The 1,153,433-nt window shown below is 39.9% G+C and overlaps 4 protein-coding genes, 1 long non-coding RNA gene and 1 pseudogene across 17 annotated transcripts; 2 read left to right on the top strand and 4 right to left on the bottom strand.

Moving 5' to 3' along the window:
- Positions 1-35,945: 35,945 nt before the first annotated feature.
- Positions 35,946-48,888, bottom strand: EFNB1 (ephrin B1). 2 transcript variants are annotated; one of them, XM_082376706.1, is made up of 5 exons: positions 47,958-48,886; positions 39,162-39,439; positions 38,307-38,399; positions 37,959-38,087; positions 35,946-37,796 (listed from the first exon to the last, which is right to left on the bottom strand). In XM_082376706.1, the coding sequence occupies exons 1-5, from the start codon at positions 48,083-48,085 to the stop codon at positions 37,384-37,386; spliced, it is 1,041 nt and encodes a 346-aa protein (XP_082232832.1). In that variant the 5' UTR covers positions 48,086-48,886; the 3' UTR covers positions 35,946-37,383. The 2 variants fall into 2 exon arrangements, with proteins under 2 accessions (XP_082232832.1, XP_082232833.1); XM_082376707.1 differs by lacking the exon at positions 38,307-38,399 and having other exon boundaries at positions 47,958-48,888.
- A 12,250-nt stretch (positions 48,889-61,138) lies between these two features.
- LOC309620882 (SAYSvFN domain-containing protein 1 pseudogene) lies at positions 61,139-68,711 on the bottom strand (annotated as a pseudogene). The gene has a single exon. The product of its transcript is annotated as an SAYSvFN domain-containing protein 1 pseudogene (transcript).
- Positions 68,712-136,594: 67,883 nt separating this feature from the next.
- STARD8 (StAR related lipid transfer domain containing 8) lies at positions 136,595-207,632 on the bottom strand. 5 transcript variants are annotated; one of them, XM_082376557.1, is made up of 15 exons: positions 207,381-207,632; positions 195,360-195,393; positions 149,974-150,045; positions 147,687-147,768; positions 146,654-146,717; positions 143,999-145,389; positions 143,130-143,303; positions 141,982-142,141; positions 141,305-141,503; positions 140,690-140,900; positions 140,308-140,422; positions 139,801-140,025; positions 138,577-138,794; positions 138,300-138,476; positions 136,595-138,156 (listed from the first exon to the last, which is right to left on the bottom strand). In XM_082376557.1, exons 1-15 carry the CDS (start codon positions 207,423-207,425, stop codon positions 138,039-138,041), a joined length of 3,285 nt encoding a protein of 1,094 aa, XP_082232683.1. In that variant the 5' UTR covers positions 207,426-207,632; the 3' UTR covers positions 136,595-138,038. The 5 variants fall into 5 exon arrangements, with proteins under 5 accessions (XP_082232683.1, XP_082232682.1, XP_082232685.1 ...); XM_082376556.1 differs by lacking the exons at positions 195,360-195,393; positions 207,381-207,632 and adding an exon at positions 175,778-175,884; XM_082376559.1 differs by lacking the exons at positions 195,360-195,393; positions 207,381-207,632 and adding an exon at positions 168,567-168,737.
- Positions 207,633-207,874: 242 nt separating this feature from the next.
- LOC309620425 lies at positions 207,875-337,094 on the top strand. The gene is made up of 3 exons (XR_014239541.1): positions 207,875-210,357; positions 304,629-304,753; positions 336,978-337,094. It is a non-coding gene; the product is annotated as an uncharacterized lncRNA (long non-coding RNA).
- Positions 332,747-359,097, bottom strand: YIPF6 (Yip1 domain family member 6). 3 transcript variants are annotated; one of them, XM_082376742.1, is made up of 7 exons: positions 358,738-359,097; positions 346,613-346,741; positions 345,485-345,563; positions 342,681-342,723; positions 340,345-340,470; positions 339,547-339,704; positions 332,747-337,789 (listed from the first exon to the last, which is right to left on the bottom strand). In XM_082376742.1, the coding sequence occupies exons 1-7, from the start codon at positions 358,792-358,794 to the stop codon at positions 337,671-337,673; spliced, it is 711 nt and encodes a 236-aa protein (XP_082232868.1). In that variant the 5' UTR covers positions 358,795-359,097; the 3' UTR covers positions 332,747-337,670. The 3 variants fall into 3 exon arrangements, with proteins under 3 accessions (XP_082232868.1, XP_082232870.1, XP_082232869.1); XM_082376744.1 differs by having other exon boundaries at positions 358,704-359,073; XM_082376743.1 differs by lacking the exon at positions 358,738-359,097 and adding an exon at positions 357,587-357,682.
- Positions 359,098-407,265: 48,168 nt separating this feature from the next.
- Positions 407,266-1,024,497, top strand: OPHN1 (oligophrenin 1). Of its 5 annotated transcripts, XM_082376595.1 has the most exons (26): positions 407,266-418,808; positions 419,075-419,285; positions 419,427-419,584; positions 601,789-601,884; positions 645,604-645,665; positions 660,289-660,360; positions 730,491-730,592; positions 754,724-754,834; positions 758,914-759,018; positions 760,626-760,755; positions 763,262-763,365; positions 772,704-772,795; positions 777,694-777,772; positions 780,168-780,201; positions 780,740-780,802; positions 782,200-782,274; positions 901,415-901,499; positions 906,332-906,390; positions 907,559-907,664; positions 924,587-924,746; positions 980,673-980,820; positions 989,670-989,993; positions 1,014,216-1,014,381; positions 1,015,505-1,015,555; positions 1,019,316-1,019,357; positions 1,020,566-1,024,497. In XM_082376595.1, the coding sequence occupies exons 3-25, from the start codon at positions 419,431-419,433 to the stop codon at positions 1,019,347-1,019,349; spliced, it is 2,412 nt and encodes an 803-aa protein (XP_082232721.1). In that variant the 5' UTR covers positions 407,266-418,808; positions 419,075-419,285; positions 419,427-419,430; the 3' UTR covers positions 1,019,350-1,019,357; positions 1,020,566-1,024,497. The 5 variants fall into 5 exon arrangements, with proteins under 5 accessions (XP_082232721.1, XP_082232722.1, XP_082232723.1 ...); XM_082376596.1 differs by lacking the exon at positions 419,075-419,285; XM_082376597.1 differs by lacking the exon at positions 419,075-419,285 and having other exon boundaries at positions 407,266-418,830.
- Positions 1,024,498-1,153,433: the final 128,936 nt, after the last annotated feature.

Below are 1,153,433 nucleotides of genomic sequence, written 5' to 3'. Positions count from 1 at the left end.
AATGGGGAAAGGGTGCAGGGGGAGTTAGAAGGTGTCTGGGGGTCACCAGGGGCAGGCAGCTGGGGAGGGGGCAAAGTGCAGAACACTGGGGCTCTGTGGGGACTTTGTTTGGGGCCCTGGGAGAAATGGAAGCTGGGATTGGCTTCAGGGGCCAAGAGCTGCTGGGAACTGGAAAGGGAACTCACTTTCTCACTTTGTGCCCTGAGCTAGCAGAGCCAGGCACTTGCCAGTTATGCCATTCAGTTTGTACAACTCCTGCGCAGCTCAGAGAGGTTAGGGAACCTGCTCAAGATGGAACAGCTATAAATGGCCAGAATAACACGGTATTGACCTGCCAAGGTCCATGGTAAATGTTCCCTAAGACCCCTGTAAAGCAGAGACAGTGGCCTAAGCATCCAGGAGCCCTAGCCACCTCCCTCCTCAACACCACCAACTGGACAGAGGGTCCTAATGGAGGGCAGTGCAGTCCAGGCTCCTAGACAGCAGGTTAGCCTGGGAGATGGTGAAAAATCGTTCAAGGCAGGGAGAAGGACGTCGGAAGGGGCACAGGAAACAGCGTCTCAGTGAAGGAATATCCTTGTGAAACTGGGGATGCCCACTGTTAGCCCTCCAAGGATGCAGCTGGCTGCAGATAGAAGAGACATTTCCAGACAGTCAGAGGTATCAAGAGGGTCTTGGCAGCTCTTCCCTTGGAAGGCCAATGCTTAGGAAAGTTGCCTTCTTGCTGGCTTGGGGGAAAATTCTGAGAGCTCCTGAAGGAGGGTCCAGGAAGAGCCTGGCAGTGGCTCAGGAGCAGGCCGGCAGAGGGCTTCAGGGCTGGGGGAAAAAGACCACTCAGGGGTCCCTGGGAGCGAGCAAGTCTCTTTGGGGCAGCCTCTGGCTCAGCATCAAGCACTTACCCTCAGGAGCAAGTCAGGCTTCCCCCAGGCCTCCCCCAGGGAGAAAGTGAATGAGTGAGACAGAGCTGAGTGCCGATCTTGGCTCCACCACTTGTGAGCTGAGTGACCTTAGGGGAGTCCTGGACCCTCTCTAAGCCTCAGTTGTCTCGTCTGTGAAATGGGGTTAAGCAGAATCCCTACTGCCAGGGCTGCAATGAGGCCTCCAGAGGAGATTGGATGGGAAAGGGTTTGTAATCTTTGACTGACTAGCTAGGTTGGAGGTGCTTCTGAGCAGGCAGTTGGGGTAGGGGCATGTGCCCAGGAGCCGGGCTGCACAGTGCCACCAGCTGCCCCTCTGCCCTGGGTGCGGGCAGAGGCACCATAATACGTGCATTGTCATGCAGATGATTTGCCGGGCTGCCCACCCCCAGTGGGCCTATAATGACCTTGAGAGCTGGTTGGAGGCTGGGGCAGGCTAATTACATGGCCCCAAGCCCGCCAAGACCCAATAATTACACATCAACTTGTACAGAGAGGGTGGCTAATTGTGTGACAAGCTGTGAGGGGAGGGCCAGGGTGCCCCCCGAGCTAATGAGCTTCCCCCAGAGTCCATGGAGCAGGGCCAGGGTGAGGGGATGTGGCATGCAGGCCCTTCCCATTCCCAGCCCCCCATGGTGCCCAGCTCCCTGGAGGGTGGCAGGGAGCGCAGGAGGGAGGCGAGCAGTGATTAAGAGCCAAAGCTCACCTTAGGCCTGTCTCCTCTTGCCAAATCTTGCTCAAAGACGCACCTGGTCGGGTGCTATGGGCCTGCTCTCTCAGGAGAAATGCCCCCCCCACGCCTCCCTCACCACAAGGTGGCTCAAGCTCTTCCAGGCTTGCCTTCCGCCCCTGGCCCCGACTGGCTGGCAGACTGGCCGTGGCAAGGAGTAAAAGACAGATCTGGGAAATCCTTGACCATCAGAGCTGGCAGGACCCACCAGGATCCCTCAGTCCAGCTCCTGCTTCTCACAGGGGTGGGAAACCAAAGCCCAGATCAGCCAGAGCCCTGGCGAGCTGGTGAGCTACTCTCAGGCCCACCCTACTGGGCTTCTTATTTCTTTTTTTCATTCAAGGTAGTCCTAGGTACTCTAAAGGCCGTGCAGTTGGCCAGTTCTATGTTCAATTTTCTTTTTTAATATTTATGTATTTGGCTGCACCGGGTCTTAGTCATGGCACATGGGATCTTCATTGCCGCATGCGGGATCTTCAGTTGCAGCATGCAGGATGTTTAGTTGCGGCATGCAGGATCTCTTTTTTTTTTTTTTTTTTTTTCAGTTGTGGCATGCAGGATCTAGCTCCCTGACCAGGGATCGAACCCGAGCCCCCTGCATTGGAAGTGCAGAGTCTTAACCACTGGACCACCAGGGAAGTCCCTCTATGTTCAAATTTAGCCCTTTCACTTTCGAGCTGTGTGACTTTGGGCAAGTCACTTTACCTCTCTGAGCCCCAGTTTCCCCACCTATAAAATGACAAGGTTACGAGGATAACATGAGTTAATTCCAGTGAGTGAAACCTAGAGCTCAGTGCCTGGCACCATGTGACCCTATCTAGTGTCCCCTTCATGCAGGTTCTTGACATCCCACCTGAGGCCGAGTGCCACAGAACAGCTGGGCCCCCCCTCAGCCACCTCCACCTCCTTTCCAGGCCCAGGCTCTACCCCTATCCACCAGAGGTCACCCTGACTGCCCAAGCCCACCCCAACCGCTAATTCCTCCCTGGATACCTCTCTCTTTTCCCTGAGACTGGAGCAAACTGGAAGGGGCAGGGGTGTGAGGGCAGGGGACGAATTAGGCCATCTCTCTTCCCTTCAGATGTGACACCCTATGGAGGTAAGGCTTCAAGGTGGAGAGAGGCCTGGGCACCCCCTGTTTCTCAGACGACCTCCACCTGTCTAGCTTGTCCCTCAACTCCTGACACTTTTGGACATCCCCCCCAGAAAAGCAAGCGGGAGGCAGAGGCATTGAAGTGGCTGCTGACAAGTTGGAACAGCTTAACAAATTACTCCTAATAAACTACTGGGGGAAAGAGGAGGGGAGGCCAGAAGCCAGCCTGCTCCCAAACAGCACCTCCATCTGTGCCCTAGTGGGCCTCGCGACTCCCAGGACAGCCAGAGGCTTTCTCGCGGAGAGGCCTATACGGGCAACCTCTCCAGCCACTCCCACCCTGACCAGCCCCAACCCTGGGATCTGAGGTTCCCCAGGCCTCAGAACCATGGGGCTCCCCCAAGTCAGAGGGGCTTCTCACCTTAACTGAAGCCCAGGGCCTCAGCCCCACTCTGCTGGGCACAGAAGGAGAGGTAGCAAGGCCAAGGGGTCCCACCCCAAAACTGTCGGGTCCAGGGCCTCAGGTTGGAGGCCCCCAGCTTATCGGTACCTGACCATTCTACCAGCATGTGTGTGGACAGGATTCCCTTTGTGGATCCAGCTCTGGCCACTGGCTGAGGCAAATCATCTCTTCTCTTGGACTTGCTTGCTTTCTTGTCTTTCACATGAAGGCTGTCAATCCCCCAAGGCCCCAGATAGCCCTCCGAGGGCTATCCTAGGCATTAAATAAGATCATGGACAAGAAAGCACTGCCTCGGTTTTAAAGTGCCACACACGGGTTGGTTGTTGGAATGGCTGCTGATTATGATTGTTATCAATTCTTGCCCCTTCTGTATTCTCCACTTCTGCCCTTAGTTGGACTGGACCACTGGGAGCAAAGGGATGATGGACCCTACCATCAATAAGGAACACTTGCAAAGCGCTTTCACTTACATTTTGTCTAATCCTCACGTCAGTGCCTCAAGGGAGGAGTTACTATCCCCTTTCACAAAACCATCAGGTGGGCAGTTGGCCTCTGACTAGTATTGGCTACTGCCCCAGACACTTTAGGTCCTCTCCCAGGATTCTTTTCAGCATCACGGCAATCCTTCTAAGCTCAATAGGCAGGCTGGGGAAGAGACTTGGGCTAGGATGGAGGGGAAAAGGGAGGCCACTGGGGCTTGTGGAGCTACATCAGGGGCACTAGACACCTCCCTCGGTTGCCAGCACTGCTGCCCCTCAGAGAAGGGGGCCCGAACTGCTCTGGCCACCTTACCTTTGGTCTGTCTTCCCCTGCAACCCACCTCAGACCCTCTACTCCTTAAAGTTCTGCATTCATTCAACAACTGGTTGAGCACTTAGTATGTGCTAGGCACTGATCTTGGGGTCTAGTGGTAAAGAAGACAGACAAAGCCCCAGGGGCCCCAGCGCAGGAGAGGAGAGAGAGAAATGCACGGGTGCTGACAGTCTCATGAGCTCCATGCTGCAGCAGGGGGCCCAGCAACTGTTGTTGAAGGAGGTCAGAGAAAAGAAGAGGGTCACTCTAGGCAGAGGAAATGTGTGCAAAAGCACAATGACTGGTGTGAAACACACAGCCTTTTTGAGGAAGGTGGCTCGGTTGGGATGGGGATGGAGAGGCAAAGGCTGGTGGAAGACGAGGCTGGGAGTGGGCTGTGGCCCATGGTGGAGGCTCTGCATGTGCAGGTATAAGATGGTGTGAGCCATGCATCAGTGTCCATGTGTGCACATTGCTGTAGGCGTGAGTGTGCATCTCAGCTTGTGTGCATGTACAATGATGGCCACTTTGGCGATGGACTGTCGTATCTGAATGTGTATCTGAAGGCTCTTCCTTCGCTGATGTGTGAGTGTGTGTGTTTGGTTTCCTCAACCACACTCCCAGCACCCCGGGGACAGGACTGGGGATGCCATTTCTCCTATAAATTACTTGCCCACCAAACGCCAAGGACTCGCAGCTTCCAACAGAGCATCCCTAGATCTAAATCTTCATCAAATATGCCAGATTCCTGATGGGCAGGAACTTCCAGACCTGGATTCATACTCCCTTCTTAGACAGGGCCCTTCACTCTGCCCTGACTAACCATAGCCGGGGCCAGGCAAGCCTGGGAGGCTGGCAGTGATGGGGCCTTAAACCCGCCTCTCCACTGCCACTCTGGCTAAGCTCCCTTCGTGTCTCACCAAGATTGCTAGAGTCTCCTCACTGCTCTCCAGCTTGACCCTGCCAAAGCCTAGTATCCATATACCAGTTTGGGGTGAGGGGAGGGTCCAATAAAACTAAGATCCTGTCATTCCTCTGTTGCAAGCCCTGCAGTGGCTCCCACCTCACACAGAGTAGAAGCCACCATTCTTTCCATGGCCCTTACCACGACACTACAAGACATGCCCTCCCCGCCCACCATCACTTCTCTGACCTCTTCTCCTAACCCTCTTGCTCACTGCCCTGCAACCACACAGGCCTCCCCGCTTGTCCTCCAGCAACCAGGCCTTCTCCTGCCTCAGGGCCTTTGCACCTGCTGCTCCTTCTGCCCGGAGGACTCTTCCCTCAGATATAAACAAGGCTCACTGCCTCTCCTTCGTTTTTTGCTCATATGCCTCCTGTCACCCTCTCAATGAGGCCCGCCAGGACCACTCTATCTAAAATCGCAGATCTCCGCCCACCCCATCCTGGCACTCCCTATTCTCTGTAATCTGGCCCTTTTCCTCTCCACAGCACTTATCACATTCGAACACACTGCATGATTTACTCATTTATTATGTTTAGTATTTGTCTGTCTCCCCTCACTAGAATGTAAGCTCCATGAGATCTTTGTCAGAGCTAATCACTGATGTCTCCCAGCTCCTAAAACATTTTCTGGCATCTAGTAAGCACACAATGAACATTTCTTGAAAGAATGCCTCCTGGGGGAGAAGCCCCAAGGATCAAGTTCTTCCCAAAGCTTGCTTTGAGCTCCAGGAGTTCCAGTCTTCATTCCCAATACTACCCAACCCCTTCTCCTCCCACCGAGATGCCATTAGATTTCTTGAAGCCCCAAATGGGATTAGAGTGACCATACACACAAATGCACATGTGTGTGGGAGCGAGCACACACACATTGCCCAGGTATGGGCACTGAAGTCAGGTTCTTTGCTTCCATTGCTGGCCGACAGAACTCCAGAGAGCCCCCAGGCCCTGCCCTTCCCCTCCCAAGTTTCTCTCAGCTGCTGCTCTTGTTTCCCCAATGACTGCCTTTTCCTCTCCAGGCCCCCTAGCTTCTGTCTTTCTGCCCTCTAGGTCTTCCTTGTTCCTCCTCTGACCCTCCCTCTGTGTCCCCAGGCCTTACCCCCTCCCCTTACTTGTCCCCATAGCCCCGGTGCCTCAACCCTTGGTGTGCCCAGATCTTGGTCCTTCCCCTCATCCCACACCCCCCAGCCTCTGTGCCTCTTCTCTCAGGGTCTCTCCTGCCCCTCTCCCTGTCCTTTCAGCGACCCCCATTATCCCTGCCCTTCTCTGCTTGGTGCCCCCAAATCCAGCCCTCTCCCTGCAATGCTCTCCCTCCCCGCTTGCTGGCGAACACCCAGGCTTTGGCTCTCATAGCCTCTATGTGTTTCTGCCTGGCCTTTGTGCCACCTGCAGGCCCAGCGTCCCCAAGGGCTCTCCACACAGCCACTCACTAATTAGGTCAATTATGAGGTCAATTATCTAATCCTCTCCAATCCAGCTCTGCATTGCTCCACACACTCGCATCCTCAGGCACTTTCAGAGGCCCCAGGCAGCAGATGCTCCAGCCCTTGCTACCTCTCATGTAGATGCCCCCCTCCTGGCCTCCTGGCTGGGCAGGTTCTGCTCATCACAGAAGATTTTGGAAGGGGCACTGAATGGTGGCTAGAAAGACAGTGATTCCCAAGACCAATGTGTAGGGAGCACCTCCCTAGGCAACACTGAGGTCACCATCCCAGGGATGTGACTTCACTGGAGTCAATCCACAGTGCCTGGACTTGTGTGTGTGTGTGTGTGGTTGGGGACTGGAGAATGGGTCCTGCCTGGAGACAAGGGGAGGGACAAAAAGACCTCTAGGACAAGGCTCCTTAATCTTTTCCTGAAGTCACGTGACTATTGAGCATCTTGATAGAAGAACTGGACTGTAGAAACACACATCCACACCCGTTTGCAATTCATTTCAAAGAATTGGTCCCCAGACCCCTGGAAACTGTCCAGAGATCCTGGCCATAAACTTGGATCCAGAAACTCTGATCCAATGGCTCTTCCCAGAATAGTGCCACTCTCTCTCAGGAAAGATCACCCCTTCAGGATGAGGTCAAGAAATCCTCAACCTTCCCTGCCTCTTCCCAGAGCCTCAGTTTTTACTTCAGGAGTGCCTTGCCTGCCCACCCAGTTACCTGACAGCCAGTGCCACGAAAGCCCAGTATCACTGTAGCCTCTGGGGCAGCAAGAACTGCCCCAAGGCCCTGATGTCCATGGCAGATCTCTGCTGGAGCGCTCCACCTTGCAGTCAAGGCCACAGCTCACTGGCAGTCTGACTGACCCAGTAAGAGAACCAAGGAGAAGCAGACCAGAGGAGGGGCAGGCAGAAGTGAGGAAATGAAAAAGGGAAATAGGGAGTCTAGGGAGGGAAGGAGATGGACGCCAGAGAAAGACACTAAAGAGAATGAAAGCAAAGCAAACACGCAGTGAGGACAGTGTTTACATTGCCAGGGAAAACCCAAGAACTTCACCAAGTCTGATTTCCTCCACTGTACAGATGGGTAGATTCAGGCCCCAGAGAGAGAAAGGGACTTGCCCAAGACCCCACAGCCTGTCCCTGGCAGGGTTCCAAACACCCAAGGGGTGGAGAGGCATAGGGCTGACAGCCTCCAAATCTCTGTCTCACTGGCCACAAAGATATTCATTACAACAATCAGTATAATAGGGATATTTTTTAAATAACTTGAATATCCAACAATAGGGGATTGAGTATACAATTTCTAGTTTACCTACAGTGTTGAATGCTTTGTAACAAAAAGCACTTATAGATTAAATTTAGTATCAGAAAATGTTTACAGTACACTTTAAAGACCAGTTTATAAAACCAAACCAGTAAATACATGTAGGGAAAAAAAAGGACCAGAAACAGGAAATACACCAAAATGTTAACACTTGTTATCTCTGACAAAGATATTGGAAATTATTGCTGTCTTCTTTTTGCTTGTCTACATTTGCCGTATTTTCTTTAATAAGCATGTATTACTTTTGCAATGAGAAAAAGCAGTAAAATGTTACATGTAAAGTACTTTTTAGAACCTTCACCTCCAGCTCAGACTTCTCTCCTGACCTCCAGGCTCCAAAACCCACTGTTGGTTGTCCCACCAGCTAGAGTCAGAACCTGGGGCCGCAGGCTCCTCCCCCTCCTCTGGCTTATCAACATTAGCTGTCTCTTTAGCTGTCCCCACCCTAAGCCCTTCCCAGCTTCCCCACAGCCACACCCAGGGGGGGCTACTGCAGCCTCTGGTCCGCTCCACCCCACCCTGCTCACACTGATAATCTGGGCAACTTTTGTGAGAAGGTTCATCCAATCACGTCTCTCCCACCTGCAAAGTGCCCATAGCAAAGGACCTATGGGCCTGCAGCACCTTTGCAAACCTCATTTCCAAGATTCCTGTCCCCCAAAGAGGAGGAACACACACACACACACACACACACACACACACACACACACACACACACATACACTTCCCACCTTTGCTCTTACTTGGCAAAAGCCCTACCAAGACTCTCCCCCTGCCACCCTCTCTACACACATGCCCTTTATTCAACTTCCAATCCATTTCTTCTGTCTGCCCTCATTTGGGCACTGGGTTCATCTTCCCTGGCCAGCCAGAGGCTGATTCTTGTGGTTCAGCAGTAGACTCTAGTAGAGCCCAGCCTCCTGATGGAGGCAATTCCAACGGGCAGCAAGGTGAGTCACAAAGTAGGGGCTGGGTGTGGGGCAAAGAGGACCGTGGGACTGTCTCATGGGACTGTTGAGCTCAGAGTACATACACGCACGCAGCCCTGCACAGTCTGCCCTCTCCCTCCTAGTAGCCGGCCCGTGCCTCGCCCAGTGCAGGGAGCCCTCATACTCGGCCGTAAGTGCACCAACATGCACTCCCAAAGCCTCTACCCACACGCACACCCTCAACACAGAATGTGCACATTTTCTCCATTCAAAGAATGGAATATTACTCAGCCATAAAAAGAAACGAAATGGAGTTATTTGTAGTGAGGTGGATGGAGTTAGAGTCTGTCATTCAGAGTGAAGTAAGTCAGAAAGAGAAAAACAAATACCGTATGCTAACACATATATATGGAATCTAAGGGGAAAAAAAAAAGGTCGTGAAGAACCTAGGGGCAAGACGGGAATAAAGATGCAGACCTACTAGAGAATGGACTTGAGGATACGGGGAAGGGGAAGGGTAAGCTGTGACGAAGTGAGAGAGTGGCATGGACATATATACACTACCAAACGTAAAATAGATAGCTAGTGGGAAGCAGCTGCATAGCACAGGGAGATCAGCTCTGTGCTTTGTGACCACCTAGAGGGGTGGGATAGGGAGGGTGGGAGGGAGGGAGATGCAAGAGGGAAGAGATATGGGAACATATGTATATGTATAACTGATTCACTTTGTTATAAAGCAGAAACTAACAAACACACCATTGTAAAGCAATTATACTCCAATCAAGATGTTTAAAAAAAAAAAAAAAAAAGAAGCCTCTCCCCAGCCCTATCTTTCAGGGGTTAAAGACTTGGGGTGCACACCTGTAAACAAGCACACAACCTCACACCCTAGGATCTGCCCACCCTACAGTGGATGGACCCCGCTGCATACCAGGTGAGAACCATTCAGTGTGGTAGTAAGAGCTGGGATGCAGAGCCACACCAGCTACCTACACTCATAACTAGTGTGTGGCCTGGCGGCAGGTTACATCACCTCTCTGAGCCTACTCAACTGTAGAATCGGAATAATAATAGTACCTACCTCAGAAAGCTGTTGTGCAGAGGAAATAAGTATGTATAAATACGTAGAGTGCTCAGAACAGTACCTGTTATGGAGTGTTATATAAGTGTTTCTTGTTATTATTATTACCTGTCCTAAAAATATAAACCTATATCCACACAATTCAGAACCTTTCTGTGAGAACGAGAGAGATGTGTGCATGTGTGTGTGTGTGTGTGTGTGTGTGTGTGTGCTCTCGCACATGTGCACATGTGACCTTATGAATAAGTGATTACCGAAGTGGTATGATTTAGAAGGGACTACCCACACCTCCACCCTTAATCAACACCATTGCCCGAAATTCCACCAATATAGCATATATCATCTGAGTCTTGAAGGCCAGTTCTTTTCAACAATCTCCTATTAAAATGCACATACCCCTTGGGGGGTGTTAAGCCTTATCAACTAACACCTTAGTTGTCATCTAACACCTTAGTTATCAGCTAACACCTTAGATATCAGTTAACACCTTAGTTGGCAGCTAACACCTTAGTTGACAGCTAACACCTTAGTTGACAGCCAGCTGAGAGCAAGACCCTGCAGGACTGGCTTTTGGAAGAAGGAGGACAGGGATAGTAGAAATAGAGGGGCTTGGATAGGGTGGAGAGGAGGGCACCAGGGCCAAACCCCACCAAACTACCAATCTTGTCCTGCCCTGCAGTGTATGGAAGGGATGGAGTCCTTCCTTCCAACCGATGTCACCAGGTGTGTGCGGGGGTGTGAGGCAGAAGGAAAAGGAGATCATATGCCAGACATTCCCCACAGCAGCTGGTGAGTGTTGGCACAGCCAGCCCGAGACTTCCTGGGAAGGTGGGTGGAGGTTGGGAGCTGGAAACTCTGCATCCTACTGCCTCTCCTGCAATTCCCGCCCCTTCTCTACACACCAATCTCCCTCCAGGGGCTAATTGAAGGGAGTTGAAAGGAGGCAATACAGGTAGATGGTCTCCGGTGACCTCCCCACCCCGAATTCCCACCACCCAGAACTGCCACTCTGGAAGCCTAGGGCTAGTCGCTGATTGGGCCCTAAGGGGCCGCTTCCCTCCCATTGACCTTAGAGGTCAGCACTGCCAGCTTCTGCTCGGAGCCTCTGGCATTTATCATTCCATCCAAAGCCATTCCTGTTTCCTGCCTGGACCACTCCCGTGTGTAATGAAAGCCATAAGCTCATTAAGTTGGGGTGAGGAAGGACTTCCTTTGATTTGTCCTCAATTTACCTCCCTCAAACTTCAAAGAGGCCTCCCACATGCACAGGGCTGAAGCTTCAATGGGCCGAGTAGAGGACTCTGTGTTCGCAATGCTCACAGTTGGAACGTTTAAACTCCATTCATTTCTACAAACTTTGGAGACCCAGGATTCTTGGAATGTCAGTGCTAGAAAGACGATCAGAGATCATCTAATCCCCTCTACACTCTCCCCAGCTCCCACCCATTATTCAGATAAGGAGACTGAAGCCCAAAGAGGTTATTAGTCCCTTATTTAGGTCCACACTGATAGGGTGGACAAAGCTCTTTCACGTGCATTCCCACATGGCATCCTCGGAACAATCCTGTAAGTAAGGGATGATTCACATGCCCAACTCAGAGAAGAGGAGACTGAGAGTCAGAACTGCTTAAGAACTTACCCAGGATCTCAGAGCAAAGATGTGGCAGAGGTGGCCTCCAACCCAAGCCTTGTCTCAAAGGCACTTTCTCACACAAGGGAGGGTTAACAGCATGGGCTTCGGAGCCATATAGATGTGGGATTGAGTTCCAGTTACACCACCTCCAAGGGTGTGGACTTGGACTTTCCCAAAGCCTCAGTTTCCTCCTCTGAAAACCGGGGGTTACAACTACCACTCTCATGGGGTTGTCGTCAGGATGAAGGGAGCTGATACATTGTAAAGTGCTGATTCACTCAGTCCACAAAGATTTAGTGAGCATCTACTATATGCCAGGCACTGCTCTAGGCCCCAGAGATATAGCAGTAAACAAAAAACAGACAAGCCCTGCTCTCATGGAACTTACTTACAGTCTCGCACAGTAGAGAAGCATGTGAAGAAGTAAGTGAACAAGATAACTTCTGGTAGTGATGAGTGTTGGAAAGGAAATAAAACAGGGCTATGGGATAGAGCACACCTGGAACGGAAGCAGGAGGTGACTTTCGACTGAGGCGATGTTTGAGCTGAATGAGGATGGAGTGTTGGGCAGTGTTGGAAGAGCAGGTTCAAAGGCCCGAGGTAAAACCTCAGATCTCCTCCACGTTTATACCTCGTGCCCTGACTGTTGTACTGAGCTCCAGACAAGTGCCTACTAGTCACCTCTGCTTAGATGTCTAATAGGATCTTAAAGGTGACATGGCCAAAACAGAGATCCTGAGTTCCCCCAAACCTTCCTTCCCACAGTGCACCCCAGCTCAGTAAATGGTATCACTATTTGTCCAGCTGCTTTAGCCCCAAACCTGGGAGTTACCCTTGAATCTTTTTTTCTCACCTCCTACATCCAATCCATCAGCAAGTCCAGCCACTCTACTCCTGAAATATATCCTAACCCATCCACTCCTCAGCACCTCCCCCTCCACCAACCCGTCTCAAACCACCATGCTCACTCACCCCAAGAGATCTCCCCTCACCCCCACAGTCTGTCCTCAACGCAGAGACCAGAGTGTCTTTTAAAAATGCAGATCAGATCAAGTTACTCTCTTGCTTACCACTGGCCTCTCAATCTGACTTAGAAGAAAACCCCAAGTCCCCCACCCCTAGCCTACAGGGCCCTGTCTGTTCTGGCCCTGCCTGTGTCTCCCACTCAACCCTTACTACTGCCTCCCTTGTCTGTTCACCTCCAACCCCACTGACCTCCTTCTTGCTGAGCCCTCCAACGTGACAAAGCTCTTAGAATAATCACTCAGAAGATGTGAGGTGGTGGGTAAAAAGAGGGAGAAGCCTGAGAAGGTCTAGCAGAGAGAAAGGAGGACACAGAGGGCAGTTCTGAAGAAGCCCAGTAAGGAGGGGCCAGACAACCGTGTCCAGACCAGCAAGGGGGTGCTGTCCAACCCCAAGCGGGGAGGAGATGACCTTTAGTCACCCAGACTTCCTCGGCTTTTGCAGTGAGAAGGGAATGTAAGGCAAGCCAGGCCAGAAGACAGTGAGCGTGGATGCTCAGTTGTGAAAGAGGAGGCAAGCGGGAGGGCGGGAGCTTGAGGAGCATGGAGGAGAGGATTTTTTCAGGGGAAAACTGGAACATATTTGCAGGCTGAGGGCAGGGAGCCAGCAACAGAGAGAAAATTACTGGAGTGTGGTCCCCTGGGGAATGGGCTGGTTAGAATCAGGAGGAGGAGGGGAAGAGGGCAGTTGGGAAGGGGGAAGTGGGGAAAGGGGGCTCAAGCTCGTGGCCAACAGCCTCCTGTGTATCCCTTCGTTTCCTTGTCCTGCCAGGCTTTAACCACCAAGGGCAATGCCAGCCAGCAGTTCTCCAGCTCTGGCATTTACATTTAAGGGATGACGGTTGGGGGCGGTGCTGGGCAATGAAGTGGGGTGCTAAAACCACCCCTTTGTTCTGCCCCGGGGCCCATGGGCAGAGTTGGCTCAGGTGACCAGGACAAGTGGAACGCATACGTGGTGTGGCCTTTCTCCCTGGCTCCCTTGTCAGATTTCCAAGTCCCAGACCAGTACCTTCACCAATCCCCATGCCTATCACCTTAACTCACACCCCTGCCCGAATGTGCAGGGGGAGCTAAGACTGGTCCTGAGACTAGGAACACTTTCGGGGATGCCACCACCAGCCCTAGCCCAATGGTCTCATGCTATTCTAGGCCCACAGGCTCTGTGCCAGGACTTTTGCATACATGAGCACCCACAGTTAATGCCCCCAAAGATCTTATGAGCAAGGTAGTTTTATTATGCTTGTTTCACAGTTGAGGGAACCGAGCTTAAAGAGATGCCATCAATTGCCTAAGGTTACCCACAGCCATTAACCAAGGGGAAAAGTCCCCAGGAATTGGGGACAACAGTCACTGAAGCAGGAAAGGCCCTCTGAGCTCATCTTAGGGCAGAAAGTCCCAGGACAAATGGGAAAACGGAGGACCTGGCAGGGAGAGCGATTGGCGAAGGTCACATGGTGAATGGACGTCAGGCTCTGTGCCTCCCAGCTACCTGGCCTGTTGAAGAACAGCCAAGAATGCACTCGGTTCGGTAGTCTTGGAGGCCAGGGACATATCTGCCTGTTCGGTGTCCTGATAAAATGCTTGGCGTGAGAGTCACGGCTTAGTGAATGTATGTGGGATAGATGGATGGAAGAACGGCTAGGTGGACACATGTCTGGAGCAAACCCAGAGGAAGGCCCAGCCAGGATACTCCACACTGGTCCTGAATCGTCTCCTGGAGCCAAGACCTCACTCCCCACTCCGCTATCTGCAGGCCGGAACCCAGGGATCCGACTCCTCCTGAGCTGGAGAGGCGTGGGGAGGAAGCTCTGCCAAAAACTGGCCTGGGCTTTTGATTGAAAAACCTGAAGAGTCACCATCAGTGCAACCCTCAGCCTCCTTTCCCACCGTCATTCAAGGAACTTCTTCTGAAGCCCTCCTTGATCCTGCTGATGAAGCAGAAGCCCTTGCCCCTATACAAACACACACACCCCACTGCCCTCCTGATTTGGGCGCTAATAAAACAACCCCCTTCTCAGTTCCCAGGGCACAGCTCTGTGGCTGGGGCTGGCACATCTGGTCTTCCTGTCGATCAGACCCCCAGGCCTGCTCAATTCTCTAGGGCCCACTCTCTTTTCCACTCTTCCCATCACCCTCTCACTCACCTTACCTGTCTCACCTGCCCTCCAGCATGTGCTCCAGGAGGGCACATTTCTGCTCAGAAGCAGAGAGCAGTAGGAACAAGTCCTCACACATGGGCACCAGCCCACATCCTTGCGCACACACACTCACAGGCACACACACTCCCCTGGTTATGCACACTCACGCCTATGTCACTATACACACATACTGGCATGTGTAGATAACCATGCACACACACAGGCTTGTACCAAAGATAGACATACATTCAAGTAGACCTAGGTATACACCTCTCCTGCCAGGGCCAGTCTGTGAAGTTTCTTTCCTGGGTGGACCCATCTTTGTTGAGGTGGAAGAGATAAGAAAACGTAGAGGCTGGGCAGGTATAATTGTGTATACCTGCGGGTATAAGTGTGTCTCTTGTGGTTGGAAAAGGTTCTAGGGTCCAAAGAAAATGAGCCAGTGTTTGGACCTAACTCCCCCGAGCCCCCCATACCCCAACCTCTGTGTTGGACTTATTCCCGAAACTCAGCTCCCTGCCCAGTGCCCAGCCTGGTGTTCTGGCCTGGCCCTGCCCCACCCGGTCCTCTGGGGTCCAAACATGTGGCCAGGGCTCAAGAGACCGGCCTCCTCGTGCCAAACCTGGGAGGCTGCTCAGTTGTGGAGGAAGACCCCTCCAGGCCAGAGGTCATCTTGCGCTCCCCTTCCTGAGAGAATGCAGCCCAGAGGCCTTCCCCAAAGAGAAGGCAGGAGGTTCCCTCAAGGAGGAAGCCATACTTCCCAGTATCAACAGGCCCAGCGTGGATCCCGCTAAGAGGAAGTGGAAAAGAGGCCATTGCGGCCAGCAGAGCTGCAGGTAAAGGGTAGGCTGCACTTCCTGGCCCCTGCTCTACTGAGCCCCAACCAGGGATTCCCTAAGCCCCTCACTGCCCTCCCTGCCCCCCACACCATGTCTCTCCCATCCTGACTCTCCTCTCTTCACCATCCTTCTCCTGATCTTCTCATGAAAAATGGATGGAGCTTTTATTAAACTGTTTTCTCTTCAAAGGAGCTTTCAATTTTTAATGCTTTGCTGGGGTCGGGGAGACAGACTGGCCCAGACAGACCATGCGGAGGGGGCAGAAGAGGTCTGCCCTGGAGTCGGGGTAGGAGGAGGGAGAAAGGGGGCTCTAGGCCTGCCTGAGGGTCAGGGAAGCAGGAAGCAGAAGAGATTAGTTTCTGGGGTGGGAATACTTTCCTGGGTGGGACACAACTCTGCCCTTTTCCCTCTCCTCCCCACCTTGGGCTGGGAGATCTTCAAGGGAAGTGGACCAGCTCATGTTGAACACCTACTGCATGCCAGGGCAATGAAGTGGGGTGCTATAACCACCCCTTTGTTCTGCCCTGGGGCCTATGGGCACATTTGATGTACAGATGCCCCATTGACTCATGACACCAGCTCAGTTATGGGAGACAGTAAAACAGAGTGATAAAGAGCAAAGACTCCAGAGTCAGCCTGCCTGGCTTCAAATGCTGACATTGTTTGCTTGCTGTGTGATGCTTGGCCAATCACTTAATCTCTCTGAGCCTCAGTTTCCCCACATGTCAAACGGGGGAAGGAGTACCTGCCTTGCAGGGTTGCTACGGAGATGCAATGAGATCACATGTCAAGTGCACATACATATCTAACACTCAGTAAGCCCTAGATACGTACTTATGGTAATGGTGTGATAATCAATGTCCACATCTCACAGATGATGAGGCTGAGTCTCTAGGAGCTTAAGGGTTGACATTCAAAGTTGCATGGCCACTAAACAGTTGAGCCACACATCATACTGCCTCTCAAAGGGTAGAATTCTGCCTTCTTGAGCACTCCCCACAGCTGGCACATAGTTGGCAGTCAGAAAACCTGTGCGGAATAATTACTCCCACCATCTTCGATTTTGCTGTCTTATCCCAACCTAGCCTCAATTTACTATGTGTCCCCTTAGACTAATCACTTTACTCTTCCGGTGATGGAGACCCAAGGCCCTTGGCTCTCTTGGCAGATATAGCCAGTGTGGAAAGGGGAGGGATGGGAGAAGCCCAGTTACTAGCTGGGAGAGTAAGCCCCGAGTAGGACCAGACAGCCCAGGACAGGGACCCACAATCCCAACCACAAAGTGCCTATCACAGTGTCAGGTATGTAAGTTTGGTTCTGCATTTAGAGTATGTACTTTCATACTTTTTATTGTGGGATTTCAAAAATAATGCATGGTCATTGTAGGAAATTTGGAAACTTTGGCAAACTTTGGCAAACCTCTGAAAGAAGAAGACATCTACTTTGAATCCATAACAGCTGTAGGGTTGATTTGACCTCAGTTGGTCCACACGCAACTGTGAGAATTCAGAATTCTCTGAATTCTGATTCAGTATGGATATTGTGGTGAATGTGTGTGGACAAAGGCGACATGAGGCCCAGCTGAATTCAATTCAACCATGGACCCAGCGGAGCTCTGGGCAACTCCAGGGAGAAGGAGATGAGGACCTTTTTTCCAACCCATCTGGTCTGGTTCCAAGTGAAATGAAAAAAAGGCTGGCTCTAAATGATAAACTAGACAAAAATTCATACTCCTAGTCACTGGTTTTCCACGTATTGCTCATTTTGACTTACTGGGAGATGTTTTAACAAATTTTTTGACAACGTTAAGCATTTTTAGTGTATTGTCCATGCTGAGGGGAGGAGTTTGGTTTTTATTCGTGGGGTGTTATCTCTGGCTCATTTAAACTCCTATTCTTCCTGGCCAGCTGCATTGGGGACGTTATCTCATTTTGTTGCAAGGATCAGTGTGTGCAGGGCCACTGGAGCAACTACTCTGAGCCTGGAATCTATACTGCTGCCACCCAGGAGAGGGGCCCAAACCAGTTTTTGAGGGAGAGCCCGTGTCGGAAGCACCAAGTGGCTCGGACAACATAGACCAACACTGAGGCTGCAGTATGTGGGCTGCAATGAACCATGTGCCCTGATTCCTTCCAAGGGCTTCAGATGCCTCCTTCACCTCACACCCCACCTGGTGTGCCATGTGTGTGGACATTAGGTCCACTGGAATTTTCCTTGCCAATACTTTCAAGCACCATTACACAAACAAGGCTCAGCCTAAGCCTGTCCCTGTCCCAGAAACCACATAGCACTTCAATTCTGACAGCGAGCAGCATTCCCAATGGGAGCAAATGATTACCACAGAACAGTCGAGAAGATAGTAAGCGAAAGCTGCTTACACTGAAAAGGGGTGGACATTGAAATTGGTGAGAATATGGGCTGCAGAGAAAGTTGGCATTACTGGCAAAAACACTTATTTGAAAAACTTAAAGGCAGATCACTTGAAAAGCAGATTATATTGCATTTAAAGGTTATATATTCATCCTCAGTTGCACAAACTTAGGGAAGCTGGAAGCAGCAGATGGAAACATTTCAGTTTCAACTTGTTTGCTTTTGGGGGCAATTTACTTAGAATCAGAAGTAAGATTTCAAAGTTCAGGGAAATACTTCTGAACAAACAGAGCAGGAAGAGGAGTTGAAAATGAATTCCCAAATTATTCTCCCCCAAGATAAAAGTGGGAAATTCCAGAAAACAGGCAAACATGCTCAAAGACTACAAAAAACTTCCCCATAGTGCCTGGAAATTACTATTACATGGAAAACCAGTGACTGGAAATATTTCTTTTCAACCAGTTTATAATTTCAACTAATTTGCTGTTGTCACCGCAAAGTTGTTTGACAAGTTTGTCTCTGACATGCTAGCAAATCCTCGAAGGTCTCCTGGTCTCAGGTCTGCAATGAGGAAGCAGACAGTACACTTTCGAGCTTCATACCCTGTGAGCCAACCACTCCCCCTCTCTGAGCCACAGCTTCCTTTTCTGTGAAATGGGGAGAAATGACCCATCCAGGCTCATTTCCAGGGCTATTACAAGGACCACACGAGACAGGGGAGTGTTAAGAAAGTGTGCTCAGGAATCAGTCTGCCTGGCTCTGCCACCTATAAGCAATTTACCTAAACTTCCTGGGCCTGATTTTCCCCATCTACAGAATGGGGCCACACCTTCCTCAATGACATCTTGACATCTTACATGTAAAGTGCCTGGCATATAGTAAATGTTCAATAAATGTTATCGCTGTGGATGGAAAAGTCTGCTTTGGAGACTTGCGAGGCACTGTCACTTTTATATCTGTCTCCCCACACAGTGCAGGAGTTGGGGGAAGGCAGGGACTTCTGCTGCTCCAGATCCACCTCTAGGTATCTCCTAGAAATCAGCCGTTGGGTCCCTGGAGCGTCTTCTCCTTCCGTGGACACCTCTCTCCTTCCTTGCCAGGTGAACTCACCTGGGGAAGAAGGAACTTGTTCTACAGGTGCTGCAGACTGGAGGGAGAGGGGGTGGGGCGAGATGGGCAGGAAGCCAAGAACGGCCATCTCTCTATTCCCTCTTTCCTCTGAGAGGCTGCTGTGGGCAGGGGGAGCCCTAGACCAACACAGGGGGGTAGGGGTGGGAGGATCTAAGGTAGGCATTGGGCATGCGGATAAGACCGCCAGGCTTGGCATCTGTCAGGGACTGGCTGCTGTATGAACTAACCTCCCTGGATGTCAGTTTACTCATCTGGGAGGTGGGCGGGAGCTCCATCGTTGAGAGGATCAGAGGAGGTTATGGGTGAGAAAGTCCTCTGCAGACTGTAAATTGCTGTGCCCTGAGCACATGCATACATGTACACGGAAACAGGCATCCCAGCATGCTTTGGGCCCCTCCCGTCTGTCCTAATGCTCACACTTGAATGTGCATCAGAATCACCTGGAGGGCTTGTTAAAACACAGATTGCTGGGCCCCACCCTGAGTGATTCAGTAGAACTGGGGTGGGGCCCAGGAATTTGCATTTCTGACGAGTTCCCAGGTGACGCTGAGGCTGCTGGTCCTGAGACCACAGTTGGAGATCCATGTGCAGAGGGTGTCACGTGCAAATGCTATCTGTGCACGTCCTCGCTGTGTGGGTTGCTCTAGGTCACAGTTCCTGTGAACCACAGGCACCCCCCTCCAGCTCCCACAGGGGCCGGCCAGGGAGAAATCACTTAGCTAGCTTGCCCTGTTCCCCAGGCAGCCCCTGTGCAGAGCGTGAATGAGCAATCAAGAGTTAGCCAGGAACCCCTCCCAACACACAGTCAAACCTATTCACACATACAACCACAATGTACACACACTCATCTCACACCCGTATAACCTAATGGCTAAATAACAAAGACTGAACAAACCTGCCAAAATCAGCCAGCTCCCCTGCTTCCTAAAGTGTGACCTTGGACAAATCATTTAACCTGGCTGTGCTTCAGTCTCATCAATAAAAAGAGGGGTAATAAGAATGCTTCATAGGGTTGTTGAGAGACTCAATGAGATAACAAATGGAAATCTCTTGGAAGAATGTTAAATGTTAGCTATTTTTAGCAGTGGGCTCCAAGCCCCCGAAGGAAGCCTCAGTAGCAAAACAAAAAATCCAGGGCAGTCCATAACCATGAACAAACTCACTCGGCTCAAAGCAGCCTCCTGGCTCCACCACAACCCACTTGGAAGCCAGGAGACCTAGACCCCAGGTGTTTCTAAGTCACTCCCTGTGTGCCCGTGAGTCAATCCCTTTGCCCTCTCTGGCCTCAGCATCCCCATCTGTACCATAGGGGCTAAGCTGGATCATTTGTCAGGGCTTTCTTCCAGCTCTGCCACATGGTGGGTTCATGCCCAGTGGTGCATGGCAGAGGCAACAGCCGCAATGCCACAGGCCCAGCCCATGGCCCAGTTTCAGCCTTTCTGGAGCTGAGAGAAGCTGCTCGCCCTCCCCGGAGCAGGAGACTGTCAGCAACTCTCCCACAGCCATCTCTTCCACTGGCTTCTCAGGCGCAAAGAGCCTTAGGGCTGCCAGAGGCCTGGGAAGGGATGCCAGAGAGAAGATTCGTGATAACCCCTTTAACTCTGGGCCCTGCCTGTCAGACTACAAACAACACTGTTGTGCCCGTCATCTCACCATGGCCGCAGGAGGCAAGGAGCACAGGAGAAAATGGAGGCTCCGAGAGGTGGTTTCCTGCCCAAGGTACCAGGATTTGAACCCAGGACTGCTAAAGCCCAAGTCCACTGGCCTGGGCTATGAAAGCCTGTGGGAATCAGACACGGGAAGAATCCCCATGTAACCTCTGCTTTCTGTCTTCACGTTTTTAGTGAAATGTCACATTCTCAGTGAGGTCTCAAGCCAGCCCCACCCTGACAATACTGACCCTCCTAATTGTGCTCTATTTTCTCTTCTTCTGTAGCTCAAATCACCTTCTAACATAATATATAAATTACTTATTTATTATGTCTAGTGTTTATTGTGTGTCTCCAAGGGCAGGGAGCTTTGTCTATGTTGTTTATTGAGATATCTCCAGGGCTTACAACAGTGCTCGGAACTTAATAGGTGCTCAATAAATATTGGCTGAGAGAGCAGCACATTCTGAGTAGTGGCTCAGAATGGAGCAGTGGAAACTGAGTCTTAGCTGGTCTCCTGGCCTTGGCCCCCCACACTGCTCTGAGGATGTGGATGACTTTCCAGAACACCAAGCTGATCAGGTCCCTCCCCTGCTTCCAACCTTTCCAGGACTCCTCATCAGTCCTGAGGTGAACTCCAAACACCTTGACCCTTCATGATTTGGCCTTCTGACCCCTCCAGCTTCATCTCTTAGGCCACCTGACATACCTCTGCCTTCCAACCAGAATAGATTATTTGCAGCTTCTCCAAAGTGCCCTGGTCTCACCAGCCTTTGTGCCTTTGCCCATGTGATTCTGTCTGCCCTCTGGCACCTCTACAGCCTAGCAAACTCTTAATCATCCTCTACCCCTAGCTCAACTCCTCATCTTGGAAGCATTTCTCAATGAGATGATGACTTAAATCATTTCCTGACTCTCACTGACCTCCTGCTTCCCACCCCTGGCTGCCTCTGTACTTCCCAAACACCCTGGAGAGACCTGGGCTCCAGGATCTGTACCCGTGATTTCTAGTCTTCATGTATGTCTCACTCAGTGAGTCAGGAGCCCCTTGAGGGTGGGGACCCATTGTGCCTTAGTTATCTCTGTGTCCCCAGTGCCCAGCCACAGAGTAGCTGCACGAAGGATGCACGCATGAATGAAGAGGGGTCTGCAAAGGCATTAATGAACAGCCATGAGTATCTCAACTTTCAAAAGCCCTAAGGGAAAATGAACATTTCCTTATGGTAGGATTGCTCAGGCTAAGACATCAAGTTCTTTTTGCCTTGGGCTAGAATTATATCACCTCCATGAGGCAACCCTGGTTATCTTATGGAAAAACCAATCATATCTTTCATCTCACTATCCGTTTGCCACCTATGCCTATCTTACCTGCCTATATCTATTTGTCTAATCTGTTATATATATATATATATATATATATATATATATATATATCCCCTAGATACCTGCCTATCTATCAGAGAGAGGCGCACAGTGGAGTGAAGGTATAGATCCGGACTCGGACGGTAGAGGTTCCTTCCCAGGTCTACGAAGCTGTATGACCTAGAGTGAGTAACGTAGCCCTTCTGAAACTCAGTTCTCTCATCTGTAAAAGAGAGATGATAATAATGGTCCCTTTCTTATAGGGTGATTGTGAGATCAAGTAAGCTAATTCTTGGTAAGCACTGGTAACAGAAAACATTCACTAAATGATGATGCCTCTTTCTTACAACAGTAATTTATATCACAAGTTATTCATCAAAGAATTTGGGACAGCTGAACAAATGCCATAAAACAGAAAATGATAAAATGTGTACTTGAGAGAAATCAAGATAAAGAAAAATGAGGCAGGAAAATAATAAAGCCAGAAGTAAGATTAACACACACACAAAATGCCTTCTCTAAAGTTCTATAGTTACTAGAGTCTGCATTTGGCTCTCAGCTCCCCTGGTAGCCACATAAAAGAGGGAAACATCATCAACTATAAGCTTCACAGCATCTGTAACATAAAAATGAACCAAGTGTTCCAGGGAAGAATGGCTTTTCCTGGTCAGAAAAGAAATCACATCCTTCCCTTGGCCCTTCACAAAGAGGACCCTGGGAGAAGCGACCACCCTGTGTCCTCAACAACATCCCCGAAGCCAACGAGGACCAGGCTGACTTTCTCACAATGCTCCCTCCAGCTACCTGTTATGAGGACCCGGGGCAATTCTCCAAGAATAAAAATAAACAATAATAGCCACGATTTACTCTGTGCCAGGCATAGAATCCCCCCCCCCCCAAATCAACTGAGGAGGTGAGCATTGTTATTATCCCCACTTTACAGATGAGGAAACTGAGCGTCAGGTGAAATCACTTGCCCGAGGACACACAGGCGGGAAGTGGTAGGGCTGGACGCAAACCCAGGTCTGTCCGTTACCAGAACCAAATTCATAATCACTATACTCTCCTCCCTCCGGAAAGACCACAGTGTTGCTCTCCCAATACCCAGCCCTCTGATGAGCTGCCTTAAGCTAAGGATAATAAAAGACTCCAGGAGATAGGTGGACAGTCTGCTCTGTAGACAGCCCACCATAAATATTAGTTCTCCGGAATGAGCTCTTGATAAGGCTGGGGCATCAGGGGCTTCAAGGCTGACTTATCTGGAGGGATCCCAGAGTGCCACAGTGGTGAGTCGCTGATGCTAGGCAGAGCACCATGCTTGTTCAGAGAGCCCGGCAGATGGGAGGGCTTAGATGGATCAAGAGGGCCTAAGAGCGATTCTCACAGAAAGGCCCAGAAGGTTCCTATGGTTGAGGGCAGCGTTCCCCTGAAAACAGTTCTGAATCCCCTCCAATGTGCAAAGTTCTCCGCCATTGGAGCCAGGCCTGCAGCCGTCTCTGTCTGGAACGTTTTCAAAGCAGGCGTTACCAACTGCCTCCGTGGCCATTTAAAAACTCTCAATAAACCACCCTGAGAACATCTGATTTAGGCAATATAGCTTCCTGGTGAACCCTCCAAGATGAATTAGTTGCAAATTGCACCCCCAGGTAACTGAATGATTTGACCTGTTGTATTAAATTGTTGGAGAGAAACCAATTGGATGCCAGGGGCTGTCTGCCAATGCTGATGATCTGGGTTTTCGGGTAGTTGATCTTTAGGCCTGCTTTCTGACAATAATTGGACAGTAGGATCAATTGTCTGTTGAAGTCAGTCCTAGGCCATGACAATAAAACCATACCAACAGCAGAGAGAAAAAGACTGATCTTTCTGTTCTCATTTGCAGGGTGCCGAGCCCCGGCATCTGGTTTGCCCAGAAGTCGCATCGAGTCATTCAAACTCAGGTTCAGAAAAAGCGGGGTCAGGAGAGAAGGTAAAATCCATACACCTCTCAAATGTGATATCTGATTTCGCAGGAGACCAGCCTTCCCTGCTGGTTCTGTTGTATATTTTTTAAATGCAGAGTGTTTGGTAGACAAGGTCTTTCAAAGCCTTCAGATTGGGCACAGGGGGAAGAGAGGAGTGGGGAGGAATAATTCAAAAGGACAGTCCTAGATGGTGAAATGGTTAAGGACCAGTGGCTCAGGGCACCTCTAAGGCCCCATTTAGCCTCATGAGGGTGGTCAGACCTGAAATGTCCCTCTAAACCTTCTCCCCTCCCACTCCACCCCGCACATACACACACAAACCCCACCCCTCCAGGTGCTTACTTTGAACCCATTGGCTTTGGAGATGAGTTAAACACCTGGAGAGGTGGGATTTGTGTGTATGGACATTCAGGGATTTTTTTGTTTTGTTTTGTTTTGTTTTGTTTTGGTTGTTGTGGGGAGAGGTCATTCCAAGTGGGGGAAACTGCCTAAGCCAGGGCTTGGAAGCAGGTGAGTACTCATGGTGTTCCATTCTCAAGGTGATTTGTAGTGTGAGGAGGAGGAGGGGTGGGAGAGCCTCGAGTGGCAGCTTAAGGAATTTAGACTTTATCCTGTAGGTACTGGGGAGTCACAGACTGTTTCTAGGGAGGCAAAATGGCCAAGTGGGTGAGGTCAAACTCTGGAGTCAGACTATATGGGTTCAAATGCTTGCTCAACAGGGTACTGGCAAATGTGAGCTTTGGCAAGTTGCATAACATCGGTGTGCCTCAGCACATCCATCTGTGAAATGGGAATGAAAGTAGCAATACTTACCGTGGAAAACTGCACTGGAGATTAAATAAACTCTCACACGTGAAATGCTTAGAACAGTGCCTGGCACACAGCAACCCCTCACTTGGTGTTAGCTTTTTTCATTATTGGCAGATTGGATGATGACAGAGGGCTTCCTCTGCTCCAGGCATGGTCCTATGTGCTTTATGTGCATGCTCTCAGCTCTTCCTCACAACCCCACGAGATAGGTCTGATTTTTATCCCCATCTTACAGAGGAGGAAGCTGAGGCATAGAGAAGCTCTGTAACTGGATCTGGAACTGAAGGTCAGGCTGGCTTCAGTGTAGAGGATGAAGGCAATGTGGGACTAGGGAGGAGGCAGAGGCAGGGGCCTGAGTGAGAGGCTGGGGGGCTAGGGCACTAAGAACAGCGACAGGGAGATAGCAGAGACGGAGGGATGACATGGGCCCCTGCTGTACAGGGAGGGCTCAAGATCTCACAAGTCCTGTCTAGGCGTCCATTAGTCTTGAGGTAGTTGTGTCCCAGAAGCCTCATGACTCCCTATAAAATACAGTGGGTCTCAGACCCCACCATGGGGCGGGATGCGAAGATGGAGCAGCCCCACATGTTAGCCCTCTGGCCAGTACTGTCCAGCCAGGAGATGGAGGGGATGGGAAGAGCTGTTGGAGCCAGAGGCCACTGACTGAATCAAAGCCTTAGTCTCCTTATCCAGGGCCCTCGGTTTACCCAGTGATGAATTGGAAAGTTGGCTCCAGGGTGTTTCTGAACAGCGTCGAGCGAAGGTGCATGCCAGAGGATCTAGGAGAGAGGGGAGAGGGGGAGGAAAGGGCCAGGTGGGAGAGCGAGGGGAGGGGGACACACTTCACCGGCCTGCCCCTCCTCAGCAAAGCCAAACTGCTGTCAGGCACTGATCAAGCCTGCATCCCGCCGCTGGGAGGAGGGACAGAGAACGGGGGAGGATTGTGTCCCTGACACCCAAGGGCCTGCCCCTCCTCCTGGCTACTGAGAATCACAGTGGCAAAGGAGGAAGCAGCTGCCAGAGGTCCACACACCTTTCCCTAGGGTAGGGCTGGCTGAAGGCAAATCCTTTCTGGCCCCCAGCATTGACCCCAACCCCTATCCCTGCCGTCCCCACCCCAGCTCCTGGCAGAGAGCTCTTTCTGCCCAGGCTCCCGGGTGAAGACTGAACAAACACAAGCAGCTGTGCCATGTGTGGGTGTCTGCGGGTCAGGTCAGAGGGGGGTGGCATCCAGCAGTCCCTTGCATGTAGCTGTGGTGGGAAACTGCTCTTACTCGGAGCCGTCCACAAGATGGCAAATGGAAGGGGTTTCCATCTGAGGGTTAGAAGACCTGCGGCCAAGTCCCATATTCACTGCCACTTTCCCATATGGATGTGGGCAAAAGCCTTTTCTCCTCTCTGGACTGTGAGATTCAACTAAAAGGTCTCAGCTCATTTCTGCCTAAAAGTCCATCACACTGTGCCCTATCAGTGGGTCACATCTCCGTCCAAGCATCCAGGGAGTGACACTGTCCTCGGCAGATCAAGGTGAGGGGTGGAGAGAAGAGGACCCTTGGAAGCAGAAAGCCGAGTTTGAAACCCCAGAGCTGTCACTTAAAGCCTGTGACGCTGGACAAGTCCTGTGGCTTCTCAGACATACCACGCCCATCAAAAAACAGGGATAATACCACCTCCTCATAGGATGATGGTAATGAGGATTTGATGAGGTGATACGTTCAGAGAACCCACAATGCCTCAGAAATCGCCCTCCCTGCTCAGCCTGCCGCATCTCAGCGTAAAATGTTCCTGGGCCAAAGAGCCAGCCTAGCAAAGCAGGGGCTGGTGATGGCCAGGAGGCTGACCAAGACTGGGGAGGTGGGCAGAGGGCAAAGCAGGGAGCTTGGATGGGGATGGAGAGGGGCAGACAGGGTCTGGGGAAGGGGAGATGGAAGAAAAGGGGAGCCTCTGAGTGGGAAGGAAGGGAAAGGGGGGCAGGAGAAAGGAAGTTTATTATTCTTCCTGCAGACCAATCATGGGGCTCCTGGAGTGTCGAATTCCAGCTCCTGCAGCCAGATGTGACCTGTTCCTGTTATCGTGGAATATTAATCAGAGGGGCCCTTGGGTAATTGGGGAGTTTTGATTAGAGAAATAGCCCTTACAATAATAAGCAGGCAGGAGCTTGGGGAAACCCACCCCCACTCCTGGTCGCCCACCTCTTAGGCTCCATACTTCTGAGGCTCAGGGACCCAGACTGAAGAGTTGGGGAGTGCAGGAAGGGGGATGGTACCAAAACTGGTTGTGGGGACCAGGATTGGACCTGGCGGGCGGGGAGAGGGGGGTGCAGGGATAGGTGGCTATGAAGGGCACTAGAGACTGAGGGATCTGGGGCCTGGCGCTGGCCTGGCTTCACTCACCTCCCCATCAATCATCACATTAGCTGTTCCTGGGGCTTCTCCCTCGCCAGGACCCCTCCCAGTCAGCCCGCAGCAGCCAGCACCGCTGCCTCAGCCTCTGGCCCTGCTGGGACCCCAGCTCTGTTGCAGGCTGCACATGGCCCCTGGGCTCTGTATATTTAGACGGTTAATGAATCTTCCTGTTTGGCTGGGCCAGGCTAGAGCTTGAGATGGAGGAAATGAGGGCAAGAATGGGGAGGAGGGGCAGCACAACTGCCCCAGCCCTGGAGATCCTCTGACCACAGGGACCCCAGACCCAAAGTACAGAAACAGCCCAAGCAGTTCAGCTCAAGGAATCCGGGTGGTTGCCCCGATCCTCAACTGTACCCCCAAGTCCCCAAGGGACCACAATTTGAAGACAGAAGACCTGAGTTCTAGGTCCAAATCTTGACTTGCCCTCTCCTGGGCCTCGGCTGCCTCTTCCCGATGTTGAGGACTTTGGACTAAATTTCTTTTCACCAAACTCACTCAGCACCTACTATGTGCCAAGCTCTGTACCGGGCCCTGGAGGTTCAGAAAGAAAAAAAAAAGAGAACATAGTCCTTACCCTTCAAGACATCATGGTAATGACAGAGGCAGTCATGTAACTATCGCACATGGAGATAGTAATTGTAATAATAGTGTTGACTGAGCGGTCATGACGTGCTGGGCCCTGTGCTAAGTGTTTCCATGTCTTATCTCACGGCATCTTCTCAATGACCCGACACCATTGGTAGTATCAGCAGCCCCATTTTACAGATGAGGAAACTGAGTTACTGAGAGGTGAAGAACCCAGTAAAAGGGTACCATTTTAGATTCTTGAGATATATATATATATACACACACATAAATATAATTTTATATATATGATATATATTGTATATTATATATAATAAATCATATATTATATATATATGATATATATTGTATATTATATATAATAAATCATATATTATATATATCATATATAATATATGTGATATATAGTTTATATATATACATATATATTGTTACCTAAGTGGCCTTCCAGAAAGGCTGTACCAGCTTAAACATCACCAGCCTAATGAGTGTAGAAAGAAGCCATTTAGTGTAGCATCTTTCTTTCCAACAGTACCTGGAAGCTCCAGTGTCTCTGCTTCGGATCTGGGCCTCTGGCTGCTGGAGCCTGGCTGGGGTTGAGCATGGATTCTGGGTGGGAGAGACACTCACTTATTCATGCGTTTATCAGCTCTTTACTGAGTGCCAGGTTCACTGCCCCAAAGGAACACACATTCTGATGGGAAGTGGTAGCTCTTTGCATCAGGGTATACTTGCTGCTTTTTACAAAGCAGTTTTGCTTACGTCATTCCATTCCCAATAAATGAAGAAGAAACCCAGGCCTCAAGAGAAGAGATGGCTTATTCAAGTATGAGTGGCAGAGTCAGGCCTCAAATGCAGGGCTTCCGACTCTGACTCTAAGCTCCTGTGGGGGGCACAGCAGACTGGGTGTTCCTCCCCTTGGCTTACAGGAGTCAAGGCCAGGCCAGCCAAGCCCTGGGGCCTTGAGCTTGAGATGCAGGGAATGAGGGAAAGAATGGAGAGGAGGGGCAGCACAACTGCCCTGGCTCTGAAGATCACCTGACCCCAGGGACCCCAGACAAAAAGCATGGAAAGAGCCCAGGCAGTTCAGCTCCAGGAATCAAGGAGGCTGCCCCCCACCACTGCTGGACTTTCACTGGGGCCATACCGACCCAGGCTGAGGCTGAGGCTGAGGCTGAGGCCAGAGAATCTCTGGTCACTGAGCCTCCGATTAAAGTGGCCACTCAGAGACCAGCCTGGAGTGGACTTGGCTGCCTATGGCTGGGTGACAGGAAGAAAGGCTGCCTCCGGACTCAGAAGCTAGCCAATGCCATGTACTGAGCAATCCCCAGGGCCCTGTTCTCAGGGCTTCCTGTGTGTGCATTCACTTCATTCTCACTGCAGTCTCATGAGATGGCTGCTACTCTCAGCCCCATCTTATGGAAGAAGAAACCAGGAGCACAGAGGGGTTTAAATGACTTGCTCAAGAATTCATAGCTAGAAAGTGGTAAAGCTGGGATGTAAACCCTGGCAGCCTGATCCCAGAGTCTGGGCTCTGAACTACCGTATTAGACAGCCCCTGAAGCCATGTGCCTGACATCAAGGGTGCAGGCCACAGGACCCCACCTCACTCTCTCCCCATGCTGGCACCACCACCTCACCCCCCTCAAGTGGCAAAGTACCTAAGCGTTTGGACTCTGGATTCAGGCTTCTGGATTTCAAATCCTTGCTCTACAACTTCCTAGCCGTGTGCCCATGGGCAAGGTACTTTCCCTCTCCGAGCCTCCATTTCCTCATCTGCAAAACAGGGCTAATAGTGGTTCTACCTCAGATAAGGACCTCCCTTATGAGGCTCATGAGACTTGCGGTGTCCATGGAACAATGTATGTGACTAAGTTTTGAGCACGGTGCCTGGCCCGTAGTAAGTACTCAATAAATGTTTGCTTTTATTGTAGGGTAATATAATAAGGCGTTGACTCTGCCGATTGGCTGGACAGTAATGTGAGCAGGTAGAGGGCAGAGACAGAGCCCTGGGATGATGTTCCAACCCAGCCAAGCCCATTCAAGTGGACAAATGTTTCAAAGTTTCATTGATATTGCTCTGTGCTCAGGTCTGTTCTGGGCCCCACTCTAGGTAAGACACAGAGGTGCATGAGGCACAGTTCCTGCTCTCCAGAAACTCCCAACCTATTGGGGGAAACAGACACAGGCACACAGTATAAGCAGAAGCACTGCGAGAGCTGAGAAGAGAGTACCAACTTTGCCTGGATTTGAGGGTCAGAAGTGTCCATGAAGGATGCATAGGAGTTTGCAGGCCAGGGGCCACGGGATGGGCATCTCTGGCCGATGGAAGTGCAAATCGAAAGACTCAGAGGCTTAAGGGTGCCTGTGCTGGTCAGGGACCCGTGAATAGGCTTGTGTGATTGGGGTGTAAGTTGAATGTGGTGTGGAGGGGTTGAGGTGAGAAACTTAAGAGGTGGGCAGGGGCCAGATCACCCAGGGCCCTGACTGCCATGATGAGGAGTTGAGGGATGATTGACAATGTGAAATGGAAACTGAGATGACAAGAGCAGGATGGAGTCTGGGAAAAATCACTTCAGCTGCTGTCTTGCAAGAGAGAGGGACAGATGGAGGCAGGGGGAGCAGTTGGGAGGCGATTGCCATAGTCCCGGCAGGAGAACCGGAGTGGTGGCATTGGGGGTGGTCAGAAGTGGGCAGAGTCAAGAGATGCTGCAGAGGCAGAACTGAAGGATAACCCAGAAGTTTCTAGCTCAGGCCCATCTGTGGCAAGACCTCAGCTGAGCTGGGAGCAGACACCTGTGCTCCGTAAACTGGTCTCTTTTCCCCCTTTGGTGTTTATTTTCATTTCCTTGTAAAGTTCAATTCAGAAAATTCCGATCTTGTTTCAGCTGAACTGAAGGGAGGGAAGGTTTTTCCATACCCCAGATGGGATCTGGGTTCCTGGGGCCTCCCAGGGCCTCCCAGGGCCCAGGCTTTGCTGGTGGCAACTCCAGCAGAGTGATGTTACACAAAGCTGGGAAGATCTGTGGGGCTAGAGCCCAGGAGAAGGCTTGGCATGGCTTGGCAGGACTGCTGTGGGGGATGAGAGCAGTTTGGCCAGGATCGGGAGACTGGAGGGGGCTGTGCACAGAGAGAGAAGCGAGCAAATCCTGCCTGTTGCCTCTTTGAAAGGAGAAAGGCTTCCTTCCCTGGGCAGTGCCCCTAAGTCATGGACACCTCTGGCCTTTTCTTTTCTGGATTCCACGCTCCCAGGCTCCACTGAGGGGTGTCTTGGATGAGTGTCTGTGCTAGAGGGAGGGGTCCCAGAGCTCACAATCAACAGCCCTGGATGGGTGTGGGGGTGGGGTGGGAGAAGGGGGATTGGGAGGCTGTGAGGTAATGTGAAGAGGCAATGGGCTGAAAGTCACAAGACCTGGGTGAGGGCCAGTCCCGGTAAACTCTCTGTGTGACTCTGGGCAGTTCCTTCTTCCCTTCTCTGGGCCTCAGTTTTCCCATCCATCCAACTAGGGGGCTGGACTAGAAGGTCTCTAAACGCCCTAACAGCTTGAAAGATTCCATTCTCTTCTCTGAATCTGCCCAGGGGGAGGCGTTGGGGGCTGGGGCACCGGCAGGGGCTGAGAATTCCATAGCAATTTGCATGTGAAAGCATGTTACTGCCATGGCTATTAGTGTGTGCAGGGGGGCTGAAGACAGGGCGAGGACAGCTAACTGTCAGGCTGTCCAGAAAGGCCCGCTGCCTGGGTGGGGGAGGGAGGGAGGCCCTGGAGGTGTGCAAGGCAGGCTGGACCACCACCTTGGGTTCCCAGGAAAGGGAGAATCCCGAGATCTTTAGGGACCCAAGCTCGAGATGCCCAATCCTGGGTCTGGCCCCTACAGAGACCTCCAAGCTGTCGTGTCGCGGAGTGACTTCAGAGCTGCGTGAGGTGCCACAGGAGAGGGGCCCCCAGGGAGGGGGACAAACTATTAGTGCATTTGCTTTTCCGGGTCTGCTCTTACCAGGCCTAAACCTCCCAGGACCATATTTTCCTCAGGTTTATAATGTGACCTTTTGGTAATTGCTTTGTATAAACTTACATAGTTTGTCAATATAAATACTGTGTGTATATATATATATGTTTGTTAGGTTCACTCACACAAACTCCTGGGGATTCTGGGAGAACAAAGCAGCTGTGTGCAAAAAGGGCTCACAGCTGTGGCCTGTGAGGAAAGAGAGGTGGCTCTGTCAGCACTCCCTGTGTGCCTTTACGTCCCTTCCGGTATCGGGGTCTCAGTTTCCCCATAAGGGGTTTGATCTGGAAAGGAGCTCTCAGGGAAGTCCTAGCTCTACCATTTCCTGGCCTCTGACCTCTCAGATTCTACTGAACAGGCATGAGGGCAGCAAGGGAGGCCACCAGCCAGTCCCCCTGAGAACAAGGGCTCTTCCCCGCAGAATCTAGCCAGTGGAAAGGCCCTGGTGCAGGGTGGCTTCCACGGTCTCCTTGGCTGCTCCTGGTACCCTGGAAGCAAAGGAGCCACCTGGAGCTCCTCCCTAGGGCCCTGGTCAGAAGCCAGGTCTTTACCCACTGCTCCTGCGGAGGCTGAGAGAGACCAGCCCATGGGGCCACAGGGGTAGATAAGGGCTGAGGACACACACCTCTTCTACTTTGGCTTTCGGAGGCGTTTATCATGGGTATATTTTGCCCAGCCCCCAGCCCAGGTGGGACTGGGGCTGGGGGAGGCAGACTGGGATTGAGGCCTCAAGATAACTTCTGATGAGGATGTTTAGGAACTCTGTAAAAGGCCAGCTTTGGTCAGTGATGATGGGAACAGCCAGGGCTTGGGGGCCACTCGCAAAGCAAGAAGGATCCCTGGGAAGCCCAGCCCCAGAGTCCAACTGCCCACTCCACACCTCGTGAGAGAAGCAACAGCTACCACTTATTGGTGCCAGGCATTCAACACTTGTTTAAAAAAGATGGATGAATGAACAAATGGAAGGCTAAGTTTAGTACCCAAGCTTTTAATCTGTGTATCCTCCATTCTGCCTCTCATATCACCACACAAGAACTTTAAGAACTAATCAGGCACTTAAAGGCCAGTCTAGAATGTGAGGTCCCTGGGAGCAGGGACCTTGACTATCCTGTTCATCACTGTACCCTAGTGCCCAGATTGCTGACTGGCATATAGTAGGTGCTCAGTAAATATTCTCTGAATAATTGAAGAAATCTAATCCCACTCCTCATTACCCAGACAGGGAAGTTGAGGCCCAAAGAGGTAGGGACCTGCTTGCACCTGGTCAAAAAGTCACGGTAGAGCTGGGACAGGCCCTGGGCTCCAGCCTCTCAGCACAGGGCTTTTTCCCCTGTATCAAAAGGCCCCCGTGGCAAACTCCTCCTGCCCTTCCCTATCCCTTCACGAATTCCTTATTCCCCCCACCCCCAGCTTTCCCTCTTTCCTTTCTCTTTGCCAGCTGGATAATTAACCACTGGAAACAAAACCTATAATTACTGTCCCCCCCATGCCCTTAAATTGCTTTCAGTTTGGGCTCCATGACCCCCGTCCTGGGTGGGGGTTGGTCTCCCCCTCAGCAGCCTCCCAAAGGGGGAGTCAACCTAACAAGCACCAGCTGAGGCCCCAGCCCCCCAGATCCAACGGCCAGCTGTACAGGAGGCCGGCAGCAGATGGGCGAGGAGGGTCCCCTGGCAGGCTGGGGCTGACTCAGCTGGGGTGTCAGTGGGACTGTGACGTGCCCGGGCAGGACAGGAGGCCAGGCAGGCGGGCCGGATTTCCGAGAGTGATTGATGCCAGGTGGCCAAAGGGCCGCTGGCTCAGCAGGGCCCAACTTAGGATGGTCCCAGTAGAGCCAAGTCTTTTCTTGGGTTCTTCAGCTCACCCTCATGCCCCTGCCTAGAGGGTGCCAGGCCATCCACATCCCTGGTGCCTCAGGGAGGACTCCTGGGAGCTTAAAATGGATCCGTGCAATAAGTCCCAAGAGCCCTGGCCTTCCAGCTCCACAAGGCCTGTCCCTTCAGGGAAACTGAGGCCTGGTTAGCACCTGCTCAACCTGGCTTCGTTGGTGATCTGGGCTCAGCCTGTGGAGGAAGCGAGGCAGCTCCACCCTCACCTGGGAAGCATCCTCTATCCCTGACTCACCAGGAGTTTGGGCTCAGCTGGGACAGGAAGGAGAGCTGAGGGTGGGGCCGGTCTGGGGCCCTACCACAGGAGGCTCACAACCCCTGCCTCCAGCTAGCTAAGCTTGGTCCGTTCCTGACCCACACAGAGGCTAAGGGAATGGGGGGGGGATGGCTCCCGTTCTTCAAAAGCCCCAAGGAAGCACGCTTGCTCAGTCTCCCCCAAGACGGGGCAAGGAGCAGGGGGGTGGGGCGGAGGAGAATCACCCCCTAGCAACTTCTGTTTGCTCATGGTATAGTAAAAAGACCTGGACTTAAAGCCTCGTGCTTGCGTTCACTTGGTGTGTGTTCTTGGGCAAGTCACTGCCCCTTGCAGTGGGTCTGTTTCCTCATCTCAAATGTGGGGCAAAGAATTCCCCACCGTCTACCCTCACAGGGAAGTTTATGAAAGTCAGTGAGATAGCATGTGTAAAAGTGTTTTTATTTTTAAGTGGCAGGCACTGGCCGGGTGAAGGACACTGCCACAAGGGGCTACTGAGCAGTGCTGTGTGGCCGGCACAGCAGACACGGAGCTCAGACCAGCAGCAGCCACGGTGCCCAGGCCAGGGCAAGTGACAACAGCAGTCACAAAGCTTCTGGGCGGTTGGAGAGGCTGCCCTATACTTTGCTTTGCCGTCTCCCAGAGATTTTACTTCACACTCCTCACAGCTACTCCCAAGGGGCCCCCAGAAACTCGATCCTCCACTGAGAGGGTGGGGGCAGCCGTGTCCTGGGCTGGGCGGGGGACCACCCAAGGACACTCATTGGTGATGTGTGGGAAGGGCTCTACCCAACCCAGATCAGGCTCCCCCTCAGTTAGAGACATCAATCTGGCCTGAACCAGCCCTGAGTAGAGACCCCTGGCCCAGGCAGGGGCCCCCGCTCTGGGCAGGCAGTCAAGCAGCAGAGGCCCCATCTGATCCAGGCACTTCCTTTGGTTAATGAGAAACCAAATAAACAGCCTCTGCCCCAGCTGGCTTCGGGAGCACCCCAGCCAGGCCCAGCCCTGCCTGCTCCAGCCAGCCTCCCTCCCTTTCACCCTGCAGGTCCCGTGACTTTCCTCCCTTGCCTCCTCCATGCGCTTCCCACTTCCCTCACAGCCCTGCCTGCTCCTTGGCTGGTGCGCTGGGGCTTCCTGCTCTGGATCGCTAACTAACCCTCCCCTTCCTTCCTCCTCCTCCTTTCCTCTAGTGCCTTCTTACCCATTTTTAGCTGCTGGGATCCCACTTGTCCTCCTCTCCTGACATCTGTCTCAGCCATCTCCATGAGGAGGGAGTCCGCCGCCCAGAAGACCTGCGGGCTGCTCCAGGCCTTGCCAGCCTGTGTCTCTGCTGTGGGAATGAGGCCAAACCCTCTTCAGGGCACTCACTCCACTCTCAGACCAGCAGCCTGCAGGAGGGAGACTGGGTGCTCAGGGCTGCTCTAGCTTGCGGGCTTTGTCAGCCAGAAGTCCCCGAGTGTGCCATGGTGAGAGCTCTGGTGTGCAGGAGAAGGAAGGCTCTTCTGGCTAAGGAGCGAACCGGACAGCCTGAAGCAGCCTCATTACCCAGCGGGCCACAGCTGAGGCCCAGCTCTTGGGAAGTTATTTCTAGCCACCTCCAGGTGTCTCGAGGCAGGGCAGGGCTGGGCCTGCCAGCAGGTCCCAGATCTAGCCCCAGCGAGGTGGTGGCAGTACTTGCCGACACACCCAGGTCCCCATGGGAACACCTCCTCCCCCATCTACTCTCTCTAGCTGAGCCTAGTGCCAGACGGGGCAGATGCCCGTGGCCTATGCCACAGCGGTGACAGGAGAGACAGGGGAGTATGGTCACAGGGTCCAGCAGAACAAGAGGGTAGAAGAACTTGTGGCGAAGAAGGGCACAGAGCTCTTGCAACATCTTGCTCCGCTAGGACAGCCATCATCCTCCCATACCAGCCCAGATCACCAGTGTTTTGGGCACATGAAAATCACACACACGTGCTCTCCCGCTCGCGCTCGCTCTCTCTCTCTCTCCCTCTCTCCCTCTCTCTCTCTCTCTCTCTCTCTCTCTCTCTCATATACTCGCTCATACACTCACACTTCATTCCCCAACATCACGACACCATTTTACACCCATTTCTCCATGTGGTTAATTTTTTTTTTTTTTAGTTCTCATTTTTTCTAAGAAAAAAGCAACAAGAAAATAATTCAGAGTTTATACAAAACATCTTTACATTATTTTTTTTCCAAAAAAGACTAGTATTTACACAAATGGCAACAGAAACAAAAACAAAAAAACCCTTTCGACTGCCACCTGGAAGGGGCTGGCTGTTCCGCTCCCTCTCCCACCTGGCAGTGGGCTGGGCAGCTGGCCAGGAGGCAGTGTGGAGGTGGATGGTGGGAGGCCCAGCTCCTTCCATGGCCACTCTGGGAGTGCCTGCAAGGCGCTTGCTAGTGGCAGTCTGTTAGCAGCCGTGCTGGCAAGGAGCCGGGGTCAAAGTGCACGGCGTGCTGGCCCAGCCCTAGGCAAGCCTCTTCCTCTTTCCAAGCCCCAGCCCAAGATTGGGGGGCTAGCGGGAGCTGGGTTAGGGGGGCACCCACCTGAGCTAGAGCCCAGAAAAGAAGCAGGCTACCTGGCCTTATACCCGCTTAGTTCTCCGCCCTGGGCCTCTGTTTCCCCACCAGGCCGAAGGATGCCAAAGGTGAGGGGAGAACAGGGCAGAGCGGAGAGGGGGGAACTCCCAGCTCTGCAGGGCAAATAGCCACCTGGGCACCTCACCTCCCTCCACCCCCCATGAGGTCATCTGCCTGCAGCAGCTCTCCTGTTCCCCAGGCAACAGCCAATTAAGACATTAATAACCGTGAGAGTGAGGGAGGCAGGATATGCCCAAGTAACCCACAGGAAGGTATTATTTTTTTTTGGTGGAAGGGTGGCAGCTACTACCCCATTGCCAAGATCAGCACTGTAGAAGGAGGGTCAGTGGGGGAGGGTGCGACACCTTGCCCAATGGCACTCTTGCCTTCCCTCGTGGTCAAGAACAGCCCTGGCCTGTCCCCTACCCCCAAAAAATATGCCAACGAGTTTATAAAAGAAATGCCATCCTATGCTTCCCGGCTGGCCACATCCTGCCCCAGGCCCCTGATACTGCGGAAGGCTGGGCTCAGAAAACCTGGGGAGGGGCTGCCTTTTCCATTTTTCCATTTTTCTTCAAAAAAAAAAAAAAGAAAACAGATGAAAATGAGTTGACAGCTAAAAAAATGAACACAAAAACATTAAAAACAGTGATGATAGCGGACAAGAAGTCCTGGGAAGGGAGAAAGGGGGCGAGGGGGCACAGGGCCAGGGGGGGCGTCTCCCTGCCTGCTGTCCATCAGCGTCCGACCCTGCCCTCCAAGAAGGGGTGCCCCCGCAGAGCCCAAAGGCCTGGCCAGAGGGGGAAGGCACAAGAGCATGGGGGCTGGGGGCACAAGCACCCCCCTCTGAAGCCCAGGGGGCGGGGCAAAAGGGGGATTATAAAAGCCAAGAAACTACAAAACTAAATACAAAGATGGGCACAGCTGGCAAGGGGAGGGACGTGGGTGAGGATGGAGAGGTGCAGTCCCGGCCGACTGTCCCTCGGGGCCGAGGCTGCCCGGGCCCTCAGACCTTGTAGTAGATGTTCGCGGGGCTCTGGGGCGGCATCTCCTGGACGATGTAGACGGGGTGCCCGTAGTCCCCACTCACCTTCTCATAGTGGGGGCAGTAGTTGTTCTCTGTAGTCCGTAAGGGGATGATGATGTCGCTGGGCTCGGTGCCCGCCGTGCCACTGCCCCCCTTAGGACTGGCCAGGGTGCTGAGCGAGAGGGCGGGCGCCCGCTGCTGCGTGTGCTTGCGGTGCCGCTTGCGCAGCTTCAGCAGCAGGACGGTCAGGAAGATGATGATGAGCAGGAAGATGACGCAGCCGGCGCCCACGGCCGCAAACAATGCCACCTTGGAGTTGAAGAAGCTGTCGGGGTCCCCGCTGCTGCCTCCACTCCCACCGGAGCCACTTTTCTCATTCTGGTTCACAGTCTCTGTGGATGGGGGAGGGAGGGAAGGGAGGGGAAGAAGGTCAGCCAGGGGTCCCAGGGACACATGGCAGATCTCGGGCCACGCCCTGCCTTCCTGCAGAGCTAGGGCCTGAAAGGGCAGCCGAGCAATGGCTTCTGCCCTCTGGGAGACTCCCATACACTCACCGTGCTTGCCGTCGGAGTCACCCAGGGAGCCCCGACCACCGGGGGCCTGTGTAGCCATCTTGATAGTGTTGTCTGCCTCCTTGCTGGGCCGACTGGTAGTCAGCTGCTCGGGCGTCACAGCATTGGGGTCTGGGGGTGGGGAGAGAACAAGTGAAGGGGGATCTCCGGCAGCATAGGTGCCTCAGTTACATAGCACCCACCGGCCAAGAATGGCCCGGATACTGGACCTCAGATCCCCTATCCCTACTGCCCCCTCTGCCACTACTCCCCATGCCCACCCCCCCCCCACCCAGTGAGGAGCATCTGTTGCAAAAGCCTAGCTGAGGAGCCCTCGGCCTGGGTGCTCACCTTGCCCAACCTTCATGACAATCTTCATGGTGCGTGTGCGGCACACACCTCCCTCCCGGTTCTCCAGTCCCTCCAGGCTCCCATTGGATGTAGCTGCAGCAAGAGGCCAGAGCAGTCAGGAGGAGGAAGGGGTCTGCCAGCATTACCCAGAAGCCCTAGTGATGTCTAAGCCCTTAAGAACAGAACTGGGAACCAGGGAGTTGCAAGCAGCTCCCACCCACCCATGAACCTTTCTACTTCTCTCCTCCCACTAGGAACAGAGTCCAGGAACTAGCCCCTCCCACAAGGATGCTGCTCCCCTATCATGACCAGGCCTTGGCCCTTCTTTCTCAGTGGAAGCTACATGTGTCTCCTCATTGGCTGATGTTGCTCAGAGGCCAGGCAATTAGAACTGGCATGGTGAGGAAGGCTTCTCCACAGACTAGAAGGAGTCCTAGATTCGGTGTCAGGAGAACTGGGTTGGCAACCCAATCCGCTCCCTAACTCTCTGTGTGATCTAGGGCAAGAAGCCCCTTCACCTCTTGGGGCCTCAGTTTCCCATGAAGAGAAAGGCTGAAGCTCTGCCAATTCTGCCATTCCCAAGATTAGATCTTAGGTGGGCAAAGAAAATAAGAGAGAGAGCACCACGAATCAGAGTCCTCTCCCACCCAACTCCTAGAGCCAGGGCGAGCTGGCAGCAGGCCCCTTGGTAAATGCTGGGGCCAGAATTCCAAGGCCAGGCCAGGAGGAGAGCACGCCAGTCTTCAAAGGGGACTGGATCAGGCTGGGCCTGAACTGTGTGCAGTCTCATTGCACTACTCAGAAGTTCCCAGTGTTACAGGACAGGAAAGAACCATGTGGTGGGCAGGGACTCACAGGTAATATAGTAATCGTGGTGCTTCTTGAACTCCAGGCCCATGTAGTTGGGGCTGAACTCCTGGAACTTGATGGTGAAACGGATTTCCTGCTCTGGCCTATTGCAGGTGACCAGCACGTTGGGGTCGAGCACGGTGCTGCAGGCAGCTGCCTGCTCAGGCCGCACCAGGTACAGCTTGTAGTATTCATAGGGCCGCCCAGCTTCTGCTCGGGGGCAGATGATGTCCAGCTTGTCTCCAATCTTTGGGTAGATCACCAGGCCCTTCCCACTCAGGAACCTGCCCAAGAGGGAAGAGATGGTTAGCCTCAGGGTTGGGGGTCTCAGGCCATCCCCAGAACCAGGGGAGCAGACAATGAGGGCCAGGCTGGGCACACTGGGTGGAGATGGCGAGGACAGGCATTCTGTCCTTTTTCCAGCCTTATGCTGGGGGTGGGGAAAGAGAACCATACTGCCAGCAGGGTGTGGAAGGGGTGGCCCATGGGCAAGGCTGCCAGGCTTTGACTGCTCGGCAGGGTGGGGCACTGCCTAGCTGGGGGAGCCCTTTGTCCTAATGTGGCATTTCCGCAGGGGGGCTGACGTGGCAGATGGGCTGGGCACCTAGATGTCAGGCTTGGGTTGCCTGGATGCGGCAGCCCTGTCCTCCTCGCACCCCCAACGTACTCACATTCCTTCACAGCCTCTGCTACCGGCCCCCCCAGCACACACGCGTGTATATGCGCTCATGCGCACAGACACACACACAGAAGCACACACACAACAAGCCCCAGAAACCACCCCCAAAGCTCCCAGCCAACGGCTGGGGGTGCACAACCTATCTTGGCCCCATGCCTTCTCCCCCATCCTTGCTAATCTTGGGCATGATGGGGAGATAGGAACAGGCCTTGCCTAGAGCCAAGGGATAATGGGCACAGTCTCCAGCCAGGTACAGCTCCACCCAGCTCTCTCCACTCCCCACTCCCACTGCCTGGCGTCCTACCAGGACTCATCCCACCCCCATAATGCAAGAGCCTGAATCCCCAAATCTGGCCAGTCTCACTGCAAAGGATAACAGAGAAAGGGGAGAAGAGGCCTAAGCAGGAACAACAGATCATATAAGACAGGGCCCCAGGAACCTCGCTCATCTGCCTTCTAATCCACTCCCACCACACACACACACACACACACACACACACACACACACACACACACACACACAGCCTCTGCTCCCGATCCTGAGAGGAGATGGACAAATGCCTCCAGTGCCAGGTTCGTCTTCTAATCCAGAAGGCCAGGCACTGGGAAATAGCAGGGGGAGGGCAGCTGCCTGGGGCCACCGATTCATATCATCCTGTCCTTGCCTAAGCACAGTAAGCGCTCTCGGCCATTTCTGAGCCTGGGAGCAAGTCAGTACAATGTAGGAGAAAGAAGACAGACTTTGGAATCAGATAGATGGTGGCCCTTACTAGCTCTGTGACCTTGGATGAGCTGCCTGATCTCCCTATCTTTCAGTGTCCTCACGTATAAACTGGGGGTAGGAAGAGCCCCTCCTCCAAGGATGGTGGAGGGGAGGCATGATGGCATGTATAGAGCACATAGTTGGCACTCAACCATGACTCCTGCTTAGAAATAGCGTGGTCTGCCAAGAGGCAGGAGGCCAGACACTAACACCAAGGACCTATGAGCCCAGTCTTGTTTCTTGGGTGGGAAAGAGGAAAAGATGATACAGCTCCATCCTCAAGGACTTTACCGTCTGGTGTGGTTCAGAAAAGTAAATGGCCCACGCTGCAGCAATGGATAGCACCAGGCTATCTGGAGGCTATGTGAGAGGATGGTGGCTCAAAAGGCAAGGGCTGGAGGCAGAGAGAGGAAGGAGACAGCTCATCTGACAGGACAGTCAGAAATGGTCCCACAGAAAGAGTGGGATGAAAGCGGGTCTTGGGGGAGGAATAAGAAGTTGACATCCAGCAAGAGCAGACAGCAGTGGTTGGGACACAAAACCCAGGCCAGTGACTGGCCCAGTGATGGGTAGAGAGGAGCAGAAGAAGAGGGGGTAAAGCTCAGCTGGGGCCAGACTGAAAGGCCAGGGTCACAACAAGCAGTGTGGGTTTCATCCAGTGGGGGACAGACTCTCTAGCAGAAAGGACAATGAAGGGCCGAAGGCAGTGCTTCAAGGCAATGAAGCTGACGGGGGAAGAACATGGTTCTACTCCCTGAGGGCCCATTCCACAGTGGGGGCTACAAGGCACAAGGGCCTCCTGGGAGCTCAGTATCCTCACCGGATGGAGGGAAATGATACCCAAGGAGGTGCCTAAGGGAACTAGACCAAGTAGATGAAGTGGATGAAGAACAGCAGCCCTCTCTCCATGTCCAGGGAAGCTCCACTAAGCTGGGACCTGCCATCCTTCTGTGCAGGAGGGTAAAAGCAACAACAAGAAGGTCTCACCCGCCTTACTACTTAGCTTTACCACACTCCAGAAGGCCAGAAAGGAAGTAGGCATGGGATGGAGGCCCACACAAACATTTGAGAGAAAACGCCCCCAACTCCATGCTCCACAAAAAGCCAAGAAGTTTCACCAAAGCCTCTATAATTCCTAAGGCATTTTTCACTTTCCAATCTTCATACCGGTTCCATCCAGGCAGTAGGATTAGACAACTTCTAACATCTTAGAGATAGAAGGAACCTTCGAGACCTACTGAGTCCAGGCTCCTCACGTGAGGGAATGAGTAACCAGATGAATGTTCCTGTTGAAGAGGGTGCTCAAAGCCAACCCGAGGAGCCTAAACTCACCCAGGATGTTAACTCCTAGGGGTCTAAGAGTACCTTAAACATTGGCTGAATCCTTATACAGCTGCGCACCTCCATAAGACCGTACCTGGAGATGACAGCAGGTAGAGGGCACACAAAGGGGTACGGGCCAGCTCACTTTTCTAACCACTTGGCCCGCCTTACTCACCAGGGAGTCTTGTCTACTCTGAGCAGTCTCCCATCACCATTCAGGTTCTGGAGCCCTGGAACCCAGAGACAACCGAGGAAACAGATGTCTACATAGTGGGTGGGGGATGGGGAGGAGAGAGGACTATTGCCCCCAACACCCCTCAGACTCTGTCAACCTCAGTGAACAGAATTCATAAATATTCATGAGTTCATTTGCATAGCAGCTGGCAGAGGGAAACTCACCTTCCCCTAAAGTGCAGAAGGGAGAGGAGCCTGATGAGACCCGCCTTCCCTGACCCTGGTCCCCCATGATGGTACCTTCTCAGCTTCTTCCCCACCACTAAGAAAAGTGCTTCTGGGCCTGTGAGAAGCCCCAGAAAGTGGTGAGGGGCCACGAGGTGTGGGTATGCAGCCCGTGAGAGTGAAGCCCAAGGTCAGGTACGACGCTAGTCATCCTGTACAGCGGGGACCCTGCAGGTCTCCCCTCGTACCCACCAGGTTAGAAGTAGGGGCCGAGAGGAGGAGGAAGAGAGTACCTAGTTAAACTCTTTATCCCCCAGTTTTCAAAAACTACTACTCCCCCCATTATCAAACCAAGCTTTCCTGCCTGGGGCCACCCCCAGACAAAGCCCTTTTCTGGAAAATAAGGGGATTGACATGGCCCAGCAGGAAGCCTGCAGCAGGTCGCCATGGTAACCCCTGAGGCCTTCCCTCCTTAGCCTCTGATAGCCCCCGGGACCCCAGGGAGCCACCCCAGGGAGTAAAAGGACTTAGGGGAGGCAGCCTGGGCGTTCAGTCTCCTGTCTGTGGCCTGCCTCTTCCCCTCTACCCTAGCCCAAGTCTCTCCCCCAGCCTGCCTACTGAGCTTAGAAGTATCACCATGACTGCTGAAAAGAATCCTGGGAGAGAAGAAGCCTGAGGGTCTGGGGTAGTGGCCAGTGCTGGTCAGAGGCCAACTGCCCCCCTGCTTCTTTGTCCAGCTAAGCCCCTATCCACCCATACACAGACAATCTACAGCAAAGAGAGTTTGGAGCTGTGGGGGTCATGCCTAGAAAGCTGCCCACGTTCCACCACACTTCCTTCCCTCTCATCCTTCCCTCAGGCCCTAGGGACTTGTGGTCAGAGAGTGGCCAAAGGGAGAGCCTGGTCCTAGGCCATGCCAGCCCAGGTTTGGTAGAAGACTCTAGCCACAGCTTTGATTCAGTGACTCCGGCACCACTGCGCCTGCACCCCAGGGTGGCAGGACCAGTGGAGGACAGACCCCAAGCTGGAGCTCAAGTGTGCTCTCATCCCAGCAAGGGTGGGGAGCCCCCAAATTAAAGGCTCCTCTTTCACTCCCCCAGCTCCACCCAGCCCCCGAGGCAGCAGGAGCAGGCCTGGCATGTCCCAGCAGTGCCCGCCCAGGCGTGGGTGGGCAGGAACAGCAGCTGGGTCCTGGCACACACACAGCACTGTCGGAGGCAGGGAAGCCAGGAGAGCCCCAGAGGAAGTCACCCCCCCCCCACCTACACTGAACTATGCCTCCCCTCTGCCCCACCTGGCCAATGCTAGGGCCCACTGAGGGCTTAACAGCCCCTTCCTTGTTGTCTGCTTTCTGTGGGGTCCCTGAGAGGCAGTGAGATTCCTGGCCCAGAGAGGAACCAAGGCTGCTATTCAGAGCCCGGGAGGGAGAGTGCCAGGCATCGAGCTGGCTGCCTCTAGATCAGGTCACCCCGAGCAAGCTGCCCTCAGAGGTAGGCCTAGCAAAATCAAACGAGGAAGCTGGAGCACTGCTCATCCCACGTGGGCAGGGCCTGAGTCACAAGGACAGATGCACACACACCTGTGAGGTGAGAGGGAAAGCCCGGGGCAAAAGCCAGCGCCTCCTCCGAAACCCAGTCTTTCCCAGATTCCAAGGCAGTGGGATGGTGTGGAAAGAATGGCACAAGGCACAGCTCTCCCCACTACGAGCTAACTGACTTTAAACGAGTCATTTTCCTTTTCTGGGCAAATGCCTCCTCATCTGGAAAATGGGCAATTCCAACTTCCCAGGGCTGTTGGGAACATCCAATGAGCTCATATCTGAGGATGCTTTGGAGGTAGCAAGGTACTGCCCAACTGTTAGTTAGCACATCAAACACAGTACCATTTAGAAGAAGCTGAACGAGCTTACTACACTCCTGGCTGCTAGCACCGCCACCCAAAACAACTACAATGAAAACCCACCCAGGAGGGGCTGCTACAGAGCCCAGGGCAAGGAACCCAGAATATGGCTGGTGAGCATCCCCTTACCTCAGCTCCCCTGATAATCACAGGGTGGACCCTCCCCCCAAACCTACTGTTCCCATGGCAACCAGTGGCCTCCTGGCTGGCCCACCCACTCCATACTCCCAACACCAGAAAACGGTGATGCACAGTAGTGTCCAGGGCCCACTCATCCCCATCCATCATAGTTGGTGAGGCAGTGGAGAGCCTGAAGGGAGAAAGGGAACCCTGGATTCAGCCTCCAGTCCAGCCTCACCAGGCCCTTCTTGCCCCAGGTCTGGCTGCCTGGGGTTGAGGGACGGAGGGAGGGGAACAGGGAACTTTAGAGGAGCTGCTGGCTTCCCATCACTTTCAGGCCCCCACCTGTGGCCAATCAGCCACAGAGTAGAAGAGGTCAGGTCCCTAGCCACCCCGGAAAGGGGCCCCCTGAGCTGGCCTCCCCAGGACTGTGAGCTGGAACAGCTGTGAGGGGGGCTGGGACCAACACTTTGGCTTGTAGCAGGCAAGCCTGGGTTGGGGTCTGCAGCTGCCCCCACCCATGCTGGATGGAGTCAAGGGTCCTGGATGCCAAGCTGAAGCCCCCACTCCCGCCCCTTGCAGGGAAGGTGTAATATGATCTCAGGCACATTCCCACTCTCTGGAGGTGGAGGAACCTGAGTGGGGGGCAGGAAGGGGTCAGAATGGGACTGAGAGACTGAACTGCAGCAGCTGGACTTGGCTGAGGACTCAAGTATGAGGCCTGCCGGCTGCCCCAAGTTCTCAGGGGAGGAGGCTGGAGGAGGGGGCTGCCCTGGGACCTTCCATCACAGCCCCCCCACCCCACACAAGCATGCACATGTACTCTGGTTCCTCCCAACCTCTAACGGGCCCAGACCCACCTTCCCACCCTACACTTATCGGGCAAATCTGACAAGGGGCCAAGCTCTTGCCACCCAGGGACTACCACCCTGGAAGGCCACAGCACCAATTTGGGAAAGAGGCTGGGAGTCTGGAGCCAGCCCTTCCGGCTCCCCTCTCCCGGTCAGGGCTGGGGCTGCCCGTACCCTGGAACCTGGAAACATACCCCCAGCCCCACCACTTCTTTATTTTGATTTTTCACCAAGGAGGAAGCAATTAAGCAGGGTTTATAGGCGCTGGGAGATTTTGGGGGGGGGGTGCCAGCTCCTGACAGGACTGAGGCGAGAGACCAAAAGCTGGGAGGAAGAGGGGAGGGAAGAGAGAAAATGAGCCTGTGAGGGAGAGCACGGGCATGTGCGAGAAACAAAAGGACTCGAGAAAAAGAGGCAGAGAGTGACTAAGAGTGAGAGGGAGTGTGAGAAAGAGGGAGAGCGGGCAAGCAGAGCTGGAGAGGGGAGGTGAACGCGGCTCACACAGGATGTGAGAGGGCGAACCGACAAGGGCCTGAGAGGGAGAAGTCGGGCAGGAGGCAAAGAGGGAGAGACGGACAGAAAGAGACCGAGACCGTTGATTTGAAAGGCTGTGGCAGTCCCAGGCTTGGGCGCGGTGGCAGAGACAGCCCCCCGAGCTCAGAGTGAAGCTGAGGGCAGTGCCTTCCTCCTGTCCTCCTGCCCCCCCCCCCAAACCCGTGCCAACACACACAGACAGGCTGCATTCCAGACCCCTGAGCATAGATGGAACTCTGGGGGGTGGTGCGCGCAGGGGCACCAGGATCAGTCCCCCACCATTCCCAGGATCTGCTCAATTACAGGATGGAATTCGTGCAAGTCCTATTGCGGCCTCAGCCACCACCCCCACCACCCCCAGGATGCCTGCCCTCAGCCTGAAGTGGATCGGGGAGTGGGGCAGATCTCAAAAACCTGCAAACCGTTCCAGAGCACTCAGGCCTCAAGACACAAAAAGGGTGAAGCTCAGGCAGATCTTGTTTCTCCCAGCCACCCCCCACCTCACTCTGCAGGAGGGCTCCTTTCCAGCTGTGGAGCTGCCTGCTATCTCTGGTTAGAGACCCGAGAGAGCAATTAGGTCACTCCCATGAGCCCTTATGATGGGCTACCCCAGGCGGATTTCAGCTCTCCTGGCTCAAGAGAGAGCATTTCCAGCCTCCACCTTTACAGAAGGGAACTGGGCACTTCACAGCCTTTCTCCTTGGTCTGAGCAGCCCCAGGGCCCCAGACCATTTTGAGTTCCTGCTGTTAGGAGAGCACTGGGCCCAGTTTGGCTTCTGGGTTAAGGAAAAATCCTTGTCAATCCCTTTCCTTGTACCCTGACCCTGGTTTAGACATCCCACTAACCAATAAATAGGACCCTACCTTAACCTAAGGAGAAGGAACTAAAGAAGCCGCCCTCTCCCACTCCAGGGCTGAGAGGTGCATGGCCCCTGGAACCTAAGAGGTCAAGACAGGCAGGAGCTCGGGAAGTTAGCGGGGAGCCCATAAGAGTGGACAGGAAGAGATTCCAGATACAGGAATCATAGAGCACAGAGGGCAGGCCAAGGGCCCCCAGTTTCCCACTAAGTGGGGTGTCCGCACACTGCTGGGACCTCCAGAAAACAGGAAGGAAGAGCAATTTTGACCCTGGGTTCCAACCTGAGTCCTGGATGCCAAAAGAGAAAAAGGTCCAGAGGTCACTACACAATCCAGCGACTCCCCACTAATAGCCCAGAAACCACTGAGCCACCGCCCTGAAAGGTGTGTGTGTTGTTGGGAGGTGGGGGAGGATTGTGAAGGGGAAGGAGGAGGGAGAAAAGAAAGGATCTCCTCTACATAGCTGCCTCCCCAACCCCTTTGGGAAAGCTAAGCACAACTCCCCAATCTGAGGACAGAGGGTGGGGGGGCCAGTGGGACCCGCCTGGGCAGGAATCCTTCGCTTGCCACCCGCTTCCCTCGCCAGCTCGGCCGCCACTCTCTACCCCGGCCAGCCCTGGAAGCTCTGCCGCCGGCTCCATTGGACCCCCGACGAGCGCTGGATCGACCCCCCCCCCCAACAAAACCTCTCTCCCACTCCGCCCCTCTCCACCCGCCGCCTTTGTGAGCCTGGGAGCGGCGCCCGCCCTTCCACGGACCCAGCAGGGAGAAAGTGGCGGGTGGGGGGGAGGCTAGAAGAGACGGCAAAGCGAAAAGCTAGGGAAGCAAACTGAGAAGAAAGAGAAATGAAAATGGGAGAAGCCCGAATGGAGATACAGGCACTGCCACCCGCCCCAAGCGCGAAGTCCCGCGCCACGGTCCCTTCACAGCTAAACAAACGGGGAACCTGTGTTCCGGCCTCTTCCCCCGCCCAGGTCAAGCTCGCCCACCCCCCCGCCCCCAGCGGCTCTTGGCGAAAACCGCCACGTTCCCAGGGGCCCCAGAGGGGGCTGCTTTCTCTCCCCGACCCAGCTCTCCAGTGCGCTCAAGGGCGCTCAGACTCCCAGCTCCGCCCGGCGCGACAATCTCGACTTGATCCGGGACGTGCGGAGGAGAGGGCCGGGAAGCTGAGGGGTCACAACCCAGCCAAGTGCCCCCACCCAACCCCACCGCACCCTTCCCCGCCCGCCCGCAGGGAAACACACTCAAAAAAGCCATAGACAAAATGGGGCGCCGCTCCTCCTCCGAACACCTTCCCACAGGCGCTCGGGGGCGCGCGGCCTCACCCCGAAGGAGTGCCTCCCACCCCCAGGGACCAGAGCAGATAAGTTACTCACTTGGGGTTGAGGGAGCTCCAGGACACGGGCTCTAGATTCTTGGCCAGCGGGGTGGCGAGCCGGCACAGCGCCAACACGACCATCGCCACAAGCCACTTGCCGAGCCAACGCTGGCCAGGCCGGGCCATCTTCCCTGGGGCAGGCTGCACTTCGGGATCCCCTGGCGCCTCCTCAGCAAAGCTGGCCTCGCCTTCCCGTGCCGCGCTGCGCTCCGAGACGCTCAGGCGCCCATCCTCCGCAGCCGCCGGCCTTGAAGTGCTCCCCTCCCGCCGGCTTCGGTGTCGCTCTTCTCCGCCCCGCCGGCCAGGAGGACTCACTGGGCAGCCGCCCCCAACCCGAGCATGAGCTGTGGCCTCCGAGGGCTCGCTCCACTGGCCTCTCCGCCGCACGAAGCACGACGGGGGCTCTGCGCCCCCGGGTGATCCCGTCCGATTCCGCTCGGCTCCCCGAGACTGTTTGGGACTGCGCGCCCTCTCCCCGACGGGGTCTCACCGCTGGGGACTCGGTGGCCGCCCGGACGCCTCGACCGTCCCGGGATCGGCACCCCTGGGAAGAAGCGGGAGTCTCCCCACCACACGAGCTCGGTCCGGGGGCTCCCGACCGGGCCGCCCTGGCACGGGCTCCGTTCCTCCAGGCCACACTGGGACTCCGGGCTGCGCGCCCCCCGACAGCTTCGACTTCAGCGCGGGGCCCGCTCAGTGTACTTAGAAGAGCGCGGAGACACTGCCGAGCGAGCTAGTCCCATCAGTTTGCGCCTCTGAAGCCTAGGCCGGGTGGCCCGGCAGCCCAGTCGCCGAGTCCTAGCTCCCCGGCGATTGCGCCCGAGGCTCTACGGTCAGTGCGAGGCTCACACACCTCCCACTGCTGACCAGCGCGCATAGGCTCCCTCCGCCGCCGCTGAGCTGTCTACTCCCCTGCTCAGGCGTACGCAAGGCCAACCCTACGCATCTTAGCCAATAGCAAGCGCCGTCACGGGGTCCTTGCCCTGCACCACGCCCCCAGAACAGGAAGGAGGCGGGGTTTTAGGGAGCTCTTAAGGACGCCGCGCTCTCCATGGCACCAATCTGAGTGTGCGGCTCCTGCGGTTAGGGCTGGGTCCTGCCTAGTCCTGTTCCCAGAGCGCTCAGCCCGTGGGAAGTTGGCGCTCCTCGAGAGCTGTCGGCCTGCTCTTCTCCCCGAGCGCCTGGTCGACACTCCGGCCCACTGACCTGGGCCGAACAGGCTCAGTACTTTTCCCGGGAAAGTACTACCATTCTTTTTGTTACACACGCGAGCCCTGAAGTCCTTGCTCCGTGCCCACCTCCGTGACAAGGATAGCTTGTTTACTCCTGGTCCCATCTCACGTAGGGCTCTGGTGGGCTTTGCTCCTTCCGCCCTCGCAGTGCAGTGTCTGCTTGCACATGGACCCGGACCCGGAGTCCTGAACAAACGGATAGCGGTGGGCAGTGGAGTCTCAGAGGGGTCAAGTACGGGAAAGTTGGGAAGATGAGTTCTTCGCCCCTGGGGACCAGGCCTTGGGAATCTCAGCTTTGGGGAAGAGACTTGTGGGACACCAGGGGCCCAGATTTCGAGTCTTGTCCTGTCTGAAGGCGCGGGCAAGGCCCTGGGATAGCAGTGGGGATGAGAGGGCACCTCGATAAAGAAAGACACCTCGAGGGCAAAGAGGAAAGGGCGTAGGGCAGAGACGCCTTTCGAAAAAGCAAAAGTTGGCGCCCTGGTCCCAAGACGCCGGACTCCAGCACCTCCCGGCCTCGCTATCTGGGTATTTGTCTCCCAGCCCCTTCTCCCCACCCCTCCTTGCTTCCTTGCTTATAACTTTGGCTCCATCCCATAGCTCAGACCCTCCCGGTCCGACCCGCTCTCCCCAGTTGGACCTCAACAGATGTACCCACGTGCTAATGTCTCCCCCTACTGGTCTTCTATAGCACTGCGGGTGCCTGGGACCGACTGAGAGCGCCCACTCCAATGGGAGCGTGGCACACACGAGCCTGGCACACGCGCTCGAGCACAAGACCCAGGACAGGGGTGGTGACCTTGGCTAGAACCGCGGCCCGGTATGGAGAGGAGGAGGGAGCACTAGGAGTAAGATCTGGGTTTGGGGTTGGCTCGGCGACTGCCGAGGACATAAAGTCTCCTTGCTGCTTCTTTATGGAGATAATTAGGTGAGCGACATTCCCAAAGTGCTCGCCATTTATGCAGTTTCCTGTCCTTCTCTCACTTAAGTAGGAGGCTGATCTACTGAGTTCCTCACTGGATCCTCTGATGATCTCTTTGGTTCATAGAGCGGACCTCTATTTGGGGGAAAATAAAGAGGGAGAAGTGTGTTCCTCCCACTTTCAGGGACAGGGCCTGGAGGATGAGAAGGATCTGTGTAGAAAGAGAAGAGGAGCTGTTTAGGGTCTCTCAGCTCCCAGCTGGACCCCTTATTGGGGTGTGAGCAAGGAGAGACAAGAACAAGGTGCAGGGACACACCACTAGTCCAGCTTGGAGACTAGGATTGCCCGAAGTGCATGGCAGGACAGCAAAACCTGAGGATGGAAAACAGCCTGCCACTTACTGAGTGCCTACTATGTGCCAGGAACCATGGTAGAGGCATTTCCCTTCACAATCCTTTGAGATGAGTTCCACAATCCCTATTTTATGTAAGAGGGAAAACTAAGGCTCAGGGGGAAGTGACTCATCTGAGGTCATGGAGCTGATCGGTGGTAGAAGCAGGATTTGGCCCCAGACTTCTCTGTCTCCTAAGCCTGTGGCCAGTTCCCTATACCATACTGACTCGCCACATTTCCAGCACCTTCTTGCGTACTTGCTTACTTAGTTCATTCCTGGTTAAAAGCTGGTTCATGCCTGGAAAGCAGCAACCTTCAGGACGGCCAGGACTCCACTCTTCACTCACAGTCCTCTGAGAGGTTTCTAGGCCCAGGAAAGTTCATCTGTGTCCCTGGCCATGCCCCCAAGTTCCCAGCTAGAGTCACCAGCACCAATCCCAGAATCAGCCTCAGATTCCACTGCCAACATGCCCAGGGCACCTCGGGAGGTGAGCCCAAGACCAGGTGGGAAATGGGGCAGATGAAGAGCTATGCTGCCAGACTTGGGGAGCCTGGGAAGACAGCAGCAGCTCCTGAGTGTGCCAACGCCTCATCCTGGGTGGGGAGGGCACAGAGGAAAGAAGAGAGGACTCTGTGTCTAGGCCTGCTCCATAAGCTGGTCACCCCTGGTCACGACATAGCCTTTCTGCCTCAACCTGCCTACCGGAGCCTCAGTAGCAGGGCTGGGCCTACTCCCTGCCGCAGCCAGGGCCAATGACTCCAGGCTCCCACCTCCTGCCCCACCCTACCAGGGCTTCTGATGTAGTGATTCATGCCCCTGAGGTAGGGAAAAATTACTCCTCAGGGAAGCCGGAGAGGAAGTCAGGATCTGTGGGGGATGTTGACCCTCTCTTATCCAAGCTCTCCCTATTCCAGTGGCAGTCACACCCCTCCCCAAGCCTCCCAGATCAGTGTCACCGAACACACACATCCCTCAGGGTTCAAGTCCACCAGTGTTTCCTGAGCACTGATCCTGTGCTTGCCTCTGAGCTGGGATCCAAAGAGGAACCCCACCAAGCCCTGCCTTCAAGGAGCTCCAAGCAGATGGAAATCGGTATGTGGGGGCCTCCTGGACCCAGGGATGCAGAATAACATCTAGCAGCTGCAGGAGGCCTCAGGTACCATAACAGCCCCCTGGAGAGCTCAGCTTCCCACACCCATGGGAGGCAGGGGGAGTATGAACTTCAGAGCCACAGAGTTCACTGCTTATCAGTTGTGTCTCTTTGGGCAAGTCGCTTCCCCTGTGTGCTTCAGTTAACTCTTCTGTAACCTGGAGATCATCTCTTCTTCACGGAGCTGTGCTGAGTGCGGAGTGAGATAATGCACAGAAAGGGCTTAGCTTCATGGCCGGCCCACCATGGTGCTTACTAAATGGAAACTATTATACGTCCGCAGAGCCTCCCACAGAGACCTCCTCATTCCCGGTCACACGTGTTCTCACCCGTTCACACATGCTTTGTGTGCCATGCACACATTTTTTAGCGCCTCTCGTTTTCTCACACATGTACATATTCATACATGAACTTGCCGTCTTCCTCCCCTATCGGTTCACGCAGCACCAGCTGACAGGCTTGGTTCCTGCCTTCACGGGACATGGAGCAGAGTCCCCACATTTCCTCATGTCGCTGTCCTGCTCACATGCATGAGCATTCACACCCCCTCTCTATTACTGTGGCCCTTGTCCTTGACCTCTCCTTGCCCGCCTTGTACTCTGAGATAAGAGAAGTGAACTCCCTCACCTAAGGCCACACAGCCAGGGAGCAGAAAAGTCAGGATTCAAACCTGGGCCATTGAGCTGCACAACTTGAGCTTCTACACATGACTCTACTCGGACACCCCAGGGCTCCGGAAAGGAATGTGTGCCAAAGGGTGGACCTTGCACACTGAGGGCAGGAAGCCTGCCCCAAGGCCCGGGGCGATGCAAGCCAGGACCACTCCGTGAGGCTAGCTGCCCTCTCTCCTACCTACAATCATCTCTGGCCTGTCCTAAGCCTCCTGTCTGTCCCCTCGAAGACCCACAACCTCTGCCTGCACCCTCCTCACAGATACACACAACCCCTCCCTACAGGGCGAGGGAGAGCCATGTTTCTTGAACAACTTCTGTATGCCAGGCACTGTAGCCAGGTACTCTCACCCTTGGTCCTATGCTATCTTTGTTTAATTCACATAACATCCCTGAGGTTGATATTGATAGGCCTATTTTACAGAAGAGGAAACTGAGGCTCCAGGCTTAATCTGCCTGCATCCCCTGCCCCCGCCAACCTCAGCCTGCAAAGCCCTCTCTTGCCCAGCCAGATTTGTCCCTCCACCCGCTTCTCTCCTTCTCTCCCTCTGCCTTCACCGCCCTCTAGCTGGGACCAGTTGGGGTCTGTGTTGAGCCCAGGCTGTCCTCCCTCCCCCACGAATACCTTGCTTTTCCCAAGTCACTCTATCTCTGGGTCAGGCTCAGGACAAGCCCAGGGTGGGACCTGAGCCCTCCTACTCTTCTTCCTCCTGCCTGCTGGCTGCACCACACTCCAGATCAAGCCCCAGGTGGGTACACCCTGCTAGTCTAATTTCACTTCAGCCATGGAGATTCTCAGTGGCTGGGGAAAGAGGGGCTGGTCCCAAAGGCCAAGGGTTCAACCAAACGTTCAACCCCCCACCCCTCCCTGGTCCTTGCCCCAGCTTCATGCCTGGTTTATGGGTGTTTGCACTGAGATCACCTTGATCTTCCAGGTGTCAGCCTGGCTCTGGGTCATGCTGTTGGCAGGATGACACCAGAGATAGGAGGAGCCCTTCTCTTCCTGAGATGGGCCTGCCCCCTCCCTCCCTCTCTCTTTATCCCCTCCTTATACCTTGTTACCCTTCCCTGGACTCCTAGAAATCTGTCCCAAGCCCTTGGGCCCCACATAGGCAAGTGGCCTGCCCCTGCTCCTCAAAAGAGCCTAGAACAGGGCATCTGAGGGCCAGCGCATGGCTCAGTGTGGCATAGCAGGTGGCACAGGCGCTGGACTGCAGCTGGGACCCTCGGCTCCTTAGAGACCTCATCTTTGGATATCCGTGCCCTCCTGTGTGTCACTGATCTGGGCTCAACTTCCTCTAGCAGTCCCTCCTGTCCTCACTCTCCAGCCCTGTGCAGGGCAGCTATGGGGGAAATCCTGCAGCACTCCAGCCCGGCCCACCTGTCACTCCCTCAACTCTGGTTACCTGGGGAATGTGCAAAGAGGGACTGGGCCATTCATCACTGTCAGGGGCTCAGGAATTCAGGGCTGGGGGGCAGCCGTTGTCACCACCTGTCACTGACCCCGGCCTAGCTCCCCATCTCAGAGAGCCAGTAAGCCCAGGGTGGGATGATGCTGGCTGCAGAAATGACATCTTTGCCCCGTTCTGCTCTTGGCTCCTTAGAGAACACACTGGACTTGTCAGGCCCCATAAACACAGGGAATAAAGTTCCCCTGGAGGAACACCCCAAGCAGAGCAAATATTTGAACAACCCGAGGAGCCGAGGGAAGGGGCAGTGCTTCTTCCTCTCTCCAGCCCTCCTAGCTCTGACCCCTCGCTAGCCTATGAGATAACTTCCTGCCTTCCAACCTACCATAAATGCTAAAGGGTCAGGTTCTGGGCTTTCTCGACTGATAAACCCAAGCCTACTGTTAGAAAGGTCATGAACCCCTGGGGGCATCCTGAGGATAGATAAGGGGCTGGACCCAGCTGGCCAGATAACCAATGGCAGATATATGGCACCCAGGCCCGCCACCCTCCAGCTGCCCCTGAGCCAACGGAGCCAGGATCTCTGACATTGAAACCTCCGCTCCCCACACTCACAACTTTGTCCAGCTTGGTTTAGAGACCTTCCTTCCCACCTTTTATCAGCAAGGCCCCAGTGCCTGGGCTCAATGTACCTCCCAGGGAAGGCCCAGTTTCTTTCTAAGCCTTTAGTCTCCCCACCAACCTCCCCCACCCCGCCCCTGCCATACCCCCGCCTCCCCAGCGCTGCCCAAGTTGGAACTGGGGTGAGACCTCAATTGACAAACCAGCCATCATCTTCCTCATGAGGAAGCCAACCCCCTCAGAAGAACATAAATTTCCCTGGCCTGGCTTGTTTTTCTTTCACAGCCTCTCTCCTGGACACAAACCAGAGACTATGGCAGCCTGGGGCTTTAGCCATGAGAGGTGGGGCTGGGGGTGGGGATGTGGAGAGGGAGGGAATTTTCCTCCTTAGATTGGTGTTCTGGGCAGGGGTGGGGAAGTCAGGAAGCTCTGGAGAGCTAAGAGTGTCTCGGGGGGATTAGGGCTCTACAGACCGGGGGGGGGGGGGGGGGGGGAGGAAGGAGGAGGGAATTTCAGAGGTAGGGAAATGAGACATTAGGCAGGTTGTTCAATCAAAGGGGTAGAGTCTCCAAGGAAATCTCACCCCAGTAGCCTCCATATTCCTCAATCTCTGTCGACCCCCAGTGGCCAGCCCAGTATTTGCATTCCAAAAGCTGACCCAGCGCTGATCCTGACCCCCAACAGCGCAAAGGGAGATGAGGGACACTCGCAGCTTCGGGTGCTGGCCTTGCTGGCCTGCGCTGAGCTAAGCCAGGAACACCCTTTATCCTCCTCCCCCTCCTCCTCCCAGTACTAGAAATTCAATCTATCCAGGCCTACCGTAGCACCCACCTCTTCTGGGCAACCTTCCTAGAAGGCCCTAGCCCACAGATCTGTTCCCTCCTTTGACCTCCATATCCTGACCGTATACCTCTGACTGGCACTTGGATTTTCAATATTTGTGTGTATCTGAGCTCTCCCACTACATACTAACCTGGAGCAGAAACCACTGACTGCTTCTCCTTTATCTTCTGCATCAAAGCCAGGCATCAGGATGGGCATACAAGAGGTGCGCAATAAATGCTAATGGTGTTGGAGTTGATGATGGTGGTGATGGTGGTGACAGGTACCATTTACTGAGCACCTACTACGTTCCATGTACTTTGTATCCATTCTCTCATTCAAAGTCATTTTATGCACAGATGAGAAAACTGGCATTCTCAGAAGTCAGGTGACCCAAATAACAACTCATGTCTAGTAAGTGGCAGACCGCAAAGTTTGATGCAGGTCTCTCTGGCTCCAAGCTACAGGTACCTCCATATCCTACGTGCTAGACACTGCCTTTACCCCTGGAAGGGACCCAGGGATGACAATGACACAGGTCCTGACAACATGGCACGGTGTGGGCCACAGCAAAGACCGTAGCTCCATGGAGCACAGAGGGACAAGCTTTGCATCCGTCCTCCTTGTCCTCTTTCTCATCTCAGGGTACTTCTTCTCTAGTTTGCTCATTTGGCAGAAGGACAGATAGCTCACCCCGGATAGGCAGTCTCTCAGGTCCTGTCACTTAAGGAGGCTGTGGCCAACTAGGAGACTCCTATAGACAATGGACACCTGAAAAAGTCAAGAATCCAGGACCACAGAAGGAGGGTCCATCAGAGGTTGCTACCCATGAAATACCCAGACCCTCCCAGGAACCAACATGGGTCAGTTCAGTTCACAAACACTGCTGGGCCTCCCCTGGGAGCCTGCCAGGTGCTGGAATCTGAGAGCAAACTGCCCCAGGTCAATACGCATCATTGAGTAGAGGGCCCATCGACCTGAGCCTTACTCTTGTCCGTGGCCTCCCTGAGTCATTTTGCCTTTCTCCGGCCTGGTGACCTTGGTGGAAATCGAGGCACTCTTTCCTCTCCCCTTCCCCAGGTAAGCCACTCACCTGAGACTCTCTTTCAGTCACTTGGTTCTTGGTGTGAAGAATATCTGCCCGGACTGAAAAGGAAAAGAACCTGTTGAGGGGATCTGAGGTAATTCAACCCACACTCCCTTACCTGCGCCCACCACTAGGGTTCTCACAAGGCCCTGGCTTGGAGTTGACAGCTCTGGAAAGCAGGCAGCCTATTCCATTTCCCAGGCACATTCTCCAAGGAGAAGAGCTTGCAGGTTTCAGGTTGGACTTTCCAGGGGCACTTAATGAAGGGATTTTATGGCTAAAGTGGATTGGTAACACCTGTTTTGAAAAAGGTCCAGAGTGAAATGACCGGAGCCAGGTAATAAGGCGCAGCCTTCTGTGACTCTGATTACCCATTTTTCCTCACGTTGGTGCAGAATAGAACTGCTTCCTGTGGGAAATCTCAGCCCTGCCAGAAGGGCCTCCCAGGGCCCACTCCTGGGCAGAAGCACAGTGGTCTTCCTCTAGAAGCAGACGTGCCCTAGCCAGGCAACCCACCTTTCATCAGTAGCTGACAACCTCCCTCCCAGGCTAGCTGATTGCTAAGGCTGATTGGTGTGCATGGACCCCACCATACAGAATATCTGTACTACAGGAGCTCACTAGGGAAGATGAGCTCACATGCTGCCACCTAGCACATAGCTGAACCATCATCACCATCACAAACATTTTTTGAGTGATTACCATATACCAAGCTCCATGCTAAGCCCTTTATGTATATTATCTCATTAAAGTGGCCCAACCCTCTGAGCTGTTACTGTTATTATCGCCATTTGCCAATAAGGAAGCTGTGGTACAGAGAAGTTAAGCAACTTGCCCACACTCACAGAACCAGGAAGCAGTGGTGCCTGCTTACTAGCTATATGACTTCAAATCCAGTATCCCTAACCACATCCAACAGCTTCTCCCTCAAACAGTCCCGGGGATTGGGATTCAAGGTGCTGCAGTGGTTTTAGAAGCATCCTGATGTGACCGTTCGGAGCCCAGGCTTTGAGATCAGATAGGCTTGGGTTTCAATTCTGTTTCTGACCCTTATTACTTTTGCAACCTCCCTGAGCTTCTGTTTGCCCTATGATGAATTGGGGAGAAACCATTCCTTCATTCATAAGTGCCTACCACGTGCCAAGAAAATAACACTTACTTATGGGGGTGCTGTGCAGCTTGAACTAGCTGATATATATAAATCCCCTAACCCATACTACATGCTTGCCAAATAGTGGCTATTATTATTGTTGTGTAGTTGCAGTTGTTAGAGAGAGAGAGAGACAAAGGGGGAAATGACCAGGAGGTGTTCCATTTGGAGTGAGACCAGATGGAGTCCCCAAGACCTAGGCTGATTCAAACGCAAGGGAGGCAATGGCACAGGCAGGTGGAGAAAGGCTAGGATCCTTGGCCAGGTCAGTAAAAGAAGGCTCTGCCAGCAGGGCCTTAGGCTGTAATCTCAGGCTGAATTTACACAAGGCGAACACACGAGGGCATGCGCCCCTCAAAATGGGCTGGTTCAGAGACTCCCAGAAGCCAGGGCTCCTGCTCCCTGTTTTCACCTCTAGGGCAGCTGGCCCTGGCCCTGACACTGAGAAGGAGGCTGAGGGAGGGAGGAGACATAGGAGATTAACAAGGTCCTCTCTGGGGCACGAAAAAGCAGATACAGGGTGTTGACCCCCTGAAGAGAATAAAAGGGGAAGTAAAACAGACTCAGCAGATTTGAAGGTTGAGGGGGGAAAGAAGTCACAATACAGGAGATCAGAATGACCTCAGCCTGGGGACCAGGCAAGTAAACAGCATCAGTCTGTTATTCTCTGTTACTCTCTCTTTCACACACACACACACATAAACACACACACACAGGTGTTATGAGGCAGTCCCAGATTTGGAGAAAGGAGCCTGAGTGAGGCATGAGATTGTCCAGCCAGGGGCATTTGGGGTCAGACACGATCTCAGTCTTCATGCAGTGATTATGAAAAATAAAGCCAGCAAAACTTCGTGTCTCTAAAGGGTCAGTTCGTGGAAAAGGTTAACTTGATATCTCTACTGAGAAAGGTCCAATGAAATCAAGCCAGTCCCAAGGTTAGGAATCTCAGAGAACTTCTAAAGCCTGAGCAGGATGGTTTAAACTTCAGAATGAAGGGAGAGCAAGGGATGGTAGCAAGATGCACCAGCCTTGGCGTCAGGCACATTCACTACACACTTCCTGGCAGTGTGGCCTTGGGCAAGTTACATAAACTCTCTGAGTTTGCTTCATCTTTCAAATAGGAATAATAATAATAGTACTACTAGGTAAGAGGTAAGTAAGATACTGGGTATGGAAGTGTCTGGCACACAGCTGGTGCCTAGAAAATGCTGGTTCTGCAGCTATCCATAAGGGAGTCTTGAGAACCAACTGAAGTGGGAAACTTTGGGGACCTTGAGGCAGGTTGTCCTACCTGGGGGCAGCAGCTTACTGTCAGGAGGTGAAACCTATGTAAGATTGGACCTGGACTAGATAACTTTTAGGAACATTCTACTCATGACACTCCATGGTCTGTCAGTCAGCAAATGCGATATGTAGGGCATTGTGGGAGATACAGAAAGATCCAGATTTGATCAGTCAGATCTCAGCTCAATTGCCACTTCCTCAGGGAAATTTCTCCAACCATCCAGATGAAATTAGTGCCGTTCCCCCAACCCTTGTCTTCATCTAGGCCGTTAATTTGTTTTATTTTCTTCATAAGTTATCAGTCTAAAATGACTATTTTTCTTATGTGTTGATTTTCTGGCGTGCACACACACACAAATAAGCTCAGTAAAATGTGTTGCTGTGATGTATAAGAAATGGACCCTAGCATCAAAGAGCTTATGAGACCGGTATGGGAGTAGTTGAGGGCTCATGTGTCAAGGACAGGGGCTCACTTCTAGCCAAGAGATATGAGTTCCAGGAGTTGCTGGGTCTTGAGCGAGGCTTTGAAGGATGAATAGCATTGGAAAAAGTGGAGATAAGTGAGGGGAGAGGAGTCAATGAATGACAACAGAAAACGCAATTCTCATTTTCCGAACACCACAAGTTACCAGACCTGGTTCCCAGTCCTGCAATAGAGCAGTGAACAAGCCAGAGGAGGCTCCGCTTCTGGAATGGTGCTCGCATCCCAGCAAGAGAAGATAGGACACGTTCAGATAGTAATCAATACTATGGAGAGGATAATGCAGGGTAATGGGATGGAAAGAGGTCGAGATAGAAGTGGCAGGGGTTCCTTCAGAAGTGGGTATCACATCATCACGGGGCCTTTGAAGTGGCCATGTCTGAGCTGAAATCAGAATGATTAAAAGGGTCAGGCATCCAGAATCCAATCCATCCTTTTACACACAGGACTAATTCCCCCCACATTCAGCCCCTGCTATGTCTTCTCTTTCTCTGCCCTCCTCTGATCTTTCCCCAGAGCTTTCTTTGCTTTCTCTGGTCACTCTCTACTCTTTTTACTGTAAATCAGTCCCGACTTTCAAGGCCTCTTTCAATTTTCCTTTAGTCATTACTACCAGTTCAACAAACCAAAAGACCCCAAATCAAGCCAGAAAACCCAAGAAGCTTTTTAGAAGGGGGAGGAGAATGGGGAAAGACAGTGAATCCTTAAGTCTCATTTTTTTCCCCTGTCACCCTGGTGAAATTGAAAAAAGGAATAGCAACCTGACAGGAATGCTGTGGGGATTACCCTACGAGTACATAGCATGTGCTCAGAATATGTTAATTCTCTCTCTCCTCTTTCTTGATATTTTAAAGCATGAAGTGTCTGATGTTAATTACATGTTCATCATAGAGTGTATGGAAAGCACTGTAAAGTAGAAGGAAAGAAAAATATTAACAATCTCCCTCACAAAACCCCACAACTCAAAGTTAACAACCACTTGTTAAATTTTTGGTGTGTTTCCTTCCAGGATTTTTTATACGTTTCTTTTTTTTAAAAACAACTCTATTGAGATATCATTCAAATCATAAAGTTCCCTCTTTTAAAGTGTACAATATAATGCATTTTAGCATATTCCCAAAGTTGTGTGACCGTCATCACTAACTAATTTTAGAACATTTAATCACCCCAAAAAGAAACTTTATACCCATTAGCAGTCACTCCCATTCACCTCCACCTCACCTCCAGCCCTAAGTAACCATTCACATACTTTCTGTCTCTATAGATTTGCCTATTCTGAGAATTTCATAAAAATGAAGTCATACAATATGTGGCGTTTTGTGTCTGGCTTCACTTAGCATGATTTCAATGTTCATCCAAGTTGTAGTATGTATCAGTACTTCATTCCTTTTTATGGCCAAATAATATTTCATTATATGGATATACCACATTTTTTATCCATTCTTCAGTTGATGGGCACTTAGGTTATTTTCATTTTTGGCTATTATGAATGATGCTGCTATGAACATTCATATACCATTTTTTTTTTAAGAAGATCTCTTATTTATTTATTTATTTATGGCTGTGTTGGGTCTTCGTTTCTGTGTGAGGGCTTTCTCCACTTGCGGCAAGCGGGGGCCTCTCTTCATCGCGGTGCGCGGGCCTCTCACCATCGCGGCCTCTCTTGTTGCGGAGCACAGGTTCCAGACGCGCAGGCTCAGTAGTTGTGGCTCACGGGCCCAGTTGCTCCGCGGCATGTGGGATCTTCCCAGACCAGGGCTCGAACCCATGTCCCCTGCATTGGCAGGCAGATTCTCAACCACTGCGCCACCAGGGAAGCCCCATATACCATTTTTTGTGTGGATATATATTTGGCTATATACCTAAGAGTGGATATATACCTAGGAGTGGGCATGCTGGGTCATATGGTAACTCTACGTTTAACATTTTGAGGAACTATCACACTATCAACATTTCTTTCTTCACAGTTATGGTGATGCTGTAATACAATCACCTCTACTAGCTTTCTGAGACTATTTGATTTTCCCTAGTTTCTTAGTGAAATATTTTTTCAAATGTCCTTTAAAAACACATTCAATTCAATAAGGCATGGGATAAGCCCTGGGAATATAAACATGAATAAATGCTGGTCACTGCCATCAAGCAGCCCACAATCCAGTGGGGGAAGCAGACTCATCAAGTTAAATCCCATGTGATCTGTGCTATAGTAGGGCAATGTACTAAATGCTGGGACAGCACAGGGGAAAGGGCAAAAATCTTCCTGTGGGGTAGTAGGGAAGGCCTCCTAGGGAAGGTGACATTTGCAGACTCTGGGAAGATGAGTGTGGGTTCATCAGGGAGATGAGGAGGAAGAAGAGGAGGAGGAGGAGAGGGGAAGGGAGAGGGGAAAGTCAAGCAGAGGCAACAAAACGTGCAAAAGCATGGAAGCATGAAAGAAAATGGTACCCAAGATGCTGCAAATAGATTGCTGTGACTAGCGTCCCAGGTACTTTAAGGAAAAGAGCAGTAATGATGCTGGTAATGTAGGTTGGGGCCAGATGTTGAAGGGCTTTGAGTGACATGTAAATAATTTATAATTTAACATGTATCATTTGTTGGGGGGGGAGCCTTAGAAGGATTTGAGGCCAGGAGTGGACAGGATTAGAATTACAGAGTTTAAAAAGTACTTTTGAAATCAAAATATTACACATGTATATGGTTAAAAATCAAAGAGCGGAAGTGTTCAATATAACAACCAACCATCCCTTGCCCCATCCTTTCCCATGCCAGACCTTCTCCTCTTTTAGTGGTTTCTCCTGGTAATTAGTTTCCTCATTTATTCCTAATTTATATACATAAGCTGCTATTTCTTTTTTTTTCTTCCAGTTTTATTGAGATATAACTGACATACAGCACTGTATAAGTTTAAGGTGTAGAGTATAATGATTTGACTTACATGCATCATGAAACGATTACCACAATAAGTTTAGTGAATACCCATCATTTAATACAGACACAGAATTAAAGAAATAGGAATGTTTTTTTCCTTGTGATGAGAACTTCTAGAATTTGCCCTCTTAACAAGTTTCATATATAACATACAGCAGTGTTAATTATATTAATCATGTCATACATTACATCCCTAGTACTTAATTTATCTTATAACTGGAAGTTTGTACCATTTGACCACTTTCATCCAATTCTCCCCCCGCCCCAACCTGCCCCATTAACCACCTCTGGTCACCACAAATATGATCTCTTTTTCTATGAGTTTGTTTGTGTTTGAAGTATAATTGACCTACAACACTATGTTAGCTCCTGGTGCATGATATAGTGATTCTATATTTCTATACATTTCAAAATGATCATCACGATAAGTCTGGTTACCATTGTCACCATACAAATATATTACATAATTATTGACTGTATTCCCTACACTGTACATTTCATACCCACGACTCATTTATTTTGTAACTGGAAGTTTGTACCTCTTAATCTCCCTCACCTATTTTTCATTCCCTAACCCCTTCCCTCTGGCAACTACTTGTTTGTTTTCTGTTTCTATGACTGTTTCTGTTTTGTTGTATTTGTTCATTTGTTTTGTTTTTTAGATTATACATATAAGTGAAATCGCAGAGTATTTGTCTTTCCCTGTCTGACTTATCATAAAACCCTCTAGGTCCATCCATTTTGTCATAAGTAGCAAGATTTCATTTTTTATGTCTGAGTAATGTTCCATTGTGTATGTACACCACATTTTCTTTATCCATTCATCTATCAATGTGCATTTAGTTTGCTTCCACATCTTGACTATTGTAAGTAATACTGCAATGAACATAGGGGTGCATATATCTTTTCAAATTAGTGATTCCGTTTTGTTTCGATAAATACCCAATAGTGGAATTGCTGGATCATATGGTAGTTCTATTTTTAGTTTTTTGAGGAACTGCTATACTGTTTTCCATACTGGTTGAACCCATTTACACTCTTACCAACAGTGCACAAGGGTTCTCTTTTCTCCACATCCTCTCCAACAATTTGTTATTTGTTGTCTTTTTGATGATAGCCATTCTGACAGGTGTAGGGAGATATCCCATCGTGGTTTTGATTTGCATTTCTCTGATGGTTAGTGATATTGAGCATCTCTTCATGTGTCAGTTGGTCACCTGTATGTCTTCTTTGTAAAAATGTCTATTCAGATCCTCTGTCCATTTTTTAATTGGGTTGTTTTTTTGTTTTTTTTTTAAATGAATTAATTTATTTTTGGCTGCACTGGGTCTTTGTTGCTGCGGGTTTTCTCTAGTTGAGGTGAGCGGGGGCTACTCTTCGTTGCTGTGCGCGGGCTTCTCATTGCGGTGGCTTCTCTCGTCACCAAGCACGGGCTCCAGTAGTTGTGGCTCGAGGGCTCTAGAGCACAGGCTCAGTAGTTGTGGTGCACAGGCTTGGTTGCTCCACGGCATGTGGGATCTTCCCAGACCAGGGATCGAACCCATGTCCCTTGCATTGGCAGGTGGATTCTTAACCACTGCACCACCAGGGAAGTCCCAGGGTTGTTTGTTTTTTGATACAAAGTTATATGAGTTCTTTGTGTATTTGGGATATTAACCCCTTGTTGGATATATCATTTGCAAATATTTTCTCCCATTCAGTAGGTGGCCTTCACAGTTTTTAGATAGTTTCCTTCATCATGCAAAAGCTTTTTAGTTTGATGTAGTCCCATTAGTTTATTTTTGCTTTCATTTTCCTTGCTTGGGAAAACATATCCAAAATATATTGCTAAGACCAATGTCACAAAGAGAATACTGCCGATGTTTTCTTCTAGGAATTTTATGGTTTCAGGTGTTACATTTATCCCTCAAATCCATTATGAGTTTAATTTTGTATATGGTGTGAAAAAGTAGTCCAGTTTGATTCCTTTGCATGTAGCTATCCAGTTTTCCCAACACCATTGATTGAAGAGACTGTCTTTCCCCCATTGTATATTCTTGCTTCCTTTGTCATAGATTAATTGACCATATAAAGGTGGGTTCATTTCTGGACTCTCTATTCTGTTCCATTGATCTATGTGACTATTTCTGTGCCAGTATCATACTGGTTTTGATTACTGTAGCTTTGTAGCATAGTCTGAAGTGAGGGTGCGTGATGTTTCCAGCTCCGTTCTTTTTTCTTAAGATTGTTTTGGCTATTCAAGGTCTTTTGTGTTTCCATACAAATTTTAGAATTATTTGTTCTAGTTCTGTGAAAAATGCCATTGGTATTTTGATAGGGATTGCACTGAATCTGTAGACTTCCTTGGGGAGTATGGTCATTTTATGAATATTAATTCTCCCAATCCATGAGCACAGTATATCTCTCCGTCTGTCTATGTTGTCTTCAATTTCTTTCATCAGTGTCTAATAAATATTTTTCCAAGTACAGTTCTTTCATCTCCTTAGTTAGATTTATTCTTTTGGATGTGATTGTAAATGGGATTGTTTTCTTAATTTCTATTTCTGATAATTCATTGTTAGTGTATAGAAACGCTACAGATTTCTGTATATTCGTTTTGTATTCTGCAGCTTTATGAATTCATTGATGAGCTCTAGTAGTTTTTTGGTGGCATCTTTAGGATTTTCTATGTAAAGTATCATGTCATCTGCAAATAGTGACTGTTTAACTTCTTCCTTTCCAATTTGGATCCCTTTTATTTCCTTTTCTTGGCTTAATGTTGTGGCTAGGACTTCTAATACTATGTTCAATAAAAGTGATGAGAGTGGAATTAAAATAATTTAAAAAAACAAAAAAGCAAACCAAAAAAAAGTTGGTGAGAGTGGGCATCCTTGTCTTGTTCCTGATCTTAGAGGAAATGCTTTGAGCTTTTCACCATTGAGTATGATGTTGCCTATAGGCTTGTCATAAATGGCCTTTATTATGTTGAGGTATGTTCCCTCTATACCCACCTTGAGAGATTTTATCATAAATGGATCTTGAGTTTTGTCAAATGCTTTTTCTGCATCTATTGAGATGATCATATGATTTTTTATTCTTCAGTTTTTTAATGTGATATATCATATTGATTGATTTGTGGATGTCAAACCTGGGATAAATACCACTTGATCATGGTGTGTGATCATTTTAATGTATTGTTGAATTTGGTTTGCAATATTTTGTTTAGGGTTTTTGCATCTATGTTCATCAGAGATATTGGTCTGTAATTTTCTTTTTTTGTGATATCTTCATCAGGTTTTGGTATCAGGGTGATGCTGGCCTCATAGTATGAGTTCAGAAGGGATCCTTCCTCTGCAATTTTTTGAAATAGTTTGAGAAGGACAGGTGTTGTTAACTCTTCTCTGAATGTCTGGTAGAATTCACCTGTGAAACCATCTGGTGATAGACTTTTTGTTTGTTGGTGATTTTTTTGTTTGTTTTGTTTGTTTTTAATGATTCAATTTCATTCCTGGTAATCAGTCTGTTCCTATTTTATATTTCTTCCTGGTTCAGCCGTGAGAGATTATATGTTTCTAGAAATTTGTCCATTTCTTCTAGGTTGTCCATTTTATTGGTGCATAATTGTTTATAGCCATATCTTATGATCTTTTGTATTTCTGTGGTGTCAGTTGTAACTTTTCCTTTTTCATTTCTGTTTTTATTTATTTGGATCCTCTCTTTTTTTTTTTCTTGATGTTTCTGGATAAAAGTTTATCAATTTTTAAAATCTTTTTAAAGAACTATTAGTTTAATTGACCTTTTATATTTTTTATTCTCTATTTTATTTACTTCTGCCCTGATCTTTTTTTTTTTTTTTTTTTTTGCCCTGATCTTTATTATTTCTTTCCTTCTACTAACTTTGGGTTTCGTTTGTTCTTTTTCTATTTTCTTTAGGTGTATGGTTAGGCTGTTGATTTGAGATTTCTCTTGTTTCCTGAGGTAGGCTTGTATCACTAAAAACTTTCCCCTTAGAACTGCTTTTGCTATGTCCCATAGATTTTTAATTGTTGTGTTTTTGTTTTCCTTTGTCTCCAGGTATTTTTCTTATTTCCTCTGATTTCTTCAGTGACCCATTAATTGTTTAGCAGCATATATTTTAACCTCCACGTTTCTATGTTTTATACAGTTCTTTTCTTGTAGTTGATCTCTAGTCTTATAGCCTTCTGGTAAGAATAGATGCTTAATATGATTTTAATCTTCTTAAATTTACTGAGACTTGTTTTATGGCTTAGCATGTGATTTAAAATCTTGGAGAATGTTCCATGTGAACTTGAAAAGATGTGTATTCTGCTGCTTTTGGATGGAATGTTCTATATATATATATATAATATATATATATATGATATGATATATATATTCCTAGTATGTATGTTAAGGTTTTTTTTATCATGAAAGGGTGCTGGATTTTGTCAAATTCTTTCTTAGCATCAATTGAGATGATCATGTGGATTTTTCCTTCATTCCATTAACATGGTGTATTACAATTTTTTTTGACATAGAAAACAAATTTATGGCTACCAAAGCGGAAAGGTGTGGGGGAGGGATAAACTAGGAACCTGGGATCAGCAGATACACACCACCATATATAAAACAAACAACAAGGACCTACTGTATAGCACAGGAACTACAAAATACTTAATATTTTGTAGTAACCTATATAAGAAAAGAATCTGAAAAAGAATATGTATATGTATAAATGAATCACTTTGTTGTACACCTGAAACCAACACAACATTGTAAATCAAATATATGTCAATTTAAAAAATTAATTAATTTAAAAAAAGACTTAAAGAGAATATTTACTTTTAACATATAGTCCTGATGTACCAAACCGTTACTTCAAACAGCTGGATATTTTAAACAGTTATCTCCCCAATGCCCTCCTACTGTTCTAAAAATCACCTCTCTTAAATAAAGAGACAAATAGGTCTCCTTTCTTGAGTGTGTAATTTTAATAAATTGCATCAGACCCACAGTGAGTGTCTTTCTGGGAGTTTCACCAAAACCAAAAAGAAGTTCTGATATAAAACTGCAGCAGGAAATCAGGGAAAGCGTGTGGAACTGCGGGGTCACAGAACTGACCTGCAAGCTATCCTTAGCCAAACCCACAAATCGGCACCCCAGGGGTGTGAGGGCCCTGGGGGCCAGTCAACGGCAGGGCTGGTCCTATCTCCCCTGCAGGGGTCTCAGGTGCAGCTCGCATTCCAGCTGCTGGGCAATCAGGGTGCCCTGGATGGCCTCACAGCCCGGGTTGAACACGGAGTACCCGCTCTTCCCCCCTCTGTCTTCTCCTCGGGGCCTCGTTTCCCCCACATGCCTACAGTAGAAGAGGGACAGGACAAAATAGGCCAGGCCAAATTCCAGTTCCACAAACAGTCCCAGCAGGACCAACCAGAGGAGCACCTTCAAGAAGGTGATGTCGGTCAGGGGAGACTGGCCTCCCTCGGGCGGGGGCGGCAGAGGTGGTGGCTTGGCTGGATTCTGCGATGGCTGTGACATGCAGTCCCCAGGCCAAGCTGCTCCCTGAGCAAGGCTGGGCTGGGCCTGGGTACTCAAGGGCCTCGGTTTCCACACCAGGAACAGTTTTAGCCAGCCTCGGGCTGCCTTTGGAGTTACAGCTGCTTCTGCCTTCTCTCCCGAGGTTTGTGCACGGTGGCTCTGAAGTGCTGGGTTCTGCCACCAACCTGGCTGGTTTCTGGGCCCTACCCCGAACTCAGCTAACCACTGCTCCATGGCAGATGCCCTGTTCTCTGTGCGCCCAGGAGTGCGTGTGCCCATGCTGGTGTATTATATTGATTGATTTTTAAATGTTGAAAGACCCTTGCATTCCTGGCATAAATCACTCTTGGTCCTGGTGTATAATACTTCTAATATACTGCTGAATTCAGTTTGCTGGTGCTCTGTTGAGAATTTTTAGATTTATATCCACAAGTGATATTGATCTGTGGCTTTCTTTTAATGTGATATATTTGTCTATCCTTAGTATCAGGGTAATGGTGGCCTCATAGAATGACTTAGGAAGTGTTCTCTCATCTTCTTTAGGAAGATTTTGAGAATTGGTGTTAACTTATTTTTAGATGTTTGGCAGAATTAACTAGTGGAGCCATTTGGTCCTGAGCTTTTCTTGCTTGGGAAGTTTTTAATTACTGATTCAATCTCTTTACTCGTTATTGCTCTAATCAGATTTTCAATAAGATATAACAATTATGAACATATATGCACCCAACAACAGATCCCCAAATATATGAAGCAAAAATTGACAGAATCGAAGGGAAGAATAAACAATTCTATAATAATAGTTGGAGATTTCAATACCCTGCTTTTTTTTAAATAAATTTATCTATTTATTTATTTATGGCTGCATTAGGTCTTTGTTGCTGTGCGCAGGCTTTCTTTAGTTGTGGCAAGTGGGGGTTACTCTTCGTTGCGGTGCACAGGTTTCTCATCGCAGTGGCTTCTCTTGTTGCAGATCATGGGCTCTAGGTGTGTGGGCTTCAGTAGTTGTGGCACACAGGCTCAGTAGTTGTGGCTCATGGGCTCTAGAGCACAGGCTCAGTAGTTGTGGCACATGGGCTCTGCGGCATGTGGGATCTTCCTGGACCAGGGATCAAATCTGTGTCCCCTGCATTGGCAGGCGGATTCTTAACCACTGTGCCACCAGGGAAGTCCCTCATTACCCTACTTTTCATAATGATAGAACAATCAGATAGAAGATCATTATGGAGATAGAGAATTTAAACAACACTATAAACCAACTAGATCTAACAGACATACACAAATCCTCCACCCAACAACAGCAGAATGCATATTTTTCTTCCAGTTGCAGACAGGACATTCTCCACAACAGAACATATGTTAGGCCACAAATCAAGTGTTAATAAATTCAGAAAGACTGAAACCATACAAAGGATATGCTCTGAACACAAAGAAATGAAACTAGAAATCAATAACATTAGGAGAACTGGAAAATTCCAGATATGTGGAAATAAAACCATACATTAAATAGCCAATGAATGAAAGAAAAAAAAATCAGAAGGGAAATCAGAAAATACTCTGATACAAGTTAAAATTAAAAACACAATATACCAAAACTTATAAGATGAAATGAAAGCCATGCTCAGACGGAATTTTATAGCTGTAAATGTCTACATTAAAAATGAAAAGAAATCTCAAATAAGCAACTTATCTTCATACCTTAAGGAAGTAAAAAAAAAAGAAGAGCAAATTAAACAAAAAATTATCAGAAAGAAAGAAATAATAAAGAATGGAGCTGAGAATAACAAAATAGAGAATAAAAAGATAATAGAGACAGTCAATGAAACTAAAAGCTGTTTTTTTAGAGATTATTAAAACTGACTAACATTTACCTATACTTACCAAAGAGAGAGAGGGAGAGACAAAGAAGAGAGAAAGAACTAAATTTCTAAAATCATAGGTGAAAGTGGGGACATTGCTACTATACCTTACAGAAAAAAAAAACTTATAGGAAAATACTATGAAAAATTGTTTGCCTACAAATTAGATAACTTAGATGAAACAGACAAATTTCTAGATACAGACAAACTACCAACACTGATTAAAGAATAAATAAACATCTTAAATTTGTACCAATTAGTTTGAAGTAGTACCAGCTTAGCTTCTTTAGTGTACAAAAATATTGCTCTTATGCAGTTCCATCCCATCTTCCTTATGTTGTTATTTTCACAAATCACATCTTTATACATTGTATACCTATTAACATAGATTTGTAATTATTGTTTTATGTGTTTACCTTTTAAATTGTATAGAAAAAAAGAGGATTTATGAAGTAGAAATCAATAATACTGGCTTTAATGTTTACCTACATAGCTACCTTTACCTTTGTTCTTTATTTCTTTATATGGCTTTGACTTACTCTCTAATGTTCTTTAATTTCAGCCTGAATTACTATCATTAGCATTTCTTGTAGTACAGGTCTACCAGTGACAAACTCCCTCAGTGTTTGTTTATCTGGGAATGTCTTGATTTCTCCTTCATTTTTGAAGGATATTTTTGTTGAGTATAGAAGTTTTGGGTGACAACTTTTTTTCTGTCAGTATTTTAAATATGTCATTCCACTGTTTACTAGCTTCCATGATTTTTGATAAGAATATACATTCTTCCCAAGTGCACCTGGAGCAATTTCCAGGATAGACTATTTAGTAGGCCATAAAAAAAAACCTCAATAAATTTAAAAGGATAGAAATCATAGAAATTATGTTCTCTGACCACAATGGATTGAATTTAGAAATCAAAAATAGAAAGATATTTCAGGAACTCGCAAATATGTGGAAACTAAACAACAAACTCCTAAATAACCACTTGGTCAAAGAAAAAACTCAAAAGAAAAATTAGAAAATACTTTGAGATCAATGAAAATGAAGATGAAACATTCCAAAAATTAAGATGTGGTTAAAGCAGTGTTTAGGGGGAAATTTATAGCTGTAAATACTTATGTTAAAAAAGAGGAAATATTTCAAATCGGTAATCTAATTTCCACCTTAAGACACTGGAAAAAAAGGAATAAACAAATGTAAAACAAGCAGAAGGAAAGAAATAATGAAGTGCAAATTAATGAAATAGAGAGTAGAAAATAGAGAAAATCAAAGAAACCAAAAGCTGGTTCTTTAAAATGATTAACAAACTTGACAAACTTATAGCTATATTCACAAAGAAAAAACCATAGATGACTCAAATTACTAAATCAGAAACTAAAGAGAAGACATTCCTACAGATATTACAGAAATACAAATGATTAAAAAGGAATACTCTGAACAATTGTGTGTCAATAAATAAGACAATTCAGATGAAATCGAAAAATTCCTAGAAAGACACAGACCACCAAAACTAATTAAACAAGAAATAGACAATAAGAATGGATCTATAACATGAGTTGAATTAGCAATTTTAAAAAACAGCTACAAAGAAAGTATTAGCACAGATGGATTCATTGGTGAATCGTACCAAACATTTAAAAAAGAACTAATACCAATTCTTCAGAAACTCTTCCAAAAAAATAGAAGAAGAAGCAATATTTCCCAATTTCCCAACTCATTCTTTGAAGCCAGTATTACCCTGATACCAAAACCAGACAAAGATATCACAGAAAAAGAAACCTAAAGACTAGCATCTCATAATAATAAAGATGCAAACATCCTCAACAAAACACTAGAAAAGAGACATCTATAGAACATTCCACCCAACAACAGAATATATATTCTTCCCAAGAACATATGGAACATTCTCCAGTATAAACCATATGCTAAGCCATAAAAGAAAACACTGACAAACCAAATTCAGCAACATAAATGATTTATACACCATGGCCAAGTGTGATTTATCACAGAAAAGCAAGGATGGTTTAATATCCGAAAAACAATTAATATACCATATCAATAGAATAGAAAATGAAAATCATAGTCATCTCAGTAGATACAGAAAAAAAGCATTCAACAAAATATAACACCCTTTTATGATAAAAACACTCAACAAACTAGGAATACAAAAGAACTTTATTAACTATATAGAAGACATGTAAGATATACCCACATCTAACATCCATAAGATCAGTTATGAGACAAAGATACCTGTTCTTACCACTTCTATTCAACATGGTACTAAAGGTTCTAGCCTGGGTACTTGGGCATAAAAAAGCAATAAAAGGCATCCAAAATGGAAAGAAGTAAACCCATCTTTATTCACAGATGACAGGATCTTATACATAGAACATCCTAAGGAATCCACTAAATACCTGTTAGAACTAATAAACAAATTCAGTAAGGTTGCAGGATACAAGATCCATATACAAAAATAAACGGTATTTCTTTACTTGTACTTTTTTTTAAAAAATTAATTAATTAATTTATTTTTGGCTGTGTTGGGTCTTCATTTCTGTGCGAGGGCTTTCTCTAGTTGTGGCAAGCGGGGGCCACTCTTCATCGCGGTGCGTGGGCCTCTCACTATCGCGGCCTCTCTTGTTGCGGAGCACAGGCTCCAGACACTCAGGCTCAGTAGTTGTGGCTCACGGGCCTAGTTGCTCTGCGGCATGTGGCATCTTCCCAGACCAGGGCTCGAACCCGTGTCCCCTGCATTAGCAGGCGGATTCTCAACCACCGCGCCACCAGGGAAGCCCAAACGGTATTTCTACATACTTGCAATGAACAACTTGTAAATGAAATTAAGAAAACAATTGCATTTACAATAGCATCAAAAAGACTAAAATATTTAAGAATAACTTTAATAAAAGGAGTGTAAAACTTATACATGCTCTAAAAACTACAAAATTTTGTTGGAAGAAATTAAAGATCTAAATACACATAAAAACATCCTGTGTTCGTGAATTAGGAGACTTAATATTTTTAAGATGGCAATACTCCCAAATTGATCTACAAATTCAATGCAACCCTTATCAAAATCCTCACTGCCTTATTTGCAGAAATTGGTAAGCTGATCCTAACATTCATATGGAAATGCAAGGGACCCAGAATAGTCAAAACATTCTTGAAAAAAGAACAAAGTTGGAGGTCTCACACTTTCTGATTTCAAAACTTACTACAAAGCTATAGTAATTAAGAACATGTGGTACTGGCATAAGGATGGACATATAGATCAATGGAATAGAATTAAGAGTCCAGATATGAACTTATGTGTCTATGGTTAACTGGTTTTCAACAAGGGTTCCAAGGTCATTCAATGGGAAAGAATAGTCTTTTCAACAAATGGTACCATGACAACTGGATAGACATATGCAAAAGAATGAGATTGAACACTTACCTCACACCATATACAAAAATTAGCTCAAATGTATCAAAGACCTAAATATAAGAGCTAAAATTATAAAACACTTAAAAGAAAACATGGAGGTAAATCTGCATGACCCTAGGTTTAGAAACAGAATCCCATATATGACACCAAAGCATAAGAAACACAATCAAAATGTATAAATTGAACTTCATCAAAATAAAAAACATCTATGCTTTAAAGGACACTATCAAGAAAGTGGAAAAACAATCCCCAGGATGGGAGAAATATTTTCAAAGTACAGGGAACTTGTATCTAGTATCCATAAGCGACTCTTAAAACTGATTAATAAAGAGACAACCCAATTTTTAAAATGGGCAAAGTATCTGAATAGACATTTCTCTAAAGAAGATATACAAATGACAGATAAGCACATGAAAATGTTCTCAGGGGAATGCATATCAAAACCACAATGCGATACCACTTCACTTCTACTGGGATTGCTATAATCAAAAAGCCAGATAATAACAAGTGCTGACAAGCACGTGGAGAAATCAGAACCCTCATACACTGCTGGGGGGAAAGTAAAATGGTGCAGCCACTTTGAAAACAGTTTGGCAGTTCCTTACATGGTTAAACATAGAGTTATCATATGACCCAGCAATTCCAATCCTAGGTATATACCCAAAAGAAATGAAAACATACATTCACACAAAAACTTGTTCATGAATGTTTACAGCAGCATTAATCAAAACAGCCAAAAGGTGAAAACAACCCAAGTATCTATCAACTGATGAATAGATAAATTAAATGTGCTATATCTGTACAGTGAAAATTTATTCCACAATAAAAAGAAATGAAGTACTAATACATGCTACAACATGGATGCACCTTGAAAACATCACATTAAGTGAAAGAAGCAGTCATACAAAGCCACTTATAGTATAATCCCAATTACATGAAATGTCCATTATAGGCAAATCCACAGACACAGAAAGTTGATTAGTGGTTTCCAGGAGTTGGAGACAGGGGGGAAGGGGAATGCCTGCTAACAGGTATAGGATATCTTTTTGAGGTGACAAAGTGTTCTAAAGTTGACTGTGGTAGTGGTTACACATATACTAAAAATGGTTGAATTGTATGCTTTAAATGGATGAATTGTATGGTATGTGAATTATATCTCAATAAAGCTGTTCTTTTTAAAGGAAGCTCCACTTAGAACATTAAAAAAAAGAAGCTGTGATCCACTCAGACCAACTCAATTAGTGAAAAATTGGGAAAGAAACATGGGACTTGAAGAGACAGAACCTTAGGATGATATGGCCTCATGGAGGTTGGAACTGAAGCCGAAGCTATTCTGGAGACCTCTGCAGCAGAACTTTATTCACTCTTAGCCTTTCTTTTCATTTTTTCAGATTCAACTCCCAGTGTCAGCTTCTTGATTTTCTCTAGTTCCCAGTTTCGAATCCTTTTTGCATAGAAGTTCCTGACAGACCACTTTCAAGGCACCACCAAGCAGACTGCCCTTTGGTCAGATGGACAACTTGATCCAACTAACCATGCTCACCCTTACCCCACCTCACTGGATTCAATTACTTCCTCTTCTCTCCCTTGCTCCCACAGCACTCTGAACCTCTGTCTATTATATACTTCAGCCTCTTGGATTCTGGCCAGTAACTATACATTTCTCTCCCAGAATCCTGGCCTAATTTTTCTCTACTTCCTGCAGGGCATCTGGTACAGCCAGGTACAATATAAGTACTAAGTAAAAAAGCATTCAAAAATAATGATAATAGCACTTATCAAGTGTTTACAATGTGACAGGCATTAAGCCCTTTTCATGAATTAACTCATTCAATCCTCACATCAGCCCTATATGGTAAATACTATTATTATCCCCACAATACTGATAAGGAAACTGTGGCTTTAGAGAAGTTAAGTAGTTTGCCCCAAATCACACAGCTAGTAAGTGGCAGACCATGGAATGAAGCACAAGCATCCTGGCTCTTGAGAATTTGCAAATTACGTAAAACCCAGAGGACTAGCAGATTCAGAGAGTTCTCTACAGGCTGAAATGATGAGTTGAAATGTTCTAGCACCAAATGCCCCAATCCAACTGCACAAGTCTAGGAAGAGGAAGATGGGGCTTAGCAGCAGCAAATTTGGAAGCCCCTTTGAACTTTCCCTTTTCCCCTCAACCATTTGCCAAGTGAGGTTGCGGTCACTTCCATGATATTTTTCCCACCTTTGCCCTACTCTCCATTCTCACTGACTCTGCCCTAGTCTAAGACACCACCATCCCTTCCCTAGACCACAGAAAAGTCTCCTAGGTGACATTGCCTCCAGCCACCCCTTTCTCCACACCTAGGCAGATTATAAAACCCTACTTGGCACACTTCCCCTTTAAGACTTCTATCTCTCCTTACCAAATTGTGAGTCCTTGAGGTAGAGACCAGACCTTGTTTATCTTTTTATTTCTCCCCACCACCACCAAAAAAAGAAACACACACACACAAACACAAACACACACATACAATGTGCTCAGTGCCGTGCCTGGTATGCTGAATGCTTCGTAAGTTTCCTGAGTCTACCTAAGAGGGCAGATTTCTATTTCCTCACTGAGGATGGTAGGGGAAAGGCCTGCCCCACCACCACCCTCATGTCCCTGTGTCCCCAACCTACCATGACCCTGAGCATTGTTACCAGCTGATGAGGAAGTATCCTTTACCTCCTTGTGTTGGGTCACCAGCAGCTCTGACAGATATAGACCCATCTTACCAACAATTAAGTGAAACCACTCAGAGTTTTATCCAAGGGCCAGACACACACAGATGGTAGTGGAGTTAAGTTGTTTCCACCTCTCAGGAAAGACTACACCAGGGTGGCATCCACCAAGGGCCTTGATACCCTGCTGTAAGTTTTCCACGTCATTTTTATCTTTAAGAATGGTGTAAGGGAGGTAGGGCAGGGGCTTCATATTTCAAATGGGGAAACTAAGGCTCAGAGAGTGAACTGCCCCAAGTCAGCGAGGCTGCCCATGCAATCCCAACTCCGACACACACACGCAGTGCTGGAGCACACTTGTGGATACATTAGCATCAGTTTCACTCACAAGCATTCCTGCCATCCTGATAAGTGCAGGGACCTGAAATAGCAGATACAATCTGCATTGGTTAATCAGACTTGTTGGTCACACCACTGGAGAGCACCAGTCTCAGCTGAAAGGAAGTAAGGTGAAGCATGACACATAAGCCACCAAGAAGTAGCTCTGGGACTGTGACGGTGGATGTGCCATTTCTATGTGTGTATGTGGTGAGGGCGGGGGCTGAGTGGGACATGGGAAGAGATGGGACTGCAGGTGCCATGCAATCCCAGGATCAGCCCAAACTCCAGGGTTGCCAGTTTGGTCGCTGGCTCCTCATTGTAGCCTCCCTCTACTTGGAGGCTGTTGGGGAGCTTGCTATTGCTCGCACCGCCAGTCCCCTCTACAATGTCCCCTCACCACAGGAAAGGCTTCTAACCTCCTGCAGGCCCATGACTCCCCTACTTGTAATTGAAACATACGCCCCTTCTAGCAACTTCTTAACTCCCTTCCCTCCTTAATTTTTCTCCGTATATATATAACCATCTAGCATTCTATAAATTTTATTTATTTTGCTTTTGGTCTGCCTCCCTTCACTAGAATGTGAGCTCCATGAAGGAAGGGATTTTTTTTTTTTAAATTGAAGTATAGTTGGTTTACAATGTTGAGTTAGATTCTGGTATATATATACTTTTTCAGATTCCCTTTCCATTATAGATTATTATAAGATATTGAATATAGTTCCCTGTGCTATACACTAAATTCTTGTTGTTTATTTTATGTACAGTAGTTTGTATCTGTTAACCCCAAGCTCCTAATTTATCCCTACCCTCCTCTTTCCCCTTTGTAACCATAAATTTGTTTTCTATGTCTGTGAGTCTGTTTCTGTTTCGTAAATATGTCCATTTGTATCAATTTTTAGATTCCACATATAAGTGATATCATATGATATTTGTCTTTCTCTGTCTCACTTACTTCACTTAGTATGATAATCTCTAGGTCTATCTATGTTGCTACAAATGGCATCATTTCATTCTTTTTAATGGCTGAGTAATATTCCATTTTATATATATATATATATATATATATATATATATATATATATATATATACACACAAACACACCACAACTTCTTTGTCCATTCATCTGTCTATGGACATTTTTGTTGCTTTCATGTCTTGGCTGTTGTAAATAGTGCTGCAATTAACATTGGGGTACATGTATCTTTTCCAGTTAGAGTTTTTGTCTTTTCTGGATATAAACCCAAGAGTGGGACTCCTGGATCATATGGTAACTTTATTTTTAGTTTTTTAAGAAACCTCCATATTGTTTTCTATAGTGGCTGCACCAGTTTACCCACCAACAGTGTAGGAGGGCTCATGAGGGAAGGGATTTTTGTATGTATTTGCCTCTTATATTCACTGCTGAGTTCCTCAGTGTATAGAATAGTGCCTGGCATAGCATAGGTGCTCAACTAATATTTATGCAATGAATGAGGTCTCACAAATCTCCCTCTGCCAGCCATCCAGGCTGCAAAACACCCCAGTGTGCAAAAGCACACAGCCAGCCCACAGAGTGGGGAATGAGCAGTGTGGTTACAGAGAACCATCTGGTTTGCTTGAAGAGCTAAATCTGGTGTCTTTCCTTCAGGTCTCCATGGCACAACACCCACCCACACCCGTGGCCTGGACCGGCTTCCCCTTCTCTCAACTCACGTAATCCTTCCTAGCAAGAACTTTGGCTTCCAGCCAAAACTCTGCTCCACTACCTCAAACTCTTTTTTCTAGTCCTATGCAGTTTCATTGACATCCCCATCTACTGCTTCTTTCCTGGATAGCAATTCAAGCCGATAAACATTGGCTTACTATGCACAAGGTACCAAGCCATTTCGACATTCATTTGACACACATTTATTAAGCACCCATATATAAGATGCCATACAATGACAAAAAGACATAATTCCTGTCCTCAAGGAGCTCCCAGTCTAGTGCGGGAGTCTGGAATGTAACCAGATAAATACTAGTCAGTGTGATCAGTTCAGTCACAAAGAGACGCCCAAGGGTTGTGGGAACCCAGAAGAGGAACCGCCAACCCAGGCTGGCTCCCAGAAGGAGAGGTTGTATGAGATGAGGCTCAAAGGATGAGAAGGAGTTTGCCAAGTGATGAAGTAGGAAGAAAGAAGATGTTTTAGGCAGAGGAGACAGCATGTGCCAAAGTCTGGAGATGGGCAAGAGTTGTTTTGTAAGATGGGAGTGTTGCCATCTACACGGGGAGTGGAAGAGATGAGGCTGCAGAGGAAGGCAAGCACCAGACCACACAGGGCCTTGGAGACCATGGAGAAGAGTTTGGATTTTAACTGGGGAGCACTGTTGAGCCACTGAAGGGTCTTTCAGGGGTGCGGAGTGTGGGTTGGAGAACTCAAGGGTGAACTCAGGGAAACAGGAGGCACTATGTTATTCCGGGTGAGGGGGCAGGGAGGGATAAATTAGGAGTTTGGGATTAACATATACACACTACTATATATAAAATAGATAAACAACAAGGTCCTACTGTATAATACAGGGAACTATACTCAGTATCTTGTAACAACCTATAATGGAAAAGAATCTGAAAAAGAATATATATATATATATATATATATATATATATATATGAATCACTTTGCTGTACACCTGAAACTAACACAACATTGTAAATTAACTATACCTCAATAAAAAGAATACGGACAGGTGAGTGCTGAAAGATGATGATGGCCTGGTAGTGGCAGTGTGGATATGGAGGTGGGGACAGACTCAAACGTGAATGGTAAGGAGGAGAGAAAAACCCCTGGACTTGGGGACTGGTTGACCAGAGGATCTGGCTCAAGAGGGAAGAGATGCTGAGTTGGGGTAGAACTATGGTGGCGTTGAGGTGCTGGTGGGACATCCAAGGGGAGATATCCAGCAGGCAGGGAGATTCATGAGTGCCAACATTTCCCTCCAGTGACTCTGTCCTGTGCATCTTTGGATTCTCCCTTCTCTCATTTTCACCCCTTCGCCCTGCCATTTCTACCAGATCTCTTTGTTCATACCTCTCTTCCCTCTTCTTTGTGAGGCCATCTACTAGTCTGCCCACCTCCTTCCTGTTACCTTATTCTCTGTTCCACCCCAACTAAATATCCCTAAGTATGTCTGGGTACAACTGCATATTTCTAATGAATACATTACTCTCTTTCCTGTCAGTCAATTTCTTCCCCATAGTGAATTTTTAACTGCAGATATGCACATTAACTCTTGACATAGCATCATCTGATCAGAGGCTTTTGAGCTGCTAAATAGAAAGGTCCTTGGAATGTGAAGCCCAGAGAGGGGAAGTGAATTGTCAAGGTCACACAGTGAGTTCATGGCAGAGACAGACTAGAACCTGGTACTTCTGTAGCCCAGGCTGGTCCTTGAGTGCATAGAGCAGATTCTTCCTAGCATAAAACGGGTTCTTGAGATACTGAGCAAACACAGAGGGCGTCCACTTGCCATGAAGACATAAAGAGGAGCTAGGAAATCTCTTCCAAATTCCTTCAACAGAGAGTCGCTCTTCAGTTGACTCTGGCTCTCCTGCTTCAAGGTAAGGGTTGTACTAGGCTAACCTCTGCCCACCATGTGTTCTCACTGGGGTAAATGTCACCTAGCAAGTATTAGGTAAGCTACTGGGACCAGCCCATTGGAGGAGAATGGAGACAGGCATCTTCTTCACCGACAGTATCTCATTCAAGTAGAGACATGGGTGCCTTATCGGCCAGTCCAGAGATCACCTGGGGATGACACCCTTGTTCAAACAGTGGCTGCTGAGAACCAGGAGCCCTGTGGAGAGCAATGAAGGTTAATTATCCACAAGGACAGGGTCCATCTCTTCCAGACCTTCCCTAGGGAGAGGGAAGGCATCACAATGGGAGTAGGGAACCCCTGGGGCCTCTAACCCACTTGGTGACCTCTCTGAGACCTGGAATCTGTTCCAGGATTCATCCAACTGACACAGAACTGCCCGTAATTATCACCCAGGGGCAGAAGACCTGGAGTCAAATTTCTTCTCCACGACTTAGTAGCTGAGTGATCTTGGGCAAGTTACCTAAACTCTCTGAACCCAATTTCCAACTCTGTAAAATAGAAGTAATTCGTGTCCACCTTACAGTGTTGTGGGATGCTTAAAGAAGAGTGTGAACATGAAAGAGCTCTATAAATTGTAAACCACTGCACAAATGAGAGGAAGTTTTATTGCCAGGAATTCTTCCTACTGTCTGACTAGCAACTCACCTCTATCATGGACGCCCCTTGTTGTAGTTTCAGCCCATACCCTCTTGCTAGTCCTTCTTCTTCAAAGTGGGATGAGGTGTCCTCCAAACGGTACAACTGCCTTCCTGAATCTTGTGAAGCCCCCATATTCCTTTTACTTAAAAGTCGAGACTCAAGAGGACATGGTCTCTGACTTTATATCTTGAAGGTGTTGTCACAAGCAGAGGCTGTAGATGGGATCTGGGTGGCCCCCAGGGTGGGAGAGGAAGGACCTATGCTCAAAATTTGCTTCTTCTCCCAGTTATCCTTTTCTGATAGCAGAAAACCAGTCCCACAAGACCACCTCAGGAATTTGCATTTTGAACATGCACCCCAGATGATTCCAATGAAGAGTACCTCAGAATGGGCTTTAAGGACAGCTGCCCACATTCCTCTACATGGCTGGAGCCAGTAATTGGCCCGCCTGTGTTCTTTGCAACTTAACACAAGGCAGTAATTTATCCCAAATGGTGGCAGTGAGACACTGTGAGTGACAGGTGGGAGTGACATTTGGAGTCCAGCCTCTCCACCTCTCTCAGGTGGTACCTCATGCATGTGACCACATGGGCCCATAGGTGCCTCTGCTACAGCTCAGCCTGAGGGAGCTGTGACCACCCTGGGAAGCACAGATCATGGGGAGGCAAAGAGTCAATTTTCACGAGCCTGGGAAGAATACACAGAGTGACTTGATGGAGGAAGACAGCAGGGAGCCCCTTTCAGAAAGGACAAAAGAGGAATAATGGAGATGGAGCAACTGAGAGAGATGGTCAGAGGGGCTCTGAGCCCAGGATGCATGTTCAGGGAGGTGTCTTTGAGGGGAGACCGATGGGAGCACAGGGCAGCGGACTGTGTGGGGGTGGGGCAAGATACGATTTGCAAGCTGCTTGAGGGGAATGTCGCCCAGTTCCTTCCCTCCATGACTATATCAGTGACAGCAGAAACTGGTGCCATGCATGGTAACAGTGTCATCAGATACACACCAGACAGAGAGGCAGGAATACCAGGTGTGAGTGGCGCCCCTACTATAGGTGCATTAGGGACAGGGAGAGGGAAGGTATCTATGAACAGGTTGCAGCTCTGCGTTTGCAGCCAGTGCAAGGACCTCCAGAAGAGCTGGATAGCACTTGTCAAGGGTGCTGCACAAAAGACCCCAATGCAAAATAAAGGTGGAATCAGAAAACTTTAAAGTTTTTCTCAACCTTCAGTGTCTATGTTTCTGTACCTCTATGCTTAAGCCAATCGAGTTGGAAGAGATTTTCCAGGTGGGAGATAATAGTAAAAATATAACATTCATTCAATATATTAATAGTATATGCCCCAAACTGTTCTAAGTCCCTTATGTATTGATCTATTTATTCCTTATATCCAGGAGGTTGAGACTTTTATGACCCCAATTTTACAGACAAGGAAACTGAGACACAGAAAGGTTAAGTAACTTGCCCATGATTTCTGTTTTAGGTAGCACAGGCTAGATTATGCTACAGTAATAAATATCACCCAAATCTCAGTGACTTCAAAAGAAAGTTTACTCTCACACATCTTATTTGTCTACCGTGGTCAGCAGGAGGGTTCTAAGACCCAGGCTGGGGGAACAGCCACCATCTTATGACACCACATCTCCATGTGGACTTTCCCCATCACCAAAACTGTGGAAGAGAAAGATGGAGAATTGAAGACCTACAATTAAATGCTTAGGTTCTGATGTGACCCCTGTCACTTCTGCCCTCATTTCTTTGGCCAGAACAAGTCACATGGCCACATCTAACTTCAAACAAGTGGGAACATATAATCCCTGTGTACCTGGAAGTACAGAGAACTTGACATTGGTGAACCCTTGATGATGCCCATCACAATCCCACAGCTGACAAAGATTCAACCCCAGGCTGCCCAGTTCCCAAACCTCCCTCTTTATCACTGCTCCACTGCTCTCCTCTGCACCCCCGGGAGGAATGGCCAATAACCCCTCCTGTGAGACAGCCAGCAATGGACATGGCTTGGGGAAAGTGGGAGGGGTGGGACATTAGGGCCTCTCCCTGACTGCTCAGTGTCTCTCCCATGACTCTTGCCACCTAATCCCTTATGGTCCCAGGGTGCTTTCTACCCCCACTCCTGGGAGAAGTCCCAGTCCAGTGTCCCCTTCTGTTCTCTGACCTTGGAGGGGTAGGAGTACATAAGCTTCCAGTAAACCACACCTCACCCCGCCCCTGCCACTAGCTCAGGTTCACAGAAATAATTTTCTGTTGTGTTCTGAGAGCTAAGCGATAGAGCAGTGCAGACAGAAAAGCCAGAGGGAACTGGAAAGTCTTTGTCCTGGTGAGCAGAGGACATTAGCCGAAGTTCAGCTTGAGGTCTGAAGCTCCTACCACATCCTACCAAGGTGATGTCAGGAAGCTGAGGCGGGGCTGGTGTAAAGGAGTCTAGGGTGACATCGTCCTGGACTGCAGCAGCAGAGAAGGTTAGATGATGAGGACTTCCTGCTGACAAAGGCAATTCTTTCTTTCTTTTTTTTTTTAAACATCTTTATTGAAGTATAATTGCTTTACAATGGTGTCTTAGTTTCTGCTTTATAACAAAGTGAATCAGTTATACATATACATATGTTCCCATATCTCTTCCCTCTTGCATCTCCCTCCCTCCCACCCTCCCCATCCCACCCTTCTAGGTGGTCACAAAGCACCGAGCTGATCTCCCTGTGCTATGCGGCTGCTTCCCACTAGCTATCTATTTTACATTTGGTAGTGTATATATGTCCATGACACTCTCTCACCCTGTCACATCTCACCCCTCCCCCTCCCCATATCCTCAAGTCCATTCTCTAGTAGGTCTGTGTCTTTATTCCCGTCTTGCCACTAGGTTCTATATGGTCTTTTTTTCCCCCCTTAGATTCCACATATATGTGTTAGCATACTGTATTTGTTTTTCTCTTTCTGACTTACTTCACTCTGCATGACAGACTCTAACTCCATCCACCTCATTACAAATACCTCCATTTCATTTCTTTTTATGGCTGAGTAAAATTCCATTGTATCTATGTGCCACATCTTCTTTATCCATTCATCCGATGATGGACACTTAGGTTGCTTCCATGTCCTGGCTATTGTAAATAGAGCTGCAATGAACATTTTGGTACATGACTCTTTTTGAATTATGGTTTTCTCAGGGTATATGCCCAGTACTGGGATTGCTGGGTCATATGGTAGTTCTATTTTTAGTTTTTTAAGGAACCTCCATACTGTTCTCCATAGTGGCTGTATCAGTTTACATTCCGACCAACAGTACAAGAGTGTTCCCTTTTCTCCACACCCTCTCCAGCATTTATTGTTTCTAGATTTTTTGATGATGGCCATTCTGAACGGTGTGAGATGATGCCTCATTGTAGTTTTGATTTGCATTTCTCTAATGATTAATGATGTTGAGCATGCTTTCATGTGTCTGTTGGCCATCTGTATATCTTCTTTGGAGAAATGTCTATTTAGGTCTTCTGCCCATTTTTGGATTGGGTTGTTTGTTTTTTTGTTATTGAGCTGCATGAGCTGCTTGTAAATCTTGGAGATTAATCCTTTGTCAGTTGCTTCATTTGCAAATATTTTCTCCCATTCTGAGGGTTGTCTTTTGGTCTTGTTTATGGTTTCCTTTGCTGTGCAAAAGCTTTTAAGTTTCATTAGGTCCCATTTGTTTATTTGTGTTTTTATTTCCATTTCTCTGGGAGGAGGGTCAAAAAGGATCTTGCTGTGATTTATGTCATAGAGTGTTCTGCCTAGGTTTTCCTCTAAGAGTTTGATAGTGTCTGGCCTTACACTTAGGTCTTTAATCCATTTTGAGTTTATTTTTGTGTATGGTGTCAGAGAGTGTTCTAATTTCATACTTTTACTTGTACCTGTCCAATTTTCCCAGCACCATTTATTGAAGAGGCTGTCTTTTCTCCACTGTATATGCTTGCCTCCTTTATCAAAGATAAGGTGACCATGTGTGCATGGGTTTATCTCTGGGCTTTCTATCCTGTTCCATTGATCTATGTTTCTGTTTTTGTGCCAATACCAAACTGTCTTGATTACTGTAGCTTTGTAATATAGTCTGAAGTCAGGGAGCCTGATTCCTCCAGCTCCATTTTTTGTTCTCAAGATTGCTTTGGCTATTCGGGGTCTTTTGTGTTTCCATACAAATTGTGAAATTTTTTGTTCTAGTTCTGTGAAAAATGCCAATGGTAGTTTGATAAAGATTGCATTGAATCTGTAGATTGCTTTGGGTAGTAGAGTCATTTTCACAATGTTGATTCTTCCAATCCAAGAACATGGTATATCTCTCCATCTATTTGTATCATCTTTAATTTCTTTCATCAGTGTCCTATAATTTTTTGCATACAGGTCTTTTGTCTCCTTAGGTAGGTTTATTCCTAGATATTTTATTCTTTTCGTTGCAATGGTAAACGGGAGTGTTTTCTTAATTTCACTTTCAGATTTTTCATCGTTAGTGTATAGGAATGCAAGAGATTTCTGTGCATTAATTTTGTATCCTGCTACTTTACCACATTCATTGATTAGCTCTAGTAGTTTTCTGGTAACATCTTTAGGACTCTCTATGTATAGAATCATGTCATCTGCAAACAGTGACAGCTTTACTTCTTCTTTTCCCATTTGGATTCCTTTTATTTCTTTTTCTTCTCTGATTGCTGTGGCTAACACTTCCAAAACTATGTTGAATAATAGTGGTGAGAGTGGGCAACCTTGTCTTGTTCCTGATCTTACTGGAAATGGTTTCAGTTTTTCACCATTGAGGACGATGTTGGCTGTGGATTTGTCATATATGGCCTTTATTATGTTGAGGAAAGTTCCCTCTATGCCTACTTTCTGCAGGGCTTTTATCATAAATGGGTGTTGAATTTTGTCGAAAGCTTTCTCTGCATCTATTGAGATGATCATATGGTTTTTCTCCTTCAATTTGTTAATATGATGTATCACGTTGATTGATTTGCGTATATTGAAGAATCCTTGCATTCCTGGAATAAACCCCACTTGATCATGGTGTATAATCCTTTTAATGTGCTGTTGGATTCTGTTTGCTAGTATTTTGTTGAGGATTTTTGCATCTATATTCAGCAGTGATATTGGCGTGTAGTTTTCTTTCTTTGTGACATCTTTGGTTTTGGTAGCAGGGTGATGGTGGCCTCATAGAATGAGTTTGGGAGTGATCCTCCCTCTGCAATATTTTGGAAGAGTTTGAGAAGGATAGGTGTTAGCTCTTCTCTAAATGTTTGATAGAATTCGCCTGTGAAGCCATCTGGTCCTGGGCTTTTGTTTGTTGGAAGATTTTTAATCACAGTTTCAATTTCAGTGCTTCTGATTGGTCTGTTCATATTTTCTATTTCTTCCTGGTTCAGTCTCGGCAGGTTGTGCATTTCTAAGAATCTGTCCATTTCTTCCAGGTTGTCCATTTTATTGGCATAGCGTTGCTTGTAGTAATCTCTCATGATCGTTTGTATTTCTGCAGTGTCAGTGGTTACTTCTGCTTCTTCATTTCTAATTCTATGGATTTGAGTCTTCTCCCTTTTTCTCTTGATGAGTCTGGCTAACGGTTTATCAATTTTGTTTATCTTCTCGAAGAACCAGCTTTTAGTTTCACTGATTTTTGCTATTGTTTCCTTCATTTCTTTTTCATTTATTTCTGATCTGATCTTTATGATTTCTTTCCTTCTGCTAGCTTTGGGGGTTTTTTGCTCTTCTTTCTCTAATTGCTTTAGGTGCAAGGTTAGGTTGTTTATTCGAGATGTTTCCTGTTTCTTGATGTAGGCTTGTATTGCTATAAACTTCCCTCTTAGCACTGCTTTTGCTGCGTCCCATAGGTTTTGGGTCGTCGTGTCTCCATTGTCATTTGTTTCTAGGTATTTTTTGATTTCCCCTTTGATTTCTTCAGTGATCACTTCGTTATTAAGTAGTGTATTGTGTAGCCTCCATGTGTTTGTATTTTTTTCAGATCTTTTCCTGTAATTGATATCTAGTCTCATAACGTTGTGGTCGGAAAAGATACTTGATACGATTTCAATTTTCTTAAGTTTACCAAGGCTTGATTTGTGACCCAAGATATGGTCTATCCTGGAGAATGTTCCATGAGCACTTGAGAAAAATGTGTATTCTGTTGTTTTTGGGTGGAATGTCCTATAAATATCAATTAAGTCCATCTTGTTTAGTGTATCATTTAAAGCTTGTGTTTCCTTATTTATTTTCATTTTGGATGATCTGTCCATTGGTGAAAGTGGGGTGTTAAAGTCCCCTACTATGATTGCGTTACTGTCGATTTCCCCTTTTATGGCTGTTAGCATTTGCCTTATGTATTGAGGTGCTCCTACGTTGGGTGCATAAATATTTACAACTGTTTTACCTTCTTCTTGGATCGATCCCTTGATCATTATATAGTGTCCTTCTTTGTCTCTTGTAATAGTCTTTATTTTAAAGTCTATTTTGTCTGATATGAGAATTGCTACTCCAGCTTTCTTTTGATTTCCATTTGCATGGAATATCTTTTTCCATCCCCTCACTTTCAGTCTGTATGTGTCTCTAGGTCTGAAGTGGGTCTCTTGTAGACAGCCTATATATGGGTCTTGTTTTTGTATCCATTCAGCCAGTCTGTGTCTTTTGGTGGGAGCATTTAATCCATTTACATTTAAGGTAATTATCGATATGTATGTTCCTATTCCCATTTTCTTAAATATTTTGGGTTTGTTATTGTAGGTGTTTTCCTTCTCTTGTGTTTCTTGCCTAGAGAAGTTCCTTTAGCATTTGTTGTAGAGCTGGTTTGGTGGTGCTGAACTCTCTCAGCTTTTGCTTGTCTGTAAAGGTCTTAATTTCTCCATCAAATCTGAATGAGATCCTTGCTGGGTAGAGTAACCTTGGTTGTAGGTTTTTCTCCTTCATCACTTTAAGTATATCCTGCCACTCCCTTCTGGCTTGCAGAGTTTCTGCTGAAAGATCAGCTGTTAACCTTATGGGGATTCCCTTGTGTGTTATTTGTTGTTTTTCCCTTGCTGCTTTTAATATGTTTTCTTTATATTTAATTTTTGATAGTTTGATTAATATGTGTCTTGGCGTGTTTCTCCTTGGATTTCTCCTGTATGGGACTCTCTGTGCTTCCAGGACTTGATTAACTATTTCCTTTCCCATATTAGGGAAGTTTTCAACTATAATCTCTTCAAATATTTTCTCAGTCCCTTTCTTTTTCTCTTCTTCTTCTGGGACCTCTATAATTCGAATGTTGGTGCATTTAATGTTGTCCCAGAGGTCTCTGAGACTGTCCTCAGTTCTTTTCATTCTTTTTTCTTTATTCTGCTCTGCAGTAGTTATTTCCACTATTTTATCTTCCAGGTCACTTCTCCATTCTTCTGCCTCAGTTATTCTGCTATTGATCCCGTCTAGAGTCTTTTTAATTTCATTTATTGTGTTTTTCATCGTTGCTTGGTTCCTCTTTAGTTCTTCTATGTCCTTGTTAAATGTTTCTTGCATTTTGTCTATTCTATTTCCAAGATTTTGGATCATCTTTACTATCATTATTCTGAATTCTTTTTCAGGTAGACTGCCTATTTCCTCTTCATTTGTTAGGTCTGGTGTGTTTTGACCCTGCTCCTTCACCTGCTGTGTGTGTTTTTGTCTTCTCATTTTGCTTATCTTACTGTGTTTGGGGTCTCCTTTTCACAGGCTGCAGGTTCGTAATTCCCGTTGTTTTTGGTATCTGTCCCCAGTGGCTAAGGTTGGTTCAGTGGATTGTGTAGGCTTTCTGGTGGAGGGGACTAGTGCCTGTGTTCTGGTGGATGAGGTTGGATCTTGTCTTTCTGGTGGGCACGTCCACGTCTGGTGGTGTGTTTTGGGGTGTCTGTGGCCTTATTATGATTTTAGGCAGCCTCGCTGCTAATGGATGGGGCTCTGTTCCTGTCTTGCTAGTTGTTTGGCATAGGGTGTCCAGCACTGTAGCTTGCTGGTCGTTGAGTGAAGCTGGGTCTTGATGTTGAGATGGAGATCTCTGAGAGATTTACGCCATTTGGTATTACGTGGAGCTGGGAGGTCTCTTGTGGACCAGTGTCCTGAAGTTGGCTCTCCCACCTCAGAGGCACAGCCCTGATGCCTGGCTGGAGCACCAAGAGCCTTTCATCCACACGGCTCAGAATAAAAGGGAGAAAAAATAGAAAGAAAGAAAGAAAGAAGATAAAATAAAATAAAATAAAGCTATTATAATAAAAATAAGAAAAAAATTATTAAGAATAAATTTATTAAGAAAATTTTTTTTAATTTTTAAAAATAAATTTACTAATTTTTTATAATAAAAAATAAGAAAGAATTATTAAGAAAAAAATATATTAGGAAAAAAATTTTTAATATTTTTAAAATAAAAAATATGAAAAAACTTATTAAAATTTTTTTTAATTTTTTAAAAATAGAAAATAAGGAAAAAATTATTAAGAATACATTTATTAGGAAAAAATTTTTTTTAAGTAAAAAAAAAAAACAAAAAACGGACGGACCTAACCCTGGGACTAATGGTGAAAGCAAAGCTATACAGACAAATTCTCACCCAGAAGCATACACATATACACTCACAAAAAAAAGGAAAAGGGGAAAAATTAATATATCCTGCTCCCAAAGTCCACCTCCTGAATTTGGGATGATTCATTGTCTATTCAGGTATTCAACAGATGCAGGCACATCAAGTTGTTTGTGGAGCTTTAATCCACTGCTTCTGAGGCTGCTGGGAGAGATTTCCCTTTCTCTTCTTTGTTCGTACAGCTCCCGGGGTTCAGCTTTGGATTTGGACCGGCCTCTGCATGTAGGTCGCCTGAGGGTGTCTGTTCCCCGCCCAGACAGAACCGGGTTAAGGGAGCAGCTGATTAGGGGGCTCTGGCTCACTCAGGCGGGGGGGAGGGAGGGGTACGGATGCAGGGCAAGCCTGCAGCAGCAGAGGCCAGCGTGATGTTGCAGCAGCCTGAGGCATGCCGTGTGTTCTCCCAGGGAAGTTGTCCCCGGGTCACGGGAGCCTGTCCATGGCGGGCTGCACTGGATCCCGGGAGGGGCAGTGTGGAGAGTGACCTGTGCTCGCACACAGGCTTCTTGGTGGCCGCAGCAGCAGCCTTAGCATCTCATGACCGTCTCTGGGGTCTGCGCTGATCGCCGCGGCTCGCGTCCGTCTCTGGAGTTCGTTTAGGCGGCGCTCTGAATCCCCTCTCCTCGCTCACCAGAAAACAAAGAGGCAAGAAAAAGTCTCTTGCCTCTTCGGCAGCTGCAGACTTTTTCCCGGGCTCCCTCCTGGCTAGCTGTGGTACGCCAACCCCTTCAGGCTGTGTTCACGCCGCCAACCCCAGTCCTCTCCCTGCGATCCGACCGAAGCCCGACCCTCAGCTCCCAGCCCCCGCCCACCCCGGCGGGTGAGCAGACAAGCCTCTCGGGCTGGTGAGCACTGCTCGGCGCAGAGCCTCTGTGTAGGAATCGCTCCGTTTTTCCCTCTGTGCCCCTGTTGCTGTGGGATCCGCGCTGATAGCCGCAGCTCACGGCCGTCTCTGGAGCTCGTTTAAGCGGCGCTCTGAATCCCCTCTCCTTGCGCACCGCGAAACAAAGAGGCAAGAAAAAGTCTCTTGCCTCTTCGGCAGCTGCAGACTTTTTCCCAGACTCCCTCCCGGCTAGCTGTGGTGTGCTAACCCAATTCTTTCTTTATGCCTGTCTCCTTACTCCTTGAAGAAGAAACCATCAAATTCATCTCTATATCCTCAGCATCCAGCAAAGACCTGGAGCAGAGCAGCTGCTCAGAAAATACCATGGGGAAGGGCCACACTAGAAGCAGATTTTTAAGAACAAGGTGGAGATAGCCAGGCGGACTCAGGCCCCTTCCAGGTTAAAGACTCTCCCACTAAGTGCTCGTATACCACGCTGGGTTGCTCGATGAAAGGCAGAGCTGGGCTTAGACCTGGGGAAGCTTGACAGGCTACTGTTGCTGCAGGAACTTAGTGGCTGGTTTCCTCCGCGGGGCTTCACTCTCCCCCCTTCAAATGGAGCCTGCAGTCCCCGACCCTTGGGTACCTGAAAGGGGATTAGGAAGAAACAAATCCTGCAGGGATCAATTTGCAGGATCAATCTCTTGCCCTAGTCATACCAGTCTCCTAATTCTTTAAGCATTCTAATCTCTTCCCCATCCTGAGGCCCTAGCTTGGTGTAGTTTCTCTTTCTGGAACATTCTTCCCTGCACTTTGATTTGGCTAACCCTTACGCATCCTTAAGTTCTTACTATGGGGTCTTTTCCTCATAGGGGATTTCCTTGACACTTCCCTCCCCACTCCCTGAATCTGAATTGGAGTCCCCTTGCTATACACTATCAAAGCCACTTTATTTTTTTTCAGAGCATTTATCACACTTTGTAATTCGAGATCAATTTGGGGAATAATTTGCTTTATGTCTGTCTTTCCCAGTAGACTGTAATTTCATGAGGTCAGAGATTGTGGTTTTTCACTCTGATAACCCCAGTACCTAGCCCAATGTCTGACACATAGTATGCTCAACAAATGTTTGTTAAATAAATGGATAAAATTATGAATAAATGAATGTCAAACTCTAAAGTCTTTGTTCTTTCCATCAACCCATGCTTCCTTTGGTGCTTACTATGGCACCTGGCACATAAGTGAAGTTCAATAAAAATGTCCTCCCTTCCTCCCTCCCTTCTTTTTTCCTTCCCTCACTGACCCATTCCCTGGGAAACTTCTGCTTAGATATGCATCTTCTCGTGCGAACTTCAGACACTAAGACTCCAGATGAGTCAGCGGGAGAAAAGAGCGTGGCTGGGCCACCCCAAGCTCAGAATAGGCCAAATTAGGAGGCAGACAACAGGTTACCTGATCCCCAGCATCTCCCACTTCCACCAGGCTCAACTGTAAGTGTGGGCAGATGCCAAACCACAATAGGTTTCAGTGTCCAAGGCTGAACCTTCACCTAGCAACCAAGGCTACACTGAGGGTAGGGACTCAGGTGTATGGGGCAGGTAGGGTGAATAACTGGAATATTAAAATGTCTCTCTGGACCACCCAGTAGCCCCAGGGGAAGCTTGTTGACCTGGCTGCGGAACTGCACTCCACTCTCCGTCTAGGGGGGAGCTCTGTGGGGTCGTCTCTGGAAAACAACTGGGCAGAATATCCATATCACAGCTCTCAAAGCAGAAAAGGACATGGGGATCCACCTAGTTCCACTCCATGTCCACTGTCACTGGTACCCGATGCCCCAAACTCCTCTACAGCTTCCCCAGCAAGTGTTCTCACAGTGTCTGCTTGCACATCCCCAGCCACAGGGCACTCACTACTCCTGAAGAGGGAAAAACCTGGACCCTCTGTTATTTCATCCAGGTATCTCTTTCCACTAGACCATGCAGTCAAAGCTCAGATCCCATCTTGGGGATGGCCTTGGTCCAGGGTACTGGTCTGTCCCTCAGTCAGGGGATATGGAGGTGTGGAGGGCTAGAATCTTTTGTCAGACCTCCAAAAGTTCGATGGACTTTGCTTAGGACCCTAGTATAGAGGTCCAGCCAGAGGCCAGGCAGAGCGGACTGTACAACCTGCCAACCTGATGGGCAAGGTGCTTATAGACGCAAGAGCTTTTTGAGGATGGGTTCAACATCTCTCTTGTTCACCATTCCTATCATGTGGCTGTTGCCCAGTAAAGGACAGGAGTCAAGCTGTATTCATCTTTGTGACCAGCACAGTGCCTGAGCTTGTCTGTCAAATGAATGGAGGGATGAGTTCTCCTCCTTGGGTAAGTTACTTCACTTCTCTGAGATTCATTTTCCTTATGCTTCAAATGAGCATCATAATCCTTGTCTCACCTAGCTCCTGAGGACAGTCATTGAGAGGGGGAATGCAAAGTCAGTTGGCATACTTTGGAAAGGATCTGAGAAATCATTGGTATTATCTTTCCTTTTATCCACCTTTTATTTCCTTCTATTTGCAGAGGAATGTCGACCTCTCCTAACTGGTCCTCCTGTCTCTGGCTCCACACCTCTCCTCAGCAGGACCTCCCTCCCCCAACGTTCCTCCACCTGAAGCTTACAGGGGTCCCCCAGCCATGAACAAAAGACTCCCGTCTCAAGGGCCCTCTTCCACCATTCTTGACCCCGTAGTCTGGCTTCAGCTGCCCTTGCCCCCCCTCATTTCTGGAAGGATCTGGTTTCCCACTGGGCCCTGGAAGGTATCCCTAAAGCTATTCTTGTGAGCCTCAACAAAGATCACTTCTTGGCAGCTACCACAGTAGTTGATAAGACAGGAATTGGGATTTGTCACCAAGAAGGCTAAAGCTATAAGCAGCCTGGAACTGGAAGGAAGAGTGTGTCAGCTCAGAGATCAGACAAAAATAATCCTAGCTATCGCTGAAATAAACTTCTCAAGGAGAACAAAAGCGACCCCCTTGGAGAGAGAATTTAGCACAAGATGAACTTTAAGAGTGCATCTCAACAGTCTCCCTGCCTCTGTGCTGGGCTACCTTGAAACCATCTCAGACTAAGGAGATTCTCTGCACTGTTTACAACTTGGCAGTTTAAAATAAATTGGAAACAACCTAAACAGCCAACAATAGGGGGTTGTTTAAATTAATACAGCTCACCCACAGGATGGAACACTGGACGTTATTTTTTTGGAAGCTCCTTAATGGCATAGTATATATAATATATAATATAACATCATAATATATGAAAGCCTGAAAAGAAATACACTAAAATGTGTACACTGATTTCCCAGGATGGTGGAGTTAAATATGATTTCTATTTTCTTCCCTGTACTGTCAGTACTTAACAAATTTTATCCATTAAATATACGTAATTTTGAAGTACGGATCCAGGCTACAACATGAATGTACCTTGAAAACAACATCTGGGGGAGTGGCTTCCCACAAACTACAAAGCAAATACTCAGCATATCTCTACTGGGTACCTAGGACCGAAGTAAATGATGAGTCCAGTGCCCCCGATGGATCTTGGGAGTGGAGGTGGAAAGCTTATTTGGTAGAGGAATGAGACTAGTCCCAGCTCTGCCTTGATCTCCCTGAGTTACCTCGGGGGCATAGTACTTGAAAACCCCAAATTCTCAGAACTGAAATGGGCTCTTAAATACCCTCTAGTCCAAAGAGCATGGATAAGTGCACATGGGCTATGCCTCCTCTCTCCCTCATCCATGGCAGATATCACTGGTCCAGTCATGGAACTCTTTCTCCCTTAGTACAGATGTCCTCAAAATCTGCCTCCAGACAGTGTTTCAGGTAGCCAGTGCCTATTGTGCAAATTTTTATCCCTAATCTATAAAGAAGATGTGATATATATACACAGTGGAATACTACTCAGCCATAAAAAAGAATGAAATCTTGCCATCTGCAACAACATGGATGGACTTGGAGGGTATTATGCTAAGTGAAATAAGTCAGACAGAGAAAGACAAATACTGTATGATATCACTTACATGTGGAATCTAAAAAATGCAACAAACTCTTGAATATAACAAAAATGAAGCAGGCTCACAGACATAAAGAACGAACTAGTGGTTACCAGTGGGTGGGGAGGGGCAATGTACGGGTAGGGGATTAAGAGGTACAAACTATTAGGTACAAAACAAGCTATAAGGATATATTGTACAACATGGGGAATATAGCCAATATTTTATAACTATAAAGGATATATTATTAATTATTAATATTAATTAATTATTCATATATTTTATAACTTTAAAACTGTGAATCACTACATTGTACACCTATAAATTATATAACATTGTACAGCAACTCTACTTCAATAAAAACCCTTTTATCTCCAGGACTTGCACCTGGGACCCCTGCATCCCTGGCCAATGTGTGTTCCACTTACTATCTCCCTCTCATAGTACTTCTCTATACAACTGGGGTTGGGAGGCAAATAAAATAATTTATCTGAAAGTACTTTCTAAACTGTTAAATGTAACAAATATATGTGGGAGAAGGATGACTGTTATTATAGAAATTTGGTGACTTATCAGTCCATATATATTTCAAGTGTCCAGGCTGTGTAAGGCTTTCTGGAGGATGAGAAATACACAGAAGAACACATGATTCTAGGAGAGAAGCTAGTGAGCAGAGGTGGCCAGTGAGAACAGATTCCAGACATGCAAATAAGCACCAGGCACAGGTCCAGTATCTGAAACAAATCAGGTGGTGCGTGAGGATTTGCTGTTTCTCTGCTTTGTTTCTTCTTTGCTTTCTGTCTCAGCTTTTCATGGTCATGACTGCCATAGGCTGGGGCCATTCTGGAGTTCTGGAAGTATCTGCTACAGGAAATATACACATAAATTATTACAATTTGAAAGTTGGAGTAATTTGTATATACTTGCAGAGAGATGAATACACAGCCACCAGACTTGTGGCTCCCACTCTGGGCCAGCCCCATTTCTTCTGGGCAGGATGCACCACTCCTTTATAAATTGTTTTGAAACATCTTTATGGTTTGTGAATATTTGTCTGCATAGGGAGCTTTGGTAATATTGTGGGTGGTGTCCTCTCAGAAGTGTTTGGTAAATGGCTGAATCCCAGGGTGTGCTTCGAAGGCACGTGCAGCCTTTAGGGCAAGGCTCACCAGACACAGCGGGTACCACCACCCATGGCGAGCAGAGGGTGTCTCTTCTAGACCAAGACTCTGAAAGGTGGGAGGGCCTGGGCCCTTCTGCGATAATAGAACAACATCTCCCACAGCGCACTGGGACCTGATCCCCAGCGTGGGAGCTTGAGCCTCAGGCTGTTTCCTGTTTTCTACCTTCCCTTCCTTTTCAAAGGCCTTGGCATTCTCATCTGCGACATGGTGATACTGACACTGCCCCACAGGGTAGCTGTCAAGGTCCAAAAGAGAAGGTATCTAGAACAGAGTACAGGGCTGCCTGTGGAGGGGCCGCAGTAATTGACCACTTCCTTTCTTTTCTCCAGGGACAGAGCCACTCAAAGGCCTTTGCTTCCCTAAACTGCAGCCTCACTCTCTGAGAGAGCCAGCCAATGGACGTGAGGAAACCAGCAAGTTACGGTCAGGTCTTAGTCAAGAGAACTTACTTCCACTGCCAGAGGCTTTTTTTTTTTTCTTCAGAGTTTTTATTAAGAATGAATGTTGAATTTTTTCAAAGGCTTTTTCAGAACTATTAATGTATTAATATAGTAGTTTATATTAATAGATTTTCTACTATTGAATCATCCTTGCATTTCTTCAGAAGCCCTCCTTGGTCATAATGTTTTCTTAATGTGCTGTTGAAGTCTGTTCACTTAAGTTTTATTTCAGATTTTTTTGCATCAATATTCATAAGTGATATTCATCTGAAATTTCCTCCTTTTAAAACTATCTTTATCATATTATAGTATATATCATATCATATTTAGATGTTAGTGTTACACTCACTTTGTAAAAAGAATGTGGAAGTTTTCCTTCATTTTCTCTGAAGCAATTTACGTAGCACTAAGGCTATCTGGTCTCTTTTGCAGGATTTCCCTATGATATCATCTGGTTCTACTGACTTTTGTGGGATCTAATAATTTCCTTTAATTCTGTTATAACTGCTCTGCTTATGCTTTCTATCAACACTTGGACCCATTTTGGTAAGTTGTATTTTCCTATGAAATGATGCATTTCATCTAGGTTTTCTAATTTATGTACATATAGTTATACAAAGTAGTCTTTTGTTACCTTTTAAAATTTGCTGTGTATTAATAGTTATTTCTTTCCTGTCATTTCATTTGTGCTTTTTCCCTTTTTAAAATTAAATTTGTTAATGGTTCATCTCTTTTGTTGATTTTTTTCAAAAAACAAAGATTTTGATTTATTTAATCTCCTGTTTTTCTATTTTCTGCAGAGGCTTTGTTTTTATCCACTGCCCCACTCAATCTCTCCAGCTGCCTTTGAGGCAGATGTTATCATTAGCTCCATATTAGGGATGAGGAAGCTGAGGTAGCTCAGCAAGGTGAAGTGACTTGCCCAAGGTCATAGCTTTCACAGACAGCTCTGTCTGTCTTGGAAGGCCAAGCTTGCTTGGCTCATGATGCCACATGAGAGTCACAAGAGAGTTCCTGCTCGCTGAACTACTATGTTCACAGTAGCATGAATGGGGGTGATCAGGAAAGCCTCCCAGTGAGGCCCTGGGTCCCATAGAATTCCCATGGAGATAAGTAAAACAAGGGAAAGGAAGCAAAAAGGCAGTCCAAATATACATGGCATGATGGGTTGAACACTGAGTAAAGCATCAGTCATGGACGGAGGCTACAACTTTTGTCCCTACAGCCGTGTAACCATAGGTGGTTTACCTTACTTCTCTTCGTCTCAGTTTCCTCATCTACTAAATGGGTCTGTTATAGGATCTTTGTATAGGGCTGTTATGAGAATTTGATGAGCTAATACATGTAGAGCTCTTAAAATAATATCCGGGTGATAGTAGACATCTCAATAAATAGCAATTAGCACTATTACTTAACAGAAGAGGGAAGATCAAGTGAGGGAGGTTATAGACTGGGGCCAGGTTATAGACCATCATGGATGCCCACTGTCTAAATTTGGACTTTCTCTTAGAAATAATGGGGAACGATTGATGGTTCTTGAGTCAAGGAGTGTCATGAACCAGAGCTGTGTTCTAGGATGACCAGAATAGCAGAGTCATTGTACAGACTCTCCTAGAGAGGACTGAAAATTATGACATTTTCCTGATGTCCAAAAGAGATGGGAGCAATTAGTACTTTGGGGATTTGGTGGGGAGGAAGCAGGAGTAGCCTGAGTACCTGAAACCTTTGCTCTGGGATTTGGTCTCATGGGAATGAGACAGCCTGTGAGTGGAGGCGTCTCTGCTCTCTGTGCCCTAACCCTACCACTCCCTCCCTGACTATCAGACACTCAGGGAGCCTCATCCCTAGGAGACTGGCTGTTGGAAATGTCATGATGTTTGGGTGCAGGGAGTTGCGAGCAAAGACTTAGTCCCCCTAGCTTAGGCCACCAGCATTCCTAACCTGGATAGTGATACCGGACTCTGTGTGTCTATCATTTGCCAGTTTACACTCAGATATTGCCTCTGCTCCTCCCCCCACTCTGTTCTGTGTTGGGTTTGGCCAATGGGAGGCACTGGTGGGAGACTAGAGGACAAGACTAATTAGGTCTTTCTCCGCCTCTGTTTCTGCCTGGGGTGGTGGCTCTGGCAGTAGCTGTGTCTCCTCTGTGCTCCATCTCTCACCAGACAACTCTCTGTGCTTCTAGCTTCCATTGGATTGGCCCAGCTTCCAGGTTCAAGTAACACCCCTTATCGCATTGTTCCCCCAGCCTAGGGGCGATAGCTGTCTCCTGCTGCTGCTAAACTGTGGGCTGCCTCACTCTCTCTTGTTTGGCTTCTCAGCTTTTCTGTCCTCTATGTAACCCAGTCCCCATGTTAAATTCCCTCTGTTTGGAAGACACAGAGTGGGTTCTGTTTTCTTAACTGGACTCTGCCCAATATACCTTCCCTATTGGTCTCTCTGAGTTGGCTCTTGCCTTCTTCCAAATCATCCTTTCCACAGAAGCGAGAATGATCTTTCTAAAATGCAAATCAAACCATGCACTCCCATGTACAGAACCTTCCGGTGGCTTCCTGTTGCCCTTAGATTCAAGTCCAGTCTCTGCCACGGCTTTCATGAGCTCTACTTGTCACATGTCCTCCACTAGCCGTCTATTCTGTTTTCACTATGCTCTAACCACATCGGGCTTCTAAAACACTCCAAATGTTTCCAGCCTCAGGACCTTTGCCCATGCTGTTTCCGCTGCCTGAAACAGTCTTCTCCTCCACACCCACCCACCCCACTTTTACCTAATTAATTCCTGTTCATTCTTCAGATCTCAGTTTGTAACTTTTTTCCGGTAAGCCTCCCTGGCCCTCCAAGATAGGTTTGTTCTCCCTATGCATGCTTTCATTATGCCCCATCATTTCCCATTATAGAGCGCACCACAAATAACTGTAATTAACCATTTGACAGATTTACAACCTGTCTCATCCTCTACTGTAAACTTCATAAGGGGGAGGGGCCACATTTCTTTTGTTCATCACTATATCCCCTGTGCCTAGCGTATAAGAGACACTCAAAAATATTTGTTTGGATGAAAAAAATGACCGTCCATCTCCGACTTTCCTAATGAGGTCAGGATGGCAGGGCCAGCTGGGTCTTTTTCAGCTTTTTGATTTTGCCCTGCCTGCTGAGGCCTGGGGCAGACAGGGTGGGTGCCTGGCACCTGACAGCAGGAAAGTCCTCTGATCCTTCTTTCTCCCTCTCAGCGGTAACTGTTTCCTGACTCTCTGGGAGAGAAAGAAGCTGGCAGGGTCCCGAGGCTCAGCTGACACTGTGGGACCCTAGACAGGCCTGGCTTCTTAAGTTCCTCTCCCAGTCTGGAGAGGCAGCTGGGAGCATCTGAGGGAGGACAAAGGAAGAAAGCTTTAAGAGCAATTCAGACAGGGCTTCTGAGTGTATGTGTGTGTGTGATTGTGAGCATGTGTGTATGAGCTCCTGTATGTCTCTTTGTGAGTCCTCGTGTCTCTGAGAAGGGTTGAGGTGTGTTGGCAGCTGCATGTGCAGGTCAGTGCATGGGGGGAGCAAGACCTCATGTGTATGTGTGTGTATGTGTGTGACAGTATGTGAGTGAGGGCATGTGTGACTGTGTGAGAGCAAGGAGGATGGGAGGGAGGGAGGCGGGAAGATGGGTGAGAGGCTGGCCTGTTTGCTGTCCCAGAGAGTTTGAATTATGGAAGGTTGGTCACCAACAAGAGGGGTGCTTCTGCCAGAAGAAGGTGCTGCTGCAGGGGGGAAGGAGAGGAGAAGAAATATGTTGACTTCTCTCTACTCCCCTTGTTGTGGCAAAAATAGAAATGAGACTTTTCTGATAAACAAGGAAAATAAGGAAACAATAAACAGGCTGGGGAAACAGCATAAACAGGCCTTAAAGAGTTAAGCAATCTTGGTGATTCTTTAGCTGTTACTACTAACAAACACTTGTAGCTAGACGTGTCCTTCACAAAGCTAATTACTCTCTGACTCCATATGAGGTACACTCTGCACCTGGCATTCTTCTCCCCCTACACTCCCTTGTAGCACTCTTCATTTCAGAAAGGTAACAGGCCAAAAACTTCAGGGACACCAGACCCGGGTGCTGAGCCACCTGACACCAGCTTTGGCCGTGAATTTACAGAAGAAAAGGAAAAAAATGCAAGACCTTCATTACTCTGAGCCTTATTACCTACCTCAGACCATGAGCCCTGGCTATAAAAAAACCTTTCCCTATTCCCCAGGGAAGGGGGGTGGGGCACAGTCCCTGCGGTGCTAGCCTCTTTGCCTGGCAAAGAATAAAACTACTCTCTCTTTCCTCCAAACTCTGTCTCTGTGCTTCTATTCGACATCAGTGCACAGAGAGCCAAGATTTTGGCATCACCTTCCCATCCCCTGCAGGTGCCTCCCATTGACTGAACCCAACAAGAGCCAGAGGGCCAGGCAGACAGGCGATGTAGTCCCTAAGGGTCAGCTGCCCCCTGCTTCCAGGGGGTAAATAGCAGGGGAAAGAATATAGCTGGGAGAGGGAGTGAGGAACCAAATGGAGTTAATCAAAAAAGGCTTGCTGGAAGAAGTGAATTTTGAAGGAGAGGACAGGGAGCCAGCCCCTGAGAGCCTAGCAGTTGAGTTCAGATTGAGTGGCATGAACAGGAAGTGTCAGGTTTGGGCCACTAGCCTAGGTCTGGGCAGGGTTGCGTAGAGGTCAGTAAATGACACCACGCAGTCATATATTTTGGGGGAAGTTCTGGTCACTGTGCAGAGTGGGAGATGTCAGGGAACGCAGGCAGAGCTGTGAAATGGGGTGGGGCAGCTCCCTCCAAGAGGGAGTCATCAGAGCAGGCCATCTGGGTGGGCACTGCTGGGCTGCACAGGGATTGCTCTCTCTCTGAATAAGAGCATCCTCCAGAGGTCTTAGAAAACCCTGGAATGCCAGCCAGAGAGAGCAGTACACGGTGGGAGATGTGGATGGAGCAAGTACATTCAGTTTCTCTTTGCTGCCCCGACACTGAAGTCACTTTAGGAATAAGACAGACTGGGACCTGGGACCCTTTACTGGAGTGCTTGCATCTGGGTAAACATCTCCTTGAGCAACAGAATATAAAGAAACTATAAGGGACTAAAGATAACTGCATGCAAGCACAGTTGGGGAAAATTATGAACAACAAGATACAAAAAGGCCAAAACCCAACTGCCACTTCTGAGGTGCTGGGAGCAAAAGCAGGGTACTGAGAATGATCCCTGCACAAAGCACCACCAAGGGGGTGGGCAGACCACCTAAGCCACCCCTCCACCCTGACCCACTGATTCGCCCCACCTTCACGTCATTTAAGTAACCAGCTCGCCCCGCGCCGCCCAGGGAGCAAGCAAAGGCACCTGTTACCTGTTCTTGCTCCTTCGTGCTGTAGCACAAGTCCCAGTAAAGCCTTGCCTGAATTTCTTGTCTGGCCTCTTATCAATTTCAAACACTGAAACAGTCACCCATGAGACGGTGTGGGAGCTTGTGCCTGGAGGAGATGGCCTGCTGCTAGTGAGTCCACGCAGAGCCGGGAGTCAGGGAGCCTGGCTTCTGGGACCGGTTTCGCCACCGACTCTGATCTTGAAAAAGTACGTTCTGGCCTTTGAACCTGAGTTTCTCCATTTATAACAGTGAAAGCTGTTCACTGTTATACCTTAACGGGTTTTATAAGGAGGAAAGGGTGAATGGATGAGGAAGGATTTTTAAAACAATGAATCACCAGGTCAACGGGAAGTATGGTGAGAAACAGTAATAATGCTGACAGGAGGCCCTGGGGTCTCTCTGAGCAGGGGAACATATTTGTTCACCGGATGAATGAATGCCTCTGTATAGACACACATTTCTGTGCGTACCGAAACCTGAAGTATTCATAAGCTTGAACGCTCTACAGGGGTGGGAACCTTTTGATCTGGAACGTATATACACTCTTGGGTGGGCATCTCTGTGAGAGCTGCAGTGTCTGCAGAGGGAGAAGCCTGGAGGAAAGAGACGCAGCCTGCTCAGAGCCAGCCCCGGATGCACACACTGTGTTCGGTCTTATTGAAAACCTCACTGGAAAAAGCCAAGTGGCAGGCAGGGTCCCACAGCCAATTCCATCCTGCCTTAGCCGCTCTTCTTCCAGTTTGCCTTTGAACTTCTCTGGGAAATAACATTGCCTTACTATGAGTTGAGGCCCTACCTGGGTTTGAGGAAGAGGGCTTAGATGTGAAAGTGAATGAGATATCATGTTATAATCAAAAGACCACTGGACCGGGAGGCAGAAATTCCTTTCCACTCCTGTTGTGCCATGTGACCTGGGCTAAGTTCCTTGCCCTACGTGGGCCCCTGTCTGAGAAGGTAGGAGAAGTTCGAAAGACCAAGTGAGCTGAGAGCAGCTGAGACTATCACACAGTGAGGCCAAAGAAACCAGAATGTCAGAGTTTGGAGCAGAGAAAGGTTTATTGCAGTGCCATGCAAGGAGATGGGTGGCCCATGCCCCAAAACCCCAAAACTCTCCAAAGGGTTTCAGCAAAGCATTTTTAAAGGCAAGGTGAGGGAGGGGTGTGGTTGGTTGTTGCAAACTTCTTGGTATAGGAGTCCTTTGTTTTTGCAGCTGTCCATGTAGGTTAGGTCAGGTCACGATGTTCCTGCAAACCTCCAACAAGACAAATGTTATTCTCCGCTCTGCAACTTTTAATCTCTATATGGATGGAAAAGTGTTATGCCCTTAAAGGCCAGAGCCTTGAGAATGGGCTATCCTGTACATTTCAGGCTATAGGAAACATTCATAACTGGAAGCAAAAGCAATAGAATACAAAGGTTAAAGTAAAAGAAACAGATCTAATATGGAGTCAGATTTATTCTTCCCTATTACAAGACCAGATGGGGAAGGGCCTGGAATTCCTGTCTGAGAAGTGAGGCAGGTGAAGGTGAAGGGGAGCCCTGGATGCATTTGTCGAGGCGGGGGGGTGGGTAGTACCTGCTGCACTTAGGAAGATGTGAGCCTCAGCATGGCCCCTACTTCTGCCTGAGTGCTTGTCTGCTGGAGATGTGGAAAGGGAGTTACTGTCAGACTGTGGGCTCTGTGAGAGGCTGAGAGCTCCGGGGGAAGGCATCCAGAGCAAAGCCCCATCAGACTCCCACACTAGCCTTTCATTCCCTTGGGGATGCCATCTGAGTCACTGACTGCTCCAGAAATTGGCCTTTCAAGCTGGATATTCAGACTATGCCTGTACACAGGCAGGCTTCCCTGCTGCCCTCCTCTTCCACCATCTAAGCAAGTAGCCAGAGATTCTTCAGTGCTCCCTCCACTTCAACACACTGCCTCCCCAGAGAGGCCTGCTCCTCTCGCCCCTCAGTGTCCTCTCCCCCTCCACTAGGGGCCTTATCAGCCACATGTGGTCTCTAGGCCATACAATTTGAGGCTGAAAAGGGGTTCACAGATCATCTAGGATAGTGGTCCTCAGTCTTGCTTGCACATTGGAATCATCTGCAAAACTTAAAAGGAATACTGATGCCTGGGTTCCACATCCAGAGGCTCTGATGTCATTGGTTTGGGATATGACCTGGGCATCCAGTGATTCTGATGTGTAGCCAGGGCTGAGAACCACTGATCCAGGGTTTCCTCAACATCCCTGATGATAAGAATCACCTGGGGTACTTGTTAAACATCCACATTTCTGGGCTCTACCTCAGAATCTAGATGGACCTCTTTCTGACTGGATGTAGGATTAGGGTTCACAGCATCCAGGTAACTCCCTCTTGCTCCTTCTCTTCTCCCCCACCCCCAGAGATGAGCCTCACGGAGAGCTCTGTGTGCAGGTTGTGGGTGAAGAGCTGGTGCGGGGGCATCTCACAGAGCCATTTGCCTTGGACTGTTTTATGGTAGAATGCTTACTGAGCAAGAAGCAGAGACTCAAAGCCTTAACAACCATTAAGTATAGATGAGGTCTCAGTCCTGGGGGATGCCCCCTTCCACTTTTTTAACAGCTGCAAATCCCAGGATGACCTGGGCAAAAAAATAGGAGAAAGGAGTTGGAATGGAGCTCCCAATAAATCTAGCTTTCCCCTCCTGCCTTGGAAGAGACAGTGCTGGGCAGATAAGCAGGAGATTGGGTGTAGGGGGAGAGAAGTTAGGAAGAGGGAGCGGGAAGAGGAGGGGTAGGTGCAAGGTGCAGGGTGGGCACTGGAGTGTGTCCCCATGGGGTAGGCATTGGAGACACAGAGCCAGAGGCACAAATGCCAGTGCCTGAACCTGTAACGTATCCCTTTAATATCCAATGCCACAGAGAAATGCAGAGTGGCAATTTTAGGGCTAGCCATAGTACATTCTCAAAAAATATTTGTTCAGTAAATGAATATGCCAAGCTTTAGGGTGCTGAGGACACATCTCAGGGGCAGCTGTTGAAAGGCAGGCTGGCTGAGCTGAGCAGACACTCCCCCTTCACCAGAGCCCATCTGCTTTGATTTGTTTCACTTTTTTTTTTCTGAGTTAGATTTCATTGAACCATAGGATTTTTTTTTTGAGTGTAGAAACCACAGATGTGTTCTGATGTTTTCATATTACAGATAAGAGGAAATTGAAACTTAGGAGAGAGAAGGGACTTGACTTGGTCACACACAGTCAGTGAGAGAACAGGTGCTGGGGCCATGGCTGTGTGAGGTCTAGATTTCAGGCTCCCTAAAGCTGTCTGAGGGTGATCTTCACCAGCCCAAGCCTCCCTCACCCAAACTTCTGTTCCTCCATCTTCAGTCTACTTAGATAACCTGGGGACTGGGAAGAAAACATAAGGGAAGGAAAGGAAGGAGGGATGGAGGAGGAAGAGAAGGAAGAAAGGAAGGGTTCCCTGCACTGTGTTTTCTGAAAGAAGGGGAATTTGGGAGCAGAGAGTATTAGAAAAGCAGGGTTGCCTTGAAGAACAGCATAGCTCTTGGAGGAACTTGCAGAGAAATGCTGTTCTTCAAGGCTGGACTAGAGAGTAAAACAAGGTGAGACTGAGAAAAAAAGAATCAAACTTAATCCTGAAGGGTCCCAGGCTGAACTCCATAATGGCTCAGGGCACTTAGCGGTGCCTCTGCTGTGGTGTGAGAGAGTCAGGAGCCTTGGGCATCTGTGGGCAAATAAGTCCATCTGTAGACAGATAAATTGGACTTCATCAAAATTAAACACCTCTGTGCATCAAAGAACATTAACAGGTAAATGAACAGATTCCTTATAGAGTGAGAGAAATAGTTGCAAATTATATATCTGATAAGGATTTAGTATTCAGAATAGAACACTTACAACTCAATGACAAAAAGTCAAATAACCCAATTCAAAAATGGGCAAAGGACGGGAACAGACAAATGGCAAATAAGCCCAGGAAAAGATATTCAACACCACTGATCACTAAGGAATGTAAATCAAAACCACAGTGAGATACAACTTCACACCCACTAGGATGGCTCTAATTTTCTTAAATAGGAAAACAACATGTGTTGACAAGCATGTGGAGAAATAGGAATCCTTGTACACCGTTGGTGGGAATGTAAAATGGTGCAGCCTCTATAGAAAACACTTTGTTGCTTCCTCAAAAAGTTAAACATAGCATTAACATATGACTCAACAATTCCACTCCTAGATATATACCCTGGAGAATTAAAACCGGTATTCAAATAAACACTTGTTCACAAATGTTCATGGAAGCACTATTCACAACAGTCAAAAGGTGGAAACAACCCAAATGTCTATTAACGAATAAAGGAATAAACAAACTGTGGTTTATCCATACAATGAATTACTATTCAGCCATAAAAAGGGAATGAAGTACTGAGCTATCTATCTATCTATCTATCTATCTATCTATCTATCTATCTATCTATCTAGGAAACTTGGATGAACCTTGAAAACATAAGCTGAGTGAAAGAAGCCAGACTAAAATTCACATAATTTATGATTCCTTTTATATGAAACATCCAGAATAGGCAAATCCATAGAGACAGAAAAGAGATTAGCAGTCACCAGGGGATGGAGGGAAGGGTGACTGAGTAGTGACTGTTTAATTGATATGGGATGCTCTTCTGGGGTCATAAAATTTTGAAATGCAAGAGAGGTAGTGGTTGCACAAAACTGTGAATGCACAAAATGGCAGAGTTGTACATTTCAAATCGTTAATTGTATATTATGTGAATTTCACCTCAATTAAAAAATCATGAGAGATCACAGCTGTCCTCTGTGAATAGGTGACATGCCATCTGAGCAGTCAATTCCTCAGATCTAGTATTGTGTGGCCTTCTGAAGTCCTGAGCAACACATTTTCTTTTTTTTTTTTTAATATCTTTATTGGAATATAATTGCTTTACAATAGTGTGTTAGTTTCTGCTTTATAACATAGTGGATCAGCTATACATTTACATATATCCCCATATCTCCTCCCTCTTGCATCTCCCTCCCACCCTCCCTATCCCACCCCTCTAGGTGATCACAAAGCACCCAGCTGAGTAATGACTTGAGGACACAGGGAGGGGGAAGGGTAATCTGGAAAGAAGTGAGAGAGTGGCATGGACTTATATATACTACCAAACGTAAAATAGATAGCTAGCGGAAGCAGCCGCATAGCACAGGGAGATCAGCTCGATACATTTAGCAACACATTTTCTACACACTCCAAGCTTAGCTTGATAAGCAATAGCAGCTATAAGAGGCAAATAGTGTTCCCTAGTTAACCAATCTGGTTATATCCAATTCAAAGTATGAAAACTAGGGCCACCCGTGCCTTTCTCTTTGTTGTTGGAACCCCAATTTTGTTCATGATATTCAACCTCCTCTGCATGGTCATGTGCTTCAAGAGACGGGTTCTGATTGGTCTAAACCTATCATAGAGGCTTCAACCCCTGGCCTATGATTGACTTAGCCATGGGCATGTGACACAGTTCAGACTAATGAGATACTTGGGGAAGCCTAGTGGGGGCCCTTCTGGGGTTTTCTTGCTTTATAACAGAGCTACATGGGAAGAGATGATCTCTGCTGTCTTCTGTGGGTTGCTATTCTACTGGAAAGGATATCCAGAGCAGTGGCAGCCATCTTGCAACAAGACTCAGGATGGAGCTACCACACGGATCAGAGAGGGGCCAAAGAGAACCACAGGGAGGTGAATCGTGAAATCATCTTGATACACACCCTCATCCTCTGTAGTAGACTGAATAATGGCCACCCACAGCTATCAAGTCCTAATCCCTAGACAAAGGATCTTTGCAGATGTCATTAAGTAAAGGATCTTGAGATGAGGAGATTACCCTGGATTATCCAGGTAGGCTCTAAATGCAATCATATGTATTCTCATAAGAGAAAGGCATAGGGAGTTTTGAGAGATACACAGAGGAGAAGGCAATGTGGAGACAGAGGCAGAGGTTGGACTGATGAGGCTATAGGCTAAGGAACGGCAACATTTGCCTGGAAGTCGCTAGAAGCTAGGAGAGAGGCATGGAACAATTCACCCCCGGAGCCTCAGGAGGGAATGTGGCACTGCCAACACTTTGATTCCAGACTTCTGTCTTCCAGAGAATAAATTTCTGTTGGTTTAAGCAACCCAGTTTGTGGTAATTTATTATGACAGCCCTAAGAAACTAACATCCACCCCCACCCACCCACCCCATACACTCTTTACTTCCCTTGGGCTGATTCTCTACTGACTCATCCCAGCCTGAGTAGAGGTGGCCTCCCCATCAGCCCTGTCCCCTGGGCCAATTTCCCTGTGATTGCCTCCCCCAGCTCCTGCACTTCATGGTAAGCTGGACTGTGCCAACGAGGACTGGTGCGGAGGATTGTGGTGAATCCTTCCTGCCCATTCCCCCACCCTTAGCCAACCCACCCAACCCAGGAGCCCCTGGTGGCTCCACCATTTTATGTATGTACACACACTTAAGCTCCTGGCATTCCATGGCCTCCCATTAGCTTCCTGGCACCTGACCCATGGACTATCTCCTTATTTGTTCCAAAAGTCCTGCTCCTCCATTTTCTCCCTCTCCCCACCTTTTGCCTCCCCAGAAACACACCTCACCAAATCCCAAGAACTGATCCTGTCCACCGATTAGAAAGGACTAGACACAAGAAGTGGGTTCTGGGGGTGGGTGGAGGGAATAGGAGTAGTCTGCCTTCACCAACCAAATCTACCACCTCCCTTCTCTGGATCCCTGGCTCTTCATCAGTCACATGACAACTTTGGAATCAGGCAGATGTGGGGTTTAAATTCCACTTCCCCCATTTAGCAGCTGTGTAATCTTAGGCCAGTTCCCTAATCCCTCAGTGCCTCAGTTTCTTCATCTAAAAATGCGGATAGCAATATTGTTAAAAGATCTTTTATCTGGAGTGGCTGATCCTTCCTTTGCTGCATTAACAATATTTCCAGAGTTGAGAATGTTTACTCCAGAACAGAACAATGTTTTTTTAAAGAGACAAGAAAAAATGTATTTATATATGCATAATTTTTGTTAACTGTGAAAACACATAAAGAACTTTTCACTGTCACCACTAAATATGCATTACCCATGAGACTGCCACTGTGGTATCACTGAGCTTGGGTGCCATCCACACTATTCTGTCTGCATTACATGAACTGGGCCACCGTGATTTTAACCAACATTACACACCATCATCGTGTAATGAATTACAGTGATCAATAAATCATCATTGGATTATTGTGATGGTGTTGTTTCTTAAGAAAAATCGCTATCCATTAAAAACATCCCCTTATAACAAGTCTTTTGCCGTTGGGTTTAGGTTCCAAATTGGTGACCTTCTACGGGGCTCCCTTCTTTCTAGGATGGTATCAAGGTAGAAGATTCAAGTTCCTGTCCATAAAGTCCCCAGTCAAGCACCAGGTCCACGGAGCCCCTTGGCACATGTGAACCCTTACACTGAGGAGGAAGGGAGGATCTGCCAGGGGCTGCCCATTCCCCTCACCCTCAGCGCTCCTCTTTCCTGTCTCCTCCCCAGTGAACAGCAGTGGCTGGTTCCGCCCTTCAGGCTTGATTCACAAAGTGAAGTAAGTATGAAAGTGGGTTATAGAGGACCAGCCATGCAATGAGTAACTCCCAACAGGAAGGGAGCCATAGACTCACCTTCACCCTTTCCCTGGATGTGATAGTTAATCTTATGTGTCAACTTGACTGGGCCACAGGGTGCCCAGATATTTGGTCAAACATTATTGTGGGTGTGTCTGTAAGGGGTCTTCGGACGAGATTAACTTTTGAATCTGTAGACTGAGTAAAGCAGATTGCCCTCCCTAATGTGGGTGGACCTCATCCAATCACTGGAAGGCCTGAATAGACCAAAAAGGTTGCCACACCCCCTCCCCTGCCCTGGGAGTAAAAGGGAACTCCTGCTCAAAAGCTTGAGCTGGGACATCAGTCTGTTTTGGCCTTCAGACTTGAACTGGAACATTGGCTCTTCTTGAGTCTCAAGCCTGCCAGCTTTCAGAGTGGCACTTTTATCATCAGCTCTCCTGGTTCTCAGGCCTTTGGACTCGGACTAGAACTACCCATTGGCTCTCCTGGGTCTCCATCTTGCTGATGGCAGATCTTGGGACTTCTCAGCCTTCGTAATTGTGTGAGCTAATTCTTTATGATAAATCTATCTACCTATCTATTTATCTACCTATCCTATTGGTTCTGTTTCTTCAGAGAACCCTTACTAATATACCAAGTCCCCCATTTCCTCTAAGACATAGACTCCCTTCCACCTTGGCAGCCCTAGGATTTAGGATCAGGAGATCTGGGTTCAGATTCTGACTGTACCACTATTCTGCTATGGTTACTGGGACAATTCATTTGCTGTCCATCGCTGGCCTCAGTAGATTAGTCTGTAAAAATGGGAATAATAATACCTGCCCTGCCACCTTGGTGGGCTATTGATGCAGCCAGGCATAAGACAATGGTGGATCCACAATAATTGGTCTCATGGAGCCATCTTCCAGGGACTTGGGCCCAGATCTTTCCAAGCTCCAGCTACTAGGACATGATTCTGCACTGAGTTTGCCTAGCAGGCAGCTCTGACCCTGTTCTCCAAATCAATTCATCATCTCTCTCTCTCTCCCTCCCTCCTTCCCTTCCCCCACCTCTTCAGAGATTTGCTCAGCCCTGTCACTCTGAGTGGGCCAGGTGGTCCAGCCTCTTGACTCACAAACCTGTGAATGAACAGTATTTCCAGGCAGCCTATTTGCATTAACCCTCTCAGTAAGATTGTTATTTGCTTCTAATTGCCAAGAATCCTTCCTGGCTGTTTCTTATTAAAGAGACATTATTTGTTTAACACCCAGAAGGATCTGGGTCCAGGGAGCCCTGGAGGTGTTTCTAACACTTTATTCTTCTCATCTTTCTCTCCATCTCTCTCCCCTTTTCTCCTTTTCCTGGGTCCTCCCTTCTGTTCCTTGTAAAAACCATCCTTGGCATCTGTAAAAAAAATGGCCCAGTGTTGGCAGTGGAGGGAGACTCGCCTCGGGGACCTCTCACTAATTACTGCTACCTCTACTCTCTCTGGACTCCTCACACACACTGGTGAGACCCAGTTAATGCTTTGGCCTGTAGGGGGACCTACAGGCCAAAGCATTAACTAGCATTTTTTTAAATTATTTATTTATTTATTTATGGCTGCATTGGGTCTTCGTTGCTGCGTGCATGCTTTCTCTAGTTATGGTCAGCGGGCTTCAGTAGTTGTGGCACACAGGCTTAGTTGCTCTGTGGCATGTGGGATCTTCCTGGACCAGGGATCAAACCTATGTCTCCTGCATTGGCAGGCAGATTCTTTTTTTTTTTTTTAATTTATTTAACTTATTTATTTTTGGCTGCGTTGGGTCTTCGTTGCTGTGCGTGGGCTTTCTCTAGTTGTGGCGAGCGGGGGCTACTCTTTGTTGTGGTGCGTGGACTTCCCATTGCCGTGGCTTCTCTTGTTGGGAGCATGGTCTCTAGGTGCATGGGCCTCAGTAGTTGTGGCTTGCAGGCTCAGTAGTTGTGGCACACGGGCTCTAGAGCACAGGCTCAGTAGTTGTGGTGCACGGGCTTAGTTGCTCCACGGCATGTGGGATCTTCCCGGACCAGGGCTCAAACCCGTGTCCCCTGCATTGGCAGGCGGATTCTTAACCACTGCGCCACCAGGGAAGCCCCTTTATTTCCCTTCATTCTCTGCCCTCAGTGTAGATAGAATGTATAGCTAAGGCTTTCCTACAGGTGCATGGATAATAGCAGAGAAATGACATAAAACTGCATTATCTAGCTTACAAAAGAAGCTATCCCTGAGGCCCATGCCAGTCCCATTTCAACTCCTGGCCTGCCTCCACAACATAGGTGCCGCCCAAATGCCCATAGAGCTGATAGAGCTAAAGAGGTTATGTCCTGCCAAAGGGCCATCTCTAGCAGTTTGGGTTTCTGTATCAGAATCTGCCACTTCCCCAGATCAATGACCACAGAAGTGTCTTCTTTCTAGGAGAGAACACACCCACATATGGAGTACCTGAATGCAACACAGTAACCCACGATTCATACATTTAGCACACATTTGGCAGACAGAGGAGCTGTCCTTACATTTCTCTCCTTTTTCTCTCTCCTTTATCCCTCTCCTCACTGCCACCTTTTTACCCGGTATTCACCTTGTTTCTCGCATCTCACCCACAAGAGCAAGTTCATTTCTGCTTCTGCCTTCTGATGGCCTTCCCAGTGCTGGGGTGGGAAAGCCTTCCCAAATGTCTTCTGCTGCCCTCAGTGGGTGGCCCAGTTCAGGTGGTTGGCTTGCACCCCTTTCTCCAGGGTCACAGATCTGCCCTGTTCAGCTGATATTCCCAGTCATTTGCTCAAAAGCATGTGCTGACCCCCCATCAGCCCAGGCCTATGCTAAGTGCTGGGGACTTGAGGAACTGAGTCCCAGTTCCTGCCTTTCAACAATCCATAGTTGAGAAGACAGGCACACAAACAGTCAATGAAAATGCAGTGTCGCCAGTGTCATGTGAAGGCAACACAGGGGCACCTACCCCAGAATGGGATTGGGAGGAAGACAAAAGAAGGCTTACAGGAGGAAATGAATTCTGACTTGAGATCTGAAGAAGGAATAAGAGTTAGCCAGGAAAAAAGGAAGAAGAAGGGCTTTCCAGGCAGAAGGATCTGCATATTCAGAGCCAAGGAAGAAAATGAAAGCACGACATATTACAGGAACTGCAAGAGGTCGAATGTGGCCGGAGCAAAGAACATAAAGGAGGGTAGTGATGGAGGAATAGGCACCTGTGCAGGGGCCAGTTCTGGTATGTCACATCAGAAATCTGAGATTTTATCCTGAAGGCTTGAGGGATCCACTGAAGGACCAACTTCATGGACCCTTGACTTTGGTCCCAAGGCAGAGAGGGTGAGTGACCCAACTGGCCCTGTGCCCTTGAGAGTTGCGCATCCAGCTGACATGGCAGAATGGCCTAGAGATGAAACACCAGGGCTCTGGAACCAGACTGCCTGGATTGGAAAACCTGCTCTGCCACTTAATACATAAGTGACTCTGGGAAATTTCTTAAATCTCTGTAGACCTCAGTTTCTTCATCTATAACATAGGGATAATTATAGTACCAACCTCAGAGGGCAGTTGTGAGGGTGAACTGAAATAATACATGTAAAGCGCCAGGCACCTATGAAGTACTTGATACATAGTAGCTATGATTTTTGATTTATTACACACATAAATATACTCTCACTATATGCCAGGCACTGTTTTAATTATTAACTAAATATTAACTCTGTTAACCCTCAAAACAACTCTATGATGGCTGGCTAAAATGAACTGCAAAAGCTTCTGGGAAAATAAGACTGACAAGGACAGCAGTTGGCCTGAAACTGAACAGAGTTCCCATAAGGATGGGAAGTCAGGAGCAGTGTGACAGTCCCCTGAGAACAGAAGGTTCTGGCTAGACTGGTGTGACACGTGTGTGTGTGTGTGTGTGTGTGTGTGTGTGTGTGTGTGTGTGTGTGTTGGGGGAATGGGGCTGTCGTGAGAGACAGTGCCCTGTACCAGGCCAATCCCCTTCAGCCCCAGAGCCAGCTTGGCCCGCAAGTAAGAGAACAGCTGTGGAGCTGTGGAAGGGTCTCATGTGAAGAGTTTTAAGCTCTGGAAAGAAGAGGTCCCTTCCCTATATAACCTGGCTGGGCCTGGCCCAAGTGATGGGTGAAAGCATACCCCTAGCCCTGTCCCCTGTCAAATGTGGTCTGTTTAGAAGGCCTAACCTGGGAGCTATCTGGACCAACACCTCATTTCATCCTGGAGAGCACTGCCCTCCTGTCTCCTTCTCCACAGCCCTCAGCTGGCCAGAGGCCCAGGCCCCCTCCCTTCCCTCTCACAAATAGGCTGCCTCCTTCCCTTACAAGGCAAGTGGCTGAAGACAAGGACGTTGCCAGGGCCCTGCAAGGGGCATGCAGAGCAGCATCCAACGTAAGCCCTGTCACCTCTGTTAGGGGAGCCGACCACATGTGTGATTTACCCCCGGGTTAGGGCTACAGGGTGGTCTGTGTCTGGACCCAGGTCTCCTGCCCTCCTTCAGCCCCACCAGCTCCCAGACAAGCGGTTCAGCCAGTACCCACGTTCTGAAGGGCTGTAAGTGCCTGCCTGCCTCTGCCCTTGCCCTGTGACTGGTGGACTGGTGGGCCCACCATACAATCTGATGCCAGCAGAGGCACAACAGGACACACCACAACCCAGAGTTGCATAACCCAGTAAATGAGGAAGGGAAAGGATGTATGTTAGAGACTCCTGTGTGTTTGTGCAGGGACATGTGTGTCTGAGTGTGTGCACCTGTGTATTTGTGTCTGGGGTTGTTCTTCTGAGCCACTGTGTGGACACATGCTTGTGTTGCCCTATGTTTCCATGCATAACCGTAATCAGCACATATTTTCTTCTTTTTTTTCTTAAGTATAGTTGAATCACAATGTTGTGCTAGTTTCAGTGTACAGCAAAGTGATTCATATATATATATGTATATATATATATATTCCTTTTCAGATTCTTTTCCATTATAGGTTATTACAAGATATTGAGTATAGTTCTCTGTGCTATACAGTAAGACCTTGTTGTTTATCTATTTTATATATAGTAGTGTGTACCTGTTAATTCCAAACTCCTAGTTTATCTCTCCCCCCCTTTCCCCTTTGGTAACCATAAGATTAATTTCTATGTGTGTGAGTCTGTTTCTGTACTGCAAATAAGTTCATTTGTATCATTTTTTAATTTTTATTTATTTATTTATTTTTACATCTTTATTGGAGTATAATTGCTTTACAATGGTGTGTTAGCTTCTGCTTTATAACAAAGTGAATCAGCTGTACATATACATATATCTCCATATCTCCTCCCTCTTGCGTCTCCCTCCCACCCTCCCTATCCCACCCCTCTAGGTGGTCACAAAGCACCGAGCTGATCTCCCTGTGCTATGCGGCTGCTTCCCACTAGCTATCTATTTTACATGTGGTAGCATACATAAGTCCATGCCACTCTCTCACTTTGTCCCAGCTTACACTTCCCCCTCCCCGTGTCCGCAAGTCCATTCTCTACATCTGTGTCTTTATTCTTGTCCTGCCCCTAGGTTCTTCATAACTATTTTTTTTTTTTTAGATTCCAAATATATGTGTTAACATACGGTATTTGTTTTTCTCTTTCTGACTTACTTCACTCTGTATGACAGACTCTAGGTCCATCACCTCACTACAAATAACTCAATTTCATTTCTTTTTATGGCTGAGTAATATCCCATTGTATATATGTGCCACATCTTCTTTATCCATTCATCTGTCGATGGACACTTAGGTTGCTTCCATGTCCTGACTATTGTAAATAGAGCTGCAATGAACATTGCGGTACATGACTTTTTTTTTAATTTTTGAATTTTATTTTATTTACTTTTTTATACAGCAGGTTCTTATTAGTCATCAATTTTATACACATCAGTGTATACATGTCAATCCCAATCGCCCAATTCATCACACCACCACCCCCAAACCCCGCAGCTTTCACCCTTCGGTGTCCATACATTTGTTCTCTACATCTGTGTCTCAACTTCTGCCCTGCAAACCAGTTCATCTGTACCAGTTGTCTAGGTTCCACATACATGCGTTAATATGCGATATTTGTTTCTCTCTTTCTGACTTAGTTCACTCTGTATGAGAGTCTCTAGATCCATCCACGTCTCAACAAATGACCCAATTTTGTTCCTTTTTATGGCTGAGAAATATTCCATTGTATATATGTACCACAACTTCTTTATCCATTCGTCTGTTGATGGGCATTTAGGTTGCTTCCATGACCCAGCTATTGTAAATACTGCTGCAATGAACATTGGGGTGCATGTGTCTTTTTGAATTATGGTTTTCTCTGAGTATATGCCCAGTAGTAGGATTGCTGGATCATATGGTAATTCTATTTTTGGTTTTTTAAGGAACCTCCATACTGTTCTCCATAGTGGCTGTATCAATTTACATTCCCACCAACAGTGCAAGAGGGTTCCCTTTTCCCCACACCCTCTCCAGCATTTGTTGTTCGTAGATTTTCTGATGATGCCCATTCTAACTGGTGTGAGGTGAAACCTCACTGTAGTTTTGATTTGCATTTCTCTAATAATTAGTGATGTCGAGCAGCTTTTCATGTGCTTCTTGGCCATCTGTATGTCTTCTTTGGAGAAATGTCTATTTAGGTCTTCTGCCCATGTTTTGATTGGGTTGTTTGTTTTTTAATATTGAGCCGCATGAGCTGTTTATATATTTTGGAGATTAATCCTTTGTCCACTGATTCATTTGCAAATATTTTCTCCCATTCTGAGGGTTGTCTTTTTGTCTTGTTTCCTTTGCTCTGCAAAAGCTTTTAAGTTTCATTAGGTCTCATGTGTTTATTTTTGTTTTTATTTCCATTACTCTAGGAGGTGGATCAAAAAAGATCCTGCTGTGATTTATGTCAAAGAGTGTTCTTCCTATGTTTTTCTCTAAGAGTTTTAGAGTGTCCAGTCTTACATTTAGGTCTCGAATCCATTTTGAGTTTATTTTTGTGTATGGTGTTAGGGAGTATTCTAATTTCATTCTTTTACATGTAGCTGTCCAGTTTTCCCAGCACCACTTATTGAGGAGACTGTCTTTTCTCCATTGTATATCCTTGCCTCATTTGTCATAGATTAGTTGACCATAGGTGCGTGGGTTTATCTCTGGGCTTTCTATCTTGTTCCATTGATCTATGTCTCTGTTTTTTGTGCCAGTACCGTATTGTCTTGATTACTGTAGCTTTGTAGTATACTCTGAAGGCAGGGAGTCTGATTACTCCAGCTCCGTTTTTTTCCCTCAAGATTGCTTTGGCTATTCGGGGTCTTCTGTGTCTCCATACAAATTTTAAGATTTTTTGTTCTAGTTACGTTAAAAATGCCATTGGTAATTTGATAGGGATTGCATTGAATCTGTAGATTGCTTTTGGTAGTATAGTCATTTTCACAATATTGATTCTTCCAATCCAAGAACATGGTATATCTCTCCATCTGGTAGTATCATCTTTAATTTCTTTCTTCACTGTCTTATACTCTTCTGCATACAGGTCTTTTGTCTCCCTAGGTAAGTTTATTCCTAGGTATTTTATTCTTTTTGTTGCAATGGTAAATGGGAGTGTTTCCTTAATTTCTCTTTCAGATTTTCATCATTAGTGTATAGGAATGCAAGAGATTTCTGTGCATTACTTTTGTATCCTGCTACTTTACCAAATTCATTGATTAGCTCTAGTAGTTTTCTGGTAGCACCTTTAGGATTCTCTATGTATAGTATCATGTCATCTGCAAACAGTGACAGTTTTACTTCTTCTTTTCCAATTTGTATTCCTTTTCTTTCTTTTTCTTCTCTGATTGCCATGGCTAGGACTTCCAAAACTATGTTGAATAATAGTGGTGAGAGTGGACATCCTTGTCTTGTTCCTGATCTTAGAGGAAATGCTTTCAGTTTTTCACCCTTGAGAATGATGTTTGCTGTGGGTTTGTCATATATGGCCTTTATTATGTCAAGGTAGGTTCCCTCTATGCCCACTTTCTGGAGAGTTTTTATCATAAATGGGTGTTGAATTTTGTCAAAAGCTTTTTCTGCATCTATTGAGATGCTCATATGTTTCTTCTTCTTCAATTTGTTAATATGGTGTATCACATTGGTTGATATGCATATATTGAAGGATCCTTGCATCCCTGGGATAAATCCCACTTGATCATGGTGTATGATACTTTTAATGTGTTGTTGGACTCTGTTTGCTAGTATTTTGTTGAGGATTTTTGCATCTATGTTCATCGGTGATATTGGCTTTTAGTTTTCTTTCTTTGTGACATCTTTGTCTGGTTTTGGTATCAGGGTGATGTTGGCCTCATAGAATAAGTTTGGGAGTGTTCCTTCCTCTGCAATTTTTTGGAAGAGTTTGTGAAGGATTTGTGTTAGTTCTTCTGTAAATGTTTTATAGAATTTGCCTGTGAAGCCATCTGGTCCTGGGTTTTTATTTGTCGGAAGATTTTTAGTCACAGTTTCAATTTCAGTGCTTGTGATTGGTCTGTTTGTATTTTCTATTCCTGGTTCAGTCTCGGAAGGTTGTGGTTTTCTAAGAATTTGTCCATTTCTTCCAGTTTGTCCATTTTTTTGGCAAAAAGTTGCTTGTAGTAATCTCTCATGATCCTTTTTATTTCTGCAGTGTCAGTTGTTACTTCTCCTTTTTCATTTCTAATTCTATTGATTTAAGTCTTCTCCCTTTTTTTCTTGATGAGTCTGGCTAATGGTTTATCAATTTTGTTTATCTTCTCAAAGGACCAGCTTTTAGTTTTATTGATCTTTGCTATTGTTTCCTTCATTTCTTTTTCATTTATTTCTGATCTGACCTTTATGATTTCTTTCCTTCAGCTAACTTTGGGGGTTTTTTGTTCTTCATTCTCTAATTGCTTTAGGTGTAATGTTAGGTTGTTTATTTGAGATGTTTCTTGTTTCTTGAGGTAGGATTGTATTGCAGTAAACTTCCCTCTTAAAGCTGCTGTTGCTGCATTCCATAGGTTTCGGGTTGTTTTGTTTTCATTGTCATTTCCTTCTAGGTATTTTTTAATTTCGTTTTTGATTTCTTCTGTGGTCTCTTGGTTATTAAGTAGTGTATTGTTTAGCCTCCATGTGTTTGTATTTTTTACAGTTTTTTTTTCCTGTAATTGATATGTAGTCTCATAGTATTGTATTCGGAAAAGATACTTGATATGATTTCAATTTTCTTAAATTTACCAAGGCTTGATTTGTGACCCAAGATACGATCTATACTGGAGAATGTTCCATGAGCGCTTGAGAAGAATGTGTATTCTGTTGTTTTTGGATGGAATTTCCTATAAATATCAATTAAGTCCATCTTCTTTAATGTATCATTTAAAGCTTGTGTTTCCTTATTTATTTTCATTTTGGATGATCTGTCCATTGGTGAAAGTGGGGTGTTAAAGTCCCCTACTATGATTGTGTTACTGTCGATTTCCCCTTTTATGGCAGTTATCATTTTCCTTATGTATTGAGGTGCTCCTATGTTGGGTGCATAAATATTTATAATTGTTATATCTTCTTCTTGGATTGATCCCTTGGTCATTATGTATTGTCCTTCTTTGTCTCTTATAATGGTCTTTATTTTAAAGTCTATTTTGTCTGATATGAGAATTGCTACTCCAGTTTTCTTTTGATTTTCATTTGCATGGAATATTTTTTTCCATTCCCTCACTTTCAGTCTGTATGTGTCCCTAGGTCTGAAGTGGGTCTCTTGTAGACAGCACATATACGGGTCTTGTTTTTGTATCCATTCAGCCAGTCTATGTCTTTTGGTGGGAGCACTTAATCCATTTACATTTAAGGTAATTATCGATATGTATGTTCCTATTACCATTTTCTCAATTGTTTTGGGTTTGTTATTGTAGGTCTTTTCCTCCTCTTATGTTTCCTACCTAGAGAAGTTCCTTTAGCATTTGATTCATTGTCTACTCAGGTATTCCAGAGATGCAGCATACATCAAGTTGATTGTGGAGGTTTAATCTGCTGCTCCTGAGGCTGCTGGGAGAGATTTCCCTTTTTCTTCTTTCTTCGCACAGCTCCTGGGGTTCAGCTTTGGATTTGGCCCTGCCTCTGCACATAGGCCGCCTGAGGGCGTCTGTTCTTCACTCAGACAGGACAGGGTTAAAGTAGCAGCTGATTAGGGGGCTCTGGCTCACTCAGGCCAGGCGAGGTGGTGGAGGGATGGGTATGGAATGCGGGTGAGCCTGCGGCAGCAGAGGCCGACATGACAGTGTGACGTTGCACCAGCCTGAGGCACATCGTGTGTTCTCCCGGGGAAGTTGTCCCTGGATCACGGGACCCTGGCAGTGGCGGGCTGCACAGGCTCCCAGGAGGGCAGGTGTGGATAGTGACGTGTGTTTGCACACAGGCTTCTTGGTGGCTGCAGCAGCAGCCTTAGCATTTCATGCCCGTCTCTCGTGTCTGCGCTGATAGCCGTGGCTTGCACCTGTCTCTGGAGCTAATTTAGGTGGTGCCCTGGATCCCCTCTCCTCATGCACCCCTAAACAATGGTCTCTTGCCTCTTAGGCAGGTCCAGACTCTTTCCTGGACTCCCTCCCGGCTAGCTGTGGCGCACTAGCCCCCTTCAGGCTGTGTTCATGCAGCCAACCCCAGTCCTCTCCCTGGGATCTGACCTCTGAAGCCCGAGCCACAGCTCCCAGCCCCCACCAGCCCCGGCAGGTGAGCAGACAAACCTCTCAGACTGGTGAGAGCTGGTCGGCACCAATCCTCTGTGTGGGAATCTCTCCACTTTGCCCTCTGCATCCCTGTTTCTGCGCTCTCCTCCATGGCTCCAAAGCTTCCCCCCAACCACTCCCCCCACCGTCTCCACCAGTGAAGGGGTTTCCTAGTGTGTGGAAACTTTTTCTCCTTCACAGCTCCCTCCCAGTGGTGCAGGTCCCATCCCTATTCTTTTGCCTCTGTTTGTTCCTTTTTCTTTTGCCCTACCCAGGTACATGAGGAGTTTCTTGCCTTTTGGGAAGTCTGAGGTCTTCTGCCAGCGTTCAATAGGCGTTCTGTAGGAGTTATTCCACATGTAGATGTATTTCTGATGTATTTGTGGGGAGGAAGGTGATCTCCACGTCTTACTCTTCCGCCATCTTGAAGCTCTCCCCCATATTGTGGTTTTAATTTGCATTTCCTTAATGACTAGTGATGTTGAGTATCCTTTCATGTACCTTTTGGCCTTTCATATATATACTTTGGAAACTGTCTATTCAGGTCCTTTGCACATTTTTAAATTGGATTGTTTGGTTTTTTGCTGTTGAGTTGTATGTGCTCTTTATATATTTTGAATATTTACCCCTTATCTGATATATGGTTTGCAAATATTTTTTCTCATTCTGTAGGTTGTCTTTTCACTTTGTTGATTGTTTCTTTTGATGTATAGAAGCTTTTTAGTTTAATGTAGTCAAAGTAAACAAGTCAAACTTGTTTATTTTTATTTTGTTGCTTGTGCATTAAGTGTCATATCCAAAAAATTGTTACCAAGACCAATGTCAGGATGATTTATTCCTATGTTTTCTTTTAGGAGTTTCACATTTTCAGGTATTACATTTAAGTCTTTAATCCATTTTGAGTTAATTTTTGTGAGTGGTGTAAGTTAGGGGTCCTGTTTCATTCTTTTACATGTGAATATCCAATTATCCTGGCACCATTTCCTGAAGAGACTATCTTTTCTCTATTGGGTATTCTTGACTCCCTTGTCATATATTAGTTTACCATATATGCTTGGGTTTATTTCTGGCATCTTGATTCTTTTCCCTTTTTTTGGTCTGTTTTTATACCAGTACCATACTGTTTTGATGATTATAGCTTTATAGTACAATTTGAAATTAGGAAGTGTGATGCCTCCAGCTCTGTTCTTCTCTCTCAGGATTTCTTTGGCTATTCAGGGTCTTTTGTGGTTCCATATAAATTTTAGGAGTGTTTTTTCTACTTCTGTAAACAGTGTTATTGGGATCCTGACAGGTATGCATTGAATCTATAGATGACTTTTGGTAGTATTGACATTTTAACAATATTAATTCTTCCAATCCATGAACTCAGGATACCTTCCCATTTATTTGTGTCTTCTTCAATTTCTTTCATTAATGTTTTATAGTTTTCAGAGTAGAGCTCTTTCACCTCCTTGGTTAAATTTATTCCTAAGTATTTTAATATTATTGATGTTATTGTAAATGGAGTCAATTTCTTTCGTTTTCAGAAAATATGTTGTTAGTGTATAGAAATGTTACTGATTTTTGTATGTTAATTTTGTATCCTGCCAAAATTATTGAATTCATTGATTAGGTCTAACAGTTTTCTGCATGAGTCTTTAGGATTTTCTATATATAAAATTATGTCATCTGCAAATAGAGGCAATTTTACTTCTTCCTTTCTAATTCTGATAACTTTTATTTCTTTTTTGCCTAATAACTCTAGCTAAGACTTCTCGTAGTATGTTGAATAGGAGTGGTGAGAGTGGACACACTTATCTTGTTCCTGATCTTAGAGGAAGAGCTTTCGACCTTTCACCATTGAGTAGAATGTTAGCTGTGGGCTTTTCATATATGGCCTTTATTATGCTGAGATATACCTCTTTTATGCCTAATTTGTTAAAGATTTTTTATCATGAATGGATATTTTATTTTGTCGAATGCTTTTTCTGCATCTATTGAGATGATCTTATGATTCTTTCATTCTATTAATGTGATATATCACATTGACTGATTTGTGTATGTTGAGCCATTCTTGCATCCCAGGGATAAATCCCATGTGATCATGATGCATGATCCTTTGATGTGTTGCTGAATTTGATTTGCTAGTATTTTATTTAGAATTTTTGTATCTATATTCATCAGGGATATTGGCCTATAGTTTTCTTTTCTAGCAGTGTCCTTTTCTGGTTTTGGTATCAGGATAATGTTGGCCTTGTAAAAGGAGTTTGGGAGTACTTCCTCCTTTTTGGTTTTTTGGAAGAATTTGAAAAAGATTGGTGTTAATTTTTCTTTAATTGTTTGGTAAAATTCACCAATGCAGACATTTGGTCCTGGGCTTTTCTTCATTGGGAGATTTTTGATTACTGATTCAATTGTCTTACTATTAATTAGTCTATTGAAATTTTCTATTTCTTCCTAATTCAATCTTGGTAAGTTGTATGTTTCTAAGTATTTTTCTATTTCTTTTAGGATGGCCAGTGTGTTGGCATATCATTGTTCATAGCAGCCTCCTATGATCCTTTGTATTTCTGTAGTATTAGTTGTAATGTGTCCTTTGTTATTCATAATTTTGTTGATTTGGGTCCTATCCCCTTTTTCCTTGGTTAGTTTAGCTAACAGCTTGTCAATTTTGTTTATCTTTTCAAAGAATCAACTGTTAGTTTGGTTGATCTGTTCTGTTGTTTTTCTGTTCTCTATTTTATTTATTTCTGCTCTCATATATATCAGTTCCTTTCCTCTGCTAACTTTGGGCTCAGTTTTTTTTTTCTTTTTCTAGTTCCTTAAGGTGTAGTGTTAGGTTGTTTATTTCGAATCTTTGTTGCTTCTTAATGTAGGTGTTTAATGCTATGAACTTCCCTCTTAGAATTGCTTTTGCTGTATCCAATAAATTGAGGTCTATTGTGTTACCATTTTCATTCATCTCAAGAAAGTTTTTCATTTCCCCTTTAATTTCTTCTTTCATCCCTTTTTTATTCAGCGGAGTGTTTAACTTCCATGTATTCATGAATTTTCCAGTTTTCCTCTTATTAACTTCTAGTTTCATGCTATTGTGGTCAGAGAAGATACTTGGTATGACTTCAATCTTCTTGAATTTGCTGAGTGGTTTTATGGACTAATATATGTTTTATCCTAGAAAACGTTCTATGTGCACTTGAGAAGAGTGTGTATTCTTATGTTGTTGGATAGAATGTTCTATATATGTATGTTAGATACATTTGGTCCATAGTGCTATTCAAATCTGCTGTTTCCTTATTGATTCCTTATCTGGATGATCTATCCATTGTTGAGAGTGGGGTGTTAAAGTCCCCAATTATTGTTGTATTGTTGTTTATTTCTCCTTTTAGCTCTGTTAGTTTTTGCTTTATATATTTAGGTGCTTTGATGTTGGGCACGTAAATATTTACAATTGTTACATCTTCTTGATGGATTTGACCCCTTTATCATTTTGTAATGACTTTGTCTCTTTTTACTATCTTTAAAGTCTATTTTGTCTGATATAATTAGAGCTACCCTGATTTTCTTTATCACCATTTTCTTGAAATGGCTTTTTCCATTCCTTCACTCTGTCTATTTGCATCTTTAAGGCTAAAGCAAGTCTCTTGTAGGCAGCATATCATTGGATCTTGTTTTTGTTTTTTTTTTAATCCATTCAGCCATTCTATGTCTTTTGATTGGAGAATTTAATCCATTTACATTTAAAGTAATTATTGATAGGTAAGGACTTACTGTTGTCATTTTGTTCATCGTTTTCTGGTTGTTTTCAAGATCTCTTGTCCTTTATTTCTTGTCCTGCTATCTTTTTTCCATGTTTTGATGTATTTTGGTATTAGTATGCTTTGATTTCTTTATCATGTTCTTTTGTGAAATGTTCTTTTTGTGTAAAAACCTGTAGAGGTTTTTCCCTTGTGGTTACCATGAGGCTTATATAAAACATCTTAAACTTGTAATACCCTATTTTAAGCTGATAATAACTCATGGATAACAACTAGCTATGGTTATACTTACTACATTCATTTTTTAACTTTTAAACTGGAGTTGGAAGAAAATTATGCACCACCATTACCAGTTACAGGATCTAACTTGGGATGTCCTATTCAAATAGAACTTGATAATAATACTCTTTTTTCAAGCTGAAAATGTAATGGTTTGATTTTAGACCTTATAAAAATATCTTTGTGTCAAATACACCCCATTAAAGCAGTCAGAACAAAATATTCCTGGTGTCCAAATGCATTCATCTAAGCAGCCAGGTCAAGATGTTATGTATGTGTGTGTGTGTGTGTGTGTGTGTGTGTGTGTGTGTGAGCCTCCGAGTGAGTCACTGGCTACATGCTCTCTTTTATGAACATTTGGGCCAGTCCAGGTACCTGTAGGCATGGGGGCCTTGCTCAGTGTACGCAGAGTGCGTCCATGTGGAGGAAGGTGCCCATTGCCATTGCCTACAGCAATAGCCTTGTCAGAGTGACTCCACACTTGACCAGGGTGTGGAAGTGAGGCTAATCCATGGGAAGAAGAGCTACTATTTGTACCTTCCTCCTCACTGTCCAGCTAGCCTTCCCAACAAAATCCCTCCAGTGGGAGGTCATAAAATGCTTCATAAAAGAGAAGGAAGCCTGGGGCCAGTTGTTCTCAGACTGCAATCCTATTAGGGAGAAATGGAATTGAGGACTGTGGGCCTTGTGGGACCCCAGTCTTCCAAGATTTTAAGACGGAGAGAAGCCAGGAACCCAACCTCCTCGAGTGTCAGCACTGGCATCCTGGGCAGTCTGGAGGAGCTGGGGCTGGGAAGGTAGAATAGGGCTGGTCAGGCAGAGTGCAGGCAGACCTAAGGTAGGACTGGGCTGACAATGAGGGCTCAGTCCTGGGCTGAGGGTTCATGGACTGGGCCAATTCAAAGATGAGACAGGCTCCAATGCCCTTCACCATCCCTGCTGTATCCTTGCTATGGGTGGGACCCTTAATTCTCCTGCCTAGATGATTGCAGTATCTCCCCTGATCTCCCTGCAGCTCTTCTTGCCCTCTCCAGTCCACAACCCACACAAGCATCCAGAGTGAGCCTTCCAAAACACAGGCCCAATCTTGTCACTCCCAGCCTGAAACCCTCTGCTGGTTCCCTTGAGTCTATGGCAGCAGTTCCCAAATTATGTGGCCTGGGATGATCATTGGGATCTGGTGACAAAAGGGGTTCCAAGGGCAAATAAATTAGGAGAATGCTTCCTTCAACAAAGTAAAACAGGTGTCTTTATTGTAGAGCAGATCAGCATCTGTACTATGCTAATGTGTATGTCATCTACCACATCTTTCTCATAGGACATAGTGTTCAGCAGAACGCAGTTTGAGAAACACTGGCTCTACATGCCATATACGACCTGGTGCTTGCATGTACCTCCAGCCCCCTTGTCTTCACTCATGCTGTCCCCTAAACTAGAATGCCTTCCTTGGCCCTCCCATTGCCTGCCTAATTCATACTCATCTTTGAAGACTTTTAGACTGTGCCTCCTCCAGGAAGCCTACCCTGGCTTTCCCCACCCACTCCGCATCCTCACTCTCCAGGCTGTGCTTATCTCTGGCTTGTGAATTACTACCATGTATTGAAACAATTTCCATATTTGCCTCCTTCATGGGATTTTGAGCTCCTTGTAGGCAGAGTCTGGGCTTTATTCAACTCTGGGCCCAGAGCTCAGCACAGGGCCTGCCAGTTCTCAGTGAACGCTGGATGGAGAGAAGGGACAGAAAGAGCAACAGAGAAAGAAGGAGAAAGAGAGCTTAAGAGGAGTAGAAAGAGGGAGTGAGAGAGCAAAAGCAAGTATATGAAAGCTTTTGTCAGGAAGCACTCAGAATGCCCCAGGTTCTGTGTGCCAAGCTAATGGACTTTAAACAGAAGAACAGTACATTATATAAGATGCTCTATGCAGCTTTGCTAGAAATGGCTGATTGCTCTTGGCTTATTGGCATCCAATGAGGCTGCAGCCCACACACAACCTTTCCACTCAAGCCAGCCCTCACGGGCCCTTCAGCACACCCACTGCCCAGGTAAGCCTCAAGCTCAGCCCTGCCCTTGTCCCTGAGTCTGCTCTGGCCTTTGGGGCCTCTTTGGCTCTCCCTCCCTGGTTCTTTCAGGACCTTTCCCTGGAGTGGCTGTGAGTGGTTTCTTTCCTTCTGGGTGCGGGAGCAAGATGGAGGGGAGATAAGAAAAGGCTCAGCGAGTGTTGGGAAAGGCAGTCTCCTGCAGCTGTCCACCTCCCACCCCCACTGGGCCTTGGACCTGGAATACTGTGCTGGGCTTACGGCCTTGTGAGGGGCTCTCTCTCTGTTCTGGGTTTGATGTAGATTCCTTTGTTCTGCTTAAGCTCCCACATCAGTGGTCCTCAGGCACGCCCCCAGCTTTCTGTATTTCAGACCCTGGAGAGGGAGAGGGGAAGGATGTTGTCCTTCTGCTACAGCACGAAGTGGGGCGCCTGTAGTCACATTGCATGAGTTGGTTGCAGAACAGAACTTCCGGCCCTGGGGGACCCACACTCTGCAAGTGCCTGGATCTTTGTGCAGTGTCTTTCTCCTCTGTTGCTGTAAGTAAAACCTGGTGTGCCTGTCCTCTGTTCTCAGCAATCTGGAATCATGCACTGGCCTCTTCCCCCAGTGGCACTTATTTGTCTTTTAACCTTGGCAGCTCAGCCTGAGCACCCTGCGAACAATGACACAGTGAGACCCCTTCACACATTAGTTGGTGGTTTTCGCCCTTTGTATGTGGACGAACCAGGACAATACAAGGCTGAAGGCCTGGGAAGCCCCCACTCAGAAGGAGATGTCACCTCAGATGTCCACAAAATTCTTGGCTACGTTGACAGGGCAAATCTGTGACACTTTCCTGTAGGCTGTCTAGGATGAGGGCTGCAGTCTGGGGAAAGGCTGGCAGGAGACCATGCCTCCGACTGCACCCCACCTGGGAGCTGGGTCTCCTGCCTGGGCAGCACCAGCCTGCTGCACCCCCTTGCTGAGGCTTACCTCCTCGCAGGAGGCTGGTTGGCAGTAAGCTCACGCAGCTGCTCCTGGACACCGTCTTGGGGCTGAGATCTTTGTACGTTCTGTAAGTTCTTGATCCTATCCACCCTTCTCCCCACAATTGCTCCAGCCAGGGAACAAAGAATCTGGTGTGTGTGTGTGTGTGTGTGTGTGTGTGTGTGTGTGTGTGTGTGTGTGTGTGTGTGTGACTTTGTGTGTGCCCACATGAGTATGTGTGTGCAACGCACATGTCCTTGGGCATGTGTGTGTATGCACAGGCCTACCTGCACCCAGGAGAGGGCCAGGGTCTTCTTCCCAGGGAACAGGAGACCAGAAGCCCCCAAGTCTACCCCCTGGGACTGGTGGAGGGCGTGGAACACGTACCCTGGTTCAGCTTCCTAGACCCTGTGGGCTTGGAGGAAGAGCCGGGTGTGGGGGTCTTGCTCAGGGTCATATAGTTCAGAGCAACAGAGCTAAGACCCCCCTACGGCTCCTGCTTCATGGAGCAGTGGTTTTTTCTACTACCCCAGAGCAGAGAGAAGCATCTTCATCCTGCCTATCCCTGGAGCACTGATGAAGCCCACAGGAGCCAGTGGACAGAGTGAGGCTTGGTTGGATGTAAAGGGCCATGTGGCTGTGAGAGGTGACTCTGAGGCACTGTGTCTCCCTGGGTGTCTGGCAGAGTGTTGAGCCCCAGGAGGGCACTCAGTCCTGTCTACTTGCTTGCCACCTTCTAGGCACCTGCTCGACAAGTCTCTCCCTACATACTGCCCCTTCTCTCTTCACCCAGCTGCCCAAGCTTCACTGTCTGGGAGGGCTGCTCCTTCAGAGCTCTGAGAGCAGGGCTGCAGGGTACAGTCGTTTCCCTACAGCCCTTCTTTTCTTCTCCCTTCACCTTCTCACTCTTGATCTCCTGGCTTTACAGACTTTGGTCACACTGGCCTTGGCCAGTTAACCCCAATCACGGCTGGAAGGCTTTGGGTTAGACCAGGGGTTTTCAACCCTGGCACCACTGATGTTTCAGGTGGGGAAATTCTTTGTTGTGGAGCCTGTCCCGTGTCCTAAGCAGCAGCATTCATGGCCTCTCTGTGCCATTCTGTGTGCCACTAGCACACGCCTCCCCTCTGCCCCCTGGTTGTGACAACCGAAAGCACTTCCAGATATTGTCAAATGTCCCCTGGGAGGCAAGATTGCCTTCCGTTGAGAAGCACTGGGTTAGAATGAAGGCAGCTACTGTGGTTCTGCCTCCCTTTCCTGGGGAGGCCGCCATGTGGGTGGTGAGCTAGTCCAGCTGCAAAGCTCCCAGTACCTCTCTGAGGCCCCTTCCCTGCCACGTTCCTTGCCTGGTTGGCACTAAATCCCGTAACTCCAGGGCCAACATTTGGTGGCTAGGCCTGGGCACTCCCATCCATACAAGTCCTGAGGACTCAGAGGTGGCCTGGGGTGAGAGCTGGTAGGGAGGGAAGGGGGCAGAGGCTGGCGGAGGACACTGGGACTCGCCAGTATAGCAGTAGCGAAATTGTATGTGTTTGTAATGCCAAGCCCTAGGCCAATGCACCACTTACTTTTTGTACCCCAGCGGGTGTTTTTAAGACTTTGCCTATCCTGCTAGGTGCTCACACCACGGCCGAGCCCGACAGCTCCTGGCTTTCTCCTCTCGAGGCTCTTTGCCATCACTGTGGGCAAGACCGGTGCCTCTGGGTGTGTCCCTGGGTTCCACCCTCCAACTCCTCTGCCATCGGGGACCTGGAATGTGACAACGTCAGTGGCCCAAGCAAGTCCATTAGCCTCCCTGCCCTTACTGCCCACCCTGCTTTACTACCCCTTGGGCACCTTCACCTTTCCAGTCCTGTGCTCGCGTGGCAGGAGTAGCCAAAGTTTTGAGTTTGTTTTTCCAGGGAGTCTTGGAGGGACCTTGGCAAGTCAGAGCTCTGGGATGTTCTGGCCGAAGGGCCCTTGGAGAACTGAAGCCCAAATCCCTTACTGTGCAGATCGAAACGCTGAGGCCGAGAGAAGGGGAGGGACAGAGACTCAGTGGTTGTGCTTTGTCGAGAACTGATGTCTCTTGGCTCCCTGGCCATGACTTTAACCTTCTCTTTCCAGGAGTCTTAGAAACAGCTTTCTCCTCGGGTTTTCTGCCTCCAGACCCTCCCCCTTCTCCCCTCCCCACCACCACGCTGCCAGGTTTATCTTCCTTAGGCACAGCTTTAGTCAGACTCCTCTCCTACTCAAAAACCTTCAGTGGCTCCTAGGGAGTTCAAAGCAAATCTCCCTCTGGGCATGTAGGGGCAAGTCTCTGCTCCAGACCCATCCCCTCCACTCTCCCTGCCCCCACTGTGTTCTCCTGCGAACCCAGTTCCTCAAGTTCCTCAGGTTCAACCCTGTTCCTCAAGTTCACCTCCCGTGCTTTCCTGACTCCAACCCTAGCTCACACTCTTCCCTCCTCCATGGTACCTCCTCCCATCCTCCTGGTATTGTCCCCACCTTTGCAGTTGTACCCACTCTTCCAGCCTCTTCCAAATGCTACCTTGAAATGAGGCCCCCTCTGCACTATCCCATTAGGATGAAACCTTGCCCTCCTCTAAACTCTGCCACTTGGCACGTCTCCTGTGTTTCCTTTCATGTTCTAGTCCTGTCTGAGTCTGTTTCCCTGGCCTGTATGATGGGTCTCTAAGCTCTCAGCACATGGGACTGCTGTGAGACTCAGACCAAAGCGGCCTGTGTAGCATGAAAGTGTTTGACCGTGGTCTCCATCATCCTTCCTCATCTCACAATCCCCAGCGGCCCAAGACCTCAGTGATCCTGCAGCTCTGTGCACTGTACCACCGCCCCCATCTCGTGGGGGGACAAGAGCATGCAAATATTTCCGAGGGGCTGGGCCTCTCAGACCTGGACAGAGTAGGATGTAAGTTTGCCATTCAGGTGTAAACAGTGAGATACACAGTTGGGGACAGACCTGGCCTGGGACGGGGAAGACGGTGAGAGGAATCTGGTGCTTGGGGCTCAGGCCCATTTCTTCTCCTTCCACCTGTAGCTGGGAGCTGGTCTCCGAAGGAGGAACTCAGCCCTGCTGTTTGAGACAATTTGAGTCCTTGCATGTCCTCCCCAAAGTCTGATTCAATCTCCAAGCCTCAGGGGAATCATTTTAGACAGCCCCTGCTTCCAGGCAAGATGCTGCCAGGTAAGCGGTGCTTTAGTGATCCACAGAATGAGGAAATGCTTCCCAACATCCAACCCCAATCTCTCCAGCCACTCCCTAGACCTACTTCCTCTCTTTCCTTCTGGACATGGAAACTTCTAACCACCCCTCTGGGTGAAGAACAGTCTCTGGCATTTGAGGTTCCTTCTGTGACTGGGCTCCGTCTTCAGCCCTCTCGCTCTGCCAAGTTTATTCCACTGCGTCAACGCCCACTGCCCTGCCCAACCCCAGTTCTTCTTTGGTCTTTAGAGTCTGACAAACCAAGGTTCAAATCCAGGGTCCCTCATTGGCTAGCTCTGTGACCTCAGGGAGGTCCCTTCACCTCTCTGGGTTTCAGTTGTCCTCATCTGTAAAATGGGGCTATTCATCACAGGAGTGTTGTGAAAAGTGAACGAGCAAATACACTTAAAGTACTCAACCCAGTGCCTGTCATAATCAAAGCACACTAAGCACTAGAGGAGGAGAGACATGTAAAGTATGTAAGCGGTGCTTGGCATATAGTAAACATCAGCTACTAGTGTGCTGATACCCACCCCAGAGTATTTTGGAAACAAATCAAGTGTACTTTATGGGAAACAGTGCAGATAAAAGGCTCTCCTGCCTCACTCACCCCCACCTCTCTGCCACCACCGAACTGACTGAGCTCTTCTCACCCACCCAACACTGAATCACACAGACCCAATTTGTTCAAATCTAAAACTCCACCACTAACAGAGAATCCCTAGTTGAGTATAATGTTGGGCAAGTGCCCTCCTTCACCTCTCTAAGCCTCAGTTTCTGCACCTCAAAAGTGGGGATAAAAGTGCACCTACCAAAAAAAAAAAAAAAAAAGAATTCGCCTGCCAATGCAGGGGACCCGGTTCGATCCCCGGCCCGGGAAGATCTCACGTGCCACGGAACAACTAAGCCAGTGGGCCACAACTACTGAGTCTGCACGCCACAACTACTGAAGCCGGTGTGTCTTGAGCCCGTACGCCATTTATTTTTTGGAGAATAAAACCACTTCTGAGTGATTAAAATTTAGGCCAGCTAGTCAAAATGCTTTATCACGTGTTCTTCTAAAACACTGATCAATGGAACAAGTTTTACTAGGGATAACAGTGTAATTGTATTCTGGAGTTCATATGGGCAATATGGTTTATGACCTTGATGCTGGATCACGACATTTCAATGGTATACCTGCTATTAATTGTCTGTTTGTTCAACGATTAAAGTCTCACGTGATCTGAGTTCAGTGAAAAAAAAAAAAAAAAAAAAAAGTGTACCTACCTTCAGGGTTTTGTGAACATGTAATGAGAAAACAGGTAGGCGAGCTGTGTCAACCACACTGAAGAGGGAGGGGTTGGGTTTCATTTCTGTAGTTCCCCCTCCTCGCCCTGGGCCCTGCCTCCCTTCTCAGCACCTTGCCCCCCCCCCACCCCCCATCTTTCTCTCCCCTCATCTCTGCTTCCCCTCCTCATAAAGCTGTCACAGGCCAAGGCATGGCCATTTCCTCTGCCTGCGTAAGCAGTGCTTGTTTATGCTGGTGTTTTTCTGTGACCTCTACAACATGTCCCACTCCAGGGACAAGCTGGAGCCACCGGTTCAGCTGACCCCCCGGGGGGCTGGTTGGAAGGAGGTCAGCCTCAGGTTGGGCCCAGCTCTTCCCCGGCCCCTCAGAGGAGAGGAAGCTGGGAACCAGGGGCTCTGCCTCCCAGTCAGGAGCCTGGGGCGATAAATCGCTCTCATTTGCCAGCAAGAAGTTGGTCCAAGGCCATAGGAGCCAGTTAGAGGCCCTGACAGGAACGTGCTTGCCTCTCTGGACTAGGAAGCATAGCTGGGGTGGAGCTGGGAAATGAGAAGGGGTGTCCACAGTCACTCATGTTCAATGCGCCCAAAGTGAAGTGTAGAGACGGCCACCCAGCTGCCCAGGCCTCAGGACCTCTCTCCCCCAGAGCAGAGATGTTTTTACTCATTTATAGCTTCTGCGCTGCCCTCTGCCAGGGCCAGCTTATTGTTAGTTGTGTAGGTCCAGCATCTAGGGCCCAAGAAAATGTTTTAATTTTAATTTATTTTAACATCGGAAGAAAAAAATGAATATAATAACAGTGAATATATAATGATTAGTTCAGCCCAGAGAATATTTGAGTTTATACCAATGTAGTTGTAAAATATATTTTAAAATATTGTTTAGGAAGGAAGGGCCCACGAAGGCAAAAGTAGGCAGGGCCATGAAAGCTCCTATGTGGCCCTGGTCTCTGCTCAATCACAGACCTGCCCCGTTGGCTTGAGACACCATCTGCCTGTCTAGAGGCTGTGGCAGCCCAAGGCCACCCTAGCGCCCTTCCCGGGCAGGGCAGGAATCCTAGGGACAGGGCAGACCAACCCCCAGCAGGCTGCGGGGGTGGCCTGGGGCAGAGGAAGGCAGCCCCCATGACCAGTGTGCAGCCCCGCAGCCCTGCCCTTCTGCCCTGCGTCCTGGGCTCAGCTTTCCTCAAATGCTTTTCCTCCCTTGTTCAACAGCTCTCACACCTTCCACTCCCGGTTCCCTCCCCACTGTTCTGGCAGACACACTGCCGCTACCAGCAAGAGGTGGGCGCACCCTCTCCCTTCACTCTGGAGGGCAGTGGGAAGAAGACAAGCTTGGGAGTCTGGGCGGAAGTTCCAGCTCAACTGCTTGCTTGCTGTGGACCCCAGGGCAAGTCTCCTTGCCTCTCAGACTCTCAGATCTCCATCCAGGGAAAGGGCATGCTAAACACCGCACAGGGGACTTTTGAGGTTAAAGGATATCCTGCGTGGGAAATACATGGCACAGGGCCTGGTATAGAGTCAGCGCTCAGTATCCACGTGCTCACTCCTGGGTGGCAGGAGTTTGATGCCATCCTCACTCACTCTTTCCCAGGTTCCTTTGAGTTCCAGGGCCCCTTCCCATCCTCACAGCCCCCATCTCATGTTCTCTCATGTCTCCCTGCTCCTACACACAAATATTTAACTGCATTCAGCACACCCTCCTTGAGCTCCCTGACACTGGCTCTTCTAGACCAGATCCGGTGCTGGTCACTGGGGCTACAGAGATACCTCTCACCTGGTCCCTGTCCTGGATGTCGCAACCTAGATGAGATGAGCTTGTACATTTGATGTTAGTTTTATGTGACAAAATTCCACTCAAAAAGTACTTCATGAGCTCAGGGGCAGGTTGGTTGGAAGAAGCTGGCTGAGCCTGGAAGGGGGCAAACCTAGTTGGTGGAGGGGCTTGTAGCGCAAGGGCTTGGAGTAAAGGAGGCTACACAATAAACAGTGATGACGTGCTCCCTTTCTGCCTAGGACTGTGCTGGGCACTGTGCTGGTTATGTGGGTTCCTCGCAACACCCTAGAGAGGTAGGCATTCCTGTACCCATTTTACAGATGAGAAAACTGAGGCTCAGAGAATCAAGTTCACACTGCCAAGAAGTGGCAGAACCAGGACTAGAACCCACTTCTGTGTCTCCAGATGCCTTCCCTGGGCCTCCCTGCCTCCTCGAGCTGGGCACTATGAAGGACTCAGTGATGAACCCCACCAGGATCCTGATCCCAGGTGCTCCCAAGCTACTGGGGATACTGGAAATGTGACTGGTGCCCAAAGAACCCGAAGAGGAGGCATCAGCAAGACGGAGGTGTTAGACGCAAAGGGCAATGACAACTCAGAGGAGGGATAGAACAAACCTTGCTGGAAGTTTTGGGAATGACTTCATGGTGGAGACATATTGGAATTGAGTATTATTGCCAGACTGGTGAGGTTGGACGGTGATAGCACTTTGCAATAATCAACCTACCTTGCTAAGTAATTCACACATCTCTCTGAACCTCATTTTAGTTATGTATGGGGAAACTGGGGCCCTGAAAGTTTAAATAACTTGCTCACAGCCCCACAGCTAACAACTGCCAGAGCTGAGACTTGAACCTGGGTCCTCTGAGTCCAAGACAGTCTTACTTTCACTCCTGGCAAAGGGAACTAAGGGAGCATGCCTGGAACACGGCTGGAGAACAGAGGGTAAGGGGTAAGAAACTTGGTGGACAGGTCAAGGCTGCATTGTGGGGGGAGGGGAAGTGGAGGCATTGACAGTTTTTGAGTCAGAAAGACAGGGTGACACTCGACTTTAGAAAGATTGACCTGGTACTGGGTATAGGTGGAAAAGGGTGGGAGAGGAGAGACAAGAGATGAGGGCCTCTCCCGAATATCCAGGTGGAAAGGCATGCAGTGTGAACTGGGCTCCTGCAGACACTGGGGCAGGGGCTGGAAGGGGGGACACCGTGCGAGGAGACTCAACAAGACGTGGCTACTTCCCCATTAGGCCCACGTGATCTGGCCCTACCTCTCTGACCCCATCTTCTCCCACTCTCCCCTGCTCCTTGCACCCCAGCCACTCTGACCTGGGAATGCCAACTTTGTCTCCACCTTAAGGTCATTGTACTTGCTCAGTATTTCTTCTGCCCAGAACTCTTTACCTTAGATCTTTGCAGAGCCCATTCATTTTCCCCGGGTCTTGGCTTCCATGTAACCTGCTTAGAAAAGCCGTCTGTGACCACCCTATTGGAGTAAGTGCTCAGTCACTACTACCTCAGCCTGCTTTATTGCTTTCATCACCCTCCCTCCACTCACCCATCTACTAGAATGTGCACTAAAGGCAGGTGAGAATCTTATCAGTCTTGTTCACTGATGTATTCTCTGTGCCTCAGCAGAGTCTGGCATAAAACAGACGTTCCACAACTACTTGTTGAATAGCAGAATGGGTGAGAATTGGAATGGATGGATGGATGGATGCATTGGTTGAGAAAGAAGGAGGGATCATGGCTGATTTGGGGATCTGAGCTGTGCAGGCCAGGAAGATAACATGTACCACGAATTGAGACAGAGCAGGCAGCAGGGAGAAGACTGTGTGTGGGAAGATGGTGAGTTTGGCTTGGGCCTGTTAAGTTTGATATGCAGGTGGGGCCTCCAGGTGGAAAGGTCCATTCATGCAGTGATAAATACTGGCCAGAGCCAAAGGAAGTGATGGAGATCTTGGTAGTGACGGGGCGGGGGACGGCATCTGCACGGAGGTGTAAACTGAAACAGTGGATGTCAGCGAGGCCCCAAATGAGCAAGGTGAGGCAGAGAGGACAGGATAAGGAAGGAAGGCTTCAAGACAATTCTCAAGAAGGGAGTAGAGTGAAAACCAATCAGTAGTTAGGATGTAAAGAGGTCAGTAGGATATTTAGAGCCTGGTGAAGAGGTAGGTGTGTCCAGAATGGTGAAAGCCGAGGTTGTGGTGGTCTGGGAGCCAAAAGGGGAAGTAGGGCCTTGGTGCAAATCAGGAAGTGATATGCATATGCACCCCACTCCTACCCACCCAAGCCCAAGCCTTCCACGGAGTCTGGCAGGGAGGCGGCAGGACAGGGGAGACTACCATTTATTCATGTCCGCCATGTCCTAGGCACTGTGTAGCCATATTCACAATCGCTTGCTCATTTAACCCTGATGACACGCTTGCAAGATACAAACAATCACTAGCCTTATCTTCTGTGAGGAAAACCAAATCAGAAATGTTACATGTGCCACTTAAGGTCACAGAGCCAGATGATGATATAGCTAGTTCTGAGCCTGGGTTTGTCTACCATCTACCCTCAGCCACTCTGGCAACAGGGCTCTGGAGACTAGAAAATAACAGATTGATGCTCGTGGACAGATCGTTCAGTTCCCATGTGGGATTCACCCACAACCTGGTTTCACTGGGTCAGGGGAAGCATAAGAGTAGAACGTACGGGCAATGGGGTTGGGAACTTGAGGGTGAGAATTCTCTGGCACCAGGGAAAGGCCAACTCAAGGTGGATCAAGGTACAAGACTGAGGGTTAGAAATGGCCATGGGTGGTGCCTGCCATGTGTGGGAGTGAGCGGCCTGGGCGGCCTCATGATACCCACTCCAATGTCTATAAGCCATGGCAATCCATTCACAGACTGCATGGTGGGCCAGGCAGAGATGCCAGGATGGAGGGATGGAAGCCTCTGCTTTATGCAGGGGGGTAACACTAAGGCCCAGAGAAGCTCCCCTGCTTGGTACTACCTCTCCTAAAATGCCAAACATAGAGGAGCCACACTGGGCAACTGGTCCAGGGCCTTAGAGTCCAGAGCTGAAACACGGGGAATTCTCTGGCCCTTCCAAGGACCTCCTCCATAACTCTTTTCTGTCTCCTGGCATTTTCATGCCACCCATGGACAGCATGCTCAACCGTATCCTCTGTACCGTCACCACGGCCTCCTTCCATGACCAGGTGGGGCAGTACCTGTGCCAGAAGTTCCCCTGGCTGCCTGCCTTGAAAAGTACTGGCTCGAGCTTCACGCCAGTGTCCCCTAACACCAGACCTGCTTGAGTGATCTCCCATCCTACATCACACACGGGGTGCCTTCGTTGTTTTCCCAAAGTCAAGGGGCTGACAGGTTCTCTGCTCCACCTCACTCCCTTCCAGGTTTAGCCAAGATCCCCAGGCAGCAGCAGTGAGGAAAGGCCAAAGGCATGTAGGTACAGCTGAACCCAGAAGAAGAGATTGGAAGAAGGTGACAGAGAAATGGGACTTGACAGACACCCTGTTCACACTTACTGAGCCAGACTCATGATGCGGTGATCACTGGACTGTTTGGCCCAAGAGGAAGCTGAGGTTCGGAGAAAGAGAGAGAACAGGACTTGTTTGCCCCAGGCTACTCAACAGCACTCAAAGGATGCAAACAGATTGACTGCAAAGCCTGTACTCTCTCTCTAGCTGCCCCTCAAAGCTTGGGGATTTTATGGCTACAGCAATGTGCCAAAGAAAGCAGGAAGTCTATATGAGGGGCCTCTCTTTGCCGGCCACTGGAGCCAGACCAGGGGCTGCCTTGAGGCACTGAGACCTGTATCAGGCTGGCTTATGGGTAGAACAGGGTCCCCAAGCCTCTTGAGGCTGGGTCTCCACTCTTCATCCTTCAGCTTGAGCCATGTGCAGCAGGGGAAGAAAGGACAGTATAGCGAAGGCATCCCTCCATAGGGCTATCGTCAGGATGCGTGAGGTCGTGTTGGGGGCTACTCAGATAGGGGACCTGGTCAGGTCAGGGAATAGGGTTTGCGGCTTCTGCCCAAGCCCTGGCTTCTCGGAATCATGCCTCTCCCAGCCCCAATCATCTCCTGAAGAGAAAGGCTGAGGCCCTTCCCCATTTCTCCTGCGGCCTCCCCCGAGTCCTACGTTGGTAACACTCACAACCTCTGACCCTAACACCGAAACTGCATTGTAATTTGCCCTCTGTCCCTGGCCCATCGTCTCAGCAAAGACAACCACACAGACAGAGTGCATCTGTAGGAATGCTTTATTGTTCCACTAGGGGGGGATCACATGGACCATGCTCTCCACCTCCCCTGTCTCATCTTAAGTGCCCTTCCCGCCGAGGCTTTCCAGACCCCTGCCCCCACCCAACAGATTATGGTACACTCATGATAGAATACGTGTGTGTGTGTGTGTGTGTGTGTGTGCGTGTGTGTATATATAGATGTGTGTGTGTGTGTATATATATGTATCTATATATACACAAATACATTTTTTATGTTCTGACTGTACAGTATTTACAGGTACAAATAAAATAGATAGGTTTAAACATTACAACTGACTGGCTGGAACCCATCCCACTCCAGTTTATTCAGCCAAAAATAATAATAAAGCACCAGCTGGCGTTTGGCATTTGACTTTGCACGTGAACCAAGATGGTTGGTGGGTGGGATAGGTCAGGTTTGGATCAAGCCCCAGCAGGCTGAGATGACATTATGCCCTTCCATCTGACTGGCTGGCTGCTTGAACCAGGGGCCAGGTCTCTGCTGGAGGAAGGGACTGTCATATCAGCCTGCTACCACAGGCAGGAAGAGCAGGAAAGGCGACGCGGACACAGATAGCGTCTCCTCACCACCATCTGCTTTTGCTCAGCCCGTGTGGTGGGAACGAGGCTGTTTACCCTCTAGACATGGCAGTGCGTGGCCCATGGCTACACAGGACCCCAGGGAGTGGCAGATAAAGTATGGGGCCCGAGTCAGGGGAGATTGGTTCATTGGTCTCTTGAGATCTGAGAAAGGAAGGTTCCCCCCACTCTCACAGCCCAAGCTATCCCAAATCGTCATGTCACCTACTGGGACCCATCAGTGCCCCCTCTTTAAATCAGCCTCATAAAAATCAGCATCATATTTACACAAATCAAACAGCTCATGGTGGCTGGGGCTGCCCTGTGCTCTGCCCCTGTGCCCATCCACTCCAGTCCAAATTCTCTGCAAAAACCAGTTTAGGACCAATGTTGGGCCCAAAGGCACTACCAGAACGTCCTGTCCACACTCAAAGGGACCCTAGCACTGAACAGGATGGCTTGGCCTCTCAGAATGGCAGAGAGCTAGGAGCACACACTACTCTCTGCCTCCTCACCCCGCAGGCGGAGGAGCTGGGAAGGCTTCAGACTGACTGGTGGCTCCTTGGACTTGAAGGGCAGTAGCCGTCTTCCTGCTCCAAAAATGACTCCTCTCTCTCGGGAGGGCAGAACACAGGTTTGCGGGTGGAGGTGGAGTGGAGACAGGACACTGAAATTCGCTTTTCCTTCCCTGTACATGTGGAGGAGCTTCAGGAAGTAAGGGCGACCGCGTGGCCTTGCCTCTACCCTTGGAAGCAGCGTCCATCCGGGGGCTGCTCTGCTCTCATTCCCCCTCACTGCGTTGGTGCCAGGGGGCCTGAGTGGTGCCACTCTGGGACCAGGCCAAGGCTCACAATTTTGTCTCAGGGCCAGCTGCCTGCAGGGTCGGGAAGGAGTCCCGGATCTTTGCCACCTCCATGGCACACAGGTGCCCGAAGACTTTGTTGTACCAGTCAGGAGAACGGCCCCTGGGGAAGTAGAAGCAGGAAGGCATGAGCCGTGGGCTCTTTCCTGGAGCCCTTGCCAGGGACAAGGAAGACAGGACTTGCTCCCCAGGATCAGGGGCACGGGGTGGAGGTTGGGGGGGTGCAGGGCGGAGGTGGCCTGGTACCTGAGGTCAGCGCGGCAGATGTGAGTGAGCCGGGAGCGGCCCAGGCCGCAAGGTTCCATGAGGTACTGGGAAGTGAGCATCAGGGCCCGCACCCCCGACTCCGGCACGGGTTGCTCAGGATCCAGGGACTGAGAGACGAGGAGGCAACCCCCACGGGGCAGGTCAGAGCGCCACATCCTGTGGGGAAGGGACACACACATTCAGCTTCCTGGCGCCGGTTCCCACCCCACCTCCCCAGTCCCCCGAGTACAGCAGGGTGACAGCTCAAGCGCCTCACCGGAGCACCACAAAGTCGCGGCAGGGATGGGGTGCCATGCTGTCGGTGACGTAGTGGTACAGCTCCACACCCGGCATCAGGGCTTCCAACACCTGGGCCCGCAGAAGGTCCTCATCCCAGAGGGCCCTCTCCCGCAGGACACGGTGTAGCACCACGGCCGGGGGGGCAGCCACTTCTGTGGATGCCTTCCACACACACAGCGGGTGCCCGTCTGGTGCCTGCGAGCCACAGGAGTGGGGATGGGGGAAGCTGTCAGGGCTGGAGAACCCCCAATCCACCCCTGGGCCCCGGCCTGCCCTCACTCCAGCCCCCAGCAAGGGAAGGCGGCAGGACTGCTCCGCTAACCCCAGCCAGAGCCAGACAGGCCAGCCCTGTGCTCCCTGTCCTCTTTCTCCTTTCCAGATTTCTCTCCTCCGCCTGCTCAAGAGCACAGAGAGATGACAGGACACACATTCTCTGAGGCCTACTAGGCTCTACCAAGCAATGGGCACAGTGCTTGGAATTTCCGGAACTGAATATGGTGGTCATCCTCAAGGAACTCCCCATCTAGTGTGGGAAGCGGAACACGTGCATGGCAACAAAAGCTGCCACTTCCTGAGCCTTTTGCATGTGCCAGGCCCTGTGCAAGCTTCTCACCCTGACCCTGTGAGGAAGCTTTTACTATGACCGGTTTATCCATGGCAAACCTTGGGCTTGCAGTCTTACTTATAATCAGAATCCGAGAAAGAACATGGCTAGTGCCAAGAGAAGGACAGAGAGAAGTCACCTCCAGCCTGGGGCACGACTGGAGGCTCTGAATGGAGGAGGGGCATATCAAGCTGGGGCTGAAAGTGGCTGGGGAAATATAATGCTTGGGGCAGGTCCTTCCAGGCAGGAGGACAGCAGGGGCAGAAGCACAAAGGTGGAAACGTGAGGAGCTCAGCGCAGTCACTGACTGCAGTCACAGTGCAGGTAGGGTTGGCAGGTGAGGTTCTAAAAGTAGTGACACGTCTGGAGTGGGCTTTTGGGAAGATAATTCCGGTAGGTGCTCCCTGAGAGACAGCCCTGGTCTCATTTGCTTCTCACTTCCTTAAGGTTCTTGCTCTGCTGGCTGACATTCTCCAAGTATCAGGCGGAGGCACAGCGAGACAGGCGGGGGCAGCTCCTTCCTTGAGGATCCCTGCACACAGCCTGCACTCTGCCCTCTCCCGGCCCCATGGCCACCCTGGGCAGTGTGGTCGTCACCTTCTTGCAAGCCAGCTCCGTGTGCTGGGGCCCTGGCACACTCATCCAGCCCTTGAAGCGCTCAGCGGCATCGCGCAGCAGCTCCTGGATGCTCTCTTCCATGTAGAGGCTCAGGCTCATGCCAGAAGCTCGGGCCTGCCGCAGCTCAGCCAGCGCTGGGCCCGGAGGGCTGAGCTCAGCTGCGCTGTAGGAGCCACACAGTTGTAGCACCATGTCCTGGGGCACCTGGGAGAGCACACACACACCAGGCTGGGGGCCATGGGAAGCAGCAGCGTCAGGGACCCCCAGTCCCAGAGCCCACGGGGTCTGCCAGGTTCATTTTAAGGGAGCGGAGAGACCTGGCTACTGCGGTGTGGTAGATGAAAAACTTTGTAGGGGAAGAGCTGAAAGTAGGAGATTGAAGCATATGTGTCAAGATGCGCCCTATCCCTGACTTAGAGCGCAAAGGTCAGGCATGTTGGTTCCGCCGGGTCTGGGAAGTAGGCACCACGGCCTAGAGTGACTCACCTGGAAAAGTTTCTTGCAGTCACTGATCATGTGTGACAGGCCCTGGGTGGCAGCCATGTTCTCACTCAAGTCCCTAGGGCCTGGCCGGCCAACCAGGCTGCGTTTGCTCTTGATCCTGGAGGGAAGGGCCAGGAAGAGAGGATGGCACGAGGGCACAAGACAAGCTCCCCAGAAGCCTGTTTGCCAGTCCTGAACACAAAACAACCTGCTGCCCTTTTGAAGACCCTGCTTCACAGCATCCAACCAGCCCAGGGCCCCTGAGGAGTCAGGCTGACCCCTTGTGGTGATGCCTGGGAACTGCAGTGCCAATCATCCAGGGCCAAAGAGCCAATGGGGCCCAAACCCTTCCTGCTTGGCCCTGCCATGCCTTGCCCTGTTTCACCTGGGGGAGGGGTTATCCTTCTTGGAGACGTTGAGGTGGAAGATGGAAGGTGCCAGGCACACAGCCAGGTTACCAGCTGTCATCTGGTTTTCCTCAGCAGAGGCAATGTCGCTTAGGAAATAGAGCAGGGTCTGTAGCACCTCTCGGTTCTCATCAGGGAGCAGCAAGGTGGCGGCTTGCGCGGCTGCCAACCATTGATCCTTGGGGAGGACTGTGAGGAAGGCAGACAGAAGGGCTTCCTTATTCCCCAAGAGCCTCTGGCAGCAAGCTTCCTGCTTCCAGGAATGCAGAGGGCACAGTGGTCCCAAGGGGAAGTTGGTGAGGGGGAAGGTGGACTCTGGGAGGTCTCTGGGTGCTAGATCAAGCCCGGCTGTAATGTGAAGCATGAGCTCGGGGAAGTCCCCGCCATTCCTCAGGGCCTCAGTCCATATAATGGGTTTGGGGAATAGAATGTGGTCTCTCTCTAAGGACCTTTCCAACTCGGCATAGTAAATCTTCCGCTGAGCTCATGGGCGCAGCTACACTTGCCTGCACAAGGTTTATCTTCCACAAGCCCTAGGATTCAGGGAGGCCGAGAACCTGGCAGGTTACTGAGGATAGGTGCAGGCGACTCACGCTGGTAGATCTGTAGGAAAGTGGGAGTGAGCTTGCTGGTGAAGATTGGCTCAGGCAGGTCCCGGAAATACTGCTTCAGCAGGTCAGCCACATCATAGGCAGACTGGCCCTCGTAGCAGACGTTGTCGGGGGAGGTCTCATTCATTTGACGCAGGTTCTGGATCCTGGACTTCACCCCGGACTTGCGGAAGATGCCCACCTGGCCCATGCAGGGGAGGGAGAGAGGGAGACATGCAGGGGTGGGAGGGAGACTGTGAGGCCAGCCCTAGACCGGGTGTTTTAGGAGTGTAGGCCACCCCAGAGACATCCAAGCCTGGCAAGCTTCCTGCTGGGCAGGGTAGGAGAGAAATGGCAAAACCAAAGAGAAGGGTTTTTATAGCCTTGGGACCAAGGAGAAAGATGGCTTTAGTGGAGATGAGTAGGAAAACGAGGACCTCGGTTAAGGCGGGCTCCTGGAAGGTGGGGGCTAATGCGCCTGGGCCAGAAAAAAGCTGGCACAGAGCCGGGCAGAAGGGAGCTTTGAGTCCATCCTTGTTGGGCCTTCCTGAGGATAGGAAAAGTCTCTGGTGGGCCAGCCCAACCCAGGGGGAAGGCCACAGCAGCTCCCCTCCCTAATCCCTCAGCCTTGGACTTCCTTCCCATCACCATCTCTCTTCGTGCTCCCCAGAAGGCCTCACCTGGTCCAGGCACTGGCTACGCAGGTAGCGCATGGCTTGCTGAATGCTCTGGGGTAGTGGCTGGCCTGTGCGCTGCACATGGATGAGGGGCGGCACCCCAAACACATGCTGACCCCGGTAGTCCGGTGTCTTGTTCCTCTTCATGAACTTGGGCACTGACCTGTTTGGGGGAGGGACAAAAGATCAGGAACAAGGATGGGGTAGGCCCAGACACAGCTTGGAGACTCTGTCTGCAGTCTTGGGGGACTCAGGTGTGGGTGAGCAGGGTAAGAAACATGCCATCTCCCCAGAGTCAACATTCATCGAGCACCTGCTCTGGGCCCAGTCCTAGGGAGTCCCAGAGGAACACAGGGAGCTCTCAGTCTGGTCAAGGAGATGACTGCATTGACAGGCAGTGACAATACATGTGGCCAGAAGTGGGCCAAGAACTTAGGGGAGGACCCACGAGGGAGGGGAATTGTATGTACCTAGCGGGTCAGGGAAGGCTTCAGAGAGAAGGTGGAAATTCAGCTGGCTCTTAAGGGATGGGTAGCCCTTGTCCCAGAGGATAAATGGGAAAAAGACATCCCAGGCAGAGAGAACAGCATGGGCAAAGGCAAAGAGGCAGGAACAAGAGCATGGCGCATTCAGAGAAGGGCGACTAGTCTGCTGGCCTGTATGGTGGTGTCGCTTGGGTATGGCGGACTACAGAGCCTGACAGATGAGGCAGGGTTGGAACGTGAAAGGATCATGATGGGAAGGAAACTGGACCGTATTCTTTGGCAATGGGGAGCCACAGGAGGGTATTTGTTAGGAGAGTGACCACCAAAGATGCGTATTAGGACAATCTCCCTGGTGGCAGCATGGAAATTGGGATGGAGGAGGTATAGCTGGGGGGCCTGGGGTCCCGACCCCCACCCCACCCCTCCTCATTCATGGCACACACTCATGTGAATCCTATGTGCATCCCTCACAGACATACATTTGCCACCCAGAGCCACGCTGACCTCTCCAGCCTCCTGGCACATCCCACCACTCCATTGGCCTAGGGGCTCCACCTGCCTGCACCCACCTTCTGAGGGTGACCCTCCCAGGGCCCTGGAGTGGGGGCAGAGAGGGATCCAGGACTTGGATGAGCAGCTGGGCGCCCACCATGGCCCAGGACTCACCAGACCCAGCCCTGTTTGTGGGGGACAGTGTACTTCTCCATGAAGGCGGTGAGCCGCAGCAGTGAGCCCTTGTGCAAGAGGTGGATCTGGCTGGCAAACTGCCGGTTGATCTCCAGCGACTCCGAATTGAGGCTGGGCCGGTGGGAGTTCTGGAAGCTGTGCCAACGGAGCTTCCTGGTGAGGGGTGAGGGGGTAGAGAAGGCCAGAGGAGCAGGTTTCAGTAAACCTTAGTAAAATTGTGTTCTTCTGGTCTTTTTATTTTTCCCCAAAAGAAAAAATATACAAGGAGAAGGGACCACTGTCAGCATTGATGCTGGGCCCCAGGGTGGAGAAAGCTTAGTGTTGGTTTCCAGGGCTGCACAGCGGCCAGATGCTGTCAGGAAGGGTGGCACAGAGCTCAGGCCCATCTAGTGCCAGCAAACAGTATCAGTCCCCCTTCCCTTCAAGACTGCAGTGGAGGGGCTGCTCTGAGAAACCCAGAATAGCGAAGCTGGGGATCAGAGACCATCTCCTGTGATGCCCTTGATTTACACATGGTGCTACTGAGACCCAAAAGGAGCCACAGTTTGCGCAAGGCCATAGCAGAGGCAGGTCCTGAACCTCACATCCCAGATTCCTGAGTCCCATTACTCTTTCTATTTCTCTTCTGGGACTGGCTGCCAGCTGGCAATCACTCAGCCCCTAAGAACTTGCCTCTGCGCCTTGTGATGAAGAAATTGGCTTTGGGGGGGTGGTGAGGAGGGAAAGAGGAAGGGAAGAGAGAAAGGGGGTAGGGGGAGAGATGAAGGGAGGGAGGGGACAGGGAGATGGGGGAAAGAGAGAGAGAGGGACAACAGAAGCCCTGCCCCACCCCTACCCTGAACTCCCACCTGCAGGGTCTGGTAAGTGAGGCCCCAACACCTGAATCTCGTCGTTCACGGGGTGCTGATGCCTGAAGTCCAGCCGGGGACCCTGTGGCCTCGGTCTCGTTTGTGGAGTTCCCGCTACTGTCCAGCTCACTGGAGGAGGCCACAGTGTCAGAAATGGAGTGTCCTTCTTCCACAGACAGACTGGAGGCAGAGGTGGGTTCCCCGCCTGAATTTGCTTCCTGCTCATGATCCTGGGCCAAGCCGGGAGCCCCGGCCTCTGCCAGTGCCAGGAGCTCAGCCTCAGCTGGGGCCTGAGCCTGAGCCGGGACTCCTGGCTGGACATCCGCCTGGCCCAGGGCTAAGGACTCCCTGAGGGCTGGAGCCTCTCCCTGGGCCCGAGTCTCATCGGTCTGGCCTTCCACTCCACTGGTGGCTATTTCTACCGATGAAGCGGCTTCCTCCTCTTCTTCCTCTTCCTTATCTCCAGGCCCCAGGTCTGGGTACATGGCCTGAGACCAGAGCTCCACCCGCTGCTGCAGCCCCCACACGTGCTGGAGGATGTCATCCAGGTGCGTGTAGCTGTCCCCACCCTCCTCCTCCTCTTCAGCCTCGGCACCAGCCAGGACAGGCTCAGCTGGGTACAGCTCAGGCATGTTGTCATAGGTGCTGGCGTGGCTGCCCGTGGAGCCACAGGAGCCCCGGCGCCCTTCATAGCCCCAGCAGCTACCCGGCTGCCGATCTGCCAGGTGGTGTCCATCCTCAGGGCACAGGCTCTCAATGGACAGGGAGCGAGGGAACGTGCCTGGTTTGTGGTCCCTGGGCACGTGCACCAGGCAGTCACCCCAGTGTGCCCGCCGAGGATGCTGGAATGTGGCCACAGGCCAGGCCTCCCAGGCCCTCTGAGTCTCAGTGCCACCGCCACTGGCTGAGGTGGCCGCCCGGTTCTTGGCCCTGTAGAGGAAGCCACGGCGACTTCGGAAAGAGGCGGCTTTGGTGGCCTTCTCCGAGGTGGCTGAGCTGCGCTCTGGCTCTGCTTGCCGGCTGCCACCCTTTTCCTTCCGCCTCAGAGACTCAAGGTGCTTGAGGAAGCTCCGGGAACGGTGCTTCTTGGCTTTGTCCTGTGGAGTCTCCTGGTTCTGAGTGGGGCTGAGGAAGGGCCGGCCACTCGGGCTGGGAGCACAGCCTAGCAAGGGCAGGTCCACTGGCCCGGGTGGTAGGCTCACAGTGATGGCTGGCAGGGAGATGGCACTAAGCTCAGTGAGGACGCTCTCACAGCTGGAGGTCACTGGTAGGCCAGGGCTCGGTGGGGCCAGCAGGTCAGAGGAGCCCACGTGAGACCAGCGCTTACTTTCTCGCTGGAAGGCCCAGTGGTTGCTGATGGTACAGTGCTCTTCCTCCTCTGAGTCTTCATTCTGGGAAGGGCGCCACAGGGTGGGGTCAGAGGTGTCCAGCCCACAAGCCCTTGCTTGGGCTCCACTCTCTGCCTCCAAACTCTTGGGGGACTTTGGGGCAAAGGGCCCTGCTCTCTGGCTGAGAACACGTCCTAGGAAGGGGAACTGGCTCTGGGATTGCCAGAAGAAGCTAGGAGTCATGGAGGAAGCCCAGATGTAGTGGGCTTCTGATCAATGGTAGTGTAGTGGTCATCTGATCAATCAAATTTCCTCCCCATGTTACAGATAGGGAAACCCAAACAAATAAGAAGCCACTTGCCCAAGGCCATACAATGTCTGCAGCAAGTCAGTGACAGAGCCAGAGCTAGAATCCAAGCATCTTGACCTCCTGTTCTCAGCAGCCTCCCAGTGAGTCTCTAGGCTATAGTCTTAGATTAGAATCCCAGAATGGCAGAGCTAGAAAGCATATTTTAGATTTTCTAGTTTTCTAATTTGCAAAGTGGGGAAACTGAGGACCAGAGAGGGGAAGAGGCTTGTCCAAGGTCACTGAAAAGTCAGTGCAAAGCTGGGACCAGCCGCCAGGTGTCTCCTGCTTCCCGGGCCAGTGCTCTGGCAACTTGGAGATGGCAGGACTCTGGTAGAAAAAGCTCCAGAGAAAAGCCACAAAGCCTGACCCCAGGGAAGGATGGGTTCATCCGGCCCACATTCCAGGGCTACATGCAGACCAAGAGCCCTCTCCGTTTCTACAATCCCAGATTGGCCGAGTCAGAAAGGCCTTTGGAGGCTATTAATGCCACCCCCAATTCACTGCAGAGATGGAGAAAATGAGGCTCAGTGGGGTAAGACCTTGTGGGGTGAGGTTAGGGAGCTTGACTTCTAAGACCATATAGGCCATGATTTTCCATCACATTATTCTGTCTTTGCTCCCTAGTCAAGGAATTTTTGCCATCACAGAGCAGGCAGTGTAGGCAGATGGATTTCCCTGAGGGACGGCCATCACTAGGTCAAGTTATTAGTAAATCCAGGAGGGAGGGGTGGGCTGAGGGGGGTGGGTAAGGCTGCGGGCCAGGGTACTTGTTCTCACACCCCAACTTTGAGACCAGGCTCACCAAAACCCAGCAGCCTCATACAGCCCCTTACACCCCACTCCCAGGCTGGAGCAAGGCACCGCTCCAGACAGCCCAGACTCACAGGACACTGGAGCTAGTTTCATAAGTGGTTTTTGTTTGACCTGGGTTCCCCATGGTACCACAAGACCACAGAGCCTACCCTTGTCCTAACTCACCTGCTTGCACTGAAAATGAACCTCCAGTTTCATCGAGGCACAACTGTTCAAGGTCATCAGCCTCCTGCAAGGAAACAAAGCAGGGTTCACTCAAGGGTCCCAAGCCCCAGAGCCTGCAGGGCATAGCCTGCCAAGACACTCCCAAGATGCCACCCACTGCTTTGCGTGCCCAAGACATCAAAACTTCTCCCAAGTCCCCGTGTTCATGAAGGTTTCAGTGCCAGACATGATGCTGTGGAGATTATGGGCTCTGCCCTCTGGGAACATATAGATGTGGAAAAACCCACTACAGAGATGGGACACGTTCAAAAACAGAGTAGGCAGAAGGCACAGCAGGTACACAGAGGGTGGGACAAGGAACTTCCATGAAGGCAGGGGAATGCAGTCAGGGAAGACTTGCAGGAGAACAGAAATAGGATTCAGAGGGACAGAGAAACAGGGACTCCTATACCAGGCTTCGATCAGAGCCTGTGACAATGTAGAGAGGGAAACAGTCAGTAAACAGACCAGTGTGTGTGTGAGGGGAGGACTGAGGCTGATAAGGTCAGTCAAAGCCAGGTTGCAAAAGGCCTCAGGTGTCATGCTATAAAAGCTTTGGACTTCTCCCTGCAGACAGCGAGACATTTGAAGCAGAGGAGCACCCACTGGGAAGCTGACTCTGGTGGCTATAGGGAGGCTGGATCAGAGCAAGGAGGGGAATGCAGAGCCGGAAGGCAGGAAGGCCAGTTAGGAGGATGAATCCAAGAAGTCGTGGTTTGGCCTCAAACAAGTAGAGAGGGGACAAATCAGAGGAATGTTTGGAGGCTCTAACTGAAGGGAAAAAAGAATCAAGGCTGGACCTTGGCTTTCTAGTGCCTGGGTGGGTGAGGATGTCACAGACACAGTAGACAGAGTGAACAGCGTGACTGCAGCAGATGAGCTTTGTTAATAGGCAGGCTCCTCCTCTGTCAGAGGGGACAAGGATTGCTTTTTCCCATGAGGAAGCCCCAAGCCAGGCCCTTGACCTCCCAGGTCTGGCCCTTAGCACCCCTACCTGCACAAGGCCCCCAAAGAGTCCTCGTCCAGAAAACCGTGGTCCTTCTTCACAGAGCCAATATCCACAGGAAACGAACCTTCTGTATGGCAGAGAAAAGCCAAGATGAGTCGAGGGTGGCAGGTTAGAAACTCAGTGCCAGCGACCCTTGAGCGAGAAGAAGGGGGCCCAGGAAGCGGGGAGGCAGGCAGGCGAGAGCTGAGCAGGAGAAAGGCTGCAGCGAAGGAGGGGCCCAGGGAGCTCATGGCTGGCCGTTGGGGGAAGGTCAAGGAAAGGATAGCAGAGTCAAGCTGGACAAAAGGACCCATCAGTCAGTTTTGGCAGGTCCATGGGCGACGGCAGGCTCGAGGCCCTGGGTGGCTGCCCAGAGCCCATCTGGGCTCCTCCGTCCCCTCTGCATCTTGGGCTGCTCAGACAGGGAACCTCTTCCCTGACCCAAGGTGAACCGGGGAGACCAGGGAGAGAGCAAGGACAGCGTGCAGCCAAACAACACCTCGCTTCCCCTACTGCTCAGAGCAAGGGCACCCACTCCCTGGGGTCTGGGAAGAGGATGGGAAAGAGGAAGGAGTCGGGGAAGAGGAAAGAGCATCCCCCAAATCCCACACCTCTCTCTGCCTTACTGGTAAAACAAGCCCATGGACGCATTTACTATTATTAGTTGAGCATCGACTTTGTGCCAGGCACTGGGGACACAACAGTGAATGAGACTAAAATGATCCAAGCCTACATGGAGTTTACATTGTCACAGGGGCAACAGACAGTGAACAATATGTGAGGGAAACAAACTATGCAGTTATAAATGCTAACAAAGACATGAGCCAGGGTGACGGGATAAAGAGAGGCCTTGCTAAGGTGGTGACTTCTGAGCTGAGCCCTGAAGAGCGAGAAGGGGCCAGCCGTGCAAAGAGCCTGGGAGAAAGTCCCAGGCAGGACCGAAACTAAGGCTCCAAGGAGGGCTAGAGCCTGGCGTGAGCAAGTGGTAGAAAGCAGCCCGGAGAGTAGTGAGCAAAGGAGAGAGAAGTATGTGGAAGCTGGGTGATGCAGTCTCGTTGGCGGGAACAAAGTGCTGACGCTCACTTCATTCTGGGTGTGCTATGAAGCCAGCGGAGGAGTAACACAGAGCAGAGTAACCGAGTAATGTAGGCAGGCCTGCACTCCCAGGGTCCCTCCAGCTGCTGTGCGTTCAGAGTAGAGGACGGAGCACAGAAAGGAGGCTGCAGCACTAGGCCAGGTGAGCGGGTCACACCGATGTGGCAGTGAAGGCGGTAGGAAGTGGATGGATTCAAGATATGTTCTGGAGGGAGAAGGGCCTTGCTGGAGGGTTAGATAGGTGGACAAAGGAAAAGAGGAACGGAGGATGATGCCTGGATGTGGGGCTTAAGTGGTGGTGGTGCCATCAGGCGGTGACATCTGAGACGTCTGTCAGACAGCTAAGCAGAGATACTGAATTCGGAGTCGAAGAGATGAATCTGGAGCTTGGGACTGAGGTCTGGACACAGAGGCATTGGGGAGTCATCAGAATATACATGGTACTTGGACAAGGATCTCCTGGGAGAGAAATGTCGAGCGAGAAGAGGGGCCAGGACGGAGCCCTGGGACACCCTAACAACTAGGAGCAGTTAGAGGAAGCCGAGTCAGCTAAGGAGACTGAGAGCGGCAGCCAGAGAGACAGCCGGGAGAAGAGGGCATTCTAGGAGCTGGAGTGGCCAACTGTGCTGAATGCTATTGAGAGACTAAGTCAGGACTGAGAAGCGACCGCTGAATTTGACCACATGGAGATCCCCGGTGAGCTTGACAAGGGCTGTTTTGTTGGCGAGGTAGGGATGAAGCCAGGGTACAGTGGGGGTGTGGGAAGAAGAGGGGAACTGGAAACAGCAAGTATGAACAACTCTAGAGAAAAACAGAAAAATGAAGGAAAGCAAAGAAATAAGGCCATGGGGAGGGAAGGTGAAAGCAGGGCTGCCAGGGTGCACCCTCCATGTTGCATCTATGTAAATAGCGTTCTCAGAAACAGTACAAAGCAGATGTGGTGGTACAAAGCAGCGGCCCGGCTTGAGACACGGTACTTTAACACATGGGTGACTGCAGAGCTTGTGAGAGCTGATAAGCATGCAGGAGAGAGGCCAGGATGGTGTAGGAGAGAGGTTGTAACTACGGGAGCAGGGCCAGGGTACGCAGCTTCTTGTGTGGTTGAAGAAAAGATCTGAGGGACCCCATTTTCCAGCTGAAAAATGGAGGGATAAGGCAAGTTTGGGGTGGGGGAGGGGGAGCCATTGAGTGGCCTTACCTTCAAAAAGCTGAGCATACTGAGGGAATCCTGTCGCTCGGAGCCACCTGCATGCTTTTTTGGCCTCAGCTTCTAAAACAGATGAGGGGGAGAGAGACAGAGAAAGGAGATTAGGGGGTGCTGGCGCCAAGCCACCCTGGTGTGCGCCCCTGCACCTCCAGTAGGGAGGTACCTATAGCTCTGGTGACCTAGCAATGACAACAAAAGTACAAAGGGGCTGGCACATTCACTCCATGTCACAGCTAGGATTTCCCCTCTGCTCCCCAAACCCTACTCCCGGGATGTGCTGGGACACCTCTCTTATGCTTCATTACCTGCCTGTCCCAATCCCCCTCCCACTCTCCCACCCCTGCCCAAGAACAGGACCACCAGCAGCAGCAACTCCCAGGAACATCTGGGGTCAAGGAATACTGCCAGGGGAAGGAACCATTGCTGTGTCTTCACCTCCCACCACCCCGGGGGAGCTACCCCCTTCCATGACCCAGGCAGACCATCCTAGTACAGCTAGGGATACACAACGTTCAACAGCTATTATTCTCTCCTATCATCATACCTAACATTCCCCAGCACTCTGGTAAGCCAATCTCATTTAACACACACCATAAGCTGTGCAGATTTTAATATGCCCATTTTACACATCTCCAAACAGGCTCAGAAAGGAAGGGCTCGTCTAAAAGTCTCGCACTTGACAAAGTACAGTGCAGGGGCCGGAGTCCAAGCTCAGTCTGACTCCTGCTCAGGGTTCCGACCTCTTCTAACATGGCAGCTTCACCAGTGCGCTCCCTCCCCAACCATTCACCAAGTCCCAGCCCTCCCTCCCCACAGGGCCTCCCAGGACTGTTCTGGCACTCTCCCGTGGCTTGGCCTCTTTGTGCCACAACTCAATGCTGCTTGCCAAGCTGACAGTGCTGGCCTATGGCAGTCTTGGAGGGCAATGGCTGGGTTAGCCTCCCACCTCTGCTCTGAGAGTGCCTGGCACAGGGTGGGGCACCCCTGCCAGCCTCAGTGGAGACTTGCAGCTGGACTGAAGCCACAAAGGAGGTCCTCCTGGCCATGGTAGGCTGAGTACCTGCAGCAGAGCCCTGGGACTGCCCAGTTCCCTACCCAGGTGGTACCAGGAAGCAGTGGGGCTGGGAACATGGGACCTGGCATTGTGGTTGGGGGCACAGAGAGGCTGCTGGCTCAGCAGAGCTTCTCGGCCCACGGAGTCCTGCCCCCAACATTTCTTCTACTTCCTTAGTGCCTGTGACCAGGAGACTCCAAGGAGACTGGTGGGATATCTCCAAGACAGGAAGAGCTCTCTCCCCAGTGCTCTCCCACAAGGAAATCCAAGATGAGATTCTGGCAGCCAGGAATCATAAGTGAAAGGACAAGAAGGCATTTCAGAGATGCTAGGTGGGTAGACAAGGGAGGGAACAGCGCGGGAAGGTGCAAGTCGGTCAGAAGAAACAACAGGCTCCTCAAGGGTCGCACACTAATGAGGATTCGATGGGGAGAAGAGAAGGCTCTGAAGCTTCTGGAACCCCTGAGGGCTTTGGGGGCAAACGGGTGGGGCGGGGATGAACACTTGTGCATTTCTGAAAGCATGTGCGTTGGTCGCTGCTGTCCCAGCATCTGTCTCTGCATGTAACTGTAGCCAAGTTTGCTCATGTCCACGATCCACATAGATCAGCATGGGACCATGAACCTGTGCACACTCCCCCACAGGCCTCTCGGTCTGTGCACGCACCTGCACCTGCATCTGTGTGCACATGCGTGTGTTTTATGTCACTACAACCTTCTAACCTACGATAGAAATCTAGGAATCACCAGGACCTCTGAGAGGTACTGGAAAGTGTTTGTTCCCACAGAGCCCAGCTAGCAATACCTCAGCCCCTCTGGCAGGGGGCAATGCAAGCCCAGGAAATGATCCAGGTCTCTAGGCCGGTGATGATCTCGGAATGTGGTAAAAGTAGCCCAAAGGGACTTCACACCATCCCAGGCAGCATTTGAGGGACATGGTTTTGCTGCTAGGACAGTTGAGCCGGCTGCCACAGCCACTTCCCTGTCTCCTGCTCCTACCATGCCCCCGGGAAAAGGCCCATCCCTGTCCTCAGAGCCCCTCCAGGCAACCAGCTCTCCTTTCCTGTCATTAGGACAAAGGGGAGGTGCCAAAGGAAGGACCAGGTCCGAGTTTCCAGAAAGGCAGACACAGAAGGAGACAGTGACCTCTAAAGGGCCACAGGTCTAGAATGGCCACCCAAGGCAGGGGAGCCAGTCCCCAGGAACAGGTCTGCATGTCAAGAACACACCCTTGAAGACCACTGCAGCCCTCGGTCACTCATGGCTAGAGGCAGAACAAGGAGGACGAGGGGGAGGAGAGAGGCATCTGACTGCCCTTCCTGAGCCTGGAGGTGGCGGAAGAGTGCAGTGATGAAGTCCTCATCTTACACATCTGTGCCTCCTGCCTGAGTCACAAGTCCCGTGGGAGAGGGGCAGGCTGTCCACTCCCCTAATGCTCGGCAGTGGCCCTGGCCAGGGTTGGTGGGAAGGGGACCAGCTCACTCAGGTGGGCGCCAAGTTTTTTCATTCCTATGTAGAGACCTCTAGCCCCTGCTATTCAAAGCGTGATCCCTGGACCACCAGCACGGGCATCACCTGGGAGCTTGTTAGAAAGGCAGAATCCCAGACCTACTGAATCAGAATCTACACTTAACTAGGTCCTCAGATGACCTGCATGCACATTAAAGTTTGAGAAGCGCTGGCATAAATCACCTAGCTCAGGGCTTTTCACCCTTGGATGCACGTTAGAGTCAGCTAGGAAGCTTTGTAAAAATACCAATCCCCTGGGGCCCCGTCCCCGGAGGCCCGTTTAATTGATCTGTGCTGAGACTCTCCAAATCAGTATTTTTTAAAAGCTACAGTATGGACTGGAAAGGGCCCAAGGGACTTTACCAAGTCACAGAGTTAAGTGTCACAACTGGGACTACGACCCTGATCTTTTCATTCCATGCCCAGCGTTCTTTCCACTGCATTATGGCACCTTCCTTCAGATGCCAGATAAACAAAGGGCTTAGACTCAAAGGAACCAACTCCAGGCCCCCAAACTTTTTTCTGCCCCTTCTGGTCTAGTGGAGTTACAAGTCTGAGTTCCAATCCTGGTTAGTCACTAGCTCTCTGACTAGCCAGTCACTAGCTCTCTGACTTTGGGCAAGTTGTTGAACCTCTCTATGACTCAGTATTCTCCTCTGTAAAATGAGAATAATAGAATCCACTTCTAATAGCTACTGAGAACATTAAATAAAATACCGGAGAGAAAAAGCACCTGGCACATTGTACCAAGCATTCAACAGAGAGTTCCTTCCCCACACTGACTGACGGGTCCCAAGGAAAAAGAGAAAATGGGAGAAAGAGACTCAGCTAGTGTTCTCTTCTGGGTCTGGAAAGTGGCTGCATCTATATCTCTGTCAGAATTGGAGCCAGATGGCTCAAGGAAGTGAGATTAAGAGGCAGAAGTTTCAAAGAGGCCACAATAGCTCCAAAAGACAAAGGAGCCAAGGAGTTAGAAGCAGGGCTCCGAATGAATCCCCAGCAGCCCTCCCTGGCAGGAATCTGGAGAATGTAATGGGTTATTACCCAACAGGATGTCAGGGACATTGGCTCCTGACAATACACCACCTCGTGGAAGGCTGAGAGGCCCTGAGGCTCCCTCCCAGATGGAGCAGTCAAGGACGTAGGTCTTGGTGATTAAGGGCTGAGCTAAGGTGCTTTGCTTTGTCCCTCCCGCCCATCCCAGCCTGCCCAGGCCGGGGCCAGGAGTGACCACCTACGGCCAGGAGAGTCAATCCACCTGGGGCTGGGGCCCAGGCAGCCCAGACTGAGGATTGCCTTATGTGCCTGGCGGGAAGAGTGACACTGGGCAGGCTGAGGCGAGTGATGGAGGAATGTCTGCGGCCCCTGGTCCTGCCTCTGTGTCCAGATGTGCAGATTCCAGCAGTTTCAACCACTATGTTCTGCAGGCCATGTGCTGGCCAAGGCTAGGGTGATATGCCAGGACAGGTCAGGGACAGCACTCAGCTGGCACAAGCTGCATTCCACTGAGATTTAACCCCAGACTCTCTCCCTGGGGAGGAGCCCAACTGATCCCCTTAAGGGTTGGAGGAGACAACATACTAGAAAGCTCCAGAGTCAAATCAGGCCTCAAGGGCCACACCCACAGGTCTCCCAGAGGGAGTGACAAAGAAGGAATAGCCGAGCAGCAGCGGATTGTCTCGGGGGTCAATGACAATATCTACACCTATACTTCCACAGGCCACGTCCAGGGATCCTCTTAGCATGGCACATTTTTCTATGCAAAGATGGACAGAATGAGGAGAAATGCAGGCCTTCTGTTTTTGAGAAATGCTACATGAATGAGGGAAGAGTTTATGCACCCAGGAAAAGGGCAGCAATGTTTTCCACTGAGGAAATACAGTAATGCTCAAAGATGATAACTGAGTTGGAGAAAAAGCTTTTTCCAATCACACTGACTCCCCCACTTGCTGCCTAAGTCATCTTAGGCAAGTTGCTTTACTCTCTAAGCTTTGGTTTCCAAATCTATAAAATGGGGACTAACAACTTTCCTGCCTACCTCTGAGGTTACTGTGTGCATCTGGTTGGCTTCTGTCTGGTTTTGAAAGCAGCTCTATGAAAGTTATCATCAGAGAGGGCTGTTTTGTTAAGACGACTTGAACTTTGTATTCACAGTCTTTAAAGTCCAGTTCAGATTGTGTCCTAGGTGTAAAGTGAGAAAGTAAGTGAGCTAGAAGGAGAATAAAAGGCAATGGGCAACAAAGCTGCCAGAGCTCAGGCCTCAGCCAGCCACTCTCTTCCCTCACCAATCCCCCCCCCCCACTTCTCTTCACACCACTATTGGGGAACTCAAGCCCTTTACACCTTTTGGTCACTCAGTGGGCTGTGAGACAGCTGCTGCCCAGGGCCCGGTTCAGCCTGCTCCCTCCCAACTCAAAGTCCAGCTCAGGCCTAGGGACCAGGCAAGATACAGGGCCCAGGACAAGCAATGGGCAGATGTCACAGAGGCCCAGATCAAAGTGTCCTTGTTACTGCTGGAGCAGTCACCTCTCGACTCAGGCTACACATTATAATCTGGGGAGCTTTAAAATGCCAGTGCCTGGGCTCCAATTAAATCATGACCCATTAAATTAGACTCTTTAGGGATAGAGTTAGTTTTTATGTTTTTGAGAGCTCTCCAGGTGATTCGAAAGCACAGCCAGGATCAAGAACTGCTGCCCTAAACAGACATGACCAGCTAAAAAGCCACAGCATAGGTCTTTAGGAAGATTCTAGCTGGAGGCTATACTCAGGCCCGTTCTCATCACTGGCCTGTGTTCTCTCTGGGCCCAATGAACAGTGATCTGAATGCATGTGGTAGGACAGGAGAGGGCACATCTGTGGGTGTTTGTGAAGGTAACTTATTCAAAGCTGACTTACTCCATGAGGCAGCTTTCAACAAACGTTGGTTTCCTTTCCCTTACTTAGTTGCCTATTTGGAAAGGTGTCTCCCCCGTGGCCCTCACCGCAGGATGGGTGTCTCCAGCGTGATCTCTCTCACCTTCAGTGAACCCAGAAGGTAGAGCCAGTGTTCAGAGGGGTAAAGAAAGACCTGGGAGGCAGCTGTCTATGTGACAACCCAAGTTCCGAAGGTGGGCTGTGTGAGGCCAAGCTGGTAGCCAAAGTAGGCAGAGGGGCCGCCTACCACTCCAGGTCCTGCTGCTGCACCTGGGAAATGCCAGGTTCTGGCAAACAGCTTCTCAGATCATTTCTCTTGGTTGATGCAAGTCTCAGTTCCTCTGCCCACCCCCACTCTTAGAGAGGGACCCCGCTTGAGGAGGAGATGTTGGCCTTCCAGCAGAGGGCTCATATCTCAGTTGGCCCCAAGTGCTCACGACCAGCTCCTTCCACCCTCCCATAAGGTTACACTAAGGGGCCTTGGCCACAAGAAGAGTGCCCACCCAGCCCCGAGGTGGTGCTTCATTTGAATTTGCACAAAGGGGTCCTCGAGTTTGGTAGTGACCCTGGCATAGGTGCTGCCACAGGTGACCACCTGGCTATGCCATCTCTCTCTCTGGGGGACTGAAGGAGAGGGGTCTTCACAAGGGCCGGTACTAAGAGCTGTCATGGATGCCACGACTGCCAAGCCTTCCCCTCCTGACCTTGAAGCGGACATTCAGGGGGGTCTACCATGCACTGTCCGCTGGGAGGTCAAGTGCACCCATCATCTCTCCTGCTCCTGCTGCTCTTAGCTGGAATCACAACTTTAACTAGATTGTTCCAGGGGAGGGAGGGAGAGGGAGGAAGGGAGACTGAGACCAAAATAGCTCTCATCCCACATTCCAACCCTCGCAGGAGGGGAGCCGCAGCAAGGGCTGCCGATGTCAAGCGGCCGAGCTAGGCAGTGCTGGACGCTGACCAGCCTCTGGCTTGTTAGGTCAGAACTCGGGGCCCCTGCTGCACCTGTTCGGATGCAATCCTTGGTCTCTCATCTGGAGCTACGGCGGGATGACAAGGCCCTGGGCCCATGTGAGCAGCACTTTTGGAGCCTCCCCATCACAAGTGGGGCACCACCGAGGCAAAGGGCCCAGGAGAATACAGTACCGTGGGACTGGGTGGCAACAAAATGAAGACATCGAATCTTCTTGCTCGCCAGTAGCAGGTTCACACATGCGGCCCTCCCTCCTTAACACTCCATATCCATGTCATGGCCACAGGGCCACAGGGATTCTCAACCAGAGACAATTTTACCCTCCCCCCGGCCCCAGGAGACCTTTGGCAATGTCAGGGGACATTTTTGGTCATCACAACTGGGGGAGGACGCTGCTAGCATCTGCCGAGTAGAAGCCAGGGATGCTGCTAAACATCCTACAGTGCAAAGGACACCTCCCACAATAAAAGAAAGGCTGACTCCAGACCTGAAGTGTGAGACCAGGAGGGGCAGTTCCCTTCCACCTTACCTGGGGGCCTCAGGTACCTCCAGGCATCCCCAGCCCACCTTGGGGATGTCCTGAGGAGTGAGGTGAAGAATGGATACAGTGTTCACTGGAGGTCCCTTGTCTTTGGACACCGTGGACCCCTTGCAGGGTCAGCCAAGGGGACGTGACAGTTCTCGTTTTTGGAGTTTTTATAAATATGGAAGTGACACAAGGAACCCTCCACTGTGTTCCCACACACACACACAAACTGTGGCCTGAGCTCTAGTATGCAGCTGTAAATGGAGGAGGGTCATGAGGGCCCTGTGGCTAACCCAGACCTCTGGCTTGCTGGGGCTGCTTGACAATTTGGGTCCAGGGTTGGCCCAGCCTGTGGTCTCCTAGGCAAGCACTTGATGTAGCAGAGCCAAAGCAGGCAGCTGACATTCCTGCTTGGCCCAGGGCTTCCTTGTGAAAGCGAAGGTCAAAGCTGTCACGTGCTCTGCTGCAGTGGCTCCATTAGCTTTCTTGCCCTCAGGGGATCCTGTCCCAGGTGCTCTGACAAGGTCATGGTGACAAGGAAAGACAGGTGTTTTAATAATCCACGTGCTACTCCATCACTTCCAGTCTGGAGCCTGGAGGCAAGAGATGCCAGCCTAACCGGTCTGGGGCAGATGGAACCGCTCTCCACTGTGGTATGGGTGGAAAGAATATTGGATTGAAGGTCAGGAGAACTACATTCTGGCCTTAGCTCCACTAGGAACTTGTCGGGTGACCTTGGGCAAGCCAGTACCTCTGTCTAAGTTGCAGTTTCCCCATCTTCTAATGGCCACTCACCAAAATCTAGACCCGGAACAGAAGTATGTGTAATTGGCAGTGGCTGGCTCGGTAGAGAGGGGAGCCTCTCCTGCACGTTCTCTTCTGGGAGACTCAAGAGAGGACCCTCTGTAGGGACCAAGAACAAACCCATCTTTCCCTCCTAATCCAGCTCTCCTGATTTCCTGCCTCCAAAGGCACCAAACATCGAGGCTTAAACCTCCAGTCAGCCTGGTCTGTCCTCTCTCCGCTCGTGTATTTAGCCACCAACTTCCATCAATTTTTCCATCCAGTGGTCACGGTTTCCCATGCCCAACCATGCCCTAGACTCTCATGCCTGGATTACTTCAGCCCTGTAAGTTCCCAGCCTCCAGGCTCTCCTTTCAACAGGTCGTCCTGCCAGCTTCTTCTCCCAAGAGCCCAGCTCTGACCTGGCCACTCTCCTACTCTGCAACCTAATGGGCTCCCCACTGCCCACTGCCCACTGCCCAGGGCAGATGTCAGACTGTTTTCCACCTCCACACTCTAGACCCAGCCTGGCTTGAAGCTGCAAATTCCTATTACTCATCAAGATGGAGGTCAAACACCACCTCCCATGAAGCCTTCGTTCCCTGACCTCTCACCAGCCCCCTACCACCCAATGGCTTAGTTAAATTAAGTGGCCCCCAGGGCATTTCCCGTACCTTCTTGGCAGCACATAACTCTGTCTCCCCCATTCAACTGGAGCTCCACCGCACTGGGGTCCTTTGGGTCTCAGTATCCCCACTGCTGTGTGGTATGGGCTACTGAATATTCTTGCAACACCTAGATAAGAAGTCCTGCTTCCCAACTCAACAGGGTGCAGACCTCCGACTGCACCCCCTCCTCTGGTATCCCCATAGTGAGGACACAGAACTGAGCACACACCTGCGATCCAGCAGACTGGCTGACTGGCAACCCACCTTGCCCCAGGGCAGAAACCACATAGCCAGGAACCAAGACCCAGAGATGTGAGAAGGGAAAATGAACTCTGCCTGAGGGTGGAGGCATTCTGGCCTCAAGGAGCACTTAGTTCTCCCATCCCAAGCTCCCGTGAGGGCATCCAAGCTCACTTGAGAGAAAGGCTATGTGCCATCTCCTGCTTCCCTTTCCTGGCCTGCAAAGTCTTGGCGCTCGCCCGTTTTGACCCTGGGCCACCACATCTACATCCCACCCCCACTTCCTAGTCCCACTTCCCTTTCCTTTTGCTGAGGCCAAATATAAACTCCCGTGCAGGAAATGCCTTGGAGGAGCCTGGCCCCACCCTGAGATCCAGAGAAAATTGTCTCTGACAGAAAGGAAATGGGCTTGAGAGAAGTAGCCTCCTCAGGTGGGGCCTGCTCTCCCTCTGGAAGCCAGCAGACACAAGCCCGCCCCGGAGCCCCGCAGCAGCCAAAGGGAGGGCCAGGACGAGGAGCACAAAGGAGAGGGTCGGGGCAGGGGTGATGACAGGCATGGTCAGGCCATGGTGGGGTGAAGGGAAGGAGAACCCAAAACAGTGGTCTAATGGCTGTGTTAAGACCTCGGAGCATAGAGGTTCTGGGGTACAGTGAGTGGGAAGAGTAACAGGCTAGTGATCTGAAGACTTGGCTTTTAGTCTTGGCTCTGCTACTTCTCAGCTGTGGCTGTGATCATTATTGATAACAGTATTTATGATACTAAATGTAATTATTAAGAATAATTCATAATAGACACTAATATTTACTGAGTACTTACTACGTGCCAGACCCTGGGCTAAGGACCTTACACCGATCGTACCGTGTAAGACTTAACTTCTCTATGTCTCAGTCTCCTCATCTGTCAAATAGCGTTACGATCATAGTACCGACAACATGAGGTATTTGCAAGTATAAAATGAGATAATGATAATAACAGCCAAAGAGTACAAGTCATCATTATGTCCGAGACATTACTTTAGGTACTTTTTAGATGATTTATGTTACTGAATCTTCACAACAGCCCTGTGAGGTAAATGCTCTGACAATATCTCTATTTGACCAATGAGAAAATTGAGGCCCACAGCTATCAGGTAATTTGCCCAAGATCAGCAGTGAAGAAGTGGTGGGCCAAGATGCACATCTAGGCAGTCTGGCTCCAGAGTCAGAGCCACTAAGTTAGAATCCTCCTCATTAAATAGGAGAAATCGCCTAGGCTATAGACACAAAAAACATATACCAGGGTTTTTGCAGTATGAACCCTTAACCTGAAGTAAGTTCAGAGTAGTGGAGAAAGCACCTAATCATCCCATATCTCTTTGGTCTCCACAACAGCCCTGTCCAAAGCAGGTCTGCCGCACAAATGGGAAAACTAAGGCTATGGAAAGGTCAAGTGGCTTCTACTGGACTACGGATGGAGCCAGGAGCCTGCCTAAATACCCACTGCCCTCCTGTTGATCTGTTCCCATGTCAGCCTCCCCAGGCTCTCCCCTCCAAATCCACTCCCCCTTGGTTGTGTACTTATTCAACCACTATTACCTGAGCACCTACTCCACACCAGGCCCTATGGTAGGCACCAAGGTCTGAAAAGTGAACAAATGTTGAACTCTCCTGGCGTACTTGGCCAGAGCTGCTACCACGCCCATCCTTCTCAGGGAGGCAGAGGCTAAGATGGAATGTCCTCTGAAGCACCCCCTGGAGCTTGTTTGGAGGCAAGTAACAGAGAATGAGCTCGAAAGCAATGGAGCTGGCAACTGGTACAGCCTGAGGGAAGGACGCCTGCAGCACCCAAGAGCCCTGAGGTGGGAACACTGTGGGGAGGACTAGAGTTTCCAGACAAAAGCCCACCACATACATACCCAATTTTAGCTCGGGCCACACCAGCTGGAGGGCTCACAAAAGTGAATCCAGACAGCCTCCCGCCTGCCCCTAACCTTCTAAATAATGCAACCTGGTTGTGGAGATAGCTCATTAAAATGTCTCTTCTCCCCCTGATGCCACCCAGCAGCCTGCTCTCCACCCTCAGTGCTGGAAAGTGCTAACCAGGCAGGCCTGCTGCTGACATCGGAACAACCCCCAAATCCCTCCTGCACACACTCCCCCACCCCAGCACAGCTCTGCTTTAGAGCATGGATACCCAGCCCTCAGTGTTTTCTCTCCTCTCCATCTGTCCACCTCGGGGGTCCGGGAGCAGGCAAGGACCTGGGGACTGTCTGCACAGCAGTGACTGATTGCTGGTGGGTGCGGGGAGCAGTCAGGGGTAGAAGGGAGACCCAAGCTTCGGGTCTTGCCTCCCAGCCAGGCACCTGGGAAAGGCAAGGGGGAAGCATGACACAGTCACTAAGGGTGTGGGTGGTGGACTCAGACTGCCTGTGTCCTGATCCCAGCTCCATCATTCCCGAGCCACTGGAGTGACCTCGAGGAAGTTCTTCTTTTAACCTCTCCTTGCCTCGGTTTCTTCATACATAAAATGGGGGTGACGACAGCAGTACCTACTTTGCTGAATTGTCATGGGAGCTAAGTAAATTCAAATGTGCCAAAAATTGAGAAGAGTTCACTATTATTCTTGGTGTTATCATCATTACTACAGCCTCTTGCAGTGTCATAAATGCCACTAAGGAGGCCAGAGGAAGGGAACCCTGTAGGCGGGCATGGCCAGGAAGAGCTTTTCGGGAGGAGGTGGAATCTGAAGTGACAGAAAAGTCCAGACCTACGCCCAGGACGTGGCAGGTTTGCGCACAGCATGTCCCCAGGTCAGTGAGAAACAGCAAAGTGACAAGGTGGCAGAAAGTACTACTAAACAACAATAACAGTGAGAGTACTGTTTATATTATTGGATTTAATATTCAGCAACCCATGAGGTAAGTACATATCTCCATTTTATAGCTGACAAAATGGAGGCTCACAGAGATTACGTAATTTGCCCAAAGTCACCCAGCACTGCATTATACCAGAGTCCCCACTCTTCACCATGACACTCTCCTGCCCCAGGCGCCGTGTGTACACTTTGGGGGCTGTTTTGCTTCGGCTCCACTCTGGCCACTTTCCCACATGCCCCTCTCTGTTGTTCCCATTTAGAAGGCCCTACTCAGGTGAGGGCGGCTCAGACCAGATGTTTGGGGCAAGGTGCTTCCCAAACTTGCTGCCCCTGTCCCTCCTGACTTGACTTCAGCCTGGAGCAGAAAAGGTGGCTGCAAGTGCCTATCTCACACCTCAGACAGGCCTGCCTTTGGCCAGCCCAGATAAAGGACAGGAAATCCTCAGGCACCTCCCCTGGAGGTCACTCCCTCTACCATGGGAACAGAGTTGCAGCTTGGGCAGAGGTTCCTCTGTGGTGCGGAAGCTGCCAAGTCAGCCCCAGCTGCCCTGGCTGCCGAGTGTGGTTTGGGGGAAACAGGGAGGGCTGAGCGTCAGAGACCTGGGTTCCAAATCCTCCCTCCCTGGAGACTGTGCCCTTCCTCTCTCTGGGCCTCAGGTGGGGATCAGCCAGGATCACACCGGGGGGCTCACACTGTCTATCTGACTGGGCTGCTCTGAGAACAGAATGGGATCGTGGAAGTGAAAGTGCCTTGGAAACTTTAAAGAAATGGGAGGACGTGTCAATGTCATCGTCATCAACTGCTAGAGGCGTGGCTGAGTTGGTGTTTCTCCCCGTCTGATTCACCCTTCTAGGCCCCACTGTGGGCATGGCTCGGACTCATTTCCAGTTTCGATGCTCCTTAAAATATCCCCTTCCTCCACCCCCCGACCAGCTCAAGAGGCAAAAGCAAGTCACAGGAAAGCGGGCTATACGGGCAGCCCCCACACAGTACCATGCAGTCGGCCCATCCCAGTGAGCACCTCCTCCCCTCAGGCTTGCCCTCTGCTGTGGGAGCACTGAGGAGAAGGCCCTACCCTCCCAGGGCACCACAGTCATGGGAGCTGGCTGGACCGGAATGACAAACAAATCAGAGAGAACCGTATGAGGTGTTTGCACCCACAGGACTCCTGGGGTTCAGAATCTACCTGAGGTTCTGGAGTCAACCAGGAAAAGGTAATGGAGAAGTCTTCTGGAAAAGTTCAGGCTACAGAAAAACAGACGAGAGTGAGGGACTTCCAGAGCCCCATTTCGTGCCCCAGAGGCACAAAGGGTAGCATGTGCAAAGGACAGTAATGAGGCTGGGAAGGGGACTGGTCCCAGGTCCCCTGAGGGGCACTTGGAGAAGCTGAGGCTGTTTGGCCTAGGGAAAACACAGGGGGACTTGGGCTCTGTCCTCAGACATCTACAGATCAGAGAGAACAGATAGGGTCTAAGTGGTCCCAGGGGGCAGAGCTGGGACTCAGGGGTAAAAGCCATAGGGAGACAGAGATCAGCTCAACATCAGAAAAAACTTTTGGAGATTACATGGATGTAAGCAACTGCCTTGAAACATTGCACTCCCAGTTATTGAAGATGGGTGACAGGAGCTGCACAAGTACTTGGAGGGGGAAGACCCGAGCTTCAGAAAGAGAGTCAGACCCACTGCCCTCTAAAGGTTCTTCTTCCCCAAGCTCTGCCTGCTTCCTACCTCTGGGGTACTGTGGGAGAAGCATAAAGGTGACTGGAGCTGGCTAGGCCCTCGGCTGATTCCCACAGAGACCTGGGATCTCAGGAGCACCTTGGGCTGCTACTACCCAGGGGGAGCAGGTCACTCATTAACTTGTGGCTGAATGGGTCAGAGGGTGGCCACCTGAGACAGATGGAAACATGAGGAGGGGCGAGAGAGCAAACTGTACAAAAGCCCATGCTCAAGGAAAACCCAAGCTCTGGCGGTTCAAGGCCCGGCCAGCCCTAACTGACCAGCCGGCTAAGAGTATTTAGTGATTGGCCCTGGCAGAATTTGAAGCCAGCTCACCTTTGCCTTGTGGATAAGAAAATGCTCTTGACTGGAAACGCATACTCTCATGGCTAAAAGGAAGCCTGGGAGACCACTGAGTCCATGCCATGGGCCCTGCATTTTAAAGATCTAGGCCCAGAGAAAGCAAATGTCTTCTCTGAAGTCACTCATGGAGAGGTAGCTATAGAGAGACACAACCAGAAGCCAGGTTTCCTGACCCTAACGTAGGCCCACAGGGTTCACTAAATGTTGGTTCCTTCTCGTCTCACTGAAACTGCAGAAAGCTTCTTGTGGTCTAGAGCTTTCTAAATTGGGCCTGGGTCCTAGCTTGACCCTTCCCAACTCCCACTGCTTGTCAAGATACAGGTTCTCTGAGGAAGGTCTCCTCCTCCACTATGGAGGTCTCAGGCCTCGTGTCCCAGCCTGGTGTGAAGGGACCTACAGCGGACTGAAAACAAAAACACACAGCTCCACCCCACCCCCAGTAATGGCAAACCCTTTGGGTGGGCATTTCTTGCTCTTTTAGACTTTCAGATTGAATCAGGGAGTCAGCTGCTCCTGGAAACACCCCAACCCCCTTTTGACTCTGATGCCTAAAAAAACCCAAAAAACTCCTACCCCACTGTCCATCTGAATCCCTATTAACTCAACTCCCTGCCCCTCTCTATAATACCACCCAAGTTGCATATGTGTCCTTCAAGCAATGTGAATGACTACTTCTGTTTGCCCAAGGGAAAACAGAGGAGCAGAAGTTTAATTGGCCCCAGAAGTTCCCATGACTGAATGTTCGTTAATGTCCCCTTGGGGGAAGGTAAGGGCTCAGCAATGGGGTCCCTTTAAGGCCTGGGGTGGACAAAGAGTTAGTTAATGGCCATCCCTAGAGGTGACTTTCCAAAGTGGTTATTATGTGGCTCAATCATTAACCAAGCAGTGGCAGGACCCCAGGCTTGTTGGAAAGGAGCCACTCCTTTCCCAAGGACAGCCCAAGAGCAGGAGGCTCTGGGGCAGCGAGGCCTGGATGAGGGAAGCTCTCTCTCGGCTCCACACAGGGGTGGAGGAGGGCTGGCCCGGATATGGAGGAAGTCAGCACACCCTTACTGGAGTGGGAGGGAAAAGCGAGACAGTGAGGGTTTTTATCATGAATGAGAGAGGAAGCTCCAAGCTGGGTCATGGTGATTAGATGACAAGCTGGGAAAGACGCTCATCCTGAATGCATCCTGTTTTGCTCTGAAATGGAACTGGCCTCAGGGGCCAGGGGCAGGGGAGGGGCCAGGAGGCAAGCAGCCTCCCAGGAATTCTCCCAGGCCTGCCGACCTCAAGATCCTGGGTGGCCCTGGAACTGGGGAGGCCAGCAAGAGAGTCAGAACTCTCATTTACCACTAGAGAACCAAGGCACGCATGTACTTTCCACAAGAAGCCTCCACAAGTCAGCCTTGGGAGCCCGAGCCCCAGAGCCAGAGCTTCAGAGATGGCAGCAGGCACTGTAAAACAAGGGGATAGGGCTCCATAATCCCTCCAGCTCAGACCTTTCCTGGGCCTCTCTTTCAAGGTTCAGCTCAAATGTCACTGCCTCTGTCAGTCACCTTCCCCTCAGTCAAAAGCCACTGCTCCCTGGTCAGGCCTCCCAGGGCAAAATATCCTCCTCAACAATTGGAAATATGAACACTGCTAGGATATTTGATGATATTAAGGGACTGTTTTAAAGTGTGATAGTGGTGCAGTGTCTATCATTTAAGTCCTTATCACTCATATATATATATATATATATATATATATATATATATATATATATGACTATTTAAAGATAAATCAAAAGGTGTCTGGGATTCATGTCAAAATAACAAGAAAGAGAACGAAGTAGATGGAGGCATATACAGGGAAGGATTGGCCATGGGCTAACGGCTGTTGAAGTTGGGTGACGAGCACATGGGACCTTATTACATTAATCATCTCTACTTTTATGTATGTTCGAAATTCTTCATAATAATTTTTTAAAGCCCTCACCGAGGTAAAGACTTAGTGTGTCATGTATCATTCATGCCACTCACCCCCATCTACTAGATGGTAGGTTCCGTGAAGGTGGAGGTTACACTTTGTGTCCTCCACAAGACCTAGTACCAAGAATTTAATGGCTAATAATTTATATAGCACTTGGTAGTTCACCAAGCACTTAGCCATGGATCCTCTTGTTTAATCCAGTAAAGTGGAAAAAGCGGGGAAAAACCAAGAGACTGAGAGATTGAGTGGTGCAGCAGAGCCTGGATTTAAACCTCCACGAGTCCTGCTCCCAGTCCCCAGTTCTTGGCCCCGCAACATGCTGGACTCCTGAGGAACTTAACCTCCAGTTCTGCAGTCCCTGAGAGGTCACGGGTAAATAGGGACAGCAACAGTGGGCACGCAAGTTCCCAAGGTGGAAGGCTGGGCAAGAGGAGACTCAACACACAAACACAGCACTTCAGACTGGTGACAAGGGCCCAGACTGGTGCCTCCTGTCCACTGATTCAAATTTACTAGGACCCGCTCCCCCTTAATATACACACATAAACCAAGGCCCCGGGTCACAGATGAATAAAGCCGTAATAAACACTTGACACCAACAACTGTGTTTCCAGCCCTGTGCTCAACTCCTCTGTTTAGGGTTGTAGGGTGGGGGAGTTCACACATCCCATCCTAGAGCCCTTGCATCTTTCAGATCCCCTATCTTTACTTTATCTGATAACAGCCTCCCAAAGGCCCAGGGCCATGACACTCAATCTTACCCAAACTGGGAGTCCAAGAAAAAAGTTCTCCTTATCCTATTCAAGCCAGAGGCAACTCCTTCTTCCAGTGAGAGACCCCATGCCCCACCTTCCCCAAGAAGGTGGAGGCACAGCCTGCCTTTGTTAAACCTGTCATCTGTTGAACCTGAACTTTCCAAGGCTGGAACAGGGAGCTCCAGGAGTCTCCGGGCAGAAAAGCACTGACCGCTGCCACAGCAGCCCCATTAGAGACTCGATCCTCTCCTCCCTTCGGGACTTTCTTGCTTTTGTGTTGCTGCTGTTATCCCTATACCCGGATCCAGGGGTCCTCTGCTCCCTCCTCTCCAATCTATAGCCCTAAGAATGGAATTTTTAAACCTCAAGAAGACAGAGAGTGTCAAAGTTTGGACTTCTCTGTGCCACTTCCTTCACTCCTCTGTTCAAACTCAGGAAGTGTTGTCTTCTGTCTTCCCCGCAAGACTCATGCCACCCGCCCCCCCGCCCAGGACTCACACAGGGTACACAGCCCTTTAGTGCAACTTCAGCCTCTCTTCTTGCCCTAAACACCTCCAGATATCATCTCCCTCTCCTCTCCAGATCAGGGAGAGGAGCTGCAGATGCACAGAGAGGTTTAGCATACTGCTCCAAGAATTGCTTACGGAGTGGAGAAAAGGCAAGCAAATAGGGGAAACCAGACTCTATCCATGTGGTGTTTTCTAACTACAGAGGTCCAGGGAGTAGAAATTCCAAATCCCAAATCCAGAAAATAGTTGGACAAAGGCCAAATCCTGGAAATGAGGACCAGCCCAGAATGTCCAGCGATATGGTAGCTGTAGCTTTAGGGTGAAAGAATCTTCCACCCCTAAAACCATCATTCCCATCACATTCTTTCCGTTCACTCCATCAACCACTCAGAAACCACCTGCAGTCACCACCTTCTCTACGCCCTTGGGCTGCCTGCCTTCTCATTCCCCCCACAAGAACTGTCTCTCTTCTATTCCAGGAGGACGAAAGTGAAGGGAAAATTCAGAGAGCAGTAAGACAGACGGTGGGTGGGGACATCAACCCCTAGAGTGGGGGCGGGAACAGGTCCACAGCAGGAGTCAGGGTTTGAAAATAGCCCTGGGTGTGATTCATCACCGTCTCCTTCGGGGTCGGCAGACGCGGGTGCTCTGAGTGAGATGGAGACAAGCCAGGGCCCTCCAGCGCAACCTCTGGGGCCCAGGGCTCTGCGTTGGCCCCACCACTCCCCACCAGTCTGGCTGCTGTCCTGCTTGCCCTCCCCACCACCACTAGTTTTCCAGCTGGCTTAGCTGCATAATCACCACAAGGCTCTCCATCTGCATAGCTCCTGTCGCCCCAAGCATCTCAGAAACAACCCTTTACCTGCCAGTTTAAGAGCCTGGACAAGTCACCAGATGTCAGGGTGGAAGAGACTGGCCCTTTAGATACCGAAATCCAGCCCACCACCCAAGGTGCAGCTGAAAACACTGTGGCCCACAGAAGTAGCATGACTCGCCTAAGGTCACATGAATTAGTGGCTAAGCCTTGGTTCCCCGAGTCGTAACTCAGTACTTTAAAGAGTTTGGGAGAAGAGAAATGGAGGAGAGAACCTCAGACTATCTAATTGGGAAATCCCAAAAACTTCCACTAAAAGGCCTTTGCTCAGAGGTTCTCTAATCTAAACCCATTTTGGACTTCATGGGGAAACTGAGCCCTGGAAGAAACGACTTATCCAAAGGTTTTCGCTTGATCCCCGCTGCCACCTCAATACCAGGAAAGTCCGGGCGTTTCTCAGAAGGAAGGCAGTGGCCGAGGGGAAAGCCCATGCTGCCCAACCAGGGGCTTCCTGGAAATGCGCTCAAAGCAGAGGAAGGAGGAGAGGAGAGGAAAAGCGGCGTGACCCGACCGCAAAGCCCAAGCCCCGCCACCCCGCCCAGTTCCAGCCCGTCTCCGAAGTCCCTGAGCTACAGCTCCGGGCTCCAGTCAGGCCCGGGGGTAATGGGCGGACAGCCGCCTTCCACCACCCCACTCCCGAGGCTTCCTAGGGAGAAGCGCGGCTGGCGGGCTCCGGGGGTCCCCCAATTTCGGCGACACCGGCCTCTAATCCTGGGGACGCAAATGGCTCGGCTCGCTCCCTCCGCGTCTCCCGTGGACGCCGCGCAGCCGAACCGCTAAGAGCGGGGGCCGGAGCGCGCCGGAGAGGCGAGGCGAGGAGAGGCGAGGCGAGGGAGCCCCGGCCCCCCGCCGGCCCCGACCTCCCCCGGCCGTCGCCCCAACTCCCACCTGGAGGCCGCGTCCGTCGCTTTGGGTTCGAGACCCCGACGCAGCTGCCAGCGGGCGGGAGGCACGCGCGGAGCCTGGGGTTGGGCGGGGGTAACGGTGCCAGCCAGAGGAGCAGCTGCCGCGGCTGCTTAGCTGTTGTCAACCCGCGGCCACTCTCTGCGCAGGTGGGGAGGGAGCAGCGGCGAGTCGGGTGGCGGGGACGCCCCGCCCACCTACAGGACCTTCGACCAATGAGGGCGCAGTCCGGCCCACCGAACTCCCCAGAAAGCGGCCCAAATTGTGGTGGGCGGGGCTTTGCCTTCGAGTTCTTCCAATCCCCGCGCTGCTGCCACTTCCTCCGGTCACACCAATGCGGGGGGGCTGGGACAAGGCACAAGCCCAGGGCCAGCAACTAAGGGTGAAGGAACGGGGTGACCGGGCACGCAGACTAATATCTATTGAGCTCTGTAAGTGACTGGCACCGTGGGCGGTGGGGGGGGGGGATTTAAATACTTACGCCATGTGCACGGGAAGGTTCAGTGGCTTGCTGAGGATAATTTACAGGGAGTTCAGAAGACACAACTTTGGTGAGATCTCCGATTAGTTGGGGCAACCAAGAGAACATTAGACATTTGAGAAGGAAGTTGCCATTCCCACCTTGTTCAGGCCTCAGCATTCTGCAACTCCCCCACTCTCTGCCCCGTGTCCAAACTCTACCTCTGCGGAGAAATGCACGGAAAACTTGGGGCATTTGCATTAATCATAGTAGTAGAGGGCTCCCAAGAGTTGTGACAGCAAGTACCACCAGAAAGCCTGTTTAAATTCAGTAAGAAACCGAGTGTTAAGATTTGATTTCTCTCTTGCCTTTCCTCACAAGGGTCCAACACAAGTTCACACTTTGATTTCATTGTTGACTTGGGGACTCCTATTAGCCAGGGATGGAAATATCCAAGACCCCATGCCACTCAATCACCATCCTCCACATTTACAAATGCAGAAACTAAGAAGAGATGACTCACTCAAGTTTTCCCAGCAAATCCATGGCAGTAACAATACCTGCACACCGGTTTTCTAATAGATGGGAGATTTCATACCTAACAGATGGGAGAAATGAAGCTGAGATTCCTAGAAAGCAGGGACTGCATCCAACTTGTTGCCTAGAGTACCCAACACTGAGGAGAGCAAAAATTAATGTTTCTTAGGACTGCAACTTTCTTAAGGTCGTCCGAGGCAATGGCAGAGCCAGACCTAGCCCCAGGTGACCCCTCTTGCCTGGCCTTCAGTACACTAGGCCAAATTGGAATTCTTCCACCTTCCTTCCCTGCCAGCCCTGATGAGAATCAGAGGAGAAATGGTGAAGCAAGGCTACCTCCAGTGTGTACTCCTCTTTTCCTCTCAATGGCATAACCGCACACAGCTGGCACTTTGCTCAAGATGAGCCATGTCCCCTTGGGTCTTGGATGTGGATGAGGCCTGTATGCCAGAACTCACTCCTGGAAACAAAATCCTACCCAGAGTCAGAAACCTTTATGATGGGTGGGAAGAAACCTTTATGATGGGTCACTCAAGATGACCTTCCTGAGACTGGGTAGCTATATTTGTAAGTATCCCTAAGGCTCTGAGTTGGAGCCAAACTTATCTTGCTTCTGGAAAAGGCTAGAAGAATATAAGAGTGTGGGTCCTGCAATGATCCTAGAGCTTCCCTAAGGGCAGGAAACCATGTCAGAGCGGATTCCATCCACGCATGACACCAAGCACAGTGCCTACAGTAGCTTCTCAATAATGTTTGCTAATGGGTGAATGAATGTTAAAAGATACTCAAGGGACAACCATGAATAAATAGGATCAAACAAATGATGAGCAAAAAACCCAATTTACCTTTTGGTATATACATTTAACTGAATCAGATATGATGGGTTCTGAGATACGCAATTCTTTAAAAAAAAAAAAAAAAAGGCAATCAAACCTGAAAACTGCAAAAGGGAAAACTACAGGAAGTACAAAAACTACAAAGAGTACAAAAACTACAAAAGGAGCAATTGCTATAAATAATGAGAACAAGAGCTTCACAGTGCCTGGCATAGACTAGGCACTCAATAAAAACATCTGGTAATGAGTGAACACAATAGTCAGCGAAAGCTACAATCCTAATATTTGCCATGCACATTGTGACATTCTGAAATGGCCCAAGCAATGTCTAGGCTATTTCTCTGGGTGTTTTTTGATCTTTCCCGTATCCCATGAGCTTCAGAAAAGCAAGGAGAGCTCAGCCTCATCAGAAAAACAAAGATAGTTCATCTCCTTCAACCACCAGCAGCCCTTGTTCCCCAAGCCCCCCACCCCCAACCTAAGCCAGAGTCTTGCATAGAACAGATATTCGGTAATGGTGCCTGGAAGATGAGAACATAGTACCTTTTCACAGGTTCCTTTCTGGGCTGCATCTTGAATGACTCTAGAGATAACTGGAGCCTCCAGGTCTTTGCCATCCCTTTTTCCATAAACCCCCCTATTTCCTGTGTGTCCTATAGTGCTGCTGCTGCCCTGGATGTCAGCTCAACCATCAGGCAGAGAAATGTAGAGTCTTCATGGGGGTAGGCTGAGGGCAGGTGAAAAAGCCTCAGGGTGAATGTGTGTGTTTCTATGCCTGAGGCACGGGGCTTCCCTCATTCTACCACTACCACAGCCCAACTGTGTCATACAAAAGGCAGTACAATGGATTCTGGAGCCAGACAACCTGGGTACAAAGTGCAACTCTGCTACTTACTAGCTGTGTGACCTTGGGCAAATTACTTTCCAACTTTCTGTGCCTCAGTCTCCTCATCTGTAAAGTATGGACGATAATCATAGTCCTGACCTTATTCTGCTGCTAAGCAGATCCACTGGACTAAGTGACACTTAGAACAGTGGCTGGCACCTAGACAGTGCTTCTAAGTGTTAGATATGGTGACAGAGGCACTGAGCAATGGTAGAGTGAGCCCTGGATCAGGAAGTAGGAGAGTTGGGTGCTAGTCCCAGTTCTACAGCTTTCTGGCTGTGTCACCCAGGGAAAGTCATTGTGCCACTCCAACCATCAGTTTCTTCATCTGTAAAATGAGGGGAGAGTACAATCCCTAGTGGGCAAAGTTGAGACAATGGATGTGAGGCTGTACTGTAAAGGGTGACAGGTGACAGGATGGCACTGAAGGTGTTGCAGAGCTAAGCTTTTTGCCAGGGCCAATCAGCTCTTTCCTTCTAGGCAGTGGCACAGAGAAACTCTGTATGCCCTTACCCTGAGCCTCACTCTGAGACACTTGCGTCCCAATAAGCACCCATCTGAGGACTTACAACAGTCCCTACACCCCTCCCTGCCCAGGATGGGGATTCCTCAGGCTGTTGCAGGTAGACCCATAGCCCCACTCCAGAATGGCCCAGGGTAACATCAGGTAGGAACCCAACAGACTCTTCCACTACTCTTTTCCACGCAGCTAAAGGAGCAGCAGCAAATAATTCCAGGGAACTCAGTTGGGAAGAAAAAAAGAGGAGTAGGAGCTGCGAGGGGAAAATCAATTACACTCAGACCAGCCCTGCCCAGCACAAAACCATGGGTGCCCTGACACACGCACTCACACTTGCACACATATTCCTGCAGGCCTCATGGAAAGCCCACCCATCAGGCCTGGGAGGGTAAAGGACCGCTCCCTGGTGGTTTAGGGCCCCCACCCAGCCTCATGAAAAGGGGCTATTGATCAGGCTGCCACAACGTGGGATTGTGACAGGTTGTAAAAAAAAATAAATTCCTGAGGAGCTGTGGCCACGTCAGGGGGGTGTGCACTAAGGGGGCAGCTGGAGTAGGGCCAGATGTGGGGAGGGGAAAATGTAGTGGTGGGAGGGGCTTGCAAAGGTGAGGGGCACACAGACACCTCACTGAGCACTGCCAAGTGGGGGGTGGGGGACAGAGAGCTATGCCCTGGGAGGAGCACAAAGACCCCCTGTCAGCTCACAACCCAGGGGACTGCCGTGGCTGTGCTCACCCCACACCCCAGAGCACTCTGCAGCGGGGAGCTCTGTGCTGGGCTGGGAGCCCTGGACTGGCTGTGAGGGGAACTGGAGCACTGGCCAAGCCAGGCACAGGCCAGGGGAGTTTCAAGGGTCACTTTTGCCCTTTCTGGGCTCTCCCTCCTTGAGCTAGGACACAGAGGCACTCATTCCCTCTCGCCTGCCTTCTGCAGCCATCAAGAGGAGAGTGTTGGGGCAGCTCATGACTGCCTCCAGACATTTGGACTAGGCAGCTGGAGGCAGAAAATCCAGGCCTACTCAGTCCCTGTCCCCGGCTCTTCCTCAGACATCCAAGAGCCTGTCTCCCTGTTCCTAACAAACACCAGATATAGTGTCAGCTTGATGGCATCCTGCAGCATCCACACAACAGACCCAGCGATGGGCCCCTTTCACACCCAGGATAGGACCCCTGCCTGGCTTTACTGGCCTATCTCAAAGGAGCTAGAGGTTTTCTGCTGCAAGCAGATGGTGCACCACCCCACAGCACTCTCCCCACCCCCCACCCCGTTCCCTGGGGGAAGTCGGCCTGCCTTGGGCCAAACGAAATAGGTGGGGTCACACTGGGCACGGACACCCGGAGCAGGATGTCCACCCCCAGCCCCCACACCCCACGCCATTCCTGTCCTTCAGAGGAAGGTCACAGTGTGCTGAAGGGAAATGAGCAAAGGCAAGCCCACTTCCAGCTCGAGCCCCTCACCTTGCCCCGCACCCTCCCCATGCACACATACAAGCAGCTGAGGTCAGAGGAAAGTCCCTCTAACCTCCCCAACAGCTCCCTCTGCCTGATCTAGTTTCAGCCCTCAACTTGCTCCTTCCTGTCTAGGCTCAGTTTCCTCATCTGGAAAAACAGGGCTGGGTCCTGGTTTCTATGGCCCCTTCTTTCCAGATTATTCTCTGCTCCTGTGAGCTTCTCTGTGTGTCCCCAAGGGGTGGGGCTCCCAGAAACCCTACATGCATGGGGCTTCTGCAAAGGAAGGGGTGGTGGGCTGTGAGGGTCCTCTGAGGATGGGGGTTAGCAGGCAGCCAGGTGAGAAAGAGCAGAAGAAAGTGCAATAAAGGAAGGGGTAGGGCTGAGGTGAAATGCAGAGAAAGCGAGGGGGCTGAGGCCAAGCTGGTCCAGATGGCTGGAGACCCGTCCTCTGCCTCCAGTTCTGTCCTCAGCTCACCCTGCAGCAGTAGACACCCAGAGCCCCTGAACAGAGCTCAGGATCCTGCCCCCTTGCCTGGGACCCTTCCACATGTCCCTCCCAGGAAGCAGCTCCCAAGACAAACTCTGGGAGGGTGAGGAGGAGATGAAGGAGGAGGAGAGAGGGGGCTCTTCCTTCCCACCCACAGGCTCCACCACCAGCCCACCACAGCCTGACCTCATGCTGCAGCCCGCAAAGTTGGAGGGCTGCTGGGGTGAGGGGGAGGATGGGGGCGGAGAGTAGCTTTTACAGGTCCTGCCCACAGCCTGGCCCAGACCAACCCTGTGATTGTGGGTCTCTGGGGCTTGGCAATCTCAATTCAGACAGACAGTGCCTGTCCCCTGGCCACCCAACCACCCTGCCTCCTTCCCCTGAAGGATAGCCCTTAGAGGCCCCAGGATGACATCAGAGAGGGCATGGGATGTGTGATGTGGCTCCAGGGCCACTCAGCAAAGGGTGTGGGTTCTCCTTGGCCTTGGAGTCCCTATCTCATCTCAGTGGGCCCTTCGGCAAGCACAGCTCTCCCCCTCCTCAATATCCCTACACACACACACACACACACACACACAAATAAAAGTTCTGATCTGACCCTGAGCCAGCACCAGGGCTCCCCTACGCATACACATCAACCTGTCAGTCAACATGGACATCCAGGCACTGACAGGGACTTGCGTGGGGAACAGGGTAGATAGGCCCAACAAGGGTCCCTACCTTCCTGGAACTCCCATGCCAGTGCGGGAGGCAATAGCAGCCCCAGATGGAGAATGCCCAACCTAGGCAGGTGGGCAGCCAGGTTAGGTCCCAGAGGACAAGGAGACAGGAGAGGACAGCAAGGCGCCCAGGTTGCATATCTGATGTCTCTGGATCAACTGATCCCCAAGAAACACCAGGAAAGCGGCTTCTGGGTCCCACTCTCACCAAGGCTCCTGGATCAGGGGCCAGGACACTGCAACTCTGGCTTCTACCCTGCTTCTACCACAGAGATGCTGTGTGACTGGACTGAGAGTCTTGCCCTCGCTGGGCTTCAGTGTCCACATATATACAATCAGAGGGTCTGATCTGAGGATCTCCATAGCCCCCATCCTTCAATGCATTCAAGTTCCATGACAAATCCAAACCTGGTTTGCTATTCCCTATATGCCTTTTGAGTGGGAGCAAGGGGGAAATTACCAGGGAAAAGGAACAGGCAGAGCCTGGAAGGTTTTTTTCCGCGCTCAAAGAAACATATATTTTTTCCATTTTAAAAAAGACGAAGTGCCAGGCACTCTTGGAGGCCTGTTGGAGTGTTAACAGGCCCTGGGACGGCGCTTTCAGGCTTTACCAGCTGACTAAAAATGTGCTGCCAGGGTGGCTGGGCTGGGTCGCGCAACTAGGGGACAAAGTGGGGCAGGAAGGGGCCCTTGGGGTGACGGGGAGTGTAGGGAGCTACCGGCTAGGTAGTAAGACATGGAGACAAAACGTGGGATAGAAGGATGGACAGATATTCGAACGAAGAGGTAAAAATACAGACCGAGGGTCAGACATATAGTGGAACAGGAAAACATAGAGGAGGGTGCAAGCGCCACACCAGAGGCAGCGACAAAGAAAGTGCTGGAGGAATAAGGGGCCAGGAACATACTGTTTATTAAAACTGCCTACTATGTGTTAATAACCATAGCAGCCTGTTTTTGTTCTTTCTGAGAGGAGGATGCCCACACAGGGAGAGAGGTGGGTAGGGACGAAGCCAGTCAGACCATAGGGATCAAAGGATGCTGCACCCAGGGACTGAGAGAGCTGGCTAAGAATTAGAAGCAAGCAGGCTGCGGGGGTGGAACGTCTGAAAAAGGGGGCTGCCAGCCAGGGGCGGGGTTTAGACAAACGGACAGATGAAATCCATGAAAACGGGACTGGAACAACAGACGAGGCGGCGAGGGGGCCGGGAGTGCGGAGCCGGCGGGTGGCAGCACGGGGACTCCGGGCTCAGTGCAGCCGAGTCCCGACCTCCCGCAGGGTCCGCCCGGCTCTGATCACCTGGTTTCCAGCTCGGCGGGTCCCAGCGGGTGTCCTTCACACCCCGCGGCGTCCACGTCCGGAGCTTCGGGAGCCGCAAGGCCTGTCCCCAGCCCTGCGCCTGGGCCATGAGTCCGCGGCGGCTCCGGCGCCTCGGGTGGAGGCCCCAGGACTGAGCCCGCGGCCGGGCAGCGCCGAGGAAGGGAGGGAGGGGCCGACCTAGCCCCGCCCCCCCAGGGGCGACTAGAAAGTTCCACGCCCCCACCTTGAGCAGAAACTCCCCCTTCTCTGTCCTACACCAGCCTCAAGTCATTTAGCTCCACTGCTCTGCCTCCCCATCGCCATCGGGCCTCCTCTCTGGGGTTGGAGTGCCCCTCCGGCCTTCTGCACCCGGGCCGCCTATCTGAGAGGTGTCTCACAAGCCACACCACTTCTCCCACCCCAGTTCGAGATAGCGAGGGTCTTTTTAGTCACCAGGTCAGCCCCTCCACCTCCTGTCTACTCGACATCTCACCAACCACGTGACATGACGGAAGACCTTGTGCAACATCCAGATGGAGAAGGAAACAATGGCTCCTGCCATCTTGGCCGACTGACTCACTCCTGGGCCTCCTCCACCCCCATAGTTCTCATTACCCCCCAACCCCGTTTTTTGTCTGTCTGACAAGAGCAACGGACCCTGGGTTCCAACAAGGACCCCTTGAAACCCTTCTAGTGCCAAGAATATCCTGGACCTTATGAGCAGAAGCATTCCTTAAAGACGTTCTTGTGTTACAAACCCAAAACTGAGGCCCAGGAATACAAATGACTTGGCCATCATCTAAGCAGGGGACAATTATCTCTCTGTCGCAGGACAGTTATGAGGATGTAAAGGGACTGATCATGGTACCTGGCACAGAGTACAGTCTCCATAAAGAAAGGTTTGCTTTTATTCTCAAAGAGATCAGCACTGGGCATCCACCACCAAAAAAAGCCTGGACCCAGGATCCTATATTGCATAACCCATTCCCTTACCCCTAACCTCCATCTATGCAAGCAAACTTACATTACCTAACTTGGGAATGGTGGGGAGTCCTATCCCGCTTTGCTGACAATGGAGGGAAGGCAGTAAGATGCCAGCTCTCAGACCTGGCCATTTCCATTCCACTTGTGGTGGTGGCTAGTAAGGGAGTGGAGAGTCTAACAGTGGCAGAATAACCTGGGCCATTTTCCTCTCTGAGCCTCAATTTCCTCATCTGCAACATGAAGATAATAATCCCATGACACATGAGAATAAGGATAAGGGGATACACAGGTGAAGTTCACAGCCCCTCCCTCTACTGTCTCCTTCCCTTGTGCCACAAGACAAGGGCTGAGCAAATCCATTTGTGAGGGACAGGCTGGGAAAAGGAAGAGAGGTTTGTGAATTGATTTGTGCTTATTTGTCTGAAATTTGCACCCATTTTTTACAGACTCAGTGGCAGAGCTGGAAGGGAATACGAGATTAACACGTTGATGATCTCCATGTCATTTGCCCTTTCCCAAGGCAGTGCTGGCACACAGTAGGTGTTTACAAAATATTTATTGAATGAATGTATTCTTCACATGGGGAAGAGAACTTGCCCAAGGTCCCACAGTGAATTCATTTCAGAATCGAGACAGATCTCCTGTCTACTCCTTCCACTAGGCCATTCTGCCTCATGGAGTTCTTTTTGTTTTTCTCTCATATGATCACAAATCAGTGGGGACCCCATTCCTCTCTCCTAGCACCCTCTGGCCTATCAGGAGTCCCCATTCTGGATTAGCTCAGCCAGGATAAACAGCCATCAGGAGGCCCCTCTCGGTGCCCAGCTTAGTGCTGCCAAGCCTTTGACTTTTGAGTTTCCAGCAGCCACTACACAGCGCCTGCCACAGGGGCAAGTTCCCTTCTGAGGAAACGGAGGCCCTGGTCGGCTCCTTCCAAGCACAGGAGTTTCCCTTTTGCTCTCTGGTGGGGCGGGAGTGCAGGATACAGCCCCTTGCAGCAGCAGCCTAGAAGGAAGGGTGGCAGCAGCCGTTTCCTACCCTGCTAAGGCATCTTCCTCCCTGGCCAGTCCCTCCCCTATTTCCTGAGTTCCGCTTCTTGGGCTCCAGCCAGAACAGTAATATGAAAAGGCTCCAAAGTTTAACTTGAATCATAGGACCTGGGAACTGGGAAGGACCCCAGAGGTCATTTATTCCCACCTCCTCCCCACTGCAGTAATGCCCTCTGTTAATAAAGAGGAGGGGGCATCTGACTTAACCTCTTACAGCTTCAACTTCACGCCTCATCACATGGACAGGATGACATCCACCTGACAATGTTGTTGTGGGAGGAAATGTGAGAATGGATTTAATAAAAGCTAATGTGTATTGAGCACTAACTATATGCCTGCCATTGTTCTAAGTGCTTTTTGCATACTAATCTATTTAATTCTTACCACAACCAGATAAAGCAGGTAATCATAATCATCATCATCACCCCCATTTTACAGATGAAGAAACTGAGGGACGACAAAGATAATGTAACTTGCTAAGTTCACACAGCTAATAAGTGGCGATGGTAGAATCTGAACCCTGAACCTCAGTTTTCACCCGTATGATGCAGTGATCATCCTTACCCCAGAGAATGATGCATCATAAAGGTCCCGTGAGCTCACATGTGTTTGTGTGGCTGGAACTTTTGTACCCAAGGACCCTTAAGGCTGAGGGGGAAGAATGTGTAGAAACCCCGGGGGCTGAAGATGTAACCTGAAGCTTTGTCTCCAAGCAGGGAATGTCTTTAAAATCCCTGCTCTTAAACATCTACTTGAATTTTCCAGTTAACTCCAGTGTACATCCATATTGTTTTCATATAAAAATGGGTGTTTTCCTCCTTTAAGCCTTTAAGGAAAGTTGACACTCCTGGGAGATGAGCTCCATTGGTCCTGTGCATCCATATGCCTCTAGGCCACCGCCTTTGACCCCAGGGGTGCCAGACACCTGACACATGGTAGGCCCTCAGTCACTGAGAATAGCTAACAACATTTATGAGGCACTTGTCATGTGAGTCAAAGTTCTAAGCACTTTCCACGTACGATTGTGCTTTAATCATCGTGACAACTCTGTGAGGAGGTCAAGTTATTATCGTTGCCCTCATTTTTGGCGGGAAAACTGCAGCACAGAGATATTAAGTAATTTGCCTGAGGCCGCACAGTTGGGAAGTGACCACTGGGCTTTAAATCCAGACAAGCCTGTCAGCTTTGGCTAGTAATCACTATACATACTGCCTCTCCAGCCACAACAGAGCTTCTCACCCACACATCTCTACAACTTCAAACCAGGAAAATTCAGTTGATTCTTAGCAGAAGCAGACCTTATTCCAATGAGATGAGCAGCTCCTTGAGGGCAAAGATGTAGGGTCTCTCCCCCCAACCCAGCCTTCCCTAGATCGATGCTAAGCCAGGAGCTGGGTTGTGCAAAGGGCTGGCTCTCCATTCATGTGTGGCAGCTGACTGCTTCTTGGCTGGTGGCAGTCTCTTGGACCCAGCACCTGTTGGGCTGGTGAAAGAGCACTAGCATTTCACACAGGAGTCCTCTGCCACCCTCCATAGCAAAGATCCAACTTCAGAAAGGGCTGCCCGTCATCTACAGGGACAAGTTCACACTTCTAAGGTTGACATTCATAGTTCCACACAAGCTCACGCAGCCAAAGCAGCTGGCCTTCCCAGAACACACTAAACGTCATTAACCCTCCCAATGTGTTACATGTGCTCTTCTCTCACACACACACACAAAATGCTTATCCTTATTTCCTTGACTCATTTCACAAACGCTTATGTGGTGCTTTCAATGTACCTGGCACTACTCTAAGCTCTTTGCACATTTTAACTCATGGACTCATCACAGAAACCATGTAAGTACTATTATTATCCCATTTTACAGATGAGGAAACTGAGGTACAAAGAGGTTAAGGTATTTGCCCTATCTCCTGCACCTGGCAAAGTCCCACAGATCCTTGTAGCCACTCCTATGAATAGCATAAGCCATTCCCTTTCCAATTGCTCCTTCAGCTCAGTTTCATCAGCAATAATTCTATATTGAGTTGAGTTATCTGTATGTCTTCCTGTCCAATAAGAGTTTGGATCCTCTGAGACCAGGGACTGTGTTTTATTATTTATGGCATATCCATTGATCAGGAAGGAGCTTGGCACCGAGTTGGCACTTAGGGAATATTTGTTCAAGGACTGAATGAATGACTCAGAAGTAGCCTTGCCCAAACTCAATGGTGGCAGAAAGATTTGGGGTCTCCTTGCCCAAACTCAATGGTGGCAGAAAGATTTGGGGTCTTCTTTCCCCAACATCACTGGGGTAGAGGAACGTCAAGATGGCTCGGTGACCAAGCATGAAATGCAACCACATTTGGTGAGAGGGGAAGAGAGAGAAGGCCCTTCCACCCTTTTGTGCCCTTTGTGTGGTTGACTCAAACCTGGCACCCTGACCACAAAGCCATTTGGGCTGATGGGGCATCTACATCTAGCAAGCCATGAAAGCTGGCAGCTCTGGGGTCTGCTCCAGAGAACTGACCTCACTGGCTTCTGTTTCCCTCCCAAGGGCCCCATGACTCTGTGCAATTCAGAGGTTCATATGGAAAAGAGCAAAGGGTTTAAATGTCACCCCAGGGAGTTGGGGTTTGCTGCTTTGGGTCTCCAACATTATGCTTCACCCAATTTGCTCTATCCTTCCCATGCTGGCCAAATGCACTCTGTGGACAACTAGAGGGCAGTTTGGGCACAACTCTGGCCTCAAGTCCTGGTTCCACCATTCAGTAGCTGTGTAACCTTTGGCAAGTTATTGAACCTCAGTTTCTTCACCTAGAAAATGGAAATATTTTTTTTTCTGCCCCACAAACCTCGAGATAATGGATCTGAGAGCACTTTTTAAGTGGAAAATGACCAGATGTAGAGAGAATACTTACTAGAAGACACATCATATCACTTTTCTGGGCCTCAGTTTCCTCACTATTAAAGGGAGACGGTAGCACCTACTTCCCGAAACTGTCATGTGACCCAAATGAGAAATCACTGATAAGATGCACTTGTCAGTGGCAAACTCACCCCTTAGCCTTTCGCCTGCCTGGCTATTTCCTTCCTGTCCTTGTGTCATGCAGGCTGCTCAATTTAATGTCTACTAATTCTTTTTGCCTTTATCTGGGAAGTAGTTACAGCACCCACCCACAGCTGCCCCTACTCCCACCCCTGGGCCTTAGCACACACCCCTCACCCTGATGGAACTTGCAGAAAGCCTTCCTCCTCTCCCCATCACCTGGCAAGGTGCAGCACCACCCAACAGGAACACGGACTCTGCAGCCTGGCTCAGGGATCCAGGGCTCGGTCCATTTGAGCAGCTGGCCTGGCCATGAACAAAAGCAGCTTTTGTGTCAGAGAAGGAGTTTGCAATTTGGCGGCGGTGGTGGGGTGGGTCAGTCATCTGCCTCCTGCATCATCACTCTTGTGTGACTTGCCACGAGGGCTGGCAAGCCATGGCAGTGAACAGGCTTTGTCTGCATCTGTCACTTGGTGTGTTCCTTTGGGATTCCAGGCCACTGTGTGACAGAGTGCCCAAGTGGCTGGGGCCTCCACAGAAGCCCAGCCTGGAGTTGATGGGCCCTCAGAGAGCATCTGCTCCACCCCCTCATTATACAGATGGAGATCCTGAGGCCTGTGCAGGGAGGGGCAAGCAACTCAGGGCCCTGCACCCAGGTTTTGCCCTTCAGTATTTGCCCCTGCCTTGCCCTGCCCTGCAGATTCAGTCATCTTCCAGAGGTCTTACGGGTCTGACTGGCTCAAACTATCAGGTCAGAAGGGACTCCAGAGAAGTCCCACAGTTCTCTAGGAGGAACATTTCTCCTCTGTGTGGTATCCTCAGGTAACCCATGCCAAAGTCTGAAAACAAAAGCTGGCCATGCGCAGGTTCTTAGATAAACAGTGGTGAGTCTTGAACAGAGGGGGGGGGGCGTCCACACACATAGCAGTGAAAGGGATGGTGAGCCGGGCTGTCCCTCTGTACTTCCCTGACAACAATGCGTTGGAAGCCAGCCTGCTGTCCTGGAACCCTGAAGGAGAAGGAGCCTTGTGAAAATGCTCTCGCCCGCCAAGAGTTCAATCAGAAGGCCTGAATGGCAGGATTTAGCCCCACGTCAGCTGCATCCCCCAGACTGGAGAGCTCAGGGGCAGGGACCACGTCCCTTGTCAAAACAGAACCCCAAACCCTGTGTAGTGAGAGGCTCCATGAGGACAGGGCCTTGTCTTGTTGTCTTTTTTTTTTTTTTAATTAATAGCTACTTTATTTATTTATTTATCTTTGGCTGCGTTGGGTCTTCGTTTCGTGCGAGGGTTTTCTCTAGTTGCGGCAAGCGGGGGCCACTCTTCATCGCGGTGCGGGGGCCACTCTTCATCGCCGTGAGCGGGCCTTTCACTATCGCGGCCCCTCCCGTTGCGGGGCACAGGCTCCAGACGCGCAGGCTCAGTAGTTGTGGCTCACGGACCCAGTTGCTCCGCGGCATGTGGGATCTTCCCAGACCAGGGCTCGAACCCGTGTCCCCTGCATTGGCTGGCAGATTCTCAACCACTGCGCCACCAGGGAAGCCCTGTCTTGTTGTCTTGAAGTCTGGGGTGGCCCCAGCCTGATAGGAGGGTCCAGAGGGGCTCTTCACACTCAGGGCCCAGGGGCAGGGCCTCTGGGTCAGGGTCCCCTCCCTTCCTGCTCACCCCTCCTTTCCTGGCTCTTCTCCGCCCAAGCCTGGATGTTCTATGTTCTAGTTTAACCAAGGAGGCTGTTCTCTTTGACCAAGTTATTGTCCTCCATGCCTGGTGGTGCCACCCATGCCCCCTTCTGCCTTTGACTTGCTGTATAACCTTTGGGCACGTTACTTGCCCTTTCAAGTCTAATGATATCTTCATCTGAGCCTAAAAAGTTAGATGGACTAGGTCAGCAGGCTTGCAAATTGTGCCTCCCAGTGGCTGGGGAGGAGCCTCAAGGCCTACCTTGGGGATGTTGGGGGAGGGAAGAACGAGGGAAGGCTGAGCCTGGAGGCTCAGGTTCCCATCCCTACCCCACCTTGCTTCAATCAGAGCCATGCTGCTTTTCATCTGTTTTATACATTGAGCTTCCACACAGGATTCGGTTTGGGGGAAAAAAAAGTCTGCGTCTAAGAAAAAGCAAATGGACTAGACATGTCCTTACACCTGGGCCTCAGTTCCCTTCTGAGTGATCATTACAGGCCATAATACAAGTCCAACCTTTAGAGCAGTGCCCAGCACGTAATGATGATGACAATAATAGCTACCATTTACTGAGCACTGTATGCTGGGCATCGCTTAAAGGCCGTACCAGGGTCAACTCATTTGTTCCTTCTAAATCTTCTCAAGAAGGCACAATTGATATCTTCATTTTACACATAGGACACTGAGGCACAGAGAAGTTAAGGAACTTGTCCAAGATCACACAGCTAATGGGGGGTACAACTGGGATTCGAATACAGGCATTTTGGCTCTAGTGCCCTCCTTCTTGATCGGTCCAACTATTGGTTCTCCATACATATTTAGTTATTTTTGTTATTCTTATGGTTATCTCCATTGGTATGTTCTCTTACCCTTCATCTGAAAGTTGCGCTGAGTTCACCTCTCAATGTGACTGTGCACCTAAAACCAGACCGTGGCTGTAGAGTGGGTGCATTCCTGTTCTGGCAGCCAGCCAGGCCAGGCTTCAGGGTGCCCTTGCCCCAGATCTGCAGAGATAAAGCCTATGGTCTGGGGCCACTTCCCCAAACAGTGGGCAGTGGGAAAAGACTGAGTTTGCGAAGAAAATAATGGACTTGAGGATATGGGGAGGGGGAAGGGTAAGCTGTGACAAAGTGAGAGAGTGGCATGGACATATATACACTACCAAACGTAAAATAGATAGCTAGTGGGAAGCAGCCGCATAGCACAGGGAGATCAGCTCGGTGCTTTGTGGCCACCTAGAGGGGTGGGATAAGGCGGGTGGGAGGGAGGGAGACGCAAGAGGGAAGAGATATGGGAACATATGTATATGTATAAGTGATTCACTTTGTTATAAAGCAGAAACTAACACACCATTGTAAAGCAATTATACTCCAATAAAGATGCTAAAAAAAAAAAAAAAAGAAAAGAAGAACTGGCTCGCATGCTCAGAGCCTAGAAGAAGCCAGGGAGCAGACCGGCGGGAACCTGTAAAGTGGCTGGATGTCCCACAGGTGACAAGGCTCTGCTGACTTGCTCAGTTCAGCCCTTACTGACCCATCACTCTAAGTGTCCTCCATTCGCCCAGGTCAGCCTTCCTTCTTATATTTCTTCTCCTTTTCTGGCCCCCCTCTGTTTTTCTCTTCCTCTCCCCTCCCTCTCCTTGCTCAGCAAGGCTCATAATAACTTGCTAAACCACAACCCTCATATTTCTTATATTTCCACTTCCCAGGGAAGTTTCTCAGCTGGTCCTGACTGATTCTCCTAATTGATCCTCCCACTCTGGCCACATTCATCTCTTCTCGGGCCCCACCCATCTTCCCCAGGCTGGATCCCCTAACTTGAACCCTTCGGCCCAAAGCCTTGCTCCTTCTCCCTACCTTTACTTGGCTGTCAGAGCCACTAACTCCCTGGGTGAGTCCCTTCCCTTTTCTGGGTCTCAGTTTGTCCATCTGTTAAAGGTTGAAGGGGAGGAGCGATTGGACTAAATGATATCCGAGGAGTTTTCTAGCTTTAATTTCCAACCCTTTTATATCTGGTCCATTTAGAAAATTGAACCTTCTTGGCCACTTTCCTCTCTCTCTCTCTCTCTCTCATTTATATCTATGTATCTGCACACACACACACGCAAATGTGTCTGTGTGTGTGTGTGTGTGTGTGTGTGTGTGTGTGTGTGTGTGTGTGCTGAGAACTCTGAAAACACTACTTAGGGTCAGAATCCGAGGAACTGGGAGCTGAGGGAGGTAGAGGGTGGGAACAGGAGTTGCTGAATTTTCAAAGTAGAGCAGCATTTTAAAAGCCAAGTGACTTTAGAAAAATGGTCCTCTCGGTTGAGGTTGAGTTTGGCTCCAGAGGAAGCTCAGGGAACTATGTGCCCAGAACCAGGGCAGGAGCAAAGCACTGACTCCGCTGGGTGTGGTGCACCCCCTGGGCTTGAGCTCCATGCCTGCCCCCCGCCCCACCTGACAGTCACCACTTGCCTGTTCCAGACAAATCATCAGAACTAGGGGCAATGGGGACCCAGTCCCAGATGGGCCAAGGTTTCTGTTCTCAAGGTGCTTACAGTCAAATTGCAAAGACAAGCATGGAGATAAATAGAGCATCCCTTAGAGTTTCCAAAATGCTTTCATTTCTTTTGTCTCATTTGGTCCTTACAACAACCCTGTGAGATAGCAGGAGAGGAACTGTTATCCCATTTTACAGAGCAGAGGACTGAGAGTCAAAGAGAAGACAGAATTCACCCTAGCTGATCTGACCGGCAAGTGGAGAGCTGAGACACAGACCCAGGTGTTTAATTTCCAGAGCCAGTGCTCCCTCCAAAGCATCATGCTCTCTCGCATTTTCAATAGCGTTGACAATAGAAGCTTTCTGGAAACTACCGGAAAAACTTCCTAACGGTGGCTAATTCTCAAAAGTGGGAGTGAGGAGTTATAGGACTTTGGCTCTCCATTTTATATCCAGATATTCAGGTTAAAGTTTTTCCTCAGAGAATGTAGTTTATTTCGAATCCTTATGAGAAGGAAATAGCTCCAACACAAGGCAGAACATGATCCATGCTCTAAGACAGACAAACAGTATGCAGAGGATTTGAAGGTGGTGGGGAGGGGACACTATTTGAACTGGCTGTCAAAGAATGGCAAAGGTCTGAACAGATTGAGATGGGGGTGAGGAGACTCAGAATCCCAGGGACCACAGCAGCTCTCCAGCCCAGCAGCTGTTGCTGACTTCTGCGACAGCAGCCCTGCCTAGAAGGAATTTTGCCTGAACAATTAGGTGCATAGAGTGGGCAGGATTTCCTGTTTTCTTTCCTTTCTTCATTTTATATTGTGAGGTACCTGGCCCTGAGTCCCAGCCTTGGGAAACACCTGCTTCACCCACCCGCCCCTCACCTGGAACGTGATCACAAATTGCCCTGGAGATGGGCCAGTCCAGCCAGACCCAGGCAGAAGGAGCCCTAGGGACCAGGAGGCTTACAAACAGAAGGGGGCCCAGGCAGGCCTCCCCACACTGCTTTTCACTAAGGTCCAGGATTCAGTATCAAACTCTCAGATGATCAGATTGATCACATTTTTGGAAAAACAAGGTCAAACAACTTTCCGATTAAGGGCCGTACAACCACAGTGTGTAGGAGATGGAAGGGCCTTAGAGGTCACTCTATCCAATCCCCTCATTTTAATGATGGGGAAGTTGGGGCCCAGAAAGAGAAGACACTTGCCCAGGGTCACAGAGCTGCTAGCCACCAAGCCATCGTGCCTGATTGTAACTTTAGCCCAGCTGACGTGTGACCCTTGCTGTGTGTGAGCCAGGCCTCCACAGGGCTCATCGGCAGATATGAGAAAGCAAGCACATCTGGTCTTTGGAGACTGGAGGTATACAGAGACACATCTGATACTTCCATCACTCTGCCCGAAGCTGCCTATACACACTGCCTCCCTGGAGTGGGGGTGGGACTCCGGAGCCATCCAACCTGGGCCCTCCCCATCAGAGAGGCCCAGGGGCTCATTCTTGAGGCCTCAGCTCCTGCCTTCTTAATCTCAAGTCAGACTTCTGGACTGGAGAAAACATCTCTCCCTTCCCCCACTCTCCTGCTTGGACTGGTCGTGATGGTCACTTTTATAATCATTTAATAACTATTATTTGTGTATTGCCTGGGAGCTTATAGAGCTGTCTCACTCCCACTATCACAGTTAGTTCCCACAACAACCCAGGAATTGGGTGTTTGGATCTTTATTTTCAAACTGAGAAAACTGAGGCTCAGAGAGGTGATCACACAGCTGATAGGTGACAGAGTCAGAATTCAGACCCAGAGCTGTCTGAGTTCTTCAGAAACTGAGCCCTTTTCATCAGCCTAAAGCCACCTTTTGCACTGGTTTCTTGGGAAGGATGGATGGGCTGATAGAAGGATGGAGCAAACAGTTCTTGAGCACTCTCTCTGTTGCTGGCTATGTATTAGGCGTGAGGATACAGAGAGGAATGAGACAAAGTTTCTGCCCTCAGGGAGCCTACCAGTTCAGTGAGTGCTTCTCAAACCTTTGCACCAGGGTACCCCCAAACGACTGAACAGAATGAACTCATTCCCCACACAGCCCCAAGGAGCCGGGGAGCCCATGTTGCCAGCCATAAGTGAGAAATTTCTTGGAAGTCTCCACTTTTATCTTACAAATTCATGTGAATTTTGCATGCTATTCCATTACATATATTTATGCTTGTTTTAATTCAAAAATGACGTTTTTCCCCCAGATCTTTTAGGGAGAATGAGCTATTCCATACAGATGCTCTTGGAAACATCTGGGAAGAGGTTCTGCTTACCTCTGACCCAAGGGGACACAGAGACCCCTTTGAGAAGCAAGAGAGAGTAGCACGTTTTTGTGTGGTGAAGGTTAAGATTTTGGTGAAGAGGCTATATGTGTGTGTGCATGCATTCACACATGTGACACGTATAGAAGCTCTGTAGAAGCTTCAGAGGTGGCCAGAACTGTTTCCTTTGCAGGACCATGTTTCTTTGGCACCGAGATGATCCACACTTCTACCCTGCCAACTAGCTGTGAACTAGCCATGTTCCTCAGCCCAGAAACCAGAACTGGAAAGGACACTAGGTGTTCTGGAAGGTTTTGTTTTTTTCCAAAAGACCTTTTGCTCTGGCCATTTTGGTAACTGTGGTTGGGAAACAAGATGGCACCACCTCCCAGCAACAGAGAGCTGAGAGGGGAGAAAGTCAGGCAAATTTACAGCAGCTCATGTGGGGCAATGAAGTAATTATCCTGTGAGAGATATTTAGGGACTGGCAAAGTGCTTCCCTGCTTTTGCTGGTTTTCTCAAGACAAGAAGCATGTACTTTGCAAAGTCTGAATGCTGTTCTGCAATTTGCATGTTCTGTTAATTAATTAATTATGAATTAATGAATTCATTATTCATTCTGGGTTTTTTTGCTTGGTTTTAAAGGAAGGTTCTAAGTGCCAGCCTACTTTGATGATCCTCAGGGAAACAAGAAAAGGTGCTTGGACCTTCTCTTGGGCCATAGGTTAAAGGGAACAGGGCATCTCTGGGGGCCAGATGTGCTGATAACAGCAGTGAGATCAAAGTATGATCAAAGCGCCAAGTGGTGGATGTGGGGGGCGGGGGGTGGTGGCCGGGAGCATTGGAGATTCTGAAACAACTGCCCCTCCCCTCCTTAAGGGTCTCCTTTGGCCGTTTTCTTTTTCCAAACGTTGAAGGGTTTTGTGTTTTGTTTTTAATAAGGAGACCATTCCCTTCCCCTGTGGAATGTATTCCCTGAAATATCCTGCTCCGGGGGCACATGGACACAGAGTTGGAAGCCTCTGTTCTCAGGAGCCCTACTGCCTATGTTTTCATTTTTCTTCTTGAAACGTAAACCAAATCAACTCTTCCTGTTTCTGGTTTGGGGATGTGGAGGGTCACACAGCAGGGACCCTCTAGCAAACAGGTCAGAAGGGGCCTCTGAAAGCTGCCCCTTGGCTGCCCTGCCATAGGAGAAGGGCTATAGGAATGGAATTTAGTCCCATGGAAAGAGGAGGAGAACAGCATCCAGGCTGTGATGAGGAAACAGCTCTGCTTCCGATGCCAGTTTGCTCTCCTTTGCCTTTGCCCTTAGCCCAGGCTGATGAAAGCCTGGACACCACGGAGCTTTCACCAGCTGAGCTGCTGATCTTCAGCACTTGGGTGCTGTCAATTGGGAGTAAGTTTAGGAAAGAGTCATCAGGACTGTGAGAAATTAGGAGTGGGAGCTGTTCATTCTGTGGAAAGACAGATTCTGGGAGGACATTATACATGAGTGGGGACTTGGGTTCTGGTCTCAGTTTTACTGCTAAGTGCTGTCTGCTGTTTTGCAGATCACCTACCTTCTCTGAGCTTCAGGTTCACCAACTGCAATGGGAGCATTGGACTGTATGAGCTACAAGGTTCCTTCCATCTCAGACTTTGGGAAATTCTAAATGCCATCAGATTGGCCATAGGGGAAGAAGGAATAGAACAACTTCCATGAGACTCCAAGGGGTGAAAACAAGACCACTGGGTGGAAGTTGTGAGGCAGATTCTGGCTCCATATAAAGAAGAACTTTCAACCGAGTACAGGATGAAAAGGGATGCTTGACGATACCTGGAGAGCTTGGTCTGAGCCTGACTGGGCACATAGCAGGAATGGTATAAAGGGTGAGCAAGTGTTAGCAGATGAGCACTGGACTAGAGCAGTGGTCTCCAATATCCACTTTTATGTGGCCAATTTCAGTCTCCAAATGAAACCTTTATGGAACTTCCAAGAGGTGAAATAGATTTGGTTGAGTGAAGCAACCCCCCCAAATCTGTCCTCTTCTCACATCTCCCAGTGAATCTCTGGGGACTCTAGAGTTCCTCGGGACTCAGTTTGTAAGCCACTGATTAATATGAATATGGTCCTTAAGTGCCCTTCTTGCCTTGAGGTGTAGGCAACCTCCAAGTTTCAAGGGTTTGGTGGAAACGTGTTTTACATGAATCTGTACCACTGGCTGCAACTGTTAAGCCCGTCAAAGCCCTGTCTCAAGACAATTTGTCATCTGGAGCCAGTGGGGGCTCTGTGTTCATCTGTAATAGCTAGTTCAGAGCTGAAGTGATAGGGAAGAAAGTCTGCTGAGAAAGAAGTCACTAGTCTAATTACCAGAAGTTCCTTTGCTATGCCATCAAAAATAAAAGACAGTCCTTGGCAGATTCGTTGTTTCTGTGAGGCCCTGTGCTTAGTTCTGGGAATACAGAGGTCAGTCAGATATAGTTATTGTACACGAAGAGCTCATGGTCCATGGGAGATACAGGAAAGAAAAGAAGCAAATGCAGAACTGCATGATGTGTTATAATAGAAATATGGACAAGATGGGCTTGTCCAGAGGACCAGAAGACGGCTTGACAAGCCAAGTAGGGGGACTGGCAAAGACACCCACAGTGGAGAGTCCAGTATGAGAGTTCATTGTATGCATAGGGAATTCTGAGTTGTCCCATGGGGCTCGGAAATGTGGGGATGTGGTGTGAGATGAAGTAAGAAAGACAGGTTATTAACTTGTGAAGAACCTTGATTGCCAACACAAAAAATCTGGACTTTGACCAAAGGCAGGGAACAATCAAAGGTTTTTTGAGCATGACCAAATTTTTCTTTTAAAGAGAGAACTCTGGCAGCAGTATGGGAGGTGGATTGGAAGGGAAAGCATGCTGGCAGGGAGACCAGTTAGGAACTGTAGCAACCATCCATGTCAGAGATGCTAAGGGCCGAGATGCAGGGCTACGGCAGCGTGGGTGGAAAAGAAGGGGCAGATTTGAGAAACACTACGGAGAAGTTTCATGGGCATGATTTGGTGACTGCATGGTAGCGAATGAGATAGGGAGGAGCCCAAGCGATTTCCATGATTCTTGCTTGAGTGACTGGGTGGATGATGGTACATTAACCAAGCAAGAGAATCCTAGAGAAGGAGAAGGTTTCCAGGAGAATGATGAAGAACTATGCTCTTTAGTGTTGAGTTTGAAGGATTCATGTGAGCTTCTGGTGGAAGCGTCCAATAACACTTTCCAGACCTGTCATTCCATCTGCAACTCCCATTCCCTCCCCAGCCCCTGGGTAGCTGTCCCATGCCACGCAGCCCTTGCTCTGATCTTCTGGTTTGGCCCAGGCTGTGAAAATGGCCAACTAAGCTGTGCCTCAGGACATTTGCTTGGCTCGTATCGGTAAGCCTGGGCTTGGCTTTCTGTTTTGTACTCCTGACAGCAAGCATCGGGGACCTGGACTTCCCAGCCCATTTTGACCCTAAAGGAAGCTGTTACTCTCCTCCGTGGGTCTGGAAATCCTTCCCCTATCCAAAAGAACATCTTGAAACTGCCCTTTTCACTGACCCTATCCCTGCCTCTCCCTCCTTTCAGCCTGACTCTGGCAGGGACAGGGGGTGGAGGACGACACAGAGTAGAGTGCAAAGGACCTTGGGACCTTCTAGTTCAACCTTCTCATTTTTCATACAAGGAAACTGAGGTCCAGGCAGGGGAGGCAACTAACTCAAGGTCACAGAAGGAGTTAATGTCAGACTTGGGATTAGATCTTAGAATTTTCAACTCACAGTCCAGTGTATTTTACCTTGGCTGAATTCACTGCAGACCATGGTTGAAAGATTTCCTGTCTCAAATGATAATCAATTCCAGATACCCCCTAAGTCGGTTTTTATACTATTCCAAGTTGCTGGGTAAAATATCTGTCAAATGCTAGATAAGCTATGCCCTGCAAACGTTCTTCATAAAATGGCAAATGTTAAATGGCCAGATCTGTCAAGAATTAGTTACTGTAATGATTTGGTCATTTTCAAAAGAGAGGAAGTTAATTGAATTATTATTATGATGATGATTTTCATAGACTCAGTGTTTTGGTCTACTGTCCTCTTGAGCCTTAGAAGTGACGTCTAATAGCAACTTAAATAAATGCATTTAAATAAATGTATTAGTTTCTATTTTTTCCCTTTTAAACTAGTCTCTCTGCCCTCTCAGAACTGGAGGGAGGGGTCTGGGCAGCTGATGGACAAAGTCCGGTGCTGAGTCCAAGCCTGCAGCCAGGCTGGAGCCAGTTGGGTTGGGGAGCCAGGGCTCTTGTTACAGGCCAACTATTACCCCACAGGTCGCCTCAGCCACTTCAACAAGAGAGCTTGAAGAGAAGCCCTGAATGGCTCCAGGCAACAAAAGGAGCCTTGTGCACTGGGAGCAAGGGGCCTCAGGGAGGATTTGGTGCAAGGGCAATGGGAGGGAAGGTCAGCTGCCTTCTCACCTCTGTGGACTGCTGGGAAGGGGAGCTAATGAGTTAAACAGAAGTGTAGGGTCTGCAAGTCAAGAAGTCGTTGAATTTCAGAGCAGCAAGATACCTTAGAGGTCATTTAGACCAAACTCTTCATATTATAGTTGGGAACACGAAGGCCCAGAGAGGGGAAGGGGCAGGCCCAAAGTCACACAGCTGGTCAGGGGCAGAGCCAAAACTGGAACCTAGAACTTCTGGTGCCCTAGTCAAGTGTTCTCTCTTCAGTACCTGTGAGGCAATTCAGAATTGTGGATTTTGTTTGGAGGGAAGGGGCTCCTTTTAGGTTCCAGAACCTATTTCCATCTCAGGAGCAATTCATCCCTAAGTAACACAACATAAGGAGTATGGAGTGACGCAGGGAGCCCGGGAGCACCGAGTGAGTCTTGGCGTGAGCTCCAACGGTCTGAAGGCCTTCTTGACCTGCCGGTTTGTGTTACCGCTACCTCTGTGGTTTCCAATGCTGGGTATATATGCATGGGATGGTTTGGAGTGATGATACACTGATGTTTTGAATTGTGATAGATATATGTTGAATTCAATATGCATTAGGAAAGCTGTAACTAGTACCTCAACCCCTCGCTTCATAGATATTTACGGCTTAAAGTGAGGTTATTGTTTAAAATCGGGTTGAGTTAAAGAAACATAATAAGTACATAATGGCACAGGATGAAATAATGGCAAAAATTGAGAAGTTGGTTCACCAATAAGTGAAATTTGGGAAACATTGTGCTAGTAGATTCTTGGGCCATGATAGCAGGACCACCAAAGTTTATTCAGGCTATCCTCCTGGGCCTGGGCAGCATTACATATGTTGAAGCCAGTTGGACGTTCCTAATGTTCTCCTGTGCAGACGGTGCCAAAGGTTTGCTCTGTCGGTGAAACCACTAGGACAAAAGCAGTAGCGTGGTGGCAGAGAACCCTTTGATTGACTAATCTTAATAGGAAGAAGATTACATATGAAAAGCATACTCAATTATCAGCTTTGAGTCAGCGTACTGGCTTCTCCTTCTCTAAAATGTCCCTGGGCCGTCCTCCCCTCCACCACTTCTGCTCTACTCTGGTGGAACTTGTAAGAATGGCATATGAGAACACAGCAGGCTCAATGTACAGATAGAACACTGAGAGTTAGAAAGGGGAAGGTTCTTAAGATCATTCAACCATGAGTCATACAGTCAAGACTGGATCCCAGGTCTCTTGATTCCCAAACAAATGCTTATTCCACCAGTGCTCCACATTTCCTGCCCCGCAATTCCTTCTCCATTGCCCTTTTTGCACACTCCCCTCAACCCTACTCCCAGCCCAAATCAGGCATCTACAGCCTCCACTGAAGTCTTGGCTAGTACAGCTCACTTCCTTTAGACCTTCAAAATTCATCAAGGGCCCAAGAAGCTGGTAACATTGGTCACATCCAAGAGGATTGCTGGGTGGTGGAGAGACAGAAGTGGGAAGATTTTTATTTTCATACCTCTTGAATTTTAAAACAGGTGAAGTCATTACCTAGTCCAAAAAAAATCAATAACTAAACAAACCAAGAGTTCTCTCCCTCCTTGAGCTATATCTCAAAAATAATCACATTTGCTCAGCACTTTGATGTTTTAACGCACTACCTCTTGCGATCCATGCAAGACCCCCATGCAATAAGCTCCATTTTACAGATGTGGACGTTGGTCCAGAGAGAGGAAGTTTCACGCCTGGGTCCACGCAGTGAATTGGTTATGAAATTTGGTATACAATCCAGGTCCTTTGATTTTCAGTGCCTCGCTGCTTCCACTGCCGTATCCACATAAACTCTTAATTTGTGCCAGATTGTCTTTGGATCAGCCTGAGACAATGTGTTCACACTTGCCCTTAAATAGACATTTTCAAACTTTAACCTAAAGAAGTAGCACAAAAATCAGTCCCAGCTCAGTTCTGCAGGTGGCAATCTCTTCTGCCTGACCCTGCCCTCTAAAAGACACTCCTCTTTCCTCTAGAAACCACAGGCCACTCAGCCACCTGGTGCCCACCCGCCCGGGATTCAGCACTGGCAACTCAGCCTGGCACAGACATTCTAATGAGGCAACTTGGCAGCCGCTGAGAGTGCTTTTGTCTGGTGGGGGGGGTCACTATTTCAGGGCCTGAGGGTTTCTTTTTAGCCTTTGCAGCTGGTGTCTCTGAAATGGAGAAGTTTGTCCTTCCCCCGGTATGGGCAGCCCATAGATCTTGTGCCCCCAGAAGTCTCTGTTGCAAAGCAGGAACTGTGCTCAGCAAGAAGCCCTGGAATGGTGATAGGGGAGGCTTGGGAGGGGGTGTGGCACAGAGAAACAGATGTGTGCTGTGTGCTGATCAAAGCAGTGTTCCTGCTCCAAAATAGGTCCCCTCTCATCTGCTGTCATGGCAATGTAAATAAACACCTCGCCCTGCTGGCTCTTCTTCTTTTTCAGCAGCCACCACCCAAGAACTCAGGGTCCTAGGTGGAGAAGTCCTTGAGAGGTAACCAGATCCCCTCTCTGCCTCCTGGTAAGACTGTGTCCAAACCAGCTCCAACAACTTGGGGAGGTGCTCAGGAGCGAGGGCTCGGGTTGTCTCTTCCAACATCTTCCCAAGATGCCTCGCGCAGGCGCTTAGTATGCCGCTTCTTAATTGGTGTCTTTCTGTTTCCGTGACCCCCCAGCCCTAATTGCTGTCTAGCAGCCATGCTCATTCAAGCCCTGAACTCATCCTGATGAAAACCTGAAGCCAGTGGGAATGGCTGAGATCGGGCTGGAGCCAGGAGGATGACCTAGATGACCTCAGCAGAGCCTGGTTGATGCCAGGAGTCCAGGCTCTGGCAGCAAATTCATTCCTGACCAATATCCTTCTTTCTCTTCCTCCCCAAAGAAGTCATCCCCCTCTAGACAACTGTGCCCTCTTCAATGGAAGGGAGTTGCTCCAGAATGCCACCCACTTGTCCACACCCAAGTAGGACACCAGAGGCAGAAGGCAGATAAGAAGCCAACCTCAAAGAAACTTGTTAGAGAGGAAAGGGAAAGATTTTTCTCCCTCAAGGCTATATATATATATATATATATATATATATATATATATATATATATATATATATATATCCCTTCAGCCCTAAGTAACCCTCTTGGTAGACTTCCACACAAGGTAAGCATTGGAAATATCACACACTGAACTCCAAATGCCAAGTCTCTTTCCTTCACCCTCATCTTACCTGTTCCCTTTCCCAACATATCTCCCACCCTAATATACTTCCCAGTAGAAAGAAGGCATCTGAGAACAAGGGAAGCGTATGGGTGGCTGCCACTTGCTGATAGCTCTGTAGGGAGATCCTCCCCTGGCTCCCTGACTGGAGAAAACCTGAGAAATACAGAAGTTCTGCACACCCACTCACTTCCAGAAGACCAGGCTGAGGAGCCCAGGAAATGCCCACTGGAGGGAGACAGAGAACATCTCCAGCTTCAGCATCTAGGACATCAGCTCCACGGTCCAGGGACCCGATCAGCTAGTCTGTGAGGACCACTGAGAAGCTCAGTGCCATTGCATGCCACTTCTGAGCCCTACCTCATGCACTTACCGGCATTCTTCCTCCCCTGCAGCAATGGGAAGCACTGTAAAGGAAACAGAGGAGAAATTAAGGCATTGCAGAGCCCCACACAATATCAAAACTGGAAGGAATCTTTGAAGTCAGCAAGTTCAATCTACCCATTTTACAGGAAGACACACGGAGGCCCACAGAAAAGGAAAATGAAGTACAAGTAGGGAGCAAAGTGGAGCTTAGAAGCCCAGACTCCTGACCGCCCACTCCATACTACTTTCTCCCACTCCACTGGCTGACTCCTCTGGTTCATGTCATTCTCATGGAATAAGAGCACCCCCAAGTCAGGAGATCAGAGGCAGTCTGTGCGGGTCACAGTACTGTTCCAATGCCTGACAATAAGAATTATCAAAGAATCAGTCAGCATTTGCTTGGAACATGCCATCCTTGGTATAGCATCAACCAGGTTAGAAGCAAGGTATGTTGGTGGGAAAAGCAGTATTTGGAACTGGAAAGCTGAAGTTCAGGGCCACCTTCCCCTATTTATTGGTTATATAACATTGGACATCACCCATAACCTCTTGAAACTCAGTTTCTGTATCCATAAGCCTAGGATAGTAATAATCCCAACGTCACAGATTTTGTGAGAAACTGATATACACAAAAGCATTTTTAAATGATAAAGAATATTATAAATTAATTCATTCAACAAAAATTTATAGAGCACCGATGCCCTACAAGGCACTATAATAGGATGCTAAGGATATAGCATAGATTCAGACAGATAAGGTCCCTGTCCTCATGGAGCAGGGACAAACAATAAATAGGTAAACAAATAAATCAATAAGGAAATCACAGACATCACTAAGAACCAAGAAGGAGAAACTTTAAAAAACATGATGAAGTAGAGAATGATAGGGTAGACAGAAGAGGCGGGGATTGCTTTAGAAAAGGTGACCAGAGAGCATCTCTCAGGGGAGCTGAACTTTGAGCAAGGCCTGGATGACAAGAAGGAGCCAGCGATGTGACAATCTGGGTGCAGAACATTCCAAACAGAGGTTAAGAGAGTCAAGGGCCAAATTATGCAGGATTTTGAAGGCCAGGGTGAGGATTTTGGCTTCGATTCAAACGATGGTAGGTAGCCATTGGAAGGCATAGAACAGGAGAATGGCAAGATCTGACTTCCATCGTAGAGAGATCACTCTGGCTGCTGTGTGGACAATGGATTTTGGAGCTACAGAGGAAGCAGGGAGGTCTCTTAGAAGGCTTTTGCAGTGGTGCAGGTAAGCAATGTTGGTGGCTTGGGCTAAAATGATAGTGGTATAGATGTGAATTCAATAGTTAAGGAAAGATGGGCTTCCCTGGTGGCGCAGTGGTTGGGAATCTGCCTGCCAATGCAGGGGACACGGGTTCGAGCCCTGGTCTGGGAAGATCCCACATGCCGCGGAGCAACTGGGCCCGTGAGCCACAACTACTGAGCCTGAGCGTCTGGAGCCTCTGCTCCGCAACAAGAGAGGCCGCGATAGTGAGAGGCCCGCGCACCGCGATGAAGAGTGGCCCCCACTCGCCGCAACTGGAGAAAGCCCTCACACAGAAACGAAGACCCAACACAGCCAAAAATAAACATAATAAATAAATAATAAATAAAAATTAAAAAAAAAAATAGTTAAGGAAAGAAAGAAGGGTTCCTCTTAGAGGTAGAAGGGTTGTCTTGCCTATTCTCCTGCCTTCATGCAGCTAGTCTCTAAGCCAACCAAAATATTATAAGGAAAGGGGTTGCCATAGTACTTTTTATCTGTCTTATCCCTGCACAATGATTGCCACACCAGGTGCAGACACTTGACTACAATGATTTCTAGTCCCGGGAGATTAATCTCAGCTCTAGATCACTCTGAAATGACCAAAAGTCAGATCCACCCTCGTAGACCACAAGACAAAATCTGGTGAATCTCCAACCCACAATTGGCCACAAGAGAGTGTAGGGGTAGGAGGTGTCCCCCCTGAGTGTTCATTGGAAAAGTCCTCAAGGGATGTTAGTGTGAGGGAGATGGACAGTTCTAGAACGAGATAGGTGTGAAGAGAGGGGAAAGACCAATCGAGAAAGAAAGATATGAAATTCTCCTACAAACTCCAAAGTGGACCCATGATTAAGCAACTCAATATAATTCTCAGTGGTGGACAAAAGGGGAGTTAAAAAAAAAAAGGCTGAGGGGGTGGGAGGGAAGGTGGAAGCAGGGCCTTGTGAGGTCCTAAATGTGACAGTTCTGGAAAATTAGGAGACGAACTGATGGGTAGGGCACACTGTTACTCTGCAATCCTGTTCTATTCTTATTAAATTCCCTCCTCTCCCACCCTACCCCCTAACGCACCATAGGTGTAAGAGAATTAAAGATCGTTCAGGAGCTAATTAAGCTTTAAATTTACACAGGGATTTACAGGTTACAAATAAGTAAACGTGTTTGACTATCACAGACATGGTAGGTTTTCTTATACTCATGTGACACATAAAGAACATGAGGCCCAGAGAAGAGAAATGACTTTCCCAAGGCCACACAGCTAGTACATGGCAGAACCAAGTTTACAGTTTAGGCTTATGGGGCTCCCAGTTTTATTGCATCCTATTCTTTTTTTCTCTGGGTCCAGGATAACCTGGCCTAGACCAGGACCATGAAACCCACTCAGCTTTGGGCCCTGATCCTGGTGCCATTTTGGTAGCTGAGAGGTTTACAGGGGAAACTGAGGTATGAACTTTTACATCTGAGAATTTTGCTACAGGGGGCGAAGGTTCTTTTTGTTTCTGGGTTGTAGAACATATTCCTGTCATGTGGAGATTCTGGACAGAGGAGCCAGGAGTCCAGCAGTTGCAGAAATAGGCACTCTGGAACAAGGCCTGGATTGGTGGTGACAGTCTTCCCATCTGGTGGGTCATTCATTCATTCATCCATTCATTTACTATGAGCCTCTAAGGGCCAGGCCCTTTGATAGGTACCCAGGGATTCAGATAAATTAAACATGTTCCCCACCCTTGAGGAATTCACAGCCAGGTGGGGGCAAGGGGGTAGGCCACAAGTACAAATCATCACAATTCCATGTAAGTACTGGAAAAGAGCATGGCTGGAAGAGCAGAGAAAAAGTCAAAGAGGTGTGGAAGCGTGAGGTTTAAGGAAATGTGTATAGTCTGGCTGGAGAGCAGAGTGCCAGACAGAGAGTAAGAACTATGTGTGGAGCAGCGGTCGGGGCCAGATCATGAAGAACCTCGTAGGTCAATGTGATAGAACTTGAACTTTATCCAGAGCCCAGTGGGGAGCTCTTGAAGGGGCCTAATCAGGGGAGTAACAGAGTCAGGTTTATGTTTCAGAATGTTACTCTATCTGTTGAGTGAGGAATTCATTGGGAATGGGGATGGGGAAGGTTAGGCAAAACTTGACACGGGAAGGCTGGAGCAGATAGGGTCAGTGGCCTTTGGGATGGAAAGGAGGGGACCAATATATGAACTGTCTATATAATGGAACCACAGTAAATGACAGGATGTGGGAGGTGAAGAGGGGAGTCAAGGATGAGTCCAAGCAAGGTTTCTGGCCTGGGCAACCAGGTGGATGGAGGTGTTATTAACTGAGGTCAGGAACAGAGGAAAAGGCCTGGTTGGGGGTAAGTGGGAGGGGAATCTTCCTTTTGTAATGAATCTCGCTCTGAATCTCTTGGATTTGAAGCCTGTGTGCAGCGTCTGCTCAGAACTATGCAGTAGGCCCTGTGGTGGACCTGCAGATACAAACTTGCACAGAAGCAGATATGGGCCTTACGCTTGGGGTGCTTGCCATCTAGTGGGAGACAGAGTGGCTAGACAGAAAGAGACAGATCCAGAGTTTTTGACAGAAAAAGGGAATCCTGTTGAAAGAGTGAAAAAGAGAGAGCCAGAGCCCAAAGGGGGATGGAAACAGGAAGCTGGTTGCTGGGTGAGAAGTTGCGGGATCTGAGAGGGGTGGTTGGAGTAGCAAAGGCTACTGACAGGCTTTGTCCAGACCTGAGGAGTCCTCAGCGTCATTGGCGGGTTTGGAGCTTGTTCTCCCAGCATCCTCTATGCCCAGCCCTTACCCTGCTATCTGAGCGCAGGCTGGTGGGGACTTTTCCTCCTTTCCTTGCCTGGCTTCCCTGCTCCCCCTCAACCCCTGGCCAGCCCTGTGCCACAGGCCCCAGCCTGGGGCTGGTCATGAGAGCACGTTCTTGACATTCCAGCCTCCCCCAGCCCTCTCAGCTGGGCCACACAGAGCCCTATTCACAGCCTGACCCCTCCCTCCCTCCTGAGTGGGCTCTCACTGCCCTCAGGCCCAGCCTGTGTGTTGCCAACACAGACTACGGCCACTGTGGGAGGCAGGCTCCCCTGATCCCTTGGTAGCTGATTCCTCTGTCTCTTGGGGTCTCTCCGTCGGGAGAAGGTGCAGTGGCTTTGGCTACTTGTATGTGCATGAGAGTACATGTATATTCTATGCACTCAGCCAACTTCCTCTAGGCTGGGCCTGAAATAGAGGCTGTGTCGGACTGGACACAGGGGTGGATAAGACACAGGTTGGGTCCTTAAAGGAGTTCATGGTCCAGCTTGTAGGTCGCTGGGTACGTGGACTGCAGTGTGCGTGCTGGGGCTGCATTGAGCCTCAGTTGGAGCATTAGTGTCATGGTGTCGCTTTTAAACCCCATTCCAGTGGCCTGGGAACATGTGCTCATGTTCAGGGTGTGATATCTGCTGCGAGTGAGGTGCTGCAGCCCTGAGGGATGCCAATCGCTCCCCTGGGAAGGACAGGGGAGACATGGTTTAAAGTGGGACTGAGTGACAGCAGGCATTCTGGGCCTGACCGCATGCCTTTGACGAGTTCTTTGCTGGACCTCAGACTTGTTGCCTATAATAAGTGGGTCCCTGACCATTCTTATCCTTTCATCACAAGGAAGAGGGTGAGGGACAATCCCAGCTGGGAAAAGACACTGGAAGAAATGACTTCAAGAAGGCCTTTGTAGAACTCAATCTGGGACAGCACTTTGAGGAATCCCCAGAGGGGATTTTTTTCCCTTCTCTGGGGGTGCGAGCTGTCCCAGACTAGCTTGGAATGTGTGAGCCTCTCAGAAGTCCTGACTCTCCTTTCCCACCCACCAGAACTACCATGGTCTAATACCCCACTCACCCACCCCCAAGAGGGGATCTGACCTGTAGCCTTAAGAATGCTGATCTGTATATCATTTTATAACTCACCCTGTGACAGATAGCCTGCTGCCTTGGGCTCGTTTTGCCTTGATTCCTTCCTGCCAGTCCTGGTGGGGTGTCCTTTACTCCTTCCCCACTCCCCACTCCTCACCTGGCCTGCAAGGCCACCCCAGGCCTGGCTCCTTGCCTTTGGGCCCCTTTCCCCCCAGCCTTCTCCAGCCTCGTGCCCTACTGCCCTCCCCTCCTCCACAGCAGGCGGAGAGCCCGGCCAGAGAGAGGAGAGAGAGTGCAGCTGCAACCCCCAGGGGTTCTCTGGATAATCTCAGGAATGTCACATCCCAAAGACTTAACTTTCCCACCAGCCAACAGGGACCCTCCTTCCTGCCCAGAGCTTGGGAGTCCTTCTAGGAGAGGGGCCTTAGATGGGGTGAGTGCAGGAAGGGACTGGAGAGAGGAGACGCAACGATTCCAGGGTGGAATGGGGCCTCTCTTCCAGACTCTGAACTAGTTTGGCCCAGGGTGGGAGTAGGGGTGGGGTAGGAGGAGTGAGGGGAATGGCTTAAACAACTCACTTTCAAAGCCTCAGGGTAGTAACATCAGTGTTTCCTACTGTCTTTATCTCCACAGGATGTCCCCAAATCTAGGCTCTCCTCAGGCAGGTAGAATTTCTCCCTATTCTATGGATGAGGAAACTGAGGGCCCAAGCTATGAGCCCAGGATCACCTAGAGCAACCTATAGACTATCTTCAAATTTAACTCAGATTTTCTGAGTACCTACTATGCAGCAGGCACTTTCACATATGTCACCCTTGCAATCAGTTTTGAAGTGGAGACTATTATCCCCATGTTGTAGATGAGGAAACTGAGTCTCAGAGAGGGAAAGAAGAGGCCGAAGCTGGGCTTGTGGGTCAGCATTCCATTTCCGGCAGCTACTACATTGTATCATTATACCGCATTCTTCTCTCAACTCTCAGGGGGACCCAAGCCAGAGTAGCTGGAAAGGCCAGGGAATGTCCTCAACCCATGCTCATTTCCAGGGCCTCAAGCCCTATTCCCCAAATGCAGAGCTTCCTTTGCTCTGTCCCTTGGCAGCTGCAGCCTTGGAGCTGCTGGTCTAGCTGGACTCCAAGGTCCCTAGCGGCAGCGGCAGCTCAGGGGTGGGCCAAAGGGACGCAGTCAAGGAGCTCCACTCCCCAACCCCACTGTGAAACCTCTGACCCCACATCCCAGCACAGGCTGCCTGAGCCGCTGCTCCCTGTTATTTTTACTAGTGATTTGGAAATGCAGGCCAGGCCTCCAGCTCTCCTCCAGCCCTAGGAGCTGCTGGGAGGACCAGCCTCCAGGGCAGGTTCATTTCTCTGAACCTGGGCTCAGCTCCACTCCCCAGGGACCTTGAGTAGAAATCACTGACATTTGGGAGCAGTTCTTTTTTTCACTTGGCTTAAAGGTTCAGAGAAGAAACGCACAACCTAAAAGGTGAGAATTACGCTTTATTTGGCAGTCTTTCTGAGGACTTCAAGCCTGGAAGACAGCCTGGAAGACAGTTCTGAAGGACTGTTCTGAAGAGGTAAGGGAGGACCCTGGATATATAGGGGTTTTGCCACAAAGACCAGGTAGTTGGAACATCAAAGGATTACCGTTAATTAAAGAAAACCAGACATCTCAAGTTAATGCATTTAGCACTTTTCTATGTATGGGAAGATGCAAGAGTCTTGCTTTTTTTTTCAGTCAACAATATTAAATATAATGAGAGTACCGGAGCTGGAAGGACTTTCAGAGATAAATCAACCTAACCCCCTCATTTTATAGGTGGAAAAAACTGAGGCAGAGATTACATAAACATAGTGGATAGAACATGGGTTGTGGACTTCGATTTCCTGCGTTTAAAATCCCAAGTTTATCACATAATAGCTGTGTGACCTTGGATAAGTTTCCTAAAAGTTCTGTGTTTCAGTAAAATGAGGATGATGAGAATAATAGCACTCACCCTGCAGAGTGACTGTGATGGTGAAATGAGTTAATATATGTCAAGGGCTTGGAACAGTGTCTACCACATACCATGTGCTCTATAAATGTAGCTAATATCAGTTCTAACTTTCTATAGGGCTTTGGGCAGGGAAAAAAACCCCTGGCACTGCCAATCTGCAGGCTTTTCCACTTCTTCTGCCTCCACCAGCCATATCATCAGGCCTGTCCTCTACCCCCGGCAGCCCCCACTCATACTCCTTTTGGTACCAAAGAAGCTGAAGGCAAAGTAAGAATTTGTGTCCAACACATGAGTCAGAGTCAAAGCCTTGCTTCCTACTCCCCATCTTACCTTGCCAGTGCCCATTGCCACCTCTCCCACTCCCCAGAACAAATATTGTCCAATCTCAGATGGCTCTTGAGCAAACCTCACCAATTGTGCTGAGATGAGGCAACTGGAGGAGAGGGGGCAAGGATTAGGAGTCAAGATCAGGCAAATTCTGGAGGTCCCCACCCCCATCCCCAGGCTGGGCCCACTTTCAAGATTGTTCCAGCTGTGCTGTTGCAGGAAGTACCCTGCTCTCCAGTTTAGCCATCCTTTTGCCTTGAGGACTAGGCGGTTTTGCGCACACAGGAGGGGGTGCTTGAGAGTGTGCCCTTGGGTGAACTCAGGAGAGCCCTTGTGCACATCTGCAGTCATATGCCTGGCTGTGTGAGCACATGACTGGGGAAAAGCATGGTGTCGCTTGTTGGACCATAACTGGGTGGCCAACCTTGACAAAGCTTCGTAGTTTACAAGGGAATTTTCTATCTGTGATTTGCTTTGTCTCCCATAGAAGCAGTTAGGTGAGACAGGGTTATTACCACATGCCTTTATGTGCATGTGTGTGGCATGTCCCGCTGGTGTTGCTGTTATATTCTACCAGAGACGAGCTGTGTTTGGATTTTGCCACAGAGCAGTAGGGAGACTACAGTCTACTACACAGACCATGTGTGGATCCAGCTATGTCCTGACACCGTGTGTGACCTTGGGCACATCTCTTCCCCTCTTTGAGCCTCAGTTTCCTCATCGGTAGTTTGGAGGGAGGAAAAGGGATGGAGGAACAGATGACCTCTATGGACCTTGCCATCTCTGATACTGTGTGACTACCTACCTCTGTTATAAGGGGAAAGAACTGAGGGCCAGCAGGGAGTATTGTCCCTCTCAAAGTCACCTAGAGGTCATGGCTGAGATGGAGCTCCAGCTGGATTCTCTACCTGTCAGGCCAGTACCCTCCAGGACTTGATATGCCCACCTGATACAAAGAGAGTAATATGAGAGAGTATCCATGCTCTAGGCACTCGTTATGTGCATCACACCATGCTAGTTGCTGGAATGGGGCAAAAGGACACATCAGAGAAATGGTCCCGTGCGTATGCGTGTGAGTGTGAGGCTGGGGGGACTCGCATGCATATATGGTGCTCTGCTGAGAAGTCATGGATACCTTCTCAACCCTCATTGGTGTCCAGGGAAGATACATCAGACACGTACGGCACTATTTACACTGGGTTCATCTCACATCCAAACGCCTTGCACCTTGGCTACCCCTAACCCCAGTGCAGCTCAAAGCAGTTCTGGGCCTTGGCCTGACCTCTTGCCACCTTCCCAGTATCACTGGGGTGTCACCCTTCAGCTCCCAAACAGGTTGTTTCTGGTCCTAGAGTCAGACAGGACCAGAGGAGAGGGCTGAAGGGGACTTGTGGCAAAGGAGCAGGCAAGAACTGAGACCTTAACCCTGGAGTTGCCAAACATGGAATAACCTTGTTCTTTGCTTTGATGCCCCCGGTGTACAGTTCTGAAATCTGTTTCCAACAAGTCATGTGTGTTGACCACCTATCCCACGCCAGGCACTTTAAAGACACAACCTCCCCGAATTCTCATAGCATCTCTGTGAGGCAGGCCCCGAATAGTGTCATTTTGCAGACAAGGAAGCTGAGGCTCAGAGAGGACTTGCTCAAAAGCACACAGCTAGTATGTGTGCTTGTGTGTATGGGGTGGGGGGCTGGGATTCTAAGTTTCTCTGCTTCCTCCCTCCTCAAACCTCCTCAGCTGATGGAGAGCTCCATGTGGTGCAGGATGCTGGGGGCTTGGTTTCCCTATTAGGACCACAAGAAGGTCGAATGAGACGTCTGAGATGGCCCTTTCAGCTATAGCAGGCTCGGCCACAGCCATGCCCCTCTCTGCAGGCAGCTCTTGCATTTGCCACAGCTCCCCTCCTGCACAGCCACGCAATTGCTCAGGAGGGGAGCCGGCTCAGAGAGGGAGGGTGGCTCAGAGCAGCCCATGCCCCTGAGGCCTCAAAGCAGCAGCGTTGGAAAAAGAGACACAAAACTCAAGGTGTGCGTTGGTCTGGCAGGCTGCCTCTTACCCCTGAGATCTAACCATGTGTTGATTCGCATCTGCCACAACACTGTGTGTGCACATGTGCCTTTCCACTGTGTGCATGCTTCTGTATGCCACCATAATTTTGTGTGTGCCTGCAAGCTCGTGCATGGGAGGGTATGTATTTGTGTGCATGCGTGCCTACCTCTGTATGTGCATGTGGGCACGTATGTGAGTCTACATGCTTGTGGATATGTAATATCTGTGTGTGCATATGTGATTGTGTGTGTGTTTGTCTCTACGTGCATATGTGTGTGTGCACACGCTTGAATGGCGTGTCTATGCATATGTGCGTGTAGCTGAGAGTGTGCAGAAACGCATGTGTAGGCTCCATCTTTGCGGACATGCACCTGGGTGAATGTGTGCATGTGCGCTAGTGTCTGGGACCTGGGATAGAGGGCCCTGACTTTCTCTTGGGGCTGTCCGACCCCAACAATTTCTAAGAGGCTGACATGGGTTGGGAGCATTTGCTGGGAGTCTGACAGATTGGAGTAATGAGCGCAAAGGGATTTAAATCCATGCCAAGCACCCAGAATGGTTCTCCAGAGAGTGGACAGTGGTACCAGTCTGGCATCCAACCTCACGGGTACTTTCACTTCCCGCTTGTCCTGTTCTTATCATTAGACCCATCTCTCATCATCCCCTCCCCACCCATCCCCCATCATCCCCTCCCCACCCATCCCCACTGCCATCGCAGCCACCTTCCTGGCCCTCGCATCACTACTTGGGCCCCTCCACACCATTTCCGTCCAAGGCTGCTGGAGTGCTTTTCTTAAAACTGTCCACTTAATTATATCCTTACTTTACTGAAATCCCCCCATCCCCTAAAACAGCAGTCCCCAGACTTTGGAATTTCATGAACGAGGAAGAGAATTTTTAAATAAATGAGGAGGGGAACAGTCAGAGTGTTGCAAACTTTTTTATTTTGCTGAGGACAGGTATTCTAAAAATCTCAACTCCTATTTCATAAAAGAAAGATCATTTGAACCCCATCCCTGTAAGAAGGTCATAATAATCTCTAAATAAAGAATAGTCCTTTGAGTTGAATTAATTTAGCTTTCTGAAAACTGCACGGCATCAGCCCCATTCTTCTCCCGTTTTACTGCAGATGAGTGAAAAGCTCATGTGGGACCCTCACTAGGTGAGGACCATGAACCCACAGGTCAATTCCAAACTCTATGGGAGGCAGCCCCTGGTCCCCTCTCTCTAGCTCCTCTCCTCTCGAACCCCGCACTTAAGGCACATGATGAAACCAGCCCCTCCCCCAACCCAGAACTTGACTGCCTCCAGACTCTTGCTTATGAAGTTCCCTCTGTCAGGCATGCCTGGAATGCCCTTCCCCCCTTTTTGGACTGACAGACTTTTCTCTTCCTTCAAGCTTCAAGCTCAGCCCAAATGTGACCTCCTGTGAAACCTTTCCAAGTCCCTCCAAGGATCCCAGCTTGACTTTCATCCTGTCTTCTATACAGTCAGGCTAGTTGTTTAAAAGTCTCCCTACTGAGTTCAGCTGTGGGAAGCCATATACTGTCAAGAAGAGTATGGACTTACTTAGGAGTTCAGATCCCAACTCTGCCAATCATATCTGAGTGACCTTGTAAATATTTCTTAATCATTCACAGTGTCCATTCCCCATCTATAAAAGCAGGAAAACAATGGCTTGTGGTGAAAATCACCACCACAGTTCACGAACTGAAAGTGCCTATGTCTGATACATACCAGATACTAAATAAATATCAGCTCTCTGGCTTTTTAGAGCAGAAATCATGCCCTCCACATCCTCATGGGTGCTGCTGTGCTCGTATATTCCCCGTGTCCAGGATATAGCAGGCACTCAACAAACATTTATTGGCCGACTAACTGTCTACCATAGTGTCTGGCATATGGTAGGTGCCTGATAAAGATTTGTCACTTTTCTTACCTCCTTTCTGAGGACAGAAGCCATGTCCCTTTTGTTTTTTTGTGTAAATCCTATGGTGCCTAGCACAGAGTAGGTACTTAATATATGTTGAAGGAAATTAGTAACAATAATCATAATAATAGTTACCATTACTCATATGGTATGGATGCCACATGCCGCGCATTACGCTAGGAGCTTTACACATATTGTCTCTTATATTTGAATACACTTAATATGTAAACAATAACACCAACCTCACCACCCTATATGGTTGGTGTCGCTATTGTCTTTATTTTAAAGCTGAGGAAACAGAGGCTCAGAGAGGTTAAGAATCTTGCCTTTGTGACAAGGCCAGGGAAGCAACAGAGGTAGGTTTTAGAAGAAGAGCCAGCTAGCCGACTTATTTTCGTAGGAAAGCAGCAGAAGATCACAGAGCTGGTGACAAAGGCAAGACTTGAACCCAAGCCTTTCTAGCTCCAAGGTAGTCTCAGAAGCCCATCTGCCTTCCAGCCAGCACACAGTGGTCCCCAGCTGCCTCCTTCAAACCAGAGCAGTGGGCTGGGCCGGGTCTGCGTAGCCTCTTACCTTCACTTTCCTGAAGCAAGCCCAAAACACGTCCAACAGAGGCATGGTGGGGTGAGGGGAGCTCTCCGGGCCCAGCAGAGCTCTGCTGGGCACAGGCCTCTCCCTCTCTGGGGACCAGGCTATCCGGGACCAGGGGCTCGGCAAGAGCCAGCCCTAGCCCTGCGCTCCATCAGCCAGCTCAGCTCGGAGAGGGAGGAGGCGGAGAGCAGCGGCCTGAGCTCAGCTCGCCTGCACTCCAGGCGCCTCCTGGAGGGCCCGAGGGAGGGAGGAAGAGAGGCTGAGGAGGAGGGACCAGGAGGCGGGTCACTGATTCAAACTCGGCACCGTTAACCAGTTGGCTGGGACTGGACAGCAACGCCAGTTGAAATTCCCCGAACATTACAGTTCCTAAGCTTGGAGCGTCCAGCCCACTGTGGCTCACCCGCCGGTCCCGCCACCTGCACGCTGCCTCCTGCGAATGACACAGCAGCCCTTCCTGGGGGCCTCTGGGTAGAACCCAGACTGCACAGGGGCATTGGAAAGGGTGCCAAGGAAAAGGACCCAGGGAGGAGAGCCCTCAACCTGGGCAGGACCCAGGCTGGTGTGGAGACAGTCATAGAAGTGGAAAGTCTGTGGCCTTAGGAAACCTTCTCTGACAGGAGGCTCTGGGCCCTGGATCCCAGGGTCATTCTCCCACCCTGCTCTAACGTCATGAATCATGAGTCACTCTGGCACTTTGGGGAGGCCCCTTCCTTTCTGGACCTCAGTTTTCCCAGCTGTACAATGAGAGGCAGGCTCACAGGTTGCTAAGTGTCAAGTTTGTTGTATGGCTCCTGTTTGGAGTTAGGTACAGGGCAGGTCTGGAAGAAAATCCCTTCTGGACAGTTACTGCTCCTCTCAGAACTACTGTGCTGACCCTGGGCATCCATAGGAAGTCAGGGAATGCCCCAAAGAGAATCCCAGCGCTCAAAGGTCATTTCCTCCATCTCCCTGCCTCAGGGCAACACAGCTCTCTCCCAGATCAGATAGCCTGGCTATATGTCCTTTTCTGAACATCTTCTAAGGCGATGATGTCTTCCCTTCTTTATCTACTCCCATGCTCAGAACTCTCCATATCCAGTTTAGCCTGGAATCTGATCTTAAACCCTCTGGATGCACTGAAGTCAGCTCTTTCAGTGGAAACAGAGTTAGCACCAGGCACTTCTAGAGGCTTTCTGGGCAGGAAGCCATTAAGAAGCAGTGATCCCCCCTGCCCCCAAGCCTCAGCAGGCAGGGTGCCATGGCTGGTGGCCAGAAGGCTCTCAGGGACCCCATGGCAAAGGGCCAGGCTTGGGTCTCTTGGGGCACATGTCATCACAAGTCCCAGAATAACTTACTCCCTCTGGCCTCGCTTCCCTTTCTAAGACTCTAGCTGGTCAGGCAAAGGGCCAAATCCTGGGGCCCTCAGAAGATCTTAAGCCTGCTTTGAGCTAAGTTCTGCCTATGTTTGAGGACTTTCCTCATCTGTGGTTTGGTCCAAAGGTTTGTCTTGAGGGTCTGTAAGGATCCCTCCACCTCTGCTTACAACTTACTCTGTGGCCCTGTTTCCTCATTTGTACCCTGGGGAGGTTGTGATAACGAATCTCTCACCTTCTCTCTAGCCTCTGGGCCGTCTCAGATGTTTGTTCTTTTGGGCCCTGTCAGAATGATAGTCAGTCAGAGGCAAGGCAAGTGGGTCCTTCCCACCTACCTCCAACTGCACACACGCTTATGAGGGGAAGCACCCTGCCTGGGGCAGGCGAGTAACACAAGGACCAAGAGTGGAGCAGTGTTCCCTCTTTGGAAGCGTATCTCCTCTTCCCACACAGCCAGATGTTTGAGGATGGAGAGCCATGGAGGCTGCATGGCAGGAGCCCAGGCCTCCTAGAATGACCCCCTTCTTTAGATTCAGGCCCCTGGGGGGAGGTGCACCAGCTGTGCCTTTGGACATTCATTCAGGAGGCAATAATGCACAGCATACTGACCTGAGAGACCAGGAGACTTCGGTTTCAGTTCTGGGCCTCTCACACCGGTTCAGCCTTGAGGATGTTAGCATGCAGTGGTTAAGCCCACGAACTGTGGGGGTGGACTGCCTGGATTCAAATCCAAGTTCTGTTACCTTCTAACTGGGTGACCTTGGGCTGCCTTAGTTTCCCCAACTGTAAAATGGGTAAAATAATAGTACCTACCTGGTTGGGAGGTTTAAATTAAATGAATTAGAGCATTTAGTATAGTGCCTGGCATACAGTAAGTTCTCAAGAAATGTTATTTGGTATTATTGAAGAAGCTGAGGCTTTGGAACCAGACAGACTTAGATTTGAATGCTGGTTCTGCTACCTTCTAGCAGTGTGCCCTCAGGAAAGCCACCTCATTTCTGTTTCCTCATCTGTAAACTGTGGGTCCCCCTTTTCCTCACCACAGAGGCCAGACACAAAAGACTGGGAATTCCCTATCCATTCCTCTCCCAGAGACAGAATACTGCCATTTTAAACGAGGAGTTCTGGCAGATGAAAGGCAGCTAATCATCTCTTTACTACAAAATGCTCCTTGCCTTGGCAGGAATTTCCTCCTGCCCAAGGGAGGGGCGCAGGGATGGTTGGGAAATGGGATGGACACTAGGGTTCTGTGTGTCACAGGAGCATTAAGGGAAGCAGCCAGAGACTGAGGCAGGCCTGAATATGATCTCCAGAAAAGACATTAGATGCCCCTTGGAGAAGTGAAATTCCTGCTGATATATATGGAATCTAAGGAGAAAAAAAAAAAAAAAAGGTCATGAAGAACCTAGTGGCAAGATGGGAATAAAGACACAGACCTACCAGAGAATGGACTTGAGGATATGGGGAGGGGGCGGGGTGAGATGTGACAGGGTAAGAGAGTGTCATGGACATATATACACTACCAAATGTAAAATAGATAGCTAGTGGGAAGCAGCCGCATAGCACAGGGAGATCAGCTCGGTGCTTTGTGACCACCTAGAGGGGTGGGATAGGGAGGGTGGGAGGGAGATGCAAGAGGGAAGAGATATGGGAACATATGTATATGTATAACTGATTCACTTTGTTATAAAGCAGAAGCTAACACACCATTGTAAAGCAATTATACTCCAATAAAGATGTTAAAAAAAAATTAAAAAGAAAGTCTGGTCTCCCAGTCACCAAGACCTCGGGTGGGAAATACAGACTTCCCAGCTCAGGAACGCAGTGTCCCTGCCCACTGCCACGGTGGCTCTGCCCATAAGTAGGTCAGCTCAGCACCTCCTAGCTCCTGTGGCCCCTACCCCAGCCAGCTTGATAGACTGAGAGTCAAAGGCAGGGCAGGGGACATGAGATTCCCCAAGGACCAAGCTCTGCTACATTTCCTAGCCAGGCCCAGCAGACCTCACCTTGGGCCAACCCACTCCACCTCTCTGGAGAGGCCTTGGGTTTCATTTCTAAGTGTGATGGCCGCTCAAGGCCACCACTGGCTTGGCAGGGCCTCACAGGAAGTAGTAGCAACCAAGGGTTGAATCCCATGAGCATCTGATTATCAGCAGGGTTGTTGGTCATTATCAGCCCAGCACATGAGCAATTTCCTACATGAAGTAGTGGCTCCAAATGCTCTGACAAAAGGGCTGCTGTCTTGGCCCTCACAGGTCAGAGAGAACCTGGCAGGGCTAAGCACGGGGTGGGAAAGTTGGCCAGCAAGGGAGGGGAGGGAAAGGGAGAAGGAGTCACAGATGGGAGTAAGGGGACTGAGAAACAGGGCAGGAGAAAGAAGAAAAGTGGCTTGGAACAAGTTGTGGGCCAATGACACAGCGGAGACCTCCTAGGGCTCCAGGATGGCCCATGGACATGACTCAGGGAGACCCTGTGTTAGTGGCAGTGAATGCTTTAGAACTTCTTTGCCAGGCTTGGTGGGTGAATGAAATTCTTTGTCATGGGATAATGGCTTCAGCAAACCTGGATGCCCTGAGAGATGGTAGGACCTAGGCAGGCACTACAGGGTAAGGCTTGCTACACTTGCAGGAAGGCAGGCAGAACGGGCTCTCTGGGGAGCTGAGGCGACAACCAGGAGTGGGGACTTTCAGGGGGGCAGTGGAGGTCTTCAGTCTCATACAGTGTCTTGGGGGAGAGCATGGCAACTGACAAGGAGTCCACGGGCAGGTAATGCGAAGTATTCTAGGGGGCGACTAAAGATGTGGCAGCTGGAGTGGGGGGTCTGTCTGCAGTGGCAGGATTCCAGCAGGGGAAAAAGGGTCAGACTCTAGTCCGTGAGGGGACCAGTAAAGGCAAAGCAGGGCTCAGCTCTCAGGTCACCAAGGATGGAACCAGGGATCAAAGTGGGGACTTTGTCACTGTTACTAGTCAGAGCCCTGTGACTTGGACCAGGATGCAGGGCCAGGGCCAGGCCACAGCAAGGCTCTGATGTTGACCCCAGCAGGTACGCCTGGGGCTGCCCAGTGCCTGGATGAATGCCAGAGATGGGGCTCGGCCTACAGATGGGATCAAAAGGTCTCAGCTATGCAGGAAGGAGATCAGTAGTGGCCGGGTCTTGGGCAACATTAGATAATAGACCCCACAGCACCAAGTCTAGCCCAGAAGTATCTGTCTCCTTGAGCTTGACATCACTCAGCTTGTGCAGCTTGACCCAGAGTCTGCCACAGTGGCCAAAAGGTCTCCCAAGAGTCCCAGGCTCAGGGAAAGCAAGCCTTGAGCTAAGAAGCTGTGGTCTTCTTGGTAATTTGGTGAACTCTGAGACCTTGGACAAGCCACTGCTGGGCTTCTGGGCCTTCATTTCCCCATCTACCATGCATCCTTAGGGCTGGAGGAAGAAAAATACATGGAAGGAGAAGAAACCAAAATAAGAGTAATAATAATGATGATGCGGATGATGAAATAAAATAAATAACAATAGAAAAATAAGAAGAAAGTATAATGACAAGTTCTAACAAAATAACCACAATCATAGCTAACAATGCATTAAGCACTTACTTTGTGCCAGACACCCCTCCAAATGCTTTTCATGGATTGCTTCATTAACCCTCACAGAACTCCTGAGTGGTAGGTAGAAATGAGGAAACAGAGGCAGTTCAGTGATGTTTGCCTGAGGCCATATAGTTGGCAAATCCTGGCAGGTTGGCACCTGAACCTGCATAAGTAACTCTTATGCTCAGCGGTCTCCCACAAGGAGGCTCATGGGGAGAAAAAAAAAAAAAAAAAACCCAGCTCCTCCCTCTAGCCCAGCAGCAGTTAGTAGGTGTGTCTCCACCAGTGGGCATGGCTTGGTTGTCTTCCATGTTTATTTGTCAACAATAAACAAGTAAACATGTAATAAAAATAAAATGCCAGGTAGTGCGAGGGGCTATAAAAATACAACAGGGGAAGAAGATGAAAAATGATAGGGCTGGGAGGGCGGAGAGGTGGTTGTTTTCACTAGGGCGGTCAGGAAAGCAGGGGGAGACGTGGGGATAATGGCCCCTTTAAGGGCTGTTGTTGAGGCTCAAAATATAAAGTGGTTAATGACTGTGGAAGCACTTTGGAAATTGTAAAACTGCCCAAAGGGGAGGAGTGGTTCCTACTTATCCTTAGTGCCAGGAGGGTCTGTTCTTTGCCTTTTACTTTTTGTCTTAACAGAGACGCCTTTCTTTCTCCCAGCTCCCGTCTCAGGAATGTTTCCCTTCCCCTTGCCAGTCCTGTGATGGTTCCTTCCCAGATGCCTCCGAAGGTCTCTTTTATAAGAAGGACGCTTCCCAAGGAAGGAGGCAGAGCAGATAGCAGGGACCTGGGGTGTGCCGCCCGTGCGCCGGGGAAGTGGTACTCCAGAGCTTCCATCTGGCAGGGTCAGAGAGTCAGGGTGGGAGCAGGGAGGACAGCGGGGGAAGGACCCTCCCTAGATAGCCAGCGTGACTCCCGGGAGTAGAGTAGAAGAGCTTGAAGGCCGGTATGCGGTGGGCTTGTCCTTCCCACGGGCAATGGGAGTCCCCTCGCTAGCCATTAGGAACAGAAGCTCAAGTTTGCCTGTCTTTCCCCTCCCTGCTCCCATCACCCTGGGCTCTGGGCTCATGAACAGTAGTACTGACCCCTGGTGGCAAGGCCAAGCAATGGGTAGAGAGACTAATTTTCTCCTAAGTTCCTGGAACTCACTAGCAGTGAGCTCCTCAGCTTACAGATGGGGGTGAATCTGTACCCCATGCAGAACGTCAGGCAGTCAGCAATTTTCTGAGCATCAGCCACCGTGGGTTTACCCAAGATGAATAAGACACAATCCTGCCCTCAAAGAGCTTGCAATCTAGTCTCAGGAACAGAACAGACATTTCTATTGGAAGGGAAGGAGCCCTAGGCTGAGAGGCGATACACGTACCTTGTAGTCCTAGCGCAGTCCCAAGAAGCTGAGTAATCTTGGGCAAACCTCTGCATCACTCCATGCCTTGGTTTCCACTTCTGAAAATCTGGATGACAATCTGTCTTGCTAGGATTATTTTTAAGATTAAATGATAGGATGGATGTCAAAGTACTGGGGATCTCTAAAGTGCCATGGAAATTGAAGGGGGTATTTATCTTGGTCTGAACAGCTAAGCTGGCTGTAGCTGAGGTTAACTGAGACAAGGAGAGTGTTGTGCTTTTCAACTCATTTACACTTTTTAAAAAAATTAAAATGGAATTCTTTATGAAAGCAGCTTGGCTTTCACAGCAACCTCTACTAAGTTAAACATTTAAATCAAATGCACAACTCACACATGGTTTTTAAATACACAAACAGATACAATTCTGTACTTTTCTCACTGGTCTTCAGCTGTTCTTAATCATGAGGATTAAAGTTAATGCATGTGAAATGTTCTTTGTAAATTGGAAAATGTGATGGAAATGTGCTATTACTATCAAGTGTAGGCTCTGTTACATCTCCTAGACTCCTCTAATTTGAAATTAGGCGTTCCAGTAGGGCTTAATTGTCTGGCAGCTCAGGTCATTTTGGCATCAAAGGTGAGCGCATCTTGTCATAGTGTCAGGATGGGATGGGTTCCTTGGACCCCAAGCTGCTACCAAGCTGCAGTTGATTGGGTCATAGTGGGGAGGGGGACTGACTGCTTCCCCACAGATAGAGAGGCCCTCAGGAGGAGAAGGATTTTGATCTGGTAGCATAAAGAATATAAGACCTTCAATTCCCTCCTTGGCATTTGGAGTATAAAGACCAAAGAGTACAGGACCATCAGGCTTTAGAGACAACACACAGCTTCCTGTGTCCATGTCTGTGCGCAGACTTGTCTCTGTTGGGAAAGGATTGGGGAGAAGTGGAAGGAGACAGGTGAAATCTCAGGAGCTCCAAGGCTTCAGGAACTCCTCACTAATCTCTCCTGCTCAATTGTTCTCTCTGCTTGCAACTTCCCCACTTCTTCTGAGAAATTCTTCACCCTCCATTTTTTTAATGAAATCTGCCTAGTTCCAAATTAGAGGATTCTAGAGGGAAATGTGACGGAGTCTACATTTGATAGTAATAACACATTTCTGTCATGTTTTCCAATTTACAAAGAACATTTCACACTCATTAACTTGTTTCGTCTTCATGATTAAGAATAGCTGAAGGCCAGTGAGAAAAGAATAGAATTGTATCTGTTCATTTACAAATTGTGTGTGAGTTTTGCGTTCTTAGACACCTAGTACTACCACTGCCTCTCAAAACATACTTTCTGACCATAGCTTATCAATCCAGAGATGGGTCTAGGGATGGTTAGCTGACCTAAGCCTGGACCATCTAATTCTACCCTTTAACTTTTCTAACTGGAGCTTGGGAAAGGGATTCAATCACTCTCAGGTTATGTGAGGCACAGAGGCCATGTTATCATGTGAAGAGGGCCAGTCTTGTCTTCTGCAGGAGAGACTGAAGATGGCATGCAGAGAGAAGCTGATAAGTGAGATACAGCTAGATTCAGGTCCTGGCAGTGTTCAGGGGCTCTGATCCAGTGGTTCCTGAGGCCCAGCTGTATCCCTGTCTCTCGAGTTTGGTTGTTCAACCCTACATTACACTTTTTTGGCCTAAAGTTACTTTGAATTGAATTGGTCAATTTCTAACAAAATTCTCTGTCCTTGGTTTTTCATCCTCAAATCTTTTATAGGCAGCACTGTCAAAGAGCCCTGAGAGAGAAACCAAGGCAACTCACTTTTTGGTCATTTTCTTATTTGACATGTTTGCTACATTTGACTATTGATTACTTCCTCTCTCTTGAAACACTTCTTATGTTGAAGACTCTTCATTTTCCTTAATCTCTTCTTCTGTCTCTGGTTCAGCCCTTCCCCATCTCCTTCAGGGAGACATCTTGCTCTGCCTATTCCACAACCACTGCTTTTCTCTAAAGTTCTATCCTAGGTTCACTCTACTCTCCCTAGATGACCTCACTCGTTTTCAAGACATCAACCACAATTTATGTGCTGATGACTCCCAACCTTTGTTTTCGGCCAGATCTCTCCCTCAGCTTCAGACCCATGTATACAGTTGTCTACTCAACACTTCTTCCTGAATGTGTCACAGGCACCTCAAATGCAACACATACAACATTGAACTCCTCATTTTGTACTTTCATTTATTCCTCACCTTAATGAATAGCACCCACGCACAAAAACCTGGGAATCCTCCAAGCTTCCTCTAATATCCAATCACCATGTTCCATGGTTCCATCAGTCCCACCTGCTCTCTCAGTTTTTCAGTTGTTTTCCTTTACTTAGTGTTAATGGTAAGGGAGTTATCTTTACCAAATTAGAATTAGAAATGGTCCCCAAAATGCCTCTTCTTACTGACAAAATTGTAACACTTTGTAATTAGCTATCTGAGTTATTATCATGATTGGTCTACCAAACATACTACACACAACTAATTCTAGAATCTTCTCAGCCTCTCAATCCCTACCATCCTTGGGCTGGATCAGGCCTCAGCCTCTACCCGGGGTGGGCAGAAGGGTTCAAAGTGCTCTGATATGGAAGCATATCAGGCCACCATGAGGGGGAGGGAAAGTGTCAGAAGATAGGGCTCTAGACCCCACTCCTGCATCAACAGTGCTGATCAATTAGTTGATTCCTTGATTTATATACTGGGATCCAGGAAAATTTCATGGAATAAAGGGTTCCTACTGCCCAAGAAAAGAGAGAGAGAGAAAGAAGAAAGGAAGGAAGGGAGGGAGAAGAAAGAAAAATGAAAACCATTGAACTAAATATTGTAACAACTTCCTAACTGGTCTCTCCACCTCCAGTCTCTACCTTTCCAATCTGCTTTCCAATGTTGCTTATAAATTTTTGTTTATGCAATAATGTTTTTAAACATGTTTAAAGGATAAATACTACAGAATATGGCTCAGCACCATTGACATTTTGGGCTGGATTCTTCTTTGCTGTGGAAGCTGTCCCATGCCTTGTAAGTTGTTTAGCAACATCTCTGCCTCTGTCTGTTAATTGCCAATAGCACTCTCCCAGCTGCAACAACTAAAAAAAAAAAAAAACATCTGGAGACATTGGCAAATATCCCCTGGGGTGCAAAATCTCCACCTGTTGAGGACCACTGCTAAAGAGTAAAAAGTGCATGTCCCCCTTCACCTCCTCCAATCTTACTCTCCTCCTCAGAGATGATTCTTAGTATCAGTTGATATCTGTCATTCCAGAACTTTTATATATGCAGTTGACCCTTGAACAACAGGGTTTGAACTGCACAAGTCCACTTATTCATAGATATTTTTCAATAGTAAATATTACAGTACTACATGATCCACAGTTGGTTGAATCATTGGAACAGCACATATGGAGGAACCGTGTATACTGAAGAATCACAAATGTGGAGGACCAACTATAAATTATACTCAGAGTTTCAACTGCATGAGGGTCGGTGCCCCTAACCCCAGCTCCCACGTTGTTCAAACTGTTACCGAACCAATCTTGGGTCTGCTCGCCTGCACCCAGTAAAGCCAATCTACTGATACCAGGTTGTGGTGAAGGAAAGTGCAGCATTTATTGCAGGGCACCAAGCAAGGAGTCCAGGCAGCTAGTGCTCAAAAGACCTGAACTCTCCGATGGCCTTCAGGGAAAGGTTTTTCAAGACAGGGTGAGAGAGGGAGATTGTGGGGTGCATGATCAGCTCATGGACCTTCTTCTGATTGGTTGGTGGTGAGGTAATTGGGAGTCAACATCATCAACCTTCTGGTTCCATTCGGTCTGGGGTCTACATGTTGGTGGGCAGCATGCAGTTAACTTCTTCTACTTGTTGGGGCTTTCAGTATCTACAAAATAGTTCATAGGATATGGCTAAGAATATTATCTATCGTCTTTGAGGAGTAACTAAAGGTCCTTGACTTTGTTTAATGGCTAAACTATTATTATTTTGTCTTGCTGGACTGTTTTCCTTTCTGCATTTTTTCACTTCTCTGATTAAATTTATTCTTTGAAACTTGGGGAAGGCCTAAGTGGCTAAAGTTTTTCTACAGACAAGAGGCAGGCAGAGGATATTTGGGGGGCGGTTATTGTCCTGGGAAGGCCCCATAAGGTCCTGCTCAGTTACAAAAGGTCAACTGTACTTGCATACATATATATAAACATAGCAATGTGATCGTTCAAAAATGCAGATTTGATTATATTAGTTCTCTGATCCAGTTTCTCCCAAATAGTTTGTAGAAGAAAATGTAAAATACTTAGCCAGACATATAAGACTTTCAGAACCTGGTTTCTTCAGGCTCTTTTCCTGTCACCTCTCCCTGTGGAAGAGCCTCCCACTATAAAGTCTGAAAACTCCATATACTCACCTTCCCTGCCTCCCTTGCATTTAGGGCATGGGCAGGGGACTGGAAGGGGTGTCTGATGGGTAGCTTCAGGGAAAAGTTTTCCTGCCTACTAAAAGGACACAAATGGAATGAAGTGGTCCTCCTGTTCTTCACTGGATGTAGCTATGCTTGCATGTGACAAAATAACCATCTTGCAATCCAGAAGAGAAATATTGTTGACAAAGCAAGGATGATAGAGAAGAAGGATAAGAAAGCCTCTGGGTCCTTGATGACAACATTGAACCACTGAACTTACCTGGGAACCACCTTTGGACATTTTGTCATGTGAGATAATAAACCAACCATTGTTCATGTGTTCACGATACTTTTAGTTGGATATTCACTTACAATGGAAAGCATCCTAACTAATACACACCATACTCAACAATTTATAGTTGCCAGGACACACTAGTACGTGCCTTTGCGCGTGCTGGTTCCTCTGCCTGGAGTGCTTTCTCCTGTATGTGCATAACAAATACTCACATACCAAATCCCATCTTAAGTGTCACCTTCTTCACTATGAAGCCTTTCTAACCAGCCACCTATACCCAGAAATGGTGAACATCCGTCCTTCATGAATCTACTTAACCTTGCTCATATTTTATTATAAAATGTATCACACTGAATTGCAATTTATTTATGTCTCTCTCCCATTAGACTGAGATCCTTGAGGGATGAGATTATATCTGATTCCTTTCTAAATAAATGTGCTCATCACAAGACTAGGCATAGAGCAAGGGACTTAGTAAATGTTTACTGAGTAGATACATGGTTAGATGAATTTGTGAATGAATGAAGAAACAAATGAACTAACCAGGGAGGGGGGAATGGGGGATGGTAAATAGTCCATTTCTCTGAATTCCTTGCTTCAGCCCATGCTGGTTGGGACCCTCAAAAATCAGGAGAGGGGAGGGGTCTATGGATAGGAGAGGTCCTTACAGGACCTCTGGCCGTTCATTCTGCAGCTCTGCCACCGCTTCCCTGACCAGAGTAGGTCCCTATCCCTTTTATTCTCACTACCAGGCTCTGACTTTGAATTGAAGTAGAGGGGCATAGCAGTCAGCCCCTTGTTCCAGAAGAAATAATCATTTCAAGGCACATGATTCCAACGAGGTCATCTAGCCACTTGTTCCTCAAAATGCCCAGGAGTGTGTTAGAAATGCAGAGTCTCAGTCTCCACCCTTGACATTTGAATCAGAATCTGCATTTTAACAGGGTCCCCAAGTGATTCTTATGCACACTTAAGTTTGAGGAACATGGCAGTCCATCTCTCCATGGAAGGAACATGGCATTTGCTCAAATGCAAGCAAGTAGGACTTCTCGTATTCACCAAGACCTCTGTGGAAAACCATTCCATAACTTGTCTTCATCACAATCTTAAGATGTCTTTTCAACTTCTCTGTTCAAGGTGTTCTTCATAGCCCATCTACCGCCATGGTTTGCCATGCTCCAACCTGGCACTGTTAGGAACTGCCTGATAATTGCAGAGCCCAAAGGAGCGCACATGCCCAGCAATCGCTCTTTACATGTATCTGAACAAGCTGCCCTGGAAAGGAGTGAGCAATGGCTGAGGCATGACTCTCCAGGTCCAGGGAAGGAGAGTCTTCTAGGCTTTTCTAAGAGGATTGGCCTTCTAGAAATCCTGGGTAATACTAATAATAACCACCAGATAGTGATACTCTAAATATTCCACAACTGCTGTGGCACAAGCTCTGACCAATCAGAATGGACCCCATACCAGTGTGAACCCACTGAATATCAGACTTGACCATGAGTGATATTTGTGGAGTAGTGAACACTGTTGTAACCCCTTTCACATATCTTCTGTTGCTTGATCTTTACAACATCCCACAAGGCAGAAGATATCCATGTTTTTCGACAAGTAAAATAAGGCTCAGAAAGGTTATGCGACTTATTTAAAATCACAATAGCTGAAAAATGGTGGAGCCAGAATTTGAATCCATCTGTCTGCCTCTCAATTCTTTCTTTCCCCCACCATGCCATAATTCTTCCTCCTTTCCTTGCCTGCACACATATACCTCATTCTTCTAAGGTACTTGCTCAGTTTCAAGGACAGGGCATTCACATGGTGCCTAATTGGGGGAGCTGGAGAAGGGGACAGGTGGGGCAGAAATGTCTCCTCATATCACATACCAAATGGAAGAATTGGAAGAGACCTCCTATTCTGTAACAAAGAGACTATACTCTTGAGAGGAAAGAGGCTGAGCATGGTCCATAGAACCAGAAAGGACTCAAACTGCTTTTAGTGAGTCTCACCAGTGGTTTTACATCTGCGGAGCATTGAAGACTGGGCTGACTTTTGAGAGAATTGAAATTGCTTTATTCTGTGATCCTAAATTTTATATTCACTGTATTCCCTAAAGTATACCTTAATAAATATTTTATGACCAGAAATTTTTTAAAAATCATTTAGTTTAACATCTTTTCCTGTCACTCCCATTTTATAAATAAGAAAACAGTGACCCAGAGAGAAATGACCTGGCTGACAGTTCAGGTTAATGACAGAGCTAGGGCTTAAATCCAGGTCTCCTTATGGATTCGAGTCACGGCTCGCCCTATAATTCCATTCTGATCTCCTAGACATTCATTTCGCATAACAAAACAGGAGACTCCATCTATGCCATAAGAAGTACTTTTAAAAGGAGTCTTGCTCATTGCTCAGCGTTAATTGGAAAGGAATATTGCTGAAAAGGTCCTGGTAGGAGAATAAAAAGAAAGAGAAACACACTTCACAAAGCCTTCCACTTTCTAACCTTTTGGAATTTTAAATCCATTTGAGCCTGCCTCATTTTTATTCCTCATCTGGAATTTTCAAAAGGGCATTTCACATTGCAGTCAATTATGTTACTTTTAATGCCACCTTGTATAACAATCAGACCATTCCATTTTCCTTACCCGTGGAGAAATGCTGACTTTTGGACAGTTTGCAGCTTTCTTCCTTGAATTGTTTTCCATTCCACCTTTTCTATCCTCCTTTCCTCCCCAGCATGTAAGAGCCAGACCCAGGGCTGATCAAGGGAAGAGAGAGGAAAGGAGGAGAGATACAGACCCACAGCTCCAGCCTGGAGCCTTCTCATAGACCCAAGCCCCCTATTCTATGCCATAGGATAAGAATTCTCATATGGAGAGAGCAGAAGGGGCTCACAGGCAGCTGCAGAAAACCGTGCAGTATCAATCTCCCTCTGGCTCTGGAGCCTGGAATCAGGTTCATATGGCCTTGGAAATAATATCTGAGCTCTGCCACTCACATTCACCTCTCTGAACTTCCATTTCATCATGTATAAAATAAGAGTAAAAATGTGCATGGGGTTGCCATGTTGAGACATGGCAATAGCACATGTGAAAAGTACGTGGTGAATAGTATAAAGGAGTCACACTTCTGTGAGATGTGTCACATCTCTTGGTGTATATGTGTGTCTGCTGGCAGGGAAGTGGGATGGAACTGGGTCAAGGTTAAGTGAATCTCTTAGTCCTGTTCCAGGCTGACATACAAAAGGAGCATTACCCTGAAACCTCACCGTACTGGGCTCGCTGCTGCCCCTAGGGGACCACTCCTAGTCCTCTGAACCAGCCCTCCTGGGGGGTACATTTATATTTGGAGGGATGGAGGAGGGAGGGAGAGTCTGGCTATGAATCCCAGGACCCATTCTGAAACAAACACATACTGGAAAAATGGAGAGAGGCTTTCCCTTGGCTAGGTTGAGGGCAAATGACTTGTGTGAACTTTTTTAGATCTCTCTGCAGGCTTCTTGTTCCAGGAATTCCCTACCACCATTCTCCTTTCCCCCAGTTAGGCAGGAAGGAAACAGCACAGCAGACAACTATATAGAACAGAGTAGAAATGATCTAAATATTATCAACATGTCCATGTAAAAGTTAAACTACAGATGGCAAAGTTGGGAAGAAATCCGAAGTAAAAGGTAAGGGAGGATCTTTTTTTTTTAACATCTTTATTGGAGTATAATTGCTTTACAATGGTGTGTTAGTTTCTGCTTTATAACAAAGTGAATCAGTTATACATATACGTATGTCCCCATATCTCTTCCCTCTTGCGTCTCCCTCCCTCCCACCCTCCCTATCCCACCCCTCTAGATGGTCACAAAGCACCGAGCTGATCTCCCTGTGCTATGCGGCTGCTTCCCACTAGCTATCTATTTTACGTTTGGTAGTGTATATATGTCTATGCCACTCTCTCACTTTGTCCCAGCTTACCCTTCCCCCTCCCCGTATCCTCAAGTCCATTCTCTAGTAGGTCTGCATCTTTATCCCCGTCTTGCCCCCAGGTTCTTCTGACCATTTTCTTTTTTTTTTTTTTTTTAGATTCCACATATATGTGATAGCATATGGCATTTGTTTTTCTCTTTCTGACTTACTTCACTCTGTATGACAGTCTCTAGGTCCATCCACCTCACTACAAATAACTCAGTTTCTTCCTTTTTATGGCTGAGTAATATTCCATTGTGTATATATGCCACATCTTCTTTATCCATTCATCTATTGATGGACACTTAGGTTGCTTCCATGTCCTGGCTATTGTAAATAGAGCTGCAATGAACATTTTGGTACATGACTCTTTTTGAATTATGGTTTTCTCAGGGTATATGCCCAGTACTGGGATTGCTGGGTCGTATGGTAGTGCTATTTTTAGTCTTTTAAGGAACCTCCATATTGTTCTCCATAGTGGCTGTATCAATTTACATTCCCACCAACAGTGCAAGAGGATTCCCTTTTCTCCACACGCTCTCCAGCATTTATTGTTTGTAGATTTTTTTTTTATTTTTACAAGAGATAAATAGACTGACACCAAGCATTGTACATGGATGACCACAACAAAAGCAACAATGATTGCAATTACCAAACATGAAACACACTCATACTATGTCATAATATTGACATTCAGTCCAGTAATCCTCCACTGTAACAGCTCCTTTACTTTGCAGTGAAAATTGGTTTGTATATTCTTTGCCTCTGAGTCCTTGTGGGATTTTTTTTTTAATTCAAACAGAAAGTCACAAAAATTATACTCATCCTCATCAGTTCACTCAGTCCCATGTAATTAATTTTTTTTTATCTTGATCTTTTGTTAGCACTTTTATGAGTTCATCAGTTTTTCATTAGAGTTCTGAAAATGCTTGTTCATTCAGTTCAGCAGTACAGTCAGTTACCAGAAACCTGTACTTGTCAGAGTCTTTTCCATGAATTTCTTGAAGATGAAACCCTTTTATAGGAACATATTTGCAAAAGCATCAGAGTACACCCAGAACTGTCTGTAAATGACAAAAGACTTAAAAATGACCACAGTTAAAGATTTGATGAAAGTTCATAACAATGCAGTTGACAAGGAAATTAGTTATTTCTGAGATATACATTTTAAAGTAATAACTAGGATTATGACTTATAACATTATACCAGAACATATAAGGTTTTTAGAAATTTCATGTAATGTCTGAAACATTTATATTAACATATTTCCATACAAATAACCCAATGAAAGTTTAGTATTAGTTGTTTTGTTTGTTTTTTTATACTGCAGGTTCTTATTAGTCATCAATTTCATACACATCAGTGTATACATGTCAATCCCAATCGCCCAATTCAGCGCACCACCATCCCCACCCCACCGCAGTTTTCCCCCCTTGGTGTCCATATGTCTGTTCTCTATATCTGTGTCTCAACTTCTGCCCTGCAAACCAGCTCATCTGTACCATTTTTCTAGGTTCCACATACATGCGTTAATATACGATATTTGTTTTTCTCTTTCTGACTTACTTCACTCTGTATGACAGTCTCTAGATCCATCCACGTCTCAACAAATGACTTAATTTCGTTCCTTTTTATGGCTGAGTAATATTCCATTGTACATATGTAGCACAACTTCCTTATCCATTCGTCTGTTGAAGGGCATTTAGGTTGCTTCCATGACCTGGCTATTGTAAATAGTGCTGCAATGAACATTCGGGTGCATGTGTCTTTTTGAATTACGGTTTTCTCTGGGTATACACCCAGTAGAGGGATTGGTGGGTCGTATGGTAGTTCTATTTTTAGTTTTTTAAGGAACCTCCATATTGTTCTCCATAGTGGCTGTATCAATTTACATTCCCACCAACAGTGCAAGAGGGTTCCCTTTTCTCCACACCCTCTCCAGCATTTGTTGTTTGTAGATTTTCTGATGATGCCCATTCTAACTGGTGTGAGGTGATACCTCCTTGTAGTTATGATTTGCATTTCTCTAATAATTAGTGATGTTGAGCATCTTTTCATGTGCTTCGTGGCTGTCTGTATGTCTTCTTTGGAGAAATGTCTATTTAGGTCTTCTGCCCATTTTTAGATTGGGGTGTTTGTTTCTTTAATATTGAGTTGAATGAGCTGTTTATATACTTTGGAGATTAATCCTTTGTCCGTTGATTCATTTGCAAATATTTTCTCCTATTCTGAGGGTTGTCTTTTCATCCTGTTTATGGTTTCCTTTGCTGTGCAAAAGCTTTGAAGTTTCATTAGGTCCCACTTTTTTATTTTTGTTTTTATTTCCATTACTCTAGGAGGTGGATCAAAAAAGATCTTGCTGTGATTTATGTCAAAGAGTGTTCTTCCTATGTTTTCCTCTAAGAGTTTTATAGTGTCCAGTCTTACATTTAGGTCTCTAATCCATTTTGAGTTTATTTTTGTGTATGGTGTTAGGGAGTATTCTAATTTCATTCTTTTCCATGTAGCTGTCCAGTTTTCCCAGCACCACTTATTGAAAAGACTGTCTTTTCTCCATTGTATATCTTTGCTTCTTTTGTCATAGATTAGTTGACCATAAGTGCGTGGGTTTATCTCTGGGCTTTCTATCTTGTTCCATTTATCTATGTTTCTGTTTTTGTGCCAGTACCATATTGTCTTGATTACTGTAGCTTTGTAGTATAGTCTGAAGTCAGGGAGTCTGAGTCCTCCAGCTCCGTTTTTTTCCCTCAAGACTGCTTTGGCTATTCGGGGTCTTTTGCGTCTCCATACAAATTTTAAGATGATTTGTTCTAGCTCCGTAAAAAATGCCATTGGTAATTTGATAGGGATTGCATTGAATCTGTAGATTGCTTTGGGTAGTATAGTCATTTTCACAATGTTGATTCTTCCAATCCAAGAACATGGTATATCTCTCCATCTGTTGGTATCATCTTTCATTTCTTTCATCAGTGTCTTATAGTTTTCTGCATCCAGGTCTTTTGTCTCCCTAGGTAGGTTTATTCCTAGGTATTTTATTCTTTCTGTTGCAATGGTAAATGGGAGTGTTTCCATAATTTCTCTTTCAGATTTTTCATCATTAGTGTATAGGAATGCAAGAGATTTCTGTGCATTAATTTTGTATCCTGCAACTTTACCATATTCTTTGATTAGCTCTACTAGTTTTCTGGTAGCATCTTTAGGATTCTCTATGTATAGTATCGTGTCATCTGCAAACAGTGACAGCTTTACTTCTCCTTTTCCGATTTGGATTCCTTTTATTTCTTTTTCTTCTCTGATTGCCGTGGCTAGGACTTCCAGAACTATGTTGAATAATAGTGGTGAGAGTGGACATCCTTGTCTCATTCCTCATCTTAGAGGAAATGCTTTCAGTTTTTCACCATTGAGAATGATGTTTGCTGTGGGTTTGTCATATATGGCCTTTATTATGTTGAGGTAGGTTCCCTCTATGCCCACTTTCTGGAGAGTTTTTAACATAAATGGGTGTTCAATTTTGTCAAAAGCTTTTTCTGCATCTATTGAGATGATCATATGGTTTTTATTCTTCAATTTGTTAATATGGTGTATCACATTGATTGATTTGCGTATATTGAAAAATCCTTGCATCCCAGGGATAAATCCCACTTGATCGTGGTGTATAATACTTTTAATGTGTTGTTGGATTCTGTTTGCTAGTATTTTGTTGAGGATTTTTGCATCTATATTCATCAGTGATATTGGTCTGTAATTTTCTTTTTTTGTAGTGTCTTTGTCTGGTTTTGGTATCAGGGTGATGGTGGCCTCATAGAATGAGTTTGGGACTGTTCCTTCCTCTGCCATTTTTTGGAAGAGTTTGAGAAGGATAGGTGTTAGCTCTTCTCTAAATGTTTGATAGAATTCACCTGTTAAGCCATCTGGTCCTGGGCTTTTGTTTGTTGGAAGATTTTTAATCACAGTTTCAATTTCATTACTTGCGATTGGTCTGTTCATATTTTCTGTTTTTTCCTGGTTCAGTCTTGGAAGGTTATACCTTTCTAAGAATTCGTCCATTTCTTCCAGGTTGTCCAATTTATTGGCATAAAGTTGCTTGTAGTAGTCTCTTAGGATGCTTTGTATTTCTGCAGTGTCTGTTGTAACTTCTCCTTTTTCATTTCTGATTTTATTGATTTGAGTCCTCTCCCTCTTTTTCTTGATGAGTCTGACTAATGGCTTATCAATTTTGTTTATCTTCTCAATGAACCAGCTTTTAATTTTATTGATCTTTGCTATTGTTTTCTTTGTTTCTATTTCATTTATTTCTGCTCTGATCTTTATGATTTCTTTCCTTCTGCTAACTTTGGGTTTTGTTTGTTCTTCTTTCTCTATTTTCTTTTGGTGTAAGGTTAGATTGTTTACTTGAGATTTTTCTTGTTTCTTGAGGTAGACTTGTATAGCTATAAACTTCCCTCTTAGAACTGCTTTTGCTGCATCCCATAGGTTTTGAGTCGTCGTGGTTTCATTGTCATTTGTCTCTAGGTATTTTTTGATTTCCTCTTTGATTTCCTCAGTGATCTCTTGGTTATTTAGTAACGTATTGTTTAGCCTCCATGTGTTTGTGTTTTTTACGTTTTTTTCCCTGTAATTCATTTCTAATCTCATAGTGTTGTGGTCAGAAAAGATGCTTGATATGATTTCAATTTTCTTAAATTTACTGAGGCTTGATTTGTGACCCAAGATGTGATCTATCCTGTAGAATGTTCCGTGCGCACTTGAGAAGAACGTGTAATCTGCTGTTTTTGGATGGAATGTCCTATAAATATCAATTAAATCTATCTGGTCTATTGTGTCTTTTAAAGCTTCTCTTTCCTTATTTATTTGCATTTTAGATGATCTGTCCATTGGTGTAAGTGAGGTGTTAAAGCCCCCCCCCGATTATTGTGTTACTATCAATTTCCTCTTTTATAGCTGTTAGCAGTTGCCTTATGTATTGAGGTGGTCCTATGTTGGGTGCATATATATTTATAATTGTTATATCTTCTTCTTGGATTGATCCCTTGATCATTATGTAGTGTCCTTCCTTGTCTCTTGTAACATTCTTTATTTTAAAGTCTATTTTATCTGATATGAGTATTGCTACTCCAGCTTTCTTTTGATTTCCATTTGCATGGAATATCTTTTTCCATCCCCTCACTTTCAGTCTGTATGTGTCCCTAGGTCTAAAGTGGGTCTCTTGTACACAGCATATATATGGGTCCTGTTTTTGTATCCATTCAGCAAGCCTGTGTCTTTTTTTGGAGCATTTAATCCTTTCACGTTTAAGGTAATTTTCGATATGTAAGTTCCTATGACCATTTTCTTAATTGTTTTGAGTTTGTTTTGTAGGTCCTTTTCTTCTCTTGTGTTTCCCACTTAGAGAAGTTCCTTTAGCATTTGTTGTAGAGCTGGTTTGGTGGTGCTGAATTCTCTTAGCTTTTGCTTGTCTGTAAAGCTTTTGATTTCTCCATCAAATCTAAATGAGATCCTTGCCGGGTAGAGTAATCTTGGTTGTAGGTTCTTCCCTTTCATCATTTTAAGTATATCATGCCACTCCCTTCTGGCTTGTAGAGTTTCTGCTGAGAAATCAGCTGTTAACCTTATGGGAGTTCCCTTGTATGTTATTTGTCGTTTTTCCCTTGCTACTTTCAATAATTTTTCTTTGTCTTTAATTTTTGCCACTTTGATTACTATGTGTCTCGGCGTGTTTCTCCTTGAGTTTATCCTGTATGGGACTTGCTGCGCTTCCTGGACTTGGGTGGCTATTTCCTTTCCCATGTTAGGGAAGTTTTCTACTATAATCTCTTCACATATTTTCTCTGGTCCTTTCTCTCTCTCTTCTCCTTCTGGGACCCCTATAATGCGAATGTTGTTGCGTTTAATGTTGTCCCAGAGGTCTCTTAGGCTGTCTTCATTTCTTTTCATTCTTTTTTCTTTAGTCTGTTCTGCAGCAGTGAATTCCACCATTCTGTCCTCCAGGTCACTTATCCGTTCTTCTGCCTCAGTTATTCTGCTATTGATTCCTTCTAGTGTAGTTTTCATTTCAGTTATTGTATTGGTCGTCTCTGTTTGTTTGTTCTTTAATTCTTTTAGGTCTTTGTTAATCATTTCTTGCATCTTCTCAATCTTTGCCTCCATTCTTATTCCGAGGTCCTGGATCATGTTCACTATCATTATTCCGAATTCTTTTTCTGGAAGGTTGCCTATCTCCACTTCATTTAGTTGATTTTCTGGGTTTTTTTCTTGTTCCTTCATCTGGTATATAGACCTCTGCCTTTTCATTGTGTCTATCTTTCTGTAAATGTGGTTTTTGTTCCACAGGCTGCAGGATTGTAGTTTTTCTTGCTTCTGCTGTCTGCCCTCTGCTGGTTGAGGCTATCTAAGAGGCTTGATGGGAGGCTCTGGTGCTGGGTAGAGCTGACTGTTGCTGTGGCGGTCAGAGCTCCATAAAACTTTAATCCACTTGACTGTTGATGGGTGGGGCTGGGTTCCCTCCCTGTTGGTTGTTTTGCCTGAGGCAACCCAACACTGGAGCCTACCTGGGCTCTTTGGTGGGGCTAATGGCAGACTCTGGGAGGGCTCCCGCCAAGGAGTACTTCCCAGAACCTCCGCTGCCAGTGTCCTTGTCCCCACGGTGAAACAGAGCCATCCCCCACCTCTGCAGGAGACCCTCCAACACTAGCAGGTAGGTCTGGTTCAGTCTCCCCCAGGGTCACTGCTCCTTCCCCCGGGTCCCGTTGCGCACACTATTCTGTGTGCACCCTCCAAGAGTGGGGTCTCTGTTTCCCCCAGTCCTGTCAAAGTCCTGCAATCAATTCCTACTAGGCTTCAAAGTCTGATTCTCTATGAATTCCTCCTCCCGTTGCCGGACCCCCAGGTTGGGAAGCATGACGTGGCGCTCAGAACCTTCACTCCGGTGGGTGGACTTCTGTGGTATAAGTGTTCGCCAGTCTTTGAGTCACCCACCCAGCAGTTATGGGATTTGATTTTACTCTGATTGCGCCCCTCCTACGTCTCACTGTGGCTTCTCCTCTGTCCTTGGACGTGGGGTATCCTCCTTGGTGACGTCCAGTGTCTTCCTGTCGATGATTGCCCAGCAGCCAGTTGTGATTCTGGTGCTCTTGCAAGAGGGAGTGAGAGCACGTCCTTCTACTCCGCCATCTTGGTTAATCCCTCTGTTTGTAGATTTTTGGATGATGGCCATTCTGAATGGTGTGAGATGATATCCCATTGTAGTTTTGATTTGCATTTCTCTAATGATTAATGATGTTGAGCATTCTTTCATGTGTTTGTTGGCAATCTGTATATATTCTTTGGAGAAATGTCTATTTAGGTCTTCTGCCCATTTTTGGATTGGGTTGTTTGTTTTTTTGATATTGAGCTGCATGTGTTGCTTGTATGTTTTGGAGATTAATCCTGTGTCAGTTGCTTCATTTGCAAATATTTTCTCCCATTCTGAGGGTTCTCTTTTTGTCTTCTTTATGGTTTCCTTTGCTGTGCAAAACTTTTAAGTTTCGTTAGGTCCCATTTGTTAATTTTTGTTTTTATTTCCATTTATCTAGGAGGTGGGTCAAAAAGGATCTTGCTGTGATTTATGTCATAGAGTGTTCTGCCTAGGTTTTCCTCTAAGAGTTTGATGGTGTCTGGCCTTACATTTAGGTCTTTAATCCATTTTGAGTTTATTTTTGTGTATGGTGTTAGAGAGTGTTCTAGTTTCATACTTTTACATGTAGCTATCGAGTTTTTCCAACACCACTAATTGAAGAGGCTGTCTTTTCTCCACTGCACATTCTTGCCTCCTTTATCAAAGATAAGGTGACCATATGTGCGTGGGTTTATCTCTGGGCTTTCTATCCTGTTCCATTGATCTATATTTCTGTTTTTGTGCCAGTACCATTCTGTCTTGATTACCGTAGCTTTGTAGTATAGTCTGAAGTCAGGGAGACTGACTCCTCCAGCTCCATTTTTCGTTCTCAACATTGCTTTGGCTATTCGGGGTCTTTTGTGTTTCCATACAAATTGTGAAATTTTTTGTTCTAGTTCTGTGAAAAATGCCAGTGGTAGTTTGATAGGGATTGCATTGAATCTGTAGATTGCTTTGGGTAGTAGAGTCATTTTCACAATGTTGATTCTTCCACTCGAAGAACATGGTATATCTCTCCATCTATATATATCATCTTTAATTTCGTTCATCAGTGTCATAATTTTCTGCATACAGGTCTTTTGTCTCCTCAGGTAGGTTTATTCCTATATATTTTATTCTTTTTGTTACAATGGTAAATGGGAGTGTTTTCTTAATTTCATTTTCAGATTTTTCATCATTACTGTATAGGAATGCAAGAGATTTCTGTGCATTAATTTTGTATCCTGCTACTTTCCCGAATTCATTGATTAGCTCTAGTAGTTTTCTGGTAGCATCTTTAGGATTCTCTATGTATAGTATCATGTCATCTGGAAACAGTGACAGCTTTACTTCTTCTTTTCTGATTTGGATTCCTTTTATTTCTTTTTCTTCTTTGATTGCTGTGTCTAAGACTTCCAAAACTATGTTGAATAATAGTGGTGAGTGTGGGCAACCTTGTCTTGTTCCTGATCTTAGTGGAAATGGTTTCAGTTTTTCACCATTGAGGATGATGTTGGCTGTGTGTTTGTCATATATGGCCTTTATTATGTTGAGGGAAGTTCCCTCTATGTCTACTTTCTGGAGGGATTTTATCATAAATGGGTGTTAAATTTTGTTGAAAACTTTCTCTGCCTCTACTGAGATGATCATATGGTTTTTCTCCTTCAATTTGTTAATATGGTGTATCACATTGATTTGAATATATTGAAGAATCCTTGAATTCCTGGGATGAACCCCACTTGATCATAGTGTATGATCATTTTAATGTGCTGTTGAATTCTGTTTGCTAGTATTGTGTTGAGGATTTTTGCATCTATGTTCATCGGTGATATTGGCCTGTAGTTCTCTTTCTTTGTGACATCTTTGTCTGGTGTTGGTATCAGAGTGATGGTAGCCTCGTAGAATGAGTTTGGGAGTGTTCCTCCCTCTGCTATATTTTGGAAGAGTTTGAAAAGGATAGGTCTTAGCTCTTCTCTAAATGTTTGATAGAATTTGTCTGTGAAGCCATCTGGTCCTGGGCTTTTGTTTGTTGGAAGATTGTTAATCACAGTTTCAATTTCAGTGCTTCTGATTGGTCTGTTCATATTTTCTATTTCTTCCTGGTTCAGTCTCAGAAGGTTGTGAATTTCTAAGAATTTGTCCTTTTCTTCCAGGTTGTCCATTTTATTGGCATAGAGTTGCTTGTAGTAATTTCTCATGATCCTTTGTATTCCTGCAGTGTCAGTTGTTACTTCTCCTTTTTCATTTCTAATTCTATTGATTTGAGCCTTCTCCTTTTTTTTCTTGATGAGTCTGGCTAGTGGTTTTTCAATTTTGTTTATCTTCTCAAAGAACCAGCTTTTAGTTTTCTTGATCTTTGTTATCATTTCCTTCATTACTTTTTCATTTATTTCTGACCTGATCTTTATGATTTCTTTCCTTCTGCTATCTTTGGGGGTTTTTTGTTCTTCTTTCTCTAATTGCTTTAGGTGTAAGGTTAGGTTGTTTATTTGAGATGTTTCTTGTTTCTTAAGGTAGGCTTGTATTGCTATAAACTTCCCTCTTAGAACTGCTTTTGCTGCATCCCATAGGTGTTTTCATTGTCATTTGCTTCTAAATATTTTTTGATTTCCTCTTTGATTTCTTCAGTGATCTCTTGGTTATTAAGTAGTGTGTTGTTTAGCCTCCATGTGTTTGTATATCTTACAGATTTTTTCCTGTAATTGATATCTAGTCTCATAGCTTTGTGGTTGGAAAAGATACTTGATATGATTTCAATTTTCTTAAATTTACCAAGGCTTGATTTGTGACCCAAGATATCATCTATCCTGGTGGATGTTCCCTGAGCACTTGAGAAGAATATGTATTCTGTTGTTTTGGGATGGAATGTCCCATACATATCAGTTAAGTCCATCTTGTTTAATGTATCATTTAAAGTTTGTATTTCTTTTTTTACTTTCATTTTGGAGGATCTGTCCTTTGGTGAAAGTGGGGTGTTAATGTCTCCTACTATGATTGTGTTGCTGTCAATTTCCCCTTTTATGGCTGTTAGTATTTGCCTTATGTATTGAGGTGCTCCTATGTTGGGTGCATAAATATTTACAGTTGTTATATCTTCTTTTTGGATCAATCCCTTGCTCATTATGTAGTGTCCTTCTTTGTCTCTTGTAATACTCTTTATTTTAAAGTCTATTTTGTCTGATGTGAGAATTGCTACTCCAGCTTTCTTTTGATTTCCATTTGCATGGACTATCTTTTTCCATCCCTTCACTTTCAGTCTGTATGTGTCCCTAGGTCTGAAGTGGGTCTCTTGTAGACAGCATATATATGGGTCTTGTTTTTGTATCCATTCAGCCAATCTATGTCTTTTTGTTGGAGCATTTTATCCATTTACATTTAAGGTTATTATTGATATGTATGTTCCTCTTACCATTTTCTTAGTTGTTTTTGATTTGTTATTGTAGGTCTTTTCCTTCTCTTGTGTTTCCTGCCTAGAGAAGTTCCTTTAGCATTTGTTGTAAAGCTGGTTTGGTGGTGCTGAATTCTCTTAGCTTTTGCTTGTCTGTAAAGGTTTTAATTTCTCCATTGAATCTGAATGAGATCCTTGCTGGGTAGAGTAATCTTGGTTGTAGGTTTTTCTCTTTCATCACTTTAAATATGTCCTGCCACTCCCTTCCGGCTTGCAGAGTTTCTGCTGATAGTTCAGCTGTTAATCTTAGGGGGATTCTCTTGTTTGTTATTTGTTGTTTTCCCTTGCTGCTTTTAATATTTGTTCTTTGTATTTAATTTTTGATAGTTTGATTAATATGTGTCTTCACGTCTTTCTCCTTGGATTTATCCTGTATGGGACTCTCTGTGCTTCCTGGACTTGATTAACTATTTCCTTTCCCATATTAGGGAAGTTTTCAACTATAATCTCTTTGAATATTTTCTCAGTCCCTTTCTTTTTCTCTTCTTCTTCTGGGACCTCTATAATTCAAATGTTGGTGTGATTAATGTTGTCCCAGAGGTCTCTCAGACTGTCCTCAATTTTTTTCATTCTTTTTTCTTTATTCTGCTCTGCAGTAGTTATTTCCACTATTTTATCTTCCAGGTCACTTATCCATTCTTCTGTCTCAGTTATTCTGTTATTGATCCCTTCTAGAGAATTTTTAATTTCATTTATTGTGTTATTCACCTCTGTTTGTTTGCTGTTTACTTCTTCTAGGTCCTTGTTAAACGTTTCTTGTATTTTCTCCATTCTATTTCCAAGATTTTGGATCATCCTTACTATCATTATTCTGAATTATTTTTCAAGTAGACTGCTTATTTCCTCTTCATTTGTTAGGTCTGAAGGGTTTTTGCCTTGCTCCTTCATCTGCTGTGTTTCTCTGCCTTCTCATTTTGCTTAACTTACTGTGTTTGGGTTCTCCTTTTCGTAGGCTGCAGGTTCATAGTTTCCATTGTTTTTGGTGTCTGTCCCCAGTGACTAAGGTTGTTTCAGTTGGTTGTGTAGGCTTCCTGGTGGAGGGGACTAGTGCTTCTATTCTGGTGGATGAGGCTGGATCTTGTCTTTCTGGTGGGCTGGTCCACGTCTGGTGGTGTGTTTTGGGGTGTCTGTGGCCTTATTATGATTTTAGGCAGCCCCTCTGCTAATGGATGGGGTTGTGTTCCTGTCTTGCTAGTTGTTTGGCATAGGGTGTCCTGCACTGTAGCTTGCTGGTTGTTGAGTGGAGCTGGGTCTTGGCGTTGAGATAGAGATCTCTGGGAGCTTTTCACCGTTTGGTATTACATGGAGCTGGGAGGTCTCTTGTGGACCAGTGTCCTGAACTTGGCTCTCCCACCTCAGTGGCACAGCCCTGACGCCTGGCTGGAGCACCAAGAGCCTGTCCTCCACACGACTCAGAATAAAAGGGAGAAAGAAAGAAAGAAAGAATGAAAGAAAGAAAGAAAGAAAGAGATAGAAAGAAAGAAGATAAAATAAAATAAAGTAAAATAAAGTTATTATAATAAGAAATAAAAAAAATTATTAAGAAAAAATTCTTTTAAGTAATTTAAAAAAAGTGAACAGACAGAACCCTAGGACAAATGGTCAAAGCAAAGCTATACAGACAAAATCACACACAGAAGCATACACATACACACTCACAAAAAGAGAAAAAGGGAAAAATATATATATATCGTTGCTCCCAAAGTCCACCTCCTCAATTTGGGATGATTCGTTGTCTATTCAGGTATTCCACAGATGCAGGGTACACCAGGTTGACTCTGGAGATTTAATCCACTGCTCCTGAGGCTGCTGGGAGAAATTTCCCTTTCTTCTTTGTTCGCACAGCTCCTGGGGTTCAGCTTTGGATTTGGACCCGCCTCTGCCTGTAAGTCGCCTGAGGGCATCTGTTCTTCGCTCAGACAGGACGGGGTTAAAGAAGCAGCTGCTTCGGGGGCTCTGGCTCACTCAGGCCAGGGGGAGGCATGGGTATGGATGTGGGGTGAGCCTGTGGCGGCAGAGACCTGCATGATGTTGCACCAGCCTGAGGTGTGCCGTGTGTTGTCCCGGGGAAGTTGTCCCTGGATCACAGGACCCTGGCAGTGGCGGGCTGCACAGGCTCCCGGGAGGGGAGGTGTGGATAGTGACCTGTGCTTGCACACAGGCTTGTTGGTGGCGGCAGAAGCAGCCTTAGCATCTCCTGCCCATCTCTGGTGTCCGCACTGATAGCCGCGGCTCTCTCCCCTCTCTGGAGTTCCTTTATATGGCACTATTAATACCCTTTCCTCGCGCACCAGGAAACAAAGAGGCAAGAAAAATTCTCTTGTCTCTTCGGCACCTCCAGACTTTTTCCCGGACTCCCTCTGGCCAGCTGTGGTGCACTAGACCCCTTCAGGCTGTGTTCACACAGCGAACCCCAGTCCTCTCCCTGGGATCCGACTGAAGCCGGAGCCTCAGCTCCCAGCCCCCGCCCACCCCAATGGGTGAGCAGAGAAGCCTCTCAGGCTAGTGAGTGCTGGTCGGCACTGATCCTCTGTGCGGGAATCCCTCCGCTTTGCCCTCCACACCCCTGTTGCTGTGCTCTCCTTTGTGGCTCTGAAGCTCCCCCCCAACTACACCACCCACAGTCTCCGCCCGTGAAGGGGTTTCTAGTGTGTGGAAACCTTTCCTCCTTCACAGCTCCCACCGACCGGTGCAGGTCCCATCCTTATTCTTTGTCTCTTTTTCTCTTTTCTTTTACCCTACCCAGGTATGAGGGGAGTTTCTTGCCTTTTGGGAGGTCTGAGTTCTTCTGTCAGCGTTCAGTAGGTGTTCTGTAGGAGCTGTTCCACATGTAAATGTATTTCTGATGTATTTGTGGGGAGGAAGGTGATCTCCGCATCTTACTCTTCCGCCATCTTGAAGCTCCCCTCTGTCATATCTTAACTTGCCCTATTGCCATACCCCCTTCCCAGTTCCACAGTAGCGTGAAAACCAACAGCCCATTATCACAGTGAAACCAGAAGCCTGGCAGCCAGTGGAAGGGGCAGAACAGAGTTGGAGCTCTAGTCTCTACAGCAGTAACGTTTTTGTATACTATTAAAGTTAAGTAGACATTAATCTGAAATACATTGTTTTAAGTTAAGATGGAACTATAATCCCCAGGGAAAAAAGTAAGAAAATAACCCAAAACTATAATAAAAGAGATTACAAAGGAATTAAAATACTACACTGAAAATATATATTTAATATAAAAGAAGACGGTAATGGAAGACTAGATCCACAAAAAACACACAAGACACATAAGAAACAAATAGCAAAATGACAGATGTAAATCCTACCTTATCAGTACTTACATTGAATGCAAATGTTTAAAACACTTCAATCAAAGGCAGAGATTACAGAATGGATAAAGAGAAACATAATGCAACTATGTGCTGTTTATAAGAGATATATTCTTTGCCCAAAAACATAAATAAGTTGAAAGTAAAATGATGAAAAAGATACACCATACAAAGAGTAATCAAAAGAGAGCTGGAGTGGCTATGTTAATATCAAACAAACTAGAGGAGACAAAAATTGTTACTAAAGACAAATATTTTATAATGATAAAAAAGAGTTAATCTATCAAGAAGATATAATTATTATAAACATATATGCACGTAAAAATGAAGCCCCAAAAATACATGAAGCAAAAACTGATAGAATTGAAGAAATAGACAATTCAACAATACCTGTTGGAGATTTCAATGATCCACTTACAATTCCATATAGAACAACTAGATAGAAGAGCAACAAGACCATAGAAGTCTTGAACAATACTATATACCAGCTATACGTCTTACAGAACACTCCATAGAACAACAGCAGAATACAGGTTTACCTCAAGTGCACATGGAATATTCACCAGGATAGATCATAATGTTATGATATAAAAAGTCTCAATAAATTTAAAAGTATAGAAATCATACATAGCATATTCTATAACCATAATAGAGTGAAATTTACAGAAAGAACTTTGGGAAATTCATAAATATGTGCAAATTAAGTAACATGGTTCCAAATAACCAATGTACCAAAGAATAAATCATAAGAGAAATGAGAAAAAAACTTTGAGATGCATGAAAAAAAGGACAAAACTTATAAGATATCCTCTCTGGGGTTTCTTTTACAAGGACACTAATAGCATTATTGAGGACTTCACCCTCATGACCTAATCACCTCCTAAAGGTCCCACATCCTAAATAACATCACACTGGGGGTTAGGATTTCAACATATGCATTTTGAGAGGACAGAAATATTCAGTCTATAGCACGAAATGAAGCTAAAGCAGTGCTTAGAGGGAAATTTTTAGCTATACAAATCTATATTAAAAAAATAAAGAATGCAAATCAATAATCTAAATTTCCACCTTAAGAAACTGGAAAAAGAAGAGCAAACTAACCCCTGTCCAACAGAGGAAGAAAATAATAAAGATTAGATAGGAAATAAATGTTATAGAGAATAGAAAAACAATAGAAAAAAATCAGTAAATCCTAAAGTTGATCCTTTACAAACACCAAAAGTATTGACAGACATTCTAGACAGACGAGAGAGAGAGAAGCTAAAATTATTCGAATCAGACATGAAAGAGTGGACATTACTACCAGTCTTACACAAATAAAAAGGATTATAAGGGAATACTATGAACAACTGTATGCTAAAAAAATACATAACTTAGGTGAAATAGACAAATTCCTACAAAGACACAAACTACCAAAAACAACTGAAGAATAAACAGAAAATCTGAACAGAACTATAACAAAGTGATTGAGTTAGAAATGAAAAAAAAACCTGGCTATGGATGGAATTTTGTCCTCTCAAAATTCATATGTTGAAGCCCTAACCTCCAATGTAACTATATTTGAAGATAGGCTTTTTAGGAGGTAATTAAGTTCAAATGAGGTCATAAGAGAAAGGTCATAATCTGATGGGATTGGTAGCTTTATAAGAAGAGAAAGAGAGAGTGAGAACTATCCCTCTCCCTCTCTCTCTCTCTCTCTTTCTCATATTCCCCATAAACACCCACATACACACACACACACACACACACACACACACACACACTGAGGAAAGGCCATTTGAGCACTTATCAAGAAGGTGGCCATCTATATGCCAGGAAGAGAACTCTCACCAGAACCTCACCATGTTGGCACCCTGACCTCAGACTTCCAGTTTCCAGAAGCATAAGAAAATTAATTTCTGTTGTTTAAACCAGTCTACAGTATTTTTTCATGGCAGCCCAAGCAGATTAAGACATGAAGACACATCATAGTCAAATTTCTGAAAACTAAAGACAAAGAAATATCTTGATAGCAGGGGGAGAGAAATGACACCTTACCTGTAAAAGGAAAATGATTGGAATGGCAACAGATTTCTCATTAGAAATCTTGGAAACCAGAATTAAGTGGGGTAACATTTTTCAAGTGTTGAAGGAAAAGAACTGGCAAACATAAATTCTATCTGCAGCAAAACTATCCTTCAGGAATGAAGGGGAAATTAAGATATTCTCAGATTATGGAAAACTAAGAATATTCACCAGGAAACTTACCCTTAAAGAATTGCTAGAGACAGTTTTCTAAACAAAAAGGATATGATAAATGAAGAAATCTTGGAATATCAGGAAGGAAGAATGAAGAAATGGGAAAGTGAAAATATGGATATATATGATAGAATTTTCTTTTCCTCTTGTGTTTTCTAATGTGTGATTGATGGTTGAATTGTGTTTAATGACTGAATGTTTCATGATTTAATGATTTGGTGAGGTTCTCAATATATGTAAGGAAATATTTAAGACAAGTATAATATAAATGAGGGAGGGTAAAGAGATTTAAAGGGACTTCATTAAAATTGGTATAATGTCAACACCAAAAGCCTGTGCTAGCTTAAATATATACAATGTAATATATAGAGCCAGCACTAAAAATGTCTACACAAAAGTATACATTCAAAAACACTAAAGATAAATCAAATGGAATTCTAGAAAAAATTAATAATTAAGAAGCCAAAAAAATAAAACACTATAATAAAAAACAGGGGAAGCAAACAAAATAAAAAATAAAATAAAATAGTAAAATTTTAAAAATAGTACTGAGAGACCTTCAAGATGGCAGAGGAGTAAGACGTGATCACCTTTCTCCCCACAAATACATCAAAAATACATCTACATGTGGAACAACTCCTACAGAACACCTACTGAATGCTGTCAGAAGACCTCAGACCTCCCAAAAGGCAAGAAACTCCCTACGAACCTGGGTAGGGCAAAAGAAAAAAACAGAGACAAAAGAAGAGAGACAGGACCTGCACCTCTGGGAGGGAGCTGTGCAGGAAGAAAAGTTTCCACACACTAGGAAGCCCCCTCACTGGTGGGGACGGGGGGGCGGAGCCTCTGAGCCTCAGAGGAGAGGGCAACAACAGGGGTGCAGAGGGAAAGCAGAGAGATTCTCGCACAGAGGATCAGTGCCTACTAGCACTCACCAGCCTGAGATGTTTGTCTGCTCGCCCGCTGGGGCGGGTGGGGGCTGGGTGCTGAGGCTCAGGCTTCAGAGGTTGGACCCCAGGGAGAGGACTGGGGTTGGCTGCATGAAGACAGCCTGAGGGGGCTAGCATGCCACTTAGCCAGGAGGGAGTCCAGGAAGAAGCCTGGGCCTGCCAGAGAGGCAAGAGACCATTGTCTTGGGCTGCATGAAGAGAGGGGCGGGCCCACCATAGGAGCTTCCTGCTCTGTGTGTTGACAGATGGCAGGGCACTGCCTACATGAACTCCAGAGGCAGGCGTGAGCCATGGCTGTTATCTCAGACCCCAAAGGTCGGCGCAAAGACTACTGCTGCTGCCACCAAGGGTCCTGGGGGCAAGCACAGGTCACTGCCCACACCTTTCCAGGAGGCTGCACAGTCCACCACTGTCAAGGGTCCCGTAATCCGGGGCCAACTTCCCTGGGAGAAAGCACGGCGTGCCTAGGCTGTGACAACTTCATGCCAGCCTCTGCTGCTGCAGGCACTCCACACACATCCCAATTGTGACTGCCGTATCCCTCCCTCTCCTTGGCCTGAGTGAGCAAGTGAGCCCTAATCAGCTGCCGCTTTCACCCCTCTCTTGCCGGGGCGGGGAACAGATGCCTGAGGGCAGCCCACATGCAGAGGCAGGGCCCAAACCAAAGCTGAACCCCAGGGGCTGTGTGACCAAAGAAGAGGAAGGGAAAATTCTCCATGCAGCCACAGGAGCAGAGGATTAAACCCCTGCCTGCAGTCAGCTTGGTAAGCCCTGCATCTGTGGAATATCTGAATAGACAAGTGTTCCCACAATTGAGGCTGTGAACTTTGGGGGCAACTGTGGACTTTGGAGGCAAGTACATGAAGTAGTAAGGCCAGCTCAGACTCTGAGCTGGCCCCACAGAGCCCACAGCAGGTCCAGAGACCTACTTAGAAGTATTGGAGGACTTCCTGGGTAGGCAAGGATTGGCTGTGGCTCACTGTGGGGGCAAGGACACTGACAGCTGAGGCAACAGGAAAATATTATTATCATTACTACTTTTTTTCATTTTGTTCTGTTCTTCTTTTATTATGCTTTTAATTTTTATTTTTATTTACTTTTTCTTTTCTTTTTTACGCTTTTATGTTTAATATATTTTTATTTTATTTTCTTCTTATTTCTACTGGACTTTTTTGTTATATTGGTTTTTCCTTGTTTTTGTTTTCTTTCCTTTGTTTTGCTTTGTTTTTATCTTATTTTTAACTATATTCTATATTTTTCTATTTTTACTTTTCTTTGTTGTTTTGTATTTTTTCTTTTGTTTTCATCTTTCTTTTGTCTTTCCTTTTTTTGTTGAACATTTTTGTGTGTTTGTTTTATGCTTTCTCTTTGCCTTTTTTTTAGTTTGCTTTCTGCGTTTGATTTGGTTTTGGTTTTATGTTTTTGTTAGTGTAGTTTTTAGTGTTAGTTTTTTTTTTGCAGTTTGTTTATTGGTTTGGTTGCCCTCTTCTTTTTTGTTTTCTCTTTTTTTCCTTTCTTTTCTTTTTGTGAGTGTATGTGTGTGTTTCTTTGTGTGATTTGTCTGTTTAGTTTTGCTTTTACCATTCGTCTTGGGGTTGTGTCTTTTCGTTTTTCTTGTTGTTTCTCTTTTTTTCTTCCTTTTCTTCCATGCTGGGAGGCTTGCAGAGTCTTGGTGCTCCAGCTGGTGGTCAGCCCTGAGTCTCCAAGGTGGGAGAGCTGAGTCCAGAACATTGGACCACCAGAAAACTCCTGGCCCCACAGAATATTAATTGGTGAGAGCTCTCCCAGAGGTCCCTGTCTCAACACTAAGACCCTGCTCCACCCAATGGCCAACAAGTTCTAGTGATGACACCTCACGCCAAACAACTAGCAAGACAGGAAAACAACCCCACCCATTAGCAGACAGGCTACCTAAAGCCATACTAAGCTCACAGACACCCCAAAACACACCACCGAACACAGCCCTGCCCATCAAAGGGACAAGATCCAGCTCCACCCACCAGAACACAGGAACCAGTCCCCCCCATGAGGAAGCCTACACAAGCCATTGGACCAACCTCACCCACTGGGGGAAGACACCAGAAGTAAGAGGAACTATGACTCTGCAGCAAAGGAGACCCCAAACACACTAAGTCAAACAAAATGAGAAGACAGAGAAATATACAGCAGATGAAGGAGCAGGGTAAAAACCCTCCAGAACAAACAAATGAAGAGGAAATAGTCAGTCTACCTGAAAAAGAATTCAGAGTAATGTTAGTAAAGATTATCCAAAAATCTCAGAAATAGAATGGAGAAAATACGAGAAACATTTAACAAGGACTTTTAGAAAAACTAAAGAGCAAACAAATAGTGATGAACAACACAATAAATGAAATTTTAAAAATACTCTAGAAGGAATCAATAGCAGAATAACTGAGGCAGAAGAACGGATAGGTGATCTGGAAGATAAATAGTGGAAATAACTTAACTTCCAAGTAGCAGAATAAAGAAAAAAGAATGAAAAGAATTGAGGACAGTCTCAGAGACCTCTGGGACAACATTAAACGCACCAACATTCGAATTATAAGAGTCCCAGAAGAAGAAGAGAAAAAGAAAGGATCAGAGAAAATCTTTGAAGAGATTATAGTTGAAAACTTCCTTAACATGGGAAAGGAAATAGTCACTCAAGTCCAGGAAGTTCAGAGAGTCCCATACAGGATAAACACAAGGAGAAACACGCTGAGACACATATTAATCAAACTATCGAAAATTAAATACAGGGGGTGGAGTCAAGATGGCAGACTGGGAGGATACAGAGTTCTCATCTCCACACAACTAGGGCACCTACCAGGCACTGGTGGGGGACCACGGACATCTAAGGGGATGGGAGGAATGCCAGCGACTGGTTGTTTCAATTATATTTTTATTTTTCATAGTATATGTTTTATCGTTCTAATTTTATTTTGCTTTTTATTCTTAGTTATTGTACACCTCCTTTTTATTCTTTTCTTTTACTGTGCCACATGGTTTATGGGACCTTGGTTCCCAGGCCAGGGTTTGGGCCTGAGTTCCTGTGGTGGGAGAGCTGAGTCCAAACCACTGAACTAACAAACAACCTCAGACCCCAGGGAATATTAATTGGAGTGAGGCCTCCCAGAGGTACTCATCACAGCACCAAGACCCGGCTCTACCGAACTGCCTGCAAACTCCAGGGCTGGACGCCTCAGGCCAAACAACCAGTATGACAGGAATACAGCCCCACCCATCAAAAAAAATGAGACGACAAAAATATATGTTACATACGAAGGAGTGAGGTAAAATCCTACAAAACAAAATAAATGAAGAGAAAATAGGCAGTCTACCTGAAAAAGAATTCAGAATAATGATAGTAAAGATGATCCAAAATCTTGGAAACAGAATGGAGAAAATACAAGAAATGTTTAACAAGGACCTAGAAGAACTAAAGAGCAAACAGTGAAGAACAACATAATAACTGAAATTAAAAATACTCTAGAAGGAATCAATAGCAGAATAACTGAGGCAGAAGAATGAATAAGTAAGTGAGCTGGAAGATAGAATGGTGGAAGTAACTGCCACAGAGCAGAATAAAGAAAAAATAATAAAAAGAATTGAGGACAGTCTCAGAGACATCTGCAACATTAAATGCATGAAAATTCAAATTATAGAAGTCCCAGAAGAAGAAGAAAAAGAGAAAGTGTCTGAGAAAATATTTGAAGAGATTAGAGTCAAAAATTTCCCTAACCTGGGAAAGAAGATAGCCACCCAAGTCCAGGAAGTGCAGAGTCCCATACAGCATAAACCTTAGGAGAAACACACAAAGACACACATTAATCAAACTAACAAAAATTAAAATCAACGGAAAAATATTAAAAGCAGCAAGGGAAAAGTGACAAATAACATACAAGGGAATCCCCATAAGGTCATCAGCTGATTTCTCAGCAGAAACACTGCAGGCCAGAAGGCAGTGGCAGGATATATTTAACGTGATGAAAGGGAAAAACTTACAACAAAAATCAGTCTACCCAGCAAGGATCTCATTCAGATTCGACTGAGAAATCAAAAGCTTTACAGAAAAGCTAAGAGAATTCAGCACCAACAAACCACCTTGAATGTAAATGAATTAAGTGCTCCAAGCAAAAGACGCAGACTGGCTGAATGGATACAAAAACAAGACCCATATATGTGTTGTGTACAAGAAACTCACTTCAAACCTAGGGACCCATACAGACTGAAAATGAGGGGATGGAAATAGATATTCCATGCAAATGGAAATCACAAGAAAACTGGAGTAGCAATACTCATATTGCAGAAAACAGACTTTAAAATAAAGACAGTTACAAGAGACAAGGAAGGACACTACATAATGATCAAGGGATCAATCCAAAAAGAAAATATAACAATGATAAATATTTATGTACCCAACATAGGAGCACCTCAATACATAAGGCAAATGTTAACTACAATAAAAGGGGAAATTGACAGTAACACAATAGTAGAGGGGGATTTTAACACCCCACTTACACAAATGGACAGATCATCCAGACAGAAAGTAAATAAGGAAACACAAGCTTTAAATGACACAGTAGACAAGACAGACTTAACTGACATTTATAGGACATTCCATCCGAAAACAGCAGACTATATTTTCTCTCAAGTGCACATGGAACATTCTCCAGGACAGATCACATCTTTGGTCACATATCAAGTCTCGGTAAATTTAAGAAAATTGAAATCATATCAAGCATCTTTTCTGACCACAACGCTATGAGACTAGATAACAATTACAGGAAAAAAACTAAAAAATACAAACACATGGAGGCTAAACAATATGCTACTAAATAACCAAGAGATCACTGAAGAAATAAAAGAGGAAAACAAAAAATACTTAGAGAAAAATACCAATGAAAACACGATGAGCCAAAACCTATGGGGTGCAACAAAAGCAGTTCTATAAGGGATGTTAATAGCAATAAAATCCTACCTCAAGAAACAAGAAAAATATCAAATAAACAATCTAAACTTCTTTCCCTAGGAACTAGAGAAAGAAGAACAAGAAAAAAACTCAAATTTAGTACAAGGAAAGAAATCATAAAGATCAGAGCAGAAATAAATGAAATAGAAACAAAGAAAACAATAGAAGGATCAATAAAACTACAAGCTAGTTCTTTGAGAAGATGAAGAAAATTGATAAACCTTTAGCCAGACTCATCAAGAAAAAGAGGGAGAGGACTCAAATCAATAAAATTAGAAATGAAAAAGGAGAGATTAAAAGTGACACTGCAGAAATACAAAGCATCATAAGACACTACTACAAGCAACTTTATGCCAAAAAAATGGACAACATGGAAGAAATGGGTAAATTCTGAGAAATGTACAACTTCCAAGACTGAACCAGGAAGAAATAGAAAATATAAACAGATGAATCACAGGTAATGAAATTGAAACTGTGATTTAAAATCTTCCAAAAAACAAAAGTCCAGGACCAGATGGCTTCACAGGTGAATTCTAGCAAACATTTACAGAAGAGCTAACACTCATCCTTCTCAAACTCTTCCAAAAAATTGCAGAGGAAGGAACACTCCCAAACTCTTTCTATGAGGCCACCATCACCTAGATACCAAAATCAGACAAAGACACTACAAAAAAAGAAAATTACAGACCAATATCACTGATGAATATAGATGCAAAAATCCTCAACAAAATACTAGCAAACAGAACCCAACAACACATTAAAAGGATCATACACCATAATCAAGTGGGATTTATCCCAGGGATGCAAGGATTCTTCAATATACACTAATCAATCAATGTGATACACTATATTAACAAATTGAAGAATAAAAACTATATAATCATCTCAATAGATGCATAAAAAGCTTTTGACAAAATTCAACACCCATTTATGATAAAAACTCTCCAGAAAGTGGGCATAGAGGGAACCTACCTCAACATAATAAAGGCCATGTATGACATACCCACCGCAAACATCATTCTCAATGGTGAAAAACTGAAAGCATTTCCTCTAAGATCAGGAACAAGACAAGGATGTCCACTCTCACCACTACTATTCAACATAGTTGTGGAAGTCCTAGCCATGCAGTCAGAGCAAAAAAAGAAATAAAAGGAATACAAATTGGAAAAGGAGAAGTAAAACTGTCACTGTTTGCAGATGACATGATATTATACATAGAAAATCCTTAAGATGCCACCAGAAAAGTTTTAGAGCTAATCAATGAAGTTGGTGACATTGCAGGATGCAGAATTAATGCACAGAAATCTCTTGCATGCCTATACACTAACAACAGAAGATCAGAGAGAGAAATTAAAGAAACAATCCCATTCACCATTGCAACAAAGAGAATAAAAATCTCAGGAATAAACCTACCTAAGGAGGTGAAATATCTGTACTCAGAAAACTATAAGATACTGATGAAAGAAATCAAAGATGACACAAACAGATGGAGAGATATACCATGTTCTTGGATTGGAAGAATCAACATTGTGAAAATGACTCTACTACCCAAAGCGATCTACAGATTCAATGCAATCCCTATCAAATTACCAATGGCATTTTTCACAGAACTAGAACAAAAAAATCTTAAAATTTGTATGGAGACACAAAAGACCCCGAATAGCCAAAGCAATCTTGAGGGGGAAAAAAATGGAGTTGGATGAATCAGACTCCCTGATTTCAGACTATACTACAAAGCTACAGTTATCAAGACCGTATGGTACTGGCACAAAAACAGAAACATAGATCAATGGAACAAGATAGAAAGCCCAGACATAAACCCACACACCTATGGTCAACTAATCTATGACAAAGTAGGCAAGGATATAGAATGGAGAAAAGACACTCTCTTCAATAAGTGGTGCTGGGGAAACTGGACAGCTACATGGAAAAGAATGAAATTAGAATACTCCCTAACACCATACACAAAAATAAACTCAAAATGGATTAAAGACCTAAATGTAAGAGCAAAAACTATAAAACTCTTAGAGGAAAACATAGGAAGAACACTCTTTCACATAAATCACAGCAAGATCTTTTTTGACCCACCTCCTAGAGAAATGGAAATAAAAATAAAAATAAACAAATGGGACCTAAAGAAACTTTTGCACAGCAAAGGAAACTATAAACAAAATGAAAAGACAACCCTCAGAATGGGAGAAAATATTTTCAAATTAATCAATGGACAAAGAATTAATCTGCAAAATATATAAACAGCTCATGCAGCTCAATATTAAAAAAAGAAACAACAGAATCAAAAAATGGCCAGAAGACCTAAATAGACATTTCTCCAAAGAAGACACACAGTTGGCCAAGAGGCACATGAAAAGCTGCTCAACATCACTAATTATTAGAGGAATGCAAATCAAAACTACAATGAGGTATCACACCACATTGGTTAGAATGGGCCTCATCAGAAAATCTACGAACAGCAAATGCTGGAGAGTGTGTGGAGAAAAGGGAACCCTCTTGCACTGTTGGTGGGAATGTAAATTGATACAGCCACTATGGAGAACAGTATGGAGGTTCCTTAAAAAACGAAAAATAGAATTACTATATGACCCAGCAATCCCACTACTGGGCATATACCCAGAGAAAACCATAATTCAAAAAGACACATGCACCCCAATATTCATTGCAACACTATTTACAATAGCCAGCTCATGGAAGCAATGTAAATGTCCACCGACAGATGAATGAATAAAGAAGATGTGGTCCATATATACAATGGAATATTACTCAGCCATTAAAAGGTACGAAATTGGGTCATTTGTAGAGGCTTGGATGGACCTAGAGAGTGTCATACAAAGTGAAGTAAGTCAGAAAGAGAAAAACAAATATCGTATATTAATGCATACATTTGGAATCTAGAAAAACGGTACAGATGAACCAGTTTGCTAGGCAGCAATAGAGACATAGATGTAGAGAACAAACGTATGGACACTGAGGGGGGAAAGGGGAGAGGGATGAATTGGGAGATTGGGATTGACATACATACACTAATGTGTATAAAATAGATAACTAATGAGATCCTGCTGTATAGCACACAGGGAACTCAACTTCACTGTACAGTAGAAACTAAAACAACATTGTAAAACAACTATACCCCAATTAAAAAAAATAAAAATAAAAAATAAATGAATAATATAAAAAATAATACTAAGCCCTAACATATCACTAATTGCATTGAATGTAACTGTTGTAAATACCCCAACTAAAAGACAGAGATTGCAAGAGTGAGTTATACATGATTCAACATTATGCTGCCTACAAGAAACTCACTTCAGGTACAATCCATAGGTATGTTGAATGTGAATTGATGGGAAAAGATATACTATGGAAACAATTGAAAGGAAGCAGGAGTGACTATATTAATTAAAGATAAATTAAGGACCTACTATATAGTACAGGGAGCTATACTCAGTGTTTTGTAATAACCTGTAAGGGAAAAGAATCTGTAAAAGAATATATATATATGTATATGTATAACTGAATCACTGTTCTGTACACCTGAAATGAACACAGCATTGTAAATCAACTCTACTTCAATAAAAAAAAGATAAGTAGACTTGAGCACAATAAAATTACTAGAGATAGAGAGCAACATTACATATGATGAAAGGCTTGATTCACTAAGAAGATATAACAATCCTAAATGTGTATGCACCAAACAACAGAGCTGAAAAACTTTTAAAACTTTCAAAGTAAAAAAGTCATTAACAGACTGATGACAGGAAAATCTCCACTCACTTGAAAACTGAAAAACACACTTCTAAATAGTCAATAGGTCAAAGAGTACATCTCAAAGGAAATAAATATACTTTGAACTGAATAAAAATGAAAATACAACACTAAAGTTTGTGGGACCCAACTAAGTCAGTCTTGGAAAATTCATAACACTTAATGTTTATATTAGAAAAGAGGAAAAGTCTCAAATAAATAATCTACACTTCTCCCTCAAGAAATTAGAAGAAGTGAAAAATAATTCCAAAGCAGAGCAAAGTAAGCAAATAATAAAGAGTATAAATCAATGAAAGTGAAAACAGAAAAACAATAGAGAAAATTAATAAAACCAAGAGCTGATTTTTTTAACATCTTTATTGGAGTATAATTGCTTTACAATGGTGTGTTAGTTTCTGCTTTATAACAAAGTGAATCAGTTATACATATACATATGTTCCCATATCTCTTCCCTCTTGCATCTCCCTCCCTCCCACACTCCCTATCCCACCCCTCTAGGTGGTCACAAAGCACAGAGCTGATCTCCCTGTGCTATGCGGCTGCTTCCCACTAGCTATCTATTTTACGTTTGGTAGTGTATATATGTCCATGCCACTCTCACTTTGTCACATCTTCCCCTTCCCCCTCCCCATATCCTCAACTCCATTCTCTAGTAGGTCTGTGTCTTTATTCCCGTCTTGCCACTAGGTTCTTCATGACCTTTTTTTTTTCCCCTTAGATTCCATATATATGTGTTAGCATACTGTATTTGTTTTTCTCTTTCTGACTTACTTCATTCTGTATGACAGACTCTAACTCCATCCACCTCATTACAAATAACTCCATTTCGTTTCTTTTTATGGCTGAATAATATTCCATTGTATATATGTGCCACATCTTCTTTATCCATTCATCTGATGATGGACACTTAGGTTGCTTCCATGTCCTGGCTATTGTAAATAGAGATGCAATGAACATTTTGGTACATGACTCTTTTTGAATTATGGTTTTCTCAGGGTATATGCCCAGTAGTGGGATTGCTGGGTCGTATGGTAGTTCTATTTTTAGTTTTTTAAGGAACCTCCATACTGTTCTCCATAGTGGCTGATTTTTTAAAATGTCCAATAAAATTACCAATCCTTTGGCAAGACTGACAAAGAAAAAAAAAAAGAGAAAACAAATTACCAGTATCAGGAATGAAACAGAGGGTATTACTACAAACCCTGTGGACATCAAAAGGATTATAAAAGAATACTACAAACAACTCTACACACATCAATTTGACAACTTAGGTAAAATTGATCACGTCCTTGGAAAAGAAATTACTGCAACTCACCTAATGTGAAACAGATAATTTGAATCACTCTATAACTATTAAAGTAACTGAATTCATAATTTTAAAATTCCCCCAAATAAAATATGCAAGCCCAGATTATTTAACTTGAGAATTATACCAAGCATTTAAAGAATTAACAATTCTACACAACATCTTCCGGTAAATAGAAGAATTAACAATTCTACACAACATCTTTCAGTAAATAGAAAACACTTCTTAACTCATTTTATGAGGGCAGTATTACCCTGAATACAAAACCAAAGTACAAAAAAAGAAAACTATCGACCAATATTTCTCATAAATACAGACACAAAAATCCTTAATAACATATTAGCAAATAGAATTCAGTGATATATAAAAGAGATTATGCACCATGACTATGTGAGGTTTAATTAAGGACCACAGTGATACAAGACGGGTTCAATATTTGAAAATCAAATAATTTAATTCACCTCTTTAACAGGCTAAAGAAGAAATATCACAGGATCACAACAGTTGATGCATAAAAATCATTTAACAAAATTCAACGTCTATTCATGATTTTTAAAAAAAAAGCTCTCAGAAAAATAGGAATAGAGGGCAACTTCCTCAATTTGATACAGATCATCTACAAAAAACCTATAGCTAACATTATACTTAATGATGAGAGCCTAAATGTTATCCTTCTAAGACCAGGAAAACTCTTACCACTTATTCAACATAGTTCTAGAAGTCCTAGCAGTAAGGCAAGACAGAAATAAAAGGCATATGGATTACAAAGGAGAAATTAAACTGCCCCTATTTTCAGATGGCATGATTGTCTACACAGAAAATCCCACGGTATCTAAAAAATATTCCTAGAACTAATGAGTGAGTTCAGCATGGTCATAGGACATAAGATAAACATAAAAATCAGTTACGCATCTATATACTAGCAATGAACATGTGGAATCCAAAACTGAAAAATACAATACCATTTACAATTACTCAAATATGAAATACATAAGTGTAAATCCAACAATGCCTGCCTTTTGTATAAGGCTTTTTTTCCCCATTCATCATATTTTACAGATTTATCCATGTTGTTACATGTATAATTTTATTCCATTTTGTTGCTGAATAGTGTGTTATTGTATATCACAGTTTGTTAATCAGTTCTCATGTTATGGACATCTGGATTATTTCCAGATTGGGGCTATATGAATAAAGCTGATGTGAGTATTCATGTTCATGTCTTTGTGTGGATATATGTTTAAATTCTTCTTGAGTACATACTTAGGCGTGGAATTGCTGTGTCATAAGGAATGCATATGTTTAACTCTAAAAGAACTGCCAAACTGTTTTTAAAGTGGTTGTATCATTTTCACTACCCGTTTATGAGATTTACAGTTGCTCTGCATCCTTCAAAAGATTTGGTATTGCAGTGCTTTTAATATTAACTATTCTGGAGGGTGTGTAAAGGTATCTCATTGGGTTTCTTTAACTGAGATATAATTGACATAATATAAAATTCACAATTTTAAAGTTTGTACTTCAGTGATTTTTAATATATTCATTATGTGCAACTACCATCACCACCATATATACACGGAACATTTCTTTTACCCCATACGTATTAGCAAGTAGTCCCAATTACCCCTCCCCACATCCCTTGGAAACCATTAATCTATGCTCTGTCTCTATGGATTTGCCTATTCTGAACACTTCATATGAATGGATCACATAATATGTGGCCTTTTTATCTGGCTTCATTTACTTGGCATAGTGTTTTCAAGGTTCATCCATGTTGCAGCATGTAACAATACTTCATTTCTTTTTACGGATGAATAACATTCCATTATATGGATTTACCACATTTTGTTTATTCATTCATCAGTTCATGGACTTTTCAATTGTTTCCACTTTTTGGCAGTTATGAATATTGCTGTTATGAACATTTGAGTAAGTTTTTTGTTTGAACATATGTTTTAAATTCTCTTCATATATATCTAGGCATGGAATTGTTGGGTCATGATGTAATTCTGTGTTTAATTTTTGAGGAATTGTCAAACTGTTTTACACAGTGACTACACTATTTTACATTCTTTCCAGCAATGTATGAGGGCTCCAATTTCTCAACATCTTTTCCAACACTTGTTATTGTCTTTATTTTTGATAATAGCTATCCTAATAGATGTGAAGTGGTATCTCATTGTGGTTTTTATTTGCATTTCCCTAATGGCTAATGATGTCAAGCATTTTTTTTAATGTGCTTACTGGTCACTTACATATCTTCTTTGGAGAAATATCTATTCAAATCATTTACTCATTTTTATACTGGGTTATTTGTCTTTTTATTTATTGTTGAGTTGTAAGTTTTCTTTATATATTTTGGTCACTTGATACTGATATATAATGTGCAAGTATTTTCTCCCATTCTGTGGGTTGTCTTTTCACTTCCTTGATAGTTTGCTTTGGCACACAAGTTTTTAATATTGATGAAGTCTAATTTATCTATTTTTTCTTTGATTGCTTTTACTTTTGGAGGCATATCTAAGAAACAGTTGCCTAACTCAAATTCATTCAGATTTGTACCTATGTTTTTTTTCTAAGAGTTTTATAAGCTTTAAATATTACATTTAGGTCTTTGATACATCATGGGTTAAATTTTGTATAGGGCATGAAGTAGGGATCCAAATTCATTCTTTTAAATCTGGATATCCATTTGTGTCAGCATCATTTGTTGAAAATACTATTCTTTCCCATTGATTGATCTTGGAACTCATAAAAAATCAAAATTTATATACTAAAGTCCTAAGCCCCAGTACCTCAGAATGTGACTGCATTTGGGTTTTTAAAGAAGTAATTATGTTAAAATGAGGTCTTAGTGTGGACCTTAATCCAATATGACTGGTGTCCTTATAAGAAGAGATTTGGATACAGACATACACAGAGAGAAGACCATGTGAGGACATAAGTTGGAGATGGTCATCTACAAGCCAAGGAGAGCAGCCTCAGAAGAAGTCAATCCTGACAACACCTTTATTTCAGACTCCAAGCATCCAGAATCATGAGAAAATAAACTTTGGTTTTCACTCCATGCTTTCTCTGGTACTTTATTATGGCAAACTAATACAAGTATAAATATATAGATTTATTTATGGACTTTCAACTCTATTCCATCAGTCTATATATCTTTCCTTATTCCTGTACCACACTGTCTTGCTTACTACAACTGTGTAGTAAGTTTTGAAATTGGCAAGTCAGTGTCCCCCAACTTTGTCCTTCTTTTTCAAGATTGTTTGTCTATTTGGAATCATTTGCTATTCCATAAAAAGTTTAGCTTTTACAATATTCTATTATATGTATATACAACATTTTCTCTATCTATTCATTTGTCAGTGGAGACTTAGGTTGTTTCCACCCTTTAGCTATTGTGAATAATGCTTCAATGAACATGGAAGAACAAATATATCTACAAGATCTTGTTTTCATGTCTTTTGGACAAATACCCAGTAGTGGGATTGCTGGATCATATGCTAGTTCTATTTTTATTTTCTTGAGAAACCTCCAGACTGTTTATCATAGCAGCTGCACCATTTTACATCCTCACCAACCAATTTCTCCATGTCCTCACCAACACTCATTGTTTTCTGTTTTCTGGGTTTTTTTTTTAATATAATGGCCAACCTAACAAGTGTGAGGTGACATCTTGTGGTTTTAATTTGCATTTCCCTGGGGATTATTGATATTGAACATTTTTTCATATAACTGTTGGCCATTTGTATATTTTCTTTGGAGAAATGTCTATTTAAGACCTTTGGCCACTTTTTAATTGGGTTATTTGTTTCTCTACTATTGAGTTGTAGGAGTTCTTTATGTATTTCAGATACTAACCCCCCATCAGATATATAATTTGCAAATATTTTCTCTCATTTCATGGATTGCCACTCTGTTGATTATTTTCTTTGCTGTGCAGAAGCTTTTTAGTTTCATGCAATCCACCTGTCTTATTTTTGCTTTTGTTGCCTGTGCTTTTGATGCCATATCCAATAAATAATTGCTAAGACCAATGCTATAGAGCTTTCCCCCTTTGTTTCAGAATTTTACAGTTTCAGGACTTATGTTTAAGTCTATAACTCATTTTGAGATGTGTCTTAGTGCATTTGGGCTGCTATACCAAAATACTACAGGCTGGGTGGCTTATAAGCAACAGAAATTTATTTCTCACAGTTTTAGAAACTAGAAGTCCAAGATCATGGTGCCAGCATGGTGGAATGAGGGCCTCTTCTGGGTTGCAGACTTCTTGTTGTATCCTTACATGGTGGAAGAGGGCAAGGGAGCCCTCTCAGGCCTCTTTTGTAAGGACATTAATCCCATTCCTGAGGACTCCACACTCACGACCTGAGCACTTCCCAAGGCCCAGCTTCCTAATACCATCACACTGGCTATTAGAATTTCAACATATGAATTTTGAGGGGAAACATTCAGTCCATAACATTCTGTCCCTGTTCCCCATCCCCAAAATTCATGTCCTTATCACATGCCATCAATTCAAAAGTCGAAATACAAAGTCTCACCTAAAGCATCTAAATGAGATATGGGTGAGATTCAAGGTAAAATTCATTCTGGGGGAAATTCCTATCCAGCTGTGAACCTATGAAATCAAACAAGTTATGTGCTTCCAAAATACAATGATGAGACAGGCATATGATAGACATTTCCATTCTAAAAGGGAGACATAGGAAAGAAGAAAAGGGAAACAGGTTCAAAGCAACTCCAAAACCGTAAGGACAACTCAGGCAAAGGTACCTTCTGGACACACTTGAGCAGTGGTCCTCCACAGTTTTTAGCAGCCCTGCCCCTACAACTTTGCTGGGCACAGTTCACTCTGCAGCTCTAATGGGTTGGACTCACATGCCTGTCACTCTCCCATGCTAGAATCACAGACACACACAGGTCACCTACCAGTCTGCAGTTGCAGGGATAGCCTAGCCCTAGAGTTCCATTAGGAATTGCCTTAGCAAAGTATGTTTGCAGTAGCCCTCTGACTGGGTCATGCACCTGTGGCTCCAGATGGCTCCATCCTTCAGAATCTAGGTGGAGGTAGCCATGATCCAATAGCTTATGCACTCTGTGCACTGGCAGAGATAGCACCACACCTATGCAGCCAAGTTATACCATCTACCTCCAAAGGGGTAGATGATTTTAGGACAGGAATGGGAGGAGTAGAGTCGTGAAATCATTCTACCCCGCAGGCCCTTTCACTATGGGCCTATGATGGGAGAGGCAGTCCCAGTGGCCTCTGAAATGCCTTTGGGGTTATTTTTCTACTGTCTTAGACAACAGTAGATCCTAATTTCTGTTCAGATGTCTGACTAATCTCCCCATTTTCTTGATGAATAACACCTGGCTTGCATTGATATGCTGATGCATACTAATCTTATCAAATTTGGCCACAACCTTTGTGTTCTCTCTTGACAAGCTTTCTAATTCCTTTCAGCATGAATAGGGAGATCAGTCTGGGAAGAACCAGCATCTTAATAATATTGAGTCTTCCCATCCGTAAATGTAGTATATATCTCCATTTATTCAGGTCTTCTTTAAGTTTTCTTAGCCATGCCTTGTAGTTTTCAGTGTAGAGATCTTGTATGTCTCTTGTTAAATTTATTCCTAAGGATTTTATGTTTTTGATACTATTGTATACAAAATGGTTTTGTATTTAATTTTCAAATTTTATACAAGTAGTATATAAAGACACATTTGATGTTCTTACATTAACCTTGTATCCTCCAAACTTGCTAAATTCGCTTAATAAGTCTAGTAGTTCTTCTGTAGATTCCTTAGGATTTTCCATGGAAACAATTATGTAATCTGCAGATAAAAACAGTTTAATTTCTTTCTTTATAATCTTTGTTCCCTTTATTTTTCCTGCATTATTGCACTATCTAGGATCTCTAGTGAAATTTTTAAAGGTAGTGGTAGAGTGGCATTGTTGCTTTGTTCCCAGTACTAGAGGGAAGCATTGACTAGTTTTGTTTTCCCTATTAAGCTTTTTGTTTTCACTACTATCATGTTCATTGTAGATTTTTCATAATTGCCCTTTACCAGCTTGAGGAAGTTCCTTCTGTTGGTAGTTCGCAAGAGATTTTTATCATTGGTGGATAGTGAATTTTGTAAAACGTTTTATCTACATTTATTGAAATGCTCATGTGCTTTTTCTCCTTTATTCTGTTAATATGGTGAATAAGATTGGTTGATTTTCTAATGTTCAGCCAATGTTGTATTCCTGTGATAAACTCTACTTTGTCACAATGCAAATCCTTCTAATATATTGCTGAATTTGATTTGCTAGTACCTTTTTTTTCAAATGACCAAAACTTTTATGTTAACAGTACACTGAAAAGTTTACATTTACTGCCATATGTTTTGTGAGGAAAACCTCTACTTCTATTTCTATATAGGTGATCTAAAGAAAACTTACAATTTTGTTAGGTAAAGATGTTTCTAACTTCAAGCTGTATAATGGTTCTAGGTATTTAGAGAGAAAAAGAAATTTAAGTAACCTGAGAAACGACCTTTGTGAAAGTCTTGGACCCATTACTTCAACTTTAAACCATCTTTCACCATTATTCACACACTGCCTACGAAGGTGAGTCAAATCTCAAACGACTTAATTCCTCCCCCCACTCCTCCCCAGTCACAACTTTAGAAATCACTGTGGAAATTTAATCTTTAAAATGTAATAAATAAACCTCAACAGTGCTTTTCCTTCTCCTCTTCCCTTTGAAAGCGTCGAGAAGCCTTGTGTTATTATAGACCAAACTCTACTGCCAGCAGTGGATGCCAAGGAGTCACGGAAGCAATGCAGAGGTTTAAGATATTCTTGGACAAAGTGGTTACTTATTTCCTTTCAGTTCATCTTTTACCTTCCATAGGACCAGTTCCATGCAGGCGGTTGCATTTTCACTTGAATTGTGACCATCATCCTGAATGATTCTCCTCAGGTAGTCAGCCACTAGACTCTTAAGGGATCTTTTGTGAGGTAAACCTAGCCAATGAGAAAACATAACTGTCGTGTCCACAACTGAAGTATGAATTAACTTAAGTCCATAGAGACTATGTTCAAAGCTATGTCCAATTAGTACAGTGTCAGCACTGAACAGGTTCAACAAGATGGCTTGCACATCACGGATTGAGGTTTTTGTGTTCTTTAAGTCATCTTCAACCACACCAGAAAACCCAGTGTTATAGTCAATGACTTCATCTGGTTTCACAAATGTATCATAGACCACCTGGAGGCTGTGATCAACCACTGTCACTCGAGTAAGTTCCAAACCTTTGACTGTATAGCACATCTCATAATTCACAGCTAATACACTGTGATACCTGTCGGGGTGTGGGAACTTAACAAAAGTCTTCACAAAGCCCTCTAGGTTTTCTTTTTGATCATGAACATGAAGCTTGGCAACCTGACACCTGGGGGATCCAAGGACACCTTCAAAACAGCTGTACTGCCTTTCTAAGCCACCAAGGACTTTATGACTCAACACTTGGCCAAAGTGGTAATGACATTCTTCTACCCTGCTGTGTTTGCCTGCGGAAGTCACGCCATAGATCTTCCCACATCGACAGCACATTCATACTAATCTTCTTAGAAGGATCATTTACAAGAATTTTTTGTCATGCCTGGGTTTAAAAGAACACTTCCTGGCTTGTCAAGGTTGGGTTGGGGGTAGCTATTTTCATGTAACTGTTCTTCAGTTAGAAGGTAGTCTTTAAGATGTCTGTAGAGAATAGTTCCTGTGAGCACATTTTTCTTTTCATTCTTTTTCATTCCAGTTGTCTTTTTGCCGTTACTGCTTCCAAACACATCTTGGCCTCTCAGCTTCTTAAGAATATTTATTGCTATGTTCACATATATATTTTGACTGCCACAGTGTTCATAAGTGGCCTTTTCTTCTATTTTAGCCTTGTTAAAAGCCTCATCCTCTGTTTTATGAAGTCTCAAATACTTCTCAAAAAAGGAGGTGGGCAGAGCGTTATCTTACTTCGTTGGGTACTTTGGACGAGGATTCTGATGCTCCTAAAGCCTGCTTCGGATGAGCCACCTTATATTTCAACATCTTTACAGGAAAAGAAGCAATACTTTTCACAGGAAAGTGTGATCTATTTGGCCTTGCAGTTGGATTTTCCTTTGAAGAACTACCTCCACATGAGGGCTGTTTGATGTACATGAATTTTCTCCTGAGGCTTTCCTTTGGGTCTGTGAGGCTGGACATGCAAATGTACTTTTCTTCTGTCCTGAAGTGGCAGCAACAAAAGCCTGCTCACCTTTAATGGCAGCCATTATCTGCACTGACTGTTGCTGGGCCTGAAGGATTCCAGTGTGACTAATTAGTGGTGGGACTGGTCCCCTGAATGGGCTAGTGATATCTTTACTGATTGGAACATCAAACTTGGCAGTGTGTGCCATTTCCCTTTTTGGTCCAGAAATTTTCTGGTAATACAGCATATCTAATTCTATTTCCTTTCCTGAAACCTACTTAGCAGTCTCTCCCTTATGAGCTTTGCTTTGTGTGAACTCACTGAAAATTCGAAGACATTCCTTCATAGTGTCATCAGAATCAGAGGGAGTGTCATTTTCAGTACATTCTATTTCAAAATCAAATTCAACTAATCTGCTGTCTTCAAAAGTAGTGAAGCCCTTACTATCATCTTGTATTCTCAGAACTTTGTCTTTCACATGGTTAGCTTGGTGAATATCACCATTCAGTTTCTTCTTTATGAGTATCAATTGTTTTTATACATCTTGTGCTGTTTGGATAACTTTCATTATGACTTTCTTTCTGTATTTCTTTGTCATTAAGAGGTGCATAAGATATACTTTCTTCTGAAATACAGACATACTTTTTCTCACTACCAAAGCTTCCCATCTTAGAAATGTGGTTTCTAACAGAACACAAGTTTTTGTTACCTTTAATACCTACCTTTAATACCTTAATCATTCTTTTGGGAGCAGGCTATTTTCAGGAAAACCTTGTCTCACATTTGTGTCACTCAAGGAGGCCACAGGGCTTTGCAATAGCTCTTCAAGTGCTAAAGTAAACCTGGAGAGCCTCTTCCGCTTTTCTTCAACTTCAGTCTTGACTGACTCCATTTCTTTGTTGATACTTTCCAATTCTTCCATAGTTGTGCCCATGAATTCAACATGGCTCCTCTGCACCCCAAGCACCGCCAAGCTGCTGCAAACACCTCCCTCACTCAGTTCCCACCACATTTCCCGGTGTTTGAACTGGCAGTACAAATGCTAGCACCAATGCCTGGGGCTGTCAGAAGGACATGGAAAATGGCAAAAGTAATACTCGGAGGGTAGCATGGGCCATTGCTCAAGGTCAGCTCCTCTGGGTCCGAAACTGTGCACACTGCTGGCAAAACCAGGCAAAGGTGAACACCCGCCCTGCTGATTTGCTAGTACTTTAAGTATTTTTGCATCTATGACAATGAGTGAGATTGGCATCTAATTTTCCTGCAATACTTTTACCTGATTTTGGTATTAGGGTTATGCAATCTCATAAAACAATTTAAGAGTTGTTCCTCCCTCCCCTATTCTCTGAAAGAGTTTGTGTAATATTGGTGTTATTTCTTTCTGAAATGTTTGATAAAATTCAAAACCATCTAGACTTGTACTTTGCTTTCTGAGATAAATGTTGATCTTTTTTTCATTCAATTTATTCAGAATTGGCAATACCTTTCAATTCAAATATTCATGTCTGACTTCATTTCTGAGAAATTCTCTTCTTTTTAAAAGTTATTGCATCACATCTATTTTATCTGTCTTTTTTTAGGAATCACTAGTTTAAAAAAGTTGAACCCATAGGAGCACCTCAATACATAAGGCAACTGCTAAAAGCTATAAAACAGGAAATCGACAGTAAGACAATAATAGTGGGGGACTTTAACACCTCATTTACAACAATGGACAGATCATCCAAACAGAAAATTAATAAGGAAACACAAGCTTTAAATGATACAATAGACCAGATAGATTAATTGATATTTATAGGACATTCCATCCAAAAACAGCAGATTACACTTTCTTCTCAAGTGTGCATAGAACATTCTCCAGGATAGATCACATCTTGGGTAACAAATCAAGCCTCAGTAAATTTAAGAAAATTGAAATCATATCAAGCATCTTTTCTGACCACAATGCTATGAGATTAGAAATCAATTACAGGGAAAACCAAAAAAACACACACAAAAACATGGAGGCTAAACAATACGTTACTAAATAACCAAGAGATCACCAAAGAAACCAAAGAGGAAATCAAAAAATACCTAGAGACAAATGACAATGAAAACACAATGATCCAAAACCTGTGAGATGCAGCAAAAGCAGTTCTAAGAGGGAAGTTTATAGCAATACAAGCCGACCTCAAGAAACAAGAAAAATCTCAATAAACAATCTAACCTTACACCTAAAGGAACTAGAGGAAGAATAACAAACAAAACCCAAAGTTAGTAGAAGGAAAGAAATCATAAAGATCAGAGCAGAAATAAATGAAATAGAAACAAAGAAAACAACAGCAAAGATAAATAAAACTAAAAGCTGGTTAGATAGCCTCATCCACCAGAGGGCAGAGAGCAGAAGCAAGAAGAACTACAATCCTGCAGCCTGTGGAATAAAAACCACATTCACAGAAAGACAGACAAGATGAAAAAGCAGAAGGCTATATACCAGATGAAGGAACAAGATAAAACCCCAGAAAAACAACTAAATGAAGTGGAGATAGGCAACCTTCCAGAAAAACAATTCAGAATAATGATAGTGAACATGATCCAGGAGCTCGGAAATAGAATGGAGGCAAAGATAGAGAAGATGCAAGAAATGTTTAACAAAGACCTAGAAGAATTAAAGAACAAACAAACAGAGATGAACAATACAATAACTGAAATGAAAACTACACTAGAAGGAAACAATAGCAGAATAACTGAGGCAGAAGAACGGATAAGTGACCTGGAAGACAGAATGGTGGAATTCACTGCTGCGGAACAGACTAAAGAAAAAAGAAAGAAAAGAAATGAAGACAGCCTAAGAGACCTCTGGGACAACATTAAACGCAACAACATTCGCATTATAGGGGTCCCAGAAGGAGAAGAGAGAGAGAAAGGACCAGAGAAAATATTTGAAGAGATTATAGTCGAAAACTTCCCTAACATGGGAAAGGAAATAGCCACCCAAGTCCAGGAAGCGCAGCAAGTCCCATACAGGATAAACCCAAGGAGAAACATGCCGAGACACATAGTAATCAAATTGGCAAAAATTAAAGACAAAGAAAAATTATTGAAAGCAGCAAGGGAAAAAAGACAAATAACATACAAGGGAACTCCCATAAGGTTAACAGCTGATTTCTCAGCAGAAACTCTACAAGCCAGAAGGGAGAGACATGATATACTTAAAGTGATGAAAGGGAAGAACCTACAACCAAGATTACTCTACCCAGCAAGGATCTCATTCAGATTCGATGGAGAAATCAAAGCTTTACAGACAAGCAAAAGCTAAGAGAATTCAGCACCACCAAACCAGCTCTACAACAAATGCTAAAGGAACTTCTCTAAGTGGGAAACACAAGAGAAGAAAAGGACTTACAAAAACAAACCCAAAACAATTAAGAAGATGGTCATAGGAACATACATATCGATAATTACCTTAAACCTGAATGGATTAAATGTTCCAACCAAAAGACACAGGCTTGCTGAAGGGATACAAAAACAAGACCCATATATATGCTGTCTACAAGAGACCCACTTCAGACCTAGGGACACATAGAGACTGAAAGTGAGGGGATGGAAAAAGATATTCCATGCAAATGGAAATCAAAAGAAAGCTGGAGTAGCAATACTCATATCAGATAAAATAGACTTTAAAATAAAGAATGTTACAAGAGACAAGGAAGGACACTTCATAATGATCAAGGGATCAATCCAAGAAGAAGGTATAACAATTATAAATATATATGCACCCAACATAGGACCACCTCAATACATAAGGCAACTGCTAACAGCTATAAAAGAGGAAATCGACAGTAACACAAAAATAGTGGGCGACTTTAACACCTCACTTACACCAATGGACAGATCATACAAAATGAAAATAAATAAGGACACAGAAGCTTTAAATGACACAATAGACCAGATAGATTTAATTGATATTTATAGGACAGTCTATCCAAAAACAGCAGATTACACTTTCTTCTCAAGTGCGCATGGAACATTCTCCAGGATAGATCACATCTTGGGTCACAAATCAATCCTCAGTAAATTTAAGAAAATTGAAATCATATCAAGCATCTTTTCTGACCACAACGCTATGAGATTGGAAATGAATTACAGGGAAAAAAACGTAAAAAACACAAACACATGGAGGCTAAACAATAGGTTACTAAATAACCAAGAGATCGCTAAAGAAATCAAAGAGGAAATCAAAAACTACCTAGAGACAAATGAAAATGAACACACGATGATCCAAAACCTATGGGATGCAGCAAAAGCAGTTCTAAGAGGGAAGTTGATAGCTATACAAGCCTACCTCAAGAAACAAGAAAAATCTCAAGTAAACAATCTAACATTACACCTAAAGTAACTAGAGAAAGAAGAACAAACAAGACCCAAAGTTACCAGAAGGAAAGGAATTATAAAGATCAGATCAGAAATAAATGAAATAGAAATGAAGGAAACAATAGCAAAGATCAATAAAATTAAAAGCTGGTTCTTTGAGAAGATAAACAAAATTGATAAACCATTAGCCAGACTCATCAAGAAAAAGAGGGAGAGGACTCAAATCAATAAAATTAAAAATGAAAAAGGAGAAGTTACAACAGACACCACAGAAATACAAAGCATCCTAAGAGACTACTACAAGCAACTCTATGCCAATATAATGGACAACCTGGAAGAAATGGACAAATTCTTAGAAAGGTATAACCTTCCAAGACTGAACCAGGAAAAAACAGAAAATATGAACAGACCAATCGCAAGTAATGAAATTGAAACTGTGATTAAAAATCTTCCAACAAAAAAAAGTCCAGGACCAGATGGCTTCACAGGTGAATTCTATCAAACATTTAGAGAAGAGCTAACACCTATCCTTCTCAAACTCTTCCAAAAAATGGCAGAGGAAGGAACACTCCCAAACTCATTCTATGAGGCCACCATCACTCTGATACCAAAACCAGACAAAGATACTACAAAAAAAGAAAATTACAGACCAATATCACTGATGAATATAGATGCCAAAATCCTCAACAAAATACTAGCAAACAGAATCTAACAACACATTAAAAGGATCATACACCACTATCAAGTGGGATTTATCCCAGGGATGCAAGGATTCTTTAATATACGCAAATCAATCAATGTGATACACCATATTAACAAAGTGAAGAATAAAAACCATATGATCATCTCAATAGATGCAGGAAAAGCTTTTGACAAAATTGAACACCCATTTATGATAAAAACTCTTCAGAAAGTGGGCATAGAGGGAACCTACCTCAACATAATAAAGGCCATATACGACAAACCCACAGCAAACATCATTTTCAATGGTGAAAAACTGAAAGCATTTCCTCTGAGATCAAGAATGAGACAAGGATGTCCACCCTCACCACTATTATTCAACATAGTTTTGGAAGTCCTAGCCACAGCAATGAGAGAAGAAAAAGAAATAAAAGGAATACAAAGTGGAAAAGAAGAAGTAAAACTGTCACTGTTTGCAGATGACATGATACTATATGTAGATAATCCTAAAGATGCCACGAGAAAGCTAGTAGAGCTAATCAATGAATTTGATTCAGGATACAAAGTTAATGCACAGAAATCTCTTGCATCCCTATACACTAATGATGAGAAATCTGATAGAGAAATTAAGGAAACACTCCCATTTACCATTGCGACACAAAGCATAAAATACCTAGGAATAAACCTACCTAGGGAGACAAAAGACCTGTATGCAGAAAACTATAAGACACTGATGAAAGAAATTAGAGATGATACAAACAGATGGAGAGATATACCATTTTATTGGATTGGAAGAATCAAAATTGTGAAAATGACTATATTACCCAAAGCAATCTACAGATTCAATGCAATCCTTATCAAGTTACCAATGGCATTTTTTACATAAGTAGAACAAAAAATCTTAAAATTTGTATGGAGACACAAAATACCCCGAATAGCCAAAGCAGTCGTGAGGGAAAAAAACGGAGCTGGAGGAATCAGACTCCCTGACTTCAGACTATACTACAAAGCTACAGTAATCAAGACAGTATGGTACTGGCACAAAAATAGAAATATAGATCAATGGAACAAGATAGAAAGCCCAGAGATAAATCCACACATGTATGGTCTAATAATCTATGACAAAGGAGGCAAGGATATACAATGGAGAAAAGAGACTCTCTTCGATAAGTGGTGCTGGGAAAACTGGACAGCTACATGGAAAAGAATGAAATTAGAACACTCCCTAACACCATACACAAAAATAAACTCAAAATTTATTAGAGACCTAAATGTAAGACCGGACACTATAAAACTCTTAGAGGAAAACATAGGAAGAACACTCTTTGACGTAAAGCACAGCAAGATCTTTTTTGATCCACCTCCTAGAGTAATGGAAATAAAAACAAAAATAAACAAATGGGACCTAATGAAACTTAAAACCTTTTGCACAGCAAAGGAAACTACAAACAAGACGTAAAGACAACCCTCAGAATGGGAGAAAATATTTGCAAACGAATCAACAGACAAAGGATTAATCTCCAAAGTATATAAACAGCACATGCAGCTCAATATTAAAAAAACAAACAACCCAATCAAAAAATTGGCAGAAGACCTAAATAGACATTTCTCCAAAGAAGACATACAGATGGCCAAGAAGCACATGAAAAGTTGCTCAACATCACTAATTATTAGAGAAATGCAAATCAAAACTATGATGAGGTATCACCTCACACCAGTTAGAATGGGCATCATCAGAAATATCTACAAATAACAAATGCTGGAGAGGGTGTGGAGAAAACGGAATCCTCTTGCACTGTTGGTGGGAATGTAAATTGATACAGCCACTATGGAGAACAGTATGGAGGTTCCTTAAAAAACTAATAAGTAGAACTACCCTATGACCCAGCAATCCCACTACTGGGCATATACCCTAAGAAAACCATAATTCAAAAAGACACATGCACCCCAATGTTCATTGCAGCACTATTTACAATAGCCAGTTCATGGAAGTAACCTAAATGCCCATCAACAGATGAATGGATAAAGAAGATGTGGTACATATATACAATGGAATATTACTCAGCCATAAAACGGAACGAAATTGGGTCATTTGTAGAGAAGTGCATGGATCTAGAGACTGTCATACAGAGTGAAGTAAGTCAGAAACAGATAAACAAATATTGTATATTAACGCATATATGTGGAACCTAGAAAAATGGTACAGATGAACCGGTTTGCAGGGCAGAAATAGAGACACAGATGTAGAGAACAAACTTATGGACACCAAGGGGGAAAGTGGCGGGGGGGGTGCAGTGTGATGAACTGGGAGATTAAGATTGACATATATACACTAATATGTATAAAATGGATAACTAATCAGAACCTGCTGCATAAAAAAATGAATAAAATAAAATTCAAAAATTCAAAAAAAATTAAAAAGTTTGAACCTACTGGATTGATTCTCCATGTCCTAATTTTTTCTCCTATTTTTTAGCTTTTTGTGGTTTTGCTCTATGTTCCTTGACTTTATGTTGTAAATTTATAATATAAATAATAAATATTTATATAATTATTTTTAATTTCCAAGAAGTCTGTGTCATCCATATTTGCTCTTTTGTTGTGTCAGCTTGTTCTTGCTTTATCAATTTAATATACTCCTGAATCTATGAGTGTACAAATTAGAAGGTCATAAATGTTATGTTCCCTGAATGCTCATTCCCTCTCTCTCTCTCTCTCTCTGCCCCACACTCCCTCCATTTGTTCTGTTTTCTCATTTGAGAACTTCTATTTTGTGTTGATTTTTTTCCTTAAATATCAGGTAATCCTTGGTTGTCCATTCATATTTCTGACTGAAGATCTAAGGTGATTAAAATAGAGAGCAGAGTTATGTAGGTAACAATCCTCCAAACGCCTCTCTTGAATGGGAGAGAAATCTAAGTTCTATGTGTATGTGTGAGGTTTCACCTTTTGCAGGTAAAGAGCAAGCAGACACATCGGAGTCTTTCTAGGTGCCAACATAAGGAAGTCTTTATTCCGGTGCTCTAGTTTCCACAGTAGAAACCCTAGCTCCATTTAAAGGGTTAAATTTCTTTTTTTTTTTTTTTTGGCTCTATTTATTTAGCCACCCATTCCAATAAACATGTATTCACTTTGTTAGATCCTTTTTTAAAAATTAAAGTATAGGTGATTTATATATTATATTAGTTTCAGATATATAATACAACAGAGATTCAATATTTTTAAAGATTATATTCCATTCAAAGTTATTATGAAATATTGGCTATACAATATATTCTTGTAGTTTATTTTATACATAGTAGTTTGTACCTCTCAATCTCCTACTCATGTCTGGCCCTTCCCCCCAATCTCTTCCCACTGGTACCCACTAGTTTGTTCTCTATAACTGTGAGTCGGTTTCTGCTTTGTTATATTTATTCATTTGTTATAATTTTTAGATTTCACATATAATTGATACCAAACAGTATTTGTCCTTCTCTGTCTGAATTATTTCACTAAGCATAATACCCTCCAGATTCATCCATGTTGCTGCAAGTGGCTAAATGTCATTCTTTTTTACGTCTGAGTAATATTCCATTGTGTATATATTTCTTCTTTATACATTCATCTGTTTGATGGACACTTAGGTTGTTTCCATATCTTGACTATTGTAAGTAATACTGTTATGAACATTGGGCTACAGGTAGCTTTTCAAATTAGTGTTTTCATTTTCACTGGATATATACCCATGAGCGGAATTGCTGGATCATATGGTAGTTCTGTTATGAATTTTTGAGGAACCCACATACTGTTTCCCTTAATGGCTGCATATTAAGTATATCATGCCAGTCCCTTTTGGCCTGCAAAGTTTCTGCAGAAAAATCACCTGATTGCTTTAGGGGGGTTCCTTTGTCTGTGACTCTTTGTTTTTCTCTTGCTGCCTTTAAAATTCTCTTTAACTTTTGCAATTTTAATTATGATATGTCTTGGTGTGGATCTCTTTTGGTTTATCTTGTTTGGCACTCTGTGCTTTCTGTACCTGGAAATCTGTTTTCTTCTTCAGCTTCAGAAAGTTTTCAGCCATAATTTCATCAAATACTCTTTGGCCTCTTTCTCTCTCTCTTCTTATTCTTCCAGGACCCTTATAATATGAATGTTGGTATGCCTGATGTTGTCCTAGAGGTTCCTTAAAATACCCTTATTTTTTTAAATGTGTTTTTCTTTTTTCTGTTCTGATTGGGTGATTCCCATTATTCTATCTTTCAGATCACTTATTCATTCCTCTCTTTCACCTATTCTGCTGTTAATTCCTTCTAAGTGTATTTCTCATTTATTGTATTCTTCAGTTCAGACCAATTCTTTTTATATTTTCTAGTTCCTTGTTAAAATTCTTATTGTGTCTTTTTTTTAAACATCTTTATTGGAGTATAATTGCTTTACAATGGTGTGTTAGTTTCTGCTTTATAACAAAGTGAATCAGTTATACATATACATATGTTCCCATATCTCTTCCCTCTTGTGTCTCCCTCCCTCCCACCCTCCCTTTCCCACCCCTCTAGATGGTCACAAAGCACCGAGCTGATCTCCCTGTGCTATGCGGCTGCTTCCCACTAGCTACCTATTTTATGTTTGGTAGTGCATATATGTCCATGCCACTCTCTCACTTTGTCACAGCTTACCCTACACCCTCTCCATATCCTCAAGTCCATTCTCTAGTAGGTCTGTGTCTTTATTCCCGTCTTGCCCCTAGGTTCTTCATGACCTTTTATTTTTTCCTTAGATTCCATATATATGTGTTAGCATATGGTATTTGTTTTTCTCTTTCTGACTTACTTCACTCTGTATGACAGACTCTAGGTCCATCCACCTCACTACAAATAACTCAATTTCGTTTCTTTTTATGGCTGAGTAATATTCCATTGTATATATGTGTCACACCTTCTTTATCCATTCATCTTTTGATAGACACTTAGGTTGCTTCCATGTCCTGGCTATTGTAAATAGAGCTGCAATGAACATTTTGGTACATGACTCTTTTTGAATTATGGTTTTCTCAGGGTACATGCCCAGTAGTGGGATTGCTGGGTCATACAGTAGTTCTATTTTTAGTCTTTTAAGGAACCTCCATACTGTTCTCCATAGTGGCTGTATCAATTTACATTCCCACCAACAGTGCAAGAGGGTTCCCTTTTCTCCACACCCTCTCCAGCATTTAGGGTTTGTAGATTTTTTGGTGATGGCCATTCTGACCGATGTGAGATGATATCTCATTGTAGATTTGATTTGCATTTCTCTAATGATTAATGATGTTGAGCATTCTTTCATGTGTTTGTTGGCAACCTGTATATCTTCTTTGGAGAAATGTCTATGTAGGTCTTCTGCCCATTTTTGGATTGGGTTGTTTGTTTTATTGATATTGAGCTGCATGAGCTGCTTGTAAATTTTGGAGATTAATCCTTTGTCAGTTGCTTCATTTGCAAATATTTTCTCCCATTCTGAGGGTTGTCTTTTGGTCTCGTTTATGGTTTCCTTTGCTGTACAAAAGCTTTTAAGTTTCATTAGGTCCCATTTCTTTATATTTATTTTTATTTCCATTTCTCTAGGAGCTGGGTCAAAAAGGATCTTGCTGTGATTTATGTCATAGAGTGTTCTGCCTATGTTTTCCTCTAAGAGTTTTATAGTGTCCGGTCTTACATTTAGGTCTTTAATTCATTTTGAGTTTATTTTTGTGTATGGTGTTAGGGAGTGTTCTAATTTCATACTTTTACATGTACCTGTCCAGTTTTCCCAGCAGCACTTATTGAAGAGACTGTCTTTACTCCACTGTATATTCTTGCCTCCTTTATCAAAGATAAGGTGACCATATGTGCGTGGGTTTACCTCTGGGCTTTCTATCCTGTTCCATTAATCTATATTTCTGTTTTTGTGCCAGTACCATACTGTCTTGATTACTGCAGCTTTGTAGTATATTCTGAAGTCAGGGAGACTGATTCCTCCAACTCCGTTTTTCTTTCTCAAGATTGCTTTGGCTATTCGGGGTCTTTTGTGTTTCCATACAAATTGTAAAATTTTTTGTTCTAGTTCTGTGAAAAATACCAGTGGTAGTTTGATAGGGATTGCATTGAATCTGGAGATTGCTTTGGGTAGTAGTGTCATTTTCACAATGTTGATTCTTCCAATCCAAGAGCATGGATTTCTTTCATCAGTGTCTTATAATGTTCTGCAAACAGGTCTTTTGTCTCCTTAGGTAGGTTTATTCCTAGACATTTTATTCTTTTTGTTGCAATGGTAAATGGGAGTGTTTCCTTAATTTCACTTTCAGATTTTTCATCATTAGTGTATAGGAATGCTAGAGATTTCTGTGCATTAACTTTGTATCCTGCTACTTTACCAAATTCATTGATTAGCTCTAGTAGTTTTCTGGTAGCATCTTAGGATTCTCTATGTATAGTATCATGTCATCTCCAAACAGTGACAGCTTTACTTCTTCTTTTCCCACTTAGATTCCTTTTATTTCTTTTTCTTCTCTGACTGCTGGGGCTAAAACTTTGAAAACTATGTTGAATAATAGTGGTGAGTGTGGGCAACCTTGTCTTGTTCCTGATCTTAGAGGAAATGGTTTCAGTTTTTCATCACTGAGAACGATTTTGGCTGTGGGTTTGTCATATATGGCCTTTAGTATGTTGAGGAAAGTTCCCTCTATGTGTACTTTCTGGAGGGTTTTTATCATAAATTGGTGTTGTATTTTGTCGAAAGCTTTCTCTGCATCGATTGAGATGATCATATGGCTTTTCTCCTTCAATTTGTTAATATGGTGTATCACATCGATTGACTTGCGTATATTGAAGAATCCTTGCATTCCTGGGATAAACCCCACTTGATCATAGTGTATGATCATTTTAATGTGCTGTTGGATTCTGTTTGCTAGTATTTTGTTGAGGATTTTTTCATCTATGTTCATCAGTGATATTGGCCTGTAGTTTTCTTTCTTTGTGACATATTTGCCTGGTTTTGGTATCAGGGTGATGTTGGCCTCATAGAATGAGTTTGGGAGTGTTCCTCCCTCTGCTATATTTTGGAAGAGTTTGAGAAGGATAGGTGTTAGCTCTTCTCTAAATGTTTGATAGAATTCGCCTGTGAAGCCATCTGGTCCTGGGCTTTTGCTTGTTGGAAGATTTTTAATCACAGTTTCAATTTCAGTGCTTGTTATTGGTCTGTTCATATTTTCTATTTCTTACTGGTTCAGTCTCAGAAAGTTGTACATTTCTAAGAATTTGTCCATTTCATCCAGGTTGCCCATTTTATTGGCACATAGTTGCTTGTAGTAATCTCTCATGATCCTTTGTATTTCTGCAGTGTCAGTGGTTACTTCTCCTTCTTCATTTCTAATTCTATTGATTTGAGTCTGCTCCCTTTTTTTCGTGATTAGTCTGACTAATGGTTTATCAATTTTGTTTATCTTCTCAAAGAGCCAGCTTTTAGTTCTATTGATCTTTGTTATCATTTCCTTCATTTCTTTTTCATTTATTTCTGATCTGATCTTTATGATTTCTTTCCTTCTGCTAACTTTGGGGTTTTTTTGTTCTTCTTTCTCTAATTGCTTTAGGTGTAAGGTTAGGTTGTTTATTTGAGATGTTTCTTGTTTCTTAAGGTAGGATTGTTTTGCTATAAACTTCCCTCTTAGAACTGCTTTTGCTGCATCCCATAGGCTTGGGTCATCGTGTTTTCATTGTCATTTTTTTCTAGGTATTTTTTGATTTCCTCTTTGATTTCTTCAGTGATCTCTTGGTTGTTAAGTAGTGTATTGTTTAGCCTCCATGCGCTTGTATTTTTTCCTGTAATTGATATCTAGTCTCATAGTGTTGTGGTCGGAAAAGATACTTGATACGATTTCAATTTTCTTAAATTTTCTTACCAAGGCTTGATTTGTGACCCAAGATATGATGTATCCTGGAGAATGTTCCATGAGCACTTGAGAAGAATCTGTATCCTGTTGGTTTGGATGGAATGTCCTATAAATATCAATTAAGTCTATCTTGTTTAATCTATCATTTAAAGCTTCTGTTTCCATATTTATTTTCATTTTAGGTGATCTGTCCATTGGTGAAAGTAGGGTGTTAAAGTCCCCTACTTTGACTGTGTTACTGTTGATTTCCCCTTTTATGGCTGTTAGTATTTGCCTTATATATTGAGGTGCTCCTATGTTGGGTGCATAAATATTTACAACTGTTATATCTTCTTCTTGGATCGATCCCTTGATCATAATGTAGTGTCCTTCTTTGTCTCTTGTAATAGTCGTTATTTTAAAGTCTATTTTGTCTAATATGAGAATTGCTACTCCAGCTTTCTTTTGATCTCCATTTGCATGGAATATCTTTTTCCATCCCCTCACTTTCAGTCTGTATGTGTCCCTAGGTCTGAAGTGGGTCTCTTGTTGACAGCACATATACGGGCCTTGTTTTTGTATCCATTCAGCCAGTCTATGTCTTTTGGTTAGAGCATTTAATCCATTTACATTTAAGGTAATTATCGATATAGGGTTAAATTTCTTTAGAAAGTAGGCCTCTGATTTTCACAGTCACTGACTCTGCAGCTTATAAGTGTATCTGTATGCATGAGGGCATTTATGGGGTGTGGGAGCTTTGGGTAGCCCAGTTGTTCCATATATAGTCATTTAATTAATTAAATTAATGATTGGCTCATAAACCACTCATTTTCTGTTGTAGACTGAATGTTTGTACCCCCCACCCCACCAAATCCATATGTTGAATACAAAACCCCCAATGTGTTCGTATTTGGAGGCGGGATCTTTTGGAAGTAATTGGGTTTAGATGAGGTCATGAGAGTGTGGTCCTCATAATGGGATTAGTGTCCTTATAAGAAGAGACCAGGGAGCTTGCTCTCTTTCTTTTCTCCATGTGAGAACACAGAGAGAAGATGGCCCTCTGCAAGCCAGGAAGAGGGTTCTCACCAGAAACCAAATCTTCTAGCACCTTGATCTTTGAGTTCCAGCCTCCAGCAGTGTGAGAAATAAATGTCTGTTGTTTAAGCTACTCAGGCTATGGTAATTTGTTATAGCAGAATGAGAAGACTAACACATTACCCATACACGCCAAATCAGTCACAGTAGGCTAGGTTATACTGCTACAGCCAACTCCCAAATCTCAGTAGTTGAATATAACAAAGGTTGATTTCTTGCTGACACTACATATCCATCATAGGTGGATGGAGGGGGTTACTCTAGTCCTCTCAGTCATTCAGAGACCCAGTCTGAGGAAGCAGCCATCATGTTAAATGATGCTAGTTGTCATGCAAGAGGGGAACAGAAACCCTGAATCTGCTTTATAATAAGAACAAAGAGAACCTTCATATGGGTGTTAACCACTTGAGATTTCAGAAATCAGGGTTTGACCAGAATACCTTTAATGTATTTCATCTCATGGTTGCTCATTCAAGGACCAGGGTCATATAGTGTATACAGTAAATCCATTCCACTTTCCTCATCCTATAACTGCCTCTGAGTGCTAACCAAAGCAGCTCTTTATGTTAATGAGAGCTCTCACCCACCAAAATAAACTTTCCTAACTCTTAATTTTGTATTATGCAAAAATTTAAACATATACAAACAAAGAATAGTGTAATCATTACCCAGCTTTAACAATTATCAACTCATGTCCAATTTTGTTTATCTTATACCTCCACCAGGATTATTTTGAAGCAAATTCCAAATGTCATAGAACTTCACCCATATTTATTTTAGAATTTTAAAATCATGATCATCATATCTTAAAAATTAACAATTTTAATATCAAATATCTTGCCAGTGTTCACGTTTCCAAGTGTCTCATAATATTATATATTTTTAAGGTTTCTTGGAGCAGAATTAAAACTATACACATTGTATTTCATTAACATGTATCAAGTCTATTTTAATCCATACATTTCCCACTCCATCTGTCTCTTCCCTTTCTTTGAAGTGTATTTGTTGAAGAAACTGAGTCAGTTGTTTCTCACAGCCTGGACTTTGCTTATTGCCTCCCTGTCATTTAAAATATTTCTCTGGACTTCCCTGGTGGCACAGTGGTTAAGAATACACCTGCTGGGCTTCCCTGGTGGCGCAGTGGTTGAGAATCTGCCTGCCAATGCAGAGGACACGGGTTCGAGCCCTGGTCTGGGAAGATCCCACATGCCGCGGAGCGACTAGGCCCGTGAGCCACGATTGCTGAGCCTGCGCGTCTGGAGCCTGTGCTCCGCAGCCAGAGAGGCTGCGATAGTGAGAGGCCCGCGCACTGCCATGAAGAGTGGCCCCCACTTGCCACAACTAGAGAAAGCCCTCGCACAGAAACGAAGACCCAACACAGCCATAAATAAATAAATAAAATTAAAAAAATAAAATAAAATAAGAATACACCTGCCAATGCAGGGGACACGGGTTTGAGCCCTGGTCTGGGAAGATCCCACATGTCGTGGAGCAACTAAGCCCATGTGCCGCAACTCCTGAGCCTGCACGCCACAACTACTGAAGCCCGTACGCCTAGAGCCCATGCTCCACAACAAGAGAAGCCACCACAATGAGAAGCCTGTGCAACGAAGAGTAGCCCACGCTTGCCTCAACAAGAGAAAGCCCATGCACAGCAACGAAGACCCAACGCAGCCAAAATATATATATATGTAAACAAATAAATAAATTAAAATAAATAAATAAAATATTTCTCTGGCCCTGTATTTCTTGTAAATTGGTAGCTGATCTAAAGGCTTGATAAGATCGGGGTTCAGTTTTCTGTCAAGAATACCTCATTGGTAGTATTGGGTTCTTCAACAGGAGGCACATAATATCTAGTGTCTGAAGTAGAGCTGATATGTGTTGCTGATGGATTAGATTAGGAGTTTGTGGGAAAGAAAGTATTCAAAGATGTCTCTGGTCTGAGAGATTGGATGAATAGTGGCATCATGTGTCATTCGGATAGGCTGGGGGAGGAGCAGGTTAAGGGTGGAGAAGTAAGGGTGATTTTCTAAAACACAGTTTGAGATGCCTACTAGATTAGATATCCAAATGGAGATATCAAGTTAGACATACAAGTCTGGAGCTTAGTGCAGAGGGTCGGGACTAAAGATAAAAATTTGGGAGTCATCAGTGTATAGATATTTAAAGCCAGGAGACTAGTTGAGAGGGAGTGAATGTAGAGAGAAAAGGTCTGGAAACTGAACCCTGAATCACTTTAACATTCTGAGATCAAGAAGAGGATTTGGAGAAATTCAAGGAGACTGAGAAAGGGTGGGCAGTGAGAGGGGAGGAAAACCAGGAGAGTGTGGTTTCTTAGAAACCAAGCAAAGAAAGTGTTCCAAGGCGGGCAGAGTAATGAACTGTGTCAAATGTTTCTAAATCTATTGGATTTAGCAAAATGGTGGTCTTGGGGATCTTAATAAAAGCCTGGGAGGAAAGGGTTTGAAGAAAGAATGAGAGATGAGAAACTGGAGCCAGAAGGTACAGGCGATTCTTTATAGTGCTTCACCATAGGGGATAGCAGAGAATTAAAGAGTAGTTGGAAGTGGATGGGGGTAAAGAGGAGCATATTGGCAAGTGATGGGACTGATTCAACAGACAGGAAAATATTGATGATCACAGGAGAAACAGAGGGTTTATTTACAGGAGCAAAGTCCTTGAGTAGGCTGGAGGGAATGAGGTCCAGTTCACAGTGGAAGAATGGGCCTATGAAAAGGGCATAGGGAGTTCATCCTTTGTGTCAAGAAGGAAGGCATATAGTACAAGCATGGATGTCTGAAGAATGACCAATTTGGTTGTGGGAAGGTGAGCTACTTGTCTTCTGATTGCTTCTGTTTAGACAAAAAATAAGAAGTGACTTTATCACAAAGAGTGGGGAGACAGAAGGATGTTGGAGTTTTGAGGAGAGAGGAAAAGGTGTGAAATAGTGAGCTAGAAGAATGAGAGGGTAAATGGCTAAGAAAATGTATGGTTGTCAGGAAATTAGGGGCACAAATACTGTGGTTATAAACTTAAAGTGAGACTTGTCAACATAGTTTGTTTTTGTTTTTTTTTAATTTTCCCTCCAGCCATGTTCAGCTGTTTGAGTGCAAGCATTGAGAAAGGGGAGAATTTGGTTGAACTAGGGCACAGTGGAGGTTTTGGAGGGTCAGAGAGGGATGGGAGCTGGAGTTGGATTAGAGGGTGTACAGAGCCGAGCAAAGAGAATGGTGCAGGTGATAATGGGAGGTTTGGACTCCCTTCTTGTGGTAATTTAGATTAACCAGGAATGTAAGGCATGAGGGGTCTGATGGTCTTTTGAAGAGAACAGGAAGAAGGTCATTCTGGCCTTCTTCCTGTTCCTCATGCACACCACACTTATTCATATCTCAGGCTGTTTGGCTTGTTGTCCCCTGTCCTGGAACACCCTTTCTCTTTGGCTTGCTACCTCACTGCATTCAGGACTTCATTCAAATGTGGGCATCTCAGAGAAGGCTTCCCTGACCACTCTTTTTTAAAAGAGCAACCCTTCTTCTAGCCATTCTCTGTCTCTTCACTCTGCTTTATTTTTCTTCCCAGCACTTACACCCATCTGACACTTCTTTGTTTAATTATTTGTTTATTGTATCTATTATCAGAGTTTCAGCTACATGAGAGATGAGAGAGGGACTTTGTTTTGTCCACTGTGGTATCCCCAGTGCCTAGCACAGCATCTGCCACATATTTGGTGCTCAGTTAACATTTGTTGAATAAATAAATGAATGATTAGTCCTTATTATAGCCTCCTTCTTTGGCTTGGTCTCTTGAGGTGGGTAGTATTGTGACAGCAAGAAGCCAGAGTGGAAGGAACCCTGTGGACCGCTTTATATCCTGATGTGGGTAGGGTTGAGGCAGTAGGGAGGGTGGTTAATAATTTCAGAAATCTGGAATGGAGCCAGAAACAGGTCCTCTAGTTTCCATCACGGTTGCTTTGGGAAAGGTGAGGTAGGACATGGGGCAGGAGGAAAGCAAGATCAGCTTCCCACCATATCCCTTCCCCCATTCCAGTGAGCAGTATTACTGGTCATAAGCAACCTGAAGTTCTCAAAGGCTATGACCTGGAAGTACTGGGTGGTGCAAGAAAAGAGCAGAGATAGTGTCTTTTGTTACTTAAATGTTTAGGGGTTCTAGGTAGAAGTGTATAAGATGTCAAACTTGGTTATCAGGGAGGTCAAAGGGCTCAAGAGTCCTGTGTGTGGCAGGCAGAATGCCAGAGCATTTGAGGGTGTAGTTCAGCATATTTCATCTGACAATTTATCTGAAGGAGATGAGCAGTGGACAGGTAGAGTGGTAATTGGAGACCCTGGAAAAGGCACAGGATAGATGGGTTCTTGTTTTAACAAAGTGTGGCAGTGCAAGTCAAGGAGCTGGGGCATCTCCTGCAGGTACAAATAAGGCAGCAGATAATGGAACTGAAGTGGCAGGGCAGGAAATGGACTATCTTATTCAGGGTGTCTGCCCCACAGCAAATGTGGCACTGTAGCCTTAGGAGGGGAGGGATAAAAGTATAAGATAAAATCTCAGGATTTCCTACTCTATCCTTGGTCCTGTATGTTCTTCTGTGTCATTCAGAACACTGGGCTAGATGCAGGCCCTCCAAAAGCCTCAACAAGCAAGTTGATTGTCAGGCTATCTTCCAGGGTGGCAGTGAGGCCTAGGCAGAATACCCTTGCTGGGATCTCCCAAAGGCTGTGCTGGTGTAGATGTATGCCACGAAATCTACCAAAGCAGAGTGCTCCTGAGGCTCTGCCAGACCCTGATCATCTTGGGTACTGAATCGTTGCTGCCTCCTGACAGAGCCTGTCAGCACAGTAAGAGGCAGGGAATTCAAAATATCACCAAATGAAGAATTTCCTAAGGTGGGAGGGACAGTATCTGATTTCCCTTAGTTTTTTATTTGTACCAGGATTACTCAGACCAGGGGCTCATTGGAAGCCAGGTTTGAGTGAAACAGAGTATCTTAGAGATAGACAACCACTCCTTGGTCCAGGAGGTCACAGAGGACAATAGCCACAAGGCCCTAGAATTTGATTGGAGTACTGCACAAGCCAGAGAACATGTATTAATCACTAGCTGCTATAACAAACAACTCTTACATCTCAGGGGTTTAGCACAATAGAAGTTTATTTCTCTTTCAAGTCAATCTGTTGGAGAATCTGTGACTCTTCTCCAAGTGGTGACTCAAGAACCCAGTTGTTTCCATCTTGAGGCTCTACCACATTGTGGCTTCAAGGCCACCCTAGTATTCCAGCAGTAGATGGAGACATGAGAGTGGAGAATCACACACCCATTACTTAACAATATTGGCCCTGAAATGATGCACATCATGCCTACTTATTGCACTGGTCATTTGACCCTGCCTAGAAGTCGGTAGGGCTGAGAAATTGATGGGAAGCCTCCTCCCAGAAACAATTCTACACTATGGAAGGTAAGCCTGGACCTTTGGTCGCCAGCTAGTGCTGTTTGCAACAGGACAGCCCCAGGAACATGAACTGTTCCAGTCCAACTTGAAATGCTGTCTTTCCCTAGTCCTTCTCATGCATACAGATAAATGGCCCACTGAGTTCAAATTTTTCAAATTCCTGGATCTGCTGGAACTGTTCAGCAGGATGCAATTAAGCAGAAGTAGGCAGCAAACCTCCTGTCCTCTTTTTCATAAATAATGGGGCTGCCACCAGGAGAATCTGAGTGCCAGAGGACCCTACACACAAGTTCTGCTTGAGGTACTCCCTGAATCTCAAGATTCTGACTTTGAAATGGTACTTCCTTTTGCGAGGCTCATGACCCTCAAGTGAGATCAATGGCGTAATTGTGATTACTGTGTGGAACAGCTATTCTCCATCCCTCTCAGGTAGTTCTTTTCCAGGGTGCTTATTTGCTGGGTGAGGCAGACTGGACAGCCACTGATATGACCCACAGTTTGGCCTAGGTGAAGGACATGGCAGGGTCCTTCTGAGCCATGGATGCATGAACGATTGACAGCACCCATGGCCCTGTATAGTCCCTATCCTGACCCGTAAGCGTAAACAGGGTTTCATGGGCTCATTCTAGCAGATGTCTATTTATCTCATCCATTCAGACTTACTGTAGTTTCAGGAAAGTTGCCTAGTTAAGTCTCTTGAAGCAAGGTTTCATTTAAAAAGTTGTAAAATACCACAGAATCCACCCTTGCCTAGATCCACAGGTGGGCCCCAGACAGTGGTATACTGGTACATGTGTAATAAAACAGCTCTCCTAAAAAAAAAAAAGCTTTGATGATTTCCATGGTGCAAATACTCTCATTATGGCTGATTCCAAGCTATCAAGGTTATACCATTGAATACAGAGTTGAGGAGAGATGTACAGTAACACCATATGTATGTTTTGTATTTCTACCATACAGATTGAATGGACATAATAACTTAAGGAGTGTAGATAACAGTAAAAGGTAGTAAAATCATTAGGAAGTGTTTAGTTTTGGGTATTTCCTACCTACGTTTTAATATAACATATTTAATAGTAAGTTTATATAATTTAATGTTTCATAATGGCTGTGATTAATAACCAGCAAGCAAAATTTCTGAAAATTTAGCAATCAGCTTTTGTGAACTGCTACAAGCTGGTCTAGCACACGACTGGTCCCAGTGCTCTCACCCCTGTACCATTGTTAGCCAGTCAGAGAAGAGAGAGAAGAGGAAGAGTGAGACTGGAAATGGACAATTTCCTTTCCCAGTGGACTGAGAAATTTCCCATCAGTGATAACAGGGTGCCCAGGACAAAGCACACAACCTGTCCCAGGGATAGGCACAATTGTACATGCTGGTGGCACGTGTGCCTAAAAGCAGACTTTGAGGGAACACAGCCTAAATAGCTTTGTGAGCTCATTTGCAGCCTTGAGAGTGACTCATGTAAGAGCCTGAGTCATGAGTTGTACTGGATGGCCCCCACACACACATTGAATCATCAGTTTAGTCAGGCTTCCATCCTACTGGTGGAGTGGCTTGGAAACTCCTAGAATTGTCCTTTCTTGGTATCGTCATTCTAACACAGGACCTATGCTGGTTAATCTATTCCTTCCCCTAGAAAAGGTAGAAAATATATGTACTGATGCCCTCTACTGAAGGGAGCAGAAGTTTGGCCATCACCTCCCTGCTCCCCACCACCCTCACACACACACAGAGCTGCCAGAAATTGATACTGAGCAGGGCCCTGTGGTGCTCCCGGGCACAAAGCCTTTCTGTGTCCCCCATTTCTTTGATTACAGGAAACAGCCTTCATTCAGCCTCCATCACCTTCCCTGAGTTCCAATGGGCAGATCCAAGCAGGTGTTAATTAGGGAAGGGAGGGGATGTGAGACCAGGGAGAAACAGTCAAGAGCAGCCCTGGGGCAAGGTCCTGTTTCCCCATCAACAATACACACAACAATATCTTTGAGCTATTTTGCAGATACTGAAACCCCCTTCAGATAGGAGAAGTTAACTATTAACGATGGTATGCTGCCCACAAGCATGTAGACCCCAGGCCAGTTGGACCTGAATGTTGATGATACTGACTCCTACTTACCTCACCACCAACCCATCAGAAGAATGTCCACGAGCTGATCACGCCCTCTTTGAACAATTACTATAAAACTTCTCATTATCTTCTCCAAGTGGGGACACACAGTTTTTCAAGGCAGGAACCCGCTGTGTCCCCCTTTGCTTGGCAAAGTAATAAAGCTATCCTTTTCTACTTCACCCAAAACTCTGTCTCCAAAATTTGCTTCGGCACTGGTGTACAGAGAAGCTGAGCTTTCGGCACCAAAAGCACACAGAATCTTTTAATAAAAGGGTTGCCAGTCTGCCTAGACAGAAGTCTCATCTGTCAAATCTGCCACTTGTTCATCCTTTTGGAGAGTTGTGAGGCCTAGGTGTCCATGAAGCATTTCAACTGTATGAGAAAGCATGCTTCATCTAAAACCACTTGGGCAGAAGCAGTAAGGGTGTGGTGGTAGTGCAAGGGGTGGGGAGAGGGAACCTCCCCTCAATACCATCTTAAGCAGGTATAAGAATTCTCCAATACTGCAAGTTCTTCTATGGCTGTATAGAAGGTACCTTGGGAATCAAGGGCTCATGGCCTGGCACTCACTTCCTGCTTCTCTACATTTTTGATAGTCTCCCATTCTACCCCACCATCTCAACTCAAGGCCTGCATTAGTTACCTATTACTGGTTAACAAATTACCACCAAAACAACAAACATATTGTCTCATGGTTTCTGTGGGTCAGAAATTAAGGAGCAGCTTATCTGGAAGGTTCTGACTCAGGGTCTCTAATGTAGTTGCAGTCAGGATACTGGCAGGGGCTGCAGTCATCTGAAGGCTTGCATAGGGCTGGAGGATCCACTTTCAGGATGGCTCAGTCACTTGGCTTTTGGCAGGAGTCCTCAGTTCCTCACCATGTGGGCCTCGCCATATACTACTTGAGTGCCATCATAACATGGCAACTGACTTACCACAAAGTGAGTGATCCACTGCAGAGGGAGCTCAGAGGAAGGTGCACTGACTTTTTATGACTAGTCTCTGAAATCACACAGTTACTTCTGCTTTATTCTGTTCATTAGAAGCAAGCCACTAATGAATATTCATCCTATTCATTTGAAGCGAGACATTACAAGTGCTTCACCCTCAAGAGGCAGGAATTAGGCTCTGCCTTTGAAGGGAAGAGTAGCAAAGAATTTGTGGACACATTTCAAAACTACCACAGTTTTCCCTCTGTCCACAAATTATTGATATTCCTCCCACATACAACTTACACTCACCCCTCCCAAGGATCCCCTAAGTCTTATCCAATTAGAGCATCAGCCTGAAGCCCAGAATCTCATCATCTAAATCAGGTCCAGGTGTACTTGAAGCTCCCCACTTGTAGTTTTTAAGTATAGCTACTTAAGTACAGTTCCTCTCAACTTGATGACCCATCAACTAAAGAGACAAGTTGTCTGGCCTCTCTACACCCACCCACACCACCTCCCGTCACTCAACATACAATGGTTAGAAAGCACAGGATAACCCATAAAGATATTGCTCTACAAAAAAGGGGGGAAATAGGAGGCACAAAGGAGTCACTGCTTCATAAACAATTCTGAAATCTACCTGTGAAAATGTTGGAAGTTCCTTGATTAGTATTCAGTCCTACTCCTGCCTGGGAATAATTCTCCATGGCTCTTGGCTCTGCCCAGCTGGGGTCTTGCTTCCACCTTCTGGCTCATCTTTCCTTTTCCTTGAAAGATAGTCTATGTTTACACCTGAATAGTATTCTCAGATTTCTTCCTGCCAGTAGAGTTTTGGAGGTCCAAATGTCTCATTTCACTTTGTACTGTCTCTGTCCTTTTCCGTCCAAGCGGATAGTGTTTCTCTAAATATAATTCTCTTTAAAACTTTGTGAGGCTTCTGTGAATCCTATTAATGTTTACTCTGTTACACCAAAGACTCTCCTCCAAATATCTTTGAGTTAAGCCCTTCCTAGCATTGGGCTTCTGCTGAGACTACTGAGGGGGGGGCTCCCTTAAGTTTCTTAGAAGTCCTATTGCTTGACTGAACAGCTCTCTGAGACATGATCTTGGATCTTTCTGAGATCTTAACAAAGGATTTTACAGTCATACCTTAAGCTTTATCTTTAGACCATGCTATCCCGAGAGTGCCCTGGATGTGATGTTTGCTCCAAAGCCACTTCTTAATTTTAGCATTATTTACCACTTGGATGATCTAGAAATCTTCAAAACCAGCACATCTGGACTCCTTTTTGTTTAAAAGTCCTTCTTTTAGCTTATCTCTGTCCTTTCACATTCCACTATAAGCAGCATGTAGAAACCAGGCAGTGCCTTCAACACTTTAGCTGGGAGTTATCCTAGCTGGATCATCCAGTTCATTGGATACATTTTCTACTTTCCAAATAATTTCAGGTGACAGTGTTGCTAAACTTTCTGCCACTACATAACAAGAATCCCCTTTCCTTCATTCTCCAATAACATATTCCTTACTTCTATTTAAACCTTTGCTGGAAGACTCCTCAAAGTTTTAGACTTCTACTAACAGGCTGTCCAAGAAATATTAGCCTTTCATGAACACTCTCCTCAAAGTCCTTCCAGTTTTTGCCTGATTCTCAAGCCATTCCCACATTTTTGGATATTTGTTATGATGGCCTCCCACTTCCAGGTACCAAAATCTGTGTTAGTTATCTAATGTTGCACAACAAATTACTCCAAAACCCAATGGTTTAAAACACATAGACACAAAATCTCATAATTTCTGCAAGTCAAGAATTTGGGAGTGGCTTATCTGGGAGCATTGGCTTAGGGTCTCTCACGTGGCTGTAGTCAGGATATAAGCAAGGCTGTAGTCATTTGAAGGCTTAAATGGTGATAGAGGATCTACTTTGAAAATGGCTTACTCACTTGGCTGTTGGCAGAGGCCTCGACTCCTCACCACAAGGGCCTCTCCTTAGGCTGTTTGAGTGTCCTCATGACATGGCAACTAACTTCCCCCAGAGTGACTGAGCCATAAAAGAAAGCTCAGAAGTAGCCACAGTGCCTTTTTGACCTAGTCTCTGAAATTTCACAGTTACTATTGCTTTATGCTATTCATTAGGAGCAAGTCCTAAAGGGGAGGGGACTTAGGTTCCACCTTTTGAAGAGTGTCAAAGAATTGGTAGACACATTTTTAAATCATATTTTAAATCATCATACTCTTTTGTTCCCAGCATGTCATGACTGGGACAGGTGGGCAGAGTACTCTAATTTAAGCAAGAAAATAGAAAGGCTCAGAGAAATTAAGTGGCTTGACTGATACTCCATAATAGTTCTCATGGATTCACAGGACTTTCAACCCAGCTACACAGAGAGATGGCCAAAATAGGGGTGAAGAGACAAGAATCAGACAATTCTATATCTTCTGAGAATGATGCTGTACATCTTCTGTCTTCTCAGCCAGAAAATATCTCATCTTTACTACATGCCAATTTTTACTATATGCCAGTCACTATGATCAGTGCTTCATATGCATTAGCTTAGTTAAGATTCACAAAACCCCACGAAGTAAACACTTTTATCATATCAGTTTAGAGGTATGGAATCTGTGGCTCAGATTAAGGAAGAAGGAAGTAATATGATCACAGAGCTACTGGCACAAAAGCCAAGATTCAAACGAAGGTTTATCAAACAACTAGACTGCTTTAAACAGCACACAAGATGAAAATTTTACATCTTAAAGATCCAAGAGAAGTTTGAGTAAAGATATAGAGTGCCTGTGATTACCTAACTAGCAGTAGTATTATCAATGTATTTTAAGAAAATATGACTTTTAAAGAACAAAAACTATCATTTATTGAGCACCTGTTATTCTCTAGATGCTTGACTCATGAAAGCTCACTTCATCTTTACAACAGATGTGTGGGGTGAGTATAATTAGTCCATTTTACAGAGGATGAGAAAGCACAGAAAGATGAAATGACTTGTCTTAAGTAGCACAAATATAGTCATGTGTGTTTCCAAAGCCTGGGTCCATGCCAGCGACTTTTTATGAGTTCCACATAGGCTCAACGTGGCCACTAAGGCTTAATGAGGCATTGGAAGGTGCTCAACCTCACCTCAACTGAGCTGATCCTCCTGTTTTAATCTAGTTTACATAGTGAGTTTCTGTACATTTTAATCAAGGGCATTTTGGTTTAAAAAGAGGAAAAAAACACAAAGCTATTGTCAAGTACACCATAAGGCTTTTTTTGAGTCTTCAGGCTTATGAAAACCTTACATTTATAGTTCATCCACTCTCTTCACTTCTAACATCGTCTTTATGTAGAACTATGACAAAGATTCCCAAAGGAAAGACATTAAACATGAGTTTAAGGAAGCCCAGGTCTTCAGGGAATAATCCAGATGGTGGTTTGCCAGTAATTTAAGAATTTTTAGTCTGTGTTTATGACACCGTAATAACCATCATTGTCTATTTCTGAAATAACATTAATCATTTTAAGTAATAATCGTTTTAAAAAATAATAATTAGGAATTCTAGTTCTGGGTAAGCACATTTTATAATGTCTCTCCCACTGAATGCAGCTATAAAGCATGGTGGCATGAATGGAGCAGATAACTGAGGACTCTGAAAAGTAAATAGTAACAGGAGGATTGGGAAAGAAAACTGGAATTTGAAGTACCACTTCCACTGGCAATGAGTTTACCATTTTCTTCCTTCCAGCATTCCCCAGCCTGAATTCAGTACAGCCCAAAACCCAGAAGTGGGCATTAGTGTAGACAGAGTTCCAGGAGACCACTAGTTCTGGTGCAGGGAGCTGAAAGGGGGTCTCCCTAATGCTCAAAAAGACAGTGCAAAAATTCCCCATTTTCCTTTGGTGTTTTTTTTCTCCATTCTCTTGTGCTCCAGTCCCCTGTTGCAGTAATGGTAGTGGTGGCAACTGTAGCCAATAGGAAGCAAAAACAGAGGGAGGGAAATATTCCTCTGGTGAACCTTCTTTGCATGTTTTCCTCTCTGTCCTCCTGCCACTTGGCCCTGAATATGGTCACAGTTGCTGAAAGTACATGGCAGAACAGAGTACCTAAAGTTCCAGCTTAATGGCTGGAGGACCAAAAAGAGGAGCTACAGAAACAAAAAGTAACAGGCAGGATCACGTAGAGGGAGAAATTCAGAAAAGTGATCTTTAAAACTGCTTACGAATTCCTGGGCTTGCATTTCCAATTGTGTGTACACGGATCTGATCCAAAATAACATACATAGATTTTGAAAACTGAATTAAGGAATAAAACACTAGCAAAGCCCTGAATTGGCCACTGGGTGGAACATACTTGGGCAGATCTGATTAGAACTGCAAAACCTTTGAACTAGCAAAAACTAAAATAATTCAGCAATACTAAACTTACCCTAAAATAAATATCAAAGGGTCTTCTCTAAATAGAAAAGAAGCAAGAATCTATAGAAAAGGTAAAATCATAATAGGAAAGGCAAATATATAAAAGGATTGAAGATCACTTAAATAAGCCAGTATGTATTAAAAGATTAAAAAACAATTTAAAAAATTTGTAAAACAATTATAACTACAATTAACAGCAAAAGGATAAGCATGAAGATGTAAAATAGAACATCAAAATCGAAAATGTGGGAGAGGGGAGTATAAAAATGTAGATCTTTTTGAATGTGTTTGAACTTGTATGACTATCAGGTTAAAGCTAGTAGATAGAGTTATGGGTCAACATACTTGAATTCCATGGTAACCACAAATCAAAAACATACAATAGATTCACAAAAACCAAAAAGAAAGGAACTCAAGAATATTACAAAACAAAATCATCAGGGACTTCCCCGCTGGTCCAGTGGTTAAAAATCCACCTTCCAATGCAGGGGACACGGGTTCAGTCCCTGGTCGGGGAACTAAGATCCCACATGCCACGGGGCAAATAAGCCCATGCATTCTACAGCCTGTGTGCCACAACTAGAGAGAAGCCCACGCACCGCAATGAACGATCCTGCATGCTGCAACGATGATCCCGCGAGCTGCAACTAAGACCCAACACAGCCAAATAAATAAATAAATATTTATTTATTATTATTTTTTTTTAAAAAAGAAAATCATCAAACCTCAAAAGGAAAAACAGAAAGAGTTAAAAATGAACAAAGAAGAATTATAAAAATGACTGGAAAACAAGGTTTAAAATGGCAATAAGTACATGCCTATCAAAAATTACTTTAAATATCAACGGACTAAATGTTATAATCAAAAGACATAAAAAAAAAAGACATAGAGTGGCTGAATGGATACAAAAGCAACACCCAAATATATGTTGCTTACAAGACTCTCACTTCAGAGCTAAAGTCATATGCAGACTAAAAGTAAGGGATAGAAAAAGATATTCCATACAAATGGAAACAAAAAGAAAGCTGGAGTAGCAATACTTATATAAGACAAAATAGACTTTAAAACAAAGTCTATAAAGAAAGATAAAGAAGGACATTATATAATGATAAAAAGATCAATACAAGCAGAGGATATTACACTTGTTAAAATCACATTTTAAAAAATACCTAGGAATAAACTTAACCAAGGAGGTGAAAGATCTGTATGCTGAAAACTATAAAACATTGATAAAGGAAATTAAAGATGATTCAAAAAAATGGAAAGATATCCCATGCTCTTGGATGGGAAGAATTAATATTGTTAAAATGACCATACTACCCAAAGCAATCTACAGTTTTAATACAATCCCTTTCAAAATACCCATGACATTTTTCACAGAACTAGGACAAATAATCCTAAACTTTATACAGAACGACAAAAGACCCAGAATTGCCAAGGTAATCCTGAGGGAAAAGAACAAAGCTGGAGGCATAACCCTTCCAGACTTCAGACTCTATTACAAAGCTATAGTAATCAAAACAGCATGGTATTGGCCCCAAAACAGACATATAGATCAATGAAACAGAATGAGAGGCCAGAAATAAAACCACAAACCTACAGTCAATTAATTTAATGACAAAGGAGGTAAGAATATACAATGTAGAAAAGACAGTCTCTTCAGCAAGTGGTGTTGGGAAAGCTGGACAGCTACATGTAAATCAATGAAATTAGAACACTGCGTCACACCATATACAAAAATAAACTCAAAATGGTTTGAACACCTAAATATATAAGACATGACACCATAAAACTCCTAGATGAGAACATAGGCAAAACATTCTGTGACATAAATCTTATCAATGTTTTCTCAGGTCAGTCTCCCAAGGCAATAGAAATAAAAGCAAAAATAAACAAAAGGGACCTAATGAAATTTAAAAACTTTTGCACAGCAAAGGAAACCACCAACAAAACGAAACGATAACCTATGGAATGGTAGAAAATATTTGCAAATGATGCAACCAACGGTGGGTTAATATCCAAAATATACAAACAGCTCATATAATTAAATAACAAAAAAACCTCAAACAACCCAATCAAAAATTGGACAGAAGACCTAAATAGACGTTTCTCCAAAGAAGATATACAGATGGGCAACAAACACATGAAAAGATGCTGAACATTGCTAATTACTAGAGAAATGCAAATCAAAATCACATGTGGTATCGCCTCACACTAGTCAGAATGGCTATCATCAAAAAACTTACAAATAATAAATGCTGGAGAGGGTGTAGAGAAAAGGGAACCTTCCTACACTGTTGGTGGGAATGAAAATTGGTGCAGCCACTATGGAAAACAGTATGAAGGTTCCTTGAAAAACTAAAAATAGAACTACCCTATGATCTAGCAATCCCACTCCTGTGTATATATCTGGAAAAGATGAAAACTCTAATTCAAAAAGATACATGCACCCGAATGTTCACAGCAGCACTATTTACAATAGGCAAAACATGGAAACAACCCAAGTGCCCATCAACAGACTATTGGCTTAAGAAAATGTGAGATATATACATCTCATACATATATGCAATGGAATATTACTCAGCCCTTAAAAAAGAATGAAACATTGCCATTTGCAGCAACATGGATGGACCTAGAGAATATTATACTTAGTGAAGTAACTCAAAGAAAGACAAATATTATATGATATCACTTATATGTGCAATCTAAAAAATAATACAAACGAATCTACATACAAAACAGAAACAGACTCACGGACATAGAAAACAAACTTATGGTTACCAAAGGGGTAATTAGGTGGGGGGAAATAAATTAGGAGTATGGGATTAACAGATACAAACTACTATACATAAAATAGATAAGCAACAAGGATTTACTGTATAGTACATGGAACTATATTCAATATCTTGTAATAACTTATAATGGAAAACCATATGGAAAAATATATATATAACTGAATAACTCTGCTGTAGACCTGAAACTAACACAATATTGTAAATCAACTATACTTCAATTCAAAAAAAAAAAAAAGAAAATTGAATGGACACTGAAACTGCAACCCATATAAGGCTGGTCAGAATTCAACTAGTCAATTGTGTGCTAAAATAAAAACTATCAACATTTTCCTTAGGGTTTATACAGGATCTAGGGTCTCACAAAATAATATTTTAAATGCCCAGGATACAATCCAAAATTACTTGGCATATGAAGAGCCAGGAAAATCTCAGCTTGCAAGGGAAAAGAATTAACAGACACCAACACTGAGATATTTCCATAGATATTGGAAATATCTGCCAAATTTAAAGCAGCTATTATAAAACTTCTTTATAATAAGTAAATGTAAATACTCTGGAAATTGAAAGCTAGAAATTTCAGCAAAGAAATAGAAGATATAAAGGAAAACTAAATGGAAATTATTAGAATTGAAAAATAAAATAACCAAAATTCAAAACTTACTGAATGGACTCACTAGCAGAATAGAGATGACAGAGGAAAGATTCAGTAAACTTGAAAATAGAATAGATATAAATTATCCAATAGGATCAGGACACAAGTGAGGGCATCACTTCAGGCACAAAGTTTACAGGTGTACAAAAACACTCAGCAATCAAGATAAATGAAATTTTTTTTTTTTTTTTTTTTTTTTTGGCTGTGTTGGGTCTTCGTTTCTGTGCGAGGGCTTTCTCTAGTTGCGGCAAGCGGGGACCACTCTTCATCGCGGTGTGCGGGCCTCTCACTATCGCGGCCTCTCTTGTTGTGGAGCATAGGCTCCAGATGCGCAGGCTCAGTAGTTGTGGCTCACGGGCCCAGTTGCTCCACGGCATGTGGGATCTTCCCAGACCAGGGCTCGAACCCGTGTCCCCTGAATTGGCCGGCAGATTCTCAACCACTGCACCACCAGGGAAGCCCGATAAATGATATTTTAATGCAATAATTTTTAAAAATCAAAATTAGAGCAAAAACTCCATGAACAAAATATCAAGGTTTTAAATAGATACAGGATTAGCAAGAGTTCTATACTGAGCCATATTGGAGCCTGAGGCAAATATTAAGGAAAAATATTAAATATTAAGGGAAAAAATCCCCTCAGGCTTCCAGCAGAGGGAGGGAAAAAGGAAACATTTTTAAATAGCCAGAGCACTCTAGTCTTAAAAAGGCCTACCCTCAAGAAAACTAGAACCTAACCTACTGGGGCATTATCAGGGCCCAACTGTCACAGGGAAGGGAAATACCCAACTCCAGCTAACTCTAACCATCCTGTCCCACCTAAGGGGGTGGGAAAAAACCTGAGAAACACTTGTGGAGTACATAGTTCAGAGGCACAGGCTCACTAAAAGACTGAAGACCTAATTATAGGACTATAGAATGCATCCCCTTTCCCCACACCTCACCACATTACTAAAGCCCTATTTACAGCAATTCCTTTTATACCTGGTACATCATGTCTGGCTATCAAGAAAAAGTTATAAGGCATACCAAAAGGCGAAAACACAATTTGAAGAGACAGAGCAAACATCAGAACCAGATATGGAGGGATGTTGGAATTATCAGACGAGGAATTTAAAACAGCTATGATTAATATGCTAAGGGTTCTAATGGATAAAATACATAGCATGCAAGAACGGATTGGCAATGCAACCTGAGAGATGGAAATCCTATGAGCCAAAAAGATAGCCAAAAAGATAAAAAACACTGTAACAGAAATGAAGAATGACTTTGAGGAACTTATGAGTAGAGTGAACATGGGTGAGGAAAGAATCTCTGAGCTAAAGGATATATCAATAGAATCCTTAAATACAGAAAAGCAAAGAGAACAAAGACTGAGAAAAATAGACCACACTATCCAAGGACTGTGGGAAAACTACAAAATGTGTAACATATATGTAATGGGAATACCAGAAGGAGAAGAAAGTGGAACAGAAGAAATATTTGAAACAATAATGGACTGAGAATTTCAACAAATTAATGTCAGACACCAAACCACAGATCCAAGAAGCTCAGAGAACCCAAGCAAGATAAATGCAACAAACAAACAAGCAAACTATGCCTACACATATCATTTTCACATTACAGAAAATCAAAGATAAATTTTAAAATCCTGAAAGAAGCCAGAGGGAAACAAAGAGCTTGACTACAGAAGAACAAAGATAAGAATTACATCCAACTTCTCCTCAGAAACCATGCAAGCAAGAAGAGAGTAGAAATAAAATATTTAAAGTGTTGAGACAGAAAAAAAACCAAGCTATAATTCTGTATCCTGGAAAAAGATCGTTCAAAATGAAAGAGAAATAAAGACTTTCTCAGACAAACAAAAAAATAAGGGAATTTGTTGCCATCAGAAGTGCCATGCAAGAAATGTTAAAAGAAGTTATTTAGAGAGAAAGAAAATAATATAGGTCAGAAACTCAGATCTGTGTAAAGAAAGGAAGAGCACTGAAGAAGGAATAAGTGAAGGTTAAATAAAACTTTTATTTTTCTTATTTTTAATTGATCTAACGGATAACAGTATGTTCAATATAATAATAGCAACAATGTACTCTATTACATATGCTGATGTATATGTCTTATGTACATGTACATACACTTATGTACGCTTATGTATAAGTGAAAAAAATGACAGCAATGATACAAGGGATGGAAGAAATTAGGATTATTTTATTATTATAAGGCACTCACACTACCTGTGAAGTGATATAGTGTTATTTGAAAGTGGAGTTGGATTAGTTGTAAACGTATGTTGCAAATTCTAGGGCAACCACTTAAAAAAGTTTAAAAAAAGAAGTATAACTGATATGTTAAGAGAGGAGAGAAAATAGAATCATATAAAATGCCTGATTAAAACCACAAAAAAAAACAGAAAAAAGAGTGGAAGATAATATTAGGAACAAAAAGAAAGGCAACAAATAGAAAACAGTAAAGAATATGATAGCTATTACTCCAACTACGTAAATAATCACTTTGAATGTCAATGGTCTAAATGCACCAATTAAAAGACAAATTTTCAGAATGGATCAAAAACCACAACCCAACTACGTGTTGTCTACAAGAAACCCACTTTATTTTTTAATTTTTAAAAAATTTTTATTGGAGTATAGTTGCTTTACAATGTTGTGTTACCTTCTACTGTATAGCAAAGTGAACCAGCTATACATATATATACATATATATATATATATGTATATATATATATATATATATGTATATATATGTATATATATCCCCTTTTTTTGGATTTCCTTCCCATTTAGGTCACTACAGAGCACTGAGTAGAGTTTCCTGTGCTATCCAATAGGTTCTCGTTAGTTATCTATTTTATACATAGTATCAATAGTGTATATATGTCAATCCCAATCTTCCAATTCATCCCACCCGCCCTTCCCCTCCCCCCCGGTATCCATACGTTTGTTCTCTACACCTGTGTCTCTATTTCTGCTTTGTAAATAAGATCATCTATACCAAGTTTTTTCAGATTCCACATATATGTGTTAATATACAATATTCGTTTTTCTCTTTCTCACTTACTTCACTCTGTATGACAGTCTCTAGGTCCATCCACATCTCTACAAATGACTCAATTTCATTCCTTTTTATGGCTGAGTAATATTCAATTGTATATATGTACCACATCTTCTTTACCCATTCCTCTGTTGATGGACATTTAGGTTGTTTCCATGTCTTGGCTATTGTAAATAGTGCTGCAATGAACATTGGGGTGCATATCTCTTTTTGAATTATGGTTTTCTCAGGGTGTATGCCCAGTAGTGGGATTGCTAGGTCACATGGTAGTTCTGTTTTTAATTTTTTAAGGAACCTCCATACTGTTCTCCATAGTGGCTGTATCAATTTACATTCCCTCCAACAGTGCAAGAGGGTTCCCTTTTCTCCACATCCCCTCCAGCATTTATTTGTAGATTTTGTGATGATGGCCATTCTGACCAGTGTGAGGTGATATCTCATTGTAGTTTTGATTTGCATTTCTCTAATAATTAGCGATGTTGAGCATCTTTTCATGTGCCTCTTGGCCATCTGTATGTCTTCTTTGGATAAATGTCTATTTAGGTCTTCTGCCCATTTTTGGATTGGGTTGTTTGTTATTTTGATATTGAGCTGCATAAGCTGTTTGTATATTTTGGAGAAACCCACTTTAAATATAAAGACACATATACATTGAAAGTAAATGGATGGAGAAAAATATGCCACACTAACAGTAATGAAAATAAAGCAGGAATAGCTACATTAATTTCAGACAGAACAGACTTCAAACTAAGGAAAGTTATCAGGGATAAGAAGAGATATTATGTAATGATAAAGGAGTCCATTCTCCAAGAACACATAAAATTCTTTACATGGATGCACCTAACAGCAGAACATCAAACTGTTGAGGCAAAAACTGGTAGAACTGCAAGGAGAAATAGATAAATCCACTATCATAGCTGGAGACTTCAACACACTTCTCTCAGAAATGGACAGATCCAACAGACAAAAATCAGTAAGGACATAGTTGAACTAAACAACACCATCAATCAACTTGATATAACTGACATCTATAGACTACTTCATTCAATACCAGCAGAATATACATACTCTCAAGCTCACATGGAACATTCACTAAAATAGACCACATTCTGGGCCATAAAACACACCTTAAAATTTTTAAGGAACGGAAATCATACAATATCTGTTCTTCAACCACAATGGAATTAAACTAGAAATCAATAACTAGAAAAATAACTAGAAAATCCCAAAATAGGTGGAGAGTAAATAATACATTTCTAAACAACACAGGTCAAAGAAGAAATATCAACAGAAATTAACATATATAACTAAATGAAAAACAAACCACAATTTATCAAAATCTGAGGGATGTAGTAAAAGCAGTGCTTAGAAGGAAATTTATAGTATTGAATATATATATATATATATATATATATATATATATATATATATATATTAGAAAATAATAAAGATCTAAAATTAACAATCTAAATGTTCACCTTAGGAAGCTAGAAAAAGAAGAGCATATTATATCCAAGGTAAGTAAAAGAAAAGAAATAATAAGAATTAGAGCAACAATCAATCAAATTGAAAACAGAAAATCAATAGAGAAAATAAATGAAGCCAAAACCTGGTTCTTTGAAAAGAGCAGTAAAATCAATAAACCCCTAGCCAGGCTAACAAAAAAAAGAGAGAGAGAGAGAGAGAGAGAGTGAGAGAGCATGCACACAAATTACTAACATCAGAAATGAAAGAAGGGACATCAGCACAGATCCTATGGAAATTAAAAGGGTAATAATGTAATACTATGAACAACTCTATGACCACAAATTTGATTACCTAGATGAAATGGACTAATTCGTTGCAAGATATAATCTGCCAAAACTCACACAAATAGAAATAGAGGTTTAACTAGGCCTATGTCCACTAAAGAAATTGAATCAATAATTAATAACCTTCTAACACAGAAAGCACTGGGCCCAGATGGGTTCACTAGTGAATTCTACCAAACATTTAAGGAAGACATTACACCAATCCTCTACAATCTCTTTAAGAGGATGGAAGCACAGGGAATACTTCCTAACTCACTTTATGAGGCCAGCATTACCCTAATACCAAAACCAGACAAAGACATTACAAGAAAAGAAAACTACAGACCAATATCTATCATGAGCACAGATGCAAAAATCCTCAACAAAATGTTAGCAAATCAAATTAAAAAGTATAAGAAGAATCATATGCCATAATCAAGTGGAATTTACCCCAGTTTGCAAAGCTGGTTCAACATTCAAAAATCAATTAATGTAATCCATCACATCAACAGACAAAAAAAGAAAAGTCATATGATCATATCAATAGATGCAGAAAAAGCATTTGACAAAATCCAACACCCATTCATGATCTAAAAAAGAAAAAAATCTCTCAGTAAACTAGGAATAGAGGGGAACTTCCTCAACTTGATAAAAAAATATCTGCAAAAACCTACAGGTCATATCATACTTAATGGTGAGAAACTCAAAGCTTTCCCACTAAGATCAGGTACAAGACAAGGATATCCCTTCTCACCACATCTTTTCAAAATTGTGCTGGAAGACCTTGCTAATGCAATAAGGCAACAAAAGGAAATAAAAGTTATACAGATTGGAAAAGAAGACATCAAACTATTTTTATTTGCAGTGACATGCTCATCTATGTAGAAAATCCAAAAGAAACAACAACAACAAACACTCCTGGAACTACTAAGTGATTATAGCAAGAACACAGAATACAAGCTTAATATACATAAGTCAATTGCTTTCCTATATACCAATAATGAGCAAGTGGAATTTGAAATTTAAAATGCAATACCATTTACATTACCACCCCCAAAATTAAATATTTAGGTATAAATCTAACAAAATATGTACAAGATCTACATCAGAAAAACTATAAATTTCTGATAAATGAAATTTTTTAAAGAATTAAGTAAATGGAGAGATATTCCATCTTCATGGGTAGGAGGACTGAATATGGTCAAGATGTCAGTTCTTCCCAACCTGATCTATAGATTTAGTGCAATCCCAATCAAAATCCCAGCAAGTTATTTTATGGATATCAACAAACTGATTCTAAAGTTCATATGGAGGGGCAAAAGACCCAGAATAGTCAACACAATACTGAAGAACAAACTTGGAGGACTGATACTTGAAGTCTTGACTGACTTCAAGACTTACTATAAAGATACAGTAATCAAGACAGTGTGGTAGTGGTAAAAGAACAGACAAATCAATGGAACAAAATAAAGAGCCCAGAAACAGACCACCATAAATATAGTCACTGATCTTTGACAAAGGTGTAAAGGCAATACAATGGAGCAAATATTGTCTCTTCAACAAATGTTGCTGGAACAACTGAACATCCACATGCAAAAAAATGAATCTAGAAACAGACCTTACACCCTTCACAAAAACTAACTCAAAATGGATCACAGACCTAAATGTAAAACACAAAACTATAAAACTCCTACAGGATAACACAGGAGAAATTCTAGATGACCTTGGGTATGGTGATGCCTTTTTAGATACAACATCAAAGACACAATTTATCACAGAAATAATTTTAAGCTGTACTTCATTAAAATTAAAAACTGCTCTGCAAAAGACAATATAAAGAGCATTAGAAGACAAGCCACAGACTGGAAGAAAATATTTGCAAAAAACACATTTGATAAAGGACTATTATCCAAAATATACAAACAACACTTGAAACTCAACAAGTAAACAAACAACCAAATTTTTAAAATGGGCCAAAGACCTTAACAGACACTTTGCCACAGAAGATATGCAGATGACAAATAAGCATATGAAAAAATGCTCCACATCATATGTCATGAGGCAAATGCAAATTAAAACAGCAATGAGATGCCTCTACTAGAATGGCCAAAATCTGGTACACTGACAACAGCAAATGCTGGCAAAGATGCAGAGCAACAGGAACTCTCATATATTGCTGGTGGGAATGCAAAATGGTATAGACAGTTTGGCAGTTTCTTAGAAAACTAAACATGCTCTTACCATATGATGTAGCAATCACACTTCTATGTATTTACTCAAGGGAGTTAAAAACTTATGTCCACACAAAAACCTGGACACTGATGTCTATAGCAGCTTTGTTTATAATTGTCAAAACTTGGAAGCAACCAAGATGTTCTTCTGTAGGTGAATGGATAAATATTATGCAATATTATTCAGCACTAAAAGGAAATGAGCTATGAAGCAATGAAAGACATGGAGGAACCTTAAATGCATATTACTAAGTGAAAGAAGCCAATCTGAAAAGGCTACATATTATATGATTCCAACTATATAACATTCTGGAAAAGGCAAAACTATGTTAATATTAAAATGATCAGTGGTCACTAGAGGGGTTGGTGGGGGAGGGGGAGAGATGAATAGTTAGAGTACAAAGAATCTTTAGGGCAGTGAAAATATTCTGTGTGATACCATAACGTTGGATACATGTCATTATACATTTGTCCAAACTCACAGAATGTACAACACCAACAGTGAACCATAATGCAAACTGTAGACTGGGTGATTATGATGTGTCAATGTAGGTTCATCAATGGTATCAAATGTAATTCTCTTTGAGTGATGTTGCTAATGGGGGAAGGCTATGTACGTGTGGGGGCAGGGGGGATATGGGAAATTTCTGTGCCTTCCTCTCAATTTTGTTGTAAACCTAAAACTGCTCTAAAGAATAAAATATATTTAAATGTAAAAAATATAGCTGAAAAGTTCCCAAAACTTGAGAAATACATCAATCTGTAAATTCAAGAAGTTCATCAAACCACAAACAGGATAACCACAAAGAAATCCATGCCCAGACACATAATAATCAAACTGCTGAACACTAACAACAAAGAAAAAATCTTGAAAGCCTGTAGTGTTATAATGATCAAAATGACTGGATTGCTTATCAGAAACAGAGAGGCCAGAAGGAAGTGGAACAACCTTTTTAAAGCACTGAAAAAAAAATAAAAATAAAAGTCATCCCAAAATTCTATGTCCAGTAGAAATATCCTCTGGAAATAAAAGTGAAGTAAAAATATTCTCAGATTGAAAAAAAAAAAAAACTAAGAGAATCCCTTGCCCACAGATGTGCTGTAAAATATTGATAATTACTAGAGAAAGTTCTTTACACAGAAGTAACATTATACCAGAAAGCAACTTAGAACATCAAGAATGAAGGAAGAGCAAGAGAAGTTGTAAGTATCTGGGCAAATATAATAGATCATTCCCCTACTGAGTCCTTTGAAATATGTTTGACACTTGAAAGAAAAATTATAACATTATTTGATGGAGTTTTCAATTTATATAGATGTAATTAATTAGGCAACTACAATATAAATGAGAGAAGATTAAAGGGACCTAGGACATTATAAGATTTCTAAATTCCACTTAAAGTGGTAAATATTATTTAAAAATAAACTGATAAAAGTTAGGTATGTATATATATATTTTTTTGTAAGGAAACACATGCTTATATATATATTTTTAATTTTTACTGGAGTATAGTTGCCTTACAATGTTGTGTTAGTTTCTACTATACAGTAAAGTGAATCAGCTATACGTATACATATATCCCCTCTTTTTTGGATTTCCTTCCCATTTAGGTCACCACAGAGCACTGAGTAGAGTTCCCTGTGCTATACAGTAGGTTCTCATTAGTTATCTATTTTATACATAGTATCAAGAGTGTATATATGTCAATCCCAATCTCCCAATTCATCCCACCCCCCCTTTCCCCCTTGGTATCTATATGTTTGTTCTCTACGTCTGTGTCTCTATTTCTGCTTTGTAAATAAGATCATCTATACCATTTTTTTCGGATTACACATATATGCATTAATATACAATATTTGTTTTTCTCTTTCTGACAGTTATGTATATTGTAATCACTAGAGAAATCTCTAAACAATGCAAAGAGATATAGTAAAAAACATGATGTATAAATTAAAATGGAATACTAAAAATATACAAAAGAAGGCAGGAAACGAAAAACAGAGGAATGAAACATAGAAAACCAGAACATAAATAATTAAATAGTAGTCCTAAACCCAAACAAGTAAATAATTACATTAAATTAAGCATACCAATTAAAAGACATAGAGTGTCAGATGGATAAAATTAATAATAACATGACTCAACTATATTCTTGCTAGAAGAAACTCAGTTTGAATATAATGATACAGGAAGTTTAAAAGTAAAAAGATATACCATGAAAACACTAACCAAAATAAAGCTGGAGTAGTTACATTATTATCAAAGTACACTTCAGAGCAAAGAAAATTACCAAGGAAAAAGATGGACATTACATAATGATAAAAGAGTCAGTTCACCAAGAAAGCATAACAATCCTAAATGTGTATGCGTCAAAAATCATGGTTTCAAAGTACATGAAACAAAAACTAACAGATCTAAAATGAAAAATAGACTAATCCACAATTAGAGTTGGAGACTTGAACACTCTTCTCTCAGTAAAAGGAAGACTAGTAGACAGAAATCCTCATGGATATAAAAGAGCTGAACAACATCATCAATCTGAACTTGTTTATTAGCTCAAATAAATTTTTGTTGATTCTTTATAGTTTTACTTCTTCGATTTTAATCTGGATGCCTTTTATTTCTTTTTCTTGCCTGGATTTCCTGGATAGAACCTCCAGTACAATGTTGAATAGAAGTGGCAAGAGCAGATATCTTTGTCTTGTTCCTGATCTCGAGGGTGGGGAGATGGGAGGGAGGCATTCAGTCTTTCATCAGTAAGTATGGTATTAGCTGTGGATTATTTTGTAGATGCCCTTTATCAGGTTGAGGATGTTCCCTTCTATTCCTCACTTATTGGGTTGTCTTTTTTTCTTAATCATGGAGTGTTGGGTATCTTTCGTTTTTTGACATCTATTTAGATGATCATGTAATTCATGTGATTTTTGTCCTTTATTCTTTTAATATGGTATATTACATTAATTTTTGTATGTTGAACCAACTTTGCTGGGATAAATCCCACTTGGTCATGGTCACTCTACTTAATTTCAGGGTTATGGTCGTGAAGATTGTGTTGTATTAGCAAAAGGATAGACACATAAATCAATGGAACTAAACTGAGTCCAGAAGTAGATGACACAAATATGATCGATTAATTTTTGATAATGTTATAACAGCAATTCCATAAAGGGTAGTCTTTTCAACAAATATATTGGAACAATTAGATATCCATATGTGAAAAAATGAAACTTGACCTAAAACTGACACCTTATACAAAATTAATTCATCACTTATAACCCAATAAAGCTGGGAAAAAACAAAATTAATTCAAAATCTGTCAGAGAACTAATCAGAATTTCTTGACCCACACAAAATTGCCCCTGGTTAAGAACCACTGACCTAAATATAAAATGTAAAACTATACAACTTTCAGCAGAAAATACAGGAGTAAATATTCATGACCTGGAGTTATGCAAATAGGTCTTAGACATGTCACCAAAAGTACAATCCATAAAATTAAAAATTGATCATTTGGACTTCATCAAAATTAAAAATCTTTGCTCCATGACAGATACTGTTAACAGGATAAAAAACAGGCTACAGACCAAAAAGAAAACTGACAACTAAAAAATAAAATATCTGTTCCCATTGTCAAATATGCTGGACAAAACAATACACTGTAAAATTACATAGCACTTTATTACAAAGTGCTTTCACATACATAGTTCACTTAAGCCTCATGATGAACTCAGAAATAGGGATACTATATCCCCATTTCACATATGGGGAACATGTGACTTAGTGGAATTGACTCCCTCCAAATTGTTTATATATTATATATACATATAATACAATAAAATAAACAATAATATATGTATATATAGCCAGTCTATATATCATATATATATATGATACAGTCAGTGGCCAAAGCCAGGGTGAAACCCATTTTGTCTGATCCACAGTCCAGAGCTTTGCCCACTTTTCATGCTGCCTCTTCCAACTCAGACTTCCAACCTTTTAGGTATGAAATCCAGGGCAAGTCACTTCACCTTAGTGTCTTAAACTGTAAAATGAAGATGATAAAGCTCACTTGACAAAGACGTAGCAACGTCTATTGTTTTTTATTCCTCACGTCTCTTCCTATTGGGACCTGTCCCTCCTCCACTGTGTGATTCCTGACAGGTATCAATCTACAGGAGTCCATCTCCACCACCACAGAGGGAGGCACTTAACCCAAAACAATCAATCGGATTGTTGCATTCCCCTGGACACAGTGTTCCAAGAGAGTGCAAATTAGCCAGGCAGGGTTCATCCTTAGGAGAGGACTGTTGCTGTGAGAGAGAAGGTCCCAGTACTTCAGAGAGATTGACTTGAGCCTGAACGTAGCCAGCCCTTTGGACTTCGAGTTAAGTGAATATATGTATAGCTTCAGTTAGTTGTTTTCCAATTACTTGTAACAAAAAGTTTAAGGATATTGTAAAATTAAAGAGATTAGATATGTAAAATGCCTAGTTCAGTGCCTGGCACATAGTTGCCACTGAATGAATATGAGTCCTTTTTGTTCTCAATCCACCCCAACCACCTCCCCTAAATATACTAAATTAACAAATATAGATCAAAAGTTATGGAATTTATTTTATCTTGCTATTCACCGAATCTGAAGACCATATTTTGCTTATCATTTTATAACATCTTTTTGGAGTATAATTGCTTTACAACGTTGTGTTAGTTTCTCTACTGTATAACAAAGTGAATCAGCTATACATATACATATATCCCCATATACCCTCCCTCTTCAGTCTCCCTCCAACCCTCCTTATCCCATCCATCTAGGTGGTCACAAAGCACTGAGCTGATCACCCTGTGCTATGCAGCTTCTTCATATTTTACATTTGGTAGTGTATATAGATCAATGCCACTCTCCCACTTCGTCCCGGCTTACGATACCCCCTCCCAATGTCTGCAAGTCCATTCTCTACATCTGCGTCTTTATTCCTGCCCTGACCCTAGGTTCATCAGAACCATTTTTTTGTTTTTTAGATACATATATATGTGTTATCATACGATATTTGTTTTTCTCTTTCTGACTTACCCCACTCTGTATGACAGACTCTAGGTCCATCCACATCTCTACAAATAACACAATTTCATTTATTCTTAAGGCTGAGTAATATTCCATTGTATATATGTGCCACACCTTCTTTATCCATTTATCTGTTGATGGACACTTAGGTTGCTTCAATGTCCTGCCTATTGTAAATAGTGCTGAAATGAACATTGTGGTACATGTCTCTTTTTGAATTATGGTTTGCTCAGGGTATATGCCCACTAGTGGGATTGCTGGGTCATATGGTAATTCTATTTTTAGTTTTTTAAGGGAGCTCCATACTGTTCTCCATAGTGGCTGTATCAATTTACATTCCCACCAACAGTGCAAGAGGGTTCCCTTTTCTCCACACCCTCTGCAGCATTTATTGTTCGTAGATTTTTTGTAGATTCTGACTGGTGTGAGGTGATACCTCATTGTACTTTTGATTTGCATTTCTCTAATGATTAGTGATGTTGAGCATCCTTTATTATGTTTGTTGGCAATGTGTACACCTTCTTTGGAGAAATGTCTATTTAGATCTTCTGCCTATTTTTGGATTGGGTTGGCTATTTTTTTTGATTAGCGGCTTGTATATTTTGGAGACTAATCCTTTGTCAGTTGCTTGGTGTGCAAATATTTTCTCCCATTTTGAGGGTTGTCTTTTCGTCTTTTTTATGGTTTCCTTTGCTGTGCAAAAGCTTTTAAGTTTCATTGGGTTGCATTTGTTTATTTTTGGTTTTATTTCCATTTCTCTAGGAGATGGGTCAAAAAGGATCTTGCTATGATTTATGTCATACAGTGTTCTGCCTATATTTTCCTCTAAAAGACTTTTATACTGTCTGGCCTTACATTTAAGTCTTTAATCCATTTTAAGTTTCTTTTTGTGTATGGTGTTAGGGAGTGTTCTAATTTCATTTTTTACATGTAGCTGTGCAGTTTTCCCAGCACCACTTATTGACGAGGTTGTCTATTCTCCATTGTATGTTCTCGCCTCCTTTATCAAAGATAAGGTGACCATATGTGCATCGGTTTATCTCTGGGCTTTCTACCCTATTCCATTGATCTATATTATTGTTTTTGTGCAGGTACCATGCTGTCTTGATTACTGTAGCTTTGTAGTATAAGCTGAGGTCAGGGAACCTGATTCCTCCGGCTCTGTTTTTCTTTCTAAAGATTGCTTTTGCTCAGTTCTAGGAGGGAAGTTTACAGCAATAAAATCCTACCTGAAGAAACAAGAAACATCTCAAATAAACAAACTAACCTTACCCCTAAAGCAATTAGAGAATGAAGAACAATAAAAGGCCAAAGTTAGCAGAAGGAAAGATATCATAAAGATCAGATCAGAAATAAATGAAAAAGAAATGAAGGAAACAAGAGCTAAGATCAATAAAACTAAAAGCTGGTTCTTTGAGATGATAAACAAAATGGATAAACCATTAGCCACACTCATCAAGAAAAAAAGGGAGAAGAATGAAAGCAACAGAATTAGAAATAAAAAAGGAGAAGTAACAACTGACAGTGCAGAAATACAAAGGATCATGAGAGATTACTACAAGCAACTATATGCCAATAAAATGGACAAACGGGAAGAAATGGAAAAATTCTTGAAAAGCACAACCTTCCGAGACTGAACCAGGAAGAAATAGAAAATATACACAGACCAATAACAAGCAGTGAAATTGAGACTGTGATTTAAAATATTCCAACAAACAAAAGCCCAGGACCAGATGGCTTCACAGGCAAATTCCATCAAATGTTCATAGAAGAGCTAACACCTATCCTTCTCAAACTCTTCCAAAATATAGCACAGGGAGGAGCACTCCCAAACTCATTCTATGAGGCCATCATCACACCGATACCAATACCAGACAAAGATGTCACAAAGAAAGAAAACTACAGACCAATATCACTGATGAACATAGATGCAAAAATCCACAAGAAAATCTGGGCAAACAGAACCAAACAGCACATTAAAAGGATCATACACCATGATCAAGTGGGGTTTATCCCAGAAATGAAAGGATTCTTCAATATATGCAAACCAATCAATGTGATACACCATATTAACAAATTGAAGGATAAAAACCATATGATGATCTCAATAGATGCAGAAAAAGCTTTTGACAAAATTCAACACCCATTTATGATAAAAAAAAAAACCTCCAGAGAGTAGGCATAGAGGGAGCTTACCTCAGCATAATAAAGGCCATATATGACAAACCCACAGCTAACATCGTTCTCAATGGTGAAAAACTGAAACCATTTCCTCTAAGATCAGGAATAAGACAAGGTTCCCCACTCTCACCACTATTACTCAACATAGTTTTGGAAGTCTTAGCCACAGCAATTAGAGAAGAAAAACAAATTAAAGGAATCCAAATCGGAAAAGAAGAAGTAAAGCTGTCACTATTCACAGATGACATGATACTATACATAGAGAATCCTAAACACGCTACCAGACAACTACTACAGCTAATCAATGAATTTGGTAAAGGACCAGGATACAAAATTAATGCACAGAAATCTCTTGCATTCCTATACACTAATGATGAAAAATCTGAAAGTGAAATTAAGGAAACACTCCCATTTACCATTGCAACAAAAAGAATAAAATGTCTAGGAATAAACCTACCTAAGGAGACAAAAGACCTGTATGCAGAAAACTATAAGACACTGATGAAAGAAATTAAAGATGATACAAACAGATGGAGAGATATACCGTGTTCTTGGATTGGAAGAATCAACACTGTGAAACTGACTATACTACCCAAAGCAATCTACAGATTCAGTGCAATCCCTATCAAAATACCAATGGCATTTTTCACAGAACTAGAACAAAAACTTTCACAATTTGTATAGAAACACAAAAGACCCCAAATAGCCAATGCAATCTTGAGAAAGAAAATCGGAGCTGGAGGAATCAGACTCCCTGACTTCAGATTATACTACAAAGCTACAGTAATCAAGACAGTATGGTACTGGCACAAAAACAGAAATATAGATCAATGGAACAGCATACAAAGCCCAGAGATAAACCCATCCACATATGGTCACTTTATCTTTGATAAAGGAGGCAAGAATATACAATGGAGAAAAGACAACCTCTTCAATACGTGGTGCTGGGAAAACTGGACAGCTAAATGGAAAAGAATGAAATTAGAACACTCCCTAACATCATACAAAATAATAAACTCAAAATGGATTAAAGACATAAATGTAAGACCAGACACTTCAAAACTCACAGAGGAAAAAATAGGCAGAACACTCTATGACATACATCACAGCAAGATCCTTTTGGACCTACCTCCTAGAGAAATGGAAATAAAAAGAAAAATAAACAAATGGGACCTAATGAAACTTCAAAGTTTTTGCACAGTAAAGGAAACCATAAACAAGACGAAAAGACAACCCTCAGAAAGGGAGAAAATATTTACAAACGAAGCAACTGACAAAAGGTTAATCTCCAAAATTTACAAGCAGCTCATGCAGCTCAATATCCAAAAAACAAACAACCCAATCCAAAAATGGGCAGAAGACCTAAATAGACATTTCTCCAAAGAATTTACACAGATTGCCAACAAACACATGAAAGAATGCTCAACATCATTAATCATTAGAGAAATGTAAATCAAAACTACAATGAGATATTATCTAACACCAGTCAGAATGGCCATCATCAAAATATCTAGAAACAGTAAATGCTGGAGAGGGTGTGGAGAAAAGGGTACTCTCTTGCACTGTTGGTGGGAATGTAAACTGATACAGCCACTATGGAGAACAGTATGGAGGTTCCCTAAAAAACTAAAAATAGAACTACCATATGACCCAGCAATCCCCCTACTGGGCACATACCCTGAGAAAACCATAATTCAAAAAGAGTCATGCACCACAATGTTCATTGCAGCTCTATTTACAATAGCCAGGATATGGAAGCAACCTAAGTGTCCATCGACAGATGAATGGATAAAAAAGATGTGACACATATATACAATGGAATATTACTCAGCCATAAAAAGAAATGAAATTGAGTTATTTGTAGTGAGTTGGATGGACCTAGAGTCTTCTCATACAGAGTGAAGGAAGTCAGAAAGAGAAAAACAAATACTGTATGCTAACACATATATATGGAATCTAAAAAAAATGGTTATGAAGAACCTAGGGGCAGGAAAGGAATAAAGACAGTGACATAGAGAATGGACTTGAGGACATGGGGAGGGGGAAGGGTAAGCTGGGACGAAGTGAGAGAGTGGCATGGACTTATATATACCACCAAATGTAAAACAGATAGCTAGTGGGAATTAGCCCCATAGCACAGAGAGATCAGCTCGGTGCTTTGTGACCACCTAGAGGGGTGGGATAGGGAGGGTGGGAGGGAGACACAACAGGGAGGAGATATGGGGATACATGTATATGTATAGCTGATTTAGTTTGTTATAAAGCAGAAACTAACACACCATTGTAAAGCAATTATACTCCAATAAAGATGTTAAAAAAAAACGATTGCTTTGGCTATTCAAGGTCTTTTGTGTTTCCATAGAAATTGTGAAATTTTTTGTTCTAGTTCTGTGAAAAACGCCATTGGTACTTTGATAGTGATTGCGTTGAAGCTGTAGATTGCTTTGGGTAGTATAGTCATTTTCACAATGTTGATTCTTCCAATCCAAGAACATGGTATATCTCTCCATCTGTTTGTATCATCTTTAATTTGTTTCATCAGTGTCTTATAGTTTTCTGCATACAGGTCTTTTGTCTCTTTAGGTAGGTTTATTCATAGGTATTTTATTCTTTTTGTTGCAATGGTAAAGGGGAGTGTTTCCTTAATTTCTATTTCAGATTTTCATCATTGGTGTCTAGGAATGTAAGAGATTTCTGTGCATTAATTTTGTATCCTGCTACTTTACCAAATTCATTCTTTAGCTCTAGTAGTTTTCTTGTAGCATATTTAGGATCCTCTATGTATAGTATCATTTCATCTGCAAACAGTGACAGGTTTTCTTCTCCTTTTCCAATTTGGATTCCTTTCATTTCTTTTTCTTCTCTCATTGCCATGGCTAAAAATTCGAAAACTATGTTGAATAATAGTGGTGAGAGTGGACAACCTTGTCTTGTTCCTGATCTTAGAGGAAATGGTTTCAGTTTTTCACCATTGAGAACGATGTTGGCTGTGGGTTTGTCATATATGGCCTTTATTATGTTGAGGTAGGTTCCCTCTATGCCTACTTTCTGGAGAGTGTTTTTCATAAATGTGGGTTGAATTGTGTCAAAAGTTTTTCTGCATCTATTGAGATGATCATATGGTTTTTATCTTTCAATTTTTTAATATGGTTTATCACATTGATTGGTATGCATATATTGAAGAATGCTTGCATTCCTGGAATTAACCCCACGTTAACATGGTGTATGATCCTTTTAATGTGCTGTTGGTTTCTGTTTGCTAGTATCTCGTTGAGGATTTTTGCATGTATGTTCATCAGTGATATTGGCCTGTAGTTTACTTTTTTTTTGACATCTTTGCCTGGTTTTGGTATCAGGGTGATGGTGGCTTTGTAGAATGAGTTTGGGAGTGTTCCTCCCTCTGTTATAGTTTGGAAGAGTTCGAGGAGGATAGGTGCTAGCTCTTGTCTAAATGTTTGATAGAATTCGCCTGTGAAGCCATCTGGTCCTGGGCTTTTGTTTGTTGGAAGAGTTTTAATTACAATTTCAATTTCAGTTCTTGTGATTGGTATGTTCATATTTTCTATTTCTTCCTGGTTCAGTCTCGGAAGGTTGTGCTTTTCTAAGAATTTGTCCATTTCTTCCAGGTTGTCCATTTTATTGGCATATAGTTGCTTGTAGTAATCTCTCATGATCCTTTGTATTTCTGCAGTGTCAGTTTTTACTTTTCATTTCTAATTCTGTTGATTTCAGTCTTTTCCTTTTTTCCTTGATGAGTCTGGCTAACGGTTTATCAATTTTGTTTATGTTCTCAAAGAACTCGCTTTTAGTTTTATTGATCTTTGCTACTGTGTCCTTCATTTCTGTTTTATTTCTTTTTGATCTGATCTTTATGATTTCTTTCCTTCTGCTAACTTTGGGTTTTCCCTGTTTTTCTTTCTCTAATTTCTTTAGCTGTAAGGTTTGGTTGTTTATTTGAGATGTTTCTTGCTTCTTGAGGTGGGATTTTACTGCTAGAAACTTCCCTCTTAGAACTGCTTTTGCTGCATCCCATAGGTTTTGGGTCATCATGTTTTCATTGTCATTTGTTTCTAGGTATTTTTAATTTCCTCTTTGATTTCTTCTGCGATCTCTTGGTTATTTAGTAGTGTATTGTTTAGCCTCCATGTGTTTTACAATTTTTTTACAGTTTTTTCCTGTAATTGATATCTAGTCTCATAGCATTGTGGTCAGAAAAGATGCTTGATATGATTTCAATTTTCTTAAATGTACCAAGGCTTGATTTCTGACCCAAGACATGATCTATCCTGGAGAATGTTCCATGAGCACTTGAGAAGAAATTGTATTCTGTTGTTTTTGGATGGAATGTCCTATAAATATCAATTAAGGACATCTTGTTTAATGTATCATTTAAAGCTTTTTTTCCTTATTTATTTTCATTTTGGATGATCCGTCCATTAGTGAAAGTGGGGTGTTAAAGTCTCCTACTATTATTGTGTTACTTTTTTTTTTTTTTAAATTTATTTATTTATGGCTGTGTTGGGTCCTCGCCTCTGTGCGAGGGCTTTCTCCAGCTGTGGCAAGCGGTGGCCACTCTTCATCGCGGTGCGCAGGCCTCTCACTATCGTGGCCTCTCTTGTTGCGGAGCACAGGCTCCAGACATGCAGGCTCAGCAATTGCGGCTCACAGGTCCAGCTGCTCCGCAGCACGTGGGATCCTCCCAGACCAGGGCTCGAACCTGTGTCCCCTGCATTGGCAGGCAGATTCTCAACCACTGCGCCACCATGGAAACCCCTATTGTGTTACTCTTGATTCCCCCTTTTATGGCTGTTATCATTTGCCTTATGTACTGAGGTGCTCCTATGTTGGGTGCATAAATATTTACAATTGTTATATCTTCTTTTTGGATTGATCCCTTGATTATTATGTAGTGTCCTTCTTTGTCTCTTGTAATAGTCTTTATTTTAAAGTCTATTTTGTCTGATATGAGAATTGCTACTCCAGCTTTCTTTTGATTTCCATTTGCATCGAATATCTTTTTCCATCCCCTCACTTCCAGTCTGCATGTATCCCTAGGTCTGAACTGGTTCTCTTGTGGACAGCACATATACGGGTCTTGTTTTTGTATCCATTCTGCCAGTGTATGTCTTTTGGTTGGAGCATTTATTCCATTTACATTTAAAGTAATTATCGATATGTATGTTCCTATAACCATTTTCTTAATTGTTTTGGTTTTGTTATCGTAGGTCTTTTCCTTCTCTTGTGTTTCATGCCTAGAGAAGTTCCTTTAGCATTTGTTTTCAAGGTGGTTTGGTGGTGCTGAATTTTCTTAGCTTTTGCTTGTCTGTAAAGCTTTTAATTTCTCCGTCGAATCTGAATGAGATCCTAGCTGTGTAGAGTAATCTTGGTTGTAGGTTTTTCCCTTTCATCACTTTAAATATGTCCTGCTACTCCCGTCTGGCTTGCAGAGTTTCTGCTGAAATATCAGCTGTTAACCTTATGGGGATTCCCTTGCATGTTATTTGTTGCTTTTCCCTTGCTGCTTTTAATATTTTTTCTTTGTATTTAATTTTTGATAGTTTGATTAATATGTGTCTTGGCGTGTTCCTCCTTGGAGTTATCCTGTATGGGACTCTCTGTGCTTCCTGGACTTGATTAACTATTTCCTTTCCCATATTAGGGAATTTTTCAACTATAATCTCTTCAAATATTTTCTCAGTCCCTTTCTTTTTCTCTTCTTCTTCTGGGACCCCTATAATTCGAATGTTGGTGCATTTAATGTTGTCCCAGAGGTCTCTGAGACTGTGCTCAATTCTTTTCATTCTTTTTTCTTTATTCTGCTCTGCAGTAGTTATTTCCACTATTTTATCTTCCAGGTCACTTATCCGTTCTTCTGCCTCAGTTATTCTGCTATTGGTCCCTTCTAGAGAATTTTTAATTTCATTTATTGTGTTGTTCATCATTGTTTGTTTGCTCTTTCATTCTTCTAGGTACTTGTTAAATGTTTCTTGTATTTTCTCCATTGTATTTCCAAGATTTTGGATCATATTTATTATCATTACTCTGAATTCTTTTTCAGGTAGACTGCCTATTTCCTATTCATTTGTTTGGTCTGGTGCAATTTTACTTTGCTCCTTCACGTGCTGCATATTTCTCTGTCTTCTCATTTTGCTTAACTTACTGTGTTTGGGGTCTCCTTTTCACAGGCTGCAGAATTGTAGTTCTAATTGTTTTTGGTGTCTGCCCCCAGTGGGTAAGGTTGGTTCAGTGGGTTGTGTAGGCTTCCTGGTGGAGGGGACTGGTGCCTGTGCTCTGGTGGATGAGGCTGGATCTTGTCTTTCTGGTGGGCAGGACCGCCCCTGGTGGTGTGTTTTGGGGTGTCTGTGAACTTATTATGATTGTAGGCAGTTTCTCTGCTAATGGGTGGGGTTGTGTTCCTGTCTTGCTAGTTATTTGGCATGTGTTGTCCAGCACTGGGGCTTGCTGGTCGTTAAGTGGTGCTGGGTCTTAGCATTGAGATGGAGATCTCTGGCAGAGCCCTCGACGATTGATATTACATGGGGCTGGGAGGTCCCTGGTTGTCCAATGTCCTGAACTTGGCTCTCACACCTCAGAGGCTGAGGCCTGACACCAGGCCGGAGCACCAAGACCCTGTCAGCCACACGTCTCATAAAAGAAACAAAAATAAATAAAATAAAATAAAATAAAATAAAAAGTTATTAAAATAAAAAAAATAATAAATAATTTTTTAAATTTTAAAATAAAAAAATTTTATAGTAATATAAAAAAGAAGAGAGCAACCAAACCAATAAACCAATCCACCAATGATAACAAGCACTAAAAACTATAGTAAGATAAACATAAAAATCAGAAACTAGTCTGTCGCATACAGCAAACCCCAAGTCTACAGTTGCTCCCAAAGTCCATGGCCTCAATTTTGGAATATTAGTTGTCTATTCAGGTATTCCACAGATGCAGGGTACATCAAGTTGCCTGTGGAGATTTAATCTGCTGTTCCTGAGGCTGCTCAGAGAAATTTCCCTTTCTCTCCTTTGTTCGCACAGCTCCTGGGGTTCAGCTTTGGATTTGGCCCCACCTCTGCATGTAGGCCACCCTCAGACCTCTGTTCCGCACAGACAGGACAGGGTTAAAGGACCAGCTGATTAGGGGTCTCTGGCTCACTCAGGCTGGGGGGAGGGAGGGGTACGGAATGCGGGTTGACCCTGCAGCGGCAGAGGCCGGCATGACATTGCAACAGCCTGTGGCATGCCGTGTGTTTTCCCGGGGAAGTTGTCCCTGTATCATGGGACCCTGGCAGTGGCAGGCTGCACAGGTTCCTGGGAGGGGAGGTGTGGATAGTGACCTGTGCTTGCACACAGGATTCTTGGTGGCTACAGCAGTAGCCTTAGTGTTTCATGCCCGTCTCTGGTGTCCGTGCTGATAGCCACAGCTCGCGCCCGTCTCTGAAGCTGGTTTAGGCAGTGCTCTGAATCCCCTCTCCTCGTGCACCCCGAAACAATGGTCTCTTGACTCTTAGGCAGTTCCAAACTTTTTCCTGGACTCCCTCCCAGTTAGCTGTGGTGCACTAGCCCCCTTCAGGCTGTGTTCACCCAGCCAACCCCAGTCCTCTCCCTGCGATCTGATCTTCGTAGCCCGAACCTCAGCTCCCAGCCCCCACCAGCCCCGGCAGGTGAGCAGACAAACGTCTCAGGCTGGTGAGTGCTGGTCGGCACTGATCCTCTGTGCGGGAATCTCTCCGCTTTGCCCTCCACACCCCTGTTGCTCCACTCTCCTCCGTGGCTCGGAAGCTTCCCCCCCGCCCACCGCCCACCCCTCGTCTCTGACAGTGAAGGGTCTTCCTAGTGTGTGGAAACTTTTCCTCCTTCACAGCTCCCTCCCAGAGGTGCAGGTCCCATCCCTATTCTTTTGTCTCTGTTTTTTCTTTTTTCTTTTTCCCTACCCAGGTACGTGGGTATTTTCTTGCCTTTTGGGAAGTCTGAGGTCTTCTGCCAGCGTTCAGTAGTTGTTCTGTAGGAGTTTTTCCACATGTAGATGTATTTTTGATGTATTTGTAGGGAGGAAGGTGATCTCCACGTCTTACTCCTCTGCCATCTTGAAGGTCCTCCTCCCTTAAAATTTATTTAAACAAATATTTGTTACAGAGATTGCTTGCTGCACTCAATACCTAGTCCCTTTTCTTATTTGGGGCAGCAATTCACTTAGCTGAAAGAGTACATTTCTCAGCCTCCCCCACAACTAGATATGCCTGTGTGACTAAGCTTCCTAGCAAGGAGATATAAGCAGAAGTGCTGTGTTTAAGTTCTAATAAGGTAGCTTAAAGGGAGCTGACTTACCTGGGAAAAAATTACTCTTTTATTTTCCCCTACTTCTAACTGCTGTCCGGTATGCAGATATAATGGATTGGGCTCAGCAGCCATCTTGGACCATGAGGTAACCTTCAGGAAGGAAGCTAATACTGAGGATGGTGGCACCAAGCAATTGAAGCTTAGGTTCCAGGTAATGCCAGGGAATCACCATACCAACCCCTGACCTCCCACCTTTAGACTTTTTATATGAGAGAGAAATAAGCCTCTATCTTATTTAAACCATTCTTGTCTGGGATTTTTCTGTTATATGCAGTTGAACCTAATTCTAACTGATTATGTTCTCTAGAATCAGAGAGACCTGGGCTCAAGTCCCAGTTCTGCCACTTACTAACTGTGTGGCCTTGGGTAAATAATTTCACCTCTGAGTCTCTGCTTTCTCATTATTAAAATGTTGCTAATAATACATAGCTTGCAGGGCTAATATGAGGTAGGAGTCTATGAAAGCATACCCTAAACATCCAGCATATAATCTCTCCCTTATAGAAGAGCAGAAGGCTTCCCCCTTCCAGAGAAGATTGCTAACTTACAGAGTGAATAGCCTCATGGGCCACCAACTTCACCTCAACTCACTGCTTGAAAACACCACATCCCTGGGCTCCTATAGCCTCTATTAACGTGCTTTTCACATTGTAGTTAGATTTATCTCTTTATCTATCTCTCTTATCTCTCCTCCCCTGTCCACCTGGGGTCAGACCTAACCCTACTCCTGTTTTCCTCCTACCTGGTCTTCTGGAATGACCCTCCTGAGTCTAAATCATTCAACAAATATTGAGTGCCTATCATGTACCAGTTTTCCAGCCAGGTTCTGCGGGTAAAAAGGTAAATTAGTCATGATTTTTGTCTTTTATATCTCATGATCTAGCAGAAAAGACAGACAAACAGGTAAGTAAAATTCAACTTAATTCAGTGTAAAGTGCAGTGACAGATATGAACTTTACCACAAGAGAAGGCAAGAAAATGTCACCTCCATGAAGGCAGAGACTGTCTTGTCCACTTTAATTGGCACTCAATAAATATTTATTGAAGGAATGAAGGGTATTATAGTAGCACAGAAGAGAATACCTAAACAAGGTGGAATAGGGCAGGGGGTAGGAAGTGGGGAGGGTAGTTGACTTCCTGGATGAGGTGAGGCCTGGCTGATTTTTAAAGGAAAATGTGGGTATAGAGGGCACTGCAGAGGAGACAGCATGAGCAATGGCACAGAGGTGAGAAATAGCACAGTGCATGCTTGGGAACAAGTAGTTCATTGTTGCTGGAGCACAGAATTTAAGGCCAGGAGTCGTGTAAAATGAGGCTAGAGAGGAAATCTAGGGTCAGGTAACAGAAGTCCTTGTAATCCATGTTATAAAGAGTTTCAGCTTTGTCCTGGAGAAGATGGGGAGGCAGTGGAGAGATTTAAACTGAGGAGAGATGTGGTCAAATCTATACTTAAAGTAGGTAACTCTGGCAACAGTGTGACAAATAGATTTGAGCGGGGCAACGTGGAAGCAGGAGATTACATAGGGGTTTGTTGCTATAGTCCAAACAACAAGAGGACTGGAACCAAACTGTGGAAGTGGGGATAGAGAGGAAGAGATGGAGTTGAGCTAGGTTTAGTGAGTAAAACTAGCAGTATTGGTGACAATAAATATAGGGAAGTAAGAAGGGAGTTTAGGGCAAATTCTTAGATTTTTAACTTGGGTAACTGGGTATAATGGTAATTCTGTTCTCTAAAATAAGGAACATAGGAGGAGGAGCAGGCTTTGGGGGGCCAGTCAAGTCCAGTTAAGACATGATAAGCTTGAAGAGCATATGGGACTTTCAAGTGACCGTCTAGCAGGCAATTATTTCTATTTCATGCTAGAAATCATAATCAAAATTCTGGACTGCAGATTTCAGAGTTATCAGAATTCCTGAAACTAATTATTGGCTCATCCATCCAGGAGTACAGCTTGTGCCTTCGGACATAGCTAGATTCAGGGCTCAAACATCCTGATATGTTGCTCAGCTGTCGGATTCTGTTTCTGTGACTCATTCTCTTTTGCTGCCTTCCTCCAGATGGCGAAAAAGTTGGCCACTGACCACCCTAGGCCTGTATCTTTAGAACTCATTATCCAAAAGGAAGACACTCTTTCCTACTAGTTCTAGCAAAAAAGACCTAGGGAGGCCTCTGATTAGGCCAACTTGGACAAATACTCATTCTTTCATCAATTACTGTGTTCAAGAAAAGGAGATAACATGATTGGCTGAGTCTAGGCCCCATGTCTACTCCTGTGGCAGGGAGGGTACAGAGCACCATGGATGATACCTCACCAGGACTGTATGGGGTAAGGGAGGAATTCTTCAAAAGAACTAGAAAGAGGATGGAAATGCACACCGAGCAAGCAAAAGCAATAGTTTGAATAGCCTATTGTGGTAGTTGAAATTATGAGAGTGGGTTTCACTATGTAGGGAGAGTTTGCAGATTGAGAAGAGCAGGAGGAAGAGAGAACACCTACTTTTGAAGGGCAGGTGGAGGAAGAGGAGCCCATTAAGAAGACATAGATGATTATGAGAACCAAGAGAGTTTGATGTCATGGACAACGAGAGGGAAGTGTTTCCAGGAGAGATTAGGAGTGATCGATAGTGTCAATGCAGTAGAGTAAGATAAGGACCTAGCAATTAGGAGTGAGAGCACTGAAGTGAGCATAGAAGCCAGAGTGCAGTTGGTTGAGGAGTTAAATGTGAGTGTACACAAGTTTTTTTGAGAAGTTTGGATGAGAAACTCTAAAGCTTAATCCACCAACTATATTCTGAATCACGGTCCTTTTCATCTCCTTTGGGGTGTTGCTCCCTCAATAAACCCTTTTCCTTGGAGCCTATGACTCTTTCTCAGGTGCTCCTTCCTTTTTCACTGTTAAATATGCCCCTATCCACTGGCCCAAAAAAGTGTTGGTTTTCTTTTCTTTTTCTTTTTTTCGCATTAGGTTATAGCCCTATTAGATACTCTACTCTCTTATGTTATAGAAAGAGCAGTGGACCAAAACTGAAGAAAGCTAGGTTTTATTCTGCTTCCTTCCAGTAACATTGGATAAATAATTTTCCCTCTCTGGGACACAGCTTTTCATTGGTAAAATGAGCAAACTGAATCAGTTACCTCTTAAATTCCTTTCATCTCTAATGTTCTGTGCCTGATATGACTCTACAAATAAGGAACCAATACCCAGTGCCTCTATCTCCTATGTAGTACCTCTGGAAACACCTTTAAAAAGTTTTTTAATGACCTTTTGTATCCAGTTATCTACTGACACTATAATGCTGCATACCAAACCACTCAAAATTCAGTAGCTTAAAAACAGTAAGTATTTAGTTCTTGAGTCTGTGGGTTGGCAACTTAGGCTGGGTACAGCTGAGCAGTTCTTCTAGTCTCAGAGGGCTCACTCATTTGTCTGGCAGTCAGTTGGTAGTGGGCTAATCTAGGATGGCTATGGCTGGGATGAGTGGGCTCTGTTCCCTATGTCCCCCAGGCTAATTCAGTTATGGTCTCATCTCAGAGATGGCAGAGAAACAAAAGAGACAAATGTAAACGTACAAAACCTCAGGTTTCAGGGTCAGGCCTTGCACACCATTACTTTTGCCACATTTTATTAGGCAAAATGAACCATAAGGCCCACCTAGAAACAGAGTTTCTGCCTTTTACTAAGAGGAACTCCAAAGTCTCATGGCAAAGGGCAGGGATACAGAGAGGGTTAAAATATTGGGACCACTAATTCAATCGGTTTACTTTTAGCCAAATTTGGCTAAAAGGTTTGGCTTTTAGCCAAATACATTTTGTCAGTTCTTATTTCTTTTCATACCCCCCCCCCACACACTTGGCATGTAATACCTACTTACTACACACTTTTCTTTTAACTAATTCAACACATTTCCCCTGAATACCTACTTTGTGCAAGGCACTGGTCCCTAGGCTTTCAGAGTATAAAATTTTTTGCAAAGGTAGCACAGCATAGCGGGAAGTGCATAGGCTTTGGCATTAAGACAGAGCTGTGTTCACATTTCAGCTCTGCCACTAACTGAATCGTAACTGTTTCCTCCTCTACAAAAATGAAGGTAACTACCTCATATGGATAGTGTAAGATGAAGGTAGCATGTGGAGATCCATGGCACAGAAGGTATAGCTTCATTCATTCCTTCCTTCTCATCTTTCTTTTTACAGCTCTGCCCTCTAGCAACTATGGTTGTCATCAAGACTGAGACAACACATTCTCTCAACATGCATCACATCTGTCAGTTCAAATCTACATGTCTAGGTATGACTTATACCGCTCTCCAGACTGCTATTTCCAGTTGTCTCCAAGATATGACCACTTTGATAGCCAAACTCAGCACCTCCACAACTGTTCTCAGAAACACACCATTTTTCCAGGCCTATGGGGAGAATCTATTGGCACTCCTTTCTTCCCTCTACCCTTATCCCAATCCAATTTCTCACGTTCTCACTTATTCCTTTGAAGTCACTTTCATCAAGATATTCCCCTGCTCCAGAACTTTTGGAGACGACCTATTTCTTACCACAATAAGACCTAGTTTACAATTTCCTAGTTTTCAATACTTTAAATACTTTGGTCTCGCCTTATCCAACTAACATCATTTCCCCAATTCAGTTGAATTCACTTCGGTATGTTAGTTGTTAGAAAAATAATTGTATTAACACAAAGAACAACTTTCCAGTTGTGTTCTTGAGACTGGCTTTGTAACCCAAGGCATATTACTTCACTTCTCTGAGCCTATTTCCTTAACTACAGAATAAGCTTAGAAGTTTTACCTACTTCACAGAGTGAAATAAGATGTATAAAGGCAGCTAGAAAAGTGTCACAAAGCACTGTGATTGTGTACAGGAAAATGTGCTACACTCTCACACGTGCACACAAATGGCTTTACAGGCTTGCCTGCTCCCTCTCAGCTTTGCTCATGAGTATTCTCTGCCATTTGGAGTGCCCTTCCTCCTCTCCTCTTGGAAGATACAAACATTCCTAATATTTCAAAGACTTTCTCCTGTTCTTACTGATCACTCTGGCATCTTATGTGGTACCAAAAATAAGAACCACAATGTATTTCAACTATTATGTGTGTCAGGGGAGTAGGGAATATGGTATCTTCATGTAGATTGTAAACTGAGAGTGGGAACAGGTAGTCTCCAGCACAAAGCTGAAAACCCAGTTTCCCACCATACTCTTAAGCTGCCTGATTGACCTGGCTTAGTTTCATTTGAGTGGGTAGACATATTTTTAGTTGGACAAGAAACTGATATAGGAGACTATGGAGTCATAGAACCTGAGTTTCAATCCTGGTTACACCACTATGTCACTTTGAGCAAATTTTTTAACCTCCCTGAGTCTCAGGTTCCTTGACTGTGAGATAAGGATAATACCACCAACCTCAAAAGGTTGCTGTGATTAGAGATACTGTTACAGCAGGCAGGTAGCTAGATATGAGCAGAGAAATGGGGGCAGGGGCCAGGTGGCAGGAAGTCACACATCTTGTAAACAGCGAGGGTCCATGGGCAGACAAAGAAAAGCAGGAACCTCCAGACTGACAGGAAACCACACCTTTTAGGTGATAAGTGTCCTGGAAGCAGACAAAGAAAGGTGGGGAAAGACAGGAATCTCCTATGTCTGAATGTGACCTGTTGCTCATTATGCTCTCATTACAATAAAATTAGCCTTACAGATAAGAAGTACCCATCATGCACTGACACCATGATACTTCTGACCTAAGCTAAATAAGGACAAAAATCCCTCCTACCCTCGGGAAGATGGAGCTGGGACGAAAATCAGGGAATACGACCCCCAAACCCCTCCTTCCCCAGTGAATATTCTGCCCCTTCATTTGTATGCCCCTCATAACCAGCTCACCAGAGAAACCCAGGACAGCAGCTCCTCACCTGTGTGCTCGCTCTCCCTCTGAGAGCATATTCTTGCTTAAATAAATTCTCACTTTACTTTCTTAACCTTCCTGCTTCATCTCCAAATTCTTTCACAACGAGGCAAGAACCTTAAATTCACCAGGAATATATTGGCGAGCCAGCTAGGAGAATTTGGTAAGCCTTAGCCTCTTTCCTCCCTTGCGCTTGAGAGGCACTAACTTACTTCCCGCCATTACTCTCCCACTCTCTCCTACTCGCTCCCTTACTCTCTCTCTCTTTTGCTTTCTTACTCTCTGTCGCCTTTTCAGACTTAGCCTCTCGCCTCCCTTGGGCTTGAGAGACACTGCCTTACTTCCCGCTGTTACTCTCAAGAGGGAGAGGCATGGCCTTACTTCCAGCCATCTCCATCTCTTTTCCCCACTCTGTCTCTCTCCCTCTCTTTCTTATAGTTTGTCTCATCTTCAGACCTATTGCCGCAAAAATGTGGGTGCAAGACGAGTAGTTAAAAGCCATCAGGGTGCTCTCTATGAAAAAGAAGTCTCCTGTGAGAGGAAAAGTGGGTCATGGAACAGACTAGAGAGATGCTACATCTGCCTGCCCACCTCAAGGCAATTTCCACGCAATGATTTCAGGCACACAGTTAAAAGCATAACACCACCTCCTCCTCGCGGCTACCCTCATAGGCTTATTATTGGTCCACCTATGCCTATCCATCCTTATCTCAACTCTGCATCCGTACCTCACTCTTAATTTCCACTCTTATCTCATGCCTTATTCTGCTGGAAATGGGGAAAAAGAAATCTGCCAGGCATTGTCCAACCTTGCTGCTAGGTCTTCCATTTCTTACTGTTACATATGCACAGGGCATGTCAGGGAAAGTTTCCAGCCATCCTCACAGGCAGCTAGGGACCTGAACCATAGGATCTTTGCCCTCTGGGTTTGCCTTATCCACCATTTAATTAACTGCCAACAGATCCAATTGTGTAAAAATATGAAATACAGCCTTACTTAGAGTTTGTGCCATGGTTATAGTGGCTGCAATCTCTTTGGGAGCTCCCTCACATTGTAGGTGGTCTGTGCACATACCCCCGGGTGTTAGGAGGGGCATGGTCCTGCGTCACGTGGTTGGGACTCATGGTGGTGGGACCATTGTTCACCATCCGCCTCCTGGTGTTTGGCCAGCCCCCTCCAGGGTCTGCCCTGACCCCACCCCCACCCTGCCCTGTTAGGGCAGGGCACGCAACTCAAGCTGGGTGGGTCATGCATGTGGCCGTGCCCTGGGGATACATGCCCGAGCAATGACCTCCATTTGCTGTGCTTGCCTCCGCCAGGGTCACGCAATTGGGAGTGTCCTTCCAGGGTCGCGGGGTCCTCCATCCCCCTAACTACAGTCATGGTGCCTCCACCTCAGCTGCCATATCCACCCCTGCACCCAGCCGCACTGCCCGCTGGTCGGAGCATGTGTGGGAAGGGGTGAGGGTGAGAATGGCACCAAGGCCCCAGGGGTGCCACCCACAAAAAGGAAGGGTAAAGAGAGGGGTTTTTTTCTTTTTCACAAACCATCTCCCTTAATGGCCAGTGCCTGTTTTCTGAAACTTACCACCTTTTTAGAGAAAAAGTCTGGGACTTAGATAGGTCCTAGAACCATGAGGATGTCCGTTCCAGGGGAACATATCCCGGAACACAGGGATTAATCTACAGAGAAACCTTCAGGAAGGTCACTCATCCTGGGTACCACAGATGCTAGGATAGGACACAGGCCCCACGACGCTGGGGCCAACAGGATTGCCACATGGGGGAGTAGCTAACCCCCATTGTGGATAAAGTCGACAGGGCTAGGTGGACGGGGACGCCTGGAACCAGTCCTGTCTTAGAGCGCCCCCACAGGACCTCCTAATGCTAGTGCTCCTCTCTGTTACAGGAGCGCCCTCTCCCTGAAGGAATGATGGGAAACACCTCCTCCATCCCCAAGGACTCACCCCTTGGGTACCTTTTGAGTCACTGGGACAAGTTTTCTCTAGATTCTTTAAAACGAAAAAAGCTCATTTTCTTTTGTAATGAAGCCTGGCCCCAGGATAAACTTGAGGACAATGAGGCCTGGACAGAAAGTGGGAGCCTCAACTATAGTTAGACATCTTTTGCAAAAGGCAGGGGAAATGGACAGAAGTTCCTTATGTACAGGCTTTTATGGTCCTAAGAGAAAACTTGGAGCTATGCAAGTCCTATGTTAGGGAACCTTGCTGGCTGGGACCCATTCGGGCTGCACAAAAGCCCCTCTCTAGTGGCACCCCTGGAAGAACAGGAGCCCCAGACAGAAGACACAAGCCCCAACACTCTTCCACCATCTTCAGCCTCTCCCCCGCCCTATAAGCCTCTTTACCCTTCCTTACCAGAAATGTAGCCAGAGCCTCTTTGCCCCCTTCAGGAAGTAGTAGGTGGGCCTTAGGGAATTACCAGAGTCCGCACCCCTTTTTCTTCCTTGTCTGACAATGCTGCACCTGCTTAGGCAGATTCTCGGAGGACCCTAGCCACTTCACCAAAGAATTCTAGGTACTGACTCTTTCCTTTGACCTTACCTGGAAGGATGTAAATATTGTCATTTCTCACTGCTGCACCAGTGAGGAAAAGCCCCATATTTGAGCACAAGCTCAAACATATGCTGATGGATTGCATGTTGCCCAAACACATTGACACCTTGTGGGCCTGACAGCAGTGCCTCTAATGGATCCCAATTAGGACTACCAACAAGGCCAAGCTGGTATCACTAGTAAGGATCACATGATCCTTTGCCTCATTGAATGGATAAAACAATGCATGATTAAACCAGTTAACTATGATAAGGTTAAAGAGATCACCCAAGGCCTAGATGAGAATCCAGCCCTATTTCAGGCCTGATTGGTAGATGCCCTCAGAAAATATACGAACATAGACCCAAATACTTTCAAGGGACACATTGTATTTGCAACCCACTGTATTAGCCAATCAGCCCCTGACATTCATTGGAAGCTTCAAAAGCATGCCAAGGGGCCCCAAACCCCTCTCAACCTTCTCACTGACAGCCTTCAGTGTTTTTAACAATAGAGACCAGGCTGAGGAGGAAAAGAAGGAACAGCATGACTTAAGGAAGGAACGATGGCAAGCCAGGCTTTTGGCAGCTGTCATGACAAGACCTAACCCACCTCCTCGTCACTCCAAAAGTACTCCCAGACCTCCACCAAGGAAGGGAGCCTGTTTCAGCTGTGGGAGTCCCAGACACTGGAGCAAGGAATACTCAGGAAACAGGTCCCAGCCTACATCCAAAACACCATGCCCATTCTGCAAGATGATGGGCCACTGGAAGAAGTAATGCCCCCAGTTCCGAAGGGAGCAAGGAAATTCCCCTATGCCAGTCATGGCAGTGGCTGACTGACAGGACCCGGGGCCTCCCAAGGCTCCTGAGAAGACAGTCATCATCACACGGGAGGAACCGCAGGTGACCATTGACATGGCAGGTAGGCTTGCCCAATTTCTAGTGGACACGGGAGCCACTTACTCTGTCCTGACTTCTCATGCTGGGCCCCTTGCCCCTGAAACCTGCTCTATTGTCGGGGTCAAAGGAAAGCCAAAACACAAACATTTCACCACCCCTCTAACTTGCACCTGGGGAAAGACTCGTATGACTCACAAGTTTCTTGTCATGCCTGAATGCTCCAGCCCATTATTCGGGAGGGATTTTCTCTCAGCCTTGGGGGCAACTCTTACTCTCCCTGAAGACCAAAGCCAAGGAGTGTTTATGGCTGAACTATGTATTATACAAGACATGGACAGTCCAACCCAAAATATTCCCCCAGAAATTGAAAAACTTATAGATCCACAGGTCTGGGGTCAAGGAATCCCAGGGAAGGCAAAGTTTGTCACTCTTATAAAATCACCTTAAAGGAAACTAATAACTTCCCTTCCAGGTGCCAATATCCCATAAAACCAGAGGCTCGATGAGGTCTCCAACCCCTAATCTCAAAATTCATTAAATAAGCGCTTTTGGTGCCATGCCAATCTCCCTGTAATACTCCAATCCTACCTGTCCTCAAACCAAGTGTGGAATATTGAATGGTCCAAGATCTTCAAATCATAAATAAAGCTGTAATTCTCCTCCATCCAATTGCTCCCAATCCTTACAATCCTTACACAATCCTTACTCAGATTCCTGAGGACACAGCCTGGTTTAGAGTCCTTGATCTTAAAGATGATTTCTTCTGTATAAGTGTTCACTCTGATTCTCAATTCTTTTTTGCTTTTGAATGCACTGACCCAGACACTAATGAAACCAAATAATATACCTGGACTGTTCTTCCTCAGGTGTTCCGGGACAGCCCACACCTGTTTGGCAATGCCCTAGCTAAGGAACTAAGGGAACTAAAATTAGAGACAGGGGCATTATTACAATATGTAGATGACTTCCTTATCTGCAGCCCCTCAAAGGAAGCCTCAGACCAAAACACTGTACAGATCCTTAATTTCCTGGGCTCAAGGGGATAGAAAGTATCCCCGTGGAAAGCCCAAATTTCCTCCCAGAGAGTCACTTACGTGGGACACGTTCTAAGCCCAGGGAAGCCAGCATAAGCAAGCAATCCTCAATTTACAACCACCACGTACAAAGAAACAGCTCAGAACCTTCTTAGGAATGGCTGGGTTTTGCAGGATTTGGATCCCCGCGTTTGGTCTCATGGCAAAACCATTATATGAGGCTTTGAAGGGAACAGACATGGAACCTCTAGGTTGGACAGGAAATTTACAAAGAGCATTTGATCAGATTAAGACTGCCCTGACTAGCACCCCAGCCTTAGGGATCCCAGATCTTAACAAGCCCTTTACTCTATTCACCTCAGGAAAACAGGGAATAGCCCTGGGAGTTCTCACCCAAAAAGTAGGGCCAATTCCATGGCCACTGGCATGTCTCTCAAAGCAACTGGACTCAGTGGCCTCAGGATGGCCAGACTGTCTGAGAGCTGTGGCAGCCACAGCCCTGCTAGTTGAAGAGGCCACAAAACTCACCATGGGTCAACCCCTGGAAGTATTAACCCCACAACAGGTACAGGGGTTATTAGGAATTAAGGGACATCAATGGCTGACTGGAGGCCACCTCACAAAATATCAGGCCCTCCTTCTCAACTCTTCTGAAGTAACCATTAAAGTACGTCAGACCTTAAATCCAGCCACCCTTATGCCAATAGAAAACCCAGAGGTATTATCTCATTCTTGCACTGAGACTATCGAACAGGTATACTCTAGCAGACCTGACCTTAGGAACCAGCCCCTCGAGGACCCTGATGCTGTCCGGTTTACTGACAGAAGTAGTTACATACATGACGGCATCCGGAAAGCAGGGTATGCCATAATAGATTTACATGGGATCATAGAGGCTGGTGCCCTGCCTCCCCAGACCTTGGCATAAAAAGCTGAGCTTATAGCCCTAGCTCGAGTTCTAAGGCTAGGAAAAGACAAGAGGATCAATATCTATACGGATTCTAAGTACGCATTTTTGGTGTTACATGCACATGCTGCCATTTGGAAACACAGGGGACTCCTGACAGCACAGGGCTCCCCAATCCAGCACTGCCAGGAGATCTTAGAACTCCTATAGACAGTACAAGACCCTTGTACTGGGACGTGGCAGTTATCCAATGTAAGGAACATCAGAAGGGGAATTTGGACACAGTAAAAGGAAATAACCTGGCCAACAAAACGGCAAAGAGTGCAGCTCTTAAAACCCCTTCAACTCAGGCTGCCTTTCTTCCCCAGGTACCAACCCCCAGCCTGCTTTCGCCACCCCAGTATACAAACAAAGAAGTAAAGTGGGCTAAAACTAAGGGATATCAAAAGGGCCCCATTGGATGGTGGATTAAGGAACAAACAGTAACGCTGCCCAGAGCATTACAATGGAAAAGTTCAAAATCACTCCATGACTCTTCTCATCTGGGGAGGGATGCTTTGACAAGCCTGGTGGAAAAAGTTTTTTCTGGCATAGGCCTTTCTCAAACTATCTTAGAAGTCCCGAATGCCTGTAATATATGCTACCATAACAACCCAGGGGGAAAACTTAGGCCCCCACCCCTCCTTCAGCCCATCCAAAGAAGAGGAACTTATCCGGGAGAAGACTGGCAAAAAGACTTTACCCAGATGCCATCCTCCCAGGGACATAAATACCTCCTGGTTTTTATAGACACTTTCACCAGGTGGGGAGAAACCTTTCCAACAAGGACTGAGAGAGCTCAGGAAGTAATAAAGGCATTATTAAAAGAAATAAACCCTCAGTTTGGGCTTCCACGGTCTTTACAAAGTGATAATGGCCCCTCTTTTGTGGCTAAGGTAACACAACATATCTCTACTGCCCTAGGCATTTGCTACCATCTCCACGCTGCCTGGAGGCCTCAATCATCAGGAAAAGTAGAAAGGGCAAATCAAACTTTAAAAAGAATTCTGGCTAAGCTTTGTCAAGAGACATCAGAACCTTGGACAAAGCTTTTACCCATAGCCCTCCTGAGAATCAGGGTGGCACCTAAAACAGGAATAAAGCTCAGCCCCTTTGAAATGACTTATGGCAGGCCCTTTTTATCCTTTGATATTCTAGTGGACACCGAAAACAGTGTGCTTATTAAGTACCTAATTAAGCTGGGACTAGTCCAAAAGGCAATTGCAGAATATGGAAATCAGGTTTTGCTGGCCTCCAGCCAGAAAACGGGCCCCATTCAGGTTCGGCCAGGAGATGTGTCCTCTGAAAACATGGAGGGAAGGGTCCCCCTCTGATCAATTACTGCCTAAGTGGAAGGGGCCTTACCAGGTCCTTCTCAGCACTACTACTTCAGTAAAACTACAGGGGATCACTAGTTGGGTAAACCTTTCTAGAATTAAACCTACCTCTCCCCCTGAGTCTTCACAGGGCACAGAGGACCTTGGACAGCCAGAAGAGTCTTACCACTCAGGGTACTTGGGGACCAGCTCACCCGCCAGTGGACCAGACCTCAGCGGCCGCAACCAAGACCATTTTGTCCCTGGTCTCCTCCTGATGCGGACGACTGGCCAGAGTGCCCCGACTGGGTAAGGAACAAGAGACTTTATTGACCTCTTTCCCATTCCCTCTCTCTTTCCTCTTTTCAACCCCTCCTATCTTACCCTTTTTTCTTCTGTCCTGGTCCTGGACACAGGAGTCTGGTTGAAGGGCCTCAGCCTGATCTGAGGGTCAGAGCCTGATCACCTCCGGTGAGCAGAGAATTCGAATTCTGCTCTGGTATCTGGTATCTGGTTTCTGGTTTCTGGTAGGGCCGAGTTCCCATCCTCCCTTCCTGGAAGCCCAGGGAAATGTCCCCGTAGTGCCTGAGCATCTGCAGGTGGCAGGAGACGTCCGTAAGGCCACCCCTTTTGTCCCTCCTCCTTCCCCTCTTCTTTCAACCTGGCCTCGTTTCCTCCCTTTGAAAGCTTTGAAGACCTGAGATATTTCTGTTTACTCTGTTAGTACTCAGATCTGAAGTTTTGTGTCTCTGTAGGAGGTTTTCTGAGAGACTGCAATCTTGTATTTAAGGGAGTGCCTGATTAGGACAGCCAGGGCTGTGTGTGTTTTATACTTTGTGTTCTGTGTTGTGATTTGTGATGGCCATTCTGCCTTGTGAAATGGGAAATTCTGGTTCTGTTAAGCTATGAGATCTCTGGTTGTGTTTGTCTGTATGTCTGTGTGCATTATATATATGTCCTTACCTTATGGTAAGGTAAGGTATTAACAAATACCTTTATCAAAGGTATTATCAAATATCTTTGATAATACCTTTAGGATGGTATTATCAAAATTTGTCAGTGAGCTCTACTTAATTGGCTTAGAGGAAGTTAAGTGCTTATATAAATTCTGAAAAATATACAATATAACTGGCCAGAATTAATTTCATGTTCACGTGAACGGGAAAATATTCAGCAATAAATTAATACCTGGTATTAATGTTTAAGTTTGTTGATCTAATTAATATAGACATGTCTTTATAGAGTCATCAACATTAACTGTAATACCTTTATTGTGCCTAGGTTTAATATAAGCTAAATAAAATCTTGTTATATCTGTTATAAATTTGTCAGCAAGGAAAGTAACTCAATGTGAAGAAACTTTTAAGGAAAGAAAATGCAAATGAGATAAGAGCTTTGGGTGAACTTTTTAGGAATAATTACGTTTTAGGAATTGTCTATCTAAAAATAATCTCTCCAGATATTTGACAACTTGAAAGTTAGAATTGTGCTAAAGAAGTTAAGTGATGGAAGGTTTGTGGAAAGTGGACCCCAAGAAAAGAGTTTTGTGCATGGTCAGAACTGGATAAGTTTAGAATAAATTTAATTGAGTAAATGAATTTTAAAAGTAAACTGGTACAAAACTTGAATTTGGCTTTTCTTTCTGTTAAGAGGACAAGTTTTCTTAAAATGTTGAACTGCCTTTGGTAACGATTTTAGTTTCTTTAAAGTAATCTGTTCTGCATTTGCCTTTGAAATCTCTTATTGTTACTTTGGCTAAGTAGAATATTGTTGCACAGTGACCTATGATCCTATCAGACTGAGTGTTCTAAACCCTTTTGATATTTTTCTGACAAATTTCCCAAATATCAAATTTTAATTACAGTTCCTTTGACCTCCAGCTAACTTTGAGATGCTTTAGAAGGCCCATGAGGCATCTCAGAGAGAAATATTTAATTAGTATGTTAAATTACATGCAGAGCATTATTACATGAGTGATAATAAACCTTTTAAAAATATTGTATGGTAAATGTTATTAATATAGATAGTCCAGAAATTATACGGAGTTCCTAAAAATCTGATATGTCCCGGTAAAATGTTATTAGTCATAATTCTAGTTATTATCTGAAAGTGTTGTATGTCACAGCAGTAACCAAGTTACTTTGTCAATTGCATTGTAATTAGACTTAAACGTGCCTTCTTAAGTGTTTTGTCATTGTAGAGAGTTATGGTTTCACTCTGATGCCTTTGCAAAAATGCTTCTTCTTCAAGAAGTTTTATAGAAAGGACTTTTGGATAAATACAGGTTTCTGACTTTCAGACCATAAAGCTGAATTGGGTAAGAAATTAAAGAATCTTAATGAAAAACCTGATGGCTTCATAAAAAGTTAACAAGAGGATTAGTTACTGAGTGAACTGGTGAATATGGTTATAACTTTATGGTTTCTATCTGAAACATTACTAGCTTTTAACCTGTGTTTTCCAGATATAAAGAATCCCTTCCCCTCAAACTAATTATGACTTACAGCAATTTGGTAAATTACACCTTTATAAGCAGAATTGAAACATTTCTCTTTTCTCTCTACCTGACCCCTCCAGAGATTGGAAACTCTTAAGATTCCCAGCAGCTTTACCAGATAAATTAGGAAGCCCCCCTCCTAACAGGTGCAGGAATCTGAAGGTATTTTGTGGGCCTCAAAAAGGGAGGAAATCACTTAAACCTGTAAGGCAAAATCTGTGACAAGCCCTTGGCATGGCTTTCCTGGTCCAGGGAAGCCTTTTATGAATTAATCAGACTTACTTTGCAGACAAATTAATCTTGATTTGACTATATTTAATAAAATGAGGGTAATTTTATTTTTTTTTATTTTTTTAATTTTTTAATTTAATTTTATTTATTTTTTTATACAGCAGATTCTTATTAGTCATCAATTTTATACACATCACTGTATACATGTCAATCCCAATCGCCCAATTCAGCACACCACCATCCCCACCCCCCCCGTGGCTTTCCCCCCTTGGTGCCCATACATTTGTTCTCTACATCTGTGTCAATGAGGGTAATTTTAGACAGAAAGAGATGTTTCAGTGGACATCAAAATCTAATTCTGTCTGTATTCACTAAGACTCACTTCTCAGATGGTTCCTTGCTGTTATGTTATATTGTTGTAAAGTTTAATTGAACTATTAAAAGGACACTCTAAGTTTGTTTCTGAAGCTTATCTCAGTAATCTATCTTTGGATAAAAATCAAATGTCCCATGACCTGCAACCAGGAGAATGTGCATACTGGAAAAGACATAAGTTAAAGGACTATCTCCAACCTGGATGGAAAGACCCTTATCAGGTAATCTTAACTAGCTCATGCACAGTGAAACTGAAGGGAATTGACTCTTGGATTAATTTCCACTCACAAAGGGCCCCTGCACTGGAGTGGCCTATAGAGAGGATGGCTGACCTCAAAATCACCTCAAAACAATGCTCAAACAAAGGAGAAACTACACTCACACCAGGGCGAGAAGAAGACAACAGCAGAAGTAGACAGCTTGCCCAAGATCTTGCACCTGACTCATATGATCATTTATAATGTTTTCTTGACTTCTTGGACCCTTGCATATGAATCAAATGTTTTCCCATCATGGGCACGATCCTATGCTTGTTTTAAAAAATCAATCCAATTGTTGGGTTTGTGGCCAATTACCTGTGTCTAGTACTTCTGTGTTACCTTGGTGATTTCTCCACTTGAAGGCTCTAATTGGTTGGCTCTTAGAAAATTTATTCTAGAAGAAAGAAATTATAGTCCTGTTTAGGCAACTAGTGATATTACTAGGTGGGATCCCCTTACCTAGCCAATTAATAATACCTGCTCCGACTCTGGCCATAAATATGAATTTTCCTCTATTACTCAGGCTCAATCAGAGCAACAACCAAAATTTCAGCCAAGGGATAATACCTCCCACAATTATGGGATGGATTTATGTAGTTAACACCAGGCTATGGTAATTTAAGTTTAAAGGCTCCTCTATACTGGGGACAATTAAACCCATACTAGGGATAACCAGCCTAGTAACACTAGGAAACTGGGCTGGGTGCCTTATGGACAATGCCAATATATAATTTCCCTTAAAGATAAGGATCGGTACAGAACAGAGTAAGTCAGACAACCTGGGATATGCTGGGTTGCACCTAGTGGAAGTTCTCGACTTATATTCTTACTTATGACCTTACTAATCTGCTAGCTATATTGTTTTTTATATTGCCTGTTTTACAAAATTGTTGTTTCTTACATTACCAAATGTGTGACTGAGCCTCTGATAAAATGATGATATATAGTTTCATGTAAGATCAATGATGGTAATGATGTAACTCTAGATATGGGAAGAAGCGACAACAGCGAATATTTTCCTGGACCATAAGAGACTAGTAAGACAGGTGGTCCAGAGACTTTTGGCTACTGTGAATAAGGCTTAGTCCAGTAATAGCACATTGAGTGACCCAGCAGCGAAATCTTCTCCAGACCTGGGAATGAGCATTCCTGGCACCATGGGATGAAATGGTCATGAAATGCCCCCCAAACCATGGTCAAGTTTATGACCCTGAAGGGGCCCTGCCAACCGAAAATTGACACTTGCCATCTGCCTCTGCAAGGATTAGGTCAATGGGCACGGCAGCCACTGACCTTCAACACCCCCTGAAAGGAGCTCAGGGTGGAGATCAGGAATGAGGCACTCTGTGCTCTGGGAAAAACTGGCAGAACAGGTCTTCAGATAGTTAGATACTTTCAGGAGAAGCTTCTATGACCCCAAGTTCTTGCATCTTCTCATATCTAAAAAAGCACTAAAATCATTAACGGTGACATCTGCTTTGGCCATTAAGGAGAGAAATGCAACTGAAAGTCAAAATGGAGTAGCTGTGGTTCAGACATCCAAGGAAATAACTAGGTGACACTATGGGTGTGATCTCAGACAAGTCAAGTCCTTGTATTGCTAAGAACTTGAGTTTTCTGAGCTGTGTCAGACTTGGATGCCACCAGCCAATCTCAAAACAATGTCCGCTGGCAGCTGGTAACTGCAACCTTACTTTTTAAAGGTGTCCTCTTGTAACTATTACATTTTTAGACAATTAAATTGCTTTAGATCATACATTAACAAAAAGAAGAAACATGTATGATGACCAATAGCACCTGTTATCTATGTGTAAATACCACATTAAAAGTTAAAACCTACTTAGATAAAACTAGACAACTGGTCACCTGGCTACAAGGCTCCCCAAAGCGCCAGGTCCAGACTGGGTTTCAGGCTTATTCTCCTGAAAAGAAATGAGATTTATTTTGTCTATTAAAATTCCAGTTGTCACTCCTCCAACTACTTTTAATGTGGTCTGTTACACCAAAATGGCAGACCAAGGGATTGAGATTTTAATCATATGAGACTAAGATCCAGGACTTGGAACTCAGAAATATTTCCAATTCAGTGTCTATTCTCCAAACTGAGGCAGCACTATGCCCCATTTTAGCAGGAAGATGCCAGAGCCATCATTGCCCAGTTCCCTGAATTAAAACCGAGCAGGACTTTGTGGGGCTCCAGAGTACAAACCCTTTCTCTGTCCCCTGTTTTCTGTTTGTAGGATACAGACTTCATTCAGCCTCCTAGACCTTCCCTGAGTTCCAAAGGGCAGATTCAAACAGTTTCTAATCAGGGAAGGGAAGGGATGCAGAAACGGAAGGAGCAGTCAAATGGTGGTGCAGCCTTGGGGCAGGATCCTGGTTCCTCCTCAAGGAATATGCATAACAATACCTTTGAGTTCTTCTGCAGAACTGGGACCCCCACTCAGGTGGAGGATGGTAACTTCAGGCTGAGCACAAGATTCCTGGAGCACCACCCTGTTACCATGCCACAAACCAATCAGAAGAAAGTCACACACCCTGCAGTCCACATCCCAAATTTTGCCTTCCTTTTCTGGGCCTGGTGATGACCATCCTGTTAGGCCTCTTGTTTGGCCCCTGTCTGTTTCAACTGCTTACAAGGTTCATCTCCAACAGGGTCCAACAGTTTCAAGCTAAATTGTTACTACAAGGGTGAATGCCGGTTCCCCTGGTTTCGGGCACAGAATAACTCGATTTAGATCAGGTGGAGAGAGACTTCTACTCTACTAGGCAGGACTATGCCCACTCTCAGCAGGAAGTAGTTACAGAAGAAACAGACCTCCGCCCCAATTCCCAAGAAGTATCTTGAGTATGAAGTCTCAGGGGGGGAGTTGTTAGAGGAAACACTGACTGAAACCGCCCACCCTGGCCAGCACTACAATAACCATTTGCATGAGTTATTTTATGACAGGAGCTCCTGGTAAGGAACATGGAACTAACAAGCCACCACCAACAGGAAGAATTCTGGAAACATCAAAAGGAGACACCAGTCCATATGTCCTACCAACTTCCCAGAATCCGCCTCGCTGGAATTCAGCTTGGCTGACTGATGTGTGCGCCACCAGGAAGGACCCTGAGTCAGAATGATTGGCCAGAGACAACCTGAAAACTAACCCCACCATCATAAAACCTGAGATTGCAAGCCACGTGGAAGAGCAGTCCTCCTGGGTTCCCTTACCTTCCTGGTCTCCACCCAAGTGCCCCTTCCCAATAAAGTCTCCTGCTTTGTCAGCACGGTGTCTCCTTGGACAATTCATTTCCGAGTATTAGACAAGCCCACTCTCAGGCCCTGGAAGGGGTCCCCCTTCCTGCAACAAGTCCAGATGGATGATCAAGCCTCTTCAGGACCTGAAGCTTTTATTCAACAAGGACAAAGAAACATCACAGATCCAAGAATGCAACAACTCCAGCTTCAAATGATGCTACGCCAGGGATTTCAACCCATCCCACCTGACGAAGGGGACCATCAACACCTGCTGGACAAGGTTGCTGCTTCCTTCTACTCCCCACTCTCCACCTCTGTCAACAATCCCAAGATCCCTATCTCTGACAGATAGTAAGGAGATCTGGACCCACAGGTAGGGACAACACCCATGCTCAGCTTGAAGCAGTTACATAAGATGGACCGTTGGTCCCTCTGCCTCTTAAAAGATTTTAAGGGTCCCAGACTCCTTGAGAGGGGAATGTTACAGCAGGCAGTAGCTAGATATGAGCAGAGAAATGGAGGCAGGGGCCTGATGGCAGGAAATCACACATCTTGTAAACAGTGAGGGTCCATGGGCAGACACCACAAGAATATACAATGGCGAAAAGACAGCCTCTTCAATAATTGGTGCTGGGAAAACTGGACAGCTACATGGAAAAGAATGAAATTAGAACACTCCCTAACATCATACACAAAAATAAACTCAAAATGGATTAAAGACCTAAATGTAAGGCCAGACACTATAAAACTCTTAGAGGAAAACACAGGCAGAACACTCTATGACATAAATCACAGCAAGATCCTTTTTGACCCAGCTCCTAGAGAAATGGAAATAAAAATAAAATTAAACAAATGGGACCTAATGAAACTTAAAAGCTTTTGCACAGCAAAGGAAACCATAAACAAGACGGAAAGACAACCCTCAGAATGGAAGAAAATATTTGCAAATGAAGCAACTGACAAAGGATTAAACTCCAAAATTTACAAGTAGCTCATGCAGCTCAATATTAAAAAAACAAACAACCCAATCCAAAAATCGGCACAGACCTACATAGACATTCCTCCAAAGAAGATATACTGATTGCCAACAAACACATGAAAGAATGCTCAACATCACTAATCATTAGAGAAATGCAAATCAAAACTACAATGAGGTATCACCTCACACCAGTCAAAATGACTACCATCAAAAAATCTACAAACAAATGCTGGAGAGGGTCTGGAGAAAAGGGAACCCTCTTGCACTGTTGGTGGGAATGTAAATTGATACAGCCACTATGGAGAACAGTATGGAGGTTCCCTAAAAAACTAAAAATAGAACTACCATACGACCCAGCAATCCCACTACTGGGCATATACCCTGAGAAAACCATAATTCAAAAAGAGTCATGTACCACAATGTTCATTGCAGCACTATTTACAATAGCCAGGACATGGAAGCAACCTAAGTGTCCATCGACAGATGAGTGGATAAAGAAGATGTGGCACATATATACAATGGAATATTACTCAGCCATAAAAAGAAACGAAATTGAGTTATTTGTAGTGAGGTGGATGGACCTGGAGTCTGTCATACAGAGTGAGGTATGTCAGAAAGAGAAAAACAAATCCCGTATGTTAACACATATATATGGAATCAAAAAAATAGTTCTGAAGAATCTAGGGGCAGGACAGGAATAAAGACGCAGACGTAGAGAATGGACCTGAGGACACGGGGAGGGGGAAGGGTAAGCTGGGACGAAGTGAGAGAGTGGCATGGACTTATAAATACTACCAAACGTAAAATAGATAGCTAGTGGGAAGCAGCCGCATAGCAGAGGGGGATCAGCTCAGTGGTTTGTGACCACCTAGAGGGGTGGGATAGGGAGGGTGGGAGGGAGATGCAAGAGGGAGGAGATATGGGGATATATGTATATGTATAGCTGATTCACTTTGTTGTACAGCAGAAACTAACACACCAATGTGGAGCAATTATACTCCAATAAAGATGTTAAAAAAAAAAAAGCAGGAACCTCCAGACTGACAGGAAACCACACGTTTTGGGTGATAAGTGTCCTGGAAGCAGACAAAGAAAGGTGGGGAAAGACAGGAATCTCCTATGTCTGAATGTGACCTGTTGCTCATTATGCTCTCATTACAATAAAATTAGCCTTACAGATGAAAAGTACCCATCATGCACTGACACCATGATACTTCTGATCTAAGCCAAATAAGAACAGAAATCCCTCCTCCCCTCAGGAAGATGGAGCTGGGATGAAAATCAGGGAATATGACCCCCAAACCCCTCCTTCCCCCGTGAATATTCTGCCCCTTCATTTGTATGCCCCTCATAACCGGCTTGCCAGAGAAACCCAGGGCAGCAGCTTCTCACCTGTCTGTCTGCTCTCCCTGTGAGAGCGTATTCTTGCTTAAATAAATCCTCACTTTACTTTCTTAACTCCCTGCTTGTCTCCGAATTCTTTCGCGACAAGGCAAGAACCTCAAATTCACTGGGAACAGTACTGTTTATAAAACGGCTATTATAGCATCTGGTAAATGTTATTTGCTCAGTAAATGTGACTTCCTAACTTGCTACCTGTGCAATCCTACACAGCATTCAATATTTTCTGATGACAATATATCTGAAAACAGTATGCAGGAAATATCCCATGCCTTTCAGCACAAGAACAGGCACATGCAAATTCTCCTTTTCCAGTGTTTTTTATTTGCACATTTAATATTCACAAATCATTTTACAGATTTATTCTTTTCACAGGTTCTTTATTTACAGGAAAGATCAGGATTAAAACAGAGCATCGAAGAGGACCAAGAAATTACCAGCAGAGATGGTGCAGAATACAAAGGCTCTAAAAGAGAACAGAGTGAACAAGAGCAGCGTGTAGCCACTTCCTACCAGGCTGGAACACTGACTTCATTAAGGCAAAGCCTTTATTTACTGTGTTATTTCTTCACCCCACCTAGTTTAACCCAAATAGAAAGGCATTCTATTTTCACACTACTGCTCTCTGAGGTCTTAGGAATATAGCTGGTACTACATGTGACCAGAGGCATCCCTTGACTATAAACACCTGAATAGACACGTTAAATTTTGATGTGTTAACCATCCCTCTGGGAGAATCTTAATGAAAGAGGCAGCAGCTGCTTGATTCTTAAGACTTTGAGAAAAAGGGGAGGGGTGTATGTGTCTGGTGGTGGGAGGAGGGGAAAGAACAGGGGCTCAAGGAGGAGTGAAGGCAGCAAACCTAACTCTTCCCAATGTACAACTGCTCTTGTGTCTTTCTCAGATGCTACTAATATAGTATTCTAGTACTCAGAAAAAAACGAGTTATTGACCTCCAGTGAGCTGTACGTTGTAATGGCTAGTAACAGGGGACATACCCTGGGGAGGAGGTGTATTCATTTCATGCGTATAACAATGCAATTCAAAACTGTGTCCTACTATGATCTCAGTTAATGTGTTTTCCTATTTTAAATCAATTCACTGTGTGACCCTGGGCAATTTACTTAACCTTTCTGTGCCTCAATTTTCTACCAGTGAAATGAGGATTGTACCACTTTATGTTGAAGATTGGAGGAGATGCATGAAAAGCACTTAAGAATAGTGCCTGGCCAAATCCATAGAGACAGAAAGCAGACTGATGGTTGCCAGGGGCTGAGGAAAAGGGAAAAAGGGGATGACTGCTAATGGATATGGGGTTTCTCTGTGGAGTGATGGGAATGTTCTAAAATGAGACAGTGGTGATAGTTGCACAATTACATGAATATACTGAAAAATCACTGAATTATATATTACTTTAAAAGGGTGAATTTTATGGTAAAGTGTATCCCAATAAAGCTGTTACAAAAAATTCTTAAAAAAATAGAATAGTGTCTGGCACACAGTAAGTGCCCAATAAATGTTAGCTATTATTTGTAGTAATATTATTGTCACATTATTATTTAGCCATCTTATGACCTAAGTAAATCCCTAGAAATTCTTTATTTTTCATAAAAGCCCACAGAATCTAAAAAAGTATTTCTAATTTACATATATGCATTAACATTCACACATTTATTTCTATCCAAATTGTCTCAGAAATGAACAGTTTAATTAAGAAGCATAATTTCAGTATTTTACTCTGGAATAAAACAACTGCATGCAATGGATGTCTGATCATATCATGATAGGCTTTAGATAAATTCCAATGACTTGATGTTATCCAAGAATTGGAAATGATGGGAGATTTTCATTTTCATCTCCAGGAATAAACAGGAAGTTCAAATACAGTAAGTACTTAGATTATATAACGTACACAATTAAACCTTCAAATATAGGCTTGTTAGCCTTCTAATCACATTTTGGGGGACACTTTATAAAAAGACAAATACAGTAAACAGTAAAATGCTTACTAGCCCCATGCCCTGTGGCCCCCTCACCTTGCCCAAAAGAAAATCCCCACCACAATGAAAAAATACAACTCAACTCATGTAATAAACCACTTAAGAGGCAAAAGACTTGACGATTAATGATTGACTTTTAAGACTACACTGCAAAAGGATGTTCACATCAATTGAGTATTTATAATCTGAACAGCAATTAAATCCAGTCTTCACCTTTCCTATTGCTAAAGAATATGACAACGGAGTCTCAATCTCAGAAGCAGGAGCAGCAAGTGATAAGCCACGATGGCAGTAATGCACATTAGGCAATGATGCTCACATGCTTGAATTTCATCTAAAGTGTGAAACCTTCCAATTCCCAGAACAGGGTTTCCTTTGTTGGAGTCCCCTTCCCTTCTAGTCTTCCTTTCTATAATTAGCCACGTGCCTCTGTAGCAAATCAGGGAAAGCTGCGTTGAGGGTTACAACTTCCAGATACTCAGGTCTTCCGTGACAGAAAGCAATGCACTTTTTTGCATATAATAAGAAAATATTTATTTATACCCTCAAATTGACCACTCATTTTCAGAAAGATAATTAAATCTCCATTTTACCCGCCTTCATTTAAATCAAATAAAACCATTCCCTAAGTCACCCAAAAGCAACAGATTAAAACACAGAACAAGTTGCCTTAACACCCAGTATGTATAACACCCCCCTCACACACACACAAACCCCACCAAAGTTGTGGCCTTAGGAATTTCTGACCAAATATTTAGCCTGAGGAAAATTCAGTGAAGATTTAATTCCCTTTTGAGAAGCATGATTATTTCTTTAATTTTACATTATAATCATTGGGATAGATTACAAAACAACTTTGGAAGAGAGATGTTTTTAGTGGGAAGTTAGAAAACTTCAGACAATGGAAATGGATGATAATTTAGGACCAATTTTAAAATCAGAACCAGTTTCAAAATATTTTCTTTATCAATTCAAGACTGAAACATTGGCTTTGTCCTAACAGGGTTTATTTTGAAATTTAAAAGGGAAATTGAAACAAATACAAATACATAACCAAAATATCTAGACAACGCTGGGACAGAGGGGACCAATTTTGTAATGCTCTGTAACTGAATATCATTCCAAGTACTCATTTGTCCTAGTATTGTTCATTTGGTTAATCTGGGGATGGAGAAAGTATATTTTAAAAATTATATATCTATGTGTAGGTCATCTTTAAATACCAGTGAATAAATATTTAAATTCCATGATAAAGAAAAAATGTGGAATAAGAAATTCCTATCTTTATAAGTAACTGTATATTTACAATGAATGTTTTCTGCCTGACTCCTAATCTTTGTCTATTAAGAGTTTTTCACTGTGCAATTTATAGAAGGCAGCAGCTCATATTACCTTAAAAGAACCCTGATTAGCTCAGAATCAGCCTGTCCCAGACACTCTGCTCCCTGAAAAGCCTTCACACTTGTGTGCATAAATAGCTGAGAATACAAGTAGGTGCACATGTGCAAAAAAGTACTTCTCTAAAGGAGAGCTAATTGGCTTTACAAATAAAGTCTAAAACCAAGAAAATAAATTGCTATCCCCAACCCGAAAAACACACCTAATGAAAAAACTGCTAAGCCCACTATGAAAAGGCAGCAGCTGTAAACTCAACTCATCCTACCTCATGCTCTTACGCATCTAGTTGTTCTGTGAAATCAGCCATTAGAACACTAAATCCCTCCATGTTTACACGGTTAAATGCAGCCTTTGATTTAACTTTACTTTTTAGTTAGAGGCCAGACTACACAGAACAGCAAGAAATTCCTTACAGCTACGCTGTATCCAAACTGCCTCATTCTACCCTTAAGAGAAGGTGCCCACATGATAATATGCATTAGGGACCTACCAATCTAAATTTCTGAGGTCTTCTACTTGGGTAAGTTCAAGCATTGGTCCACTGAGAGCTTCAGTCAAAGGAAAATTACAAGTTGACTGCTAACACCTTAGCTTGCATATGCAGAACTGGGGAGTAAGATTAAAAATTAAGAGTGTCCAGCCATAAAAATGAAACGAAATTGAGTTATTTGTAGTGAGGTGGATGGACCTAGAGTCTGTCACACAGAGTGAAGTAAGTCAGAAAGAGAAAAACAAATACCGTATGCTAACACATATATATGGAATCTAAGAAAAAAAAAAAAAGGTCATGAAGAACCTAGGGGCAGGACGGGAATAAAGACGCAGACCTACTAGAGAATGGACTTGAGGATATGGGGAGGGGGAAGGGTAAGCTGTGACAAAGTGAGAGAGTGGCATGGACATATATACACTACCAAACGTAAAATAGATAGCTAGTGGGAAGCAGCCGCATAGCACAGGGAGATCAGCTCGGTGCTTTGTGACCACCTAGAGGGGTGGGATGGGGGGGTGGGAGGGAGGGAGACGCAAGAGGGAAGAGATATGGGAACATATGTATATGTATAACTGATTCACTCTGTTATAAAGCAGAAACTAACACACCATTGTAAGTAAAGCAATTATACGCCAATAAAGATGTTAAAAAAAAATTGAGTGTCACTGAGCTGCTATTAAGCATGGCAGAAAGGTGAATATACAGAAAGACTAAAAAAGCCTATGTTTTAGATGTCCTTTGCTTTTTTTTAAGCAACAAGTGCAGAATTTTCTCTAATCAAAATCTGAATCTTGCTTAGTAGATGTTTTCTCCTCCCACATCTATGAACCCCTTTCCCAACCTCTGTCATTGTCTTTTTAAGCTTAAGAGAAGTAAAATAGACTATCCCTTATTATTTATGAAAAGAGAGGCATATTCTAATAGTCATAAGGCAATATGTTTAAGAGCTGCACCTGAACTGGTATTCTCAAAACTGAAAATATAGTTACCAACTCTATTCAACTTGCAGGATGTATCCATGTGCTTCCCGAGTCATTGGTTGTCACCCAAATGGACCACAGTGACCCCATCATGCCTTAAGGAGGCATTATACTGTGTGTACTATGCACACATATTTTAAAGAAATAACATTAAGAAGGAAAGGACGGCCTTTCAAACATCAGTTCCTTACATGAATGGTGACGGTGCTTTATGGTTCCCTTTTAATCTCCTCATATACCCAGTTACCAAATACCTCCAAAATTAGACAAGAGGGCCAGAGGCAAAACTCCACGGTGAATTGCATCTTTGAAATGAGCTTTGAATTCCTTGGTTTTTAATTTCCATTTCCTGATTTACTGAGGAGTGAAGGTGAGAATCATCCAACTGATGACAAAGTAAAACAAGAAAACAGGATAAACAGCAAGGGCTTTGCGGTTTGGAGGCTGGCTATCAGCAAGGAAAGCTGTAGAGGCTAAACAAAGCAAAACAAGACAATAAAAAGGAATATTTAATACAATAAGACTGTCACAACTACTAACATTTACTAAACTTGAAGGGGCCTGGCATAGTCTGGGACACAGAATTATATACTATAAGTTCAGTTACATTTGTGATCCTCAGAGAAAAAGGCATTTGGCAGCAGAGTTTTCCAGACAGCTGAGGGCTACCTGTTTCAAGTATGAAAGCTTTGAAAGGTTTCAACCATTTAAGATGGAAACCTTTCTAAAAGGGGTTTCTTACCCTTTTCTGAGAAGTTACTGAACTGTGCTAAATAGGCTTACAAAACTCCTATGGCAAATGGCCTCACACTGCTGTGTTTTTTGAGTAATTGTTCTTAATAAGTTATCAGCTCTTTTAGATGCCAATCCTCTTGTCCGTACAGGAAACACCTACTCATCTTTTTACTCATCGATAATCACCCTTCAAGGAAATCTTTCCTGAACAACCATCTGGTATCCTGCCACCCCAGGAAGAACTGCCCACTTACCTCTTCTGTGTCCCCACTATACCCTGCATAGAGTTCCATTGCCCACCTGGAAAACTTTATTGCCCTTAAGTGTTTACATGCCTAGATTGTGAACTCGGAGGATAGAGACCATGCCTAGCACAATGCCTGACACACAGTCTGTGCTTAATACATATTTGCTGAATTACAGGAACTTCTCTCTCATCTAAGATTCTACTTGCTGAACCACTGTGGGCCTGGACACTTGATAACTAAGCTATTCAGAACTACATGTATGGTAAATTATCAGACTCTAAGTGAGGGAATGAGGGGCTCTTCCATGGGTAGTTAAAGCGCCCAAGCTTAATACAGTCCTTGGAATATCAATTCTGGCATTCTCAGACCTTACTTTTGGATTACTTCTTGGCTTTTAACCATGTTCCAGAGCAAAGAGATGTTATTGCACATAAAAATATTAGGCAGTCTGTCTATCCCATTAAAAAGAAGCTAGTGAACACTTCCAGTTTAAGGTGGAATTTTAAGAGAATTTTAGGAAAGTACAAACAATGAGCAAATAGCCTTCATTGCCACTGCTACAGGCTCTCACTAATCTTTAGCAGAATTTTCTACTGAAGCAGACAAGTACTATGATACTTAACAACCTATACTGGGAGGTAGTATAGTACATTTCTAAACAGGTACGTGATCTGCTTGGGTTTGAAACTTGATTCCTCTATTCACTAGTTATGTGTCCTAGGGCAAGTTGCTTAACCTCTCTGGGTCTGTTCCTCATCTATAAAAATGGGACCAATAATAACTGTTTTTATTTATTAGGGTTGTTGTGAGGGTTAAATGAGATAATATATATGAAGTACTTATGACAGTGCCTGGCCTACAGTAAGCAATTGGTAAATGCTGGCTATTATTATGATTAATTTGTCAGGAAAAGGCTCAAGTCATTTCTCAAGTCATTTCTCAAGTCACCTATGCCTCCTATATGCCAGGACTAAGCTAGGTCTAGTGTAATCTCCTTTTTCAACCCTATCCATTATTTAAGGATTGAAAAAAAAAAGAAGACGTGACTCCACATCTCGGAAGTCCAGATAGCCAACTCAGATAAGATGAACATTATCCCTACTGAGAGACGACGGTTCTATGGATGACACTGGCAAGAATCATATCACTCATATGTAACTTATAAGTTACACTGCTCCTCATCTGGTCTTCATCTCTAACTCATGTTTCGGTCTGCTCTGTTACTGTAGAGATAAGTACGTTCTTACCTACTATAGACCAGGCAAACATCACGATCACCACAAAAAGCCGGACCATGAAGTTTATTGGTCCTGGCTCGGCCAAAAGTACCAGCCGGCAAACCAGCATTGCCACCGTCAGGGGAAGTATACAGTAACCCAGCACACAGAGGCTCTGAAAAAAAGATCTAAAAAACAACATACATCCATAAAGATCATAAATATAGCTGATCTGTATCATGATACAGTTTATTACACAGATTTCTATGTATCACGGATCGTTACCTTCCTTCAGGTACATAATACCTATACCCTAATGTTGATTTTATGAGGATAGGCCTCTGTATTAAACATGTGCTTTAGTTTTGCTCTCCCCATACTCTCCTCCTCTCTGCTTAAACTCTTTAAGAGTCAGCCATCTAGGATCTAGATGATCTGCTCTAATTCCTAGAGACCTCCTTCTCCCACTGAACCTCTAAGAATGGTGTTTCTTAATCTTTTCTGGTTTACAGACCTATTTCAGAACTTGTTGAAAACTATGGACCATCTGTTCCCAAAGACAGACATAATCTTCTAACACAAAAAATTCTGCCTACGATTTCAGGGGCTGGAGAGAGAGCACTGAATCTTATCAAAGGACCCCAGATAATTTAAGGTAATTTAATTCAACTAGGTTATCTCTGTTCAGTGGTTTTAAGAGAACTTTCTTTTTGGCTCTCATTTATTTTGATTTTTCATTTTGAAAAATACATAACTAGCCAGACTTCCTTAAAAATCTAAGATATGCAACCTGGCAAGGGAAAAATGATGCATTTTAATAATACTCACATGTTTCCTCCAAGAAGTTTTGAGTTGAGGGTGATGGTAACTGCACCAAACCAGACAATGACAAACACTTCTGCAAACTGGGGCCCTCCATCTTTTTCGCTATCTACAGAGCCTCTCTGAAGCATTCTGTGAAAAGGAAATGGCATGAGAATTGCCTAATCTTTTATTTAGAGCAACAAAGTTACGGCATGGGTTCTCAAACTTTGAATCAGGGAGCTGCCCTAAACCTCACCTGAAGATCTATAATATGTAGGCTGTACAAAAGGAAAATGCCTGAAGTATATGCAAGGCTCCCTTATTTCAAATTCCAAATGCCTCAGGACTAAAAGAGGTGCTCCATTTGACCTCATGGGAATGCTTAAATGGATTACCAAAGACCTTTTTTGGTTAAGCAGAGGGTATAAACTGAAGGGCTAAATGTGGCTCATAGACATGAGGTTGTTGGTCCATGCAATACTTAAAATGGTCTTAAATTCAAGTTGATGTTATTTTAAAATTGGGAGGTATTTCTGGATTTTCTTGAAAAATCATAAGAGTTTCTAACACTGGACCTACATTCCTACATGGCAACTCTCAGGTGCAGTTGACACAGCAGCAGATTCCTTCACAAGGGCTTCTGGTAACCAATTCGCAATGCATGCATGTACACATTTGAATTTGTAATCCTTGGGTTAAGGTTCTAGTTCTGGCATTTAAAAATGGAAACAGTCTATAAACCTATTTAGTTGTTGATTTTTAAAAATCAAAACATACAGATTATCACGAAAAGGCTTTGCTTTGAAACTGAGTAATTGAACAGTCACTTATATCCTCTCTAAAAATTTTACAGATGTAAACTGTTTTGAATTTTGGACTCAGAACACTTGTACTCTGTGTCATTTTTTCCAGTAACAGAATAAGTAACATCAAACTCACAACCTCTACACAGTAAGTCTTGTCCTGCTATGCTATTTGCCAGTACAGGCTTTTGTATTCTATGGTTCTGCATACTCCATTCCAAGTCCTGACAATCTCGTGCAAAGAATGCTGGCCCTCATCACTTGTTGTCTGGAACTCCTATTGCTTCAGCATGGTGTGACGGAAAGAACATTAACTGGCCTGAAAGGCAGGAGACTCAGATATTGATCCTAATTCTGTCACTAGATATGGAAACTGGAGCAGATCACTTGATGTCCTGGGACTCCAATTTTCTTCTCTGCAAATAAGTGGGATTAAACTCCATAATCTCTAAGGTTAATCTTTCAAAACTAAAAAAGTATATGCTCAGAGCTTCTAATATAAACCCTTTCATCAAGGCACTGGATTGTTTCCCTTGGTATGGTTATTAAAGGCATAAGATAGAGCACTCCACGTTTTTACCTAAATTACCATGTGCTTGACTTACATTTAAAAATGGGTAAAGAAGCCAGTAAGAAACTTGAATTTAAAATCATAAAAGGTTCGGCCTGGAAAGGACCCTCAACCATCTCCTTTTATAGATATGGAAAAGGAGACCCAGAGAGGTTAGGTGGGAAGAGATGTGTAATAATTGCAGAGGTAGAGAATGGGCAGTCAAGGAAACCTGAGGTTGAATTCCAGGTCTACCACTGAATATGTGACCTTGGTTCAGTCCTCAATCTCTTTGAACCTGAGCTTGTTTGTCAAAAGAGGAAAAATATTCACTTCTTGTTATGAGGATAAGAGAAGGTATTTAAAAGTTTTCTGTAAGCTGAGAAAAATCATTATACAAATTTTGGTTATTAGCGGCCGAAAGTCACTCTGCCGATAGCAAAGTTAGGATGAGAACTCAGAACTGAATCCTAGTGCAGTATTTTTTCCACTCTACCAGTGGTTATATTCCCCTCCCCAGCGGAACTTTGCTTTCCTTCTTCTGTCCTTTCCCTTTACATACAATGCATATGGAAAACATAACACTTTGAAACATGATCTTGCTTTGAACTCTACCACTTCTACTCTAATTTACTCTCACTTATACTTTTAGTAAATTTTAAAAGAATTATGTTTGCAAATAAACAGTGCTTAAACCTACAGATACTTAATTCACTTAGCTTAATGAGGTACATGAGTGTGAATAAATGTTGAACAGAAATGGCTAAAACAGGATAAGAGGTCATTGGTAAATGAAGGTGGGCATAATTTTCACATCTTTAAATTCCATCATTCTTTGAATTGATCTAGAAAACTACCTGACTTTTTAGATTTAAATACATAAGGAGTACAATATGTCATAGAAGTCCTAAATGAAATATTCAGTCAAAATCCCCTTCAATTTTGAAACTCCATGAAAAAAGTCTAATCTATCGCAAATGACAAAGAAAGGAAATATAAGTACTTACAATGCAAGCGTCACACAAAGGATCAAAGGGCCCCATAAATCCCCTACAAGAAAAGACAGAAGACTGTTAAGACACAACCATGTATAGTGTTTTCTGTCTTTATTCCAATATGTACCTCTCCCACTCTTGGAATTCAGACATCAAGGCTCTCCCTGTCTGCCCAAGCCTTCCCACCTCTGCTATCCCTCTGCTGGCCCTCTCTGCTCCCCAATTCTGAATGCCCTTCTTCATATATCCTTTAAATTTTGTTCACCTCACATCCCACAAATCACCCCTCTCCCCACCTACTAAGCCACATTCCAGCATGCTATAGTTAAAGACCAACGAGCAAGGAGTCAAAAGACTTAAGTGCCCTACCCTGCACCGTCAAAAAGAAGACTAAAGCCAAGTCACTTTACCTATCTGAGAATACATTAGACAAGGCAAGTATAATCAGGTTTACCTCACAAATATGAAAAACAAAGCTGGGAAGAAGTGACGTGCCCAAGTTTCCGTAAACAGTTAAGTGTGGGGGTGGGACCAGAACCTAGAACCAAAACCAGAATCTTCTGATTCCTACTACAAAGTCCTTTCCACTCTGCAGTACTGTTTCCCTTTCATAATTACTACATTGAACTAGCACAGAATTGCTGTTCTTATAGGTGAAAAAACAGCCCAACACTGGTAATTTCATAGGGTTAAATGTTAACAAACAACATGAAAACTTTTTGAAAACTATAAAGGCTCTGTCAACATTAGGTCTAATCACTGTGGTTCTCAATCAATAGCTGTTGGGTGATTAATAAACCAACAGTTCAGTAACATACAGCTTAAAGCACAATTATCTTCCTCAAGTAATATGAAAAAAGGTACATATACCACTTCTAACTTTAACCTCACTTGTACATAACTTTACTTGAAAGAAGTGTGCATATGTACATACTTACGTCTTTTCTTTTAAATAAGTAATTTTGACACCACTGTGGAAAGTTTGTTAAAGATGTAAAAAAAGAAAAACCATAATCCTAATACTCTAATAAACTATTGTTTATTAAATAAACAATAAATTGTTAAAATTTATCAACTGAAAAGCTGAATTCAAGTACAATTGACATTAATATGCTGTTTGTTTTTAAATGCAGTGAAGATTGTTTTTAATTTGTAAAAGATTCATAACAGTATTTTAAAACTATTCTTATTCTTGTGAAATACATAAAACACAAAATTTACCATTTTAGTCACTTTTAACTGTACAGGCACGGAGTATATTCATTGTTGTGCAAGCACCAAACCATCCATCTCCAGAACTTTTTCATCTCCCAAACTGAAACTCCAACCCATTAAACAATAACTCCTCAATACCCCCTCAGTCCCTGACAACCATCATTTAACTTTCTGTCTCTATAAATCTGACTACTCTAGGTACCTAACATAAGTGGAATCATATATGTCCTTTTGTGTCTGGCTTATTTTACTTAGCATAATGTCTTCAAGGTTCATCCATGTTGTAGCATGTATCAGGAATTTCACTCCTTTTTAAGGATGAATAATAATCCATTCATATATGGCATATACCATGGTATATATAACACACTTCGTTTACCCATCCATCCACTGATAGACGTAAGAGTTGTTTTCACCTGCTGCTATGAACACGGGTGTGCAAATACCTGTCTGAGTCCGTGCTTTCAATTCTTTTGGGTATATACCCAGAAGGAGACGTGCTGAATCATGTGGTAGTTCTATACTATAAATTTTATATACTATAAAATTATGTGGTAATTTTTTGAGGAACCACCATGTTGTTTTCCACAGTGGCTGTACCATTTTACATTCCCACCAGCAATGCACAAGGGTTCCAATTTCTCCACATCCTCACCAACACTTGTTATTTTCTGTTTCTTTGACATAGCCATCCTAATGGATCTGAAGTGGTATCTCATTGGATAAGACAGCTTTTCTGAGGAAGAAACTTCAACCTCAGAAAAGTTAACTGTCTTATCCAAGATCACACACTATTCAAACACTGATTTGCCCATGCTCTTTCCACTATATACGAGCTGTAGCAAATCATGTGTCAGCTTCAACCCACAATGTACTATGTTGAAAAAGATTCTGACGCTGCATCCAATTGCCACACAGTGATGGCACATTTGCCACATATTTGACATCCTTATATTACAGCTGAAATGCTGCCAAAGTAGAACATACACTCATGTACAACATCATTGTTACTATTCTCAAACAATAGATTCAATTTTTTTCTGACAAAGCGTACTAAGAAAAACCAAGAATGCTTGAAAAGAAAAGGTCTAACAATTTTAAGAATAAAATCTAAATAACAGCATAATTTTCTGCAAACACTGTTTTGGAACTCCTAAAGAAAGCAGTCAACAGACTAAATGATCATTCTGAAAATAGAAATGTCAATAAAGTACTATTAATTTGTTAAACCTTTAATGGGTATTAGCTATTATACTAATTTAACATTTACACATTTTGCCTTTCCCTTGGAAATCATTAGCTCTTTGGTTGAACAAAGTCCCTATGTCTTTGCCACTTCCAGAAATATTCTTTGCAGTGTCTATTATAGCAGGTGAGAATATACAGTCTATATTTATTGATGAGGATAATATATTCAGCAAAATCTTCCAATCTCTGAAATTCCATCCTAAATTTTTAACTTTTTTCAAAAACTTCATTTATATATTTTTTCATCCTGCAAAATGACATCAGTTTTATCACCACAGAGCCTTTGCCTTATAAAATACTTATGATAAGGTATGATGAGAAACAGCAAAGCCTCAAAATCCTTATATACTTACAATCTCTCAAAAGAGTATTGCTTTTCCTTGGGTACAAAACATGCATGAATTTTTTCCCAACAGCTTTTAGATCACGCATCTGAAAGACATAAACAACTTGTACTGTGATGACCAAGGTTGCCAAGCAGCTCCCTCACTTAATTTGCTAAAATTTCTTATATTTCAATCTCCTGGGAGCCCTTCATTGAATTTTAGAGCTATAACTCCAGTTTAATTCCTTCACTATACAAACAAACCAGAAAGGTGGGGTTTTTCTATTAACTCCTTTTTCTATTAACTTTTCCTATTAACTCCTTAAGCCAACATCTAACTCTTTACCACATTCATCAGTTCTGTTTTGATTTTTTAAACTCCACAAAAGAGAAATATAGCCCTCCTAATATGTTACTTAAAGAAACGAAAATAATAGCACTAGTAAAATCCGCTCTGCAAAACACAGCACCTAACTTTCAGTTCATACATGATGAGGTCACAAGGGGCAATCAGCCTGCTCCCAAGCTAACACATTCTTCACAATATATAAAGTCAATTAATTTTCAACATTCTCATACATTCTGGCAAATGAATCCTAGAAGCCAGATTTTTAAAAATCAAGACATTTAAAGAAGGGTGCAGTCATATAAACATAACCTCTCAAAATATAGTTGAGGTAATTCTGTCCTAATTTTTTCAACCTAGAAATTTCTTCGTGTCATTAATAGTTCTTCGTAAGCATGACTTTTAATGGTTGTTTACCATTCTACCACATAGGTGTAACATAATTTACTTAACAGATTACTCTTCTTTGCAACTTTCCCCCATTATAAATATTGCTGTAACAAACATCTTTGTATAAATATTTTTCTGTATTTTTAAAAATATTTTTGTATTAAAAAAATTTTTTCCTTATACCTAGAGAAGCGGAATTATCACCTCAAAAAGACTGGACATTTTAAGTTCCTTAATATCAATTACAGCCAAACTGCTTTCCAAAAAGGCTGTACCAAATTATTCTCTAGGGGAGAACCTTAAATTTCAATAAATAAAATACACTGAAAACCAGGGAACCAAACAAAAATATTACAAAGTGCTATTAGCTATTTAGCCCCATGACACTGAACAGAAGTTCTCTCAACTCGTCTAACTTACAATGGTATTCTGAACAGATTCATTCAATGTGGAGCTGTCAAATTCCCGAATGCGAGATCTCATGGGAATGGTGATTTCTCCTTCCACAGGGATGTCTTGTGAGATAGATATATCTGAAAGGCCTGCAAACTGAGAAGAGTTAGGGACAAAAATTTAAAGCCTGTAATAAACTGTATGATTCCCCCAAAGACATCATCATTTCCCAGAAAGCAGGACTATGTCTTTTTGTAGGGTTTTATACAGTTTTTAAAATAAGGTGTTAGCTCACCAGACATCGAACAATGCAGTTAGCTAAAATTCTCAAATGCTTATTTCTTTTAACTTAAAGAAGGAGATGGCAAACAATGGAAAAAATTATAAAGTAAATGGCATAGACTTTCTTGCCCTCAAATATTTGGTTTCTTTCAAGCATGAAATCTTTTTTTTTATATCTTTATTGGAGTATAATTGCTTTACAATGTTGTGTTAGTTTCTGCTGTACAACGAAGTGAATCAGCTATATGTATACATATATCCTCATATCCCCTCCCTCTTAAGCCTCTCTCCCACCCTCCTATCCCACCCCTCTACGTCATCACAAAGCATCAAGCTGATCTCCCTGTGCTATACAGCAGCTTCCCACTAGCTATCTATTTTACATTTGGTAGTGTATATACGTCAATGCTACTCTTTCACTTCGTCCCAGCTTCCCCATCCCCCACACCCGTGTCCTCAAGTCCGTTCTCTATGTCTGCATCTTTATTCCCACCCTGCCACTAGGTTCATCAGTACCGTTTTTTTAGATTCCATATATGTGTGTTAGCATATGGTATTTGTTTTTCTCTTTCTTACTTCACTCTGTATGACAGACTCTAGGTCCGTCCACCTCATTACAAATAACTCAATTTCACTCATTTTTATGGTTGAGTAATATTCCATTGTATATATGTGCCACATCTTCTTTATCCATTCATCTGTCGATGGACATTTAGGTTCCTTCCATGTCCTGGCTATTGTAAATAGTGCTGCAATGAACATTGGGGTGCATGTCTCTTTTTGAATTATGGTTTTCTCAGGGTATATGCCCAGTAGTGGGATTGCTGGGTCATATGGTAGTTCTATTTTTAGTTTTTTAAGGAACCTCCATACTGTTCTCCATAGTGGCTGTATCAATTTACATTCCCACCAACAGTGCAGGAGGGTTCCCTTTTCTGTACACCCTCTCCAGCATTTATTGTATCTAGATTTTTTGATGATGGCCATTCTGACCAGTGTGAGGTGATACCTCATTGTGGTTTTGATTTGCATTTCTCTAATGATCAGTGATGCTGAGCATCTTTTCATGTGTTTGTTGGCAATCTATATGTCTTCTTTGGAAAAATGTCTATTTAGGTCTTCTGCCCATTTTTGGATTGGGTTGTTTGTTTTATTGATATTGAGCTGCATGAGCTGTCAAGCATGAAATCTTAACAGGATATAAGCTAGTAAGATTGCAGAACTTTTAGTGACCTTTCAGTGATCACATCTTAGCACAGCCACAATTCTGTTGCACTTCTGCTCCTTAGTGGGCTCCAGTGGCCTCTGCTGGCTAAAAAGGAGCATTATGTGAAATCTAAAGGGGAACTGGGAAGAACATGGAAATAGCAAAACACATCATTATTTATACTCTTTTTACCAGATTACTGGCAACCACAGATCAAATAACATTTCCAAAGTGAACTGCAAGACTGCAAACTTTTAAACTCTTACGTTCATATGCCAAATTTGATTACTGTGACTGAAACTCTAGAATCTTCCAGTTCCTAAGAAAACAGAAGCAATCCCTTCTCATATGGTTTTTGGCCCAATGTTTAGTGGGCAATAGTTACAGGTAAATGAAATACAAGACAGTATACTAAAATTTTAGGAAGAATAAGGTTGTTCAAAGAACTTATGAAAAGCAGCTTGTCAATCACACTCTTAATAAGGGAAATGCAAATTAAAGCTACTTGAAAATTATTCACCTGTTAGACCGGCAAAAATCCAAGTTTGACAACACATTCTGCAAGTGAAGCTGAGGGGTAAAAGCACTCACACACTGCTGGTGGGGAGGCAAAATGGTACTAGGCCCTATTGAAGATGAATCTGGCAATATCTAGTAAATTTATATATGGATTGCTCACCACTTTTAGGAGTCTAAAGTGGTAAAAATACAAAAAGACATATATATATATATACACAAGGCTCTTCATTACAACACTACCTGTAAAAGTGAAAAACCCGAGAATAGCCCAAATGCCCATCAACAGAGAACCAGTTGAATAAAGCATGGTATGTCCACATAATGGAGTGCTATGCAGCTGTAAGAAGGAACGGGGATATCTCTAAAGAACTATTATGGAGTGTTAAATTAAAAAATAATGTTGAGGAAAGTCTGTATACATGCTACCACTTATCTGAGAAAAGAGGGGATACAAATATATATACATATCTGAATATCTTTTAAATATAAGAAATAAGTCATGTAATGTGACCTGTCACATGTAATGTAAGAAATGTCATAGATTTTTTTAAAAAGAGGCTTCCTAATTAGGAAAGGAGGGAATAAGGTGGAGGAAACAAGTAGAGAAGTTAGTCTTCTTGGAACACACATTGTTCTGTATATATAACTTGAAATCATATAAATACTTCACAGAATTATGAGACAAAATTAAAATTTAAAAGCAGTCCCAAAAACTGAAAGAATAATGAAACAAATGAACCTACTGAATTAAATACACAACCACACAGAGAGCAACTATTTCAAGTGACTTTACAACACTGTAATTTGACTTCCAATTAGGATGCAGAAAGCTGGAATGAGCACCCCATCCACTAGAACGATGAGAAAAAGCTAGATTAACTACAAAATCATAACTTTCCTTGAATCCATCAGAGAGCTGAGGTTGTAGGGCAACCAAGCAGCATGAATGAAATCTAAGGAAAGACAGGCACTTACTTCCAAGAAGAGATGGGACATGAGCAATGGCTCATCTGTAGCAAAGCACGAGAAGACAACACTGGGCATCACACAGATGGTTAAGAATTCAGCTAAAATTTAAAATGAATTGCTAAAGACCAAGTGTTGACTGGTATGAGAGTACAGCGTCCCTGGAAGCACTAGACACAGGAGGCATTCACACCTACTTGCAGGCTCTTCTCCACAGACTTCCATTGGTCCAGGTGTGAGGCGAGTAGCTGCCTCTTCTGAGAAAAGCACAGAGACCGGCTCAGACCCTTCTCCCCTACAGAAAAAGAGCCTTAAAGCTGCTGGGGGAAGATCAGCAAACTCTGTTGTCTCCAGAGCACATGTGAAAACCCACTGTGGCTGGGGAAAGGGAAAAGACAAACCTCACTACTCCTGGGGGAGGGGTGGGAAATCATCCTGAGGCCAGACTATCAGAGTCTCCCTTCAGCTGGGGGAGAGACAGGATCACTGAGAAAGTCTCACCCAGGAAGACTCAGGGACACATGACCTATCTAAGGCAGAGGCTGGACCAAAACAACAAAGAATCTCCACCTCCCAGGTACCCACCACAAGGCTAGCAAGTATGCAGTAACAAGCAATAGCAGTCTAGTGCTAAGGGAGGGGCTAGAGCTTGGAGAGAAACCCACTATTTTATGCAGGGGCAAAGGGAATGCAGAAAACTAAGCATGGAGGAGGAACATTAAGAAAAACACTGGGAAAACCTAGTGCCCACCCTAAGCACAAGGTAATAGGAGAGGAATTTGAAGTTGATAATGCATTGAAGGTTCCCATATCAAGTACAAAACCCAAATACAGTTCAACTCCTTACTATATTGACTTAACCCCCATAGTAACAACTTAGCAGAAAAGATGTGCCATTTCCAGGCAGTCTCTACTGTTATACATGATGGGCAGCGATCAATAAAAAAATCACCCCTTCCCCATAAACACACACACACACACACACACACACGGGAAAACAACCTTCTGTGACAAGACAAAGCAATTAAACCAGACTCTGAGGTGACCCAGATGTTAGAATTTCAGAAGAAAAATTTACCATGAATACAATTAATATGTTAAAAAGGCTCTAGTAGAAAAGATATATGCATGAATGATGGTGAATTTCTGCCAAGAGATGGAAACTCTAAGAGTCAAATAGTAATGCTAGAAGTAAGTGAATATAGTAACAGATGAAGAATGCCTTTGACAGCCTTATCAGCAGACTCAACAGAACCAAATAAAGAAATCGGTGATAGGTCAGTGAAAATTATCTAAACAAAAACAAAAAGAGAAGAGTTAGAAAAGAAAAAAATTACACACATCAAATCATTGTATTGTACACCTTAAACTTGTACAATGTTATATGTCAATAGTATCTCAATAAAACTAGAAAAAAACAAAAAAAGAACACCCCAAAAGAGAACAGAGCATGCAAGAACTGTGGGTCGATATTAAACAGTCTAATTTGTATATTATTGAAATCCCACAAGAGGAGAGAGATAATGGATCTGAAAAAAATATTTGAAAAGATAACTGAATTGTTTTCCAAAAATAATGAAGACATCAAATGACAGATCCAAGCCCAGAAAACCCCAATCAAGATAAATACCTAAAGACAAAAGCAAAAATCCACAAACCTAGACACATTCACACGACTGAAAACCAAAGATAAAGAGGAAAACCTTAAAGGCAGCCAGAGAAAAAAGACATTGCAATCAGAGGAAACAGGTAACAGACATCTCACCCAAAACTACATAAGGCAGAAGAAAATGGACACACCTTTAGAGTGCTGAACAAATAAAACTGTCAACCCAGAATTCTAAACCCAGCAAAAATAGCTATTAAAAATGAAGGCAAAACAATTTTTTTCAGATGAGCAAAAGCTGAAACATGCACTACAAGAAATGTTAAAGGATGATCTTCAGAAAGGAATATGATATCAGAAGATTTGGATTTACACAAGGAAATGAAGATATCCAGAAGTGGTTTAAATGAAGGTAAATATAAAAAATATTTTTTTATTTTTAATTATTCTAAAAGATGATTGCCTAAAGCAGAGGTCACCAAACTTCTTCTGTGAAGAACCCAAATAGTAAATATTTTAGGTTTTGAGAGCCAAATGGTTTCTGTTGCAACTGCTCAACTCTGCCACTGTAGCATCAAAGCAATCAAAGACAATACATAAAAAATTATGTTTGGCTGTGTTCCAATGAAACCTTATTTACAAAAATAGGTAGTGGGCCAGACTTTAAATTATAAAAATATAACATTTAGGAGATAACTGGAAATTTGAACACTGACAAGATATTTGATATTAGGGAATTATTGATTTTTTAGATATACTAATGATATTGTGGTTATGTTCTTTAAAAACAGAATCCTTATCTTTTAGAGATACATATCAAATATTTACTAATGTAATGATGCTGGGGATTTGCTTCAAAATAGTATAGAGGGAAGTGGGTAGGGCTATAGAAGAAAGAAGATTGGCCATAAACTGGTAATTATTATTGAAGGTTGGGTACCTGAGGGTCCACTTTACTATTCTATTTTTGTGTGTTTGAAATTTTTCTTAATAAAAAGTGAAAAAATAAACAAAAAATTCCTAATTTTAGGGACCATCTAAGTTCTTTTTTCTTTTTGCCTCCCCTCCCCAAGCCAAAATGAATCTAAATATAATCAAGCCTCTATATCTTAGAGTTTACAGGAAATATGTGGACAGAGGCACATACTAAAAATACCACAAGGATACAATCAGCCAAATACAGAAAGTGGAGAATTCTACAAGAGAAATGACTGAATTTAAACAAATAAATTACATTAAAAAGAGGAGAACACATATATTAAAAGAGACTTATTGGGACTTTCCTGGTGGCTCAGTGGTTAAGAATCCGCCTGCCAACACAAGGGACACGGGTTGGAGCCCTGGTCTGGGAAGATCCCACATGCCGCAGAGCAACTAAGCCCATGCACCACAACTACTGAGCCTGCACAAGCCACACCTACTGAGCCTGCGTGCCACAACTACTGAAGCCCATGCGCTTAGAGCCCGTGCTCCGCAACAAAAGAAGCCACCACAATGAGAAGCCTGCATACTGCAACAAAGAGTAGCCCCCGCTCGCCGCAACTAAAGCCTGCACGCAGCAACAAAAACCCAACACAGCCAAAAATAAAATAAATTAAAAAAAAAAAGGAAAAGAAATGTTCCTTTACAAAAAAGAGAGACTTACTAACCAAATGCAATTTGTTGACCTTGTTTGGATCCTGATTTGGACAAATTGTAAAAACACATTTTTTTTTTAGAAAATTGGGAGGTGAACAGAGATTAGATGATATTAAGGAGTGATTATTATTATGCTATGTGTGATAACAAAAAAAAGTCCTTACCTATTAGGGAAACATACTGAAGTATTATGGGTAAAGTGATATGTCTGGGATTTATTTTAAAACACTCACAAAAGATCATGAAAGACAAGGAAAGACGGAAGAACGATTACAAACTGAAGGAAACTAAGGAAAAATAACAGCTAAAGGCAATGTGAGATCCTGGATAAGATCCTGGAACAAAAAAGGACATTCGTGGAAATCCTGATAAAATTTAAATAAGATCTGTAGTTTAATAGTGTTGTACCAACATTAACTTCCTGGTTCTGATCACTGTACTATGGTTATATACAATGTTAACACTAGAGGAAGCTGGGTGAGGGGTATACAGGAATTCTCTGTACCATTTTTGCAACTTTTCTATATGTCTAAAATTAGTTCAAAATAAAAAGGTTAAAATAATGCTCCAGAAAAAAAATATGGTGGGGAAATAAATGAAATAAGAATAGCAGAATGTTGACAGATATATGGGATTCGTTATACTACTCTTTATTTTATTTACATATTTGAAAGCTTCTGTAATAAAATGGTAAAATACATCACTTCCTTGTTTCTGCCATTCCCTCAAACTACTCTCCTTCCTCTCCTCTTCTCTGATCAAACTGCTCTTCACTCTCCCACTCTCTTAATCCTTTGTAGTCTACACTAGTCTTCCCACAACTTTACTGACATTGCTAATAGTGACCTCATAATCAAGAAATACAAGAATCTGGGGACTTCCCTGGCAGTCCAGTGGTTAAGACTCCATGCTTCCAATGCAGGGGGTGCGGGTTCGATCCCTGGTGGGGGAACTAAGATCCCACATGCCACGGGGCATGGCCAAAAAAATATAAAATAAATAAATGAAAGAAAACCTGCAAGCAAAAAAAAGAAAAACAAAAGAAATACAAGAATCTTTCCTCAGTTTCACCCTTTGAATATTCTTCAGCACTTAATGTGTAAACCAACCTGTTTTGAAGTCATTATTCTCCCTTTACTACTATGACACTGCCCTTTCAAGCTCCAGGGTTGCTTGTTTTGAGCTTTCTTGCTGCCTGCTACTGCTAGGGTAGACAGGGCAGTGCAGAAGGAATGGGCTTTGAAGCCAAACGGGCCTTTGCCCTCCCTTGGAAACAACACTGCTACAAGAATTAGGTAACACCTGCATGTCACCTAGCACATAGTCAATGCTCAACATGTGGTATCCGGAGAGCCTTGGTTAAGAGTGCAAGCTCCTGGAGGCAGGCAGCCTGAGTTCAAATCCTAGCTCCATCACTTACTACCTGTGTGACAATGAGCAGGTTCCTTTTCCTCTCTGTGCCTCAGTTTCCTCATCTGTAAAATTGAGATAATCGTACTATCATCACAGGGTTGTCCTGAGGAAGAAATATATTAATACAAGTAAACCACTTAGTAGCAGGCTCACAGAAGGGGACAGATACATGTCAAGAGCTCAGGTTCAAGATTCCCAGGGAGTCAATTCAGGTTCTGTCACTGCTGTAGAATAAAGTATTTGGCTAGCCTTTGTCCTTTGCTCCTGGGAGGCAGCCTCTAAACTCCTGGGATTTCCTAAATGATAGTAATATTTTTGTTATTCATAGTGGGCCCTAATAGTTTAGCTAACAGGTGAGCCCTGGTAGACCGCTAGTTTATGTTAATGAGATGACAGCATGGTGGCTAACCACTGCTAAAAGACCAAACACAAGATTAGAGGATTGGGGGTTTGAGTCCTGTGATACAAACCTGGCCTCTTGGAAGCGGAGGAGGCAATGATCCAGTCAACCACACCTACATAATGAAACCTCAATAAAAACTCTAGATATGTGGGTGAGCTTCCCTGGTTGGCAATATTCTGCATATTGTCACACATCGATGTATCAGGGGGGTAACAGTGTCCTGTCCTGACTCCACAGAGAGAAGACAAGGACGCTTTCTGTTAGGGACCATCTCAGACTTCAACCTACGCATCTCCCCCTTTTGCTGGTTTCTGTTGTATCCTTTTGCTATAATAAAAGTGTAATTTTAAGTACAGCATTGTCCTGAGTTCTGTGAGTCATTCTAGTGAATTACAGAGCCTGAGGGGATCACGGGAACTCCTGAATTTGTAGCCAGTAGGTCAGAAGTGAGGGTGGTCCTGGTCCTGCAGCTGGTATCTGAAGTGAGGACATTCTTATGGAGGACTGTGCCCTTAACTGGGGAAGTTTGGCCTAACTCCAGCTACTTGGTTTCAGAAGTCACTGCAGTCACTAAAGTGCCATGTGATTCCCACTCATCCCCCATCCCAACCCTTCCTCAGTATCTCTTCTCCAGAGAATCAGTGACATTGCTCAGCGAACTGAGCCAGGATCTGTGGCTCTCTAGCCCCATATATGAGACAATACCACCAGGACCTCAGCTAGTGGACCCTGCTCTCTGACTAGCCCCTCAGTGGGGATGAAAGGTGACTTGGACCCCATGTCCCTCCCCTTCCTCTGTGCAGGCAGCCTTGTGCACATACATACACATGTGTGCACATAAACACATGTGCACACTTTGCTGCCTGGCTTGGGCCAATGAGGGGAGGAGATAGAGGCAGGGCCAAAAACACACAGTAAAAGCAGGGACTGCAGCCTTAAGAAAGTGGCTGGGAGCAGATGGCTCATACTATTGACCAAAATCCTGAAGAGAGAAAGGAGTCAACAAGGTGGAGGGAGGGGTGGGGTGGATCAAGCAAGAAACAGCTCAGTCCAAGAGGTGGGGGTGGGGGCTTAGTGGCATGGTCTCTAGCCAGCACCTTCACCTGGGACCAGCTTCCTTCCAGACCCCAGGCTACAGCGATTATTATGGCTCTTTTTCCTGCTCCTTAAACAGACAAGCAATAGACAGGCATTACCCAAGATTCTGTATTTTCAACTCTATGCAGATGACTCCTAAATCAACCTTTCTAGTCCTGACCTCTCGTGAGCCCTGAAGTCCAGATTTCAGTGTCCAACTACCTGTTGGATATCTATTGGATGGCCTGCCAATATCTCAAACTAAACATTTCCAAAAGTGAATTAATCAACTTTTAGGGCCCTCATTCTCCTCTTCTGTATTTCTGTTCAGGGTATCACTTCCTCCCATTTGTCTATAGCCTTGTTTTTCAAAATGTGATACTGGGAGGAGCAGCAGCAGCACCACCTGAGAGCTTATTAGAAATGCAGAATCTTAGGCCTCATCCCAGACCTACTAAATCAGAATCTGCAATTTAACAAAATACCCCAGATGACTGCTATGCACGTTAAAGTTTGAAAAGCACTGTGTAAGACACATGCTCCCTAGCACTGCAAACCCTCGAGGATTCCACCTTACTCAAATCTTCACATCTGCCACTGCTGTAGTCCAGACAGTCATCACTTCTTCCTGGAACTACCGCAACAGTTGCACTGGTATCCTAGATTCCAGATACTCCCCATGGTAACTCTTCCTCTGTTATGTTGTCAAATTCATGATTTAAAACCCTTCCCGCCTCAAAAATTTCCAGTGGCTCCTTGTTGCCTATTAAACCTCCCGGCATAGTAGTCAATAAGAAGAAATAACACTACATGATTAGTATGTGCCAGGCACTCTACCAAGTGTTTTATGTGTTTTAACTCATTTAATCCACCAAACAACCCTGTATTACTTTATCTCCATTTTACAGACAGGGAAGCTGAGGCATGGAGGGGTTTGGTAATTTCCCCAATATCCCACAGTTAGTTAAATGACAGAGCAGAGAACCAAACCTAGACAACTTGACCCCAGAGCACACATCCATAACCACTGTTCCATATTGCCTCCCTAATTTAGTAGCCTTATCTTTTAAGGTTTACCTCCTAATACTTCCCTGTGCTTCAGCCAAAGTAATCTCTCTGTTGTTCTACAAATGCATTAGCACCTCCTAACCTCTGTACCTTCACCAATGAGAGGCTGTGTAGCATTACTAGAAACAGTCTTGGTTTCAGAAGCAGACCTAAGTTCAATTTTCAGCCTAGCCACCCTAGGGAAATCATCAGATCTCTCTGAGTCTCATCTCCTCACCTGCAAGTAAAACATAGTTCAAAAACCACCTAACCGAAATAGTTGCTGTGAAGTTTAGAAAATATACAGAGGATGTTTAGCACAATCCTGGCACATAGCAGGTGGTCAATCATTGATAGCTCTTATGCTCACCTGCAATTCAAATCCCACCCATCCTCTGAGGCCCCCTCAAATATAACTTCTACCATGTAGCTTGCTTCATCACCCCAACTAGACATGACAGCATCTTCTTTTAAATTTTGTTAGTATTTTATGTGTAACTTTCTTATATAGTGTCTTATTTTAGCGTTATACATTTGTCTTATCCCTACAAATTAGACTGTAAGCACCATAAGGACAGGCCATTTGTATTTCCTAAAGCAACTAGCATAGTGTATTACACACTGTGGGAGTTCAATAAACATTGTTGAATAGAAGTGGACTGGATTCTGAGTAATGAGTAACCAGAACCACTAAAATTAATTGGGGGAAAGCTTCATAAAAGAGGAGTGGGGCAGTTTAGATGAAAGACAGGAACTAAAAACACCTAAGCACCTGTAACTACGTCATACCAGGCACTATGCATATATTAGTTCATTTAGTACTCTAATTCTGTGGTGACTTACTAGCCTCATTTTCCAAATGAGGAAACTGGGGTTCAGAGTGACTTCCTCAAGGTCAGAAGTCTTCCATGAGAACTTGGCCCTACTCACTCTCTTTCACTGTTGTATCTTCAGTGCCTAAAAGAGTGCCTGGAACATAGCGGATACTCAATAAATATCTGTCAAATGAATGAAGTGATGAACAAATAGAGCTAGTAAGCAGAACCAAAACTAGAATCAGTTTCACCCGACTCCCAGGTCAGTCCTCTACGATGTTAAGTTGCCAATTTAAAACAGAGAAAAGGGATGTACCATTTATTGAGCAACTACTATATAATTAAACACTATTTGGTATATAACTAAACATTGTTTGGGAGGAGGGATTGGGGGACAGAATGTTGAGCTGACTACACTCAGTTATGGCACTGATTGTATTAGACACTTCACATAATTTGTCATTTCAACTTTGTAAACACTCTTTGAGGCAGGTATTTTTATCTCCATTTTACAGATGAAAAAACACTCTCCATGAAATGACCTGCCCAAATTCACACAAGCGGCAGAGTGGGTGATAACTTTAACTCCAAGTTAACTTTAACTCCAAAACCTGTGTTCTTAAATACTTGTCCAGGCTTTGGAATTGTAGTATTTGCTGTAGAAATCCTATCCTCTGCAGAGACAGGAGCAAGAGAGCATCATGAAGAGGACTGCAAGGAGCTGCGACAGGGAGGGCAGGGATAAAACCAAGACGACGGGGGGTCACTGAGCAAATCAATAGTCAAGTTATAACGTCCCATGGGAAGTAATCTCTCATTAATCCCAGAATGCTGCTACTCCAACAAGGGCTAGTGACAAGTCTCCATAAAATGAGGGGACAGCAGATGCAAAGATACTTAAATCGCCTAAAGCTCAGCATTTAACAAAATGCAGGGGACGAGGATGAAAAGGAAAGTGAATGAAAGTTTCCCAAGAAGGCGTGGAAACAACGCGGCTGGGGGGAAGCGGTTAGCCCAAAGAACAGGCGCAGTGTTGGGACCTGTTCTGGCATCGGGTACAGGAAGGACCTGCCGTGAGGAAGGGATTCCGGCTCTTTCACGCCACGAGCCCGTCGCCCGACTTCCTTAAGGGGCATCTGCCTCACCCTCGGTCCCTTCTGTCGCAGAACCCAAGCTCACCAGGGGCCTGGGCGTTGCTGTCCCCGGGTCTCCTGGAGACTCCGCCGCTTCCGCCATCTTGGCCCTCCTTCTGCCGGGTCGCTCCCACAGGCCTTTGCGGAACCTGAGACGTGGAGGCCGCGGCCCGTCAGCGCGTCTGCGCGTGGAGGTTGCGTCACCGAAAAGCGCCTAGCAGCTGCTAGCGGCCCCGGTCCTCGGCCCTCCTCCCTCGTCCTCTGGGTGTTGGGTAGGGGTTCGCGTCGCCTCGCTTCCCTTCTTCGGGGCCACGGGTCTCGCTAGACACGCTCCCTTTTTAACACTCCACCCCGATTCTCAGCGCACTCCCGTCGGCCGCGGGGCCGCCGCTTCCTTCTCTCCCCCCTTCCACCTCTTCGCGCCCCCCGCCCCCGCCAGCGTCTGCTTCCGGCTCTCTGGAGGAGGCTCGGGGTGCCGCCTCCCACCCCAGCACTGCACCTTAGGGAAAAAGCCTGCCCCTCCCCCAGCGGCCGAGAGATTTCCTTTCCCAGTTGCTGAATAAAGGGATGAAGCCCACCTTAACAACTGCTCCCTCCACTGTCGCCCTCGCCTGGATGATTCCCTGCGCTTCTCATTCCGCTACCTAGCAGCTTCCCACTTACTGGACTGTTACAAGCTTTCATACTGTCTCCACAGCGACCTCCAAAATGGCTTTTCTCCCTCACCCCCTTGGGGGCGGGGTGGGGGGGAACTTCTCTGTATACATTGGCCAACATTTTAATCCCACCACAATTTACAAAGTTGCTAAGCGATTTAGGGCAAGTACTGAAGATGTTCAAGGCTGAAAGAGGGCAATTATTGTAAGAATAACTTTTTAAAGAAAACTCCTGCATGCCCCTATCTCGTTTTCCTGTCCTATCTCGGGACTTTCTCTGTGTTTCAGACTCCAGTTCACCTCACCTCAGGCTAAAATGAGCTCAGGCAATACATCCATTGTTGATGCAAGCAATATGCAGGGTATTGAGTGCCCACTGGGGCAAGTAATTACCAGTTTTCCACTTTTAACAAACAGGGTAGGGGATGATGTGAACTAGCCTTATTTTTTTGGATGGGCAATCTAGGAAAGCACACAAGTAGTAAAATTAAGAAGAAAGAATGTGGCTGTGGTGTGAAGAAATTCCCAAACTAATGAGATGTGTGTGTGTGTGTTTGTTGTTCTGTTTTGTTTAAATATTCTTATAATTCTCCTTCTCAGAGCAAGCACAGTTTCAGTACTTGTTCAAATACTGATGGGAATAATATTAACATTTAGGCCAATAGATATGAAACTTTTTTTAATGTTACAAGAGATTATTATGTATTGAATACAATTCCCCAGGCCCAGCCTCAGCTTCCCACACCTGCTCCACCCCTCCCACTACCATTCCCACCCTCAATGCCACCCCTACCCCTGTCCTGACCTCAGCACTCATTATCAGATTACCAAATCCGTTCCGGCTTCTCTGAGGCCATTAATAACCTCTTCTATTTCCTTGCCAACCTCCAAAATTAGTTATCTCTCCCCAACTGAAAACCACAACTTATACCACCCAGCCTCCTCTCTTGGCCTCTTTACCACTCATTTCAACATGGCCTTGATGCTGGCTTCAGAGGAGGACAGGCCATAAAACAATTGTTGAGGCAGTCAGTATTTGGCTTACCTAGGCATTATTTCAGTCTAAAAATGCCAGTTTTCCTTATTTAACTAATAGGGTACAGGTTGAGTGTGAGTTAATATGTTATGAAGAGAAACTCAGGAAGGAAGGTTATAGAGGAAGGGGTGGCATAGGGCTAAGCCCCTAAAATAGTAATTATTTTATGTTTTTAGTTGCAAGTATATCTCAGAAAATTGCCAAACTCACTCATCATTCTTTAATACACTACAATCATTACCCTCTGTTAGACTATGAACATTTACCACATAGCACGACTCACGGGACTTGCCCAAAATTGCTTAGAAAGTTTGTGTTAGAAGAGGGATTAACATTTAGACCAATAGGTATGAAGAACTTTGGTAGTTGTTCTAAATTACAAGACAATATAACGTACAACTCTGAAAACAACTGGAAAATATTGAGGAAACAGGCAGTTTCCTGGAGAAGTATTCAAAATTAACTCAAAAAGGAAGCAGGGTATTTCGTTAGGACAAAATTTTGGAAGAAAACAGTATATAAAAAGCAAGGTGCAGAACAGTTTATATTGTATGCTACCATCTATGTAAAAAAGTAGAAGGGAATATATATCCATATACTTGAATATTCACAGACTACGTCCCAATGACTACACAAGAAGCTGGTAACAGTGGTTGCCTCTGGGGGAGAAACTGAGGGACTAGCAATAAGAGATGAGAGGGACTATTTATTGACTTTCAAGGGAGGGCTATTCATTGTATGACCTTTCATGCAGTTTGAAATTTTTACTATATACATGTGTTACTTTAAAAAAAAAAATTGCCAAAGAGCTATCCTCCCCTCCCACCCCCAAGGTACTGGATGGTTTCCAAGGCTATCGTCAAGGAAGAAGAAATTTTCCTCTACCCATCTACATTCTTCTGGCTTGTCTAAGAATTAAATTGACATGAGAAAGATTAACAGGAGAAAATCAAACAAGATTTAATAACGTATACATGGAAGAGACCCAGAAAAACTGAGTAACTCACCAAAATGGCCAAAGCCCTCACCTTAAATACTATCCTCAGCTAAAGACAAAAGAGGATTTTGAGGGTGGGGAGTGTCAGTTATGGGAGGTTACCAGGAAAAGCACAGTAAACAAGGGTGATTACGATGCAGATTTAAGTCATTCATATTTATGACCATGGTCAGAAGAAGTATGATTGATTGGCCAAGTGAAGGGGTCCCATCTAGCAATAACAAAAGTGGCTCGAACAAAACTATAACTTCTTTCTTCTAGAATAATTTTCCTAAGGACCATCCAATTAGAGCCTTGGAGAAATCCACCAAGAAGTACTTGACATAGGTAATTGACCATAAATCCAACAATTGGATTAATTTTTAAAGTCTACATGGGACTTGTGCCAATGATAGAAAAACATTTGAGTTATGTGCAGAAGTCAAAGAAATGAAAAAACACAATAAATAATCATATGGGTCAGGTCCAGCATCTTGGGATAGCTGTCTCGTTCTGATGTCTTCTTCTCATCCTGGGGTGGGAGTAGTTTCTCCTCTGTTTGAGCATGGTTTTAAGGTGAGTTTGAGGTGAGCAGTCCTCTCTATGGACCAGTCCAGTGCAGGGGCCCTTTCAAGTGGGAAATACGAATCCAAGAATCAATTCCCTTCAGTTATGCAGTGCAAGAGCTAATTAAGAGTATCTGACAAGGGTCCTGTAATCTAGGTTGGAGAGAGTCCTTTCAATGATGTCTTTTCCAGTGTACATCATCTCCTGGTTGCAGGCCATAGGTCACCTGATCTTCATCCAAAGATAAATCGATGTGATAAGCTTCAGAAACAATCTTAGTATGTCCTTTTAATAATTCAATTAAACTTTTGTCATAATGCAACATAGTAACAAGAAGCCATCCAGGAAGTGAGTCTTAGGCAGTAAATACAAAACCTCAAAGACAACAACACTAGAACCCAACATCTACAGAAACAATCTTTTTCTCTCTAAAATTACCCTAATTTCTACAAAATATAGCCAAGTTGACTAATTTGCCTGCAAAATAAGTCTGGTTTCAATAAACTTTGCCTGATTATTTGCATAAGGGTAATCGATCATACAAGCTCTTTTAAATTGGCTGTGCTGGAACGTTTCATAAGGAATCTCAGATTGAGCTTTAAAAGGCCTCTCAAGGCCAGTAAAGCCACGCCAAGGGCTTGTCATCAGATTCGCCTGTACTACCTATATATAGATTGGGTGAATGCCTCCCTTCTCAAGGTCCTCAAAATATTTCGAGGTTCCTGGCCCGCCAGGAAGTGACCTCTCTTATTTACCTGGTAAGGCTGCTGGGCTCCTTGTAAGCAAGGTACCAGATTGTTTTTCCAAGGGGGTTTATGGCTCCATAAAGTTCACCTTAGTTCTTTAAAGCTATCTGGTCATATCTGATTCTGTGCAATTTCTCAAATATGACATTCCAGTCAAAAACATGGTAATATAACCAATGTTTCCAATATGTCCTGTTATAAGAACAGACTCTTATCGAACTTATGCAAATAACTACATAGCCATAAAAATAAGAATACTCACTGAGTTCCCAAATTCTGGAGGAATCAAGTAGTGAGAAAAGATGAATGTTACAATTCTGCTTACAAAGTTATAATTTACCAAATTGCTGTAAGTCATAATTAACTTAAGGTGAAGGGTTTCCTTATATTTGGGCAACCAAGATTAAAAACTAGTAATATTTCAGACAAAAAGTTATACAAACTAACATTCAGCCCTATGTAACTAATTCTTGTTGATCATGATCTTCTGTTAACAGTTTTATGAAGTCATCAGGGTTTCCATTAGAATTCTTTAATTTCTTTTTTTTAATTGGTGTATAATTGTTTTACAATGTTGTGTAGGTTTCTACTGTACAGTGAAACAAAGTAGAGTTCCCTGTCCTATACAGCAGATTCTCATTTGTTATCTATTTGTTATCTATTTTATACATATTAGTGTATATATGTCAATCCCAATCTCCCAATTCATCCCACCCCCCCCCCTTGCCCCCTGGCATCCATACGTATGTTCTCTATGTCTGTGTCTCTATTTCTGCCCTGCAAACAGGTTCATCTGTACCATTTTTCTAGATTCCACATATATGCGTTAATATACGATATTTGTTTATCTGCTTCTGACTTACTTCGCTCTGTATGACAGTCTCTAGATCCATCCACATCTCTACAAATGACCCAATTTCGTTCTGTTTTATGGCTGAGTAATATTCCATTGTATATATGTACCACATCTTTATCCATTGGTCTGTCGATGGGCATTTAGGTTGCTTCCATGAGCTGGCTATTGTAAGTAGTGCTGCAGTGAACATTGGGTTGCATGTGCCTTTTTGAATTATGGTTTTCCCTGGGTATACGCCCAGGAGTGGGATTGCTGGGTCATATGGTAATTCTATTTTTAGTTTTTTAAGGAACCTCCATACTGTTCTCCATCGTGGCTGTATCAATTTACATTCCCACAAACAGTGCAAGGGGGTTCCCTTTTTTCCACACTAGGAAAACTGGACAGCTACATGTAAAAGAATGGAATTAGAATACTCCCTAACACCATACACAAAAATAAACTCAAAATGGATTAAAGACCTAAATGTAAGACTGCACACTATAAAACTCTTAGAGGAAAACATAGAAAGAACACTCTTTGACATAAATCACAGCAAGATCCTTTTTGACCCACCTCCTAGAGTAATGGAAATAAAAACAAAAATAAACAAATGGGACCTAATGAAACTTAAAAGCTTTTACACAGCAAAGGAAACCATAAACAAGAAGAAAAGTCAACCCTCAGAATGGGAGAAAATATTTGCAAATGAATCAACGGATAAAGGATTAATCTCCAAAATATATAAACAGCTCATGCAGCTCAATATCAAAAAAACAAACAGCCCAATCAAAAAATGGGCGGAAGGCCTAAATAGACATTTCTCCAAAGAAGACATACAGATGGCCAAGAGGCACATGAAAAGATGCTCAACATCACTAATTATTAGAGAAATGCAAATCAAAACTACAATGAGGTATCACCTCACACCAGTTAGAATATGCATCATCAAAAAATCTACAAACAATAAATGCTGGAGAATTCTTTAATTTCTTAACCAGTTCACTGGTATGAGCTGAAAGTTATCAGAAACCTGTATGTGTCAAAAGGTCCTTTCTATGAATCTTCTGGAAGATGAAGCATTTTTACAGAAGCATCAGAGTACAAAAATAACTGTCTATAAAAGACAAAAGACTTAAAAAGCAAGGTTAAAGACCTGTTTACAAAGGAATTGTCAAAGAAATTTGTTGTTTTAGTGGCATACAATCTTAAAACAATTTTTAGAATTATGACTGATGACATTACACGAGGACACATTTAAATTTTAGAAATTTCACATAATTTTTAGAACATTTATATTAATGACATTTATCTATACTATACAACCTAAGAAGGTTTATCACCACTCATTTAACAATGCTTCCCATGTAATTTAACATACCAAATAAGCCTAATTAGTTTAATGTCTTTCTTTGATAAGGAGAGAAAACAAATCTTGAGGTGCTCGGGGGCATTCTGGAAAACCTCAATGTTATCTACAGGTCAAAAGAACTTCATTTAGAATTTGATTTTGGGGAAGTTTGTCAAATATATTAAAAAGGTTTTAAAACACTTGGTCAAATAGGATCATAGGTCACTATGTAACAGTACTTAGTTATCCACCCAAGCAAAGTGACAAAAGATTTCAAAGGCAAAATACAGAAAGTTACAACAGTTTACTTAAAAGGTAAAAAATCTTTACTACCTCTTATCAAGAGCCTATCAAAATCCCATTAAAACTTTGTGCTCTTAACAGAGAGAAAACCAAATTCAGGTTTTGCACCATCTTACAACTTATTCTAATCTTAGCCAGTCTTGATCACATACAGAACTCTATTCTCAAGGTTTCTTTTCCACAAAACTTCTATAACTTACTTTTTTTTAACCTTTAGATTTTTGTCCTATGTTTTCCTTTTCTCTCTCTCTTTTTATAAGATTTCATTTTACTTTAATTTTTTTATTTTAAAAAATTTATTGTATTCAAGTATAGTTGATTTACAATGTTGTGTTAATTTCTGCTAAACAGCAAAGTGATCCAGTTTTATATATAGTCTTTTTCATATTCTTTTCCATTATGGTTTATCAGAGGATATTGAATATAGTTCCCTGCGCTAGATAGTAGGACCTTGTTGTTTATCCATTCTATATATAATAGTTTGCATCTGCTAATAAAAATATAGAACGCTCCACAAATTTGTGTGTCATTCTTGCGCAGGGGTCATGCTAATCTTCTCTGTGTCGTTCCAATTTTAGTATATGTGCTCCGGAAGCCATCATTCTCTCTCTTTTAAACCTATCTTTAGGACAAAATTACTTTCTCTTCCCTGAACTAAGTGTATTTCCATTCCTTATACCTTCTTTTTCCTTGCATACAAAGATGTTTTCCTTATTAATTTTTAGTGGTTTTAATTACATATTTTAATTAGAATTCTCAACTCTTAAAAGCCTTCATTTGTAGCAAAAACTAAGAAGTAAGCAATTATGAACTGTCTTTTACATTAGCATTCTGTAGATTGGCAAACTTCTAAATACTATTTATAATTTTTTTAAAATATGTGCTTTCTTGTAGAAAATATCTCCATGTGGAACCAAACATATTTATTAATAGTCCTAAATATCTTTAGTTTCTCTGTAAAAGGAAGCCTATGTTTAGTAATTAATGTTTCAGTATCTTATTTTATTTGGGAATGATCTAGATATTCAATAAACTTCCATCATTTAATTTAATTTAGCAAAACCCTAAAGTTTGAAGTTGCCAAAAAGATTTGGAGAAACTATTTCTAAGTAGACACACCATAAAACATGATTATTCTTAAAGAGTTCACCTAAAAAGTCTTAACCCACTTACATTTAATTTACTTATAAAAATGTTATTATATCAAGTCATCTTTCTGGCTGACAAATTTTGCAACAGATATAAGATCTTATTTAACTTCTAGTAAATCTAGGTACAATAAAAGTATTATATTTAATGTTGATGACTCTAAAGACATGTCTGTATTAATTAATAAACTAACTTTAATACCAAATATTAACTCAGTACTGAATATTTCCCAGTTCATGTGAACCTGAAATTCATTTTAGTTTCTTTTATATTTCTGAGGATTTATCTAAGTGCTTAATTTTCTTTAAACCAACTAAATAGGACTCTTTTACAAATTAATTTTGGCTATACCACACGTCTACAACACACACATATATGTAGACACACACAAACACACAGAGACCCCTTAGTTCCCATTCCAAATTTTCAGCCTTAAATCAGGTACAATAACACAAAACCCATCAGTTACAGAAAAGGCTGGGTTCAAATTGGGTTTCTGGCAGATGGAACAAATCAAGGTCACTTATTTAGATGGCTAAACGTTTTCTTACTAATATTTATGGAGAAGACACTGAAGATTTATATTTGTCCTTGACACCTCAAGTTGCAAATGATCCATCCCCCTTTTCAGTTTCTTTTGATAAGAGTTACCTTCCTGAAATTTGCATTTTAAAAAGATGGCCTAGAGAAGAGTTCCTCGAGAAGACTAGGTAGAACATTTACATCTCAAAGGCTCAGGGAGAGAAATGCAAGTGCCTCCTAGGAGGACTTTTGTTCCCATAAGGCCAGAATTTTTTTTCAATGCTTACAAGCCTCTTAAGATAAATAGGGGGAGGTTTCGGGGAGTGGAAAAAAAGATTGATGGGCTTTGAATTGTTTCTGGAGCTACATCTCTGGTCCTGGAAAGAGTAGACTGCTGTTTTTAATTCCTCAAGGAACTGGGTAGCCACATAAATGATATCAAAGGATGGACATACTGATCCACCTATGTTGGAATGTTTTTCTTCCCTCTGGGTATATTTAGCTTGGGGGAGAAAGCCAAAAAAATTCCTATCAGGTTCTGAATATCAGCTATGGTCACTTGTTTAGTCAGACCAATGGCCTCCCATCTTGGTAATCCATTTACAAAAACTTTTGAGGATCCTCTCTGGGTTTAAGAAATTCTTTAACTATGGCCCTCAGTTCAGCCTTTGACCTGAAGAGGATTGCCTACAGCCTCAAGTGGTCCCATTTCTAAAGGTAACTGTTTAATAGTCTCTTCAGAGTGGAAAAGCAATTCATACAGAGGATTACAAGAATGAGTACTCAAATAAAGGAGGATAGAGGGGAGCATTAGGAACTATGTCAATCTTATAGTCTTTTGTTTTAGGTACCTTTTATATCTTTAATCTTTCATTAGCCTTCTACAACAAATCCGTCATTTAAGCTATTTTGGAAATTAGAAGCCTTTGGTTGTTTTGCATACCAATTAAAATAGGTACAAGTGTTTAAGATGAACCCTTTCTAAAATTTTAACAATTTTGAAGTCTTTCCAATTCAGAGGACTCATCATTTGTCTATTGATGAGTAGGATCCTAATAGTGACTCAAACCAATAAACCTTTTTATGGTTAAACCAAGTATGTAAGAGGCATCCTTCAAGAGAGTGCAAAGGATGCAGCCCTCACAAGATGCAGAAATTTCACTCCCAAGGACATTCTAAAGAAGTAGAGAACTTCATTGTACACATGGAAACAACAAAGGTTGAGATGACCAAAGCCCCTTATGGACTGAGATCCCTTATGATGACAAACTCCCCTGAGAGCTGACACTGTCAGACAAAGAACACTCAGTTTATCTGACTGACTGCCAAATGTACGCCAGTATATGTACCTTCTGTATGGTGGAGACCAGAAAGAATATTCTCATTGGTCAACAAGTCAAGTTCTCAGGATACCTAACAAGACTAAAGGAAAACCTAACCAGACCAAGGAGGACTGGTTTTCCTCCTTATGACCAAAGACACAAAAGACAGAAACAACAACAACAAAAATCAGTGACCATCTCTGGGAAGAAAAAGATTAACAAATCTAGAATACTCTTCCAAATTTCAAACCAAAAGTCACTGAGTCCAAGGAGCTAGCCCTACAGAAATTTATTCTCACTAATCTAATTTTAGAAAAGAGAAAAACTCTTACCACTCTAATTTCCAGCAGACCCTGCAGGCAGAGATCAAGGAAACTGACTGACATGGTAAGAATTCTTACCTTCTGAGAGGTTTCTCTAACTGTATGCACAGAAACCAGTTTTGGAATGTCAAAAGAGACCCATCTTGGCCATTTCAGGGCAAGAGTTCCTTTAATTCACAATTTAAAAGGACTTGCAAGTATAAGTTCCAAATATACATAAACTCAGCTGGGGTGCTAAGTCAGAAGTTTTCTGACTCCCCTCATTTCTCTGTTTGGGAAACTCTTCCCCATTTTAAAGTTGGTTTGTTGGAATGAAATTGCTAATGAAATTATGTGGTGGACCCATGTGCTGTTTGTGAGTTTAAGTCCTCTAGGTGTCACCCTAGAGTCATTTCAGCTCTTTTATGTGTCTCAGCTTCTCCCTCTGTCAATCTAAAATCACATGGGTGCTCAGAGTACTGCTTGGCCAACACTTATATTGTGTGTCCCTGGGCGAGCAAGTTTTTAATTAATGAGTGGATATCCCTATTGGACCACTGCATGGTATGAGGACTTGCCTTCACCACTCCCATAAATTTCTCAGTTGTCTGAGAAAGCCATAACTGGCCAGGAGAAGTTGTGTCTCTTTTCTTTGGAGCAGAGAACTCCCATATGTATCTTCACTGTTATTCTGACAAATTCTGTTAAGGTAGCCAAATTGAGATAAGACATCAGACCAGTCTCCTACCTAATCACCCAGTCCAAACCACTCAGTGTCTTTCAACTGAGCAAATCTTCCCAGTGTTTCTCAACCAGGCCCTTTTTCCCAGTGTCTCTCAACTGGGAAAATCCTCCTCAGTGTCTCTCAACTGAGGAGTCAGGTACCTTTCTATCCACAGCCAAATAAAACTCAAGATTGTCAACCAATAATCGGAAGATCTGAGACCAAGAGACACTTACTCAAATTCATCTGGACTTGCTAAGTCAGAGGATGGACACAGGACCAAGGCTCCAAGTCCTCATAGAGTTCAGGTGAAGGAGAGAAATCTGCTCTGGGTCCCTTCATGGTTGCCAAAACTGTCAACAACAAAAAAACACTGAACAATGTGAGAACTGTAAATTTCAGTTTTATTTTGGGACTTACTGAGGACTATAGCCTGGGAGACAGCCTTCCAGATAGCTGTAAGGAACTGCTCCAAAGAGGTAGGGGAGGAGCCAATATATATATATGATTGGGGGGTGTGCTGAGAAATACATGTAGTCAAGCATACATCTTAGTAAAAGGTTACTGCTAGTCACGAGCATCAGGTATCTCAGTTAATGATTTTAGTGCTTCTCTAACTATGGGAAGATGCAAGAATCTGAGGTCATTGAAATTCTTCCTTAGATATGCATTTAACTGTCTAGGGGCCCATTCAAAACAAGGAATGCTTCATCCTGAATTCCTTTCAGTGTGTGCTGTAGGTCAGCCATTGCAACAGCTAATGACTTGATCCTTGTAGAACTCGAATGGTGGACAATATTTTTTGTTTACAAAATAAGTATATTAATAGAGTGTGAATAGAAGTGTACTTACTTAACATGATAAAGAAATCTGTATCAAACCAGAAGCCAACCTCACGCTATACCTGGCATTCCCATTAAACCCAAGAACAGGAGAAGAATGCGCATTATCACCACTATTTGACATTCTTTTGGAAGTGCTAGGCAATGCAATTAAGACTTTCCTCCCTTTGGGGCTAAGGCCAGCCTTGCTCATTCTCTCTGAGGCCATTGGTCCCCCTGGATATCCTCACCCATTAACCCCATCTTAACCCTCTCTCTCTAATATACAAGCAACCTTCCAGCTGTATAAACTTCAGGCATGTTTCCCACTTTCAATATTTCCCTTTCTTGGCACTTGCCTCTCCCAAAGTATAGCATTTCTCTGTATAAACATTCCACCCTTCCTGATGTAAACATAGTTTCTCTCTTCTCCTGTTGTAAAGAATTAGTGATAAACCCCTCCTTAACCTCTCTATTTACCTCTACCTCTTTCCCTGTTGTTGTCCTGGCCCAGCCCTTCCCTTATTCCATTCTCTAATCCTCTTCCACTTCCCTGAGGTTTTTATAACTTTTATCACTACACCAGTCTCCAAAATAAATTATCTCTCTAACTCCTCCACCATGTACTTTATCCCTGGGCTTTCTCAGAGCTTCTGACAATGGGCTAGGGAGAGGTCAGGTTATAATGCAATTGTAGATTCAGTCAGTATTCAGGTTACCTGGAGGCCCTTTCAGGCTACACACACCTGTTCCCTGTTTAACAAACAAGGTAGAAGATTGGTATAAGACGAACTAGAGTGCTTTATATTTTTGGATAGGTGATCCTTAAAAACTCCAAAGTTACTCTTAAGATAAAAAATGTGAAGACATGAACAAACTTACAGAATAGTAATTGCCATGATATCTTTTTTCAGTTAGAAGTATATCCAGCAACATTTATAAACGTGTATACCTACATTAATTATTCTGTTTCAAACCATGATATTTTCAGTAGAGCAGTTGACATTTGCTCCTTTAATCCATAAAATTACATTCAGACACTTAGTATGTGTCCTAATTGTAATTTTATAGCAAAAGATATTATTTCCAATTTATTTTTTCATACTTACACATTTGTACATATTATTCAATTTGACTAATACTTTCACCAGCATTTTACTATGAATATGTTCAAATATATAAAAATGTTCAAAGCATAGTAGACTAAAGTGTGAAAAAGTAGTGCAGTGATCAACCATATACACACCACCTGGATTCTACAATTCACATTTTGCTGTTTCTGCTTTATCACATCTCAATCCATATGTCCATTCATGCATCATTTGTTTTGTTTTTTATATGTTTCAAAGTAAGTTTCAGACATTAGTATACTTCATGCTTAAACATTTCAGCTTGCAGTTTTGAAAGGATAAGATAGATATTTCTGTACTGACATATAAAGATGTCCATGTTATAGTAAATGAAAAAAAACAGATTATAAAAAACACCATTTATGTTAAATGTAAGTATTATGTAGACATAAGAATTTAATTGCCTAAACAATATACATTTACATCTTATTCCTTCTTATCAGGACCCGACTTTAGTTCAGTGTGGCAATGTGCCCAGGCCCAAGTATTGAATTATAACTGATTCAAGTCAATCACGGCAATCTTATTTTCTAATTTTCCAGCTTCTTTCCCTACAGGAATGGCCATATGGCTAATGAGAACAAAAAAGAAGTCATCCAGGGAGGCTTCTTGGAAAGTGTTTGCTTGATTAGATAAAAGAGACAAATTCAGCTTGCATGGCTTGCCCCTTCCCACCAATCTTCTTGCTTTGAATTCAGACATCATATGTGGAGGTGCAACAAACATCTTGCAACCATGAGAAGAGAAAGATAAGGACAAAAGCCCATGAACTAAGGATGGTCTTCTCATACTCTTTGTAATATTTTTAAAGCAATCATTCACATGTATTATTGTAATATATGAACAAGAATATCTTCTTTAAAATGGGGATACAATATCAGCACTTACTTAATTCAAAGCAAATTTTGGAGGCTTAAATGAGGAAGTGTGTGAGAAAGTAGCAAAGTGTGAAAAATAAAGTTAAATACATCTTATTGGATTAGTAGTCTGTCTTATCCTGAGAAAGCAGAGCCTGAGACAAGGACTTTCATATACATGTTGACGTTGGGAAGTGATCCCAAGCAACAGGAGTAGGATACTGGGAAGAATGAAGCAGAAATGGAAGGAAAGTTATTAGAAGGGTGTTTTCAAGCTGCAAAACTGGGGGTAGATCCCACCGAGGAGCCACATAGAATGTACATGCAGAATCGTCCTTTGGAGGGACATGAGAGTGGGATGTTTCTCTACCACTGCCATATCCCATTGGTCAAGGGTCACTACATGGAGTGTTCAACCCCTTGCACTTCCAAACTTATGCATGCTTCAAAATGGCAGAGCAGATTCCTACAGGCCTATGACAGAAAGTGAGATATATCACAGTGTAGACAAGTGATGCCAGGTTCAACCTGCTTGCAGAATGTTAGGGTTGAGAGGATGTGAGGCGGGGCATGAAAGGTGTTTGATGCCCAGTCCACACACAAGATGATAGACATCTGGAAAATAGTGGTGACGGTAGCAATGCCAAGGAAGAAAATTTGCTTTCATTTTTCTTTAGTTTTAATATTTACATTTATAAAAAGAGAGGCAACTTTGTGAAGTAAATAGGCACTCAAACTCTGGAACCAGAATACCTGGGTATGAAATTCAACTCCAACATTTACTTTTCACTTGACTTTTATCAAGTTACAAAACTTCTCTGTGCCTCTGTTTCATCATCTGTAAAATGGATACAATAACAATAGTTACCTTATAGAGTTGTGAGGACTAAACAAGTTAAATGTTAGCTACTAATATTTATAATAGAAATACAGTTTTGCTATAAAGAATCAGAATATATAGATATATAAAATACAACGTTCTGTCCTTTATCTGTTAGAATTCTTTTGTTTTCAAGTAAGAGAAAATAAACCTGCACTGCCAGTGAGGGGTTGGAGAGAAAGGCCCATGAAAGGGATATTGAGATGGGAAGCTTTGGGCTCACACAGTTGGAAGGGGACATAAAGCTATTCTGTCAGCAAAGTAAGGTCAAGAGATTAAGGGAAGCTGAGGAGTGAAATGGAACTCAGACAAATCGAGAGGTGAATGTTAGTATCTAGCTACCCAAGGGGAGATGTTCCTTCCCTTACCTCCTTCTGTTATTACTTCTGCCTCTTTTTCTGGTGCTTCACTCTCTTGCTTCTTAGCAGCAATACCTCCTCTTTTGTAACAAGGACAATGGAGAATGTAGGGCTACTGTGGAAGAATTTATTGGCTCAGTTGACAAAAAGAACTAAAAAAAGTAGGATGTCTAGTCAATGTTTGCTCTGAATAATTTCATCTGAAAAATGCACTTTTGAAAAGAAAACAAAACCTATGCAATTAGATTGCCATTAAACTACAACAGAACAAAAAGAAATATGCATGTAGGACTATGCATTTCTTCCCACCTTTCCCCAACATCTCTTTCTCAGAAAGGAAGATTGTGAATAAGGAAAGAAGGAGGAAGAAAAGAAAAGGATACATTGAGGAGTATGAAGCCACACCTCTTCTCTTACTTTAAGTAAACTACAATATGAAAAACACCATATAGGAATCATTTTAAAGTAGGTTTCCTCTATATCAAGGTTGAGAGAAGAGAATGGTGTGAGTGGACATAACAAAGGGGGACAGAGGCCACTGTTTTTCCTAGACTTTGTTGTCCCTTAGGATGAATACATGATTCACTAATATCTGACCTATTGTAAGTAAATTTAAAATATAGTTAATTCTTCACTCCAGCCCTCTAAATTATTTCCTACCTCTGTTTTTATGTGAATTATTATAAAAGGTCACTTCCCTAATGTATATGAAATGAGCAAGAAATTAAAGCTCAGGGAGAAACAAGACCAGCTCATTTCTTCTATTCTTTGATCCTGTTGGGAACTACAAATCATTGAACTACCAATATTTTACTGTCCTTCATCCAACTGATGTCCTCTCTTCCCTCCTTATTCAGTTTAAGTTCCATTGATAATCGCTACAGTCACTCCTTCACAACACTCTCAACTCCTTTGCCTCACTTCTGCTTTATGACACTTACTTGGCAAAAGTCCAAACCTGGTTAAACCCAACACCTGCACAGTCAGCTAAATGCGACTGAAACAAAGCGAAACTATGTGGCCTGGTCTCACTTTAAATGGCTGCAAAGCTTCAGGGACCCTTAATGCTGCCTGGTGATCACACATATTTCTTATGTCCATTCACAAACCCACTCACCTAGATCATACCTTCTTTCTCCTTAAAACTTCAACAATTCAAGAAGCAAGAAGAACTACAATCCTGCAGCCTGTGGAACAAAAACCACATTCACAGAAAGATAGACAAGATGAAAAGGCAAAAGGCTATGTACTAGATGAAGGAACAAGATAAAACCCCAGAAAAACAACTAAATGAAGTGGAGATAGGAAACCTTCCAAAAAAAGAATTCAGAATAATGATAGTGAAGATGATCCAGGACCTCGGAAAAAGAATGTAGGCAAAGATCAAGAAGATGCAAGAAATGTTTAACAAAGACCTAGAAGAATTAAAGAACAAACACCTAGAAGAATTAAAGAACACACAAACAGAGATGAACAATAAAATTACTGAAATGAAAAACACACTAGACGGAATCAATAGCAGAATAACGGAGGCAGAAGAACGGATAAGTGACCTGGAAGACAGAATGGTGGAATTCACTGCCATGGAACAGAATAAACAAAAAAGAATGAAAAGAAATGAAGACAGCCTAAGAGACCTGTGGGACAACATCAAATGCAACAATATTCGCATTATGAGGTCCCAGAAGGAGAAGAGAGAGAGAAAGCACCCAAGAAAATATTTGAAGAGATTATAATTGAAAAATTCCCTAACATGGGAAAGGAAATAACCATCCAAGTCCAGGAAGCACAGAGAGTCCCAGGCAGGATAAACCCAAGGAGAAACACACTGAGACACATAGTAATCAAATTGACAAAAATTGAAGACAAAGAAAAATTATTGAAAGCAACAAGGGAAAAACGACAAATAACATACAAGGGAACTCCTATAAGGTTAACAGCAGATTTCTCAGCAGAACCTCTACAGGCCAGAAGGGGGTGGCATGATATATTTAAAGTGATGCAAGGGAAGAACCTACAGCCAAGATTACTGTACCCGGCAAGGATATCATTCAGATTCAAGGGGGAAATCAAAAACTTTACAGACAAGCAAAAGCTAAGAGAATTCAACACCACCAAACGAGCTCTACAACAAATGCTAAAGGAACTTCTCTAAGTGGGAAGCACAAGAGGAGAAAAGGACCTACAAAAACAAACCCATAACAATTAAGAAAATGGTAATAGGAACATACATATCGATAACTACCTTAAATGTGAATGCATTAAATGCTCCAACGAAAGACACAAGCTCACTGAATAGATACAAAAACAAGACCCATATACATGCTGTCAACAAGAGACCCACCTCAGACCTAGGGACACACACAGACTGAAAGTGAGGTGATGGAAAAAGATATTCCATGCAAACGGAAATCAAAAGAAAGCTAGAGTAGCAATTCTCATATCAGATAAAATAGACTTTAAAATAAAGAATGTTACAAGAGACAAGGATGGAACTACATAAATATCAAGGGATCAATCCACGAAGAAGATATAACAATTAGAAATATATAAGCACCCAACATAGGAGCACCTCAGTATATAAGGCAACTGCTAAAAGCTATAAAAGAGGAAATCGACATTAACACAATATAAGTGGGGGACTGTAACACCTCGCTTACACCAATGGACAGATCATCCAAACAGAAAATTAATAAGGAAAGAGAAGCTTTAAATGACACAAGAGACCAGATAGATTTAATTGATATTTATAGGACATTCCATCCAAAAACAGCAGATTACATTTTCTTCTCAAGTGCACACGGAACATTCTCCAGGATAGATCATATCTTGGGTCACAAATCAAGCCACAGTAAATTTAAGAAAATTGAAATCATATCAAGCATCTTTTCTGACCACAACACTATGAGATTAGAAATCAATTACAGGGAAAAAACCGTAAAAAACACAAACACATGGAGGCTAAACAATACGTTACAAAATAACGAAGAGATCACTGAAGAAATCAAAGAGGACACCAAAAACTACCTAGAGACAAATGACAATGAAAACACGATGATCCAAAACCTATGGGATGCAGCAAAAGCAGTTCTAAGAGGGAAGTTTATAGCAGTACAAGTCTACCTCAAGAAACAAGAAACATCTCAAATAAACAACCTAACCTTACACCTAAAAGAACTAGAGAAAGAAGAACAAACAAAACCAAAAGTTAGTAGAAGGAAAGAAATCATAAAAATCAGAGCAGAAATAAATGAAATAGAAACAAAGAAAACAATAGCAAAGATCAATAAAACTAAAAGCTGGTTCTTAAAGAAGATAAACAAAGTTGATAAACCATTAGCCAGGCTCATCAAGAAAAAGAGGGAGAGGACTCAAATCAATAAAATTAGAAATGAAAAAGGATAAGTTACAACAGACACTGCAGAAATACAAAGCATCCTAAGAGACTACTACAGGCAACTCTATGACAATAAAACGGACAACCGGGAAGATATGCACAAATTCCTAGAAAGTTATAACCTTCAAAGACTGAACCAGGAAGAAATAGAAAATATGAACAGGCCAATCACAAGTAATGAAATTGAAACTGTGATTAAAAATTTTCCAACAGAGGGGGGAGCTTCAAGATGGCGGATGAGTAAGACATGGAGATCACCTTCCTTCCCACAAATACATCAGAAATACATCTACATGTGGAACAACCCCTACAGAACACCTACTGAACGCTGGCAGAAGATTTCAGACCTCACAAAAGACAAAATCTCCCCACGTATATGGGTAGGGCAAAAAAAAAAAGAAAAAACAGAGACAAAAGAATAGGGACGGGACCTGCACCTCTGGGAGGGAGCTGTGAAGGAGGAAAAGTTTTCACACACTAGGACGCCCTTTGTGGGCAGAGACTGTGGGTGGCAGAGGGGGGACGCTTTGTAGCCATGGAGCAGAGCACAGCAACAGGGATGCGGAGGGCAAATCGGAGAGATTCCCACACAGAGGATCGGAGCCGACCAGCACTCACCAGCCTGAGAGGCTTGTCTGCTCACCCACCAGGACAGGTGGCAGCTGGGAGCTGAGGCTCAGGCTTCAGAGGTCAGATCCCAGGGAAAAGACTGGGGTTGTCTGAGTGAACACAGCCTGAAGGGGGCTAGTGCGCCACAGGTAGCCGGGAGGGAGTCTGGGAAAAGGTCTGGAGCTGCCGAAGAGGCAAGAGACTTTTTCTTGCCTCTTCGTTTCGTGCTCCTCAAGGAGAGGGGATTAACAGCGCCACTAAAAGGAGCTTCAGAGATGGGTGGGAGTTGCGGCTATCAGCGAGGACCCCAGAGACGGACATGAGATGCTAAGGCTGCTGCTGCAGCCACCAAGAAGCCAGTGAGCAAGCACAGGTCACTATCCACACCGCCCTTCCTGGGAGCCTGTGCAGCCCGCCACTGCCAGGGTCCCGTGATCCAGGGACAACTTCCCCAGAACACATGGCGCTCCTCAGGCTAGTGAAACATCACGTTGGCCTCTGCCGCTGAAGGCTCTCCCAGCACTCCGTACCCCTCCCTCGCCCCGGCCTCAGTGAGCCAGAGCCCCCAAAGGAGCTGCTCCTTTAATCCTGTCCTGTCTGAGAGAAGAACTGACACCCTCAGGTGACCTACACGCAGAGGTGGGGCCAAATCCAAAGCTGAACCCCAAGAGCTGTGCAAACAAAGAAGACAAAGGGAAATCTCTCCTAGCAGCCTCAGGAGCAGCAGATTAAATCTCCACAACCAACTTGATGTACCCTGCATCTCTGGAATACCTGAATAGACAACGAATCATCACAAACTGGGGAGGTGGACTTTGGGAGCAATGATATATATATTTTTTCCCTTTTTCTCTTTTTGTGAGTGTGGATGTGTATGGTTCTGCGTGTGATTTTGTCTGTATAGCTTTGCTTTTACCATTTGTCCTAGGTTTCTGTCTTTCCTTTTTTTTTTTTTTGTAGTATAGTTTTTAGTGCTTGTTATCATTGATGGATTTGTTTTTTGGTTTGGTTGCTCTCTTCTTTATTTCTTTCTTTTTTATTACTTTTTAATTTTTTAAAATAATTTTCTTATTTTTTACTTTAATAACCTTATTTAATTGTATTTTATTTTATTTTACTTTATTTTATTTTATCTTTTTCTTTCATTCTTTCTTTTTTCCCCATTTTATTCTGAGCCGTGTGGATAACAGGCTCTTGGTGCTCCACCCAGGGGTCAGGGTTGTGCCTCTGAGGTGGGAAAGCCAAGTTCAGGACATTGGTCCACCAGAGATCTCCCAGCTCCACATAATATCAAACAGCAAAAATCTCCCAGAGATCTCCATCTCAACCCCAAGACCCAGCTCCAATCAACAACCACCAATCTACACTGCTGCACACCCTATGCCAAACAACGAGCAAGACATGAACACGACACCACCCATTAGCACAGAGGCTGCCTAAAATCATAATAAGGTCACAGACACCCCAAAACACACTACCAGACGTGGACATTCCCAACAGAAAGAAAAGGATCCAGCCTCATACACCAGAACACAGGCACTAGTCCCATCCACCAGGAAGCCTACACAACACACTGCACCAACCTAAGCCACTTGGGGCACACACCAAAAACAACGGGAACTACGAACCTGCAGCCTGTGAAAAGGAGACCCCAAACACAGTAATTTAAGCAAAATGAGAAGACAGAAAAGCACACAGCAGATGAAGGAGCAACGTAAAAACCCGCCAGACCAAACAAATGAAGAGGAAATAGGCAGTCTACTTAAAAAAGAATTCAGAATAATGATAGTAAAGATGATCCAAAATCTTGGAAATAGAATGGAGAAAATACAAGAAACTTTTAACAAGGACCTAGAAGAACTAAAGAACAAACAAACACTGATGAACAACACAATAAATGAAATTATAAATTCTCTAGAAGGGATCAATAGCAAAATACTGAGGCAGAAGAATGGAGAAGTGACCTGGAAGATAAAATAGTGGAAATAACTACTGCAGAGCAGAATAAAGAAAAAAGAATGAAAAGAATTGAGCACAGTCTCAGAGACCTCTGGGACAATATTAAATGCACCGACACTCGAATTATAGGGGTCCCAGAAGAAGAAGAGAAAGAGAAAGGGTCTGAGAAAATATTTGAAGGGATTATAGTTGAAAACTTCCCTAATATGGGAAAGGAAATAGTTAATCAAGTCCAGGAAGCACAGAGAGTCCCATACAGGATAAATCCAAGGAGAAACACGCCAGGACACATATTAATCAAACTATCAAAAATTAAATACAAAGAAAAAATATTAAAAGCGGCAAGGGAAAAACAACAAATAACATGCAAGGGAATCCCCATAAGGTTAACAGCTGAACTTTCAGCAGAAACTCTACAAGCCAGAAGGGAGTGTCAGGACATATTTAAAGTGATGAAAGAGAAAAACCTACAACCAAGATTACTCTACCCAGCAAGGATCTCATTCAGATTCGATGGAGAAATTAAAACCTTTACAGACAAGCAAAAGCTAAGAGAATTCAGCACCACCAAACCAGCTTTACAACAAATGCTAAGGGAACTTCTCTAGGCAGGAAACACAAGAGAAAGAAAAGACCTACAATAACAAACCAAAAACAACTAAGAAAATGGTAATAGGAACATACATATCGATAATAACCTTAAATGTAAATGGATTAAATGCTCCAACCAAAAGAAAGAGACTGGCTGAACGGATACAAAAACAAGACCCATATATAGGCTGTCTACAAGAGACCCACTTCAAACCTAGGGACACATACAGACTGAAATTGAGGGGATGGAAAAAGATATTCGATGTAAATGGAAACCAAAAGAAAGCTGGATTAGCAATTCTCATATCAGACAAAACAGACTTCAAAAGAAACACTATTACAACAGACAAAGAAGGACACCACATAATGATCAAGGGATCAATCCAAGAAAAAGATATAACAATTGCAAATATTTATGCACCCAACAAAGGAAGACCTCAATACATAAGGCAAATAGTAAGAGCCATAAAGGGGGAAATCGGCAGTAACACAATCACAGTAGGGGACTTTAACACCCCTCTTTCACCAATGGACAGATCATCCAAAAGGAAAATAAATAAGGAAACACAAGCTTTAAATGACACATTAAACAAGATGGACTTAATTGATATTTATAGGACATTCCATCCAAAAACAACAGAACACACTTTCTTCTCAAGTGCTCATAGAATATTCTCCAGGATAGACCATACCTTGGGTCACAAATCAAGCCTTGGTAAATTTAAGAAAACTGAAATCGTATCAAGTATCCTTTCTGACCACAACGCTATGAGACTAGATATCAATTACAGGAAAAAAAATCTGTAAAAAATACAAACACATGGAGGCTAAACAATACACTACTAAATAACGAAGAAATCACTGAAGAAATCAAAGAGGAAATAAAAGAATACCTAGAAACAAATGACAATGAAAACACGATGACCCAAAACCTATGGGATGCAGCAAAAGCAGTTCTAAGAGGTAAGTTTATAACAATATAATCCTACCTTTAGAAGCAAGAAACATCTCAAATAAACAACGTAACCTTACACCTAAAAGAATTAGAGAAAAAAGAACAAAAACCCCCAAAGTTAGCAGAAGGAAAGAAATCATAAAGCTCAGATAAGAAATAAATGAAAAAGAAACGAAGAAAATGACAGCAAAGATCAATGAAACTAAAAGCTGGTTCTTTGAGAAGATAAACAAAATTGATAAACCATTAGCAAGATTCATCAAGGATAAACGGGAGAAGACTCTAATCAATACAATTAGAAATGAAAAAGGAGAAGTAACAACTGACACTGCAGAAATACAAAGGACCATGAGACATTACTACAAGCAGCTATATGCCAATAAAATGGACAAATTCTTAGAAAAGTATAACCTTCCAAGACAGAACCAGGAAGAAATAGAAAATATAAACAGACCAATCAAAAGTAATGAAATTTAAACTGCGATTAAAAATCTTCCAATAAACAAAAGCCCAGGACCAGATGGCTTCACAGGAGAATTCTATCAAGCATTTAGAGAAGAGTTAACACCTCTCCTTTTCAAACTCTTCCAAAATATAGCAGAGGGAGGAACACTCCCATACTCATTCTACACATCCATCATCGCCCTGATAACAAAACCAGGCAAAGATGTCACAAAGAAAGAAAACTACAGGCCAATATCACTGATGAACATAGATGCAAAAATCCTCAACAAAATACTAGCAAACAGAATCCAACAGCACATTAAAAAGATCATACACCATGATCAAGTGGGGTTTATCCAAGGAGTGCAAGCATTCTTCAATATATGCAAATCAATCAATGTGATACACCATATTAACAAATTGAAGTAGAAAAACTGTATGATCATGTCAATAGATGCAGAGAAAGCATTTGACAAAATTCAACACCCATTCATGAAAAAAAACCATCCAGAAAGTAGGCATAGAGGTAACTTACCTCAACATAATAAAGGCCATATAGGACAAACCCACAGCCAACATCGTCCTCAATGGTGAAAAACTGAAACCATTTCCACTAAGATCAGGAACAAGACAAGGTTGCCCACTCTCACCACTATTATTCAACATAGTTTTGGAAGTCTTAGCCACAGCAATCAGAGAAGAAAAAGAAATAAAGAAATCCAAATCGGAAAAGAAGAAGTAAAGCTGTCACTGTTTGCAGATGACATGATACTATACATAGAGATTCCTAAAGATGCTACCAGAAAACTGCTACAGCTAATCAATGAATTTGGTAAAGTAGCTGGATACAAAATTAATGCACAGAAATCTCTTGCATTCCTATACATTAATGATGAAAGTGAAATTAAGAAAGCACTCCCATTTACCATTGCAACAAAAAGAATAAAATATCTAGGAATAAACCTACCTAAGGAGACAAAAGACCTGTATGCAGAAAATTGTAAGACACTGTTGAAAGAAATTAAAGATGATACAAATAGATGGAGAGATATACCATGTTCTTGGATTGGTTGAATCAACATTGTGAAAATGACTCTACTACCTAAAGCAATCTACAGATTCAATGCAATCCCTATCAAATTACCAGTGGCATTTTAACAGAAGTAGAACAAAAATCTTAAAATTTGTATGGAGACACAAAAGACCCCAAATAGCCAAAGCAGTCTTGAGGGAAGAAAAGGGAGCTGAGGAATCAGAGTCCCTGACTTCAGACTATACTACAAAGCTACAGTAATCAAGACAGTATGGTACTGGCACAAAACTCTACAAGCCAAAAGGGAGTGGCAGGACATATTAAAAGTGATGAAGGAGAAAAACCTACAACCAAGATTACTCTACCCAGCAAGGTTCCCATTCAGATTTGACAGAGAAAGTAAAACCTTTACAGACAAGCAAAAGTTAAGAGAATTCAGCACAAACAAACCAGCTTTACAACAAATGCTAAGGGAACTTCTCTAGGCAGGAAACACAAGAGAAGGAAAAGACCTACAATAATAAACCCAAAACAATTAAGAAAATGGTAATAGGAACATACATATCAATAATAACCTTAACTGTAAATGGATTAAATGCTCCAACCAAAAGACATAGACTGGCTGACTGGATAAAAAAAGAAGACACATATATATGCTGTCTACAAGAGACCCACCTCAGACCTAGGGACACATACAGAATGAAAGTGAGGGGATGGAAAAAGATATTCCATGCAAATGGAAATCAGAAGAAAGCTGGATTAGCAATTCTCATATCAGACAAAATAGACTTTAAAATAAAGACTATTACAAGAGACAAAGAAGGACACTATATAATGATCAAGGGATCAATCCAAGAAGAAGATATAACAATTGTAAATATTTATGCACCCAATATAGGAGCACCTCAATACATAAAGCAAATACTAACTGCAAGAAAAGGGGAAATCAACAGTAACACAATCATAGTAGGGGACTTTAACACCCCACTTTCACCAATGGACAGATCATCCAAAAGGAAAATAAATAAGGAAACGCAAGCTTTAAATGATACATTAAACAAGATAGACTTAATTGATATTTATAGGACATTGCATCCAAAAAAAACAGAATACACTTTCTTCTCAAGTGCTCATGGAACATTCTCCAGGATCGCTCATACCTTGGGTCACAAAACAAGCCTTGGTAAATTTAAGAAAATTGAAATCGTATCAAGTATCTGTTCCGACCACAACGCTATGAGACTAGATATCAATTACAGGAAAAAAATCTGTAAGAAATACAAACACATGGAGGCTAAACAACACAATACTTAATAACCAAGAAATCACTGAGGAAATCAAAGAGGAAATCAAAAAATACCTAGAAAGAAATGACAATGAAAACACAACAATCCAAAACCTATGGGATGTAGCAAGAGCAGTTCAAAGAGAGAAGTTTATAGCAATATATTCCTACCTTAAGAAACAGGAAACATGTCAAATAAACAACCTAACCTTAAACCTAAAGCAATTAGAGAAAGAAGAACAAAGAAACCCCCAAAGTTAGCAGGAGGACAGAAATCATAAAGATCAGATCAGAAATAAATGAAAGAGAACTGAAGGAAACGATAGAATAGGTCAATAAATCTAAAAGCTGTTTCTCTGAGAATATAAACAAAGTTGATAAACCATTAGCCAGACTTATCAAGAAAAAAAGCGAGAAGATTCAAATCAATAGAATTAGAAATGAAAAAGGAGAAATAACAACTGACACTGCAGAAATACAAAGGATCATGAGAGATTACTACAAGCAACTCTATGCCAATAAAATGGACAACCTGGAAGAAATGGACAAATTCTTAGAAATGCACAACCTACTGAGACTGAACCAGGAAGAAATAGAAAATATGAACAGACCAATCATAAGTAATGAAATTTAAACTGTGATTACAAATCTTCCAATAAACAAAAGCCCAGGACCAGATGGCTTCACAGGCGAATTCTGTCAAACATTTAGAGAAGAGCTAACACCTATCCTTCTCAAACCCTTCCAAAATATAGCAGAGGGAGGAACACTCCCAAACTCATTCTACGAGGCCACCATCACCCTGATTCCAAAACCAGGCAAATATGCCACAAAGAACGAAAACTACAGGCCAATATCACTGATGAACATAGATGCAAAAATCCTCAACAAACTAATAGCAAACAGAATCCAACAGCACATTAAAAGGATCATACACTATGATCAAGTGGGGTTTACCCCAGGAATGCAAGGATTCTTCAATATACGCAAATCAATCAGCGTGATACACCATATTAACAAACTGAAGGAGAAAAACCATATGATCATCTCAATAGATGCAGAGAAAGCTTTTGACAAAATTCATCACCCATTTATGATAAAAACCCTCCAGAAAGTAGGCATAGAGGGAACTTTCCTCAACATAATAAAGGCCATATATGACAAACCCACAGACAGCATCGTCCTCAATGGTGAAAAACTGAAACCATTTCCACTAAGATCAGGAACAAGACAAGGTTTCCCACTCTCACCACTTTTATTCAACATAGATTTCGAAGTTTTAGCCATGGCAATTAGAGAAGAAAAAGAAATGAAAGGAATCCAAATTGGAAAAGGAGAAGAAAACCTGTCACTGTTTGCAGATGAAATGATACTATACATAGAGGATCCTAAATATGCTACAAGAAAACTACTAGAGCTAAAGAATGAATTTGGTAAAGTAGCAGGATACAAAATTAACGCACAGAAATCTCTTGCATTCCTAGACACCAATGATGAAAATCTGAAACAGAAATTAAGGAAAGCCTCCCATTTACCATTGCAACAAAAAGAATAAAATACCTATGAATAAACCTACCTAAAGAGACAAAAGACCTGTATGCAGAAAACTATAAGACACTGATGAAACAAATTAAACATGATACAAACAGATGGAGAGACATACCATGTTCCTGGATTGGAAGAATCAACATTGTGAAAATGATTATACTACCCAAAGCAATCTACAGATTCAATGCAGTCCGTATCAAATTACCACTGGCATTTTTCACAGAACTAGAACAAAACATTTCACAATTTGTATGGAAACACAAATGATCGTGAATAGCAAAAGCAATCTTGAGGGGCTTCCCTGGTGGCGCAGTGGTTGAGAATCTGCCTGCCAATGCAGGGGACACGGGTTCGAGCCCTGGTCTGGGAAGATCCCACATGCCGCGGAGCAACTAGGCCCGTGAGCCACAAATACTGAGCTTGCGCGTCTGGAGCCTGTGCTCCGCAACAAGAGAGGCCGCGATAGTGAGAGGCCCGCGCACCGCGATGAAGAGTGGCCCCCGCTCGCCGCAACGAAGACCCAACACAGCCAAAAATAAATAAATAAATAAATAAATTAAAAAAAAAAAAGCAATCTTGAGAAAGAAAAACAGAGCTGGAGGAATCAGGCTCCCTGACTTCAGACTATACTACAAAGCTACAGTAATCAAGACAGTATGATACTGGCAGAAAAACAGAAATATAGGTCAATGGAACAGGGTAGAAAGCTATGAGGTAAACCCATGCACATATGGTCACCTTATCTTTGATAAAGGAGGCAAGAATATACAGTGGAGAAAAGACAGTCTCTTCAGTAAGTGTTGCTGGGAAAACTGGACAGTTACATGTAAAGGAATGAAATTAGAACACTCCTTAACCCTGTACACAAAGATAAACTCAAAATGGATTAAGGACCTAAATGTAAAGCCAGATACCATCAAACTCTTAGAGGAAAACATAGACAGAACACTCTATGACATAAATCACAGCAAGATCCTTTTTGACCCACCTCCTCAAGAAATGGAAATAAAAATAAAAATAAACAAATGGGACCTAATGAAACTTAAAAGCTTTTGCACAGCAAAGGAAACCAAAAAGAAGACGAAAAGACAGCCCTCAGAATGGGGGGAAATATTTGCAAATGAAGCAACTGACAAAGGATTAATCTCCAAAACATACAAGCAACTCATGCAGCTCAATATCAAAAAAACAAACAAACCAATCCAAAAATGGGCAGAAGACCTAAATAGATATTTCTCCAAAGAAGATATACAGATTGCCAACAAACACATGAAAGAATGCTCAACATCATTAATCATTAGAGAAATGCAAATCAAAACTACAATGAGATATTTTCTGACACTGGTCAGAATGGCCATCATCAAAAAATCTACAAACAATAAATACTGGAGAGTGTGTGGAGAAAAGGGAACCCTCTTGCACTGTTGGTGGGAATGTAAATTGATACAGCCACTATGCAGAACAGTATGGTGGTTCCTTAAAAAGCTAAAAATAGAACTACCATATGACCCAGCAATTCCACTAGTGGGCGTATACCCTGAGAAAACCATAATTCAAAAAGTCATGTATCAAAATGTTCATTGCAGCTCTATTTACAATAGCCAGGACATGGAAGCAACCTAAGTGTCCATCACCAGATGAAAAGATAAAGAAGATGTGGCACATATATACAGTGGAATATTACTCAGCCATAAAAAGGAACGAAACTGAGTTATTTGTAGTGAGGTGGATGGAGTTAGAGTCTGTCATACTGAGTGAAGTAAGTCAGAAGGAGAAGAACAAATACCGTATGGTAACACATATATATGGAATCTAAAAAAAAAAAAAGTGGTCAGAAGAACCTAGGGGCAAGACGGAAATAAAAATGCAGACATACTAGAGAATGGATTTGAGGATACAGGGAGGGGGAAGGGTAAACTGGGACAAAGTGAGAGAGTGGCATGGATATATATATACACTACCAAACGTAAAATAGATAACTAGTGGGAAGCAGCCGCATAGCACAGGGAGATCAGCTCGGTGCTTTGTGACCACCTAGAGGGGTGGGATAGGGAGGGTGGGTGGGAGGGAGTTGCAAGAGGGAAGAGATATGGGGACATATGTATATGTATAACTGATCCACTTTGTTATAAAGTAGAAACTAACACACCACTGTAAAGCAATTATATTCCAGTAAAGATGTTAAAAAATAAAAATAAAGAAAACCAGAAAACAAATCCTTGGCCCATTTAAAAATAAGTTATTTGTAATTTTTATTGTTGAGTTGTGTTATATATATATATATATATATTTTTTTTTGGCTGCACTGTGTGGCATGCAGGATCTTAGCTCCCTGACCAGGGATCGAACCCGTGCCCCCTGCATTGGCAGTGTGGAGTCTTAACCACTGGGCTACCAGCGAAATCCCTATATATTATTGATACATGTTCCCTATCAGACATATGATTTGCAAATATTTTCTCCTATTCTGTGGGTTTTCTTTTCACTTTCTTGATAGCACTATTTGATGTACAAAACGTTTATATTTTGATAACATCTGATTTATATTTTATCTTTTGTTGTTTGTGCATTTTGTGTCATAGCTAACCCAAAGTCAGGAAGATTTGCTTTTATATTTACCTTTAACAATTTTATAGTTTTAGCTCTTACTTTTAGTACTATGATCTATTTTACGTTAAATTTTCTGCATGATGTAGATATTTATTTTTCCACATTTAAATCTCACTTTTCTAAAGCCATTTGTTAAGTTCTGCCTTTTCCCATTGAATCACCATGCACCTTAGTAAAAGACCATTGACAAAAGATGTATGGATCTATTTCTGTGCTCTCTATTTTGTTCTATTTATCTATGTTTCTATTTTTTAATCAATACCAATTGTTTTTATTACTGTATGTTTATATTTAATCTTGAAACCATTACAGGTAAGTCCGCCAACTTTGTCCTTTTTAAAAATGTGTTTGGTTATTCTAAGTGTTTTGCATTTCCATATAAATTTTAGAATTGTATGAATTTCTAAAAAATAAAAAGCCTGTGAAATTTTTGATTTGGATCTCACAAATTTATAGATCAATTTGGCAAGAGTTACCATCTTAACAATATTGAGTCTTCTAATCCATGAATATCATATTTAGATCTTCTTTAATTTATCTTATCAATATTTTAAAGTTTCTACTGTACATATCTTAGATGTCTTTTATTAGATTTAGTCCTAGCCATTAAATATTTAATATATTTGCATTTTTATAAAAACTTTCACTTTCAATTTCTTATTATATAGAATACAATTAATTTTTTCTATTAATCTGGTATTCTATGACCTTACTAAATTCATTCATGTGAATTATTATTCTAATAGTTTTTTAATTTTTATTAGACTTTTTCCACTCTCATGGGTATGTAGCAGTATCTCACTGAAGTTTTGATTTACATTTTTGATAATTAATAATGCTGTGTACTTTTAAAATTTTACTTTCTTTTTATTTGTACATATTATGATTCATATTTATAATAAGCTTTTTTCTTCAGTTTTCTTTTCCAGTTTTATTGACATAAAATTGAGATACATCACTGTATAAGTTTAAGGTGTACAGCATAATAATTTGACTTACATATGCAGTGAAATAATTACCTCAATAAGTTTATTTAGCATCCATATTCTCATATAGATGCCAAAAAGAGAAAAAGAAAAAAATTTCCCTTGTGATGAGAACTCAAAATTTACAGTTTAAACAACTTTCATATATATCATACAACAGCTTTAGATATAATCATGATTTTGTACATTACATCCCATTCATAGATTTTTAAAAATTGAAGTATAATTGACATACAATGTTATATTAGTTTCATTTGTGTGACATAGTGATGGGACATTTATATGCACTATGAAATGATCACCAGGATAAGCCTAATTACCATCTGTCACCATTTAAAGTTATTATGATATTGTTGGCAATATTCCATATTCTGTATAGCATATTCCCATGAAATTTATTTTTTAATTGGAAGATTGTGCCTTTTAATCCCCTTCACCTACTTCACCAGTCCCCCAACTCCCCTCCTCTCTGGCACCCACCAGTTTGTTCCCTGTATCTATTAATCTGTTTCTGTTTACTTCTGTTTGTTCATTTGCTATACTCTTCAGATTCCACATATAAGTGAAATCGTATGGTATTTGTCTTTCTCTGTCTGACTTATTTCACTTAGCACATACCCTTAGGTCCATCCATGGTATTTCAAGTGGCAAGATTTCATTCATTTTTATGGCTGAGTAATATCCCATGAGTAATATATGTATATACATATCTTTAGCCATTCTTGTATCAATGGACACTTTGGTTGTTTCCATATCTTGACTATTGTAAATAATGCTGCAGTGAACAAAGGGGCACATATATCTTTTTGAATTAGTGTTTTCATTTTCATTGGGTAAACACCCAGAAGTGGAATTGCTGGATCATACAGTAGTTCTATTTTTAATCATTTGAGGAACCTCCATAACATTTTCCATAGTGACTGCACCAATTTACATTCCACCAAGAGTGAACAAGAGTTCCTTCTTCTCCACAACCTTGCAAACATTTGCTATTTTTGTCTTATTGACAATAGCCATTCTGACAGGCATGAGGTGATATCTCATTGTGGTTTTGATTTGCATTTGTTTGTTTTTGTATTAAAGTATAACTGATTTAAATATTATATTAATTTCAGGTGTACTGCATAGTGATTAAATATTTTTATAGATTATACTCCATTTAAAGCTATTACAAAATAATGGCTATATTTCCCTGTGTTATACAATATATCCTTGTTGCTTATCTATTTTATACACTAGTTTCTACCTCTTAATCCCATACCCCTATCTTGCCCCTCTCTCCTTCCCTTTCCCCACTTGTATCCACTTGTTGTTTTTCTATATCCGCGAGTCTGTTTCTGTTTTGTTATTATGCACTTGTTCGTTTTATTTTTTAGATACCACATATAAGTGATAAAATACAGTATTTGTCTTCTTGTCTGATTGATTTCATTAAGCGTAATACTCTCTAGGTCCATCCACATTGTTGCAAATGGCAGAATTTTATTCTTTTTATGGCTGAATAATATTCCATTTTATATATAAAATATGTATATACATACACACATATAATACATATATATAGCAGCATTATTTACAATATCTCATTGTGTTTTGATTTGCATTTCTCTATTAATTAGTGATGTTGAGCATCTTTTCATGTGCCTGTTAGTCATCTGTCTTCTTTGGAAAATGTCTATTCAGGTATTCTGCCCATTTTTTAATCAGGTTGGGTTTTTTTTTTTTTGATATTTATTTATAAGAGTTTTTTATATATTTTCAATATTAACCCCTTATCAGTCATATCATTTGCAAATATTTTCTCCTTTCAATAGGTTTTCTTTTGATTTTGTCATTGGTTTCCTTTGTTGTGCAAAAGCTTCTAAGTTTAATTAGATCTCATTTGTTTATTTTTGCTTTTATTTCTTTTGCTTTAGGAGACAGATCCAAAAAATACATTGCTACAATTTATGTCAAAGAATGTTCTGCCTATGTTCTCTTCTAGGAGTTTTATGGATTCAGGTCTTACATTTAGGTCTTTAATTCGTTTTGGGGTTATTTTTGTATGTGGTGTGAGGAAATGTTCTAATCTCATTCTTTTACATGTAGCTGTCCAGTTTTCCCAGCACCACTTACAGAAGAGACAGTCTTTTCCCCATTGTATATTCTTGCCTCCTTTGTCATAGACTATTTGTAAGTGTTGGCTTATTTCTGGCCTCTCTATTCTATTCCCCTGATCTATTTGTCTGTTTTTGTGCCAGTACCATACTGTTTTGATTACTGTAGCTTTATGTTATAGTCTGAAGTCAGGGAGGGTGATACTTCCAGCTTTGCTCCTTTTGCTCAAGATTGCTTTGGCTATTTGGAGTCTTTTGAGATTTCATAAAAAGTTTAGAATTATTTGTTTTTGTTCTGTGAGAAATTTCATAGGTATTTTGATAAGGAGTGCATTAAATCTGTAGGTCGTTTTGGGTAGTATAGACATTTTAAAAATATTAGTTCTTCCACTCCAAGAACATGAGATATCTTTCCATTTCATCAATGTTTTATAGTTTTCAGAGTATAGATCTTTCACCTCCTTGGTTAAGTTTATTCCTAGGTATTTAATTCTTTATGATGTGTTTTCTTGCTTTCTCTTTCTGATATCTCATTACTAATGTATAATAAAGCAACACATTTCTGTATATTAACCTTGTATCCTGAAACTTTACTGAATTCATTTATTAGTCCTAACAGTTTTTGGTGGAGACTTGAGGGTTTTCTATATATGATATCACGCCATCTGTGAATAGTGTCAGTTTTACTTATTCCCTTCCAATTTGGATGCTTTTTGTTTCTTTTTCTTCTCTGACACCTGTGGCTAGGACTTCCAATACTATGTTAAATAGAAGGGGTGAGAGTGGGCATCTGTGTCTTGTTTCTGATTCTAAAGGGAAGGTTTTCAGATTTTCACCATTGAGTATGATGTAAGCTGTGAGTGTGTCATAAATGACCTTTATTTAGGTTGAGATATGTTCCCCTTATACCATCTTTGTTGAGAGTTTTTCATGAATGGATGTGGAATTTTTCAGATGCTTTTTCTGCATCTGTTGAGATGATCATGTGATTTTTATCCTTCTTATTGTTAATGTGCTGTATCACATTGATTGATTTGCAAATACTGAGTGATCCTTGAGTCCCTGGAATGAATCCCATTTGATCATGATGTATGATTCCTTTTACATATTGCTGGATTTGGTTTGCTAATATTTTGTTGAAGATTTTTGCATCCATATTATCAAAGATACTGGTCTGTATTTTTAATTTTTGTAGTGTCTTTGTCTAGTTTTAGTATCAGGGTAATTACAGACTCATAGAATGAATTGGAGAGTGTTCCGTCATCTTCAGTTTCTTGGAATAGTTTGAGATTGCTGGGTATTATCTTTTCTTTATATGTTTGGTAGAATTTCCCTGTGAGGACTTCTGGTCCTGGACTTTTGTTTACTTAGAGTTTTTTAAATTAAAATTCAATTTCACTACTAGTGATCAGTCTGTTCAGATTGTCTGTTTTTTCATAATTCTGTCTTGGCAGGTTGTATGCTTCTAGAAATTTGTCCATTTCATATAAGTTGTCCAATTTGTTGGCATATAACTGTTCATAGTATTCTCTTATGATTTTTTTTATCTGTGGTATCAGTTGTTATTTATCTCCTCTTTCATTTCTTATTTTGTTTATTTGGGTCCTCTTTCTCTTCTTCTTGATAAGCCTGGCTAAAGTTTTATCAACTTTGTTTATTGTTTCAAAAAGCTGCTCTTGGTTTCATTAATCTTTTGTATTGGTTTTTTTTTTTTGTCCCTATTTATTTCCTCTATGATTTTTATGACTTCCTTCCTTCTGGTGACTTTGGGCTTTGTTTGTTCTTCTTTTTCTAATTCCTTTAGGTGGTAGTTTAGATTGTTTATTTGAGATTTTTCTTGTTTTTTGAGGAAGGCCTGTATCGCTATCAACTTCCCTCTTAGAACTGCTTTTGCTCTATCCCGTAGATTTTGGAACATTTTGTTTCCATCTTCATTTGTCTCAAGGTAATTTCTGATTTCGACTTTGATTTTTTTATTGATCCATTGGTTTTTAGCAGCATCTTGTTTGGTCCCCACATGTTTGTGCTTTTCCCTTTTTCCTTCCTGTAATGAATTTCTAGTGTCATATAGGTGTTGTTGGAAAAAATGCTTGATATAATTTCTATCCTCTTAAATTTGTTGAGTCTTGTTTTGTGGCCTAGTAAGTAATGTATCCTGGAGGACGTTCCGTGTGCACTTGAAAAAATGTGTATTCTGCTGTCTTTGGACGGAATGTCCTGTAAACATGTTAGATATCTATTAAGTTCAACTGGTATATTGTGTCATTTAAGACCACTGATTCCTTATTGATTTTCTGTCTGGATGATCTGTCCATTGATGTAAGTGGAGTGTTAAAGTCCCCTAATATTATTATATATTGTCAATTTCTCCCTTTATGTCTGTTGATATTTGCTTTATATATTTGGGTGCTTCTATATTGGTTGCATATATACTAATGAGTGAAATATCCTCTTCTTGTATTGATCCATTCGTCATTATATACTGCCCCTCTTTGTCTTTTGTTATAGACTTTGTTTTATCTATTTATTTATTTATTTATTTATATATTTTTTGGCTGTGTTGGGTCTTCATTTCTATGCAAGGGCTTTCTCTAGTTGCGGTGAGCGGGGGCCACTCTTCATCACGGTGCGCGGGCCTCTCACTATCACGGCCTCTCTTGTTGCGGAGCACAAGCTCCAGACGCGCAGGCTCAGTAGCTGTGGTTCACGGGCCTAGCTGCTCGGTGGCATGTGGGATCTTCCCAGACCAGGGCTCGAACCCGTGTCCCCTGCATTGGCAGGCAGATTCTCAACCACTGCGCCACCAGGGAAGCCCCTAGACTTTGTTTTAAAGTCTAATTTTCTGATATGAGTATTGCTACCCCTGTTTTCTTGTTGTTTACATTCGCATATAAATGAAATATATTTTTGAAATATATTTTTCCATCCTCTCTTTTCCAGTCTGTGTGTTTTAACTCTGGAGTGAGTCACTTGTAAGCAGCATATAGACAGGTCTTGTTTTTTTAACCAATCAGCCACCCTATGTCTTTTGATTGGAGCATTTAGTCCATCGACATTTAAAGTAATTATTGATAGGTATGTACTTATTGCTATTTTGTTACTTGTTTTCCAGTTGTTTTTGAGTTCTTCTCTGTTCATTTCTTCTTCTTTTTATTTCTTCCCTTGTAGTTTGATTATCTGCTTTAGTGCTATGCTTGTTTTCCTTTCTTTCTAGATTTTGTGTATCTATTGCAGGTTTTTTATTTGTGGTTACCATGGGGTTCATATATGTTGACCCATATCTATATCTACTAGTTTTAAATTGGTAGTCATTTACATTCAAACACATTCTAAAAGATCTACATTTTTTACTTCCTTCATCCACATTTTGTGTTTTTGATGTCATATTTTACATCTTCATGTTTATCCCTTCACTGTTTATTCTAGTTATAGTTACAGTGACAACTTTTTGTTTTTCAAGCTTTGTACTAGCTTAAGTGGTTGATCCTCAGCCTTTACTATATATTTGCCTTTCCTAGTGGGATTTTCCCTTTCCTATAGATTCTTCTTGTTATAGCCTTTTCTTTTCCACTTAGAGAAGATTCTTTATCATTTCATTTAGGGTAGGATTAGTGTTGCTGAACTCTTAGTTTTTGCTTGTCTGAGAAGTTCTTTATTTCTCCTTCAATTCTAAATGATACTCTTGCTGGGTCTAGTATCCTAGTTTGCACGTTTTTCCTTTTCATCACTTTGAATATATCATGGCACTCCCTTCTGGCCTGAAAAGTTTCTGCTGAGAAATCAGCACATAGTTTTATGGAGTTTCCCTTGTATATGACTCTTTGTTTTTCTCTTGTTGCCTTTAGAATTTCTCTTTATCTGTAAATTTTGCCATTTAATTATGATATGTCTTTTTGTGGGCCTGTTTGGGTGCATCTTGTTTGGGACCATCTGTGCTTTCTGTATTTGGATATGTTTCCTTCTTCGGGTTTGGGAAGTTTATAACCATAATTTCATCCAATACAGTTTGACCCTCTCTTCTCTCTCTCTTTTCCTTCTGGGACCCTTATAATGTGAATGTTTGTATGCTTCATGTTATTCTAAAGGTTTGTTAAACTGCTCTCATTTTCTAAAATTTGTTTTTCTTCTTGCTGTTCTGATTGGGTAATTTCTATTATTCTATCTTACCGATCACTTATGTGTTCTTCTGTATCATTTAGCTTACTACTAACTCCTTCTAGTGTGTTTTTCATTTCAGTTATTTTATTCATCATTTCTAACTCGTTCTTCTTTTATTTTCTATTTACTTTTAAAATTCTTACTGTATTCATCTATTCTTTTCCCTAATTCAAATATCATTCATATTACTAATGCTTTGAATTCTTTATCTGGTTGTTTATTTCTGCTTCATTATTTATTTTTTCAGGGATTTTCTCTTCTTTTTTCAGTTGAGACCAGTTCCTCTGTCTTCTCATTTTGCTTAACTTTCTCCGTCTCTATGAATTTAGGTGAAACGGTTACCTATTGTGGTCTTGAAGGGGTGTCCTTAGGTGGGAGCATCCCTATGCAGACTGCTTGTGCCCAGTGCCTTTGGTAGGAGAGCTGGATTTGATGTGAACACAAATCATATCTTTCCTCATGGTGTGCTGGCAGCTATCACCTTGGTAGTAAGTTGGGCTGGAGATGAAGGGGTTTGTGCTAGAATCAGGTGTGAGGCAGAGCTTCCCCTCTGCCCAGTGGCTGTCACCATCCTATCAGGGGTGGGGTGAATCCCAAGTTGCTGGAGCAGAGGCCCTGAGTGTTGGGTCTAAGCTGGCTCTGTTCCCTTTAAGTGTATGCTCTAACCTTTTCAAGCACCAGCACCCTACAAGGAAGCAGTGGTGGAACAAGAGGGACCTGAGTGGGCTCTTGGCATGGTCTGTGGCCAGCCAGCTACAGACAGAGGTCTGGGCTGCTTCCAATTTGTCACCTGTGCAAGTGACAGCAAAGGCTGCACCCACTCTGCTAAGACATGGCTTCTGGACTGGGTCTTCTTTGTCTCTCACAGCCAATGACTCCCCCCAGCCTCTGCCACCACCCTTCCCCCCCACAATGTAGAGCCATGCCACAGGGCTGACGGGGTCCATGTGGGCCCTCAGCATGTATTAGGGCACTGGTTGTGGCAGTCCAGCTGCCCTCAGAGATAAGGACTGTCCCTGATGCACTGCCTGTGTGAGCAACAATCGCTCTGCCTCAGGAGCAAGCCAGCATGCACTGCTCCTCAGAAGCGGAGTCCAGCCAAGGTGGAGATGCTGTGTGCTTTTTAATGTGCTTATCTCCCATTTCTATATCTGCATTTATAAGTTATCTGTTAAAATATTTTGTACATTTTAAGTTAAGTTGTTTTTCCTTTATTATTGAGGTTATTACTCCTCATACATTCCAGACATCATTCCTTTGGAAGGTATATGTTTTGTATATATTTTTTCCCAGTCTGTGGCTTGTTTTTTAATTTTCTAATATCTTTTGATGACACTTCTGTATTCTCACTATCATGGCTCTTGTTAAGTATTTATTTATTTTCCCTATTTGGGATTTGTGAGGCCTCTTGAATCTGTTCATTGACATACTCATCAATTCTGGAAGATCTCAACTATTATGTCTTTATAGTCCCAATCTCTCTGTGTCGTCCCCATTTGTCGTCAAATTAAGCATAAGCTAATTTGACAACATTTAGTTCTCCATGTTTCTTACTTTCCCTTCTGCCTGATCTTTATGTACCACTTCCTTTTATTTTTATTTATTTATTTATTTATTTAATTTATTTTTGGCTGTGTTGGGTCTTCATTGCTGCGCACAGGCTTTCTCTAGTTGCCGCGAGCAGGGGCTACTCTTCACTGCAGTGTGCAGGCTTCTCATTGCGGTGGCTTCTCTCGTTGTGAAGCACGGGCTCTAGGTGCGTGGGCTTCAGTAGTTGCAGCATGCAGGCTCAGTAGTTGTGGCTCACGGGCTCTAGAGCACAGGCTTAGTAGTTGTGGCGCATGGGCTTAGTTGTTCCACAGCATGTGGGATCTTCCCAGACCAGGGATCGAACCTGTGTCCCCTGCATTGGCAGGCGGATTCTCAATGACTGCGCCACCAGGGAAGCCCTATGTGTCACTTTCTGTATAGTTTCTTCTAATTTGCTTCCAGATTACTGATTTTTTTCTTAACTCCTTAATCCGTTGTTAAGCCTGTTCATTGAGTTATTTTTTTCCCTTTCCCTTTTATTTTGAAACAATCTCAATCTTATATAAAAGTTGAAATTACCGTAAAAGCTGTTTTTTCTGACCTATTTGAGGTCAAGTTGCCAACAAGATGCTCAACCAGCTGTCAGTGTTTTAGTGTGTTTTCATAAAAACAAGGACATTCTCTTACACAACCATAGTATAACCATTAAAATGCAGAAATCATCATTGACACATTACTACCATCTAATCCCCAGACCCATTTCAAATTTCTCCAGTTTCCTAATATTGTTCCTTAGAGCTAAATGATTCAGTGCAGAATCATGTGCTGCATTATTTGTTTCTTTAGGTTTTTTTTTTTTTCAGTCTGGAACAGTTTCCCAGTCTCTCCTTGATTTTCATAAGCTTGATAAGTTTGAAGGTTAATGAATGGTTATGGTATAGAATGTTCCCCGATATGGGGTTTTCTATTTTTTTTCATGATTAGATGTTTATTATGCATCTTTGGCAGTAATATCACAGAGATAATGCTATATTCTTATTGAATCCTATCAGGGGTCACTTGATTTTGAATTGTTCCACTACTAATGATTAAAAAACTGAAAATAGAGTTACCATATGATCCAACAATCCCATTCCTGGGCATATATCCAGAAAAGATGAAAACTCTAATTCAAAAAGATTCATGCACCCCAATGTTCAGAACAGCACTATTTACAGTAGCCAAGACATGGAAGCCACTTAAATGTCCATTGACAGATGAATGGATAAAGAAGATGTGGTATACATACATGGTGTAGTACTACTCAGCCATAAAAAAGAATGAAATAATGCCATTTTCAGCAACATGGATGGACCTAGAGACTATCATACTAAGTGAAATAAGCCAGACAAAGACAACTACCATACGATATCACTTATATGTGGAATCTAAAAAAATGATACAAATGAACTTATTTACAAAACAGAAATAGACTCACAGGTATAGAAAACAAATTTATGGTTACCAAAGGGGATAGCAGAAATGGGGGAGAGATAAATTAGGAGTTTGGGATTAGCATATACACACTACTATATATAAAATAGGTAAACAGTAAGGACCCACTCTATAGCACAGGGAACTACACTCAATATCTTATAACAACCTATAATGGAAAAGAATCGGAAAAATAACATATATATGTATATATATATGCATAACTGAATCACTTTGTTGTACACTTGAAAGTAAGACTACATTGTAAATTAACTATACTTTAATTTAAAAAAAGATACCTTACAAAACTCTCCTGTATTTCTAATAACTGGTCAGTAGATACTTCAAAGTTTTTTTTATAGAGACAAATCATCTGCAAATAATAACAGTTTTATGTATTCTTTTGTAATCCTTAGCAATTCATTGATTTTTCTTGTCTTCTTTTGCTGGTTCGAACTACGAATAGGAAGTGGTGATTGTGGGCCTCATTGGCATTTTTCTAATTTTAGAGGCAATACTCCCAACATTTCTCCTTTTAAGACACTGTTTGTTGCATGATTTTTGTTGTTTCCCTTTGTTCAGATTAAGAAAGTTCCCTTCTATTCCTGGTTTGCTAGAAGTTTTCAAGTAAAAAAAATGTGCTGAATTTTTATCAAATACTCTTGTATTTATAATCTTATGGCTTTTTTCATTTATTCTAACATGTAGTAAATGTCATTGAGAGATTTCTTATTATGAGTTTATCTTTGCATTGCTGGAATAAGCCCTGCTTGCCAATGGCATATTGTACTTTTAGACACTGTAAGATTTAGTTTTCTAAAATTTCATTTAGACTTGATGTATCTATATTCATAAGTTAAATAGGCTTTTGCTTTTCCTTTCTTGTACTGTTCCATTGTGGTTGTGATATCAAAACTATTCTAGTCTCATAAAATGAGAAACTGGAAGATTTTACATAAAATTGGAATGATCTTTTCCTTAAATGTTAGGAAGAACTGTCCTATAAAACTATCTGGTTTTGTGTTTTCTTTGTGGGACGATTTTAAATTCCTGCTTCAAATTTTAAATGGCTCTATAGATCTAGTTGGAATATCTGTTTTTTTCTAGAGTGAGTTCCATTAATTTCTAAAAAGTGTTCCATTTCATGTGAGTTTTCAAATTTAACTGTAGTTAATCCCCTTTCTCATTCATATTATTATTTCTTCATGTCTCCTTTTTAATCTTTATTTTTTCAAAAAGTTTACATTCTTGGTTAATTTGTTTAAAAACCAAAATTTGGCTTTGTGTTTTTCTCTTTTATTACTTGTTTGCTGGCAGTTATTTAAAACATAAATTAGCCTAGAACTTTATTAAATGTATTATTAGAGTCATATGAGTTAACTCATTTAGACTATTAATACGTTAAATTATATAGACAGGTTTCATGATATCGAATCATCCTTCTATTCCTGGGAAAACTCATAGTTGATCATAGTGAATGATTTTTAAAATATATACTCTGGTTGGTTAATTAATAATTTATTTTAAAATTTTGCATCTATACTCAGTGAATTGGGCTAACACTTTTTCTTACTTTGGTTATAGTTTTGGAATCTATAATATTAGTGCCTTATAAAATGAACTGGGCAGATTTTGCTCCTTTTTATTGGAACGACTTGTATATAATAGGAATTTAGAGATCTACAAAGCTTGGTGGAACTTGCTTGTAAAACAATATGGAGATTTATGAGAGGGAAAAATTTAACTACCACTTCAGTTTTGTATGTGTTAGTTATCTTTCTTTTTGTGCCTATTTTGGCATTTTATAGATTTCTATGAGCTTATCTATTTCCTTTGTGTTTTCAAATCTATTAGCATGTAATTGTTCACAGTACATTTTTATTGTTTTTAATCTCTGTTGTATCTTATTTAATCTTCATTTTATTTACTTGAGCCTAATTTTTTAAAAAATTAGTTTTGCCAATTTCTATCTTCTTTTTTAAGAACCAATTTTCATTTTGTAAATCTTCTATGTTGCTTTTCTCTATTTCATGTTTTTATTCTTATTTTTCTTTCTTTATATTTTCTTTATGCACTTTTTTCCAGTTTGTGAGTTGAATGTTCAACTTTTTTTTGTTTTTAACATTTCTTGTTTCCTGATCAAATAATTTAATACCATAAATTTTGACCTATATACCTATATAACATTTTCAAGTGTGGCCCCCAAATTTTGGCATGTACAGTTTTATTATCATTCTATTCTAGCATTTCTTAATTTTCTTTGTTTCCTTTTTAAACAAAGGAGTTATTTATTAATATGTAATTTTATTCCCAAATATATATGAAGCTATTTGCTACCTTTTAAAATTAATTTCTAAAACGAAGAGGCTGGGCTTTTCTGGCTGAGAGCTGGGTCTCTGAACTCCAGGCTCCCGGGCTCAGACCTGGAGGGGCTCTGAGTGTGACTCGGGGCAGAAGCTGCAGCAGCAGCCTCTCTCATAGTCTCTATCAAAGATTCTACCCCGACACCAGTCAGAATAACCATCAGGATAGGGGATTAACCAAGATGGCGGAGTAGAAGGACGTGCTCTCACTCCCTCTTGTGAGAGCACCAGAATCACAACTGTCTGCTGGACAATCATTGACAGGAAGACCCTGGACTTCACCAAGGAGGATACCCCATGTCCAAGGACAGAGGAGAAGCCACAGTGAGACGGTAGGAGGGGCGCAATCAGAGTAAAATCTAATCCCATAACTGCTGGGTGGGTGACTCACAGACTGGCGAACACTTACACCACAGAAGTCCACCCACTGGAGTGAAGGTTCTGAGCCCCACGTCAGGCTTCCCAACCTGGGGGTCCGGCAACGGGAGGAGGAATTCCTAGAGAATCAGACTTTGAAGCCTAGTGGGAATTGATTGCAGGACTTCGACAGGACTGGGGGAAACAGAGACCCCACTCTTGGAGGGCACACACAAAGTAGTGTGCGCATCGGGACCCAGGGGAAGGAGCAGTGACCCTGGGGTAGACTAAACCAGACCTACCTGCTGGTGTTGGGGGGGTCTCCTGCAGAGGCGGGGGGTGGCTCTGTTTCACTGTGGGGACAAGGACTCCGGCAGCGGAGGTTCTGGGAAGTACACCTTGGCATGAGCCCTCCCAGAGTCTGCCATTAACCCCACCAAAGAGCCCAGGTAGGCTCCAGTGTTGGGTTGCCTCAGGCAAAACAACCAAAAGGGAGGGAACCCAGCCCCACCCATCAACAGTCAAGTGGATTAAAGTTTTACTGAGCTCTGACCGCCACAGCAACAGTCAGCTCTACCCACCACCAGAGCCTCCCATCAAGCCTCTTAGATAGCCTCAACCACCAGAGGGCAGACAGCAGAAGCAAGGAAAACTACAATCCTGCAGCCTGTGGACCAAAAACCAGTTACAGAAAGATAGACAAGATGAAAAGGCAGAGGGCTATGTACCAGATGAAGGAACAAGAAAAAACCCCAGAAAAACAACTAAATGAAGTGGAGATAGGCAACCTTCCAGAAAAAGAATTCAGAATAATGACAGTGAAGATGATCCAGGACCTCGGAATAAGAATGGAGGCAAAGATTGAGAAGATGCAAGAAATGATTAACAAAGACCTAGAAGAATTAAAGAAGAAACAAACAGAGGTGACCAATACAATAACTGAAATGAAAACTACACTAGAAGGAATCAATAGCAGAATAACTGAGGCAGAAGAACGGATAAGTGACCTGGAAGACAGAATGGTGGAATTCACTGCTGCGGAACAGACTAAAGAAAAAGGAATGAAAAGAAATGAAGACAGCCTAAGAGACCTCTGGGACAACATTAAACGCAACAACATTCGCATTATAGGGGTCCCAGAAGGAGAAGAGAGAGAGAAAGGACCAGAGAAAATATTTGAAGAGATTATAGTCGAAAACTTCCCTAACATGGGAAAGGAAATAGCCACCCAAGTCCAGGAAGCACAGAGAGTCCCATACAGGATAAACCCAAGGAGAAACACGCCGAGACACATAGTAATCAAAGTGGCAAAAATTAAAGACAAAGAAAAATTATTGAAAGCAGCAAGGGAAAAATGACAAATAACATACAAGGGAACTCCCATAAGGTTAACAGCTGATTTCTCAGCAGAAACTCTGCAAGCCAGAAGGGAGTGGCATGATATACTTAAAGTGATGAAAGGGAAGAACCTACAACCAAGATTACTCTACCCAGCAAGGATCTCATTCAGATTTGATGGAGAAATCAAAAGCTTTACAGACATGCAAAAGCTAAGAGAATTCAGCATCACCAAACCAGCTTTACAATAAATGCTAAAGGAACTTCTTTAAGTGGGAAACACAAGAGAAGAAAAGGACCTACAAAAACAAACCCAAAACAATTAAGAAAATGGTCATACGAACATACATATCGATAATTACCTTAAACGTGAATGGATTAAATGCCCCAACCAAAAGACATAGACTGGCTGAATGGATACAAAAACAAGACCTATATATATGCTGTGTACAAGAGACCCACTTTAGACCTAGGGACACATACAGACTGAAAGTGAGGGGATGGAAAAAGATATTCCATGCAAATGGAAATCAAAAGAAAGCTGGAGTAGCTATACTCATATCAGATAAAATAGACTTTAAAATAAAGAATGTTACAAGAGACAAGGAAGGACACTACATAATGATCAAGGGATCAATCCAAGAAGAAGATATAACAATTATAAATATATATGCACCCAACATAGGAGCACCTCAATACATAAGGCAACTGCTAACAGCTATAAAAGAGGAAATTGACAGTAACACAATCATAGTGGGGGACTTTAACACCTCACTTACACCAATGGACAGATCATCCAAAATGAAAATAAATAAGGAAACAGAAGCTTTAAATGACACAATAGACCAGATAGATTTAATTGATATATATAGGACATTCCATCCAAAAACAGCAGATTACACGTTCTTCTCAAGTGAGCACGGAACATTCTCCAGGATAGATCACATCTTGGGTCACAAATCAAGCCTCAGTAAATTTAAGAAAATTGAACTCATATCAAGCATCTTTTCTGACCACAACGCTATGAGATTAGAAATGAATTACAAGGAAAAAAACGTAAAAAAGACAAACACATGGAGGCTAAACAATACGTTACTAAATAACCAAGAGATCACTGAAGAAATCAAAGAGGAAATAAAAAAATACCTAGAGACAAATGACAATGAAAACACGACGACCGAAAACCTATGGGATGCAGCGAAAGCAGTTCTAAGAGGGAAGTTTATAGCTATACAAGCCTACCTAAAGAAACAAGAAAAATCTCAAGTAAACAATCTAACCTTACACCTAAAGAAACTAGAGAAAGAAGAACAAACAAAACCCAAAGTTAGCAGAAGGAAAGAAATCATAAAGATCAGAGCAGAAATGAATGAAATAGAAACAAAGAAAACGAGCAAAGATCAATAAAACTAAAAGTTGGTTCTTTGAGAAGATAAACAAAATTGATAAGCCATTAGCCAGACTCATCAAGAAAAAGAGGGAGAGGACTCAAATCAATAAAATCAGAAATGAAAAAGGAGAAGTTACAACAGACACTGCAGAAATACAAAGCATCCTAAGAGACTACTACAAGCAACTTTATGCCAATAAAATGGACAACCTGGAAGAAATGGACAAATTCTTAGAAAGGTATAAACTTCCAAGACTGAACCAGGAAGAAACAGAAAATATGAACAGACCAATCACAAGTAATGAAATTGAAACTGTGATTAAAAATCTTCCAACAAACAAAAGTCCAGGACCAGATGGCTTCACAGGTGAATTCTATCAAACATTTAGAGAAGAGCTAACACCTATCCTTCTCAAACTCTTCCAAAAAATTGCAGAGGAAGGAACACTCCCAAACTCATTCTATGAGGCCACCATCACCCTGATACCAAAACCAGACAAAGACACTACAAAAAAAGAAAATTACAGACCAATATCACTGATGAATATAAATGCAAAAATCCTCAACAAAATACTAGCAAACAGAATCCAACAACACATTAAAAGGATCATACACCACGATCAAGTGGGATTTATCCCAGGGATGCAAGGATTCTTCAATATACGCAAATCAATCAATGTGATACACCATATTAACAAATTGAAGAATAAAAACCATATGATCATCTCAATAGATGCAGAAAAAGCTTTTGACAAAATTCAACACCCATTTATGATAAAAACTCTCCAGAAACTGGGCATAGAGGGAAACTACTTCAACATAATAAAGGCCATATATGACAAACCCACAGCAAACATCATTCTCAATGGTGAAAAACTGAAAGCATTTCCTCTAAGATCAGGAACGAGACAAGGATGTCCACTCTCACCACTATTATTCAACATAGTTCTGGAAGTCCTAGCCACGGCAATCAGAGAAGAAAAAGAAATAAAAGGAATACAAATTGGAAAAGAAGAAGTAAAACTGTCACTGTTTGCGGATGACATGATACTATACATAGAGAATCCTAAAACTGCCACCAGAAAACTGCTAGAGCTAATTAATGAATATGGTAAAGTTGCAGGATACAAAATTAATGCACAGAAATCTCTTGCATTCCTATACACTAATGATGAAAAATCTGAAAGAGAAATTATGGAAACACTCCCATTTACCACTGCAACAAAAAGAATAAAATACCTAGGAATAAACCTACCTAGGGAGACAAAAGACCTGTATGCAGAAAACTATAAGACACTGATGAAAGAAATTAAAGATGATACCAACAGATGGAGAGATATACCATGTTCTTGGATTGGAAGAATCAACATTGTGAAAATGAGTATACCACCCAAAGCAATCTACAGATTCAATGCAATCCCTATCAAATTACCAATGGCATTTTTTACGGAGCTAGAACAAATCATCTTAAAATTTGTATGGATACGCAAAAGACCCCGAATAGCCAAAGCAGTCTTGAGGCAAACAAATGGAGCTGGAGGAATCAAACTCCCTGACTTCAGACTATACTACAAAGCTACAGTAATCAAGACAATATGGTACTGGCACAAAAACAGAAACATAGATCAATGGAACAAGATAGAAAGCCCAGAGATTAACCCACGCACCTATGGTCAACTAATCTATGACAAAGGAGGCAAAGATATACAATGGAGAAAAGACAGTCTCTTCAATAAGTGGTGCTGGGAAAACTGGACAGCTACATGTAAAAGAATGAAATTAGAATACTCCCTAACACCATACACAAAAATAAACTCAAAATGGATTAGAGACCTAAATATAAGACTGGACACTATAAAACTCTTAGAGGAAAACATAGGAAGAACCCTCTTTGACATAAATCACAACAAGATCTTTTTTGATCCACCTCCTAGTGTAATGGAAATAAAAACAAACAAACAAAAATGGGACCTCATGAAACTTCAAAGCTTTTGCACAGCAAAGGAAACCATAAACAAGACGAAAAGACATCCCTCAGAATGGGAGAAAATATTTGCAAACGAATCAACGGACAAAGGATTAATCTCCAAAATATATAAACAGCTCATTCAGCTCAATATTAAAGAAACAAACACCCCAATCCAAAAATGGGCAGAAGACCTAAATAGACATTTCTCCAAAGAAGACATACAGACGGCCACGAAGCACATGAAAAGATGCTCAACATCACTAATTATTAGAGAAATGCAAATCAGAACTACAATGAGGTATCACCTCACTCCTGTTAGAATGGGCATCATCAGAAAATCTACAAACAACAAATGCTGGAGAGGGTGTGGAGAAAAGGGAACCGTCTTGCACTGTTGGTGGGAATGTAAATTGATACACCCACTATGGAGAACAATATGGAGGTTCCTTAAGAAGCTAAAAATAGAATTACCATATGACCCAGCAATCCCACTACTGGGCATATACCCAGAGAAAACCGTAATTCAAAAAGACACATGCACCCGAATGTTCATTGCAGCACTATTTACAATAGCCAGGTCATGGAAGCAACCTAAATGCCCATCAACAGACGAATGGATAAAGAACTTGTGGTACATATATACAATTGAATATTACTCAGCCATAAAAAGGAACGAAATTGAGTCATTTGTTGAGAAGTGGATGGATCTAGAGACTGTCATACAGAGTGAAGTAAGTAAGAAAGAGAAAAACAAATATCGTATATTAATGCATGTATGTGGAACCTAGAAAAATGGTACAGATGAGCCGGTTTGCAGGGCAGAAGTTGAGACACAGATGTAGAGAACGGACATATGGACACCAAGGGGGGAAAACTGTGGTGGGGTGGGGATGGTGGTGTGCTGAATTGGGCGATTGGGATTGACATGTATACACTGATGTGTATAAAATTGATGCCTAATAAGAACCTGCAGTATAAAACAACAAACAAACAAAACAACTAATACTAAACTTTTATTGGGTTATTTGTATGGAAATATGTTAATATAAATGTTTCAGACATTACATGAAATTTCTAAAAATCTTATATTTGTATTTGTATGGAAATATGTATGGAAATATGTTAATATAAATGTTTCAGACATTATATGAAATTTCTAAAAATCTTATATTTGTATTTGTATGGAAATATGTATGGAAATATGTTAATATAAATGTTTCAGACATTACATGAAATTTCTAAAAATCTTATATGTTCTGGTATAATGTTATAAGTAATAATCCTAGTTATTACTTTAAAATGTATATCTCAGAAATAACTAATTTTCTTGTCAACTGCATTATTATGAACTCTCATCAAATCTTTAACAGTGGTCATTTTTAAGTCTTTTGTCATTTACAGACAGTTCTGGGTGTACTCTGATGCTTTTGCAAATATCTTCCTATAAAAGGCTTTCATCTTCAAGAAATTCATAGAAAAGACTCTGACAAGTACAGGTTTCTGGTAACTGACTGTACTGCTGAACTGAATGAATAAGCATTTTCAGAACTCTAATGAAAAACTGATGAACTCATAAAAGTGCTAACAAAAGATCAAGATGAAAAAAAAAATTAATTACATGGGACTGAGTGAACTGATGAGGATGAGTATAATTTTTGTGACTTTCTGTCTGAATTAAAAAAAAAAAATCCCACAAGGACTCAGAGGCAAAGAATATACAAATCAATTTTCACTGCAAAGTAAAGGAGCTGTTACAGTGGAGGATTACTGGACTGAATGTCAATATTACGACATAGTATGAGTGTGTTTCATGTTTGGTAATTGCAATCATTGTTGCTTTTGTTGTGGTCATCCATGTACAATGCTTGGTGTCAGTCTATTTATCTCTTGTAAAAATAAAATATAGTGTGTGTGTGTGAAAAAAAATAAAATAAAATAAAATAAAATTAATTTCTAATTTTAGTGCATGAATTTTCATAGCAGCATTACTCATAATAACCCCAAAGAGGAAGCAATCCAAATGACCATTAACTGATGAATGGATAAACAAAATGTGATATGTCTATACAATGGATTTTATTTGGCAGTAAAAAGGAATGAAGTACTGATTCATACTATAAAATAGATGAACCTTGAAAACATTATGCTATGTGAAAGAGGCCAGACAGAAAAGGGCACATATTATATGATTTTATTTATAGGCAATGTCCAGTATAGGCAAATCTATAGAGGCACAGTAGATTTATGGTTGACAGAAGCTGGGAGGTGGTGGGTTTAGAGGGAAATGGAGAATGACTGCTAATGAGTACAGGGTAATTTTTTTGAGGTGATGAAAATATTCTAAAATTTATTGTGGTGATAGTTGCTCAGTTTTGTGAATATACTAAAAACCATTGAATTGTACATTGTAAATGTATGGTATGTGAGCTATACATCAATAAAGTTGTTACATAAAAAAAGCCTAGGGTTGTTGCAGCAAAGTATTGGTTAGACATGAGAATGACAGAAGTTTTCAGTTATCTCAAAATGGTTATTTAAGGATCTGAAGAATGCATGCACTGTTTCATATTTGTTTAAAGTTAAATTGTTCCAATTTACTGCTTATTGATAAAAGCAGGATAAAAACATTAAATATCAATGTTTTGTATTTTTCTTAATGTTTTATTGATTTATTTTTGTTTTACTAATATAGTTTAACAAGGCAGTTTTACATAAGCTCACATCAACCACAAAAAGTAGTAAGAATTTTCTTAGACAAATGGTGTAAAATTTTATATTTGGTTCCACTTAAATAGTCTAATGCCTCTTCCTAAATTTCCTGATCAACCAAACTCTCCCCACATTTTTGGGTTCAGTGAGTTTTTTTTTAATGTTATTGCTGGCTACAGAAAAGCTTGGTTTTGCTTTGCACAATCTCAAAATAAATAAATCAGGAATATGAAAATTATTGTTTGAGTAGGGCAAATAAAAATTTAATTATGTGAACTAGTAGTTCATTGGGAATAAAACAGAAAAGTTGTATTAAAACGAATGAGCAAGAGACCCAACTTTTTTTTTAGTTCCCTAGTGAATTAGATCAGTTTTTGTCAAACTACAGGTCATAAATCATTACTGGTTTGTTAAATTAAAAAATAAAGAGCAAAAACTGAGTGAAAAAGTTTTACTGCCAAGCAGGGAACCCAATTCAGTATAGTCTAGGTAGGTTCTGGGATATGAGGCTGGGAATAGGAAGAACGGGATAAATCTTTTAAAGTCAAAAAATCATAGACTGTATCATCTGTCCTATTTTAGGAAAGCAAAATCTCTGAGTGGTGTTGATTGGCTGGGAGTATCTGAGTTTGTGGGTTAGGTAAACACTGGACTGGCTGGAGATGGTCTGTTTGTATAAGTAGGCCCCCATCTGGATTATGGTGCTTAATGGGGTCTGTGCCCATGTCCGCAGGACAAGTCGAGGTTTACTTTGGGATGTGAAATCATTTTAGTGGGTAGTGGTGAAAGATTTTTTAAAAAATGAAATAGAGTAGAATAGAAAATAGTAGAGCACAGTGTATGCAGTATTTTGTGAAACTTGTTTTAGTTATTTGTTTGTATGTTCTGGTCTATGATGTACTGTATTTCTTACTATGTTCATGGTCTAAAAAGTTCTAATGGTACTGAATTAAATGATGCTTCCTGAGTTTTTGTTTTTGTTTCTTGTCTTAATTTCATTCTTAATAAGATATGCTCATAGTAACAATTCAAGCTGTTCGGAAGGGTGTAAAATGAAAAGTCCCACCCCCCCGATCCCATTTCCACTTCCCCAAATCAAGACCATTAAAATTATTTGTGAATAAATACATATACAAATGTACCCATTCCCATTTTTATTGATACAATTTATATATATTACAAATTATAATATATAATATAAAACACACAAAATGATCATACTCTAGATACTAATGTGAAACTAGTTTTCAACCAGTTTTATTCACTTACATACCTTGGACCATACTAATTCATTCTCTTTATGTGTGCATAATCTCCCATTGCATGGGTGTACATTATTTGTATATTCAGTCCCATAATGGTCATTTCAGGGATTTCCAGATTGGCTACTACAAAATAATGCTATAGTGAATATGCTTGTCCATATCTTTTCATGCTTCTGTGGTGAAATCTACAGCACAAATTCCTAAAAGTAGAACAGCTGGGTCAAGGGGAATATGCATTTAAAATTCTGGTAGATCTTTCCAAATTGCCTTCCAAAATGTTCATACCAGTTTCCATTCCCACAATCCGTCTACGAGAACGCCTGTCTCTCCTTGTCAGCACCAGTGTCTAGCAAGATTTTAAAGTTTGCCCAATGTAATGAAAATGATATATCAGCACAGAGGCAGGCTAACATGATAGTTAAGAGTGAGATGCTGGGGTCCCAGCAGCTAGATTTGATTCCCAGCTCAACCACTTACAAGCTGTGTGACTTTGGACAAATTACTTCATCTTTCTAAGCTTCAGTTTCCTCATCTGATGAATGAGGAATGACATTCCTGCCTCAAAGGATGATTGTAGTTAGAATGGTTAAGTAGGTGTCTTGGACATAGTAAATGTTAATGTTTTCTCTACCTTTCAGTATTTAACATTAACTTAAAATTCAAAGTTGTTCTTCTTAAGACTAAGAAGTAGAGTAACATAGTGGCCTAATCAAGACTTTTGAAGGTTGAAATGTGAATTCACCCACAATTCATTTTTAGTAAGTTTCTGAAACCACTTTCCTTCCTGTGGTAATGTTGGTTTAACAAAGAGAGAAAATGAATGATTGGCATGTACTGGGTCCTTGCCAAGTATTGTCACCATACTGTTGCCTTCTTTAGACAACCACCTTGGTGTCCATTGTGTGCTGTGTCCATTTATAAAATTACTCATGTTAAATTACTCCTAATTTTGGGAAAAGAACAAATTTACATTGTTCTAGAGCACTTTATTAAAATATTTTATATCTTAATATTTTACTTTAAGTATGAATGCATATTCACTTGCAGTCAGTGACATGTTATTCTGAACATTTGTCTACTGCTTCTTTTATTGACGAAAAAAAGGAAGAGATTTAAAGATTCAAAAGAATTGCGTGTTTCATCTCATGTTGTTTACTTAAAGAGAAACTAAAAGAACTTTGCTAGGCTCAATTGTCTGAAGGCTTCTTCATGGCTTACCACCCTCGAGACCTGAAACCCGTTGGAAAATATTTTGATTGTTTCATTTTCCTCAAGTTATCATTCTAGCAATTCTGTTAAAAAGTATGTAGGGTAATATGTGCTATGAGTAAAAATGACCACATATAAAATGTTACACACACAAAAAAAATATGTTACACAAATGCCACAGTTATTTAATCACGTTAATTTAAGTATTAGGTTAGAATCAGATGTAAGATGAACTAATATGGAAGGCAGAAAGCCTAACTGCTGCCAAAATGAGGAGTGGAAACTTCTACTCATGTTATTAATCAAAATCACTGTTGTATGAGGACTCTCATTTCTCAATCAGTGCTTAATAGATAAAACCCGATATCAATGCATAAGACTGGATGATTGGGTTGTGGACTCCCTTCATCAGAATCATGTGTGGTACTTGTTTAAAATTAAGATTTCCCAAGGACTCACCTAAGTTCCCCTTACCCCCATTTTCTTATTCCTTATTATTTCTAGGCCTCAGTCCATATTACCTGGCCTCAGCCCATACCTGAATCCATATCATATCATCAGACTCACTGTGAGAGACGGGTGTAGGAGAATCTACATTTTCAACAAGCACCTTAGGTGATTCTTATGCAAACCAAAATTCAAGGATCATTAGTAGAACATTATGATTTAGGTTCCACTATTCAGTAGGAGCTTCCAGGAATGGTTGGTAAGTTTCTGGCCCCTCAGAAGATCATACTACCTTCTAAGATGCTGGAAAATGGGATGTACAGCAGGCTGTACTGGGATGGCAGTATAAAAGTAAAAGTATAGAAGTTTCTGGGAGTATAAAAGTATTCAGCCATGTTTTCACCATCCTTATAATGTAGCTAATTGGGAATCAAAATGGACACAGAAAATGGCCACAAGGAGAAAATCCCCAGGTTCTTACCAACAGACAGCTTTGATATGGACTTGCTAATATGAAAGTGTGATGAAAACAGTGAATCCTATGAATAAAAAGTTTTGGTGGATAATCACATAGATTAAAATAGATTACATTATTAAAGCTAAAATTGATGGATTTTTTTCACCAAAAAACATCATAAGGGGAGACCTGAAGGGGGAGGATAAGTGGAGAGTTGCATGTACAGAAACTATGAAAAAGAATTTTCCCTTCCTTCAACCATTTGTCACTTATAGCTCCTAAAATCTTGGCTTAGGCTAAGGAAAGAAACTAGGCCAAGTCTAGTCAAAGCAGAGAAAGGGCCAGAGTCAAGAGTGGGGCTGGGAATGGGGCCAATAGTAGTACAGGATTTAGGCGAGGCTAGAACTAGGGGGGGCAAGGCTAGCCATGTGGTGGGGTTGGGGGGAGCTGATATGCACATTGTCTTATGTTCTATGCATTGCAAGTCTGGAAATTCTAGAGGGTTGGACATATACAGCATGAGAGCCAGAAGTGACAGCTAGCTCTTCAGAGACGTTAAACATAATGCCCTTGTTAACTTTAAACCTGGGATAACTTAAAATAATTTGCTGCAATTATCAATGACCCTGAACTATTTTTTCCATATTGTGGTACTAAGTACATAAGCAGGAGGGAATAGAGTCACATAAGCAGGAGGGAATAGAGATTAGATATTGATGTATTAGACTGGAAGGCATTATAATGCAATGGCAAAAATGGCTTCAGATTCAGACCTGGATTTAAATCTCTGGGATATCATATATTTTCTGGGTGACCTTAGCCAAGCAGCTTACTTTCTCTGAGTTTCAGTTGCCTCGTCTGTAAAATGAAGGTGACAGTAGAACCTTCCTCACTGAGTTGTTATGCAAAGTAAGCAAGATCATGTATGTAACATGCCTGGTTTAAGAGAAATCATCCATCCATGCTGCCCCCTCTCCCTCCACTTCTCATCCCTATTTCCCCTCAGTCCCTCTTCTTGTTACTGACATAGGCCAATTAACTTCTGTATCTTCTCTACTTTTTTGTGAAAGAAGGATTGTAACATCTTAGGACAAAAACCTTCAGGATTTGTTATAAGAAACACAGGGGTTATAATATATTACTTTGTGTCTTTAGGATAAAACTCTTTTTAAACACATCTCGTAAATTACTAAAGCCTAAAAAATGTCGTTTGGAAAATTACCTTTCTTTGCAGGCTCCCAGACCCTTTTAAAAAGAACTCATTTTACTTTTTCATGTGTGGAGAAGAGCAAATGATTAATGAGCACTGTAAAGAAATGTTTTAATGAAGCTAGCTGTGGTCTCAGATGGGAGAGATGAAACAGAAACCGGCATATTAAGTTAATATTAGATATTTATTTGGTTTTCTTGGGCAAGTACATTGCCTTTCCTAAAAATCTATAACATCTGGTTTCTTTACTTTCCCTCACTTCTGATTCCCTCTGGTTCTGATTCCAGCATGAAGGATGGACAGACAGACACATGAAGCTGATAAGCTCCTATCCTGGATGACCTGAGCTGAACATTGTTGAGACTTTCAGCTGTCCTGCAACTCCACCTCAGAGTAACCCACTAAAATGATTAACTCCAGAATTTCAGGTTCTAGTTCTTAAACCCTGAGAGTCTTGGCCATGTTGCAAAGCTGCAGACCCCATGAGTGGCCTGAAAGTTGAGATAGCATATTAACTATACCACAAACTAGACTAGAGTTTCTATGTGAGTTGAAATGTAAATTACGCTGGGGGACTTCCCTGGTGGCGCAGTGGTTAAGAATCTGCCTGCCAGTACAGGGGACATGGGTTCGATCCCTGGTCTGGGAAGATCCCACATGCCGCAGAGCCCATGCGCCACAACTACTCAGCCTGTGTTCTAGAGCCTGCAAGCCACAGCTACTGAGCCCTCGTGCCATACCTACTGAAGCCCGCGTGTCTAGAGCCCATGATCTGCAACAAGAGAAGCCACCGCAATGAGAAGCCTGCACAGCGCAACAAAGCGTAGCCCCCGCTCGCCGCAACTAGAGAAAGCCCGTGCGCAGCAACGAAGACCTAACGCAGCCAAAAATAAATAAATAAAAGCAATAAATTTATTTTAAAAAAAGTAAATTACTCTGAACATGGCTTTTTAGTTTCCTATGATGATAATGAACAGGGATCAAGTTCTGCTATCATATACATAGTAATGTTTTTCTAGGAATATCATTGTGAGTAATCTGACTCCTCCGTGCCTCTGGTGCTGTCCATCAGAACAAGCACAATGAGAAAGCATTAGATTCAACCAACATTTATTGAGGAGTTATTATGTGCCAGGCACTTCCACATACATCATCTATGGTTAATCCTTAGAAAACTTTGTGAAGAAGACACTATTCCAAGCAGAGTTTACATGACTTGCTCCAGGTCACAGAGCTTCTAAAGGGTGGAGTCAGACTCAACTTCAGGTCTGTATTACCTGTATTTCTTCAAACTCAGTATGCTTTCCACAGCATCACAGCTTAAATAGAATGATTCTTTAGGGAAGAGATATTTGTCCTGAATTAAGACTGTGGAGGTGGTGTTACCTTGACATACAAGAAGCAGGGGAAATAGAATTTCTGTCCCCCCACAAAATTTTAAAGTCTTTATTTTTGGAGCAGTTTTAGGGTTACAAAAATTGAGAGGGAGGTACAGAGATTTCCCATATACCCCTGCCTCCAACACATGCATAACTTCATCTCATTATCAAGATCCCCCACCAGAGTGGCACATTTGATGACCTACAATGAAACTACATCATAATCACTCAAAGTCCATAGTTTACATTAGGGTTCAGTATTGGTGTTGTACATTCTATGGGTTGGACAAATGTATAATGAAATGTATCCACCATTATAATATCATACAGAGCATTTTCACTGCTGTAAAAATCCTCTGGGACTCCACCTATTCATTTCTCTCTCCCCTCCCCACAATCCTGGCAACCACTGATCTTTTTTTTTTTTAATTTTTCTTTTAACATCTTTATTGGAGTATAATTGCTTTACAATGGTATGTTAGTTTCTGCTTTATAACAAAGTGGATCAGCTATACATATACATATATCCCCATATCTCCTCCCTCTTGCATCTCCCTCCCTCCCGCCCTCCCTATCCCACCCTCTAGGTGGTCACAAAGCACCGAGCTGATCTCCCTGTGCTATGCGGCTGCTTCCCACTAGCTAGCTATTTTACATTTGGTAGTGTATATATGTCAGTGCTACTCTCTCACTTTGTCACAGCTTACCCTTCCCCCTCCCCATGTCCTCAAGTCCATCCTCTACGTCTGCATCTTTATTCCTGTCCTGCCCCTAGGTTCTTCATAACCTTTTTTTTTTTTTTTTTTAGATTCCATATATATGTTTTAGCATCCAGTATATGTTTTTCTCTTTCTGGCTTACTTCACTCTGTATGACAGACTCTAGGTCCATCCACCTCACTACAGATAACTCCATTTCATTTCCTTTTATGGCTGAGTAATATTCCATTGTATATATGTGCCACGTCTTCTTTATCCATTCATCTGCTGATGGACACTTAGGTTGCTTGCATGTCCTGGCTAATGTAAATAGAGCTGCAATGAACATTGGCAACCACTGATCTTTTTACTGTCTCTGTAGTTTTGCCTTTTTCAGAATATCGCATAGTTGGCATCACACAGTATGTAGTCTTTTCAGATTGGCTTCTTTCACTTAGTAATATGTACATTTAAGTTTCCTCCATGTTTTTTCATGTCTTGATAGCTCATTTCTTTTTTTAAAAAAATTTTTACTGGAGTATAGTTGATTTACAATGTTGTGTTAGTTTCTGCTGTACAGCAAAGTGAATCAGTTATACATATACATATATCCACTCTTTTTTAGATTCTTTTCCCATATAGGTCATTACAGAGTATTGAGTAGAGTTCCCTGTGCTATACAGTAGGTCCTTATTAGTTATCTATTTTATATAGAGTAGTGTGTATATGTCAATCCCAATATCCCAATTTAACCTTCCCCCCATTTCCCCTGTGATAAGCATAAGTTTGTTTTCTACATCTGTGACTCTATTTCTGTTTTGTAAATAAGTTCATTTGTACCATTTTTTTTAGATTCCACATATAAGCGGTATCATGATAGCTTATTTCTTTTTAGTGCTGAATGATATTCCATTCCAGGGATGTACCACAGTTTATTTATCTATTCACCTACTGAAGGATATCTTGGTTCCTTCCAAGTTTTGGTAATTATGAATAAAGCTGAAAGGGAACCAGTTTCCAAATCATCAAATTCCTTTAGTACTATTTGCTAAAAATGATTTGCCTTTCCCACCTCTTTTTCCCAGTCTCTAAAAAGAAAAGCATACTTTTCAAAGGTCAGGAATCTTACTGTGATACGTTGACCCAGCCTGTAAAAACCCTTGGGTCTAAATAAAGTAACAATTTCAAATATTCATGTCCAGAAATCTTCTTTAACTAAAGGCCCTGTAACCTACCTCTTCTTCATCCATCTCACTAACAGATGTATTTCAAATAACATTTTATGTTTTATGTTTAATAATAATCACAATGTATAATATCTTCATGCTATTTTTACCCATTATGTATGCATAATAGTTGCAACTATAACTCAATCCAGAGGACTTTTTATACGTGGAAACTTATGGTCACGAGGAAATAAAAATAATTCAATTTCTATTTATGGACATATTTTGTTGCAGGGAAATTCAATATGGAGATCAATAGAGGACTTTCAAGTATAAAAATATTATAGACTATGATTCTGTAGGGAGAATGTAATGGATATTTGATTTCAAGATGAAGAAAGAAACAATGTATATTTTCTGAAGGTTAAAGAAAAGTTTACACTTTTGTGTTTAATGTTTGATGGTGGGCATCAAATTGCCTTGGTTTCTAGAATCCAATGAATATCTTTAAACATGTAATATAACAGTTTTATTTTAAATTGTCAATATGTATAGTATGCTGGAAATTATACCTCTTGCAACTGTTTAAACAAGATGAAAAAAATCTAGATGTCAACTTAACATATGAGGGAGTACATAGCTTCTCAAAAAACCTTTAGGAGTTATGTGAATAAAAATTTGAAGACCCCAGTCCTATCATGTTGTCAGGTGTTGGGTATAACGTGTGCAAAGCATCTAGAATAACACTCAATTAATGCTGCTATTGTCTGAAGGACTGAGTTCTAATTTTAACCCTCTTTCTTCCTTGGTATTTGGTCCAGGGCACTTGTGTTCCTCTGCACTTTAGTTTCATTGTCTAGATAAAGGATAACACGGATGACTGTAAAACACTTTTGAGTATAGGGAGGTAGATGATACCTAACATCGATAATGTCAATGATAATGTTCATCATGATGAAAATATAGGCATAGGCTGTATAAGTCAAGGCATATAGCAGGTGTTCAATAAATGTTTGTTGAATTAGTTAATGAATGCTATAGGGAACTTTCCTAGAATGAAAGACCAAGTACCCATTCATTGGGCATCTTCCCTTAGTACCTGCATTGGTGTTTATAAAGAAAATGGACATTTTCTCTTAAAGATAAAAGAGTAGGAAATGAAATCCTTTCCTGGTATGTGGCTGCCTATTAATGCTCAGAGAGTGTCTCCTCATTGGACTCTTGACCATTACTGTGATATAGTGTAGTGGTTAAGAGCAGGGTTGGCTCAAGTTCAAACTAGCTGTGTATCCTCGGGCAAGTCACTTAACCTCTCTTCAACTCAGCTATCTCATCTTTAAATGGGTATAATAATAATAATAATAACCTGATAAGGTTGTTTTGAGGAATAGTGAGGTGGGTTATGGGATTATAGATTGTGTGGAAGGTAAAGAATGTTACCCCCATAGTTGTCCATGTCCTAATCCGTAGAACCTGTGACTCTGTTATCTTACATGACAGAAGGACTTTGAAGATACAAGTTAAGGATCTTGAGATGGGGAAGATTATCTTGGGTTATTCGGTGGGTCGTTATAAGAGACTGAGGGAGGCAGGAGAGTCAGTGTCAAAGTGATGCAGTGGGAGAGAGACTTGATAGGCCATTGCTGGCTTTGAAGATGGAGGAAGGGGGCTATGAACCAGGGGATGTGGACAACTTCCTGAAGCTGGAAAAGGCAGGGAAATCGGTTCTCCCCTAGAGCTTCCAGAAAGGAACACAGCCCTTCTGACATCTTGATTTTGGCCTACAGAGGTCTATTTTTAATTTCTGACTTCCAGCACTGTAAGATAATACATCTGTGCTATTTCAAGTCATCAAGGTTGTGGTAATTTGTTACAGCAGCAATAGGATACTAACACAGGTGGGGTAGCCATTAGTACTCTGTTTACAATCCCCTTCAGTTCTGGCTTTTCTTGGCTTTCTTCACAGGGCAATGTAATCCAAACACTTCTCCAAAATTAAAATGAATCTTTTTGCCCATGTACACACTATTTCCCAGCCCCTAGCTACTCTTAATCTCATGGCATCCACCTGTAAAAGTAGCCCCAGTTCTCCTACAATAGACAATGGACAAGAGGCCTCTCAGGGAAGCTGCAAGACAATTTATAACATCCTCTTCATAGCTTTTTCACTTACATATGGAAAATCATGTGCTTTAATCAACAGCCGATGAGATGAGTTGGATCACAAAAACCACGCTCTGAGGTCCTATTCAGGGAAAAATGAACTCCTAGTTATGGCCTCCCTTTCTCTGGCAGGAGGTTCTGAGCTTAACATGGAGATCCAAGGGCAGGAGTCAACCCTTCAGGTAGAAGGCCCATGGGAATTAGAGCTCTAGGACCCGTAGAAATGGGAAAGGGAAGAGGAAAAGAAGTGGGTTGGTCAGAGGGAGTCTGGAAAGAGAGGAAGGAAAAACCACAAACAGTCCAGCCAAACAATGAGAAGTGAGAGACAGCCTCCCACAGTCGATCCCTCCCGGGTTCTTGCTCGCTCCAGTTTTGGAAGCTTTCCAGGTAGACTCTAGTGCGGTGCACCTGCCCCTTGATGCTGGGCCGGGACAGCTATTAGCTGGGGCGGGCTGGGAATGCCTTTCGGCGAGAGCCACCGCCCTGGCGGGGTGGTGGGGCGATCGCAGGGAGGAGTCACCGGGCGTGAAACGGAAAGACTACATCTCCCAGGCCGCCACGCTTTCCAGCTGGAGTCTAGGGCGCTGACTGCTCCCCAGTTTCCGTAGGGAAGCGTCGGGCTACTGCAGCTATTGTGCGTCGCGCCGTTGCCCTCCTCTTCCCGCTTGGGCGTCTTTGGAGGAAGGCTACGTTTCATTGCCGTCCCGGCTTAACCCTTCCGGAGCTTAACAGGACAGCAGGCCGGCTCCCTTGGACCAGGAAGAATTTTGGGAGACGGAGGACTCTGGTAACGAGACCCTAGGGTGCAAGTAAGATACAGTTGAAGGAACCCGAGTCCCCAGGCTCGGTACGAGGGCTTCACCGGGGCAGGGCGGAGGCGCTGGCTTTAAGAAGGGGGAGGGGACAGTGCAATTAGGGTTGCCCGCGGAGTTCGGCAAAGGAAATCTTCAGCTGGCTCCGCCACTGGGAGCAAGGAGAGGCACCTCCCACCCCCGGCGCTCACCCCCGCCCACACCCTGGGCGGGCTGAAGTGTCACGTTTGCAATTGCTCAGGAAGGATCTGGCCGGTCTCCGGAGGAGAGCTGAGCTGCAGTTTCTGTCGCCGGTCAGGGGGGCGATGACTAGGGGGCCAGCTGCTTGCTAGGCAGCACCCCGCCAGGATCCGACTGCGTTAGTTAGCCCTCCCAGTCACCTGAAGCAATCGCCAGGCCGCCCGTTTCCGGTACAGACCAGCCAGCTGTCCCCAGGAATCTCATCTGAACAGGTACCTGTCCTCCAAAGAGAGGGAGGCTACAGCTTCCTGAGCGGGTCCTGCACTCTGCGCACCCCATCTTCTCCCTGTACTGTGCCACTGATGCTCTTGGTCTTTGTGTCTTTCCTCTCTCCTTCCAATCCCCGCCATCAGAACCATGGGGCACCCCCCGCTGGAGTTCAGCGACTGCTACCTGGACAGCCCTGATTTCCGCGAGAGGCTCAAGTGTTATGAGCAGGAACTGGAGAGGACCAATAAATTCATCAAAGACGTGATCAAAGACGGCAACGCGCTTATCAGCGCAATGAGAAGTAAGTGGAAGGCTTCGATGAGCAGTTTCCTCGAGTCGGTGGCTCTGGCCTTTGAGCTCTTCCACACCACGGGGAAAGGGGGGATTTAGGGTGATTCCCAGCCCAGGTGTCTGAGGCGAATGGGTTTCCGGACACTTTGGAGTGGGGTCAGTAGAAGTGGAAGGTGGTGGCTGCAACTAGAATTGGGGCTTTTCCCTTTAGTGTCCTTGGCTTTATAAGACAGGATCTGTAGCTGTCCCAGGGACCGTCTTGTTCTGCAACTATCCTTTCTTGTCAGACTGTTGTTCCAAAGGGACAGTCTGCTTGTACTGTCAGACATGTTTCTACCCATGTATGAGGCAAAGGGACATCCAAGCTGACTGAGGAACTGCCCTAGGACCTCCTAAAGAATTGGGAATTCAGGCCAGCAGCTTGAGTCAGGGTTTTGTTCCTGCCTGGCCTCTGGTTGCTATAGGTAAGTATGGGGGCAGTAAAAAAATTTCAGATGGCAAGTTATTTTCTAAGGAAAGCACCTTTGCCCCAGTGATTTTTTTTCTTTAAGTTACTGAGTTATGGTTCTGGTCAAGGTCGGTGTAAGTTCAGAATTATTAAATGACATCACATGCCACTGAATTCTCCTCGAGGGTGGAACAAAGACCTGCCTAGTCCCTGGCAGGAGGAACCCGGCCCCCTGGGAGCATAGTAGAGAGCTCAGGTTGGGAGTCATCTGGCTGAAGGAACCTCACCTAGCTTGGCTTTCCCAGTGGTCACGGTTAACAGCTGTGGGACCCTCCCCTGCTTCCCCACTGTGTATGGAGTTTTTATTTCTGCTAGTTGGCAGAAGGCTTGGGGTAGGAGAAAGAATAATAAACATCCCCAACAAGAGTGCAGGCAAACCAATCCATTGTGCCAAAGTATATACCCAGAAGAATGGAGGTTAGTGAATGGGTGGATATAATTCATTTTTTCTCTTCTTGGTTGAAAGATGATTATGAAAAATAAAGTCAAAGTCACTGGCAAATATATTCTGTATGCCTATAACTTTTTTCTGAGTGGATTTATCCCACAAATACTGTGTCTGGTCCAGCGTGGGGACCTTAAGGCAAATGCAGCCAACCAAGAGCAGAGAGAAAGGCTTGGGAGCCGCAGCGCAGGGGTGTTTGTTGTGTAGCTCTCCTGATTTGCCCCTTGGAGTCTGTGCCTTCCCTACATATGTTGTCTGCCCACTTTGGTCAGAATAGAAGTTTTCCAAGTTCCTGCTGGTTGTTTGACTGAATTCGATCATATAATGGTTTGTCTTATTGCAGTCTGAACAAGAGTAAACTCTTGGCAGCACCTGAAAGATGGGGTATTTGAAATGCTGATCCTTAGAAACTTTAGGCCAGGCTTTGGGGTGTGTTGCCACTTAATAGAGTTCATTGAGAGGTTAAACATATGCAGGTTGTGCCACAAAAGTAGTTAGAAAGGTGGGGGTTCCTGAAAGGAAAAGGGGGAATGTTTGGATTTTCTTTTTATTTACTTGTTTCAGTAAACTGCTTGGTGCAGTATTCATAGTCAAATGAAGCTCATCTAAGCCCCTGGAAGGGACTGGCTTTGTGAAGTGTAGGGTAAGCTGAAAGTGTTTGTGCTAAAAAATGAGCAGCTGAGGAATATCAGAGAGATTAGGATTCTTAAGAGAAAATAAACAGTTCAATAAAATGCTTGAGGGAGGGCAAAAGTTTTCTAAGCGAGGGGCAAGTTGCGGTTTTTATTCTTTCCTTTTCTGAGATTAAACGTGGTAAGAGTCAACAATTATGCAGGCTTAAACCTTTGCATATGGGCAAAAGATCCAAGAGTTATTTTGGTTCAGGGGGCTTCTTGATATTTATGGTGGTTTTCCCTTTCTGAGTATACATAGAAAGCCAAAAATAGGACAGTTAGGAAGTAAAACCCAGCAGCTAACCCACACTCCATTTCTTTCCTTTAAGTTGCATGATTCTAAAAATGTGATTAGCTAGAGGCAAAGGCGGGATGTTTCCCACTGTCTTGACCACAGTAATGTTTATACTCCCACTCTGTTTCCTCACACTGGGCTAGCTGGGCGACATTTTGAGGGTAAGTGAGGTAGATGCAAAACAAAGGTATACTTTTGCTTTGTGTGGAGGAAAAAGGAAGAGAGAGCACTGGAAGTGGATTTAGAAGACCTGGGCTACAATCTTGGCTTCACCATTTTGGGATAAGAAGGCACAAATCATTTACTTCATATATAAAATGGGGGTAATTATACGCACCTCACCGAGTTGCTACGAGGCTCAAAGGAGTTAATGGATTATGAAGGTATTTTGTAAATGGAAATGGCTAAATATTGTAAGTTGTTGATAATACATCTTCAGGTTAATAATATATCTGCTGGTGAATGTGTACTTTTCGGTAGATTTCTAAAGGGAAATACATAAGCAGAAGTAGTTGGAAACATATTTTTTGCTGTCATCTTGTTGGAAAATGTCATTCCCTACATTGGTGTGTCTCAGCAATTAATTTTGTATATATGTGTGTGGATTCATTTTGTCATTTGGAGTCTGGCATTAAAAGTAAAGAAGAATTATTGGCACCTTTTTATTTAACTTATTAAATTGACCATCAAATCAACTGGCTAGTGTTTCTAGGAACCAGTGAAACCTAGTGCATCATGCCACAAAAACCAGCTGCAGTTTTTGTTAAAGTTGTTAAGCTAGTTGGAACTTGATTTCCTGCTTGTGTCTGATTTTGTACAGAGCTCTAGATAAGGTTTTAGTCACAACTGTGTATGATGATTAACTTATTAAATATAGGTCCTGTTTGGATATTTAGATCTTCTTAGATCTGTGCTCAGAGGTAACTGATGTTATGAATGATATTCAATATGTCTTCCTTGGGAAAGTGATTCATTCCCTCCCCCCCCTTAAATGTGATCTATTCATAATTGTTGGAGTACAAAATGGTGATTATAACTTAAGCCAGTGAAAAATAAAAACACTGGCACTCTGAAAGGTGAATATACTGCACACTTTTCTGTTTGTTCTTTGTTTTTATATAGGCAGCTTTGGTCCCTGGCGTTGTTTGAATATTTTCTACACACTTAGGCTAGGTATTATTTAGAACAAGTGATATAGCCTCTGCTTATATCCCAACACAACATGATACACCTAATAAATGTTATATAGTTCAGTGAACACATATCATTCATTCCGTAAATACTCGTGCACATACTAAATTCAAGCCATTGTTCTCAGGGCTGTCACAGATGTGACAGAGTAAGTCACAGATGGGATCCTGCCCTCAAGGAGGTCCCAGACTAGTAGGGGAGGTAAGATATATGTAGAGATCACCATCATATAAGGTAGTAGATATGGATCAGAGCCATAGAGTGAGACAGGTGGACACCATGGTATGCGACATTAGAGGGAGAGGTCATTTCCCTGTGGAAGGACAAGGAAAAGCAAAGGAGGAAGTAGCATTGTAATTGGACAGAATTAATAACACTTATCACTTGTTTAGTTGTTCCTATATGCCAGGAATTAAAATCTTGTAAGAGCCTTATGAGGCAAGGATTATTATTCCCACTTTATATATGAGAAAACTGAAGTTCAGAGGCGTTAAGTAACTTTCTCAACTGATAAGGGCAAGAGTGAATTAGAGCCCAGACCTGACTCTAAAAGCCCTGCTTATTTTACTGCATGGAACTGTATTCAGGACAGGGCATTTCATGTAGTAGGAATGACATAGAGAATGTAAAAGGATAGCAAATAATTCAAGTCATCTGGGATATATGGTGCAGGAAGAGAAGTTTGGGAGATAAGGTTGGAATAGAAGGTTGAGGTCTTGACTGTGCAGGACCTGTTAAGTACTTCAGACTTTTCTTTATAGGCAGGGAGTATTAAAAACATTTTTGGTAGGAGAGAGACATGGTCTGAGCTGTGTTTTAGGAAGATTCATCTGAGGGTGATGTGTAAGATGTTCCAATTCTAAACAAATATTTGTGACTTTTTAGCAATTTATTAGGAACTTTAAATTTTCTTTGATATAGCTCAGGGGTCAGCAGACCTCTTCTGTAAAGGGCAATATTTTAGGCTTTGAGGGCCATTCAGTCTCTGTGGCAATTACTTAACTGCCGTTGTTGTGAGAAAGCAGCCATAGGTAATACGTACATGAAATGAGAGTGGCTGTGTTCTAATAAAACTTTATTTATTGACATTGAAAAGTGAATTTCACATAATTTTCACGTCACAAAAATATTGTTCTTCCTTTGAATTTTTCAACTGTTTATAAATATAAAAACCATTCTCAGCTCATCTGGGGCGGGGGCATACAGAAATGGCTGTGGGCTGGGTTTGATTCACTGGTTGTAGTTTGCAGACCTCTGATACGAGTAGTTAACCTAAATGGATTTTTTTATTGGTAAGGCAGTGAATATAGTTATTGCTAAAACATAATGCCATATTTCACATTTTCCATCAACTAATTTTACTCTGGTGTGCTGCTACTTATGCCTGTTCTGGATTCAGGGTTTGCAGGCCCAAATGCTGTCAGTGGCCAAGGAGAAAACAGAAAAGCATGAAGCTATTGGAAGTGGGTTAATAGGGCTGGAGTGATTGGGGTAAAATACAGCAGCCTCATCCCATGTAAAAAAGCCTTCGCTTTCTTTAAAAATGTGATAGCTAAATGAAATATATTTACAGCCTGGATTCAATCAGGTTGCAACTCCTGAGCTAGATGATCTATTTCTAACAGTCTAGGAGTCTTGGATTCTGATGGGCTAGGAAAATAGAAGGTGATAGTCTCCAGACAGAGATTTCTCTAGGGAAGCACACTAGATGCTGCAAATGAACAGAGGCAGAATGATGGTATAGTGGGAAAAAACCCTAGACATGATGGGTATGGTGATGGTTCTGCTACTAATGGGATCTGTGACCTTGGTAAGTCATTTGCTGGGGCCCTTGGTGAGGAGCCCAAAGGTAAGGGTGGGTAGGGGATCTATAAGCCCACTTTCAGATCTAACATTCCATGATTTTTCTTCATGCATATTGTAGTTTAACCATTTGGGAAAGGAATGAGTAACCTCATTATAGGATCTTAATTTATACCTACATAAATTTTTACATTATATTAGTATATTGACAGCATTAATTAAATATAAAAATTTAAACAAAATTTTAAAATAGCCTTTCAAAAACCAAGGATAACATACTTTATATGTATGTATGTTTATATGTATAAAACCGATGTCAGAAAAAAGGAATTTTATCATTAAGCCCACACATACACATGTACAACCACAAATACACAGGCTGTCTTGGACTAATGAAAACTTATGTCTTAAAAGAATGCAAAAATGTCACTTTCTTACATTCTATACTTTTAAAGACAAGAGTTTTAGATGTTTACGTTAAGGTTACTTTTTAGGGTACCTTTTCAGCTCTTGCTTTGGCAACCGGAGCACATATTTGGTAAGTAATTGCTTTCCTGAAAGGATGGGTCAATTCCATCTTTGAGGCAAATTTGATATTGAATATATTTAGTGGAGCCATCTCTAGCTTTGCACACAGGGAACCTGGGTACTAGTTCCAACTGTGCCACTTCCTAGCTGTATGACTCTGAGTAAGTCTTTAGTTTTGCAAACCTAAGTTTTCCCATTTCTAAAATTAGAAGTTTGGTCAGTGAGCTTTAGGGCTCCTCCTGGCTTTCTCATTCTGTTTTCTGGGCTGCCACTGTCTTGCACAAATAGTCAAGCAACCTAAATTGATTCCATCGTAAACTTTGGAGCCAGTTCATCTTTACTCTGGGAGAGCGGGCAAAGGGAAAATCCAACTGATATGTCCAGTGTGAGTAGATGACTTGAATCATGCTAGCCTATTTGATTATCTGCTTGGTGAATGCTTCTTGAGAGGTGCCAACCTGGTGCCCTTCAGTTCTGTCCTGAATAGCTCTATAGTGAGGGAGACCAAAGCTTTTAATCCCTTTGGACTGAGTGTAGTGCTATGGTGTGCAGGGAGGAGTTGGTGATATAATATACATTCTCAGTCAACAGATATCCTGTCATTATCCTGGTGATAGTTAATCAGTGACTTGGAGGACATGAAGTTGCAATCGGCTCTCTGTATCTGCAGGTTCTGCATCTCTGGATTTAACCAATGGGGGATCGAAAATTCCAGAAAGTTCCCAAAGCAAAACTTGATTTACCACATGCTAGCAACTGTTTACATAGCATTTACATTATATTAGGTATTATAAGTAATAGGAGGATGTGGGTAGGTTATATGCAAATACTACACCATTTTATATAAGGGACTTGAATATTTGTGGATTTTGGTATCTGCAGGGGTCCTGGAACCAGTTCCCCACACATAATGAGGGAAGACTGTATTTTAGATATTCTGTAGAGTCGCTCAGATCAATGTAATGAGTATGTCGTATGGTACTGCTGTTAGTAGATATGAAGCAGTGTCAAATGGAATTTGGTGGAGGCAATATTACCATATTCATAGAAGGTCCTCAGAAGACCAGATTCCACAGTAGCTGGACTGGAGTGCTGTGGGGAATAGGGTGGAAAAGTGAACCAAGCCAGCCTTTCAGTGTGACCATTTACGAGAAGCTGGTAGGTTTTTTTCTTTTTTTTTTTTTTATGGATGGTGAATGGTATAGGGTTAGGGTAGGGAAGATTATGGCTTGATCTTCTTATTAAGAACAGTTTTTCAGAGTTAAGAATTATGAAGGAAAATTACTTTTCAGCTTCATTTTTATAGCATCATTTTTTAAAAGCATAACCCAAAACTTCTGTTTAATCTGGCACCTGCTTCTCTAATCAGTAACTGTAGAAATTTCCTAAAAGCCCACGATGATCTGGAAAGATACATGCTTTTCCAGGAGAGTATCCTGGAAATCTTGAGCTGATTTTTTTTCTAGTGGGGTGGAGGGCCCTCATGATACGTTATTGGGCTTGCATCAAGTGCTAAAGCCCTACACGATGTAAAAATAATTAATTTTAATTCAACAAGGATTTACGAAGCACCCACTATGTGTCAGACAACTGGGCAACTGGAGATATAATGGTGAATAAGGCTTATATGGACTCTGCCCTCTTGGAGCGTACGTTAAACATCTGATTACCCACTTAAATAATTTAATTACAGTTGTGAGAAGAGCTATGAAGAAGTTCAGGATATGATATATATTCTATCACATGTTATTAAGTGGGTCTTTGTGGGGGGAAAAATGAGCTAGACTGTGAGGATGCAACTGTCCATAGGAAAAAAAAATAAACTGAGAAGGAAGAGTTCCTAAGTCAAAGCTATCTGTTTTACTACTGTGGTAGTTAATGGCCCTGATAATGAGCAAGATTCTTTAAGTGAATGGAGAGTTTGTCAGAAATAGGGTGTAGTATATCTCCTGGGGTCTTTGGCTGTGCTGTGTGGCTTGTGGGATCTCAGTTCCCCAATCAGGGACTGAACCCAGGCCACAGCAGTGAAAGCCCAGAATCTAACAACTAGGCCACCAGGGAACTCCCCTCCTTCTTCTTTTATAAGTATATTAAAAACGTTTTTTGAGTAAGTAACACATGAACATGGTACAAAATTCAAAAGGTCCTCCTCCTGTGTCCCAGTTCCCCAGTTCTTCACACTAGAGGCAACAACTGGCAACTTTTTGCTTATCTTTTAAAAAGACTTTTCCTGGTGCTTTTCTCAACTTCTGCTTCCACAGGAATGTGTTCATTGTGGGCAAATTCTCAGCCACACTGGGGCAAGATTTCTTTAGGATTGTACTTGGAGCGAATGGTAAAGACCTCATAAAATCAGCTCCTCCATAAAAGCAAAAAGGACACTGGCAAAAATTGTCAAAATCAACTTTTTCAGAACTCTGTAAATTAACCAAAAGGCTTGCAACAATCTGAAGAATGTTTATTGATGGAAACATGTTGAACCTTTGTAACAGCAGGTTTTGTGGCATTTTAACTTACCCTGCCTCCCATTCCCTTCTCCAGAGCTTTGTGGTAGCCTTGAAAACCCACAGCCCCATAACCATAGTAGCTGTGGAAACCAGTAGCCTTTAGCATCTGAGGGAGAAGAATGGGTTTGTAGTTCCTCAAAAACTCACAGACCTATAGTCTTGTCACTATCTAACCTGTCTTGAAGCTACCTAGGAAAGCCCCATTCACACAGCTTCTCATTACTTCATCTGATTTAGAGCTAGCTCAGTGGGAAAAGTTCTGACCCCGAGGTGTTTAACATCACAGGTGACTGAGACTGAGACCAGTAAGGGCAAGCAAAAGCCTGGCCAAAAACATAAAAGGGGAATGAGATGTCTACTGGGGGCTTTGAAAAGCTCTGACGTATTCCAGCAGATCTAGAAGGCTATGTGCATGCCCAGGGCTGCTCATGTGCCTAGAAAATACCTGAGAGGGCCCCAGTTTCTCTCCTATGGCTGAACTTGAGGCAGAGTTATAAACTGCTTGGCTGAGTGTTAAAGAAATGACCCAACATGCACACAGAACCCCTCAGAAAAAAGTGGAAGACTTAATGGTTCAAGACATTTAAGGACATCTCTGAACAGCTACCAGCTGGCTACTAAACTAACCAAGCAGAGACTTTAGGGGCCACATACTACAAGGAATACAGACATTACAGAATTTGTCCAAGAAATATGATAAACAAACAGCAACAAAAACAATGACAAAAACAACAATAACAACAGAACCTGGGGGAATCTGATTTCCAGAAGTACCACATTACATTGTCTAAAATGCCCCATTTTCTACAAAAAATGATCAGATATGCAAAGAAACAGAAAAGTATGGTTCATACACAAGAAAAAAGATGTCAGTAGAAACTGTCCCTGATGGAGCCTAAATGTTGGAATTTAGACAAAAAATTAAATCAGCTAATATAAATATATTCAAAGAACTAAAGGAAACCATGTCTAAAGATTTAAAGGAAAGCCTGAGAACAGTATTTCACCAAAGAGACAAGGAAAGCCTGAGAACAATGTTTCACCAAAGAGACAATATAAAAAGCTAAAAATTATAAAGAAGAGCCAGATAGAAATTCTAGAGTTGAAAAATAAAATAACTAAAATGAAAAATCCATTAGAGAGGTTCAACAGCAGATTTGAGCTAGCAGAAGAGTCATAGAACTTGAAGATAATCCAGTCGGGGATTATCCAATCTAAGCAAAAGAAAGATAAAAAATGAAGAAAAATGAACAGAATCCCAGAAATTGTGTGACACCATCAAGTGTATCAACATATGCATAATGAGAGTCCCAGAAGGAGAAGATAGAAAAAAGCAGATAGAATATTTGAAGAAGTAATGGCCAAAACTCCCCCAATTTGATGTGCAACACTAATCTCCAGATCCAAGAAGCTCAAAAAACTCCAAGTAGGATAAACTGAAGAAGATCCATACCTAGATACATTATAGTCAAACTGATGAAAACCAAAGACAAAGAGAGAATCTTGAAAGAAGGAAGAGAAAAACAACTCATCAGGTGAACAGAACCCTCAATAGGATTAAGAGCTGATTTCCCATCAGAAACCATGGAGACTGGAAGGCAGTGGACTGACATATTCAAAGTGCTGAAAGAAAAATAATGTCAATCAAGAATTCTTTATTCATCAAAACTATTCTTTTAAAACAAGGGAGGGACTTCCCTGGTGGTTCAGCAGTTAAGACTCCATGCTCCCAATGCAGGGGGCCCGGGTTCGATCCCTGGTCAGGGAACTAGATCCTGCATGCCCACAGCTAAGAGCCTGCATGCTGCAACTAAAAGATCCTGCATGCTGCAACTAAAGATTCCGCACGCTGCAACTGAAGATCCCGCATGCCGCAACTAAAAGTTCCTGCATACCACAACTGAAAAGATCCCACATGCTGCAACTAGAGATCCCACATGTCACAACTACAAAAGATCCCACATGCCGCAACGAAGATCCCGCATGCCGCAGCTAAGACCTGGTGCAGCCAAATAAGTAAATAAATAAATATTTTTTTTAAAAAAGGGAGAATTAAGACATTCTCAGAATTAAAACAAAACAAAACAAAACTGAGAATTGGTCACTAGCAGAACTGCCTTACAGGAAATACTAATGAGAGTCCTTCAGGATGAAATGAAAGAATGATGTATGGTAATTTAAATCTGCACCAGTAAATGTAACTACATAGGTATATATGAAAGACACTATAACTGTCTGTTTTTTAGTAACTCATTTCTTCTCTATTTGGTTTAAATGACAGCTGTGTTGTGTAATAGTTATAAAACTGTTGATCTTATGATATACAAAAATGCAGTATGCATGCAATACAGCACAAAGGATGTGGAGGAAGCAATTATATTGTAACAATGTTTCTGTATGCTTTCTAAGTTAAGTTAAAATTAATATGAACCATATTGTAATTTTAATCTTGAGGTCAGCCACTAAGAAAATAACTAAAAAATATATAGTGAATGAAATAACACGAGAATCAAAACAGTACATTAGACAATATCTATTTAACACAAAAGGTAGTAATGGAAAAATAGAGGGAAAAGATGACAGCTAGAAAACAAAGTAAATGGCAGACATAAATCCTATCTTATCAGTAATAGTAAATGTAAATGGAATACACACTTCAGTAGAAAGGCAGAGATTGGCAAAGTGGATAAATTGATCAAAAATGGATTAATTGATTGAAATATGTGCTGTCTTTTAAGAGCTACATTTTGTGTTCAAAGACACAAATAGGTTGAAAGTAGAAGGATGGAAAAATATACCAGGCAAATAGTAACCAAAGAGACTTAGGATGGCTATATAAACATCAGACAAAATATATTTTAAGACAAAATTTTTATGACATTCAAACAAAAACATTTTATAATGGTAAAACTGTCAATATATCAGCAAGATATCAAGTTATAAACATATACACCTAACAACAGTGCCCCAAAATACATGAAGCAAAAGTGGGCAGAATTGAAGGGAGAAATAGGTAATGTAACAGTAATAGTTGGAGACTTCAATACTGTACTTTCAATAATGGGTAGAACTACTAGACAGAGCTCAGTGAGTAAATAGAGGAATTGAACAACACTATAAACCAAGTAGATCTTCTACAGACATCTGTAGAACACTCCACACAACAGCAGAATACACATTCTTCTTAAGTGCACATGGAACATTTTCCAAGACAGACCCTCTGATAGGCCACAAAACTTGCCTGAATATATTTATTTATACAAATTATGTTCTGTAGCCACAGTGGGATGAAATTACAAATCAATAGCAGAAGGATATTTAGGCAGTTCATAAATATGTGGAAATTAAATATCACACTCCTAAGTAACCAGTGGGTCAAAGAAGAAATCACAAGGGAAATTAGAAAATACTTTGGAATGAATAAAAATGAAAACACAATGTGCCAAAACTGATGGGATGCAGCAAAAGCAGTGCTTAGGGGAAAATTTATAGCTTTAAACACCTATGTTAGAAAAGAAGATCATAATTCAATAAGCTGACCATCCACATTAAGAAACTAGAAAAAGAACAAACGAATCCCAAAGCAAATAGAAGGAAAGAAATGATAAAGTTAGAGTAGAACTAAATGAAATAAAGAATAGGAAAATCTATTTTCTCTATTTAAAATAAAGAAAATTAAAAAAAAAAATCAAGATTTGGTTTTTAAAAATAACAACATTGAGAAACCATTAGCTAGACTGACAAAGACAAGAGAGAAAAGACTCAAAATATTAAAAGCATGAATGAAGGAGGAGACACTACTACCAAACTTACAAAAGTAAAAAATGAATAAATGGGAATACTATGAAAACTGTATGCTGATAAATTATATAATTTAGATGGAATGGACAAATATCTAGGAAGACACAAACTACCAAAATTGACTCCACAATAAATGGAAAGTCTGTGTAGACCTATAACAAATAAAGGCATTGAGTTAGTAATCAAAATACTACCCACAAAGAAAAGCCCAGGCCTAGATGGCTTCACTAGTGAATTCTTCCAACCTTTAAAGAAAAATTAATACCCATCCTTCTCAAACTTCCAGAAGTTAGAAGAGAACACTTCTTAACACATTTTCTGAGGCCAGTAGTATCCTGATACCAAAACCAAAGATATCACAAGTAAACTATTGACCAAATTCCCTTAAGAATGTAGATGCAAAAATCCTCAACAAAATAACCAGCAAAACCAAATCAAGCAACATATAAAAAGAGTTATACACCATAACCAAGTGGAATTTATTCCAGGAATGCAAAGTTAGTTTAACATCTAAAAATCTGTCAGTGTAATAGTATATATAATATACCAAATAACTAGAATAAGGGAAAAAGCATTATTATATCAATAGATGCAGATATTTTTAAAAGTCCGCTACTTTATTATGCTAAAAACACTAAGCGAACTAGGTATGTCAGGTTAGTGATTGTCTAAGTCTGGGGGAGAGGATCGGGACATGTTGTGACTACGAATGGGCAAAGGATTTCTTTTTGGGGTTGTAAAATTTTTCTAAAATTAGATTGTGATGTTAGTTGCACAACTCTGTGAGTATACTAAAAACCACTTAATTGTACACTTTAATAAGTGAATTTTATGGTATGATTGTGCTTGGAGAAACAGAGGTGCTTGGTTTATGTACTGATCCCTTCCTTTGGCTCTTCCTTATAGAACAACAGAACTGGGAAGTTGTTTAGAAAGCTTCACATCCACTCTGTTGAGTTGATATCCAGGGAAAGGAAGCCAAGAGAGAGAACTGACTCTTCCAGGGATCTAGAGCTAGAGTCTGAATTGGGACCAGAATCAGATTTTCTGGTTTCCCATTCCAAGGCTCTTTCTGCACTGTACTCTAAAGCAGGTACCTTGCATTAAAACCGTGTGGATGTTCTTTATTGGGGCTGGGGGTTCTTTTGTTTGAAGTGGCCCAGTTGGCAGTGAAGAACTGTGCTAGTGGAAAGTTTCCTTTCATTCTCTTTCCTCCATTATCATGGCTGGGATCAGGTGGTTTCCGTGTTGAGCAATCTAGCCCCATTTTAATTACAGCCTGGTTATGTTTTATTTTTGTCACAGAAGAATGACAGTATATTACATCTTGGTGGTGTGCCACCTGTCCTCTTTGTTTCCTGCTCCAAGAACCTACACCAGCTGGTTGGGCAGTTCCAGAGGCCTCCCCTCTTCTCTGCTCATCTGTTGACTTCTTACGGCAAATGCAGCTGCTTTTCACATAGTGGATAGTGTATATTGGGAAATATGTGGCGTTACTAAAGGGTGACAAAGTCCTCCCCCCATATTATTTTTATCCCTAGGCACCATGGAATTTCTCACTAGTGGCAAGCAGTAGGCCTAGCACTATAGTACCGTATTAGGAACGTCAAGGCTGTTCTTTGCAAGAGGTTTTCATTAAGGACTTCCCAGAAGCAGGAGGGCCACATTTCAGCTTCCAACTCGCTTTCCAGCACCAGGCTCTCGTGGAAAAGCCTTTCCCTGTGATTGGAAAAGTATGTATTATGCATGTGGCAGTTGACAGATGGAGACTAATCCTGAATTCATCCATCCTGAATTCATTAGGTGGGGGGAGGAGGGTGGGTAACAAGCCAGCGAGGTGTTTTATAGCTGCCCCTTACAACTTTCGCTTAAAGCAGGAAAAAAAAACACTGGAAAGAGAGTTCTGAAGAGAATGTCTCTGTCACCATTATCACCATGCTGAATTTCTCTTGTTCTTAACATGGGAAATATTGATATCTTTCCATATTTGGTTTATCTGGAGTGATTTGTCTTCTAGAATCCAAGCCCAGTGTTTCAGGGTTTTTGGAAGGGGTACCAGTGTGCTAATTGGGTAACAGCTCAGCCAGGGAGTGTATGGCTGCACCAGCAGAATGAAAGGGGAGGGAAAGCTGGGATTTCTTGGCATTTTGTTTGCGTTTTCTTTGTGAAAAGCAGATGCTGTTTAACTGTTCCCTTTTCTTTTTGATTAATGGGCAGTATCTTGCTGGGAATGGACTCATAGAGTTCTAAGGGACTTAAGAGAACATTTTGTTTAACTCTTCCATATTTCAGATGAGGAAACAAACCTAAGAGGGGGTGTTCCTTGTCCAAGGTCACTGAGACAGTTAATCACAGAGCCAGTACGGGAACCCAGTAATCAGTCCCACTCTTGGGCTCTGTGCAATGTCACTGTGCCTTACGAAAACAGTCTCTACCCTTCACCAATCTCTTTTTGCTGAGCCAGTGATTTTTTTCAGAATCACTTTCAGCTTGTGAAAGAAAAGAATTGTTTTCTCTTCACTGCCTCTGGCCAAGAATGCACCTCCAGTGTTGGTCTGAAGGCAGCCAAGCATTTCACAGACCTGCAGGAATGGAGTAGGGGAAGGTCAGGAAATCTGAAGTCACTGCTGTACTTTTTCTGGTTGGCCCTTGCCTAGTAGGAACTTGATGAAATAGAAGATCAAGAGACAGACCTTCTATAATAGAACACTTACCCCTAGATATGTGGAATTTAGAGAATGCAATTATGAATGAGGAAGAAGCAACTCTAATACAAATTGAGTTGGGATTTAGGTTTGGTACTGTTTGTGCTGGGCAACAGCAAGGCTGGGATCTGTGAACATGATCTCACTCAGGTTGACCAATTACCTGGATGCGGGCATAGATATAGATATGGGCATAAGCTAATATTTACAGAGCACTTTATAATATACAAGGCACTTTCACATACATTATATAACTTAATCTGGGAAGAAAAGTGTTATCTCTATTTTATAGATGAGGAAACTAAGGCTTACAGAGTTTAAGAACTTTCATGCTACTAGTCAATAGTAGAGCTAAGACTTAGATTTTCTGAATATTTCCACTGTTCCACTTTGATTTTATTTCCTTTAATGATGAAAGAGAATATAAGTGCTGTTCAGAGGAACAGGTAGTTCAGAAAGTAGAGTTAATGAAGAAGAGATATGGGGTCTTCTGTAGAGAAATGGGAACAGCCATCAGTACGCATCTCCACAGGAAGTGGCCATTAGGAAAGGTTTGAAAGCTGGAGAACAGCAGTAGAGGAGTGGGTAGCTAACAGGACCGATACACCAGAGCTTGTGGTAGAGTTTCTGGCGTCATCAATCTTGGGCTATTCTGTGAGCTCCTGTGGAGAAGACTGTCTAGACCAAGGTAGAAGCCTTAAAAGCAGAATTCTCTGAAGCCAACGGAGGTGGCTAAAAGGAATTAGGGAAGCTTCATATTGTGATGAGGGAGAGGGTGACCCTAGGCCTTTTTAATTACATCTTTAGGATGGAGAATAAACCTAAAAATTGTAAATTAGTTAACAAGGAAGAAAAATAGGGGCGTATTTTAGTAGGCTGCTCGGTTTTTGATTCTGAAAGCTTCATAGGTGGTACAGACATTATTTAGCCCAAGTTATCCGTGAATGTTGAATTTTGGGGCTAATACACATCTTGTTTAAAACCAGTTTCATTCTTAGATGGAGTTATGTGTTTGCACTGATGCCATACATAATACTGCTTCATAAAAATAATGAAAGTATAACATCTTTCTTAGTATTTTTCAGTTCACCAAACAGTTTGACCTACAATCTCAATTTGATCTTTAACAACAACCCTATGAGCCAATCAGGCAGGGTACTATTAGCGTTCCTCTTATGTAGGTGAAGTAACAAAGGGCAGATAATGGTTTCACAGTTTTACAGATGAGGAAATTGAAAATCAGAAGTTAAGTGATTTACTCAGAGTTACTCAGCAGTGTGTGGCAAATAGGGGTCAATACCCAGATCTTCTGGCTCCTAAGGGCAGCAAATTTTCTACTGTATTCTGTTGTATGCTCTGTTGAAGGGGGTCAGTGCTTATGCCTTGCAGGGTGAGTATGGGAAGTCTGTGCCTCTGGGCTTTCCTGTATGGTCCCTTCCTGTGGTAGTTACCTGATTCTTCCTGATGTCTGGCTCAGCTCTGACCTGGCTTTGCACTCAGCCCTCTTCTGCTCCTTGAGCCTTTCCTCCTAACACCATCTCCTATGCAGCTCACTCTCTGTAAAACCCTCTGTGTTGCCTGTTGCCAGTTGCCGTCTCCTCCCTCCCTCTCAGAAACCTTGCCTTAATGTGCCTTGTTTTTTTGCCTGGTCACCTGTCCTTGCTCTGATGACTCACCTGCCATTCTCCAAATTGTGATTTAAATTCTTTTGGACCCCCTCATGCCATGTGTTAGGCAGCCCCCATTCAAAGGAGCTCATAAATACTGGTGTGCCACGGCGATATTTAGGACCAATCCTTTTGCCTTTCTCTTACCCCTGTGCCTTTAATCAGCTTCTGCTCCCCTGCCAGTATGGAGATAATTGTCATGTTTCTTAGGCAGAGCCCATTATATAGATTTCCTTTACAGCAGGCAATTTTGCCCTAGTCCATATCTGGCATTATTACCAAAGCTATTGCTGTTGTTTTGTCAGGTCTAACAAGTCCAGCAGGATCTGGCTGATTGAAGCCTTGAACCAACCACTGGGTAAGGAGGCACTTGCTTGGCAAGTCTCTCCAGAGAGAATTCTTTTCTTTTGGTAATGGTCTCACCCTCAAGGAGTTAGTAGCCCCCTTCAGGACTGACTTTCCCAAAGTGTGGCCCTCCAGGAGCTTCTAGGTGTTCTGAAGGCTGCTGGCCAATTGTGGCTTTGATGTTTTTTATGGGATGCTGTCTGAGTTTCTGCACCAGGCAGGAATTAATAGCATGATGTTTAATAAAAACCATGTGTCATCCCACTGGCACACCAGAGAAAGTATCTCTGGTCTCTCCATTGGACAAGTGAAGATTTTTATTTTCTAATGGTGACAAGTACAAGTAAGTAGAATGGATATTCGCAGGTCTTGTTTACTTTGAAGTGTTTTGTAGCCTCTAATTTTGAGAATAACTGATTGAAGGAAACTTTCTAGCCTTGCACCTTTGCTCTTTGTTCCTTCTCAGGAGTCCTGGGCAGAAGGGCGAGGGAAAAAGGAATAGTAACTTGATTTCTCAAAGGGGTCTCCTTGCTTTATATGAACTAAAGCAGGGGTCAGCATACTAGGGCTCATGGGCCAAATCCTGCCCACCATCTGTTTCTGTAAGTAATGTCTGTTTTTGTAAATAACATTTTATTGGCACTTAGCCACACCTACTTGTTTATATATTGTCTACAGCTGCTTTTGCCCTAAAATGGAGGAGTTGACAGCGAGTATAGCCCTTAAAGACTAAACTAGGCTGTTCATTAATTGGCTATTGTTGAGTACAGCAGGACATTGAGTTCCTTGAGCGTTCCTTGGACCTTCTTGTTGTCCAGCTTCAGCTGAGTGTGTGTAGAGAGGTATGCAAGGAAGTGGTTTTGGAAATAGCCTACTTCCTCATACATAATGAAGATTTTAGAATCCATATGGTGCTACTAGGTGTTTTCCTGTTTGAATGGGCAAAGTCTCCATTACCAGTGTTGCATCCCTAGTACCTACCCCAGGGCCTGACACAATCTCAGCTCTGGTATCAAGAAGCTATCATCCAGGGCTTGCGCTTTCCCCAGTGGCCAGTCAGAAACACACTGCTTTTCCAGTGCAGAAACAGTTTGCCCTTTTTGACTGTCTTTTGATATTTGGTCATGAACCCCTGTTTCTTTCCCATTGTAGACAGTCATTGGGATTTTTTACAAAGCCCTTGAATAGTTTATAAGCATTTGTTGATTTTGAATTTTGAACTGGTATATTAAGCCCTAAGGTATATGGTACAACTAAGTAATACATAAGTAATGTATGGCTCTGCTGGAAGGGAAACCCATGATTTCTGACATATTATTTATCATAAGAGATAAATAAGATAACAGGAATCTCTTTCTCTCTGCCAGATTTGGGAACTTCTGGTTCATTAAAGGGGCCAGACCAGCATTTCCCTTTATAGTTACCAATGATGTAATATACCAAGTGGTGAAGGCCACAGGACAGGAACCACAAAAGTCACAACAGGCCATGTTGTCCAGTCAGGCTTTCTCCAACTGGTCAGATATTTCACTGAGGTCTAAAGAAATGAAATGTTATGAACAGGAGTGCCTCTCAGCTTTCCTGGTTCTTATTTATTCCTTGTGATTGATTGGTATGATTCTGGTATTTTGCTATGATTATTTTGGTATGATTTAAAAGGAATTTTTAAAACGTGGCAGTTGTTAGATGCAATTTCATGTTATTGGTGGTACTTTTACTAAAATGGATTAATTTGGCATCTAAAACCTAGTTTTATAGTTTTACAGGTTCTCCTATATAAGTAGGGCAAAGAGAATAAGAACTATAGTGTTAGAGGGGGTCTGGGAGTTCATGGAGACAACTGCTTTGTTTTCCAGCCATCTAAACCAGCCAAGATAGGTAAGAACTAGAGAAAGAATGGAATTAGATTGTTGCCTTGGGGATGTTTTTCATCATTAACTTCTGTCCTTTGGGAGCACTAGAAACTAGTTAGGGAAAATATAACTTTTGGACCCCAGGGCTTTAATTAAGTCTCCTATTTTTTTTGTTTTCAATCTAACCTACATGACACTTGGGACTAAGTGGTTAAAGATATAGTCTTGGTTGCAGCTATGTTACTGAGTTTAGGTTTCAGCATATTCTCTATCTAGGAAGGAGAGCTCATCAGCAAGGCAGTATGGTGAAGCTTAGCACAGTGGTTGCTGCTGTGGGAATAAGTGTTGTCATTGGAGGAATACAGACCTGGTTTCGAATTCCATATCTGCCATTGACTAGTTGGGTGACATCTGGCAAGCTACCAGCCTCTTAAAGTCTCAGTTTCCTCAACTATAATTGGAGACGGTAATACCAACATTGGTCATTAAGTGTATTAATAAAATAACATATTTAAAAGCAACATGCCTTTAATAAGTCTCTGTTATCTAAGCGTTTTCTTAAAAAAACATATTTTTTATTAAAGTATAGTTGATTTGCAATATTATGTTAGTTTCAGGGGGAAAGCACAGCAATTTGGTTTTTTATATATATACATATACACACACACACGTATATACACACACACACACACACATAAATATACATATATATATATCCCTTTTCAGATTCTTTTCCCTTATAGGTTACTGCAAAATATTGAGTATCGTTCTCTGTGCTATACAGTTAAAAAACATATTTATGGCAATACTTGTGCCATAAATAAATTTTATCAGTAGTAATCAGCAACTTGGTTGGAGTTTCGACGTGGGTGATTTCTTGAGAATTCAAGAATACGTTTTACAAAGAGAAGAGCAAAGAATGCGTCACATTGCTTTCTGTCATACAGCTCTGCGGATACTCTAATGAGAGTAAAGTAGGGACTGATCAGAAAGCCTTCTAGTCTGGCTTATGAAAGCAGTTTCACTCACAAAGAAAATATCGGTGTGCCTGGTCTTGGTCTCTTTTTCTATAATAACCATTTGAGAAAGATTAGCATTGTTATTTGTAGTGTCCTTCAGTGTGATGTTGTATCTTTGCTTTGATTCTACTGGCACTGAGAAAGGGAATACTAGTTAGGTCTGGTCAAAGTGCCTAACACTGTGCCTGGCCCTCAGTATTCTCTAAGTATTTTATTTGAATTGAATAATGAGATCTTATTTTATAGCAGATAAATTGAGACACAGAACAGTTAAGTGGCTTATCCAGGGATTAACCTTGTGGCCTTGTCCATATGGGACCTGGTCTCCTGCCTTGGTTTCTTAACACAAATCCTTCCCTTTCCAGCCTTTCTCTTGCTCCAAGCATATTGTGCAGTGTAATGTAAAGACTTCCTTCCCCCTTACCAGCTGGTGATATGCTTCTACCTAAATTAGGAGAGTGGGTTAAAAATGCAGTGAGAGTGCCATATGGCAATTCAAATGTTTTATCTAGGATTTCAATAGTTGTTGAAATTACAACAAATAGGGAGGACTCTTTTTTTTTTTTTGTCTGTTTCATCAGAGCTGAAGTTGAACAAAGGGGCTTGGGTTGGGGTGTGGGGAAGGATGGGTGACCATGGCATAAATTTTATAGGCAGATGGTGTTGGCTTGGAAGAAAAACAAACTAACAGTGATGTGTGGGTGTGGGTATAGAGAATGTATCTCCTTCTACAGCCTGAATCTTTGAATCTGATTACATTCCCCAGGGACTTCACATTGATTAACAAAGTTCATTATTCTGATAGAGAAAGTCAGGGGGCAAGGCTAATGTACATTAGTGGAGCTGTGTGTGGAAATCTCTCCCTGAATATACAGACATCCACTGTCTCTAGAAAGCTGGCCTCTGTTTGAACTTCTCACTATGCCCCAGTTGTTGCAGAAGTAATTTAGAAACCCCAGAAGAAATACGTAAACAAGGTCTATTACACACTGGGCTTAAACAAGTTGGAGAGGAATAATTTCACATTTAATGGCAGGCTGTTTGGCTTGTTTGTCTTTCCTCTCCTTTTGCTTCCTGTCTGGCGTTGAGTCACTGCAACAGCTCTTTATGATTGTAGGGAGCCTTGGCCAAGGAAGGAATAGAGCCCAGGTATTTTGATTCCTGATCTGACATCTGGACTACCTTTTGAATGCTTCTGGAACTTGTATAAATGAAGAAATGCTTTTAAGATTAATACTGGACAAAAAATAAACACTTCCACATGAAAAGCCAGCTTTAGTCGCTTAGTTGTTTTCTCCCCTTTTCAGGTCCCAAGTGCACAGCTGAGATGAGCTTATTATCTTTCTTTCTATGTACTGTTTTAGACAAGTTCTTCTCTGTTTATAAAATTTCCTTCTGATTATCAATACTCCTTGTGAGGTCAGGAAAGAGGTATGTTTAATAGAGCCTGAAAAGTAATTTGAAAATTATTTTTAATTGTGGTAAAATATATATAACATAAAATTTACCATTGTAACCATTTTAAGGATACAATTCAGTGGTATTAAATAAATTCACATTGTTGTGCAACCATCACCACCATCCATCTCCAGAACTCTTTGCATCTTCAAAAACTGAAGGTCTATACCTATTAAATAGTAACTCCCATTCCTCATTGCCTCAGCCCCTGACAACCACCATTCTACTTTCTGTCTCTATGAATTTGACTATTCCAGGTACTTCATATTATGGACTTACACAGTATTTGTCTTTTTGTGACTGGCTTATTTCACTTAGCACAATGTCCTTAAGGTTTATCCATGTTGTAACATGGATCAGAATTCCCTTTCTTTTTTAATTGAAGTATAATTGAATTACAATATTATATTAGTTTCAGGTATATAGCACGGTGATTCGATATTTTTACACATTACAAAATCATCACCATAGTAAGTCTAGTTGCCATCTGTGACCATAAAAAGTTATCACAATGTTATTGACTATATTCTCTATGCCATACATTAATTACATCTCTGTGACTTATTTATTTTATAAGTGGAAGTTTCTGCTTCTTAATTTCCCTCACCTATTTCATTCATCCCCCCACCCCACTCTCCTCTGTCAACTACCAGTTTGTTCCATGTATCTATTAGTCTTTTGTTTTGTTTTATTATGTTTGTTCATTAGTTTTGTTTTTTAGATTCCACATATAGGTGAAATCATATGGCATTTGTCTTTCTCTGTCTAACTTATTCCACTTAGTATACTACCCTCTAGGTCCATCCATGTTGTTGCAGATGGCGAGATTTCATTCATTTTTATGAGTGAGTAATACTCCACTGTATATATATTCCACATCTTCTTTATCCATTTGTCTGTTGATAGGCACTTAGGTTGCTTCCACATCTTGGCTATTGTACATAATGCTGCGATAAACATAGGGGTGCATATAGCTTTTGAAATCAGTGTTCTGTTTTTTTTTGGAAAAATACTGAGAAGTGGAATTTATGTATAATATGGTAGTGCATTTTTAATTTTTTGAGGACCCTTCATATTATTTTCCACAGTGACTGCACCAATTTACATTCCCACCAAAAGTGCATGAGGGTTCCTTTTTCTCCACATCCTCGCCAACACTTATTTGTTGTCTTTTCGACAGTAGCCATTCTGACAGGTGTGAGGTGATATCTCATTGTGGTGTTGAATTGCATTTCTCTGATGATTAGTGATGTTGAGCATCTTTACATGCATCTGTTGGCAATCTGTATGTCTTCTTTGGAAAAATGTCTTTTCAGGTCCTCTGCCCATTTTTTAATTGTGTTGTTTGTAGTTTTGATGTTGAGTTGTATGAGTTTTTTGTTTATTTTAGATATTAACCCCTTATCAGGTATATTGTTTTCAGATATCTTCTCTCATTCACTAGATGGCCTTTTCATTTTGTTGTTTCCTTCACTGTGCAAAAGCCTTTTAGTTTGATGTAGTCCCATGTGTTTATTTTTGTTTTTGTTGCCCTTGCTTGAGGAGACAGATCTAAAAAAATATTGCTAAGAATGATGTAACAAAGCTGCCCATGCTTTCTTCTAGTTTTATGGTCTCAGGTCTTAAGTTTTTAATCCATTTTGAGTTTATTTTTGTAAAGTTTTATTTTGTGTATGGTGTAAGATAGTGGTCCAGATTCATTCTTTTGCATGTAGCTGTCCATTTTTCCCAACACCATTTATTGAAGAGACTGCCTTTCACCATTGTATATTCTTGTCTCCTTTGTCATAGATTGACCATATATGTGTGGGTGTAATTTTGGACTCTCTATTCTGTTCCACTGGTCTATGTGTCTGTTTTTGTGCCAGTACCATAGTGTTTTCATTATTATAACTTTGTAGTACAGTTTGAAGTGATTCCTCCAGTTTTGTTCTTCTTTCTCAAGATAACTCTGGCTATTCAAGTTTTCTTTTGTGGTTCCATACAAATTTTAGGATTATTTGTTCCAGTTCTTTGAAAAATGCTATTAGTATTTTGATAGGGATCACATTGAATCTGTAGATTGCTTTGGGTAGTATGGACATATTAACAATATTAATCCTTCCAGTCCATGTGCATGGGATATATTTCCATTTCTTTGTATCTTATTTAATTTCTTTCATCAATGTCTTATAGTTTTCAGAGTACAGGACTTTTACCTCCTTGGTTAAATTTTTTTTCTATTTTTTTTCTTGAAGTATAGTTGATTTACAATGTTTCTTCAGGTGTACAGCAAGGTGATTCAGTTATACATATAAGTATGTATTCGTTTTCAGATTCTTTTCCATTATAGGTTATTACAAGATATTTAATATAGCTCCTTCTGCTATACAGTAGGTCCTTGTTGTTGATACAAACTTATTCTTTTTATGTAAAGAATTAGAAACAGTAAAAAAGAATTGTGACATAATCTAATTTATATATTTCTGCTTTGTACTATTATTTAAATGTTTCCAAACATCACCTCCTTGGTTAAATTTATTCCTCGGTATTTTATTCTTTTTGATGCAATTGTAAATGGGATTGATTTCTTAATTTCTCTTTCTGATAATTTGTTGTTAGTATATAGAAATTCAATAGATTTCTGTATATTTTGTATGCTACAGCTTTATCAAGTTCGTTGATGAGTTCTAGTAGTTTTTTTTTGTGGTATATTTAGGATTTTCTATGTAAGGTATGATGTCATCTGCAAACGGAGACAGTTTTACTTCTTCCTTTCCAGTTTGGATTCCTTTTCTTTTTCTTGTCTGACTGCTGTGTCTGATTGATAGGACTTCCAATACTATGTTGAATAAAAGTGGCGAGGGTGGTCATCCTTGTCTTATTTTTGATTTTAGAGGAAATACTTTCTTCAGCTTTTCACCATTGAGTATGATGTTTCATGTAGGTTTGTCATATATGGCCTTTATTGTGTTGAGATATGTTTCTTCTATACCAAATTTGTTAAGAGCATTTATCATGAAAGGGTATTAAATTTTGTCAAATGCTTTATTATGCATCTATCAATAGGATCATATGATTTTTATCCCTTATTCTATTAATGTGTTATATCAGGTTCATTGATTTGCAGGTGTTGAGCCATCCTTACATCCCTGGAATAAATCCCACTTGATCATAGTGTGTGATCCTTTTAATATATTGTTGAATTCATTTTGCTAATATTTTGTTGAGGATTTTTGCATCTATGTTCATCAGGGATATTGGCCTGTAATTTTCTTGTAGTAATTGGCCTGTGGTGTCCTAGTCTGGTTTTGGTATCAGGGTAATGCTGGCCTCATAAAATGAGTTTGGAAGTGTTCCCTTCTCTTCAATATTTTGGAAGAGTTTGAGAAGGACTGGTATTGTTTCTTCTTTAGATGTTGGGTAGAATTTACCAGTGAAGCCATTTAGTCCTGCACTTTTGTTTGCTGGGAGGTTTTTGATTGCTGATTCAATCTCCTTACTAATAATCAATCTATTTAGATTTTCTGTTTCTTCAAGATTCAATCTTGGAAGGTCCTCTGTGTCTAGGAACTTAAGACACTTCTTTTGGGTTGTTCAATTTTTTGGCATATAATTGTTTATAGTAGCCTCTTATGATCTGTGTATGTCTGTGGTGTCAGTTTTAATGTCTCCTTTTTCATTTCTGATTTTATTTATTTGAGCCCTCTCTTTTTTTCTTGGTGAGTCTAGACAAAGGTTTGTCAATTTTGTTTATCTGTTCAGGTCTCAGTTTCATTGATATTTTCTGTTGTCTTTTTAGTCTGTATTTCATTTACTTCCACTCTGTTCTTTGTTATTTCCTTTCTTCTACTGACTTTGGACTTTGCTTGTTGTTCTTTTTCTAATTCCTTGAGGTGTAAAGTTAGGCTGTTTATTTGAGATTTTTTTCTTACTTCTTGAGGTAGGCATGTATCGCTATGAACTTCCTTCTTAGAACTGCTTTTGTTGTATCCCATAAAATTTCATATATTGTATTTCCATTTTCACTATTCTCAAGGTATTTTTTGATTTCCTTGTTGACACATTGGTTGTTTATTAGCATTTTGTTTAGCTCTGCATGTTTGCATTTTTTTCCATTTCTCTTCTTGTAATTAATTTCTAGTTTCATGCTGTTGTGGTTGGAAAAGATGCTTGGTAAGATTTTACTCTTTTAAAATTTTATTGAGACTTGTTTTGTGGCTTAGCATGTGATCTGTCTTGGAGGTGCATTTGAAAAGAATTTGTATTCTTTTGTTTTTGCATGGAATGTCCTGTACACATCTCTTAAGTCCATCTGGTTAATGTGGTGTTTAAGGCCAATGTTTCCTTATAGATTTTCTGCCTGGATGATCTATCCATTGATGTAAGTGGGGTATTAAAGTCCCCTACTATTATTGTGTTATTGTCTGTTTCTCCCTTTAGGTCTGTTAATATTTGTTTTATATATTTAGGTGCTCCTATGTTGGGTGCATATATAATTACAATTGTTATATTTTCTTCTTGGATCGATGCTTTTATCATTATCTAATGTCCCTCCTTGTCTCTTGGTACAGTCTTTGTTCTGAAGTCTATTTTGTCTGATATATGTATCGTGACCCCAACTTTCTTTTGGTTTCCATTTGCATGGAATATCTTTTTTCCATCCCTTTACTTCAGTCTGTGTGTGTCCTTACCTCTGAAGTGAGTCTTTTGTAAGCAGCATATAGATGGGTCTTGTTTTTTGTATCTATTCAGCCACTCTGTCTCTTGATTGAAGGGTTTAGTTCATTTACGCTTAAATTAATTATTGATCTGTATGTACTTATTACCATTTTGTGTATTGTTTCCTGGCTATTTTGTAGTTCCTTTCTTTTATTTTATTCTTTTCTTGTTCCCTTCCTTTGTGGTTTGATGACTTTCTTTAGTGGTATGCTTAGATTCCTTTCTCATTTTTTTTTTTATATATACTATAGGTTTTTGCTTTATGGTTATCAGGAAGCTTACATAGAACAATCTATTTTTATAACAGTCTGTTTTAAGTTGATAACATTAACTTTGAACACATTCTAAAACTACATGTTTACTCCCCTAACATTTTGTGTTTGTGATGTCACATTTTACATCTTTTTATCTTGTGTATCCTTTAACTATTTATTGTACTTATAGTTATTGATATTTTTACTACTTTTGTCCTTTAAGCTTCATACTGGCTTTATAAATGATTAATCCACTACCATGACCATGTTTATCTTTTCCAGAGAGATTTATATTTTCATATATTTTCTTGTTAGTAATTAGCACCCTTTTTTTCCTCTTAAAGAAGTTCCTTTAAAATTTCTTGTAAGGCCAGTTTAGTGGTGATGAACTCCTTTAGCTTGCTACCACCATTTGACTATTGTGAATAACACTGCTATGAACATAGATATACAGATATCTCTTTGAGACCCCACTTTCAGTTCTTTTGGTTATATACCCAAAAGTGGGATTTCAGAATTATATGGTAATTCTATTTTTATTTTTTTGAGGAACCTGATAAATAATTTAAATATTTTCTTCAGGATCCATAATATTTTCATGAACTGAGTCATAAAAGCATTAGTAACACCACTTTGATTCAGACCCATGATCTGTTCAGCCAGAGGTTTCTGGACATTGGACATTTGTTTTGGGCATTAAGAGATGGTTTATGGGATGAGTGGCATCACCTCACAGTTGTTAGATACTAAAAAAATCTAATTTCTCTATGTCTTGATCCCATATTAATTTTTTCTTATAATTGCATTCCACATAACTTGGAGTAAAGAGTTCCCTAAGTCTACCACATGAAAATATTGATATGACATTCTTTAATTAGTCCATAAATTGATTATTTGAAACTTCAAGAGGATACCTCCTTAACTTTTGGGTTTTTAGACTTGCTAAGAAACATATATTAACATTTCCTTACCTTGTGTGACTCTAAAGATTTCTATTTTCAGCCATCAGCCCATATCTTTTCTGACAAAAGAATTGTAATTTTTCTATTAGCACCTCATTTTAAAACATATTAGTTGCTTGGCCAGTTTTTTGTCCTCTTTCTGGATCCTCTCCAGCTGTCATATGACATTCTGAACATTGTCCTTAGCATTCCAGCTCGTTGCCAAAGCCTAGGGAAGAGATTTTGGTCTGCAAAGTTTATAATCCTCTGCCTGGTGATGATCACCATTTTGTTTGGCTTGTATTTTGGGGGAAAGAGTCCATACCTCCTCCCCTCCAGGACTGTAGCTGATAAAATGTTCTTCAGAGATACTGCACTTACAGATATGCTCCAGTGCGTTTATAAGAGTCAGCAGCATGAACACTGGCCTGGGATTCCTAGAACTGGGATTCAAGTCCCAAATCTTTGCTAACCAGATTTTAGGTACAGCTAATCTTTTAGAGCCTCAGTTTCCTTATATGTGAAACGGGATTTAGAACACTTGCACTGTTCACCCCTCGAGATTATTCTGAGGATCAAGTGAGATCATAGAAGTTAAAGTATTTTCTTATTAAGTGCTGTATGCTTGTAGGAAATGTTGATTAACTGAGACTTAAATACTGTAGGGTGTATCAAATAATTTTGCTTTCCTGGCTTAATTTATTCTTATTTGTAAGCCCATGGACCAGTTGCTAATTAGAATAACAAATTTATTATGCATAACACTGCTTATTGCCTCATTACAGTAATAGTACTACGCATTTGAAGGTCATTTTTCTAACCTCAACATCCAGAATATAACTGGGAATCTACAGAGGTTAGCCCAAAAAGGTCTCAAATAGCTAAAGTGGTTTTCAATTGGCACTCTACTCCATGGTAGAGGATGTGGTTTCCTACCCCTGAGAAATTTAGAAGCAGAAACTAGGGATGTGAAGGTGAAGTGGGAAGAAGTCTAGAAATAGAACTTTGATATGAAAAATGATTGGCAATTGAAGTGAAGTTAGGGAGGAGACTGGAAATACCTGAAAAACAGATATAAAGTCTATAAAGCATTGTGCTTTGGGTCCATTTTGTGTAGGAGTTAGTAGTTCTACATACCTGAACATTCAACAAGTATATGACAAACTCAGATTAATTGATGGTGTCATTTGATGAAATTGAGTTATCTAAAAGTCATTTAAGAAGGTAGGAGAGTATTAAATGTTAGCTTTCCATTAAAGTGGTTAAAATAAAAAAAATTCTCAGTGCTTAAAAGGATAAGTTTTATTTAAGTTGAAAATTAATTTTCTTTAATGGTTTATTATCTCATAATGCTGAATAAATAGGCTATCACTACACTAATATTTTTATTAATCATTATATTATAAAAGTATTTTTATTTCTCGCAGTTGGATAGTTTTGTATCATTTTACCTAATGTATAGGTAGAGGACATTGACGAGGTATTGTTATGCCAAATTTATAGCATCATTTATAGAGGAACACATGGTTCTTATCTCTAATGGTATGTTACCAAACTCTATAAATTGGATAGGGCTTTCCTATAGGCATAGTCTCATTTTACCTCCACAGCAATCCACTGAGGTACATATTGTTACTCCCATTTTACAAATGGGAATACTGAGGCTTATAAGATCAAAGCAATCTGATCGTATAAGTGGTAAAGCACTGGATTTAAGTCTTGTCTTTTGACTCTATAGCATTTGTTTTTACCAAGTCTCCCAGCTCCCAGTGGTGGAGCTGAGACTGAAATCCAGGTCTTCTGACTCTACATTCAGTATCTCATTTCCTCCTTTTTAGTCCCCTGCTTGTGCCATCCCTCCAGTGCTCTTGAGATGTGATTATGGCACTTCCCTTTCAGAATTTTCCTTGATCCTACGTGTCACAGCTGTACCCTTTGCTCAAGAAATGCCCCACCCATCAGGCATTGTGTCTGGTACAGTTCCTGACTTTGTAGAGGTCAGAATGCTGCCTCAGTTGAGATTCATCACTGCTCCTTTGCCTTACGCTCTTGAGCCTGGGATTGCGTACAGGGCATATATAAGGAAGCAGCCAATTGGCATAGCTCTTTCAGCAATAGGGAGTTTTCCTTTTTTAGAGTTGAAAGGCACAATTGGTCTTTGATTTAGCTGCTGAGCACTGAGTCTCCCCTTAGATTTCTGCAGATTTAAAGCAGATATCATTTCAACATCAATTCCTCCAAAAATATCTTACATCTGCACTCATGCAAAATGATTGCTGATCTGTAGGGAAGAGTGACAGTTTGAAAAAAAAGCAAATGATTTTTATATTTCAATTGTAATAATAAACACTATCCTTCTCTCTGGGAATGCTTCCTATGAGGAGTTGTGTCTCCCTGATTTGAGTTTTTTAGATTTGGTTTTCATTTTATTTGGTGCCTTTTTCTCCTTCTATAAGGATCATCTCAGTAACCTATTGTGCTAAGGTTAAAGGCACTTGACGCTGGTTCTGTATCTGGGCTCTGAGGCAGTGGTGTGAAAGCTTCTAAGATAAGACCTCTGAGTCATAGATTCCTGAATAAAGTGTCCTACTGGAGTCCACAAACTTGAAACATTTGGTGCTGTGCTCCTTTTCCTATTCAGCACACAGGAACAGTTGGCAGCTTGGATTGTATCTTAATTCTCTGTCCTAGACTTTGTTTTCTTCATCATCTTTCCACCTCACCCACTTCATGCTGGCCTGTTCAAGTTCCATCTTCTAGGAAACTGTCATTTTTCTAAGCAGGCTGTCAAAATGTTGAATCTTTAGAATTTTGTGGAAATCCCCCAATTTTATATTTTAATGTGTGAATATGTGCTAATGTATGTTTTTCTCAGGGAGCAAGTCTATAGTGTTCAATCAATTTCCAAAGTTTAAAAACTACTGGCCATATTCAGAAGGGAGTGGTATGATATATGTAAAGTGATGAGAGGAAAAAAACCTACAACCAAGAATATGTACCCGGCAAGGTTTACATTCACTTTTGAAGGAGAGATCAAGAGTTTTACAGACAAGCAAAAATTTTAAAAGGTCAGTACCACAAAACCAGCTTTATAAGAAATGTTAAAGAAATTTCTCTAAGCAGAAATGAACAGGCCACAACGAGAAATATGAAAATTATGAAAGGAAAAATCTTCTTGGTAAAGGCAAATATACAGTAAAGGTAGGACATCAACCACTCGTAAAGCTAGAAGGAAGGTTAAAAGACAAAAGTGGTAAAGTCATCTATATCCACAATAAGTAGTTAAGGGATTCATAAAACAAAAAGATGTGAAATATGATGTCAAAAACATTAAACATAGTTGGGGGGGCAGTAAGAATGCATTTGAACTTAAGAGATCAGCAATTTAAAATAATCACATATACATACAGATTGGTATATGTAAACCTCATGGTGACCACAAACCAAAAATGTATAATAGATACACACACACAAAAAGAGTAAGGATTTTAAAAATAACACTAAAGATAGTCATGAAATCACAAGGGAAGAGTGCAAAAGAAGAAGAGAGGAACAAAAAAGAAGTACAAAAACAACCCCAAAACAAGTAACAAAATGACAATAAGTACATACCTATCAATAATTACTTTAAATGTAAATAGACTAAATGCTATAATCAAAAGACTGAATGGATACAAAAGCAAGACCCATCTATGTGCTGCCTACAAGAGACTCACTTCAGAGCCAAAGACACACACAGACTGAAGTAAAAAGATGGAAAAAAGACATTCCATGCAAGTGGAAACCAAAAGAATGTTGGGGCAGCAATACTTATATAAGACAAAATAGACTTTAAACAAAGACTGTAGCAAGAGACAAAGAGGGTCATTACATAACAATAAAAGGATCAATCCAAGAAGATATGACAGTTGTAAATATATATACACCCAATGGAGGAGCACCTAAATGCATAAAGCAAATATTAGCAGACATAAAGGGAGAAACTGACAGTAACACAATAATAGTAGGGGACTTTAACATCCCACTTACATCAATGGACAGATAATTGAGACAGAAAATCAGTAAGGAAATACTGGCCTTAAATGACACACTAGATGAGATGGACTTTTTATTTTTATGTATAAAACATTCCATCCCAAAGCAGCAGAATACACATTCTTTTCAAGTGCACATTGAACTTTCTCAAGAATAGATCCCATGCTAGGCCACAGAACAAGGCTCAATAAATTTAAGGGATTGAAATCATATTAAGCATCTTTTCTGACCACATTATGAGACCAGAAATCAATTTCAAGAAAAAAATTCCAAAAACACAAACGTGGAAGCTAAACAATATGCTATTAAACATCCAATGGGTCACTGAAGAAATCAAAGAAGAAATAAAAAAAATACCTGGAGACAAATGAAAATGAAAACACAATGATCCAACATCTAATGGATGCAGCAAAAACAGCTCTGAGAGGGCAGTTTATGGTGATGGAAGCCTAACTCAGAAAACAAGAAAAATTTCAAATAAACAACCTAAACTTACATCTAAAGGAACTAGAAAAAGAAGAACAAACAAAGCCCAAAGTTAGTAGAAGGAAATCAATAATAAGATCACAGCAGAAACAAATGAAATAGAGACTAAAGAAAACAGTAGTAAAGATGAATGAAGCTAAAAGCTTGCTCTTTGAAAGATAAAATTAAAAATATTTAGCCAGATTCATCAAGGAAAAAAAGAGAGTGGGCACAAATCATAAAATCAGACATGAAATAGGTGAAGTTACAACTGACACAACAGAAATACAAATGATCATGGGATTACTATGAATAATTATATGCCAATCAAATGGACAATGTAGAAGAAATGGACAAATTCCTAGAAATGTATGATCTCCTAAAACTGAACCAGGAAGTAATAGAAAATATGAACACACCAATTACCAGTGTGAAATTGAATCAGTAATAAAACAGCTCCCCAAAACAAATGTCGAGGACTTGCTGACTTCACAGGTGAATTCAGAGAAGAGTTAGCACCCATCTTTCTCAAATTATTTCAAAAAACTGCAGAGGAAGTAATGCTTTTGAACTCATTCTGTGAGGCCAGCATTACCCTAATACCAAAACCAGAGAAAGATATCACAAAAAAGAAATTTACAGACCAATATCACTAATGAACATAGAGGCAAAAATCTTTAACAAAATACTAGCAAACCAAATTCAACAATACATTAAAGGGATCATACACCATAATCAAGTGGGATTTATCCCAGGGATGCAAGGATGGTTCAATAGCTGCAAATCAGTCAAAGTGATACACCACATCAACAAGTTGAAGAATAAAAATCATACGATCATCTCAATAGATGCAGAAAAATTTTTTGAGACAATTTGACATCCACTTAGGACAAAAACTGTCACAAAGTCAGTATACAAGGAACATATCTCAACATAATAAAAGCCATATATTCATTGCAGCTCTATTTACAATAGCCAGGACATGGAAGCAACCTAAATGTCCATCATCAGATGAATGGATAAAGAAGATGTGGCACATATATACAATGGAATATTACTCAGCCATAAAAAGAAATGAAATGGAGTTATTTGTAGTGAGGTGGATGGAGTTAGAGTCTGTCATACAGAGTGAAGTAAGTCAGAAAGAGAAAAACAAATACAGTATGCTAACACATATATATGTAATCTAAGGGGGAAAAAAAAGGTCATGAAGAGCCTAATGGCAAGACGGGAATAAAGATACAGACCTACTAGAGAATGGACTTGAGGATATGGGGAGGGGGAAGGGTAAGATGTGACAAAGTGAGAGAGTGGCATGGACATATATACACTACCAAACGTAAAATAGATAGCTAGTGGGAAGCAACCACACAGCACAGGGAGATCAGCTCTGTGCTTTGTGACCACCTAGAGGGGTGGGATAGGGAGGGTGGGAGGGAGGGAGATGCAAGAGGGAAGAGATATGGGAACATATGTATATGTATAACTGATTCACTTTGTTATAAAGCAGAAACTAACACACCATTGTAAAGCAATTATACTCCAATAAAGATGTTAAAAAAAAGCCATATATTACAAGCCCACAGCTAACGTACTCAACTATGAAAAGCTGAAAGCATTTCCTCTAAGATCAAGAACAAGACAAGGATACCCTCTCTAGCCACTTTTATTCAACATAGTATTGGAGGTCCTAGCAATCAGACACAGCAGTCAGACAAGAAAAAGAAAGAAAAGGATTCCAAATTGGAAAGGAAGAAATAAAACTGTCACTGTCTGCAGATGACACTATACTATATATAGAAAATCCTAAAGACGCCATCAAAAAACTTCTAGAAGTTATCAATGAATTTGGTAAAGTTGCAGGATACAAAATTAATATACAGAAATCTGTTAGTTTCTATGCACTAACAATGAAGTATCAGAAAAAGAAATTAAGAAAAAATTATCATTTACAATCACATTGAAAAGAATAAAATACCTAGGAATAAGTCTAATTAAGGAGGTAAAAGACCCATACGTGGATTACTGTAAGACACTGATGAAAGAAAGTGAAGGCGACACAGATGGAAAGAAATGATGTGCTCATGGATTGTAAGAATTAATGTTAAAATGACTATACTACCCAACACAATTACAGATTCAGTGCGATCCCTATCAAAATACCAATGGCAATTTTAAGAGAACTAGAAAAAATAATTCTAAAATTTGTATGGAAACACAAAAACTGCAAATAACCAAAATAATCTTGAGAAAAAAGAACAAACCTGAAGATATCATGCTCCCAGATTTCAAACTACATTACAAATCTACGTAATCAGAACAGTATTGTACTGGCACAAACACAGAGACATAGATCAATGGAACAGAATAGAGAACCCAGAAATGAACCCACACTTATGTGGGCAATTAATCTATAACAATGTAAGCAATAATATACAGTTGGGAAAAGACAGCCTCTTCAATAAGTGGTTTTGGGAAAACTGGACAGCTACATGCAAAGGAATGGATCTCGAACACTATCTTACACCATATACAAAAATAAACTCAAAATGGATTAAAAACTTAAATGTAATAAATGAAATCATAAAACTCCTAGAAGGAAGCATAGGCAGTCAATTCTTTAAAATCAGTTTTACCAATACTTCTTATGATCTGTGTCCTCAGGTAAGGGCAACAAAAGCAAAAATAAACACATGGGACTACATCAAACTCAAAGGCTTTTTCACAGCAAAAGAAAATATGAACAAAATGAAAAGGCTCTCTACTGAATGGGAGAAGATATTTTCAAATGATATATTTGATAATGGGTTAACATCCAGAATATACAAAAATCTCATGCAACTCAACATTAGAAAGCAAACAACCTAATTAAAAATGGGCAGAAGAATTGAATAGACATTATCCCATAGAAGACATACATATCGTCAACAAACACATGAAAATATGCTTAACATCACTAATTATCAGGGAAATGGGAATCAAAAGCACAATGAGACATCACCTCACACCTGTTAGAATGGCTATCATCAAAAAGAAAACAAAAATCAAGTGTTGGCAAGGATGTGATGAAAAGAGAACCCTTATGATCTTTTGGTGGGAATGTAAATTGTTACAGCAATTATAGAAAAGAATATGGAGATTCATCAGAAAATTGAAAATGAACTACCATACTCTCCAGCAATTACACTTCTGAGTATTTTTCCCAAAGAAAACAAAAAACACTAATTGGAAAAGATATATGCACTCCTATTTTCCTTGCAGCATTATTTACAATAGCCAAGATGTGGAAGCAACATAAGTGCTCAGTGATAGACAGATGGATAAAAAAAATGTGATAGGGAATTCCCTGGTGGTCCAGTGGCTAGGAGTCCACACTTTCACTGCTCAGGGCCTGGGTTCAATCCCTGGTTGGGGAACTAAGATCCTGCAAGATGCACGGTGTGGCCAAAAGCAAAGAAAAGAAACCTTTAAGAAAAAGAAGATGTGATAAATGTATACAATGGAGTGTTACTTAGCCATAAAAAAGAATGAAATCTTGCTATTTGTGACAACATGGAAGGACCTAGAGGGAATTATGCTTAATGAAATAAGTCAGACAGAGAAAGGCAAATACCATATATTTCACTTACATGTGAAATTTGAAAAAACAAAAGAGCTGAACAAGCATAACAAAACAGAAACAGAAAACAAACTGATGGTAGCCAGAGGGGAGCAGGATGGTAGAGGAGGTAAGTAGGCGAGGGAGGTTAAGAGGTACAAACTTTCTGTTACAAAATAAATGAGTCACAGGCGTGAAATGTACAACATAGGGAATATAGTCAATCATAATTGGAATATCTTTGTATGGTGACAGATGGTAACTAGACTTATCATGGTGATTATTTTGAAATGTATAGAAATATCAAATCACTATGTTGTGTAACAGGAACTAACATAGTGTTGTAGGTCAATTATACTTCAAAAACAAACAAACAAATTCATAGAAAAGATCAGATTTTTGGCTACCAGAGGCGGGATGAGGGGGAGGGGGAATTAGATGAAGGTAGTCAAAAGGTACAAACTTTCAATTAAAAGATTAGTAAGTACTAGGGATGTAATATACTGAATGAGAAATATAGTTAACACGGCTGTTTGTTATATATGGAAGTTAAGAGAGTAAATCCTAATAGTTATCACAAGGAAAAATACTTTTTTCCATTTCTTTAATTTTCTATCTGTATGAGATGATCGATATTCATTAAACTTATTATGGTTATCATTTTGTGATGTATAAGTCAAATCATTTTGCTGTACCCCTTAAAATTATACAGTGCTGAATATCAATTATATCTCAATAAAACTGGAAGGAAGAACCATAATACTAACCCCCCACCACCACCACTGGCTGTATGTGGAACCTATCTTGGCCCTTTTCATTATGAAAATGTGTGGAATTATTTGCAAACTTGATCTTACAAGAACTCATCTGAATATCTTATCAGGGTTTATTTCTTTGGTCTCTAGTTCTTGGTGTAGCACTATCTATAACTCTTATTGGGCTGTTTGAAGAGAACAGATCATGATGCCTGTCGACATAAGGTATGCAACAGGATTTATTTATACCTGGGGTTTAACGTTCTGATTTATGCTGACATTTACTCATCATTTACTTTGAGTCAAAACCCAGCTATGCATTTTCCCCACATCCTGCTGACTTCCTTATTTTGGTTCATGGCATCCCCAGTCCTGCAAGTTGGCCAGATTTGAAACCTTAGACAGCTGCTCTTTCTTTCTCCCATGAACCTCACATCCAATAAATGGCAAAGCCTGGGAGGTTTATTTTCAGCAGTGTCTTTTGCATTTATCTCCACCTTTCTCTTGCCTTCCCCCTCACACCACATTTCAAACCCCTTTTTCTTTTTGCCTGAGCAAAAACTGGTCCCCAGCTGTTTATCTCTTTTTCGTTTAGTTCATCCTATAGCAGTTCCAGATGAATGATTCCAAACCAAAGCACCCATCATGCCATTTCCTGTGCAGATACGTTAAGTGGCTTCTCATTCTGTGAACTTCTTTTTTTTTTTTTAAAAAAAAAAAGGAATGTTCAACCTGACCTTCAGGGTTTTCCAGATTATGCACTCAACTGTCTTTTTCAGCCTCATCTGCTACTTCCATTTCTATCCTTTGCTTTCAAGCTAAATTGGACTCCTCCGTGTTCTACAAACCTGTGCTCAGCTGTGTTCCACTTCAGTCCTTTTTGCTCAGGCCATTTATTTTTCCTGGAATGCTGTTACCTCCATCCATCTCTGTTGTAATCCTTCCATCTTGCAAGGCCCATCTCAAATCTCACCTTTTTGTATTCCTCCCAGGTACTCCCAACTGAATGTGATTTTTTCCTCATTTGAATTGACTATCTATGTCACGTGATGCTTGTGTGAGCCTTGATGTTAGGTATTTATATACTCATCCTCATTGCTACATTGGTTACTGTCCTTGGAAGACAAGAGTTATTTCTTAATAATCTTTGTATTACTGAACAGTATGAGGCCTAGACCTTGCATATATCCAGCTTTCAGAAATTATTTGTGCAACTGAGTAGGGTTTTCTTTATTGTTTCAATAGTCTATCTCGAGTCTTTGTAGACCAGTCCCCAATACCACCTTCCCAGTTAGAATTACCACTCCCCCCTTGATGGTCACTTATATGTTGTTTATACAGTCATCTATCTTGTTAGCCATATTTGTGAATATCTTCCCTACCTTCCTGCGGGGGGGTGGTTCTGACTAATTTTTGTATATCTCATGCCACTTAGCACAGTACCTGGCTCACAGAAAACATTCAGTGACTTAGTTGAATTGAGTAACTCAATACAATTATCTTAAAGTTTCTATTTTGTTCTCACGTTTCTTTTCAACATAGGTATTCTTGTGACCAATGAATTTAGGTGAAACAGTTACCTATTGCAGTCTTGATGGTTAGTCCTTAGGTGGGAGCATCCCTGTGCAGACTGCATGTGCCCAGTGCCTTTGGTGGGAGAGCTGGATTTGATGTGGACATAAGTCATGTCTTTCTTCAGGGTGTGCTCGCAGCGATCACCTTTGTAGGGGATGGGGCTGAAGATGGAGGGGCTGTAGCTGGATCTAGGTGTGAGGTGGGACTTCCCCTCTTCGCAGTGGCCATCACCACCCTATCAGGGTGTAATCTGATCCCAAGTTGCTGGAGCAGCAGTCCTGAGGGCCAGGCCCGAGCTGGCTCAGTTTCCTTTAAGTGTGTGCTTTCCCCTCTCCCAGCACTGTGACCCTTGCCCCAGAGTGAGTAGTGCTGAAGCAAAGGTGGCCCATGTGGGCTCTCCACTCATGTTGGCTGTAGACAGAGGTCCAAGCTGTCTCTGATGTGCTGCCTGTACAGGTGCCAGCAGTTGTTTCCCTCACTCTGTTCAGGTGCAGCCTTGTGTCCAAGTCCCCTTTGTCCCTCACAGCCAATCACTCCCCCCAGCCTCTGCCACCCCTGCCCTGTTTTGGAGCCGAACCACAAGGCAGGTGGGCCCCACGTGGACTCTCGGCATATAATGGGTCATGAACTGTGGTGACCGGCCACCATCAGTGTTCTGGGCTGTTGTTAGCTCTGCTTGAGTATGTGCCAACAATGGCGGCTGCCTCCTCACCCAGATGCTACTCCAGTACTGAGTCGCCTCTGTGTTCCACAGCTGAGATTTTTCCTTGGTCATTGCAGTCCTAGATCCAGTGCTGTGCTGTGTTGTTAAGTAAGCAGGACTGGGGTGTGCTCCGAGGCAGTCACAGGTACGCTGGCAGCCACTAGAGCAGTCTTCAATCTGCCCTGTCTGCCCTGCTTCAGGGGGAAAGCTAGCACGTTTATGCTCCTCACAAGTGGAGTCCAGCCTTCCACAGCCCTTCTGGTAGTCCCAGTGGCCCTCCAACCAGCCAAGGGAGCTCATCTCCCCTGTGTAGGACCACAGAACTGGGGCGCCCAATTTGTGGCTCGAACCAGTCACACCCCAGGGCGTGTCTCTGCCCGTGTAATCTCCCTTTTCCTCTGAGTCCCCTCCAGACAGAGCACAGGTGCCAACTTAATTGCTTTCCTTCTCTTCCTACCCGATTACTTGTGGATTTTTCTTGCAGCCTTGGTTGTACAGGAGTCCTTCTGCCAATTTCCAGTTAGTTTTCAGTGAGAATTGTTCCACATGCAGATGTATTTTTTGATGTGTTTGTGGAAGGAGGTGAGTTCCATGTCCTCCTACTCTGCCATCTTGATCAATTTCCCCAAAGGTTTATTTATTTTTTTATCATGATGCATGTCCTTGGAGGTTTGGCTGGGCACTCTGCTTATCAGGGACTGAGGCTGATGGAGCTCCATTTTTATACATGCTTTCATGATTACTGGGGCAGAGGAAAAAGAACATGAGGGTTTGCTTTGTGGCTCTTAAAGCTTCTACTAGAAATGACACATAATCACTTCTGCTCATATTTCATTGGCCAAAGTAAGTCACATGGCCATAGCTGCCTTCATAGGAGGTGGGGAAGTGCAACCCTAGCAGATGCCTTGATGGAGGAATCAGCAATATTTGGTGAATAGCACTAATATCTACCACATATGGTAATAACTTCATGAAAGGAATATCATGAAAACCTAATTCAGGATGCTTGGGAAGGGCAGGGGAGACAGATAAGAAGTGTTTAGCTCAGTCAGAACTAAGTCCTTAAGAAGTACTTATCGAGCACCTTTTATATACTAGGCGCTGGATAGTGTGGTGAACAAGACTAACATGGTCTCTGCCTTCAGGGAATTTATATTCCAGAGGCAGGTAAACAACAAATAAGCAAACAAATAAAATAATAGTAAGTTGTGATAAAATTGTGAGGGGAATAAACAAATCCTGAGAGAATAACAGAGGGAGGCTTTCTTTTCATAGTGTGGTCAGGGAAGTCATCTTAGAAGAGGTGATGTATTTTTTAAAAAATATATTTATTTATTTTAAAATTTTGTCTATTTTAACCTTTCTTTTTCTTTCTTTTTTTTAATATCTTTATTGGAGTATAATTGCTTTACAATGTTGTGTTTCTGCTGTATAACAAAGTGAATCAGCTATATGTATACATATATCCCCATATCCCCTCCCTCTTGCATCTCCCTCCCACCCTCCCTATCCCACCCCTCTAGGTGGTCACAAAGCACTGAGCAGATCTCCCTGTGCTATGCGGCTGCTTCCCACTAGCTATCTATTTTACATTTGGTAGTGTATATATGTCCATGCCACTCTCTCACTTTGTCCCAGCTTACCCTTCCCCCTCCCTGCGTCCTCAAGTCCATTCAGAAGAGGTGATAACTTAAGTTGAGAAATGAATGATAAGAAGGCACCAACCACACAAAGATCTGGGCAGGGTATTAGGAAGAACATTCCAAGCAGAGGGAACAGTGTATGCAGAGACTCTGAGGCTGCAAAGAGCTTGGGTTTTTTCCCTCTTCAAGATACTAAAAGAAAAGCAGTATGGTTGGAAGGGTAGGCCAGGTAGGGAGATATAGTATGATCCCATCAGAGGGTTTAAAGCAGGAATATTCAAGTGATGTGATTTATATTTTGAGCTTACTCTGGTTGCACTGTGGAGAGTGACTTCAGGATGGGCAAGAATGGATGAGGGGAGACTGTTTATTAGGTGGTAGTTGCAGTAGTACATATGAGAGATGATGATGTCTTAGGTTAGGGTGGAAATGGAGAAAAGTGTATTAGAGATATACTTATGAGTTTAAATCAATGGGATTTGCTGATGGATTGGATATGGAAGGTGAGGGAGAGGGAGATATCATGGATGACTACCTGGTTTCTAGATGGATGGTGGGGCCATTCTATGAGATGAGAGATTCCTGGAGAGGACCAGTTTTGTGGGGAAGATTGGACATTTGATTTTATATATATTGAGGAGTCTTCCCAAATCACAGTCGGAGGCAGAACACTGTCTCTTGGTTAGCACTGTAGCTCTCTGATACTGCATAAATGTTACCCTCATTCAAGGCAGGGGTACCAGGGCAAGTTACGTCTTTACAAGCCTGGCAGCCCTGTGTTCCTATGTGGTTTCTTTTCTACCGTTAAATGCATCGTCACCACAGGAATGGAACACATAGAAAGAGTTGGAGAACATTTTTGTGGGTTTGAAAATTTCAAGTGAAAAATGTTTTGGCTTGAAATATTTGGAAACCATTCCATAAGGTTATAGCTGCAGCTGACATCAATTAATGGAGCAGCAGATGAAAATCCAAAACATCTAAAGATTGTTCAAGCACTGGGGCCCTGCTGAAGAGGGTGATCTTTAGGTGGACCTTTCTCCCATTGGATAGAGCATAAGTTGAGGAAAATGTATACACATGCAGTCATGAGCAACTATAAAAGTATATCCTAAAAATAATAGCAAATAAAAGCTAGTAAATGGAGATGGAGAGAAAAGGCAGGAGGCAACATAAGATCAAAGTCAGCTCCAGTTTCTTTGCAGTACCTTGTGCCCCAATCTGGTAATTTTCGTGCACATGCTATAGTCTGGAAACAGCTGGCTTCTCAGTCTTTCTTCAGATGCCCGCCTCCCCCTGCAACCCCAAGCAAAATCATTGAATTATAGTTTTGTTAATGTTACAGTGTAGAAGGAGCCTGATCTGAGAAGAAGCAAAAAAAAGTAGCAAGGAAGAGCAACGTTAGATATACCAGTGCTAAAAGAAAGATGGTGGTGATAAAGAAAAAAAAAGCCCTGGGAATTACGAAAGGGTTAACTAGTTAGCCTAACATAGAAAAATAAAAAGCCAAAAGAAACAGGCTCTCAGGCTGTGTTGAGGCCATAGTGTGGAAATTTGTCAGGTTACCTGAAAATCTGCAGATTTGCAGTGAAATGTAATTGGCTTCACTGATAAGAGGCCTGGGGCACTGGGGGAAGCCTATTTTGTAAACTTGTTGGGAATCCTTTAGCAAAAACCTGTGGTCCCTAGTTTACAGCCAATTAGAAGTTAGAAGCAAAAAACCAAAAAATGAAGGTTGTTGACCTTGCTATGATTTTGTCTAAATAGAACTTGCATTACAGGTAGAGAGAAGATTAAAGAAATCTGGGTGAACTGTGCTGGAGGCTGTTCTAACACAGCTTTTGCTAAGCAGTCTTGGTATTGTGCCCAAGGTGAGAGCTACTCACAATGGGAAGATAGTTTTCACTAGCCACACAGAGAAGATTAACCACAGGATGGAGTTATTTGCACTTTCCATGAGCCCTTCAGTCTAGAGACAGTTACATGCCTCTGGGGGCAAGTTCCCCTGAGAAGGGGGGGAGTGATGGGTAACCTTCTAGCCAGTTACTATTGACCGGGTGCTCAACCTGCAAGACAAGGGTGTTCATTAGTATTTAGAGTCAGGAACTCCCTAGCAGTCCCTCACACAAAGTCTCAAGCCCTAGATATGAGGAGAAGGCATGTGGATTTACCTAGCCTCCCCAGCCTTGATGCTTATTGGCTGTACAGGGAAGTCCTGCCTTATCCTGTCTCAGGGAGGAATGGCAGAGGGTCCTACCAGCCAACCTCCACCCTCAGTAATCTTTTGGTTGAATCCTTGAAATGCCTTCAAAGAAGGACCCTAGACTCCTCAGGTATCCTGAAATCATCCTGAAATTGCCTTCATATAAAATAGTAACAATCAGAACATATAATGGAAGGAAAGACCCCATTTAATTAGCAACAGACAGGAGAAAATACCTAAGAATAAACTTAACAAACAATATACAAGTTCTACATGAAGGAAAAAAATATTAGTGAGGAACACCAAAGAAAACTTAGACTAATAGAAAGTTACATCATATTCTTAAATGGAAAGATAATATAAAAATATCAATTCACTTAAGTAAATAGGATAAATTAAACTCAGGTCAAATAAAGATACATATTTTTGTTAATATGGTTGTAAAATTCATATGTAAAAACAAGCATGAAAGCCTAGAGAAATTAGGAACAGGGGAGTAGTTAAGGGAAATTAGTTTTATCAGAGATTAAGAATAAAATGTCATTAAGCTGCAATAGTTAAAACAGTGTGGTACTGGTACATCTGATAAAGATGGCATTTCAGATTAGTGGGGAAAAAATGAATTATTTAATAAAGGTTGTTGGGACACCTTAGTAGACATTTGGGAAGAAGAGTTATTTCCATACCTCATACTTAACACCCAAGTAATTTACAGATAAATCAAATAATTAAATGTGAAATATAGGGCCATAAAACTACAAAACATGGGAATGGTTAAAACTAATTTTAGAGTGGGGAAGGATTTTTAAAATATGTTATAAAATTAGGAAGCAATAAAAGGAAAAGATATCTCTGAGAGCATGAAACTCAAACTTCTGTATGGAAAAAGAGCATTATGAGTAAAGTCAAAATTGAAATGAGTGTCATTCATACATTGCTGCAGTAGAAATTGGCACAACCTCTGGGGAGGGAGTTTGGCAGTTTAAGTCAAAATTTAAAATGCACATACCTTAACCCAGGAATTCTACTCATTTGATTTTATTCTATAGCTATACCCAATATATCCATACATGTGCAAAAATATATATATGCAAAGATCATCTCCATTGCCACTGTAACAAATTACCACAAATTTAGTGGCCTAAAACAACACAGATTTATTATCTCATAGTTCTGGAGGTCCTAAGTCCAAAATTAGTTTCACTGGGCTAAAGTCAAGGCATGAGCAGGACTGGAACTTTTTGGAGACTCTAAGGGGAGAATCTGCTTCCTTGCCTTTTTCAGCTTCTAATGGATGCCTGTATTCCTTGGCTTGTGGGCCCTACCTCCATCTTTAAAGAGCATCACTCCATTCTCTACTTCTGTTGTCACATCGCTGCCTTCTCTCCCATTAACCCTCCTGCCTCCCTCTTAAAAAGATCCTTCTGATTATATCTGGGCTCATCAATCAGTGACAATCAGTGATAAATGCCCCATCCCCAGATCATTGAATTAATCACATCTGCGAAGTCCCTTTTGGCATGTAAGGTAAGATATTAATAAGTTCTGGGGATTAGGACATGAACATCTTTGAGGGAACATTATTCAGCCTACCATAGGCATGTTCTTGCATACCCTATCTCTAGAAGAAGAAGAAATTGCTAATGATAAATGCCTTTTGGAAAGAGGAACCTGGGGACTGAGGGACAAGAGTGAGACAAAGACACTTTACTGCATACCCCTTGTACTTTTTGTGTTTATGTATTTGTATTCTCTATTTTTAAAAAAGTGACATATGCTCATTGTAGAAATTGTAGAAATTGCAAAAAAGAGAAAAGCATAAAATATTAATCATAATCCAACCATACAGGCTGAACAACTGTTAATATTTTTGGTATATTTCCTTCTATCATTTTTTTCTATTCATAATTATGTCTGTGGTAAACAGAATAAATGGCTTCCCAAAGATGTCCAAGCCCTAATCTCCAGAATCTGTGAATATGCTGCTACACATGGCAAAAAGGACTTTTGTAGTTGTAAGTAGGGATTGTGAGGTAGGGAGATACTCCTGGATTATCTGTGTGGGCTTAATGTAATCACAAGGATCCTTATAAGGGTGGGGGCAGGAGGGTAAGAGAGGGAGAGAAGGTGATGTGTAAAGGGAACCAGTGGTCCAGTTATGCATCCAGGAGCCAAGGAATGTGCACAGCCTTTAGTAGATGAAAAATGGAAGGACTGAATTCTTGGACTTCTGACCTCTTTAAATGATAAGCATTTCCCCACGTGCTTTAACGTTTTTTGTGCACACTATAATGACTCCTTACTTTAATGTTATTATTTATTTATTAGCCTTCTTTTCTAGACTATAAGCTATACAAGGGCAAGGACCATTTATGTCTTTTCCCCCAGCTTTATTGAGATATTATTGACATATATGTATGTTTAAGGTGTACAACATGATGATTTGATACATGTATATATTGTGAAATGATTACCACAATAAGGTTAGTTAACACCTCCATCTTCTCACATATTTTTTTTTGGTGTGTGGTGATAACATTTAAGATCTACTCTGCTCACGGCTTTCAAGTATATAATACAGTACTGTTAATTACAGTCACCAGGCTGTCCATTAGATCCCCAGAATTTATTCATCTTATATCTGGAAGTTTGTAGTCTTTGACCAACATGTCCTCATTTCCCCCAGCTCCTAACCCCTAGTGACCACCAATCTACTCTCTCATTCTTTTTTTAAGTGACACATCCAGCTGTATTAAGTCAGTAACAGGTGAATTCATATTCTGACACTTTTTTTATACCTAGTAGTTTGTACCTCTTAATCCCTTTCCCCTATTTTGTCCCTCCCCTCACATCTAAACCCACTGGTAACCATTAGTTTGTTCTCTATATTTGTGAGTCTGTTTCTGTTCTGTTGTATTCATTCATTTGTTGTATTTTTTTTTATGTTCCACATATAAGTGAAAACAAAGTATTTGTCTTTCTCTGTCTGACTTACTTTGCTAAGCATAATACCATCCAGGTCCATCAATGTTGTTGCAGATGGCAAAATTTTCTTTTTTATGGCTGAGTACTATTCCATTTTGTGTGTGTGTCTGTGTGTGTGTGTGTGTGTGTGTGTGTGTGTGTATCACATCTTCCTTATTCATTCGACTGTTGATGGACAGTTAGTTTGCTTCCATATCTTGGCTATTGTAAATAATGCTGCTATGAACATTGGGGTGCATATATCTTTTTAAATTTGTGTTTTCATTTTCTTTGGATATATACCCAGGAGTAGAATTGCTGGATCATATGGTACTTTTAGATTTTTGAGGGACCTCCATACTGTTTTCCACAGTGGCTGTACCAATTTACATTCCCACCAACAGTGTACTAGGGTTCCCTTTTCTCCACATCCTTGCCAACATTTATTGTTTGTTGTCTTTTTGATAATAGCCATTCTGACAGATGTGAGGTGATATCTCATTGTGGTATTGATTTGCATTTTCCTGATGATCAGTGATGTTGAGCATCTTTTCACGTGCCTGTTAGCCATCTGTATTTATTCTTCGGAGAAATGTCTATTCAGGTCCTCTGCCCATTTTTTAATTGTGTTGTTTGTTTTTTGATATTGAGTTGTATGAGTTCTTTATATATTTTGGATATTGACCACTTATTAGACATATCATTTGTAAATATTTTCTCCCATTCAGTAGGTTGTCTTTTCATTTGTTGATGGCTCCTTCACTATGCAAAAGCTTTTAAGTTCGTTAGGTTCTATTTACTTATGTTTGAATTGACTGAGGAGACAGATCCAAAAAAAATATTGCTAAGACTTAATGTCAAAGAGTGTGCTGCCTATATTTTCTTCTATGAGTTTTATGGTTTCTGGTCTTACATTTAGGTCTTTAATCCATTTTCAATTTATTTTGTATACGGTGTGAGAAAATATTCTAATTTCATTCTTTTACATGTAGCTGTCCAGTTTTCTGAACACCACTTATTGAAGAAAATGCCTTTTCCCTGTTGTATATTTTTGCCTCCTTTGTCATAGGTTAATTGATCATATATATGTGGGTATATTTATGGGCTGCCTATTCTTTTCCATTGATCTTTTGTAGGTATTTTATTCTTTTGATGTGATTTTAAATGGGATTGTTTTCTTGCTTTCTCTTTCTTATAGTTCGTTATTAGTGTATAGAAAAACAACAGATTTATGTATATTAATCTTGTATCCCACAACTCTACTGAATTGGTTTGTTAGTTCTAATAGTTTTTTTGGTGGATACTTTAGGGTTTTATATATATATATATATATATACATATATATGTATATATAATCATGTCCTCTGCAAGTAGTGACAGTTTTACTTCTTCCCTTCCAATGTAGATGCCTTTTATTTCTTTTTCTTGTCTGATTGCTGTGGCTAGGACTTCCAATACTATATTGAATAGAAGTGGTGAAAGTGGGCATCCTTATCTTGTTCGTGATTTTAGAGGAAAAGCTTTCACCTTGTAACCATTGAATATGATGTTAGCTGTGGGTTTGTCATAAATGGTCTTCAGTATGTTGAGATATGTTCCCTCTTTTACCACTTTTGTTGAGAGTTTTTATCATGAATGGATGTTGAATTTTGTCATGTGCTTTTTCTGCATTTATTATCATGTGATTTTTATCCTTCCTTTTGTTAATGTGGTGTATCACATTGATTGATTTGTGAATATTGAACTATCCTTGTGTCCCTGGAATAAATCCCACATGATCATGGTGTATGATCCTTTTTGTATATTGTTGAATTTGGTTTGCTAATATTTTGTGAAGATTTTTACTGCTATATTCATCAGAGATATTGGCCTCTAATTTTCTTTTTTGGTAATGTCTTTGTTTGGTTTTGGTGTCACGGTAATAGTGGCCTCATAAAATGAATTTAGGAGTGTTTCCTTTTCAATTTTTTTGCAATAGTTTAAGAAGGAGAGGTATTATGTTTTCTTTATATGCTTGGTATAATTCCCCTATAAAGACTTCTGGTCCTGGACTTTTGTGTTTTGGGAGTTTTTTGATTACTGATTCAATTTCAATCCTAGTAATTGGCCTGTTCAGATTATGTCTTTCTTTTTGATTCAGTTTTGGAAGATTGTATGTTTCTAGGAATTTATCCATATCTTGTAGGTTGTCCCATTTGTTAGCATATAACTTCATAGTATTCTCTTATGATTGTTTGTATCTCTGTGATATCTGTTGTAATTTCTCCTCTTCCATTTATTATTTTGTTTATTTGGTTCCTCTCTCTTTTTTTCTTAATGAGCCTAGTTAAAAGCTTATCAGTTTTTTTTTTCAAAAAACCAGCTCTTGGTTTCACAGATTTTTTTTTTTTACATCTTTATTGGAGTATAATTGCTTTACAATGGTGTGTTAGTTTCTGCTTTATAACAAAGTGAATCAGTTATACATATACATATGTTCCCATATCTCTTCCCTCTTGCGTCTCCCTCCCTCCCACCCTCCCTATCCCACCCCTCTAGGTGGTCACAAAGCACAGAGCTGATCTCCCTGTGCTATGCAGTTGCTATACACTACCATACGTAAAATAGATAGCTAGTGGGAAGCAACTGCATAGCACAGATCTTTTTTGTTTTTTCTTTTTTTTCTTTTGGTCTCTTTTATTTATTTCCACTCTGGTGTTATGTCCTTTCTTCTGCTGACTTTGAGCTTTGTTCTTCTTTGTTAATTCCTTTGGATGATAGGTTAGGTTGTTTATTTGAGATAGGCATGTACTTATTGCTATTTTGTTACTTGTTTTCTTGTTGTTTTTGTTGTTCTTCTTTGTTTTGTTCTTCTTCTTTTAGTGTCGGTCCCTTGTGGTTTGATGATTTTCTTTTGTGTTATGTTTGTGTTTCTTCCTCTCTAGTTTTTGTGTATCTAGTGTACATTTTTGATTTGTGGTTACCATGGGGTTTTAAACTGAAAATCCTTTAAGTTCAAACACATTCCAAAAGATCTACATTTTTTAGTCCTGCCCCACATTTTGTGCTTTTAATGCCGTATTTTACATTCTCATGTCTATCCCTTAACTGTTTATTGTAGTTATAGTTGATTTTACAATTTTTGTCTTTTAACCTTTGTACTAGCTTATTTAAGTGATCGATCCACAGTTTTTACTATATATTTGCCTTTACCTGTGGGTTTTTTCCTTTCTTATAATTTATTTCTTGTAACCTTTTCTTTTTCACTTAAAGAAGACCCTTTAACACTTCTTGTGAGGTGGTTTAGTGTTGATGAACTCTTAGTTTTTGCTTGTCTGAGAAGCTCTTTATCTCTTTTTCAATTCTAAATCATAATCTTGCTGGGTAGATTATCCTGGGTTGTACATTTTTTTCCATTCAGCACTTTAAATATATCATGCACTCCCTTCTGGTCTGCAAAGTTTCTGCTGAAAATTCAGCTGATAGCCTTATGGGGGTTCCCTTGTATGTGACTTTCTGTTTGTCTCTTGCTGCCTTTAAAATTCTCTCTTTATCTTTATCGTTTGCCATTTAAATTATGATATGTCTTGGTGTGGGTCTCTTTGGGTTCATCTTGTTTTGGACTGTCTGTGCTTCCTGTACCTGGATATCTGTTTCTTTCTTCATGTTTGGGAAGTATCCAGCCTTAATTTCATTAAGTACATTTTCTATCCCTTTCTCTCATCTTCTTTAGGGACTTCTATAATATGAATGTTAGTGTGCTTGATGTTGTCCCAGAGGTCCCTTAAATTATCCTTCTTCAAAAATTTATTTTTCTTTTGCTGTTTTGATTGGGTCATTTCAAATATTCTATCTTCCAGTTCACTTATGCATTCTTCACTATTACCTAATCTGCTATTAATTCCTTCTTATGAATTTTTAAATTCAGTTGTTGTATTCTTCAGCTCTGACTGGTTGTTTTTTATATTTTCTAATTCTTTGTTAAAATTCTCACTGTGTTCATCTATTCTTTTCCTCAGTTCAGTTAGCTTTCTTATTGCTATTGCTTTGAACTCTTTATCAGGTAAATTATGTATCTGTTTCATTAGGGTTTTTTTCAGGTATTTTCTTGTTCTTTTGTCTGAAATTATTCCTCTGTCTTTTCATTTTGTTTAACTTTCTCTGTCTCTATGATGTTAGGTGAAACAGTTACCTATCCTAGTCTTGAAAGGTGTTCTTTTGTGGGAGCATCCCTATGTAGTCTACATGTGCCCAGTGGCTTTGGTGGGAGAGCTGGATCTTAAGTGGGCACAGACTGCATCTTTTCCTGGGGTGTGCTGGCAGCAGGTAGGGCTGGGGTTGGAGCAGCCAGAGCCAGAGGCAGAGCCAGGTGTGAGTCAGAGCTTCTCCTATTCTCAATGGCCATTATTGCCATATTGGGGAAAGTGGCAGGGCCTGAGAGGCTGGAACAGGAGCCCTGAGGGAGTTGGGTTTCTCCTGGGTGTGATGGTAGTCTCTGCCTTGGTTGAGGTCCTGGTTGGGGCTTGAGGGCTTGGGGCTGCACTTTTGTGCTGGTTTCACTTTTTCTCTGGTGTGTGTGCCTTGGTTAGAGACTGGGTTGGGGCCAGAAGAGTTGGTGCCACACTAATGAGCTGGTTTCCCTCCTGCTGAAGATGGCAGTCTCTACCCTGGAGCTAGGTTTGTTTCTCTGTAATCTTGGTAGGGACACGTGCACTGGCAGTGGCTGCCTCTGCCCTGGTTAGAGGCAAGGCTGGGGTCTAAGCTGGCTGCATTCCCTTTAAGTGTGTGCACACTCATTGGCAAAGGCAGCCTCTGCCTTAGTCGATAGCAACATCGGAGAAAGAGGGCTGGGGCAGGATCCTGGTGTGGGTTGGGTGTGTGTAGTGGGACAGTCCTAGCAAGCTGCCAGAGCCCCAGGCAGTTTTCAGCCTGCTGCCTCTGTGTGCACGTTCTTCAAGAGTGGAGTCTTAGTTTCTTCCAGCCTTTTGGTAAGCCTCACTGGTTTTCAAACCAGCTAAGGGGGCTCGCCTTCCCAATGTTGGATCCCAGGGCTGGGGTGCGTAATATTTGGCTCAAACCCCTCACTTCCCAGGGAGGATCACAGAGCCTGTGATATCCCCTTCCTCTTCTGGGTCTTCCACCATGGGTGCGTGTCCTGACCAGATCACTTTTCTTCCCTTCTTACCTGTATGGATCTTCCTTTACAGTCTTAGTTGTAGAAGAGCTGTTCTGCCAGTACCCAGGTCAATTTCACATGTAGTTGTATTTTGGATGTGTTTGTGAGGGGAGGTGAGCTCAGCCTCCTCCTGCTCAGCCATCTTGATCTCTCTCCCCTACTCTCTATTTCTGAGTTCGCCTTTTTTAGATTCAGCATATAAGTGAGAGTATATAGTATTTGCCTTACTCTTTCTGACTTATTTCACTTAGCATAATGCCTTCAAGGTCCATCAATATTGCTGCAAAATGCAGGATTTCATTCTTTTTAAATGGCTGATTAATATTACATTATATTTATCCAGGCAACATTAGGTTGTTTCCATGTCTTGGCTGTTGTGAATGAAATGAACATGGGGGTGCAGATATCTCTTTGAGATAGTGATTTCGTTACCTTTGGAAAAATACCCAGGAGTTGAATTGCTGGATTGTATAGTAGTTCTATTTTTAATATTTTGAGGAATTAAATAATGTTTTCCTAAGTTGCTGCACCAATTTACATTCCCACAAACAGTGCACAGGGGTTTCCTTTTCTCTACATCCTCTCCAACACTTGTTGTATTTTGTCTTTTTTATAATCGCCATTCTAATAAGCATGAGGTGATATTTTATTGTGGTTTTGATTACATTCCATGATTAGAGATATTAAGCAGTTTTTTCATGAACATGTTGGGTATTTGTATGTCTTCTTTGGAAAAATATCTGTTCAGGTCCTTTGCTAATTTTTTAATCAGGTAACTTTTTTTGCCTATTGAGTTGTTTGAATTCATTATACATTTTGGATATTAACTTACCAGATGTATACTTTGCAGATATTTTCTCCCATGCTATAGGTTGTCTCTTCACTTTTTTGATTGTTTCCCTTGCTTTTGCTTTGCAAAACTTTTTTAGTTTGATTCAGTCACATTTGTCTAGTTTGCTTTTTTTGCTTTCAGTTTCATTGTCATATCAAAAAAATGTTTTTAAGACCAATGTCAAGAAGCTTTTCCCCTCTGTTTTCTTCTAGTAGTTTTACAGTTTCAAGTTTACATTCAAGTCTTTAAGCCATTTTGAGTTAATTTTTTGTGAGTGGTATAAGATAGGGGCCTAATTTCATTCCTTTGCATGTATATATTGTTTTCCCAGCACCATTTATTGAAGAGACTATCCTTTCCCCATTGAGTATTCTTGGCTCCTTTGTCAAATATTAGTTGACCACATATATGCATGGGTTTATTTCTGGGCTCTCAATTCTGTTCCATTGGTCTATGTGTCTGTTTTTATGCCAGTACCATTCTGTTCTGATTACTATAGCTTTGTAATAAAGTTTGAAATCTGGTATTGTGATGCCTCCAGCTTTTTTCTTGTATCTCAGGTTGCTTTGGTTATGGGGATCTTCTGTTGTTCCATAGCCTAAAAACAATTTTAGGATTGTTTTTTTCTATGACTCTGTTTATGACTTTGGGTAGTATGGACATTTTAATAATACTAATTCTTCCAATCCATGAACAGGAGATATATTTCCATTTATTTGTGTTTGTCAGTTTTTTCATCAGTGTCTATAATTTTCAGTTTAGAGGTCTTTCATCTTCTTGGTTAAATTTATTCCTAATTATTTCATTCCTTTTGATGCTATTGTAAATGGGATTGTTTTCTTTATTTCTTTTTCAGTAGTTCATTGTTAGTGTATAGAGATGTAACTGACTTTTATGTAGTGGTGCACACAGCTGCCTTCTGTTTATGTCTTGATCAGCATTATAGTTCCACTGTCTTTTCCACAGTGGGCCCTTAATAGCTGTTCATTTAATAAGTCAATGAATTTGTCATATCTTACCATTATTTTAGATACTAAGATATTAGATATTTTTTCCAATGTTTTGCTTTTTTTAAGTAGCTCTAGCCAAATACAGCTGATACTACTACTACTACTATTACTATTAATCTCTTTAGTGCTTTAATTATTTTATTTCAACTTAATCTTTACAAAATCTCATGGGGGTAGACGCTATTATTCTCTCCCTTGTCCTGGGTCACACAGTTAGTAAGTGGCAGAAACCTAGTTCTGTCAGACTCCAGATCTAGCACTATTGATTGCTCCATCCTACAGCCTGTACAAAAAATTGGATCATACTGTATATGCTCATTTTGATAACTTGCTTTTTTACTAAATTACACATCATAAATATCTCCCCATATCATTACAAAATTTTTACCATCATGTAAAAATGTTGCTTAATATTCCATTGTATGTATCTACTATAGTTTATAAGTCCAAGATCTTATTACGAGATAGATTTTTCCATTGCAAATGTAATGAAATTTGTTTCCAGTTTTAACACAGAAAATTTTTAATATACACAAAAGTAGAGAGGATAACATAAAGAACACCTATGTACCCATCAATCAGCTTCAACGATTACTAACATATGGCCTATCTATTTTATCTATAACCCTCACCCAGTACTTTCCCCCAGACCTGGATTACTTTGAATCAAATTTGCAGGCTGTTATTTCATCTGTAAATACTTTAGCATTAAACACAGTTTTTATACTATACAATTATAGTGATAGTATCCTAGTAGCTTACTAATTTAAGTTACCCTAGAAATGAGTATTCAGAGACAACCTGGAAAATGAGTAGAGCTAATGATCTCACTTGGGTTGGGAAAAGCACAGCTGGATGTCCATCATCAGTGATCTGCAAATGATAATTCTGTGTATTCCAAGAGGGGAAAAAGTCCAGATCTACGGTTCTTAAACTTGGCTGAACATTGGAAATACCTGAGGTACTTTCAAGGTACTGATGACTGAGACACTCCCAGAGATTCTGATGGAATTGGTCTAGGATGGGGGCCTGGCACTGAGAATTTTTTGTAATTTTGGTAGAATATACATAACATAAAATGTATCATTTTAACCATATTTAAGTGTACAATTCAGTGGCATTTAGTATATTCACCATGTCATGCAACCATCACCAACCCACATTTCCAGAACTTTTCATTATCTCAAACAGAAACTCTGTACCCATCAAATAATAACTCCTTGTTTCCCTGTCCCCTCAGCCCCTTGCAATCACCATTATTCTTTTTGTCTCTATGAATTTGCCTATTTTAGGTATCTAATATAACCTGGAATCATACAGTATTTGTCCATTCATGTTAGGCTTGTTTCACTTAGCATAATATTTTCAAGGTTCATTCACATTGTAGCATGCATCAGAATTTCATTCCTTTTTGAGGTTGAGTAATATTTCATTTATGTATATCACCACATTTTGTATATCTGTTCATCTGTTGATGGACATTTAAATTTTTTCTGCCTTTTGGTTATTGTGAATAATGCTTCTTTGAATATTGGTGTACAGTTATCTGCTTGAATTCCTGCTTTCAGTTCTTTTGAGTATGAACCCAGAGTGGAATTGCTGGATCATATGGTAATTCAATGTTTAGTTTTTTGAGGAACTGTCATACTGTTTTCTACAGTGACTGCACCACTTAATTTTCCCACCAGTAATACACAGGGTTCCAGTTTCTCCACATCCCTGGCAATGCTTGTTCTTTTCTTTTCTTTTTTTTGATAGTAGCCATCTTAATGGGTATGAGGTGGTATATCTGGTTTTGATTTGTATTTCCATAAATGGCTAGTGATGTCCAGAGTCTTTTCGTGTAGTTATTAGCTATTTCCTATATCATTTTGAAGAAATATCTATTCAAGTCCTGGGCCCATTTATGAATTGGATTGTTATGTTTTTTAAAAATTTTTATTGGAATATAGTTGGTTTACAATGTTGTGTTAGTTTCAGGTGTACAGCAAAGTGAATCAGTTATACACATACATATATCCACTCTTTTTTAAGATTATTTTCCCATATACACCATTACATAGTATTCAGTAGAGTTCCCTGTACTATACAGTGGGTTCTTATTAGTTACCTATTTTATATATAGTACTGTGTATATGTCAATCCCAATCTCCCGATTTATCCCTTCCCTCCTTATCTCCTCGTAACCATAAGTTTGTTTTCTGCATCTGTGACTCTACTTCTGTTTTATAAAAAAAGTTCATTTGTGCCCTTTTTTTAGATTCCACATATAAGTGATAACACATGATATTTGTTTGTTCTGTGTCTGACTTACTTCACTCAGTATGACAATCTCTAGGTCCATCCATGTTGCTGCAAATGGCATTATTTTGTTCTCTTTTATGACTGAATAATATTCCATTGCATACATGTACCACATCTTCTTTATCCATTCCTCTGTTGATAGAGATTAAGGTTGCTTCCATGTCCTGGTTATTGTAAGTAGTGCTGCAATGAACATTGGGGTGCATGTATCTTTTAAAATTATGGTTTTCTCCAGGTATATGGCTAAGAGTGGGATTGCTAGGTCATATGGTACTTCTATTTTTAGTTTTTTAAGGAGCCTCCATACTGTTTTCCATAGTGGCTGTATCAATTTACATTCCTGCCAACGGTGTAAGAGGGTTCCCTTTTCTCCACACCCTCTCCAGCATTTATTGTTTGTTGACTTTTTGGTGATGGCCATTCTGACCGGCGTGAGGTGATACCTCATTGTAGTTTTGATTTGCATTTCTCTAATAATTAGTGATGTTGAGCATCTTTTCATGTGTTTGTTGGCCTTCTGTATGTCTTCTTTGGAGAAATGTCTATTTAGGTCTTCTGCCCATTTTTTGATTGGGTTGTTTGTTTTTTTGATATTGAGCTGCATAAGCTGCTTGTATATTTTGGAGATTAATCCTTTGTCAGTTGCTTCATTTGCAAATATTTTCCCCCATTCTGAGTGCTGTCTTTTCATCTTGTTTATGGTTTCCTTTGCTGTTCAGAAGCTTTTAAGTTTCATTAGGTCCCATTTGTTTATTTTTGTTTTTGTTTTCATTACTCTAGGAGGTGGGTTATAAAAGATCTTGCTGCGATTTATGTCAAAGAGTGTTCTGCCTATGTTTTCCTCTAAGAGTTTTACAGTGTCTGGCCTTACATTTAGGTCTTTAATCCATTTTGAGTTTATTTTTGTGTATGGTGTTAGAGAGTGTTGTAGTTTCATTCTTTTACATGTAGATATCTAGTTTTCCCAGCACCACTTATTGAAGAGGCTGTCTTCTCTCCATTGTATATTCCTGCCTCCTTTGTCATAGATTAGGTGGCCATAGATGTGTGGGTTTATCTCTGGGCTTTCTATCCTGTTCCATTGACCTGTAGTTCTGTTTTTGTGACAGTACCATACTGTCTTGATTACTGTAGCTTTGTAGTATAGTCTTAAGTCAGGAGCCTGATTCCTCCAGCTCCGTTTTTCTTTCTCATGATTGCTTTGGCTCTTCTGGGTCTTTCATGTTTCCATAAAACTGTAAACATTTTTTGTTCTAATTCTGTGAAAAACACCATGGGTAATTTGATAGGGATTTCACTGAATCTGTAGATTGCTTTGGGTAGTATAGTCATTTTCCCAGTATTGATTCTTCTAATCCAGGAACATGGTATATCTCTCCATCTGTTTGGTCACCTTTGATTTCTTTCATCAGTGTCTTATAGATTTCTGATTACAGGTCTTTTGCCTCCTTAGGTAGGTTTATTCCTAGGTATTTTATTCTTTTTGATGTGATGGTAAATGGGATTGTTTCCTTAATTTCTCTTTTGTTTTTAGTGTATAGGATGCAAGAGATTTCTGTGTATTAATTTTGTATCCTGCAACTTTACCAAATTCATTGATGAGCTCTAGTAGTTTTCTGGTAGCATCTTTACGATTTTGTATGTATAGTATCATGTCATCTGCAAACAGTGACAATTTTTACTTCTTCTTTTCCAATTTGGATTTTTTTAAAATTTCTTTTTCTTCTCTGACTGCCATGGCTAGGACTTCCAAAACCATGTTGAATAATAGTGGTGAGAATGGACATCCTTGTCTTGTTCCTGATCTTAGAAGAAATGCTTTCAGGTTTTCACCATTGAGAATGATGTTTGCTGTGGGTTTGTCATATATGGCCTTTATTATGTTGAGGTAGGTTCCCTGTATGCCCACTTTCTGGAGAGTTTTTTTTATCATAAATGGGTGTTGAATTTTGTTAAAAGCTTTTTCTCCATCTATTGAGATGATCATATGGTTTTTATTCTTCAATTTGTTAATATGGTTTATCACGTTGATTGATTTGCATATGTTGAAGAATCCTTGCATCCCTGGGATAAATTCCACTTGTGTTATTTTTTGTTGTTGTTGTTGTTTTTGTTCTTGTCATTAAATTGTAGGAGCTTTTTATATATTCTGGATATTAATCACTTATCAGATAAATGATTTGCAAACAGTTTCTTTCATCCTATGGGTTGCCTTTTCAATATCTTGATAGTGTCTTTTAATATACAAAAGTTTTAAATTTTGATGAACTCTGTTTTATCTAGTTTTTCTTTTGTTGCCTGTACTTTCTGTGTCATATGCAGGAAATTGTTGCCAAATCCAGTGTCATAAAGATTTCCCCCTGTGTTTTCTTCTAAGAATTTTATGATTTACGTTCTTACCTTTAGGTCTTTGATCCATTTTGATATAATTTTTGTATATAGTGTAAGGTAAGGGTCTATCTTCATTCTTTTGTATGTGGATATCCAGTTTACCCAGCACCATATGTTGAAAAGACTGTTCTTTCCCCATTTAATGCTCTTGGCATTTATATTGAAAATCAGTTGACCATATATGCAAAGATTTATTTCTGGGATCTGTATTCTGTTCCATTGGCCTATATGTCTGTCCTTATGCATGTACCAGATGGTTTTGATTACTATACGTTTGTAGTACGTTTTGGAAACAGTAATTATGAGTCCTCCACATTTATTCTTCTCTTTCAAGAATTATTTGGCCATTTTGGGTTCCAAATTGAGGCCATTCAGATCTGTTATGGGATTTTTCTGTTTCTGCAAAAAAAAACACTATTGGGATTTTGATGGGTTTTGCATTGAATCTGTAGATTGCTTTGGCTAGTATTGCTATCTTAGCAGTACTACATCTTTCAATCCATAAGACTTATTGGTCTTCTTTAATCTCTTTCAGCAAGGTTTTATAGTTTTCAGTGTAGAAGTCTTTTACCTCCTTGGTTAGGTTTATTCCTAAGTATTTGATTTTTTTTTTGATGTTATTGTAAGTGGAATTGTTTTCTTAATTTCCTTTTCATAGTATTTAGAAATGCAACTGATTTTTGCATGTAGATTTTGTATCCTGCAACTTTGATGAATTTGTTTATTAGGTCTAACATTTTCTTGTGTGGAATCTTAGGATTCTCTAGATATAAGATCATGCCATCTGTGAACAAAGATAATTTTACTTCTTCTTTTCCAATTTGGATGCTTTTAATTTCTTTTTATTCCCTAAATGCTCTGGCTAGAGCTTCCAGCATTACTTTGAATGGAAGCGGTGAAAGGAGACATCCTGGTCTTCTTCCTGATCTTAGAGGAAAAGCCTTCAGTGTTTCATGACTGAGTGTGATGTTAGCTGTGGGCTTTTCATATATGCCCTTTATCATGATGAGGAAGTTTTTTTCTACTCCTAGTTCTTTGAGTATTTTTATCATGAAAGGGTGTTGAATATTGTCAAACTTTTTGCATCAATTGAGATGATCATGTGTTTTATTTCTTCATTCTGTTAATGTGGTGCATTGCACTGATCGATTTTTATGTGTTTTTAGATATCCTTGCATTCCAGGAATAAAACTTATATGGTCATGGTGTATAATCCTTTTAATATGCTGTTGAATTTGGTTTGCTTGTGTTTTGTTGAGGAGTTTTGCATCAATATTCATAAAGGATATTGGCCTGTAGTTTTCTTGTAGTGTTTTTATCTGAGTTTGGTATCAGGTTAATGTTGGCCTCATAAAATCAGTTAGGAAGTGTTATCTCCTTTTCTGTTTTTTGAAGAGCTTAAAACGGATTGGTCAATGAGCATTTTAAAAGCTCCCCATGTGATTCTAATAGGCAGCCATGGTTGATAACCAGTGCTCAGCAAAGTGTGGTCCCTGTGCCATTTGCATTGACGTAACATGGGAGCTTATTAGAAATGTAGAATATTGGGTCCCACCCCACACCTACTGAGTCAGAATCAGTAATTTAAACAAAATCCCCAGGTGACTTCTATGCATATTAAAGTTTGGGATGCTGGTGTTTATTAGGATTGTGACAGGTGTCTCAGATTACCTGATAAGACTCATCAGGGTAATTGTTTCCCAGGCCAAGATAAGATTCACTGAATCAGATTCTGGAGAGGAGGAGCCTGCGAAGCTCTCTTTTAAAATATTTTAAAAAGCACCGCAGGCAATTCTTATTTTCTGTGAAATTTTGGAAAAACTGCCTAGGTGATGGAGCTTAGCAGTGCTGTGATTTTCAACCTTGGGCATTCTGGAGCAAAGGGACATAGTTGAGGGCAGGGTGGTGGGAGGTAGTGGGGGAGTGGTTGTAGTTCTTGATGCAGGAGATGGGAAGAGAGACATGCTTTTAACTCATACCCTTCTGTACAGGTTGAGTATTTTTTTCCCCCATGAACATGTATTGCTTTCACAGTAAAAAAAAAAAAAAAAAACCTAAAAGATAGTTTTGTTGACATATTCTGAGAGGTTTAGATTCAATAGTTCTGGGGTGGAGCTAGAACTCTATGGTGTTTAAAAAAAAATCTCGCAACTGAATTGGTAGCAGTTTTCAATTGTTCTGCCTACCTCCAGTTTCTTCCCCACTTTAGTGCACTCTTGCCCCTGTTGCCTGGGTTATCTTCCTAAAAAACAAATCTGATCAGACACTCAATAGATATTTCTTGAATGGATGAATCCCTTTTACTCTTTGCTTGCAGTTGACTCCCCATTGTCTATAAGAATTAATACCATACTTTTTTTTTTTAAGGATTTTTTAAAAAATTAATTTATTTATTTATTCTTATTTTTGGCTGTGTTGGGTCTTCGCTTCTGTGCAAGGGCTTTCTCCAGTTGCGGCAAGAGGGGGCCACTCTTCATCGCGGTGCACGGGCCTCTCACCGCCGCGGCCTCTCTTGTTGCGGAGCACAGGCTCCAGACGCGCAGGCTCAGTAGTTGTGGCTCACGGGCCCAGCCGCTCCGCGGCATGTGGGATCCTCCCAGACCAGGGCTCGAACCCGGGTCCCCTGCATTGGCAGGCAGATTCTCAACCACTGCGCCACCAGGGAAGCCCCAATACCATACTTTTTAATAAGGCATGTAAGACCCTTTATAATCTGGCTGCAGCCCACATCTTCAGACTTCTTTTCCTATCATTTTCTCATCTCTTTCTATATATTTTCTATTCCACCTACCAAACTATTTACTGTTTCCTGAACATAGCTAGAATTCTTGTGCCCCATTTCCTTGCCTAAGACTCCATTCTTTGCCTGTGCTGTTCTCTTTTCCTGCCATGCCACATCACACATTTTCTCAGTCTGGAAAATGCACTCACTCTTCAAGTTACAGCTCAAGTTTATTCTCACCTGTGTAGCTTTCTGCATCTCACCCAAACACAGTCAGGAGACTACTCTGTATTCTTCCAGTGCCTTCCAGTGATCTATCCTTTTTTTATTGCATTCACAGCATTCTACTGTAATTATTTAATGTCTGTGTCCCTCCTATGAGCTCCTCCAGGTCATGGACCATGTCTTCTTTGTCTCCATCACACATAGCGCCTAGCACAGTTTTGTCAGACAAGTGTTCACTGACAGTTTATAGAATAATCATTTATTCATTCATACTGAAAATATTTATTGAACATCTCCTGTATGCCAGGCACTGTTCTAGTTGTTGTAGATACAGTGGTGAAAGAGACAGATCAAGTCCTTTCTCTATGGAGCTTGAATTTTAAAGGGGAGAGACATAAAATACACTAGTAAAAAATTAAGATATTTTCTGATAGTTATTAGTTCTATGAAGAAAATACAACAGGATAATGGGATAGGGAATATGATATATTTTATATTTTTAAAAGATAATTCTGGCTTCTGAGAGTTTAATGGATTATAGGAGTAAGAATAGAAGCAGGGAAATCAGTTCCAAGGCTATTGCAATAATCTGGACAGGAGGTGATGACGGCCTGGACTAAAATGCTGGTGGAGGTGGTGAGAAGCGCCTCGGGATTCAGGATGTACTTAGAAAGTGGAGCTATCATTGCTTAGTACTTGCCAATGTATTAGATCGGGGGGTGGGGGTAAGGGGAGGGGAAGGGGGAGAGGAATCAAGGATGAGTCATAAGTTTATTTGGCTTGAGCACCTGGATCGTGTGTGTGTGTGTGTGTGTGTGTGTGTGTGTGTGTGTGTGTGTGTGTGTTTGAGAGAGAGAGAGAGAGGGAGAGAGAGAAGAAATATTGAGAGTTCTGTTTTAAAATTTGAGATGCCTATTTGGAATGAATAAAACAATGTTACCTTTTGTCAGTCTAAAATTTCTATCAGCTGTGTAGCATGAGCAAAACTTCATTCCCCTTTGCTTATTGTTCTCTGATTTGTGAGAGCAGAGGTGAGCGAAGTAAGCATATTGACAGTTAAAAATCAGTTTGCTGAGGCATGAAAGTTGCTAGAGTTTACCTAGGTTTTTCTTATATCGTACCCTTTGCAAATATTAGGTGGAGACAAGATGTTGTTTGCCCCTCCCCTTCCTTATTCGGTTTACAAAATAACCTGACCCACACAACTAGCCTTTAACAAGGGCTATGTATCAATAAGTCTGTGAAGGTTAATAACAGATGTGGATAGTATTAACTAGGATAGGTTAACTGGTGTGTGGCAAGGAAAATAGCTGAATTGTCAGAGTCAAATATGGGTATTATATAGTTCCCGCAGTATAGATGAGAATTTACTGGTAGCAAAATATTCTTAGAAGTTAGACACTGCTAAACAGTAATGATGATTGTCCAGTATTGGGTTTGGCCTTATTTGAAACATTAGACCCTAGAGTTTGGATACCAGCCCAGTGAGGCCAATGGCAAAAACTACTAGCACAGACTCAGGAGTTTTAAATTTCTGGGACTCGAGGCTATATTCTAGGAGACTGCTGCCAAGGTGGGGCTGGCCACAGAGGTCTGCTTTTTCTACCACAGAAAATAACTGCTTTTTGAAATACATCCTTAAAAGGAAAGGATAGATTTTTTCACTATAACCTCTTGACTAGTTTCAGGAAGGGGTTAAATTTGGCTTAGATAAGCAATGGGTTTGGATGGAGTTACTACAATTTGTGTCCAGAAAAATCAGAAGACCTATTTTTTCTCAAAGCCATCTTCTCAAAAGATTCTGTTTAGCAGTTGGCCCTTCTATTGGGGTGTGAGAGGCTTTGATGTTCTCTCTCTGGCTGCTGGTATTGTATCAGTGAGTTAATTGCCAGTTTACAACAGTTTGTAGTTAAGATCCTGGGATTAGAATTTTTATTCCAACTGATTTACTGTCAGATTGATAAGAATGAGACACAAAGAGTTCATTGTTTCTAATCCATAAGGCAGAGTACACTATGCAGAGTTGTGGGAAAAATTTCAGAGCAGGCATTAAAAATAGTAAATTATATTAATAAGCAAAGCTTCTTCAACTCCACCCTCTTGACTCTTGGGATGAAGCTGATAAACAACCACTCACACTTTTTTTTTTTTTTTGAAATTGGACTGAAACACATGGATCCAGCAGGGTGAACATTTTGCTGTTTTATGAATACTTTTCCAAACTTCTCTTACTTGCCCCTAACTCAGACTCACTTGGATTTCAAATGTGAACAAGAGTCTAATGGAATTCACTGTTTGTGTTTTTTTTAAACAAATGGTTGTTAAGGAACATCTGGTTACAGTTAATAAAGTTCCTTGTGTATGTGTGTGTGTGTAATATGTCTCCAGTTGTAAGGTTCATTTCATTGCCAGACTCAGATCTTCTTATTGCACTGGGTTCTAGAAAAGGTTTTGTTAGTCACACATTTTAGAGCATGATGAAATGCAGAGTAAAATTTTCTTTTTCTTTTCTTCTTCTTTACCAAGCAAAAGATGACTGATGTTTCCCCATTCTTCAGACTTAATAGGACAATCACAATGTAGCGGTATTCTTTGTTACCTTGGCCAATGGGACAAAGGATTTTAGGGGTTGATGAGATCTTAAATTATTTTATCCAGTTATTTCTGGGAGGGGCGAGTAATATACTCTTGACATTTTGGACAGCATAGTTCTTCATTGTGTTTGTCTATGTTCTGTACATTGCTAGCTGTCTAGTATCCTAGCTGTCCCTCCATCCCCTGCAAAAAATGCCAGTAGTGTTCTCTGAGTCATGAGGCCAAACCAAATCACCTCCACACCTTTCCAGATGCCCCCTGGGAGTAATGCTACCTTGAGATTGAGAACTACTGCTCTACTTTAAACCCCTCATATTTCAGAGGAGGAGACTGAGGACCAGAGAGACCTGCTTAAGGTATACAGCTATTGACAAAACTGGACTGAAGCCCAGCTCCCCTGAATCCTCGCCTAGTGTCCTTTCTTGCAATGTATTTTGTAGGGCTCATTTGAATACTTTCATGCCGATGTCTTTAGTGGTTTTAGGGAGTTTTGACTGGTGGTAAGGTATTCCTAGGCATACGTATTGTCAAAGGACAGTAGAATCTGGAATTTAATTAAAGAATAATATACTCTAATTTTATTCATCAAAGAAATTTTGTGCATGTCTGTTGTGTGACAGTTTGGAAAAATGGTACCTCTCATAAGTCTCTACTCTTGAAATAATATAAATGGGAAGGGATGGTGATATGAAGAAAATTCCTGAAGCATCTAGACAGTGATCTATTTTAAGTTAATATGCAATGAAATGCTTACAATCCATTTTCTCCTTTCCTCTCCATAGGTCCTTCCCAGTATTCACTAGGAATCACTAGCATTTTTCCTTCAGTTATTCCTCCCCCATAAGTTGTAGATGATGTACAGATTTCTCCTCATTTTCTAGTTATTTAGTCCAGGTCAGAGTGTGGACTGATCAGGTGCCTGGCAAAGACTGTGGTTTCTGGGTCCTGGCTTCTTCACCAGTAAAACTGAGGCAAAAGGACTTCCCTGGTGGTGCAGTGGTTAAGAATCTGCCTGCCAATGCAAGGGACACAGGTTTGATGCCTGGCCTGGGAAGATCCCACATGCTGTGGAGCAACTAAGCCCAGCACCTGCATACCCTAGAGCCTGCACGCTGCAACTACTGAGCCCACGTGCTGCAACTACTGAAGCCTGCACTCCTAGAGCCCATGCTCTGCAACAAGAAAGAAGCCACTACAATGAGAGAGCCCATGCACCACAACGAAAAGTAGCCCCCGCTCGCCACAACTAGAGAAAGCCCACGTGCAGCAACGAAAACCCAACACAGCCAAAAAACAAAACAAAGAAACAAACAAACAAAAAAATTGAGGCAAAGAAGTAAACACAGAACAGTCTTCTGTATCATGAGGTTTCTGCCTGAGATTATTAAATGTGTTTAGATCTCTCATGGAGGAGAGAAAGAATTGAAAGTACAAGTTGGAGCTTTCTGAGGATCCCTGGGGACTTATCCTCTTCTGGACAGCCTGCTGTTTTTCTGTTTCTTTTTTCCTTGTTTTCCATGTTCAGCTTCCCTTTGGAGGATTTTTCTCTAACACTTCCTGTTTAATTCCTTTTTGATCATGCTGAAACTTTTCCTGAGTGGACTTAGGCAGTCTGTATTTGGTCTGAGATGAGAGGTGATCTGTTTCTCCCCCTTCATCTCTGATCCCATTCAGGAGCATTTTCAATGTAAGTTCCATACCATCGTATGTTCCATAAGTTCCATCATACTTCAATGTAAGTATGATGACCCTCCCTCTTCCTAGGTGGGCCAAACACTACAAAGATCTTGCCTGCCACGAGAAAGGAGAGTAAACCTCATGGATTCTATAGGCTTTGAGCAAATAGTGTTAATAACTTGATTTTGAGGAGAGACCTTTTTATGTTCTACCTTCTGTTCCAACTCATCAATAGCTCCAAGGCCTATTCTTTTTTGGGGGTTAATTTTAAAATAGCTTTATTTAAATATAATTCACCTATCATATAATTCATCTACTTATTGTGTACCATTCAGTGGCTTTTAGTATATTCATAGAGTTGTGCAACCATCACCAATCTTAAAATATTTTCATCTGTCCAAAAAGAAACTTTGTACCCATTACAAAGGCCTACTTTTTAACCTAGGTCAGTGTCAATAGTAATAGCTAATATTTGGTGAGAGCTTATTCTGTGCACTGGGCTAAGTACGTGCATGTGTTATTTCATTTAATACTTGACACAACCCTGCAAGGTAGGGACTGATATTACCCCCATTTTACAGATGAAGAAACTGAGGCACAGAGACATTTAAAACAGTTTATAAGGATTCAAACCCAGGCCATCTGACTCCATAGGATTTTTAAAAAATTAATTAATTAATTAATTTTTGGCTGTGTTGTGTCTTCATTGCTGTGCGCGGGCTTTCTCTAGTTGTGGCAAGCGGGGGCTACTCCTCGTTGCGGTGCACGGGCTTCTCATTGCAGTGGGGCTCTAGGCGCGCAGGCTTCAGTAGTTGTGGCGCATGAGCTTAGTTGCTTCATGGCATGTGGGATCATCCTGGACCAGGGCTCGAACCCGTGTCCCTTGCATTGGCAGGTGGATTTTTAACCAGTGCGCCACCAGGGAAGTCCTGACTCCACAGCTTTTAACAACTCATCACACTGTCACGTTTTGGTCATGTGATAGGACCAAGCACAGTTCTCCCTCCTTTTCAACAATATGAACTATGATTTGAGATGTTCTATCATAAATAGGTGAGTGATTCATTATTTATTGATTAGGCACTGTGACAGAAGCAATGTGGCATGCAGAGAGGACTAAGACAGAGATTGTGTCCTCAAGAAGCTTGACTGTTTTTATAACGTAGGGCCACACTTGAGAGATGCCATATATGCACCACAGATGGTCGATATTGTTAAGCTCAGTGGAAGGAGATATTAATGTGGACCGGAATGATTAAAGAAGACTTCCAGAAAGAAGTAGGTTCTAGCTGAATCTGGATGGGAATAAGATCAAAGGCATAGGGTTAGGAATGCCATGAAGCATGTTGGGAGGACCTTGAGATAGGTTGGAGATGGGGGAGGAGGGGGAGACCATTGTAGAAGTCAGACTATGAAGGGCCTTGTATGTCAGGCAAAGGGTTCATTCATTTATTTAACAGATGTTTTCTGAGCACTTATTATTTACCAAGCACTCATATAGACACTGAGGGTAGAGCAGTGAGCAAAAGACAAAAAATCCCTGTCTTCAAAGAACTTGAACTCTATTTGGGGAAGTAGATGAAAAACGAGTCAGTTTTATGACCAGATGGTGTGATCAATCAAAGAAAGGGGGATAGGGAGTGTCAGGTATAGTGGATGGTGGCTGCAGATTTAAAGAGTTTGAACTTTTTCCTTTAGGTAGCAAGCAACCATTGACAAACTTCACACCTCATATTTTGGCATAGCATTTATCCTTGGGATTGCCTAAGAGAAGAGTGCTTTAGAAGTGAGATGTGAGAGGCCTGGAGGCAGGTAGGAATGTCAAGGGCAAGTGGGAGCTAGGCCTGACTTCTCTGAGTCTAGCAGCTGTGGTATAGTGGAAAAAGCACTGGATTTGGATCCATATGGTTTAGACTCTGCTGGTAACTTTAGGTCACTTCACTTTTCTAAGCTTTTTTCCCCTTCGGTATTTTAGGGACAGAAATACCTAACTAACAAGAGTGTTATTAGGATTACTTGAGGTAATATGAATGAAAACTTCGTTAGTTGTATAATACTTTACAAATGTGAAGAGTTACTATTATGGATAATGCCTGTGAAAACTGCATTTCTGTTCTTTTCAGTCATTCCAGGATTCTGATAGCAATTTAATTTTTTGTGTCAACTAAATCATAAATTAGGATTTAAAATAACAAAGTACAGTTTGTGCCAGGCATTCTATAAGAGGTACTGTGCTAGACACTGGGAGTGCAGTGGTAACCACAACTGCGTTTACCCCAGAAAGTTTTCTTTCTGCTTTGTTCAAGACTGCCAGCATGAAAGAAGGGAGACTTCCTTGTGGAGGAGGTACTGCGTGTAGAACTGGCCACATTTCTCCTGCAGCCTTGCCCTGTATAGCAACCAGCCCTCCCACCACACACTAAACCGTGTATCACTGAACCCTGATATCTCTTTCAGTCTCTGTCTCTCAGTATTTGTCTCTCTCTGTCTCTCTCATTCATTCATTTGCACATATATTTCCTTCTGCCTGAAGTGCCCTTCCCTGCCATATTTTCCTGACAGACTCTAATTCCACATCCTCAACTCATGTTTCTCCTCCTCTAGAAAGACTTCACTGATGTCTTTCACACTGTCAGTTACTGCGCTGAATTGCAGTTGTTCCATGTGAGTGTCCATTACCAGAATGAGCTCTTTGAAGCCAGGATTATGCTTTGTCTCTCTCTGGGTCGCTGGTGCATAGTACTGGGAGTAACATTAAGGAAATGCTTACTGACTGAATCATAACTATATAGATACTTAAACCTGACCTAGGAAATCCTTCAAGAGGTCTGTGTTTTAAAAAAAGTTTCCAAAGTGGTTGTATTATTTTATATTTGCACCAAAAATATATGGGAATTACAGTTGCTCCACATCTTCAAATTTACACTTGTTATTGTCAGTCTTTTTTATTTTAATTGAATACAATATTATATTAGTTTCAGATGTTCAACATAGAGATTTGATATTTATATACATTACAAATTGATAACTACAAAAAGTCAACTAGCCATACACTATACAAGTTATTATAATATTATTGACTGTATTCCCTATCCTGTACATTATGTTCCTGTGACTTATTTATTTTATAACTGGAAGTTTGTACCCCTTAATCCCCTTCACACACCCTCTTGCCCCCTTCCCCTCTGATGACCACCAATTTTTTCTCTGTACCGGTGGGTCTGTTTCTGTTTCTGTTTTGTTTTGTTTTTTAGATTGCACATGTAAGTGAAATCATATGGTATTTGTGTATCTCTGCCTGACTTATTTTATTCACTTAGCATAATACCCTCTAGGTCGATCCATGTTGTTGCAAATGGCAATATTTCATTCTTTTTTTCATGGCCGAGTAATATTCCATTGTATACATAAATACATAAATATCTTCTTTATCCATGCATCTGTTGATGGACAGTTAGGTTGCTTCCATATCTTGGCAATTGTATTGGGTTGGCGAAAAAGTTCGTTTGGGTTTCCCGTAAGATACTATGAAAAACCCGAACGAACTTTTTGGCCAACCCAACAAATACTGCTGCTATGAACATTGGGGTGCATGTATCTTTTCCACATTTTTCTGGATATGTACCTAGAAGTGGAATTTCTGGGTCATATGGTAGTTCTATTTTTAGTTTTTTGAAGAACCTCCATACTGTTTTCTGTAGTGGCTGCACCAATTTACATTCCTACCAACAGTGTACAAGGGTTCCCTTTTCTCTACATCCTTGCAAGCATTTGTTGTTTGTAGACTTTTTGATAATAGCCATTCTGACGGGGGTGAGGTGGTGTCTCATTGTTGTTCTGATTTGCATTTCTCTAATAATTAGTGATGTTGAGCATCAATTAGTGATGTTGAGCACCTTTTCATGTGCCTGTTAGCCATCTGTATGTCTTCTTTGGAAAAATGTCTATTCAGGTCTTTTCTCCATTTTTTGATTGGGTTGTTTGTTTTGTTGATCTTATGAGCTGTTTATATATTTTAGATATTAACCCCTTTCTGGTGACATTATTTGTAAATATTTTCTCCCATTTAGTAGGTTGTCTTTTGAGGTTTATATATAGCAGTGTGTATACATGTATATATGTATATATAATCATATATGTACATACATGATTATTTTAAGTTGCTGATCTCTTAAGTTCAAATGCATTTTAACAACCCTACGTTTTTACTCTCCTCCCCTCAACAATTACCGGCATCATATTTTATATCTAATTTTTTTTTAATCCCTTAACTCTTATTGTAGATATAGATGATTTCACTACATTTGTCTTTTAACCTTCCTACTAGCTTTATATGTGGTTGATGGAGATGGAGGGGATAGTGCCAGTGCCAGTGCCAGGTGTGAGCCAGGGCTTCCCCTCTTCTCAGGGGCCATTGCTACCCTATAGGGGCAGAGTAAGGTCCTGAGTTGCTGGAGCAGAAGCCCTAAATGGTCTGGTCTGAGCTGGCTCAGTTCCCTTCAAGTGTATGCCCTTCCCCTTCCCAGCACTGGCACCCTTGCCCCAGAGGGGCGCAGCAGTGGAGCAAGAGGGGCTGGTGTGGGTATTCACCATGGGTCAGGGCACATGCTGTGGCACTCTGGCCATCATCAGAAATCTGTTCTGCCTCTGATGTGCCACCTGTGCAATAGCCAGTATTGCCCTCCTCCTCCCTGCTCAGATGCCACTTAGGATTTAGCTTGGGTGATTTGCACTACTCTCTCTTCCAGATGGCTTATTTGCTTTCTGTATTATCTAATCTACCTTTGGTTCCCCTAGTTTATTTTTCTTTTTCAGTTATTGTATTCTTCAACTCTGATTCTTTTTTATGTATAACTCATTTTTGAAGTTTTCACTGTGTTCATGCCTTCTCCTGAATTTGGTGAACATCTTTATGATCATTATGTTAAACATTTTATCAGGTAGATTTATTTTCTTCAATTTGTTTAGGTCTGTTTCTGAGATTTTGTCTAGTTCTTTCGTTTGAAACATATTCCTCTGTCTCCTCATTTTGCCTAATTCTCTGTGTTTATTTTTATGTACCTGGTAGGTCTGTTATATCTCTCGATCTTGTAGACGTGGCCTTATATAGGAGACGTCATGTGGGGCCCAGCAGTATACTTCCTTCTGGCCACCAGAGCCATGTCCCCTATGTTGGCTGTGTGTGCCCTTCTGTTGTGGTGAGGCTGACTGCTGCAGGTATGCTGATAGGTGGGGCTGGCCTCTGGCCGAGGGTTGTGAGGCCCTCCTTTGCACAGTTGCTGCAGGCATGCTGGTGGGTGTTGCAGGCCCCTGGCATGACTGAATGTGATGCGTGGTAGCACACAACTCTCATGGGTGTGCTGGTGAGTGAGGAAGGCCCCTAGCACAGCTGGTTGCATGACCTGGTGGTGCATGAGTGCCACAGGCATGCCGTTTGGTGGGCTACACTTCTGGCGCGTCTAGCTATGCAGCCTGGTGGTGCGTGCATGTTGTGGGTGTGCTCGGTAGGTGGAGCAAGCCCCCGGTACAGCTGATTGTGTGGCCTGACTGTTTGCAACTACTTTTTGTGCACTGGTGGACAGGGTAGGCCCTTGGTGCTCCTGGTTGCGAGTCCCAGCAGTGCGTGATTGTTGCAGGCATGCTGGTGGGTGAGGCAGGCCCCCAGTTCTAATAGATTAGAGAGAAGATTCCTAAATAGTGCCTACCAGTGCCAGTATGGTAGAATGAGATCAAAAAATGGCTGCTGCCAGCATCTTAGTCCCCAAGGGTAGTAGCAGCTGCCTCTTGTCTCTTTGGGAGGCTCCCCCAAATCAGCAAGTGGTTCTGACCCAGGTGCCTTTCAAACTGCTGCCTCTGTGTTGGGAGTTGGAGCATGTGAGATTTGGGGTGGCCCTTTAAGAGTGGAGTCTCAGTTTTCCTACAGCTTTCCCAGACATAAGCACCACTGGTTTTCAAAGTGAGACGTTCTGGGGACTCATCTTCCCTGTGCAGAACCTCTGGGCTAGGGAGTCCAATATGGGGCTCAGATCCCTCCCTCCTCAGAGAGGACCTCCGCAGTTTGTGATATCCCTCTCTCTCTTGGGTTGCTGCACCGGGATTGCGGATCCAGAGTAGACCGCGTCTCCACCCCTCCTATTCATATTGTGTTTCCTTCTTTATAACTTTAGTTGTGGAAAATAGTTTCTACTTGTGTTCAGGTCATTCTCACAGATAGTTGTTCTGTAAGTAGTTGTAATTTTGGTGTTCCCATGGGAGGGGGTAAGCTCAGCATCTTCCTACTCTGCCATCTTGATCTCTTTCTCTATATTTATATGTCTTTAATGAATTTATACATAAATCAAAGACTTAATAACTGAAAAGCATATCATAGAGATGCTGTAGAATATAGTATTAAGGCTCTATAACAGTGATCAGAACATAATTCTAGAGTCAGACTACACTGTATCTCCTTCACCTGCTAGAGGTGGGACCTGGAAGCAAGTTCTTTAATCTCTCTCTGTCTCAATTTTCGCATCTGTAAAATGAAGATCATAATAGTCCCTACCTCGTAGAGTTGTTCTGAGAATTACATGAATCATATATATAAAATGCGTAAGACAGACCCTTGTACATAATAAGCACTCTGTAAACATTAGCTCTTTTTACCTGAATCAAATAATCAGGCATATCATGGATAAGGCAGTTTGGGATAAGGCTGATGATCTCTTTAATTTCAATATTACTGAAAACAAACAATTCCTGAGTGCCCGCCATGTGCTAGGTACTAACGCAGAGTTGAATAAAACTTGCTGTGTGACGCCTTCAGGGGCCTTTCCTTCATGTTTTAAAAGATTTTCCTGGAGAAAGTCCTTGACATTTTAAGATTGTAGTCACACATCATATTAGCATCTCTACTAAGAGTTTCTTGTAAAAGTCTCAATAGTTCACTCAAAAAAGAACTCCTGTTATCTTTGCGCATATAGCTACAAGCATATTTCTAGGTTTTCCTTAGACAGGTCTCAATTTCAAAACCTTTCACCCCAGACAACTGATCTATTCTCTATCTCTAAATTAGAGAATACTATATAGATGGAATCATGTAGTATGTGACTTTTTGAGCTTGGCTTTTTTTTCCACTTTTTTTTAAATGCCCTTTCGATCGATCCAAGTGTAGCAATAGTTTATTCCTTTTTATTGCTGATTAGTGTTACCTTGTAAGGATGTACCAGTTCGTTTATTCATTCTCCAATTGAGGGATGTTTGGATTGTTTCTCATTTTTGGTGATTACAAATACAGCTGCTTTAATCGTTATAATACAAGTTTTCTTATGAACAGAAGTTTTCTTTTCTAGAGGATAAATGCCCAGAAAGGGACTGTGGGCTCATATATACACACGTGTTTAATTTTGTAAGAAAATGCCTAGCCATTTTCCAGTGTGGCTGTTCCAATTTATATTCCCACTAGCAATGTATGATAATTCCAGTTTCTCTATATCCTTGCCAGAACTGGGTACTGTTAACTATATTTTATTGTAACCATGCTAATAAGTGTGTAGTGGTATCTCATCTGGGCCTTAATTTGCTTTTCCTTAATGGCTAATGAGGTTGAACAACTTTTCATGTGTTTGACATCTGTATATTTTCTTTGGTCAAGTATCTGATCGACTATTTTGCCCATTATCTATTGGGTTGTTTGTTTTCTTACTTTTTGGCTTAGTGTATCCTTTATGTATTCTGGATATGAGTCCTTTGTCGGATAGGTAATTTGCAAATATTTTCTTCCAGTCTGTAGCTTATCTTTTTAAAAATCCTCTTATTAGGGTCTTTCACAGAGCAAAAGTTTTTACTTTTATGTAGTCCAATTTATTTACTTTTTCTTTATGGATCATGCTTATGGAGTCATGTGTAAGAAGATGTCACATAACCCCATGTCACTAAGATGTTATGTTTTCTTGTAGAAGTTTTATAATTTTAGGTTTTACATTTAGATCTATGATCTATTTTGAGTTTATTTCTGTATAAGGTGCAAGGTTTAAGTTGAGCTTTTATTTTTATTTATTTGGGTTTTTTTGACCTATGGGTGTCCAATTGCTCTACACCATTTTTTGAAAACCTCTGCCACTTCTTAACTGTGACATTTTGGGAAATGACTTAACCTCTCATGGCCTCAATTTTCTTTTCTCAAAAATGGGGATAATAATAGGTCCTACCTCCTAAGGTTGAAGTGAGGATTTCAGACTATATGTTTAACTGCCCAGTACACAGTAGATAGTAGTAGCCATTATTATTATTTATTTTATAGAGTTTCAAATTTTGAGATTTTACTTAATGATTTATAAAATTTGAGAACATATAATACATTATTCCTTTTAATCCCTTCAAAGGATGTTAGGGTGCATGGGTCAGTGCTGAGGTAGGGTTCTGGCAGATGGGTTCTATTGAGGTGATGACTGAAATCACTTATAGTCAGGAAGTGATAGCAATTTCCAGTTGGGAGGGGAGCTGAGCCCAAGGCCAGTTCAATACTGTATAAGGCAAGAGTGTGTAGTAAAAAACAGGAAATGGAAAGTGAATTCAGATGTTGTGGAAGTCAGGAGGAATTCAAGAAGTTCTTCCTGATTAAATAGGTAAGGGCAAAGGAGTTTTGGACCCCGAGTATGAACAAAGCAGGATACTGAGGTACCCTCTTGTGGAGTGCTTGCCTCATAGCTTAGTTTAAGTGTGTTGGCCTTGGTTTTTCACTTTAGGATGGTTTTCACTAGCTATGTAGGAAGCATTTTGCCCTCTGTTCTCGAAACGAATCTAGTCCAAGACTGCATTTTGCTGTGAGCACAGTTGTTTTGGTGCCAATAGCCTGGTGATGTGCCAGGTTCCCTTTGGGTAGCATTTCTAAAACATACTGCTCAGGAGAGCTGAAAAGGCTGAAGAACCCTCTCAGGAAGCTGATTGTGCCTGTGGTAGGTCTTGGTCTGAGAGCCATTTCAAAAGCTGCATACCACTGCCACTTTGTTGATCCTTACTATGGTCTCTGGCGCTCCATGCCATGTTGGCCCCCCAGGAAGTCTCCTTAGTCTCCCTGAGAAAGAGCTGGCAGCTTCAATGTTTGTTTGTGTGTGTATGTGTGTGTGTGTATTTTACTTCCTCTTTGATTAGTGTTATGAGATCCTTAGGTGAATTAATCTTTTGTGACAAGCATGTGCAAGATGCCTTGAAAGAAAGTATGCTCTTAAATGCAAAAGTTGTAGTCACAACCAGTCTGACCAGAGATCCTTATCAGTCTGGTCAAGTGTAAAGTTTTACCGCTTGGAGTGGTGTCATTGGAAACTGACAGTGCTATTGAAATTACCTCTGAGCCCCAGGATATGACAAAACACATATGTTTTATTGCACAGTGCTGAAGACCAGCTGAATGTAATGGTTTATGTATGAATCTCCAAGATAATAGTAGCACTTGACTTTAGCCCTTTGCAGTTTAGAAAGCCCTGTACTGTTCTTTATTTAATTTGATCCTTACAACAAGTATGAGAGAGGGAGGACAGGGATTATTATTTATATTTTACAGATACAGTGCCGTCAGTGTGTTCCAACTGGAGGGGCCTGGGATATCATCCATAGTTGTCAAGAGCATAGGCTCTCAGGCAGATTGCTTATTTAAAACATTAAAAAAATTTTGGTAAAATATATATATAACATAAAATTTACAATTTTGAACATAAGTGTACATTCAGTGGCATTAATTACATTTGACATGTTGCGTAACTATCACCACTATCTGTTTCCAAATTTTTTTCATCACCTCAGACAGAAACTCTGTAACCATTAAACAACTTCCCATTGCCCTGTCCCCTCAGCTCATAGTAACTTCTGATCCACTAACTATCTGTATGAATTTGCCTCTTCTATATATTTCATATAAGAGGAATCATATACTATTTTTTTTTAATATATGGCTTATTTCACTTAGCATAATGTCTTCAGGGTTCATCCATTTTGTAGCACACTTCTTCTTATTGCCAAATAATGGATATTTTATACACACATACCCATGCACCACATATTGTTTACCCATTCATCCATTGATAGGCATTTAGGTTGTTCTACATATTGGCTTTTGTGAATAGTGCTGCTATAAACATTCCTGTACAAGTTTTTGTTTGAATATGTTTTCAGTCCTTTTGGGTATATACCCAGCAGTATATTTGCTGGGTCATATGGTAATTCTATGTTTATGGTTCCTTAGCAGCTGCAGCATTTTACATTCCCACCAGCAATGTACAAGGTTTCCGACTTCTCAATATCCTCACCAACATTTATTATTCATTTATTTGATAATTACTGTAGTAGTTATGAGGGGGTATATTATTATAGTTTTAATTCTCATTTCCCTAATGATTAAGGATGAGCAGCTTTTCATATGTTTATTGGCCATTTGTATATCTTTTTTGGAGAAATGCCTATTCAAATCCTTTGCCCATTTTAAAATTGAGTTACCTACCTATTTGTTGTTGGGTTGTAGGAGTTCTTTATGTATTCTGGGTATTGACCCTTATCAGAATCATGATTTCCAAATATTTTCTCCCATTCTGTAGGTTTCCTTTGTACTTTTCTTCACAAGAAAATCACATTTTGTTTATTAATTTTCATTATTGATATAAAAGAAATGATTCATTGGCCTTTTTTTGGCACTTTCTTGATGATGTTCTTTTGTTACTGAGTCCAAACACATTCTGCTCACTGCACAACAGGCCAATAAATTGGGAGATGAGGTGTTGTGGCAAGGAATAACAACTTTATTCAGAAAGCCAGCAGACTGAGAAGATGGTGGACTAATGTCCTAGAGAATCATCTTACCCAAGTCAGAATTTAGGCTTCTTTTATATACTAAAAGGGGAGGGGGTGTGGTTGGTTGTTGCAAACTCCTTGGTGTCAGAATCCTTTGTTCTTGCAACTGTCCATGTAGGTCAGCTCACGATGTTCCTGCAAACCTCCAACAAGACAAATGTTATTCTCTGTTCTGCAACTTTTTATCTCTATATGAATGGAAAAGTGTTACACCTCTAAAGGTCAGAGCCATGAGAATGGACTATCCTGTATATTTCAGGCTATAGGCAACATTCTTAACTGGAAGCAAAAGGGTTAGAATACAAAGGTTAAAGTAAAGAAACAGATCCAATATGGAGTTCTTCCCTATTATACTTTGATGCATGAAAGTTTTAAATTTTGATGGAGTACAGTATATATATTTTAATTTTTTGCTCATAATTTTGTTACCATATTATTCATTTTTATGGATGAATAGATAGATCCATTGTAGATATATACCATGTCTTCTTTATGCATTCATCCATCAAAGGACACTTAGATTTTTTCCACATATTGGCTATCATAAACAATTTTGCAATGAACATGTGGTGCAGATATCTTTTTTTTTTTTTTTAAACATCTTTATTGAAGTATAATTGCCTTACAGTGTGCAGATATCTTTTAAATTAGTCTTTTCATTTTCTTCAGGTAAATACTCAGAAGTGGAATTTGCTGGATCATATGGTAGTTCTATTCTTAATTTTTTAAGGAACCTCCATACTGTTTTCCCTAGTGGCTGCACCAATGTACATTCCCAGCAACAGCACATAAGGGTTCCCTTTTTTTCACATCCTCACCAACACTTGTTATTTCTTGTCTTTTTGATAATAGCCATTGTAACAGTGTGAGGTGATATCTCATTGTGGTTTTGATTTGCGTTTTTCTGATCATTAGTGTTGTTGAGCATCTTTCCATTTGCCTGTTAACCATCTGTATGTCTTTAGAAAAATGGTTATTTAGATCTTCTGACCATTTTTTAATCAGATTGTTTGTTTTGTTTTTTTGTTGTTGAGTTATATGAATTCTTTATGTATTTTGGATATTAACCCCTTATCAGATATATGATTTGCAAATATTTTCTCCCAGTCAGTAGGGTGCCTTTTCATTTTGTTGATGATTTCCTTTGCTGTGCAGAAGTTTTTTAGTTTGATATAGTCCCACTTGTTTATTTTTCCTTTTGTTGTCTTTACTTTTAGCGTCAGATCCCAAAAATCATTTCCAAGATCAATGTCAAGGAACTTACTTCTAGGAATTTTATGGTTTCAGATCTTACATTCAAATCTTTAATTCATTTTGAGTTAATTTTTGTGAATGGTGTAAGGTAGTGGTTCAGTTTCCTTCCATCACATGTGGTGGTGCAGTTTTCCCAGCACCATTTATTGAAGAGACTGTCCTTTCCCCATTGTATATTCTGGGCTCCTTTGTCATAAATTAATTGGCCATAGATGGATGGGGGTATTTCTGGGTTCTCTATTCTGCTCCATTGATCTATGTGTCTGTTTTCATGCCAATATCATACTCTTTTGATTACCATTGACATGAATAACTTTTTTCCATTCTTTTTATTTCAATGGATCTATTTCTGTCTTTGGATTTAAAGGGAGTCTGTTGTGGATAGGATATAGCTGGATCCTGTTTTTCAATCCTTTCTATGAAGCTCTGCCTTTTTATTGGGGTGTTTAATCCATTTATACTTCAAAAAATTTTTTTTTAATTTTTAAAAATTTGTATTGGAGTATAGTTGATTTACATTATGTTAGTTTCAGATGTACAGCAAAGTGAATCAGTTATACGTATACATATATGCACTCTTTTTTAGATTCTTTTCCCATATAGGCCACTACAGAGTATTGAGTAGAGTTCCCTGGGCTATACAGTAGGTCCTTATTAGTTATCTATTTTATATATAGTAGTGTGTATATGTCAATCCCAATCTTCCAGTTTATTCCTCCTGCTTAATCCATTTACACTTGAGTAATTATTGATAGGTAAGGACTTACTTCTGCCATTTTGATATTTATTTTCTGTATGTCTTACACATTTTTGTCCCTCATTGTCTCCATTACTTCCTTCTTTTGTGTTTAGTTGATTTTTTGTAGTGAACCATTTTTATTCCTGTCTCGTTTCCTTTTATGTATATTTTTTACATATTTTATTTGTGGATACCATGGGAATTACATTTAACATCCTTAATTTATAACAAACAAGCTTGAATTGATACCACCTTAACTCCAGTGGCATACAAATTTCTGCTTTAAAGTTCTGTTCCTCCTCTGTGTATTGCTGTTGTCACAAATTACATCTGTATACACTGTGTATCCAATAACATAAATTTATAATTATTTTTATGCATTTGTCTTTTAAATTACATAGGTCATAAAAAGGTGGAGTTACAAATCAAAAATACCATAATTGTAGCTTTTATATTTTCATATAGTTACATTTACAGGACATCTTTATATCTTCAAATGATTTTGAGTTACTGTCTAGTGTCCTTTCATTTCATCCTAAAGCAGGGGTCCCTAACCCTTGGGCCATGGACTGGTACTGGTCTGCGGCCTCTTAGGAACTGGGCTGTGCAGCAAAAGGTGAGCAGCAGGCAAGCAAGCCGCTCCCCATCACTCCCCATCGCTCGCATTACTGCCTGAACCATCCCCCCGCCTCACCCCCCTCCCTGTTGGTGGAAAAATTGTCTTCCACGAAACCAGTCCCTGGTGCCAAAAAGGTTGGGGACTGCTGTCCTACAGGACTCCCTTTGGCATTTCTTATAGAGGAGGTATAGCGGTGATGAACTCCCTCAGCTTTTGTTTATCTGGGAATGTTTTATTTCTCCATCAGTTTTGAGAGATAGCTTTGATGAATGTAGAATTCTTGGTTGACAGTTTTCTTTTTGTTTTAATACTTTGTGTCATCCCACTGTCTTCTGACCTCCCTGGTTTCTGATGGGAAATTGGATGTTAATCATAATGAGGATCCCTTCTACATGACCAGTCAATTCTCTCTTGCTGCTATCAAGATTCTCTCTATATTTTTGGCTTTCGGAAGTTTGATTACAATGTATCTCACTGTGAATCTCTTTGAGTTTATCCTTCTTGGAGTTTGTTGAGCTTCTTGGACGTACAGATTTATGTCTTTGATCAAATTTGCCATGATTTTGGCTATTATTTATTCAAATATTCTTTCTGTACTTTTCTCTCTTTACCTTCTGGCAGTCCCATAATGCATATTCTCCTCTGCTTGATCATGTCCCACACATCTCTTAGACTCTGTTCATGCTTTAATTTCTGTATCTTTAATGTATTCTCATTTTGTTCATACATCATACTCCTGATTTTCTTTAGTTCTGTATGTTTTCCTTTAGCATATTTAAGACAGTTGTTGTTTTGAAGTCTCTGTCTGGTAAATCTGATATGTGGATATCCTCAGGGACAATTTCTGTTGGTTAATTTTGTTCCTTTAAATGGGCAATACTTTTATGTTTCTTTGTTTTCCCTGAGATGTTTTTGTTGTTGTTGTTGTTGTAAACTGAATGTTTGAATATTATAAGGCAGTATCTCTGGAAATAAGTTTCTCTCCCTTCCACAAAATTTTCTTTTTCCATTTTTATTACTACTTTGGCAAAGACTATATCCTTTGTCCTTCTCCCGTGTGGTCACCGAAGTCTCTGTTTCTTAGCTTATGTTCAGCTAGCATTTTGATACAGATTTTCTTGTCTGCCAGGAGCTAAAAACAAATAAACAAACACCTCTCCAAGTCTTTCCAGATTGGTTCTGTGCCTGGACCATCCTTCAGTGGTTAGGGAGGCTTCCACTGAGACTAGGGATTGGTCCAAGGTGAAAGCTTAGGGTCTTCTCAGTTTTTTTCTGAGTGTGCATCTTACCCTGGGCACGCATGTGGTTTCTTAAATTCCTCATTATACACAGTCGCTTTTAAATATCCTAATTTTCTTTTTTTTATACAGCAGGTTTTTATTAGTTATCTATTTTATACATATTAGTGTATATATGTCAATCCCAATCTCCCAATTCATCCCAACCCCCCCCACCCCCCAGTTTCCCCCTTTGGTGTCCATACGTTTGTCCTCTACATCTGTGTCTCTATTTCTCCCTTGCAAACCAGTTCATCTGTACCATTTTTCTAGATTCCACATATATGGAATCTCTCTTCCCTTAATCTCTCTTTCTGATCTTTCATTGTTAGCATATAGGAATGCAAGAGAGTTCTGTGTATTAATTTTGTATCCTGCAACTCTACCAAATTCACTGATGAGCTCTAGTAGTTTTCTGGTGGCATCTTTAGGATTTTCTATGTATAGTATCATGTCATCTGCAATCAATGACAGTTTTACTTCTTCTCTTCCAATTTGGATTCCTTTTATTTGTTTTTCTTTTCTGATAGCCATGGCTAGGACTTCTAAAACTATGTTGAATAAAAGTGGCAAGAGTGTACATCCTTGTCTTGTTTATGATCTTAAAGGAAATGCTTTCAGCTTTTCACCATTGACACCAATGAGTATGATGTTAGCTGTACATTTAGTCATATATGGCCTTTATTATGTTGAGGTAGCTTTCCTCTAAGCCCACTTTCTGGAGAATTTTTATCATAAATGGGTGTTGACCTTTTTGTTTTACTGGAGTATAGTTGCTTTACAATGATTTGTTAGTTTCTGCTGTACAGCAAAGTGAATCAGCCTCACGTATACAGATATCCCCTCTTCCTTGGATTTCCTTCCCAGTAAGGTCACCATAGAGGATTGAGTAGAGTTCCCTGTGCTATACAATCTGTTCTCATTAGTTACCTATTTTATACATAGTATCGATAGTGTATATATGACAATCCCAATATACCAATGCATCCCACCCCTGGTAGCCTTCCCCCCTTGGTAGCCATATGTTTGTTCTCTACGTCTGTGTCTCTATTTCTGCTTTACAAATAAGTTCATCTATAGCATTTTTCTAGATTTCACAGATGTGCATTAATATACGATATTTGTTTTTCTCTTTCTGACTTCACTCTGTATGACAGACTCTAGGTCCATCCGTGACTCTACAAGTGACCCAATTTTTTTCCTTTTTATGGCCGAGTAATATTCCATTGTATATATGTACCACATCTTCTTTATCCATTCTTCTGTTGATGGACAATTAGGTTTCTTCCATGTCCTAGCTATTGTAAATAGTGTTGCAATGAACATTGGGGTGCATGTATCTTTTTGAATTATGGTTTTCTCTGGGTATATGCCTAGAAGTGGGATTGCTGGGTCATATGGTAGGTCTATTTTAGTTTTTTAAGGAACTTTGATACTGTTCTCCATAGTGGCTGTATCAGTTTACATTCCCACCCACAGTGTAAGAGGTTTCCCTTTACTACACATCCTCTCCAGCATTTATTGTTTGTATATTTTTTGATGGTGGTCATTGTGAAAGGTGTGAGGTGATACCTCATTGTAGTTTTGATTTGCGTTTCTCTTATAATTAGTGACGTTGAGCATCTTTTCATGTGTTTGTTGGCCATCTGAATGTCTTTTTGGAGAAATGTTTATTTAGGTCTTCTGCCCATTGTTTGTTTTTCTAGTATTGAGCTGCATGAGCTGTTTGTATGTTTTGGAGATTAATCCTTTGTCAGTTGCTTCCTTTGCAAATATTTTTTGCCATTCTGAGGGTTGTCTTTTTGTCTTGTTTATGGTTTCCTTTGCTGTGCAAAGGCTTTTAAGTTTCATTAGGTCCCATTTGTTTATTTTTGTTTTTATTTTCATTACTCTAGGAGGTGGGTCAAAAAAGATCTTGCTGCGTGATTTATGTCAGAGTGTGCTGCCTATATTTTCCTCTAAGAGTTTTATAGTGTCCGGCCTTACATTTAGGTCTTTAATGCATTTTGAGTTTATTTTTTGTGTATGGTGTTAGGGAGTGTTGTAGTTTCCTATTTTTTACATGTAGCTGTTCAGTTTTTCCAGCACCACTTATTGAAGAGACTGTCTTTTCTCCATTGTATATTCTTGCCTCCTTTGTCAAAGATTAAGTGAGCATAGGTGCGTGGGTTTATCTCTGGGCTTTCTATCATGTTCCATTGATCTATATTTCTGTTTTTGTGCCGGTACCATGCTGTCTTGATTACTGGAGCTTTGTAGTATAGTGTGAAATCAGGGAGCCTGTTTTTCCCAGCTTCATTTTTCTTTCTCAAGATTGCTTTGGCTCTTTGGGGTCTTTTGTGTTTCCATACAAATTGTGAAATTTTTTGTTCTAGTTCTGTGAAAAATGCCAGTGGTAGTTTGATAGGGATTGCATTGAATCTGGAGATTGCTTTGGGTAGTAGAGTCATTTTCACAACGTTGATTCTTCCAATCCAAGACCATGGTATATCTCTCCATCTATTTGTATCATCTTTAATTTCTTTCATCAGTGTCTTATAATTTTCTGCATACAGGACTTTTGTGTCCTTAGGTAGGTTTATTCCTCGATATTTTATTCTTTTTGTTGCAATGGTAAATGGGAGTGTTTTCTTAATTTCACTTTCAGATTTTTCATCATTAGTGTATAGGAATGCAAGAGATTTCTGTGCATTAATTTTGTATCCTGCTACTTCACCAAATTCATTGATTAGCTCTAGTAGTTTTCTGGTAGCATCTTTAGGATTCTCTATGTATAGTATCATGTCATCTGGAAACAGTGACAGCTTTACTTCTTTTCCGATTTGGATTGCTTTTATTTCTTTTTCTTCTCTGATTGCTGTGGCTAAAACTTCTAAAACTATGTTGAATAATAGTGGTGAGAGTGGGCAACCTTGTCTTGTTCCTGATCTTAGTGGAAATGGTTTCAGCTTTTCACCATTGAGGACGATGTTGGCTGTGGGTTTGTCATATATGGCCTTTATTATGTTGAGGAAAGTTCCCTCTATGCCTGCTTTCTAGAGGGCATTTATCATAAATGGGTGTTGAATTGTGTTGAAAGCTTTCTCTGCATCTACTGAGATGATCATATGGTTTTTCTCCTTCAGTTTGTTAATATGGTGTATCATGTTGATTGTTTTGCGTATATTGAAGAATCCTTGCATTCCTGGAATAAACCGCACTTGATCATGGTGTATGATCCTTTTAATGTGCTGTTGGATTCTGTTTGCTAGTATTTTGTTGAGGATTTTTGCATCTATGTTCATCAGTGATATTGGCCTGTAGTTTTCTTTCTTTGTGACATCTTTGTCTGGTTTTGGTATCAGGGTGATGGTGGCCTCGTAGAATGAGTTGGGGAGTGTTCCTCCCTCTGCAATATTTTGGAAGAGTTTCAGAAGGATAGGTGTTAGCTCTTGTCTAAATGTTTGATAGAATTCGCCAGTGAAGCCATCTGGTCCTGGGCTTTTGTTTGTTGGAAGATTTTTAATCACAGTTTCAATTTCAGTGCTTGTGAACGGTCTGTTCATATTTTCTATTTCTTCCTGGTTCAGTCTCGGCAGTTTGTGCATTTCTAAGAATCTGTCCATTTCTTCCAGGTTGTCCATTTTATTGGCATAGAGTTGCTTGTAGTAATCTCTCATGATCGTTTGTATTTCTGCAGTGTCAGTTGTTACTTCTCCTTTTTCATTTCTAATTCTATTGATTTGAGTCTTTTCCCTTTTTGTCTTGATGAGTCTGGCTAATGGTTTATCAATTTTGTTTATCTTCTCAAAGAACTAGCTTTTAGTTTTATTGATCTTTGCTATTGTTTCCTTCATTTCTTTTTCATTTATTTCTGATCTGATCTTTATGATTTCTTTCCTTCTGCTAGCTTTGGGGTTTTTTGTTCTTCTTTCTCTAATTGCTTTAGGTGTAAAGTTAGGTTGTGTATTCGAGATCTTTCCTGTTTGTTGAGGTAGGCTTGTACTGCTATAAACTTCCCTCTTAAACTGCTTTTGCTGCATCCCATAGGTTTTGCATCATCGTGTCTCCATTGTCATTTGTTTCTAGGTATTTTTTAAATAATGTGATTTTTAAAAAAAATATTTATTTATTTATTTATGGCTGTGTTAGGTCTTCGTTTCTGTGCGAGGGCTTTCTGTAGTTGCGGCAAGTGGGGGCCACTCTTCATCACGTTGTGTGGGCCTCTCACTATTGCGGCCTCTCCTGTTGTGGAGCACAGGCTCCAGATGCGCAGGCTCAGTAATTGTGGATCACGGGCCTAGTTGCTCCGCGGCATGTGGGATCTTCCCAGACCAGGGCTCGAACACGTGTCCCCTGCACTGGCAGGCAGATTCTCAACCACTGCGCCACCAGGGAAGCCCCTCTAGGTATTTTTTGATTTCCCCTTAGATTTCTTCAGTGATCACTTCGTTATTAGGTAGTGTGTTGTGTAGCCTCCATGTGTTTGTATTTTTTACAGATCCTTTCCTGTAATTGATATCTAGTCTCATAGTGTTGTGGTCGGAAAAGATACTTGATACGATTTCAATTTTCTTAAATTTACCAAGGCTTGATTTGTGACCCACGATATGATCAATCCTGGAGAATGTTCCATGAGCACATGAGAAAAATGTGTATTCTGTTGTTTTTGGGTGGAATGTCCTATAAATATCAATTAAGTCCATCCTGTTTAATGTATCCTTTAAGGTTTGTGTTTCCTTATTTATTTTCATTTTGGATGATCTGTCCATTGGTGAAAGTGGGGTGTTAAAGTCCCCTACTATGATTGTGTTACTGTCTATTTCCCCTTTTATGGCTGTTACTATTTGCCTTATGTATTGAGGTGCTCCTATGTTGGGTGCATAAATATTTACAATTGTTATATCTTCTTCTTGAATCGATCCCTTGATCATTATATAGTGTCCTTCTTTGTCTCTTGTAATAGTCTTTATTTTAAAGTCTATTTTGTCTGATATGAGAATTGCTACTCTAGCTTTCTTTTAATTTCCATTTGCATGGAATATCTTTTTCCATCCCCTCTCTTTCAGTCTGTATGTGTCCCTAGGTCTGAAGTGGGTCTCTTGTAGACAGCATATATACAAGTCTTGTTTTTGTATCCATTCAGCCAGTCTGTGTATTTTGGTGGGAGCATTTAATCCATTTATATTTAAGGTAATTATCGATATGTATGTTCCTATTCCCATTTTCTTAAATGTTTTGGGTTTGTTATTGTAGGTGTTTTCCTTCTCTTGTGTTTCTTGCCTAGAGAAGTTCCTTTAGCATTTGTTGTAGAGCTGGTTTGGTGGTGCTGAACTCTCTCAGCTTTTGCTTGTCTGTAAAGGTTTTAATTTCTCCATCAAATCTGAATGAGATCCTTGCTGGGTAGAGTAATCTTGGTTGTAGGTTTTTCTCCTTTATCACTTTAAATATTTCCTGCCACTCCCTTCTGGCTTGCAGAGTTTCTGCTGAAAGATCAGCTGTTAACCTTATGGGGATTCCCTTGTGTGTTATTTGTTGTTTTTCCCTCACTGCTTTTAATATGTTTTCTTTATATTTAATTTTTGATAGTTTGATTAATATGTGTCTTGGCGTGTTTCTCCTTGGATTTATGCTGTATGGGACTCTTTGTGCTTCCAGGACTTGATTAACTACTTCCTTTCCCATATTAGGGAAGTTTTCAACTATAATCTCTTCGAATATTTTCATCGTCTCTTTCTTTTTCTCTTCTTCTTCTGGGACCCCTATAATTCGAATGTTGGTGCATTTAATGTTGTCCTAGAGGTCTCTGAGACTGTCCTCAGTTCTTTTCATTCTTTTTTCTTTATTCTGCTCTGCAGTAGTTACTTCCACTATTTTATCTTCCAGGTCACTTATCCGTTCTTCTGCCTCAGTTATTCTGCTATTGATCCCTTCTAGAGTATTTTTAATTTCATTTATTGTGTTTTTCATCGTTGCTTGGTTCCTCTTTAGTTCTTTTAGGTCCTTGTTAAATGTTTCTTGCATTTTGTCTATTCTATTTCCAAGATTTTGGATCATCTTTACTATCATTTTTCTGAATTCTTTATCAGGTAGACTGCCTATTTCCTCTTCATTTGTTAGGTCTGGTGTGTTTTTATCTTGCTCCTTCATCTGCTGTGTGTTTTTCTGTCTTCTCATTTTGCTTATCTTACTGTGTTTGGGGTCTGCTTTTCACAGGCTGCAGGTTCGTAGTACCTGTTGTTTTTGGTATCTGTCCCCAGTGGCTAAGGTTGGTTCAGTGGGTTGTGTAGGCTTCCTGGTGGTGGGGACTAGTGCCTGTGTTCTGGTGGATGAGGCTGTATCTTGTCTTTCTGGTGGGCAGGTCCACGTGTGGTGGTGTGTTTTGGGGTGTCTGTGGCCTTATTATGATTTTAGGCAGCCTCTCTGCTAGTGGATGGGGCTGTGTTCCTGGCTTGCTAGTTGTTTGGCGTAGGGTGTCCAGCCCTGTAGCTTGCTGGTCATTGAGTGAAGCTGGGTCTTGGTGTTGAGATGGAGATCTCTGGGAGATATATGTCGTTTGGTATTACGTGGAGCTGGGAGGTCTCTTGTGGACCAGTGTCCTGAAGTTGGCTCTCCCACCTCAGAGGCACAGCCCTGATGCCTGGCTGGAGCACCAAGAGCCTTTCATCCACACGGCTCAGAATAAAAGGGAGAAAAAATAGAAAGAAAAAAAGAAAGAGGATAAAATGTAATAAAGTAAGATAAAATAAAATAAAATTATTAAAAGAATAAAATAAAAAATATTATTAAGAAAAAAAGAGAAAAAAAATTTTTTTAAGTAAAAAAAAAAACAAAAAACAAAGAATAATGGACGGACAGAACCCTAGGACAAATGGTGAAAGCAAAGCTATACAGACAAAATCTCCTACAGAAGCATACACATACACACTCACAAAAAGAGGAAAAGGGGAAAAAATAATATATTTTGCTCCCAAAGTCCACCTCCTCAATTTGGGATGATTCGTTGTCTATTCAGGTATTCCACAGATGCAGGTACATCAAGTTGTTTATGGAGCTTTACTCCGCTGCTTCTGAGGCTGCTGGGAGAAATTTCCCTTTCTCTTCTTTGTTCACACAGCTCCCGGGGTTCAGCTTTGGATTTGGACCCGCCTCTGTGTGTAGGTCACCTGAGGGCGTCTGTTCCCCGCCCAGACAGGACGGGGTTAAAGGAGCAGCTGCTTCGGGGGCTCTGGCTCACTCAGGCTTGGGGAGGGAAGGGTACGGATGCGGGGCGAGCCTGCGGTGGCAGAGGCCAGCGTGACGTTGCAGCAGCCTGAGGAGTGCGATGCGTTCTCCCGGGGGAAGTTGTCCCTGGATCACGGGACCCTGGCAGTGGCGGGCTGCACAGGCTCCCGGTAGAGGCAGTGTGGATAGTGACCTGTGCTTGCACACAGGCTTCTTGGTGGTGGCAGCAGCAGCCTTAGTGTTTCATGCCCGTCTCTGGGGTCCGCGCTGATAGCCGCGGCTCGCGCCCGTCTCTGGAGCTCGTTTAGGCGGTGCTCTGAATCCCCTGTCCTCGCGCACCAGGAAACAAAGAGGCAAGAAAAAGTCTCTTGCCTGTTCGGCAGCTCCAGATCTTTTCCCAGACTCCCTCCCGGCTAGCTTTGGTGCGCTAACCCCTTCAGGCTGTGTTCATGCCGCCAACCCCAGTCCTCTCCCTGGGTTCTGACCTCCAAAGCCCGAGCCTCAGCTCTCAGCCCCCGCCCACCCCGGCGGGTGAGCAGACAAGCCTCTCGGGCTGGTGAGTGCTGGTCGGCACCGCTCCTCTGTGCGGGAATCTCTCTGCTTTGCCCTCCGCACCCCTGTTGCTGCGCTCTCCTACGTGGCTCCGAAGCTTCCCCCCTCTGCCACTCGCAGTCTCCGCCCACGAAGGGGCTTCCTAGTGTGTGGAAACCTTTCCTCCTTCACAGCTCCCTCCCACTGGTGCAGGTCCCGTCCCTATTCTTTTGTCTCTGTTGTTTCTTTTTTCTTTTGCCCTACCCAGGTACGTGGGGCGTTTCTTGCCTTTTGGGAGGTCTGAGTTCTTCTGCCAGCGTTCAGTGGGTGTTCTATAGGAGCAGTTCCACGTGTAGATGTATTTCTGATGTATCTGTGGGGAGGAAGGTGATCTCCGCGTCTTACTCTTCCACCATCTTCTCCTCTCTCCTTGATGCTTTTTTGGTGCATACACATTAAGGATTGTCATGTTTTCTTGGATAATTGACCACTCTATCATTATGTAGTACCCCTCTTTATCCCAGATGAGTTTCCTTGCTTTCGAAGTCAGCTTTGTCTGAAATTAATCTAGCCATTTAGCTTTCTATTGATTAGTGTTAGCATAGCATATCTTTCTCCACACCTTTACTTTTAATCTATCTGTGTTTTTACATTTAAAGTGGCCGTCTTATAGACATGCATTGCAGACTCGTTTTTTGTTTTTCTTTTTTTAATCCACTCTTACACTCTCTCTCTCTCTTTCTCTCTCTCTCCTGTGCAGCCTTCTCTGTCTTTTAATTGGTGAATTTAGACCCTTGATGTTCAATGTGATTATTTAGCTGGACTAATATCTACCATATTTGTTACTCTTTTCTGTTCTTTGCCCCTTGTTCTTTATTTCATTTTTGTCTTATACTTTTTCTGCCTTCTCTGGTTATAATTGAGCATTTTGTATGATTCCATTTTCTCTTCTCTCTTACCATATAAATTACACTTATTTTAAAACTTTATTTCAGTGGTTTCCCTGGAGTTTGCAATATATATTTATAAATAATCCAAGTCTACTTTAAAATAACACTATGGTTTCATATACAGTGTAAGTATATTATAGCAGAGTATTCCTAATTCCTCCCTCTGGTCCCTTATGACATTGCTATGATTCATTTCACTTATACAGTATAGCCACTTATACATTGTTCCAATTATTATTTTGAACAAACTGTTATGTTATATTAAGTAAGAATAAGAAAAATAAGTTTTTATTTTATCATTATTTATTTGTTTTCTAATGTTTTTCCTTTCTCTTTTTAGACCCATGTTTTTAACCTATATCATTTTTTTTTCCGCTCATTAGCTTCTTTTAACATTTCTTACAAGTCAGGTGTACTGGCAACAAATTCCCTCAGTTTTTGTTTTTCTGAGTAAGTCTTTATTCCTCCTTTACTTTTGAAGTATAATTTCACAGGGTACTGAATTTTAGGTTGGTGGGGTCTTTTCCCCCTCAACACGGTAAATATTTCACTCTAGTCTCTTCCTGCTTGCATGATTTCTAAGGAGAATTTGGATGTAATTTTTTTTCTTAAATTTTTATTGGTGTATACTTGATTTACAATATTGTGTTAGTTTCAGGTGTACAGCAAGGTGAATCAGTTATACATACACATATATCCATTGTTTTTTTAGATTCTTTTCCCATATTGGCCATTCCAGAGTATTGAGTAGAGTTCCCTGTGCTATACAGTAGGTTCTTATTAGTTATCTATTTTATACATAATAGTGTATATATGTCAATCCCAATCTCCCAATTTATCCCCTCCCCATCCCCCGGTAACCATAAGTTTGTTTTCTACATCTGTAACTCTACTTCTGTTTTGTAAATAAGTTCTTTTGTACCATTTTTTTAGATTCCACATATAAGTGATATCATATGATATTCGTCTTTCTGTGTCTGACTTACTTCACTCAGTATGACAATCTCTATGTCCATCCATGTTGCTGTAAATGGCATTATTTTGTTCTTTTTTATGGCTGAAGTAATATACCATTGTATATATGTACCACATCTTCTTTATCCATTCCTCTGTTAATGGACATTTAGGTTGTTTCCATGTCCTGGTTATTGGAAATAGTGCTGCAGTGAACATTGTGGTGCATGAGTCTTTTCGAATTATGGTTTTCTCTGGCTATATGTCTAGGAGTGGGATTGCTGGGTTTGGATGTAATTCTTATCTTTGCTCTTCCATAAGTAAGATATTTTTATCCTCTGGCCCCTTCCTTCCTTCCTTCCTTATTCCCTCCCTCCCTCCCTTCCTCTTTCTTTCTTTCTTTCTTTCTTTCTTTCTTTCTTTCTTTCTTTCTTTCTTTCTTCCTTTCTTCCTTCCTTCCTTCCTTCCTTCCTTCCTTCCTTCCTTCCTTCCTTTCTTTCTTCCTTCCTTCCTTCCTTCCTTCCTTTCTTTCTTCCTTCCTTCCTTCCTTCTTTCCTTCCTTCCTTCCTTCCTTCCTTCCTTTCTTTCTTTCTTTCCCTTTATTTTGACTTTCTGTAGTTAATATGATTTGTCTAGGTGTGAAGTTTTTCTGGGTTTTTTTTTTTTTTTCATTCATCGTGCTTGGTATTCATTAAGCTTCCTGCTGGATCTGTGGTTTGATGTCTGACAATAATTCTGGGAAATTATCAATTATTGCTTCAAATATTTCGTATGTTCCTTTCTCTCTTTATTCTCCTTATGATATTCTCATTATGCATATGTCACACCATTTGTAATTGTCCTCAAATTTTTGGATTTTCTGTTTCTTTTTTTTTTTAATAAATTTTTCTCTTTTCATTTCAGTTTTGGAAATTTCTGTTGACATATCTTCAGGCTTACTGAAGACTTTTGCTTGGCCTATTCCAGTCTATTGAAGATTATTTAGGACTCTATTGAAGAGTCCATCAAAGGCATTCTTCATTTTTGTTTTTGATTTCTAGCATTCCCTTTTGATTCTTTCTGTGGTTTATATCTCTCTGTTTACATTATTCCTCCGTTCTTACATACTGTCCACTTTTTCCATTAGAACTCTTGTCGTATTAATCATACTTGTTTTACATTCCTGGTCTAATAATTCCAACATTTCTGCAATTTCTGAATCTGGTTCTGATGCTTGCTGTGTCTCTTAAAACTGTTTTTTTTTTCTTTTAGTATGGCTTGTAATTTTTTGTCAAAAGCCAGACATGATGTACTGTATAAAAAGAACTGAAGTAAATATACTTTTAGTGTGAGGCTTTATGTTTATCTGGCTAGGAGCTAGTTTGTATTACTGTTTCCTGTTGCTGTAGGTGTAAGAGGCTAAATTTCCTCTTGTGTCCTTGTTTTAGTCTCCTCTTTTGTCTTTGGGTTTCCTTAGAGGCTTCTTCTTAAATCAGATTTGAAAGGTACAGTAATTTCAGTTATATTTTCCTGGTATTATACATGAGCCCTATTGATGTGGTGGTAAGTGTTAGGGGGAGGGGCAGCTGAGAAGCATTCAGTAGTCATATGATTAGGTCTTAGTGTTTTAGTGAGCCTGTGTCCCTGGGCTGTGACCTTTGCAAGTCCTTCTCAGTTCCCCTACCTTAGGTTAGATAGGAAAAGTAGTAGAGCCTGGAATTGAGTATTTCCATTCCCCCATGTGGAAGACTAAAGGCAGCTGGAGTGGGGAATTTTCTTTTCTCCACATTGCTTGCTTAAGCTTTGGTAAATCCCTAGTCAATTAGGCTCTGATAAAATAGGTTTCTTTGAGTGCTGGTCTTGTGAAGAACACAGAATGCTCTGGATGTATTTCAAAATGGCTATTTTTCCCCTTCCCCCACTGGAATCATGAGGGGTTTTTTCTTTGATATTCATTGTGAGGACCTGGCAGGGTCCCTGGTGGTAAAACTCACAGAACTGTTGGGGGGCTCTCTACGACTGCCGCTCAGGCCTTTTAAATCTCAAACTTGTCCACACTGATCTTCCAGAAACTCATCAATTATAATTTTAAGTTTTCTTACTCTGATACTGGCTCCACTGGGGGTTTGTGCTCCTGAGCTTCTGCTCCACTAAGATGTGATTCTCTGTATTCACCTGTCTATCTCTCCAAATTTGGGGCAACAGTTTGCCCTGTAACCTCAATTTTCTAGTGAATCTAATAACTGTTGATTTCAGTTTGTTCAGCTTTTTTCTTGTTGTGAGAATTGTAGTGACGACTTTCAAGCTCCTCACACGTCTGACTGGAAACTAGGAAGTCCTCTCACATTGTCTTTTTTATAGCTTGAGACATTCATTTTAAGAGAGTTGATATGATTTACTCATGTCCCCCAAATGGATTGTAAGTTACAAGCACTTATTATATGCCAGGCACTGTTCTAAGCACTTTACACATATTAACTCATTTAATCCTCACCAAAAAACCTATAAGGTTAGTGCTAACATGATGCTCATTTTGCAGAAGAGGAGGCTGAAGAATGGAGAAGTTAAGTAACTTGCCTAAGGCCACACAGCTATTACCTTTCAGAGAAGAGATTTGAATTTAGGCAGTCTGGCTCTTCTCCTCTTTTAGATGATTCCTAGAGGATGAGGGTAGATATGCCATTTCTTGAGCCTGTCTGTAAATTATTCCAGGAGGCTTATGCCTCAAGGGTATTTCCTTTCCAGTCATCTCTTATATTTCCCTTCTATTATCTCTTGTGCTTCCTCACAAAAATAGAAAGCCACCCTGTTCCAAAAAAGCCATACGACCTATGGGTATGAGCATCCTGGAGGCTTGCTTTTATTGTGAAGCATCTACAAATCCATATGTACTCCAGACTGTATCTGCAGAATAATAGTGTGAGCACTATTTTAAAAGTTTATATAAATAATAAAATGACAATGTACTTGCATTTTCTTACTTGGCGGATATTATAAATTACAACTACAATTACATGAGAAGGTCCAAAATTTGGGGGGCATCAAATATGGTTTTTCATACTTAAAGGGGGAGTAACCATTGCTGAAGAGAGGGTGAATATGAGTGAAATAATAAAGCAGAGATAAGTAGAAAACAAAACCTTAGGTTAAAAAGGGAAACCCAAGCCCCACTGGCTCTTCCAGATGAGAAAACGGCTTCCAAATTGCAGACCAGGGCTGCCATTTGCGGGGAATAGGTGGTAATCAGAGCACTAACCCTGGGGTTTTTTTGCATCAGTATTCTTGGATTTGAATCACATTTCCACTACATAATAGTTGTATGATTTGGGAGAGATTACTCAATCTGAGTCTCAGCTTCCTTGTCTGAAAATTTAATTCTTAACCTACAAGTTAAATCACAAAATAGATAAGGCAGCAAATAAAGTGGTTTAGAACTCAGGTTTTGATAGCATGAAATTGGATGGACTGGGATTCAAATCCTGGCTCTGCCACTTACCATCTCTTTGACCTTGAGGAAGTTACCTCACCTCTCTGAGCCTCAGTTTCTTCAAATGGAAGTAACAGTGGCTCCTACCACAAGGTGGTTGTGAGGAGTAATGTAGAGAATCCCTGTAAGCCACTTAACTTAGTGCTTGATGTGTAATAAGTGCTCAGGAAAATGATGGCTCTAGTCTTGATGATAATTATTATATTATTAACATGGATAAAGGCTGCCTAACATGTATTTGTAATTCTGCAAATATTTGTTTAAAGTTGAGAAATGATGGTTGTTTGTGGTTTCGTTGTAGACCATTTATTTCTAAACTTATGTACCTCTATCATGACCTCCTTTGACTTTGGGCTACCTCTAGCATGGGTTTTGGACTCCTTTTTGCTTTTACCTCTGACCTGGGATTTGATGGTGGAGACTATCACTTGTCTCCACTAAACCCCCTATAGCAAACCCTTTGTTTAGGGCCATACCCTGGAAGACATATCTTTTTCCCTTCAACTGATTTACCTGTCAAGGGAGACAGCTGTTTGAGTAAGCCTCCTAGAAGCAGTAGTTCTTAATGTTGGCTATACATTGGAATCAGCAAGGGAGTTAAAAAATATTGATGCCTGGGCTCCACAACTAGGATTTCTGACTTAATTGGTCAAGGGTACAGCCCAGGCACTGGATATTTTAAAGCTCCCCAAGTGATTCTAATGTGCAGCCAGGGTTGAGAACCATTGCTCTAATGCATCCTTCTCCTCTGTTAAAACCTTCAGTGACTCCATTACTTAATAAATGTGGACACCTGAGGCTGGTGTTCAAGCACCTCCATGAACTTGGCCTGTCCTGGTCAGCTTTTCTGAGCATTATTTTCCATTACTCCCCAACATTACCCTGCTCTTGTTAATCTTGAAGACTCATTACTCCTTGAAACTTGTATTTTTCCACATCTATTCTTTGGCTAATATATTTCCTTCTGCTGAGGACACCCTCCCCATTATTTAGCTGTTGAAATTTTACGGATCTTTAAAGCCCAACTCAAAAGGCACCTCCTCCATTAAGCCTCTTGTGATTACCCCAGTAGAAACAATTCCCCCTTTCTCTGCCTGCACTTTGGCAGCATGCATGTTGCATTTACCCTATACTGCCTTGTATTTTAGATTAAATTTAATAGAAATTTGCAGTATAATATACAATAAAATACAATACAATCTAGTTTATTTTATAAGGCTTAGAGAGTATAGAATAATAGTAATATTAACAATAACTCAATAAATATTAGTTGCTATTATTGCATTCTAGGTACTATATTAAGTATTTTCTATAATATTAATTTACTTAATCCTCAGAACAATTGTATGAGATAGGTATAATTATTCCCATTTTACAGATGAGGAAACTGAAGCAAAGAGAAGTTAAAGAGCTTTCTTTGAAGTCAAAATGCCTGTAATGGGTAGAGCTGAAACCTAGACAAGCTATTTCTAGAGTCTACGCTATTAAGCTCTACACTATACTATCTGTTTAAAGAGAGCCTAAAGATGGTTTAATGGCAGTCTCCTAAGTGGTGAGTCTGTCTTTAGCGTAAGGGGTAGAGTGGGATTTGCATCCAGGCAGTCTTACATACTATTGTATGTCTAGATCTGCCCTGTGTATTATGGTAGCCACTGGCCACATGTGGTTGTTGGGCAGTTGAAATGTGGCTAGACTGAAATGAGATGTGTTATAAGCATGAAATATACACTGGCTTTCAAACAATTAGTATGATAAAATTAAAATAGAATATCTCATTTTTATACCTATAGGTATAGAATATCACCTTATATTGACTACATGTTGAAATAATATTTTGGATATATTGGGTTAAAATAGAATGTATGAAAATTAATTTATCTGTTTACTTCACTTTTTTAGTGTGGCTACTAGAAAATTTAAAATTATGTATGTGGCTTGCATTTGTAGCACACATTATATTTATATTGGGCAGCATTGATCTAGAACGTGTGTTCATGAATGAGGTCATTTTAATCCTTAAGAAAGAATCATAAAGCAATAAGTCAGATGCTTTTATCCCCATTTACAATTTTTTGTAGATTAGAAAACAGGCTTATAATGATTAAATGATTTGCCTAAGGTCATACATATGGAAGGTGCTGGTGATGGGACTTGAATGAAGGTCATCTTTCCAATCATGGGTACACTAAATGATGTTTGAATTTCATTTTATGTCATATTTCTTCATTTATGTAACTCTTTAGTGTATTATAGGATATACACATTTGGGTCTTGTGAACTTGATTCCTGATCACAATTTTAAATGGCTTGAAACCGTCTGACAAATTACGGTTGTATGTGGTAGGCAGAGATGTTTTAACTTGCAGTATTACTCATTCTTGTATCTCTATCATGTTATCAAACCAGATTTTGATTGAGAATGAGTTTTCCAGATCTATTTTTTGTTGTGTCCAAGAAAGCAATAAGGTATAGTATAAAATTGAATCCAGACCTTTGCTGTGTGTGAAATTTATTCCAGTGATGAGAACTCATGTCTGAGCCTCAGTTTCCTCATTTGTAAAATAGGATAATATCAACTTTCACATAAGATTGTTAGGATGATATGAGATGATGATATGAAGTACCCAGGACAGGACCTAATACATAATAGGAAATTAGTTAACAATAGTTCCTTTCCTCCCTTCAGATGGGCCACTTCCAAACCGGAAGTTTTTCATGAGCTACCCAGGCCAAGTTAATTATTCCTTTCTAGGTACTACCATAAAACATCTATCTTATAACCCTGATTTCATTCAGGATTGTGGTGGTCTCTGCTTTACTCCACTCTCTTTATTGTAAACTTCCCAGTGGCCAGAATCACATTTTATTCATCTTGTATCCCTGCATCCCCTGGCCCAGGGTAGGTGCTCATGACCAGCCTAGAAGTTAGGAATGGAGCTTATGACCTGGTGGTTAGAATGGGGTTCTGGTGTTACTCTTAGTCTGCATTGTTTATATCAATAATAGGTACCTGTTTGAAAATGAAAATGTTAAAATATTTATCATATATAAAGTCTCAAAAAGATTATGAAACACCTAAAATGCAAGTATTATACATATATATGTAGGACTTCTCCTTCTGGAAAGATGGAGGTACATTTTTCCTTATTCTTCCTGCTAAGGATAACTAAGAACCCTCGGCATTATATATAAAACAAATCTAAGAAGACTGTGAAAAGTGGAGACAAGTAGACAGACTGACTAGGAACCTTGACCTGAGGAACAAGATGGTTGTGAGTTTCCTGGATATTCTCTGGGCACCATATATCCCAGTCTGGGAGGTGTAGAAACTGGCAACCTCATAATGCCAATGGACACAAATAAAAAAAGCCCCAAGAAAATTCTGCTCTTTCTAGGGGAAGCCTAGCCAGAGAGAAAACTTTTAGACAGTAACCATTCTACTCAAGTCAGACATCTCAGAAAAAAGCTAGGGCTCTACTTCCATCACTACCAACAAAGAGCAAGTAGGGAATCTAGATCACCCTTGCCAGAATATAATGAACAAAGTACCCTACCTGCCTCTTCCAGCTACAGTGGTGTCAGTGGAGGCCTAGTGAAGCTCTGAGAAACCTGAACTCCCACCTGTATGTAGCGGTGAGAAAGAACCCTTCCTCTACGAGGTGTCAATGAAGGCTGACTAGGGATCCTTTATTTGCCCCCACACCTGGCAGTAATGGCACTTCCCTTCACCCATCAGACAAATGTCAGAAGAGTCCTGCTAAAACACAAAATTTAAATGAGATCAAGTGTCTCATAACAGAATACCCAAAATGTCCAGGATATAATAGAAAATAATCTGTTATATGAAGAATCATTAAAATCTTGTTTTAGTTTGCTAGGATTGTCATAACGAAATACCACAGAATGGGTGGCTTAAGCCATTAATTGATTTTCCCATCATTCTGGAGGCCAGAAGTCTAAGAGCAAGGTGTCAGCAGGTTTGGTTTCTCCTGGAGCCTCTCTCCTTGGTTTGTAGGTAGCCACCTTCTTGCTGTGTCCTCATATGGCCTTTCCTCTGTGTACAGACGTCTCTGGTGTCCTAATCTCCTGTTCTTATAAGGACACAAATCAAATTGGAATACGGTAACCTAATGGCCTCATTTTAACTTAATTACCTCTTTAAAAGCCTATCTCCAAATACATTCTGAGGTACTAGGGATTAGGGCTTTAACATATGGATTTTGGGAGAACACAATTCAAAACAAATCACAACTTGCTAAATAAGAAAAGACAATAGATGACACCACTAAGATAAGATGTTAGAATTATCTGAGAAGGACTTTAAAGCATCCATCATAAAAATGTTTTAATAAGCGATTATGAATATTCTTGAAACAAAGGAAAAATAGAAATTCTCAGTAAAAAATAGACAATATAATGAAAAATCAATGGAAATTTTAAAATTGAAAAATCAAATAGCTGATACTAAATACTCAATAGATAGAGCCAACAACAGAATGGAGAAGACAGGGGAAAGAATCAGTGAATTTGAAAATAAGACAATAGAAATTAGCCAATGTGAATAACAGAGAGAAAAAAATGGACAAAAAAAAAAAAAAAAGAACTGAGCCTAAGGGCCCTTTGTGATTATAACAAAATGTTTAATATTTGTGTCATTAGAGTGGAGAGGAAAAAAGGACAGTGAGAGTGGGGCTGAAAAGTGGAATGTAAACCAGTAAAACCTGAACATAATCCTGACATTTGAATATTTGAGTTTCCAGCTGATAAATGTGGCTAAATCCCTCCCTCCCTTCCTTTCTTCCTTCCATTTAGCATAATGTTTTCAAGGTTCATCCATGTTACAGTGCCTATTCTTAGAAACTGTGTTTGGAGGTGAGACCTTGGTGTATTAGTCAGGGTTCTTCAGAGAAGTAGAACCAATAAGATGTGTATATGTATAGAAAGAGATTTATTTTAAGGAATTGGCTCACACTATTGTGGAGGCTTGGCAAGTCCAAAATCTGATGGGGGAGGCCAGCAGGCTGAAGACTCAGGGAAGAGTCACATTTTCAAGTGCAAAGGCAGTCTGCTGTAGAACCAGTATTGTAGTCTGTTAAGGCTGCTATAACAAAAATACCATAAGCTTGGTAGCTTATAAACAACAGATATTTATTTCTCCCAGTTTTGGAAGCTGGGAAGACCAATATCATGGTGCTGGCAGATTCAGTGTCTGGTGAGGGCCCGATTTCTGGTTCATAGATGTCACACGGCAGCAGGGGTTATGGGAGATCTCTAAGGCCTCTTTTATAAGGGCACTCAATAATCTCATTCATGAGGGTTCTGCCCTGATGATCTAAGCACCTCCCAAAGGCCCCACCTACTAACATCATTACACTGGGCACTAGGTTTCAACATATGAATTTTGGAGGGACATAAACATTTGATCTATAGTAACCAGGAAGAGACAATGTTGAAAATAAAGTCTGAAGGCAGTCTACTGGAGAATTCCTTCTTGCTTAAGGTGGGATGGGAGGGTCAGCCTTTTGTTCTGTTCAGGGCTTCAACCTATTGGATGAGTCCCACCCTCATTATGGAGGGCAGTTTGCTTTACTTAGTGTCTACCAATTTAAATGTAAATCTCATCCAAAAACACTCTCACCAAAATATCTAGAACAATATTTGACCAAATATCTGGGAACTGTGGCCCAGCGAAGTTGACATATAAAATTATCCCTTACATTTGGTCAGTCTATTTTGATCTGGGAAATAAGGTAAACAAACCTAATATTGAGGGTTGTCTTCATTTGAAGCATATACAATTCAAAATTAGCACCAGAAATTGCTGTATTTTGAATCTCTTTCTGTAACCAACTACCCTGAGATAAGACATGACTTTTGAAATGGCCCAGAAAGAAGAATATTGTTCTTCACAGCAGCCTCAAAGCTCAGCTAAGAAAGGACTTTTCCCCGCATCTCTTTGAAATAGGAAAATATTTCATCTTGAAAACATCTGGGCCTTTCTTCCTGCCATTGATAGCCTACTTCCAAATAAAACTGGAGAGGCAGAGATTAAGCCACATTTACTAGCTGGAAACTCAAATTATCAAGTGTCAGGACCATGTCCAGGTTTTATTGGTCTATGTTCCACAGCAGACATTAATCTTCCCCACTGGACAGATATAATATATTATGTACTTCTGTATTTTTATCCCTGCCTCTGTCTTATGCAGTTCCCTTTATTGGTTTCTTAAAACGAATCAATTTTCTTGCAGGTTCTAGATGCAGTTACTAGGTTTCCTGACACAGCTAGAAAGATTTTCCTTTGTCTCTGCATTTCAAAAGGAAGCTCTTGCAGTTACACTCATGTAAAATGTGAAACTCTTCAGGGTCTACAGATAAGGAGTTCTGTGGAGGTTGAATAAATATAGGCTGAATAATATGTAAGGAAACTAGTCTACTCCCTCAAATTCTCCAGTCTGATGCTGCTGACTTATGAGTACACTCCTGGGCCCAACAGTGTGTGTGTGGAGAAAGGGTTTGGCTGTCCGTGCCAGCCCCCAGTGATGTGCCTAGGATATGTGTGTCCATGACATTTGAGAGAGTGCTTGGCTGAGAGGTAGGAATTATTAGGGATGAAGACAGCCTCAAGGTCACACATATGGTAAGAGGTATGGCCAGAATTTGAACCACGAAATCAGGGTTCTTTTTACCTCATCATGGCTTTTCTAACACTGCTCAACAATGCCTTGTCCAGAGACATTATTAATGGCTAAGATGATTGCAATGTTGTTTTGTCAAAATAGATATACTGAGTTTGCATAAATTATTGTGGATTCAAAATGTATACCTGTGAATCAGAAGCCTCATTCTTTGAAATAATGTACTTTCTCTTACTTTTTGGATTTGAACATCCATTTTGCTGATTCTTCATCACTGTAGTCTTGGATGTTGACTTGATAGCATTGAAAGATCTGGCTGCCTATTTTGCTTCAGGGCTAACTTTTTACAAGATTATATTTTATGAAGAAAAAGAGACTTACTGCATACCTTGTGGTATAGCTGTTGAGTGTATTTTAAAACAATTATGTACCTTGCCTTGAAGATGATGTACAATGAAAATTATTAGAGTAGAATAGAATCTTACAAATAATTTAGTTAGAGGGGGAATTATGAGTAATTATCATTTTGACATTATTTGATGATGTTATGCTTTAATGTTCCCACAAAATAGTGTAATTTGTTTTTAACTAGGAAACAAAAACAACATACATTTACTTTTTACACTTTAAGTGGGTAAATTTTATTGTATGTGAAGTATATCTCAATAAAGGTGTTTTAAAAAGGCTACACTTAATCTTGCTTTTATTCTGGTTTTTCTTTATGTGCCTTTCTAATGCAGAAACCTTTTTTTCCCCTCTATCAACAATCTTCTCTGTCCTTATCTCAAAGCATTGAGAAACTCCTCCTGCCCTTGGATGCTGCTCTTTCCTATAACTAGTTTTAAAACATACTCTCTCTCTCTCTAATTTGTATTAAAACCCTAAGTCTGACATTGAAAGGACTTTATGAAATATTTTATACTTCAGTTTCATTAAAACCCCCAGTGAACCCTAAGTTGCTTTCCATTTTAGACCTTGTGTTTATTTTAATGACTGTTTTCACATAGCTGGGGGAAGTGTCTAGGCCTCGTCCTCATCTTTTTGCTAGTAAATACTCACATTATAATTGCATCCCTGGTGATATTATTTCTTTACATAGAGGTTAAATCTTATGAGAAATGCATGCATAGCAATTGAGTGGGCTCTACTGATAATCTAGTTTCTATCAAATGGTGATGTGGTTTGGAGAGGCCTTTTTTTATTTCATTTCTTTGATCATCTTCATTCAGTTTCCTTTATCAATGTTTTATAGTTTTCAGTGTATAGACCTTTCACTTCCTTGGTTAAATTTATTCTGAGGTATTTCTTTTTGATACGATTTTAAATGGGATTGTTTTTTGTTTCTGCTTTTTACTTTCTGATATTTCATTGCTACTGTAAAGAAATGCATGTTATTTCTGTATATTAATCTTGTATCCTGCTACCTTGCTGAATTCATTTATTAGTTCTAATAGTTTTTGTGTGGAGTCTATAGGGTTCTCTATATAGAGTATAATGCCATCTGCAAATAATGACAATTTTACCTCTTCCCTTCCAATTGGGATGCCTTTTATTTCTTCTTCTTGTCTGATTGCTATGGCTAGGACTTCCAATACTATGTTGAAGGGAAGTGGTGAGAGTGGGTATCCTTCCTTTTCTTGTTCCTGAATTTAGCGGGAAGGCTTTCAGCTTTTCACCATTGAGTATTATGTTGGCTGTGGGTTTGTCATAAATGGCTTTTATTATGTTGAGATATATTCCCTCTATACCCACTTTAGGGAGAGTTTTTATCATGAATGGATGTTGAATTTTATCAAATGCTTTTTCTGTGCCTGTTGAGATGATCAAATGTTTTTTGTCTTTTCTTTTGTTAATGTGATGTAGAACATTGATTGATTTGTGTATGTTGAACTGTCCTTACAACCCTGCAATAAATCCAGCTTGATCATGGTGTATGATATTGTTGGATTTGGTTTGCTAATATTCTGTTGAGGATTTTTGCATCTATATTTATCAAAGACGTTGGCCTGTAATTTTCTTTTTTGTAGTGTCTTTGTCTGGTTTTTGGTATCAGGGTGATGGTGGCTTCATAGAATGAATTTGGGAGTGTTCCCTCCTCTTACATCTTTTGGAATAGCTTGAGAAAGATTGGTATAAGTTCTTTGTATATTTGGTAGAATTCCCCCATGAAGCTGTCTGGCCCTGGATGTTTGTTTCCAGGGAGTGTTTTAAAAAAAATTATTATTACAGATTCTATTTCACTTCTAGTGATCGGTCTGTTCAAATTATCTGTTTTTCTTGACCCCAGTTTGGCAGACTGAATGTTTCTAGAAACTTGTCCATTTCTTCTAAGTTGTCCAATTTGTTGGCATATAACTGCTCATATTATTTCTTATGATAGTTTGTATTTCTGTAGGGATGGAATATTTTAAATTGGTGCTTTTTCGTATTTTCTGGGACTATATAGAGATAAATTGGAATTTTGCAATTCTATTTTGAGAGCACCCCTGAATGTACAGTCAGTGGTGAGAAAAGAGAAAATAATGCTACTGACTTCCTAGCCTCTATCTTCTCCCTCCTGTGACATATTCATGTGGTTGAAATCTGGTTGAGGGAACATGGAAAGAATCTCTGATAAATAAAGAAGTCAGTAAAATATAATATGTGGGCTAAGGGATATGAAAATATGGCAGAGGCAATCTTACACCTAGGTAACACTTGGCATGTTAATGGCTCTTCTACCATGAAAATATGATTTGGTTATTCTTTGGTTCATAAAAGCTTTTGTAGGTTGAAATTTAAATTTCTTTGTGTGGCATTCAAGGCTGTTCACAATTTTTCTTCTATTTATAATACTTCTCCAGTTTTATTTCCTGCTACTCCTCCCCATACCCCCTACTTGCCAACTGTGTTAAGTTCTCAGAATATTTCTAATTTTTTCCCCAGATTCCTTGTCTCTTTATTTGCTATTTTCTCTGCCTGTAATTTTGTCCTCCCAGATTCATTGTTTCTTTATTTGCTATTTTCCCTGCCTGTAATTTTGTCCTCCCTTTTCACCTGGGTGAATATCTCTTTATCCTTGAAGTCACAGCCAAATATAAATCACTCTTTTGTGAAGTCTCTCCTGTGCCAAAACAGTTGCCCTCTTGTTTATCTTTGTAGCCCTATTACCTGTCACAGTTCCTGACACAAAATAGATGCTGAGTAAATAAACATTTTGCATGAGGTATATTCTTTTTCCCACTATAATAATAATATTAATATATGCTCATTAAGAAAATTTGAAAAATACACAGGAGTATAAATAAGAAAGCAACAGTCATGGACAGTCTCAGTAAAAACCACTTTTTTGACATTTTCTTCCAGTCTTTTTCTCTATGCATATCATATATTTTGTAGACAGTTGGTGGTGATTATTTTGGTAAATGTTTAATAAACTGCTCCTTCTATTATTTCTTTTCAGTCTCATGTTTCATTATTCCCCTAATAGGTTTCTTGCTCTGGTCATGTTCATATAGCTACTTTCTTTCTTTCCTCTCTGTCTTCCACTTTCACATTTTCTAGTTCCCTCCTCAAAACTTAGTTAGATGCTCTTCTTTCTGCCAGCTATGCCCTCCACCTTCACTAGCCTTATTTTTCTTTAAAACCGGTTATAAAACCAACACTCAGAATAAGTTTTGCGTGATTGAATCCATCTGCTTCTCTACCTTGTTCTGATAGAGATTAAATTTGGATGTTTTAGCTGGAAAAAATGTTGGGGAAAATAGTTCTCCCCTGACATTTTAGATAACTCATGTGCCTGGCACATAGTAGATGCTCAGTGAATGTTAGTGCCCTCCCTAATTCTAGCCTCTTGTTCCTATTAAGGTCACACAGCTGGTAATTGGCAGCCTCAGGACTAGATTCCAGGTCTACTGACTCCCAGGCCAACGTATTTCTTGACAGGTTACTCTGTTAAAGTGTTGTTTGGTTGTTTAAGATCTCTTTTATCTCCAAAATTCACGTGCCTTTTCCCTCACCAAAATTCCTTGCAAAATTAGTGTTCCCACATCTTAGCTTGACTGATCAACTGACCCAGTGTAGAATGGCTCCTTCCTTTGGAACTTCCTCAGGCACATCCAGAGAACTTTTTAGCAGCGCTAGTAATAGAGTTCATAACTTTGGACTCCTAGATTTTGAATTTAGGCCATGAGGGCCAGCTGGTTGCTCTGAGGAGGGTTCCCAATTTTCTCATAAGGAAATACACATTTGATTATGGAGATGTTGAAGGTTTGATTATGGCAGTGTTAATTTAGTGTTCACAGAATGTGCAGCCCCGTCGTTTACTGATAAAGGAAATGGGGTGCAAGGTTACTTAGCTATGAATGGCAGAGACAGTACTAGGAGGTCAGGCCTCTTGCCATTTGTACTAAAAGACACTAGAGAATATGTCTAGGTAGGAGCCAGGGGGTAGGTAAAAGAGATGGGCTTTGGATATATGTCCTTCCTCTGACATATTATAGCAACTCTCACATTGACAAATGTGAAGTGGTCCACAATTCTGCATTTGCTTCTTATACTCTGGTCCTATCTTGTATATACATATGAGAAATTATTGCAAGGTAAAGAAATTAGATTGTTTTCCCAGAAGAATTCTCTGGAGAGAAACTGAGATTACATTGCCAGATTTTTGTAATGAACACAATTTGGAGTATAATGGTTTGAGGGCTTTAGATATCCCTTGTAAAAATAGTAACATTCTCAGCATACAGCACTTTGGGGAAAGCAGCTGGTGTTTGTGGAAGAGATCTGGCCTGGTATTAGGTTTTAGAACTCATTAAGCCAGAACTCACTGTGGACTTTTCATAAGGCCCTTCCTCTTTTCTGGGCCTTGGTTTCCAATTGTGTACAATCAGAGGTTACATTAGTTACTCTCATGGGTCTTCCTGTGCTGATATTCTAGGTTCTAAGGGCATTTTTAGCATTCTGCTGAAGCAGCCACTTCTCCCAGCCACCTGCTACATTCCAGGAAAGGCCCCCATTCTCTCCTTATTGCCTAACTTGATTGTTTCATGTTACAGACTATTGGACATGTTGTGCTTGTCATTTCTACAGATCCCTTTGTTTTCTCTTGAATTTCACAGTTGTTTCTTTGCTTGTTCATTTCTCTTCGGACTCTATTGTTCTCCTATTAATAGTGGTTTGTCTTCTTGGTCACCTCTCTCTTCAGCTCATCAGTTCTGAGAACTATGCCTTTCATTCAGTGCTCAGGGTACTCCACTCCTTTTCATTTCAGCTGGGATGGTTCCAAATATAACAATATGTGTGTTTCAAGGTCATGCAGTTGCACCTCTGCTGATAATAGTCTCTGTGGTTTCTTTAAAAGGGGTATTTATTTATTTACTATTAAAATACTCGCAATAACAATGAAAACTATTTTTACCCATAAGATTAGCTTTTTAAATTTTTTAAGTTCTTATCTAATTTTACTCATATGTGTTTTATTATTTGTTTCTGAATGCTTTTTTCCCCCAAATAAGGTAATGTAGCTACATAAAAATTCTTGGAATTAAGAGGAGGAAAAGAAATCACCTCCGAATGCCACCACTCTAATTTAAACACTCTTAATATTATGGTATACCAAAAAAAAAAAAAAAAAAACAAACCCCAGTTAGATTAAAAAATGGGCAGAGGATCTGAAATAGACATTTTTCCAAAGAAGATATACAAATGGCCAATAGGTACATGAAAAGATGCACAACATCATTAATCATCAGAGAAATGCAATGCAAAACCACAATGAGATATCACCTCATGCCTCATAGAATAACCTTCATAAAAAAGACAAGAGATAAATACTGCTGAGGGTGTGGAAAAAAGGGAACCCTTGTGTGCTGTTGGTGGGAATGTAAGTTGGTGCAGCCACTATGCAAAACATTATGGAGGCTCCTAAAAAATGAAAAGTAGAACTACCATAGGATCTGGAAATTCCACGTCTGAGTATTTATCCAAAGAAAACTAAATCACTATCTCAAAGAGATAGCTGCACCCTCCTGTTCATAGCAGCATTGTTTACAATAGCAAAGGTATGGAAACAACCTAAGTATTCATTGGTGAAAGAATGGATAAAGAAGTTGGGGTGTGTGTATACATACATATATGTATACACACACATACACACAACAGAATATTATTCAGCCATAAAAAAGAAGAAAATTCTGATAGAGATTGGCCAAAATGGTAGAGTAGAAAGACACTGAGCTCACCTCCTCTCATGGGCACACCAAAATCACAACTATCTGCAGGACAATCATTGATGAAAAAGCCCAAAAGCTACCAAAAAAGATCTTCTACAACTAAAGACATAAAGAAGGAAACACAATGAGACAGGTAGGAGGGGCAGACTCATGAAATAGTCAAGTGCCATACACCCGGGCAGGTGACCCACAAACTGTAGAATAATTACATTGCAGAGGTTCTTCCAAAGGAGTGAAAGGTCTGAGCACCATGTTAGGCTCTCTAGCCCAGGCGTACAGCACTGAAAATATGAGCCCCCAGAGCATCTGGATTTGAAGGCCAGCAGGTCTTACTTTTGGGAGTCCCAGAAGGTTGAGGGAAATAGAGATTTCACTCTTAAAGGGTGCACACAAAATTTCATACACTCCGTGACCCAGGGCAGAAGCAGTAATTTTAGAGGAGACTGGTTCAGACCTACCTGCTGATCTTGGAGAATCTCCTGGAGAGGCAGGAGGCAAGCTCACCTTGGAAACAGACACTGGTGGCAGCCATTACTGGGAGCTCCTTCTACCATGTGGACACCGGTGCTACAAGCACAATTGTGGAATCCTCCCTCTAACTCATTAGTGCCAAGACCTGGCCCCATGCAACAGCATGTAGGCACGAGTGCTGGGATGCCTCAGGCCAAGAAAATAAATGGCCAGGGACACAGCTCCACCAATCAGCAGACAGGCTGTCTTAAGACCCTCTGAGCCCACAGCCACCTATGGACTCAGTCCTGCCCATCAGAGGGTGCAGGACCCAGCCCCATCCACCAGTGAGCAGGCACGAGTCCGAGAATCCCCTGGGCCCTGACCCTGCCCTTCAGGGAGCCTGCTGAAGCCTCTGGACCAGCATCACCCACAAGGGAGCAGACACAAGACTGAAGAAAACCACAATCCTGCAGCCTGCCTGTCAGCAGGGCAGACCCTGCCCTGGGGCCAGCCTGGTCCTGGCCCTGCCCATTAGCAGGCCAACACAAACTTCAGGACACACTGGACCCTGTACCTCACTGTGTTGGCAGTCAGCCCCCTACAGCAATGATCCAGCTTTTGGACCCCTGGATTCTGCAACCAGACTCCAGGACCCAGCTCTGCTGCCAGTAGACCAGTACTGAACCCAAGACGTGGCTTCACCCACCAGTGGGCGGGCAACAGCCTTGGAGTCTTGGGGTCTTGACTCTGCTCACCCGTGAGCCAGCATAAGCCCTGGGGCCCCCTGGGGTTTGGCAGTCACCTGCTTCGTGACCTGGTCCCATCAACCAGTGGCTGGCAGCCTCCGCACAAGGCAGGGCCTGGCAAACAACTGGACCAGAGGCCAAACAAGCCTACCAGACTGCCCACATAGCCTTTCACAAGAGAAGGATACATGCAGCCCTCATAGGGGGAACCCCTACAGCATATAGCTCAGATGACGAGTGGGGAATGTGCTGCCGGGACGTATAGGATGTCTCCTACAAAAGGCCGCTTCTTCAATGTGGATAATGTAACCAAACTACCAGATACATAAAAATAAAAACAGCATGTTCAGCAAAATGAGGTGACAGAGGAATACGTTAAAAGGAAGGAACAAGATAAAACCCCAGAAGAAGAACTAAGTGAAGTGGAGCTGGGCAATCTAACTGAGAAGGAGTTCAGGATAGTGATCATAAAGATGATCAAAGAACTTGGGAGAAGAATGTATGCACAGAGCAAGAAGTTAGAAGTTTTTAACAGAGTTAGAAAATATTAAAGAACGATGAAACACAGATGAAGAATACAATAACTGAAATGAAAAATACACTCGAAGTAATCACCAGTAGACTAAATGGTACAGAGGAATGAATCAGCGAGCTAGAAGACAGAGTAATGGAAATCGCTGATGCTGAACAGAAAAAAGAAAAAAGAATGAAAAGAATTGAGGACAGTTTGTGACCTCTGTGATAATATCAGGACTTATTTATATAAATAAAAGTAATCCAATAGCAATATTTTATAATAACTATAAATGGAGTAGAACCTTTAAAATTGTGAATCACTATGTTATATACCTGTAAATTATATAATACTGTACATCAACTATATCTCAATAAAATTAAAAAAAGAAGGAATTACTGCCATTTGCAACAACATGGATGGATCTTGAGGCCATTGTGCTTAACGAAATAAGTCAGACAGAGAAAGACAAATGCTATATGATCTTGCTTACGTATGGAATCTAAAAACCTGAACTCATCGGAATAGAGAATAGATTCGTGGTTGCCAGAGGTGAGGGTGAGGAGTGGGGAAATTGATGAAGATGGTCAAAAGGTACAAACAAATATATGGTGTGTTTCATTCCAGTTTTTTAAAAAAATTATGTAGTCATTGTAGAAATAAAATTTTGAGATTTTTCATGAATTTCACATTTAAAAAAATATGTTTATTTTATTTATTTATTTTTGGCTGTGTTGGGTCCTTGTTGCTGCGCACGGGCTTTCTCTAGTTGCGGCAAGCAGGGGCTACTCTTCGTTGCGGTGCGCAGGCTTCTCATTGAGGTGGCTTCTCATTGCTGAGCATAGTCTCTAGGCGCACAGGCTCAGTAGTTGTGGCTCACGGGCTCTAGAGCACAGGCTCAGTAGTTGTGGCACACGGACTTACTTGCTCCACGGCATGTGGGATCTTCCTGGACCAGGGCTCAAACCCATGTCCCCTGCATTGGCAGGCGGATTCTTAAGCACTGCGCCACCAGGGAAGCCCCATGAATTTCACATTTTTAAGTAGTTGCAGATTTATAGAATATTTGCAAAAATCATACAAAGAATTCCTGTATAAACTTCTTACTCTTTACCTAGGTTCTTCAAGTGGTGACATTTCCCACACTTGTTAAAAATCATTCTCTCTCTCTTTTCTGAAACATTTGAGAGAAATTGCAGACATATTATGCCTCTTTACCTCTAAATACTTCAGTGTGCATGTCCTAAAAACAATGACATTTTCCTATGTAACCACAGTATAATTATCAAAATCAGGAAATTATCATTGATACTATTATCTAATATACAGATTTTCTTCGAGTTTCCCAATTTTGAGTTATTTAAAACAAATTATTCTCATTTTGAAAACCCACCTCTGCTGAGATTATTTCTGAATTAATCTGTGTTTTTGGACATTTAGATTGCTTTTCATTTTTCATTTTGCTATTATGAGTAATGCTGTGATCAATTTTGAATATATAGATTTATAATCTCCTTTCAAATTATTTCCTTAAGATGAAAATTGCCACTGAGTTTTATTGGGCCAAAGGATATAGATATAGACATTTTGGAGGTATTTGCTAAGCAGAACTTCACTGTCTTTAGAGGAAATTTGCCTAGTGGTTGGCTGCAGGAGTGTTGTAGTGTAATATACCAGGGTTAGAATCCTGGCTGTACCACTTACTAGCTCTGGGGCCCATGTCAAATGTTTCCCTTTTCTGAGCCCTACTTTCTAAATATTGATATTTATTTCATGAATGAATGTCATAGGTTATGATAATTCATAGTACCAGCGTTGATTTGAGTGTATATGTATTTTCCTGCAGTCTTGTAAGCATTGGATTTCCTTATTAAAAGAAAAACTATTTCAGTGTGTTCTTAACTAATCTATATTTTATGTGCTTATTTATTATTTCTTATGTAAATTGTTCATACACTTCGCTTGCAGCTTTTTTAAAGTGTGCAGCTGAGGAAACAGCCATTGTTTGGTCAGCAAAAGGGGCTGGATTTTCATAGAAGTTCTGTCTTTCCATCCTTAGAATGATTTTTAAACAGGTGCAGTGTCACATAAATTAGACTACAAATTTTACCTTTCTATAATTAAGGTTAACCTGGCCACAACTTTGGAGAGTCGTCACATTCCTATGCTCTTGCCTCGACTTTCTCCACAACGATGAGCTGGCTATATCAGTGCTTTTTAAGCTTGAAGGTGTATACTAAACACCTGAGAACTGTTAAAATGAAGACTGATTCAGTAGGTCTGGGGACCACATGTTGAGTGAAGATATAGATCACTCTTAAAGGTGAAAAGGTGAGAAAGATCAACAGCTATAATAGGTTAAGGGTTAAGGGTTCTTTTTTTTTAGGATGAGAAATACTTAAGTATGTTTATTGGTCTGAAGAGGTGGTAACTATGCTGTTGGTCCTCGAGTTACAAGAGCTAAATGATGTGGCAAATAGTGCTTCTCTATATACAAAGCACTTTCATAGCCATTGTCTGAGTCAGTGTTTCATAACCTTTTCTTCATTAGCATCCCCCTAAGGAGCCATGAATTTGTTTTAATATTACAGCTTTATTGAGATAAATTCACATACCATACAATTCACCTGTTTAAAGTGCACAATTCAATGGTTTATAGTATATCTAGATTCGCGCAACTATCACCACAATCAATTTTAGAGCATTTTTATCTCCCCGAGCAGAAACTTCATACTCATTAGCAGTCCCTCTCTTTCTCTTCAACCCCCACAACCCTAGACCACCATTAATTTATTTTCTATCTCTATGGATTTGCATATTCTGGATATTTCATATAAATGCAATCAAACATTATGTAATCTTTGTAACTACCTTAATTTTTTTACTCCAACTTTTAAAAATTTTTATATATTTACATTCATTTATTTCAAAAAATTTTATTGTGGAAAAATTCAGACATATTCAAGTAGAGTTCACATATAGTGAACCCAATGTGCCCATCATCCATGTTCCATAAGTATCAACTCGTGGCCACTTTCATTTGTTGTACACTCAATTTTCCTTTCCCAACTGGATTATTTTGAAGCAAGTTTCAAGACAACATATTATATTTTAGTATTTACCTCACAAAATAAGAATTTAAAAACACATAACTACAATCCCTTATCACACCTAAAATAATTAAAAATATTTCTTTAATATCATCAAATAAAGAGTAAATATCCACATTTCCTGATTGTCTTCTAAATTGTTTTTTTATAGTTAGCTTATCAAGACTCAAACAAGGCCCATACATTGCACTGAGTTGGTATGTCTCTTAATTATGTTTTTAAAATTTCCCTTTTTTTTCACTTACAGTTTACTTGTTGAAGGAATTGGTTGTTTGACCTCTAGCCTTTCTCATATTCTGATTCCATGGACTTTACTGATTCCATCACCATGCTGTTATTTAACATACTCCTCTAGGAATTCCTGTAGGCTTGCAGTTAGATCTAGATGTTTGATCAGATTTAGGTTCATTTTTTTGGGTGTATTGTATTTTCTGTTGCCTTACATCAGGAGGTACATAACATCTGGTTGCCCTTTTGTGTGTGTGTAATTTTAAGGTTGTGTGTACTGGGGTTTTTCAGCTTGATACTTCCATTATAAAATTTATTATCAGCTTGTCCCTCACCTAATGGTTTTAGCAGCCATTGCCTAGATCTGTTATTTAATAATGGTTTGAAAAATGGTGATATTTTAATTGTCAGTCCCTCAATTTTTTTAGTTAGAATTTTTCTATAAAGAATAACTCGTTCTCATCACTATTTGGTTATCCTGAAATATATTTGTATTGAAAAGGCAGAATAAGTGCTTGATTTTTTTCCCCTTTATTTACCAGTTTTCAGATAATGACTTGATTCTCTAGCATCCTGCAAAGGTGACCAATTAGGAGGATGGGCATTATAGAACTCATTATAGAACTCATGGATTTTCGTATTTGATGAGTTTCAATTCATTGAGATTATTATACCTTATAATGTTCAAATTGCCTTGCCTTTGGTTAGGGGGAACCCATTCAAGTTATTTCAACTTTGTTTTCTAGAAGAACCAAATCTCAAAAAGTTGTAATTTAGTTAAAGAACTCTTTGGTGTACTTTGCCCTATCCTCCGTTTTTAAATCTGAAAGTCTTTTGGACTTTTCCACCTTTAGACCTTTGTTCACACTATTTTACCTATTAAAATCCAAGGCCTAATGAATTAGGTAATTATTGAATTTGGGGAAGTGAGGGCACATGGGGGTTTGTCATTCTAGTCTATTCACCGTTTAATAGCTTTATTGATATATGTCACATACTATAAAACTCAGCCATTAAATGTGTATAATTCATTGGTTTTTAGTATATTCCTGAGTGTATAACCAACTTTACAACATTTTCATCAACCCAAAAAGAAACCCCATACCATTTAGCATTCATCCCATGGACCTAACCCTAGGTAACCACCAAGCTTAATTTCTGTCTCTAGATATTGGCCTATTCTGGATATTTCATATAAGTAGAATTATAAAATAAGTGACCTTTTGCCACTGAGTTCTTTCCTTTAGCCTAATGTTTTCAAGGTTTATCCATGCTTTAGCATGTATCAGTACTTCATTTCCTCATATTGGTGAATAATATTCCATAGTATGGATATACCACATTTTATTTATTCATTAGTTGATGGACATTTGGGGTGTTTCCATTTTTTACCTGTTATGGACAATGCTCCTATGAACATTCATGTACGAGTTTTTGAGTGACATATATTTTCATTTCTCATAGATATATATTTATATATACCTAACCAGTAGAATTGTTGAGTCATATGGTAACACTATGTTTAACATTTTAAGGAACCGCTAGGCTGTTTTCCAAAGTGGCTGCATCGCGTTATAGTCCTACCAACAGCATATGAAGGTTCCAGTTTCTCCGCATCCCCACCAATGCATGTTATTATCTGTCTTTTTACTATAACCATACTAGTGGGTGTGAAGTGGTATCTCATTATGGTTCTGATTTACATTTCCCCATTGGTTTTTGATGTGAAGCATGTTTTCATTTTGTTATTGGTCATTTTAATATATTCTTTGGAGAAACGTTTATTCGGATCCTTTGTTCATTTGTAAATTATTTTCCTTTTTATTACAGAGTTAGATAGAAGTTCCCTATCAGATACAGGATTTGCAAATAAATATTCTTTTCCATCATGTAGGTTGTGTTTTTACCTTTTTTGATGGTGAGCTTTGAAGCACAAAGGTTTTTAATTTTGATGATTTCAGCTTATCTATTTTTTCTTTTTTTGCTTGTGCTTTGAGTGTCATATCTAAGAATTCATTGCCTAATCCAAGGCCATGAAGATTTATGCATATGTTTTCTTTTAAGAGATTTGTAGTTTTACATCTTGCATTTGGGTCTGTGATCCATTTTGACTTAACTTTTGTGTATGCTGTGAAGTGGGGGTCCAACTTCTTATTTTTGCAGGTGATATCCATTTGTGCCAGTAGTATTTGTTGAAGAGACTATTTTTTCCGCATTGTGTTGTCTTGAGACCTTTGTTGAAAATCAGTTGACCACAGATGTGAGGGTTTATTTCTGGACTCTCAATTCTATTTTATTCATGTTTATGTCTGTCTTTATGGCAAGACCACACAGTCTTGATTACTGTAGCTTTGTAGTAAGGTTTTAAACCTAGTATGTGAATCCCCAAACTTTGTTTTTCATTTTCAAGATTGTTTTGAATATTCTTGGTTTCTTGAATTTCCATATGAATTTTTGGATCAGCTTGTCAATTTCTGTAGGAAAGGAAATTTTGATAGAGATTGCAATGAATCTGTAGAACAATGTAAATATTTCCGTCTTAACAGTATTAAGTTTTCTGAACATAAACATGGACTGTCTTTCTACTTATTTAGTTCCTCTTTAATTTCTTTCAACAATGTTTTGTAGTTTCCAGCATATAAATTGCACGTTAATTTGTTAAATTTAGTTCTAAGTATTGTTTTTGAGGCTATTTGTGATATTGTGATTTATAAGGAATATATAATTAGTTGGTCATTCAGATAACCAAAATATATTTATCACACATGTATTTGGTCTTCATGTGTGGTTCCTGGTTCACAGTTCCCCAAATCCTTCAAATTTCCTGAGTAATAAGAGCATTGGGAGCATCTTTTGTTATAGTTTGTCTCTTATTCACAGTTCCTGAAATGCATGTCTTGTTATTCATAACAAAACCCTTTCCACCCAGTTGTAGAACATAAACATAACTGGGTTTATGTTAATGAGGTGACTTTTGGAAAGCACCTGAGGATGAGGTCTGGTTGCCAGGGGAACCTTCCATGATTAGAGCGTTAGAACTTTCAGTTTGATTTCTGGAGAGGGAAGAAAGGCTGGAGGTTGAATCAATCATAAATGGCCAATGATTTAATCAATTGTGCCTATGTAATGAAGCCTCCATAAAAACACAAAATGAGAGATTTAGAGAGCTTCCAGGTTAATGAACCAGAACACTTCCACATGGGGCACTTGTTGGGTCCCAACTTCCACCATCATAGAGGCTCCTTTGTTCAGGACCCCGCCCTATGTATCTCTTCATCTGGCTGTTGATTCATGTCCTTTAATATCCTCTGTAATAAACCAGTAGTCTAGTGAGTAAATGGGTTTCCTAATTTCTGTGAGCTGCTCTCGCAAATTAATCAAACTCAAGAAGGGGGTCATGGGAACATTTGATTTATAGCCAGTTGATCAGAAGTACAGATAACAACCTGGGGTTTGTGATTGGCATCAGAAGTGGAGAGTAGTCTTCTGGACTGAGCCCTTAGCCTGTGGAATATGATGCTATCTCCGGGTAGATAGTGTCATAATTAAATTCTTGTTGATGTGGGAAACCCCTCCAACACACACACACACACACACACACACACACACACACACTGAAGTTGGGTCCAGATTCCTTTACTCTTGTAAATTAAACTGTTTTCTTAATTCCATTTTTGGATTGTTCATTGCTAGTGTATAGAAATACAATTTGTTTTTATATATTGATTTTGAATCTTGCAGCCTTGCTGAACTTGTTTATTAGTTCTAATTTTTTTTTTTTACTGGATTTCATTGAATTTTTTGTATACAAGATCATGTCATCTGCAAATACAGATCATTTTAATTCTTCTTTTGCAATCTGGATGCCTTTTATTTTTTTTCTTTGACAAAAATGCCCTGGCTAGAATCTACAGTTCAGCGTTGAATAGAACTGGTGAGAGTGGATATCCTTGTCTCATTCTTGAAATTAGGGGAAAGTATTTAGTTTTTCACTATTAGGTATGAAGTTAACTGTATGTTTTTCATAGATGCCCTTTATCAGGTTGAGGAAATTCCCTTTATTTCTAGTTTGTTGAATGGTTTAATAATGAAAGTTGTTGGAATTTGTTACTTACTTTATCTGAATCTACTGAGATGATCATGTGATTTTTTTCCCCCTTTATTCTATTGACATAATGTATTACAGTGATTTTCATATGTTGAACCAACCTTGCATTTCTGGGGTAAATCCCACTTAGTCATGATGTATAATATATTTTATATATTGCTGGAATCAGTTTGCTGTTTGTTGTTGTTACAGGGGTTTGGTTTTGTATTTATAAAGGGTTTTTTTGGTGGTTTTATATTTATAGAGGTTTCTTTTCTGGTGATGACTTTGTTTTGTTTTTATGCCATGGTAATATTGGTATTAGAGAAAGAGTTGGAAAGTGTTCTCTTTTCTTCAATTTTTGGGAACAGTTTAGTTAAGAATTTTTATGAATTATTCTTTAAGTGTTTGGTAGAATTTACCAGTAAAGCCATCTGGATCTGGGCTTTTCTCTATGGGAAATTTTAATATTATAAATTTAATTTCTGAATATATCTGTTGTAGGTATATTCAGATTTTTAAATTTATTCTTGAGTTAGCTTTAACAGTATGTGATTTTCAATAAATTTGTGTGTTTCATGTAAGTTATCTAATTTTTGGCATACAGTTGTTCATAGTACTCATTAATAATTATTTTTTATTTCCATAAGGTTGTAGTAATGTTCTTTCTTTTGTTCTTATTTTGGTTATTTGAACTTTCCTTTTCCTTGGTTAGTCTAGCAAAAGTTTTGTCAATTTTGTTGATTTCTTCAGAAAAATAACTTTTGGTTTTGTTGTTTTTCTCTATTGTTTTCTAATTATTTCATTAATTTCTGCTCTATTATTTAATACTTATTTGCTTCTGCTTGCTTTAGGTTTGTTTTGTTCTTCTTTTCCAGTATCTTAGGAGGGAAGGTTAGTTTAAAAATTTGAGATCTTTCTTCTTTTTTAATATAAGCATTTGTAGCTACACATTTTACGGTAAGCACTGCTTTAACTACATGCCCTAAGTTTTTGTATGTTGTGTCTTCGTTCACAAAGTATTTTCATTCATCTCAAAGTATTTTCTAATTTCCCTTGTGATTTCTTATTTTACCCATTCACAGCTTAGTAGTGTGTTGTTTATTTTCCACATATTTTGTTAATTTCTCAACTTTATTTACATTATTAATTTCTAATATCATTCCATGTTGTCAAAGACATGATGCCTATTATTTCAGCTCTTTCAAATTTATTAAGGATAGTTTTATTCACTGGCATATAGTTTATCTAGGGGAATATTGTATGTGCACTTGAGAAGAATGTGTATTCTATTGTCATTGAATGGAGTATTCTATAGATGTTTGTTAGGTATAATTAGTTTGTGATATTGTCCAAGGCTTATATTTCCTTATTGATTGTCATTCTATTTCTAATCATTATTGAGAGTGAGTTATTGAATTCTCCAACTATTATTGTTGAATTGTTTATTTCTCCCTTCAATTTTGTCATTATTTGCTCCATGTATTTTGACGGCTCTATTGTTAGGTACATATATAGGTTTATAATTTTTATACCTTCATGATGGATTAGACCTTTTGTCATTTTATTTACTTATTTATTTATTTGGCTGTGCTGGGTCTTAGTTGCGGCACTCAGGATCTTCGTTGCGGCATGTGGGATCTTTAGTTGCGGCATGCGGGATCTTTTGTTGCGGCATGCAGGATCTTTTATTTGTGGCATGGGACCTATTAGTTGCAGCATGCGAACTCTTAGTTGCGTCATGTGGGATCTTTAGTTGCAACATGCGAACTCTTAGTTGTGGCATGCAAACTCTTAGTTGCGGCATGTGGGATCTAGTTCCCGGACCAGGGATCAAACCCAGGCCCCTGGCATTGGGAGCGCGGAGTCTTAGCCACTGGACCACCAGGGAGGTCCCAGACCTTTTATCATTATAAAATGTCCCTCTTTATTTCCAGTATCATATTTTTTTGCTTTGAAATCTATTTTATCTGATGCTTATATAGCCACTAAGGCTTTCTCATAGCTATTACATCTTTTTACTTTTGACTTACTTATATCTTTTAATGTAATATGTGTCTCCTGTAAACAGCATACAGTTGGATTTTTAAAATAATATCCAGTTTGTCACTCACTATCTTTTTTTATTTTTTTAATTTTATTTTTTTATTGACGTGTAGTTGATTTACAATGTTGTGCCAATCTATGCTGTACAGCACAGTGACTCAATTATACACATATATTCTTTTTTATATATCATTCACTATCTTTTGATTCAGTTATTTAATCAATTCACATTTAATGTTATTATTGATATAGTTGGATTTATATCTGCCATTTTACTTTTTTTATATATCTCATGTCTTTTTTGGTCATATATTCCTCACTTACTGCTTTTTATGTATTAAATGCTAGTATTGATATTATAGTTATACATGTTATATTTGTATATTTAGAAAACTAACAATACATTGTTATAATTAATTCTAAGATTTAATTAATGTCTTTTAAAGAAGTTGAGAGAAGAAAGGAGAATAGGCATAAATTTATGGAGCTTGTTATATTAATCATCTTGGGTGCAATTTCTGATTCTCTTCGTTTGTTTTTTTGGATTTAAGTTACCATTTTGTGTCACTTACTCTATTAAGGCTTTGCTTTCACCCTCCTTCTTTGTGATTTTATTCTAAAAGAGATGTTTCCTTATGTTATGGGTCCCAAAATGCAATTATATACATATAGTTTTATACAGTTGTGTTTTTATATCAGTTAAGAGAAGAAAGGAAAATAAATTATAAATGCATAATCACTTAAAATTACAGAATTACTATTGCAAGAGATCTCAGTTTTTCAAGTGAATTTGAATTACCTTTGATGGCCCATTGCCTTTTTTTAACTTTAATTTTAAAAATTCATCTAAAGATAAATATATATATATATTTTTCTTCCAGTTTTATGAGATGTAATGGACATACAGCACTCTTAAGTTTAAGGTGTACAGCATAATGATTTCACTTGCATACATCATGAAGTGATTATCACAGTATGTTTAGTGAATATTCATCATATCATATAGATGTAAAACTAAAGAAATAGAAAGAAAACTATTTTCTTTGTGATGAAAACTCTTAGGATTTGCTCTTTTAACAACTTTCATATATAACATACAGCAGTGTTAAATATATTTATCATGTTGTACATTACCTCCCTAATGCTTATTTTTGTGTGTGTGTTTGTAATTAAAACTTTATTTGTAGAACAATCATGGTTTTATTTCAGTGACAAAGCATGCAGCAAATAGTATTGATTATAGACTAATACATAAAGTGTCACTTTATGTATTAGATATAAAGCATCTCCTTGGCATATTGTAGAAACCGGCCATGAATCACTTCCCATGAACATCAGAGATTAAGTCCACATTTATTTATTTTTTTAAGTAGTTGTTTAGTTACAGTATAGTTGATTTACAATGTTGTGTTACTTTATGCTATACAGCAAAGTGAATCAGTTATACGTATACATATATACTCTTTTTTATGGATTCTTTTCCCATATAGGTCATTACAGAGTATTGAGTACAGTTCCCTTTGCTATGCAGTAGGTCCTTATTAGTTATCTATTTTATATATAGTAGTGTGTGTACGTCAATCCCAATCTCCCATTTAACCCTCCCCCCCTTCCCCCAGTAACCATAAAATTGTTTTCTATACCTTTAACTCTATTTCTGTTTTGTAAATAAGTTCATTTGTACCACTTTTTTTTTTAGATTCCACATATAAGTGATATTATGCGATATTTGTCCTTCTCTATCTGACTTACTTCACTCATTGTGACAATCTCTAGGTCCATCCATGTTGCTGCAAATGGCATTATTTCATTCTTTTTTATGGCTGAGTAATATTCCATTATATATATACCACATCTTCTTTATCTATTTCTCTGCTGATGGACATTTAGGTTGCTTCCGGGTCCTGGCTATTGTAAATAGTGCTGCAGTGAACACTGGGGTGCATGTATCTTTTCAAATTATGGTTTTCTTTGGGTATATGCCCAGGAGTGGGATTGCTGGATCATATGGTAGCTCTATTTTTAGCTTTTTAGGAACCTCCATAATGTTCTCCATAGTAACTGTACCAATTTACATTCCTACCAATGGTGTAGGAGTGGCAACCACCATTTTGTTCTCTGAGTCTATGACTGTTTCTGTTTTGTTATTTCATTTGTTTTGTTTTGTAGATTCCACATATAAGTGAAATCATACAGTATTTGTCTTTCTCTGACTTATTTCATTTAGCATAATACCTTCTAGGTGCATCCACGTTATTGCAAATTGCAAGATTTCATTATTTTTGTGGCTGAGCAATATTCCTTTGGATATATGTACCGCATCTTCTTTATCCATTTATTTATTGATGGGCACTTAGGTTGCTTCTATATCTGGGCTATAGTAAATAATGCTGCAATGAACATAGGGGTACATATATCTTTTTGAATTAGTGTTTTGTTTTCTCCAGATAAATACCCAGGAGTGGAAGTGGATCATATGGTAGTTTCATTTTTAAGTTTTTGAGGAATGCCCATACTGTTTTCCATAATGACTGCACCAATTTACATTTCCACTGACAGTGCACAAGGGTTCCATTTTCTCCACATCATTGCCAACATTTGTTGTCTTTTTGAAAATAGCCATTCTGACAGGTGTGAGGTGATATCTCAATTTGGTTTTGAATTGAATTTCCCTGATGATTAGTTATGTTGAGCATCTTTTCATGTGCTTGTTGGCTATCTATATGTCTTCTTTGGAAAAATGTCTACTCTTCTTCCCCTTTTTAAATTGGGTTTTTTAATTTGATGTTGAGTTGTATGAGTTCTTTGTATATTTTGGATGTTAACCGCCAAATTGGTGAGAATGGGCATCTCTGTCTTGTTCTTGATCTTAGAGGAAATGCTTTCAGCTTTTCACCATTCTTTATGATGTTATCTGTGGGCATATCATATATGACCTGTCTCATGTTGAGTTATGTTCCTTCTATACCCACTTTGTTGAGAGTTTTTATCATAAATCGATGTTGAACTTTGTCAAAAGCTCTTTCTTTATCCTTTGAGATGACCATACGATTTTTATTCTTCAATTTGTTAACGTAGTTATAAATCAAATCATAAAGGAAGAGAGTGAAAGAAGAAAGGAACAAAAAACAAGTTCAGAAACAACTCAAAAACAATCAACAAAATGGCAATAAGAACATACTTATCAATAATAACTTTAAATGTAAATGGACTAAATGCTCAAATCAAAAGATATAGAGTACCTTGAATGGCTATAAATAACAAGGCCCATCTATATGGATACAAAACCGAGACCTGTATATACGCTGCCTAAAAGAGACTCGCTTCAGATCCAGCAACACACAGACTAAAAGTGAGGAGATGGAAAAAGAAATTTCATGCAACTAGAAAAGAAAAATAAAGCCGGAGTAGCAGTACTGCTATCAGAAAAAAAATAGACTTTTAAACAAAGAATGTAACAACAGCCAAAGAAGGACATTGCATAATAATCAAGGGATCAATCCAAGAAAAAGATACAACAATTATAAATATATATGCACCCATCATAGGAGCACCTCAGTACATAAAACAAATATTAACAGACATTAAGGGAGAAATTGATAGTAATTGATAGATATTAACAGACATTAAGGGAGAAATTGATAGTAACACAATAATAATAGGAGATTTAAACACCCCACACATATAGATGTAGATATAGATACAGAAATGTGTACAGAATGATATACCCCACTTACATCAATGAATAAATAATCCAGACAGAAAATGACAGACATTAAGGGAGAAATTGATAGTAACACAACAATAATAGGAGATTTTAACACCCCACATATATAGATGTAGATATAGATATAGATACAGATATGCATACAGTTTGATATATCCCACTTACATCAATGGACAGGTAATCCAGACAGGAAATGAGCAGGGTGCTGATCTTTTAAATTCAAGTGCATATTAATAACCCTGTATTTTTGTTCCACCACCCCATTTACTGTTTTTGACATCATATTTTACATCTTCTTTTTTTGCGTATCCCTTATCAACTTATTGTGGATGTAGATTATTTTAATACTTTTGTCCTGGAACCCTCCTACTAAGCTTTATACATCCTTGATTTACAACCTTTACTGTGTATTTGCCTTTACCAATGAGATTTTTCCTTTCATAATTTTCGTATTTCAAGTTGTGGCTTTTTGGTGTTGCTTGTAGACGTCCCTTTAACATATGTTGTAAAGCTGGTTTGGTGGTGCTGAAGTATTTTAGCTTTTGCTTGTCTGTAAAATTTTTTTTTTTTTTTAAAGAGCAGGTGATATACAAGCTGGCTTTTTATTTTTATTTTTATTTATTTAAACACTATTTTATTTTTATTTATGGCTGTGTTGGGTCTTCGTTTCTGTGCCAAGGCTTTCTCCAGTTGTGGCAAGTGGGGGCCACTCTTCATCGCGGTGCGCGGGGCCTCTCACTATCGCGGCCTCTCCAGACGCGCAGGCTCAGTAATTGTGGCTCACGGGCCCAGTTGCTCCGCGGCATGTGGGATCCTCCCAGACCAGGGCTCAAACCCGTGTCCCCTGCATTGGCAGGCAGACTCTCAACCACTGCGCCACCAGGGAAGCCCTGTAAAATTTTTTTATGTCTCTGTCAAATCTGAATGAAAGCCTTGCTGGGTAGAATGTTCTTGGTTGTAGATTTTCCCCTTTCATCCCTTTAAATGTATTGTGTTTCTTCCTTCTGGCCTGCGAGATTCTGCTTAAAAGTCAGCTGATACCCTTATGGGAGTTCCCTTGTATGTAATGTGTTGCTTTTCCTTTGCTAATTTTAATATTTTCCCTTTAATTTTTGCAATTTTATTTAGAATGTGTTTTGATTAGGTCACCTTTGGGTTGATCATGTTTTGGACTCTGTGATTCCTGGAACTGGATGTCTGTTTCCTTTCCCAGGTTTAGGAATTTTTCAGCTACTATGTCTTCAAATATGTTCTCTGCCCCCCTTCTCTTTCTGGGACCCATATAATGCAGACATTAGTAAACTTGATGTTGTCACAGAAGTCTCTTAAGTTGTCCTCATTTCTTTGCATTCTTTTTTCTTTTTCCTCTTCAGCTTCAGTGGTTTCCAGTACTTTGTCTTCCAGGTCACTGGTCAGTTCCTCTGTATCATTTAGTCTACTGTTTATTCTTTCTAGTGTATATTTTTAAAATTTCCATTATTATATTCTTCATTTCTGTTTGGTTCCTCTTTATATTTTCTAGCTCTTTGTTAAAACTTCTAACTTTCCCTCTGTTCCTCCCATCTTCTCCTGAATTCTTTGGATATCTTTATTTTCATTACCTTAAACTCTTTATCAGATAGTTTGCCTATCTCCACTTCACTTAGTTCTTCTTCTGGGGTTTTATCTTGTTCCTTCCTTTTAACATATTCCTCCGTCACCTCATTTTGCCAAACTTGCTGTTTTTATTTTTATGTATCTGATAGTTTTCCAACCTTGGAGAAGTGGCCTTTTGTAGGAGATGTCCTATGCATCCCAGCAGTGCATTTCCCACTTGTCACCTGAGCTATATGCTGCAGCGATGACTCCTATGTAGGCTGTGTGGGTCCTTCTGTTGTGGTCGGCTGACTACTGTGGGTTGTCTAATAGATGTGGCTGGCCTCTGGTATAGTTGATGCCAGGCCCTGCCTTGTGCAGAGGCTGCTGGCCACTGGTTGGTGGGGCAGGTCACAAGGTGGCTGGCTGTGGGGTCTTTGGTGGTCCCAGGGCTAGTGCTGGCCCATTTTTGGGTGGAATTGGGTTCTGGGGTGGGTGGTTGTGGGTTTGGGGGCTCTGGAACTAGTGCCAGCCTGCTGGTGGGCAGGCTGATTTTTGATACCGCTGGTTGTGGAATTCAGTGTATCCCAAAACTCGTGAGTGGTGTTGGATCCAGGGGCAGATGACTGAGGTTTGCAAGGTGTTTCACAGCTGGTGTTGGCCTGCTGGTGGGCAGTGCTGGTTTCTGGGACCACTGGCTGAGGGTTCCAAGGTGTCCCAGAGCTGGTGTTTGCCTGCTGGTGCGTGGGGCCTGGGCTTGGTGAGTCCCTGGGCTGATGCCTGACTGGTGGTAGGTGAGACCACAGCTCAGTGGATCCTGGTGCTGATGCCCATCCAGTGGTATGTGAAGCTAGTCCATGGGTGGAGTCGGGTGCCAGGGTCTCTGGTTGCAGGACCCTTGGTTTCCCGGAGTTGGTGTCAGTCTACTTGTGGGTGGGTCCATGTCCCAGTACCTGACTGCAGATCCTAGGTGGTTCCAGGGCTGTTGCTTGTGCACTGCTCTGTGGGGCTGGGTCCTGGACCCTCTGGTCAACAGGGCTGGCTCCTGGTGTAACTGTGGGCTAAAAGGATCTTCAGGTTGGTGGACTGCTGGAGAGTTGTGCTGTGTTCCTGTCTGGATAGCTGCTTGGCCTCAGGTGGCCCACTACTCATGTTGACACACTAGTAGGCAGAGCCTTTTTCTTTTGCTAATAAGCTAGAGAAAGGATTTCAAAATGGTGATTGCCAGCACCAGTGTTCTCATGGTAGAACCAGCTCCCCAAAATGGCTGTCATCAGTGTCTCTGTTCCCAAGGTTAGCTCCAGTTTCCACCTTCTTATCCAGGAGGCTCTCCAAGATCAGCAGTTGGGTTTGACCCAGGCTTCTTTCACATTACTGCTTTTACCCTGGGTCCCAGAGCAGTGTGAGATTTTGTGTGCTCCCTTTAAGAGGGGAATCTCTATTTACTACAGTCCTCAGAATCTCCCAAAAGTATGTCCTGCTGGCCTTCAAAGCAAAACATTCTGGACGTTTTAATCTCCCCTGCAGGACACCTGTGTTGGGGAACCTGACATGGGGTTTGGTTTGGACCCCTTGCTCCTTGGGGAGAACATCTGTAATTTAGTTATCTTCCAATTGTTGGTAGCCTATCCAGGGATGTGGTTCTTGATCATACCCTGTCTCTGCCCCTCCTACCCATCTCCTTGTGGTTCTTTCTTTATATCTTTAGTTGCAGAAGATATTTTCTGCTAGTCTTCAGGTCGTTCTCATGGTTAGTTGCTCTGTAAATAATTGTAATTTTGGTGTGCCCATGGGAGGAGGCGACCTTAGGGTCTTCTTACTTCACCATCTTGGCCACCCGTCTCCTATGGTCAATCGCTTTTAGCCTGAAGAAACCCTTTAGTATTTCTTGTAAGGTGTGTCTGCCAGCAAAGGATTCTCTCAGTAGAACTTAAGTGTCCTCCTATGCAATTGAAATCATAATCTCTGAGGGTAGAGCCAGGCAAAGGTGATTTTTAGAAAATTGTATCATGTTATTCTAATAATAAACCAGGGGCCATAACCACTGGGCTAGATGATTTCTAGTTTTCCTTGTAGCTCTGACATTCTGTGATACTGTGGGCAAGAGAGATGTTTCCCATGAGATTCTTTACCCATGTTAGATCACATCTTCTTAACTTGTCAGTATGGCATAGAACTGTAGTTTTCAAAGTGTGGTCCCTAGACCAGCACCATTAGCATCACTTGGCAGTATGTTAGAAATGTGAATTCTCAGGCACCACCCCACATATACTGTATCAGAAACTGTTGGGGTGGGGCACAGTAGACTGTGTTTTAACAAGCTCCATCTTTCCAGTTGATTCTGATGCACTTTGAAGTTTGAGAACCACTGGCATAGGGAGAAAACACTGTGGGCTTTGAGGTCTGAGGACTTCCTGTGAGTCTTGTAGCTGTCACTGGGCAGTTCTGGGTGATGCTTGGCAGCTTACTTATCTCCTCTGAGCGTCCTTTACCTTTTTTTTTTTTAAGGAAAATAAGAATATTTATTCTATCTAATTCACACAGTTGTCATGAGACTAATCAGAGAATTTATGTCAGTGCTGAAGCCAAATCCGACCTCTGTACCCTGACACAAAATTAAATCTTGGAGGCAGAGTTTAGGGTGAAGTAGAAAAGAATAGCTTTATTGCTTTGCCAGGCAAACGGGGCCACAACAAGCTAGTGCCCTCAAAACTGTGTGTCCCAACCTGGAGGAGGTAGTGAGAAGTTTTATAGTAAGGTTCAAAGAGGGCGTAATCAGCTTGTGGACATTCTTCAGACTGGTTGGTGGTGAGGTAAGTGGGAGCCAGCATCATCAACCTTCTGGTTCCAACCGGCCTGTGGTCTATATGCTTGTGGGCAGCATATAACCGTTAACTTCTTCCACCTGGTGGGAGTTTCAGTATCTGCAAAACAGCTCGAAGATATTGTTGTGTGTATCCCTTGATGGGGAACAAGGACCTTGCTCCAAGGCTGCACTATTGTTTCTCTTGACTGTTCCTCCCTTGTCTCCCCTCCCTTCCCTAATTAACAACTGTTGGTACTTGGTCTTTGGAACTCAGGGAAGGTCATGGAGGCTGAATGCAGCCTATTTCCTGTAATCAAAAAATGGGGGACACAGGAAGACTTTTGTACCCAGGAGCCCCGCAGAGTCCTGCTTGGTATCAATGCCCCTTTGTCAACTATTAAGCCTGTATACATATGTAAGACATCATTATGAACAAGAGAAAGTACAACTTATTGAGCATTTCTTCTGAGCCAGGAACCCTGTACATGTTATCTCATTTAGTCCTTAACCGCTTTATAAGTAGTGATAGAATTATTTAGCAATCCAATTTATTTATCAACTGCATTGGAATTCCAATATTAAAATCCAATTATATCAACTACAACTGAAATCCATCTATATCAAAATCTAACTACATAAAAATTCAATTATATTAAAATCCAATAAGAGAGGTAGATGAGGAATGGTGTTTATTAAAATACTAAGAGCGTTAGTATTTTAATAATACTAACTACAACTGAATACCAAAAAAATCAATTATATTAAAATCCAATAGGAGAGGTAGATGAGGAATGGTGTTTATTAAAATACTAAGAGCGTTTTGTTGTGTTCTCCCACCTCCTCACCAAGAAAAGCACAAAATCATTTGTCTTAGCCTGTTAAAATTTAGCTCTGATACTACACTAATTATTTTTGTGATTTAGGGGGAATCGTGCTTCCTTCCTGGACTTCAGTCTTTTCATTTTAAAATAAGCAGTTTTACCAAAAAATCTTTAAAATATCCTTTATAATTTCATCTGTTAGTTTAAGATGTGCTGTTAGGTGTGAAATTTAGTGATTATTAAAAGCTATAAGAACTGCTTTCCTAGTGAACTTTAAGAATTAGAGAAGCAAGTATCTTTCTGGAATGGATTAACTATCAGCATCAATGTCAGATTAAGACTTATTGGATTGTATTGGACTGGAGTAGAAAATGACAGTTGAATTAGAGAAAATTTCCCTGTCGATACTGGTCCTTAGGAGTATGATTGGAGGCTCTTAAAAGTCAGAGGAGGTGGTTAGTCTCAAATTAATGATACTTGTTTTTTGATATAGAGTTACTCACTAGGAATTTACTGTCAATGTGAAGGTGCTTATTTTATATATTTATCACAGCCCTTTCAAATATAGGGTTGTGAGTGTGTGTACACGTGTGTTGTCGACTTAAAAAATTATTCACAACCTAAAAGTTGGGAGTTATGTTTTATTCAGCAGGAATTTTTAGGGCTTCAAGCCCGGGAGGTAGCATCTCAAGTAACCCTGAGAGAACTGCTCCAAGGAGGTGAGGGGGGGAGCCAGGTTATATAGAAGTTTTGCAACAAAGGGAAGGTAGTCTAAACATCAAAATATTATTTTTAAAGGAAAACCAGATATCTCAAGTTAAGGAATTTACTGCTTTATTATGTATAGGAAGATGCAGCAGTCTGGGCTCACTGAAATCATTCCTTTGATATGCGCCTCAGCTATCTGGGGCCAGTATCCCCTGTTTTCACATCCTGAGTTTCCTCAGGGCCTACTGTATGGAGTGGCTGCACTCTGATGGCTGCTAGATGGCAGGTATTCTTTCCTTCCTTAGTTTCCTCAGGGATCACTGGGTCACGTTGCAGGGCTGCAGTCGCTGATGACTGTGGCATCCTTTGTTTACTGATGTGGCAGGAAATATTCCATTTCTCTGTGTGTACACATGGATATATGCTTTGAGGTACCAGTCTTATTGGCTATATATTACTACTACATTATATGTAGTACTTTATGCATTTCTTGGCTACCATTATATATATGTAATGTAATTGTGATTTAACAGGGGCTAGAATGTAAACTTGAAGTTTTAGCATTTTGGTTCCTTTCTCTGTAAGTTTGAATGGACTAGCTGATGATGGAGTGGTCAGTCGCTGAAGAATATTGTCTTCCTGTGTTAAAGAAACAAATTTGGCCCCAAGGGACATTTTCTATTGTTTCTGCATCCAGGCAGCAGAATCTGTTCACTTTACCTCCTATAGATCTGTATATAGGCATAGCAGCAGCCTATGTACTTATGATTTGAAGGGTTTAATCTCTCTGCTTTTTAAAAAAAATTCTACAAGTGACCAATTAGAGTAGGAAAAATGGTAGAGTGGTTATAAAGATTTCCCCTGTCCTTTTTGGCCCAGAGGTCTACTGCTTTGTTGTCTCAAAGGCTGAGTCTTTTGCAGAAGCTCTGCTGAGGAGAATTGGAGTTTTCCCTTGGGAATCAGAAAAGGGACCAGTACTCAATAAATCTGAAAAAAGCAAAGCTTTTCAAATGTTAATAAGTCTAAGCAGGACCTAGGAAGCTCTGCATTCTGGGGGGACAGATTAAATACACAGGCAATATAACCTTTCCCTGGCCTGTAGCCAGGTTCTTACTAGTGTTGGTGATAACTGTAAGAAAGGATCACAAAGGTAGAATTCCCCCCAAGGGCATCACTCTGAACTTGGAATTCAGTGCAACTCCCAGAAGGTCCCAGTGAGTGAAAAAGCACTGACAACAACAGGCACTTATTTGGGTGCCAAGTTTTCACATTTTCTTTGGTTTTCTCTGTGTCCCTAACCTTGGCTGTTAGTGAGTGCTGGACGGCCAATTGCTGCCACAAACATTATGTAGGAAACTTGGGGGAAAAAACTCTGCTTTGGAAAGAGCACAGGAGCCACAGGGAAAACCAAATTACTTATTTTATTATTATTATCGCTACTTCTATTAATGCAAAATTTTTTTTTTTACTATCACATCCCTTTTGTTTATTTATTTTTAACATCTTTATTGGAGTATAATTGTTTACAATGGTGTGTTAGTTTCTGCTGTATAACAAAGTGAATCAGCTATACAGATACATATATCCCCATATCTCCTCCCTCTTGTGTCTCCCTCCCACGTTCACTATCCCACCCCTCTAGGTGGTCACAAAGCACTGAGCTGATCTCACTGTGCTAGGCAGCTGCTTCCTACTAGCTATCTGTTTTACATTTGGTAGTGTATATATGTCCATGCCACTCTCTCACTTTGTCCCAGCTTACCCTTCCCACTCCCCGTGTCCTCAAGTCCATTCTCTACGTCTGCGTCTTTATTCCTGTCCTGCCTCTAGGTTCTTCAGAACCATTTTCTTTTTTTAGATTACATATATATGTGTTAGCATATGGTATTTGTTTTTCTCTTTCTGACTTACCTCACTCTGTATGAAAGACTCTAGGTCCATCCACTTCACTGCAAATGACTCAATTTCGTTTCGTTTTATGGCTGAGTAACATTCTATTGTATATATGTGCCACATCTTCTTTATACATTCACCTGTCGATGGACACTTAGGTTGCTTCCATGTCCTGGCTACTGTAAATAGAGCTGCAATGAACATTGTGGTACATGACTATTTTTGAATTATGGTTTTTTCAGGGTATATGCCCAGTAGTGGGATCACTGGGTTGTATGGAAGTTCTATTTTTAGGTTTTTAAGGAAATTCCATACTGTTCTCCATAGTGGCTGTATCAATGTACATTCCCACCAACAGTGCAAGAGAGTTCCCTTTTCTCCACACACTCTCCAGCATATACTGTTTGAAGATTTTTTGATGATGGCCATTCTGACTGGTGTGAGATAATACCTCATTGTACTTTTGATTTGCATTTCTCTAATGATTAGTGATGTTGAGCATTCTTTCATCTGTTTGTTGGCAATCTGTATATCTTCTTTGGAGAAAAGTCTATTTAGGTCTTCTGCCCATTTTTGGATGGGGTTGTTCGATTTTTGATATTGAGCTGTATGAGCTGCTTGTAAATTTTGGAGATTAATCCTTTGTCAGTTGCTTTATTTGCAAATATTTTCTCCCATTCTGAGGGTGTCTTTTCATCTCGTTTATGGTATTCTTTGCTGTGCAAAAGCTTTTAAGTTTCATTAGGTCCCATTTGTTTATTTTTGTTTTGATTTCCATTTCTCTAGGAGGTGGGTCAAAAAGGATCTTGCTGTGATTTATGTCATAGAATGTTCTGCCTATGTTTTCCTCTAAGAGTTTGATAGTGTCTGGCCTTACATTTATGTCTTTAATCCATTTTGAGTTTATTTTTGTGTATGGTGTTAGGGAGTACTCTAATTTCATTCTTTTACATGTAGCTGTCCAGTTTTCCCAGCACCACTTATTGAAGAGGCTGTCTTTTCTCCACTGTATATTCTTGCCTCCTTTATCAAAGATAAGGTGACCATATGTGCGTGGGTTTATCTCTGGGCTTTCTATCCTGTTCCACTGATTTATATTTCTGTTTGTTTGCCAGTATCATACTGTCTTGATTACTTTACCTTTGTAGTATAGTCTGAAGGCAGGGAGCCTGATTCCTCCAGCTCCGTTTTTCTTTCTCAACATTTCTTTGGCTATTCGGGATCTTTTGTGTTTCCATTCAAATTGTGAACTTTTTTGTTCTAGTTCTGTGAAAAATGCCATTAGTAGTTTGATAGAGATTGCATTGAATCTGTAGATTGCTTTGGGTAGTAGAGTCATTTTCACAATGTTGATTCTTCCAATCCAAGAACATGGTATATCTCTCTATCTATTTGTATCATCTCTAACTTCTTTCATCACCATCTTATGATTTTCTACATACAGGTCTTTTGTCTCCTCAGGTAGGTTTATTCCTAGATATTTTATTCTTTTTGTTGCAATGGTAAATGGGAGCGTTTTCTTAATTTCACTTGCAGATTTTTCATCATTAGTGTATAGGAATGCAAGAGATTTCTGTGCATTAATTTTGTATCCTGCTAATTTACCATATTCATTGATTAGCTCTAGTAGTTTTCTGGTAGCATCTTTAGGATTCTTTATGTATAGTATCATGTCATCTCCAAACAGTGAGAGCTTACTTCTTCTTTTCCGATTTGGATTGCTTTTATTTCTTTTTCTTCTCTGATTGCTGTGGCTAAAACTTCGAAAACTACGTTGAATAATAGTGGTGAGAGTGGGCAACCTTGTCTTGTTCCTGATCTTAGTGGAAATGGTTTCAGTTTTTCACCATTGAGGACAATGTTGGCTGTGGGTTTGTCATATATGACCTTTATTATGTTGAGGAAAGTTCCCTCTATGCTGACTTTCTGGAGGGTTTTTATCATAAATCAGTGTTGAATTTTGTCGAAAGTTTTCTCTGCATCGATTGAGATGATCATATGGTTTTTCCTCTTCAATTTGTTAATATGGTGTATCACATTGATGGATTTGTATATATTGAAGAATCCTTGCATTCCTGGGATAAACCCCACTTGATCATGGTGTATGATCCTTTTAATGTGCTGTTGGATTCTATTTGCTAGTATTTTGCTGAGGATTTTTGCATCTATATTCATCAGTGATATTGGCCTGTAGTTTTCTTTATTTGTTACTTTTTTGTCTGGTTTTGGTATCAGCGTGATGGTCACCTCGTGGAATGAGTTTGGGAGTGTTTCTCCCTCTGATATATTTTGGAAGAGTTTGAGAAGTGTAGGTGTTAGCTCTTCTCTAAATGTTTGATAGAATTCGCCTGTGAAGCCATCTGGTCCTGGACTTTTATTTGTTGGAAGATTTTTAATCACAGTTTCAATTTCAGTGCTTGTGATTGGTCTGTTCATATTTTCTATTCCTGGTTCAGTGTCAAACAGTTATGCATTTCTAAGAATTTCTCCATTTCTTCCAGGTTGTCCATTTTATTGGCATAGAGTTGCTTGTAGTAATCTCTCATGATCCTTTGTTTTTCTGGAGTGTCAGTTGTTACTTCTCCTTTTTCATTTCTAATTCTATTGATTTGAGTCTTCTCCCTTTTTTTCTTGATTAGTCTGGCTAATGGTTTATCTATTTTGTTTATCTTCTCAAAGAACCAGCTTTTAGTTTTATTGATCATGGCTACTGTTTCCTTCATATCTTTTTCATTTATTTCTGATCTGATCTTTATGATTTCTGTCCTTCTGCTAAAGTTGGGTTGTTTTTGTTCTTCTTTCTCTAATTGCTTTAGATGTAAGGTTAGGTGGTTTATTTGAGATGTTTCTTGTTTCTTGAGGTAGGATTGTATTGCTTTAAACTTCCCTCTTAGAACTGCTTTTGCTGCATCCCATAGGTTTTGGGTCATTGTGTTTTCATTGTCCTTTCTTTCTAGGTATTTTTTGCTTTCCTCTTTGATTTTTTTCAGTGATCTGTTGGTTATTAAGTAATGTATTGTTTAGCCTCCATGTGTTTGTATCTTTTACAGTTTTTTTTTTCCTGTAACTGATATCTAGTCTCATAGCATTGTGGTCGGAAAATATACTTGATATGATTTCAATTTTCTTAAATTTCCCAAGGCTTGATTTGTTACCCAAGATATGATCTATCCTGGAGAATGTTCCATGAGTACTAGAGAAGAAAGTATATTCTTTTGTTTATGGATGGAATGTCCTATAAATATCAATTAAATCCATCTTGTTTAATGTATCATTTAAAGCTTGTGTTTCTTTATTTGTTTTCATTTTGGATGATCTGTCCATTGGTGAAAGTGGGGTGTTAAAGTCCCCTACTATGATTGTGTTACTGTTGATTTCCCCTTTTATGGCTGTTAGCATTTGCCTTACGCATTGAGGTGCTCCTATGTTGGGTGCATAAATATTTACAATTGTTATATCTTCTTCCTGGATTGATCCCTTGATCATTATGTAGTGTCCTTCTTTGTCTCTTGTAATAGTCTTTATTTTAAAGTCTATTTTGTCTGATATGAGAATTGCTACTCCAGCTTTCTTTTGATTTCCATTTGCATGGAATATCTTTTTCCATCCCCTCACTTTCAGTCTGTATGTGTCTCTAGGTCTGAAGTGGGTCTCTTGTAGACAGCATATATACGAGTCTTGTTTTTGTATCCATTCAGCCAGTCTGTGACTTTTGGTGGGAGCATTGAATCCATTTACATTTGCAGTAATTATCGATATGTATGTTCCTATTACCATTTTCTTAATTGTTTTGGGTTTGTTATTGTAGGTCTTTTCCTTCCCTTGTGTTTTCTGCCTAGAGAAGTTCCTTTAGCATTTGTTTTAAAGCTGTTTTGGTGGTGCTGAATTCTCTTAGCTTTTGGTTGTCTGTAAAGGTTTTAACTTCTCTGTCAAGTCTGAATGAGATCCTTGCTGGGTAGAGTAATCTTGGTTGTAGGTTTTCCCCTTTCATCACTTTAAATATGTCCTGCCACTCCCTTCTTGCTTGCAGAGTTTCTGCTGAAAGAACAGCTGTTAACCTTATGGGGCTTCCCTTGTGTGTTATTTGTTGTTTTTCCCTTGCTGCTTTTAATATTTTTTCTTTGTATTTAATTTTTGATAGTTTGATTAATATGTGTTGGCATTTTTCTTCTTGGATTTATCCTGTATGGGACTCTGCACTTCCTGGTCTTGATTTAGTGTTTCCTTTCCCATATTAGGGAAGTTTTCAAGTGTAATCTCTTCAAATATTTTCTTGGACCCTGTCTTTTTCTCTTCTTCTTCTGGGGCCCCTATAATTCCAATGTTGGTGTGTTTAATGTTGTCCCAGATGTCTCTGAGACTGTCCTCAATTCTTTTCATTCTGTTTTCTTTATTCTGCTCTGCAGCAGTTATTGCCATTATTTTATCTTTCAGGTCACTTATCCCTTCTTCTGCTTCAGTTATTCTGATATTGATTCCTTCTAGAGAATTTTTAATTTCATTTATTGTGTTGTCCATCATTGTTTGTTTTCTCTTTTGTTCTTCTATGTTCTTGTTAAACGTTTCTTGTATTTTCTCCATTCTATTTCCAAGATCTTGGATCATCTTTACTATCATTTCTCTGAATTCTTTTTCAAGTAGACTGCATATTTCCTCTTCATTTGTTTCGTCTTGTGGGTTTTTACCTTGCTTCTTCATCTGCTGTGTGTTTCTCTGCCTTCTCATCTTGCTTCACTTTACTGTGTTTGGGGTCTCCTTTTTGTAGGCCGCAGGTTCGTAGTTTCTGTTGTTTTTGGTGTCTGCCCCCAGTGGGTGAGGTTGTGTCAGTGGCTTGTGTAGGCTTCCTGGTGGAGGGCACTATTGCCTGTGTTCTGGTGGATGAGGCTGGATCTTGTCTTTCTGGTGGGCAGGACTATGTCCGGTGGTGTGTTTTGGGCTGTCTGTGACCTTGTTATGATTTTAGGCAGCCTCTCTGCTAATGGGTGGGACTGTGTTCCTGTCTTGCTTGTTGTTTGGCATAGGGTGTCCAGCACTGCAGCTTGCTGGTCGTTGAGTGGAGCTGCGTCTTAGCGTTGAGATGGAGATCTGTGGGAGAGCTTTCGCCATTTGATAGTACGTGGAGCCGGGAGGTCTCTGGTGGACCAATGTTCTGAACTCGGCTCTCCCACCTCAGAGGCACAGGCCTGATCTGCAGCTGGGACACCAAACCCTGTCAGCCACATGGCTGAGAAGAAAAAGGAGAAAAAAGGAAAGAAAACAAAATAAAATAAAGTTATTAAAATAAAAAATGTTCATTAAAAATAAAAAAATTAAAAAGTAATAAAAAAAGAAATAAAAAAAAAGAAAGAAAGAAGAGAGCAACCAAACCAAAAAACAAATCCACCAATGATAACAAGCCCTAAAAACTATACTTAAAATAAAAAAAAAACAAAAACAAAAACAGACAGACAGAACCCTAGGACAAATGGTAAAAGCAAAGCTATACAGACAAAATCACACAAAGAAGCATACCCATATACACTCACAAAAAGAGAAGAAGGAAAAAAATATATATTTATCATTGCTCCCAAAGTCCACTGCCTCTCTTTTGGGATGATTTGTTGTCTATTCAGGTATTTCACAGTTGCAGGGTACATCAAGTTGGTTGTGGAGATTTAATCTGCTGCTCCTGAGGTTGCTGGAGAAAATTTCCCTTTCTGTTCTTTGTTCACACAGCTCCGGAGGTTCAGCTTTGAATTTGGCCCCGCCTCTGCGTGTAGGTCGCCTGAGGGTGTATATTCCCTGCCCAGACAGGACTGGGTTAAAGTAGCAAATGATTAAGGGGCTCTGGCTCACTCAGGCCTGGGGGGAGGGTGGGGTACAGAATGTGGGGTGAGCCTGTGGTGGCAGAGGTTGGCGTGATGTTGCAACAGCCTGAGGCATGCCATGTGTTCTACCCGGGAAGTTGTCCCTGGATCATGGGACCCTGGCAGTGGCGGGCTGCACAGGCTTCTGGGAGTGGAGGTGTGGATAGTGACCTGCGCTTGCACACAGGTTTCTTGGTGGCTGCAGCAGCAGCCTTAGCGTTTCATGCCTGCCTCTGGTATCTGCACTGTTACCTGCAGCTCGCGCCCATCTCTGGAGCTTGTTTAGGCTGTGCTCTGAATCCCCTCTCCTCCCACACCCTGAAACAATGGCCTCTTGCCTCTTAGGTAGGTCCAGACTTTTTCCCGGACTCCCTCCCGGCTATCTGTGGTGCACTAGCCCCCTTCAGGCTGTGTTCACACAGCCAACCCCAGTCCTCTCCCTGGGATCTGACCTCCGAAGCCCGAGCCTCAGCTCCCAGCCGCCATCAGCCCTGGCAGGTCAGCAGACAAGCCTCTGGGGCTGGTGAGTGCTGGTCGGCACCGATCCTCTGTGCGGGAGTCTCTCCGCTTTGCCTTCTGCACCCCTGTTGCTGCACTCTCCTTTGTGGCTCCAGAGCTTCCCCCTGCCACCCCTGTCTCCTCCAGTGAAGGGTCTTCCTAGTGTGTGGAAACTTTTCCTCCTTCACAGCTCCCTCCCAGTGGTGCAGGTCCCGTCCCTATTCTTTTGTCTCTGTTTTTTCTTTTGCCCTAACTGGGTACGTGGCGAGTTTCTTGCCTTTTCAGAAGTCTGAGGTCTTCTGCCAGCGTTCAGTAGGTGTTCTGTAGGAGTTGGTCCACATTTAGACGTATTTCTGATGTATTTGTGGGGAGGAAGGTGATCTCCACGTCTTACTCTTCCGCCATTTTGAACGTCTCTTATTAATGCAAATTTCAAAGTACAGAGGGTCATATAAAAAACATTGTTGGACCTACCCCTGAAGATGAACATTTTGTCATATTTGCTTCATTGCTCTTGTTCATTTAAAAAAAAATACACAACGTGAGAGTTACAAGTTAAGTTTTACTTGGGACAAAATGAGGACTGCAGCCCAGGAGACAGCATTTCAGATAGCTCTGAGAAACTGCTCCAAGGAAGTGAGCGGCAGGGAGCCTGGTTATATAGAAGTTTTGTAACAAAGGTCAGGTAGTCTAAATATCAAAAGATTATTGTTAATTAAAGAAAACCAGATATCTCAAGTTAAGGAATTTAGTGCTTTTTCTATGTATGGGAAGATGCAAGGGTCTGGGCTCACTGAAATCATTCCTTTCATATGCACCTCAGCTATCTGGGTCCAGTATCCTGTGTTTTCACATCCTGAATTTCCTCAAGGCTCACTGTAGGGACTGGCTGCAGTCTGATGGCTGCTAGATGTCAGGTATTATTTTTGGCCCTGTGTTTCCTCAGGGCTTACCAGCTCACATTGGAGGGGTGCAATCGTTGATGACTGTGACATCCTTTGTTTAAATATTCCATTTATCAGTCCCTTCTCTTGGTTGGAAATTCAACCAATGTTTGGGAGACATTTCATGACCAAATTTTGTCCCACGGTACTGGGAGGCTCATCCTAGATCAGGCAAAAATTCTTGTTGATATCCCACACCAGGTGTTAATTTCTGGATTAGGCCCTGTTGACAATTAAAGATTCTCTGGATCCTCTGTCTTCCTAGTCTACTATGACGCAGGAAATATTTTCCTTTGTGGCTTCTTCCCATATCTAGAATCACACTATTACAATTATTTTATGAGTCACAAATGTGATTTATTTTCTCAAGAAATCATGTTTAGCCATGATCAAATTTGTTGGAGGCCTGGTTACACATTGAGTACTGTAAGAGACAACCATCTTATAAAATAGACAGGATATAAGTAATGCAGTTAGTAATATTGACAAAGTCATAGTGCAGGAGGGAGACACAAATCATCAACAATTTGGAAACAAGAGCAAATTAAAACAATGATTAGGGGACTTCCCTGGTTGCACAGTGGTTAAGAATCCTCCTGCCAATGCAGGGGACAGGGGTTCAATCCCTGGTCTGGTAAGATCCCACATGCTGTGGAGCAACTAAGTCCGTGTGCCACAATTACTGAGCCCGTGCTCTAGAGCCCGTGAGACACAACTACTGAGCCCACACGCCACAACTACTGAAGCCCACACATCTAGGGCTCATCTGCCACAACTACTGAGCCCACATGCTGCACCTACTGAAGCCTGCGTGCCTAGAGCCCATGTTCCGCAACAAGAGAAGCCACCAGAATGAGAAGCGTGAACACCTCAATGAAGAGTAGCCCCCCACTCGCCGCACCCGGAGAAGGCCTGCATACAGCAACGAAGACTCAACGCAGCCAAGAAAAAAGAAAAAAAAAGAAAAAAACCAATTAGTTGTAAATCAGTTGCAATAAACCATCAAGGTCATAGGAGAGCCAGGTGGAGAAGCCAAATTCTGGCAGGGTCAGGTAGAGAGAAAAAGATAAATGTTTTATCTTTGTTTTACTTGTAGGTCATAGCGTAAGAGAAAAGGTTCTTCTGAAAAACAAACAAAAGATTAAAGCTACTATATTTCCCAAAGTCATAAAGTTATAAATCATATTCATCAGTTCATTCAGTTCCATGTAATTGATTCCTATTGTTCTGGATGAAGTATTCAGGTTTTCTGTCATTTGTTATACAGATCAGTGGTATTATCTAAAGGCCATCAGAAACTTATGTTTGTTACAAAAAAGTTCTTTTTATGAGTCTTCTTGAAAATCTTCATTTTGTAAAAGCATCAGGACAAAACTTAAAATAGCAAGGTTTAAAGATTAGAGTACAATGCAATTAGTAGGAAACTTGGATATTTCTGTGACATATAACATTTTAGAATAAATAGAATTATGACTGATAACATTATATCAGGGCATATCAAATGTTAGGAATTCCATATCAATTTTGGAATATCTATATTAATGACATTTATCCATACACTACAACCTAAGTTTCATCTCCAATCACTTGACAAATTTTCTGAAGTAATTAAACATACCAAATAAACTTAGTTTAACATTCCTCTTTAAGATGTCTCAGAGATGTTCCTTCAAAGCAGCCCAGAGTCAGCTGGAGGCTAAAAGAGCTTCAGTTGGATTTTAATATTTGGTAAGTTTGTTAAAAATATCAAAACGGTTTTAAAACACAACAGGTCACTCTGAAACAATACTTATTCATTTAACCAAAGTCTCAAAAACATTACTTAAGGGTACAGAAACTCACAAAATCTGTTATCAAAAAGGAACACTCTAAGAAACTTTGTTCAAATCCCAGTCTTGTACCAGCTTACTTAACAACAAAATCTATTTACTTAGTTAACTTCAATCTAAATTTAGTTAATCCTGACCATGCATAAAACTTTTTTTTCCCCTCATGGTTTCTTTCCACAATCTTTCATCACTTTCTGTATTCATATCAGCCTGTCCCTTATTTTTCTATCCAAATAAACCAAGACATACTTTCTTTCTTTTCCCTCAGTAAAATGTAATTCCATTCCTCATACCTTCTTTACTAAAAACACACATTCTCTTTTCCTACTGTACACTGAAATGTTTCCATATTATTCCTATTAACTTTAATTACGTGTTTAAATTAGAATCCTCAACTCTTAAAAACCTTAATTTCTAGTGAAAGGTAAGAAGTAAGCAATTATGAACTGTCTTTTACATTAGTATTCTGTACATTGATGAACATAAATACCAGTGATAATTTCTAAAAACATTTGTTTTCTTATAGAGGCCATCTCAGGGTGGCACCAAACATTGTCATTAATAGTCCTAAATACCTTTAGTTTCTCTACTTAGTAATTGATGTCTCAGTATCTCATTTTTTTTGGAAATTATCTAGCTATTCAATAAACTTTCAGCACTTAAATTAGCACAACTCTAGAAGTTATCAGATATCTGAAGAGATAATTTTAAGTAGACATTTCTAAAATCTATTTTTAAAGAGTTTACCCAAAAGCTCTTATCTCATTTACATTCAGAGTCTCATCATATCAAGTTATTTTTCTTGCAACAGATATAAGGTCTTATGTGACTTCTATTAAACCTAGGTACAATAAAGTATTATATTTAATATTGATGACTCTAATGGCATGTCTATATTAATTAGATCAACAAACAAACTTTAATACCGGATGTCAACTTAATATTGAGTATTTCGCAGTTCACGTGAACCTGAAAGTCATTTTGTCCGGTTTCTTTATTCGTAAGTGCTTTTTAAAAAATATTAAATAGAGCTCTTATAAATTCAATTTTCATAATACTTTCCAGAGGTAGAGATATCTCATATGTATAATGTGTACACAGACATAAACAGGCAAAACTAGAGATCTCATGGCTTCATTAAAAAAACCACTTAGTTATGAATCAGGTATTACAATATAAACTTACTAGTTTACAAAGAACAGTTGGAACACATTAAAGTTGCTTGCTTAGATGACTAAGGCTTTACTATTTGTAAAGATTGGCTGAGGGAGCATTCCCAGTGGTTTGAATTTTAAAAGTGCCACTTTGCCATTTTTTTCCCCCTTGGTTTCAGGTCTTGCCAGATTGAGCTAATTAGGTTCAGTCTCAGGTCCTTGTGGCCTGTATTTACATTTCTGGTTTGTAGAGATTTGCAAGAGAAAGATGGTTGCTTTTAGTTTCCCAAAGAACAGGTCTGTCACCCATAAGATACTAAAAGATTTTGTCAGTGACAAGATTTCTAACTTATTTTTTGAGTTCTATGTTCTAGAACTTTAGAATTTATCATGCCTTCAAAGGTTTGTATAAGGCATTCAGCAAAGACCTTTCTGAGTTTACAAGTTAAACCCAGAGCAAAATCACTATTTTTATTTTTATTAGCTCTTTAATGTTAGTTCCCAGTTTTCCTTATTTGTATGGCTCAAGTAACCCTATTGGTGTCTTTTAGTTCGTTCAATTAATATTTCCTGAGGGGAAGATTTATATGCCTTGTCTTATAATTCTATGCAGGGGAAGTATTTCCCAGTGAAACATGCCTATTCCCCAATATAATTAACCAAAAAAGATGTATCCGTCTTATATAAAGCTCATTTAAATATACCAATTTTATATACTTTCATCTCATTTCCGTCAACTTTATACCTTTAACTTTACTTTTCATTAGGGTCCAATCAACAAGCTTACAGGAGGAGTTCTAGAAGTTTTTCTTCTTTTTGTTCCCTGTCCATTTTATCTATTTTTATATAAAAGGCTTGTTACCGAGTCCTAGCTCGCTTTGCTTGTTGGCCTGGCACAACAGGCCAATAAATCAGGAGACGAGGTGTTGAGGCAAGGAATAGCAACTTTATTTGGAAAGCCGGCAGACTGAGAAGATGGCGGACTAGTGCACCCAAAAAACCAACTTATAGGGGTCTGGATGCCAGTTTCTTTTATACAACAGAGAGGGAATGGAGGTGAGGCAGTAAAGTAAAAAGGCCATTTATTTTGCAAGATATCTCCTTGCTGGGTCTACACTGGTGAAGGGATATGTTAATTCCTTCTTTTCTGGAGCCATTCACAGGTGGGCAGGGTCAGAATGTCTCTCTGAGAGCTGAACAAAGGCCTTTTAGTTTAACAGTCAGGCAGGAGGGGCAAGGTTCCCTGTGGCAGGCCATTATGTATGCTTATAGCTATAGACAGTGATTATAATAATAACAAAAGCAACAAAAAGCAAAGGTTAAAGTAAAAGAAACAGAACCAACATGGACTCAGAATTTGCTCTTCCCCAGAGTGGGCTTGAGCCAATGAACTCAGACCCTTTGGCCTAACTGTTGTCCCAAATAATCGTTGGTCAGGTATCTTGGTGTAGAGAAAAAAATTTTTTCTAGCCCCTTAAATATATTTTAAAACTGGGATAGATAGAACAGACTTGTTTGGCTTTTAATGTTGAGGACCAGTACGGGGTTCCTTTTGGCCCATTTAACCTTAGGTAATGTAGTAATATCAAAACCTTGTGTTTTAATCACATAAATGTCCATTTTATTTATCCTATTTTAAATAACCATCTAAATATTTCTTTATTCATTTGAGATAATTCCTTTAAAATTTCTATCTTGTTGGAAATAGTATCTAGATTTTCCTTACAGGATTTTTCCTGTTAACATTAATTATTGTAATGCTTTTATTAGCATCTGTAAGACCCATTGAGGGAAAGCACAGACCACAAATGAAGCTTTCCAAACCAGTTTTTCTTACTTGTTTTAAACTAAAGAAGTTCTTAGGTTAATCATTAGATATATTTCTTTTTTCCACCTTTAATTTGATTTTTTTTTGTTTTTATAGGTACCAATAAAACAGCTGTTTATAATGAGAGCACTCTAGATTCACCAATTTGTTAGTTTCTCCAATTTTAAAAGGATCCATCATTTGGCCATTAATAAAGTATATATATTTATAGTGATTCAAACTATTAAGATGCAAGAGGCTTCCCCATAAGAGAGTGGGGGAGGATGTAACCTAAGTAAAATCTGGAGAGTTTACTCTCAAACAGTATGGCAGAGGTCAAGTTTTCAAAGCACATACATAAACACACACACACACACACACACACACACACACACACACACACACACAGGGAACGTATTAGGAAGATCAGGTAGAACATTTACATCTGAAAGACACAGGAAGAGAAATGCAAGTTTCCCCCTAGAAGGCCTTTGCTTATCAAGCCAGCTTTTTAACCTTAATTTAACTTAACTGTGTATGCAATAAAAGAGCCTCCTCATTTTTAGGGCGAGATTTCCTTTAATTTCCAATTAAGTAAATACCAATTGATATAAATTTGAAAACCCAGGCTTATAGGTCTGGATGGTTAACTCACATTCCTTAACAAATTCCACTGGATCCTGACTCAGATCGGGAAATTCTTTAGCCAAGGCTCTAGGTTCTGCTCGGGTCCATGGTGTGTACATAAGCACCGAGCATGGCTCACCTCTCCCTGTAATAGGTTTCTCCTTAAAGGGAGCTATAATCTGTGGGTACTCGGATTTCTGAATGGCCAATTCTTATCTGCAGCCCCTGGATGAGCAAGTGTTTTAATTAATGAGGGGGTTTCCCTATGGAACCACTGCATGGTATGAGGCCTCTGCCTCCACCACTTCCGTAAATTTCTCAGTCGCCTGAGAAAGCCGTAACCAGCTGGGAGGAGTCTTGTCCCTTTACTTTGGAGCATTGCTTTCATGTTATATCTTCATTTTTATCTTGACAAATTCTATTAAGGCAGCTGAACTGAGGAAAAGTGTCAGATCAGCCTCTTACCTAACCACTCAGCCAAGACCACTCAGTCTCTTACAACCAAGCAAACCCTGGTATCTTTCAACCAGCCCCCCCTCCCCAGTATCTTTCACCTGGGTGGGTATTCCCTGGTATCTTTCAGCTGCTCTCCCCCCAGCCCAGTATCTTTCAACTGGGCAGGGGCAGGTACCTGCTATATACCACCAAATAAAACTCAGGATCATCAACCAACATTGGACATCTGAGAACCAGGAGAGACGTACCCAAATTCGTCTGGACTCTCCAAGTAGGCCGATGGGTGCAAGGGGCCTCTGCTGGTACCAAGGCTTTGGTTCCTCGTAGAGTTCAGGTGAAGGAGAGAAGGCCACTCTGGGTCCCTTCGTGGTTGCCATAATTGTTGACAAAAAAATGCACAACGTGAGGGTTGTGAGTTAAGTTTTATTCAGGGCAAAATGAGGACTGCAGCCTGGGAGACAGCATTTCAGGTAGCTCTGAGAAACTGCTCTGAGGAGGCTGGAGGGGGGAGCCAGGTTATATAGAAGTTGTGCAACAAAGGGCAGGTAGACTAAACATCAAAAGATTATTGTTAATTAAAGAAAATCAGATATCTCAAGTTAAGGAATTTAGTGCTTTTTCTATGTATGGGAAGGTGCAAGAGTCTGGGCTCACTGAAATCATTCCTTTGTTATGCACCTCAGCTATCTGGGGCAAGTTTTCACATCCTGAGTTTCCTCAGGGCTCACTGTAGGGAGTGGCTGCAGTCTGATGGCTGCTAGATGGCAGGTATTCTTTTTAGCCGTGAGTTTCCTCAGGGCTCACTGGCTCACGTTGGAGGGCTGCAATTGTTGATGACTGTGACATTCTTTGTTTACTGATATGGCACGAAATACTCCATTTATCACTTTCTTTCTCTCAATAAAACATTACAGAGATAGTGAAATCTGCTTTTACTCCTCTCTCCAGTATTCAGTATTCAATAGAGGCAACCACAATCCTGAATTTGGTGTTTGTCCTTCTTGGTCATATTCTAGGATGGATATATATATATATATATATATATATATATATATATATATATATATATATATTTATTTATTTCTAGGATACACATGCATACACATATATCTCCTAGAATTATTTTATATATATGTAGATTTTTTTCACAAGAGGAATCATCAACATGTACCATTGAACTTTCTTTTTTTTACTCAGCATTATTCCTTTTAGATATTTAGACATTTCCACATTGGTGTGTGTGTGTATATATAGATATGTAATTCCTTCACTTTTAATACTGATTAGTACTTCTGTTATGAATATTGTTAGGGAAAATTTAAAAAATAAAATTTCCTGCTAACCCAGGAAATCTTTTTCATAAATGTAGAAAAGAAAGAAAACCATTTTATGATTAAATAAGCATTAAACCAAACTGGGATGTAAGTGACAGGCAGTCCACTGAGATTGCCAAGACAGAAAGAAATCTTACCCTATTATATAGCTAACCAGATATAATCCATTATGTAGATGTTCCAAGATAAACCATAAATTGTCCTCAAGTAAAATGACTTGACAACACTATTTGCTATACATAGTTCATCCAAAATTCACCTGGCAATTGAGGTGGCCATGAATTAGTTAATTGCCTTTGTCCAAAGGAAAAAATGATACTTTTCTTATCTCTATGACAAGCAGGCAATTAAGGCTTAGCTAGGGGCCTAGGTTAAACTTACAGGGTAACAGGGAAATAGGACCTATATTCCTGGATGTTAATATTTCAAAAAGATTGCTCCTGGGCTCTTAAGAAAAATATTCCTGGGTTGTAACATTGGCAAGAGGCTTGTCTAGCTTTTACAGAGATTTGCATACATATCAAAGGGGTAGAAGGCAGCTTTACAATTACAAATTTTCTTAAGGAAATAACAAAGAAAAGGGAGAGAGGAAAAGGTCTTTCCCTTGTGGCAACCAGGAACCTTCAATCCTATAATATACCACATATTTATCTATTCATTTTCTTATTAATGGGAATGTAGGCTGTTTCTTATTTTTCATCATTGCCAATCAAGTGCCACCAATCAAGTGCCAATGAACATTCTCATATATGCCTTCCTGGGAAATGTGCAAGAGTTTCTCAGGTAATGAGCATTTTTAAAATTGCCAGATAATTTCCAAGTTGTACTCCTAATTGGTTATGCTCCTTTGTACTTCCACCAACAAATATGAAATTCTCTGTTTATCCACATCATCATTAACACTTGATATTGTCGTACCTTAAAAATTTTGCCAATCTGATGAGTATGAAATGGAATCTCATTATTGTTTAATTTTTATTTTCTTGAGAATTTTACAATATGTTTATTGGCTATTCATATTTCCTCTTTTGTGAATTGCCTATTTTTGTATCATTATCCCATTTTTCTTTTGGGTTGTTGGCCTTTATTATTGATTTATAAGTGTTATTTGTATACTCCAGAAGTTAATCCTTTATTCATGAAATATGTTACAATTTATTTCTCCTTATTCCTAGCCTCCTTTATTGCCAAAGATGACCACTTTGTTGACCTTCCTTTTCATTTTGTTTATGGTGTCTTTTGTCATACAGAAGTCTTAAACTGTTAAATATATGGTATTTTCTTTATTATTTGTTCTTTTTGTATATTACTTAAGAAATTTTTTCGTACACTGAAGTTAGAAAGATATTTTCTTGTTTTTTATATAAGTTTTAAAGTTTTGCTTTTCACGTTTAGGTCAGAATCCATCTAGTTTTATTTTTGTGTATGGTGTGAATAGGTATCTAAATTTTTATATGTATAGACAATTGTCCCAATATCTTTTATGTAATAATATATCCTTTTTGCACTGATTTGTAGTGTCTCCTCTGTAATATACTGTTTTTCCATATATATGTGGATCATTTTCTGGGATTTCTATTTCTATTCCATCTAGTTATTTTCATCTCCTTGCACTTATATTATCTTAATTATTATAGCTTGTAACGAGTCTAGCCTCTTGATAGGGAGAGTCTGACCGACTTGTTCTTAAATACTCTCCTAACTATTCTTGGATTGGGACTGCTCTATTGAATGACTGAGTTTATCAAGTTCCATAAAAATTCTACTGATTAGAATTGCATCGAACTTATAGACTGACCCCTTATGATATCATGTTTTCCCATGTATGGAAATGGATAATTATTTCCTTAATCAGGGGCTATTTGTGTCTTTCAATATTGTTAAAAAATTAAACATAAAATTTATGCACATCTTTTCTTAGATGTATTTCAAGGTAGCTTATTCTTTTAGTTGCTACAATCAATCCCTTTAAACTATATTTTCTAATCGTTTATTTTTGACATATAGGAATTCTATTGATTTTTTGTGTTTATTTTTAAAATTTCTATTGAAGTATAGTTGATTTACAATATTATATTAGTTTCAGATATACAGCATAGTGATTCAGTATTTTTAGCTTATATGCCATTAAAAGTTATTATAAGTTAGTAGCTGTAATTCCCTGTGCTATACAATATACAGTATCCTGTTATTTTCTACATAGTAGTTTGTATCTCTTCCTCACATACCTCTAACCGGCCCCTCCCCCTTCCCTCTTCCCACTGGTAACCACTAGTATGTTTTCTATAACTGTGAGTCTGTTTCTGTTTTACTATATATTCATTTGTATTATTACTTTTACATTCCATGTATAGTGATATCACACAGTATTTGTCTTCTCTATCTGATTTATTTCACTAAGTATAATATTCCCTGGGTTCATCCACATTGCTGCAAATGGCAGAATTTCTTTTTTTTATGGTTGAGTAATATTCCATTGTACGTATGTATGTTTATATGTACCATGTCTTCTTTATGCATTTGTCTGTTGATGGACACTTGGGTGCTTCTGTATCTTGGCTGTTGGTGCTATGAACATTGGGGTGCATGTATCTTTTTGAATTGGTGTTTTAGTTTTTTTCAGATATATACCCAGAAGTGGAATTGCTGAGTCTTATGGTACTTCTATTTTTAGATTTTTGAGGAACCTCCATACTGTTTTCTATAGTGGTTACACCAAATTACATTCCCACTAACAGTATACAAGGGTTCCCTTTTCTCCACATCCTCTCCAACATTTGTTATTTGTATATGTTTTGATGATAGCCATTCTGATAGGCATGAGGTGATATCTCATTGTGGTTTTGATTTACATTTCTCTAATAGCGACATTGAGCATCTTTTCATGTGCCTGTTAGCCATCTGTATTCCTTCTTTGAAAAAATGTCTATTCAGGTCTTCTGCCCATTTTTTAATTTGGTTGTTTGGGTTTTTTGGATATTGAATTGTATGAAATGTTTATATATTTTAGATATTAACCCCTTGCCAGTCATGTCATTTGCAAATATTTTCTTCCATTCAGTAAGCAGTCTTTTTATTTTGTCAGCGGTTTCCTTTGCTGTGCAAAAGCTTCAAATTTTAATTAGGTGCCATTTGTTTATTTTTGCTTTTATTTATTTTGCCTTAGGAGACAGATCCAAAAAATATATTGCTACACTTTATGTCAAAGACTGTTCTGCTTATCTTCTCTTCAAGTAGTTTTATGGTTTCAGGTATTACATTTAGGCCTTTAATCCTTTTTGAGTGTATTTGTGTATATAGTGTGAGGAATGTTCTAGTATTATTCTTTTATGTGGAGCTGTCCAGTTTTTCCAGCACCACTTACTGAAGAGACTGTCTTTTCTCCATTGTATATTCTTGCCTACTTTGTTATAGATTGATTGACCATAGGTGCATGAGTTTATTTCTGGGCTCGCTATTCTGTTCCATTGATCTATGTGTCTGTTTTTGTGCCAGCACCATGCTGCTTTGATTACTGCAGCTTTGTAATATAGTTTGAAGTCTGGGAGGTTTATATATGCAGCTTTGTTCTTTTTTTCTGAAGATTGCTTCTCAGTTGCAGTCTTTTGTGGTTCCATATGAATTTCAGGATTATCTGTTCTAGTTCTGTGAAAAATGTCATGGGTATTTTGAAAATGATTGCATTGACTCTGTAGATTGCATTGGGTAATATGGCCATTTTAACAATAGCCTTCCAATCCAAGGGTACAAGATATCTTTCCATTCCTTTGTATGATCTTCAATTTCCTTTATCAGTGTTTTATAGTTTTCAGATTATAAGTCTTTGTCTTCCCTGGTTAAGTTTATTTCTAGGTATTTTATTAGTTTTGATTCAATTTGTTTTTTCAGGTTTTCTTTCTGATAGTTCTTTATTAGGGTATAGAAAATCAACACATTTCTGTATAATAAAATTGTATCTTGCAACTTTACTGAATTCATTTATTAGTTCTAGTAGTTTTTTTTTAAAACATCTTTATTGAAGTATAATTGTCTTACAATGGTGTGTTAGCTTCTGCTTTATAACAAAGTGAATCAGTTATACATATACAATATGTTCCCATATCTCTTCCCTCTTGCATCTCGCTCCCTCCCACCCTCCCCATCCCACCCCTCTAGGTGGTCACAAAGCACCGAGCTGATCTCCCTGTGCTATACGGCTGCTTCCCACTAGCTATCTATTTTACATTTGGTAGTGTATATATGTCCATGACACTCTTTTACCCTGTCACATCTCACCCCACCCCCTCCCCATATCCTCAAGTCCATTCTCTAGTAGGTCTGTGTCTTTATTCCCGTCTTGCCACTAGGTTCTTCATGGCCTTTTTTTTTCCCCTTAGATTCCGTATATATGTGTTAGCATACTGTATTTGTTTTTCTCTTTCTGACTTACTTCACTCTGTATGACAGACTCTAACTCCATCCACCTCATTACAAATACCTCCATTTCATTTCTTTTTATGGCTGAGTAATATTCCATTGTATATATGTGCCACATCTTCTTTATCCATTCATCTGTCGATGGACATTTAGGTTGCTTCCATGTCCTGGCTATTGTAAATAGAGCTGCAATGAACATTTTGGTACATGACTCTTTTTTACCTATGGTTTTCTCAGGGTATATGCCCAGTATTGGGATTGCTGGGTCGTATGGTAGTTCTATTTGTAGTTTTTTAAGGAACCTCCATACTGTTCTCCATAGTGGCTGTATCAATTTACATTCCCACCAACAGTGCAAAAGTGTTCCCTTTCCTCCACACCCTCTCCAGCATTTATTGTTTCTAGATTTTTTGATGATGGCCATTCTGACTGGTGTGAGATGATATCTCATTGTAGTTTTGATTTGCATTTCTCTAATGATTAATGATGTTGATGAGCATTCTTTCATGTGTCTGTTGGCAATCTGTATATCTTCTTTGGAGAAATGTCTATTTAGGTCTTCTGCCCATTTTTGGATTGGGTTGTTCGTTTTTTTGTTATTGAGCTGCATGAGCTGCTTGTAAATCTTGGAGATTAATCCTTTGTCAGTTGCTTCGTTTGCAAATATTTTCTCCCATTCTGATGGTTGTCTTTTGGTCTTGTTTATGGTTTCCTTTGCTGTGCAAAAGCTTTTAAGTTTCATTAGGTCCCATTTGTTTATTTGTGTTCTTATTTCCATTTCTCTTGGAGCTGGGTCAAAAAGAATCTTGCCGTGATGTATGTCATAGAGTGTTCTGCCTATGTTTTCCTCTAAGAGTTTGATAGTGTCTGGCCTTACACTTAGGTCTTTAATCCATTTTGAGTTTATTTTTGTGCTGGTTGCAGAGGGAGGAACACTCCCAAACTCATTCTACGAGGCCACCATCACCCTGATACCAAAACCAGACAAAGATGTCACAAAGAAGGAAAACTACAGGCCAATATCACTGATGAACATAGATGCAAAAATCCTCAACAAAATACTAGCAAACAGAATCCAACAGCACATTAAAAGGATCATACACCATGATCAAGTGGGGTTTATCCCAGGAATGCAAGTTCTAGTCGTTTTTAGTAGAAGACTTTAGGATTTTCTGTATATAATATCATGTCATCTGCAAATAGTGACAGTTGTACTTCTTCCCTCCCAACTTGGATGACTTTTGTTTCTTTTAATTGTCTGACTGCTGTGGTTAGGATTTCCAATATTATGTTAAGTAGAAGTGGCAAGAGTCAGCATCCTTCTCATTTTCCTGAATTTAGAGGAGTGGCTTTTCATTTTTCACCGTTGAGTAAGATTTCAGCTGTGGGTTTGTCATGGCCTTTATTATGTTGAGATATTTTTTCCCCTATACTCACTGTGATAAGAGTTTTTAACAGGAATGGACGTTGAATTTTTTTTTTTTTGGCATTGAATTTTGTCCAATGCTTTTTCTGCTTCTGTTGAGATGATCAAGCAATTTTTATTCTTTCTTTTGTTTTTTTTTTTTTTTTTACTGATAATTATTGAAAAAATTTTATTCTCTCTGCCTGAAAGCCTTCCCTCTTACCTGTCAGTTATTCCAATGACGGTTCACTAACCTCCTTCACGGCTTCTTTTCCAATGTCATTTTATCATTGATGTCTTTCCTGAACTCTCAGCTTAAAATAGCAAACTTACTTATATGATGAAGTGTTCTCACAAGATGTCTGTTTTCCGTGGTTTTCTTTATTTTCCTTCTATTTTATTTGTTTATTTTTTAAGCAGCAGGTTCTTATTTGTTATCTGTTTTATACACATTAGTGTATATATGTCAATCCCAATCTCCCAATTCATCCCACCACCACCACCTCCCACCACTTTCCCCCCTTGGTGTCCATACGTTTGTTCTCTACATCTGTGTCTCTATGTCAGCCTTGCAAACCAGTTCATCAATACCATTTCTAGATTCCACATATATGCGTTAATGTACTATATTTGTTTTTCACTTTCTGACATACTTCACTCTGTTATGACAGTGTCTAGATCCATCCACATCTCTTCAAATGATGCCATTTCGTTCCTTTCCATGGCTGAGTAATATTCCATTGTATATATGTACCACATCTTCTTTATCCATTCGTCTGTTGATGGGCATTTAGGTGTCTTCCATGAGCTGGCTATTGTAAATAGTGCTGCAGTGAACATTGGGGTGCATATGTCTTTTTGAATTATGGTTTCCTCTGGGTATATGCCCAGTAGTGGGAGTGCTGGCTCACATGGTAATACTATTTTTGTTTTTTAAGGAACCTCCATACTCTTCTCCATAGTGGCTGTATCAATTTATATTCCCACGAATAGTGCAAGAGGGTTCCCTTTTCTCCACACCCTCTCCAGCATTTGTTGTTTGTAGATTTTCTGATGATGCCCATTCTAACCGGTGTGACATGATACTTCATTGTAGTTTTGATTTGCATTTCTCTAATAATTAGTGATGTTGAGCAGTTTTTCATGTGCCTCTTGGCCATCTGTATGTCTTCTTTGGAGAAATGTCTATGTAGGTCTTCTGCCCATTTTTTAATTGGGTTGTTAGTTTTTTTAGTATTGAGCTGCATGCGCTGTTTATATATTTTGGAGATTAATCCTGTGTCCATTCATTCATTTGCAAATATTTTCTCCCATTCTGAGGGTTGTCTTTACGTCTTGTTTGTAGTTTCCTTTGCTGTGCAAAAGGTTTTAAGTTTCATTAGGTCTCATTTGTTTATTTTTGTTTTTATTTCCATTACTCTAGGAGGTGGGTCAAAAAAGATTTTGCTGTGATTTATGTCAAAGAGTGTTCTTCCTATGTTTTCCTCTAAGAGTTTTATAGTGTCTGGTCTTACATTTAGGTCTGTAATCCATTTTGAGTTTATTTTTGTGTATGGTGTTAGGGAGTTTTCTAATTTCATTCTTTTCCATGTAGCTGTCCAGTTTTGCCAGCACCAATTATTGAAGAGACTGTCTTTTCTCCATTGTACATCCTTGCCTCCTTTGGCATAGATTAGTTGACTATAGGTGTGTGGGTTTATCTCTGGACTTTCCATCCTGTTCCATTGTTCTGTATTTCTGTTTTTGTGCCAGTACCATATTGTCTTGAATACTGTAGCTTTGTAGTATAGTCTGAAGTCGGGGAGCCTGATTCCTCCAGCTCTGTTGTTTTCCCTCAAGACTGCTTTGGCTCTTTGGGGTCTTTTGTGTCTCCATACAAATTTTAAGATTTTTTGTTCTAGTTCTGTAAAAAATGCCATTGGTAATTTGATAGGGATTGCATTGAATCTGTAGATTGCTTTGGGTAGTATAGTCATTTTCACAATATTGGTTCTTCCAATCCAAGAACATGGTATACCTCTCCATCTGTTTGTATCATCTTTAATTTCTTTCATCAGTGTCTTATAGTTTTCTGCTTACAGGTCTTTTATCTCCCTAGGTAGGTTTATTCCTAGGTATTTTATTCTTTTTGTTGCAATGGTAAATGGGAGTGTTTCCATAATTTCTCTTTCAGATTTTTCATCATTAGTGTATAGCAATGTAAGAGATTGCTGTGCATTAATTTTGCATCCTGCAACTTTACCAAATTCATTGATTAGCTCTAGTAGTTTTCTGGTGGCATCTTTAGGATTCTCTATATAGTATGTCATCTGCAAACAATGACAGTTTTACTTCTTTTCCAGTTTGTATTACATTTATTCCTTTTTCTTCTCTGATTGCCATGGCTAGGACTTCCAAAACTATGTTGAATAATAGAGGCAAGAGTGGGCATCCTTGTCTTCTTCCTGATCTTAGAGAAAATGCTTTCAGTTTTTCACCATTGAGAAAGATGTTTGCTATGGGTTTGTCATATAAGGCCTTTATTTTGTTGAGGTAGGTTCCCACTGTGCCCACGTTCTGGAGCGTTTTTGTCATAAATTGATGTTGAATTTTGTCAAAAGCTTTTTCTGCATCTATTGAGATGATCATTTGGATTTTATCCTTCAATTTGTTAATATTGTGTGTCACATTGCTTGATTTGCATGTATTGAAGAATCCTTGCATCCCTGGGTTAAATCCCACTTGGTCATGGTGGATGATCCTTTTAATGTGTTGTTGGATTCTGTTTGCTAGTATTTTGCTGAAGATTTTTGCATCTATATTCATCAGTGATACTGGTCTGAAATTTTCTTTTTTTGTAGTATCTGTCTGGGTTTCCTATCAGGGTGATGGTGGCCTTGTAGATTGAGTTTGGGAGTGTTTCTTCCTTGGCAATTTTTTGGACAAGTTTGAGATGGATGGGTGTTAGCTCTTCTGTATATGTTTGATAGAATTCACCTATGAAGCCATCTGGTCCTAGACTTTTGTTTGTTGGAAGACTTTTAATCACAGTTTCAATTTCATTAATTGTGATTGGCCTGTTCATATTTTCTATTTTTTCCTGGTTCTGTCTTGGAAGGTTATACCTTTCTAAGAATTTCTCTGTTTCTTCCCGGTTGTCCATTTTATTGACATAGAGTTGCTTATAGTAGTCTCTTACGATGGTTTGTATTTCTGCGGTGTCCACTGTAAATTCTCCTTTTTCATTTGTAATTATATTGATTTCAATCCTCTCCCTCTTTTTCTTGATTAGTCTGGCTAAAGGTTTATCAATTTTGTTTATCTTCTGAAATTACCAGCTTTTAGTTTTACTGATCTTTGCTACTGTTTTCTTCGTGTCTATTTCATTTATTTTTGCTCTGATCTTTATGATTTCTTTCCTTCAATAACTTTGGGGTTTTTTTTGTTCTTCTTTCTCTAATTCCTTTAGGTGTAAGGTCAGATTGTTTATTTGACATTTTTCTTGTTTCTTGAGGTACGATTGTATTCCTATAAACTTCCCTTTTAGAACTGCTTTTGCTGCTTCCCTTGCATATTGGATTGTCTCGTTTGCATTGTAATTTGTTTCTAGGTATTTTTTGTTTTCCTCTTTGTTTTCTTCAGTGATCTCTTGGTTATGTATTGGTATTGTTTAGCCTCCATGTGTTTGTGTTTTTTATGTTTTTTTCCCTGTAATTGATTTCTAATCTCACAGCGTTGTGGTCGCAAAGGATGCTTGATATGATTTCAGTTCTCTTAAATTTACCAAAGCTTGATTTGTGACCCAATATGTGATCTATCCTCAGAATGTTCCATGCACACTTGAGAAGAACATGTAATCTGCTGTTTTTGAATGGAATGTCTTATAAATATAAGTTAAATCTATCTAGTCTATTGTTTTATTTAAAGCTTGTGTGTCCTTATTAATTTTTTGTCTGGATGATCTGTCCGTTGGTGTAAGTGAGGTGTTAAAGTCCCCCACTATTATTGTGTTAGTGTTAATTTCCCTTTTTATAGCTGTTAGCAGTTGCCTTATGTATTGAGGTGCTCCTATGTTGGGTTCATATATATTTATAATTGTTATATCTTCTTCTCTTCTTATATGCTGTCCTTCCTTGTCTATTGTCACATTCTTTAATGTCTATTTTATCTGATGTGAGTATTGCTACTCCAGGTTTCTTTTGATTTACTTTTGCATGGAATATCTTTTTTCATCCGTTCACTTTCAGTCTCTATGTGTCCCTAGGGCTGAAGTGGGTCTTTTGTAGACAGCTTATATTTGGGTCTTGTTTTTGTATCCATTCAGTGAGCCTGTGTCTTTTGGTTGGAGCATTTAATACATTCAAGTTTAAAGTAATTATCCATAAGTATGTTCCTATTGCCATTTTCTTAATTGTTATGCATTTGTTTTTGTAAGTGCTTTTCTTTTCTTGTGTTTCCCACTTAGAGAAGTTCCTTTAGAATTTGCTGTAGAACTGGTTTGGTGGTGCTGAATTCTCTTAGCTTTTGCTTGTTTGTAAAGCTTTTAAATTCTCCGTCGAAAGTGAATGAGATCCTTGCTGGGTAGAGTAATCTTGGTTGTAGGTTCTTCCCTTTCATCACTTTAAATATATCATGCCACTCCCTTCTGGTTTATAGAGTTTCTGCTGAGAAATCAGCTGTTAACCTTATGGGAGTTCCCTTGTATGTTATTTGTCATTTTTCCCTTGTTGCTTTCAGTAAGTTTTCTTTGTCTTTAATTTTTATCAGTTTGATTACTATTTGTCTTGCTGTGTTTCTCCTTGGGTTTATCCTGCCTGGGACTCTACACTTCCTGCACTTGGGTGGCTATTTCCTTTCCCATGTTAGAGAAGTTTTTGACTATAATCGCTTAAAATATTTTCTCAGGTCTTTTCTCCCTCTCTTCTCCTTCTGGGACCCCTATAGTGTGAATGTTGGTGCGTTTAATGTTGTCCCAGTGGTCTCTTAGGCTGTCTTCACTTCTTTTTGTTCTTTTTTCTTTATTCTGTTCCATGGCAGTGAAGTCCACCATTCTGTCTTCCAGGTCACTTATCCGTCCTTCTACCTCCGTTATTCTGCTATGGATTCTTTCTAGTGTATTTTTCATTTCAGTTATTTTATTGTTCACTCTGTTTGTTTGTTCTTTATTTCTCCTAGGTGTCTGTTCTTTAATTCTTCTAGGTCTTTGTTAAACATTTCTTGCATGTTCTTGATCTTTGCCTCCATTCTTTTTCCGAGGTTCTGGATCATCTTCACTATCATTATTCTGAATTCTTTTTCTGGAAGGTTGCCTTTCTCCACTTCATTTAGTTGTTTTCCTATGGTTTTATCATGTTGCTTTATCTGGTACATCGCCCTCTGCATTTTCATTTTGTCTATCTTTCTGTGAATTTGTCTTTTGTTCCACAGGCTGCAGGATTGTAGTTCTTCTTGCTTTTGCTGTCTGCCTTCTGGTGGATACAGCTCTCTTAGAGGCTTGTGCAAGCTTCTTGATGGGAGGGACTGGTGGTGGGTAGAGCTGGGTGTTGCTCTTGTGGGCAGAGCTCAGTAAAACTTTAATCCACTTGCCTTCTGATGCGTGGGGCTGGTTTTCCTCCCTGTTGGTTGTTTGGACTGAGGCGACCCAGCACTGGTTCCTACAGGCTCTTTGGTGGGGCTAATGGCACACTCCATGAGGCCTCACAGCAAGGAGTACTTCCCAGAACTTCTGCTGCCAGTGTCCTTGTCCCCATGGTGAGCCACATCCTCCCCCTGCCTCTGCAGGAGACCATCCAACACCAGCAGGTAGGTCTAGTTCTGTCTGCTATTGGGTCACTGTTCCTTCACCCGGGTCGTGATGCACAGACAACTTTGTGTGTGCCCTCCAAGAGTGGAGTCTCCGTTTCTCACTCCTGTCGAATTCCTGGAATCAAATTCCACTAGCCTTCAAAGTCTGATTCTCTAGGAATTCCTCCTTCCATTGCTGGACCCCCAGTTTGGGAATCCTGGCGTGGGGCTCAGGACCTTCAGTCCAGTGGGTGGACATCTGTGGTGTAAGTGTTCTCCAATTTTTGAGTCACCTGCCCATCATTTATGGGATTTGATTTTATTGTGATTTCACCCCTCCTACCATCTTATTATGGCGTCTCCTTTGTCTTTGATGTGGGGTATCTTTTTTGGTGAGTTCCAGTGTCTTACTGTCGATGATTGTTCAGCAGTTAGTTGTGATTCCAGTTCTCTAGCAAGAGGGAGTGGGTGCACGTCCTTCTACTCCGCCATCTTGAACCAATCTCTTTATTCTTTCTTCTGTTAATGTGGCGTATCATGTGGATTGATTTGCGAATGTTGGACCATTCTTTCATTCCTTGAATAAATCCGACTTGATCATGATGTATAATCCTTTTGATATATTGGAATCAGTTTTCTAATATTTTGTGAGGATTGTTACATCTATATTCATCAGAGAGGTCGGCCTGTAATTTTCCCTTTCTGTACTCTCTTTGTCTGGTTTTGGTATCAGGGTGATGGTGACCTCTTAGAATGAATTTGGGAGTGTTCCCTTCTCTTCAGTTTTTTGGGAATAATTTGAGAAGGGTAGGTATTTGTTTTTCTGTATATGTTTCATAGAATTCACCAGTGAAGCTGTCTGATCCTGGACCATTGTTTGCTGGACCATTGTTTGATGGAAGTTTTTTATTACAAATTCAATTTCTCTACTAATGATTGGTCTGTTCCAATTCGGTATTCCTCTTGACTTAGTTTTGGCAGGCTGTGTGTTTTTGGAATTTTTTCCATTTTTTCTAGATTTTCCAAATTGTTGATATGTAACTTTATAGTATTCTTTCATGAATTTTTGTATTTCTGTGATATCAGTTCTTACTTCTCCTCTTTCATTTCTCATTTTGTTTAATTGGGTCCTCTCTTTTCTTGTTGGTCAGTCTGGATAACGTTTTATCAGTTTTGTTTTTCAAAAAACCAGGTCTTGGTGTCATTGATCTTTTCTATTTTTTAATCTTTAGTTTCTTTACTTACTCACTGATCTTTATTATTTCCTTTCTCCTAACTTTGGTCTTCGTTTTTCTTCTTTTTCTGATTCCTTTAGGTGGTAGGTTATGTTGTTTATTGAAGATTCTTGTTTCTTGAGGAAGGCCTCTTTCACTATGAACTTCCTTCTTAAAACTGCTTTTGCTACATCCCATAGATTTTGGGTGTTGTGTTTCCATTTTTATTTGTCTTGAGATATTTTTTTCATTTCCTCTTTGATTTCTTCATTGGCCCAGTCATCTTTTAGCATGTTTTTAGTCTCAACGTGTTTGTGCTTTTCCATTTTTCTTTCTGTAATTGACTTCTAGGTTCACATTGTTGTGGTCGGAAAAGATCTTTATATAATTCCTATCCTCTTAAATTTGTTGGGAATTGCTTTGTGGCCTAGCATGTGATCTATCTTGGACGATGTTTCATGTGCAGTTGAAAACTATGTGTATTCTGCTGTGTTTGGATGTAATGGCCTGTAGAAATATTTTAAGTCCAACTGGTCTTTTGTGTCATTTAAAACCACAGACAGAGACCTCATGCACTGCCTGTGCAGGCTCCTGCATCTCCCTTCAGAAGCAGCCTCTGGTGCAACTCACCCCAGCCTAGGCAGTTGCTGCCTTGTTGTGGAATTGCTCTGTAGTCCAGACAGGGCCCGTGTCACCTCTCTGTGCTTGTTGGTGGTGGGTGAGCTGTTGTGTAGCCTCTGTCATAGATATTGGTTGCTTCTGAGGCACTGCTTGAGTGAGCAACAGCAATGGCTTTTGCTGACCTGTCCATGCTCTGCCCTGGTTTCTAGCCACATGTTTATCCCATGGTTGAGTCTTTTTCACAGTCATGGCCATCCCATCTCCCGTGCCATGCCGTGATGTGGAGTGACTGGGGCTTGTGCATTTGCTTGGCTTGGGCTAGGGGTGGCGAGGTTGTTGCAGGGAACCCAGGAGCCACCAGCGCAGACCTCTCTTTCCCCTGCCTCAGGGGTAGGCATTCATGTGTATGCTCCTCATGAGCAGAGTCTGGGCTTCCAACAGCCCTTCTATTAATTTCAGCAGTCCCCCAACCAACCAAGAGGGCTCATCACCCCCTGTGTAGGACCCCAGAATGAGAACATCCAATCTATTGCTCATACTGCTTATTCCCCAAGGTGGGTCTCTGCCTGTGTAAACTCCCTTTTCCTCTGAGTACCCTCCCAGGGGCACAGGACCCAATCTGATCTCTTCCTACCTGATTACATGTGTATCTTTTTTACAGTGTTGTTTGTACAGGAGTCCTTCTGCCAGTTTCCAGTTAGTTTTCAGTGAGAGTTGTTCTGCATGTAGATGTATTATTGATGTGTTCATTGGGGGGAGGTGAGCTCCATGTTCTCTTACTCCACCATCTTGATCATAACCCTGAATTCTATTGATTATTATATGTTGATCTTGTATGTCATAACCTTGATGAACTCTTATTAGTTCTATTTTATCACTTTTTTTTTTTTGGCCACACCACACCACAGCATGTTGGATCTTAGTTCCCTGACCAGGGATCAAACCCACACCCCCTGCATTGGAAGTGTGGAGTCCTAACCGCTGGACCACCAGGGAAGTCCCTATTATTAATTCTAATGGTTTGCCTGTAGGTTTGCTTGAATTTTCTATGTAGTAAACCATGTCACCTACAAACATTCACAATTTTAAGACTTCCCTTCCAACCTTTATACTTCATTTTCTTTTTTCTTGTCTAACTGCAATGGCTAGGATCACCATACAGTGTTTATTAGTAAGAACTGTAGTGGCACCCTGTACTTGATCCACACTTATATGGTAATGCTTCTAAAATTTAACTATTAGGTCTGGTGTTTAATGCATTTGGTAAATAGTGGTTTTAAGGTTAAGGAAGTTCCTTTCTAGTCTGAGGCTGCCTTTTTTTCCCTTTTTGGTAATAATGATCATGAATGAGTGTTGCATGTTTATCAAATGCTTTTTTGTATCCATGGTCTTAAAATGTGGTAAATTACACTAATAGATTTTATGTTTAATTATTCTTGAAATCTTAGAATAAACCCTACTTGAACGTAATATATAGTGACTTTCTTTTTTTCTTTTTCTTTCACTTTTATTGAGATGTAATTGATATACAGCACTGTATAAATTTAAGGTATACAGCATAATTACTTGACATACATATATTGTGAAATGAATATAGCAATAAGTTTAGTTAACATCCATCACCTTCTATATGTATACCACAAGATGAGAAACATACTTCTTTTGTGATGAGAGCTTTTATGATCTATTCTTTTAACAATTCTCAATTATACCATACAGCAGTGTTAACTATAGTCATCATGTTGTACATTATATCCCCAGTACTTATTTATCTTATAACTGGAGGTTTGTGTCTTTTGACCATGTTCATTCAGTTCCTCCACCCCTTACCTTTGCCTTTGGTAACCACAAATTTAATCTCTTTTTCTACGAGTTTTTTATTTTATTTTATTTTTTTATTCCACGTATAAGTGAGACCATACAGTATTTGTCTTTCTCTGTCTGACTTATTTCACTTTGTATAATGCCCGCAAGTTCCATCCATATTATCACAAATGGCAAGTTTTCCTTCTTGTAGTGACTTTCTTATACATTGCTTATTCACCCATATTTTGTTTTGTTTCGGATTTTTGCATCTATATCCATGAGTGAGATTATTCTATAGTTTTTCTTTCCCTGTACATTTTATCATTCACTCATATGACAAGTATTTATTGAGTATATACTGTGTTCCATGTACTTTTCTAATAAATTGGGTATAGTTGTAAATAAAATCAGTAAAAATCCTTGCTCTTTTGAAACTTGTAGTCTACTGGGAGGAGACAGACCATAAACAATTAATTAAATATATATTATGTTGCATGTTGGCAATAAGAAATAAGTAGGAAGGGGATAGGATGTGTATATGTGTGGGTATAGGAGATACGCAATCTTAGATAAGGATTTACAGAGAAGGCTCTCTGAGAAGGTGACATTTCAGTAAAGACATCTGGGGGAAAGAGAAGTTATAATGGCCCTGAAGTGAGCATGTTTCTGGTGGATTCAAGTAACAGAAAGGAAGCCATTGTAGCTAGAACTAGTTTTGCTATCAGGACAATAAATAATTGGAAAGCTTTCCCTCTTTTTAGAAATGTGTTAGTTTGAAATAATTATGGATTCACAGGAAATTGCAAAGATAGTACAGAAATATCTTTTGTACCTTTCATTCAGTTTATCCCAATGGTTACATCTTATATAATTATAGTACAATAGCAAAATCTGAAAAATGATACTTGTACAATGTGTATGTATAATTCTATGCATTTTATCACATGTAGATTTGTGTGACTATAACCTCAATCAAGATTTATAATTAGTCCATTACCACAAAGTTCTCTTTCATGCTAGCCCTTTATATTCACACCCAATCACCTCCCTGCCAACATGTTTATCTCCTGGCACCCAAGAATAAATTATTCATCTCTATATTTTTTGTCATTTTGCGAATGCTACATGAATGGAATCATACAGTATAAAATCTTTTGAAATTGGCTTTTTTTTTATACTCAGCACAATTTTCTGGAAATGCTTCCTAGTTGTTGCATGTGTCAATACTTCATCTCTCTTTATTGCTGAGAAGTATTCCATGCTATGAATGTCCCACTTTTTGTTTAACCATTCATCTGATGAAAGATATTTGGGTTGTTTTCAGTTTTGGCTATAATAATGCTGCTATGAACATTCATGTAGAGAATTTTGGGCAGGTATGTGTTTTCATTTCTCTGGGGTAAATGTCCAGTAATGTAATCGCTGGGTTGTATGGTAAGTTTTAAAGAAACCATCAAAATATTTTCCAGAGTGGTATTAAAATTTTACATTTGCAAGAACAATGTATGTGACATTCAGTTTTTCTGCATCCTCACCAGCATTTGGTATTGTCAGTATTTTTTATTTTAGCCTTTCTGATAGGTACAGTGTTATCTCATTGTAGTCTTAATTTGCATTTCCCCAATAGCTAATGATGTTGAGAATCCTTTCTTGTGCTGATTTGCCATCCATATAGTCTCTTCAGCGAAACATCTCTTTATTTCTATTGTCCATTTTCTGATTGGACTGTTATATTTATATTTAATTTTCAATTTTGTCTATTCTTTATATATTCTAGATATGAGTCCTTTGTGAGATATGTGGTTTGTAAATATTTTCTCCCAGTCTATAGCTTATCTTTGCATCCTCTTAACAAGGACTTTTTGCACAGCAAAATTTTAAAGTTTTGATGAAGTTCATTTTAAACATATTTTTCTCTTATAGATTGTGCTTTTGTTATCAAGCCTAAGAACTCATAAACAAGGACTAGGACCTAAAGATTTTCTCCAAGCTTTTTTCTAAAAATTTTACTGTTTTAGGTCTAAGTCTGTGATCCATTTTGAGTTACTTTTTGTGTAAGGTATGAGGTCTGTGTTGAGGTTCATTTTTATGCATCATTTTCAATAGCTTCAGCACTATTTGTCAAAAAAGCTATCCTTCTTTCATTCAATTGCTTTTACACTTTTGATAAAAATTGGTTGGACAATAACTTATATAGATACCTTACCCTCAAGCAGGTGAAGCAGAACTCACCTCTACTTAAATGTGGGCTGCACGTAGTGATTTTTTTTCTAAAGATACAGTATGGAATGGAGGAAAGAAAGAGGAACTTTAGAGTGAAGAATTCTGACAAACACTGCCTCATCCAGGTTACTGATGTCAACATGAATGTTAACATCTGTGATAAGTCATGTTGATAGTGCGTACCCATGATATGATGTGAGGAGGGTGGCACTTTACTTCTATGTCTTCCTCCCAGAAGCCTATAACCCTAAGCTAATCATTAGAAAAACCTCAGAAAATTCCAACTGGAGGATATGCCACAAAATAGCTGACTAGTACTTGTTAAAACTCTCAAGGTCATCAAAAAAAAGGAAAGACTGAGAAACTGTCAGAGGAACCTAAGGAGATTTGACTACAAATGTAATGTGATAGCCTCTGTGGGATCTTGGAAAATAAAAAGGACATTAGGTAAAAACTAAGGAAATCCGAATAAAATATGGACTTTAGTTAATAATCTTGTATGATGGTTGGCTCATTAATTGTAATACATGTACCATATAGTATACAATGTTAGTGATGGAGAATTGGGTGTAAAGTATATGGGAACTCTGTAGTATCTTTGCAATTTTTCTTTAAATCTAAAATTGTTCTAAAGAAATTTATTTTTAAAAGTTAGACATATTTATTTGGGTCTTTTTCTGGGTTATCTTTTATATGTCATTGATCTATGAATAATAACATACATTCTTGATTACTGTTGCTATATAATAAATTCTAAAATCAGGCAAAGTGATTCCTACCAGTTTATTGTTTTCCAAAATATTTTAACTATTTTATTCTCTTTGTCCTTCCATGTAAATTTTAGAATTATTTTATATATCTATTGAAAAATGTCTTGGTGGGAATTTTAATAAGAATTGCCTTAAACCTGTATATCAACTTGGGGATAATTGACATCTTTACTATGCTGAGTCTTCCAATCCATAAACATGGTAAGTTCCTTCATTTATCAGATATTTGATTTCTTTCATCACCCTTTTGTTTTCAGCATACAAATCATGTATATGTTTTGTTAAACTTATACCTAAGTATTTTTTTTGAGCAGTTGTAAATAAAAATTATATTTTTAATTTTAGTATCTGCATATTCATTGCTAGTATATGGAAATACAATTGATTTTTGTATGTTGATCTTGTATCGGGAACCTTGCTGAATTCACTTAATAGTTCTAGGGGTGTTATTTTAGAGTACTTGCTGTTTTCTACATAGGCCTTCAGTTATCTGTCAATAGGAACAGTTTTGGTATGTTGTAATTTCATTTTCATTTGGTTAAATGCATTTTTTATTCCTTTTGAGATTTCCTCTTTGACCCATAAATTATATCAGAGTGTGTTGTTTAGTTTCTAAGTGTTTAGAAAATTTTCTGATATCTTTCTACTATTAATTTCTAGTTTGAGTCTGTTGTGACTAGACAACACTCTCTATAGAATTACAAATCATTTAAATTTTCTGAAGTTGGTTTTATGGCCCAGAATATGGTTGTGGTAGGCAGAATAATAACCCTCCAAACATGTCCATACCCTAATCCCTGAAATGTGTGAATATGTTATATTACATTGCCAAGGGGAGTTAGGTTGCAAATGGAGGTAAGATTGCTAATGGGATGACCTTGAGATGGGGGGGTATCCTGTATTATCCAGGTGCACCCAGTGTTTTCACAAGGGTCTTTATAACTTGAAGAAGAAGCAGGAAAGAAAGAATTAGAGATATGGCAGTATCCGAAAGACTTGATGACTTGATGTGACATTGCTGACTTTTTTTTTTTTTAAAGAAATTCACGTTCTTTTATTTATTTATTTATTTATTTATGACTGTGTTGAGTCTTCGTTTTTGTGCGAGGGCTTTCTCTAGTTGCGGCAAGTGGGGACCACTCTTCATGGCGGTGCGCGGGCCTCTCACCATCGCGGCCTCTCGTTGCGGAGCACAGGCTCCAGACGCGCAGGCTCAGTAATTGTGGCACACGGGCTTAGTTGCTCCGTGGCATGTGGGATCTTCCCAGACCAGGGCTCGAACCCGTGTCCCCTGCATTGGCAGGCAGATTCTCAACCACTGCGCCACCAGGGAAGCCCGACATTGCTGACTTTGAAGGTGGAGAAATTGGGCCACAAGCTAAGGAATGTGGGTAGATGAAAAAGACAAGGAAAGAGATTCCCTCCTATCGTGTCCAGAAAGAATGCAGCCCTGCCAACACTTTGATTCTAGCCTGGTGAGACCTGTTTTAATCTTTTGACCACCCATACTGTAAGATGATATATTTGTATTGTTTTAAGCCACTAAATTTGTGGTAATTTGTTATGGCAGCAAATAGAAAATGAATACAATGTTATAATATCAGTACATGTTTTATGGCTGTTTGAAAAGGATATGTGCTCTGCTGTTGTTGGGAGAAGTGTTTAATACTGTTGATTAGATCCTGTAGGTTGATGGTATTATTGAGTTCTTTTATATCTTTGCTGATTTTCTGTACAGTTCTATCAATTGTTGAGAGAGGGGTGATTTATCTTTTTCTTCTTAAGGTTCTATCAGTTTTTGCTTCATGTATGTTGAACATCTTGTGCATTCACATTTAGGAATTCTGTGTCTTCTTGGTGCATTTCTTTATCATTATTTAATGCCCTTCTCTGTCCCTGGTTTTTGAAAGTTAATGTTTGCATAGTATATCTTTTTACATCCCTTTACTTTCAACCTACTTACATATTTCAAATGAATTTCTTATAGATATCATATTCCTGCATTGTGTTATTTTCTTATTATATTCCACCAGTCTCTGTCTTTTCATTGGCATATTTAGATCATTTACATTAAATATAATTGTTTATATGTTAGGGTGTAAATCTGTCATTTTATTGTTTGTTTTCTATTTGTTCTTTCTGTTTCTGTTTCTATATATTTTCTTTTTCCTGCAGTTCTCTGGGTTACTTGAACTTACTTTAGAATTCCATTTTGATTTATTTGCAGTGTTTTTCAGTGTACCTCTTTTTAAAAATTTAATTGTGATACAATTCACATAACATAAAATTTACCACCTTATTTTAAGTTCAGTAGTGTTAAGTATATGCACATTGTTGTGTAACCAATCTTGATAACTTTCATCTTGCAAAACCAAACTTTATACCCATTACCCAACAACTCATTTCCCCCTCTCCAAGCCCCTGGCAGCTACTATTCTACTTCTTGTTTCTGTGAGTTTGACTACTCTTGATACCTCATATGAGTGAAATCAAATATTGCCTTTTTGTGACTGATTTATTTTACTTAGCATAACGTCCTCAAAGTTCTTCCATGTTGTAGCATGTCAGAATTTCCTTCCTATTTAAGGCTGACCACTATTCCATTGTACATATATGTACTATATTTTCTTTATCCATTAATCTGTTGATGGACACTTTGGTTGCTTCTACCTTTTGGCTATTATGAATAATACTAATATGAGCATGGGTATACAGATATCTCTTTGAGACTCTGCTTGAGTGTATCTCTGTATAGATTTCTTAGTGGTTGCTCTTGGAATTATATTTGTAAATATATATTTCCATATATACATATGTTTGTAAAATATTATGTATATATAACATATTTGTATATATACACTCATACTTTCTCACAGTCTATAGGTGTCCACATTTTACCATTTCTAGTGAAATGTAGAAATCTTCCCACTTTTAGGTCCCTTTCCCTATCCCCATTTACAATATGATAATATGTACTAAATATACATTGAGATCTATAATAGACAGTGTTATAATTTTTGCTTCAACTGTCAAAAATAATTTAGAAAACTTAAGAGGAGAGGTAAATTTACTGTATTTAACCATATTTTTGCCATTACCACTATTCTTTCCTTCTTCATGTTCAAAGATTTCTTCGTTTTGCATTTCCTTTCTGTTTAAAGAACTTCCTCTGCCCATTCTTTTAGTATAGGTCTGGTGACAAAATCTCTTAGTTTTATTTCATCTGCAAACGTCTTGATTTTGCAATGGATATAGACTTCTGGGTTTACAGTTCTTTTCTTTTGTGCTTGCAAAATGTTGTGCCACTTTCTTCTTGCCTTCAATTTCTGAATGAGAAATCTGCTATCGTTAGAGTTTTTTCCCTTATGGGTAAGGCGTCATTTCTCTCTTCCTGCTTTTGAGATTTTTTCTTAGTCTTTTATTTTCAGTGGTTTGGTTATGATATGTCTTGGCATGTATTTTGGGGGGTTTATCTGGTTTGAGGTTCACTTCTTGAATCTGTAGGTTTTTGTTGCCAGATTTTTAAAAATTTCAGCTATTATTTCTTTGAGTACTGTTTCATTGATGTCCTCTTTCTCCTCTATTTTTAGGACTATGATGTCATGAATGTGTGGTCTTTTGTTTTAGTTTCACAGGTCTCTAAGTACCCACCCTTCCCAATTTTTCAAATTGAGTAAATTTTATTGTTCTATTTTCAAGTTCACTGATTCTTCCTTTGTCCTCTCTATTTTGCTGTTGAGCCTACCCACTGAGTTTTTAAAATCTTAGTTATTGTATTTTTCCACTTAATTATTTTTAAAATATCTTCTATTTCTTTATTGGCACTTTATTTCTTTGCTGAGACTTTCTATTTTTTTTTAATTTGTTTCAGACATGTTTGTGATTGTTTATTTTTATGACTGATGGTTTACAGTCATTGTCAGATAATCCTAGCATCTGTATCATCTCTGTGTCTATTGATTGTCTTTTCTCATACAGCTTGAAATCTTCTCTGTTTCTGATATTACAAGTTATTTTCAATTGAATTCTGGACATTTTGGATATTATGAGAATTTGAATCTTATTTAAATCTTATGTTTTAGCACACCATCATGACACCACTCTTCTGGGTGACACACACTACCTCATTACTGCCAGATGGGGGCAGAAGTCCAGTTTTCCTACTCTTCATCTTTTGTGGCCCAGAGATACTATACTCCTTTCTGCTGGGATGGGGGGATAGATATTCAGGTTCCCACTAGGCCTCCACTAGTACTGTCTTTTCTGGGATGGGCAGGAGTGGCTCAGTACTGCTTCCCATGGGCCTCCATTTACATTATGGGGACGGGATGGCCTTGTTATTACTGGGTGAGTGTGGAAGTCCAGTCTTGGCTCTCCATTAGGTCTCCTCTCACACTACCCTAATGGGGAGGGTGATAGGTACAGTACTGCTGGGTGAGAGTGGATGTCCGGGCACATCTTTAGTCTACAATGATACCATGTGGAGTAGGTGGCTTGTTACATCCCTGCAGGGATGAGAGTCCCACTTGGCCTTCTCTGACATTGCCATGATGATGTGATTGGGGTTGAGGTACTATGTTACAGGCTCTCAATTCAGCCTTTGGTGCTGTGGGGAGGGGGGCATGATTTTTTTTCTGTGGTGTTTCCTGGTATAGACTGGTTATTGTCTAAAGGTTTTCTGTCTTGCTAGGCTGCTTCTTTTCTGGTCCTTGGTCTAGAGAGAGCAGGTTTTTCATGGCCTGTATTTTGCTTGAATCCTTTGGCATTTCCAGATTGCTGGCTTCTTCAGCACCTAGGCTGGGATATATGAAGCCAAAATGTAACCCAGAGAACTCAACCCAGGGTCCTTTGTTGTAGTTGATAGAGTTTTTTTTTTTTTAATTTTATTTAATTAATTTTTTTATACAGCAGGTTCTTATTGGTTTTCCATTTTATACATATTAGTGTATATATGTCAATTCCAATCTCTCAATTTATCACACCACCACCACCCCTCCTGCCACTTTCCCCCCTTGGTGTCCATACGTTTGTTCTCTACATCTGTGTCTCTATTTCTGCCCTGCAAACTGGTTCATCTGTACCATTTTTCTAGGTTCCACATATATGCGTTAATATACGATATTTGTTTTTCTCTTTCTGACTTTCTTCACTCTGTATAACAGTCTCAGTTTTCTAATAGAGTTTCTATCAGGGTTTCTTGTTCTATCTTTTTCTCTCTCTCTCTCTCTTTTAATATGTATTTTCCAGCTGTTTTTCTCTCTGTGTTGTACTCTGGGTAATTTCCTCAGATCTGTTTTCTAATTTACTACTAGTAGGTTGCTAGCTTTTCTCTTTCAGTGCTTTAAACCTAGTACTATTACTTTTTTCTCTACTTTTCAGAGTCTTATGTTTTTTTCACATATAATATCCATGGTTTTTAACTTTACTTAGCAGGAGGAATAGGGAAAAGTATGTCTACTTTGTCATTCTAGAGACAGAAATCCTTTCCTCTTTTATTTTTTTAGTTCTCTGAAACAACTTGTAAAACATTTAGATTATTTGATTCTTGAAGTCTTGTTAACATTCACCTGTAAAACTGCCTGAATTTTCCGTCTTTGTTACAGGAAAATGGTAAAGGTGCCAGTGGGGTGACTGTAGTTTATACTGAATATTTAACTATTTTAGTGTTTATTTGTCCTATTCAGATTTCCTGGTTTTTGTTGTTGTTGTTGTTGTTAGTTTACATAATGATGATGTTGAATTTTCCTGTCTGTGAAAATGATTTACCTCAATGTTTATTAAAGTGAAGCTTTTTTTGAAAATTATTTTAGAATTTGTAAATGTATTTACCCCACTTTTGTCTGACTTATTCCTAGTTACTTTACATTTTTACTGCGATTGTTTGTCCTGATGTAAATAATTCTGTAAATAATTTTTAAGTGATTGCCCATTTTACTATTTTTGAAAGTATTTGCATAACTTTTTATATAATTATCTTATGCTTTTAAAAGCTCCCCTACATCTGTAGTTATATCCCCCTTTCATTTCTAATCTTGCTTATTTGTATTTTCTTGATCATTCTTGCTAGATGTTTGTATTTTTAGTCTTTTCAAAAACTAGTTTGTAATTTTGTTGGTCCTTCATATCTCTTTTCTTTTTCATTATTTTCTGCTTCTATATGTATTATTCCATTTCTTTTGCATTCTTTTGAAGACTAGTTTCTTTTCCTAGTATTTAAAATGGGATGCCAGTCTTTTCACTTATTTCTAATACATCCATTTAAGGTATAAATCTCTCATAAAAATCAGTTCAGCTGCATACTGCAACTTTTGGTATGTAGTGTTTTTGTCATTCATTGTATTTTGCAATTTTCATTTTTTTATTTTATTTTTTAAAGATTTATTTATTATGTATTTATTTATTTTTGGCTGCATCAGGTCTTAGTTGCAGCATGTGGGATCTTTGTTGAGGCATGTGGGATCTTTCGTTGCCGCATGTGGGCTCTTCGTTGCGGTGCATGGGCTTCTCTCCAGTTGTGGAGTGTGGGTTTTCTCTTCTCTAATTGTGGCATGAAGGCTCTAGCTGAGGCACGTGAGCTCAGTTGTTGTGGTGTGTCGGCTTAGTTGCCCCATGGCTTGTGGGATCTTAGTTCCCTGACCAGGGATTGAACCCACGTCCCCTGCATTGTAAGGTGGATTCTTTACCACTGGACCACCAGGGAAGTCCCTGTATTTTGCAGTTTTTAAAATGATTTCTTCTTTAATGTATAAATTATTTAGAAGTTTATCTTTCTTATATTGTATCTTTTTGCTATCTTTATTATTGCTTTCTGAATTTGTTACTTTGTGGTCCCAAATTTGCCTGGTAGTTTTGGGATCCTGTTGAGACTTTTCTGTGGTCTCTTATGTGGTCAGTTTTTGTTAATGTTACAAATACATTAAAAAAATAGAATGTTGGGCACAGATATGTATATATATCACACCAAAACAATATATGTATTTATTATTTAGATTTTGCTTGTCTTCGTGTTCAAATCTTTAAATATTCATACAAATAATTTTTCTTTTTGATCTATCAGCACAGTTAAATTCTCACATTATGATCATGAATTTGTCAATTCTTTTAATTCTGTCAAATATCTATATGTATATATATATACACGAGGACATTTTATTAGGTATATATAGATTTTAGACATATATTCTTGGTTCATTATTCCTTTTACTGAGTAAAATCTATTTTTAGCCTTTTTAATGTATTTACTTGCTTTATTTTTGTCTGATTCTATATTGCTATTTAAGCTTTCTTTTGGTTGGTATTTTCCTGGTATATTTATTTTCCATTATACTATTTTCAACCATTTTTAGTGTTTATGTTTAGTTGTACTTCTAATAAACAGGATATAGCCAGACTGTAACAAAAAAATATTTCTATCTCTGTTTCATTACGTGAGTTTACATTTATTGCCCTTTTTATATAGTTAGATTTACTTTTACCATTTTATTTTATTTTTATCCTATTGACCATACTTTTTATTTCCTTTTCTCTGACTCCTGCCTTCAATCTTATTGTATCTTATTTTTTCCCACCAATTCCACTTGTTTCCTTTTAATGGATACACTTAAATATTTTATGACTAGACAAGGACCTTAGAACACCTTAAATTGAGCTACCGTTTCCCATCTTCTGTTTCACTGATGACTGGTATTTTAGTTTCACTTTACCATTTACTCCCCCCATTAGATACTATTTATAATTATTAGAGTTAATTTTGTTTACAGTTAACATAACATCCTTGAATATTTTCTTGCCCTATTCTCTTTTTTATTGTGATAAAATATGTAAAATAAAATTTACCATTTTGATAATTTTTAGCATACAAGTACATTCATAATGCGGTGCAATCTTTACCACTATTCATTTACAGAACGTTTTCATCATACCTGTTGAAACTCTGTACCCATTAAACAGTAACTCCTCATTGCCTTCTACCTTCAATGACTGGTAGCCTATATTCTATATTCTGTCTTTATGAATTTGCCTATTCTAGATACCTCATATATGTAGAATCATACAATATTTGTCCTTTGGTTTATTTCACTTAACATTACATTTTCAAGGTTTATCTATTTTGTAGCATGTATCAGAAGTTCATTGTGTGTTGTCAGGAATAATTATGTTACTAAAAGTGTTTTTTTCCCTTACATCAGTCAGGTGCAAACGTGGAATAACACCAAGGAGAGTTGTATGAAAGTGAAAGAGATTTATTATCCTCACAGGACCTGGAATAGGGAGGCACTGCCCTCCATGAAGGGGCCATGTGAGAGTAGCTTCAAGTGAATGGGCTCAACCAAGCAGATGGGGAGCTGAGAGAGAGAAGGGAGGAGAGGAGAAGAGAAGAAAAACTTAGAGAAAAGTGGCAAATGACTTTATTAGGTTTAAGGTACAGTACACAAACAAAAGGCATGATGGGATTTCATTGATGTGACTGAACGTTGCTAAGTCACAATCAGGGGAGGGCAAAAAGGGAAACTTGTGGTGGGGACCAGCTTTATAACACTGCGCCACCTTGTTGCATGGTCAGGGGGCTCACGGTTTGTGGGGATGTTGAGGCAGCAGGAAAATATGAAGTTTTAAAAATTTATAATATGCATTCCTTTTTATCCCAGTTTTATTGAGATACAAGTGACATAACACATATAAATTTAAGATGTACATCATAATGATTTGATATATGTATATATTACAAAGTGATTACCACAATAAGCTTTGTTAGCATCCATCACCTCACGTATTTAAAATTTTTTTTTCTTGTGATGAGAAATTTTAGCATCTACTCTCTTAGCAACTTTTGAATATACAGTATGGTATTGTTAACCATATTATGTTGTACATTGCATCTTCCGAACTTAATTATCTTGTAACTGAAAGTTTGTCCTTTTTGACCACCTTCACCCAAATGATAGTTTCTAAATAACTTTTCCAATTAAAAAAAAATGTTTAAGACCAATTTAAGCATTTTTCCATCTCAGAATTATTGGCCAATCCTGTATCTTTTTTTTTTTAACATCTTTATTGGAGTATAATTGCTTTACAATGTTGTGTTAGTTTCTGCTGTATAACAAAGTGGATCAGCTATATGTATACATATATCCCCATATCCCCTCCCTCTTGCATCTCCCTCCCACCCTCCCTATCCTACCCCTCTAGGTGGTCACAAAGTAAATATTTTCTCCCATTCAGTAGGTTGTATATTCGTTTTGCCAAAGGTTTCCTTTTCTGTGCAAAAGCTTTGAAGTTTAATTAGGTCCCATTTGTTTATTATTGCTTTTGTTTCTTTTGCCTTAGGAGACAGATCCAAGAAAATATTGTTGTGATTTATGTCAAAGAGTGTTCTGCCTATGTTCTCTTCTAGGAGTTTTATGGTTTCCATTATTACACTTCTCATTGTTTTACATGTGGCTGGCCAGTTTTCCCAGCACCACTTTTTGAAGAGACTGTCTTTTCTCCATTGTATATTCTTGCCTCCTTTGTTGTAGATTACTTGATCATACGTGTGTGGGTTTATTTCTGGGCTCTCTTTTCTGTTCCATTGATCTATGTGTTTGTGTTTGTGCTAGCAACATGCTGTTTTGATTACTATAGCTTTTCAATATAGTCTGAACTCTTGGAGGTTTATATATCCAGCTTTGTTTTTTTTTTCTCAAGATTGCTGTGTCACTTGGGGTCTTTTATGGTTCCCTATGAATTTTAGGATTATTTGTTGTAGTTCTGTGAAAAATGTCATGAGTATTTTGATAAAGATTGCATTGAATCTGTAGATTGCTTTGGGTAATATGGCCATTTTAACAATATTCATCCAATCCAAAGGTACAGAATATCTTTCCATTTCTTTGTATCATCTTCAATTTCCTTCATCAATGTTTTATAGTTTTCAGAGAATTTGTCTTTCACCTCCTTGGTTAAGTTTATTCCTAGGTATTTTATTCTTTTTGATAAAATTTTAAGTGATATTTTCTTGACTCTCCCTTTCTGATACTGCATTATTAGTATATAGAAATAACAGTTTTCTGTATATTAATCTTGTATCCTGTAACCTTCCTGAATTTATTTATTAGTTCTAATTTTTTTGGAGTGGGCACTTTAGGGTTCTCTATATAAAGTATCATGTCCTCCTCAAATAGTGAGAACTGTAGCTCTTCCCTTCCAATTTGGATACCTTTTATTTTTTTTTCTTCTTTGATTGCAGTGGGTAGGACTTCCAGTTAAGATAATTTTTCTTGATTCGGCCTTTGCTTGGTTGCAGTAAACCTTTGTTTTCCAGAGCTCCTTCAAAGTTGGTTTAGACAGATTCTGGTTATTTTTTTTTGTTTTTAATTTTTTTTAATTTATTTATTTTTGGCTGCGTTGGGTCTTTGTTGCTGTGCACGGGCTTTCTCTAGTTGCGGCGAGCGGGGGCTACTCTTCGTTGCGGTGTGCAGGCTTCTCTGTCATTGCGGTGGCTTCACTTGTTACGAAGCATGGGCTCTAGGCAGGCGGGCTTCAGTAGTTGTGGTACACAGGCTCAGTAGTTGTGGCTCACGGGCTCTAGAGCGCAGGCTCAGTAGTTATGGTGCACGGACTTAGTTGCTCTGTGGCATGTGGGATCTTCCTGGACCAGGGCTCAAACCCGTGTCCCCTGCATTGGTAGGTGGATTCTTAACCACTGCGCCACCAGGGAAGCCCCTGGTTATTTTTTGTTTGTTTGTTTGTTTTGATGTTCCTGTGGGGAACTAAGAGCTTGGAGCTTCCTAGGTTGCCATTTTACTGACCTCTACCCCTATGTCTTTTACTCCCTTCTTTTGTTATTCCTATTAGGGCCTCTTGTCCTTCTGTCTCTTTTATTTTCTTTTATGTTTTCTCATTGCTTATTTCTCTGTGCTGTTCTGGGGGTGATATCCTCAGATCTGTTTTCCAATTCAGTACCAGTAGGTTGATTGTTATTTTATCTCAGCATGTTAAAATTAATACTTCATTTTATTAACATTGGTTATTGCTGATGAGAAAATGTATGTCTGTTTATTGTCCCTTCTTAGATGATTGGATTTTTTACTTCATCTCTGAATATTGTAAATGTACCTATTAAAATACCTTTTGGATTGCACTGTAATTCTCATTCTCAAAGAAAGGAATCCACTCATTTATTTTGGCTCTCATGTTACTTTCCTAGTATTATTTGTAATTTCTGACTATTAAGTTCTCCTGGGTGGGAGTTGTTTCTTTGAGATTTCCTCATGTACCCTGCTTTGTGGAGGCATCCTTAGGGGGCAGTTTTTCTTTTACTTCCTCTTGAGCTTGCTGGTGCTGGTTCAGGATCAGTTTTGAAGTTAATTTCTTTTAACCTATGTGTGCAGTACAATTTTGAACTTTAATCAACAAAAGCTTGTGGTTCTGGGTCACTGTTGATTTTAGCTCAGTGTGAGACTGACTGTCTGCTATATTCCCTGGAGCATCCTATGTCAGTGGGTTTCATGCAGGAACCTCATTCTAGCTCCCAACTCCACCAGAATGTTCCCCCTGCTTGTTGATAAAATCCCTACTCCTACATGCAGTCACTTCATTTTACTCATGGTAATTATACTTTTAAAGTCATTAGAAACACTGAATTTATGAATACTGAACCATTGCTCCTTGAGGGAATACAGAGGTTTCTTTAAGCTTCTTGTCACAACATATTCATCAACTGATCAATACATAACCTTGTTTTTTGAGTTCCTTTTTAAAGACATTGAACTCATGACCAATAGTACTATAATGCATGCCTGATCTAAGCTTATCTAATGTATGAAATTCCTCTGTAAGGCACAGCACAACCTTCTTATTTTTACAAACATGAGACAGCACTTAAGCAGTATGCTTAGGGGCAATATTAAACAGCTCAATCACCAACAAAAAGCACAAAAAATATGAAAATCATGACAATAAACAGACCACAAAAAGGACACTTGTTTAAAGTATGAGAGTTGAAACAAGAAAGCAATGTTGATTTTCATGACCTCTGCTGGGAAAATATATGTCAGTGAGTAGGCAAATTCACAGATACAGAATCTGCAAATGATGAGAATCAACTGTATCTAGTTCTCATACCCTTCCACTGGCTACTTGGTCTCAGCTACTGCTCTCTCCTCTGGTTTTGAATTTCCTCTTCTCCTCTTCATTTCTGGTAATTGAGAGCCCTCCCCCCCAAAATTTATTTATTTATTTATTTATTTTTGGCTGCGTTGGGTCTTAGTTGCAGCACATGGGATCTTTCATTGCTTTGTGTGGGCTTCTCTCTAGTTGTGGTGCATGGGCTCCCTAGTTGTGGTGCGCAGGCTCTAGAGCACGTGGGCTCTGTAGTTGCGGCATGTGGGCTTAGTTGCCCCATGGCATGTGGGATCTTAGTTCCCTGACCAGGGATCGAATGCACGTCCTCTGCATTGGAAGGTGGATTCTTAACCACTGGACCACCAGGGAAGTCCCAAGAGTTTTGCTTGCTTTCTAGGTCTGTTGGATATTTTAAAAGGCACACACACACACACACACACACAAAACCACTCACTCACTTGTTGCATTTTACTTAACATTTCTGTGTGTTTGGATTAGGAGGAGGGTTTATTGGTTGAATCAATCTGACTTATTGAGTGGGTACTTTAAAAGAGTCAAAGTCATACACTCAAGGCTGAGAGAGCTAGGAGAGACCTTAAAGATTTTCTTGTTGGAGAGTTCTTAAGTTGGACATCACAGCTTCTTGGAACTTGAGATTTTACAGATGTGTATATATACACATTTTTCTGGGAAGAAAATCTGTATATTTTATCATACTCTCAACAAGTCTTTAAAATGCAAGAGCCACTGTTTGTCTAATTCTATTTTAATTTTTATAGGACATTTTCATTAGATGTTTATAGCAGTCTTATTAATAGTAACAATAGCCCAATTTTAAAATAAAAATAGTTGGCATTTATAAGGTGATCTCTAGTTTTTAAAGTATGACCTCTTAATCTCCCCAATAACCCTTTGAGGTAGATGATATTATAATTTTACATATAAACTGAAGGCAATCATAGTAGCTAGTAAGTAGTAAGGATTCTTTTAAATCTAGGCCCAGAGAGGCGAAGTAACTTGCCCATACCCACAAAGCTGATTAGTTCCAGAGCCAAGACTTAGAACTGCAGTCTTAGTGATCTTTCCACTACCTCATTCTGCCTTGGAAAAACACACAGCCCTACCAGGTGTTAATATGAGGATTCATTTAAGCTAATAAATTGTTGAGTGTAAAGGGATGATTATATTAAGGGAACAACTTTTTTTTTAACTGAAAGCAGCAAAAACCATCAAGCCTGGCAATCCCTTGGGCATTCCACTGTTTAATATGCTTAAGAAGTAGAATTGCATCCATCAGGTTTTGAGTCATAATGAAATTTGGCTACTTGAGTTTCATCCCAATTAAAATATGGGTGCAGTCTCTATTTCATTTATTTCTGCTCTGATTTTTTTTCCTTCTACTAACTTTGTGATTTGTTCTATTTTTCTAATTCCTTTAGGTGTAAGCTTAGGTTGTTTATTTGAGATTTTTCTTGTTTCCTGAGGTAAGCTTGTATTGCTATAAACTTCCCTCTTAGACCTGTTTTTTGCTACATCCCATAGATTTTGGATCATTGTATTTTTTGTTTTAATTTATACATCTATTTTACCACTCCCTGGCTTTGATTGGAATTTTTAGTACATTCATGTTTAATTTAATATTGACAAGGTGGGATTTACATCTACCATTTTGCTATTTATTTTTGGTGTGCCTTGTATCTCACTTATTCTTCTATTCTTCCACTATTGTCTTCTTTTGTGTAAAAAAATTTTTTCTAGTACACGATTTTAGTTTGTTGTTTATTTTACTATATATTTTCAGCTGTTTACTTATTGGTTGTCCTGGGAAATACAATTGATATCTAACCTTAATAATGTAGGACAGATTAGTACCAATTCTGTAATATATAAAAACTTTTCTCCAATATAGCTATGTTACCTCCCCTTTCTTTTGTGCTAGTATTTTCATACAAATTACACTTTATACATTATAATTTCATCAACATAGTTTTATAACTATTGCTATGCACAGTTTTCTCTTGACTCATACATAAAGAGAAAAGAGTAACAAACAAAATACATTTACTCTATCTTCTATATTTGCATATATTTCTTTTGCTGGTGCCATTCACTTCCTCATGTGCATCAAGTTACTGTTTAGTGTCCTTCGATTTTCACTTGGAAGACTCCCTTTAGTATTTATCATAATGCACTTTTGCTAACAACAGATTCTTTCAGTTTCTGTTTATATGGGAATATCTTAATTTTCTCTTCATTTTTGAAGGTTAATTTTGACAGATATAGAGTATTTTTGATACTTTTTATTCCCCCAGAACTTTGAGTATGTCACTTCACTGTTTTGGGGCCTTCGTGCTTTCTGATGAAAAGTCAGCTGTTAATCTTATTGAGGCTCTCTCTTGTACATAATGAGTCAATTTTTCTTGCTTTTTTTAAGCTTCTCTTTCTTTTTCTTTCAGTAGTTTGTGATGTTTCTAGGTGTGTGTGTTTTTCAGTTTGTCTTCCTTAAAGTGTGTTGAGCTTGTTGGGAGTGCAGATTAATGTTTTTCATCAAATGTGGCAAATGTTATTTCTTTCCCTTTCTTTCTCTCCTCTTCTGGGATTCCCACTATGTGTGTAGCATCACTCTTGTTGGTGTCCCACAGGTCTCTGAGGCTCTGTTGATGTTTCTTCATTCTCTTTTCTTTCTGTTTCGTAGACTGGATTATCTCAATTGACCTGTCTTCAAGTTCACTGACTCTTGTGCCTGCTCAAATTTAGTCTTAAGCCATTGTAGTAAAATTTTTATTTCAGTTATTGTACTTTTTAAAAATATCTTTCTGGGAGTATAATTGCTTTAGAAAAATGTTGTGTTAGCTTCTGCTGTACAACAAAGTGAATCAGCTATATGTATACATATATTCCCATATGCCCTCCCTCTTGCGTCTCCCTCCCACCCTCCCTATCCCACCACTGGAGGTTGTCAGAAAGCATCGAGCTGATCTCCCTGTGCTAAGCAGCAGCTTCCCACTAGCCATCCACTTTACGTTTGGTAGTGTATATATATCAGTGCTACTCTCTCACTTTGTCCCAGCTTCCCCTTCCCCTGCGTGTCCTGAAGTCCGCTCTCTACATCTGCATCTTTATTCCTGCCCCACCACTAGGTTCATCAGTACCGTTTTTTTTAGATTCCATATATGTGCGTTAGCATACGGTATTTGTTTTTTCTTTCTGACTTACTTCACTCTGTATGACAGAGTCTAGGTCCATCCACCTCATTACAAATAACTCAATTACTTTCCTTTCTATGGCTGAGTAATATTCCATTGTATATATGTACCACATCTTCTTTATCCATTCATCTGTCGATGGACATTTAGGTTGCTTCCATGTACTGGCTATTGTAAATAGTGCTGCAATGAACATTGTGGTACGTGACTCTTTTTTAATTATGGTATTCTCAGGATATATGCCCAGTAGTGGGATTGCTGGGTCGTATGGTAGTTCTATTTTTAGTTTTTTAAGGAACCTCCATACTGTTTTCCATAGTGGCTGTATCAATTTACATTCCCACCAACAGTGCAAGAGGGTTCCCTTTTCTGCATACCCTCTCCAGCATTTATTGTTTGTAGATTTTTTGATGATGGCCATTCTGACTGGTGTGAGGTGATACCTCATTGTGGTTTTGATTTGCATTTCTTTAATGATTAGTGATGTTGAGCATCTGTTCATGTGTTTGTTGGCAATCTGTATGTCTTCTTTGGAGAAATGTCTCTTTAGTTCTTCCACCCATTTCTGGATTGGGTTGTTTGCTTTTTGATACTGAGCTGCATGAGCTGCTTGTATATTTTGGAGATTAATCCTTTGTCAGTTGCTTCATTTTCAAATATTTTCTCCCATTCTGAGGGTTGTCTTTCCGTCTTGTTTATGGTTTTCTTTGCTGTGCAAAAATTTTAAGTTTCATTAGGCCCCATTTGTTTATTTTTGTTTTTACCTCCATTACTCTAGGAGGTGGATCAAAAAGGGTCTTGCTGTGATTTATGTCATAGAGGGTTCTGCCTATGTTTTCCTCTAAGAGTTTGATAGTGTCTGGCCTTACATTTAGGTCTTTAATCCATTTTGAGTTTATTTTTGTGTATGGTGTTAGCAAATGTTCTAATTTCATTCTTTTACATGAAGATGTCCAGTTTTCCCAGCACCATTTATTGAAGAGTGTTTTTTCTTCATTGTATATTCTTGCCTCCATTGTCAAAGATAAGGTGACCATATGTGTGTGGGTTTATCTCTGGCTTTCTCTCCTCTTCCGTTGACCTATATTTCTGTTTTTGTGGCAGTACCATAATATCTTGATTACTGTAGCTTTGTAGTATAGTCTGAAGACTGGGAGCCTAATTCCTCCAGCTCTGTTTTTCTTTTTCAAGATTGCTTTGGCTATTCAGGATCTTTTGTGTTTCCATATGAATTGTAAAATATTTTGTTCTAGTTCTGTGAAAAATGGCATTGGTAATTTGACAGAGATTACATTGAATCTGTAGATTGCTTTGGGTAGTATAGTCATTTTCACAATATTGATTCTTCCAATCCAAGAACATGGTATATCTCTCCATTTGTTTGTATCGTGTTTTATTTCTTTCATCAGTGTCTTATAGTTTTCTGCATACATGTTTTTGCCTCCTTAGGTAGGTTTATTCCTAGGTAATTTATTCTTTTTGTTGCAGTGGTAAATGGGAGTGTTTCTTTAATTTATCTTTCTGATTTTTCTTTGTTAGTATATAGGAATGCATATATACTAACAATGTGCATTAATTTTGTATACTGCTACTTTTCCAAATTCATTGATTAGCTCTAGTAGTTTTCTGGTGGCACCTTTAGGATTTTCTATATATAGTATCATGTCATCTGCAAACAGTGACAGTTTTACTTCTTCTTTTCCAATTTTGATTCTTTTATTTCTTTTTCTTCTCTGATTGCTGTGGCTAAGACTTCCAAAACTATGTTGAATAATATTGGCGAGAGTGTGCACCCTTGTCTTGTTCCTTATCTTAGAGGAAATGGTTTCAGTTTTTCACCATTGAGAATGACGTTGGCTGTGGGTTTGTCATATATGGACTTTATTATGTTGAGTTTGGTTCCCTCTGTGCCCAGTTTCTGGAGAGTTTTTTTCACAAATGGGTATTGAATTTTGTTGAAAGCTTTTTCTGCATCTATTGAGATTGTCATGTGGTTTTTATCCTTCAGTTTTGTTAATATGTTATTTCACATTGATTGATTTGCGTATATTGAAGAATCCTTGCATTCTTGGGGGAATCCCCTCTTGCTCATGGTATATGATCCTTTTAAAGTGCTGTTGGATTCTGTTTGTCAGTATTTTGTTGAGGATTTTTGCATCTGTGTTTATCAGTGATATTGTTCTGTAATTTTCTTTTTTCATGACGTCTTTGTCTGGTTTTGGTATTGGGGTGATGGTGGCTTCATAGAATGAGTTTGGGAGTGGTCCTCCATCTCCTGTATTTTGGAAGAGTTTGAGAAGGATGGGTACTAACTCTTCTTTAAATATTTAATAGAATTTGTCTGTGAAGCCATCTGGTCCTGCGCTTTTGTTTGTTGGAAGATTTTTAATCACAGTTGCAATTTCAGTGCTTGTGATTGGTCTGTTTGTATTTTCTATTTCTTCCTGATTCAGTCGTGGAAAGTTTTGCTCTTCTAAGAATTTGTCCATTTCTTCCAGGTTGTCCATTTTATTGGCACATAGTTGCTTGTAGTAATCTCTCACGATCCTTTGTATTTCTGCAGTGTCAGTTGTTACTTCTCCTTTTTCATTTCTAATTCTGTTGATTTGAGTCTTCTCCCTTTTTTCCCTGATGAGTGCAGCTAATGGTTTATCAATTTTGTTTATCTTCTCAAAGAACCAGCTTTTAGTTTTATTGGTCTTTGCTATTGATTCCTTGTACTTTTTAACTACAGAACTTTGAATTGTTTCTTTTAAAAATATCTCCAACCCTCTATTGTTGTTGTTTATTTGGTGACACATCATTCGCATTCTCTCCTTTAGTTATTAGTCATGGTTTACTTTAATTATTTGAACATATTTAAAATAGCTAATTCAAAATCTTTTTTTTTTGAAAGTCCAATGTCTGGGCTTCCTCCTGAATGGTTTCTGTTGATAACCCTTTTTTTCTTGAGTATGGGGCAGTATTCTCTGTGTGTCTCATAATTTCTTGTTGGAAAGGGTACATTTAAAATAATATAATGTGACAACTCTGAAAATTAGATCCTGTCTCCCTCCCAGGGTTTGTTATAAGTGACTGTTATTGTTCTTTGTTTTTTGACCTCTTGGACTAAATCTGTATTAAAGTCTACTTTTTGTTGTGTGAAGCCACTGAAGTCTTTGATAGGTTAGCTTAGTGTTCTGCTAATGATTGGGCAGTGATTTTATTAAATAATTTTAACCAGTAAGTCTCCCAGCTTTTGCTGAAAGGCTTTGTGTGTGTTTTAAGGCATGCCTTCAACATTTGGGCAGTAAATTTACAACGCTGCCTTACTGTTCTCTCCCTGCTTGGGCAGGGCCTCAAATTCAGGCAGAAGAGAAAGATTAAGGCCTTTTCAAGTCTTCTGTGGGCAAACACACAACCCAGAATGTGCATACATTTCTTTGCATGTATGTGTCTTTCTAGATTTCTTGGAATAGTGTTCAGCTTTGCAAAGACCCCTATGGGTATGTCATTCTCTAATTTGTCATTCTTTTTTTTCTTAGCAGGTGTTTTGTTCAGCCACTTTATAAGTCCAATTTGTACATCACCTCAGGTCACCACAATCTTAAACAATTTCAGACGATTGTTTTTGTAAATGCTCCAAAGGCAGCATACTTTACACAGAATGAACTTTGCGTTAAGAGAAGCAAAGACAAACTCTAAGAACGGAGCTTTCTGTACCTGTCAGACTGGACAAATAGTAATCATTCTCTGAGAGTGGGGCCTTGTGAACCTCCAACCCACTCTGCCCTCTCCAGTGGCTGCTAAACTGTTGGTTTTCATAGATACTGTAGTTGTGAGGCTGTTGGTTTTTAGCGTTATTGCAGAGATTGCAGAGCTGGTGAGAAGGTGATTTAATTAGGATAACGTAATATATCACAAAATTCACTGTTTTTATAGAGATTCACTCTTTTGTCTTGAATATACAGCCCTTAGATTGTTAAGCTTTAATTTAGATAGTACTTGATATATATATATATGAGAGAAAAAACTTGTATCCAGAATATATAAAGAAATTTTATAGCTCAATAATAAGAAAATAAACAACTCAACCATAGAACAAGCAAAAATTTGAACAGACCCTTTATAAGAAAAGTTATTACAAATGTCCAATAAGTACATGATAAGATACTCAGCACCATTAGTCATCAGGAAAATGCAAATTAAAACTATAGTGAAATACCACTACACACCCATTAGAATGGCTAAAATTAAAATTAAGAAGTGAATAACCAGATGCTGGAAAGTATGTGGATCAACTGAAATTCTCATACATTGTTGATAAGAATACAAAATGGTACAATGGCTTTAGAAGACAGTTTAACCTTTTCTTACATAGTTTAATATACATTTACCAACTAACCATAAAACGCATTCATTGAGCTCCTAGGGTGCACTCCTTGGGAGAAGTGAAAACATATGTCTCAGAAAGAATTTTACATGAGAGTTTATAGCAGTTTTTATTCATAATAGTGAAAAGCTAGGAACATCAGAAAAGTCCCTGAATAGGTGAATGAATGAATTATGGTATATTTACACAATAGGATATTACTTAGCAACAAAAAGAATGAATTACTGATTCATGAATTACCAAGACATCCTGCAGACTTAAATAAGTTGGAAATAAAAGAGGATATTCCGTATGATTCTGTAGAAAACTATAGTGATAGAAACCAAATTGGGATCTATATAATATGAATTAGTTAACTAATCGATCCCGTTTATATTCTGCCTCATTCCCCGGAAGCTTCAATTGCCTAAAAGGCACTATCCAACTACATTCTAAAATGAGTTAGGAAAAGATGAAGGAAAAACATCATAGAAGACACACGAATAAATAAGAAGGGGATTGAGGGAGAACTGACAAAGATAGCTTGAAAAATTATGAGAGAGTGGCTTTGTGGGCGGGGGTGGGGCAGTATCAGGGAGGATATACGGATGAATTTACATGGTTTGGAGTGGTGCAGCGAATTTTAGGATGATAAGGAAATAAATGTCCCATCCATGATAAGCATTTCTAGGTTATCTGTTGATTCTTTGTAGTCAAGAAGTCGCCCAACACATTTATCTAAAATATATGAGTCTTTCCTGGCATTTCCCTCAGTGCAGAGGCCAAATAAATGAGACCTTCTTTCCATGAAGAGCTGTTAATTTGTGTTTGTATTTTTGTGCATGTGATTTGCTTCATGGTCTCATTTTTTGGGTTTGTTTATAAGGTGAGGATTGTAATACCTACCTTTAGATACTTGGGAAGAGTAAATGAAAAGTGTTTGTGCAAAGTCCTTCATAAACATTTTCAAGCTCTGTGCAGATGTAAGGTAGTGTTTTGAAGTCCAAGAAACCTGGAGAAGAGTGTTGGTGCAAATAATGAGAAAGGGAATGAATATAACTCCTTTCTCACTCCATGCCTTTACTTACAAAATACTATAAATGTTGAAAATCATAATATTTGTGGTTTCTAAAATGTTCATATAATTCTAAATGAGGAGTGATTTATAACTGTACCTTGCTCAGCTCAATTTACGAAATCCTGGTATTTGTGAAAGGACAGTACAATGAATATTATATTTAATTTCCCTGAGTAAAACAGTGCACATGGGAAACTCTGGCCTTGTTTTTTTTTTTTTTTTTTTTGCTGCTGGCCAAAGAGGCCAGAGAAAAGTTTTCCAGATATGGAGCCAGTTTTGTGTTCTCTTTGCTGATGAAATGTGGAAGGCAGGGTGTGCATGCTCCTCTCACATTTATGTGGCCTGATTTGAAGTGGAAAATGTGATTCTAAAATGTGGAAATTTGAAAAGGAATGGTAACCTGGTCTGCAGTCTCCAATCTCTGTAAAGTATTATTATTATTGTTATTGTTGTTATTATTGCCAATGATGTGTTCAGAGGGTCAAGGATCTAAATACTAAAAATAAGTACTTCTGATAATGGGACATAGGCAAGAAGGTAATAAAATTCTTGGCATGTTTATGTGCTCCAGACAAATGCCTAAGCATGTTTTACTGTGTTTAACCATGATAGCCTAACCATGATAACTTTTCATTGAAAGGACTGTTGTTTGCATTGTCTCCCTTTCTGTTAGGGTGAGAGCAAAAACTTTAAGTAGCTTGTATATCTGATAGATATGAAGGTGGAGGATGATGAAACTAAGGAGTGAAAGAAGAAATAGGAAAAGGGGACCAAAAATTACCAAGAAGCTTGATGTTTCCTAGAATATGGTCTTAATGTGTTACTTTAGTTGGTGAGAGCAGTGCTCCTCAAACTCTAAAGAGCATGTGAATACCCTAGGGATTATATAAAAATGCAGTTTCTGATTTTGTAGGTCTGGGGTGTGACCTGGGAATGTGTATTTCTATCAAGCTCCCAGGTGATGACGATACTGCTGGCTTGAGAACCACTCTTGGCATAGCAAGATTGGAGGTTTGGCTGGATATACTGGTGAAAGTCATATTTTAAAAATTTCAATAAGGATAATTTGTCAAAAGGGTAACTAATTGTGATTTAATTTTATATTATCATTAAACTTCTGTGTAATAAAATTCAAAATCATTGACCAAAAATAAAAACATCTGTCTGGCCATACCACCCTCAATTTTTCATCAATTATCTCCTTATTTTAGGTCCCTTAGTGAATACTCTGTGAGCAAGTTAAATTTGTCCCTCTGCCAGACAGTATCTTAACCCAGGCTGCCATCTGGTTAATGTGTAAAATGTCCAGCTGTTACCTATGTTGTCATGGGGAATGCCCTAGAGATGCAGACACACCACTGGACTTCTAGTTCCAGCTCTTCCAGATAGCTCTGGAACCTGGAGCTATTTTTTTCTTTGTACAATGATTGTGGATGTTTGTTTGGTAGAGGTAAGAAAGCATCTAGTCCATTGTCCATAATAGGCACTCAATAAAGCTTAAGGAGACTCTATTAGGAGTACAACTAAGTAGCTTTAGGTCTTACAGGCTTTGGGTAGAACAGGTCATATAGGACAGGGATTGAAGATAAAACATGTACCATGACTTAAACGAAGGACTTCACTAAGTTGCCCTACTTCATCTTTAATATGTGGTTTTAGTTGCTCAAATTTTCTACTGAAGGTCTGGTCTTTGGTTTAACGGTCTTGTAATGCAATTTGCTACCTGCTAGGAGCACTTCCCTTTGTTTTTCTCCTGTCTGCTCTAACAGAGATGAGGAAATCAGACAAAAGGCAGCAGTATTGACCATTTCTCCTGTTTCCCTTCCTTTACAGATTACTCCTCTGCTGTTCAGAAATTTTCCCAAACGTTGCAGTCCTTTCAGTTTGATTTCATTGGAGACACTCTGACTGATGACGAGATTAACATTGGTAAGTCTTCAGCTACATATGGCCATGTGCCTCATAGCAGGTCTGAATAAAAGCAGCCTCCTTGGTCTGTGGGTATAGAAAACTTGGGCATCTTTATTCCCTGTTGTCCCCTGTTGTGCCAAGCTCCTGGGAGGCTGCTTAAGAAACATAAAGAAACATTCCCTCGTAATCCCATTTCCTCCTCACACAAAAGCAATCAAAAGATATCCCTTAAACCTCCATTGAGGTCTTTGACTCAGTCTGCAGGGGAATTTTTCTTTAAAGAATCTAACACACGAAAATAGATGTTTTTGTGAAGGATAAAGAGTGATTTTGTTTTGTTTTTTTTCGCAAAATAATTCAGAGTAAGGTTCTTCTAAGGAACAAATTCCCCGAAAAAGTTTAAAATTAGCATTTATATATGTACAGCTTTTAAGGCAACAGGAGATTTGGCATCTCTCTTGGGAGCTGGATTTAATAACTCGCTTTGTGAGCTGCATGATGTTGGACAAGATATTTCCTCTCTCTGAGCCTTAGTCTTGTCCTCTGTAAAATGTGGTTAATATTTATCTCTCACGGATGTTACAATTAGGAGATTGAACAGTGGAAGTAAGAACTTTGTGTTTGTTATGAAGTTAATTATGGCCCTTGGGCCAATCTTCTCTGCCACATTTTTTTGTAAATAAAGTTTTGTTGGAACACAGACTTAACTGCAACACAGTTAAATATTGTCTGTGGGTGATTTTGTAGTACAACGGCAGCATTGAGTAGTAGTGGCAGAGACTGCATGACTTTCAAAGCCTCAAATATTTGCCCTCTGGCCATTGAAAAAAAAAGTTTGGTAACCACTGAGTTAATTGTCGTGGTCCGAACGCGGGTTGGAAAAGAATTTCCAGACACAAGGCAGAATGTAAAGAAGGTAGAATTTATTAGAGGGAAAGGTCGCTGCCAGAACGGCAGGCCGACTTCCTAGTAGTCTGGGAGAGTCGAGCCGGAACATGTGCTATTGATCAGTTTTTATAGCCAGAAAACAAAGGAATGGTCCGAGGTGAAAATTTCATTTACTTATTGGTCGAGGCACATATACCTTCCTTCTATAGGGTGGGAGTGGGGCAGGGCATGTGCCTTTCCTTATTTGGGACAGGTCCAGTTGCCCAGGTGGGCGTCGCCCAGGTGGGCTCAGGAATTTTGTAACCATCGTGACATGGTGGGGAGGGAGATTAAGAGTCGGGTAGGGGGTGTAACGCTGAAACTTTTTCAGGCAGGGTTGTCCTTTGTCCTTGAAGCACCATTGTCCTTGGAGCACCACATTAAAGAGTTAGTGTAAAGCATTTGCTAGATGAGAGCACAGAAGTAGTGTGAACGATCTAATTAATGTCACCAAAGCAATTATATTTATGAGCCCAAGAACTAAAATATATTATTATATTAAATGCTCTTTGCAGTAAGTATGAATAATATATAAAAGTATAAAGATACCTGTAATAATAAGATATTTCAGCACAGAAGCAATGTATTGGATATATTAGCATATTGTCTTTTAACTCTCTTTTGTACATGTATCTGTTTTGTGTATGTGTAATTTAGTTCCTACTAAATACATAATTTTATCTAATTTTAACCTAACATTTCATCAAGTATTTTTTCATGTCATTTAAAAATTTTCATAAGCTTCATTGGATGGGGAAAGGACATTGTTTTGTTCATTACTATTTCCCTAGCATGTAGAGGAGTACCTAGCATATAGTAGGTGCTCAATACATGTTTGTTGAATGAATGAGTAATGGATGCATTTGAGTTTCATTATTATAGGAACTATGCTTTATATACTCTTCAACTGTTGTTAGAAACTTAGCTTATTTCCGATTTTTCATGATTATAAATAATACTGCAATGAGTATTTTTATGAGGTTGATGACTAATGTTTTAGATAAATGTGGCAGTGTAACTAGTGAGGCAGACGTTTGCATTTGGATTATTTCTTTATTCACTCCACTTCATTCTACTTCTGCAAATCTATCTTGGTCTAAGGGCATGGCTTATTTAAAAGTTAATATTGTGAGAGTCAGATAGTCCAAGTTTGAACACTAGCTTTGCAACTTATTAGCTGTGTAACCTTGGCAAGTGACTTCACCTCTCTGAGTGTTACATTTCTCATCTGTAATATGGGGATGAGGTGATCAATGCCACGTGTGCACAGTGCCTAAATAAATGTTAGCTATTTAATCATTATTGTTAATATAAGGTTTGGTTACTTTGTACCTTGCAATGGACTGAATGTTTTTGTGTCTTCCACAAATTCATATGTTGAAATTCTAACCTCCAATGTGACGGTATTAGGAGGTGGGGCCTTTGGGAGGTAATTAGGTCATGAAAGTGGAGCCCTCATGGATGGGATTAGTACCCTTATAAAAGAGACTCCAGAAAGCTCTCTCACCCTCTTTCCATCATGTGAGGATACAATGAGAAGTTGGCAGTCTGAAACCTGGAAGAGAGCTCTCAGGAGAACCTGACCTTGATCTCAGACTTCTAGCCTCCAGAACTGTGCAAAATTAATTTCTGTTGTTTATAAGCCACACAGTCTATGGTATTTTGCTATAGCGTCCTGAACTCAGTTAAACACGAATTGGTACTGAGAAGTCCGGGGTGCTGCTATAACAAATACCTAAAAATGTGGAAGTGGCTTTGGAACTGGGTAATGGGCAGAGGCTGAAATAATTTTGAGGTGCATGACAGAGAAAGCCTAGATTGCTGTGAGTGGAATTTTAAAGGTGATTCTGGCGAGAGCTCTGAAAGAAGAAAGAGTGGTAGAGAAAGCTTCAGTCTTCTTGGAGAATACCTAAGTAATCATGGACAGAATATTGGTAGAAATATAGATGGTAGAGTCCATTTTGAGGAGGTCTCAGACAGAGATGAGGAACATGTTATGGGACAATGGAGAAAGGTGATCCTTGTTATAGAGAGGCAAATAATTAGGCTGCATTGTTTGTGTTCTGGTGTTTTTTGGAAGGTGAAACTTGCAAGCAATGAAATTGGATATTTGGCTGACGTGGTTTCTAAGCAAGTGTTAAAGGAGTGACTTGGTTTACCCTGACTGCTTATACTAAAATGTCAGAGGAGAGAAATGAAGAGAAGGTGAAATTTTTAAGCAAAAAGGAACCAGAACTTAAAGATTCATCCATATTACAAAAAATGAGAAAGTGTATTTGGAAGAAAACGCTAAAGGTATGGTAGACGGACCATTTGATAAGGAGATTAATGCGGGTGTGAACCATGGATTTAATCAACCATCTCAACAAAAGCTAGGAATAGAGATGGGATTATACCAGCAGAAACACTGCCAGCTAGGACTAAAGGAAACAGAGAAAACAAGACAAAATGAAGGAAAACTTATTAGATCCTATAGGACCAGACCATAGAGCAATGTGAACCTGCACTATTTTTCTTCAAAACAAGGGAAGAAGGACCCTGAAGGTGATTCAGAGATCATCAGGGCTGCCACTCCCACCCCAGGCGTAGGGGTGGGGCCGCTCTGCAGAACCCTGAGGATACACACAAACCTCTCTCCCCATGCCTCCTCCAGACAGAGAACCAAAATGTGTGGGGCCACTGCAGAGAGCCACAGTGTGGGCAGCCCTCCACCAAACTGTGGGGGTGATGTTGCTACTCCAGTGGGTCCAGAAGGCTAGACTGCTGCCCCAGTGGGTCTAGAAAGCAGAGCATCAAGCCAAAGAGCATTATTCTCAAGACTTAAGATCATATGGAACTTGCCTTGCTAGATTTTGGGCTTGCTTGGGACCTATCACTCCTTCCTTCTTTCTTTTTGGAGTGGGAATGTCTATCTTATGCATGTCCCATCATTGTATTTTGGAAGCACATAAGTTGTTTGTTTTCACAGGTTCACAGCTAGAGAGGAATTTTGCCTCAGTATAATTTGTACCTTGAGTCTCACCCATATTTGATTTAGATAGTTAGATGAAATTTTGGACTTTAGACCTAAGAGTTGATACTGGAATGAGTTAAGACTTGTAGGGCTGTTGGAATGGAATTAATATATTTTACATGTGAGAAGGACATGAATTTTATGGAGCAGGGGATGGACTGCAACAGACTGAATGTTTGTCTCTCCCCCAAATTCATGTTAAAAGCCTGTCTCCAAAGTGATGGTACCAGGAGGTGGAGCCTTTGGGAAGCGATTAGATCATGAGAGTGGAACCCTCATGAATGGTTTTAGTGCCCTCGTGAAAGGGACCCCAGAGAGCTCTCTAGCCCTCTTTCCATCATGTTAGGATACAGCAAGAAATCAGCAGTCTATAAGCTGGAAGAGGGCACGCTCCAGAACCCAACCATGCTGGCACTCTGACATTGGACTTCCAGCCTCCAGAACTGTGAGAAATTTCTATTGTTTATACACCCCGCAATCTATGGTATTTTGTTACAGCATCCCAAACTAAATACATTTCTTTCTTAAAAATAACTACTACTTGCCTATCAATTGGTAACCTTGAAGATTGCAGATGCATGGTATGTGGAATTTCGTAAATATGTCTTTTTTCTACTAAAAAAAGTCAGACTTTGAACAGATGCCCATTTTCCCTAAAGCCAACCAACAGATCTGAGATGTGTCCCATATCTTCTTTTATGTTGAACTTTGTGTTTCAACTCTCTCACCCCTCTGAAACCCACCATAATTGTCAACTAGTACCAGCAGCATAAAAGAGTGTGTGAGTTTGAGCATAATGGCTTATAAACAAAAATAAAAATGACACCCTGGTGCTGCCAGGTTCTTGTGGATGTCTGCTGGCTGTGACACATTTGCTTCTTAATGTATGCTTTACAGTAACCCTTTGACTCAGTTGTCATTTGCCTGCCAATTCCGGAAACTCCTAGTTATCATCTGACCATTGCTCTTAGTGATGCTGACTCATGAACTGACCTTTATTGATGGGGACTGAAAAGAGATTTTGAGAATTTCAATGGCCTGTCATAGTCATTGGCTTTGTTGATTTTGTCATTTTGAAAGCTGGGACGTGTGGTGTTAGTGAGGCGAACAACCGATGCTCCACTGGCTGAGGCTGAAGCTCCTTAGAGGCTCTGAGAAGCAATCTTCGAGATCCTACTGGGAGGCTATTGTTGGGAAAGAACAGTTGCTTTGGAAGTGGAAAGAACAGAGTGTGCCATGCCCTCCAATTGCCAGCACTACTGGCCCTTCTGTTTCACTGGAAAAAGTGGTAAAGGTACAGTTAGGATGGAATTTTGGGCTGAGCTTTTAGATTTCACATTACATGTGAAGAGGGCCTTGCAGTTCTCCCCATAATAGATTTTTCATGGTTGCTGCAAGAGGTAATCAGTAGCATTAACCCCATTGTAGATTCCAGTTGTGTAACAGAGATGGTAGTGATTCCTAGAGGATGTAAGGGAAAACCTGAAGCTTCTCTGAAGAATTCCTTCCCTTGATGGTCAGCTCTTGGACCTCACAGTCTGTGTACAACAGAGACAAGTGGGAGGAAGTATCTCACTGCCCTGACCATGACATTTGTCACTGCTTTAGAGTACGATATCTATGCTTTCAATTGGCATTGCCTGGCCTTTTCTCTACCTCTATGGCCCAGTAAGAAAAGGAAATTCAAGTGTTTAGGTAGTGTTGTATCTCCTTCAGATTTGAGTTTTATTTATTGGCTATGAGATCTTGGCAAAATTACTTGAGCTTGTTGGGTCTCTGTTTTCCTCATTTGTAAAGTAGGCAGTATAACCTACTTCCCAGAATTGTGAGGAATAAATCAGATAAATACATGTATCAGAGGGTGTATATAAATCATTTGTCTCAGTGCCTGGTGATCCTACTAGGAAGGTGGTAGAACCTAATTTTTGGAGAAAGATGTTAGTTTGAAACTATATTTCCCGAGTTAACTACAAGAAGAAAATGTAAAATGAGATGTCGGTGTTTACAGGGATCTAGTTCAGTTATTCCTAATATAGCTTTGTATCAGAATTACCTGGAGAGCTTGTTGATCCAGAGTCTCAGGACCCGTGTTAGGTGAAATGAATCAGTTTGTTTGTTTATGCCTGGAGAAAGAAAATGCTGTGTTTTTAGATCTCAGACTGCAAATCAAATTTCTAGTCTAGTCATCATAACATATTTGAAGAAACTCCTTTGTGGACCAAGCAGATTGATTTAAGGTCAAACTTCCAGGTAGAAAGTTCCATCAGCCACCCATTACTGCTTTATAGGAGCAGAGGACTCAGGTAAAGTTCTTCATTATCTATTCCCCCCAGCCCCCACACTTGTATTTAACATGAATATTATTCATTGCTGATAGCTCACAGGCAATCATAAACCTGATTGGGATGCAGCAGGGCTTAAGAAATAGTCGCCTGAGGCCTTTTGTTGGTGTTTTTCTGACCACCTTTTGATGTTGCAAAGGTCAGTTGTTTTAGGGTCCTGAAAATCAGACATCCTAAAAGAAGAGGTATACCCTAAATGAAAAAGAAAAATATTAATGTAAAAGTTAAAAAATTTTTAAAAATTTTATTTATTTTTTATTGAAGTATAGTTGATTTACAATGTTGTGTTAGTTTCTGGTGTACAGCAAAGTGATTCAGTTTTATATATATATACACACACACACACACATACATATATATATATATATATATATATATATATATATATATTCTTTTTCATATTCTTTTCCATTATGGTTTATTACAAGAAATTGAATATGATTCCCTGTGCTATAGAGTAGGACCTTGTTGTTTAACACAAAAGTTTGTATTAAAGAAAAGAGCCAGGAGTTGAACCCTGAGGATCCAGTGATTTCTAAGAGGTCAGTGGTGGAAATTTTTTTGATTATGTAGTGCCACTCATTGGAGTTTCTTGAAGCCCTCAAGGTGGGATGTCAGTCCTCTTTGTGACATTGTCCACAGTCCTGGCAATCTTTCATATAAGGGCATATATGAATTGAGCATTTCGCCCGACTTCCTTAGTCCAGACAGTGTGTCCAGGGAAAATTCTAGCCCAATGCATGGTCTGCTGTGGTGGTGAGCACTTAGAGGTTTATATCAAGTCATAAGGTTTCAGTTCACAGGTCTTCTTCATATCATGGGGAAAGAGTCAGTTACAAGGTGACCTGGAATCCTTATAGGGATCTGGATCATCAGGTCTTAGTTCTCCATGACTCCAGATCATATGGGAAGGGGAAAATTGGAATTGCTAGTTTGGAGGATTATAACTAGATATTGGAAAAAAATAGAAGGGATTGAAAATTTGCTAAATATTTACAAATTGGGAAAGGTGGCTGGATCCAGTTCAATGTACAGATAGATACCAAAACTGTTTTTTTGACAGAAGGGGAGGAAGTCATTTAAATCTCAACCAGACAAGACAGGGTGTGCATGTTTATAAGTTACCCTCAATTAACAAGAGATGCAAAATTTCAACTAGCTCAAAGACAAAGAACAGGGCAAAACTCTGATAATCCAAAAGGCTGTGCTATAGACAATGCATCATTTTCCATTGAAACACAAAAATTCTCCCTTTTGATGAAAGTTAATCTCAAAGAAAAGATATTCTTGATTAAAAACATAAGGCTGGTCTCATGAGATTTGGCCTAATTATTTGTACTCACAACAAGGATAATTATTTGCCATATGGGTCTATTTAAGTTTGCTTTGCTGGAAGTTTTCAAAAAGATTCTGAGATTGGACTTTTAAAAGCCCTTTGAGGCTAAGAAGCCAAACCAAGAATTATCCACCAGATTTCACCTGCAGTACCTAAAAATTTGGGTGAATTCTTCTCTAGATGCCCAGCATATCCTAAAGTTTTCGGGTCTGCCAGGAAGAGACTTTCCTTATTCACCTATAAGGCCAAGAACTCTGTAAGCCAGGTGTCAGCCTGGTTTTTCCATGAGGGCTTTGTAAGCATTGTTGGCTCCATAAAGTCAACCTTGCTCCTTAAAAGTATCTGGTCATATCTGATTCAATGAGCATCATTTTCATATATGTCATTCCAGGTAAGGCCTTGGTGCAAAAACCAATGTTCCAACACTTTCCTGATAATAAAGAGGACAGACTCTAATTAAACCTATGTAAATAATTATATTGTTATGGAAATAAGAATAATATGAGTTTCTGAATCCTAGATGGGATTAGGCAGAGATAATGTCACTTACAAATGTCATTTACAAATGAATGTCATTTCATTTCAAGTTACAAAAGCATAATCTTGTAAATTGTTATGAGTTATAGATAACTTACAAAATAAGAGAAATGGGTTCCTTATATATTCAAAACATAGAACATTATAACATCAATAATATTCCAAACAAAACCCTCAATCATCCTTCATTAGTTCATTCAGTCCTAAGTAGTTCTTGTTTTACTAGACCTTGCATTAGCAAACTCATGAATTCATCTGATTCTCAGAGTTCTCAGAATCCTGACTCAATTCACTGGTATGATCTCTAAGGTCTTTAAAGGGTGCCATCAGAAATCAGTACACAAAAGGATTGGTACAGTCCTATTCTCTGGGGTTCTGAGAAAGTCCTTCTTTGTTAACAATGAAGTACTCTGGCCTGTAGACAATTGCAAGTGCTTTCAGGGATGCATTAGAATAAAACATAAAGTATCTATAGATGAGGAAGAGATTTACATAGCTGTGACTAACTTACTACTGGTAATTTTCAAAAGTGAAAGATATGATGAGAGTTCATTATAAGAATAATAATGCAACTGACAAGGACATGTGGCTGTTTCTGTGGTATGCAGAACAAGATAAAAATTAATCCAAAAAAGGTTTGGGACAAAATATTTGTAAACATAATGATGTCTATGTCCAAAGAAGAGTGGATATTACATCTAATTTATAAAAATGGATGAATACAATCTTTACAAAAAATCTTCAGATATACGGTAATTATACTGGCATAATATGCCAACCATATAGTTAGAATATACCAAGAATACATTAAGAATATTATGTAATGAGAAACAATAATCTGGAGTAGTCCTAAATATCTCTATATTAATAAGATTCCAAAGGTAAGAGAAATGAGTGCCCAATTAAAACCACTGATTTGAAGATGCTGATTTCAAGTTAAAGAATTAATGTTACATTAAGTTACCATTTAAAAAATAAATTGCAACTGATGACACTATACTGTTTTGTAATATCAGGCAAGGTAGCACCAGGACTCTGATAAATAGAAACATATCATGGATAGTGAGGGCATTGACAATTTTCTAGGAGCTTCCTGTACAGCACATAGTATCTGAAATATGTGTATTAAAACATTTTACCTATACAGATTTAACCCAGGGAAGACTAAGAATTTCTTTTGATTTGACAATGCTTCCTGTGCAACTCAAATGATAAAATCCAAAGTACCAAAACTGTGCATTAGCTAGTTTAAGGAGGTCATTGTATTCAGACTGTTACCATAGGGAAAACCTTCATTAATGAGGAACATTTTAAAGAAAAGGAAGGAAACTTGGGGCTATTATAGAGGCAGGTAAACAAGGAAGTCATCTGTGAGTCTTACGGGAGTCATGAGGGAGGATGGAGATGGTCCTTTGTGGTTTAGTTGTTTTTCAGAACATGAAAGGGTGTTTCTTAATAGTCTCTGCTGTCCTGGAGCCCAGGGTTCAAAGTAAGTTCAACATTGTCAGTGATCTAGGATTCACAAAGCAGGGCATAACCCAGAGTGCTTTCAAAGGGAAGTGCCAGCTCCCAGGGCCCTCTGAGTTCTTCCCATGGAGGTGTTGATTGAAAAGATGACACCCATGCAGAATGAGGAGACTGCAAGGCATGAGTGTCACCATCTCCAATTCTCATGGACTTTTCATACCCTCCTGCCATGCTTCCCATCTAACTTATCTGTAGACTGCTGCTTAGGTGCCAGCTAGCATTGAGTAAGTGGTCTAAAACAATCCCAACACATTCCTGATTGTGGACTGGGAGATTAGGTGAAGTGAATGTCAGTTTCCCAGGAACGTCCTTCAAGAGGCTCAGGCTTCAGGCCTGCCTGCCATTCACTCCTGCCCCATCATAAAGGTCACATAGACTCTTGTAATTGCACACTCTGAGCTTTCCTCTCTATCTTGTCTTTGCCACTATCTTATATCCCTGGTAATGACCCTTCTAACACCTTGGCTCACTGGTTCTCTATGGAGAGTTGATAGGAGTTAGGCACATGGTCTTTTAGGTGGCGGGATCTGGGTACAGATTTTGACCTATCCATTTGTTAGCTATGTGATCTTAGTTTTCATTTAAAAAAATAAATATTGAGTTTATTGGAATTTCTGCATTATAATAAAAATATGGAAAAAGAGAAAACATAATATTAAAAGTTTCATTTGCTGAGTACCTACTATGTGCAAAATGGTTTGCATGCATTATCTAATATTCAGAGCAATTCTTAAGAGGTTGACTGAGGCTAGGAAAGGTTAAGGAACTGTTTGCAGATGACATAGAAAGTCCTAAAGATGCCACCAGAAAACTAGTAGAGCTCACCAATGAATTCAGCAAAGTTGCAGGATACAAAATTAATATACAGAAATCTGTTACATTTCAATACACTAACAATAAATTATCAGAAAGAGAAATGAAGGAAACAATCCCATTTACCATTGCATCAGAAAGAATAAAATACCTAGGAATAAACCTGTCTAAGGAGGTAAAACACCTGTACTTGGAAGACTATAACATACTGATGAAAGAAATTGAAGATGGCACAAACAGTTGGAAGTATATGGATTGGAAGAATTAATACTGTCAAAATGCCTATACTACCTGAGACAATATACAGATTCAATGCCATTGCTATCAAAATACCAGGGACATTTTTCACAGAACTAGAACAAATAATTTTAAAATTTGTATGGAAACACAAATAGCCAAAGCAATCTTGAGAAAGAAGGACAGATCTGGAGGAATCATGCCTCCTGACTTAAGACTATACTACAAAACTGCAGTCATTGGCACAGTATGGTACTGGCACAAAAACAGACAAATAGATCAATGGAACAGTATAGAAAGCCCTGAAATAAAACCACGTACTTATGGTCAATGAATATATGACAAAGGAGACAAGAATATACAATGGAGAAAAGACAATCTCTTTAATAAGTTGTGCTGGGAAAACTGGACAGCTACATGTAAAAGAATGAAATTAGAACATTCTCATAACACCATATACAAAAATAAGCTGAAAATGGGTTAAAGACCTAAATGTAAGACCGAAACCATAAAACTCCTAGAGGAAAACATAGGCAGACCACTCTTTGACATAAATCATAGCAATATTTTTTGGATCTATCAACTCCAGCAAAGGAAATAAAAGCAAGAAAAACAAATGGTCCTTAATTAAACTTAAAAGCTTTTGCATAGCAAAGGAAACCATTGACAACATGGAAAGTCAACCTACTGAATGGGATAATGTATTTACAAATGATATGCCTGATTAGGGATTAATATCTAACATATATAAACAGTTCATACAACCCAACATAAAAAAAAATTAAAAAATGGGTGGAAGAACTGAATAGACATTTTTCCGAAGAGGAAATGCAGATGGCCAAGAGGCACATGAAACAATCTCAGCATCACTTACCATCAGGGTAATGGAAATCAAAACCACAATGAGATATCACCTCACACCTCTCAGAATGACTATCATCCAAAAGAACACACATAACAAACGTTGGCAAGGATATGGAGAAAAGAGAACCCTTTGTACACTGTAGGTGGGAATGTAAATTGATGCACCACTTTGGAAAACATTATGGAGGTTTCTTTAAAAAATGAAAAGTAGAACTACCATGTGACTCAACAATTCGATTCATGGGTATATATCTGAATAAAAAGAAAACACTAATTTGAAAAAATACATGCACTGCAGAGTTCATAGCAGCATAATTTACAATTGCCAAGTTGTCGAAGCAACCTAAGTGTCCATCAACAGATAAATGGGTAAAGAAGATGTGGTGTGTGTGTGTACACACACAGAAACACACACACACAAAAAATGGAATACTACTCAGACATAAAAAGAATGAAATTTTGCCATATGCAGCAACATGGATGGACCTGGAGGATATTACGCTAAGTGAAATGAGTCAGAGAGAGAAAAACAAACACTATGTGATATTACTTATATGTGGAATCTAAAAAATACAACAAATTAGTGAATATAACAAAAAAGAAGCAGACACAGATATTGAGAACAAATTAGTGGTTACCAGTGGGGAAATGGAAGGGGGGGGGCAATATAAGTGTAAGAGATTAAGAGGTACACATTATTAGGTATAAAATAAGCTACAAAGTTATATTGTACAACACAGGGAATATAGCCAATATTTTATAATAACTATAAATGGCGTATAACCATTAAAAATTGTGAATCACTGTATCCTACACCTGTAACTTATGTATTGTACATCAACTATACTTTAATTTAAAAAAAAGAAAAAGAAACTTGCACAGGATAATAATAACTAGTAATTAGCTTAAGTGGGATTTTAAATCAGTTCTTCTTGCATCTAAAGTTTATATATATATATAAACTTGTGTTTTCCACTCAAAGAACCACAGTTGTGGTCTGAAGGAACAGCTGCGAGGCCTCTTCACATGGCTCCCTATGAGCAAGTGAAACTAGACTAAGAGCAAAGGAATAAAAGGACATCAGAGAGTCCAGGAGTCTATGTGACCTGGTGGGACCCCTTGCCCAGGAGCTCCCTTGCCTTGCTTATGCCTGAGAGAGGCTGGGTGCAGCACTTCTCCACACGTCTGCCCACAGAGCTGAGGTGTCAGCACAGCCATTTCACCGTGCTAGGAACTATGGTCTAAAGTTCCAGGTGCAAGGCTTCTGCACACATCACTCTATAGGCAAGTGAAACTAGACGAAACACAAAGAAGAGAGGCCTTGGAAGTGACTGTCCTCACTCCTGTTTCCTGTGGAGAATCCCAGGATTTAACCAGCCCTCTGGCCAACTAAGCCTCTCCATGCAGAACAAGTGAACAACTGCAGGAGAAGCTGGTTATTTGGACCATCTGGATGTTTCACCTGAAGAGCAGCCAGATCAAGTTGGCCAAGGTCCATCTGAGTATAACAAGTCAGCTGACTGGGCCAAGCAAATCCTTCAGTTCAATTTTGCTTTCTGCATTTGATTTGTTTCTGGTTTTATGTATTTGTTAGTTTAGTTTTTAGTGTTTGTTTTTGTTTTTGGGTTTCTTTATTGGTTTGGTTGCTCTCTTCTTTGTTTTCTCTTTTTCTTTTCTCTCTGTGAGTGTGTGTATGTTTGTCTTGGAGTTTTGTCTCTCTGTTTATTTTTTCTTCTTCCTTTTATTCCACGCCGTGCAGCTTGCAGGGTCTTGGTGCCCCGACTGGGGAAAAGGCTTGAGGCTCCGAGCTGGAAGAGCTGAGTCCAAGATGTTGGGCTACCAGAGAACTCCCGGCCCCATGGATATTAATCATTGAGAACTCTCCTAGAGATCTCTGTCTCAACACTAAGACCCAGCTCCACCCAAGGGCTGGCAAGCTCCAGTGCTGGACGCCTCATGCGAAACAACTAGCAAGACAGGAACACAACGCCACCATTAGCACACAGGCTACCTAAAGTCATACTAAGCTCACAGACACCCCAAAATACACCAACGGACGTAGCCCTACCCATCAGAGGGAAAAGATCCAGCCCCACCCACCAAAACAAAGGCACCAGTCCCTCCCACCAGGAAGCCTACACAAGCTTCTGGACCAACTTCACCCACTGGGGACAGTCAACAGAAGTAAGAGGAACTATGACCCTGCAGCCTGTGGAAAGGAGACACCAAACACAGTAAGCTAAACAAGATGAGAAGACAGAGAAATATGCAGCAGATGAAGGAGCAAGGTAAAAACCCACAAGACCAAACAAATGAAGAGGAAATAGGCAGTCTACCTGAAAAAGAATTCAGGATCATGATAGTAAAGATGATCCAAAATCGTGGAAATAGAATGGAGAAAATGCAAGAAATGTTTAACAAGTTCCTAGAAGAACTAAAGAGCAAACAAACAATGATGAACAACACAAGAAATGAAATTAAAAATTCTCTAGAAGGAATCAATAGCAGAATAATGGAGGCAGAAGAATGGACAAGTGAGCTGGAAGATACAATGGTGGAAATAACTGCCACGGAGCAGAATAAAGAAAAAAGAATGGAAAGAATTGAGGACAGTCTCAATTGAGGACAACATTAAATGCAAAAACAATCGAATTATAGGGGTCTCAGAAGAAGAAAAGAAAAAGAAAGGATCTGAGAAAATATTTGAAGAGATTATAGTAGAAAACTTCCCTAACATAGGAAAGGAAATAGTCAAATCAAGTCCAGGAAGTGCAGAGAGTCCAATACAGGACAAACCCAAGGAGAAATACACCGAGACACATATTAATCAAACTATCAAAAATAAAATACAAAGAAAAAATATTAAGAGCAACAAGGGAAAAGCAAGAAATAACATACAAGAGAATCCCCATAAGGTTATCAGCTGATTTTTCAGCAGAAACTCTGCAGGCCAGAAGGGAGTGGTAGGACATATTTAATGTGATGAAAGGGAAAAACGTACAATCAAGATTACTCTACCCAGCAAGGATCTCATTCAGATTAGACAGAGAAATCAAACGCTTTACAGACAAGCGAAAGCTAAGAGAATTCAGCACCACCAAAACAGCTTTACAAGAAATGCTAAAGGAACTTCTCTAAGTGGGAAACACAAGAGAAGAAAAAGAGCCATAGAAACAAACCCACAACAATTAAGAAAATGGCAATAGGAACATACGTATTGATAATTACCTTAAATGTGAATGGATTAAATGCTCCAACCAAAAGGCACAGACTGGCTGAATACATATAAAAACAGGACCTGTATTTATGCTGTCTACAAGAGACCCACTTCAGGCCTAGGTACACATACACACTGAAGGTGAGAGGATGGAAAAAGATATTCCATGCAAATAGAAATCAAAAGAAAGCTGGAGTAGCAATACTCATATCAGACAAAATAGACTTTAAAATAAAGACTATTACAAGAGACAAGGAAGGACACTACATAATGCTCAAGGGATCAATCCAAGAAGATATAACAGTTGTAAATATTTATGGAAGCAACACAGGAGCACCTCAATACATAAGGCAAATGCTAACAGCCATAAAAGAGGAAATCGACAGTAACACAATAATAGTAGGAGACTTTAACACCCCACTTACACCAATGGACAGATCTTCCAAACAAAAAATAAATAAAGAAACACAAACTTTAAATGACACATTAGACCAGATAAACTTGATTGATATTTATAGGACATTCCATCCAAAAACAACAGAATACATTTTCTTCTCAAGTGCTCACAGAACTTCTCCAGGATAGATCACATCTTGGGTCCCAAATCAAGCCTCAGTAAATTTAAGAAAATTGAAATCACATCAAGCACCTTTTCCGACCACAATGCTATGAGACTAGATATCAATTACAGGAAAAAAAAACTGTAAAAAATACAAACCCATGGAGGCTAAACAAAATGCTACTAAATAACCAAGAGATCACTGAAGAAATCAGAGAGGAAATCAAAAAAATGCCTAGAAACAAAAGACAATGAAAACACGATGATCCAAAACCGCTGGGATGCAGCAAAAGCTGTTCTCAGAGAGAAGTTTATACCTCAAGAAACAAGAAAAATCTCAAATAAACAACCTAAACTTACACCTAAAGCAATTAGAGAAAGAAGCACAAAAAACGCCCCCAAAATGCTAGCAGAAGGAAAGTAATCATAAAGATTGGATAAGAAATAAATGAAAAAGCAATGAAGGAAACAAGAGCAAAGATCAATAAAACTAAAAGCTGGTTCTTTGAGAAGATAAACAAAATTGGTAAACCATTAGCCAGACTCATCAGGAAAAAAGGGAGAATGCTCAATTCAACAGAATTAGAAATGAACAAGGAGAAGTAACAACTGATGCCTCAGAAATACAAAGAATCATGAGAGACTACTACAAGCAACTATGTGCCAATAAAATGGACAACATGGAAGAAATGGAAAAATTCTTAGAAAAGTACAACTTTCCTGTACTGAACCAGGAAGAAATAGAAAATATGAACAGACCAATCACAAGCAGAAAAATTGAAACTGTGATTAAAAATCTTCCAGGAAACAAAAGCCCAGGGCCAGATGACTTCATAGGCGAATTCTATCAAGCATTTAGAGAAGAGTTAACACCTGTCCTTCTCAAACTCTTCCAAAATGTAGCTGAGGAAGGAACACTTCCAAACTCATTCAACGAGGCCACCATCAGCCTGATATCAAAACTAGACAAAGATGTCACAAAAAAAGAAGATTAGAGGCCAATATCACTGATGAATACAGATGCAAAAATCCTCAACAAAATACTAGCAAACAGAATCCAACAGCACATTAAAAGGATCTTACACCATGAACCAGTGGGATTATCCCAAAGAATGCAAGCATTCTTCAATATACACAAAGCAATCAATGTGATACACCATATTAAGAAACTGAAGGATAAAAACCCTATGATAATCTCAATAGATGCAGAAAAAGCTTTTGACATAATTCAACACCGATTTGTGATAAAAACCCTCCAGAAAGTAGGTATAGAGGGAACTTAACTCAACATAATAAAGGCCATATATGACAAACCCACAGCTAACATCATGCTCAATGGTGAAAAACTAAAACCATTTCCTCTAAGATCAGGAACAACAGTGGGTGCCCACACTCACCAATATTATTCAACATTGTTTTGGAACTTTTACCCACAGCAATCAGAGAACAAAAAGAAATAAAAGGAATCCAAATTAGCAAAGAGGAAGTAAAACTGTCACTGTTTGTGGATGACATGATACTATACATAGAAAATCCTAAAGATGCCATCAGAAAACTATTAGAGCTAATCAATGAATTTGGTAGAGTAGCAGGATATAAAATTAATGCACAGAAATCTCTTCATTCCTATACACTAATGATGAAAAATCTGAAAGAGAAATTAAGGAAACACTACCATTTACCACTGCAACAAAAAGAATAAAATACCTAGGAATAAACCTACCTAAGGAGACCAAAGACCTGTATGCAGAAAAGTATAAGACACTGATGAAAGAAATCAAAGACGATACAAACAGTTGGAGAGATATACCATGTTCTTGGATTGGAAGAATCAGCATTGTGAAAATGTCTATACTACCCAAAGCAATCTACAGATTCAATGCAATCCCCATCAAATTACTAATGAAATTTTTCACAGAACTAGAACACAAAATTTCACAATTTGTATGGAAACACAAAAGACCCCGAATAGCCAAAGCAAACTGGAGGGAAAAAAACGGAGCTGGAGGAGTCAGGCTTGGTGACTTCAGACTATACTACAAAGCTACACTCAACAAGACAGTATGGTACTGGCACAAATAAAGAAATATTGATCAATTGAACAGGAGAGAAAGCCCAGAGATAAACCCATGCACATTTGGTCACCTTATCTTTGACAAAGATGGCAAGAATATACAGTTGAGAAAAGACGGCCTCTTTAATAAGTGGTGCTGGGAAAACTGGACAGCTACATGGAAAAGAATGAAATTAGAACACTTCCTAACACCATACACAAAAATAAACTCAAAACGGATTAAAGGCTTAAATGTAAGGCCAGATCCTATAAAACTCTCAGAGGAAGACAGAGGCTGAACATGCTGTGACATCCATGACACCAAGATTCTTTTTCACCCACCTCCTAGATTAATGAAATAGAAACAAAAATAAACAAATGGGACCTAATGAAACTTAAAAGTTTTTGCACAGCAAAGGAAACCATAAACAAGATGAAAAGACAACCCTCAGAATGGGAGAAGATATTTACAAATGAAGCAACTGGCAACGGATTAATATCCAAAATTTACAAGCAGCTCATGCACCTCAATATCAAAAAACCAAACAACCCAATCCAAAAATGGGTGGAAGACCTCAATAGACATTTCTCCAAAGAAGATATACAGATTGCCAACAAACACATGAAAGGATACTCAACGTCACTAATCATTAGAGAAATGCAAATCAATACTAAAATGAGGTATCACCTCACCCTGGTCAGAATGGCCATCATCAAAAAATCTACAAGCAATAAATGCTGGATAGGGTGTGGAGAATAGGGAACCCTGTTACACTGTTGATCGGAATGTAAATTGATACAGCCACTCTGGAGAACAGTATTGAGGTTCCTCAAAAAACTAAAAATCGAACTACCATATGACTCAGCAATCCCACTAATGGGCATATACCCTGAAAAAACCATAATTCAAAAAGAGTCATGTATCACAATGTTCATTGCAGCTCTATTTACAATAGTCAGGACATGGAAGCAACCTAAGTGTCCATCAACTGTTGAATGGGTAAAGAAGATGTGGCACATATATACAATGGAATATTACTCAGCCATAAAAAGAATTGAAATTGAGTTATTTGTAGTGAGGTGGATGGACCTAGAGACTATCATACAGAGTGAAGTAATTCACAAAGAGAAAAACAAATACTGTATGCTAACACATATATATATAATCTAAAAAAATAAAATGGTTCTGAAGAACCTAAGGGTAGGACAGCAATAAAGATGGAGACGTAGAGAATGGACTTGAGGACACAGTGAGGGGGAAGGGTAAGCTGGGACGAAGTGATAGAGTGGCATGGACTAATATATACTACCAAATGTAAAATAGATAGCTAGTGGGAAGCAGCCGCATAGCACAGGGAGATCAGTTCGGTGCTTCGTGACCACCTAGAGGGGTTGGATAGGGAGGGTGGGAGGGAGTTGCAAGGGGGAGGGGACATGGGGATATATGTATACATATAGCTGATTCACTTTGTTGTACAGCAGAAATTATGACAACATTGTAAAGCAATTATACTCCAATAAAGTTGTATTAAAAAAAAAGAAATCAAACAATAGGAGATACCACACACACAGAAAAAATAACCTGAACTATTTTGATGTATTTCCTTCCAGTGCTTTTTTGGGGGCCTGAACATAATTTTCTATACATATTTGTAGTTATGTATACTTTTTGTGTACATTTTTTTATTCTACTTTTTCATATAATTTTTCACCAGAGGCATTCTACTTTGTTCATAAAAGTTTGTGTACTGCTCCTTTTTGATGGCTGTAATAAAATCCATTAAATTGGTGTACTTAAGCTTTCCCCAGTCATTGGACATTTTATTTGTTTTCAATTATTCACTATCATTAATACTGTTGAATGCTTATCTTCGTGCATAAAGTTTTTCCCCTGTATCCAGGATTATTTTTCAGACATGGATTCCCAGAAGTGAGTTTACTGGCTAAAAGGAGATAAACAATAGTAACTGTTTTGGTCAGTATTGTTAGCCTTCATTGGAAATTTACAGCTCCTTTCAAAGACACTGTATTATTTGACCTTGCTGAACCTCAGTTTTCTCTTTAATAAAATGATAGTGATAAATAATAAAAGACTTGAGAAGCATCTACTGTAGTGCCTTTCCCTTCCTCTCCCCTTTCTTAAGTTTTTGCTCTTTTCTCCCTTGAAATTTTCTGAAGATAGTTAATTCTTGCTGGGCTATCTTTTTAATGCTATAGGACTGCTAGACATTATTGAAGAGCATCGCATTCAGTTTTCTAAGCCATGCTTTTTATTGCTGGTAGTGCAGGCAGTGTTCTTGTTGATGGTCGTGGTGATGACAGTGGTGGTTTTGCAGGCCTGTTTTCTTCCTTCTCTAGCCAGGTTTCTTAGTTACCCTTCCTCTCATCTGAAGAGAGGGCAAGCGTTCAACTCCCTCTCCCTGCTCTTTATTCTCTCCCACAGCACTCTAATGGATAGTTTGATCTTACTAAAGCTTTTGTTTTTATTCCATTGACTCTAGAGAGCCATTTGCAGGGCTGTCTCTCAGAAGGGGATGTAATAATCCATGAGTTTGGTTAAAAATATACCAGTAAGAGGTCTTACAGGACTCCACGACTCTAAGGTATAAGTAACTATGGTCCAAACTTCTTGATTTAGCCCTTGAAGCATTTCTCAACTCACTATATACATGAGCAAAGAAGAATGAATATGAGACCTTTCGGGTAAGGAAAACACTATTTGTGGTGCAATTAGATAAGGAAAAGTATATCACAGAGGTACTTTGGTTGTGACTGGAGACACATTGTTATCTTAAGGCAGTTAGAGCAAGCATTGATTTAAGGTTCCTTTATGACTGTACAGCTAGTTGTGTGACCTCGGGCAAGTCAGTTCCCATCTCTGGACCCCAGTCTCCTTACAAATAAAATGAAGTAGGTAGAAAAAGGTAGAGGATCTGTAAAAATCTGAGCCTTTTAGATGGTAGGGGACCAGAAGGCAGAAACTACCTTGACTTTGCAAATCCTTCTTGCCTGTTGTCATATACCTCAATGAGCTTTTAAAGTCTTCTGATCATCAATATTTGGCCTTATATTAAGGCCTTTTAGAAACCAGATATTGAACAATGATATTTTCCTTGACTCAGTAACTTAATTGATTTAACAATTATTGAAGTTCTTGTTAATTGAAAGTAAGGATCAAAAAGCTCTGACTTCAGTGGAATTGGTTAAGACATGACCTCTGAAAAGCTGCTCCTACATTTTTAAGCACTCAAAACACTGGCAAAAATTGCCCCAAATAACTTTTTAAGACCTCTAGAAATTAACAGAAATTTGCAACAATATAAGGTGTGTTTATTCAGGAAAAATGCTAGATAATTGAAAGAACAGTGAACTCTGTGATGTTTTAATTTCCTTTATTCCCACCCCCTCTCTCCAACTCCACAGCACCCTTGAAAGTAACAGCTGCATAGTCATGGAAGCTGTAAAACCCATCACTCTAGCAGCCATTGGAGAGCGCAGAATGGGTTTGAAGTTCCTCTAAAGCTGAAAAGTATGATTGTAGGTCTTGTGTTATTTGAAATAACTCAGAGATGACTAACTGCAAATAGATTTTTTTCAGGGCATTTTCAAAAACAATTAGTGATAATTGTTTAGCACCACAGCTGCCTCAGGCAGCAAAAAGAACAGTAGCAAACATGAAGCTGAAAAATAAACCTGTCAGGAAAAACTGGAGAATGAGATGTCCATAGAGAGCTTGGAAAGTTGCAACATATTTCTGGAAATATAGAAAGTCATGCACACGTGTAGGGCTTTGCTCATGTCCAAAGAGACTTGAGAAGGCTCTAATCTTTGACCTCTGGCTGGCCTTGAAGCTCTGTACAAGCTGGAAGTTAAAACTAATGCAGAGTTATAAACCAACTGGGTAACTATTGAAGGTGTACAGCAACACACACACAGAGCCCTTCAACAAAGGCTGGGATCCTTATTGGTTTAAACCATTTTAATAAATCTCTGTCCAATCATTAGCTGACCACTAAGCCATCTGACTAGAGATTTCAGTGGCTTTATATGACAAAGAACACAGATTTTATAGAATTAGTGCACAAAGTCAGTAAGTGAACAGCAACAACAAGGAAGGAGGGGTGTTCTGATTTCTAAAGTTGTCACATTGTATTATTTAAAATGCTCACTTTTCAACAACAAAAACATGAGACATGCAAAGAAATACATCATGACCTATCAACACAGAAAAAAAATTAAATAGAGACTGTCCCTGAGGAAACAAAATCATTGGACTTCATAGAAAAAAATTTTCTTTTTTTTTAATTTTTAATTTAATTTTATTTATTTTTTTATGCAGCAGGTTCTTACTAGTTATCCATTTTATACATATTAGTGTATATATGTCAATCCCAATCTCCCATTTCATCACCACCCCCCCCAACACTTTGCCCCCTTGGTGTCCATACGTTTGTTCTCTACATCTGTGTCTCCAGTTCTGCCCTGCAAACTGGTTCATCTATACCATTTTTCTAGATTCCACATATATGCATTAATATACAATATTTGTTTGTCTCTTTCTGACTTACTTCACTCTGTATGACAGTCTCTAGATGCATCCACGTCTCTACAAATGACCCAATTTCGTTCCTCTGTATGGATGAATAATATTCCATTGTATATATGTACCATATCTTCTTTATCCATCCATCTGTCGATGGACATTTAAGTTGCTTCCATGATCTGGCTATTGTAAATAGTGCTGCAATGAACATTGGGGTGCATGTCTCTTTTTGAATTATGGTTTTCTCAGGGTATATGCCCAGTAGTGGGATTGTTAGATCATATGGTAATTCTATTTTCAGTTTTTTAAGGACCCTCCATACTGTTCTCCAAAGTGGCTGTATCAGTTTACATTCCCACCAACAGTGCAAGAGGGTTCCCTTTTCTCCACACCCTCTCCAGCATTTGTTTGTAGATTTTCTAATGAAGCCCATTCTAACTGGTGTGAGGTGATACCTCACTGCATTTTTGATTTTCATTTCTCTAATAATTAGTGATGTTGAGCAGCTTTTCATGTGCTTCTTGGCCATCTGTAGGTCTTCTTTGGAGAAATGTCTATTTAGGTCTTCTGCCCATTTTTGCATTGCGTTGTTTGTTTCTTTAATATTGAGCTGCATGAGCTGTTTATATATTTTGGAGATTAATCCTTTGTCCGTTGATTCGTTTGCAAATATTTTCTCCCATTCTGAGGGTTGTTTTATCGTCTTGTTTATGGATTCCTTTGCTGTGCAAAAGCTTTTAAGTTTCATTAGGTCCCATTTGTTTATTTTTGTTTTTATTTCCATTACTCTAGGAGGTGGATCAAAAAAGACCTTGTTGTGATTTATGTCAAAGAGTGTTCTTCCTCTGTTTTCCTCTAAGAGTTTTATAGTGTCTGATCTTACATTTAGATCTCTAATCCATTTTGAGTTTATTTTTGTGTATGGTGTTAGGGAGTATTCTAATTTCATTCTTTTACATGTAGCTTTCCAGTTTTCCCAGCACCACTTATTGAAGAGACTGTCTTTTCTCCATTATATATCTTTGCCTCCATTGTCATAGATTAGTTGACCATAGGTGTGTGGGTTTACCTCTGGGCTTTCTATCTTGTTCCATTGATCTATGTTTCTGTTTTTGTGCTAGTACCATATTTTCTTGATTACTGTAGCTTTGTGGTATAGTCTGAAGTCAGGGAGTCTGATTCCTCCAGCTCCGTTTTTTTCCCTCAAGACCGCTTTGGCTATTCGGGGTCTTTTGTGTCTCCATACAAATTTTAAGATGATTTGTTCTAGTTTGGTAAAAAATGCCACTGGTAGTTTGATAGGGATTGCATTGAATCTGTAGATTGCTTTGGGTAGTATATCATTTTTACAATATTGATTCTTCCAAACCAAGAACATGGTATATCTCTCCAACTGTTTGTATCATCTTTAATTTCTTTCATCAGTGTCTTATCGTTTTCTGGATAGAGGTCTTTTGTCTCCCTGGGTAGGTTTATTCCTAGGTATTTTATTCTTTTTGTTGCAGTGGTAAATGGGAGTGTTTCTTTAATTTCTCTTTCAGATTTCTTATCATTATTGTGTAGGAATGCAAGAGATTTCTGTGCATTCATTTTGTATCCTTCAACTTTACCAAATTAATTGATTAGCTCTAGTAGTTTTCTGATGGCATCTTTAGGATTCTCTATGTATAGTATCATGTCATCTGCAAACAGTGACAGTTTTATTTCTTTTCCAATTTGTATTCCTTTTACTTCTTTTTCTTCTGATTGCCATGGCTAGGACTTCCAAAACTGTGTTGAATAATAGTGGTGAGAGTGGACATCCTTGTGTTAGTCCTGATCATAGAGGAAATGCTTTCAGTTTTTCAGCACTGAGAATGATGTTTCCTGTGGGTTTGTCATATATGGCCTTTATTATGTTGAGGTAGGTTCCCTCTATGCCCACTTTCTGGAGAGTTTTTATCATAAATGGGTTTTGAATTTTGTCAAAAGCTTTTTCTGAAAATATTGAGATGATCATATTGTTTTTATTCTTCAATTTGTTAACATGGTGTATCACATTGATTGATTTGCATATATTGAAGAATCCATGCATCGCTGGGATAAATCCCAGTTGACATTGGCAGATGATCCTTTTAATGTGTTGTTGGATTCTGTCTGCTAGTATTTTGTTGAGAATTTTTGCATCTATATTCATGAGTGATATTGGTCTGTAATTTTCTTTTTTTGTAGTATCTTTGATTCTGGTAACAGGGTGATGGTGGCCTCATAGAATGAGTTTGGGAGTGTTCCTTCCTCTGCAATTTTTTGGAAGAGTTTGAGAAGGATGGGTGTTAGCTCTTCTCTAAATGTTTGCTAGAATTCACCTGTGAAGCCATCTGGTCCTGGACTTTTGTTTGTTGGAAGATTTTTAATCACAGTTTCAATTTCATTACTTGTGATTGGTCTGTTCATATTTTCTGTTTCTTCCTGGTTCAGTCTTGGAAGGTTATACCTTTCTAAGAATTTGTCCATTTCTTCCAGGTTGTCCACTCTTTTGGCAGTCGCTTGTAGTATTCTCTTTGGATGATTTGTGTTTCTGTGGTGTCTGTTGTAACATCTCTTTTTTCCTTTCTAATTTTATTAATTTGATCCTCTCCCTCATTTTCTTGATGAGTTTGGCCAATCGTTTATCAATTTTGTTTATCTTCTCAAAGAAATAGCTCTTAGTTTTATTGATCTTTGCTATTGTTTTCTTTGTTTCTATTTCATTTATTTCTGCTCTGATCTTTAAGATTTCTTTCCTCTGCTAACTTTGGGTTTTGTTTTTTCTTCTTTCTCTAGTTCCTTTAGGTGTATGGTTAGATTGTTTATTTGAGATTTTTTTTTTGTTTCTTGAGGTAGGCTTGTATTGCTATAAACTTCCCTCTTAGAATTGCTTTTGCTGCATTCCATAGGTTTTGGATCATCGTATTTCATTGTCATTTGTCTCTAGGTATTTTTTGACTTTCCCTTTCATTTCCTCAGTGATCTCTTGGTTATTTACTAACGTATTGTTTAGGCTCCTTGTGTTTGTGTTTTTTACGTTTTTTTCCCTGAAATTGATTTCTAATCTCATAGCATTGTGATCAGAAAAGACGCTTGATATGATTTAAGTTTTCTTAAATTTTCTGACGCTTGTTTTGTGACCCAAGATGTGATCTATCCTGGAGAATGTTCCATGCACACTTGAGAAGAAAGTGTAATCTGCTGTTTTCGCATGGAATTCCCTATAAATATCAATTAAATCATCTGGTCTATTTTGTAATTTAAAGCTTATGTTTTCTTATTAATTTTCTTTCTGGATGATCTTTCCATTGGAGTACGTGAGGTGTTAAAGTCCCCTAGTATTCTTGTGTTACTGTCGATTTCCTCTTTCATAGCTGTTAGCATTTGCCTTATATATTGAGGTGCTCCTATAGTGGGTCCATATATATTTATAATTGTTATATCTTCTTCTTGGATTGATCCCTTGATCATTATGTAGTGTCCTTCCTTGTCTCTTTTAACATTCTTTATTTTAAAATCTCTTTTATCTGGTATGAGTATTGCTACTCCAGCTTTCTATGATATCTGTTTGCACAGAATATCTTTTTCTGTTCCCTCACTTTCAATCTGTATGTGTCCCTAGGTCTGAAGTGGGTGTCCTGTAGACAGCATATATATGGGTCTTGTTTTTGTATCCATTCAGCGAGCCTGTGTCTTTTGGTTGGAGCATTTAATACATTCACGTTCAAGGCAATTATTGACATGTATGTTCCTATTACCATTTTCTTAATTGTTTTGGGTTTGTTTTTGTAGGTCCTTTTCTTCTCTTGTGTTTCCCACTTAGTGATGTTCCTTTATCATTTGCTGTAGAGCTGTTTTGGTGGTGCTGAATTCTCTTAGCTTTTGCTTGTCTGTAAAGCTTTTGATTTCTCCATTGAACCTGAATGAGACCCTTGCCGGGTAGAGTAATCTTGGTTGTAGGTTCTTCCCTTTCATCACTTTAAATATGTCATGCCACTCCCTTCCAGCTTTTAGAGTTTCTGCTGAGAAATCAGCTGTTAACCTTATGGGAGTTCCCTTGTATGTTATTTGTCGTGTTTCCCTTGCTGCTTTCAATAATTTTTCTTTGTCTTTATTTTTTTCCAATTTGATTACTATGTGTCTCAGCGTGTTTCTCTTTGGGTTTATCCTGTATGGGACTCTCTGCGCTTCCTGGACTTGGGTGGATATTTCCTTTCCCATATTAGTGAAGTTTTTGAGTATAATCTCTTCAAATATTTTCTCTGGTCCTTTCTCTCTGTCTTCTCCTTCTGGGACCCCTATAATGCAAATGTTGGTGCGTTTAATGTTGTCCCAGAGGTGTTTTGGACTGTCTTTATTTGTTTTCATTCTTTTTTATTTTTTTTTCTGTTCCACAGCATTGAAATCCACCATTCTGTCTTCCAGGTCACTTATACATTCTTCTGCCTCAGTTATTTTCCTGTTGATTCCATCTAGTGTATTTTTCATTTCAGTTATTGCAGTTTTCATCTCTGTTTGTTTGTTCTTTAATTCTTCTAGGTGTTTGTTAAACATTTATTGCATCTTCTCGATCTGTTTCTGAGGTCCTGGATCATCTTCACTCTCATTATTGTGAATTCTTTTTCTGGAAGTTTGCCTCTCTCCACTTCATTTAGTTGTTTTTCTGGGGTTTTATTTTGTTCCTTCATCTGGTACATAGCCCTCTGCCTTTCATCTTGTCTGTGTTTCTGTGAATGTGTTTTTTGTTCCACAGCCTGCAGGATTGTAGTCCTTCTTGCTTCTGCTGTCTGCCCTCTGGTGGATGAGGCTATCTAAGAGGATTTTGCAAGTTTCCTGATGGGAGGGAGTGGTGGTGGGTAGAGCTGGCTGTTGCTCTGGTGGGCAGAGCTCAGTAAAACTTTAATCCACTTGACTGTTAATGGGTGTGGCTGGGTTCCCTCCCTATTGGTCATTTGGCCTGAGGCAACCCAACACTGGAGCCTACATGGGCTCTTTGGTGGGTCTAATGGTGGACTGTGGGTGGGCTCATGCTAGTGAGTACTTCCCGGAACTTTTGCTGCCAGTGTCCTTGTCCTCTTGGTGAGCCACAGGCAGCCCCCACCTGTGTAGGAGACCCTCCAACAGTAGCATGTAGGTCTGGTTCAGTCTCCTATGGGGTCATTGCTCCTTCCTCTGGGTCCTGATGGGCACACTAGTTTGTGTGTGCCCTCCAAGAGTGGAGTCTCTCTTTCCCCCAGTCTTGTAGTAGTCCTGTAATCAAATCACACTAGCCTTCAAAGTCTGATTCTCTAGGAATTCCTCTTCCCATTTCCGGACCCCGATGTTGGGAAGCCTGACTTGGGGCTCAGATCCTTCACTCCAGTGGGTGGACTTCTGTGGTATAAGTGTTCTCCAGTTTGTGAATCACCCACCCAGCAGTTATGGGATTTGATTTTATTGTGATTGTGCCCCTTGTACCGTCTCTTTGTGGCTTCTCCTTTATCTTTGAATGTGGGCTATCTTTTTTGGTGAGTTCCACTGTCTTCCTGTCGATGATTGTTCAGCAGTTAGTTGTGATTCCGGTGCTGTCGCAAGAGGGAGTGAGAGCACATCCTTCTACCCCACCATGTTAAACCAATCTTGAAAAAGATTTTCAATTAGCTAGTTTAAATATATTTATATAAAAATTAAATTGTAATTTATTTAATTAGTAAAAAGGAACCACCACTGAAAAATTGTGTGGTTGAAAAGTACAGTAACTGAAATGAAAAATTCACTACAGGGTATGGGGAGAAAAGAGAATTGGTGCACTTATACACAGATGAATTGAGAATATTCATTCTGAGGTAAAGAAAGAAAAAATAATTAAGAAAATGAACAGAATTTCAGAGGTCATGGAATACCGTTAAACATAACAGCACATGTATAATGGGAGTACCAGAAGAAGCAGAGAGCGTGCAAGGGTACCAATGATTATTTGAAGAAGCAATGACCAAAAGCTTGCAAAATATGGTTCAAAAACATTAATATCCTCGTCCAACAAGTTCAGCAAACTCAAAGGAAGACAAAGTGTGAGAGATACATGCTTACAGCCACCACAACCAAAATGTCAACAGACAGCAACAAAGAGAGAATCTTTTTAAAATTTTTTTATTTATTTAAAGAAATTTTATTTTATATTGGATTATAATTGATTTACAATGTTGTGTTAGTTGCAGGTGTACAGCAAAGTGAGTCAGTTTTACATATACATATATCTATTCTTTTTCAGATTCTTTTCCCATATAGGTTATTACATAGTATTGGGTAGAGTTCCCTGTGTTATACAGTAGGTCCTTGTTGATTACCTATTTCGTATAGAGTAGTGTGTATATGTTAATCCCAAGCTCCTAATTTATCCCTCCCCCCACCTTTCCTCTTTGGTAAGTATAAGTTTGTATTCTATGTCTGTGACTCTGTTTCTGTTTTGTAAATAAGTTTATTTGTATCATTTTTTTAGATTCCCTATTTACGTGATATCATATGATATTTGTCTTTCTGTATCTGACTTACTTCACTTAGTATGATAATCCGTAGGTCCATCCATTTTGCTGCAAATGGCATTATTTCATTTTTTTATGGCTGAGTAATATTCCATTGTATATATGTACCACATCTTTTTTATCCATTCTTCTGTTTATGGACATTTAGGTTGCTTCCATGTCTTGGCTATTGTAAATAGTGCTGCAATGAATACTGGGCTACATATACCTTCCTGAAGTATGTTTTTCTCCAGATACATGCCCAGGAGTGGGATTGCTGGATTGTATAGTAGTTCTATATTTAGTTTCTTTAAGGAACCTCTGTACTGTCCTCCATAGTGGCTGTACATTCCCACGAACAGTGTAGGAGGGTTTCCTTTTCTCCACACCTTCTCCAGCGCTTGTAGACTTTTTGACCAGTGTGAGGTGATACCTCATTACAGTTTTGATTTGCATTTCTCTAATAATTAAAGATGTTCAGCATCTTTTCATGTGCTCTTTGGCCATCTGTATGTCTTCTTTGTAGAAATGTTTATTTAGATCTTCTGCCCATTTTTTGATTGGGTTGCTTGTTTTTTTGATATTGAACTGCATGAGCTTTTTGTACATTTTGGATATCAACCCCTTGTCAGTTACATCATTTGGAAATCTTTTCTCCCATTCTGTGGGTTGTTTTTTCATTTTCTTTATGGTTTCCTTTTCTGTGCAACAGCTTTTGAGTTGAGTTAGGTCCCCTTTGTTTATTTTTTTGTATGGTGTTAGAGTGTTCTGATTTCATTCTTTTACATGTGGCTTTCAAGTTTTCCCAGCACCTCTTATTGATGAGACTGTCATTTCTCCATTCTGTATTCTTGCCTCCTTTGTCATAGAGTAATTGCCTCTAGGTGTGTGGTTTTATTTCTGGGCTTTCTATCTTGTTCCATTGATCTAGAAGTCTTTCTTTGTGCCAGTACCATCCTCTTTTGATTCTTTTAGCTGTATAGTGTAGCATGAAGTTAGGGCGCCTGATTCCTCCAGCTTGGTTTTGGTTTCTTAAGATTGCTTTGGCTATTCGGGGTCTTTTGTGTTTCCATACAACCTTTAAGATTTTTTTGTTGTTGTTCTAGATCTGCAAAAAATGCCATTGGTAATTTGGTAGGGATTGCATTGAACCTGTAGATTACCTTGGATAGTATAGTCATTTTGACCAAATAGATTCTTCCAATCCAAGAACATGGTATATCTTTTCATCTGTTTGTGTCATGTTCAATGCTGCTGGGTCGTATGGTAGTTCTATTTTTAGTTTTTTTTTTAACATCTTTATTGAAGTATAATTGCTTTACAATGGTGTGTTAGTTTCTGCTTTATAACAAAGTGAATCAGTGAATTTGTCCATTTCTTTTTGGTTGTCCATTTTAATGGCATATATTTGCTTGTAGTTGTCTCTTATGTTACTTTGCATTTATGAGGTTTCAGTTGTAACTTTGTTTTCAATTCTACTTTTATTGATTTTAGTCCTCTCCCTGTTTTTCTTGATGAGTCTGGCTAAAGGTTTATCAATTTTGTTTATTTTTTCAAAGAATCAGCTTTCAGTTTCATTGATCTTTTCTATTATTTTCTTCATCTCTAGTTCATATATTTCTTCTCTGGTCTTTATGATTTCTTTCCTTCTACTAACTTTGGCTATTTTTTTTCTTCTTTGGTTGCTTTAGGTGTAAATTTACCTTGTTTATTTGGGATTTTTTTGTTTCCATAGGTAAGATATTATTGCTGTAAACTTCCCTCTTAGAACTGCTTTTGCTGGTCCCATAGGTTTTGGATTGTTGTGTTTTCATTGTCATTTGTCTCTAGGTATATTTTGATTTCCTCTTTGATTTCTTCAGTGATCCATTGGTTGTGAAGTAGCATATTTTTTAGCCTCCATATGTTTGTGTTTTTTACAGTTTTTTTGTTGTAGTTGATTTCTGATCTCATAGCATTGTGATCTGAAAAGATGCTTGATATGATGTCAATTTTCTTAAATTTACTGAGGCTTGCTTTATGGCCCATCATGTGATGTACCCTGTAGAATGTTTCATGTGCACTTGTAAAGAATGTGCATTCTGCTGCTTTCAGATGGAATGCTCTATAAATATCAATTATGTCCATCTGGTCTAATGTGTTATTTAAGGTCTGTCTTTCCTTATTGATTTTTTGTCTGGATGATCTGTCCATTGGTGTAAGTGGGGTGTTAAATTCCCACACAATTATTGTTTTAGTGTGTGTTTCTCCTTTTATGGCTGTTAGCATTTGCCTTATATGCTGAGGTGTTCCTATGTTGATTGCATATATATTTATAATCTTTATATCTTCTTCTTCTTGGACTGATCCATTGATCATTATGTAGTGTCCTTCTTTGTCTGTTTTAACAGTCTATACTTTAAAGCCTATTTTGTCAGAGATGAGTATTGCTCCTCCAGCTTTCTTTTGATTTATTTTTGCATGGAATACCTTTTTCCATCCCCTCAATTTCAGTATGTGCCCCTAGATCTGAAATGGGTGTCGTATAGACAGCATATATATGGGTATTGTTTTTGTATCCATTCTGTCACTCTATGTCTTATGGTTAGAGCATTTAATCCATTTACATTTAAGTTAATTACTGTTATATATGTTCTTATTGCCATTTTGTTAATTATTTTGGATTTGTCTTTGTAGGTTTTTTTCTTCCCTTCCTCTTTTTCTCTTCTCTTGTGATTTGATGACTATCTTTATTGTTGTGTTTGGATTGCTTTTTCTTTTTTGTGTGTATATCTAATATAGAATCTTTTTTGAAAGATAAATGTTTGTGTTTATTATAAATATTTAACTTTAGGTAAGAGGCTGGATGTATTTTAATGAAAGGTAGTCATGCAAGTTTCATTCTTAGTATCTTACATCCTTATTTTAAAAATAAAGGAAAGCTAGTCTTAAGGTTATTGTCAATTAATAGTTCATACACAGAAGATGAATGTTTTAGGTTTTTTTTTGTCATGAAGATCTTGAATATCAATTGATGTATAAAAACTTTATAGCATAAAAATGCAGCTCCCCTTCCCTTGGTAGCACTCTCTTTTCATCCTTTGTTTTTTTTTTTTTTAACATCTTTATTGGAGTATAATTGCTTTACAATGGTGTGTTAATTTCTACTTTATAACAAAGTAAATCAGTTATACATATACATATGTTCCCATATCTCTTCCCTCTTGCATCTCCCTGCCTCCCACTCTCCCTCTCCCACCCCTCTAGGTGGTCACAAAGCACAGAGCTGATCTCCCTGTGCTGTGCGGTTGCTTCCCACTAGCTATCTATTTTACGTTTGGTAGCGTATATATGTCCATGCCACTCTCTCACTTTGTCACAGCTTACCCTTCCCCCTCCCTATATCCTCAACTCCATTCTCCAGTAGTTCTGTGTCTTTACTCCTGTCTTGCCACTAGGTTCTTCATGACCCTTTTTTTCCCCCTTGGATTCCATATATATGTGTTAGCATACTGTATTTGTTTTTCTCTTTCTGACTTACTTCACTCTGTATGACGGATTCTAACTGCATCCACCTCACTACAAATAACTCCATTTCGTTTCTTTTTATGGCTGAGTAATATTCCATTGTATATATGTGCCACATCTTCTTTATCCATGCATCCGATGATGGACACTTAGGTTGCTTCCATGTCCTGGCTATCGTAAATAGAGCTGCAATGAACATTTTGGTACATGACTCTTTTTGAATTATGGTTTGCTCAGGGTATATGCCCAGTAGTGGGATTGCTGGGTCGTATGGTAGTTCTATTTTTAGTTTTTTTTTCTAAACATCTTTATTGAAGTATAATTGCTTTACAATGGTGTGTTAGTTTCTGCTTTATAACAAAGTGAATCAGTTATACATATACATATGTTCCCATATCTCTTCCCTCTTGAAACTCCCTCCCTCCCACCCTCCCCATCCCACCCCTCTAGGTGGTCACAAAGCACCGAGCTGATCTCCCTTTGCTATGCGGCTACTTCCCACTAGCTATCTATTTTACATTTGGTAGTGTATATATGTCCATGACACTCTCTCACTTTGTCACAGCTTACCCTTCCTCCTCCCCATATCCTCAAGTCCATTCTCTAGTAGGTCTGTGTCTTTATTCCCATCTTGCCACTAGGTTCTTCATGACCTTTTTTTTTCCCTTAGATTCCATATATATGTGTTAGCATACTGTTATTTGTTCTTCTCTTTCTGACTTACTTCACTATGTATGACAGACTCTAACTCCATCCACCTCATTACAAATACCTCCATTTCATTTCTTTTTATGGCTTAGTAATACTCCATTGTATATATGTGCCACATCTTCTTTATCCATTCATCTGTCGATGGACATTTAGGTTGCTTCCATGTCCTGGCTATTGTAAATAGAGCTGCAATGAACATTTTGGTACATGACTCTTTTTGAACTATGGTTTTCTCAGGGTATATGCCCAGTAGTGGGATTGCTGGGTCGTATGGTAGTTCTATTTGTAGTTTTTTAAGGAACCTCCATACTGTTCTCCATAGTGGCTGTATCAATTTACATTCCCACCAACAGTGCAAGAGTGTTCCCTTTCCTCCACACCCTCTCCAGCATTTATTGTTTCTAGATTTTTTGATGATGGCCATTCTGACTGGTGTGAGATGATATCTCATTGTAGTTTTGATTTGCATTTCTCTAATGATTAATGATGTTGAACATTCTTTCCATGAGCAATTGAGAAAAAGGTGTATTCTGTTGTTTTTGGGTGGAATGTCCTATAAATATCAATTAAGTCCATCTTGTTTAATGTATCATTTAAAGCTTGTGTTTTCTTATTTATTTTCATTTTGGATGATCTGTCTATTGGTCAAAGTGGGGTGTTAAAGTCCCCTACTATGATTGTGTTGCTGTCGATTTCCCCTTTTATGGCTGTTAGTATTTGCCTCATGTATCGAGGTACTCCTATGTTGGGTGCATAAGTATTTACAATTGTTTTATCTTCTTCTTGGATCGATTCCTTGATTATTATGTAGTGTCCTTCTTTGTCTCTTGTAATAGTCTTTATTTTAAAGTCTATTTTGTCTGATATGAGAATTCCTCCTCCAGCTTTCTTTTGATTTCCATTTGCATGGAATATCTTTTTCCATCCCCTCATTTTCAGTCTGTATGTGTCCCTAGGTCTGAAGTGGGTCTCTTGTAGACAGCATATATATGGGTCTTGTTTTTGTATCCATTTGGCCAGTCTGTGTCTTTTGGTGGGAGCATTTAATCCATTTACATTTAAGGTAATTATCGATATGTATGTTCCTATTCCCGTTTTCTTAAATGTTTTAGGTTTGTTACTGTAGGTGTTTTCCTTCTCTTGTGTTTCTTGCCTCGAGAAGTTCCTTTAGCATTTGTTGTACAGCTGGTTTGGTGGTGCTGAATTCTCTTAGCTTTTACTTGTCTGTAAAGCTTGTAATTTCTCCATCAAATCTGAATGAGATCCTTGCTGGGTAGAGTAATCTTGGTTGTAGGTTTTTCTCCTTCATCACTTTTAATATGTCCTGCCACTCCCTTCTGGCTTGCAGAGTTTCTGCTGAAAAATCAGCTGTTAACCTTATGGGGATTTCCTTTTGTGTTATTTGTTGTTTTTCTCTTGCTGCTTTTAATATGTTTTCTTTATATTTAATTTTTGAAAGTTTGATTAATATGTGTCTTGGCGTGTTTCTCCTTGGATTTATCATGTATGGGACTCTCTGTGCTTCCAAGACTTGATTAACTATTTCCTTTCCCATATTAGGGAAGTTTCCAACTATAATCTCTTCAAATATTTTCTCAGTCCCTTTCTTTTTCTCTTCTTCTTCTGGGACCCCTAAAATTCGATTGTTGGTGCATTTAATGTTGTCCCAGTGGTCTCTGAGACTGTCCTCAGTTCTTTTCATTCTTTTTTCTTTATTCTGCTCTGCAGTAGTTATTTACAGTATTTTATTTTCCCGGTCACTTCTCCATTCTTCTGCCTCAGTTATTCTTCTATTGATCCCTTCTAGAGTATTTTTATTTTCATTTATTGTGTTTTTCATCGTTGCTTGGTTCCTTTTTAGTTCTTCTAGGTCTTTGTTAAATATTTCTTGCATTTTGTCTATTCTATTTCCAAGATTTTGGATCATGTTTACTCTCATTATTCTGAATTCTTTTTCAGGTAGACTGCCTATTTCCTCTTCATTTGTTAGGCCTGGTGTGTTTTTACCCTGCTCCTTCATCTGCTCTGTGTTTTTCTGTCTTCCCTTTTTCCTTATCTTACTGTGTTTGGGGTCTCCTTTTCACAGGCTGCAGGTTCGTAGTTCCTGTTGTTTTTGGTGTCTGTCCCCAGTGGCTTAGGTTGGTTCAGTGGGTTGTGTAGGCTTCCTGGTGGAGGGGACTAGTGCCTGTGTTGTGGTGGATGAGGCTGGATCTTGTCTTTCTGGTGGGCAGGTCCACGTCTGGGGTGTGTTTTGGGGTGTCTGTGGCCTTATTATGATTTTAGGCAGCCTCTCTGCTAATGGATGGGGCTGTGTTCCTGTCTTGCTAGTTGTTTTGCATAGGGTGTCCAGCACTGTAGCTTGCTGTTCTTTGAGTGAAGCTGGGTCTTGGCATTGAGATGGAGATCTCTGGGAGATTTTCGCCATTTGATATTATGTGGAGCTGGGAGGTCTCTTGTGGACCAGTGTCCTGAAGTTGGCTCTCCCACCTCAGAGGCACAGCATTGACTCCTGGCTGGAGCACCAAGAGCCTTTCAACCACACGGCTCAGAATAAAAGGTAGAAAAAATAGAAATAAAGAAAGAAAGAAATAGGGTAAAGTAAAATGAAATAAAATAAAGTAAGATAAAATAAAATAAACTTATTAAAATAAAAAATAATTATAAGAAAAAAATTTTTTTAAGTAAAAAAAAAAAAACAAAAAACAAAAAATGGATGGACAGAACCCTAGGACAAATGGTGAAAGCAAAGCTATACAGACAAAATCTCACACAGAAGCATATACATACACACTCACAAAAAGAGGAAAAGGGTAAAAAATAATATATCTTGCTCCCAAAGTCCACCTCCTCAGTTTGGGATGATTCGTTTTTTGTTCAGGTATTCCACAAATACAGGGTACATCAAGTTGACTGTGGAGCTTTAATCCGCTGCTCCTGAGGTTGCTGGGAGAAATTTCCCTTCCTCTTCTTTGTTCGCACAGCTCCCGGGGTTCAGCTTTGGATTTGGACCCGCCTCTCCGTGTAGGTCACCTGAGGGTGTCTGTTCTTCGCTCACACAGGACGGGGTTAAAGAAGCAGCTGCTTCGGGAGCTGTGGCTCACTGAGGCCGGGGGGAGGGAGGGGTACAGGTGCGGGGCGAGCCTGCAGCGGCAGAGGCCGGCGTGACGTTGCAGCAGCCTGAGGCGTGCTGTGTGTTCTCCCAGGGAAGTTGTCCCTGGATCACGAGACCCTGGCAGTGGTAGGCCAGGGGAAGGTGTGGATAGTGCCCTGTGCTCACACACAGGCTTCTTGGTGGTGGCAGCCGCAGCCTTAGCGTCTCATGCCCGTCTCTGGGGTGCATGCAGATAGCCGCGGCTCGCGCCCGTCTCTGGGGCTCATTTAGGTGGCACTCTGAATCCCCTGTCCTCATGCACCAGGAAACAAAGAGGCAAGAAAAAGTCTCTTGCCTCTTCAGCAGCTCCAGACTTTTTCCTGGACTCCCTGCCGGCTAGCTGTGGCGCACTAACCCCTTCAGGCTGTGTTCACACAGCCAACCTCAGTCCTCTCCCTGCAATCCAACTGAAGCCCGAGCCTCAGCTCCCAGCCCCTGCCCGCCCCGGCGGGAGAGCAGACAAGCCTCTTGGGCTGGTGAGTGCTGGTCTGCGCTGATCCTCTGTGTGGGAATCTTTCCGTTTTGCCCTCCGCACCCCTGTGGCTGTGCTCTCCTCCGTGGCTCCAAAGCTCCCCCCCTCTGCCACCTGCAATCTCTGCCTGTGAAGGGACTTCTTAGTGTGTGGAAACCTTTCCTCCTTCACAGCTCCCTCCCACTGGTGCGGGTCCCATCCCTATTCTTTTGTCTCTGTTGTTTCTTTTTTCTTTTGCCCTACCCAGGTACGTGGGGAGTTTCTTGCCTTTTAAGAGGTCTGACGTCTTCTGCCAGCGTTCAGTGGGTGTTCTTTAGGAGCAGTTCCACGTGTGGATGTATTTCTGATGTATCTTTGGGGAGGAAGGTGATCTCTGCGTCTTACTCTTCCACCATCTTCTCCTCTCCATCCCTATTATAGAATTTTGTTTCGTTGTTACCATTAGGTTTTGGTATTGCAGTCTATATATATATACTGGATTTTTTAATGTTGTTGGTCTCTTAATTTCAAATTCATTTCCAGTGTCCTGCATTTGTACTCTCCTCATGATCGCTGGTTTTGATATCTTATTTGTGTGTGGATGATTTGCTACCTTTACTGTATGTTTGCCTTTACCTGTAAACTTTCCCATTAATAATTTTCTTCTTTCTAGTTTGGCCTTTTCTTTTCTGCCTCGAGAAGTTCCTTTAGCATTTGTTTTAAAGATAGTGTAGTGGTGCTGAATTGCGTTAGCTTTTGTTTCTCTGTAAAGTTTTTGATTTCTCTGTAAAATCTGAATGAGAGCCTTCCATCCCTCCTGGCCTGCAAATTTTCTGCTAAAAATCAGCTGATAACCTTATGGGGAAATCCCTTGGTTGTTATTTGTTGCCTTTCCCTTGTTTCTTTTATTTTCACACTTTCATTAAATTTTTTCAGTTTGATTCCTATGTGTCTCAGCATGTTCCTCCTTGGGTTTATCCTGCCTGGGACTCTCTGTGCTACCTGAACTTGGGTGACTATTTCCTTTCCCATGTTATTGACGTTTTCAGCTATTATCTCTTCAATTATTTTCTCAGGCCTTTTCTCTCTCTCTTCTCCTTATGGGACCCCTATAATGGTGGGGGGGAACTTGTGCCTGTCCACTGGTTGGTAGAGCTGGGTCTTGTCCCTTTGGTGAGCAGGGCCATGTAATGGGGTGTGTTTAGATGCTGCTGTGGGCTCAGGAAGACCTAATGCAGCCTGTCTGCTGATGGGTGGGGCTGTGTTCCTACCCTGCTGGTTCTTTGGCCTGATGCATCTCAGCACTGGAGCCTACAGCATGTTTGGTAGGATCAGGTCTTGCTGACAAAATTCTGGCCTCCCCAGGAGAGCTCACTCCAATGAGTACTCCCTGGTACTTCCACCACCAGTGTCCTTTTCCCCCACAGCCACCCCCAAGCTCCCCAGGAAACCCTCCAAGACTAGCTGGTAGGTCTGGCCCAGGCTCCTACGAAGTCACTGCTTTTTTCCTGGGTCCCTGTGCACACAAGACCTTGTGTGTGCCCTCCAAGTGTGGAGTTTCTGTTTCACCCAGTCCTGTGGTGTTCCTGTGATTCAGCTCTACTGGCCTTCAAATAAATGCTCTGGTGGCTCTCTTCCTGATGCCTGACCCCCAGACTTGGGAGACTGATGTGGGGCTCCAAACTCTCACTCTTGTGGGAGAACCTCTGCTGTATATTTATTTTCCAGTTTGTCGGTTGCCCACCCAGTTGGTATGGGATTTGATTGTATAGTGAGTGTGCCCTTTCTACCATCTCGTGGTTTCTTCTTTGTCTTTATATGTAGAATATCTTTTTTGGTAAGTTCCAGTCTTTTTCTCTTGTTGTTCAGCAGTTAGTTGTAATTTTGGTGTTTTCATGAGAGGAAGTAAGCTCAAGTTCTTCTACTCTGCCATCTTGTCTCCAATCTTTATATCTTTTATTGTTTTAATGCTAGTCATTCTAAGAAGCATGAGTTGATATCTCATCATGGTTTTGATTTGCTTTTTCCTAATGATTAGTGACTCCAAGCATCTTTTCATATACCTGTTGGCTGTTTCAATATCTTCTTTGGGAAAATGTCTATTCAGCTCCTTCATACATTGTTAATTGAATTATTTGTTTGTTTTTGGTATTGAGTCGATGAATTCTTTATATATCCTGGATATTACTCCCTTATTAGATACAGGATTTGCAGATGTTACCTCCCATTCCACAGGTTGCCTTTTCATTTCGTTAGTCATTTCTTTTGTTGTGCAGAAGCTTTTTAGTTTGATGTAGTCTCACTTGTGAATTTTTTAATTTTGTTGTTTGTGTTTTAGGTGTCACATCCAAAAACTCATTGCCAAGAGCAATGTTGAGAAGTTTTTCCCCTATATTTTCTTCTAGGAGATTTGTGGCTTCAGTCTCACATTTAGATATTTAATCCATTACAGATTAAATTTCGTGAGTGGTGTAAGATAAGGTCTAGTTTCATTCTTTTACATGTGAATATCCAATTTTCCCATCACCATTTATTGGAGAAACTGTCTTTTCTCCATTGAGTATTCTTGGCTCTCTTGTCCAGTGTTGGTGTGGGTTTATTTATGGGCTCTCAAATTTGTCCCATAGGTGTCTGTTTTTAATGCCGTGTTGTTTTTATTACTATAGATTTAAAATATAGTTTGAAATCAGGACGTGTGATGTCTTCAGCTTCGTTCCTCTTTCTCAGGATTACTTTGGCTATTTGTGGTCTTTTGTGGTGCCACACAAATTTTAGAACTGATTTTTCTACTGCTGTAAAAAAATGCCAGTGGGATCTTGATAGGGATTACATTGAGTCTATAGATGTCTCTAGGTAGTATTGTCATTTTAACAATATTAATTTTTCCAATCCCTGAACACAGGATGTCCTTCCATTTATTTGTGTCTTTTTCTTTTTCTTTTTTGCAGTTTCTTTTAGTTTTCAGTGTAGAGATTTTTTACTTTCTCGGTTAAATTTATTCCTTCGTATTTTATTGTTTGATATTATTGTAAATGGGATCATTTTCTTTATTTCTTTTTCAGATAACTCGGTGTTAGTGTATAGAAATTCTTCTGAATTTTGTGTGTTGGTTTCTATCCAGTAACTTTACTGGATTTGTTGATTATATCTAACAATTTTTTGGTGGAATCTTTAGGATTTTCTATATATAAAATCATGTCATCTGCAAATAAAGACAACTTAACTTCCTCCTTTCCAATTCTGATGCCATTTATTTCTTTTCCTTGCCTGATTGCTCTGGCTAGGACTTTCAGACTGTGTTTAATAGGAGTGGTGAGAGTGGGCACCCTTGTCTTGTTCCTCATCCTAGAAGAAAAGTTTCAGACTTTCACGATGGAGTATGATGTTAGCAGTGGGCGTGCCATACATGGCCTTTATTATGTTGAGGTATGTTCCTTTTGTACCTAACTTATTGAGAGTTTTTAATGACAAACAGATGTTGTATTTTGTCAAATTCTTTTTCTGTACCTATTGAGATGAACATAATTTTTGTCTTTCATTCTATTAATGTGATATATCAGTTTTATTGATATTCATATGTAAAACTACTCTGGCATCCCAGAGATGAATACCACTTGATCATGGTGTATTGTGCATTTAATGTACTGCTGAATTCTGCTTACTAGTATTTTTTTTTGAGAATTTTTGCATCTATATACATCAGGGATATTGGCCTGTAGTTTTCTGAGAGTTCTTTCATATCTGATATTTCATTTAATCCTCACAGCCACCCTTAGGAGTAGCTAGGATTTCTCTCATTTCATAGACAAGCAAAGATTGGGGGAGGTGTAATGGATGTGCTTTGTAAAGAAAAATGGTGCAAGAATCCTGGGAACTGAGTTTGGTTCCCTACTCCACACTACTCACCAACCTAGACAAATTACTCTCAATTTATCCATTTAATGCCTCAATTTCCTCACCCATAAAATGAGGATATTACTAATTGTTACTTCAGAGTGGTTATGGATATAGAATGAAAAAATTAGTTTCCAGCAGATTTTATAAAGTGTTAAGTGTCATTTTCCTTGTGTTAGAAGCACTGTGTTTGAATAAAAAGCACATATGACTTACTAGCTCTGTGACCTTTGGCAAGTTACTCAAATTCTCTGAGTCCCACTTTCCTTACCTAGAGATAATAATTCCTATTTCACAGAACTGTTTCATGATTAAATAAGATAATACATGCACAGCTCCAAGCACACAGAAAAGCCTTTTAAAAAATGTTAGTTTTGTTCCTTCTTGAATGTAAGGCAGACATACTCAACCCTGGCTACACGTTAGAATAATCTAGGGAACTTAAATAACAATGCTTCATCCCTCCTCATAACAATTAAACCCAGATTCACCTGCTAAGTGTCAAAAAGCCTAGTTGTTGTGACACAATACAATTGTTGAAGTGCACACCCAGAGGTTGAGTTAGGAAATAAAGCTTAATTACCTGAGAGTGTGTTCTTATATTGAACAAAAAAAAATGGTTGAACAAAGAAAATGACAACAACAAAACTATGTTTTTGTAGTACAGAGAGCAGTAAACCCCAGCTAGTCTCTTGTTATTACTTTTTAAAATTTTTAATTTTTTAACTTTAAATATTTTAAAAAAATTATTGACTTTTGTCCTTTTCTTATTATATTTCACTAGCAGTTCCTTGACCCAGTTTTATCAGGATTTGGACAATAGGTCCAAAAACAAAAACAACAATATATATATATTGGTCCATAGTAACAGAGGGGACTCAGATGGTCGTAAACAACTCTTCATGCAACAGCCACCATTAGCAGCCATCCTGCTCACACACCTCTAGTGACAGTAGTGGTAACCAACTTGTCTAGGTGTGCCCAGGGCTATCACAGTTATAAAACTGAACAACCCACATTCCAGGAAAACCTCCAGTACCTGTTTGCCCAGGACTGTTAGTCACCCTAAATGACAGGGGCGCACTCTCTCCTGAGGCAGGCCATTTCTCACTTTCAGTATCCATTAAAACCTTTTCCTTCATATTAATCCTAAAATCATCTCCCTGCATTCTGGTTTTGTTTCTCCTTGGGTTCCTGAAGAGCTTTTGTGGGACTGTAGATACGAAAGGCATGTGGTATGTTAGAAAGAACAATAGATGTGCTAAGAGATGAGGAGGATTCTAGTTTAGGGGACAGGATAGAGAAATATAAGGAATATGACTTTTAGAGAGAGAAAGACCCGGATTTTTAGCCTCATTCTATCATCTTCCTGCTATGTGATATTTGATGAGTGACTTGACCCCTTTGGGCTTCAGTTGCCTAACTTGTCAGGTAGGCATGATGATATACCTGAGAGTGTTGTTGTAAGGACTAAATCTTTAAGAAGGTAAATGTAGAGTGCCAACACATAGTAGATAATAAACATTATCCCTTCTCCCCCATTGCAAATTTCTGTTCTTCTAGTGTCAGTTCTGCCACTTACTGGAAAGGTGACTGGACAAGTCACTTCTTCCTCCTTGGCCTTCAATTTATACATATATAGATAAGCTAAATATTCTTTTGTATCCCTTCAAACTCTAATAACTACTATTTTGAAGTCCCTAACATTTTACCACAAATAGGAAGTATATTCTCAAATGGTATATGAATTAAAGAGAAGATATTGAAAGCCTAGAAAAACAAATGCATTCATATTAATATTTTAAATCAAAAATAGGTTTTTCTTCCTAAGAGAGCTAGACAACTAATCCAGCATTCCTAGTACCAAGGAAGCTAAGTTCACGATCAATACAGGGCATCAGACAATGGCATTTCTTTCTTCTGAGGATTAAGTTGCCGCACACACTCAGGAAAGTCACTGTTGCAAACACGGCAAATTAAAAGCTCAAACTCAGCATAAAGAAGAAAAATACGCTAATCAGAAAGAGTAAATAGGAAAAGATGAAAATATTCACTGATCTCCTGTCTCTAAATACTTTATGCTACAAAAGGAGTCAGAGGTATATTTTTGTTATTCTGGCACTTTTCCGGGGAAGATCAGTTTGCCTCTAAAGGAAATGTCACAAGTGCATATAATATAGGAACATTTAAAGGAAAAGTTTGACTTCGTGAAATATAATTGTGTCAAGCCTTTTGACTCAGGGTTTAATCCTCACAATAAATTTGTTAGGAACATGTAATTATCCCTAATTTGAATAGGAGAAAACTAAGGCTCAGAAGAGGCTAAGCAACGTGTTCAAGGTCACACAGAAAATAAATGGCAGAACTAGGTTTCAAATTCAGATACATCTTGCTGCCAGAGCTAAGGTCTTGCCACTCTCACACTGCCCACACCTCCAGGTGTAGGTAACCAAAGAATAAGTTACTAAATAACATCTGAATAGATGATCAAACAGAGATGGGAGGAGCTGCTACTACCGGAATCTAGGGTTTTAAAATGAATCAGGCTTCATTATTCATGAGGAAAAAAATTCAAAATTCAACAATACTAAGGATGCCTCTCAGTGAGCTTTGGCTAAATGATTACATTATTTTATAAATTGAGACATTATTTACACATAAAATGCACCATTTAAAAGTGTGCAACTCAGTGGCTTTTAGTATATTCACAGAGTTGTGCAAGCATTGCTACAATACAATTCCAGATCATTTTCACACCCCCAAAAGAAACCACAAACCCATTAGCATCAATCCCCATTCCCACCTTCCCCCTACATTCAGTGAACCACTGATTTACTTCTTGTCTCTCTGGATTTGCCTAGTCTAGACATTTCATTTAAACAAAATCATACAATATGTGGCTTTTTGTGACTGGCTTCTTTCACTGAGCATAATGTTTTCAAAGTTATTCTGTGTTGTACTGAGTATCAATCCTTTGTTTCTTTTCATTGCCACACATTGTTCTATTGTATAGCTGTATCACAACTGTTTAACCATTCAGCGATTGAAGAACACTTTCATTCTTTCCATTTACTGGCTATTACGAATAATGCAGTCAACAACATTTGTATATAATTGTTTGTGTGGATATGTTTTCAGTTCTTTAAGGAATATACCTAGGCATGGAATTGCTGAATCATGTGGTAACTCTGTTTAACTTTTTAAAAATCTTATGCTCATTTATTTTTTTTTTAGCGTTTTCCAAAGTCACCTTAAACTTATACAGTGTTATATGTTGATTATATCTCAGTACAACTGGAGGAAAAAAATTGGGGTAGGAGCATTAGCAAAACAAAAACAAAAACAAGAACAAAAACAAAAGAAGAAAAAGGAAATAAATATGCAGCAGGTACTGAACTCCTTCTTCTGTTGTCCTTAGATTTGACACCTTCCTCTAGTGCCCACATCATCTTGGGGCACTGATCTCTACCTCCTGTCCCATAGATTTCTGCCCACTTGCCTATTAAGTACCATGATTAATTTGGTTTATCTTTTATTCTGTCATTTCAGCCGAATCCTTCAAGGAATTTGCCGAATTGCTCAACGAAGTAGAAAACGAGAGGATGATGATGGTAGGTCATTAACACTGGGCCTAGAACCAAGATCGTCTCTGATCTTGGGAATTTTTCTTGTCCTCATTGGTTGGAGTGACACTATGTTGTTTCAGTTTCTGTCTCATCATTACCTGGGTACTGTAAAGACAGGGAATCGATCTGATTATTCTATCTCAAGTTCCCATCCTGAGAGTTTAGCATTAGGTAGAGGGAAATTAGTCTATTCATTTCAGTGAGATAAGATTTCATAGGACATTAAATTCGACTGTTGAACATGTTGACAAAAATTGTGGTCCTTAGTGTTCTTAAACAAATTATCTATTTATTTATGTGTTTATGTGCTTTTAGAATTAATAATGTGAGCTTTATATTTGATATATGGTTGCTTTATTTAAATCTATGTGAAAACGTTTTTCCTTACATTTAAAGTCTAATTTATTAATATTAATAGACTTTAATATTTAGAGCAGTGTTCGTTTTACAGAAAAATTGAGTGGAAAGTGCAGAGAGATTTCATATACAGTTGCCCTTTGAACAACACAGGTTTGATCTGTGTGTGTCCACTTATATGTGGGTCCTTTTCAACGAATACTACAGTACTACATGATCTGAGTTCAGTTGAATCTATTGTTGTGGAACCTCAGATACTGAAAGACTGACTGTAAAGTTATATGCAGACTTTTCACTGCACAGTGTGTGGGGGGGGTCAGTGCCCTTGACCTTTGCACTGTTCAAGGGTAAACTGTACTCCCTTTCTTCCCCCACCCCTCCCCATACAGTTTCCTCTATTATTATCTTGCATGTGTGGTACATTTGTTTCAGTTAATGAACCAACATCAACGCAATATTATTAAGTACATAGTTACATTAGGGTTCACTCTTTATTGAATATTTTATGGGTTTTGACAAATGCTTAATGACATATATTCACCTTCAAAGGTTCATCATAAAGAATATTTTCATGGCCCTAAAAATCCCCTGTGATTCCCCCTTCCTTCTCTGACATCCAAACCCCTGGCAAACACTGATCTTTTTACTGTGTTTTGCCTCTTCTAGAATATCATACAGTTGGAGTCATACAGTATATAGCCTTTTCAGATTGGCTCCTTTGACTTAGCAATATGCATTTAAAGTTCCTCTATGTCTTTTCATGGCTTGATAGCTCATTTCATTTTGCCATTGAATAATATATACGCATATATTATAATATATATTCCATCATATGGATGTACCACGGTTTGTTCATCCCTACACCTATTGAAGGATATCTTGGTTACTCCCAAGTTTTGGCAATTATGAAAAACCTACCATACACATTTGTGTGCAGATTTTTGTGTGGATGTAAATTTTCAACTCTTTTGATTAATTTCCAAGGAATCCAATTGCTAGATTGTGTGATATTTCTAGATTTGTAAGAAACTGCCAAACTGTCTTCCAAAGTGACTGCCATTTTGCATTCTCACCAGCCTTGAATGAGAGTTATTGTTGCTCCACATGCTCACCAGCATTTGATGTTGGCTGTGTTTTGGATTTTACCCAATTTAATATGTATGTGTAATGGTATATCTTTGCTGTTGTAATTTGTGTTTTCCTGATGACATTTGATTTGGAACATCTTTCCATATGCTTATTTGCCACCTGTAGATCATCTTTGGTGAGGTGTCTGTTCAGGTCTTTTGCCTAGTTTTTAATTGGTTTGTTTGTTTTCTTATTGTTCAGTTTTAAGATTTCTTTGTATATTTTGGATGCCAGTCCTTTATCAGAAATCTGCTTTGCGGCCAAAGCAACAGTCAGCTCTACCCAGCACCAGAGCCTCCCATCAAGCCTCTTAGATAGCCTCAACCACCAGAGGGCAGACAGCAGCAGCAAGAAAACTACAATCCTGCAGCCTGTGGAACAAAAACCACATTTACAGAAAGATAGACAAGATGAAAAGGCAGAGGGCTATATACCAGATGAAGGAACAAGAAAAAACCCCAGAAAAAAATAAATGAAGTGGAGATAGGCAACCTTCCAGAAAGAGAATGCAGAATAATGATAGTGAAGATGATCCAGGACCTCGGAATAAGAACGGAGGCAAAGATTGAGAAGATGCAAGAAATGATTAGCAAAGACCTAGAAGAATTAAAGAACAAACAAACGGAGATGACCAATACAATAACTGAAATGAAAACTACACTAGAAGGAATCAATAGCAGAATTACTGAGGCAGAAGAACGGATAAGTGACATGGAAGACAGAATGGTGGAATTCACTGCTGCGGAACAGACTAAAGAAAAAAGAATGAAAAGAAATGAAGACAGCCTAAGAGACCTCTGGGACAACATTAAACGCAACAACATGCGCATTATAGGGGTCCCAGAAGGAGAAGAGAGAGAAAAAGGACCAGAGAAAATATTTGAAGAGATTATAGTAGAAAACTTCCCTATCATGGGAAAGGAAATAGTCACCGAAGTCCAGGAAGCACAGAGAGTCCCATACAGGATAAACCCAAGGAGAAACACGCCGAGACACATAGTAATCAAAGTGGCAAAAATTAAAGACAAAGAAAAATTATTGAAAGCAGCAAGGGAAAAACGACAAATAACATGCAAGGGAACTCCCATAAGGTTAACAGCTGATTTCTCAGCAGAAACTCTACAAGCCAGAAGGGAGTGGCATGATATACTTAAAGTGATGAAAGGGAAGAACCTACAACCAAGATTACTCTACCCAGCAAGGATCTCATTTAGATTTGATGGAGAAATCAAAAGCTTTACAGACAAGCAAAAGCTAAGAGAATTCAGCACCACCAAACCAGCTCTACAACAAATGCTAAAGGAACTTCTCTAAGTGGGAAACACAAGAGAAGAAAAGGACCTACAAAAACAAACCCAAAACAATTAAGAAAATGGTCATACGAACATACATATCGATAATTACCTTAAACGTGAATGGATTAAATGCTCCAACCAAAAGACACAGGCTTGCTGAATAGATACAAAAACAAGACCCATATATATGCTGTCTACAAGAGACCCACTTTAGACCTAGGGACACATACAGACTGAAAGTGAGGGGATGGAAAAAGATATTCCATGCAAATGGAAATCAAAAGAAAGCTGGAGTAGCTATACTCATATCAGATAAAATAGACTTTAAAATAAAGAATGTTACAAGAGACAAGAAGGACACTACATAATGATCAAGGGATCAATCCAAGAAGAAGATATAACAATTAAAAATATATATGCACCCAACATAGGAGCACCTCAATACATAAGATAACTGCTAACAGCTATAAAAGAGGAAATCGACAGTAACACAACAATAGTGGGGGACTTTAACACCTCACTTACACCAATGGACAGATCATCCAAAATGAAAATAAATAAGGAAACAGAAGCTTTAAATGACACAATAGACCAGATAGATTTAATTGATATTTATAGGACATTCCATCCAAAAACAGCAGATTACACGTTCTTCTCAAGTGCGCACGGAACATTCTCCAGATTAGATCACATCTTGGGTCACAAATCAAGCCTCAGTAAATTTAAGAAAATTGAAATCATATCAAACATCTTTTCTGACCACAACGCTATGAGATTAGAAATGAATTACAGGGAAAAAAACGTAAAAAACACAAACACATGGAGGCTAAACAACACGTTACTAAATAACCAAGAGATAACTGAAGAAATCAAAGAGGAAATCAAAAAATACCTAGAGACAAATGACAATGAAAACACGGCGACCCAAAACCTATGGGATGCAGCAAAAGCAGTTCTAAGAGGGAAGTTTATAGTTAGACAAGCCTACCTAAAGAAACAAGAAAAATCTCAAGTAAACAATCTAACTTTACACCTAAAGAAACTAGAGAAAGAAGAACAAACAAAACCCAAAGTTAGCAGAAGGAAAGAAATCATAAAGATCAGAGCGGAAATAAATGAAATAGAAACAAAGAAAACAGTAGCAAAGATCAATAAAACTAAAAGCTAGTTCTTTGAGAAGATAAACAAAATTGATAAGCCATTAGCCAGACTCATCAAGAAAAAGAGGGAGAGGACTCAAATCAATAAAATCAGAAATGAAAAAGAAGTTACAACAGACACCGCAGAAATACAAAGCATCCTAAGAGACTACTACAAGCAACTCTATGCCAATAAAATGGACAACCTGGAAGAAATGGACAAATTCTTAGAAAGATATAACCTTCCAAGACTGAACCAGGAAGAAACAGAAAATATGAACAGACCAATCACAAGTAATGAAATTGAAACTGTGATTAAAAATCTTCCAACAAACAAAAGTCCAGGACCAGACGGCTTCACAGGTGAATTCTATCAAACATTTAGAGAAGAGCTGACACCCATCCTTCTCAAACTCTTCCAAAAAATTGCAGAGGAAGGAACAGTCCCAAACTCATTCTATGAGGCCACCACCACCCTGATACCAAAACCAGACAAAGACACTACACAAAAAGAAAATTACAGACCAATATCACTGATGAATATAGATGCCAAAATGCTCAACAAAATACTAGCAAACAGAATCCAACAACACATAAAAAGGATCATACACCACGATCAAGTGGGATTTATCCCAGGGATGCAAGGATTCTTCAATATATGCAAATCAATCAATGTGATACACCATATTAACAAATTGAAGAATAAAAACCATATGATCATCTCAATAGATGCAGAAAAAGCTTTTGACCAAATTGAACACCCATTTATGATAAAAACTCTCCAGAAAGTGGGCATAGAGGGAACCTACCTCAACATAATAAAGGCCATATATGACAAACCCACAGCAAACATCATTCTCAATGGTGAAAAACTGAAAGCATTTCCTCTAAGATCAGGAACAAGACAAGGATGTCCACTCTCACCACTATTATTCAGCATAGTTCTGGAAGTCCTAGCCACGGCAATCAGAGAAGATAAAGAAAGAAAAGGAATACAAATTGGAAAAGAAGAAGTAAAACTGTCACTGTTTGCAGATGATATGATACTATACATAGAGAATCCTAAAACTGCCACCAGAAAAGTACTAGAGCTAATTAATGAATATGGTAAAGTTGCAGGATACAAAATTAATGCACAGAAATCTCTTGCATTCCCATACACTAATGATGAAAAATCTGAAAGAGAAATTATGGTAACACTCCCATTTACCATTGCAACAAAAAGAATAAAATACCTAGGAATAAACCTACCTAGGGAGACAAAAGACCTGGATGCAGATAACTATAAGACACTGATGAAAGAAATGAAAGATGATACCAACAGATGGAGAGATATACCATGTTCTTGGATTGGAAGAATCAATATTGTGAAAATGACTATACTACCCAAAGCAATCTACAGATTCAATGCAATCCCTATCAAATTACCAATGGCATTTTTTACGGAACTAGAACAAATCATCTTAAAATTTGTATGGAGACAGAAAAGACCCCGCATAGCCAAAGCAGTCTGAGGGAAAAAAACGGAGCTGGAGGAATCAGACTCCCTGACTTCAGACTATAATACAAAGGTACAGTAATCAAGAAAATATGGTACTAGCACAAAAACAGAAACATAGATCAATGGAACAGGATAGAAAGCCCAGAGATAAACCCACGCATCTATGGTCAACTAATCTATGACAGAGGAGACAAAGATATACAATGGAGAAAAGACAGTCTCTTCAATAAGTGGTGCTGGGAAAACTGGACAGCTACATGTAAAAGAATGAAATTAGAATACTCCCTAACACCATACACAAAAATAAACTCAAAATGGATTAGAGACCTAAATGTAAGACTGGACACTATAAACTCTTAGAGGAAAACATAGGAAGAACACTCTTTGACATAAATCACAACAAGGTCTTTTTTGATCCACTTCCTAGAGTAATGGAAATAAAATCAAAAATAAACAAATGGGACCTAATGAAACGTCAAAGGTTTTGCACAGCAAAGGAAACCATAAACAAGATGAAAAGGCAACCCTCAGAATGGGAGAAAATATTTGCAAAAGAATCAACGGACAAAGGGTTAATCTCCAAAATATATAAACAGCTCATTCAGCTCAATATTAAAGAAACAAACAACCCAGTCCAAAAATGGGCAGAAGACCTAAATAGACATTTCTCCAAAGAAGACATACAGACGGCCACAAAGCACATGAAAAGATGCTCAACATCACTAATTGTTAGAGAAATGCAAATCAAAAGTACAATGAGGTATCACCTCACACAAGTTAGGATGGGCATCATCAGAAAATCTACAAACAACAAATGCTGGAGAGGGTGCAGAGAAAAGGGAACCGTCTTGCACTGTTGGTGGGAATGTAAATTGATACAGCCACTATGGAGAGCAATATGGAGGTTCCTCAAAAAACTAAAAATAGAATTACCATATGACCCAGCAGTCCCACTACTGGGCATATACCCAGAGAAAACCATAATTCAAAAAGACACATGCACCCGAATGTTCATTGCAGCACTATTTACAATAGCCAGGTCATGGAAGCAACGTAAATGCCCATCAACAGACGAATGGATAAAGAAGTTGTGGTACATATATACAATGGAATATTACTCAGCCATAAAAAGGAATGAAATTGAGTCATTTGTTGAGACGTGGATGGATCTAGAGACTGTCATACAGAGTGAAGTAAGTCAGAAAGAGAAAAACAAATATCGTATATTAACGCATGTATATGGAACCTAGAAAAATGATCCAGATGAACTGGGCTGCAGGGCAGAAGTTGAGACACAGATGTAGAGAGCAAACTTATGGACACCAAGGGGGAAAAACTGCAGTGGGGTGGGGATGGTGGTGTGCTGAATTGGGCGATTGGGATTGACATGTATACACTGACATGTATAAAATTGATGACTGATTAAAAAATAAATAAATAAATAAAGAAAAAAGAAAGAAATGTGCTTTGCAAAGAATTTTCCAGTCTGTGGCTTATCTTTTCATTTTCTTAACAATGTCTTTTGTGGAGCAGAAGTTTTAAATTTTAATGAAGTCCAGATTATCATTTCTTTCATAGATCGTGCTTTTGGGGTTGTATCTAAAAAAATCAGCACCAAACCAAAGGTCATTTAGATTTTCTCGTAAGTTATCTTCTAGGATTTTTATAATTCTATGTTATACCTTTAGGTCTATGACCCCTTTTGAGCTAATTTTTGAGAAAGTGTAAGGATTGTCTCTGGATTCTTTTTTTTTTTTTTTTTTCATCACCATTTCTGAAAAGGCTGTCCTTTTTCCATTGAGTTACCTTTGCTTCTTTGGCAAAGACCAATGGACTATATTTGTGTGGATCTATATCTGGGCTCTCTATTCTGTTCCATTGATCTGTTTGTCTATTTGTTCAGCAATATCACAGAACTTTTTTTTACAAAATTTAAAAAATTATTGAAGTATAGTTGATTTAAATATTGTGTTAGTTTCAGGTGTAACAGTAAAGTGATTCATGTATATATATATATATATATATATATATATATATATTCAAATTATTTTCCATTATCAGGTATTACAAGATGCTGCATATAGCTCCCTGTGCTATACAATAAATCCTTGTTGCTTATCTATTGTATATATAGTAGCTTGTATCTGTTAATCCTATATTCCTAATTTATCCCTCCTCCACTCCCATTCCCCTTTGGTAACTGTAAGTTTATTTTCTATGTCTGTGAGTCTGTTTCTATTTTGTATATAGATTCATTTGTCTTATTTTTTAGCTTTCACATGTAAGTGATATCATATGATATTTGTCTTTCTCTGTCTGACTTAATTCACTTAGTATGATAATCTCTAGGTCCATCCCTGTTGCTGCAAATGACAATATTGCATTCTTTTTTATGGCTGATTAATATTCCATTATGTGTATGTTTATATATAAATATATGTGTGTGTATATATATTGATATGTGTGTATATATATATATATATGTATCACATCTTCATCATCTGTTGATGTGCACTTGGGTTGTTTTCATGTCTTGGCTATTGTAAATAGTGCTGCTGTGAACCTTGGGGTGCATGTATCTTTTCAAATTAAAGTCTTAATTTTTGTCTGGATATATGCACAGGAGTGTGATTGCTGGATCTTATGGTAGCTCTATTTTTAGTTTTTTAAGGAACCTCCATACTGTTTTCCATGGTGACTGCACCAATTTACATTCCCACCAACAGTGTGTGAGTGTTCCCTTTTCTCCACATCCTCTCCAGCATTTATTATTTGTAGACTTTTTAATGATGGCCATTCTGACCAGTGTGAGGTGATACCTCATTGTGGTTTTGATTTGCATTTCTCTAATAATTTGTGATGTTGAGCATCTCTTCTTGTGACTATTGGCCATCTGTATGTCTTTGGAGAAATGTCTATTTAGATCTTTTCTTCAGTTTTTAATTTTTTTTTTTTGTATTAAGTTGTATGAGCTGTTTGTATAATTTGGATGTTAACTCCTTGTCGGTCACATTGTTTGCAAATATTTTCTGCTATTCCGTAGGTTGTCTTTTCATTTTGCCAATGGTTTCCTTTGCTGTGCAAAAACTTTTACGTTTCATTAGATCCCATTTGTTTATTTTTGCTTTTCTTTCTTTTGCTTTGGGAGATTGATCTACGAAAATATGGCTATGATTCATGTCCGAGAATGTTTTGCCTATGTTCTCATCTGGAAATTTTATGGTGCCATGTCTTATATTTAGGTCTTTAAACCACTTTGTGTTTATTTTTGTATATGGTGTCAGGGAGTGTTCTAATTTAATTGATTTACATAGCTGTCCAGTTTTCCCAACACCACTTGTTGAAGAGACTGTATTTTCTCCATTGTATATTCTTGCATCCTTTGTCATAGATTAATTGGCCATATGTCTGTGGATTTATTTCTGGGCTCTCTGTTCTTTTCCATTGATGTATATATCTGCTTTTGTGCCAATACCATGGTGCTTTGATTACTGTAGGTTTGTAATGTTGTCTGAAGTCTGGATGGTTTATACCTCCAGCTTTGTTCTTTTTCCTCAGGATTGCTTTGGCAATTCTGGGTCTTTTGTGGGTCCATATAAACTTTAGGATTATTTGTTCTAGTTCTGTGGAAAATGTTAAGGGCCAATACCACACTATCTTGATTACTGTAACTTTGTAGTAAGTGTTGAAGTAGGTTATGAACTTCAGAACCTGTTTATCAATATCCACAAAACAAATTGCTTGAATTTTGATTGGAATTGCAGTGAATCTATAGATGGGACAAACTGACATCTTAAAAATATTAAGTCTTACTATTCATGAATATGGGTTATCTCTCCATTTATTTAGACCTTCTTTGATTTCTTTCATCAGAGTTTTATAGTTTCCTCATAATGATCTTATAGATATTTTGTTAGATTTATTCTTAAGTATTTATATTTTTTTGTGAACTCTATTTTAACAGTTGAATAAATAATCTTTTTGTGTGGTCCCTAGACCTGTACCACCAGTTTCACCTGGGAAATTGTTAAAAATGAAGGTCCTTGGCCACACACCAGAGCTGAGACTTAAATGTAGAAGTACCTATGTTGGTCAATATTTATTTTTATTAGGAGCATGTGGGTCAAGTGGAAACAAGGACAACAAAGTGGTCTATCTTCCCTTTCTCTCGTTGGATGACTTTGTATTGGCAGCTCAGTTTTGTTAAACCCATTTATTCCAATAGCAAGAGTTCTTTAATCTGTAATCACTCATCCTTTTCAACAGGGTGGTACTGGCTTCTCAGAATACTGCTACCATTTCATCTCAGCTCCTAGAGAGTTAGGATTGACGGCAGGGCCCTTAAATCTGGGAAATTAGATCTTTAGGTGCTAATAGTGGCTGTGCCACTAACTTATTTGTGACTTCACACTAATCACTTTATTTCTTCTAGTCTCTCTTCCTTTATATGTAGAATGAGAAAAAATTCCCACCTTCCAAGTTTGTTGTAAGTACTCCAAATGATAAAATGAATATGGTAGGGTTTTATAATAGCAAAAAGCACTGATTATATAAATGTTTCTAGTTATCTTTTGTTGCCCCCAAGATTTGGCTTGTGGAAATTTGACTTGGGAATTTTCTTCATTTAAGAGATGTGCTTCTAATGATAGTTAAGAGAGGCCAATATGGGTAGTTTTCCCAGAGCCTGTTAGATGCCCCACTAGCTAATCCACACTCTACTAAATATTTTCTTCTATCATAAGAGTTTGTGGACTGCTACCAATGTTGATCTCAAAGGCATTCACCCCTATTTCATTCAGATACCACTAGAAATGTCAGCTGTACAACTCTTCAGCCCTAGTTGTTTCTTGATCTCTTTTATTTACCCAATTACAAAACTCTAAAATATTGAAGAAGGATTCACCTTTTGAGATGTTTTTCTCACCATACTTGCTGGCTGTTTTCCACAGGACTGACTCATTTTCTTCTCTCTTTAATTATGTTGTGCCCTTTTGTTCTCTCAATTCTTCAGTCATGTCTTGAGTATTGGCGCCCCATTTCCCATTTAATTACAGGAATGCTGTGTAGGTTAGGCTCAATGAAGGGCTTTTACAACATGCCAGGAATCGTTGCTTGACTGCACCTCTCTCATTTCCTGGAACTGTGGTAGAAGGACTCCTGTACCTCAATATGGTAGATGTTAAACAGCTTTTTATCATTTCTATAAAAAGAGGCCCAAAGAAGCTTTAGTAGAACATGAAGGAAGTTCATAGCCCTAGCATGTGACAACTGCAGATGTCTAGTCATTCTCATAAATGAATTTTAAATTGTTGAGGAAACTATGGAGGGAATAAATGAAGAGTAGCATCCCCGCTTTTATTTCTTAAAAAGTACAGTGGGGGAGGTTGTAGTACCTCTGAAAGTGACCTTTAAAAGTCTGGATAACAGACTTTCTGTATGATTAACGATAGGAGACTTGCCTAGATGCCTTTCTAACTCTGAAGGGGACTCTGTTGGCAATGGTAAGGTCTTTCTTTGAGGATTGCCAAGAATGACCTAAAACAGTGTACCCTCAATGCCTTCTTTTGGTAATTGGTTAACCATCAAAGATTCCTGAGCAATTCTTCACTACTGGATTGAATGCCATCTCTATTTTAGTAAGTGGCCTATCTAGTTTGGTTTTATTCATTCAGAACCAGATTTTAGATAAACTCACTAATGTGTTTAGAATGTCACTTATGCTGGGGCTTCTACTGTGATATAGTAGGCAGGAGCTTTTGTCCTAGAGAGCTCACAAAATGAATGCAGTGATCAGAAAGGGAATAAAGGCCAAGTTTACTTAAAAGGGCTTTTCTGAGTAATTATTATATTTCTAAGGAGTTTAAAGGTAAAGCTGAATGGGAAAGAAAGAAGAGCCAATCCTCAGTGTGACATTTCCCTACATTTCTAGCTCTATGTTCTGGCAGAAATTAGTATAATAACCAATGAATGTTAAAGAGAGGAAAAGATTCAGAGTATCTATTTGTGTTGTAGGAGACAGGGAGCAGTATTGCCAATGCGATTAAGGAAAACTCTCGACTCCAATTTAAGTGAACCATGTACTACTTTTCTAGACTGGGACAGGGCCAAACGTAAAAATAGTAGCCTTATGAACACTGTGAGAAGTTACTGGCACACTTACTTATGCAAGAAAATCCCCCGCGGAACATGAAAAACTGGCACCTGTACCATCCTTGGGGTGCCTGCATATGCAAGGGCTCACCTGAATATCCATACAGAGGCTTGACACATATTACTCTCTTTAGAAGTGGCATGTTCACTTCTTATTCAAACACAGACTTCCTCAATGTTTCCCAATTGGCTACTTTTGTGTTATCTTTGTGAAACTGGAAATAGTTTTTCTAATTATCTATTGCTACATAACACCCTATTCCAAAACGTGGTGACTTAAGCTAAAACTATTTAATTTTATCTCATGGTTTTGTGGGTCAGGAATTCATGCAGGGGTCAGCTCAGAGATTCTTCTGCTCTATGTGGTGGTATTCACCTTGGAGGTGGGGTGATATGGAGAGTCCAAAATAGCTTCACTCACATATCTGGCACCTTAGTGAGATGACTGGAAGGCTGGGCTCAGTGGGTCTTTTGACGAGAATGTCTACATTTGGCCTCTCTAGCTTGGTAGTCCCAGGGTAGTCCAACTTTTTACATTGTGGCTCAGGGCTCATGGGGAGTGTTCCAAGGGAACCAGGTGGAAGTTACTGGCCTTTTATGACCTAGCCTGGGATGTCATGTAGTATCCCTTCTGCTGTACTGTGTTTGTTCAAAGCAGTAACAAACCCACTCATATTCAAGGTAGAGGGGATGGAGACCTTCCTTCTCAATGTGAGGAGTATCATAGAATTTGTGGTCATGTTTTAAAACTTCCACAATAGTAAAGAAGAAAAAGTATTCCCTGTATGTAATCTATGACACCAATAACTTACTTTATTTCCAGGTGGGTACACAAAGTTGATATCACATAATTCACAATCCATGGAAATGTAGAGTGTATTGGGCAAAGGAGACAGGCTGGTACTTTTAGTAAGATAATTATTGTTTTCAATCAAGGATAGTCACTGGTGTCTATTTTTGACATCATGGAGCTTTGATTGGATGAGAGTTTGCCCATTTAGTTGAACGTTGAATCATACCTGGATAGAAAATAAGTGGTCCAAAGTGCCTGTAGGACTTGGATACAATATGTATTAATGCCTCAATTTGTGTTGCTTTTTGTTGGTAGTTTAAAAATTGCTTCTTACTCTGGAGAATACAGAACTGGTCAAAACTGGCTTTCTACTCTCTATTCTATTTTTGTTATAAAGACATATCTTGTCTTACTGACACTTTGTCTCATCTGATAACGAAGCCAGTCCCTCATTTTCTTGTCTTGTAATGGATCCAAATTAAAGTGCAGCTAATTTGCACCTCTGAAGAAACAAACCCCACTTGTTGCATTGGATAGATGAAATCTCCCAAGAGGTTTACATGAAGACAAAGCTTTGTATATCTCTACCTGTCCACTGTGCAAGGGGTTCAATTTGGATATGATATTTTTATTTTTCCAACACCATATTAATGCCAGTATTTTTAGTACCTGGACAGGCTGTTCCTGTCAGGTTCTGAACTTACAGTTAGGTTGTTAGAAGGCCTGGTCCAGTATTCTCTGTGATGCTGTAATACACTCCTAGTTCTGAGGGAAATGTTCTGGTTTTATGACACACCAGGGCAGGGCTGGAAACAATTTATACTGGAATTTTTCCTGATGCTATTCCTGCTAACTCATTTGCCTCCCATGAAATGATTTGCTCTTGGTGCAATTGGACTTTTCATGTATTTTCCATTCCCTTTCTCTTCTCTTTTCCACATATACTTCAGGCTTCCTGTGTCTGTTTCTGGGCATGACCCTGGATATTTATCGATTAAAAACTCAGATCAGACTACCAGTAAAGTTACAGAGAAATGCCCCTAATGTTTCTTCTTTCATTTCCTCTCACAGCATTTGATTATTTTTTTAGGAGAAAAAGTTTATTTTTTCAAATTAAAACTTGATTCCACACCTCTCCAACTTTGGTATTAATATTATCTCTGATTTTCACAGATTTTGATTTCCATGTACAGTTATATTCCCAGATACATCATAAACATTGAAAGATTTGAAAGCATCAACTTAATCCCAATTTGCCATTATATGTTTAATGACAGAATAAAGTTTTGGTGAGTAGTTAAGGAAATGAATCCAAATGTCTAATTATACCAATAACTCCAACTTAAAACAAATTAAACAAAAAACTAGAACAGTGCTTTTAAAACTTGAGTGTACACACAAATTACCTAGGGCCCTTGTTAAAATAAGGATTCTTATTTGATAGGTCTGGGGTGGAGGCTGAGATTCTGCATTTCTAACAAGATCCCAGGTGATGCTGCTGCTGCTGGTTAGTGGGCCATATTTTGAGTAGCAAGGACCCAGAAGATTTTTTGAAACCCTTGTTAATTTAAGCGAAATGTTCACTTTAACATTTCTTCATAAACCAGTTTGCATAAAGCTAGGTCAGTTACTCAACTGCTCCAGGGTTAGGGAGTAATTCCCTCATTAAATCCAAGATGTCATTGATTGTTAGATGAGTCATTATTTTATGTGCTGCTAAGAAGGGAAAACACTGACAATCTATGATGCATGGTGATTTCAGAAATGTTAAAATATGAATCTTAGAATTCAAGAGATCGGGTGGTTTCTCTGACTCCTTCCGTTTCCACAATGAGTGTTTTCTCTGTGCTAGGTAATTTGTCTACAAGATAGGTGCTGTGATGATCCTATTTGACAAAGGTTTGGAGTGGCAAATTACTTTAAGTGGCACAGCTGGAATTTGAACCCCGGTTTCTATGACTGGAGAACCCACACTCTCATCTTCTCCCCCACAGGAAGGGCTCTTGTCCTTGAGAAAAATGCTCCCCTGTGCTGTCTCCCATGGTATTCACTTAAGGTAATCGTCAAAGCATTTGTTTTTAAAAGACCAATATGGGAAAAACAGTAACAAAACCCAACAAACCAGCAAACTAGTTAACATTTTGCAGGATGGTGTATTACAAGGAAATACCCTAGTAACGATGAATGTTGAATCTGAACCTTGCTAATCTACAAGTTATTTTGCGTGTTCTTTCTTTTTCTCTAGGTACACAATGCTGGTGATTTGCTGATCAAACCCCTGGAAAATTTCCGGAAGGAACAAATAGGCTTCACAAAGGTACATTTTCTCTACATGTATAAGATATTTTTTATAGCAGTTGAGTAGTTGTTTGGGCTACCACCCTTCACTCTTCAGGGGTGAGGAGGATTCGTCTCTATAGGAAAACTCATTATCAAAAAAAGTGAGACAATCTAGATTTGGCTCCTGACTGTGCTTCCAACTAGCTCTGTAACTGTGGACAAGACACTTCTTTTGGAGCTTCAGTTTCTCCATATGGAAAATGGGGAGCTTGATAAATAGCTATTATTTAAAGCTGACTTATCATGTGATGAGCCCCGGGCTAGGTGTTTTACATTCATTCTCTAATCACAACAACCCTGTGAGGTTCTGATATTAACCGCATTTTACAAATCATGCAACTGAGGTTTGAACAAGATAAAGAACATGATCAAAGTTATAGCTATATAGTTAGGAATTAACAGTTGACAAGATTTAAACCTGAGGATCTATTTAGCTTCAAATCCCACATTCTTTCCATTAAACTATTCTGTCTAGATCTATGCTGTCCAATATGGTAGACACAAGCTATATAAAGAAAATAAAATTAACAACTCAGTTTCTCAGTCATGCTAGTCACATTTCAAATGCTCAGTGAGTCACATGTGGCTAGTGGCTACTGTATTGGACAGGGCAGCATTGTACCAGATAATGTCAGATTCCCATGGATCTCTCTGATTCCCCAGTATCTCATGAAGGGGTATGAATAATTGTTAAGTTTATTCTTTACATCTAGGTGTAGGCCTACCTTGTGAGCTCCAATATGTATGTAACATGTGACCAAGACAGCCTACCAGAACTAAATGTAGATTCTTGACCAAGCATCTGGCCCTTTTAGGACTAAGAACACACTGCACAGTGGTTATCATATGGAATACCTTGACAAGCATTTTGGATGAGGCTATGAAAGTAGCAAGTTATGAGAAGAAAGAGCAGACTAGTGGATGTGCTTTCCATTGCCTGGTATCATCAGTCAGGTTGACATGGCATTATGTGAGTAACTGGCATTCAAGCAAAGTGAGTTCTCTGGATAGGCCAGCAATTCTGGATTCCACTCAGTTCATCATTAAATACTTAATTGGGAAAATGTATAATTGAAGGAAAAAAGAGCCTTTAAAATCACAAGTGTGGTATGAAAATAATTAGCTACTTGTTAAGTGACATGACAGTTGTTAACATAACACTGATTAAGGGGATGAAGAAGGACAGATGATGGGAAAACCCTTACATCTGGTTTTCTTTCATTCCCGGTGAGAATAGGAAAAATGAAAGTAAGAATATGCTTCAGTGGTTGACTTCATGTCATCTAAGGGAAAGGAAAAAATTTCTGTTATGTAATTCCTATGTCCCATGCCTGGGCTGGGGATTTTACATATTCAGTCTTCCTTAATTCTTACAGTAAACCTGTGAGGTAGGATGTATATTATTCACTATCCCAATGAAGAAACTGAGCCTCAGAAAGGTGAAATTCCTATTAGTCTTTTTTTTTTAAAGTGGCTACATACAATATAATATTCCATTAAATAGCTGTGCCATAACCCATTAATGCATTTCTCAATTGTTGGTCATTTAGGTTTTTTCTGTCTTTTTTTTTTTACTATCATAAAAAAACATTGTAGTGAACATCCTTTTACATACAGATTTCCAAACTTGTCTAATCATCTCCTTAAGATACATTCCTGAAGTGATATTGATGGATCATATGAATGTTTCTATTTGTTTTTTCAAAATGCACCATTTAAAAAAAATTTTTTTATACAGCAGGTTCTTATTAGCTATTTCATACATGTTAGTGTATATATGTCAATCCCAATCTCCCAATTCATCCCCCCACATTCCCCCCTTGGTTTCCATACGTTTGTTCTCTACATCTGTGTCTCTATTTCTGCCTTGCAGTGCAGTTCATCTGTACCATTTTTCTAGATTCCATATATATGTGTTAATGTACGATATTTGTTTTTCTCTTTCTGAATTGCTTCACTCTGTATGACAGTCTCTAGCTCCATCCACGTCTCTACAAATGACCCAGTTTCGTTCCTATTTGTGGCTGAGTAATATTCCATTGTATATATTTACCACAACTTCTTTATCCATTCGTCTGTCAATGGGCATTTAGGTTGCTTCCATGACCTGGCTATTGTAAATAGTGCTGCAATGAACAATGAACATGTGTGTTTTTGAATTGTGGTTTTCTCGGGGTATATGCCCAGTAGTGGAATTGCTGGGTCATATGGTAATTCTATATTTAGATTTTTAAGGAACCTCCATACTGTTCTCCATAGGGGCTGTATCAATTTACTTTCCCACCAACAATGCAAGAGGGTTCCCTTTTCTTCACACCCTCTCCAGCATTCGTTGTTTATATATTTTCTGATGATGCCTATTCTAACTGGTGTGAGGTGATACCTCATTGTAATTTTGATTTGCATTTCTCTAATAATTAGTGATGTTGAGCAGCTTTTCACGTGCCTCTTGGCCATCTGTATGTTTTCTTTGGACAAATGTCTATTTAGATCTCCTATCCATTTTTTGATTGGGTTGTATGTTTCTTTAATATTGAGCTGCATGAGCTGTTTATATATTTTGGAGATTAATCCTTTGTCTGTTGATTCATTTGCAAATATTATCTCCCATTCTGAAGGTTGTCTTTTTGCCTTGTTTATAGTTTCCTTTGCTGTGCAAAAGCTTTTAAGTTTCATTAGGTCCCATTTGTTTATATTTGTTTTTATTTCCATTACTCCAGGAGGTGGGTCAAAAAAGATCTTGCTGTGATTTATGTCCAACAGTGTTCTTTCTATGTTTTCCTCTATGAGTTTTAAAGTGTCCGGTCTTATATTTAGGTCTTTAATCCATTTTGAGTTTATTTTTGTTTATGGTGTTGGGGAGTGTTCTGACTTAATTCTTTTCCATGTAGCTGTCCATTTTCCCAGCAACAGTTATTGAAGAAACTGTCTTTTCTCCATTGTATATACTTGCCACCTTTGTCATAGATTAATTGACCATAGGTGCGTGGGTTTATCTCTACGCTTTCTATCCTGTTCCATTGATCTATATTTCTATGTGTGTGCCAGTACCATCTTGTCTTTATTACTGTAGCTTTGTAGTATAGTCTGAGGTCAGGGAGCCTGATTCCTCCACCTCTGTTTTTTTCCCTAAAGCTTGCTTTGGCTATTTGGGGTCTTTTGTGTCTCCATACAAATTTTAAGATTTTTTGTTCTAGTTCTGTAAAAAATGGCATTGATAATTTGTTAGGGATTGCATTGAATCTGGAGATTGCTTTGGGTAGTATAGTCATTTCTCAATATTGATTCTTCCAATCCAAGAACATGGTATTCCTCTCCATCTGTTTGTTTCATCTTTGATTTCTTTCATCAGTATCGTATAGTTTTCTGAGTACAGGTCTTTTACCTCTTTAGGTAGGTTTATTACTAGGTATTTTATTCTTTTTGTTGCAATGGTGAATGGGATTGTTTCCTTAATGTCTCTTTCTGACCTTTTGTTGTTAGTGTATAGGAATGAAAGAGATTTCTGTGTATTAATTTTGTATCCTGCAACTTTACCAAATTCACTGATTAGCTCTAGTAGTTTTCTGGTTGCATCTTTAGGATTCTTTATGTATAGTGTCATGTCATCTGCAGTGACAGTTTTACTTCTTCTTTTCCAATTTGGATTCCTTTTATTTATCTTTTTTCTCTGACTGCTGTGGCTAAGACTTCCAAAACTATGTTGAATAATAGTGGCAAGAGTGGATATCCTTGTCTTGTTCCTGATCTTAGAGGAAACACCTTCAGTGTTTCACCGTTGAGAATGATACTTGCTGTGGGTTTGTCGTATATGGCCTTTATTATGTTGAGGTAGGTTTCCTTTATGCCCACTTTCTGGAGAGCTTTTATCATAAATGGGTGTTGAATTTTTTCAAAAGCTTTTTCTGCATCTATTGAGAATATCATATGGTTTTTATACTTCAATTTGTTATTATGGTGTATCACATTGATTGATTAACGTATACTGAAGAATTCTTGCATCCCTGGGATAAATCCCAATTGAAATTGGTGTATGGCCCTTTTAAAGTGTTGTTGGATTCTGTTTGCTAGTATTTTGTTGAGGATTTTGGCATCTATATTCATCAGTGATACTGGTCTGTAATTTTGTTTTTTTGTAGTATCTCTGTCTGGTTTTGGTATGAGGGGGATGGTGGCCTCGTAGAATCAGTTTGGGAGTGTTCCTTCCTCTGCAATTTTTTGGAAGAGTTTGAGAAGGATGGGTGTTATCTCTTCTCTAAATGTTTGATAGAATTCACCTGTGAAGCCATCTGGTCCTGGACTTTTGTTTGTTGGAAGAGTTTTAATCACAGTTTCATTTTCATTACTTGTGATGGGTCCGTTCATATTTTTTATTTCTTCCTGGTTCAGTCTTGGAAGGTTATACCCTTCTAAAAATTTGTCCATTTCTTCCAGGTTGTCCATTATATTGGCATAGAGTTGCTTGTAGTAGTCTCTTAGGATGCTTTGTATTTCTGCGGTGTCTGTTGTAACTTCTCCTTTTTCATTTCTATTTTATTGATTTGAGTCCTCTCCCTCTTTTTCTTGATGAGTCTGGCTAATGGTTTATCAATTTTGTTTATCTTCTGAAGGAACCAGCTTTTAGTTTCATTGATCTTTGCTATTGTTTTCTTTGTTTCTATTTCATTTATTTCTGCTCTGGTCTTTATGATTTCTTTCCTTCTGCTAACTTTGGGTTTTGTTTGTTCTTCTTTCTCTAGTTCCTTTTGATGTAAGGTTAGATTGTTTGAGTTTTTTTTTCTTTGTTTCTTGAGGTAGGATTGTATTTGCTATCAGCTTCCCTCTTAGAACTGCTTTTGCTGCATCCCATAGGTTTTGGATCGTCGTGTTTTCATTGCCCTTTGTCTCTAGGTATTTTTTTATTTCTTCAGTGATCTCTTGGTTATTTAGTAACATATTGTTTAGCCTCTATGTGTTTGTGTTTTTTACGTTTTTTTCCCTGTGATCGATTTCTAATCTCATAGAGTTGCGGTCGGAAAAGATACTTGATACAATTTCAAGTTTCTTAAATTTACCGAGGCTTGATTAGTGACCCAAGATGTGATCAATCCTGGATAAGGTTCTGTGTGCACCTGAGAAGAAAGTGTAATCTGCTGTTTTCAGATGGAATGTCCTATAAGTATCAATTAAATCATCTGGTCTATTTTGTAATTTAAAGCCTGTGTTTCCTTATTAATTTCCTTTCTGGATGATCTGTCCTTTGGTGTAAGTGAGGTGTTAAAGTCCCCTAGTATTCCTGTGCTACTCTCGATTTCCTCTTTCATAGCTGTTAGCATTTGCCTTATGTATTGAGGTGCTCCTATGTTAGGTGCATATATATTTATAATTGTTATATCTTCTTCTTGGATTGATCCCTTGATCATTATGTAGTGTCCTTCTTGTCTCGTAACGTTCTTTATTTTAAAGTCTCTTTTATCTGATATGAGTATTGCTATTCCAGCTTTCTTGTGATATCCATTTGCACAGAATTTTTTTCCATCCCCTCACTTTCAGTCTGTATGTGTCCCTAGGTCTGAAGTGGGTCTCTTGTAGACAGCATATATACAGGTCTTGTTTTTGTATCCATTCAGCCAGTCTATGTCTTTTGGTTGGCACATTTAATCCACTTACATTTAAGGTAATTTTCGATATGTATGTTCCTATTGCCTTTTTGTTAATTGTTCTGGGTTTGTTTTGTAGGCCCTTTTCTTCTCTTGTGTTTCCCTCTTAGAGAAGTTCCTATAGCATTTGTTGTAGAGCTGGTTTGGTGGTGCTGAATTCTCTTAGCTTTTGCTTGTCTGTAAAGCTTTTGATTCCTCTGTCGAATCTGAATGAGATCCTTGCCAGGTAGAATAATCTTAGCTGTCGGTTCTTCCCTTTCATCACTTTAAATATATCATGCCATTCCCTTCTGGCTTTTAGAGTTTCTGCTGAGAAATGAACTGTTAACCTTATGGGAGTTCCCTTGTATATTATTTGTCATTTTTCCCTTGTTGCTTTCAATAATTTTACTTTGTCAAGTTTTGTCAATTTGATTACTATGTTTCTCGGTGTGTTTCTCTTTGGGTTTTTCCTGCCTGGGACTCTCTACGTTTCCTGGACTTGGGTGGCTTTTTCTTTTCCCATGTTAGGGAAGTTTTTGATTATAATGTCTTCAAATATTTTCTCGGGTCCTTTCTCCCTCTCTTCTCCTTCTGGGGCCCCTATAATGCGAATGTTGGTGTGTTTAATGTTGTCCCAGTGGTCTCTTAGGCTGTCTTCTCTTATTTTCGTTCTTTTTTCTTTATTCTGTTCCACAGCATGAATTCCACCATTCTGTCTTCCAGGTCACTTATCCGTTCTTCTGCTTCCGTTATTCTGCTATGGATTCCTTCTAGTCTATTTTTCTTTTCAGTTACTGTATTGTTCGTCTCTGTTTGTTTGTTCTTTACTTCTTCTAGGTCTTTTTTAAACATTTCTTGAATCTTCTCGATCTTTGCCTCCATTCTTTTTTCGAGGTCCTGGATCATCTTCACTATCATTATTCTGCATTCTTTTTCTGGAAGGTTGCCTATCTCCACTTCATTTAGTTGTTTTTCTGGGATTTTATCATGTTCCTTCATCTAGTACATAGCCCTCTGCCTTTTCATTTTGTCTATCTTTCTGTGAATGTGGTTTTCGTTCCACAGGCTGCAGGATTGTAGTTCTTCTTGCCTCTGCTGTCTGCCCTCTCGTAGATGAGGCTATCTAAGAGGCTTGTTCAAGCTTCCTGATGGGAGGGCCTCGTGGTGGGTAGAGCTGGGTGTTACTCTGGTGGGCCGAGCTCAGTAAAACTTTAATCTACTTGTCTGCTTATGGGTGGGACTGGTTTCCCTCCCTGTTAGTTTTTTGGCCTGAGGCAGCCCAGCACTGGAGGCTACAGGCTCCCTGGTGGGGCCATTGGCAGACTCGGTGAGGGCTCACGCCAAGGAGCACTCCCAGAACCCCTGTTGCCAGTGTCCCGTCCCTGTGGTGAACCACAGCCATCCACCACCTCTGCAGGAGAACCCACAACACTAGCAGGTTGTTGTGGTTCAGTCTCCTGCTTCTTCCCTCTGGGTCCTGATGCGTACACTACTTTGTGTGTGCCCTCCAAGAGTTGAGTCTCTGTTTCCCCCAGTCCTGTTGAAATCCTGCAGTCTAATCCCACTAGCCTTCAAAGTCTGATTCTCTGGGAATTCCTCCTCCTGTTGCCTGACCCCCAGGTTGGCAAGGCTGATGTGGGGCTCAGAACCCTCACTCCAGTGGGTGTACTTCTGTGGTATAATTGTTCTCTGGTTTGTGAGTCACCCACCCAGTGGTTATGGGATTTGATTTTCTTGTGACTGTGCCCCTCCTACCATCTTATTGCGGCTTCTCCTTTGTCTTTGCACATGGGGAATCTTTTTTGGTGAGTTCCAGTGTCTTCCTGTCAATGATTGTTCAGCAGTTAGTTGTGATTCCGGTGCTCTTCCAAGAGGGAGTGAGCACCTGTCCTTCTACTCTGCCATCTTGAACCAATCCCGTCTTCCTATCAGTCTTTTTTCCTACTTCTCTAACAGTGGGACCACCCTGCACACCTATAAGGAAGGTAAACAGCTCAGTGTGAGAGTAGTTTTCAAGAAACTGTCTAGAATTCTCCCAGTAGTGAAATTTAAGGTAGTAGAAACAGCACTGAGCTAAGTACTAGAAACTGTAGCTTAGCTTCCAGTCTACCACTGTATGTTATCAATTTATGGCCTCTTAGCTCCAACCCTCTTCAATACCTGTTCTGTTAAAATGGACAGAAATCCTTTAAGCATCTCTCCTTTACTATAAGCAAGATATTAAGCATTCTCAGTAGAGGGTGCTGGAGGGATATTGCAGGAGGAGGGATTGTCCTGTAGTTTCTAGCTACTGCATAGGTGGGTTGGTAGAGAGGGAGTGAGATATCCTGTGGGGCTCTGATCCAGGCATATACCCACAGTACAGGGTCCCTCAATGACCTTGAAACCTCCACCTGGCCTGGTGATAACCTTTCTATAGGTCTTTCAGTATATGTCTTTCCCTCAAGGCCTTTCCACTCATGCTATCCTCGAGCTTCCTTCTGTAGGACCAGCACATAGCCTACCTGCTGACTGAAGGTTTATAACAGAGGTGCTGCTCTCCACTTCCTCTGCCAGCCCCCATTATCACCTGCTTGTGCTCTGGAAGGTTCCTACTGGCCCTATGAATCTTTCCTGAAACCTAGAGTGTTCCCATCCTCTCTGTCTGCTTCACTGGTTGCTGATTCTCTGCCTCCCACCCACACTCTGGACTTGCCTCCTGCTTACTTAGTGACTGTGGACTACCAGGCCAAAACAGCAAACTTCTCTGCTGTTCAGTGGCTTCGATTATACCTCTTCCAGTGAGATCTGAACCCCTTCCATATTTGTCCTTCTTTGAGTACCTTACTTCAGCCTTAGGGTACCATATATAGTTTCCTTATATCTTATGGTTAGTTTATTTTAGTTTAATAAGTTTGTAGCTCAGTAATTCTTTGTACTGGTTTCTACCTCTTGACTAGGCCTAGACTGATGCCCCCAGACTGATACACTGCTGCTAGCTGGCTCTGTGATTTTACTGGTACGTGCTTTATTAGGTCCTTACAAATATAATTATATGTTCTCATTTGAAGCCCCGGATAACCCTGTAAAGTACAGGTTATTATCCCTTGTTTAGAGATGAGGAAACTAAGGTTCAGTGACCTGTGGCATCTAAGGTCACTTGACAAGGAAGTGGCAGAGCTTGGATATGAATTCAGTTCTCCTGGTTGTAAGTCTGTGTCTCCTTTCAGTGTATGAGAGCTATCACTTCTCCCTGGGCCTCAGTTTTCTCATATGTACAATAAGAACAATGGACAAATAACTCATAATCTAATATTCTGTTTGAGATTCTAAAGGTAATTAACTAAATGTGCATCTATTGAGATGTACAAATTAGCTAGTCAGAATTTGGTGTGCCATAAATGTAAAATACACAGTCGATTTTTAAAAATAAAATTTTATTGGAGTATAGTTAATTTACAATGCTGTGTTACTTTCTGCTATATAGTGAAATGAATCAGTTATACATATACATATATCCACTCTTTTTTAGATTCTTTTCCCATATAGCTCATTACAGAGTATTGAGTAGAGTTTCCTGTGCTATACAGTACACCCTTATTCGTTATCTATTTTATGTAAAGTAGCGTGCATATGTCAATCTCAATCTCCTAATTTGTCCCTCTCCCTCTTTCACCGGTGATAACCCTATGATTGTTTTCTACATCTGTAACTCTATTTCTGTTTTGTAAAAAAGTTCATTTGTACCATTTTTTAAAAATTCCACATATAAGAAATATCATATGATATTTGTCCTTCTCTGTCTGACTTACTTCATTCAATATGACAGTCTCTGGGTCCATCCATGTTGCTGCAAATGTCATTATTTTGTTTTTTTTTTTACGGCTGAGTTATATTCCATAGTATAAATGTACCACATCTTCTTTATCCATTTCTCTGTCAATGGACATTTAGGTTGCTTCCATGTCCTGGCTATTGTATATAGTGCTGCAGTGAACATCGGAGTGCATGCATCTTTTCGAATTATGGTTTTCTCCGTGGATTTGCCTTGGAGTGGGATTGCTGGGTCATATGGTAGTTCTATTTTTAGTTTTTTAAGGAACCTCCATAATGTTCACCATAGTGGCTGTACCAATTTACATCCCCGCGAACAGTGCAAGAGGGTTCCCTTTTCTCCACACCCTCTCCAGCATTTATTGTTAGTAGATTTTTTGATGATGACCATTCTGACCACTGTGTGGTGATACCTCATTGTAGTTTTTATTTGCATTTCTCTAATAATTAGTGACGTTGAGCATTTTTCATATGCCTCTTGGCCATCTGTATGTCTTCTTTGGAGAAATGTCTAATTAGTTCTCTGGCCCATTTTTTGATTTGTGTTATTGTTTTTTTGATATTGAGCTGCATGAGCTGTTTGTATATTCTGGAGATTAATCCCTTCTTAGACGCTTCATTTGCAAATATTTTCTCCCATTCTGTGGGTTGTCTTTTCATTTCATTCATGTTTTCCTATTCTTTGCAAAATCTTTTGGTTTTAATTAGGTCCCATTTGTTTATTTTTGTTTTTAATTTCATTATTCTATGAGGTGGGTCAAAAGATCTTGATGATTTATGTCATAGAGCAGGGGTCCCCAACCCCCGGGCCATGGACCGGAAACTAGGTTTATTCCTAGGTATTTTATTCTTTTTGTTGCAATGGTAAATGGGATTGTTTCCTTAATTTATTTTTCTGATCTTTCCATGTTAGTGTATAGGATTGCAAGAGATTTCTGTGTATTAATTTTGTATCCTGCAACTTTACTAAATTCACTGATGAGCTTTAGTAGTTTTCTGTTGGAATCTTTAGGATTTTCTATGTATAGTATCATGTCGTCTGCAAACAGTGACAGTTTTACTTCTTCCTTGTCAATTTGGATTCCTTTTATTTCCTTTTCTTCTCTGATTGCCATGGCTTGGGCTTCCAAAACTATGTTGAATAATAATGGTGAGAGTGGGGACCCTTGTCTTGATCCTGATTTTAGAGGAAATACTTTGTTTTCACCACTGAGAATAATGTTTGCTGTGGGTTTGTCATATATAGCCTTTATTATGTTGAGGTTGGTTCCCTCTATGCCCACTTTCTGGAGAGTTTTTGTCATAAATCGGTGTTGAATTCTGTCAACATCTTTTTCTGTATCTATTAACATAGTCATATGGTTTTTATTCTTTAATTTGTTAATATAGTATATCACATTGATTGATTTGCATATATTGAAGAATTCTTGCATCCCTGGGATAAGTCCCGCTTGGTCATGGTATATGATCCTTTCAATGTGTTGTTGATTCGGTTTGATAGTATTTTGGTGAGGAGTTTTGGATCTATGTTCATCAGTGATACTGGCCCGTAATATTCTTTTTATATGATATCTCTGTCTGGTTTTGGTATCAGGGTGATGGTGTCCTCGTAGCATGAGCTTGGGAGTCTTCCTTGCTCTGCAATTTCTTTGGAATAGTTTCAGAAGTATAGGTGTTAACTCTTCTCTAAATGTTTGATAGAGTTCGCCTAGAGTCCATTTGGTCCTGGACTTTTGTTTGTTGGAAGTTTTTAAATCACAGTTTCAATTTCAGTATTTGTGACTGATCTGTTCATATTTTCTATTTCTTCCTGGTTCAGTGTTGGAAGGTTGTGCCTCTCTAAGAATTTGTTCATTTCTTCTAAGTTGTCCATTTTACTGGCATATATTTGCTTGTAGTTGTCTTTTAACATCCTTTGAATTTTTGTGGTGTCAGTTGTAACTTCTCCTTTTTCATTTCTATTTTTATTGATTTTAGTCCTCTCTCTTTTTTTCTTGATGAGTCTGGCTAAAGGTTTACCAATTTTTTTTTATCTTCTCAGCGAACCAGATTTTAGTTTCATTGATCCTTGCTATTGTTGTCTTTGTCTCTATTTTATTTATTTCTGCTTTGATTTTTATGATTTCTTTCCTTCTAATAACTTTTGGTTTTGTTTGTTCTTCTTTCTCCAGTTGCTTTAACTGTAAGGTCAGGATGTTTATTTGAGATTTTTCTTTTTTCCTGAGGTAAGATTTTATTGCTGTAAACTTCCCTCTAAGAACTGCTTTTGCTGTGTCTTATAGGTTTTGGATCATCATGTTTTCATTGTCATTTGCCTCTAGGTATTTTTTGAGTTCCTCTTTCAGTTCTTCAGTGATCCATTGGTTGTTTAGTATCATATTTTTTAGACTCCATATTTTTTTTTATAGTTTTTTTTTTCCTGTAATTGATTTCTAATCTCATAGTATTGTGGTTGGAATGCACTCGATTTTGAACATAGTATGAAAAATGTAAAATATCTCAATATTTTATATTGATTACATGTTGAAATGAGACTCTTTTCGAAATGTTGGGTTAAATAAAATATATTATTAAGTTTGCCACGGAGTGCAGTGTTGGTGCCGGCAATGCAGGTGGTAAAAGTATTTTCTTAGTTAGAAGCGAGTGTAGAAAGTGACATTTTTTGAGTACACTGCAAGGGAGCACCATATGAGACCAAGAGGGGGTCTGCCCCAGGGGAGAGAAACTGGGCTTCTTTTATGTTCCATTCTGGTCACCCTTAGGTTAATATTCCACCAGTATGGTGGTTTGGGCTGTGTGTGTTGTATCTCAATCTTCCTGGAATGCCAACTGCTTTTGACTGCTGGTAATTTCACTTGCGGGGAGGGTGCTATTTTCTTATCTTGAAAGGACCTCCCCAGCCTAAGATGGCTGTTCTATTCTTAAGCGCCACAAGTTAAATTCACCTGTTTTTCCTTTTTTAATGTGACTACTAGAAATTTTAAAATTTATAGATGTGGTTTGCATTTTATTTCTATTTGATAACACTGAACTAGTCAAAGTAGCTACCTTTGGTAGACAGCTCCTGCCATTGCATAGGCTCTCTGGGTCTAAAATGAACCGGAGGCAGCATTTGAAGAAAATTATATATACATAGATATAGAATTAATTAAATTATTTAACATATATAAAGTTCTTAGAACAGCACCTGGCAATAATAAGTGTTAAATAAGTGTTTCCTGTGGTCGTCACCGTCGTCCTCTTCCTCCTCCTCCTTATCATTGTTATTACTGCCTGCAAAACAGGGAGAATAGAATATTCCCCATGAAATTATCCCATTGATGATGGATTTACTCTGATTTTAAAAATTCAGAAAAGAAATTTATGAATGAGGCAGAAAGAGAGGGGTAGGGGCAATGACTGTTTCCCAGGTGACTACTGGCATATGGAGAGATTTCATGTCACTAGGTGTTTAGATCTCTGTCTGGCTCCACAGGATGTGGTAGTTGTCTTTTTGTCATAGAAACAAAAAAAAAGATGTAGAATAAGAGTTCTGGGAAGTAAGAAGGGACACATTCTGAGTAAACTTATCCTGTCATTCAAATGGGATTATCCTCTTCAAATGACACTGTTGCTACAAACTCTTGAAATAATAAATGTCTTATGTGTAATTTGTGGAAAAGTGATGGGGCAAGCATAATGGGGAGTGACTTTTGATACTCGATAATCTCCTGTTGCTCCTGTATGGACAGATTTTGAGCTGCTGTTCAGGGATGGTTTTGGTGCCTTATGCAAGTTGCCCTGTTTGCAGAGTTCATTTACAGGCCAGTCACATCTGTTGTTAGTTCAACTTGGGTGATTAGGCCCCAGTAGACAGGCTCTTTCAATAATCTGAATCTCAGAAGGCTATTTTGTAATTGAGTCATTTCATAAAGACAACAGTTCCCATCAGATTAGCCAATCGGTGATACCTTGGGCACTAGCTTCTGTTATACAATAGCTTATAAGTGGCTGTCAGATGGTTCACTTTCCTAGCATGGAATCATGGGCCAGGTGACGTCACAGGTATCATCTCTATCGGAGGGTTTTTCCCAGGGGGAAACTTTTGATTGGAGCTCCTAATTCTCTACTTCAGGCACAGCAGTTTTCTTTTGATCTGTTTTATATAGGGGATTTTTGGGGGTAATATTTCTTTTTAAACAGGACAATATTAGTTAAAAAGTTAGTAAACCACTTCTTTATGCTAAAACTTGATAGATCTCACTTTTCCAGTTAAATACGATTTGTCTTTCAACTTCTGTGTGGTAGTTTGGGTATTTATGCAATTAGGTGTGCATTTGTTTTCTTCTAATTTTAATATGTAATCTACAGTTTTATCAGACTACTATTTTACAGTGCTTAGTTTTTGAAAACGTAGTGTTTGGTTTTTGCATTCTGAAGATTGAAATTATATACAGCATACACACGCATATATAATTTAAAGTGAAATAGTATTGCCGACTGAAAAAATGCACCACCTAAAAGTTGAGAATTATGTTTTTTTGATGGACTTTCTAAGGACTCAAGCCCGGGAGGCGACCTCTCAGATAGTTCCGAGGGACTGCTGTGAAGAGGTGAGGGATGAGCCAAGATATACAGGGGTTTTTGCAACAAAAATCAGTAGTTGGAACATCAACAGATTACTGTTAATTAAAGAAAACTAGACATCTCAGGTTAATGAATTTAGAAAATGAATTTTCTGTGTATGGGAAGATGCAAGAGCCTGGGCTTATTGAAATCATTCGTTTGACATGCATCTTAACTATCTAGGGCCAGTATCATGTTTTTCTCCATTCTGAAACCCCTCAAGGTACACAGTTGCGGGTGGATGCAGTGGCTGATGGCTGATGGCTTAATGGCAGGCATCCTGCCTGTTTCCATCCTGGGTTCCTTCAGGGCTCAACTTTGGGGTCGGCTGTAGTGGCTGATGGCTTGTTAGCTGCAACAGCCTTTGTTTGCTGATATGGCAGGTGACATTCTTTGTCCATAGTATAATAGGATCTGTAAGGAAACTCAGCAGTCTCCACTCTTTACCTCCTTCTCACAGGCGTCTTTTTTTTCTTTTCCATTATGGTTTGTTACAGTGTTTTAAATATAGTTCCCAGTGCTATACAATAGGGCCTTGTTGTTTATCCATTCTATATATAATAGTTTGCATCTGCTAGTCCCAAACTCCCAATCCAGCTCTCCCCAACTACCCCTCCCTCCTTGGCAACTATAAGTCTGTTCTCTATGTCTTTGAGTCTATTTCTGTTTTGTATATAATTTCATTTGTATCATTTTTAAGATTCCACATATAAAGTGATATCATATGGTATTTGTCTTTCTCTGTCTCACTTACTTCAATTAGTATAATAATCTCTAGGTACATCCATGTTGTTGCAAATGGCATTATTTCATTCTTTTTTATGGCCAAATAATACTCCAGTGTGTATGTGTGTGTGTGTGTACTGCATCTTCTTTATCTGTTCATCTGTTGGTGGACAATTAGGTTGTTTCCATGTTTTAGCTATTATAAATAGTGCTGCTATGAACTTAGGAATGCATGTATCTTTTCAAATTATAGTTTTGTCCAGATATATGCCTAGGAGTGGGATTGCTGGCTAAAATGGCAACTATATTTTTAGTTTTTTGAGTACCCTCCGTACTGTTCACCATAGTGGCTACAGGAATTTACATTCCCACCAACAGTGTAGGAGGGTTCCCTTTTCTCTCCAGCCTCTCCAGCAGTTGTTATTTGTAGACTTTTTAATTATGGCCATTCTAACCAAGGTGAGGTGGTACCAAATTATAGTTTTGTTTTGCATTTCTCAGAGGCATCTATTTTTAAACAGTTTAATTTGTATTCTTTAGTGGTTATTTTCCTATTTAAAAATATACTTGTATTGCTATTTCTTGATTTATCCAATTTAGAAATTACTTCTTCATGCTATGAATACAAGACAGCATTGTTCACACCTATCTTTCCCTCCCTTTCTAATTTTTGGAATAATTATAAAATCCTTTTACTTCTTCTATTGCTTAACTCTGTTACTTTATTATTTTTCTAACGTGTTTATTGGAGTATAATTGCTTTACAATGTTGTGTTAGTATCTGTTGTATAACAAAGTGAATCAGCTATATGTATACATATATCCCCATATCCCCTCCCTCTTGCATCTCTATCCCACCCTCCCTATCCCTCCCCTCTATGTGGTCAAAAAGCACCAACTGATCTCCCCATGCGATGCAGCTGTTTCCAACTAGCTATCTATTTTACATTTGGTAGTGTATGTATGTCAGTGCTACTCTCTCACTTCCTCCCAGCTTATACTTCCCCCTCCCCGTGTCCTCAAGTCCATTCTCTATGGCTACATCTTTCTTCCTGTCCTGCCCCTAGGTTCATCAGAAACTTTTTTTTTTTTTAGATTCCATATATATGTGATAGCATATGGTATTTGTTTTTCTCTTTCTCACTTCTCTCTGTATAACAGACTCTAGGTCCATGCACCTCACTAAAAATACCTCAATTTCGTTTCTTTTTATGGCTAATATCCAATTGTATATATGTGCCACATCTTTTTTATCCATTCATCTGTCGATATTCACTTTGGTTGCTTCCATGTCCTGGCTATTGTAAATAGTGCTGCAATGAACATTCTGGTACATGACTCTTTTTGAATTATGGTTTTCTCAGGGTATATGCCCAGTAGTGGAATTGTTGGGTCATATGGTAGTTCGATTTTTAGTTTTTAAAGAAATTTCCGTACTGTTCTCCATAGTGTCTGTATCCATTTACATTCCCACCAACAGTGCAAGAGGCTTCCCTTTTCTCCACACCCTCTCTAGCATTTATTGTTTGTAGATTTTTTGATGATGGCCATTCTCACAGGTGTGAGGTGATACCTCATTGTAGTTTTGATTTGAATTTCTCTAATGATTAGTGATGTTGAGCATCCTTTCATTTGTTTGTTGGCAATCTGTTTATCTTCTATGGAGAAATGTCTGTTTAGATCCTCTGCCCATTTTTGGATTGGATTGTTTGTTTTGTTGATATTGAGCTGCATGAGCTGCTTATATATTTTGGGGATTAATCCTTTGTGAGTTGCTTCATTTGCAAATATTTTCTCCCATTCTGAGGGCTGTCTTTTCGTCTTGTTTATGGTTTCCTTTGCTGTGCAAAAGCTTTTAAGTTTCATTAGGTCCCATTTGTTTATTTTTGTTTTTATTTCCATTTCTCTAGGAGGTGATTCAAAAAGGATCTTGCTGTGATTTATGTCGTAGAGGGTTCTGCCTATGTTTTCCTCTATGAGATTGGTAGTGTCTGGCCTTACATTTAGGTCTTTAATCCATTTTGAGTTTATTTTTGTGTATGGTGTTAGGGAATGTTCTAATTTCATTATTTTACATCTAGCTGTCCAGTTTTCCCAGCACCACTTATTGAAGAGGCTGTCTTTTCTCCACTGTATATTCTTGCCTCCTTTATCAAAGATAAGGTGACCATATGTGCATGGGTTTACCTCATAGCTTTCTATCCTGTTCCATTGATCTATATTTCTGTTTTTGTGCCAGTACCATACTGCCTTGATGACTGTAGCTTTGCAGTATAGTCTGAAGTCTGGAAGCCTGATTCCTCTAGCTCCATTTTTTTCCCTCAAGATTGCTTTGGCTATTCGGGGATTTGTGTTTCCATACAAATTGTGAAATTTTTTCTTCTATTTCTGTGAAAAATGCCCTTGGTAGTTTGGTAAGGATTTCATTGAATCTGTAGATTGCTTTGGGTTGTATAGTCATCAAAACATTGATTCTTCCAATCCAATAACATAGTATATCTCTCCATCACTTTGTATTATCTTTCCTTTCTTTCATCAGTGTCTTATAGTTTTCTGCATACAGGTCTTTTGTCTCCTTAGGTAGGTTTATTCCTAGATATTTTATTCTTTTTGTTGCAGTGGTAAATGGGAGTGTTTCCTTAATTTCTCTTTCAGATTTTTCATCATTAGTGTATAGGAATGCAAAAGATTTCTATGCATTAATTTTGTATCCTGCTACTTTACCAAATTCATTGATTAGCTCTAGTAGTTTTCTGGTAGCATCTTTAGGATTCTGTATGTATTGTATCATGTCATCTGCACAGTGACAGCTTTACTTCTTCTTTTCTGATTTGGATTCCTTTTATTTATTTTCCTACTCTGATTGCTGTGGCTAAAACTTCCACAACTATGTTGAATAATAGTGGTGACAGTGGACATCCTTGTCTTGTTCCCCATTTTAGAGGAAATGGTTTCAGTTTTTCACCATTGAGAATGATGTTGGCTGTGGGTTTTTCATATACGGCCTTTATTATGTTGAGGTAAGTTCCCTCTATGCCTACTTCCTGGAGAGTTTTTATCATAAATCGGTTTTGAATTTTGTTGAAAGCTTTTTCTGCATCTGTTGCGATGATCACATGGTGTTTATCCTTCAGGCTGTTAATATGGTATATCACATTGATTGATTTGCGTATATTGAAGAATCCTTGCATTCCTGGGATAAACCCCATTTGATCATGGTGTACGATCCTTTTAATGAGCTGTTGGCTTCTGTTTGCTAGTATTTTGTTGAGGATTTTTGCATCTATGTTCATCAGTGATATTGGTCTGTACTTTTCTTCTTTTGTGACATCTTTGTCTGGTTTTAATATTAGAGTGATGGTGGCCTTGCAGAATGAATTTGGGAGTGTTCTTCCCTCTCTTATATTTTGGAAGAGTTTGAGAAGGTTAAGTATTAGTTCTTCTCTGAATGTTTGATAGAATTCACCTGTGAAGCCATCTGGTCCTGGGCTATTGTTTGTTGGAAGATTTTTAGTCACTCTTTCTATTGCAGTGCTTGTGATTGATCTGTTTATGTTTTCTATGTCTTCCTGGTTCAGTCTCAGATGGTTGTGCTTTTCTAAGAATTTGTCCATTTCTTCCAGCTTGTCCATTTTATTGGCACGTAGTTGCTTGTAGTAATCTCTGATGATTTTTTGTATTTTTGCAGTGTCAGTTGTTAATTTCCCCTTTTCATTTTAGTTGTATCAATTTGAGTCTTTTCTCTTTTTTTCTTGATGAGTCTGGCTAATGGTTTATCTATTTTGTTTATCTTCTCAAAGAACCAGCTTTTATTTTTATTGATCTTTGCTACTGTTTCCTTCATTTCTTTTTAATTTATTTCTGAGCTGATCTTTATGATTTCTTTACATCTGCTAACTTTGGCGTTTCTTTGTTCTTCTTTCTCTAATTGCTTTAGGTGTGAGGTTAGGTTGTATATTTGATATTTTTCTTGTTTCTTCTGGTAAGTTGCACTGATGTAAATGTCCCTCTTAGGACTGCTTTTGGTGCATCCCATAGGTTTAAGGTCATCGTGTTTTCATTGTCATTTATTTCTATGTATTTTTTGATTTCCACTTTGATTTCTTCAGTGATCTCTTGGTTATTTAGTAGCGTATTGTCTAGCCTCCATGTGTTTGTATTTTTTACAGTTTTTTCCTGTAACTGATATCTAGTCTCATTGTTTTATCGTCAGAAAAGATACTTGATATGATTTCAATTTTCTTAAATTTACCAAGGCTTGATTTGTGACCCAAGATATGATCTGTCCTGGAGAATGTTCCATGAGCACCTGAGAAGAAAGTGTATTCTGTTGTTTTTGGATGGAATGTCATATAAATATCCATTCAGTCCATCTTGTTTAATGTATCATTTAAAGATTGAGTTTACTTGTTTATTTTCATTTTGGATGATCTGTCCATTGGTGTAAGTGAGGCGTTAAAGTCCCCTACTGGTACTGTGTTACTGTTGATTTCCCCTTTTATGGCTGTTAGCTTTTGCCTTATGTATGGAGGTGCTCGTATGTTGGGTGTATAAATATTTACAATTGTTATGTCTTCTTCTTGGATTGATCCCTTGATCATTATGTAGTGTCCTTCCTTGTCTTTAGTTGTAGTCTTTATTTTAAAGTCTTTTTTGTTTGATATGAGAATTGCTACTCCAGCTTTATTTTGATTTCCATTAGCATGGAATATCTTTTTCCATCCCCCCACTTTCAGACCGTATGCGTCCCTAGGACTGAAGTGGTTCCCTTGTAGACAGCATATATATGGGTCTTGTTTTTGTATCCATTCAGCCAGTGTATGTCTTTTGGTTGGATCATTTAATCCATTTACATTCAAGGTAATTATCAATATGTATGTTCCTATTACCATTTTCTTAATTGTTTTGGGTTTGTTTTTGTAGGTCTTTTCCATCTCTTATTTTTCCTGCCTAGAGAATTTCCTTTAGCCTTTGTTGTAAAGCTGCTTTGGTGGTGCTGAATTCTCTTAACTTTTTCTTTTCTGTAAAGGTTTTAATTTCTCCATCAAATCTGAATGAGATCCTTGCTGCATAGAGTAATCTTGGTTGTATGCTTTTCCCTATCACCAGTTTAAATATGTCGTGCCTCTCCCTTCTGGCTTTCAGAGTTTTTGCTGAAGGATCAGCTGTTAATCTTATGGGGATTACCTTCTATGTCATTTGTAGCTTTTTCCTTGCTGCTTTTAATATTTGTTCATTGTATTTAAATTTTGACAGTTTGATTAATATGTGTTTTGGCGTGTTTCTCTTTGGATTTATCCTGTATGGGGCTCTCTGTGCTTCCTGGACTTTATTGACTATTTCCTTTCCCATATTATGGAAATTTTCAACTATAATCTCTTTAAATATTTTCTCAGACCCTTTCTTTTTCTCTTCTTTTTCTTGGACCCCTATAATTCAAATTTTGGTGCATTTAATGTTGTCCCAGAGGTCACTGACACTGTCCTCAATTCTTTTCATTCTTATTTTTTTTATTCTGCTCTGTGGTCGTTATTTCCACTGTTTTATCTTCCAGGTTACTTATCCGTTTTCCTGCCTCAGTTATTCTATTGATTTCTTCTAGAGCATTTTAAATTTCATTTATTGTGTTGTTCATCATTGTTTGTTTGCTCTTTAGTTTTTCTCGTTCCTTGTTAAACGTTTCTTGTATTTTCTCCATTCTATTTCCAAGATTTTGGATCATCTTTACTATCGTTACTCTGAATTGTTTTTCAAGTAGACTGCCGTTTCCTTTACATTTGTTTGTTCTGGTGGGTTTTTACGTAGCTCCTTCATCTGCTGAATATTTTTCTGTCGTCTCATTTTGCTTAACCTACTGTGTTTGGGGTCTCCTTTTTGCAGGCTGCAGGTTCATAATTCCCCTTGTTTCTGGTGTCTGCCCCTAATGGGTGAATTTGGTTCAGTGGCTTGTGTCGGCTTCCTGGTGGAGGGGCATGGTGCCTGTATTCTGGTGGGTGGGTCTGGATCTTGTCTTTCTGGTGGGCATTGCCATGTTTGGTGTTGTGTTTTGGTGTGTCTGTGAACTTAGTATGATTTTAGACAGCCTCTGTGCTAATGAATGGGGTTGTGTTCCTTTCTTGCTAGTTGTTTGGCATGGGGCGTCCAGCACTGGAGCTTTCTGGCCGTTGGGTGGAGCTGTGTCTTAGTGTTGAGATGGAGATCTCTGGGAGAACTCTCGCCAATTGATATTACGTGGGGCTGGGAGGTCTCTGGTGGTCCAATACCCTTAACTCGGCTCTCCCACCTCAGAGGCTCAGGCCTGATACCAGGCCGGAGCCCCAAGACCCTGTCAGCCAGATGGCTCAGAATAAAAGGGAGAAAAAAAGAAAGAAAAAGGATAATAAAAAATAAAATAAAATGAAATTATTAAAATAAAAAAAATTAAAAATTATTAAAATAAAAAAATTTTAAAGTAATGAAAATAAAAGAGAGAGCAACCAGACCAATAAACAAATGCACCATTGATAACAAGCACTGAAAACTATATTATGATAAACATAAAAATCAGAAACACGTCAGTCGCAGATAGCAAACCCCAAGTCTACAGTTGCTCCCAAAATCCACTGCCTCAATTTTGGGTTGATTCATTTTCTATTCAGGTATTCCCCAGATGCAGGGTACCTCAAGTTGATTGTAGGGATTTAATCTACTGCTCCTGAGGCTGCACAGAGAAATTTCCCGTTCTCTTCTTATTTTGTATAGCTCCTGGGGTTCAGCTTTTGTTTTGGCCCCACCTCTGCATGTACGTTGCCCTCAGGCTCCTGTTCCTGCCCAGACAGGTTTGGGTTAAAGCAGTGACTGATTAGGGGGCTCTAGCTTACTCATGCCAGGGGAAGGGAGGGGTTCGGTACTTATAACTGTAACACAGGGCGAGCCTTCAGTTGCAGAGGCCGGCATGACATTGCAACAGCCTGAGACGCACCATGTGTTCTCCCAGGGAAGTTTTCCTTGGATCGTGGGACCCTGGTAGTGGCAGGCTGCACAGGTTCCCAGGGGGCTCGGGTGTTTGGATAGTGACCTGTGCTTGCACACAGGATTCTTGGTGGCTGCAGCCGCAACGTTAGTGTTTCATGCCCATCTCTGCCATCCGAGCTGTTAGCCTGGCTCGCGCCTTTCTCTGGAGCTCGTTTTGGTGGTGCTCTGCCTTCTGTGGGCAGACATGGAAGGAATCCCCTCTCCTCACGCACCCTGAAACAATGGTCTCTTGCCTCTTAGGCAGGTCCAGATTTTTTCCCAGACTCTGTCCCAGTTAGTTGTGGTGTACTAGCCCCCTTCAGGCTGTGTTCACGCAGCCAACCCCAGTCCTCTCCCTGGGATCTGATCTCTGAAGCCTGAGCCTCAGCTCCCAGGCCCCACCCACCCCGGCAGGTGAGCAGACAAGCCTCTCAGGCTGGTGAGTGCTGGTTGGCACTGATCCTCTGTGCGGGAATCTCTCCGCTTTGCCCTTTGCACCCCTGTCACTGTGCTCTCCTCGGTGGCTCCAAATCTTACCCCCTACTGTCCCCGCCAGTGAAGGGGCTTCCTAGTGTGTGGAAACTTTTCCTCCTTCACAGCTCCCTCCCAGAAGTGCAGGTCCCATCCCTATTCTTTTGTCTCTTTTTTTTTTCTTTTTTCTTTTGCCCTACCCAGGTATGTCGGGATTTTCTTGCCTTTTGGGAAGTCTGAGGTCTTCTGCTAGTGTTCAGTAGGTATTCTGTAGGAGTTGTTCCACATGTAGATGTATTTTTGATGTATGTTTTGGGAGGAAGGTGATCTCCACGTCTTACTCCTCCACCATCTTGAAGGTCCCCTGTTACTTTAAAAAATGTACTTAAACCCCTATTTCCTACTCATCAACTTCTCTTTTGTGTGTGTATCAATATTTATTATTTTTTAAAAAAATTTATTTATTTTTTAAATTTATTTTTGGCCGTGTTGGGTCTTCGTTGCTGCGCGTGGGCTTTCTCTAGTTCTGGTGAGTGGGGGCTACTCCTCATTGCCATGCATGGGCTTCTCATTGCAATGGCTTCTCTTGTTGTGGAGCACAGGTTCTAGGCATGCAGGCTTTGGTAGTTGTGGCATGTTGGCTCAGTAGTTGTGGCTCGCAGGCTGTAGAGCACAAACTCAGTAGTTGTGGAGCACAGGCTTCCTTGTGCCTCGGCATGTGGGGTCTTCACAGACCAGGGCTAGAACCCGTGTTCCCTGCATTGGCAGGTGGATTCCTAACCAGTGTGCCATCAGGGAAGCCCAGTATTTATTACTTTTTAGTACCATTTTTCTTCCAGTTTTATTAAGATATAATTGACATACAGCACTATATAAGGTGTACAGCATGATTTGACTTAAATCATGAAATGTGTTTCACAATAAGTTTAGGGAATATCAATCATTTCATATAGATACAAAATTTAAAAAATAGAAAATATTGTTTTCCTTGTGATGAGAACTCCTAGGATTTACTCTCTTAACAATTTTCATGTATAACATACAGTAGTGTTAATTATATTTATCATGTAGTACATTACATCCCTACTACTTATTTATCTTATAACTGGAAGCTTGTACATTTTGACTGCCTTCATCCTCCCCGCCCCCCACCCACAGACTCTGGTAGCCACAAACCTGATCTCTTTTTGTATGAGTTTGTTTGTTTATTGGTTAGTTTGTTTTTGAAGTATAATTGACCTACACCATTGTCTTAGTTTGTGCTGGGTATTGATTTGATTTTTCTGTATGTTTCAAAATAATCACCACGTTAAGTCTAGTTGTCATCTCTCACCATACAATGATATTATATATTTACTGACTATATTCCCCATACTGTACATTTCATGCCCATGACTCATTCATTTTGTAACTGGAAGTTTGTATCTGTTAATCTACCTCACCTATTTCTTTCCTCCTCCCACTTCCCTTCCCTCTAGCAACCATCTGTATGTTCTCCGGATCTATAACTCTTAATTTCTGTTTTCTTATGTTTGTTCATTTGTTTTGATTTTTAGATTCCACATATAAGTAAAATCATACAGAATTTGTCTTTCTTGGTCTGACTTACTTCACTTATCATAATACCTTCTAGTTCCATCCATGTTGTCATAAATAGCAAGAATTCATTCCTTTTTTTAACTAAGTAATATTTCATTGTGTGTATATACCACATCTTGTTTATCTATTTATCTGTTGATGGACACTTAGGTTGCTTTCATATCTAGGCTATTGTACATAATACTGCAAGGAAAATAGTGGTGCATATATCTTTTCTAATTAGTGTTTTCACATTCTTCAGATGGATACCCGGGAATGGAATTGCTGGATCATATTGGAAGCTCTATTTTTAAATTTTTGAGTTATGTCCATTCTGTTTTCCATAGTTGCTGGACCAATTTACGTTCCTACCAACAGTGCATGAGGGTTCCCTTTTCTCCATGTCCTCACCAACACTTGTTATTTATTGCCTAGAACTCGTCAATGAATTTGGTAAAGTTGCAGGATACAAAAAATAATGTACAAAAATCTGTTGCATTTCTATACATTAACAGTGAACTATCAGAAAGAGAAATAAAGGAAATAATCTTATTTATAATCACATCAGAAAGAATAAAATACCTAGGAGTAAATCTAACTGAGGAGGTAAAAGACCTATCCTGCGAAAACTATAAGAAGCTGATGAAAGAAATTGAAGATGATGCCAACAGAGGGAAAGATATTCTATGTTCTTGGATGGGAGGAATTAATATTGTTAAAATGTCCATACTATCCAAACCAATCTACAGATTCAGTGCAACCCCTATCAAAATACCAATGGTATTTTTCACAGAACTAGAACAAATAATTCCAAAATTTGTTTGGAACCACATAAGACCTCTATAGCCAAAGTAATACTGAGAAAGAACAATAAAGCTGGAGGCATCAGACTTCATGTTTTCACACTATACTACAAAGCTATGGAAATCAAAACAGTATGGTACAGGCACTAAAACAGACACAGATCAATGGAACAGAATAGAGAGCTCAGAAATGAACTCACACTTATATGGTCAATTAATCTATGACAAAGGAGGCAAGAATATAAAATGGGGAATAGAGAGCATCTTCAATAAATGGTGTTGGGAAAACTGGGCAGCTACATGCAAAAGAATCAAACTGGAGTACTCTCTCACACCATGCAGAAAAATAAATAAATTCAAAACGGATTAAAGACTTAAATGTCACACCTGCAACTATAAACGTTCTAGAAGAAAACATAGGCTGTAAGCTCTTTGGCATCAGTCCTAGTAATATTTTTTTGCATATGTCTCCTTAGGCAAGGGAAACAAAAGCAAAACATAAACAAATGGGACTACATCAATTTAAAAAACCACTATCCATCAGGGAAATGCAAATCAAACGACAATGAGATATCACCTCACACCTGTCAGAATGGCTATCATCAAAAAGACTACAAATAACAAGTGTTGCCAAGGATGTTCCATCAACTTTTGACTTGTGGCTTTATAAGATGAAGATATTAGCACTTCTCTCTTCCTTTAATACCTTTTAACTCTCAACTTCTGTCAGCCACACCTTCGCTTTTCACTTGGGGTTGATAACATTATTATTTTAGTCTGAACTTTAATTAAATCTTGTTGGTGGTTATTATTAGGCTCATTTTATAGTGGCAAAAGCAAGTAATAAATCCAAGATTTGAACTCAAGTTTCTTGCCTCTGAGTCCATGAAGTTTGACATTTCTTGTATTGGGTTAATGTCAGTATTAATTTCTCGTGGCTGAAACAGATCAAGAACGATCCCCTTCTTTACCTTTTTCTCCTAATTTCTTGTCTGCTAGGCTCAGAGTTCTTTGTCCACCTTCTCTAGACTCCTGTTTCGTTAACTCCTTCTATCCTTCTCACCTCTCAAAACTCCCAGCACATGCAAAGTTTGTGAGTCCTCCACCATGTCTATATTTTAGCTATTACTTGATTGGCAGAATCCTTCCCACCAGTATTCCCCTTCTCACCACCATGCAACTTACCCCTGCCCCTCTGCCCCAAGGTCAAGAGAGGACAAACAAGGCTCAGTCCAGCTCTTTTCATAATGGGTCGTTCATCCCACACTGTAGAATGCTGGGCTGTTGATTGGAGAGGACAAAATAAAGACTCAGTCATCCTCCATAGTCACATGACAGGGAGAGTATTTGTACCCTTTGATTCATATCTTTTTGGGTCATGTTAGAGTTGCCCACAGTATGATATTTTCAGTTCTCTTTCAAGGATGCCTTTGCCAGAGAAGAACCGCCATTGAATGGAGCCTTTGTGTACACTCTGGTGGGACCAGGGCCAAACTGTCTAAGATATCTGAGTCTGCATTTAACCCATTTTGGGGGGAGTTGGAGCTGGTGTCGAAGCTATGATATAGTGTATTCTCACCCAACAGACAGTAGGCAAGAAAGCATCGACAGCAAGACATCGGGTTTTCAGTCTTGTTGCTGTTTCTTCTCCACGAACAGAGATCAAAGAAAGAACTGTAGGAAAAGGGCCTATCCTGGAGGTAGATGGGGTTGAACAAATGCAGAAGATGGAAGAAGGCACAAAGCTGATATTCTGGGTAGATGAAGACAAGGATATTAGTGTGCCCTGCATTCCAAAGGTCAGTGTCCTGGGAGAGAGGGGAAGAAAGCAGCAGCAAATCACCATCAACAGGTGCAAATACATTGAATTTTAGATGGCCCCTAGTCCAGTTTGGGTCTCAATGGCCACAGGAATACATTAGCAGGAAGGATCTAGTAGTCAAGGTGCCCAAGAGCTAAGCTTTCTGAGAGTAATCCATAAATGATTTTTGAGCCATAATTGAATATTTTACAAGCCTTATCATAATAATTACCACCTACTTGCTACTTGCTATATGTTATCTCAGTTAAGCATTATTATCCACATCCTATAGATGAGAAAGTAAAGACATAATAGTCAAATAGCTTTTCCGAGGACTCATAGTTATTAACAGAAGCAAGCTTCAACCAGATTTGTGTTGCTCCAGAAACTATATTCTTTCCACTATACTGCAGTCTGAACCCAGCTTTGTGGGACTGCTATGGATGGATTAAAAAAATGATCAATAATGTCTTTCAATAATTGAATGGGTGATAAAATTCATATTACTTTAGCCATGAGAATGAATGAACTAGAGTTGTTGTACACCACAATGGATGAATCTAACAAATACAAGGTTGCGAGGGAGAAAAGTCAGTCACAAAAGATTACTTGCTGCATGAACCCGTTTCTGTACAGTTCAAAAACAGACAAAACTAAGTGATGGTGTTGGAAGCCAGGATAAGTGTTCCCTCAGAGTGGGGTATTAGTGGCAAAAATAGGCACAAGGGGGCCTTTACCAGTGTTGATAATGTTTTCTTGATCTGACTGCTGATTACACAGCTGTGTTCAGTTGGTGAACATTTTTATTGAGATTGGTGCAGAGTATTTTTTCAGAGTATATGTTATATTTTTTTTAATTCAAAAACATTTAAAATATTAATATTTCCTGTAGCAAGTTTTCCACTGAAAGTCTTGAGTTGGCCAAAAGGTTCCTTCAGTTTTTAAAGTAAAAATGAAACACATATTTTTCATTTTTACCAAGAACTTTATTGAACAACGTATTCACCCTTTTGTTCTACTACCTTCTGCCATTTTTCAGGCAGCTTCATAATTTCATCTTCCCAAAACTTTTTATCTTTTTGAGCAAAGAACTCTTCCCGGTGCCTTTTACAGTCTTCCAGGGAATTGAAATTTTTTCCATTAAGAGAATTTTGTAAAGACTGAAATAAATGGAAATCCAAAGGTGCAATGTTTGTTGAATACAGCAGATGAATCAGAACTTCCCAGCCAAGCTGTAACAGTTTTTGCTTGGTCATCAGAGAAACACGGGGTCTTGCGTTATCCTGATGGAAGATTATGCATTTTCTGTTGACTAATTCTGGATGCTTTTTGTCGAGTGCTGCTTTCAGTTGGTCTAACTGGGAGCAGTACTTGTTGGAAAGAAGCGTTTGGTTTTCCAGATAAAGCTCATATAATAGAGGACTCCCTTCCGATCCCACCATATACACAACATCACCTTCTTTGGATGAAGACCAGCCTTTGGTGTGGTTGGTGGTGGTTCATTTTGCTTGCCTCACGATCTCTTCTGTTCCACATTATTGTGCAGTATCCACTTTTCATTGCCCATCACAATTTGTTTTAAAAACGGAACATTTTCATTACGTTTAAGTAGAGAATCACGTGAGGAAATACGGTCAAGAAGGTTTTTTTCACTTAACTTATGTGGAACCCAAACACCAAAGCGACTCACATAACCAAGCTGGTGCAAATGATTTTCAACGCTTGATTTAGACATTTTGAGTATGTCGGCTATCTCCCGTGTGGTATAACATTGATTGTTCTCAATTAATGTCTTGATTTGATCGCTATCAACTTCAACTGGTCTACCCGACTGTGGAGCATCGTGCAGTGAGAAGTCTCCAGCATGAACCTTCGCAAACCACTTTTGACATGTTCGATAAGTCACAGCACCTTCTTGTTACACTGCACAAATCTTTCTTTACGTTTCAGTTGTGTTTTTACCTTTCTTGAAATAATAAAGCATAATATGCTGAAAATGTTGCTTTTTTCTTCCATTTTCAGTATTAAAATGGCTACACAAAAATTCACCAATTTTGATAAGTTTTATTTTAAAATGCATGCTGATATGACAGCTGTCACAGTACAGTTTAACAAAATTGTTTTGAATGAAGTTAAAGACAACTAAGCACTGCTAGAGCCATCTTTCGGAAGAATCCAAATGAACTTTTTGGCCCACCTAATATATACAAGGAAGCAGTGGTTGAGATAAGGTCTGTGGGTTTATCCTCCTAATTATCTTTACATATGGACCTTTCTACCCTATTATGACTTTCCCTCCCTTTTCTCACATATGTGAATTTCCCTAAGCAACACATAATATTATTTTATATAGTATAATGGTTAAACTGTGGACTGTGGAGCTAAACTACCTGGGTTTGCATCCCAGCTTTTCAATTTACTAGCTCTTGAGCTTATGGAAGTCACTTAACTTCTCTGGGCCTTACTTTCCTTAACTATATGGGATAAGTAATAGTACCTACCTTATAGAATTTCCCTCAGGGCAGAGATTGAAAGCCAGTGACCCAGTGTGTCTTGGTTGTCTGGGAAGTTGCTGAACTGTGCCATCTCCTTTTTCCTAATTTTTCCTTAATTTAAAGATGGTACGGAATCTGAATTTTGTATGTACTGTTGAAGGTGAATCTTACAGTATAGTTTTGAGTTTTCTAATTTGTTATGTTTATTATTTCTTCTCTGAACCCCCAGAAAGAAATTATTAAATCTTTGCTGTTGCCCTTGTGAAGAAGGGCCTGAGTATATTGCTAAATGCCAGAGTCCCATGTCCTGTGGACAGAGTACTCCAGTTCAATTCTGTTGAACTTAGCTGTCCAGTTTTCCCAGTACCATTTATTGAAGAGACTGTCTTATCCCCGTTGTATATTCTTGCCTCCTTTGTTGTAGATTAATTGCCCATATAATTGTGGTGTCATTTCTGGGCTCTCTGTTCCATTCCATTGATCCTACGTATCTGGTGTTTTTTTTTTTTTTCCTTCCAAGTGGGTGGAGGAGGTTATATAACTTAACATCCACTTCCAAGTGGGAGGAGGAGAAGGTCAACAGCTGCCAGCTCCACAGCTGGTCTTGCCAGCCCAAGTAGTCCCAGCCTTATTTGGCCAGAAGAGCCTCCTCAGCATGTAGAGGGAGATTTGCTGAACCAGAACCAATGTCTTAAACCTGGCAATTTATGTTAACTTCCTCTAGCTAGGAAAGAAGACTATTTTGTGTTGATTATGTACCCTGCAACTTTGCTGAATACAGTTACTAGCTATTTTAGCTTTCCAGTGGATTCCTTAGGATTTTGTATATATAGGATCATGTTATCTATGTATAGAGATGGTTTTATTTCTTCCTTTCCAATATGGATGCATTTTATTTCTTTTTCTTGCCTAATTGCCCTGGCTAGAACTTCCAGTACAATGTTGAATAACAGTGGTGAAACCAGGCATCCTTGTATTGTTCCTGACCTTAGGGGGAAAGCTTTCCGCCTTTTGCCATTTAGTATAATGCAATATAAATGCCCTTTATTATGTTAAGGAATTTCCCTTCTATTCCTAGTTTTCAGAGTGTTTTTATCATGAAAGGATTTTGAATTTTTTCAGATGACTTTTCCACATCAATCGAAGTGATCATGTGTTTTGTTTTTCCCTTTCATTCTATTAATGTGTATTACATTGATTTTCTTATGTTGAACCACCCTTGCGGTCCTGGGGAAACACCCACTTGGCCATGGTGTATAATCCTTTTAGTATTCTCTTAGCTTCAGTTTGTTAGTATATTGTTGAGGATTTTTACATCTATATTCATAACTGATATTGGTCTATAATTTTATTTTCTTATGATGTCTTTATCTGACTTTGGTATCAGGGTAATGTTGGCCTCAGAGAATGAAGTAGAATTCACCAGTGAAGGCCTGGACACTTTTTCGTTGGGAGGTTTGTGATTACTGATTCAATCTTTCTACTTCTTATAGGTGTGTTACAATTTTCTATTGCTTCTTGAGGCAGTTTAGGTAATTTGAGTGTTTCCTGCAATTTGTTCATTTCATCTAGGTTGTCCAATTTGTTGGCATATAATTTTTCATAGTATTCTCTTATAATCCTTTTTATTTCTTTAAGGTTGGTAGTAATGTCCCCAGTTTCATTTCTAAATTTAATTTGTCTCTTCTCTATTTCTTTGTCAGTTTGCTTAAAGGTTTGTCAATTTTTTTTTCCAAGGCACCAACATTTTGTTTCTTTGGTTCTCGCTATTGTTCTTCCTATTATTTCATTCTCTTTGCTCTAAGTGTTATTCCTACATTCTGCTAGCTTTGGGCTTAATTTGCTCTTCTTCTTCTAATTCCTTGAGGTGTATATGAAAGGTTTTTTGTTTTTGAGTGGGAAGATGTGTTAAATATATATATTAGGACTTTAAGGTATTTTAAATATACAACATGTTTTTACATTGATGTCGTTATGGGTTTTTTTCCTATAGTTTTATAGTTTTATTGAGATATAATTGACACATAGACTATAAGTTGAGGTATAGAACATAATGATTTGACTTATATACATCAGAAGATCATTATCGCAATAAGTTTAGTGAACACCTATCATCTCATGCAGATACAAAATTAAAGAAATAGAAATTTTTTTTTCTTTTGATGAAAACTCGTAGGATTTTCTCTCTTAACAAATTTCAGGTAAAACATCCAGTAGTGTTAATTATATTTAATGTGTTGTACATTATGTTCCTAGTACTTATTTATCTTATAACTGCAACTTTCTATCTTTTGACTACCTTCATTCAGTTCCCCCTCCCCTCACCCCATGTCTCTGGTAACCACAAATCAGATATCTTTTCCTATGACTTTGTGATGTATAATTGACCTACAACACTATGTTAGTTCCTAGTGAACAACATAGTGATTCCACATTTCTATAGAGTTCAAAATTATCACCACCGTAAGTCTAGTTATGATATATCATCATACAATACATTACATACAGAGAAAGCTTTCGACAAAATTCAACATCCATTTATGATAAAAACTCTGCAGAAAGTAGGCATAGAGGGAACTTTCCTCAACATCATAAAGGCCATATATGACAAACCCACAGTCAACGTCATCCTCAATGGTGAAAAATTGAAACCATTTCCACTAAGATCAGGAACAAGACAAGGTTGCCCACTCTCACCACTATTACCCAACATAGTTTTGGATGTTTTAGCCACAGCAATCAGAGAAGAAAAAGAAATAGAAGGAATCCAGATCGGAAAAGAAGAAATAAAGCAGTCACTGTTTGCAAATGACATGATATTATACATAGAGAATCCTAAAGATGCTACCAGAAAACTACTAGAGCTAATCAATGAATTTGGTAAAGTAGCAGGATACAAAATTAATGCACAGAAATCTCTGGCATTCCTATACACTAATGATGAAAAATCTGAAAGTGAAATTAAGAAAATGCTCCCATTTACCATTGCAACAAAAAGAATAAAATATCGAGGAATAAACCTACCTGACGAGACAAAAGACCTGTATGCAGAAAATTATAAGACACTGATGAAAGAAATTAAAGATGATACAAATAGATGGAGAGATATACCATGTTCTTGGATTGGAAGAATCAAAATTGTGAAAATGACTCTACTACCCAAAGCAATCTACAGATTCAATGCAATCCCTATCAAACTACCACTGGCATTTTTCACAGAACTAGAATAAAAAATTTCACAATTTGTAGGGAAACACAAAAGACCCCGAATAGCCAAAGCAATCTTGAGAACGAAAAATGGAGCTGGGGGAATCAGGCTCTCTAACTTCAGAATACACTACAAAGCTACAGTAATCAAGACAGTATGCTACTGGCACAGGAACAGAAATATAGATCAATGGAACAGGATAGAAAGCCCAGAGGTAAACCCATGCACATTATAGTCACCTTATCTTTGATAAAGGAGGCAAGCATATACAGTGGAGAAAAGACAGCCTCTTCAATAAGTGGTGCTGGGAAAACTGGACAGGTACATGTAAAAGTATGAAACTAGAACTCTCCCTAACACCATACACAAAAATAAACTCAAAATGGATTAAAGACCTAAATGTAAGGCCAGACACTATCAAATTCTTAGAGGAAAACATAGGCAGAACACTCTATGACATAAATCACAGCAAGATCCTTTTTGCCCCAGCTCCTAGAGAAATGGAAATAAAAACAAAAATAAACAAATGGGACCTAATGAAACTTAAAAGCTTTTGCACAGCAAAGGAAACCATAAACAAGACCAAACGACAACCCTCAGAATGGGAGAAAATATTTGCAAATGAAGCAACTGACAAAGGATTAATCTCCAAAATATACAAGCAGCTCATGCAGCTCAATATCAAAAAGACAAACAATCCAATCCAAAAATTGGCAGAACACCTAAATAGACATTTCTCCAAAGAAGATATACAGATTGCCAACAAACACATGAAAGAATGCTCAACATCATTAATCATTAGAGAAATGCAAATCAAAACTACAATGAGATATCATCTCACACTGGTTAGAATGGCCATCATGAAAAAATCTACAAACAATAAATACTGGAGAGGGCGTGGAGAAAAGGGAACACTCTTGAACTGTTGGTGGGAATGTAAATGGATACAGCCACTATGGAGAACAGTATGGAGGTTCCTTAAAAAACTAAAAATAGAACTACCATACGACCCAGCAGTCCCACTACTGGGCAAATACCCTGAGAAAACCATAAATCAAAAAGAGTCATGTACCGAAGTGTTCATTGCAGCTCTATTTACAGTAGCCAGGACATGGAAGCAACCTAAGTGTCCATCAACAGATGAATGGATAAAGAAGATGTGGCACATATATACAATGGAATATTTCTCAGCCCTAAAAAGAAACGAAATTGAGTTATTTGTAGTGAGGTGGATGGAACTAGAGTCTGTCATACAGAGTGAAGTAAGTCAGAAAGAGAAAAACAAATACCGTATGCTAACACATATATATGGAATCTAAGAAAAAAAAAAAGGTCATGAAGAACCTAGTGTCAAGACGGGAATAAAGACACAGACCTACTAGAGAATGGACTTGAGGATATGGGGAGGAGGAAGGGTAAGCTGTGACAAAGTGAGAGAGTGGCATGGACATATATACACTACCAACCATAAAATAGATAGCTAGTGGGAAGCAGCTGCATAGCACAGGGAGATCAGCTCAGTGCTTTGTGCCCACCTAGAGGGGTGGGATATGGAGGGAGGGTGGGAGGGAGGGCGACACAAGAGGGAAGAGATATGGAAACATATGTATATGTATAACTGATTCACTTTGTTATAAAGCAGAAGCTAGCACACCATTGTAAAGCAATTATACTCAATAAATATGTTAAAAAAATTTTTAAAATAAATAAATAAATAAAAAGAAGACATTACATAGTTATTGACTGTATTCCCCACATTGTTTTTTATACCTGTGACTCATTTATTTTGCAAGGAGGTTTGTGCCTCTTAATCTCATCACCTATTACTTTCTACACTCCACTCCTCCACCTTCTGGCAACCACCTGTTTGTTCTCTGAATCAATGACTCTGTTTCTGTTTAGTTATGTTTGTTCATTTGTTTTGTTATATAGATTCCACATATAAGCAAAATCATATAGTATTTGTCTTTGTCTTATTTCACTTAACATAATACCCTCTAGGTCCACCCATGTTTTCACAAATGGCAAAATTTCTTTTTTTTTTTTATGGCTGAGGTATAGTCTATCGTATGTGTATATATATACAACATCTTCTTTATCCATTCATCTATTGCTAGGCACTTAAATTGCTTTCATATATTGGGTATTGTAAATAATACTGCTATGAACATAGGGATGCATATATATCTTTTCTAACTAGTGTTTTCGTTTTCTTCTGACAAATACCCAGGAGTGGAATTGCTGGATTATATGGAAGCTCTATTCTTAAATTTTTGAGGAATGTCCATACTGTTTTCCATAGTTGCTGCACCAATATACATTCCCACCAAAAGTGTACAAGGGTTCACTTTCCTCCACATCCTTACCAACACTTGTTATTTGTTGTCTTTTGACAATAGCCATTCTGACAGGTGTGAGGTGATATTTCATCACAGTTTTGATTTGAATTTTCCTGATGATTAGTGATGTTGAGCATCATTTTATGTGCCTGTAGGCCATCTGTATGTCTTCTTTTTTTTTTAAGTCTTTATTGAATTTGTTACAATATTGCTTCTGTTTTATGTTTTGTTTTTTTGTCCGCAAGGCATGTGGGATCGTAGCTCCCTGACCAGGGATCAAACCCCCACCCCCTGCATTAGAAGGTGAAGTCTTAACCACTGGACTGCCAGAGAAGTCCCTGTATGTCTTCTTTGGAAAAATGTCTTTTCAGACCCCCAGCCCATTTTTCAATTGTATTATTTGGTTTTATGATGTTCAGTTGTATGAGCTCTTTGTATATTTAGGATATTAACCATTTATTGGATATATTGTTTGCAAATATCTTTTCCCATGAAAGCAGGTAGCTTTTCATTTTGTTGATAGTTTCCTTTGCTGTGCAAAACCTTTGTAGTTTGATGTAGTTCCGTTTGGCTATTTTTGTTTTTGTCTTCCTTACCTGAGGAAACATATCAAAAAAATATTATTAAGACCAATGTCAAAGAACTTACTCTCTGTGTCTTCTAGAAGTTGTATGGTTACAGGTCTGACATTTAAGTTTCTAATCCATTTTGAATTTATTTTTGTGCATATTGTGAGAGAGCACTCCAGTTCGATTCTGTTGAACTTAGCTGTCCAGTTTTCCCAGTACCATTTATTGAAGAGGCTGTCTTATCCCCATTGTATATTCTTGCCTCCTTTGTTGTAGATTAATTGCCCATATAAGTGTGGTGTCATTTCTGGGCTGTCTGTTCAATTCTGTTGATCTTACATAACTGGTGTTTTTTTTTTTCCCATTACCATACTGTTTTCATTACTGTTACTTGGTACAGGATAGTTTGAAATCAGGGAGCATTAAACCTTCAGTTTTGTTCTTCTTTCTTAAGATTGGCTTGGCTTTTTGGGGTAATTTATGTTTCCATACAAATGTGCAATAATTTGTTCTAATTCTGTGAAAAATGCCATTGATATTTTAATAGTGATTGCATTGACTCTGTAGATTGGCTTAGGTAGTATGTTCTTTTTAACAATATTAATAATTCCACTCCATGAACACAGTATATCTTTCCATCTTTTAACTCCTTAGATTTATTCCTATGTATTTTTTTCTTTTTGATGCAATTTTAAATGGGATTGTTTTCTTAATATCTCTTTCTGATAGTTAGTTGTTAGTGTATAGAAATGCAATGGGTTTCTGTATATTAATTTTGTATCCTACAACTTCACCAAATTCATTGATCAGTTCTAATAGTTTTTTGGTGGCATTTTTATGATTTCTGTGTATAGTATCATGTCATTTGCAAACAATGACAGTTTTACTAATTTCTTTCTTTCCACTTTGGATTCCTTTTATTTCTTTTTCTGGTCTGATTGTGGTGGCTAGGGCTTCCAATACTGTGTTGAATAAAAGTGGCGAGTGTGAGCATTCTTGTCTTGTTCCTGATATATTGTTGTCCTCCTGGTAGATGGGGCCAGTTCCCAAGGCAGCTGGCTGTGGGACCCAAAGAGTCTCAGAGCTGGTGTTGCCCTGATGCTGTGTGGGCCTGGGTCCCAAGGCGACCTTGGGCTGGTGATGCCTATTGGTGGGTTATCTGGGTCCTGACATCACAGGCTATGTGGCTGGGGTGGTCCTGGGGCTGGTGTCTGCCTGCTGTTGTATGGGGCTGGGGCCCAGGAGATTTCGGGACTGGTTACCCACTCACTGGTGGGCAGAGCTCAGTGTTGGGGACTTTGTCTGTATGGCATAGGTATCCTGGAGTTGGTATTTCTGCTAGCTGGTTGGTGAGGGCAGGTCTCAGGGGGTTCTGTAAATGGTGCCTGCCCACTGGTGGGTGAGACTGGCCCAGGTGCTAGTGCCAGCACACTGGTATGTGGGGCCGTGTCCTGGGCCCTCTGGTGGGCAGGGCTGGGTTCTAGAGTGTCTGTGAGCTCAGGGATTCTGTGGCAGCCAGCCTGCTGGTGGGTCAGGGCTGTTTTCCCACACTGCTAGTTGCTTGGCCTGAGCCATCTCAGTACTGGTGCCTAAAGGCTGATGGGCAGGTTTGTTTCCTGGTGCTAATAAGCTAGATGGAGGATTCCAAAGTGGTGCTTGCCAATACCATTTTCCTTGTGGTAGAACAAGCTCCCTAAAATGGTTGCCACCAGTGTATGTGTCCTCAGAATAAAGTCCAGTTGCCTCCTACCTTTCTGGGAGACATTCTCAGATTAGAATGTGGGGCTGACCCAGGCTCCTTTCAAATTGTTGCTTCTGCCCTGGGTCTCAGAGCATGTGAGATATTGTTTGCCCTTTAAGAGTGGAGTCTTTATTTCCCCTAGCTCATTGGCTCTCCCAAAAGTAAACCCCACTGGCCTTCAAAGCCAAACATTCTGAGGACTTGTCCTTCCAGTACAGGACCCCCAGGCTGGGGAACCCAGTCTGGGGCTTGGACTCCTCACTCCTTGGGGATAACCTTTGCAATTTTAATTATCTTCCTGTCTGTGGGTCACCAGGAGTATGGGTCTTGACTATACTGCATCTCTTCCCTCCACCCTTCCTACCTGTCTCATTGTGGTTCTTTATATCTTTAGTTGTAGAAAATCTTAACTGCTGTTCTTCCAGTCTTTCTCATCAATAGTTGCTCTGTGAATGGTTGTAATTTTGCTGTGCCCATGGGAACAGGTGAGCTCAGGGTCTCTTACTTTACATTCTTGGCCATTTCTTTGACATCTATTGATTTTACATCTTTCTTCTTTTTTAATATATGCATTTACAACTTAAATTTCACTCTGAAGATGGCCTTTGTTGCATACCATAAGTTTCTGTATGTTGCATTTTCATTTTTATTTATCTCTAAGTATTTTCTAATTCCCCTTGTGATTCCTTTTTTTGTCCCATTGATTGTTTAAGAGAGTGTTAATTTCCACATATTTGTGAATTTTGCAGTTTTCACTTCTGTTACTGATTTTGAGCTTCATTCCATTGTGGTTGTTTATTTAGACTTATTTTGTGTCCTAACATATTATCTATCCTGGAAAATGTTCTGTGTATACTTGAGAAGAATGTGTTTTTTGCTGTTGTTATGTAGGGTGTTTTATATATGTCTGTTAGATGTAGATGGTTTATAATGTTGTTCAAGTCTTCTGCTTCCTTATTGATCTTCTGTCTAGATGATTTATCCATTATTGAAAGTGAGTATTCAAATCTTCAGCTACTATTGTAGAATTGTGTATTTCTTCCTTCTTTTCTGTCAATATTTGCTTTATACACTTGAGGGCTCTTTTCTTTGGTGCATATTTCGTAGTAATTTTTATATCTTCTTTATGAATGTCCGTTTTATTAATATATAATGTCCTTATTTGTCTCATAACAGTTTTTGACTTAAAGTTTATTTTATCTGGCATTTTACCCAATAAAGTCACCTCAGCTCTTTTTTGGTTTCTATTTGCATGGAGTATCTTTTTCCATTTGTTCACTTCCAACCTATTTGTGTCTTTGGAGCTGAAGTAGAGTCTCTGGTAGACAGCATATAATGGATCATGTTTTTTAAGTTTATTCAGCCAATCCATACCTTTTGATTGGATATTTTAGTCAATTTACATTTAAAGTAATTAATGACATGTAAGGACTTACTTCTGTCATCTTGCTATTTTTTTCTGTGTGTCTTATGTCTTTTTGTTCCTTATTTCCTCATTTCTATATTATTTTGTCTTTGTTTGAATTTTGCAGTGAACCATTTTGATTCTCTTGTCATTTCCTTTTGTATTTATACAGGTATATCTCAGAGATATTGCAGGTTCAATTCCAGACCACCACAATAAAGTGAATATCACAATAAAATGAGTCACACAAATTATTGGTTTTCCAGTTCGTATTAAAGTTATGTTTACACTATACTGTAGTCTATTATGTGTACAATAACATTATGTCTAAAAAATCAATGTACACACTTTAAAAATACTTTATTACTAAAAAATGCTAATCATCATCTTGAGCCTTCAGCAAGCCATAATTTTTTTTGCAATAGTAGCATCAATGATCACTGACCACAGATCACTATAACAAATATAATATAGTGAAAAAGTTTGAAATACAGTGAGAATTACCAAAGTGTGACACAGAGACAGTTAAGTGAGCAAATGCTGCTGGAAAAATGGCACTGATAGACTTGTTAAATGCAGGGTTGCCACAAGCCTTCAATTTGTAAAAAAAAAAAAAATGCAATATCTGTGAAGAGCAATAAAGCAAAGTGCCATAAAATGAGGTATACTTGTATTTTAGATATCTTATTGTTGTTACCATGGGGATTACCTTTAACATAGTAAATTTATAACAGTTGAGCTTGAATTTTTACCCACTTAACTTCAGTAGCATACAAATACTTTGCCCCTTCTATTTGTATTGTCATTTTTAAAAATTACATTTTTTTACATTGTGTGTCCAGTAACATAGATTTATAATTACTTTATGCATTTGTCTTTTAAATGATATAATAAATGAATAATTGGAGTTACAAAACAAAAATGCAATAATCCTGGCCTTTATATGCATACATAGTTACTTTTACTGGATAATTTTATATTTTCATATGGCTTAGAATTATTGTCTAGTACCCTTCCATTTCAACTTGAATGGCTCCCTTTATTATTTCTTGTAAGGTAGTTCTACTGATAATGAATTTTCTCAGCTTTTGTTTGATTGGGAATGTTTGAATTTTCCATAGTTTTTGAAGGGGATTTTTGCCATATATCAAATTCTTGGTTGACAGTTTTTTGTTTTGTTTTGTTGTCAGCACTTTAATATGTCATTCCTCTGCTTTCTGGCCTCCATGGTTTCTGATGAGAAATTGACTGTTAATCTTATTGAGGATTTTTTTTACATGACAAATTGCTTCCTTCTTGCTGCTTTCAAGAATGTCTCTCTGTTTTTGGCTTTTGAAAAATTTTTTAAAGTGTGTCTCAGTGTATATATCTTTGAATTTATCCTATTGGAGTTTGTTGAGATTCCTGGATGCATAGATTCATGTCTTTCATCAAATTTAGGAAGTTTTTTTGCCCTGAATTCCACATTAAGTGAAACAGAAATGGATGCTTTCATTAGTCCTTCAGATAGTCCCCAGACAGTTTAGAATAGACATACATAATTATTTGTGAATGAGGTCTGCTCTGCTCCTTCCCTAACCAGGGACAAGGGTCCACCAGTGGCAATGTGGTCTGCCATCTTCAAGATGACCATCAATCTAACTAGCTGCTGTGTGGACAATGTATAGTAGGAGAGCTAAAGTGCTATCAGCTATCCCATTTAGGAAGCTACTACAGTAATATAGGTGAAAGATGATGGTAGTCTTGGCTTGAGTGGTAGCAGTAGAGATGGTGATAATCCTGCCTTTCTATCACTGTAGATGGGAAGTGAATCTATAATGCCTACAATAATTTAGTGATTTAGAAGTCTACCTGCTCAATCCCACCCACTTTCCTTCAAAACTTTTAGTATGAAGCAACTATCCCTTGCTATACTGAAAAAAAGTAACTATTGCTAGAATTTTTATATCATATAATCAAATTCCAATGTTGAGAGGTATAGGCACAAAATATTTTAAAAATTATTTCTCTATTTCCTTTTAAAGAAATTTCTGTTTTTAAATGAAATTATATGTACTCACTGTTTAAAAAAAGGGCATATAGTATACTAGAAAATATATATCAGGGAAAAACCTTTTACCTGAAATCCTATTACCTAGAGATAAACAGGTTGACATTTTGGTGAACCTCTGTTTAGGCCTGATGCCCCGACCCCCTTTCTTTAAGTGGCCACTCCTCAGTTGCCTTTGCTTCTTTCTACTGTCTACCTGATAACTAAATGTTAACATAAAGTCTATATGAATTCCCATACACACAAATGCTGGTATATGTGCATAATTATGTATAATTTTACATAAATAAGATCATATGCCATGCTGCTTTGTAACTTTTTATTCTACTTACCAATCTCATGGACATCGGTCTATGTTAATAAATATAAATAACTTATAATTTTTAATTGCTCGTTATTCTATTATATAAATAAATTATAATTTAGAAAAAAGCTGTTTTCAGGTTTTGTTTTATTTTTCTTATTAATAATGCAATAACAGACATCCTCATGATAAATGACATTAATGAAATAGATAAGACAGCAACTGCATTGGAAAATTTTACATGTGCCTCTCAGAAATCGATTGTAATAGAGAAAAATAAGCAACAATACCAAAGTCTTAATAATACAGTAATGTTGAGATATTGGATATACATAGAGGATAAACAGAAGATATATATTCTTTTTGAGTATACAGGGAACATTTACAAAAATAGAGTACGAATTAGGCTATAAAGGAATCCTCTAAAATTCCAAAGGATCAATATTATATAAACTGTGTTCTCCAACCATGACAATAAAACTGAAAATTAATAATAAATATTAAAACATTCCATGTTTGGGAACTAGAACATCATGTTTAAAATTCTTTGAGTTAAAAAAAATACATTTGAGGATGGAATAATGAAGTCACTATACATCAACATTTGTGGAACACACTTTATTTATTGCTTGAAATATATTGGTCATCAAAGACAGAAAACAAACGTGATGAGGATTTAATTCAAGAAATTGGAAAGAGCAGAGCATACCCAATGTAACAAGACAGGCTCTTAACATATAAGAATTAAGGGTGGAAATTAAATAAATTAAAGGATAACTGTAACAACAATAAAAAATGGTAGAGATTATTAACAAAACCAAAAAATGAAAGACTGAAAAGGTTAACAAGATAAACCACTGGTAGGACTGATGCAGGAAAGAGAAGATGCGAAGAAGCAAAATACAGAATATAGAATAAAATAAATGGAATGTTATGGACACAACAGAGATTTTTTTTAAAGACAAAAGGATTATAAACAGCTATATGCTAATACATTTGAAGAATTAATTTCCTAGAAAATACAAAAGGCCAAAAATGGCATAAGAAAAAAAGATACTCAGTAGACTAATACATTTTATTTTATTTCACATTTATTTTATTTTATTTTTATTTTATTTTACTTTTATTGGAGTATAGTTGCTTTACCTGGTTGTATCAGTTTCTGCTGTACGGCAAAGTGAGTCAGCAATACGTATACATAGATCCCCTTTTTTTGGATTTCCTTCCCATTTGGTCCACACCGAGTAGAGTTCCCTGTGCTATACAGTAGGTTCACAATAGTTATCTGTTTTATACATAGTAGTGTATATATGTCAATCCCAATTTCTCAGTTCATCACACCTCCCCTTTCCACCTTGGTATCGATACCTTTGTTCTCTACATCAGTGTCTCTATTTCTGCTTTTCAAATAAGATCATCTTTATTATTTATCTAGATTCCAGATATATGCATTAATATATGATATTTGTTTTTCTATTTATGACTTACCTCATTCTGTATGGTAGTCTCTAGGTCCATCCACATCTCCCACAATTTGGTTCCTTTTTATGGCTGAGTAATATTCCATTGTATATATGGACCACATCTTCTTTATCCATTCTTCTGTTGACGGATATTTAGGTTTCTTCCATGTCCTGGCTATTGTAAATAGTGCTTCAATGAACTTTGGGGTGTATGTGTCTTTTTGAATTATGGTTTTCTCAGGGTATATGCCCAGTAGTAGGATTGCTTCGTCATATGGTAGCTATATTTTTAGTTTTTTGAGGAACTTCCATACTGTTCTCCATACGGGCTGTATCAATTTACATTCCCACCAACAGTGTAAGAGGGTTCCCTTTTCTGCACACCCTCTCCAGCATTTATTGTTTGTAGATTTTTTGATGATTGCCATTCTGACTAGTGTGAGGTGATACTTCATTATAGTTTTCATTTGCATTTCTCTAATAATTAGTGATGTTGATCATCTTTTCATGTGCCTCTCAGCCATCTGTGTGTCTTCTTTGGAGAAATGTCTATTTAGGTCTTCTGCCCATTTTTTGATTGTGTTATTTGCTTTTTTGATATTGAGCTGCATAAGCTGCTTGTATACTTTGGAGATTAATCCCTTGTCGGACACTTCATTTAGAAATATTTGCTCCCATTCTGTGGCTTGTCTTTTTGTCTTGTTTGTGGTTTCCTTTGCTGTGCAAAAGCTTTTAAGTTTCAGTAGGTCCCAGTTGTTTATTTTTGTTTTTATTTTCATTACTCTAGGAGGTGTGTCAAAATAGAACTTGATGTGATCTACATCAAAGAGTGTTTCTCCTATGTTTTCCTCTAAGAGTTTTATAGTGTCCGGTCTCTCACTATGGTCTTTAATCCATTTTGAGTTTATTTTTGTGTATGGTGTTAGGGAGTGTTCTAATTTCATTCTTTTACATGTAGCTGTCTAGTTTTCCTAGCACCACTTATTGAAGTGACTGTCTTTTCTCCATTGTATATCCTTGCCTCCCTTGTCATAGATTAGGTGACCATAGGTGTGTGAGTTGACCTCTGGGCTTTGTATCCTTTACCATTGATCTATATTTTTGTTTTTGTGCCAGTACCATACTGTCTTGATTACTATAACTTTATCGTATAGTCTCAAGTCAGAGAGCCTGATTCCTCCAGCTCTGTTTTTCTTTCTCATGATTGCTTTGGCTATTTAGGGTCTTTTGTGTTTCCATACAAATCGTAATATATTTTTCTAATTCTATGAAAAATGCCATTGGTAATTTGATAGGTATTGCATTGAATCTGTAGATTACTTTGGGTAGTATAGTCATTTTCACAATACTAATTCTTCCAACGAAGAACATGGTATATCTCTCCATCTTTCTGTGTTATCTTTAATTACTTACATCAGTATTTTATAGTTTTCTGAGTACAGGTCTTTTCCTACTTAGGTAGGTTTATTCCTAGGTATTTTATTCTTTTAGTTGCTATGGTAAATGGGATTGTCTCCTTAATTTCTCTTTCTGATCTTTTGTTGTTAGTATATAGGAATGCAAGAGATTTCTGTGCATTAAATTTGTATCCTTCAACTTTGCCAAACTTATTGATTAGCTCGAGTAGTTTCCGGTGGCATCTTTTGGATTTTCTATGTATAGTATCATGTCATCTACAAACAGTGACAGTTTTACTTCCTTTCCGATTTGGATTCTTTTTATTTCTTTTTCTTCTCTGATTGCCATGGCCAGGACTTCCAAAACTATGTTGAGTTAATAGCGGTGCGATTGGACATCCTTGTCTTGTTCATGATCTTAATGGAAATGGTTTCAGTTTTTCACCACTGAGAATGATGTTTGCTGTGAGTTTGTCATATATGGCCTTTATTATGTTGAGGTAGGTTCCCTCTATGCCCACTTTCTGGATAGTCTTTATCATAAATGGATGTTGAATTTTGTGAAAAGCTTTTTCTGTATCTAGTGAGACTATAATATGGTTTTTATTCTTCAATTTGTTAATATGGTGTATCACATTGGTTGATTTGCATATATTGAAGAATCCTTGCATCCGTCTGGTAAGTCCCACTTGATCATGGTGTATGATCCTTTCAATGTGTAGTGGGATTCTGTTTGCTAGTATTTTGTTGAGGATTTTTGTGTCTAAGATCATGAGTGATATTGGTGTGTAATTTTTTTGTGTGTGACATCTTTGTCTGGTTCTGGTATTAGGGTGATGATGCCCTCATAGAACGTGTTTGAGAGTGTTCCTCCCTCTGCAAGTGTTTGGAACAGTTTGAGAAGGATAGGTGTTAACTCTTCTCTTAATGGTTGATAAAATTTGCACGTGAAGCCATCTGGTCCTGGACTTTTGTTTGTTGGAATATTTTTTTTTGTTTTGGTTTGTCATGTGTGCCATTTATTTGAACATTCAGAGCAGCTCCTGCTTGTCTGTGAGTTGATGGAGGGGACACAGAAACACTGCGGTGTCAGTGTTTTCTGGCTCATTCATGGCTTCATTTGACAATGCTGGTTGCACGCCCACCACCTCACAAGGCAGGCATGACACTGGGTGATAGGTGTGCCATCAGACTTGTTCAGCGTTTGGTCCATGCGTCTAGCCATGCCTTCCACCGTGGCAAGAGTTACCTGTCTTTGAGGACCTTCACTCCTTCCAGAATATTTTGGGCAATTAATGCCCTGTAATGTTCTTCAGAGCATTCAGCCTTGCAGGTCTGTCTTCCTGGCTGTAAGATCCCCATTGTGGGCCTGGAGCATGCCAGAGAGCAAGAGCAGCACGAGGAGCATGCTGCAACACACGGTCATCTTCCCCGCTGTGCCGCGCCCTGGAGGCCACTCCCCGCTGCCGCTCCCATCGCGCTGGTCTGATCACCGCCGCTTCCGCCACTCGAGTGGGCCCTGTACCTCCAGCCAGGATGTGCCACCTCGAATGCCACCCATCTCCGGGAGTGAGGCCAAGTCCGGCCAGCAGCGTGCTCCCTCAGGCTGGTGAGTCCACCAGCCTCGAAGCTGCCCACACCTCTCAGTTGGAAGATTTTTAATTACAGTTTCAATTTCATTTCTTATGATTGGTTTGTTTATATTTTCTATTTCTTCATGGTTCAGTCTTGGAAGGTTGTACATTTCTAAGAATTTGTCCATTTCTTCCAGGTTGTCCATTTTATTGGCATATAGTTACGTGTGGTAGTCTTTTATCATCCTTTGAATTTTTGTGGTGTCAGTTGTAACTTCTCCTTTTTCATTTCTAATTTTATTGATTTGAGTCCTCTCCCTTTTTTTCTTGATGTGTCTGGCTAAAGTTTTATCAATTTTTTTTTGTCTTCTCAAAAACAGCTTTTATTTTCATTGGTCTTTGCTGTTGTTTTCTTCATTTCTATTTCATTTATTTCTACTCTGATTTTTATGATTTCCTTCCTTCTACTAACTTTGGTGGTTTACTTTTTGTCCTTTTTCTTTCTCTATTTGCTTTAGGTGTAAGGTTAGGTTGTTTGTTTGAGTTCTTTCTTGTTTCTTGAGGTAGGATTGTATTGCTATAAACTTCCCTCTTAGAATGGATTTTGCTGCATTCCATAGGTTTTGGGTCATCGTGTTTTCATTGTCATTTGTTTGTAGGTATTTTTTGATTTCCTCTTTGATTTCTTCAGTGATCTGTTGGTTATTTAGTAGCATATTGTTTAGTCTCCATGTGTTTGTGTTTTTTACAGTTTCTCCCCTGTAATTGGTTTCTAATCTCATAGCATTGTGGTTAGAAAAGATACTTGATACAATTTAGTTTTCTTAAATTTATCAAGGCTTGATTTGTGACCCACAGTGTGATCTGTCTTGGAGAATATTCCATGTGCACTTGAGAAGAAAGTGTATTCTCTCACTTTTGGGTGGAATATCCTATAAATATCAATTAAGTCTGTCTGGTCTGTTGTGTTATTTAAAGCTTGTGTTTCCTTATTAATTTTTTGTCTGGATGATATGTCCATTGCTGTAAGTGGGGTGTTAATGTTTCCCACTGTTACTGTATTACTGCTGATTTCCACTTTATGGCTGTTAGCACTTGCCTCATGTATTGAGGTGCTCCTATTTTGAATGCATAAATATTTATAATTATTATATTTTCTTCTTTGATTGATCCCTTGATCATTATGTAGTGTCCTTCCTTGTCTCTTGTAACATTCTTTATTTTAAAGTCTATTTTATCTGATATGAGTATTGCTTCTCCAGCTTTCTTTTGATTTCCATTTGCTTGGAACATCTTTTTTCTTCCCCTCACTTTCAGTGTGTATGTGTCCCTAGGTCTGAAGTGGGTCTCTTTTAGACAGCATATATGTGGGTCTCGTTTTTGTATCCATTTAGCCATTCTGTGTCTTTTGGTTGGAGCATTTAATCCATTTACATTTAAGGTAATTATCGATATGTGTGTTCGTATTGCCATTTTCTTAATTGTTTTCGGTTTGTTTTTGTGGGTCTTTTTCTTCTCTTGTGTTTCTCACCAAGGGAAGTTCCTTTAGCATTTGTTGTAAAGCTGATTTGGTGGTGCTGAATTCTCTTAGCTTTTGCTTGTCTGTAAAGCTTTTGATTTCTCCTTCAAATCTGAATGAGATCCTTGCTGGGTAGAGAAATCTTAGTTGTAGTTTTTTCCCTTTCATCGCTTTAAATATATCTAGCCACTGTCTTATGGGCTGCAGAGTTTCTGCTGAAAAATCAGCTGATAACCTTATGGGGATTCCCTTGTATGTTATTTGTTGCTTTTCCCTTGCTGCTTTAAATTTTTTTTTGTATTTAATTTTTGATAGTTTGATTAATATGTGTCTTTGTGTGTTTCTCCTTGGGTTTATCCTGTGAGGGGCACTCTGTACTTCCTGGAGTTCTGTGGCTATTTTCTTTCCAATTTTAGGGAAGTTTTCAACTATAATCTCTTCAAATATTGGTTGGTGCCGATAGATTTGCTTAACACAGGGTTGCAACAAAAATTCAATTTGTGAAAAACATATCTGTGAAGCACAATAAAGCAAAGCACAGTAAAACAAGGTATGCCCATAGTGGAGAATCCTCAATACTCAAGAATTGGCAGCAATGGAAACCTCTGGAAATGGGAGTAGTGGTAGGACTAAGGATAAAAAAAAGTTTAAATATTCCAATTTTCCTTAAAAATGGATCAGTGAAATGAAGCCCAGAGTTAACAATCCCCATATATGCAACTTGAACTTTCATTTAGCTATCTAGCTCCCCACTCTTCAATCATCATGGGAAGTCCCTCACAGTCAAGCAAATTCCTGAACATGAAAGAAAGAGGCGAAAACAGATCAAAGGCAAGTAGAAGGCAATAGAGGGAGAGAAATACTTAAAATGTATAACTTTGCTCAAAATATATAACTTTATAAGTCAGACAGAGAAAGACAAATATCATATGATACTGCTTATATGCATAATCTAAAAAGAAATTAAAAATGAACTTACCTACACAACAGAAACAGACTGACAGATGTAGAAGACGAACTTGGGTTACCAAAGGCGAAAGGTGGAGTAGGATAAATTAGGAGTTTGGAATTGACATATACACAGTACTGTATTTAAAATAGGTAATCAACAAGAACCTACTGTATAGCACAGGGAACTCTGCTCAGTAGTCTGCAACAACCTAAATAGGAAAAGAATTTGGAAAAGAATAGATAAATGTATATGTATAACTGAATCACTTTGCTGTGCACTTGAAGCTAACTCAAAGGGGAGCTTCAAGATGGCGGAAGTGTAAGACGTGGAGGTCACCTTCATCCCCACAAATATATCAGAAATACATCTACATGTGGAACAACAACTTCAAAACACCTACTGAACTCTGGCAGAAGAACTCAGACCTCCCAAAAAGCAAGAAACTCCCCACGTACCTGGATAGGGCAAAAGAAAAAAGAGAAAACAGAGACAAAAGAACAGGGGTGGGACCTGCACCAATGGGAGGGAGCTGTGAAGGAGGAAAGGTTTCCACACACTAGGAAACCCCTTCACTGGCAGAGACTGTGGATGGCAGAGGGGGGAAGCTTCAGAGCCACAGAGGAGAGCACAGCAACAGGGGTGCTGTGGGGGAAGTGGAGAGTTTCCAGCACAGGGGACCAGTTCCTGCCAGCACTCATCAGCCCAAGAAGCTTGTCTGCTCACCTGCGAGGTGCTTGGGGCTGGGAGGTGAGGCTCTGGCTTCGGAGCTCGGATCGCAGGGAGAGGACTGGGGTAGGCTGCGTGAACACAGCCTGAAGGGGGCTAGTGCGCCACAGCTAGGTGAGAGTGTGTCTTGAGAAGGTCTGGAGCGCCAAAGAGGCAAGAGACTTTTTCTTGCCTCTTTGTTTCACAGTGCGCGAGGAGAGGGGATTAAGAGACCGCCAAAACGAGCTCCAGAGACGGGAGTGAGCCGTGGCTATCAGTGCGGACACCAGAGATGGGGGCATGAGATGCTAAGGCTGCTGCTGCTGCCACCGAGAAGCCTGTGTGCAAGCACAGGTCACTATCCACACCTCCTCAACTGGGAGCCTGTGCAGCCCACCACTACCAGGGTCCCGTGATCCAGGGACAACTTCCCAGGGAGAACACATGGTGTGCCTTAGACTGGTGCAACATCACATCGGCCTCTGCCGCTGCAGGCTCACCCCGCATTCCGTGCCCATCCCTCCCCCTGCCTGAGTGAGCAAAAGCCGCCTAATCAGCTGCTACTTTAACCGCCTCCTGCCTGAGCGAAGGACAGACGCCCTCAGGTGACCTACATGCAGAGGCGGGGTCAAATCCAAAGCTGAACCCCAGGAGCTGTGTGAACAAAGAAGAGAAAGGGAGATCTCTCCCAGCAGCCTCAGGAGCAGTGGATTAAATCTACACAATCAACTTGATGTACCTGCATCTGTGGAATACCTGAATAGACAACGAATGATCCCAAATTGAGGAAGTGGACTTTGGGAGCAATGATATATATATATTTTCCCCTTTTTCTCTTTTTGTGAGTGTGTGTGTATGCTTCTGTGTGTGATTTTGTCTGTATAACTTTGCTTTTACCATTTGTCCTAGGGTTCTGCCTGTTGGGTTTTTTTTATTTTGTAGTATAGTTTTTAGGGCTTGTTATCATTGGTGGATTTGTTTTTTGGTTTGGTTGCTCTCTTCTTTCTTTCTTTTATTTATTACTTAAATTTTTTTAATTTCTAATAATTATTTTTTATGTTAATAAGTTTATTTTCTTTACCTTCCTTCCTTCCTTTCTTTCTTTTCTTTCTTTTCTCCCTTTTATTCTGAACCGTGTGGATGACAGGGTCTTGGTGCTCTGGCCAGTCATCAGACCTTTGCCTCTGAGGTTGGAGAGACGAGCTCAGGACTTTAGTCCACCAGGGACCTCTGACTCTACATAATATCAAATGGCAAATATCTCCTGGAGCTCTCCATCTCAACACCAAGACCCAGCTCTACTCAACAACCAGCAAGATACAGTGCAGGATACGCTATGCCAAACAACTAGCAAGAGAGGAACACAACCCCACCCATTAGCAGAGGGGCTGCCTGCAATCATAGAAAGGTCAGAGACACCCAAAAACACACCACCGGATGCGGACCTGTCCACCAGAAAAACAAGATCCAGCCTCATCCACCAGAACACAGGCATTAGTCCCCTCCACCATGAAGCCTAGGCAACCCACTGAAACAACCTTAGCCACTGGGGGCAGACAACGAAAACAATGGGAACTACAGACCTGCAGCCTGTGAAAAGGAGACCCCAAACACAGTGAGTTAAGCAAAATGAGAAGACAGAGAAACACACAGCAGATGAAGGAGCAAGGTAAAAACCCACCAGACCTAATAAATGAAGAGGAAATAGGCAGTCTACCTGAAAGAGAATTGAGAGTAATGATAGTAAAGAAGATCCAAAATCTTGGAAATAGAATGAAGAAAATACAAGAAACGTTTAACAAGGACCTAGAAGAATTAAGAGCAAACAAACAATGATGAACAACACAAGAAATGACATTAAAAATTCTCTAGAGGTAATCAATAGCAGAATAAATGAGGAAGAAGAACGGAGAAGTGAACTGGAAGATTAAACAGTGGAAATAAATACTGCAGAGCAGAATAAACAAAAAAGAATGAAAAGAATTGAGCACAGTCTCAGAGACCTCTTGGACAACTTTAAACTCACCAACATTCGAATTATAGGGGTCCCCGAAGAAGGAGTGAAAAAGAAAGGGTCTGAGAAAATATTTGAAGAGATTATAGTTGAAAACTCCCCTAATATGGGAAAGGAAATATTCAATCAAGTCCAGGAAGTGCAGAGAGTCCCATACAGGGCAAATCCAAGGAGAAACCCACCAAGACACATATTAATCAAACTATCAAAAATTAAATACAAAGAAAAAATATTAAAAGCAGCAAGGGAAAAACAACAAATAACATACAAGGGAAACCCCATAAGGTTAACAGCTGATGTGTCAGCAGAAACTCTGCAAGCCAGAAGTCAGTGGTAGGACATATTTAAAGTGATGAAAGGGAAAAACCTACAACCAAGATTACTCTACCCAGCAAGCTTCTCATTCAGATTTGATGGAGAAATTAAAAGCTTTACAGGCAAGCAAAAGCTAAGAGAATTCAGCACCACCAACCCAGCTGTACAACAAATGCTAAAGAAACTTCTCTAGGCAGGGAAAACAGCAGAAGGAAAAGACCTACAATAACAAACCCAAAACAATTAAGAAAATGGGAATACGAACATACATATTGATAATTACGTTAAATGTAAATGGATTAAATGCTCCAATTAAAAGACATAGACTGGCTGAATGGATAAAAAAACAAGACCCGTATATATACTGTCTACAAGAGACCCACTTCAGACCTAGGGACACATACAGACTGAAAGTGAGGGGATGGAAAAAGATATTCCATGCAAATGGAAAGCAAAAGAAAGCTGGAGTAGCAATTCTTATATCAGACAAAACAGACCTTAAAACAAAGACTATTACACGAGACAAAGAAGGACAATACATAATGATCAAGGGATCAAACCACGAAGAAGATATAAAAATTGTAATACTTATGCACCCAACATAGGAATACCTCAATACATAAGGAAAATGCTAACAACCATAAAACGGGAAATCAACAGGAACACAATAATAGCAGGGGACTATAACAGCCCACTTTCTCCAATGGACAGATCATCCGAAATGAAAATGAATAAGTAAATAGAAGCTTTAAATGATACATTAAACAAGATGGACTTAATTGATATTTGTAAGACATTCCATCCCAAAACAACAGAATACACTTTCTTCTGAAGTGCTCATGGAACATTCTCCAGGATAGATCATATCTTGGGTCACAAATCAAGCCTTGGAAAATTTCAGAAAATTGAAATCGTATCAAGGATCTTTTCCAACCAAAACGCTATGAGATTAGATATCAATTACAGGAAAAAATTTATAAAATACAAACACATGGAGGCTAAACAATACACTACTTAATAACTAAGAGATCACTGAAGAAATCAAAGAGGAAATCAAAAAATACATAGAAACAAATGACAATGAAAACACGACGACCCAAAACCTATGGGATGCAACAAAAGCAGTTACAAGAGGGAAATTTATAGCAATACAATCCTACCTCAAGAAACAGGAAACATCTCGAATAAACAACCTAACCTTGCACCTAAAGCAATTAGAGAAAGAAGAACAAAAAAACCCCAAAGGTAGCAGAAGGAAAGAAATCATAAAGATCAGATCAGAAATAAATGAAAAAGAAATTAAGGAAACAATAGCAAAGATCAATAAAACTAAAAGCTGGTTCTTTGAGAAGATAAACAAAATTGATAAACCATTAGCCACACTCATGAAGAAAAAAAGGGAGAAGACTCAAATCAATAAATTAGAAATGAAAAAGGAGAAGTAATCACTGACACTGCAGAAATACAAACGATCATGAGCGATTACTACAAGCAACTCTATGCTAATAAAATGGACAACCTGGAAGAAATGGACAAATTCTTAGAAATGCACCACCTGCCAAGACGGAACCAGGAAGAAATAGAAAATATGAACAGACCAATCACAAGCACTGAAATTGAAACTGTGATGAAAAATCTTCCAACAAACAAAAGCCCAGGACCAGATGGCTTCACAGGCAAATTCTATCAAACATTTAGAGAAGAGCTAACACCTATCCTTCTCAAACTCTTCCAAAATATTGCAGAGGGAGGAACACTCCTCAACTCATTCTACGAGGCCACCATCACCCTGATACCAAAACCAGACAAAGATGTCACAAAGAAAGAAAACTACAGGCCAATATCACTGATGAACATAGATGCAAAAATCCTCAACAAAATACTAGCAAACAGAATCGAAGAGCACATTAAAAGGATCATACACCATAATCAAGTGGGGTTTATTCCAGGAATGCAAGGATTCTTCAATATATGCAAATCAATCAACGTGATACACCATATTAACAAATTGAAGGAGAAAATCCATATGATCATCTCAATAGATGCAGAGAAAGCTTTCGACAAAATTCAACACCCATTTTTGATAAAATCCCTCCAGAAAGTAGGCATAGAGGGACCTTTCCTCAGCATAATAAAGGCCATATATGACAAACCCACAGCCAAAATCGTTGTCAATGGTGAAAAACTGAAACCATTTCCATTATTATCAGGAAGAAGACAAGGTTGCCCACTATTATTCAATGTAGTTTTGGAAGTTTTAGCCACAGGACTCAGAGAAGAAAAAAAATAAAAGGAAACCAAATCAGAAAAGAGGAAGTAAAGCTGTCACTGTTTGCAGATGACATGATACTATACATAGAGAATCATAAAGCTGCCCCCAGAAAACCACTAGAGCTAATCAATGAATTTGGTAAAGTAGCAGGATACAAAATTAATGCACAGAAATCTCTAGCATTCCTGTACACTAATGATGAAAAATCTGAAAGTGAAATTAAGAAAACACTCCCATTTACCATTGCAAGAAAAAGAATAAGATATCTAGGAATAAACCTACCTGAGGAGACAAAAGACCTGTGTGCAGAAAATTGTAAGACACTGATGAAAGAAATTAAAGATGCTACAAATAGATGGAGAGATATACCATGTTCTTAGATTGGAAGAATCAACATTGTGAAAATGACTCTACTACCCAAAGCAATCTACAGATTCATTGCAATCGCTATCAAACTACCACTGGCATTTTTCACAGAACTAGAACAAAAAATTTCACAATTTGTAGGGAAACACAAAAGACCCCGAATAGCCAAAGCAATATTGAGAAAGAAAAACGGAGATGGAAGAATCAGGCTCCCTGACTTCAGACTATACTATAAAGCTACAGTAATCAAGACAGTATGGTACTGGCTCAAGAACAGAAATATAGATCAATGGAACAGGATAGAAAGCCCAGAGATAAACCCATGCACCTATGGTCACCTTATCTTTGATAAAGGAGGCAAGAATATACAGTGGAGAAAAAACAGCCTCTTTAATAAGTGGTGCTGGGAAAACTGGACAGCTACATGTAAAAGAATGAAATTAGAACACTCTGTAACACCATACAGAAAAAGAACCTCAAAATGGATTAAAGCCCTAAATGTAGGCCAGACTCTGTCAAACTCTTAGAGGAAAACAGACAGAACACTATGACATAAATCACAGCAAGATCCTTTTTGAACCACCTCCTAGAGAAATGGAAGTAAAAATAAAAATAAAGAAATGGGACCTAATGAAAGTTAAAAGCTTTTGCACAACAAAGGAAACCATAAAGATGAAAAGACAACCCTCAGAATGGGAGAAAATATTTGCAGATGAATCAACAGAGAAAGGATTAATATACAAAATATACAAACAGCTCATGTCGCTCAATATCAAAAAAACAACCAACGAAATCCAAAAATGGGCAGAAGACCTACATAGACATTTCTCCAAAGAAGATATACAGATTGCCAACGAACACATGAAAGAACGCTCAACATCACTAATCATTAGAGAAATGTAAATCAAAACTACAATGTGGTATCACCTCACACCTGTGAGAATGACCATCATCAAAAAATCTAGAAACCATAAATGCTGGAGAGGGTGTGGAGAACAGGGAACCGTCTTGCTCTGTTGGTCGGAATGTAAATTGATACAGCCACTATGGAGAACAGTATGGAGGTTCCTTCAAAAACTAAAAATAGAACTACCATACGAGCCAGCAATCCCACTACTGCGCGTATACCCTAAGAAAACCATAATTCAAGAAGAGTCATGTACCACAATGTTCATTTCAGCTCTATTTACAATAGCCAGGACATGGAAGCAACCTAAGTGTCCATTGACAGATGAGTGGATAAAGAAGTGGCACATATATACAATGGAATATTACTCAGCTATAAAAAAAAAACGAAACTGAATTATTTGTAATGAGGTGGATGGACCTAGAGTCTGTCATACAGAGTGACGTCAGTTAGAATGAGAAAAATAAACACTATATGCTAACACATATGTATGGAGTCTAAAAAAAATAAAAAGAGAAAATGGTCATGAAGAACCAGGGGCAGGACAGGAATAAAGATGCAGACCGACTAGAGGATGGACTTGAGGGCACGGGGGGGGTAAGGGTAAGCTGGGACAACGTGAGAGAGTGGCATGGACATATATAAACTACCAAATATAAAACCGACAGCTAGTGGGAAGCAGCTGCATAGCAGAGGGAGATGAGCTCGGTGCTTTGTGACCACCTAGTAGGCTGGGATAGGCAGTGTGGGAGGGAGGGAGATGCAAGAAGGAAGAGATATGTGGATATATTTATATGTATAGCTGATTCACCCCCTTATAAAGCAGAAACTAACACACCATTGTAGATCAATTATACGCCAGTAAAGATGTTTAAAAAAGAAAGAAAAAAAGAGAAACTAAGACAACATTGTTAATCAACTATATTTCAATGTAATATAAAATAATTAAATATAGAAATTCAATATTTAATATTTTAATATTTTCAAGTAGATGACTGCATCTTAATCATGAACTTCATGTGTGTAACAGGGAATGAGTAAGGACGTTTAGAAATTTAAAAAAAATGATAGCAAAAATGAATAACTCACTAGAAAGTTTGGAAGGGAACGTTAAGAAAAAAATTTTAAAGTAGGTCAAAAAGTGGAAAATATGGAGGATTAAAAACAAAATAGAGAAGTAAAAGTCCTGTCTTAGGAGGTCAAAATAAAAGGAAGTGTGTAACGATAAAATAGTGGGGAGGAAGTTATACATGAAACGACTGAAAGGATTTTCTCAGAACTGAAAGAGCTGAATCTGAGGATTTAAAGGGTCCTCCAAGTACCCACCAAGATGGATGGAGATAGACTTTTACTTAAAGACATCTTCAGGAAATCTGACATCATCAAAATCTCTGGAACCAAGACTCAATCCTGCCAATCTATAATTCTATATTTAGCTAAAATACCAATCAAATAGGAGGATAAAGTAATTTTTAGATATTGAAGGTCTCAATAACTGACATATGTACCCTTTTCTAGAAAGCTACATGTGAATGGGTTCAACATAACAAGGGAGCAATGAAAGAAAAATGAAAACAGGAAATATTGGGGGAAAAGTATACCAACATATTAGAGGTTCCAATGGAATACACCAGGATGAATGTGGAAGGATGTTCCAAAATGACAACCAGGAACTATGCATAAAATGCAAAAATTACAGGTTAGAGCTACCAGAAGGTTCCAGTTGATATTGAAATGAAATGATATGAATGGACATTTTGAGAGGAGATTTAGAGAACTGGAGTAGAATTAGAGATTTAGTTCTAAGTGCATTGAAAATTACCAACCAAATAAAGGAAAACAGAAAAGGTAATAGGCACCTTTAGGTTATATAAAAATTGTACAATAAAGTAAGATTACTCATATTCCATTATATGTATCAGTTATAAATAGTATTTAGATAGTCATAATAATGAATATGAGTACTTAATATGAATCAAACCAAAATTATAATAAGAGTATATTGGAAGTATGAGGAAGTGTGTTTGGGTAGGGGAGCAAAGGTGGTGGTTGTGGTAATGAGATGGTGAGAGGAAAGGGAGCTAAATTCTCATCTTCTTTACTGATAAATATGCTAATAGTTAATGCATAAAACTTAAAAATTAATAACAGCAATAAAACATTTATTTTGAGATACTAGAAATTTGGAAGGAAATTCTAGTATAATTGGCTTAAAGAGATGAAAGTGGTTGCTTCTGGGAAAGAGGAAGTAGGAGAAAGAGGACTGGGGATTGCTGCTTGTCTTAACTTACTACATGGAACTAGATGATTATTTGAATAACAAAAGAGTTTTAAAAAATGTCTTAACCTTGAATGCTACTTAAGTGGTCATGTGAGCATTATGCGTGTAATGATGCAATCAAGTTCCCAGGCTCTGTTTCCTTTCTTCTGTCTGTGATTCTGTATAAATTTCTATTCAATATTAGAAGTTAAGAAATTAATCCTAGCATTCAAGGTTGATATGAATATTTCAATTAAATAACATATATTGAAGAGCATCACATCCTGCTTGGCAAATGTGTCTTTTCAACATAGTAGATCTTTACCTTATTCATCAGTCCAGAACTGTCTTAATGCAGCATTTTGACCTGAGTATAGAAGTGATTCTTGATTAGAGCCTCTGTTACACTTGGCACTTGCAGTCAAATTGACCCTGAAATGAAAGTTCTTCTTTATTTAACTGAAGTATATTTGAATTACAATATTATATGTTACAGGTGTACAATATAGTGATTCACAATTTTTAAAGGTTATGCCTCATTTATAGTTATTATAAAAATTGGCTATATTTCCAGTGGTGTACAATATATCTGAGTAGCTTACTTTATACATAATAGTTTGTACTTCTTAACCTCATACCCCTATATTACCCCTCCCCTTCCCCTCTCCCCACTGCTAATCACTAGTTTGTTCTCTATATCTGTGAATCTATTTCCTTTTTGTTATATTCACTACTTTGTTTTATTTTTTACATTCCATGTATAAAGAGTATCATACAGTATTTGTCGTTCTCTGTCTGAAGAGGTAATACTATCTCTATTTGCAGATTACTTTATCTTGTATATAGAAAATCCTAAGGAATACACAGACATACACGCACATGTGCACACACACACACAGTTAGAACTAATAAAGGAGTACAACGAGGTTGCAAGATACAAAATCAATATACAAAAATACATTGTATTTCTATACACTATTAATGAATAACCTGAAAACTAAATTAAGAAAACAATCCCATTTACAGTAGTATCAAAAAGAGTAAAGTACTGAGGCATAAATTTAACAAAATAAGTTCAAGACTTGTACACTAAAAAGTACAAAACATCATTGGAAGAAATTAAGGAGGACCTCTAAATAGAAAGAATTTCCATGTTCATGAATTGGAAGACAATATTTTTAAGATGGTAATACAAAATATCTATAGATTCAATGCAAATCTCTAGTAAAATATCAGCTGACCATTTTGTACAAATTGATATGGTGACCTTAAAATCCACATAGAAAGAACCAAATGGAAAAAGAAATTTGGAAAAAGATTCACAAGTTTTAATTTTAAAACTTACCACAAACCTATAGTAATCAACACAGTGTGGTGCTAATATAAAGATAGACTTATAGATCAATAGAATAGAACTGAGAGTCCAGAAATAAATGTATACATTTATGGCTAATTGATATTTTACGAGGATGGCAAAACAACTGAATGGGAAAGAATGGTCTTTTGAACAAATGATGCTAAGTCTACTGGATATTCACATGCAAAAGAATGAAGATGGAGCCCTAGATCATACTATGTTAAAAAAATTAGAACTGAAAATTGGATTAGAGCTTCAAGATGGCGGAAGAGTAAGACATGGAGATCACCTTCCTCCCCACAGATACATCAGAAATACATCTACATGTGGAATTGCTCCTATAGAACACATATTGAACGCTGGCAGAAGACCTCAGACCTCCCAAAAGGCAAGAAACTCCCCCACGTACCTGGGTAGGGCAAAAGAAAAAAGAAAAAACAGAGACAAAAAATAGGGACGGGACCTGCACCAGTGGGAGGGAGCTGTGAAGGAGGAAAGGTTTCCACACACTAGGAAGCCCCTTCGTGGGTGGAAACTGCAGGTGGCGGAGAGGGGAAGCTTCAGAGCCATGGAGGAGAGCCAGCAATAGGGGCACAGAAGGCAAAGCAGAGAGATTCCCGCACAGAGGATCGGCACCGACCAGCACTCACCAGCCCGAGAGGCTTGTCAGCTCCCGCACCGGGGCAGGTGGGGGCTGGGAGCTGAGGCGCTGGCTTCAGTCAGATCCCAGGGAGAGGACTGGGGTTAGCTGCGTGAACACAGCCTGAAGGGGGCTAATGCGCCACGGCTAGCCAGGAGGGAGTCCGGGAAAAAGTCCGGAGCTGCCAAAGAGGCAAGAGAATTTTTCTTGCCTCTTTGTTTCATAGTGCGCGAGGAGAGGGGATTAAGAGCGCTGCTTAAAGGAGCTCCAGAGACGGGCGCGAGTCGCGGCTATCAGCATGGACCCCAGAGACGGGCATGAGACGCTAAGGCTGCTTCTGCATCCACCAAGAAGCCTGTGAGCAAACACAGGTCACTATCCACACTGCCCCTCCTGGGAGCCTGTGCAGCCCACCACTACCAGGGTCCCATGATCCAGGGACAACTTCCCCGGGAGAACGCACGGCGCGCCTCAGACTGGTGCAATGTCATGTTGGCCTCTGCCGCCGCAGGCTTGCCCCGCACCGGTACCCCTCCCTCCCCCAGGCATGAGTGAGCCAGAGCCCCCGAATCAGCTGCTCCTTTAACCCTGTCCTGTCTGAGCGAAAACAGACACCCTCAGGCGACCTACATGCAGAGGTGGGTTCAAATCCAAAGCTGAACCCCAGAAGCTGTGCGAACAAAGAAGAGAAAGGGAAATTTCTCAAAGCAGCCTCAGGAGCAGCGGATTAAATCTCCACAGTCAACTTGATGTACCCAGCATCTGTGGAATACCTGAATAGACAATGAATCATCCCGAATAGAGGAGGTGGACTTTGGCAGCAAAGATATATTATTTTTTCCCCTTTTTCTCTTTTTGTGAGTGTGTATATGTATGCTTCTGTGTGTGATTTTGTCTGTATAGCTTTGCTTTCATGATTTGTCTTAGGGTTCTGTCCGTCCTTTTTTTTTTTTTTGCTTTTTAAAATTTTTTTCTTAATAATTATTTTTCATTTTAATAACTTTGTTTTATTTTATTTTACTTTATTTTATTTTACCCTCTTTCTTTCTTTCTTTCTTTCTTTCTTTCTTTCTTTCTTTCTTTCTTTCTTTCTATTTTTCTCCCTTTTATTCTGAGCCGTGTGGATGAAAGGCTCTTGGTGCTCCAGCCAGGAGTCATTGCTGTGCCTCTGAGGTGGGAGAGCCAACTTCAGGACACTGGTCCACAAGAGAACACCCAGCTCCATGTAATATCAAATGGCAAAAATCTCCCAGAGATCTCCATCTCAATGCCAAGACCCAGCTTCACTCAACGACCAGCAAGCTACAGTGCTGGACACGCTATGCCAAACAACTAGAAAGAGAGGAACACAGCCCCATCCATTAGCAGAGAGGCTGCCTAAAATCATAATAAGGCCACAGACACCCCAAAACACACCACCAGACGTGGACCTGCCCACCAGAAAGACAAGATCCAGCCTCATCCACCAGAACACAGGCACTAGTCCCCTCCACCAGGAAGCCTACACAACCCACTGAACCAACCTTAGCCACTAGGGACAGACACCAAAAACAATGGAAACTATGAACCTGCAGCCTACAAAAAGGAGACCCCAAACACAGTAAGTTAAGCAAAATGAGAAGACAGAGAAACACACACCAGATGAAGGAGCAAGGTAAAAACCCACCAGACCTAATAAATGAAGAGGAAATAGGCAGTCTACCTGAAAAAAAATTCAGAATAATAGTAAATATGATCCAAAATCTTAGAAATAGAATAGAGAAAATAAAAGAAACGTTTAACAAGCACCTAGGAGAACTAAAGAGCAAAGAAACAATGATGAACAACACAATAAATGAAATTAAAAATTCTCTAGAAGGGATCAATAGCAGAATAACTGAGGCAAAAGAATGGAGAAGTGACCTGGAAGATAAAATAGTGGAAATAACTACTGCAGAGCAGAATAAAGAAAAAAAAAGGAAAAGAACTGAGGACAGTCTCAGAGACCTCTGGGACAACATTAAACGCACCAACATTCGAATTATATGGGTCCCAGAAGAAGAGAAAAAGAAAGAGGCTGAGAAAATATTTGAAGAGATTATACTTGAAAACTTCCCTAATATGGGAAAGGAAATAATTAAGTCCAGGAAGCACAGAGAGTCCCATACAGGATAAATCCAAGGAGAAACATGCGAAGACACATATTAATCAAACTATCAAAAATTAAATACAAAGAAAACATATTAAAAGCAGCAAGGAAAAAACGACAAATAACACAAAAGGGAGTCCCCATAAGGTTAACAGCTGATCTTTCAGCAGAAACTCTGCAAGCCAGAAGAGACTGGCAGGACATATTTAAAGTGATGAAGGAGAAAAACCTACATCCTAGATTACTCTACCCAGCAAGGATCTCATTCAGATGTGATGGAGAAATTTAAACCTTTACAGACAAGCAAAAGCTGAGAGAGTTCAGCACCAACAATCCAGCTTTACAACAAATGCTAAAGGAACTTCTCTAGGCAGGAAACACAAGAGAAGAAAAAGACCTACAATAACAGTCCCCAAACAATTGAGAAAATGGGAATAGGAACATACATATCGATAATTACCTTAAATGCAAATGGATTAAATGCTCCCATGAAAAACACAGACTCGCTGAATGGATACAAAAACAAGACCCGTATATATGCTGTCCACAAGAGACCTACTTCAGACCTAGGGACACATAGAGACTGAAAGTGAGGGGATGGAAAAAGATATTCCATGCAAATGGAAATCAAAAGAAAGCTGGAGTAGCAATTCTCATATCAGACAAAATAGACTTTAAAATAAAGACTATTACAAGAGACAAAGAAGGACACTACACAATGATCAAGGGATCGATCCAAGAAGAAGATATAACAATTTTAAATCTTTATGCACCCAACATAGGAGCACCTCATTACATAAGGCAAATACTAACAGCCATAAAAGAGGAAATCGACAGTAACACAATCATAGTAGGGGACTTTAACACCCCACTTTCACCAATGGACAGATCATGCAAAATGAAAATAAATAAGGACACACAAGCTTTAAATGATACATTAAACAAGATGGACTTAATTGATATTTATAGGACAGTCCATCCAAAAACAAAGGAATACACATTCTTCTCAAGTGCTCATGGAATATTCTCCAGGAGAGATAATATCTAGGGTCACAAATCAAGCCTTGGTAAATTTAAGAAAATTGAAATCATTTCAAGTATCTTTTCTGACCACAATGCTATGAGAGTAGATATCAATTACAGGAATAGATCTGTAAAAAATACAAACACATAGAGGCTAAACAATACACTGCCTAATAACCAACTGATCACTGAAGAAATCAAAAAGGAAATCAAAAAATACCTAGAAACAAATGACAATGGAGACACGATGACCCAAAACCTATGGGAGGCAGCAAAAGCAGTTCTAAGAGGGAAGTTTATAGCAATACAATCCTACCTTAATAAACAGGACACATCTCATATAAACAACCTAACTTTGCACCTAAAGCAATTAGAGGAAGAAGAACAAAGAAACCTCAAAGTTAGCAGAAGGAAAAAAATCATAAAGTTCAGATCAGAAATAAATGAAAAAGAAGTGAAGGAAACGATAGCAAAGATCAATAAAACTTAAAGCTGGTTGTTTGAGAAGATAAACAAAATTGATAAACCATTAGCCAGACTCATCAAGAAAAACGGGAGAAGACTCAAATCAATAGAATTAGAAATGAAAAAGGAGAAGTAACAACTGACACTGCAGAAATACAAAGGATCATGAGAGATTACTACAAGCAACTCTATGCCAATAAATTTGACAACCTGGAAGAAATGGACAAATTCTTAGAAATGCACAACCTGCCAAGACGGAACCAGGAAGAAATAGAAAATATGAACAGACCAATCACAAGCACTGAAATTGAAACTGTGATTAAAAATCTTCCAACAAACAAAAGCCCAGGACCAGATGGCTTCACAGGCAACTTCTATCAAACATTTAGAGAGGAGCTAACACCTATCCTTCTCAAACTCTTCCAAAATATAGCGGAGGGAGGAACACTCCCAAACTCATTCTACGAGGCCACCATCACCCTGATACCAAAACCAGACAAAGATGTCACAAAGAAGGAAAAGTACAGGCCAATATCAATGATGAACATAGATGCAAAAATCCTCACCAAAATACTAGCAAACAGAATCCAAGAGCACATTAAAAGGATCATACACCATGATCAAGTGGGGTTTATTCCAGGAATGTAAGAATTCTTCAATATACGCAAATCAATCAACGTGATACACCATATTAACAAATTGAGGAGAAAACCCATATGATCATCTCAATCGATGAAGACAAAGCTTTTGACACAATTCAAAACCCATTTACGGTAAAAACCCTGCAGAAAGTAGGCATAGAGGGAACTTTTCTCAACATAATAAAGGCCATATATGACAAACCCACAGCCAACATTGTCCTCAATGCTGAAAAACTGAAACCAATTCCACTAAGATCAGGAACAAGAGAAGGTTGCCCACTCTCAGCACTATTATTCAACATAGTTTTGGAAGTGTTAGCCACAGCAATCAGAGAAGAAAAAGAAATAAAAGGAATCCAAATCGGAAAAGAAGAAGTAAAGCTGTCAGTATTTGCAGATGACATGATACTATACATAAAGAATCCCAAAGACGGCTCCAGAAAACTACTAGAGCTAATCAATGAATTTGGTAAAGTAGCAGGATACAAAATTAATGCACAGAAATCTCTTGCATTCCTTTACACTAATGATGAAAAATCTGAAAGTGAAATTAAGAAAACACTCCCGTTTACCATTGCAACAAAAAGAATAAAATATCGAGGAATAAACCTACCTAAGGACACAAAAGACCTGTATGCAGAAAATTATAAGAAACTGATGAAAGTAATTAAAGATGATACAAATAGATGGAGAGATATACCATGTTTTTGGATTAGAAGAATCAACATTGTGAAAATGACTCTACTACCCAAAGCAATCTACAGATTCATTGCAATCCCTATCGAACTACCACTGGCATTTTTAACAGAACTAGAACAAAAAATTTCACAATTTGTATGGAAACACAACAGACCCCGAATAGCCAAAGCAATCTTGAGAATGAAAAATGGAGCTGGAGGAATCAGGCTCCCTGACTTCAGACTATACTACAAAGCTACAGTCATCAAGACAGTATGGTACTGGCACAGACACAGAAATATAGATCAATGGAACAGATTAGAAAGCCCAGAGATAAACCCACGGACATATGGTCAACTAATGTATGACAAAGAGTCAAGGATATACAATGGAGAAAAGACAGCCCTTCAATAAGTGGTGCTGGGAAAACTGGACAGGTACATGTAAAAGTATGAAATTAGAACATTCCCTAACACCATACACAAAAATAAACTCAAAATGGATTAAGGACCTAAATGTAAGGCCAGACACTATAAAAGTCTCAGAGGAATACATAGGCAGAACACTCTATGACATAAATCACAGCAAGATCCTTTTTGACCCAGCACCTAGAGAAATGGAAATAAAAATAAAAGTAAACAAATGGGACCTAGTGAACCTTAAAACTTTTGCACAGCAAAGGAAACCATAAACAAGACCAAGAGAAAACCCTCAGAATGGGAGAAAATATTTGCAAATGAAGAAACTGAAAAAGGATTAATCTCCAAAATTTACAAGCAGCTCATGCAGCTCAATATTAAGAAAACGAAAAATCCAATCCAAAAATGGGCAGAAGACCTAAATAGATATTTCTCCAAAGAAGATATACAGATTGCCAACAAACACATGAAAGAATGCTCAACATCATTAATCATTAGAGAAATGCAAATCAAAACTACAATGAGATATCATCTCACACCGGTCAGAATGGCCATCATTAAAAAATCTAGAAACAATAAATGCTGGAGAAGGTGTGGAGGAAAGGGAACACTCTTGCACTGTTGGTGGGAATGTAAATTGATACAGCCACTTGGAGAACAGTATGGAGGTTCCTTAAAAAACTAAAAATAGAACTACCATACGACCCAGCAATCCCACTACTTGGTAAATGCCCTGAGAAAACCATAATTCAAAAAGAGTCATGTACCAAAATGTTCATTGCAGCTCTATTTACAATAGCCAAGACATGGAAGCAACCTAAGTGTCCATCAACAGATGAATGGATGAAGAAGATGTGGTACATATATACAATGGAATATTACTCAGCCATAAAAAGAAATGAAATGGAGGTATTTGTAGTGAGGTGGATGGAGTTAGAGTCTGTCATACAGAGTGAAGTAAGTCAGAAAGAGAAAAACAAATACCGTATGCTAACACATATATATGGAATCTAAGAAAAAAAGAAAGGGTCATGAAGAACCTGGGGCAAGACGTGAATAAAGACACAGACCTACTAGAGAATGGACTTGATTATATGGGGAGGGGGTAGGGTAAGCTGTGACAAAGTGAGAGAGTGGCATGGACATTTATACACTACCAAACGTAAAATAGATAGCTAGTGGGAAGCAGCCGCATAACATAGCGAGATCAGCTCGGTGCTTTGTGACCACCTAGAGGGGTGGGATAAGGAGGGTGGGAGAGAGGGAGTCAGAAGAGGGAAGAGATATGGGAACATATGTATATGTATAACTGATTCACTTTGTTATAAAGCAGAAACTAACACACCATTGTAAAGCAATTATACTCCCATAAATATGTTAAAAAAAAGAAATGAAAATTATAAAACTCTTAGACGAAAATATAGGTGTAAACCTTCATGACCTTAGATCAGCCAAGTTTCTGAGATATGACACCTAAACACAAGTAACCATAGAATAAAGTAGACCAGTTAGATAGACTTCACAAATTTAAAAATGTTTATGCTTCAACGGACACTACCAAGAAAGTGCCAAGACAACCCAAATAATCTTTTCATGTGCTTTTGTACATCTGTATGTCTTCTTTGGACAAGTAGATATAAAACCAAATTTAAAAATGGGCAAAATAATTCAATAAACATTTCTCCAAAGAATATACAGTTGACCCTTCATCAACATTGGTTTGAACTGCATGGGTCCACTTATGCGTGGATTTTTTCAATAGCTAGTATTACAGTACTATGCAATCTGTGGTTGGTTGAATCTGCAGATGCAGAACTGTGGATATGGTGGATCCATGTGTACGAACATTGGACTTTAAATTATATGCAGATTTTCAACAATACGGAGGTTTGGCATCCCTAACCCCCATGTTATTCAAGGGTCAATTGTATATGCAAAGGGTCAATAAACAGGGATAAATGTTGAAAACATTATTTTTAGTGTAAGAAGAGAGTCACCAAAGGCCACATATTGTATGATTCCAGTTATATGAAATGTTTAGAATAGGCAAATTCACAGAGACACAAAGTAAATCATGGTTATTGAGGGGAAGGAGGGAGGAACAGGGAATGATTAGTAATAGGTATGTGGTTTTTTTTTTTTTGAGGTGATGGAAATATTCTGGAATTAGATAGCAGTGATGGTTGTGCAACTTAATTAATATACTAAAAAATGAATTATCCACTTTAAAATGGTGAATTTTATGATACATGAATTCTATCTCATAGTTTTTATTTTAAAAATGGAAGTGGAGGAGAAAGTGACCCACAGAACTTTATTCCTAGAGAAGTCACTGACATTTTCTGGGTCCCATGCTTTCTTCAAACAGTTGCTACTTTAAATAGATTCAGTACCTGAAGGAACAGTTTCCCCTACTATCTTTTGTGTGAAATTTTCTATCTCCAGTGTTTTGGTATCTGAGTTGGGGCTAAGGCTATAGCCAAGGCTCCCTGATTATTCATAAGCCTCCTGAGTATAATTTCTTGCATGATCATCTGGGCCCTATTTGACTATGTAGAATAAATCAGACCTATATGCTATATGACCTTCAGCAAGTTAGTTCATCATTTTTGAACCTTAATTTCCTTTACAGTATGTACTTCTCAGGGTTGTGAATACTAAATGAGACATAGATTTTAAGTACCTAACATGGGAGATTGGTTCAAGTTGGCGGAGTAGAAGGACGTGCGCTCACTCCCTCTTGCGAAAGCACCCGAATCACAGGTAACTGCTGAACAATCATTGACAGGAAAACACTGGAACTCACCAAAAAAGATACCCCACATCCAACGACAAAGGAGAAGCCACAGTGAGACGGTAGGAGGGGTGCAATCAGAGTAAAAGCAAATCCCATAACTGCTGGGTGGGTGACTCACAAACTGGCGAACACTTATACCACAGAAGTCCACCCACTGGAGTGAAGGTTCTGAGCCCCATATCAGGCTTCCCAACCTGGGGGTCCGGCAATGGGAGGAGGAATTCCTAGAAGATCAAACTTTGAAGGCTAGCGGGATTTGATTGCAGGACTTCAACAGGACTGGGGGAAACAGAGACTCCACTCTTGGAGGGCACACACAAAGTAGTGTGTGCATCGGGACCCAGGGTAAGGAGCAGTGACCCCATAGGAGACTGAACCAGACCTACCTGCTGGTGTTGGAGGGTTTCCTGCAGAGGCGAGAGGTGGCTGTGTCTCACCTTGAGGACAAGGACACTGGCAGCAGAAGTTCTGGGAAGTACTCCTTAGTGTGAGCCCACCCAGACTCCACCACTAGCCCCACCAAAGAGCTGGGTAGGTTACCGTGTTGGGTTGCCTCAGGCCAAACAATCAACAGGGAGGGAACCCAGCACCGCCCATCAGCAGACAAGCAGATTAAAGTTTTACTGAGCTCTGCCCACCACCAGTCCCTCCCATCAGAAAACTTGCACAAGCCTCTTAGATAGCCTCATCCACCACAGAGCAGACAGCAGAAGCAAGAAGAAATACAATCCTGCAGCCTGTGGAACAAAAAACACATTCACAGAAAGACAGGATGAAACGGCAGAGGGCTATGTACCAGATGAAGGAACAAGTTAAAACCCCAGAAAAACAACTAACTGAAGTGGAGATAGGAAACCTTCCAGAAGAAGAATTCAGAATAATGATAGTGAATATGATCCAGGACCTCGGAAAAAGAATGGAGGCAGAGATCGAGAAGATGCAAGAAATGTTTAACAAAGACCTAGAAGAATAAAAGAGCAAAGAAACAGAGATGAACAATACAATAACTGAAATGAAAAATACACTAGAAGGAATCAGTAGCAGAATAACTGAGGCAGAACGGGTTAATGACCTGGAAGACAGAATGGTGGAATTCACTGCTATAGAACAGAATAAAGAAAAAAGAATGAAAAGAAATGAAGAAAGCCTAAGAGACCTCTGGGACAACATTAAATGCAACAACATTCACATAATAGGGGTCCCAGAAGGAGAAGAGAGAGAGAAAGGACATGAGAAAATATTTGAAGAGATTATAGTCAAAAACATGCCTAACATGGGATCGGAAATAGTCAATCAAGTCCAGGAAGCACAGAGAGTCCCAGGCAGGATAAACCCAAGGGGAAATATGCTGAGACACATAGTAATCAACTTGACAAAAATTAAAGTCTCTTCAATAAGTGGTGCTGGGAAAATGGACAGCTACATGGAAAAGAATTAAGTTAGAACACTCCCTAGCACCATACACAAAAATAAACTCAAAATGGATTCGAGACCTAAATGTAAGATCGGACACTATAAACTCTTAGAGGAAAACATAGGAAGAACACTCTTTGACATAAATCACAGCAAGGTCTTTTTTGATCCACCTCATAGAGTAATGGAAATAAAAACAAAAATAAACAAATGGGACCTAATGAAACTTCAGAGCTTTTGCAGAGCAAAGGAAACCATAAGCAAGATGAAAAGACAACCCTCAGAATAGGAGAAAATATTTGCAAACGAATCAACGGACAAAGGATTAGTCTCCAAAATATATAAACAGCTCATGCAGCTCAATATTAAAAAAACAAACAACCCAATCCAAAAATGGGCAGCAGACCTAAATAGACATTTCTCCAAAGAAGACATACAGATGGCCAAGAAGCACATGAAAAGCTGCTCAACATCACTAATTATTAGAGAAATGCAAATCAAAACAACAATGAGATATCACCTCACACTAGTTAGAATGGGCATCATCAGAAAATCTACAAACAACAAATGCTGGAGAGGGTGTGGAGAAAAGGGAACCCTCTTGCACTGTTGGTGGGAATGTATATTGATACAGCCACTATGGAGAACAATATGGAGGTTCCTTAAAAAACTAAAAATAGAATTACCATATGGCCCAGCAATCCCACTACTGGACATATACCCAGAGAAAACCATAATTCAAAAAGACACATGCACCCCAATGTTCATTGCGGCACTATTTACAATAGCCAGGTCCTGAAAGCAACCTAAATGCCCATCGACAGATGAATGGATAAAGAAGTTGTGGTACATATATACAATGGAATATTACTCAACAATAAAAAGGAACAATATTGGGTCATTTGTAGAGATGTGGATGGATCTAGAGACTGTCATACAGTGTTAAGTAAGTCACAGAGAGAGAAACAAATATTGTGTATTAACACATATTTTTGGAACCTAGAAAAATGGTACAGATGAACCGGTTTGCAGGGCAGAAATAGAGGCACAGATGTAGAGAACAAACTTATGGATGCCAAGGGGGGAAAGTGACTGGGGGGTGTTGGTGTGGTGAATTGGGAGATTGGGATTGACATATATACAGTAATATGTATAAAATTGATAACTAATAAGAACCTGCTGTAGAAAAATTAAATATATAAGATTCAAAAATTCAAAAAAAATAGTAAGTACCTAACGTACTGCCTGGCCTGATGTATGCCTCAGTTAATGTTAGCTTTTCTTTTACTTTTTTCCCTCTGGTAAAAAGCACATTCCTTACAGATCAGAGGTCCCTCAGTTCTGTGCTGGCTTCTTGCCCAGCAACAGATTGCCTCTAGAAATAAACCATGGGTGAGGTATTTTTTTCTTTTTGTCTGTGTGTTCCCTGTGCTGCTTCTTCTAATACCTGGCACACTGTAAGGGCTCAGTGAGTTTAGATTTCCTATGTGACAACACAAGCCTTTTAAGTGAATTTCCCAACGTGGTGCTGAGAAGATTGCAGAATGTTAACCTTAATCTGTGACAAGCTAGTATTCTTAGTGCTCCTTTGGAGACTGTGTGATTTCTCGTCGTGCTGAGAGGCAGAGAGCTTAATTAAATTTCATACTTGAAGAGAGTGACGACTGAGTACTCCATCCTTCATAAGGCTTTTCAGCTCTTTATTTTCAGTTAAACCTTCTGGGATTTTTTCCTCATCTTTAACATCATCTTTTAATATGCAATACTCAAATGCTTGAACAATATCAAAGAACTCATCATTCACAGAGGCAGTCTTAGGTTCCAATTGCCTTGGAGATATTTTACTTATTATTTGGCTTTCTAAATGCATTGTAGATTAACATTTAAAAGGTATATTCACTGTTCACTATTGTGTTCCTTCTTTCTCCTTTAAAAGATTAATGTACTTAATGCATGTGAAAAATACTGAGGAGAAGAAAAGGTAACCTGCACACAGGTGCGTTTTAAGTGCCATTCTCTGAGCAGCAGCTCCCAGAGCCTTTAGCTATACCAGTAGAAACTACCCTTTGTGTAGGTGGAATTTTTCAAGGTTATGTTTGAGGAAGCCGAAATTACTGAGACCAATGCAGAAATTAATTCTCTCTTGCTTTTTTTTTTCCTTCCTGGGAACTAGAGAGATTGACCACATGAAACCTGACACTGTGTTATTCATTCTCATTTCTGAGCAGACTGAATTAAAATCGTAGACATGTTAATCTGTGCCTTCTCTCCCACCTCTAGGAGCGGAAAAAGAAATTTGAAAAGGATGGAGAGAGGTTTTATTCCTTGCTGGATCGGCACTTACATTTGTCTTCCAAAAAGAAAGAATCTCAGTTACAAGAGGTATGTTCAAACAGCCTGCCCTGCCTTCTATTGCCAGCTATGCCTTGGTACGTGGCAGCTTCCTATTGCAAGGTTTTCCTCATACCCTGCCTCAGCAGAGAACCATGTATAATAGTTGTGCTTGCAGATAAAACCATGGCCAATGACTCAGGAGCCCTGAGTTCTCAAGCCACCTCCTCCACAAACTCAGTGTGACTTTGGATAAGATATTTCTTTCTTGTCCTCAGTTTCTCTATCTATCAAAGGAAGAGTGGTACTCAAAGATCTCTAGAGTCCTTTTCAGTTCTAAGTTTCTGATTCTAGATTACATATTAGGATAGAGTTAAACTAGCGCTGTATTTGATAGATCAGGAGTAGATCTACTTTTTTCCCATGAGGTGTTCCAACGGTAGGGTTTTTTTTTTCTTTTTGGTCCCACACTGGGACTACAGCTTATATGGCACTTCCACTGACTTCAGTTCAAAGAAGCCACTATTCAGTGAGCGCCTACCACATGCCAGGCACTATGCTGGTTGCAACAGGACTACAAAGACAGTAAGACGTACTTCCTGCTCTTCTGCAGCTTACAGTTAGGATGCTAAAATGAGAACACACATGACTCTTATACAAGTAGAATTTTTTTTTTTTTTTACATAATGTAATGTGTATGTGGTGTCCTTGTAGGGATAGGAAGGTATTTGGAGAATAAAAAACTTACATTTGGACGTGGAGAATTGCCTTTGTGGAAGAATGTTGCCCTTCTAAATTTGAGGTGGTAATATGATTATATGTAAAGTGTTTGACAGATAGAAATATAGAAATGGACCTTTCAAGTGGAGGGCAGTGGCCCCAAGGATGGAAAACAATGTTTGGCTAAAGGTTTGACCGGAATTTGCATTACTATTAGAGGATAGTGAAAGACAGGAAAGGATCAGGCAAGTTGTAGACATATTGTGGTGTAATAGGCTCAGGAGTTTGCTTTAATTCTGTTGACCCTGGAAGAATTATTGAAGGCCTTTGGTTGTGCAAGCAATATGAGTAGAATTCTATTTTAGGAATCTTAAACTGGCTGAAGTTGTAGGATTAATTAAATTCAGGAGAGATGTGAAGCAAGAAAACCAGTTTAGGAAACTATTGCGATGATCTAGGGGAGAAGTTCTGAGTCAGAAAAAGTGGCACTGGGGAAGGGAAAAACAGGAATTAACTGATTAAGACTTATTTCCTGGTAGAATGGATCTATGTTTTGGATAAAAGATCCAGTAAGAGATAGAGATATTGAAGGTTCAAGTATAAAAAGAGATACCCAACTGAATAAAGTCATAGACACGAGCTTAGAAATCATCTTGTCCACGGTCACACAGACTGTGGCAAAGCTGAAACTCATCTCCTGACACCTGATTTAGTGAGTATCCATCACAGAATGTGAGGTACTTGAAGGTGATGAGTCAAGAGACTCAGTGGTAGATGGAGTTAGTGTTGAAAGGTGAAGGACTACTTCTCTTCCACATACTGGAATGAAGTACTAGTCTGGGGTCATCTGCCATTTTCCTCTTGCACAATTTTGCTTTCTTCCTTTTCCTTCTATTCTGTGCCAGGGTTCCTATGCAGAAAAGAGTTAACATAACTGGCCCAAGACTTCTATGCTTAGAAAAGTCTACTTACAAGATTAGCTCTTGGCTGGTCTTTGGGAACTTGTCTGGTAAACAGTACCCTACACTGATATAAAAATTTCCCTAAGTGGTAAGAGTGACTCATTGTGCCTAGACTGCCTGTACAAACAATGTGGTTTATGCTAAACACCTTATTTTCTTCTAGGAGTCGAGAAGTTTGGTACATGCTCAGCAGAGGGAGCCTGTGTACAGCAACCAATATAAAACCTAGGGCACTCAGTATCTAATGAGCTTCCCTGGTACACAACATTTCATATGTGTTGTCATAACTTGTTGCTGGAGGAATTAAGTATTTCCTGTGTGACTGCACTAAGAGAGAACTCTTGAAAGCTTGCACCTAGCTTTAGCTGGACTTCATCCCATGCATCTTTTCCCTTTGCTGATTTTGCTTTGTATCCTTTCACAGAAATAAATCTTAACCATGCGTATGACTATATGCGGAGTCCTTTGAGTCCTCCTAGAGAATTACTGAACCTGTGGGTTTTAGAAGCCCAGACACAGTCCAAACTTTATTCTTTTAGAGGCTTTTGCAATGAAAGCTTCTAGAGTGTCCTAGCAGTTTGGTGCTGTATCTAGATGTCCCTGGTGGCTTTCCTAATGAGCAAGAATGCAGCCTTTGTGTTTGTCTAATCAAAACAAAGCTGGGGGACCTTGGATCACTCACTTCTTTTTTAATATTGGGACTATTTTTAGAGCAGTTTTAGATTTAAAGAAAAATTGAATGATAAGTACAGAGAGTTCTCATATATTCTTAATCCCCTGCATACAGTTACCCCTATTATTAACATTTGCATTTATGAGATACATTTGATACAGTTGAAGAGCCAATGTGTTGCACATTCTATAGATTTTGATAAATGTATAATGACATGAATCCATCATTACACTATCATACAACATAGTTTCACTGCCCTAAAGATCCCTAGGCACCACCTATTCATCACTTCCTCGTTCCATACCCCCGCTGACCCCTGGCAACCAGTGATCTCTTTATGGTTTCCATATTATTGCTTATTCCAGAATGTCATATAGTTGGAATTATATAGCATGTAGCCTTTTCAGATTGGCTTCTTTCACTTAGAAATGTGCATTTAAGGTTCTTCTGTGTCTTTTCACAGCTTGATAGCTCATTTCTTTTTAGCACTGAATAATATTTCATTGTGTGGATGTATTACAATTTGTTTACCTATTCACCTATCAAAGGACATCTTGGAATCCTCCAAATTTTGTCAACTACTATTAAAGCTGCTATAAACATTTGTGTGCAGGTTTTGTGTATATAACTTTTCAAATAATTCAGTTAAATATCAAAGACCACAATTACTGAACTGCATGGTAAAAGTATATTTAGTTTTTTAAGAAACTGCCAAATTATCTTCCAAGGTGGCTGTACTATTTTTTTTATTTCTGCCATCAGTGAATGAGAGTTCTTCTCGCTCCACAACTTAGCCAGCATTTGATGTTGTCTATGTTTTGGATTCTAGCCATTCTAGTAGGTGTGTAGTGATACCTCATTACTTTTGTAATTTGCATTTTCTTAATGCCATGTGTTGCAGAACATCTTTTTATATGCCATCTGTAGATCTTCTTTGGTGAGGTGTCTGTTCAAATCTTTTGCCCGTTTTCAATTGGGTTGTGTGTTTTCATATTATTGTATCTTAAAAGCTGTTTGCATATTTTAGATACCTGTCCTTTATCAGATATATGTTTTACAAAGATTTTTTTCCAGTCTGTGGCTTGTCTTTTCACTCAACAGAATTTTCACGGAGCAGAAGTTTGTAATTTTAATGAAATTAAACTTATCAATATTTTCTTTCATGGATCATGCTTTTGGTGTTATATCTAAAAAGTCATCACAAAATCCAAGGTCACCTAAAATTTCTCTTATGTTATTTTCTAGGAGTTTTATAGTTTTGTGTTTTTTATTTACTTCTATAATCCATTTTGAGTTAATTATTATGAAAAGTGTAAGGTCTGTCTCTAGATTCTTTTTTTTTTTTAAACATCTTTATTGAAGTATAATTGCCTTACAATGGCGTGTTAGCTTCTGCTTTATAACAAAGTGAATCAGTTATACACATACAATATGTTCCCATATCTCTTCCCTCTTGCATCTCCCTCCCTCCCTCCCACCCTCCCCATCCCACCCCTCTAGGTGGTCACAAAGCACCGAGCTGATCTCCCTGTGCTATGTGGCTGCTTCCCACTAACTATCTATTTTACATTTGGTAGTGTATATATGTCCATGACACTCTCTTACCCTGTCACATCTCACCCCACCCCCTCCCCATATCCTCAAGTCCATTCTCTAGTAGGTCTGTGTCTTTATTCCCGTCTTGCCACTAGGTTCTTCATGGCTTTTTTTTTTCCTTAGATTCCGTATATATGTGTTAACATACTGTATTTGTTTTTCTCTTTCTGACTTACTTCACTCTGTATGACAGACTCTAACTCCATCCACCTCATTATAAATACCTCCATTTCATTTCTTTTTATGGCTGAGTAATATTCCATTGTATATATGTGCCACATCTTCTTTATCCATTCATCTGTCGATGGACATTTAGGTTGCTTCCATGTCCTGGCTATTGTAAATAGAGCTGCAATGAACATTTTGGTACATGACTCTTTTTGAACTATGGTTTTCTCAGGGTATATGCCCAGTAGTGGGATTGCTGGGTCGTATGGTAGTTCTATTTTTAGTTTTTTAAGGAACCTCCATACTGTTCTCCATAGTGGCTGTATCAATTTACATTCCCACCAACAGTGCAAGAGTGTTCCCTTTCCTCCACACCTTCTCCAGCATTTATTGTTTCTAGAGTTTTTGATGATGGCCATTCTGAACAGTGTGAGATGATATCTCATTGTAGTTTTGATTTGCATTTCTCTAATGATTAATGATGTTGAGCATTCTTTCATGTGTCTGTTGGCAATCTGTATATCTTCTTTGGAGAAATGTCTATTTAGGTCTTCTGCCCATTTTTGGATTGGGTTGTTCGTTTTTTTTTGTTATTGAGCTGCATGAGCTGCTTGTAAATCTTGGAGATTAATCCTTTGTCAGTTGCTTCATTTGCAAATATTTTCTCCCATTCTGAGGGTTGTCTTTTGGTCTTGTTTATGGTTTCCTTTGCTGTGCAAAAGCTTTTAAGTTTCATTAGGTCCCATTTGTTTATTTGTGTTCTTATTTCCATTTCTCTGGGAGCTGGGTCAAAAAGAATCTTGCTGTGATGTATGTCATAGAGTGTTCTGCCTACGTTTTCCTCTAAGAGTTTGACAGTGTCTGGCCTTATTACACTTAGGTCTTTAATCCATTTTGAGTTTATTTTTGTGCATGGTGTCAGGGAGTGTTCTAATTTCATACTTATACGTATATCTGTCCAATTTTCCCAGCACCACTTATTGAAGAGGCTGTCTTTTCTCCACTGTATATTCTTGCCTCCTTTATCAAAGATAAGGTGACCATATGTGTGTGGGTTTATCTCTGGGCTTTCTATCCTGTTCCATTGATCTATATTTCTGTTTTTGTGCCAGTACCAAACTGTCTTGATGACTGTAGCTTTGTAATATAGTCTGAAGTCAGGGAGCCTGATTCCCCCAGCTCCATTTTTCGTTCTCAAGATTGCTTTGGCTATTCGGGGTCTTTTGTGTTTCCATACAAATTGTGAAATTTTTTGTTCTAGTTCTGTGAAAAATGCCAGTGGTAGTTTGATAGGGATTGCATTGAATCTGTAGATTGCTTTGGGTAGTAGAGTCATTTTCACAATGTTGAGTCTTCCAATCCAGGAACATGGTATATCTCTCCATCTATTTGTATCATCTTTAATTTCTTTCATCAGTGTCTTATAATTTTCTGCATACAGGTCTTTTGTCTCCTTAGGTAGGTTTATTCCTAGATATTTTATTCTTTTTGTTGCAATGGTAAACGGGAGTGTTTTCTTAATTTCACTTTCAGATTTTTCGTCATTAGTGTATAGAAATGCAAGAGATTTCTGCGCATTAATTTTGTATCCCGCTACTTTACCAAATTCATTGATTAGCTCTAGGAGTTTTCTGGTAGCATCTTTAAGATTGTCTATGTATAGTATCATGTCATCTGCAAATAGTGACAGCTTTACTTCTTCTTTTCCGATTTGGATTCCTTTTATTTCTTTTTCTTCTCTGATTGCTGTGGCTAACACTTCCAAAACTATGTTGAATAATAGTGGTGAGAGTGGGCAACCTTGTCTTGTTCCTGATCTTTGTGGAAATGGTTTCAGTTTTTCACCATTGAGGACAATGTTGGCTGTGGGTTTGTCATATATGGCCTTTATTATGTTGAGGAAAGTTCCCTGTATGCCTACATTCTGCAGGGCTTTTATCATAAATGGGTGTTGAATTTTGTCGAAAGCTTTCTCTGCATCTATTGAGATGATCATATGGTTTTTCCTCTTCAATTTGTTAATATGGTGTATCACATTGATTGATTTGCGTATATTGAAGAATCCTTGCATTCCTGGGATAAACCCCACTTGATCATGGTGTATGATCCTTTTAATGTGCTGTTGGATTCTGTTTGCTAGTATTTTGTTGAGGATTTTTGCATCTATGTTCATCAGTGATATTGGCCTGTAGTTTTCTTTCTTTGTGACATCTTTGTCTGGTTTTGGTATCAGGGTGATGGTGGCCTCGTAGAATGAGTTTGGGAGTGTTCCTCCCTCTGCAATATTTTGGAAGAGTTTGAGAAGGATAGGTGTTAGCTCTTCTCTAAATGTTTGATAGAATTCACCTGTGAAGCCATCTGGTCCTGGGCTTTTGTTTGTTGGAAGGTTTTTAATCACAGTTTCAATTTCAGTGCTTGTGATTGGTTTGTTCATATTTTCTATTTCTTCCTGGTTCAGTCTCGGCAGTTTGTGCATTTCTAAGAATCTGTCCATTTCTTCGAGGTTGTCCATTTTATTGGCATAGAGTTGCTTGTAGTAATCTCTCATGATCTTTTGTATTTCTGCAGTGTCAGTGGTTACTTCTCCTTTTTCATTTCTAATTCTATTGATTTGAGTCTTCTCCCTTTTTCTCTTGATGAGTCTGGCTAATGGTTTATCAATTTTGTTTATCTTCTCAAAGAACCAGCTTTTAGTTTCATTGATTTTTGCTATTGTTTCCTTCATTTCTTTTTCATTTATTTCTGACCTGATCTTTATAATTTCTTTCCTTCTGCTGGCTTTGGGGTTTTTTTGTTCTTCTTTCTCTAATTGCTTTAGGTGCAAGGTTAGGTTGTTTATTCGAGATGTTTCCTGTTTCTTGAGGTAGGCTTGCATTGCTATAAACTTCCCTCTTAGCACTGCTTTTGCTGCGTCCCATAGGTTTTGGGTCATCATATCTCCAATGTCATTTGTTTCTAGGTATTTTTTGATTTCCCCTTTGATTTCTTCAGTGATCACTTCGTTATTAAGTAGTGTATTGTGTAACCTCCATGTGTTTGTATTTTTTGCAGATCTTTTCCTGTAATTGATATCTAGTCTCATAGCGTTGTGGTCGGAAAAGATACTTGATACGATTTCAATTTTCTTAAATTTACCAAGGCTCGATTTGTGACCCAAGATATGATCTATCCTGGAGAATGTTCCATGAGCACTTGAGAAAAAGGTGTATTCTGTTGTTTTTGGGTGGAATGTCCTATAAATATCAATTAAGTCCATCTTGTTTAATGTATCACTTAAAGCTTGTGTTTCCTTATTTATTTTCATTTTGGATGATCTGTCCATTGGTGACAGTGGGGTGTTAAAGTCCCCTACTATGATTGTGTTGCTGTCGATTTCCCCTTTTATGGCTGTTAGTATTTGCCTTATGTGTTGAGGTGCTCCTATGTTGGGTGCATAAATATTTATAATTGTTATACCTTCCTCTTGAATCGATCCCTAGATCATTATATAGTGTCCTTCTTTGTCTCTTGTAATAGTCTTTATTTTAAAGTCTATTTTGTCTGATATGAGAATTGCTACTCCAGCTTTCTTTTGATTTCCATTTGCATGGAATATCTTTTTGAATCCCCTCACTTTCAGTCTGTATGTGTCTCTAGGTCTGAAGTGGGTCTCTTGTAGACAGCATATATATGGGTCTTGTTTTTGTATCCATTCAGCCAGCCTGTGTCTTTTGGTGGGAGCATTTAGTCCATTTACATTCAAGGTAATTATCGATATGTATGTTCCTATTCCCATTTTCTTAAATGTTTTGGGTTTGTTATTGTAGGTGTTTTCCTTCTCTTGTGTTTCTTGCCTAGAGAAGTTCCTTTAGCATTTGTTGTAAAGCTGGTTTGGTGGTGCTGAACTCTCCCAGCTTTTGCTTGTCTGTAAAGGTTTTAATTGCTCCATCACATCTGAATGAGATCCTTGCTGGGTAGAGTAATCTTGGTTGTAGGTTTTTCTCCTTCATCACTTTAAGTATATCCTGCCACTCCCTTCTGGCTTGCAGAGTTTCTGCTGAAAGATCAGATGTTAACCTTATGGGGATTCCGTTGTGTGTTATTTGTTGTTTTTCCCTTGCTGCCTTTAATATGTTTTCCTTATATTTAATTTTTGTCAGTTTGATTAATATGTGTCTTGGCATGTTTCTCCTTGGGTTTATCCTGTATGGGACTCTCTGTGCTTCCAGGACTTAATTAACTATTTCCTTTCCCATATTAGGGAAGTTTTCAACTATACTCTCTTCAAATATTTTCTCAGTCCCTTTCTTTTTCTCTTCTTCTTCTGAGACCCCTATAATTCGAATGTTGTTGTGTTTAATGTTGTCCCAGAGGTCTCTGAGACTGTCCTCAGTTCTTTTCATTCTTTTTTCTTTATCCTGCTCTGCAGTAGTTATTTCCACCATTTTATCTACCAGGTCACTTATCCTCTCTTCTGCCTCAGTTATTCTGCTATTGATCCCATCTAGAGTATTTTTAATTTCATTTATTATGTTTTTCATCGTTGCTTGGTTCCTCTTTAGTTCTTCTACATCCTTGTTAAATGTTTCTTGCATTTTGTCTATTCTATTTCCAAGATTTTGGATCATCCTTACTATCATTATTCTGAATACTTTTTCAGGTAGACTACCTATTTCCTCTTCATTTGTTAAGTCTGGTGTGTTTTGACCCTGATCCTTCATCTGCTGTGTGTTTTTCTGTCGTCTCATTTTGCTTATCTTACTGTGTTTGGGGTCTCCTTTTCACAGGCTGCAGGTTCGTAGATCCCGTTGTTTTTGGTATCTGTCCCCAGTGGCTAAGGTTGGTTCAGTGGGTTGTGTAGGCTTCCTGGTGGAGGGAACTAGTGCCTGAGTTCTGGTGTCTGAGGCTGGATCTTGTCTTTCTGGTGGGCACGTCCACGTCTGGTGGTATATTTTGGGGTGTCTGTGGCCTTATTATGATTTTAGGCAGCCTCTCTGCTAATGGATGGGGCTGTGTTCCTTTCGTGCTAGTTGTTTGGCATAGGGTGTCCAGCACTGTAGCTTGCTGGTCGTTGAGTGAAGCTGGGTCTTGATGTTGAGATGGAGATCTCTGAGAGATTTTCGCCGTTTGGTATTACGTGGAGCTGGGAGGTCTCTTGTGGACCATTGTCCTGAAGTTGGCTCTCCCACCTCAGAGGCACGGCCCTGATGCCTGGCTGGAGCACCAAGAGCCTTTCGTCCACACGGCTCAGAGTAAAAGGGAGAAAAAATAGAAAGAAAGAAAGAGGCTATAATATAGTGAAGTAAAATAAAGCTATTATAAAGCAGAGCTATACAGACAAAATCTCACCCAGAAGCATATACATATACACTCACAAAAAAAAGGAAAAGGGGAAAAATTAATATATCCTGCTCTGAAAGTCCACCTCCTGAATTTGGGATGATTCATTGTCTATTCAGGTATTCAACAGATGCAGGCACATCAAGTTGTTTGTGGAGTTTTAATCCGCTGCTTCTGAGGCTGCTGGGAGAGATTTCCCCTTCTCTTCTCTGTTCGCACAGCTCCTGGGGTTCAGCTTTGGATTTGGACCCGCCTCTGCATGTAGGTCGCCTGAGGGTGCCTATTCCCCGCCCAGACAGGACGGGGTTAAAGGAGCAGCTGCTTCGGGGGCTCTGGCTCACTCAGGCCGCGAGGAGGGAGGGGTACAGAGGAGGCGGGGCAAGCCTGCGGCGGTAGAGGCTGGCGTGACGTTGCACCAGCCTGAGGCGTGCAGTGTGTTCTCCCGGGGAAGTTGTCCCCGTATCACGGGACCCTGGCAGTGGCGTGCTGCACATGCTCCCGGGAGGGGCGGTGTGGAGAGTGACCTGTGCTCACACACAGGCTTTTTGGAGGTGGCAGCAGCAGCCCCAGCGTCTCACGCCCGTCTCTGGGGTCCACGCTGATCGCCGTGGCTCGCGCCCGTCTCTGGAGTTCATTTAGGCGGCACTCTGAATCCCCTCTCCTTGCGCGCCATGAAACATGGAGGCAAGAAAAATTCTCTTGCCTCTTCAGCACCTGCAGACTTTTTCCCGGACTCCCTCCCAGCCAGCTGTGGTGCGCTAACCCCTTCAGGCTGTGTTCACGCTGCCAACCCCAGTCCTCTCCCTGCGATCCGACCGAAGCCAGAGCCTCAGCTCCCAGCCCCGCCCGCCCCGGCAGGGGAGCAGACAAGCCTCTCGGGCTGCTGAGTGCTGCTCGGCACTGAGCCTCTGTGCGGGAGTCTCTCCGTTTTTTCCTCTTCGCCCCTGTTGCTGTGGGGGCCACGCTGATAGCCACAGCTTGCGCCCGTCTCTGGAGCTCGTTTAGGTGGCGCTCTGAATCCCCTCTCCTCACGCACGAGGAAACAAAGAGGGAAGAAAAAGTCTCTCGCCTCTTCGGCAGCTGCAGACTTTTTCCCGGACTCCCTCCCGGCTAGCTGTGGTGCCCTAACCCCTTCAGGCTGTGTTTACGCCGACAATCCCAGTCCTCTCCCTGCGATCCGACCGAAGCCCGAGCCTCAGCTCCCAGCCCCGCCTGCCCCAGCGGGGGAGCAGACAAGCCTCTCTTGGGCTGGTGAGTGCTGCTCAGCGCAGAGCCTCTGTGCGGGAATCTCTCCGCTTTGCCCTCCGCACCCCTGTGGCTGCACTCTCCTCCGTGGCTCCGAAGCTTCCCCCCTCTGCCACCCGCAGTCTCTGCCCGCGAAAGGGCTTCCTAGTGCGTGGAAATCTTTCCTCCTTCACAGCTCCCTCCCACTGGTGCAGGTGCCATCCCTATTCTTTTGTCTCTGTTATTTCTTTTTTCTTTTGCCCTACCCAAGTACGGGGGGAGTTTCTTGCCTTTTTGGATGTCGGACGTTTTCTGCCAGCGTTCAGTGGGTGTTCTTTAGGAGCAGTTCCACGTGTAGATGTATTTCTACTGTATCTGTGGGAAGGAAGGTGATCTCCGCGTCTTACTCTTCCGCCATCTTCTCTCCAACGATCTCCTTTTTTTTTTTTTTTTTTTTGGCATGGGGTTATACAGTTGTTCCAGCAACATTTTTTGAAAAGAGTATCATTTCTCTATTGAATTTTCCTAGATTCTTTGTCAAAGATCAGTTGAATATGTTTATTTATTTTAGGCCCTCAATTCCATTCCATTGATCTATTTGTTTTTTCTTTTACCAATACCATACTGTTCTGATTACTATAACTTACCGGTAATTTTGAAGTCAGATAGTGTCAATATTTTGATTTGTTTTTCCCCCCCAGTATTGTGTTGGCTATTCTGGATATTTTTGCCTTTCCATATAAATTTTAGAATCACTTTGTTGATATCTAGAAAATAGCTTGCAGGGATTTTGAATTGGACTGCATTGAATCTATAGATCAAGTTGTGAAGAACAGACATGTTGATAATATTGTCTTCCTATCTGTATACATGGAATATCTCTCCATTTATTTAGATCTTTGATTTATTTCATTAGAGTTTTGTAGTATTCATCAATATATCTTGTACATATTTTTTTTTTTTTTTTTTTTTTTTTTTTTTTTTTAAACATCTTTATTGAAGTATAATTGCCTTACAATAGTGTGTTAGCTTCTGCTTTATAACAAAGTGAATCAGTTATACATATACAATATGTTCCCATTTCTCTTCCCTCTTGCATCTCCCTCCCTCCCACCCTCCCCATCCCACCCCTCTAGGTGGTCACAAAGCACCGAGCTGATCTCCCTGTGCTATGCGGCTGCTTCCCACTAGCTATCTATTTTACATTTGGTAGTGTATATATGTCCATGACACTCTCTCACCCTGTCACATCTCACCCCACCCCCTCCCCATATCCTCAAGTCCATTCTCTAGTAGATCTGTGTCTTTATTCCCGTCTTGCCACTAGGTTCTTCATGGCCTTTTTTTTTTTTTTTTTTCCTTAGATTCCGTATATATGTGTTAGCATACTGTATTTGTTTTTCTCTTTCTGACTTACTTCACTCTGTATGACAGACTCTAACTCCATCCACCTCATTACAAATACCTCCATTTCATTTCTTTTTATGGCTGAGTAATATTCCATTGTATATATGTGCCACATCTTCTTTATCCATTCGTCTGTCGATGGACATTTAGGTTGCTTCCAGGTCCTGGCTATTGTAAATAGAGCTGCAATGAACATTGTGGTACATGACACTTTTTGACCTATGGTTTTCTCAGGGTATATGCCCAGTAGTGGGATTGCTGGGTCGTATGGTAGTTCCATTTGTAGTTTTTTAAGGAACCTCCATACTGTTCTCCATAGTGGCTGTATCAATTTACATTCCCACCAACAGTGCAAGAGTGTTCCCTTTCCTCCACACCCTCTCCAGCATTTATTGTTTCTAGATTTTTTGATGATGGCCACTCTGACTGGTGTGAGATGATATCTCATTGTAGTTTTGATTTGCATTTCTCTAATGATTAATGATGTTGAGCATTCTTTCATGTGTCTGTAGGCCATCTGTATATCTTCTTTGGAGAAATGTCTATTTAGGTCTTCTGCCCATTTTTGGATTGGGTTGTTCGTTTTTTTGTTATTGAGCTGCATGAGCTGCTTGTAAATCTTGGAGATTAATCCTTTGTCAGTTGCTTCATTTGCAAATATTTTCTCCCATTCTAAGGGTTGTCTTTTGGTCTTGTTTATGGTTTCCTTTGCTGTGCAAAAGCTTTTAAGTTTCATTAGGTCCCATTTGTTTATTTGTGTTCTTATTTCCATTTCTCTGGGAGCTGGGTCAAAAAGAATCTTGCTGTGATGTATGTCATAGAGTGTTCTGCCTATGTTTTCCTCTAAGAGTTTTATAGTTTCTGGCCTTACATTTAGGTCTTTAATCCATTTGGAGTTTATTTTTGTGCATGGTGTCAGGGAGTGTTCTAATTTCATACTTTTACATGTACCTGTCCAATTTTCCCAGCACCACTTATTGAAGAGGCTGTCTTTTCTCCACTGTATATGCTTGCCTCCTTTATCAAAGATAAGGTGACCATATGTGTGTGGGTTTATCTCTGGGCTTTCTATCCTGTTCCATTGATCTATATTTCTGTTTTTGTGCCAGTACCAAACTGTCTTGATTACTGAAGCTTTGTAGTATAGTCTGAAGTCAGGGAGCCTGATTCCCCCAGCTCCATTTTTCGTTCTCAAGATTGCTTTGGCTATTCGGGGTCTTTTGTGTTTCCATACAAATTGTGAAATTTTTTGTTCTAGTTCTGTGAAAAATGCCAGTGGTAGTTTGATAGGGATTGCATTGAATCTGTAGATTGCTTTGGGTAGTAGAGTCATTTTCACAATGTTGATTCTTCCAATCCAGGAACATGGTATATCTCTCCATCTATTTGTATCATCTTTAATTTCTTTCATCAGTGTCTTATAATTTTCTGCATACAGGTCTTTTGTCTCCTTAGGTAGGTTTATTCCTAGATATCTTATTCTTTTTGTTGCAATGGTAAACGGGAGTGTTTTCTTAATTTCACTTTCAGATTTTTCGTCATTAGTGTATAGAAATGCAAGCGATTTCTGTGCATTAATTTTGTATCCTGCTACTTTACCAAATTCATTGATTAGCTCTAGGAGTTTTCTGGTAGCCTCTTTAGGATTCTCTATGTATAGTATCATGTCATCTGCAAATAGTGACAGCTTTACTTCTTCTTTTCCGATTTGGATTCCTTTTATCTCTTTGTCTTCTCTGATTGCTGTGGCTAACACTTCCAAAACTATGTTGAATAATAGTGGTGAGAGTGGGCAACCTTGTCTTGTTCCTGATCTTAGTGGAAATGGTTTCAGTTTTTCACCATTGAGGACAATGTTGGCTGTGGGTTTGTCATATATGGCCTTTATTATGTTGAGGAAAGTTCCCTCTATGCCTACTTTCTGCAGGGCTTTTATCATAAATGGGTGTTGAATTTTGTCGAAAGCTTTCTCTGCATCTATTGAGATGATCATATGGTTTTTCTCCTTCAATTTGTTAATATGGTGTATCACATTGATTGATTTGCGTATATTGAAGAATCCTTGCATTCCTGGGATAAACCCCACTTGATCATGGTGTATGATCCTTTTAATGTGCTGTTGGATTCTGTTTGCGAGTATTTTGTTGAGGATTTTTGCATCTATGTTCATCAGTGATATTGGCCTGTAGTTTTCTTTCTTTGTGACATCTTTGTCTGGTTTTGGTATCAGGGTGATGGTGGCCTCGTAGAATGAGTTTGGGAGTGTTCCTCCCTCTGCAATATTTTGGAAGAGTTTGAGAAGGATAGGTGTTAGCTCTTCTCTAAATGTTTGATAGAATTCACCTGTGAAGCCATCTGGTCCTGGGCTTTTGTTTGTTGGAAGGTTTTTAATCACAGTTTCAATTTCAGTGCTTGTGATTGGTCTGTTCATATTTTCTATTTCTTCCTGGTTCAGTCTCGGCAGTTTGTGCATTTCTAAGAATCTGTCCATTTCTTCCAGGTTGTCCATTTTATTGGCATAGAGTTGCTTGTAGTAATCTCTCATGATCTTTTGTATTTCTGCAGTGTCAGTGGTTATTTCTCCTTTTTCATTTCTAATTCTATTGATTTGAGTCTTCTCCCTTTTTCTCTTGATGAGTCTGGCTAATGGTTTATCAATTTTGTTTATCTTCTCAAAGAACCAGCTTTTAGTTTCATTGATTTTTGCTATTGTTTCCTTCATTTCTTTTTCATTTATTTCTGACCTGATCTTTATAATTTCTTTCCTTCTGCTGGCTTTGGGGTTTTTTTGTTCTTCTTTCTCTAGTTGCTTTAGGTGCAAGGTTAGGTTGTTTATTCGAGATGTTTCCTGTTTCTTGAGGTAGGCTTGTATTGCTATAAACTTCCCTCTTAGCACTGCTTTTGCTGCGTCCCATAGGTTTTGGGTCGTCGTATCTCCATTGTCATTTATTTCTAGGTATTTTTTGATTTCCCCTTTGATTTCTTCAGTAATCACTTCATTATTAAGTAATGTATTGTGTAGCCTCCATGTGTTTGTATTTTTTACAGATCTTTTCCTGTAATTGATATCTAGTCTCATAGCATTGTGGTCGGAAAAGATACTTGATACGATTTCAATTTTCTTAAATTTACCAAGGTTTGATTTGTGACCCAAGATATGATCTATCCTGGAGAATGTTCCATGAGCACTTGAGAAAAATGTGTATTCTGTTGTTTTTGGGTGGAATGTCCTATAAATATCAATTAAGTCCATCTTGTTTAATGTATCATTTAAAGCTTGTGTTTCCTTATTTATTTTCATTTTGGATGATCTGTCCATTGGTGAAAGTGGGGTGTTAAAGTCCCCTACTATGATTGTGTTGCTGTCGATTTCCCCTTTTATGGCTGTTAGTATTTGCCTTATGTATTGAGGTGCTCCTATGTTGGGTGCATAAATATTTACAATTGTTATACCTTCCTCTTGGATCGATCCCTTGATCATTATATAGTGTCCTTCTTTGTCTCTTGTAATAGTCTTTATTTTAAAGTCTATTTTGTCTGATATGAGAATTGCTACTCCAGCTTTCTTTTGATTTCCATTTGCATGGAATATCTTTTTCCATCCCCTCACTTTCAGTCTGTATGTGTCTCTAGGTCTGAAGTGGGTCTCTTGTAGACAGCATATATATGGGTCTTGTTTTTGTATCCATTCAGCCAGCCTGTGTCTTTTGGTGGGAGCATTTAATCCATTTACATTCAAGGTAATTATCGATATGTACGTTCCTATTCCCATTTTCTTAAATGTTTTGGGTTTGTTATTGTAGGTGTTTTCCTTCTCTTGTGTTTCTTGCCTAGAGAAGTTCCTTTAGCATTTGTTGTAAAGCTGGTTTGGTGGTGCTGAACTCTCTCAGCTTTTGCTTGTCTGTAAAGGTTTTAATTTCTCCATCAAATCTGAATGAGATCCTTGCTGGGTAGAGTAATCTTGGTTGTAGGTTTTTCTCCTTCATCACTTTAAGTATATCCTGCCACTCCCTTCTGGCTTGCAGAGTTTCTGCTGAAAGATCAGATGTTAACCTTATGGGGATTCCCTTGTGTGTTATTTGTTTTTTTTCCCTTGCTGCTTTTAATATGTTTTCCTTATATTTAATTTTTGACAGTTTGATTAATATGTGTCTTGGTGTGTTTCTCCTTGGGTTTATCCTGTATGGGACTCTCTGTGCTTCCAGGACTTGATTAACTATTTCCTTTCCCATATTAGGGAAGTTTTCAACTATAATCTCTTCAAATATTTTCTCAGTCCCTTTCTTTTTCTCTTCTTCTTCTGGGACCCCTATAATTCGAAGGTTGGTGCGTTTAATGTTGTCCCAGAGGTCTCTGAGACTGTCCTCAGTTCTTTTCATTCTTTTTTCTTTATTCTGCTCTGCTGTAGTTATTTCCACCATTTTATCTTCCAGGTCACTTATCCTTTCTTCTGCCTCAGTTATTCTGCTATTGATCCCATCTAGAGTATTTTTAATTTCATTTATTGTGTTTTTCATCATTGCTTGATTCCTCTTTAGTTCTTCTACGTCCTTGTTAAATGCTTCTTGCATTTTGTCTATTCTATTTCCAAGATTTTGGATCATCCTTACTATCATTATTCTGAATTCTTTTTCAGGTAGACTACCTATTTCCTCTTCATTTGTTAAGTCTAGTGTGTTTTGACCCTGCTCCTTCATCTGCTGTGTGTTTTTCTGTCGTCTCATTTTGCTTATCTTACTGTGTTTGGGGTCTCCTTATCACAGGTTGCAGGTTTGTAGTTCCCGTTGTTTTTGGTATCTGTCCCCAGTGGCTAAGGTTGGTTCAGTGGGTTGTGTAGGCTTCCTGGTGGAGGGAACTAGTGCCTGAGCTCTGGTGGATGAGGCTGGATCTTGTCTTTCTGGTGGGCACGTCCACGTCTGGTGGTGTATTTTGGGGTGTCTGTGGCCTTATTATGATTTTAGGCAGCCTCTCTGCTAATGGATGAGGCTGTGTTCCTGTCTTGCTAGTTGTTTGGCATAGGGTGTTCAGCACTGTAGCTTGCTGGTCATTGAGTGATGCTGGGTCTTGATGTTGAGATGGAGATCTCTGAGAGATTTTTGCCGTTTGGTATTACATGGAGCTGGGAGGTCTCTTGTGGACCAGTGTCCTGAAGTTGGCTCTCCCACCTCCGAGGTACGGCCCTGATGCCTGGCTGAAGCACCGAGAGCCTTTCGTCCACACGGCTCAGAGTAAAAGGGAGAAAAAATAGAAAGAAAGAAAGAAAGAAAGAAAGAAAGAAAGAAAGAAAGAAAGAAAGAAAGGAAGGAAGGAAGGAAGGAAGGAAGGAAGGAGGAAGGAAGGAAGGAAGGAAGGAAGGAAGGAAGGAAGGAAGGAAGGAAGGAAGGAAGGAAGGAAGGAAAGAAAGAAAGAAAGAAAAAAAGAAAGAAAGGAAAGAAAGAAAGAAGCTATAATATAGTGAAGTAAAATAAAGCTATTGTAAAGCAAAGCTATACAGACAAAATCTCCCCCAGAAGCATATACATATACACTCACAAAAAAAAAAGGAAAAGGGGAAAAATTAATATATCCTGCTCCCAAAGTCCACCTCCTGAATTTGGGATGATTCGTTGTCTATTCAGGTATTCAACAGATGCAGGCACATCAAGTTGTTTGTGGAGTTTTAATCCGCTTCTTCTGAGGCTGCTGGGACAGATTTCCCCTCCTCTTCTCTGTTCGCACAGCTCCTGGGGATCAGCTTTGGATTTGGACCTGCCTCTGCGTGTAGGTCGCCTGAGGGCGTCTGTTCCCCGCCCAGACAGGACGGGGTTAAAGGAGCAGCTGCTTCGGGGACTCTGGCTCGCCCAAGCCGCGGGGAGGGAGGGGTACAGAGGAGGCGGGGCGAGCCTGCAGCGTCAGAGGCCGGCGTGACGTTGCAGCAGCCTGAGGCACGCAGTGCGTTCTCCCGGGGATGTTGTCCCCGGATCACGGGACCCTGGCAGTGGCGGGCTGCACGGGCTCCCGGGAGGGGCGGTGTGGAGAGTGATCTGTGCTCGCACACAGGCTTCTTGGAGGCGGCAGCAGCTGCCCCAGCGTCTCACGCCCGTCTCTGGGGTCCGCGCTGATAGCCGCGGCTCGCGCCAGTTTCTGGAGTTCGTTTAGGCGGCGCTCTGAATCCCCTCTCCTTGCGCGCCGCGAAACAAAGAGGCAAGAAAAAGTCTCTTGCCTCTTCGGCAGCTGCAGACTTTTTCCCGGTCTCCCTCCCAGCCAGCTGTGGTGCGCTAACCCCTTCAGGCTGTGTTCATGCCGCCAACCCCAGTCCTCTCCCTGCGATCCGACCGAAGCCCGAGCCTCAGCTCCCAGCCCCGCCCGCCCCGGCGGCTGAGCAGACAAGCCTCTCGGGATGGTGAGTGCTGGTCAGCGCCGAGCCTCCGTGCGGGAATCTCTCCGCTTTGCCCTCCGCACCTCTGTGGCTGCGCTCTCCTCCGTGGCTCCGAAGCTTCCCCCCTCTGCCACCCGCAGTCTCTGCCCGCGAAGGGGCTCCTAGTGCGTGGAAATCTTTCCTCCTTCACAGCTCCCTCCCACTGGTGCAGGTGCCGTCCCTATTCTTTTGTCTCTGTTATTTCTTTTTTCTTTTGCCCTACCCAGGTACGGGGGGAGTTTCTTGCCTTTTGGTAGGTCTGACGTTTTCTGCCAGCGTTCAGTGGGTGTTCTGTAGGAGCAGTTCCACGTGTAGATGGATTTCTACTGTATCTGTGGGAAGGAAGGTGATCTCCGCGTCTTACTCTTCCGCCATCTTCTCTCCTCCCATATTTTTTGATTTATACCTAAATACTTCAATTTTTTTCTTCTAATGTAAATGGTATTGTGTTTTAAATTTCAAATTCTGATTGTTCACTGTTAGCATATAAGAAAACAATTGACTTTTGTATATTAACCTTGTATCCTGAAATTGTGCTATAGTTCATTAATAGTTCCAGGGGATTTTTGTATATTCTTTAGGGTTTTCTACATACATAATTGTGTCATGTGCAAAAAAAGACAGTTTTATTTCTTCCTTCCCAATGTATATACCTTTTATTTCATTTTCTTGTCTTATTGCAATAGCTTGGAATTCCAGTATGATTTTAATAGTTGTTCCTGATCTTAGAGGCAAAGCACCTAGTGTCTCACCATTAGGTATGATGTTAGCTGCAGGATTTTTGCAGATGTCCTTTGTCAAGTTGAGGAAATTCCCATATATTCCTAGTTTGCTGAGAGTTTTTATCATGAATGAATGTGTGTTGGATTTTGTCAGACGCTTTTTCTACATCTCTTCGATCATATAATTTTTATTCTTTAACCTCTTGATGTGATGAATTACATCAATTGATTTTTGAATTTTGAACCAGCCTTGCATTACTGGAATAAATCCCACATGGTCCTGGTCTATAATTATTTTACACCTTGTTGCATTTGATTTGCTAATATTTTGTTGAGAATATTTGCCTCTATGTTCATGAGAGAGATTGGTTGTACTTCTCCTGTATTGTAATATCTTTGTCTGGTTTTGATAACAGGGTCATATTGGCCTCAGAGAATGAGTTAGGAAATATTCCCTCTGCTTCTATTTTCTGGAAGAGAGTGTAGAATTTAGTATCATTTCTTCTTTAAAATGTCAGGTAGAATTCACCAGTGAACCCAACTGGGCCTAGTGCTTTGTTTTTTGGAAGGCTATTAATTATTGATTCAGTTCCTATGTGCTGCTTTCACTGCATCCCACAAATATTAAATTGTATTTTCATTTTCATTTGAAAATACTTTTTAGTTTTTCTTAAGGACTCCTCCTTGACCCATGTGTCATTTAGAAATGTGCTGATTAATCTCCAAGTATTTTGGTGCATTCCAGCTATTTCTGGTTCTTGATTTCTGTGTAATTTAACTGTGGTCTGAGAGCATACTTTGTATGATTCCTATTCTTTTAAATTTTTTCAGATGTATGTCCCAGAATGTGATTGATCTTGGCGATTGTTTTGTGTTAGCTTGAAAATAAGCTGTTGTTGGATGAAGTGTTCTATAGATATTGATTACATCTACTTGCTGATGGGGTGTTCAGTTCAATTATGTCTTCACAAGCATACCTCAGAAATATTGTGGGTTTGGCTACAGACCACTGCAATAAAGTGAATATTGCAATATAGTGAGTCACATGAGTTTTTTGGTTTCCCAATGCATGTAAAAGTTATCTGTACATTATCCTGTAGTCTGTTGAGTGAGCAATAGCATTATATTTTTTAAAATGTACATACCTTAATTTAAAAATATTTTATTGCTAAAAATTGCTAACTATCATCAGGCAATGCAGGGTTGCCATAAACCTTCAGTTTGTAAAAAACACAATATTTGCAAAGCACAGTAAAATGAAGCACAATAAAATGAGGTATACCTGTACTGATTTTCTGCTTCTTGGATCTGTCAATTATTGGTAAAGGAATGGTGAAGTCTCCAACTCTTAATAGTAGACTCATCTATTTATCCTTGCAGTTCTATCAGATTTTGCCTCACGTGTTTTGATGTTCTGTTATACATAATAAGGGTTGATATATATTCTTTCAGAATTGACCTATTTATTATTATGTTATGCCCCTCTATTTTCCTGATAGCTTTCAATGCTCTGAAGTCTCCTTTTTTGGAAATTAATATAGCTACTCCAGCTTACTTTTGATTTTTGTTGGCATGGAATATTTCTTCATACCTTTACTCTGAAAAATGTTTAAATTTTTAAAATTATTTTTTAATTGAAGTATGGTTGATTTACAATATTATATTAGTTTCTGGTGTACAACATAATGATTCAGAAATTTTAAAGTTCTACTCCATTTAAAGTCATTACAAAATAATGGCTATATTTTCCTGTGATGTACAGTATATCCTTGTTGCTTATTTATTTTATACATAGCAGTTTGTATCTCTTAATTCCATACCCCTATATTGCCCCTCCCCCTTTCCTGCTCCCCACTGGTAACCACTAGTTTGTTCTCTATATTAGTGAGTTTGTTTCTGTATTGTTACATACATCCGTTTATTTTATTTTTTAGATTCCACATATAAGTGATAACATAGAGTATTTGTCCTTCTCTGACTTATTTCACTAAGCATAAAACTGTCTAGGTCCATCCATGTTGTTGCAAATGGCAGAATTTCATTCTTTTTTTATGGCTGAGTAATATTCCATTGTGTGTGTGCGTGCGTGTGTGTGTGTGTATCACGTCTTCTTTATTATTTCTTCTTCTGTTGATGGACACTCAGTTTGCTTCCATATCTTGATGGTTGTAAATAATGTTGTTATGAACATTGTGGTAGATGTATCTTTTCGAATTAGTGTTTTTGTTTTCGTTAGGTATATACCCTGCAATGGAATTGCTGGATCATATGGTAGTGGCAGCCTTCGGTCCAGTGTGGAGCTGTGACTTGAGGCAAATGATGCTGGAGTGTTCTCTTGGTTCAGGCTGGTGTGTGCACCTAGGTAGTCACAGGAAACTAGTCAGTGAGAAACACAGTTTCAGTCGGCCCTTTCTGCCTTGCTTTAGGAGCAAGCAAGCATTCATGTGCTCCTCAGGAGCAGAATCCAGGCTTGCTGCAGCCTTTCTGATAGTCCCACTGGTCCTCTGACCAGCTAAGGGGGCTTGTCTTCCCTTTGTTGAGCTCCAGGGCTGTGGGGCCCAGTATGTGGCTTGAACCACGCACTCCCCAAAGAGAATCCCCACCAGTGTAATCTCCCTTTTCCTCTGAGTCCCCTCCCAGGGGCATCAGTCCTGACCTGATTGCTTCTTTTCCCTATCTACCAAGTTCTGTGTGTGTCTTTCTTATAGCCTTAGTTGTACAGGCGTTTTTATGCTAGTCTCCAGTTAGTTTTCAGTGAGAATTATAGATGTATTTTTGATGTGTTTATGGTGGGATGAACATACTCCTACTGTGCCATCTTGATTCAAGTCTCTTCGTAACTTTACTTTTAATCGATCTTTGTCTTTTATATTTAAAGTGATGTCTTATACATAACGTATAATTAACTCTTATTTTTTATGTGCCCTCACAGTCTCAGCCTTTTAATTGGTGTGTTTAAAGTGATTATTGATATAGTTGGATAGATGTCTACCATGGTTTTTACTGTTTTCTATTCATTGCCTCTGTTCTTTGTTCCTTTTTTTGTCTTCCATTCTTGTTCTGCATTCTCTTTTTTTAAATTGAAAATTGTAATATGATTCCATTTTTTGTCCTTTCTTAGCATATCAATTGTACTTTTTAAAAAAAAACTTTCTTCCAGGTTATCCTAGTGTTTTCAATATGCATTTACAGTTAAGCCATGTCTACTTTCAAATAACATTATTCTACTTCATTGGTAGTACAGGAACTTCATAACAGAGTATTTCCAATTTCTCCCTTGAGTCCCTGATAATATTGCTGTCATTCATTTCACTTTTTCATAATCTCTAATCACCAAATACATTGGTGCAATTATTATTTTGGACAAACTCTTATTTGTAAGATCAGTTAAGAATAAGAAAAATATAAAATTTTATTTTACCTTCATTCATTCCTTCTCTAGTGCTCTTCTTTATGTTGGTACACATTTCTGACCTATATCATCTTCTTTCTTAAGAACTGTAACACTTCTTGGACTCAGAGTCTACTGGCAACCGAATCCTTCAGTTTTTGTGTTTTTTTTGAAATTGTTTAATTTTCCTTCACTTTTGAAGGATAATGTCACTGGATACAGAATTCTAAGTTTGTGATTTTTAAAAATTTCAACCCCTTAAACATTTTACTCTACTCTCCTCTTTTTGCATTTTTTTAAAAAAGAGAAGTCTTATCCTTACTCCTCTTTGAGTAAGGTGTTTTTTTTCTCTTGCTTCTTTCAAGATTTACTCTGTGCCTTTTACTTTCTACACTTTCAATATGCCTGCATGTAGATTTTTTGGTATTTATCCTGCTATTATTCTCTGAGCTTCCTCAATCTGTTGTTTGTATCTGTGTTTAACTTTAGAAGGTTTTCAGTCATCATTACTTTAAATATTTCTTCTGTTTCTCTCCTTCATTTCCTTCTGGCATTCCTAGTATGCATATCTTACACCTTTTATAATTGTCCAACATTTCTTGAATAATCTACTCTATCTTCTTTATTCCGTTTTGTCTGCCTTTCAGTTTTTGAAATTTCTATTGGCATATATTCAGTTCACTGATTCTTTCCTTAGCCTTGCCCAGTCTGTTGGTGAGCCCATTAAAGGCATTCTTTATTTCTGCTAGTGTTTTTGATTGCTATCATTTCCCTTTGATTATTTCTTCAAATTTTCATATGTCTGCTTATATTATCCATCTGTTCTTATGTATTGTCCTCTTTTCCATAACAGCCTTTAGCTGTAATCCCTGGATGTATGATTTCACCATCCACCCTCTCTGCCTTCTTTGAGTCTGATTCTGAGGCTGGTTCTTCAGACTGTGTTTGTTGGTTTGTTTTGCCTTTTTGCATGCCTCGTAATATTTTGTTGAAAGCTGAACATGATGCCCTGGGTAAAAGGAACTGAGGTAAAAAGGCCGTTATTATGAGGTTTTATGCTTGTCTGACTAGGATTTAGGCTGTGCTTAGTTTGCTATAGCTGTTCTTGTCAGAGGCCAAAATTTCCTCTGGTATCTTTGTTTTTTGTCTTCCCTATTGTCTTTGGATTTCTTTAGAGAGATCTTCTTAAATAAGGTTTGATACTGGTTGCAGTGACAGGCTTCTGCTTCTGGGCTTCTGCTCTGGCAAGCTTGTATTCTCCATATTCAACTATCTATCCAATTTTTGAGGCAGTGGTTTTTCCTCTGACTTCACTGCTCTGTTGATTCTAAGAAGAGTTGTTGATTCTCATCTTAGCTTTTCCTTGTATGAGGATGGGCACAATAGCTTCCAGGCTTCTTGCTTGTTAGGCCAGAAACTGGAAATCTTGCATCAGTCACTTTTTCTATCTTGGCTTCATGTTCCCTATCTGTAAAATAAAGGGGTAAGATCACTGCTTGGTGGCATAATTCTCCTCCAGCCCTAACATTCTGTTGAATCCATAAGCACTGAATTGCATGAATGACTATGCTGTTATGTGACATTTGTTACCCTTCTTCTACAGGCAGACCTCCAGGTGGACAAGGAGAGACACAGTTTCTTCGAGTCATCCCTTGATTATGTTTATCAAATCCAGGAAGTTCAGGAGTCTAAGAAGTTCAATATTGTGGAGCCAGTAAGTTCTATCTGTTGTTGAATGGTCTAAAAATATTTACCAAATCTCAGGTAAATGTGGAGAACTTTGATTATAAAATTGGAGTCTCCAAGAATATGAAGGATAGTCAATGCTTAGTAATGAATGTCAAAGAAGTAGACACACTGGCTTATGTTATTCTTGCTCTCTCACTAATATTCTCTCTCTCACTCTTCCTTTCCCTCCCCCACACTCCTTCCTCCCCCATTTCTCTCTATAGCTATGATTTTTTCTTTATCTTTCTTTTCCTCCTCTCCTTCTTTCCCTTCCTTGATTTCTCTGTCACCTTTCATTTTACCTTGTTCTCCTCCCTTCCTTCCTCTCATACTTTCATAAGGTTTCTGAATGTACTCATCATATCCCAGACACTGTTCTAGGAACTCATCTTCCTTGCATTCAGTGACTTCCCATTCTACTATTTTTACTTCCATCTTTTGAAAATTTTTCTAATTAAATAACCTTAATTTATTATAAAAGATGACGGGCTGTGGTTTGACAACTATGTTGAATTTTAACAACTTTCTTTTTTATTATAAAATAATGTAGAAAACAATGTAAAAAACAGTTGCAGAAAAGCTATAAAAACTTATATGTAGAACAAAAAAAATACAACAAATCTCCCATACAGAGATGATCACTGTTAATATTGTGGCATTTTTCCTCCTAAATTCCCTGTGTATCTGTTATAGTCCTTTCTCTGTTGTGCATGTGTACTTGTAGATGTGTGTACACATATTACACATGAACATGTATATATCTATGTACATGTGTATCTGTGCTCACAGTTGTATATATCTGCATATGTATATGTGCAAACAAGTATTTATTAATTTATCCAATAAGCATTTATTGAGCTTCTGTTATGTTCCAGGCACAGTGCTAAACACTGGGTATCCTATAGTGAAAAAGACAGACTCAGTTTCTGTCTTTATGAAGACTATACTTTCATGGGGTAGACAGAAGGGAAAGAAGGATACACATAAATAAAATAACTATAAGTTGTGATAAGGCCTAAAACAAAGAACAAGAACAGACAGCTACTTTAGATCAAGTGGTCAAGGAGCACCTCTGAAAGTGTCATTTAAAATGAGATCTAAAGAAAGAGAAGATGAGGCAATGTGAATAATCGGGAAAGGACATTCCAGGCACAGAAAAACACATGTGTACAGTCCTTAACCCACGCACATATGGTCACCTTATCTTTGATAAAGGAGGCAAGCATATACAGTGGAGAAAAAGCCTCTTCAATAAGTGGTGCTGGGAAAACTGGAGAGGTACATGTAAAAGTATGAAATTAGAACACTCCCTAACACCATACACAAAAATAAACTCAAAATGGATTAAAGACCTAAATGTAAGGCCAGACACTATCAAACTCTTAGAGGAAAACATAGGCAGAACACTCTATGACATAAATCACAGCAAGATCCTTTTTGACCCAGCTCCTAGAGAAATGGAAATAAAAACAAAAATAAACAAATGGGACCTAATGAAACTTAAAAGCTTTTGCACAGCAAAGGAAACCATAAACAAGACCAAATGACAACCCTCAGAATGGGAGAAAATATTTGCAAATGAAGCAACTGACAAAGGATTAATCTCCAAAATTTACAAGCAGCTCATGAAGCTCAATAACAAAAAACACAAACAACCCAATCCAAAAATGGGCAGAAGACCTAAATAGACATTTCTCCAAAGAAGATATACAGATTGCCAACAAACACATGAAAGAATGCTCAACATCATTAATCATTAGAGAAATGCAAATCAAAACTACAATGAGATATCATCTCACACCGTTCAGAATGGCCATCATCAAAAAATCTAGAAACCATAAATGCTGGAGAGGGTGTGGAGAAAAGGGAACACTCTTGCACTGTTGATGGGAATGTAAATTGATACAGCCACTATGGAGAACAGTATGGCGATTCCTTAAAAAACTAACAATAGAACTACCATACGACCCAGCAATCCCACTACTGGGCATATACCCTGAGCAAACCATAATTCAAAAAGAGTCATGTACCAAAATGTTCATTGCAGCTCTATTTACAATAGCCAGGACATGAAAGCAACCTAAGTGTCCATCATGGGATGAATGGATAAAGAAGATGTGGCACATATATACAATGGAATATTACTCAGCCATAAAAAGAAACGAAATTGAGTTTTTTGTAGCGAGGTGGATGGAGTTACAGTCTGTCATACAGATTGAAGTAAGTCAGAAAGAGAAAAAAAATACTGTATGCTAACACATATATATGGAATCTAAGGGAAAAAAAAAAAGGTCATGAAGAACCTAGTGGCAAGATGGGAATGACGACACAGACCTACTAGAGAATGGACTTGAGGATATGGGGAGGGGGAAGGGTAAGATGTGACAAAGTGAGAGAGTGGCATGGACATATATACACTACCAAACGTAAAATAGATAGCTAGTGGGAAGCAACCGCATAGCACAGAGAGATCAGCTCTGTGCTTCGTGACCACCTAGAGGGGTGGGATAGGGAGGGTGGGAGGGAGGGAGATGCAAGAGGGAAGAGATATGGGAACATATGTATATGTATAACTGATTCACTTTGTTATAAAGCAGAAACTAACACACCATTGTAAAGCAATTATACTCCAATAAAGATGTTAAAAAGAAAAGAAAAGAAAAGAATGATGTGCTCAAGGAATGAAAAGTTTAGTGCCTTTAGATACTGGTGAGAGAAAAGGAGAGTGGCAGGAAATAATATCTGACAGGAAGGCATAGGATCTGTAAGCATGGTGAAGGGGTTAGATTTTAGTCTAAGTATAGTAGAAAAATCACTGACGGGTATTAAATAGGATATGACGTGCTGATTTTGTTGTGTGGAGAAGGGCTTGGAAGGAGGCAACAGTGGGAGTGAGGAAACCAGTTAGGAGGCTACTGCAGTGGTCTAGGCAAGCAAAGATGTTGCTTTGGGTTCGGATGGTGGTAGTAGAAACAGAAAAGAATGATTGGATTAGAGATATATTTTAGAAGCAAAACTGACAGGAATTACTGATTGATTAGGTTGAGATGTGAGTGAAAGAAATCAGAATTCTTTACTTTCTGGCTTGATTGAGTGAGTGGGTGGTGGTGTCATTTCCTGAGATGGGAAAGCTTGGAGAGAAACAGGAAGAATGTCTATATAACTGTGTGTGTGGTACACACACTCATATGCATCTATATATATGTGTACATATATATGTACATATATATAACTATATATGTATATATACATATACACGTGTATAGTACATAAGTGTGTACATAGTTTTTATATGTTTATGTATATATACATATATATAGTTTGTGTTTATGTACATATATACACACATATTTATGTGTTTGTATGTATATATGTGTGTGCATATTTATATGTACTCACCTGTTTACTTTCTAAAAAGAACAGGGCAGTTTTTACTACTTCCTATTACACTTTACTATTGCCAGCATTGAGCATTGCTTTTAAAATGTTTGTATTTGATAGATGAAAATTGTATTTTCTTTTGTTTTTATTTGTGTATATTTGATTTTTATTGGGGTTGAACATTTTAAACATTAAAAATATATTTTATTGATCATTTCTATGTCTTCTTCTGCAATGTCCCAACCCCTCCCTGAAACATTTCTAACTTGAAAATTGGTTTTAAAAAAAAAAGATCCTTGGATCTTTTAGCATTATGGCAGTCTTCATTATGGTCATTTAGCCATTTAAATTTATTGAGTACCTATTCTGTGCCATTCCTGAGGATATAAAGACACAGTCTATCCCACATTATGTCCATACTGTCCACATTATGAATGGTTTTATATGCTATCTGAAAAGGGTATTGATGAATACATTTGGTAATAGTTCTTATTTTGTAGATCTGAGTCCAGTGTTAATGTTTAACCTAATAAAAGAATAGCTATGTGTAGACCTGTTTGTGTTTGTGTTACTGCTTTTAACACTATACTCCACTGTGTCGAGTTTCTTTTTATGCATCTATTTCCTTTATTTGATTAATGAGAAGGTGCTGGTGATAAAGTTATTTTTATACATTTTCCCTAGGTCTTGGCCTTTCTTCATAGCCTCTTCATTTCCAACAGCTTGACCGTGGAGCTCACACAGGATTTCCTCCCATATAAACAGCAACTCCAGCTCAGTTTACAGAATGTGAGTTTACATGTGGGTTTCTTCACCTGTCTCTGCATTCCAATTGGATTTCAGCTCCAATATCTTGACCTTGGAGTTCTAGGTTATTACATCCCAGATAATTTGTCAGGACAGACTGGTATGGATCACAAATGTTTTAGTGTACTAGATTGTTCTTCCTCTTCCAGTTTCAGCTCTTCCCTGTGTTTGAGGCTGACTGTTGTTCAAACCCACCCTTCTACCCAGTGACGTGTCTATCTATCCAATATTTATTAAATGTTGCTAATTTGCTATATCTCTCCCAGATCAGAACCCACCTATGGGCTTTTTAAAACACAGGTCTTATGCTACTTCCCTGCTAGTTAGTCAGGACACTCTCTTTGTAGGTTTTATTACCACAAATGCCCATTTTCCCCTCTTTTCCTTTTCTCACTACTTTTCTCATTACATTACTAGAGTTGAATAAATTATTTTTAAAGGTTGTCTCCACCTTCTTTCCCATGCTGTTTCTTATAGATGGGCATAGGCACACCCTTCCCTTCCTTGTCACACATATTATTTTTCTCATTTACTTATTTAACCCACATTTAACAAATACTTAGGGATATAATGAACATATACTCTGTGCTGGGCATTGTAAAATGCACTGGACATACCATAATGAGGCATGTTAGTTTTTGCCTTCAAGGAATATACAGTCTCTTGGAGCCGAGAGATATAAACAGAGATATATCATGATTACTTATGAAAAGTGCTAAAATACAGTTAAGACCAAAAAAGTTAAAGAAGCACAGAGAGTGGAACAATTGACTGTCTGGTACAGTAAAAGAAGGCATCACTGAGGTAGTGACTTTGGACTTGTTACGTTGCATAAAATTTATAGTTGTATTTTTAGATGAAAATACTTGGTAAGTTGCAGTGGAAATAAACTTTACTTGGTTGTTTAGGAGAATCCTGATTTACAGGTATTGTTTTTATTGTTGTTTTTCTTTCTGGGTACTCTCTTTCACCAGAATGTGAGAGCCCCTGTCTTCTGCTGATTTATAAAATATTGCTATAACCAGGAATATTTCGTTGTGTACTTTTAAATATATTACTTCTTAACATTAGCTTTTGCTATTCATGAGCATGAAAACATAGGTTTTCTGTTAACCTATGTTCAAAGAGAGCACCCTGTCATATCCTTTATTCTAATGGCCTCGATTTGATTCAGAGTCAAGTAGGCAGTAGCTTTACTTGAGGCAGAATGTAGAAGTTGCCGTGATAATATTATCTTTGGGAACCTTCTTTATAGCCTCCCTTTTTGTAAGGCAGGGGTCAGTCTGATGCTCAGAATTCTTAGAGCCTTTATTTATTGGAGGCTTTTGTGATTTCCATTAGAAAATGTCTCCCAGATGTGGTTTTATGGGTACATTGGTATTTATGTTTCCCTCTCCCTTTTAGACTTTAGTACTGTTAAACTCCACTAAACTGTTTTCTAATTACTATGCCATTCAACATTTGTTTTTTTACTATGTTGTAGCACATGGTGAAAGCCAAGAAAACTCTGCACTGGGTCTCTGACCAGTGAATGCTTATTCATGATGATGGTGATGATGATAATGATTATGATGATAATGTCTTGACAGACAAGAAATCATTTCTCCAGTACCCGAGAAGAGATGGAAGAACTTAAGAAAAGGATGAAGGAAGCTCCGCAGACATGCAAACTTCCAGGACAGCCAACCATCGAAGGCTATCTCTATACACAAGAGAAATGTGTGTGGGAATACAGGGATAGCTACTCGGTTTCAGTAGGCTGACACCAGCTGCCACTTGGCTTCTCCAAACTCCAGGCACCCATATAGTTCATAGACCCCTGCCAGCTATACCTATTTGGAGAGTAGTGTGGGAATAGAGAAAATGAAAAGGAGGGAGAAATTGGAGGAGGAGGTTAAGGATTTGTCTTACAAAGGCTGTGGGATGATAAGACCTAAGGTTTTCTCTGAGATTCAAAATGGGGATTGTTAATTGCTTAATCCTTTCAATGACTCTTTGGGGCTAAAAGGGAGGTAGGGGAAAGGAGACATAAAATAATACTTATTATACCTACTATGTTCCAGGCATGGTGTTATGTGCTTTAAATATACTACTTCATGTAATCTTTGAAACCACCTTATCATACCCATTTTACACATGAAGCCACTGAGGCTTAGAGAGATCACTAGTTGAAAGTCACCCAACTATCATGTAGCAGGGCTAAGTGTAAACTCAGGTTTGTGAAATGCCAAAACCTATGCTCCTACAACTATACCCTATATCTTCCACTGCCTTAGGATCATAAACTTGCCCTTAAAGCACTACACAACCATTGCGATTTCAGTGAGCAACACAGTTGTTCATTGCCAACCAAGGAAAATGGGTTAACTTATCTGGTCACTGAATATTGCAGAGGGTTCAAGCTTTTCTACCTCCTAAATAACATTATGTAAACCTGTATGTGCTATTTGATTTTCCTTTTGAACTATGACCCAATGTCCCCAAAGCCTGTGATTTCATTCCCTGACCAGAATTATTCTACCTGGTGAGTAGGCAGATGAGACTACCCAGAGGTTACCAGTGGCAAAACCCACTGAAATCCACAAAACATGGTATTTCAGCAGTGATATTATCATGCTTTTCATCCCTTAGAGCAACTCACTTTGATGGTTTTCAAAGATGTGTTCTTCTATTTGTCAGGTTCATCTCTTCAACTCTCCATTGCAGGAACTCTCAGTCTCAGTGGTATTGACATTTCAGGCTGGCTAATTCTTTGTTTCGAGCGGTTATCCCATGCATTATAGGGTGTTTAGAAGCATCTATAGCCTCTCCCCACTTTATTCTAATAGCACTTCCCAGGTGTGATAACCTAAAATGTCTCTAGGCATTGCCAAATGTCCCCTGAGAGGCAAAATTGCCCCTACTTGAGAACCACTGCTATATTATAAGAGAGGCACAGAGTAATGAGTATGTAATCTTGGCTCTAATATTAACTAACTATGTGATCCTTCTATGCCCTAGTTTTCTAATTTGTTAAATGGATATGACCTTCCTGCTCAGTTGAATGTACGCTTACTAAGAATCCTTTTTGCCAGACAATATGCAATGCACTGGGGGTACAAAAAATGGATCAAACTTGGTTTTTGCCCTCAAGAAGTTCACAGTCTGATTAAGACACAAGTATATCAAGAACTATAATGAAATGTGTTGAGCACTGCATTTGGGGCATATATCTAAGGGCTTCACTGAGGAAGTGATATATGAACTGAAACTTGAATTATGACTGGGAGTTTGACAGGTAAAGAAAATGGCAAAGAAAATTCCAGGTGTATACCACTGCATGAATAAAGGCACAGAGGTGTGTGAGGTTATAGTTTGTTTGTAGGGTCTTAGTTTTCCAAGGACAGTCCTGGTTTATACTTGTTGTCCTGATATAATTAGTGATAGTGCCCTATCCACTCTTAAATATGTCTTGAACTTGGTCTATATATTATATTGCCACCTATTTTTTTGGTAACTGAATATAATTCCATGAGACGAGCATAGAGGTGAGGGTGGCAAAAGACAAAGTTGGAAACGTAAATACGATCACATTATAAAAGGCTTTGTGAGCCAACCTAAGGAGTTTGGAGAGAGTGGGAAAGCCATGGGTGGTTTATAATAAAAAGAATGATATAAATAAACCTATAATCTAAAAAAGTATTTCTCTAGCAAAAGAGTAGAGAATGGGCTAGAAAGGAGTGACCACAGATGAGGGAAACCAAAGAGAAGGCCACTGAAAGAATTAATTGGAGAAATAGTGAATTTTTATTTTGTTTGAAATAGCTCATAAAACATTTTTTTTAAAAGTCAGAAATAGGGTCCTGAATGAATTCAGTTCTAAAAGGGGTGAAAGGAGAGACATGTAGGGGATAGAAGGGCAGGTTACAGGGAAGGAGGAGCAGAAGATTACAGATGTTTCCAGATCATACAATAGGATATATAATGGGAGCATTCACAGGGAACATGGCAAGGAGAGTGGTTTGGAGCAAGCCAGAGCAGATGTGGAAAGCAGTTGATGATGATTAGGCTATCCATCTGTGTAGTGGGCAGGTGGTACTGCACGGCTAGAGCTCAGGGGAAAGGTAGCACTAGATCTGGATCATGACCATGAAGAAGAATCTGTACACAGCTTCTGTCTTAGGGGTGGACTGACCATGCAGCCAAAATACTTATTCTATCAGCTCACTGTTGCCTGTCTTTGTAGGGGCTTTGGGAATATCCTGGGTGAAATACTACTGCCAATATGAGAAAGAGACCAAAACGCTCACCATGACACCTATGGAGCAGAAGCCAGGTGCTAAGCAGCAGGTCAGTTCTTTTATGGGCCACATTTTTTTGAAATGCATCTGTGACTGCATCTCAGAAAAGAGTATATGTTGACTTCGTGTCAAAGAATCAAGTCCACCACTGTCGTGTGAAGCCATGACTTCATATGTTCTCCATGGCCTAAGTTTGCATTGGGCCAGATACTACTCATTTGAGTGAAAAATCTCTGTTAATGATTCCAGGCCTTCTGAAAGTGCCTGTACTTTAGATCATTATTACAAGAGTCTATCACATTGTACAAAGAAAATTTGCAAAAAAATATGGATAAATTGGAGGAGAGTATTACTTGCTTTTAAGAAGGCTCTACTATAGGATTCCTTTAAATAGTTAAGAGTTTAAAATACAAAACATTTTCCGAAATTCCATTTTTAAAGGGGTATTCTGGTGCCTAAAGTTGGAATAATCTATACCCCACATTGTATGTAATGCTCAAATATCTTTAAGCAGTTAATGCCTCTTCTTCTGCCCTCCAAACTTTCCCCTACTCCCCAAAATGGCAAGATGAGTTTAACACACTGAGAAGATAGTTCACTTACCTGGAGGAACCTGATCTTATATATATATGTTATATTATGTTATACATTATATATTATTTTTTATGTATGACCACCCAGCTAAAAAAATTATTCTGTTATCACACTTTTGCCTATCTTTGTAGGGGCTTTGGGAACACATGCACACACACACACACACACACACACACACATGTACACACACCTGAAGGTTTCTTAAGATAAAAGCTGATAGACTGACTGTTCATATTCTAAAAGTAGTTCAGTGTGTCCCTTTAACTGTCTCTCAGACAGGGTCTTAGGGCATAATTTTTAAGGATTTCCCTTATTTACAAATTGTTTATAAAGTGAAAAAAAGGTTTACTTGTTAGCATTGAAAGTTGTGGTGCATGAAGACCCAATTTCGATAGGCAGAAATTTGGAGACTTTTGGGGCCATTTTTTCTCCATTGCTGGTGCTTTCCATGGAAGATCTCTCTTATGTGGCTTGTTCATAGGAAATTAGTGATGATTGAGATTTGGTGGCAGTTGAAAAACTGCTTTTCTTTTTTGTCATTAACCACAAGTTTTGCCACTCTGCTTTGAATGTGGATTAGACATGGGATGCACCGCTAACAGAGCATACCAAATTGGGTCTCCACAACCCTCATCCATGTTTCTATGTGGGCCAGTTATTCATCCATGAATCCAAAACTCTCCTTAGTTTCCAGTCTGCCAATTGCCAAAGAACCTTTCAATGTGGTTCCAATAAATTGTGCTGTAGCACAGAATTTGTCCCATTTCTGTCAGAACTTAGCTTATGTATCTGACTGGCAAGTGCTTTTAAGTAACACTGTCCTGTAGTCTCTTTCTTTTCTTTTTCTACACACATTACTTTCCGAACTTTGGACTTCAAAGTTCCTTTCTTAGGCAGGTCCTACTGCAAAGCTGAGGCCAGAGGCAGCAGATACCACTTTCATAGCTTCTTAGCAGATGAGAGCAAGCCCTTCTTTTAGTTATTCTTTCCCCCTGCCCTTTTAATTGAGTGGCTACTTGCAAAACTGCAGTAAGTGTCAGCCTAAGCAATTTAAATATGGGACTCTTTATGGAATGGAAAGAGGAACTTGGTTGTCCATTTACAGCAAAGGGGAGGTGGAAGTAGTTACTTTAATTTCCTTAAACTGAATTGGAAATGGTTTCTTCTTATCATTTCTCTCAGTTCCTTTTACTAGTTTGTGTTTTATAAAGGTAAATAATACAAATAAGTGAGACTATAATAATGATAACACCATAAAAGCCACTATTTATTCAGTGTTTGCTGTGCACCAGGCTCTGAGCTAGACATTTGCTGTCATGTGCCTCATTTACTTTCCCAGCAGCACTGTGGAGTATCATTAGCCCAATTTGGAGATGGAAGAATTAGCTCTCTTTCTGACTGTGGTACTTACCAGTGTACTCTAGTAGTTCAGCCTATCAACTTCCATTTGGGTTGTACTGCTTACTTTACAGAGCACAATCCCAAATACTATTTTATAAGATTCTCATCCCTTCCCTTTCAGGTAGTTGTAAGAGGCAAGAGAGCTACATTTTGAATCACAATAACTAGTTTTACCTATTTATTCATTTACTTATTCATTCATTCATTCATTCTTCATATCAAATATTTTTCCGTTCCAGTTATACTGAGATATAACTGACATACAGCACTGTATAAGTTTCAGGTGTACAGCATAATGATCTGACTTACATACAATATGAAAGTATTATCACAATACGTTTAGTGAACACCCATTGTCTTATACAGGTACAAAATTAAAGAAAAAATTTTTTTCTTGTGATGAGTACTCTTAGGATTTACTCTCTTAACAATTTTCATATATAACATACAGAAGTGTTAATTATATTAATCATGTTATACATAACATCCCTAGTATTTATTTATCTTATAACGGGAAATTAGTACCTTTAGATGCCTTCGTCCAATTCCCTATTCCCCCAGCTTCCACCTCTGGTAAGCACAAATCCGATCTCTTTTTTCTATGAGTTACTTTGTTTGTTTGTTTTTCAAGTATAATTGACCTGTAACACTATGTTAGTTCCTGATGAACAACATAGTGATTTGGGATTTCTATGTATTATAAAAGGATCGCCGTGATAAGTCTAGTTATGATCTGTCACCATATAAAGATAGTACATAATTATTGATTATATTCTCCACACTGTACATTTCATATCCGTGATTCATTTATTTTGTAACTGGAAATTTATACCTCTTAATCTTTCTCACCTATTTTTTACATCCCGCCCCCCTTCCCCTCTGGCAACCACCTGTTTGTTCTCTGTACCTATGACTCTATTTCTGTTTCATTATGTTGGTTCATTTGTTTTGTTTTTTAGATTTAACATATAAGTGAAATCATATGGCATTTGTCTTTCTCTGTCTGACTTGTTTCACTTAGCATAATACTCTTGAGGTCCATCCATGTTGACGCAAATGGCAAGATTTCATTCCCTTGTATGGCTGAGTAATATTCCATGGTTTTTATATACCACATGTTTTTTAATCCATTTATCTACTGGTGTGCACTTAGATTGCTTCCATATCTTGGTTATTGTAAGTAATGCTGAACATAGCGGTGCATATATCTTTTCTAATTGGTGTGTTTGTTTTCTTCTGACAAATACCCAGGAGTGGAATTGCTGGATCATATGGAAGCTCTATGTTTAAATTTTTGAGGAATCTCCATACTGCTTCCCACAGTCGCTGCACCAATTTACATTCCCACCAAGAGTGTACTAGGGTTTCCTTTTCTCTACATCCACACCAATATTTGTTATTTGTGGTCTTTTTGATGATAGCCATTCAGTCAGATGTGAGGTGACATCTCATTGTGGTTTTGATTTGCATTTCCCCAATGATTAGTGATGCTAAGCATCTTTTAATGTTCCTGTTGGCCATTTGTTTGTCTTCTTTCAAAAAATTCAGGCCCTCTGTCTATTCTTTAAATTGTTTTTTTTTAATTTTGAATTTTATGAGTTCTCTGTATATTTTGGATATTAACCCTTTATCAGATATATCATTTACAAATATTGTCTCCCATTCAGTAGGTGGCCTTTTCATTTTGTTTATAGTTTCCTTTGCTGTGCAAAAGCTTTTTAGGTTGAGGAAGTCCCATTTGTTTATTTTTGCTGTTGTTGCCATTGCCTGAGAAGACAGATCCAATAAAATATTGCTAAGCCTGATGTCACAGAGAACTACCTATGTTTTCTTCTAGGAGTTTTATGCTTTCAAATCCTACACTTAAGTCTTTAATTCATTGTGAGTTTATTTTTGTATATGATGTGAGAAACTAGTCCAGTTTGATTCTTTTGCATGTAGCTGTCTAGTTTCCCAACATCATTTATTGAAGAGACTGTCTTTTCCCCATTGTATATTCTTACATCCTTTGTCATAGATTAATGGACTACATAAGTATGGGTTCATTATTGGTCTCTCTGTTCTGTTGCATTGATTTATGTGTCTGTTTTTGTGCCAGAACCATAATGTTTTGATTACTGTATCTTTGTAGTATAGTTTGAAATCAGGGAGCATGTTAACTTTGGCTTTGTTCATCCTTCTCAAGATTGTTTTGGCTACTCAGGGTGTATGCATTTACATACAGATATTAGAATTACTTGTTCTAGTTCTGTGAAAAATGCCATTGCTAGTTTTCTAGTGATTACATAGAATCTGTAGATTACCTTGGGTAGTACGGTCATTTTAACAATATTAATTCTTCTAATCCACAAGCATGGAGTATCTTTCCATTTGTTTGTATCATCTTCAGTTTCTTTCATTAGCATCTTATAGCTTCTGAGTACAGGCATTTTACCTCCTTAGATTATTCCTAGGTATTTTATTTTTTATGTGATTATAAATGGGATTATTTTATTAATTTCTCTTTCTGATAGTTTGTTGTCAGTGTGTACAAATGCCACAGATTTCTGTATATTAATTTTGTATCCTGCAACTTTACTGAATTCTTCAATGAGTTCTAATAGTTTTTTGGTAGCATCTTTAGGATTTTGTATATGTGGTATCATGTCATCTGCAAACATTGACACTTTTACTTCTCCCTTTCCAATTAGGATTTGGTTTATTTTTTTTTTCTTGTCTGATTGCTGTGGCCTGCAATGCCAATACTATGTTCATTAAAACTGGTAAGAGTGGGTATCCTTGTTTTGTTTCTGGTCATAGAGGAAATGCTTTCACCTTTGCACCATTGACTATGATGTTAGCTGTGGGCTCATCATATTTGGCCTTTATTATGTTGAGGCATGTTCCCTGTATATCAATTTTGTTAAGAATTTTTTTATCATAATGGATGTTGCATTTTGTCAAAAGCTCTTTCTGCATCTCTTGAGATGATCATATGATTTTTTAGTCTTCAGTTTATTAAGTGGTGTATCACATTGATTTGTGGATATTGAACTATCCTTGCATCCCTGGGATAAATCCCAGTTGATTATGGTGTATGATCCTTTTAATGTACTGTTGAATTGGCTTTGCTAAAGTTTTGTTGAGGATTTTTTTCATGTATGTTCATCAGTGATATTGGCCTGTAATTTTCTGTTTTTGTGGTGTCTTTGTCTCATTTTGATATCAATGTGATGCAGGCCTTAGAGAATGAATTCAGAAGTGTATTGCCACTGTAATTTTTTGAAATAGTTTGAGAGGAATAGGTGTTAGTCTTCTTTAAATGTTTGGTAGAATTCACCTGTGAAGCCATCTGGTTCTGTACTTTTGTGTGTTGGGAGTATTTCTTTTAATTACTCATTCAGTTTCATTGCTGATAATTGGTCTGTTTGTATTTTCTATTTCTTCTTGATTCAGTTTTGGAAGATTGTACATTTATTTCTAGGAATTTCTCTTAAGTTGTCCATTTTATTGGTGTTTGATTGATCATAGTAATTGCTTACGATCTTTGGTATTTCTGTGGGGTTGGTTGTAACTTCTTTTTTATTTCTGATTTTATTGATTTGGGCCCTCTCTCTTTTTTCTCGATGACTCTGGGTAAAGATCTATCAATTTTGTTTATGTTTTCAACCAGCTCTTAGTTTAATCTATCTTTTCTATTTTTTGGTTTTTAGTCTCTATTTCATTTATTTCTGCTCTGATCTTATGATTTCTTTTCTTGTAGTGACACTGGCTTTTGTTTGTTCTTCTTCTAGTTACTTTATGTGTAAGGTTACGTTGTTTATTTGAGATTTTTCTTGTTTCCTGAGGTAAGCTTGTATTGGTGTAACATTCACTTTTAGAATTGCTTTTGTTGCATTCCACAAATTTTGGATTGTTTTGTTTTCATTTTCATTTGTCTCCAGGTATTTTTGATTTCCTCTTTGATTTTTTCAGTGATCCTTTGGTTGTTTGGTAACACATTGTTTATCCTCTACATGTTTATGGGGTTTTTTGCAGTTTTTTTCTTGTAGTTGATTTCTAGTCATAGTGTTGTGGTTAGAAAAGATACTTGATATGATTTCTATCTCCTTAAATTTACTGACACTTGTTTTGCGTCCTAGTTTGTGATCTGTCCTGGAGAGTGTTATGTGCACTTGAAAAGAATGTATATTCTGCAGCTAGCTTTTGAATAGAATGTCTTATATATAAAAAGAGGCTCCTCTTTTGGTGGGGCCTACTATTATGGGCACACTGGTGGGCACCCCCCCGTGGTTGGTTGCCAGGCCCTGCCTACTGCTGAAGCTACCACCTGCTGGTGGGCTGGTCTGAGTTCCATTGCAGTTGGCTGTGGGGCCCAGGGAGTCCTGGAACTGGTTATTGCCCCATGGTAGTTTAGGCTGTGTCCTGGTCCTTACCCACTGGTGGGCTTGGCCAAGTCACTGGTTGGCTTCTTGTGAAGCCCAAAGGAAGGGTCCCAGAGCAGGTGTCAAGCTGCTGCTGGGTCAAGCTGGGGTCTGGGGGCTGGTTTCAGCCTGCTGTTTGGTGGGGCTGGATCCTGGGTAAGCTGGTTGTGGGGCACAGTATGTCTCAAAGCTAGTTTCAGCACACTGCTGGGCAGTGTTGGAGCCCAGTGTATCCTGGGGCTGTTGCCTGCCTGCTACAGGGTAAGGCCAGTTCCTGGAGCTTTTTCCCACTTACTGGTGAGCAGGGCTGAGCCCTGTGCTTTCTGTTAGATGACACTGGGTCCTGGAGTGGCTGGGTAGTCCAAGGGGACCTATTGCTGCTGCTAGCCTGCTGGTGGATGGGGCTGTATCCCTCTGTGGCTGGCTGCTTGGCCTAGCATGTCCTAGGACTTTTGCCAACTAGCTGGTGGGTGGGGCCAGGTCTGACATTAATAAGCTACAAGGGGGACTCCAAAATGGTGCTTTCCAGCACCTGTTTCCTCATGGTAGAATTAGCTCCTCAAAATGGCTTCCACCAGTGTCTATGTCCCTAGGGTGAGTTCCAGTTGTCTCCTGTCTCTCTGGGTGGGTCTCTAATACCAGCAGGTTGATTTGACCCAGGTGCCTTTCAAATTACTGCTTTTGTCCTAGTTCTCAGAGCATGTGAGATTTTGTGTGCACCCTTTAAAAATAGAGTGTCTATTTCCTACAGCCCTCTGGCCCTCCTGAAAGGAAGCCCTGGCTTTCAAAGCCAGATGTTCTGAGGCCTTGTCTTCCCGGGTCAGGACCCCTTGACTAGGAATCCCATATGGGGGTCAGTTTATCCCTTGCCCCTTAGGGATAAACTCTGCAATTGTAATTATCTTCCTGTTTGTGGATCATGTACCCAGGGTTGTGCGCCTTGACTATACCATGCCTGTGCCCCTCCTACCTGTCTAGTTGTGGTTCCTTCCTTATACCTTTAGCTGTAGAGGATCTTTTCTGCTAGCCTTCAGGTGATTCTCATTATTGATCATCACTCCATAAATAGTTGTAATATTGGTGTGCCCATGGGAGGAAGTGAGCTAAGGGTCGTCCTACTCCACCTCTTGGACACTCTTGTCTCAAGAACTAGTCTTAAATCCTAGTTCTGTGGCCTAGTAAACTGTGATCTTGAGTAAATTACTTAATGTTGCTCAGTATCATTTTTGTCAGAAAAAAATGGCAAGGATGATAATATAGTTTATATTTATTGAGCACTAACTCTTTACTAGGTACTAGAGATATAAAGATAAATAAGACACTGCCCACATCCTTGAGGAGATCTGTCAAGTGGGGAAATCAGACATGAAAAAAAGAAACTTTAATACAATGCAGAAAACACATAGCAGACAGTATATTGTATTTGGGAAGGATTTTTGAGGAAATGAAAGCTGAACTACAAGTTGCAGAACAAGTTAAGAGTTTAGCCAGTCAAAGAATATGGATAAAGTCACTTTGGGTGGAGGAAACAGTATATGCAAAGTTGGAGTTATGAAAGAGCATGATACATGTGTGAAATAAGAGTACTTTTGCACTGATGGGACATAAACTAGATGACGGTAGCTGGAGGTGAACCTGAAGTGGTGTTGTCCCCCAAGCTTTGACATCACCTCACCAAATCTGAAGGAGTTGAGAGTTTAAAGAGGGAGGGTGAGTACATGATACTGTTAATTACTCTCATCTTGCAAGGCTAACAATGCTTGATATCCTAAGTGTTGGGGTTGGGAAGGCAGATTGAAAGGTGAATATAGAGTTTTGTTTCTATAGTGCAGGAACAGGTAAAAGGATAGACCTGCAAAGGGCTTGAGTGTGACAATGAGAGGGAAGTACTGGATGATCAGCTGTATGGACCAGTTTGGATGGTATAGTGCTTAGGCACAAACCTGGCACTTGGGCAGTATTTCTGAATTCGAGACAGCAAGGAGGATAGTATTATTCCTATTTAATAGGTTGTGAAGTTTATATTCAGAGAGGAAGAATATTTACCCTGGGCCACATAGCTAGTAAATGGCATAACTGAGACAAGACCCAAGGTTTTAAACTTCTTAGTTTATTACTATTTCTGCTATACTGACTTGGGTGACTTTGGGTAAGCCATTTTACCTCTCTGAGGTTCACTTCCCTCTGAGTGTTGTTATGAAGAAAAGTGGTTTAAAAATACCTAGCATAATATGTGGCACATAGTAGGTGATCAATAAACATTACTTCTCTTTCCTATACCCCACTGTCTCTGTTGAGATAATAGAGGGGAACTGAACTATGTTGGGATTTGGGGAATTTTAATCTGTGGACACAGTGGATTTCTATGGCCTTGTTACGTGCCCACAAGACAGGTGGGCCACACTATCCTGCACATATGAAATACCAAATGCCACCTTGACCATTACACAAATATGCCTATTTTCCCTACTCCTGCCCTATCTTTGGAGATATTGCTTTTGTAATTCCCATCATCTTAAAGACTCTGGAAGTGGGGAACCAAAAATGTTTTTCTTCCCCTCTTCTATCTGCCACTGTAATGGAAGGAAGATTGCAGAAAGCCACTTACCCATTGCAACCTCCCTACCTAGAAGCCTCACGAAATTTTATTTTGTACACTTAATGGCATTTGGGCAGCCCATTTCTCCTAAATTCCCCTTTACATGTTGTATAATGAGTTTCCTATTTAATATATCATGCTTGGAAAAGAGCAATGTCTTATCCTGAGCATTTTCTCCTGAACTCAGCCATTGATTTTTGGAGCAGAGAGAAACCATCTGCCACCTTGCTGCAACTACCATTTGAGGGGACAAGGTTCTCAGTGAGGCTAAACATTGTTCCCGCTGCCCTGAGAGATGCCTTCCAAGTGACACTGAGGATGCTGCGGTAGGCAGAAGAAGCTTCTATATATTTTTTTTCAAGCTGGCTATTAATCCTTTTCTTATATCAGGGACCCTTGGACTTAACCCTGAAGTACTGCGTGAGAAGGAAGACGGAGTCTATCGACAAGAGATTCTGTTTTGATATAGAAACTAATGAAAGGTAAGCTGTGCTGATATGAATTGACAATGTCCCCATGTGCCAGATGCTGAGCCTGGGTAGGTATTTTATTTTCCTCTGTCATCTCCTGTTGATAAAAATGAGCAAAATTATTCATGACATCATCGTCTTGGCTCTTCTGACTGCCCTTTCAGGGATCCCTGTTAGAGCTGGCCCAGAGCTAGTTCTCTCTATTCAAGGTTCAGTCAGCTTTGCCTCACTTGCTTTAGGCAGAACAAGTTACTCCTATGATTTAATTTGCTATTATATATGCAAAAGGTCAACATTTGGTGATGCTACAAAAGGACAGGGTAACAAAACTCATTCTTTTTTATTTCCTAATATACAAGAACAAATGAATTGGAACACATATTTAAGGGGAGGTAGATTGGATGGAGGGTGGTAGTGGTATTAGGGATTCTTTTTTCCCCATTTGGTACAAACATGCTACAGATTTTCCTACTTTGCAGATATTTATGTAAAGTGGAAATAGTTTGGTTATCAACTTTCTGATTTCAGCAAAAGCTTGCAAACTTTGGACTTCGTTGCATTTGTTTCTCTCCAGTGCCCTCTTTTTGTTTTTTCAACCTGGGCAATTTTATCAGAGGGGAATTTAACTTTTAAATTTTAAAATGAGAACATTTGGAGTTACTTTGGAAAAAGGCATGTTATATAGTTGGGAGGTTGATCCAAAGTTCAGTGAGTAAATGTGTTTATTTTATTTCAGTCCATTATTTCCATGTATTAGGCACTAAGTAATACAGTAGAATTTAACAAAATGATCAGATTACTAGAAAGGAACTTGAAGGTTGAATTACAATATCATATGAACAAAACTGTTAGTGACTGGAATCATATAGATCAGATTAAGAAAATAAGGCATTTTTTTGTCTGGGAATAAGTAACTATTAGTCCATTTCCCCATTTTAAATTTCTGTTTGTGGAAGGGTAAGCTGGGACGAAGTTGAGAGAGTGGCATGGACATATATACACTACCGAATGTAAAATAGATAGCTAGTGGGAAGCAGCCGCATAGCACAGGGAGATCAGCTCGGTGGTTTGTGACCACCTAGAGGGGTGGGATAGGGAGGGTGAGAGGGAGACGCAAGAGGGAGGGGATATGGGGATATATGTATACGTATAGCTGATTCACTTTGTTATACAGCAGAAACGAACACAACTTTGTAAGGCAATTATACTCCAATAAAGATGTTAAAAAAATTCTGTTTGTGAATCTATATGCTTTCTTTGTTAAGCATGGATGGTCCTGGGCTTCCCTGGTGGCACAGTGGTTAAGAATCCACCTGCCAATGCAGGGGACACGGGTTCAAGCCCCGGTCCAGGAAGAGCCCACATGCCGCGGAGCAACTAAGCCCGTGTGCTACAACTACTGAGCCTGCATACCACAGCTACTGAAGCCCGTGTTCCTAGAGCCCCTGCTCCGCAACAAGAGAAGCCACCACAACGAGAAGCCCACGCACCACAACAAAGCATAGCCCCCGCTCTCCGCAACTAGAGAAAGCCCGCGCGCAGCAACAAAGACCCAACACAGCCAAAAAAAAAAAAAAAAAAAAAAAGAATGGATGGCCTCAGTCAAAGACGGCTGTAATTGTAAACATTGTTACTGATAACCATAAGGCTGTCACTCATTTTCCCCCACAGCTTCAGGCCCAGTAGGAAGGGGAAAGTGACTGTTGGCTGTGTCTTCCTTTTCATGAACCTTTAGTGTCTTTGGTTATGCAGCATCAATGTACATAAATGAAATTAAAATTTTCTGTGTCTAGTTCCATTCTGATTCACTTTTCAGCTTAAATTTGCTGCCCACTTGCAAGTAATATTCCCATAGACTCAAAGCATTTGCAAACAGTTTGGCCCTAAGGTTAGGGGCTAAGACCAACTCATCTTTATATATCTTGCATCTAGTGCTATGTATAGCTCATGGTAGATACTGAATTTGGTATTCATTTTTAAATGTATTTTTCCCTAACCAAGAATGCTGAGGAATTCTGAGAACAGAACCCAGGAATTAAAGTTTCAATGTATCTATGATTTTACTTGCCACATATTGGGCACTTTAAAAAACATTCCCTCATTTAACAGGTGAGGAGACTATTAACTTGTATATATTTAACTGCCTTGCCTAATCAAAGTCACATAGTAGCAAGGCTGTGCTCAAACCCTGGTCTGTAGGTCTCCAAACCCCATGTTCTTTTTAATTTTATTCCATTGTCTATTATAAGGAGAATAAATATGTTGTGAAATAGAGGGTCAAATATAATAATGAATAGATGCTGAGGTACCTCTGTGCATGTGGAGTTTTCTGAGTGATGTGACATCTGCATTTGCTTTCCTGGCTGGTCAATCAGATGTAAGGGGCAGAGACAGGCCTCCCAGTAGACATCAGGCACATTTACTCATGTTCCCTGTGGGATAGAACAAAGGAGTCTTTGAGTCCCTTTTTCTATTTCCAGAATAGAGGATAACTTTTCTATTAGTGTTCCTACCAATATTTGAAGCCACAGGCTCATAGGCCATCAGAACTTGAAGGGCAATAATAATAGTAATAATGACAACAGTGACGATGATGATGACAACAACAACTGCTAACATTCTCTGAGTACCTCTATGTGCCAGGCACCATTCTCAGCCTTTTAAGTGTATAATTTCCTTTAGTCTTCATCAGTCACATGAAGTAGGGAATGTTACTATCCCAATTTCACAAAGACAAGGAGACAGAAAGAAGTTAAGCACTTAGGTTATACAGCTATTAAATGTTAGAGCTAGGATCCAAATCCAGGAATACTAGTTTCCAAGTCATACTCTTAACCACTGAACTCTACAGCAAATATGCTGTATATGCCTTTTTGTTTTAGATGAGTGACTCAGACCTCAGGGTGGGCAAAGGATTTGTCTAAAGTCATAATGGAAAAGCCTGGACTAGAAGTCATACTCTCTACTTTGTCGTCTTGTTCTTAGCAGTATTTTTCTTTGAATTTGACTTTCGGTAGCACCCAAGAATCTCCAAATGCTTATTGAATAGTCACTTATTTATTCTTTCAGCTTCTCCGTATGGTCAAGAGAGGACACATACCAGCTTATTGGTTTCCCAAGTAGGGAAACTGAGTCTAGAATGGGCTTAACATCCTATCTAGTCTACAGCATCTGCTTTTATGTTTGTTGCCCATTTGCTTGCTCTCCTTCCTTCTGGCTTCAGGATTCAGCTGCGTAGCTGTTTTTACAAAGATTTCTAGACTTTCTAGCCCCATAAGATATATCCAAAAGGTTGGATGTTTCTTAGAAAAAGTTAAACTTGAAAGAATCCAGTGCCCAAAGCCAAGTCCTGGTTTTCAATTGATTCTGGCTTAAAGATCATTTGGGGGCTTTCCTTTTTTTTTTTTTTTTTTTTTTTTACTTAAGGGTTTAGTCTTATTGAATATTATAAATTGAGTCTGTGAGGAAAAAATTGGCATGGGTCGATAGGTGGTCACAATGCTTATAAGTTCCCGAGGACACCTAGAATTCAGAATTCCTTTTCATTAACTGATGACGATGTTAGCTAATATCCCTAGTTCAGTAGCAAATCCTGTAAAGTGTAATTGTGCCCAAACAGCTAAAGAGCAGAAAAAAGAACGATTCATTCTAGTTAATGACTTGCTTTTTCTTTTTTTTTTTTCCTTTCCTTTTTTAAGGAGTACTTTAATGGAATAAGAGACAGAAGGACAGGTAGAACAGGAATCTCATGATATCAGAACTGGAAAGGACCTCCCAGCTTGTCTGCTCCAACATTTTTATGGATAAAGAAACTGAGGCACAGTGACTTTTCCACTGAACTCTCTTGTAATTGCTCTTATCATTTCATGACTCTGAGAGAGGTCTCATCTTAACGTAGAAGGAGTGAGAGTAACAAGCATCTCATAATGGCACAACTACGCAGAGAATGGAAGAGACCTTATACCTGCAACATTATGGTCAATCCCCAAATTCCAGTTTGGTTTTGAAGGTCTAAAAAGAACAGAGTATACCAAATTGGGGTATCTCTGGGTATGTAGTTATAGTTACTGCAAGTAAATAAAATAAAATTAGATTTGAAGTCATCTGCCATGCAGAAGAGGCCTTATAGTGTATTAGTTAAGAAAGAACATGGCTGCTGGACCCAAATTCCTAAATTGAAATCCTGGCTCTATATTTAACCACTGTGTGAACTTAGATAACCTCTCTGTGCCTCAGTTTCCCCTTCTATAAAATAAGGATTACTATAGTCCCTGCTTTATAGCCTTCCTGTGTATATTAAATGAATTAATACCTATAAAGTACTTAGAAAAGAACCTGGCACCTGGTGAGCATTCAATAACTATTAGTTGTCATTGTTATTCATAAGCTTGCTTAAATCGGCCAAAAGGCCTCCTCCCTGTGGCTGAGCCATTGTGCATGTTGTTGACTTATTTCCAACTGAAATGCTCCTTGGACATCCTAGGTGGTAGAAGTAGCAAGCCATTTTCCTGATAGATGAACGTGCCCGTAATGAACATGCTCAGAACCCCTAGAGCCCAGACCAAATGGCTGGCTTCCAAGAGAGAGAGGCAGGGTGAGCCTCAGTTTGGCTCAAGCACAGTGGGGCCAGTTTAACTGTGTATTATGGTTAGGTGTCTGTATCTGCCTTCCTATTTCCTTGTCCAATTCTGGCATGAGGCCACCAAGATACCACCTCCACCAGTGTTTCCAAAGTTACTGTTCTCTAAGTTCCATTGTTTTTCTGAGTAAAACAGATTATGAGAAGTTGGAAATCTATATGCCTGTGCCTGCTCAGTTTGATATCTCCGAGGGCTGAGAGGGACCCTAGATCACAAGACTTCAATCTCTCAGGTGACTTTTCTCCTCTCAACTTGTCATTTTTTCCTTAGGCCAGGAACCATCACTCTGCAAGCCCTTTCAGAAGCTAACAGAAGACTATGGATGGAGGCCATGGATGGGAAAGAACCTGTAAGTTATCCTGGGGAAACCTCAGCAACAGAATCCAGTATATGTGTCGCTCTAGTGGTAGCAGTGGGTCCAGGATAATTAAATGGTGATAGATCTTTGATACTCAACATTTTAGAGGTAGAAGGAATTGTTGAGTTGACATTTCTTTTTTAACAAGTTAGGCAACTTGAGTGCCAGAGAGTGTGAAAGACTTCTCTAGGATCACTCTCAGAAAGGCATCACAATGGGCCTAGAATCCAGGTCTCTCAGCTTCTTGCTCTGGTCTTAGATTACGCAGCCATGCCCACAAAATCTTAAGAAAGAAAATTAAGCCTTTTTGCAGTTTATAACATTAATATGGGTTCATATATAAGGATGGAAAATAATTTCCATGGTTGTGAACAAGGATTTATTAAGATTTTATTCAAAATGGTTTTGCTGCCCCTCCCTTACATCCCCAAGTCAGCTTGTTCTCTTTAAGGGCAGGAGATGGCATTGCCATCCTATATCCCAGGATGCACCACTCCATTTAGAACACTGTTACATATGATGACAAGTAATACTTTTAAAAGGCTAGTGATTATCATAGAAAGACCAATATGAACAGTCAGAAGTCACTGAAAAGCATTTTCTCTCTTCAGTATCTTCTGCGTAGGTTTCTTCTCGTGGCATAAGAAATAATATCAGCTTCCTAGTCTTGGAATCCCAAAAGGTTAGATTTGGATCTGGTTCTGCCATTCAATGATTGTGTGATCTTGAGATAGTTATTTAATCTCCGAGACTGTTCTCTTCTCTTAAGTAAAATGGCTTTAATAATTTCTGTTCTACCTACCTCACAGAGTTGATTTGAAAAATCAGTTGAAAGCCAGTTTGTCAACCATAATGTACTATATTAGGTTGAGGTGCTTCTGACTGGTCTGAAGGTTGGGTACAAACCTACTGAAATTCAACAGTGTTTGGATACAGTCCAATCTTCTTGCTTTATGCAAGGCAAAAACTTGCTAAGAGGGGAAATATATCACAGGGCTTTCTTTCTGTGTGTTTTCAGTGCCTTGGAGACTAAAGAGGAGTGCCCAGATGCCAGATTGCATTAATAGCAACCAAGATGGTAGCAGGAGAGAAGTGGTGTTGTGAGGACTGTCATCCAGAAAATAGGCCAGGGCCTTTCTCCCCTTCCTCCCCTGCCAGAAACCTGGAGCTTAACTATTACATGCCTGTGATATTTCTTTAGGAGGATAGTAGGAAGCTCAGCAAGGCATTTTATTCTTTTTTGTTGTTCATATTTCTTTCTTCTTACTTTTTAAAATTGATGTATAGTTAATTTACAATATTGTAAATCATTTTACTCTTAATTCCCTCTCCTGAAATTGCTCTCCCTTTAGGGTTTTAAAAATCAAAGGATACAGATGGCTTTTTGTGGAGAATGATGTTAGAACATGGGCCCACTGCATGTGGATCCTTACCAACTTGATTATGAGAGACGTTTCACAAATATCTTGTTTATAGCAGTGGTGAAAAGGGGCTGGCCAAGCACAGAAACCTCTCTCACTGAAATATCCATTGGCATACACACATAGGGAGAAAATTTTCTTTTAAAAGGAGAGATTGTTAAAGCAAACTATACAGATGGCATATAGAGGACTTATTTCCTGCAGCCTCACATTACTAATGTTGTCACTACTTTATTAACCCCCCCAATTCATTGATCTTATACATAGTATGCTTGCCTTTGCTTAAAGTGTCAAAGAAGATCAGGACTTGAAGGAACATCTACTCCAACCCTGATCATTTTAGAGATATGAATTTTGAAGTCTAGAGAATGAAAAGGACACGGCTAAGTTTCATAATGAGGTAGAGGTAGAGGTAGAGCCAAGACTAGGCTTCAAGGGTCGAGGATCTCCTCTTTGGTCTCTCACATAGATATCACAATGCATACTTCAAGATGGCTCAGAGAAATCTTGGTGAATGCATGGATCTCTTTCAGATGGGCACTTGCCTTTCTACAGGGAAACACCCATTAATGTCTCTGGGCGGGGAGGTTGGTATTAGGAATATTTAAATTTTACCATCAATGCCAATTACCCAGGTATCCATGAGAAAATCACTTTCTTTCTCTCATGCTCTCTTGCTCCATCAGAAAAATTCTCTAAGCTTTACATAAGTAAATGTCTAAGATGAGTAGGCTACAACTGCAGTGAACTGTATGAAATCCAGTGTAATCTTCAGGGATTGTTAATCCAACTGTTCCTAGGGACCTAGGCAAAGATGATTCTGTTTAGCCCACTTTCTTTCTTGTTAAAGCCTTAAAGTCGCTAATGGTTTTGATGGCTTATTTGGGGAAAGATATTTAGTATTTGCTGTACTTACCTATAGTGATTCACAATAACCATGGCTCTTTCTGTCTCTTTTTTTGTAGATCTATCACAGCCCTATAACGAAACAGGAAGAAAGTGAGTCAAATTTCTGATCTACTGACATTATGAACTGTTAGCTGTCCTAATCACAGTAAATGCTATCATCAATGATATGTAATATTGATGCAAGTGTATTTGTGGATACCTCTGTATGGAATGAAATTCAGGCCTATTTTTTTTAAAAGGTGTTTATTGATTGAATTAAGGAAGTCACTTTATCTTAGCTTATGGGTGGGGTAGTAGTAGTAATATAGAGAAACACATTATATCCTTCTTTTTCTAGACACATGATAGAAATTGTGTGCATTTCCAGCCTCACATTTCACATTTGATGTAGCTCATGCCTAAAGCAGACATAATGCAAAGGGTCAAGTAAAAGCATTTTGTGTTATAAGAGTAAAAACTCTAACCACCCTCTCCCCTGAATGAGGAATCTTTCCACCTAAGGGTGATTGAAGAAGAGCAACCAAACCCCTAGTTCTCTCACTGCGGTCTCTTAGCAAAATCATTGAATGCTTGGTAGGTGAGGTTTATTACAGCAGAATCTAACTCTGCTTTCTTTTGCTTGAAACAGTGGAGCTGAACGAAGTGGGGTTCAAGTTTGTTAGGAAGTGCATCAATGTCATTGAGACCAAAGGTAAGATATGAACCATAGCCTTAGCAGTGTTTGAATCTGGTCATTCTTTTTATTATTTATTTATTTAATTTTTATTGATGTACAGTTGATGTACAATATTATATGTTACAGGTATACAACATAGTGATTCACAATTTTTAAAGGTTATACTCCATTTATAGTTATTATAAAATATTGGCTGTATTCCGTGTTGTACAATATATTCTTGTAGCTTATTTATTTTATACATAATAATTTGTACCTCTTAATTCCCACCTCTCTTTTGCCCCTCCCCTCCCCCCAACCCCACTGGTAGCCACTAGTTTGTTCTCTATATCTGTGAGTCTGTTTCTTTTTTGTTATGTTCACCAGTTTTATTTTATCTTTTAGATTCTACCTGTAAATGATATCATACAGTATTTGTCTTTGTCTGATTTATTTCACTTAGCATAATACCCTCCAGGTCCATCCACGTTGCTGCAAATGGCAAAGTCTGGTCATTCTGAATTTTTCCTGGGCAATTTCTCTAAAGGAACAATGATATCATCTATTAGTCAGGACCCGTTTTAGGAAAGGAGACTGTTTATAAACCTTGAGTACTAGACACAATTTTTAAAATTTCCACAAATTGCAAATCAGTGGTATTTAACCATGTTTGGATAATTTGTGGTTTCCTGCTTTTAAAGGTAAAGAGCTTCAAATGGCTTATAAAATATTCTCAAATACTATCTGGCACTCTTCAAGTAGTGTTATGATAGTTCCATCCTAAATAAACAAGAGTTCAGTTTCTGCCACAATACATGTTGATTTGAAAATTTTGGTGGGCAAAGTTAAATTCAGGCAAATGTGGCATCAGCATTTTTCCAGGTTGACAATACTCTCTTGTTTCTCTCTGAGAATATTTTGAATGTAGGCAAGTGTAGTGTATGAGCCAGGCCTCTTTTTTTTTTTTTTTAAGTTACTTCAATCTTTCTTCATGCAAAAAATGGCTGTTTGCTTCGCATCTGCCACACTGTAGGCCTCTCTTACTTTATACCACTGCTCAGGGGCAATTTGAAGGTTCATATTTCCTCCTTTTTCAACGAAACCCTAGTTCCTTGACAAGATGGTAACACCATTCTCAGCCATCCGCTGCTACTCAACTGAGCATTTTCTTCTATTTACTATAGAGTGTGTTCTTTTCTGTTCAGGTTAATGAGGGCTTGGTACAATCCAAATGAAAGTATGAAAAGAATAATTTGCAGAGATGTTTCAGGACTGTTCCCCTATTGCAAGGGAGGGCTGGAGAGATTGGAGAGAGTAGGGAGACCCTTTCCTGTTTGAACTGACTCCATTGTGTAAGTACCTACTTTCTCTACCCTGAGGGAGATGAGAGCTCTAGCTATATAAATAAAACTGACTTGGTTTTCTTTCCCTAGGGATCAAGACAGAGGGATTGTACCGTACCGTGGGCAGCAATATTCAGGTTCAGAAGTTGCTGAATGCCTTTTTTGGTAACAATTTTTATTTCATAATTCTTTTTTGGAGTTGTCTGTGTATTGGGAAGAAATGTGGCTATAAGAGAAAGGAGACATTGCTAAAGAAGGTTGTAGAATATATTTTTAAAAATATTTTCAAACATAAAATGTACACTTATTTGCCTATCCTGAGTCAGAGGCCATCTTGCCTTGAAACATCTTATTCACTCCTCAAACCCTTTGCAATCTGGATTCTACCCCAACCTCTCCATTGGAACTACTCTGGCCAGGCTTAGAAGGCACCTTCTTGTGAAATCCAGTGGACTCTTTTCAGTCTCTATCTTGCTTGATATCCTTGTTGACCACTCTCTCTTTTTCGAAACTTTCTCCATACATGACTTCTGTGACTCAATGGTCTCTTGATTCTTCTAACATCTTGTATTATTCCTTTCAAGTGACTCTTGTCAGGTCCTTTTTCTTTTTCTTACCTTTTAAATCTTGTCTGGGTATTTCCCAGCATGCTATCTTTGCCCCCCTTCATTTCTTCTTCTACATGTTTTCTTAATGATTGATTTTTATCCTGGCTATGGATCACATTTTTCTTTTATACATATGTCTAGTCATTTTTGTTGGATACTGGACATCATGACTTGAGTGTTTCAATGTCGTTGACTTCTTTTTAAGAGTGTTGAATTTTGTATTGCAGGCAGTTATTTGTGGAGCAGCTTGATCCATTTGAGGATTATTTTTAAGCTTGTTAGGATAGATATAAAGTATCCTTTCCTGGCTAGTTTAGCCTTATATCTAAGGTCTGACTTCTTTTGTCTCTTCATTCTTAGTTATTGGAACTTAAACATTTGCCAGCTTTGTGTGAGTTCTTGGTATTTCTTTGCCTAGACTCATGGATTTTCATCCTAGGCACTAGGATTTATATTCAATAACAGACTCAAGGGGACCCATAGCTAGGGGTTTGTCAGTTCTTTTTTTACATAGCTCCCTCTTCTCTGGTACTCTGCCCTGCAAATTCTAGTTTCCTCAGCCTCTCTGAACTTTGAACCTCTCTGAACTCTGAACTTTGATCTTTGTCTCTTCAACTGAGCAAGACTTGCATGCTCAGCTTGGGCTCTCACTCCCTATGCTACCATCCAGAAAGTGTTTTCAGGTAGCAAGCTATGGCGATGGTAGGGCTTATTCTTGTTTTTTCGCCTCTTTCAGAGTCATAGTCTTATACTGTATGTTATTCAATGACTACAAACAGCTATTTCATATATTTTGTCCTGTGTTCTAATTGTTACAACAGGAGGGAAGTCTGGTCCCAGTTACTCCAACATGGCCAGGAGTGGAAGTTCCTCTTTGTGGTTTTTACTAGCACCTCTTTGCTTTCAGCACTCAAAAATCACTAGTCCAGACATCATCTCATGAGTTCTAAACTCATGGATTCAGTTTCCCACTGGACCTGTGCTTCTCAAACATACTTAGGTCATGGCACATATTGGAATGATCATATCTGTGTAGCACACTCTGATAAGTGGACAAAACTGATCATGGCTGAGGCAGTAAGCTCCAAAGGCTGAGGAAGTCAGTATTGGAATTTTTGCGCAAGATCTCTGTACATAGATGTTCCACAGGTACCTATGTTTTACATGTCCAAAACTAAACTCATTGTTTATCTCTTCCTGAAAACCTGCTCTTCTTCCTTTTGTGAATGGTGGTGAACTATCTGGTAAGCTCAGTTCTCATAAAGTGTCAGAGAACAAATTGAGTGTGGAAAGCTGCAGTTTGGATAAAGCATATATTTTTGGTCTTTTCTGTAATGCATAGCTTACCTTCCACAAACCTGCAGGCCTGACATCCTAATCTATTAACACTTGAGGGTGCTGCAGCATCCAGTAAGAACAGTTATGGAGATTTTGCATTGTGGATTACATCATTGGTACCTCAATATCTGTTTCTATTTATCATTTTACACTGTTGACTTTTAAAAATTTAAGCTGCGTTATTCATGGCCAATTTACATTGCATTTTATAAGCTAAGGACACTTTTCATATATAAAACAGTTGACAGCATGGCCCAGGATATTTAGTCTCTGGAAAATTATTGAACTATTTAGAATTCTGTTTCCAGTATCACTACATTCTTCTACCTGATGTATAATAAGCTAAAAGAACTGCCATGGTGGGCATCCTACTGATTCTGTTACAGGCTTCAATAGGACTGAAATGGTTCATTCAAATCACACATGACAGTACAATTCAGTTAAAGTATCATGGAAAGTGGCTGGGCTGGTGTAGTGCATGTGTTCAACATCAACCTCCAAATATCAGTACTCATAAGAATATCTGAAAAATAGACAATAGTCTATTATATTCAGAATATTTATATTCTGAATAAAAATATTTATAAGTATTTTATAAAACAGTGTTAATTTACTTATGTATGCATAAAACTGGTAAACCCTGATCCCTGCCCCAGATCTAAGAAATTCTAGATCTGGTGATGATCCTCATTCATTTATTTATTCATTTAGCAAATATTTGAGTATCTACAAAGGGCCAGGCATTACACTCAGGGCTATAGATTACACACTGAACACACCACTTGTATTTCCTACCTTTGTGGGACTTACATTCTATGGAGAAGACTGTCTGTCAGCTAGCGTATAATCTATAAATATGTAAAGAGACCTCCCTTCTAAGCTTCTTTTGTGTTATGTCTTCTGGAGATTCTCACTGGGATACTCAAAATTGCCCTGCTTCTTTTGACCTATCCTGATCTTTTCCCATACCACTACGAATTGGCTGTCTTGGCTTCATGTAGGCTCACCATGATTTATCCAGGAGAAAGAGCATTCATTTCCTTTTGCCAGCATGATATCTTTTCCTTACTTCTTTCCTTAGGTCTCATGCTCTTTGCTAGTCAAAAAGACACTTCCAGCCACTTTTTTAACCCAAACAATCTGCGGACTGCAGACTACTTTCTCTATGGCATCTTCTATAACACTTGACTGTGGGCTTTCTTCTGTTGTTTACTAGAGCCTTCCATACTTCCCCTACCTGAAAATCTGTCTTTTTGGCAAATATAATATAACACTAAGTTAAAGGGGATATATCCACAATTAATAATTATTTTTCAATCAGTCTGTTGGTTGGTTAGTCACAGTTCTCCCCTACCCTAGATTGTTGCATGATGCCCTATGTTAGTAGATCCTACAAACTGTGAGGAATAGTTTTCACTTGTGCTGGATCCATCAAAAACTACCTTGGTCACAGAGAAACTAATTTGATTACCTCAGAGGCAGTTTGGTACCACATCTAAGAGTTCTGCTTCTTCACCCTTTACCAAGTCATAGGCATTTCATTAATGATAATGCCTACTGTTATTCTTGTAATCTTGATAATCATAATTATGCTCATGATAATGCCAATGTACCTAGCACACTGTGGTAACTCAGTAACTGTTCCTTCAATGGAACTCTGAGATCATGTTGTGCTTCAGAGACTAAGTGTTTTACAATGACTGGAGCAGAGGGGTGAGATGGGGCATGGAGGGCAAAGAGACTGGATATATTAACAGAAGTCCTTGATGAAGTTGAACCTGGCTAGGAAACCATACACAGAAAAGCATTGTTCCTACAATACTATTACCATGACAGAGGCCTACTGAACTAAACAGAGGAGAAGTTGGCATGGTGAGTGAAGTAACTAATCACTAAGATGTTATTTAGGTATTTAAATTTCTCTTTTCACATTCATGCTATTAGAAGAAAATACATTTTATTTTCAGAAACCAAGTGGAATATCCCAGATACAGGGTCCTGTTGATCTCTACTGGCAGCACAAGGACATAAAACAGTATAAAAGAGAAATCACAGTATTCCCCTTGGAATAAAATAGCCTGTTTCTTGAACCAAGATCTTTCATATATTTCTATGATGCATGTAAGGAAAATATATTAACTTAGGGATAATGTAAAAGTATTCCTTTTCCTGATGTGGAGTATATACCTCATTTCCTCTGTCTAAACTTCATTTGTTTTCATTTTCTTACAGGTCTTATTGTCTTCTGCCTCCTTCTGTCTTGACTTATCACACTTTTCTCCTTTTCTTTAGACCAGTCTTGCAATTCTCTCCATCTCATTCATTGATTCACCCAGTGTTTATTGAATGCATACTATGTGATAGACACTGGTGATTATGGCTAATGTTTATCTCTCTTTATTTGTTCTTTTATCCCATTCTTCACATATCCCTTGCTTTCTATTCTTTTTTTTATTAAGCAATGCTTTTATTTTTTTTTGAATTTTTGAATTTTATTTTATTTTTTATACAGCACATTCTTATTAGTTATCTATTTTATACATATTAGTGTATATATTATCACTCCCAATCTCCCAATTCATCCCACCACCACCCCCCCACCCACCGCTTTCCCCCTTTGGTGTCCATATGTTTGTTCTCTACATCTGTCTCTCTATTGCTACCCTGCAGACTGGTTCATCTGTACCATATATCTACGTTCCACATATATGTGTTAATATACGATATTTGTTTTTCTCTTTCTGACTTACTTCACTCTGTATGACACTCTCTAGATCCATCCACGTCTCTGCAAATGACCCAATCTCATTCCTTTTTATGGCTGAGTAATATTCCATTGTATATATGGACCACATCTTCTTTATCCATTCGTCTGTTGATGGGCATTTAGGTTGCTTCCATGACCTGGCTATTGTAAATAATGCTGCAATGAACATTGGAGTGCATGTGTCTTTTTTTTTTTTTAACATCTTTACTGGAGTATAATTGCTTTACAATGGTGTGCTAGCTTCTGCTTTATAACAAAGTTAATCAGTTATACATATACATATGTTCCCATATCTCTTCCCTCTTGTATCTCCCTCCCTCCCACCCTCCCTATCCTACCCCTCTAGGTGGTCAGAAAGCACAGAGCTGATCTCCCTGTGCTATGCGGTAGCTTCCCACTAGCTATCTATTTTACGTTTGGTAGTGTATATATGTCCATGCCACTCTCTCACTTTGTCACATCTTACCCTTCCTCCTCCCCATATCCTCAAGTCCATTCTCTAGTAGGTCTGTGTCTTTATTCCCGTCTTGCCACTAGATTCTTCACGACCTTTTTTTTTTCCCCTTAGGTTCCATATATATGTGTTAGCATACTGTATTTGTTTTCCTCTTTTTGACATACTTCACTCTGTATGACAGACTCTAATTCCATCCACCTCACTACAAATAACTCCATTTCGTTTCTTTTTATGGCTGAGTAATATTCCATTGCATATGTGTGCCACATCTTCTTTATCCATTCACCCGATGATGGACACTTAGGTTGCTTTCATGTCCTGGCTATTGTAAATAGAGCTGCAATGAACATTTTGGTACATGACTCTTTTTGAAATATGCTTTTCTCAGGGTATATGCCCTGTAGTGGGATTGCTGGGTCGTATGGTAGTTCTATTTTTAGTTTTTTAAGGAACCTCCATACTGTTATCCATAGTGGCTGTATCAATTTACATTCCCACCAACAGTGCAAGAGGGTTCCCTTTTCTCCACACCCTCTCCAGCATTTATTGTTTCTAGATTTTTTGATGATGGCCATTCTGACCAGTGTGAGATGATATCTCATTGTAGTTTTGATTTGCATTTCTCTAATGATTAATGATGTTGAGCATTCTTTCATGTGTCTGTTGGCAATCTGTATATCTTCTTTGGAGAAATGTCTATTTAGGTCTTCTGCCCATTTTTGGATTGGGTTGTTTGTTTTTTTGATATTGAGCTGCATGAGCTGTTTGTAAATCTTGGAGATTAATCCTTTGTCAGTTGCTTCATTTGCAAATATTTTCTCCCATTCTGAGGGTTGTCTTTTGGTCTTGTTTATGGTTTCCTTTGCTGTGCAAAAGCTTTTAAGTTTCATTAGGTCCCATTTGTTTATTTGTGTTCTTATTTCCATTTCTCTAGGTGCTGGGTCAAAAAGGATCTTGCTGTGATTTATGTCATAGAGTGTTCTGTCTATGTTTTCCTCTGAGAGTTTGATAGTGTCTGGCCTTACATTTAGGTCTTTAATCCATTTTGAGTTTATTTTTGTGTATGGTGTTAGGAAGTGTTCTAATTTCATACTTTTACATGTACCTCTCCAGTTTTCCCAGCACCACTTATTGAAGAGGCTGTCTTTTCTCCACTGTATATGCTTGCCTCCTTTATCAAAGATAAGGTGACCATATGTGCGTGAGTTTATCTCTGGGCTTTCTATCCTGTTCCATTGATCTATGTTTCTGTTTTTGTGCCAGTAACATGCTGTCTTGATTACTGTAGCTTTGTAGTATTGTCTGAAGTCAGGGAGCCTGATTCCTCCATCTCTATTTTTCGTTCTCAAGATTGCTTTGGCTATTCAGGGTCTTTTGTGTTTCCATACAAATTGTGAAATTTTTTGTTCTAGTTCTGTGAAAAATGCCAGTGGTAGTTTGATAGGGATTGCATTGAATTGGTAGATTGCTTTGGGTAGTAGAGTCATTTTCACAATGTTGATTCTTCCAATCCGAGAACATGGTATATCTCTCCATCTATTTGTATCATCTTTAATTTCTTTCATCAGTGTCTTATAATTTTCTGCATACAGGTCTTTTGTCTCCTTAGGTCGGTTTATTCCTAGATATTTTATTCTATGTGTTGCAATGGTAAATAGGAGTGTTTTCTTTTTTTTAATATATATTTTAATGAGATTCTTGTCTGCTTACATTCTTTTTATTTATGTATGTATGTATGTATGGCTGTGTTTCTCTAGTTGTGGCAAGCAGGGGCCACTCTTCATCGCGGTGTGCGGGCCTCTCACTATCGTGGCCTCTCATTGCGGAGCACAGGCTCCAGACGCGCAGGCTCAGTAATTGTGGATCACGGGCCCAGTTGCTCCGCGGCATGTGGGATCTTCCCAGACCAGGGCTCGAACCCGCATCCCCTGCATTGGCAGGCAGATTCTCAACCACTGCGCCACCAGGGAAGCCCCAGGAGTGTTTTCTTAATTTCACTTTCAGATTTTTCATCATGAGTTTATAGGAATGCCAGAGATTTCTGTGCATTAATTTTATATCCTGCTACTTTACCATATTCATTGATTAGCTCTAGTAGTTTTCTGGTAGCATATTTAGGATTCTCTATGTATAGTATCATGTCATCTGCAAACAGTGACAGCTTTACTTCTTCTTTTCCGACTTGGATTCCTTTTACTGATTTTTCTTCTCTGATTGCTGTGGCTTAAACTTCCAAAACTATGTTGAATAATAGTGGTGAGACTGGGCAACCTTGTCTTGCTCCCGATCTTAGTGGAAATGGTTTCAGTTTTTCAGCATTGAGGACGATGTTGGCTGTGGGTTTGTCATATATGGCCTTTATTATGTTGAGGAAAGTTCCCTTTATGCCTACTTTCTGCAGGGCTTTTATCATAAATGGGTGTTGAATTTTGTCGAAAGCTTTCTCTACATCTATTGAGGTGATCATATGGTTTTTCTCCTTCAATTTGTTAATCTGTTGTATCACGTTGATTGATTTGCATATATTGAAGAATCCTTGCATTTCTGGATAAACCCCACTTGATCATGGTGTATGATCCTTTTAATGTGCTGTTGGATTCTTTTTGCTAGTATTTTGTTGAGGATTTTTGCATCTATGTTCATCAGTGATATTGGCCTGTAGTTTTCTTTCTTTGTGACATCTTTGTCTGGTTATGGTATCAGGGTGATGGTGGCCTCGTAGAATGAGTTGAGGAGTGTTCCTCCCTCTGCAATATTTTGGAAGAGTTTGAGAAGGATAGGTGTTAGCTCTTCTCTAAATGTTTGATAGAATTTGCCTGTGAAGCCATCTGGTCCTGGGCTTTTGTTTGTTGGAAGACTTTTCATCACAGTTTCAATTTCAGTGCTTGTGATTGGTCTGTTCATATTTTCTATTTTTCCTGGTTCAGTCTCGGCAGGTTGTGCATTTCTAAGAATCTGTCCATTTCTTCCAGGTTGTTCATTTTATTGGCATAGAGTTGCTTGTAGTAATCTCTCATGATCTTTTGTATTTCTGCAGTGTCAGTGGTTACTTCTCCTTTTTCATTTCTAATTCTATTGATTTGCGTCTTCTCCCTTTTTCTCTTGATGAGTCTGGCTAATGGTTTATCAATTTTCTTTATCTTCTCAAAGAACCAGCTTTTAGTTTCATTGATTTTTGCTCTTGTTTCCTTCATTTCTTTTTCATTTATTTCTGATCTGATCTTTATGATTTCTTTCCTTCTGCTAGCTTTGGGGTTTTTTTGTTCTTCTTTCTCTAATTGCTTCAGGTGCAAGGTTAGGTTGTTTATTCGAGATGTTTTCTGTTTCTTGAGGTAGGCTTCTATTGCTATAAACTTCCCTCTTAGCACTGCTTTTGCTGCATCCCATAGGTTTTGGGTCGTCGTGTCTCCATTGTCATTTGTTTCTAGGTATTTTTTGATTTCCCCTTTGATTTCTCCAGTGGTCACTTCGTTATTAAGTAGTGTATTGTGTAGCTTCCATGTGTTTGTATTTTTTACAGATCTTTTCCTGTAATTGATATCTAGTCTCATAGTGTTGTGGTCAGAAAAGATACTTGATACGATTTCAATTTTCTTAAATTTACCAAGGCTTGATTTGTGACCCAAGATATGATCTATCCTGGAGAATGTTCCATGAGCACTTGAGAAAAATGTGTATTCTGTTGTTTTGGGGTGGAATGTCCTATAAATATCAATTAAGTCCATCCTGTTTAATGTATCATTTAAAGCTTGTGTTTCCTTATTTATTTTCAGTTTAGATGATCTGTCCATTGGTGAAAGTGGGGTGTTAAAGTCCCCTACTATGATTGTGTTACTGTCTATTTCCCCTTTTATGGCTGTTACTATTTGCCTTATGTATTGAGGTGCTCCTATGTTGGGTGCATAAATATTTACAATTGTTATATCTTCTTCTTGAATCGATCCCTTGGTCATTATATAGTGTCCTTCTTTGTCTCTTGTAATAGTCTTTATTTTAAAGTCTATTTTGTCTGGTATGAGAATTGCTCCTCCAGCTTTCTTTTAATTTCCATTTGCATGGAATATCTTTTTCCATCCCCTCACTTTCAGTCTGTATGTGTCCCTAAGTCTGAAGTGGGTCTCTTGTAGACAACATATATATGGGTCTTGTTTTTGTATCCATTCAGCCAGTCTATGTCTTTTGGGTGGAGCATTTAATCCATTTACATTTTAGGTAATTATTGATATGAATGTTCCTATTACCATTTTCTTAAATGTTTTGAGTTTTTTATTGTAGGTGTTTTCCTTCTCTTGTGTTTCTTGCCTAGCGAAGTTCCTTTAGCATTTGTTGTAAAGCTGGTTTGGTGGTGCTGAACTCTCTCAGCTTTTGCTTGTCTGTAAAGGTTTTAATTTCTCCATCAAATCTGAAAGAGATCCTTGCTGGGTAGAGTAATTTTGGTTGTAAGTTTTTCTCCTTTCATCACTTTAAATATTTCTTGCCACTCCCTTCTGGCTTGCAGAGTTTCTGCTGAAAGATCAGCTGTTAACCTTATGGGGATTCCCTTGTGTGTTATTTGTTGTTTTTCCCTTGCTGCTTTTAATATGTTTTCTTTGTATTTAATTTTTGATAGTTTGATTAAAATGTGTCTTGGCATGTTTCTCCTTGGATTTATCCTGTATGGGACTCTCTGTGCTTCCAGCACTTGATTAGCTATTTCCTTTCCCATATTAGGGAAGTTTTCATCTATAATCTCTTCAAATATTTTCTCAGTCCCTTTTTCTTTTCTCTTCTTCTTCTGGGACCCCTATAATTTGAATGTTGGTGCATTTAATGTTGTCCCAGAGGTCTCTGAGACGGTCCTCAGTTCTTTTCATTCTTTTTTCTTTATTCTGCTCTGCAGTAATTATTTCCACTATTTTATCTTCCAGGTCAGTTCTCCGTTCTTCTGCCTCAGTTATTCTGCTGTTGATCCCGTCTAGAGTATTTTTAATTTCATTTATTGTGTTTTTCATCGTTGCTTGGTTCCTCTTTAGTTCTCTAGGTCCTTGTTAAATGTTTCTTGCATTTTGTCTATTCTATTTCCAAGATTTTGTATCATCTTTACTATCATTATTCTGAATTCTTTTTCAGGTAGACTGCCTATTTCCTCTTCATTTGTTAGGTCTGGTGCGTTTTTCCCTTGATCCTTCATCTGCTGTGTGTTTTCTGTCTTCTCATGTTGCTTATCTTACTGTGTTTGGGGTCTCCTTTTTGCATGCTGCAGGTTCGTAGTTCCCGTTGTTTTTGGTATCTGTCCCCAGTGGCTAAGCCTGGTTCAGTGGGTTGTGTAGGCTTCATGGTCGTGGGGACTAGTACCTGTGTTCTGGTGGATGAGGCTGGATCTTGTCTTTCTGGTGGGCAGGTCCACGTCTGGTGGTGTGTTTTGGGGTGTCTGTGGCCTTATTATTATTTCAGGCAGCCTCTCTGCTAATAGATGGGGCTGTGTTCCTGTTTTGCTAGTTGTTTGGCATAGGGTGTCCAGCACTATAGCTTGCTGGTTGTTGAGTGAAGCTGTGTCTTGGTGTTTAGATGGAGATCTCTGGGAGATTTTCATCGTTTGGTATTACATGGAGCTGAGAGGTCTCTCGTGGACCAGTGTCCTGAAGTTGGCTCTCCCACCTCAGAGGCACAGCCCTGATGCCTGGCTGGAGGACCAAGAGCCTTTCATACACACGGCTCAGAATAAAAGGCAGAAAAAATAGAAAGAAAAAATGAAAGAGGATAAAATATAATAAAGTAAGATAAAATAAAATAGTTATTAAAATAAAAAATAAAAATAATTATGAAGAAAAAAAGAGGGAAAAAAAGTTTTTTTAAAGTAAAAAAAACAAAACAAAAAAACGGACTGACAGAACCCTAGGACAAATGGTGAAAGCAAAGCTATACAGACAAAATCTCTCACAGAAGCATACAGATCCACACTCAGAAAAAGTGGAAAAGGGGAAAAAATAATATATCTTGCTCCCAAAGTCCACCTCCCCAATTTGGGATGATTCGTTGTCTATTCAGGTATTCCATAGATGCAGGTACATCAAGTTGTTTGTGGAGCTTTAATCCGCTGCTTCTGAGGCTGCTGGGAGAAATTTCCCTTTCTCTTCTTTGTTCACACAGCTCCTGGGTTTCAGCATTGGATTTGGACCCGCCTCTGCGTGTAGGTCGCCTGAGGGCATCTATTCTTTGCTCAGACAGGACGGGGTTAAAGGAGCAGCTGCTTCGGGGGCTCTGGCTCACTCAGGCTGGGGGGAGGGAAGGGTACAGATGCAGGGCGAGCCTGCAGTGGCAGAGGCAGCGTGACATTGCAGCAGCCAGAGGAGTGCTGTGCGTTCTCCTGGGGGAAGTTGTCCCTGGATCACGGGACCCTGGCAGTGGCGGGCTGTACAGGCTCCTGGGAGGGGTGGTGTGGAGAGTGACCTGTGCTTGCACACAGGGTTCTTGGTGGCTGCAGCAGCGGACTTAGCGTTTCATGCCCTTCTCTGTGGTCCGCGCTGATAGCCGCGGCTCGTGCCCGTCTCTGGAGCTCGTTTAGGTGGCACTCTGAATCCCCTCTCCTCGCGTACCAGGAAACAAAGAGGCAAGAAAAAGTCTCTTGCCTGTTCGGCAGCTCGAGACCTTTTCCCGGACTCCCTCCCGGCTAGCTGTGGTGCACTAACCCCTTCAGTCTGTGTTCACGCCGCCAACCCCTGTCTTCTCCCTGCCATCCGATCGAAGCCCGAGCCTCAGCTCCCAGCCCCCGCCCGCCCCAGCGGTTGAGCAGAGAAGCCTCTCGGGCTGGCGAGTGCTGGTCGGCACCGCTCCTCTGTGCGGGAATCTCTCTGCTTTGCCCTCCGCACCCGTTTTGCTGCGCTCTCCTCTGTGGCTCTGAAGCTTCCCCCCTCTGCCACCTGCAGTCTCCGCCCGCGAAGAGGCTTCCTAGTGTGTGGAAACCTGTCCTCCTTCACAGCTCCCTCCCACTGGTGCAGGTCCCATCCCTATTCTTTTGTCTCTGTTGTTTGTTTTTTCTTTTGCCCTACCCAGGTACGTGGGGAGTTTCTTGCCTTTTGGGAGGTCTGAGTTCTTCTGCCAGCGTTCAGTGGGTGTTCTATAGGAGCAGTTCCATGTGTAGATGTATTTCTGATGTATCTGTGGGGAGGAAGGTGATCTCCGCCTCTTACTCTTCTGCCATCTTCTCCTCTCTCATCGCATGTGTCTTTTTGAATTATGGTTTTCTCTAGGTATATGCCCAGTAGTGGGATTACTGGGTCATATGGTAATTCTATTTTTAGTTTTTTAAGGAAGCTCCATACTGTTCTCCATAGTGACTGTATCAATTTACATTCCCACCAACAGTGCAAGAGGGTTCACTTTTCTCCCTTACTTTCTATTCTAATGTAGTATGACTGTTGATTCTCTTCCATAAAATCTCTCCCGTCAGCTCATATTGGAAACGCTTCCAGATACAAGTAGCAAAATAATCAGAAATGAAAGATTAGTCTTCCCTAGATCAAACCTAGCTATCATCTGGGAAAATTGCATTTACTGAATGCTCAGGTAGACAGTACATGCTCTAGCATTTTTCTATCTATGTTTCTTCACCAGATGCCTGAATCTCTAGGAATGTAGAATGCAGCACAGTGGCTGACACAGGAAATATTTGTGGAATGAATGAGTGCTGTAGTGAATTAACTAATGATATCCCCAAACTAATGACATAATATAGACCACAGCAAAATCCAGCTATAATTCCATATTTGTATATTCTCCATGTATCCCTAATAATGGTACAAGAAATTAATTGCCAGTTACATTGAGCAAAGTTCCACATACTTTTTCAATTAAAAGCAAAGCAAAAATTCGAAACCAACACATTTGTAGAATAAGAATCCTCAGCGAGTCCCACTATCATGTGAATACATGTTCTAAATTGATTTAATGAGTTGATCAGTCTATACTTGCACTCACAATTTTGCATTCCATGGTGGGTATATCTACTGTTAAAAGGTAAACTGAGTCATATTAAAGTTTATAAAAGTTTATTTGAGCAAAAATTGATTTGAATCAGGCAGCACCCATCTATCAGATAGAAAGGAGCTCCAAGGAGCTGTACAAAATGAAGACTTTTATAGGGAATGGGGAGCAGGAATAAGGAAATATTACTGGTAAAAAAGTGGGTTCGCTATTGCAAGGTTACTTTCCTTTAGGGGATAACAGGAATCTATCAGGTAGATTACTTAACTAGTGTTGATCATGTGATTCCTGATTGACCAGATTAAGATTGCATTTCTGGGAGAGCAGAAATTGTAATTATGTCTTATTTTGATGACATGAGGCTTAGCATAAAAGACTCCATTTTGGGCCTGTTGTTTTTTAATAGTACAAGATCCTGTAAAATATTGAGAACAGAACAAATAAGTCATGAACGAAAGCAATAAAACCCATCAATAATGGACAAATTTAGCAATAAGGATTTTTTTATACCTCAGAATTAAAGTAAAACAATAAATGTTTCACTCTTTTATACTAATTCCCTATGTTGAACACATTTTTTGTACCTATCGCCTATCACGTTCTATTAAAATTATTTCTTCATGCATGTCTCTCCCATGATAATTCCTTTTTCTCAGAAACAGGAACCATTCCATATATGGCTTTACTTCATACTCTTGCACAAAGTTCCTACCTTATATAGTTTCACAAATTATAGCTGCTATGAATCTCTACAAAGAGCGTTAGTACCATTAAGTTATTTGAACTGACATGTAATTAATATTTGGGCATAACAGATAGTAATTACCAAGTCATTATTTCTTTTTTCGTATGGAGGCCAGAATTCTCAAAGATGCCTAAATCCCAATCTGAGGCAATTCTTCATTTAAACCATGTAGATGATAATGGGTAAAGGGGAACTTCAGCTCCTTTTCTCTATATGAGGGCATCTTTTATTTGTTCTTCCTATTGCCCTCATCATTCCCTCATTGCTGTTCCTTTGCTGGCCAGATAATCACATCCAGCTTTCCAGTGGGCTCTTCTTACCTGGGTAGTTTGTTCAGTTTTGATTTTTCTCCCCATCCCATTCATGTTTTTTTTCTTTTTTCTCTTTTTTTAAGCATCTTTATTGGAGTATAAATGCTTTACAATGGTGTGTTATTTTCTGCTGTATAACAAAGTGAATCAGCTATATGTATACATGTATCAACATATCCCCTCCCTCTTGCGTCTCCCTCCCAAACTCCCTATCCCACGCCTCTAGGTGGTCACAAAGCACCAAGCTGATCTCCCTGTGCTATGTAGCTGCTTACCACTAGATATCTGTTTTACACATGGTAGTGTATCTATGTCAATGCTACTCTCTCACTTTTTCCCAGCGTACCCTTCCCTCTCCCCATCTCCTCAAGTCCATTCTATATGTCTGTGTCTTTATTCCTGTCCTGCCCCTAGGTTCATCAGAACCATTTTATTTTTTTTGATTCCATATATACGTGTTAGCATATGGTATTTGTTCTTCTCTTTCTGACTTACTTCACTCTGTATGACAGACTCCAAGTCCATCCACCTTACTACAAATAGCTCAATTTTTTTTCTTTTTATGGCTTAGTAATATTCCATTGCATATGTGTGCCACATCTTCTTTATCCATTCATCTGTCGATGGACACTTAGGTTGCTTCCATGTCCTGGCTATTGTAAATAGTGCTGCAATGAACACTGTGGTACATGTCTCTTTTGCAATTATGGTTTTCTCAAAGGATATGCCCAGTAGTGGGATTGTTTGGTCATATGGTAGTTCTATTTTTAGTTTTTTAAGGCACCTCCATACTGTTCTCCATAGTGGCTGTATCAATTTACATTCCCACCAGCAGTGCAAGAGGGTTCCCTTTTTTCCACACCCTCTCCAGCATTTACTGTTTGTAGATTTTTTGATGATGGCCATTCTGACTGGTGTGAGGTGATACCTCATTGTAGTTTTGATTTTCATTTCTCAAATAATTAGTGATGTTGAGCATCCTTTCATGTGTTTGTTGGCAATTTGTATATCTTCTTTGGACAAATGTCTATTTAGGTCTTCTGCCCATTTTTGGATAGGGTTTTTGCTTTTTTGATATTGAGCTGCTTGTATATTTTGGAGATTAATCCTTTGTCAGTTGCTTCTTTTGCAAATATTTTCTCCCATTCTGAGGGTTGTCTTTTCGTCTTGTTTATGGTTTCCACTGCTGTACAAAAGTATTTAAGTTTCATTAGGTCCCATTTATTGATTTTTGGTTTTATTTCCATTTCTCGAGGATGTGGGTCAAAAAGGACCTTGCTGTGATTTATGTCATAGAGTGTTCTGCCTATGTTTTTCTCTAAGAGTTTTATAGTGTCTGGCCTTACATTTAGGTCTTTAATCCATTTTGAGTTTATTGCTGTGTATGATGTTAGCAAGTGTTATAATTTCATTTTTTTACATGTAGCTGTCCAGTTTTGCCAGCACCACTTATTGAAGAGGCTGTCTTTTCTCCATTGTGTATTCTTGCCTCCGTTGTCAAAGATAAGGTGACCATATGTGCGTGGGTTTATCTCTGGGCTTTCTATCCTGTTCCATTGATCTATATTTCTGTTTTTCTGCCAGTACCATAGTGTCTTGATTACTGTAGCTTTGTAGTATACTCTGAAGTCAGGGAGCCTGATTCCCCCAGGTCCGTTTTTGTTTTTCAAGATTGCTTTGGCCATTCGGGGTCTTTTTTGTTTCCATACAAATTGTGGAATTTTTTGTTCTACTTCTGTGATAAATGCCATTGGTAGTTTGATATGGATTGCATTGAATCTGTAGATTGCTTTGGGTAGTATAGTCATTTTCACAATGTTGATCTTCCAATCCAAGATCATGGTATATCTCTCCATCTGTTTGTGTCATCTTTAATTTTTTTCATGAGTGTCTTATAGTTTTCTGCATACAGGTCTTTTGTCTCCTTAGGTAGATTCATTCCTAGGTATTTTATTCTTTTTGTTGCAGTGGAAATGGGAGTATTTCCTTAATTTCTCTTTCCGATTTTTCGTTGTTAGTGTATAGGAATACAAGAGATTTCTGTGCATTAATTTTGTATCCTGCTACTTTACCAAATTCATTGATGAGCTCTAGTAGTTTTCTGGTAGCATCCTTAGGATTCTCTATGTATAGTATCATGTCATCTGCAGACAGTGATTATTTTGCTTCTTCTTTTACGATTTGGATTCCTTTTATTTCTTTTTCATCTCTGATTGCCGTGGCTAAAACTTCCAAAACTACGTTGAATAATAGTGGTGAGAGTGGGCAACCTTGTCTTGTTCCTGATCTTAGAGGAAATGGTTTCAGTTTTTCACCATTGAGAACAATGTTGGCTGTGGGTTTGTCATATATGGTCTTTATTATGTTAAGGTAAGTTCCCTGTATGCCTACTTTCTGGAGGGTTTTTATCATAAATTCATGTTGAATTTTGTCAAAAGGTTTTTCTGCATCTATTGAGATGATCATATGGTTTTTATTCTTCAGTTTGTTAATATGGTGTATCACATTGTTTGATTTATGTATATTGAAGAATCCTTGCATTCCTGGGATAAACCCCAGTTGATCATGGTGTATGATCCTTTTAATGTGCTGTTGGATTCTGTTTGCTAGTATTTTGTTGAGGATTTTTGCATCTATGTTCATCAGTGATATTGGCCTGTAGTTTCCTTTCTTTGTGACATCTTTGTCTGGTTTTGGTATCAGCGTGATGGTGGCCTTGTAGAATGAGTTTGGGAGTGTTCCTCCCTCTACTATATTTTGGAAGAGTTTGAGAAGGATAGGTGTTAGCTCTTCCCTAAATGTTTGATAGAATTCACCTGTGAAGCCATCTGGTCCTGGGCTTTTGTTTGTTGGAAGATTTTTAATCACAGTTTCAATTTCAGTGCTTGTGATTGGTCTGTTTCTATTTTCTATTTCTTCCTGGTTCAGTTTCAGAGGGTTGTGCTTTTCTAAGAATTTGTCCATTTCTTTCAGGTTGTCCATTTTATTGGCATATAGTTGCTTGTAGTAATCTCTCATGCTCCTTTGTATTTCTGCAGTGTCATTTGTCACTTCTCCTTTTTCATTTCTAATTCTGTTGATTTGAGTCTACTCTTTTTTTTTTTCTTGATATGTCTGGCTAATGGTTTATCAATTTTGTTTATCTTCTCAGTGAACCAGCTTTTAGTTTTATTTATCTTTTCTATTGTTTCCTTCATTTCTTTTTCATTTACTTCTGATCTGATCTGTATGATTTCTTTCCTTCTGGTAACTTTTGGGGGTTTTTTGTTATTATTTCTTTTTATTTATTTATTTTTTTCTTGTTCTTTTCTAGATTTTTTAAATAGATCATTATTGGAGTATAATTACTTCACAGTATTGTATTAGTTTCTGTTGCAGAACAAAATGAATCAGCCATATGCATAGACATGTCCCCATATCCCCTACATATTGACCTTCCCTCCCATCCTCCCTATCCCACTCCTTTAGGTCATCGCAAAACAGTGAGCTGATCTCCTTGTGCTGTACTGCTGCTTCCCAGCAGCCAACTATTTTACATTCGGTAGTGTATGTATGTCAATCCTTCTCTCACTTCTCCCCACCTTTGCCCTCCCACCCCATGTCCTCAAGTCCATTTTCTTTGTCTGTCTCATTATCCCTGCCCTGTTACTAGTTCGTTATTACTTTTTTTTTTACATTCCATATATGTGTGTTAGCATATGGTATTTGCTTTTCTCTTTCTGATTTATTTCACTCTGTATAACAGACTCTATGTCCATCCACCTCACTACAAATAACTCAGTTTTGTTTCTTTTTATGGCTGAGTAATATCCCATTTTATATATGTGTCACATCTTCTTTATCCAGTCATCTATCAATGGACATTTAAGTTGCTTCCGTGTCCTGGCTATTGTAAATAGTGCTGCAATGAACATTGGTGAACATTTTCAGGTATTAAGGGTGGGAGGATTCTCTCTAAGCATACTTAACAGGATTCTTGTTAAAACTGAATCCTGCAAGGACCGACACTGAAGCCCAAAGCTGAAGCTTAGTTGAGAAGAGGTCTCAGAAGATCCTGACTAAAGTTTTGTCAAATAGAGAATCCACGGACTTCCCTGGTGGTCCAGTGGTTAAGACTCCATGCTTCCACTGCAGGAGGCATGGGTTCGTTCCCTGGTTGGGGTACTAAGATCCCACATGCCACACAGCACAGCCAAAAAAAAAAGATGTAAAGAAAGAGTCTTTGTCAGTCCCTTCTGTTGATCAAGGAAATAATAGACATTCTTCTATTTTATTTCAAAAATTTATTTTATTGAAGTGTTGTTGATTTACAGTGTTGTGTTAATTTCTGCTACATAGCAAAGTGATTCAGTTATGTATATATATACACATTCTTTTTCATATTCTTTTCCATTATGGTTTATCACAGGACATTGAATATAGTTCCCTGTGTGGAATAGACATTCTTTTCTCCTTTGAACAATACAGGTCCATTTCCCATTTGGTCACCTTTTGTTCATTAAGGAGTAGCTGAACCATCTGTTGTGATTTAGCAGTAGGGCAGCTAGTTTAGAAGATTCCTAGGTGTTGAACTCAAAGCATTCTGTATGGGATACACAGCAGCAACTCGATGTGAAGATTGCCTATACATCATCTGTTGTGGTGATTTCTTTGATGGTTTTATAAAGCCGCCCACCTTCAGCTTGCAGGACTTTGGGAAGAGAGCAGTTTTAGTCCTAAGTGATGCCAAGTCAGGAGGGTAGGAAAAATTGGAAATGTTAATTTACAGAGTTGTTAGCCAGATATTGAAGGAAGCTAGAAGAATTGAGAATTTGGTATGTACTGACAAAATGTGCATGATGGCAGAATCCAGTCCAAGTTATAGGCTGATGAAATAGAAAGTAAAATGTAGTTTACCAAGAGGTGAAAAAATAGCTCAAAGATAATGAACAGGACTAGAATCTAATGACTCATATGGGTGTGCAATAATTTTCCATTGAAACATAAAATGTCTCTGTAGAGTCATCCCCCTTTTTGATTCTTGTTTAGAAAATAAGTGTAGTCTCATTAGATTTTGCTTGATTATTTACATAAATGCAGCAAGAATGATAATTGACTACATAGGCCTTTTTAAGTTTGCTTTGCTGGAACTTTCCATAAAGAATCTCATATTATGTGGATATCCAGTTTTCGTAGCACCATTTGTTGAAAAGACTGTCCTTTCCCCATTGAATAGTCTTGATACTCATGTCAAAAATCATTTTACCACATATAGGAGGATTTATTTCTGGGTTCTCTATTTTTTTCCATTAGTCTATGTCTGTCTTTTTTCAGGTACCACACTGTTTTTTTTCCCCAGAGTTATTTTTTTTTCTTGTGATGAGAACTTCTAAAATCGACTCTCTTAGTACCACACTGTTTTGATTACTGTGGCTTTGTCCAAGACAAGATGCACCAGACAATTAAGGGGATGGTTTTATTCAGGCTTTTGCAATAGCCAGAACCTTTATTAATGAGGAACATCTCAAATACATATCTTAGAAGAGGAGAGAAATTTGGGTTTTTGTAGAAGTAGGTAAGCAATGGAGTCAGCATGAGTTTTGTGTGAATTCTGCAGGACAGGGATGTGTGTTATATACAAGGGCAGGGTGGTCCTTTGAAGTTAGTTGTTCTCCTGGACACAAAATTGATGAGGGTGACTTCTTAATCATCCCTGTTTCCTTGTATCACAGGGTTCAGGTAAAGTTCAACATTGTCACTGTACTTAACTCCTTTTTCTATGCCAGAATTTGGGTTAAAATACTATCCTGGATTTTGAACAGAAAATGTTTCAGTTTTTAAAGATATTTATTTAGATATTTAAATAGGAAAAACCCTGCTTTGGCTTAAATAGTTACATTTCTTTCTTAATCATGCTATAATTTATTTTTTCCAACCAAATACATTAAACATATAACCAATTATGTACTGAAATAACTGCCTTTCAAAATAATAGTTTGTGTGTGACTCAGAAGACAGTTTGGGTTTTTTTATGTACTTAGGTGACATAATTAGTAGGCTTACAGTATGAAGTTTGTTTTAAAAACTCTCCATTTTAATTGTTGAACCAATCTCACACATAGTGATGCTTATATCTACATTATGCAGGGCAGAATTTCTAATTTTTTCACATGATTCTGAGTAGTTTATAGTTTCTTGGGGTTTTAGATGAATCATTCCTAGCAAGACAGAGCTTAATTTTTTCTCATCCTAAATATTAAAGTTCTGTTTTTAGAATAAGTCCAAAGGTAAACTTCATAACACATAAGGCAAAGTCTAATAACAATTTAAATGACAGGGCTATAACAAAAGAATATAACTGCATAGTTAGAAAGTGTGTCTTCAATAGGAAAAAAAGAGTCAGCCACTTCTGATAGTAAGAATGTGGTTTCAATGATTCAAGGATAGGCTTTGGGCTCTTATTCACCCATTTTTAAATTGAGGTACAATTAATGGACAGAAATATACACAGATCTTAAATGTAAATTTTAATGGACACTTTAAAAAATGTCCATTCATGCACTAAAGTGCAGAAATCTCAATAAATTTTCACAAAGTGAATAAACCTGTGTCACTAGTACTGAGATCAAGACAATAGAACATTACCTGCATACAGAAGTCCCCTTCTGACCTTTCGTAGTCACAACCCCATAACAGAGGTTAACCATAATGACTTCCAACAGTATAGACTAATATTCTTTATTAATTTTTTTATATAAATAGAATAATACATTATATACTCTTTTGTGCCTGGCTTCTTTCATTCAACATTAAGTTTGAGTGATTCATCTCTATCATTGTTTGTAGTTGTAGCTTGCTGTTTCTCAATATTGTATAGTGTTACAAGGTATTAACATATTATAATATATTTATCCATTCTGTGTTGGTAGACATTAGAGTTGTTTCCAGTTTGCTGTTAGCACTACTCTGATTATTCTTGTACATGCCTTTAGGTGAATGTACACATGCATATTGTCACAGATATATCTGGGAATGAAATTGCTGGTTCACAGGGTCTGTATATGTTCAGGTTTTTAAACTCCTTGAAGATATTTTTTTTCATATCTTAAAATCACTGATTTCAAGTGTACAATTCAATGGTTTTTACTAACTTTAGCCAGTGGTGCAGCCATACCATAAATCAGTTATAGAACATTTTTATCCCCCCAACAAGATCCCACAGATGCATTTATAGTCGATTCCTGTTCCTAACCTCAGCCCCAGGCAACCAATAAACTTCTTTCTGTCTCTATATATTGGTCTTTTCTGGGCATTTCATAAAAATGGAATCGTATGATATGTTTTCTGTCATGTCTGTTTTCTTTCACTTAAGGTAATGTTTTTGAAATTCATCTGTGATGTACCTATGCATCAGTAGTTCATTCATTTTTATTGCTGAACAGTATTCTATTGTGTGAATATACTACATCTTTCCATTCTTAAGTTGATGAACATTTGAGTTGTTTCTAGTTTTTGAATATTATATATAATGCTGCTATGATTATTTGTGTCCAAGTGTTTGTGTGGACATACATTTTCATTTCTCTTCGGTAGGTGACTAGGAGAGGAATTGCTACATCATACAGTAAATTAGTAAATTTCTATTTAACTTTTTGAGAAACTCTTCCAGCCTCTGTCCATTACCCAGTTCCATGGCCACTTCCATATTTTTCGATATTTGTTACAGCAGCACCCCATTCTTCTTACCAATTTCTGTCATAGTTAGTTTGGGCTCCTATAATGAAAATATCATATACTGGGTGACTTAAACAGCAAACATTTATTTCTAACAGTTCTGGAGGCTAGGAATTCCAAGATCAAGGTGCTGGTAGATGAGATGTCTGGTGAGGACCCACTTCCTGGTTCATAGATAGCTGTCTTCTAACTCTATCTTCACATGGTGAAAAGAAAGCGTTCTCTGGGGTTTCTTTAATAAGGACACTATCCCATTCATGAGAGCTCCACCCTCATGACTTAAATGCATCCCAAAGGCCCCACCTCCTAATACTATCACATTGAGGGTTAGGAGTTAAACATGTAAATTTTCGGAGGAACACAAACCTTCAGTCCATAACAGTCTTCCAGTCCATGAAAATGGAATGTTTCTCCATTTATTTAGATCTTCTTAATTTTTTTAACAAAGTTTTGTAATTTTCAGTGTGTTAGTCTTGCACTTCTTTTGTTAAATTTGTTTCTAAATATTTCATTCTTTTTGATACTGTTGTAAATGCAGTTGCATTGTTCATTTTATTTTCATATTGTTCATTATTCATATATAGAAATACAGCTGGTTTCTGGATATTGATCTTGTTTCCTGTGACTTTGTACTGAACTCATGTGTTAGCTCTAATAGTTTTCTTGGGATTTTCTTCTATGTATACAGGACCATGCAATTGGTGAAAAAAAAAATGGTTTGCTTCTTCCTTTCCAATGTAGATGACTTTTATTTGTATTTCTTGCTGCATAACACTGGCTAGACCCTTCTATCCTATGGTAAATAGAAGAGTCAAAAGTAGATATCCTCATCTTGTTCCCAGTCTGAGGAGGAAAGCATTTAGTCTTTCACCATTATGTCCTTTATTAGGTTGAGAAAGTTTCCTTCTAATCTAAGTTTGTTAATAGCTTTTATTATAAATGGATGTTGGTTTGTGTCAAATGCAGATGATCATATATTTTTTGTCTTTTATCCTATGAATGTGGTTTGTTACATTAATCAATTTTCAAATGTTAAACAAATCTTGCATTCCTTGAATAAATCCCACTTGGTCACAATGTATAATCTTTTAAAACGTTTTGGATTTATTTTCCTAATATTTTGATGAAGATATTTGCATCCATATTTATAAGATATATTGGTATATAGTTTTGTTCTTTCTTCTGATATCTTTTTTCTGGCTTTGCTATGATACTGTCCTTATAGAAAGAGTTGGGAAGTGTTCCATTTTCTGGAAGAACTTTTGTAGTATTGGCATTAATTCTTCTTTATATGTTTGATAAAATTCACCAGTGAAACCATCTGGGCCTGGGCTTTTCTTTATAGCAAAATTTTGAATTACTAATTAAATTTTATAATCTTTTTAACTTCTTAGGGGTCAGTGGTATTGTTTTCTCTTTCATTTCTTATTTTTGTGATCTGTGTCTTCTCTGTTTCTTACATAATCTAGCTAAGGATTTGTTGATATTTTCAAAAATAAACTTTCAGTTTCATGAATTTTCTCTATGATTGTTCTGCTTTTTCTAGTTCTTTAATTTATGCTCTAATTTTTTATTGTTTTATTGCCTTGGCTTGATTCAGTTTGATTTTGTATTCTTTTTTTCTAGATTTCTAGGATAAATGCTTAGATTAATAATTTGAGATTTTTATTATTTTCTAATATAAGCGTTCAAGATTATAAATATCCCTCTAAGCACCAGTTTAACAATGTTCAATAAATGTTGATATGTTGTATTTTTATTTTCATTCAGATATAAGTACTTTCTATTTTCTTTTAATTATTTTTTAACCTACAAATTACTTAAGGATATAGTATATAATTTCCAAATATTTGTGGATTTCCTAAATTTCTATCTTTTTTTGGTGATGTAACTCCATTGTAGTCATATAATATACCTTTATGATTTTAATTTTATTAAATTTATTAATACTGGTTTTATGGTCTAGTATATGGTCCGTCTTGGAAAATAGTCCATGTGCTCTTAAAAAGAATAGGTAATCTACTGTGATTGGGTTTTTATATAAATGTCTGGTAGGTCAAGGTGCTTGATAGTTTTGTTCAAGTCTTTTATATACTCATTGCTTTTCTGTCTAGTTAATCTATCAGTTATTGATGTGTAGTATTAAAGTGTCTAATTATTATTATTATGCTGTCTTATTTCACCCTGTACATCAGTCATGAATGTTAAAAATGTTTCTTGTATTTTGAGGCTCTGTGCTTAGATGCACCTATGTTTACAATTGTTCTCTCTTCCTGGTAAATTGATCTAATTATCAATGTAAAATGTTCCTTTTTGTCTCTAATGACAATTTTTGTTTTAAATCTATTTTGTCTGATATTATTATAACCATTATGGCTCTATATGTTTGCTATTTTTATAGTATTATTCCCATCCCTTTCCTTTTAACCTGTTTGAACATTCGCATCTAAAGTGTGTCTCCTGTAGACAGCATATCATTGGATGATATATTTTTGTACTTCATTCTGCCAGTTTTTGTCGTTGGTATTTAATTTATTTACATTTAATATAATTACTGGTAAGGTACGATTTATGTCTATAATTCTCTTTCAATTAACGGTATCACCAGTCCTTAATATCTATCGGACATTGAACATAGTTCCTCAATTCTATTATACTGTGAGTGCTTTTGGCTGGATTCTCTTACTGTTTGTCCTTGGGCACATTATCTAACATCTCTGAGCATGATCTCCATCCATAAAATGGGAATAAAAGTAATACCATCCTCATAGGGCTGTTGTGAGGATTAAATAACATTTTATATGGAAAACATATGCAGTAGATACTAAGGTAAATCGAAGAAGGAAGGCATATTTTATCTTTTTATAAATTCTATAAGTTTCAGGTGTACAGCATTATAGTTCAACATCTGTATACACTACAGAGTGATGACTACCATACGTCTAGTTACCATATATCACTATAGTTTCACTTTTCACCCATTTAGCCCACCCCACCCCGCTTCTCCTCTGGTAACCACCAATCTGTTCTTTGCATCTATGAATTTGTTTTTGTTTTATTTTGTTTATTGGTTGATTTTTATTTTTGGTTCCACATATTAGTGAAATTATATGCTATTTGTCTTTCTCTGTCTGAATTATTTCACATGGGTTATCCATGTCATCACAAATGGCAGGACTTTATTCTTCTTTATGGCTGAGTAGTATTTCATTGTATATATATACACCACACCTTCTTTAGCCATTCATCCATCAGTGAATACTTAGGTTGTTTCCATATCTTGGCTATTGTAAATCATACTGAAATGAATGTAAGGATGCATATATCTTTTCAAATTAGTGTTTTTGTGTTCTTTGGATAAATATCCAGAAGTGGAATAGCTGGATTGTATAGTGGTTCTATTCTTAATTTTTTGAGGATTCCCTTTACTGTTTTCCATAGTGACTATACCAATTTATATTCCCACCAACAATGTACAAGGGTTCCCTCTTCTCTACATCCTCTCCAACATTTGTTATTCCTTGTCTTTTTGATAATATCTATACTAACAGGTGTGAGGTGATATCTCATTGTGGTTTTGATTTACATTTCCCTATTAAATAGTGATGTGGAACATCTTTTCATGTGCCTGTTGGCCTTCTGTGTGTCTTCTTTGGAAAAATCTGTTCAACTCTTCTGTCCATTTTTTAATCATGTTATTTGTTTTTAGTTGTTGAGTTGTATGATTTCATTATATTTTTTTTTATAAATTTATTTTTGGCTGCGTTGGGTCTTCATTGCTGTGTGCAGGCTTACTCTAGTTGCAGCAAGTGGGGGCTACTCTTTGTTGTGGTGTGCGGGCTTCTCATTGCAGTGGCTTCTCTTTGTTGTGGAGCACAGGCTCTAGGTGTGCAGGCTTCAGTAGTTGTGGCACATGGGCTCAGTAGTTGTGGCTCCTGGCTCTAGAGCACAGGCTCAGTAGTTGTGGTGCACAGGCTCAGTTGCTCCACGGCATGTGAGATCTTCCCAGAACAGGGCTCAAAGTTGTGTCCCCTGCATTGGCAGGCAGATTCTTAACCACTGCACCACCAGGGAAGTCCCTCCTTATACTTTTTGGATATTAACCCCTTATCAGATATATGATTTGCAAATGCCTTCTCCCATTCAGTAGGTGGCCGTTTTGCTTTGAAGATTGTTTCATTCACTGTATTGAAGCTTTTTAGTGTGAAGTAGTCCCATTTATTTTTGCTTTTGTTTCTCTTGCCTTTGGAGTCAAATCCACAGAAACACTATTATGACTGGTGTCAGTGAGGTTACTGCCTATGTTTTCTTCTACAAATTCTATGGTTGCAGGTCTTACATTTAAGTATTTAATTCATTTTGAGATAACTTTTGTGTATGGTGTAAGATAGTGGTCTAGTTTTATTATTTTGCATGTGGCTGTCCAGTTTTCTGAACACCATTTATTGAAGACTATACTTTCTCAACTGTATGTTCTTTGCTCCATTGTTGTAGATTAATTGCCCATATATTTGGGATTATTTCTGACCTCTAAATTATATACACTTGATCTGTGTGTTTGGTTTTGTGCTGGTACCATACTGTTTTTTTTTTCCAGCAGCATTAACTTTTATTGAGCATCTATTATATACAAGGTCCTGATGGGAAATTTCAAATATGTTATCTCAGTTATCCTTATAACATTATGCAGTATTACCACAGTTTTTTTAATTAAGTTTTTAAATTTTATTTTATATTGGAACATAGTTGATTAACAATGTTGTGTTAGTTTCAGGTGTACAGCAAAGTGATTCATTTATACATATACATGTATATATTCTTTTTCAAATTCTTTTCCCATTTAGGTTATTACAGAATATTGAGCAGTGTTCCCTGTGCTACACAGTAGGTCCTCATTGGTAATCTATTTTAAATATATCACTGTGTACATGTCAATTGCAAACTCTCAATCTATTCCCCCCCGAGCTCTTTCCCCCCAGTAATCATAATTTTGTTCTCTAAGTCTGTGACTATGTTTCTGTTTTGTAAATTAGTTTATTTTATCATTTTTTTTAGATTCCACATATAAGTTATATCATACGATATTTGTCTTTCTGTGTGTCTGACTTCACTCATTATGACAATCTCTAGGTCCATCCATGTTGCTGCAAATGGCATTATTTTGTTCTTTTTATGGCTGAGTAATATTCCATTGTATATATGTACCACATCTTCTTTATCCATTATTCTGTTGATGGACATTTAGGTTGTTTCCATGTCCTGTTTATTGTAAATAATGCTTCAGTGAACATTGGGGTGCATGTATCTTTTTGAATTATGGTTTTCTCCGGGTATATGTGAAGCAGTGGGATTGCTGGATCATATGGTAGCTCTATTTTTAGTTTTTTAGGAACCTCCATAATGTTCTCTATAGTGACTGTACCAATTTACATTCCCACCAACAGTGTAGGAGGGTTCCCTTTTCTACACACCCTCTCCAGCATTTATTGGTTGTAGATTTTTTGCTGATGTCCACCGTGACTGGTGTGAGGTTATATCTCATCATAGTTTTGATATGCATTTCTCTCATAATTAGCAATGTTGAGCATCTTTTCATGTGCCTCTTGGCCCTCTGTATGTCTTCTTTGGAGAAATGTCCGTTAAGGTCTTCTGCCCATTTTTTGATTGGATTGTTTGGTTTTTTTGATATTGAGCCACGTCACCTGTTTGTAAATTTTGGAGACTAATCCCTTGTTAGTCACATCATTTGCAAATATTTTCTCTCATTCTGTGTGTTGCCTTTTCGTTTTATTTATTGTTTTCTTTGCTGTGTAAAAGCTTTTGAGTTTAATTAGTTTTCGTTTCTTTATTTTTGTTTTTATTTCCATTATTCTGGGAGATGACTTGGAAAAGATATTGCTGCAACTTATGTCAAAGAATGTTCTGCCTATATTTTCCTCTAAGAGTTTTACAGTATCCGTGCTTACATTTAGGTCTTTAATCCATTTTGAGTTTATTTTTGTGTATGGTGTTAGGGAGTGATCTAATTTCATTCTTGTATATGTAGCTGTCCAGTTTTGCCAGACCATTTATGAAGAGACTCTCTTTCCTCCATTGTATAGTCTTACCTCCTTTGTCGTAGATTATTTGACCATAGGTGCTTGGATTTATTTCTGTACTTTTTATCCTGTTCCATTGATCTATATTTCTGTTTTTGTGCCCTTACCAGACTGTTGTTATGACTGTAGCTTTGTAGTATAGTCTGAAATCAGGGAGCCTGATTCCCCTAGCTCCGTTTTTCTTTTTCAAGATTGCTTTGGCTATTCGGGGTCTTTTGTGTCTCTATACAAATTTTAAGATTTTTTGTTCTAGTTCTGTGACAAGTGCCATTAATAATTCGATAGGGATTGCATTGAATCTGTAGATTGCCTTGGATAGTATAGCCATTTTGACAATATTGATTCTTCCATCAGGAGCAAGATAAGGATGTCCACTCTCGCCACTTTTGTTCAACATAGTTTTTGAAGTCCTAGCCATGGCAATCAGAGAAGAAAAAGAAATAAAAGGAATACAATTTGGAAAAGAAAAAGTAAAACTGTCACTGTTTGCAGATGACATGATATTATACATAGAAAATGCTAAAGATGCTACCAGAAAACTACTAGAGCTCATCAATGAATTCAGTAAAGTTGCAGGATACAAAGTTAATACAGAGAAACCTGTTGCATTTCTATACACTAACAATGAAAAATCAGAAAGAGAAATTAAGGAAACAATTCCATTTACCATCGTATCAAAAAGAATAAAATACCTAGGAATAAACCTATCTAAGGAGACAAAAGACCTGCACTCCAAAAACTATAAGACGCTGATGAAAGAAATCAAAGATGACACAAACAGATGGAAAGATATACCATGTTCTTGGATTGGAAGAATCAGTATTGTCAAAATGACTGTTTTGATTACTATAGCTTTGTAGGATAGTTAAAAATCAGGGTACATGATACGTTCAACTTTGGTCTTCTTTCCAAGATTGTTTTGGCTATTCAGAGTCCTTTCTGTCTCCATACAAATTTTTGCATGATTTGTTTTAGTTTTGTGAAATATTCCATTGACATTTTGATAGGGATTTTACAGGATCTGTAAATTTTTTACCTTGGGTACTATGGACAATTTAACAATATCCAACTCATGAGCACAGAATATCTTTCCATTTTTTGTATCTTTATCCATTTATTTTCTCTGTGTCTTTTAGTTTTCAATGTATAGTTCTTTACTTCCTTGGGATAAATTTATTCCTACATATTTTAATCTTTTTGATGTAATTATAAATGGAATTGGTTTCTTAATTGCTCCTTATGACAGCTTATCATTAGTGTGTAGAAACACCACAGATTTCTGCATATTGATTTTATGTCCTGCAACTTTCCTAAATTTGCATATTAGTTTTAACAGTTTTTTGTGAAATCTTTAGGGTTTTCTATATATAATACCATGTCATCTGCATATAGTGACACTTTTCTTCCTTTCTGAGTTGGATGTGTTATTTCTTTCTCTTGCTTCATTGCTGTGGCTGTGACTTCCAATACTATGTGTATTAAAAGAGGTGAGAGTGGGCATCCTTGTCTTGTTCCCGATCTTAGAGGGAAATCTTTCAGCTTTTGGCCATTGAGTATAAAGTTAGCTGTGCGTTTGTCATATATGGCATTAAATATGTTGTTGTATGTTCCCTCTATACCCACTTTGTTGAGAGTTTTTATTATAAATGGATGTTAAATTTTTGTCAAATGCTATTTCTGCATCTATTGAGGTGATAATATGAATTTTTAGCCTTCATTTTTTTAATATGATGTATCACATTGATTGAGTTACAGATGTTGAACCATCCTTGCATCCCTGTCATAAATCCAACTTCATCATGGTGTATGATCCTTTTAATGTATTGTTGAATTTGGCTTCCTAATATTTTGTTGAGGTTGTTTGCATCTATGTTTGCATCAAGGATATTGGCCTGTAATTTTCTTTTTTTGTGGTATCCTTGTCTGGTTTTGGTACCAGGGTAATGCTGGCTTCATAAGATGGGTTTACAAGGTTTTCCTCCTCTTCAGTTTTTTGGAAGAGTTTGAGAAATATAGGTATTAAATCTTCTTTGAATGTTTTGTAAAATTCGCCAGTGAAGCCATCTGGTCCTGGGCTTTTGTTTGTTAGGAGCGTTCTGATTATTATTTTAATCTCATTAATATTCTGTTTTTTCAGATTTTAAGATTTCTTCCTGATTCAGTCTTGGAATATTGTATGTGTCTAGAAATTTTTCTGTTTTCTTTAGGTTGTCCAATTTGTTGGCATATTAGGATTGTAGTAGTCTCTAATAGTCCTGTGTTTTTCTTTGGTATCAGTTGTCATTTCTCCATTTTCATTTCTGATTTTATTTATTTGAGCCCTCTTTTTTTTCTTTGATAGTCTAGTTAAATTTGCCAATTTTGTTTATCTTTTCAAAGAATCAGCTCTTAGTTTCATTGACCTATTCTATTATCTTTTTAGGCTCTATTTCATTCATTTCCACTTTGATCTTTAAAATTTCCTTCCTTTGGGCTTTGCTTCTTCTCCTTTTCCTAGTTTCTTAAGGTGCAAAGTTAGATTGCTTATTTGAGATTTTTCTTTGTTTGTTCCTTAAAGTAGGCCTGTAGTGCTATGAACTTTCCTCTCAGAACTGCTTTTGTTGCATTTCATAGATTTTGGTATGTTGCATATCTGTTCTCATTTTTCTCTAGGTATTTTTTATTTCTCCTTTCATTCCTTCAATGACCCATTTGTTATTCAGTAGCATATTGTTTAATCTTCCCATATTTGTAGTTTTTCCCATGTTTTTCTTGTGACTGATTTTTAGTTTTATACCATTGTAGTTAGGGAAGGTGCTTCATATGATTTCAGTCCTCTTGATTATTTTCAGAGTTGTTTTGTGACCTAACCTGTGATCCATATGGAGAATTTTCCATGTGCACTTGAGAAAAAGGTACATTCTGATGCTTTTGAATGTAATGTTCTATAATATATCTATTAAGTCTATCTGACCTAATGTGTCATTTAAGTCTTTTGATTCTTTATTGATTTTCTATCTGAATGATCTACCTGTTGATGAAAGTGAGGTGTTAATGTCCCCTACTATTATTGTATTGCTTTCAATTTCTTAAGTCCATTGATATTTGCTTTGTACATCTTGGTACTTCTATGATGGGTGCACATACATTTATAAATGTTATATCTTCTTGCTAGATTGAACCCTTTATCACTATGTAATGTCCATGTCTTTTATTACATTCTTGGTTTTAAAAATCTATTTTGTCTGATATGACAAATATCAGCCTTCTTTTTATTTCTACTTGTATAGAATATCTTTCTCTATTCCTTTACTTTTAGTCTGTGTGTGTCTTTACTTCTGAAGTGAGTCTCTTGTAGGAAGTATATAGATGGGTCTTCTTCTTTTTATCCATTCAGCCAGTCTCTGTCTTTTAATTGGTGAATTTAGTCCTTTTATATTCAAAGTAATTATTGATAGGTACGTACTTACTGCCATTTTGTTGACTGTTTTGTGGCTGTTTTTATGGTTCCTCTCTACTTCTTTCTTTTTCCACTTTCTCTCTTTCCTTGCATTTTGGTGGTTTTCTTTAGTGTTAAGTATAGATTATTTTATCATTTTCTTTTGTGTATTCACTGTAAGTTTTTCCTTGTGGTTACCGTAAGATTCCAATATAAAATCCTATTTAAATAGCAGTCTATTTTGAATTGGTAGCAACTTAAATTGGAACACATCCCAAAGCTTTACCATTTTCCCCCCTCATATTTTGTACTTTTGATGGCACATTTTACATCTTTTTTATTTTATGTGTCTCTTAACTAATTATTATACTTTTAGTTAATTTTATTACTTTTTTCTTTTAACCTCCATGCTTGCTTTGTAAGTAATTGATCTTCTACCTTTATTACAGGTATACTTCAGAGATATTGCAGGTTCAGTCCCAGACCACCACAATAAACAAATATTGCAAAAAAACATGTCACACAAATTTTTTCATTTCCTAGTGCATATAAAAGTCATTTTTACACTAGAGTCTAGTAAATATGCAATAGCATTATGTCTAAAAAAAACAATTTTTGTACATTCCTTAATTAAAAATACTTTATTGCTAAAAATTACTAATCATCATCTGAGCTTTCAGGAAGTCATAGTAGCAACATCAAAGATCACTGATCACAGGTATATATATAACAAATATAATAATAATATATAGCAAATATAATAATAATGAAAAACTTTGAAATATTGCAAGAATTACCAAAATTTGACACAGGGACATGAAGTGAGCAAATGCTGTTGTAAAAATGGCACTGAAATATTTGTTGACACAAATATTGAAGGTTGCCACACACCTTCAATTTTTAAAAAATGTAATATCTGCAAAGCACAATAAAATAGATATGCCTGTGTATACCTTTTCCAGTGAGATTTTTACTTTCATATCTTTTCCTATTTTTTATTAATGTCATTTCTTTGCTGATTGAAGAAGTCCCTTTAACATTTCTTGGAGTGCCAGTTTAGTGGTGGTGAACTTCTTTAGCTTTTATCTGTGAAACTCTTAATCTCTCATCAAACTCTGAATAATAACCTTGTTGGGTAATGAATTGTTGGTTTGAAGTAATTTTCTTTCAGCATTTTGAATATGTCATGCCACACCTTTCTGGATTGTAAGTTTTGTGCTGAAAAATGTGCTATAACCTGTGTGGTTTTTCCCTGGTATGTCACATGTTGTTTTTCTCTTGCTGCTTTTAGAACTCTCTCTTTATCCTTAACTTTAACCATTTTAATTATAATACGTTTTAATTTTTTTCTCTTTGGGTTCATCTCATTTGGAACTCTCTGGGATTCCTTGACCTGAATGTATGTCTCCTTCCCCAGATTAGGGAAGTTTTCAGGCACTATTTCTTCAAATATTTTTTCAAACCTTTTCATTTTCTCTTCTCCTCTGATACTCCTGTAATGTGAATGTTATTCTGCTAGATGTTGTTTCAAAGGTCCCTTAAGGTATATTCACTTTGTATTATTTCTTCAGTTTGCTTCTCTGTCTGGGTGAGTTCCATTGCTTTGTCTTCCACCTCACTGATTTGTTCTTCTACATCATCCAATCTCCTGCTGAATCCTTCTAGTGTATTTTTCATTTCAGTTATTATCTTCCTCAGCTGTGATTGGTTCTCTTTAATATTGTATATCTATTTGTTGAAGTTCTCCCTGTATTCCTCCATTCTTCTGCATTTGGTGAGCATGTTTATGACCATTACTTTGAAGTATTTTCTGGAAGATTGCTTATCTCCCTTCCATTTAGTTCCTTTTCTGAGGTTTTGTCTTATTCTTTCAATTGGAACATATTTCTCCCCCTCATTTTGCTTAATTCTCTGTGTTTCTTTCTATTTATTAGATAAATATGCTACCTCTCTCCATCTAGATGTAGTGGCCTTATGTAGGAGATGTCCTGTGGGGCTCATAAGCACAATCCTGCCTGGGCTGCAGAGCCAGGCACTCAAGAGGTATTCCTTATATGGGCTGCACCCATCCTCCTGTTGTGGCAGGGCCGTGACTGCTGCTGCAGTGTGCTAGTGGAAAGGGCTGGTCCCAAAGATGGATGTAGTTCTTCACCGCGGTGGCTGCGTAGTGCTGGGACAGCTGCAGACCTTGGCCACAGTGGCTGCTGTTTGCCAGTGGGTGGGGTTATTGATCCACCAGATGTGAGGCCCAGCCAAGGCACAGGGGTGAGTAGGACTCTCAGTGGGGCTCACCCAATGGTGCTAACAAGTTAGATGAATATTTCCAAAGTGGCACATGCCAGTGCTAGTTTTAGCAAGGTAACATGAGACCACAAAAATGGGTCCTGCTAGTGTGTCAATTATTTGGGAGTGTCCAAACTCTTCCTGCCTTTTTGGGAAAACCTTTAAGATAGTAATTGGGTCCCCTTCACGTATGGTCCATACGCTTTTCAATATGGTATTTGCGCTGGTTTTGGTTTCAAGTGAGTCTGTGCATGAGCTCTTTAAGAGCAGGTTTTCTGTTCCCTGTAGTTCTATAGTTTTCCTGGACATATTTTTCATTGGTGTTCAAAGCCAGGTGTTTTGGGGGCTCATCTCTCCTGTGTAGGCTCCAAGGGTTGGGGTGCCTTATGTGAACTCGAATCCCCAGATGCTCAGGGAAATTAACTATACATTTATGATCATTTCCAATTGTGGATCATCGTGGCTGAAATGTGTTTTTTTTCCCTTGATGTGCCTATATCTCTGTTTCTCCTACTCACTTAAGTTATGTCCTTCTACGCTTTGTTGTGAAGATTCTGTTCCTCCAGTTTCAGGTTCCTTTCAGAAGAGTTACTTCATATGTAGTTGTAGATTTGTTGGGACTATGGGAGGAGCGGTGTTCAGCATCTTCCTACACCAATATCTTGCAACCTCCCACTACTTTTTTAATGGTGTTGATAAAACCACCATCATTATCTTTATTATTCATGCGTTATCTCATCTTCCAACTTTATTTTGTGATTTTACCTCAAAACTAGAGCAATAAATCCTAGATTTAATCACACTTTTTAGAACGTAGCTCCATTTTTCTCAATTCCTATGTCATTGATGTTTTTTTATTTTTGAATTTTATTTTATTTATTTTTTTATACAGCAGGTACTTATTAGTCATCCATTTTATACACATTAGTGTATACATGTCAATACAAATCTCCCAATTCATCACACCACCAGCCCCACCCGCCACTGCTTTCCCCCCTTGGTGACCATACATGTGTTCTCTACATCTGTGTCTCAATTTCTGCCCTGCAAACTGGTTCATGTGTACCATTTTTCTAGGTTCCACATACATGCATTAATATACGATATTTGTTTTTCTCTTTCTGACTTACTTCACTCTGTATGACAGTCTCTAGATCCATCCACGTCTCAACAAATGACTCAATTTCGTTCCTTTTTATGGCTGAGTAATATTCCATTGTATATATGTACCACAACTTCTTTAACCATTCGTCTGTTGATGGGCATTTAGGTTGCTTCCATGACCTGGCTATTGTAAATAGTGCTGCAATGAACATTCGGGTGCATGTGTCTTTTTGAATTACGGTTTTCTCTGGGTATATGCCCAGGAGTGGGATTGCTGGGTCATATGGTAATTCTATTTTTAGTTTTTTAAGGAACCTCCATATTGTTCTCCATAGTGGCTGTATCAATTTACATTCCCACCAACAGTGCAAGAGGGTTCCCTTTTCTCCACACCCTCTCCAGCATTTGTTGTTTGTAGATTTTCTGATGATGCCCATTCTAACAGGAGTGAGGTGATACCTCATTGTAGTTCTGATTTGCATTTCTCTAATAATTAGTGATGTTGAGCATCTTTTCATGTGCTTCGTGGCCGTCTGTATGTCTTCTTTGGAGAAATGTCTATTTAGGTCTTCTGCCCATTTTTGGATTGGGTTGTTTGTTTCTTTAATATTGAGCTGCATGAGCTGTTTATACATTTTGGAGATTAACCCTTTGTCCGTTGATTCATTTGCAAATATTTTCTCCCATTCTGAGGGTTGTCTTTTCATCTTGTTTATGGTTTCCTTTGCTGTGCAAAAGCTTTGAAGTTTCATTAGGTCCCATTTGTTTATTTTTGTTTTTATTTCCATTACTCTAGGAGGTGGATCAGAAAAGATCTTGCTGTGATTTATGTCAAAGAGTGTTCTTCCTATGTTTTCCTCTAAGAGTTTTATAGTGTCGGGTCTTACATTTAGGTCTCAAATCCATTTTGAGTTTATTTTTGTGTATGGTGTTAGGGAGTGTTATAATTTCATTCTTTTCCATGTAGCTGTCCAGTTTTCCCAGCACCACTTATTGAAGAGACTGTCTTTTCTCCATTGTATATCTTTGCCTCCTTTATCATAGATTGGTTGACCATAGGTGCGTGGGGTTACCTCTGGGTTTTCTATCCTGTTCCATTGATCTATGTTTCTGTTTTTGTGCCAGTACCATATTGTCTTGATTACTGTAGTTTTGTAGTATAGTCTGAAGTCAGGGAGTCTGATTCCTCCAGGTCCATTTTTCCCCTCAAGATTGCTTTGGCTACTCGGGGTCTTTTGTGCCTCCATACAAATTTTAAGATTCTTATTTCTGGTTTGGTAAAAAATGCCATTGGTAATTTGATAGGGATTTCATTGAATCTGTAGATTGCTTTGGGTAGTTTGGTCATTTTCACAATATTGATTTTTCCAATCCAAGAACATGGTATATCTCTGCATCTTGGTTGGTATCATCTTTAATTTCGTTCAACCATGTCTTATAATTTTCTACATACAGGTCTTTTGTCTCCCTAGGTAGGTTTATTCCTAGGTATTTTATTCTTTTTGTGGCAATGGCAGATGCGAGAGTTTCGTTAATCTCTCTTTGAGACTTTTCATCATTAGTGTATAGGAATGCAAGAGATTCTGTGCATTAATTTTGTATCCTGCCACTTTACCAAATTCATTCATTAGCTCTAGTAATTATCTGTTAGCACCTTTAGGATTCTCTATGTATATTATCATATCATCTGCAAACAGTGGCAGTTTTACTTCTTTTCCAATTTGTATTCCTTTTATTTCTTTTTCTTCTGTGATTGCTGTGGCTAGGACTTCCAAAACAATGTTGAATAATAGTGGTGAGAGTAGACATCCTTGTCTTGTTCCTGATCTTAGAGGAAATGCTTTCAGTTTTTCACCATTGAGAATGTTTCCTGTGGGTTTGTCATATATGGCCTTTTTTATGTTGAGGTAGGTTCCCTCTATGCCCACTTTCTGGAGAATTTTTATTATAAATGGGTGTTGAATCTTGTCAAAAGCTTTTTCTTCATCTATTGAGAAGATCATATGGTTTTTCTTCTTCTGTTTTTTAATATGGCGTATCACATTGATTGATTTGCATATATTGAAGAATCCTTGCATTCGTGGGATAAATCCCAGTTGATCATGGTGTATGATCCTTTTAATGTGTGGTTGGATTCTGTAGAGGATTTTGCATCTATATTCATGAGTGATATTGGTCTGTAATTTTCCTTTTTTGTAGTATCTTTGTCTGGTTTGGGTATCAGGGTGATGTTGGCCTCATAGAATGAGTTTGGGAGTGTTCCTTCCTGTGCATTTTTAAGGAAGAGTTTGAGAAGGATTGGTGTTAGTTCTTCTCTAAACGTTTGATAGAATTCACCTGTGAAGCCATCTGGTCCTGGACTTTGTTGGAAGATTTTTAATCACAGTTTCAATTTCATTACTTGTGATTGGTCTCTTCATATTTTCTAGTTCTTCCTGGTTCAGTCTTGGCAAGTTATACCTTTCTAAGAATTTGTCTATTTCTTCCAGGTTGTCCATTTTATTGGCATAGAGTTGCTTGTAGTAGTCTCTTAGGATGCTGTTTATTTCTGTGGTGTGTGTTGTAACTTCTCCTTTTTCATTTCTAAGTTTATTGATTTGAGTCCTCTCTTTTTCTTGTTTAGTCTGGCTAATTGTTTATCAATTTTGTTTATCTTCTCAAAGAAGCAGCTTTTAGTTTTATTGATCTTTGCTATCGTTTCCTTCAGTTCTTTTTCATTTATTTCTGCTCTGATCTTAATGATTTTTTTCCTTCTGTTAACTTTGGATTTTGTTTCTTCTTCTTTCTCTAGTTCATATAGGTGTAAGGATAGATTGTTCATTTGAGATTTTTCTTATTTCTTCAGGTAGGCTTGTATTGCTATAAACTTCCATCTTAAACTGCTTTTGCTGCATCCCATAGGTTTTGGATCATCGTGTTTTCATTGTCATGTGTCTCTAGGTATTTTTTGATTTCCTCTTTGATTTCTTCAGTGATCTCGTGGTAATATAGTAACGTATTGTTTAGCCTCCGTGTGTTTGTATTTTTTACCTTTTTTTCCCTTTAATTGATTTCTAATCTCATAGCGTTGTGGTCAGAAATGATGTTTGATATGATATCAGTTTTCTGACATTTACTGAGGCTTAATTTGTGACCCAAGATGTGATCTATCCTGGAGAATGTTCCATGTGCACTTGAGAAGAAAGTGTAATCTGCTGTTTTTGGATGGAATGTCCTATAAATGTCAATTAAATCTCTCTGGTCTGTTGTGTCATTTAAAGCTTGTGTTTCCTTATTAAGTTTCTGTTTGGATGATCTGTCCATTGGTGTAAGTGAGGTGTTAAAGTCCCCCAGTATTATTGTGCTACTGTTGATCTCCTCTTTTATAGCTGTTAACATTTGCTTTATGTATTGAGGTGCTCCTATGTTGGATGCATATATATTTATAACTGTTATATCTTCTTCTTGGATTAATCCCTTTATCATTATGTAGTGTCCTTCCTTGTCTCTTGTAACATTCTTTATTTTAAAGTCTATTTTATCTTATATGAGTATTGGTACTCCAGCTTTCTTTTGTTTTCCATTTGCATGGAATATCTTTTTCCATCCCCTCTCTTTCAGTCTGTATGTGTCCGTAGGTCGGAAGTGGGACTCTTGTAGACAGCATATATACGAGTCTTGTCTTTGTATCTCTTTAGCAAGCCTGTGTCTCTTGGTTGGAGCATTTCATCCATTCACGTTTAAGGTAACTATCAATACATATGTTCCTATTACCATTTCCTTAAGTGTTTTGGGTTTGTTATTTTAGGTCCTTTTCTTTTCTTGTTTTTCCCACTTAGAGATGTTCCTTTAACATTTGTTGTAGAGCTGTTTTGGTGGTGCTGAATTCTCTTAGCTTTTGCTTGTTTGTAAGGATTTTGATTTCTCCATCAAATCTGAATGAGATCCTTGCCAGGTAGAGTAATCTTGGTTATAGGTTCTTCCCTTTCATCACTTTAAATATGTCATGCCACTGCCTTCTGGCTTGTAGAGTTTCTGCTGAGAAATCAGCTGTTAACCTTGTGGGAGTTCCCTTGTATGTTATTTGTTGTTTTTCCCTTGCTGCTTTCCATAATTTTTCTTTGTCTTTAATTTTTGCCTATTGGATTACTCTTTGTCTTGGCGTGTTTCTCCTTAGGTTTCTCCTGGGGGACTCTCTGTGCTTCCTAGACTTGGATGACTATTTTCTTTCCCATGTTAGGGAATTTCTCAACTATAATATCTTCATATATTTTCTTGGGTCCTTTCTGTCTCTCTTCTCCTTCTGCGACTCCTATAATGTGAATGTTGTTGCATTTAATGTTGTCCCAGAGGTCTCTTAGGCTGTCTTCATTTCTTTTCTTTCTTTTTTCTTTATTCTGGTCTGCCACAGTGAATTCCACCATTCTGTCTTCCAGGTCACTTATCCATTCTTCTGCCTCAGTTATTCTGCTATTGATTCCTTCTAGTGTATTTTTCATTTCAGTTATTGTATTGTTCATCTCTGTTTGTTTGTTCATTAATTCTTCTAGATCTTTGTTAAACATTTCTTGCCTCTTCTCAATTTTGCCTCCATTCTTTTTCCGAGGTCCTGGATCATCTTCACTATCATTATTCTGAATTCTTTTTTTTGGAAGGTTGCGTATCTGCACTTCATTTAGTTGCTTTTCTGGAGTATTATCTTGTTCTTTCATCTGGGACATAGCCCTCTGCCTTTTCATCTTGTCTATCTTTCTGTGAATGTGGTTTTTGTTCCACAGGCTGCAGGATTGTAGTTCTCCTTACTTCTGCTCTATTTATATGTTACTTAATACAAAAATAACATATTCTTTAGCTTAAAAAATAAGTTTTATTTTTTAATGACCTCTTGTGTTTTCTTTTCAAGGGAAATGACTGGTAAATACAATCAACTATGTGATCAACTCCTTTGTATTCTAAAGTAATAGTTTATGACCTAGGTGTTCATTTGATTAGGGAACTTAATTATCACGTTCACAGTATAAAACACATTTCTAAAACCATTTCCTATGAAAAATTGAAAAGCCACTATTTTCCATATAAGGACCATTGAATTTACACTTTGGAAGGCATAATTTTAAATCATATGGCTATATTTTAAAGATTCTCGGCAATTAAAGTGTAATACTTTCACGAGAGAGATAATCCTTCCATTCTGCTCAGCTTATATTCTGTAATTGTATTACTTTCTTTTTTCTGTTTTAGCAGTCCTATCTATATCTTTTGTGCCATCTAGAGGGTTTGACTGTTTGGCTTTTAAACATATGCATATTGAATGCTTAATCATATTCTTGAATAAAATGTAATTTTATTTTGTTATTTTATTATTAATACTTATTATGAAATTTGTTTTTTTATAAAGTACTTTAGAAACATATACAAAATACAATAAATAAAATAGTGAGCATTCGAGAACTCAGATTAAAAAAAAAAGAACATTACTAATAGAGTGAAAGCTCCCCATATATCCCTCACAGATCACATTCATTTCCTACTACTTAGTAGATAACCAGTATCTGGAATTTCATATATAGTATTTTGTTCCTTGTTTTATAATTTTTATGGGGGTATAGCCGATTTACAATATTGTGTTAGTTTCAGGTGAACAGCAAAGTGAATCAATTATACATATTCATATATTCACTCTTTTTTAGATTCTCTTCCCATATAGGCCATTACAGAGTATTGAGTAGAGTTCTCTGTGCTATACAGTAAGTTCTTATTAGTTATCTATTTTATATATAGTAGTGTGTATATGTCAATCCCAATCTCCCAATTTATCCTTCCCCCCCTTTCCCCCGTGGTAAGCATAAGTTTATTTCCTACATCTGTGACTCTGTTTCTGTTTTGTAAATAAGTTCATTTGTACCATTTTTTTAGATTCCACATATAAGCAATATCATATGATATTTTTCTTTTTTTGTCTGAATTACTTTACTTAGTAAGATAATCTCTAGATTCATCCATGTTGCTGCAAATGGCATTTTTTCATTCTGTGTTATGACTGAGTAATATTCCATTGTACCACATCTGCTTTATCCGTTCATCTGTTGATGGACATTTAGGTTGCTTCCATGTCCTGGCTATTGTAAATAGTGCTGCAGTGAACATTGGGGAACACTTTCTTACTTTTTCTTCTTTTCATAAGTGTATTAATTGTTTCAGGTGGTAACTAAATGAAATGGCCACTACTCAACTGTTTTTGACCTACAAGTACAGCCATTTCATGTTGTTCAACTGAATACACACACACACACACACACACACACACACACACACACACGGAGGCTTCTTTTTGAACATTATATAAAGGTTATCGTGTAGTATTCTCCCTCCACTTGATTTTTTCCCTCAATTTTATATAATATTTAGATACACCCATGTTGCTATAAAAAGTCCTTTTTAATTCATTTTTGCTGATATATAGTATTCCATTACATGAGTGTTCCACCATACTTTATTCATTCTCTTGTTAATGTACATTTATTGTCACTTCTAAGAGTTTTAATTTTTGACTTTTTTTACTTTCATGAATAATGCTACTATACTCATTCTTGCATATGTCCCCACAAGATTCTCTAGTTAAGTATATGTAGAAGTTGCAGAGAATTAGAGTATACATACATTTAATTTTTCTAGACAGTAGTAATTTTTTCCAAAGTAATAGACCACTAATATACTCTTACCAGAGTGTAAAGAGTTCCTTTAAACTATATCCTTACCAGCACTTTTTGTCATTTTCAGTTTCTTAATTTTCCCCCATTTAGTGGATATAACATGTTTTCTATTTGAGGTTTTAATTTGCATGTCCCTAATTATGAACAAAGTAAAGAATTGAAACTTTTATTGCATTTATTTTCCATTCACTTTTCCTCCATTGTGATGTACCTGCTCATTGTCTGCATGTGGTGTTAGGGTAATAGTGGCTTCATAAAATTAATTGTGAAGTGTTTCCTGTTTTTCAGTTTTTTGGAAGAGTTTGTGGAAGATTTGTATTCATTCTTCATGAAGTATGTGGTAAAATTGACCAAATGATTAATTTTAATTAATAATTCAGTCTCTTTACTCATTATGGGATTTTTCAGTTTAGTTTTTAGTCAGTTTCAGTAGTTTGTATATTCTCTAGGAATTGTCCATTTCATCCTGTTTATCTAATTCGGTGTTATATGATTGTTCATAGTATCCCTTTATAATCCTTTTCACTTCTCCAAGGTCAGTAATAATGACCCCTCTTTCATTCCTCATTGTACTAAATTGTCTCTTTTTTCATGATCAGTGCAGCTGGAGGTTTGTCAATTTTGTTGAAATGTTCATAGAACAAACTTTTGGGTTCATTGATTATCTCTATTTTTCTATTCTCTATTTCATTAATTTGCTCTAAAATCTTTATTATTTCTTTCCGTATCTTTGCATTTGGGTTTAATTTTTCTCTCTCCAGTGTCTTAAGGTAGAAGGTTAGGCTATTGAGTTGAGATCTTTCTTATTTTGTAAGATTGGCATGTGCATCTATAAACTTAGCTCTAAACAGTGCTTTAGTGGTAGCCAAGATGTTTTTATATGTTGTGTTTTCATTTTTATTCATCTTCAGGTATTTTCCAAAATTTTGTGTGACTTATTCTTTGAGTCATGGGCTGTTTAGGAGTGTGTTGTTTAATTTACACATATTTGTGAAGTTTCAAAATTTCTTGGGTATTGATTTCTAATTTTATTCCATTGAAGTCATAGAACATACTTTGTATGATCCCAATCCTTTAAAGTTTTTTGAGGTTTGTTCTATGGCCTGGCATACGGTCTACTCTGGTGAATGTTCCTAGTGTGTTTGAGAAGAATGTGTATTTTGCTGTTTTTGACTGGAATGTCCTATGGATGTCTTTTCTGTCTGATTGGTTTATAATGTTGTTCAAGTTTTCTGTTTCCTTGTTGATCTTCTGCTTAGTTGTTTTATCTAATATTTAAAGTGGGGTGTTGAAGTATTCAACTATTATTGTTGAATCATCTATTTCTCCTTTCAGTTCTGTCAGTTTTGCTTTATACACTTTGGCACTCTGACATTAGGTGCATATATGTTTACAATTTTTGTATCTTCCTGATGGATTGATCTTTTATTGTTATAAAATGTCCCTGTTAGTCTCGAGAAGTATTTTTTTCTTTTAAAATATATTTTGTCTGATATCGGTATAGCATGCAACTTTCTTTTGGTTGCTATTTGCATAATATAGCTGTTTCCATCGTTTCATATATATATTCCTAATTGAGGTTTTATTGGCATATACCATTATATGTTTCCATCTTTTTACATTTATTCTAATTGTATCTTAGAATTTAAAGTGTGTTCTGGCCTTGGTAAATTTAAGAAAATTGAAATCGTATCGAGTATCTTTTCTGACCACAACGCTATGAGACTAGATATCAATTACAGGAAAAGACCTGTAAAAAATACAAACACATGGAGGCTACACAATACACTACTTAATAACGAAGTGATCACTGCAGAAATCAAAGGGGAAATCAAAAAATACCTAGAAACAAATGACAATGGAGACACGATGACCCAAAACCTATGAGATGCAGCAAAAGCAGTTCTAAGAGGGAAGTTTATAGCAATACAATCCTACCTCAAGAAACAGGAAACATCTCGAATAAACAACCTAACCTTGCACCTAAAGCAATTAGAGAAAGAAGAACAAAAAAACCCCAAAGCTAGCAGAAGGAAAGAAATCATAAAGATCAGATCAGAAATAAATGAAAAAGAAATGAAGGAAACAATAGCAAAGATCAATAAAACTAAAAGCTGGTTCTTTGAGAAGATAAACAAAATTGATAAACCATTAGCCACACTCATCAAGAAAAAAAGGGAGAAGACTCAAATCAATAAATTAGAAATGAAAAAGGAGAAGTAACCACTGACACTGCAGAAATACAAACGATCATGAGCGATTACTACAAGCACCTCTATGCCAATAAAATGGACAACCTGGAAGAAATGGACAAATTCTTAGAAATGCACAACCTGCTGAGACTGAACCAGGAAGAAATAGAAAATATGAACAGACCAATCACAAGCACTGAAATTGAAACTGTGATCAAAAATCTTCCAACAAACAAAAGCCCAGGACCAGATGGCTTCACAGGCGAATTCTATCAAAGATTTAGAGAAGAGCTAACACCTATCCTTCTCAAACTCTTCCAAAATATTGCAGAGGGAGGAACACTCCAAACTCATTCTACGAGGCCACCATCACCCTGATATCAAAACCAGACAAAGATGTCACAAAGAAAGAAAACTACAGGCCAATATCAATGATGAACATAGATGCAAAAATCCTCAACAAAATACTAGCAAACAGAATCCAACAGCACATTAAAAGGACCATACACCATGATCAAGTGGGGTTTATTCCGGGAATGCAAGGATTCTTCAATATACGCAAATCAATCAACGTGATACATCATATTAACAAATTGAAGGAGAAAAACCATATGATCATCTCAATAGATGCAGAGAAAGCTTTTGACAAAATTCAACACCCATTTATGATAAAAGCCCTGCAGAAAGTAGGCATAGAGGGAACTTTCCTCAACATAATAAAGGCCATATATGACAAACCCACAGCCAACATCGTCCTCAATGCTGAAAAACTGAAACCATTTCCACAAAGATCAGGAACAAGACAAGGTTGCCCAGTCTCACCACTATTATTCAACATAGTTTTGGAAGTTTTAGCCACAGCAATCAGAGAAGAAAAAGCAATAAAAGGAATCCAAAACAGAAAAGAAGAAGTAAAGCTGTCACTGTTTGCAGATGACATGATACTATGCATAGAGAATCCTAAAGATGCTACCAGAAAACTACTAGAGCTAATCAATGAATTTGGTAAAGTAGCAGGATACAAAATTAATACACAGAAATCTCTTGCATTCCTATACACTAATAATGAAAAATTTGAAAGTGAAATTAAGAAAACACTCCCATTTACCATTGCAACAAAAAGAATAAAATATCTAGGAATAAACCCACCTAAGGAGACAAAAGACCTGTAGGCAGAAAATTATAAGACACTGATGAAAGAAATTAAAGATGATACAAATAGATGGAGAGATATACCGTGTTCTTGGATTGGAAGACTCAACATTGTGAAAATGACTCCACTACCCAAAGCAATCTACAGATTCAATGCAATCCCTATCAAACTACCACTGGCATTTTTCACAGAACTAGAACAAAAAATTTCACAATTTGTATGGAAACACAACAGACCCCGAATAGCCAAAGCAATCTTGAGAACGAAAAATGGAGCTGGAGGAATCAGGCTTCCTGACTTCAGACTATACTACAAAGCTACAGTAATCAAGACAGTATGGTACTTGGACAAAAACAGAAACATAGATGAATGGAACAGGATAGAAAGCCCAGAGTTAAACCCACGCGCATATGGTCACCTTATCTTTGATAAAGGATGCAAGCATATACAGTGGAGAAAAGACAGCCTCTTCAATAAGTGGTGCTGGGAAAGCTGGACAGGTCCATGTAAAAGAATGAAATTAGAACACTTCCTAACACCATACACAAAAATAAACTCAAAATGGATTAAAGACCTAAATGTAAGGCCACACGCTATCAAACTCTTAGAGGAAAATATAGGCAGAACACTCTATGACATAAATCACAGCAAGACCCTTTTTGACCCAGCTCCTAGTGAAATGGAAATAAAAACAAAAATAAACAAATGGGACCTAATGAAACTTAAAAGCTTTTGCATAGCAAAGGAAACCAAAAACAAGACCAAAAGACAACCCTCAGAGTAGGAGAAAGTATTTGCAAACAAAGCAACTGACAAAGGATTAATCTCCAAAATTTACAAACAGCTCATGCAGCTCAATATCAAAAAAACAAACAACCCAATCCAAAAATGGGCAGAAGACCTAAATAGACATTTCTCCAAAGAAGATATACAGATTGCCAACAGACACATGAAAGAATGCTCAACATCATTAATCATTAGAGAAATGCAAATCAAAACTACAATGAGATATCATCTCACACTGGTCAGAATGGCCATCATCAAAAAATCTAGAAACAATAAATGCTGGAGAGGGTGTGGAGAAAGGGGAACCCTCTTACACTGTTGGTGGGAATGTAAATCGATACAGCCACTATGGAGAACAGTATGGAGGTTCCTCAAAAAACTAAAAATAGAACTACCATACGACCCAGCGATCCCACTACTGGGCATATACCCTGAGCAAACCATAATTCAAAAAGAGTCATGTACCAATATGTTCATTGCAGCTGTATTTGCAATAGCCAGGACATGGAAGCAACCTAAATTTCCATCAGCGGATGAATGGATAAAGAAGATGTGGCACATATATACAATGGAATATTACTCAGCCATAAAAAGAAACGAAATGGAGTTATTTGTAGTGAGGTGGATGGAATTAGAGTCTGTCATACAGAGTGAAGTATGTCAGAAAGAGAAAAACAAATACAGTATGCTAACACATATACATGGAATGTAAGGGGGAAAAAAAAAGGTCATGATGAACCTAGTGGCAAGACGGGAATAAAGACACAGACCTACTAGAGAATGGATTTGAGGATATGGGGAGGGGGAAGGGTAAGATGTGACAAAGTGAGAGAGTGGCATGGATATATATACACTACCAAACGTAAAATAGATAGCTAGTGGGAAGCAACCGCATAGCACAGGGAGATCAGCTCTGTGCTTTGTGACCACCTAGACGGGTGGGATAGGGAGGGTGGGAGGGAGGGAGATGCAAGAGGGAAGAGATATGGGAACATATGTATATATATAACTGATTCACTTTGTTATAAAGCAGAAACTAACACACCATTGTAAAGCAATTATACGCCAATAAAGATGTCAAAAAATAATAAAATGTGTTCTGTAAAAAGCATATCATTGTATCCTTTTTAAATGCAGTCTGAAAATCTTTGCCTTTTGATAAATTTGTTTAATCAATTCTCATTTAGTGTTACTTCTAATGTGGTTGTGTTTACATCTATGTTTTTTTCTTTTAAGCTGCATTGCTACTACTTTTTTTTTAATTAATTAATTTATTTTTATTTTTGGCTGTGTTGGGTCTTCGTTTCTGTGCGAGAGCTTCCTCTAGTTGTGGCAAGCGGGGGCCACTCTTCATCGTGGTGCACGGGCCTCTCACTTTCGTGGCCTCCCTTGTTGCGGGGCACAGGCTCCAGACGCGCAGGCTCAGTCATTGTGGTTCACGGGCCTAGTTGCTCCGCGGCATGTGGGATCTTCCCAGACCAGGGCTCGAACCCGTGTCCCGTGCATCGGCAGGCAGATTCTTAACCACTGCGCCACCAGGGAAGCCCCCTACATCTATCATTTTTATTTTTGCTTTCTATATACCTCATTTCTTTGCTTTTCTCTTACTGTTACTGCTTTCTTTTACCTTACGTTAATATTTTCTATTGTAACATTGTAATCTTTTAATGACTTTTTTCTCAATATATTTTATTTTTTATTAGCTGTTGCTCCAGGGCTTACAATATACATCTGAATTTACCAGACTCTATTTGATATTTATACTAACTTAATTCCAGTGAGATATAGAAATGGCCACTCCTATTCCTTCTATTCATATTTCCTCTTCCTTTTTTGTTGTATTATTATAATACATATTAAGTCTAAATCCGATACAGCTTTGTACCAAGTGCTTCCGTGTGCTGTTTTTGTGAAATGTAGTGCATTTCTGTTTGTTATAGATCTGAAAATATAATATTTTATACAATTGGTTTTTAAATCAGCTATGAGAAAAACAAAGAAATGCAGTTATACTGCTTTTTATAATTGTCTAATTACCTTTATTGGTGCTGTTTGTGTGTGTGTGTGTGTGTGTGTGTGTGTGTGTGTGTGTGTGTGTGTGTGTATTCAAATTATTGTCTTATGTCACTTGTATCAGTCTCAAGAGGTTTCTTTGCCATTTCTTGCAAGTTGGGTCTTCTGGTAAAGAATTCTTTCAGTTTTTAAAAAATCCTGGAATGTCGTTATTCCATCTTTATTTTCATAAGACAGATTGGCTCAGTGTAAAATTTGTGATTGAAGTTTTTTAAAACATTTCTTTCTGCACTTAAAATATATCATCTCATTGCTTTCTGTCCTGCATTGTTCCTAAAATGATATGAGCTGTTGATCTTTTTAGAGTCCCTTTGTACATGATAAGTCACTTTTCTCTTGCTGCTTTAAAGATTCTCTTTGCCTTTGTCTTGTGGCATTTTTGGTGTGATGTGTCTGGGTTTAGATCTCTTTCAAATTATCCTACTTCAAACTCACTGGGCTTCTTGGATGTGTAGATCAATAGTTTTCATCAAATATGGGATATTTTCAGGCATTATTTTTTAATATATTTTTCCTACTCCTCTCTTTCTCTTCTTTTTCTGATACTGCCATTTCATATATGTTAATGTGCTTAATGGTGTCTCACATTTCTTTGAATTTGTTTATTTTGCTTTGTTATATTTTATATATTTTTTCATTATATTTTTCTCTCTTCAGATTGCATAATTTCTATTAGTCTATCTTCAAGTGTGCTAATTTTTCCTTCTGCCAACTTAAATCTGCTGTTGAAGCCCTCTAGTGAATTTTTTGGTACTTTTCGCCTCCCAAGTTTGAATTTAATTATTTTAAAAATAATTTATTTTGCTTTACTGACATTCTCTATTTGAGGAGGCATTGCTGTCATATCTTCCTTTACTTTTTTTAAAGCAGGTTTTTCCTTAGTTCTTTGAAAATATTAAAAATATTTTTCTGCAAATTCAATATCCAGACCTTTTCAAAGGCTATTTTCCCTGTGAATCAGCCACACTTTCTTTTTCCTTTGCATCTTATAATTTTTTGGTCTATAACTTGACATTTTAGATAATATATTATAGCAACTCTGAATTCTGATTTACTATCCCCTCCCTACATACACAGCTTGCTGGCTTTATTTTGCTGTTTATTGGTTTGTTTAGTGACTTGTCTGTACTGTTTCAGTGAAGGCCATTTCCCCTGTAGTGTACAGCCTCTGATGTTGCTCCTCAAGGGGTGTACAGCCTCTGATGTTGCTCCTCAAGGGGTGTACAGCCTCTGATGTTGCTCCTCAAGGGCACTGCCTTGGGCATGTGCTCATTCACCCTGACACTAATAATAGTTTTACCAAGGCTATCTTTAGCTATCTCTTTCCCTGATCTCTCTGTTAAATTATCTGCCTTTTTTGGTATCAAACTAAGCTGTTAGCCCTGAGTAATTGTTAGCTGATTGCTACATTGACTTTAACAATACCCAGAGACATAAGTTGTTTCACAGTGATTCAATTTAATTTGGGTCCCTTTCAGTGGTAGTCTTTGGCACCGGTGTTTCAGCCTTGCTCCATCCTTCCATGGTCTCTTCTTAGCCACCTCTTTCCTTTTTTTTTTTTTCTGTTAAACTGGCTGTCCTATGGTTTAGAGAGCTCATGAAGATACCACCTTCCTCTTAATTGGTTACCATCAAAAACTCAATTATATTTGAGAATATCCTTAGGCTTGAACTTTCTCATACTCTCTTTTAAATAAAGTCAGTTCCTTTGGGGATAGATTTGGAACTCTGTTCTTATGGCCTGCTCCTCCCCCTTGGTAAAACCTCTGCACAAATGACCTGGGAGCTGGGGATGGGGTCAGTGACATGCTTCTCTCAGAATCACACCCATGCTTTATGAACAGGGCATTCAGTGGAAGTAGAATCCCCTGGTCTTCTCAGCTTTTCTCTCCCTGCATGGAACCATTGCACTATGTGTGAGCAGGCACAGAGATGATTTGTGACCATTATTCTAGTGCCTGCTGTTTCTAGAGTCGAGATTCTGCTGTGTGAGTAGGGACTGTGTTGAGAGAGAGAGCTCCAGAACTCTTCGACATGCTTTCCTGGATAAAGCTTCTGCAACCTGGTGCTGAGTGTGGGATGAGAAATGCTGAAGACCTTCTTGGGGAGAGAGAGACCTATCTTCTTGGCTGCATCTGGCAGTAGCAGGGCTTCTGTCTTGCTGAATTGGCAAGAAAAGATGCAAAGTGGCAGACTGTCGCTGAAATGCCCTAGACTTGCACTGTTCTCACTGACATTTATTAGATTTTACTAAATGTGTTTATCCATTTATGACATCAGGAGAGTTTCTAGAGATCATAAGTGGATGTGTTTTTGTTTCAATTATTTTCTCTATTTAAGGTTGTTTTGCTGGGGAGAGGATCCATGGAGTGCCTCTTGCTCTGATTTCACATCTCTCTCCTAACTCAGAGAATCACTTGATATATGAAAAATATACTGTATTAATAACAATCTAACCAAACTTTCTAAACACCATTAAGCCTTTTTCCTCTAAATCTATATTTCCTACACTATATTTTGGTCTTGCTCTTTTATATGTCACTGTCCTTTAGTCACAATAGCTGCCATGAAGTAGGAACCAGATGACTGATAAAGTTCATCAGTAGAAATCCCCATAAGTTATGGGCCCGGAGTGAGAAGAGGGGTACCTGCTGAGCGAGTTGATGGTTTCACATGGCCTGGTGATTAAGCTCATGGTCTAATGGACAGGATATGCATGTTGACTAGGACTGATTTGACTTAATGTACTATGTATGATTAATAATCTATATGTACTATGCAATATTTATAATAATATGTACATGCTATAAGCATGGGGTAGATAATGTAATGCACGATTATACATATAATGTGATGTGTACGTATAAGATGTATGTACTTATTAATGTGATAATACAAATATGCACGATGTACATAGTAGTTTGTGATAAAATGGGCTGTTTTGATACTGACATAATACTTAATAATTCTGTAAATGTCTTATAATTTCAGGGAATAGTTTAAGTAGAATTTCAGCTTTGGATGCTGGTGGTGAAGCTTGGGGCTTATTCCTTGAGTCTTAGGGAGGTGTATTGTTCTCCTCTTCTGGTTTACAAGACCAGGATACTGTGATATACTACTAAGACTCTTCATTTCAGGAGATTGTTTTCAATGATGCTAGTTACTGGTATTAGCACTAAAATCAAAAGAAAGTATAAAATAGATGCGAGTTGTCTGATAATGATGAAGGGAAGTTCTACAGGTTGTCCTCCAGTCCACATTAGTGTTAGTAGGTCTGCCACTAACACTCAAAATAAGAACCGGCTAAGGAGTCGGAATGTTATGCTTTGTTGTTTGGATGTGTGGAGTACTGGGATAAATGCTAGATTTAGGATTGAGAATAATAGGGCTAAGTATCCTCCTAGTTTGTTGGGGATTGATCTCAGAATTGCATATGCAAATGGAAAATACCACTCTAGTTTAATATGTGGTGGTGTGTTGAGTGGGTTTGCTGAGGTGTAGTTGTCAGGGTCTCCTAGCAAGTCAGGTGAAAATAGGACTAGTATTAGTGAGGCTAGGATTAGTAGTAGAGCACCTAGAATGTCTTTGATTGTATAATAGGGGTGGAGTGGAATGTTGTCTGTGTCAGATGGGTTTCCTGTGGGGTTGTTGGATCCTGTTTCGTGGAGAAATAGTAGGTGGACAGCTGCTAGTGCTGTAACGATGAAGGGGAGAATAAAATGAAAAGTGAAGAATCATGTGAGTGTTGCTTTGTCTACGGAAAAGCCACCTCAGATCCATTCAACAAGAGTGGTGCCAATGTATGGGATTGCTGAGAGCAGGTTTGTAGTAACTGTTGCCCTCAGAATGACATTTGTCCTCATGGTAGTACATAGCTGAAGCATGCTTAGCCTATACTTGCTTCAAGCCTTTGCTCTAGCTATTTTCTCTTTCTGCAATGCTTTTATATTCATAAGGCTCACTCCGTATTTTCTTCAGATCTCTATACAAGCATCACTTAATCATTGAGATTTTCCCAGACCATTGTATCTAAAATACCATCTCCTCTTCTCGTTCCCTCACATTTTTCCATTTTATCACCATTTAATATATTCTATGTAATATATTTTATTTATTTGTTTATCCTCTCTTTCCCACAATTGTACACAGTAGACTTTTCATTATTATTGTTTGAAGGAATGAATGGGTCATACTATGACAGTTTTATCTATCTCTAGAGCAGCATTGTCTAATAGAATTTTCTGCAATGCTGGAAATGTTCTCTGTATGCATTGTCCAATATGATAGCTGCTAGCTACATTTGGCCATTGAAGATTTGAAATGTGGCTAGTGCAACTGTAGAACTATGTTTTAAATTTTAGTTAATTTAAATCTAGATTAAAATAGCCAAATGTGGGTATGGCTGCTTGCCAGCCCAGGTTCAGAGAGTCATATGCCTTGCTATGGGGTCTTTGCAAGGCTTATTTTTAATCTTCTGTTTTCATTCATAATGTTAATTCCACCATTCCTGACACTGTTATCATTTATCCTACATACTGTTATAATAGCTGTTAATAAACAAGGGTTGGAATTCTGTAAAACTGTCTACAAATGAAATCAAGTCCTCAGTTCTGCTTGATTTTGGAAATGAGCATCTAATTTTCTCCTCATTGCTTTTTTCATATGAAATAATTATTTAAGATGCACAGTTTTGTATACATATTCAATACCATATTTTCTGCAATTAAATGGGAAAAATTACTGATACATGTTACAACATGGATAAACCTCAAAAACATACTAATTGACTGGGAACGCACTTCCTGGGATGCAGAGAGGGAGATGCTCTAAGAGGTTCTTCAGTGTGGGCGAGTAAAATGCCCTGGATGTGAGAAACAGGTCCAGATAATCTGTGCTGTGTGTTCAGATGTGCATATATTTCTTCTAAGTTGATTAAAGTTGTTTTAGAACTATCAAGTACCTCAAAGAAACTCAATTCTACATTGATGTAAGACCACACACAATTTACATTCCTTGTGGGACTGCTCCTGTGTATAATGAATAGATAACTAAAAAGCTAGATCGTCCAAGAGAGAAGAAGGAAGTTCTTCAATGTTGTGTGGCTGACAGGGTCTTCGTACTCCAGCCGGGTGTCAGGCCTGTGCCTCTGAGGTGCGAGAGCCGAGTCCAGGACATTGGTCCGCCAGAGACCTCCCAGCTCCACGTAATATCAAATGGCGAAAGTTCCCCCAGAGATCTCCATCTCAATGCTAAGACCCACTGAGCTCCACTCAACGACCAGCAAGCTGCAGTGCTGGACACCCTATGCCAAACACCTAGCAAGACAGGAACACAACCCCACCCATTAGCAGAGAGGCTGCCAAAAATCATAATAAGGTCACAGACACACCACCAGACATGGTCCTGCCCAACGAAAGAAAAGATCCAGCCTCATCAACCAGAACACAGGCACCAGTCCCCTCCACCAGGAACCCTACACAACCCACTGAAAAAACCTTAGCCACTGGGGGCAGACACCAAAAACAATGGGAACTAATAACCTGCAGCCTGAGAAAAGGAGACCCCAAACACAGTAAGTTAAGCAAAATGAGAAGACAGAGAAACACAGGAGATGAAGGAGCAATGTAAAAACCCACCAGACCAAACAAATGAAGAGGAAATAGGCAGTCTACCTGAAAAGGAATTAAAATAATGATAGCAAAGATGATCCAAAATCTTGAAAATAGAATGGAGGAAATACAAGAAATGTTTAACAAGGACCTAGAAGAACTAAAGAGCAAACAAACAATGATGAACAACACAATAAATGAAATTAAAAATTCTCTAGAAGGAATCAATAGCAGAAGAACTGAGGCAGAAGAACAGATAAGTGACCTGGAAGATAAAATAGTGGAACTAACTACTGCAGAGCAGAATAAAGAAAAAAGAATGAAAACAATGGAGCACAGTCTCAGAGACATCTGGGACAACATTAAACGCACCAACATTCAAATTATAGGGGTCCCAGAAGTAGAAGAGAAAAAGAAAGGGACTGAGAAAATATTTGAAGAGATTATAGTTGAAAACTTCACTAATATGGGAAAGGAAATAGTCAATCATTTCCAGGAGGCACAGAGAGTCCCATGCAGGATATATCCAAGGAGAAACACGCCAAGACACATATTAATCAAACTATCAAAACTAAACACAACGAAAAAATATTAAAAGCAGCAAGGGAAAAACAACAAATAACATACAAGAGAATGCCCATAAGGTTAACAGCTGATCTTTCAGCAGAAACTCTGCAAGCGAGAAGGGAGTGGCAGGACATATTTAAAGTGATGAAAGGGAAAAACCTAAAACCAAAATTACTCATTCAGCATCTCATTCAGGTACGATGGAGAAATTAAAACCTTTATAGACAAGCAAAAGCTAAGAGAATTCAGCAGCACCAAACCAGCTTAACAACAAATGCTAAAGGAACTTCTCTAGGCAGGAGACACAAGAGAAGGAAAAGGCCTACAATAACAAACCCAAAACAATTAAGAAAATGGTAATAGGAACATACATATCGATAATTACCTTAAATGTAAATTGAATAAATGCTCCCACCAAATGACATATACTGGCCGAATGGATACAAAAACAAGACCCGTATATACGCTGTGTACCAGAGACCCACTTCAGACCTAGGGACACATACAGACTGAAAGTGAGGGTATGGAAAAAGATATTCCATGCAAATGGAAATCAAAGAAAGCTGGAGTAGCAATTCTCATATCAGACAAAATAGACTTTAAAATAAATACTATTACAAGAGACAAAGAAGGACACTACATAATGATCAAGGGATCAATCCAAGAAGATGATACAACAATTGTAATTATTTATGCACCCAACATAGGAGCACCTCAATACATAAGGAAAATGCTAACGGCCATGAAAGGGGAAATCGACAGTAACACAGTCATAGTAGGGGACTTTAACACCACGCTTTCAGCCATGGACAGATCATCCAAAATGAAAATAAATAAGGAAACACAAGCTTTAAATGATACATTAAACAAGATGGACTTAATTGATATATATATATAGGATGTTCCATCCAAAAACAACAGAATACACTTTCTTCTCAAGTGCTCATGGAACATTCTGCAGGATTAATCACATTCTGGGTCACAAATCAAGCCTTGGTAAATTTAAGAAAATTGAAATCATATCAAGTATCTTTTCTGACCACAGCTCTATGAGACTAGATATCAATTACAAGAAAAAATTCTGTAAAAAATACCATCACATGTAGGCTAAACAATACACTACTTAATAACCAAGAGATCAATGAAGAAATCAAAGAGGAAATCAAAAAATACCTAGAAACAAATGACAATGGAAACACGACGACCCAAAACCTATAGGATGCAGCAAAAGCAGTTCTAAGAGGGAAGTTTATAGCAATACAATCCTAACTCAAGAAACAAGATACATGTCAAATAAACAAGCTCACCTTACACCTAAAGCAATTAGAGAAAGAAGAACAAAAAACCCCCAAAGTTAGCAGAATAAAAGTAATCAAAATGATCAGATCAGTAATAAATGAAAAAGAAATGAAGGAAACAATAGCAAAGATCAATAAAACTAAAAGCTGGTTCTTTGAGAAGATAAGCAAAATTGATAAAGCGTTAGCCGGACTCATCAGGAAAAAAAGGAAGAAGACTCAAATCAATAGAACTAGAAATGAAAAAGAAGTAACCACTGACACTGCAGAAATACAAAGGATTATGAGAGATTAGTACAAGCAGGTATATGCCAGTAAAATGCACAACCTGGAAGAAATGGACAAATTCTTAGAAAAGCACAACCTTCCGAATCTGAACCAGGAAGAAATAGAAAATATAAACAAACCAATCATAAGCACTGAAATTGAGACTGTGATTAAAAATCTTCCAACAAATAAAAGCCCAGGACCAGATGGCTTCACAGGTGAATTCTATCAAACATTTAGAGAAGAGCTAACATCTATCCTTCTCAAAATCTTCCAAAATATAGCAAAGGGAGGAACACTCCCAAACTCATACCATGAGGCCACCATCACCCTGATAACAAAACCAGACAAAGATGTCACAAAGAAGGAAAACTACAGGCTAATATCACTGATGAACATAGATGCAAAAATCCTCGACAATATACTAGCAAACACAATGCAACAGCACATTAAAAGGATCATACAGCATGATCAAGGGGGGTTATTCCAGGAATGCAAGGATTCTTCAGTATACCCAAATCAATCACCGTGATACACCATATTAACAAATTGAAGGATAAAAACCTTATGATCATTTCAATAGATGCAGAAAAATCTTTTGACAAAATTCAACACCCATTTATGATAAAAACCCTCCAGAAAGTAGGCATAGTAGGAACTTGCCTCAACATAATAAAGGCCATATATGACAAACCCACAGCCAACATCGTTCTCAATGGTGAAAAGCTGAAACCATTCCCACTAAAATCAGGAACAAGACAAGGTTATGCACTCTCACCACTGTTATTCAACATAGTTTTGAAAGTTTTAACCACAGCAATCAGAGAAGAAAAAGAAATAAAAGGAATCCAAATCAGAAAGAAGAAATAAAGCTGTCACTGTTTGCAGATGACATGATACTATACATAGAGAATTCTAAAGATGCTACAAGAAAACCACTAGAGCTCATCAATGTATTTGGTAAAGTAGCAGGACACAAAATTAATGCATAGAATCTCTTGCATTCCTATACACTAATGATGAAAAATCTGAAAGAGAAATTAAGGAAACACTCCCATTTACCACTGCAACAAAAAGAATAAAATACCTAGGAATAAACCTACCTAAGGAGACCAAAGACCTGTATGCAGAAAACTATAAGACACTGATGAAAAAAATTAAAGATGATACAAACAGATGGAGAGATATACCATGTTCTTGGATTGGAAGAATGAACATTGTGAAAATAACTATACTACCCAAAGCAATCTACAGATTCAGTGCAATCCCTATCAAACTACCAATGGCATTTTTCACAGAACTAGAACAGAATATTCCACAATTTGTATGGAAACACAAAAGACCCCAAATAGCCAAAGCAATCTTGAGAAAGAAAAACGGAGCTGGAGGAATAAGGCTCCCAGACTTCAGACTATACTGCAAAGCTACAGTAATCAAGACAGTATGGTACTGACACAAAAACAGAAATATAGATCAATGGAACAAGATAGAAAGCCCAGAGATAAACCCACACACATATGGTCACCTTATCTTTGATAAAGGAGGCAAGAATATACAATGGAGAAAAGACAGCCTCTTCAATAAGTTGTTGTGGGAAAAGTGGACAGGTCCATGTAAAAGAATGAAATTAGAACACTCCCTAACACCATACACAAAACTAAACTCAAAATGGATTAAAGACCTACATGTAGGGGCAGACACTAAAACTCTTAGTGGAAAACATAGGCAGAATATCTATGACATAAATCACAGCAAGATCCTTTTTGACCCACCTCCTAGAGAAATGGAAATAAAAACAAAAATAAAGAAAGGAGACCTAATGAAACTTAAAATCTTTTGCACAGCAAAGGAAACCATAAACAAGACGAAAAGACAACCCTCAGAATGGGAGAAAATATTTGCAAACGAAGCAACTGACAAAGGATTAATCTCCAAAATTTACAAGGAGCTCATGCAACTCAATATCAAAACAAACAACCCAATCCATAAATGGGCAGAAGACCTAAATAGACATTTCTCCAAAGAAGATACACAGGTTTCCAACAAACACATGAAGGAATGCTCAACATCACTAATCATTAAAGAGATGCAAATCAAAACTATAATGAAGTATCATCTCACATCTCTCAGAATAGCCATCATCGAAAAATCTACAAACAATAAATGCTGGAGACGGTGTGGAGAAAAGGGAACCCTCTTGCCCTGTTGGTGGGAATGTAAATTGATACAGCCACTGTGGAGAACAGTATGGAGGTTCCTTAAAAATCTAAAAATAGAACTACCATACGACCCAGCAATCCCACTACTGGGCATATACCCTGAGAAAACCATAATTCAAAAAGAGTCATGTACCAAAATGTTCATTGCAGCTCTATTTACAATAGCCAGGACATGGAAGCAACCTAAGTGTCCATCAGCGGATGAATGGATAAAGAAGATGTGGCACATATATACAATGGAATATTACTCAGCCATAAAAGGAAACGAAATTGAGTTATTTGAAGTGAGGTGGATGGACCTAGAGTCTGTCATACAGAGTGAAGTAAGTCAGAAAGAGAAAAACAAATACCGTATGCTAACACATATATATGGAATCTAAAAAAAAAAAAGTTTTGAAGAACCTAGGGGCAGGACAGGAATAAAGACACAGACGTGGAGAGTGCACCTGAGGACATGGGGAGGTGGAGGGGTGGGCTGGGATGAGGTGAGAGCATGGCATGGTCATATATACACTACCAAGTTTAGAATGGATGGCTGGTGGGAAGCAACCACATAGAACAGGGAGATCAGCTTGGTGCTTTGTGACCATCTAAATGGGTGGGATAGGGTGGGTGGGAGGCAGACGCAAGAGTGAGGAGTTATGGGGATATTTGTATATGTATAACTGATTCACTTTCTTGTAAAGCAGAAACTAACACACCATTGTAAAGCAATTATACTCCAATAAAGATGTTAAAAAAAACATACTAATTAAAAGAAGGCAGTAATAAAAGACCATGTGTATATGATTGATTTTATATAGAATTTCTGTAATAAACCAATCCATAGAGAAAGAAAGTAGATTAGCATTTGCCTAGGGTGGTGGGGGGAAGGGGAAAGAAGGAATTGGGTAGTGACTACTAAAGGGTATGGGGTTTCTTCTACAAATAATAAAAATATTCTATAATTAATTGTGGTGATGGTTGTACAATTCTGTGAATCGACTAAAAGTCACTGAATTGTACAGTTAAATATTTATATATGTGTGTGCATGCAAGTACTTCTGTATGTTTTTTTCTTGGCTTCTTCCCTCAGATATTCTGATTTAGTAGACCTAAGATGGGAGTCTGCATTTTAAACAAGGAACCAATTTGATTCTAATGCAGGTGGCCAAAAATTATTAGTTGAGAGACACTGTCTTAGGCAAGATTGTATTCCTTATTTTACTTTCTTTAAGAAATTTGTGATGAAGTACAGAGGATGCATATCTTTATCCTAGGTATATGCTAATACCTTGGCCTCCTTTATACCATGGTTATATTTTGAGCTAAAATTTTCAGATCTGGGTGATGTTGACACATTTTCTTTGTATGACAGGCCATTGCTACTGTAGGCAGATTATGACAGTTGCAGTGGGGTACTCAGATGGCTTTATCTTCTCAGTTGAAATTTTTTTTTTGCATTTTTTTCAAAAATAGAATTGGTATTTTCCATAGTATTCCCTCTGCCATAGGTTTCAAAGTAATTGTAAAACCTCTTTCTCTACATTATCCTACTCCTCCTATTTCATGATATACATCTCAGATGGTTGGTTGGCTTATCTAGTGAGATATTTGAAAGATAGCCTACATAGGCCAGTGTATGTCTACATGTGGTGGTAGGCAACCTGTGTCTGAATCATCTGGAATGTTTGTTAAACTTCCTGGGGCCCAAGATTCAAAGTCTCTGAATGTGGAGCCTAAGAATCTGGATGAATATTATGCATACTAAAGTTTGAGAACCACTGACTTATGTAGTGATCTTTGTCTTTGAATTTTCTAATATACAACTTGAGAACAGTTTTAAATTTCTTCTAATTTTTCTTATATTATTTATTATATTTGTTATTCCTGGAAAGGTTAGAATTTTGCTTCTGCACTTGAAACTCCTGGGGGTTTTTTTCGACTTGATCTTTCTGTTTCAATAAAAACTGTACTTTGCACTTTCTAGCTATGCTTTTGGTCCTTCCCACTCCCTTGCCCTGATTTCCACACTGATTAACTTGGTCAGTATGTAATTCATCTTGTTCTATGGACAAAAAGTCTATAGTGTGTGTGTGTGTGTGTTTGTGTGCACTATTGTTGCTGCTAAATTTTTACTCATCTTTGGTTGTTCCTGGAAAGCCCTGAAACTATAGGGATAGCAATATTAGAATTTTAAGAATCTGTAATATCTGGTCTTTCATAGACTATGTGCAAGTTATAGTAATACTGACCTGAACATATCTAAATTGCTATGAATTCTGACAATTCCCAAGAATCTGAAAAGGTATGGGACTTTTTATTGCATTTGTAAAGCAGTGACTAAGAGCTGTGATTTCAAAATAAGAATTGTAATAGACTGATTACAAAATGTACACTCTGAAAAGCTAGGCATCATAATTATGGTCACACTATATGCATTCTCTATCAAATGTTAAATATGAGAAAATTGCCCTAAAAGAGATGAAAAAGAATTGATATAATTTTAACCAGTAGAGTATACTAATATAACTGTTTATTGCTCCTAACAATGGTGTACTGTCCTTTAGTTGTTATATCTATTTGGATGCTATTTTTATTTATATTATTAAAATAATAATAATCATTCATGAAGTGATTCTATGAGTGAAGGGATTTTATAAGCACTTAACATATAGCATCTCATTTAATCATCAGAAATTCATTAATCATATCAATTTTATAGACAAGGACACCAAGCTTCAGAATGATTACATAACTTGACAAAGATTAATAGGTAGTAAGTGGCAGTGCAGACATCAGGCACCTGGTTTGCCTTAAAGAAAATCCTGTGCTGTTTTTTTCTTCCAGTTTTATTGAGATATAATTGACATACAGCACTGTATAAGTTTAAGGTGTATAGTGTAATGATTTGACTTAAGTACATCATGAAGTGATTATCACAATAAGTTTGTTGAACATCCATCATCTCATACAGATACAAAATTTAAGAAATATAAAAAATATTTTCCTTCTGATGAGAACTTTTAGGGTTTATTCTCTTGACATCTTTCATCTATAAAATACAGCCATGTTAATTACATTTATCATGTTGTACATTACATCCCTAGTACTTATTTATTCCATAACTGGAAGTTTGTACCTTTTGAGTGCCTTCATCCAATTCCCCCTCCCCCAACCTCCCACCTCTGGTAACCTAAAATGTAATCTCTTTTACTATGAGTTTCTTTGTTTGTTTATATGTTTTTGAAGTATAATGACCTATAACACTATGTTAGTTACGGTACAACATAGTGATTTGATATTTCTGTACATTTTTAAAATGATCACCATGGTAAGTCAGTTAACACACATCACCATACAAAGATAATACATAAATACTGACTATATTCCTCTCACTGTATTTTTCATACCCATGAAGTATTTATTTTGTAACTTGAAGCTTACACCTCTTAATCTCCCTCACCTATTTCTCTTCCACCCCCACTCCCTCCCCTCAGGCCATCAACTGTTATCTGTATCTATGACTCTTTCTATTTTGTTATGTTTGTTTATTTGTTTTTTGGATTCCACATATAAGTGAAATCATGTAGTATTGTTTTTCTCTGTCTGACTTATTTCACTTATCATAATACCCTCTAGGTCCATTCATGTTGTTGCATATGTTAAGATTTCATCTTTCATGGCTGAGTAATATTCCATTGTGTGTGTGTATACATATATATATATCCCATCTTCTTTATTCATTCAGTTACTGATGAGAACTTAGGTTGCTTCCATATCTTGGCTATTGTATCAATACGTACAGCTGCAATGAATATAAGATTGCATATACCTCTTCTATTTAGTATTTCTGATTTCTTAGGATAGTAACCAGGAGTGGAATTGCTGGATCATATGATAGGTCTATTTTTAGTTTTTTTGAGGAATCCCCATTGTTTTCCACAGTGGCTGCACCAATTTACATTTGCGCCAACAGTGTACGAGGGTTCTCTTTTCTTGGCATCCTTGCCAACATTTGTTATTTGTAGACTTTTTGATGATAGCCATTCTGACAGGTGTGAGGTGATATCTCATTGCGGTTTTGACTTGCATTTCTCTAATAATTAACAATGTTGAGCATCTTTTCATATGCCTCTTAGCCATCTGTGTGTGTTCTTGCAAAAATGTCTATTCAGATCCTCTGTCCATTTTTAAATCAGTTTGTTTGTTCTTTTGATGTTGAGTTATATGAGTCCTTTGTATATTTTGGATATTAACACCTTATCAGATATATTGTTTGCAAATATTTTCTCCCATTCAATAGGTTGCGCTTTCATTTTGTTGATAGTTTCCTTCACTGTGTAAATGGTTTTTAGTTTGATGTATTCCCATTTGTTTATGTTTGCTTTTCTTTGTTTCTTTTGCTTGAGGAGACATATTAAGACACATATATTACTAAGACTGATGTGAAAGAATATACTGCCTCAGTTTTCTGCTAGAAGTTTTGTGGTTTCAAATCTTAAATTTAAGCCTTTAATTCATTTTGAATTTATTTTTCTGCATGATGTTAGAGAGTGGTCCAGTTTGATTCTATTGCATGCAACTGTCCAGTCTTTCCAACACCAGTTATGAAAAAAGACTGATTTTTCCCCACTGTATATTCTCACCTCCTTTGTCATAGATTAATTTCCCATTGGTTCTGGTGCTAGTGCCTGCTCACTGGTGGGCAGATCCATGTCCTGGGGTCTCTGGTTGCAGGGCCCTGGGGCTCATGGAGTTGGTGTCAGCCCACTGGTGGGCAGGGCTGGGTAACAATGTCTGGCTGCAGTACCCCAGAGTGTCCTGGGGCTAGTGTTAGTGCACTGGTTTTCAGAGCCAAGTTCTGGGCCCTCTGGTGGATAGGCTGGCCCCAGGGCAGCTGTGGGCTCAGGGCGTCTTAAGCCTAGCTGCTTGGCCTGAGGCATCCCAGTACTGGTACCAACAGTCTGTTGGGTGGGGCTGGGTTCCAGCACTAATAAGCTAGAGGGAGGATACCAAAATGAAGCTTGTCAGCACCAGTCTTCTCCTGGTATGAGGTCTCCGAAACGGCTGCTGCCATTGTCCATGTCCCTAGGGTGAGGTCCAGTTGCCTCTTGCCTCTCCAGGAGGCTCTTCAATATCAGCAGGTGAGTCTGACCCAGGTTCCTATCAAATTACTGCTTCTGCCCTATGTTCTGGAGCATGTGGGATTTTGTGTGCACTCTTTAAGAGTGGAGTCTCTATTTCCCAGAGCCCTCTGGTTCCCCTGAAAGTAAGCCCCGTTGACCTTCAAAGCCAAACGTTCTGGGAGTTTATCTTTCCAGTACAGGATATCCAAGCTGTGGAGCCAAGTGTGGGCTTCAGATTCCTTGCTTTTGGGGAAGAACATCTTCAATTGTAATTATCCTCCTGTTAGTGGGTTGCCCACCCAGGGGTATGGGTCTTGACTCTGCCACATCTCTATCCTGCCTACCCATCTTGTTGTGGTTCCTTCTTTGTATCTGTAGTTGTAGAAAAATATTTTCTCCTATTCCTATCTTTCTCATCAGTAGTTGCTCTGTAAATAGCTGTAATTTTGATGTGCCTGTGGGACAAAGTGAGCTCAGCGTCTTCCTACTTTGCCATCTTGGCAACTCCTCGAAAATCCTGTGCTTTTAAACATTATTATAGCTTGACACCAAGTTTAATGAATAAACCTGTGGTGTGTGAATAAACACCCACTTCATAACACATTTTAGTTATAACATTAGATATTAGCTGGTAAGGATATAAACCCTATTATCTCCAATTAGCTGTATGAAGTTAGAGATGACAAAGCACATTAGGTAATGGAGGACTGTGCCCTGGAAAGAACAGTGAGCTTGACTACTAGCTAGCACAATGAAATAATAAAATTAAATAAAAAGTAAAACTGGGAATAATGAAACATTTTGTCATAATTTACAATACTATCCTGAGATCAAATCATTTTTTAATTAATATTTTATTGTGGTATGAACACTTCACATGTGATCCATTGACTTAAATTTTTAGGTGTACAGTGCAGTATTGTTAATTATAAGTACTGTGCTGTACAAGCAGATTTTAAACACATACTCATCATGTAAAGTTGAAACTCTATAGCCATTGAACAATGACTCCCCATTTCCACTTCTTCCTAGCCCCTGGCAACCACCATTCTACTTTCTGCTTCTATGAGTTTGATTATTTTAGATACCTCATATAAGAAGGATCATGCAGTGTTTGTCTTTCTGTGTATAGCTTATTTCATTTTGCAAAGTGTGCTCTAGGTTCATCCATGTTGTCACTTACGGTGGGATTTCCTCTTTTTTTAAAGGCTAAATAATATCCCATTGTGAGTATATACCACATTTTCTTAATTCATTCATCTGTTAATGTACATTTAGGCTGTTTCCATATCTTGGATACTGTGAATAATACAGCAACGAAAATGGAAATAAAAATATATCTTTGAGAGTTCCCTGGTGGCCTCATGGTTAGGATTCTGGGCTTTCACTGCCATGGCCCAGGTTCAATCCCTGGTTGGGAAACTGAGATCCCACAAGCCATGCAGTGCAGCCACAAAAAAAAAAAAAATCTCTTTGAGCTCCTGATTCAAATCTTTGAGATATATATCTATAAGTGGGATTGCTGGATCCTATGGAAGTTCTATTTTTAATTTTTTGTGGAACCTCCATATTGTCTTCCATAGTGACTTAACCATTTTATATTCTCACCAATACTATATAAGGGTTACAATTTCTCCACACCCTTACCAACATTTGTAATCTTTTTTTTTCGTAGTAGTCATCTCAACACGTGTGAAGTGATAACTCATTGTGATCTTGATTTGCATTTTCCTGAGAATTAATCATGTTGAGCACCTTTTGTATACTTGTTGGCCGTTTGTATATATTCTTTGGAAAAATGTCCAGTCAAGCCTGTTGCCCATTTTTTAATTAGGTTATATGGTTTTTGCTATGGACTCAGAGGACTTCCTTATTATTTTGGATATTAACCCCTTATCAGATATAGGGTTTGCAAATATTTTCTCCCATTTCATAGGTTCCCTTTTCATTTTGTTGTTTTTTTTTCCTTTGCTGTGCAAAAGCATTTTAGTTTGATGTTGTCCCACTTATCTATTTCTGTTTTCATTACTTGTGCTTCTGGTGTTATATTCATACAATCATTGCCAATACTAATGTCAAGAAGCTTTTCCCTTATGTCTTCTTCTGGAAGTTTTAAAATTTCAGGTCTTTGGTTTAAGTCTCTATTGCATTTTTTTTTTCAAATTTGAAATAATCTATGTATTTTATTTTATTTTTTTAACATCTTCATTGGAGTATAATTGCTTTACAATGGTGTGTTAGTTTCTGCTTTATAACAAAGTGAATCAGCCGTATGTATACATATATCCCCATATCTCCTTCCTCTTGCATCTCCCTCCCACCCTCCCTATCCCACCCCTCTAGGTGGTCACAAAGCACCGAGCTGATCTCCCTGTGCTATGTGGAGACAGTTATTTGCCTGTTGTGTATTCTTGGCTCATTCATTGAAGATCAGTTGACTATATATATGTGGGTTTATTTCTGAGCTCTCTATTCTGTTCCATTAGTCTGTATGTCTATCTTTATGTCAGCACCATACTGTTTTAATTACTGTAGATTTATAATATATTTTGAAATCAGGAAGTGTAATGCCTCCAGCTTTGTTCTTTCTCAAGATTGCTTTGGCTATTTGGGGCCTTTTATGGTTCCATTTGAATTTTAAGATTGTTTTTTCTGTTTCTTTAAAAACTGCCACTGGGACTTTGATGAGGATAACATTGAATCTGTAGATCACTTTGGGTATTATGGACATTTTAACAATATTAGGTCTTCAAATCCATGAAAAATATGTCTTTCCACATATTTGTGGCTTTAATTTTTTTCATTTTTTTAAAAATTTTCCGTGTTCAAGTCTTTTACCTCTTTTGTTAAGTTTACTCCTAAGTACTTTAAATACTTTATTCTTTTTGGTGGTATAGTAAAGGAGATTGTTTTCTTTATTTTTTTGAAGTATAGTAGCTGTACAATATTATATAAGTTAGAGATGCACAATATAGTGACTCACAATTTTTAAAGGTTATGCTCCATTTATAGTTATTATAAAATATTGGCTATATTCCCCATGTTGTACAATATCTCCTTGTACCTTATTTATTTTATACCTAATAGTTTGTACCTCTTACTCCCCTACCACTATATTGCCCCTCCCACTTCCCTCTCCCCACTGGTAACCACTAGTTTGTTCTCTATATCTGTGAGTCAGCTTCTTTTTTGTTATATTCACTAGTTTGTTGCACTTTGTAGATTCCACATATAGGTGATATCATACAGTATTTGTCTTTCTCTGTCTGACTTATTTCACTTAGCATAATGCCCTCCAATTCCATCCATGTTGCTGCAAATGGCAAAATTTCGTTCTTTTTTATGCATGTGTAGCATTCTATTGTGTGTGTGTGTCTGTGTGTGTATCTCACATCTTCTTTATCCATTCATCTGTTGATGGACACTTAGGTTGCTTCCATATCCTGACAATTGTAAACAATGCTGCTATGAACATTAGGGTACATGTAAGTTTTCGAATTAGTGGGGTTTTTTTTTTTTTGGATATATACTGAGGAGTAGAATTGCTGGGTCATATGGTAGTTCTATTTTTAGCTTTTTGAGAAACCTCCATACTGTTTTCCACAGTGGCTGCAGACCAATTTACATTTCCACCAACAGTGTACAAGGATTCCCGGTTCACCACATTCTCACGAACATTTATTATTTGTGTTCTTTTTGGTGACAGCCTTTCTGGCAGGTGGGAGGTGATATCTCATTGTGGTTTTGATTTGCGTTTTCCTGATGATTAGTGATGTTAAGCATCTTTTCATGTGCCTGTCAGCCATCTGCATTTCCTCTTTGGAAAAATGTCTATTTAGTTCTTCTGTCCATTTTTTAATTGGGTTGTGTGGGTTTTTTGATGTTGAGTTCTATGAGCTGTTTATATATGTTGGATATTAATCCCTTATCAGTCATGTCATTTGCAAATATTTTCTCCCATTCAGTAGGTTGTCTTTTCATTTTTTCAGTGGATTCTTTTGTTGTGCAAAAGCTTTTAAGTTTATTTTGGTCCCATTTGCTTATTTTTGCTTTAATTTCCTTTACTTTAGGAGATAGATCCAAAAAAAATAGTGCTGTGATTTATGTTGTAGAGTGTTCTGCCTGTTTTCGTCTTGGAGTTTTATAATATCCAGTCTAATATTTAGGTCTTTAATCCATTTTGAGTTTATTTTTGTATATAGTGTTAGAGAATGTTCTAGTTTCATCCTTTTACATGTAGCTGTCCAATTTTCCCAGCACCACTTATTGAAGAGACTGTGTTTTCTCCACTGTGTATTCTTGCCTCCTTCATCTTAGATTAATTGACCAGAATTGCATGGGTTTATCTCTGGACTTTCTATCCTGTTCCATTGATCTATATTTCTGTTTTTGTGTCAGTACCGTACTGTTTTGATTACTGTAGCATTGTAGTATAGTCTGAAGTCAGGGAGCATGATTCCTCCAGCTCTGTTCTTCCTTCTCAAGATTTTTTTTTTGGCTATTCAGGTTCTTTTGTGTTTCCATACAAATTTAAAATTATTTGTTCTAGTTCTGTGAAAAATGCCATTTGTATTCTGATAGGGATTGCATTGAATCTATAGATTTCCTTGAGCAGTATAGTCATTTTAACAATATTGATTCTTCCAATCCAAGAACATGGTATATCTTTCCATCTGTTTGGGTTTTTTGCCTCCTTAGGTAGGTTTATTCCTAGGTATTTTATTCATTTTAATGTGATGGTAAATGAGACTGTTTCCTTAATTTCTCTTTCTGATCTTTCATTGATAGTGTATAGGAATGCAACAGATTTCTGTATATTAATTTTGTATCCTGCAACCTTACTGAGTTCATTGATGAGCTCTAGTAGTTTTCTGGCAGCGTCTTTAGGATTTTCTATGTATAGTATCATGTCACTGTAAACAGTGACAGTTTTACTTCTTGCTTTCCAATTTGGATTAAAGGAGATTGTTTTATTAATTTCCTTTTCAGATAGTTCCTTGTTAGTGTAGAGAAATTCAGCTGATATGTTTATTTGTATGTTGATTTTGTATCCTACAACTTCGCTGAATTAGTTTATCAGTTCTAACAGTTTTTTGGTGGAGTCTTTAGGTTTTCTGCACATAAGAAGATGTCATCTGCAGAGACAGCTTTTCTACTTCCTATCTGTTTTGGATGCTATGAATTTCTTTTTCTTGCCTAATTGCTCATCTAGGACTTAGAATACTATTTTGAATAGAAGTGGTAAGAGTTGGCATCCTTGTCTTTTTCCAGATCTTAGAGAAAAAACTTACAGATTTTCAGCATTGAGTATGATGTTAGCTGTGGGATTTTCCTATATGGCCTTTATTTTGTTGAGTTACTTTCTATACCTAGTTTCTTAAGAGTTTTTAATCATGAAAGTGTGTTGAGTTTTGTCCAGTGCTTTTTCTCTGCATGTATTGAAATGATAATATGATTTTCATCTTTTATTTTGTTAACATGGTGTATCACATTTATTGATTTGTGTTATATTGAACCATCCTTGCATACCAAGGATAAGTTCCATGTCCATCACAACTGAAGGGAGCAAGGTGCATTCACATAGAGAGATTATAAGAAAAATTATACTGGTCGAAAATTCTGAGCCTTCAGGTCACTGGCTTCATACCTGCCATGAACAATATGACTGGAGGTTAATTTCATGCATGTTGGCTACAATTTTGGTATAGCCTCTCATAAGTTGGTTTCTTCTACATTCATTAGAGCCTACCACTCAAGGATATAATAATAATTATTTTGACTATTTGCAAGGGATTTGGAAAGGTAAGCATATGTGGTGATTTTTCATTTGGCTGAATCAATTATTTCAATTGTATGGGTTCCAAGGCTGAAGCTGTAGGAGCAAGGAATTATTTAGTGACGTGAGTCTGGCAGTGTCTTAATCATCAATCTCAAATGTGGTTTTGTTAGTCTTCATAATAATATTCCTAAATTTGGGAATTTTCACAAAGTATCTGCAGGGCCAAATTATGGTTTCCAATGTCCGTATGTACTTTTGCTTTAATAAGCCACTTCTTCCATACAAATATTAAAAGTTCTATTTTATGACTGTTTTACTATCAAGACAAATATTATACAGACTGGATTATATTAATGTTTTATTTTCATTTTAAAAGAAATTAAAACATTTCATGAGCCCCCAAAAGTATCATGAGCCCTAGACATAATGCTTACTGTGTGTAGTGGATGTCAGCCCTGGGTATTTGGACACATTCCTCAGGATATTTTATAGCCCTTTCGGATTTTTATTGTCATTGACTTATGAATTCTTAACAGTTACAGTGATTACTTCCTCGTAATAATATTCTTTACAACTACTTTGAATTGTCTACCTTATATAGGTCATATTAAACTTGCCTTTTTACATCAGTTTCATCATGGACTCAAAACTATTTTACAGTCTCAGCTAGTTCTATTTCATTTTCATTTTCTATTTAATACCCTGCTTGTCACCATTTGAGCTCTCAGAAGTTTGGAAGACCTTCTCAGATCAGGCCTTTGGGTTAGCATATTACTTTTTGGTTAAATATATTTCAAAGGATTAAGTTCAGTGTTCATTTGATGTCCACTGGCAGCACTGAGGAGACATGACAACACAGGCTGGAAAAGAAAAATTCACACAAGGTTTTTTAAAATAGTGAAAAAATGGAAGAAATAAAAATGTCTATCAGCATGTTATAAATTCACACAATGAAATACTATGCAGTGATTACAGTGAGTGAACTGTTACAAGAGTTGGCAAACTCTATAAAGGGCCAGAGAGTAATAGTTTAGTTATTTACAGCCATATCATCTCTGTCTCAACTACTCAACTGTGCTGCTGTAGTTAGAAAGCAGCCGTAAACAATATGTCAGCTAATGAGAGTGGCTGTGTTCCAATAAAACGTTATTTACAAAAACAAGCAGCAGGCTGGTTTTGGCCCAAGGATAATAATTTGCTGACCCTTAAACTAAAGCAGGATATATCAACATGTATAAATATCAGAACTGTAATTTGAGGAAACAAAGTAAGTTGTAGAAGGATTCATATATTTTATTGCCATTTGGATAAAGTTTAAAGACCTGCAAAATATTATGTTTATAGATGTGTGTGTGTGTGTGAGTGCGTGTGTGCATGCACTTGTGTGTGCACGCATGTGCACGTGCATGGGGATGATGACCATTGTATTCATGACAGCTGTTATTTAGTAAATAGAGTGAGTCAATTTAATTAATTTCTTTATAAAAGCTATCTGATGGAAATATAGTATAATATTAAAATATGATTAGTACATGGGTGTTTGCTTTATTTTTTCTTTGTGTCTTCACGTTTGAAATATTTTACAATTAAAAAACAACACTGGCAAAGCCAACCAAAACATGTTTTCAGGCTGAATTTGACTGAGATTTCATCACTTTACCACCTCTGCTGTTTATGCATCCAAGCGTTCTAAAGAATATCAACATGGTAGAAAATGATGAGTCTTTATGTTAACACCTTGGAATCTATTCCATATATATCTGGAGGCTTTTAATGCAATAGCAGTTCATGATAGGTGATCTGGATATTAACCAGCATGTAAGCTGCTTTTCCTCAACATCAATATAACCTTTCTCTTTCTTTGCAAAATCGTTGCATAACTTCTTGACCATATATATATATATATATATATATATATATATACCATAATTCCTTTTTTATGATCTTGTTCTCTAGGATAATTCTTATTAGCTTTCCATTTCCTGTGTCATTTTGTGGACTCTTAGACTCAGCTTGTTCCAGTTAGAACTAATTATTTCATAATACAATTGACCAACTCTCCTCATCATGGAAGCCTTTCCTCAGACTTGCCTCTAGACATCCCAGCACTATCCTAGAAAACTTGGAAAGCACTGTGCCTTTTTAACAATATGATGTTCTATAACCTTTCTTTTTCTTGTTCCAAGATCAAGGCTGGCATGCTTTTTTGTTGACCTTGAACTCATTAAGTAAAGAGTCATGAAATGATCCATATATTGAGTTCTATGAGGGCAGAGATTTTGCTTTATTTCCTGCTATCTTCTTAGCACTTTGAAGCAGTATTTGGCACAGAATAACTATTCAATAAACATGTGTTGCATGAAAAAAATTAATGATGTTATTCCTTTCAGAGGATATAGTTCTACCTGGTTTCTGGTGGGATGTGGGGTTATTCCAAAGGCAGCTTTAGATACCACAGTGGAAGAGGGAACCTTTCAAAGTCCTGAATTTTTGATTGATTAACTTCAGTTTCACCCCAGTTCCCTAGCTTTTTACTTCTTATTTTAGTATAATTTTATTTCTAAGATCCCAATGTTTCCTTTTTACTTTTTTTCATATACAACATGCATATATCAGATTATATATAGTATGCTATGTGTTACTTCACCCAATTTCATGTATTGAATATGTTTTATAAACCTTAACATGTAAATGCCAACTTGTGGTTTCTTAACTGAAACTTGCTTGTGTGACTACGCAAACTTTCTTTATACCTAATGCTTATATCTGTGATATTGTCATTTCAGTATCATTTTAGTACATTCCTTTCTATAATTGCCACCCATTATGGTACAGTGCACCTAGTCAGTGTCAGTTGAGTTACCTAAAGACTAAAAAGGAAATTCTATCTCTCCCTGAACAAGTCCTGAAAATGTACCACCTATATGCATTGGGGGTCTCAAAAACCACCCCCGGTTTGGTCATTTGCTAGAAGAATTCAGCATACAGTCATACTCGTAGCTATGATTTATTATAGTCAAAGGATATAAAGCAAAATTAGCAAAGGGAAAAGGCACATGGGGTAACGTCTGAAGAAAACTTGGCACAAGGTTCCAAGAGTTCTCTCCCAGTGTAGTCACACAGTGTGCACTTAATTCCTCCAGTATTGAATTGTGACAATACATGTGAAGTGTTGTCTACCACAGTAGCTCATTAGAGACTGAGTGCCTAAGGTTTTTATTGGTGGCTGATCATGAAGGCAACCTCTGCCCAGCATGTACCAGAATTCTAGATTCCCGGAGGAAAGCAGGTGTTCAGCGTAAAGCACAGTGGTTGTACAGGCAGTCTGCACACAATGAGCCACTTTTATCTGTTCTGGAAATGGTGGGAACACTTCCAAAATTCCAAGTTCCCAGACACCAGCCAAGGACACACCTTGCGAGCAGGACTTTCTAAGGATAGCAGTCTCAGGCCTGCTATGTTAACTTCTTTCTGGACACCATATGAATACAATTCTATATGGGTTTCCCTAGGTGACTAGCATAATAGAATAAGGCTATTTTGGCATACTGCCTACCCCAGCATTCTTGGGATGATAAGTGAAAGGGAGAAGATAGAAACTCATAACACACAAAAATGTTTGTAAGGTAAATGAATATTAAATAACATTGATTGGTTTGTCGGATTATGAATCTATCCAGGCCCTTTCTCCCATGTTTTAAAATTTCAGGGACTTCCCTGGTGGTCCAGTGGTTAAGACTTCACTTTCCAATGCAGGGGGTGTGGGTTCGATCCCTGGTCAAGGAGCTAAGATCCCACATCCCTCGTGGCCAAATAACCAAAACATGAAACAGAAGCAGTATTGTAACAAATTCAATAAAGACTTTGAAAATACAGAGTTGAGGTGCACTCCAGGAACTTTCATTTTAAAAATAAATAAAATTTCAGAAGTGGTGATTATCTGTCAGCTTCCAGTGGCTGAAGATGTAGGTATACTTTAATTTAGACTACACTGATTCTCCCATTTAGGTGCTGTCAGTATGATCCCAGCAATGGTACATTTCCTGACCTTTCTCAGCTGCAGATGGGCCCTTGTCATCACCAAGCACCAGTTTCCCAAAGATGAAGAAATCCAATTTCATTTTGTTGTCACTTAGTGTCTTTTCCTTTCCACCCCCACCACCCCGGATAGCTTCAGCTCTATGCCTTTACCCCTAAGCATAACTTCAAACTTCCTCTAATGAGCTGTCTTTAACTAATGTGAAGATTATTTTTCCTACCTCCTGTCCCAGAATGCAGCTTGTTGGTTTTATATTTAGTACATCATTACATATACAGTATGTTATTTAGAAAGTTTCCACTGAGGCCCAGCATTGAGCAGTTTCTCTCTGCACTCTGGTTATGTACCAGAGATAGGGTACGATTCCAAAAAATAATAACATATCTTGTTTTCTGTAGGTACTCTTGGGGCTTCCAGAATCTTCATTGATAGCCCAGATTTCCTGAGCAAAAGAGGAGGTTTTTCAAGTTTGAATCCAAGATAAAGGAACGTACAGAGAAGGCTTGTTCTATAGGGGTCTTAATATAGAGAATAACAGGCCACAAACCATGTCCATCAAATAATATGGGGAAACTAAGCAATTGAAATCTGGCAAGACAGAAAGATCCTTACAGGAGAATGTGTACCAAGAACAGTGCCTAACTCTTCAAGTTTTTGAATGAAGTTTTGAATAATCCTTTCTCATTTTCATTTGTGTAACACCTAAACACCTGTGCAAAAGTCAGCATGCTTTTACAAGAATTTCCCAGGGTATTCGTGACCTGGAAAATTGCTGTTTGTGTCCTAAGTCCTGTGTTAGCACCATCTAAAACATGGACTAGGCACACTTAGACTTCAGTCAGCTGAATAGATGTTTAATCAACATTTGAAAAACCATGGAAGAGAACTAGGGGCAGTGGACAATGTCAGGACTTGAGGTCCTGTTTGCCAGGGGCAAAGTTGTGGGCATCGTCTCCAGGACTGTCCACACTCACAGGCAACTTTCTGCCATTTTTAACTCTTCTGAGCTTGCCTCTCGAATTCCTTTTTTCTGAGCAGCACCATGTTTTCTGCTATTAAATTGTCACCAACTTCATCTTCTCTCCCTCTTTTGGCTTTTCCTTTCCTGGCCAGAATGTTCTTCTGGTTTCTTCTATGGACTTTCTTGTCCAGAAGTCTCAGCCTCTGACCCTCTTTATGAGATACTATATCCCCAGAGGGAAAGAATCAGTCCAAACAAACATAAACATCATATTTCATTGAGTCTAAGAATCACACTTTTTTCACATTTTAAATTTGGATTCATCTCGTAATTTGAGGCATGTCACAGTATAATTGGCAGAGTTTTTTTTTTCTTAATAGTATAAAAATGATGGTGGAAATTACAATTAGAGGCATCTTAGATTTGAAGTAGCAGTGATTTAAGAAAGTATACAAAGTCACACTGGTAACCTATACACACAAATTTTGTTTGCATGTAGTTTCTATTTTCTTCCCTGACTTCACCACATTGCTTCATGCTGGCCTGTTAAATCAGAATGACAAATAACCTTCATGCTGGCCTCTAAGTGTTCCCTGTTATATAGGTCTCTCTTGAGTCCGCCAGTTTAATGTTTATTGCATATCTACTACGTGCCAAGCATGGTGGTAAGTGCTAGGGAGAGAAAGATGAGAAAAATCAGACATAGTTTTTACTTTTTTGATTATAGAGTCTTTTAAGATAGTGTTATCCATTAGCATTATAAATTGGTCTGATCATAGGCCAGATCATTCAGTTGTTCCTGTGGTTTCTAGATTCCTCAATCTTTCCGTCTTTCATAAGGAAGGAACTATTCTGGGTGATCATTTCGGACTTGTGTCCAATGAACCTGTAAAGATACAGCAACAGTTTGGGTTGACCACTTCAAGCTGATTTATCTCTTCCATGGCATCATCAGTTACCTCTCTAAGGTTTTCTTCCTAGTGTGCAGATACAATCTGTTTCAGCTGTCTTTGTTAAACTTCCAAAGGAAATATAACGAGTTCAAATGAAATTTGCTCAGGGTTTAATTTTTCTGTTTATGCATAATAATTATTTTAAATAGTTCCAAGGAAGATTGCACTGAGAATGTGTCAGCTGGCACTTGCTCTGCCCTACAGGGAAGCTGTTACTTCCTTCTTTGTAGTTAAGTTGTCTTCAAGAGGTTGGTGTCTGTATAGATATACCTCAGTGCCCTACCTGTTTTCTTAGACTTCTATGCTTGAATGTATTAATATAACCACCTCCTCTTGAGACAGCAAGTAGCCAATATGCACTACCTTGGTATGGCCTTACCCTTGATGAAGTTTTGTCTTTTCTTTTTCATCTTTTTAATTGAGATATAATTAACATATAACATTGTGTTAAGTTTAAGGTGTACATTGGTTTTGATACATTTATGTATCACAGTATGATTACTACAGTAACATTAGCTAACAACTTTATCATGTCACATATTTATCATTTCTTTTTGTTGTTGAGAACAGTTAAGATTTAGTCTCTTAGCAACACTGAAGTTTATAATACTGTACTGTTGACTATAATCACTATGTTGTGCATTAGAGCTCCAAAACTTATCTACTAGTTGTAAATTTGTACCCTTAAACATCTCCCCAGTTCCTCCACCCACCAGCCCCTGGTAACTGTCATTCTACTCTCTGTTTTTATAGGTTCCATTTTTTTAGATTCCTGTTAGGATGGCTTTTATCAAAAAGACAAGAGATAAATGCTAGTGAGGATAAGGAGAAAGTGGAACTCTTATACACTGTTGATGGGAATGTAAATTGGTATAGGTATTATGGAAAAACAGTATGGTAGTTCCTCAAAAAATTAAAAATTGAATGACTGTATGATCCAGCTCTCCCACTCCTGTGTATATATCAAAGAAATTGAAATCAGTATCCTGAAGGGATATCTGCACACCCATGTTCATTGCAGCATTATTCAGTATAGCTGAGACATGGAAACAACCTAAGTGTCGTCAACAGGTGAATGGATAAAGAAGATGTGAGATATGTATAATTCAGTCATGAGAAAGAAGGAAATCCTGTCATTTGTGACAACATGGATGGAACTTGAAAGCACTATGCTAAGTGAGATAAGTCAGACAGAGAAGGACAAATACTGTATATCACTTATATGCAGAATCGAAAAACACTGAATATGTTTTTCTTTTAAAAACTACAAAAGGTAAACTGTGTAAAGGAAGTTTCACCCCAGTCTCCAGCCACCTAATTTCCATCCCAGAAAGCAAGTACAGTTACTGATTTCTCTACCTCTCAGTTCTTTTTAAACAATATGGAAAATTTCAAACACATATGGAAGTAAAAAGTACAGTATATTGAACCTCCCTGTATCCAGCACCTTGCTTCAACAAGTATCACCAAGTGGCCAGCCTTGTTTCAGCTATATCCTCACCCACTTTCTCTTCCACCCGCTGGATTATTTTGAAACAGATTTTAGATGTCCTATTATTTGATCATAAATATGTCTGTATCACTAAAACATAAGGAATTTTAACATAGCCACAATACCAATTTCACACTTAAAAAGCAACAATAATTTCTTAATATCATCACATTCAAAAATTTCCCAGTTGTCCCATTTTCTTTTTTACAGTTTGATTGTTTGAATCAGGATCCAAATCAGGTCCACATATTGCATCATTGCATTTAGTTAAAACTCGTCTCTTTTAACCCATAGCTCCCCCACCCCCAGCTCTTTTTTCTTTCTTTCCATTTATTGTGGAAATAACTGGGTCGTTTATCCTGTAGAATATTCCATATTCTTCAAATTTCATCACCAAATACAGTGTGTCTATAACCAAATACAACCTGCGTTCTATAAACTGGTATTTTGATTTAGAGGTTTGATCAGTGTGGTAGGTTCAATTTATGACATATGCTTTGTAAGTGTCTGTATTCAGTTTTAATATTATAGATAAACCAGGCAAATTCCCTGTTTTTGTTTTATTTTTATTTATTTATTTTTTACAACATATTGGTTAAATACGTAGGCTCTGTGACCAAACTGCCTGGGTTTGTATCCCAGTGCCACAGCTTAGTGACTGTATAATCTTGGGCAAGCAATTCCACCTCTCATTGCACTTTTCCTCATTTGTAGATTGGGGATAGTAGTAGTACCTAATTCATAGTGTTATTGTGAGGAATAATGAAGTTAAATATGTGTACTGCATTTAGAATAGTGCCTTGCCACAGGATAGATGTTTAATGCATATTAACTATTATGTTATTATATTTTTATTTTGGTATCATCTGATATGGTATAGCCAGGACTTCCATATTGCCACACTCCAGGGATCACCATTTATGTCCTGGGCATTGTGAATGATGGTCATCCTGGTGGAGTACATTGCACAGTCTGTGTGGCCATATGTGGCAGCCCTAGGTGTACCCTCACATCTTTCAGCTCTTTTATGTTTTTTGGTAGCAAGATTTTGTAAACAGGATTTAGTCTCCATCTGGATTTCCTGTTAGCAAGCATGTATATCACCTACCTCTTTGTTTCTATCCTCCTCTTCCCTGAAATGTGCATGTGTATGCACCCACAGATACATATCACATACACCTTTAAAGTCAGAGCTAAACAGTAGTCCTCATACAACCTCTCTCCCAGTCTAGTGATATTAAGATCAAATGTCTTTTGGTGTATGCCACTTAGCACTCCATAGTACACATCCATGGGGAGTTGAGGATCTCAGTCAGATACCCACAAACCAGAAGTCAGTCAAGTAGCTTTATTCCTGGGGGCCATGTAGGCATGTTCAGCAATCTCATGATTTTTTTCTGTATCTGTCCTTGGAATCTGGCCAAGGGTGCTTATATTTTAAACAATACAAGATAGATGCCTTCAGAATGAAAACCCTGTGGAGTGACCTATAAAAATCTGGACTCCTTAATTGTTGCCAGGCTTAATAGTTTCTCTGGGAACAATTTCCTTTTTTGTTTTTCCTCAGATCTGGCCTAGAAGCCATGAATGGAAAAGTATATCTTTCTAGATTGCTCTCAAGAGGGCGGATGAGAGGGGAGAAGGAATTATTCACTAATAAAATGTTAGTCATATCCTTTCTAATTTAATAAAAAGGTAATATAATTTCCATAGATGTGACACCAAAGAAGTAAGGAATACAGAATTCTGATTTTTGAAGTTTTCTAATTCACAACTAATTCCTCATGTACACACACATACATACATACATGCCCAACTACCCAAATAATACATAGTTACAATAATCCTTTCATAAATGGTTCCGACGAACCAATTTTCAGGACAGGAATAGAGACACAGATGTAAAAAACGGACGTGTGGACACAGTGGGGGAAGGGGGGGGATGAATTGGGAGATTGGGATTGACATATATACATTACCATGTGTAAAATTGATAACTAGTGGGAATCTGCTGTATAGCACAGGGAGCTCAGCTCGGTGCTCTGTGGTGACCTAGGTGGGTGGGATGGGGGGTGGTTGGGAGGGAGGTCCAAGAGGGAGGGGGTATATGTATACATATAGTTGATTTGCTTCATTGTACAGCGGAAACTGACACAACATTGTAAATCAACTATACTCCAATTAAAAAAAAAAAGTCAGCTGTGGTCTTAGTTGAGCTAATAGAAGATTTAGCTTATGGGGTGGTTTAGATGGAATGTGCCTAGAAAGGTCCGATTACACAGAGCCTTTAGGAAGAGCCCAAGAAGGCTCTCTGGTGATTTAATTATCCTATTCTGTCTAATTAACATTAACCATCAATCAGTGTCAGATTGGACCAGAATATGCTTGATCTTGAAGTAGGGGTTGTATTTGTTAATCTGTATTCTCTAAGGTCACCAGACTGTTGACTGAGGTCTGCTCATGGGTCATGAGCCAATCAACTCTTTACCCAAGCTTATCCAGGTAAACAAATGCAAATTCAAATTCTAAGATGCTCTCTATAAATCAGCCCCTGTTGTCTTCCTTCCCCATGATTTAATTCATTTTTTAGTGATATAGGCTTAGTTCGTACTGAATATTACCTATAACCATTCAATCTACCAAAGATTTGCTGTTGTGCTTTGTCAATACAATGGAAATTGACAGTTAGCCCTGGCAAATATAGAAATCCCTGTAATGTCTTGGCCCATCCTGCCTCATATTATATCACCCTCCTCCCAATAACACACCTCATATTCATAGTACATATATTATTACTCAAGAAGTTTTATACAGCATAAAGTTTTTATACATATTTACTCATCCATCATAGCAGTGGCACTGGTACACACATAGACAATATACTGAAAAATTCTGAGCCTCCTTCAAGACATTGGCTTGAAATCTTCCAAGCACATGGTTCTCAGAAACTTGTTGTAAAACATTTATTTCTTTTTATTTATTCATACTCTTTTCCCTGATGCAGGTTCAGTTGTTGGCATCTAGTGACATATTCAAAATATAATCAACCAATTTGCCACTGTGATTTAACAACACAAAGAAATAACACTGATTTAGCACTTACTATATGCAATGATCTGTGCTAAGCATTTTGCAAATGTAAACTCATTTAAACCTCACATCATGTCAATGAATCAGATTTTATTATTGTCCCATTTTGTAGATGAAGTAACTAAGGCACAAAGTTTAAGTAGGTTCCAGAAGTTAGAACCAGGATTTGAACCCAGCCTTTCTGAGTCTAGTGTACATGCTTTTAACACTACCTTATATAATATACTGCCGCTTTTACTTCTAAAATTGTGACTTGTTAGGCTTGCCTTTATTTCTTTCTATTACATCTTGGCCAATAGAATCTAGTACAGCATGGTCCAAAAGAACTTTCTGTGCAGATAGAAATGCTTTTTATCTGTTCTGTCCAATATGGAAGCCACTAGGCACATGATGCTATTGAACATTTGAAATATGGCTGGTGAGAATAAGGAACTGAACATTTAACATGCCACATGTGGCTAGTGGTGACCATATTGGACAGCACAGGTTTTAGCACAATACCTGGCATACAGATGACATGCAATAAGCATTTGTTGAATGAAGGAATGACTCCCAGATTTATTTCTCCAGCCCAGATCTCTCCCCTGAAGTTCATACTCATGTATCCAATTTCCTATTTGGCATCTTCCCTGAGTTTCTATTAAACACTTCCAAGCTTATCATGTCTAAAGTTAACTACAGATTTACCCCTCCACATCTATTCTTTCCACAGTTTTCTCCATTTCAATTTCTTTACTCACTCAAGCTAAAATCTTTAGAGTTGTCTTTGACTTCTCTTTTTTTTCTTCTCACGTCTAATCCGTGAACAAATTCTGCAGCTCTTACTTCAAAATCTTTCTATAATCTTACCACTTCTAAGCACCTCCACTTTTGTATGGCTGAATAATATTCCATCATATACCCACATTTTGCTTATCTACTCATCAATTGAGGGACATCCGGTTTGTTTCCACATTTTAGCTATTGTGAACAGTGCTGCTATGAAGCCTGCTGTGATTCTGAAAGGGATCACATTGAATCTGTAGATCAATTTGTGAAGTGATGTCATATTCACAATATTAAGTTTTCCAATTGATGAACATGGCCTGTCTTTCCATTCGTTTGGGTATTATCTTTTGACAATACTTTGCAGTTTTCAGAAATAAGTTTGGTACTTTTTTATATTAAATTCATTCCTAAGGATTATATTCTTTTTGATGCTATCGTAAATGGAATTGTTTTCTTAATTTTTTCAGTTTAATAGTCACTTTTTACTTAAAAATATATTTACATTTTTTTCAATCTTGAAAAAGTATAGATTTCAAAAACAATCTACATTTTTTTCCCTGAAAATTGATACATGATTCTTTTATGTGTTTTAAAGGAATCCTTAATTTAATAACCTTAATTGACTAAGTAATTTCTACCTGATATATAGATGGTTAAAATATTGGGCTTAATTTTGAATAATAAGCATAGTATTCTTCAGTAGGTGAATTTATTCCATTCACATGTATTGTGATTACTGAAAAGTTCTACCATTTTATTTTTTCAATAAATTGCTTTCTTGTATTCTTTTTCTTTTTCTCACCTTTTGATGGTTTCATTGTCTTCTGTGTTCCATTATTTTTTCCAGGTTTGAAAAATTTACATAATATTCTATTCTGTTAGTGGGAACCCTTATATTTTCCCCAATTTTTATTATATTGGTTGATATTTTGCCACATTTGCAAGTGCTGTCTCTATTTCTGTCATGCTATCTATCTATATTATTTATATGTTTATGCATCTATGTCTTATTTTATATTAGAGGGAGAGAGAACATATATACATACACACACACACACACACACACACACTTCACTCTTAAATACTTCAGCATGGAACTCCTAAGAATAATTCGCTTACATAACCATAATATCATTAACTGAAAAAATTATTTCCAGAAGATAATCCGATATCAAGTTCATAATCAGATTTACCCAGGTGCACAAAAATTTTTGTTTCATCTGTATCTCTTTTAATCTAGAACAGTCCCTTTACCTTTTTTTCTATGACATTGACTTTTGGCAGAGTCCGAGCCAGTTTTCTTGGAGAATGTCCCATGTTCTAGATTTTTCTGATTACTTCATCATTTTATATAACTTGTTCTTATATCACCCATGTTTCCTGCAAATTGGAAGTCAGGTCTAAAAGACTGAATATATCAGCATAAACATTTTTGGCAGGAATGCTTAATGGGTGAGATTGTATACTTCTCATTGTATCATATCAAGAGAAACCTTCTTTTACCTGTATTAGTGATGCAGTTTGATCTCCTGCATGAGGTAGTGATTGCCAGATATCTCCATTGTAAAAGTGCATTTCTCTTTTGTAGTTGGTAATTAATTTATCAGGTGATACTCTGGCATCATATAAATAGTCTGCTTCCCAACAACCTTATTCCCAATAGCCTTACTATCCACTCATGATCCTGGCTTGCCTGAATCAATTATTATATAGGGGGTGGTACTCATATATTCTTAACCCACTTACATAAACTTATATTTTTGATAGGTTTCAAAGAATATTAAGTCCTTTTATCTAAATTACTCAATTGCTCATATTTAAAAATTAACTTCTTCCTAAGGAGTCAGTAAACTTCACCTGTGAGCTGTTGGCTCCTTGGTTACATGGAGATATGTTTTTTTCTTTTACTTTTCTAATAGGTATCCCTTAAATCAGCAGTATACCATAATGATTGAGGGTGCAGATATTTTCAAATCATAGTTCCTCTACTTACTAGTTGTGTGTTCATAGCAAGTAACATAATTTCTCAGAGCCCTGGTTTCTTTATGTGTAAAATGGGACATTTAAGATTACTTGTTTCATAGAGTTTCAAGGATTTAATAAGGTAACATATGTAAAATACTCAGCAAATTTTCTATCTTATAGTTAAACTCTCAATACCTGTTAGCTATTAAAAATAATTGGTTATTAGCGTTATGATTTGGATTATAATGAACATTGTAACTCCCTCCTGATCTTCTCTGGCTTGTTTATAATCTTTCCTTTCCCAGAACAGGTATACTTTTTCTTTCTTTTTTTCTTTTTTTTTTCTTAGAGACTCATTTACCTTTTCTTTCTGTTTTAGGTCATAGACATGTCTCTTAAATATTTTGAGCTTCTTTATCCTCTGATTCATTCTAGTGATCCAGAATGTAATATATATATTGAAATGTTAAGATTCTGTTGCTAACTCCAGTACTAACTCTGATAACCTCCCTAGGGTCCTGGGCGATGTAGACAAGACTAGTCTGCTTTTTAGTTTCTTAGAAAAATTTACTGACTTCCTGCATGTCTTACAGAAAGGTTTATAGAGCTTATACCTCTGTGTTTATTACAATAACTTTTTTCAGTTCTCTCCCAATTCAACCCCATCTGGCATCATAAGAGTAGCAAAATAAATGGTGATGGAGAGAGGTTGACATCTTTCTTGAGATTCCTCTTATCTTATAGACTTCTTCTATCTTGTGATATAAGTCATCTGCAGTTAACACTAACAGATGGAACTGAATGCTTCTCAATCTAAGTTCCTAAGGATGTTACTTAGATTCATATCTGTTCTGCATGCAGATATCAGAATGAAGAGTGCCAAGTGACAGGAATTCTTCTGAGAAATTAGTGAAAGATCTAACTAGGTCTAACTATCTAAGTAGAATCAAATGAGGAGCCTGAAAAGATATGCTAAGGCAAAATAGAATATAAGGTCAAGATGGCAGAATAGGAGGACATGGAGTTTGCCTCTCCACACGAATACATCAAGAATACATCTACAAATGGAACAATTCTCACAGAGCACCTGCTGAACACTAGCAGAGGACCTCAGACACCTGAAAGTACAAGAAAAATTCCCTTGAACCAAGTAGGATGAAAGAAAGAAAAAAAGAAAAGAGGAAACGGGACAGGACCTGTACCCCTGGTGGGGGGAGCCGAAGGGAGAGGAGAGGTTCCTGCACTCAAGGAAACCCCCTCACCAACTGGAAGATTGGCTGGGATAGAGAGGGATCTTCAGGGCACTGGAGGAAAGTGCAGCAATTGCTCTGTGCCAGGCAGGACAGAGTAAGACCTACGTGGATGGTCTGTGCCACACCCCTGTGCACTCCAGCCTGAGTCATGTGTCTCCTGTTGCAGAGGGAGTCTGGGTGCTGGAAGGTGGAGTTTGGAGCATGGACCCAGGGAGGGGACAGCTGTTGGCTGCGAAGAGACAGCCTGAAGGGATGAGACTAAGGAGCTCCACAACTGGGAAAGATTGTGGAAGAAGCCCAGGCCACAATAGAAGCACGGCACCATTGTGGAGTGGCACAAAAGGTGCAGGGCCACCATTGCAGCCCCCTTCCCTATGTGCCAGCCCCTGCCTCCATGGGCACTAGGAGGGGAACCCACCTGAGCAGGCTCACCTGCCCCTCCAAAGCCTCCTCCACCCAGGCTGGCTGAGGTGCCCATGCGGCACTCCCTGCCAAAGCCTCCTCTAGCCACGCTGGCCCTGGGGGTGCCCACACCCCACACCCATCACCACCTTTACCCCTGCCAGCCTGGGTGGGCGCCTGTGCTCTGGAGCAGACGTGAGTGGGAGGAACACATGGAAAGGTGGGGCTGAAACCACAGCAGAGGGCCATGCAAATAAGGAAGAAGAGCTGAAATCTCTCTTCATGACTGGAGGAACCACGGATTCACACCCCAAATGCTGGCTTTGTAAAATCAGCACCTGCAGAACATCTGAATGGATGAGTGCTCCCACAGCTGTGATGGGTCTAGCTTTAACAGCTGTGGGCTTTGTGGGCATGCACAGGTGGAGATTGAACTAGGTCAGAATCGAGCTGCCTCCATAGCTCACACAGGGAGTTCAGGTACACGATTACTGCAGTCCTGGGACCTTAATTCGGTAGATCTGCACTGATGGCCTGGTGAAAACAACACCTGAGAGACACCAGGGCCAATTACCAGCATACCCACAGCTAAGGTGGCGCTGAGAGCAGTTCCAACAACAGTGTAATTTGTGGGCCAGCACAACGGGTGAAAAGTGACACAAGAGAGCACAGTCACAGGTGAACAGCTCCAGAGGAGGAAAACTCAGTGGCTTGTCTCAGTGGGAGTGCTCCAGTCCCACCTACCTCACACCGCAGAGCAGAAACACAGCTCTGAAACAGATCTGGGAGCCTCTACCCCAGCAACTAGGGAACAGACCCTGCCCTGGCAGGGCTGTAACAACCACAGAACAAAGGGGAGGTCCTGCTCAATATCCAGGGCAGGTTTAGGTCACCACATCATCAGTCGCACCTCCAACCAAGGGTATAACGCCCAGCATACACTGAAGAAAGAGGTGTCCGACATCCATACTAAAAACAGCCCTTGTGCCAAAAATATAAAACACACAAGGACTACACAGGGATGTTCCCACATAAAAATATCCCTCTAAGACAGTCTGAGGGTCCGGCATGGGGAGAAAGAACCCCAGAGCATGTGCTTTGAAGGCCAGCGGGGCCTGAGTGCAGGAGCTCTGAAGGGCTGGGATAAACAGAGACTCCACTCTTGGAAGGGGCACATAAAACCTCACATGCATTAGGACCCAGCACAAAGAATTACCTCTGTAGGATCCAAGAATAGACCTAACTGGGGGCCTAGGAGGGTCCCTGGGGAGGTGGGGGTAGACTGTAGCTCACTGTGGAGGCAAGGACACTGGTGGCAGAAGCCCCAGACAATACTGATCAGCATAAGCTCTCCCAGAGGCCCCTATTTTGACACCAAGACCAAGCTGCACCCAATAGCCTACAGGCTTCAGAGCTGGAAAGTCTCAGGCCAAACAACCAGCATGATAGAAACACATCCCCACCCAACAGCAGGAAGGCTGCCTAAAGTCATACTGAGCTCACAATTACTGCAAAACATACATCTTGACACAGCCCTGCCGACAAGAGGGACAAGACCCAGCTCCACCCACCAGAGGGAAGGCACCAATCCTTCCCATCAGGAAGCCTGCAAAAGCTCCATGACCAAACTCACCCAACAGGGGGCAGACACCAGAAGCAAGAGGAACTACAATCCTGCAGCCTGTGGAAAGGAGACCACAAACACAGAAAGTGACACAAAATGAGATGACAGAGAAATATGTTGGAAACGAAGGAACAAAATAAAAACTCACAAGAACAACTAAATGAGGAGGAGATAGGCAATCTACCTGCAAAGAATTCAGAGTAATAATAGTAAAGATGACCCAAAATCTCAGAAAAAGAATAGAGGCACTAATGGAGAAAGATACAAGAAATTTTTAACCAGCAGCTAGAAGACTTAAAGAACAAGCAAACAGAAATGAACAATACAGTAACTGAAATGAAAAATACACTAAAAGGAATCAATAGCAGAATAACTGAGGTAGAGGAATGAATAAGCAAGCTAGAAGACAGAGTCATGGAGATTACTGCCACAGAACAGAATAAAGAAAAAAAGAATGAAAAGAAATGAGGGCAGGCTAAGAGACCTCTGATACAACATTGCACACACCAACATTCACATTATACGGGTCCCAGAAGAAGATGAGAAAAAAAAAAAAAGAGGCTGAGAAAATATTTGAAGATATTATAGCCGAAAAATTCCCTAACATGAGAAAGGAAACACTCAAGTACAGGAAGCACAGAGAATCCCATACAGAATAAACCCAAGGAGGAACACGCCAAGACGCATATTAGTCAAACCAACAAAAATTAAAGACAAAGAAAAAATATTTAAAGCAACAAGGGAAAAGCAACAAATAATATACAAGAGAATCCCCATAAGGTTATCAGCTGATTTTTTTAGCAGAAACTCTGCAGGCAAAATGTAGTGACACGATATATTTAAAGTGATGAAAGGGAAAAACCTACAACCCAGAATACTCTACCCAGCAAGGCTCTCATACAGATTTGATGGAGAAATCAAAAGCTTTACAGACAAGCAAAATCTAAGAGAATTCAGCACCAGCAAAATAGTTTTACAACAAATGCTAACAGAACTTCACTAGGTGAGAAAGAGAGCAGCAACTGAAAACAACCTTGTACATATACAAACTGCTATATCAAAACCTCAGGGGAAAAGCAAACCAAAGAACTCAATGGATACACATACAAAAAAGCAAAAGCAACCCAGACACAACACCAAAGATAGTTATGAAATCACAAAAGAAGAGAACAAAAGAGGAAAGGAAGAAAAAAGACCTGCAAAGACAAACACAAAACAATTAAGGAAATGTCAGTGGGAGCATACATATTGAAAATTACCTTAAATGTAAATGGATTAAATGCTCCAACCAAAAGACATGGACTGGCTGAATGGATACAAAAACAAGATCCATATATATGCTGTCTACAAGAGACACACTTCATATCTAGGGACAGATACAAACTGAAAGTATGGGGATGGAAAAAGTTATTCCATGCAAATGGAAACCAAATGAAAGCTTGAGTAGCAATACTCACATCAGACAAAATAGATGTCAAAATAAAGACTGTTACAAGAGACAAGAAAGGACACCACATAATGATCAAGGGATCAACCCAAGAAGAAGATATAACAATTATAAACATATATGAACCCAACATGGAGCACCTCAGTATATAAGGCAAATGCTAAGAGTCATAAAACAGGAAATCGACAATAACACAATAATATTGGGATGGACTTTAACACCCCAGTTACGCCAATGGACAGATCATCCAGAAAGAAAATCAATAAGGAAACACAAGCCTTAAAATGACACATTAGAAAAGAGAGAGTTAATTGATATTTATAGGACATTCCATCTGAAAGCAATAGAAAACACTTCTCAAGTGCACACGGAACATTCTCCATGATAGATCACATTTTGGTCCAAAAATCAAGCCTTGGTAAACTTAAGAAAATTGAAATCATATCAAGCATCTTTTCTGATCACAACACTATGACATTAAAAATCAATTACAAGAAAAAACCTGTAAAAAAAATACAAACGAATGGAGGCTAAATATGTTACTAAACAGTCAGTGGATCACTGCAGAAATCAAAGCGGAAATGAAAAAATACCTAGAGGAAAATGACAATGAAAACACAATAATCCAAAACCTATGGGACACAGCAAAAGCAGTGCTAAAAAGGAAGTTTATAACAATACAGTCTTAACTCAGGAAACAATAAAAATCTCAATTAAACAACCTAACCTTGCACCTAAAGCAACTAGAGGAACAAGAAGAAACAAAACCCAAAGTTAGTTGAAGGAAAGAAATCACAAAGATCAGAGCAGAAATAAATGAAATATAGGTGAAAAAACAATAGCAAAGATCAATGAAACTGAAAGCTGGTTCTTTGAGAAGATAAACAACATTGATAAAGTTTTAGACAAACTCATCAAGAAAAAAAGTGAGGGGACTCAAATCAATAAAAATAGAAATGAAAAAGGAGAAGTTACAACTGACACCACAGAAATTTAAAGGATCATAAAAGAATACTACAAGCAACTGTATGCCAGAGAAATGGACAACCAAGAAGAAATGGACAAATTCTTAGAAAGGTACAATCTTCCAAGACTGAACCATGAATAAACAGAAGATATGAACAGACCAATCACAAGTAATGAAATTGAAACTGTGATTAAAAATCTTCTGACATACAAAAGTCCAGGACCAGATAGCTTCACAGGCGAATTCTATCAAACATTTAGAGAAGAGTTAACAACTACCCTTCTGAAACTCTTCCAAAAAAATGCAGAGGAAGGATCACTCCCAAGCTCATTCAACGAGGCCACCATCACCCTGATAACAAAACCAGACAGAGATATCACAAAAAAAGAAAATTACAGGCCAATATCAATGACGAACATATTGAGATAATCAAACATCTATTTGATTATCTCAATAGATGAAGAAAAAGCTTTTGACAAAATTCAACATCCATTTATGATAAAAACTCCCCAGAAAGTGGACATAGAGGGAACCTACTTCAACATAATAAGGGCCATACCTATACAACAAACCCACAGCAAACATCATTCTCAATGATGAAAAACTGAAAGCATTTCCTCTAAGATCAGGAAAAAGAAGGATGTCCACTTTCACCACTTTTATTCAACATGGTTTTGGAAGTCCTAGCCACAGCAATTAGAGAAGAGAAATCCAAATTGGAAAAGAAGTGAAACTGTCACTGTTTGCAGATGACATGACATTATACACAGAAAATCCTAAAGATGGCTACCTAAAGGAAACTACTAGAGCTTATCAATGAATTTGGTAAAGTTGCAGGATACAAAATTAATAAACAAAAAACTCTTGCGTTCCTATACAGTAGCAATGAAAGATTAGAAAATTAAGGGAACAGTCCCATTTACGATTGCATCAAAAAGAATAAAATAGGAAGGAAGCAAGATGGCAGGCCTTTAAGATTTGTTAGAAAGAATACCCAACTGCAACTGCTGGATTGCTGCAAGGTTGAGGGACGAGAATGAGGCTGGCCACCATTCAGCACCAGACCATCTCAAGATTGTATACTTGCCCTTGCTCCTGTTAAGTAACCATGGGTGGAAGCAGGAGATGGGCTCAGAAGCAGCCAACAAGCCATGATCTAGGAGGCACAGTGAGGGATAGAGCTGCTGCTGTGTGGCTGACAGGGTCTTGGTGTTCCGGCCGGGTGTTAGGCCTGAGCCTCTGAGGTGGGAGATCCGAGTTCAGGACACTGGACCACTGGAGATCTCCTGGCCCCATGTAATATCAATTGGTGAGAGCTCTCCCAGAGACCTCCATCTCAATGCTAAGACCCAACTCCACTCAACGACCAGCAAGCTCCAGTGCGGGACACTCCATGCCAAACAATTAGCAAGACAGGAACACAACCCTGCCCATAAGCAAAAAGCTGCCTAAAACCATAAGCTTACAGACACCCCAAGACACATCACCAGACACGGTCCTGCCCACCAGAAAGTCAAGATCCAGGCTCATCCACCAGAACACAGGCACCAGTCCCTTCCACGAGGAAGCCTACACAAGCAACTGAAACAACTTTACCCACTGGGGGCAGACACCAAAAACAAAGAGAACTACAAACCTACAGCCTGCGAAAAGGAGACCCCAAACAGAGTAAGTTAAGCAAAATGAGAAGACAGAGAAATACAGAGCAGAAGAAGGAGCAACGTAAAAATACACCAGACCAAACAAATGAAGCAGAAATAGGCAGTCTACCTGAAAAAGACTTCAGAGTAATGATAGTAAAGATGATCCAAAATCTTGGGAACAGAATGGAGAAAATACAAGAAACGTTTAACAAGGGACTAGAAGAACTAAAGAACAAACAAACAATGATGAACAACACAATAAATGAAGTTTAAAAATCACTAGAAGGAATCAATAGCAGAATAACTGAGGCAGAAGACCATATAAGTGACCTGGAAGATAAAATAGTGGAAATAACTACCACCGAGCAGAATAAAGAAAAAAGAATGAAAAGAATTGAGGACAGTCTGAGAGACCTCTGGGACAACATTAAACGCACCAACATTCGAATAATATGGGTCCTAGAAGAAAAAGTGAAAAAGAAAGGGACTGAGAAAATATTTGAAGAGATTATAGGTGAAAACTTCACTAATATGGGAAAGGAAATAGTCAAATCCAGGAAGTGCAGAGAGTCCCATACAGGATAAATCCAAGGAGAAACATGCCAAAACACATATTAATCAAAAATTAAATACAAAGAAAAAATAGTAAAAGCAGCAAGGGAAATACAACAAATAACATACAAGGGAATCCCCATAAGGTTAACAGCTGATCCTTCAGCAGAAACTCTGCAAGCCAGAATGGAGAGGCAGGACATATTTAAACTGATGATACAGAACAGCCTACAACCAAGATTACTCTATGCATCAAGGATCTCATTCAGATTAGACAGAGAAATTAAAATCTTTACAGACAAGCAAAGATTAAGACAATTCAGCAGCACCAAACCAACTTTACAACAAAGGCTAAAGGAACTTCTCTAGGCAAGAAACACAAGAGAAGGAAAAGACCTACAATACCAAACGCAAAACAGTTAAGAAAATGGTAATAGGAACATACATATCCATAACTACCTTAAATGTAAATGGATTAAATGCTCCGACCAAAAGACATAGACTGGCTAAATGGATAAAAATACAAGGCCCATATATATGCTGTCTATAAGAGACCTGCTTCAGACCTAGGGACACATACAGACTGAAAGTGAGGGGATGGAAAAAGATATTCCATGCAAATGGAAATCAAAAGAATGCTGGAGTTGGGCTTCCCTGCTGGCGCAGTGGTTGAGATTCTGCCTGCCAATACAGTGGACACGGGGTCGGGCCCTGGTCTGGGAAGATCCCACATGACGCGGAGCAACTAAGCCCGTGAGCCACAACTACTGAGCATACACGTCTGGAGCTTGTGCTCCGCAACAAGAGAGGCCACGACAGGGAGAGGCCCTCGCACTGTGATGAAGAGTGGCCCCCGCTCGCCACAACTAGAGAAAGCCCTTGCACAGAAACGAAGACCCAACACAGCCAAAATAAATAAATAAATAAATAATTAATTAAAAAAAAAGAAAGCTGGAGTAGCAATTCTAATATCAAAAAAAAACTTTAAAATAAAGACTATTACAACAGACAAAGAAGGAAACTACATAATGATCAAAGGATCAGTCCAAGAAGATATAACAATTGTAAATATTGATGCACCCAACATAGGAGCACCTCAATACATAATGCAAATGCTAACAGCCATAAAAGGGAAAATCAACAGTAACACAATAATAGTCGGGCACTTTAAACCTCACTTTCACCAATGGACAGATCATCCAAACTGAAAATAAATAAGGAAACGCAAGCTTTAAATGTTACGTTAAAACAGATGGAATTAATTAATATTTATAGGATATTCCATCCAAAAAAACAGACTACATTTTCTTCTCAAGTGCTCATGGAATATTCTCCAGGATAGATCATTTCTTAGGTCACAAATCAAGCCTTGGTAAATTTAAGAAAATTGAAATCATTTCAAGTATCTTTTCCAACCACAACACTATGAGCCTAGATATCAATTACAGGAAAATAACTGTAAAAAATACAAACACATGGAGTCTAAACAATACACTACTAAATAACCAAGAGACCCCTGAAGAAATCAAAGAGGAAATCAAAAAATACCTAGAAACAAATGACAATGAAAACATGACGACCCAAAACTTATGAGATTCAGCAAAAGCAGTTCTAAAATGGAACCATATAGCAATACAATCCTACCTCAAGAAATAAGAAAAACCTCAAATAAACAATGTAAATTTACGCCTAAAGCAATTAGAGAAAGAAGAACAAAGAAAACACAAAGTTAGCAGAAGGAAAGAAATCATAAAATTCAGATCAGAAAAAAATGAAAAAGAAATGAAGGAAATGATAGCAAAGATCAATAAAACTAAAAGCTGGTTCTTTCAGAAGTTCAACAAAATTCATAAACCAAAAGCCAGACTCATCAAGAAAAAAAGAAAGAAGACTCAAATCATTAGAATTAGAAATGAAAAAGAAGTAACAACTGACACTGCAGAGTTACAAAGGATCATGAAAGATTACTACAAGCAAGTATATGCCAATAAAATGGACAACCTGGAAGAAATGGACAAATCCTTAGAAAAGCACAACCTTCCGAGACTGAACCAGGAAGAAACAAAATATAAACAGACCAATCACAAGCCCTGAAATTGAAACTGTGATAAAAATCTTCAAACAAACAAAAGCCACAGACTAGAGGGCTTCACAGTTGAATTCTATCAAACATAAAGAGAAGAGCTAACACCTATACTTCTCCAACTCTTCCAAAATGTAGCAGACGGTGAAACACTCCCAAACTCATTGTACGAGGCCACCATGACCCTCATACCAACCCAGACAAGGATGTCACACGAAAACTACAGGCCAATATCACTGATGAACATAGATGCAAAAATCCTCACAAAATACTAGCAAACAGAATCCAACAGCACATTAAAAGGATCATACACCATGATCAAGTGGGGTTTATCCCAGGAATGCAAGGATTCTTCAATATACGCAAATTAATCAATGTGATACACCATATTAGCCAATTGAAGGGGAAAAACCATATGATCATCTCAATAGATGCAGAAAAAGCTTTTGACAAAATTCAACACCCATTTATGATAAAAACCATCTGGAAAGTTGGCATAGATGGAACTTACCTGAACATAATAAAGGCCATATATGACAAACCTGCAACCAACGTCATTCTCAGTGATGAAAACTGAAACCATTTCCACTAAGATCAGGAGCAAGACAAGGTTGCCCACTCTCACCACAAATTTAACATGATTTTGGAAGTTTTAGGCACAGCAATCAGAGAAGAAAAACAAATAAACAGAATCCAGTTTGGAAAAGAAGGAGTAAAATTGTCACTGTTTGCACATGACATGATACTATACATAGAGAATCCTAAAAATGCTACCAGAAAACTAGTAGAGCTCAACAATGAATCTGGTAAAGTAGCAGGATACAAGATTAATGCACAGAAATCTCTTGCATTCCTATACCCTAATGATGAAAAATCTGAAAGGGAAATTAAGGAAACACTCCCATTTACCACTGCAAAAGAAGAATAAAATACCTAGTAATAAACCTTCCTAAGGAGACAAAAGAACTGTATGCAGAAAACTATAAGACAGTGATGAAAGAAATAAAATATGATACAAACAGATGGAGAGATATACCATGTTCTTGGATTGGAAGAATCAACATTGAAAAAATGACTATATTACCCAAAGCAATCGACAGATTCAGTGCAATCCCTATCAAACTACCAATGGCATTTTTCACAGATCTACAACAAAAAATTGCACAAGTTGTATGTAATGACAGAAGACCCCGAATAGCCAAAGAAATCTTGAAAAAGAAAAACGGAGCTGGAGGAATCAGGCTCCTTGGCTTCAGACTATACTACAAAGCTACAGTAATCAACACAGTATGGTACTGGCACAAAAGCAAAAATACAGATCAATATAACAGGATATAAAGCCCAGAGATAAGCCCACGCACATATGGTCACCTTATCTTTGGTAAAGGAGGCAAGAATATACAATGGAGAAAAGACAGCCTCTTCATTAAGTGGTGCTTGGAAAACTAGACAGCTATATGTAAAAGAATGAAATAAGAATACTCCCTAACACTGTATACAAAAATAAGCTCAGAATGCGTTAAAGATATAAATGTAAGGCCTGCTACTATAAAACTCGTAGAGGAAAATGTAGGCAGAACACTTTATGACATAAATCAAAGCAAGATCCTGTTTGACCCACCTCCTAGAGAAATGGAAATAAAAACAAAAATAAACAACTGGGATCTAATGAAACTTAAAGGGTTTTGCACAGCAAAGGAAACCATACACAAGATGAAAAGACAACCCTCAGAATGGGAGAAAATATTTGCAAATGAAGCAACTGACAAAGGATGAATCTCCAAAATATACAATCAGTTCATGCAGGTCAATATCAAAAAAACAATCGAATCCAAAAATGGGCAGAAGACCTAAATAGACATTTCTCCAAAGAAAATATACATATTGACAACAAACACATGGAAGGATGCTCAACATCTCTAATCATTAGAGAAATGAAAATCCAAACCACAATGAGGTATCACCTCACACTGGTCAGAATGGCCATCATCAAACAATCTACAAACAATAAATTCTGGAGAGGGTGTGGAGAAAAGGGAACCCTCTTGCACTGTTCGTGGGAATGTAAATTGATACAGCCACTATGGAGAACAGTATGGAGGTTCCTTTAAAAACTAAAAATAAAACTACCATACGTCCCAGCAATCCCACTACTGGGCATATACTCTGAGAAAACCGTAATTCAAAAAGAGTCACGTACCACAATATACATTGGAGCACTATTTACAATAGCCAGGACATGGAAGCAACCTAAGTATCCATTGCCAGATTAATGGATAAAGAAAATGTGGCACATATATACAATGGAATATTACTCAGACCTAAAAAGAAATGAAATTGAGTTATTTGTAGTGAGTTGGATGGGCCTAGAGTCTGTCATACAGAGTGAAGTAACTTAGAGAAAAACAAATACCATATGCTAACACATATATATGGAATCTAAAAAAAAATATTGCTCTGAAGAACCCAGGGGCAGGACAGGAATAAAGACACAGGCGTTGAGAATGGACTTGAGGACACGGGGAAGGGAAGGGTAAGCTGGGACGAAGTTTGAGCATGGCATTGACATATATACACTACCAAATGTAAAATAAATAGCTAGTGGGAAGCAGCCACATAGCATAGGGAGATCAGCTCTGTGCTTTGTGACCACCGAGAGGGGTGGGATAGGGAGGGTGGGAGGGAAACTCACGAGGGAGGGGATATGGGGATATATGTATATGTATAGCTGATTCACTTTGTTATGCAGCAGACACTAACACAGAATTGTGAAGCAATTATACTCCAATAAATACGTTTATAAAAAAAAGAATATAATACCCAGGATAAATCTGCCTAAGGACGGAAAATATCTGTACTTAGAAAACTATAAGATACTGATTAAAGAAATCAAAGATGACACAAACGGAGAGATATACCATGTGCTTGGATTGGAAGAATCAATATTATCAAAATAAACATACTACCCAAAGCTGTCTACAGATTCAATGCAATCCCTATCAAATTACCAATGGTATTTTTCACAGGATTAGAGCAAAAACATTTACAGTTTCTATGGAAACACAAAAGACCCTGAATAGCCGAAGCAATCTTGTGAAAGAAAGATGGAGCTGGAGGAATCAGCTTTCCTGGCTTCAGAACATACTACAAAGCTATAGTAATCAAAACAGTATGGTCCTGGCCCAAAAACAGAAATATAGATCAATGGAATAGGAGAGAAAGTCCAGGGATAAACCCACGCACCTATGCTCAACTAATCTATGACAAAGAAGGCAAGAATATACAATAGATAAAAGACTGTCTCTTCAGTAACTGGTGCTGGGGAAATTGGACAGCTAAAGGTTAAAAATGAAATTAGAACACTCCCTAGCACATACAGGAAAGTAAACTCAAAGTGGATTAAAAACCTAAGTGTGAGGCTGGATACTATAAAACTCATAGAGGAAAATACAGGCAGAACACTTTCTGACATAAATCACTGGAATATATTTTTTGACCCACCTCATAGAGTAATGGAAATAAAAGCAAAAAGAAACAAATGGGACCTAATTAAACTCAAAAGCGTTTGCACTGCAAAGAAAACCATAGAGAAAACAAAAAGTTAACCCTCAGAATGGGAGGAAATATTTGCAAATGAAGCACCTGGCAAGGGATTTATCTCCAAAATATACAAACAGCTCATGCAACTCAATAACAAAAAAACCAACAACCCAATCAAAAAATGGCTGGAAGACCTAAATAAACATGTTTCCAAAGGAGACATATAGATGGCCAACAAACACATGAAAAGATGCTCAACATCACTAATTATTAGAGAAGTGCAAATCAAAACTACAATGAGGTATCACCTCCTACCGGTTAGAATGGCCATCATCAAAAAATCTACAAACAATAAGTGCTGGAGTGGGTGTGGAGAAAAGGGAACCCTCGTACACTGTCCGTGGGAATGTAAATTGATACAGCCACTATGGAAAACAGTATGGAGGTTTCTTAAAAAACTCAAAATAAAATTACCATATGACCCAACAATCCCACTACTGGACATATACCCTGAGAAAACCATAATTCAAAAAACACATGTACCCCAGTGTTCAAAGGAGCACTATTTACAATAGCCAGGACATGGAAGCAACTTAAATGTCCATCAACAGAGGAATGGATAAAGAAGATATGGTACATATATACAATGCAATATTAGTCAGCCATAAAAAGGAACGGAATTAGGTCATTTGTAGAGATGTGCATGGACCTAGAGAGTGTCATACTGAGTGAAGTATGTCAGAAAGAGAAAAGCAAATATCGTATAATAACGCATATATGTGGAATCCAGAAAAATGGTATAGATGATCTTATTTGCAAAGCAGAAATAGAGCGATAGATGTAGAGAACAAATGTTTGGATACCAAGAGGGAAGAGGGTGTGGAGGGAGGAAGTGGGGGAGTGGGATTGACACATATACATTATTGATACTATGTATAAAATTGACAACTGATGGGAATGTACTGTAAAACTAGGGAACTCTACCTAATGCACTGTGATAACCTAAATGGGAGGGAAGTCCAAAAAGCAAGGGATATCTGTATGTGTATGGCTGATTAATTTTGTTGTGCAGTGGAGGCTAACACATTGTAAAGTGATCATATTCCAATAAATTTTTTTTAAAAATAGAAGAATTAACTCCTTTCCCTCCACCAGTTTGGAAGGTATATATTTTATTCCTTTTGTTTTATTGATCATTCTTAAATTTTATAGTGCATTTTTTGTTTCAAAATTATTTAATGTATTAATTGGGTATAATTAACATACAATAAACTGCACATATTCAAAGTACAAAAAAATGCTTAACATCACTAATTATCAGAGAAATTCAAATCAAAACTACAATGAGATATCACCTGACACATATCAGAATGGCCATCATCAAAAAAATCTACAAACAATAAATGCTAGAGAGGGTGTGGTGAAAAGGGAACCCTCCTACAGTGTTGGTGGGAGTGAAATTGGTACAGCCACTGTGGGGAACAGTATGGAGGCAACTGAAAATAGAGCTAACATGTGATCCAGGAATCCCACTCCTGGGTATATACAGCACTATTTACACTAGCCAGGACAGGGAAACAACCTAAATGTCCATTGACAGATGAATGGATAAAAAACAGTTGATACATATATACAATGGAATATTACTCAGCCATGAAAAAGAATGAAATAATGCCATTTGCAGCAACATGGATGGACCTAGAGATTTTCATACTAAGTAAGTCATACAGAGAAGGACAAATATCATACGATATCACTCATATGTGGAATCTAAAAAATATTATAAATGAACTTACTTACAACACAGTAATAGAGTTATAGATGTAGAAAACAGTCTTATGGTTACCAGGGGTGAATAATGGGAGGGAAAATTGGAGATTGGGATCGACATATACACACTACTATATATAAAATAGATAACTAATAAGGACCTATTGTATAGCACAGGGCACTCTACTCAATACTCTGTAATGACCTATATGGGAAAAGAATCTAAAAAATAGTGGATATATGTATATGTATAACTGACTCCCTTTGCTGTAAAGCAGAAAGTAACACAACATTGTATACCAACTATACCCCAATAAATATTAAAATAAAAGATAGAATGTAAAATGCCACCGACTAACCTCATCTCGATGGAAGGGACTATCCATCAAAAGGCATTAATCAGAAAAAGGAAAATAAAGATTATTACAGACAATGTTTTCTCTTCATTAGGCAGCACAGCTTATTCCAGTTCACTTCTTTTTTTTTTTTCAGGCTCCCCTCTCAGATATCTTTTTTTTTTTTTTTTTGAGTGAGGCAGAATATGGAGTAGAGTGTTCACATTCTGATGACATACTGCTTGTCTTTAAATCCTGACCCCATTACTTATTAGTGGTGCCTCTTTGGGCATTTTTCTTAACCTCTCTGGGCCTTTGTTTGCCCATTTGCAAAATGAGGAAGGTAATAAATAGAAAATCATAGGACTGTGGTGAAGATTAAATGCAATAATGCAAGTAAAATATTTTGGTCAGTCTGGCATATAGTAACTGGCAAATTTCACTAAGATAATAATACATACCTTTATTGACCCCTTTTAACTATGAATGCTTCTTTGAATGTTACCCACATTCCCTCAGATATTATCATCTAGAGGCGGTGTGTATGGATTGATGGACAACTCTATGCATGAGGAAATGAAGCCTCTTAGTTGCTTCATCTTCTCTTGGAGTTACCACTTTTTTTACCTTTCTTAAGGAAGTTCTCCCTTCCTTGACATTTTATGTAATCTGGTTTTGCGATGTTTCCAGCATATCTGTCTTCTTGGAATTAATGTAGAGAGCCACATACTCTAGAATGGAGTTCTGGTTTTAATTCCTATCTTTCGGTAGACTGGATGTCCACCATTTTTCCCCTCTTATCTCTCAGTAAACTTATTCCCACCTAAAGAATGACAAGCAAGTGGAAGGTGTTGAAAATCAGTGTTTGCTGACTGTGTGTTAGAATAACTTAGAGAGTCCTGTAAAAATACAGATTCCCTGGTCCCATCCCTAGAGATTCTGATTCAGTCTCTCCGAGGCAGAGTCTGAGAATCTTTATTTTTTAACGTTCTCCAGATAATTTCGATGCCATGGTATATAGTCATTCTTTTAGAAACTGTTGTTTAAAATGATGATTAGATTATTGGTCAGAGAATCCTGGGAGATTCCAGTCGCTACTTCAGCCAGTTTCAACCACTTTGGCAGTCACATACACATATCTATATGCCCAAATTCCCATATATACATATATCCATACATACTCATATATGTGAGTATTCATGGTTATGATTCCAAAGGGTGCCAAGATATTCAGAACAGGCTAGGTTTCTTTGCCTGGGATTTCCCATGCCTCAGCATTTGCTATCTTGAATCAGAGGAACTGAAATAAAAATTAAAATTCACACGAATAAATGTTAAAGGAATTTATATAAGCTTTCAAATAATGCTTTTTGTACATTTGTAACATTTAAACTTCTGATGATATTGAAGCTTAAATACTAAGACTTTGGGGACATACTATATATGCACTTTTTTTCTGAAGCATTTGAGAGTTTTCTAAAAACAAGGACATGATCTTGCATAACCACAGTATAATTCTTAAAACAATGAAATTAACATTGATATGATACTATTATCTAATGTACAGATCTTATTATTGATTCAGCTAACTGAAAGGGAATCTTAGATCGTCTGTTGCCTTTGATTGTCACGTTACTTTTTTGTAGTAAACTTTTTTTTTAACTTTTTAAACTTTTTATTGCGATATAACATACGTACAGAAAAGTGTACAAATCTTATGTGTAACATGCAATGAATTTTTAAAATTGATCACACCTGTATAACCACCACCCAGGTGAAGAAATAGAACAATTCTTGGAAAAACACTCTTTGGGGCCTCCCCCAATCATTATTCCCATTCATTCTCTCCAAAGGTAATCACTAACCTGACTTCTAGACTAGTTTAGACTCTTTTAGAATTTTAAATAAATGGAATTACAGTATGTATTCTTTTATGTCTGGCTTCTTTTTCTCAGTATTATGTTTGTGAGATTTAGCCATGTTGTGTGAATTGCAATAGTTTGTTCATGTTCATTGTTGTATAGGTTTACATTTAATTATTTTTAGATTAGTAATTGTAATCTTATTTATGGAGTTAACAGACTCAAACCTACATTAGATTAAAATCACTGCTCACATTGATATTAAAAGAACATCAGCAGATTGCCTTCAATCATGCATTAAACTAGATAATTTAATCCTTCTTGCTTATCTCCCTTTATATCCAGTTAAACGGTAAAATATCTTAAATCCTTTTTGTAACAAGGAAGGGAATGAATAAAAGTTGGGATGCTAGATGTGTGATCCGAAGCCTTCACTCTTCAGGAGAAGGTTCACACCAGAGTTCAGGGTTCCCTCCTGACTCTACGGTATTATGCTGAGTGGAGTGACTGGTTTACAGTGAGAGTATGTCTCCATCTTTCCTACCAAATTCCATGTGGATATTTTCTCATTTGCCCAATATGTAGGAGTCACTTAGCTAGTTTCTGGATTTCTCTCAGAGGGAATTGCTGTTGTGTGTCTGTGGGAGGAGGGACATTTAGTAGACTCCTATGTCACCATCTTGGTCTCCTCTAAATCTGTATGTTTTTTTTAAATTTTTATTTTATATTGGAGCACAGTTGATTAACAATGTTTTGTTAGTTTCAGGTGTACAGCAAAGTGATTTAGTTATATATATACATGTAGTTATTCTTTTTCAAATTCTTTTACCATTTAGGTTATTATAGAATATTGAGCAGCATTCCCTATGCTATACAGTAGGTCCTTGTTGGTTATCTATTTTAAATATAGCAGTGTGTACCTGTCAATCCCAAATTCCCAATTTATCCCTGCCCCCCTTTTTTCCCTAGTAACCATAAGTTCATCTTCTAAGTCTGAGTCTGTTTCTCTTTTTTGTAAATAAGTTCATTTGTATCATTTTTTTAAGACTCTGCATATAAGCGATATATATTTGTCTTTCTCTGTCTGACTTACTTCACTTAGTATGATAATTTCCAGGTCCATCCATGTTGCTGAAATGGCATTATTTCATTCTTTTTTTATGGCTGAATAATAGTCCATTGTAAAATTGTACCACATCTTTTTCCATTCATCTGTCAATGGACATTTAGGTTGCTTCCATGTCCTGACTATTGTAAATACTGCTGCAATGAACATTGGGGTACATGTATCTTTTTGAATTATGGTTTCCTCAGGGTATATGCCCAGTAGTGGGATTGCTGGGTCATATGGTAGCTCTATTTTTAGTTTTTTAAGGAACCTCCATACTGTTTGTTCTCCATAGTGGCTGTATCAATTTACATTCCCACCAATAATGCAAGAGAGTTCCCTTTTCTCCACACACTCTCCAGCATTTTTTGTTTGTCGATTATTTGCTGATGGCCATTCTGACTGGTTTGAGGTAATATCTCATACTTTTGATTTGCATTTCTCTGCTAATTAGTGATTTTGAGCATCTTTTCTTGGGCCTCTTGGCCATCTGTATGGCTTCTTTGGAGAAATGGCTATTAAGTCTTCTGCCCATTTTTTGATTGGGTTGTTTGTTTTTTGATATCGAGCCGCATGAGCTCTTTGTAAATTTTGGAGATGAATCCCTTGTCGGTCGCATCATTTGCAAGTATTTTCTCCCATTCTGTTGGTTTTCTTTTCGTTTTGCTTGTGCTTTCCTTTGCTGTGCAAAAGCTTTTGAATTTAATTAGGTCCCATTTGTTTATTTTGTTTTTATTTCAATTAATCTGGGAGACAGATTGAAAAAGATATTGCTGCGATTTGTGTCAAAGAATGCTCTGCCTATGTTTTCCTCTAAGTTTTATAGTATCTGGTCTTACATTTAGGTCTTGCAGTTTTTTTGTTTTTTTTCTTTTTTTAAATTTATTTATTTATTTATTTATTTTTGGCTGTGTTGGGTCTTCGTTTCTGTGCGAGGGCTTTCTCTAGTTGCGGTGAGCGGGAGCCACTCTTCATCACGGTGCACGGGCCTCTCACTGTCACGGCCTCTCTTGTTGTGGAGCACAGGCTCCAGACGCGCAGGCTCAGTAGTTGTGGCTCACGGGCCCAGTTGCTCCGTGGCATGTGGGATCTTCCCAGACCAGGGCTCAAACCCGTGTCCCCTGCATTGGCAGGCAGATTCTCAACCACTGCGCCACAAGGGAAGCCCAGTCTTGCAGTTTTAAATTGCATTTTCTTACTATGAGAGAGATTGGTCTTCTTTTCATATGCTTAATGGTACACACACATACAGATGTATACATACTATGTATGAGAATTGTCTGTTCATGTCTTTTGACATAAGTTTTTATTTTTTAAACATCCTTATTGGAGTATAATTGCTTCACAATGGTGGGTTAGTTTCTGCTTTATAACAAAGTGAATCAGCTATACATATACATATATCCCCATATCCCCTCCCTCTTGTGTCTCCCTTCCCCCCTCCCTATCCCAGCCCCCTAGGTGGACACAAAACACTGAGCTGATCTCCCTGTGCTATGGTGCTGCTTCCCACCAGCTATCTATTTTAGATTTGGTAGTATATATTAGTCGATGCCACTCTCTCACTTCATCCCAGCTTACCCTTCCTCCCACCCCATGTCCTCAAGTCCATTCTCTAGTAGGTCTGTGTCTTTATTCCTGTCTTGTCCCTAGGTTCTTCATGACCTTTTTTTTTTTTTTTTAGATTCCATATATATGTGTTAGGATATGGTATTTTTTTTCTGACTTATTTCACTCTGAATGACAGAGTCTAGGTCCATCCAACTCACTACAAATAACTCAATTTCATTTCTTTTTATGGCTGAGTAATATTCCATATGTGCCACATTGTCTTTATCCATTCATCTGTCGATGGACACTTAGATTGCTTCCATGTCCTGACTATTGTAAACAGAGCTGCAGTGAACATTGTGGTACATGGCTCTTTTTGAATTATGGTTTTCTCAGGGTATATGCCCAGTAGTGAGATTGCTGGGTCGTATGGTAGTTCTATTTTTAGTTTTTTAAAGAAACTCCATACTGTTCTCCATAGTGGTGATACATTCTTTTCGTATCTCCATAGTGGTGATACATACATTCATACATACATTTACATTCCCACCAACAGTGCAAGAGCGTTCCCTTTCCCCACACCCTCTCCAGCATTTATTCTTTGTAGATTTTTTGATGATGGCCATTCTGACCGGTGTGACTTGATACCTCACTGTAGTTTTGATTTGCATTTCTCTAATGATCAGTGATGTTGAGTATCCTTTCATGTGTTTGTTGGCAATCTGTATGTCTTCTTTGGAGAAATGTCTATTTAGGTCTTCTGCCCATTTTTGGATTGGGTTGTTTGTTTTTTTGATATTGACCTGCAAGAGCTGCTTGCAAATTTTGCAGATTAATTCCTTGTCAGTTGCTTCATTTGCAAATATTTTCCCCCATTCTGAGAGTTGTCTTTTTGTCTCATTTATGGTTTCCTTTGCTGTGCAAAAGCTTTTAAGTTTCATTAGGTCCAAGATGTTTATTTTCGTTTTTATTTCCATTTTTCTATGAGGTGGGTCAAAAAGGATCTTGCTGTGATATATACCATAGAGTGCTCTACCTATGTTTTCCTCTAAGAGTTTTATAGTGTCTGGCCTTACATTTAGGTCTTTAATCCATTTTGAGTATATTTTTGTGTATGGTATTAGGGAGTGTTCCAATTTCATTCTTTTCCATGTAACTGTCCAGTTTTCCCAGCATCATTCATTGAAGAGGCTCTCTTTTCTCCATTGTATATTATTGCCTCCTTTATGAAAAATAAGGTGACCATATGTGTGTGGGTTTATCTCTGGGCTTTCTATCCTGTTCCCTTGATCGATATTTCTGTTTTTGTGCCAGTACCATACTGTTTTAATTACTGTAGCTTTGTAGTATAGTCTGAAGTGCAGTAGCCTGATTCCGTCAGCTCCATTTTTCTTTCTCAAAATTGCTTTGGCTATTCGGGGTCTTCTGTGTTTTCATACAAATTGTGAAATTTTTTGTTCTTGTTCTGTGAAAAATGCCATTGGTAGTTTGATACAGATTGCATTGAATCTGTAGATTGCTGTGGGTAGTAGAGTCATTTTCACAATGTTGATTCTTCCAGTCCAAGAACATGGTATATCTCTCCATCTGTTTGTATCATCTTTAATTTCTTTCATCAGTGTCTTATAGTTTTCTGCATACAGGTCCTTTGTCTCCTTAGGTACGTTTACTCCTAGGTATTTTATTCTTTTTCTTGCAATATTAAATGGGAGTGTTTCCTTAGTTTCTCTTTCAGATTCTTCATCATTAATGTACAGGAAAGCAAGAGATTTCTGTGCATTAATTTTGTGTCCTGCTACTTTACCAAATTCATTGATGAGGTCTAATAGTTTTCTGGTAGCACCTTTAGGATTGTCTATGTATAGTATCATGTCCTCTGCAAACAGTGACAACTTTACTTCTTGTTTACCGATTTTGATTTCTTTTATTTCTTTTTCTTCTCTGATTGCTGTGGCTAAAACTTCCAAAACTATGGTGAATAATAGTGGTGAGAGTGGACAACCTTGTCTTGTTCCTGATCTTAGTGGAAATGCTTTCATTTTTCACCATTGAGAACGTTGTTGGCTGTGCGTTTCTCATACATGGCCTTTATTATGTTCAGGTAAGTTCCCCCTATGCCTGCTTTCTGGAGGGTTTTATCATAAATGGGTGTTGAATTTTGTAGAAAGCTTTTTGTGCATCTATTATGATAATCATATGGTTTTTCTCCCTCAGTTTGTTAATATGGTTTATCACATTGATTGATATGCGTATAGTGAAGAATCCTTGCGTTCCTGGGATAAACCCCACTTGATCATGGTGTATGAACTTTTTAATGTGCTATTGGATTCTGTTTGCCAGTATTTTGTTGTGGATTTTTGCATCTATGTTCATCAGTGATATTGGCCTGTAGTTTTCTTTCTGTGTGACATCTTTGTCTGGTTTTGGTATCAGGGTGATGGTGGCCTCATAGAATGAGTTTGGGAGTGTTCCTCCCTCTGCTATATATTGGAAGAGTTTGAGAAGGAGTTAGCTCTTCTCTAAATGTTTGATAGAATTCACCTGTAAAGCCATCTGGTCCTGGGCTTTTGTTTGTTGGAAGGTTTTTAATCACAGTTTCAATTTCAGTGCTTGTGATTGGTCTGTATATATTTTCTATTTCTTCCTGGTTCAATCTCAGAAGGTTGTGCTTCTCTAAGAATTTCTTCCAGGTTGTCCATTTTATTGGCATAGAGTTGCCTGTAGTAATCTCTTATTATCCTTTGTATTTCTGCAGTGTCCGTTGTTACTGCTCCTTTTTCGTTTCTAATTCTATTGATTTGAGTCTTCTCCCTTTTTTCCTTGATGAGTCTGGCTAATGGTTTATCAATTTTGCTTATCTTTTCAAAGAACCAGCTTTTAATTTTGTTCGTCTTTGCTATTATTTCCTTCATTTCTCTTTCATGTATTTCTGATCTTTATGATTTCTTTCCCTCTGCTCACTTTGGGGCTTTTCTGTTCATCTTTCTCTAGTTGCTTTGGGTGTAAAGTTAGGTTGTTTATTTGAGATGTTTCTTGTTTCTTGAGGTAGTATTGTATTTCTATAAACTTCCCTCTTAGAACTGCTTTTGTTGCATCGCATAGGTTTTGGGTCATCATGTTTTCAATGTCATTTGTTTCTTGGTATTTTTTTATTTCCCTTTGAATTCTTCAGTGATCTCTTGGTTATTTAGTAATGTATTGTTTAGGTTCCATGTGTTTGTAGTTTTTACAGAGTTTTTCCTGTAATTGATATCTAGTCTCATAGCGTTCTGGTCAGAAAAGATACTTGATACGATTTCAATTTTCTGAAATTTACCAAGGCTTGATTTGTGACCCAAGATATGATCTATCCTGGAGAATGTTCCATAAGCACTTGAGAAGAAAGTATAGTCTGTTGTTTTTGGATGAAATGTCCTATAAATATTAATTATGTCCATCTTGTTTAATGTATCATTTAAAGTTTCTGTTTCCTGATTTATTTTCATTTTTGATCATCTGTCCATTGGTGAAAGTGGGGTGTTAACGTCACCTACTTTGATTGTGTTACTGCCAATTTCCCCTTTGATGGCTGTTAGCATTTGCCTTATGTATTGTGGTTTTCCTATGTTGGGTTCATCAATATTTACAATTGTTATATCTTGTTCTTGGGTTGATCCCTTGATCATTATGTAGTGTACTTCTTTGTCTCTTGTAATAGGCTTTATTTTAAAGTCTATTTTGTGTGATATGAGAATTGCTACTCCAGCTTTCTTTTGATTTCCATTTGCATGGAACATTTTTCCATCCCCTCACTTCCAGTCTGTATGTGTCCCTAGGTCTGAAATGGGTCTCTTGTAGATAGCATATATATGGCTTTTGTTGTGCTGTCCATTTAGCCAGTCTCTGTCTTTTGTTTGGAGCATTTAATCCATTTACAGTTAAGGTAGTTATGGATATGTATGTTCCTATTACCATTTTCTTAATTATTTTGAGTTTTTTATTTTAGGTTTTTTCCTTCTCTTGTGTTTCCTCCCTAGAGAAGTTCCTTTAGCATTTGTTTTAAAGCTGGTTTGCTAGTGCTGAATTCTCTTAGCTTTTGTTGGTCTGTAAATTATTCATTTCTCCCTCGAATATGAGTGAGATGCTTGCTGGGTAGAGTAATCTTGGTTGTAGGTTTTTCCCTTTCATCACTTTAAAATTGTTTTGCCACTCCCTTCTGACTTGCAAAGTTTCTGCTGAAAGATCAGTGGTTAACCTTATGGAGATTCCCTTTTAAGTTACTTGTTGTTTTTCCCTTCCTGCCTTTACTATTTTTTCTTTGTATTTAGTTTTTGATAGTTTGATTACTATGTGTCTTGGCATGTTTCTCCTTGGATTTATCCTGTATGGGACTCTCTGCGTTTCCTGGATTTGACTGACTATTTCCTTTCCCATATTAGGGAAGTTTTCAACTATAATCTCTTCAAATATTTTCTCAGTCCCTTTGTTTTTCACTTTTTCTTCTGGGAACCTATAGTTCGAATGTTGGTGCATGTATTGTTCCCAGAGGTCTCTGAGACTGTCCTCAATTCTTTTCATTCTTTTCTCTTTATTCTGCTCTGTGGTAGTTATTTCCACTATTTTATCTTCCAGGTCACTTATCTGTTCTTCTCCCTCAGTTATTCTGCTATTGATTCCTTCTAGAGAATTTTTAATATCATTTCTTGTGTTGTTCATCATTGTTTGTTTGCTCTTTAGTTCTTCTAGGTCCTTGTTAAACGTTTTTTGTATTTTCTCTGTTCAATTTCCAAGATTTTGGATCATTTTACTATCATTACTCTGAATTCTTTTTCAGGTAGACTGCTTATTTCCTCTTCATTTGTTTGGTCTGGTGGATTTTAACCTTGCTCCTTCATCTACTGTTTGCTTCTCTTTCTTCTCATTTTGCTTCACTTACTGTGTTTGGGATCTCCTTTTCACAGGCTGCATGTTCGTAGTTCCCATTGTTTTTGGTCTTTGCCCCTAGTGACTCATGTTGGTTCAGTGGGTTGTGTAGGGTTCCTGGTGGAGGGGATTGGTGCCTGTGTTCTGGTGGATGAGCCTCGGTCTTGTCTTTCTGGTGGCAGGACTGCGTCTGGTGGTGTGTTTTGGGGTGTCTGTGACCTTATTATGATATTAGGCAGCCTCTGTGCTAGTGGGTGGGGTTGTGTTCCTGTCTTGCTAGTTGTTTGGCATAGTGTGTCCAGCACTGTAGCTTGCTGGTCGTTGAGTGGAGCTGGGTCTTAGCGTTGAGATGGAGATCTCTGGGAGATCTTTTTCCGGTTGATATTACATGGAGCTGGGAGGTCTCTGGTGGACCAATGTCCTGAGCTCAGGTCTCCCACCTAAGAGGTAAAGGCCTGACAGCTGGCCACAGCACCAACACCCTGTCAGCCACATGGCTCAGAAGAAAAGGGAAAAAGAGAGAAAGAAAAAAATTAAATAAAATAAAGTTATTAAAATAAAAAAAACTTTTAATTATTAAAAGTAAAAAAATTAAATATTAATAAAGAAAGAAAACAAAGAAAGAAAGAAGAGAGCAACCAAACGAAAAAACAAATCCACTAATGATAACAAACACTAAAAACTATACAAAAAAACCCCCAAACAAACAAAACTGGACAGACAGAACCCTAGGACAAATGGTAAAAGCAAAGCTATACAGACAAAATTACACAAAGAAGCGTACACATACACACTCACAAAAAGAGAAAAAGGAAAAAAATGTATATATCTATATATATAAAAAAAGGAAGAGAGTGACCATATCAATAAACAAATCTACCAGTGATAATAAACTCTAAATTCTAAACTAAGATAAACATAAGACCAGACACAAATTAGATGGAGAAAGCAAACCCGAAGTCTACAGTCGCTCCCAAAGTCCACTGCCTCAATTTTGGGATGATTCATTGTCTATTCAGGTGTTCCAGAGATGCAGGGTATATGAAGTTGATTGTAGATGTTTAATCCACTGCTCCTGAGGCTGCTGGGAAAAATTTCCCTTTTGCTTCTTTGTTCGCAGAGCTCCTGGGGTTCAGCTGTGGATTTGACCCCGCCTCTGCCTGTAGGTCGCCTGAGGGCATCTGTTCTCCGCCCACACAGGACAGGGTTAAAGTAGCAGCTGACTAGGGGGCTCTGGCTCACTCAGACCAGCGGAAGGGAGGGGTACAGAATACGAGGTGAGCCTGCAGTGGCAGAGGCTGGTGTGACGTTGCAACAGCCTGAGGCGCGCTGTTTTTTCTCCCAGGGAAGTTGTCCCTGGATCACAGAACCCTGGCAGTGGCGGGCTGCACAGGCTCACGGGAGGGGAGGTGTGGATAGTGACCTGTGCTTGCACACAGGCTTCTTGGTGGCTGCAGCAGCAGCCTTAGCATGTCATGCCCATCTCTGGTGTCCGCGCTGATAGCTGCGGCTCGCGCCTGCCTCTGGATGCTCATTTAGTTGGTGCTCTGAATCCCCTCTCCTCACGCACCCTAAAACAATGGTCTCTTGCCTCTTAGGCAGTTCCAGACACTTTCCCGGACTCCCTCCCGACTAGCTGTGGCACACTAGCCCCCTTCAGGCTGTGTTCACACAACCAACCCCAGTCCTCTCCCTGGGATCTGACCTCCGAAGCCCAAGCCTCAGCTCCCAGCCTCCACCCGCCCTGTCGGGTGAGCAGACAAGCCTCTCAAGCTGGTGAATGCTGGTCGGCACTGATCCTCTGTGCAGGAATCTGTCTGCTTTGCCCTCTGCACGCCTTTTTGCGCTCTCCTCCATGGCTCCAAAGCTTCCCCCCCACACCCCTCTGTCACCGCCAGTGAAGGGGCTTCCTAGTGTGTGGAAACTTTTCCTCCTTCACAGCTCCCTCCAAAAGGTGCAGGTCCTGTCCGTATTCTTTTGTCTCTGTTTTTTCTTTTTTCTTTTTGCCCTACCCAGGTACGTGGGGAGTTTCTTGCCTTTTGGGAAGTCTGAGGTCTTCTGCCAGCGTTCAGCAAGTGTTCCGTAGGAGTTGTTCCACATGTAGATGTATTTCTGGTGTATTTGTGGGGAGGAAGGTGATCTCTACGTCTCACTCCTCCATCCATCTTGAAGGTCTCTCTCAAGACTGCCTTTTGAAGACTGCCTAGAACACCTTTCGCTAAGTGCTCTGGTCTACCCTGACTGTTTTTCAGTATTTTTACACTTTGCGTAGACTTTGTCTTTCTGGTGCTAGCTTTAGATTAATCTTAGACCTCTAGTCCTCTTTGTTTCTCATGAATGAACTTTTCCCAGCATTGCCCTTGCTTCCTGCGAAGGTTTGTGGAGGGGGACTATGAGTGATACCTCACTGGGATTTGGTGTTTATTTTCCTACTTACAATTAATTTGGAATTTGGGTGTTCTCTGTGTTTTCATGTGGAGGGCATGGCTTTGTGTACTTTTGTGTTTCTAATGGTTCTGTGTTGTTTTATGGAGGATGTGTAGGGAGATTTAGATTTTACATGGCCACAATTACCTCAACGTAAGCGTTTCCCATACGATTAAAAATGCTTTGCAAATATTTTAATGGCTGCATAATATTATGATAGACAAAAGAACCAAAATTTATCAGATCATTTCCTTCTTACTGAGCATTTCATTTGTCTCCTTTTTTGTGATTACATAATTTGTGGATGAATTCGTTCTAATGTTTACTTTGCATAGATTTGCCGAAGTAGAATTATTGTCTCAAGGTTATAAATATTATTAATAATCTTGATATTATTTGAATCCAGGGAGAACCAGTAGATCATGTATGGATTTATTTTAATCACCTAACTAAGGTTGCTTCCACCTTTTTTTCAGGTAGCACCCCTGTCTTCTACATATATAGCAGGAACCAGGTCTGAAATAGCTGGGAGGCATCAGTGTGGCTATTTCTGGTGTTTACAACCAGTATCTCTGCCTATTGATGGAACCATGTGCCATTATTGGTTATGAAATATTTGAAGATCTCCTGCAGCCGTAGTTTATAATATTTGTTTTCCTATGAGTGTATTGTCTTTTATCACTCTACTTGGGACACATACATATACAGCAACAACAAAAGGACAAGTGACCTTTATTTCAGCTCTCCTTTAGTCTGCCATCCCTGGGTTTTATAAGTGAAGAAGGGAGATAAGCAAGAGACTGAGCTGGCAAGGCTGTAACTTGGTGAAACTGATCAATCCTCACATTAATCATTACTGCCTTCACGACTTGTGTCAGAGACTGATAGTCTCATTTTTCCTCCACTTTCTGTTAGTGACTTCTCTTTCTTCCTCTCACTCGATCAGTTTTATCAACTGCAAGTAATCAAAGCTTATCTTACTGTTAATGCAACCAGAATTTTCACAGTAATATCATATTACTAATGTTTTCTTCATTAGTTCGTACACTCTGACATGACTCGTGTGTTTTAGAGGAGCCACTATGACCTTCTTGCTATTGTGGGGGTATTTTTGTTGTTGTGTTTTTGTTTTTGTTTTTCTGCCTCTAAATGTGAGGGGAAAAAACATTGTGCCCTCATTTGGAGTGGTGGTTAGAACTTTGACCAAGATATTCCTATGATTATTTTTACTCCCAGTCTTATTATCTATCACATAACAAAACATGACAGGAAAACAGCCTCACCCTAGAATCACATTTGAGAAGTTGTTATTCAAAAACAAAACAAAACAAAACAAAACAAAACAAAACTTCCCAGGCCTAATCCTGGACCCAATGAAACAGTCTCTTGTCTTGGGATCCAGGAATCTGTATTTCACAAAACTTCCCTAATGTCTCTGATGCAGTTTGTCAACTGACTATAGGCTCATTTTGGGGATGCATAGTTTCAGTGCATATTCTACATCAAACGATGACCCCAATATAGCTCTCAAATGGTCATCTCTGTTCCAGTTTCTAGAACTTGTTAACCTTGCTATATATTCATGACGTGCTCTAGGGTGCATACAAAACTTCATTTTCTAATATGCTCAGAATGTCATTCCCAAACCAAGAGCCTATAAAAATTCATTTGGTTTTCTGTGAATTGAATGGTTATTTTTTTATATTTTAATTCTTCTGTTAATTTGAAATTGAATATGTTTGGTGTGAAATAGGGATCTAACTGAATTTTTTCCAAATTGTTAATTTTCTATGCTCCATTTATTGAATGTCTTCTTTTTTCACTAATTTATAATGCTGCTTTTATTGTATATTAAGTTCTTATATTTACATGATGATCTTTTTATGAGCTCTTCACTTTTTCCACCTGTTATTCTTGTACTAGTATGACCTTGTTACTGTTGTAGCATCTTTAATCATTTTCCTATCAAGTAGCACAAATTCTCCCCAATTATTCTTCTTTAAAAAAATGTTTAAGCCATTTTTGCCAACTCATTGTCCCATGTAAACTTTTTATCATGTTCCAGAAAACATAAGCTTTTTGACATTTTTATTTGAATCCTATTAAATCTAAAACTTAATTGAAGTCAAGTTGATAACTTTTCAATATTTAGTCTTTCTGTACAGAATCACAGTATATGTTTTCATTTATGCAGTTTTCTTTTTATATTTTGTACTTTTTTCTAGATAAGTCCTAAATGTTTACACATATTTATTCCTAGGTTTGATTATAAAAATAACATATACACACACACATGCACAGAGTGCCAGTTTTTCCTATTATCAATAAATTTTTGAACTGATTATTGCTAGTGTATAAGATGCTTATGATTTTTGTGTCTTTATTTTCTGACCAAGGATTTTAACAAGCTTTCCTGTGAGTTTTAACAATTTTTTAATTGTTTGTCTTGGGTTTTTTGGGTGGACAGTTATGTCATTGACAAATAATTCTTACTCTATCTCCTTTCCAACAGCTTTAAGTTTCCTGTTCCTTGTTTAATTACATTAAATGTCCTAGCTGTTCACTGCCTTTGCCATTCATTAAAATCACCTGGAGAATTTAAAAAACAACCAAGACTCACCTCCAGAGGTTCTGATTTACTTTACATAGAGAGGAGCCTGGGCATTGTTATTTTCAAAGCTTCTCAGAGATTTCTAGAAGTTAGGTTTGAGAATCATTGTTCAAAACACTCTGATCCAATGATAAGTAGTAGTGGTGAAAGAAGGATTCCTTTCTGGCTTCTGATCTTAAGCTTTAACTATGATATCAACTGATCATTTGAGACAGATTCAATGGTGTACTGGATGCGCTCATACTGGCTCATGAGACCTGACTTTGCACATCTTTTCCCAACTTCAAGTTTATTGACATCATGTGGTAGCTTGGAATTGGCCCCACTCCACAGAATTTGACAAATGCTGCAAATCAAGGCTCCCCTCCTCTCCCAGCATACCATTGCAAATATTTCCTTCTATTCCTAGTCTAAGGATAATTTTTATCTTCATTACTATTTGAGTTTTATTGAAGCCACCTTTCATCATATTGACAAGTTATCACCAAAGTTTTAAAACTTTCTATTTCTTGCAGTAATTTTTTTTAGAGGGATGCCTGTATTCTGATTCTTCAGAGTGTTTCCCTTCTTTTGAGCTACATGGACTTTTCCTGGCCCTAATAACTTTTCAGTTTGTTGTTTCTATTACATTATAGACAAGGAGGAGTCAAATTTGGGTTTGTAAGATATTGGTTTGAGTTCTTGCTCAAAAGTTTCAGGTCCAAATGATTAGAAAAGAGAAACATTATTCCAACAATCACTGCTGTGGTAAACCTCAGATTCAGAGGGTAGTTCGTTTGGGTGGAAAAGAAAATCTCAGTCACTAACTTAGAGGAATATCTTGACTGCATGTTTCTCCAGTAATTCTCTATAAATACTATCTTGTCACAAAGATGTGCATAAGAATTAGGCAATATAAAGCTGAAATTGGCATTCTCTGAGAAGTAATTGGAATTCAGAGACCATAGTCATGTCAGTTACATGCAGACCCATATGTTTTACAATCAAATGAGCTGAAATTTGGGTAGATAGATTCTTTTGAAGATTAAAAAGCCTAAATGCAACACATGGCTAAATTGATGGCCACTTTACTTTCACTGAGAATGGACAGGCCTTGGGCAGGGCCAAGATTTTACACAAATAAGGCTGCAGTAAGCTTCAGAATATACCAATTACCAATTTATATAGGAGGATATTATTCTCAGTCAAGCAATTGAAATGTTGGTTCTATAGCTGGGAATCTTTTGCCTTTACTTAGTGCAAAAGGATGAAGCTTACCTACTTTATGCCAGACACTCTTCTGAGAGAAAAGGATTATATAAGGGGAAGCACAGGCACAGGCTTAAAGTGGTTGCCCCTCTGGAGGGCATAGGCACTAAACCTTGTGGGCATCACTACAGCACCTTCGCTGCCAGCATGCAGAGTGCAAGAGCTATGGAGGTGTGACTACTTCCACATGTATTTTGATGGGTGGAGGCAAAGGGCTGTTGTAAGCCATGGCCACCACAGAGAGTCCCCACTGTTGCAGTGCCCAGTGGAGCTGTGGGAATGGGGCTGCCTCCATTACCCCAGACTAGTAGAACCACATGTACGCAGTTCCAGCCTGGGAGAGTCACCCGCACTGAACTCTGACCCAGGAGAGCTGCAGAATGTGCTGTGCCGACCAAGCCATGGGAGCAGGGCCACCCAAAGCCTTGGGGACAGGACCACTACCCCAGTGTGTCTAGAAGGCAGGATCCCCAACCAAACTGGCCTTAAGATTTGGGACTTGTTCAGTACCAGTACCCCTTTCTATTTTCCTATATCTTCCTTTTGGAATGGGAGTGTTTGTTCTATACCTGTCCCATATTTGTATTTTGGAAGCACCTAACATGCTTGATTTCGCAGGTTGCCAGCTGGAGAGCAGTTTGCTTCAGGATGAATTATCTCACCAGTATCTGATTTAGTTGATATTTAGATAAGACATTGAACTTAGACATTTTTTTAAATCATAAACTTTATTTAACCCTGTATATTAAGAATATTACCAATTTAATATGTAATATAACAAATTATTAATGAGATATTTTACATTCCTTTTTGTACTAATTCTTCAAAATGTGGTGTCTATTTTATACTTACAGAATATCTCAACTCCAACTAACCACTATTTTTCTTTCCATTTTTATTGAGATATAATTGACATATATATGTTTAAGGTGTACGAAATAATGATTTGACTTACATACATCATGAAATGATTACCACAATAAGCTTAGTAAAAATCCATAGTCTCATATAAATATAGCATAAAAGAAATAGAAAATAAGATTTACTCTCTTAACAACTTTCATATATAACATAGAGCAGTGTTAATTATCTTTGTCATGTTATAAATTACATATCTAGTACTTACTGATTTTATAACTAGAAGCTTGTACCTTTTGACTGCCTTCATCTAATTCCCCCTTCCCTCATGCCCTGTCTCTGATAACCACAAAGCTGATCTCTTTTTCTCTGAACTTGTTTGTTTGTTTTTGAAGTATAATTGACCTACAACACTGTGTTAGTTCTTGGTACACAAGATAGTGATTCAATATTTCTGTACATTTGAAAATGATCACCATGATAAGTATAGTTGTCATCTGTCACCTTACAAAGATATTACATAATTATTGACTATATTCCCCACACTGTACATTTCATAATGTAACTAGAAGTTTAATCTCCCTAACCTATTTCTCTCCTGCCCTCAACCACTACTCCACTGACAAGCACCTGTTTATTCTCTTTATCTATGACCCTGTTTGGTTATGTTTTCAGGTTTGTTTTGGTTTTTTTAGATTCCACATGTAAGTGAAATCATACAGTATTTGTCTTTCTCTGTCTGACTTATTTCACTTAGCATAATACCCTCTAGGTCCACCCATGCTGTGACAAATAGCAAGATTTCATTCTTTTTTATGGCTGAGTAATATTCCACTGTATATATATATACCATATATTTCTTATCCATTCATTTGTCAATGGACACTTAGCTTGAACCTCCTTACCTTGGCTATTGTAAACAATGCTGCAATGAACATATGGGTGCATATATCTTTTCAAATTAGTGTTTTCATTTTCTTCGCATAAATACCCAGAGTGGAGTTTCTGGACTTTATGGTAGTTTTATTTTCAATTTTTAAAGGAATCTTCATATTGTTTTCCATAGGGGCTGCACCAGTGTACATTCCTACCAACAGTGAATGAGGGTTCTTTTCTCTACATCTTCACCAACACTTATTATTTCTTGTCTTTTTGATAATAGCCACTCTGACAGATGTGAGGTGTTAGCTCATTGTAGTTTTGATTTGCATTTCCCTAATGATTTTGAACATCTTTTCATGAGCCTGTGGCTATCTGTATATCTTCTTTGGAAAAATCTCTATTCATGTCCTCTGTCATTTTTTAAATTGGGTTGTTGGTTTCTTTGAAGTGGAATTGTATGATTTCTTTTTTATATTTTGAATATAAAAATAATATATATATTATCCTTGTTGGATATATCCTTGTTGTGTGTGTGTGTGTGTGTGTGTTGTATATATGTGTGTGTGTGTGTGTGTGTATATATATATATATATATATATATATATTCTTGTTGGATATATCATTTGCAAATATCTTCTCGCATTCAGTAAGGTGGCTTTTCATTTTGTTGATAGTTTCCTTTGCTGTGCAAAAGCTTTGTAAGTTGATGTAGTCTCACTTTTTTTTTGCTTTTATTTTCCTTGCCTGAGGAGACATATTCCAAAAAATATTACTAAGACTGATATCAAAGAGCCTACCGCTTATGTTTTCTTCTAGATGTTTTATGGTTTCAGGTCTTGTATTTAAGCCTTTAATTCATTTTGAGTTTATTTTTGTATATGGCATGAGAAAGTAGTCCAGTTTGATTCTTTTGCATGTAGCTAGCTGTCCAGTTTTCCCAAACCATTTATTGGAAAGAGGGTCTTTTCCCCATGGTATATTCTTGCCTCCTTTGTCGTAGGTTAATTGACTATATAAACATGGGTTTATTTCTGGACTCTCTATGCTGTTCCATTGATCTATGGGACTGTTTTTGTGCCATTACCATACTATTTTTATTACTGTAGCTTTGTAGTATAGTTTGAAATCAGGACATGTGATATGTCTACTTCTGTACTTCTTTCTCAAGATTGTTTTGGCTATTTGGGGTCTTGTGTTTCCATACAAATTTTAGAATTTTTTGTTCTACTTTTGTGGAAAATGCCATTTGTATTTTGATAGGGATTTCATTGAATATTACTTATATTACTGTTATTTCTTTCTAGTTCAATTTCATATTGGTGTAAGGTTTTATTCTTTTGAATTTATTAAGGTCTGTTTTATGGCCCAGAATGGGGTCTATCTTAGTGAATGTTCTGGATGAACTTTAGAAGAATGTGTATTCGCTTTTGTTGGATGAAGTAGTCTATAAATGTCAATTAAATCCAGCTGATTGATGATGCTGTTCAGTTCAATTACTTACTGATTTTTTACCCGTTGTATCTGTCAATTACCATAAAGGAGTGTTGAAAAGCACATGTTTCAGTGCTTTTTTGTTGGATGCATATCTTTTAAAGATAGGTATGTATTCTTGGAGAATTAATCCTTCTATTTAATGACCCTCTTTATCCCTGATAATTTCCTTGATCTGAAGTCTGCTTTGTTTGAAATGAATAGAGCTACCTCAGCTTTGTTTTTGATTAATGTTAGAGTGGTATATCATTCTCCATCCCTTTTTTAATCTATATGTCTCTTTATATTTGAAGTTGGTTTCTTGTAGATAATATATAATTAAGTCTTGTTTTATAATACACTCTGACAGTCTATGTATTTTCATTGGTGTATTTATACCATTGACATTTAAAGTGATTATTGATATAGTTGGATTAATACCTACCATACTTGCTACATTTTTCTGGTCATGGTCCTTGTTCTTCGTTTCTTTTTTCATTTTCCACTCTTTTTCTGCCTTCTCTGGGTTTAACTGAGTATTTTTTATGATTCTATTTTTTCTCTTTGTTAACATATAAATTATACTTTTTTAAAACTCTTTTTTAGTGGTTGCCCTTGCATTTGCAACATACATTTACAATTTATCCAAGTCCTCTTTCAAATAATACCATACCACTGCGCTGTAAGTGCCAGTACTTTATAACAGAATGTTTCTAATTCCTCTCTTTAATCCCTTATAACATTTTTGTCATTCATTTCACTATCCATAAGCTATAATCACTGAATACATTGTTGCTATTATTTTAAACTTTTACCTCTTAGAGCAGTTAAGAATAAGAGTAATAGTGTTTTGTTTACCATCATTTATTCCTCCTCTAATACTCTTCATTTCTTTATGTAAATATGAATTATTGACCTATAGGTTTCTCTGTGAAGAACTTCTTCTAACGTCTCTTGCAAGGGAGATCTACTGGTGACAGATTTTCTCAATGTTTGTTTATTTGAGAAAGTATTTATTTCTCATTCACCTTTGAAAGGTAATTTCTTTCTTTCAGGCTGGTCTTTTTTTTCTTTTAACACTTTAAATATTTCATTCCACTCTCTTCTTGTTTACATGGTTCCTTGAGAAAAGTTGGAATAATTCTTATTGTGCTCTTCCTTCAGTAAGGTGTTTTTTTCTTCTGGCTTCTATCAAGATTTTTTCTTTGTCTTTGGTTTTATTCAGTTTGACTGTGGTATGCTTAGGTGTAGATTCTTTTGATATGTATCCTGATTGGTGTTTTCCAAGATTCCTGGATTTGTGGTTTTGTGTTTATTATTAGTTTTCAGAAATTCTCAGTCATCATTGCTTAAGATATTTCCGCTGTTCCTTTTTCTCTTTCTTCCCCTTCTAGTATTCCCATTGCATGTATGTTACACCTTTTGTTATTGTCCCACAGTTTTTGGATATCCTCTTCTGTCTTTTCCTTTCTTTTTTTTTTTTTCTCTTTGCATTTTATTTTTGGAAGTTTATACTGACATTTCTTTAAGTTCACTGCTTATTTTCTCACCTGTGTCCATCAAAGGATTTCTTCATTTCTGTTATGGTGTTTCTGATTTCTAAAATTTCCTTTTGATTCTTTCTTAAAGCTTCTATCTCTCTGCTTACATTAATCCAACTCCTTTTTTTAATGTTGTCCACTTTACCCATTACAGTCCTTGGTATATTAATCGTAGTTGTTTTAAATTCCTAGTTTGATAATTATAAAGTATCTGCCATATCTGAGTCTTATTCTGATGCTTTCTGTGTTTCTTGAAACTTTTTTTGTCTTTTAGTGTTTTCTTGTAATTTTTGTTGCAAGTCAGACATTATGGGTAAAAGGAACTGAGGTAAATGGGTCTTTAGTGTGAGGTTTTATTTATCTGGCTAGAGTTTAGCCTGTGTTTTTTGGTTGCTGTATCTGTAGGTCTCAGGGGCTAAACTTACCTTTGGTGTCCTTGTTTTTATTTCCTCTACTGTCTTTTGTTTTCCCTAGAGACTTCTTAAATATTGTCTGAGAAGAATAATTCTTTTAGTCATATTCCCTTGTTATTATCCAGGAAGCCTGTTGATATGGTGGTAAGGTGTGAGGGCAGGGGTAGTGTTCTACAATTCTACAATATGTCTCAGTATTTTAGTGAACCTGTGCTTCTGGCCTGTGACTTTCACAAGTATTTCTCAGTTTTGTTTCAGTTTTCCCCCTTAGAAGAGACAGGAAGGGATTTCATTTCTGGAATTGGGAATTTCCCCCTTCCCAGGTCAGTTAAGCTCTGGTAAAGTAGTTTCTCTTGAGGGTAGGCCTTATTAAGAAGAATGAAATGCTCTGTGCATATTTTTAAATGGCTAATTTTCTTATCTCCTTCTCAGAATTACAGTAACATGAGGGAATTTTTCTCAGATCTTCACTGTGAGGACCTGATAGGGCTCCTGGAGGTAAAACTCACAAAAGCTTGGGAGTCCCCTAGGACTGGGCCTTCTTAAAATTTTTAACTCTCAGTCTTGTCCACACTGAGCCGCTAGCAATTTGCCAATTACAGATTGGGTTTTCCTAGCCCTGTACTGTTTCCTAAGGAGTTTTCTACCCTTGGGCTTCTGCTCTATAAGTTTTGATTCTCTGTGTCTGCCTGTCTGTTTCTTCAGTTTGCCTTATGACCTCAGTTCTCTGATGGAACTAAGAGGAGTTGACTTTCAGTTTGTTCCTTTTTTTTTCTTATTGTGTGAATGAAAGAGGTGGCTTCCAAGCTCCTTACATCCCTAGTTCAATATAAGGGAATTTTTGAGACCTCAAAGACATGTTTGTTGTAAAGTTTTCATCTTTTGAAAACTGGTCAGAGTAACCATCTTTTAATTAATGCACTTTATTTTTCTTTTAAAGGGATAAAATATAAGATCTTGTGGAATGTTAACTTTTTTCTCATTTTTTTCTTCTCAAATAGATCCTAAATGTCCAGGAGATGTTGATTTTCATAATAGTGACTGGGACATTAAGACAATCACCAGCTCCTTGAAATTCTACCTCAGGTATATCTGATATGATTTGGAACATTCCTTTTCAGAGTTGATGAAATATTTCTGGATGGAGATTGGAGTTAATGTGGTCCCAATTTTGGGAGGTTGGGTAGGATTGCTAAAGAAAATAATAGTGAAAAAAATTTCTGTCAAAGAAGAATGTGCATTAGGAGACTTTTTAAAATTTGGGAATTTAAGCAAGGGAAGCATCAAAATAATAGAATAGTTATTGAAATATGGCTTTTTTGAAGAAAATTGGCTTTAAAAAAGATTATTTAAAAATCATGCCCTTAAAATAACTGAAGTTTTGCCATTGTGCACAGATAGGGTGATGTCACAAATGGGCTCACTAGTAAAATCAGGAGTTGTGACATTTCAAGGTTGTTAACATGTTTTAGTGGATAATAACCATTTTGAAACATTAAATTGCATTTACACAAACATAATTTGTGTATTTGTATGTCTTTTGTTATAATGGAAATAAAAACCAAAAAACTACAACCATAAAAATGTTAGAACTGAATGAAGTGGTGGCAGTCGGGAAAAAAATTAACTTACAAGCAAAATTTGGGGATGCACAATGATGATGAATATATCATTCAGTTTACTGGCATAGATTTATATTGCGTAAAAATATTTGTGACATATACACTTTTTAGAGTCATTCATTTCTTACCATTTTCTGTGTCCCATGTATGCACCATACTTTATGTGGTAGAATGTCTTCTTTTCAATTACTGTACTCTTTAGACGTTAAGATAGGCACTTTAGGTATGGGAAATATCATTAATCCAAAATAGATTGGGTCCCAGATATTGCTATTAAATGACCTTCTGCTGTAGCATCATCTTAGAACTTTAAGTAAACATGAATGCTCTTTCCAGGAGTATTTCTCCTGCATATGCCAAAGAAGAAAAGCACTGGCGTTGGAGGGTTTATTCTGTGCTAGGGTGTGTTCTAGTTGCTTACGTTGACAATATCATTGTTTTTTTCTCACAATAATCTTATAAGATAGGTGTTACCATACTCATTTTACAGATGAAGAAATTAAATCATACCCCTCCCCCATTAAGTAATATTCATGATCATGGCTCATATTATTTGAACCTAAGTATCTCTGACTTATAAGGCCACTGGTATTGGAGCACCTTATTCCCCTATTCCCCACTGCCCAGGGGCTGTGACCTTCTTGGAATTGCTTGGGTAATTTAAGAAAGACAGAGTAATCTGCTATGCATACTTTCAGGAGACTCGTGATGATGAGAATAGTGCAAGTAAATAACTGTGTCTCTAGCCTACTTAAAAGGAGTTATTTTTTTTCAGAGATTTATATAGAGTAAGTCCCTCCCACATTACATCTTTCCCAGCTTATCCCATAACAAGCAGTGTAGCTTTTTTGAAAGATGAGAAGATCGAGCCTGAAAGTTTGAGTGGCCTGTAACCCCAATAAGAGATATTTGTTCTTAAGTGTCATATCCATGAACATTTAATATGTACTAGCCAGTCAGCACCCTTTAGATTTCTTAAATGTGTCAGTATTTTCATAGTGGACTTCCTCCATCTGTGTTCTAGGCACCTAACTCACCCCTTGTCTCCAGCATTTCTAGAAAATTACTCCAAAAACCATCCCTTCTCTCTTCTGTATCTTTACCCTCTCTCATTCAACAGGCTCTTTCCTCTCAGCATGTAAATATGCTCCAACATTACACATCTCTTTGCATTCATTTATTCTACCATTCACTAAACCATTCAGTAAACATTTCCTGACCTACTCTATGCCTAGCATGGTGTCTGGCAGTAGGCATATAGCTGTGAGTAGATATGACCTTAAAAAGGTTATAGTCCAGTGAAGTGGATAGACAAAAGACAAATAATTATACAAATATAATGTGCTATGATAAGTGCTCTGAAGGAAAAGTGCAAGGTGCTATGCAGTCATATAATAGGAAGGCCTAACTTATTCTGGTTTTTAGTTTGGAATGAGGTTTGAATTATAACTTGGAGTCAACTGGGGGTGGGGGGAGGCAGTTCCAGACAGAAATAACTTCATATGCAAAGACCTTGAAGCAAGAGGAAGACCCTTTTAAGAAACTACATGTACCAGTTTATGTGGAGTATTGAGTGTAGACAGGGAGGGAGAGATATGTAGGGGCCAGATCATGCAAGGCCTTTTAGGACATTTTAAGAATTGGGGTATGAATTTATATTAAAAGGAATGAGAATATATTGAAAGATTTTTAAGCAGGAGGTTATATGATGAGATTTGCATTTTGAGAAAAACATAGAGAGATGAGATTAGAGAGAGGCAAAATAAGTAGAGGTGGAAACCAATTAGCAAGCTATTGCTGTGGTCCCGGAAAGAGATGATGCTTCTGTGTGGACTAGGGAGTAGCGGTGAGGATCGATAGAAATAAGCATATTCTAGAGATTTAGCGAGTAAACTTGGATATGAAGATGGAGGAGAGGGAGATAAAAGAATGGCTTCCACATTTCCGGCCCATACAACCAAATGATGGTCATACATTTACTGATTTGGGAAACATAAGAAAATGACTAAATTTGAGGGATATGACAAGTTAGGTTTGGATATGTCAAATTTGGGTGTCTTTGAAGAAATCAGGACAAGAATTTTAAGTAGGCAATTTGATATATAGGAAATATATAGGAATGAAACTCAAGAATTCTGGGCTTGAGCTAAAAAATTGAGAATCATCAACAGTGTAGATGATAATTGGAGGCAGGAGCTTAGATGAGATTGCCTAGTGAGATATTTCACCCCTTCCCAATCTAGCTTCAGTGTATGAAGTAATATACACTCCCTGTCTCTGCTTCTTAATGTCCCAGTTTACTCCTTAACCCACTGCAGTCTGACTCCCGCCCCCTCTGCTCTACTGAAGCTGCTCTTGCCAAGGTCACCAGTGATTCCCTCAATTCTAAACACAATGGACAATTGTCAGCCTTTACCTTATTTGACCTCTTTGTAGCATTTGAAGCTGTTAACAAGCCCTCCTTGAAACTTTTTCTTCTTTTGGATTCTGCTAATCCATTGCTTTTGGATTTTCTCTCACCTCTTTGACCATTTTTAGAAGTCCCTTTTATGGACTTTCTACCTGGTATTTCCTAAGGCTTTCCTCTCTTTTTACTACACTGAGGGGATGGAAAATTCAAATATCCACAAAAGCCAGGACATGAAAATGACTGAAGTAGACTGCTTTCATGTTAAACTTGTTGCATATAAAACCTTTACTTGCATAGCAATCCCTTTGTTTATATATAAACAGCAATATTCTTTACTTCCACAAATAACCATATGGACCCAATATAGACAGATCTTTCAGTTTTTCAATAGAGGCAGACAATATTGATTTTTATGTGAAATACACAATTTTTTCATATTCTGATGACTCATTCAATTCCATTTCTTTTTTACACACTACTCTGGACAGGGAAGAAATGTTGAAAGGTCTCATGTAGCTGTTGGCTGCCAGTTTGTCATCTTTCCTTGAGCAGTGGTATCTGTTCTCATGGTTCTAATCACCCTCCTAGGTTCATGATTTCCACATCTACTTCTCAGATTTAGAAAGGCACTCCATCCATCTTCCTAATAAACATCTGCCTTTGGCTATCCCAGAAACCCTTCTGACATAGCATCTCCACTTCCCTCTCAATCAATTTCTAATCTATTCAGTCACCCAAACCAGATTACTCTCTCTGTCACCAACATATGCAATTGTTGATGGAGCTCTGTCTTTAATGTCTTTCAAATGACTCTCCTCACATTTTCTTTCTTTCCCTAATGGCACTATTTTCGTTTAGGCCTTTATTATTTCTCACCTAGATTACTACAATAATAGCAGTGGCAAGCAGTATAACGTAGTGATTAAGAACATGGACTTGAGACAGACTGCTAAATTCTGCCACTTACTAATTGTGTGGTCTAGGATGAATTATTTAACTTTTCTGAAGCTCAGTTTCCTTATCTATAAAATGTAGATAATAACAATATCTACCTTACAGGGTTGTCATGAGAATTAAGTGAGTAAATATATATAAACCACTTAGTGGATAGTTTGTTATTATTATTATTATTAGTGTATTACTTCCTTCCTCTGAGCCATGCATCACCTACATTTTGTATATGGAACTCTCCTCAACTAGACTATTAGCTCCTTGGAGGTTTAGACTTTGTCTAACTCATCTGGATCCCCAATACCTGGCACAATGCCAGTCACAAGTAGGGGCTCAGCCAACATTTTTTTTTTTTTGGCTGCAGCACACAGAAAGCGGGATCTTAGTTCCCCAACCAGGGGTCGAACCCGTTCCCCTTGCAGTGGAAGTACGGAGTGTTAACCACTGGACCACCAGGGAAGTCCCTCAGCCAATATTTTTTGACTAAATAAAGAAACCTATTTGAGGCTCAATTTCCTTCTCCATTAAATGGGGATTTGAATTACTGCTTCACCTCACAGGATCTTTGGAAGGATCAAATGGGAGGACAGATATAAAAGCATTTTGGAAACTGAGGAAGTATCCAACTGTAAGGACTTCATAGTAGCATTCATAGTGGGTCCACTTTGGAATTTTGCAGGACTGATTTGTGCCTCTTTTCACTTTGGGGAACTAATTGGAGACCCTGCACAAGGTCTCAGCTCATACTTTTATAGGTCTTCTGTCGAATTACTAGCAACTAGGATTCCTCTGACAAAGTTTCAGATGAAGAGAGAAATGTATGTAGTCGTTAATCTGTGGAGCTCAGAAACTTCAGGCTTGCTGCTCACAGAACTGCGCATCTAAGGCCTTGCTACTCCCTCCCCAAAGGAACTTACAGTCTTCATTAATTTCAGGAATCTTTCTGAACCTGTCATGACCTATAGACTTCACAAAGAGCTGGTCTCTGCTGCCAGTAAGTATTTATGTTACTTAGTTAATTGTGTTGTCCTCGCTTCTAAGTAATGTTTACAGCAACAAGCCTAGAAGACTGCTTGAGGGAAAGTGAGGGAAAAAACAAACATATACACAGATTTTGTCCACTGTCAAATGAGAGTATTCTTACTTGCTAACTCAAGTGTTGTATTATTTTTCATAAATCAATGTTAGTTGAGTGAATTGGAGAAAACTGGCTAACGAGGGATATGACAGGTCTGAGGACTTTATTGATTGATTTGCCTCTTACATCAGAACAAGATGGCTCACATTGCCAGGGGACAGCAAAATGTTTCCATTACAGTTACTATTTCAGCATTTTTTCAGCACTTTGCCTTTTCAAATGCTTTTCAATTGTGTTGTGAATTATTACTCCTAATCTTTTAGTGCTAGCATCATATTTTTTTAGATGATAAGACCGATGGTGAGGGTGGAGGGGTACATAGGAAATAAGGCATATAGAATCACTCAAAAAGTTGGCAGCTGAAGAAGCATTAAAAGTTTTGGCTGAGGCCACTGTATGAGTATCCCTCCCTACCTTGATGTGACTCTTCTGCATTATGCCTTGTATGGTATTTAGGAAAAAGATTCAGGGGATTTGTCTTCATAATGAATCTTTGTTGAGGCAAGAGAGCTTTGATCTTTACTCTGAGGTCTCTCAGTGATTTTCATAGGAACCTAGAGGCAGAAGCATACCTCCTAGTTCCACAAGGAAAGTGGGTGGGCAAGGGATTCCAGCTGGAAGTTTGCATGTGGAACTTTAGGAGCAACCTGCTGTATCCAGAATTCTGACTTGCTCTGAGACAGTCTCGTCTTCTCTACTCATATTTCTTTTCTCTTCTCTCTTCTATTTCTTCATCTTTCTAGGCCTATTTCTTTGTTTTCAATCTATGTTTTTATCTTTTAGTCAGTCTCTCTCCCTCCCTCTCTTTCTTTCAGTGTCTTTGTTTCTTGGTCTCTCTTTGTCATTGTGTCCCTGTGTCTATATATATCTCTCTCTTTTCATCTCTTTGACTCTATGTGTCTCTGATTGTCTATGTCTGTGTGTGCACATGTGCGCCTGTGTGTGTGTGCCTGTGTGTATATGTATGAGAGTTTGCTTGATCCAATTGCCCAGAAGGCAAAACTATCTCTCTGTTCTCTCTCAGAGTCTGACAACCTGGATTATCGGCTGGGAGCTATTCATTCCTTGGTATATAAGCTACCAGAAAAGAACCGAGAGATGCTGGAACTTCTTATAAAACACTTGGTCAAGTAAGTAACTTCTAGGTTTTCAGGAAGAGTTCCTATTAGAGGGCTGGCCCACATGGTAGCACTGCAGATAAACTGTCTGTCAGCTCATTAAGTCCCAGCCCCCAGCTGCTTCATCCTGGGCAGTCTGAGTGCTCTGTGAGAAAGGCAGTTTTCCCTTTACCCTTATATATATCCTCTCAGGGTCATCATGCATCTTAGTTGAGGGGTTGTCTCAGTTGAATGGTAACACCAGGTAGAATGGTGGCTGAATACAGGCTTTGCTGTCAGGTAAACGTGGGTTCAAATCCCAGCTGTGTAATATTAGGAAAACCTCTCTTAACCTGTTTGGTCATCTATAAAATGAGAGTAGTATTCCCTACCACATAAGACTGTTGTGTGGATTTGAATGAACACAGGTGAAGTACGTGGCACATAGGAAGTTCTCAAGACATGTGAACTATGATTATGGTCACCTTCTTTGCCTGGGTGTGGCATGTAGGAACAGATAGCAGCATTTCAGAGAGTAGGTCTGGTGATGGGCTCTAAGATGGGTGGGTGTAAGGGGCATGTGTGCCCGACTGTAGTGCTTCCTGGCATGAAGGTTCAATGTTGTGAATAAAGATGAATTTACTTGACTCATAAAAGGCTAGCTGCTCTAAGGAAACAGTATGGTGCAGCAGAAAATACTCTGTCCAGGAGTCAGCAAACCTGGGTTCTAGTGTCAGTTCTGCTACTAGCTTTCTTGAGGACCATGGGCAGGTCACTCTTAAGACCACTCCTGGTGTATTAAAAAGTAAATAAGTGAGACAACAAGCTTAGAAAAATTGTGATGCATTTTAAGTGTTTGTGTTTAACAAAATAAAGCTATCAGCACACTCATTAATGCATTGATGAGATATTTTAACCTCATTTGGAGAATATCTCAAAAGACCTAAAATTGAGGCCCTTAGTGAAGGTTAAATGGCCCTCTTTGCCTCCTGCTGTAATAAATCCTGATCACTCTGTACCTCTGGACCTCAGGTTCCCCTGTGATATGATAATATCTCTCCAAGATCTGACCAACTCTGACATTCTAAGTTTTTTGTTTTTTGGGTTTTTTTAATACGTCTATAGCCAATATTGCAGACAAATAGGCAGAATTAGCAAGACAATGGCTTTTATACTTATTGCCAATGCTTGTAATTTGGGCTAATAGCAAACATTAAAAAGCATTTTCTTTCCAAAAAATTGTTTATGATAATCTCCGTAAAGTACAAAAATCAGCACATGTTGTTAATTTGAAGTTGCCCGGGGAAAAGGGACTTTGGGTTCAAATTTCAGCTTTATTGCTAATTTGCTATGAACCTAAAGAAAGTCCATCCTACTCTCTGGGCCTCAGTTTGGTCATCTATAATATGAGGGGACTGGAATAGCTAATCTCAAAGGGTTCTTCCAGCTCTGACTTTCTAAGAGTCTTAATATGTGACATGAGCTAAGGATTCAGTTGAAGATTCTCCTACTAGCAGTTAGTGAGAGACACCTACCTCCCTCCACCCAAAGGCTGGCCATCTATCTTACTTGAAGAATCTTGCTCCTCAAAATCCTTAGAACAAAAGGAGCAATAGACACAAACACACAAAACACAGAACTAGAAAGACAAATAACCTTAAATATGTGAAAAACTGTGCAAGTTCACTTGTAATAAGAAAAATGAAAATTAAACCTACATTGAGATACCATTTATTGGCAAACCCTAAAGCTTGACCACATTCTGTTTATGAGACTTTGGGGCACAGGGAGTCCAACACATTGCTGGTGTTAATGCAATACAAATACAGACCTACAGGAGGGGAATTTGGCAATATCTAAAAAAATCTGCATCTTCAGTTATCCTTTGACCCAGCAACTCCACTTTTAGGCATCTACTCTGAAGACATACCTCCACAAATACAGAACAACATATGCACAAGTTTGTGTCAGTGCAGTGTAATTTTTAGTAACAAAATATTGGAAACAACATAAATGTCCAACAATAAGTGACAAGTTATGTAAATCATGGTATATTCAAGCAATGTGGTATTATATGGTCATTAAAAAGAACGAGGAAAATATGAATTTTGTTTTTGAAGTGATTTCCAGATGCATTACAAATTTCCACCAAAAACTTGTACACAAATATTCATAGCAGCATTATTCATAATTGTCCAAAGGTGGAAACAGCCCATATGACCACCAAATGCTGAATGGAAAAAACAAAATGTGGTATAAACATACAATGGAAAATTATTCAGCCATAAAAGGAATCAAGTACATGGATGAACCTTGAAAACATTATGCTAAGTGAAAGAAGCCAGACACAAAAGGCTACATATTACATTACTCCATTTTTATGAAATGTCCAGAAAAGACAAATCTATAGAGGCAGAATGTAGGTTAATAGTTGCCTAGGACTGAGACATGGGAAGTAACAGCTAATGGTTACAGGGTTTCTTTCTGGAGTGGTGAAAATGTTCTGGAATTAGATAGTGATGATTGTTGGACAACTCTGTGAATATATTAAAAACCATTGAATTGTACCTTTTAGAAGGGTAAATTTTATGGTATATGAAATATATCTCAATAAAGCTGTTATAAAAACAAACTAATGAAAATGGTTACTAAGGGGGTGTTGACCTGAAATAGACTATCAGATATTTCTTCAGCAAAGATGGGTTTATTTGGGATGAGCAGAGATTTGTAATTTGGAATCTGCAACCATGCCAAACAATGGGCAAGTCCCCACATGATGAGGGAAGGACAACACTTTTATAGAGGGGAAAAGGAAGTTGGGAGGGCTATAGTAAACAAAGAGTCCATGGCTTTTCATTGGCCTGAGTCCTTGGCAGGAAAGAAAAATCTGTTTTCTTCCTGTTGGGCTCTGCTATCATGGCAGGGTATGAGAGCTCCCCCTTCTGGTCTCCTGACTTTATTTAATTGAGGCTTCTCTTTTGTTTTCTTTTTTACAGGGGATAGGTGGTGACTAGGGTGGAAGGGACAAGGATGAGAGCTAGATTCCTCTGAGTCCACCTCCTTCTATGGTTTTGACTTTTGAGCCATATTAATATTTTAGGTATCCAAAAAGTAAAAATAAATCAAAAGGAAAACATTACAAACCCTAAAATGGAATGCAAAAAAGCAAATGAATCTAAATGTTTATCAAATTCATAGCATAGTCATACAGAGAAAAGTTATTTCATCTAACTTGTCAACACAGTCTCTGATTCATGCTAATGAAATATATTCTAAAAACAGGAAAAACTGCAAAAAAAAGTTGTAAGCATCACCCAGTAGGTTTATTAGTACTAGTAATATTATAATTATAACTTGAAATTATTTTATGTATATGTATCTCATAAGGATAAAGTAAAAAATAGTAAATATATTAATATTGTCAGAAGCCAAGGTTTATGGTGTAAGAAAAAGAGATATGGATACAAAATTCAAGATGTAAAGAAAAAAAAATTCTATAATGGTAAAGTTGAATTGAGAATGCCACTATGAACTCATGATTTAAAAACAAAACAAAAAATAAAAAAAATAAAAAATAAAAACAAAACAACAAAATCTTCTCTTCACTTAACCAGTCTTGAAATGATTCTACCCAAAAAAGCAATAAACACATGTAATGCCCAGATCTTTTGTCTCTAAATAACATTCCCTTCTCAAAAGTGCCAAGTCTTCTTAGAGAACTGGCTGATTCCAGGTCTGGGGCAAGGAAAATACAAGGTGAGCCTTGGATCAAGTATACCTTTGTAAGCAAAGAAGAGCTCATGCACTAATAGGGTCATGTCACAAAGATTCAGAATCTGCTTGAAAAGGCTGACACTGATTACATCTGGAGCAACCGAAACATCAAAAACAATGAGTGCTGTATTTGGTAATAACATTTTGAATAAATAAAAATCCATGGGAGGTAGTTAGAGTAAGGAAAGCCCTTTATTACTGAAGAATACCAGCTAATAAATGTGAGAGGAATGATATAATTAGAAAAACTAGTTTTCAAAAAGCTACAGTAATCAAAACAGTGTGTTACTGGCACAAAAACAGACACATGGATCAGTGGAACAGAATAGAGAGCCCAGAAATAAACCCACGCACCTATGGTCAGTTAATCTATGACAAAGGAGGCAAGAATATACAATGGAGAAAAGACAATCTCTTCAATAAACGGTGCTGGGAAAACTGGACAGCAACATGTAAAATAATGAAATTAGAACATTCTCTAACACCATACACAAAAATAAACTCAAAATGGATCAAAGACCTAAATGTAAGAGCAGATACTGTAAAATTCCTAGAGTGAAACATAGGCAAGACACTCTTTGACATAAATTGTAGCAATATTTTTTTGATCTGTTTCCTAAGGCAAAGTAAACAAAAGCAAAAAAAAAAAAGAACAACAACAACAACAAAAACTGGGACCTGATTAAACATAAAACCTTTCACACAGCGAAGGAAACCATTGACAAAAAGACATTCTACCAAATTGGAGAAAATATTTGTAGAAGATATGACCAATAAGGGGTTAATATCTAAAATATATGATCAGCTCATGCAACTCAATATTGAAAAAACAACCCGATTAAAAAATGGGAAGACTTGAATAGATATTTTTCCAACGAAGGCATACAGATCACCAGACACATGAAAAGATGCTCAACATTGCTAATAATCAGAGAAAGCAAACAAAACCGCATTGAGATATCACCTCACACCTGTCAGAATAACTGTCATGGGGGGGGGTGGGATGAATTGGGAGATTGGGATTGACATATATACACTACTACGTATAAAATAGATAACTAATGAGAACCTACTATATAGCACAGGGAACTCTACTCACTGCTCTGTGGTGACCAAATGGGAAGGAAATCCAAAAAAGAGGGGATCTATGTATACGTATAGCTGATTCAGTTTGATGCACAGCAGAAACTAACACAACACTGTAAAGCAACTATACTACAATGAAAATTAATAAAAAACACATGGACAGCACCGGATTATTTTGATGTTGTAAATGGTAAGGACAAAGTGTCATGCAGTGTTGATTAAGTGAAAGGTACTCATTGCAAAAGCAAGGGTGTAAGGGTGAGTAAGAGGAAAATAATGTTTAATTGATAGCTCAGAAAAGTATTAATTTTATAATCTCATGTTTTGAATCAATCAAATGTGACACATTATAACCTGCTACCACTTTTCATACAGAGAAGGTAGCATTTGGCAGAGTTTAAAAATCAGAATTCAGCTTTTATAGAAAAATAAATAAGACTTTGGATATGAGTATAAGCTTGACATAACTAAATGTTTTTGAGAAAAATTAATAAAAAGGAATTTTAAATGGATGCTCCAGTTCCTACATCATTTGTAAGTTTTTTTCCTAAGTTCAACAGTATATCATAAGAATAAGTGGAAACATCCTGGAGCTAAGGGATAATTTTGACGATGCTCTGCAAGTAAACACTACTGATCTGCTACCAAATGAGGCCAACTCCAAGGAAACCTTTGCATTCAAACCAGGAAATATCTCAGAAGAAAATGCAACCCACATATTCATTGCCATTCATTGCCATTCAAAGTGTGGATAAAAGCAATTTGACATCCAAATTGTAATGTTGAAGTATCCAACATTACACAATTTGACATCCAAATTGTAATGTTGAAGTATCCAACATTACACAAGTAGCTTTGTTTATTTCTCAAGCAGATCACAGTCCTGGTGAAAGTCATCCAAATCCCAGAGTTAACATTTCTACCTTGGTATTGTCAGTGGTTGGATCTGTTGCAATTGTTAGTGTTATTTTAAGTGCCACTATTTATATTTTAAAGAAGAAAAGAAATGCAATTAGATCGAGGACTGGATTTTAATAAAATAAACAAAATTGAAGGATACTGTGAATTTTAAAATTCTGTGTGGATCATTAGCTCATGAAAATAATTTTAAGAAGTTTGAATGGATATGTAGATTAAATATAAACACCCAGAGATATTTGAAATACTGTAAATCAATATTAAAAGTATAATTTTATTTACTCATTGTTTCATTTATCATCCATAGTGATAAATAAAACTCTTTTCTTCTTTCTAAACAAACAAACAAACAAAAGAATGACTGTCATCAAAAAGGAACCCTAGTATGCTGCTGGTGAGAATGTAAATTGGTGCAGCCACTATGGAAAATATTTGGAGGTTCCTCAAAAAACTAAAACTAGAATTACCATATAATCCAGCAATTCCACCCCTGGGTATATATACAAAGAAAACAAAACACTAATTCAAAAATATACATGCACCCAAGTGTTCATAGCAGCATTATTTACAAAAGCCAAGATGTGGAAGCCTAAGTGTCCATCAACAGATGAACTGAACTGATAAAGCAGCTGGTATATATACATACAATGGAATATTACTCAGCCATAAAAGGAATGAAATTTTGCCATTTGCAACAACATGGATAGACTTGGAGGGTATTATGCTAAGGAAATAAGTCAGGCAGAGAAAGACAAATACTGTATGTTGTCACTTATATGTGGAATCTAAAAAATAAAACAAACTAATGTACATAACAAAACAGAAACAGACTCACAGATGTAGAGAACAAACTAGTGGTTACCAGTGGGGAGAGGGAAGTGGAGAGGGGTAAGAAAGATAGTGGTAGGGGACTAAGGTACAAAGTACTATGTATAAAATAAATAAGCTACAAGGATATATTGTACAACACAGGGAATATAGCCAATATTTTATAAATTTGAATGGAGTATAATCTATAAAGATATTGAATCACTATGTTGTACACCTAAAACTAATATTGTAAATCAACTACACTTAAGAAAGAAAACAAAAAGAAAAACTACGAGTTTGCAACCTCAGCACCCTGTTTCAGGCATGGATCAAAACCACTGAGTAAAAGATTTTTCAGGAACAAGATATTCATATAGTTTCAAAGTATTACCCACAGATTACTTACTAATTACAAATGGAAACTGTATCTTTACAATGAAGTTATCTGGCAAATACCACCTTAATTAATTGATCAAATTTAGCATCACTAATAATGATACAAACTGACCGTATCTACCTCCTGATGGGATACAGTAAGAAGTATACAACATAAACAAATATTTTTGCCAAGAATGTTTAACCCCAATCAAATTTAGCCTTTTATGTTTACAGGAAATACAGGGTATAGAAAAATGCAGAATGTTTGACATTCTTTGAGACAACTGGCTTGGAATTTTTATAAAAGTCAATGTCCTGGGGATAAAAGGTAGTGGTACTGTTTTGTATTAAGAGGCTAAAGAAATATAAACAAATGCAGTGTATGAACTTTGGATCTAGATTTGAAACAGCCATCTATAAAATAATTTTTTCATGACATTTGAGAAAATTTGAATATGGACCAGATATCGGGTGATATGGAATTATTATAAATTTTCCTTGATATAAAAATATTATTGTGGTTTTGTAGGACAGCATGCTTATTATTTGGAGATGAATACTAAAGTATTTAGGGTTGAAGCAATTTACTTTTAAAGGGCTCAGAAAAAATATATACAGAGAAAAAGCAAATGTAGGAAAATGTTAGTTCCTGAATTTAGGTATAGACAGTATTAATGTTCATAGTACCATTCTTTCGATTTTTTTGTATCTTTATAACCAAGAGTTATAGGGAAAATGCAAATAAAAATAGGCTTAGTTCCAACAGGGAAATTTACACAGGAGAAGAATATCTATGTGCTCTCAAAATTCACATAATTTTCCTGCCTGCCAACCACTGCTTTCATAAGCTATATGATAATTATAACTTATGCCTTCATAGTGTGTTCCCACTGCTGGCCCATTTTCTAGGCTAATAACAGGCAAACACAAACTGACATCAGCCAATTTGAGATTCCCAATTATTCCATTCTTTTTGCTTTTTACCTATTGCTTCCATTAATCTGAAGTAGGAGAATGGTACAGGTTACCTCCCCCACAATCTCACAACCAGTGGCATATACAATGCAAGCAAGCCTCAGGCCTAATTCTGCCACTCATGCAGGTATTTATCTCGAAGCAGATTCAAAACAGTTGTACAACCTGTTCTGTAAACTCAGTGAAGTCTCAGCTCTCTTTCCTTTCAGTTGCTCTGACTGCATCACGCATTAAAGTTTAAATTGAAACAGATGATATAATATTACAGCAATGCAGTTGTAGTCAGGCAATAAAATCCCATGATCTAATGCCCAAATGCAAGACCCCTTTGCAATCCTAGGCTTGGGCTACCATTCTAAAGGGTGTGAGCTCTTAGGCTTATTAGAATCTTCTTATTTTTGTAATAATAGCACTTCTGTTATTTCTGAAGCAATACCATTGCATTGTAGAGATTGAAAAATATAGAAGAGCAAAAAAAGTCAATAAACAAAAATAAAAGCTTTCTATTCTCAGCATCTAAAAATCACTACTATTAATATATTTGTGCTTTTTCTTCTGGATCTTTCTGTGAGTGTGTGTGTGTTTATGTATACACACACACCCCACACAAACACATTTACATTTTTTACCAAACTGAGGTTATGCTGTTCAGTAACACCAAACTTTTTTCAGTTCAACAGTTTCCACCTTTTTTCAGTTCAACAAGTTCTACCTCTCCAGACCATATTAACATTTCCTTAGTTGACCCCAAAATTAGTTGTTCTGTAGAGTCTTTTTTTTTTTAACGTCTTTATTGGAGTATAATTGCTTTACAATGGTGTGTTAGTTTCTGCTTTATAACAAAGTGAATCAGTTATACATATACATATGTTCCCATATCTCTTCCCTCTTGCGTCTCCCTCCCTCCCACCCTCCCTATCCCACCCCTCTAGGTGGTCACAAACCACCGAGCTGATCTCCCTGTGCTATGCGGCTGCTTCCCACTAGCTATCTATTTTACGTTTGTTAGTGTATATATGTCCACGCCACTCTCACTAGTTTTGTCTACTTTTTCATTGTATTTTTCAGCTTGTTCCCCTATTTTCTTTATTTCTTATAAAGTAGAGGTTGTATTTTAAGGCTAGATGGGTTCAAGTTAACTATTTTGGGGGTAGAACACATCATAGGTGATTTTGTGTACCTTATGCTGCATCACATCTGAAGATGCGTAATATTAGTTGACCCACCTTACTGATGTTAAGATTGATCATTGCTCTATTCTAACCTGTCAATGAAAGCTTGAGAATGTCTATACAATATTTCTAGCCAATCCACAATCCATTTATCTTGACACATCTAAGCAATGAGAAGTCATTTTGCCATGCTAATTAGCCATGCTAATTAACAGAGCCATTGGTTTTGATTGGAGATGAGGTTAGCTGAAGCTTATAGTAGCCCCTCTGGCTTCTGATTAGAGCCTTTTAAATACTAATTAATCAGCCCTAGAGTATGTAAGTATGCATTTAAAATTAGAATACTACAACCATAACTGACCTGTCCTAGAGTGTGCATGAAAACTAACAAACACATATATCAAATTTCATCCATTCTAAGGGGCACTTGTCTTTTTCAAATTGTAACCTGAATTCTGGATGCATCTTAGAATCAATTGTTTCTTAAAATCACTGTTGTCAGGTAGCAGTTTTTATGTAATTATCATAACCTCTACATGCATGAACATGATGATAGCTGCTCATGTTGTAGTCATTTTAGTTAAATTATATTCATTGTTGAGTTTATTTTCTATTTAAAATGTCTTCAAAAATATTACATAATGATTTGACAGTGAAAGTTTCTTCTTTCTTAGTGGTACATAATAAAATAATGGTGTGATTGCAATTGATGACATTGATGAAATTTAGGACATTGCACTGGCTATGTTGAAGTATTTAAATTATGGATAATATAACACCAATGGATGAAACCAAAGCTGTCTGCCCTTAAGGGCATCATCTTCAGGGATTGGGATGTTACCAAAAGCTCAGCTTCTCTGTACACAAGTGCCGAATCAAACCTTGGAGAGAAAGTTTTGGGTGAATAGAAAAGAATAGCTTTATTACTTTGCTAGGCAAAGGGGGACACAGCCAGCTCCTGCCTGAAAAACTATGTGTCCCAACCCCAGAGGATCTGATGAAGTGTTTTATAACAGTGGTTCAAGGGTGGGGTCTCTGACAAGATTAGGGTATGTGTAGGGCCTGCACTCCTCTAATCTGGTCTCAGGTAATCTTCTTGATGAGCTTCTCTGGTTCCTTTAGTCTTTCCTCAGGTGGTTTCCTGGCTGCTTCTCCCTTGATTAGCAGCTGTTCAAATCCGCCCTTTGGAACACAGGGAAAGTCATGCAGGCTGGAGTCTTGCCCCTACAAGAAACGGGGAGTCCTGGGAGCCCCACAGGGCCATGCTCAGTCTCACTCCCCCCTTTTTCTTTGATCCTCCTCAATCTTGAGGAGAACAGATATTAGATGAGAAAGGGAACAATCATTTTGGATAGAGATGTTAATCATAAACTCAGCAGAGGAACTCGGTTTTAGGGGAGCTCGGTTTTAATCCCCACTTTGGTTTTATCTTTACCCAAATCTTTCAGGGAACTGGGTGACGACCATTCTGACTACTTCCTGCTGAGATGGGGTGTCTAAATTTTGGGGAGTAGATACCAAATTTACAATATTTGAGCTCCAAGTCCTGGATCCGAGTCTTATGTGATTAATATCTCAATCCCTTCGTCTGCCATTTTGGTGCAACAGGCCCAGTTAGAGGTAAGAGGAATGACAGCTGGAACTTTAGTAGACAGAAAAGATCTCATTTCCTTAGGAATTCAGGGGAATAAGTCTGAAGCCCAGTGTGGAACTGGTACTTCAGAGAGACTTGTTGTAGCCAGTTGTTTCCAAACCATTTCCTGTATGGGGAAAACCCATCAAGGCAATCCTGAAGACCCAGAAATAGGAAGCTGACCACATATCTGGCAGTTAGAATTATCAAAAGGATCAGCATATGGATCTATAGCTTTGTACATAAGAGGTATGAGAAAGGATAAGAAAACAGAACTTTCATTCTGCTTGTCGGAACAAATACTTAAAGTTTCTGAGTAGTAAGAAGAATGTCATAGGATCCCTTCCATTTTTCTTCAAGCTGCTGCTCAGATCCTTGCTCTTTTTTTTTTTTAATTTATTTATTATTTTTGGCTGTGTTGGGTCTTCGTTGCTGCACGCAGGCTTTCTCTAGTTGTGGTGAGCAGGGGCTACTCTTTGTTGTGGAGCACAGGCTCTAGAGCACGTGGGCTTCAGTAGATGCGGCACGTGGGCTCAATAGTTGTGGCTCGTGGGCTCTAAAGTTCAGGCTCACTAGTTGTGGTGCACCAGCTTAGTTGCTCCACGGTATATGGGATCTTCCCGGAGAAGGGCTCGAACCCATGTCCCCTGCATTGGCAGGCAGATTCTTAACCACTGTGCCACCAGGGACGCCCCCTTGCTCTTTTTTCACACTTTCAGCAGCACTGGGTCTCCTGCTTTAAAGGGACGCAAGGGAGCTTCCAGGTGAGGGGGAGACCTGTAGAACACAAGCTCATGCAGTGGTTAACAATTGACCAATCTGTTGTACATACTGTTTAATTTTTGCCTCCTGTGTTAGAAGTGATTCTCTTTCTTTACTCTTAGGAGGTAAGAGTGGTCTCCTGTATACCTAGCCCACTTCTAGGGGCCACCAGTATACAAAGGAGAGCAATCAGCAAGACCTTGTTCCATTTTAGATGAGTTTCCTGGCATCGCTTGGCAAGCATTTTCTTCAGAGTGTGGTTCATCTTCTTAGCCTTTCTGTAGATTGGGGTCTCCATGCTGAGTGAAGTTTCCATTTTATACCTAAACCTTTATTTGCTGTTTGCATTATTTCTGTGATGCAAGCAGATCCATTGTTGCTCTGAATAGTAGAGGGAAGGCCGTACCTAGGAATAATGTCCTTAAGAAAGGTTTTTGTCACTTCAGATGCTTTTTTCCATTCTGGCTGGAAAGGCCTCTACTCAACCTTGATCCAGGTATAATCCTCTTAAATCTTTAGCCAAAATTTTGTTGAGGAGGGTGGGGGACTTTTTAAATCCTTGTGGCATCCTGAGTCTGAAGGAATAGTATAAGGAACTCTCATGGGCCTATAAGGAACTCTCATGTGCCTATCACCCAGCTTCAACAATTTTCAACATGTAGCAAATCTTGTTTCATCTATATCCCTATTCATTTCCCCTCCTCCTATATTATTGTGAAGCAAATCTAAGACATTATTTATCCATAAATATTTCAGTATGTATATTGAAAAATGAAAATTCTTTGTACATATAAACACAATATAATTATCACATCTGAAAACAAACTGTTAATAATTACTTAATATCATTAAATATTCTGTGTTCAATTTTCCAGTAGTCTCAGATATATCATATATATATATATTTTTTTTTTTTTAATAAGGATCCAAATAACGTCCACACATAGGAATCTTTTCAGATGTTTTTTAAGTCTCTTTTAATCTCTAGCAGAGGTCAGCAAATGTTTTCCAGAAAGGATTAGATAATACATATTGAAGGCTTTGTGAGCTATATGGACTCTGTTGCAGCTACTTAGTTCTACCTTTATAATACAAAAACAGCCATTGATGATATGTGAATGAATAAGCATAACAATACTCCAATAAAACTTTATCTACAAAAACAGGTTGGATTTGGCCCAAGGGCCATAGTTTGGTGATCCCTTATCTATAGCAGTAGTTCTCAATCTTTTGTGTGTATCAGAATCACTTGGAGGGCTAATAAAGAACACAGAGGCCAAAGTTTGATAGGATAGGGCCTCTGTGTTTTTACCATGTTCCCAATCTGTAAGTTTCTTCTTCATCTCTTTCTTTTTTCTTATAATTTATTTGTTAAAGAAAACAGGTCATTTGTCCTTTAAAGTTTCCCATATTTTGAATCAAGAGGCTTGCTCTGATTCAAGTTCTTTTTTTGATTTGTTTTTTTGGGATTTGAGGTGGTTTATTTTGGTTATTTGGGGTTTTTTGGGGGGGTCTTTACAGTGGGGAGGGCAAACATACTTAATAAATGGTTCTATGTTCTTCCAACAGTAGACACGTAATGTGTGACTGTTTCTTTTTTCCATTATTTTCAAGGGAAGGACTTCCTTAGAGTCACTGAATGGCAGAGCTGAAAGGCTCTTTAGATTACCCAATAACCACCTCATTTTATAGGTGAGCGAACAGATACCTAGGGATGGAAAAAGATAGGCCCGGAGTCATACAACGCGTTAGTGATGGAACCAGTTTAATGAACTTATTCAGTTTTTATTTTTATTTTTTCATATTTGTTGAGGTATAATTGACAAATAAAAATTGTATATATTTATGGTATATTACTTATATACCATAATGATGTTTGGTATATGTATATATTGTGAAAGAATTGCCACAATATAGCTAATTACTATATCTATCACCTCACATAGTTACCATTTTCTCCCTTCCTTCCTTCCTTCCTTCCTCCCCTCCCTCCCTCCCTCCCTCCTTTCTTCCTTTCTTCCTTTCTTCCTTTCTTCCTTTCTTTCTTTCTTTCTTTCTTTCCTTCTTTCTTTCTTTCTTTCTTTCTTTTCCTTCCTTCCTTCCTTCCTTCCTTCCTTCTTTCTTTCTTTCTTTCTTTCTTTCTTTCTTTCTTTCTTTCAAGAACACTTAAGATCTACCCTCTTAGCAAATTTCAAGCATAAAATACAGTATCGTTAACTATATTCATATTGCTATATATTAGATCTCTAAAACTTACTCATCTTATGTAACTGAAAATTTGTACCTCTTGACCAACATCTCCCCCAATTTCCCCTCCCCCAGCCCCTGGCAACTACTATTCTACTCTCTGTGTCTGGCTTATTTCACTTAACATAATGTCCTCCAAGTTCATCCATGTTGTTGCAAAAGGCAGGATATCCTTCTTTTTTAAGGCTTATTGATATTCCATTGTGTGTATATGTTTATCTGTTTTTCCATCTAAGGACACTTAGGCTATTGTGACTAATGCTGCAATGAATATGGGAGTACAGATATTCTCTTTGAGATACTGATTTCATTTCCTTTGAATATATACCTAGAACTGGGGTTTCTGGATCATAAGGTAGTTCTGTTTTTATAGGCATTTTAATTTATGACCTCTGATCTAAACCATCTAATCAAAATTATTTTTTCCTAAACTGAGGCTTTTTATAACCTCTCTCTAATACCTGTTTCTTTGGTTTAAATTTTGATGTTCAAGAAGTTGTATCCATTGAGGACATAGGGAGGGGGAAGGGTAAGCTGGGATGAAGTGAGAGAGTGGCATGGACTTATATATACTACCAAATATAAAATAGATAGCTAGTGGGAAGCAGCCGCATAGCACAGGGAGATCAACTTGGTGCTTTGTGACCATCTAGAAGGGTGGGATAGGGAGGGTGGGAGGGAGACGCAAGAGGGAGGGGATATGGGGATATATGTATATGTATAGCTGATTCACTTTGTTATAAAGCAGAAACTAACACCATTGTAAAGCAATTATATTCCAATAAAGATGTTAAAAAAAAAGAAGTATCTATTTTCTTTAGTCTAAGTGGACTAGAGAATTTAAGATTTCTTTGCTTCCAAATCATATTACAAACTCCCACCTAATTAACTACTCATGATGCCCTTATTTTTGGTTTCATTCATCTTATTAACCTACAATTATGCCTCTTAATGATTTTCAAAATGTATAATAAAAGGAGAGATGTCAAATGGAAAGAAACCTCCCCAAAGAATAGATTACCTTTCAAATCTCATAAGAAGACTAAGAATGAAAAGAGTGTTCTAAATGGAATACCTCGAACCTCCATCAGAGAAATAGAAGGTGGCTTTAGCTTAAAGGGGCCCCCATAGGGGCTGATTTCTTGACAGGAACTAGACAAGCAGGCAGTGGGATGCAATGGGATGACTGTAAGACTTGGATCCCAACAGATATGGGTTTGAATCCCTGTATTGCCATGTATTCACAAACTGTTTGACCTTAACTAAGTTCTTTACCCTCTGTGAAACTAGGCTTCAGCAATAAAATACTCTGCCTTTTGGAGTTATGCAGATTAAGTGAGCTCTGGCATATTCAACCAAAGTCACTTTCTTTCAAAGCTCAAAAAAGGAGATAAGCATTTACACATGCTGGAGGCTGTTGTCTCACAAGTGTCCTTGCCTTGTTACTAGTGGTTTAGCCATTCTGGATCTTGGTGGCAGCATGGAGTTGCTTTTCCATTTTAACATCTGAACTATTCTGTCACTAAAGAATAAGGGTTAATTGCAGAAGTATTTAAACTGTTAAAAGGGATCCATCACCAGTCCAGCAATACCAAAGGCCTGTGAATAGTTGCTGTTCATTATCATCTGAATGGCACCCAGCCTTTGTCATGGGCTTAACAGATTTCATTAGGATTTGTCTAAGGATTCTGTCCCTGTCAATTACCTTGTTAGTGACTGGAACCTGCCTCTTAATGGGGTCAGTCTCTCAAGGACCTTGACCTGGGCAGGTTTTGAAAATTAGTGTTTGCGGTGGGCTGTTCCATTCCCTTATCTCCCCACTCCCACAGCCAAACTGACCAAAGGGCTGTACACCTTTTACTTAGCTGCCTCCAGTACTACATGAAAGAGTGCTAGAGGCTCTCAGTTCTATTAAAAATAATTAATTAGTATCTGCTCTGTGTGAGGCACACACACTTGGAAGTTGTTTACCACCTAGTAGGAAAGGCAGATAAGAAACAGAAAATTGCAATATATTCGACTTGCCAATGGTGTCAATCAAGATGAGGACAGTGGGCTGTGAGAGCCCTGAAGGAGATGTCACCTAAAGTGAATCTCAAAGGATAGACATTCTTTGGCTCTAGGAGGATGAAGACATTCTAAACAGAGGGAATGGCATGAGCAAAGATACGGAGATCTGAAACAGCATGATATAGCCAGAAAACTTTATCTAAGCAGTGTAGTATATAAGAGTGTCAGACATCAGCAGTGCCTAGATGGAGGCTCCTGGAGAGGTCATTATAACAGCAGATACTTCTAATGGAATATTTCCAGGATACCATGCTAAAGCAATTTAGCTCTATTTATTTCACAACCGTCTGAGGTGGATACTATTTTTGCAAGTGGGAAAACTGAAGCCCAGAGAGGTTAGGTCAGCAACATTCACTGTTGCACGGCTAATGGGTGGCAGAGTTGGGATTCAAACCCAGGTCAGCTTCAGAGCCCAAGCTGTGCATTGAGATTGGAAATATGTGTCAAGTTACTGAAGACTTTAATTGCTACTTTGAAGAGAATTGGCAGGGTCCTATAAGTGATAGGAAGCCCCTTAAGGTAATTTAAGTAAGGAAAGTGACCAGGGACCAGAAGATTTGGGATTACAGGCCCTTCTTTAATCAGGCTAACTGACTGTGGCTTCAGCCAAATCTCTCTCCTTCTTTGGACCTCTATTTTCTCATCTGTAATGTGAGGGCAATGATAAAGTGCTCATCTTAAGGATCTCTTTTGGCTCTTTGAGTTTTTTGCCTCTCTAGCTAGGGCTGGGGAAGAGACTAGATTCCTGACTGGTGAGACTGGTAGGCACTTTCTCTATGTGCTTTGTTCTTCTTTATATATGCTTTATACATGCTGTACCTCTTGCCCTGGAATACCGTCTTGCTTCCCTCCTGTCTTTCCAAATGCTATAGCCATCCACCCCTCTTCTCGTGACTTCTACAGTGCTACAAACTAAGTTAGCTATGGCTCACTTTGGCCCCTAATTATATGCTATCTTGTATTCTTTGCTAGTTGCTTCCTTTATAATCTTTTCTTCCCATATATATTTTGGGCCTCTCCTTTTCTTCTACTTTTTAGTTTCTCTTACCCCCTAAAGCATCTAACACAGTCTTGGTTACAGTGGGGTCTTGGAGAAAATCTTGTTAATCATTTTCTTTCTCTTCTGGCAGTGTGTGTGAGCACAGCAAAGAGAATCTTATGACCCCCTCTAACATGGGGGTGATCTTTGGGCCCACTCTCATGAGAGCTCAGGAGGACACTGTGGCTGCCATGATGAACATCAAATTCCAGAACATTGTGGTGGAAATCCTAATTGAGCACTTTGTCAAGGTATGTATTTCCTATCCTCACCATCACTCCTCCAACCATGTGACACTTTCCCCTAGCCAATTTTTAGAGTTGTGTCTTGTCTCTGGTCCAAGTTATAATGGAAGGAAATTCCATATGACACAATGACATTTAATAGCATTTCTGACCCTGTGAAATTCATTCGTTCAGCAAACATTGCTTGACCATGCAACTATTTTATTATCAGACCCCATGCAAGATGGTATAGAAGAAGAAAAATATCATTGTACATGCCTTTAAGGAGTTAATAGTATAATATGGAGACAACCATGTAAACAAAGGAAAATGATAGGTATAAAAGTGGTATATGTACAATTAAACCATAAAGAAAGCAATACTTATTAAAACCCCATCACATTCTAAAGAATTTAAGGTGTTATATTTATATGGTATGTAAAATATGAAGTAGTGTACATTGTAATTAGGTCAAATGAAAAATGAAAAATCATGATACAGATAGAAAATGAACCCAGGAATGAGACTAGACAAGAAATATTTAATGACAAGTCCTATACACTTGCTACGGATGGCCCTACATTTGACTCTAGGCTTTCTAGCAGCCAATGCCATCCTAGCAGAGCATAATTCAATAAAAACTTTTCTTCAGGGGGAGGGGACTGGTGATATAGTCCAGGTGGTATGCACAGTTCAAATCCAAGCTCTTCCACTTACTAGCTGTATTAGGTAAGATACAGGTTAGGCTGCTAAGATACCACAGTGGCTCCAACACAAGAGACATTTATTTCTTGGTTTGGAACAGTTCAGCAAGGTGGTCCAGGCCTGATACAGTGACTTGACAAAGGCTAGAACCCAGCTTACTTCTTTGTTGTTGTTCCGTCATCCCTAAGGTGCTGCTTCATCTGCATGACCAAATATCTTCTACATTATATCAATTGGGAAGTATGAAAGAAAGAAAGCTGAGGATATAACCCTTTCCTTTAAGGCAATGACCTGGAAGTCACACATATCACTTTTATTTACATACCATTTATCAGAATTTAATCTCATGGTCAGATCTAGCTGTAAGAAAAGCAGGGAAATTTAGTTTTTGTTTGGGGCAGCCATGTGCCTAGCTAAGACTTTAGTTCTTTTACTAAAAGAAGGAGAGAATGGATATTGGAGAACAATTGACATTCTCTGCCATATTATCTGTGTTACATTGAGCAATGTAACTTCTCTGATAGTCATTTTGTTTCAGCTGAAATGTGAAGATGATAATAAACACATGCTATGTGACAGTTACATGCCCAAGGCCATTTAGCTAGTGAGAGAGCTAGAATTTAAATCCATGTACCTGGCTCAGAGTTGAAGTACTTAATCACTATACAGTGCTGCCTTACCAGTCATTTTGGTACAGTGATATTATTGGGTATATACAGGGCACTTTGGGATTATCAAGGATGGGTACTTGCAGAGAAGTACAACCTATGTCAATACTTAAAGTGGGAAAGAAAGGGAAATAGGGAAAAGAAATTTCAAGGAGACGGTTCAGCGTGAACAAAGGCCCAAGGACCTAAAACCCCAAACCATTTTATATTGTTGGAACATGAAATGGAAATAGGAGTGGCAGGAGATGTGATTGGAGGCAGACGGTGGCCATGTCCTAAAAGGACTAGGCTTTGTCTAATTAAGGAGTTTGGAATGTTTGAAATTGTTCTTGCAGGCTTGGGAAAGCCTTGCTTCAAATTAGAGTAGTATGATGAATAGAGTTACATTTGGGAGACTGTGTGGATGGGACTCTACTTCATACATATAAGAAATACAGAATGGGAAAATTTTAGAAAGATGGAGAAAAAGCTCAGTTTGGGGCAGATTGGATTTGAGATTTCTGGAATGTATCCAGAGAGCAATATCTAGGAAGTAGTTGACTATGAATCCAAAGCAGGGATTGGCGAACTTTTTATTGAAGAACCATATAATAAATATTCTAGGCTTTGTAGGTCATAGATGTGTGTCACAACTACTCAACTTCACCTTTGTTTTGGGAAAGCAGTCATAGAAAACATATAAACAAATGAATGTTCCAATAAAACTTTATTGACAAAACTGGCAGTAGACCTGTGGACTGTAATTTTCTGACTCTTGGTCTATAACCCAGATATCATTTATTGATTAACTGATTGGTTCATTCATTCAGAAAATATATTTTGAGTATCCACATTTGCCAGGTACTGTTTTAGGCATGGGGATACAGCCCTCATTTAATTTAGAAAAACAGTATCAATATAACTAAAATATATAATATGTTAAATGGTAATGAGCATTAAGATGAACAGTAAAGCAGAAAATGGGAATAGGAAGGGTTGAGAAGTGGTTTTCACATTTTAAATACAGTGGCCAGGAAGACCTCATCAAGAAGGACTTTTGAGCAGAGACCCATAGGAAATAAAGGAATTGTTCATTCAGATATCTGGGGGGAAATCATTCTAGGCTGAAGAAATGGTAAGTGGAAAATCCCTGAGGCAGAAATGCATATATCATGTTCATGGTACAAAAAGGAGGCCAGAAGGATTAATCAAAAGAGGAAACAGAAGAAGATGGTTCAGAGAGGAAATGGAGAGGGAAAGCTAAATAGATCCTATAGGGCCTTAGAACTCATTGGAAGGATTTTGACTTTACTATCTGAGTAGGATAGAATGAGGTTTTTGACTAGAGAAATGACATGATTTGACTTATATTTAATAGGACTATTCTGGATGCTTTGTGGATAATAGCTGTAGGGGAACAAGGGTAGAAGCAAAGAGTCTAATTAAGAGCCTGTTTCAATAATGCAATCAAGAAATGGTTTGTACCTTGGATGACGGTGGTAACAGTGGAGATGGTGAGAAAGTGGTCAGATTCTAAATAATTTTGAAGGCAGAGCTGACAGGACTTGCTAACAAATCATGTGGAATGTGGGAGAGAGAGAGGAGTCATGGATAACTTCAAGGTTTTATATCAGAGCAACTAGAAGGATGAAGTTTCCATTTACTGTGATGGATAGGCTGAGGGAGAAGAAGATTTGAAAAAAAGAGCAGGAGTTCAGTTTGGGACTAGTTAAGATAGATATGCCTATGAGACATCTGAGATCAGAGAATAGAACAGGATTAGGGAAATAAAGTTGGCCTTCCATAGCATAGAGGCAGTGGTTAAAACCATGCGAGTTTTGCCTAGGGATACTTGTAGCAAGACAATAAATGTTAGACCAAAGATTGAAATCTAGGGAGTGCCAATGTTTTAAGGGCCATTAGAAGAGACCACAAAACAGATCAAGAAAGAATGTTCAGTAACATGAGAATGAGGAGATAGGGGAGCCATAGACTCCTGGAGAGGAGATAGTTTTTGGAAGAAAGAGTGGACAGTGGTTTCCGTTTCCCAAGACAAGTCATCTAGGGCAGGAACTGAAAAGTATTTACTGCTTTAAGTGTTTTTTAAATTTTTAAATAAAAGCAATACATATACATGGTAAAAATTTCCAACCATGAAGAAAGTATAGAATGAAAAGTAATTCCACCCTTTACTTATTCTCAACTCCTAGTTCCAAACGTCATTTCAATAATTTATTCTTTGTCATTCTGGCAAAGAAAAACAATACATATATATACATACACATGCATTAATATATTTGATAGATTTTAATATGCATATTTTATTTCTCTACTGAGAAAGCCTAAAAACCCTAGACATTATATATAAAAGCAACACAAAACAGAAAAAGACTCACAGACTTAGAGAACGAACTTATGGTTACCGGGGGGAAGGGTGGGGGGACAGGGATAGATTGGGAGTTTAAGATTGACATGTACACACTGCTATATTTAAAATAGATAACCAACAAGGGCCTACTGTATAGCACAGAGAATGCTGCTCAATATTCTGTAATAACCTAAATGGGAGAAGAATTTGAAAAAGAATAGATTACGTGTATATGTATAACTGAATCACTTTGCTATACACCTGAAACTAATGCAACATTATTAATCAAGTATGCTCTGATATAAGATAAAAATATAAAAAAGAAAACTTTAAAAAAAACAAAAAAAGAAGACTCTGAAACATGAAGGGAACAAGGCACACCAGACCATGTACGGACCTTGGGACCTGAGGAATGACATGGCCACAAGTCATCAGGGTTTTGATTTTGCCTCAGGTCTTCCAGATTGGGTAGTGTAGAAGCTGACAACCTAAGAACACCAACGGGTACAGTCAAAAGAGGTCCCAGCAAAAGCCTGCTCTCTCTGTCCAAAGGAACTGGAAAGGAACAGCCTAATGACAAAAAAAATTTAGAAAATAACCCCTTCACCACAAAATGCCACCAAAAACTTGAGGCCTCACCCCCACCCTCAGCAAATGCTGAGTGGAAAGCCTAGACTTCTATCTTTGCCAGTCTGTAACAAGGCACCTCAACCAACCTCTTCCTGCCCCATGTGGTTGTGTCAAGGAGGCCAAGTGGGGAACCAGACTTTCATCCTCACCTGGTGGTAATGAGATACCTTCCCCCACTCCCAATGGTGTCAGTGGAGACCACATAAAGCACCTGGACTCCCATGACCATTTAGCACTAGAGTAGTGTCAGAGGAGGCCTGGCAGAAATACAGGACTTTACCATTACTCTGTGGTAGTAAGTCTACTACACTGTGGTATCAGTTGAGAGGAGACCATGTGGGGAACCGTAATGAGACACCCTTCTTCTCCAGCCAGAGTGGTATCAGCAGGGCCTAGTGAGGAGCCTAAACTCCTACATTTGCCTAGCAGTAACAAGGTAGTGTTTCCTTCCCTACCTACTCCTAACAAGGAGCCTTTCCTTCCCTTTGGGATGTCAATGGAGGCCAAGGGGAAAATCTGGACTTCCACTCCATCCTCGCAGTAATAAGGTAGTGCACCTCCTCCCCTGCAGTGGCACTGTGAGAAGAGGCCTGCTCTAACAGAAGGTATAAGTAAGAACAAGATTCTCATGATACCCAAAATGTGCAGGCTTCAGTTGAAAATTATTTGTCATACCAAGAACAAGGAAGATCTCAACATGAATGAGAAACAGAGACCATCAAAAGACATCAACATCCAGATGACACAGATGTTAATTATCTGACAAGAATTTTAAAGCAGCCATCATAAAAATGCTATAATGTGCAATTAAGAATACATTTGAAACAGATGGAAAAATTTCAGCAAAGTAATAGAAAATTTCTGCAGAGTAATACAAAGACTCGGCAAAGAAATAGAAGATATAAAGAAGAAACAAGTGAAAAATATAGAACTGAAAAATGCCATAAGTGAAATTTTAAAATTCACTGGATGTACTCAACAATACAATAGAGAGGACAGGAGAAAGAAACAGTGAACTTACAGAATAACACAAATTTTGCAATCCAAGCAACAGACTACTAAGAGAATTTGTTAACAGCAGACCTATCCTAAAATAATGGCTAAAGGAAGTTCTTTAAACAAAAAGGGCACAATTAAAGAAGGGATCTTGGAATAGCAGGACAAAAGAAAGAACAACAGAACGAGCAAAATTATGAATAAACTTCATAGACTTTTATTCTCCCATTTCGATTTCTCAATTACATTTTTTTTAACATCTTTATTGGAGTATAATTGCTTTACAATGTTGTGTGAGTTGCTGCTCTATAACAAAGTGGATCAGCTATATGTATACATATATCCCCATATCTCCTGCCTCATGCATCTCCCTCCCACACTCTATATCCCACCCCTCTAGGTGGACACAAAGCACTGAGCTGATCTCCCTGTGCTATGCGGCTGCTTCCCACTAGCTAGCTATTTTACATTTGGTAGTGTATATATGTCCATGCCACTCTCTCACTTCATCCCAGCTTACCCTTCCCCCTCCCCGTGTCCTCAGGTCCATTCTCTACCTCTGCGTCTTTATTCCTGTCCTGCCCCTAGGTTCATCAGAACCATATATATATTTTTAGGATTCCATATATATGTGTTAGCATATGGTATTTATTTTTCTCTTTCTGACTTCACTCTGTATGACAGTCTCTAGGTCCATCCACCTCACTACAAATAACTCAATTTCGTTTCTTTTTATGGCTGAGTAATATTCCATTGTATATATGTGTCACATCTTCTTTATCCATTCATCTGTCGATGGACCGTTAGGTTGCTTCCATGTCCTGACTATTGTAAATAGAGCTTCAGTGAATATTGTGGTACATGACTCTTTCTGAATTATGGTTTTCTCAGGGTATATGCCCAGTAGTGGGATTGCTGGGTCGTATGGTAGTTCTATTTGTAGTTTTTTAAGGAACCTCCATACTGTTCTCCATAGTGGCTGTATCAATTTACATTCCCACCAACAGTGCAAGAGTGTTCCCTTTTCTCCACACCCTCTCCAGCATTTACTGTTTGTAGATTTTTTGATGATGGCCATTCTGACTGATGTGAGATAATATCTCATTGTAGTTTTGATTTGCATTTCTCTCATGATTAATGATGTTGAGCATTCTTTCATGTGTTTGTTGGCAACCTGTATATCTTCTTTGGAGAAATGTCTATTTAGGTCTTCTGCCCATTTTTGGATTGGGTTGTTTTTTGATGTTGAGCTGCATGAGCTGCTTATATATTTTGGAGATTAATCCTTTGTCAGTTGCTTCATTTGCAAATATTTTCTCCCATTCTCAGGGTTGTCTTTTCGTCTTGTTTATGGTTTCCTGTGCTGTGCAAAAGCTTTTAAGTTTCATTAGGTCCCATTTGTTTATTTTTGTTTTTATTTCCATTTCTCTAGGAGCTGGGTCAAAAAGGATCTTGCTGTGATTTATGTCATAGAGTGTTCTGCTTATGTTTTCCTCTAAGAGTTTGATAGTGTCTGGCCTTACATTTAGGTCTTAAATCCATTTTGAGTTTATTTTTGTGTATAGTGTTAGGGAGTGTTCTAATTTCATTCTTTTCCATGTAGCTGTCCAGTTTTCCCAGCACCATTTATTGAAGAGACTGTCTTTTCTCCACTGTATATTCTTGCCTCCTTTATCAAAGATACGGTGACCATATGTGCGTGGGTTTATCTCTGATCTTTTTATCCTGTTCCATTGATCTATATTTCTGTTTTTGTTCAGTACCATTCTGTCTTGATTACTGTAGATTTGTAGCATATAGTCTGAACTCAGGGAGCCTGATTCCTCCAGCTCCGTTTTTCTTTCTCAAGATGGCTTTGGCTGTTCGGGGCCTTTTGTGTTTCCATACAAATTGTAAAATTTTTTGTTCTACTTCTGTGAAAAATGCCATTGGTAGTTTGATAGAGATTGCATTGAATCTGTAGATTGCTGTGGGTAGTATAGTCATTTTCACAATGTTGATTCTTCCAATCCAAGAACATGGTATATCTCTCCATCTGTTTGTATCATCTTTAATTTCTTTCATCAGTGTCTTATAGGTTTCTGCATACAGGTCTTTGGTCTCTTTAGGTAGGTTTATTCCTAGGTATCTTATTCTTTTTGTTGCAGTGGTAAATGGGAGTGTTTCCTTAACTTCTCTTTCAGATTTTTCATCATTAGTGTATAGGAATTCAAGAGATATCTGTGCCTTAATTGTGTATCCTGCTACTTTACCAAATTCATTGGTGAACTCCAGTAGTTTTCTGGTAGCATCTTTAGGATTCTCTAGGTATAGTATCATGTCATCTGCAGACAGTGACAGTTTTAGTTATTTTCTGATTTGGATTCAGTTTATTTCTTTTACCTCTCTGATTGCTGTGGCTTAAACTTCCAAAACTATGTTGATTAATACTGGTGAGAGTGGGTAACCTTGTCTTCTTCCTGATCATAATGGAAATGGTTTCAGTTTTTCACCATTGACAACGCTGTTGGCTGTTGGTTTCTCATATATGGTCTTTATTATGTTGAGGTAAGTTCCCTCTATGCCTACTTTCTGGAGGGTTTTTATCATAAATGGGTGTTGAATTTTGTCAAAAGCTTTTTCTGCATCTATTGAGATGATCATATGGTTTTTCTCCTTCAACTGGTTAATATGGTGTATCACATTGATTAATTTGCATATATTGAAGAATCCTTGCATTCCTGGGATAAACTCCACTTGATTATGCTGTGTGATCCTTTTAATGTGCTGTTGGATTCTGTTTGCTAGTATTTTGGTGAGGATTTTTGCATCTATGTTCATCAGTGATATTGGCCTATAGTTTTCTTTCTTTGTGACATCTTTGTCTGGTTTTGGTATTAGGGTGATGGTGGCCTCGTAGAATGAGTTTGGGAGTGTTCCTCCCTCGGCTATATTTTGGAAGAGTTTGAGAAGGATAGGTGTTAGCCCTTCTCTAAATGTTTGGTAGAATTCACCTGTGAAGCCATCTGGTCCTGGGCTTTTGTTTGCTGGAAGATTTTTAATCAGTCTCAATTTCAGTGCTTGTGATTGGTCTGTTTATATTTTCTATTTCTTCCTGGTTCAGTCTCAGAAGGTTGTGCTTTTTGAAGAATTTGTCCATTTCTTCCAGGTTGTCCATTTTATTGGCATACAGTTGCTTGTAGTAATCCGTCATGATCCTTTGTATTTCTGCAATGTCAGTTGTTACTTCTCCTTTTTAATTTCTAGTTCTATTGATTTGAATCTTCTCCCTGTTTTTCTTGATGAGTCTGGCTAATGGTTTATCAGTTTTGTTTATCTTCTCAAAGAACCAGCTTTTAGTTTTATTGACCTTTGCTATCGTTTCCTTCAGTTCTTTTTTCATTTATTTCTCATCTGATGTTTTTGATATGTTTCCTTCTGCTAACTTTGGGCGTTTTTTGTTCTTCTTTCTCTGATTGCTTTAAGTGTAAGGTTAGGTTGTTTATTTGAGATGTTTCTTGTTTCTTGTGGTAGGCTTGTATTGCCATAGACTTCCCTGTTAGAACTGCTTTTGCTGCATCCCATAGGTTTTGGGTCGTCGTGTTTTCATTGTCATTTGTTTCTAGGTATTTTTTGATTTCCTCTTTGATTTCTTCCCTGATCTCTTGGTTATATAGTAGTGTATTGTTTAGCCTCCATGTGTTTGTATTTTTTACAAATTTTTTCCTGTAATTGATATCTAGTCTCATAGTGTTGTGGTCGGAAAAGATACTTGATACAATTTCAGTTTTCTTAAATTTACCAAGTCTTGATTTGTGACCCAAGATATGATCTATCCTGGAGAATGTTCCACACGCACTTGAGAAGAATGTGTATTCTATTGTTTTTGGATGGAATGTCCTATAAATATCAATTAAGTCCATCTTGTTTAATGTATCATTTAAATCTTGTGTTTCCTTATTCATTTTCATTTTGGATGATCTGTCCATTGGTGAAAGTGGGGTGTTAAAGTTCTCTACTATTATTGTGTTACTGTTGATTTCGCCTTTTATGGCTGTTAACATTTGCCTTATGTCTGGAGGTGTTCCTATGTTGGGTGCATAAATAATTACAATTGTTATATCTTCTTCTTGGATTGATCCCTTGATCATTATGTAGTGTCCTTCTTTGTCTCTTGTAATAGTCTTTATTTTAAAGTCTATTTTGTCTGATATGAGAATTACTACTCCAGCTTTCTTTTGATTTCCATTTGCATGGAATATCTTTTTCCATCCTCTCACTCTCAGTCTGTATATGTCCCTGGGTCTCTCTTAGACAGTATATATATGGGTCTTGTTTTTGTGTCCATTCAGCCAGTCTATGTCTTTTGGTTGGAGCATTTAGTCCATTTACCTTTAAGGTAGTTATTCATATGTATGTTCCTATTACCATTTTCTTAATTGTTTTGGGTTTGTTATTGTAGGTCTTTTGCTTCTCTTGTGTTTTCTGCCTAGAGAAGTTCCCTTATCATTTGTTGTAAAGCTGGTTTGGTGGTGCTGAATTCCCTTAGCTTTTGCTTGTCTGTAAAGCTTTTAATTTTTCCATCAGATCTGAATGAGATCCTTGCTGCGTAGAGTAATCTTGGTTGTAGATTTTTCTCCTTCATCACTTTCAATATGTCCTGCCACTCCCTTCTGGCTTGCAGAGTTTCTGCTGAAAGATCAGCTTTTAACATTATGGGGATTCCCTTGTATGTTATTTGTTGCTTTTCCCTTGTCTCAATTACATTTGCTGCTTAAAGCAAAAAATAATTTTTTCCAACTTTATTGAGATGAAGCAAAAATTATGGTATGATCTGATGTGGTTCTCAGTGTATGTGAAGAAAATGCTTAAGACAGTGGTATTAACAGAGCATAAAAAACATCAAGTGAAGAGAGATTTAAATACATTTCACCAATGACATGAAATGTTCACACTAGTAGCCTATGATGTTATGTATATACAATGTAATACCTAAAACAACCACTAAAAACCTATAAAAAGAGATGCACTCAGAACAGATAAATCAAATTGGAATTCCAAGAAATGTTCAAGAAATCATAGCTATCCTAAATGTTTATGCACTAAACCAAAAAAAAAAACTAAATAAACTTCAAATTAGATGATGCAAAAACTTGTGGAACTGATATGAGAAATATAAAATCCATAATTATACTTGGAGACTTTAACAACCTTCTCTCTCAAGAACTGAAAATGCAACTAGACAGAAAATCAGAAATAGAAGAAATCAAGAGCACCATCAACCAACAGGATCTGATCAACACTGATACAATACTACACCCAACAGCATCAGAATATACATGATTTTTAAGTGGCCATGGGGCACATACCAAGATAGTCAATATTCTAGTCTATAAAATAAACTTCGAAAAATTTTTACAAATTGAAATCATGCGTGTGTTTTCTCTGACTGCAATGGAATCAAACTAGAAATCAATAACAGAACGGCAACATGAAGCTTGGCAGAAAAAATGGTGATGTTAGAGAATCCAGCTTCCCTGTCCCCACACAAGAACAATGATTGGATAACTATCCATGAACAAAAACACCTCTAGGAGGCTTCTATAGTCTCCTTCGGAAGTTTAGCAACACATTGGAGCAACAACAACAACAACAAAAAGAGGATAATTGCACAAGAAGAGAAGGAAGAAATTGCATTTTGTTTTCATCATCCCCATCCTTCAAGTCAACATTGTTTAGTGCCAAGAAGGAACTTCCCAGCTAGGAAAAGTTCCTCTTGCCCGGAAGGGAAGAAGGGAGTGAATGACCATCTTCTCCAGCCTCTCAGGGCACTATGTAAATGTCCCACTTCAGTTTTGCACCACCCAGACCAGCAAAGCTGAGATGTATATAGCTGGCTAGGAACAAAGAAGAAAAGCAGAGGCTATTATTAGCAGACATGCAGTGGGACTGGTCAAAGTCCACAGAGACCTGCTCTGCAGACAGACTCAGCAGATTTCACCACTGATGAAGCCAGTGGCCAGCACAGCTGCTATGAACCCACTGCAGATCTCGACCAGCTTTTTCCCCACAGGTGTTCATGTTCCCTAATGGCAGCCAACTGAGTCCATCTCCACTCTCTCTACCCACTCACTCCTGATGGAGCCCAGGAACCACCTGGGCAGCCATCCAAAATCTCTGCAGCTGCACAAGTGTAAAAGACAAGCTGCCCGAGACCCTCCCTACCCCCACTGGAGCCCAAGAGCCATGCCCACAGGCAGTGTGGGCCTCTGCAGCTGTGTGAGTAAGGCTGGTTTAGGACACCAACCTACAGACACTAGGCTCACCACCACTACTGTGCTAGTAGTGGGCTAGCCTACCCAGCTGTGCACCTGCACACCACTGGCCTGACAACCATCTTTGGCCTCTACCGTAGCACACACATCCTCAGGGGAGAGCGTGCAGCCATGGATGACAACCACTTGTGCACCTGGCTCAGGCTCTGCCTTCTGTCACTGGCCAGCACCACTGCCCACCCATAACTAGCCCCTCCAGCTGTGTGCCTGCATGCTCCCAGCCCAACTCCCATCATCAGCCACCACTGCAGTGTGAATGCCCAGGAGGAGAGTATGCAGCTGCAGGAGTGTACACCAACAGCCAGGGACCCCACAGCTGCATATGGGCTCAGATCAGGCCATGCATTCTGTCACTGGTCAACACAACAGCACTCATCCTTCCATCTGTGTGCCTGCACACCTCTAACAACTCTGTCACCAGCCTCCTTTGAAGTGTGCATACCTGGGGAGAGAGTGTGCAGCCATAGAAGATCATTCTGACATCCAGGGCCTCTGCAGCTGCCAGTGTGCTCATAGTTGGTCCTGACCTTTGCTACCTGCCCTGGTTCCCATCACTATATGTCTGTCTGCAACTAGCCCTTGCTTATAAACAGGCATCTGCAGTTGGCACCTATAGCTGAGTGTGTGTACACCACCAGCTCCAGCCACCACAGCTGCCTGCCCTGGTCCCTAGCTTTTGGGCCTGGAGGCGCCACTTAGGACCCCAACACCCCTTGCAACTACTGTTGACCCCCCACAGTACCCACCAAGGACCATGCAGTTGATGATACTATGGACCCCAGTAACCTGGGCCAAAGAGACATCATGCCCCCATGGTGCCTGACACATGCTTCCAAACTTAGCACCCTGTACTACCAGACTGAGGGTTGTAGGACAACTCAGCATGCCCCCACTCACAGGAGAAAGGCTTCCCTTACTGAAGTCAATCCATAAAGTCTAGAAGTTGTGACTGCTTCTTCAAATGAGCAGACATGTATGAAAGGCTATACAGGATCATGAATCTGAGAAACATGTCTCCACCAAAAGAATATGGTAAACCTCCAAGAGTTGGCCCCAAAGAAATGGAGATCAGGAATTGCCTGACAAAGAATTCAAAATAATTGTTCTATAGTGCCCAGAGAGCTACAAGAGAAAACAGACAAATAATTTAACAAATCAGGGAAACAATATGAGAACAAAATGAGAAGTTCAATGAAGAGATAGAAAACATAAAAAAGAAACAAATTTTGGAGCTGAAGAATATAATGACTGAATTGAAGAATTCAATCGAGAGCTTCAACAGCAGACTTGAACATGCAGAAGAGAGAATTAATGAGCTAGAAGACAGACCAATTGAAATTATCCAATCAGAGGAGCAAAATTTTTTTAAAGTATGAAAAGTAATGAAGAAAGCCTACAGGACTTATGAAACAATATCAACAAAAATAATGTACTAATGATTGGAGTCCCAGAAGAAGAGAGGGAGAAATGGATTTAAAGTTTATTTAAAGAAATAATGGCTGAGAACTTCTTACACCTGGGGAGAGATTTGGACATCCACGTTCATGAAGCTAACAGATCACCTCGAAATTTCAATCCACAACAGTATTCTCCAAGACACATAATTAAAAAACTGTCTAAAACCTAAGATAAAGAATTTTAAAAGCAGCAAAAGAAAAGAAATTCTCTCATACAAGGAAATGCCCATAAGGCTGTCAGTGGATTTCTCAGCAGAGGCCAAAAGATAATGGGATGATATATTCACAGTGCTAAAAGAAAGAAACTGCCAACCAAAAATACTTCACTCAAGAAAGTTGTCCTTCAGAATTGAAGGCAAAGTAAAGATTTTTCCTAATAAACAAAAGCTGAGGGAATTCATCATCACTAAGCATGCCTTACATGCTGAAAAGTTATTCAAGCTGAAACAAAGGATGCTAATTGGCAACATAAAGACATTTATATGAAAATATACAATGCACTGGTAAAGGTGAGCATATAGTCAGATTCATAATACCCTAACACTGTAATATGGTGATGTGTGAACTACTTAATTCTAGTACAAAGGTTAAAGGACAAAAGTACTAAAAATATCTATAGCTTCAACAATTTGTTAATGGATACACAATATAAAGAGGTGTAAATGGTGACATCAAAAACATAAAAGGGGGAGGGGAGTAAAAAGTATTTGTGTGAGATCAAACTTAAATTGGTAGTGTAAAATAAACTGTTATATAAGATGATTTATGTAAAATTCATGGGTAACCTTACAAAACAAAAACTTGCAGTAGATTCACAAAAGATAAAGAGAAGGGAATCAAAACATAGCACTGTGGAAGATCATCAGTTTACAAAGGAAGGCAGCAAAGAAAGGAAGAAAGAAAAATATAACTAGAAAACAGCCAAAAAACAATAAGATGGCATTAGTTAAGTCCTTACCTGTCAGTAATTACTCTAAATGATAATAGAATTCTTCAGTCAAAAGGCATAGAGTGGCTGGATGGATTAAAAAAAATAAGACCCAACCATACGCTGGCTAAAAGAGACTCACTTCAGCTTTAAGGACACACACAAGCTCAAAGTGAAAGGAGGATAAAAGATATTCCACGCAAATAGGAACCAAAAGAGAGCATGAGTATCTTATACTTATATCAGACAAAATAGACTTTAAACCAAAAATGGTAAAAAAAAAAAAAAAAGACAAAGATGGTCATTATATAATGATAAGGGGGTCAATTCATCAAGAATATGTAACAATTATGAATAAATTTGCACCCAAGAGTGGAACACCTAAATATATTAAGCAAACACTAACAAATCTGAAGAGAGAAACAGACAAAAATACAACAATAGTAGAGGACTTTACCTCACTTTCAACAACGGATGTATCATCCAGGCAGAAAATAAACAAGGAAATGTTGAACTTGAACCATACTTTAGGCCAAATGGAACTAACAGATATTTATAGGCATTCCTTGGAGGTATTGTGGGTTCAGTTACAGACCACTGCAATAAAGTGAATATTGCAATAGAGTGAGTCACACAAACTTTTTGTTTCCCAGTGCATGTAAGTTATGTTTACACTATACTGTAGTCCATTAAGTGTGCGATAACGTTATGTCTAAAAAAAATGTACATACCTTAATTTAAAAATTATTTATTGCTAAAAAATACTAGCCATCATCTGAGCCTTCAGCAAGTTGCAATCTTTTGGCTAGTGGAAGATCTTGCCTCGATGTTGATGGGTGATGACTGATCAGGGTGTTGGTTGCTGAAGGTTGGGGTGGCTATGGCAATTCCTTAACATTATGACAACAGTGGATTTTGCCCCATCAATTGACTCTTCCTTTTACAAACGATTTCTCTGTAGCATGAAGTGCTGTTTGATATCACTTTACCCACCTTAGAACTTCTTTCAAAATTGGAGTCAATCCTCTCAAAATCAGCCACTGCTTCATCAACTAAGCTTATTTGTAATATTCTAAATCCTTTGTGGTCATTTCAACAATATTCACAGCATCTTCACCAGGAGTAGATTCCACCTTCAGAAATTACTTTCTTTGTTCATCCATAAGAAGCAACTCCCATCCATTAAAGTTTTATCATGAGAATGCAGCTATTCAGTCATATCTTCAGGCTCCACTTCTAATTTTAGTTCTCTTGCTATTTCTATCACATCTGCAATTCCTCCTGCACTGAAGTGTTGAACCCCTCAAAGTCATCCATGAGGGTTGGAATGAACTTCTTTCAAACTCCTGTTAATGTTGATATTTTTACCTCTTCTAATGAATCACAAATGTTCTTAATGGCATCTAGAGTGGTGAATTCTTTCCAGAAGGTTTTCATTTACTTTGCCTGGATCCATCAGAGGAATCTCTATCTGTGTCAGCTATAGCCTCATGAAATCTATTTCTTAAATCATGAGACTTGAAAGTTGAAATTACTCTTTAATCCATGGGCTGAAGAATGAAGATTGTGTTAGCAGGCATGAAAACATTAATGTCATTATACATCTCCATCAGAGCTCTTGGGTGACCAGGTGCATTGTTAATGAGCAGTAATATTTTGAAAGGAATCTTTTATTCTGAGCAGTAGGTCTCAAGAGTAGGCTTAAAATATTCAGTAAACTATGTTGTAAACAGAGAGTAGATTTAGCATAATTCTTAAGAGCCCTAGGATTTTCAGAATGGTAATTGAACATTGGCTTCAACTTAAAGTCACCAGCTGCATTCACCCCTAACAAGAGACTCGGCCTGTCCTTTGAAGCTTCAAAGCCAGGCATTGACTTCTCCTCTCTAGCTGTGAAAGTCCTAGATGGCATCTTCTTCCAACATGACTGTTCTGTGTATATTGAAAATCTGTTGTTTAGTGTAACCACCTTCATTCTCTCAGCTATATCTTCTGGATAACTCGCTGCAGCTTCTACATCAGCCCTTGAAACTTGATGTTTCACCTTGCCCTTTTATGTTATGGAAACAGTTTCTTTCCTTAAACCTCACAAACCAAACTCTGATAGCTTCAAACTTTTCTTCTATAGCTTCCTCACCTCTCTTAGCCTTCTCAGAATTGAAGAGTTTAGACTTTGCTTTGGATTAGGCTTTGGCTAAAGGGAATTTTGTGGCTGGTTTGATCTTTTACTTAAACCACTAAAACTTTCTCCATATCAGCAATAAGGCTGTTTCACTTTCTTTTTTTAATTATTATTATTTTTTATATTTAATTTGTATTGAAGTATAGTTGATGTACAACATTATATTAGCTACAGATGTACAATATAGTGGTTCATAATTTTTAAAAGCTATACTCCATTTATAGTTATGATAAAATATTGGCTATATTCCGTGTTATACAATATGTCTTTGTAACTTATACATAATAGTTTGTACATCTTAATCACCTCCCCCTCCCCCTTCCCTCTCCCACTGGTTACCACTGGTTTGTTCTCTATATCTGTGAGTCTGCCTCTTTTCTGTTATATTCGCTAGTTTGTTGTATTTTTTGGATTCCACATATAAGTGATAGCATACAGTATTTGTCTTTCTTTGTCTGACTTATTTCACTCAGCATAATACCCTCCAAGTCCATTTGTGTTGCTGAAAATGGCAAAATTTCATTCTTTTTATGGCTGAGTAGTATTCTGTTGTGTGTGTGTGTGTGTGTGTGTGTGTGTGTATGTGTATATCTATCACATCTTCTTTATCCATTCCTCTGTTGATGGACACTTATTTTGCTTCCATATCTTGACTATTGTAAATAATTCTGCTATGAGCATTGGGATGTGTATATCTTTTCAAATTAGTGTTTTTTGTTTTGTTTGGATATATACCCAGGAGTGGAATTACTGGATCCACTTTCAATCCTGAGAAAGAAGAGCAAAGCTGATGGCATCATACTATTTGATTTCAAACTATACTATTTTAAAGCTATAGTAATCAAAACTCTATGATACTGGCATAAAAATAGACACATAGACAAATGGAACTGAATCAAGAGCCCAGAAATACCCATACGCACATATAGTCAACTAGCATTTGACAAGAATACTCATTGGGGATAGGATAGTTTCTTCCATAAATGGGGTTGAAAAACTGGATTACCACATGCAGAAGAGTGAAATTGGAACCCTATCTTACATTTAACTCAAAATGGAATAAAGACTTAAACATGAGATCTGAAACTGTAAAACTCCTAGAAGAAAACATAGGGAAAATGCTCTTCGACATTGATCTTTGTAGTGATTTCCTGTATATGACACCAAAAGCATAAGCAACAAAAGAAAAGATAAGTGGAACTACATCAAACTAAAAAGGTTCTGCACAGCAAAAGAAATAGACAATGAAATGAAAAGGCAACATATGGAATAGGAGCAATTGTTTGCAAACCATATATTGGGTAAGGGGTTAATAACCAAAATATATAAATGTACAGTTCAGTGTTTTTCTTTTCTTTTTTGTTTTGTTTTGTTTGATAAATTTATTTATTCATTTATTTTTGGCTGCATTGGGTCTTCATTGCTGCGCACGGGCTTTCTGTAGTTGTGGCAAGGGGGACTACACTTCGTTGCGGTGTGCGGGCTTCTCATTGCAGTGGCTTCTATTGTTGTGGAGCACGGGCTCTAGAGCGCAGGCTCAGTAGTTGTGGCTCACGGGCTTAGTTGCTCCACGGCATGTGGGATCTTCTCGGACCAGGGATTGAACCGGTGTGCCCTGTATTAGCAGACGGATTCTTAACTACTGCACCACCAGGGGAGTCCCTAACCAAAATATATAAAGAACTCATACAACTCATTAGTAAAAAAACAAACAACCCTATTGAAAAATGGGCAGAGGAACTGAATAGACAGTTTTCCAAAGAAGATATACAGTTGGCCAACAGATACATGAAAAGATATTCAACATCACTAATCATCAGTGAAATGCATATCAAAACTACAATGAGGTATCACCTCACAACAGTTAGAATGGCTATTATCAAAAAGACAAGAGATAACAAGTGTTAGCAAAGGTGTGGAGAAAAGGGAACCCTTGTGCACTGTTAGTGGGAGTGTAAATTGGTACAGCCACTATGGAAAATAGTATGGCGATTCCTCAAAAAATTAAAAATAAAACTACCTTATGATCCATCAATCTCACTCCTGGGTATATATCCAGAGTAAATAAAAACTGATTTTGAAGGGATAGCCACACCCGCATGTTCATTGCAGCATAATTCACAATAGCCAAGATATAAAAACAACCTAAGTGTCCATCACAGATGAATGAATAAAGAAGTTGTGAGATTTTACATAATATGAGTGAATGAAGAAGTTGTGAGATTAAATATAACATATATTCAGCCATGAGAAAGAAGGACATTCTGCTGCTATGCAATAACTGGGTGAACCTTCAGGGCATTATGCTAAGTGAAATAAATAAGACAGAGAAAAACAAATACCATATGATATCACTTATTTGTGGAATCTAAAAAAGCCAAACTCAGAGAAATAGAGAGTAGAGTGGTGATTACCAGGAACTGGGAGGTAAGGGAAATGGGGAAATACTGTCAAGGGGTACAAACTTCCTGTTATAAGATTAAGAAGTTCTGGGGATCTAGTGTACCGTATGGTGATTATAGCTAATAATACTTTATTATATACTGGAAAGTTGTTAAGAGAGTGGATCTTATATGTTCTAACCACAAAAAAGAAATGGTAGTTATGTGATGGGATGGAGGTGTTAGCTAATGCTATGGGGGAAATCATTTGCAGTATACAAATGTATCAAATCAGCACACTGTACACCTTAAATTTACACAATGTTATATGTCAATCATAACTCATGAAGCTGGAAAAAAAGAAGGGCAACGTGAAAAATCTCCAAAGACTTAAATATTAAACACACTTCTCAATAATCTGTGAGTAGGTAAGGAGTCTCAAGAGAAATAAGAAATTACATTGAACTGAATGACAGTATAAATATATCAAAATTTATGGAAAGCAGCTAAATCAGTTTGTTTGAGAGGGAAACTCATAGGATTGAATGCTTGCCTTAGAAAAGAGGAAAGGTCTGAAGTCAATAAACCAAAATGTCACTTCAGGAACTTAGAAAAATAAGAGCAACATAAATCCAAAGCAAGTAGAAAGAAGGAAATAGTAAATATAAATAATGAAGATAAGATAAAAATCCCTGGAATTGAAACCATAAAGACAAAAGAGAAAATCAATGAAAGAGTTGGTTACAGAGAACCAATATCCAAAGATCAATAAAATTAACAATCTTTTAGAAGGCTAACAAAGCAAAGGAAGAGAGTAGACACAAATTACCAATATCAGGAACAAAATGGAGGATATCATACTAATCCTGTGGATCTGGAAAGGATAATAAGGGAATAATATGAACAAATCTATGTGCATAAATTTGATAACTTAGATGAAATGGACGAGTTCCTTAAAAAGTACAAACTACTAAAACTCACCCAATATGAAATTGATCATTTGAATAGCCCTGAAACTATTAAGGGTATTGAATTCATATTTGAATACTCTCTGAAAAAGAAGTGTTTAGGCCCAGATAGTTTTACTGGAGAATTATACCAAGTGTTTAAAGAAAAATTAACATCAATTTACAAAATCTCTCCTAGAAAACAGAATAGGAGAAAACACTTCCCAACACATTGTATTAAGGCAGTATTTGCCTGACATAAAAACCAGGCAAAGAAGATAATACAGAAAAAGAAAATTATAGACCAATATCCCTCATAAATATAAGTGCAAATATCACTAACAAAAAGTTTGAGGATAGAATTCAGAAAAATTTAAAAAAAAACCACTATACACCATGATCAGATGGGATTTATTCCTGGAATGCAAGGTGGTTCAGTTGATTTTAAAATCAGTGAGAGAGTGGCATGGACATGTATACACTACCAAATGTAAAATAGATAGCTAGTGGGAAGCAGCCGCATAGCACAAGGAGATCAGCGGTGCTTTGTGACCACCTAGAGGGGTGGGATAGGGAGGGTGGGAGGGAGGGAGACGCAAGAGGCAAGAGATATGGGGATATATGTATATGTATAGCTGATTCACTTTGTTATAAAGCAGGAACTAACACACCATTGTAAAGCAATTATACTCCAATAAAGATGTTAAAAAATTTTTCCATATTAACAGGCTGAAGAAGCAAAATTACATAAACATATCAATTATATCAATTTATACAGAATAAGTATTTGAAAAAATCAACACACATTTATAAAAACAAACAAACAAGAAAAACTCAACAAACTAGGAATAGGGAATAATCACCTCAGCTTGGTAAAGAACATCTTTAAAAAAAAAACTAACATCATACTTAATGGCAAAATGCTGAATGCTTTTCCTTTAAGAAGACTGAGAATAACACAAGAATGCTTGCTCTTGCCACTGCTATTCAACATAGTAATGGAATTTATGGGAAAGGGTGGGGGAGGGATAAATTAGGAGTTTGGGATTAACATATACACACTACTATATATAAAAAGATAAATAACAAGGACCTACTGTATAGCACAGAGAACTATACTCAATATTTTGTAGTAACCGATAAGGGAAAAGAATCTGAAAAGAGTATATATATATGTGTATATATTTCATATATAGTACTTCATATATATATATATATATATATATATATATGAAACTGAATCACTTTGATATATAACTGAAACTAACACAACATAAATAAATCAACTATATACTTCAATCAAAAAATAAAGTAACTTTAGAAATTTAAAAAAAAGGAAATAAAACACATATAGTTCAGATAGGAGGAAATATAACTTTCCCTATTTGCCGATGACATGTTCGTCTGCATAGAAAATCCTAAGGAGGATATAAAAAAAAATTTCCAGAAATAATAAGAGAGTTTATCAAGATTACAGAATACAAGGCCAACATTCAAAAATCAGTTGCATTTTTTATACTAGCAATGAAGGTGTGGAAAATGAAATTAAAAGTACAATACCATCTACAATCTCTCAAAACAACTGAAATGCTTAGGTATATGTCTAATAAAACATTTAGAAGATTTATATGCTGAAAATTACAGAATGCTGATTTAAAAACTCAAAGAAAATATAAACTAAGAGACATATTGTACTCATGGAGTAGAAAACTCAATAGTAAAGATTGTAATTTCTTTCCAAACCTATATATATAAGTTTAAGGTAATTAATATCAAAACCCCAGCAAGACTTTTTGTAGATAGGGACAAGATTATACTAACGTAGGTGTATATATACATAGATACACATACATATGTGTATATATGTATGTGTGTGTGTGTGTGTGTGTGTGTATAATACACACACATACATACACATACACAAAAGAACTAGAAGAGCTAACACAATTTTTAAAATGAAGAATAAATGTGGAGATACTGTTAATGCTTACTATATTGCTTCAGTAGTCAAACAGTGTGATACTGGCAGATGGATAGACACATAGATCAATGGAAGAGAATAGTCTATAAATAGCCTTGCAAAGTATGGCCAAATTGCTTTTGACAAAGGCACAAAAGCATTTCAAGGGAGGAAGGAAAATCTTTTCAACAAATGATGGAGGAGAAATTGCATGTCTATAGGCAACAAAAGTGAACATTGACCTAAACCTCACATCTTATACAAAAATTAACTTAAGATCATCATACATATAAATGTAAACTATAAAACTTTTAGAATATAACATAAGGGGAAATATGTGGACCTACTGAAGAATCTTACTGAGCAGTTTTTAGACATTACACCCAAAGCACAAACCATTAAAGAAGTAAATTAATAAATTGAACTTCATCAAAATTAAAAATATTTGCTCTATAAATGACCCTATTAAAAAGATGAAGAAACAAGCTACCAACTTGGAGAAAATATTTGCAAACTATGTATCTGATACAGGACTCATATCTAGAATATACAAAGAACTCTCAAAACTGAACAGTAAAAAAATCAGACAATCCAATTATAAAATGAACAAAAAACATGAAAAGGATGTATGTATGACAAATAAACACATGAAAAGATGTTCAGTATCACTGGCCATTAGGGAAATGCAAATTAAGGCCTCAATGAGATATCACTGCATATCCATTAAAACAATTAAAATAAAAAATAGTGCTAACACCAAATGTTGACCAGGGTACACAGAAATTGGAGCTCTCCTACATTTCTGGTAAGAACATAAGATGATACAGTTACGCTGGAAAAGTTTGGCAGTTTCTTAAAAAAAATAAGAAACGTAACTATGTACTTATTATACAACCTATCATTTACACTCCTGGGCATTTATCCCTGAGATATGAGAACATGTTCACACAAAACCTCTACAGGTATGTACATAGCATTTTTATTTGTAGTAGCCAAAAACTGGATACAACCCAGATGTCCTTCAGTGGGTGAATGGTTAACAAATTACAGTAATTCATATTGTGGAATACTATTCAGTAGTAAAAAAGAATGAATTATTGATGCACACAACAACTTGGATGGATCTCAAGGGTATTATACTGAGTGAAAAAGCCTATCTCAAAAAGTTACATACTGTTTATTCCACTCATATAACATTGTCAAAATGAAAAAATTACAGAGATTTTTAAATAGTAATTTTAAACACTAATCTGTTCTTTTTAAACAGATTAGTGGTTTCAAGTGTTTAGGTGATGATAGGGGTGGAGGGTGGTGGGTATGACTATAAAGGGGTAGCATGAGAGATAATTTGAATGGTGGAATAGTATCTTGACTGTAGTAGTGGTTACATGAACCTACACATGTGCTAAAATGGCATAGCACTATTTATATACATTGTAGTAATGTTATTTTCCTAGTTTAGATATTGTACTATAGTTATGTAAGATGTCCCCTTTTGGGAGAAACTGGGTGAGAGGTATGTGCAACCTCTCTGTGCTATCATCTCTGCAATTTCCTGTGAATCTATTTTATTTCAAAATAAAAATTTGGAATGTGTAAACCAACTCAAAATTTTCATACTTATTACATGTGGGAATGATAATGTTTTGGATATTTTGGGTTAAATAAAGTATATTATCAAATTTTTTAAATGAAGATCTCATATGGAATGCTTTCTATTGTATACTCTCAAGTTAAAACAGCAGAGAGCAGAAATGTATCTATACCGTGCTACCCTTATGTAAGGACGAAGGGGATATAAGGAAATTGAAATGGATCTACTTATTGTGAAAAAGATATACAGGACAGGTAAACCAGAACCTAATGAATTGGTTACCTATAGGTGTTTGGCAGGTATGGATTGGTAAGGATGGGATAATGACAGTGGTGCAGCAGGGATGAGAGAGGAGCAACTCTTTGAATATACTTTTTTTTTTGGCATAGGTCTGACTTACAGAATCATAGTATTGTTTCATGTACTCAAAACTAAATAAATATGTAAGTAAAATCAACCTGACAGTTAGAAGAACCCAAAGTGAAATACAAAGAGTAACAAATGAACCTAATTGTATTACAAATGAGGAACATAGCCATATAGAAGAGGATAGGAAGAAAAGAACTAACAAAAGTAATTTTGGAAAACAGTATTTCTACTGTATATTTTAGGACTAAAGATGAAAAAGAACTTTATATAAACACTACTCTCTTTGGTAAATGTATTGCTCACAGGGGTATGGGTTAGCAACTCTGAAATTAATATACTTATATTGTAGGATTAAATAAATAAGTAAATATATTTTGAATAATGAAAACTAAATTTCTTGCTATTGAAGAAGAACATTACAAATAAGCAAAGGAGGAAGGCTAAAATGATCACTGTGGTATTGGATTGGAATGGAAACAGTCGATGTTTTTAAAACTCATATTTTAAAAATATACAGATAGATACAGAAGTAAATATAGATAAGTGTTTGTGTTTCCATAGAATACCTAGAAGCAGTGCCACTCTAGTAACAATGAGCACACTTAGCACCCAGGCCTTGGTTTCTAAATACCATTCTCCTATAAAATAACGAGGGCTTCTTGGAGAAATAGCCGATTCCAGGGCTGGGACAGGGAAAATACAAGATGAAACTGGAATATCTTATGGTGCCAAAAAGTAAGGAAGGGCTAAAAAAAATTATAGGAATGTGATGAAAGAATGTGGGAGCCAACATGAAACTGATCCCAGTGGTCAAAATGGGAACATTTGAGCAACAAATTAAATAATGATATTATTGGATTATAACCCATAGAATAAAATAAGTATCTATGATTCCAGACTGATATAAACCAACAAATGCACACACACAATGGAGAAGGAATAGCTCTTTCTTACAGTAGAAGTTTAATTAACAAATGTAAAAGAAATGAGCAAAATAGAAAATTACTACAGTAAATACTACAGTAATTTGCAGGCAGGAATCATTAACAAATACTAAAATTAGTGGGTGAAAACATGTGGCAAGAATCAGGATGTCTGCATAACCTCAAATATCTCACCATAAGATATTTATTAATGATAAGGGGAAAATAATATCTTTACAGTGGAAAAGTCTGGCATCACCAGTAATAAGATATAGCAACATCTTGTATCACTAGAATGATGCACTGAGAGGGGTACAGCATCACTTCTTCCTAAAAATGATTGTTTAACCTAAATATAATCATGAGAAGACATCAGAAAAACCCAAGCTGACTGAATCCTACAAAATAACTGACAAGTTGTATGTACTTTTGCCGTGTAGTTTAACATGTTTACAGGTTTGGGGGATTAGGACATGGACATCTTCAGGGTCATTATTCTGTCTACCACAGTTCACTCTCTGGCCCCAAAAGATTTACATCTATCCCACATGCAAAATACATCCATCCTATTTCAAGCTCCCCAAAAGTCTCAACTGATTATAGCATCAATTCACGTCCAAAATCTCATCTAATTATCATCTGCTCAAAAGTCCCAAATCTCATCATCTAAATCATCTAAGTTAGGTATGGATGAGTCTCTTGCTGTAATTCATTGTAGGGTAAAATTCCTTACTACCTATTCACCTGCGAATCTAGAAAACAAGTGATTTGCTCACAAAACACAATGGTAGGATAGGTACAGGATAACAGTTATAGATATTTCCATTCCAAAAGGGAGAAAATGGAAGGAAAAAAATGAGTCACCAATACCAAGCAATTTTGAAATCCAACTGGGCAAATTCTATTAGGTCTCAAGGCCTGGAATATCCCTCTTGGCTCAATCCTTTGGGCTTGCACCTCCACTTTCTGAGTCATCCTTCCTTTTTTGTGAAAAGTAGCATGTGTTTGAAGCTGAGTAGTTTTATCAGCCTGTTTCCTGCTTGTAGATTTGTGGAGGTCTGGCAGCCTTCTTTTATTTCCTCTTCTCTCTGTCCCTTTTAGGCCAAGCTGGCAGTGTTTATATTGGTATAACATCCTCAAAATTTTGTGGGTCTCCCAGGTATGTCACTAAGATTCATTCCCTTAGGCAAGAGGATCCTCCACAAGTCATTCCTAAATAATTGCCTTAACCATCCTGTCTCTAATTCTGGCTTCTACTGAGACAGCTAAGGGGATCCATGAGTCACATACCTAATCTCTTTAAAGATCCCCCTGTATAACTGAATACTGTGATCTCTTGATCGTTCTGAACCACTAGCAAAAGGCTGTCCAGCCACACCCTTGGATTTCTCTTCAGAGCATGCCTTCCTGACAGTGAATCTCCTAATTTTAGCAATTTTTACAATCCTCATAGGCTGAGAATTTCCTAAATTATATAGTCCTAGAAGTCCTAGTTCCTTTTTGCTTAACAGTTCTTTCCTCAATTTATCTCTTTCCTCTCACATTTTATTATAAGCAGCAAGAAGAAGCAACTCAATACCTTTAATACTTTGGAAATCTCAGCTAAATAACCAAATTAATTGCTTACAAGTTCTGCTTCCCACCTAACTGTATAACACAATTCAGATGCACTTTCTGCCACTATATAACAAGGATCCCCTTTCCTCCAGTTTCTAATAACATGTTCATTATTTCCTTCTGAGTCTTCATCAGCAGCACCTTTAACATCCATATTTCTACCAACAGTCTGTTATAATGATTTAAGTGTTCCCTAAGACACTATACGTTTTCTCTGCTGTGCTCCTCACTTCCTTCTGAGCCCTCACTAGTGGAATTGTTAATATACACATTTTTACTAACAGTTTGTTCAAAGCAGTCAAGGCTGTTTCTATCACATTCCTCTAAATTCTTCCAGCATCTTCTCACTGCCCATTACAAAGCAACTTCCACAATTGTTTTTAAGTTTTCACTACCACAATTTTTTTTAACATCTTTACTGGAGTATAATTGCTATACAATGGTGTGTTAGTTTCTGCTTTATAACAAAGTGAATCAGTTATACATATACATATGTTCCCATATCTCTTCCCTCTTGCATCTCCCTCCCTCCCACCCTCCCTATCCCACCCCTCTAGGTGGTCACAAAGCACCGAACTGATCTCCCTGTGCTATGCGGCTGCTTCCCACTAGCTATCTATTTTACGTTTGGTAGTGTATATATGTCCATGCCACTCTCTCACTTCGTCCCAACTTACACTTCTCCCTCCCCATGTCCTCAAGTCCATTCTCTACGTCTGCTTCTTTATTCCTGTCCTGCCCCTAGGTTCTTCATAAACATTTTTTTTTTCAGATTCCATATATATGTGTTAGCATATGGTATTTGTTTTTCTCTTTCTGACTTACTTCACTCTGTAGGACAGACTCCAACTCCATCCACCTCACTACAAATAACTCAATTTCGTTTCTTTTTATGGCTGAGTAATATTCCATTGTATATATGTGCCACATCTTCTTTATCCATTCATCTGTCGATGGACACTTAGGTTGCTTCCATGTCCTGGCTATTGTAAATAGAGCTGCAGCGAACATTGTGGTACATGACTCTTTTGGAATTATGGTTTTCTCAGGGTATATGCCCAGTAGTGGGATTGCTGGGTCGTATGGTAATTCTATTTTCAGTTTTTTAAGGAACCTCCATACTGTTCTCCATAGTGGCTGTATCAATTTACATTCCCACCAACAGTGCAAGAGTGTTCCCTTTTCTCCACACCCTCTCCAGCATTTATTGTTTCTAGATTTTTTGATGATGACCATTCTGACCGGTGTGAGATGATATCTCATTGTAGTTTGACTTCCATAATTTTTAAGTATTTCTTACAGCAGCACACTGCTTCCAGGCATCACAATTTATATTAATTTCCTATTGTTGTTGTAACAAATTAGCACAAACTCTGTGGCTTAAAACAAATGCATTATCTTAATAGTTCTGGAGGTCAGAAGTATAAAATTTGTTGGCGGTGCTGCATCTCTCTTTCCTAGTCCTTTCCACCTTCTAGAAGCCTTCTGCATTCCTTGGTTTGTGGACCCTTCCTCCATCTTCAAAGCATATAATCCGCCCCCCTTATTCTTATTCACACTATTACTCTCACTGTCTCACTCACTTACTCGCCTTTGCCTCTGTCATCACATTGCCTTTTCTCTCTGAACCTCCTGCCTCCCTCTTATAAGGACCCTTGTTATTACGTTGAGCATATCCAGATAATCCAAGATAATCTTCCAATCTCAAAATCCTTACCTTAATCATATCTGCAAAGTCTCTTTTTCCATGTAAAGTAGCATAATAACAGGTTCTGGGGATTAGCACATGGACATCTTGAGTATCATTAGTCTGTGTACCACACCAGTACTCTTTGAAAGTCTTATAGTCATGAAAGACAGAGAGATTGAGGAACTATCACACAGTGGAAAAGACAAAGGTAACATGACAATTTAATGACATATGGGATCCTGGATTATATCCTAGACAAGAAAAGAAGGACATTAATGTGAAAACTGATAAAATTCAAATAAAACCTATGGATTAGTTAATATTATTGTGCTAATGTTAATTTCCTGGTTTTGATAGTTGCACTCTGGTTATATAAGATGTTAACATTAAGGGAATTTGGATGAAGGTTATACAGAAAGTCGTTGTATTATTTGTATTATTTTGCAATTTTTCTGTAAGTCATTTAAAAATAAAACATTAAAAAAAGTTTTGTTGATGTATACTGGCACCATCAATATTTGGCATGTTTCCTCACATAGTCAATAAGTTCCATATTCCCAAATATTTTAATATCATTCAGCTCGTAAGTGAATAATTATATTTCCCTTTTTTCAAATAAATTTTTAAAATTATGAATGAGATTGGGTATCTTTTCATACATTTATTGGTTGTTGTATTAGTTTGCTAGGGCTGCAGTAACAAAATGCCGTATATTAGATAGCTTAAACAACAGAAATCTAGTTTTTCAGAGTTCTAGATGCCGGAAGTCCAAAGTCAAAATACTGGGATGGTTGGTTTCTCTTCAGGCCTCTCTCCTTGATTGATTTCTCACTATGTCCTCATGCAGGCTTTCCCCTGTTTGTGTGCCTCCCTACTGTCTCTCCCTTATCTTATTAGGACACCAGTCATATTGGATTAGGGCTCCACCTTTGTGACCTCATTGAACCCTGATTACGTTTTAAAAGTAATTTGGAGCCCCAATCTCCAAATACAGTCACATTAAGGGTAAAGTCTTTAAAATATGAATTTTGAGGGGATACATTTCAGTCCTTAAAAGCTGTCCATTTCAGTTGAGAGATGGGGTGGCACACTGTTTTTATTTGGTTGACATTTGAATGTGTGCCTATCCCTCTGATGCACCCATTTAACCTTTAATCACTGAAAACTCCACTTTAGGATAGTGGATACATCTGTGAGAGGAAAGGGAGTACAATTGGTGAACATTGTTGATCTTAAAGTGAGTGGTAGTTACACAGAATATTTTAATCTTCTTATCTATATGGAATATTTCATAATAAATCATTTAAAATATTTAATGGGAGATGAGGAAATGAACATCAAGTAGTTTGGTTGTAAAGGAAAGAAAAATTGGAGGCAATGGCTTTAGAGGCATTGATTCAAGAGAGAATCGTTTTAGGGCTGGGAAACATGTGCATGTTCATAAACCAGGGACAGTGGAGCTCATATGGAGGAAGAGATTGAAGATCCAAGTGAGAGAGAAAATAATTGATGGAGGAAGGTCCCTGAGGAGTTTTGAGCAGATGGCCTTCAGATTATTTTATGACCATTTAGGGAAAGAGGAAAATAAGAATAGATGCATATAAGATTGCAATCTGTGGGCATGAGGAAGCAATGTCTGTGAAAATTGAGGAGGATAATGATTGCTGCACTCCATTATCTCAAATACAATGTAAGTTTGTCTTATCTGATGAGAATAAAGGAAAATGGGTGTAAGGCTGGAGGCTTGAGGAGAATAAGAGAAGGTTTAGAACAGTCTATGAAGGGAATGGAGAGAGAGGTGACCAAGGACGTGCTAAAGGGCTGTTATTAAAGGACAATGCACACCATAAACCTAGAGTGGTACCATCCCTGGTGGGGCTTCACGCCTCCCCCCCAAACACTGCTCAAAACCCAGTGTGTAAATATTTCTCCCATTCTCTGGGTTGTATTTTCATTTGTTTATGGTTTCCTTTGCTGTGCAAAAGCATTTAAGTTTAATTAGGTGCCATTGTTTATTTTTGTTTTCATTTTTATTGCTACAGGAAGTGGATCAAAAAAGATTTTGCTGCAATTTCTGTCAGAGAGTGTTCTCTCTCTGTTTTCCTCTAATGGTTTTATACTATCCAGGCTTACATTTAGGTCTTTAATCCATTTTGAGTTTATTTTTGTGTACAGTGTTAGGGTGTGTTCTAATTTCATTCTTTTACATGTAGCTGTCCAGTTTTCCCAGCACCACTTATTGAAAAGGCTGTCTTTTCTCCATTGAATATTCTTACCTCCTTTGTCATAGATTAGGTGACAATAGGTGCGTGGGTTTATCTCTGGACTTTCTATCCTGTTCCATTGATCTATATTTCTGTTTTTGTGCCAGGACCATACTGTTTTGATGACCATAGCTTTGTTGTATAGTCTGAAGTCAGGGAACCTGATTGGTCCAGCTCCGTTTTTCTTTCTCAGGATTGCTTTGGCTATTTGGGGTCTTTTGTGTTTCCATACAAATTGTAAAATTTTTTGTTCTAGTTCTGTGAAAAATTCCATTGGTAATTTGATAGGGATTGCCTTGAATCTGTAGATTGCTTTGGATAGTACAGTAATATTATTTTATTATTGTTTGGCAATAAGCTATTTTATTTTATTTTATTTTTTAAATTTATTTGTTTAAACATCTTTATTGGAGTATAATTGTTTACAATGTTGTGTTAGTTTCTGCTGTATAACAAAAGTGAATCAGCTATATGCATACATATATCCCCATATCCCTTCCCTCTTGCATCTCCCTCCCACCCTCCATATCCCACCCCTCTAGGTGGTCACAAAGCACTGAGCTGATCTCCCTGTGTGATGCAGCTGCTTCCCAGTAGCTATTTATTTTACATTTGGTAGTGTATGTATGTCAACGCTATTCTCTCACTCCATCCCAGCTTGCCCTTCCCCCTCCCTGTGTCTGCAAGTACATTCTCTACATCTGCATCTTTATTCCTGTTCTGCTCCTAGGTTCATCAGAACCATATATATATATTTTTTAGATTCCATATATATGTGTTAGCATACGGTATTCGTTTTTCTCTTTCTGAATTACTTCACTCTGTATGACAGACTCTAGGTCCATCCACCTCACTACAAATAACTCCATTTCATTTCTTTTTATGGCTGAGTAATCTTCCATTGTATATATGTGCCACATCTTCTTTATCCATTCATCCAATGATGGACACTTAGGTTGCTTCCATGTCCTGGCTATTGTAAATAGAACTGCAATGAACATTTTGGTACATGACTATTTTTGAATTATGGTTTTCTCAGGGTTTTTGCCCAGTAGTGGGATTGCTGGGTCGTATGGTAGTTCTATTTTTAGTTTTTTAAGGAACCTCCATACTGTTCTCCATAGTGGCTGTATCAATTTACATTCCCACCAACAGTGTAGGAGGGTTCCCTTTTCTCCACACCCTCTCCAGCATTTATTGTTTGTAGATTTTTTGATGATGGCCATTCTGACCGGTGTGAGATGATATCTCATTGTAGTTTTGATTTGCATTTCTCTCATGATTAATGATGTTGAGCATTCTTTCATGTGTTTGTTGGCAATCAGTATATCTTCTTTGGAGAAATGTGTATTTAGGTCTTCTGCCCATTTTTGGATTGGGTTGTTTGTTTTTTTTGATATTGAGCTGCATGAGCTGCTTATATATTTTGGAGATTAATCCTCTGTCAGTTGCTTCATTTACAAATACTTTCTCCCATTCTGAGGGTTGCCTTTTCATCTTGTTTAGGGTTTCGTTTGCTGTGCAAAAGCTTTTAAGTTTCATTAGGTCCCATTTGTTTATTTGTGTTTTTATTTCCATTTCTCTAGGAGGTGGGTCAAAAAGGAACTTGCTGTGATTTATGTCAAAGAGTGTTCTTCCTATGTTTTCCTCTAAGAGTTTTATAGTGTCTGGCCTTACATGTAGGTCTTTAATCCATTTTGAGCTTATTTTTGTGTATGGTGTTAGGGAGTGTTCTATTTTCATTCTTTACATGTAGCTGTCCAGTTTTCCCAGCACCATTTATTGAAGAGGCTGTCTTTTCTCCATTGTATATTCTTGCCTCCTTTATCAAAAATAAGGTCATCATCTGTGCATGGGTTTACCTCTGGGCTTTCTATCCTGTTCCATTGGTCTATATTTCTGTTTTTGTTCCAGTACCATACTGTCTTGATTACTGTAGCTTTGTAGTATAGTCTAAAGTTAGGGAGCCTGATTCCTCCAGCTCCATTTTTCTTTCTCAAGATTGCTTTGTCTATTCGGGTTCTTTTGTGTTTCCATACAAATTATAAAATTTCTTGTTTTCGTTCTGTGAAAAATGCCATTCCCAGTTTGGTAGGGATTGCATTGAATCTGTAGATCACTTTGGGTAGTAGAGTCATTTTCACAATGTTAATTCTTCCAATCCAAGAACATGTTATATCTCTCCATCTGTTTGTATCACCTTTAATTTCTTTAATCAGTGTCTTATAGTTTTCTGCATACAGATCTTTTGTCTCCTTAGGTAGGTTTATTCCTTGGTATTTTATTCTTTTTGTTGCAATGGTAAGTTGGAGTGTTTCCTTAATTTCTCTTTGAGATTTTTCATCATTAGTGTATAGGAATGCATGATATTTCTGTGAATTAATTTTGTATCCTGCTACTTAGCCAGATTCATTGATTAGCTCTAGTAGTTTTCTTGTAGCATCTTTAGGATTCTCTATGTATAGTATCATGCCATCTGCAAACAGTGACAGCTTTACTTCTTCTTTTCTGATTTGGATTCCTTTTATTTCTTTTACTTCTCTGATTACTGTGGCTAAAACTTCCAAAATTATGTTCAATAATAGTGGTGGGATTGTACACCACTATTGTACAACTGTATTTACAGTTGTATTGCTGTAAACTTCCCTCTTAGAACTGCTTTTGCTGCATCCCGTAGGTTTTGGATCATTGTGTTTTCATTGTAAATTGTCTCTAGGTATTTTTTGATTTCCTCTTTGATTTCTTCAGTGATCCATTGATTGTTTACTACCATATTGTTTAGCCTCCATGTGTTTGTGTTTTTTACAGCTTTTTTCTCTCTAATTGATTTCTAATCTCATAGTGTTGTGGTCAGGAAAGATGGTCTATATGATTTCAATTTTCTTAAATTTACCGAGACTAGATTTGTGACCCAAGATGTGATCTATCCTGGAGAAAGTTCCATGTGCCCTTGAGAAGAAAGTAGATTCTGCTGCTTTCAGATGGAATGTCCTATAAATATCAATTAAGTCTATCTGTTCTAATGTGTCATTTAAGGCTTGTGTTTCCTTATTAATTTTCTGTCTGGATGATTTTAAATTGGTGTATGTGGATGTCGAAGTCCCCCACTATTATTGTGTTACTTTTGATTTACCCTTTTATGGCTGTTAGCATTTGCCTTATATGTTGAAGTGCTCCTATGTTGGGTGCATATATATTTACGATTGTTATGTCTTCTTCTTGGATTGATCCCTTGATTGTTATGTAGTGTCCTTCCTTGTCTCTTGTAATAGTCTTTATTTTAAAGTCTATTTTGTCTGATATGAGTATTGCTACTCCAGCTTTCTTTTGATTTCCATTTTCATGGAACATATTTTTCCATCCCCTCACTTTCAGTCTGTATGTGTCCCTACATCTAAAGTGAGTCTCTTGTAGACAGTATATATACAGGTCTTGTTTTTGTATCCATTTATCCAGTCTGTGCCTTTTGGTTGGAACATTTAATCCATTTACATTTAAGGTAATTATCAATATGTATGTTACCATTGCCATTTTCTTGTTTCTTTTGGGTTTGTTGTTGTAGTTCTTTTTATTCTCTTGTGTTTCCTGCCTAGAGAAGTTCCTTTAGCATTTGCTGAAAAGCTGGTTTGGTGATGCTGAATTCTTTTAGCTTTTGCTTGTCTGTAAAGCTTTTGATTTCTCCGTCGAATCTGAATGAGATCCTTGCTGGGTAGAGTGTTCTTGGTTTTAGTTTTTTCTCTTTCATCACTTTAAATATATCCTGCCACTCCCTTCTGGCCTGCAGAGTTTCTGCTGCACAATCAGCTGCTAATCTTATTGGAGTTCCCTTGTATGTTATTTGTTGCTTTTCCCCTGCTGCTTTTAATATTTTTCTTTGTATTTAATTTTTGATAGTTTGATTAATATGTGTCTTGCTATGTTTCTCCTTGTGTTTATCCTGTATGGGACTCTCTGTGCTTCTTGGACTTTGGTGAATATTTCCTTTCCCATATTAGGGAAGTTTTCCACTATAATCTCTTCAAATATTTTCTCAGACCCTTTCTCTTTCTCTTCTTCTGTGCCTCCTATAATTCGAATATTGGTGCGTTTCATGTTGTCCCAGAGGTCTCTGAGACTGTCCTCATTTCTTTTCAGTCTTTTTTCTTTATTCTGTTCCATGACAGTGATTTCCACCATTCTATCTTCCAGCTCACTTATTTGTCCTTCTCCCTCAGTTATTCTGCTATTGATTCCTTGTAGTGCATTTTTCTTTGGATTTATTGTGTTGTTTATCACTGATTGTTTGTTCTTTAGTTCTTCTATGTCCTTGTTAAACATTTCTTGTATCTTCTCAATCTGTACCTCCATTCTATTTCCAAGATCTTGAATCATCTTTACTATCATTGCTCTGAATTCTTTTTCAGGTAGATTGCCTATGTCCTCTTCGTTTAGTTCGTCTGGTAGGTTTTTACCTTGCTCCTTCATCTGCAACATATTTCTCTGTTGTCTCATTTTGTCTAACTTACTGTGTTTGTAGTCTCCTTTCTGCAGGCTGCAAATTCATAGTTCTTCTTGCTTCTGGTGTCTGCCTCCTGGTGGGTGAAATTGTTCCAGGGGCTTGTGTAGGCTTTCTGGTAAGAGGGACTAGTGTCTGCGTTCTGGTGTGTGGAGCTGGGTCTTGTCCCTCTGGTGTTCAGGGCTTTGTCAACGGGTGTGTTTTAGGGTGTCTGTGAGCTTAGTAGGGCTTTAGGCAGCCTGTCGGCTGATGGGTGGGGCTGTTTTCCTGTCTTGCTGGTTATTTGGCATGAGGCATCCAGCACTGGAGCTTGCAAGCAGTTGGATGGACCTGGGTCCTGGTGCTGAGATGGGGACCTCTGGGAGAACTCTCATCAGTTAATATTCCCTGGGGCTGGGAATTCTCTGGTGGTCCAGCCGCCAGGACTCAGCGCTTCCACTACAGGGGCTCAGGTTTGACCCCCGGCCGGGGAGCCAAGACTCTGCAAGCCGTGCTGTGCAGCCAACGAAAAAAAAAAGGAAAATAAAACAAACAGAGAAAGAGAAACCAAGGCAAACAATAAAAACAAAAACATAAACAAAAAAACACAAAGAAAATAAAAATGAAGAAGACAACCAACCAAAAAAACCCCAAAACCAAAACATACAATAAAAGCAAAACTAACAAAAAACAAAAAACAATAAACAAAACTAAAACAACAAAAAAAGCAAAGAAAGCAAAAAATAAACACACAAAAATGACAACAAAACAAAAACAAATAAAAGGAAAAGAAAACAGATAGAGAAAAACCAAGACAAATGATAAAAACAAAACTGAACAAGCAAAAACAAACAAAAAATACAAAGAAAACAAAAAGGAAGAAAACATCCAACCAAACAAAAATACTCCAATACCAAAACAAACAATAAAAACAAAACTGGTTATGTGGGGATCATTTCTTTTCATTTTAGGTGTTCAGCGTCCTCTGTTAATGTTCAGTAGGCGCTCTGTGCAAATTGTTCCACTTGCAGATGTATTCTTTATGTACTTGTGGGGAGAAGTGAATGCCAGGTCTTCCTATTCCGCCATCTTGACTGCTTCCTCTTACAACTGGTGGGCAGCCCCAGGGGCCAATGGGGTTTCAGCTGGTGAGGTCCCTCCCAAGTATGGCAGAGGTGTGGTTGTGGGCAGGGTCGGGAGTTGCACTGCTCTCCCCTTGGGCTCTGATGCATCTCAGTGATGGTGGAGGGAAAAGACGCTGAGCCAGGAGTTCCAGCTCTTCAGGGACCCATACTCCAAGCCTGGCAGCAGGGTTGGGCTGCTTGGCCCTTAATCACTTGGGGAGGGAGGTGGAGGTGCTATGGACGGAGCTGCCAGGAGTGCAGTGTGCCACCTTGCCCCAAGGATGGTCCTGGAAGGGTGTCCTGGATGGGGTGGGGGCACCCACTGTGACCACAGCCCCAGCCAAACAATACTTAAACATCTGAGTTTGGAGCAGAGAAAGGCTTATTGCAGAGCCATGTAAGGAGAAGTTTGGCTCATGCCCCCCAAAACCCAAAAAAGTCTTTGTTGTTATTCTTTACAGTTTTTAGGGGAACTGCCAACTTCAATTTTATCAAAAAATCCATTTTTCAATGAATGACCTCAATCCCTACTGAGTTCATAAAAGTGTGATTTTGGCCAGGATATCAAAAGTGTATTCTGTTGGGTAATTTGAGGAGCAATTAAAGTGCTAGTTATATGTTATTCCTCTGATCCAATAGGAGGTTACTTCTGCTAACCTTTGGTCAGCTTTTGAGTGAAGTTGTTATACCCTTGTAACTTATAAATATGTGTTAAGTGATTGAAGTCCTGACCTTTGTATGATACTAGAGATGTACTCTGATCATGTTTTCCAAACAAAGACATGGTAACCAAGGATCTTTTCTGATTTATGAATTTATTCATATGAAACATCTTAGATGGAGATATAAAAAGAAGTACCAATTTATTATACATTTATCAAGTTGTGTGTTTTGAAAAAGAGCCAAATGAAATGTGGATGAGATTGTTCCAGAAATTCTGGACCTTATGTAGGTGTAACCTCATAGGATGGTTGTGGGGATTAAAAGAGATAATATATATGAGAGCTGATGCTGCTTTATAAATATCAGGGATTATATGTTCCTGCCAAGTTGTTCAGTTAATGAGATATGATTTTTCAGTTGACATATATTATAATTTCAGTAATGTGAGTTTTTTTTTTTTTCATTTACACTTGCTCTTTAATAGAAAAGGGCCTAAACACATTGATTTTGAGTTTCTGTCCTTCTCTTCCTTTGGCCTCTCTTTTTAAGAACATCCAGGGTCTGTAAATAAAATTTAAGTGCATCAGAAGTATTGATACTTAAAGGAGTCCATTCCTAAGTCTTTCAAAAAGAGTATTCTAAAACAATTTGAATCATCATCTCTAAATTATTGATTTTCTAAGTTGGTACCTAGGTAAATTATGGAACAAGAAGATCTACCTCTACACTGATCCCTAGACAGTGTCAATGATTCTTAAGTTCTCTCTCTTCCCATCACACTGAGCAGTATCTATCCAGGGTGCCTGAACCTAAGCTGCTGCCTTGAGACACAGAGGCTATTTGGACTGACAGAGGAAAGTTGACTTCTGTTTTCTGAACATTTTGTGTGAATGTTTGTCAGAACTGTGGTGAATTACAGGGGAGGAGAGAGAACAGGTCTGAAGGCAGTTCTTAGCAATTTTGTTTTAAGGACAGTGTTTTATTTTGAAGTTAAGGGGACAAAATGTGGGACAGATCCATTTGAATATTAGGACTATAAAGGGACCCTGAAGACCTTCTGGTCGAGGCTCTTCATTTTACATAAAGTCCTTTTGTGCATGCTGTAGTAGTGGTAACAAATTTGCATTTCTCTAACTCCATTCCCACTCATCTGCTCTTTGGAACTTTTGTCCGCCACCTCCAACCTATCCCCACAGTTCTTCTTGTCTCACTTGTGCTTTGCAAACTCATCTTGTTAGTTATACAATCTGGCATTGGCCATTTCCCTCCTTTATTACTGCTGAGATCATTGTATTGGGGCTAGAAACAAGCAGGTCTGCCTCTTAAATTTAGATCTGTATTCAGGGAACATGGAATCAGGCTATGTTCCAGTATGGGGCAATGTACTTTTATCTCATTCAGTCATTATTCTAACTCTGTGAATGATGGATATTATTATTTCCATTTTTTTTGGATTAGGAAACAGAGGCACAGAATGTGGTAAGTGACCAAGCTGACACTTAAATCTAGGTCTGTTGGGTTAAGTCTGCACCTCAGGTAATGGGGACCTGTTTTATGTGAGATGTTAAAGACAACAGCAGGTTGTACTTGTCTTTACATCACTGATGTTGACTTAGCTCTTCTAACCTCTCCTGAGTTCCTTTGTTATTGACAATCTTTCCCTTCTACTGGGTGGTAAGCTGCTTTTTAATCCTACAGGATCTTGCTTTACTGCCTTAAGTACAGTTTTCTGGGTGAATAATTATTTTCAAAATAATTAGAAAATCTATTATCAATGTATGTGAAAAGGGATTTTATTCTTATCTTTAAAGATGTATGGTTGGAAACCATGGTTGAGGGAACTGAATGGTACAGTCTTTGCTGAAGATATAGATGGTTAAGGAAAGTTATTCCTGTAAATTGGCCAGAGAAAGCTGGGTTGTTCTCAATGCAGAGTTTGTGGGAACTCAAATGCTGCCTAGGTTCCCAAATGTCCAAATGGGATCTTGTCCAGGAAAAACAATGTAATGGATCTTGTCCATTACATTGTAGCAATGTAATGGATTTGTGGAGGCAAACAAGAGTCCCTTTTAAGGAACAACTCTGATTTATGTATTTTTCAGGCACCCAGTTTAGCAACCCAGAGGAAACCGAACCTTCTAGTCCTGGCCTATGCCTCCTGTTTTCTCTGAAATGTGGCTTCTGTGAATTTTGGGTTGCCACCAGAGGGCAGCAAAGGAATAGATAAATGTTTCCCTCTACCTCTGCTTTCTGGAATGATAGGTAGATGATAGATAGATAGATAGATAGATAGATAGATAGATAGATAGATAGATAGAATAGGTAGATGATAGATATTTTAAAATATAAGTAACTATAAATATAGATCTATACTTAACAGATTTATATTTTATATATTTAAAAATATATCTCTATGTATCTATCTACATATATACATATAGGTGCATACACACATGCACGCACACACACACAGAGAGAGAATCTAATTAAGCCAGGTTTATATGTCATTGCCTTTAAATTCTGAAATGATAGAGTTAAGCTAAAAGTTATTTAAAATAATATTTGTATTAGCCTGTACATGTGAGGATAATTTCAGAGTATAATATGCAGTTAACTGGGGATTTGACAAGCATTTCAAATTAATCTTCAGAAAAAAATATCTTTAAGTAGTGAATATTAAAAGCAAAGTGCAACCTGAAGAAAAATGTCTTTGTGCAAAGAATTATCAGATTGAGAAATTTCAGATATGTTCATTAGTCATAGTGAATCTTTGAAAACATAGATTTAAGCTTTAAGTTTTCAATTGTAGCTAAATCAAGAAGATCTTCACACATTTCCCAAAAGACTAGTTCTCTTCATTTTGAAGTGAGGTCAGGACCTGTTTGAAGTGAATAAGCATGCCCAAGCCTGATGAGATAGTGTGATAAGTGTAGGATACAGCTGTGAGCTGGCGTTTACCCCTCAATGTTCAGAGAGCTGAAACATTCCCCATGAGTCACCCTTTTGATTCTTGTCAACCTAAGAATTATTCTCAAGACTCAGCAAAAGGCGGGAATACCCTCTCCCTTCCTTTTCCTCTTTCCAGCTGGCACTGAAACAAAAATTACAATACAATGAACAATAGTTGGCATTTATCTAGAGCTTGCTACGTGCCACAGACTGTGCTAAATGTTTGACATTCAACATCTTCAACATCTCATTGAATCCTCATAACTTTTATGAGGTATTTCCTCATTTTACTTAGAGGTAACTGAGGTCTAGAGAGATTAGATTTGTTATGGATATCGAAGTCAAATATCTGTTTTTATTGTATTTTTGGAGGCTTCTGATTTGCTTGAGAGAGAGAGAATGAGAATGAGAGAATGAATATAGAATCAGAGTTTTTTGAGAATTTTAAAAGCTCTCCAAAATCATATAGCCCGTTCCCCTCAATGGCCAATGATTTTCTCTTACCATATACTTTTGCCTTTGCTATTCTCCTTTCGGTGTTCTGAGTCTCAGCTTTGAACATCACAGTCTGGATAATACAGTTAAGACTGGGGCCACTGTGCTAGCGGGTCAGGTATGTGTACTTTGAAGTAGACTGAGTTCCTCAGTCTGGTGATACTGCCTATAGGGATTTTGGGAACGAGGAATCAGTGGAGGAGCATTGAGATTGGGTGAACTTTTTCTTTGCTCTGAGATTTTGGGACTGATGGCTGAGTCACTGCTACTTTTTTGGATTAAGACTTTTTAAAATAACCCTGAAAATGCCTAGGCCACTTCTGTAGGTTTTCCAAATATCCCTACAGGTGAGAATATTATAGAAAGAATGGAAAAATAGCTTTGGAAGCAGATGACTCTGAGGTTGAATCCCAGCTCCGTCCTTTGCTAGCCGAGTAGTCTTCAACAAGCCAGTCTACCTCCCTGAGCCTTGTTTCCTTCATTTTAAAAATGGGGCTAATAATTAGGCTTACCTCAGTTGTTGGGAGGGTTCAACGAGATAAATATACCAAGTACTTTGTACATAGTATTGCCCACCAAATTCTAATGCCTTCCCACCCCTTTATTATATTGACAGGAGATTAACTTTATCTTAGTGGTGACATTCTTCCATAATCCCTGGTATATATTAAGTCTTTGTAGTCAAAGTGGTGTTTTCTAGAAGTCCTTAGATCATTGTTAATTCATGGTTGTTAGATGATGCAGAACTCTTCACTTCTCCAGCCTGAAAGTGTCCTAAGTAGGTCTAAAAGGAAAACTCCACTTGAAACCTATCATTCCACTCTTAGTAGAAAGCAGAAATCCATGCCAAGCAGATGGAGGTGTCCTTAGCAGGATCTGACTTCATTCTTTCCTCAGTATCCTCTTCCCAAGGCAACTGGCCAGAGGAATGGACTGACAGAGCATGGATTATAGACATATTAGATATAATCAGTGGGAGTATAAAAGAGTTTCATATAGGAGGTACTGTGTTTTAAGGGGATAGGACACCAGATTGGGGATTAGAATTCTTGGGTTCTAGTCTAAGTTCTACCACCTACTAGCTTTGGAGCCTTGGGCAAATCGCTTCCTCTCTTTGGACATCAGTTTTCCCTTAAGTATATTGTATGTGTAAGACTAGATAGGATTCTAGAATGTGTCATGTAGAAGAACCTTAAAGTCTACGTGTTGCAGAGACCAAAGACAGGCCTGGTGACAGCCCTCTTTAAAAAATGTTGGCTCTTAGTAACAACAGACATGACATTTTCAAAGTTCTGTGCATACTCTAAGATAACTTGGTGACACACTTGATGTTTAAAGTGGTCTCTGCCAAATGCTAAGAGCTCATTATTTTTGACCCCATCACCAACTTTGTTTCTAATGAAGTTCAGAGTATAGTTTTTCTAATATAACCAGACCTCAGAAAGTGCAACACAGCCTCAGCCAGAGTGTAAATGGAGACTCAGTGGAAAGCTGAGATTCATCGGGGCCAAGTCTTATATCTTTGATTTATAGAAAGGCGAGATGCTTTTTGTACAATCTGATATTTGCAGCCCTGAAGAGGCATCTGGGGAGAATCTGGATAGTTACTCAGTTCTGCCAAAATTTCCAAGAGTTTGGATGACTGTGGATCTCATGGCTTTTGGCAATTGAAAAATGATTGTGTTGTGTTAAATTTCTTCTCTTTTTCACGCCTAAAGACTTGACATAGAAGAAACTGGGAGGGGGTTAATATGTGATCAAACTCAGGCAAGAGTTTCATGAACCCCCTTCCCAGTGAAGGTGATACTTCTCCTGTCTGTGCCTCAAAGCCCAACAAATGTTATCATCCAGCTTTAGTCCTCAGGAACCTTCAGAAGAAGGATTTCCAGGAGTTGGACTCCTGATCACCCCAGACAATAACCAAGGCCCAACGAGTGAAATAGTATCCCTTGGTTATTGAGTTCTCTTAGCCCAGGCCTTTAGAATTCAACTCAGCTAATATCCACTCAGGGTTAACCATGTTCCCAGAAAAAAATATCATTGGTTTTCCCCCAGACTCTGCACTGGCTACCCTCTGTGATTTTTCCTGAAGTCACTATCAAAGACCACAAAATTCTACGTGTTCTTAACCAGTCTACAGAAAGCCAAATCAGTCTGCCCTCTTTCCGGAGATTTGGAAGGTGGGAAAATAAGTTTGGCTTGATACTGTTTCCACCCAAGGAATTATTTTTTAAACTTAAAATGTTTCCTTCTATGTTATATAGTGGAAAGAGTGTTAATCTTGAAGTCAGACAAATCTGAGTTCATACCATAGCTCTGCCACTTATGCCTTCTCCTGCTACTGCTATCACTTCCCCTTTACACTGACTGCATGAGATACAGAGGAGCTAGTTTTGTATCCTGTGCCACCTGGTATTTGGCTCCATCCACCCCTATAAGAAAGCCCCACACATTATGACTGTCCTATTCCTTTAAGATTTATTTCTTCTATCTTCAGAGGGTATATTGTTATTCATTTCTCAGAACATGCTTTTCATGGATACTCAAGAAGTCAAAAGAGAATTAAGTAAAATAGACAGAGTTTCTTTTATTGGGCCTCTCTTAACACCTTTTCATTTCTAAAAGTTTCCCCCTCATTAAAATTGGGTTGTCAAAATTAAGTCCAGAGATCTTGGGCCCATCATCTATTCTTCTTCCTCTCTTAAGAGAAACTGTAGATATTTTGCCAGGTTTTCATTCCCAAGCCACTAGTTATATCTTAGTTTGTAGTCCTCTTTTCAAAGAATTGATGATACAAATTAAGTTTCATAAATACTAAATTCTTTTCACATACCAGGCAAAGTTCTAGGCACTGGGGATACACTTGTATCATGGATCTTATATTCTATCGGGGAGGGACAAATGATAAACAAGTCAATATATTTGTCAGGTGGTGATAAGTGCTCTGCAGAAAAAACAAGGTAAGGGATGGATATCTTATAGAAAGTGGTGTTAATATGATAATTAGGCAGAAAATTGAATAAAGTAAGGGTATTAGTCATGGTGGATATCTTGGGGAAGAGCAATTCCAAGAATAGTAAACAATGAGTGCAAAGGTCATGAGGCAGAAGTGTGCTTGGCATGTTGAACAGCAAAGAGGCCAAAGTGGCTAAGGTTGAATGAGCAAGGAGGACATATTTACTCCATTTCTTTACCCAAAGGGAATAGCAGTAACACATAGGTTAAAAAGAGATCTGATGTGGGGCATTTGGAGGGTCCACAGAACAGAGAGCGAGGTAAGTGGATTCCTCCTACTATAGTAATTGCCAGTATTTCCACATTAAATCTTGGCTTACAAGGTTTACATCTGTAGGCCAGCTTTGGGGAGGATGTTGCAATCCATTTTGACTGTAGGGTTATCCAGGCCATGTTTTAATTTTAGAAGGACACACAACAGGAAGTATCCCCTCTGTTTTTCTAATCTTTTCTCATTTAGAGAGACTGTGGTTTTAAGCCTACTGAGCATCTTCTCTGAACACTGCCTATGGGCCCATTGGCAGAACTGTTCTCAAAATTTTCTCAACCAGTGTCTCAGTCTACCCGGAGGAGACAGAGCCTGTAGCGATGGTACCCTGTTCAGGTGGATTTGGTAGCTCTCATTACAAACCTCCAAAGTTAGTGACCCCTTATCCTTCTTGGGGCCTGGGTAGCTCCTTGAAGATGAGCAGGCTGCAAGGAAGGAGTTTGTCAATGAGAAACAAATAATTGGTGTAACTAGAGGAGAGAAATAAAATAATTTAATCTGGCAGAGACCTTGAAGAGCCATCACGTCCACAACTTTTGATTTGCATAGCACATAACCACTTCATCCCTTATTGCTTTAATCTCAACCTCCCTCTGTCCCCCAATTCCTTCCCCTCCCATCTCGCCTCTCCCTCCCTCTCTCCCTGCTTCTCTCCAAGGAAATGTGAGTTTAAGTCCTTTTTAGGGTTGCAATAGTTACCATTTATAGAATGCTTAATATGTTCCAGACTAGGCTCTTTACATACATCGTCTCATTCAATCATCACAACAACCCTATGAGGTAGATGGTATTATTATCACTATTTTGCAACTGAGATTTACAAAATGCAAACTGAGCCTCAAGTTTGAGGTTCATATAGTTTAAGTACTTTGCCCAAGGTTGCATAGGTAGTAAGTGGCAAAGCCTCTACACAGCTGATTCTGACTCAAAGCTAGCTCTTTAATCTCTATATTATACTCTATTTCCCCAATTCCAGTTGGAGAAGAAGCAAGTGAGAAAAGTCTCTATTGTTTAATAGGCCTTGAGGTGCCTGGCAGCCAAGATCCATCCATTCATTCTAAAAAATATCATTGAGCTGCTTCCTCTTGCCTGGTGTCCTAGTAAGGGCCTAGCTTGTAGAGATGAATGAGACAAAAGTCTCCAGTGGCAGGAAGCTCATGATACTGGCAGGGAATTTGGAGCAACTAACACTCAGGATACAGTGTAATAACTACTGTGATGAAGATGTACATCAGATGCTATGGGAGCAAATGGAAGTGGAACATATCTCTGTCATGGGAGTCAGCTAAGGCTTCACACAGTGTTAATGAATGAGTTGAGACCCCAAAGTTAAAAGGGAATGAATTAATTAAGGTACAGTCTAACTTCCTGTAACAAAGAGCACAGCAAATTCAGTGGCTTAAATAAGAGAGAAGTTCATCTTGCTTTCATGTAAAAGTCCAGAGGTGAACAGTCCAAAATCGGTGGAGTAGCTCTGCCGTCCTTACCACTTGGCCTTAATGTTTGGGTCCTACATACCTGTTCCATTGGTCTTCACCAAAGGGAAGGGGAAAAGAGACAATGGAATGCAGACAATTTCTTTATAAAAACATGATCCAGAAGTTTGCATACATCACTTCCACTTATATTTTATTGTTTAAAACTAAAATGCATGGCCTTACCTAGCTATAAGGGAAGCTGGGAAATGTAGGTATGGGTATTCAGCTAAAACTCAGTGACTTCTATTATTAAAAGGAAGAAGGGCAAATGGATACTGTAGTATAGGGTGAAGGTAGGAATAAATGGAAGATGAGACTGGAGATTGTAGGCAGTGGCCAGATTATAGAGCACCTTGTATACTAACAACAGAGTTTGGACTTTGTCCCAACAATATTGTGGGGTCACTAAAATATTATAAGCAGAGGAGTAAGACAATTATATTTTGAGTTTAGTTATTGATACTTTGGTAGACAGATTAAAGAAAAGAGTGACATGAGGCACAGAGAACAGTTAGAAGACCACTGTAGTAATATTAGAGAGACATAATGAGACTCTGAACTGAGGCAGTGGCAGGGAACAGAGAGAACAAATTAGAGAGATATTAAGGAAGTATAATTGATGGAACTTATTGACTTAATGGATATGGGATGTGAGACAGAGGGAGGATGCTAGGATAATAATGCCCAGATTTCTGGCTTGGACATCAGCATTATTTTAAGAAATAAACAGTTACAAGAAAAGAGTTAAATATGTTTAATTTTAGAAATGTTGAGGTTGAGGTACCTCTGGGATATCCAGATGGCAGTATTGAGTAGGCAATTATATATATCGGTATAGAAACTATTAGAGAAAACTGATAGTGTACGCCATGGGAGTACATGAAATTGTTGAGAGAGAATGAGTCTAGATAAGTGAGATCATTAGAGGACTGAGGATACAATACTGGGGAAGATCAACATTTAGGAAGAGCCAGTAAAAGAGACTGGGCAGTGTTCAGAGATGTAGAAATATAGTTATTCAGAAAGGTAAACAAGGATAAAGAAGATGTGGTACATATATACAATGTAATATTACTCAGCCATAAAAAGAAATGAAATTGAGTTATTTGTAGCAAGGTGGATGGACCTAGAGACTGTCATACAGAGTGAAGTAAGTCAGAAAGAGAAAAACAAATACCATATGCAAACACATATATATGGAATCTACCAAAAAAAAAAGGTTCTGAAGAACCTAGGGGCAGGACAGGAATAAAGACACAGACATAAAGAATGGACTTGAGGACACAGGGAGGGGGAAGGGTAAGCTGGGACGAAGTGAGAGAGTGACATGGACATATACACTACCAAATGTAAAATAGATAGCTAGTGGGAAGCAGCCACATAGTACAGGGAGACCAAATTGTTGCTTTGTGTCCACCTAGAGGGGTGGGATACAGAGGGTGGGCGGGAGACGCAAGAGGGAGGAGATATGGGGATGTATGTATATGTATAGCTGATTCACTTTGTTATACAGCAGAAACTAACACACCCTTGTAAAGCAATTATACTCCAATAAAGATGTTTAAAAAATAAATAAATAAAATCACCCAGTTAGTTCTCCCTTCTCACTTGGGAGAAGGGAGAACTAACACAATTTAACACATCATTTTATTCAGATATGATTTAGACACAGCATGAACATTAGCTCGAAAATTTTATTATTCCTGTATTTTTTCCAAATGACAAGTATTTAAAAATAAAATCACTCAGTTAGTTCTCCCTTAAAAAAAAAAAAAAAGAAAGGTAAACAATAAAGCATTCTTAGATCAGGAATGTCAGCTTGTATCAAGTGCTGCAGCAAAGTAAAAGCAAGGATTGAAAAGTGCCCATAGATTTGGGAATTAGGAGGTTAGTGGTGATTGTTACGAAAACAGTTACAGAAGAGCAGTGTGGACAGAGACCAGGTTGAACAGCAAATGGGATACAAAGAAGTGGAGGCTGGGGGATTGTGGAATAACATCAACAAGATGGCAGTGTAGGAATTTCTAGCACGGCTCCCCTTCCCAAAATAACAATTTGAACAACTATCTGCACACAAAAGTATCTTCACAATAGCTAAGGAATCCAGGTGAGGGATTATAACACCTGGTGAAGCACAGAAATAAGAAAAACAATGAGGAAGAAAGATAGAGTCACCTGTCTTTCACCCCTCTCCCAAGCTCCAGCAGCCCATTATGGAGAGGTACACTCATGGGAGAGGAGAGTGAAGTGAGCATCTGATTTCACTGTTAACCCCAGTACTGGCCGGCCCCAGCATCAGACCTACTACTGCAGACTTAGGTGTCTCCCATGGCCCCAGGCTCCCAGTGGGCTCCTGCAAACCCAGGCCCCTAGCCCACCCAGTTATCCACCAGCTTCTGTGGCCCCAGGCAGTTCCCACAGTCTCAGACAGCTTCTGTAGCACCAGGCTCCCAGCAGTTTCCTGCAAACCCAAGCTCCCAAAACACCCAACATGACCCAGCACCTATATCCCCAGGCAGCTCCCAAGGCATGAGGCAAAAAGTGGGCTCCCACAAACCCAGGCTCCTGGCCCACCCCATTGTCAGCCAGCTCTGATGTCACCAGGCTACTGGTGAGTTCCTATGAATGCAGATTCCTGGTCCATTCCAGAATGGGTCAGCCCCCATAGACCTAGCTTCTAGACCAGCTCACATAGACCAAGGCTCCCAGCCTAACTCTATGCCAGGATTGCCCCTATGTCTCAGGGTCCAGGCAGGCTCCTGTCGACCCAGGCTTCTGGCCCACCTCAGTGCCAGGCAAGCCCCTGTGGCCTCAGCTTATAGGCTGGCTCCCAGAGAACCAGACTTCTGGCCTGAACTAGCAACAGGCTGACCTCCATAGACTTAATCTCCAGGCTGGCCCTTGAGACCCCAGATTATAGGCCACCTTCCATGGCGCTAGGCTCCAGGTTTGCCCAAAGGGCAGGCTAGCCCCCATCGCCCTAGGTTTTAGTCCAGTCCCTATGAAATCAGTCTCCTGGCCCATCTGGCACCAGAATAGTCCCCGTGGACCCAGATGGTAGGCCCACCCCAGTGATCCCCTGAGCCTGGTCAGCCCCCATGGACCCAGATCCAGATTCATCCACATGAACCCAGATCACAGGCCCATCACTGCAGACTCAAGTGTCAGGCCTACCTCAGTGAATCCAAGCCCCACATCCATACCCTCGGATCAAAACACCAGGCCTGCCTGCCTGCTGACCAAGGCGCCAGACCTGCCTGCCCAAGAACTCAAGCAGTAAGTCTCCTGCTGGACACCACCATATGGCCCACCCAGAATCTCAGGATGAGAATGTGGAGAAAAGGGAACCCTAGTACATTGTTGGTGGGAATGTAAACTGGTGCAGCCAATATAGAAGGCAGTATGGATGTTTCTTAAAAAAACTAAAAATAGGACTACCATATGATCCAGCAATTCCACTCCTGGGTATATATCTGAAGAAAATGAAAACATCAATTTGAAAAGATACATGCACCCCAATGTTCTTCACAGCATTATTTACAATAACCAAGATATGGAAGCAACCTAAGTGTCCATCAATAGATGAATGAATAAAGTGGCTGTATATATATATATACACACAATGGACTATTAGCCATAAAAAAGACTGAAAATTTGCCATTTGCAACAACATGGATAGATTTAGAGGGTATTACGCTAAGTGAAATAAGTCAGACAAAGACAAATGGTGTATGTTATCACTTATATGTGGAATCTAAAAAATAAAACAATTGAATAAAATATAACAAAACAGAAACACTCACAGATATAGAGAACAAACTAATGGTTATCAGTGGGGTGAGGGAAACGGGGAGGAGCAATATAGGGGTAGGTGATTAAGAGGCATGTATGTATACTATATATAAAATAAATAAGCTACAAGGATATATTGTATAGCACACAGAATATAGCCAATATTTTATAATAACTTTAAATGGAGTATAATATGTAAAAATATTGAATCACTATGTTGTATACCCGAAAATAATATAATATTGTAAATCAATTATACTTTCATTAAAAAAAAGAAATTCAATGGACTATCAGAAAATAAAGATAAACAAGTAAATGAAATTAGGAAAGCAATGCATGAACAAAATGAGAAGTTCAACAAATGAACAGAAACCATTAAAAAAAAAAAAAACCCAGAAATCCTAGAGTTCAAAAAACAATGACTGGACTGAAGAATTCAATAGAGAGCTTCAATATCACACTCTACCAAATAGAAGAAAGAATTAGTAAATTAGAAGAGTCATTTGAGATCATCCATTCAGAGGAGCAAAAAGAAAAGAGAATGAAAAAGAGTGGAGAGAGTCTATGTGAATTATGGGGTCCATTAAAAGAAAAAAATCTATGCATTATTGGAGTCCCAGAAGTCCGAGAAGGAGAAGAATGGGAGAAAGCTTATTTAAAGAAATAATGGCTGAGAACTTCTTAAATCTAGGGATACACTTATGAAGCTAACTATCTCAAAATGTCAACCCAAAACAGTCTTCTCCAAGACACATTATGATGAAACAGTCTAAAATCAAAGACAGAGAATTTTAAAAGCAGCCAGAGGGAAAAAAACCGTCACATATGAAGGAACCATTATAAGGCTATCAGCAGATTCCTCCGCAGACACCTTGCAGGTCAGGAGAGAGTTGGATGATATATGCAAAATGCTGAAAGAAAAAAAAACCTTCCAACCATGAATATTTTACCCGGTAAAGTCATCTTTCAGAAATGAAGGAGAGATAAAGACTTTACCAAACAAACAAAAGCTGAAGGAGTTTATCAACACTAGACCTGCCTTTCAAGAATACTGCAAGGAGTTCTTCAAGCTGAAATGAAAGGACACTAATTAGTAATGCAAAAATATATAAAAATATAAAACCTACTGGTAGAGGTAAGTATATAGTGAAATTCAGAATACTCTAATACTGCAATATGGTGGTGTGTTAATTATGTAACTCTAATATAAACTCATTCTTCTCAAATGCACATGGAACTTTCTCTAGGATAGATAATAAGTTAGGTCATAAAATAAATGTAAGCAAATGTAAGAAGATTGAAATCATACCAAGTATTTTTCTGATCACAATGGTATGAAACTGGAAATCAATTACAGGAAGAAAACTGGAAAATTTACAAATATGTGGGAAACAACACACTTCTGAACAACCAATGGGTCAAGCAAGAAATCAAAAGGGAGGTCAAAAAATATCTTGAAAGACATGACAATAGAAAAACAACCAATGAAAACTTATGGGATGCAGGAAAGGCAGTTCTAAGAGGGGAATTTTACAGTGATGATACACACTTACATTAGACAAAAGAAAGATCACAAATAAACGTTCTAATTTAACACCTCAAGAAACTGGAAAAAGAACAAACTCAGCCCAACGTTTGCAGAAGGAAGGACATAAAAAAGATCAGAGCAGAAATAAGTGAAATAGAGACCAGATAAACAATAGAAAGATAAATGAAACTAAGGTGAGTTTTTTAAAAGATAAATAAAACTGAAAACCTTTAGCTGGACTAAGAAATAAAGAGAGAAGATGCAAGTGTATAAAATCAGAAATGAAAAGGGATACACGACAGAAATACAAAGGATAATAAGAGACTACTATGAATAATCATATGTCAACAAATTGGAAAACCTAGAAAAATGGATAAATTCCTAGAAATATACAAGCTACCAAGACTGAATCATGAAGAAATAGAAAATCTGAGCAGACTAATAGTGAGTGAGGAGATTGAATCAGTATTCAGAAGTCTGCCAAAAAAGAAAAGCTAAGGTCCAGATTGTTTCATTGGTGAATTCTACCAAACATTAAAAGAAGAATTAATGCCAATTATTCTCAATTCAAAAAATTCGAAAAGAAAGAAACACTCCCAAACTCATTTTATGAGGCCAACATTACCCTGATGCCAAAGCCAGATAAGGACTCTACAAAAAAAAAAAAGAAGGAGAAGGAGGGGGAAAGAAAGAAAACTATAAGCCATAGGCCAATATACCTGATGAATATAGAAGCATAAATTCTCCACAAAATACTAGCATACTTAATTGAACAGCACTTTAAAAGAGTCATAGACCATAATCAAGTGGAATTTACCCCTGGGATGCAAGGATGGTTCAACATATGCAAATCAAAAACTGTGATACACCACATTAATAGAATGGAAAATTAAAATCTCAATATATGCAGAAAATGCATTTGCCAAAATTCAGCATCCTTTCATGATAAACACTCTCAGCAAATTGGGTATGGAAAGAATAAACTTCAACATTACCAAGACCATACAGGAAAAGCCCACAGCTAACATCATACTCGATGACCAAAGGTGGACAGCTGTCCTTCTAAGATCAAGAACAAGATAAGGAGGCTCATTGTGACCACTCCTATTCAACACAGAACTGGAATCCTAGCCAGAACAATTGAACAAGAAACAGAAATAAAATACATCAAAATTAGAAAGGGCTATGAATTTCTGATAATTCTTTATTGGATGCAAGACATTGTTAATTTTACCTTCTTGTATGATGGCCATTTTTTATTGCTATAAATAATGTTCTTGAGCTTGTTTCTGGGGTGCAGGTAAGTAGCCCAAGAACAGCTTGATGCTTTCAAATATTTCCCTTAGGCTTTTTTAGGCAGAAAATGAATAGGATTTAGTCTAGGGTTAATTTTTCTTCATTAATGAGGCAAAATTTGTCTGTGTACTGTACTCAGTGCCCTATGAATTATTTAATAATCCACTGTGGCTGGTGAGAACAGGAATTCTTCCAGCCACTGTGTGATCTTAGGTAATTGCTTCCTCTAATTCTTTCATGTGGTTCTTGCCTCACACATAAGTATTGATTAGTAGGCAGCTAAATTCGTTTGTTTTTTTTTTTAACATCTTTATTGGAGTATAATTGCCTTACAATGGTGTGTTAGTTTCTGCTTTAGAACAAAGTGAATCAGCTATACATATACATATATCCCCATATCTCCTCCCTCTTGTGTCTCCCTCCCACCCTCCCTATCCCACCCCTCTAGGTGGTCACAAAGCACGGAGCTGATCTCCCTGTCCTATGCAGCTGCTTCCCACTAGCTATCTATTTTACATTTGGTGGTGTATATAGGTCCATGCCACTCTCTCACTTTCTCCCAGCTTACCCTTCCCCCTCCACATGTCCTCAAATCCATTCTCTACGTCTGAATCTTTATTCCTGTCCTGCCCCTAGGTTCTTCAGAACCGTTTTTTTTTTTTTAGATTCCATATATATGTGTTAGCATATGGTATTTGTTTTATCTTTCTGACTTCACTCTGTATGACAGACTCTAGGTCCATCCACCTCACTACAAATAACTCAATTTCAATTCTTTTTATGGACGAGTAATATTCCATTGTATATATGTACCACATCTTCTTTATCCATTCATCTGTCGATGGACATTTAGGTTGCTTCCATGTCCTGGCTACTGTAAATAGAGCTGCAATGAACATTGTGGTACATGACTCTTTTTGAATTATGGTTTTCTCAGGGTATATGCCCAGTAGTGGGATTGCTGGGTCATATTATAGTTCTATTTTAAGTTTTTTAAGGAACCTCCATACTGTTCTCCATAGTGGCTGTATCAATTTACATTCCCACCAACAGTGCAGGAGGGTTCCCTTTTCTCCACACCCTCTCCAGCATTTATTGTTTATACATATTTTGATGATGACCATTCTGACTGGTGTGAGCTGATATCTCATTGTAGTTTTGATTTGCATTTCTCTAATGATTAGTGATGTTAAGCATCCTTTCATGTGTTTGTTGGCAATCTGTATATCTTCTTTGGAGAAATGTGTATTTAGGTCTTCTGCCCATTTTTGGATTGGGTTGTTTGTTTTTTTGATATTGAGCTCCATGAGCTGCTTGTAAGTTTTGGAGATTGATCCTTTGTCAGTTTCTTCATTTGCAAATATTTTCTCCCATTCTGAGGGTTGTCTTTTCATCTTGTTTATGGTTTCCTTTGCTGTGCAAAAGCTTTTAAGTTTCATTAGGTCCCATTTGTTTATTTTTGTTTTTATTTCCATTTCTCTAGGAGGTGCGTCAAAAAGGATTTTGCTGTGATTTATGTCATAGAGTGTTCTGCCTATATTTTCCTCTAAGAGTTTTAGAGTTTCTGGCCTTACGTTTAGGTGTTTGGTCCATCTTGAGTTTATTTTTGTGTATGTTGTTAGGGAGTGTTCTAATTTCATTCTTTTACATGTAGCTGTCCAGTTTTCCCAGCACCACTTACTGAAGAGGCTGTCTTTTCTCCATTGTATATTCTTGCCTTCTTTATCAAAAATAAGGTGACCATATGTGCGTGGATTTATCTCTGGGCTTTCTCTCCTGTTCCATGTATCTATATTTCTGTTTTTGTGCCAGTACTATATTGTCTTGATTACTGTAGCTTTGTAGTGTAGTCTGAAGTCCGGGAGCCTGATTCCTCCAGCTTCGTTTTTCTTTCTCAAGATTGCTTTGGCTATGGTGTTTCCATACAAATTGTGAATTTTTTTATTCTAGTTCTGTAAAAAATGCCATTGGTAGTTTGATAGGGATTGCATTGAATCTCTAGATTGCTTTGGGTAGTAGAGTTATTTTCACAATGTTGATTCTTCCAGTCCAAGAATATGGTATATCTCTCCATCTGTTTGTATCATCTTTAATTTCTTTCATCAATGTCTTATAGTTTTCTGCATACAGGTCTTTTGTCTCCTTAGGTAGGTTTATTCCTAGGTATTTTATTCTTTTTGTTGCAATGGTAAATGGGAATGTTTCCTTAATTTCACTTTCAGATTTTTCATCATTAGTGTATAGGAATGCAAGAGATTTCTGTGCATTAATTTTGTATGCTGCTACTTTACCAAATTCATTGATTAGCTCTAGTAGTTTCTGGTAGCATCTTGAGGATTCTCTATGTATAGTATCATGTCATCTGCAAATAGTGACAGCTTTACGTCTTCTTTTCCGATTTGGATTCCTTTTATTTCTTTTTCTTCTCTGATTGCTTTGGCTAAAACTTCCAAAACTATGTTGAATAATAGTGGTGAGAGTGGACAACCTTGTCTTGTTCCTGATCTTAGAAGAAATGGTTTCAGTTTTTCACCATTGAGAATGATGTTTGCTGTGTGTTTGTCATATATGGCCTTTATTATGTTGAGGTAAGTTCCCTCTATGCCTACTTTCTGGAGGATTTTTATCATAAATGGGTGTTGAATTTTGTTGTAAGCTTTTTCTGCATCTTTTGAGATGATCATATGGTTTTTCTTCTTCAATTTGCTAATATGGTTTATCACATTGATTGATTTTACACAGCTATATTCTTAAAAAGGACCCCTGCAAATCTTCAGAGCTCTCTGTGCAGCTCTCTTCTTTCTGGTACCCTGCCCTGAAAACTCTCTTTTCCTTGCCCTCCTCATACCTGCAACACAGTGTCTTCAGCTAATGGAGACTGCTGGGCTGCTCTGGGTTCTTCTTCCTGTATTATGGCCCAAAGAATCTTTCCAGGCTATAACATGGGACAGTCATGGGGCTCACCTCACCTCATTTATTTTTCCTGTCTCTCATGGATCACTGTCCTTAATTGCCAGATTTCAAATGCCTTCAGAATCATTGTTACATTTTTTCTAGTTTTTTAATTGTTTCATGTTGAAGATGTAAATCTAATTTCTTTTGCCGTATTTTGGCTTGAAGTGAAAGTAGCTGTTATGGTCTTTTCAGAGGATAATTTGGCCTTTTATACCAGAATTTTAAATGTGTTTGTTTTTTGGCCCAGCAATTCTAGTCACTCTTCTAATTGCTGGAGTTACAGCAGTGAACACGATGATATACTTCAGTATAGTATACAATCGAGTGGAGAGACAGACAACAAAAAACTGAATAAGTATTGAATACAATATACTATGTTAGAAAGTGATAGGAAAAAATGTTAAATAGGGACGGGGGATAGGAAGCACTTGGTAGAGGGAAGCATGTCAAAGTTCTGATACATTTGCCTGGAAGGACTCACTGAGAGGGGTATATTTGATCGTTAATCCTACTGGAATCAAGAGAGCAAGCTATATGGATATCTGGAGGAAGAGCACTTCAGGTAGAAAAACACTCAGTGCAAAGTCCCTGGTGTGTTTGATGAATAGCAAGGAATATTTGTAATAGCTACTATAGTGCCTAAGCAGATGCTCACAAAATGGTAGCTATTTAGAATATTATTACTAATGGTGGTGGAACCAGAAATATGACCTAAAAGTATATGACCTCAAAGCTCATCTGCTTGCTACTATGTCATATTCTCTTTTCCGTATACCGTGAGACATTGAGACATATACTGCCTTATGATTCTTCTTACCTTGTTCTCTATCATTGTGCAGCTTTTACACAGGCTTGCCTTGTGTTCCCATTCATGTAAGTTTTGTGACCGTGCAATCTATGTTGACTCTTGCCTGATAGAATGTTGGGCTGTGACATTTCTCTTTGCACTAATCATTGGGGTTGATTTCATTATTGCAGTGGACACTGGTTCCCTTCCTCCATCACCACATATGTGTGTCTTCCCAAAATATTTTCACTCTGCCCAAAAGGTCATTCTCCCCAGGGACAGGAAGATCTTAAGTACATATGAGACATTATATACAAATTCTAATCACAGCTCCTCCCTCACTTATCCAGCACTTTTTACATCTTCCAAGGCACTTTGTTTTTGCCCTGTCTTTTTTGAATAAGCAATGCATACATGGTATGAACATTTTAAAGATCAAAGTGATATAGGGGTGAAAAATAAGTTTCCTCCATCCTTCCCTTAGCCACTCATTAGTCCTGTCTTGGGGCAAACAATGTAACCAGGAATTTTTTGGGGGGGGGGGTATCTTTTCAGAAATATTGAATGCATGTGGGTGTTTTTAATCATTCTTCACACCCCACCCCTACCCATACAATGTACCTTGACTACCCTTTTCACTTGATTCTCACTCACCACACCCTGTGATAGGTGGTGTTCCCTGCAATTTACAGATGAGGAAGCTAAGGCTCAGAGATGTGAGATGACCTTTTTATGGGTTTTGTTGGCGGGAGTAGTGACTTTTTTACAGTTTCCCAGGCAGTAAGTGGCAAATCCAGGACTGATGTTGCAGGTTTTTTAAAATAATGATCTAATTGGTTTTATTCAATGATCCATGTATTGGGCAGCATCCTATCTAATAAATAGAAGGGTGCTCTCCTGATGTTGCAGTTTTTGTCTGCATTCTTTCCTCCACACTGAGAAGTACCAGGTCCTGCACCTCAAACATGATAGGAGATCTCTAAACACTTGCTGGTAGCTAGAGTGATTAAGAAAATCCCCACAATTCCTTTAGTCATATTAGAATTGCTATGGCAGACTTTAGGTGTAATGCTGATGGGCATCAACTGGTAGTTAGCATTAGGGATACAAAAAGTTGATCTTTCTAATTGTTTTCTGGAAATATTCCCCCTCTACAGATTTATTCAGGTCCACCTGAGGAAAGTACTGCACCCCCAGTGCCTCCACCTCGAGTGACAGCAAGAAGGCACAAACCAATCACAATTTCGAAGCGCTTGCTGAGGGAAAGGACAGTTTTCTATACTTCTTCCCTGGATGAAAGTGAAGGTCAGTACTAAAGTTTACCCTTAGCTTCTTAATAGTGATTGGAGACAAAGAGGATATTGAAAGGAAGATGTGGAGGCATAACCATCTTTTCTGAAAAGGTAAACTTTTTCTGGGTCCTGGGCCAGGCAAGCCAAGGTTTGTAAAATTTGTGCCCAGAGAGTGAATTATTCTTTTGGCAGTGGATAGGACAGAGATGAACCTGTAAAATCAGCTACCATTTTCCCTTAGCAGACCAGTGAAGGATACAAGGTGTTCTTAGATCTGTACCTCAGTACATTGAGATGGGTGAGCAATGTGTTTTCTGAATGTTCTGAGATTTTAAATATAAATTCAGCTAACATAGAGAACTGATGGCTGAATAGGAGTTTCTAGTGCTTGTCCCTTCACAGTAATATGAATTCAAACAACCATCCATGCATGAAAATCCCTTCATGAAAGCTATGGAATCCAGATGAGAGGTCAGAGCACCTGGGTTGAGTACAGAAATACGAAAAGGTACATTGCAGATTCTAGAAAGGACATTTTCATATTACCCACGTCACCCTTCCCCCAAGCTCACACAGTGTAGTTCAGGGAGAAATCCCCTCCACGTGGAGGAAGGAGAGTGAGATGAGCACCCAGCTTTACCTTGGACCCCAGCAACAGGCCCACCCCAGTAAACCCCAGCACCAACCCATCCCCCATTTTTCCAGACTCCAGGCCAGCCTCCACCAACCCAAGCTCCAGACCTGCCCCAGCACTAGGCCATTCTCTGCAGCCCCAGGCTCCAGGCCTGCCCTTGAAGACCCAGAATCCAGGCCCATTACATGCCAAGCTGGCCTCTGTGGCTCTAGTCTCCAAGATGTAACCACAACTCAGCATCCAGTCTGGCTTCCTGTGGATCCCACCTCCAGGTCTGCCTCAGTGCCAGGCTAGCCCCCTGGATCCAGGCTTCAAGCTCTCCCCTGTAGATCCAGGATGAAAGCTTGCCCATCCACTGACCCAGGCACCAGACCACCCTACCCAAGGACTCCAGCAGCAAGCCCACTTCTGGAGCATGCCAGGTGGCCTAACCAGAATCTCTGGTTTTGCTGCCTGATCAAAGGCTTTCCTTGCCAAAGCCAGGAAGATGTGCCTGCTTCTTCAAATAGGTAAACACCCACTCAAGGCCACAAGGATCAGAAATAATCAGGGAAGCTTAACACCACCAAAGGAACAAAATAAAGCACAATGAACTGATCCTAATGAAATGGAGATCTATGAACTGTCTGAAAAGGAATTCCAAATAATCATCTTAAAGAAGCTCAGTGAGCTACAAGAGAACTCAGACAACTAAACAAAATCAGGAAAATAATACATGAGAAGTTCAAGAAAGTCATAGAAATCATAAAAAAAAGAGAACCAAAAAGAAATTCTGGAGCTGAAGAACACAATGACTGCATAGAAAAATTCAGTAGAGAGCTTCAACATCAAACTCGAACAAGCAGAAGAAAGAATCAGTGCAGTCAAAGACAGGTCACTTAAAATTATCCAGTCAGAGGAACAAAAAGAAAAAAGATTGTAAAAGTGAAGAAAACCTAAGAGACCTATGGGACACCGTATACAAACCAATATACATATATGGGAGTCTCAGAAGGAGCACAGAAAGAGAAAGGGGCACAAAGCTTATTTAAAGAAATAATGACAGAAAAATTCCTAAATCTGGAGAAGGAAATGAACATCTGGATCCATGAAGCCCAAAGAAACCCAAATAAGTTAAACATAAAGAGATTTTAACCAAGACACATTGTTATAAAATTCTCAAAATTCAAAGACAAAGAGAATTTTGAATGCAGCAAGAAAAAAGCAAATCATCAAATAAAAGGAAACCCCCATAATACTGTGAGCAGATTTCCAAGCAGAAACCTTGCAGGCCAGGAGAGAATGGGTTGATATATTCAAAATACTGAAAGGAAAATAACTGCCAACCAGGAATACTATACTGGACAAAGCAGTCCTTCAGAAATGAAGGAGAGATAAAACGAAGGAGTTGACTACCATTAGACTTGGCTTAAAAGAAATGTTAAAAGATATCATACTAAGTGAAGTAAGCCAGACAGTGAAAGACAAATATCATATGAAATCGCTTATATGTGGCATCTAACAAAAAAAGATACAAATGAATCTATATACAAAACTGAAATAGACCCACAGACATAGAAAACAAACGTATGGTTACCAAAGGGGAAAGTGGGGGAGGGATAAATTAGGAGGTTGGAATTAACACATATACACTACTATATATAAAATAGATAGCCAATAAGGACCTACTGTATAACACAGGGAAATATACTCAATATTTTTAATAACCTATAAGGGAAAAAAATCTGAAAAAGAGTATATGTATATATGTGTATATATATATATATATATATATATATATATATATATATATAACTGAATCACTGTACTGTATATATAACTGAATCACTGTGCTGTACTCCTAAAAATAACAGGACATTGTAAATCAACTGTACTTCAATTAAATAAATAAGTAAGACATGCTAAAAGGGTATTCAAGTTGAAATAAATGGACAGTAACAACATGAAAACATATGAAAGTATAAAACAAATTGGTAAACATAATATAGCCCAATTCAGAATATTCTAATACTGTAATAGTGATGTGTAAACCACTTGTAATTCTAGTATGAAAGTGAAAATACAAAAGTATTAAAAATAACTATAGCTACAATAATTTGTTAATGGATACACAATCTAAAAAGTTATAAATTATGACATCAATAACATAAAATGTAGGTGTAGGAGTCGTTAAAATGTACAGTTATTGTATGTAGTCAATGTTACTTTGCTAGCTTTAAACAGACTGCTATAACTACGTTTTATGTAAACTTCATAATAAAAGACCCCAAATAGACAAAGCAATCTTGAGAAAGAAGAACAAAGTTGAAGGCTTTATGATTTCAAAATATACTACAAAGCAATAGTAACCAAAAGAGTATAGTACTGGCATAAAAACAGACATATAGACAAATGAAACAGAATAATGAGCCCAGAAAAAGTACACACATTTATGATCAATTGACCTTTGATAAAGGTGTCAAGAATACACAGTGGGAAAGTATAGTCCTTTCAGTACATGGTGTTGGGAAAAATGGATATCCACATGCAGAGAAATTTTATCCTTATCTCACACAATGTACAAAGATCAACTCAAAATGGGTTAAAGGCATACATGTAAGACCTATAGCTGTAAAACTACAGGAAGAAAATGTGGGGGGAAAGCTACTTGGCATTGTCTGGTCTGGGCAGTGATTTTTTCAGATATGACCCCAAAAGTATAGGCAACAAAAGCAGAACGGACAAATGTGATTGCATCATGCTAAAGAGCTTCTGCACAGCAAAGGAAACAATCAAGAAAGTGAGGAGACAACCTACAGAATAGAAGATATTTGCAAATCATATGTCTGTTAAGGGGTTAATATTCCAAAATACATAAGGAACTCATACTACTCAATAATAAGAAAAGAAATAACCCAATTTTTAAAGGTCAAAGGACCTAAATAGACATTTCTCAGAACAAGGCAAATAAATGTCCAATAGGTATATGGAAAGTTGTTCAACATCACTGATCATCAGGGAAATGCAAATCAAAACCATAAGATATCATCTCACACCTATTACAGATAGTTATTACAAAAAAATGACAAAAGATAAGTGTTGACAAGAATGTGGAGAAAAGGGAACCCTTGTACATTGTTGGTGGTAAGGTAAATTAGTACAGCCATTATGGAAAGCTGTGTGTAGGTTTCTCAAAAAATTAAAAATAAACTACCATATAGAGTTGTCAACTGCCTGGCTGAGTGTTCAAGGCATGCTCAAACATTCATACAGAGCCCCTTTGCAAAGACTGGGAGTCATATTGGTTCTTAGTGTTTTAAGGCAATCTCTGTCTAATCATTAGCTGACCACAAAGCTAACTAAGCAGTGTCTTTAGTGGCCACACTCAACAAAGAATACAGATTTAACATAAATGGGTGAAAAAAGTCAGTAAACAAACTAACAATAATAACTAAAATAAACAGCAACAACAACAAACCTTGGGGAGAAGAGAGAATCTGAATTTCAGAGTTGCTATATTACTTAAACTGTCCAGTTTTCAATAAAGAATTATGAGATATCTAAAGAAACAAGAAAGCATGACCCATACACAGGAACAAAAACAAAAAGCAATCAAGTAATTGCTACCACATAACCCAGCAACTCCACTCTTAAGTATGTACCCAAGAGAAATGAAAACACAGCTTCACAAAGACTTACATTTGAATATTTATAGCAGCTTTTTTCATATCAGCCAAAAACTGTGAGCAACCTAAATGTTCATCAACTGATGAATGAACAAATTGTGGTATATGCGTACAATGGAGTACTACTCAACAACACATAGGAATGAACTACTGATACATGCATCATCCCCATCCTCCAGGTATATCAGGTTCTTTCAGGACCTCAAGCATGCCCTCATAATCCAGGTCTTTGCACTTGCTATCCCCTTTGCTGGACACTCTCCCTCGGCACCTTCACATGGCTGGGTCATTCTCATGCTTCAGGTCTCAGATAAATGCCACCTCCTCCAAAAGGCCCTCCTTAACCACACCCAAAGTGGCTTTCCTTGGTTGTTTGCCTCTGCCCCTAGTTTGTTTCACTCATACCACTTATTAACAGTCCTTCATATTTTGTGATCTTGTTACTTCTTTTTGGTTGCCCACAGAATAAAAGTTACCAACTGTGTCAATGAAAAAATATAAACTACCATATGATCCAGTAATTCCACTTCTGGGAATATATCCAAAGGAAATGAAGTTAATATCTCAAAAAGATATCTGCAGTCTCATGTTCATTGCAGCATTATTTACAGTAGCTAAGATATGGAAGTACCAAAGTGTTCATCAACAGATGAATGGATAAAGAAAATGTGAGAGATATATAGACACACACCCAGAAACACACACATGCATGCACACACACACACACACACACAAAATGGAATATTATTCAGCCTTAGGTACAAAAGAAGGAAAGCTTGTAATTTGTGACAACATGGATGAACCTGAAGGACCTTATGCTAAGTGAGATGAGATAAGGGCAGAGAGATAAATGCTGCATGATTTCACTTATATGTGGAATCTAAAAAAGTCAAACTCATAGAAGCATAAAGTAGGATGGTGGCTGCCAGGGAATTAGGGGAGAGCGAAATGGGGAGGTGTTTGATCAAAGGGTGCAAAGGTTCAGTTATTCAGGATGAATATGTTCTGGAGATATGATACAGCATTGTGACTGTAGTTAATAATACTCTATTGTATACTTGAAGTTTGTGAAAAGAGTAGATCTTAAATATTCTTACCACACACAAAATTGGAAACTGTGTGAGGTGATGGATATGTTAATTAGATTGTTTGTGGTACTCATTTTACAATGTATTCATATATGAAAACATCACATTGTATACCTTAAATATATACAATTTTTATTTGTCAATTATATCCCGATAAAGCTGGGGAGAAAATCAGCTCACATGGATTAAGTACCATGCTAGGTGGAATTAAGACACAGTTCCTGGCCTCAAGGAGTTTATAGGCTAAATGGAGATAGATAGATAGATAGATAGAAACATAGATAGATAGATACATAGATACAGATAGATAAATAAATGCCATTTAGTTGAATAATTGCTTAGTATGGATCCTGCACCCATTCTAAATGGGCCTCTCTCCTCACTACTCTGTTGAGACCTTTTTTGTCAAGATTACCAACAATATCCATGTGCCACTCCACTATTCTTATCATTCTCAGCCTGTGAGAAGCATTTCATTTTACTGACTCTTCCTTCTTGAAACACTTATTCACTTGGCTTTCAGGACACCAAACTCTCCTTCTACCTCACTAGACATTCCATTTCAGTCTCCTCTTGGTTTTCCTTCTCTTCTCAATTTCTACATGTTGGAAGGTCCCAGAGTTTTGTTCTGTTTTGTTTTTCTCAGTCCACTTCTCTGTCTATATTTTTTTCCTGCGTGATCTCATTCAGTCTAATGGTTTTAAATATCTTTTCAATATGAGGATGATTTGCAAATTTATATATCTAGGAGTGCTATCTCCCCTCTTCCCATCTCAAACTCCCTGTTCAACAGCTCTCCTTAGATGACTCATGGACATTTCCAATTCAAAATGTACAAATACTCTTGATTCCCTATTCCTCCTCAATCTGCTCTTACTCTGGTCTCCCTCATCTAAGTAATTGGCAGTACCAGTCACCCAGTTGCTAAGGTCAAGAACTTTGGGATGATCCTTGATTACTCTCTTTTCCTTTTACCTTACACCTAATCCATCAGCAATTCCTCTTAGCTCTCCATGCACATTGTATGTTGAACCTACTAATTCCTACTGCTACCTTCCTGGTAGAGCCACCATCATCTCTTACTTGGGTGGCTACAGGAGCTTCCAAACTATTATCCTTGCTTTTCTTCTTGCCTGACTATAATTTGTTCTCCACAGCAGCCAGTAAGATGTATATTCTTTTAAAAATGTAAATCAGATCATATCATTCCCTCTGGTCCAAATTTCCAGTGACTTCTCTTCATTTTTAGAAGAAAATTTACATTTTATTCTGCATTGTATGATCCTCACTTACCTTTCTGATCTCATTTTTGAACTTCACTGTCTCTCTGTACCCTTTGTTCTCTCTGCTCTAATCTCATTGGTTTTGCCATTCCTTATACATGTCAAACTTACCCAAGGGCCTTTATATTTGCTGTTCTCTTGGTCCTAAACATTCTTCCTCCAGAACTTTGCAAACTTTACTCCTTCATTCAGATCTCAGCTAAATGACATCTCTTCATAGAGACCTTCTCTGAGTACTCTATTTAAATAGATCTTTCTCCTTCTCCATTACTCTCTATCCTTTTACACTGCTTTATTTTATTCCTATCACTTGCTACTATTTGTTCACATGTTTATTATCTGTCTTTCCCATTAGAATGTCAGAGCCACTTTTATCACCAGCCTCTAGAACAATTCCTATATATTCCATGTGTTCAGTAAATACTTGTAGAATAAATGGCTGGGTGTATAGGGAATAATGAAGGGAAAGAGATCACCCAGTTTAAGGGATCATCTCCTTAGGAGGTGATCTGGCATTTAGGAGAAAGTAGAAGGGAACACTGAATGCCTACTCTGTTGTTCCATACTCTCATTTTAATTGGATAAACTCATTTATTTGTCTATTTACAATCTCCCCAAATACACACCAGAAAATATAATCTCTATGCCAGCAGAAATTTTTCACTCTGTATCCCTAGTGCCAGCATGGTATCTAGCATATCATAAATCCTCAATAAATGTGTGTAATAAATGAATGAACTGGGTGTTAGTAGACCTGAGATATAATTTCATCTTGGCCACTAGCTTACTGAATAACTTGGGCTAGTCACTTCCCTATTCTGGGTCTTAATTTGCCCCCTCTGTGTGATGAGTTCTTTGTGCCAGAAGATCACCAATGGGATCACCCACTCTAGACAATTTTCTAACTTTTTTTTAAACTGAGATATAATTCATATGACATAAAATTCACCCCTTTCAAGTGTAGGTCAGTGGTTTTTAGTATATTCACAAGCTTGTGCAAACATCTAATTCCAGAACATCTTCTTCATGCTTTTTCTGCATCTATTGAGATGATCATATGTTTTTTCTCCTTTCGTTTGTTAATATGGTATATCACATTGATTGATTTGCGTTTTTTGAAGAATCCTTGCCACATGCCCAATCTTGTTTCATCTATACCCCTACCCATTGCCCCAACTCAGACATCATGTCATTTCATCCATAAATGTTTCAGTATGTACCTGTAAAAGATAAGAACACTATTTTAACCAAAATCTCAATTCCATCATCATACGTAAAAGAAAAGAACACTAAACAAAATAGTAATTCCTTAAGATCACTATCTAGTCAGTATTCAAATTCTCCTATTTTTACATTTTTTTTGAAAAAAATCAGGATCCAAATAAGACCCATATATTACAACTGGTTGACATATCTCTCAGGTCTCATTTAGCTGACCAGAACCTCTGTTCTTAACCACTACACTCTGATCTAGGTTTTCTATTACCAAGGAAGGTGATAATTTCCTTAGAGCAGGAGTTCTCAATCGGGGGTTCATTAACAGCTTCAGGGGGTTCCATGAATCTCTTAAAATTAGTTTTCAAAATTTTACATGTATTTGTGTAGGTTAATTTTTCTAGGGAGAATATCCTTGGCTCTCATTAGAGACTCAAAGCTTTAATTAAGAAACAGGACAACTGAAAAGCATATACTATTGTCACAGGAAATTGTAGACCACAAGAGCTAAGGGAAAGCCATAAAATGGTGAGTTGAGGATGTCTTTATGAGGATGGAGAAAGAAGTTAAATTCTGTTAAGTGTATTACCTTGAAATTTGAGAGATCTTTATAAATTACTTTTGAGAGAAATAGAAATAGTTAATGATTAAATGGTGCCTTATTTAAAAGTAATATAATGTACAATTGATTGGGGGCTCTTAAGTCCCTTTTTTACATATCCCTTTAAATAAAGTATCTTGGCATATTGTGGTTTTGCTGAATTGTGGTCATGAAAATAATACTCAGATCTTAAATTGAATTCCCTGTTTTATGAGACTTGTGACTCCACGTGAACTGCAATGGGTAGAGACTGATTTTGTGGGATATCATTGATTTGTTCCATGACAGTAGCTCCTTTGAATATGTGTATAACTTTGCAATATTATGTATACAAAGGTTATCATTAATCTTTCCTCTTTGCACCATCTTTTCCTAGATGAAATCCAACACAGAACACCAAATGGTACTATCATCAGCAGTATAGAACCCTCCAAGATGCCACAACACCCAAAAATGCCTATGCAGAGAAGTGGGGAAGCAGATCATGGGAGGAAATCCCCAAGCAGGCCTGTTTCAGATGGCAAGTTGGAGTCCTGCCTCGAGGTGGATGTGGGGAAGTTGGTATCTAGGCTGCAGGATGGAGGGACCAAGGCCATACCAAAGGCCACCAATGGACCTGTGCCAGGCCCTGGGCCCACTAAGGCCTCCTCTTTCCATGTAAAGAGACCAGCTCCTCGGCCCCTGGCTCACCACAAGGAGGGTAAGTGCTTGGGAATCCCACGGGGAAGAGAAATTACCTCAACTATTTTGTTTTTAATATTTCCCTAGAAATTGTTCACTTTAATAATTTCATTATAATAACATAGAATTATGCATAGGATCTTACCAATTAAAAATATTCTCCATTGAATGGACTTTGTAATCTCTTACTTAGGTTTCATTTTTTTTTTTTATCCCACCACCACCCCGCCACTCCCTTTCCCCCCTTGGTGTCCATAAGTTTGTTCTCTACATCTGTGTCTCTATTTCTGCCTTGCAAACCAGATCATCTGTACCATTTTTCTAGATTCCACATATATGCATTAATATACGATATTTGTTTTTCTCTTTCTGACTTACTTCGCTCTGTATGGCACTCTCTAGGTCCATCCACGTCTCTACAAATGACCCAATTTCGTTCCTATTTATGACTGACTAATATTCCATTGTATATATGGACCACATCTTCTGTATCTATTCGTCTGTCAGTGGGCATTTAGGTTGCTTCCATGACCTGGGTATTGTAAACAGTGATGCAATGAACATTGGGGTGCATGTGTCTTTCTGATTTATGGTTTTCTCTGGGTATATGCCCAGTAGTGGGATTGCTGGGTCATAGGGTAGTTCTATTTTTAGTTTTTTAATGAACCTCCATACTGTTCTCCATACTGGCTGTACCAATTTACTTTCCCACCAACAGTGCAAGAGGGTTCCCTTTTCTCCACAGCCTCTCCAGCATTTGTTGTTTGTAGATTTTCTGATGATGCCCATTCTAACCAGTGAGAGGTGATACCTCATTGTAGTTTTGATTTGCATTTCTCTAATAATTAGTGATGTTGAGCAGCTTTTCATGTGCCTCTTGGTCATCTGTATGTCTTCTTTAGAGAAATGTCTATTTAGGCCTTCTGCCTGTTTTTTGATTGGGTTGTTTGTTTTTTTAATACTGAGCTGCAGGAGCTGTTTGTATGTTTTGGAGATTAATCCTTTGTTCATTGATTCATTTGCAAATATTTTCTCCCATTCTGAGGATTGTCTTTTCGGCTTGTTTATGGTTTCCTTGGCTGTGCAAAAGCTTTTAAGTTTCATTAGGTCCCATTTCTTTATTTTTGCTTTTATGTCCATTACTCTAGGAGGTGGGTCAAAAAAGAAATTGCTGTGATGTATGTCAAAGAGTTCTTTACATAGTTCTTCCTATGTTTTCCTCTAAGTTTTATAGGGTCCAGTTTTACATTTAGGTATTTAATCCATTTTATTTTTCTGTATGGTGTTAGGGAGTTTTCTAATTCATTCTTTTACATGTAGCTGTCCAGTTTTCCCAGTACCACCTTATTGAAGAGACTACCTTTTCTCCATTGTATATCCTTGCCTCTTTTGTCATACATTAGTTAACCATAAGTGCATGGGTTTATCTCTGGGCTTTCTATCCTGTTCCATTTATCTATATTTCTGCTTTTGTGCCAGTACCATATTGTCTTGATTACCGTAGCTTTGTAGTATAGTCTGAAGTCAGTCTCATTCCTCCAGCTCCATTTTTTTCCCCTAAAGATTGCTTTGGTTATTTGGGGTTTTTTGTGTCTCCATACCAATTTTAAAATTTTTGTTCTAGTTCTGTAAAAAATGCCATTGGTAATTTGATAGGGATTGCATTGAATCTGTAGATTGCTTTGGGTAGTATAGTCATTTTCATAATATTGATTCTTCCAACCCAAGAACATGGTATAGCTCTCCATCTGTTTGTGTCATCTTTGATTCCTTTCATCAATGTCTTACAGTTTTCTGAGTACAGGTGTTTTACCTCCTTAGGCAAGTTTATTCCTAAGTATTTTATTCTTTTTGTTGCAATGGTGAATGGGAGTGTTTCCTTAATTTCTCTTTCTGATGTTTCATTATTAGTGTATAGGAATGCAAGAGATTTCTGTGCATTAATTTTGTATCCTGCAACTTTACCAGATTTACTGATTAGCTCTAGTAGTTTTCTGGTGGCATCTTTAGGATTATCTATGTATATTACCATGTCATCTGCAAACAGTGACAGTTTTACTTCTTCTTTTCCAATTTGTATTCCTTTTATTTCTTTTTCTTCTCTGATTGCCATGGCTACGACTTCCAGAACTATGTTGAATAATAGTGGCGAGAGTGGACATCCTTGTCTTGTTCCTGACCTTAGCGGAAATGCTTTCAGGTTTTCACCATTGAGAATGATGTTTGCTGTGGGTTTGTTGTACATGGCTTTATTATGCTGAGGTAGGTTCCCTCTATGCCCACTCTCTGGCGAGTATTTTATCATAAATAGGTGTTGAATTTTGTCAAAAGTTCTTTCAGTATCTATTGAAATGATCATATCGTTTTTATTCTTCAATTTGTTAATATGGTGTATCACATTGATTTATTTGCATATATTGAAGAATCCTTGCATCCCTGGGATAAATCCCACTTGATCATAGTGTATGATCCTTTTAATGTGTTACTGGATTCTGTTTGCTAGTATTTTGTGGAGGATTTTTGCATCTATCTTCATCAGTGATATTGGTCTGTAATTTTCTTTTTTTGTAGTATCTTTGGTTTTGGTATCAGGGTGATGGTGGCCTCGTAGAATGAGTTCGGGCGTGTTCCTTCCTCTGCAAATTTTTGGAAGAGTTTGAGAAGGATGGGTATTAGCTCTTCTCTGAATGTTTGATAGAATTCACCTGTGAAGCCATCGCATCCTTAACTTTTGTTTGTTGGAAAATTTTTAATCACAGTTTCAATTTCATTACTTGTGATTTATCTGTTCATAGTTTCTATTTATTCTTGGTTCAGTCTTGGAAGGTTATACCTTTCTAAGAATTTGTCCATTTCTTCCAGGTTGTCCATTTTATTGGCATACAGTTGCTTGTAGTAGTCTCTCTTATGATGTTTTGTATTTCTATGGTGTCCTTTCTAACTTCTCCTTTTTCATTTCTAATTTTATTGATTTGAGTCCTCTCCCTCTTTTTCTTGATGAGTCTGGCTAAAGGTTAATCAATTTTGTTTATCTTCTCAAAGAACCAGCTTTTAGTTTTATTGATCTTTGCTATTGTTATCCTTGTTTCTATTTCATTTATTTCTGCTCTGACCTTTATGATTTCTTTCCTTCTACTATCTTTGGGTTTTGTTTGTTCTTCTTTCTCCAGTTACTTTAGGTGTAAGGTTAGATTGTTTATTTGAGATTTTTCTTGTTTCTTGAGGTAGGATTGTATTGCTGTAAACTTCCTTCTTTGAACTGCCTTTGCTGCATCCATAGGTTTTGGATCATCGTGTTTTTGTTGTCATTTGTCTCTAGGTATTTTTTGATTTCCTCTTTGATTTCTTCAGTGATCTCTTGGATATTTAGTAATGTACTGTTTAGCTTCCATGCGTGGTTTTTTTTTTTTTTACGTCTTTTTTCCCCTGTAATTTATTTCTAATCTCATAGCCTTGTGGTCGGAAAAGATGCTTGATATGATTTCAATTTTCTTAAATTTACCAAGGCTTGATTTGTGACCAAAGATGTGATCTATCCTGGACAGTGTTCCGTGTTCACTTAAGAAGAAAGTGTAATCTGCTGTTTTCAGATGGAATGTCCTATGAATATCAGTTATATCTATCTGGTCTATTTTGTCATTTAAAGCTTGTGTTTCCTTTCTAATTTTCTGTCTGGTTGATCTGTCCATTGGTGTAAGTGAGGTGTTAAATTCCCCCACTAGTATTGTGTTACTGTTGGTTTCCTCTTTTATAGCTGTTAGCATTTGCCTTATGTATTGATGTGCTCCTATATTGGGTGCGTATATATTTATAATTGTTATCTCTTCTTCTTGGACTGATCCCCTGATCATTATGTAGTGTCCTTCCATGTCTCTTGTAACATTCTTTATTTTAAAGTCTATTTTTTCTGATATGAGTATTGGTACTCCAGCTTTCTTTTGATTTCCATTTGCATGGAATATCTTTTTCCATCCCCTCACTTTCAGTCTGTATGTGTCCCTAGGTCTGAAGTGGGTCTCTTGTAGACAGCATATATATGGGTCTTGTTTCTGTATCCATTCAGCAAGCCTTTGTCTTTTGGTTGGAGCATTTAATCCATTCATATTTAAGGTAATTATCGATATGTATGTTCCTATTACCATTTTCTTAATTGTTTTGGGTTTGTTTTTGTAGGTTCTTTTCTTATCTTGTGTTTCCCACTTAGAGAAGTTCCTTTAGCATTTGTTGTAGAGCTGGTTTGGTGGTGCTAAATTCTCTTAGCTTTTGCTTGTCTGTAAAGCTTTTGATTTCTCCATCGAATCTGAATGGTATCCTTGCTGTGTAGATTAATCCTGGTTGTAGGTTCTTCCCTTTCATCACTTTAAGTATATTATGCCACTCACTTCTGGCTTGTAGAGTTTCTTTTGAGAAATCAGCTGTTAACCTTATGGGAGTTCCCTTGTATGTTATTTGTCATTTTTCCCTTGTTGCTTTTAATAATTTTTCTTTTTCTTTAATTTTTGTCAATTTTATTACTGTGTGTCTTGGGGTGTTTCTCTTTGGGTTTATCCTGTATGGGACTCTCTGCGCTTCCTGGACTTGGGTAGCTATTTCTTTTCCCATGTTAGGGAAATTTTCAACTATAATCTCTTCAAATATTTTCTTGGTTCCTTTCACTCCCTCTTCTCCTTCTGGGACCCCTCTAATGCAAATGTTGGTGTGTTTAAGGTTGTCCCAGAGGTCTCTTAGGTTGTCTTCATTTCTTTTCATTTTTTTTTTTTCTTTACTCTGTTCTGCGGCAGTGAATCCCACCATTCTGTCTTCCAGGTCACTTATCAGTTCTTCTGCCTCCCTTATTCTGCTATTGATTTCTTCTAGTGTATTTTTCATTTCAGTTATTGTTTTGTTCGTCTCTCTTTTGTGTTCTTTAATTCTTCTAGGTGTTTGATCTTTATTTCTTCTAGGTCTTTGTTAAACCTTTCTTGCATCTTCTAGATCTTTGCCTCCATTCTTTTTCCGACGTCCTGGATCATCTTCACTGTCATTATTCTGAATTCTTTTTCTGCATGGTTGCCTATCTCCACTTCATTTAGTTGTTTTTCTGGAGTTTTATCTTGTTCCTTCATCTGGTACATCGTTCTCTGCCTTTTCATTTTGTCTGTCTTTCTGTGAATGTGGTTTTTGTTTCACAGGCTGCAGGATTGTAGTTCTTCTTGCTTCTGTTGTCTGCCCTCTGGTGGATGATGGTATCTAAGAGGCTTGTGCAAACTTCCTGATGGGAGGGACTGGTGGTGGGTAGAGCTGGGTGTTGCTCTGGTGGACAGAGCTCAGTAAAACTTTAATCTGCTTGTCTGCTGATGGGTGGGGCTGGGTTCCCTCCTGTTGGCTGTTTGGCCTGAGGTGACCCAACACTGGAGCATACCCAGCTCTTTGCTGAGGCTAATGGCAGACACTGGGTGGGGTCACGCCAAGGAGTACTTCCCAGAATTTCTGCTGCCAGTGTCCTTGTCCCCATGGTGAGCCACAGCTGCCCCCCACCTCTGCAGGAGACCCTCCAACACTAGCAGGTAGGTCTGGTTCAGTCTCCTATGGGGTCACTGCTCGTTCCCCCTGGGTCCTGATGTGCACACTACTTTGTGTGTGCCCTCCAAGAGTGGAGTCTCTGTTTCCTGCAGTCCTATTGAAGTCCTGCAGTCAAATCCCACTAGCCTTCAAAGTCTGATTCTCTGGGAATTCCTCCTCCCGTTGCCGGACCCTCAGGTTGGAAAGCTTTACGTGGGGCTCAGAACCTTCACTCCAGTGGATGGACTTCTGTGGTATAATTGTTCTCCAGTTTGTGAGTCACCCACCCAGCAGTTATGGGATTTGATTTTATTATGATTGCTCCCCTCCTACCATCTCATTGCAGCTTCTCCTTTGTCTTTGTATGTCAGGTATCTTTTTTGATGAGTTCCAGTATTTCCTGTTAATGATTGTTCACCAGTTAGTTGTGATTCCAGTGCTCTTGTAAGAGGGAGTTAGCGGACGTACTTCTACTCTGCCATCTTGAACCCATCTCCACCTCAACTACTTTGTACCTTGAGATCTTTCTGAAGTTGTAGATATTTAAGTAGAAATCTGTTCCAGTTTATTACCACTAATATTGGAATGGTGGGCAAGAACATAAAAACCATTCATAATAATCATGGCTCTTCTCTTACCTACGTTTCCTGTTTTGGTTTTTTTTGTCTGTTTGTTTTTTTCCACATGAGTTAAGTCACTTGGTATTTGTTTTTCTCCATCTGACTTCTTTCACTTAGCGTAATACACTCAAGGTTCATCCATGTTGTTGAGAATGGCAGTATTTCATCTTTTTATGGCAGAATAGTATTCCTTTGCATATATCACATCTTTATTCATCCATTGCTGAGCACTTAGGTTTTTTCCATATCTTAACTATTATAAATAATGCTGTGATGAACATAGGGGTGCATATATTTTTTTGAATTAGTGTTTTCATGTTATTTATATAAATGCCCAGCAGTAGAATACATGGATCATATGGTAGTTCTATTCTTAATTTTTTGAGGAATCTCCATACTGTTTTCCAAGGTGCTGTACCAAGTTACATTCCCACCAACAGTGCATGAGGGTTCCCTTTTCTCCACACCCTCTCTAACATCTGTTATTTCTTGTCTTTTAAAAACTAGCCCTTCTAATGGGCATGATGTGCTATCTCACTGGGGCTTTGATTTGCATTTCCCTAATAATTAATGATGTTGAACACTTTTTAATGTTCCTGTTGGCCATCAGTATATCTTCTTTGGAAAAATGTCCACACAGCTACTCTTTCCATTTTTAAATTAGGTTGTTTGGGTTTTTTTGTTGTTGAGTTTTATGAGTTCTCTAAATATTTTGGACATTAACCCCTTATCAGTTATATGATTTGAAAATATCTTCTCCCATTCAGTAGGTTGTCTTTTCATTTTTTTAAAAGTACAAACAGATTATTTTTAAATTTTATTTATTTATTTATTTTTGGCTGTGTTGGGTCTTCATTTCTGTGCGAGGGCTTTCTCTAGTTGTGGCAAGCGGGGGCCACTCTTCACCGAGGTGCGCGGGCCTCTCACTATCGCGGCCTCTCTTGTTGCAGAGCACAGGCTCCAGACGCGCAGGCTCAGTAATGGTGGCTCACGGACCCAGTTGCTCCGCGGCATGTGCGATCTTCCCAGACCACGGCTCGAACCCGTGTCCCCTGCATTGCCAGGCAGATTCTCAACCACTGCACCACCAGGGAGGCCCTGTCTTTTCATTTTTTGTGGAAGTTTTCCTTTGCTGTGCAGAAGCTTTTTAGTTTGATGTAGTCCTATTTGCTTATTTTTGCTTTTGTTTCTCTTGCCCAAGGAGAATATTCAAAAAGATATTACTAAGATCAATGTCAAAGAATGTACTCCCTATGTTTTCTTCTAGGAGTGTTATTATTTCAGGCTTTACACTCAAGTATTTATTTATTTATTTTTTAAAAAATATTTATTTATCTATTTATTTGGCTGCGCTGGGTCTTAGTTGCAGCACGCGGGATCTTTTTTTTCTTTTTTTTTAAACTTTTTTTGGGTTTATTTATTTATTTAATTTACTTATTTATGGCTGTGTTGGGTCTTCGTTTCTGTGCGAGGGCTTTCTCTAGTTGTGGCAAGTGGGGGCCACTCTTCATCGCGGTGCGCAGGCCTCTCATTATCGCAGCCTCTCTTGTTGCGGAGCACAGGCTCCAGACGCGCAGGCTCAGTAATTGTGGCTCATGGGCCTAGTTGCTCCGCGGCATGTGGGATCTTCCCAGACCAGGTCTCGAACCCGTGTCCCCTGCATTGGCAGGCAGATTCTCAACCACTGTGCCACCAGGGAAGCCCCTCAAGTATTTATTTTGAGTTGATTTTTTTGTATGTTGTGAGATAGTGGTCTAGTTTCTTTCTTTCTTTTCTTTGTGGCTGTCCAGTTTTCCCAGCACCATTTATTGAAGAAAATATCTTTCTGCATTCTGTGATCTTTGCTCCTTTGTCATTAATTAATTTTCCATGTGTGCATGGGTTTATTTCAGGGCCCTCAATTCTCTTTTTTTGATATATGTGTCTGTTCTACCAACACTATGCTGTTCCATTACAGTAGCTTTGTAATATAGTTTAAAATCAGGGAATGTAATACCTCCAGCTTTGTTCTTTTTTTTCTCAGAATTGCTTTGACTTTTCAGCTTGTTTTTTGGTTCCATATAAAGTTTAGAATTTTTTGTTCTATTTCTGTGAAAGCTGTCCTTGGGATTTTGATAGGGATTGCACAAAAACTTTAGATTGCTTTTGGTAATATGAGCATTTTAACAATGGCAATTCTTCCAACCCATGAGCATGGAATAACTTTCCATTTATTTGTGTCTTCTTCAATTTCTTTTAACAATGCCTTATACTTTTCAGTGTACGGGTTTTTCACCTTCTTAGTTAAATTTATTCCTAGGTATTTTGTTATTTTTGCTGCAATTGTAAATGGTATTATTTTCTTAATTTTTCTTTCTGATAGTTCATTGTTAGCATATAGAAACACATCATATTTTTGTGTGTTGATTTTGTACCCTTTAACTTTACTGTATTTGTTTATTATTTCTAATAGTTCTTTGATGGAGCCTTTAGGGTTTTCTATATATAAAATAATATTATCTGCAAATAGTGACAGTTTTACTTCTTCCTTTCCAATTTAGATTCATTTTATTTCTTTTTATTGCCTAATTGCTCTGGCTAGGACTTCCAATTCTATGTTTAATAAGAGTGGTGAGAGTGGGCACCCTTGTCCTGTTCCTGATCTTAGAGGGATAACTTTCAGTTTTTCACCATTGAGTATGATGTTGCCTGTGAGTTTGTAATATATGGCCTTTATTATGTTGAGGTACTTCCTTCTATACCCATTTTATTGAGAATTTTTATCATATGTGGGTATTGAATCTTGTCAAATGCTTTTTCTATATCTATTGAGATGATACATTTTTTTAGTTTTCATTTTGTTAATGTGTGGTGTATACATTGATTGATTTGTACATATTGAACCATCCTTGCATCCCTGGAGTAAATCTCACTTGATCACGATGTATGATCCTTTTAATGTATTGTACTGTATTTGCTAATATTTTGTTGAGGATTTTTGCATCCATGTTCATCAGAGATATTGGTCTGTAACTGTGTGTGTGTGTGTGTGTGTGTGTGTGTGTGTGTGTGTGTGTGTGTGTTGTCCTTGTCTGGTTTTGGTATCAGGGTAATGTTGGCCTTGTGAAATCAGTTAGGAAGTTTTTCCTCCTCTTTAAGTTTTTAGAAAAGTTTGAGAAGGATAGGTATTAAATCTTCTTTGAATGTTTGGTAGAATTCACTTACAAAGCCGTATCGTCCTGGACTTTTGTTTGGTAGAGGTTTTTGTTTACTGTTTTAACTTCCTTGTTAGTGATCAGTCTATTCAGATTTTCTTTCTTCACGACTTAGTCTTGGAAGGTTGGGATTCAAGAATTTGTCCATTTCTTCTAGGTTGGCCGATTTGTTGGCATATAGCTGTTCATAACATTTTTTTATAATTATTTGTATTTCTGTGGTATCTGTTATTATGTCTGTTCTTTCATTTCTGATTTTACTTATCAGAGACTTTTCTCTTTTTTCTTAGTGTCTAGCTAAAGTTTTGTTAATTTTGTTTATCTTTTCAAAGAACCAGCTCTTAGCTTCATTGATCTTTTCTATTGTCTTTTTGGTCTCTATTTCATTTATTTCCACTCTGATCTTTATTATTTCCTTTCTTGTACTGACTTTGAGCTTCATTTTTTTCCTTTTTTTTCTAGTTCATTTAGGTGTAAGGTTAGATTGTTTCTTTGAGATTTGTTTCTTGTTTCTTGAGGTAGGCCTGTGTTCCTATAAACTTCCCTCTTAGTACCACTTTTGTTGCATTCCATAAATTTAAGTATGTCGTATTTTCATTTTCATTTTTCTTCAGGTAATTTTCGATTTCTCCTTTGATTTCTTTGTTGTCCCAATAGTTTTTCAGTAGTATGTTGTTCATTCTCCACGTATTTGTAATTCTTGTAAATTCTTGTAGTTGATTACTAGTTTCATTCCACTGTGATTGGAAAGGTTGCCTGATATGATTTCAATCTTCTTAAATTTACTGAGACTTGTTTTGTGTCCCAACATATGGTCTATCCTTGAGAATGTTCCATGTGCACTTGAGGAGAATATGTATTTTGCTACTTTTGGATGGAATGCTCTGTACAAATCTATCAAATCCATCTGGTCTAATGTTTCATTTAAGACTGCTATTTCCTTGTTGACTTTCTGTATGGATGATCTATCCATTGATGTAAATTGGGTGTTAAAATCCCCTACTATTATTGTGTTGCTATCAGTTTCTTCCTTTAAGTCTGTTAATAATTGCCTTATATATTTTGGTGCTTCTATGTTAGGTGCATTATATTTACCATTTATTAAGTATCTGCTATGTTCCTGGCACTGTACTAGGTACTAGCATAATATTTCTGATCCTCACAAACTTACTGTGAAGAATAAATTATTATTATTATTATTTTATTTCTACTAGAAAACTGAGGCTCCCAAAGGTGTTAATTGCCAAAGGTTCATAGTGAGTAACTGACAGATCTGGGATCTAAGTCTTAGTAAGTCTGGCAGGCATCAAAGTCTGTGTTCTTTCCAGTAAGGCAGAACTATCACTTTACCTTCCTATAAGAAGCTTTGAACCTGTGAACTATTGTTTTCTCATTCTTACTTTCCAGTATAGTAGAAATAGGGACCAGAGGGCACAACTTCAGCAAAACTATGGGCTTTTTAAGTTACAAATTACAAATTCAAAATGTGGCTGACTTCTGCAAATTTAATTGGCTACTGGATGTGGAGACTCATGTTGGGAGGTTGTGACTAATCTAGAGGGGACTAGGGGGAATATAATTCTATGAAAAAAGAGACTTTGATATCACAAAGGCTTAGATCCAAATCCTGACTCTTTTATTTTCTAGCTAGATAGCCTTTTAAAAATGTGCCTTATGTTTTATATCATGTCCTGTTCCAAAAAAGATTTAAGGCATTTCACAATATAGAAAAATATAAGAACTTAAAAATAGTAAGAATAATTGCTGTATACCTGGCCCCTTTCTAGGTGTTGAAGACATAAGAGTGAATAAGACATACAGGGTCCCTACCCTCTTTAGGCTTTTATAAGGACTTAGCAAACCTAAGCCTTAATTTGTTGAAAAAAAATCAAAAGAAAAATATGACATGACACGAAAATTATATGAAATTCAATTTTCCATGTCCATAAACAGAAACATGCTCCTTCATTTACATATTGTCTGGAGCTACTTTCATGATGTGGATTGTTGCATGTAACAACCTCATTATGGGTTGATGGCATTGTCTCAGAGCACAATTCAGTAAAGCTATTCTATGGAACTCTGATAAGATTTCTACTAAGTAACTGACTATGAATTCTGTAGCTTGACACTGATGCATCTGTATGATTACAGTTAAGTTATTTAACCTCTTTGCACCTTGGTTTCCTTATCTGTAAATGGGAGAAACAGTTCCTCCCTCAGAATTATTGCTAAGGTTAAAAGGAATAACAAATAAAGTATCTGCTATATAATCAATATGCAGAATATGTTCTTAATTCCTTCCCCTTTTCGTCCCCTTCATAAGATTTGCCTCTTCTCGGAAGTAGCAAGTTAGGCCAGACTTCTATGTAGACAACTGCTTCAATTTATAAGTCGTATGTTGACCTTCACATCAATCTGGTGGATAATTGAATAACTCAACTTATATTCATCACAGTAAAGTTTGTCTTGCCTGTCGCCAAGCCTTGGGGTCAGTCAGATCTTATCAGCTCAGCCCACACAGTAACTTAGCCCTCCCTATCAGTTCCGCTTTCACCATCTTCTGCTGCAAAGCTAAATCCCAACGACATTCCACTCTTCCCCTTCCTCCACAGTCCTGCCTCAGGCTGCTGGCGGCAGCTGCTCTGATCTAATGGTTTCAGTTAATGTGAGTACTCATTTGACTGTCCAGTATCAGCCAGACTATCTAAATCTGGGCCACAGCACTCCCTGGCTTTGCTTTCTGCCTTAAATCAGTTAGCAACAGGCCAGTGTGATGCAGGTTTTTTCAAAGACCCATGCCTCCAGCCTTGGCTACAGGAAGTAAAACTGAGGTAGTACTCCTGCCCTTGGTGAAGAATTAGCCAAACCTCTGGTGTAGTTGCCTCTTTGAACTTTCCCTACTCCCACCTCCTCACGTCTTATTACCTCCCTTCCTCCCCATTTGGTTGTCACTCCAGTGACAGTTTTCGGGCATCAGAACAAATATCAACTAAACAAAAACTGCAAACAGCTCTGACCCCAAGCTATAACTAATAGTTGTTAGCCACAGGTTCTAGCCCACAGCCTGAAATGGCAGTGTCAGAGGGAGAGAGCTGTCACCTTAGCTTACCCACTCTGCATCTTGTCGTTGTCACTTCAGTTCAGCTCCTTCTTCAGAGCTTTGCCTGCCATCCTGAGGATCAATGCATAGGTCTCTTTGCTTTAGTGATACAACTGTGCCACTGTCCTATCCACCATCTTCACTCCTTGCATTGATCCAACATTTGAATGGACTGGATGTGCTCCACATATTTTCTTAGTAATTAAAGATAGCAAAAACAAGGTGCATGTTAAATTGCTTTGTTCCATGACACTCAACTTGATAACGTAACCAATATTGTTTGCTGATGTAATTTTGTCAGGGGCCCTTTTCTGTTCCACACATGGAACTGGACACGTCTCTTCTTCTATTGCATCTAATCATTCTGATAGGCCTTTGAGATAGGTTTTATTTTCCCCATTTCACAGATGGAGAAACTGAGGCTCAGAGAAGTGAAACAGCTTGCCCAGAGTCACCCATATTGTAAGATGTGGAGATGGGGGTTGAACCTCGGCTCCCTGGGTATCACATTCTTATTTCTTAAGTGGCTTTAGCTACCTTCCCCTTTCTGTTTTCTAAGAAGCATTCACTTTTAGAGGAACAAAATTATACAAGCCAAATTTCCTGCCTTCCTTTGATGTTGCTGCCTCTTCCCAGGCCTGGCTTTGGAAAGGGCATTTTTGTAGCTTCTACAAAGGGACTTAGGACTTTCCTTTGGGGAACGGAGAGGAAGGGCATCTACTTACATGTATTTGTTCATTTATTCAGGCACAATGCTGTGCAATTAGAGAGACAAAGATGAAAGGCCATGTTCCCTGCCCTCCAAAGGTTCATGGCGAGGCTGGCATGTAAGCAACCAGTCCCAGTCCAGTGTCATCCATGTTCTAGTGGGAGTTAGATATACATTCCAGTAGGAGCATGGGGTAAAGAGCCCTTCACGGTGCCAGAGGTTCTGAGATAAAAATGGAGAATACATCCACACTGAGACCCTATGACATATGGGCTTAGGAGCCTCTGTCTTGACTGGAGAGAGAAGACTGCATTCTGGTAGCATGCTTTTGGGCTTGGGGAAAGGGTGCTTGTAAGGCCCTGCTCAGCCACAGGGCCATCAATTCTCCACTGGGGTGACTAATGCTATAAGTAGCATTTGCATCTGCTCTAAAAGTATTAGGCACAGACTTGCTCTTGCGGTAATGAGCTTTGTGGCCATTATCCACATTTTCTTGTTTGGACTCATTACGCTTTTAATAATGTACTGTGTTTAGTTATCATTCTCTGGATTTCCTGGAGCCTAACTCCAAGTTGATCCACAGGGGTCAGAGGCTTTAAAGTGATCATGGGGGAATGTCGTAGAAAGAAATAGATGATTCTAGAAGGTTGAGGGTATCTACAAGTCAAAACAGCCTCCCTTTACTCTGTGCTCTTGGGTAAGGTGTAGATGGATGTAAAAAAAGGTGGAAGAAATTGGCTTAAGGTTGAATACTGATGTTCATCAAGTCCTAAGAAATCTATAAATGCTAAAATTCTTTAGTTATGGTCATTTGATAGAGAATGGGGAGGGAGGGAACAGGTTGGGCTGGAGAGGGAGGTCCAGAGAGTCAAGTTGTGGACCGAGGTTAAAAATAAATTAAAAGGAAGTACAATTTGGTAGAAATACCAATAAGCTCAAAAGACTTAGTGGAGTCTCAGATATGACTTAGGCTCCAGAGTCACTGAGATGTGAGTTTGAATCCTGGCTCTGCCTCATCCTAGTTGTGGGACCTTGGGCAAGTCACAACCTCTCTGAGCCTTAGTTTTCTAATTTGTAAAATGAAGATATTTGTGCCTATAGGATTGCTGTAATGATGAAATGAGATACCAATGTACTTGGCACATAATGAGTACTAAGTAAAAGGTAGCAGTTGTTTTGCTTTTACAGGAGGCTAATTACTAACTACACAATCCTAATTAGGTAAACTTCACTTCTCTGAGCCAGTTTTCTCAACTGTAAGTGGGGACAATGCCTATATTGCAGTAAGGTTTTTGTGGGGATTACGTAAGGTTAGGTATACAAAACATCTGGTAGTATAATAGAAGTTCAAAAAATGATAGTGGTACTGGTTGGGTAACGACCTCTCAGGAAATGGCAGGCATGGAAGATGGTAGATATTTACTCTTCTATATTCTAGAGCCTATGAGAAGCCTCAAGCTTCAAATGTAGGTGTCATAAAAGAGCTCAGAACTACTCTTTCCACCCTCAGCCTATCTCTGACCATGCCAAACACTCAGAAATAGGAGGACTGTTGATAAGGGGAAGGGGCAAGGAAGGATTCTTAGCCACCCCTCAAAGTCCAGCTAAAGTCCTATTGCCTCCATGAAGCCTTTTGACAATCCTGCCCCAGGGAACTCTCCCTTACCTCACTTCTTTTGGCACCCAAGTTTGACCCTTTAATTGTGGATGCTGAGTTACTGTATTCATGCTTTTTCCCCATGAGTATGACTTCATTCTTCAACTCAGTTTTAAGCCCCTGGATGGCAAAGTCAATGTCAAATCATTTGTCTGCATTTGTTGTGAGAGCATAAGGCCGGGCACAAAAGCCCTCAAGAAACACTCAGTCTATTGAACACCTTTCAATTTAGATTTTAGAATAGCCCTGAAATTTGGGTATATCATGTTTGTGTGTGTCACAGATGGCACAAATGGGGACTTCAAAAGGGAAAGCTTTTCCTGTTGTCCTTCTAATGGGCTGAACTACGTTTTTCTTTTCTCAATGAGTATTTATTGAATACCAGTTACATGCAAAGCAATTTACTTGGGCCCCTGGTGAATACACAGAGGAATCCCATTTAGATCTAGCTCTCAGTTTGCTCCATTCTAATAAGGGAGATAGAGCCACCAAAACAAAGAGCCCTGATTCAAAGTACAAGGTGGTTGGTGCCGTAAGACTAAGAGAAAGGAACTTGGAGCATATTAGGCTTCTAAGAGCTGTGGCACTTAAGCTGAATCTTAATAGATGATGCAAATTTGGGCATATTAGATGGGGTAAAGGGCATCTAGGAGAGATGATTAATTGTAGGATGTGTACGTGGAACAAGAAATAATACTGTTTCTGTGGACTATGGGATATGTAAAGAGGAAGGGTAGAAAGTTAGACCAGAAACATCAGTTGAAGCCAGGTGGAAGAAGGTAGTGAATTCCAGGTTAAAAAAATGTTTGAATTTATTCTGCAGGCAACAGGGAGCTGTGAAATCTAAATCTAACTATTATCTATCTATCTATCTGGAGATTTTTTTCAAGCTGGTTAGATACATGATCAGAACTGGCTTCTAGAGTATTCCACTGTAGCATATAATAGTCAGCAGGGAGAGATATAGGCCTATAGACTTATATCATGGACCTACTGATCTGGAAAATAGTCCAAGTTCACATTGTACAGGTAGGGAAGTGATCTGCTCAAGGTCACACAGCAAGTTAGTTTTAGTATTAAGACTGGAATCTAGGTCTTTTGACTCCCAGTTATTATTACTCTTCCATCCCTGCCTCCTCAGTTTGACATTGTGGCTATACTGTCACAAATTAGAGGCAGGAGAGAACAACACTGGGGGTCTTTCAAACAAGAAAGCCCTTTGCTACTACTTCAAAGTTTGACTTATAATGAATCATCAATTTGCAGCACCCAATAAAGAGCCTAGGAGGATGCAAGGCTGATGACATTTGTTTTCCAAGGCCTTGGGTTGATGTCTATTTGGATGTGGCTGCAACTGGGAAATGAATGGGTTTCATATTTCAGGGGTTGTCATCTGGTTCTCTCACCAAAGGAAACAATAGCCTTAGGGTGGACACAGCTTCAGGTAGAAATGTTTTCTGGCTCTGACTGTAGCATATGCTTCCTATCCAATACCTCCTCCAGTGACCAGTAGAAATGGAACAGCATTGTCAGCTGTTATAATCTGATCTGCAGTGAGCAAGCAGCATCATGTGGCCTAATGGTTCTCAACTCTGGTTATACATAGCATCACCTGGGAAGCTTTTAAAAATACCCATACCAAGGTGCTACCCCAATCAATTAAACTAGGCTCTCTGGGGATGGGTCCCCAGTACTGTATAATTTCAATGTTCCCAATGTATAGCCAAGGTTGAAAACCACTGGTACTTCTGACTACTTGGGCTTTGGAAAGCAGATGGACCTGAATCTGTTGCCAATTAACTATGGGGTTATACTTCTCATCTCTGTGTCTCTGTTTCCTCAACTGTAGAACAGACATAATGCTTCTTGTCTTTCAGAGTTAGGGCCAATGTTAAATGAGAATATATGCATAAAGTACTGAGTATATTATCGTAGTACCTGGAACAGAGCAGGTATTCAATAAAAAAGGTAGCTAAAGTTTTTTACCAGTTATTTTATTACCATTACCATTATTATTGTCATTTATAACTTTTTATATTACTACTAATGACAACAAAACAGCAGACACTGGGAAGAACAGAGGATGCAGAAACAGGAGATATGAGTTTTAGTCCTCACTCTACCACTTACCTAACTGTATGATTGCGGGTGAGTGAGTTCACCTTTCTAAACCTTAGTTTCCTTCTCTATAAAATGGGAAAGATAAGACCCATCTGCTATTCTTTCCTCCCAAGCTTATTGTGAACATCAAATAGTTAATTGGGAGAGTGCTTTGAATATTATAATGTGTTAGAAAAATTGGATTATTGTTATTATTTTGGTTACTCTTTAGCTGCAATTCTGTGTACCCGACCTGGTGCTAAGGGGAATGGCATGTCCAGAAATGTAAGATATAGCCTAGATTGGGAGCCAGAATTTCTATGTGTGTAAATGAATAGTACTTGGTTCATACCTCCATTAGAACACCAATCACACTGTATTATCATTATCTTTTTTCATATCTGTCTCCCTCACCAGAATGACTAGCTGGAGGAATTAAAAAAACCCCATGGAGCAATATATAAGTACTTCATGAGTGTTTACATGGATGGAAATTACCAATGCCAGCTCAAGTGTTCAGAGGATTGAGATTTGAGCTGACTGTTTAGGGGTGGTTACAATACAGATAAGACATGAGAACAGGGGCATATATCGGGCAAGAAGCAGGACAGAGTCTAACACTTACTTATCCCTGCTACATGCTAGGTATTCTCTAACAGCCATCTAATTTAGTCCTTACAACCACCTTGTGAGGACGGGTTATTACATCCATTTCCCAGATGAATACCTTGATAGTCAAAGAGTTGAAATAACTGCACAGGGTCCCACAGTTTGGAAGTAGCAGAACAAGGCCTGAAAGCAGGGTCTGCCCAACTCCAGACTCTTACTTTCCACACTGTACCATACTGTCTCATCTAGAAGAGTCAAGGGCTTGCTGCTTTGATAGGGCCAGTGAAGAGACCCGTTTAACAAAAGTAGAGCTGGTATTTAAAGTCTAGCACTAGTACCTGGTTTAATAATTTGGGACCAGCTCATAGAGGGCCTTGAATTTATGTTAAGGAGTTTGAACTTATCCTGTACATTTTATAGCCACTGAGAAAATCTTTAAGGAGAAGAAATACAGCATGGAAACACTTAAGGTAAACCTTACAACAGTATTATATGGATTAAAGTTAATATTTTTTACATTTACCTTAAAAAGTTTTGTAGCAGAAAGCAATGAATATCAAGGTTTACTGACAAAAATTAAATGAATATCAAGATCTACTAACACCCTTGCATAGTTGCAAATGTGTCTATTTCCAGATGGTGTTCATCAGGCCATGAACATTTTTTGTGGACTTTTTTTCACTTAATATTATTTTATATGAATACATTTTTTGACCTAGCCTAAATCCTTGTCATTTCATGCATAATATGTATTGGTTAAATGCCTGTAAGAATTGAATTGTTTGCTTATCAGCCTTTGTGGTTGGGTCTGAATTTTTGCTGTTAAGAAGCATGTTTTTGTGCTAGTTGTTTTCCTTATTTTTTGTCTTTTGGGTTAATTTCTTTGGGCCTGTTCCCCAAAGTGGATCAACTGGATCAATGAGCATGAACTGTCTCATATATATCATTTTGCATTTCATTCACATTGTTCCAGAATTCTTTTGTTGTTTTGTTTTGTTTTTTTTTGTTGTTGTTTTTTTATACTGCAGGTTCTTCTTAGTCATCAATTTTATACACATCAGTGTATACATGTCAATCCCAATCGCCCAATTCAGCACACCACCATCCCCACCCCACTGCAGTTTTCCCCCCTTGGTGTCCATATGTCTGTTCTCTACATCTGTGTCTCAACTTCTGCCCTGCAAACGGACTCATCTGTACCATTTTTCTAGGTTCCACATACATGCGTTAATATACGATATTTGTTTTTCTCTTTCTGACTTACTTCACTCTGTATGACACTCTCTAGATCCGTCCACGTCTCAACAAATGACTCTATTTCGTTCCTTTTTATGGCTGAGTAATATTCCATTGTATATATGTACCACATCTTCTTTATCCATTCGTCTGTTGATGGGCATTTACGTTGCTTCCATGACCTGGCTATTGTAAATAGTGCTGCAATGAACATTGGGGTGCTTGTGTCTTTTTGAATTATGGTTTTCTCTGGGTATATGCCCAGTAGTGGGATTGCTGGATCATATGGTAAATCTATTTTTATTTTTTTAAGGAACCTCCATACTGTTCTCCATAGTGGCTGTATCAATTTACATTCCCACCAACAGTGCAAGAGGGTTCCCTTTTCTCTGCACTCTCTCCAGCATTTGTTGTTTGTAGATTTTCTGATGATGCCCATTCTGACTGGTGTGAGGTGATATCTCATTGTAGTTTTGATTTGCATTTCTCTAATAATTAGTGATGTTGAGCAGCTTCTCGTGTGCTTCTTGGGCATCTGTATGTCTTCTTTGGAGAAATGTCTATTTAGGTCTTCTCCCCATTTTTGGATTGGGTTGTTTGTTTCTTTAATATTGAGCTGCATGAGCTGTTTATATATTGTGGAGATTAATCCTTTGTCCGCTGATTCGTTTGCAAATATTTTCTCCCATTCTGAGGGTTGTCTTTTCATCTTGTTTATGGTTTCCTTTGCTGTGCAAAAGCTTTTAAGTTTCAATAGGTCCCATTTGTTTATTTTTGTTTTTATTTTCATTACTCTAGGAGGTGGATCAAAAAAGATCTTGCTGTGATTTATGTCAGAGTGTTCTTCCTATGTTTTCCTCTAAGAGTTGTATAGTGTCTGGTCTTACATTTAGGTCTCAAATCCATTTTGAGTTTATTTTTGTGTATGGTGTTAGTGAGTGTTCTAATTTCATTCATTTACATGTAGCTGTCCAGTTTTCCCAGCACCACTTACTGAAGAGACTGTTTTTTCTCCATTGTATATCTTTGCCTCCTTTGTCATAGATTAGTTGACCATAGGTGCGTGGGTTTATCTCTGGGCTTTCTATCTTGTTCCATTGATCTATCTTTCTGTTTTTGTGCCAGTACCATACTGTCTTGATTACTGTAGCTTTGTAGTATAGTCTGAAGTCAGGGAGTCTGATACCTCCAGCTCCGTTATTTTCCCTCAAGACTGCTTTGGATATTCGGGGTCCTTTGTGTCTCCATACAAATTTTAAGATGATTTGTTCTAGTTCCGTAAAAAATGCCATTGGTAATTTGATAGAGATTGCATTGAATCTCTAGATTGCTTTGGGCAGTATAGTCATTTTCACAATATTGATTCTTCCAATCCAAGAACATGGTATATTTGTCCATCTGCTGGTATTGTCTTTCATTACTTTCATCAGTGTCTTATAGTTTTCTGCATACAGGTCTTTTGTCTCCTTAGGTAGGTTTATTCCTAGGTATTTTATTCTTTTTGTTGCAGTGGTAAATGGGAGTGTTTCCATAATTTCTCTTTCAGATTTTTCATCATTAGTGTATAGGAATGCAAGAGATTTCTGTGCATTAATTTTGTATCCTGCTACTTTACCAAATTCATTGATTAGCTCTAGTAGTTTTCTGGTGGCATTTTTAGGATTCTTTATGTATAGTATCATGTCATCTGCAAACAGTGACAGTTTTACTTCTTCTTTTCCAATTTATATTCCTTTTATTTCTTTTTCTCCTCCGATTGCTGTGGCTAGGACTTCCAAAACTATGTTGAATAATAGTGGTGAGAGTGGACATCCTTCTCTCATTCCTGATCTTAGAGGAAATGCTTTCAGTTTTTCACCATTAAGAATGATGTTTGCTGTGGGTTTGTCATATATGGCCTTTATTATGTTGAGGTAGGTTCCCTCTATGCCCACTTTCTGGAGAGTTTTTATCATAAATGGGTGTTGAATTTTGTCAAAAGCTTTTTCTGCCTATATTGGGATGATAATATGGTTTTTATTCTTCAATTTGTTAATATGGTGTATCACATGGATTGATTTGCGTATATTGAAAAATCCTTGCATCCCTGGGATAAATCCCACTTGATCGTGGTGTATGATCCTTCTAATGTTTTGTTGGATTCTGTTTGCTGGTATTTTGTTGAGGATTTTTGCATCTATATTCATCAGTGATATCGGTCTGTAATTTTCTTTTTTTGTAGTATCTTTATCTGGTTTTGGTATCAGGGTGATGGTGGCCTCATAGAATGAGTTTGGGAGTGTTCCTTCCTCTGCAGTTTTTTGGAAGAGTTTGAGAAGGATGGGTGTTAGCTCTTCTCTTAATGTTTGATAGAATTCACCTGTGAAGCCATCTGGTCCTGACTTGTTTGTTGGAAGATTTTTAATCACAGTTTCAATTTCATTACTTGTGATTGGTCTGTTCATATTTTCTGTTTCTTCCTGGTTCAGTCTTGGAAGGTTATACCTTTCTAAGAATTTCTCCATTTCTTCCAGGTTGTCCATTTTATTGGCATAGAGTTGCTTGTAGTAGTCTCTTAGGATGCTTTGTATTTCTGCACTGTCTGTTGTAACTTCTCCTTTTTCATTTCTAATTTTATTGATTTGAATCCTCTCCCTCTTTTTCTTGGTGAGTCTGGCTAATGGTTTATCAATTTTGATTTTCTTCTCAAAGAACCAGCTTTTAGTTTTATTGATCTTTGCTATTGTTTTCTTTGTTTCTATTTCATTTATTTCTGCTCTGAACTTTATGATTTCTTTCCTTCTGCTAACTTTGGGTTTTGTTTGTTCTTCTTTCTCTAGTTGCTTTAGGTGCAATGTTAGATTGTTTACTTGAGATTTTTCTTGTTTCTTGAGGTAGGCTTGTATAGCTATCAACTTCCCTCTTAGAACTGCTTTTGCTGCATTCCATAGGTTTTGGATCGTCGTGTTTTTGTTGTCATTTGTCTCTAGGTATTTTTTGATTTCCTCTTTGATTTCTTCAGTGATCTCTTGGTTATTTAGTAACGTATTGTTTAGCCTCCATGTGTTTGTGTTTTTTACGTTTTTTCCCCTGTAATTCATTTCTAATCTCATAGTGTTGTGGTCAGAAAAGATGCTTGATATGATTTCAATTTTCTTATATTTACTGAGGCTTGATTTGTGACCCAAGATGTGATCTATCCTGGAGAATGTTCTGTGCACACTTGAGAAGAAAGTGTAATCTGCTGTTTTTGGATGGAATTTCCTATAAATATCAATTAAATCTATCTGGTCTATTGTGTCATTTAAAGCTTCTGTTTCCTTATTTATTTTCATTTTGGATGATCTGTCCATTGGTGTAAGTGAGGTGTTAAAGTCCCCCACTATTATTGTGTAACTGTCGATTTCCTGTTTTATAGCTGTTAGCTGTTGCCTTATATATTGAGGTGCTCCTATGTTGGGTGTATATATATTTATAATTGTTATATCTTCTTCTTGGATTGATCCCTTGATCATTATGTAGTGTCCTTCCTTGTCTTTTGTAACATTCTTTATTTTAAAGTCTATTTTATCTGATATGAGTATAGCTACTCCAGCTTTCTTTTGATTTCCATTTGCATGGAATATCTTTTTCCATCCCCTCACTTTCAGTCTGTATGTGTCCCTAGGTCTAAAGTGGGTCTCTTGTAGAAAGTATATATATGGGTCTTGTTTTTGTATCCATTCAGCAAGCCTGTGTCTTTTGATTGGAACATTTAATTCATTCATGTTTAAGGTAATTATCGATATGTATGTTCCTAGGACCATTTGCTTAATTGTTTTCGGTTTGTTTTTGTAAGTCCTTTTCTACTCGTGTGTTTCCCACTTAGAGAAGTTCCTTTAGCATTTGTTGTAGAGCTGGTTTGGTGGTGCTGAATTCTCTTAGCTTTTGCTTGTCTGTAAAGCTTTTGATTCCTCCATCGAATCTGAATGAGATCCTTGCTGTGTAGATTAATCGTGGTTGTAGGTTCTTCCCTTTCATCACTTTAAGTATATCATGCCACTCCCTTCTGGCTTGTAGAGTTTCTGCTGAGAAATCAGCTGTTAACCTTATGGGAGTTCCCCTGTATGTTATTTGTCGTTTTTCCCTTGCTGCTTTCAATAATTTTTCTTTGTCTTTAATTTTTGCCAGTTTGATTACTATGTGTCTCAGCGTGTTTCTCCTTGGGTTTATCCTGTATGGGACTCTCTGTGCTTCCTGTACTTGGGTGACTGCTTCCTTTCCCATGTTAGGGAAGTTTTCGACTATAATCTCTTCAAATATTTTCTCTGTCCTTTCTGTCTCTCTTCTCCTTCTGGAACCCCTATAATGCGAATGTTGTTGCATTTAATGTTGTCCCAGAGGTCTCTTAGGCTCTCTTCATTTCTTTTCATTCTTTTTTCTTTAGTCTGTTCCGCAATAGTGAATTCCACCATTCTGTCTTCCACTTCACTTATCCGTTCTTCTGCCTCAGTTATTCTGCTATTGATTCCTTCTAGTGTAGTTTTCTTTTCAGTTATTGTATTGTTCATCTCTGTTTGTTCTTTAATTCTTCTAGGTCTTTGTTAAACATTTCTTGCATCTTCTCTATCTTTGCCTCCATTCTTTTCTGAGGTCCTGGATCATCTTCACTATCATTATTCTGCATTCTTTTTCTGGAAGTTTGCCTATCTCCACTTCATTTAGTTGTTTTTCTGGGGTTTTATCTTGTTCCTTCATCTGGTATATTGCCCTCTTCCTTTTCATCTTGTCTGTCTTTCTGTGAATGTTGTTTTTGTTTCACAGGCTGCAGGACTGTAGTTCTTCTTGCTTCTGCTGTCTGCCCTCTGGTGGATGAGACTCTGTTCCAGAATTCTTGATGGCTATCTGGATAGAATAATCCCAGTGTACAGTGCCACCAGCAATGTGTGCATGCATATGTTTCACCATATTCCTGTCAGAATCATTTTATTTAAAAATTATGTGTATTTATTTTGTACTGAGTGAGCTGGAAACTAGAGACATAGAGGCAGAAAGGTGAGTTTGGAGACTGCCACAATAGTTAAGGCTTAAGTGAGAAGAGACTCATTTTTGGTGATGATGAATATAACAAATTTATCATCAAACGTTGACTAAGCACCTGCTATGTGCCAGTCACAGTACTAAACATATTACTACCTAAGTAAATCCTCTCAATGTCTCTGTAAGATAATATATTATTAGTCTTGATTATATCGTTGAGGAAACTGAGACTGAGCAGAGTGATGTGACATACCCTAAGTCACACAAATATGAAGCTCCAGAGCTGAGGTTCAAACATAGACTTTCTGAAAGGACAGCTGCTGGAAGAATATTTTTTTTAATCCAGAGTTGTTAGTTACCAAAAAGAAATGAGGACCAAGGGAGGTGGCCAAGATAGCTGCAATATTGGGTACCTGCTGAGGAGTAGTGTTCCATTTGGCTCACTGTCCACGTTCTTGTTGTTCTCTTTTCCAGGAGACTCTGACAGTTTCAGCATAGTGCGGCCTCCAGGAGAAAAGCCAACCATCATCCGACCCCCAGTGAGGCCTCCAGATCCTCCCTGCCGGGCAACTACTACCCAGAAACCAGAACCAAAGCCAGATATAGTGACTGGCAATGCAGGGGAAATCCCATCGTCTGTGTAAGTAGGGTTGTTTTTCAACCTTGACCTAAAGCCCACCTTAGACCACTAAGAATGCTTTCAGGATCACCGTTATGGTTGTGAAGGGTGTACAATGCACAACTCCAGGGTATCATTCACTTCATAGTGTAGGGGACTGTTGCAGACCAGCTCTGTTCAGAGTGTTCTACTCAACACTTAAAGCTGGGAGATTTTTCCTAAAGCTGAGGTGTTTAAATCTTAGTACCCAATAGGAGACCCATTTTTCTTAGTCGCCCTGATCTCTCTAGGGTGATAAGATTACTGGCTGCTTTCATGCTTCTTTGCCTCTGGAAATTTGTTTTTCTTCTTATTACTACTGGTTTTAAAAGTAATTTAATGAACAGATTTGGTCATTTTACGTGTGCTTTGAGGCTTTTTTTTTTTTTAAAGAGAGGGTATGATTTTTTAAAATCTTCCAAAATGGCTCAGATTCTCCAGAGAGCCTCTTACAGGGTAGTAGCAGAGCTAATATCCAACAGGCCTTCCTGAGGCTAGCCTGTAAGCCAAGGAATCAGGGATAGAGCCGCTAAGGTGGGGCCACAGCACCTCTCAGGGACCAGCTTTTCTTGGCCACAAAACTAGCCTGGCCGGCCTCTCCTCAGCCAGTGCCTGGGATCCCTCTCAGTATCCTGCCTCCTAGTGTTCCTTTTTCTTGTGTCTCTTATTTTCCATAATTGTAAAATTGAGAAAATAAGAAAAACAGAGCCTCTACCGTTTGGACTAATTAGCTAAGTGTATTTACACTTAGCCAAAATTGCCAAAATTACACTTAGCCAAAAATGCCAAAAATTATACTCTGAAACCAAGAACTTGTTTCACTTATTTCTCCCAAGAGTAGTCTGAATGGGCAACATACTTAGACCATTCTGAACCAAGGGGGAGCAAAGGGTATCAGCCATAGCCTTGGGGGTGCCTATGGTCTCTGAGCCATTTCACATTCTGATACTTGGGTTTTTCCTCAGACCGAGATCCTTTGCAAGCTAAGGCAGAGCCTGGCATTGGTGGCCTATCTGGTTCATATTTTCTTTTCCTTTCCATTGGCCATTGGTTCCCACACATATTCCAGAGCAACTCATGGGACTTGGTTGGCTTCTCTTTGCAGGGTGGCTTCCAGGACCAGGTTCTTTGAAACAGCTTCCCGGAAAACAGGAAGGTAAGAGATGCAGGTGACAGAAATGAAACCAAATCACTTTTTAATAAATATATCATGAGCATGTCATTTGCTCTCTTAACATTCTATTTTTCTGTTTCTCTGTAGCTCTGTCTCTTTCTCTCTGTCTGTGTTTGTTCCTTTCTCTCCCCCAACACTGTCTCTCTGTCTCCCTGTCTCTTACCCTGTGTCTCTGTCTTTGTCTCTATACCTGTGTGTCTCTCTGCCTTTGTCACTCTTGTCCATTTGTCTCTTGAACACTGTTTCTTTCTCTGTCTCTGTAATTCTCAGTCTCTTTATGTCTCTCCTTGTGTTTTTCTACTTATATCTCTGTTTCTTTGTCTCTGTTTCCCTATCTCTTTGACTCTTTTTCTGTCTCTCTCCATGTCTCTCTTTCTTTGTCTATCTCTGTATCTGTTGTCTCTGCCTCTCTGACTCTGTCTTTCCATCTCTTTCTCTCTTTCTCCTCTCTCTCTCTCTCACACACACACACATAGAGTACTCACATGCCAAGTGGTATTGCAAAAACTTTATGCTTGATGTAGGTCTAATTTTTTTTGTTAGTTTACTTATTTAGACCCTATTATATTCCAAAAGGGCAGCTGATAGGAATATATAGAAAGCAATATTCTAACATAAACAGCCTTAGAATAAGCATAGCCCTCATTTCAGAAGTAAACATTAGACTTAGGTGGTTGTTTTCGAACTGGCTGAATATATAAATCACCTGGAAAATTTTGAGGGAAAATAAAATGAACACAGATTCCTGCCTTCTGCGCTAGACCCACTAAAACAGAATCTCCAGGAGTAGGGCCTGGGAGTCTGGGTTTTTAAAATTTCCTTCCTTTATTTCTTTCTTCCAGTTAATTTGTTTTTAAAATTCCTCAAGTGCTGGTACAGGCTTTCCAAGGCCTATCATTTGGGACCCTTTAGACTAGAACACCTGGAGAAATGATTGCTTAGCCTTCAGGCACTCTTCTGTGAGTTTATTCAATGTTGCTTATCAGAGAGTTCAAAATTGTGCTTCCTGATGGGTGACAGGCGTGTAACTCTTCCAGGTATTCAGTTAAAAGCAGAACAATGTGCCTTTACTAGCACTGGAGCTGGGATAGGTTTGACATCATCTAGTTAAAACTGTGGGACACGACTCACCAGGACATGATTCTGAACAGCAGGTCACCCTAGTTCTGCTTGGCAGTCAGCCACAGGGAACTCTAGACTAGGCCAAATTCTCCTTAGACAATAATTTACCATTTATTCTACCATAACAAATGAAAGTGAGGTCAAAGCCCCAGATTTCTCTTACTGATAGAATGAAGATAAAGTTTTCACCTAGGACATTTTTAAAGCAGGCTTAATCAGATAGGCTTGAGGGAAAAAAAGAAAAACAGAAAGAGAGAGAATACTTTATCTTCTTAATAAAGTATCTGCTTATGAGCAGGACTACTTCCTACTTCCTGGTGGTCCTTCCAACCTCCCTAGGATAAGCCATATGAGAATAAATACCAGGGAAATAGAATGAAGCAAACTAGAATTAACAGAATGAACCGGGCATATCTAAAGGAAAGCTTTTTAGAGGAAGTGATATCTGAGATGGGGCTTGAAAGATGGGTAGAATACACTGAAAATGTGAGGGATTGATCTGTAGCTTTGGACAGGGAACCAAGGCATTGAGAGGGACACATACTAGGCATGAACAAAGTCCAACAGAATCTTTAAGGCAGCCTGACTTTTAATAGGGAAGCTATAGCCAACCTGGTGTTGAAAGTGTGGAAAGATTGGTAACCACTGCCTGGGCTTTGTCATTTAGTGCTCAGGGAAGTCTTGGACCAACTGCAACATAGGGCACTGTGGTCAAAGCAGACACTTCAGGCTGGAGGACGACCTGACCAATCCTATGTCCAGGCCTCTGGAACATAAATTTAATCCTGTTCCTTATCCCCAGATTCCATCTTGGCAGGATTGTGGGTAAGACCAAGGTGGGTACACCAGTCCTCCAATATGTAATAAGCCACCTTCCTAGGTACCCACAGGTTCCTCCCACTCAGCATCCACATAAGGAAAGCACCCCTTCTGTCTAGGCCCCGATTCTGTAACCACCACTTGCATCAGTGCACCTACATGCTGGCTACTGGTCAAGATTCTTAGACTAGCCACAGTCAATCCCATCTCATCTCTAATGAAAATGATCTGTTTAACCTTTCCTCTGCCCCTTTTTGCTTCCAGTTTGTACGCCTGACTCTATGTAACCTGACATTTGAATGACCTCACTTCTCATTCATCTCCCTTCTACAATACAACAATTAAAAAAATTAAAAACTCAAAAGAAAATGAGAAGTGGCTCATCAAGAAGAGAAGGGAGGGGAAGACATTTCAGTAAGGCAGAATAGCTTATGCAAGGCAGGTTCACAAAGTGATTAGTGTTCCACTCTGGCTAGAATGTGGGGGTGAGAAGAAGGAAGCTTAGCTAGAGTTGAGGCCAAGAAGATGGATTGGGGCCAGATTGTAAAGGCCTTATATGACATACTAAGGAGTTTAGTCTTTATTCTGTAGTCCATGGGGTGTCATGGAAAACTTTTCAGCATGACAATGCATATTCTAAGCTGCCTGAGTTATTTTAAAACACACACACACACATTCTGCTGGTAATGAGGAAGATAGTTGGGAGAGTAAAACCTGGAGGCAGGGAGACCAGTTAGGAGGCTAATCATCCTGGCAAGAGTTGATGAGGTCCTGATGTATGGCATTGTCAATAGGAATGGAATGAAAGGACAGATTTGAGGTAGACTCAGTAAGACCTTGCTGACTTTTCAAACATGGAGCATTGGAGAAAGATTAAGAGAGAAAAAAGTCTAACGTGGGCAGTTAGGTAGATGGTAGCAATAATTAATCATGGAGGAACAGGTTTTGTGGGAAAGTTTCTCTGGTCAATTTTGGACACAGTGTGTATGAAGACTCTTTGGGACATCAGATAGAGATGTCCAGCGGGTAACTGCAACTTAGACTAGTAATTGGGGCTGGATCTACATAGGTTTAGAGGTAGAACTGTTAAGTACAGCCACTGTACAAAGTTATAGGGGCATTCACATATACTACAATGTGAATAGTAACCTTGTGGGGGGGGGGTCTCAGTATTTGATGGGGATTGAAATCATGGATGGGAATAAGATCACTCAGGGAGTAGGTATAAATAGACTTAAGAGAGAAGAGAAAAACAATGTTCAGGATATAGCCCTGGGGCAAGATGTTGTCTGGGATTTTCTGGCCAAATTATAGGGAGCTTGATTCTCCAGAATTGTCTCTTGCCTCCAACCATCCCCAGACAAGGCTACTTTAGGACCAATCTAAGCACATCAAGAGGCTGGTTTGGTCTTCAAGGCAAAGAAAGATTCATGTTTCACAAGGCACTTGCCTTCCCTCTTTGCCCTTTTCCCATTGGAGATAATCACAGAATGTAGTCTTTGGTCTTGGGCCAATTTCTCTGGTCTTCCCTTGCCTCCCATAGTATGGCACTCGAAGGATTGTGCTGGCACCTGAAAGATGTCTTTGTGTCTGGGATACTGGGCTCTCTAAATCTGGCAGAGAGGTAGCCCAACCTATAAGCATGGAGTGAGATGTTTTGAAACATCTGGATGGAATCACTTCCTCGTTTTTCAAATGGCCTAATTGCCACCGTCCTGGAAGGGTCACCCATCCACTTGCTTTCCTTTCCAGTTCTGATTTCTAGAGTCTTAGTGAAATGTCTTTCCTCCTTTACCCACAGTTCTCAAGGCAGACTTCCTGGAGATGAGAGTTGAGGCCTCAGGTATGTAGTATCCATCCCTGATTACAAAACCTTGTTACACATATACCTTCTTTATGAGATCTGAGTTTTTGAGGACTGGAGTGCCATGTAGGTCCAGAGGGTGGGAATTCACCTCCATGCCTCAGTTCACTACCCTGTAATTACTTGACCCTTAAACTTACTGCCTTTTAATTATGAGGTTCTCTGTGTTTTAAGTTTCCTTTCTTTCTTGCTCAGCCAAACTACAGTATAGTTTTACAAATTGCCTTTGAATCAAGGTCATTAGGAATCCTAAATCGTGACATTTTGGGCAATTACATTTCCTTCTCTGGGCCTCAATTTCCCAATATGTAAGATGAAATGTTTGGAACCTTTTAACTCTGACATCCTTTGGGTCTATAAGAATATCAGTAACCTCTCATTTGATATTATAGCAGGTCCCAAGAGTCTACCTTAGTATCTGTAGGGGAACTTCATTCCTTCAGATCAAATCACAATTTCAGTCTTACCCCTTGAACCTTCATCCTTAGTTCTTTATATTTGTCTAATGCAAAGCATTTTCACTTCCATTATATCATTTAGTCCATATCAAATGCCAGAAATAGGGACGTTAATATGTATTTTCACTCAACAAATAAAGGAACTGAGGTTCAGAGGGGATAAGTAACTTACTGAGATCACCAGAACCATGGAGATCATGGAAATTTCTTTCTTTACTAGGAGTTCTGATTGACAATCAGATTGCTGGCATGACATGAACCAATACACACATAAATCAGATCCAGGTATCTGGAGCAGAGCTTTCCATGTACTCCTCAGCCTTCCTTTTCTTCATATCACTGCCAGTCCTCAGAGGTCTATGGGTAGATAAGCATTTTCTTATCAGCTCTCATGAAGGTGAAGTCCCAGTAAAAGGAAGTTTGGAGTTATTGTAGGGCCATAAAGGCAGTGGCCATTCAGCAAGGTGGGTAATCTCAGAGGTATCAGGCATCTGTATCTTCTGTAGACTTTTTGGGGATTAGAGTTCAGGCTTAAGGCACACAGTTTCAGCCCTGATTTTAGCACCGTATTAGGACAGTTTCATGGGATCTGAGTTATAAGGGCCTTTTTCTACCCAGCCGCTATTGCTCGGAAGATTAGCTACCTACCAAGAGAGGGCCTACTGCTCAGTGGCTGTTAAGTGTTTAACCAGTCCTAGCTAATTCCTTACTCTCTTCTTTCCCTTTCAGGTTTTAAAAGCCTTGGCCTCAGGGGACCCTTTCCAGGTTCTAGAAGAGTCTTCTTCAAACCCTTGTGTGCTGAAGAGCAGATCTTTCCTGGCCCTGCACCTTCAGGCTCTGGGATGCTATAAAATAAGGGACACACGTCCTAGACACAAGTTTATTTCTCCTTTGTATTCTGTCTTCATTCCCTCAGAAGGTCTATCTTGAGCTCCTATAAGACTGTGAATGGCTGAACTCCCTCAAGCCAGACTGCAGAAACCAAGCTATCCACCGACCTGAGTCGAAGAGAGGAGCTCAGTTTTCAACTCTTCTCTGAACTTCCTGCCTTCTCAAAAGGCCATCTAGCTCTGAAAGATTTGGGACTAAAGATTTATCTCAGAAGTCTTACCCTGAACCAGAAGTTACTTGAGTTGGGTCCATTGCTTACCTTGGAAGTAGGGGAGTAGGAATGTTTGCTGAACTTTCGAGAATCTTAATATGTCTCTTACTGAGGATATGGACCCTGGTGCCAGTTTGGAGCTTTGGCGCTGTAATATATTGCCAAGAATGTGTCTGCTCTTATGGGACCAGACAGAATGAGTGATGCCCCCACAATCCCTCCAAGTGGACTCAGGCCTTCCTGCTTTTGCATACAGCCGCTTAGGACAAATCTGCAAAGCATGTTTTACATGTCAAAGCCTAGGTCTGTTTGAATTATTCCTCCTCCTGTTTTCTCCTGACAGCTTCCTTTCCAAGCAATCAAGAAAGAAACAAAAGCTGAAGACAGTTCTTTTAAAAAAGGCAGACTGTGTTTGTTCTGCAGGAGTTCCATTTTTGGGTCAAATGCTGGGGAGAATTGTTAAGATGGATTGAGGCCAGGCAGTTGTCACTGTTGCTTCATGTCTGCCTTATGCAGATAAGCTGTTTTATCACCTGAAAGAAACAGTTCTTAACCCAATATCTGTGGATTCAGGAACTTCATAAAGCCTCTGAAATGGTATGCCTTTTCAATGTGCCTTTTCTGAGGAGATGGTCCATAACATTCTAGTGAATTTCAAATTGGGCCTGTGACACAATAAAGGTTAAGAACCACAGCCTTTGAGATAAAAGACTCTTTTTATGACCTATAAAATATTTGATTAGAAAGGCCTTTCAGAATTATTTAGTCTAACTCCTTAGTTTACCTTTGGGGAAACTGAGGCAGAGCAAGTTAGCAGCCATGTGTAAACAAGATACCACATCCCTGGGCACCTACACAAGGTTCTTTCCATTACACCATGCTTATCTAGCAAGGGGCCTTATGATTGGTCGCTTTAATGGCCATCATTTTGAGGATCTGGCTTTTACCCTCTTTCTTGGGCCACACATATTTGCCACCAAATGGGACTTCCAGACATAAGCTCCTGGTCTTCCTCATTTGCTATTTCAATCATTGGAAAGGAATTAAAACACAGTTAGTGTAGTGAGTCAGAAATCTGACGAGTAGACATTTCTGATTCCTGTTTGTTGAAGAGAAGCTGCTGGAGAAAGTGTCATCTCTTGTTTCCACACAGGTGCCTTGGCTTTAGGGTGGGCTTTAAGATAGCCTGTCTTTAGGGTCTGTGTAATTATAATGTGGTCCAGTGTGAGAGAAAGGACTTTCCTATTGGACTCTTATAGCCAGACCCCACTAGTGCACTGACTATAGTACTGAGAAAGAAGCATAGACGTGGGGAGAGGGGAGGTGAGAGAGAGGGTAAGGGAGAGGGAGATGAGAAAGAGAATGCACCCATGCCCAAACCAACTCTGAGATGCCTTTGGAACAGTGTTACTGAAAGGCAATAGCTACTTTCAAGATTGAACTCTAAATATGGCTTATTGATGAGTTAGTAACATGTAAGCTAAACACACTGAGAGCCTTTGTGGAAGTAATTGAGGAGCAATTTGATGACATTCTTAATGACGATGTACCCAGGTGGCCATATTGAACTCTCAGCTCTACCCAGTCTCAAAGGCAAAGTTGCTAAAAAAACCAGGAGAAAGTAAGCCAAGTGGGCACCATTCTACCTGCTGCTCACCCTCAAAGGGAATCTCTGTGAGACCTACTAGCCTCACTCAGGAAGTACTCATTGAGCCACAGTCTCAGAGCTGTGGCCTCTCTGCTCTGTCCCATTAGATGACTAGCTAAACAAAGCAGGTGTGCAGATTTTAGCCACAGAAGCAGTGGCCAATGGGGCCTCAGTACCTTTGAAGATATTAGAGACATGATTTCACTCTGGTTTCCTTGGGGGGAAATTCCACAGTCACCACTACAAATATTGAGAGATTATTGAGAACCAGAGAAAGCCACCACAATTCCAGTAGAATATGTGTCCCAGAAATGTGGCTGTGAGATTGCTATGTGTTTCCTGGGACACAGATCTTTAGGCCTGGCCTAAAGAGTTGGGATCACCAGTCTGACTGGAAGCCAAGGAGCAGTGCCTGGCTGGCTCTGCCCCTGCCCTGGGCTATACCCAAAGAATGAACCTCAGCACCTACCCTTTTGTTCTCTGATTTAAAGAGCAAAAGCTTCTGTGGAATGAGACTGGCTTGTCCTAGTCTTGATGGATGGATAGTCATTCAGAAGAGGCTATGGGAAGGGGGTGATAATTGAAGCGTGTCAATTGTAGGAAATTATCTGCATACCTCGGCCAGCAGGTAGGAGAAACTGGCAATGGATGAACTGTAAATGTTGAGCTGTCAGTGATAACATTTATTAAGCACCTACTAAGTGCTAGATGCTTCATATACATTATATCATTTAGTCCCTACAATAATCATGCAAGTGGATGCTATCCTCCTCATTTTACAGATAAAGGATTTATGACCCAGCAGGCTAAAATTAACTGGCTCAAGGTCACACAGAAAGTAAATAACAGAATTATTATTCTAATCCAGCTTTCTCTGACTCTGCACTCCATGTTGTTTTCCCTTTGCCATATAAAGGCCATAATACTGGAGCTGACCTACTTAACAAAATATTAAAAGGCAAGTATTTGAGGGGAAGGAGGGGATGAAGGTCCAGTTTACAGGGGAATAAAAACTGGGCTGAAAGAGATTTCTGAGTTATGTTTTCTCCTCACCTTCAGAATGCCCATTTGATAATGTCTTAAAACGGATCATTTACTTTTACCTTGTGACATGAAGGATTTATATTTTAGTTGGTAGTTGTCAAGTCCTTGGCTTAGCTGGTTTTCAAAGAGAAAAAGGTCCTTGTATATGTCTGTTACTTCACCAAGGTTCTAGCATGTGCAGTTTTACCCCAAGAGACGGGCGGCATCCACACATGGTTTGAGAAATAGAAATGGTCTTGGTGCTTCTGCAGGACTTGATGCCTTGGGATCAAATCCCTATTAAGGGTTTTCTGTGGTGATGATAGCAAAAGTTAAGAGATGATTTAGAATAATAAATATTATTGAAGTTTTTGTTTAAAAAAAGATGGAGTGTGTTGCCCAGCCACTGAGGGGCAAAACTCAGCATCCAAATTGAGTAATAAAGTGGTGTCATGTAGAGTATTTCTAAAATAAGTTGCAATTGTGGGAAAGAATCCTTCCCTTTTCAAGAAGTTCCTTAATTCTGTAATAGCTAGAACAAATAAAGTAAAAGAAGTATTTCTGTGACTAGAAAAATTGCTTTTGAGAGAATGTAGATCAATGATACTATTTTTAATGTGGCTACAGACAAATGGCCTTGACACATCACAAGCCCAGAAAAAGCTTCAGAAGCATTTAAAAATTTCAGAGAAAAGCAAGATACCTTGAAGAGATGTTTTTGAAGAAAAACCTTCATTTTCATAGGGAAAAGAATCACTTGATACCAAGGACATTAATAGATGCTAGAAAGACACATTTGTGAAATACATATGTAACATCAGAAGAAAAAGAATTAGATCCTGGGGTCCATTAATGTGACTTTTAATAAAGTATGCAGACTGTCTAGTATTAATGGCCTCCACCTACAGTTTTGTCATGGAAACAATCTTTGGGCATATTTTGCATGATCCACTGCTCATGTTGTCTTCTGCAATTCTAAGGAAATGTAGGCCCAGAATCTTTTTGTACCTAGGCATCTCCATCTACAGTCTATTTTGCACCAAGCCCAGTTATTCCCTGAGGCCTCACAACATCATTGTGTGACAGCTGACAGCCCCATTCTACAGATAAGGAAACTTGAGGCTAAGGAAGATGAGAAATGATTTGCCCAATGTCACACAGTTAGGGATTGATAGAAACCCAGGACTAGAAGCTACAGGGCCGTTCCTGTTTCTAATACACCATACTACCTCCAGTGGTAAAGGAATGTTGACAGTAAATGGAGAAGATGTTTAGAAATGAGACTAACAACATCTGCAAGTCGTGCTACTCCAAATGTGGTCTATAAACAGCCTCAGCATCAGCATTACCTGGGAGCTTATGAGAAATGCAGATTCCTGGGCCCCATCCCAGACATCTGGAATCATAATTTGTATTTTAATAAGGTCTCCAGGAGATAGCTATGCACATTAAAGTCTGAGAAGCACTGATTGTAAGGCATTTAAGACAACAAAGCAGGTTGAGGAAGGAGACCTCTTTGTGAGGCAAAGACCAAAAATGGCAGATAAGGCCAATCTGGTATGTTGGAAGTGTTTACAAAGATTGTGTCCATAGCTGCCTGCTTCTTACATTGCTTTGTACATGGCATTATACTTTGATGACATATAAATTAAGTTTTTCTACTTCAAAGAATAGTGAAACCAGCCTAGGAAATAAGACTGGAAGTTACTTGACTTTCAAACCTCTGAGCATCAAAGGCAATAGAAAGGCAACATGGAGCACTGGAAAGAGCTCCCTTCAGGAGCGTTTGGGGTCCACACTCACCGCTGTCACTGCCTCTCTGTAATGCTGAGCAAGTCCCTCCCAAGTTGTCTGTCTTTAAACCAAAGGGCCTTTTCAGCTTTGACATTCAGTTATTCTCAGCTATGGCTTTTACTACAGTCAACATTGTAATGAAAACACGGACAATTCTACCGGGTTTTGTCTGGCCAGAGATTAGTATCTTTAGTTCACATGAGAAGGAGTATTCTGGGAGGAAATATCAGTCATAACAAAGCAACATTAATGGGAATTGCAAGGAACTGGGAGGAGCATGACTAGTTAACTGGTTTGAAATTGGCCGGTATTTTAATTGAAGTGTAACAAGGCATCCAGACTCCTTTGAGAACCAGCTGCTTCAAACCACATACTTGGGAATCAACTCCTATATCCTGAATAGGGCATACTTTACATGAAACTCCTACATACTTTAATAAAGCTCCTCTGATTTGGGCTTTGGGGGGGGATAGTTTATTGGGGGTAGGAGAGACTTGTAAAAAAGAGAAAATTTTTGCTCGTCCTCCATCTGCCATCTCTCCAGGTGATTCTGATGCCCATTAGCTGAAGACAACTGACTATAATCTAAACTTTTAAAATGAAGAAACAGACTCAGAGAGGAGAAGGGACTTGGCTAAAGTCACACACCAGAGCCAATGGCAGAAAACAGGTGCTCAGAGTACCACCCCAAGGGTCTTTCAACTCTACTTTCTTTGGGTGACTAGTTTACCAGAATCAAGATATCTGCTTCCAGCAGTAAGGCACACACTAGGGAGGATGAATAGGCCTTCCATCTGAGTACTTTGTTTCCATGACATGTTCACACTCATTTCTTCAGTTGAGCATCATACAGCCATATCACCTAGGCAGAGCAGGGATGATTACCCACATTTTATTGAAGCTCAGAGAGATGACGTAACTTGCCCAAGGTCACACAGATAAGAAATAGACTTGTACCTAGCTTTTCTGATTTCAACTATGCTGCACTACTTCTCCAGGAGAGGAGAATCAGCCCTCCGACCCTCAGCATTTCTCCTGGGAAATGTCAGGCGCTCTAAGCTCTTAATTGCTTCAATCCAATTGTTTCAAAACAGATTGATTTTTTTCCCTATTGGAGAATATCCTAACAGTTTTATAACTTGAAACTCTGCAGAGCACACTTACGTCCATCATTTTGTTCTCATAACAGACCCATAAGGTAGGTAAGACAAGGTATTTTGCCCTCATTTGACATGTACAAAGTGAGGCCCACAAACATTGTATTAGTTTTATATTGCTGCTGTAACAAATGACTACAAATTTAGCGGCTTAAAACAACCTCCATTTATTCTCTCACAGTTTCTGTAGGTCAGAAGTTTGGCATAGTGTGGCTGGATTCTCTTCTTAGGGTCTCACTTAACTAAAATCAAGATATCAGTCAGGGACATAGTTGTCATGGGGCTCAGGATCATCTTCCAAGCTCACTGGTTGTTGGCAGAAATCAGTTCCTTGTTGTAGGACTGAGGTCCCCATTTTTTCAACATATGGCCCCCTCTATCTTCAGGCTAAATACTTTTGCTTCCTTTTCTGTATCTAACTTTCTCTTCTGCCTCTGCTCTTCAAGTCTCGCCCTTTCATTGGGGTGATTTCATTGGGCCTGCACAGATAATCCAGGATAGTCTCCCTATTTTAAAGTCAGTAGTAACCTTAATCACATCTTCAACATCTCTTTTGCCATGTAATCACAGTCCTGGAGATTAGGATATGGGATCTTCATGGGGGACCATAATGCTGCATACAACAAGCACGGAGCAGCTCCCTACAGAAGCACCCCTTTTCAGCATAAAGACACATGGTTGTCCCCCACTAAATCCTGGGGAAGAAAAAAATTACCATTTACATGCCACCTACATGGGAAGTTAAAAATTCGTGTTGTTCAACTTCACCCATTTCTCAAACACACACAGACACAATTAGGCAGCACACCAAAAAAGTGGTAGCTGGAGTGCAAGGGGGACTCTTTGGAAGCTGATGGTATTCCTAGATGGCACATTAATGCTGGTGACCAGTCCCTTAACTAGTAACATTCTACCTAAGATGAGGAGGGGGCAGAAGTAGTTTTCCCAAAGGCCCAAGATAAGACATGTATTCCCCATATCACCTGACCAGAAGAGCTAACACTTACAGCATCTAGTACATGCCAAATGTTTGCCTAAGTGCTTTGCATGGGTCTACTGAATTTGTCCAGATAATATTTCTCTGAGGTAAGTACTGGTATAAGCCTCATTTTACCGATGAGAAAATTCAGGCACAGAATAGTTACATCATTTGCTCACATTCCCACAGCCAGGAAATGGTGAATTCAGGATTCATACCCAGACAAATTCCTAAACTAATCCCCTGTGGCTTCTATCAGACTGGGAAAATTCTCCTAGAGGGGAGATAGAGGCCAAGTTAAAGTCCCTTGCACCTTTGATCCTCTAAGCTTGCCCTCAGAGTCCTGGCATTCTGATAACCCAAGTCAGCACAGCTGAGCATCCTGAAGGAATCAAATTTAGAGACTTGCTGGGTTCTATGGGGCCAATGGAGTGCAAAGTGAAGGTGCCCAACATTTTCTCAGTGGCTGGAAGAAAAGGAGACTGTCAGTCCAGGTAGGTGGGGTCAACATGGGTCGGCCCCAGGAATGCCCTCGCAGAGCAGGCGGGCCTCCCTATTTTGGTTTGCATTCAAGTTGTATCATTACCTCTGAACCTCTGTGAGGTCCATTTCTTGAAGACCCAGGCCCTGAGCATATCCAAAAAAAGTGCCTAAAATTAAGGCTGCAAAAGAGGGTTTTTCTGGTTTTGGAGAACAGGGCTAGGCAATGGCCTTTACTATGTCTTACATTTCCCAGCCTTCGGCAAGCCTGTGGGAACTAAGTTTCCGCTAGTGTTGTCAGCCCTGGATTTATTCCTCTTATTTCTGCTTCCTCAGCTGTTCTCATCTAGGTACCATGATGCTGGCAGGTGCCATCCTACTGTAACTTCCAAAGCCATCAGGATGTGAGGTAGGTGGGGTATGGACAAGCTCAGTCCTAACTGTCACTCGCCTCTTCTCCACCCCTGCTACCATCCTGCAGGACTCAGAATTCTGTCTCCCTTCTGAGGTTGAGATCTAGAGGGACTCAGTAGAGGCTGAGTTCCTCTGTTCTCCATGTCTCCTTTGCTAGCCCTGGCCTCTAACCCCACTGAAAAGAACTCAAACACCGTTATCCATATTCATGCCTCAATCACCATAGGCAAGTTACTTCACCCAAATAACCATGGTTGGCCCTTAATAAGTAAGTGCTCAATTGATATTAACCAGTGGTGGTAGTAGTAGTCGTCATAGTAGTAGTAGTAGTAGTGGCTGCCTCAGTTACTAGCCAGGAATGGAATCTTCTCTATCCATTCAGGGCTAGTGGATCATGCTCTGCCATTCAAAATCTTCCCAGATGTTATCTATCTACCACCTGATTCTTGGATTCCTCAATACAATGACCGGATTATCTGGAAACTGTCATGTTCCTTGGCCCTGTAACTAGCCACCCTGAACCCCAACACCCTATGGAAGCTGTCCTCATGCATGGCTCAGTCCCCCCCATACTTAGTCTCTCATGCAGGAGTTTCATGCCAATAACCCAGACCCAGCTACCCTGCCCTGTGCAGTTTCCAACAGTATGGTCTGAAGTCATTCCTATGACTTGAGGAATAGGGGATCCTTCCTCCTATGACAGTTAAGCTCCTGGTGATGTCGCTTAGGTACCTTCACCCTCATGAGGACCCTTTATACTATTCTGGGAAGCAGCTGTCTTTCCAACACTCCCTTACTCTCCCTTCCTCCTACATTTTTCACTCCTACTGTCATTACAATAGTGCTTATTGTGTTTCCTCAAAGGTATTCTGTAAGGGGGTACGTAGGTCCTGAAGGGGATATAGAAGAGAAGCACTATTCTGCTGCTGGCTGATTTCACACTTAACTAGAAATTAACCTTGGCTCTTGGCTGTCCAGGGTATATTTATATTCAGTAAGAAATCACATTACTTTCCCTGAAGTGAATAAGACATCACAAAATACCTTTGGAAATGGGTCTAAATATCCTTTAAATGAATTTGAAGAGCTCTGGGAAAGAAACATAGGCAGCTAAGTAGCCAAACTGGTCCCACTGTGACAAAGGGGGAAAGGGACTCAGCCCTGACCAAAAGTGAACAATTTATAAGAATCATATCCAGAGCATTTGCGTAATTTGTGCTTCTAGAATTCAGGGCCTTGGAAGTTGAAACAAGCCCCACAATGGAATTGGGGTTCCCCTGGGACCAAGGGAAGGAAATAAACATTGTTGAGCATCTATTGTGTGTCAAGCATAAAGTGGGAGAGACCTGAATCCTTGAGCTTTCCCAGTAGATCTGGCATAAGAGTTAGGGTGGTAACTGGGTAAAATAAAAAAAAAGTACTACCACCTGGCAGGCACATTGTATACGTTTTATATACATTGTCTCATCTGAGCCTCTTAACCACCTCATTTTAGTCCCATTTTACAGATCAAGACTTGAAATTCAGAAAGATTGTTACTTGCGCAAAGTTACATAGAGAGTAAATGGTGAAAGCCTAGATAGGAGTGGACTCCTGAGTCTGTACAAGCATAGCATATTTTCATTACTGAAACATTCTCTAACACAGAAGACCCCAATACCCAGTGCTGAACCAGTTTTCTTGTTTTTTTCTTGATAAATTTATTTATTTTATTTTATTCATTTTTGGCTGCGTTGGGTCTTCGTTGCTGCGCGTGGGTTTTTCTCTAGTTGCCGCGAGCGGGGGCTACTCTTCGTTGCGGTGCACGGGCTTCTCATTGCGGTGGCTTCTCTTGTTGCAGAGCACGGGCTCTAGGCACGCGGGCTTCAGTAGTTGTGGCTCGTGGGCTCTAGAGAGCAGGCTAAGTAGTTGTGGCACACGGGCTTAGTTGCCCCATGGCATGTGGGATCTTCCTGGACCAAGGCTCGAACCTGTGTTCCCTGCATTGGCAGGCGGATTCTTAACCACTGCGCCACCAGGGAAGCCCTGAACTATTGGGAAAGAAACTTCTCATTGTTGTTGCTGTGATGCTGGAGGTGGAGCAAGGGGAGAGTAAATAAGGGTGTGGCCAGTGCCTGAAGCAAGTTGGGATAGGAAAGTTGAAGGACTACTTCTAGCTTATATGGAGCCTTTGTGTGAATTAGAGAAAGCACCCCTTGGTCAAGATACTTTATGACCATCTGCCAGAAAATTGTAATAAATACATAAATGTCTGATTAAAATGTGAGAGGCATCTCTAGATGTGGCCATCTCAACTGCATTCGATGGTCCTGGGGAGGTGCCCAGAAGTGCAAAGGAGGTGAAATAATCATGGGACTAACTGAAGCATTAATGGGTGTGCCTCAGATCCATGTAAAGACTAGAAGGTCATTCTACAGATCATGGCCTAAGCAATTCTAAATGAGAAGGAATTATGGAGCTTAGTTTTTGGGAAGGAAGGGCTTTGACTTTATAGTATTAACTTACATTTTCAAAGCCCTGAAAGTTTTAGGATGCTGACTGTTAGCTGAGAGAAAGAATTGGGCAATGGAGGAGGGAAAGGCCCTCTGCAAGACATTTTTACACTGAATTTCTCATATATTCCTCACAACAGCCATGGGAGAGATAGTGTTGTCCTAATTTTAGATATGAGAAAACTGAAGCTCTAAGGTTAAATAATTTACCTTAGATCACACAGATATTAATTGGTGGTATTAGGATTTGCCCCTGGGTGTGTCTAACACAAGAAATAGTACATTTCTCCCTTCACAATGTAACTATTGGGCATTTGGGTGTGTGTTCAATCAGCGAGAAGCATTAGGCTGGTGGCAGCCTTAGAGAATAAAGAAGTTGCAAAAACCATGTTAAAGGGCCCATGATCCTTGGCTGAGCAAAGGGTAATAACCAATACCCAGACCATGATGATGAAGGACATACCTATACAGGGCAGCTAGGGTCTCCATGGTTATCATCAACTTTACGCCACTCACACAAGGGTCTTCAGTGGTAAGTGGAGATCATATTTTCCCCCCTTCCCACCCCACACTTCCAGGAAACCCTAAGGCATCCATTGACATATACACATCTATACCTGATACATATCTTTATCAATTCTGGGTCAGGAAGGTATGGCCATGGAACCACCTCCTTGCCCTTGCTAACTTGACAGTAGTGTGAAGGAATCTGAAACATATGTAGGTTTTTTTTTTTTTTGAGCCAGACAGTGTTATGATCCTCAAGCCCAGCTTCCATAACCTATAGTCAAGGTTCCAGTCCTCCAGATGACTATCTGTCCATTCTTGCTATCATCTCAGCAGCCATTTCCAGATCTGAAGGTAAAAGGGAGGTCAGAGAGAGCTGGCCAAGCAACATCCAGCTGCAGTGAGGGAACAAGGGAGGGTGGGCACAGAAATTCACCACAAGACATGGACACTATATACTTTCTCTCAAGTTTTGCAGGTTGGGTCTCTCCAGTTCAGTCAATAGCCTTAGCCTTTCTCCAGCTTTAGTAGAAAATCTGATTTCCTTCTAGGAAAGTCTGCCTCCTGATCTAGTTCCTTTCTTTTCTTCTCCAGGCCTGAGAATGGAAGAATTAAGAGATTTTAAAGGGATAGAAATAGCTCTATATTTATTTTTAAAATATATGACATTGACTCTGTATCAGGCACTCTTCTCAGTGCTTTACAAATATGAATGCATTTAATCCTCACAACAAGACTCTGAGGTAGATATTATTATTCCTACGTTAAAGATGAAGAAGCCGAGACACAGAAAGATTAAGTGACTTACCCATGATCATACAGCTAAGAAGTGGTGGAGCTAGGATTCAAAACCAAGTTCTCAATTCTGAGGGTTTTTTTTTTCCTTCCTATTTATTTATTTATTTTGGCTGCATCAGGTCTTAGTTGTGGCACGTGAGATATTTTGTTGCGGCGGACGGGCTTCTCTCTAGTTGTGGCACGCAGGCTCCAGAGCACGTGGGCTCTGTAGTTGAGGCGCGTGAGCTTAGTTGCCCTGCAGCATGTGGGATATTAGTTCCCTGACCAGGGATCAAACCCACGTCCTCTGCATTGGAAGGTGGATTCTTAACCATTGGACCACCAGGGAAGTCCTCAATTCTGAGGTTTTAACCAGTATATTGTGCTGGTCACATGATACAGTAGCAAAGAATATTGGCTTTAGAAGTCAAGTAGAGTCTGGATTCTGATGCCTATTCTGACACTTGTCAGCTACCTTACACCCTGGCAAGTTACTTCCCCTCTCTAAGCCTTAGTTTCCTCACCCGTAACATGTGGGTCATGACACATGCCTCTCAGGTTTGTAGTGAGGAATCAATGGAAAGTGCCCAGCCTGGAGTAGGTATTCAAAGTTGTTTCCTCTTTTCATTTTCCTAAAGCTTGATACCAAACTATGATTTGATATCCAAACTCAATAGCCACATCAACTTAGACTGTGCCAGTGCTAAATTAAGCAAGCACTGGTTGGCACTACAGGTGGCACTCACTCCTGCTGGAGTGCCAGATTTCCACCAGAGGAGCTGATATAACTAGCATTTCTAAAAATGGAATTCTGTCAGAATTAATTAGCTATATGGTTCTGTTTCTGCCCAGACATGGGGAAGACATGGCCAGCAGGAGGGACATTTGCAGGAAATGAAGGCATTGTGACCAACCAAGAAGTCTCATTCACACCACTGCATGTACCCCACAAGGTGCCACCTGCACCTTTAGTTAATGGATGGGCCAATGAGCTTAGTTGGAGATGCCTGCTTACCCCATAGAGTATGAAGTCCTAGGGCTGAAAGACACCCTAAAAGTTATATAGACCAATTCACCATCCAACTGGGTCTAGTGAAGAACCTAAACTCTAGACTCAGGCAGGCATAGGTTCAAATCCTTCCTCTTCTACTCATTAGCAATCCAGTAGGCAAGTTACTTCTCTTCTCTGAGACTTAGTTTTTTCACTTGTAAAATTGAGATCAATAAGTGCTCACATTTAGGGGTTGTGAGGATTCAATGAGATAATGAAGATAAAGTGTCTGACACAGAAAATATTCAATAAATGGTAACTATTAATTCTGGAATCATCTGTGTAACAGATCAACAAACCTCAGGAGTTCCCAATTGAGAACAAACTTGGTTTGTAAAGGCTCTTCATGACCTACTCACACAAGGTCTTTCATAAAAAAGGGTCATACAAGAGTCTGCCATGTAGACTCTGTCTCATCTTCTTCCCGTCCTCCCTCACCTTACCCACAACTTTACATTCTGTGAAAACTAGACCTGTGGATGTTCTCAGCTGTATTTGCAAGGGTCCCGCAGGAAATGAAACTGACAACTTTCAAAAATGTGGGCAGGGTTAGTGGTATCAACAAGAGATGGTGAAACATACAGGGTCTCAGAATAACAGGAAGCCATTACACCCTTGAACTGGAGGGGTAAATCAATGGAAAATTGTTACCAGCACCTAGTGAGAGCTGGAGCTGTGGAGAAGTCCCTAGTAGGAACTGTAATCAGGGAAAATTCCAGTCAGTGTCAGAAATGAGACCTAAAGCAGAGAAAGAGTGAGGAAGAAATAACAAGACTTTCTTCTTCTCCCACTCTTGATCTGTCAGTGCCAAACCCAGCCAGAAGCCAGCAGACAAGTTGATGCAATTCACGACGTCAGCCTCTTGGGACACAAGAGGAGGGACGAGAAGGGCAGAGAATGGATCTGGAGGTGGCAGATGACAGCCAAAATATAACAACTAACCTCAGCCTTCCTACCTCCATGCCTTTCACATTTGGTTACCTAAAACTGTAATGATCTTTTGTGAACAAGTGAATACCTGTTCATCTTAAGGCCCTGCTCACATATCACCTCCCTAAGAAAGCCTTCTCCATTTCATTATAGTCACTCCTTCTCCAGTCATACTGATTCCAGTACTGATAATACTATGTTGTAACTATGTGTATTTTTGCCTGACTTCCTGAAGAGAATAAGAACTTTTCAGGGGCAGGGGCTTAGTTTTATTCAACTCTGTATTCCAAGCTCTTAGCACAGCATCTGGCTCAAATGTGCCCCAATAATGTGGGTTAAACTGAATGGATCAGCTCCACCCTAAAAACTTTACCATAGGACAGTGTTTTCAAGACATCAGACACCAAGTTAATTTTCATTAACCTTCTCTAGACCCCTGTCCCTGGGGGTAGCCTTTCCTAACCAGCCAGATGCTATAGAACAAGCAGTATCCCTTAGGGTTAGCTTCATTTGGAGCCCTCACAGAAACTATCTCTTGACAGTTACCAAAAGCTTTTAAAACTAATTTTTTTCCAAAGAGAGTATTCCCAATACCTGCCATTCGACAAATTATAGGAAAAGCAAAGTTCTCTGAAACAGGCAATTACATTTTCCACCAAATCCTGAATGTTGCATTAGGCCATACCTAGAGTTTTTATCCAAGCCTAGGGAGCCAAATAAGGGCAATTGGTGTAGCAGGCAGTGGTGACAGAACAACATCAACTCAAATACTCTTCTTCAGATGGGAGCAGTGTTCTTCAGGTGGCCTCCAGAGTGCCTGCAAGCCCCTCAGACATTCCATTTAAGGATAATGACTGATGTGATGGTTTGGATAGAACTGAAGAAGCTAAAAAGGACAAGGATATTTCCCATGAGTTGCTTTTCATCTGCTGTCAACATGGGTAAAGACTGATTGACTGCTCTTAGACCAGGCCAAAGTCAAGGGTTACTTCCTTTAAGAATGTTCCAACCCAGAACTTTTTTAAAGCTCAGCTTAACTAATTCCCCTTCCTTCCAGAGCCTTCAATACTTTCTGATCTCTGTAGCAGCTTCCATGAAGAGAAGTGTGAAAAGAATGCTGGGAATTTAGGCTGTAGCTCCGCCACTCACTTGCTGTGGAACTTAGTCAAGTCCCCTTCTTTTTCTGGATTTCAGTTTCTTTATTTGCAAAAATGAGGAAAGTGGCAGTTTCGAAATCAACCTCATAAAGTACATTGGAGAAAGTAAGAAGAGATCAATAAATCTGCCAAGCAGGAAAGGAGAATCCACAGAAAATGTGATCTTTGAATTGGGCTACATGTGCTAGGCATGGAGGTGAGAATGAGCATGGCAGGTTGAAGGACTAGCAAGCTACCTGATGCAGATGCAGCTGATGTGTGGAGGGGAGTGCATGGAGGGGAGTGACATGAAATGAGACTTAAAAGGAAGCTTTAAGCCTGTCTATGAAGGACTTTGAATGCTTGAAGGCCATTGAAGCTTAAGAACCAGGGGGATGACATGGGTAATATAGAGGAATTGTTCTCAAATGTTTTGGTCTCAGGACCATTTTATACTCTTAAAAATTACTGAAGACTTCAAAGAGGTTTTGATATTGTGGTTGATATCTATTGATGTTTACCATACTGCAAGTTAAAAATGGGAAATGTTTAAATTTTTGATTACTTCATTTAAAAATAATAATAATAAACCAATATTTATTAACATATTTTATTAAAAATATTTTTTCTTTTTCTTCATTTTTAAAAATTTTTATTGGAGTATAATTGACTTACAATGTAGTAATAATTTCAGCTGTACAGCAAACTGAATCAGTTATACATATACATATATCCACTCTTTTTTTTTTTAGATTATTTTCCCATATAGGCCATTACAGAGTATTGAGTAGAGTTCCCTGTGCTATACAGCAAGTTCTTATTAGTTATCTATTTTATATACAGTAGTGTGTATATGTCAGTCCCAATCCCCCAGTTTATCCCTCCCCCCCCTTACCCCCTGGTAACCACAAGTTTCCTTTCTACATCTGTAACTCTACTTCTGTTTTGTAAATAAGTTCATTTGTACCCTTTTTTTTTAAGATTCCACATATAAGTGATATCATATGATATTTGTCTTTCTGTGTCTGACTTACTTCATTCAGTATGACAATCTCTAGGTCCATCCATGTTGCTGCAAATGGCATTATTTCGTTCTTTTTTATGGCTGAGTAATATTCCAGTGTATACATGTACCACATCTTCTTTATCCATTCCTCTGTCGATGGACATTTGGTTGCTTCCATGTCCTGTTTATTGTAAATAGTGCTGCAATGAGCATTGGAGTGCACGTATCTTTTCAAATTATGGTTTTCTCTGTGTATATGCCCAGGAGTGGGATTGCTGGATCATACATTAGTCCTATTTTTAGTTTTTTAAGGAAACTCCATACTGTTCTCCATAGTGGCTGTACCAGTTTACATTTTCACCAACAGGGTAGGAGGGTTCGTTTTTCTCCACACCTTCCCCAGAATGTATTGTTTATAGATTTCTTCATGATGGCCACTCTGACCAGTGTGAGGTGATACCTCACTGTAGTTTTTTTGTGTTTTTTTTAAACATCTTTATTGGAGTATAATTGCTTTACAATGGTGTGTTAGTTTCTGCTTTATAACAAAGTGAATCAGTAATACATATACATATGTCCCCATATCTCTTCCCTCTTGCGTCTCCCTCCCTCCCACCCTCCCTATCCCACCCCTCTAGGTGGTCACAAACCACCGAGCTGATCTCCCTGTGCTATGCGGTTCCTTCCCACTAGCTATCTATTTTATGTTCGGTAGTGTATATATGTCCATGCCACTCTCTCACTTTGTCCCAGCGTACCCTTCCCCCTCCCCATATCCTGAAGTCCATTCTTTAGTAGGTCTGTGTCTTTACTCCCATCTTACCCCTAGGTTCTTCATGACCATTTTTTTTTAATTCCATATATATGTCTTAGCATACGGTATTTGTTTTTCTCTTTCTGACTTACTTCACTCTGTATGACAGACTCTAGGTCCATCCACCTCACTACAAATAACTCAATTTCGCTTCTTTTTATGGCTGAGTAATATTCCATTGTATATATGTGTCACACCTTCTTTATCCATTCATCTGTTGATGGACATTTAGGTTGCTTCTATGTCCTAGCTATTGTAAATAGAGCTGCAATGAACATTTTGGTACATGACTCTTTTTGAATTATGGTTTTCTCAGGGTATATGCCCAGTACTGGGATTGCTGGGTCGTATGGTAGTTCTATTTCTAGTTTCTTAAGGAACCTCCATACTGTTCTCCATAGTGGCTGTATCAATTTACATTCCCAGCAACAGTGCAAGAGTGTTCCCTTTTCTCCACACCCTCTCCAGCATTTATTGTTTGTAGCTTTTTTGATGATGGCCATTCTGACCGGTGTGAGATGATATCTAACTGTAGTTTTGATTTGCACTTCTCTAATTATTAATGATGTTGAGCATCCTTTTATGTTTTTGTTGGCAATCTGTATATCTTCTTTGGAGAAATGTCTATTTATGTCTTCTGCTCTTTTTTGGATTGGGTTGTTTGTTTTTTGATATTGAGCTGCATGAGCTGCTTGTAAATTTTGGAGATTAATCCTTTGTCAGTTGCTTCATTTGCAAATATTTTCTCCCATTCTGAGGGTTGTCGTTTGGTCTTGTTTATGGTTTCCTTTGCTGTGCAAAAGCTTTTAAGTTTCATTAGGTCCCATTTGTTTATTTGTGTTTTTATTTCCATTTCTCTAGGAGGTGGGTCAAAAAGGATCTTGTTGTGATTTATGTCATGGAGTGTTCTGCCTATGTTTTCCTCTAAGAGTTTGACAGTGTCTGGCCTTACATTTAGGTCTTTAATCCATTTTGAGTTTATTTTTGTGTATGGTGTTAGGGAATGTGCTAATTTCATACTTTTACATGTATCTGTCCAATTTTCCCAGCACCACTTATTGAAGAGGCTGTCTTTTCTCCACTGTATATGCTTGCCTTCTTTATCAAAGATAAGGTGACCATATGTGCGTGAGTTTATCTCTGGGATTTCTATACTGTTCCATTGACCTATATTTCTATTTTTGTGCCAGTACCATACTGTCTTGATTATTGTAGCTTTGTAGTGTAGACTGAAGACAGGGAGCCTGATTCCTCCAGCTCCGTTTTCCTTTCTCAAGATTGCTTTGGCTATTCAGGGTCTTTTGTGTTTCCATACAGATTGTGTAATTTTTTGTTCTAGTTCTGTGGAAAATGCCAGTGGTAGTTTGATAGGGATTGCGTTGAATCTGTAGATTGCTTTGGGTAGTAGAGTCATTTTCACAATGTTGATTCTTCCAATCCAAGAACATGGTATATCTCTCCATCTATTTCTATCATCTTTAATTTCTTTCATCAGTGTCCTATAATTTTCTGCATACAGGTCTTTTGTCTCGTTAGGTAAGTTTATTCCTAGATATTTTATTCTTTTTATTGCAATGGTAAACGGGAGTGTTTTCTTAATTTCACTTTCAGATTTTTCATCATTAGTGTATAAGAATGCCAGAGATTTCTATGCATTAGTTTTGTATCCTGCTACATTACCAAATTCATTGATTAGCTCTAGTAGTTTTCTGGTAGCATCTTGAGGATTCTCTATGTATAGTATCATGTCATCTGCAAACAGTGACAACTTTACTTCTTCTTTTCCGATTTGGATTCCTTTTATTTCTTTTTCTTCTCTGATTGCTGCGGCTAAAACTTGCAAAACTATGTTGAATAATAGTGGTGAGATTGGGCAACCTTGTCTTGTTCCTGATCTTAGTGGAAATGGTTTCAGTTTTTCACCATTGAGGAAAATGTTGGCTGTGGGTTTGTCATATATGGCCTTTATTATGTTGAGGAAAGTTCCCTCTATGCCTACTTTCTGCAGGGCTTTTATCATAAATGGGTGCTGAATTTTGTCGAAAGCTTTCTCTGCATCTATTGAGATGATCATATGGTTTTTCTCCTTCAATTTGTTAATATGATGTATCACATTGATTGATTTGCGTATATTGAAGAATCCTTGCATTCCTGGAATAAATCCCACTTGATCATGGTGTATAATCCTTTTAATGTGCTGTTGGATTCTGCTTGCTAGTATTTTGTTGAGGATTTTTGCATCTATGTTCATCAGTGATATTGGCCTGTAGTTTTCTTTCTTTATGACATCTTTGTCTGGTTTTGGTATCAGGGTGATGGTGGCCTCGTAGAATGAGTTGGGGAGTGTTCCTCCCTCTGCAATATTTTGGAAGAGTTTGAGAAGGATAGGTGTTAGCTCTTCTCTAAATGTTTGATAGAATTCACCTGTGAAGCCATCTGGTCCTGGGCTTTTGTTTGTTGGAAGATTTTTAATCACAGTTTCAATTTCAGTGCTTGTGATTGGTCTGTTCATATTTTCTATTTCTTCCTGGTTCAGTCTCGGCAGGTTGTGCATTTCTAAGAATCTGTCCATTTCTTCCAGGTTGTCCATTTTATTGGCATAGAGTTGCTTTTAGTAATCTCATGATCGTTTGTATTTCTGCAGTGTCAGTGGTTACTTCTCCTTTTTCATTTCTAATTCTATTGATTTGAGTCTTCTCCCTTTTTCTCTTGATGAGTCTGGCTAATGGTTTATCAATTTTCTTTATCTTCTCAAAGAACCAGCTTTTAGTTTCATTGATTTTTGCTATTGTTTCCTTCATTTCTTTTTCATTTATTTCTGATCTAATCCTTATGATTTCTTTCCTTCTGCTAGCTTTGGGGTTTTTTTCTTCTGCTTTCTCTAATTGCTTTAGGTGCAAGGTTAGGTTGTTTATTCGAGATGTTTCCTGTTTCTTGTGGTAGGCTTGTATTGCTATAAACTTCCCTCTTAGCACTGCTTTTGCTGCATCCCATAGGTTTTGGGTAGTCGTGTCTCCAATGTCATTTGTTTCTAGGTATTTTTTGATTTCCCCTTTGATTTCTTCAGTGATCACTTCGTTATTAAGTAGTGTATTGTGTAGCCTCCATGTGTTTGTATTTTTTGCAGATCTTTTCCTGTAATTGATATCTAGTCTCATAGCATTGTGGTCAGAAAAGATACTTGATATGATTTCAATTTTCTTAAATTTACAAAGGCTTGATTTGTGACCCAAGATATGATCTATCCTGGAGAATGTTCCATGAGCACTTGAGAAAAATGTGTATTCTGTTGTTTTTGGGTGGAATGTCCTATAAATATCAATTAAGTCCATCTTGTTTATTGTATCATTTAAAGCTTGTGTTTCCTTATTTATTTTCATTTTGGATGATCAGTGCATTGGTGAAAGTGGGGTGTTAAAGTCCCCTACTATGATTGTGTTACTGTCGATTTCCCCTTTTATGGCTTTTAGTATTTGCCTTATGTACTGAGGTGCTCCTACGTTGGGTTCATAAATAATTGCAATTGTTATACCTTCCTCTTGGATCGATCCCTTGATCATTATATAGTGTCCTTCTTTGTCTCTTGTAATAGTCTTTATTTTAAAGTCTATTTTGTCTGATATGAGAATTGCTACTCCAGCTTTCTTTTGATTTTCATTTGCATGGAATATCTTTTTCCATCCCCTCACTTTCAGTCTGTATGTGTCTCTAGGTCTGAAGTGGGTCTCTTGTAGACAGCATATATATGGGTCTTGTTTTTGTATGCATTCAGCCAGTCTGTGTCTTTTGGTGGGAGCATTTAATCCATTTACATTTAAGGTAATTATCGATATGTATGTTCCTATTCCCATTTTCTTAAATGTTTTGGGTTTGTTATTGTAGGTGTTTTCCTTCTCTTGTGTTTCTTGCCTAGAGAAGTTCCTTTAGCATTTGTTGTAAAGCTGGTTTGGTGGTGCTAAACTCTCTCAGCTTTTGCTTGTCTGTAAAGCTTTTAATTTCTCCATCAAATCTGAATGAGATCCTTGCTGGGTAGAGTAATCTTGGTTGTAGGTTTTTCTCCTTCATCACTTTAAATATGTTCTGCCACTCCTTTCTGGCTTGCAGAGTTTCTGCTGAAGGATCAGCTGTTAACCTTATGGGAATTCCCTTGTGTGTTTTTAGTTGTTTTTCCTTTGCTGCTTTTAATATATTTTCTTTATATTTAATTTTTGATCGTTTGATTAATATGTGTCTTGGCGTGTTTCTCCTTGGATTTATCCTGTATGGGACTCTCTGTGCTTCCTGGACTTGATTAACTATTTCTATTCCCATATTAGGGAAGTTTTCAACTATAATGTCTTCAAATATTTTCTCAGTCCCTTTCTTTTTCTCTTCTTCCTCTGGGACCCCTATAATTCGAATGTTGGTGCGTTTAATGTTGTCCCAGAGGTCTCTGAGACTGTCCTCAGTTCTTTTCATTCTTTTTTCTTTATTCTGCTCTGCAGTAGTTATTTCCACTATTTTATCTTCCAGGTCACTTATCCATTCTTCTGCCTCAGTTATTCTGCTATTGATCCCGTCTAGAGTATTTTTAATTTCATTTATTGTGTTTTTCATCGTTGCTTGGTTCCTCTTTAGTTCTTCTACGTCCTTGTTAAATGTTTCTTGCATTTTGTCTATTGTATTTCCAAGATTTTGGATCATCTTTACTATCATTATTCTGAATTCTTTTTCAGGTAGACTGCCTATTACCTCTTCATTTGTTAGGACTGGTGTGTTTTGACCCTGCTCCTTCACCTGCTGTGTGTTTTTCTATCTTCTCATTTTGCTTATCTTACTGTGTTTGGGGTCTTCTTTTCACAGGCTGCAGGTTCATAGTTCCCGTTGTTTTTGGTATCTCTCCCCAGTGGCTAAGGTTGGTTCAGTGTGTTGTGTAGGCTTCCTGGTGGAGGGGACTAGTGCCTGTGTTCTGGTGGATGAGGCTGGATCTTGTCTTTCTGGTGGGCACATCCACGTCTGGTGGTGTGTTTTGGGGTGTCTGTAGCCTTATTATGATTTTAGGCAGCCTCTCTGCTAATGGATGGGGCTGTGTTCCTGTCTTGCTAGTTGTTTGGCATAGGGTGTCCAGCACTGTAGCTTGCTGGTCGTTGAGTGAAGCTGGGTCTTGATGTTGAGATGGAGATCTCTGAGAGATTTACGCCATTTGGTATTACGTGGAGCTGGGGGGTCTCTTGTGGACTAGTGTCCTAAAGTTGGCTCTCCCACCTCAGAGGCACAGCCCTGATGCCTGGCTGGAGCACCAAGAGACTTTCATCCACATGGCTCAGAATAAAAGGGAGAAAAATAGAAAGAACGAAAGAAAGAGGATAGAATAAAATAAAATAAAGCTATTATAGTAAAAAATACGAAAAAAATTATTAAGAATAAATTTATTAAGAAAAAATATTTTTTTAATTTTTAAACATAGATTTATTAATTTTTACAATAAAAAATAAGAAAAAAATTATTAAGAAAAAAATTTATTAAGAAAAAAATTTTTTTTAACTTTTTAAAATAAAAAATATGAATAAACTTATTTAAAATTTTTTTTTAATTTTTAAAAATAGAAAATAAGGAAAAAACTACTAAGAAAACATTTATTAGGAAAAAAAATTTTAAGTAAAAAAGAAAAAAAAAAAAAAAACGGACGGACCTAACCCTAGGACTAATGGTGAAAGCAAAGCTATACAGACAAAATCTCACCCAGAAGCATACACATATACACTCACAAAAAAAGGAAAAGGGGAAAAATTAATATATCCCGCTCCCAAAATCCACCTCCTGAATTTGGGATGATTCGTTGTCTATTCAGGTATTCAACAGATGCAGGCACACCAAGTTGTTTGTGGAGCTTTAATTCATTGCTTCTGAGGCTGATGGGAGAGATTTCCCTTTCTCTTCTTTGTTCGCACAGCTCCCGGAGTTCAGCTTTGGATTTGGACCCGCCTCTGCATGCAGGTCACCTGAGGACGTCTGTTCCCCACCCAGACAGAATGGGGTTAGAGGAGCAGCTGACTAGGGGGCTCTGGCTCCCTCAGGCCGGGGAGAGGGAGGGGTATGGATGCGGGGCAAGCCTGAGGCAGCGGAGGCCGGTGTGACGTTGCAGCAGCCTGAGGCGCGCCATGCGTTCTCCTGGGGAAGTTGTCTCCGGATAACGGGAGCCTGGCCGTGGTGGGCTGCACCGGTTCCCGGGAGGGGCAGTGTGGAGAGTGACCTGTGCTAGCACACAGGCTTCTTGGTGGCGGCAGCAGCAGCCTTAGCGTCTCATGCCCGTCTCTGGGGTCCACGCTGATAACCGTGGCTTGCGCCTGTCTCTGGGGTCTGCGCTGATAGTCGCGGCTCGCGCCCGTCTCTGGAGCTCGTTTAGGCGGTGCTCTGAATCCCCTCTCCTTGCGTGCCACGAAACAAAGAGGCAAGAAAAAGTCTCTTGCCTCTTCTGCAGCTGCAGACTTTTTCACTGGCTCCCTCCTGGCTAGCTGTGGTGCCCTAACCCCTTCAGGCTGTGTTCACGTCGCCAACCCCAGTCCTCTCCCTGGGATCTGACCAAAGCCTGAGCCTCAGCTCCCAGCCCCCGCCCACCCCGGCGGGTGAGCAGACAAGCCTCTCGGGCTGGTGAGCGCTGCTCGGTGCTGAGCCTCTGTGCGGGAATCTCTCTGCTTTGCCCTCCGCACCCCTGTGGCTGCGCTCTCCTCCATGGCTCTGAAGCTTCCCCCGTCTGCCTCCCGCAGTCTCTGCCCACGAAGGGGCTTCCTAGTGTGTTGAAACCTTTCCTCATTCACAGCTCCCTCCCGCTGGTGCAGGTCCCATCCCTATTCTTTTGTCTCTGTTATTTCTTTTGTCTTTTGCCCTACCCAAGTACGTGGGGATTTTCTTGCCTTTTGGGAGGTCTGACGTCTTCTGCCAGCGTTCAGTGGGTGTTCTGTAGGAGCAGTTCCACGTGTAGATGTATTTCTACTGTATCTGTGGGAAGGAAGGTGATTTCCACGTCTTACTCTTCCGCCATCTTGCCCAGACCCTGGAAGATTTCTTATCTCTATTTTGTTTAATTATTTTTCTTAGGTTTTGTCTTGTACTGTTTTTGAAACATATTCTTTTATCTCTTCACTTTTCCTAACTCTCTTTGTTTTTGTCTATGTATTAAGTAGATCAGCTATGTCTCCCATTCTTTTTATTTTCACACACACACCCTGTATTTTATTTTTACAAGAGATAAATAAACTGACACCAAGCATTGTAAATGGATGACCACAACAAAAGCAACAATGATTGCAATTACCAAACACGAAACACACTCATAGTATGTCATAATATTGACATTCAGTCCAGTAATCCTCCACTGTAACAGCTCTTTTACTTTGCAGTGAAAATTCATTTGTATATTTTTTGTCTCTGAGTCCTTGTGGGATTTTTTTTTATTCAAACAGAAAGTCACAAAAATTATAATCATCCTCATCAGTTGGCTCAGTCCCATGTAATTAATTTCTTTTTCATCTTGATCTTTTCTTAGCACCTTTATGAATTCATCAGTTTTACATTAGAGTTCTGAAAATGCTTATTCATTCAGTTCAGCACTATAGTCAGTTACCAGAAACCTGTGCTTGTCAGAGTCTTTTCCATGAATTCCTTGAAGATGAAACACTTTTATAGGAATATTTTTGCAAAGGCATCAGAGTACACACAGAACTGTCTGTAAATGACAAAAGACTTAAAAATGACCGCGGTTAAAGATTTGATAAAAGTTAATAATAATGCAATTGACAAGGAAGTTTAGTTATTGCTGAGATATACATTTTAAAGTAATAACTAGAATTATGACATATAACATTATACCAGAACATATAAGATTTTTATAAATTTCATGTAATGTCTGAAACATTTATATTAACATATTTCCATACAAATAACCCAAAGAAAGTTTAGTGTTAGTTGTTTTATTTGTTTGTTTGTTTGTTCTTTTCTACTGTAGGTTCTCATTAGTCATCAATTTTATACACATCAGTGTATACATGTCAATCCCAATCGCCCAATTCAGCACACCACCATCCCCACCCCACTGCAGTTTTCCCCCCTTGGTGTCCATACGTCTGTTCTCTACATCTGTGTCTCAACTTCTGCCCTGCAAACGGACTCATCTGTACCATTTTTCTAGGTTCCACATACATGCATTAATATACGATATTTGTTTTTCTCTTTCTGACTTACTTCACTCTGTATGATACTCTCTAGATCCGTCCATGTCTCAACAAATGACTCAATTTCGTTCCTTTTTATGGCTGAGTAATATTCCATTGTTTATATGTACCACATCTTCTTTATCCATTCGTCTGTTGATGGGCATTTAGGTTGATTCCATGACCTGGCTATTGTAAATAGTGCTGCAATGAACATTGGGGTGCTTGTGTCTTTTTGAATTATGGTTTTCTCAGGGTATATGCCCAGTAGTGGGATTGCTGGGTCACATGGTAATTCTAATTCTATGGAGGTTTTTTAAGGAACCTCCATACTGTTCTCCATAGTGGCTGTATCAATTTACATTTCCACCAACAGTGCAAGAGGGTTCCCTTTTCCTCACACCCTCTCCAGCATTTGTTGTTTGTAGATTTTCTGATGATGCCCATTCTAACTGCTGTGAGGTGATACCTCATTGTAGTTTGATTTGCCTTTCTCTAATAATTAGTGATGTTGAGCAGCTTTTCATGTGCTTCATGCCCATCTGTATGTCTTCTTTGGAGAAATGTCTACTTAGGTCTGCTGCCCATTTTTGGATTGGGATGTTTGTTTTTTTAATATTGAGCTGCGTGAGTTATTTATATATTTTGGAGATTAATCCTTTGTCCGTTGATTCATTTTCAAATATTTTCTCCCACTCTGAGGGTTGTCTTTTCATCTTGTTTATGGTTTCCTTTGCTGTGAAAAAGCTTTGAAGTTTCATTAGGTCCCATTTGTTTATTTTTATTTCCATTACTCTAGGAGGTGGATCAAAAAAGATCTTGCTGTTATTTATGTCAAAGAGTGTTCTTCCTATGTTTTCCTCTAAGAGTTTTATAGTGTCCGGTCTACTTTAGCTCTCGAATCCATTTTGAGTTCATTTTTGTGTATGGTGTTAGGGAGTGTTCTAATTTCATTCTTTTACATGTAGCTGTCCAGTTTTCCCAGCACCACTTATTGAAGAGACTGTCTTTTCTCCATTGTACATCTTTGCCTCCTTTATCATAGATTAGTTGACCATAGGTGTGTGGGTTTATCTCTGGGCTTTCTATCTTGTTCCATTGATCTATGTTTCTGTTTTTGTGCCAGTACCATATTGTCTTGATTACTGTAGCTTTGTAGTATAGTCTGAAGTCAGGGAGTCTGATTCCTCCAGCTCCGTTTTTTACCCTCAAAACTGCTTTGGCTATTTGGGGTCTTTTGTGTCTCCATAAATTTTAAGATGATTTGTTCTAGTTCCATAAAAAATGCCATTGATAATTTGATAGGGATTGCATTGAATCTGTAGATTGCTTTGGGTAGTATAATCATTTTCACAATATTGATTCTTCCAATCCAAGAACATGATATATCTCTCCATCTGTTGATATCATCTTTAATTTCTTTCATGAGTGTCTTATAGTTTTCTGCATACAGGTCTTTTTTCTCCCTAGGTAGGTTTATTCCTAGGTATTTTATTCTTTTTGTTGCAATGGTAAATGGGAGTGTTTCCTTAATTTCTCTTTCAGATTTTTCATCATTAGTGCATAGGAATGCAAGAGATTTCTGTGCATTAATTTTGTATCCTGCAACTTTACCAAATTCATTGATTAGCTCTAGTAGTTTTCTGGTGGCATTTTTAGGGTTCTCTATGTATAGTATCATGTCATCTGCAAACAGTGACAGTTTTACTTCTTCTTTTCTAATTTGTATTCCTTTTATTTCTTTTGCTTCTCTGATGGCCGTGGCTAGGACTTCCAATACTATGTTGAATAATAGTGGTGAGAGGGGACATCGTTATCTCATTCCTGATCTTAAAGGAAATGCTTTCAGTTTTTCACCATTGAGAATGATGTTTGCTGTGGGTTTGTCGTATATGGCCTTTATTATTTATGTTGAGGTAGGTTCCCTCTATGACCACTTTCTGGCGAGTTTTTATCATAAATGGGTGTTGAGTTTTGTCAAAACTTTTTCTGCATCTATTGAGATGCTCATATGGTTTATATTCTTCAGTTTGTTAATATGGTGTATCACATTGATTGATTTGCATATATTGAACAATCCTTGCATCCCTGGGATAAATCCCAATTGATCATGGTGCATGATCCTTTTAATGTGTTGTTGGATTCTGTTTGCTAGTATTTTGTTGAGGATTTTTGCATCTATATTCATCAGTGATATTGGTCTGTAATTTTCTTTTTTTATATTATCTTTGTCTGGTTTTGGTATCAGGGTGATGGTGGCCTCATAGAATGAGTTTGGGAGTGTTCCTTCCTCTGCCATTTTTTGGAAGAGTTTGAGAAGGATGGGTGTTAGCTCTTCTCTAAATGTTTGATAGAATTCACCTGTGAAGCCATCTGGTCCTGGACTTTTGTTTGTTGGATGCTTTTTAATAAGTTTCAATTTCATTACTTGTGATTGGTCTGTTCATATTTTCTGTTTCTTCCTGGTTCAGTCTTGGAAGGTTATACCTTTCTATGAATTTGTCCATTTCTTCCAGGTTGTCCATTTTATTGGCATAGAGTTGCTTTTAGTAGTTTCTTAGGATGCTTTGTATTTCTGCGGTGTCTGTTGTAACTTCTCCTTTTTCATTTCTAATTTTATTGATTTGAGTACTCTCCCTCTTTTTCTTGATGAGTCTGGCTAATGGTTTATCAATTTTGTTTATCTCCTCAAAGAACCAGCTTTTAGTTTTATTGATCTTTGTTATTGTTTTCTTTGTTTCCATTTCATTTATTTGTGCTCTCATCATTATGATTTCTTTCCTTCTGCTAACTTTGGGTTTTGTTTGTTCTTCTTTCTCTAGTTCCTTTAGGTGCAAGGTTAGATTGTTTACTTGAGATTTTTCTTGTTTCTTGAGGTAGGCTTGTATAGCTATAAACTTCCCTCTTAGAACTGCTTTTGCTGCAACCCATAGGTTTTGGATCGTCGTGTTTTAATTGTCATTTGTCTCTAGGTATTTTTTGTTTTCCTCTTTGATTTCTTCAGTGATCTCTTGGTTATTTAGTAACATATTGTTTAGCCTCCATGTGTTTGTGTTTTTTACGTTTTTTCCCTATAATTCATTTCTAATCTCATAGTGTTGTGGTCAGAAAAGATATGATTTCGATTTTCTTAAATTTACTGAGGCTTGATTTGTGACCCAAGATGTGATCTTTCCTGGAGAATGTTCTGTGCGCCCTTGAGAAGAACGTGTAATCTGCTGTTTTTGGGTGGAATGTCCTATAAATATCAATTAAGTCCATCTTGTTTAATGTATCATTTAAAGCTTGTGTTTCCTTATTTATTTTCATTTTGGATGATCTGTCCATTGGTGTAAGTGAGGTGTTAAAGTCCCCCACTATTATTGTGTTACTGTCGGTTTCCTCTTTTAGAGCTTTTAGCCATTGCCTTATGTATTGAGGTGCTACAATGTTGGGTGCATATATATTTATAATTGTTATATCTTCTTCTTGGATTGATCCCTTGATCATTATGTAGTGTCTTTCCTTGTCTCTTGTAACATTCTTTGTTTTAAAGCCTATTTTATCTCATATGAGTATAGCTATTGCAGCTTTCTTTTGATTTTCATTTACATGGAATATCATTTTCCATCCTCTCACTTTCAGTCTATATGTGTCCCTAGGTCTGAAGTGGGTCTCTTGTAGGCAGCATATATATGGGTCTTGTTTTTGTATCCATTCAGCAAGTCTGTAGCTTTTGGTAGGAGTATTTAATCCTTTCACCTTTAAGGTAATTATCGATATGTATGTTCCTATGACCATTTTCTTAATTGTTTTGGGTTTGTTTTTGTAGGTCCTTTTCTTCTCTTGTGTTTCCCACTTAGAGAAGTTCCTTTAGCATTTGTTGTAGAGCTGCTTTGGTGGTGCTGAATTCTCTTAGCCTTTGCTTGTCTGTAAAGCTTTTGGTTTCTCCATCGAATCTGAATGAGATCCTTGCCGGGTAGAGTAATCTTGGTTATAGGTTCTTCCCTTTCTTCACTTTAAGTATATCATGCCACTCTCTTCTGGCTTGTAGAGTTTCTGCTGAGAAATCAGCTGTTAACCTTCTGGGAGTTCCCTTGTATGTTATTTGTCGTTTTTCCCTTGCTGCTTTCAATAATTTTTCTTTGTCTTTAATTTTTGCCAATTTGATTACTATGTGTCTCGGCATCTTACTCCTTGTGTTTATCCTGTATGGGACTCACTGCGCTTCCTGGACTTGAGTGGCTATTTCCTTTCCCTTGTTAGGGAAGTTTTTGAGTATAATCCCTTGAAATATTCTCTCTGGTCCTTTCTCTCTCTCTTCTCCTTCTGGGACCCCTATAATGCAAATGTTGTTGCGTTTAATGTCATCCCAGAGTTCTCTTAGGCTCTCTTCATTTCTTTTCATTCTTTTTTCTTTAGTGTGTTTCACAGCAGTGAATTCCACCATTCTGTCTTCCAGGTCAGTAATCTTTTCTTCTGCCTCAGTTATTCTGCTATTGATTCCTTCTAGTGTAGATTTCATTTCAGTTATTTTATTATTCATCTCTGTTTGTTTGTTCTTTAATTCTTCTAGGTCTTTGTTAAACATTTCTTGCATCTTCTCGATCTTTGCCTCCATTCTTTTTCTGAGGTCCTGGAATGTCTTCACTATCACTATTCTGAATTCTTTTTCTGGAAGATTGCCTAGCTCCACTTCATTTAGTTGTTTTTCTGGGGTTTTATCTTGTTCCTTCATCTGGTATATAGCCCTCTGCCTTTTCATCCTGTCTGTCTTTCTGTGAATGTGGTTTTTGTTCCACAGGCTGCAGGATTGTAGTTCTTCTTGCTTCTGCTGTCTGCCCTCTGGTGGATGAGGCTATCTACGAGGCTTGATGGGAGGGATTGGTAGTGGGTAGAGCGGACTGTTGCTCTGTTGGGCAGAGCTCAGTAAAACTTTAATCCACTTGACTGTTGATGCATGGTGCTTGGTTCCCTCCCTGTTGGTTGTTTGGCCTGAGGCAACCCAACGCTGGAGCCTACCTGGGCTCTTTGGTGGGACTAATTGCAGACTCTGGGAGGGCTCACGCCAAGGAGTACTTCCCAGAACTTCTGCTGCCAGCGTCCTTGTCCCCACGGTGAAACAGAGCCATCCCCCGCCTCTGCAGGAGACCCTCCAGCACTAGCCGGTAGGTCTGGTTCAGTCTCCCCCGGGGTCACTGCTCCTTCCCCTGGGTCCCGATGCACACACTACTTTGTGTGTGCCCTCCAAGAGTGGAGTCTCTGTTTCCCCCAGTCCTTTCGAAGTCCTGCAATCAATTCCCACTAGGCTTCAAAGTCTGATTCTTTAGGAATTCCTCCTCCCGTTGCCAGACCAGGTTGGGAAGCCTGACGTGGGACTCAGAACCTTCACTCCAGTGGGTGGACTTCTGTGGCATAAGTGTTCGCCAGTCTGTGAGTCACCCACCCACCAGTTATGGGATTTGATTTTACTGTGATGACACCCCTCCTACCGTCTCATTGTGGCTTCTCCTTTGTCTTTGGATGTGGGGTATCTTTTCTGGTGAGTTCCAGTGTCTTCCTGTCGATGATTGTCCAGCAGCTAGTTGTGATTCTGGTGTTCTCTCAAGAGGGAGTGAGAGCACGTCCTTCTCCTCCACCATCTTGGTTCCTCCCTTCCATTCTTGAAACAGTGGCTTTTTATAGAAGGTATCCTGTGGGGCGCGGTAGTGTGTTCCTCCCTTGTTGCCAGATCCAGGTGCACCCAAAGTGTGCTGCACATGCACATGTGCTGCATGTGCCCTCTTTTGTGGATGGGCCATGATTGCTGCAGCCATGCTAATGTGTGGGCCTGTCTTCCTGTGTGGTTGGTGATAAGGCCTGGCTGCCATTGTTGTGGGCAGTCTGCTGTGCAAGACTGACCACTGCGAGATGCTTTGGGAGCACACCAGTGCTAGCTGAGGTCACCTAACAGGTCTGGCAGGGTAGGGGCATGCTTTGGAAAGGCTCTGGTGTTGGCAAGGGGCACCAGGCACCTACTTGGTCTGAAGCAGTGGAAACCACTTTTTCAGGATGACGATGCTGGCCAAAGGCCCTCACAAGGTCTGATGACACAGGGAATGCTGCTTTTGGGTATTGCCAGCTGGGTTGTTCCATGGGTGAACCTGTGGTGGGGCAAGCATTGCTAGCAAATTCAATGGGAAAAGTCAGAAATGACACCTGCCAACCCTGGACCAGGTAGGTAGAGGGTGAGCCAATAAAAGAAAAAAATCGTGCCCATTATATCTCTGTGTGCAGAGAAAGTTCCAATAGATCTCTACCCTTTGAGCACATGCCCTAAAATTAGTCAATCCGTCTTCTTCATGTATGACCCAAGCTCTTTTCAAACTGTTGCCTCTGTGTTGGGACTTGGAGTGAATGAGTTTGTACCATGTACCCTGTAAGAGCGGATCCTCAGTTTCATATACTCTTCGGGATCTCTTAGACATAGGCCTTGCTGGTTTTCAAAGCCAGATATTTTGGGGGCTCATCTTCCCAGTGTAGATTCCCTGGGCTTGGAAACCCAATGTTGGATTGAAGCCCTCACTCCTCAGGGAAGACCTCTGAGGCTGTGATATTCTTCCTACCTGTGGTTTGCAGCACTGGAGGTATGAGTCCTGGATAGACTGTGTCTCTGTTGCTGCTATCTGTCTCAGTGTGGCTTTTTCTTTTTATCCTTAGTTGCAGAAAACTTTAGGTCATTCTCAGAGATAGTTCATCTATATGTAGTTGTAATTTTAATGTGTCTGTGGGAGGAGGCAGCCCAGGGTCTTCCTACTCCATCATCTTGTCCCACTCCCCACAGTTGGAGTTAATGGCCAGATTAGTAGTAGAGTAAAGAGACAGGAAAGAGTGTTGAAGTATCAGCAAATTAATACTGTTCCACTGTTTTGGACCAGGGAACAGAGGGAAGCTGTCCCTCTCTGAAGTCAGTAGGTTCCAGGGGATTTCTAAGAATCCTGTTTAGATTTCTAGATAGAATGGACGTTCAATAGTCAGGAAGAAGGAATGTAGGTATTTTGAGCTGGAAATATGAATGTAAGAATCTACACCTTAAAGTTTTAATTCTGTGTCAGTTGTTAACAGTATCTGATAAGGCCCTTTTCATCAAGCCTCTAAGGCAGTTTTTTTTCCAGTGTCTTTTCCAAAAGATTACATCTCAAGGTTGAAGATCATGTAAAGGCTTATTTTCATGCATGTTTTGGAAATGGAGCTCATACTTGTTGATGATAAAGCTGGAGATATCACATGAGTCCCTTGAAGTAATTACATCTGCGTGCAATATAAAATTCATGGGGTGGCCTATTGTTATTTTATAAGGAGATTACCTGCAGATCCCAGAGGGGGTTGATCTTCTATACATTAAAGGTAAGGGCAATACTTTAGGGTATGCGATTTCAAGGATTTCTGAGAATATCTTTAATTTTAGTTTTAGAATTCCGTTAGTCCTCTATTTTTCCTAATGATGGTGGATGAAAAGGCCAGTGACTATTCTGGGTAAAAGTTAAAATTTTACAGATTTTCCTGATAATAGTTCAGTAAAATGAATATCTCTGTTGTAGATAAATGGGAATTCCCTGGGATGGAAAAAGGAAATCAAGCAGATTTGTTGGGGTTGGGGAGCTGTTCACAGGGTTGTAGCTCTCCAGTAAGGAAAAGATTTAACCAACCCTAAGAATAAACAAAAAACAACTGAATATATTCATAACCTATTGCAGAAAACATTTGTATTAAATCAATTTGGAGGTGTTTAAAGGGCCTTTGAGGCTTTGGTTTCTGTCCATGTCCCACCTTTCCAGTTTTACCAGGATTGAGTTGTTGGCATGTAGGACACATTTTGGGTCTTCCTTGGCAATAACTCTAACATTGCCCCACCAATGATGCTTTAATGTTGTTGCCAGGTTATCTCTGCTATTATAAGTAATGACATGAAGCATTTTTACTAAATTCCATTTTAAATTATTTGATGCTATCAGTTGGCCATCCTGAGAGTGCCAATTATTATCTTTGTGCAAAGAGCATCCTGACTTTTCTCATTTCATTTTCTCTAAATCAGGGACTTGTCTCTGACCATTAATATACAGCCTCTTTGAATTTTTCCAAGGTCTCTCTTTTCTGTGTGATTACAGGAGCAATTATCTTGGTTAATGCTACTTGTTTAGCATAGTGGCCCTCTGAAGCATTACCATAAGATTCTGAGTCTTTGTACTTTGAGTGGCCTTTTATTTATTATAGCAATGTCCTTAGGTAACAGCAAAGCATCTAGAAGTTCTTCAAATTGCCATCCTTTTTTTCCTTAGGTTTTTATCAAGGTTAAAAACCTCTTTGTTACCAAATCATCCCAAATTGGTGGACTACCCCAAAAGCACATCTGCTATCAATATAAATATTTGCTTTTACTTTCTTCCAGCTGACAGGTTTGGGTAAGGGCAATTATTTAATCATCTAAGATGAATTAATTTCTGGGAGCAGTCTATATTTTGAGTGACTTTAGGTGTGTGATGACATTTTTTAAAATGAACAAGTGAAACTAAGTCAGTGCTATCCAAGGGACTCTCTAATAGAATGATTTAAGACTATGCTCGAAGCACTGAGAGTTAACAGAATAATTTGGTGACAAAAAGGAACCTCTACTAATTTGGGCATTTTAGAGGAAAAATCTAAATTATAATTTTCTTCCTTTGATACATTATTTAACAAATTGTAGTAAAAGCTCTATGAATATAACTTTATTTATGTGCATTTAGGCATACACAGGTATAAGAACAAACAAATAAAGTAATAGTGTAAAGCTTTAAGTATAGCTTTAAATTTTAACTAATTAGTTGGTCTACTTAAAGTAATATATGTCATCTTAAATTATCATTTGAATGATCTTTAATAACTTTTATACTAAACAGAAAATCACATCTCTTATTCTGCTCACATACCTCTAACTGCGATTACTGTACCTAGTACAATTGTTTACATTTATTAACATCTTTAATTAAAGTAAACAATTTGCTCTTTTTTCTCGAGACACAAAAAACCCTAGAGGACAGAAAGTTAAAAATCATCCAGTTACTTTTTCCATCTACATTTATCTTATATTGTTCAAAAAATTTGAGAGTCAAGAACAGATATATACACAATATTATCCAAAACCATTTGCATATTTTGTTAATCTACTGACATTTTAAGAAATGGAGAAAAATAAAATTTAAGTTTAGTAACCAGTGTTTTTGTATTTTTTTCTTTTTAGAAACTGTTCAAGCATTTAGAGATTATTTACTAATTTACTTAGTAAGGTTAATTAATCTAGAAATTACAGTTTAGTTAATGCATGTAAATCTTTATTAATTGTAGCTTTTAAAAGTTAAACCCTTTAAATGACATCCATTACAATTATTTTTAGTTAAATACAATTTTAGAAATATAATTTTTATTTTTAAAGAAGTTATGGAAATAATGAAATATTATTTAACTCATAAAACTAGGTGCAGGCTATTTAGGAATTTTAAATCATGAGAAATTTAACCTTAGTTCTGAACAAACCAAAATATTATGGTAACATTTTATTTTTGGTAAACTAATTGTTGATAGCAGAATCATGTGAAAACTTATGTCTTGAAATTGAAGCCTCTTCATATTACTTAATATCTACAGTTAAAATGGTTATTATATAAAAATATACTTTTTATTGTCCACAAAAAAAGCATAATCGTTTTGTTAATAATTTTTCTTTCCTTTGACAAGTTTTACTGCTTATCGGAACTAAATATTCCTAGAGTATGTACATAACAATTAAATAATTTTAATCAGTTAATCTTTAAAGTCTCATAAGAGAGGGAAAGAGGAGAGAAAATGATACAGAAAGATGAGGAGGAGCCAGATTTAGACAAATAGTTATGTTTTCTCTGTAAAGTAAGAGAAGAAAGTTTAGATGTAGAAAAAGATATTTTTGACATGTACACATAATAGAGAGAGTATCATACAAATTTTGATGTAATTTGGGTTCTTGAGAATTTTATCACGTTATATAACTAAAAAGCCTGCACTTATTAACCCCCAACATATGGAAATGAAGGAGATATTTCCCCTGCTAAACAAAATGACCTATATCTTTTAGACAAACACATTTCTTATGATTTTTTTTATTTCTGGTATGTAAGTTTTCTTTAAAATGTTAAGCCAAATGTTGAAGTTCATGTAACGGGATGACTTTCTAGTCAAATTTTTGTTTACATATCGTATCTGCAATTTTAGGCTTTAAATAATCAACAAAAAAGTGGGAAAAACATTAGGAATGTCAACATCAGAAGCTAATCCTAAGTACTATTTAGGAGACAGCCTCTCATATTTTGCAATAGCCTTAGCTAAATAATATTTTAGGGAAGCAGTTTTTGAGTCTGAATTGCATTTAGAAGCCCCTTCATACCAATTAAAGAAAGTAGACTATTGGACAGTCAGAGTTTGGTTTCCTTTTTGTTTTAAGCATCTTTCAAAGAACATTTGTCCATATCAAATTTCTCCCAAAGTGACCACTGTAATTCCAAATTTTCCTTGGTGAGATTGTGCCAGATTGCAAGATATGCATATTAGCATTCTAGTTAGAAAACAAAGGAAGCAGGTGTTTGGCCTGAAGGTGGTGCAGTTTTAGATGGAAAAGGCTCCACAAGAACTACACCATGTCCATAAGAAGGTACTTGTATGACCTGTGTATCCAGAGCTTGGTCAATGACCAGGAGTCATTGATCAAGGGCTGGACAAAACGTCCCGATTTTGGACAGACTGAACTAAATACCAGAAGTTCTCAAGGACACAAAAACAAGACTGAAGAAGTCCTTGTAAGGTTTTGAAATGGTGACCTGGGGTAAAGTTTGTCCAAAGGACACTGGTTTGAGAAAAAAATTTTTTCTGAACTTCTCAGCCCTAAGGCTAGCATGAGGACAGACTTACTGGACCAGTACTCCTCCTCTCCCTATAGACTTTTCCTCTTATAAGCAAGCAACAGCCAAGACACTAGACAAGAATACAGACAGAAAAGGGGGCATTAGACAAACAGATGTTAGATGCTAGAAAATATTTCACAAAAGAACAATACAAATCTAATCAATAACCAAAATCTCAAAGAGGGACTTATTCCTAGGAAAACAAAATAAACCCAATGTTGAAAGGCTTCAGTGAAATAGTGGAGCCCAATTTAGCATGGATTTATCGCTCAGTCAACAGCATTTGGAACATTGTTCCGATAGAGACACAAGTGATCTCAAATGTACAGATTGTTATATATCAATACTAAAAGTCTCAGTCCAAGGGAATGAGTATCTCAGGGAAATCTTTATTGGTGCCTCAAATTCTGTCAATGCGCTTCAACCAAAGACCACCAGGGACACCTTGTAGTTAAACAAGTTGGGTTTGTTACTCATTGGAGCAAGAGAGAACACACACCATGTAGACCCATGGAGTATCTCAGTAAAATGATCTTAGAAAGAAACTATTATAAGATTTGGGTTTTTTGTGTGATTTTGGAGAGGGTCAAAGAAAGTGGAGGTTTGCTTTAGATGTTATTGAAAATATGGGGGGCAATTTTATGATTGGGTATGTTATAGGTGACACAGTCACCTTGATTTTGTCCCAGACAAAATTATGACAGAGCCTTGTTTTGCTTCATTTTGCCTTGGTCTCAGAGTAATCTTGTCTGGGATGGTATCCTATAAGATTGTTTATATCCAACAGGAGAACAAAATGGCCTGGCTGTGAGTGTCTGACTAGCTTGTAATAATATTGAGGTTGAATTGTGAATACGAAATCAGTTATGGACATCAGGGGCAGTTTTTTTCTTGATCAGTGTCAAGTATTATTCAATGCGCTGGCACACAGAGGTTAAAGAAAAACAAATAAAAACACCCCGATGTTCCCATTTTCATGGAGCCCAAATTCTAGTGGTGGAGATAGGGAGAAAAATAATGCTGGGTAAGGAGAAGAAAGAATGATAAGGTTGGGGTACTATGTTAAACAAGGTAGTCAAGGATGGCCTATTTGACAAGACTACATTTGAGCAGAGATGTGAAGAAATTGAAAGAGACATGTATATTAAAGATGATTCTAGGCAGAAGGAAACTGGGATGATCTAGGCAAAGGCTCTGAGGAGGACACACACGTGGTGAGGAAGAGAAAGCATGCCAGTGTGGTTGGAGCACAGTGAGGGGGAAAATAGTAAGAGATGAGGTCAAAGAGTTTCTATGGACATTTTAATGACTTTGGCTTTTCTCCTCAATGAGTTTAGAAGACATTCACGTTTCTGAGCAGAGGAGTGACATGATTTTTGTGTGTAAAGGAATGGAAGACACTTGATTTTGTTTATAGACTGAGAGAAAGGAATAAGTGGAGAGAAAGTCTGGGGATAAAGGAGAGATGGAGAGAATGAGAGAGAGAGAGAGAGGAGCTGTGAAATTTTCAGAGATGCTTTCTTTTTCTAGCTGAGGATGTTCCTTTATATTCCTAGTTTATTGAGTGTTTCTACCATGATAAGGTGACAGATTTTTGCCAAATGTTTTATCTGTATATATGGAGATGATAATGTGGTTTTTGTTTATTATTCTATTGATATGGTATATTACATTAATTGATTTTGGGGGGATGTTGAACCAACCTTGCGTTCCTGAGATAAATCCCATTTGATCATTTTGTATAGGTTTTTAATGTTTCTGGATTTGGATTGTTAGTATTTTTGCATTTATATTTGAAGGATATAGTGATCTTAGTTTTCTTATCTTGTGATGTATTTGCTTTTGGTATCAGGGTAATACTGGCCTCACAGAATTGGTTGGAAAATGTTCCCACCACATCTATTATCTGGAAATTTATATGTATTATTTTTCAACTTTTGATAGAACTGAATGGTTAAGGTATCTGGGCCTGGGCTTTCCTTTGTAGGTAATTTTTTGATTACCAATTCAATCTCTTTACTTGTTATAGGTCTATTCATGATTTCTATCTCTTCTTGAATGAATGTTGCTAGTTTGTGTCTTCCTAAGAATTTATCCATTTCATTTGTTTTCTAATTTATCGGCACACAATTTTTCATAGCATTCCTACTTTTAATTTCTGTAAGACCATTAGTAACCTCTCTTTCATATCTGGTTCCAGTAATTTGAGTCTTCTCACTTTTTTGGAGGTCAATTTAACTAAAGCTTTGTCAATTTTGTTGACTTTTTTTCAAAGAACCAGATTTTGATTCCATCAATTTTCTCTATTATTTTTGCATGTTCTATTTCATAAATTTCTTTTTTAATCTGTATTATTTGGTCCATCTTGCTTTAGGTTTAATTTTTACCATTATTTTTCCAGTGTCTTAATGTGGAAAATTAGGTTATTGATTTGAAATCATTTTTCTTTCTTAATATAGGCATTTACAGCTATAAATTTCCCTCAAATGGTTTATGGTATTATTCAAGTCTTCTATTCACTTGTTGATATTCTGCCTAGTTGTTCTATCCATTATTGAAAGTGAAGTATTGAAATCTCCAACTATTATTGTTGAATTGTATATTTTTCCCTTCATTTCTATCAGTTTTTGCTACATGCATTTTAGTGTTCTATTGTTAGATGCATATATACTTATAATTGTTATATATTCTTGATGGATTAACCCTTTTATCATTATAAAATGTCCCCTTTTATGTCTTTAACACTTTGTTTTAAAGTCTGTTTTGTCTGATATTAGTGTAGTCACTTCAGTTTTCTTGTGGTTGCTGTTTGTGTGATATTTCTTTTTCCATTCTTTGATCTTCACTATATTTCATTTTTAAATCTGTAGTATTTCTCCTGTAGAAAGCATATAGTTGGATCTTTTCTTAATCCATTCTAATAATTTTAGTATTTTGAATGGATTATTTAATCCATTCACATTTAATATTATTATTAATATACCTGGATTTACATCTGCCATTTTACTTGTTGTTTCTATGTGTCACATATCTTTTTTCTTTCTCTATTCCTCCTTTACTGCTTTATTTTGAATTAAGTGAATATTTTCTAATGTATCATTTTAATTTATTTAATGATATTTTTATTATATATTTTTGAATTATTTCCCTAGTGGTTACTGTAGAGCTTAACATATACATTTATACTGATCAGAATCAGCTTCAGATTTTCTTCATTCCAGTGTGATATAGAAATATGCACATATATCTCTATTACCCATTATCCCTCATTTACGGTATTATTGTAATACATATCACACCTATAAATGTTGCAAATTCAATAATACATTGTAACAATTATTACTTTATATAATTTTATGTCTTTTAAAGAAATTGAAAGAAGAAAGGAGAATAAGAATATATTTTTATATTTATGTTAACCTTCTTATTTATTATTTTTGGTTCCCTTCATTTATTCTTTTGTGTTTGAATTGCAATATAGACTCATTTAATTAGCAAAATACTCCTTTTTCTCCACACCCAACCTTCTTTGTGCTGCAATTGGCAAATATGTTACAGTTCTTCATGTTATAGACACCGAAAATACATTATATACATATTATTTTATACAATTGTTTCCTAAATCAGTAAAGGAAAGAAAGAGGAAATGATATGTATTTATATTATCTTTTATAATTACAAAGTTTCCTTTACTAGTGCTTATCATTTTTTTAAGTGAATTTGAATTACTATCTGGGGTCACTCACTTTCAGACTAAAGAACTTGCTTCAGTAATTTTTTTTAAAAGCATCTTTATTGGAGTATAATTTCTTTAAAATGGTGTCTTAGTTTCTGCTTTATAACAAAGTGAATCAGTTATACATATGTTCCCATATCTCTTCCCTCTTGTGTCTCCCTCCTCCCACCCTCCCTATCCAACCCCTCTAGGTGGTCACAAAGCACTGAGCTGATCTCCCTGTGCTATGCAGTTGCTTCCCACTAGCTATCTATTTTACATTTGGTAATGTATATATGTCTATGCCACTCTCTCAAGCTGTCACATCTTACCCATCCCCCTCCCCATATCCTCAAGTCCATTCTCTAGTAGGTCTGTGTCTTTATTCCCATCTTGCCACTAGGTTCTTCATGACCTTTTTTTTTTCCCTTAGATTCCATATATATGTGTTAGAATACTGTATTTGTTTTTCTCTTTCTGACTTACTTCACTCTGTATGACAGACTCTAACTCCATCCACCTCACTACAAATACCTCCATTTCATTTCTTTTTATGGCTGAGTAATATTCCATTGTATATATGTGCCACATCTTCTTTATCCATTCAGCCAATGATGGACACTTAGGTTGCTTCCATGTCCTGGCTATTGTAAATAGAGCTGCAATGAACATTTTGGTACATGACTCTTTTTGAATTATGGTTTTCTCAGGGTATATGCCCAGTAGTGGGACTGCTGGGTCGTATGGTAGATCTATTTTTAGTATTTTAAGGAACCTCCACACTGTTCTCCATAGTGGCTGTATCAATTTACATTCCTACCAACAGTGCAAGAGGGTTCCCTTTTCTCCACACCCTCTACAACATTTATTGTTTCTAGATTTTTTGATGATGGCCATTCTGAAAGGTGTGAGATGATATCTCATTGTAGTTTTCATTTGCATTTCTTTAATGATTAATGATGTTGAGCATTCTTTCATGTGTTTGTTGGCAATCTGTTTATCTTCTTTGGAGAGATGTCTGTTTAGGTCTTCTGCCCATTTTTGGATTGGGTTGTTTGTTTTTTTGTTATTGAGCTGCATGAGCTGCTTGTAAATCTTGGAGACTGATCCTTTGTCAGTTGCTTCATTTGCAAATATTTTCTCCCATTCTGAGGGTTGTCTTTTGGTCTTGTTTATGGTTTCCTTTGCTGCGCAAAAGATTTTAAGTTTCATTAGGTCCCATTTTTTAATTTTTGTTTTTATTTCCATTTCTCGAGGAGGTGGGTCAAAAAGGATCTTGCTGTGATTTATGTCATAGAGTGTTCTGCCTATGTTTTCCTCTAAGAGTTTGACAGTGTCAGGCCTTGCACTTAGGTCTTTAATCCATTTTGAGTTTATTTTTGTGTATGGTGTCAGGGAGTTTTCTAATTTCATACTTTTACATGTATCTGTCCAATTTTCCCAGCACCACTTATTGAAGAGGCTGTCTTTTCTCCACTGTATATGCTTGCATCCTTTATCAAAGATAAGGTGACCATATGTGCGTGGGTTTATCTCTGGGCTTTCTATCCTGTTCCATTGATCTATATTTCTGTTTTTGTGCCAGTGCCATACTGTCTTGATTACTGTAGCTTTGGAATATAGTCTGAAGTCAGGGAGCCTGATTCCTCCAGCTCCATTTTTCGTTCTCAAGATTGCTTTGGCTATTCGGGGTCTTTTGTGTTTCCATTCAAATTGTGAAATTTTTTGTTCTAGTTCTGTGAAAAATGCCAGTGGTAGTTTGATAGGGATTGCATTGAATCTGTAGATTGCTTTGGGTAGTAGAGTCATTTTCACAATGTTGATTCTTCCAATCCAAGAACATGATATATCTCTCCATCTACTTGTATCATTTTTAATTTCTTTCATCAGTGTCTTATAATTTTCTGCATACAGGTCTTTTGTCTCCTTAGGTAGGTTTATTCCTAGATATTTTATTCTTTATGTTGCAGTGGTAAACGGGAGTGTTTTCTTAATTCACTTTCAGATTTTTCGTCAGTAGTGTATAGAAATGCAAGAGATTTTTGTGCATTAATTTTGTATCCTGCTACTTTACCAAATTCATTGATTAGCTCTAGTAGTTTTCTGGTAGCATCTTTAGGATTCTCTATGTATAATATCATGTCATCTGCAAACAGTGACAGCTTTACTTCTTCTTTTCCGATTTGGATTCCTTTTATTTATTTTCTTCTCTGATTGCTGTGGCTAACACTTCCAAAACCATGTTGAATAACAGTGGTGAGAGTAGGCAAACTTGTCTTGTTCCTGATCTTAGTGGAAAGGGTTTCAGTTTTTCACCATTGAGAACAATGTTGGCTGTGTGTTTGTCATATATGGCCTTTATTATGTTGAGAAAAGTTCCCTCTATGCCTACTTTCTGCAGGGCTTTTATCATAAATGGGTGTTGAATTATGTCAAAAGCTTTCTCTGCATCTATTGAGATGATCATATGGTTTTTCTCCTTCAATTTGTTAATATGATGTACCACATTGATTGATTTGCGTACATTGAGGAATCCTTGCATTCCTGGGATCAACCCCACTTGATCATGGTGTATGATCCTTTTAATGTGCTGTTGGATTCTGCTTGCTAGTATTTTGTTGAGGATTTTTGCATCTCTGTTCATCAGTGATATTGGCCTGTAGTTTTCTTTCTTGGTGACATCTTTGTCTGGTTTTGGTATCAGGGTGATGGTGGCCTCGTAGAATGAGTTTGGGAGTGTTCCTCCCTCTGCAATATTTTGGAAGAGTTTGAGAAGGATAGGTGTTAGCTCTTCTCTAAATGTTTGATAGAATTCGCCTGTGAAGCCATCTGGTCCTGGGCTTTTGTTTGTTGGAAGATTTTTAATCACAGTTTCAATTTCAGTGCTTGTGATTGGTCTGTTCATATTTTCTATTTCTTCCTGGTTCAGTCTCGGCAGGTTGTGCATTTCTAAGAATTTGTCCATTTCTTCCAGGTTGTCCATTTTATTGGCATAGAGGTGCTTGTAGTAATCTCTCATGATCGTTTGTATATCTGCAGTGTCAGTGGTTACTTCTCCTTTTTCATTTCTTATTCTATTGATTTGAGTCTTCTCCCTTTTTCTCTTGATGAGTCTGGCTAATGGTTTATCAATTTTGCTTATCTTCTCAAAGAACCAGCTTTTAGTTTTATTGATCTTTACTATCGTTTCCTTCATTTCTTTTTCATTTATTTCTGATCTGAACTTTATGATTTCTTTCCTTCTTTTAGCTTTGGGGGTTTTTTGTTCTGCTTTCTCTAATTGCTTTAGGTGCAAGTTTAGGTTGTTTATTCGAGATGTTTCCTGTTTCTTGTGGTAGGCTTGTATTGCTATAAACTTCCCTCTTAGCACTGCTTTTGCTGCATCCCATAGGTTTTGGGTCGTCGTGTCTCCAATGTCATTTGTTTCTAGGTATTTTTTGATTTCCCCTTTGATTTCTTCAGTGATCACTTCGTTATTAAGTAGTGTATTGTGTAGCCTCCATGTGTTTGTATTTTTTGCAGATCTTTTCCTGTAATTGATATCTAGTCTCATAGCATTGTGGTCAGAAAAGATACTTGATATGATTTCAATTTTCTTAAATTTACAAAGGCTTGATTTGTGACCCAAGATATGATCTATCCTGGAGAATGTTCCATGAGCACTTGAGAAAAATGTGTATTCTGTTGTTTTTGGGTGGAATGTCCTATAAATATCAATTAAGTCCATCTTGTTTATTGTATCATTTAAAGCTTGTGTTTCCTTATTTATTTTCATTTTGGATGATCAGTGCATTGGTGAAAGTGGGGTGTTAAAGTCCCCTACTATGATTGTGTTACTGTCGATTTCCCCTTTTATGGCTTTTAGTATTTGCCTTATGTACTGAGGTGCTCCTACGTTGGGTTCATAAATAATTGCAATTGTTATACCTTCCTCTTGGATCGATCCCTTGATCATTATATAGTGTCCTTCTTTGTCTCTTTGTAATAGTCTTTATTTTAAAGTCTATTTTGTCTGATGTGAGAATTGCTACTCCAGCTTTCTTTTGATTTTCATTTGCATGGAATATCTTTTTCCATCCCCTCACTTTCAGTCTGTATGTGTCTCTAGGTCTGAAGTGGGTCTCTTGTAGACAGCATATATATGGGTCTTGTTTTTGTATGCATTCAGCCAGTCTGTGTCTTTTGGTGGGAGCACTTAATCCATTTACATTTAAGGTAATTATCGATATGTATGTTCCTATTCCCATTTTCTTAAATGTTTTGGGTTTGTTATTGTAGGTGTTTTCCTTCTCTTGTGTTTCTTGCCTAGAGAAGTTCCTTTAGCATTTGCTGTAAAGCTGGTTTGGTGGTGCTGAACTCTCTCAGCTTTTGCTTGTCTGTAAAGCTTTTAATTTCTCCATCAAATCTGAATGAGATCCTTGCTGGGTAGAGTAATCTTGGTTGTAGGTTTTTCTCCTTCATCACTTTAAATATGTTCTGCCACTCCTTTCTGGCTTGCAGAGTTTCTGCTGAAAGGTCAGCTGTTAACCTTATGGGGATTCCCTTGTGTGTTTTTAGTTGTTTTTCCTTTGCTGCTTTTAATATATTTTCTTTATATTTAATTTTTGATCGTTTGATTAATATGTGTCTTGGCGTGTTTCTCCTTGGATTTATCCTGTATGGGACTCTTTGTGCTTCCTGGACTTGATTAACTATTTCCTTTCCCATATTAGGGAAGTTTTCAACTATAATGTCTTCAAATATTTTCTCAGTCCCTTTCTTTTTCTCTTCTTCCTCTGGGACCCCTATAATTCGAATGTTGGTGCGTTTAATGTTGTCCCAGAGGTCTCTGAGACTGTCCTCAGTTCTTTTCAGTCTTTTTTCTTTATTCTGTTGTACAGTAGTTATTTCCACTATTTTATCTTCCAGGTCACTTATCCGTTCTTCTGCCTCAGTTATTCTGCTGTTGATCCCATCTAGAGTATTTTTAATTTCATTTATTGTGTTGTTCATCGTTGCTTGTTTCCTCTTTAGTTCTTCTACATCCTTGTTAAATGTTTGTTGCATTTTGTCTATTCTATTTCCAAGATTTTGGAACATCCTTACTATCATTATTCTGAATTCTTTTTCAGGTAGACTACCTATTTCCTCTTCTTTTGTTAGGTCTGGTGTGTTTTGACCCTGCTCCTTCATCTGCTGTGTGTTTTTCTGTCTTCTCATTTTGCTTATCTTACTGTGTTTGGAGTCTCCTTTTCACAGGCTGCAGGTTCATAGTTCCCGTTGTTTTTGGTATCTCTTCCCAGTGGCTAAGGTTGGTTCAGTGGGTTGTGTAGGCTTCCTGGTGGCGGGAACTAGTGCCTGTGTTCTGGTAGATGAGGCTGGATCTTGTCTTTCTGGTGGGCACGTCCACGTCCGGTGGTGTGTTTTGGGGTGTCTGTGGCCTAATTATGATTTTAGGCAGCCTCTCTGCTAATGGATGGGGCTGTGTTCCTGTCTTGCTAGTTGTTTGGCATAGGGTGTCCAGCACTGTAGCTTGCTGGTCGTTGAGTGAAGCTGGGTCTTGATGTTGAGATGGAGATCTCTGCGAGATTTTCGCCATTTGGTATTACGTGGAGCTGGGAGGTCTCTTGTGTACCAGTGTCCTGAAGTTGGCTATCCCACCTCAGAGGCACAGCCCTGATGCCTGGCTGGAGCACCAAGAGCCTTTCATCCACACGGCTTTTGGGAGGTCTGACGTCTTGTGCCAGCGTTCAGTGGGTGTTCTGTAGGAGCAGTTCCACATGTTGATGTATTTCTAATGTATCTGTGGGAAGGAAGGTGATCTCCACGTCTTACTCTTCCGCCATCTTGCCCTATCTCTTCAGTAATTTTTGAAAACCAGATTGGTAGAAACAAACTCTCAGTTTTTGTTTATCTGGGAATGCCTTTATTTTGCCTTCAGTTTGAAAGAGTAGTTTTGCTGGGGTAGGTTTCTTGACTGACTTTTTTCCCCTTTTGTACTTTGAATGTGTTATCCCACTGCATTTTGGCTTCTATTGTTTTTGATGAGAAGTCAGCTGCCAACCTTACTGAGATTCCCTACACATCCAGGAAGTTCAACTATTCCAAGTAGGATAAACATAAAGATACCCACAAATAGACACATCATATTAAAAATGCTGAAAGCAAAAACCAAGAAGAGAATCTTAAGAGCAGCAAGAGAAGAATGTATCTTATAGTGATGTCTTCTTTTACACATGGATATCCAGCTTTCACATGTACAAGGGATGCTCAGTTAAACTTGTCAAATTCATTTTTATATTTAGCTATTACATTTTGCAGTTTTAAGATTTCCTTGTGACTGTTTTTATGAATTTCAAATATCTGAGGAAATTCTCCTTTTATCTATTTTATTCACCTACTCCTCTCTTTTTTTGAACTTAATAATTGTAATCATTTTAGTATTCTTGTCAGTTAACTCTAATACTTGGACCATCTTTGGGCATATTTTTAATGTCTATTCTCTCCACTTTTAGTCATGTGCTCCTTTGCTTTACCTCAATGCAATTCTTTTATAGTGAATGCCAGATATGGTATAAAAATATTGTTGAAAGTCAAGTTGGGATTATCTTCCTTTAGAAAAGCTTCAGCCTTCACTCTATTGGGTAGATAGATAGCATTGTGGCTGATGACCTTAATCCAATCAAAAACTATGCTATGTTACCTATGGGTTGCACTTCTCCTGGTAAGGCTCAGTATTCATTGGGTTTGCTGCAGGACTTCAAGGGCTTTCAACACAGTGCCTGGTGTAATTTGTATGGCCACTCTTCTAGTGGATCCTTAACTATAATTTTTGATTAATGTTAGTGCCATAACTCAGTGTTTTACTTTTTAGGATCTCATAGGATTTTGCCTCCTGCCCCAAGTATCCCTAGTATTTATCAATTATACGAGGGGATACAGGCCATACATTTGAGATCTCTCAGCCTCCACCAAAAACTCTGCTAGTTTCTACATCCCCCAGCAGCAGCCCACACTACTGACAATACTGGATTGCCAGCTTTTCACCCATGCCCAGAATAAGCAAATACTACCAAGGTAAAAGTGGCTATAGAATTTTGCTCACTTCTTTAAGGTAATATTATCTCTGTATTTTTATCCCCCCCTAGTTCTTGTTGCCTCAATAGTTCTCTGTTGCATTCAAATAGAATTTTTTTTTTACCCAGCTTTTCTGGTCATTCTAGATAGAAGTACTAGATTCTATGGTCTGCTGTATGCAGCTATGAATATGACCCAGTGTCTGCTCCATTCTTTTCTCTATATCTTTTCTTTACTACTAACTTTTGCTCCCTAATATACTCTACTCTCTCCTAACTTTGGCTTGCAGTTAGCTTGTCATAGCCCTTCATGGTTCATCCAGGCTTTCTTCATCATGATCTTTCAGCTTTAGTTCCTGTTGCTAACTGATTTCTTCTCTTGGGACATCCTAATTCAAATTCCTGTGAGAGAACTTAGTTGGCTTAGGTCATTTTTTGATGCCAGATTACATCTGTAATGCCTCATCTTTGGCTAGCCTATGTATAGATTGTCTTCCCTTAGTTCGGTGGCCACCTCGGTTCAATTAGTTATGGCTAAGGTGGGGAGGGCGCACATTATGTGATCCAAAGCATGGATACCTAATAGGACTTTGGAAGGGCATCTTCCCTTAGAAAACACTATGTGTGTGTGTGACAGATATTACAATTGACATGTGTAGGACAGAGCCCTAGCCTGCCAGTTTATCCTAGATCCCAGTATCCATAGAAAAGGAAACATAGTAGCTTTCCTTTTGAAATGTCCTGATACCAAGACTACAGGGCATCTGTCATGTCAACAAGAGGATCTAGTGCAGGGATGTTGACAGCTGTGTGTAGGTTGGGCTAGATGTGGGAGAAGGGCTAGGAACTAAGCTGCCTTCTGTTGCTCTGAACTGTCATATCACTAGTTTTGTCAAATACTAATGCTCAGTCACCAGACTTGTGTGGGTGAGGAAAGTAGATAAATATGATTCATTTATTCATTCAACAAATACATACTAAGAACCTACTGTGTTCCAGGCACTGTTCAGGTGCTGGAAAACAGCAGTGAATAAAGCAGGCTAAAATTCCCTATATTTATGGAGTCTATATTCCATTAAAAACTCCATAAGTATATATGGTGAATGAGAATAGTAGCAATTATTGAGCACTCACTATGTGTTTGTTATCATTCTAAGCATTTACACGTATTAATTTATTTGTCTCATATTGGATAGATACTAGTATTATCATTATAATTATTATCCCCATTTTAGAGTTGAAAACAACTAGTAAGCAGCAGGGTTGGAATTCATGGTCAGGCATGGTGGCTGCAGATGCTCTACCTTAAGCACAAGGCTCAACTGACTGAATCATAAACTACAATAGCCTGTACCTAGAAGTTCCCCAACTCTTGTCTGTGATGGAGAGGTAAATATATATTTATTCATTCAGTCATTATTTGCCAAATGCCTTATAAGTCCCATTTCATTTGGTCCTCACAACAACCCATGAGTAATGTACTGTAATTCCAATTCTATAAACCTAGAAATGGAAGCTTAATGTCTGGCCCAAGGTCACGCAGCTAGTAAGTGACAGAATTTAGATTTGAACTGAAATCCTATTATTCAAAAGCCAATAATTCTCTTTTCACTAAACAGTGCTACCTTCTATAGCTGTCATTTTACCTGAGAGAGATTGGGAATTAAAACTTTCTGAATTGAATTGAAGCAGCAATTGGAATTGGCTGAGTTATCAGGAGGACAGATGGGAAAGGGACATGTGCTTACTACTCTGACAACAAAAAGGATGAGATGTGCTGTGGAGTGGCTTTGCATCACCAATATGCACAGATATGCTTAAGCCATGTTTTTAGACCAAAGAAAGGTGTATCTTTTTGTCTGTTTCTCTGTGGTCACAGGATGTAAGTAGGGGGGACACAAGGTATTCTGAATCACATTGACTGCCCTCAGCCACCAAGTTCCCTTTCTCTTCCTTCCCACAGGCCCTAAGTACTTGGCTTGATTTTCTCTCCTCTAAACTGCCCCTACCACTCTGTCCCTCAAGACACCACTCCCCACAGAGTTGGCAGTGTAGTGAGCCTTCCCCTCCTTTGCTGCTCTCCCTTAGAGAAGACCTTTGTGGTTGTAGGATTTTACAGTTATTCATTCCAAGTGTGTGGGTGGGCGGTTGGAAAACAGAGGGTTAGCATGGGAGAACATCATGAGGTGAGGAAAGAAGGAACACTGCAAGGAAACCAGAAGGAAACTATGCAAAGAGGGCCACAACTTCAAGAATCTAATTACCTTGTTTTAACTGGGAGCTCTGCTTTACTCTCCCTGACTCCTTTGCAATACTCATGGTGGCCTTTTTGCATTCTAGCCCTTTCTTTTTATATCTCTGAGGGAAAGTTCATCAACCACCCTCCCATCACCCTGTGCCTGTGGTTAAGGTCAACCTCTTTCTCCATGAAACAGAAGGAGAAAGGGTGATGGGAGAACTAGTATTTATTGAGAACATACCATGTTCTAGGCCATTTGATTCTTATATTAGAGGAAGCTAAAGCTCAGAGAACTAAACTTGCCTAATTTCCTATAGCTAGTAAGTGATATAGTCAGGATTTTGATCCAGGACTTTCTTACCCTAAAGTCTCTACTGTCTTTCTAGTGTGCCATGGGGCCTCTCAGTATTTAGACCTACAAATACATACAGACTAGAAGAATGATTGTCAACTAGATGATAGAAATAGTGATCTTACATTTCTTCACATCTTGTGTGAGATATGAGTGACCTCGTTGGTCTTATTGGGAGAGTGAGGAGACAACCTTCTGGTCCCTGGATGTAACTAAGGGCTATTGTCCTCAGAACTTAGCATTCATAAACCTGATTGGTGGGAAGGAAGTGGGTGGGGTGCAATGAGCCAGGATCTGTTTAAGACCAGCCTCCCGGGGTAGAACAAGAGTTGCTGGACCCAGTCACAGATATTAAGTATAGAGAAGCTGTCAAGCGGTTAGCACTAGGGGAAGGAAGGCTTAAATACATATCAGTGATACTTGTTCAACTTTGTTTTTCCCTTAATATTCACATTTTATATATGAGTAAACTGAGGCTCAGAGAAGTTGTCACTTGCTCATAGGCATACGGCTTGTTAGTGGCAGAGACAGATTTTTAACTCAGCTCTTCCTGACTCTAGGGTTATATAGCCACTGCTATACTGTACCGGGGAATGTGAGGTAGGAAAGCTTCAGAAGTCCAGTCAATTATACAGATCACTGGCCACTTTATAAGTGGCCACACCCCGACATAACTTATCTAAAGTTAAACCCTTACAACCCAATCCATCTGAAAAGTAAAAGGGAACTAGCCTGGCAGGAAATACGGTTTCTTAGGTTGCAGAAGTTGATTGCCACTGGTGAAGAGAGCCAGAGCAGGTGCTGGAGTTATCAAATATGGAACCAAGTAAGAAGCAGTGGAGAGGAGGCACTACTAGGAATTGAATGATTCCTTAGAACCAAATGGGGTGATTCTTTGCTTTATGACCTGGTAGGGATATATGATGTATAGGTAGGTTGGCTCAGATTAAAGGGCTCAGGGAAAAAAGACACCTTCCCCTCCTACCCTTCACTCTCACTCCATTCCTCTGGAGGATCATGTTTGGGATGTCACTAAATTTGCCTACTAGGAACTTTAAACATTTATCTTGGAGTTATTGAGTTGGTAATTGGCAGCTTCACTCTCCTACTCATATCCAATGAACTGGAGATTTGGCGCAGCCCAACGATACTCACAGAAGTCCAGAAGTCCTTCCACAACATGGTCCAGTGTCTCATATTATATTTATGGGGCTGGGTGTGCCAATATGGAGTAAAAAGCAAAGTCCTTGTTGGGCTAGGCAAAGGAGGAAGTGATTGAAAATGGGATGAATCAGTTGGATATTTAGATCTGAGATCTATAGGATTGAGGACTTCTGAAAACTTTACACAATCCTAAATAATGAATCTCCATGGTTGCATTGAAGAAGGAATTTTGGTTAAAAGAGAATAGACAGCTACCCTAGGCAAATTCTTCAGTGGGAAAATAGATGAATTCATTATTATGTCTGTAGGAGCTGTAGCAAATATTCATCACAGTGCATCTAGCTGTTAATTTCCACATGATGAGCTGTGGACAGGTGGAACAAGGAGTGGTAGGGATGAGTGTATGTGAAGAGAAATCACAAACACTAGGATATGTATTAAGAATTAGATCATTTTTTAGAATAGAATGGTGCTGGCACAAGCAAATGGGAGTCTAAAGCAGGAGCTAACAAGAATAATTAGGATAAGGTTTCCACCACCAACAGGATGGCATCATGACCCTTGGCAGGTAGCAAGCTCATAATTAAGTTTGTCTTAACCTTCAAGTATGCCAGTGCTGAGTGAATGAGACTCCACTGATAGTCCCCTTTGAACTATAGTTAGGGCTTTTAAAGGGTGGACTAGAACTCTTAATCTCCCAACTTTGTTAATAAAGAGGAGTAATGGGATGAAACTAAATTACATTTAATAGAAATGTAAAGAACAGCATTTAAATTCAAATAATCAATTGCTCAAAGACCAATATGGGTAAGACTTGGATTAGTAGTAGCAGATTTGAAAGAGACTTACGAGTTTTCTTTGACTATAGTTATAGTTTAACTTATAAGCTCATTGAATGTTCTGTGGGCAAGGTTGTCAAAAGGGCCAATGCCAACCTAAGCTGCATTAATAGAAAAATAGAATCTAGAGCCAGGGAGGAGATGGTTCTGTTTCCTGTGCCCTGTGCCCTGCTAAGACCAAAGTAGAATATATGTTAAGTTCTGGGCTGTCCACATTTCCCAATTAATTTGTGTTTTCTTTTGAGGTAACAGGAACACCAAAACCAAGTCAAAGGCAGAATAAAAATTTGTGTGGGAAAACCAAAGTCCAGAAAGCCAGAGGTGTTCCCAAACTGAAAGTATACACGAGAGACAAGGTTTGGAGCTGGAAAATCAGGGCTGGTATGATAAAATCGTGCACAAAGGAGTTGGGAACAATGCCCATTGATGTTTTTATTGATTGACTGAGGCATAGCAAGTGGGTTGTTGAACCTACTTAACTCCAAAGCTATAATAGTCACTAAGCTGGGTTATTTTTTCAGGGAATATGTTGAAATACAAGTAAAAATGGGTAGGTAGAAATTCATAGTAAGGATAAAAGCAGAAGACAGAGCCCATAGATCCACTAAATTGAGAAAAAGGGAAGAGCCTGATGTAGGCACCCATGACTGACTTTGGGAGATATCCCAGGGGCTCCAGATCTAGCTGGAGGTTAGTATTTGGGGACTATGTAGGAGCCCAGTGCCAACCATTGTGCCAGAAGATACCAGCCTGAGAGGGGAACTTGGGAAACTGCATAGGATTGAGCTTAAAGATGGATCTATCAGAGGGCTCAGATGTTAGGGATCTGGAAAGGTCTGCATTTATGCAGGGGTGGTGATGTCAGTTGTGAAGTTAACTCATTGATCCTTTCTATACCTGTAAAAGGTGGATATTTGTAAACCCAACGCAGACTATCAGGTCTCAAATGAGTGAGTGTCCTGAGCCCATTACTCTGGAAAGCACACACTCCCGGAGGCTGGGATCTTAGACCCAGGACATTTTGCATATATCTTTTGGAATCCTGGGACAATTAGGAACCTGTCTGAGAGCATCTGGGGCCCAAAATAAGAATCTTCAGACTTTACCACCTCTGACCATTTGCATGGAATTGGGAAGTTAAGAGGAATTAAATACATCTGCCAAGGGCTTGTCCTGAATCCTCTGACTCATTCAGTTGCAAGGGAGATGAAAGTGTGTGTTTTGTTTGTATGTGGAGAGGAGGGCTTGTGTAGAACAGAGACCACAATGACAGAGAGATAATCACAATGATTACAACAAAGATATATGCACACTTAGGGCTAATTTTGCCCTATAAAAGCAGGCTTGCATGGAATGGAGGAGAAAGATGAGCCTACATAGAAATGCATATGACCTTTTTATGCATAGCAACAACTCCCACTAGTGAATATGACCCAATCAATGTCATAGGCTTCTTTCACTGATATTAGCATTACCTCCTCTTTGCGGAAGAGAGGGGGCAGAGGGATAAGACAAGGGTGGAAACTTTTCCTCTTCATAAGTACTCATCTGCACTATTCAATGCTTGAGCATACCAATGTTCAGAGGCATTACGTAAGTTTCTAAGATCAGAGTTAATAGGTATAGTTAGTCTTCAAACACAGGTCTGTGTTATTCTAGACCCCAAAGTCTTAAACATGATGCTATACTTCTTTCATTGGGTCTGAGGGTGTCAGATAGGAAAGAGAAGTCCTGAGAAATCCAGGGGACGACCAAGATTTGCAGTTAGATCAATAAAGGGAGGGGCAGAGATGGTTGTCAGAAAGACCAGAAAACACTCAGAGGTACTAAGGGCTTTACATATGTTATTTCTAAGTTCCACTGCAACACAACAAGGTAGGTGTTAGTTAGGATAACTAACTCTTCTTGTGTGCCTGGGATTTATATGGTTTTAGCTCTGAAATTCCTGTGTCCAGGAAACCCCTCAGTCTCAGGTAAACCAAGACTGTTTGTCATCCTGTTAACTCACTTTACAAATGAAGACCATGAGTCTTATAGAGGTGAATAACTCGTTCAATGCCATGAAATTAGTAAGAAACATAGAAAAGACTATCAACTCCAACAGCCAAGTCTTTTGGATTCAATATGCTGTCTCTCCAGTAGTTCAAGAAGGCTAAAGAGGTGGTCTGGTAGAGTTTGGATGGCTTTGGCTTTGACATCATTTATTCATTTAGTAAACACTCATTAAACACCAATCATTATAAAAAGTGCTGGAAATGGCTTCAGGGGAGAGACAGACAGTAAACTGATTATAGTAAATTAAATAAAAACATCACATAATGACTATATGGACAAGACACCCTAGCAACACAGAGGGAAAGTCTGTATTCTTCCTGGAGGGATCAGAAAAAGGCTTCTCAAAGGAAGTAATATTTGAAGTGAGTCTTGAATGATAACTAGGAACTTATCAGGAGGGTGATTCAGTCTTAGGGAATCCTAGAAAGAAGAGGAAAAGGCAAAAAAGAACATGGAAATTTCTGGAATTTTCACAAAACTGAGAGCAGGGTGGGAAAGGAAGTGATAAGAGGAGAAATTGGAGATGTAGGAAAGGATAATTTATCCATTTCACAAATATTTACAGAGTATTTATTGTGTTCCACACACTATTGTGAGCACTAGGAATAGAGTAGTGAGCAAGACAGGCAAAGTCCTTAATCTCATGGAGCTTATGGTCTAGTGTAAGAAGATAAACAATAAACAGACAAGAAAATAACAGATAGTTATGAGTGTTGTGCAAAGAATAAGATTAGGTGATATGATAGGTGGATCTTGACTTGAGTGGTCCAGGAAGGCCTCTCTGAGGAGATGACATTTAAGCTGAGACATAAATCATGAGAAGAAACCAGGCATGAGACATTAAGAAGGAAGAGCATTCTGGGCAGAGGAAACTGCTTAGGGAAAACCCTAAGATGGGAATGAACTTGGCATGTTTGAGGAACAGCAAAGAGAGAAAGTAGGGCAAAGGGTTAGCAGGGGGTAGGAACAGATTATTTAGAGTCTTATATGTCATTTTCTTTGAATAAGATAGTAAATCATTGGAGGTACTGAGCAGATGAATACCATGGTCTGATTTGGATTTTAAAATGACTACTATGGCTGTCATGTGGAGAATAGGCTGTAGGGAGGCAAGAATGAAGCAGTTAGGAGGTTACTGTAACAGTCTAAGTGACAGATTATGGTGGCTCAGCCAAGTGTGGTAGTTGTAAATGTGGAGCAAAGTGCACAGATTCAAGACGTGTTTCAGAGGTCCTTGTAGACAGAATTTACTGATGGACAAAGAGAGTAAAGGAAACAGGAAAAGCAAGGATGAATCCAAGGCTTTGCCCTAAGCAACTGTGTGGTGTCACGAAGTGCCTCATGTTTCATGTTCAGTTTGGACTTCATTCTAAAGACAGTAGGAGTTTTGAAGATGTTTAACAAGGGAAGCAATATGGTCAGATTTGTGTTATAGAAAGAATACTACAACTAGGTGAAGAGTGGATTGGAGAGGCAAGAGACAAGAAGCCAGGAGCTCTTGTCTGGCATATGCAATAGGCAATTGCAATAGTCCAGAAGATAAATTATGCGTCTGAATTAAGACAGTGACTATGGGAATAGAGAGGAAGGGATGGATTGCATATCTCCTAGCCAAGTGGAAACCAGAGGACTTATCAACTAATGATAAGGGGTTGCTGAGTAAGGCAGAAATAGGTTTGAGTCCCAGATCCACCACTTACCAGTTGTGTGAATCTGTGTTGTATAAATGATGAAGGAATAATTGTGATTCTAGGCAAACTTTACCTCTCTTGCCTTAGTTTTACACCTGTAAAGTAAGGATATGCTACATCAACGTGTTGTCATGAGAATTAAAAGTCTATCTATGAACTGGAAAAAAAATGGAAAGAAGAAAATAAAGTGAGCCCCTTGTAGGCAGCATATAGTTGAAAAAAACTTTTTGTAATGCCACCTTTGTCCCCCACCTGTGAGCCTAATACATAGTAAGTACTCATAAATGTCTCTATCCAATGTGGGGCAGGATTATGCAGACAACTTATGAGGAGCTCAGTGTCTATGGGACACATACCACAAGGGGAGAGGCAGGTTATGCCCTTGGGATGATTATTTAATGACTATGAACTGGTCCTCAGATATGTCCCTTACCAACTTTTCATGCTGTTGCTTGACTGGGCTTTGCAGAAATCCTCACCTAGTAAATTTATCCTTTGGATAAGCCAACCACAAGTGTGCTCATTTTTCTGAGGTGGTTATAGAGAACTTCTACTACTTAATCAAAACAGGTTAAGATTAGATTGGCCCTAAAAACTCTTTAGGTAAGTTGTTAAAAACGTTTTTTACTGGTTAATCCCTTTGTTCCAATGCAGTTTTAGTTGGAACCTCCTTATACTACAGATAATAGCAGAGTTGCTCTGGTTGAAGTGAAGTGTGATGGGCCCAAAGTACTGTAGATCACAGTTAGAAAACCATTTACTTAGAACTTGTTGCTAGATCGCTCTTCTCCATATATCATTTAAGGAAAGTAAGTTCCAGAGAAGTTAAGTGACTTAATTAGCTAAGATCAGACATCTAGAAAGTGATATAGTCAATTCTATTCATTTGCTCCTCTACCAGCTGACTATTCCTCATTAATATAAAGCTTAGCTTGGCCCTCAGTTTAGCCGGCTGCCTCCCTGAGCCCCAGAGAGCAGATATCTGCTACTAGAAGATTGATTTTTAGGGGTTAGGAAAGATATGGAGGCTAAAGCACTGAGTAGGAAGGGAGAGATAGAATCTTAGCATCTGTCCTAATACTTGGGGATGGTCCTAGAAAGGAAGGAATCTCTATTCAAGACAAGAGTGTATTAACATGTCTCTGTTGTGTGAGAGTGAGAGAGTGAGAGAGTGAGAGTGAGAAACAGGAGAGGAGAGGAGAGGAGAGAAGAAGGCAGGAGAGAGTCCAGACACAAGACTCTAAAATCCTGTCCTCAATCAGCCTATGAGGTCCCAGAAGGAAATTGCCTAGGGGGAAGTGTGAAAAAAAGGAAGACTTGACGACCAAATCTTACTGTTGAACTCTAGTCCTGTTGAGATAGGCTAGACCTTATAGAGCCAGGAGAGCTCTATTTTTTCTCTAGAGTAGGCAAGTCTATGTGGCCTCCCTGATAGTTCCCACGTGGCTTTCTGAAAGATAGGCAGAGCAATTGATCCTCCAAGTAGATGGCTATATGTTTTTTGAAAGAGGAAGCTGCAAAGCTGGAAGAGTCAAGCTTGATGGGCACTTAAAGCAATACTTCTCAACAGCTGATCTGCAGATTCTCCTTAAAATGATGGCATGTGTTTTAACTCTCTCACATTTTTTTGGATCCATGGGAGGTAATAGAAGTTTCCCTAGATTAATAGGGAAACCAAGGCCTTGGATGATAGAACACTAGTCAGCTGAAGTACGTATCATATTTGGAGAGAAAGTCACTTTCACATTGGGTCAAAAAGAGACACAATGACATGGGTTACTTGGGACTCATGCAAAAACAAAACAAAACAAAAGAGTTGAAAATAATAACAAATATTAAGGTTTCCTGTAAGTGAAATACCAGAAATGAAAGTGTGTGGGAACTATGGCCAAACACCTCTGAGATTATCCTTTAGCCTGTCATGACTCCCTAGCTGAAGTGGCCCATAATAAGGAATATGAGCTCTTAAAAATGATGTAATTCAAACGCCTAGGACCACATGAATATTCCTAGGATATTTCAGGCACTGTACTAAGGGGAGGAGACACTAACTGGCTAACACTGATAGGTAGACAGGGTATTATGCAGTATTTGCCATTTTTCCTGTTCATAAGAAACACATGGGAGGCCCTTTAAAGACCCTTTAAGGAATTCCTCCCTGGGGATTCTGATAAAAGAAAACAGGGTTTAGGAATGTGCATCACAATAGGCATCTTGGGTGAAATACTATTGTAGGGAAAAGAGTTTGAGATTGGAAAGTGAGATAGACAGGGATATCAGTTCTGGCTTCATTGCTAACTAGCTGCACATGTCTGAGTAAATAACTTTTCTGAGCTTCAGATTTCTCATCTATAAAGTGGATGTAATTATAATTGCCTTTCCTACCTCACAGAGCTATTAGGAAGATATCATGCAATAATGTAAGTAAAAGCCACTTTACTAGAATTGCTAGAATGAAATGATGATGATGATAATGATGATGACGATGACTGTAGCAGTGGAAAAGATGTCAATAGATCTGTAGCATAATTTGTGTAGGCTCACTAAGTGAGGGGTTTGTTGACAGCAGTGAGAGCCCGGATTGCAGACAAGTCATATTATCAAGGCTCTATCTGACAGCAGTGGGTAAAAAACAGTTGGTAGTAGCCCTGGAGGGCATGACTAGACAGAACGGGGGTCATTCAGAGCAGAGTCTAGATTCAATAAGTAACTGGATTAAAAACTGTCGAAACCAAAGCAGGAAGGAAGACTAATCCCACCCCCCAACCTGCTTATTGAATTTTCCTCCCCAGTTCCAGAATTAGGTGAGGCAGGCAGAAGGAATTCATGACTTCAGCTAGAAGTGGCTGGGGGAGCGCGGAAGCTCACAGCTATCAGGATTTGATATTCTCCTTCAAAATATTCACGCTCTATGCTTTGACTGCATTTACTCTGGGAGTTTGATCTTGATTTACTTTCCCAAGTGTGTTTCCCTACTGAGAGGCGAATAAGCTGATATAAGTTCTCATCTTGCTCAGGAGTGAGATATTGCTCATTGAAAATTAATAAATAGACTCTGGTTTATAAATTAGTCTCTGGTGGCTCGGTGAACATAAATCAATTCCTCGGGGTCCGATTCATCCCCAGGAAAGCTGTTGCAATGGTGTTTATGAATCTGTAAGTAAGTCTTAAATGGGATCTCTCAAGATGGAATGGGCTATCCAAAGGTAAACTATTGGGTGGGCCAAAAAGTGCCTTCGGTTTTTAAGTAAAAATAAAAGACACATTTTTCATTTTCACCAAGAAATTTATTGAACAATGTATTCACCCTTTTGTTCCACTACCTTCTGCCATTTTTCAGGTAACTTCATAATTTTCCAGGGAATTGAAATTTTTTCCATTAAGAGAATTTTGTAAAGACCGAAATAAATGGAAATCTGAAGGTGTAATGTCTGGTAAATATGGCAGATGAATCAGAACTTCCCAGCCAAGCTGTAACAGTTTTTGCCTGGTCATCAAAGAAAGACGCAGTCTTGTGTTATCCTGATGGAAGACTATGCGTTTTCTGTTGACTAATTCTGGATGCTTTTCATCAAGTGCCACTTTCAGATGGTCAAATTGGGAGCAGTACTTGTTGGAATTAATCGTTTGGTTTTCCAGAAGGAGCTTATAATAGAGGACTCCCTTCCAATCCCACCATACACACCACATCACTTTCTTTGGATGAAGATCGGGCTTTGGTGTGGTTGGTGGTGGTTCTTTTCGCTTGCCCCATGATCTCTTCCATTCCACATTGTTCTAGAGTATCCACTTTTCATCGCCTGTCACAATTTGTTTTAAAACAAATTTAAAATCGCATGAGGAAATATGGTCAAGAAGAGGTTTTTTTCGCTTAACTTATGTGGAACCCAAACATCAAAGCGATTCACATAACCAAGCTGGTGCAAATGATTTTCAGTGCTTGATTTGGATATTTTGAGGATGTTGGCTATCTCCCACGTGGTATAACGTTGATTGTTCTCAATTATTGTTTTGATTTGATCGCTATCAACTTCAACTGGTCTACCCGACCATGGAGCATTGTCCAATGAGAAATCTCCAGCACGAAACTTCACAAACCACTTTTGACATGTTCGATCAGTCACAGCACCCTCTCCATACACTGCACAAATCTTTTTGTGTGTTTCAGTTGTGTTTTTACCTTTCTTGAAATAATAAAGCATAATGTGCCAAAAATATTGTTTTTTTCTTCCATCTTCAATATTACAATGGCTACACAAAAATTCACCAACTTTGATAAGTCTTTTTAAATGCACACTGATATGACAGCTGTCACATACAATATAACAAAATTGTTTTGAATGATGTTAAAGACAACTAAGTGCTACTAGAACCATCTTACAGAAAAAAACGAATGAACCTTTTGGCCTACCCCATAGCTTAGGGTCAGTTCAACCATGGCTTGACCACCATACTGTGCTCAGTGGTAGGCATGTCTCAGAAGCATCTGAGAGGGCATCTGAGAAATTATATCAAACTAGAAGCATCATGAAAATTCACTTGGAAACTCATTTTAGTATCAATGGTGTGTACTCTTTGTGGATATTGTTTGAAAACTGTTGTACAGTGGAAAATAAGAATTGATTTTGAAGGTAGAATATACCATGTTGTAACTATATGACCTTGGGCATAGCGTTTGTTTATAACCATAAATGTTTATTTTAAATTTACACAGTACTTCTTCCTGTGTGGAGGAATACGTTCCTAATAAATCAACCTTCCTGAAGTGACAACAATAAACTCTGGGCCAAATGCAATAAAACAACTACCCAAAGTCTCTGGGGAACAAACAAAAGCAATTATATTCTGTAGGGGAATCTAAACTTGGAGGAAGTGATCAAATGGGGTAGGTTTCCCATTTTTATTACTTTGAACTGAGGGAAGCCAAAATTGTGGCACAGCACAGGATAGAGAAAATTCTTATGAAGGACTGCTGTCTTTCTGGCTAGAAAGACTAGGGGAAGGAGCTCAGGGTATAGGGCTTCCAAAGACTGAGGGGGAACCGAAAAAGAAAAATCCAGAGAAGAATCCACATTCTGTGTAAAAACTCTGCCAGGTCACTGGCTGAACCATGCAGTTTGAAACCGGTCTTAACTGAGATCTTAGCTGCCTCCCACAGCAGGCGTGACAGCTTGAAATTTGACTCTAACCAAATTTGAGTAATCTTCTGATAACTATTAGTAATAATTTGAGTCTAGCCAAGTTAATTGGTGGCCTAAATATTCAACACTATTAAGAGGCATATAAGAGAATCCAGAGCTCTACAATATAACATTTACCATGTCCAGGAAACAAGCCAACATTATTCTACATATAAAGAGCCAGAAAAGTATGAGCCACTTTCAGAAATAAAGGTGGCAATTCCAAGATCACCTGTATGTTAGAATTATCAGACAAGGACTTCAGAGCAGCTGTTAAAACTGTGTTTGGTGAGTTAAAAGAAAATACAATGAATGAAAATGTAGGTGGTATTAGCAGATATTAGAAATGTAAGATAAAACTAAATGATAATTTCAATGGAAAAACACAAATTTTGAAATAAGAGTTACTATGGAGCCAATAGCAAATGGAGATGATATAAGAAGAACTGAGTGAACTTGCAGACATATCAATTGGAATGGTCCAATTTGAAAAATAAGAAAAAAAATAAACAAATTTTAAAAATGAAGAGATTCTCAGTGACCTGTGGAACAGTACAAAATTTTAACAGATGGGAATGAGAGTACTAGAAAGAGAAGAAAGAGAAAATGGGACAGAAAAAGTTATTTGAAGAGAAAATGGCTGAGAACTTACAAAATTTGGCAAAGGAAATCAAGTTACAGATTCATTCACCACACCAGACCACAAAGAAGATAAATATGAAGAAATCATGCTTAAATACATACGAGTCAAACTTCTACAAATGAAAGATAAAAAGAAATCTTGAAAGTAGCCAGTGCAAAATGACACCTTATATACGGGGGAACAATTCAAATCATGATATACTTCCATCAGAATTCATGAAGGCCAGAAGAGAGTGGAGCAGTATCATTAAAGTGCTGAAAGAAAAGCTGTCAGTTTAGAGTTCTATATCCAGTAAAAATAACCTTCAAGAATGGAGGTAAAATAAAGATATTCTCAGATAAAGGAATTCTGAAATAATTAATTGCTAGACTACATAAAAGCTATATAGGATTCTTTAGGCTGGAGAAAAATCATGCTCGAGGGAAACCCAGATCTTCCAGACTAAATGAAAAACATCACAAGTATAAATAGGTGAATATCAAAAACTATTTTTTCCTCTTAATTTTTAAAAATATCTTAATTTCTTTAAAACACACCTTACTGTATATGTATGTGTAACATTGTCTGAAGTGTACAACTTATGTAGATTTATATACATATGGTATAAAAGATTGAGGATTGCTGTGGTGATGTATGTATATGGTTGCAAGTTTTATATTTTCTGTGAGGTGGAAAAATATTAACTCCAAATACATGGTGAAAAGTTAGTTATGCATATCACAGTCCTTAGGGCACCCACTAAAAAAATGCAAATATGAATAGCTAAAAAACCAATAGATACAATAAAATGACTCTCTAAAAGATATTTACATTGAAAAAATTCATAAATCCAAAAAAAAGACAGGAAAAGGAAATAGGACATAAGCTAGAAGAGAGAAATAGGAAAAAATAAGAATAAAATAATACACTTAAACCCAACAATTTCAATAATTGCATTAAATGTTGATAGGCTAAGTGCTCCAACTGAAAGATAACGATTATCAAAATGCATTAAAAAAAGCAAACCAAACTACAAGAGGCACACTATAAATGTAAAGACACAGAAATGTTGAAAGTAAATGGATGCAAATGGTTATACCAGGCAAATAATAAGCATATGAAGGCTGAAACTGCTATATTAATATCAATAAAATAGACTTCAGAATAAAAAATATTACCCTAAAAGATAGCTATTTCAAAAAGATAAAAGGGTCTATTCATCAGGAATAAATAAGTATCATAAACATGAATATGATTAATAAGAAAGCCTCAAAGTACATAAAGGAAAAACTGACAGAGTCAATTGGACAAATAGGCAATCAAACCATTGTAGTAAGAGGTTTTAACACCCTTTTCTCAGAAATTTATAGTAAAAAGAAACAAAAAATCAGTAAAGACATAGAGGATCTGAACAACACTATCAAACACCTTGACACTTATATTTATATAATAGACTATGCAAAATCTTCTGACTACATATTCTTTTCAAGTGCTCATTGTGCATTCACCAAGAGAGACCATATACTACTGGTTCATAAAACAGTCTTTATAAATTGAAAGAGATTGAAACCATTTAGAGAATGTTCTCTGACCATAATAGTGTTAAACTACAAATGTTATAAGATAGCTAGAAAGACAATACATAGTCAGAAATTAATCAACATAGTTCTAAATAAAAAAGAAATCATGAAGAAAATTAGAATATAGTTTGAATAGAACAATGAAAATACTGCATATCAAAATGTGTGGGATGCAGCTAAAAGCAGTGCTTATATGGCAATTTATAACTTTATATGCTTAAATTGGAAAATAAGGGATGCCTGAAATTAATGAACTAAATCTTCACATTGAGAATCTAGAAAGAGAGAAACAAAGCAAACCTAAACTAAGAGAAAGAAATGAAATAATAAAAATAAAGACAGAAATAAATAAAATACAATAAAGGCAAATGATAGAACAAATTAAGAAGGCCACTAGTTAGTTCCTTCAAAAAATTCAACAAATTGATAATACCCTAGCTAGACTAAACACGAAAAATGAATATCAGCAATGAAAGCAGGATTACTAATACATTTCTTACAAACACTAGTATAAAAAATATTATGGACAACTTTATTCAAAAAACTCAGCAATTTAGAGGAAATGAAGAAATATATTTTTAAAAAACTCACCAAAATTGATATATTAAACACAAAATCTGAATAGTTTTATGTCTATTAAAGAAAGTGGATTTGCTTTGTAGTATAGTCTGAATACAAGGAGCCTATTTCCTCCAGCTCCGTTTTTCATCCTCAAGATTGCTTTGGCTATTCAGGGTCTTCTGTGTTTCCATACAAATTGTGAAATTTTTTGTTCTAGTTCTGTGAAAATGCTATGAGTAATTTCATAGGGATTGCATTGAATCTGTAGATCGCTCTGGGTAGTATAGTCATTTTTGCAATGTTGATTCTTCCAATCCAAGAACATAGTATATCTCTCCATCTGTTTGTATCATCTTTAATTTCTTTCATTAGTGTCTGATAGTTTTCTGAATACAGGTATTTTGTCTCCCTAGGTAGGTTTATTCCTAGGTATATTATTTTTTTTGTTGCAATGGTAAAAGGGAGTGTTTCCTTAATTTATATTTCAGATATTTTATCATTAGTGTATAGGAATGGAAGAAATTTCTGAGCATTAATTTTGTATCCTGTCACTGTACCAAATTCATTGATTAGCTCTAGTAGTTTTCTGGTGGCACCTTTAGGATTCTTTATGTATAGTTTCATGTCATCTGCAAACAGTGACAGTCTTACTTCTTCTTTTCCGATTTGGATTATTTTTTATTTTTTTTCTTCTCTGATTGCTGAGGCTAAAACTTCCAAAACTATGTTGAATAATAGTGGTGAGAGTGGGCAAACTTGTCTTGTTCTTGATCTTACAGGAAATGGTTTCAGTTTCTCACCACTGAGAACGATGTTGGCTGTGGGTTTGTCATATATGGCCTTTATTATGTTGAGGTAAGTTCCCTCTATGCTTACTTTCTGGAGGGTTTTTATCATAAATGGGTGTTGAATTTTGTCAAAAGTTTTTCTGCATCTATTGAGATGATCATATGGATTTTCTCTTTCAATTTGTTAATATGGTATATCACATAGATTGATTTGCATATCTTGAAGAATCTTTGCATTCCTGGGATAAACCCCACTTGATCATGGTGTATGATCCTTTTAGTGTGCTGTTGGATTCTGTTCACTAGCATTTTGTTGAGGATTTTTGAATCTATGTTCATCAGTAATATTGGCTTGTAGTTTTTTTTTTTTTTAGTGGCATCTTTGTCTGGTTTTGGTACCAGGGTGATAGTGGCCTCATAGAATGAGTTTGGGAGTGTTCCTCCCTCTGCTATATTTTAGAAGAGTTTGAGAAGGATAGGTGTTATCTCTTCTCTAAATGCTTGATACAATTTGCCTGTGAAGTCCTCTGGTCTTGGGCTTTTGTTTGTTGGAATATTTTTAATCACAGTCTCAATTTCAGTGTTTGTGATTGGTCTGTTTATATTTTCTATTTCTTCCTGGTTCAGTCTCAGAAGGTTGTGCATTTCTAAGAATTTGTCCATTTCTTCCAGGTTGTCCCTTTTATTGGCATAAAGTTGTTTGTAGTAATCTCTCATGATCCTTTGTATTTCTGCAGTATCAGTTGTTACTTCTCCTTTTTCATTTCTAATTCTATTGATTTGAGTCTTCTCCCTTTTGTTCTTGATGAGTCTGGCTAATGGTTTATCAATTTTGTCTATCTTCTCAAAGAACCAGCTTTTAGTTTTATTGATGTTTGCTATTGTTTCCTTCATTTCTTTTTCATTTATTTCTGATCTGATCTTTATGATTTCTTTCCTTCTGCTAACTTTGGGGTTTTTTTGTTCTTCTTTCTCTAATTGCTTTAGGTGTAAGTTGAGGATGTTTATTTGAGATGTTTCTTGTTTCTTGAGGTAGGATTGTATTGCTATAAACTTACCTTTTAGAACTGCTTTTGCTGCACCCCATAGGTGTTGGGTCGTCGTGTTTTCATTGTCATTTGTTTCTAGGTATTTTTTGATTTCCTCTTTGATATCTTCCCTGATCTCTTGGTTATTTAGTAGTGTATTGTTTAGCATCCATGTGTTTCTATTTTTTACAGGTATTTTCCTGTAATTGATATATAGTCTCATAGCGTTGTGGTCAGAAAAGATACTTGATACGATTTCAATTTTCTTAAATTTACGAAGGCTTGATTTGTGGCCCAAAATATGATCTATCCTGGAGAGTGTTCCATGAGCACGTGAGAAGAAAGTGTATTCTGTCGTTTTTGGATGGAATGTCTTATAAATATAAATTCACTCCATCTTGTTTAATGTATCATTTAAAGCTTGTGTTCCATATTTATTTTCATTTTGGATGATCTGTCCATTGGTGAAAGTGGGGTGTTAAAGTCCCTTACTATTATTGTGTTACTGTCGATTTCCCCTTTCATGGCTGTTAGCATTTGGCATATGTATTGAAGTGCTCCTTTGCTGGGTGCATCAATATTTACAACTGTTATATCTTCTTCGTGGATTGACCCCTTGATCATTATGTAGTGTCCTTCCTTTTCTTTTGTAACAGTCTTTATTTTAAAGTCTATATTGACTGATATGAGTATTGCTACTCCAACTTTCTTTTGCTTTCCATTTGCATGGAATATCTTTTTCCATCCCCTCACTTTCAGTCTGTATGTGTCCCTAGGTCTGAAGTGGGTCTCTTGTAGACAGAATATATATGGATCTTGTTTTGGATCCATTCAGCCAGTCTATGTGTTTTGGTTGCAGCATTTAATCCATTTACATTTAAGGTAGTTATCAATATGTATATTTCTATTACCATTTTCTTAATTGTTTTGGGTTTGTTATTGTAGGTCTTTTCCTTCTCTTGTGTTTCCTGCCTAGAGAAGTTCCTTCAGCATTTGTTGTAAAGCTGGTTTGGTGGTGCTGAATTCTCTTAGCTTTTGCTTGTCTGTAAAGGTTTTAATTTCTCTGTTGAATCTGAATGAGATTGTTGCTGAGTAGAGTAATCTTGGTTGTAGGTTTTTTGCTTTCATCACTTTAAATATCTCCTGCCTCTCCCTTCAGAGTTTCTGCTGAAAATTCAGCCCTTAACCTTATGGGGATTCCCTCGTATGCTATTTGTTGCTTTTCCCTTGCTGCTTTTAATATTTTTTTCTTTATATTTATTTTTTGATAGTTTGATTAATATGTGTCTTGGCCTGTTTCTCCTTGGATTTATCCTGTATTGGACTCTCTGCACTTCCTGGATTTGATTGACTATTTCCTTTCCCATATTAGGGAAGTTTTCAACTATAATCTCTTCAAATATTTTCTCAGTCCCTTTCGTTTTCTCTTCTTCTTCTGGAACCCCTATAATTCAAATGTTGGTATGCTTAATGTTGTCCCAGATGTCTCTGAGGCTGTCCTCAATTCTTTTCATTCTTTTATCTTTATTCTGTTCTGCAGCAGTTATTGCCACTATTTTATTTTCCCGGTCACTTATCCGTTCTTCTGCCTAATTTATTCTGCTATTGATTCCTTCTAGCGAATTTTTAATTTCATTTATTGTGTTGTTCATCATTGTTTGTTTGCTGTTTAGTCCTTTTAGGTACTTGTTAAACGTTTCTTGTATTTTTTCCATTCTATTACCATGATTTTGGATCGTCTTTACTATCATTACTCTGAATTCTTTTTCGGGTAGACTGCCTATTTCCTCTTCATTTGTTTGTTCTGGTGGGTTTTTACCTTGCTCCTTCATCTGTTGCATATTTCTCTGTCTTCCCATTTTTGTTTAACTTACTGTGTTTGGGGTCTCCTTTTTGCTGGCTGCAGGTTTGTAGTTCCCATTGTTTTTGGTGTCTGCCCCCAGTAGGTAAGGTTCGTTCAGTGGGTTGTGTAGGCTTCCTGGTGGAGGGGACTGGTGCCTGTTTTCTGGTGGATGAGGCTGCATCTTCTCTTTCTGGTGGGCAGGACCGTGTCCCGTGCTGTGTTTTGAGGTGCCTGTGAACTTATTATGATTTTAGGTAGCCTCTCTGCTAATGGATGGGGTTGTGTTCCTGTCTTGCTATTTGTTTGGCATGGGGTGTCCAGTACTAGATCGTGCTGGTCGTTGCATGCGCTGGGTCTTAATGTTGGGAGAGAGATCTCTGGGAGAGCTCTCTCTGATTGATATTACGTGACACCATGAAGACTCCAGTGGTCCAATGTCCTGAACTAGGCTCTCCCACATCAGAGGCTCAGGACTGACACCCGGCCAGAGCACCAAGAACCTGTCAACCACACAGCATAGATAACTGTGGTCAGAGTATACTACAAAGCTACAGTATACAAGATAGTATGGTACTGGCATAAAAACAGAAATATAGATCAATGGAACAGGATAGAAAGCCCAGAGATCAACCCATGCATATATGGTCACCTTATCTTTTACAAAGGAGGCAAGAATATACAAATGAGAAAAGACAGCCTCTTCAGTAAGTGGTGCTGGAAAAACTGGACAGGTGCATGTATAAGAATGAAATTAGAACACTCCCTAACACCATACACAAAAATAAACTCAAAATGAATAAAGACCTAAATGTAAGGCCAGACACTGTAAAACTCTTAGGGAAAAAAGATAGGCAGAATACTCTATGACATAAATCACAGCAAGATCCTTTTTGACCCACCTCCTAGAGAAGTGGAAATAAAAACAAAAATAAGAAATGGGACCTAAAGAAACTTAAAAGCTCTTGCACAGCAAAGGAATCCATAAACAAGACCAAAAGACAACATTCAGAATGGGAGAAAATATTTGCAAATGAAGCAATTGACAAAGGATTAATCTCAAAAATATACAAGCAGCTTATGCAGCTCAATATCAAAAAAACCAACAACCTAATATAAAAATGGGCAGAAGACCTAAATAGACATTTCTTCCAAGAAGATATACAGATTGCTGACAAACACATGAAAGGATGCTCAACATCACTAATCATTAGAGAAATACAAATCAAAACTACAATGAGGTATCACCTCACCCTGGTCAGAATGGCATCATCAAAAAATCTGCAATTAATGCTGGAGAGGGTGTGGAGAAAAGGGAACCCTCTTGCACTGTTGGTGGGAATGTAAATTGATACAGCCATTATGGAGAACAGTATGGAGGCTCCTTAAAAAACTAAAAATATAACTACCATATGACCCAGCAATCCCACTACTGGGCATATACCCTGAGAATACCATAATTCAAAAAGAGTCATGTACCACATTGTTCATTGCAGCTTTATATACAATAGCCAGGACATGGAATCAACCTAAATGTCCATTGACAGATGAATGGATAAAGAAGATGTGGCACGTATATACAGTGGAATATTACTCAGCCATAAAAAGAAACAAAACTGAGTTATTTGTAGTGAGGTGGACGGACCTAGAATCTGTCATACAGAGTGAGGTAAGTCAGAAAGAGAAAAACAAATACTGTATCCTTACACATATATATGGAATCTAAAGAAAAATAAACAAGGGATTCTGAAGAACCTAGGGGCAGGACAGGAATAAAGATGCAGACGTAGAGAATGGACTTGAGGACACAGGGAGGGAGAAGGGTAAGCTGAGGCGACGTGAGAGAGTGGCATTGACATGTATACACTACCAAATGTAAAATAGATAGCTAGTGGGAAGCAGCCGCATAGCACAGGGAGATCAGCTCAGTGTTGTGTGACCACCTAGAGGTGTGGGATAGGGAGGGTGGGAGGCAGACACAAGAGAGAGGGGATATGGAGACATATGTATACGTATAGCTGATTCACTTTGTTATACAGCAGCAACTAACACACAATTTAAAGCAATTATACTCCAATAAAGATATTTTTTAAAAAAGCGGATTTATCATTAAAAACTCATTCATATATTTTCACTGTTGAATTCTATCAAACATTTAAGGAATAAATAATACCAATTTATTACAGAAAAGTTTTCAGACAATAGAAGATGAGGAAAGATTTCCCAACTCATTTTATGAGCCCACTATAACCCCAATAAGAGAGGTGATAAAGACCTTAGAAAAAGAAAAAAAGAGGAGGAGAGGGGAGGGGGAGGAAAGAAGGGGATGGTGGGAGGAAAGGTGGAAAGGAGGGGAAAAGGGAAATTACAGATCAATAAAACTAGTGAACATAGATCCAAATATCCTTAACAAAAAATTAGCAAATCAAGTCCAACAGTATGCACAATGGCAATACACCTTGACCAAGTGGGGTTTATCCCTGGAATACAGCTGAAATTGACCTGGGGACTAGGAGAACAGCTTTTCTATAATACAACCAGAACTGTAAAGAAAGATCCACGTGGAGTCTGATAGGAAGGGAGGAGAAGCAATCTGGTCAAAACCCAACCTCTTGTGGGAAACACAGAAGAGGAAGGGAATATCACAGGCTTGGGAATACAAGGTTGACTTTGCATTTTAAAATTCAATGTAATTCACTATATTGATAGAATAATGAGAAAAAACATAAAAATTACTTTCATAGATAGAGAAATAGCATTTGACAAAATTCAAGACCCATTCATGATTAAAGTCCCTCAGAAAAATAGGAATAGATGTAACTTCTCCAATCTGAGGGAACTATTAGTGAAACTACAGCTTAGATTATTCATAATGATGAAATACTGAGGACGTCTCTCTTGATATCAGAAAAAAAAAGAATTTCCACTCTCACCACTTCTCTTCAAGATTGTACTGGAGGTCCTACTCATCATAATAGTGCAGTGGAAAAAAGGCATAAACTTTAAAAAGGAAGAAGTAAATCTTTCCCTGTTTGCAGATGACATAGTGCTTACATAGAAAATCCTAAATAATCTACATTTAGAAAAGCCTAGTACAACTCATAAGATTTAGCCCTGTCACAGGAAAAAATGCTAATATGCAAAAATGAATCACATTTTCATATAACTGTGTTAAACAATTTGAAAATGAATTATTTTAAAAAGATAAAATTTAAAATAGCACCGAAACCGCAATACACTTAGGACTTAATTGAACATAGGAGGTTCATGAACTCTTACTAAAAATATGCAGTGTTGCTGATAGTAATAAATGAAGGACTAAAGAAATGTGGAGATGTACTATTTTATGAATTGAAAGCCTCAGTATTATTAATATGTTAATTCTTGCCAAATTGTTTTATAGATTCAACATAATTTGAATAAGAATTTCAGTCAGTTTTTGAAGAAATTGTCAAGCTGATTCTAAAATTTATATGGCAATGCAAACAACCTAGAATAATTAATTTCAAAAATGGAAAAACAAAATCAAAGTTGGAGAATTTACATAATCTGATTTCAAAACTTAATCTAAAGCTAAAATAATCAAGGCAGTGTGGTAATGGTGAAAGGATATAGAGATCAATGTAATAGAAGAGAGTCCAGAATACATACGTTCTCTCTCTGTCTCTCTCTCTCTCTCTTTTTTTTTTTTTTTTTTTACAAAGGTGCTAAGGCAATTCAATTGGGAAAGTAAAGTCTTACCAACAAATGATTCTGGCGTTCTGGAACAACTGGATATATGTATGGGAAAATGAACCTCAACTCTTCACACTATATACAAAACTTAACTGAAAGTGGATCATAGACCTAAATATAATAACTAAAATTACAAATCATTTAAAAGAAAACATAGAAAAAAATCTTTGTGACTTTAGGGTAGGCAAAATTTTCTTAGATACAACACCAATGTATGATCTGTAGAAGAAAAAAACCTGATAATTAGGAGTTCATCAAAAAAAAATTCTACTGTCTTTGAAAGACACTGTTAAAATGAAAGCCACACACGTGGAAAATATATTCAAAATAGCAAATGACTTGTATCCAAAATATATAAAGAGCTCTTACAACTTAATAATAAGAAATGAAGAAACCAGAAGGAGAGATCAAAATGGCAGAGTAGGAGGACGCTGGGTTCAACTACCCTCACAAACACATCAAAACTACAACTATATATAGAGCTGAAATTGGCCTGGGGACTAGGAGAACAGCCTTTCTATAATACAACCAAAACTGTAAAGAAAGATCCACACGGAGTCTGGTAGGAAGGGAGGAGAAGCAATCTGGTCAAAACCCAACCTCTTGTGGGAAACACAGAAGAAGAAGGGAATATCACAGGCTTGGGGATCCTTCATGGCAAGTGAGGGGTCCAAGCCACATATTAGGCACCCCAGCCCTTGGGTCCAACATTGGGAAGATGAGCCCCCTTAGCTGGTTTGAAAACCAGTGAGGCTTACTGGAGGGCTGTAAAAATCTAAAACTCTTGTCTTGAAGTGCACTTGCACAGACTTGCTTACTCCTAGTCACAGAAGAGAGGCAGCAGATTGAAAACTACCTGGGGCTCTGGCCAGCTTGCCAGGACCACCCCAGTGCACTCTCCAGCCTGTACTGTGCTCATGCTTCAGACCCAATTGCTCTGGTGCCTCTCTTGACTAAAGTGGAGGCTGTTGTTGCCAACAAAAGTGCACACACTTGGGGCAAATGGAGACAGCACAAATCCCAGCCCTCCCTCTGGCCAGGGTGGAGGCAGCCATTACCAACCATTCTTTGGTACACAAACTCAGAAAGGAATGAGGCTAGCTCCAGGACAGAGACCACCATTGCAAGAGTGTCTTAGTGCACACTTGGGAGGGGATGGGGCCAGCTCAGTGGTGTGGCACCAATGCCTCCAGTCCCAACCCAGCCTCTAACCAAGGCATGCACACTGGGGAAAGTGTCAGACCTGCACAGAAGTGCAGTCCCAAGCCTTCAGACCCTGGCCACATCCCAAACTGAGGGAGAGACTGCCATCACATGCTGGAGAAACTCAAGTCCCTCAGGGATCTTGCTCCAGACCCTTAGGCCCTGTCCCTACCCCAGATAGGACAGTGACAGCCATTGAGCATAGAGGAAGCTCTGGATTACACCTAGCTCTGGTTCTAACCCCTCCAACTCCATCCCTACCTCCCACAAAGTTGTGGCTGCCACAACACCCCAGGGGAAGATGCAGCCTGTTCTCACTTCATCCAGCTCTCCCAAAAATGCCATTGGGCACCAGCAGACTGCATAGGGTTGCCCCTACACAAGGACACACCTTTAAGACCAGTAGAGATAACTGTTTCACCTAATTTCATATAGATACAAAAAGTTAAACAAAATGAGAACACAGAGGAATATGTTTCAAAAAAAACAACAAGGGAAAAAAACTGAAAAACCCCTAATGAAACAGAGGTAAATAATTTACCTGATAGAGAGTACAAAGCAGTAGTAGTAAGAATGCCAACTGAAATGGGGAAAAGAATAGATGAACACAGTGAGAATTTTAACAAAAAAAATATGTATATATAAAAGAAACAGTCACAGCTAAAGAGTACAATAACTGACATGAAAAACACACACGGAATGAATAATAGATTAAGTAATACAGAAGATCACATAAGTGATTTTGAAGATAGAAATGATAGCTGTTGGGAAGCAGCTGCATAGCACAGGGAGATCAGCTTTGTGCTTTGTGACCACCTAGAGGGGTGGGATAGGGAGGGTGGGAGGGAGGCTCAAGAGGGAGGGGATATGGGGATATATGTATATATATAGCTGATTCACTTTGTTATACAGCAGAAACTAACACAACATTGTAAAGAAATTACACTCCAATAAAGATGTAAAAAAAAAATCTTAAATATGTGATTACAAAAAATAATAAAAAGTAATAAAAGGAAGAATATTAAAATAAATGTATCCACATCCTTATGTATATTTCATGAATAGAAACTTTAAATGGGTTCCATTTCTGTCATTTTTAATTTTTTAATTTTATTGGAGTATAGTTGATTTACAATATTGTGTTAGTTTCTGCTGTTCAGCAAAGTTAATCAGTTATGCATATATGTATATCCACTCTTTTTAGATTATTTTCCCATATAGTTCATTACAGAATATTGAGTAGAATTCCCTGTGCTATACAGTAGATCCTTATTAGTTATCTATATTATATATAGTAGTTTGTATATGTCAATCACAATCTCCAAATTTATCCTCCTCCCCCTTTCCCCCCTGGTAACCATAAGTTTGTTTTCTACATCTGTGACACTATTTCTATTTTGTAAATAAATTCATTTGCACCATTTTTTAGATTCCACATATAAGCGATATCTTATGATATTTGTCTTTCTCTGTCTGACTTACATCACTCAGTATGACAATCTCTAGGTCCAACCATAGCATTATTTCATTCTTTTTATAGCTAAGTAATATTCAATTGAATATATGTATCACATCTTCTTTATCCATTCCTCTGTCGATGGACGTTTAGGTTGCTTCCATGTCCTGGCTATTGTAAATAGTGCTGCAATGAACATTAGGGTGCATGTATCTTTTCGAATTATGGTTTTCTCTGGATATATGTCCAGGAGTTGGATTGCTGGATCATATGGTAGCTCTATTTTTATTTTTTTAAGGAACTTCCATACTGTTCTCCACAGTGGCTGTACCAATTTACATTCTCACAGTGTAGGAGGGTTTTCTTTCCTCCACAGCCTCTCCAGCATTTATTGTTTGTAGATTTTTTGATGATGGCCATTCTGACTGGTGTGAGGTGATATCTCATTGTAGTTTTGATTTGCATTTCTCTAATAATTAGTGATGTTGAGCAGCTTTTCATGTGCTTTTTGGCCATCTGTATGTCTTTGGAGAAATGTCTATTTAGATTTGACCATTTTTGGATTGGGTTGTTTGTTGTTTTTGATATTGAGCTGCATAAGCTGTTCATATATTTTGTTGATTAATCCCTTGCTGGTTTCTTCATTTGCAAATATTTTCTCCCATTCTGAAGACACACAGACTTAAAATGAGGGAATGGAAAAAGATATTCCGTGCAAATTGAAACTAAAAGAAAGCTGGGGTAGCAATACTCATATCAGACAAAGGATACTTTAAAACAAAGTCTATTAAAGACAAAGAGGGGCATTATATAATAAGGGTATCAATATAAGAAAAGGATGTAATGTTCATAAACATACATGCACCTAGTATAGGAGCACCTACGTATATAACAGAAATATCAACTGACATAAAGGGAGAAATTAACAATAATGAAATAAAAGTGGGGGACTTTAACACCCCACTTCCATCAATGAACAGATTATCCAGACAGAAAATCAGAAAGGAAACTGTGGTCTTAAATGACACATTATACCTCTTGGACTCAAGGGATATCTACAGGACATTCAATCCAAAAGCAGCAGAATACACATCATTTTCAAGTTCACATGGAAGATTCTCCAGGATATATCACATGCTAGGCCAAAAAAGAAGTTTCAATAAATTTAAGAGGATAGAAATTATATCAAGCACTTTTTCCAAAAACAACAATATGAAACTAGAAATTAATAATGGGAAGAAAAATGGGAGAAACACAAACACGTGGAGAATAAACAACGTGCTATTAAAAACCAATGGGTCAACAAAGAAATCAAACAGGAAATCAGGAAACACATCAAGAAAAATAAAAATAGAAACACAACTTTCCAAAATCTATGGGAGATAGCAATGACAGTTGTAAGAGGGAAGTTTGTAGCGATACAGGCCTACCTCAAGACATAAGAAAAATATCAAACATTCTAACCTACCATGTAAAGGAATTAGAACAAAAAGAACAAAAGAAAAGCCTAAATTCAGCAGAAGAAAGGAAACAATAAAGATCAGAGAGAAAATAAATAAATAGAATAGAAAAGATCAATGAAACCAAGAGCTGGTTTTTTTAAAAGATGAAATTGATAAGCCTTTAGCCAGGATCATTAAGAAAAAGAGAGATGACCCAAATAAACAAATATGAAATAAAAGAGGAGAAATTACAACCAATACTACAGAAATACAAAAAGCATAAGAGAATATTATGAACAGTTATATATCAACAAATTGGACAAACTAGAAGAAATGCATAAACTCCTAGAAACATATAACCTTCTAAGGATGAACAGGAAGAAATAGATAATCTGAACAGACTGATACTAGTACTGAAATTGAATTAGTAATCCAAAAACAAACACAACAACAAAAGTCCCAAAAAACCAAAGTCCAGGACTGGACAGCTTCACAGGGGAATTCTAGCAAACATATGAAAAAGAGTTAATATCTATCCTTCTCAAACTATTCCAAAAAATTAAAAAGGAAGGAGTATTCCCAATTTTATTCGATGAGACCACCATTATCCCTGATACCAAAACCTAAGACACTACAAAAAAGAGAAAATTACTGGCCAGTATCCCTGATGAATATAGATGCAAAACTCCTCAAAAAAAATTTTAGCAAGTCAAATTCAAGAGTATATAAAAAGGATCATACAATATGTTCAAGTGAGATTTATTCCAGGGATGCAAATCAATCAATGTGATCCACCACACTAACAAAAGAAAGGATAAAAACCACATAATCATCTCAATAGATGCAGAAAAAAGATTGGACAAAATTCAACACCCATTCATGATAAAAACTCTCAGCAAAGTTGGTCTAGAAGGAACTTATCTCAACATAATAAAGGCCAATTATGACAAACCAACAGCTAACATCAAAATCAGGAACAAGAAGAGGATGCTTACTCTTGTCATTCCTATTTAACAGAGTATTGGAAGTCCTAGCCACAGAAATGAGACAAGAAAAAAATAAAATTCATCCAAATTGGAAGGGGAAACTAAAACTGTTGTTATTTGCAGAAGACATGATACTACATGTAGAAAACCCTAAAGTCTCCACCAAAAACTCTTGGAACTAATAAAGGAACTCAGTAAAGTTGTAGGATACAAGGTTAATGTATATAAATCTGTTTCTGTTCTATACACTGATAATGAACCATTGGAAAGAGAAAGCAGGAAAAAAAAATCCCGTGTAAAATTGCATCACAAAGAATAAAATACATAGGAATAAACTTAACCAAGGAGGTGGAAGACCAATACTCTGAAAACTATGAGACATTGATGAAGGAAATTGAAAATGATACAAAGAAATGGAAAGATATCCAGTGTTCATGAATTGGAAGGATTCATGTTGTTAAAATGTACATGGTGCCCAAAGTAATCTACACATTTAATGCAATCCCTATCAAAATACCCACGACACTTTTCACAGAACTAGAACAAATAATCCTCTAATTTGTTTGGAACCACAAAAGATCCAGAATAGCCAAAGTAATCTTTAGATAAAAGAAGGTTGGAAGTATTACACTCCCTGACTTCAGACTATACTACAAAGCTAAGTAATTAAAACAGTATGGTACTGGCACAAGAATATACACATAGATCAATGCAACAGAATAGAGAGCCCAGAAATAAACCCATGCACTTATGGTCAATCAATCTACAACAAAGGAGGCAAGAATATACAATGAGGCAAAGACAGTCTCTTTAATAAGTGGTGTTGAAGAAACTGGGTGGCTACACATAAAAGAATGAAATTAGAATGTTTTCTCATACCGTATACAAAAATAAACTCAAAATGGATTAGATACCTAAATATGTCTGGAAGCCATAAAACTCTTAGAATAAAACATAGGTAGTACACTCTTTGACATAAGTTTTAGCAATATTTTTTTGGATCTATCTCCTTAGGTAAGGGGAATAAAACCCAATAATAAACAAATGGGACCTAATTAAGCTTAAGAACTTTTGCACAGCAATGGAAACCATTGACAGAACAAAACGACAACCTACTGAATGGGAGAAGATATTTGCAAACTATATGTCTGATGAGGGGTTAATATATAAAATATATAAATAGCTCTTACATCTCGATATCTAAAAAACAAACAACATGTTTTAAAAAATGGGTAGAAGACTTGAATATTCATTTTTCCATAGAGGACACAAAGATTGCCAACAAGCAAGTGAAAAGATGCTCAACTTCACTAAGCATCAGGGAAATGGAAATCAAAACCACAATGAGATATTAACTCACATCTGTCAGAATGGCTATCGTCAAAAAGACAACAAATAATAAATGTTGGTGAGGACGTTCAGAAAAGATACCCTAGTACACTCTTGTGGAAATGTAAATTTGTACAGTCACTGTGGAAAACATTATGGAGGTTCCTCAAAAATTTAAAAATAGAACTATGATAGGATCCTGCAATTCTACTTCTGGGTATATATTTGAAAAATAAAACCAAAAAGACTCATTTGAAAAGATAAATGTTCATATGTTCATAGCAGCATTATTTACAATTGCCAAGATATAGAAACAAACTAATTATCCATCAATAGAAGAATGGATAAAAAAAGATGTGATTATATATATATATATAATATATATATATATAATATATATATATTCCATTGTGTATACACACACACACAAAATGGAATGCTACTCAGCTATTAGAAAGTTGTGATTTTATATATATATATATTCCATTGTGTATACACACACACACACAGACACACACACACACACACACAACGGAATGCTACTCAGCCATAAAAATGAATATAATTTTGCCATTTGTAACAACATGGATGTACTTGGAGGGCACTGTGGTAAATGAAATAAGTCAGACAGAGAAAGACAAATATGGTATGATATCACTTATATGTGGAATCTAAAAAATAAAACAAACTAGTCAGTATAAATAAAAATAAACAGACCCATTAGTCAATATAACTAAAAAGAAACAGGCTCACGGATACAGAGAACAAACTTGTGGTTACCAGAGAAGAGAGGGATTACGTGATGCGCAAGATAGGGGTAGAGGATTAGGAGGTAAAAACTACTATGTATGAAATAAACAACCTACAATGATATGTTGTATAGCACAGAAAATATAGCCAATATTTTATAATAACTATAAAAGGAATATAACCTTTAAAAATTGTGAATCACTACATTGTACACCTGAAAATTATATAATATGGTACATACTCAATTAAGAAAAAATATATGAAATGCCAATAAACACTTGAAAGGATGCTCATCATCACTCTCTCAGAAAAATGCAAATTAAAACTACTAGTAGATACAGTTTACTCATTAAAATGTCTAAAATTAAAAAGACCAAGTATACCAAGTGTTGGTGATGATGTAGAGGAACTGAAACTCTTATATACTGCTGGTGGGAATTAAAATAGTATAACCACTGTGGAAAACTAGAACTTTTAAAAACTTGTTATTTTTAATAATTTTATACACTCATAAAGTTGCAAAAATAGTACTGAAGATTTCATGTACCCTTCACACAACTTCTCCCCAGTATACAATTATCAAGGCCAAGAATTGACATTGGTATAATACTATTAACTAACCACAGACCTTATTTGAATTTCACCAGTGTTTTCCTCTTGTGTGTGTGTGTGTAATACTAGTTTTGTTTTTACCACATGTATAGATTTGTTTAGTTACTACCATGATGAAGAACAGAATTTTTTATCACCCCCAAAATCCTCCCTCAAGCTATCCCTTTCCCCTACTTCAATCCCTGGGAACAACTGATCTGTATTTCATCAGTGTAATTCTGTCATTTAGAGAATGTTACATAAATGTCATGAGACAGAATGTAATCTTTTGATACTAGCTTCTTTCACTCAGCATAATTCCAGTGAGATCCATCCAAATTGCATGTATCAATTGTACATTCCTTTTTACTGCTGAGTATTATTACATTGCATGGATGTACTACAGTTTATCAGTACATATTAGATATTATTATCCTTCCAGACCTTTTTCATGCGTTTACAGACATATATATTTACATGTATGTGGCACACATAGAGATTTGTCATACAAATCCCCCTTTGATAGAACTTGCTGCTGGCAGTATATTTGACTGACAGCTCCAGCTGCAGCACCTTTGGATCCAATGCAGCATGAAAACTGAAACCATGCTTCTTCCAGGCTGCTCTAAGCCAAAGATTGCCATGATAGAGATACTAGAGGTGAGCCAGTCCTGTTTGATGTGTGATCTCTCTAACAGACAAGTGTTGCTCAGGGACTTGCCATTGGTCTGGCCAAGACTTTCTCGTATTTTCATTCTCTCTCTCCTTTTACACTTGTCAGACCTGCATAAAGTCTGAAGGCTGTCCCTGACTATTCCTGATACATCTACCTTTATCCTTCACAGGAGTTTCCCTAAATGAATCTCTTGCACATCTAATCGTTTCTTGGCATCTGCTTCTATGAGGACCTGAATGAACACAATCTACAAATATAATCTTTGGTTCTGTGGGTTTTTTAAAAAAAAAACATAAATGGTGTCATGGTGTACATATTGTTCTATAACTTGGCTTTTCAATCAAAAATATGTTTTTGAATGTTTTCCAAGTTAGTATCTCCTCCTTTTTAACTCTTGCATGATATTCCTTGCTACAGATATGCCATAGTTTATTTTGCCATTTCACTATGATTGTTTCTAGATTTTCCCTATTACATACAATAGTGAAACCAACATTTTTGTACATGGTTCTTATACATGCTTCTTTATGAACAAATATTTCTCTTTTAGTCATTTAGAAGTGGCATTACTTCATTAAATGGTACATAAAATTTTTATTTTAATAGACACTACCTGCCTTCCAAAAAGGCCTGTATGAATTTATATTTTCATCAACAATGCATGAGAGTATTTTTTCCTACACCTTCATCAGTATTTTATATTATCATTATTTAAAATTTTTGCCATTTTGATGGGCAAATAGGTCTCATTTTAATTAGATTAGAATTGCCAATATTATAAGTGACACTTGAGCATCATTTCATATGTTTATTGGCCATTTGGATTCCCTGTTCTGTGAATTGCTTATCTTCTTTCTCCATTTCCAAATGGATTGTTTCTCTTTTCTGTTTTGGTTTGTAAGTGTTCTTTTTATATTACAGATATTAATTCTGTGGAAATATTTTTTCCAAATCTATCACGTTTTATTTTGTTTATGTTGTTTTTTGTTGTAAAAAGTTTTTGCATTTTGGTGTTGTCAGATTAAGAAATCTCTTCCTTTAAAGTTTTGTACTTTATATCTTATATAAAAAGAAGTTTCATACTCCAAATTTACAAATATTTGCTAAAATAAATAATTGTTTTCCACATTAAACTATTTAGTTAATGTGAAATTTACTTTTGTAACTAATATCAGATAGGGATCTTTCTTTTTTCCAATAATATGACCAATTGTTCCCAATCTATCTATTAAATTCAACCATCATTTCCACACAAATATGAAATACCATCTTTGTCATATATCACTTCATATCTTTATCTATGTTTATGGCTATATATCTATAGTCTGTTCCTAGGCTCCATTTTGTTCCATTGATTTGTCTCTTCTTGTGTTGATTATACTTTTTCAATAATTATAGCTTCATAACACGTTTTGATATCTGGTGGGGAAATTTTTTCTTTGTTACTTTATTTTCAATAATATTTTAGCTATATAGGTGCATTTCTTCTTCAAAATAAATTTTAAAATGAGGTTTTTAATTTCTGTTTAAATGAAACATATTAGATTGCATTGAGATCCCTTTGAATTTACAGAGCAATTTTGAGAGAATGGTCACCTCTTTAATATTGAGTCTTTTTGTCTATGAAATGGACATGTCTCTCCACTTACGTTTTTTATATTCTTAAGTAATGTTTCATTGGTTTTTATTCCATATATGTCCTACACATTTCTGGTCAGGTTTATTCCTAGATATTTTGTAGTTTTGGTTGGCATTATAATCATTATATATTTTTTCTGTCACATTTTCTGATTGGTAACTACTGATGTATGTTTATTTTATATCTGAACTCTATTATTACACAGTGGCTGATCAGGTCTATGTTATGCAGTTTCTTAAACCCTCACATACTCCTCACATACTTGGGTGAGTGATGTTCTATCAGTCAACTGGCAGGTCAAAATCCTGACTCAGCTCCTTTTAGCCCTCTTCTGTAGTAGGCTGGATCCAATTTTCTTTCCTGTGTAAAGAAAACTGAATTTCTGTTTTTTCTGAGAATGGTCAATGGCCAATAGCATCCTCTTCCTACCCTCATTCATGTAGCACTTTACCCCCACTGGATCCCTTTAGATCCCAATGTTTATTATGTTTACATGGACGCTCACTGCCTTGGATTTTTCAGTGCTGGTCTTTTTCTGGGAAGTAGATGCCTACTGCTGCTACTGTTTTATGTTCTCTGTCTCATCCTTATCTGGAATACTCTCAGCTCATTCCATCATGCTGTATGTCTAAAGTTTTTGACACAAAATAGATGCTCTGGAAGTGTTGGTTCTCTTCATATTAAAAAATAAAGTAAAATATAATCCTAAACAGCACTCAAGTACCCAAATGAAGCAGATTTCCTAGTTTCCTGTCTTATAGGACCTCCACATTATGTGAAGAGTAATAGTGGCATTCTCTAACTCCTTGGGGGAGTCCAAAGTTTCGCTTATTTCTCTCTTTTTTTTTTTTAACCAAAGAGACAACAGCAAAATAGACTCATTTAGGACACAAAAATATTCAGGAAATCAAGGACATATGAATTAACCAGAAACTCTTTCTTTGGGCTCAGTGTTCAGGGGCCGAACTAGCAGTTAGAGCAATAAGATCCAGAAGACCACAATCTCTGTAAGATTCTGAGGGCCTTCTGAGGGATAAGGGCATAGGACAGGCTTCTTAGCCCTGTATCTGGTCCCTGACAGCCCAATCTGATTCAGCCTGACCTTGGTGATAGGAAGCAACACTGGGGTTTGGGTCTAGACCCCTGACATGGAATAAAAACTCTATGTTGGCCTAAAGTGTCTGTCTGTCCTCTGAGCATTATGTTCTTTGGGGATTTAGTATGATGGCCTGCAGCTGTTCAAGAATCAGAGTTTTAGAGTCCCAGCCAACATCTCTTCCCATCAGAGACACAGCTAGAGTCAGAGCCAGTATCTCTTCTAATTGTTGGCAGATATGGGCAGATATTCATTTTATTTTTAGTGTTTAACTCGAAGTTCTGAAATGTGAAATGTGTTCACTGTAGCTTGGAAAGGGTCACAGATATTGAGAGCCCAGCTCTTCAGATCCCAGCCCAGTTCATAATAAGCTCCCCAACCCCACACTTACTCTTACCTGTGATTCTCCACTGCCTATGGACAGACGTTCAAGATGTTGCCTGAATCTCTGGGTAAATTCTATTCCAGGTCTCTCCATCACTGTGCTCCATATGTCCACTAACTCTTCCATTACTAACTGCTGGATATTTTGGAATCAGCTGATCATTTGGATCAACACCTGTTGCTGTTCTCTGTATTTTCTGGGTATCATGTACTCTGAAGAACTAGACTTTCTGTTAGTACCTGCCAGAGAGAGGGAGAAAGCAAAAAGAATGGACTTTGAGTTAGATTGACCTCAGTTTAATTAATTGTTCTGTAATTTCAAAAATATATATTTTATGGGTTTTGGATATGTTTACCTTATGGGAAATTTTTTAAAGTACAGAAAAGTACAAGAAAAATAGAACAACCATCTCTTTATTAATCATGCAGAATTGGCAATTAATATTTAAATAATTAATGTTACTATTTTCCATTTTATCATATTTGTTTCAAGTGTTTTCTGTTTAAAGAAGTATATTATTATAGGTAAAATTAAACCTCCCTTTCTTCCTATCCTCATTCCCATTTCACTCCCTTCCTCCCTAGAAGTAGCTGTGATCATTAGTTTAATGCATGCTTTCCTGGTTTTTTTTTTTTTTTTTTTTACATTTTTCTATATTTACAGCTATGTATCCATGAACAATATATGGTAATGTTTTGTGCGTGCTTTAGAAATGTACATCAATGTTATTATATTATATTATATTATATTATATTATATTATAGAGATCAACTGATATTGATGTGTTTTTATGTTGACTGGTTATATGTGTTTAAAAATGTATAATGCGTTTCTTATTTTATATAGTCTATCAAGTACATATACCACATCTATAAATGAACATTTAGGTTTTCTCCAAATTTTCTCTAATACAAATGTTACTGCAATAAACATCCTTGTATATGTGTCCCTCTGTACAAAAATTAGCTAGGGATTAAAGAAATACAATCACTGGGTCTTAAGGTATGTTGATTTTCAATTTTTCCATTTACAGTCAAATGGATTTCTTAAGTGATTACAGCAGTTTTCACCTCCACCAGGAGTGTATGAAAGTTTCTATTTCCTCACATTCTTGCCAACACTTAAAATGATAGTCTTTACAATTTTTGTCCATCTAATAAGTGAGAAGTAAATCTTACTGTTTTAATTTGTATTTTCCTGACCACTAATGTGGTTGAGTATTTTCTCATATGTTCATTAGACATACAGTTTTATCTTCTGTGAAGTGTTGATTCATTTCCTTTGGTGACTTATTTCACTTTTTGAAAAGTCGATGAACAGAGGAAAAAAAAATAACATGGCATAAAATGATATACAATTAAAAGTAATTCTGACTTCTCCCTCTAACCCCAGTCACCCAGTTCCCCTTTCTTGATGCAACTGTTACCAGATTTTGTGTATCCTTCCAGAGATCTATGTATTCACACACATACACAATATTTTTTTCTTTACAAATATTAACTTAATTTTACATTTTTCTATACCTTGTAATTTTAACTTAATATATCTTGAAACTCTTTCTGTGTAAGGCTGCCTTGTGTTTTTTAAATTTAATTTAATTTTTGTAAACTAATTTTTATTGGAGTATAGTTGATTTACAATGTTGTGTCAGTTTCTCCTGTAAAACAAAGTGAATTAGTTATACATATACATACATCCACCCTTTTCAAGATTCTATTCCCATATAGGTCAATACGGAGTACTGAGTAGAGTTCCCTGTGCTGTACAGTAGGTTCTTAATAGTTATCTGTTTTATATAAAGTAGTGTGTATATGTCAATCCCAATCTCCCAATCTATCCCTCTGCCCTTTTCCCCCTTGGTAACCATAAGTTTGTTTTCTACATCTGTGACTCTATTTCTGTTTTGTAAATAGGTACGTTTGTACAATTTTTCAGACTCCACATATAAGCTATATCATATGATATTTGTCTTTCCCTGTCTGACTTTCTTCATGCAGTATGACAATCTCTAGATCCATCCATGTCTCTGCAAATGGCATTACATTGCTCTTTTTATGGCTGAGTAGTATTCCATTGTATATATGTACCACATTTCTTTATCCATTCCTCTGATGATGGACATTTAGGTTGCTTACATGTCCTGGCTACTGTAAATAGTGTTGCAATGAACATTGGGGTGCATATATCTTTTTGAATTATGGTTTTCTCTGGGTATATGCCCAGGAGTGGAATTGCTGGATCATATGGTGGCTCTATTTTTAGTTTTTCTTTTAAGGAACCTCCATACTGTTCTCCATAGTGGCTGTGTCAATTTACATTCCCACCAAAAGTGCAAGAAGGTTCCCTTTTCTCCACACCCCCTTCAGCATTTATTGTTTTTGTAGACTTTTTGATGATGGCCATCCTGACCAGTGTGAGGTGATACCTCATTGTAGTTTTGATTTGTATTTCTTTGATAATTAGTGACGTTGAACATCTTTTTATGTGCCTACTGGCCACTTGTATGTCTGCTTTGGGGAAATGTCTATTGAGATATTCCACCCATTTTCTGACTGGGTTGTTTGTTTTTTTGATATTGGGCTGCATGAGCTCTTTGTATATTTTGGAGATTAATCCCTTGTCAGTCACTTCATTGGCAAATATTTTCTCCCATTCTGTGGTTTGTCTTTTCATTTTGTTTATGGTTTCCTTTGTTGTGCAAAAGCTTTTAAATTTAATTAGGTCCTATTTGTTTATTTTTGTTTTTATTTGCTTTACTCTAGGAGGTGGATCAAAAAAGCCCTTGTACTTTTATAGCTGTTGCATTGTATTTTACTGTATGCTGTGAAGGCATTTTTAACTGATTCTTCAACTAATAGATAATTTTGAGGAATGTTTATGTGATAATTAATAATGTACTTGAACACATAAAACAAAATTTCAGTAGAGATAAAAACTAAGACCTGGAATAGCCAAAGGAATCTTGAGAAAGAAAACGAGCTGGAGTAATCAGGCCTCCCTGAATTCCGACTATACTACAAAGCTACAGTCCTCAAAACAGTATGGTACTGGCACAAAAACAGAAATATAGATCAATGGAACAGGATAGAAAGCCCAGAGATAAACCCATGCACCTATGGTTACCTAGTCTATGACAAAGGAGGGAAGAATATACAATGGAGAAAAGACAGCCTCTTCAATAAGTGGTGCTGGGAAAACTGGACAGCTACATGTAAAAGAATGAAATTAGAACACTCCCTAACACCATACACAAAAATAAACTCAAAATGGATTAAAGACCTAAATGTAAGACCGGACATTATAAAACTCTTAGAGGAAAACATAAGAAGAACACCCCTCAACATACATCGCAGCAAGATCTTTTATGACCCACCTCCTAGGGTAATGAAAATAAAAACAGAAAAAATTGGACGTAATTAAACTTAAAAGCTTTTGCACAGCAAAGGAAACCATAAACAAAACAAAAAGACAATCCTCAGAATGGGAGAAAATATTTGCAAACGAAGAGGCTGACAAGGTATTAATCTCCAGAATATACAAACAGCTCATGCAGCTCAATATCAAAACAACAAGCAACCCAATCAAAAAATGGGCAGAAGATCTAAATAGACATTTATCCAAAGAAGACATACAGATGGCCAAAAGGCACATGAAAAGATGCTCAACATCACTAATTATTAGAGAAATGCAAATCAAAACTACAAGGAGGTATTACCTCACACTGGTCAGAATGGCTATCTTCAAAAAATCTACAAATGACAAATGCTGGAGAGGGTGTGGAGAAAAAGGAACATTTTTGCACTGTTAGTGGGAATGTAAATTTATACAGCCACTATGGAGAACAGCATGGAGGTTCCTTAAAAAACTAGAAATAGAACTACCACATGACCCATCAATCCCACTACTGAGCATATACCTTGAGAAAACCATAATTCAAAAAGAGTCATGTACCACAATGTTCACTGCAGCACTATTTACATTAGCCAGGACATGGAAACAACCAAGGTGTCCATCAACAGATGAATGGATAAAGAAGATGTGGCACATATATACAATCGAATATTACTCAGCCATAAAACGAAACGAAATTGAGTTATTAGTAGCGAGGTGGATGGACCTAGAGTCTGTCATACAGAGTGAAGTACGTCAGAAAGAGAAAAACAAATACTGTGTGCTAACACATATATATGGAATCTAAAAAAGAGAAAAAATTTGTTCTGAAGAACCTAGGGGCAGGACAGGAATAAAGATTCAGACGTAGAGAATGGACTTGAGGACACGGGGAGGGGGAAGGGTAAGCTGGGACGAAGTGAGAGAGTAGAACTGACATGTATACACTACCAAATATAAAATAGATAGCTAGTGGGAAGCAGCTACATAGCACAGGGAGATCAGCTTGGTGCTTTGTGACCACCTAGAGGGGTGGGATAGGGAGGGTGGGAGGGAGATGCAAAAGGGAGGGGATATGGGGATATATGTATACATATAGCTGATACACTTTGTTATACAGCAGAAACTAACACAATATTGTAAAGCAATTATACTCCAATAAAGATGTTAAAAAATAAAAGACACATGCACCCCAATGTTCATTGCAGCAGTATTTACAATAGCCAGGAAACGGAAGCAACCTAAATGTAGAAGATGTGGTACATATATACAATGGAATATTACTCAGCCATAAAAAGGAACAAAATTGAGTCATTTGTAGAGACGTGTGTGGACCAAGAGACTGTCATACAAAGTGGAGTAAGTCAGAAAGACAAAAACATATATGGTATATTAACGCATATATTTGGAATCTAGAAAAATGGTACAGATGAACCTCTTTGCAAAGCAGAAAGAAAGACACAGACGTAGAGAAAAGGTATGGACACCAAGGGGGGAATTGGGAGATTGGCATTGACATATATACACTACTATGTCTAAAATAAGTAATTAATGAGAACCTGCTGTATAGCCCAGCGAAGTCTACTCAATGCTTTGTGGTGACCTAAATGGGAAGGAAATCCAAAAATAAGGGATATATGTATATATATAGCTGATTTATTTTTCTGTACAGCAGAAAGTAACACAACATGGTAAAGCAACTATACCCCAATTAAAAAAAGAATAATGAGAACATTAGGTTAGAGAGGTTAATTAACTTATCCCACACTGCAAGCCTAGTAAGTGGTATAGAGCTGAATTTAGATCGGGCAATCTGCCTTCAATGATGATACTCACAATACCCATTCCGAGAGTTCTTAGTGTGTGTGTGTGTTTGTGTGTGCAATTATACTGAAATGTAGTTATCAAAATGTGCTATGAGGACACACAGTTTGGGGTTTAACTGATTCCGCAGGAATGGGCTCTACCACCAGAAATGCCCAAGTATAGCTAGATATACGTTCTACAGCTTCAGGGATATCTTAGCCAGGTGAAATATCTAAATTGATGTTATAATTTTATGGTTCCAATTTTAACAATTTCCTGAACAGTACCATATCTTCACACAAACATTTCTCATATTTTCATAAATCTATCATATCTCCACATAAACAATTCCTTTATATTTTCATAAATCTGCACAAAGTCTTTCTATAGTTGAAACATTTAATAATGTACTATATATAAAGTAAATAGATAATTGTCACCATTCATTCCCCAGTTAATATTTTTAGTAAATCCAGGTATATAAGAATAAAAAAAGAAGAAATACAAATTTTAATATAATTCAGTTTTTGACAGGTCAAGTAGACAAATGTTATTAAGGCTACAAGGCTTTGTAATTACTAATAACCAGATATTGAAAATTTTACCCCATCAATAGAGACCAAATCTTATTTTCCACCACTCTTTGAACATTCACAAACATTTTACAAATATGAAGTTTCAAAATTTTCAGAGCAAGTCTGAAAGGTTTTGAAATAACTAACAAATTTGATTTAATTTAAATATAGAAAAAGTTTACAATATTTTGTTTACCATTCATTTTTTAAAAATTTTAATTGAAGTATAGTTGATTTACAATGTTGTGTTAGTTTCTTCTGTACAGCAAAGTGAATCAGTTATACATAAACATATTCCACTCTTTTTTTTAGATTCTTTTCCCATATAGTAGTTTACCATTCATGAACATGTTCTATCTCTCCATTTACTTAGGTCATCTCTAGGTGATCACAGTTTTCTCTATAAGAACCATAAGTATTTCTTATACTTATTTCTAAGTACTTTATTTTTATGTTGTTATTGTGATTTTAAGTTATGTTACTCTTTTTTTGTTTTTAATTTGCAATAATGGGTTTTAGGAAAGTGATTATCTTTTACATTTTGTGGCTATATATTGAATATTTTATTAATATGATAGTTGTTCCTCTTAGAACACATCTTTATTCTTTTTGAATCTGTTTATCTCTTATTTGTTTTATTGTGATATTTTATCAGCGAAAACCTGTGGAATAATGTTGTCTATTAGTGGTGATATTGGACATCTTGGTCTTCCTGATATTAGTGGATATACTTCTAATGTTTCACCACTAAGATTTATCTTTGTTGTAGGTTTACTTGGATATTCTTTCCTGGCTTTGATGAAAATGATTTTATTATTTCAACTTTATGCTTCATATGTCCTGCAAGTTTCTTGAACGATATTTTTTCAACTTATGGAAGTTCTGTTATAATGTTAGATTGCCAAGATTTTTTTCTGTGAAATAATGGATGTGAGATTTTTATCAACCACATTTTCCACATCTGTTGAGATGATCATATGATATTTTGTCCTTTAATCTGTTATAGATAGACTTCCTCATTTTCTGTCCTTGTATTGCTGCGATAAACCTCACTTAGTTATGCTCTATTATACTCTTAATATGCTGCTGGACATAATTTGCAAATATTTTATTTAGATTTTTTTTCCATTTGTGTTAATAAGCAGCAGTATAGCATATTGGTTAGAAATATGGACTCTGTAGTCAAAATACCTGAATTTGAATTATGGCTTAATCATTTATTAGTCCTGTGATCTTGGACAAATTACTTATTTCCTTTCCTCATTTGTAAAATAGGGATAATAATAGTACTTATTCTGTATGGTTATTAAGAAGATTAAATGTATTCATATATGTTCTAGTTATCTCTTACTGTGTAACAAATCCAATATGTATATGTCTGCATTGGTTAAAACCTATTTAAATGCCAATTTGTGTTCCTGTTATCTTTTTTTTTAAACATCTTTATTGGAGAATAACTGCTTTAAAATGGTGTGTTAGATTCTGCTTTATAACAAAGTGAATCAGTTATACATATACATATGTTCGCATATCTCTTCCCTCTTGCATCTCCCTCCCTCCCACCCTCCCTATCCCACCCCTTTAGGTGGTCACAAACCACCCAGCTAATCTCCCTGTGCTATGTGGCTGCTTCCCACTACCTATCTATTTTACGTTTGGTAGTGTATATATGTCCATGCCACTCTCTCACTTTGTCACAGCTTACCCTTCCCCCTCCCCATATCTTCAAGTCCATGCTCTAGTAGGTCTGTGTCTTTATTCCCGTCTTACCCCTAGGTAATTCATGACCTTTTTTTTTTTTCTTAGACTCCATATATATGTGTTAGCATACGGTATTTGTTTTCTCTTTCTGACTTACTTCACTTTGTATGACAGATTCTAGGTCCATCCACCTCACTACAAATAACTCAATTTCATTTCTTTTTATGGCTGAGTAATATTCCATTGTATATATGTGCCACATCTTCTTTATCCATTCATCTGTTGATGGACACTTAGGTTGCTTCCATGTCCTGGCTGTTGTAAATAGAGCTGCAATGAACATTTTGGTACATGACCCTTTTTGAATTATGATTTTCTCAGGGTATATGCCCAGTAGTGGGATTGCTGGGTGGTATGGTAGTTCTATTTTTAGTTTTTTAAGGAACCTCCATACTGTTATCCATAGTGGCTGTATCAATTTACATTCCCACCAACCGTGCAAGAGGGTTCCCTTTTCTCCACACCCTCTCCAGCATTTATTGTTTCTAGATTTTTTAATGATGGCCATTCTGACTGGTGTGAGATGATATCTCATTGTAGTTTTGATTTGCATTTCTCTAATGATTAATGATGTTGAACATTCTTTCATGTGTTTGTTGGCAATCTGTATATCTTCTTTGGAGAAATGTCTATTTAGGTCTTCTGCCCATTTTTGGATTGGGTTGTTTGATTTTTTGTTATTGAGCTGCATGAGCTGCTTGTAAATTTTGGAGATTAATCCTTTGTCAGTTGCTTCTTTGCAAATATTTTCTCCCATTTTGAGGGTTGTCTTTTGGTCTTGTTTATGGTTTCCTTTGCTGTGCAAAAGCTTTTAAGTTTCATTAGGTCCCATTTGTTTATTTTTGTTATTATTTCCATTTCTCTAGGAGGTGGGTCAAAAAGGATTTTGCTGTGATTTATGTCATAGAGCGTTCTGCCTATGTTTCCCTCTAAGAGTTTGATAGTGTCTGGCCTTACATTTAGGTCTTTAATCCATTTTGAGTTTATTTTTGTGTATGGTGTTAGGGAGTGTTATAATTTCATACTTTTACATGTACCTGTCCAGTTTTCCCAGCACCACTTATTGAAGAGGCTGTCTTTCCTCCACTGTATATGCTTGCCTCCTTTATCAAAGATAAGGTGACCATATGTGTGTGGGTTTATCTCTGGGTTTTCTATCCTGTTCCACTGATCTATATTTCTGTTTTTGTGCCAGTACCATACTGTCTTGATTACTGTAGCTTTGTAGTATATTCTGAAGTCAGGAAGCCTGATTCCTCCAGCTCCGTTTTTTACCCTCAAAACTGCTTTGGCTATTCGGGGTCTTTTATGTTTCCATACAAATTGTGAAATTTTTTGTTCTAGTTCTGTGAAAAATGCCAGTGGTAGTTTGATAGGGATTGCACTGAATTGGTAGATTGCTTTGGGTAGTAGAGTCATTTTCACAGTGTTGATTCTTCCAATCCAAGAACATGGTATATCTCTCCATCTATTTGTATCATCTTTAATGTCTTTCATCAGTGTCATAATTTTCTGCATACAGGTCTTTTGAATCCTTAGGTAGGTTTATTCCTAGATATATATTTTTTAATTAATTAATTAATTTATTTATTTATTTTTTGCTGTGTTGGGTCTTCGTTTCTGTGTGAGGGCTTTCCCTAGCTGCGGCAAGTGGGGGCCACTCTTCCTCGTGGTGTGCGGGCCTCTCACTATTGCGGCCTCTCGCTGCGGAGCACAGGCTAGAGATGCGCAGGCTCAGTAGTTGTGGTGCATGGGCCCAGCCACTCCATGGCATGTGGGGTTTTCCCAGACCAGGGCTCGAACCCGTGTCCCCTGCACTGGCAGGCAGACTCTCAACCACTGCGCCACCAGGGAAGCCCTATTCCTAGATATTTTATTCTTTTTGTTGCAATGGTAAATGGGAGTGTTTTCTTAATTTCACTTTCAGATTTTTCATCATTAGTGTATAAGAATGCCAGAGATTTCTATGCATTAGTTTTGTATCCTGCTACTTTACCAAATTCATTGATTAGCTCTAGTAGTTTTCTGGTAGCATCTTGAGGATTCTCTATGTATAGTATCATGTCATATGCAAACAGTGACAGCTTAACTTCTTCTTTTCCGATTTGGATTCCTTTTATTTCTTTTTCTTCTCTGTTTGCTGTGGTTAAAACTTCCAAAACTATGTTGAATAATAGTGGTGAGAGTGGGGGCAACTTTGTCTTGTTCCTGATCTTAGTGGAAATGGTTTCAGTTTTTCACTGTTGAGGATGATATTGGCTGTGGGTTTGTCATATATGGCCTTTATTATGTTGAGGAAAGTTCCTTCTATGCCTACTTTCTGCAGGGCTTTTATCATAAATGGGTGTTGAATTTTGTCAAAAGCTTTCTCTGCATCTATTGAGATGATCATATGGTTTTTCTCCTTCAATTTGTTACTATGATGTATCACATTGATTGATTTGCGTATATTGAAGAATCCTTGCATTCCTGGAATAAACGCCACTTGATCATGGTGTATGATCCTTTTAATGTGTTGTTGGATTCTGTTTTTTAGTATTTTTTGAGGATTTTTGCATCTATGTTCATCAGTGATATTGGCCTGTAGTTTTCTTTCTTTGTGACATCTTTGTCTGGTTTTGGTATCAGGGTGATGGTGGCTTTGCAGAATGAGTTTGGCAGTGTTCCTCCCTCTGGAATATTTCGGAAGAGTTTGAGAAGGATAGGTGTTAGCTCTTCTCTAAATGTTTGATAGAATTCGCCTGTGATGCCATCTGGTCCTGGGCTTTTGTTTGTTGGAAGATTTTTAATCACAGTTTCAATTTCAGTGCTTGTGACTGGTCTGTTCATATTTTCTATTTCTTCCTGGTTCAGTCTCGGAAGGTTGTGCATTTCTAAAAATTTGTCCATTTCTTCCAGGTTGTCCATTTTATTGGCATAGGGTTGCTTATAGTAATCTCTCATGATCCTTGGTATTTCTGCAGTGTCAGTTGTTAATTATTTTTCATTTCTAAGTCTACTGATTTGAGTCTCTCCCTTTTTTTTTTCATGAGTCTGGCTAATGGTGTATCAATTTTGTTTATCTTCTCAAAAAACCAGCTTTTATTTTTATTGATCTTTGCTATCATTTCCATCATTTCTTTTTCATTTATGTCTGATGTGATCTTTATGATTTCTTTCCTTCTGCTAACATTGGGATTTTTTTGTTCTTCTTTCTCTAATTGCCTTAGGTGCTAGGTTAGGTTGTTTATTTTAGATGTTTCCTGTTTCTTACGGTAGGATTGTTTTGCTATAAACTTCCCTCTTAGAACTGCTTTTGCTGCACCCCATAGATTTTGAGTCGTCATGTCTCCATTGTCATTTGTTTCTAGGTATTTTTTGATTTCCTCTTTGATTTCTTCTGTGTTCACTTCGTTATTAAGTAGTGTATTGTGTAGCCTCCATGTGTTTGTATTTTTTTCAGATCTTTTCCTGTAATTGATATCTAATCTCATAGTGTTGTGGTCAGGGAAGATACTTGATATGATTTCAATTTTCTTAAATTTACCAAGGCTTGATTTGTGACCCAAGATATGATCTATCCTGGAGAATGTTCCATGAGCACTTCAGAAAAATGTGTATTCTGTTGTTTTTGGATGGAATGTCCTATAAATATCAATTAAGTCCATCTAGTTTAATGTATCATTTAAAGCTGTGTTTCCTTATTTATTTTCATTTTGGATGAACTGTCCGTTGGTGAAAGTGGGGTGTTAAAGTCCCCTACTATGATTGTGTTACTGTCGATTTCCCCTTTTATGGCTGTTAGTATTTGCCTTATGTATTGAGGTGCTCCTATGTTGGAGGCATAAATATTTACAATTGTTATATCTTCTTCTTGGATTGATCCCTTGATCATAATGTAGTTTCCTTCTTTGTCTCTTATAATAGTCTTTATTTTAAAGACTATTTTGTCTAATATGAGAATTGCTACTCCAGATTTCTTTTGATTTGCATTTGCATGGTATATCTTTTTCCATCCCCTCACTTTCAGTCTGTATGTGTCCTTAGGTCTGAAGTGGGTCTCTTGTAGACAGCATATATATGGGTCTTGTTTTTGTATCCATTCAGCCAGTCTGTGGCTTTTGGTGGGAGCATTTAATCCATTTACATTTAAGGTAATTATCGATATGTATGTTCCTATTCCCATTTTCTTAATTGTTTTGGGTTTTTTATTGTAGGTCTTTTCCTTCTTTTGTGTTTCTTGCCTAGAGAAGTTCCTTTAGCTTTTTTTGTAAAGCTGTTTTGGTGGTGCTGAACTCTCTCAGCTTTTGCTTGTCTGTAATGGTTTTAATTTCTCCGTCGAATCTGAATGAGATCCTTGCTGGGTAGAGTAATGCTGGTTGTAGGTTTTTTTCCTTCATCAATTTAAATATGTCCTGCCACTCCATGCTGGCTTGCAGAGTTTCTCCTGAAAGATCCGCTGTTAACCTAATGGGGATTCCCTTGTGTGTTATTTGTTGTTTTTCCATTGCTGCTTTTAATATGCTTTCTTTATATTTAATTTTTGATAGTTTGATTAATATGTATCTTGGCGTGTTTCTCCTTGGATTTATCCTGTTTGGGACCCACTGTGCTTCCTGGACTTGATTAAGTATTTCCTTTCCCATATTAGGGAAATTTTCAACTATAATCTCTTCAAATATTTTCTCAGTCCCTTTCTTCTTCTCTTCTTCTTCTGGGACCCCTATAATTCGAACGTTGTTGCATTTAATGTTGTCCCAGAAGTCTCTGAGACTGTTCTCAGTTCTTTTCATTCTTTTTTCTTTATTCTGCTCTGCAGTAGTTATTTCCACTATTTTATCTTCCAGGTCACTTCTCCGTTCTTCTGCCTCAGTTATTCTGCTATTGATCCCTTCTAGAGTATTTTTAATTTCATTTATTGTGTTGTTCATCGTTACTTGTTTCCTCTTTAGTTCTTCTATGTGCTTGTTAAATGTTTCTTCCATTTTGTCTATCCTATTGCCAAGATTTTGGATCATCTTTACTATCATTATTCTGAATTATTTTTAAGGTAGACTGCCTATTTCCTCTTCATTTGTTAGGTCTGGTGGGTTTTTACCTTGCTCCTTCATCTGCGGTGTGTTTTTCTGTCTTCTCATTTTGCTTATCTTACTGTGTTTGGGGTCTTCTTTTTGCAGGATACTAGTTCGTAGTTCCCGTTGTTTTTGGTGTCTGTCCCCAGTGGCTAAAGTTCGTTCAGTGGGTTGTGTATGTTTCCTGGTGGAGGGGACTAGTGCCTGTGTTCTGGTGGATGAGGCTGGATCTTGTCTTTCTGGTGGGCAGGTCCACGTCTGGTGGTGTGTTTTGGGTGTCTGTGGCCTTAGTATAATTTTAGGCAGCCTCTCTGCTAATGGATGGGGCTGTGTTCCTGTCTTGCTAGTTGTTTGTCATAGGGTGTCCAGCACTGTAGCTTGCTGGTCGTTGAGTGAAGCTGGGTCTTGCTGTTGAGATGGAGATCTCTGGGAGATTTTCATTGTTTGGTATTACGTGGAGCTGGGAGGTCTCTTGTGGAACAGTGTCCTGAACTTGGTTCTCCCACCTCAGAGACACAGCCTTGATGCCTGGCTGGAGCACCAAGAGCCTTTCATGCACATGGCTCTGAATAAAATGGAGAAAAAGTAGAAATAATGAAAGAAGGAGGATAAAATAAAATAAAGTAAGATAAAATAAAGTTATTAAAGTAAAAAATAAAAAATAATTATTAAGAAAAAATTTTTTGAAAAAGTAAACAAACAAACAAACAAAAACGGACGGACAGAATCCTAGGACAAATGGTGAAAGCAAAGCTTTACAGAGAAAATCTCACACAGATGCATACACATTCACACTCAAAAAAAGAGGAAAAGGGGAGAAAATAATATATCTTGCTTTCAAAGTCCACCTCCTCAATTTGGGATGATTCGTTGTCTATTCAGGTATTCCACAGATGCAGGGTACATCAAGTTGATTGTGGAGATGTAATCCGCTGCTCCTGAGACTGCTGGGAGAAATTTCCCTTTCTCTTCTTTGTTCACACAGCTCTCTGGGTTCAGCTTTGGATTTGGCCCTGCCTCTGCATGTAGGTCACCTGAGGGCATCTGTTCTTCGCTCAGACAGGACGGGGATAAAGGAGCAGCTGATTCAGGGTCTCTGGCTCACTCAGGCTGGGGGGAGAGAAGTGTACGGATGTGGGGCAAGCCTGTGGCGGCAGAGGCTGGCCTGAAGTTGCACCAGCCTGAGGCGCACCGTGCATTCTCCTGGGGAAGTTGTCCCTGGATCACAATACCCTGGCAATGGTGGGCTGTACTGTCTCCCGGGAGCGGAGGTGTGGATAGTGACCTGTGCTTGCACACAGGCTTCTTGGTGGTGGCAGCAGCAGCCTTAGTGTCTCATGCCCATCTCTGTGGTCCGCGCTGTTAGCCGCGGCTCGAGCCCGTCTCTGCAGCTCCTTTAAGCAGTGCTCTTAATCCCCTCTCCTCGTGCACCAGGAAACAAAGAGGGAAGGAAAAGTCTCTTGCCTCTTTGGCAGCTCCAGCCTTTCCCGGACTCCCTCCCGGCTAGCCGTGGCGCACTAGCCCCCTTCAGGCTGTGTTCACGCAGCCATCCCCAGTCCTCTCCCTGGGATCTGACCTCCAAAGCCCTAGCCTCAGCTCCCAGCTCCTGCCCGCCCCGGCGGGTAAGCAGACAAGCCTCTCGGGCTGGTGAGTGCTGGTCGTCAATGATCCTCTGTGCGGGAATCTCTCCGCTTTGCCCTCCGCACCCTTGTTGCTGTGCTCTCCTTCATGGCTCTGAAGCTTCCCCCCTCCACCTCCCACAGTCTCTGCCCGTGAAGGGGCTTCCTAGTGTGTGGAAACCTTCCCTTCTTCACAGGTCCCTCCCACTGGTGCTGTTCCCATCCCTATTCTTTTGTCTCTATTTTTTCTTTTTTCTTTTGTCCTACCCAGGTACGTGGGGAGTTTCTTGCCTTTTGGGAGGTCTGAGGTCTTCTGCCAGCATTCACTGGGTATTCTACAGGAGCAGTTCCACGTGTAGAAGTATTTCTGATGTATCTGTGGGGAGGAAGGTGATGTCCACATCTTACTCTTCCGCCATCTTCCTCAACTCCTCCTGTTATCTTTTGTTGCATAACAAATCAAAAAATTTAGTGGCTTAAGAGAGTGATTATTCTTATTATGTCTTGTAATTCTCTGGGATCAGCTATGTAGTTCTCCTATATGTGGTATTGGCTGAGGTGTCAATCAGCTGGGAGCTCAGTGGGGCTGGAATGTCCAAGATGGCTCACTTGTATGACTCTCAGTTATTCTACAGCTGAGGCTATCTTTGGGAGTTCCTACATGTTATCTAACTATGTGGCTTGGCCTTCTCACAGCCTAGAGCCTGAATCTTGAAGAAGAGTTCAAAAGAGAGCATTTCAAAAGAACCAGATGAAAGCTGCAAGGCTTCTTATAACTTCGATTTTGAGGTCTCAGAATATCACTTCCACTGGAGCTCAAGATTTTCTTCCAAGCTCATGGAGGATATTGGCAGAATTTATTTCCTTTTGGTTGTGGAACTGAGTATCCATATTGCTGTCAACTGGGGAGGGAAGGGTTTCTCTATACTCTTAGAGGCCACCCTCAGGCCTAGGCTATGTGGCCCTCTCATAACATGACAGCTTACTTCTTCAAAGTCAGAAGGAGAATCCTTTTTCAGTATGCTATTTCAAAGTCTTATACATAACATAATCGTGAGATTGAATATCTCATCACCTTGTCATATAGCATAACCTAAGAGTGACTATCCCATCATATTCATAGGTCCTGCCCACACTCTTGTGAAGGGCAGGTACACTAAGGACTGAGAATCTTGGAAATTTTCATTTTAGAAATTTTCCTATCACAAAGGGAAAAAGGCATGAACAGGGAAACAATGAGAAATAGAAATGGCCATTAAAGACAGGGGAAATGATAGTAATAAAATAAGTGGATTTAAAATGTGGCCATTTTTCCCTTTGTCAGATTGGTAAAGAGTTAAAAAGACTGATAACGCAGTATTGGGCAGGATGTGGGGAATTTGTTGTTTCTACATACTCTCCATGACAGTATACATCAGTACAATCTTTCATAAGGACAATTTGGAAGTTAAAATTATTATTACTTGTATTTTTATAGTTTGGTATTCATTGAGGCCCTGTTTGTAATAGGAAAACAATTGGAAAGCACCTAAGTATACAATAATGTGGGATTAGTTAATTAAATCAGATTTTCAAATAGATAGACTTTGTAACCATATTTAATTACTTAGGGAAATGTTCATTAAAAAGCAGATTAAAATGTCCAGAATTATCTCATTAAAAAACAATAAGTTTCCCATGTGCTGGTGTTAAGGGCTCCTTGGGATTGGGAGTGGTCAGACACAAGGATATTTCATTTCACATAAGATGCAACTCCTCCACACTTCTCCAACCATTCATTCTCTGAGTGTAGGGTTACATGAGGTGTATGTGAAGAAGTTTGAGTGAAATGGCAGTGGTGGCATCATGCCATATAGAACCAGATATGTGTAATTCTTTGAGGGAACTCAGAACTGTACGTGCTTTCTACTTTGAGAAGCTCTGTGGAACACTAGAAAAAGTATGGGATTAGGAATAAGAAGACTTATACTCTAGTTTATTTCACTCACTTGTTATGATATCTTTGACATTTCTTTTCACCTCTGTGAGCCTCAGTTTGCCCACCTATACAATGAAAAGATTGGACTATATCCGTGTTCCTCAACCCTGACTGCACATTAGAATTACCTGGGACTTTTTAAAAATACTGATGCCTGGGGCCCCGCTCATGACCAATGAAATATGAATTTCTGGGGATAAAGCTAAGAGAACTGATATTTTTGTAAAGGTTCACCTCCCTCCCACGAGATTCTGATGTTTAAGTCAGGGTTGAGAGCCATCCAACTAGCTGATTTCTACAGACCTTCCCAAGTCTGATATTTGAGATCCTATGATTCTTCGAGAGGTCAAGACCTGACATTGAGGTGGTTCTGCCAGTTCTACCCCCAATAAAGGACACGGAAGTTATACGTGGATCATAGGATTCAATGAGAGAGCTATACAGCCAGCTCCCAAGTACTGGTGGGAGAGCAAACACTGGATAGGATGGAACTGATGTTAATAGGTGTCCTCAACTTTACCTCTCATGGATTTTCACCTCTCTCTGTGCCCAAGTTCTCTAGATTTTTCAAGATGCTAAACTTAGAAAGCTTTGGCCACTTCTGATCTCACCCCTCTCTTTAGGTCAGTTGAAATGTGACCAAATCCTTTTCCCTTTAGCTCAGCTATAAGTGGGTTGGAATATTTTAAAAGGGATATTTAAGATGAAACAATTACAAAAGCAGAGAGGCCATGGTGTTCATGGAGAACAAGGTTTTTAGTTCTCATGTAACCACTGCACAGACTAGCTGACTCATAGCATATAAGGCATCTGGCCCCAATTCTGATTCTTTACCTCAAAATCGAAATTGATTTGTGTTGTTGCCCAAGATGTCCAGACTTTAGCCCAGGTAGGTTCAAGCAGGCTGTTATTCTAGATCTTCAGGTTATCATCCCTGATTCTCAGAGAGTTCCTTTTGTCTGAGGCATGTGACACCTTCTGGTTCTGAAGCTGCCCTGGACCCAAGACTACCCCTACACCTAGGAGACATGCTTCCCTTACCTGAGAGCTGGGTAGATGACCTCTACTGACTGGGCATCCATATCCTGCTACACTTCCTTTGGAGGGCCCAATGGACTCATTTCACAAAAGTCTGATTATATGCCTGGGACCAGATCTTTCAATGAATATCAATTTGCCTGATGTGCATTCCCTTCCCTGTGTTAAGAATCTGCTGTCCCTCTGTGAAACTGGATTCCACCTGTTGATTGTAGCTGATGCTGGCCTTGTAATCAAGATAACTTTGCATGGAAAGATCCAAACGTTGGTGGGGTACCTTGAGGAGAGCTAGCCTGCCCATGGTGGTTCTAAAGCTGTCATTCAGAGAAAAGTCACAGAAAAGGCAGCACAAGGTGCATTCTGAAAAGGGTCAGCAGTCAAACCTAGGAGGTCATATTCTTTCATCAGATTCAATGAACAAGAGTGATATCACCAAGATGATGACATAGGTCATTTCTAACTTTATTGACCCTCACACACACACACAAAACCCAGCTAACAACTATTCATGGAAAAGACACCACTGAGAAAATACTAGAACATGGGGGGGAGGATGAAGCATTCCCCCTGTACCACAGAGACCAAGACAGACTACATTAAAAGAGTAAGATGAATGGCTACATGCTGACCACATTGCCCCTCCCCCAGGCCAGTGCAGCAACACACTGAGAGATCTCCTCTGAGCCTATAGTTCCTCCAGTGGGAAAATAGAGCTCAGTGTGGACATCTAGCTTACCCAAGATTGTAGGTTGCTTCCTGGTAGCCCCCACTCTGGTCTCACCCCATGGGGATTATAAGGGAAGCTGAATGACTTGACCACTAGGAATCTGATTGTGACAGAGAAGGGGGAAGGGGCTTGCAACAAGCAGCACTTGGATCTTGGCAGACCAATCTTATAACTGCAGCAATCAAGTAGTAGTCCGAACCAGCAGTTTTTCTCATATGCAGATCCAAGACAGTGGCACAGTCTGAACATGGAACTTGGTGGCATGAAGGTCTGCCTGGTTTGGGTCTTCCCATGAAGAGCCTTGCTAGTCCTGTAGCCTGGTCTTCCCCGACTCATGCAGGATAGCCCAGTCCACTGATGAGTGTAGCTCCTGGTGCCACTCAACCAGAAAGCCTGGTTGGAACACCTGAAAATCTGGGTAGCACAGCAGTACTTGAGCAGAGCTGATCATCAGCAGACCAAAATCAGTGGCCCTGTTTGGCCACAGAACTGGGGCTTGAGTAGTCTTGATTTAAGACCACAAACAAAAAGTGTTGCTGGACTTGGAGCCAAGTTTCCTGCTATGCCTAGGCAGGGAAACTAATTCATACCCTTGCCTATTGCTAAATACAGACTTCAGTCTATCCAACCAGGGCACCTAACCAAAGCACACGGGTAGCTTCATGGCTCATGCAATGGCTGTGCTTACACTTGAATAGAGAGCATAGCCCATAGCTTTGCCCATGTGCAGAGTAAAACAAGTGGTCTTGTCTGGCCAGGGAATTCAGTGCATAGTCTTTCCTGATTTGGGGCTCCAAACAACAAGCTGTGCAGCCTTGGGGCCCAAGGCACTTCCCTGCCAGGGCAGGGAAGCTTATTCATAACCCCACCTATTACTAAGTATAATAGAGTCCCAACCACCTAGTAAGCTTAACCAGAGAACCCACGCAACCACAGAGCTCATTCTATAGGTATCTTTGGTAAGAAACCAAGCCAGCAATTCTAATTTCACCCAACTCTTCTCAGCCTGCAGCACTCCTCCAAACTCAGAGCTCAGGCAGTGACCTTGCCCCAAAATAGACCCTGATAGCAAGCCCTACTTGCCCAAGAGCATTACCAGCACACACGTCCAGAAGACCAAACTGAGCTAACTGGTGAAGAACTATCTCTGCCAAAGTGAACCTATAAAGTCTGGAAGAGGAGACCACTTACTCAAATGAGCAGATACCAGTCTAAGGAATCAAGGATCACAAAGATATCAAGTAAACATGACACCATAAAAGAAAACTAATGAAGCTCCAATAGCTGACCCTAAATAAATGGAGATCTATGAACTGTCAGACAAAGAACTTAGAATATATCTCAAAGTTTAGTAAACTACAAGAACACTCAGACAACCAAATCAAATTAAGGAAACAATGCATGAATAAAGCAAGAAGCCCAACAAAGAAATGGAAACCATCACACACACACACACACACACACACACACACACACACACACACCCCAAAGAGAAATTGTAGCATAGAAAAATACAATGACTGAACTAAATAACTCAACAGAAAGCTTCAGAAGCACACTTGACCGTGCAGAGAAAGAATCAATGATCTAGACATATGACATTGGAAATTATCCAGTCAGAGGAGAAAAATAAAAAAAGATGAAAAAGAATGAAGACAGCCTATGGTATTTATGAGACACAATCAAAAGAACAATATCCACATTTATAGGAATTCCAGAAAAAGAGAAAAGGACAGAAAGTGTATTTAAAGCAGAAATGGCTGAAAATTTCCCAGACTTGGAGAGAGAAATAAACATCAAGGTTCATGAGGCCCAAAGTTTCCCAAATAAACTGAACCTGAACAGAAATACACCAAGACACATTATATAATACAACTGTCAGAAGTCAAAAAGACAAAGAAAACAATTTTGAAAGCAGTAAGAGAAAAGAGAGAAGCTACATACAAGGGCACCACCATAAGACAATGGGCTGATTTCTCAACAGAAACCTTTCATGCCAGAAGATAATAGAATAATATATTCAAAATGTTGAAAGAAAAAATGTCAGCTGAGAATTCTATACCTGGCAAATCAAGCAAATGGAGAGATAAGAATTTCCTGAACAAACAAAAAGGTAAGGGAGTTCATCACCAACAGATATGCCTTACAAGAAATGCTAAAGTGAGTTCTCTGAGTGGAAGTAAAGGGGGGTTAACATCATAAAAACATAAAAAGTAGTGTAAAACTCACTGGTAATGGTAAATATATAGTCAAAGTTAGATTCTGTAATTTGGTAATGGTGGTGCATGATTTACTTACAAATCTAGTTTAAAAGTGAAAAAATAAATGTAGTAAAAATAAACATAACTACAATAATCTGTTATTGGATACAAAATAAAAATATGTAAGCTGTCATATCAATAACATAAATGTGAAGAGGAGGAGAAATAAAAGTGTAAACTTTAGGAATGCTATTAAAGTTAGGTTGTTATCAGTTTAAAATAGGGTGTTATATTTTAAAATATTTTATGTAAGCCTCATGGTAGCCATAAGGGAAACCCCTCTAGTAAGTACACAAAAGAACATGATAAAGAAGTTAAAGCCTACTGATACCAAAAGACATTAAAACACAGACAAAAGAACAGCAGGATAAAGCAAGGAAAAATGGATCTACAAAACATCCACAAAACAATTAACAAAATGGAAATAGTAAATCCTTACTTATAAAATGATTACTTTAAACACAAATGGGTTAAATTCTCCAATCAAAAGACAGAATGGCTGAATGGATTAAAGAATGATCCAGTGATATGCTGCCTACAAGAGACTCACTTTAGTCTTAAAGACATATATAGACTGAGAGTGAAGGGATGGAAAAAGATACTTTAAGCAAATGGTAACCAAAAAAAAGTGAGGTAGTTATACCAGGGAAAAGAGACTTTAAACTAAAAATGGTAAAAAGAGACAAAGAAGGTCATTATATAATGATAAAGGGGTTAATCCATCAAGAAGATATAATAATTGTAAATATTTATGCATCCAGCATTGGAGCACACAGACATACAAAGCAAAAACTAACAGAACTAAAAGGAGAAATAAACAGTAACACAATAATAGTTGGGGGAGTTTAATACCCCACACTCAACAATGGATAGATCACCCAGACAAATAATCAATAAGGAAACAGTGGATTTGGACAGTACTCTAGACCAAAAGGACCTAACAGATGTGTATGTAGAACATTCAATCTGACAGCAGCAGAATACACAGTCTTATCAAGCACTAATGCAAAATATTCTAGGATAGACCATATGTTAGGCCACAAAACAAGCCTTAGCAAATTCAAAAAGATTGAAATAATACCAAGTATCTTCCCTAACAATTTCTAGTTTCTAGTGTGGAACTATAAATCAATAACTGGAAGAAAACTGGAAAACTCATGAGTACATGGAAATTAAACAACACTTTCTGGAAGAACCAATGGATCAAAGAAGAAATTAAAGGGGAAACAAAAAAGTATCTTGAGACAAACAAAAATGGAAACACAAGGTAACCAAACTTATGAGCTATAGCAAAAGCAGTTCCAGAGGGAAGTTCATAGCAATAAATGCTTACATAAAGAAACCAAAAATATCTCAAACAACCACCTTCTGTGCTTCAAGGAACTAGAAAAAGAAGTACGGCCCAAAGTAAACAGAAGGAAGGAAATAATAAAGATTAGAGCAGAATTAAATAGAGAACAAGAAAACAATAGAAAAGATTAACAAAACTAAGATTTAAAAACATGAACAAATTTGACAAGCCTCAGCTAGACTAACCAAGGAAAAAAGAGATAGGACTCAAATCAACAAAATTATAAATGAAAAAGGAGACATTATACCTAACACCACAGAAATAAAAGGGATCCTAAGAAGATACTACATCTATACACCAACAAGCTGGAAAGCCTAGAAGAAATGGAAACACTCTTAGAAACACAGTATCTACCAAGACTAAATTAGAAGAAATAGAAAAATCTGAAGAGACCAAATGTTAGTAAGGAGATTAAATCAGTAATCAAAAATTTCCCAACAAAGAAAAACCCAGGACCAGATGGCTTCACCAGTGAATTTTACCAAATTTTTAAAGAAGAATCAATGCCAATCCTTCTCAAGCTCTTCACAAAAGTTGAACAGGGAGAACACTTCCTAACTCATTTTATGAGGCTAGCATTATCCTGATACCAAAGCCAGAAAAGGGCACTACAAGAAAATAGATCTACAGGCCAATATTCATGATTAATATAGATACAACAATTCCCTATAAAATATTAGCAAATAAATTTAACTGAACATTAAAAGCATAATTCACTATGATCAAGTGGGATTATTGCTGGGATGCAAGGATGGTTCAACATGTGCAAATCAATAAATGTGATACATTGTGTACATAGAATGAAAGAAAAAAATCATATGATCATCTCAATAGAAAAAAAGCATTTGACAAAATTCAATATCTGTTCATGATAAAAAAAAAATTAGATAGAGAAGGAACATACCTCAATGAAATAAAGGTCATATATCACAAGCCCACAGCTAACATCATATTCAGTGATGAAAGGTTGAAAGCTTTTCCTTTGAGATCAAGAACAAGACAAGGGTGTCCACTCTCACTACTCCTATTCAACACAGTTCTGGAAGATCTAGTCAGAGCAATCAGGCAAGAAAAAGAAATAAAAGGCATCAGAATTAGAAAGGAGGAAGTAAAATTGGCTCTATTTGCAGATGACATGATTTTTTTTTAAAGGAATTCCTTTATTTATTTAATTATTTTTGGCTGTGTTGGGTCTTCGTTTCTGTGCAAGGGCTTTCTCTAGTTGTGGCAAGCGGGGGCCACTCTTCATCGTGGTGCACAGACCTCTCACTATCGTGGCCTCTCTTGTTGCAGAGCACAAGCTCCAGACGCGCAGGCTCAGTAGTTGTGGCTCACGGGCCTAGTTGCTCCACGGCATGTGGGATCTTCCCAGACCAGGGCTCGAACCCGTGTCCCCTGCACTGGTATGCAGATTCTCAACCACTGCGCCACGAGGGAAGCCCAACATGATTTTATATAGAGAAAATCTAGAAGACTCCACCAAAAAAACTGTTAGATCTGATCAACAAATTTAGTGAAGTTGCAGGATACAAAATTGACATACAAAAATCAGTAGTGTTTCTATACAACAAATTATTTGAGAAATAAAGAAAACAATCCATTTTCAATATTATCAAAAACAATAAAATACTTAGGAATGAACTTAACCAAAGTACAAGATACTGATGACAAAAATCTAAGAAGACACAAATAAGTGGAAAGGTATCCTATGTTTGTGGGTTGGAAAATTAATATTTTTTAAATGTCAATACTACCCGAAGTCATCTATAGATTCAGTTCAATGTAATCCCTATAAAGCGTCCAATGTCGTTTTTTACAGAAGTAGAAAAAACAATTCTAAAATTTAGATGGAACCACAAAAGGATCCAAATAATCAAAGCAATCTTGAAAGAGAAGAACAAAGTAAGAGGCATTACACTTCCTGATTTCAAGCTTTGTTAGAACGCTATAGTAATCAAAACAGTATGGTACTGGCATAAAAACAAACACATAGACCAATGGAACAGATTAGAGAGCTCAGAAGTAAACCTATTCACATCTGGTCAACCAATATTTGATGGGGGAAGCCCATAATACTCAATGGAGAAAAGACAGTCTCTTCAATAATTAATGCTGGGAAAATTGGATATTCAAATGTAAAAGAATGAATCTAGACTCCATCTTATGCCACTCACTAAAATCAGCTCAAAATTGTTAAAAGACATAAATGTAATATTGGAAACCATGAACTCCTAAAGAAAACACAGGAAAAACCTCCTTGACATGGGTCTTGGCAATGATTTTTTGGAAATGATACCCAAAGTACAACCAACAAAATTAACCAATAATGTACAACCAACAAAATAAAAAACAAACTAGTGGGGCTTCAACAAACTAAAAAGCTTCTGCACAGTAAAAGAAACTAAGAGAAAAATGAAAAGACAACCTACCTACAACATGGGAAAAAAGTATTTGCAAACCATTTATCCGATAGGGGTTAATATCCAAAATATATAAAGAACACATACAACTCGATAGCCAAAAAAGCACACAATCCAGTTAAAATGTGCAAGTAGATGTTTTCCAAAGAAGACATACAAATGGCCAACAGGTACATGAAAAGGTGCTCAAAATCACTAATCATTAAGGAAATGCAAATCAAATACACAATGAGATATCACCGCATGTCTGTTAGAATGGCTATCATCAAAAAGACAAGAGATAGTACTAGCAAGGTTGTGAAGAAAAGGGAACACTTTGAATTGTTAGTGGGATGTAAATTGGTACAGCAACTATGGAAATCTGTATGGAGGTTCTTCAAAAAATTAAAAATAGAACTACAATAGGATTCACCAATTCCACTTCTGGGAATATATCTAGTGGATACAAAAACACTGTACTGAAGAGCTATCTTCATGAATTGACACATGTTCATAGAAGCATATAAGCATTATTTACCATAGTCAAGACATGGAAATTACCTAAGTGTGCATCGATGGATGAATGGATAAAGAAGTTGTGTGTGTGTGTATATCTATATATCTATAGCTATCTATCTATCTATCTATCTATCTGTCTATCTATCTATGAATATTATTCAGACACAAAAAGGAAAGAAACCCTGCTATTTACAGCAACATGGATGGACCTTGAAGGCATCATGCTAAGTGAAATAGATCAGAGAAGGACAAATACTGTATGATTTCACTTATACGTGGAGGCTAAAAAATGACATAGGAAAAGATATCATATTTGTGGTTGTCAGAGGCAGGGGGAAGGGGAGGGAGAATTGGAAGAAGGTGGATACAAAAGATACAAACTTCCAGTTATAAGATAAATAAGTACTAGGGATGTAATGTACACTGTGATTACTACAGTTAACACTGCTGTATGGTATATTTGAAAGTTGTTAAGAGAGTAGGTCCTAAGAGTTCCCATCACAAGGAAAAAACATTTTATTCTTTTTCTTTTTTTTGTATTAATATGAGTTGATAGATGTTAACTAAACTTTTATTGTAATCATTTCAAAATATATGTAAGTCAAATCATTATCCTGTACACCTTAAACTTATACAGTGCTGTATGTCAATTACTATATCTTAATAAAACTGGAAAAAAATCAATGAATGAACACAGCCAAGGATTATAGGAAAAGCCAAAAGGTCAGAAGTATGGTGATTCTGTAATGAAGCCATGAACGAAGATGGCAGCAGTGAAGTAAGAGGGCAAAATAATTACCTTTAATGGGACTGCAGTAGTGACCAAGGCTCATTTTATCTTCTGCTTTGTGAGGGGGTTGGCCTTATTTAGTTTTCTTTTTCTTGGTAGGATGACCTGTTTCAGGCTGAGTTTAAAGCTTCTTCCTCATAATCTTGGTGTCTGCCTTAGAGTTCAAACGCCCTTGACTCTCCTGTCTGAGGGTCACTGACTTCCTGGTCTAGTGAGTGGTCCTGAATAATCCTACATCTTCCCTATCATTACCACCTCCCCCACACCTCTTCCTGGGACTGACTATTCAGAAGCCTAACATCAAAAGATCAAAACTGAAAAATATTTCACATTCCCAGCAACAAAATAAATAATTGGCAAAAATATGAAGAGGAGTTCACTCTCTCCTAGTTGGGAATGGAAGGCAACAGTTGTTGAGCTCTTGGCTGGGAGAGCAACGATAGCAGGACTTGACCTTGTACTTCCTCTGGAATGGAGACAGAATAACCAACTAGTCTGAGAGGAAAGGCTAAGCACTGGATTTGGAAGGATGGAAGTCTGAATTCCATTCTTAACCTCTCTAATGACAGAGTGATTTTAAGAACATGAGATTCAGAGTTAGGCACACTTTGATGTCCTGATTTAGCAGTTTAGTAGCTGTGTGGCCTTGGGCAAATTACTTCATTTCTCAGAGCTTCAGTGTTCTTATCTGTAAAACTGAGACACTAACTGTACTCATCTTCTAGGATTGTTGTGAGGCTCAAATGAGGTAATGTACATGAAATGTCTGGCAGAGTGTGTGACTTAATAGATGGTAGTTATTATTATTGTCACTTTTTGTTGGAGTCTTGATTCCTGGGCATCAATTCCTTCAACTACAAAATGGGATAACAAGGCCCAGCCTGCCTACCTCACCAGATTGTGGTGAGAACCACAGATGAAAGCATTTACTATCTCCAGTGCACTGCTACACGTTTACATTAACCAAGTATTGTCACAGACTACTGGAATAAGTCAGCATCCAGCCATCTCTCTACATGAAGAACCAATACATAAGGATATTTTCCCCCAAGTATTTTCCCTGAGAAAATGGATTCATGAATTTCTGAGTGCGGCTCTATCCAGAGGACAATTAACTGATTTGTAGAAAGTGGGGATAAATCTCCCCTTTGCAGACAATCAAAAACATTTGAGGAGAGTGAACAAGATTCTGGATGTGATGACAGCCAGCACATGGCTGCAAAAATACTACATAATGAGTTTTTTTCTGTTTTCTTCTTATTTTTTATGAGAGAAGGTAAAGTAATATCAGTTATTCTGGCTTGGGTGCTAACATCTAATAGCAGGGAGTCTCTGGCTGTGTACCCAGTAGCCATATCTCTGTAGCCACAGTTCTTGGATGAGTTTCTTTTTGAATGAATGTAACTACAGAGATTCACACCAAGGAGCCTGGACATTTTAATAGAATGTAATAATGGAATTACAAAGTTGTAGCATGTCAGAGTAGGACAGACACTTAGATTAAAAAGAAACTTGTATCTCTCATCTGGGTAGATAAGCCATGGTGACATTTGAACTGATCTTTTAGTTCAGTTCCTCAAGAAGCACATGTTGTGTCCCTACAATGTGGCAGGAATGTGCCAGAACTTGGTGTATATTTGTGAGTACGAAATATCTCTCCCCTCATGGACTTTAGTAGCCTAGTAGGGGGGACAGAGACTATAAAAGTAAATAAATGAATAAATAAAAATATACATACATAATTTGAAATACTATAAAAGATAAAGTGCTTCAGGACTTCCCTCATGGTGTAGTGGTTAAGAACCCGCCTGCCAATGCAGGGGACACAGGTTCGAGCCCTGGTCGAGGAAGATCCCACATACCGCAGAGCAACTAAGCCTGTGTGCCACAACTACTGAGCCTGCGCTCTAGAGCCCGCAAGCCACAACTACTAAGCCCGCGTGCCACAACTACTGCAGCCCGTGTGCCTAGAGCCTGTGTTCTGCAACAAAGAGAAGCCACCACAATGAGAAGCCCACACACCACAACATAGTAGCCCCCGCTCGCCACAACTAGAGAAAACCCGCACACAGCAACGAAGACCCAACACAGCCAATAAATAAATAAATAAATAAATAAATAAATAAATAAATAAATTTATATTAAAAAATTTAAAAAGTGCTGAGAGAATAATGTAGTGGTGGAAGACAGGAAATTTATTAGCATTGTTTGTAGATTGTGTGTTCAGGAGAAACCTCAGAGAGGATTTAACTTTTAAGCTGAGACCTGAAAGACAAAAAGGAGTAAAACTTTTGAGAAAGAGCATCAACAAACGGTAACAGCATGTTCAAAATTGCTAAAGCTAGGAAGAGTTCAAAGAGCTGAAGACCAGTGGAGCAGAATAAATTAGGGGGAGATATAAAATGAAGTTGGAGGGGTAAGCATGGGTTAGTTGATGAAGGACCTTGTTAGCCAAGGTGTAGAATTTGGATTTTATTCCAAGAGCAATGGGAAATCACTGTGGGGTTAAAGCAGAGGAGTAATATCTGATTTATATTTGTAAAAGTTTACTCTGCCTACAGTGTGGTAATTAAGTGGAGAGAGCAGTAAAGGAAGTAGGACCAACTAGTTCAGGCAAGAAATGATGGTAGCCTGGAATAAGGTAGTGGTGGTGGAAATGGAGCCAAGAGCATGGATATGGCATACATTTTGTAAGTAGTATCAAAAGAAATTACTCATGAAAATGAAAGCACAGAGAAGGAGAAGTCAAGAGTATTCCCAAATTGCTGCCTTGAGCAACTGATGGATAGTTGTATCATTTACTGAGATTCAGAAGATAACGGAGTTTTGAGGGGGTAGTGGTAATCAAGGGATCCCTTTGGAATATATTAAGATTAACGACATTTGCAAGACTTTCAAGTGGAGGTGTCAAATAGGCGATTGGATATATAATGCCAGAAAAGAAGTATAGGCTAGAGATTTAAATATTGGTGTTGTCCACCTACAGATGGCATTTATAAGGCCATTGGATGAATGAAAGCAACTGGGAAAAACATGTAAAAAGAAAAGAAAAGAAGCCATACTAGGAAATTAAACCCTAAGGAACCCAGGGGGGAAAAGAGTCAAAAAAGATGTTGATAATGAGTGACCAGAGTGATAAAAGAGAATCCACATGAGGGGTGTTCCAAAAGTCAACTGTTTCTAAGAGGAAGGGTGTAGTCACATGTGCCAAATGCTGCTGGGAAGTGAAGTCAGACGAGGATAGTAACGTGTCCATTGAATTTGACATCTTGAAAATCACTGGTGACCTTCATAAGAGTAGTATCAATAGTTGATAGAAGTGGAAATATGATTGGAGCAGCTGTAAACATCTCTTGCAAAAAGTTTGACTGACTGTGACTTAGAGCAGAGAAATGAGGTAGATAGCTAAAGAAATATGATATCAACTTTTTTATTTCGTTTTGTTTTTAAGATGGGAGATACCAAATAATGTTATGCTGATAGGAATGATCGATGGTCAAGTAGAGTGGAAGAGGTTGATGATGCAGCAAAATGAGAGAATAACCAAAGATATGGAGTCTTTAACAAGGTGGGAGGATATGGGATCCAATGGGAATTGTAAAGGGATTGACTTTTAACACGATGGATACTTCATCCATTGGGATAAAGGGGGAAAAGGAGAAAGTGGAAGGTGGTTGTAAAATGAAGATAGATTTGCATATTTTGTAATTAGAAGATGTAGGCACTCCCATATGATTATTTCTATTTTCCCAATGAATTTGAGGCTAAATCACTTGCTAAAAGATGGAGGGGTTGGGAAGGTTGGAAGAAGACTTGAAGAGTTTATAGAAATTCACCAGAAGGAGAAGGTGGAGAAAGGAATTCCAAGGAGAGAAGAGTAGAAATTTGTTGTATTTGCTGCCCAGAAAACATTGCTTCTCCTAGTGAGAACACCCCAATTTTACTTTTGGGGGAGGATACTCCCCTCACATTGGATACAGTTTGGTGGGGCTGTCAATAAATGTTTCCTGCTCTCTTCTAGTTAAGGAATGGACAAATGACTGAAGCAAGGCAGACTGCATACAAGTTTTCTGAGTTTTGAATATTGAAGATTTGAAGCAAAGACATAAAAGAGTGGGAGCTGATTCATCACAGATGAACAGCTTTGAACTGCTCCTTCATTTTTGTGAGATATCTCATATCATTCAAGGAAATCCCTTTTTTGCTTAACTTAGATAGAAACTGTTCCAGTAATTCATTCAACAAACATTTATTGAGTGTCTGGTATATGCTACTCACTATTCCAAGAGCTCAAAATACAACAGTGAACAAAACAGAAAAACATATCTGCCTTTATAGAGCTTACATTCTAGTGTGCAGAGAAGACAAAAACAGTAAACTGAATCTATCAGTCAACCAAGCATGTATGCTAGAAAGTGATTATGTGCAATGAGATCACAGTAAGGGGGATTGGGAGTTCTGAGACAAGGGAATATTGTAATTTAAATAAGGTGTTTGAGATAGACCTCACTGAGTAAATGAAATTTGAGCAACAAGAAGGAGGTATGGAAGGCAGACATTTCATTTTCTAAGGGAATTGTCTGCCTTCCAGACATAGGGAATAATCCATGCAGAGGCCTTAAAGCTGCAGTATGTTTGAAGTGTCTGAGAAATAGCAAGGAGACCAGTGTGACTGAAGCAAAGTGAGCAAGGGAGAGAGAATAGGAGAGGAACAAGATCATGCAGACCCTTAAAAGCCATAGTAAATCATTTGGATTTTCCTCTGAATAGAATGGTGATCCACTGGAGAGTTTTTAGCAGAAGAATGACTTGATTTTACTTATATATTAAAAGAATAACTCTGGCTGCTATAATGTGAAGGTTGTAGCTTACTTTTTCTGCTTACAATCAAAGAACACTAACTAATATAGAGAGAACATAAAAAGAATATTAAAGGCACAGAAATCAGAAATATCATACTTTGGGGAACACTTTGGAGAAGTAGCAGGGGGTCATATGATAGGCAATTTTGCATTTCATGGTTTTCATCTTGTAGGAAATTGGGGGCCATAGGAAGTTTTGAGTCAGGTCATAAAGTGGTTTAATTTGTATCTTTAAAGTGATGCTACTCTAGTGGATGAACTGGAGTAGGAGATCAGAGCCCAGAGCTAAGAATCTTCCTGGACTCTCTCATTTACCCCTTTGGGTGCTTCTGAAAAAATAATATTTCCATGTGCCTGGTCTCCATTTCAGCAGTTGCTACAGTCTATTCCCTCTGTGTCTTGTCCTGTGGAAATGGAGAGCAGCTGGTCCTCTTCAGCTGTATAGCCAGCCTTCAGCTCATCCAAGTACTGTGGGATGTAGGAGGAGCCTTCTAGTTGAGGTAGTAAAAGGAAATTTCAATCCCTCCTGCTTTTTATTTTTTACTTTGGGCCTTGTAACTGGATCTATCAATGGTTCTACTGTGTTTTGAGTTTCCTAAAAGAAACAATCCCTTGCCTTGGAATTGTCTGCTGGCCCCATGCACTCCAGAGGCTCTCCTCATTCAGAAGTGCATGAATCTTACACTACATATTCAGCTGTACAAGAACTGTCACATATACTTGAAGTGAAACCCATTTGGGGTGATGGGAAATTCACCCTCAGTGCTAGAAAGACCCCTTTTCCTCCCTAAGGTCTCACAAAAATCCAGGAAGTATTCATGGTATCTACAAAATGGGTGAAAACATTTCAGTCTTCAGTCCATCATTGGTGGCAAATCTTCATGCTCCAAGCTCACAAAGTCCCTATGCCAGACAGCATGTAAAACCTTACTGAGGCTGAGCATCCTTATATATAAGGTCCAGCCTTCCAGAGTGCTCCATGCCACCATTCACTTATGATGTTCTGCAACAACTGTAAAGCTCAGCCAGCGAGCAAGGTGTAGATCCTCTCTACCTAAGGGAAAACAGACTTAATCCCTTTCCTAGCCTAGGAGGATTTCTCTCTTTCTTAGTGCTTTTACTATCCCCACACAAGTCACTTATCTCACTCCTCACTTCCCCTACCCAAATCCTTCCCCACTGCAAAGCATTTAGGATGATGAAAACCAGAAAAGTGAATTCTCTGCAGATAACTTCTTTTTGCCCAGGAACACAACTTCCTTTGACACAGGAAAGAACACATGATCATGATACTTCTTGGAGACTATTCAGACTGTAGTTAATCTTCAATATCAATTCTCCCATTTTTCCTTTATTAATAGAATCCCCAAATTTCAGCTGGGCAAATGGCTGCCCAATATAAATGATATATTTCCTAGCCTTCTTGTCAGCTGTGTGTAGATCTCAGGCCAGCAGACTGTGAGCCAAATCAATATGTGCAACCACCAGACCCTCTCTTAAAGGAAAAGAGCATTCCCCTCCTTCTTTCTCCTTCCCCCTCCTCATGGCTGAAATGTAGGTGTGATGATGGAAGCTGGAGCAATCATTGGAACCATAATATGAATACTTGGGCATTTTTAAGAATAGAAGAATAATTATATAGAAAGAGCCTGGGTCTTCAAATGTCCATAATCCAAGTGTTCAACACTATCAAGTGTCCATACGAGCCCTGGACCCCTGACCTGAATTTATAAGAAATGATTCTATTTTTAAGGCATTATATTTTCGGGGTCTCTTTTTTAAATCAACCAAATATGTATACTCACTGATACAGAATTTGGTACCAGAATTGAGGTACTGCCACAGTATTTATCATGAGTAGCGTGCATAGAGAACACAGACAGTGCAATCTAGAAAGCTACTAACCCTAGTCATACCATGGCAAAACACTTGTTAATTATATTACGACAGAGTCCTTGTAAACCAGGTCACATTCTAACAGAGCCTTTAACTGTAGTGGTACTGATTGTAAAATATCATGTTGGTATGTGTTAGTTGCTTCATGCCACTTTTTAGCAAAGTCTTGTGAAAGAGACACGCTTAAGCTGATTTAAATGGTGACTTTGAAGAAGCAGCTTCAGCAGGAGATAATCATGTGGCCCTCAAACTTGCTCAAGCCAGTCCTCTTAAAAATTTTCAGTCAGACAGTGGTAGCCAGCCCAGCACCAAATGTCAGGTTGTTTCAGATAGCTTTGAGGTAACTGACATTAAGATAAGAGGTAGGGGGTATAAACAGAATACATACGCAAATAATTAATTAGAGTAATTAGAGTTTTAAAGTGTAAAAACTATTTCTTGGATATTGAGAAAAATTACAGATTAGGTACCTCCAAAAATTCTCTGCTCCAAAAAAGTCAATGAGAAAACTGGCAAAATTGCCAACTTCAAGTTTTCCACAACTATGGAAATTAATCAAAGGCTTGTAGCAGTCTCGGGATCATTTATTCAAGAAAAATGGATGAATCTTAGTAACAGTGAACAGTGAGCTTTGCAGCAGTTTGAGTTGGCCTATTCCCATTCCTCTCTTCCCAGCTCTGTTGTAGCCTTAAAAACTAAGAGTCTAAAATCACAGTGAAAACTATCAGGCTGGCAGCTACTGGAGGGGGCAGAATGGGGTATGTGCTCCTTCAAAGTCTCATTCCCAGAGAACTGTCATTATTTGACCTGTATGGTGGTTCTCTGGAAGATCCTACCTGAAAGGATATCTTTATTTGAACTGACACAGCTTGCCCTGTGTGAAAAGACTTTTCACTGAGGGCATCAGTCAAAAATATTTAGAGGTAATTTAACTTCACTCCTGCCTAAGGAGAGGGATAACAGTGAGGGCAAACAATAGGATAACCAAAATTCTTCAAGGAAAAGCTGGTGAATGAGATATCCATAAGGGCTTTGAAAAGCTATGACATATTCCTTGGAACTTAGAAGATCACACACATGTCTAAGGCTGTGTGCATGTACAGGGGGGTGGTGTGCATGCTTACGAAAAACACAAGAAGACCCCAATTTCTCATCCCTGGCTAACCTTGAGGTTCTGCACAAACAAGAAGTGAAGGCTAAGGCACAGCTGTCAGCTACCGGCTGATTGTTGAAGTCATATCCCAATACATACATAGATCCTCTTGGCAAAGACTTGGAGACTCATTAATTCCAGACATTTAAGAAAATCTCTGTTCAGTCATTACCTGACCACTAATGTAACCAAGCAGAGACATCAATGGCCATAAGAACAAAGAATGCAGAATTAGTTCAAAAATTCACTAAGCAAAAAAACAATTAATTATCACAACAGACATCAACAAGAACAAATCCTGAGGAGGAGGAAAATCTGATTTCCAGAGTTGCCAATATTATTTAAAATGTCAGTTTTCAACAATAAATGTTATAAGACAAAGAAACAAGATAATATGACCTATGTACAGGGGGAAATTAGTAGAAACTCTTCCTGTGAAGGCCCAGATATTGAACTTATTAGCTGAAGACTTTCAATCATCTATTTTAAATATGTTAAACCAAAGAAAAATATGTCTGAAGAGTGATGTCTCATCAAATAGAGAATTTTTAGACAGATGGAAAATTTTAATTTGATAGGGATCACATTGAATCTTTAGAGTGCTTTGGGTAGTATTGCCATTTTAACAATATTAGTTCTTCAAAACCAAGAAAATGGGATATGTTTCCATTTCTTTGAATCTTCTTCAATTTCCTTCATTAATGTTTCATACTTCTCAGTGTATAAGTCTTTCACCTCCTGAGTCAGGTTTATTCCTAGGTATTTTATTTTATTTTATTTTATTTTATTTTATTTTATTTTATTTTATTTTATTTTATTATTTTATTTTATTTTATTTTATTTATTTTATTTTATTTTATGGTATGATTGTAAAAGGGATTTTTTTTACATTCCCTTTCTGATATTTCATTGTTAGTGTAAAGGAATGCAACTGATTTCTGAATGTAAATCTTGTATCCTGATACTTTGCTGAATTCCTTTACTAGATCTAATATTTTTTGTGTGCTGTCCTCAGAGTTTTCTCTATATAGTATCATGTCATCTGCATATAGTGTCAATTTTACCTCTTCCCTTCCAATTTGGATATCTTTTATTTCTTTTTCGTGTCTGATTGCTGTGGCTAGGACTTCCAATACTATGTTGAATAGAAGTGGTGAGAATGGGCATCAGTGTCTTGTTCCAGATTTTAGCAGGAAGGCTTTCAGCTTTTCACTGTTGAGCATTTTATTGGCTGTGGGTTTGTCATAAATGCTTTTATCGTGTTGAGATATGTTCCCTCTTTACCCAATTTGGTAAGAGTTTTTATCATGAAAGGATGTTGAATTTTGTCAAATGCTTTTTTGCATCTATTGAGATGATCATGTAGTTTTTGACTTTTGCTTATGTGGTATATTACATTGATTGATTTGTGTATGTTGAACCATCCTTGTGAGCTGGGGATGAATCCCACTTGGTTGTGGTGTATGACCTTTTTTATGTGTTGTTGGATTTGGCTTGCTAATATTTTGTTGAGAATTTTTGCATCTATATTCATCAAAGATATGGCCGGGAATTTTCTTTTTTGGTGGTATCTTTGTCTGGTTTTGGTATCAGGGTGACGGTGGCTTCATCAAATTTCTTTGGGAGCATTCCCTCTTCTTCAATCTTTTGGAAGAGTTTGAGAAGGATTGGTATAAGTTCTTCTTTGTATGTTCGGAAGAATTCAACTGTGAAGCCATCTGGTCCTGAACTTTCGTTTGTCGGGAGTTTTTGTTTTTGTTTTTATTACAGATTCTATTTCACTTTTAGTGATCAGTTTCTTCAAATTATCTATTTCTTCTTCATTCATTTTTGGTGGGCTCTATGTTTCTAGAAAGTTTTCCATTTCTTCTAGGTTGTCAAATTTGTTGGCATATAAATGTTCATAGTGTTCATAGTCTCTTTTTTTTGTATTTCTGTGGTATCAGTTGATATTTCTCCTTTTCTCATACCTTATTTTGTTTATTTGCATTCTCTCGCTTTTCTTCTTGGTGAGCCTGGTCAAACGTTTGTCAGTTTTGTTTACCCTTTCAAAGAACCAGCTAATGGTTTTATTGATTTTTTCTATTGTTTTTTAATCGTATTTTATGTATTTTCTCCCTGATCTTTATTATTTCCTTCCTTCTGAGGAATTCAGGTTTTTATTTGTTCTTTAGTTCTAATTCTATTAGGTGGTATGTTAAGTTGTTTATCAGAGATTTTTCTTGTTTTTGAGGAAGGCCTGTATTGCTATGAACTTCCTCTAAGAACTGCTTTTGCTGCACCAAATAGATTTTGTATGGTTGTGTTTTCATTGTCATTAGTCTAAAGGTAATTTTTAATTTCCTTTTTGATTTCCTCATTGACCCATTGGTTTTTTTTTTCAATTTTCATACATAGTTTTTTTTTAACATCTTTATTGGAGTATAATTGCTTTACAATGGAGTGTTAGTTTCTGTTTATAACAAAGTGAATCACTTATACAGATACATATGTTCCCATATCTCTTCCCTCTTGCATCTCCCTCCCTCCCACCCTCCCTATCCCACCCCTCTAGGTGGTCACAAAGCACCGAGCTGATATCCCTGTTCTATGCAGCTGCTTCCCACTAGCTATCTATTTTACATTTGGTAGTGTGTATATGTCCCTACCACTCTCTCACGTTGTCACAGCATACCCTTCCCCCTCCCCATATCCTCAAGTCCATGCTCTAGTAGGTCTGTGTTTTTATTCCCGTCTTGCCCCTAGGTTCTTCATGAACAGTTTTTTTTTCTTAGATTCCATATATATGTGTTAACATATGGTATTTGTTTTTCTCTTTATGACTGAACTTCACTCTGTATGAAAGAATCTAGGTCCATCCACCTCACTACAAATAACTCAATTTCATTTATTTTTATGTCTGAGTAATATTCCATTGTATATATGTGCCACATATTCTTTATCCATTCATCTGTTAATGGACACTTAGGTTGCTTCCATGTCCTGGCTATTGTAACAAGAGATGCAATGAACATTTTGGCACATGTCACTTTTTGAATTATGGTTTTCTCAGGGTATATGCCCAGTAGCGGGATTGCTGGGTCGTATGGTAGTTCTATTTTTAGTTTTTTAAGGAACCTCCATACTGTTCTCCATACTGGATGTATCAATGTACGTTCCCACCAACAGTGCAAGGGGGTTCCCTTTTCTTCACACCCTCTCCAGCATTTATTTTTATAGATTTTTTTGATGATGGCCATTCTGACTGGTGTGAGATGATATCTCATTGTAGTTTTGATTTGCATTGCTCTAATGATTAATGATGTTGAGCATTCCTTCATGTGTTTGTTGGCAATCAGTATATCTTCTTCGGAGAAATGTCTATTTAGGTCTTCTGCCCATTTTTGGATTGGGTTGTTTGTTTTTTGATATTGAGCTGCATGAGCTGCTTGTAAATATTGGAGATAATTCCTTTGTCAGTTGCTTCATTTGCAAATATTTTCTCCCATTTTGACGGTTCTCTTTTGGTCTTGTATATGGTTTCCTTTGCTGTGCAAAAGATTTTAAGTTTCATTAGGTCCCATTTGTTTATTTTTGTTTTATTTCCATTTCTCTAGGAGCTGGGTCAAAAAGGATCTTGCTGTGATTTATATCATAGAGTGTTCTGCCTATATTTTCCTTTAAGAGTTTGATAGTGTCTGGCCTTACATTTAGGTCTTTATTCATTTTGAGTTTATTTTTGTGTATGGTGTTAGGGAGTGTTCTAATTTCATGCTTTTAAATGTAACTGTCCAGTTTTCCCAGCACCACTTATTGAAGAGGCTGTCTTTTCTCCATTGTATATTCTTCCCTCCTTTATCAAAGATAAGGTGACCATATGTGCGTGGGTTTATCTCTGGGCTTTCTATCCTGTTCCATTGATCTATATTTCTGTTTTTGTGCCAGTACCATACTTTCTTGATTACTGTAGCTTTGTAGTATAGTCTGAAGTCAGGAAGCCTGATTTCTCCAGCTCCGTTTTTTACCCTCAAAATTGCTTTGGCTATTCGGGGTCTTTTGTGTTTCCATACAAATTGTGAAATTTTTTGTTCTAGTTCTGTGAAAAATGCCAGTGGTAGTTTGATAGGGATTGCATTGAATGTGTAGATAGCTTTGGGTAGTAGAGTCATTTTCACAATGTTGATTCTTCCAATCCAAGAACATGGTATATCTCTCCATCTGTTTGTATCATCTTTAATTTCTTTCATCAGTGTTTTATAATTTTCTGCATACATGTCTTTTGTCTCCTTAGGTAGGTTTATTCCTAGATAGTGTATTCTTTTGGTTGCAATGGTAAACGGGAGTGTTTTCTTAAATTCACTTTCACATTTTTCATCATTAGTGTATAAGAATGCTAGAGACGTCTGTGCATTAATTTTGTATCCTGCTACTTTACCAAAGTCATTAATTAGCTCTAGTAGTTTTCTGGTAGCATCTTTAGGATTATCTCTATATAGTATCATGTCATCTGCAAACAGTGACAGCTTTAATTCTTCTTTTCTGATTTGGATTCCTTTTATTTCTTTTTCTTCTCTGATTGCTGTGGCTAAAATTTCCAAAACTATGTTGAATAATAGTGGTGAGATTAGGCAAACTTGTCTTGTTCCTGATCTTAGTGGAAAGGATTTCAGTTTTTCACCATTGAGAACAATGTTGTCTGTGTGTTTGTCATATATGGCCTTTATTATGTTGCAGAAAGTTCCTTCTATGCCTACTTTCTGGAAGGTTTTTATCATACATTGGTGTTGAATATTGTCAAAAGCTTTCTCTGCATCTATTGAGATAATCATATGGTTTTTCTCCTTCAATTTGTTAATATGGTGTATCACATTGATTGATTTGTGTATATTGAAGAATCTTTGCATTCCTGGAATAAACCCCACTTGATCATGGTGTATGATCCTTTTAATGTGCTGTTGTATTCTCTTTGCTTATTTTGTTTAGGATTCTTGCATCTATGTTCGTCAGTGATATTGGCCTGTAGTTTTCTTTCTTTGTGACATCCTTGTCTGGCTTTGGTATCAGGGTGATGGTGGCCTCGTAGAATGAGTTTGGGAGAGTTCCTCCCTCTGGTAGATTTTGGAAGCGTTTGAGAAAGATAGGTGTTAACTCTTCTCTAAATATTTGACAGAATTCGCCTGTGAAGCCATCTGTTTCTGAGCTTTTGTTTGTTGGAAGATTTTTAATCACAGTTTCAATTTCAGTGCTGGTCATTGGTCTGTTCATATTTTGTATTTCTTCCTGGTTCAGTCTCGGAAGGTTGTGCATTTCTACGAATTTGTCCATTTCTTCCAGGTTGTCCATTTTATTGGCATAGAGTTGCTTGTAGTAATCTCTCATGATCCTTTGTATTTCTGCAGTGTCAGTTGTTACTTCTTTTTCATTTCTAACTCTATTGATTTGAGTCTTCTCCCTTTTTTTTCTTGATGAGTCTGGCTAATGGTCTATCAATTTTGTTTATCTTCTCAAAGAGAAAGCTTTTAGTTTTATTGATCTTTGCTATCGTTTCCTTCATTTCTTTTTCATTTATTTCTGATCTGATCTGTATGATTTCTTTGCTCCTGCTAACTTTGGGGTTTTTTCTTCTTCTTTCTCTAATTGCTTTAGGTGTAAGGTTAGGTTGTTTATTTGAGATGTTTTTTAAGGTAGCACTGTATTGCTACAAACTTCCCTCTTAAACTGCTTTTGCTGCATCCCATACACTTTGGGTCGTCGTGTTTTCATTGTCATTTGTTTCTAGGTATTTTTTGATCTCCTCTTTGATTTCTTCAGTGATCTCTTGGTTATTAAGTAGTGTATTGTTTAGCCTCTATGTGTTTGTATTTTTTACAGATTTTTTTACTGTAATTGATATCTAGTCTCATAGCGTTGTGGTCGGAAAAGATACTTGATACGATTTAAATTTTCTTAAATTTACCAAGGCTTGATTTGTGACCCTAGATATGATCTGTTCTGGAGAATATTCCATGAGCACTGGAGAAGAATGTGTATTCTGCTGTTTATGGATGGAATGTCCTGTAAATATCAGTTAAGTCCACCTTGTTTAATGTATCATTTAAAGCTTGTGTTTCCTTATTTATTTTCATTTTGTATGATCTGTCCATTGGTGAAATTGGAGTGTTAAAGGCCCCTACTATGACTGTGTAACTGTCGATTTCCCCTTTTATGGCTGTTAGTATTTGATTTATGTATTGAGGTGTTCCTATGTTGGATGCGTAAATATTTACAATTGTTATATCTTCTTCTTGCATTGATCCTTTGATCATTATGTAATGTCCTCCTTTGTCTCCAGTAGTAGTCTTTATTTTAAAGTCTATTTTGTCTGATATGAGAATTGCTACTCCAGCTTTCTTTTGATTTCCATTTGCATGGAATATCTTTTTCCATCCCCTCACTTTCAGTCTGTATGTGTCCCTAGGTCTGAAGTGGGTCTCTTGTAGACAGCATATATATGGGTCTTGTTTTTTTATCCACTCAGCCAGTCTATGTCTTTTGTGTTGAGCATTTCATCCATTTACATTTAAGGTAATTATTGATATGAATGTTCCTATTCCCATTTTCTTAAATGTTTTGGGTGGGTTTGTTATTGTAGGTGTTTTCCTTCTCTTGTGTTTCTTGCCTAGAGAAGTTCCTTTAGCATTTGTTGTAAAGCTGGTTTGGTGGTGCTGAACTCTTTCAGCTTTTGCTTGTCTGTACAGATTTTAATTTCTCCATCAAATCTGAATGAAATCCTTGCTGGATAGAGTAATCTTGGTTGTAGGATTTTCTCCTTCATCACTTTAAATATGTCCTGCCCCTCCCTTCTGGCTTGCAGAGTTTCTGCTGAAAGATCAGCTGTTAACCTTATGGGGATTTCCTTGTGTGTCATTTGTTGTTTTTCCCTTGCTGATTTTAATATATTCTCTTTGTATTTAATTTTTGATAGTTTCATTAATATGTGTCTTGGCGTGTTTCTCCTTGGATTTATCCTGTATGGGACTCTTTGTGCTTCCTGGACTTGATTAACTATTTTCTTTCCCATATTAGGGAAGTTTTCAACTATAATCTCTTCAAATATTTTCTCAGTCCCTTTCATTTTCTCTTCTTCTTCTGGGACCCCTATAATTCGAATGTTGGTGTGTTTAATGTTTTCCCAGAAGTCTCTGAGACTGTCCTCAATTCTTTTCATTCTTTTTTGTTTATTCTGCTCTGTAATAGTTTTTTTCACTATTTTATCTTCCAGGTCACTTATCCATACTTCTGCCTCAGTTATTCTGCTATTGATCCCTTCTAGATAATTTTAAATTTCATTTATTGTGTTGTTCATCACTGTTTGTTTGCTCTTTAGTTTTACTACATCCTTTTTAAGCCTTTCTTGTATTTTCTCTATTCTATTTCCAAGATTTTGGATCATCTTTACTATCATTATTCTGAATTCTTTTTCAGGTAGACTGCCTATTTCCTCTTCATTTGTTAGGTCTGGTGGGTTTTTACCTTGCTCCTTCAACTGCTGTGTGTTTTTCTGTCTTCTCATTTTGCTTAACTTACTGTGTCTGTGGTCTCCTTTTTGCAGGCTGCAGGTTTGTAGTTCCTGTTGTTTTTTGGTGTCTGTCCCCAGTGGTTAAGTTTGGTTCAGTGGGTTGTGTAGGGTTCCTGGTGGAGGGGACTAGTGCCTGTGTTCTGGTGGATGAGGCTGGATCTTGTCTTTCTGTTAGGCAGGTCCACATCTGGTGGTGTGTTTTAGGGTGTCTGTGGTCTTATTATTATTTTAGGCAGCCTCTGTGCTAATGGGTCGGGTTGTGTTCCTGTCTTGCTAGTTGTTTGGCATAGGGTGTACAGCACTGTAGCTTGCTGGTTGTTGAGTGAAGCTGGGTCTTGGCGTTGAGATGGAGATCTCTGGGAGATTTTTCACTGTTTCATATTACGTGGAGCTGGGAGGTCTCTTGTGGACCAGTGTCCTGAAGTTGGCTCTCCCACCTCAGAGGCACAGCCCTGACGCCTGGCTGGAGCACCAAGAACCTTTCATCCACATGGCTCAGAATAAAAGGGAGAAAAATTAGAAAGAAAGAAAGAAGATAAAATATAATAAAATAAAGTAAAATAAAATAAAATAAAATAATTAAAAAGAAAAATTAAAAAACAATTATGAAGAAAAAATTTTTAAAATGTAAAAAAAAAAAAAAAAAGGACAGAGAGAACCCTAGGACAAACAGTAAAAGCAAAGCTATACAGACAAAATCACACGCAGAAGGATACACATACACACTCAGAAAAAGAGAAAAAGGTAAACACATAAATATATCTTTGCTCCCAAAATCCACCTCCTCAATTTGGGATGATTCGTTGTCCCTTCAGGTATTCCACAGATGCAAGGTACATCAAGTTGTTTGTGGAGATTTAATCGTCTGCTCCTGAGGCTGCTGGGAGAAATTTCCCTTTCTCTTCTTTGTTCGCACAGCTCTCTGGGTTCAGCTTTGGATTTGGACCCGCCTCTGCATGTAGGTTGCCTGAGGGCGTATGTTCTTTGCTCTGACATGGCGGGGTTAAAGGAGTAGCTGATTCGGTAACTCTGTCTCACTCAGGCCAGTGGGAGGGAGGGGTATGGATGTGGGGTGAGCCTGCGGCGGCAGAGGCCAGCGTGACGTTGCACCAGCCTGAGGCGTGCCGTGTGTTCTCCGGGGGAAGTTGTCCCTGGATCACGGGACCCTGGCAGTGGCGTGCTGCACAGGCTACCAGGAGAGGAGGTGTGGATAGTGACCTGTGCTTGCACACAGGCTTTTTGGTGGTGGCAGCAGCAGGCTTAGCATCCCATACCCGTCTCTGAGGTCCGCGCTGATAGCCGCGGCTCGTGCCTGTCTCTGGAGCTCCTTTAAGCGGCACTGTTAATCTCCTCTCCTCGCACACCAGGAAACAAAGAGGCAAGAAAAAGTCTCTTGCCTCTTCGGCAGCTCCAGTCATTTTCCCCGACTCCCTCCCGGCTAGCTGTAGTGCACTAGCCCCTTCAGGCTACGTTCATGCAGCCAATCCCAGTCCTCTCCCTGGGATCCACCCTCCTAAGCTGGAGCCTCAGCTCCCTGCCCCTGTCTGTCCCGGTGGGTGAGCAGACAAGGCTCTTGGGCTGGTGAGTGCTGCTTGGCACCAATCCTCTGTGTGAGAATCTCTCTGCTTTGCCCTCTGCACCCGTTATGCTGAGCTCTCCTCTGTGGCTCCGAAGCTCCCCCACTCTGCCACCCACAGTCTCTGCCCTTGAAGGGGCTTCTAGTGTGTGGAAACCTTTCCTCCTTCACGGCTCCCTCCAGCTGGTGCAGGTTCCATCCCTATTCTTTTGTCTCTGTTTTTTTCTTTTTTCTTTTGCCCTACCCAGGTACGTGGGTAGTTTCTTGCCTTTTGGGAGGTCTGAGGTCTTCTGCCAGCGTTCAGTAGGTGTTCTGTAGGAGCTGTTCCACATGTAGATGTGTTTCTGATGTATTTGTGGAGAGGAAGCTGATCTCCGCGTCTTACATTTCCACCATCTTGAAGCTCCTCTGACCCATTGTTTTTTTAATAGCATATTGTTTAGTCTCCATGTAATTTTTTTTTCTCAATTATTTTCCTGTGCTTGATTTCTAGTTTCAAGACTTTGTGGTCAGAGAAGATGCTTGAAATAATTTCTATACTGTTAAATTTGTTGAGGTTACTTTTGTGCCCTAGAATGTGGTCAATCGTAGAGAATGTTCCATGGGCACTTGAAAAGAATGTGTATTCTGTTTTCTTTCTTTTGGATGTAATGTACTGAAAATACCAGTTAAGCCTAACTGTTCTATTGTACTATTTAGAATCTCTATTGCCTTATTGATTTTCTGTCTAGAATATCTGTCCATTGATGTGAGTGGGGTGTTATAGTCTCCTACTATAATTGTATTCTCATCAATTTTTCCTTGTATGTCTGTTAGTATTTGTTTTATGTATTTAGGTTTTCCAATATTAGCTGCATATATGTTGATGAGTGTTAAATCCTCCCTTGTATTGATTCTTTTACCATTATATAGTGTCCTTCTGTATCAACTACAACAAATAATCCAAAAATTTATATGGAATCATAAAAGACCCAGATTTGCCAAAGCAATCCTGTGGAAAAGAACAAAGCAGGAGGCATAACTCTCCCAGACTTCAGACAATACTACAAAGCTACAGAAATCAAACGAGTGTGGTATTGGTACAAAAACAGACATATGGATCAATGGAACAGAATAGAGAGCCCAGTAATAAACCCACACACCTTAGGTTAATTAATCTTAGACAAAGGAGGCAAGAATATAAAATGGGAAAAGACACTCTCTTCAGCAGTTGGTGCTGCGAAAGTTGGACAGCTGTATGTAAATCAATGAAATTAGAACACACCCTTACATCATGCACAAAAATAAACTCAAAATATCTTAAAGACTTAAACATAAGACAAGACACCATGATACTCCTAGAAGAGAGCAGAGGAAAAACATTCTCGGGCATAAATCATTCCAAGGTTTTCTTAGATCAGTCTCCCAAGGCAATAGAAATAAAAACAAAAATAAACAAATGGGACCTAATCAAACTTACAACATTTTACACAGGCAAGGAAACCATACAAAATGAAAAGATAACCTATGGAATGAGAGAAAATATTTGCAAATGATGCAACCAATCAGAGCTTAAACTCCAAAATATACAAACAGCTCATACAATTCAACAACAACAACAACAAAAACGAACAACCAAATTGAAAATTGGGCAGAAGACCTTAAGAGACATCCCTCCAAAGAAGATATACAGATAGCCAGTAGGCACATGAAAAGATTCTTAACACCATTAATTATTAGAAAATGAAAATCAAAACTACAATGAGATACCACCTCACAGCAGTTAGAATGTCCATCATTAAAAAGTATACAAATAACAAATGCTGGAGAGAGTGTGGAAAAAAGGGAACCCTCCTATACTGTTGGTGAGAATGTAAGCTGGTGCAGCCACTATGGAAATGAGTATGGAGGTTCCTCAGAAAACTAAAAATAGAGTTACCATATGATCCAGCAATCCCACTTCTGGGCATATACCCAGACAAAACTATAATTCAAAGACATGAATCTTCAAAAAAATACATGCACCCCTATGTTCATAGCAACACTATTTACAATAGCCAAGACATGGATCTAAATTTAGATCCCAGGGATCTAAATTTTCATTGACAGATGAATGGATGAAGATGTGGTACATATATACAATGGAATACTACTCAGCCATAAGAAGGACAAAATAATGCCATTTGAAGCATCATGGATGCTACTAGAGATTTTCATACTAAGTGAAGTGAGTCAGGAAGAGAAAGACATATATCATATGATATCACTTATATGTGGAACCTAAAATATGGCACAAATGAACCTATCTACAAAACATAAACAAACTCACAGACATGGAGAACAGACTTGTGGTTGCCAAGGGGGAGGGGGAGAGGGAGAGGGATGGACTGGGAGTTTGGGGTTAGTAGTTGCACACTATTACATTTAGAATGGATAAACAACAAGGTTCTACTGTATAGCACAGGAAACTATATCCAATCTCCTGGGATAAAACATAATGGAAAAGAATATAAAAAAAGAATGTAAAAAAAAGCAGATGTAAAATTTTAAATGAACAAAATAAAAATTATGAAGCTGAAAAATACAATAAATGAAATGGAAAAATCACTGGAGGGGCTCAGTAGCAGATTAGCTCTTTGAGGTGGCAGCAAAAGAATCAGTGAACTTGAAGGTATTTTGTTTGGTTTGAAATTATCCAGTCTGAGAAGCAAAAATAAAAGGGAATGAAAGAAAGTGAACAGAGCTTAAGGGACTTATGGGACATCATCAAATATACCAACATACATATAATGGGAGTCCCAGAAGGAGAGAAGGGACAAAAGGGGGCAGAAAGAATACTGGCCAAAATTTCCCAAATTTGATTAAAAACATTAATCTACACATCTAGGAAACTCACTGAATCCTTATAAGGCAAACTAAAAGAGTTCCACACATAGATACAAAATAAACTATCAAAAGTCAAAGACAAAGAATGAATTTTGAAAACAACAGGAAAGAAGCAACTCGTCACATACAAGGGATCCTTGATAAGATTAACAACTGTTTTTTCATCAGAAACTATGGAGGCCAGAAGGATGTGGAATGACCTGTTCAAAATGCTGAAAAAAAAATTGTCAATTCTATATCCAGCATAGCTATACTTCAAAAATCAAGGAGAAATAAGGACATTCCCAGATAAACAAAAACTGAGAAAATTCATTGCTGATAAACCTGCCCTATAAGAAAAACTAGAGGGAGTCCTTCAGGCTGAAATTAAAGGACACTAAAGAGTACCTCAAATCCATATGAAGAAATAAGGAGGAATGGTAAAGGTAACTACATTAATAAATATAAATTTACTATAAATGGTTTTTTTGGTAATTCTTTTTTTCCTCCTGTCTCATTTAAAAGACAACTACATAAAGTAATAATTATAAATCTGTGTTTATGGGCATACAATGTATAAAGGTATAATTTTATGACCATACCACCACAAAGAGGAGGGAGATAATAGTGATATAAGTTTTTGAATGAATTGTATTGCAAAAGGATTCACATCCTGGCTTGCAAAAACCCATTATCATTTAATATCTGAATCAACTATGGGTTCCAGAACTGAATCAGGGGGATGACTACAAATGCTGAATAATCCAGAAGAAGGAATACTCTCCAACACCCACTTCAGAACTTACACAGGTAATAATGAACATCGAAGAACCAGAGACTGCAGAGAACAATAGACCAAAGTGTCACTCTCAAGAAATAGCCAGGAACCTCCAGGCTAAACTACAAACTTACTTACACTGCCTTGGCAGGGAAGTTTTCCAGTTCCTGCCCACTGAGACTTGATAATTTCTTTGTACCAGTGACTACTGTGTGTTTCTCATTCTTCCCTTTTCCAAATGAAAAGTGTTATTAAGAGGTAGATAATATATATCATAGTTTATAGATCACTAGACTTTATGAAGATGCACTCAAATCTGATGGAGAGGACTGTGTATCATCCAGAGATTCTGAACTTTGAGCCATATTTAGCAACTGGGGGAAACTTTGGCTTGTCTTCCCTGGGAGAGGGTGATTGTGCTCTCTGTTTTGAAAGAAGAATTTGGGTGTTCAAGTCAAAGGAAAGTATCCCTAAAGAATTTTAGTTGCTTCCCCATTATCCATCTCCCTCTCATGATCTCCCATTTTCCATGGTTGGAATGCAGACATGATGGCAGGAACTGGAGCAGTCACCTAGGACTATAAGATGAAAGTCATGGTTTTTAAAATTGACAGAGAACAAGGTACAAGAAGCTTGGGTACCTGTCACTGTCAAATACCTATACCTATGATGTCCTGGTATAAATATAAGTAGTGTATCATGTGAGAGATAAATAAATATCTATCTCATTTAAGCCATTGTATTTTGAGGTTCTTTCTGTTAGTCAATCATGCATTCTAAATAATACAGTGTATGTGTGTATGAGGAGTGCAGTTTGGAATCAAGTGGTGAGGGAAATTATACAGTGAACACAAAACACAAAGTAATATCTCAGTCAATTATCCTGCCACAATCCTCCACAGAGTAGGAGATGTACTGAGTTCTGATAAGTCTCTGAGGAGGTTTCCTCTAATGGCTCTTCTCTTTTTTCTGGGATCAAAATGGTTTATTTAACCAATTGTTTATCCAGAGTAGGAGTAGAATTGTGGTTTTATTTTGTGCAGTGAGTTTTGGCAATTGGACTTGGAAATTTTAAAGAGGAACCCCACTGTCATCTCCTTTCCTCTGCTCCTCCTTTAGACTGGGTCCTACAGGGCTCAAAGAGATTAAGTTATTTGCTGAAGTTACACATCTAGGGAGACACAGAAGCAGAATTGGAACTCAGGTCTGCCTGATTCCAAATTCTTTTCTCTTAGACTCTATGCTTTCCTAACTTGTGACTGCATTCCACCACTCACTGACAGACTTCCTGGATGGGGGGGCAGCTCTTTCTAAGTAGTGGGCACTGCCTTGCTGGGCTGTCTGCCTGATTGAATCTCAACTGAACCATGACTATGTCTCACCCCTCTACCATTGTGTTTGGCTTGCCTGACTGCACATCTGGAATTGGCCTCTTTTTTCTTAGCAGGTGGGAATCATGTTAGGTACCTATGCCCTCTTCTGCATTGTTGCAAGAAGACATCATGCCTTGCATTCTGATATCAAGCAACCCTTACATTCTCATATGCCCCAAGCTGTCTGGGCATAGAGGTACAAGCAGTGCTTATCTTATAGAAACATATGTAGATTGATATGAAGGGTATAAGGAAGGTCTTCTGCTGTGACATATCAGCTCCCCTTGCTTCTCAGACTGAAGTACAGAATTATCCTGTGAATGTACGATTCCTTTGGTTTAACAATATTATTTTCTTACATATTGTTTTAAAGTAAATATTTTAATAAACTAACATTGAGTATGTCTTATGTGCCAAGCCCTGTGCTTAGGACATTACGTGTGTTATCCATATAGCAGTCCTCTTGTAGCCAGGATTGGTGATTGCTTCTACACTAGCAATTCCCTCCTCCTCTTTGCTGTCAGATCCCTAATGGACTCAGTGGTAAGTTCTGATTTGTCTACATTAAAAGTGGTGTCAGTGAGTGGTTTAAAGATGGGCCTGTAACCCAATTTTGAAACAGGACGAGTCTTCTCAGAAGCATAAGGGAAAGTATAGCTCCTTTTCTTTTGCTAGATCAGGGTTTCTGAACAGCTGGGTTAACCAATGACATTTGAGACTAGATAATTCTTTGTTGTTGGGAGCTGTCCTGTGTGTTAGAGGAGATTTAGCAGCATTCATAGCCTCTAACTTCCAGATGCCAGTAGCAAACCCCCTGATTTGTAACAATTAAATAATGTCTCCAAGCATTGTCAAATGTCTCTTGGGGGGCAGAGTTATCACTGTGTGAGAGCCAATCTGCTGTATGTTATTGGCTCTAAATATGATGCCTGAAAGTGTGGCATCAATTTGATTACTGAAGGGAGTCAACCTAAAGAAGAGCTGACACACTGAGAATGTGATAGTAGAAAGGTGGAAAGAACCTGGGATCTTGTATTTGTAAAGCCACTGAAATACCAACATTTGAGTTGCCTTACCTAGGACTTCTTGCTATGAAAAATTGTACAGTCCTTACTATTTGCATCAGTTGGGTTAAGATTTTATGGTTAATTGCAGATATTCCCCTCATCTTCCTCTTTAAGTTCTCTCTCTCCAATAGAATATTTCTGAACAAAAGAATTATTAAAGAATACAAATTTTGACTGAAAAAAATTTAGGGGAGATGAAGGAATGAGTTTATATGACACACACCTCAGCAAAGGAATTCAAAATTACCAAAAATGACAATGTTTAATACCTCAAATTCATCTTTTCTCTACTTAGCCATAAATTTCTCTGACATCTCCCTCCTTTTTTTCTTTTACCAACATAGTGTTCAGTGTTCACATGCTCCTTTCTTATGTAATATGCAAAGAAGTTCTGCTCTACCCTAAACTTGAATACTTTCCTCATCTCAATGCTCAGAAAAAAATACTCTTGAGGTTAAATAGACCCATCATCCTCAGATGGATAGAACATTTCTTTTCACTTCAGCATACACCCAGGGGGCTCAGATAATGGGTAGAACAGTTTGGAAGGGAAGTGTTGAAGGGAAAAGCAAATTCTCATGGGTAGAGGGGTTGATGGACAGGCTTCCAGTCTGTCTCAAAACTCTCTATTCTAGTTTTCCATTTCTTTCCCCACATGGTTTAATGAAAAATAGGACAATAGATTGAGACTCAGGAGATGTTACAGTTCCAGGTCCATCACCACGTCATTGTTTGCCTTTAGGAAAGCTAACTGACTGCTCTAGAGTCTCAGTTTCACCACTTGTAAGATTATCTGAATAATTGATAAGGACTGTAGCACTGATATTCTGTCATCTTATAATGCAAGATGTCTAGTTCCTACACGAGCTATAGGGCAAGATATAGTTCTGTAATTTGAAAGAAGGAGAGAGAGAGCAAGAAGTAGAAGAAAAGAGTGAGGAAGGAGATGGAACTTAGCAACAGGCTGAGGAGTTGAGAAGGATACATACAGAGCAGCAAATAAAACCTCTTTGGAGAAAACCAAGCTAACATATTCTTGGGATTCCAAAAAGGCCTACTACCAGAAGACCAGCTCAAGGCATTTGTCAGGACTGAAAATGCAGCTGAAGTGCTCATGAATTATTTGGTCTCCACTTCCATCAGCAGGGCTTTTTACATTGCTGAACCATTGTCTGTGATTGAGGCAACATAAAGTATAACGATCATTATAAAGGTAATGCTTGAATACAGGACCCTGGGTAGTGTGCTGGTGAGAGTTCTACTGCCCAGGCTGTTTATATAATTACTCTAGAACCCTTGAAAGACCCCAAGGGGGCCCCATGACTCTATCGTTTTTCTCTTAGCATATTCACTTCATTCGATTATTCCTTAGCATCAGTTGGCTTTTAATAAGCTGCATTTGTCACGTTGCCATTATGCAATTCAGTGGTTGTAGTGGAAATGAGAACATTTACATTCTAACACTGAATACTTTTGGAAATGGATGGGGACTGAATTAGAGCTTAGGGATAGAGGCAGAGAAAGAAGAAAGGTGTTAGAAAGGATTGGGACCTGGGCTTGACGCTGCCATTGAATCTCTGAGGAACTTTGGCTGGTCAAGATCTTCCCCTCCTTGAGTCCCAGTTACCTTAACAATAAAATGGGAGTGCTGGCCTGGACCAGTAGACATGAAAATGTACTCCTAAGATCCTGTAGTTCTGTGGAGTACTTCAGGGAACACCTGGAATAAATATGTCTATGTATATCTGTGTGTTTATATTCTTTGTGAGACTTCATTTTTTTTTTTAAATAATTTTCTTCTTTAAAAGTTAGAAAACCAGTAAGCCAGATAAGAATTTTGGCTGCTTTGACATTCTAGAATTATCATGTTTTAGCACTGAGCCTCATCTCTCTCTCCCAGAATCCACCTAGCCATAGAAAAGTATAATTAATGGAAGGGGTGGTAGTGGTGAAAGAAAGAGAGTTTATACAATACACTGGATTATGTTGTAATTAGGGAGAAAACATTTCTAAATTCAAGACAGAAGAAAATTAAAAGGAAGAAGGAGACGCTGGAGACAAGGGTAGATTTCCATAACTGTGCATAATATGTTGTTAGATTATCTATTAAGCTATCACAATGAACTAGGAAGCCTCTTTCTTTTTACCACCAGTGTCCTCCCTACCTTTCTTCTTTCTGATAGAGCTTGACTACTCGAGAAAAATTCCTTTAGAGGTACTCTATAAGGCTATCCCATTTTTTAAATTTTCTTTTTGTTCTAACTGGAAAAAAAAGTTTTTTCTTATTAAAAACTAATTCGGAGAGGAGAAGATGGCGGAAGAGTAAGACGCGGAGATCACCTTCCTCCCCACAGATACATCAGAAATACATCTACACGTGGAACTGCTCCGATAGAACACCCACTGAATGCTGGCAGAAGACGTCAGACCTCCCAAAAGGCAAGAAACTCCCCACGTACCTGGGTAGGGCAAAAGAAAAAAGAAACAATAGAGACAAAAGAATAAGGATGGGACCTGCATCAGTGGGAGGGAGCTGTGAAGGAGGAAAGGTTTCCACACATTAGGAAGCCCATTCACGGGCGGAGACTGTGGGTGGCAGAGGGGGGAGCTTCGGCGCCATGGAGGAGAGCGCAGCAACAAGGGTGTGAAGGGCAAAGTGGAGAGATTCCTGCACAGAGGATCTGTGCTGACCAGCACTCACCAGCACGAGAGGCTTGTCTGCTCACCCGCCGGGGCGGGCAGGCGCTGAGAGCTGAAGCTTGGGCTTCAGTCGGATTGCAGGGAGAGGACTGGGGTTGGCGGCATGAGCACAGCCTGAAGGG

This window comes from Balaenoptera borealis (genome assembly GCF_965194805.1).
Source record: "Balaenoptera borealis genome assembly, chromosome: X".
NCBI classification, from domain to species: Eukaryota; Metazoa; Chordata; class Mammalia; order Artiodactyla; family Balaenopteridae; genus Balaenoptera; species Balaenoptera borealis.
This window is presented reverse-complemented; position numbering and strand designations above follow the sequence as displayed.

Bases quoted from the DNA above. Each gene is read 5' to 3' on its own strand.
- YIPF6 (XM_082376742.1), bottom strand. From the start codon at position 358,794: ATGGCGGAAGCGGCGGAGTCTCCAGGAGACCCGGGGACAGCAACGCCC. The intron at 340,471-342,680 runs GTAAGTACTTAT...TCCTTTTCACAG, and splicing joins CTTTGTGTGACGCTTGCATT to AATGCTTCAGAGAGGCTCTG. The intron at 337,790-339,546 runs GTAAGAACGTAC...TGCTTTGTTTAG, and splicing joins GTTTGCCTGGTCTATAGTAG to CCTCTACAGCTTTCCTTGCT.
- STARD8 (XM_082376557.1), bottom strand. From the start codon at position 207,425: ATGCCTCTGTTGGACGTGTTTTGGGCTTGCTTCAGGAAAGTGAAG. The intron at 145,390-146,653 runs GTGAGTTAGGAC...CGCCCTTCCCAG, and splicing joins TTCATTTTCAGTGCAAGCAG to AATGAAGACTCAGAGGAGGA. The intron at 140,423-140,689 runs GTGAAACAGGGC...CCTTCCCTCCAG, and splicing joins AAGGATAACCCCTCCCCCAG to GATCAAGAGCAAACGCAGCC.
- EFNB1 (XM_082376706.1), bottom strand. From the start codon at position 48,085: ATGGCCCGGCCTGGCCAGCGTTGGCTCGGCAAGTGGCTTGTGGCGATG. The intron at 38,400-39,161 runs GTGAGTCCCTGC...CTCTTGCTGCAG, and splicing joins CCACGATTACTATATTACCT to CTACATCCAATGGGAGCCTG. The intron at 38,088-38,306 runs GTGAGCACCCAG...CCCCACCCCCAG, and splicing joins TGTCATGAAGGTTGGGCAAG to ACCCCAATGCTGTGACGCCC.
- OPHN1 (XM_082376596.1), top strand. From the start codon at position 419,431: ATGGGGCACCCCCCGCTGGAGTTCAGCGACTGCTACCTGGACAGCCCT. The intron at 601,885-645,603 runs GTAAGTCTTCAG...CTGTCATTTCAG, and splicing joins TGATGACGAGATTAACATTG to CCGAATCCTTCAAGGAATTT. The intron at 907,665-924,586 runs GTAAGTAACTTC...CTCTTCTGGCAG, and splicing joins CTTATAAAACACTTGGTCAA to TGTGTGTGAGCACAGCAAAG.